The following is a 1,135,984-nucleotide window of genomic DNA, read 5'->3' as shown; positions in this document are numbered from 1 at the left end:
ATGACGTGGTAATACGTTTTAACAGTTTAAATGCCGTTCGAGCCTTAGCACAGGCTGGCGGCGTTGCGAGTGCTATGTTCTTGTTTGCTATTTTGAATTAGAATGTTTATTTTATAATAAATAATTAAAATTTCTAGATAACTTCATCTCGCCCCGAGAAAGGCATCCAGATTGATAATTTCTTCCCAGAAGCCTTTTCCGCCCTAGGGCGTGAAGCTTTTTTAAATTTTTTTTTTGTCAAAACCAAACGAAAAGACCTAAAAAAGCGGAGGCCCTGATCGGTCGGCAGTCAAACTGTTAATAATATAACTGTTTATAATATATTTATGATAAGTGTGTGACATCGACCAATAAAGATTTGACGAGTTTGGGACCCAAAACCTCCTTCTAAATGATTTATGCCTGGCCAAGTGATATTCCAATACTATCATTGAGGTCTCTGATAGTCAATCTATTTTCAAGCACCAAATCTTTGATTTTTGACGTCGTCTTTGTCTAATATTTTTATAACACATGAATTTTAGGTACTGCGTACCTTACAGTAATTGACATTGGCCCATACAATGCTACTTCAATTTACTTATTCGGTGTGCTATGTATGTTTCATCCAAAAAAAAACACACCGTGTGTTTCATTCATAATAAATACAACACTATGTATGTCTCATCTATAATCATAGAACACAGTGTATATTTTACCCATTATACGTACAACACTGTGTATGCCGCAACCATAATACATATAAATACATTTAAAAAACTTTTAAGTTAAACGGTTTTTTGATACCCATTTAGTGGTGGTTGTGGAAAAATATGTCCCTAGTCCGCCATATTGGAACGGTGTCCATCTTGAATTTTAAATTTTGATATAATCATCATGTTTTACTAGTGTAGCCCTTTCATTTGATACCCATATTGAGGGGGTTAAGGAAAAATATGTAATCCGCCATTTTGTATCAGTGGCCATCTTAAATTTATAATGTTATTGATTTTATTATATTGTATTGTCATCTAAATTAAATGTGTGTACCAAATTACAGATCAATCTGACAACGGGAAGGTGCTTAAATTTCAGTTTCTAATTTTGACCCAAATAAATTCCGTACAGGTCGAACTAAATAAAACTGTTAAAAACACTGTGGATATCTCATCCATAAAAATATAACACAGCTTATTTTGCGTATTCGCCTGTGCAATGACTTAGTTAATAAATTAAAAACCTATATATTCTTTTTAAAACTTTAGCACCTGTAGCAAATCACTCTGTATATTCATAAAATATAATAATCAATGATAAGATGCAGGTTTAATACATTATGCATATTCATATAATTACTTATGCGATTAAAATTAAAATTTACATTAATATACCAATAATCGTCTATCGATTATGTCGACTCATTACAAAATTATTATCATAACATGTACTAAATGCCATGTTAGCGTTGCCGCCGGAAATACACGTACAGATAATTATTACGTATAATATGTATATTAAAATATTCGAATCTAAAGTGTTTTTAACATCTTGCAACACGAATTAGTGTTGCCAGTATTTGATATACATTTCAGTTTTTTTTATAATAAATAATGTAGTTTTAAAACTAAAATTATATTTAAGACGAGGACTAAAGAAGAGAGTTTGTGTAATTGTGAAGTTTGGTTTAAAAAATGATAAAACCTAACTAGAACGATAACTTGTCTGTAGTGGCAGTGGGCGTGGTGTCTGGCGTCTATTGGGGTTAGCAGATGGTCATGCATTCTTTCCGGAAGACCTATGCCTTGCACTGGCCATCTATTGGCGAACATGATAGAAATGATTTTAAGTAATGGTATAACTTTATCGGGAATATATTCTTTAAATTTATGCTTATAATTTAATAAAGAACATATATAAAGGTTGATTATATTTTTAAATCGCCGACCTTTAGATATGATTACGGGCATGAAAAAGGTTTCATTATTTATTAAATTGAATGCATAAGGAGAGTTCCGAGTAGCAATTATTATTGAACTTCTTTCGCTAGCCGGCGCGGGCATGAGATGTTAATGTCAATTTAATAAGAGGCCACGCGAAGGCCCGCCCGGGATTGGCTGTTTTTATATTGCTTGTAATGGTCCGCATTAGGGCGGATCCCTTGGACTTAATAAGTCGGCGGTGTATCGCAGGCGAAGTTGTAGCCACTGCGTGTGCAGCGCCCCGGGCGGCGCTAGTGATGCGACACTCTATCGATATATCTCTAGTTTTTAGTCTGTGCTAATTAATTAAATAAAACACGGCGTTTCGAACGTCCGCGAGTCACGTCAATATCTTCATTTCCACATTGGCTGGCTAGAACCACTGCACCTGCAACACTTTATACAGGTCTTCGCGTTCTACATAACAAAACAAAACATCACCTACCACACCACAACACGCGAACAGCGTGGGCGAACCGTAGTTGGATCTGGATCCCTCTTCGGCTCGCCTGTAGTCCACGCTGCCGTCCTAACCCGCAAGCACACTCCAGCAACACACCCCATCAAAGCTCTACCGCGAAGAGCCTTAACAACGTGCGAGCGTCCCCGTGCAACTGGTAGGCGCCCCACCAGCTTTTAGTTTTAAATCTAGTTCACGGACCCTTCCGCTCCGTGGACTCAGTACCGATGAAGCTATAAAAGCCTTAGGGCTAACAGCATTAACATCTTCAGAAACAATACGATACAATGTAAATTAATTAATTATGAACTACAGTAAAACTGTCGACATCCATGCGGACTTATTATGTATATTTCATTATCATAATCACAACCGATCGTTCACTGCATGGTATAGGCATCACCGTGAGATCGCTTCGATGATAGGTGATGAGATGACTTGCGTCGGTACATCTAGAGGTCTATCCACACGTCTAACCGCTCATGGTCAAAACTCAAGAACCTTTCGGGTCCAACTGCCTTTGGTTACAAGAGCGATATGCCACGTCCACTGCCACATCACAATCCGTGACCTTAGTTCTTCGGACCTCCTCATTTCTCGTGTTAATCATGTTAATTTATTACTTCTAATAGTCTTGTTCGTTTACGTTTTAAATACTTATGTATATGTAGTGAATATAATTACCGATTGTTGTGGCTATATTTAAGAATTATGTATGTACATACAATACTCGTTGATAAATATTGCACATCGATCTTTGGAAAGAGACAATCGGCTAATTTCGGCTTCGTAGAGCGTTATCTCTGTCGCTTAAGTGACAAAACGTCACATAGGTAATGTGGAACAGAAATAGTGCTCTACGAAGAAATTAGCAGATTGTCTCTTTTCAAAGGTCGAAGTGTAATATTTATTGCCAGATACTGTACGTATGTATATGTTAAATGAACACTACATTTTACTCCTTTAATTGTTTTGTATATGTCATATAATATTATTTTAGACCGAATAAAAGTCTCGATATTTATTTTTAATCTATTTATTTATTTAAAATAAATATCGATTATTAAAATTAATAAATCATATTCATTTATTGTTGACATGCTAGCATATTTATTTTTGATATATATTGAACTAAATATTCATACGTATATCTTATACAAATAAATTTACTATTTAAACTCAAATTATTCTATTAAGGACGATTTATTTATGCGTTATTCTACACCAAAAATGTATGAAAATAAATAAAAGAGAAAATGTAACAAAATAATATAGATACTAACTAAAAATAAGAAACAATTCATACAGAGTACTTCGCGGTATCATCGCTCGAGGCGATTTCTACCAGACAACCTTTGGATGGAGATGAGAGACAAAAAGGAGAGAGCAGTTTAAATTGTACATAATAAAAAAATAAAAACATTAGAATGAAATACAAATTTGTACATAACTTGTGTATATCATAAATAAATGCAATAAGAAATAAATCACTCTGTACATCGATACATCGACTGTTAATTGTTGACATCACTATACACAGGTGTAATTTATTTCCCATTCCAGTGTACTTACGTCGATTATTATTATTGTTCCTTGAAAAGCTGCGCAGACGCGTAAAATGTTAAAACTGTTACGGATTACTGCAACACATTGTCCGGTTTATGTGTTCACTGTGTAGATGTTAAAGAAATCATAGGGTGTCAGTTGAAACGGTATAAAATTTAAAAATACATACATTGCAAAGAAAAGTGTTACAGAATGTTTATTTTATTATTATCTTTTTATTTTCCTTTATTTTTATTTATGGAGGAAATTTAAAAACTAGTTACATAATAATAGGCAACTTACACAAGAAGGGTCATCACCTATAGCACAAAATCTATATATCTGTCTATCTAAAGCTCTATATTATTTATGTATATATTATGTGTTGTTGTTGTCGAAACTATAGTTAAATTTAAATGAAAAATTTTATCTCAAATTTTCGCATAAAATTCTTATTAATTTTTCGTAATCCTTAATAGCTTGATTTACGAAAGTGATTTTTTTTTAATATTACTGTGTTTGCTTGAGGGTCTAGATGAAGGATAAATAGATTTTTTTTTAATTTCGTTGGAAAGAATATAATACAACAGTAAAATTCGTACAGCCAACCTATAAAAAAAACTAATAGTAATGTGAACATTCGGTTTAAAAGATTGGTATCAAGATTGAAACTCTAGGCTCTTAAGGTTAAGGCTTTTATAATCAGACACTATTTAAAACACTATACGTACGGAAAATAATTGTTGGAACTCTGTAGTTCCGACCGGTGTCAACAGATGGCGCTAGTTGTTCGTAAATGTATTAAAGGGGTACCGCGTGTTAAAATCGACATTTATAGAGAAGACAACAGCATGATGATCGGTCTTGCACTGCTCGCATCTAGTGATTTTTCTCATGTTCAGTGATGTCCACTTAGTTGAGAGCCGAGCCACGCCGCGTCTATAGTGGTCGCCACTCGAAAACCTTTCGGCCCTTATGTTCGAGAGATTAGCCTCGCCTACTGCCACTTAAGACTGGTAAATCATGTTGGTGATAATGGTTCCTCTGCGGCGATCTTAGCAGGAGGCCTATTACTTTGGATGTTTACAAGCTAAAAAGAAGAAGATACGATCTCCCTTACATACTCCATCCTTGGGAGTGCGGCAGTCACTGAGAGCTGGTCTTCTTTATCACACATTACTTTGGTCTTTATCCTATTGATTCATATTCCAACCATCTCAATCTCAAGTTGAAAAATATAAGTATTTTTAAATTAGAAATATTTGTATGATAATACATTACAATATTCTTGTTATGTTACAGCCATACTATTAGTTTGCGGATTTAATCTTATAGTTTAAATTATTAAAACACTTTTAACACAGCTCGTGATTTCTTTCAACCAATGCTCGCCCGAGGCTCTCTTTTTTAACTGATAGTATCTTTAAATGATCAAAATTCAACTGTTTAGTTACATATATAAATGGCAACATAGATTAAAAATATAGGCATATGTCGGATTTGTTATTGAATCTATATTTGTGTATATATGTCTAGGTAAAACAGACAAGCTTGTAACCCGTTGGAAGACGTTGAATGTAAGCCGCTTTCAGCTGATCTTTTTGGAAATCTATGTGGGAGGTTTTTGTCCAACTGTGGACATCCTTTAGCTGTAATAATAATGATGATGATTTTTATTCTTACAACAAAAAAAATCGTTATTTATGGGTTGAAGAGAAAGTAAATTCAAATTTATATTCAATTATGGAATAAAATGTAAATAAACGTTACAAAATGATGTCTTGAAAATTACATTTAAAATTCGAATGAATTTTTCTCAAACATTTTATTTATACGAATTTATTTAAACACTCTATATTTAAAGAATATAATTATATATCATCTGTGTCGCTGCTTTATAAACAAGTTATAGTGTAGATAATAATTAAGTCGGTAATAGAGCCTTTAAGTTATTCACGTGAGTCACTGGCCGGTTTATTAAAAAATAATTTCATATAAATTTATGACATTCAATTCTTGAACATCGGTACGCACATAGCAAATACGGACTGATACATTAACCTTATAGTTTTTTTTTTTTTTAATTTAAATCATTAATATTTAAATAATTTATTTAATATTCTTTATTACACACACTAGGATACATTAAAATAGTATTATGATAATAAACAGAAAAGTACAATGGGCGGTCTTATCACACAAGGCAATCTCTTATAGACAACCATAGTATGGAAAAAGTAGAAGTATAAATAATGGGTAGTTGACGTTTACAGACATACATAAACATACATATGTAAATGAGATATATACTTATAATAAATAATGTATTTTACATATTAAGGTAAATTCTTGTTAAATGAAAACCAATATATCGACTAACCGTACTAGGAAAGCATATAGTCAGGGAAGTTCGTCCATCTCCCTTTTATGTGTGAGTAACATACTATATAACTATATGTTTATTTATTTACGTACACCAACAGTATATGTAAGTTATAAAGTACATTAAAAGTAATAAGTGACAACATTAAAAATTTACTATATACGTTATTGTAGAAAGAAAGACCATATCATATCAAATAATGAAAAGTATTGAAAAGGAAAGTGATTGCAAGTAAGAGAAGACATTTGAATATATCAAAACTAAATTTGAAAATGTGTACGCTTAAAAATAGTCAATTAATGTTAAGATGGTTTCTAAAGACTAACAGCCGCGAAAGATATCGACGGCAGGCTTTTATTCAAATATTCTGTTATAAGAACTGCACATATTTAATGGAATCAGGCGTTACCTTGCGGAAGTCCTTCCTAAGTAAGAAAAGGATCAATATTTAGCCACTTTCGCACATGCAGTGGTAACAAAGTGCACCGCCCGCCAGCCCGCTGATAAATGCGTATGCGGCAAACAATGCGAATTACACAACTGCCATCGTTAAACCACTCAACACGTATTTCATCACTCCAGCGGCATCTTCAGGAGTTATGTTATACCGATTAGTGCCAAACACAGAGTGACAATCTCTCAATATTGGTCCTTTTCTTACTTAGAACTGCACATGTATGGGATGCCTAATAAGCTTTTAAAGGTTTCCACAAAAGTTTGGCCTTTCAATATTTAATGCTAAAATAGTAGATCATATTCTACACATACATCCCTTCAAAATTTCTACATATACGAGTATAACTGATCCTGTACTAAATTTGACAATATTTATTTATCCATATAAACACCTAAATCAATGTCAATTGAACTTCTAAGTAAATTTATGTTGTTACTAGAAATTAGGTATATAAAATTATATAATAATTTATATTTTAGACTTGTATTTATTAAGTTTTTATGTTATCAAAGACATCTTACCATTATGACGTGTGGAATATGTCACCTGATGCGCGTTTTAACTAACGATTAATGTCATTCCAACAAACATGGTCAGCTATGCACCACTCATGTAATTTATCAGTCAAGTACCGCTAGTATTTCGCATTTTTAACAGCAATTATAATTAACATAACAAGCCGCAGTTGCTTGTTCGACAATGAATTATTAGTATAGTCAACTTTGTATTACATCTCGTGTTTTTCTTCTTTCAAATTAAGGCTGTGTTCGTTCATATCTATACTTACAAGAAATAATTTTTTGTTCATTGAAGGTGAACAAATGTCAAATTGAACATTGTAGTTTTAACTTTAAACGTAGATAAGTTACGATCTTAGTAAGAACTCTTATTAATGACATTACAAATTAAATAACTTAATGGAATCAGGCGTTATTTTGCGGAAGTCCATTCTAAGTTAGAAAAGGACCAGCATTTAGCCACTTCCGTACATGCAGTGGTAGTCGTGCAACAAAGTGCACCGTCCGCCAGCCCGCTGATAAATGCGCGATTAGTGCCAAACACTGATTGCCAGTGTGTTTGGCACTAATCGGTGTAACATAACTCCTGAAGATGCCCCGTGGAGGGGTGAATCACTTGTTGATTGATTTAACGTTGGCAGTTGTGTAATTCGCATTGTTTGCCGCAAGCAATTTGTGAAGAGGGAAAAGAGAGAAAGAATTTGTGAGGAAAAAAAAAAGAAACAGCAATAAAATTAAAAAATTATTTACACTTGAATTGTAACGTCACTGTCTTAAACAATGCACGAAGAATGAGATAACAAAAAACGAGAAAAGTTGAAATGTCAGGAAACTAATAAGAAAAAAATAAGTTGCGGATGAGGTCTTTTCGTTTTTTTTTTGTATTGTCGCGTAGCAAAACTGTTTACGTTGTTGACACATCTAAAATGCGCCATGATTTTTTATGATCCCCGTTATTTTTATTTCATTCAATTTTAATATTATTTTCACCTCTCTCTCTTTCTTCACAATTTCCATATTTTTTCTCTCTTTCATTCTTCACAGTATCTCTCACTCTTCCGGCATATTTTCACATCGTATTCATGCTTCATCTTTCATCTCTCGCCACAATTTCCACAACTGTACATTTCACGTTCACATTTTTCATTATTGCCTTTTTTAATTTTCTTTATTTAATTTGCTATGCACCAAGGTTACCTCGGGGATCTTCAAAATTTGGACGTTTCACCGGATTTAAAAGACGTTGATGTTTTATAATGCTCGAGCGAAATTTAGTTAATGTTACTGGACATAAGGGCCCTAGAGAGGAAAATTAGTTTTGGAACACTCATTCGCTTCAGTTGCACAAGAGGGCCGAACTTCAACTCTGTAGTATGCCCACTAATTCCGGCAGGTGTCGCTTTGTAATTAATTTCGTCGAATAATCATATTGAGAAATTAAAACCTCCAGCACCATAATGAGAAGCTCGCCACCTGCTTCAATTATCGCATTCCGAGTTACACAAACGCTCACCGTTATAGACGTGGACACTTTATAGAAATGCGATCAGAATTAATTATTTTTTACAACACCATCGTAAAGATATGAAACGATTAATAATCATAGAAATATACCTGCATCGATAATAACGAAACATGTTTACATTTATAATGTTTCCACAACTGGGTTACAAGTCTATATTAAACATAAATAACGAGACATCGCATCCTATTTGCAAGACAAAGATGGAAATGTGAACAACGTCTCGCTGATACGAGACAAAATCCGACACGACATTCTTTTTAAATTTTGCAATTAAATAACAAAACATATCGTTAATTGATTAAATACCCAAAAGGGTATGAAACGTAAAATTAAAGTAAATGTAAAGCCAAAAATTAATCTAAAATATAGATAAGAATAGAAATAAAGACAAGAGTAAAAATGTATAATTATAAACAGAAAATTTTAAGACATCGTAAAACTAAACATAGTGGCGAAAAGAAGCGATATGTGTAAGAATTGTCATTAAAAGAAAAGAGTATGTAAGAAAATAAACTTGGAAGAGGATAAAATAGAAGAAATCGTGAAGGACGTAAGAAGAGAATGCTAATAAAAATTAAATGAAAAATTATTGCACTAAAAGTCCCATAGCTATACGATAGGTTGGAACGAAATGCCTCTAAAAACGGAGGCCTTTAAAAGAAAACGCGTGCTCCTTGTGTAAATAGTACATACAAAAATAATACAGACAAAATAATGTCCTTATTAGCGTGTAGGCTTTTCAGTGAGCTCTGAAACGAATTCGATTTATACTTCTTTGATACTGCTATCTCACGTAAAAATAGATTACAAAAGAATTTTCTTTTTTTCGCGCTGATTTGAAAAATATGACATAAAGTAAATCTAAACAACGAACTGCTAATTTTTACTTTTATTGTTTTTTTATCTGTACTTTGAAATGGTCTTCTTATATTTACAATCTTTGACTGATATTTATTTTAGCTACAAGTTTTATAAATATAATAAAATAAAATAGTGTTTTAATAAAGTTAATAAAAAATTTAAGTCTGTAACGAATCTTTTTTATTCATAAATGACAGGCTGACATTTAGTGTAGAGGGAAACCCCCTATTCAGATATCATCTGGTTTATCTTCTAGTGATATACGTTGTGTAACCTCATAACAAAACAAATTCCCGATTGTTGCGTGGGACGCTGTCAATCCGTAATTTAATACGCAGATTCGCGTCCTCAAAAGCCTTAAAGAGAGATATAAAAACCTTTTCAAACGCGGGACTTTTTCAAAAGTCCGTCACATAAGAAAGGTCTTTCATATATCTAACCTAATTCAAGAAGTGAAGTGGTTTCAATAGCTATATTCTAATTGAACTTAAATGTCTATTGAGGGATGCCTTTTGTGCTTCACTGTTGTTCGAATTTAGGCTGTGTGCACACAGTTCAAAAATTCGATATTAGTATTTTTTTTAATAATATTTTTGTCACAATTAAATCGAGCGCAATATTATTAAAATATATAAATAATTGATCTTAGGTTGTGGGAATGATTAAAAATGATGATAAAATAGTTTATAAAAATTAAAACGCAATAAAATCATTCAGAGTTTTTTTCGAAACGTCATTAATTCAAAATAAACGAAACTTTTAAAACAGGAAAGATTTTTGTTAATAAAATGTTTGAATCACGAATGAATGAAACATATTCTAGAATCGCAAGATACTATAATTCAATTAAATTTTATCGATGCTACATAACAGCCTTGGAGTGGAAAGGGTTAAAGCAAATTAAAAAAGAAAACCGATTTAAGAAATAAATAAGGTAAAATTCAGACATTTCAATAGTACTGTACAGTGTTCAGTTTTGGTAGTAATAAAAAAATTTTCGAATAGTAATTGTTTATAGGAGAGAATTGCGTCGTATTGTCCTGTCAGTCAAGTTCTGTATCGGTAGACGGACGAAAAGCATTTTTTTTAATTATTCAAGGATTAAAGTAATCGATGATTTTATTTCACAAAGCATTATTTTTCGAAGGTACACATTGCATAGAGCCAGGGTGATTAGATTTAAAAGCTTTAAAGGAGTGAATATACATAGCTCACATACATTTATTCCTTATCACCCTGTATAATTGATGACTTTGAAATATGTTACATTAATATTTTATTTTAAATTGAAATGTAAAACGCCTATAGCTTCTGGCTTAAAAATCTATAATGAAGTCTGCCCATGTGACGGCTCCACAGTGCAGACTTATCAACACTTATTCAGACACTGTTCCCGATTCGAATCCATAATACCACTTGACCTTTTGCGAGAATCTTGATATACCTCCATTCAACTTACCTGACCTCCTCAAGCAAAATCAATGGCAAAATCTTTTGATGATTCGTCCCGGCAACATTGTCTTAAACCTCAAGGCATTTAACGGTCTGTAGCGCTTGGGCAGCGACTTGAAATAAAATAATGTACCAACTAATGTATAGTTGAGTAAAACTTCCGAATTGTATTGTAAATATGTATAAATTTTAGCTGTATTTACCCATAAGAGAAAATTGTAAATAATGATAAAACGCAGCCGTGCTTTGCAGCTGGGAGAAGAAAGATCCGTATCAAATAGCGTCAACTCTCTCCCAACTTTCAGCGCTTAGTAAACGCGAAAAAAACAGCGACAACAGTTAGAATTTATTAAAAAAAAGGGTCAAATTCTGCAAGAATAAATAGTATAATTATAATTGATTTTAATATACTAAAATACGAATTTTGAATTTTGGACGACAATAAACACTAAATCAATTAACTTTGTTATCTATTGTACGAACTAATTATTCATAGCTAAGAATGGAAAATGTCTTTTGAGGTGTAGTGTACAATAAGAAGCAAAGATCTAATAATAACTCGATTTTTTTAACAATTTTTACTTATTAACTTCATAAGAATGTAGCGTTCATTTAAAAACGCTTTTACGTTGTTTAAAATAAAATTGAAATTCAAAATTCTGATTTCAAAATTCAAACTAGAATTTAAATTTGAATGCTGCCATGATCTTTGCATTTAGACAAATTTTTAAGAAGCAAATACGTGCACGGCTGGTAGTATCCAACCACACGCTGAACTCATATAAGTCCAAGTAAAAATTGAACAAAGTTATAAATTGTAATCTCATATAAATGATACTTGTTAGTTGTGGCGCCGAAAGAATTTTAATGATGAAAGTATTTCTGTTATTCCTCAGAACTCTTACCGTGAAATCATTTTGCAAATGTCACCTATGTATAAAAAACGTCGATGGTCAACTATTTAGCTGGAAATCTCCGAGTACGAGAGATATTCCCGAAGCAAAAACTAAGGTCCTCGCTCGTTCCAAATTGCACCTACCGTCGACTGTTCTCCGATTTATACTGTACGACACGACAACGGCACGGAATACTAAAGAGTTATTTATTTATCGCTTATACTTAGACTTTTGTTTGAATTGAAAAGAATAAATCTAAAATTAAAAAATTCCATTAAATTTTAAACTAAGTTAAGTTTAAACATAATGATACAAAGTACGAGTAACAGAACCTTATAAAAAATAAACACTGAACCTTAGGATCAAGAACACGCGTGACCTTGAAGTTATTTATAATTTTTTTGTATACGGATTTCGAAAATTCTTACCGAGTACCATCTAAAACTTACTAGAACCTTCTTCGTAGTATAAATAGGTGTACTCCCTATGTCGACAGTACAATGTTGTTTTTCGAGTTCGAATTGTTTAAATTATCCTAAACTGTTGTCAAATTGACGTATTAAGACTGCTGGTCAGATTGTTAGGTTTAAGTTTGACAGAGGTGACCGATCCAACAGGTGGCGCAAAGGTAATGTCATAATGTGAACATCATTTAATTTTTACAAATAGCGTTAAATATAGCTGTGCTTTCATATTTATAATTCAAATATATAAAAAAATAATTATCAATAGACAATAGAGTATATTTATATAATCTGTAAAAATTAAGGCATATTTACATTATGACATTATTTTTGCACGACCTGTTACTTAATTGCTACATCTCTCTTCCTTAAACCAGTTTCCATGTTGACTGTTAAGAATTACTAAAAAACAAATTTAAAAAGTATTTTAAACTTACATTTGTTAAAGTTGTGTGTTAATTAAGCTTTGGAACAATTGTTCTAATTGTGATGAAGATATTTGTAAATATGATCACATAAAATCAACTCGTCTCAGATTGTCTTGTGCTCTTACCTGATCATATCTTTTAGATATAGGATACTATTTAAAAAGGAACCTAATTTAAATATAACCTCTTTCTTCTATTCTTCTAATGTCTTACACCGTTCACAAAACAAAAATGTTAGCAGTGGTAACCCAGCGGTATAGGTTTGAGACTTGCGATCATAATTTTTGCGTTCGATTATCGGGATACAATTTCATATAACTCACACTTTGTGCATTATTAAATAGAATTGCCACTGCTCACAAACAGGATACCACAGTATAGGCAGCAGCGTCCTCTGAGTACCATAATATACCACTTCAACCGCCAACCCGCTTTCCAAGCGTGGTGTATTTGGTAAATCTCCCCTTATATATCTTTGGAGGAAGCCTTACAGTGGGCGTTCATAAGCTGAATCGACGACGAAAAAAAAAACAAAATGGAATCAGGCGTTATCTTGCGGAAGTCCATCCTAAGTAAAAAAAGGACCAGTGTTTAGCCACTTGGAGGGGTAAAACACGTGTTGAGTGATTTGGCGGTGGCAGTTGTACGATTCGCATTGTTTGCCGCATGCGCATTTATCAGCGGGCTGGCGGGCGGTGCACTTTGTTGCACGACTACCACTGCACGTGAGGAAGTGGCTAAATATTGGTCATGGACATCGAGGAAGGTCGCTGGATGCGGGCAGCGCTAGACCAATCTTTGTGGAATGTCTATGCTTTGCAGTGGGCGTCCATCGGCTAAAAAGAAAAAGAGTGACTTGATCGTGTCGTCTAAAGGCGCCGCGCCAGGCCCTCGCGGAAGGATAATTATTACTTTTTCCCGTAACTTTGATACGTTTTGATGACACGTAATAACATCGGGACACCGTCCGCTATTCCGTAAGAGAGCCACGCAGACAGTTTTTGTTGTACACTTAATTCTATAGTTATCTCTAATTGGTGGGACGGTGACCAAACTTAATTTTAATACTTTTACTTTTTTTACGTACATTTCTCCGTCTATATCAACTTAAGCGAAAGTAATACGTCGATAAAATCTCGTTTCAAAATACCGCAATGTCTGAAGACGAAGCTTTTTGACAGTTTTATGTTACCACAGATAACATATAGTACCCGGCGATAAAAATTGATCATCAATCTTTGGAAAGAGACAGTCTCTCCGAAATTAGCCGACTGTTTCATTCCGAAGTTCGATGTGCAATGTTACTCGCCGGGTACTGTATGTATTCGAGATGTGATCGCTTACGACGAGTCTCATATGAAGATCCAAAGTCATCCAGGGAGCAATGGAATATTGTTCGGAATTTCGATGTCCAATTAAAAAGAAAGAGATCCGCAAAAGAAACGAGGTCACTGATGTAGGTCTAAAAATTGTCCGTCTGAAGTGGCGGTTCTCGAGTGGCGATCAGTGGGCTGACCATTGACAATATATTTTTTTATTAAACAAAAAATATTTATTATTTATTTTTGGTAAATTAAATCGTAGGTATTTTCAAGATATTCGGGACCACGCGTGCAAGTTTTAACTATCGAAATCTTCGCCATTTTTTTTCAGAATTTTTTGCCTTAATTCAGCTAGTGTTTACGAAGAGTCATTGAAAAATTTGTTGAGATGTGTCGTAAAAACTTTATAAGGTTAAAAATCAGGACGTCATGATGGCTTCTTAATAAGAATTTCTCATACAATCTCCAATATAGTACAATTTGGATTTAAAAATAATTTTACACTAATAATCTTTGGCAGTGACCAACTCCACAAGGGAATGCTGTCATAAGGTCATCAGCCAGACTCGTGATATTAGAATTTTTCCACGTGGACACTCTTAACATAAAGACATAATACGCTATGTGGCATTATATATATTGATTCCAGCTATCACAAATATTTCAGAAGCACTGCATTGACATTTGAGGCAAATAAAATTCTTTAATTTTTTGTTTGTTGCTTCTTATGCTTTTTTAATATGAGTTTTTATATAATAATTTCAGAACCATTGGCAAAATCATCCAAAGTGTTAAGAGAACAATTAGTAGTTAATTTCCTAAGTAGCCGTCTTTACTCTGGGAAGAATATCCCGAAACAGAGAAACATCCTGTGCATAACTCACATTTATGCCAATAAATAAGTTCTCATTGGCCAAGGCTACGGTACAGAGATAGATTTAACAATACTCACCATCCCCGAGGCTCAGGGACTAGAGAGAGAGGTGGTCATCGTTGTCCGTCAAGCCACAGACACCCTCGGGGTTTACACCAGTGTTCATCATGCGATGGTAGCGATATCACGTCACATGAACTCGCGCGTGTATTGCACGGACGAGACTCAAGATGCAATGGCAACATTCATCGAACACGGCAATCGTCGTGGAGATACTGCTGTACAACCTGAGGATAGTAATATGGAGCAGGGATGAGGAAGTGGTCACATGAAGCCATTAGTAAGACCTAGTATACCTTGTAATATGGAAAAATATAAGCAAAAAATATTCAGAAATATTAAACAGAAATGTAAAAACAAAGGCAAGGACGCTAATGTCTATGGAACATAGATCCTCATAATAATAATTAGAAAAAAGTACAATTATTTTAGTTGCAATTAGCTTTTTTCACAATGAGAAACAAATCTGTACCGAACAATCCGTAGCTTTCAAAACAATATCACTTTTATAGACCAAATATGGAAGGTAATTGGTTTTATATGTAAACACTAAAGAGGTAAGTGTATAACCCATTTGTCAGCAAATCTATTTACATTCATTACATTAATTTATTTTTATATTGAAATGCAGCCCAATAACTCCTAGCAGTACAAAATCTACAAGGACTGATAATAAAAAATAAATCATTTTAATATTATTTAATTTAATTACTCGTAGTAATTCGAATTTTTAAAATGATATTTTCTTACAATATTATCATTGCGTTATTTATTACTTATGATAAATACTAAAACTTTTACACCTAAAACCAATCAACCTGTGCATAACGTGGAAACTGTCTTAGCTAATGTAAAACCATTCTTAAGAACCGCGCAACACAAATGTCAAATGTAATAAATGTATTTAATCAACACGACGCCATCTTGTGTGAAGAATAGAATTAATCGAATCAAAGTAAAACCGAACAAGATACAAGAGATATTAAAAGCCAATATCTCGAACATTAATTCGGACCTCGGGAGCGCCGATCTAATGACTCGTAATTACGTCCGACGTAATGGACGCCAACGCTGGCGGGACCGGCGTCCACAAAGCGCGCACTCCATTTTGGTTTTTTCGTTGTTTTTTTTTTCATCCGGCGGCCGACGCGGGCAATGTTTTACATTCGATGGAGCCGTGAGGTACAGAAATAAATATTTAAATTTTAAAATGTAATTTTTTAAAACATAAATATTACTTTGTTGTCAATATTTGCCTTTTTTTCAGATGGCAATATTTTGATTGTGTTCGTCGAAATACATATTATCGGCGTTATGTAAAATGGAGCATTTTCATATTTAAAAAAAATAACTGTGGCTGTCATATCACGCGCGCTCTTTGGTTCCATAGAAGATATTTCAAGTCAAAATTTGTTTGAAATATTTTTGCATTATATTTTTGGTTAGTGAATTTGAATACGAATTTTTAGTATAAAAAACCGACTACGCGTCATCATCATGTATCCCACGGATCATCACAATGTCCGGTTTTGGGTTGCCCATTTCAGCGACTTCCCCTTGATCTTCTTCTTCACCTAGTGTGGGCTTATTTACATCTACCGGCTCGTGTTCGGCACTAGAGAACCTTTCGGCCCAAAACATCCATCGGTTGGAGCGGCGTGCCCCTTACCGAACCTTAGTTGTTCAGCGGATATCTTCATACTTCGTGACATGTAGTCACGAAGAATAGTTAACATAAGGGAAGAATCTACCGTCAGAAATATGTCAAATATTAAAGAGATTACTTTAGGAAAAAGCTTTTATTTCATATCTTTAAATTATAATTTTTTAGCACATATTAAAAAAAATCACTGTATCGTATATTAAAAATAATAATATTAATGGTCCAAAGATTTTTTCTTTGTTGCTATATTAAAAAAAATAACATGATGTCTGTTAACAGTGGCCTAAAATCAAACTTACAATCCATGTCATTATATTCGGATTGTTCATCAGGGTTTGGGTAATCAAATGCACATTTGTCTAAAATAATTTTTCACATAACAAAACATGGAGGCGGCTTTAGAATATCATTACCGATTAGTTAATAAAAGCAATTATTTGTGGAGGCTCAACCTGCGCACAAGTTTCTGTAATTTGTCTTTTCTCTCTCAAAAGCAAGTATATTCGTCTCACTCGTCGATTTAAATCCAAAGATTATTTCGTTTAAAAAATCCTTTCCATTAAAAGCCAACACTCAACTTTAGGTAAATATGTATTATCCGAATATTATTAGTTTTTTTTTATATTATACTAACTACATCTTGCATTGCTACGCTACCAACTAATATATATTTTAAAAAAAGACATCAAAATCAACATGATCTTTCACGGCAATATATCAAATTTATTGAAATGACAGTGGCGCCAACTTTCGAAAATTTGTCATACCAACTCAGAAACCTTCGCGGGCGCATGCAGAACAACTTTGCTTAATATCATCACATGATCAAATGTATAGTTTAGGATTCTATGAAGGACATACAGATAAACATTCATTTTTACATATGTAACACGTAATGGCAAGGAATTACAGATCACATGGTACAAAGGGCCGCTGGTGCCTCAAGGATCCAAAGTCAAGATCACGGATCGGCTAACCCAAATTTTCGGAAGACGCTAGATCGAAGCGACTTATTCCAACCAGTCCTATTGGGAATCTCCCAAAAAATCTTTCGAAGGCCTATCTATGTCCCGCAGTGAATATTTTAGGTGTAGTAATACATTTGTCATAACACATTAATTATTGACTAGATTATTAAAAAATATTTATTCAAAATAGAATTAAAATTTAAAAAAAAATATATTTAGATGTCTTATTTTGTAATGAGGATATGTCTTATGTACATTTTCGGAATATTTTACACTCGCCATGCCCGCGACTACGTCCACGTGGAATTAGATATGAAAAATAATTAGTTTATTTAGTTCGGTTTTTCGTTTTAATTTTGTTTAAATAAAAGTACAAAGATACTATTTATTACATCAGTTACCAGCCAGTATAAGTCCTGTCAAAATAGGTCCATCCATCAGAGATTGGCCAGAACAAATAAACAGACGGAAACACAAAAATTAAAAAAAAATGTAATTTTGTTACATGTACTGTAAAGGTTCATATACATGGAGTAAAAAGCGGTTTTTTTAATATTACAAACATACACTCCAATTATATATATTTGTATAGATATAACATCTAATATTCCATGTTGCTCGCCCATTGGAATTTTGGGATTATTTATAACAAAGTGCTTTCCATAACAATCCAACACTTCAACTTTTGTTAAATGTGCCTCCGAACTCTGTCGATCGTCCATTACTTGTCTAATATGAAAATAAAAATATTTCATTACGTTTTCGTAATTTCTAATAAAAACTTCCGTGCAATGGAAACATAAAAATTAAATGCCAAAGTAATCACCTTAACTATAAAAAAAGGAAAGTAAATATGGCGGCGGCGTCCATTAAAACAATTAAGTTGATTCAATAAAAGCAATTTAAAAAAAAAACCTCACACCGAAACCGACGAATAAAATTGACAATGAATGTTTTTATTCACAATGGCCGTCGTAATATTGATAACGAAAAGAAAATGGCGCATATTTAAATTTTGATAAATAAATTTAAAGATACTGCAGTCTCTTTTATAAAACAAACCAAATTTTTAATATAATTTGGATAGATATAATCTATGGCATACGATAAATTCTGTAGTGAATTTCAAATAAAATAAAAAAAAACATTACAGCAATCAAATCAAACAACATTAATTTAATATTATGAATATAAAATGGACTTTAAAGACTTGATATCAAACACGTCAAAGATGTATTTAAATACTAAGACCCTTAGGTCTATATACAGGTTAATTATAGGAGTAAAAGCCTTAAAAGTATTTACTATATATTAATGTATCGTAGTTTAAGTCTATAGTCACCCACTGTTGGTATAGTCCCCCCCCAAAGATATCTATGGTGGGTATACCATAATCGCCACGTCTGGCAGACGGGTTGGCGATCGCAGTGTGGTATTATGGTACGCAGAGGACTGGTGCCCTTTCTCTAGGAATTTGTTTGTGAGCAGTGGCAATCCTAAAATGTAAAAAGTGTGAATTATATAGGATTGTGTCCTCAAAATCAAACCCACTACCTTCGATCGCAAATTTCAAAACTTCCGATATGTATAGTTCATTGTATATATATATATACAGTAATACCCCGTTTTACGCGAGGGATACGTTCTAAAAAAAATCGCGTTAACTGAACTTCGCGTATAACGAGGTTTATGATTAAACATAGTCAAAAATTATTACAAAAAAATACAAATCATTTTAATCAATCACTTTAATTCTAGGACCACTTTATGCAAAACATACTCTTATTTTTTACGGAAAAATACATCTATTGTCTTTTGGGTAACGTTTTGTTTACGTTCTTGTAAAATACGTTCATAACATCCAACACTGTAGGGATTGGGATCCCGCGACCATAGAGAAGTTGATGACTACATTATATTTATACGCACTCTTTCACGTAATTCGAGGTATTACTGTATATATATATATATATATATATATATATGAACAAGTTATTAGGAAATACAGTCATGTGAAAAAACTGCAGATAGTTTGACAATGGTGTACTATCTCTCAGCGGCTAGTGGATATAGAGGTATATATAGCCGTTATAATTCTCGGGTTCACGTGGAACAGATCAGTAGGCGTCGTCGGCCGTAATCAGCCACGGTATAATCAAATTGTGCCCACAAAAAATATCGGAATCGTAGCACCGCGTTACTATGACGTCGGCGGGGGCTGCGGGGATAAGCGGGAGGGGAGAGGTAAGGCGCGCGTTCCATTCGCCACGCATCCGTCTTGGAGAATTTGTGTTGTTTAATTCAAGTAATAATAAATATAGTTACATTTCAAAATAATTTCTGCCGTAATGGAGATAAAATAACTAGTTGAATGTTCATATTAAAAAACGTCGCTATTAAGAAATGAATATTCTTATGTATATTTACATTTAAAAGTAGATAAAAAAATATAGAGTGACTTGTACAAAAATATGTTAGTTCACTTCCTATATACAGTTATAGACATTATTTTTATCCATAATTTATTGGATACAAAAGTGGTTTCCTTAATAGGCCAACACGTTAACATTAGATAATTTCGAAATTCATAATAAATATCTTAAATTTAGAAGCACATTGTTACATGTTTTATTAATGTTATTTTTCTTTTTCTTATCATATATTTATTATTTCTCACTCTATTGATTTTTACATAGGCCATACCATATATTAATTGAGCAGTGGTAACCCAGAGAAGACAGACTTGCGATGTATGTCGCGGGTTCGATTCCTGGTATACAATTTTATATAATTCACACTTTGTTCATTAGTATTATAGGAAGTTTCCAGAGGTTGGGCAGCAGCATTCTCTGCTTACCATAATACCACACTGCGATCGCCAACCCGCTTGGTGCGATTAGGGTTATATACCATCATAAATATCTTTGGTGGAGGCTTTAGATCTAAAACTTTATGGGACTTAAATCCGATGAAGCTGTAAAAGCTAGAAAGGCTAATCAGCACTAATCAAATATAGCCTAATAAAAGCATGCCGTGACAGACTTGTGGGTAAACAATTTATTTATTTATTCATACTCTCCAAAAGGTTTATTTAACGTGAAAAATATATAAGTAACGTGACATTACGGCGTCTGTTCTTCACATAACGTCACGTAGTTTACGTTATAAGAAGAATGTTGGAATAGCTCAAATTGAAGGAAACTGTAATCATATCGAACGTGAAAGCAAGATGGAATGAAAGAAAAAAATTAAAGATATTGTGAAGGGAAAAAAGTAAGAACAAAAGAAATTGAGAAGAAAGTGAGTGAAGAATAAAGATAAAAATTTGAAAAGCTTATTTGTAAACAAAGTCCCTGATCCCGACAAATTGTGGAGTACGAGTATAAAAAAAAATCATATCGAACAATTATTTTTAATTCTATTACAACAAAAGTGGGGAATCCACAGCCATTCTGTTTTTCTAGTATTTGATATGAATTTAAATAATGTGTTAAATTTTTAATTAATATTGCTTATGTTAAAGGAAATCAGAAGTTCCTTTTACCAGATGGAATTACGACCTCGGAACACTTGCTTCCGTGTTCCGACCCTTATCCAGATGAAATGAGAGCAGATGATGATGATATTCGAAAGACATTGTGTAAATTTATATCCAGAAATGAATATATAAGCTGCTATGGTGATATTGATTTTTAAAACAAGTGATTTCGTCGAATAATTTTAGTTGCAATATCATATTCGTAAAGCCTTTCTAAAAATAAATGATTTAAGCAAAAGTCGATATGAAACCTACCAAGATGCCTTTCAACGATAAAAGAAATATGCTGATATCACCATCCCTTTTGTAATAACATAGAATTTGAATATCCTGGAAGTGACTTTTTGAAATAGTTAACTATACTATTACCATATTTAAATTTCGTTAATATATAAAAGATGTGATATTCAAATACATATCTGAATATGAAGCATGGAAACCAACTTTGAATTAGATGTTAGGATCTTTGTATGTCTACCTAGATACTGCAGATATATGCGCCCAAATTAACACAAATGACTTGTTTGAAATTTTACGTAAAACGACTGCCTTGATGATCCTCAGAGTACGGGATATCAGACTAATTTTAATGACTTTTCTCTCCGGTATGACTTGTCTCTTATGTGCCAATTTTAAAAATATTTGAGTTGTTAAAATTGTGTAATTTTCTAAACATTTATAATTAGCCTTGACTTAAAGAAAATTGCTTTTTAACATTCTTTTCTGCTCATAGATGCCTACTGCAATTCATTTTCTTCCCTCAAAGATATCTATGGGGGAATGTACCATAATTGCCAAACTTGACATAAGGGATGTCGACAGTGTGGTATTATGGTACGCAGTGGTATTCCTGTATTATTAATGCACAGTGAGAAATATGTAAGATTCTATCCAATAAACTGTTGCTTACTAATGTTAAATAGACCTGTGGAGTTTAAAAAAATTAATTGTTGTCATTAATAAAATTTTTGAAATGTAAATGAATGAGTGAGATGGATGACATAACAGTGTAGGAGTGAGATAACAAACTATATCTGGTTCTAAATTTAAAAGAATAGTTCTTTTTTTTAGGTAATATTTCATGCTGCCTCTACAGATAAATAAACGCTTCCGTGTTCTGCCTATTGTAAACTATTAAATAATAAGCCACATCTAGGATGAATCACTCTGCGTTCACATACATTAAAAGAATAAAAAGGCAGGTATTCATTAGCGGTCATTGAAAGCTCATTCCCATTTTTAATCTATCGGTGTTTTTATTACTTGTGTTTCGGTGCCTCGTAATTATCTGTGGCACAGCGAGCATCTGTTACGTCATTGACCTTTATTGTATTCTTTGGATTTAATTTTAAATATATTACAATTATGTATTGATAGTGTCAACATATGTTTGTAATCTTTATTTACGACTTATATAAGAAACAGTAATGTAAACTATATATGATTTTTTTTATTACAATCGCACAAACCGTTTGGATGTTGTGGAAAGGTTAGATCAGTGTTTCCCAAAGTGGTCTATATCGACCCCTAGGGGTCTATGACAACCTACAAGGGGTCTACGACAGCGAAAAAAGATTTGGGGGTCCATGAAATGAAAACGGGGTCCACGATAGTGGATCTCAACACATACACTGATAGTACCTATTTACTTACATCATACTATCTTGTAATATCAAAACATTTACATTATTTATAAAAAGTAAAAAAAATATTATGTGTTTATAAAATTGTGTTACAAAAGTAGTTACAAAATTGACGCCAAATGTTGATAATTTATTATTAAAGCATCAGGTTCATCCTTCTCACTAAAAATATTGACTTATTGCTTATGTTATTTTGTTTATAGTTTATTTTATGTTTATTTAATGTTACGTATATTTTACATAACAGATACAAAATTTTATTTTGAATAGTTTTAATTTAAATTCAATTAATAAATGTATAAATAAACATGTGTTTTTACTTTAAGTTTTAAACACTAAACTTAACTACAGTTAGAAATTTACAGAAAATCAATATCAGGTAAGTAGGGGGTCTACTCAACACGGCAAAACATGGCAAGGGGTCTACAACACAAAAAAGTTTGAGGAACTCTGGGTGGATCATATATAAATAAAAGCTTGTTAAACCATTCTTTAAGCTTCATAAAATTAATTACTTTGTAGCGTTCCCGCTCCGTATTGTTCGCCACTACGACCACAATACTTATAAAAGGTTGTCAAATATCTCCCTTCCGCCTTTTTGTCTTTTGAATTTCGCGGCTATGTACAAAGCGCTACAGAGCTCGTATCTGGCAATACTATACATAATTTGAAAGGTCTTGATATAACCTACAAAACGACGCTATGTATGATTAGTTTGGATATTGCGTTCAACAGTTATAGACGTGTAAACATGGAGTTCACTAACGCCGAAATTCGCGCCATTTTAAAGTTTTCCTTCGTTAAAGGCAAATCAATATAATAATTATTATTTAATTTAATTATTAAATTTTATTATTAAATTTTTTAATTATTTATATCAAATTATTCTTGCTACTGTTGTCCCTGTAGATGTTGATGCTGGCCGGCAGGGTACAGCCTCATCAGTGCTGAGTTCACGGAACTGCATGGACCATGAACTTATAAAAAATTAAAAAATACTGTCCGCTTGCATTCCAGTTGCACGATGACGCTCGCACATATGAATCAGCTCAACCTATGTAGAGGTATGAAGTGTGATTGTTGAGTTTGTGACTTGAGACGGCAGCGTGGGCTACTAGGCAAACTTAGGAAGGATCCGGATCCTTCCCCAGATCGCCCCCACTGTTCGCAATTAGAGGGCGAAAGGCCGCTAATAAGGACAGTATGGTGTGGATCATGCTTGCGCGTTAGAATTTAAATTCGAACGCCGATTTGAATTCGAACACCATCAGTGATATCGTCACTGCCGTTGTTTTAGGGTCATGTAAATAGTAAAAAAAACTTTTTTGGGTGGATACGTCACAGTATATGGAAATATCAGTGCCACTTACGAGCGGATATTACCGACGAGTGGCAACCCTTGCCGAGGTTACCTCGCGGGGACCCTTGCACTTATTTACTCTACGGATCGTTCACCGAAACAATCTAAGACAGTGATTCCCAGAGTGGTCTATATCGACCCCTAGGGGTCTACATAACATATACAAAATTTTATTTTGAGTAGTTTTAATTTAAATTCAATTAATAAATTAACATGTGTATTTACTTTAAGTTTTTAACATTAATCTTCACTACAGTTAGAAATTTACAAAAAATCTATATCAGGTAAGTAGGGGGTCTACCCAACACGGAAAAACATGGCAAGGGGTCTACGACACAAAAAAGTTTGGGGAACTCTGATCTAAGAGATCAGCGACCTCCCAATCCGGTTAAATAGCAGTATGTAGCGGCCTGAGCTGAGACTCCCCCGAAAGCCTTCGAGCTTTGCTACTTTAAAAAGAGATCCTAAGCTTCGCGCACTCGGCGCCCTGCCACCTCATACCCACGGAAACTGCAAATGCCATTTACCCAACAGTGAGATTCCAATAAAGAAAAGTGCCACTACAGCCACAAAACTGGACATGAACGCTACTAATTTTATATGAGCTTTGTAAACCGTGTACAATATTATAATTTATTTATTCTATATTTTTATAAAAAGATCGTATTATTTAGTATTCATTGCTCTACTACTGTATTAAAGACTATGTAAAAGTGACCACAAAAAACTCGTCTGCGTTTATCGTGGGCGCTTCTCAGATATATGCGTTTGGAACCTTCGTAATTAGTCATCTAATTCTAGTTTCTATGACATTGAGCTCTACTGTTCTATAACATACACCACGTGACTTTATTATAAGTTACTAGCTGATCCCGCAAACGTTGTTTTGCAAAAAAAATTAAAGTTTTTAATTAACAAATGTAAGATAAGGGTTGATCGTAGAGGGGTGAAAATTTAGGTTTGTATGTATTTTTGTATGCTGTATCATAATAAAATACAAACCAAAAAAAAATGTCTAAAAAATTAAAAATGAAATTTAGGGGTGGACCACCCTTATCACTTAGGGGTATGGAAAATAGATAGTAGCCGATTCTCAGACATATTGAATACGCATGTAAAATTTTGTAAAAATCGGTCAAGCCGTTTCGGAGGAGTTCAAGTTCGTACACCGTGACACGAGAATTTTATATATTAGATATGTTGATTTACAGGTGTATGGTGTAGCCTATCCAAAAAATAATGGTTTCCGAAATAATTGAGAGCGTGATGATAATATAACAAAAAGATATTTCAAATATTGTGTTACTAAATATTGTTTACAGCTGCAGACTTTTTACTGTCAGAAGTCATGGACCTGCCGCTTTTTTAAAAAAAATAATAAATATTTTTTTTTATTACATATTTCAGTTTAATCACTTTATAGAGGGTGGCTTTACGACGGGATTCATATCGCTCGTGGTATTGACGGCTGTTGGAGCTGAAAGGTTCTCAGGCAGTGGCCAAGAGGCGGTAGATGCGACGTGGGTACCCCTCACACTAGATGGACCGCGGGATATCGTTGGATGCGAGCATGGCAGGACCGGCCATCTTGAAAAAGACAAAGAAGTAGATGATGATCGAAAATAGATGTAAAAACTTTAAAGCTTTTAGCTGACAAACCATACATACACGTCTTTAAAACTTTTAGATCTATAACAAATCACGCTATATATTACGTATAAAAATCGATTTATGAACTTTAATTATATCGATTCTCTTATCGATAATCGTAAATTTTGAGGTATTTTTCGCAAACGAATTAATCGAATGCTCTACACAACAACACGACAGGGAAATTTTATCTACCTAATGCGGTTAATAAACACTGAGTATGGCCTAAGATGTGGTCAATTAAAAGGCACTATAGAACGGAATACATTAGGATAACGACCATTGCCGTACCACAGATAATATTATGTTCTTTTTTTATTTAATTTATAGCTTAAGCATCGATTTTAAAATATATTTATCTAAACGTTTGCGACGTTGTAGTTTTGTTTCGCCTTTTATATTGGTTTTCTTATAAAGACATTTGTAATCTAGGCTGTTTTTTATTTTTTAAATTTTATATTCAAACTGACAGGTATGTTTTTTTCAGAGCAGAGTATACGAGGCAAAGACAATGACATATACAGTTTAGTTACTAAAAATTATTTATTTGAACACTTCTTATACATGTAATAATGAACTAAATGCTAAAGACATTTTCTACCTACTTAACCATTTTCTTAACCTGTTTGCAACTTGCGTGTACCTGACGCTTGCCAGTCCGTGGTCTTCTTTCCAGAACTTCAAGACTCCATGGGTCATTTAATATAAAGAGAGATATTCCGAGCATAGCCCTCTCCATTGTTCACTGAGCAATGAAAGCGGAATACGTATTAACTTAAGAAATAAGATAGATGTACATGATGATTTTAGAAATATACTGTAAAGTAAAATCTTACGTTATATAGGACGGTAGTATGAAATAGTTTATTTTTAATGAAGTTAAGAAGATAAACCCAATGATCAAAACATTAATTTTCAATCTTGTCTTTTACAATAACATTCGCCTTCTACTTCTTTTCTGCCCATAAACACTTATTGAAAGAAATGAGCTTCCTCTAAAGATATCTATTGGGGGACATATCCTCTTTTTAAGGTTTGCCTTTTTTGGACATCTCTTTCTTCTCTGCCATATGAGAGGCAGGGACGTTACAACTATTTTCGTTCAAACTATTTTTTCTTTTTATTATTTTATTTCATTTTCTCCTTTCATCCTTCAAAATTTATTGTATTATTCTTCTGTCCTTCACAATCTTTATATTTCTTCACATTTAGATAGTCTTCCGTGCCTCACCTTCTTTCCCTATTTTCGTTCCTATAAATATAACGTAAGTAATCAGATAAAAGAAAATAGTATAGTGATGTTTTAGGGTAAATAACTTTTCTAAAACCTTGCTTTTGATTCTAACATTTCACCAAAAATATGTAGAATAATGATTGCCTTTTATGATCATTGTAAATAAATATAAAAATAATAAATTATAATCCATTAGGACGCACTCGTCATGCGCGGACAAAGACGCGGTCGATAGCATATTTCCTTTCAAATATCTACGCATCAGTTCTTGGAATATTTCTTTACCTCCAACCGACAGGGCAATTTACTTTCTGGACGCCGAGGTGTGTCAAATTGATTCCGACCACTTCGCGGTGTCCGCCATCTTTTATTATGTAAGCGGACATTTTTAAACCGCGCCATGTTACACAGATTAAATATGCAACTGTCATTATGACATTTATTAGATTCTTGCAAAGTTTTTGGGTTTCTAAGATTTCTTGCACTGCATTTATAATAAAGAATATTTTTTTGCTACGTACGTACGTAAATAAAATTATAATAAATATTTTCAGTAGTTAATATTTAAAAAAAATAATATTACGATTTTACTTCTATTATTGTAAAGCTTATTACACGAGTTAGAGCAGCGCCTCGATCGTCATAAGTCCACGTACATATATGTGTACATTCTATGCGTCTAGTTCAGTGGTGGACAAAATACGGCAAAAGCCGCATGTGGTTCTTTGTCTCCTTAAGTGCGACTCTGGCACAAATATTAATGAAAGGCACTATTTTATTTTTCATTTAAAAATATTTGGTAAGAAAAAATTTAAATCATGCCTAAAGTTAAGAACTACTACTACTACTACTCCGCTAGCTCAGTGACCCAAAGTGGGTCTTGGCCACCAAAGCGAGAGACTTCCACTTTCCTCTATCTTGTGCCATCGTCTGCCATTGGCTGACATTCAATTCGCGCAAGTCTGCCTCAACGCGATCGATCCAGCGATACCTGGGTCTACCCACTGGTCTTCGACCCCACGGTTTTTCCAGGAACGCTACCTTCACGCTCCGATCCGATCCCATTCGCTCCAAGTGACCAAGCCAGCGGATTCGTTGAGCTTTATATTCGCCAATGATATTTGGCTGTGCTACTAAAGTCTCAATTTCGGCATTCTTTCGGAGCTTCCAAGATCCGTCTTGATTTCTCGCTGGTCCCAAGATCTTCCGCATGATTTTGCGTTCCGTCACTAAAAAAAGTTAAGAACGGTATACAAATTTAACTTTGAAACTTTCTAAAGAGAAACAAGCACATTGTTCGCACTCTTCTTCTTTTCAGCCGATGGACGTCCACTGCAAGGCATAGGTCTCACTCAAAGATCACTACGCTGACCTGACTTGCGCTGTCCACATCTAGCGACTTGCCGCCACTTTAACTACGTCGTCGGTCTATTTAGTGGGGGGGAGGGGGCTACCCACGCCGCGTTTACCGGTTCGAAGTCGTCACTAGAGAACCTGGCACAGCAGACATCAGTTGCAGGAGCGATGTGCTCTGCCCACTGCAATTTTAGACGGGCAATTCTTCGAGCTATGTCAGTGATCGTGATCTACTATATTATTTTACTTTTATACATGTTTTTTTCTTTATTTCCATATTCAAATTTCGCCCTTCTCAATGCTTATCATTCGTTCATTTAATTTCATTCGCAATATCTTTTATTCCCTTCCAAAACTGCGTTCATACATAACCTCACTATCTTCGCCTTCCATCTAGAGTTCTACAATTTCACGTTTATCATTTGTTTATTCTTAATTCATATTTATTTTCCTACTATCGCAAAAATTTACGTCTCTATTATCTACTCAAATAATTTATATGGATGATCTAAAGTGAAAAGTAATATGAATAAAGGTTCCATGGATTCACCGGGTGTCGGTTTCATAGATTTATAAGGCGTTGTTCACATTCACCCCCAGAGAAGTTTACCTACCTCAGTAAAATTTAAATTATACTAGCAATGCTGCTTTGGGAACACGTTTCAAATATAAGCTGTACATTCTTGATGCTAGCTGCTATTTCTACCGCATACAAATTCACTGTGAATTTATATAAAGTTATTTCGTTGACTAGTTAGTATTTTTTTGGATTATTTGTCCTTAGGTATGATTGTATCAGACTATATTCTGTTAACATATAAATAAATGAAATTTACTGTAACATATGTTACATATTTGTTTGTTCTTGTGTACATTATACGTTCTCAATGCTATATATTTATATGTATAATCAAAAGAATTGATTTAAAATATAATAAGGGTCCTTAGACGGATGTTTCTAGGAATGTCCTCACCTCGGGGCTCCGGTAAAAACGGCTAATTTATAAGCGGGCAACACTTAATAGCACCTATGGTTACGGTCGGCAACTAAATAACTCGTCAAATAATACGTTGTACATGTAGAATGATGTTCAATATTGTTGTCGACTGTACATTATGGCGCCTTAAGGCGTGGCTCGGTGTTAATGCAGTCGGACCATAATTGCACCGTGGCTAAGTTCTGAAAGCGACATAAAACTTTTATCTTTATACATTGCTGTTTTACTTATAAACATTCACAATGATTGATGTATAAAACAAGCAATGTATATTGATATTTCTGTTATATACAAATATTTTCGTAAAAGATATCGTTTTGTTGTAAGCTTCATAATAATGAACGCATCCACTAATGATGGGTTTAGTTTGACTTTAATTTCTGGTTAATAATAAATAATAATTTTGCTCCAGAAGTAATATAATTTATGACAGAGAAGGGTCATTAAGAAATAAGTCTTTGAAATGTTTACGAGGACCTCAGTGAAGTTGTCCTTGTTACACCAGTTAGGTACCTACTCCGCATTCAACGGCTCGCGGAGGCCAAAGGTTGCACGAGCGATGAGCTCCGCCTAATGCCACTTCAGACAGGCAATTCTTCGAGCTACGTCAGTAGTCTTGGTTCTTCTCATCTTCTCATGCTCTTTGGGTAACCTCAAGCCTTCTTATGAAGCCCGTTGTAAATGACCTCTGATCCGTATATCATAACCGAAAACACAACTTTCCTAATTTATATCATGTTTTATTGCTGGTATGAATAAAATTATTGAATTTTAATTTGTGATTTTATTAAATTAAATTTAATTTGACGAGAACACAAGAATCACTTGGAATAACGTTTTAAAATGTCATCTTATCACCTTGTGTGTGTAAAAACAGAAATAAATGTAAAATAAATACATTTAAAAAACTTTTAAGTTTTTTAAATGTATTTATTTTTACGGTTTTTTTATACCCATATTGTGGTGGTCGTGGAAAAATATGTACCTAGTCCGCCATATTGGAACGGCGTCCATCTTGAATTTTGACATAATCATCGTGTTTTACTAGTGTAGCCCTTTCATTTGATACCCATATTGAGGGGGTAAAGAAAAAATATGTCATCCGCCATTTTGTATCGTCGGCCTTCTTAGATTTATAATGTTATTGATTTTATTATATTGTATTGTCATCTAAATTAAATGTGTGTACCAAATTTCAAATCAATCTGACAACGGGAAGGTGCTTAAATTTCATTTTCTAATTTTGACCCAAATAAATTCCGTACGGGTCGAACTAAATAAAACCGTTTAAAAACTAAGTCATCAAAAAGTAAGGCGAAATTGTCATTTAATACTTCCGGGTATTAATAAGGTTGGTAATTTTTTTTCTAGGTTGGTAGTACTGTCTATAACATTTGCCAAGCGTCTGTTCGTCAAAAGTTTGAACATCATTTGATTTAGTCAAAACCAATTTAAAGGATGTTTTGTATCTCAAACGCGTCAAGTTACGATTAGTGTTAAAATCTCTCAATTTTTGGTAAAAAAAGTGTTAATAACTTGTCTTATCATTCCGCAACCACCGTATTCGTCTGATTTGTCTCCGTGCGACTTCTGGCTATTCAGTAAACTCAAAAGGCTTTGACGCTATTGAGGAGATAACACTAAATCGAAGGTCTTGAAGGCTGTACCGGAAAAAGACTATTCCGACTGTTTCGAAGACTGAAAAGAGCATTGGCAAAAAAGTGTTTTATTAAACAGGGACTACTTTAAAGGTGATGAAATAGATTTGAAAAAAAAAACATTTTATAAACAAATTTATTTTACTTATTGGTGGCAGTATTACATTGCTATAAAATTAGTAATGCCTTTGGACTATCATGGTATGAATTTATAAAGTCTTTTAAACAAAAAATCGTGAATACATCGTGTTATAATGTAAAATGGATTGTTGAAATAATAATAAAACTTACCACCAATATACAGAGATAAGAAATAGCGCCATTTTGTATATGGTAAGTTATTTATTCACATGTTAAAAAATCATCGACGTATGACATATACGTTCATAGCTAGTAATGCGTTGAAAACGTCGATGTGACCGCGATATCTCAAAGCTTGGAAATTAACACGGCGATGTCCATTTACGAACAGCGAAGATACAGGAATTCTCTATGCGTTATAGTCTAGGAGCTGTAAAAGAAATATTACATCATTAACATATTTTAATTATTTGTTAGTAAATAACTTAAAAAACTCTTAACAGATTAGCTGTTTAAACAGACAAGGTATATAATTTCTAAATTTTTATTATTAACGACTAGATAGACAATATTTGTCAAAAATTAAATTTAACAATGTAAAATATTATAAATAAATCCATGCGACTCTAAGCACTCAATATACTGTTCATTTTGATCGTTTGAAATCTTATCAGTTATTTTGGAAATAATTAATTGGTAATTTCTACGTTAAAATGACGGAGGCAGCTTTAATGAGTAATTAAATAAATATCAAAACGATCTACTTTTGTAGTATCTACCTGTGCATAAAAGTAGTTGAATTTATCCGTCTCACTCCCTGTTTAGCATTCTAAAATATTTTTTTAAAAATCATGCTTTTCATTATGAACTTATTATTATAAATTTAAACAATGTTTTACGAGTTAGATGTAATAAGTAAGAAATTAAGAAAGAAAAAAATTATAAATAAGGTAGTACAATTCCGTATAAGTTTTTTCATGTTTTTCTTCCGTTGTGTGTCCATAAAATAAATAAATAAAATGATCCCTAACTATATTAAATTGTGTTGACGTCTCTTAAGGAGTATAAAATAAAAGATTGCGCAGAAACTTCAAAAATTTTAAAAATATCTGTTGAAATCTTACATTTGACAGTTAAACTTCTTGCGTTCGATATTTCGCTTTAAGGTTTTAATTGATTATTCGTTGCTAAGATAAGACTGATGAGACAGCCAGTTATAAATGACGATGAAAAGATTAATACAATAAATTATAGTTTCTTTTTTTATTTAAAAATAGAGAATGTTTTTGTCATGTCTATCTGCTGAACTATACGGCCGGTACAAAGCGACTCACCATAATCGAATTGATTCGTTAATTACTCGTCTTTATCTCGAGCCACCATTAGCCGGGCCCAGCGTCCCACGCGCGGCTTAATTGCTATTGGAATTACAATGCGCCCGTACCGAATACTATCCGGAACCCGATTCTAGAATCGATTTAATCGATTCTTTCGATTTAATCGATTCTTGAGACGTTCCGTCTGGCTGCTACGAAATATTTGATTAATTGCGAAGTAATGAGAAATATTATTGACAAATTACTGGTATATCTTCATTGGCTACTATATGATATTTATTTGTTAATCTTGTCACCATTACTGGTATAGAAGCTTCCACTTCTAATGGATTTATTAATATCAAATATACGTAATTCATTGCGTGTTTTATTTAAGCTTATTTAATTCGAATATTATTGTTCTAAAATCAAAATTACTTTTTTAAATATGTAGAATTGCTTCGGAAATTAAAGTAGAGGAAGTTCTGTGATTTCAAGTTGTAGCCCTGCAATCTACCGTATGCTTCAAGGATTTTCTAGAGTCCTTATAATATATCATCAAGACGAGCGAAGGCTTGGAACTGTCGCCGGCTATGTGACGGTCCAATATGATCCGTACTAGTCTGGACACCATGGAATACGACATGAATCAGGTCGATTGTGTGACCCTTAAAATTTAGATGTATTATAACGTACATACACAAAGCCATTACCGTTCCAGGAAGTGTGGTACACAATAGCCCTTCAACTCTTTTAAGTTCATCAGTCGCCGTAGAGCCTTCCTTTTTTCTTTTTATGTTTCCTTATCATATACCTTTCTCAATATATTGTTGTTTTCAATGACAATGAGATAGCTGCAAAACCTTTAAATATTTTCATTAATCTTTGAATCATCTAAATTGTATAACTTTTTCACGTATCATTTTAAATTACTCAAAGCAATATGACAGATTTTAATATATCTTTGCGGCCAGTTATTGTAATTTTGTGTCTATATTGAATACATATAAATCGGTCAATGTTATGTGTTAAGTTTTGGCGCCATTTCAAATGTCACTTTGACAATACATGTAATAAAAAAAATAATAAACTGAAATAAACACAGAACAATTTAAAATATATTACATTTTCGCGTATCTATTTTAATTATTTAATATTATTTAATATATGTGATATATTTTTGGAGATATATCTTTTTGGCTAGTTATTACAATTTTGTTTATCAATATATCATTTTTTAATATATGTCAGTTTTGGCGCCATTTCAAATGTCACTGACAATACATGTAATAAAAAGATACTAAACTGTGATAAACACATAGAACAATTTAAAATATATTTTATTACATTTACGCGTATCAATTTAAATTATTTAAAGCAATGTGATACATTTTTGGAGATATATCTTTTCGGCTAGTTATTGTGATTTTGTTTATCAATATATCATTTTTTAATATATATGTCAGTTTTGGCGCCATTTTTAAAATGACTCTATACATGTAATAAAAAGATACTAAACTGAGATAAACACACAGAACAATGAATTAAAATAGGAAAACATAGCTCTAAATTAATGAATGTAAAGCTTATTTGTCAGAAACTTTTTTAAAAGCTTTCAAACCTGTTTCCAACCAACCTGTATAAAGTGATCACTGTGAAATATGTTTTAATTTATTTTTCTGAATAATAACTTTTGACAGTAAAAAATCTACAGTCACAGATAGTAAACAATAATAATTTTTATACGTATTATATTGAATTTTGAAAATACTTTTTATTATCATATTATCATTGTTATTTATTTATTTTTAAATTATTGATTTTTGGTATACCCTGCGACATAGATTAATTGACAGCAAATGAGCTATTGATTCGTCCCTTTAAAGCTTTCACACATAATAGCACCCTGTATACAGATAAAATAAATATAATATATAAAAGCTAATATTAGAAATTACAACGAAACCACATAAGTTCTTGCGTTCCCATACAGGGAAGATGTATCCAATTAACATAGATCTCTGACATGGGCTTTTTAAGTTGATGTTTTTAGATAATTATGTAGTTGAAAGGGAGTTGATTTTACGCTGGTAGATTAGCGGGGAACGATGCACAATTACATGCAATTAAGGTATCATTAAGAGCTATTTCTCCAAGGCTGCAATTTGTCACGCACTCCGCAGTGGCGGGCTATGGTTCCAAGTTCTTAATTAAGTGTATCTTGGGATTGGTGGACGGTTGAATTGGTCTTTGATGTGCCGCTTGTGAAATTCTAGCTGCAGCTAAATGTTAATGGCGTGATATTAAATATAAATTACTTTAATACATCGAAAGTTCTACAGAATGATTCTTAGTCGTACAAGTTTTAAAGTGATGAATGTGTAGCTCATATTCCAGCAAAAAATTTAAACCTTTTACAACTATTTTTAATCATTACAACGATAGCACTCGAGAAAATCGACGGGCTAATTACTTCTGGCGTTGGCGACTAATATCAAACGTATGGAGGATTTTAAAAATTGTATTTGGTGTCATACCTACTTTATGTAATGCAAACACAGCGACTGGGTTTTCTTTATCACCCCACTCTATCTTAATATCATAAAATATTTTTATAATATATTGGCGCGAAAATAAGAGAACACAATAAACAATTATATAAAAATGACAGATTCCATCTTCAAAAGTATTTTTTTTTTGTTATTTTTAATTATAACAGCATTTATTGCCAGATTAAGTAACATCCTAAATGATGACATTTAAAAATAAAATGTTTTTTTATTTACAAATAAGTCTAATAAATTTTAGTACACTTTTCTCCTTTTATTATTGTGTATATTTTATTAGGTTATAAATAAATAGATATGTATGTAATATCGCCATATTACAGTGTATAAATATGACTTTTATGTATTTAAATTACTGCAATAATCTGCTGATACGATCGCAAGATTCATCAATGTGATCGCAAAATTCACAACCTGAGGATGCCAATATGGAGTAGGGATGAGGAAGTGGTCGCACGAAACGTAATTTTAAAAATTGGAAATTGTTAGAGCGTCTTTAAAATAGATTAAGAGACTTAGTAAACACTGTAACATGCAAAATATTGAACAAAAAAAAATTATTCAGAAATTTTAAAAGTAATTGTAATGTCTGTGGAATATAGACCCTAGTAATGAAAAGAAGAAACTTTGTCATTTTTTAAAATCTATCTAAAGGAGCTTTTTAAATTACATGGGTTTCTATTGTAAAAGCATGTACATTGTTACAATAAAAAGGTTTAATTATTCGTTAAAATAAAGTCTTAAATATACAAAATTTATTTTTGCCTCTGGTAATTTACAAAGAGCAGTCGTATCCCAGAATTGCGATCATAGGTTACGGGTTCCATCCATCACCGGTGATGCAATCTTTTACAACTCAGATCCTGTTAAAAAACTACCTGTTAATCCTAGTTTCTTCAGGCGTAAAATCACTAAATTCCTACAAATTGTTAAGAATTGAAACATTCGCTGATATAAACTTTTAAACTTTATACTTTATATACATTTTAAGTTTTCTATACTTTTTATAACATTTATTAATTTCTTGTACATTATTAATGAATATATAATAAAGTATTATTGTATTAGATGTGATAATAAAATGGACAGGGTGTTTGTGATTGTCAGGTACGCGAGTGAACAGGAAACGGAGCTGAAGACCACGACTGCCCTCGACACGCCACAGTGATGCAATTCATACGCTTCATTATGCTGCGCGTTCTGAATATTCTAATTTCTAATATTCTAATTGAAAAGGATAAATTTCCAGCGCAAACCTTTTTTATTGGCCAGGCAGAGTCGGGAATGCTAAATTAATGAGTGACCAGATATCCTCGAGGGGGCCTTCTATCACTTAGCAGATTTTAATTTTTATTAAATTTAACCCTTCCGGTATTTTTCCACTTGTGTATACAAGTGGACTGTCGTAAATATATAAGGCGATTTATGCGTGTACAGATTTTCTATCTCGAAGGCGCTTGCGCAGCTTGTAATTTTTTTTGTTACCTCCTTTATTAGGGGCCTTTCGCCCATTCCCATCTTGGGCGGATACAATTTTTCAAATAATATATTCACTTTCTAATTTTATTTATTCGCTCTTATTTTGTCCTTCTCAATTTCCTTAACTCGTTTCTCTTTTTCCCTCACGTAATCTTTCATTAAAATTCAAAACGCCTATTAAAAATAAATCAATGTAAAAGGCTTATTATTCAATAAAGGAATATTTAAAATGACAATAATCCTGGTAAATGACGTCACTTGATTATTTTGATTTCATTTAGGCTATATATAGTAAAGTTTATATGTGTAAATATATGTTGTTGCATTAAAAGATGTGTTGTGGAGTTTATTCCTGATTATTCTTCACAACTATAACACCTTGTCAGAAATAAAATATATTTAAAAAATAATAAGAGTTCTGTTAAAAGTTCAGATGTAAATTAAAGAATTTTATCTTTTATCTTTAGAAGTTTTAAATGACTACAAACAAACGATATTTGTCTAAGACCAATGAAGGTACATCGAATAGCTTTTTACGGCCAGACATATTTTGTTAACACATAACTAATGCGAAGACTTGAGAAATAGCTACGGAAAAGGTCATAAAAATAACTTACACGGTAATTAATATTTTGAAACCACATTTGTGACGTATTGCGTTATAATACGTCAATTTAAAAAGGCAAAAAAATTCTATTAACATGTAACTAAAGCTCACACCTTTCCGAGTGGAACGGGTAATCGTTCAAGTCGGGTGGGCACGGCCTGTGTACAATTATCCACAGCCGCACATCAAAGGCGCCGCCGCCTTTGATCTGCCGCACCATTGTCTCACATATGTTGTTTTAATACTCTTAATTTCGTGTTGTCATGTTAAAATTTAACCATTCTATCCACGCAATTAACAACTCTATTCCCTTAAAATAAAGTCTACAAATATACCTTCTTTTTTTTAACAGGCAACTGTTCATACGTGTATATTATTACGCCATAAAAGTCTTTATTGTAAATGTGATAATGACGAAAATCGTCTGTTAAATTCATTCACACTTTTTTACAATTTGATACCCAAATCTTAATGGCGGAAGTGTTAAAGGGAACATAAAAATGATTGAATTTTTCGAGACCAGTTTATGTACACACACACACATATATATATACTTTATAATATTGAAACTCATTCTCCTGGACAAATCGTATATAGATAATAAAGAGTTGTGTAAAATGCAGATTTTTCATTATTTAATTTTTTCACGAAATGTCACTTACCTTAATGTAATTAAATTTCGCAGGCTTGAAGATGCATAGCGCGCTTTCCTTAAACCTAATTTTAGGTTGTACAAATAAAGGACTCCCTGCGGATCCTTGGCTCAGGCCTGTACACACTACAATTGACACTGGAAGTAGAAAGGTTCCCCGTGCAACTGGTAGGTGCCTCCCGAGCTTTTAGTTTCTAGTTTTAAATCTAGTTCATGGACCCTTTCGATCCGTGAACTCAGTACCGATGAAGCTGTAAAAGCCTTAGGGCTAACAGCATTAACATCTTCAGAAGCAATAGATAGAAGTGGAAGCCGTACTTTTAAATCGCTTAGGTGGACGCTCCATATGACCAGGAGCAAGTGCCTCTTGAAAGTGTGTCCAAAGACCCATTAGCCTGGCTAACATTATGGTGTAGTAAGTGGAGGAAGAAATTTCATCAATGCTTGGCAGCCCTTCGTGCAACCAGTCGTGGTTGTCTTGTTTTTGAATGACTGAAGCACAAGAGAGACCTCTACTGGAATTGTCGTTCAGTGCAAGCTTAACATCTTCACTCAAGGTTACCCGTGAAAGGCACAACTTTGATTTCATCATCACCTTTTAACAGTAAGAACGAAAAGGTCCGGGTTAAAGTGGCTGGCATCCAGGGTCTGGATTGTTATTATAGTCAAGCAAGATTTGAAATTCGCTTGCACCACAAAGTGCATCGCTAACTGCCACTTCAGACGTGCAATTTTTCGAGCTATATTTAATGGAATCAGGCGTTACCTTGCGGAAGTCCATCCTAAGTAAGAAAAGGACCAATATTTAGCCACTTTCGCACATGCAGTGGTAGACGTGCAACAAAGTGCACCGTCCGGCAGCCCGCTGATAAATGCGTATGCGGCAAACAATGCGAATTACACAACTGCCACCGTTAAATCACTCAACACGTGTTTCACCCCTCCACGGGGCATCTTCAGGAGGAATGTTACACCGATTAGTGCCTCCGATTAGAGTAGATTCACTGTGTTTGGCACCACTGCATGTGCGGAAGTGGCTAAATATTGGTCCTTTTCTTTCTTTTTCGAGCTATGTTAATGATTTTGGTTTTTCTGCAGATCTCCCAATATTCGATCTCGTAGCAAAACTCAGAATTCGCTGAATGCTGGCAGCGTACTACCGATCATTGTTGTGATCCTTGGGGAAGACTCATTCCTTGCAGTGGGCATCTAAATTTTGGCATGAACGAATGAATGAATGACCAGTACGATGTACGATTTGGCGATAGCAGATCGAATGCCGATTTACGAAAAAATATAAGATATCTATCAGAGTTCTCCAAACTTTTTTGTGTCGTAAACCCCTTGTCATGTTTTTCCGTGTTGGGTAGACCCCCTACTTACCTGATATTGATTTCCAGTAAATTTACGAACGAAACGAATAAACGTATTTGTCCCACATTCGTATTTATAGAGTGACGAATTGAACAAGTCAGTGCAAAGTAACGAAACTCTGAGACTGCGACTCTCAGGTTTTTACAAGTTCAAAATGTATTGCGACCACAAAGCGAATACCAACATCCTACAACTTACACAATTTTATAAACATATATAATAATTTTTTTACTTCATAGGTACTTTTATAAATAATGTAAATGTTTTGATATTATAAGATAGTATGATGTAAGTAAATAGGTACTGTCAGTGTATGTGTTGAGATCCACTATCGTGGACCCCCATTTTCATTTCATGGACACCCAAATTTTTTTTCGCTGACGTAGACCGCTTGCAGGTTGTCATAGACCCCTTAGGGGTCGATATAGACCACTTTGGAAATCACTGACATAGATGTTCCTTTTGCTATAAAACAATAAATATTATTATTTTACAGTAATAAATATAAAAATTAAAACCCGCGTAATTGAAAGTTTCGGTTAGCAACAGACGAACGCCATTCTTCTTTAATAGTACATATAAAACATAATAAAGAATGAATAACAATAGATTTATTCTATTACCGCTAACTTCGGTTATTACTCTTTACAAAAGGTAAATACTTTAAAATGTAAAACTAAAAACGCAATTGTATTTTTATGACACTATTTTCACCCCTTTCATTACGTAACATACAACGCTAAGTGACTTTGAGTTATATACCGAAAGCAATAAGGTTTAATATAGATTGACTGTAATGGAGCGCTAAGATGCTCAAAGGCGTAGCTATAAAATGTTGCATTACGGCCCATCCTAGTTGGCAGGTAGATGTGAAATTTAACAAATTTCTTAAAGCGCTATTTTAGCCCAAATAACGAATCCATGTTCAATTGTTTACTTATCATTTTATGTTTTCATTGGCTCTCAGTCGAGAAACTACAATCCGACTAACATAGCTTTCCCTCGACTTCTAGTGCCGGTCTGGCGTAAAAATCAGGGAGAAATAAATAGCCTCCCTGATAAGCGACGAAAATAGCAAAGTACAGTTCCTCATACTTTGTAAAAAAATAATAAGAAATGTAATGGAGAAAAATAAAAGCCAATAAAAATGTGAAAAACAAAAATCAAAAATAATGTAAAACAAATCAATGTGTAATATTCCTATAAAAATAATAAAAATGTAAGAATAATGAGGGATGTATAAAAGGCATTACAGAGCGAAAGGGAATGACAGAAGAATTGTGGCAAGAATGAAAAGACTGACATATTATCTATGATGTATGAAAGAAGACAATGAAAAAAAAAATGTGAAAAAATTAATAAAGTCAAAAAATTTCTGTCCTACACAAGATAGGGGGTACGATAGGCTCCCAATAGCGGGGGCCATAAAAAAAAAACATAGCTTTCCCAACAAAGACCCTGATCCCAACAAATTAGGGGTACGAAAGGCCTCCAATAGCGGAGGCCATAAATAAAAAAAACAACTTTTCCAGATTAAAAACATAGCTTTCCTTCGCACACTTCTTGTAACCCTTACGGCTTTTTAGGGTCCAAAAAAGAAGTCCAGTATTAGTACTTTTTAACATGTATTGTTTCTGAAGATGTTAATGCTGTTAGCCCTAAGGCTTTTACAGCTTCATCGGTACCGAGTTCACGGAGCGGAAGGGTCCGTGAACTAGATAAAAACTTGTAAAAAAAATATTTTGGTTGTTTTAACCATTACGTACTTTTTCATTATTTCTAATTTGAATCGCTTGTGTTTTTTACAATATTTTTCAAGTCCCATATTACTAACGTGATGTTTTGTCAGTCGTGCGACAAAGATAGTGCTTTACGAAGTCGAAATTAGCCGATTGTCTCTTACCAAAGATCGATGTGCAATATTTATCGCCGGGTACTGTATTAGAGCATGAACCAATGCCTCGTCGTATAATCAACGCAAGTGGTTTCTCTTCAATCTTTTAACCAAAGTGGCGTCGTATGTAATCCAGAGCGAGTATATTGGTGATTTTATTGACCTGGGTTAGATGATATAGATGAAGTTTGAGGTGGTAGGGCGCAAAAGACGCTTATCCTAAAACCTCATCTTTTTAAAGAGAAAAGATCGAAACCTCCTTGTGAAGCCTCGACTTAAACCTCTCCTAATACACCGAATTGAAAGATAGACGAGCTTTCATCTTTAAGTATTTAATGGAATCAGGCATTACCTCGCGGAAATCCATCCTAAGTAAGAAAAGGACCAATATTTAGCCACTTCCGCACATGCAGAAGTGCTTGTAGTAGTGCTTGGCACTAACTCTGTGTTTGGCACTAATCGGTGTAACATAACTCCTGAAGATGCCCCGTGGAGGGGTGAAACACGTGGTGAGTAATTTGGGGGTGGCGGTTGTGTGATTCGCATTGTTTGCCGCATACTCATTTATCAGCGGGCTGGCGGGCGGTGCACTTTATTGCACGACTACCACTGCATGTGCGGAAGTGGCTAAGTATTGGTCCTTTTCTTACTTTCATCTTTAAGTTTTTTACCTATATTAAGCGAGTCTATACAATTGTCTACTACTTGTCTGTTAGTTAATTTTTATTACTCTACTCTACTCTTTCTTCATCTACGTATAATAAATAAAATATTCTAGTGTGATAATAAAATATCTTATGCATTGGTAATTAATGCCGCGGTAATAAGCGATACCTTACTAAAAGTATCTCAGTACACGTGTACTCAGAGAACAATCTCTTGTATTTAAAATGGATGGCTTCTGTCAAACAAAGGGATAAATAATGCATGGTTGGGTGAAGTTGGACACTAGGAGCTATGGGAGGTGGGTAGTAGTGACAGGACGGCTCCGTACCACAATAGACTGAGTCCCCACTAAAAAAAGGTGACGGAATAAGAAATCCATGGAGCGGATAAATTATATTTTTTATATTTAAATTGAATAAGATTTATAAATATTGAAGAAATATTACGAATTGTTTTTTTTTTAATTCAAAGCAAGGTTCAGGATTTCTGAGCTTTTCTAAATAAGATCGAATCGAAAATGAGAAGATTTGTAGAAGAACTAAGTGACTGACACAGTCCAGCGAGTTGACAAACACAAGACATTGAGTAGGCCAGATAGCGCGAAGAGTGGTCACTGAGGCTTTAAGATTCTGGATTAGAAACCATGAATCAACAAGCGCAGTGTAGAGCATTTTTTCTATTGTAAGGCGCCAAGGGTTATAACTTGGCAGTACAAAATCTGCAAGAAAAGATAACAAAAAAATTTAATATGTAATCCGAATTTTCGAAAAAGTATTTACTTTTGCTTAATATACTATCATTACGTTGTTTATTACTATCAAAATTATTGATTATATATTAATTAACAGTAAATGAGCTATCCGTTCACCAATTTAAAGCTTTTAGCATAACTAATCGTCGTTTAAGCTCATTGGTGCCCACTGTAGGGCATAAGCCTCCCCCAAAGATATCTATAGAGGGATATACCACAATCGCCACACTTGGGAAGCGGGTTGGCGATAGCAGTATCCGATATATGATATAAGTAGAGGTCACTGCTGACCATCCTCTGGAAAATTGATTGTGAGCAGTGGTAATCTCATATAATTAATGCACAGAGTATTAATAATACAAAAGAATATATCCAGAGAATCGAACCCATACCACAGTTCTTACAAACGGGCTGCCACTGTTCGAAAAAATAAATAAATAGTAATAATGAAGTCTCCATAGATTTTATAATCCATTTGCGCAGCGGGGGACTACGTTAGCACCTCTTACCGTGACTCGCATGGAGCATGCGCCGTATTAAAAACCTTATGGGATCACTGACAGTTTTACTTATACGATCCTAGCTTGTACTTACCTATACAAATTATAAATATTAACATATCTATATATGCGACCCTAGTACGTTGGGAAGGAAAATCATAGACGAGATTGAACGTGATTCTTTATTCAAATATGTACAAAGAATGTTTAAAATTTGCGCGACCGTAATGCAACAGCAGCGACCTCATCACTGATGGCTTTCGAATTTAAATCGGCGTTCGAATTTGAATTCGAACACAAGAATGTTTTTATCTAAAAGTATTGTGGCTGTAGTGGCTAGCAATATAGAGCGTAAACACTACATCTGCATTATTTAGCTTGACAATAACAATCAAGACCCTGGACGCCAGCCACTTTAACCCTATCGGCAATCTATAAGAGAGTTCTATGATCAGCAGCGGTCGTCTTACTGATAAAAGGTGATGATGAAATCAAAGTTTTGCCTATAACAGGTGTTTTTGAGTAGAGATGATAAACATGTATGTACAGTTTAAGTAGAGGTCTCTCTTGAGCTTCAGCCAAGCCAACCACGACGGCTACACCGAAGGGAATGCTAAGCGTTGTTGGAATTATTTCCTCCACTTACTTTTTTAAATAATTGTAATTGATATCGCTAGTGTTTTTTAACAATATTTTTTTTTCGCTTTTACTTAACGCAGACAGTTGGGAGAGGGTTGCCGCTATTTGATACGGATCTTTCTTCTCCCAGCTGCGAGGCACGACAGTGTTAACTAAATTTTTACAATTTTTCTTTCACAATTTTCTCTTACGGGTAAATATAGCTAAAATTTATACATATTAACAATACAATTTGTAAGTCTTACTCAATTATATATTAGTTGGTACATTATTTTACTTCAAGTCGCTGTTCAAGCGCTGCAGACCGTAATCCTCCACTTACTACACCATAATGTTAGCCAGGCCAAGGGGTCTTTGGACCCACTCTCAGGGGGACCTTGTTACAGTTCACTCCATGGAGCGTTCATCTAAGCGATCTAAGAATTAACCCGAGCCCAGGCTCCGCAGGAAGCCCTCAAGTTGAAGAACATAAAATGAGGTCTACCTTCTCAAGTCCGCGAAATTTAATGCTTTTAAGGCTTGTGACATTCTGTCGAAAAATTAACAAATAAAAAATATGCATTTTATACGACTCTTTATTATCTGTAAACAAGTTGTCCAGGAGAATGAGTTTCAATATGCTAATGAATGTATGTAAAGTGTTGATAACTTTTTATTATGTGCTTAATTGTTTATTGTAGAAGTTGTGTTTAAGTTTATTATAAATAAATAAAAAATACTTAGGCGAGCTTAATTATGTACGACTTATCTTTTAGCAAACTTTTTATATTTCCTATTCCTATAAACAAACATTCTGTACAAAAGATTACAATATTTATAATCTATAACATAAGTGCGCCAAAATAGTATAACCTCAAAATGAGTACAACTAAACTTTATAAATAACGACCGCATTATTTGAGACCCATTTGAAGAAAAAATGCGAGGTTAAGGTTTTATTTATGAAATATAAAATGCGGTTGAAATAAAATGTCCTGGCGGTCGACCTGAGTGTGGTTGAGTTCCAAAATTTTCCCGATGCGTGTACCGGGGCTGGCTTTTTGTTTCGGCTGCCGATGCGTCCGTCACAGTTTTTACGTCATAGTTCTGTCGACGCCGCGTTCCTTCCAAATTACATGGACGCTGTAGTGTCACCATCATCAGGCTTTTGCAGGACATGTCCTTTAATAAGAGGTCTTGGAGAAGGCTTATATAACAGTACCATACAGGCCGCTGGAAATCTCCGGAGGACACCTATGTCCAGCTATTAACGTCAACTGAAATGATGAAAAATATTTGAGTTTATAATGATGATAAAAATAAAGGAAAATTTTAATTGCATCTAGAGATAGACATAGCCCTTTCCCTTCCAGATCGTATCAGGAAGAACGAGATCTGTATGTACGTGTTACTTTACAGAGTATAGCAGAATAAGCAAGATTAAGTCACAGCGGGAAGGCAGCATAGCGCGGATCTGGAGTAAAGATCACAAACAACTCAACGTGGAACGTTCATCCACAACGTGGACAGACGGCTTAAAAGAATTGAGTCACATATCTACGTTTTCTCGAGTTGATAATTTTTTCTTTGTCGCCTATGGATTTAAAACCTCCTTCACATTTCTTCATTTTTCCCATCTTCACAATGTCATCTCTCCGTCGCATTTGAAGACTTCCACGATTTTTCTGGTCACAAGGTTTACTTTGTACACTGGGAATCTTGTTTTATGGCAATGTTGCCAATTTTCCCCTATTTTAGTTTCGAAACTATTTCTTCTGAGAAACTTATCTATCTTTACAATCTCTTAGGGTCATTCTTACTAGCTTCCTCTCCATTGTTCTTTAAACTACCCTTAGTTTATTTATGACTTCTTTAGTAGTAGCTCCAGTAGCTCCATATTACAGTACAGTACTTAGTACATTGGTAGAATCATCTTCTTCTTTTCAGCCACTACAAGGCATGGGTCTCCCCCCAAAAATCGCCGCGATGACTGGTCCTGCGCCGCCCGTATGCAACCACTTACCCGCTACTTTAACTATATCGTCAGTTCACCTAATGGGGGGGTCGAATGTTTGAGCACAAGCAACATTAAATCTAAAAGTTCCTTTTGACGTCATTACTCAATTTTGACTTGAGGGTATGAAAAAAAATTCTCATTGAATATTTCTGGGCATCGTAAATCAAGATATACTTAGTCTCGTACAAGTCTCTGAGAAGAATAATTTAATGGTCACCGTACTATAAGGAGGTGTAACTTTTTGCCCACCCCCGGCAAATTCAGTTAATTGTGTCTACGACCCCGCAACGCGCGAGACTCGCGATAATTACGACTTGGACCTCGACTCTCTCGCTCGCCTTCAGGAGCGGTTAATGATAGCTAACGAGTGTCCTTCGAATTGCCTTCAGATGCCGTCACAGTTAAATATAGCAACAAAAATTCTTTCGAATTAAATTCAAAAGTAAGAATTTATGACAGTAATTCAGTGGTCAACCTAAATGGTAACACTAATTTCCTTCAAACCGACTACAAAAAGAGTTTATTGGTATATATCATGTCTGAACCAAGTATCTAAATCTCTTTTCGTCCAAAATACCGCAATGTATGAAGACGAAAGTATTTGACCAATATATAGGTGATGACATACGGTGAGACGTGGTTACGAAGAACCTCATCAGAAGGCTCAGGGTCAGACAGGAAGCAATAGAGAGGGCTATGCTCGGAGTTTCGCTGCGTGATCGAATCAGAACTGAGGAGATATGCAGAAAAACCAAGAACACCGACATAGCTCGAAGAATTGCTCGTCTCAAGTGTCAGGGGCGGTGCACATCGCTCCTGCAACTGATGGTCGTTGGGGCAGAAAGGTTCTCGAGTGGCGACCACTAGCCGGTTAGCCTCCCACTAGGTGGACATTTGCAGTAAGCCGCTGGATGTGGGCAGTGCAGGACCGGTGATCATTTGGGGGTGGCCTATATTTTGCAGTGGATGTCCAGCGGCAAAAAAGAACTAAATGTAATTCTAATTGCCTTCTAAATTATTTACATCAAATGATATCAACCAAATTTCCTATGAAATGCCTTCATAGCCAATTAGATTTAACGTCTGAATTGGATCCAGAAGTCAGAGTTTATTACGGTAGACCATTATCCTTCAAAATGCCTTACGAATTAATGCTACCAAAAAAGTATCTCTCAAAAATATTTACAGTAAATGCAACCTTCAAGAATCCAAGTGTCAATATTTTTAAATCCGTCAGGACAAACAAATTGTCTTTTCAATTCCCTTAAACAGTAGGAATATCTGATATATCTTCTATTTTTAAATCATTCGGTTTCCTTAAGAAGCGCTAGTCGTAAATAACGATGGACAAAGATAAATTCACTAAAAATTTATTTATATAAACAATTTTATTACATAAACCACAAAACAAATGCTTTTTTAGAAGAAAAATGCTAATTTTTGACGGCTTTATAAATTTACTATTTCAGAGATGTTTTTAAAAATATGAACCGCCTCATAATTCTAGTTTAAAAATTTATGCTAGAATTAAAATTAGTATTGTAAGAATACAAAAAATGTTTGATATATGTAGAATTATCGATTTTTATATAGAGTGCACTATATATTAATTGACAATCAAAGATTTTACACTTTAAACCAAAAACCCTGTACATGGATTTCACAGTTGTGATACATTTAATCTGTTCAAACCTCCCGCCATTTGCGAAAAAAATTATTACAGATTAAAAAAATATATATTTTCAGCCAGCGTTGTAACGAAGTGACGAAGATTATTATTCTGTGGATACTTCCTCTAGCGCACGACGAGTGACATTAGCATTTGCCGCCAATCGGCCCCGCGCGGGCTCCGTCTGACGTTTTAATTACAATTCCGCGCCGCGTGCGGTTCGGTCTTGGTTTAAATGGAAAAAAAGTATTATAAATAGAATTAAAATAAAAAATACATTTCTTTTATAGTCTTCGTTCCAATAATATATTAAAACCAAAACTTTTAGGTTATGTTTTAAGAATGTTAGTAAATACTCCTATATGACATAATGGTAAGTTTGCAGATTCGATTTATAATATTTGACACGCTGTCTACTGGCTGTCAAATATTTGATGTCAATCAAAATATAAAAAATCGTTTTTATGTAAAAAATAAAATGTATACATTAAAGACCTTACTATGGTAATATAGTCCCTTTGTTACTAGACCTATTTTAGAAAGTAATTGCCGTGGATAATTGTGTTAATAAAAAAGTTAAACATAACGTATTTTTTTTATTTCACACGACAATCCAAAAAGTTTTTATAGTACGAAGTCTGTCGCACCAGCCTGTGTTTATTCTTTTTTAACATGTGATTGGTAATATGTAAAAATAAACTTTAAATGGGTGAATGTGAAGCTCTCTATAAGAATTAGTAGTTTCAAAAGTAATAAATAACGTGTGAACAGTGGTAAAAAAATCATTTTCAAGAATCATTATCGATTACTGTTTTTCCATGCAGACTTACTGTCAGAATATTTAATGCAATCAGGCGTTACCTTGCGGAAGTCCATTTTAAGTAAGAAAAGGACCAATATATAGCTACTTCCGCTATGCAGCAGTAATCGTGCAATGAAGTGTGCTAAATATTGGTCCTTTTCTTACTTATTGTCAGAAGTTATTTCTTCGTTGCATCGTTGTTATACAAGCTGATAGAAGCCCACAACTGGACATAGGCCTCCCCCATAGATCACAATGATGTCTGGTCTTGCGCTGCCCGCATAAGGTGGACTTCCCCAAACTTAACCATTTTATCAAAAATGAGGAGAACCTCTGAACGAATACCTCTAACGTAGCTCGAAGAATTATTCGTCTAAAGTGGCAGCGTGGCGGTTGGAGTCGAAAGGTTCTCGAGTGGCAACCACGAGGTTAGTAGTTAAGGCCTGTTGTATACGAATCGTCGTTGTCGTGACTGTTTCAGATGGCGATTGCAAGGTATAGACCACCCCCAGAGATATCTATGGTTTGATATACCATAATCGCCATGCTTAGCAGGCGATCGCAGTGTGGTATTAAGTACGAAAAGGTTGCTGATGATTACTTTATACAGGTTGATTGAAAATAGGTGTAAATACTTTAAAGTTTTTTTCTGACGAAATTTCTAATTGACTCATTTTAAAATTTCCGCCAACACATTTCGAAGCTATAACAGCCCGGAAGGCTATCAGCGCCGATTTCAACAGAAAGAGAAGCACACAAAGAAAAAGATGTTAACATTGTTAAATTTGTTTTTTATATCTGTTTACAATAACATCGTCGTGTTCAAAAAATACTTATTGTTTCGACCGCCATTACCGTAATGGCCTAACAATAAAAATCTAATGTGCTATTTATAATTTTTTAAAGTTAATTTATTAATCACTTAAAATAAAAGAAATAATATTGCACCAGAAATAAATACTCTTTGGTGACTATAATTCTTACTACAGGGTGTACACAACAATAGTAAATAAATATAGAGACGTGTTTACATGCAGCTACTTTTTAAAAATGTCAATAAATCGAATTTCAATTTCCATTCTCTTTATTGCCCAGTTTTTCTATTTTTTATTTTATTTGTTGCCCAACCACATCATAAACACATTAGCAAATAATTTACAAAACTATCGTAGGCACTTATATCTTATATTTATGACTGAAACCACTATTTCGCATATGATTCGAACGTACCCATATATATATATATATATATATATATATATATATATATATATATGAGGAAGGCAATAAGAAAGATCATCAAGGCAATAGGGTTTCCTAATGAAAATATCATTACAAAAGTGTTGTATTAAACTAACTCTCGACAAATTCATAAAGATGGTAAATAAATACTTTTAATCGCAGTTTTTAATTTATATACATCCTTTTGCTCTCCAACATTCGTATTCACATTCTGGAGCATATTACGAGTATATGCGAAGGGCCAATTGCAATAGATAGATGTAGAGTCTTCGTGTCTTACTGTTGTGCTACCGAAACCGCTGTACCGCGCTACAAGAAACGCAGGGCGGGGGACGAAAAAACAGCATGATCGCCACTGCAGGAGGTGAAGGCGGATACGATGGAGCGGCCGATACTCTCTCCCGTTCAGGTGTAGTATAGAAATGTAACACGCTGACATAATTTTAACATGTATAAGTCGATATTTTGAACTTGGACCATACACCATGAGTTACAGTCCACGCATGCGCCTTTAATTAGGCATTCCTCTCTCGTCAGCACTGCGTACGCGCAGTGCCGGCGGCCTCTTTGACGCCGTCCCTCTCGCACAATGCACCTATTCATACCCTAAATCACCAAACACCACGACCCCAATACCCTATTGAACATGAAACAGTATCCCTTCGATTCACAGATCATTTTACACTGGGCTTTAAGAATGACGAGGAGTGTTTCTCATACTTCTTATTACAATGTATTAAGGTTGATTTTGGGATGGAGATTTTATATTTAAAGGTGTTATTGGAGTGATATAATGAAGGGAGCTAATTGTGAATTCTACTCGGGATGCCCGAACTTAAGATAAAAGAGTAAGCGATAAACAATATCTCCTTCGCGTATCTTTAGTTAAAAGGAATAACGTGTACAAATTTAGTATATTCGCTAAGTGTTTCAAAATAAAATAGATGATAATTTCTGTTACTTTATCATGAAACGACGCCGACATTATTTTCTAGTAACCGCAATGTTTACTTCCACCACCAATAAACTCAAGTTGTAAAGATATGATAACGTTGTTAGACTGTGGTATGTTTTGATAATTTTTTTAAAGATAAAAAAAGGCAAGCGAATTTCGATTGAAGTCATGGTGTTGCTATTTAGACGTGAGCGAATAATAAACCGACAACCATAACATATTCTAGATATACTACAGTAGTCTTTATACGTTAAACAAAAAGTCACAGATACATGATAAATACAAGGAGTAAAAATAAACTACAATTAAATTTCGACCTTAAAAGTTACCAAATTCTTCCTATGTCCAAGTGACTTATACAAAAAATCTAAGAGGTTTTTTTTTAGTTTTAAATCTAAAATAAAAATATATTATTAAATAAATCTTATCAAGATATTTAAGAGTTTTAGTTGATCCAAATGTGTGGAAATTGGTCTGTTGACTAATTTACATGGTTGACATTATAATGTACAGATTAAAAATTGTTAAATTTTATTTATAAAAAACAATTGTTTGTTAATCACTTGTTTTTTTCAGCAGATCATTATTCCGTGGCGATGGTAATATTAATATTATTGACGGTTCAAAAGTGCGTGTAAATGCCTACTAGAATAATAAAATAAATAATTTATTAAAAAGTCATCGTTTAATTTAAGAAGTTTTTTAAAAAATTTTAAAACAAATATTGCGTATTTTATATATTATTTTATTACACACACACATATATATATATATATATATATATATATATATATATATATACTCGTGTATATATGTAGTAATTGAAAATGTCTCAAAATTACTTCAGTCAATCGAGCCGAATTAGGTCCCTTTTTCGTTATTTTTTTTCTTTATAATTTCCTGTTCATACATTCAGACCTTTTATCGAAACATATGCATGTTTCTGAACGTGCCGGCCGGTGGACCGGTTTTGTTCTCTCGCCTTTGAATCGCCGCGCCGCGTTCGAAATTTGAATCAGTCCGCTTCGAGCATCGTAGCTGAGAAGACGTGTCATTAGCTTAAACAGATATGTTTACGATATTGTGTTTGTAAACTGTGATTTCGTAACATGATACATTCAAGTGATAGTTTGTAACTGTGATATATGAAGATGGCTCGGATTTTAAGTGTTGTTTTACTTTGCGCGTGTTTGGCGGCCGCTGATCAAGAGGAGGTTGAAGGTGGAAAATGCGAGAGGATCAAGTTGTCTCAATGCCAAGACCTGGGTTACAACTGGACAGCCATGCCCAATTTGATGGGCCATCGCGACCAAAAGGAAGCTCAGGAAGTGGTAAGTTTCTTCTCCTTGTTTAGAATAATCTAAAACAATTATGTGATTTATTTTCCGTTTTTTTTTCTCTGTTTATTTAACTTGATGATTTTGTTTTTATAACTGTGTATTATAGTGTATATTATATTACGTATAATTGAATAAATAAATACTAACATATGTATATGAAATATACTTAAAAATTGATGATAATTATTAAAGTAATCAATTATACCTTACAAATAGATATAAAAGGTTATTGAACCGAATGGATAAATTGCCAAAGGTTTTAATCGGAAAAACATCAATGTATTTATCGAAAAAATAAACGCCCGAGCCGTGGTGAATGGACAATAAGGATTAAACCTATGCGGGTAGTTCAAAGAGTAATGCGGGGTAGTTTCCATAAATCGTTAGGGTTGTGGTTTATGGATATTAGAAATTGTAAATTTGATTTAAAAAAATCGATTATATGAGATATAGATTATAAAAATAAAGTATTGTTTTGAATACTAAACTCTAGACTATTTTTTTTAAGAATTGTAAATTCAGTCATTATTTATTATCTGTTTAATAAATTATTTAGTTTTATTTTTAACTTTTTTTTTCTAATTGGCAAGTCAACGTTGATAGAATTTTTTAAAATTGGAACTAAGGCGTAAATTTGAACACGACTTTTGAACGCATTTTAGAAAATAATGTTTCTGCATCGAAACTTTTTACGAACGATATGTGAGTATTGCATCCCATCATTGCATCCACCAATAGAGGCATAGACCATAAAGATATTTATGATGGGATTTACCATAATCGCCACGCTTGGCAGGCGGGTTGGTGATCGCAGTGTGGTATTATGGAAAGCATGGAACGTTGTTGTTCATTCTCTGGCAATTTGTAACTAAGCAGTAGCAATCTTATATAAATAATGCACAAAGTGTGAATTATATATAAGACTATATTCCGGCAATCGAACCCGCGACCTACGATTTCAAGTCTCAGTCCTATACCGCTGAGCTACTAGTGCTCTATGTCCCATAACCTTCATGAAATAAAACTTGTAATCTGTTAGTGGAAATACCACAAAACATTTAACAGTTATATTTAGTCGACTTTAAACCTTCTAATTTGTATTAATAGACATTTATTGTTATATTTTTTACAGTTTGTATAATGGTGTATTTAATGTCATATAGCCATTCTCTGTTAGACAACCCAATTTTATACTTCGTACCTATTTTATGTGTCTTTTTTAGTTTCAATTTACTCCACTGTTAAGTTTTTACGCAGAAGTCTTTTTATTTAAAAAAAATAGTTCAGTCTTTACTTTAATTACGTTTCACTGTGGATTTTACGTTTATACAACTTATAAGTATAAATTCTACATGACAACCCTACGAAAACCTTGTAAAGGGGGTGTAAATTTATGATACATTGTTATAAAAGGTTTTATGGCACGTGAAATCGGTTCCTTTTACATGGGGTTGCCAGGGAGACATTTGTAACTATTAAATCAGACCCCATATCACTTCGTAAATTGTGTAATCCCGTATTTGTGAAGGTAATTTATTAAATGACATTTATTTTTTTATAAATAAGGCATAGGCAGAAAATTTTAATGCATTAGCCGATGAAACTTTTTAATGATGTCATTAGAGTGTATAAATTAAGATTATTTAAAATTATTTCATTAAATTAAAATAAATGAATATTTAGATAGTTAAATTTGTGCATTAAAATTGATATTTCTCTCTTAATAAAAAGTTGTAATATACGTGTTACATATTATTGATTGACATTTGACATATATGACAAATATATGGCTCAAATATGAAGTTTCGGCTTGTTGTGGATAGGCGCTTTTGTATCGAATAAGTGTCAGAGTTTGAATGATTGAACTCTTTTCGATAATTTATCAATATATTCTCAAACTATTTATATGTTAAAACCTCTTTGGGAATTATATTGTCAACAATTTTCTTTTGTGTAAATGTATTACGTACTGTTTGTTTCCTTTATCGTATAATTCGAATTTCAAATACAAACGCAAGACATTTTATTTGCATAATAATTATATATTCATTGAAAAACTTTTACAATAAAACATATCAACAATATTAATAACATACATTTTTTAAACTTATTAAGATGTATAATAAATAATACTGATATAATAAAATGCTGCACTAGGCTTGTGTCGTAGTCAATTACGTATAATAATATTTTTAACTGATATACTGTGAAGACTTTACTAAAAAAACAGTGCAAAAGGATACATAAAAATAATGTAGACAATTGTGAGGTTACTTATATGATTAATTAAAAATGATTGATTATTTAATTAAAATCAACATTTAATTCACTACAAATAAACACCAATATAATAAAATCATTACAAAATATATATATTAGTTATTGCTTCTGTTATAATGTTTAATAGTTTCATATCCGCCATATTGGTAAATTAATATTTGACAGATAAATATTTCAAATACAGTTTGACATAAATATAATGTCATTAATTTTATAAGAACCTGTATTATGAACTCATCAAACCGTGTTGGCAGATGCACAGATAACTTTCACTAATATAATCTGTTGATTATAAATTTACACATAACGAAATTTAACCGAATTTATTTGCAGTGATAACTCTAAATATTTTAATAAATTGAAAAGATTGTCGTTAATGTTAATACACTAAAAATACAATAAAAATTGTGTTTAATTTTTTTTTAAAGTAAAAATATGTAGTTTTGAAATGCATGAAGTCCATTAAGTATAGTATTAAGAACGATTTTGATAGTGACAATATAAAAATCCTATTCAGTTTTTTGTAGGTTCCTTTCGGATCAGTGCGTAATTGGACTTAAGTTTCGAATTTATAAAGGACCGCCATTTGATTCTATATTCAAATTAGGTTCTCTGTCAATTTTTTCCATACGTGTTTAGTTACAGGTTTAAAAGATTTAAAGAGATTAATATATAGTTCTTTTGCTGTCAATCAATGTATGGTTTCAGAAATAAATAACATGATGATAATATAGTATTAAACGAATTGTCAAAATTTGGATTAATACATATATTAAATATAATATTGTTTACTATCTGTCTTTGCAGACTTTTTACTGCAAGGATTTTGTGGCCTGTTGCATTTTAACAGATAAATTATTATAAATTATTTCAGAGATCACTACATACAGATTGATTCAAAATAGTTGAACTATACATTTATCACTTTGAACGTTTTACATCTATAACCAAACACCCAGATTTAAAGGTGCAAAATAATAGTAGTAAAGTCGAGGTAGATTTTCATTTGACGACATAAAACTTAATTATTTAACCTTGCGTGAAGTTAAAATGGCGGCCGATGAAGTTGAGACACGGCTAGACGGAGCGTTGTAAATTCACACGGCACAGGGGACCGGTCGGCCTGCGATCTGGACCGCGGCTTCGCTTTGATGTGTCCGATAACAGACCGCTCGTTGACGACTTAACCGCCTACGCCATCTTGTTTCCGCTTAGGTTATGTGTCAGATCATATTGTCAATCTTTCATGGACAGCTTGTACAGTAGTTAAACTATTATCTACTATATGCAAATAAATTTAACACAGATAATAAATGTTATCCTGTAATATTTAAATTAAAAATAATTATTTATAATTTTACTTACAGATTCCAAAGACCTTCCTGATAATAGAATTGATAATAGATCGAGCTATCAAAAGGCCTATTATCTTAAAAATCTAATGTATTTCTTGCATAATTGTTCTTTGGCATAAAAATGAAGTTTTATTTTAAAAGCGTGCACAGATGTCTGCAAAGGATTAACCATTGTTGAAAAAGGTGTGTAATTCCGTTACCAACATAATAAAAAATAACTAACCTGTATTAACTGAATATGCTCTTCTTCTTCTTCGAGTCTCCTGATCAAGGACACCATTTAGAATAAAAGTGAGGAAATCTACTCTTCATTCATTTATTCTTATGTCCCCAAGATGGGGCAGAGGGCGTCCACAGTACGTCGCCATCCCGAGCGGTCTTGAGCCTCGCGCTTTACTTCACTCCACTTGCCCGGTCCGGTTATGTATTGCTTCGGTTTCTTTAATCGTTTAGTTTCAGGTAAGCGAGGAATTAGCCCACTATACCCTGGCCTGCTAGTGGGGCTGCCTACTTGGAGCCTGCTGGCATGCTCGGTTTTATATCGGATTGCCTCCCTAGTGAGTTATTTCTGTTTTAAGGCGCAGAAGATTCGCCTTTTGCCCTACACTCTCAGCTTAGCTGCACCTCGAGGTGGTGGCCGCGCGGTTGCAGCAGTTCCCAGGAAGGACGACGAGGACATGAAGTGACTCGGACTGGCCAGGACTCACATATAGCGATTTCCACCAAGATCATATCCTGACATTCCCCCTATATATATCATATATGTACTCATATATATGATATATACAGATGGAAGAGTAGATTTAAGTATATCTATATATACATAAATCTACTCTTCCATAAATTTAGTCGAAAGCTATTTACATTTTCGTTTCTTGACCGAATTTCTATATTTTATAACTCGTAAGAGGTGCGAAAATTTACATAACGAAGAATAATTAATATACACACGCGATCAGTGTGACATAGCGACTAATTGTGTGATTAGTAAATTGACAGATATTTCCTAATTTAATTTATGTAAAAAATATTGATAAAAATCAATTTAAATAAGGAATTTCACAGCGTGCGCAAATTAATATAATTTATCGTTTTCGCGGTCATTTCAACATTGTATAAATCCACAGATTATATATAGATGTTGTTAAATAGTTATCTGCTATCTGCTATAAATCAATTACTTTTATATCGACGAAAAACGGTTTTCTTAACATTGGAATAATTCGTAGCGACGTAAAGTATTTTTTATTGCATAATGATAAGACATACAGAATTTTTTTTAAACAAAAATTACATTTAGTTAGTAAAAAATGACATGGCCATTATTAAAGCTATAACGACATATATAGCATTTAAAAGATTTTTAAAAATACCGTTTGCAACGTGCATTTCTTTTGCAAGATACAGATAATTACAAGAATTACGCTACGCTTTTTTGTTTACATGAGACACGTTTGTCGTTTTAATCTGATATCGTCGTAGGACACGAGAGAGAGAGAGTGAGTTCGTCGGCACCGAAAGATAATGGTCGAGTTACAAGAGTTATAAAGTGATTCTCATTCAAGTCGCATTACAATAAAAGAAGTCGCCATATTCGATATCTCATATCCCTTCGGTTATCTCGGCGTACGCCTATCGACACTTTATAGGATGCCGGCGATAGTCCGGCATTAGTAGATACGCATCGACACTTAAGGCGAGATATCGGTCGCGATAAATCGTATAAATAAAAATAAATAGCCTGCTCTTGCGTTATTGCCTCATAAAGATACCGCTATCGGTTATATTGATACGGAGCATGAAAGTGCCGGTAGTGCGGTTTGTTGATTTAACGGCTATGCGGTAATCCGTGCGAATTTCACGCTGTTAACAAAAAATATTACTTTTTCTGCTAAAATTAACGTTTCGTTATTGAATATGCTATTTGGTTTTTTTTTTTTATAAGTGCAATATCGGTTTGTTTCTTTTAACATTTATAAAAATACATCAGTGCAGAATGTATTTATAAATTACGTGATAATTTGGTGAGTTTTATATTTATATTCTAATATACCCACGTAAGCAATTTGTAACGATCCAAAACTACGGAGAGAATGGTTCAATTAAAAATGGACCTTTGTGTAACATCCGAATGTTTTTATCTCCCATCAATTTCGTGATGCCCAAATTTTGGCAATCACGTTCTGTATAACTTCGATGTCACGCATCGTTCAGAAACCGCAGACTTAGCCGTGCGAATGGAAACATTTAATTTTAAAAATAAAACTACATCTCGGATTTAATTTGATTTTATTGCCTTTTTATTGGACATAATTCCGTTTATAATAGACACTTTACATTCTTTTGGACGGTCGCCAGTATTTTAGAGAACAATATATAATCTAAATTTATAGTTGAACTAAAGCAATTAACTTCAAATTCGATTTAATTTTAGAATTATACGACACACATTGTTTTCTTTTATTATATATATACCATAGCTTATAAATAACAGACTAGTTTTTTAAAAAAAATTACTCCTAATTTGTGTGAAAGAGTGCTATTGTTTTTTTTTAAACAGATTTGTTACATATATAATCTCTGTACAACGTTGTAAGTTACTCAATTGAATTCTTTTTTAATATTTCAATCTTTTTTATAAAATTAAAGTGTTACTATTAATCTCGAATAAATAAATAAAGCATTAATTATCATATATATACGTTTATTATCTAAATATAATAATAAGGTTGACAATATTATTATGTTTTGTGTTTGATTTAATAAATATGGGAATAAAAACACTTTTAATTTCGTAAAATTACAAAATCCTGGCTCGTTATAGAATTAAAAATAAACGTCAATAAAAAAAGAAAATGCCGGACGAAGAACACCGGTTTATCTAATAGTATTGTAGTTAATCTTTAGATCTCGGAGCAGTAGGGCGGTCCATTCACGAGAGCTAACATCTGATGGCAACACTAGAGGTCGTTAAACTCGTACGCAATACGAAACTCTGCTTGGGAAATTATTGTTTTAACCTATGCTTTTGTTTTTTATATAGGTCGATTTGTTATAAGAATAAAAGCTTTGAAGTGTTGTATAGTTCAACAAAATATAGTTAACTATTACGTAAATAGCTATAATAAATTAATATAGTAATAAAAATATGTATATTTTATTTCTCAGCAAAAAAATTTTACTACCTATATACATTTACACTCTGAAATAAATTATTTTAACTTAATTTTTTGGTATTGAATGCGTTTGGTCAATAAATTCTTGCAGAACAATGTATATAGGGACAGATAATAATCAATAATTAATTAATGTATAGTAATATACAGTAATCCTAATTTTGAAAAACTTTTTCTTACTGGATTGGGTGATACATTAATAGGCAGCTATACATACATCCCTTAATTTATTTACACCTATAAACAATCATCCTAAATACAATGTTTATAGATAAAAACGTTTATTAATTAAAAATTGATAAGATAACTTCATGTTGATTTACGCGATTTGACAGTTTTATTATTTAAGTTGAATTGTCTACTGTAGATACAGAGTTCTCAAAAAAAGTTATTTATTATATTCAAGTCCAGTATTATTTTATTTAAATAAATGTAAACAATACTTGCATGTCAAACTTGATTTACATTATTGATTAAATATATAAAGGGTGAATGTAAATCATGTGACATACTCCGTTAATTTTATTAAGGATATCAAAACATACCAATTTTCATTATTATAATAAATAATGATTATTAATTATTTATATAACTATATAAATAGATACATTAAAATACAAAATTTTAAATTTGAATCTCTCTAAACCGATGAAATATATTCATAAACAATCTAATAAATAAAACTATAAAAATATTAGGTTTATATTAATCCGTTAAAATAAATAGCATGTTATAGCTGCTATAAATTATAATGGATCGTTAAAAAAAAAAATATCTTCACAACTGTTCCATTTTCGAATTCGTGCCAATATCTTTTCTGGCGCAATAAAACAATAAACGTTTGACAATCTGAGATTAGAACGGCTTAAATTGAGCACCGATAACCTATTTCCCTACATCTGTCGGACTCTTGGTCACTTCAATCAAAAATAACTAAATCAAAAAATACAATAATGAACATATTTTCCGAGGGCAAATTTATCCTCTGACTAGAATAACTAATTTCTTATGAAAATTAGAGTTGAGTTTATTTTTCTATTCCGGAGATAGCATATTTATAGTACGTTTGTCTAGTTAGTTTCTTATAGATGTACAGGATGATAAGGGTATAGGTAAACATTTTAAAAAAGGATAATATATAAAGTAATTGTCCGCAATTGTCAAAAAAAACTTTTGAACTTTTACCCCTTTTTATTCACCCTAAATAAAGTGATCACTCTGAAATACTATATATATAATAACATACAATACATGATTTATTATTTGTAAAGGATAAAAATGTATAGCATAACAGCCAAGACCGATTCGAAATGTAACGTTCAATTATATTAAAAACAATAGTTTTTATTGATATTAAAATGTTTTTGTTAGATAAATAAATTTCTGAGCAATGATTATTATTAATTAGTTTTGCACTCATTCCTTTAAAAAGTTATCTATAACATAGACAAATCTATACAGTATAAGATAAGTGGTTTCAAATCAAATCATTGGACTAACAGCAGTTGTCCACATGCAAAAATATCTATTGTCAATATATACAGTAAGTTAAATTATAAAAATACTATGTAATTAGAATAAGACAACTAAATAATAATAGGTAACATATTATACAATTATCTTTCTATTGTAACACGTCAGTTGAAAAGATGGCGGTCAAAGATGGCCACCCTTCAAGGTACATCTGCCGAAGTGTTATTGAGAAGTCGTTGGGGCTTCGTTCCATGAAACGGCACCCTATCATTAGCACAGGTATGCACGGATAATGGAACAACATAAAAACCATAGGATTCTTTTATGAAAGAAAGTTTTTAACACCCCAAATCCCTTTACGCGCTCCTTCATGCCGATCGTAAAGATAAAAAAATATACAGATTATATTGTATTCATGGAGTCAAGTTATGTGATCATATTTCGGTTTCCTTTGATAATGTTTTTTATAATAAGGTTGTATAAGATAAATTTAAACAGTGTTTTTAATTTTTAAATTTAAATTTGTTACATTTTATTTCATTACATTTATTTACATGAAAATTTGATTTCAACGTAACTACTCTATATATATGAAATAAATGCAATTGTAAAATATTTAAATACATATGTACTTACATACAAACATACATTTTTATAGGCCATTTCTTTTATAAAAATATTATGACATAAATAGACATAAAAAACTGCAATCTATATAAAAAAAAATCTTACTGGTTTTTTCATCCTTTTTTTATTAATAATCTGTGTACTTATATGTAATATTAACAATATCAATTATTAATCGTTAAATGCACATATTTTCGTCACTTCGTACTTTGACAATACGAGATTACATTTTATCTGTGTTAAAGAATTGTATATAGCTCATTTGCTGTCAATGTATGGTATATCCTATCCAAAAATCATTGGTTTCAAAAATAATAAAATTACTACATTTGAAGATTAATGTTCGTTTACTATCTGTGCTTGCAGACTTAGTGCTGACTGTAGTTATTGCCATGTCTTATTTAAAAAGAAAAAAACATTTAATGTAACGTACTTCAGAGTGACCACCTTTCAAGCTTTTTGCTTAAAAATTAACTATACATTCACACCATTAAATCTTTTACATCTGTTCCCTAACATTACTGCATGCAGTTTTATTTGGACTTTATTTGCTGTCATTTAAAATAGTGACAAATGTGGTGTTAAGGCTGATACAGAATTGATATCGCATTTAACATTATTAACCAGTGTTCGATGCAATCAGTATCTCCAAAATCTCCAGCTCCCTTACCTTCATCTGTAACGAATCAAGCATGTAATCGGCAACAGATGCGTAACTTATAAACCCAGGAACGGCGAAAGAAAATAATTGTTCCGTCGAGTTTGTACCGCTCTAGCAGAGCCCCCGGCGCTCGCCCGCCAAAAAAACCTCACAGTACAAATTGCCCTTCCTAATTACGTCAGGTAGGCGGTCGCACAAAGCAACCCGATTTTTTACTTTTAAAAAACGTGCTAAGTTATTCAGAAACCGGTTAGATGTAGACATAAATTTGAACGTGTTTTCTCTCTTCCAACAACTTACGTTTGGATGGCGAAAAGGTCGTAGGTGAGGGCGGGAAAGTTTGTTGCAGCTGTCAAACTAACATTTGACGTATGAAAAAAACGTAACTTTGATATTCATATATTTTTTAATTTCTTTCTATACAAAAGTGTTACGAACAGTTCTGTAAGGTTTTTTTCTCCGCCACATTGGCAAGTAAATGCCTGATATGACATAATTTAAAAAAAGATAGTTTTAATAGTGAAGTGATATAAATCGTACTCTTAAACTATTGTTAAAGTGTTATTCCATATAAAACAAATTATTAAAAAAAATGTTTCTTAGAATCGAAAACAGTGTACTTTTGTCTCTAGTCACACCAGAACTCATCAGTATGTTATGTTTTTTTATTGCACGAAATATTGATTCTTAACTTACCGTGTTTAGTTAGCAGTATTTTTGTGAATAAAAATGGATTTTGATAATTAAAATATCTAAAATAATCTACTGCAAATAATGGGTATATGTTTTATTAAATATTACATATTGATATAAAATACTGGGTTATAATATTTACATATATATATATGAACTGTGGACTTTCCGTTTTCTTGGCTGTCTTCATTTATACATTTATCATTACCATCTCTCGCCTGGTGACATGAAGAGCCATGAAATGTCCGAGCCGAGCGCATAGAATTTTAATTAGCATAAAGATTATCTTCGGCGGGTTTTATCTCCGTTGAATTGCAATAATTGCGGGCTTCACATAATACAGACGTTACGTCTGAAGGGAAGGCGGCAAGATCAAAGGCGGGCGATTACTGAGCGATGTGCAGGCGCATCTTTGTTGTTTTATTTCGCTCTTCGTCCGTCGACCCGGTTCTTAGTGATGTTTTGCGATATCGATAATGAGATTCCTTTATCATATCTTAGTATCATCAACATTATCATTTCTTTGATGGATGTGGGCATTTCTCGTAGATTTCAAAAAAGCCAGGTTGAAAGTCCTGAGCTGCATCCAGCGTCTTCCGGCGACCTTGATAAAGCCGTCTGATCACCTTCTGTCGCCACGTCCTTTTTTCACGTTTTTCCATCCTTAGTCTGTACTCCAGGAATCACACGCAATTTTGAAAATGCATCCATTAATTAAATATAATGTTAATAATTAATTTACGTTATAACTTACATTATTACCATTTTGCCCAGTCCCCTGACTTCAGTACTAGGTGTTTATAGTGCAAACCGCTTTTAAAATAAAGAATTTATCTAAATATGAATATCGATAAAAAGGAATCGGTACATCACTAGAGCAGCGAGCAGCGCGTCTCGGCGATTATGGCTTCGTATTGTCGTGGCGGCATTTTATTGACGTTGCAAACGATTACGGCTCCAGTCCTCGTTTTCTTTTTTTATAATTAAATGTTCATTCGTAATATGCAGCCTTTATTTTTTTTACAAAAAAACATTAATTTAAAGGCAAATTATCTTACTGAATGTGCTTTTATTAACCGATAAGTTATTTTTGTATTTGCAAGATATTTTACAGATTATATTATTTCGGGTAAATATATATGTCAATGCTGTTATGTGTTAGTTTATATATACTCTGTAGAAAAGGGCTATTCCTGCTATTTATAGTTTGAGTCATAAAATGTCAAGTGACCATTTCAAAGAAATTAAAAAATTTGACTGAAGAAGTGTTGACATATTTATATATTGGGATCCCAAACAATATTCAGAAAGCTTCTATTGCCAGACTTAAAAAATGTGTCAAGAACGTTTGTGTGGGTTTTTATAGAAAAAGTTTTAACTGTCAGTTTCTGAAATTTCAAATTATCATGACTAATTCGCTCCATTTTAGTATTACAAACAAATTCAACACTTTATATTAAAAGCGCCGTGGTTTAAAAACGAAACGTGAAACTAACTTTTACTATTAATTAATAATAAAAAGACTTATAACCTAAATTATTAATGGACGTTACTTTTTTTAAATATTGGCTGAAGACAAAGATCGCACTGTCTGTTCGTCCACAAACGTCATCGACTTATTACATTCTTTTTTTTTTATTCAAAAATAGTTGTAATCTTTCCCACCGTTCGTTCGTTATGGTTCGAGTTAAGAGAAAGGTATGCGCTCTAATTACATGGTTCTCCGGGTAGGATCGCGGCCGGCATTGTGCCGTCGTCTATTGTGGTCGTAACTGGTCAAATGAGATGGCTTTTTAATTCATGTATCCATTACGAACGGATGCATTGAATTGATCCACCAGTAATACATACATGTGAATATATATTGTATGAAACAGACTTATCGGTAATATATATGTATAGCTGCCAATTAATGCATGGTACACTATATTAAAAAGTAAATGGTTTCATTTTTAACCAATAACGTAAGAGAAATCGTTTTGAAATTCGCATTACTACATATAGAAATGAATATTGTATATTTTATGGTTTTTGTCCCTGCAGAATTTGTACTATTAAATTATTGGTATGTCGCATTTCAAAAGCTAAATTAATGTAAAATTTCGCAGCGATTACTTTATATAAGGTGATTGGAATTATGTGTTCAAATTTTTAAAACTTTCTGCATATAAATAAGCTTCTTTAAAGCTTTTACATCAATACAGTTGAACTTTAGGAAATTTAACAATGTACATACTTAATAATACCAACCCTATAAATAAGGCAATTAACTTGATACTTGAATCTACAAACCTAAATGTCGGTTCTCTTTGAATCGTGATACTGTCTCAAATTAATTGATTTCATTTTCATTATTCATCACACAAAACTCGCTTTTGTCAAAGAAATGACTTAATTGGGTAAATGAAAACGCAGACAGAATGTAGAAATTAAGTAAATCGTGTAAAACATTTCGTATCCGAATAAGCCTGGATTTTAATGAAAACCGACGACAGCACGTGATATTTAATTCATTGCTCATTTGAGCGTTCGCATCGCAATAAGCTATTTATGTTAAAATGAGATTGCTAAAAAAATGTTTCACTCCCCTGAATGAAGCCGGATTGCAGGGTTGTCAACAGTCGACCGTTGTTTTTAATTGTAATTTATTTGTATTTTTAATTAATTGTACTAAGCGAATTGGGGTTTTCAGGGTTGATACATCGGTAAAAAATTGTAACAACGTACGTAACGTAACGTAGTAATCTTGGCATGCTAATCTCACGAGAAGAACCGAGCAGAAACTGAATAGTGCATCTTTTTGAATAAAATTTAACAATTAGTTATGTTTAAATCGTTTAATTAATTCTAATGTCTTATTATTACTAGAGTAATGGTACATTAGGTTGTCTACTAATTACAGTGTTAGCTTTCTGCTATATCTACAGCTAAAGAAGAATCCATAAATGACAGGTGACGTAGTTAACTATATTTTCGGTCTTTTTACTGGGAGCTAGTAGGGATCATTGTAGCGATCTTTTGGGGGGCGCCTATGCCTGCCAGTGGACGATCCTAGACTGATATAATACAATATACAATAACTTCTGTTAGTAAATGTGCAAGGACAGACAGAAAATGATAATCAATTTTAATATGTAGTAAATCAAATTTTTAAAACGCATATATTGTCAATACGTTATTTATTATTTCTGAAACTATTGGCTTTGGACGATTTGTAATGAGCTGTACGATGTACCAATTACATGTATATGTTACCTACTCATGTATACTATATCTAAAAAAATATTTTATCCGCAATATACTTAATAAAGACATTAATTTATAATTCAAGAAATCGACAACCCTAATTACAAGGATACTGAACATTTTTATAGCGTTTTTTAAAACTCAAAGTATTACCATTTTAAAGTAAATGTAATTCAATGTGACTTTGATAATCGTGAGACATTTAAGTATTTAATCGGATTTTGTGAAACTATATGAATATATATATTTTTTTTTTCGCTTCATTTGTTGCGGGCAAATTTATCCATTTTATTTGAGATTTCTATGAAATGTTTAATGTTAGATGAAATACAATTTCTTATTTATTTAAATATAATCTATAAACTTATGTATAATACAGTTGTGTTAGTCCCTATGCATCTCTAATGGGGGCAAGATTTTAGATAATAATTAAATGTAAATTTATACTTAATAACATTACAAGTTGTTATTTCAACGTAAGTTTAAAGTCTTTCAGACTGAAAAAGATGAACAAACTGCAGAATTACCTTAAATTTTTTATTGGTGTATTATATTCCAATATATAGATATCACGTGAAGATTTACCAAAGTTTATTACGGAGAGGAAATGTTCCCAATAATGAATATGTGTTTTATTGATGTGGTGATTATATGTCAATGTCATGATATATATTATAAGTATATATGAATAAATGTATGCTGTATACATATGATATGATATGTATGTGTGTGTATATCATCCATCTACGGTTTCTATTTTTTGGTTGTCTGTAAAATATTGCCTCGATAAGACCGCTCATTGTACTTTTGTATTTACTATCACGCAATTATTTATATATTTTATAGCGTGTACAATGAAGAGTTTTACATAAATTAGTATAAATGTCTAGCCAACTCCTGTCTTAGCCCCCGTAACTCGTATGCAAAAACACGACAGTTAATTGTCTACGAAAAGCTTTAAAGCTTTTACATCTATTTCGAATCACCCTGTGTACGAGATATTGTGAAGAAAAATGTTATAAAATTTGTAGAAAAAAAATGATAGAAATGTAAGAAAATCCTATGCCCTAGATCTTAGGAAAGATCAAATACTTTTGGCAGTACAATATCTGCAGGAATAGAAAGTAAAACATATATTAGAGAAAATGGAAAGAAACGTCGTTTCTGTCGACATATTTTAGACAAAAACCGATTGATTTGTTACCGCTCCGGCATTGAAAATTTGTACACTAGATGGCAAAACGTTGTTGATAACGAAGGTGAATATATTGTTGATTAGAAATAAAAACTTGTTGAAAATGTAGTCGTGTGAATTTAACTTAAGAAAGCGACTTTACTTTTCAGTTCTTCTTATATATATATTTTTAAAATGTAGTTATCCCAATTTTAACAACGCATTTTCTTATTTACGTTATGTATTATTTCTAAAAACTTTTGATTTGTGAAGGCAAATTTTCTATACATTTATCCCCTTCAAACTTTTAGATTCATATCGAATTAGTTTGTACACAGGAATTTTGATATACATATACATGTGTATAACATTTTAAAATTTTAACAAATAGTCGTATAGTAACAAATACTATGTAAAGTTACACAAGTTATGTTATATATGTGTGGACTGAATGTCACTCACACATGTTACGTAACACACTAACACGAGAATTCGGTCACGTATGCAACAACTGTGATAACTTTATAAGTGTTACATCTTCTAGATATATCTTATATTACTTAAAAAAATGTTATCTTTTCCTACTTCTTTTCAGCCGATAGATTCCTTCTTCAAGGCATGTTCCTCCCCCAAAGATCACGATGACCTGGTCTTAGCATTGCCCGCAGTTTAACTATGTCGTCAGAAGGCCTACCCTCGCCGCGTCTATCGACTCAAAACAAATATATTGATTTGACGGCACAGTAGCGTCGTCGTGCTGTCAAAGTCAACGTCAGGAGTGACATGTCAGCCACTAGCGTAAAGTCGTGTCTATGGCAGCGGGGCCGCCATCTTGGATCGAGACAGTTTTTGATCGAAAGGTCGCCCGCGCATCAATCTCTCTGACTTCCTACTTTTTTATTATCTGATTGCGTAAAGAAAGTGATTATAGAGAAAATCGACCAATAATTTTGAATCATAAGCAAGAATAGTATAATTTTCATAACCTTTAACGACCGCGCCCACCTGACATGGATTCTGATGAAGTCCCTCCTGCGCTTTAAAATTAATTTATTATGTAAGACAATAAGTAAATAAAAATAACATTAGAAAGTGTTAAGAAGTATTTATTTGTTGAAAATAAAATTTAAACATTAAGAAATAAGAAAGAGATTGTATAATGGACATAATATAACCATAATAAAAGCAGAAGAAATGTTATTCGGGACGTTAATTATAGAAAAACTTAAATTTTAAAATTAATTATTATTTATTATCTGTCAATGCACTGAAATAGAATATTAACGGAGTGGTAGCAACGGAACTGCAAAAGAGTAAGACGTGGACAGAATAAAAAATTGGAGGATGATAATAGGTAAGTACCTGGTCCAACATGGATGCGCTTGGAAAAACACGGAACGGAATAAAAAGCTTTTTATTATTACTGAAGTTATTGACATCATTATTATTAAAACTATTTTCAGTAAAGAACGCTATATTTTTTTATTTTATCTGTACCTGCAGACTTTCTACTGTCATCGGCCTGTCACATTCCAATATAAAAAATAAATTAATGTTTCAAAGTGATCAATTTGTACAGGTGACTGCAAATATATGTAAAAATCTTTACAAATTTTAAAATAGTCAGCAATAGAGCTACACATTTGCAGTCTGTTTTGTAGTCTTTTTAATCAGATTTCTTTTTTAATTCTGTGGTTATGTATATAATAAAGAGTACTATTTAAAAACATTCAAATATAAAATGCAGAGAATTTTAAAAACTCTTGTTCCAATTAAAAAACGTTATCAGCTGTTAGATAAGGCAGGGCGCCGGGCTTTTCATAAGCCGTGGCGCGCGGGAAACGTCCGCGCAGTTGATATACGAGCGAATAAAAGCAACAGCTGATGCGTTTAATTTATAATCTGTACTTTTTAAAAGATATCTTGTTTTTATTTTAAATTTGTTTTATAGTTCTGTTTGTTTTACGAAAACAATTTATATAATGACTTACCATTTATTTTGTAAGAATATTTTTTAATTAATTTGCAATAATTTATGGTGAAGAAATCGTTATTTTAAACATATTTATTTTTGATAATACATAGTGTTAACATTTAGAAAAAATCATTACATCGATAGATTATATTATGTTGTTTTTTTATTCTATAGATAAACTAAGTATCTCCAAATAAATATCTTCACGCTTAAATTTTCTTTCTTCGAGTACATCACAGCCATGTTATCTTTCTTTTCCGAGAGAGCAAATAACTGCATTTGTTACATCACAAGTTTTTGTTATAAAACAAATGCCTGAGAAAAACTGTTTTAAATATATTTAATACACTGAGAACATATTTTTATATTCGATTTACACCTTAACAATATTAGGAGGAAATACACGAGTAGAATACATACATAAACTGTTTTCGTAAAACAAACGGAACTATAAAAAGAATCTAAATTAAAAACGTATATTTTAAAAGTACAGATTATAAATTAAATGTATCAGCTGTCAGAGACGAGGTAAATTTATGGTAATTGACATATCATTTTTATTGATTCATTTTAGGACTAGATTTAATCTGTTATATCACAGGAAGTCGGGAAATTATTTGACACGGGCAGCGCAAGACTGGTCGTTTAATAGCTGATGTGATGATTATGATAATGTGACAAAGCCTGCTGGGTAAAATAGATCTCTCGGGAAAGACAGAAAAATGCCACGCCGATGTCACTTTACTCCTCTTCACATATTATTACGTTCATTAAAAATGTGATGATAGACCTATAATCTTGCAGAGGGCGTCAATCGGGTGATATAATGATGTTTTTTTTAAATCTTGATATGATGATGGTAATGTTCTAACTAATTCGGCTTGAAGTTAATTAGTGGTACAATCTGTATATCAGATAAGGGAAGAAAGGTGACGAAAGAGAGAGATTTTAAAGGATGAAAAGAAAAAGAAAGCGATATAAAAGAATGAAACTAAAAAAATAACCCAAGTTGTAAAGTCTCTGCCCCACGCATTGCAGGGGTAACTAAAGGTCCCAATAATTGTAGAAAATTAGTTAAATACAAAAGAAAATTAAACTGAACCTTTGCTTAAGACGTTTCTATAAACTTATGTAGAATTAGAAGTAAAATATTCACATTAAAAATGTAGCTTAGAAATTAACTATAATGTAATGTATCCAATATTTTAATAGAAAAAAATTATTATCGTGTGCAGCTTGCATTTTAATATCGAACCGTGTTCCGGTTTTTAAGAGAAGAGTAAGTTCAGAGACGCACCGGTCCGGATTTTGAGCGCAATCAGCGAATACTGGCCACCGATCTTCCGCTAGATCATTACACAGCTTATATAGAAATTAAGATCTATACCCCCGCAATAGAGTTTAATATCTCATAAATAATGCTTCAAGAAAGGGTAAGCGTTAGACTTCGGATTCATTACATAGATAACAGCGATAAACGCGATTGCTGTACAAAACGCTGTTGCTTATGATTGCAATATATAATTTTTGCATTTTAAAAGTTATAGGTAATAATTGTTAGCTTACGGATCGCAGCTGTAATAGCTCCATAAGCCTAACTGCTTCGACATCAAACAGAGATAAGAGATGATGTAACGCTTTATGTACGTTATTAAAATTTTACCGTATTTTCTATACTTCAGTATTTTAATTATTATTTATTTAAACCGTATTACGAACTATTACCATATTGTAATTTTGACTGGATATGAAATGTTAGTATTAAGAAACGAATTTTAATTAGTAAACTTAAAGGAAGCGTAAATTTTTCTAACAACAGGTGTACATTAAAAATTCTCCGAGAAAACATATAGTTTCAATAGATTCCATAACTTTAAGAACTTAAAATTCAAATTCCTTTGTTCTTTCTTATTTATAAATAATCTTTATGTTCTGTTAACATATTTTGAAATTGTAATACGCAATTATAACAAATCTTCCATGACTGAAGTATTTTATATGAATATTTGTGGAAAATCAAAATAAATAAACTGTAATGATAGACAAAATGTCGAATTGTTTAAAAGTGTCAACATATTTCTTTCTAATTCATACTAGATATTTATACATAAAAATATATATAGTATATACAAAAATTTTAATTTTAGTTATTTCGGGATTGTAGCAAGAGTAAAGATATAAAAACACAATTAGTACTATTATTTTCGAAATTATATTTAAAAAAAACAAAACAGTTACAAAATTACAAGAAATAAGTACATAGTAATTTTAAAAATACTTCAAGGCGCGCATTTTTAATCAACGTATATATAATTTTTAATAAACGCTAAAAATAAAATAACAATTTTTAATTTATTTATAACCGTATTTACACTACAATACAATTCAATACTGTAATTATACTACACAGTACACAGTAAATTTATGTTTAATTTACACGTTTTCCGCTTCCTCGTATGCAGTGTAACAGCTACCGATTACTTGATTACAGCCGTCGAGTACAACGCGCGTTAATTCCTAACGATCTTAACTCCGATATCTACGGTTTAATGGCTTCCATTAATGCGTTTATATCGAAACACGCTTTTGCGTCTGTGCGCCCGCACCGCCCGGGGCTTATTCGGTTCTTTATAATGGAGATAGCAAACGACTGGTTATCATTCGCATTAGTTCTGTGGGGAACGTAAATATTTTTATAATTTAGTAATGGTAAATCCAAAATATAAAACTGTTGGTGTCTCTGGTTGTAATTACCTAGATTCATTGTCGATTTTGACAGCGCTATGATTAATTTAAAACATAACCTATAAACGCATACATTTTTTTTTAATTTGTAAACTAAGAAATAACGTCAAAGGCATTCTAACAGCCCACGTGACCATTGGACAGTGGATGAATTTATGTAAATAAAATGAACTATATAATTTAAATCATATATTAAAATTATAGCGTTATGATATGTTTTATTTTATATTTTTTTTAATTTTAACAAAAAAAGTCGGATCTTATTTTTCACACAGGGCTGCCATTTTTAAAAAAAAATGCTATTTGCTAAACTTGACATTGTCGTAAATATTATGTTACAATTACATTTTGAACAGCAACTTTTAATAATAACATAATACACAATGTTAAATACATTACAACAACAATAAAAAAACAAAATATGACATTTAATTAAGAACAACATATTTTTCAAGAATTCTTCAAATTAGATAAGTTTTTCATAACAATTTTTTTTGGTTAAATTTTTTTTATCTTTTCTATAGACAATAATACATATATTTATAACGAAGTCGTGATAGTTACACTATTTTTACCCTAAGAACGGCGGGATAAATTATGATTTTGGGATTCATTTTCCGGAATAGAATAATTAGTACAAATACATGATAATAGAGACTTTCGAATCTTTAATAATTCACATGGGCTTGCCACTGTTCACAAACAAGTTTCCAGGGTACTTCACCATCTTCTATGTACCATACCACACTGCAAGCACAGACCCATCTGCCAAGCGTGATGATTATGGTATATCATTTGAAAAGGCCTTGCAGTGGGCATTTAAGGGTTGAAACCACGATATGATAAATCATCAATATTTTTTTAATAAAAAATAGGCGGAATGATGATCAACGAGCTAGTTAGTTATTCTATAAACTTCAAACTAACCGTAGAGTAAAGGAGCGTTCCAAAATTAGCTTAACGACAGTATCAGGGCCGAATTTAAACTCAAATAGAGATCTATCAGCGCCCACTTGATCAATCCAGCTGGTTTTAACTGCTGTAAACGTCCGAAGAGAGTCGTAAATCGTTTGGTACGTGTAAAACGCAATTACCCTGATGGTTAACAGTAGCCGGCTTGGAACTCGCGATGGAAGTAGGTCTGCAATACAACAGTTCGTCAGAAATTTACATAGTATCTCTTTATATCTCATAGAAAAATAAACAACTTCGTTTGAGTAAATAACATATTTTTAAACTTCGCGTTTTATGATCGACTGTGTACATTCTGTTAAAATAAGGAATAACAACGATGCAAAGGTTGATTGAAATAGGTATTTTTTAAAGTCTTTAATACACTCCAATAAGCCACAGTGTATATAAAAAAATTCCAATTAAAATACATTGATTTATTTCGTCTTTTAGAATGCGACAGGCCAATAACTTCCGACTCGTAACGGGTCAGATTAGGAAAAAGAAAGAAATAGAATGAGTAATGTAAACAAAATACAAACCGAAAAATCATTAATACTCTTTTATAAAAAGTCTTTGCCTAGTGTCTAGTTGAGGCGTAAGAAAAAAGAACTTTTGACAGTACAGAAGTCTGCAGAGACAGATAATTTATGATGGTAACATTAATTAATTTAAAAATATTGTTTATTATTTCTAAAACCGTTAATTTTTAGATAAGGTATGCTTTTACTTATACCAATCACCTTGAATATTCCAATTCAAACTTGGCAGCGATATTCATTTATCGGAAATTTTATTAATTGTCCACATTTACACAGCTTAAAGACAACGAGATTTTGAAACGACTTTAAATTTGATTGTTTCGTAACGGATCTCTTAAAAAAAAAGTTAAAACGGTTCCCAATTAAAATTCCCGCAACACAATCTTACTGAACATGCGAATTCATTCATTAAAAAAATACTGAATCGATTCGTTTCGGTTTTACGTTCATCCGAGCAAATCGAGAAAATATAATTTTTTTAATCTGTTTCGATTCATTTTAACCAATTACGTTTGCATACAAATTGAACTCATTACAAGATTTGAATGAATTGTCATTTTTTAAAATACAGATTAGTTATGGGCTGTAAAATATAAATTGGTTTGTTTTTTGATTTATAAAAAAAATGTAGGCTTTTATGAACGATTGTATGCAAATTTTAAGCAATTAATTTTATTCATGTCTTATATTGTAAATTAGAACTAAACACATATTTTAAATAATCTTTAAATTTAAAATTAGAAAATGCTCTGTATTTAAAAAAAAGTGAATGTTGTTAAAGTATTAGAAATGTCGAAGATTATACTGGCAATTGTAAAATATTCGTTGTTATAATACCAAAATTGAAAATCAAATAAAAGGTAAACAATATAGCGCCGCAATAATTGTCAAAACGCTCTTCTCGCCTCCATTCATTTACTTGGAACACTACAATCGTTAATAATATTCCAGTTTTAAAGGTATGAGGATGGAGTGAAAATCATAAATGGCTGTTGTAATATTCAATAAAAAGAATGTTTTTTTTATGTAGAATTTATTTAATTATAATCGAAGCATCTGTCAAAATTCCCGCCAAATTTTTTATTTTAAAATCGTAAACTTTATTTAGTTTCGACATTAATTCCTTTGCTGGAACAGAGGCATCTTCCCATTAAGAGAATATGACTTTAAAGCAACATTTTTGGCTATTTCGTATCATATTGTTTATATAAAAAACATAGAGATCAGATCATTTTAAAGGAGAAAGTTTAATGTGATTTTGTAAATATTTCTCTGTACGATGCAGTAGTAAAGCTGGAATAAAATAGAATCGTAAAACTAATTAGTCTATTTAAAAATTAACAGCGTCTATAAACTTCAAATGCGGGTTTATGTTTCCCGCTTATTAATAGCTCGTGACTTCAAAGCGCTCCCGATTTACGCGCCTTTTTTGACGATCAAAGGGTTTTCGGAGGGCTGTCTAATTGACATGTGATGTTGCCATGTACCTAAAAACGTTATAAACAGATAAGATAATTTTTAATATTCTGTTTAGCTTAATTTATCTAATAAGTTCTATTGGTTTTATAAAAATCATTTCTAAAGGTATATAATACTAAACTAGTTAATAATATATATGTTTAATGTTTTACAATAAATATTATATTTTAGTTTTTTTTTTGTAAGGAATATATGAAATTCATTTAATCAAAATTTAAACAAAAACCTTTTATTAGTTTCCAAGATTTTTTAATTATAGTATTAAGGATATTGTGAAAGTAACTACCAAAAAACTCGTTTAAGTTTTTTGTGGATTTTTAGATCAGGGCTTGTTTGGAATACTAGTAGATTTCTTCAAAATCTATTATGTGAAAGTGGTCACACTAAATGATATGCTTTGTGTGTAGTAACATGAACAAATAGGAAACACTTTTCTTCTGATATTTTTTTAAAAACTAGAATATAAGGACAGGAAACGAATGAAGTAAGTTATGTATATTTTATGTTGACATTTCATTACGCTTTAAAAGTGAACGTCATTCGTAACAAGCGCACAGCATCCAACGTCAACAGTCCGGAGATCAAAGCTCACCCGACCGCCTATTTTGGGAGCCCCTGTGTAATTAATAGGTTTGTACTCGAATGCTTTGTTGTCCTCTACCCAATATTTTTTTAGTGAAAGATTTTATGACGCATCTGAGAAAGTTTAAAATTACGTGTAAAAACTTTAAAAGGGTAAATGTATAGTTCACTTTCTGTCAAATAATGCATAAAAAACCTTATTCAAAATACAACTGTTTCGAAAATAATAATTCAAGTAATTATAAAATTCTAAAAAAGCGTTCAGAAACTTCGAAATAATAAATATCAAAATTATTATGGATGTAAATATATATATCTGTCCCTGCAAACTGTACTGCTAGATTCAGGCGTTACTTTGCAGAAGTCCATCCTGAGTAAGAAAAGGAAACCAAGTACTCAGTACTTTGGCACTAATCGGTGTAAAATTACTCCTGAGGATGCCCCGTGGGGAAAACACGTGTTGAGTGAATTGATGGTGGTAGTTGTGTTTCGCATTGTTTGCCGCATATATCAGCGGGCCGGCGGGCGGTGCACTTCATTGCACGACTACTGCTACATAGCGGAAGTAGCTATATATTAGTCCTTTTCGTAAACTGTACTACCACAATTTATTTCCAATCACATTCCAATAGAGTTACAGAAAGTATCTTTCTATACTCTTTGAAATCTTCTTATTTCGCTATATCACATTAAATATAAGGTAATTTACCAAATTCGGTAGATTTGTGGTGTTTCCATATATAAAGGAAAATTATCGGTAAAAACACTAGATCAATGAGAAGTAAAACTTTATTTTGATATGCTTAATCAAATATGGTTGATAATAAAGGATTTTTTGGTAAAATATTTTTTTTTGAAATTACTTTGTAATCCTTGCAATTATAAAAATACAAAAATACATAATAATAATATTTATGTTCTATATTTTAATATATAGTATTTAATATGAAATATAGATTATTTACTCATGTCACAGATAATAAATGAAAGCGTCTATTCTCTTGACGTAAGACGAATTTTTTTTAATACATTTAATATGTCGTTTCTGAACGCATGACCGATTGTCAATATTCATTGAAGTTATTAAGTCGATCGTAAAATAACAAGGGGTGCTATAGATACTTTTCGTTCGACTCTCCTGTGTCAATGTTTATTGAAGCAAATAAACAATATAGGTAAGTACCACGAATTGTGTGCCCCAATGGATTTAATAAAGTAAACACGGTTTCAGTGCTTTGATGTTACGCGATGAACAAATATAACTTGTATTACAAGCAAATAAGATGCATTATTGAATGAACTGTGTTAATATCTGTATCCGTATCAATGGATATCCTTGTATGATACAGAAATGTGTAGTTTGCTGAAGAGAATGTGTAAAGAGAACCTTCTTTTAAATCGCTTTTATGTTTGTTGTATAAAAGATATGTATAATACCGGATAATATTAAAAAAAGGTACTTTATAACAACAAATAATGAACCTATAAATAAAAAAAAACACTTAAGTCGTTTAAGCCGCGCTTCCACTAAATGATTTTTTTTTACGATTTTGATCAACGTACTTGCGTTATGAGCATTTTTAGATTCCGCTTGAAGTAGCATAGCACAGAAGGTACTTCTCCTAAAATTAGTTTGCGTATGTCGTCAAGGGCTCCTTTGGGAACCTTAACTCGAGATATTACCTGTAATATTACCGGAGTGGTATGTGGATTTATGCCAGAACCTCCGAGATATTTAGAGAGAAATATATTTGTTAAGCCAATATAATCACTGCATTTACCTAGTCTTCTTTATCTTTATCAATTATATATTTATTTTACAGAAAACAGCCGTACGGGCTATTTTATTTATTTATTCTATTTTGTATCGCTAGTGTTTTTTTTAAATATTTTTTTTCGCATTTATTAAGCACAGGCAGTTGAGACACGGTTGCCGCTATTTAGCGTTTTCTCATTATTTACAATTTTCTTTTATGGGTTAATACAGCCAAATTGTATACATATTTACAATACAAATTGGAAGTTTTACTCAATTATACATTAGTTGGCATATTATTTTATTTCAAGTCGCTGCCCAAGCGCTACAGACCGTTAAATGCCTTGAGATTTAGGACAATGTGCAGAGACGACTCATCAAAAGATTCTGCCGTGGATTTTTTCTATTCTATTCAAGATTTCCTCGTAGATAGTGCTATACGAAGCCGAAATTAGCCGATTGTCTCTTTCCATAAGTCGATGGACATTCATCGCCGGGTACTGTATAAACGTATTGGGAATCTACACATTCAATATTTTAATTTCTTTGCATTAATATTTCAAAATTATAAATAAATTATTTCTAACCTGCTCCACCCCTTAACGAAAACGTTATAAAGGCGCCGACTTAACCAGAAACCTTTTCCGGAGATCAAACAATCGTGTTTGCTCACAATTGTTGGTTTAAAACGAAACTTTAGTAGAAAAAACTCAAGAATCTCTTCAGTCGAAGTGCAACCTACCGTCATCTAATACGATTGTGAAGATATTTCGTTCAACCGAACGCCTAATCCGGGATGTAATGCTAAAGAAATAAACATTTACAGTTCTTTTATCGAATACTGGCAATACCTTTGTGTGTTTTTTTTAATCTATTCAATATTAAAGAACTGGTACTTTATAAATGCACTTGTAACACTGGGTATCGAATAAAAAGAAATCGATATTTTTTTTTATTTTTTTTTAAAGAATGTCGTTAGTTTCAAAATTTTTTATTGATAACTCAACATTACTTTTTTAACATAATGTTTAAATTATATTGTTACGTACTGTAGGTTCTGACTCGAAATGAAACATCACTGGTTTACGAATAGTTCTTTATTCACAAATTATATTGTCACCCTACTTTAACACAAAGTATCTTTCGCTTAATCCAAACTACGCTTTCAAATCACTCAAGAAATCACTGTCCAAATAACTTACTAAATAGTCACTTTATATCACTGATCGTAGATCTTAACCTTATAACTTGAAAAACAACACTGAGCTGTCGACATGGGGAGTACACCCGTATTCGTAGTGTAAATCTACGGAGAAGGTTCTAGTAAGTTCGAGATAGTACCCGGTTAGAATTTCCAAGAACCGTACACAAAAATCTATAAATAACTTTAAGGTCAGGCGTGTTTACACCACTTCTTAATCCTAAGGTTACGTGTTTATTGTTTAGAGGGTTCTGTAACTCGTGCTTTGTAACAATAACTACTGACATCATCATCAACTTATTTTTATGTTCCCAAGATGGGGCAGAGGGCGTCCATAATACGTCGCCATCCTGAGCGGTCTTGAGCCTCGCGCTTTACTTCGCTCCTCATCATTCCAACAACCTTCACTTCTGCAGTGATCGTCCGCCGCCAGGCTTGCTTTAGGCGGCCACGTCTTCGCTTTTCTTGAGGATTCCATTCTAGAGCTTGCTTTCTGTGATCAGGGTACCTTCGGAGCGTGTGGCCTATTCAGTTCCACTTGCGGCGTCTGATCTTTACTGGCATACATTTTAAAAATTTCTACTCGTAATTACTTCCATAGTTTACGAGAAATTACCTTATCTTATTATCAGAATTTTTTTATGGCGAAAAGACAAGTTCAATTCGAAATAGATTTTTAAAATTGAACCAGTTTTAAATATACATATTTTTATTTAATTCATAAGGATTTATTAATGTTGTTTTTTTACCAAAAAAACTTTACGGTTTTACCTAAGATAAGGTAATGATTGATGACTCAACTATGTGTATAAGATTTTATTATATTAAAAAATATATATCTTGTATCTCATTATAAATTTCTAATTAACATTTATGTTTATTGCGAGCTTAATTACTGGCAGTCAATTGATATTTTAATTAAAATCTGAGTCACAGCAACTTAAAGAAACGTGTAGTAAAATGAGCTGGCAATAAAGTAAAGGCGATCCTAGTGGTTCAATGAAATTTAATCAGAGATAAGGAAATGCTTAGACTAATGAAAGTTACCGACATTGTCCGAAGAATTGGTACGTTGTATTAGCAGTGGACAGGTAATGTACTTCAGGTACTGGAGTGAAGACCACAGACCACAGACCGGAGACCACGGATTAGTGAGTGCAGCGTTGAACTGACGTCATCGAAAGACGCAGTATGAGACCCGATTCTGACTGGTCCTATTGGGAATCTTGGGAGCCCTAAATCACAACCATGGACGTCCGGCGGCTATAATTATCATGATGATAATATCCATCACCGGTTACTTATATTAGTCTACATATATCATAATTTCTAATTCGATTTACTTAAACCTTTTACACCTATTTCCTATCATCTTTGATCACTCTGAAATATGTTACTAATTTATTTTTTCATACTGGAAAGCGACAGATAGCAATAATTAATTTTAATATGTACAAATTCGAATTTTGAGTTATTACTTCAGGAACTTTCGATTTTTGAATAGTATATACAATACATTAACAGACAGCTAATGAACTATACATTCATCCCTTTAAAACTTACATATCTATAACCAATCGCCTTATAGTGTTATAATATCCTGCGATAAATATTACACATCGACCTTTGGAAAGAGACAATCGGCCAATTTCGGCGTAGAGCGTTATCTCTGTCGCACGACTAACAAAACGTTATTATGCAGTGTGGGACAAAGATAATGCTCTACGAAGCCGAAATTAGCCAACTGTCTCTTTCCATAGATCGATGTGTAATATTTACCGCCGTGTCAAAATCAAATCGTATCGATCAAATTCGTACCCTGCATTTGATTTTACGATAATTCATTTGGTATAATACTCTAAATTTTGAAAATTCTAATATATATGTAAAGATATTCATTTGTGAATGATTATAAATGTGACACTAATTTATGAGCACTGTGTTTATAAACTGAATAAAGAAAAACCGACCGCCCGTATCAAGAAGATCGTATTACAAAAGACGAAAGTGACTCGCTTCGTCGGAATTATAAGTTTATTTGAAACATTAGTACGCAGTTCCGTCTAGCGTCTTGGGTTACAATTATGTAGAATTAGACACCCGATGACGTCCACAGATTATATACGGACCGTTGATACAGATAATAAATATGATACTGACATTAGAATTATAGCAAAAATATGTTTTGTTTTTTATTATTAAACTTACATAATATTTATTGTGATAATTATCATTTTCCCAAATTTACAGATTATTATAACTCGGAATACATTAAAAGAAATTTTTCGGTGTTAAATTACAAAATTAAAAAAGGCGTTGAGGGAAATCGATAATAAATTAGGAAATGTCTTTATTTATTTTTTAATAAATTTATTGAAATGGTAAGGACGGATAAAATGATCAAATTCAAATTCTTAAATGTCTTCATAAATCTAATTATTCTGTGACAATGTAAATCTCCTATTTTTTGTAGCGCTAGTATCATTATTCTTAATATGTCTAAAAAGCAAACGTAACTATATAACGTTTTTGTCGTTTGTTTTTTTTTCGAGGGAGTATTGCTTCTTTTCGTTTTTCTTATAATTAACTTCAAATTGTTTTTATGGCGTTCGTTATGGAGATGCTATAACTCTGATCTGGTTTTGTGCAAACGCAGTTATAAAGCTTTCTAAAATATTTTTAATCATAATCTTACGTGCAGCTTCGACACTAGCGCCATAAGTAAAGAGTGAGCTATTCGTTTAAGATCGTCTACGGACCTGTCATTAATTATGTGTGTCGACATATGAATTTGTAATTGCCGCACTGATTATCATAAGGGAAAAATTCCACAGCGCGTATATGGTTTGCAAGACTATTAATTAATTCAATTGGCCTCCTTATCTGCAATCAATGCTCTATAGGCGACGTAAAAACTGTAATTAATGTATCCGAGAAATATAATTACTCTTTCATTAGGGTCCGTTGGTAGCGGTCATTATAGGAGGGTATCCATGTGGAATGGGTGAGCTACAACGGGTTGAGGATTGTAAAAAGCAGAACCCTTCTAAACCAAACAATAACGACTTCAATCTTCGTCCGCCAGGAAAAAACAGAACGACCTTAGCTTCGTCTCGGCCTGTAATTTGCGCCGGCGTTTTTGTCCCCGGCCGCCTCGCAAAGCTTTTGTGAGGACGACCGCTAATAATACCCGGGGTTCATGTTTTGAATGTATACGATCTTTATAATTAGTACATACAAGTTATTTATAAGATGTTTTCGTTGTTACAGATGGAAAAGTATTCGAGCATAATTACAAGCGAGTGTTCGGTGCACGCGAGGTTCCTGCTGTGCTCGGCCTTCGCCCCGTTATGCTCGGAGCAGGTGTCCGGCTCCGTGAGCGCTTGTCGCGCGCTCTGCGAAACTGTGTCCGAGGATTGTAAAGACCAGTTGAAAGTACTTGCGCCTGATGTTGCATTGGACTGCTCCGCGTTTCCTCTGCGGGCCGTGCGAAGGTTGTGCATGAGGCCGCCCAACGCGAGTGAGCTGGAGGCCGAGCCACAGCCGCCGCCCAGGTGGCCCTTTTACGACCAAGAGCTCCGGGAGCAAGATTGCCCGCCCAACCATGTACGAGTACCGACGGGCGAATGTTGGCCTGCTTGCGGACAGCCCTCGCGATATTCTCGCGCAGAGAAGAGAACGGCGGAGCTCTGGATGGACACGATGGCGTGGTTCTCTCTGCTGTCGACGTCGTTCGCACTGCTGACGTTCTGCGCGGAGCCGTCTCGGTATCGGTATCCCGAGAGGCCGGCGGTATGGATGGCGGCGTGCCACGCTGTGGCGGCGGCTGCAGCGGCGGCGCGAGCTCGCGCAGGCGGCGACGCGGGGAGCGCAGGGTGCGCGGCGGCGGGGGGCGCACTCGCGGCGCCCTGCGTGGCGTTCTTCTCGGTGACGTACTACTGCACGCTGGCGGCGGACGCTTGGTTCGCTAACGCGTGCGTGGCCTGGTACCTGACAGCGGCCAGCGAGTGGTCGACGGAGGCGCTGGAGCGCGCGGCCGCGTACCTGCACGCGGTGGCGTGGGGCTGGGCGGGCGCGTGGACCGCGGCTGCTCTGGCGCTGCGGCGCGTGGTAGCCGATGAGGCGACGGGCGCGTGCAGCGTGGCGCCCGCGGCGGCGGCGGCGCTGGTGGGTGTCCCGCGGGGTGCACTGCTGGCGGCTGCTACAGCGCTGGCGCTGGCCGCGTGCCCGGGCATAGCGCGAGTACGCAGAGCTCTGGGCGCGCGCGGCGCGAAACGTGTAGGCAGACTAGCCCTGCGCGCTGCGGCTTCCGGCCTGCTGTATCTATTGCTGGCGTGCGCGGCGACGGCTGCGCAGCTGGTAGAGAATCGCGGCGCGTGGACCGCGTGCTTGCCGCTGGCATGCGGCGCTGCTTCTGGCGCGTGGGGCTGGTCGCGCAAGTCGGCTGCGGTGTGGCGACGCGCGCTGTGTCCACCACGCAAGGCCCCCTGTTGCACACCGGCCCTGCTTCGCTCACACCACCCATACCAGAAGCGCCCGCTGCCCGTGTCCAGAGTGTGACCTTTATGAACTTGATAACTCGCGACAAGCTATAGTGACCTCTGTAAACTAATGACCTGTGAAAAATGAAACGGTGACAGCTGTGAACTGTTAATCTGCGAGACAGTGATCTGTGTAAACTAATTAACCTGCGAGAAGTGAGACAGTGACTCGGTGATGCCTTCTGTGAAGGCCCTCTCGATATTGTACAGATTGTAAATAGTGTAAATTTTAAACAATAAACTGTTGATTATTTTTTTACTTGTGTTCTTTTATTTCTAATGCATCTTTAACCTTTGTGGTACGAAATCGAAGTGGATTGCCAGATCTTTTACTAACACAGATAGAAGTTGCATGGTACTTATCACTAGTCCGGTATCATAGAGGATTTTAAAAAATGTATTTGGCATTATACCTACTTTGTTTTTTTTTACTATATATGAATGTAAGACAAATATTATTTTGCGACTGAATTCTTGCTCATGTTATTATATTTCAAGTAGACAGGTAAACTAAAAATTGGAACAAGCGCCATCTAGCGGTAACAGTACACACTACGACGACATTACGCCATCTAACGTATTCTTAGTATATCACTAGCAAATATTTACTTAGCTGCTATGACACCCAGTTTAAAAATTGAATCAAATATAAGTTAAAATCGGTAAGCAAGTTTTATAGTTTGTTTCGAAATATATTCATATAATACTTGGAAAGAAGATGCGAAATACTATGGTCACGGTTTAACTCTATTAACACGCCCTGTGCGACGGCAATTTTTGTAGATTTTCCATTCAGACTGCGTGGAGCGTATACGACACACACTTACTTACGTGGAGTTATCTACATTCGACACTACAATTCATTTGATTAAGAATCCTTTGTTTTTCAATGAGAACTGCGAATAACCTGAACGAAAAGTACAGCTGAGGTCGTATTCGCCTCACTTGGCATGAAATGTGTTATAACCACGGCGTGAATACATTAATAGAAGAAAGTTCTCATAATATTTATGATAAAATACACATACAAATGTTTGCACAACATCAAGCATTTGTCAAGAGACAATATTTTAAAATAAAACAAAAATTAAATTGTTAAACACATTTTAATAATAACTTTCTAAACATATGTTACACCAATGAGTAGGTATATATAACTCTCTATACAAAAAGTGAAATATCACGTACTAATTACACAAATATACAATTTCTTCCTATTTCCTCAACGACCCTGAATATTTTTATCCAACATTAACACTGTAAAACATTAAAAAAAGACATATAATCAAACAGGAAACAATAAAACGTATAAACATAAATATATTTCATGATAAATACAATTAGAGTTATTTCAACAATATGGAATGTTAAAAGAACAAAAAAATTCATAGCTCTTACCGTTAAAAATACAGTTTTACTTTTAAAATTAGAAGACATATTTATTTATACCTTGTATTAGAAAAGTCTCAATTAATAACAAAAATAAATTTAGTTCAGAAGATTTTTTTGAAAATTATTGATAACTATGCCAGTTTAATAGGCCATTGAATATATATATTACTTTTATTCATACATTCCTTGCAATAATTTTTATTATGGACATGATTACTCTGAAATGTTATACGTAATAAATATGGTATTATTAATAATTTTTAAATATATAATAAATTAAAAAGAAATTTTCCAACACCACATTTATTTGATATTAGATGTAAACGGACTAGTTAGGCCTTATATTTTTACTAATTACATTGATTTACAGTACCCGGCGATAAATATTGCACATCGACTTTTAGAAAGAGACAATCGGTTAATTTCGGTCTCGTAGAGCATTATCTCTGTCTCACACTACCTATGTTCTACGAAGCCGAAATTAGCCGTTATGTGCAATATTTATCGCCAGGTACTGTACGCTTTTGAATCCAGTGTCTGGCAATATTAAAAAATAACCGCTTATATGGGTCCCGAACAAGACATTTAATATTTCATATAATACACAGGTAACATCCGTAACTCCTAGTGGTTGAAGAACAAAGATTTCTTACATCAAAATCTCAAAAATCCTTTTAAGTTTTCGATTATACATTAATTAATCAAAATTTCCACATCAAATAGATCTTATTTACACCATTTTCTTGTGAAAATATTTGAAAAATAATTTTAGACGTAAAAACAGAATTGTTCCATGTTCTCATTTCTAATTTTGCACGCTAAATTAAAAAAACTCATAATTTTTTTATAAAACAGCGTTCTTAATTTGAATTGGTATAATAAATTTACACCAACGGCATGAAGTAAATTAAAAACATATTACTTTGACATTTCATATTTAAAAAAGAATATTATAACCTAAATTTATTACATTTTATATTGATTCCATATTTAAAGTGTTTTACATTTTTTGTATTAAATGAATTTAATATTTTAAGAAAAACAAAATGATTTTTTTTAAATTTAATAATTTGTCTATATGTCTATAATATTTGAATGGCGTCGTATTTAGTTTTTTTTTCATCTTTGATAACAGTCACTTAGCCAAAATAACTTCATTCACTAGTTCAAAGTGACAGAAGTAATGAACATGAAGCTCCAGTGGTTCCCAAAGTTAATTAATTAAATAAAATAATTTAAAAAAAGTTAATTAAAAGAAATCATTTAATATCCAAAGGACTGTACGATATATGTACTGCATCCAAAGGTCCACGGAATCGTTCAGGGAGTCATAATTTTAATTATTTTGGGATCCTTCAACACCGTCCGGCATACCAAGGACCAAGCATCTTCCAATCTAGTCTGTGACTTTGATATTAACTATTGTTGTATGAATCAGTATTTTTTTTTAAATTTGCAACGTATCCTCTATTGTTAGTTTTGATTACAATCAAAACTATGAGTACCACAGGACAATATGAATATTCAAATGAGCAAACGTATCTGATTATTATTTGTTAATTTTGATTATGATCAAAACTTTCGGAATCACAGGACTACATGAATCGGTCATTTTTTAAAATTTGCAACGTATCCGTTTGTCAATTGTTAGTTTTGATTATAATCAAAACTATGGTTACAACAAGACTATATGAATAATTCAATTTTTCAAATTGGCAAACGTATTTGCATATTATTTGTTAATTTTGATTATGATCAAAACTTTGGGATCCACGGAATGAATCATCCAATGTACATATATACAAGATATGTGGTGACGCATTAGAGCCAGGTGCCCACGTCACACTCGTGGCCTAGCTATCCCTCTTGTGTCGACATCAACGTATCGAACACCTCCGATCCAGGTATAACAAGGTCATTAGCTGAACCGAAATAGCTGGAGAAGTTGAAAATGCTAGACTCCTGTCTCACATTCTCGGTAGAGTTGAATTGAGCTTTATTTTTACTATGCATAGGGGTGGCATTCGCGCTGAATGACTTTTGAGATACCAATGGGTGGGTTTCTAATATTTGATCTGGAACAGTTTGATCTTTGGAGTCGGACAAGCGATGTTTTTCATCAGGGTCATACAGCGTTGTTTCTTTAAGTGAAATTTCCTTTGAATCGTTGTATGGATTTGATAAATACTCTGCGTAGAGTTCGCTTTGTTGGGATTCATTAGCGTCTGATTTAGTTTGGGAACCGTTGGGTTCTATTTCTACATGTTTGGCATCGTTCTGGCATTGATCTGGATTTGTTTGAACGTTGTTTTGTGGTTGTGCCAGACGCGTGTAAAGCATAGGCGGTTGCGAATGTATGGATATACCGATAGGCGTTGATATCATCTGGAATTTATAAAAGATAACATCTCAATAAAACACATTTACAAACAATACAAGAGTGTGATACCTAAAGGTATAAATATATGTATTGTTTTGTATATATTAGAGAGATTGGCTGCAGAATTATTTTTAAGATTTTGTTTAGATATATACAATTAAAAATGTGTTATATACGAATTGGGTAGTAGGATGTATTATTTGCATTTATTAACATTGCAATATTGAATTAACAGAGCTGAGCTGTCAAATAATATACATAGAAACTTATATCTCTATGGTCAACTTTGCAACTCTTATAGTGGCCATAGACCTATCACAAAGATCTCTCTCAAAAAGACCGGTTGTAGTATTGTGAATGCAGTTAAAAGGTTTCGATATTAATCGTCACTCCACGCCCTATTTCCTGTCTCTCCTCACAGCTCCATTGTTTACCATTCCTCATCTAGTTGCACGCAAATATACATACACACACACACATACATATATATAAATGCTTTTGTAGTCGTTTTTAAGTACATATATGTTAGAAAATTAACAAATAGCGCCTTTTACAAAATTCAACCTGCCCTTTAATTTCAAACAAATTTTTCATTTAATATTTAAGATAAGTTTTAGTGTACAAATTAATATTTTTTACATACAAAAATTTAACATTTTTTGACAGAAAAAGTGATGGAAAATCTTCCATAAAAGTAGTGTTACTTTTGTGTGCTACTTTATACGGTGATACTGCGACGAGGTAAGTTCAACTTACTGTATCCAGTCTGACTATCTTGTTAGCTAGTTGAATGCATAATTTTAAATAGACCCGACTTACCTCGTTAAGCGGTTGTAACAGCACTGATGATGTGAGACCGGATTGATCATAAAGCTGATTCCTTATCGGCACCATTCCGCTCACCGGCTGCGCAGGCGCAGAAGGAACCGCTTGCGCATTAGAACTCAATGGCACTGGCGCTACTATCGACGGAGATATAGATGCTGATTGGCTCACGACCGGCGACTGCATTGATGCTACTAGAATGTTCTGACGGGGTGGTTGTGGTTTTGGTACGACCTGGTTAACGTTCGTCGGGCTCGGTGGTACTGGGATAGGTGGGGCAGCGGGTAGGAGCGTGGGCAACGTGGGCGGGAGTGGAGGCTGCATGTGACTCGGAAGATTAGGAACTGGCTTCATGTTGTCGATAACTGCGAACATACAAAAATATATATTTATTATCTTTATTACAAACATTGTACACCAGCTTACAATTTTTTACCAATCCCAGATCTATTAAATCCATTAAATAAGCCCTTAGTATAAGTCTGTCTGACCTGTAACCAAAATATCCTAGAAATACAAATAAGGATTAATTTGAAAAAAAATTTACCTGCAGCCTGTCTAAAACACTAACGTAAACCATCTTGATTTTAGTATAAAACATCACCCTGTTTTCCATCTCCCTCAGAAGTAAATCAGTGTATAAACACACTCTACATATATACATAAATATAGCGGAAGGGGATATCCTAATTAAATAAAAAAGGATAGTAATATGTATACGTACCATCAGGAAACAATTCGTCCTTCAGAGTGGGCAGGAATTCACTGATGATCTCCCACGTGATGTACCACAGATCATTATAGCTTTCGCCACTGTTGAATATCTAGAAAAATATAAAAAACATTTTAACAACAACTTTTGCTTCACAGATATTTAATATTGAAGATGGCAACACCGGATATCGATGTTTTTTAATCGTGAATACATTTAACACGCTTGCTGTCAAACCAGGTCTTTTTGGCCTGGTTGTATAAACTTGATGACTATGAATAAAGACAGTACCAAAAATGACATATCTATTTATTTTTTGCGATTTTATTTGATTTCTATTAGGAAAACGTCATCAGGTCGTAACAGCCTGGTTCGCATTAGTGAAGTTTCATCTACCAGGTCGAACTGACTCGTACTGGCGTACCAAAGTGCACAAAGATCATTCTAGCAGCGACCGTGTTAAAGTCTCTTTATTCGCGCTCCCTTAATTAACGGATTAAAAAAATGCGACCCAACTCCTATATTCGCGGATTTTTTAAGCACACACATAATAAAAAGATTTAAATAGATATCCAACTAAATATCCTTTGTAAATGCCGTCAAAAAGACTAATAAAAAAGCTGGATTAAAATGTTACATTCACAGCTCTTTGAAGAGGCTTGAACAAGCACTGGAAACGTGACATTTAATTTTAAAAATCTAAGTGATGGTTTAAGAATGGCAAATGAGTTTTGCGATTTCTTTATGAACATTGATCCGTCTATGGAACTAAGTATTCGTGTCTGTCTGTATTGAAGGAGCTTTTAAAAGCTGCCAAGCAAGAGAAACAAAATTATTCAAACCATTGTTTAAGCCTTATAATAATTAAATGTTTAAAAGCTTCAATTAAATTGATATTTTTAAAAGATATATTTTTTTAATTTGTCACCTAGGAACGTATCTCCTATATTTGCATATAAACTAGCATTCCGTATTCACGGTGTCTGTATTCGCGGCATATTTATGTAACATATACTCCGTGAATGGAGCTTCTAGTGCATATATATATATATATATATATATATATATATATATGCACTAGAAGCTCCATTATATTATATATATATATATATATATATATATATATATATATATATATATATATATGCGCGGATGCAAATAAAAAACTTACTACAGACTACAGAAATGGTCCTATGAAGTAAGTTCTACGTGGGTTTTTATGATGAAAATCTTAACAGTGTAACAAAAAATATTAAAGATTTTACAGTTTGTCAGTTGTGTGATATATACATATATAGCAACTATGAATTTGAGATCGTGAGGGAAGAGTAAAGAGAAGTTCCATACCCTGACAGAGTGCATGACGAGCAGCATGTTTTTGAGGGACTCCAGCGCGGCTTCGCGCAGAGGCTCCTGCGGCGCAGCGAGAAGCGCTCGTTGCACGCGCAGCACTCGAGCCCACAGCGCTGCGAACGACGCACGCGCGCCTAACGCCTGCAAGTGCTGGAGGAACACCTGCACAAACACAATAACATCATAGCCCCAACCATTGAAAATGTTTAACATTGTTTTACCTTATATAGCTTACCAAACCAAATTCATTTTTATCGCCTTTGACTACAGACTCGCCTATTACAAAGCGAAGTGTTTGAAGATGAAACACACACACAGAAGGTACTTATTCACTTTGACCTTGAAGTGACCTGGGTTATATTTTTCAGGAGATAAGAAAGCCGGTAGAGAGTTCCATACTCAGGCTGTGCGGATCAGAAACGTAAAATCAAAAGGTTCAGTACGCCCCCAAAGAAACTCCATCTTTTAAATGTGGTAGTGGGCCGAGATCTTACTTCGATAGGATCTCTGGGATCCCGCGAACTTCGCTACCTTAAACGAGGTCTGAGGCTAGACGCACTCTGCGTCTTGTCACCTCAAACTCGCGGAATCCGCCAATCCGGAAAGTGCCATTTGGACAGCCGTGAGAGTCCGGTATAAAATAAATATACACATAAAAGATTACCACCAAAAGTGCACAATTCTTTTTTCATATCTCTTAAGGATCTCTATTAGATATGATTTTTTTAATTTAAAATTAGCTTTAGATTAAAACTGGAAAGACACTGGTTTGTGTAATAGTGAATATTAGTTGTACCGATATTAAAAATAAAAATAATTAATTATTTACCTTGCACATGACGGTGTCGGCACGAGCGGCGGCGTCCGCTCGCCGCGGCGGTTCGGAGAGAAGTGGCAATAACACGTGCTCGAAGCACGCCTCCCACCCCGCGCCGCCCAGCGCTGCCAGCGCCGGCGCAAGCAACGCACGTTGAAGGTACGCAATCGCGCTGTTCGCTACCTGTAACAGACGAACATATCTCGTATTTATTTTCAAATATATATTTTTTTGATATTCTTCAACTAAAGCTTCACAAGACTTGAGTTAGAATAATGCTGAGTTTAGTCTAGACCAGTGTTTCAGGCTTCTTCTTTTTATTTTAAGCCGATGGACGCTCAAGACAAGGCAAAGATCACACCTAAAAATCGCCACAATGACCGGTCCTGTGCTGCCCATATCCAGGGACTTCCCGCGATCCACGCCGCGTCTACCGGGTCGTGATCGCCACACGAGAACCTTTCAACCAATAGCCATCGGTTGCACGAGCGATGTGCCCCGCCTACTGTCACTTCAGACGAGCAATTCTTTGAACTACGTCGGCGACCTTGGTTCTTCTGCGCATCTTTTCATTTCTGATTTGATCTCACAGTGAAACTCCGAGCATATCCCCTTTTCCATCTTAGCCATTCTAAAATTCTTAAACTATGTAAAATACATAATTTTTATATTAAAGCGAAGGAGTTAAACTCGTGTCAAGTCCACTTTCGAAATCCAAGTCAAATTTTACAGCTGTGGGGCGCGGGCCTCACGTTGGGAAACACTGGCATAGACCTTTTTATAATATACACAGTGATTGATCATAGGTGTTACATCTCTTAAGAGATAAATAAAAAGCTATTTGCTGTAAATTAAAAAGAAATAATAAATTACGTAATGAGAGCACAGTAAGGAAAAGCATTTTGAAAATTATGAAATTTTAAGGTGGCTTTTTTTACCCGGCTTACACTGCTGCCCAAATGGCATTTGCAGATATTTCAGGTTTAAAGTGGGCGGGATACAGAGAGCTTTTAGTCTAAAACTTCTAAGGTAGAGTACTTCAGGAAGGTGATAGGAGAGACTATAAGAAACAAATGAGTCAGGTAAGCCAAGAAAGTAAGATAGGTAATTTGAAAAACTGTGACAGAAAGTGATAAATTTTGTGATAGTTATTAAGGAAGAAAATAAGAATTAAAGATACAAAACGTAAACAGTGAGAAAATCAACGGGCTGGCGGGCGATGCACTGTGTTGCACGACTACCACTGCATGTGCGGAAGTGGCTAAATATTGGTCCTTTTCTTACTTAGGATAGACTTCCGCAAAGTAACGCCTGATTCCATTAAATAAAGAATGATCAAGGATTAGCGATTACTGTGATACACGAATCGATTTTGATTGCAATGAAACCGGTTGGTTTTCGAACGATTGAAATGTTTTGGACAATGTTAGTCTCAAAGACGTCGCGTCGTCAAAGTTTTGATCTCAGGAAGGACGTGGTGGTGGTTCTATAGGCACTTACAATCAACGAGTTTGTGCGTTGAGAGGCAAAGTCGAAGTAATATATCCATGTCCGTTTTATGAACTTCTATGGTTAACAGTTCCAAGTCAACGTGTACGTGTTAATTGCACACGTACTACGGTAGCTTTAAATGTACATTCTTACTAAAGCAAGCTACAACATGATGTTTTAAAAAAAACATAATAATGTTACAAAGCACGAGTTACAGAACCCTCTAAACAATAAACACTGAACCCTAGGACCAAGAAGTGCCGTAAACACGCGTGACCTTTGAAGTTATTTATAGATTTTTGTGTACGGTTCTCGGCAATTCCAACCGAGTACTATCTCGTACTTACTAGAACCTTCTCCGTAGTATAAATACGTGTACTCCCTATGTCGACAGTTCAGTGTTGTTTTTCGAGTTATAAGATTAAGATCTACGATCAGTGATACAAAGTGACTATTTGGTTAGTTATTTGAACAGTGATTTCTTGAGCGGTTTAGGACCAAGCGAAAGTATACTTTGTGTTGAAGTAGGGTGACCATCTGATTTGTGAATAAACGACTCATTGTGAACCATTGGTGTTTCATTTCGAGTCAGAACCTACAGTGCGTAACATTAGTTTCGTGTTGGAGCGTTTAATGGAGGTTAAAACAAGCTAAATTTATTATTAAATACATTTCAAGTGGTCAATATATAAAAATAAATAGTCGTGTAAATAACAGAATATATGTATTTATTTTTGCTAAAACATGCTATATTGTTAAATGAGTAATATGCTATATTCGTTGGTTACAAGTGGGGCATCGGCTTCGCATTTCTCTAGTCCATTTTTAAATGATAACCATGGGTCCACCATCCAATATTTCTGGAATAAAAGAAATAGTTAATGCATTACATAATGAAAATGTTCATGATTTAGTAATGAGATGATGTGTTGGCTTGTTATGGAAAACGCTTTTATATTAAAATTATTGGAGACTGTAAAAATAACATAAACAGCTTATGCAGCGAGACGAACAAGAACAACTTCTAATGTACAGATACACTAGAAAATTTCTTCTAAGCTTCCTTTGATTGAGACGGTCTCCATAATTTCTTAGCACATAAATTACTTTCAGCAAATATGCATTCAATTGTTTGATATATGTTAAAGACCTTTTAAAGTTCTCAGGACAGACAGTATATTTTATAACTTGGAACTATAGGCTCATTTTCAGAATTAAGAATAAATGATTGTCTTTGAAATGAATTGGCGATATTAAAATAGTATAATATAGGCTTTTACGGAGGTGTAGTATGGATTTTGAGAAGCCTATTGAAAAATATATAAAGGATCTAGGAAGCTTTAAAATGCTTTCAAATTCTACTTCCAGAATTCATCAAAAAATTATTTGTTTTATTATTATAGAATCTTTATATCGTTCCAAATAATGTCTTGGTGCAATGGCGAGGGATTCGTCATATAATGTAATTTTGAGTGAATTTTTTGCAAAGTTATGTAAAAGAGAAATCTAAGAGATGGTTGAAATGATGACGATATAAAACAACATATATAACATTTTAGAGACTTACCTTCTTTTCAACTTGCTGCTTTCATTGCGAGAACGTACTTGAAGGTATACGGCGAAAATGTATATTCCTTGCACCAAGTAGACCAAGAAATGCCAGTTCAGAATATATGCCTTAACAGATTGAAGTTGGTTTGGACTATTTAGATAACGTTCCATGGTTGGCTGGACCATTTCAGAAGTCAGACGTACCTTGAAACGATTATCAAGGGAAATGTCGCGGTCGACTTGTCGGACAAATGAGTAACGGTGGACATTTCGTCGGTTTTCAATATAGCCTGTGGTATCCCTGTCGGAGAGATTACGAACAATCCTGCGTTGAACATTCCTCCGTTCTGTTGTAATGTCGGACATTCTGTTATTGTTTCGGAAATCTACTTCATAACTTCGACGATTTCTAGAACTTTCAGAAACTCGACTTGTAAACGCATGGATATTTTTTCGAACATTTTCTCGCTCTGTGTTGATGTCGGAAATATCGCGTTCATGTCGGACATCTCGTCTGAATTGCCGTTCAGCATCGTGTTGCCGTTCTAGACGCTCTGCGATGGTTCTAGAAAGTCTACGTTCAATGTTGTTTCGATTTACGTCTAAGCGTATAACTTCGCGTTCAGTACGGCGATTTTGATTCTGTTCCGAATACCTTTGAAGAGATGCGCGATTCATGATCTGCCGGACATTCCTATTCAAGTATATAGAGTCTGGGTGTTTTGTGAAACGTCGAGATTCATCCCTTTCAGATACTTTAAGAGAAACACGGTTGAGTTTGCGTCGTTCTTCTGTACGTCCGTAATATGTTTGTTCAAGCCGAAGTACATTATTATTATTTTGGCTAATGACTCTGAAAGATCGCTGGCGGTCAATACTACGTCGGGTGTTATCGCGTTCATTGGAATTAGGGGTTTCTCGCTCAACCGTGCGCTGTGTTTGAGTGCGTTTCGTATATCCACTGTAACGTTCATCACTGTGTCGGGTTTCCCGTCCTTCTTCAATAGCTGCTTTTGATTTACCAGCTCTGACTCCTTCATTATTCATACGAGAAAGACGGACTGATAATGGAACAACTTTAACATTGCGTCGGCTTTCGAAATCTCTTCGTTCGACAGACAGTACAGGATGGCGTCTAATATTCAACTGGTATCCCGAACGCATTCCAATAGGGCTCTGTCGATTAAAACTAGATCTGAAATCAACTCGTTCCTTAGCATCTTGTCTTTGGCTATTCAAATCTAAAACATAATATTTAGAATCTTGCGTTCGTTTTAAAAGTCCTCTCTCTTGTCGAGACGGCTCTGACAAAGCTCGTTTTTCTCTCACCTGTCGCACTTCTAAACGATTCATTCTTACTTTAGAAAGCCGATTTTCCACACCGGATCGAGTAAGATCATTCAGCGATCGTGAGAATCGAGAATTCAGCCTTACATCATCACGGTCTGTAGATCGAGAAAGCTTTTCAGATCGGTTTTCCTGTATTTCATGTTTCTCAAGAGAACGAATAGATTTACGTTCGAATCTAGAATGCTGACGAGTTGTGATAGCATTTAGTCGAATATTTGAGAATTCAGTATTGATTTTGCGTTCTGTGACTAACCGAGATCGTTTTGCTTCTTGTATTTCTACAGGAGTGCGAGTATATTGTCGTTCAGAACTACGTGACGTCTCCCTTTGTGTTTGACGCTTTGCTCTATCGGTGCGTGTGTTTATTCGAATTGGGCTATCCCTTCTATTATCCCTGGAACTTTCTCGAATACGTATGGCTCTGAGAGAAAGGCGCTCTGTTCTTGATATGCTAGAATCTCGTGCGTCGTGTCGAGATAGACGGTTGAAATTTTGTCCAGCTTCAGATTCTGTTGAAAGACGCAGTTGACGTTCAGATTGGACCTTATCTCCTAGAGTTGTTGATACATCGTTTTGTAAGGCAAAGCGAGAAGAAACCCGTTGTTCGATGCGTCTTGGTTCGGTGGTAGTCTTACGTTCCATTCTCTGTCCCATTGTACGAAGTTGTCGAGAATCTGACAAATGACGATCAGGCAATGAAATAGATCTACGAGAATCGATTCTACGCAGAATTCTTGCACGGCTATAGTTTTCATTCTCAGATACAGAATTTCGGTTGTCAACAAATGAAACAGCGCGATCAGAAAGTCTTGAAGTGTAAAGATTTCGGTCTACAACAGGGCCTGTAGAATGGGATAGCCTACGATCTGTTATTTGTCGTTTATCTAAGCGTTCTGTAACCCTAGATACGGCGACAGTACCCAATCTCTTATTATCCGCAACTTGAGCTCTTGTATTTGCAACGTCTGCTCTATTTAGCCTAGAATTTATATTTATTGCAAGATTTCTATCTTCGAAGTTGCGGTTGACGATATTATCACGTTTGAGATTTTCAAAGCTTCTAGTCAATCTATTTTGACGGGTTCTGTCAATTTCATCTGATGGGTTTCTTCGATCGAATCTAGCAGATTCTGGTTTCATAGACAGTCGGCTTGCAAATCGTCGATCATTACGTTCGAGTTCTGAAATTCTATCTACAGAACGAAACATTTGTCTGGCATCGCGATTCTCCTCTCTACCTTTCAAGGGTCTATTAAAATTGCGTCTATTAGTATCTCTTTGTTCTACATCACGTCTTATATTAGTATTACTAAGTCTAGATTCTGAAAAAGACCTAACTTTTCTGTCCTCCGTATCTATTCTGCGGCTTTCAGATTTCCTATTCAAATCGTTGCGTGTTCGTGATATAGGTAAGCGAATGTTTCTTTTCTGTGAATTATCTCGTGATTCATCTGAAACGGATCTATCTTCTGTTCCTCTCGTTTGTCTATTATCTGAAACCATTCTACGAGCGACCGTTTGCCTTTGATCATCATTGTTTCTGTTTGCATTTTTTAACACCCTGCGTTCAAAACGCTCATTAGTATTACCGATTCGATTGAAGGTGTTTAGATTCTTTCTACGTTGTTCGGTAAGTCGATCTTCTACAGACTCCCTCGCATCTCTTACTGGAATCTTCTGTCTAGCGTCTATTTCCGAGTTTCGTCTTACATCTCTTGAATCTTTTCGTCTCCAATCTGTTATATCCGGTGCTCGAGTTATTTTCCGACCATCGTTTGTGTTATCCCTTAGATCTCGATAGGGAAGTAGCCTGGCATCAGTGAGGTCTTCGCAGAATCGCTCCGAACACTGTCTTCCATCGAAGCTCTCCGATGCAGTCGGCTTGGAGAGCACTAGAACCGATATCAGTAGCAAATACCAGCAATACATAACTGTACCCTTAGTGAAATGTGTTGTTTCACCGTCGGATGCTGGATCTGTACTGACTGACGAAGGCCTCCGGCGGCCGCTTTTATACCAACGTGGAGCCATTCGATTGAACTTCTATTAGACGGTAGAACGCGTTCAATTTTCAGCGTCCTCCGCACAAGGATATTTTAAATGAGAATTTAACAATATTGAGGCTGCGATTGCGATAAAAGGTTAAAGAAAAATAACGCAATTCGTTCAGAAATATATAATGAAAAAAAGTTGATTTTTATAACGAAAGGATCAAAAACGGTCACTGATATTTTATCATTGAAGTATATATAATTCCTTATTGTCTCACCTTCTTCGGTTAGCGAAAAATACATTGCTGTAACTAAACACTAAACGAATACTCCATGGCTAAAGAAAACAGCCATGTACGCAGAATATTTAAAATTTAACAGCACATTGTTTGTTTTTATATTAAATTTGTTTATGGTATACATTGTGATGTGCACATGGCAAATAAGTAGTTTAAGATATTAAAAATATCTATAAAATAATCTACATATATAAACGGATCCATACATGCATTTGTGCAACTAACGGCCTTTGTTCTGAGTCCCATACTTTTTTCCAGAAGTAACGTAGACGTTACATCTGCTACCAATTGGCAGACATTTCATATTACATAAAATAATTTCTTGAGAACTATGCTTGTTTAAAATTTATGCATAAAATAGATGACACATGTTTATTTTACTTATGTTACTTACAATTTCTTTAAAGATTTTCAACCCAATATTGGCTTGATATATCTTATCGATTTACTCTACCTAACTCACATCAACCTCCTATCTTTTTTTATAATCTTGCCTGTTTTTCACCAGAATGTCAAATTCTTATTATATATATATATATATATATATATATATATATATAGTGGCCGCGTGTTGCACATCCCTGATATAAACTATTAACATTAAATGTTTGGTTTTTTGTTTTCAAAAACAATGCTTTATTGTTATATTATAAGATCACAACAGGTGTCTATGTATTTATATATATATATATATATATATAAATACATAAATTTTTTGGTATATGCGTGCCGTCTATTTGCAAATAGATTGGCAATTCCAATGCTAGCTGGACTAGGTCATAATCGCGATCTTTGGGGAAAGCTTCTCTTTTGCAGTGGGCATCAATCAGCTGGTATGAGCGACTACTATATATATGTGGAATGGAACGTAACAGCATGCGTGAATAGGAACGTCAGATGGTGCAAGCGAGAGGGATGAAAGAGGAAGGGTGAAAGAGGAAGGGAGACAGACGACGGTTGGACGACGAAGGAGCGCGCGCAGTTTAGGTTAGTTCTTTTTTAAAATAAATATTTGAGTCCCACGAAAGACGTTAAATTTCAATCCCTGCATCCCAATTACTACACACACATATATAAATATATTTCATGTTTTCTTTTAACTATTTGTCACGGCTTAAAATATACATAGTATACTTTTTTTTTACCAGTAGTGGTCAGATAATTTGTTTCATATTATATATAGTTAGAGTTGAGAAAGTGGGGTGGTGGGTAGTGTAATCTCGTGGTCGCAGCTGGCACATGTGCGGCAGCCGGAATATCTGATAAAACTCGACGGAGCGTTTGATTGAGAATTACAGCCTCCCGCGGCTGTGACGTCAAAGCGATACAACGTGATAGTAGAATATGTATCTACCCGCAAATGAGGATTCAATTTTTATAAACGGGTTTTTACATTGCAAAGCCATATATATGTATATGCAAATAAATTGTTGTGTCTATTTGTAATATTAAAATAAACGCTTTTTACTCTTTAAATGAATATTTATGTTTTAAAATATATTAAAATTATTTTTTTAAATTTTTCTGTCTATATGTTCCGGCTAATCTCTGAAATAGCTGGATTGATATTGATTGATCAGGTAGCTGATGTAATAAGGAGTAACTTAAGCTGCTTAAGACGTACTGATATGTTTTGAACAACTGACTTATGATACTTACATAACTTAATCTAGGATTTATAGTATATCAGTTCAGTTTCCTATTAAAAATATGGTACAAAACAAAAAGTACCCTAACATAAAAAATACATACACAGACATTCGGGAAAGAAGTGATACTTAGATTACTCAGGGAAATTATGTTATATTAAACTATAACATTTTTTAAGACTAGTTAAAAATAATCTTTAGACATAAAATAAAACACATTGAAAAATAACATTTAGACATTTACGAGTAAATGACCACTCCGAAAGATTTAAGTAACGTGAGTTGTTTAAATTCGAATAACGAATTGCTAGAGTCAAAAAAAATATAAGGAACCAACTAGACATACCTGCCGACGCTTGTCCGTACAGAACTCTGCAATACCCTGCAGCAGCGGCTTCCATGCCACCTCCCACAGGTCATACTCTTCTGCACCTGGGTGGAGTTGAAATGTTACATAGAGAAACAAGAATTTTAGAAAGGCTAAGAAGGGGATGGTACAGAAAGGAAAAAAAAATCAATGATCTATCTACTGGATAACTTATCCCAAAAATAAACGAAGAACGCAAATCACGACGCGTACGGAACCCTTTAGGCTTTAATTTAAGTCGATACGTAGACATTATCACCATTATCATTTTTTCCATAGCACCGTCAACTGTATCACATTGGTCATCACCATAGATTAAAAATACGAGCGTTAGGATGCGGCTCCCAGGCATCTTTCTTCGACCGTATCGAAGTTGTTTGTCCACCTTGTGGAAGACACCAGCTATCATCTGTTCTGCGCACTATATCGCCTGATTTATATGACATATATCTCAATTCTAGTTTATAACAAATATGATCTTTTTATATTCTTCACAAAAAGTAAACAAGTAATCATAAACAGTAATATAGACAATATACCAACATGATAAAAAAGTAAAGGCGAAATTGTCATTTGAAACTCCCGGGCATTAGGAAGACAGGTAATTTTTTTTCTACGTTGGTAGGACTGTCTATAACATGTGTCATGCGTCTATTTATCAAAAGTTTTAATTATTTTAAGTTACATGTGTTTTCGTCAAACGCGTCTAGTATCGATTGGTGACAAAATGGCTATTTTATATATACTTCTAATATATAAAATTCTCGTGTCACGGTGTTCGAACTTGAACTCCTCCGAATCGGCTTGACCGATTTTTATCAAATTTTACATGCGTATTCAGTATGTCTGAGAATCGGCTACTATCTATTTTCCATACCCTTAAGTGATAAAGGTTGTTCACACTTAAAAAAAAAATATTTTTTAACGAAATTTTTTGTTTTTATGATACAGCATACAAGAATACATACAAACCTAAATTTTCACCCCTCTACGATCAACCCTTATTTTTTATTTGTAAATTAAAATATCAATTTTTTTTTGCAAAACAACGTTCGCGGGATCAGCTAGTTTTTATATATATTCTTCATATCTATCAGCAACTACCGTAGTCGCCTGTTTTGGCTCCGTGAGACTTCTGTGCTATTCAATAAACTCAAAAGGCAAACGCAAGCACGTCGTTTTGACACGATTGAGGTGATAAAGACCAAATAGGAGAAATACTTGTAGGCTGTACCGATAAAAGACTATTCGAATGTTTCGACTACTTTCGAGGAATGGGAAAAGCGTTGAGAAAAGTGAATTTTATCGAACTAGAATTTTGAAGGGGATGAAATTCAGGAAGAATAGAGTTTACAATTTATAATCAAATTCCCCATATTTCTTCATCACAGTATTAAGTTGATGTTAGAGCGTATACAAAACAGCTTTTCATTCACAATTATTTAAACTACTTCGTGAAAAATACACTATTACCCGCTCTGAGAGATAGAAAACAATCCTATTAAAAATCTAATCCTATCTTGAGTGATGAACATCCTACGGCTGAAATAATGATGATGAAATAATTCCACACTGACCTTGCCCCTGATCGGCTTCATCCCTCCACCACTTGAATATCTGCGCGGTGCGGCTGTGCAACGTGTGCATCAGATCCAGGAGCTGCATCAAAGAAAAATAACATGTAATTAAAGGAACCTATACACAATAATCATTATCTTACCAACATACTATATCATATTAACCCTTTAAGTGCTGAATACTCGTGGCCTATGCAGCTTGTACGGACGGCGCGTAGCTGACGCTGATGATTGCCAGGGACTGAATACTCTTTCGCGTAGTATGGATCTTGTCGATCACGGTGTGTGACACATGATAATATAGTATACGATCCAACTACTATTCTATTGTCTATTCCACATTAAATGAAAACATTTTTATTTTCAATATATACTGTTTCGTTTCATCCAGGTCGTCATCGCTGTCGTATCTTGTAATAATTTCTTTAAAACTGGTACTCATTTTTAAAGTATGAAACAAATTACGTCCACTATAAGTTGAACACGACAATATACCAACGCTATCAGAAACCAACTGAAATAGTCAACTAAATTTTTATTATCACCGTTACTGAGCTACGACGGTTTTTTTTTTGCGAGTGTTACCAGGCGCATATTTGCGTCCATAGTCCATACTGATAATAACTGCTGAGCGCATATTTGCGTCCATAGTCTACATCGATGGCTTTCACTGGACGCATATATGCGCCCATAGCACTCAAAGGGTTAATACGTTATAATGAGAAGTGGAAGCACAGCGATAGAGGACTGATACTTGTGATCATAGGTCACAGATTCCCTTGACAGTCTTATATAATTCACACTACGCATTAACCCTTAATAGCCTAGAGTTTCAATTTTGATACCAATCTTTTAAACCGAATGTTCACATTACTATTAGTTTTCTTTATAGGTTGGCTGTACGAATTTTACTGTTGTATAATATTCTTTCCAACGAAATTAAAAAAAAATCTATTTTTCCCTTCATCTAGACCAGGGCTTCTTAAACTATGGGACGCACAAGTGATGCCGTAACGAAAAGATTTGACCGGACACTATGTGTTAAGACATCAGCTATTATCATAATAGAAGTTACGTCAAAAATAAAATAAGGAAAATTTGAAGAAATGTTGAATTGATTAAATCTCATGTTGATATTAATTCTAATAAAAAAAAAATTGGAAAAAGAACTCCGATTTAGTGTTATAAGTAAAAAAAGGACAAATATTTAGCCACTTCCGCACATGCAGCGGTAGTCGTGCAACAAAGTGCACCGCCCGCCAGCCCGCTGATAAATGCGTATGCGGCAAACAATGCGAATCACACAACCGCCACCGCCAAATTATTCAACACGTGTTTCACCCCTCCACGGGGCATCTTTAGGAGTTATGTTACACCGATTAGTGCCAAACACAGAGTCATTAGTGTTATAAGCAATGACAGTATTTAAGGACCGACTATACGAAACTATTGTATATGTGTAAAATAGTAGTGATGAATAAAAGAAATAAAAAGAGCTTGTTATTCCTTTCCTTAGTAAGAAAAGGACTACTATATATCTACTTCCGCTATGTAGCAGTAGTCGTGCAATAAACTGTACCGGCCGCCAGCCGAGTGACTTAGTGTTTGGCACTAATTAGTGTAACATCTCCTGAGGATACCCCGTGGAGTGAAACACGTGTTGAGTGAATTAACGGTGGTAGTTATGTTTCGCATTATTTACCACACGCAAATTTATCAGCGTGCTGGCGGGCGGTGCACTTTATTGCACGACTACTGCTGCATAGCGAAAGTAGCTATATATTAGTCCCTTTCTTAGTTATATAGGATTGCCACTGTTTACAAACAAGTTTCCATAGGATAGGCAGCAGCTTCCTATGTGTATGATAATACAACACTGCAATCGCCAACCCGCCTGCTAAGCGTGGCGATTATATCACCCCATAGATATCTATGAGGGAGGCCTGTTTTATAAAGGGCATTGAGTCAACCTCTTATATATCAGCGAGACCACTTGACAAAGTCTTGATTGTCATGTAGGGACAACATTATGCCATCGTCAGCGGCGCATCGAAAAGGGGAATTCCACAGATATTATATATATGTACATAAACGTGTCATAAATTGTCGTTCAATCTAATAAAATAAATTTAAATCGGTTAAGTGTATAGATTGCATATATACTGATGCGATATAAGGCTTTTGATCCTGAATTCCTGGTTCGATATCAACCAGAGATCACCTGGGATTTTAAAAATTTAACACTGCTTTACAAAGTAAAACGGATAAATCTAACAAATACCATGAAAATACAAGATCGTGCATCTTCTCGACGGAAAGTTTTTTACAGCAGTGAAAAGAAGATTACATAGTTGTACCGAACGGTACAGCTGTTCCAGTCGGACTGATTACAATATAAAACGTTAAGAAAACAAAATATTTAATGGAATCAGGCGTTACCTCGCGGAAGTCCATCCTAAGTAAGAAAAGGACCAATATTTAGCCACTTGAATTGGCTAAATATTGGTCCTTTTCTTACTTTAGAAAACAAAAAACTAACATAAGTCGAAAGAAATGACATCCGTATGAACGAGCAGTGTAGTCTGACATTTTACGCTTATGTAAACACATCCTTACCTAATTTTAACATTTTCTTGTGTTTACTTTGAACAAGGAAAACAATACAGTTCGCCAGTATTACGATTATATATTAATTCGTGTTTATTTTATACGGACTTATATTTAAGTATACAAGATGATTGAAAACTGGTGTAGAAATTTTAAAAAGGTGCATGGTTAGCTTATTTATTAACAATTAATATACGGTACACCCTATCCACAAATATAATAAATAACGTATTAATTATTTGCTATCTGTGGCTGTAGATTTTTTACTGCCAGAAGTTATTGGCTGGTCGCAATCTAACAGAAAAAAATATGTAACACGTGAGTGTTATACAAGGTGTTTGATTATAGGTAAATAAGCCTTAAAACTTCAGCATCTATTTCCAATCTTACTGCTTTTCTTTAACCGGTATAGGGAAAGCAGACCTGTATGCTGACCATGTGGTACTGGTCCAGGGTATCCAACTCCTCATCGCTGGAGTCGTCTTGCTGTCGACGCTGGGTGCTGCGCGTGCGACGAGCTTCACCTCCGCGGACCCCCTTCTTAACTAAACACAAAAGAATAAACCAAGTTTTTAAGCTGCAAGACTTTCATTGTTGGACACGGGTCTCTACCAGAGACCCTCGATAAGACCAGTTGGGAACGGCCTGCATCCAACATCTTCTTACGTCCTTACAAGATCTTTTGTCAATGGTATGGGTAGACGTCTTACGCTGCGCTTGCCAACCCGTGGTCTACAATTTATACCCTCAATGTACCACTTGCCACCACTTCTGCGTGCCTATTGACCTGTTGACTGCCACTTCGACCAACGCCAATGCGGTGGAATATTTCAGGTACGTTAATTCTGCTACAGATATTCTCATTCATGATATAATCTCGTAGAAAAATCCCGTGCATTACCCTCTCTATGTTTCTGTCACCGCGACTCTCTGATTGACAAAGAGGTTCAGAGTAAGAAGACACGTTTTAATACCAAGGCTTTCGTATTGGCGACAGATTATGATATAATGATTAAGATATATGGTGGCAATGGAGAGGGGGGAGGGGCAGACCAATCTCTCATGCAACTGTCGGTTGACTGGTTCTCAAGTGGCGTCCATGAGCTGGAAGATGTGGCATGGGTAGGCCTTTGACTAGGTAGATCGACGACATAGTCAATCTCGTAGGAAGTCATGGAATGCAGGCAGAAAGGAAGGGATCTGGTCGGTGAAGGTTAAACCTGCTACTCGGGTAATTTACGCGACATACTCCCTACAACGCGATGAGGACCCGACATCTTTACTGCGAATACAAAACCTGGTATTGGTGACGTACTGTGCGAGTGAAGAGTGGCGCGTGCCAGCAGGCGAACAGCGCGCACGGCAGCCCGACAGTTGTGCGGAGTCACGTGCGCCACGTCACGCACCACCAGCGCCAGAGCCTCCGCGCAGCGCGCCAGTGCCGATGCGCGGTGCGCTCGGAGCCTCACACCTTCGATCTCCGCGCTCCACAGCGTACCGCCATCACCACTGGTACTAGCTTCTTTCTTCACCTATGATTATAAACACAACCAGTTACTACTAGTGCTTCTGTCTTTTCGCTGTCGACGCTCACTGCAGATGACCAATATTACGTTGCCCCCATCCATGAGGGTCTGCAACCTTGACTTTGTTGATCCATCTAGTAGGTGGCTTAACCTCCCCACGTCTACTGGCTCGTGGTCGCCACTAATATAAGCAATAAGTCAAAATAATTCCATTCATTCTTTTCATTCACCATGTAAATCTTCAAAATCATTCCATTTATTCTGTTCGTTCCCCTATTAATCATTCAAAATTGTTTCATTAGTTATATTTCGTGGGTTAACTAGATAACTTGTTTTTACTTTTACATATCGGTGCTATGACTGACGGCATTTTATTGCTTACTACTTAGACTTTATAAAACCCTTATGCCCCGTATGTGACATACATAATTTTTATATTAAAGCATTAATGTTGTATTCGTGTCTAACAGCTTTTCAAATTGCCCTCCTTAACATATAATTGCCCACCAGTGGGGCGTGGGGCCTGTTTTAGGAAACACTGGTTTAAACAATACATTTAATATTCATCCGCTGCTAGACACATACTTATTCCATAGATTTCCAATAGGACCAATTGGAAGAGATCTACATCCGGCGTCTTTCGTTCAGCAACAAAGTCTGTTTTCACTTTGTGGATGTAAGTCCTATGGATATATTTAATATTAAACTTACCAAAATCCAACCCTGGGCTTGCGGAGAGTGTGACAATTCACTTTCTGAGGACACGCTGGTTGGTCTCTTTTCTATCTCCTCGTCCGATGCTTCAGAACGACTTGAGGCTAAGTAAAGAAAATTACAATATTATGTAAGACATACTTAAACAAGTTAAAAACAATGTGTGTGTGTGTGTGTGTTGGCAGTAAAAAGTTTGTTGGATCAAACGGTGTTACATGAATCAACTAACAGAAAAAGGAGAGTTTCTGCTATATGCCAGATTTCTAAAATTTTATATCTTAAAAAAGTAAAAAAGAATTAGGGTCAAGATTAAAGTCACTCACAACCAGCACCTGACCAGGTGGCGACGTTAGGGCCTTCGGGCCATGCACCTGCGCCGGCTGCTGCCAGCAGTGCCAGTAGAACACCCCACTCTTCACCGCTGTGCACGTTCTGAGCCGAGGTCTTCACCAGTTCATATAGCCCGCATGATATCTAAACATACATTTTACATCTTCAATAATATATATACATAACTGGCAACATTGAATGCCTAGTTCCAGCTTATTTCCTTATAAAAGATGTGCTGTTTTTGTTATTAGTCAAAAGGAAGTCAAGAAATAAATAATAAGAAGAGTCATCATACCACATCAGCCTGCTGATAGAAGAGTTTGTAAGGTAGACGGAAGAGCAGAGCAAGGTGGTGGAGTACACGGGGAGCGCACAACTCGCAGCGCATGAGACGAGCTGCAGTCCGCAGCAGTGCGGTCAGCGCTCTTGTCAGCGGCTGCGGCCCACGCGTGGACGCCCACGCCACCACGCGCTCCGTATGCGCGCTCGCCTCGTCCCACACTGATAGCAGCCTATCTCTGTGTAGCAAAAATTAACGTAACATCATATTAAACATGTATATTTTTAATTTTACATAAACATAATATATTTTAATGCCTAACTTTTTTAATCTATGTCATCATCATTAATATATAAAACTATAGACTCCAGATGGCAATAAGGAGTAGAGATAAGAAAGGGTATTTTTAAAAACTGAACATTGTTAGGGCATCTTAAAAAAAAACAAACCAAAGATTTTCTTTAAAAAAATATCATAATAACTAATTTATTTCAATTTACTTTTAAATAGTTTACGATTGCAAATAAAATCGGATATAGTCTGTGGAATACAGAACCTAATAAAAAAAACGATAGACGCCCTCTGCGAGACAGGCCTCTCATAAAAATCGCTACAATGACCGGTGCACGTATCCATCGAAATCCCGACTTCATTATTCATTTATGTTTAATTACAATGAAGTGATTTATCAAAAAACATGATTTCTTCAAGCAATGCATTCTATAATTTATTCGGAAGAAAATATATTTGTCTGTATATGTATTAACACTAAACATACCACAAGGCGTCAAATGACCCATGGATCAAAAATTATTATTTTTTGCATTTGTAAACGAAATGGTCAATATACTATTTTGTTTAATTATAATAAATTTGATTTTCATTTCTTTCTTAATAATCATACTTTATACATTCAAGCAGTAAACATAAAGTCGGGTCATTTGACACGCTATGGTAGAAATAGGTACCTGGTAATTGTTGGTGTGATTAGTGTTAAACTAGGTCCACCCAGTGGGTATGCCTTCCATTTGACAGACGAAATGGTTCAAGTCACAAGATGTCGCTGGATACGAGCAGCGCAAAAGCGGTCATCTTAGCGATCTTTGTGGAAGAGACCTATGCCTAAACTAGCTTCTATCGATGTTTTAAATCTATACAAATATAAATACATTTAAAAAACCTTTAAGTTAAACGGTTTTTTGATACCCATATTGTGGTGGTTGTGGAAAAATATGTACCTAGTCCGCCATATTGGAACGGCGTCTATCTTGAATTTTAAGTTTTGACATAATCATCGTGTTTTACTAGTGTAGCCCTTTCATTTGATACCCATATAATACGTAATCCGCCATTTTGTATCGGCGGCCATCTTAGATTTATAATGTTATTGATTTTATTATATTGTATTGTCATCTAAATTAAATGTGTGTACCAAATTTCAGATCAATCTGACAACGGGAAGGTGCCTAAATTTCAATTTCTAATTTTGATCCAAATAAATTCCGTACGGGTCGAACTAAATAAAACCGTTTAATAAAATAAAGTGTCTGTGTGTAATATTAAAATAAGCGCATTTTACTACATCACATATATACAGTACATGTACCAAAAGTACATTTTTTTTTATCTGTCTATTCGTTCTGGCTAATCTCTGAAATTGCTGAACCTGTTTTGACGGGACTTATACTGACAGGTAGCTGATGTAAATTATCTATATATAAATTATTAATATTAAAAAAAAAACATTTTCAAATTCCATGTAGACGAAATCACGGGCACAGATAATAAATAACAAGTCTAAAACAAATAAATATTTAAATAACTTATCCAACTCACCGATTTTGTATAAGCGTTTTCCCAAGTAGTTCCAGGAAGAATATTGTTATGTCTTCCAAATGAGGATTCAACTGTAGACTTTCTGGGTCAGGTGGAGTGCCTATCGCCACCATTGCACGGACCAGTTCCTGTGAGAAAGATTTTTATAAATTCTTACAATTCACATTTACATAGGAACGAACAATAGCTAAAATCAAAAATGGAACAGATTCGGTCCACTTTTTATTTTTTTTAATTTATTCTTAATATGGACGTCAAAAGCATATGCAGTGGTAGCCCATGGGTACAGGACTGAGACTTGATATCGTAGGTTAGTAAACGGGTTCAATTTCAAGAATACAATCTTGTATAATCACTTTCTGCCACTACAAACAAGTATCCAAAAGATGGCAGCACCGTCCTCTGCGTACAATAAAACCATACTGATTAAAGTACTGCAAAAAATAGATCTCCCCCAAAGATATCTATGGGAAGATATACTATAATCACCACACAACTGCTGGGGAAATATGTAAGCAACACCGACGGCGAGGAACCGCAGAAGTTAGAAGTAGACCAGCAGAAGACTGAAGAAGTTAAAACTGGTAAGATATAATTACATACACTATTTTTTAATGCTTTCTTGATCGCTTTTCATCTCTAACTCGCCTGAAGGAAAGCGATGTGATCCAAGATGAACCACGCAGATTCAGACCTAGGTTATAATACTGCCTACCACGCTAGGCAGGTGGGTTGGAGATCACATTGTGGTATTATTGTATGCAGAGGATGTTGCTGCCCTTCGTCTAAAACTTCTCATCTAAGCAGCGACTATCCTATATATTCTATAACATTGTAGCCAGTTAATCGAACGCGACCTATTGAATACATCTCAAAATGTACAAATTTACGTAAGAAATGACCAATATATAGCCACTTCCGCCAATGCAGGAAGTAGCTATAGGCAAAAGTAGCTATATATTGGACCTTTTCTTACTTAGGATGGACTTCCGCAAAATAACGCCCGAATCCATTAGAAATGTACAAATCTACGTTTATTATAATTAATATACCTGAAGACTTTCCAGCTGCAAGAATTTGGTTTCTGTGATGAGGAGTCCAGGGAAGTTACACTTGGCCACGCAATCTGCCGCCACGTCTATAAGCGCCTTCTCATGGGGCGTTGGTGTACGCATTCCTGTAGAAAATACATCATGTTACGAAAAACAGGATACCTTCTATAAACCTAACACAATTAGAGCCGTACTAACGCAGTGGTAAAGACCAGTAACATACGACTATACCTAGGTTAAATTGCCGGAAGACAACATCTTTGTGTAGTTACGTACAGAGATAAATGAAATAAAATATTTATATTAATTTAATGAAAAATAAATCAATTTATTTCGTGACTGATAATTACTGATCTATGCAGAAGTCAAAAAAAGTGTGAATTTTCATAGCAAACTGCCAAATGTGCGAAGTTCACAGCGAACTGTCAAATGGGCGAAGTTCATAACAAACTGTCAAATGGGCGAAGTTCATAGCAAACTGCCAAATGGGCGAAGTTCATAGCAAACTGCCAAGCGCGCGAAGTTCACAACGAATTGTCAAATTTGCGGTATCAATAACGAATCTTTTTTATACACAGGGTGATTGCAAATTCCAATCAACCTGTACATAAGTGACACTTCTAATGAAACCTCACCCGTCTCTCCCAAAGCGATGTAAGAATACAGGCTGGACAGCAAACCGGCTTCAGAGCCACGAGCCGCCTCTCGTATCAGCGACACTGTTCCATTAGGTGCTAGATAATCTTCTGCTTCCACTAGACACTAAAAATAGTCATAATAAAATTAAAATTATTATATAGGCACAATGATATGAATCAAAATACAAATAATATTTTTTAATTTATAATCGTCAAACACATCTACCCTAAAACGACAAAGACATTGGACAACCTCATTTAAAGTGTTTTTTTTTTTTCTTAACAACATCACTGACAGTGTCTTGAATATGGAAGTCAATCAGAAGCAAAATTTACTTTGTTTTTTAATTGTTTTAACAAGATTCAAATGTTATTAAATACCATTTGCATATATAGGGTAAATGAATAATAAAATTAGAAATCAAAATATCACGCACCAGCGCGAAAAGAATACTATCAGTGCTAAACTAAAAACCAATAACTTACCAATGAATTTAGAACGTTCAAGCGCAATGCAAACACTTTAGCATGTTACTTCGCGCAATGCCGGCACAATACTGCCTTATAAAAGTCAGTTGGTAAGCATCTCGTGCCGGCGCGAGACCCGCAGCTAAGTTAATAATTTTCTATTTATCATATCAAATTACTTAATTTTAGCTCTTATCGTTGTTTTATGAGAATCTTAATTTTAATCTTATAATTATGAATTCGCGCCATCTATTCGTCTAATATGGTGCGCATTAAGCATGATGGTACAGCTTGTTTTGTTATATCCCTTATTTATACCTAATTAATTTACTTTATATAAAATTAACATTATCTACTTATAATATTTTTTTACTTTTCTATATATATTATACAAACTTAATTGTAGAGTTTCACATATAATTCTTTAATATGGCTTGCGGGCCGAAGGTTCGCCACCCCTGCGATACGATAGATAAGCAGCAATTACCTTTGGCAGTAGTCGACCGACGTATAAAGTGTGAAGCATCTCCAACAGATGGCGCCAGGAGTCTCGCACGCAATCTGCGTGCCGGCCCGCCACTACGCATGCGCGTCTCAGCGCAAGCTGCGCTTTCACGGATTGGCCCAATGAGACGCCTACGTCGAATAAGCAATTTTAAATTAAAATACCGTTAAAATGCTATATTTATAGATATTACAATAAGGATATTAAATTATATTATAATTATTTAAAGATCGTAAAATAATACAGAAATGCGTGTTGCATTCTCATATATAGTAAATAGGTTAGGTCGTTCTTAAAACAGCAGACATTTAAACTTAGGCGTAACGAAATAAAAATGGAGAACGAAAAATCTTTTATTACATTCTTAATAGACATGCGAAACGATAATTATATTAAAAATATAATAACTCAAAAACGAAATTGGAAATTCGGATACAAAAGGGAATTTTCAGCATTTTTATGAAGTGTTTCTTAGTCGTCTTGTATTCCTTGCACTCTTGTATAATACCCACCAACGGCAATGTAGCCAGCCTGCGGCGGTGCCAGGAGTCCACTAAACTTGCATAGGGTGAGCAGCAAGGTGTCCAGTGGCATGGTGTCGGGCTGCAAGCGCGCTACCAGTGCAGCGCACCGCTCCAGTCCGTTCAGCGCCACCAGAACCGCGCAGTCCCGGGCGTTGGTCTCCATATCCTCGGTGGTGGGGGGCGGAGCGCGTTCAAACGCTGCCGATAAGGCAGATATCTGCAAGTTTTTGTTTCTCCATGAAGACCCGGTACGAATATTGGTGGATACCAGATATATATTGAATATTAGTACATGTAGTGCAAGCGATGGGAGCGTTCCATGATACTGACCACAGGGGGGCATGCGACGGGTAGAAGGCGCGCGTGATGGGGATGGTGCGGTGGGGGGGCGCAGTAGGCTGCTGCCGCGGTGCGCCCGCGCCGCTGCAGCACGCGCCACAGGTACGCATCGCGTACCGGACCTACGCGCTCCGCTGGCATCACCATCTCCTCATTCCTGTATGAAACAGTTAATTTTTCATGACCATATATAATATGATTGGATATAGCTTTTACTCACAACAATGCAATCACCCTGTATATCCCGACCAATATATATTTTTATTTTCCTAAAATTGTAAACCAAAATTATTATGCCACATAAAACTCTTTGTAGCACTATAGAAATGTTTTTTGCAGGCCAAATTTATTCTCATATGGTAAACACCATGTTTCCTTATTAAAAACAAAAAACAAAATATTTTAATTGAATAGCTAAATTAGTTTCACAGTTCAAACATATGATAAAATTAACACTAACTTGATAGAGTGGAAAACCGCCTCGAGCATGGCCTGGTCGAAGTCCCCGGAGCCGTTGCAGCCGCGAAGGTTCCTCACGAAGTCGTCCACGTTCATGGGCACGTTCAGCTTCTTCGCGTTGTGGTTGTGCTGGTCCATGTTCAGCATTATGATGGCGTACGCAAGCCTGAACGCGGCGTCCGTATTCGCGAATGGCTCTCCGTTCGTCGTCTGGAATGATTTAATTTACAAGGTATTCTCTCCTTGAATGCCAATTTCCATCACCATCACCCATGATAATCATCTACGATCATGATCATCTATGATAGTTATGATCATCATGAATTGGTCTAGTGTACCCGCAAGTGCTAGTCACCTTTTGAGGCATAATGCATGATGGAAACGATGTTGGTTTTTTTAAAAGAAATGGAGTGGAATTCCCCTTTTCGATGCCCCGCTGACAATGACGTAATGTTGTCCCTTCAGTATTTATAATTATATATTATACTCTATTTATTATGATTATATGTACTACATACCTATGTGTGTATATGCATATATGTTGATGTATGTTTAGTAAGAAAAGGACCAATATGTATCCACTTCCGCACATGCAGTGGTAGACGTGCAACAAAGTGCACCGCCCGCCAGCCTGCTGACTCACACGGAGACTCAGTATTTGGCACTAATCAGTGTAACATAACTCCTGAAGATGCCCCGTGGAGGGGTGAAACACGTGTTGAGTAATTTGGCGGTGGCGGTTGTGTGATTCGCATTGTTTGCCGCATACGCATTTATCAACAGGGTGGCGGGCAGTGCACTTTGTTGCACGACTACCACTGCATGTGCGGAAGTGGCTAAATATTGGTCCTTTTCTTACTTAGGATGGACTTCCGCAAGGTAACGCCCGATTCCATTAAATATTATGTCTATATGTACAAATTAACTTCCCGTTATTTACACCTCTGTTTCCATACTATGGCATCCTGGAAGAAATTGCGTCATGTAATAAGACGCAAATACGTTTTACGCAATTATATTAAAACGAGTAATTTATTGAAAGTTCCTCAAAGAGATATATACTCACGTGCCACCGCTCAGCGAACTTCTCCATGACGAGGAAGATGAGCGGAGCTTCACCAGGCAATCGGAACGTCTCCAAGTACAGCCGGAGCGCCTGGTCGATGCGCAACTCGCTGTAGTCGAAGCTCTCGGCAAAAGCTGACAGCACCGACGGACCCTCCTCCTCTCCTCGGGAGGACCGCTTGCAGATGTACTCGCCTGGCGAAATTTTTTTTATATAAATATTCATACAAACTCCATTACAGTTCTTTTACAATAAACACGCGAAAAGGATAACAATATAATAAATACAAAATATATCTTAAAAAAAAGATGTATTCTTGAAGGGAGGCGAAGGAAGAGACCCGATGAAACAACAAGGCATGGAAAAGAGTGGGAGACAAAAGGAGAAGATAACTGAAAGAAAAGGACAAGAGTCTTTGGTATACAATCTATTCATCAGCGGAATGCGCTCCCTGTCAATATATCGGATGATTAGAAATCGTTGCGAATTAAAAGCGAAGGTCCGAAAGCCGTTCCTTGATCAGCTGACGGAATCATCACGATGATTGGATTTTAATATTTAGCGTAGTTATATAAATAATTCATGTAGATATTTAAATATATTTATTATAGCATATTTATATGTAATAAGCTGTAGCCATTTATATATTTGTATGTGATTTTAATTTTTTCATTATTTTCTTCCTAAATTTGATTTTAATTTTTTATATTATTTTATGATATTAATGTTTCACCTACCTTCATTAATATATCTTTGCACCGCCTAAACAATTTACCAATAGATAAATTGTATGTGTTGTAAATAAATAAATAAAAGAAGAGAGTGGAAACGGCAAAAATATGAAATGAAAGGAAGTACGAGAGGTCCCAAAAACGGTAGCCAAAAAAACATACTTCCTTGACTTGGAATTTATTGTATTCCAAATGGAATGGAATGGAATCACTGGCCTTTATGTTTGTGCACTTGCGCCCACGGTTGGTCTGGCCACCAATGACTTATGATTTGACTTATAGCAACGAAACACGAGCTATGGTAAGAGACATCCTTGAGATTTCTCTACCTGTTCGAAACAGGAATAATTAAATCCGCACACAAACATAAGCAACAAGTTGGAAGTGGCAGAGATCAGGCCACGTAGTGTGTAGAACAGAAATATCGGCTTTATGGTTCTGGAATGAGAGACCTATTCCAGCACTGAGCGTGCTGCAGCTAACGTCAAGAAAAACTACATAAGAATTTCGTTTAATCCTACATTACTAACCGATCATTTTCTTATCCAAATCCGGGTTTTCCCTCAGGAATATTGCAACCTCATGAGGGTCGAGGGGTGTCGCCAACACGCCGTGCTCCTGGAGGAACTCGATGCCACGTTCCGGTTTCTGGTTGAACAACTCCGTTCCTTGTGTCACCCACTGGAACACAGTTATAAATGCCATCACACCTGCACCACAGTGCTATTGAAACCGCTGTACCGCGCCTTAGGAAAGCTCAAGGAGGAGGGGGGCGTGGTAAAATAAGTAAATAAAAATAATAAACTTAAAAAAAAATCCTAATTAGATATGAATAAATTTTATAAGGATTTCTTTACAGTGACAACTTGTACATCACTTGTCATACGAGAACTTGTTATAAGAGAATATGCAAAAAGAGCCTAATTTGATAAATCTAGAATTAAGTTCAGCTCCCCAAATAATAGTATCCTTTAAATTAAAGCTACGAGGGTTCCAAACTCTGCCTGATCTGAGAAACAGCCACACTTAACACAAGGTATTTTTGTGGTCACTTTTACAATATCTTCAGCGGTGGAGCAATTCTTTCCCAAGTATAATATATTTTTTCATTTATAGGTAATTTAGAGGTCTTGACATGAGAGTAAAATATTAAGTTAATGTGACACATATTCTGTATATTACATCATCATCATCATCACCTCCTAAGATCTCCACGATGACGGATCTTGCGCTTCCCGTATCCAGCGACTTCCCGAGACCTTGACTATATCGTCTGTCTTCCCTGGGAGGGGAGGGGAGGGAGTCTACCCTTGACGCGTCAATCGGCTAGTGGTCTCAAGTGTTATCTTATTCTTTTTGACCAAAAGACACCTACTACAAAGCATAAACCTCTTCCAAAATATATGCCGTGTATGCCGTGGCTGTTGCTCCTTTGGAAACTTGTTTGTCATCAGTGACCTATCCCAGTCCTATATAGCTAATGCACAGATTGTAAAGTATATAAGATTATATCCCCGGAATCGAATTGGCGAACTACGATCGCACTACTTAAGATGTTATCTATTACCAGAAGAAAAACTAACCTTTTTCATATTTTTTATATTATCCAATTCCGCTTCTGTGGGTAGTTTCGACGAAGGTTTATGTCTACCCGTTCTTGGACCAATGAAATACTGGCTGATGTCATGTGTCACGTGGTCACTGACTACAGACACGTCGTCCATCCCTCCCAGTTCCAAAGACACGTGACCACCTCTCCCGTAACTGTCTTCTCCAATTTTCTCTTCCGGCGTCTCTATCTCCGCCTTCTCCATCTTCTGACTAGTTCCCATTTCGATAGCGTCGATTATGGTCATGAGTGCTTCCAGGGATAAGGTGTGGATGTTATAGGCAGTGGAAGAGACCACATTCTTGGAGAGCAACTTGGTGAGTTCCTCAAATATGTTCGTACAGTAAACATCGCAGTCAAAGTTAAGATACAATTCGGTACAGAATCCTGGTATCCTGAACATCTGTGCCAAACTCTCTAACGCTAGGTGATGGATTTCTTTCAACTCGTAAATAGATTTTGACGTATCCGCTGATACTATTTCAATGATCTTCTTGAAGAACGCCTCCATTTGGAATTTCAAATGGTGCCTTAGGGACTCGAATAGCAGGAACGACAACTGAAGGTCCAGTGCGAATATTGATATCCTTTCGGTGTCCAGTAACTGAAAAGAAAATCGATACAGATAATGATATGGATCAATATATACATCTGAGTTTATTTTTACCGTTAATAGATGGCGCTATTTCAAAGTTAACCATTTGCGGTCGGAAGGTGCCACCATTGTGCCGAGATCGATGACAACTATGTTTATCTTACATTATGTTAGCTCCAAGCGATAGTAACGCCTCACTGGTACTTAAGAAAGTTCCTAAACTGTTGATGTCTTTTCGTAATTTTATTGTATCTATGACGTGCCCGGCATCTTCGCGAATATCGCATCAAGGTGACAAACCTCTAAATAATGAACCAGTATTTAGTCTGTAATATTAATGTGTGAAAGGTTTTATTACGATTATGATTCATAATCAGAGTAATCCAGTCAAGCTAGAACGGCAAACGCTAAGTATGACGTCTACTTAGAAGGTAAGTGGACGTCATACTTCTAAGCAGGCGGGTTCCAACTGGTTTTATAGTAAATCTATTAGAGAGGCTTATATCTAGCGGAGGACATACTATGATTGCAATGAGGATGACGATGATGAAATTAAATTACATATACTTGTCGACTCTAATTTCGGCCTGCGTCGACAGATGGCGCTAGTTGTTCGTAAACATAAAAGGGGTACCGCGAGGTAGAATTGACATGGTCCACGTTGCAACTGGTAGGCGCCCCACCAGCTTATAGTTTCTAGTTTTAAATCTAGTACATGGACCCTTCCGTTCCGTGAACTCAGTACCGATAAAGCTATAAAAGCCTTAGGGCTAACAGCATTAACATCTTCAGAAACAATACGACAACAGATAGAATTGACACTATTAAAGAAGACTCAATACCGACACAATATACTACTGTAATAAACAACATAATTGTAATGTACATTATCTTGTTTATTACAGGATTATATGAGGCTTGATCAAAGGCTGTAGCTTTCATTATTATCGCCAGAGCTACGTTCGTCATAAGTAAATATATTTAAATTGTAATGTTACATAAAAATTATGATAGTGATTGTACTCTTGGGATGTCTATGTTAAATAAAATAAAAATAAATAAATGCCATTTCGTTATACCTTAATTGGAAGTGGCAGCGGGCAGACTATATTGTACCAGAGGTTGAGAAATTAAGCTTTTGAAGTATAGACGTGTACATTTACCTACGATATGGCCAGTTGACTTTATTATGGTCGATGACAGAAGTATTGACTGCTTCCTTTCGGCTGATGATGAAAATGACAGTGGAAGGTATCCACATGTAAATAACAAATTACATTATACTCACACTTAACAAGTTCTTGCATAGAGGATCTTTGACTAGATGTAGCAGTGATGGGTATCGGGTTAGCTGGTCTGCGGACACCTCCAGCGCGGTGCCCACCAGGCTCAAACCTAGTTGGACCATTGCAGACGTGTTCTGTGCATCCAGCGGGTTGCACAACGATATCAGGAACCTGTGCAATGACATGACTCGGTTTGTATCAAGTAAACTTTGTTATACATTTTTTTATCCACTTCTTATATACGAGTAACCGCGAACTTAATGCCGAAGGAAATACTACCGCTTAACCATTTGAACATTGCTTAGATAAATAAAGAAGGTAGTTAAAATAAATAAATGTATACGGCGGAAGTTATCTACATTGCAAGTGTATTAGTGTAATGGAATATTTACCTTCCCGCTATGATTTATAAATAAATAAAAAATTAAATTACCAATTATTTAGAAGATGAAATGAAAAGACTAGTAAAGAAAGGTTATTACACCTAAGAATTAAGAGTATTATTTAAAGTTGAAATATGTTTCTAGGATCTGGTCCAAATTGTTAAGCGACAGCGATTTTGAATAATCGAAGGCGTCGGTTCAATATATTTTAACAGCGATTTTATTAAGTGTGTGGTATAGTATAGTACCCGGCGATAAATATTGCACATTGAAATTTGTAGAGACAATCGGCTAATTTCGGCTTCGGAGAGTTATCTCTATCGAACAAAATACAAACAGTCCGGTATCTATTAGGAGCTGTTAAAATAAGTATCATTTGCTTCTTTTGATAATTATTTTTATTCTTTGCATAAAATATTGTACAGGAAAATACAACTGCAAGTAATAAACACTGTTACACCTATTGTTTTTATATATATTCTATACCAGGGACTTTTTTATAAATAATTTTCAGAATATATTTTTTATTAGCGTTCTCTCAGTTAAACTTGACTAGTTCTTTGATTATATCATCTTTTATCCTTTATATTTTCTTGTATACTCTTCTCTTTCGTTACACACATCGCCTCTCTTCCTTTGCCGCATTTTTTTGTATGACAATTTAGTTCAACATTTTTAATTTTTATCCATGGTTCTACTCAACCTTGTAATATTCCTCAGATTTGAATGTTTACGTTGAACTGTGAAAGATTTGAAATGTTCACACTGGTTCCAAGTTTACCTTAAAGCCACCGAGGTATACAGGGTGATTTAAATATAGGTGTAATAGATTATAAGGGGTATATCATCATCTCATTTACTGTAAATTCAGTATCTAAAACGTAGTTTATCAAGAAAAGAATATGTAAATGGTAAAAATAAACAGAGTAAAGACAATTATCCATCACATTGCATAAATAAATAAATAAAAAGCATTATCAAAAATTGTAAAATCGAAATAAGAACCAATGTAGACGAGGAAAGTAGATAAGAATGTGAAGAATGAAACATTTTGTGAAGGTTGTAAGGAAAATAGAGAAAGTATTCGTGATGAAAGAGAGGAGAGATAATAAAAAATATATATTTACATCCACGCATTGTAACGTCAACGTTTGTAAAGAAGGAGACACGAGTAAAAAACATAGTTTCAGCATAAAATGTATTACCTGAACAGCTCCCGAACGCAGACCAGTCCATATGGCTGCAGATTGATAGTCTCCTCTTGGGGGGTGAATCTTATACCACGGTGGTTAACATACTCCTCGAGTTTGTCATCTTCTTTCTGGCTATCTCCTTTACTCTCCACTTGCTCCACTTCTTTTGATACCTCTGTGTATAAAATTGTTTCAAGAGATATTATTTACAAAAACTTTCATAAAACTCATACATGTACACCAATAAACACAAAGGTAGATCTATTAGGGAGACCGGAAAGTAATGTCGTTTTCTCAAGTTAAATTCAAACGACTACATTTCCAACAAGTTTTTACTTCTAATCAACAATATATTCCTTCGTTATCAACAACCTTTTGCCATCTAGGGTACAAATTTTCAATGCCGGAGCGGTGTCAAATCAAATGGTTTTTCTATAAAACATGTAGACAGAAACGACATTACTTTCCGGTCCCCCTAATATGTTAAATAGCATTTATTTTTATTTTATGTTACATAAAAAAGTAAAGAGCAGTGGTAGCACAGTGGTTGATAACTATGGCTTGCGATTGAATGCCGTGGATTCAATTCACATTGTGTATTAATTATATAGGAGCAGTAGCATCCTCTGCATACCATAATACCACAATGGGATCTCCAACCCACCTACCTAGCGTGGTAGGCAGTATTATAACCCAGGTCTGAATCTGAGTGCTTCATCTTTGATCACATCGCTTTCCATCAGGCGAGTTAGTGGTGAAAAGCGGTCAAGTAAGCATTAAAAAATAGTTTACATAACTATATCTTACCAGTTTTAACTTCTTCGCTAACTTCTTCAGTCTTCTGCTGGTCTACTTCTGACTTCTGCGGTTCCTCGCCGTCGGTGCTGCTGACACACTTCTCCAGCAGTTGAGTGATGGACGCGTTACCATTCGCAAGATCCATCGAGGAGTGACGTCCATGCTTTTTGGTTGGACTTTTAAGGGACTGTTCCACTGGCTCTATTGTTATCTCTGCTTCGTTTATTAAATTCTTGTCTCTACTGAAAAACATTTGAAATTATATTTATTAGTATTAGTCATATAATTTTTTCAATAAAAACTATTTTACTAGTTACTGCCCTTAGCAATTTGATTTCTTATTACAAAATGAAAGAATTTTTTTTCTGTTGTGCTTATTTTAAGTTTGATTATTTATCATATTTATCAATTTTGTAAATATTTGCAACCTACGAGTTCTAATACAAGGTGTATCAATTTTTTCCCATAATTTTCTGGCTAAAAATGGAGGATATTGGCAAGGTTACATTTTTTTTCTAAATAAACAAGGTAGAGTACTAAGAAGAATGTAAAAGATTATACGATATAAATAAAAACTTCTATTTGGCATGTTAAGAATATATACAATTAGCTTTAAAACTATAGCAGGATTACCATTGTAATTGTAATTTTTGAATATATGTTACATTTTTTGGACTTATCATTTTATTTGATTTACTGTATGTAGTGTAATTTTTTCATTTATTTATTTATAAAATAAAATTGGCAGTGTTTTACAATAAATTTATTATAAATAATAAATTAAGTTATTTAGTACATCTATTTACAATGACTATCATCTGTTTTTAACATCACCATGATTTTTGAATTTCGAATTACTGCAAATTAAAATTAATCGTTCTTTATTATCTGTCCATACAGACTTTGTTCTGCGAGTATTTACTGGCCTGTCGCATACGTATAAAAATAATGTATCATATTTCAGAACAACCTTAATTATATCGTCTATACATTTATTGGGAGGCCCAGGCCGTGTCTAAGAGATTGAAGGTCGACGGGTCCTCCGGTGTTAAGGGCTTCATCGTCCACTCAACGCGACCCTATTAAGGCTATATTCCCGAGTCGCCTTGGCATAGCAAGATTCCTGGGAGAGGTTCAGCTTTCCTCCAGGCTGTGTTTTGGCAAAGTACTGATGGACATCTACTAGTTACAGAGTATGAAGTACGACCACCGAAGGGGTTTTAGTACTTTGAATTTCCATATAACCTTGTCCCCTCCCCCTAAGTAAAAAGGCAGTTGGGAACTTCGTCGATTTCTTTTCCCCCTAACATCAACCTTCTAATGGATTTCTTAATATGAACTAACTCTCCATATATGCCAGAGTATAGGTTACAAAACACAGCCTTGTCGCACACCTATGACTTACTTTAATAATTACTATTGAACACTAAAACTTAAGTAAGAAAAGGATCAATATTTAGCCACTTCCGCACATGCAGTGGTAGTCGTGCAATGAAATATACCGCCCGCCAGCCCGCTGATAAATGCGTATGCGGCAAACAATGCGAATCACACAACCACCACCACCAAATTACTCAAAACGTGTTTCACCCCTCCACGGGGCATCTTCAGGAGTTATGTTACACCGATTAGTGCCAAACACAGAGTCAAAACAAGAACAGAGAGACTGCATGTGCGGAAGTGGCTAAATATTGGTCCTTTTCTTACTTAGGATGGACTTCCGCGAGGTAACGCCTGATTCCATTAAATACTAAAACTTAACACATACGTGTGACGATGCACGGTGTCATTCTTCTGGTCGCCGTCCGTTCCATTTTCGTTTGCATTCGACACAGCTTGATCAGTTAAAGACGACTTCCTATCCAGTGAGTTTGTACCTGAAAACATAAACATGAAACTCTTTAGTATCTGCCGACAACAACAGATGGCGCTAGTTGTTCGTTAACGTATAAATAGGGGCAACGCACGGTAAAATCGTCAGTAATGAAGAAGACTCGACAAGGACACGACGTACATATATTCTACGATTACAAATTTATTCTTAGCTGCATACTCGCGCTCAATGCCACCGCTCACTCAGTTTCATCAATCCGCTGTGAAAGCTCACTGTGGCGCTCAGGATTTTTACCTCTGCCCCCACCTCGCCGCGTTTACTTAAGGAGCGGTACAGCGATTTCGGTAGTATATCACTTTTGCAGACACTAAAGTCAAATTGCAGCTTTTATAAGGCATTGTAAAAAGGTTTCGGTAGCATTACAGTAATTTATTATAAGACTGTATTTGCACATACGGTATACAGTCTTTCAAAGCGAAGGTAAAAACCATAATCCACAACGCAGGTCCAGTTGGTGAACTTTTTGTAATTATGGTATTTCTTGAGTCTTATTGGCCATACATTTCTTTACCATTTATGAAGAGAATATTTGTTATGTTAGGTATAAAAAATACCGGCGACATTTACGAAATAACGAATTCAATTCTGTTTTTTAAAATAGAGCAATGGGCCCTGGGAAGAATCCCACACACCTATTTCCATTCAACCTGTTTACCATTTCATAAACGTAAATATTTATTTAATTAAATTTCTTTTACAGTGTTTAAGTTTCTTAAATTATATATTATTTTTACTTTAACTATTTGTAACTAAACTGTAGTCAACTATATATCATACTTTTTAAGCATACATTTATTCATACATCCTCACAATAAATATATAATAATATATAATTATAAATACAATAATACACAAAAACATTAAACTGACATGGATCGCACTGGCCTCAGAATGAATAAAAAAACCGAAAAAAATTATTATAAGCAGAAATAACCTATGGTCTAGTATTTATTTTTTATCATTTTTAAAAAAAATTACCTAAAAGTAAATAATTACGTTAGTAATGTCAAAAAAAACAAAGGCTTTATCTTTAACATATATAATACGTCATTGCCAAAATGAAATTAAAAAAAAAACATACGAACTTAGATCGTATTCGACCATCGCCGTGTATATTTCCCTGTGTAAACTTATCAATTTCAAAATTCTCGTCCAATAGTATATTACAATTTTTTCATTATACAAAATTACTTTCGCGAAAGAGTCCCAAATTATTATTTTCACTGTACACTTTATGAAACGCATTTTTTAACACAGATTATATATCACATATATATTTTTTAATTCCAATTTTTACGTGTTCACTCTCCCAGCTATCGGACGCAAATGACGTATTCGATAAGAAAGTTTAGCCCGTGTTTTTGGGTTTCGGTAATAAAATATGATTTACATTAAGGAAAAACAATGAAAGTGGGTATTTACAATCTAAAAGGTCAAATAGTTGTTTATGTTTTAAGTAGGCCAATATGATAAGTATATGTTTTAAATTTCTAACTTTTTTTGTATTAGTAGTACAGTACCAGTGGATAAATAGTGCATATCGACTTTTGGAAAGAGACAATCGGCTAATTTCGGCTTCGTAGAGCGTTATCTCTGTCCCACACTACCTATGTGACATTTTGTATTTCGTGCGACAGAGAAAACGCTCTACAAAGCCGAAATTAGCCGAATGTCTCTTTCTAAAGGTCGATGTGCAATATTTATCGTGGGGTATTGTATATACATGTCGGCTTAGGTCTCCCCCAAAGATATCTATGGGGAGATAAACCATAATCACCAAAATTGCCAGATGGGTTAATGATCGCAGTGTAGTATTATTGTATAGACGCTTCTGCCCATCCTCTGGAAACCTTTTTTTGAGCAGTGGAAATCCTATATAATACACAAAGTGTAAATATATGTATGCCGGGAATCGAACACGCGACCTACGATCGCAAGTCTTAGTCCTCTACCACTGAACTGCTAATGCCCATTTAAATTTATTTTCATAATTTTAGTCGTAGGTCGTCCACTGGTGGAGATAGGCCTCCCCCATAGATATCGACCATAAATAGCAGCTACACTCCAGATCTTTAAAGCCTCCAAGGTTCTGGAGATGAGACCACGGAACGGCAAGGGCAGCGGCAATGGACAGATGACATCGCTAAGGCTTTCAAAGACGCAGGTCGCTTTCAACTAATCCTGTTTGAAATCTATAGGGTAGGCCTTCTTGATATATTAAGACATACTAAATATTTTATTGTGTAATCAAATTATAACATACAAGATATAGCTGCAACTGTTCGCGTGTAACATTATTTCTCCTATATAAACATATTTATCAATATTTACATCTCTGACAAAGTCAAGGGTTCTTTTTTCATATTGTTACAAAGCACGAATTACAGAACCCTCTAAATAATAAAAACGGAACCCTAGAATCAAGAAGTGCTGTAAACATCGCAAATATTGCAAGTTATTTATACATTTTTGTGTGCGGTTCTCGGAAATTCTAACCGAGTACTATCTCGAACTTACTAGAACCTTCTCCGTAGTATAAATAGGTGTACTTCCCATGTCGACAGTTCAGTGTAGTTTTTCGTTTAAGATTAAGATCTACGATCAGTGATACAAATTGACTATTTGGTGAGTTATTTGGACAATGATTTCTTGAGCGATTTGGAAGCGTAGTTTGAACTAAGCGAAAGTATACTTTTTGTTAAAGAAGAGTGTCCATCTGATTTGTGAATAAAGGACTCCTTGTGAACCAGTGGTGTTTCATATCGAGTCAGGACCCACAGTACGTAACAATATGTTTTTTAGTGATGGAGAAAAAGCAAAGAACTGAACTAACGGAACATCTATTTACAGATAAAAATGATCTGGCTATATGGTACAGTTTCATTTCCACAGTTACCACAATTTGATTGGGGTAAAACATTCGCGTATTTAATTCATTGAAAGATTCTTCATTACGATCCTTCATCGTTTTTCAAATTTCTTTTTAATTGTTATATATTTTTTACAACAAATGATTTGGCGGCTCTTATAAGCGGGACAAACAGCTTGTGTTACACTAACCAACAATTACACTGTATGGTCGCCAAAGCAATAGCGATGCGAAACAAAATCTCATCACGAATTTACTCGTGGCTGGTCAGCAAATTAAGAACAATTGTTAAAATAATTAAATACGTAAAAGTCTAAAAAGATTCACGTAATAATGTTAAAAAAAAAATTAATCTATCATGGCGTCTGACGGTGAGATATAAACAAACTTGTCCTAGCTCAAGGCTTCTTAAACTTTTGTCATTCACGACCCCATTTATGATTGAGTTTCTTAACGACCCCATACAAATATTAAAGAAAAAAAAATTTTTTTGATGATTTATTTACTAGGTAACAATATGCATATACATATGAAAATATATAGTTTTAGAATTCGTTTTGAAATTGAATTTAAAATTGCACAAAAAATTATAAAATTGTATTTATATTACTTTGACATTAAAATCCCTCGACCCCAGAATTTTGCCACGCGACCCCATAGTTTAAGAAAGCCTGGTCTAGCCGTTAATTTCCTTAAATTTTATTTGACCCGGACAGTTTAAAACATTTAACTGTTTTTATATTAGTTAAATTATTGACTCTAAAATGTAGTAGAAATTAACTAGTGAATATATATGTCAATGAACGAGGCGCCGGTACTTGTAAGGTATCCAACTGCCCCGCGTTTCCAAAAATTATGTGTTGGGTATGTCTTGATAACCATACCCCGCGAGCCGTCGCCGGCCGCGTGCCATCGAAGCGGCAAACACCCTTTTTATGACGCTCAAACTTTCTACACGCTTACTCAATGCTTTCGCAAAACAAAACCATAGTGCGATGTAAAAATATACCAGAGCCATCTAGTGTCCATTGGCGAAAAGTTGCTATTCGAAACTGACATTTGGCCGCTGTCAATCTGCTATTTGAGCAAAGATAATATATAAAAAAGTTAACTTTTTTATTGGAATATAGATGAAAATTTTAAACATTAAAAATCTTAAATATACGTATACATTTATTAAAAAATAACAATAATTTGTTAAAAATGATAAGAGAGTTTTTGATAAAATTAATATAACATGATTTCTTTCTTCGTAATTATTTGTAATAATATAGTCTTTATAAGTAAATTTAAAATTACACAAAATTTTTTCCTAATCTTAGAATATGTTATATGTTTTCTCTTTACTATATACAATTTTTCTATAACTTAAAAATCCACACCGTATTGACCGGATATTGACAAAAAATGACACCTTATACATTTTTTAGTAGCAGCAATTTTAATAACATGCGATATAGATTTTTCCTATTAATTTTCTGGGGATAGCCACAACCAATTTTATTACCCAAGTTTTTATTTAAATTTATTTACGTAAAAGCCTGTGTTAAAAATACATAGAAATAAGTGTGTAAACTTTAAAGGGGTGAAAATATAGCTCATCTCACGTCAGCAAATAATGATGCAAAAAAATTATGTCCCAACATTGTTTTTTGGAATGTGACTGGCTAATGTTTTCTGGCAATACAGTCTTCGGAGACAGGCAATAAACAACAATTAATTTGAAATATAGTATATTATATATGAAACATTGTTTCCTTTTTTTTTTTTAAAAAAAATAATTTTTGATATTGTGTACCATATTGACAGCACATAAGCTATATCACCTCTTTAAAGTTTTCACACATATAGGTAATCACTGCAAGTATAAAAAAATTAAAAAATAAGCTTACTGTTTGCTGTTGTCATGTTTCGCTTCTTTGTTGATTTATCACGTTTCTTCAGTGACAGATTAAGAGTGGTGAAGCTGCTGTTGGCGTCCTCTGGTGGAAATTGCGGCAGCCTCATGAAGATAAGCTGTGTCATATCCCGTAGACATTGTTCAGCGTTGCGTCTCAAAAGTTCTGTTCAAGAAAATAAAATTATTTCATTATTTGTCTTTGTTTATATGTACATGTATATGTATATAAAACTTACGTATATGTTTATAAGTAAGTATGTGTAATCAAAATAAGTATATTATTTATATAAATATAATTTGTTTTTTAGGTAACAAACATTTTTATAACATTTGGTCACCTGCCAACTTATCTCTGGACTACCTTATATTACCTACACCATCAGTAGAGGCTTTAAGATGTCATTTACAAATTTAATTAAAGGGTGAGTAAATAAGTAACTTTTGATGAAGAGGAGATGGAAGCTTTCTCAGAAGATAAGCCTCAGAAGGACTTAAATGTGTAAATATATATTTTTATACTAGGTGGTATTGGAAAGGCTTTTATCTAGCAATAGACTTGTGACATTAATAGACATAATAATAAAAAATTGCAGTGGGCAAGGCAGATTGCTTATGCAACCAACGGTCATGGGGGGCATGAACAATTGGAACCCCCACTAGGTGCACCGACCATGTAGTCTTGGTAGCGTGAATGATGATGATTATGATTAAAATAATGATGATTTAAGTCCCATACCTGTTAATCTTGTCTCAAAACAAATTCTAAAACAGCTGAGCATTATCTCGCAGACACTCTCATCAGTCAACATGGCACCTTCAGGACTCAGCATTAATGTGCGAAGTACCTTAAAACATGAAAAATATGCATTTTTATTAACAATTTTAAAACTCAATTCTTTAGTGATTTTCTGTCCAATTCTTCACTATTATTAATTTCGTATTCTATACAAAGCTGCGATATGGCTGAAAGCCCTAAATGTATGCCGGTTTTATCCGTAGAAATCTATGTCCAGCAGCAGGTGTCCCGAAGCATTTGATAATTAATTAAAAAGGACATTCACTAGTAGTATACAATAAGCAACTGAAACCTTTTTTACTTTTGCAAAAGTGTTTTGTGTGGATGTACGGAATCCAACTCTGGGGAAGCGCTTGTAACTCCAATATAACCATTACACAAAGGCTACAAAATGGCATACTGCATACCATAACAAACGCTCCATGGTTTCTCACGAACTCTGAAATCCACGAAGCTCTGGAGATCAAAACAGTAAAGGAGGAGATCCAGCAGTCATATATGAATTATAAAAATCGGCTAGAAAAACACTCAAATGACTTGGCTTCCGAATTGACTTGCATCAAGTACAGGAAATGTCATAAAAGCCATGACATCCAGAGACTAGACGCTCGATGGTGAACTAGGAGTGTCTCCCGCCGGGGAGACCCCTTCCAAAGCTATAACCACTCAACAAATCCGCTTATAGTCCTGGGACTGATCGCTGACGAAATAAGAAACACAACAAAAAAATTTTTGCAAAAGAATATATTCATGTGATCATAGGTTGTGGGTTCGATTCCAGAGATGCAATCTTATACAATTCACACTGTGCATTAATTACATAGAATCGCCGCTGCTTATAAACAAGTTTCTAGAGAACGAGTAGCAGCGTTCTCTAGGCACCATAACATCACACTGTGATCGCCTGCCAAGTATGGTCATTCTGTTTGGTGATGTCTTTACCTGACGACAATCTCAAACCTATCCAAAAATCAATGTTTCAACACAAAAAGAAAAATCGTTTTTAAAATTCATATTACTACTTATTAAAATGAATTATTGTTTATTATCTGTCTCTGCAATTAATGTAAAATTTCAGAGCGATCAATTTATTGAGGAAGATTAGAAATATATATAAAATAAAGCTTTTAGCTGAAAAATTTCCTTACATTCATCTCGCTAAAGCAGTGTTTTCCAATGTGGTGACCACACCCAACAGGGGGCAAGTTCAATGTTAAGGGGGACAATTAATAAATCTCTAAAGACTCAAATCTAACCCACTTGCTTTAATATGAAAATTATACATTACATACATATGAAAATTATATATTACATACCAGCACAAGAATTTTAAGTTTGGCATTGTATAAAAAAGGTTGAGGAACACTGCACTAAAGTTTTTACACCTACATACTCTCTAAATATTGTACTCACTTGTAATATCTTCATCAGCACCACACCATCCGAGGAGTGATCGGTGCCAACAAATCGGGCATGTGTAACAGCTTCAGCAATATCCTCCACTGTGGCAGGTACACTCGAATGTGTTGGATCTATAAATAAATAAAATATTTTAACAATTAAAAAAATGATGAAGGAGTCTATATATATAGCATTAAAGTTTGAGGTCAAAAAAATCCAATAACTATGTGTGAATTGTCAATCCTGTATTAATGATTAACATGCCACTACTGAGTAAACATGTTTGTGTCCCAAAAATGGGCACCCAAGACTAATGCAATAGAAGTCAATAAAGTATGCGGCAATTTCTACAAATTTCACTATTTATTTGAAATTTATTTACATTTAAGGTTATAATACATAAACAATCATGAAATTGTCTTGTTATAAATAATAGCAATATTTTTAATTTTTTTCTATGTAAAACCTTTTTTTAATTTTTAACAAAGGTAAACTTTAGCATTTAATATGATAGATTCTGTGTAAAAATTCTAAATAATTGCATATCCTATATCAATAAATAAGTATATATTTAAAACAAAAAATTATTCCAGTAAAATACTAAAAAAAAAAAATTTATTAACCATTGTTCATATGGAAAAGAATACTTTTACATAAAACCATTTTGTTGTATTTAAGTTAATCTGTAGCATTTTATTTGACTAAAACTGTATAATAATTATAAATTATTAAATATCTTATCTCAATGAATATATTATAGGTGTTGTAAAAGTAAAACATTTCAATTGTTAGTTATCAATTGTTGAGATATGATGTAATATTTTCATCATAAGTAGAGCCTAGCTTGTTATATTCGTAAATAAAGAACATTTTAATTATCATATACTAGGAACTGTTACTGTTATAAAATGGACGGGACCACAAGATATGAGCACGAGAGGCAGACCTAATGCCAGATGGGCAGACATCATGGCTATGGCAGGTCATGGGTGGCTCCAAGTTGCCAAATATAGAGAAAAATGGAAAGCTTTGAAGGAGGCTATTACCTTGAGAGAGTCAATACAAACTAAGCATAAAATTATTCAAACTATTATCTAAAATTTAAAATTACAAATTTTAAGTCATTGTATTAAATGAAATAAAGATTAATTATATTATTGTTCAATAGATTTTTAAGTATATTAAACACAAAATATAAAATCACTGCACATCCTAAAAAAAATTATCCCTGAAATTATTAAATTCATTTTAATATTGATCAGTTTTTGAACTTAACAGGTAGGCAAAAAACATTTAATTACACTATTACTTATATTGATATGTTTATTTTAATTAAGCATGCTAACAGCAAAATATAGTTTCAAAAGTTTCATATAACATTATACAACTTTATACACATTTGTATGCTAGCCAAAAAGCTAAAACATTAAATCTAAATGTTGATAAATTATTGAATAAAATAATAATAAAAGAGCTCTCTGAATTAAAATTAATGAAACAAGGTATGAATAATCTAAAGTAAATTTTAAATTCATATGACAGTTACATTATTGATGAACAAGAATAAATAATCTACACAGATAGATATAATTTGAATGTATTTGAATGTGTATATTAAAATACCCGCATTTATTACATACATATCAATATATTTAGGGTGCATATATCAAAGTATATATTTTTTAAATAATTTTCGCCTTTATGTCTCTCTGGTCTGTCAAATCTCTGAAATGGCTGTACCGATTTAGACAGGACTTATACTGGCAGGTTGCTGATATAATAAGGAGTGCCTAGGTTACTTTTGTTTTATAAAAATTCTTATATGAAAAAAAAACATTTTTTGTAAAAGTCCATATGCACAAAGTTGCAAGTACAGCCAGTTTAATATTATTGTATTAACAAAAATATTTTAGCATCCTAGCACTTTCATTTAAGTTCTTCACTGTATTATATTATTTTATCTAACTCTATTAGATATAATTTTACAAATTTATTATTAAATTGTCATTATAAAAGATTACAATATCATCTTGTAAGGTTCTTTTTAACTTGAAGTTCTTGAATATTAGAAATTACCTACATTATTTAACTTAAATATATACATATTTTTAACGAATCATACCTAAGCCTGTTTAATGGCATCCACTCTTTGAGAGGAGGGTTAAGTCTCAATAGAGGGATTTTTTTTAAAATTTAAAACAATATATTATATTATAAACTAAACTTGGAATCATGTTTTTATAATTGAGTAAAACTTATTGAATAACTTTTGAGAGGACTTATTATTTTCCATATTATTTCTAACCCTTTATAATTATAAATACAAAAGTTACATAAAAATACTTACCAATAAGTCCATATGATAAAAACTTATGTATGGCAGAAAGAGCAAGACTTGTTACAGGTCCAGTAGTCTCTTTGCTTCTTATTACTTCAAGGAATGGACTCAAGTATGTTGAAGGGTCAAGCAGCCGCAAATCATCTACTTGGTTCAAAATAGTCTTCAGGTCCTGAAAGGTCCTCATGAGGACGTCGTACTCTTCGTTCGGGAATGAGTGGGAGCCCCATCGCGTGCTCCGTCGCATGGCAGTGACTAGCATGGCCATCTCCCCCTGAACCACGAATATTCCATTCCCCGGTAACGACATTCTGAATATATCACTTCGACTTGATTTCAACCACAACAATGTTCAAGAAAATTTCTTATAACAGATAATTAAAATTACTACATATTTATTAGACACGGGAGACGCTGTTATGTTTAGCGATACAACGGTTTATAAATACTAAACGGTTTAATATTAAAAATCAATAGGAATCAACAACTTGATTATCAAATACCATCACGGTCATGTTGACGTTTCAGTATTTTGAATCTGCTACTCGCCGCCAGAGTGCGTTAGCTGTTCCTCACTATGGATACCCGACTTTTGGAGAAGTTAAATCGATCGCAGTCATTTGATATTTCATGCACGGAATTGAACTTTGATTTTTAATTTTTTGCACTGCCAACACTGTCAAGATGTCTGACGATTGTGGTTTACCTTTGTGACAAAAATCTAAGAAATTCGTGTCTTTAAGACGTCCTAGCTTAAAGTAATTCCGTCGTATGTAACAGTAAGTTTTGTTTTAAATTATTTATATAAATTCGATGACTTTAAAGCCATTACTATGACAAATTCTTGGTAATTATGCGTCGTCACGCGTGCGGAGGCAATCGACACAGATTTGACATCGTCTTCTTTTTGTGGTCGTGTGGTTATAATTACGAGTGTATCTCGTTACATTGCAGGAACGGCGACCCCAATCGACGCAACGATGGTTAAGAAAAAGAGACAAAGTGATCCAGGAGAGAACGGTGATGAGTCCACGGAATCTTGCGACGAGAGTGTGAAGTCAGCATGTCCTCATGTCGCAAAAGCGGTGGACTTGACGCGTTTGAAGAAGGCCCTAAAAATCGGGGGCTTCGACAAGGAATGCGCGGAATGCAAGAAAAGTAATAAAATCGAAGTGCCCGATCCAAATTTCGAAGAAGATCTCACGCTTTGGATGTGTTTACGATGTGGCACTCAGCTATGCGGTCGTACGCGTAACAAACACGCTCTAAACCATTTCAACACACCGCACTCCGACTGCCATTCACTCACTGCCAACACAACAACATGGGATATTTACTGCTATAGTTGTAACAATGAAGTAACCGCATCCAGCTCTAAAAAGCTTCATGAATGCATTGAATATGTTAAGAAGCAAGCCACCAGTAATAAGTCGCTACCTAACATTGAATCCCTTTTTGACTCTCCACCTAAAAACTTCGATGTACCTTTACCAGTTGAATCAATAATAAAAACTGATCAATACTCTAAAGGAAAAGACAGGGCGGTTGCTTTAAACTTGCCCAGAGTTAGAGGACTCTCTAATTTAGGAAACACTTGCTTCTTTAACTCTGTGATGCAATGTTTAGTTCAAACTCCATATTTGCAAGATGTTCTACAAGAGATGGCTAATCCTGGAGAGAGGTTCACATTGCCTGGTGGTAAGCTCAAGCTGAAGGCAGATGCAGAGGATGGAAAAGAGGTGGAGTTGCCACCGATAACAGGACAGTTAGGTGAATGGGGTACCTTGACTCGTACCCTGTCGGAGACTCTTGCAGATTTACAAGCAGGTTAGTGTTACCATTATTAAACAAAAAAAGTAAATATTCCTTTAGTTAATATAAAATTATTATAAAAGATGTATGCAGTTAATTTAAATTTTATTAACTTTTCATAAATATCAGCTGTCTCGAACTTTTGTGGATTTTTCTTTATTATGAGATATACATCTTCATGCTCCAGACTAAACTCAAATACTACTCTACATAAGAATATTTAAATTATCCTATTATTTTTATATTGTGTGATTGATTATAAATGTAATTTACTTTAAAAAGTAAAAATATGTCTTATTTGTCAGTAAAAATTTTTATTCCTTTTTACAATCAGTCTATATAAAATGATCTGAAATTTATTACTTTCTTTTTCTTTTAAAATGCATTAGAGCAATAACTTTTGGCATTACAAAATCTTCATTCATCATTGTAAATATATTATTATGTTCTTTATTATTTTCGAAATTGTACATTTTTAGATAAGGTGTACTATACATTGATAGTAACTGTGAAATATTTACCTTTATTTACATATTAACTCTTAGACGTTTTTTCTTTTTCAAACTACAGCAAAACTTTCAAAAAAAGTTTGTATGAAGGTATAAGTAATATATGTATATTTAAAAATTAATGATTAATAAAATTATTAATTTAAAAACCAAAACATATAAAACATGCCTGTATCTACTTTAAAAACGTAAACAGCCAAGGTGTGGAACAACCTACCAGCTTTATCATTACGAGCTAAATATAACTTGGGAGTTGTCAAGTCAAGAGTGAATAAGTTTCTTTTAAGCGAGCCTATGGATTCATAGACTTAGTCATCACTTAACATTAGGCCTGACAGGGGTCAAATGCTTTAACCACAGGTGATAAAAAAATGCCTAGGATTCTGTGCCAATGTCAAGGGGAAAAGATAAAATAGTATTTTGTTGTAATGGAATTGTTTATTTATTCAACTAGATAATAATAAGGGAGGTTACTAGAATAAAATGGGTTTTAGTTGTTAGTAAAAATAGAAATTTTGTTGAAAAAAAAAAGTATTTGTATTTATTCATAAAGTAAAAGTTTTAACCACTTTAATGCAAGGGTTTTTCTGTGAAAAGGTTACTTTTGGTTTTTATTTATAATGTTGATGAAGTATAAATCATTATATAACCTATAAAAAAAACAATAAATTGAAAACATAAATTTTCAAAAATAATAAATTTAACTTTGTGTGATCAATCTTAAAACAAAGTGTAATGTTTAGCTCATTTACTGTTAATTAATATATGATACATCCTATACAAAAATCAATGGTTTTAGGAATAATACATGGCACTGATAATATTGTAATGAAAAAATTTTTTTCAAAATTTAGATTACTACAGATTAAAATAAGTCATTGTTTACAATCTGTCCCTGCAGTTTGTACAGCTGAAAATTATTGGTTGTAACATTCCTTTTTGTATTAAATGATAGAAGATTATTGTAAAAGCTATGAAGGATTTTACTGACAGATTGAAGTATACATTCACCCCTTTCAGCATTTACACCTATAAATAATCATCCTGTATATGTAACAGTAACATAATTAAATTCAAATAATTCCATAACAGTCTCTTCATTGTAAACAAGATTGTGTCCAATGGACCAAGATATATATTGAAATGATATGTTTAAATTAAGATAATATTTGTTACAATGTCTGTTCTAAATTTAAAATGTAATGAGTTGTTTGACCTATTTCTCATCAATAGTCTGTGGGTTAAAATTGTCAATAGAACATCATATATATTAGGTGGACTGGAAAGTAATGTTGTTTCTGTTGGCATGTTTTACAGTAAAACTGATGATTTTTACAGCTTTGGCATTGTAAATTTGTATACTAGATGGCAAAAGGTTGTTGATAATGAAGGTGATGAATATATTGTTGATTAGAAATAAAAATTTGTTGAATAATGTAGTCATGTATGTGAATTCAATTTAAGAAAGCGCCATTACTTTCCGTCCTCTACTACTAATTTTTTTTTAATTAAAATAAGTTAAATCACTACTGAAAGTATGCCTTTAACAGTATTTTTCAATGTTTTTGGCACCAAGATCCACCTTAGCTGTTCTAAAATTCCTAACAGTGGTATAGAGAATAGGTGATTGAAGTTTGGCTCTTACAACTTATCACAAAAATTTGTCTACTTATTTTTAAAACTAAATATTAGCCCTTTTAAAAATATTAGGAAGAAATTAATATTATGGTGAAGAATGAGGTATATCCGTCTGAGGACTGCTTTAAACATGGTTAAGGACAAGAAACAAATCTTATAGTCAAAGTGATTGCAGATAAGCTTGGAGAAAAAAAATCCTATGTTATAGAGAGATTTAACATATATACTCCTTAGTCTTACCTTCACTGTACACAAATTTGCTATGAATCTTCAATGAATAGATTGTAGTATTTTAGATAATTTAGCGGGACTGGAAAGTAATGTTGTTTCTGTTGAAATATTTTAGAGAAAAACCGATTGATTTTTACCGCTCCGGCATTGAAAATTTGTATGACAGATGGCAAAAGTTTGTTGATAATGAAGGTGAATATATTGTTAATTAGAAATAAAAACTTGTTAAAAATGTAGTTGTGTGAATTTAACTTAAGAAAGCATTACTTTCTGGTCACCCTATATTTGTCTTCCAGGAAGTTCTAGTAATACAGCATGTTTTATGTTCTAGAAAATATAAATAACTTTGTTCTAAGCAGCATCATAGTGGTATTAGGCTTTCACTAACTACATCAAAATTTCTATTAGGTTTCTATTGATTAGTGAATAAAATTATAACTTTTTACTAATACATTTAGCTGAGTTCATGAGGCTTGTTCGTAAGGCTTTAAAAACAGTGTCAATTATCGTCATAAATTATTATCAAATCAAATAAAGCTTCTTACTGCAAAAGTATTAGTAGTAAAGATTACTGTTACACTTAACTGTGAAAGTTAAGTGAAAATACTTTTCACTTAATATTATTCTAGATCTCCTTAATATTCTTGTTAGTGTTTATTTATATATTATGCTTAAATGATTGCAGACGGAACAATTGAATTTAAAATTTTGTGTATCATAAATATAGCTATATGTAATAAAAGAAACAAAACACTATCTATGTTAAATAATTATCAAAAAAATTAGGTAATGACATAGCCTTTGAATAATTTATCTTGTATATATATAAACAATTTTTGATTACTATAGATACATGCACAGTTGTTCCAGCAGTGTGATAAAGCCTGGAAGTTAAAACACATAACTTAGCTTTTAAGGGATGCACCATGCAAATGCTGAGTACATAGCGGTGTAGGGAGAAGGGATGGGTATGATACTTGGGGTTGATAAACCAGGAAGTAAGTTCAGGAAGACCATGTAATGCATTGACATTTAACTTTTTCAACCAGACATCTCCCGTACCTACTCAATTTTATACCATCCTACCAATACAAATATAGGATATACTCATTACCTTTTTTTAAGGAAAATGTTAAGAAATTTTTATTGGACTTATTTATCTGGTAATTCATTTCTTTTACTTCCTGTTTGTCTATTCTTTATGAGGCAAGTGCGATCCAAATCAGTTTGATGTTTTTTATTTATTAATGCATTATATTTATAATATGTATTATACCTTATTTATTATAAGTATATATGTCATATACATGTATGTATGTTTACGTATTAATGTCATTATATATATGCATGTATGTTTTGTACACATTAACTACCCATTATTTACTCTTCTACTTTTTCCAAGAGATTGCCCTGTGTGATAAGACCGCTGTTTGTACTTTTTGTATATTATTGTAAAACAATTTAAAGGTATCCTAGTGTGGACAATAAAGAATATTAAATAAAAGACACTGTTTCCTGTCATCTGGCCAAAGTCGTCTAGTAGTTTATAGAGAGATTACACTGTTATACCTCCACAGCATACAAATTCACTATGATATGATATTTTATTCCTAGTTATTTCCTTGAGTATGTTGTACTTTTTCAACTAGTTGTGTGATATGTACATCTGTTTACTATAAATTGGTTATATTAACATATAACCCAGCTAACCTTTATGCCTGGCCTGTACAATGTGCCAAACAAAATGTTGAATATTTTAAATTATATTGCATATATACCAGCTACATACAATGTTTTTTTATGTAATGTTATTATTTTGTATGAATACAGGTGAAGGCTGTGTGTACACTCCCCGCAAGCTGTTGTCTGCTTTGGTGAACAAGCTGCCGCAATTCGGTGGCGGTGATCAGCATGACGCTCATGAGTTGCTGAGGCATTTGCTCGAGGCTGTGAGGTAAGTAAATAACTAGACATATAAATATCAGCTTATTTTTAGCGCCTATAGTCATTTTAAGTGACTATATTTCTTCTAGTTTAACATAATTTTTATATAATTTATTTTACGGTATTTTTATTCCAGTTGCCATAAAAATAAATCGAATTGCTTAATTCCATATATCAGACTTTAATAAAAATTTGTTTAGTATATCGGACCATTTTGTGCCTAAATTAAGTAGTGCTAGTTTATATTAGGGGAACTGAAAAATAATGTCGTTTCTGTTGACGTATATTACTGAAAATCTGATTGATTTTTACCGCTCCAGCTTTGAAAGTTTGTACACTAGGTGACAAAAGGTTGTTGATAATAAAGGTAAATATGTTGTTGATAAGAAATAAAGACTTGCAAAAGCACATTACGCATATTTCACATCTACTTTTGGAAAGAGATAATAGGCTAAATTCGTCTTCGTAGAGCGTTATCTCTGTCGCACGAAATACAACGACTGACAAAACGCCACATAGATAGTGTGGGACAGAGATAATGCTCTATGAAGCTGAAATTAGCTGATTATCTCTTTCCAAAAGTCGATGTGTAATAATTATTGCCGGGTACTGTACATACCGGTCCCCCTAATAGATCAGTACAGCTTGAGAATAATAAGCATAGCTAAATAAACTTATATGGCTAGGAATATCACAGTTCAGGGCACAGTTGGGGCAAAATCTAGGCCATGTTTTAGTGATAAATTATCAAAGAACTTCGTTGTTGATATCAATGTGTTGCGGATTTAGTAGTTAATGACAAAAGATTTCCATTTATTAATGATTTTAAGTCAAAGCATACATTTTGCATGTATGCATACTTCTACGAAATTAAGTACGGTGTACAAGATTAATTTTAATTATGTACTTATGAAGCCATCTAAATGTCTATGGTTTCGTTTATAACTATCCAACAGTAAATATGCTATGTTCAATTAAAAATGTGTTATTTATTAGTAAATGCTGTTTATGTAAGATACAGATGGTCATAAGTGTTTGGCTAATACTTTTATAGTGCAAACAGACAAAGAGTTGAACAACCTACCAGTGTCATTGTTTCAAGACAATTATAACTTAGGAGTCTTCAAGACGAGAGTGAATGGGTTTCTTCTGGGCAAGCATGAACTCTTGGCCACATCATTGCTTAAAATCAGGCGAAACAGAGGTTAAATGTTTCGCCTATAAAGTATGAAAAAAAAACTCCACCTCACAATTTTGTTTGTGGATTGGAAAGATTCGTCATTATCATTTTAGTATACTATATCCCTCATAGGTTTCTAGTCAGAACACCGATTGATAAGGTTGTCGCCTTTATGAGTAGACCTTCAACACTATACTTGTGGTGTCCACACAGGCATCTGAAGGCCCTAGTGGCTATTTACTCTGTGCATTGTTTGGTTTACCCGCTATCACTACAACTTGCCAAACCGCTCGACTAAGTCATTACTTAAGTTAGTTAATAGATAGAGAAATACCAAGTAAAGTCCTATATTAACACAAGCCAATCTTCAGCAACCCAGAAATATTTGCCGATGATGTTCTAGCAGTTTGAAGTTAGATTTATTCTTATATAAATTTATTTATAAAGTAAACCAACAATATTTTAACATGACACAAACAATGAAATCCTTGCCATTGTGAATGCAGTTTATTTTATATTAAAACAAATTATCATAATTTTAACCTTGGCCTCCATTTGATCTGCCTGCAATTACAAATTAAGAAGACAGTGAATTATTAAGAAGGTTTCTGTATAATTTATCACAATGTTATAGTCATTAGAATAAATTATTATTATTGTATTGTATAATTATTACAGGTCAGAGGATCTTCGCCGCTACCAATCCGTGATACTCAGCAGCCTTGGAATGAGTTCTAAAGTGGACCCGGCTAAGGTCGACGGGGAAGTAAAGCAGAAGGTCAAGTTCTATGGCCAGCAAGCATCTGATACAATGCTCAGACCCGAGCAGGTGAGATTTTTTAGATATTTAGGCTAACTACTTAGCAATAAGCTTTATGTTGTCAAAAGTTAATTTACCTTTTGCATTCCTTTAGAATGAATAAATAAATAAAACATGTTTCAGAATGTTCATTATATTTATTGATTTAGTGTCTTAATAGTAAACATTGATTATATATATAGCAAAAATTTTGTGTAATTGCAATGTTATTATTTTATACCAGGGGTGGCCAAATTAGGGCTCGCGAGCCACTTGCGGCTTTTTGAACGATTAAAATGGCTTCGTTTGATTGTGGAATTATTTCAATATTTAAATTTATATGAACACTTGTCAGCTACTGGGAAATCACTGGTGTGAATAATAATTAATGTTATTCCACCATAAAATAAGCGAAATCCAAACACCGATCATAATTAACCAGTCGGTATCTTAAGTATTATAAGGAGTGTTGTCATATACATATGCCATAATGTCTAACCTCAATACGCATATTTTGTACTTTTGTTATATAATTTCAATACATATATTTTATGTAAAACTATATTCTTTTGCGTGTTTTAAATGCGTTTTCAATAGCGGCTCGCAAAAATTTGTAATTTCGAACATGGCTCACAAGCTTGGCAAAACAAAGAGCTTTGCCACCCCTGCTTTATATAAACCTTTCCTGTTCGAAGCAATTGCACTTGTTGCAGTCTGTAACCATCAAGCTACCATGGTCATAAAGTGGACTTACAGTCAATAATTAGATATTAATTTTTTGACTTTGACTACATCATTCCACCTAGTTGGCTACAGCAGTTCCCACTTTTTTCCATGGAACTTATATATATAGAAATAATGGGTATTTCAGGTGTTCAGAGGTTTCCTGGTATCAACGCTGGAATGCCAGGAGTGCTTCCACCACTCAGATCGCGTCGAGTACTTCCTGGATCTGTCCCTGCCTGTTGCTGCCAGTCGACCACAGCCACCAGCGGTTGTGAGAAGGAAAACTCCTAATGGTATGCCTTTATACATTTCCTTTGTGTGTTATTTGCATGGCCAAGTCTAGGGTTTGGCAAAACTCATCATTGAAATGTCAGATATTTTGTGAACTGCTAACTTCAGTAAAACATTTTTTTAAATTGTCTTCACTAAATGTATTCAATTTTTCCCAATGATGTATTAAAGTTGGATATAATTCAGAGATAATACCTTATTCAATAAAAATCTCAATACGATATGAATGCTCTAAAGTAAACATTTTCCTTGCACATGAAGAAGAACTATGATACTGAGCAAATTCTGACAACTTTAAAACATAAACTCAAACACATTAATTTATTAATAAATATTAGTTATCATATGTGATAGTACAATTTAAATGAGCTACATTTTTTTATTTACAAATACAAATGGTTCATTTAAATACGTCAGTTATTTCACTATGTAACAAGAAGGAAGCTCTCTGAAACAACTGCTGCCAACCATATACTAGTGTATTGCCTTCATTGTATTTTTAAAAGGTTTGATATTCAAACTTTTAATGTATAAAAAATTCAAATAAATAGTTTCTGATTTCAAAGTCAAGGAACCAATTTAAATAGTTTAAATTCAATGTAAAAAATATTAATTATCACAATATTAGTTCACAAGTCGTTAGAGAAAGTAATGTGAATTTGTTTATAAAATGTAAATTCTTTATCCAAATCTATTTTATCCACTTCAAAGTAATTCCCGTCCGATAAAACGCACTTTTGCTAGTGCTTATTCCAATACTTGAAACAGTCTGAACAGTCTTTTATCTTTAAGACCTTCTTCGATTCTGTTTTTATCACCTTAATCATCTCAAACTGCGTTCCCACATTGACCTTTTGAGTTTGCTGTATAGTCAGAAATTGCATGGAGTCAAATCAGGCGAATACTGCGGTTGCGAAGCAATATAAGTCAAGTTTATAATGTTATTTGTCCAAAAAAATTGATCATTTGAATCGAGTTTGCTAAAATTGCAGCAGTTGACAAAAATATGTGTAACTCGGAGATGATCAATGATAAACAGACCCTTTATAAATGTTATAGACAGTCCGACCAACCTAGAAAAAAAAATTACCTGCCTTCCTAATGCCCCAGAGTTTTAAATTAAAAATTCACCTACATCTACTACTACATACTATCACAGTAGCATATTGAATAAACTACAGCCTGTCTATGTTATGTTTCTTGCTAGCCAAAGTTTGCCAACCCCTGGTTTTGTCGAGGTACTGACCTTCTAAATAAATGGTTCTCCAGGTTATCATCAGATTTCATCAGTGTATGTGTGTTGTTATTGCTTAATATTCCTTCGGTTTGCATGTTTATGTTGAACTGTGGAAGGTTTGGATTGTACACACTGGTTGAAAGACTACCTTAAAACCACCCTGGTATACAGGGTGATTGTGTCATAAGGGTAATTAACTTTAAGGGATGCATATATATCTCATTTGTTGTCAACTAATGTGTAGTGCATACACCCAATCCAATAATTAATGATCAAAAAAATATTTAAGAAAAATTAATTTTTAGAATTCAGTTTACTTCATATTGTAATTAATTATTGTTTCTATATCTGTTCCTGCATACTGTGTTGCCAGAAGATATTGGTCTGTCGTATTTCAAAAGAAAATAAAAAATACATGTAATATATCAGAGTGATCACCTTACAAATGGTAATCTGAACCAATCACCTTGTGTCTTTAGGTAAACATCCTGTTAATGTTATATTTATTTACATATTTATCTCTTATGAGATAGAAAGGTTAATAGGTAATATAGATTATCATGAAAATCTAATAAATATTTATAATTAGACACGAATTATTTAAAAAAAATAAGTTGAAAACTTGGTCCTTTTAAATTTGTTTGATAAATTAAAATAAAAGCGTAATTTGAAGTAACAAGATTGGCATCAAAGAATTTATATTTCATTTGAAATTGCCTGTATTTGTTCTTGAATAAGACAAGACATTTGCATCAGTTTTTCATTAAAAATTGACATCATTACAGGAATAAAATGTATCATTTATTATAAAATCTCTGATAGCTTAATTAAATTCTTTCTTATTGGGCTATTTTATTTACACATTTAAATATTTTGTCTTCATAATATAATGAAAACTTATGCATTAATTTTATATTAATAAATAATTAAGTGGGAAATAGCATAGTCTTTATAAGAGACATATTTACTTTACAATGTGACCACATATTTTCAGAGGAGAATATGTACAATATGCAAGAGGATAATAAGCCTTCGAAACATCAACTCAAAAAGGAGAGGATGGCCGCCCGGAAAGCTGCCCGAAAGAACAAAGGTGGTACTAACCGCATGCCTTGCATATAAATATCTATGTATGCATATATATATTTTCCTCTGCATGGTGCTGTGAAGCTTAAATTCTGTTTCTAAAACAAATTCATTCTTTATACACAACAAAATTAAACTGCTTTATAATTGAAATATACACCATATTGACAATTACTAAAAAATTCTGTCTTTCGTTACAGGTAATGCAACGAACAAGGAGAAATCGGGAGAAGCCAGTGGTGGTAATGAAGACGGAAAGTCTTCATCAGAACAGTCTGACGCAGACGTCGAAGATAATCTCGAGGATATGCCGAGACATGCGGACACACACACGGCTTCCGTGGGCACTCAGGCAATCGCCCACACCGCGGCCAATTTTGCTGCATACCACATGGAGTCTGGATACAACTCTGAAAAGGTAATAAGTTCTGATTCCATCCGCACCAGCCCAGTAGACCTGGATAAAGAAAAAACTGACAACACACCTGAGTCAACAGACAAGGACAAGGAGTATGTCAATTCTTCAACATCTACAACTGTTATTCCCCTTGAATATAAGTCACTTGCATCGCTGGAGAACTTCTCTAATCCGGATTCAGGGGTGGCCAGTCCGGAGGCCACTAAACATAATTCCACAGAGACAGTTGATAATGTTGATTCCCCCACTAATGGTAAGGAGTTAGGAAGCCATAGCTCGCTTTCAAGTGAAATCAACCTGGATCTCTCCAGCCCGCAACACAACAAGTTGTCACCTGTTAAGAGCGAGTATGAGAGACCTGTGTCCAGGATTGCCTTCGCTCCGGAGTATTCCAATGAAGTTGTAGCAAGGGGCATAAGCGTTAAAGGTTCAAGGAATCTCCTAGAACACAGCGGCGAAAGCAGCTACGAGTCCTTACCGGAAAGCAAAGCACAGGAACCTGCACCATTCAGTAATGTGAACAGTCACCAGGACGTGACAAATATCCTGGATAAACTGAAGCTGGACATGGAGGATTCTAAACCAAAGCCCATGTTCCCGCCACCTGTCGTTGTTGACCCGCCACCCACGGTGCCCAGGCCAAAAATCAATAACATTGAAGCAGAAAAGACTCAAAGAGATTTCTTATCCCTCAACCGCCAAAGTCCGTTATCACCTCGATATGTTTGCGATGAAGATGAATGCAGCATCCAATCTTGTCTTAGTCAGTTCACTGCGCTGGAACTTCTAACAGGTAATAACAAAGTGGGATGTGAAACATGTACAGAGAGAATCAATGGTAAGGATGGGAAAACCGTGTACACAAACGCTACTAAACGTTTCCTCGTGTCCAGTCCACCAGCAATCCTTATTCTCCACTTGAAGCGGTTCCAGATAGGTCCGCGTTGCATGTTCCGAAAGATGACAAAGCATGTTGACTTCCCTACCATTTTGGATTTGGCGCCTTTTTGCGCTATGGACAAGCTGAAAAAGCTGCCTAACGTTAATCGAGGACAGAATGAGTTGCTTTACTCGCTCTATGGAGTGGTGGAACACTCCGGCGGCATGCACGGAGGTCATTATGTGGCATACGTGAAAGTGAGACAACCAGTCAAACGAGGCGATCCGAGATGGTGGTTCCTTCCAAAGAGTGCCAACATCCCAGCTTCCAGCGGTGGAGATGGGGATGGGGATTCCGAGTCAGATTTATCCGGGTACGAGTCAGGCGAAGGCCCTGCACCGATGGCTGAGCCGCCCAGTGGTAAATGGTATTATGTCTCTGATAGCATGGTCTCCGAGGTGACAGAAGACAAGGTGTTGAGAGCACAGGCTTACCTCTTGTTCTACGAGAGGATTTTATAAATCCTCAGTCTCTAGTAGACGATGGCCTAACGGTTCTGTTATCTCTACGAACTTATTGGCATTTAAGTGGGAGACTGACGCTTTATAGACCCGGTCCGGACAGGTTTCCGCGGGAAGTCGTGATGTCACTAACGCTGTAAATAGCCTACGAGTTTTAACATAATCGCCTTTTATTTCTACTACGTATCGCGATCATGTAAGTCGCTGAATATTTTTTTTTTTCTCATAAATAATTTCCTTTTAACTTATATTAATATTTAGAATCCGTGCGATAGTCGATTGTGGAGTAATTTGAGTTTAATGTAATGGAAGAGATGTCTGAACGTAGGCGACTTGTTTTATATTTCACAAACTGCTGTTATACACCGAGGCCCTCTATATCATCTAATGTTTTTTATAATAATCATATCAAGACCCATGTACCATATATACAGACATATGTTCTGTGTGTTTATATCTGATATTTAAACATTTCAATATTATTCATAAAGATTTACTCATTTACATATTATTACATCTATAACATTTGATTGTGGAATTTACTTATCCGACTCAAAAGACCACTTGGACCTTTGAGATAGATAACGGTATATAATTGATTTTTGTCATGTAATGTTTTTCTATATGTTCAATTATTGTTCATTATTCACATACACCGCCATTTCATTAAGAATAAATGTATCAGACGTGGTACGTGATTTGAAACGATTGATTTTTTAAATGCATCTGATAAATTGTATGCGTAAAGCATTAAACGTTATTTTAATAGAATAGCAACATTTTAATCGCAGGAAGCACTCTTACATTTATGTTGTAATTTGCGTGCATTAACAAGAGTGATATGAAGTTCCTTCTATACACAGATTAGTTGTCTATTCGCTAACAATCCCGTTATACGTAGCCAAAGTGAACTTTATAACTAAAACATAGATTTTATCATTTCCAATTACATCTGATCATTGTCTATTTATTTTTTTTAAATTTCTCAACTACCCTCTATTAGATACATTTTAATATCACAGTTTTAATGTTTTATATTATTATTACATCGAGTGCTCAATTATTAATCACATTTATGTTATGTTAAATGAAAGCATAGGGTGATATTTATTATATAACAATAGCAAATATTATTTTTTCATCGACATATCTAATTTGATTTAAAAACTTTTACATATAAATGTTGTATTTAGTAATATGCAAGATCATTAATATTGAAATACAGGTGATTCTATATGTCTATAATTGCACCTTGATTAAATAAAAATACCCAACAGATGGTTTTATCACTCGGATCTCATGTAATATCAGATTTAATAAATTAAAAAGGTAGTATGTGCTTTCATATTTTAGAATTGAACATGAAATGTTGAAATGAAATACACAGTTTATAATTTGAATTACAAAATATCACCCTACGTTTGAAGAGGTTTGTTTACGTGTTGCGTTTGGTTCTCCTGTGCCGTTAGTTTTAACATTATGTATTTGATAATTTTTTGTATATTGTACCGCATATTATTGAGTTACGAACCAGGTGTATTAAATATAGTTGTAAAACCAATTAGTTGTTTTATTTCAAAATCCATTTTGAAACTTTACTTTGGTTAGTTTATCTTTAGGAGGCTATTATCTGGTGTTCAGTGATCGGGGTACTCTTCGAATGTCAACGGATAAGCGTCAAGACAACATAACTGAACAACTGTTCTTGTGCCCTTGGCAAATAGTCCATTCAACCAGTGTTGCCGAAGATATTGTAGGGGCAATATTAAATCATCGTCAGCAAAAATAGCACCTTATGAAGTAAAGTAAAAATAAAAAAGATTTAAAAAAGTTGACTAATAAGAGTCCTGTTAAAAGTTCCAATTTTGAATAATTTAATTTTATCTTTAGCGTCTCCGTGCATAAACACGACATGACGGTCCGAAGATATTTACCATGTACTTAATGATTAAATAATACACGAATTTTCATTGACAATACAAAAACTGAATGATTGAATAACCCTATACAGATTAAAAATACATATTTTTATAGATAAAAAATAGGAGGTAAAATGATTATGATTAGACATTACTTAAATAAATAATTAAAACAAATTACAATAAACAATTATATAATTATTTATCCAATTAATATTTGAAATTTATTGGAAAACCAGTTCTAAGATCAAATGCGATCCTTTAATATTCTATGAGGGTAGACACAATTATCATTTCATCTTTGACACAACTGTTGTATATTAACAACTTCTTTAATACTTTAGTTGTCAGAAGTCCACTGCAAGGCATAGATCTACCACAAAAATGTCACAACGACCAGTCTTATGCTGCCAGCATCCATTTTCCTGCGACCGTAACTATGTCGACGGTCCACCGTTCGACCCCAACGCTCTTCGGTTGCATGAACTATTCTAACTGCCCACTGTCACTTCAGATGAGCAACTCTTAATTCTACATTGGTGAACTTGGTTCTTCTACATCATCTACACCATCAGTGAAACTCTGAGGATAGGCTTCTTCATTGTGTATGCGACCACGTCTCGGATCCATACAGCGTCATTGACAACACATGTTGGTCAAAGACCTTCGTCTTTAGGGATTAAGGTATTTTGGAGACGGTGTAGAGTTCTTGATAATATTTATAATTCTTTAACTTCTCTTTTCTTCAATAAATCAACGTGAGTGGTATTAAATGGTATTAAACGTGTTATCTTTGGACCGTCTAACATTGTCAATTCTATTATACAATATAATACTTGTAGATGTTCTTTTGCTTTTTGTAGTGCCTGTAAATAAAGATGCCATTTGGAAAGTAGTTAAAAAAAAGATTAAATTTGATTTATTTTTTAAGCATAAAACTAAATTTACTGCGGGTAGACAAATATTTGAGTTATGAATCAACATACGCTGAAAACTCAATATATATTGCATATGTTGACATTGTGTGGCGCATTAGTACCAGCGGTAGGCGAACGAGGATCATGCGCGGGCGCGGAAGATATGCTATCAGAACCTACAACCGGCGCACGCGCAGACACGACCAGACACCGATAGACGCCGGAAGCAAGCCACTCGCTGATTCATTACCCTGCACTTTCTTATTTTATTTGATTTTATAATTAACTTGTGCCGCTAATTGTATGACCCGCAAATAATATCATACTTTGTCAAGTGTTTAATTTCTACATTCCTCGAATAGGGATTAGTATTGAGTCAATACTAAAATTGCATCAATATTTCTTGTATGTTCTAAAGGGAGTTCCCCGAGTTAGAGTAGAGAACTATCGAAGGTGTTTTAATATATAAGAATACCCTCATTAGAGGGCTGCATATTTTGTGTAAAAATTTTTGTCTCCAAGAACCGAAATTAAATTAAAACATGTTTAATACTGTGATCCAGAAGCAAGGTGAATTTTATTATCTGATACATATCTCATATCTCGTGTCATAGTGTGCGTAATTGAACTCCTCCGAAACGGCTCGACCGATTTTCGTGAATCTTAGCGTGCATATCGGCCAGGGTGGAGAATCGGGCAATATCTATTTTTCATCCCCCTTAAATGTTAAGGGTGGTCCACCCACAAATTTTATTTTTATTTTTTAAGACCCTTTTTTTTGATAGATCACACAAAATTAAAATTTAGGGTTGTATATAACAACCCCAACTTTTTTTTATTTGTTTTTTAATGTTTCCTAGAAATAACATACATAGCAAAACAATGTCTACGGGATCAGCTAGTATAAAATACAAATTCTTTATTTATTCTTCCAAATCAATTTCAAACCATTTAAAGTAATCCCCGTCCGATAAAATGCACTTTTGCACCTTTTCCAACCCACAAAACAGTCGGAATAGTCTATTTCCTTCTAGACCTTTTTCTATTTCCAAAAATATTATTGTTGGCTTTATAAGGTTAATTTGTTATGTACCTTTAAAATATTTACACCTATAACTAACCACCCTGTATAGGTTGGCCGAAATAATATATAGCTTTCAATTATAATACTAACTCACCATAACCGCCTTTTCCTTCATCTCTGGTTTCGTGGCCATGTGCTTTTTGATCCGATTGACTTCGATCGGCGTTAATCCGACCAATTCGGAGAGTACATCGCTGGTGAAGTCCACGTTCAAGGTTCCCGTACCATCTACAATTTCGCATTTCAAACTCCAACCGTCTCTGCCAACGGACAACTTGGATAAGAGTTTCATTATTTGAGCTTTCACTTTAAACACTTTTCCAGAAAGCTGTGTGTCACTAAGTTCTTTAATTTGCTTTATATATACAAATGGTTCTTTTGACACTTGAACTGGAGCCCTATTATCACGTTCATTGAGTTCATGGTCTTGAGCGTCGAACTGAGCTTCCATCTCTCGCAAATAATCTTCATCTTCAAACATCAGGTCATCATCAGCAGGGTAATCATCTGCACTGTTGTCTTCAGTATTTACCTTAATTTTCTTTTCTGGTCTAGAATTGGAATCGTATAATGGCCTCTTTGCTGGATGTTCCACAAACTGGGCCTCTATAGCTGCAAGTTGTTCCATATCTAGATCATCATCAGCGAATGTTTCTGTTTGCATACTCGTTGCATCTCTGGGTGTTTGTTCATTTGTTGGTACCAATGCTGGTATGATATCTACTGCTGTTTGATGTGACACATTGTTTGGTCTATGTATACTCGATGGGTTTTCTTGAGCTGTAAAGTTTTTTTTTGCTCATTTAATTCGCTAAACTGTTACTACTCTTATCAAGATTAGAGAAAGGGATAACTAAGTTATCTTTATTTATAGTGCTAATATTACATCATCATTTTTATCACAACACTATTTTTTCTATCATCATATCAATCGATATACCCTACTGCAAGGCATAGGTCGCAAAGGTTACATGATAGTTTTGCCTTGCTTGTGGTCAGTTCTACCAGTGGTGGGCCCGACCACGTTTACTGGTTCGTGGTAGGCGCTCGGGAACCGTTCGTCTCTAACCACCATTGCTTGCACAAGTACATATGCAATACTTCGAGCAACATCCGTAGCTTTTATTCTTCTGCTATCTGGATGACCTTCAACCTTATTTAAAATCCTGACACTGATCAAAGGCCTCTATATTTGTTGTTCCTATATTATTCTTGTATTTATTACTATTCTTACGCAAATAGACAAGATTTTTCGTACTACCATTTAAGTAGCACTAGCATGTACAATTATTTGGAGAATACAGATTTAAAGTAGTAGTACGTCGTAAAACTATTGTAGGCTGCTTACAATTGATACTTTTGCAAATCTAGTACTGTACATCCTACGGCTGAAATGATCAAGAATAAATTTTCCTTACCTACGGTGGCAGGTAATCCCAATTTTGAAGATAGCAAGCACGCTAAGGAGTTGGCATCTGCCAGCTCTTGGACCTCTCCGCCAAGCAGTTCCACATTCCCCTCAGTCAGCAGGATCAATCCGCGACGGCATTCCACTGGACCTGTTTTTGTTTTTAACTGGGAATAATGTTTTTAACACAATAATTCACTATGAATATACATTTAACGTATGTCCTGAAATTTGTATCGGCGGAAATTATTGCCTTTGTCATTATAATAGATAAAAATAATTAATGTAACTTATATATGAGTAGCGAAGGACTTCCATCCAGAAGATGGACAGACGATCTTGATAAGATCCTATTGGAAACCTTTTGGGAATACACATGCCCAGTAGTGGACATCCCATTGTTGAATTTTAATGAGTGTGTTTGTGGAAGTGTGTACTCAAATTAAACAAACCTTTAAGCAATAATTTACAACCGGGCGTGATGTCACAGCTCAAGTTTCGCATGGGCCTGTATTCAATGGCCGACACTTCCTGAACGCCATCTGTGAGATACAACTTTATCATTCTGTAAAATCAAAAATCGAATCATGCATTATTATAAGTTTTCTTCTTCTTAGCTGATAGACGTCAACTGCTAGACATAGGGCTCCCTCAAAGATCGTCGCGATGACCAGACTTGTCGTGACTTTAACGTCGGTTCACTTAGAGGAGGAGACAGAGGGATCAGTTTCCAGAAGATGGATAACAGCATCCTCTGCGTACTGCCGTGCAATGGGCGTCTGTGGTCTGAAACGAGGAATAGTAGATCTCCCACTAGATCGATCAACGAGAACCCTTTAGCCTTTAGCCTGGGTTCACTAGAATAGGGCTAAGATATCCTCTGTCATTGTGTTTAAGAGACGACTATTAGCCTTACCCTTCATCGTCCACTCAATGAACCCGAGAAAGGCAGACGGAGAAGGCTCGGTTTCTCCACGAGACATCTTGGCACATTAGACAGCTGGGAGTTCCGTAGATGATCCGGCAGTTCCACTAAAGGTACTGATGATGATCACTAAGTGGGTTTTAGTGGGTAGAAATCCCACATAAATCCTTCCTCCAGAGAATGGGGTGTACATCCAGAAGTTTTTCCACCGTATGTCAAAGAAAAGGTGGACTGGCGACATATTTAAGGTCATCCTGGCATCTTTGGAGGAAGCCTATTCCTTGTAGTGGGAGTCTATCAGCTGATATGATGATGATATAACAATAAAAATGGTGATCAATTATTTTGACACGAGGAGATGATATTCAAATGATATTTAAGATAAATACCTGTGACTTGAAACCTTGTCTTCATTGTTAATAGTGGCTTCAACATTTTCAGTATTAACTTTCTGCAGCTTCAGGTATTGTTGGTATGCTGGTGTACCTTAAAGTATAAGATATAAGTTTAACACATTGATATAAGTGTAAAACATAAGACCAATGGAATAATCATCTAACAAACACATTTAGTGAGACATCTAATGTGCAATAAAACACCACATTGTCAATCCACAACAAGCAATTCATAAGAAATGCAATTGTAGAAACCTTTTATGTTGTTGCATATGTATAAATAGACATGTAACTGTCAATAACAGATTCACAGAGACACATCCTAAAGACTTCCTGATTGATACCATCACAGGGTCTAACCCAAGTGCCATATCACACACCAGACAATTACAACACTGCAAGTGACTCTTATTACAGCGACAACCACTCTTCCCGTAACACACACACAAATTCGCATTTGACACAAGTCAAACATCACACAGTCAGATCCGTTTCCAGGGTATTTCTCCTGCCCCCTAAGCTGCAAATAGAACATATCCATATCCTTCCTTAGATTACCAAGTGATCCATGCTGCTATTCCAGCTGGTTTATGTGGTCTAAAATTGATGTTGAATAGAAACAGACATTACCAATATCAACCGCTGCATTAATCTGTAGTACAAATCTTCCATTTAATGTTGTACTTTTTTGATTTCTCAAATTAGGTGGTAAACATCCAGGGCATATGTCCTTCAGGTCATTCAAAAGCCACTGTTCTTTTGCTAATGTTTGAACTTCATTTTCTTTACAATCTCTATCGTTGTTTTCAATTAAATATTCAACAAATCTGTAAACAATATTTATATATTGTGTAAGATATTTAGATATAAATATATAACAACAACATTTGCTTATGGACCTTGGAAAAATAATGGTCATAGAAAGAAAAAGAATCAAGATGTCTGTGCAGAAGCCTGATGTACTGGATATTTAACATCAATCTATTATCTCAAGAGTTTTATCATATATTAGGGGAACCGGAAAGTAATGTCGCTTTCTTAAGTTAAATCCACATGACTAAATTTATAACAATTTGTATTTCAATTCCACAATATATTCACCTTTGTTATCAACAACCTTTGCAATCTACTATACAAATTTCCAATGCTGGAGTGGTAAAAATGAATCGGTTTTTCTGTCCCGTCCCCCCAATAAGAACGAAAGGAGTTTTTGTCATTGAACTAATTAAATCTAAGGAGTATTATTTTTTATCAGTATCAAGTTCCACTATGGCTATATTTGGCTACTAATTATAAAATACTTAATGAAAACCGAAATGAATACTAACACTGTGTTTTTTGATGATAAGATTATAAAATATAAAATATTCTCTATAAAAATAAATCACTAATTATCTTTTTAATAATATGAGATGTGAAAAATATTAACAATGACCAGCAAATAAAGTAAAAGAAACACCTACATTTTTTAATTTTTAATATTGTGAGTATCTCTTTTCATGAGTTTTCAAAAGGAATTTGCCAAGGATTGTACTCTTCAAGCAGTAGCAAGCACAGGACACATAAATTGACTTTTTATAGCATTAACTGGAGCTAGATTATTGGAAATTAACTCGTAATTAGTGATTTAACCTGCGCATTACAATTGTGTGACAATTGAGCAATAGCTCAGTGGTAGACTGAGACTTGCGATCCTAGGTCGCTGGTTCGATTATCGGGATTTAATCTTGTATAATTCACAGTTTGTGCCTTAATTATATGAGATTGCCACTGCTCACAATTTTTTATAGGATAGTCAGCAGCATCCTCTTTGTATAATCGTATCACACTGCGATCGCTAACCCGCCTGCGAAGCATTACGATTATACTATATCCCCCGAAAGATATCTTAGAGGAAGGCCTATGTCTTGCAGTAGACGCCTAGGACTGCAACAACGTCGAACATGATACTCAGTTTTGCATCTCAAACCAAATTCATGTTGTAGCTTATTAGATGTATACATCATATTTAACAAATAAAATAATAATAGACTTGTTATATTCATAACTTTTAGGCAAAATTCTGTGTTCTATAATATAATAATAACAAACCCAGAAAGCCATTCATCGACTGCGTACATATGATGCGAAATCAAATACTTGCGTACGGAATTAACAAGAGATTGTTGCGCCATTTCGTATTTCTATATTAATTAATAAATCATTCATTCAATCTCCAATTTAATATTAATTTTTATTTTATATTTTCCCTCTATAAATCTTTATCAGTCGTACAATGACTTCTAATAAGATTTGACGTTTAGTATCAATAATAATATTTTTTTAATCGCAGAAAATATATAAAAATATATTTTAACCCTTAATAACACCCAGTAAATTCAACTACACACTATAATTAAAAAAATACACGTTTTGTATCCATATCCATATCCACTTTTTTATTTCTATAATCCTAAAAAGAAAATATAATTTTATATCCGAGAATTAAATAATTATCACCCACATATTTAAAGCTGAGAAGATATTCGACGTGAAGCATAATTATTGCACTTTGATAAATTTTCCAAATTTCGTTACTTTTTTAGTATTGTCTACTGAATTAATAAGGATTTTGATATTCATTTTAATATTTTATAATAATTATACTTTTTAATATTTTGTAATTTACACAAATCTCAAAACATTTATTATAACATCAGTTCACGTAATCATTTAACGCATTTTCAAGGTACTAATTAACTATGTACACAACAGTGTAAAAAAATTACTGTTAAAATAGCAACATAAACATAATCAAGAGATTAGTATGGTAACACCGACATGAGTGAACGCAAAAAGAGCTTGCCGATATTTCATCTCCCTCGTAAATTCTGTACGTAGGCCGATTGACAACAAAAAGCTCTAACTGTACGACTATTGTTGTTTCAAATGTTTCTATGTTATTACGCGTTGTGAACCGGGAGCCTGTAATTGTTATTTACACCGTGGAGGAAAAAATATGAAGCGGCGAAATGCCGAAACTGGCAAAATGCGGCGCCCCTTAAAGCGCACAAAAATCACCGAGGGAATGTATGGAAAGTGAGTGGATATGCTTTTTCGCGTAAATTAATTACTTACCGGCTTTTTACACATAAATACATTAAACATACAATATTAAATGCAACCATTTAAACTCCCAATTTAATGTATGAATCGTTAAACACGGGGGGCACTGAAATGTGTGGGTAGAAAGTAACATCTGCGGTACCAGTGTCACGTATACTTTTGTGATAAATAAAGAAAAAGAATTCCTTTCACATGTGTTCCCTTTTAATTCACTCCCGGATGTGGTTTACATATAAATAACATTCAGTTCAATAAACTTTCTTTGAATTTTTAAGAAGTTTTCTCGTTATTTCCGTGTGTTTATTCAAGGACAGATTTTAAATTACTTGCGTGATACGAACACAATGAACGATAATTAAAACTTCTCGTATTAATACTGGATCAAACAATTATATAGAAAAAACTGTATTTGTAAAACAATCATACATAATTAATATAGGAAGCATTTGTTATCAACTTGTGGCAAACCGCATAAATTAAATTGTTTTATTTTTACACATTAAATGTATTGTGGTCACAGGCAAAAAAATATGCTCAGAATGTGTTATAATTATTTAAAACTTAATTTTCTAATCTGTTATTATAAGCAGGTTTTGGTTATTTATTCAGTAATTATTTAGAAAAATTTGTACATTACATTATATTTATTATATTATTGGGAAACCTACTTAAATTTAAACGAATATAAAGCTATAAAAATTATTGCTTTGACTTATATACCAAAGGATGACCAAGCATCTTGATTTTCAAAATTTATAATTTTTTGTATACTGTAATTAAATATATATTTAAAAGGTATTGAAAAAAATTATAGAAAATATAAGGTTTTGCCTTAATGGGTGGGTTTCAGTAACCAAAAGACATTGCAAATTTATAAAAAAGATCATAAAAAACATTAAAATAAATAAATTACAGGATAAATAAATATTACTACAAAAATAGTGCATTGAATTTAAACATTAAGAATTAAACATTTTTATTTTACTTCTCTTCACAGGACTTCTTTTCAAATTTTGCTTCAATATTTTTATTAATTAAATAACATAAAAAATGAGGAGGGTATATGGTCAATGGGAGTCATAGATAATCTTACAGAGTTCAAGCCAAGTGGGCACCCCCCGTTATATACTATGCAATAATTAATAATCACCTGTGCTTCTTCCAATTTGTTATTTCAGCTTGTACTAGGACTCCGGCATAACTATATTTAAGTTTTAAGTTAAAAAAAATTTATGAGATGTATATATATAGATAGCTGTTTCATTTTAAGAAAATTTGTATCCTTATCCTTATCCTTATCATCACTAGATTCTGGATATATGAATAAATTATGAAGATGCCTTCATTACGCTACTATGAATATCTATTTGCATATAAGCAGTTGAATTATATTACTAACACAAGCAGACAAAAGTATCTCACATTTGCTCTTTTGTCTCTGAGGATTTTTTTACATATAGTTGAGGTTTACATAAAAAGCCAACATTTCAGTTATTGATAAATAATATTATCACACTCTGATCAACATAAGTTCTGTTGCTATCGAAATATGCTGGTATACCAGTATTACATTTTACTTACATAAAGAGAGAGAGTGATATCCAGATAGGCCCAGTTTTGAGTCACACAGGTTTTAAAATCCACTGTGACACCAATCCAGCCTGTAATAGTTAAAGTATGATGATTTACAATCTATATCCAAGAACTTCCAATAGGGTGAAGGGAGTCATTATGATTCTTTATGTAACCCAGTGTGTAAAGCATTATCTTTGTTGTAAATATGTAATACATGCTGGTGTCAGAGCTCTGTATAAAAGACAATTCCAATAGGATTCTGATTGCATTTTAATCCATCAAAATTTTATAAAAGTTTCTTTAGTATAATTTTAAAGGTCCCTATTTAATTGCTATGGTTAGTCTCGTGTAGATCAGAGATTTTTGTAAATAATGGTCAGTTAAACTATATCTCGAGTGAAAATATTCCAATTGGAACAAATTTCTGTATGTTCCAAGACTGTCTTCTAATTTAGCATTCTTTACAGTTCTTTGCTGTACCTGAAATTTGTAATATTGTGGGCTACAGTTGTCATGGCCGACTATATGCTGGAGTTCAGGTTCGAGTTTCTCTGGCCATTTTGGATGATGCTGAGATCAGTCTACGATTCATTTAAATATCAAGGACTTGTAAGTTGTTATTATTTCCTTTACAAACATAGTACAAATACAAATACATTAAAAAAAACTGTAAATAGTGGTCTTGTTATAATGCAAGGGTCTGTCTATCTGTCTGTCTGTCTGCTACCATGCGACATTTAGTTCATTTTGTGTCTACATTGGCTTTAGTCTAACCAACTCAATCATGAAATTACTTTCATCCTTTTGTTGGTATGGAAAAATATTAAAAACTTTACATAAATAAACATTTTTACCCTTTTATACTTTAAGAAGAAAACCCATATATGAAATTATAGTAGAACAAGTTTCTGACCTTTATTTGTGCCATGCTTCACTTTAGACTTTCTAAAATTCTTATGCTACCCCTATGTAGACATGGAGTAGACAGTAGCTAACACTGGGAAATCACTTTTTAAAATAATATTTTTAATAAAAATTGTGAAGCTGAAAGCTGGGACATACAAATACATATTGTTCCTTAACATATATATAAACATATATATCATATATAAATATATATATGTTATAAAACATTTTCGAACATATAATTAAATTTCTACTACCAAGAAACTTTAAAATATTGTGTAAGCTGTCTTATACCAGCCAGTTATACCAGCCAGTATTCAGAAGAGTAATATTTTTTTTCCTTTCAGGCATTCTCAGTCTTCTTCATCTGCATAGCGCTGACGTCTGACATGATATGTTTTTTCTTCATACCCCTGCAATATATATTCTTTGCTGCCAGCACATATGTGTGGGTGCAGTATGTGTGGTACACATGTGAGTACATTTTTTATATCATAATACAATTTTTTGTTTTTTGCAGCTGTTTTTACATTTCTTACACTAATATCAAGCCACTAGTTTTGTTAATGAGAATAGTACATCTTAGCCTTTTCATCAGAATTTCTCCAGTGGTATGTGATGATTAAAAAGTAGAATTCAATACCATGGTAAACAAAGTAACCCATTACAGTAATTTTTTTTGTCAATATTAAGTGTTGATCAACCTTTGTATCCCATAAGATGTCCATAGCTAAACATACACCTTCGCCAAACATCCCCAAAGGGACTGGTTAGAACAGGCTTTCTAGCATCTATGTTATTTACATAATAGTATTTACAGCTTTCATGGTGAATTCTGATGATATTCAGATGAAACTATTTCAAATAGTAGATAGTCGATCAGAAGCTTTCAGATTGAGGTTAAAAATTATAAAAATATTAGAATATTTATTTCACTGATTTAGGAAACTACTTTGTTCTATGTTCCTTTCAGTTAATGCTCTATGTCATTATCATCATTTTGGCTCATAGATGCCCACTGCAAGGTGTATGCTTTCCCTAATGATTTCTGTAGGGAGATATACCACAAATACATTAATTATGTAGAGGATGTTCCTGTTCATCCTTTGGAAACTTGATTGTAAGCAGTGGCAGTACTATATAATTAATGTACCAAGTGTGAATTATATAAGATAGTATCCAGGTAATCGAACCTGGGCTGTTACTGCTGTAATTCAAAATCAAAACATTTTTTTAAAAAAGTTGTTTGGTTTTACAGTCTGCTTTGCCTGTTTGTTAGTTAGATGATAATAACTATCTTCAAATGTTGTATCATTAATGCCTTGATAATATTGTTCACATAAATTTGAAATGAATAAAGCAGGGTAAAAATATTATTTGTAATGTCAACACATGTAAGTTATTCATATAGGATCATTTATACCAATTTGATAGAAATTCGGATCAGATTAGACTTCCTATAATGGCATCCTTGAATTTAAAACTAGAAGTCTAAATGGGCTCCGAGGAAAAATGCCCACAGTTAACTCAGACGGGTTTTATGTGATCACTTTTACAATATATATTAAATTCAGTAGTAGAGATTTATATTTAATCTGTTATCACTTTTAAAACCCTTTGCACCATAATAGGAATTCTTTTGAAGTTTTTATTATTACACACATGCTGGTACGATAAGACATGTATTTGTTTTAAAAAAATATTACACAGCATCGATAAAAAATCGATAAAAATATTAAAATAATAAGTGATATTAAACCAAAGAAGACGCCATTATTAATCTGTCGCAATAAATCTCGTGCCAAATGATTTCCCGCCAAATTTTCGCGCCAATTCCCGGCGTCGTTCGCGGGCAAACGCTATCTAGTTATATCATCCAAAAGCGGCGTTGAACTTTGTTTACGCGTTCAATTATTGCGTTTGTGTAACATATAACGTGTTTTCTTAGTGAATTTTAGAAACACTGACCGATTTCTTAGGTTTATTTGGGTTGTTCTATTTTTGTTGTAACGTCATAGTCTGAGTTAGGTCTTTTACAATGTTCTGCTGCGTGACCTAGAGTGAAAATTCGTCGGGTGTAATGATGGTGGGGCTATTAATGAAATTTTACAGCGTTTTAACGATTCCTGACGTTCATGCTTACAATATTTAATCTGTATTTAGATTTGATGCACGATGGATTTTTTTTAAAATGTTTTTTTATGGCCTCCTGTCATGGGTGGACAGTGTTTTTATTTACATAGTGATTTTTTATTTTTTTTTATTACCATACTCATTTTTCGTCCTTCTCAATGTCTCTCATTTTTTCCTCTAATTTCCTTCACAATATATATACCTTTCTATATAACGCCTCACTTCCATAGCCGTCTCTTGATTGGGTTAACGGGCGTGGAACAATTGTTTTTGATATTACATTTAACCCTTTCGTTACCAGCGCCGTAAATAGCCGGCATCCACCTTGTAATGTGGGCTTATGTGTAGATCTCTGTTTTAAGATTTATCACAGCCAAATAAATTACTAAGAATTATCCTAACTTCTATTTATAATTATACCAGTAAAATCTTTAAATATGTAACACAAATGAAAAATTTCGAATGTCAGTTTACCGCCATGCAATGTGCACACTTCGCGGCGCATATGCTCAGTTCAGTAGCGTCAGTTCGTCGGAACGGATTGCGGTAAGAAAGGGTTAAAAAATACCATTTGACATATGAATTTTTTTAATTATAATAATCATTACATTTGTGATGTTTTTCGAAATAATGCCAATATGGCTACTGCTGTTAACAACGCGCCAATTAGACCTCAAGGATTACTTTAAATTCTGCAAGTCATTCAATACCATATTTATGAAGGTTTTATGTACCGTCACATATTTACGCGAGGCCTCTCTGCTATATAAAGTAATATGCTAAAGTACGCAGTGTCTATTTTTACTAAATAATTTCATTTTTCTTCATATTATATGCGTTGCCATTATTTTTCCTTCTCAATGTCATTTATTATTCACAAATTAATTTATGCTTTTTATTAATCATCTAAGTTTCGTCGCCTACACACTAGAATAGAAGTAGTTTACAAAAAAAATTGTTTGATAGACGAAGCCGAGATTCCTCCTTACACCATTGAGTGTCCGCGGCGTTCCAATTCGTTAACACGCCTGTGATGTAACGCCCAGGGGTGAACGATAAAGATTGTAAAGGGCAGAAGGAAATTGTATGAAAGGAGAAAATGAAATAAAATGAAAAAAACTACCAGAGTTGTAACGTCGCTGCTCCCATGTACAGCAGGAGATAAGAGATGTCGCCATAAAGAAGCGTCATCTAAAAGAAACGGATAGTGGAGGCTTCAGAAGGATGTCCTTCAGAAGAAAAGTTACGTAAACTAGGTATAGGTGAAATCGCTTGAAACACCTGGCCGCTAGAAAAGTGTGATTTGACTGTTACTCAACAACGAAAATTCTTTCATTTCATTCTTTTAATCAATGTGTAGTTCGACTCTGTCAAATATCCGTGTAAGACGAGTTATTGCAATAAGTATCGGTTATATATAATTATAAAATTATTCATAAGTAATGTGACCAATTATATTGGTTTTACTACGGATAGTCCTGTAATCCAATTGTATAGAGTATATCGGTGTAAAAGCTTTAAATATGCGAATGTATAAGTAATTTGTGACATAGAAATTTGAAGATTTTACACATATTTCCAATCACCCTGTATAAAGTGATCACTCTGAAATTCTACTGGAAATCGACAGATCTGTAGACAATAATTAATTTTATTATTTAGTGAACCGATTTTTATTTATATTATCATTACGTAATTTATTATTTTTGGAACCATAAATTTATAAAGGGTGTTCCATACAATAATTGTCAGAAAATGAGCTATATTTACCCCATTTGAAACTTTGAACACTTGTAACCAACTTTCCTGTATATATATATTTTAAGTTTAAGATTATTATATGCTTTGTTAAACACTATGAATGCTATGCTAGGATTTTTTTGCGGATATAAGATCATGAATAAGGATGGACGAAGGAAAGTCACCGCCATAGTCTTGGGAATTGGCAATTTAAACTGGCAGTTGGCAAGCCACATAGCGAGCAGAACAGTTGTTCGTTGGGACCTAGGTTTTTATGGCCCCCCCTTTTTCGGGACCTCTTCTCTGCTATGTGTAGGGCAGGGACGTTACAACTCAGGCCAAGTATATTTTTCAATTTATTCTTTGTCAAAAGGTTTTAATTATCTCCGAGTAATAAGTGTTTATGATAAATGTTCCAAATTTTATCAAACGCATTAAGTCTATCACAATCCCTCGATTAAAAAAAAAATGCGTCAAAAACACGACTTGTATAGTTCCGTAACCGCCTTATTAGCCTGATTTGAATCCGTGCGACTTCGTGTGGCTATTCAGGCGAACTGAAAAGGCTTTGATACTATTGAGGAGATAAAACTGAATCGAAGGTCTTGAAGGCTGTATCCGGTACAGCCTTCAAGACTTATTTCGTCTGTTTCGAGGACAAAAGTGCGTTTTATCTGACTTAGATTATTTTGATGGAGATGAATTTGATTTGGAAGTATTAATAAAGAATTTACATTTTAGTAAAATTAAGCTTACTTTTTAATTGCAGTTTTATGTATCAAAACTTTTTAGAATTGTTTCTATTTACAAATATTGTTGACGTAATATTTAATATAAAAATAAAATTTGTAAAAAGAATTTGAATATCCGATTTGATATTAAGATCAAGACGTCCCATTTTGTAGCACACAAAAAGTGGTCACTGTACTCACGTACTGAATCACAAGTTGCGTATGAGTTGTTATTCATACTGTTCTGTTGATAAAATAAACCAAATGTGCGCGTATCTAGTTGTTTAGGAGCGCCTTGTTTGTGTTCGGATATTTTCGAGAAGCTTTTGTTTATTTCGATACGACTTCGCATTGACGCGGATTTTTCCGTAAAATAGTATGGTCACACTTATTTTAGTTTGCTCAAAAAATTATCGGGTCGTGTTTAAAACTAGTGTCTGAATTTATTAAGTGTGATGTCCTTGCGATTTAATGCCTGAACGAAAAAGCAAAAAAAATATTTGTTTATTTATTTGGCTTTTATAATGTGTAGTGAAGAAATTCGTTCCATTTTCAAATTTTTATTGAACGTTAACAAGAATAACGTTACGAGAAAAACCTTAAAAAGAAAGGAAATCGTTCCATTTTCAAATTTTTATTTAACGTTAAAAATTAAATCATCGATGTATACTGGTACATATGGAATACTCTAAGAGTTATTAAGCAGAGCAATAGTAGTCCAGCGGTGGACGACTGAGCCTTGCGATCATAGGCTGCGAGTTCGATTCTCTAGATACAATCTCATATAATCCACACTTCGTGTATAGGATGGTTGAATTGTTATATAGGATTGCCACTGCTCACAAACAATTTTTCAGAGGATGGACAGCAGCGTTCTTTGTGTACTATGATACCACTACGATCGCTAATCCGCATACCAAGCGTAGTGATTATTATATGTAAGAAAAGGACTAATATATAGCTACTTCCGCTATGTAGAAGTAGTCGTGCAATAAAGTGCACCGCCCGGCAGCCCGCTGATAAATGCGCGTGCGGTAAACAATGCGAAACACAACTACAACCATTAAATCACTCAACACGTGTTTCACCACCCCACGGGGCATCCTCAGGACTAATGTTACACCGATTAGTGCTAAACACTGAGTGTGTGTGGCTGGCGGTGCATTTTATTGCACGACTACTGCTACATAGCGGAAGTAGCTATATATTGGTCCTTTTTTTACTTAGAATGGACTTCCGCAATGTTACGCCTGAATCCATTAGATATTGATTATTATATATACGTACATATAGGCATATGCTTTAGCCGAAAGAATACCACTGCAAGGTATAAGTTTCCCACAAAGGCCAGTCTTGTGCCGCCCACATTCAGCGACATCCTGCACCTTATGTCATTGGTTCACATAGTGGGGTGTTTACCCACACTGCGTCTACCAGCTTGTAAGCGCCACTCTAGAATCTTTCGGCTCCCAAAGGCCATCAGCTGCATGAGCAATGTACCTCATTCACTGCCACTTCAGACGAGCAATACACCTCACCCAACTGCCACTTCAAACGAGCAAAATACACCACCCACTGCCACTTCAGACGAGCAATATACCTCACCCAGCTGCCACTTTAGACGAACAATATACCTCACCAACTGCCACTTCAGACGTGCAATATACCTCACCCAACTGCCACTTCAGACGAACAATATACCTCACCAACTGCCACTTCAGACGTGCAATATACCTCACCCAACTGCCACTTCAGACGAACAATATACCTCACCAACTGCCACTTCAGATGTGAAATATACCTCATCCTCTGCCACTACAGACGAGCAATATACCTCATCCACTGCCACTTCAGACGGGCAATTCTTCGAACGTCAGTGACTTTGTTTCTTCTGTTTATGTATTCATTTCTGATTCTTTGTTTCCAGTCGCAGACAAGGGCATATGCCTACCGACGGTGGCGATATGCTGCGCTGTGGTGTACCTGGAGGGGGCGTTGCGCTCGGCGAGAGAGCTGGAGCTGTGCAGGCCGCTGGCGGCGCACTGCGTGGGCTACCCAGCTGTCTCTTTAGGGTTCGGCGTGAAAGCCTACGTGGGGAGAAGGCTCAGGCTGCGACGGCAGCGGCAAGTGCGTGCAGAGAATGAGTTCTATTTCCAGCTCTTGAGGGATGCCCTACCTGAGAGTGCGCTAGAGGTACTGCAATTTCAAAATATCTTTACTATATCTCGGGTGAGCTAGTAAATAAATCAAGCGCCTTAACCGTGGTTCCAGAGTAAATCATTAATATAAGTGAAATTGGTTTAAACCAACTTCCTTATGCGCTACAATACGAAAGTGATATTGTAAATTGTTCCTATTTTCAGATTGATATCTTTATTCAAGCCATTTACATGTACTTTTAAATAGTCTAATTGTTCTAACATAGCATAGCTCATAACATGGCATAGCTAAAAAATTTTGTTTTTTTATATGTACCTTATGTATATATACAAACACATATAGACACTTCAATCTTATTTAATTACTTATATTATATGTATATATATGTATGTATGTATATATATGTATATTTTTCTACTGGAATTCGATAGGCCTGTAACTTCTGGCAGTGCAAAGTCTGCAGTGTACTAACAGTAATTGATTTTAATATGTAATAATCATAATTTTTAAAACATTTTTTCTAACTATAATGGGTACCATGCATTATTTGGCAGCAAATAAGTTAAACGTTCATCTGTTTAAAGCTTATACGCTTATATATCATCCTGTATTAACACTAAAAAATTAAAAAAAAACCTCAAATAAACAATAAATAAGTGATTATTAGTCTATGTATATATGTATACTATATGTAAGGGGTGGCCAAACTGCGGTTCGCGAGTCACATACGCCTCAGAACAATTTTCTTCTTTCAATATTTAAATTTATATGACATATGTCAGTTCCTGGGATATCGAAACAAATTACTAATTATTATTGGTACTAATTATTATTGGTGGTGGGATAATAATTATTATTATTCCACCATAAAATTAGCAAAATCTAAACACCGATCATAATTAACTAACCGGCATTTTAAGTGTTATTAGAAGTGCTGTCATATGTGTGACATTATATCTAACAACAATACACATATTTTGTACTTTTGTCATATAATTTCAATAAATATGATTTTCGTAAAAAAAACATTCCTTTGCGTGTTTTAAATGCGTATTCAATTGCAGCTCTTTGCACTTTTAAAGAGGCTGCCTCTGCTATATGTTTTGTAACAAAAAAATTCTTATCTGTTGTAGATTATGTTATCTGTTATAAATATAATGCAATTATGTATTACTAATTGTAATCAGCAATTATCTTTTATTTAGTCACGTCACGTTTTGTAATTGTAATGCATTAACCTCACGTCTTGTCATATCGATTATAAAATGACATCATTGTACATAATTGTGAAACGAATTGCATATACGGTGTAAATCATTATACAGGATGTTTGGTTATAGGTTTAAAGCTTTACACATATTGAAACTTTTTTTATACTGAAATGAGGCTGGGAAATTACTTCCAGGAATACAAGCCCTATGCTTTTTTTTTTAAATATGGCCCCCGCTATTGGGGGCCTCCCGTACCCCTATCTTTGGTGGGACAGGGACTTTATGGGCAATTTTATTTATTCACATAATTATTTTTTTATTTTCATTCTCTACTTTCATACTTCACATAATCTTTCATTCTATTCTTTTATGCCACAATTCTGCTTTCTCTCCCTTTTGCTCTGTTTACCTTTCTTTCATCCTCTTTTCATTTTACATTTTCTTAATTTCTATTTTTATTGTATCACATTTTTATCTATTCTATATCACAGTTTTATATTATTTTTTTTTAACTTGTCTTGTTGGTTTTTATTTGTTGTCTATGCCTTACTTTTATTTCTTTCTATTGCATATTGTGTGATTCTTTTGCAATAAGAGAGGAATTCTTCCCTGGTATCCTTTCCGCTAATCAGGGAGGCTATTGACTCCTCCCTGATTTCAACGCCAGACCAGCACTCGAAGCCGTAGCCCTATGCTTTGCGGGTAGGTGTTCATCGGTTGAAAAGACTAGGCATCCTATAAAAGATTTTAAACTTACATTCAATCACCCGGCCGTGTGGATTCATCTGGCCACTGGTAATGGATCCACTTGCACACAGATATTACCCCCGGCGATAAAAATTGTACATCGAACTTTGGAAAGAGACAATCGGCTAATTTCGGCTTCGTAGAGCGTTATCTCTGTCGCACGAAATACAAACAGTCAGGTATCTATTAGGAGCTGTTACAACATGTATCATTTGCTTCTTTTGATAATTATTTTTATTCTTTGTATAAAATATTATACAGGAAAATTACAACTGTATATAATAAACACCATTATACCTTTTGTTAAAATGAGAGTAACAAAACCTGACCTCTTTGAGAGCACACATAGTGAAATGGGAGTAACTGAGAATATAAATTGTTAATATTTTTATTATAATGTATGTCTCTGTTTTAACAGCTCCTAATAGATACCAGAATTTGTTTTTCGTGTGACAGAGATAACGCACTACGAAGTCTAAATTAGCCGATTGTCTCTTTCCATAGGTCGATGTGCAATATTTATCATAATTGTACACTTACGTACTCTCTCACTCTCGCTCACTCACTCACTCACTCAAACACACCCACAAATAAATGCAGGTAGTGCGGAACCATTAAGAACTATATCCCCTAATTAGGCTTTTTAAATAAATGTTTATTTATTATTGCTCCAATTTTCTTTGTATATAAATTATTTGGATAATCATATATAGTTAATTTGTATAATCAGTAGTTTAGTTCTTTTATATACCATTGCTTATTTAAATTTCTCTGTTTATTGTTATCTCTTTCTTTTCTTTCCAGCAAAATCAGAGTTCAAAAGAAGAGCGAACAGTCGCCAACGGGACGACAGAGTGCGCCGACACGCGACAGCTGAACGGCTCGGTGCGGCGGCGCTGTGTGCGTGAGAACGGGATCTGCGGGCCCGAGCACACGCAGCTGCAGGTTAAGGTACGCTACTTTTGTATACATCATCATCATCATCATCATCATCATATCAGCTACTGCAAGGCATAGGCCTCCCCCTCGAAGATCAATCTTGCGCTGTCATCATCCAGCAGCTTCCAACGACCTTGAATAGGTCGTCGTTCTAATGGCTACTGGTCGCTATATGATACAGGGTGATTGATTAAAAGTATTAAAGCTTCAAAGGATTGAATGTATAGCTAATTTGCTGTCAATCAATGTATGGTACAATTTTTAAAATGAATGGTTTCTGTGTAATGATAATAAAGTGAGAAAAAGCGTTAGAATCAAATAACTAAATGTTAAACTTTATTATATTTTACTATCTGTCTCTGCAGGCTTTGTAATGCCAGAAGTTATTGCCCTGTCACAGAAAAAATAATCGTAAATCATCATCTACCTCGTGGTTGCCACATGAGAATATTATGGCTACAACGGGCCTTGGTTGTTCGAGCGATTAGCTATGACCACTGCCACTTTAGACAGTTATGCTGAAGCTAAAACCTCAAGGTGGACAGACGACATTGTTAAAGTCATTAGAAGATGATTGATGCAGACAGTTTCCTATAAGTCCTATTGGAGAGGGGGTGGGGGGGTCTATGTCCACCAGTGGACGTCCTTAGACTGCAATGAGGATGATACTAAAGTTAAGTAATATCTACTCTACTTTCTATTTATCTAAAGAGACAAAGAAACATAGAGACAAGAATACAATTTATAATAATAAATAAGATAACAATTTATAATAAAAAAGATAACAATTTATCTTAGATGAAATCAATTATGTAGGTAGTTGGGAAAACCTGGAAAAGGCTAAGTAGTCGATTATATGAAATCTGAAGCCATAACAATGTTCGAATTTAAATCGTCGTTCCAAATATGATTTAAAAAAAATATTGCAAAGTGTACCAGTATTAAGGAATTAACACTAAAAACTAAATTTCAGTTAGAAAAGCTAGAGAAGCATTTAGCGCAGCAGACGGCGACGCGGGAGCGAGAGAAGTCACAGTCGCAGCCGGGCACGCACACGAGCGCGCACACGCCGTCGCACGCGCACGCGGGCATGCAGTCTAGTGCCGGCGCGCTCGCGAGCACGTTCGCGCACACGCTCAGCAACGGCTCCGCCGGCGGGGCCGGAGCGCCGCACGACGATGACCGACACGAACATAATAAAGGTATACATATACGCCACTGCAGCCTTAAGGTTCTAGACTGAAGACCACCAAGTGGCAAACGTAAGAGTCCATCCAAGAGATAAAGAGTAAGAGACAACCCAAGCAGAGGTCTCATGGAGGCCCTCAACCTTAGACACTATAGAGCGTTCAGCGAAGCGATTTAATATCTCGGACTCCCAATCAAGTACAATAGTAGTATATATCAGCCCAAGTCAAGGCTTCTCCGGGAGCCTTAGAGCTTACTACTTTAAGGTCTTTAATCTTCCGTATCTATAAATGCCATTTGAGCAGTAGTGAGAGTCCGGTCCAAAAAATCCAGATCACTTTTAATCCTATTGGAGATAAATAGGGAAGCCTATGTCCAGTAATGGACATCTTAGGGTTGAAATGATTATTAATAAATTTTATCAGCCGATAGATGCCCACTACAAGGCATAGAACTTCACCCAAAACATGTAACGATGACAGATCTTCCAGCGACTTTGAGTGACCTTGACCATGTCATCAGTTCACTCCACGTTTCGTAGGGGTCCCAAGTCTCGGGGTAAATCCAATCTGGCCAAGCTGATCTAAGTTGGCATCATGTCTAATAAAAACAAGACTGATCAGATCCGCTTAGTCTACGAGTTCATAGTTGATATATAAAAGATATGTTATAAGTTTAAATAGCTTTAAAATGGGAGATTGTATTGCTCATTTGCTGTCAATTTATATATAGTCCGTCCACCTTATTAAAAAATCAATGATTTCGGAAATAATAAATAACGTAATGGTAATACAGTAAGAAATAGCGTTTTTAAAATTGTTATTACTATATATTGAAATTAATTATTATTTACCATGGACTGCGGACCATGTTACCATTAACCGTGGACTTACTGCCTGAAGTTATTGGGCTGTCGCATTCTAATTGAAAAAAGAAATTAATGTTTGATTAATGATTTTGCTCACAAACCAATCATCTCGTATACAAAAGTACCAAAGGTTTAATCATAGTATGGTATACACTATGTGAAAAGAATACCGTATTTGTCTTTACATTTCATGGTGCGAAAACACTTTCCTCCATCCATCCATCTGATAAATATTATTCATTGTCAAAGCAAAAGAAGAAAAAAATTAAAGGTGAATGTTTCTAAATATAGTGAATGTATAATTTCAGGTAGTGCCAAGTCTTCGAAGTGTGAAAAGAAGGAGGCTAGTACATTAAGAGAAGAAAGAAGAAAACATAAAAATAGAGATAAAGATAAGGAGAAGGAGAGTGGTGATAGTCATAAGAGTACAGAACATAGTAAGTGCCTTTTGTGTTATTTGTTGTATTTAAATAAAGTAAATAAATTACTAAGAAAGGGACTAATATATGGCTACTACCGCTATGCAGCAGTAGTCGTGCAATGAAGCGCACCGTCCGCAAGCCCGCTGATAAATGCACGTGCGGTAAACAATGCAAAACACAACTACCACCGTAAATTCACTCAACACGTGTTTCACCCCTCCACGGGGCAACCTCAGGAGTAATGTTACACTGGTCGGTGCACTTCATTCCACGACTATTGCTGCATCGCGGAAGTAGCTATATATTAGTCCCTTTCTTAGTTAGGATGGTCTTCCGCGAGGTAACGCCTAAATCTATTAGATAAAATAAATTAAATTTTCAACAGCATAAAGAACTTCTAGATTTCAATTTCTTCATGAAATATGAGAGATCTTTTAGATCATCGGAGAATCTGAAATTAAAAATGCCACCAGTCTCCTTCGTTCATGACCAAATCTTTTACCACAGATACCTTTCACTTATAGAATAAGTTAACATTGAATATAAGACATGCTAAGTCACCATATATTTTAAAGAAAATGCTTAAGGAATATTTACTAGAGTTGTGATTATTTATCTTTTAATACCTTTTTTTGTTCTGTTTCAATATTCTTTCTAAGGCAAGTGCTCTCCAAAATAGTTTATTTTTTATATTATTGTATTTATAAATGTGTACTATACCGTATTTATTATATATATATATATATATATATATATATATATATATATACACATTAAATATACATTTTATATATATATGTATATATATATATATATATATATACACATTAAATATACATTTTATATATATATGTATATATATATATACATATATATATAAAATGTATCTATGTTTTGTATGTACACATTAACTACCTGTTATTTATTCCCCTATTTTATCCTTACTATGTTTGTCTGGAAGAAATTACCTCATTATAAGACCGCCTATTGTGTTTCTTTATTCACTATAACGTCAATTATGTATATATTTTCTAGCATATACAATGAAGAATATTAAAAAAAATCTTTTCGTTTTCCAGCAAAAGAACAAATAGTTAAGGAAGTAGAAAGTACAAAAGAAAATGTAAAAAGTAATAAAGATAGTAGCAGTAGTAAGGAGAAAGAAAAAGAAAGAGATAGAGAGAAGGAAAGAGAAAGAGAAAGGGAGCGCGAGACGAAAGAGAAAGAGAAGGAGCGTGAAAAAGAAAGGGAGCGCGAGCAGGTATTCACTCTATATTGCTTTGGAGCGTTGAAGTATTTAAAAAATATTTTGCAGGATATATCTTTAGTAGACATTTACAAATTGAATAAAGGTTTAAGTGAAATAATTATATTATGTAAGGCAGTGTTTGCCAACCTTTTTCGTGCTCTACTTTTTTTTTAATTCTTGCGCCCTATATAAAATACATAATTTTTATGATGAAGTTAAAAGTTTAAACATTTCGGGTTTATTATCGAATTGCCCCCTTACCCTCCACAACCGGGCGACATCAATCAAGAGATTTTAACATATATTTACAATTACATTTTTTCACGGTTTCCGTTATTGGAAACCTCATGTTCCACCCCCTATTTTGTTGGAAATAGGGTTTAGTTGAGGCAATAATTTTTACAATTCTTCTTTTATTTTACAGTTTCTTTTTTTTCTTTCGCTCTTTAGTTACAATTACATTATGTGTACGTCGTGCGTTGTATCAATATGTGTTTGGTGTGATAATAATAAATTATATCTACTCTAATACTTTTAAATTTCGATATAAATAAAATAAAACAAGTATCTTTAGTTAAATTTTCAAATTTTTCATTCGAAAAAATTAAACTACATATTAAAATACCGAAACATATACAATAGCTGTTTTAATTATATTACAACTATTATTCGATTGTGATGTAAAACACTTTCATCAGAAATATGCTCAGCAAGACGGCTCAGTGTCGCGGCAGTTAAATGCTGGCTGTGCGCGTTCACCTGTGGCCGTCGAATATACTCGACGCTCGTACTGAAGTGGCTAACAATCAAATTGCCCCTTTGTGGGGCGTGGCTCCTGTTCATGTTTTAGAGTTGTATATATATATAGGCATTGGAAACCTATGTAAAGACAGTTTTCGAAAATGTTGGAATACCCAAAATTTTACTACCTTACACATTTCTATAATAATAAGATAAAGTATGAGCCGATTTGCTTGCACGCGAGTGTATATATATATATATATGATACAGTGTATTGATCTATCTGCAGCGCTGGGCGAAGGAGTGTGGGGAGGAGTTGAAAAAAGCGAGAGCAGAGCTGGCCCTCGCGCGTTCCGGGGAGGCTGAGGCCCGGCGCGCGCTGGCAGTCTCCGCAGCCTCCGAGCGGCAGAAGCGCGCAGAGCACGCTCAGCTGCGACAGGCGCACGCCGCACTGCAGCACAAGTACGTGCACACTAGCTGCACATGTGCACGTGTACATGTGATACAGGAGCACATAGGCAAAATAGATTGCCGTGTTATATGGGGGATTAGTGTAATACCATAATTGTTGCAATTATACAACTCGTAGTAAAAGAAGTCTAAGAGGCAGGGCTAAAGATCTAGGAACCCTCTAGCCCTGTCCTCTCGAACCCGAATCTGCGAATGCCATTTAGGCAGCAGTGGTATACCATTCTCCATATATTGCTTCATCTTTTCCAATGGTACTCAACTTTTTAGGGCCTATAAACATATATATATATATATATATATATATATATATATACATATATACACTACTACACAGACTGATGGGCCGAAAAAAAGATCATTAATGTTTTCCTAGATTATTATGTTTCAAATGTTACAGTACAGTAATAAGGTGCACATTTATTTAACTTTATTACCAACTCGTTGTTAAGTAAAAAAAAATTGATTGCATTCATTTAATGATTTTCTTTACTTTCAATTATCTTTGTTCAACAAGGCATATATATGCAAAAGTATTAGGTATATACATGCATATATTATGAATGTATATTTATATATGTTTTTGCTTCGGATCGACTGATTGACAATGCCTATAATGCACTAAATCCGTCATATTAAGCGTAAAAAGAGTAAATAGATAAATAAGTGCAGTGGCCACGCCCCCCGTGCGTTGGAGCGGTTAGTGTGAGGAGTGTTACCAGGATGACGACGTGGCGCAGTACGGAGCGCGCGGTGCTGGAGCGTCGGCTGTCTGAGGAGAGGCGAGCGCGGACGGCTGCGGAGCAGCAGCTGCTGCGAGCGCGCCACGCCGCCAGGACCCCCAAGTACTTACTTTTATTTTTACTTGACGAGGAAACTTGAAAACTAGTTACACTATAGGCGACTTATGTCACACGGAGTTATTACAAGTTTTCGCCTTTAGCATTATTTAGATTGTGAGGACATGGAAAAGGATCATAATCCTATATGGAATAAATTTACTGAATAAACTTTATAGCACATACAGGACGTGCACCAAAGCCTTGCAAGAAATTTGCATGTATTCATGTGCTCACATAAAAAGAATATAAAAATAAAAAAAGTTATTTTAAATTTGTAAATAAAAAAGTCGTTCATTTATTTACACACACACATATACATAAGAAAAGGACCAATGTTTAGCCACTTCCGCACATGCAGTGGTAGTCGTGCAACAAAGTGCACCGTCCGCCAGCCCGCTGATTAATGCTTATGCGGCAAATAATGCGAATCACACAACTGCCACCGCCAAATCACTCAACACTTGTTTCACCCCTCCACGGGACATCTTCAGGTGTTATGTTACACCAATTAGTGCCAAACACAGAGTCTAATCTGGCAAGTGAAAGTGGCTAAATATTGGTCCTTTTCTTATTTAGGATGGACTTCCGCAAGGTAAAGCCTGATTCCATTAAACACACATATACTACGATGATAAAAAAGTAAGATGCTATGACCTACGAGGGAGAAGTCCAAAAAAAAAAAATCAAAGATTTGACGTGTTGTGGAATTTCTTCCTGCTTCTCCACAACTATAACACATTGCACAGAAGTCAGTATTAAAATAAATATAAAAAAGTTCCAATGTTGAACAAACGAATTTCATCTTTATTTATATTGGAAATTTTATAGAAACATTAGATAAATCACTAGACAAAACTAGTAGTGACATTGTATTTTGATTTTTTTTAATTCCAGCGGTGAATGTGAAAACGAATGGTGCAAATTAAGACGCTCGGCCCAGGAGGCTGAGACGGCGGCGTTACGTCACGAGCTGCAGCAGACGAGGAGTAAGGTCGCCCAGCTGCAGCGGGACTTGCAGCAGGCAACTGACCAGGTAACCACGGCACATGTACAAACAAGCACTAAAACAAGTGCTTATATATCCATTTGTAAGCTACTCTCTGTTCTTAGTGGTCTCAGTAACTTTGAAATAACTCATTTTTATTGCGTGCTCCGCATATTCACGTTGAATGAATGGGTAGAAGCATAAGAATTTGACGATTTTAATATCAATTCATGTGCATATTTATATAAATATATATATATGTGTGTGTGTGTATATATATATATATATATGTGTGTGTGTGTGTGTGTGTGTGTATATATATACTAGCTGACCCGGCCACGCGTTGCTGTGAAAATTTAAAAAGTGGAAATAATTGAATTATAATAAATTTAATTAATTTTATAGCGTCAACAACACGTGGTAATTATGCTGTTAAAATGTAGCTTATATGACACGTTCGTAGATTTACCATAGCAGCGCCATCTATTGATTACTTACGATTATCATTTGGAGTTAACAGATAATTGTGACTGTCAAATAATAACAGACAATAATTAGCAATAAATTAAAATTGCGACTATAATTTGAGATTTAAACTATCCTATCTCTCAAGTTAGATCGAACTGCACATGGTGTGCGAATTTTATTATAATCTGTTAAGTGGTTTAGAAGTCCATTGAGTATAAACATTGTGACACGAGATTTATATATATTAAGATATATATAAATATTGTAAAGCTGTTTTATACTGTTCGCAAACCACAATGCAACACGAAAGGGACCACGCCAAGCCCACAAATAGGTTTCCATAGATTGGACAGCAGCATTCTTTGCATACCATAACACCACTCTGTGATCTCCAACCCGCATGCCAAGCGTGGCGATTATGATATATACTCCCTATATGGGACTCCTAGGGACACATTGTCGTTATATACACGTCCCACGCCCATACACGTCCACTGTAGGGCATGACCTTTCCTAAAGATTTCCAATAGAACCAGTTGAAAGCTATATCATCTAACAACCTTAACAAGGTCGTCTGTCCACTTTGTGCATCTTGCGGCTTGCCATATGGTCATTTGTTCAACTACTAACTACTATTTGCCCTATCCTGACATGAGGCTTACTCAATGCTACTGCACATTAAGAATTCTTCAAGCCACCTCAGTTACTAGTTCTTCTGAGGATTTCCTCATTTCTGATTATAAGTGATTACTCTTATTATTTTGAAGGTGCGAGCGCTGGAGGCGCGGCAAGAGGAGAACGGGTCTCCTACGCTGCGGCTGGCGGAGGCCTGGCAGGCGCTGCAGGAACGAGCAACACATTTGGAGCACTCGTTGTCGTCAGAGACGCGCGTCAAGCTTGACCTGCTCTCTGCGCTGGGAGATGCCAAGAGGCAGCTTCACATACAGGAAGGTAGGTCATACATATTTCAAATCAAAAAAGAAAGGGAAAAGGGAAAATATCTGTCGTTGTTATCAAATATAGTTGCCAGTATAATACGATTGTTTTAATAAAATAATATGAATACAATCACTATATTAAAACTTTTTCATCTATTTTGAGTTATGCTTGTATAAAGTCATCACGGTTAAATATGATACTTATATATATGCCAAAAACGGATTATAAGACGATAATTAATTATAATATTTAGAAATTTAAAGGTTTCATATCTATTAACAATCACTCTGAATATTACAGGTGTAATGTCGCGGCAAGAGAAAGAACTGGAGGAACTCAAAGCTCAAATGCTGGCGGTAATGCCGGCCGAGTTCGTGACGCCGGTCAGCGGGGCGGTGTCCAAGCTGCGGCTGTCCGACGGCTCTCCCCTGGACCCCAACGCCTCCGTCTACACCCCCAAGCAGCTCATGTCCGACGCCTGATGGGCGAAGCCCTCGCCGTCACCAGGTACGCCGGCCCACGAGCTTCCCAACGGACCGCAACACTGATCTTTGTATGGGCGTTCCCCTGATCTCGAGCTATTTTGGTGTTTCTCCCACCCCCCTCCGACATGATGTCCATACAAAAATCGGTAGCAACTGGCCAACACAATGTAAACCGAGGCGTTTATATCAGAGTGTTTATTTTTTCATCGATGAAACATTTGGATTAACTTTGTGATACCTGTTAACTCGGAAACGGTCTGATGGTTGATAAAATTATAAACGTAGCGAGCAAACATGAACGCACATTATTCAAGCTGCTTTGAAACTGCTTAAGTAACAAAAAGCGATTACTTATCTGTATTTATTTTTATAATATTTCCTTACTTTAATAACCAAACACATATAGCCTTAAAAATCTGTCTCTTTACTCAACTTTAAAAGACAATTTTTGGTATAAAAAACATCAAAATGTGAATTTATTCTTTTAATTTTTGACCACAGATAAAGACATGATGCACAAAATTTTAAGATAAAAGTGATGAGATTCTAATATCTCGGTCTTTATAGTAAAAAAAATATGACTATCTATGGATGATAATGTCAATGGGCTATTTAGTTTATACATAAGTCACATGAAACATGTGCCATGAATAGTTGGTGTTTGGTATTGAGTTTTCTCCGTCTGGCAGTTTCAAAGTAATTGAATGAAAAAAAAAAATTATCTGTTGAAATAAATTTTCAAAAAAATTTTCGGGACAGCCTCGGTACATAATTTTATCTATCAACAAACTAGGACAGTCCTTCCATTTGCATATATTGCTGCTGCAGTCTAGTGAAAGCGTGTTCTTTTAAATTTTATGTGATAAAATTGTACAAAAATGAGATCTGATCGAGTCTTCTTCATTATTATAGTTCTATTGACGTTTAAGTCTCAATTAACGGTTTTTAAAAGTGTATGACCACGGTTGTGGCGAAACACTGGTTTCTTGTTGAATTAAAAAAAAGTTGTTTAGAAAAAAACATGGCGGACACGCAACTTGACAGTTGTTAAACCATGACAGTTGTTGTTTTGTGATTTTTGACTGACATATATTACGGCAGGCAAAAATGGGGCACGCAACTTGTTTTAACACTAAAAATATCACAATTTAAAAAAAACATATACCTGCTTTAACTAGTCAATTGTATAAGAGCGAGTATGAATCTAAAAATTTTTAGTTTAATTATTAAAAATTTACTCAAAATAACTTTACTAATGTTAAAATGTTTTGCGAATGGATAATTGAATTTGTGAGTTATAAAATTAAATGTATATAGTTAATTAAAACCGTTATCTTGTCTATATGTCAAGTGTCATAAAGTTAACGAAACATGTTCTAATCTTTTCACTATGTAACATGGAGATATCTTTTAAGACCCATTTCTAATACAGACAGGATTCACTTTCTCCTGTGAAAAGCAATATAAATTTTTTGTCTGCAAAAAATACAAATAAAATCGTCATCGGAAAATTTTTTGAGTAATATAAGCTTGGGTAATCCCATGTTATATTAAATTCATAATATCGAATTTTAAAAATGTTGTGTCTCAGATTATTTATTATTAAATAGATAATATTTTTTACGGTTTACATATGTCTGAAATTTTCTTGTAACTGTAAACATTGTTAGAAAAATTTCACATTGGAATATTCTAGAAAAACAATACCTTTTTGTCAAGCTCATCTAGATAAAGATATGTAACCAAATAAACCTGGTTTAAGATGTACATCACAATAAAACTAGTTGCGTGCCGTATTGATAATTTTTCTTTTAACTAGTAACACTAGATATATGTTTACGTCATAAATAATATAACTTCGTCTCCCATGTGTTCATTTTGTGTTATCATGGTTCTGTGAGGTGCTATCTGAAGGTGTACTCCCACAGGCAGTGTTGCCATTTAAATGGTTGTAAAGTCAACTTATATAACAACACATAAGCAGTGTTACCTTATAAATGATTTAGTATTGTTTATTACACAGAATATGTGATTTTGGTTAACGTGATTTAAAATTGGAAAATATTTTTTTTTTTAAATATCATGGCTTCCATATTCAACCTTATGCTTATATTTATCTTCTATTTTTGGCCACGTACAATACTATATAGCAATTATAAGTAAATTGAAGTCATACGTGTTCATTTTAATTAGCATATGTTATTTTACATATCATATATCAGATATAAAATTATGCAAAGCAACCTCACTCAAATGTCATAACTAAATTACCCGCTAAAATGATTAAATAAATAATTTGTATATTTGATTTTAAAATTGGAATGTGTTGTTATGTAAGCGGGCGTTAATTTTCAGCGGCTTCTTCCGTTATACGTAAAAGCTTATTTAAAGAATTTCGATTCTAAATTTATTCTTTATAATGCTTCCACCGTTAAGTCGGAGAATTGTTTTTTTTTTTAATTTCATCTATTGATAAATTATGGTTTTGTTTTCAATTTGGTGCCAATTTATTTAAAAAGTTCGTCATCTAATGTGTGAAAGCTTATTGTTCGCTATTCATAATAAACTTTAATAACAGTAAAGAAAAATTTAATTGATTTTGAATTTAGATTTTGTTTATCTCGCCCATTTTACATAATGGTAGATTTATACTGTTTTAATTTTTTAGAACTGATTACTATTGTTAATTTAAAATTTGATTGTCCGGATGTAGTTTAAATTTGATTTTCAGTTAAAAAATATTTGTATATGATGACTCTGTGTTTAAACTGGTAAGTTTTTTTCTGTAACTCGTTTATTATCTGTACTAACCGACTGACGTTTAACGCCAATGTCACATTGCGAAACGCACATGAGATGGTAATGGTGTATTTGTTGTATTATTAATGAGATTGTGACAACTTGTCGACTCTAGTCTTAACCGTGGTCGGTTAAAATCTTAGTGTGGTCGTGACCACGCATCTTTACAACCGCCTTTATGTTATTGATAACCTTAGTTTTTTTTTTAAGACGTTTTACATTTTTTTTTTAAATCTGAATTCGCACTGCCTCCGAAGTCAGAATGTCGTTATTTTTTTTTTATTTCGAAACTAAATTTAAAGTACTTAATTATAGTTTAATGTCCTGGTTTCGCCTGCGATTCGAATTGTTTTGGGACGTCGTGATGACGTCAGCAGCATTAACAGCAATGTGTGTGTTTTAATATAAACCAACCGGGGATTCAAACAGACACCGGGTACAATTGGCACGATCTGAATTTTCACTTGTGAAACGTAAGCGATGATGTGTTGTTTATATTGTAAAACGGATGCTGTGACAGCAATAAAAATCAGACTTGCAGTTGGTATATTTATTTTATTCAACCCGTATCCTTTTAAGTGCCTAATAACGAGAAATCCATATATGCTATTTATTAACATATATATGTAGTCTCTCACTTTTAACCTCACTGATAAGCACACTGTCACTCAAAGAACCATTGAGAGGGCTATGCTTGAAATTTCTCTACGAGATCCAATTCTGAATTATAAGGTATGTACATAATCAAATGTAATCGTAACTCACGATTATTTAGTCAAAATATTAGGTGAACCGGAAAGTATTGTTACTTTCTTAAGTTAAATTCATACGACTACATTTTTAACATGTTTATTTCGAATCACATATATTCATCTAATCACATACATACATATATTCACTTTAGTCATCTAGATACAAAATCAATGCCAGAGCTGTAACAAATCAATCGGTATTTCTACTTTCCCCCTAATAGATTAAAAGTATAAAACAAGTTAATAGATATCAAAAATAATTAAAAATAGAAATGAAAAATGAATTGATATGATATATTTATACGATAATACCAAAGAAATTAAAATAAAGGAAAGCTGTAACTGTGACAATGAGGAAATAGAGGAGGAAAGAAAAGTTCTTTTCTCCTTTCATGATGTATGAAAGGAGAAAAGAAATAAAAAATAAGAAAAAAACTGTGACAGAAGGTGCAAGATAATGTGATGTATGGAAAAGGTATAATAAGTAAAATAACAAATTTCAGAAAAAAAATGGAACTGTAAAAAAGACCCTATCCCTCCCAAGATGAGGAGTGAACGAGAGGGAAAAAACTTAACAATTTACCAAGTTGAAGTGGCAGGTGGGTAGGCTGCTTGACCTTAAGGTTTAAAAGTGGAGACCTTGGACCGGCAAGTTCCAATCAGTGTTATTGGTAATCTATGTGGAGGATCTAGGTCCAGCTGTTGTCATCTTACGGCTGAAATGATGTAAATTATTGATATTTTTTTTAGTGTTCCTATTTACAGGTAGATATAAATATTTAATTGGTATCCCAAATTGAAATAAGACAAGGAAAAGGGGGGGGGGGGGGGGCTACCTGCTGAAAGGAGTAAAAATTCAGAATACTGCACAAGGAAGACCAGATAAGGTATGTTGGTTAAAGCGTAGCAAGATTGGCAGTGTTTGCTAGACTTAATTTTAGCCCCGGATATATAGTAAGTAGAAAGTAGTAGTTAGAGCCTCCTATTCTTAGTATTAAATCTAAAAATAAAAGTATATTGTTGAATACATCTTACAGCATTCATGAGTTTTCAGTAGAATTTGGTTTGTTGACTCATTTATATGGTTGATATTATAATGTAACAGCACAACACATCAATAATTGTTAATTTTTTTTTAAAGGAGCAACTGTTGAGTTTCTGGCCGGCATTTCTCAACAGATCAGCGTTAGCCGGCGGTAGCTTACTACTTATAATATTAAAATAATGGACAATTCAAAAGTGCAAGTAAATGCGTACTTGAATGATAGAAGATATTTAGAAAGTATGTTATTTCAAATGGTGTCAATAGATGGCGTTGGTAGTCGATTGACCGACGCTGTCGTTTGCGTCGGGTTGTTTCATATAAAAGCACCGCTTGGTCGAGTCTGAAAGGAAAAATTGGAGGAAAAATTATAACCTATATATTAGATGTATATATATGTATATATTTATCTATATATAGGCTTACCATACGTCCCGGTTTGAGATCCCTGTCCCGGCGTCCCGGCCGGTCTGCATTAGCGTCCCGGTCAAACTTGAACAGCACGTTCGCATTGCGACAGTTCTTCACAACAGAAATTGGAGCACTTTATTTTTGGTTTGTGCTCGGAGAGTTAAATGTATTCAACAAGACCATTGAGTCTATGGAGAAGACTAACTCAACGGCGACAGATGTAGGTATGGAGTTGGCAAAGTTAAAAACCAATCTTCATCAAAAACTGGATGTCATCAAAACAGGATGGAAAACAAATTTCTTCCACAAGCAGCTAAACAACTCTTAAATAAATTGAAAGAGTCCATAAATGTCGAAAACTTCATGAGTGATGTCCACGCTTTTTATGAGCGCTGCATATCGTATTTAACATTGTGGGAAAAGAGCTTCGACGGAGCTGAAGATTTTGAGTGGATCTGCTTGAAAAATGAGCTCAACTGGAGTGAAAGAAAATGCACTTTAGTAAAAAATATAAAGCAAGCGTGGGTGAATAATAAAACCGGGCAAATTTTTAGTGTTGTTTGTATTAATTGTACTTTGTCTCTTTTTCTTTTTAATAAAATATATATTCACATTTATTAATATGTTTTCAATTCATAATAATTTTGATTGCATTTCAAATATGAAAAACACAAATTAAGCGAAAAGCAAAATGAAAATGAGCCTCTTTCTCTTCTGCGTCCCGGTTTGGCTCTTCGTAATTATGGTAAGCCTATCTATATACATATATATACCATGGTATCGCCATCTTAAAGCGCGTTCTAGTAGGGCGGTAACGTCTTCTTAAACCGTTCACTTGTGGGGCAATATCGACCTTCTAAAACGACCTCCATAATGCTGGTGGGGAGGTACTTGCCGACTTGATGAAAGGTAAAGGGTTAGTATCTTATTAAAAGATGTTTGTAACACTTTATCAATTTATTTAACACACGAACAAATTTTTATTAGCGCTTGAGTGCGAGCAAAAAGGACGTGCATTCGTCGTAGGACTCTGGGGCGCACTGTGCTCTGCGGCCGAGTGAAAGCGGGCAATAGAACAAAGGCGCAAAAGAAATAAAAGAAACAAAAGTAACAAAAGGTCTGCGCCCGCGTCACCGGTGCGTGCATGTGCTCGCTGCACTAATTCGGCACACTAAGTTCACCCGTCGGCTACGCTCGCCCACAAAATCTTACACCTGTTATTCATTCAGACATCACATCAGTGTATATACGACTCCCACAGAGGACAAGTCAGTCGTGAGTATAGATGTAAAAAAGCCGATTTAAAACGTTTAAAACCAAAAGTGGCGGTTTAAAACCCCAAATAAATCTTTTTAAACGGTTTAAAACTCGCCTACTAAAATATAAGAACAGTGTTTTTACACATCATTATCGACAATACTTGGTCTTGTGTTAGTTACCTATGCAGTTTATACCTATGTATGTAAGTATATTACATATAAAGTACTATAATTATAAAGAAACAATATTACATACAATAGATTAAAATATGTACCTAAATCATAAAGAAATTGTGGATAGGAGTCTTGACCTTTATTTCCAAGTAGTTAAGGTCTACTCAAAGGTCCACTCCTCAATTTCTGTTCAAAGAGTTTGCCGACAGATAGCCACCGACGACTGCTATGCACACACACAGTCTGTCAAGAAAGTCATGAAAAGAAATAAAGTGTTGCCATATTTAATTTTAGGACAGAAATGTCAGTCAGTTTTACAAAGATAGTGGCGCCTCATAAATTTTCATGACTTTCTTGACTGTATGATCATCATGTTGTCGAGTGGACTGTGAGATTAGCCAGTTTTTTTATTACTTTCAAGAAAAAGTCGGGTACCTTATAATCTAATTTTATAACAGCTCATTACATTTTAGTTATTTAGTAATGTTTGGCATATTTGGTACGAGTACCTTTATATTGAATCCAAATTTGTACATTTTTTTACAATACTGGCAACACTGACATGTCCGCATGCAACACGCTATGTATGTGTGTGTGTGGTGTGGAGTAGGCGAGCTGGCAACATTGCATCTTGACGTCTCTCCGTGTGAGAAGTGCAAGTGTGTGAGTTCGGTTTTAAACCGAATGAAACTGATTGATAAATCTTTTCAAAATAACCAATATAGTTAACTAGGTAATAGTTTTTCAACTTAGCTAGGTAATGTCTACGCTTGGAATAGATAATGTGTTTATATTTAAGAAAAACATAGTCGTCAACACTAAAAGTTTAAAATCGAAGAAAATGGGTTTTTTCGGTTTTAAACGGTTTTTTTCGTTTTAAACCGATTGGTTTAATTCGTTTTAAACCGGCCTTACATCTATAGTCGTGAGCAAACATTACTGAGAAGTAGTTTCAGTGTTGTCAGATAAAATATTTGGGTTAAAAAGACATTACCTCTTGTTTTAAAACTAGAACCACTTATATCTGTAGCCCTGGCCTGTGTTATATTTAATCTTTTGTTTAGCAGTTTATAATCAAAACTTACAATAGGCTGTATATAAATAAATAAACAAATTTATTTCAGATAAAAACATAATGCAACTGAAAGATGGTATCTGCACTATCTGAAGTGACAGCGAGTGGGTCATATCACTCGTGCAAATACACTTGTACACCGTTAAGTAAAGGTTTTCGAGTGACACCAGGAGCAAGACGTGTGGATAGGCTTCCCCACTAAGTGGATGACGTAGTCAAGGTCGCGAGGAAAAAGACCTACCTATCTATGCCTTGCTATCTCTCTCAACATGAATGAATGAATGAATGAAAGAATCTATTTTAAAATGATTTATATTTCAAAATGATTTTTCGTCAATAACTTAATTTTTATAATTTATTGTAATATATAAGAAAATCAATTATATAAGTATATGTAAAAATTCATTTTATAAAATTTAATTTGGTTTAGTAAGTAGGGGAAATTGATAATCTTTCCAAAAAGTGTCCAAAATCCTTAGTAGTAAGGGATAGTTTCTGGAGAACCTATCTATCATGTAAAAGGACTTGCTTATATTGCAGTGTACCAAACACTAGTTTTATTATTAAAAAAAAAAAAATTACTTGTATACGATACTGCATATATTTACAAGTCAAGTTATAGTAATATCAATGAAGGCTTGACATATCTGCAATTCTAGCTTCACTAACAAGACTCTGTATCTCAAGCTGCAGTCGTAGCGCTTTCTGTAAATCCATCTTCCTCAACTGCGATGCAATATATCTTCCATAAATATCAAACTCATCTTCTCTGGACACTGACTCCATATTTTCGCTGCCTTTATATGTTCTTTCACATTCTCGACTGGAACTTGAGGTTTTAATTTTCTTTCTATTTGCCTTGTATGAACTGTGAGATGTTCTTGATTGATTCATGTTAGGTTCAAATTTCAATTCTAGGTTGTAATCTTCTGTGTGTGTTTCAAATGCATCAATATTTCTATCATCATTTGTCTGTTCAATATTATCTGATATCCATGATTTGTTGTTTGAATCGTCTGTATGTGAGGGATCCTGTAAAAAATAATTTCTTCATTATGTCAAATTTTCGTCAACTATATTTAGTTTACATTGTTTACAAAGCAAACATAGAAAAGATAAGTACAAAAATATTAATTCATTCATTCATTCGTTTCATATTAATGTGATCAAAAAGTAAGGTGAAATTGTCATTAAAAACAGTCAGGCATTATTAAGGCAGGTAATTTTTTTTCCTGGTTTGGTTGAACTGTATGTAGTTGCCAAGCATCTGCTTGCCAAAAGTTAGAATATCAAACCATTGAAGGATGTTTTGTATCTCGAACACATCAGAAAAATGACTTTGTTTAGTAAATAAAAAAATTTCATTTTATAAAAAAATCACATTACTTTTGGATCACAGTATTATATTAATAATTGTGGTAGTGTCAACATCTAATGAGAAATGTTATTTGACATTTCTAAGATTGCAGTAATGAGAAGGATGAATGGAATAAGCTGGAGGCCTACATTCAAAGAAAATTACCAACAAAATTTGAAAAAAAGATATGATTTGGAGAGAAATAGGTTTTTAAATATCATTATCTTGAATATTCTATAGTGCAATGATAGTCTGCTACTTAAGGGCTAAAATTTAAAACCATTGGCATAGATTCAAGTACCATCAGGAAGACACTTTATAAAATATAATACTGCTAATAACAATTCATCCAAGAAGGAAAATATGTCATTAATTTTTGAAGTAAATATAATCATTTTTGCAAAATTTCACTAACAATATTTCACTAGCAGTGGGCCAATGTAGAGGTTTATGTGTTGCATATTCTTTATAAAGGAAATTTGAAAAAGGTTTGTTTTTGTTTTGCATTGTTACTCTGATAAATGATGTCTTATTGAATAAAAACTTGTGATCAAAGATAAAAGGAAAAAATAAATAAACTAACATCGTAAACCGAATCATTTAACGATTTCCTGGTTTTGTGTTTAAAACATCTATGCCATTCGGCAAACCACTTAATAGTAGGTGTGTACGGGAAATTCGGACACGACCTGTTCCGTATTTTTGCAATCTCCTGTGTGTATGTCGATCGTAAATTTTTAATCTTTATTTTAACTTCGCTCTCATTAAGTTTTATGCCGGTGCACGACATGAATTCGCCGATTATCGCCTGATAAGCTTTCTGTCTTTTATCTTTTAATTTATAGCTCTCGTGGTCGGAGTTCCATAGATAATCGTGGCTTAAGTAAAGTTTTACAAATTGATAAGTCTCGTTTTCGCCCCACCTCATCATATCTGTACATTAATCTAGTTGTTTACGAAACAAACAACGGATAAGAAATATAACATCGATGTTATCACTGACATTTAGTAACATTTGACAATCAATGACATAACATTCTTTAGATACAGATTAGCAATTTAGATTAGCAAACAAAATTTAATGTTGGGAAAATTATAGATTCTCCAGCACTCTTTCAAGAAAGAAAAAAACTTGATTGTAATGAGCGCCAACAATTGTAAAGAAATTCAAAAATACTTTTCAATGCCACTAATTTTAAAAACGTATAAGTATTTTTTGTCATAGTTTTCTTGGTTGTTTCCCCGAAAAACCTGTGTTTTTCGGACAACAACGGCAAATGCATCGAAGAATGAAATATTATTGTTTAATATATGAATGTTTATATATTAAACAATATTTAATACAAACGCCTAGTGAGTGACAGAATAAATATAAATCAGTCCAAAAACCAAGCCAAGATTTAGAGTAAACAGGATCAATGACAATAAAAGAAAGAGAATAGATCCCCATCTTTCCAGACTTTTGATAGATGTAGAGTAACTTTTTGTCCTCATATTAAAGCATTATTAACTTCTAATTACCAAGATATTAACTGGATAATGAATAGAATAGTAACGCTAATGCGCATAAATATTATTAGTTTAATTTTTGGTGTCAACAAACCGTTGTGTAAAAATTAAAAAAAAAAACTATATTGGTGAACTCTATTAAGTGCAAAAGTTGTTTTTGTTTCAGCCTTTAGAGGCCCACTCGAAGACCTCCCTTAAAGATATGCGGGGGATATACCATAAGATATTTTGCCACGCACAGAATGTTGCTGTCCGTCCTGTGGAAACTTGTCTTCTTCTTCTTCTTGAAGTGCCTCTCCAACTAGTGGAGGTTGGTTATCAGCTTCCTGCTCTCTTCCTTATTTTTGGTTCTGCGTAATAGCTCAGCAGCGCTGGCGATTCCGGTCCACTCTCTAATGTTACGAAGCCACGACTTCTTTCTCCTACCAACCTTCCTTTTACCAGCGACCTTTCCCATCATGATAAGTTGAAGGAGATTGTATCGTTGGTGTCGAAGAACGTGTCCCAAGTAAGCGATTTTCCTTCGTTTTACTGTGAGCATAAGTGCGCGTATATGGCCGATTCGTTTCAGAACTTCGACGTTGGTCACCTTCTGAGTCCAGCTTATGGACAGCATGCGTCTATATGTCCACATTTCGAAAGCCTCTATACGCTTACGAAGGTTTTCCTTTATGTTCCAGGCCTCACATCCGTACAGTATAATAGGCCAGATTTAACAGTGAAGCAAACGGGTTCGCAGCTTGATGTTGATGCTGCGACTACATAGCACTTTCTTCATCGCGTTGAAAGCGCCACGTGCAATTTCAATTCGCGTCTTTATTTCTAAGTCGCTATTCCAATCTTCGTTAAGCCATGTACCCAGATATTTGTACTTTTGAACCATTTCCAGATTTTGGCCTGATACCGTGATGTTCGTGGTGGTATCAGATGCGTTAGAAATGACCATAAATTTCGTCTTCTTAACGTTCATTTTGAACTTGTATTGTTGATGTTGTTGAAGGAAACTTGTGAACAGTGGCAATCCTACATAATTAATACACAAAGTGAGAATTGAAAAAAAAATGTTGAATTGAACCCGCGAAATACGAATGCATGTCTCAGTCCTCTACTGCTGATTTTAATTTTAGATTCCTGTGATTTATTTTATTTGCCCTTTATTATACACCATAGATAATAATTAAAAAAAATACAACTTTATTTCAATAAGAAAATAATTTATTATTGGTAATTACTAAATTAAATTAGGTAAAATGACAGGAGAAAGGAAAAAAAAGTTTAACTTATAAGTTTATATATATTTGATAGCTTCAGTTCGTCTTTGGTCTTGATATAAAAAAAACTTAGATATGTTACAAAAAATAAATATGAATTAAAATGTAATTATTTGTCAATACCACGTGCAGGCATTGATGGAGTTAACATTTTTTTGTCAATTCCGATATCCTGGCTTCGCTCACTAAGTTTTGAATTTCCAACTGGAGCCTCAGAGCTTTGTTCAATTCCATCTGTCTAAGTTGCGATGCGATATATTTTCCGTAGACGTCGAATTCGTCTTCACAGGCGACCAAGTCCGCGGAGGTGGAACAGACAGAATCCGTCGAACAGTCAGGTGGTTCGAAGCAACTTTTTTTCTTCTTCATGCAGCTCGGACTGCCTTAGTCCTTTTCATCTTTCACGCATATCGAATACTCCGGCATGGGCATCTTGCATTCGTTGCCAACTTGTGCACACAGCGGGTCGTTGGCTAAGTCTGCAATGTTGCTGCAATACTGGAGGTCCTGGTCTAGCCATATTTGGCACAACGAGTAGACTTCAGGCATCTTTCGGGACTGAAAAAGAAAGTAGGTATAAAAAACACTTGTAAAACAAACGTATACACATCTCATGTTTCATATAAACTATGAATATTTAAAAAAAATACGGAATAACATCAAAAAGTAGGGTAGTTTAAGTTATTATGTTAAAGTTATTCAAAAACTGGTTTTAGTGGCTGTAAAAAATGGCAGACATTAATATATCTTCATTTTGTTTAAGATATTGGTATATTGATAGCTTGAAGTGGGAGGGCCAGATAACACATAGAACAGATGGTCATATGGTTCTAGAGTGGAGACAGGAACAACAAGGAAGACGTCCACTTTTAAAATGGATAGATGACCTCGTTAAGGTCAGCGAAATAAGTTGGACGCTGGTGTCCTCCATCCGTCTATATTAGATACTAGCTGATCCCACAAAACTTAGTTTTGCAAAAAAAAAATTAATTAACAAATGTAAGATAAGGGTTTATCATAGAGGGGTAAAAATTTAGGGTTGTATGTATTTTTGTTTGCTGTATCATAAAGAAATAAAAACAAAAAAAATCGTCAAAAATTAAAAAAAAAATTTTAAGGGTGAACAACCCTTATCACTTAGGGGTATGGAAAATAGATAGTAGCCGATTCTCAGACCTACTGAATACGCATATAAAATTTGGTAAAAATCGGTCGAGCCGTTTCAGAGGAATTCAAGTTCGAACACCGTGACACGAGAATTTTATATTATATATATATAGCTAGGATGCAAGCTGTAATCATTGCTACAATCGTATCGAAACGCTGCTCGATTCAAATCAGCTAAATATCTTGTTCTGCGTCGCACATTATCTATTTGTTGCCTTCTGTTGTTCGCTCGACGATTCTGCATTGCCAACCGAGCTGTTTCACGGGCTGCTTCACTTTGCTCTCGTGATTGAGAAGCACGAAGTCGAGCCATACTATCGCGGCGCTGTTCACGTGCAATTTCTTGTTCTTCTTCAGTCCTTTCTTTTGCAGTATTTTGTATTCTTCTTGCATTACGGCTTTGTCGGGAAAGATTCGATCGTCTTGGTCGCGGCATTATTAATTAAACTTCACTTCACTTCAATCCACTTGTTAATTATTTATTTAATAGAAATAGTTTTAATATTGATTTTTTACAAATATCAAATTGTCATCCATACGTCAATACATAGCTGTCATTTTACGTCAATTACATAGTTGTCATTTGCGTTTTGTTATTCCAAGTCTGATTCTTTTTTGTTATACCAAGTTTTATAGTGACTGACGTTTCATGTCAAGTCACACGGGAACGATGTCGAACGGGATAAAAAGTATCCTATGTCCATCTCCTGGCTCTAAGCTACCTCCCTACCAATTTTCAGCCGAATCTGTTCTGCCGTTCTTGAGTTATAAGTGGTGTAACTAACACGACTTTCTTTTATATATATATATATAGATAGATAACTAGCTGATCCGGCGAACTTTGTTCCGCCTTAATGGCAATAAATAAGCAGATTGTGTTTTTTTTTTGGAAAAATACAAAAAAAAATTAAATAACTACATTAATCATTCATTATTATTTCTGTATTTTAGTACATAGGTTGCTCTTCACTTAAGTACCTTGTGATACACGAAATTTTTTGTTTTATTATCAGGCGCAAAAACAAACAACGCAGATGGTCTTCCGACCCGTGAACATGCCACGTATAATTGACCATGTGAAAAACATGAATGTTCTAGATTTAAACCACAAACTTTTAAGGATTGGCCTTGTGATTTGTTGATGGTCATGGCAAATGCAAGACGTATCGGAAATTGAAGTCTTTTAAATTCAAACGGCATATCGGTTGGGATCTTCGGGATCCTCGGAATGAGAACTTCCTCACCTTTGAATTTTCCTATCATTATCGTAGCGTAAATTACATTGTTCATCAATTTACTAACCACCGAACGCGTACCGTTGCACAGTTTTGGTTGGTTTATGTTTCGAAGCATGATTACTACGGAGCCAACCTTTAGGCGTAAATTGTGCGGTGGTAAGCCAGGCACGTCCAAAGAGTTTAAAAATTCAATTGGATAGTTGGTGGCTTCATCTTCATTTGTGACGCAGTCAATAGATTTGAATGAATGCATTGTTCCAATGATCTTATTTTGAATTATGTAGTTCAGGTCATCTACATCTTTATTCTTAGCCGCTAAAATTGCTCGCTCACTCAACCATTCATTATTTTTGTAGTTAGAAATAATATTTGGAAATACATTGTTGATAAGTTCGTCTTTTGATGAGACAAAATTACAGAAATTGTTTGGAAATGATATTAATCCGCTCGATTCATCGACAAGTACTTGATCATTACCGATAGTCAGCAATTGCTCCGAGAAATCTTCAGCAGATGTATCATTAAGCAGTGTAACTCTCATGTTTGTTGTCAGCTGCACATAGTGAAGAAACTGCAGCTGACAACCATAGATTTGACGATTTGAGGCAAGCGTTTATTTCATCGACAGCCGTAGATCTTGGAATTACTGGCAGTATTTGGCGGAAATCGCCAGACAGTAAAATCATTACTCCTCCAAAACATCTCGAGTCATTGCGTAAATCTTTTAATGTTCGGTTAAGTGCTTCTAATGCACGTTTATGCGCCATTGTGCATTCGTCCCAGATGATGATTTTCGATGCCGCTAAAACTGGCCATTGCTGAGTGTTTTGCAATATTACACGTTGGTTCTTCAATAGTTTGAAGATTTAACGGTAATTTGAATGCTGAATGAGCCGTACGGCATCCTTCTAACAATGTGGCTGCTATTCCAGAAGAAGCAACTGCAGCCGCTATGTTGGATCTCGCCCGAACAGTTGCTAAAACTAATGACATAAGGAATGTCTTGCCAGTTCCACCAGGGGCATCTAGGAAATATAAACCACCATTTTCATCAGCGATTGCCTTCATTAAAGTATCATAAACTTCCTTTTGTTGGTAATTTAACAAGGGTACATTCCTTTGAACTACTAAATCTAATTCCTGGTGATCATATTCACGTTCCCGTTCCAATTCTCGATTAAATGCGTCATTCATTTCACGATTTGGCGCTGGCATTCCTAACCTGATTAATAAATTACCGCACATGAGGTAACACATATCTTCGATCAAGAGTAAAGCACGATTATGTATCTCCTCATTCATCTCAATATCGTGATTTCTGGAACTGACACGACTTTGATGTAAAATATCTTCTGACATACTATCCTTGTATTTGTGCCACAGGTTACATGGGTTTGATGGAAAACATTAAAAAAAAGAAATTATGATAGCAAATAATGTGCGTATCTGACTTGGAGATGCAGAGATAATGGCTTCAGCGATTGTCGTATCCCAATGGGTATCGTTTTCTAATAAGTTCAATTCTTCACATGCAGCACTATATGTTGGGAATGTTACACCATTAACAGTTCGTAGTGTCTCAAATGAAGTTGGCCCACGCACATTTACCAGCAACAACCGCAAATAGAAACATTCATCAATCTTTGGATGAACTGTATACATACGACCAAGAGCATCAGTAGAACGCACATCTGGATACCCAGGAACCGCATCACCTTGCTTCCGTCTTTGAAAATTCTTGGATGAAGCATTCCAAGTATAATAACGTGGCATCTCCGAGTAAAGCAAAGTTCGTGCAAACTGATCGCTTTGGCAGATTGCAAAAAAAACTGGTCAATGTAGTTGCTGGAGGTGTTTCAGCACGTTGCGTAGCATTCGAAGCCGTGAAATATACTCGTTGACCATTCTCCAGATGCACCGCCAAATGTATAACAGTAGGATGACGTTCGTGAATTGGAAATGCGAATATACGCCAAATCGCTTCATTACAGTTCACATAACGACCAACTTGATAGCGTGAAATTTCATCGTTGGTATTTGAGGATTGCAATCCAAAAACCGCCATATCACTGCCTTTCGTGACATATTTGCAAATATATTTTATGGACTTAATTGAATTGCAGTATTCAACGTTGCAATGTGTCTTGAACGTTTTAGAAATAAGTAGCGAATATGGAACAATCCAACTGTTGTCGACAACGAAATCCATTCTTTTCACTTTCGTTGTGACAGTTCGACCGTTGTCATCTGGTGATCGACGCCGATACAGCGGATACCCATCGTTGCCAGTGACAGTCTCTGCCGTTAATTTCCGTGGATATCGTTTAGAGCACTTTCCATCGACCACGCAAGGTGATTGGGGATTGATCACACCACACGGTCCATGAATCATATTAGTAGTAACAACATCATGTAGGTCTGGATCGACTTCATGATCAGGAATCTCGGCACATATGATATCATCTATTTGGTCAGGCTGAATTCTTTCCATTAACCAAATAAGAATGTGTGCGTGCGGCAGGCCTCGCTTTTGCCATTCGATTGAATACATCCAGCATCGAGTATCTCCAAAGACGCGTTGTTTAACAATAAAGTTCACCAGGGACCGAATTTTTTGCCTGAATATACGTGCTGTGATGTCGTGTCTATCATTTAATGTTTGTCCGGGAAGCAGCAATTGAGTAATTTCTATACATTTTGGATTACAGGTAAAAGTAATAAAGAGATCTGGCCGGCCGTAATGACGAATATATGTATTTGCATCTTGTGCATATTCATGCATATGACGTGGGTTACCAATGTACGTCGCCGGCAGAATAGTTAATCGACCAATATTAGCTGCATTTCCTTCAGTACTAACTGCATCACGTAAATGGATGTACTCCTCAGAACGCAGTTTGCCTTGGTTCAACCGAATAAATGTTAAACGTTCCGTTTCTATTTTTACATACATGTCAACGCAATACTGCTGAAACGATCGACGAAACCACAGCAAATAGTTGTCAGCATTTTGATGAATCATCAAACGATATGCATAACAATTCATTGAGCTAACTTTGTTTGTAGTTTCTTCACCTGAAATTCAAAATTTGATAATTAACCATTTCAAAGACAAATAATACAGACATTAACCATTATTAAGATACTGATACTTTACCATTCAATGGATTTATCATTTTAATATTAAAATAATATCCATCTTCTCCTTGCCAAATCATCAGTGGGTATTGCAATGCGTCATATGATCGATGAGTTTCAGATATTTGTTGCAGTAGCCCAGTATCGCGACGTGTAAGCAAAATATTGCGTTTCTCCAATTATTCACCAACAATCAGGATGGCAACTTCGTCTACTGTTGGAGCATTAAATGTGCGTTCGTGTGTTTCAGATGGTCGTTTATCTGCTTTGATGACAACTTTATAGTCATCATTTGGCATTTGCTCTAAAGCACTCTTAAACAACCTGACCAACGCATGATGTTCATGAAGCAGACACTGCAAGTCTTGAATAATTGCTCGCTTCATTCCTGCATTGACCCCTAGGCGTCGATCAAGGTGTTCTTCCATGTTGCCCATGAAATATATTTGTAAAAATTTATTCTGTCTATCTTCGAAAGGTAGTAATGATCCAATTCTCAAATCCAATGGTGGATCTGTCCTTGTATCTACAAAATAAAAACCAGACAGTATTAACTGGGTTATAAACACTTTTTCTGTGGGAGAGTAGAGTTCAGTATTAGCAAATATAATACATACCAGTAGATAAAGTAATTTATTCTTTAACTACATTCTATGTAAGTACAAAAATAAATACCTTAAATGTCGGATTAAATCCTCCTTCTTCAATAATGTCTGCCTCAAACGACGTCATTTGGAAACAACTATTGTATTTTGGAGTATTTGCAAGAAAGTGGCGTGATTCTTGTGTTTCGCCACAAAGCAATGAATACAATGGCTCATGTGGCGCAGTCAACACTGGCAATTTTACTTGACCATTAAGGCAGCATAATCCAGGCATTTCTCCGGAAAACTTTAATGCACCAAAATACTCGCAAACAACGTCCATTTGCCCAATGCAAACGCTAGGATGCAAGCTGTAATCATTGCTGCAATCGTATCGAAACGCTGCTCGATTCAAATCAGCTAAATATCTTGTTCTGCGTCGCACATTATCTATTTGTTGCCTTCTGTTGTTCGCTCAACGATTCTGCATTGCCAACCGAGCTGTTTCACGGGCTGCTTCACTTTGCTCTCGTGATTGAGAAGTACGAAGTCGAGCCATACTATCGCGGCGCTGTTCACGTGCAATTTCTTGTTCTTCTTCAGTCCTTTCATTTGCAGTATTTTGTATTCTTCTTGCATTACGGCTTTGTCGGGAAAGATTCGATCGTCTTGGTCGCGGCATTATTAATTAAACTTCACTTCACTTCAATCCACTTGTTAATTATTTATTTAATAGAAATAGTTTTAATATTGATTTCTTACAAATATCAAATTGTCATCCATACGTCAATACATAGCTGTCATTTTACGTCAATTACGTAGTTGTCATTTGCGTTTTGTTATTCCAAGTCTGATTCTTTTTTGTTATACCACGTTTTATAGTGACTGACGTTTCATGTCAAGTCACACGGGAACGATGTCGAACGGGATAAAAAGTATCCTATATCCATCTCCTGGCTCTAACCTCCCTACCAATTTTCAGCCGAATCTGTTCTGCCGTTCTTGAGTTATAAGTGGTGTGACTAACTCGACTTTCTTTTATATATATAGATAATCGAAAGGAATGTTTATATAATAGGCTTCCACATAGGCTTCCCATCAATGAAAAACATAAATTAGATTTGAGGTAACATAAAAATTGTTACGTTGATCAGGTCAAAGTCTCTAAAGATATGGTGTGAACACACTAACACACACATATATATATATATATATATATATATAACAGCATCTGGGTTATGTCAAAATAATAATGCATTAAATTTGGAATTGCTAATGCTGGTGAAGCCACGTAATCATAAGCGAGTATAGAAAAATAAATGAGGATTTCTCCTCTAAAATTGTATTACTGTGTTAATTTTGTATTTAGAAGGTAATCACCAAAAACTGCTAGTACTTGTTAAGGATCCTTCTCTAATCAGCATGAGATTCGAACCCTTGTAGTCGAAGAATGCACAGAGTTTAATTTGATTCTAGTTTCTATTATATTGGGCTCTTCTGGCATTTTTCTTATGCCTTAGTGATCACCACCATCAACATGTCAGCCGACGCAAATTGCAAGGTATAGGCCTCCCCCACAGATGGTCAAAATGACCGGTCATGCGTTACCCGGATCAAGCGTCGTATCGCAAGTTTAATTATAACTTAGGTCTACCAGCAGAGAGAAGGGGAGCGGCGACGGTCACCTCGTCTACCGGCTTGAGGTCATATATATATAATACTGCTAATAACAATCCATCCAAGAAGGAAAATATGTCATTAATTTTTGTAGTAAATATAATCATTTTTGCAAAATTTCACTAATCCTCAGTGGGCCAATGTAGAGGTTTATGTTTTGCATATTCTTTATAAAGGAAATTTGAAAAAGGTTTGTTTTTGTTTTGCATTGTTACTCTGATAAACGATGTCTTATTGAATAAATACTTGTGATCAAAGATAAAAGGAAAAAAATAAATAAACTAACATCGTAAACCGAATCATTTAACGATTTCCTGGTTTTGTGTTTAAAACATCTATGCCATTCGGCAAACCACTTAATAGTAGGTGTGTACGGGAAATTCGGACACGACCTGTTCCGTATTTTTGCAATCTCCTGTGTGTATGTCGATCGTAAATTTTTAATCTTTATTTTAACTTCGCTCTCATTAAGTTTTATGCCGGTGCACGACATGAATTCGCCGATTATCGCCTGATAAGCTTTCTGTCTTTTATCTTTTAATTTATAGCTCTCGTGGTCGGAGTTCCATAGATAATCGTGGCTTAAGTAAAGTTTTACAAATTGATAAGTCTCGTTTTCGCCCCACCTCATCATATCTGTACATTAATCTAGTTGTTTACGAAACAAACAACGGATAAGTAATATAACATCGATGTTATCACTGACATTTAGTAACATTTGACAATCAATGACATAACATTCTTTAGATACAGATTAGCAAACAAAATTTAATGTTGGGAAAATTATAGATTCTCCAGCACTCTTTCAAGAAAGAAAAAAAACTTGATTGTAATGAGCGCCAACAATTGTAAAGAAATTCAAAAATACTTTTAAATGCCACTAATTTTAAAAACGTATAAGTATTTTTTGTCATAGTTTTCTTGGTTGTTTCCCCGAAAAACCTGTGTTTTTCGGACAACAACGGCAAATGCATCGAAGAATAAAATATTTAATATGAAATGCATCGAAGAATGAAATATTATTGTTTAATATATGAATGTTTATATATTAAACAATATTTAATACAAACGCCTAGTGAGTGACAGAATAAATATAAATCAGTCCAAAAACCTAGCCAAGATTTAGAGTAAACAGGATCAATGACATTAAAAGAAAGAGAATAGATCCCCATCTTTCCAGACTTTTGATAGATGTAGAGTAACTTTTTGTCCTCATATTAAAGCATTATTAACTTCTAATTACCAAGATATTAACTGGATAATGAATAGAATAGTAACGCTAATGCGCATAAATATTATTAGTTTAATTTTTGGTGTCAACAAACCGTTGTGTAAAAATTTGAAAAAAAAAACTACATTGGTGAACTCTATTAAGTGCAAAAGTTGTTTTTGTTTCAGCCTTTAGAGGCCCACTCGAAGACCTCCCTTAAAGATATGCGGGGGATATACCATAAGATATTTTGCAACGCACAGGATGTTGCTGTCCATCCTGTGGAAACTTGTCTTCTTCTTCTTCTTGAAGTGCCTCTCCAACTAGTGGAGGTTGGCTATCAGCTTCCTGCTCTCTTCCTTATTTTTGGTTCTGAGTAATAGCTCAGACTCTATACGCTTACGAAGGTCTTCCTTTATGGTCCAGGCCTCACACCCGTACAGTATAATAGGCCAGATGTAACAGTGAAGCAAACGGGTTCGCAGCTTGATGTTGATGCTGCGACTACATAGCACTTTCTTCATCGCGTTGAAAGCGCCACGTGCAATTTCAATTCGCGTCTTTCGTCCTCTACTGCTGATTTTAATTTTAGATTCCTGTGATCTATTTTATTTGCCCTTTATTATACACCATAGATAATAATTAAAAAAAAATACAACTTTATTTCAATAAGAAAATAATTTATTATTGGTAATTACTAAATTAAATTAGGTAAAATGACAGGAGAAAGGAAAAAAAAGTTTAACTTATAAGTTTATATATATTTGATAGCTTCAGTTCGTCTTTGGTCTTGATATAAAAAAAACTTAGATATGTTACAAAAAATAAATATGAATTAAAATGTAATTATTTGTCAATACCACATGCAGGCATTGATGGAGTTAACATTTTTTTGTCAATTCCGATATCCTGGCTTCGCTCACTAAGTTTTAATTTTCCAACTGGAGCCTCAGAGCTTTGTTCAATTCCATCTGTCTAAGTTGCGATGCGATATATTTTCCGTAGACGTCGAATTCGTCTTCACAGGCGACCGAGTCCGCGGAGGTGGAACAGACAGAATCCGTCGAACAGTCAGGTGGTTCGAAGCAACTTTTTTTCTTCTTCATGCAGCTTGGACTGCCTTAGTCCTTTTCATCTTTCACGCATATCGAATACTCCGGCATGGGCATCTTGCATTCGTTGCCAACTTGTGCACACAGCGGGTCGTTGGCTAAGTCTGCAATGTTGCTGCAATACTGGAGGTCCTGGTCTAGCCATATTTGGCACAACGAGTAGACTTCAGGCATCTTTCGGGACTGAAAAAGAAAGTAGGTATAAAAAACACTTGTAAAACAAACGTATACGCATCTCATGTTTCATATAAACTATGAATATTTAAAAAAAATATGGAATAACATCAAAAAGTAGGGTAGTTTAAGTTATTATGTTAAAGTTATTCAAAAACTGGTTTTAGTGGCTGTAAAAAATGGCAGACATTAATATATCTTCATTTTGTTTAAGATATTGGTATATTGATAGCTTGAAGTGGGAGGGCCAGATAACACATAGAACAGATGGTCATATGGTTCTAGAGTGGAGACAGGAACAACAAGGAAGACATCCACTTTTAAAATGGATAGATGACCTCGTTAAGGTCAGCGAAATAAGTTGGACGCTGGTGTCCTCCATCCGTCTATATTAGATACTAGCTGATCCCACAAAACTTAGTTTTGCAAAAAAAAAAATTAATTAACAAATGTAAGATAAGGGTTTATCATAGAGGGGTAAAAATTTAGGGTTGTATGTATTTTTGTTTGCTGTATCATAAAGAAATAAAAACAAAAAAAATCGTCAAAAATTAAAAAAAAAATTTTAAGGGTGAACAACCCTTATCACTTAGGGGTATGGAAAATAGATAGTAGCCGATTCTCAGACCTACTGAATACGCATATAAAATTTGGTAAAAATCGGTCGAGCTGTTTCAGAGGAATTCAAGTTCGAACACCGTGACACGAGAATTTTATATATTAGATAATATATATATATATATATATATATATATATATATATATAGCTAGGATGTAAGCTGTAATCATTGCTACAATCGTATCGAAACGCTGCTCGATTCAAATCAGCTAAATATCTTGTTCTGCGTCGCACATTATCTATTTGTTGCCTTCTGTTGTTCGCTCGACGATTCTGCATTGCCAACCGAGCTGTTTCACGGGCTGCTTCACTTTGCTCTCGTGATTGAGAAGCACGAAGTCGAGCCATACTATCGCGGCGCTGTTCACGTGCAATTTCTTGTTCTTCTTCAGTCCTTTCTTTTGCAGTATTTTGTATTCTTCTTGCATTACGGCTTTGTCGGGAAAGATTCGATCGTCTTGGTCGCGGCATTATTAATTAAACTTCACTTCAATCCACTTGTTAATTATTTATTTAATAGAAATAGTTTTAATATTGATTTCTTACAAATATCAAATTGTCATCCATACGTCAATACATAGCTGTCATTTTACGTCAATTACATAGTTGTCATTTGCGTTTTGTTATTCCAAGTCTGATTCTTTTTTGTTATACCACGTTTTATAGTGACTGACGTTTCATGTCAAGTCACACGGGAACGATGTCGAACGGGATAAAAAGTATCCTATGTCCATCTCCTGGCTCTAAGCTACCTCCCTACCAATTTTCAGCCGAATCTGTTCTGCCGTTCTTGAGTTATAAGTGGTGTAACTAACACGACTTTCTTTTATATATATAGATAGATAACTAGCTGATCCGGCGAACTTTGTTCCGCCTTAATGGCAATAAATAAGCAGATTGTGTTTTTTTTTTGGAAAAATACAAAAAAAAAATTAAATAACTACATTAATCATTCATTATTATTTCTGTATTTTAGTACATAGGTTGCTCTTCACTTAAGTACCTTGTGATACACGACATTTTTTGTTTTATTATCAGGCGCAAAAACAAACAACGCAGATGGTCTTCCGACCCGTGAACATGCCACGTATAATTGACCATGTGAAAAACATGAATGTTCTAGATTTAAACCACAAACTTTTAAGGATTGGCCTTGTGATTTGTTGATGGTCATGGCAAATGCAAGACGTATCGGAAATTGAAGTCTTTTAAATTCAAACGGCATATCGGTTGGGATCTTCGGGATCCTCGGAATGAGAACTTCCTCACCTTTGAATTTTCCTATCATTATCGTAGCGTAAATTACATTGTTCATCAATTTACTAACCACCGAACGCGTACCGTTGCACAGTTTTGGTTGGTTTATGTTTCGAAGCATGATTACTACGGAGCCAACCTTTAGGCGTAAATTGTGCGGTGGTAAGCCAGGCACGTCCAAAGAGTTTAAAAATTCAATTGGATAGTTGGTGGCTTCATCTTCATTTGTGACGCAGTCAATAGATTTGAATGAATGCATTGTTCCAATGATCTTATTTTGAATTATGTAGTTCAGGTCATCTACATCTTTATTCTTAGCCGCTAAAATTGCTCGCTCACTCAACCATTCATTATTTTTGTGGTTAGAAATAATATTTGGAAATACATTGTTGATAAGTTCGTCTTTTGATGAGACAAAATTACAGAAATTGTTTGGAAATGATATTAATCCGCTCGATTCATCGACAAGTACTTGATCATTACCGATAGTCAGCAATTGCTCCGAGAAATCTTCAGCAGATGTATCATTAAGCAGTGTAACTCTCATGTTTGTTGTCAGCTGCACATAGTGAAGAAACTGCAGCTGACAACCATAGATTTGACGATTTGAGGCAAGCGTTTATTTCATCGACAGCCGTAGATCTTGGAATTACTGGCAGTATTTGGCGGAAATCGCCAGACAGTAAAATCATTACTCCTCCAAAACATCTCGAGTCATTGCGTAAATCTTTTAATGTTCGGTTAAGTGCTTCTAATGCACGTTTATGCGCCATTGTGCATTCGTCCCAGATGATGATTTTCGATGCCGCTAAAACTGGCCATTGCTGAGTGTTTTGCAATATTACACGTTGGTTCTTCAATAGTTTGAAGATTTAACGGTAATTTGAATGCTGAATGAGCCGTACGGCATCCTTCTAACAATGTGGCTGCTATTCCAGAAGAAGCAACTGCAGCCGCTATGTTGGATCTCGCCCGAACAGTTGCTAAAACTAATGACATAAGGAATGTCTTGCCAGTTCCACCAGGGGCATCTAGGAAATATAAACCACCATTTTCATCAGCGATTGCCTTCATTAAAGTATCATAAACTTCCTTTTGTTGGTAATTTAACAAGGGTACATTCCTTTGAACTACTAAATCTAATTCCTGGTGATCATATTCACGTTCCCGTTCCAATTCTCGATTAAATGCGTCATTCATTTCACGATTTGGCGCTGGCATTCCTAACCTGATTAATAAATTACCGCACATGAGGTAACACATATCTTCGATCAAGAGTAAAGCACGATTATGTATCTCCTCATTCATCTCAATATCGTGATTTCTGGAACTGACACGACTTTGATGTAAAATATCTTCTGACATACTATCCTTGTATTTGTGCCACAGGTTACATGGGTTTGATGGAAAACATTAAAAAAAAGAAATTATGATAGCAAATAATGTGCGTATCTGACTTGGAGATGCAGAGATAATGGCTTCAGCGATTGTCGTATCCCAATGGGTATCGTTTTCTAATAAGTTCAATTCTTCACATGCAGCACTATATGTTGGGAATGTTACACCATTAACAGTTCGTAGTGTCTCAAATGAAGTTGGCCCACGCACATTTACCAGCAACAACCGCAAATAGAAACATTCATCAATCTTTGGATGAACTGTATACATACGACCAAGAGCATCAGTAGAACGCACATCTGGATACCCAGGAACCGCATCACCTTGCTTCCGTCTTTGAAAATTCTTGGATGAAGCATTCCAAGTATAATAACGTGGCATCTCCGAGTAAAGCAAAGTTCGTGCAAACTGATCGCTTTGGCAGATTGCAAAAAAAACTGGTCAATGTAGTTGCTGGAGGTGTTTCAGCACGTTGCGTAGCATTCGAAGCCGTGAAATATACTCGTTGACCATTCTCCAGATGCACCGCCAAATGTATAACAGTAGGATGACGTTCGTGAATTGGAAATGCGAATATACGCCAAATCGCTTCATTACAGTTCACATAACGACCAACTTGATAGCGTGAAATTTCATCGTTGGTATTTGAGGATTGCAATCCAAAAACCGCCATATCACTGCCTTTCGTGACATATTTGCAAATATATTTTATGGACTTAATTGAATTGCAGTATTCAACGTTGCAATGTGTCTTGAACGTTTTAGAAATAAGTAGCGAATATGGAACAATCCAACTGTTGTCGACAACGAAATCCATTCTTTTCACTTTCGTTGTGACAGTTCGACCGTTGTCATCTGGTGATCGACGCCGATACAGCGGATACCCATCGTTGCCAGTGACAGTCTCCGCCGTTAATTTCCGTGGATATCGTTTAGAGCACTTTCCATCGACCACGCAAGGTGATTGGGGATTGATCGCACCACACGGTCCATGAATCATATTAGTAGTAACAACATCATGTAGGTCTGGATCGACTTCATGATTAGGAATCTCGGCACATATGATATCATCTATTTGGTCAGGCTGAATTCTTTCCACTAACCAAATAAGAATGTGTGCGTGCGGCAGGCCTCGCTTTTGCCATTCGATTGAATACATCCAGCATCGAGTATCTCCAAAGACGCGTTGTTTAACAATAAAGTTCACCAGGGACCGAATTTTTTGCCTGAATATACGTGCTGTGATGTCGTGTCTATTATTTAATGTTTGTCCGGGAAGCAGCAATTGAGTAATTTCTATACATTTTGGATTACAGGTAAAAGTAATAAAGAGATCTGGCCGGCTGTAATGACGAATATATGTATTTGCATCTTGTGCATATTCATGCATATGACGTGGGTTACCAATGTACGTCGCCGGCAGAATAGTTAATCGACCAATATTAGCTGCATTTCCTTCAGTACTAACTGCATCACGTAAATGGATGTACTCCTCAGAACGCAGTTTGCCTTGGTTCAACCTAATAAATGTTAAACGTTCCGTTTCTATTTTTACATACATGTCAACGCAATACTGCTGAAACAATCGATGAAACCACAGCAAATAGTTGTCAGCATTTTGACGAATCATCAAACGATATGCATAACAATTCATTGAGCTAACTTTGTTTGTAGTTTCTTCACCTGAAATTCAAAATTTGATAATTAACCATTTCAAAGACAAATAATACAGACATTAACCATTATTAAGATACTGATACTTTACCATTCAATGGATTTATCATTTTAATATTAAAATAATATCCATCTTCTCCTTGCCAAATCATCAGTGGGTATTGCAATGCGTCATATGATTGATGAGTTTCAGATATTTGTTGCAGTTGCCCAGTATCACGATGTGTAAGCAAAATATTGCGTTTTTCCAATTGTTCACCAACAATCAGGATGGCAACTTCGTCTACTGTTGGAGCATTAAATGTGCGTTCGTGTGTTTCAGATGGTCGTTTATCTGCTTTGATGACAACTTTATAGTCATCATTTGGCATTTGCTCTAAAGCACTCTTAAACAACCTGACCAACGCATGATGTTCATGAAGCAGACACTGCAAGTCTTGAATAATTGCTCGCTTCATTCCTGCATTGATCCCTAGGCGTCGATCAAGGTGTTCTTCCATGTTGCCCATGAAATATATTTGTAAAAATTTATTCTGTGTATCTTCGAAAGGTAGTAATGATCCAATTCGATGGTGGATCTGTCCTTGTATCTACAAAATAAAAACCAGACAGTATTAACTGGGTTATAAACACTTTTTCTGTGGGAGAGTAGAGTTCAGTATTAGCAAATATAATACATACCAGTAGATAAAGTAATTTATTCTTTAACTACATTCTATGTAAGTACAAAAATAAATACCTTAAATGTCGGATTAAATCCTCCTTTTTCGATAATGTCTGCCTCAAACGACGTCATTTGGAAACAACTATTGTATTTTCGAGTATTTGCAAGAAAGTGGCGTGATTCTTGTGTTTCGCCACAAAGCAATGAATACAATGGCTCATGTGGCGCAGTCAACACTGGCAATTTTACTTGACCATTAAGGCAGCATAATCCAGGCGTTTCTCCGGAAAACTTTAATGCACCAAAATACTCGCAAACAACGTCCATTTGCCCAATGCAAACGCTAGGATGCAAGCTGTAATCATTGCTGCAATCGTATCGAAACGCTGCTCGATTCAAATCAGCTAAATATCTTGTTCTGCGTCGCACATTATCTATTTGTTACCTTCTGTTGTTCGCTCAACGATTCTGCATTGCCAACCAAGCTGTTTCACGGGCTGCTTCACTTTGCTCTCGTGATTGAGGAGTACGAAGTCGAGCCATACTATCGCGGCGCTGTTCACGTGCAATTTCTTGTTCTTCTTCAGTCCTTTCATTTACAGTATTTTGTATTCTTCTTGCATTACGGCTTTGTCGGGAAAGATTCGACCGTCTTGGTCGCGGCATTATTAATTAAACTTCACTTCACTTCAATCCACTTGTTAATTATTTATTTAATAGAAATAGTTTTAATATTGATTTCTTACAAATATCAAATTGTCATCCATACGTCAATACATAGCTGTCATTTTACGTCAATTACATAGTTGTCATTTGCGTTTTGTTATTCCAAGTCTGATTCTTTTTTGTTATACTACGTTTTATAGTGACTGACGTTTCATGTCAAGTCACACGGGAACGATGTCGAACGGGATAAAAAGTATCCTATATCCATCTCCTGGCTCTAAGCTACCTCCCTACCAATTTTCAGCCGAATCTGTTCTGCCGTTCTTGAGTTATAAGTGGTGTGACTAACTCGACTTTCTTTTATATATATAGATAATCGAAAGGAATGTTTATATAATAGGCTTCCACATAGGCTTCCCATCAATGAAAAACATAAATTAGATTTGAGGTAACATAAAAATTGTTACGTTGATCAGGTCAAAGTCTCTAAAGATATGGTGTGAACACACTAACACACACATATATATATATAACAGCATCTGGGTTATGTCAAAATAATAATGCATTAAATTTGGAATTGCTAATGCTGGTGAAGCCACGTAATCATAAAGCGAGTATAGAAAAATAAATGAGGACGAGGAGATTTCTCCTCTAAAATTGTATTACTGTGTTAATTTTGTATTGAGAAGGTAATCACCAAAAACTGCTAGTACTTGTTAAGGGTCCTTCTCTAATCAGCATGAGATTCGAACCCTTGTAGTCGAAGAATGCACAGAGTTTAATTTGATTCTAGTTTCTATTATATTGGGCTCTTCTGGCATTTTTCTTATGCCTTAGTGATCACCACCATCAACATGTCAGCCGACGCAAATTGCAAGGTATAGGCCTCCCCCACAGATGGTCAAAATGACCGGTCATGCGTTACCCGGATCAAGCGTCGTATCGCAAGTTTAATTATAACTTAGGTCTACCAGCAGAGAGAAGGGGAGCGGCGACGGTCACCTCGTCTACCGGCTTGAGGTCATATATAATATAATACTGCTAATAACAATCCATCCAAGAAGGAAAATATGTCATTAATTTTTGAAGTAAATATAATCATTTTTGCAAAATTTCACTAACAATATTTCACTAGCAGTGGGCCAATGTAGAGGTTTATGTGTTGCATATTCTTTATAAAGGAAATTTGAAAAAGGTTTGTTTTTGTTTTGCATTGTTACTCTGATAAATGATGTCTTATTGAATAAATACTTGTGATCAAAGATAAAAGGAAAAGATAAATAAACTAACATCGTAAACCGAATCATTTAACGATTTCCTGGTTTTGTGTTTAAAACATCTATGCCATTCGGCAAACCACTTAATAGTAGGTGTGTACGGGAAATTCGGACACGACCTGTTCCGTATTTTTGCAATCTCCTGTGTGTATGTCGATCGTAAATTTTTAATCTTTATTTTAACTTCGCTCTCATTAAGTTTTATGCCGGTGCACGACATGAATTCGTAATAGCTCAGCAGCGCTCGCGATTCCGGTCCACTCTCTAATGTTACGAAGCCACGACTTCTTTCTCCTACCAACCTTCCTTTTACCAGCGACCTTTCCCATCATGATAAGTTGAAGGAGATTGTATCGTTGGTGTCGAAGAACGTGTCCCAAGTAAGCGATTTTCCTTCGTTTTACTGTGAGCGTAAGTCGAAGTTCTGAAACGAATCGGTCATATACGCGCAATATGACCGATTCGTTTCAGAACTTCGACGTTGGTCACCTTCTGAGTCCAGCTTATGGACAGCATGCGTCTATATGTCCACATTTCGAAAGCCTCTATACGCTTACGAAGGTCTTCCTTTATGTTCCAGGCCTCACATCCGTACAGTATAATAGGCCAGATTTAACAGTGAAGCAAACGGGTTCGCAGCTTGATGTTGATGCTGCGACTACATAGCACTTTCTTCATCGCGTTGAAAGCGCCACGTGCAATTTCAATTCGCGTCTTTATTTCTAAGTCGCTATTCCAATCTTCGTTAAGCCATGTACCCAGATATTTGTACTTTTGAACCATTTCCAGATTTTGGCCTGATACCGTGATGTTCGTGGTGGTATCAGATGCGTTAGAAATGACCATAAATTTCGTCTTCTTAACGTTCATTTTGAACTTGTATTGTTGATGTTGTTGAAGGAAACTTGTGAACAGTGGCAATCCTACATAATTAATACACAAAGTGAGAATTGAAAAAAAAAATGTTGAATTGAACCCGCGAAATACGAATGCATGTCTCAGTCCTCTACTGCTGATTTTAATTTTAGATTCCTGTGATTTATTTTATTTGCCCTTTATTATACACCATAGATAATAATTAAAAAAAATACAACTTTATTTCAATGAGAAAATAATTTATTATTGGTAATTACTAAATTAAATTGGGTAAAATGACAGGAGAAAGGAAAAAAAAGTTTAACTTATAAGTTTATATATATTTGATAGCTTCAGTTCGTCTTTGGTCTTGATATAAAAAAAAACTTAGATATGTTACAAAAAATAAATATGAATTAAAATGTAATTATTTGTCAATACCACGTGCAGGCATTGATGGAGTTAACATTTTTTTGTCAATTCCGATATCCTGGCTTCGCTCACTAAGTTTTGAATTTCCAACTGGAGCCTCAGAGCTTTGTTCAATTCCATCTGTCTAAGTTGCGATGCGATATATTTTCCGTAGACGTCGAATTCGTCTTCACAGGCGACCGAGTCCGCGGAGGTGGAACAGACAGAATCCGTCGAACAGTCGGGTGGTTCGAAGCAACTTTTTTTCTTCTTCATGCAGCTCGGAAGGCAGTCCTTTTCATCTTTCACGCATATCGAATCCTCCGGCGTGGGCATCTTGCATTCGTTGCCAACTTGTGCAAACAGCGGGTCGTTGGCTAAGTCTGCAATGTTGCTGCAATTTTGGAGTTCCTGGTCTAGCCATATTTGGCACGACGAGTCGACTTCAGGCATCTCTTGGGACTGAAAAAGAAAGTAGGTATAAAAAACACTTGTAAAACAAACGTATACACATCTCATGTTTCATATAAACTATGAATATTTAAAAAAAATATGGAATAACATCAAAAAGTAGGGTAGTTTAAGTTATTATGTTAAAGTTATTCAAAAACTGGTTTTAGTGGCTGTAAAAAATGGCAGACATTAATATATCTTCATTTTGTTTAAGACATTGGTATATTGATAGCTTGAAGTGGGCAGGCCAGATAACACATAGAACAGATGGCCACAGAGGTCATATGGTTCTAGAGTGGAGACAGGAACAAAAAGGAAGACGTCCACTTTTAAAATGGATAGATGACCTTGTTAAGGTCAGCGAAATAAGTTGGACGCTGGTGTCCTCCATCCGTCTATATTAGATATAATCGAAAGGAATGTTTATATAATAGGCTTCCACATATGCTTCCCATCAATGAAAAACATAAATTAGATTTGAGGTAACATAAAAATTGTCACGTTGATCAGGTCACAGTCTCTAAAGATATGGTGTGAACACACTAACACACACATATATATACATATATATACATATATATATAACAGCATCTGGGTTATGTCAAAATAATAATGCATTAAATTTGGAATTGCTAATGCTGGTGAAGCCACGTAATCATAAAGCGAGTATAGAAAAATAAATGAGGACGTGGAGATTTCTCCTCTAAAATTGTATTACTGTGTTAATTTTGAATTGAGAAGGTAATCACCAAAAAACTGCTAGTACTTGTTAAGGGTCCTTCTCTAATCAGCATGAGATTCGAACCCTTGCAGTTAAAGATTGCAAAGAACTCAATTTGATTCTAGTTTCTATTACATTGGACTCTTCTGGCATTTTTCTTATGACTTAGTGATCACCACCATCAACATGTCAGCCGACGAAAATCGCAAGGCATATGTCTCCCCCACAAATCGACACAATGACCGGTCATGCGCATGCGTGTCTAGTCATATCGCAAGTTTAATTACAACTTAGATCCACTAGCAGAGAGAAAGGGGGCGGCGACGGCTACCTCGTCTACCGGCTTGAGGTCGCCACTCGAGCACCTCAGTTAAAACGGTCAGTTGTACGAGCGACTGCCACTTCAGACGGCGCGACTTTACGAGTCAGGTTGGTTGCATTAGCTCTTAGCATAGCCCTCTCTACTGCTCACTGTGTGATCCTGTGCCTTCTTATAAGCCGGGGAAGACACGGCATTAGGCGAGTCAATTCCGTTTACGTTAAATGTAAGGATAAGAATATATTATAATTGATCCAATACCAACTTTATTTTTAGAAATCTGTAGTTCACATTCAAGTTCTTAAATTAAAGTGTTTGTTTTAAAATCGATTTTTGCGTACCTTTGATCAATAATTCCCACAAACATTCATCCTAGCATTTCTAAATTCGAATGATATAAAAGTGATTTAGTAAAAAATGGGCACTCACAAAATCATTAGTCCAGGCCATTTCTGATCAATCACATCTATTGCAATTATGGGTTAAAACTGAAAATAAATACAATATCTAATCTATTATAATCTATTAATTGTCTTTGTTTCATTCTATAGATGCTCTTTGCAAAGCATAGGCCTCTCCCAAAGATATCTTTGGGGGATATACCATAATTGCCAGACTGGACAGGCGGGTTGGTGTTGCCAGTCCTCTGGAAACTTGTTTTTAGCAGTGGCAATCCTATATAATTAATGCACAAAAGTTTGAATTATATAAAACTGTGTCCCGAGAATCCAAACCAAAACCTACGATCTCAAGTCTAAGTCCTGCCAACACTACCACTGCTGAATGAATGGCGAGTAAATTATTGAGTATTAATATTTATAACTAAACTATATATTTACATTACTGTTATTAATATACTGAAGCCTTATGCAAAGTTTCTTCATTAAAAATTGATTTTAAAGATAAGAACTCAAAATATTTAATTGCTTGAATACAAACATAATACAACATATAAAGTTTTTACCAGTACATTCAAAGTTGTAAACACTTCGAGAATCTCATGTTCTTCTATTAGGTTAAATACTTAACACTTAATTTTATAAGTGGAAGGCAGTAGCCTTCCACTTTATGTTTCATTTTTTAATTTCATTCACAGAAATTATCACCAAACACTGAAAACTTGAATTCTGTCAAATGTCATTATGTCACTGACAGCTAAATGTCATTTTTGAATTAAGAACTGGTTTTTTCTCTATTCCATAGATATAACTAATATTTATTTACAAACTGTATATATCATCTATGCAGCTATGAAACATCCACTGCTAGCTACATAGCAAATAGATTTCCAATGTGGTCAGTTGAAAGCAGCCTGTATTCAATGTCTTATATATATATATATATATATATATATATAGAAAAGTGTTTATTGGCACTAGGATTTAAAATGTTAATCTTTTCGTAGTACATAACCCTGAGATTCAGTATTGGGCTTGATATTATGTATCCAATTAGCTCATTCATTTGGCAATAGTTACTGAAGCTGAGGTCTAGCTTTGATGTGCTAAACTTGTGTGACAGACCATGTCTTGGATGAAGTGGGTACTTGTTCATGACCCACGCCCTTAGAAATTACCATAGATATCTACATAATTTAATCAATTTTATGGTAGAAAAATTTAATCACAAATTTCAAACTGTCTTTGTGTGCTTTGCATTTGCACTATTGATGCCCCCTAGAAGCCTTTAGTAAGTAAAACACATCAAAGGTTGTAGAGTTCAATAGATTTATAGAGTAGATCTTGGGAATGAAATGAAATTGTTCTTTAGAGATGCTATTTATTATATTTAATGTGTATACCAGATAGTCCGTCAAAAAAGGAATTACAAATCACACACACAGATCAAGGAAACAATATATATATAAAAGAACAAAATAACATGGATAATAACTAAATAAGAAGAAATAATTTATAAACAGGTACAATAGGTAGTATTATTATTCGAGGCAATATCTACCAGACAACATTTGGATGGAGATGAGAGACATGAAGTAGAGGGCAGTTTAGGTGTACACAATAAAAAAAAATTAAAATATACTATACATTTCAGACTGTAATACACTTGCACATTTATATACACACATATATACAAATACATTACTATACACACATACATTAATATAAACATATACATCGAAAAGTATTATATAAATACAAAAAAAAAAAAAAACAAATGCTACACAATATATTCTATATAAGAGGCCAAGGAAGTGATCTTTTCCCATTTTTTAAACATTGACAGTGAGAACAGTGAAAGATTTCTCCATAAACAGTAGAATGAGTAGGAATAGTCAATCTAGTTCTCTGATGATCTAAGCAACTTATCATGATATAAGTTTTTGTTCAATGAACTTAAATTTATAACAAGATAATTTAGAAACATTAGGTAGGAGTGTTGTATTACCTCATACAAGAGTTATTAATTTTAAAATATCTAGATTCTAGATTTCAGTACCTTTTTCTAGAGTATAGAAAAAGATACAATAGGCTTTTCTTTATTCGTAATGCAACCTTTATGCACTTATAACATAAAATAAAATGTACATTTCATGAAAAATAAAATATCTGGCAATTTTTAATGACACATTCAATTAAATATGAAGATAGTTTAATCATTACATCATCAATTTAGCCACAGGATGCTCTGCTTTACATAGGCCTCTGCCATAAATTTTTTAAAGGAAATGCCTGCCGCTTCCAACTGGCCCACAGGATCTGTCCACATCCAGTGTCTTCTGACAATCTTGACAAGTTCATCCCTTGCTACCCTTGCCAGAACTATAACTTAACATAACTTAAATGTTGTTTTAGTATTTTCATATTTTTACGTATATATATATTTATATTAAATATTATAAATAAAAAATACTCATCCATGTGTAATATTAATTTTTTATGTTTATTTTCAGAATAGATTTTTGCAAAAAAAGGTTTCAGCATAAGCTGTGGTGGTTAAATTTTAAAACTTAAATGAATCAAGTTATCTTTTTAATGTTTTATTATGAATTGCATTATATATAGGTGACTTGAACATGTGCTGGAGTATGACTATGTGATATAGGAAATAAATGTAAAAAATAACCAATGGAAACATTAATCAATTCAAGAATACGATCTAGCCAAGATAATAGTAATTGTGATTAAAGGAAATATCTTAGAGATTTATGGCATCTCCATAAAAAAATTTATTAAGATAAACCATGCAATAGTATCAGTGACCTAAGATAGATCTACCATTAGTTGCAAACTATAAACACAGTCAAATAGGCATTTTTTAACCTGGTAGTTTAATTTATATAGATAGATATATAAAGATATATATATATATATATTAGCTATACTGGTTTGAGGAAAGCAGATGACGGAAAGACATGTATTCAGTAATGAAAAATTTTACGAAGAAGAAAAAAAATACAAAATATTAACATGAAATTTGTATACTTACATTGCTATATAAAGCTGATGATTGCCTGTTTGTAGGAATATGCTTCATACATCGATCCATTTCGTTAAACCAAACCAAAGAAGGTTCATATATACAATTGGGACTGGACTTTTTTATTATTTTATGAATTTGCTGTACGTACGTGGTTCTTAAATTTTTAATCTTTATTTTTACTTCTCGTATACTGAGACTCTTCATTGTGGAACGTTTAAATTCGGTTGCAATGTCGGCGTAGGCTTTATCTCTTTGGTATTTTATTTTGTATCCCGGATGTGCGGGGTTCCAAAGGCATTCGTGTCTTAAATATAGCTTTACAAATTCCAAAGTGACGGTCTCGTTCCATCGCATCTTAATTAAATGATTTTCACATACATAATTTAGGTGAAAAACCACATACGTAATAAATAGTGAAAATTTGCGCAAACTATAACAAACAATACAGTTTGATGTTTGGCACAGAGAAAAAACTAATTACTTTAAAATTTGTAACTTTGACATTTAAAATTCAGGGATACCAGTGTAGTTAAGGAATTTTCCAGGATGTGTGCATATTGTGGTTATTTATTAAATTATTTTGAAAAATTCGATCGAGCGATCTGATTAAAATAATTTCAGACGTATATTTTACTAAGCCACATCTTCGAAATTACTACTATTCTTTAATAATAAGAATAGTCGTAATTATAATTAATATAGGTTTTTTTTCGCTTGACTTATTTAAAAATCAATATGAAAAATCTGCTGAGCAGACTTTTGATTTAAATCGGTTATAATTTTTTTTAATCACTTAAAAGTGCTGCCTTTCTAATTTATTTTTTGTTTGAAAAAAAATAAAAATTTTGGAAAAAGTAATACCAGCTAACTTATAGGGAGAAGGATTGTGTAGGATTCTTATATTCTGAGAGTCAATGAAATCTAGACCTCCGTTGTTTTTAAAAAGCTAATAGTATGTGTTAGTATGTTCCAAACAAAGGTAGGGCCGCTGAACCATTATTAAATTTGGGTTATCGCGGCTTTGGCAGATAAACGGTACTAAAAGTGTTTTATCTGCAAAATAGTCCTAAAAATGTAATTATCCTTTGCCCGACAATTAAAATAGTTACGAACCCTTGCCAGAGATACCCTTAATATTCATGAGATTAAATTTCTACTAACGTTATAGTATAAAAAAACTAATTTTTGTATGTAGTACGTGAATAATGTTTAGATAATATTTGCTCATTAAACAGAAATTTTTACACTTCAACCTCTTACAGAGTAGCTATAAGAGCGACTGCGAAGTATATATATGGCTGGGTGCTAGAAAGATAGAGAGTTAGGTGTGTCGCTATTCTTCACTGCGCTGTAATTTCTACCACGCATGTATTGTTGGTACTTAATACATCTTTACGAAAGCTTAAATAATAATATATGCCATTTTACATTTTAATCGCTATTTTGTTTTGTAAGTATTATTAATATAATATTCATAATTAATTAACATTACAAAATATATGGAATTATATATTTGATGCCACACAGGCCTGTGATCTCTTTTATTCTACCACACGCCTACTTTGCTTAAAAAAATACAGGTCAATTTTTTTAAAAATGTTATCTGTGCTGTTCCGTTTTTTGTCCTGTCAGAGTATTTAAGTTTTTGTTACTCTTTTCCGTAATAATGAAACTTAAATAACATAATGTCTATTGGTCATAAAAACTAAATGTTTCTTTTGTTTTTGTTGACAGCGTTTAGTTAGTTTATTAAAGATTAGGTTATTTAAAAAAAATTAAGTTTATATGGTAAGTATGAGCTGTGTGAACCGTATATTTTGGCCATAAATATTACGAGGTTTATATACCGTTATAATTAACATGCAAAAAATAGCTTTAATATTTAATAAAAATCTATTTGTTTAAAAAAAAAATAACTGTCACTGATTGTCAATGATTAGCAAAACATAATTTTATTTTAACAACATGATATCTGCATTCCGCATTCACTTCAAATTATAAATATTAAAAAAATATTAACGGTTCCGCACAAAGAAATACCACTGCCCAACTGAATGGGCGAAGTTTTCAAAGAAGTGCAATGTTATTATTACTTTTTCTTCTTCGCTTCATTATAATATTTATGAGTTAGCTAACTCTAAAAGTGTCTCTTCAAAGCTAGTAGAACGACTCTACTTTTAGTTATTATATATCTTTATTATAGATATGCCTTTATTTTACAATTTTCTTATTTAACCGTTACTTCATTTTTGAAGATCGTGTAAGTCTTGTAACGTCTTGACGGAATCGATGTTCCATATTATATTATCCTCTGTTTTCAAGACAGTAGTAATGGCGACTCAGGTCATTGATATCAGATCATCGGGTGGGTGATGGTCCGCGTGGTATTTTATCACCTCACCTTGTTATTTAAGTTGTCTTTGGGCGATGTGGCTTAATTTTTTATAATAATAATATTTAATTATGATAATAATAATGTTTATTAACACGGTTTAATTATAAAGTTACAGTTCTTCTCAAGTTATGGCGTGACCAAAAAAAAATGTTTTATTTTAACATAATATATAGATCATTTGTAAGCAAAAAGATAATATAGCTATTTTTAATCATTCTGTATGAAGTGATCACTCTTAAATAAATATTTTATTATTGTTACACGGTCTATGACTTATGATACAAAGTTTACAAGGACATATAGTAAATAATAATTAATTTTAATATAAAGTAATCCTAATTTTGTAAACGCTTTTACTTCCTTAACTATTATAACTTTATTATTTCTGAAATCATTTATTTTTAGACAATGTGTACCGTACATTAATTGACAAATGAGCTATGAATTCACATATTTATTTCTTTTATAACTACATATAACCTATCATATATACATAGGTTTCACGTAACATGTTCTTTTTTTAAATTCTAAATGACTTAATCAAATATTAATTCAAATGAATACAGTTGAAATAATGAATAGTGTTTTAAAGTCAATCTGTGTGTTTTTTCTAAATATCTCACAGATTGAACTCTTTATTAAGTTTATCAGATTAATCATTATGTAAAAGAGTTTTGTGTTTAGTTTAAAAATGGAATGCGTTTGAATTTCGAATACCGGTCATTATAAACGAATTACATCACGAAAATAAAAATGTCTAGATCACTAAATTGTTCATTTTAATTTTTCATTCGCATTGTCCGTACACATGTCACTGCGTGTAGATTATAAGATTAGTTTATTTATTATTTTTATAATGGTGATAAATTACTGTAATATGGAAAAGGTATATTTTTATTTAAATGTACGTAAATATTTTTTTAATTTTGTTGTTTTAAAAAGCTTGAACGTTCGCTACTGGGTAAGATAAAGATATTTTTTTTTAACATTGGAACTTTTATTCAGAACTCTTATTGATCTCCAAATTATTATTTTTTATTTTCGATTCTACTCTGCTTCGCAAGGTGACATAGTGGAAAAGAAGTAGGAAGAACCTCCACAACGAGACATCTTTTAATAATGTTTATCAATACAGATTTATACATATCCACTTTATCAGATGTAGCCTAAATGAAATAGAAATAATCAGGCGACATCACTGCCAAGGATTCTTGTCATTTAGATATTCGTTTATTGAATAATAAGCCTTTACCGTCAATTTACTTTGAATATGCGTTTTGGATTTTGTAAATGTAAGTCCAATGATGTTTTGCGGAATTTTATTAGAAAAATCTGATTCCGTTTATTACAAATGAATTAGATACTTTTTGGAGTCGAAACTTTGGTACACTATGGACTTCGTCAACTTTTTAATTTAATTTAATTATTGTAAAAGTACAAAATATTCTCATAAATATTTTGTGAGGCAACTATAAGAATTCTTCGCCCTAAGTCGTAAATAACGCGGATGGCTATTTTTTTGTAAATAAACATGTTTTCAAAATCTGCACTTCTTAAAGCAGTAATACATAAGACATGGTGGCGTGGAAATAACTAAAATAAACCATTCATATGTAGCTTTCTCGCTCCGTATTACTGGCCACTAAATCCACCATACTTTTATGTAAAATAATTCTTGGACATTTGAATTCAAAATTCGAACGCCGATTTGAATTCGGACGCCATCTTGTGATTTCTGTCATTGCGTTAGAGTCGCGTGAATTGTAAATACTCTTTGTACATATGTGAATACACCTTTGTTAACACTTGGTTATCATCTTCCTCGCCAATGTGCTCGGGCGGTAACTCACCTGGAGTGTATGTATGTATATATATACAAGCCATTAAAGGGCAGAGGTTATGTACATATAAATAGACAAAAGGCTGCCGCTGATAAAAGCACCGGTTTGAAGCGGTCTGCGTCAGTGACAACCTTAAGGTCTATCTACTTTCTCGGTGGATATCCTATCCTATCTATCGACCTTAGGAAAGAGACAATAGGCTAATTACGGTTTCGTAGAGCGTTATCTCTGTCGCATGAAATACAACGACTGACAAAACGTCACATACGTAGCGTGAGACAGAGATAGTGCTCTTCGAAGCCGAAATTAGCCGATTTTCTCTTTCCGAAGGTCGATGTGCAATATTTATCGCCGGGTACTGTACTTTTTGATGGTGATGAAAATGAAAGACAGTTGTGACATATTAATGTAAATGTAAGAATAAAACAAATGAAGAAATAAAAATAAAGCAAAACATAAAATTTAAACTTGAAGTATTTTGGAGGGAAAGCGACAAAAGTGACGTGATGAATGAAAGGATTAGGAATAAATGAAATTGATAATGAAAAAAAGATGAGAACGCAAATAATATGATAAAAAATAGACCCTGTGTACTCTAGACAGGGGAAGTACGAGGGGTCCCCAAAAGCAGTGTCCTTTAAAAAGAAAGGACCCTATTAGACCCTAGACGTTTGTACGTGTAATGACAATTTGGTTCCAATCAAAATGGCCGCGACAATCTGACAGATGGTTTGAGTTCAAATCGGCGTACTAATTCTAAATTCGAATTCGCAAGAATGATTTGAAAATAAAAAAAAAATTGTGTCGCTACTGGCCAGTAATACGGCGCGTTTTCACGTAAACGCTATGTATTTATAGTTTTTTTTTCTTTTTTAGATTAAATACGTAAGTTTGGAGAGGCCGCTTATTCTGAGCTATAATAAGAAATATATTTCTTATTGCAATTTTACTGCTCGGAGGTACAGTCGCTATGATTCGAAGTACACCGTTAGCGCACACGGCGTCTCATTGATACCCTTGGATAACAGGATTTTGGTCAGTTAATATTAAATTAATATATATATAGAGAAAGACATCTTGTTGCATTACGTATTGTGTAAATATTCCTTTGAATATATAATTTTTAGCCGACTAAATACAGTGTGATTGGAGATCAGTGTGCTTTAAATGGTGTATGTTTAGCACAAAAAGCTTTCATGCTTTTAAAAACTGCTCAGTGATCACTCATAAATATGTAACATTGATTAATTTTTCTATAGGAATGCGGCAGGCGAATAACTTCTGCCTGTACAAAGTACAGTACCCGGCATTAAATATTACACATCGACCTGTGGAAAGAGACAACTGCACGGCTGACGAAACGTCACGTAGGTAGTGTGTGACAAAGATAACGCTCTACAAATCCGAAATTAGCCGATTGTCCCACTCCAAAAGTCGATGTGCAATATTTATCGCCAGGTACTCTATATACAGATAGTATACAATAACTAATTCTAATATGCACTAATTCGAATTTTGAAAACATTTTTCCTAACTGTAATATCATTACTTTTGAAACGATTGATTTTCATACAGTGTGCAACAGATATAAATCCACCTGTTTAAACCTTTTACACAGATAACCAATAATTCTTTATATAAATGCGATAAATTTTCTGAATTTTTATTACAGTTTGTGTTTGCAGTTTTTAGTGGAGTCTTGGTTTAAAACACTCTTCCTGGAACACAGTAAATTTTGTATTATGTTATTGGCATACTAAAGGATCTCTTTAAAAACTATAATTTATTTAGTAGGTTGTTTGATTTTTTTTATTGCGTCATTGTCTGCGTTTGACCACCAACTCGCCTGATGGAAAACGACGATGTCATCGAAGAGGAAGGTACTTCTGCACTCTGAACACGGAGAGACCTAGGCTATAATTTTCGAGAAATAAGGAAACCAGCAGATCGTTCCATACTCGAGTGTGGTCTAATTTACCAATGATGGACTTTTTTCCAGGTGGATATATACTTCTATCAATTCACCAGGAACACATACAAACGTACATTTTTCAAGCTACATTTCGCGCTGTGCGATCTTCTGAACAAGGATAAATTGGGTTCTGTATTAAGACGCGGGACTTTTGAAAAACCTTGCCCCTTACCTGCTGTAAGTTCATGTGATAATTGAAATAGTTAGTAGTAAGTGAAATAGTAGTAGAATACATTATGTAAAGTAGAAGACCGTTGGGGCATTAAATCTTCGGAGTGAAGACCTAGGGGCGGTTTAACCTATAGTGCAGGGTGTGCAATGCATACGGCGCCCCCTGAGACGGAGGAATAGAAATTCGATACATTTCGCTTCTATATCGCTGTCTATAACACTTAAAACACAAGACGAAACATGAATTATCGCGGTTCGTCGCTTAGTTTCACAACAGAGATGTTCTACAGGCATAAAACAATGAATGTTATTCTGCCGTCATAAGAAGAAAGGCCTTAACCCATACCATAATGTAAGCTATACCTACTTATAATAAATAGCTTGTTGGAATATGAAAAAACTTTCTTGTTAATAATTATAGCCGCGGGGGGGGGGGGTCAGGCCTGGGGGCGCTAGGGTTTCATTTCTCACGGGCGCTACACGAGCTGGAGCCGCTGTGGAGAAAAGTTCAGTATTTTCAACAAGTCTATAAGAGATGGAATGAAAGTTTTTGGAAACAGCTTAAATTACACCAATACCTCGCTTAGCGTCGTTTCGATTTTCGTTTTCTTCGAAATTGCGTCGTTCTTGCAAGTATGCATAAAAACTACGCGACATATTTTGACTTGATGTCAAATAAAACACTCTTATTTAGACATATATCAATCAAATTAAATAATTCTTTTCGTATTATGAAGAAACCATAAACATGTTTTTTTTTGGAAAATGATTTTACATTTTTTTCTTTGACGAGTTATATTAATGCTGTATCTCTACGTGTATCTGTTCTTTTACCATCATCAGAGCTAAAAATAGTATTAAAGTCCGAATAAATAGCACGTGACATGGTTATTTTTTAAATAATATATAAAAGCGATAAAACTTTTTTTTATTAATATATAAAAACAATAAAAAGTTTTTTTAGAATGACTTAAGTTACATAGTAAGTTTGAGGTCAGCCTACGTTTATTCCCATACAACAATATACAGTGAAACTTGCAGCGCAAAAGCGCTTCATCGCGATTTTCGAGATAAAATAACACAACGCTATTTTGCCGCGTAGAAATCAAACTATTAAAGTCAGAAGATGCACATGGCTACTAACCTTTTCTATTGGAAGTTTACGGAGGTAGCCAAAGGACGTGGATATATATGCAAAGAAACTAGTTTCTTTAATAATTATCTTTTATATTGTGACGCGCTTATGTCGATAAAGCAGTACAGCTGACAGCAATGTATAGGGTGGGCCATAAATTTTTGCACTTTTGAAACATGTGTAGAAATTAAAGTACAAATTCTATTTTGTTTATGATTTATTTACCGTAATTATCATTTATTAAAATTTATTTTTTAAAAATTACATCGTCGAGATGTGCTCCGTCTCGCCGTTGGCACTCCTGTAATCGACTACGTAAATTTATTGCAAATTCTATTTAATTCTACTTGCAAAAATTTTTGGCCCACTCTGTATAAGCCAAAGATATCTAAGAGAGGATATATAATAGCCACGCTTAAGTAGGTTCGCGATTGCTGTATGGCATGCTGTACGCAAAGACGCTTTTGCCCATCATCTGGAAATATTTTTATGAGCAAGTAACAATCCTATATAACTTATACACAATTGTATAAGATTGTTTGGTCATGAACACTTGACCTATGATCACAAGTTACAGTCATCCATTTAAAAAAAGTACATTATAAAATTGTTTTTTTTTTTAATTGCGTGTTATTTTCGAAAGAGTAAATATTTGTTGTATTGTTACATTTGATTTTGTTTATTCTAGGGTGAACATCATGTGACAAATATTACGGTACCTATGGAGAGTATACCTGTTACGTTGCCATATAAAAAAGGCAGGGTTTACTGCAACGTTACTTATATGAACGGAGAGTTGATGCTGAGTAGTTCTTTCGACGTTGAACTCAAAGAGATGATGACGGAAAGAAAAAGTAGAGAGTGAAGAAGAAAATGAAAAGAATTTGTTTATTTGTATTCTGTACAATTTTAAACGTCAATTAAAAACTTTTGAGTACATCTTGTTTTATTTATAACTACTACTGTGTTGAGTAATTTGGCGGTGGCGGTTATGTGATTCGCATTGTTTGCCGCATACGCATTTATCAGCGGGCTGGCGGGCGGTGCATTTTATTACACGACTACCACTGCATGTGCGGAAGTGGCTAAATATTGGTCCTTTTCTTACTTAGGATGGACTTTCGTGAGGTAACGCCTGATTCCATTAAATATTATTTATAACTGATATGCGTATGGTTTCGTTGGAAAACGCTGGATATAGACTACTTTCAGCTGGTACTATCGCAAATCTGTTGTAGGAGGTCTATCACGTCTTCGACTACAATGATGACGGTGATGAAACGACTCCCTCCATCCTAAAACAGTTAGTGATTTTATTCATTACATTCACTACCCTTAACCCTGGATCCTTTTTTTAAAATATGGTCCCCGCTATTGGGGACCTCTCGTTACCCTATCTCGTGTGGGACAGGGACTTTTTATTTCTAATAATTTATTAATATAATTTTTTATTATTATCATTCTCCTTTTTCACGTATAATATTATCTGTCTTACTGTTTCTTTCGTTCTACAATTTTCCCAGTCTTTTTCTTTTATTCCATTAGCCATACAACCATCCTCAACCACTTCATTCTAGGTTTACTTACTATTTTATTTTGGAACATTACATGGACAGATTAGAAGGAACGCAGGACAGATGGTAGCTGGCACTTTAAGACTCTGGAGACCATGTATCGGCAAGCTAGATATCCGAACTGGTCAAGGTCTTTGAAAGATAATTGATGCAAGAAATCTATGGTTAGGCCTGTGCCCAGCTTTGGACTAATGTTGATGGATAAACAATAGATTAATACAAAAGCATAAACTATATAAAATCAACAACATATAATGTAACATGTTACTTTATATATATCTAACATTATTAATCTTCCTTTTCTTCTTGTGGTGCTACATATCTTTATATTTTAAAACTTGGTCTTCTACTCGATCTTCCTCCATCTCGTTCTGTCCTTCGCCGTTCTTAGCCAAGATCTTCTTCTACACATTAAAACAATCTCTTCTTGGGTCTTCGTCTGGGTTCTTTTTGTGCCCTGGTCTTGGTCATTCTTTTCAAGTGGCCTACCCATCTAAGCCTTCGTGACTTTCAGGAGCTGATACTTGTTTTGTTGTGAATTAAATCATACAACACTAGATTCATTCTTACACGGTACGCCGTTATCTACTCCTTCCGGTCCGAGGATTGTTTTCAAGATCTTCGTCTCTAACATTGCCAGTTTTATTTCGTCTGTTTCATAGTCCAGGTTTAGCATAGGTCACAGCTGTCGGATATCATTTTAAGTAAGAAAAGGACCAATAGCTACTTCCGCACATGCAGTGGTTGTGCTCAACACGTGTTTCACCCCTCCACGGGGCATTTTCAGGCGTTATGTTACACCGATTAGTGCCAAACACAGAGTCTCTGTCTCTCACTATCTGTCTGTCTGAGTGATTTGACGGTGGCAGTTTTATAATTCGCATTGTTTGCCGCATGCGCATTTATCAGCGGGCTGGCGGGCGGTGCACTTTGTTGCACGACTACCACTGCATGTGCGGAAGTGGCTAAATATTGGTCCTTTTCTTACTTAGGATGGACTTCCGCAAGGTAACGCCTGATTCCATTGGATATCATTTTGTAAATGTTAATTTTATACATGGCAGTATGTTTATTACTATCACCACCAATTCACTTGTAAGACTTCCACTGCTGGAGTTCTTCTCTTCAGCCGATGGGCACCCACTACAAGGTAGGGTATCCCCCTAATATCGCCTCAAAGACTTCCTTTACTAAGTGTCGTAGTCGCCACTCGTGAACCTTTCGGTGCCAACGGCCATCGGTTGAACGAGCGATGTGGCTGTCTACGAGCAATTGTTCGAATTACGTCGATGATCTTGATTTTTTTTTGCTGGACTATTGATTTCCAATACGAATAGGAAGTAGATAGCACCTAGTGTCTAGACAATCTTAGGGAGATTGACAATCTCAAGCCTAGCTGAATCTGAATTTTGTGTTGACATTGGGTAAGTCATATAATATTTAGTAGATCCTACAGCTGCTGGTAGGTTGTTAACTCGAAAGATGAACAGCCTATTTTTTTGAAGTCTTCGTGGAACGCAGGATGCAAGTCAAACCGACTTGCATCCTGCAATAAGTATTTGAGTTGAAATACTGATGATGATGAAAGGAGGTTGAAAAGGATATGTAGGAGTGAGAGCTTGATTCTTTTAAATATTTAAGGATAAAATGAAACAGAAATAAGAGAAAATAAAAGCAGTCAGCGTAAATGGCAGACAGTTTTAGTTTACACGTGTAATTGTATCTTAGACGTTATATTGCTACGTATCTAGACAGGCGAATTTATGTATAGCAGTTTAAACTGATAACAAACGTAACATTCACGTTCTACGTTTGTGTTATACCGTTAAAGTTAACGAGTTTAAAACAATTAATTCCGCTCATTATGATTACTAACTAAGATAATAATGTAATAAAATCTTCTGTACTCCGCGAGGGGGAAATTTCATTTCTGCCGCATCGTCCTCGTGACTTAACAGACGCGGTGCGAAGCTAACGATTTCTATTCGAAATTCAAAATTAGAAATTGTTTAAAAGAACATTCGAGAACTAATATTTTTATTGTTTAAGAATAGGTTAATTTTAAAAATTTTACATGCTCAGTTTACCTGTTGTATTTTTTTACGTATTTAACATTTCATCGTCTACTTTTGGATATGGAGGCTTACCTATAGGTTTCCTCTCAATGATTTACCGCCATCTGTTTTGCTTGCTATGTGATTTGCTCATTCAACTTCTACCTTGCATTTCCCTGATACTGCCTCCACTTTACTTTCTTTTATATATCTATAACACTCTAAAGAAGATAGATTGAGATCGTGTGGACGCTTTAGAGATATAGTGTTGGTGGAAAATGCCGTAAATTCCGTGGACTGCGTTACATATCAACGAATCCATTAAACGCGATCTAAAAAAAAACCGTTTCCGGCTTGAATTTTGCTGTATATTCCATAAAATTTAACAGTTTATTCTTCAATATAAACATCCTAAGTAGAATAACACACGTACAAGACCACATATAAATCTTTTAAATATTCTCTAATTTAAAACTAACTTGTTACATTTCATTGCTGTGCCAAGAATCTGTAAGCAATATAGTCGTAGCGCATCAGCGAATATTATGAATTTGACATACCTGATGTTTAAGTACAGTAAATTCTCCAATTTACTGTGAACTAATGAACATATCATTACATACATGTTTATATTACATTCTATTTTGCATTTCAATTATCTTCAAAAAATATGTTATTTTATATTTTCACTATTAACTGAAATGCCTTTAATTTCCCTATTCTTTTTAGCTGAACGAGAAGAACAGAAAACGAAGAAGAAGACGCTCATTGAAAGACATAATCCTCCCTCAAAGATCGCCACGATAAGTTGTCTTGTATTGCCAGCAACCATCTACTTCCCGTGACCTTCAATATGTCGTCGGTCCACATGGTGGGGGGGGGGGGGCTTACTCACGCGTCAACCGGCTTACTAATATAATTTTGTAATTAAACTAAGACGTGGATTCACATTGCGGGTGTTGGGAGAATCGTGTTGTAAGAAAAGAGGCTGATGGCGATTACTAAGATCGGGGCTGACGGCCCGCGTACCAGGTTTAATAAGGCATTTTTGCAATACATCAAATTTTAACTTCTCCTATCGAACTCCTCTCTTTACTTAATCATATCGTAATGATCTTGAAGCCGGTTTCTGAAATTAGTTGTTAGCTTATTTCTGAAATGAGTTTTCGTTAATATACCTCTCGCTTCAACGTAATGAGTACCTCAGCGGCAGAGAACTGAGACTTGCGATCATATGTCGCAGGTTTAATTCCCTGTATAAAATTTTATGCAGCTTTGTGAATTATTTATGAAGGTCTGTCACTGCTTACAAACAAGTTTCCAGAGGTTGGGCTGCAGTGTCCTCTGCGTATCTTAAATCACTGCGATCGCTGACCCGCCTGCCAAGTGTGGTGATTACGTAGATGATGATATGAAGATGACTTCTCGATTCTGCCTCCACCACGTATTCATTTCATTCCTAGTTATTTCGTTGACTCGATTATAGTACTTATTTACCTTTTAAGGGGTCTTTAGGTGTATTTGTTTTTCTGGAAACAGCAACTTCTTCTATTAGTACTAAACCTTTGAATATTCTTAACAATAGGAATAAGTCCGGTTTAGAAGACTACACCCCACTATGACTGTACATTTACTAATTGACAAAATATTTCTTTATACATCTTATATTTTTACGACATAGGATTTTAGATATATCCAGTGTGATAATTACTGCCGAAAGCGATATTTTGTCTCCAAGACCGACAAGGGATCCAATTTTATGTTCTTTAGGTGAGATTTATAGTGGTTTAGGATATTTATTCACGCAGTTTAGTGTATACAGGTTGTTCTATAAATCAACGTCAAGCCGAAATGAAGTGATACGGTAAGTTGTTGCAGTCTATAGAAAACTGATTAAAAAATTACAACAAAATAAAAGATAGGTTATCGTCGACTGTGCTAATATCCTCAAGGTTCATAGAAATGTCACCTGTACTGAGGACTCAATGGAACGTTTGCTGGTGCCAGGTTGGTAGTGTCTTCAACCAGGAAGCACAAGTTTGTATGTAATGTATGACCTACCTGGGATCGCGCTCTCTCTTTCACATCTACAACCAATTAGGTTGTATTCATAGATCAAAACAATTACTTATATTGTTTTCATCTATGCGTATGTAGAAAAAACAAAAAAAAAATCTGCATCCGATGCATCGGCTCTGTAAACAAAGTGACGGATCGCTTCCTCAATCGATCACGCGTCGCAGTTATTTTTAATCTGTCGCTCTAGTGCGCTGTGCAAATAAATCCACAGACTTATAATTTTGTGAACAGTAACTTTTTTTTACTAAGTGTTATATTGTCGTTCCAGCCAGTTTCTGTATACAGATATATTATGTCATTAACACCAGAAAAAAGGCCGTATCACGACTGGTGTTAATTCTCTCTCATTTAAAACTATTTATAGCAGCGGCAAAATACACACCAAAACTATCATCATCCATCCTAAAAAAAGTGTGGGACATGTCACTCTTTACTACAACTCGACGGCCCTGAAAGGGATCCAGCTTGGAGGCATTCAACATGAGTTACCGGCCGACTGTTCCGCATTCGGTGGACTCTGAGTTGACTCCGAATGCTAGTTAAGCAGAAAAATAAAAGAAGACAACATCGCCTCACTAACAGGAGAGAATAGAGACAGGCTGGCGTTCCTCAAATACTGGAAATGATAGTGAAATACATTATAAAAATCAATCAAACGAATACACGCAGTAGGTAGAAAAAAATTACATATAAATGTTAAGAAAATATAATAAAATCAAACAGTAATCTAGGATATAATGTAAAAATTAGCAAATTATTATAATGTAAAATAGTAAGTAGGTTTAAATTAAAAATGTGATTACCATGAACTGTGATATTGAGAATCCAGGCGAAGGAAGTGAGGCGATGAATGAACGGTAATTACTACGAAAAAGAATGATAGACAACTAGAGAATGAAAGAAGAGGAAAGATTTTATGATGAATAAAAGAAAAGCATAAAAATAAAAACATAATGTGAAAAAAATATTAAAGAATAAAAAAGACTGTGCCCCAAAAAGATAGATGTACTAGAGGTCTCCAATACCACACGAAGTAGACACGACCATGTACAATGGCCGCCAGAAAGAAGGCAACTTTAACAACAGAGAACTACAAAAGTAGCACAAACGACGGCTATAGTTGCAAAACAACGACTGCTCTACTGCTGCTACATCGATTAAAGCCAAACACAGAGTCTCTGTCCATACGCATTTGTCAGCGGGCTGGGGGGCGGTGCATTTTGTTGCACGACTACCACTGCATGTGCGGAAGTGGCTAAATATAGGTCTTTTTATTATCTAAATGTGTGACTTTCTGTTGTGATTTCTTATGACATAGAAATATATAGACAAAATGAATAATTATTGTCAAAGTAAATCTACATTCTTAAGTTAGGAACGTAGCTTCCTCAGTAATTCCGATATTGAAAATTGTCATTGAATTATCCGTGGGTATTGTCGCCGGAAACGAAAGGAATCCAGTTCACTTGGCAACTAAGACGGTGCCGCCATCGGCCTGTCACTCTGACGTGTATTAAATTCCGTTACAGTGAAGTCTAGTACTTCGACATCAATTTGCAAGTTTTGTGTTACCCCAATCTTAGGGTGCTTACACACGATGCGTTTAACCCTTAATAGCCTGATTTACGAAAGTGATTTTTTTAATGTTACTGTGTTTGCTTGGGGGTCTAGATGAAGGGAAAAATAGATTTTTTTTAAATTCGTTGGAAAGAATATTATACAACAGTAAAATACGAACAGCCAACCTATAAAAAACTAATAGAAATGTGAACATTCGGTTTAAAAGATTAGTATTAAAATTGAAACTCTAGGCTATTAAGGGTTAAAAACGCCATAATGCCGCTGAAATTGTTTAAATAAACTTTTATTATACATGATTTGTTATTGTTCGTTTCTTTATTTTACCGTGTACAGTTATACAGTACATTCTCGTCTTAATTTTCTGAATAATCATGTAATAAATATAAAAGACTTATTAAAAATACATTCGTATTAAAATCCTATTGTGAATGTGTGAAGAATTATTTTTATTGTAACTAGTTCAGCCCGAGACATTATCCACATGGAATTTAACAATAAAAATATTTAGATTACTTATTTTTTTTGTTTAACCGCTTTTTTCCATAATAAAGGTAGCATAAGTTACTCCTTATTACATCAGCTACCTGCCGGTATATATCCAGTCAAAATCGGTACAGCCATTTCAGATATTAGCCGGAAAAAACAGATAGAAATGTAATTTTGGCTCATGTACCGTATATAGTATATTCATATGTATATAGTAAAAAGCGGTTGTTTTTTTAATATAACAGATACTCCTAATATATTTATTTATGTATGTATTAAACTATAAGTTTTATTAAATATGGTACATAACAATGTTTATTTTCAATCTTAAGAGACACAATAATTTAAATGAAAAAGGTAGCTTATGTTAAAGTAAAAAAATTATTAAAAACAAAAATAATTGAAAATAATATTTTAATGTAACTCGTAATAATAAATAATCCGAAAATAATAATACTTGACAGAAACTACACCATAACATTAATATTCCGATACTTGTAATAAAAATAATTAAATTTTGATAAAAAAGGAAAAAAGATCCATTCTAGTCGTACCATTTAAGTAATAATAAAACTTGATGATGAAATCCTCTTACACTCGCGTGCAGCCTTATCGACACACCCATTAAAAATAGACAAAAAGTATTTTGAAATTGTAGACCTAAAGGCAGCGCTAGAAGAGGAGTTGGAAGCTGTCCCTCAAGATCTGGTAGTAAAGATTATCAGGTCGATGAGAGAAGCTGTTATCAAGACCAGGAGGGATAAGGCTAATTACTGATTTAATAATTTTTTCCTAACGTTTTGTTTTCATTTAATGATAATTATCCTTGGTTTTTTTCTCCACTAATTCAATTTTGGAGAATATGGTATCATTTCAAAGTTTATAAAATAGGCTTTCAATATATATTGTTTAAAAATATATAGTACACCATTTATCCATTTAATAAAGATGAGTCGATTCGGATGCACGCGAGTGTATTAAGAATATTTTGAAAGTGATAAATAATGTGAAAAATAGTCATCTCATTTTATTATTGATTAATTTGCCAAAGTCTCATATTACCGTAAAATATCTTTGTAAAAGAATAACCTAAGTTTTCCGAGAAAATAAACCCATTATATACTCACTAACCCTCTTTTCACCGCAGTTCGTTCCGCCGAAGAGACGCTACTGAACTGAGCATGTGCGCCGCTAAGTGTGCACATTGTATGGCGGTAAGCTGATGTTCGAATTTTCTCATTTGTGTTACATATTTAAAGATTTTATTGGAATATTAATTAAAAATAGATGTTAGGATAATTTTAAGTAATTTATTTAGTTGTGATAAATCTTAAAACAGGGATCTACACATATGCCTACATATATATATATATATATATATATATATATATATATATATATATATATATATATATATATATATATATATATATATATATATATATATATATATATATATATATATATATATATACTAGCTGATCCCGCAAACGTTGTTTTGCAAAAAAAAATTGATATTTTAATTTACAAATAAAAAATAAGGGTTGATCGTAGAGGGGTGAAAATTTATGGTTGTATGTATTCTTGTATGCTGTATCATAAAAAAATAAAAACAAAAAATTTCAATTTTAAAAAAAAATACAATTTTTTTTTAAGTGTGAACAACCTTTATCACTTAGGGGTATAGAAAATAGATAGTAGCCGATTCTCAGACCTACTGAATACGCATATTAAATTTGGTAAAAATCAGTCAAGCCGTTTCAGAGGAGTTCAAGTTCGAACACCGTGACACGAGAATTTTATATATTAGATATATATTATAGAGTTGATATATATTTTGAGAAACGTTACGTGTGTAACTACCCTTAGATCATCGATAGCTTTTACATTCATTTGAAACCCGTCCACTATTAATCATTGCGCGCGAGTGAGTTTGACAGTTTATATTTGTTTCAATGAAATGCAGTGAAATATTGGACGAAAAATGTTCGCTTGTTAAACGTATGGCACTTATGAAAATGTACTACTACTGTTATTCTTTGTCACGTCATAGCTTGATAACGACTTTACCGATTTCATATATTTTTTTTTATTTAAAAAATTAATCAAAAAGTAAATCGAGAAAGCAGTACTTGAGTTTTTTAATCATCGTCATTGTTTTAGCACATACATGTCTCTGTTTTTGCTCTGATCTATTCAAACTAGTAAATAGGCGTGTTCTTGTAATGATTGTTTTATCTGTGGCAACGAAAGCAAGTTTATTGAAAAAATCCGGCTACAAAAATTAAGTACTTAGAAGTTGAAAGTAGCCGCGAATTTTAATTGCCCCTGATCAGTTAGTATGTCCTCATGTATATTAGACTTTTCTATTTTCAAGTTCGCAATAGTACTCGGTTATAATTTTCGAGAACCGTACACAAAGATTTATAAATAACTTCAAGGTCACGCGTGTTTACAGCACTTTTTGATCCTAGGGTTCCGTGTTTATTTTTTAGAGGGTTCTGTAACTCGTGCTTTGTAACAGTATGTATCCTCGCCAACAAATTATTGCCACATCACATAAAGCATAGAATATGTGCAAAAAGCTTTTCCACATATTAGTAATGTAACTCGTTTAAAATAATATTAGAATGTGAAGAAACAAATTGTTAACTTTAACTAAGTGCATCAAGTCAGGTTGGCCGAGTGGTCTAAGGCGCCAGATTTAAGCTCTGGTTCCCGAGAGGGAGCGTGGGTTCGAACCCCACACCTGACATTATTTTTACACTACTTTATTTATTAAATTCTAGAACATTAAATAGAATTTTGTTTTCTTCAAAAATTTAAGTAATTTCGCTACGTATTTCGTACGGAGTACCCTACCATATGAATATGAAGTTTGGAATTCTTCGCGGTTTTCTATGCTAGCTTCAATATTAATGTGTTATACATGACAGTTGTTTTCGAAAGTGTGAAATGTATAAACAGATTAATTTTACAAAACTAGGTATCAGTACAATAATACGTAACAATGGACTGATAGAACAAACGTAAGTAAAACTGCATCGCGAACCAAACTGTCAATATAAAAAGTATTAGAAACAGATAAAAATATAAAGAGGTTTTAAATCATCCAGACAGTCGCCAACATCATTTGTTAACTAAGTCTATGTAGGCGTATGACGTATATATATATATATATATATATATATATATATATTTATATATATATATTAATATAGTTCTGTTGATTGTCCTGAGCTCGTTAGTTATATATTTATACATGTTCCATTTTTTCGGCAGAGGAATCCTAAGCCTCTTTTTGTTCTTGATAGCGCTTCGTAGCAATCGAAAAAACTCATTTTTTGTGCGCTTTTGAAACGCGAGTTTGAATTTATCACGGTGTCAATCTATGTATATGAACGATGATTTTGATTATATTAAATAAGAGATATTTTATTTAATAGATTCAGGCGTTACCTCGCGGAAGTCCATCCTAACTAGGAAAGGGATTAATACATAACTAGTTCTGCTATGCAGCAGTAGTCGTGCAATGAAGTGTACCGCCCGCCAGCTCGCTGATACATATGCGCGTGCGGCAAACAATGCGAAACACAACTACTACAGTTAATCTACTCAACACGTGTTTCAGTCTCCACGAGGCATCCTCAGATGTTACACCGACCGGTGCCAAACACCGAGTGAGCCCACTCTTCGTCATCGCTGGCGGGAGATGCACTTCATTGCACGACTTCTGCCGCATAGCGGAAGTAGCTATATTTTAGTCCCTTTCTTAGTTAGGGATATTTTATTTTGTAAAATGTTGTTATCTTTCTCTTACTGCAAGATATAGGCCTCTACCATGAAGACATGGATGACCTGTTTAGCAATGCCGCATCTGGTAAACTCCCGTTTTGTACATACATTATACATCCCCTATACATGCTACAGAGCTTTGTATTGTTCAGTAGCATTTATAAGGTTATAAGTACGTCTTCTTTTGTACGTTCTCGTTATCTAAATGTAAAGCTTTCCGGCTTTGATTTGAGTTGTGATTATTCCTCGTGTATCTCGTCTATGATAACATGATAATGTTACTTGATTTTTAAGTTTCCTCAAATAAAACAAAATAAAATGTGTGAAGGCTGTAGAAATATGAAATATTATCTTTTTATTCCCTTGCAAAACACTTACTAAGATAAATGAAAACGCCTGCGGTAACTTCATTTCTTTGCCGCACAATGTAATACACTTTTAAAACTGGTTAGAAGCGAACTGAACCGGTTTAATCCGCTTTGCGGCTGACATTCTCTCTTCATTTTCCGGAGTCCACTTTAGTTGGAATTAAATCGGATATTAAAACCGCAAGGCACCGTCCACTTGGTCCGTCAAGTGACGAAAGGATTACTCTCGTAGTTAACAGATATTATATATATATATATATATGTATATATATATATATATATATATATATATATATATATATATATATATATATATATATTTAAATATATGTGTGTGTGTGTATATATATATATATATAGCTACTCAGAGTCAGTTCTAAGATTTTGGGCGCTTCTTCAAAAAAAAATTTAGCGCCTTTTCACACAAGAATATACAAATTTACAGGATAAATAATTAAATAAATAAGTAGAGAAATATCAATAAACATAAAATTTTTAAACATTAATAATTTGACAGTCATTTCTGTCTCATATATGAAGGCATGACCGTATGAGATGTAAGTTCTCCTTCCAGAAGGCTGTGAAGACTTCAAAATAGTAGAGGAATATGTGTAAATGAAAAAATATGGACTACAATAATAATACAATACATTTAACAATTACTAGAATTTTTATATAGACTTATTTTACGAAATATTCCATAGTCCCCAAGTTTGTTTATATATATGCTGCGTACTCAGCTAGTCCGACAAGTGCTTTAATTTATTTCAACACTATATCATCGTGATTAATGGATTCTAAGTTATGGCTGCCGAGAAATTAAACGTTTTATTAATAACAAACAAGTGAAACTACTTATTACACTTACCGAGTTATATTATTTTTATGTTATATTATATATTAAGTTTTTAACTTATTCTGTATCGCCTTCGAGACCTATCGCACACTCCGTAGCATGGAGGTGGATGTGGTCTTGGTGCAGCTGTCCACGGGGCACAGGAGATTCTCTGAGTACCCTTATAGTTTTAAGCTCAAGGAGAATCCCTCGTGCTTCTTTGAACCGGGCTCGGACCAGACCGTTATTCATCTGGTAGCACAATGCCTCACATTTGGAGTTCTTCACTTCGAAACCAAATGCCGGATAGGAAAGAGGATAAAGGAAGCAGCTATTGCCTCCATTTTAATAGAGAAAGAAAGCAGAAAAACCTCCCTTAACTTCTGCAGAACAGTAGCCAAAACAGCAATAGATAGGAACAAATGATAAGTTAAACAATGCAAATCAAAATAAATAAAACAAAAATTATAAAAAATAAATAAATTAAATATGTAAGTACTAATATTGAAAATGAGAGAAATAAGAGAACTGTGATATATAGGTATAAGATGTAAAATAAACTAAAAAAGCGTGTGATATATATAAATTGTATTAATAAACTAAATCGCAGTATTTGATGACTGATGATGGACGAAAGGATATCACAGCGAAAGAGAAAAATTGACTGAATTATGAAATGAAAGAACAGAATGATAGAGATTGAATAGAATGGTAGAAGAGCATGAAAATAATAAAAAGGAAGTGAAAAAATTTTATAAAGAAAGTAAATTCCTGTTGCTAAAAAATAGCGGGTGGAACTAGAAGACAAATAAAAATCTGTCTTTATTTGATTAAAGAAGTCAGATGTAAAATTCACTGGTGATAGTCTAGCGTATTATTTAGTAGTTTAGTAGTATTTTCCAATATTTTTTCGTACCCTGTAAAGCCTTCCGAATATTATGCCTCCAATGTAACATATGTGTCGATTTCACTTTCAAATTGTTCCACTGTATTCAATGTTGCTAACCGTTCATTGTTTTATGTCAAAAAGTTTAGTCTGTGCATCTATATATTTTTTGTGTATATTTCTAAATCACGCCGCCAAGCTATAAGAGCTGGTTGTTATTCAATTAAAAAACTAAATTTCAGTAAACGATCGCTTTACTAAAAATTAGCACCGATTTTTTTAAATTGTAATGAAATAGATGTTTGTCTTTGTCTACCATCTCACCTGATGGAAAGTGTAGGTGAAGACAGAGGTGGTACACGTCCAACGAAAAGAAACCTGTTCGCTCTACTCTTAAAGGCTCCAGAGTTCAAATCACCAGGAAAAATAGACTTAGGTAGGTCGTTCCAAATTACGGCTTCCCATTGTTGGTAATCTTATTTTGAAGTGTTTGACTTATTTTCATCATTGGAGTCGCTTTTATATTCGCTTCATCGCCATTTACTTGCATCAACTGATGGCGATCTAGACCGGATCCTTACCAGTGATGGCTTACAAAGGAGCTATGGACCTCCCTACGGCTTCTCGAGCGAGGATTGAAACGCAAGTGCGTTTTTGGTGATGTATGGGATGGGAGTGTGTTTTACGACTATTACCAGCAGGGAGAGTTAGGTAGTGCGTTCCTTTCCGGGGCACTCATCCTAAATAGTACTGTCAAAGATAGCGGAGGCAAGATCTTCCGTGACCAGGTCCCTGTCCTTGGACAAATGCATTGATCCCATTGGTATAACCTAACAGTTAGGAATCTTGGAGATAGTGTTATCTTCAAATTTGAAGTACGTACTTTTATATCTAGTCCAGTGTTTCTCAATCTTTTCTGTGCCATGCTCCACTTAACCCTTTTTAAAATTCTTACGCCCCCCTGTGTAACATATATAATTTTTATATTAAAGCGAAAGGATTAAAATCCATTTTCGAATTGCCCCACTTAACAATCAAATTGCTCCCCTCTGGGGCGTGGCCCTCACTTAGGGAAACACTGATCTAACTTATTATAATTTTAAATTAAGTCAATAATAAAAATCTTCTCTATTTTAAATATTTATGCTTTTTGATTTACTTTTTTTGTTCATCTTGACGCCGAAGTCAAAGTGTATTTAATTAATATTTATATTCAATTAAAAATACATTAAAAAACAATTTTTAGTACTGATAAGGTTTTATTAAAAACGAGATAACGAAAGATATTTAAATACAAATTCGCACACGTACTCTAACCGTACGACTAGGTGCCGGCGATAGGTTAAAATGTAAAACTTTCTTAAAACTAAAAAACAACAGCTTATTGTGTTTGAAGAGTTTAGATTGAAAAATTTTAAAAACTTCAAACTGTTTAAAACAGAGTTAACATAGAGTGTCGACTCTTTATTCTATGCTTTACTTTACTAAGCACTCTAAGTTTTATACAGGATGATAGTTTATACGTAAAAAGATGTTTAAAGAAGTGAATACACAGTTTATTAGCTGTCACTTAATGTATGGCACAGTGTAAGAAATAAATAAAAGAAATAAATTTTTAAAAAGTCCGAATAAGATCTAGACCAGTGATTCCCAAAGTGGTCTATGTCGATCCCTAGGGGTCTATGACAACCTGCAAGGAGTTTACGTCAGCGAAAAAAAATTTGGGGGTCCATGAAATGAAAATGGGGGTCCACAGACTGGACATCATTACAAAGGAGATTTAAGATTAACCCTTACAAAATTGACACCAAATGTTGATAATTTATTATTAAAACATCAGGTTCATCTTTCTCACTAAAAATATTGACTTATTGCTTATGATATTTTATTTATAGTTTATTTTATGTTTATTTAATGTACGTATATTTTACATACCTGATAAAAAAATTTATTTTGAGTAGTTTTAATTTAAATTCAATTAATAAATGTATAAATTAACATGTGTTTTTACTTTAAGTTTTTAACACTAAATTTCACTACAGTTAGAAATTTACAAGAAATTAATATCAGGTAAGTAGGGGGTCTACCCAACACGGAAAAACATGGGTCTGCGACACAAAAAAGTTTGGGGAACTCTGATCTAGACTGTATAAAAACCAAATAAAAAACAAAATTTATAGAACCTACTATATGTTTTATACAACTATATATAGCAAGGCAGCCTTCGAACGGCTCGCCTTGAAAATCGTGTTGTTATATGGATGCGAGACGTGGAAGGTCACTAAAGATATCTCGTGTCAGCTCCAAGTCTTAGTTAACAACTGTCTTCGACGTACTCTCGGTATATACAGGCCTGAGAAAGTCTCCAACGTAGATCTCTGGAAACTGCGGTGAGATGCCGATCGACCAGCAAATCAAACGCCGCAAGTGGAACTGGATAGTCCACACGTTCCGAAGGGACCCTGATCACATACCGAGGCTAGCCCTAGAATGGAATCCTCAAGAAAAGCGAAGACATGGCCGCCCAAAGCAAACCTGGAGGCGGACTGCAGAAGTGAAGGCAGTTGGAATGACGTGGAATGAAGTACAGTGCGAGGCTCAAGACTGTTTGGGATGGCGACGTACTGTGGACTCCCTCTGCCAATAAAATAATAAATTATGAATGATGATAACTATATACATATATATCACTAGTGATGGTTATATAACAGTTATATATAAGTATATCATTTAAATATATGAGGTAGAATCATAAAACAGTAAATCAAAGAAAACTAAATAAAGCAAATTGTACTGTATCTATGTTATCATGAAAATTGTAGAGAAGAATGTGATGTTTGAAAGGAACGTGGAAAATTATAGAATATATGAAGGAAGAATAAAGAAAATGTGAAGTGATAAAAGACAAAATGAAAATTGAAACTGAAAATAATATTAACCTTATGAATAATAAAACCCTACCCGTACTTATAGGGGTTGAACGAGAGGCGTCAATGACGGAGCCGTAAAAAAATATTTGGTACTCTTCCAAAAAATCAATAGTTTCAGAAATAATTACGTAATACGTAAAAAAGAGTTTTTTTTTTAAATTTTGGGTCCTACTTTCTTAAACAAGTATGATTTGTTATTTTTCTTTCTATAACTAATCAATCTGTATATCTCCTAGAAAATATTAGATATATACTTTACAGGTCTTATTTGAAAGCTTCGGGAGAGGCTCATGTCCAGCTGTGGGCTTTCTGAGGCTAAAATGATGATAATATATAACATGGCTTTGAGTAGTTGTAGAGCATAGCGGTAAAGGACTAAAACTTCGTAGGTTGCAAATTTGATTCCTGGGATACAATTGTACTCGCAGATAAATTTTGAGATGGGCAGTAACGATCTCTGTCCACCATAATACAACACTGTGATCATCAATCTGCCTGCCAAGCGTGGCGATTCCGGTTTATTCCCCCAAAGATGTCTTTGGGGAAGACCTAAGCCTTGCAGTGTAGATCCCTGTTTCAAGATTTATCATGGCCAAATAAATTACTAAGTGTTGAAATTATATACAAATAATTATTAATTAATATACATATACCGCCATCTATTCTTTATTCGCGACCACAATTATCCTAACTTCTATTTTTAATTAATATACTAGTATAATCTTTAAATATGTAACACAAATGAAAAATTTCGAATGTCAGTTTACCGCCATGCAATGTGCACACTTCGCGGCGCACATGCCCGGTTCAGTAGCGTCAGTTCGGCGGAACGGACTGCGACAAGGAAACAATTTTCGTGAAAGACTATCACTGCTTTTTTCGTGGAAAACTTTCGTTTTACATTAGAAGAAATCCTAAAAAAGTTACAAGGTTATTTAAATTACTACCTGTTGATGCCTTTTGACAAAAACGGAACAAGTCTACGTTAGTGTAATACGGGTTTATTCAGTGGGGTCGATAATATGTAGTAAGCTGCCATCAGCTCGGGAGGCTGTAATGCTGAAAAGAGCCAGCAAGAAACTAAACAGTTGCTATTTTAAATTAAATTTAACAATTTTTTAATGGAATCAGGCGATACCTTGCGGAAGTCCTTCCTTAGTAAGAAAAGGATCAATATTTAGCCATATCCGCACATGCAGTAGTAGTCGTGTAATAAAGTCTCTGTGTTTGGCACTAATCGGTGTAACAACTCCTGAAGATGACCCGTGGAGGGGTGAAACACGTGTTGAGTAATTTGGCGGAGGCAGTTGAGTGATTCGCATTGTTTGCTGCATACGCATTTATCAGCGGGCTGGCGGGCGGTGCACTTTGTTGCACAACTACCACTGCATGTGCGGAAGCGGCTAAATATTGGTCCTTTTCTTAAATTTAACAATGTTTGATGTGTATATTATAATTTTAACCATGCGAGTCAAGAAACTAAGACCACCATTATAATACCAAAAGGCCAAGCACAGCAGTAAGTTATGATATGATTCGACAAGTAGGCTTTAAAATGAACATGTATAAGACGAAAGTAACGTCTAATGTCCATGCAGTGCCTGCTATAGTAGTCGGAGCCGCTACGATCGAAGTTGTAGACCACTGTATACACTTGGGACCATCCAGCTTGGTTACTCCAACTTCAAGAAGAAACATGCTGAACGACGACGTATAACGTGGTACCATTGTGTAAAGAAAAGTCTGATAAACATGAGGATGTATTAACAAAAACAAAAATAAATAAGCAACCATAAGTACTTATTTTTTAGCCGGTTTTTCGAATTTACTTGTCTTTGTTGTCACAGATAAAACATAAATCTATGCAAGAACACGACTCAATACAAGTTAAATACAGACGAGACCAAAAACACTTCAAGTCTTGAGTAAACACAGAAATTATTCTCATATTAGTCAATAACATATTGTGGCGTAAATTTAAAGGTGTTCTGCGAATGAAAAGAACCAAGACGAGAATTAATAACATAAATTCGAATTGGGCCCCGGTGCGTGAGACGTCACGTAGCTAGTGAATGCGACCGAGGCCAGGGTCCTTCTCCCGGGCAATGGATGTAAACTGCTGTATTTAATGGAATCAGGCGTTACCTTGCGGAAGTCCATCCTAAGTAAGAAAAGGACCAATATTTAGCCACTTTCGCACATGCAGCAGTAGTCGTGCAACAAAGTGCACCGCCCGAGCCCGCTGATAAATGCCAAATCACTCAACACGTGTTTCACCCCTCCACGGGGCATCTTCAGGAGTTATGTTACACCGATTGGTGCCAAACACAGACAAAGTCCAGTCAAACTGCTGTGGCTGATGCGCGGGCGCATTGGAGTTTGTTATAAAAACAAAGGTCCGCTGAACCGATAGCACCTTTCCACTATCTATGCACCGCCAACGGTTCAAATATTTTTCACTGTATTGCAATTTATGTGATATTTCTCGTGTTTATATATTATTTTGGTTAAAATTTTAATTAAAACGTATGGGAGGGTAACATGCAACGTTACAATATGTAAACGCATCCTCAGATCTTTTAATTTGTAAATTTACTGGTAGTATTTCCAGTCAAATATAGATTAGTATAAAAATATAACTTAATGTAAGAATTAAAATAAAATGGCGCAATTTTTATCTAAAATATCTGTCGTTACCTTTTTAATTCATTTTCATGGAAGAGATAAGGTTCTCGTCTCTTTGCACCAAAGATGCAATTCCATTTACCGAGATTGAACTCTATTAAATCACGGCCTTTACAACAATGGCGGGAAAAGATTGCGCGGGAAAAATTCTAACCTATAAATATAATGGAACTGTAATAAGAAACAGATAAAATATCTATTAAAATAATTATTGTGTTAACATAATTATTGACATATGTTTTAATTTTTAAATTGCATAAGTAATACATAGTTTATATACAAGTAAATTTATTATATGTGTACTAGCTCATTTGTGACCAAAAAGGTTACAAGCTTTTTAAAATATTTAACAACTACGAAATATTTATTTTTCTATTGGAATGCGACAAGACAGATAGAAAACAGTAATTAATTTTAATAAACAGATATTAAAATATTGAAAACTCTTTTTCCTGTTATATTATCACTACGTTATTTATTATTGCTAAATCCATTGTTTTTTGGTTAAGCTGTACCATAGTAAGATGCACCATTATCATACTTTTACACCGATAAGCAATTACCTGTATATTACAGGTTTCTTATGCTAGCAACATATTTATAACATCATTTATGGCACAAAGTATACGTACAAAAAATTCCACAGTTACTTTCAGATCTAGTAATGGAGAGATTTAAAAACAATATTAAAAATGTATATTATTATATACAATAATACTATACTGATGTTAATGCGCGGAATTAAATATTGATGCTCACTCAGGAAGCTAATTATTGTCGCGCAATCTTTATAAAAAACAACTGTTGAGTTTCTCACCAGCTCTCAGAAGAACTGCCTTCGAAACCGGTTTGAATAAAAGCAATGGTTTTTAATTACTAAACTAATGTATCTTAGAATATATTTCTTCGTAACTTAGCATTTATTATGCTATATTATATGTAACCACAACTAAGTTATACGATTCGAGTGTTTATATATTACTTAAATGAAATTTCTTTGCTATAAATATTAAGATATATCTTTTCATTTATTTATAATTATATTGCATTTATTGGCATTCTTATTTGTTATTTATATAATAGTTTGTGTATAAGTCATCTGATTAAAATCAATTCGCTTTACGTTGCGTTTACAAATCGCTACTTCACCGTCAGGAAGTCAATTACACGCCCCGTTGTCGAACGCGCATCTCCTGGCCACACACGGTAAACAACAACACTCGAATAGATTCCTAATAGCTTCTATTGTTGCACTATCTCTATAGTTGCATGGGATAGGCATGACATTCAAACTTAAGTAATTCTCTCTTGATACTATTCTCTTATAACGCGTGTTCGTGTTACGCTATTTTATATCTCGTATAAAATATGGTTAATCCTTCCTATAACGCGGGTATCGAACCCGATTTCAACCTGATCGATTTTCAAATGAGGGACGCCTATCTCCGATCAACAGTGGACGTCATATGTATAAAATGATGATGACGTCGATGATGAAAGAATCAAAGTAAATCGTTTTATTTTATGTTAAATCAGATCTTTATCCGAGAATTCCATACCTAATTAATTACGTACTTAAAATTTATGTTTAGAACACTTTGATATTTATTAAGGATTGATTTTAATAAATAAACATATTAACAATATTTTTGTACTGAAAAGTAAAAAAATTGACCAGCGAATTGCCAACTTGAAGTGGCAGTGTATAGGTGCCACATGGCACTTGAACCAGAAAAGATGGCTGGCGTCTAAGCCTTTCCACTGTCTAGGGTACGCGGGGACAATTTTTCAAGTAATTTATTCACTCTTTTATTAGCTCGCCATTCTTTTGTCCTTCTCAATCTCTCTTTCGTTCACTCTTTTCATTCTATCACTAATCATACATCACCTTTTTTCATTCACCATTTTCTAGTGGATTACTTTCGCTTATCTGTATTTTCTAATATTTCTGCTTTATTTGTATTTTATTTTGTTATTATAACTTATTACTTTATCATAGATTTTTCTTTAACTTTTCCGACTATTGTTGTCATTTATGGTTCTATTTATCACAGTTTTATCACAGTTGAGTCTTATTTTTCTGGGCCTTTCGTTCTTGGGTATACAGGGACAATTTTAGCTTAATTAAGTTTTCACGCTTTTTTATTTGCTCACTCTTATATCCATCTAATATCTTTTATTCATTCTTCTTTTTTTTCTTACGTTATCTCTCATTTCTTCACCTTTCTACACACAGTCTCTTTTCATTTACGATTCCCACTGGACTGGTACTTTACAATATATATTTTTAATGGAATCAGGCGTTACCTAGCGGAAGTCCATCCTAAGTAAAAAAAGGACCAATATTTAGCCACTTCCGCACATTGTCACTCTGTGTTTGGCACTTATCGGTGTAACATAACTCCTGAAGATGCCCCTTGGAGGGGTGAAACACGTGTAGAGTGATTTAGCGGTGGCAGTTGTGTAATTTGCATTGTTTGCCGCATACGCGTTTATCAGCGGGCTGGCGGGCGGTGTACTTTGTTGCACGACTACTACTGCATGTGCGGAAGTAGCTAAATATTGGTCCTTTTCCTAATAAATATTTTGTTTTCTGTATTCATTTAATATTTTATCATTCTTTAATTTCCAATTTTTTCTTTTATTATTTATATCTTTTATATGTATCACATAATTTCTTAGTCATAATTTACAATTTATTTCCTTTTATTGTGTTTTATATTTTTTTAATTATTTTCCATGTAACCTTTCGGTAATAATCCAGAAAAATCTAGCAGCTTCGCTCTTAGGTCACCAATAAAGAGATGTGCTTTATATTTTTTTCATACTGGCATTCAAGTCTTTACGCGACAAATATTAGTTTTGAGTGTATTGTAAAATCTAACTGTATTTATTTATAAATGAATTGATATTTAACTGGTGATTTTATAAAAACAAGTGAATTTGCGGTAAGGGTTAATTTGCCACGGACAGGCAATCAGTCGGTCGACTGAGCTCCGATCGTGGCTGACCGCGGCATCGAACCCGAGTGCAGGCAATTAGCCGCTCTTTCATCTCGCCGCATTGACAGTGACGTAATCATTCGCGTACCGAACCTTTCCACAGATAAAAGTTAACTTCAATCCGGTATTCTGAATTTAAACTCTACTGTCCGAACACAAACAGTATACATACCAGGGTAAATCAAAAAGTTCTTAGAAGTGCATATATATGAAACCTTTTTGGATCAAGTTCGATATTCAAATTAAAAAGTGTCTATCACACTATATTTATGCAGACTGTCACTTGTTTTTGTCAGTTCGTTCGCATGTAATAAATTTTTTTGTGCAACGAGTTGCTAAAAAGTCAAAATTATGGATAAAAGTGAGTTACGTGCGGTGATAAAATATCTCAGTTTGAAAAAAATGTCTACGAAGGAAATTTTTTTTGACATTCAGCAGACATTAGGGGGTGATGCTGTACCCTATTCTACGGTTGCGTACTGGGTGGCTGAATTTAAAAGAGGTAGATCAAGCTGTAAAGATCGCGGGTCATATTTTCTGGGCGGCCTTCAACCTCCGTTACAGAAGAAAATGTCAAAAAGGTTGAGAATCTGGTTTTGGAAGACAGAAGAATGACTATAATACATATAGCTGAGATCCTAAAGATATCTTTTGGTAGCGTTCAATCCATTTTAATTGATTCACTGGGGTTTAAAAAAGTGTCTGCAAGATGGGTGCCACGAATATTAACCGACGAAAACAAAAAGCGACGTTTGGAAATTTCCAAGCGTAATCTCGAAATGTTCCAGCGTGATTCGGATAATTTTTTAACGTCGTCTTGTCACCATGGATGAAACGTGGGTCCACCATTTTGATCCTGAAACTAAAAGACAAAGCATGTCTTGGAATCGACCATCCTCTCCATCCATTAAGAAATTTCGAGTTGCTCCTACCGCTGGCAAAGTTATGGCCTCTGTGTTCTGGGATAGTGAAGGAATCCTTTTTATTGATTACATGCCAAAAGGCCAGACGATTACTGGACCCTATTATGCAAATTTAATCCCGAAAGTGCGTGAAGCGATTAAAGAAAAACGTTGTGGAAAACTGTCGTTGGGCGTGTTGTTCCTTCAAGATAACGCTCCTGCTCATCGATCGGAAGTTGCGCTCAACGCAATCCGCTGTGCTGGCTTCAATCTCCTTGACCACCCACCATATTCTCCGGACTTAGCCCCAAGTGATTTTCACTTATTTCCAAAATTAAAAGAGGAAATTCGTGGAACAAAATTTCACGATAATGACGCGGTTATAGCTGCCGTAGAGGACTATTTCGAGAGTCAAGAAAATAATTTTTTTTCACAAGGAATAAGGAAGTTAGAAACGCGTTATTCTAAATGCATTGCATTGGAGGGAGATTATGTAGAAAAATAAAATATTATTATTTAAATCTTTGCATTTTTTAATATTGATTCCAAGAATTTTTTGATTCACCCTCGTATATATATTTGTGGGAGTGAATCACGCAGGCGAATAATAGATGTTTTTAGAAAGTTTTAAACACTTTAATTTTTCACTTCTTACATAGTTCATACAAACCGGCCCATCGCCATCTTCCCAGCGAATGCCATAATTCATTCCTACTCTTCATTCATTCATCAATCAATCGCTCACTTCCTTCACTCTTACGTTCCGTTCCCACATATATATGTATATACATAAATGTATTTTTAGATAACTAAATATACTCTAATAGCGTGTGATATTGAAGTTATCGTCATAAACATTTTAGCTATAGAAAGTCCACTGTTGGACATGTCACCTCCTTCTCCGTAGATTTCCAATAGAAGTTATAAGTGGCCTGCATCCAGCTTCTTCCAATAGAAACAAGGTATAACCTGATCATTGAAATCTTCATGACCAGAAACAGTAAGTGGTCGATCAACAAGCAATGGAAGCTCGGGATTTCTCTAGGAGGTCTAATCAGTAATAACAAATGAATGTAACTGTCGCAGGACCAAAGGATTGCCGATTTGCAGGCCACATGTGTAGAATATTAAGCCGCTAAAGCCTTAAGGTTCTGAAGTGGAGACCTCATATAGGTAAACAAAAATTTTTGAAGAAAAGGTTTGATACCCACTTAATGTAAACAGATGACTTTGTCAACGTCTTCGGAAAACTCTGGGTGGAGACAGCTTCCTACCGATCCTTTTGAAAATCTATGGTGGTGGACTTCCATAGACGTCCTAAAAAGGAAATAATGATGATGATTTTGTTGTATTATGTTCCTTACTGCCCTCTCCTTCATATCTCTCATCACCATCCAAAAATTGTCTGGTAGAGATCGCCACGAGCGATAATATCACTTGTTGTATCAACTCTATATAAATTGTTTGATTTTTAAATATTTCTTTCTTTTGTCTTTTTTTTTTGTTTTAAATGTATTATTATTGTTATTTTGTCATACAATAAAGTATAAATATATTAATAATTAAATTATATTGTACAGTTTGCGAACTTTATTTAATAATTTCAGTTAGAATAAAATAATTTAATATATTTCATAATTAAAAATTACAATAAATCCTTCATAGGCATGGGTGTACACATTTATAATAAAGTTCCACAAGATGTCTTAGATATCCCGTTTCTTAGTTTTAAATATAACATTGAAATATATTGTTATAGCATCGAAGAGCTTTTACTTGATAGAAATGTGTGTAATTTTGTTTGTTGAATCATTTACATGATTGATATTATAATGTATACGTTAAAAAAGTGCCGCCTTTTCTCAATAGATCAGCGTTCGGTGCCAGCGGCAGCTTAGCGCTTTTTTTTTAATAGCCCCGCTATTGGAGACCTCTCGTACCCCTTATTAGTTGGGATCAGGGTCTTTGTTTACAAATAAGTTTTTCAGACTTTTCATCTTTATTCTTCACTCACTGACATACTTCTCAATTTCTTTTATTCTTACAATATATATCCATCACAATATCTTTCATTTTTTTCTTTCATTCCTTCTTGCTTTCATCGCCTTCCTTCCATCATCTTATTGCTCTTAGGTGGCTAAGTACATTTTTTTTATTCTTTATTTTATTATTTACATATTTAATTTTTTTATCACAGTTTTCTTTGGGTTGTGCTTTCTTAATACATTATTACACTTTTCTTATTCTATTTTTCCTATTATTAATTGACTAGTTATTTCATGTGCAGTTTATTTGGTACCTACTTATCTATACTGTTTTGTTTCTATTAACAGTGTCACTCACCACCCTGTGAGCAAACGATAGGAATGGTGGGCGAAGGTTGTCGTCGTCCATCATTAAGGCGATGCTCTCTAAATCTATCTTCAACTTTACCTCCGTTTCCAGGGTACTGCGCATCCTTGCAAGTACGTGCTTACTGCTTATAATGTTAAAGTAATGGATGATCCAAAAGCGCATATACGTGCATACTAGAATAACGATATTTTGAATTTTAAAACGCAAAGGTCTTATTGAAATATATATTAAAAACTATGAAGCGAAATGCTCCGTATAAATATTTTTGTGAAAATATTAAAAAAACAAAAGAATGGAGGTTCGCTGTGTCATTCAGAAATGTATTTTAAAATTTGTTTGTTTGCGACAAAATATCGAGAAAACACGTGAGTTAATACAATATTCAGTATAGCATAGGAAGTTTTAATAATACAGGGCGATTGGTGATAAGTGTAAAAGTTTTAGAAGGGTAAATGTATAGATAATACTTTGTCAATTAAGAAAAGGACCAATATTTAGCCACTTCCGCACATGCAGTGGTAGTCGTGCAACAAAGTACACCGCCCGCCAGCCCGCTGATAAATGCGTATGCGGCAAACAATGCGAGTTACACAACTGTCACCGTTAAACCACTCAACACGCGTTTCATCCCTCCACGGGGCATCTTCAGGAGTTATGTTACTCCGATTAGTGCCAAACACAGAGAGAGTACTTTGTCAATTAATATGTGGTATAATTTTAAAAATCTAACCTCAAAAATAATAAACAATGTAAAATTATTTTTGTAATTTCGATACAAAATAAATGCAATATATTTAAATATTCGTAGTCGTTCTTCAGACTATAGACACCCATTGCAAGACAGACCTCCCCCAAAGATATCTATGGAGGGGATATACCGTAATCGCCACCCTTGGCGGGCGGATGGCGATCCCAGTGAGGTATTATTGTCCCCATGGATGCACAAACCGCGGCCCGCCGGTCGAATACTGGTGGCCCGCCGACAGCAAAAATAATACTCTCGTAAATTCGAAAAATATTGAATTCTAATTATTATCAATTCTTTATTGTCTTTAATTACCTATACTTCTGACAGCCGGCCCGCCATCAGTTCATGATTTGCCCGAGTGGCCCCTAGTCTTAATAAGTCTGTACAACCATGCTATAGCCTATCCTTTGTAAACTTGCTTCTGAACTGCGAAAATCCTATATAATTATTGCACAAAATGTGAGGAATTTAAGATTGTAATTCGAGAATTGAACACGCGACCTACGTTCGCAAGTCTGAGTCCTCTATCACTGGGCTACCATTGCTCATAGGTGCTCAAATCCACTAACATGCATCTCCGCTACATTATAAAGTAAAGAAATCTGTACCAAGCTACCTAAGAGTAAAAAAATGAGGAAAGGAAGGCGATGAAAGCAAGAAGGAAAGAAATAACAAAAAAATTGCAAGATTTTGTGAGAGATAAAAGAAATTGAGTAGAATGAAAGTGAGTGTAGAATAAAGATAAAACCCTGAAAAAAAAATTGTAAATAAAGTCCCTGTCCCAAACAAAATAGGGGTACGAAAAAAAAAATAAAAAAAAGTAAAGAAATCATACATAATACAGTTTCACAGTGATATATTTAATGTTATATTTATCTTTGCAGTTTCCGGTATTATTTTTTAATTTAATCTCTTCGGGTATATATTTTAGTATGTTAGATATAATATAGCCTAATGTTCACTTTCCGTAAATGTTTTAATTTTTATTATTTGCAGTTTTCCGCCGATTTGAAAATTATAGTACCTATAAAAATTAATCATTATTTTTTATCTGTTCCAACAGACTATGCACTAAGTAAGAAAGGGACTAATATATAGCTACTTCCGCTATATAGCTTTTAGCACGCTTTCTGCATAGCGGAAGTTAAACTAACAAAAGGTTATCCTATGCTAGCTATATATTAGTCCCTTTCTTACTTAGGATGGACTTCCGAAAAGTAACGCCTGAATCTATAAGATGTTTAAGACTATGTACTACCAGAAACGATACCTTCTGTCTGTTGCAATACAAAAGTAAATTAAATAAATGTATGTATAATATATTAGATCACTTTATGTAGCGTGATTGAAAATAGGTGCAGAAGCTTTACAGCTTTTATATCTATAAGCAATCAATGTGTACACGTATTTCGAAACAGAGAGACTAGTTTTAAAAAAGACATTCTCCGCGAATGTATCGCACACAAATAATTTTAAAAAGCAATCGAAAGTAAATCTCAAGATGGACAGATTCAATAGAATCTCGTGTCTCTCGGAGCACTCGACCAACTTATTTCCTGATTTAAAATATCGCTTCAATTGTTCCGCGAAATAGAACATTCAAAAGAAAGAGCTAAGATATATATGTAACATAGATAAATATATGTTGAAGTTGTTCGTGTATTCCATTTTTAAAATTGTTCACTTGATTTTCCAATTTTGAATCATTTATATTCACCACCTGTGTATATCTGGAGAAGAATTCCCGAAAAGCCTAAACGAGCTTCTCTGTTATCATCACCACTGCGTACTATGATACAAATATAAGGTAAAATTGTCATTTAAAACTTCCGGGCATTAAGAAGACTTGTAATTTTCTTTTCTAGGTTCCTAGGTCTGTTTGTCAAAAGGTTTCAACTTCATCGCGTTGAAACTCGATTGGTGTCAACCGCTAATAAATAAATTCATTTAAAAACTTTTAAATTTAACGGTTTTTTTATACCCATATTGTGGTGGTTGTGGAAAAATATGTACCTAGTCCGCCATATTGGTACGGCGTCCATCTTGAATTTTAAATTTTGACATAATCATCGTGTTTTACTAGTGTAGGCCTTTCATTTGATATCCATATTGAGGGGGTTAAGGAAAAATACGTAATCCGCCATTTTGTATCGGCGGCCATCTTAGATTTATAATGTTATTGATTTTATTATATTGTATTGTCGTCTAAATTAAATGTGTGTACCAAATTTCAGATCAATCTGACAACGGGAAGGTGCATAAATTTCAATTTCTAATTTTGATCCAAATAAATTTCGTACGGGTCTAACTAAATAAAACCGTTTAAATAAATTCCGTACGGGTCGAACTAAATAAAACTGTTTAAAAAAAAAACTTTACAAACACTACTGCTATCGTTTTGCAACCACAGTATTCGCCTGATTTAGCTCGAAGCGACTTTTGACTATTTAGAAAAGTCAAAAGGCCAATGCGCGCACGTCGTTTTGACACGTTTGAGGTGATAAAGACTGAATAGAAGAAATACTTTCAGGCTATACCGGTAAAAGGCTATTTCGACAGTTTCGAGAACTGGGAAAAGCATAGCCAATAGTACGTTTTATCGGACGGGGATTATTTTGAAGGTGATGACATTGATTTTTAAAAATAAATGAAGAATTTACATTTTCTAAACAAATTCACCTTACTTTTTGATCACAGTAATATGTCTCGAACACAGATTTTTAAAAGGACGATTTTATTATATATAACTAAATATTTCTTAGTATTAAAATTATAAAAATCTTTCGATCTAAATAAGTTTTGTCAAGACTCGCAACATTTTTTTTGCATCTGATGGAAATTGATGATCTGATCGAATTACGTAAACTCAATGGGTTCCTTATTCACTACAACAACACACTGGATATACCAGCGTTATACGTCTTACGGTTTAAACTAATAAGAGGTAAATAAATAAATCTAAGGAAAACCATTCAGATAAAAATACAACACAATGTAAAAAAAGGAAAACCCATTATCCAGTCCTGTTTGTAAAGCACCAACATGGAAGCAATATTACATAATGACATGACATTTACATAGTTCTTTCTTATAACACAATGTTCCGTCCGCTCTAAGCGCAAAAAAATGTTATTAAATCACGAAACATGACAACGCGTGGGTCCAATGCCTTTGGTGTCATAAAATATAACCAAAAGACGTCACTGAAATAATGTTACGTTTAAAAATATTTAAATGATAACTAACAATTGTTTTAATACAATTTCAGATAAAATTCATAATTCGTGTGTTGAAACAAAGTAATATAATTATTATCTTTCTATTAGACAGATAGAACAAACGAAAGCAAAACTGCATCGCGACACTAACTGTCAATATAAAAAGTATAAAAAACAAAAATAAATGTAAAGAGGTTTTAAATGATCTAGTGAAACGCCAACATCAAAGCTTGTGTAGTGTTCACATTCATTGCCGGCATGTTTTGAATCCAGAAGCCATCGGTGATGAGGGCGCTGTTGTTGCATTAGTCTTTTCAGACCAATGCAACAACAGCGCCCTCATCACTTCTTTTTTAATAGGATCTATTATGGAGTTAATATCATAAATATTTGTTTATCCGCGTCGCTCTTTAGCTTTTTCATATCAAGTTGGTTTTTGAAAAATTTAAGAAGCTAGAAAGAAAAACTATAATTACAATAAAAAGAAATTTATTGAAAAAAATATCTGGAAATAATGGCTCAAATTGACTTTTGTTTTATCCAAGTGACATTTGAGTAAACGTTAAAAGCATATAAGCAAAAAAAAACAATTTAGTAAATTTTAAACAGATTGACACTTGAACTTTGGCTGAAAAGGTGTTAAAATAGTTTATCGTTTTTATTATTTATAAAAAAACTACACGTTTAAGAAAGAACTGCTCTCTATTTTCAAATGCATGTATATTCCTTTCATTTAAAATTCCCGCAATCTTATATCCCGAGTAGTTAGTTTGTTTCGACTTTTGAATGAGTATTCGCTTCGAGAACCGATAGTACCGCACAAGTTGTTGCCAAGTTGGTTAAAGTTTGGCATTTAGCGATAGGAAACAAAGTCCGGACTTCCGTATTCGCGAGGACCAAAGTTCGAGATTCAATTACTGTAAGCTGCATCTGTTTACCTTCGTAGTTAACAAGTTTACATTTGAACAACGCAACCATGGAATTCAGTTAAATTTACTGCGACTATTTCACAGGTAACCTTTTGTTAGTTGAATTTTCGCGATCAGGGGCGGCTCTAGCTCGTGTAGCGCCCGTGTGGCGTATAAATTTAGTCAGAAAAGGACCAATATTTAGCCACTTCCGCACATGCAGTGGTAGTTTGGCACTAATCGGTGTAACATAACTCCTGAAGATGCCCCGTGGAGGGGTGAATCACGTGTTGAGTAATTTGGCGGCGGCGGTTGTGTGATTCGCATTGTTTGCCGCATACGCATTTATCAGCGGGCTGGCAGGCGGTGCACTTAATTGCACGACTACCACTGCATGTGCGGAAGTGGCTAAATATTGGTCCTTTTCTTACTTAGGATGGACTTCCGCGAGGTAACGCCTGATCCCATTAAATATTAATTTAGTCGTCTCAGGGGGCGCCGGAGCGCTCCTTGTGGCACCCGTGTGCATTGCACACCCTGCACTATAGGTTAAGCCGCCCCTGAATGTAATGCAGAGTTAAATATATAAAAAGATATAAATTATTTATCCCACAATGTAATACAAGTATTCTTATTGAGTGTTTTCACAACTTTATAATGTTAATAATAATATAGTATATATAAATGCGTACTTAAAGAAAGATATTTTGAATTTCAATTCGAAAGTACATCGTGTAAATTTGTTATCTGATGTCACACTGTTTGCCCGGGACAAAATTGAATAAGGATGTTATCGGCACACGCAAACTTGTCCGGGATCGTGCAAAAATCGACTCGTATTTATCACAAACCTACGTCACGTTGATTAATGGATCCCTTGTTTATAAAAAGGGACAGAAAGTTTTGACCGGGGCGTTGTTCAACCAAGGGCCTGTTCACACAACGTTGTTTTATACAGATTTTATTGCGTACGACATATTCAGTAACTTACAGGTTTGCATTCGTGGCTTATAATTGTCAGTATTTGAATAAATCTTGACCACAAGAACACAAGATATTATAAAATATCTACGTATATAAAAAGATTATGAATAAAAATTTGTAAAATAATAATTGTTAATAAAAGAAATAAAATTAAAAAGGTGCTATAGTAAAAATCGAATTTAACAAGGAGTGTAGATGAGAGAAATAAAGTGATGTGCGGTAGAAGGTCAAAATGTGATGAATGAAAGAAATTGTGAAGGATGAACTGAGAAAAATAAAATGCAGAAGGAAAAAGAGGTCCAATAACGGGGGTTATTAAAAGTCAAAGGTAGAAGAGCTTGAGGAAGTTCATTTAAATCTTGGCCAGTCGCAAATACAAAAACGTGTGTAGATTTAACATGAGAACGCTACTGGCCATAGTAATACGAATTCAAATTCAAACGCCGAATTAAATTCGAACGCCATCAACGAGATAGCCGTTGGCATTGTGTTTATGTCAAAATTGTAAATAGTACAAATCTATAAATATTTTCTATAAATATGTTAAAACATTTTTATTAATCCTGGCTAATAATCGCCTTGATATCGAAGAATGAAAAAATACACGGGTGGTAACCTGTCTGCAAAAGTTGTATATATAAAACACAACCGTGCACGACTTTTATTAATTCAACATTGGAACATTTAACAGAACTCATAGATGGTCAACCTTTTTTTTTTAATAATATTTTATTTTTTTACTCTACTCTACTTCACAAGGTGATATAGTTGAGAAGAAGCAGGAAGAAATTTTACAACAACACATCTTTTAATAGTTTAACAAAACAGATATATATAGATACGCTTCATTAGATAGAGCTTTAATGAAATCAAAATAATCAAGCGACATAATTGCCGAGGATTTAAATCATTTTAATATCCTTTTATTATATAATAAGCTTTTTCTGTCAATTTTATTTTAATATGTTTCATAAAACAGAAAAATGGTACCGAAGAACGGCAAGATTGCCCAAAACTGTCAGTTATGAGGAAACGACTAAAAGGGAAACTGACTTTAGTCATACAAAAGCTACATACGAAGAATATACTTACTCATTCTCTGTTGATGTCAGCCCGAGAGCTTTTACAGCTTCATCAGAGCTGAGTTCACGGAGCGGAAGGATTATACTTTTAAATACGTATGTTCTTATCGGATATTGAAACGTTCTAAAATTAAATATTAAAAAGAAAAAGACCTCGTGTGTAAAACCTCCTTACAAACCATAAATCTTATTTTCTTCAGCAACTATCTAAGCGGTTCAAGTTTAGAAACTATTCTATATATTTTAACCAGTTTAATTATTACATAATAGTTTGTGATTATGTTTGTCCTAATTTAAGATTGAGGTATAAGATCTATATAGCAATGCGCTTTACCGCATCGAAACCTCGGAATCCGCGAATGCAGCAGTGAGAAATCAGTTAAAAAGAAAGAGTCACGGAGAATGGTTACTAATGGTAAAAATAGAGTTCCGATATAGACCCACGAGGAATTGGACCTCAACTTTGGTTTTCTTTATATATATGTGAAAACTAATAAAACTTGTTTCCGAAAACGAAACTTGAGTATATAATGTTTTTATAGATGTCATCTTAACCGACGACACATTCAAGGTAAAGCCAATCTTCACGGCGATCCTTAGAGAAGACCTGCACCTTCCAGTGGACGCCTATCGGCTGATATGATGACGGTGAATATTCCTCATATTTATCTACTTTTCTTTCGTTATTATTCCTATGTTTTCTTTTTTGTAAATTACATCATTAATTAAAATTACAAACACTTTTTGATGTTTTTATGACACTTTCTTCTTATCAGCAGATGGTCACTCAAAGCGTATGCCTTTCTAAAAGGGATTAGATGAGCCTAAAAAATCAGATGCCTAGATATAAGATGTATTACATAATATCTATGGCACTCGCTCATAGCGTACACGTAACGTGCTTTAAACATATTCTTATTTTCAGCTGGTGGACGCCCATTGCAAGGTATAAAACAAAAATAAAAAAGTAAGAAAAGGACCAATATATAGCGACTTCCGCCAATGCAGTAGTCGTGCAATAAAGTGCACCGCCTGCCAGTTAGCTGATAAATGCGCGTGCGGCAAACAATGCGAATTACACAACTACCACCGTTTAATCACTCAACACGTGTGTCCACGGAGCATTTTCACGAGTAATGTTACACCGATTAGTGCCAAACACATAGAAGTAGCTATATAATAGTCCTTTTCTTACTTAGGATGGACTTCCGCAAAATAAGGCCTGAATTCAATTGATATAAAAAATAAAAAAAGCCTTTTATTTCTATACGGACGATAAACGTTACAAAGTATAACAAAAAAAAAATAGTAGTAACTTCAAACTAAAATATGAAAAGATTAAAAAAATTATTAAATTAAAAAGTGATTACAATCTACGGTATGATTTTTAATCTTCTGTTATCCACGGATGGCCAATCTGCTCCGGTGACTTTAATTGAGTCGTTTTCCTCTCTTTCTTCTGCTAAGTGGGCCTTTCCACCATATAGATTTTTTTTATATGGCCCCCGCTATTGGGGGCCTTTCATACCTCTAACTTTTTGGGATCAGGGACTTTATTGTTCAATAATTTTTTTTTCAGTCTTTTCTTTATTTATCACTCTCTTCACGCGTCACAATATCTTTCATTCTTTACTTTTGTCTTTCACAATATCTTTCGTTTTGTTCTTTTATACCTTCTTTCTTTCCTCGCCTTTCTTCTATCAACTTCTTACTCTAAGGTACACCTTTATTTTACGGTATAGATTTGTAAGGTATAGGTTACCTCAAAAGATCGTCACGATGCCTGGTCTTGCCCTGCTTGTATCCAGTCTAACTATGTCATCCGGGGTGATATTACACATCTAGTAGCTTGCCCACGCCATGTTTACTGGCTTATGGCCGCCATTAGAGAATTCGCCATCGGTTGCACGAGCTATATGCCCCGCCCAACTGTCACTTCAGACATATAATTTTCCCAGCTACGTCGGCCTTAGTTTTTATTTCTTTAAAATATAATAATAAAAGTAGACTGTATTTCATGCGTTCGTGTAATGGCTTGCTGAACCTGAAATATTGCAAACTAAATTTACAGTTCCTTTAAAAATTTATCTAATATTAAAGAACAGTACACCTATCCTCCGATTTACACGGTACTTGTTTTACACGTTTTCGCTTGTACACGGTTTTCCAAATAAGTTTTTTTTTGTTTTTATAACCGATTTTATTACCATTTCTCATAATGAAAATATTTATGCTTCAAATATCGAATCGGCACAAATAACTTGGCGTGATGAAAGTGAATTTCCCTTTCTTAACTTCTATTCCGAAAAAAAAGAATGATAAAATCTGACAGTGATAAAGGATAATAAAACACCTTTGGTTTTTTTTTGTTCTTCTGTTTAATGTATTGTAATTAAATAAAAAAAACCGTGTTTCCGTAATATATTAAATATTTTAACTTGTCAATGCATTTTATTTTTATTTCTGTGTACCCCTAAAAATATTGAAAAAAATTACAACTGTTAAATAGCAAAATTATGCATTTTCTGCAATCTTTTCGTTTTACATGGTTTTGACTTAAAAAAATTTAATTTCCGATTTACACGTTTTTCTCAAAAACGTATCTACCGCGTAAATCGGGGGATAGGTGTACAAAAGTCAGATTCAAGATATCCTTCAGGCTTGTTATTCCGTTGCACATTTCATACCGCCTCGTTATAAAGACACTTGATATGGAAGTACATATAAAAATATGTATTATTCACCTTTTTTACTTCAATTTTGTAACTTGATAATATATTTAATAGCAAAGGGCTAAAGTAAGTTAAAACTGTTTGTGCAATATTTACTCGCGTAACCCGAAACACAGAAGTTCAAATTTTGATTAACTTATTTTCACAAAATATGCAACCTCTTTTGACAATTTATACCACTCCTAAATGTATTAGGCATATATTTACTATTTATTAATGCTTTTTTGTACACCATAGACATATACATATTAATATATATATATACATTATATATATATATTTATTTATATATATATATATATTTCGTAGTTACACAAATAATAATATCATTTGGCTCAAAACCATTAAATTAAAAACGCCTTAAGTTCGTTCGGTGCTTAATTGTCTATGTAAGTAATGTGACTTCCAGGTAAGATTATCTCCTTGAGTTGAAGAGATGTACCACCATTAAGAATTTGTTATAATTCAGGATCTTCAGTTTGTGATTTGGCAATCAGTGTCATGTCTGGGGGTTTCTCGATTTGGTCAGTTCTTGACAGTGTGTCTGCAACCATTTTGTCCTTTCCGGAGATATGACGAATGTCAGCCACAAACTAATGCACAAAGTGTGAATTATATATAAGACTGTATCCTGGGAATCGAACATGTGACCTTAGAACTCAAGTCTCAGTCCTCTAGCACTGAGCTACCATTGCTCATCATATATTCCTTTATAAGTGACACGATATTTAAATATTTACTATTCACAATATTATAAAAATGAAAAACGTAGTGTTAGTAAGAAAATCTGGATTACGATTGCGTTTGATGTGTTATTGTGACTATGTGACTCTGTGTTTGGCACTAATCGGTGTAACATAACTCCTGAAGATGCCCTGTGGAGGGGTGAAACACGTGTTGAGTAATTTGACGGTGGCGGTTGTGTGATTCGCATTGTTTGCCGCATACGCATTTATCAGCGGGCGGTGCATTTTATTGCATGACTACCACTGCATGCGGAAGTGGCTAAATATTGGTCCTTTTCTTACTTAAAATATTTATATGTAAAAATACGTAGTTATTATAAATTATATAAATATAAATTAAATAAGAATAAGTGTTATAAATTTACTACAGACTTTAATAAAGAGGTTTTAAAGTTAAAGTTATGATTTAGCTAAGATTCTCTATTCAACAACATTTTCCGCTTCCATTCTTTTAATACTAAAACCTGTAAACGGTGTTCTGTCGCTAGAAAGCTTTGTCGTATGTACTTGCATATAAACGACTCGAGTCAGACCTGCCTTGTTAAAGTCCTTTGAGCAGGATCGAAATCAATTGGCGTGAAAATATTTTCTGCATTTTTACAATTCATATTTACAATACAGAGTTAGATAATGATGTGATATTTGAATATAGTTTAATATATAAATACGGACTCTGGTTTTTTTTTTAGTTATACAATACAAAAGTACCTCTAACATGGTCAGAGCCTTTTTAATTCTAGTTAACAATTTCTAGACGGGAGGGGGGGGGGAATCCTCATCGGACGCCTGGGAATGGAGGGCCCAGGCAGTGTCAGACTTTTACTGACTAAAACCCCCCACCGTCGGCTCTGTTACAATTAGTTTCTTATTATTTTGCTTATTTCCTAATATTCTTATAGTATTAATTCCTATTTATACGGACTCTGGTTTATCAGTGGTAGATGAAACCTCTCTCTTTTAAGGCTTTATAACTAAGATATTTAACAAGTCGTCTTTGGAAAATGGGTCATTTACTAAAAGTCAACTTGTACACATTCCTGGGGCTATATTTGCCATATTTAATGGAATCAGGCGTTACCTTGCGGAAGTCCATCCTAAGTAAGGGAGGGCATCTTCAGGAGTTATATTACACCGATTAGTGCCAAAGTCAATCGGTGTAACATAACTCCTGAAGATGCCCCGTGGAGGGGTGTAACACGTGTTGAGTAATTTGGCGGTGGCGGTTGTGTGATTCGCATTGTTTGCCGCATACGCATTTGTCGGCGGGTTGGCGGGCGGTGCACTCTGTTGCACGACTACCACTGCATGTGCGGAAGTGGCTAAATATTGGTCCTTTTCTTACTTAGTTATATTTGCCACCATATTTTGTAATATATCGAAGTGTTTCATACCAACGTATAGTGCAGTGGTATATGTCAGTCTTCTAGACTTGCGATCGTAGGTTGCAAGTTCTATTCCCGAAATATGTTCTTATATAAATCACACTTTGTGCAGTAATTATATAAGATTGGCACTGCTCACTAACAAGTTTCCAGAGTATGGGCAGCAGCGTTCTGTTCGTACCATAATATCAAGTAAGAAAAGGACCAATATTTAGCCACTTCTGCACATGTAGTGTTAGTCGTACAACAAAGCGCGGCGGCAAACAATACGAATTACTGCCACCGTTAAATCACTCAACACGTATTTCACGCCTACACGGGGTACCCATATATATACATATATTTATTTATATTTATATACAGACATATATAAATATAAAAAATGTTTTATATACGTACATCGATTTCGTGGTGGATATTTCTGATGGTGCCTTTTTAAGAACAAAATTTTTTTTTTAGAATTATTGCGCAAGATAGCAAAAAAGGGAAAGCGCTTACTTTATTATTTCTGCGGGTTTTTATTTTAAGTTATATTATTACATACGCAATTAATAATATTTTCCACATAAATGTTTCTCTTTGTTCTATTAAGTTTGTTCATACTTGTTATAAAGTCGTTGTTATGGTGTAGTATCGTCGAAGTTATGGTGAGTAGATATATATTTTAATCTTAACATAGTTATACGAGTATGTTATAAGGTTACGAATGACTTAAAAAACATATTCTTTTCAAATTGAAAATATATGTATTCGAATAGGCAAGTATTTTGAATTGTCAATTAACTTTGTAAAGAGTTTACTGTAGTCAATATATAAGCTACCATCGGTTCGGAATTCTGAGACTAAAGGTTTGATTTTATAACATGAAAATTAAAGGTGTATTACTCAACTGTTTCTATTGGTTTATAGTCTGTGTACATTTAGCTTTTAATAAGAATTTCATGTCGCACAGTAAACACGTGTGGCGTCGCTTAGCGTTGTCAATATTTAAAATGGCAACCACGTCAGGCCGGAGCGGGCGCGGGAACCTCTCACGGCAACTAAAGTGGATTTTAACGAGAAACTTTTAGTGGCACGCATATTAAATTTGTTTCGTCGCTTTTAAAATTAACGTTCGGTAAATACGTATAAAGGTTACGGTGTTGTTTATTAAAATTAATTTTTATTGCGACGCAGACATATACCTCTCTTAAAGAACGATTATAGAGACCCATAGTCACGTTAACAGCCAACAGGACCACATAAACGCGCTGAAACTCTGTTGGGAACGAATACCCGACCAAAACATCACTCGTCTGATTGAGAGTGTTCCAGATAGGCTCAGAGAGTGCATACGGAGCAAAGGAGGTCCTACTCGATACTAAAGAATAGCTCCCGGCAAGTTTATTAAAAACAAACAGTGACTATAAAAGTTTTTATTGACAGTCTACTTAGTGCTCATTTTCTCTAAAAATGTGTATTTGAGTGTATTGCGATAAAATTAAACAATTAAACGTTATTTTGTGTTTACTTAATGTGTAAAACCCTAATTCAACATCGACTAATTGTAAAAATTTAATAATCATGTATGCACATAAATTAAAGGGCAAAATGATGGTGGGCCCTATTTTGTTTTGAGTAGTATATCATCGGTACTGCGCTGCCCGCTTCTGTGTAGATCCTTTAGACTGTGTAGATCCTTTAGACTGTGTAGATCCTTTAGACTGTGTAGATCCTTTGTGAGAACCTTTCAGCTCCTACGACCAGTGGTTACACGAGCGATGTGACCACTGCCAATTCAGACGAGCAATTCTTCGAGTGAGTTCGGTAAACTTGGTTGTTCTGTGAACCTCCTCATTTTTGATTTGATATCGAGCATATCTTATCATTACTCTCTGGGTTGGTTATGCAATTACCAATGTAGTTATATATTTATTTATGAAACCCCTAAATAAAAATAACAAAAAATATGTATTTACACACACACACACACACGCGCGCACAGACACACATAAATAAATATATATATAATAAATACTTTACTGTACACATAATCATTCATATCAGCCAATGAACGTTCACTGCAAGGAAAAGGCCTGCACCAAAAACCACCACAACAATAAGTCTTGTGTTTCTCGCACCTAGCAACCTTGCTTATGTCGTCCGTCCATGGTGGGTCCATACTCCCACCGCGTCTACCAGCTTGTGGTTTTTTTTTACATTCCCTTTTTTGGGGACCTCAACCATTCAACATTTATTCTACTGGCATTCTCTTCTCTCGTCCTGCATAAGTCCTATTTCTCTATCTTCTTTCATCGTTCACATTATCTTAAATTCTCTCTCTCTTCTTTCCTTGCGATCTTTAAAATCACTGGTTGCTATGTACAATGTTTGTATTTTTATTTTTATATTATAATATTCATTGCATTTTGCTTTATCCGATATACCTTACGTTTAAGTATAATTTCTATTTAGAACCTCTTTCATATTTTTGGACCAAAATCATGTTCAGCTCGATTTTCCAGAGCGCGGTGTAAGCCAATTCGATTTCCAGAATCTCCTTGTTACCGAAGCCGTCTCACCTTATATATATATATATATATATATATATAATTATTAGTCTTACTCTACTTATAATTATTTTGATAATTAAAATAAAAAAATGTCAATATTAATCATTATTTATCATCTGCCCCTGTGGATTTAGTGCTGTCAGAATTTATTAGCCCGTGAAATTTAAATAAAAAAAAAAAAATAATGTAACATATTTCAGAGCGACCACTTTATAAAGGATGCTTGGAAATAGATATAAAAATTTACAGGTTTTTGCTAACACAAACAATAACCTTTTTAAAATCTACTTCTGTAACAGATTAACCAAAGTCCATTTTACTTTTTTTTTTACCTAGGCCACAGCACATGTTCAGATACAGCCAGTAAATGTATAATGTATATTGTATTTACACAACATACAGATATTAATTTAGCGAAGTCAGCACAATCTATTAATGATGTCTGAATATTCATGAACGCCACCCGTCTGAGATCACCGCCCAGATGTACGTTTACCCGTTCCATATAAACAGCTGCTTACTTCAAATTGTCGAGGAAGTGTACAACGATTTTTATCTGTTATCTTCTTTTAAATTCTTCCTCCATTTTTATCATTTTTTCCTTTTGAAAATGAGGTGTTTGTATCTAATATACCGTATACACCTTTTGCTAGGAATAGGTCTAGACCAGAGTTCCCCAAACTTTTTTGTGTCGTAAACCCCTTGCCATGTTTTTCCGTGCTGGGTAGACCTCATACTTGCCTGATATTGATTTCCTGTAAATTTCTAACTGTAGTGAAGTTTAGTGTTAAAAACTTAAAGTAAAAACACATGTTAATTTATACATTTATTAATCAAATTTAAATTAAAACTACTCAAAATAAAATTTTGTATCTGTTATGTAAAATATACGTAACATTAAATAAACATAAATTCAACTATAAATAAAATAACATAAAATATATATTTCATAGGTATTTTTATAAATAATGTAAATGTTTTGATATTATAAGATAGTATGATGTAAATAAATAGGTACTATCAGTGTATGTGTTGAGATCCACTATCGTGGACCCCCCTTTTCATTTCATGAACCCCCAATTTTTTTTTGCTGACGTAGGCCCCTTGCAGGTTGTCAAAGACCCCTAGGGGGCAATATAGACCACTTTGGGAATCACTGGTCTAGACCAAAGTATTAGATCGGTCCAAATAGAGTGCAAAATGGAAAATGTTCGTATAATAGACGGCACGCACGTAGATTAGGAAATGGTATTAAAATACAAATATAGAACAGGCAAAGATTGTAAATAGAAAATAGACGTTAGGAATTACAGAGTGGAATTGTGAATGGATTTAAAAATAAATGGGATGAAATAATTTGTGAAGATAGAAAGATGAATGAATAAATGGAATTAAGAAGGAAAAATGAGAAAGCTATATGTTGAAAAAAGTATATTTTATAAAAATAGTTCTATTGTACCCAAGACAGTGGAAGTAAGAAATGCCCCCAAAACGTGGGTCAAGAAAAAAGTAAAAAATAGAACCAATATTTAGCCACTTCCGCACATGCAGTGGTAGTCGTGCAACAAAGTGCACCGCCCGCCTATTCGCTGATAAATGCGCATGCGGCTAACAGTGCGAATTACACAACTACCACCGTTAAATCACTCAACACTTGTTTCACTCCACGGGGCATCTCCAGGAGTTATGTTACAAAGATTAGTGCCAAACAGAGTCATGATATCAGATGAATAATGTTATGACTGCTCGCGTCATGTTTTAGTCATTATAAAGTAAAAAGTAAGTAAGATGTACTTTTATTTAGATGCTCCAAGAGAACGGTCATTGAGATAGGGAACGTTCTAGAAATATGAATGCAACAAGGTTCGCCTTTCGAAACAGACGAAGCGCGGTAGTCTAGTTGAAACGACTTCAGGTCACTGGGTTACGTTTGAGACGAGAGGCGTTCCAATTGTAATGCGCATACATTTGTTGCTGTCTTGCATACCTTTAATCGCGTTCCTTAAAGAGGTATATACATCTTTGTTTTCCAAATCAAATTCAAGAAACGAAACGTTGTAACGTTGCAAGTTAACATCCCATAAATCTTAGATAAAATTTTAACCAAAAAATATAAACACGAGAAACATCTCATAAAAACAATACAGCAAAGAATTATTCAACCCTTGGCGGGAAACGGTATATCTCAAGTAGCGTGGGGTCGTGGAAGCGTGTTATTGGTTCAGCAGATCTTTGTTTTTATAACAAACATTCCAATGCGCCCGCGCACCAGCTACAGCAGTTTACATCGGTGCACGGGAGAAGGATCCTGGCCTCGATCGCGTTAACTAGCTAGGTGTTGCGAGTTGCTGTTTTCTTACAACCACCAACAACAGCCTCATAACGGCACAACGTTATTAAATTTTTAATATAGTTAATTTAGTTTATTTTTATTATAGTTGGACTGATCGCTTTGTTGAGATCATCGGAAGACGCCGGATACAAAACAATGTAAAAACCACTTCCAAATGGAAATCTACAGGAGGCCTATCTTCATCAGTGAACGTCCTATGACGATAATGAAAAAGGGCCATAAGATAAGAAACTGAAAATACGAGGTACTGCAAGTAATTGTACAGAGAAATTCACACAAAGGGAAATGTGAATAGAGGACGAAAATCCTGGCTGAAAAACTAACGCCAGTGGTTTGAAAAGAGCATCAGTTCTATATTCAAAACCACGATATCAAGATTGCAATATTGGCCGTCCACTTTCTAAATAAGAAGGCACTTTAAGAAGAAGACTACATTCATTAGATTTAGAATCTTTTAATAATGATGTTAATAATAATAACAACGATGATAATAATTGTTATAATGATGATAACAATAATGATAATGATAAAACATTTTGCATACAATCCACAACAGATATAAAATGAGGAAACATGTAATAGTGAAAATCATACAAAAATGCTGAAATTAGATTGAGTAGGTTCAGAGAAATTGTGTCCCAGCAGTAGAGGAATGATAATTGCGATTGTAGATTATGGGTTCGATTTCGAATTCAAACTTTGTGCATTAATTATAATACCATATATGGGATTGCTATTTCTCACAAGCAAGTTTCCAAAGGATGGGCAGTAGCGTCTCCTGCGTACCAAAATACCGAATTGCGATCTTCAACAAGCCTGCCAAGAGTGAAGGCAAGCCTTGCAATGAGTGCCTATGGGATGATCACAACGCGGTACGTACAATTACCCCAATTAAACTAACCAAAGCTAAAAACTACACCGGACAATACTACACAGGCAAAATGACAAATATGTTCATTTACTATATAGTCCCTAGATAAATACGTTATCTATATGTTTCTGTTGTTATTTCCAAGAATAATCATTGAGAGGAATTATAAGATTCGTTCGTGTTGTCGGTGATAGAGCACGGAGTTTTTACTCAAATATAACTTCTGTGTTAACTTCATAATTAATGTATTGTGTGTATTTTGAAATTTAAAACATGAATGTTTCAAGTTCGTGCAGGTTTCTAGAAAGTTTTTCGAGTTTTTTCAACGTCTCAAATTTTATTAGTTATTTTGTAAAGGTACATTATAACCATTGGAAACTATCTATGCGGGTTTTACTTCTTATTTTGCCAGAATATGAAATAATGAGATTAATATATATGTGTATTAAAGAGAGAGTATTGACAGTAATGGCAACGGTCATCTGAAAGAATACGACAAAAGCTGCTTCCAAATTTGAATTAAAAATGAGAAGCGACATTTAACATCTAAAAACTAATAATGACATTAGCGGCCAGTACATCTGACATAAGTAGCGTTTTCTCTCTAATTAAAATGTAATAACGAAAAATGTTGTTGTAATTAGTTATGTATTAAGTATGACAGAAGAAATGTAAATCTGTATATATATTATTACTTATTTTATTTTATTTAAATAAATAGCAACAAAACTATTTTAAGTATAAAAATTTAAATAACGCCATCTTTTATCACAATATAACAACTTTTTTAGAACATACTTTCATCGTTTACTTCACTGATAATTATTAGGGGAAATTGTCGAAAGTAATGTTGCTTTTTTAAGTTAAATTCACACGGCTACATTTTAACAAGTTTTTATTTCTTCGTTATCAACAACATTTCTCCATTTATTATACAAATTTTCAATGCCGAAGCAATACAATTCGACTGGTTTGTGATCACTACTCAAGAATCTTTTGGCTCCAAAAGCCATGGGTTGTGTGAGCGTTGTGCTCCGCCATTGCCATTTCAGACAAGCATTTTTTCGAGCTACGTCGTTGATCTTGGTTCTGTGGATCTCCTGTTCATATTATTATTCACATGGAATCATTTTCAGTGACAATTTGTATTAGGACAAGATACCTAGAAGATCCATAATATTATATGTGGGTGACATTAGGATATAAGGATGTAAGGGTGGACATTGACAGGGGATGCCACGAGGACTATCAGATTTGCGATGTATAATGCAATACGAGTGATTTTTGTTTAACTAAAGTTCTTGGTTTACATCAAATGTTTTCACTGCTACATTCCCACATATATATTATTCTTAACGTTACCTCACATTTTATATGCCTTAACTCAATGATTGGCTAGTCTAAAACTGTCTTTTTTCACTTTTATATAGTTTAATATAATTATCAACTTAGGGTCATTTAAAGTGATTCTGACGTCACGATTAAAATGCCAGAAAAGTCCAATTTTATAGAAAATAGAATAAGATTCATCACACTTATATTGTATTATTCAACTTAAAGCTGCTAGAGTTTCAAATGGGCGACATTCGACAAGAGCTCATAATAAACCCAGGAGTGTTTTATTTGTTGTCACTTTTGCAGTATTTTAATACAATTTATTTAGTTAAATCATTTAGAGCAATTCATTAATAAACTCTTACTTCAAAATTCCTGTGTGAGGGGATAAATATATAGATATTAAACAATAATTAAATTCATTATGTCGTAAAACGAATGTTGAAAAAGATTTTTCTTTTGAAATCTTTTAATATAGGGTGTACAATATTGTTACAATGTACGAGTTACAGAACCCTCTAGAACAACAAACACGAGACCCTAGGATCAAGAAGTGTCGTGAACACGCGTGGTCTATAAGTTATTTATAGATTTTTGTGTACGGTTCTCGAAAATTCTAACCGATTACTATCTCGAACTTACTAGAACCTGCTCCGTAGTATAAATAGGCGCACTCCCCATGTCAACAGTTGAGTGTTGTTTTTCGAGTTATTAGATTAAGATATACGATCAGCGATACAAAGTGACTATTTGGTAATTTATTTGGACTGTGATTTCTTGAGCGATTTGGAAGCGAAGCTTAGACTAAGCGAAATTATACTTTGTGTTAAAGTAGGGTGTTCATCTGATTTGTGAATAAAGGACTCCTTGTGAACCAGTGGTGTTTTATTTCGAGTCAAAACCCACAGTACGTAACAATATATTAACAGCAAACACGCTTTACAAGCTTTTCAACTGAAAACCAATCCACTCCTTATATTGTGAAATGGATCTTGTTCAATAAATCCCTAATATGGGGGCCATTATTGTAGTTTTACGAAAGGTAAGTCTGCAAAAAACTACATAATGGATTATTGTCGTTCTAAAACAAGATGTATTTATTTTACAAGTGTTTCCAGTAGACGCATAAGGTAATTTGATTTCAGTTTGTTCACAAAACGTTGCTAAAATCGAATCGCGCGTAGTGCGTAATGATTTGGGTTGAAACGTGTTCGACGGAACTGAAGCCGGCTTAACTGTAAAATAACATCAACATGCGATTGCAGGGTTTGTACAAAGTAACAATGGGGTTAAACATGTACGTAAAATAAACCAAATATGTGTATTTGTTCCAAAGTTGTAGGTGTTAGTATGCTAGTATGGTGGTTTTGAAAATTGTCTTCTATAAATTTATGATTAAAAAGAAATAATGTCTTATTTATTATTGTCTAGCCATTTTTTACAAGTTCTTTGGAAATAAGCTTTTTAAGCGTTTTGAGAAAGAACTTGCCGAGATTTTAGACAAACAGGTTTATTATTATTCATGTTCAAAATCGTATTTAAAGTTTATTGAGATTTAGCTTCCTAAGCTTTTTGAGACTTAGCTTTCCAAGCTTTTTGAGATTTAACTTTCCTAGCTTTTTGATAATTACCTTCCCGAGCTTCTTGTGATTTAGCTTTCCATACTTTTTGATAATTACCTTTCCAGGCTTCTTGTGATTTACCTTTCCAAGCTTTTTGATAATTACCTTCCCAAGCTTCTTGTGATTTAACTTTCCAAAATTTTTGATAATCACCTATCCAAGCTTCTTGATAATTACCTTCCCGAACTTCTTGCGATCTAGCTTTCCAAGCTTTATGATAATTACCTTTCCGAGTTTCTTGAGATTTAGCTTTTGAAGTTTCTAGAGAATTATTTGTGCGAGAATTTTTCAGAATAACTTATGTTTTTTGTTGCTTATTAAAAAATAATAAGCGTTAATAACATTGAGATTATGATGATGATGATGATGAGATTATAAAATGAATTTATGAATACATGAAATATAAACAGTCCAGTAATAATTGATGTATTTTATACAAAGAATAAAAATACTTATCAAAAAAAGCAAATGATACATGTTTTACAGCTCCTATTAGATACCCGACCGTTTGTATTTCGTATGACAGAGATAACGCTCTACGAAGACGAAATTAGCCGATTGTCTCTTTCAAAAGATCGATGTGCAATATTTATCGCCGGATACTGTAAATAATTTACACTGTACATTTGAAAAGGTATTTGAATGTTTATCAGCTACCAATATTTTTAAATACGTTCTAGAATTTAATCAACTAATAAAAAGTTCGTTAGAACATCTTTGCGTTTGAGTTAGTTGACGTAAAAAACTTAGTCACAAGCTTCTTTTCATCTCGGCGCTGCATCTGTGTGTTTAATTAATTATAATAAAAAAAAACTCCCCAAGTCGTTTAGATTAATTATAAAGAGGAAATTTATTAGGTCATTAATTTGTTCTTTAAACACGAAAATTCTGCTCGTAAAAATGATTGCGACGCTTAAGATAATTTACATCTTTTGCGCCGCGCTTTAAGACCCTCTCGGTGTAAAGAAGGTAACAAAATGTGGAAAGAAACATTTTATTGTCGAACATATTTTTTTCTATTTAGGTTCATGGGCCTGCCAATATCATACACGCAAAAGAAATAACTTGTACATTTATTGGTAATTATTAAAACATTAAAACAGTTATAGAAGTAAGTATAAAGAGAAACAAATGTACTGAGTGATGGGTTGTGACGGCTCCACAGTACAAACTTTTCACCACTTACTCAGACACTGCTCCCGATGCGAATTCAAAAGACGTAACCACGTGATCTTATGTGAAAACCTTAATATACCTTCGATCAACTTACCGGACCTCCTCAAGAAAAAAATCTACGGCAGAATATTTTGATGAGTGGGCCCGGCACATTGTCCTAAACCTAAACCGCAAGGTGACTAAAAGTTCTAAATTGTATTGTTAATATGTATACATTTTAGCCACAAAAGAAAATTGCATAAGAAATATTGTAAATAATGATAAAACGCTATCGTGACTCGTAGCCGGGAGAAGAAAGATCCGTATATATATGTAAAACAACAGCGATACAAATTAGATTAATAAAAAAAAAAGGCCGAGTATAACAAAAAATACACTCCCGTGCAGCGAAATCTACTCACCTCTACAAAATGGATAAATGCTGTATTATATTTTATATTAATAAAAAATAACAGGAAAATGAATGTAACAGGTTATATATAATGAAAGCCTATTTTATAAGCTTTAAAACGATACTATGATCTCAAAAATCTGCGCAATAATTTTGAATTTAATCGAATAATCACAAAGTAACAAAAATTGAATTAGTGAAGAAAAACAAACGTATAGTGGGTCGAGACTAGGTTCCCTAAAGAGCTCCAGAGCATTACTATCTTAAAAGATGTTAAGGGAAAGTGTTCACTGCGTCATTTCTCGATGAAAGTTAAAATTTATACCAATTTTTTGATTTTCTTATGCAATATATAACTTAATTATTAAAGAATATATTTAATAAAGTAATACATATATGATCATTTGGCAATCAATATTTTTTACAAGACGCCTGAAATTTATGTATATGACGATGAAGCATTTTGTTGCTATTCGATTTTAACAGGCGCCAGGAACGTCATTATTTCGGCTGCAGGATGCTCACAGTCAGACATGGGCTTTCTCCGTCGATTTTATACGATGCCTTACGCTGCTCATTAAGCCTGTGGTCACAATTCTGGAGCGGTAGTCTACTAGCGACTATCTATTCTGCGGTCTTTGTGGTCTGACCATTGCCGCATCAACTTTACAATTTCAATGCGCTATGTTCATTTGTTTATGGATCTCCGTAACAAACATTTCACATTTGAATAACTTTGACCAGAGTTCCCCAAACTTTTTTGTGTCGTAGACCCCTTGCCATTTTTTTACGTGTTGGGTAGACCCCCTACTTACCTGATATTGATTTCCGGTAAATTTCTAACTGTAGTGAAGTTTAGTGTTTAAAACTTAAAGTAAAAACACATGTTAATTTATACATTTATCAATTAAATTTAAATTAAAACTACTCAAAATAAAATTATGTATCTGTTTTGTAAAATATACGTAAAATTAAATAAACAATTTTTGTACTTCATAGATACTTTTATAAATAATGTATGTGTATGATGTAAGTAAATAGGTACTATCAGTGTATGTGTTGAGATACACTATCGTGGACTCCCATTTCCATTTCATGGACCCCTTAATTTTTTTCTCTGACGTTGACCCCTTGCAGGTTGTCATAGACCCCTAAGGGTCGATATAGACCGCTTTGGGAATGACTGACTTAGAGTATCAATCTCATCTGATTCTCGTAAAGAAATGTAATGTATAACATCGTTAAAAAAACAGACATCTGGTTTTTTATCACGGTATTAAGATTCATATTAACTTGGCAAATAATAATTATTTAAGTGAATCTTTTTTCGATTTCCGATTGACTTATTACAGGAAGCGAGTTACCACTTTAATTAAGTTAGGGAGAAGTTGCGCAAGAAATACCAGCTACAAATGGCGGCGTAAAAACTCGATTAAGGATCAACAGGGTAAATTGATTTAACAGCGTACAACACGAAGGCAGTATTGTACATAATTTTATATTTTAAAATGCCTACCATTTGTTACTTATATTAACCCATTTGTGCGGTTTCCAATGCTGTGATATGTAGTATTTTATAATATAAAATATAGTGAATCGTTGCATTGGTGGTTTTCATATAGAGGTATAGTATATGTAATTATCTTAGTATAATTAGTTGTAAATGATATTATTTAAACATTATGCCTAAGGAGGTTCTCTATTAGATGTAGACCTTCCTCTTAAGTTTACTATGGAAACAAAAGCGGCCGGCATCCAGCGTCTTGTGGTCAACCTTACCAAGTCGTCTGTCCACCTTGTGGGCAAACGTCCCACGCTGGGCTTACCGGTCTGTGGTCTCGCTTTTTTTTTATTTGTATCCCCGATTTTTAAAGTCTCTCACTGCCCCTGCTTTGTGTGAGGCAGGTACGTTAAGATATTGGGTTAAATAATTTTTCTTACAGTATTTTTATTTATTTTATTATCACCATTCGTTGATTACAATTTATTTTTTTCCTTACGCCATTTACTACTTTTCTCTTTCCATACATCCTTCACAATTTCTTTTTTTTTACGTCCTTCACAATTTCCTTTTATCTTTTCATACATTCTTCACAATTTCTTTTTCTCTTTTCATACGTTCTTCACGATTTCTTTTTCTATTTCCATAAATCCTTCACAATTTGCTTTTTTTCCTTACGTTCTTCACAATTTCTTTTCCTATTTCCATAAATCCTTCACAAAATCTTTTTTTCCTTACGTCCTTCACCATTTCTTTCATTCGTCACATTTTGATCTTTTGATTTGAAATTTCATTATTATTACAGCATATTTTTTATTTTATTTTCTTTATTAAGATTAGTAAAAACATATGTTCGATGTGCAATGTTGGCTGCTCTCTGTTACTTCATTTTGTCAATCCGTTGGGCTATACCGGTTATCTAAAATCATCTACGGAGTTCATAATTCATTATTCAATTTAAAAGAGAAATTCCAAGGATGGCTTTCTTCAGGGCTCATTGAGTTACTACAACTATGTCTATTTCTCAAAATACTTGACTGCATTAACAGCCTGGTTTGTTCGAATAGATCGCGGTCGGCCGGATCTCTCACGGTCATCAACAGACATGGTTTCAATGTACCTTTGGATGGTACTATACATAAACATTCGGCTAATCCCTAGCTTCTTCAATGTATCGAAAATGTCAACTGGTTCCTTACCTTCTATGTACAGTGCAATTACTGGAATCATATTCTCTTTAGTGTCCTATTCCATTTTTAAAACAAATAATTTTTTAACAAAAAAGATACAATAAAGGCGGGAAGAAAAAAAGTCCATTTTTTATCGTAGAAGCTAATGTTCGAAATTCGAATTACGTTATTTTTTTAAATGTATGTCAACAGCCAGTCACAGAATTTATAGCTAGACTATGTATAAAAAGACTTAGTTGTGATTTTTCTAGATTATTCTGTGATCAGGAGGAGTTTAAAACTCACGTTCTAATCTATTTGTTTCATGTTTTTATCAAATTCGGTTCCTATTTCTTTCTTAAAATGATCAAAATATGAATAAATGGAATTAAAACGCCTTCCTTTGCTGAATAATAATTAGTTTTTCATTCTAAATTCATTTTATTCTTTTAATTTTCAATTAGTATTTTAATACAAGGGGTGTAATTATAACACATACACAGCTGACGCGTTGCAGCGAGGGTTTCGCACGTGACCGGGTATATTACCCAAGTTTTTCTAGATGATATAATACAATCTAGAAGTTTCTATGCTTGTGTCGTATATTTAAAAAGCAGATCATATATTAAATGGCACTAGGGACGAAAATCAAACGATGTAAGCGGATAACTAACGTTAGAAAAGAAAATAATTGAAACTATGTATTATAAGGGGGACCAGAAAGTAATGTAGTTACTGTCGATATACTTTACAGAAAAACCTAGTCATTTTCATCGCTCCGGCATTGAAAATTTGTATACTAGACGGCAAAAGGTTTTTGATAACGAATGTGAATATATTGTTGATTAGAAATAAAAACTCTTTAAAAATGTGGTCGTGGCGAATTTAAATTCAGAAAGCGACATTATTTTCCGGTCACCCTAATAAAAGTGAAGTTATAAGTTGAACATGAACTTCTATTGATTTTCTTCCTGTTTCTTCTGGACAACTATAACATATGTAAGCAGAGTAGAGTATAAAATAAATTAGATAAAAAAAGATGACTGCGAGCCGGTGGATGCTGCGTGGGTAAGTTTAGTTCGCTTCTAGGTGGACCAACGGTATAGTGAAGGTTGTGGTAAGTCGCTTGATACTGGCAACACAAGATTGGTCATCGCAACGATCTTAGGGAAGATCTAAGCCTTACAGTGGACTTCCATTATCTGATATGATGATAATGACAAATATATCTTTGCATATCTAATGGATTCAGGCGTTATTTTGCGGAAGTCCATCCTAAGTAAAAGGACTACTATATAGCTACTTCCGCCATGCAGTAGTAGTCGTGCAATAAAGTGCACCGCCCGCCAGCCCGCTGATAAATGCGTGTGCGGCAAATAATGCGAAACACAACTACCACCGTTAAATCACTCAACATGTGTTTCATTCCTCCACGGGGCATCTTCAAGAGTTATGTTACACCGATTAGTGCCAAACACAGTGTGAGCTCAGTCCTATTCTCTATTGTCTCAAGTTTTTGCTGTTAGCCTTGCGGCTTTTACAGCTTCATCGGAAACGAGTTCACGGAACGGAGGGGTCCGTGAACTATATGAGCTCAGTCCGTCACCGCTTAGTTATTTATATGCCACCTCCTCCCCCACTACCACTCAAAGTCACGTGACCGATCACGTGGGCTATTTTATTATACCCTCTCTTACGCGTAAGTTATATGCGATTTTAACAGATGAGCGCTTTGAGCGAGTCCCCTGGTAAATTTGTAATAATGGATAGGAGGAAACATTGACCTGCTCGTTAAATATCATCCCAATAACCCCGTGTCTTATTATTTCTATTAATCTTTACAGTTATAACTAAATAGGAACACCCTGTGAACGAGTAAATACCGTGATAATAGTGAAATACGTGACGCGTTGATCTGTGGAAGATTACTATGAATCCGATCGACGGGCATGAAGGCACGGAGCATTTACATACGGCCAGAGCTTCTCAAAGCTTACAAACAACTCTCCCTCGTAGTATTGCAAGCAATCGACTTGCAAACGACGAATCGGCACGTTTTACAACACTGACTAATGTTTGCTGAACCATAGTTTAATCTACGTATATACAAAGTGACGTAGTTCGAAGAATTGATTGTTTGAAGTGGCAGTGGGGGGAGGCGGTAATCCTCATGTAACCGAAAACAGTTGGGAGCCGAAAGGTTCTCTAATGGTTACAACTGGTCGGTGGACGCGGTGTGGGTAGGTATGGTAGGTGTCCACTGGTGGACTGACGTCATACTTAAGGTCACAGGAAGTAGCTGGGCGTGGGAAGCGAAAGACTGTTTATAAATGCGATCTTTGGAGGAAAGAAGTGGGCATCTATCAGCTGATATGATGATGATATACAAGAGAATTATACTCGTTATACGAGTGGTGAAGAAAATTGAAGTCAGCCAGTTGTAATATAGTGTATTACATATATATAGAAACTATTTACAGTCGTGTACTATTTACAATATTGACATATGGTATTAGAATTCAAATCGCTGTTCGAATTTGAATTCGAATGCGCAATTATAACAAAAGTCTAAACTTATGTACTCGTATTTTGATACATCGCGGCGTGAAAAGGCACCAAAACTAGATGGTGCACGCTTGGTTCGTGATTTCCACTCTCCAATTTATTCACATAACTCATTACTGAAACTTCATAGGACATAATAAGATAACTTGAAACAGAAGTAATGGATGGTGAAATTTAGTCTGGTTCCTGTGTTTTTGGACTAAGTAAATCGCCTACTAAAATTTATTTAATGGAATCCGGTGTTATGTTGTGGAAGTTCATCCTAAGTAAGAAAAGGACCAATATTTAACTGTTTCCACACATGCAGTGGTAGTCGTGCAACAACAACAGAGTTGACTCTGTGTTTGGCACTAATTGGTGTAACATAACTCCTGAAGATGCCCCGTGGAGAGGTGAAGCACGTGTTGAGTGATTCGACGGTGGCGGTTGAGTGATTAGCATTGCTTGCCGCATGCGCGTTTATCAGCGGGCTGGCGGGTGGTGCACTTTGTTGCACGACTACCACTGCATGTGCGGAAGTGGCTAAATATTGGTTCTTTTCTTACTTACTAAAATTTAGATTCTTTAAGGGTCATAGGATCTCAAGTGGACAACGAGGCGGTAGACCAAGCGTGGGCAGGTTCTCCACTAATTGGACCTATGACGTTAAGGTAACAGGAAGTCGCTGAAAGCGAGCAGCGCAGGACCGGTCGCAGTGGAGTTCCATCAGCTGAAAAGTCTGGTCGTTGTGTTCAGAAATTCAGAGCGTTCTCATGAGCCCTACAGACTTGATTTATACGAATTTGTTTAATCTTAAAATGGTCTCTCTGATTATGACCATACATTATAGGAATGTATATTTTTTTCCGGAGAACGTTCATGTGATATTTCCAGATATTTTTAACATCTTTACCACTCAACTGATGACCATATAAATAATATATACTTTTAATTATTATGTATCGTTGTCTTAGTGAAAGTATGCAAAACAATTATTTAAAGCGGATATTAAAGGTAAATTGACGGATAATACTTATATTTCAATAAATGAAAATTTAAATGACAAGAATACCTGGCACTGTCGCTTGATTATTTTGATTTCATTAAGGCTATATCTGATAAAGAGTATATGTATAAATCTGTGTTGTTAAATTTTTAAAAGATGTGTTGTTGTGGAGGTTCAAATCTGTATTAAACTTTATTAAAAGATGTGTTGATGTGGAGGTTCTTCCTGCTTCTTCTCCGTAACTATAACACCTTGCGTAGAGTCATCAATAAAATAGATTAAAAAAAGATGACGATCAATATGAGTTCTGTTAAAAGTTCCAATGATAAATAATCTAATTTTATCTTTATTCTTGGTCTTGTCGATTTTTTTCCTTTTTATATTTAATAAAATCAATGACCAATTACAGTATTTAGTTTTAATTTATTTAGAGGTATATATTAAAAAATATATTATTACATACACTAATCATTTTATTATTATTAACGTAAAAAGGTTGAGAATCTCTGACTGCAGCATGGTGTCGTTTCCGGCGGTTGTTGTTAAACGGACGCTATACACCTGCTGTTTGTTTACACAGTGGAAAGTTCTTATTTATTACATGCCTAACTAATTAATAATTGTTCCGGTAATTAATGTCTTGTTTATATATTTTTTTACATAATAGCCCACCCTAACAGGGGGTCTCTCTTTCCTCTCCCTATCGTATTTCTGGGACTTCACTTTCTTTTCTTTTTTATTTCCATACTCTTCAGTCATTCTTAAAATGATCTATCTTTCTTCTACTTACATTCTACAATTTTTTTCTTTTACTTTCTAACTACAGTTCATTCATCGCCTTACTTACTTCGCTTTGTTCCTTAATATCACAGGTTTTGTTTATCACATTATTTTACTTTAACTTATATAAGTTAAAGTAAAATAATGAATAAATTATAAAATGTAAAATAGAATATTCTATTTTACATTTTATAATTTGATTATTTTACCATTTATCACAGTTCACATAGATTTTTTTTCTTTACAATTTTTTGTCGTTGTTTTAGCTACTATATGTGTTTCTTTTGTTTATATTTATTACATTTTTTACTATTTTTTTGCAATAATCAAGAAACACTGGCCTGTCTGATTTTTCTTCCATCAGTGAGGCGATGGTGTCTTCACTTATATTTATATTTGTCCTGCGTTCGGAATCGTACCGAAGTCCTCCGAATGCAGGATAATTGGCTACCAGTTGCACTACGGTCTGGTCCACGCCAGGTTTACAGAAACGCGAGGGATTCTCCCTGAGTTTAAACTGGTAATTCTGGTATTCGGAGAACCTCCCGTGCCCCGTAAAAAGCTGCACCAGGACCTTGTTTGTACATTATCAGTTCCAGTAAGTTTTTAAATTTGTTTGTGGTGGTAAATCTGCAACTGCTCGAGTGTAATAAGGCTTTTGTTTTGCAGGTTTATCATAATTCAATCCATACTTCTACTGCTGGACAAAGACATCTCCAAAGACCGTCCATCTCATCAAAGAAGACATCTCCATAGATTTCTAAAAGTTGTTTTAGTATGTAGAGAACTTTAATAGTAAAGAGGAAATTACTGTCATAAATGAAATGATAGAATGTTGTGTCATGTAAATCGAAGGACTGTTCCATATGGAACATCTTTACAGAATAGGGATAATATTATTATAGTTTCCCACGGCGTGAAGCATAAATTAGAGTCCTATCGCACTTCAATTGTCAACCAGCAATATGATTATTATCTCTTCACTTGAAGAGTGGCGTCAGTCGGGACTCTTATTTCTTTTTTTTTTAGCAAATAGACGTTCACTGCAGATTAAATATTGGATTGTTTGGCAAGTTGAAATACCGGTGGACAAGACAGTCCGTATAAAAGCTAAATTCTGCAAAGTCTCCAGTCTATTGGAGTGTTTTATGGTTACTGTGTAACATTCAGAGATCCTCGTCGCTCTTAAAGCGGAATTTAAATAAATTCCACTTGTCTTTTTAACGCTACGATACCCTGTAAATAGGATCAGAATTGAATTGTTTTATACATTTTTTAAATGATTAAATCTACTCTTATAATATAAGCGGGACCGGAGAGTAAAGTCGCTTTCTTAAGTTAAATTCACATGACTACATTTCAACAAGAGTTTTTATTTCTAATCAAAAATATTCCTCCTTCTTTATCAACAACCTTTTGCCATTTAGTATACAAATTATCAATGCCGGAACAATAAAAATCAATCTTTTTTAAATATGTTAATAGGATGTTAACCTTTATAAAGCGAAAATAAACAATGCACGAAGGCAATATACTTTGACGGAACGACGGCTGTGTGCAAATGTAATAACTATGGGTTGCCGTTGTTTGACGCGTGCCAAACACTCCAATGCCACCCGAATGCGGATCTTGGTGCATTTCTTTGTTTACGTGCCAGTCGCCATGGCAACACGTGCCAATCGATCGTCTTGGCACTTGGTCAATGAACTGCATTCTTGGTTCCGGCTACGTCTTGACATGAAGGCGGTTTTTCTACACCTATGTTTACTGCATTATAATTAGAGAGTTGTACATTATGGTTGATTATAAATATAAAAACTTTAAAAAGGTAAATACATAACTTTTCTTCTTAAGCCATTGGACGCTCATCGCAAGGAAAAGGCATTTTTAAGTCCTCTTTTTACACATATAGCCGATCATCTTGTATATCATGTTCATAAAAAATATGGTAGTTAGAAATCTGAATTTTTAAACGCATTTTCTTACTATATCATCATTAAGTTATTTATTATTTCAAAAACCATTATTTTTTGGATAGGGTGTACCATACAATAGTTGACGGCAAATGATCTACACATTTACCTCTTTACAATTTTACACCCATAGTCAATCACCCTGTATATCTATATATAAAAATCAATGAATAAATGCGACCACTCTGAAATATAATATTGTTTTCTATGTAAATGTAGGCAACCATAACTTTTTAAAATATTAAATCTATCTGGGCAATTAGCTTCTAACTTTTAATATTTATATTTATTAAATATAAATTTATAGTTTATATACAGCAGAGAGTATTTGCATAAAACACTAAGGTGAAACCTGAATGAAATCCTCAAGATGCCAGTGCTGGCTTCATAAACTTGTCAATCCAGTCTATCGAACGCAAACAAGTGCAATGTTTACCTATAACCTGTTTTAATATGAAGCCTGTTATCTAGATGTATATATAAATAAAAATAATTTATATTACTGGACGGTAAGTAATACATCAACATTAGAATCTGATTAGTTCATCTAAAGACCGTATTCATATTGAAGTATCATCATCTTGTCATCAGATAGACGCCCACTGCACGGCATATGTCTTCTGCAAAGATCACCACGATGACGGGTCTGTTGCTACCCGCATCCAGTGAACTCCCGCCACCTTGACCATTTCGGCACTCCACATATTGGAAGCCTATTCACGCGTCGTCAATCGTGGTTGCCACCTCACAACTTTTCGCCACAATATATATATGCCCCCATAGATATCTTTGGGGGAGACCTAAGCAGTGGGCGTTTTAAATACACCGTCAATAAGCAAGTTTATCAGAAATGTAATTGCTTATATCTTTCGTATGTTTTTTTCTAAATAAAAAAGAGTTCCACGACTTGTATACGATTTAACCAATGAATTTATGTTCTTATGTACTAAACAAATGATTCTTTTGTATTTTAAATTTAAATGTTTGATTGTTTTAAATAAACTATATCGCTTCGTAATTTTTAAATATTGATATTAACATATATGAAATCAATTAAAACAAACAAATTCAGTACATCATGACAAGAATTTGTGTGGAATCACATTTGGCGTAGAATCAAGAATCGAATCCGGATCCTCTGTAATTGCATCCTCCTACTTAAAGCTCGTTTTGCGGCATTTTATTAAAAAAACCTGATGTTTTTTTAAACGCAAATGAATTAGAAATTTTGTGCAGTCGAAACTTTGGTGCAGCCAGATTTTCATGGTACCTTTTAAATACACTATCAACGTCTACATTGCAAAAGTGAACACAATAAAAAACATGTGTTTGTTGTGGGAACTTCACAGATTAGCGCTCATTTGGAATTTTCGTAAGCTCCTTCAGCTTAGAGCTTTAAGTTGGAGGATGTTATTACAGAGAATCCGGATTTGATTCTTGATTCTACGCCAAATGTGACTCCATACAAATTCTTGTCATGACGTACAGAGTTTTTTGTTTTAAATGATTTCATAGATGTTGTGCCGTTTTAGCAAAATAAATATATATTTTGTATTAATAAAGGGTAGAGATTGTTGGCAACAAAAAAAATATATATGTGTTTATTTATCTAACTAAGGGTAGTGGGCAGAAGGCCTGGTCTAATTTTGCACCGCAGTTCGGTACTCCCCTGATGGTGGTGGTAGGCAGCTGCACGATCTCCCAGGACTGGTCAGGCGGCAGCAAGTCGAGAGCAGGGAGCGCCGATAGGTTGCAGTATGTGTCGGTTCCGGTGCACGGTGATATAATTTCAACGGTGTAAAACTTGCAGTGTAAAATTTGCAGTATAAAAGTCGCAGCATAAACTCGCAGTATAAAAGTCGCAGTGTAAACTTTGCAGTGTAAAACTTGTAGTGTAAAGATAGCACCTGTGAATAAATGTCACAGTTATGATATACATATATAAGTATATGTACAATTTGCTCCGCTGACAGTAAACCCGGAGATGGCTTGCGATGAAGGAAGGGCAGAAACCGAAAGCAGTTGATGTGATTGTTTACTGTCAGAACGGAGTTACAAAATGTAAAGCATGTAAAACAATAATAGGAGAGATAAACAAATAAACAGATTGAAAAGTAATAATGAATACATAATGATGGAACTATGGACACAGACAAAATGTTGAGCTCTAACTTATAGATAAACGCTACTTAATAATGACGTCTTTATAATATTTGTTCAACACTTACCCCTTGGGGTGCGAGACGATGTAAAGGTTGTGGCGTGAACTAAATGATGCCCAGAGAATGAATAGGACCAAGGCGTGAATTTATAACGTAAATTCTAACTGGCCCCGGCGCGTATGAAGACACATAGCTGGTGAACGCAACCGACACAAAGAGTGTGCGTCGGTGCGTGAGACGACACCTAGCTAGTGAACGCGACCGAGGCCTGGATCCTTCTGCCGAGCCTGGTGTAAACTCTGTGTCCTGGTGCGCGGGCGCATTGGAATTTTTGTTATAAAAACAAAGATCCGTTAAACCAATAGCATGCTCCCACGACCCCACGCCACTTGAGACGTACCGTTACCCGCTAAGGGTTGAACAATTTTTTGCTGTATTGCAATTTATGAGACGTTTCTCGTGATTATATTTTTTTGGTTAAAATTTTAACTAAGATTTATGGGACGTTAACTTGCAACGTTACAATGTTAATATGAATATTTAAAAATACTAAAATCAAACATTTAAATTTAAAATACAAAAGAATCATTCGTTTAGTACATAAGAACTTAAAGTCATTGGTCGAATCGTATACAATTCGTGGAACTTTTTATTTATAAAAAAGCACACGAAAGATATAAGCAATTACATTTCTCATACACTCTGCTTATTGACGGTGTATTTAAAACGCCCACTGCTTAAGTCTGCCCCAATGATATCTATGGGGGCATATATATATTGTGGCGAAAAGTTGTGAGGTGGCGACCACGATTGACGCCGCGTGAGTAAGCTTCCAATATGTGGAGTGCCGAAATGGTCATGGTCGCAGGAGTTCACTGGATGCGGGTAGCAACAGACCCGTCATCGTGGTGATCTATGTGGAAGGCATATGCCGTGCAGTGTGCGTCTATCTGATGACAAGATGATGATACTTCAATGTGAATACGGTCTTTAGATGAACAAATCATATTCTAATGTTGATGTATTACTTACAGTCCAGTAATATAAATTATTTTTATTTATATATACATCTAGATAACAGGCTTCATATTAAAACAGGTTATAGGTAAACATTGCACTTGTTTGCGTTCGATAGACTGGATTGACAAGTTTATGAAGCCAGCACTGGCATCTTGAGGATTTCATTCAGGTATTATCTTAGTGTTTTATGCAGATTGAGTCGTAATCATGATATACAAGGTGATTGGCAGGTGTAAAAGTTTTAAAGAGGTGAATGTATATCTCATTTGTTGTCAATTAATGTATGGTACACCATATTCCAAAATTAACGGTTTTCAAAATAATAAATAGCGTAATTATGATATAGTAAGAAAATGCGTTTTAAAAATTCAGATTAACAACTTTTAAAATTAATTTTTGTTTTCTTCACCTCGACTTACGACCATTTGCACTTGCGACGAAAAAATTTCATAATTTTTTTTCCAAAAAAATTTGTCAGTTTTTTATAGTTTTCATCACAGATATATCTAATATAATCTTGCACGCTTCTAACGATTGATTTTGCGTTGCTGCAATCGTTTGCAGTTAGTTACCCATCGTGTGCGGTTGTGTAAGTTTAACATATTATATTATTTATTTTTGTATGAAATTCGATTTACGACAATTTCGACTTTCGTTCGAAGTTGTGGAACGGAACCCTGTCGTAAAAAGTACTGACTATACCAAACTTTTTAAACAGCCTTTTTGTTTTTTTTTTATTTTTTTTTATGGCCTGAAGCATACAAAAAGAAAAAAAAGTAGCATTTAAGAATGATCACTTTTGTGATTAGAAATAGCTATAAAAGCTTTAAAGATTTTTGCTAATAAACAAGCTAAACATATACTGCTATATGATGTCCATTATTATATAGAATAAAAAACCATTGCATATAAGGAAAATTTTTACATAGTTCAAGGATATGGTTAGTAAATAAATGCTGCTATACTGTAAAGGATTTTTTAGATGATATTGAATAGAATAAATACGTAATGTAAGTACGTACTTATAAGTAGAATTGTTTTAAAACAGGTATAATACCTAGTTACTTTTGCATAGCAATACTGGCTAAATATGCGATACTATTTATAAAACCTTTTAACCTTGTTTACAAAAATAAAAATATTTCACATATAATTAATCATACTGTATATCAATAAAAGAAAATGTATTTACGAACGCTTTGGCGGGGAGTATATATATATATATATATATAAATATACACACACACACACACACACACACATATATATATGTGTGTGTGTGTATATATGTATGTATATATATTCCCCGCCATATATAAGCTGTAAATTTATATTTATTATTAAAAGTTAGAAGCTAGTTGCCCGGATAGATTTCATATTCTATATTAATAGCGCCTACATTTACATGAAAACAATATTATATTTCAGAGTGGTCGCATTTATTCATTGATTTTTATTCTTTTACATTTTATGCAATGGCGAACTTAATGCTAGCTGACTTTTTTACGGGCAAGTTCTATAGCAAAAATTCATTATTATCTGTTATAATATTTTCTATTTTTCTCGGGATTATTCCATGTTCTTTCAATATATACGCTTTCCTGTGTATTAGCAAAAATATTTAAAAAGAAACTCTTCGAATTTTTTGATGTGTTCTGAGGTTTAGCACATAACAACATATTTGGCGATTATTTTTAATTTTTATAGATTATAACATCAGATAAACAATAATGTAGTATTATACGATAGGTTATTATCGGGTGCAATTGTACCAAATTGGGTACAATCGTGAGGCAAACGCATTAAGATCAATAATGGCGTGCGGTGTTAATTGCATAGCATTGCACGTAAACGCGCGTGTCTTCGCCAAAGTATTTTGTGCGCGATTTCACCTATCCGTCCTTGTGCGATATGTTTTTTTATAATTTTGACCGGAATTAAAGGTATTTATTTATTGATATCAAGTTGTTAGCTTTGAAATAATATATTTTATTTTATAAATGGTTCCCGTTGTTGGGGACCTCTCGTTCCCCTATCTCGTGTGGGACAGGGACTTTTTAATTCTAGTAACTTATTCATATATTTTTATTATTATCATTCTTCTCTTTCATATATCATCTTATCTGTCGTACTGTTTTTTTCAGAAATAATATTTTAACTACATAAAATATGTTTTTTTTTTGCTGTGTTTGGCACTAATCGGTATAACATAACTCCTGTAGATGCCCCGTGATTTAACGGTGGTAGTTGTGTAATTCGCATTGTTTGCCGCATTCGCATTTATCAGCGGGCTGGCGGGCGGTGCACTTTGTTGCACGACCACCACTGCATGTGCGGAAGTGGCTAAATATTAGTCCTTTTCTTACTTTGTATTTTTAAAATATGCAATAGGCGAATGTATTAGAAATTTTCATTAACGTTATATACATAAAAAGTATGGCGGTGCTATCAAAAATGCCCTAAGATATACGGAATAATATACGTGAAGTGGTAATAAACATAGTATATGATACCTTAGACATACTATTTATATATAATGTACAAAGCGTTCAAGATGCTGTAATTTCACACGTCGCTCATAGATGGCGTTAGCAGTCGATTGCCTCGCGTTATCGTTTGAGTGTAGTTGTACAAAACGGCACCGCTCAGTTCAGATGCCGAATAAACTGAGTGGTGCCTATTTGTAGCCTGTAAAAAGCAAATGAGAGGTACCTCCTCGAGGCTTTTGCGTGTAGTCATTCCATGAAACTGTTGTTAGGAATGTGGCCATCCAATTCGATAATATGATTACGTAGACCCAACTCGAAGCTTGCGAGGAAAATTCCAAGCTTTTTTATTTATTTATTGAATTTACATACAACAGATATTAGCGAAGATCATCGAGATATCTTGAGATCGTATCTTGAGTCTCGTCCGTGTAAAACACGCACGTGTGCGACGTGATATTGCTACCAGCGCATGATGGACGCTGTGAGCACGAAGGTATCTGTTGTTCGACGAACAACGATGACCGTCTCGCTGTTTACCTCCTAAGCCTGGTAGATGGTGAGCGTCTTTGAATCAATCTCTGAAATAGCCTTGGCTAATGATATTTTGTTTATGGGCCTGGGTGTGTATCAGGTACAGGATGTCTCCCTGTTTCAGGATATTACCACAAGAATAATGGCGCCTACTTAATGTGTACTACCTCCGTGGTTGAATATATGCCCCTGTACACCTCCTTTGGGCCCTTAGCTTAGATATTTAGGTTTAGGCCAATTTCTGCTACGCTCTATCCTCTTCAATCCTAAAGAGTGATGATGAAGAACTGAAAAGACGTAAGAACACAGGCCTGGCATATACAGGATGATTAGTTATAGGTGAAGAGCTTTAAATACGTGTATAGATTTTTTGGTAGTGTTTTTTTTCATTTTATTATTTTATGCCATAAAAACCCAATATCATACAAACTGCATTGGACCGCCTTCGACAATATATAATGACAATTTTCATTTCTAGAATACACAACCTTTAATAAACCTTAGTGCTTTTCGTTCAAATTAAAAAAAATATATATGTAATTTCTGCGTATTTAAAACATTTAATAATGATAAGGCGATATGAACTTTATTACCAAGGTTTAAGTTTTATTATAATAAAAACGATTTTTTTAAATCAACTACGCAGTTCATGTAAAATAACATTCCATAATTATTAAACATTTGCATCGATTGTAATGCAATTGGATAATTAAACGACCATGAATATACTTATTACAATATATCTGTACGAGAGATCGTGCATCTGTGCGATGGATCGTGGCGTATTAAGACGATATCAGTGGCCTTGACTCTTTACTAACAATCAATCTTTATTATTAAATTAGATTTTCTATGTTTTTGAGGTTACTGAACAGGTCGCAGAAGTTGTGCACCTTTTTTTAAGGACCTCAGAAGCGGAGCCTTTCGTTCTTATCATGTTTTAGGATAGTGTCTTTATTTTACAATGATTTTTATTGGCTACATTTTCTATGTTTTTGAACTTGTTTAACAGGTCGCAGGAGTTGTGCACTTTTTTGTTTTTTTTAAGGACCTCAGAAGCGGGGCCTTTAGTTCTTATAATGTTTTAGGATAGTGTCTTTATTTTACAATGATTTTTATTGGCTAGATTTTCTATGTTTTTGAACTTGTTTAACAGGTTGCAGGAGTTTTGCACCTTTTTTTAAGGACCTTAGAAGCGGGGCCTTTCATTCTTATCATGTTTTAGGATAGGGTCTTTATTTTACAATGATTTTTATTGGCGCTCCTCTCTCTCGTGCTTCACAATTTCTGTTACTACATATCCTTTTATTCATCAAATTTTTTTTTCTCTTTCTTACACACGTCGTCTCTCTTCCTTAGACAAATCCTTTGGTATCACAGTTAGTAATAATTTCAAATTCCTATCCTTATTTCTACATTTCTCATTTTATGTTTCGTTTTATTATCCCGACTATATATCTCAATTTTTATTCATTACCCCTTTTTTAATTCTTTTATAGTACTTACAGAATTTACGACTGCGTTCTTGATTTTTTTTAAATTGCGATGGTGCTGCTTTACACCTTTTGGTTCTGTTTCATCTGACACTCCCTTCTTTCTCTTGCGAATATGAGACAGCATCTTATTGCGTGCACCGTGACCAGATTCACAGCTGAGTCACAGATGTTCCCTGTTTTTTTTTTTTTTATATGATCAGAGGTAGACAAAAGACGCTGGATGCTACTTCCAAATAATTCTAATATAACAATCAATATAAAAAAATAAACAATCCTAAATTGTCAAATATCGTGTAAAAGACTGCAAGAAATTTCTCCAAACAATTATCATTATATATTCTATTTCACCTTATCAGTAATATTTATTATATACCCTAGTTGATAACAGGTAAACTATTGAGAGAAATCCTAAAATACTGTGATATCTAGTATATAGTCAACATCTTAAGACTTGCAGCCTATGAGAGATACACTGGTCATTTCTTAACTGATAATTTTAAAAAAAGAATAGGGTGGTAAAATAAAAACGATACGCAAAGGTATGTAACAGAAAAATGTTGTTTACAGATGAGAATATTGTAACAATTAAGACCGTATTTATGCTGAAAGTTTTATAGAAGCTTCCTAATTTGTCAACGTAGTACAACGTGGGCATAATCTCACTTCTGTGATGGTTTTGGTGAGGTATTAGCTATGAAGGTGTGACTGAGTCATATTTTTGTGAAAAATTTATCAAAACATCAGCACAAATGTCTCAAAACAACATTCTTGAAAAGATCGGTAACCCTCTTAGCAGGACTATGTTCAAGGATCAAGAATGGTCCTTTTAGCAAGATTCGACGACGGATCACGAATCTTGATCCACCTAATCTTGGTTATAAACGTAATGGTCATCATCTAGTCCTGATCTTAATCCACTGGATTATGATCTATGGTTAATTTTATAGAGTAAGTCTTGCTCTAAACGCTATGACAATTTAGAGTCACTTAAACAATTCATACGATTAGCAGTGAAGAATTTTCTCATAGAAAGAGTGCTGTATTGCAGCCAACGCAGACGACTTTGAAAAAGCCTATAATTTTAATGGTTTTATATACATTTTTTAGACTAACACACTGTAATAATAATAAATGTTAGGTGCAATAAAGTGTTGATTTTATTTGTAACAATATTTATGGCAGGACTAAGTATATAGTTTCTCTAGTAACTAGTTCTCTAGTAAGTAGTAAAAGTAAGATAGTTACTCTATTAACGTCAATTTTACAATGTCTTCGTGTTTATAAATTATGTATTTGTTCCGTAAAATTTAGAACGGTACCAATCCCTGCTATGTTTTTGTTCTTTATATATATTTAGCGATCACTAAAATTAATTTCATTTATACATTTATATAAATAATTTAATGTCAAGTACATCTTGAATAAATACATTTAATAAACTTTTAAGTGAAACGGCTTTTTGATACCCATATTGTGGTGGTTGTGGAAAATATGTACCTAGTCCGCCATATTGGAACGGCTTCCATCTTGAATTTTAAATTTTGACATAATCATCGTGTTTTACTCTTTCATTTGATACCTATGTTGAGGGGGTTAAGGAAAATTACGTAATACGCCATTTTGTATCGGCGGCCATCTTAGATTTATAATGTTATTGATTTTATCATATTGTATTGTCATCTAAATTAAATGTGTGTACCAAATTTCGGATCAATCTGACAACGGGAAGGTGCTTAAATTTCAATTTCTAATTTTGACACCGTTTAAAAAGGATAGTTACTGCTAAACAATAATAAATTCTTACGTTTCAGTTTGAAGTTCACAAAGCTTCAAAAAAGTAAAAAAAACTAAGTCATAATAAAAGAAAAATCATTGAAAGTTTTATTTCTCGGATCAAAAGAAAGTATGTTTTTTTAATTGTACACATCCGTTGATATAATGTCAAGAAAAAGTAAATAAAAACATCCGCTTTTGCGCAATATTCGGCCACCATACCTGAAAAGCAGAAAAATACGCTGAGAAGTTTTGAAATAACGCTTCGTTTGTTTTTACACCCTATTACTTTACCTTTAGGTTGAAATTAGAATAAACAGATACGGCGCATACGTTGTTTTAGTTTTACGCGGACAAGAAGTCGTGATTGTGCTGCATACTTCAAATTGACCTTCAAAACCTCACGCGGTGTACAGTCGCGGTCAAAAGTGATATATAGAATAACATACTTTAAAAATTAAATATAGTATAATGCTCATTTTAAAGGTAAATACGAATAACTAATTTATCAGGTATTTATTATAGATAAGAAAAGGACCGATATTTAGCCACTTCCACACATGCAGTGGTAGTCGTGCAACAAAGTGCACTGCCCGCCAGCCCGCTGATAAATGCGCATTCGGCAAACAATGCGAAATACACAACTACCACCTTTAAATCACTCAACACGTGTTTCACCCCTCCACGGGGCATCTTCAGGAGTTATGTTACACCGTTACACCGTTGTGAGCAATTGTCCTTCGTATCATATATATATATATATATATATATATATATATATATATGCATATATATAGTGATGTTAATAATTATTACGGAATGTGAATATTCGTTTATCTTAGACTCATACTATTAAATGATATACCAGAACACTTAAAATTTGAAATAAATAATAAGATCTAAAAATTCAAATCTAAGAATAATTGAATTAAATGAAAATTGCATAAGTAATATAAGTTACTGTGAAATTATTAATTTTGTCTCTACTATAATGTAAGTAAAACCAATAATAAAGAAAATAAATAAAAAATTCGTCAAACTGCTGGCTTATTTCAGCTATTTTTGTTCTCCTCATTCTCATTTCATATAACACTTTTACCGAAATAATCATTGAGATAAAATATTCTTTGATATATTTATGATTTTAACAATGTATTATTTTAGATTTGATCTTCGTCAAGTCACGTGTCCTGACATTTGGCACTTGTCTGTCGTGACTTCCGGAGAATAAACTCGGTATCAGTTTGACCCAGCGCATGAACAATCTTATAAAATATTTATTGATAACACTTTTTCATTCACCTGTACTCGTTCATCAACTAAGCCACGTCGAGTACAGTCGCAAGCTTATGTAAGCTAAGAAGCGGGCTGCGAACTGTCTCGCATTGTACACTGCAGTCGACCCGTGCTCCGCGATTCAAGAATAGCACTCGCAATCGGAACACCTGTGAATGGCTAAACATTTGTATATCAGCTAATTAAGTTTAATGTACTCTGTCCGCATTAAGCGATTCAGGTTTCTAAGGAATAGATCAATATAATAGCCAGAAATCCATAGAAACTCCTAGGTATTATCTTACTCAAAATTAGTCAATACCATATAATCTCACACGAAAATAGCCGATTGTCTCTTTCCAAAGTTCTATGTGCCATATTTATCGCCGGGTACTGTAGTTTACGATTTAAGCTAGTAAATAGTTTAGACTTTATATATATAGATATATATATGTATATATATATACGTATATATACATATATCATAACCTAGTTTGAATTGATATGAATGAAGTAAAGTGAATGTGTTATTTATTAAAAAATCATAAATAATTTATTTCGATTAGTTAAAAATGTTTACTACCTCAAGCTGAGGTCAAACATTCTGAGTGTTCGTTATACAGAATGACTCAGAGAGGCCCTGACCTTTCTCTGGTACGGGCGTACAAAGAAACACTACACAATTTTAATTTCTATAGAAATTTACCTATTGTCGCGTATAATAACATTAAATTTTGTTTTATTATATTTTAACGTACTGAATATCGATGATATTGACTTTTAAAAAAGTACATATGTATATTTCGCAGAAGCCTTTGTAATTATTATTTACAAAAGCCTATTTTAAATTGTTCTTTTTTTAAAATAAAACTTAATAGCTTTTGGATTTGAAATATACCATTTACTTATACAAAAGTGTTATTCAAGTTGAATTATAAAAAAAGATACATCTATATTTCGCAGAAGCCTTCGTCATTATTATTTAAAAAAAGCTTACTTTAAAGTGTTTTTATTAAAATGAAACTTAATGGCCTTCGGGGTCTGAAATATACCAGTTATACAAAAGTGTTTTATAAGTTGTACATGTATAACTTCTATATACATAGTGATAGGTTATAGGTGTGATTAAAAGCGATATATATGTACGTATGGTGGATGTATAGCATATTTGTCAGCTATTACAAATAATCCTATATGAAGTTATATATGTAATATGTTGCATTTATTTCTTTTATTGCAATGCGACTAACCAATAACTTCGACAAAAACTGCAGGGATAGATAGTCAGCAAAAATAATTTAATATGTAGTAATTATAATTTTAGGTGGATAGGCCTAGGTGGGTCGACAATATAGTTAAGAGCGGTCATCGTAGAAATCTTTGTTGAAGACGTGTTGCAGTGAGCGTCCATCGGTTAAAAAGAAGAAGGTAAAAGACGGAGTTTTCCTTAAATTCTTGTGAATCTTACGACAGGACAGTGTTAGATTCTAGAATAAGACCAATATTTAGCCACTTCCGCACATGCAGTGGTAGTCGTGCAACAAAGTGCACCGCCCGCCAGCCCGCCGACATATGCGTACGCGGCAAGCAATGCGAATCACACAACCACCACCTTCAAATAATTCAACACGTGCTTCACCCCTCTACGGGGCATCTTCAGGAGTTATGTTACACTGATTAGTGCCAAACACAGAGCTCTCAGACAGAGCAGCTCTCTACAGACAGTACTCTGCCGCATACGCATTTATCAGCGGGCTGGCGGGCGGTGCATTTTGGTTGCTTTTTTTCTTACTTAAGATGGACTTCCGCAAGGTAACGCCTGATTCTATTAAATAGTGTTAGATTCACCACAGCTAAGTAAGAATGCCTAATGTGGTTACTGACACATGTTTAGCTTCGAAAATTTCGCATGTGTTTGCCAATCGCCGATGACTACCGTATGATTATTTATAAATAGTCATTAATTTAAAAAAAAACATTTTTATTCCAGAACTGCTAGTAATTGTGTACGCCATCTAGTGGAGTAGCACTTAACACAAATGTTCTTTGATTTTTTTTAAAATACATATATAAATAGAAGCATTTTGAACATTATTTGGAATGTTATCTTAAAAGCGTATGCACTGTCCATATAATGGTTGCATTAACCCATTGCATTTGCGTCTTAAATATTTTAGATATCAGCACAAGCTGATATATATTATTGAGACATACACTATAGTATAGTAATATCTTTTCTGTAATTGTAAAGTCCCTTTAAAGTACGCAGGTTGGAAACCTTCACAATTATTTTATTTAAAGTCTTCTTTACCTTGCTTCGCTGCTATTGTGCACACTCTGAAATGGTAAGATTTCACACTTACCCTATAAAATTTCATTGTTCTTCACATAATATATATATATGTGTGTGTGTGTGGATGTGTGTTATATATATACATAATTTCCAATAAAGGAAAGTAGTATAGTTAATTCAATTTAAAATATCTTTATTCACATAGGCATTTACATACGTTTTTGAATCGTCCTTTTAACATTATAAGCAGTAATCTATCACCAGCTCGGAACGCTGTTGTGAAGAGCCTTCCAGAAACAACAGTTGCTCTTTTAAAAAAAAATCTTGTGTACATTATAATATCTACCATGTAAATGATAACAAACCAAGTTTCACACGTTTCCGTCAACTAAAAATTCTTGAATGCTATTATATCTTAATACTATATTTTAGATTTAGCTTTAAGAATATAAATGTTTGTTGTGATATGAAGATATGTTTCGAAACGCTATACATACATGTGCTATGTCTATCCATATATATCTTTCATTTTAAACAACGAACGGTACGAAATTCAATATTTGGAGAGGCATATATAAAGCTTGCCACTCACGTCCAATTTTTCCAGTAAAACTCACCGGGGATTGTCGTTAACGGAATGTCGGATGGTCTGCGCGAACATTTTGCCATTTGTCGGAAATTTTATACAAATTGTTGCAAATTGAGAAATATAATTTTATTTTCTTACTTTGAACATATTTAGGATATATACGTTTTTTAATATTTTATGATCTCTATTTGTAATGACTATCCTACTGACTCTACAAAACTCCTTCTTTTTCTCCTATCTCTCGCTTCTGCGGATCCTGACAATTTTCGATAATATGTACTGCTTATCGGGTATCAGGTATGGTTTACATGTCCGGACTAGCTCATGGGACTAGAACCTCGATTTCTTTGCCTGGTTTTATAAATGAAAATCACAATAATTAGTTTTGTTTAGAGTGCAGCTTGTGTAAACTCAAGTCTCATCACCATCAATGCAATGGTTCAATGAGCAGTCCACGGAATTAAAATACATTTATAGCAGATATTTTAGCTGAAAATTAACTATCAAAGTGACATTTTTTGACGGAAAATAGGCAAAAATATTTATATTTGACAGGGCAGTTGAGTCGTCGTGCTGTCAAAGTCAACGTAAAAAGTAACTTGTCAGACACTAGCGGAGCATTGTGTCTATGGTAGCGCGGCGGCCATCTTGGATCGAGACAGTTTTTGATATCGAAGAGTCGCCAGCGCACTGCGTCTGTGACGAATCGATCAAAATCATATCAATCATTATGATTTCCTGCTTTATTATTATCTTATTGCGTAAAGAAAGTTATTATAAAGATAATATAGCAATGATTTTGAATCATAAGCAAAATTACATTAATTTTCAAATTTTCTTAACCTCCCACGACCACGCCCACCTGACATGGATTCTAATGAAGGCTCTCGTATCGTCAGATTTTTTTTGTTGTCAACCTTATTAATTCATTTATTTATGTAAGTCGATAGATGTATATAGGCTTCCTATAACGATCGCCAATACGACTGGTATTGCGCTGCCCGCATATAGATTTTTCGAGACTTTTATAATGTCCACCTTGTTCATTTAAACGAGAGTTCCCCAAACTTTTTCTTGTGTCGTAAACCCCTTGCCATGTTTTTTCGTGTTGGGTAGATCCCCTAATTACCTGATATTGATTTCCTGTAAATTTCTCCTTTCTGTAAGTTTTTATAAGTTCAAAATGTATTGCGACCGCAAAGCGAAAACCAACATCCTACAACTTATACAATTTTATAAACATATATAATAATTTTTTTACTTCATAGGTACTTTTATAAATAATGTAAATGTTTTGATATTATAAGATAGTATGATGTAAGTAAATAGGTACTATCAGTGTATGTGTTGAGATCCACTATCGTGGACCCCCATTTTCATTTCATGGACCCCCAAATTTTTTTCGCTGACGTAGACCCCTCGCAGGTTGTCATAGAACCCTAGGGGTTGATACAGACCATTTGGGAATCACTGATTTAAACAAATATTAAAACATAAATCCCACTATCCGATTCGTTTTCAGAGTTGCCTCGCCCGCCCTCGCCTCCACGTATTATTCGAGTTAGGATCCGTAACCAACTTTAGATGACCAAGTGTTCCTTGCTGCCAACCCAAAACTTACACTCACACGTGTACAGTCGCTATCTTCGTGCGAACGTATGCAACAGGAAATCGATCGATCCAGACATTTTTTTATTAAGTTCACGGACTCTTCCGTTCCGTGAACTCATCTAAAAAATTGTACAAACCCTCTGAGCTAGCAGCGTGGACATCTGAAACAGCACTATATCCTATCAATGTTACAAAACGTATAAGTAATAATTATTTAATACATGTCATCAAAATGTCAGTTCGAACCTCGTACCGATCAATACAGTCAGTCAAATGACAGTCTATACTGACATGACAACTAGTATCATCAAAGTTGTTGTAAGCAATCCTTAGTCAGAATATTGATATCTCTCTCGACTTATCTAGAATGAAAAAAGAGAGGGAGAACTCCTTGCGCTAATGCTCTCCGTAGTGGTGATAATATCAGCAGTTGCAATTCTATTGATAATCCTTGTTAAATTAATCAATACTATCGGGCAACAACTTATCAGAACGCTAAAAGCTAGATTATTAACAGCCTAAATCCAGGTCTTTGAATGCAAGATATTGTGAAGGGAAAAGTGAGAAATTAATGGGAGATTTTAAGAAGGATCAAAGGGTATGACAATAATAATATTTAGTTGGCCTTCTACGGCCAAGGTTACAGGGACCTTCCTCCCAGAGGTCCGGTCCTCCAATAAGCTGGTGCGCGTGAGTCCATTTACTCCAATCCTTACCCAAATTCTCACAGAACACGGAGATTTCGCGTTGTATGCACCTATTCCTGCTGAAGAACAGTCTTGCTTGCGAGTGTGACCCGGATGTGGAAGAAGGGCAATGCACTTGTTGTTTGGCTGCCCAAAATACGGCCAGGGTAAGTGCCAGATGGAGGAGGTTGCGGGCAGGTAACTAGACCGCGTTACCGAAGGCTCTCTTTGATGGGGCGTTTAGGCCACATCTGCTAGCCTTTATAGAAAACATAGTTTTTGAAGTTCTGGAAAGGAACGGCTGCTCGCTGCAACCAGTTAAAGGGGGAGAAAATAAATAACTACCCGCGCGCCGGTAAGGACCGACTATGTAATGTAAAAATAAAGCAAATAGAGAAAATAGTAAAATAAAAGGTAAAACAGAAATTATTGTAATAATAAATAATTAATTATAAGATTAATAAGTAAACAAAAATGTGAAAAATTGTACCTCAGATGAAAAGACTCTGCGGTTGAAGCTCAGATGGCGATATTAAACTAATAAAAAATAATATTTAGTCAAAATTATTAATTATATATATAGTCCCTGCTTTACCATGGTAGAGAATGGAAGTTCCACAAAAACGGAGGCCATAAAAAAGGCCTGATCCTCTCGCGACAGTATACCAAAACTCCATAGTTCATCCAATAGCGGTAAACCACTCTTGTGCAAAATCTAATGTGACTACCTGAGTTAAGGATCAAAGAGGCTATAAGGCCAATGAAGCTATAAATGTTACTTTTGTTTCAATTTGTCAATGAAATTCAATACGAATCTTCTTCTTCTTCTTCCTTCCCTTTTCCCTCTATTTGGGGTCGGGTCTCCTTATCAATTTGCGCCAGGCCACTCTATCCTGGGTTGTCCCTGCATCAAGTTGAAGGGTTTCCAGTTCCTTTCTGATATTAGACCACCACGTAGCTTTTGGACGCCCTCTCCCTCTTGGGAATTCTGGGAGGCTTAAGGCAGTTTTTACCACGTGGTTATCCGGTTTCCGTTGAATGTGGCCATACCATCGTAATCTTTTTTCCTGTAATTTGCTGGGGATCGGAGCTACCTTAAACGAACCTCTGAAATATTCGTTCCGTATTTTGTCCATTCTAGTGACGCCACCCGACCATCTAAGCATCGAATAAATAAAAATATAAAAGGTTAAATTTTTACAATGATCGGAAAATATATCACACCTTAGCAGATATATGTAACTGCATAGCGCGTGATGTTCTTGTATGAAATGACACTGTTGCAATAAAGATGGCACGGCCTGGTACAAGGAAAAACTGGCGTTACGTCATCAGCCATTGTTTGTACGAACGGTAGAGCTAATTGTTAACCTGCTATTATCAACCTAATTACCTGGCAACACTGTTCTGTGTTTATCTTTTTCAAACTCTTTCCTGCGCATCAATGTTAACCTGTGGCTATCACGGCCTTGGGATTTAAATTCGACTTGCTTGTGGCATCATAATTGTGAAGAAGAGAGTAACATATGTAATCGGACTAAGAATCTGAAAGATATGTTGAAGGCCTCAAATAGTGATACTGTTTAAGCTAGAAAAACATATCATCACCCTCTTCATCATTCCATCAGTCTTGTGCTGTATCCAGCGACTTTTTTGACTTCCCACAACCTTAACTATGTATCTACCTGCTCGTGGTCACTATTCGAAAGCCTTACGGCTCCGTTGTGGAAATTGAAGAGAAGGGAGTGAAGTGTAAGGATGGAGATGTAAGACAGAAGAAAAGAACGAAAGAAAATGTAATTCATGGAAGAGGAGAATTAAACAAATGAAATAACTGAAAAAATCATTAAATCGTTGTCCCTGTCCCTCCTAAGATAAGGGTGAACGAGAGATACATAATAATGGGTAGGAAAAGGAACAATATTTAGCCACTTCCGCACATGCAGTGGTAGTCGTGCAACAAAGTGCACCGCCCGCCAGACCGTTGATAAATGCGAATTACACAAAAACACAGAGTTGGCACTAATCGGTGTAACATGACTTCTGGAGATGCCCCGTAGAGGGGTGAAACACGTGTTGAGTGATTTGACGGTGGCAGTTGTGTAATTCGCATTGTTTGCCGCATACGCATTGGTAGTGTACTTAGTTGCACGACTACCACTGCATGTGCGGAAGTGGCTGAATATTGGTCCTTTTCTTACTTAGGCTGGACTTCCGCAAGGTAACGCCTGATTCTATTAAACTAATAATGGGTGTCAAAAAAACCTTGGGGCCCCAATGACGGTTGCATGAGCGCTGTGCTTCGCCTATTGTCACTTTTGACGATCAATTCTTCGATCTACCTCAGTAATCTTGGTTCTTCTGCGGAAAAACGTTAACATAGAAATTCTCTATTCTCTTATTCTTATTTTTGCGCTGTTCGGTTTGTTTATGTCGGTGTCGACAGTATAAACGGCTTAAATAAATTCAAATGATTTTGGTAATTTAATTATAATTTTACAAAGCTAGGCAACCGTAAAATAATACGTAACAAGAGAACTGACAGAACAAACGAAAGCAAAACAGCATCGCGACACAAACTGTCAATATAAAATTTTTAAAAAACAAATAAATAAGAGGTTTTAATGACTAAATCGTCAACATTATAAATGAAATCACTTTCAGAGACAAGACCTCGCATATTAAACTAAAATCTATTTACTTCTAATTTTTAATCAATCAATATTTATTTCTCATGTGTTTAAAATAGCATATTTTGCCCTTACGATTTTTTACTATTCAATCCTATCTATTATTCAATTCTATCCTTTATTTTGCTTTCCTATCTTATATAATCGATGTGACGGCTTCACAGTACAGACTTTTCACCACTTACTCAGACACTGCTCCCGATTCGAATCCAAAAGACGTAACCACGTGACCTTATGTGAAAACCTTAATATACATCCGTTCGACTTACCGGATATCAGGAAAAAATCTACGGCAGAATCTTTTGATGAGTCGTCCAGGCACATTGTCCTAAACCTCAAGGCATTTAACGGTCTGTAGCGCTTGGGCAGCGATTTGAAATAAAATAATGTACCAACTAATGTATAATTTAGTAAATCTTTCAAATTTTATTTTATTATAAAGAAACATTGTAAATAATGAGAAAACGCTGTCGTGTTTCGCAGTTGGTAAAAGAGAGATCTGTATGATCTGTATCAACTAGCAGCAACCTTCTCTCAACTGTCTGCGCTTAGTAAAAGCAATAAAAAATATTGTAAAACAAACACTAGCGATACAAATTAGAATTATTAAAAAATATTCATATGTTTTACCCTTTTAGTTCTTATAGTATACTGTGATATCCAATCGAATTTAGAGACAGCTTTCTGTCAAGATAAAAGATAACATTTAAGAGTTAGCTAAAAATATTTGACCTGTTTGAAAAGAAATCTTATATTACAGAATTTTTGTAAGTGCACGTATCGTCCAAGGAAGAACTGAAGTTAGTTTTTGAATCACGCTTCATCGGACCTCTTAACCGTTTGGAAGCCTCAATACAAAACAAAAAACTCACTGACCTCGGTTTTTACTATGCTTTGAACTCAATCAATTATATAAAAACTTCAATCGATTTTATTATTTAACACAAAGTAATAAGGTCCATTGTATGCGAGTATCGATGATGTAATATCTTTATAGTATATTAACATTGACTCTGTTTTCTTGCGAAGCTTTGCGAGTGATCAATGTATTATTATTATTTAAGTTAATAGATAAATAGATCAAGTAGTTGAGTGGTTAAAAATTGCCTTACAGACTTCGTAGAATCAATTCGTCATAGGCGCACTGTACTACTGTGTTAACAAATGTCGAAAAACGTCTTAAAACATACATTTTCATATTTAAATTTTATTACGTATATATTATTTTATTATCCTTCACTATTATACATTTACATATATACTTTTATTTGGATTTTTCACAGTTTATTTATAGATTTACGCCTTATTTCTTTTTAACTCTTTTATAATACTACAATATTCTAGAAAGATCTGGCGTCCTCTCTTTTAGCTAACTAGCAAGGCTTTTATTTATTAATTAGAGGGAAAAAAAAGAAACAACTCATATGTTACAAGATGCGGTCTTATCGTTCGAGGCGATCTCTACCAGACAACCTTTGGATGGAGATGAGAGACATGAAGGAGAGAGCAGTTTGGGGTGTACGTACATATAAATACATACATTATTATACACACATACATACATAAAAGAATGCTTATATGTATATATGTACACAATTATATATTTTTTTAAGGGAAAGGTACTACATAAACACGATTAAATAACAGATGCTACACAATGTCCTAATTTTAGAGCCAAGGAAGTGCTCTTTTACCATTTTTTTAATAGCTGGTAGGGATTTAGCGCAATTAATTGGTTCTGGTAGCTTATTCTGTAACCTGACAGCGACAATAGTAAAAGATTTCTCCATAAACATAGTAGAATGAGCAGGTATAGTAAATTTCAAGTTCTCCGATAATCTAAGCAACTTACTTATGTTTTAGCCCGCAGGGTGGTAAGTAATGCTATTAAAAGGAACAAAACCAAATAGAAAAACTGGAACCAAAAATGAAATAAATGCACATGTAAACGAACTTATCAAATAATAATAGAATATAAGACAAGTCTAGCAATGTATTAAAAAGTTCAAGTCCAAACAAATTTGTGATATCAAAAAATAAAGATAAAGATTGGAATATAAAAATGTACCTAGCCACCTAAGAGTAAAAAGATGGGGAAAGGAAGGCGATGAAAGTAAGAAGGAATGAAAGAATAAAAATTGCAAGATATTGTAAAGGATAAAAGGAAAGAATAGAATAAATTGAGAAGTATGAAAGTGAGTGTCGAATAAAGATAAAACTCGGAAAAAATTATATGTAAATAAAGTCCCTGTCCCAAAATAGATAGGGGGTACGAGAGGCTCCCAATAGCGAGGGCAATTTAAAAATAATTACTTATGTTATGTTACTTTTCTCTTTCCTTTCCTGCAACCAACCCTCGCAATGTTTTCGTCTCGCGCCAAATACGGGACAGTCGATGATTGTACACCACAGTTTGGTCCACACCGGGGTCACAGGTTCTTGAGCTAAAACCTATAAAGGTATTCGGAAAATACCTCTTGCCCTGTGAATATCTGGACCAGAAATGTGATCAGTTCACTGTAGTACGTTGGGAACGTTCGCTAAAGCAAAAAAGACCAGAGTGTCTAGATCAGCGATTCCCAAAGTAGTCTATATCGACCCCTAGGGGTCTATGACAATGTGCAAGGGGTCTACGTCAGCGAAAAAAAATTTTGGGGTCCATGAAATGAAAATGGGTGTCCACGATAGTGGATCCCAACACATACACCGATAGTACCTATTTACTTACATCATACTATCTTATAATATCAAAACATTTAATGTTACGTATATTTTACATAACAGATACAAAATTTTATTTAGAGTAGTTTTAATTTAAATTCAATTAATAAATGTATAAATTGTGTTTTTACTTTAAGTTTTTCACACTAAACTTCACTACAGTTAGAAATTTACAGGAAATTAATATCGGGTAAGTAGGGGGTCTACCCAACAGGGAATAACATGGCAAGAGGTCTACGACACAAAAAAGTTTGGGAAACTCTGGTCTAGATGCTCTGCAGGGCTAGTCCACATTCAATTCTGGAGGTGATTTATGATAAGTAAGTAGTTGAAATATACTTGACACAATAGTGGAGCAATTTATATCAAATATTTCATTTCACCATCATCAATCACCATTTAAAAATCCTTCACAATATAATAGAATTTTATTATGAATTTTTATTTAGTCACTTTTTAACAAGTGTTATATTTATCTATGATTTAAAGTTCATGGTATATGTTATAATATTTTTTGTTAGGAAAACAAAATGCTGCGTTTAATGTTTACCTTTTATATGTCCAACGATCTAAATAAATTGTAATTTTGTTGCGAATTGTACAATCGCGTGCACTAATGTTGTAGATAAATAAAAAAAATGTGACATCGTATGCTTTATGTGCACGACTGTACACGTTGATAGTTACGCAATTCATGTCTCGGTATGCTCCGTAATGGGATGATAGCTATTGGGCAATCCTTAAGCCATAGAATAGAAAACGGTTTAGCCGGCTATTTTCGTTGCGACTGTCCATTATTATTATTAGGTCTTTTATTATTGTTTTTATTACTTAATAAAATTTAAATATATAAATAAATGGTGATTATGCCTATTACTGTCAGTGGTCTTATTTTTATCTCATTAAATGCACTTCCCGAAAGTGTTTTTTTAAAATACTGTCTTTGTCAACTCCTTTATTGAAGCGACTGACGTCATGCAAAACTAGGGACAATAGCCTTTGCGGCCCGCCAAGCTTTTCTGATTTTTTTTAAGGAATCAGGCGTTACCTTGCGGAAGTCCATCCTAAGTAAGAAAAGGACCAATATTTAACCACTTCCGTGCAACAAAGTGCACCGTACGCCTTTATCAGCGGGCTGGCAGGCGGTGCACTTTGTTGCACGACTACCACTGCATGTGTGGAAGTGGCTAAATATTGGTCCTTTAATTACTTAATTTATTTTATCGACTTTCTCTATAAAGTTGTGGTATATGCTTAGCTGAAAAGCTAAAAAACTGCATACGTGTTATATATACACTGGTATCGTAAAAAAACTTAAAAATTTTCAATTTTATTCGTTTTTCCATTCCATTGTATCTTATTTTGTATTAAAATTTAAATGTTTTTTTAATGTTTATTAAATTTAATTTTGTAAATTATTAACAAGTGTTACAATATGTGCAGCCTGCAGAAAATATTTTAAATTTAAATTGACCCTTTGAAAAGGTTGCTCACCTCTGTGCTAAACGATTCTTTGGTCTAGAGATATAAGATCGAATTTAAATTTTGACAGTTTTTTTTTTTTAATTATTGCTGATCTTATTTTAACAACAGTATAACTTTTGTTGAATGACATAACTTGTTGATTAACCTTTACGAAAATGAAACAATGATTTTTCTTTTTTCTGTTTGCTTTTTTAATATTCGTTGTGAAGTTATTCATTTACGTGTATACTCTAATATTCTTATATTGTGACTATTGAGCTATTTGTATTATTATCTATACATACATATAAATAAAATTGAAATGTCTGTTTATAATAATAAAACCGCTTTAAAGTTATTATTTTGCTGGTATTGCTTTTTATGTGATTTTCTTTGAGTCTTATCGACCCTTTCTGTCTACGGTTTAGTCTTTTTCCTATTTACTGTAATCTGCATTACTTTTTTATATTACTCAAGAAATACAGAGCACAGATTGACGTCGCCATAGGTTTCGCATATCATGGGTGGACAAAGACCTTATTTACACTAAGTAAATATCAATCCATTTTATTTCCACACTCATTTTTCGTCCTTCTCAATGTCTTTCATTCTTTCCTCTATTTTTTTTTCAATATAATATAATTTCCTTATTTCATTCCTTTCCATTCGTTCATTCCATACATCGCCTGACTTAATTCACATTTTTTCTTTATTCTTTAACTCTCATACATTTATTGAAAAATGTTTTATTCTTAATTCTCATTTATTTTCTTACAATCTATGTGTTATTTAATTTAATTTCAAATATCACAACTATTTTATCGCTCTTGTTTAATATTTTTTATTATTCTTGTACCTTTCTATTACCCTATTTCAGAACTCAAAACAGGTCTGACGACACTTTTTTTTACTTATCAGTAAAACTAAGTTCTCCTCCTCTATTGTGTCTGCTAACCGAAGTATTCTGCTCTTACCGCACTATTTAAATGACCACAGGTAATCAGGTGCACCACGATCTGGTTCATTAATAAGGCTTTGTTAGAACTGGCCAGCATCTAGTGCCTACCGAAGTGAATCTCTTCGCCTGTCCACTATGTGCGTGGTCAACCCAAGCTGCTATTACACTGTAGATACAATATATATATATATATATATATATATATATATATATATATATATATTAAACATAAATTTAGTTATTCAATATGTTGTTGTATATTATAATCCGTTAGAAGACACTGTCCTAATTTAAATCTAGGGGGCGGCTTTAATTCCGCTGTAGACGTCTTACGACTGAGTGGTGATGATATTTATGACGGTAATAAATATATCATTTACTAACCCGTGTTTTTAATATAATTGATAGTTTCGCTTCGTGACGATATCGGGTCGCTTCGCTTCGTCGGATCCTTATAGGCGTTACACAAATGTTAAATGGTTTTATAATTCTCATGTTGACGTGACTGGAATGTCACGCAGTATACTGTCACTGATGATATATATATATATATATATATATATATAAATATATATACACAAAACGATAGATCAGTCTTCTTTAGACTACTTTACATCTTTGGGCAGCTGCATCCTCCGCGTACCATATTGCGATCGCCAACACGTCTGTCAAAGGTACTAATATGGTATATCCCCCTAAAGATATGTTTGAAGGGACTATATACCTTGCAATGCGCATGGAAACTTTCCGACATAAATGAACTGAGTAAATTCAACAAAACATCTTTTCACCTAAACTGCTAAGCGGACACAGGTACCACAAGAAATACCTGCACTATTTTTAGAAATCAACAAGGATGTTTGTCCATGTGACGGCTGTACCGATCTTTCAACACCTACTTACACACTGTTCCCGATTTGAATACATGTGACGTAATCACGGGACCCTTTGCAAAAATATTGATATAGTTGAACGGAGGTCAACTTACCGAACCTTCTCAATAAAAAATCAACTACAGAATCTTTTGATGAGTTGGCCCGGCAAATTGCACCCATAAGAAACATTGAAAATAATAAAACGCTGTCGTGCCTCGCAGCTGGGAGAAAAAAGATTCGTATCAAATTGCGGCAACCCTCTCCCAACTGTCTGCGCTTAATAAGTGCAAAAAATAACACATTGTAAACAAATCACCCTAGCGATATAAAATAGAATTAATAAAAAAAAACTTATAGTTATTCCGCCGGAAGTAATGAAAATAAATTAAAAACTGTAATAAAATGTGATATGCATTAAATAAGTATAATAAATAGGAATATAAAATATAATAGTATAAAAATAAATCTAAAACCGAAAAGAATGTGATAATTACCAAAACCTGTGATATTCGAGGAACATGTTAAAGGAAGAGAGGCGATGCCTGAAAGGAAATTAGTATTTAGAGGAATGCTGGAGTGTTATAGAATGAAAGAAAGTTGAAAGTAGATCATGTGACGAATAAAAGAGTAAAGAAATAACAAAATAATTAAATGCTCTGTCCTAAAATCAAACAGGGGAGTACTAGAGGTTTCCAAGAATAAGACCATAAATAATTTGTCTATATTAATAGAAAAATAGAAATAGTATAACATAAGTAAGAAAAGGATCAATATTTAGCCACTCCCGCACATACAGTGGTAGTCGTGCAACAAAGTGCACCGCACGCCGGCCCGCTGATAAATGCGTATGCGGCAAACAATGCGAATTACACAACTACAGCCGTTAAATTACGCAACACGTGTTTCACTCCTCCACGGGGCATCTTCAGGAGTTATGTTACACCGATTAGTGCCAAACACAGAGATGTAAAGCTTTTGTTAATTTTATAAAACATCTTAAATCAATTAGAAGTAAACTTATTACATATAGAAGCTATACCTTCATTCTAAATGCTAGTTATTAAAACAATAGATGTCACGCAAGTATATTTACAACATTAAAATTAAGATCCCAATAAATCGATCTAGATAGATCTATCTAGAGTTATCTAGCTAAATTTAAGTAATTTGAAATAATAAATAGGAAATTAAAAAAGAAAAGAAAAACTGTAAGTGTGGTTGTATAAGATCTCTTTTGTTTTAAGGTAAAGGTGTATGGTTTCTATAAATAATTAAAAAAACTTGTAATTTAAATATATGATAGAGATGAATGTATATTTTAGTAAATAATATATTACTGTTTTTACCTATAAAAATGACTAACAGCTGTGAGAACAAAGGTCTTTTCTTAAACATGAAAAAATACAGATTATAAATAAAACAATCGATAACGATACAAAATAGAATATATAAAATATATATGTATCGGTTAAATATATGTATATTTAACACACTTGTAATAACATGTTAATATACATGTCACACGTGTATTGTTATTCCTGACGGAGACGAATGCTTGTTAAAAAAATAATGGAAAGTATTGTCTATCGCTTAGAATACAAGCGACCTGTTTTGACATAACAATTAAATTAATCAATTATTTTCGCACGCGTAAGAAATTCCAGTACAAGTACGTGGATTATGTACATGATTAGATGAAATGACCCGATAATACGTTCAATGGTTCATTCTGTAATTTATATCGATACTAGCTGATCCCGCAAACGTTGTTTTGCAAAAAAATTAAAGTTTTTAATTAACAAATGTAAGATAAGGGTTGATCGCAGAGGGGTGAAAATTTAGGTTTGTATGTATTTTTGTATGCTGTATTATAATAAAATAAAAACCAAAAAAAATTGTCTAAAAAATTAAAAATAAAATTTAGGGGTGGACCACCCTTATCACTTAGGGGTATGGAAAATAGATAGTAGCCGATTCTCAGACATACTGAATACGCATGTAAAATTTGGTAAAAATCGGTCAAGCCGTTTCGGAGGAGTTCAAGTTCGAACACCGTGACACGAGAATTTTATATATTAGATTTATTTTAGACAGTCACTACCATAACAAAATATAAGTTTATATATTTTGTATAATTTGGATCAGACTCTCACTGGTCTCCAAATGGATTTAGCGGGTTTTAAGTGGTAGGGCGCAGAGAGCGCTTAGCCGGCACGGTCTACTTCTTCTTATTTTCAATCGATTACTGCCCACTGCAAGGTCCTTTTCCAAAGGGCACCACGACGACCGGTGCTGGTCTGACCGCATCCAGAGACTTTTCAGGACCCACGACACGTCTACCGGCTTCTGGTCGCCACTCGAGAACCTTTCGATAGGAACGAGCAATGCGCCCGGCCCACAACCATTAACTATTCTCGCATTCGGAGGACTCCGGCTCGAATTCGAGTGCCGGTCTGGCGTAAAAATCAGGGAGGAAACCATAGCCGCCCTGATATGCGACGAAAAAACTAAGAAAGAGTTCATTCACCTCTGTAAAAAAATTATAGGAAAAGCAATAGATAAAAATAAAGACTAAAAAAGTAAAAAATTGTAAACAAATAACACAAAGATAAAATAAAAGCAAAATAAAGTAATGTGATATAATAATAGAATATAAGTTAATAATGTGATATAGAATATAAGAAAATGTAAAAGTAATGAGGAATGAATGAAAGGCGATACAAAGCGAAAGAGAAAGATAGTGGAATTGTGGAAAGAAAGAAATGAACGACAGGTAATATAAAATATGAAAGAAGAGAAAGAAAATGAAAAAAAATGTATGTGAAAAAATAAAATAAATGTAAACAAAAAGTCCCTGTCCCACACCAGATAGGGGGTACGAGAGGCTCCCAATAACGGGAGCCATAAAAAAAACTATTAACTATGTCTTCTGTCTACTTAATGGAGGACCTACTCATTGCCCCCATACCGCGTCTACCTACTCGTGATCATCACTTTAAAACCCTTTGGCGCTAATGGCCATCGGTTGCACAAGCGATGTGCCACTAACTGCCACTTCAGATGAGCGATTCTTCAAGCTACGTCGGTGATCTTGATTCATTTGATGATCTCCACATTTTTGATTCGATCTCACAGCGAAACTTTTAGCATAGCCCTCTCCATTACTCTCTTACCACGATATAGAAAGAGTTTTTTTTCGGCCTTTGGCAAGTAACAAAACATACTTAGTAAGAAAAGGACCAATGTTTAGCCATTTCCGCACATGCAGTGGTAGTCGTGCAATGAAATGCACCGCCCACCAGCCCGCTGATAAATGCGTATGCGGCAAACAATGCGAATCACACAACCGCCATCGCCAAATTACTCAACACGTGTTTCACCTCACCACGGGGCATCTTCAGGAGTTATGTTACACCGATTAGTGCCAAATACAGAGTCTTTCATTGCACGACTACCACTGCATGTGCGGAAGTGGCTAAATATTGGTCCTTTTCTTACTTAGGATGGACTTCCGCGAGGTAACGCTTGATTCCATTAAAAACATACTTACGCCGCGTCTACCTGGTCGTGATCGCCACTCGAGAACATTTCGGTCCCAACTGCCATTGGTTAGCGATGGTCATTACAATTACTATTTTATCGAATAGGTTGCCGAGCTCTGAGATCTCTCTGCACTTCCACGAGAGGATCTCGACTTGGGAAGTCACTTGTAGATAATACCAACTTTGCATTCCGACACAAGGACACCCGAGGGGGCCGTACCTCCACTTGGTACGTTGCTATTGTCTGACTAATATCACTACTATCACTTCGGAAAGCGTCAAATCTCCAAATCTTACAGTTCCAGATATAGATATCAGTGTTGTTAAACCTTAATTGTTTCATTTCAACTTCGTCTGATTTTATCGACTTCTGTGAAAAATCAAGAGCCTGCAATAAAAGTGCTCATTTATAAAAAAAAAAACCGCCTTTCATAAAAATGGCGGACCGGAACAATCACGGAAAGGCCCGTAGCTAGAAAATGACGACATGACAATGCCGTGTCCGTTTTAAATTTTTGAATTCGCGTTCGAATTTTAATAGAAAAAAAAATACGCTCCCTGCCTCTTTGTCGACGGTCTTTGAAATCGCTAAAGTGAATTCGAAAATGGAACGTGATTAAATTTATGACGCTTCCTATCGCCATTATTTTAGAGAAAAGTGTTGAGGTATAAGACCTCAAATAAAGATAAAAATGGCAAATAAATAGAAACAAAAAAGGGAAAATAAGATAAATATATAATCATCGCTAAAACCAGCCAATACACGCTCACTGCGAGGTATATATTTCATCCAAAGATCGCTACGATGACGGATCCTGCGTCGCTTGCATTTAATGACTATGCGACTTTGACTATATTAAAGGTTTATCTAGGCAAGGGCTTTACGGTCGGAGAACCTTTCGGTCGCAACTGCCGTCGACTGCAACAGTATTGTTTTGAGTATCATCGCGTAAACAATTGTTTTGACTGATGTTTATTTAAGTGTAATTTTTTTAAATAGATGTTCATTGGTCCAGCTATTTTTAATTTTTAAAAATAGTCCTGTGTCTTTATAAAATTGTCTATGGAATTATTTCAGATGTAAACTTCCGGTGTTTTAGGCAAAATATATGAAATATACATGCGTATTTTTATCTTGTTGACTGTACTATAAATAGCGTTTCGGATTCACGATCTGCATTCGCTTGCCAGTGCGACGGCCGCGTCTCTAATTTGGGACGCGGAAATCGACCGCCAAGTACGAATGCCATCCGATAATTCGTTTAGTATGCTTTATGTATGTATCTAAGGCTAGCAAAAGGTTGTTCGAATGTTTATTTACGGTAATATTCAATGGAATCAGGCGTTCCCTTACGGCACGACTACCTGTGCATGTGCGGAAGTGGCTAAATATTGGTCCTTTTCTTACTTATTTACGGTAGTTGAAACAGACTCAAGGTGAAGCAGACAGCAATGGAGAGAGTTGTGCTTAGAGCTACAAGATCGAATAAAAAAAATGAGATCTGCAGAAAAATCAAGGTCATTCGATGAATAGTTTGTCCGAAGTGCAGTGGGTGGAGCACATTGCGAAATTTAAGGCTGTTGAGGCTTAAAGGTTCTCAAATGGCGACCACGAGCTGCTAGATACAGGGTAGGAACCCCCCCCTCCCCAAAGAGTACAGACTAAATAGTTAAGATAGTGGGAAAACGCTGGTTCGTGATCTTTAGAGAGGTCTATATATGTAGTGCGCGTCTGTTGACTTTTACGAGGGCGTAGCCGGCCCTTTAATACTGTCACTAGTGTAATCACTAACAAAACTAAAACTAATGCTCTTTTAAAAAAATCATTTTAAGTACAATAGGTATAAATATATTTTTTTTTCTTGTTTATCTCCAATCAGTCTTTGACTGTTATAGCAGATTTGTTTCTTTTCCTTTGTCTCGTTTAAATCACTTCTCAGAAGTCTTCCTCAAAGATATCTTCCCCCAGAATATATCACAATCGCTATGCATGGCAAGCGTGTTCGTGGTCGCAGTGGGGTATTATCATACGCAGTGCATGCTTCTGTCCATCCTCTGGAAACTTCTTCATCAGCAGTGGCAGTTCTATATAAATAATATAAAGTGTGAATTATATAATATTCTATCTCGAGAATCGAACCGGTGGCCTGTGATTAAAAGTCTCAGTCTTCTAACCCCACAGGGTATAGCCCACTATATGCAGTAAAAAAATAATAAAATTTCAATTACACATATTGTAACTGCTCTATATAATTCCTAATTAGACATTAAGTGTATAACCCTTGTCGTGTATATGCCAAATGCATTTATTTTCTGTTAAAATTCGTTGTTGGAACTGCTATAGAGTTGTTATTTACGATACTCTATACTTTTCCCCGGGACGGTGTGAGCGATTTACCGCTCCGATAAATCTCGACCGGGCGACGCAATGTTCCATAACCTTACACGGTAATGTAGTTATGTAATCTCTTTTTGTTCCGTTTCCTTCCGACGTGGCAATGAATCTATCGTTAAGTGAAATCCTGAGCCGTCACGGTGGGCTGCGTTTGATGCCTATTTATACACAACGATTACGTAACGACATTGTAACGTTTTTTATTTTGATTTTTATACAACATTTACTGTAATTTATTTAAATAGTTTTAAAACTAGTTTCGGCACTTAATAGAGTGTTACATTTGTAATAACAACCTGCCCTATTTGGACACGACTTACAAGTGATAAAATATCTAAAACTAACACACATTTACAACAAAAAAAGATTTGACACGTTCACTGCGGGCCCAATTTTGAAGAACTTTCAGCTGGTGCGGCGGAGGTCGAATCAGCCTCAAGCTGAACTTACTAGTAGAGCGGTTGAGGCCTTTTCTGCCTCATGTTCATCAATATTTTTTTACAATATTGAGTCAATGCTTTGCAGACATAAAGAAAGTTATATTTGTCTTTGTCATACCTCATACGGTTGAGTGTACACAGCCGCCGCACTAGAGAGAAAACACGAGTTTTACGCGCCGCACCAGTGCAAAGTTTACCATAAGGCTGAATCGACCTCAAGCCGCAGTGAACGTGTTAAGAATGTATGTGCAAAATGATTATTTAAATAACAGTAATTAACAGTGTATAAAGACATTAGTAATATTTGAAGACTAAGGTCTTTGATTAAAGTCGTGGTCACTTACGATAGGCTTTGAAAGAAGGCTCCAGGTCACTCAGAGAGCAAAGGATAGAGCCACGCTCTGAGTTTTGAATTATAAATGAGGAGATCCACATATAAACCAACATCACCAACGTTCCTTAAATAATTTCTCGTCCGTAGTGCAACCTGATGGCTATTGGCGCCGAAAAGTTTATATATCATAATCAAAGTTAATTCTTTTTCTTTTCAACCGTTGGACCCATTGCAAGGCAATTGAGTCTACCACTATAGAACATTTCGGTTCAAATGACCGTCGGTTATATAAGCGACTGCCTCGCATACTGCTACTTTAGACGTGCAATTTCTTCGAGTTATGCCGACCACCATAGTTAAGCTTGTATTGTAATATCCTTCACATTAAAATATTCTTTTATTTTATATTAGTTCGAAACGCACTATATAAAGAACCCTCAACTTAATTATGAAGATGATTTTTTGCCATTAAAAATTGATTATTCGTTAATTAACTTTTAATTTATTTACACATACTTATAGAGAACTTAAACCTTTATAGCCTGATTAACGAAAGTGATTTTTTTTTAATATTACTGTGTTTGCTTGAGGGTCTAGATGAAGGGAAAAATAGATTTTTTTTTTTTAATTTCGTTGGAAAGAACTTAATACAACAGTAAAATTCGTACAGCCAACCTATAAAAAAAAACTAATAGTAATGTGAACATTCGGTTTAAAAGATTGGTATCAAAATTGAAACTCTAGGCTATTGAGAGTTAACCTCTAAAGGCAAAATAAATTTTAAGCAAAAGAAACTGGATAAGATGCTACTAATAAGATATGAGTTAAATATTAGCATGTAAATATTAAAAGAGAATCAAAATGTGATGAATGAAAGAAATTGTGAAGGATGTACGGAAAGTGAAGAAGAAATTTTGATTGAAAAATAAAAATAATAATAAGTGAGGAAATATTTAACACGAAATTGTAACGTCCATATCCCATACAAAACAGGCAGGACTAGAAACCAGACCAGAAACGGGGGCCATTAAATGTATAAAGCCTTAATTCAGATATATATTTTATTTGGATTAATTAATATTATATTACACTTATTGTTATATTAAAAATATTATTATTATTAAAGTGTAAACAACATTTGACAAAAACGCAAAGTTTAATATGCTTGACTGATTCTACAATATGTATAATCATCTTTTTGCTGTCTTCGAACAGATAGTGGTCCATGAAGAGCTTCACGCTTCTCAACAAAGAGACACACACGCCTAGGATCGAAAACTGAAATTTTGTCGTTTAAACGATCGTTTTTATCTGTGTTTAAACAAAGGCATTTTATCTTCACTCACTGCAGCCATCAAACAGGCGTTAATAATGGTAGATCTTTGACACGAAGCGAGATATTACAGATAAATTGGCAAAGAAATTATATTAAATGAAGCAGCGAGCGCGGCGGCGTCATAAAAGTGAAATCCGTCCGGCGAGGAGGTTTCATTTCCGATTCGTCTCCCATACCCGACTTCAAAGATTCTTCCATACGACTTCAAAGATTTTAAATGTCACATCAAAGAACCCACCGTATTTTGATTGTCGTGGATAAATTTTTATTTATCAAAAAGCTTGAGATTTTCGCTTGTTGAATTATATTGTGGACAGATTCCGCATTTTTTAATAAAACATCTCAATGCTAACCTGATGTAAAAGATTAGATTATCTTTGGTGCTTTTACTTTGGTAATTACAGACACGATCAGTTAAAATTATGAACACTAACTCTGGGGTACAGGACTGACATAGCTCCAACCCTTTAACCCGGGTTCACTAGAATATGGCTAAAATATTCTGTGCCTGACTAAATGGCATCGGGTTGACGGGAGTTCAGGGTAAAAGACTTCATGGTCGATTCATTGCGAACACATGAACGACAGCAATGCTAAATGGTCTTCTTGGTACAGCGAGGAAGCCAGGAGTGACACAGCTTCCTTCCAGGATGTGTACACACAGTACAGCTGCAAGTTTTCCAACGGTACCGAAGACGATTACAGAGGGTGTTTTAGCTGGTAGCAATCCTAAATAAACTTGTTCACCACCCCAAAAAGCAGGGTATCTTGTATCCTTGCTAAAGATATCTCCCCACTTCCAAAAATGGTCTGACGTAGCCCGTCTTGGCCACAGCAATAGCTGTTAAGCGAAGATAGATCCACGTAGAAAAAAAAATAGATATAAATATTTATCTATACAATCATTTGGATTAATATTGTTATATATAATAGAAATTTAAAATATTCAATTTAATAATATATTGATTGACCTGAATGATCGATTCGTTATAATTTTTTTTATTAATAAGATATTGACATAACCTAACTTAACCTAACCAAACTTTTTAACTTTGACATTGTGTATCTTTAAAAAAAACAGATTACAAATAAATTTAATACTAATAATTAGCCTTAACAATTCGTAAGCTATTCTTGTAAATAATTACTGGTACGCTGTTATGCTATTTTATACGCAATAACTGTTAACTATAATAGCTGTGATTAATAAATAACAGGTTGTCAAATATCTCCCTTCCGCTTTTTTGCTCTTTATTCAATGCTTTATAAAAAGTGTTACAGTGATCGGATTTAGTTCAAATATGCGCCGTTTTGTTCGATAATCTGTTTCCAACTAGACGGCAACTTCATAATACCTCCCTCGTAGAAGCCCCCCTCCTTATTTGCGAAGAACTCGGACAGCCACTTTTCACAAACCTCTTTTGAGTTCAACTTTACACCACCAAGGGCGTTCGCCATGGACAGGAACAGGTGGTAATCAATGTGGCGCTATGTCCGGGCTATATGGTGGATGTGATAAAACCTCCCATCCGAGCTCCCGTAGCTTCTGACGAGTCATCAACGAAGTGTGTGGTCTGGCGTTGTCCTGGTGGAACACTACACCCTTCCTGTTGGCCAATTCTGGACGCTTCTGGTCGATCGCCTGCTTCAAGCGGTCCAGTTGTTCGCAGTAGATGGTAGAATTAAGCATCTGGCCATATGGGAGCAGCTCATAGTGGATGATTCCCTTCCAATCCCACCAAACACACAGCAAAACCTTCCTGGCCGTCAATCCCGGCTTGGCCACTGTTTGGGACGATTCACCGGCCTTCGACCCCGACCGTTTTCGCTTGATATTGTCGTATGTGATCCATTTTATAAAAAAATAAATCGTTACTATTTTTATAAATCGAACATCAAAGATATTCTTCAGATATAGATAAAAAATCGAGCATTATATTCCAAATTTAATATTCAAAATTGGCCGGTTGGAATTGTAAACGAATATTCTTTTTCCAAATCCATCATAGTTACCTATTGACAGGACAAAGAAAAATTAATAGGGGTACAATATATACCAGTGATTTCCCCCGACGTCGACGTCTAGAAGAAATTGTTTGTAATAATACTTGCATTTTTAACAAAAGATTTTACTATTGCTTCTATCATTCCTTATCTGTATATTTTTTAATTACATTAAACGAACAAACACACTTGAATGATAACCATATATTTAATTAGTACGGTATTTAATTTAGTATCATAATCATTTCCACTGTAGGAGATCCACAGCTGGGCATATTTATCCCAGAAGTCCGAGAGTCTGGTTTTTTGTATGGGATAGAATAGAAGAGAAAGGTAGATAGAATTTTAGAGTGAAAAAACGGAAAGATAGATGACTTGATGCAAGGAAGAAGAGATATGATAATAAAAAATGACGTGAAAAAATTAATAAAATAAAAGTAAAATCCCTGTTCCCATACAAATAGGGGTGGAAGGAGAGGTCCATAACACCGGGTCAACGAAAAAAAACATAGGTATGGCTGGTAAATGGTAAATGCTTGTAAATCTCCTTAGTGATGTCTGTTATTTCGATCTAACCAGATAAGTAAAACAAGGATAGTATATATACTCCATCTGTAAGAGAAGTCAAAGATATTTGACCCCAGTGATATTTAACAAAATAGATTACAGGATGCTACAAATTACGTTATTGTTACAAATTCTAATGGAACAACCATAGAAATACTTGTTTCAATTAGAAAATTTTAGTGTAAATAAATAAAAACTTTCATTTATTATGTAACTGCAAGTTTGTTTAATACATCATTAGTAATAAACGGAATTTTTTAATAAAATTCCGGAAAATATCATTGAACTATCATTTAAAAAATTCAAAACGCATATTAAAAGTCAATTGACGGAAAAGATTTATTATTAAAATAAACAAATGTTTAAATGATAATCCTCGGCAGTGATGTCGCCTGATTATTTTGATTTCATTTAGGCTATATCTGATAAAGTGTATATGTATAAATATGTTTTGTTAAACTTTGAAAGATGTTGTTTTGTCCTTTCTAGTTTCTACACAACTAAAACATAGAACAAACAAACTAACACCTTGCGAAGCAAAGTCAAAAATAAATTAGATCAATAAGAATTTTCTTAAAAATTCCAATGTTGAATAAAATAATTTTAACTTTATTCTGTACTGTTGAACATATTATTAGTCTTGTAACGCTGTTACAATTTTCTCTAATTCAGGGCTAACAAATTTGGTCTCTAAGCATAATATTACTTAAAAACTAAATACTCCTCCTGGCGCGTCGTGTGTACAGCATTTCGTCGGTGCGTCGTGTGGGTGGCGTTCCTAGATTTCTTTTGGAGGCATCTTATGATCTTTTTCGGAATCGATGCGTCTTGATCCGATAACCAACTAGGCGAATCGACAACATAATCAAGTAAGAAAAGGATCAATATTTAGCCACTTCCGCACATGCAGTGCACAAACACGTGTTGAGTGATTTGACGGCGGCAGTTGTGTAATTCGCATTGTTTGTCGGATACGCATTTATTAGCGGGCTGGCGGGCGGCGCACTTTGTTGCACGACTACCACTGCATGTGCGGTAGTGGCTAAATATTGGTCCTTTTCTTACTTAGGATGGACTTCCGCAAGGTAACGCCTGATTCCATTAAATAACATAATCAAGATTGCGAGTGGTCGCTAAATACTAGCGCAATACTCGTCATTGTGTCGATCTTTGAACGAAGCCTATATCTTGCGCATATTTACTATGATTCTATATATTGACTATGTGCAATAGAACCTTCAAAACCTAACGATGCTTCTTAAGTAAATTTTAAAAATTAGACTTCATTGAAAAATGATGAGTCACTTTTTTAAAACAAGCATGCTTTCCTGATCATCCATCTATTTATTGGAGTTAACAAAACCAATGGGCTCTAACAATAAAAGTCTCCAATTGCCAATGGCCACAGTTAGGTCGGAATGCCATTATCCATATTGAATACGTCAACAATTGTTTTATCTTCTGTCACCACATGATAATGCAATGATTTCACTGGTTATTCTATGGTATATAATATTCTATGATATCTTTTCTTAAAGGGTATTAAAGAACTAATTTATTTTATTTTCTACTATTAGGGGGATCGGAAAGTAACTTCGTTTCTATCGATAAATTTTACAGTAAAACCTATTGAATTTTACCGCTCCATTATTAAAAATTTGTATACTAGATGGCAAAAGGTTGTTGATAACGAAGTTAAATATATTATTGATAAGAAATTGAAAACTTGTTAAAATATAGTCGTGTGAATTTAACTTAAGAAAGCGACATTACTTTCCGGTCCTATAACACATACAATATGTAATCTTACGAATTTGTTTTCTGTTATATTAATGATAATACTTTGACAATGATTTCTCTTACTTTTTAATATTTAATTCATTTGAGTAAGCAATTATGGTATCTCAGTAAGGAATATATTTATCTCTAGAAATATAATTCATCTATAATAGCAACAGATCAAATATAATCCTTATATATACTAACTTTATGGTTGAAAGCGATAATTAGTGAAGTTTGAATTACTCTAAATCCTTTTAAATTTTACTGTGTTATAAATCTCTACAGTTTTATACTTAGAAAATGTTACACATATAAATGCTACGGTACAGTATGTTCGTTTATATCGTCAATATAAAAGGTCAAACATTTATCGCTGATATATATGAAGAAGAAATTATAAACCAAATCCGGTAAAATAACCTTAGCCGAGGCTTCCCTGAGAGCCTTCGGGCTTCGCTACCTTAAAACAGGTCTGAGGCTGGGCGGCGCATAAGGAAGTTCGTATTGTGAAGTGGAGCTGAAGGAAAGAGTGGAAAGTGGCACCAACGCCTTCCTAATGAGAGATATAGAAGCCTTTTTTTAAGTACTAACAAAAAATCATGAAAGAAATAATAAATTTAAATTGAAACAATAAGGTTGGATAAATAAATGTAATATAAGTAATAAAAATATAAATAAGAATAGGAAACTTAAATTGTAAGCATAAACTGTGACACCAAAAAAAGATGACAAAGGAAGAGAGGCGATGTGAATGAAAGGAAAGAGAATACAAGAAAAGATGAAAAATTTAAAAAGAAATAATAATAGAAATTGTGGAGGTAGAAAGAAGAGTACGATAATAAAAAATGTGATAAAAATTTATTGATATAAAAGTCCTTATTTAGAAATGATATGTAGAGACAGTCCGCACCAAAATAAATATAGCATACTTGTACTACGTCATTTAAATCAAAAACCTCCCAATAAACCAAAATACATTCCAAATTAAAATCGTATTGTACGAGTAACAGTGCTTGTATTGATGGTTGTTTAGCTACCAATCGAAGCTCTATTTGAAATTCGAGCAGCGCATTACCATTGTCATTTGAACCCTAGGACATTAGCTCCTGACATAGTTCTTTTAAAGATTTCCAATAACACCTGTTTAACGCTTAATAACCTATAGTTTCAATTTTGATATCAATCTTTTAAGCCGAATATTCACATTACTATTAGTTTTTTTTTATAGGTTGGCTGTACGAATTTTACTGTTGTATAATATTCTTTCCAACGAAATTTAAAAAAAATCTATTTTTCTCATCATCTAGACCCTCAAGCAAACACAGTAATATAAAAAAAATCACTTTCGTAAATCAGGCTACTAAGGGTTAAAGCGGCTTATATACGTTTTCTGACAAACCTAAATAAAATACAGCCTTTATTGCTGAAAATATTCTTAATAATAATAAGGTAATATAAATACCGAAACGGATAAAACAATATTTCAGCTCTACTATCGACAAAGCCTTCCATTGTATTATATTCTTCTTCTATTCTTAATTATATTCTAAATCTTTCTTTTTCGTTCTTTTGTTTTGCTAAACGCATTCATATTGGACTCGATATTTACCTAATGTAATCTTTCCATCTTTTATCCTGTCTACCTCTTCATCTTTTGTAGATTCTGGTAGACTCTGGTAGTATTCTTATCCAATTTTTCTTCTGCACTCTCATCGTGTGCACCCTTAAACCTCAAACATAGTATATATACTTCAATATGATGTGTACATTAGTGTATTCATCTTTGCCTATGTTATAGTATAATTATTTATCATTATCTAAATCTCTTCATCTTTTGTAGATTCTGGTAGACTCTGGTAGTATTCTTATCCAATTTTTCTTCTGCACTCTTATCGTGTGCACCCTTAATATAGTATATATACTTCAATGTGATTTGTACATTAGTGTATTCTTCCTTGACTATGTTATAGTATAATTATTTATCATTATCTAAATATAATAAAAATTCTATATACAGTGGAAATAGAAGCGAGAGGACTAAAAAAGAATCTGAAGAAGAAAATTTAAGCTTGTCAAGACCGAAGAACATATGTTCATATTCAAAAGTAAAGCCTTAAAATTTGGTTACTTAAGATAAGCGTTTTAACTCTACTATTCGGGTTGAACCATCCATTGGAAAAAAGTATATTATTCTATCCAAGAATACTAATGTTGATGCGTGGAATTAAATGTTGATGCTCAATCTGGAAGCCAATTATTGACACAGACTCTTTATTAAACTGTATTTGTAAAGAGCAACTGTTGAGTTTTAAGTCGACTCTACCACGCCTGTAGGTATAACAATGTCGATATTTTATGTTGATTGACTTTTAATTGAAAAAATTCAAAAACTGGGAAATTTTTAGGCCTATATATAACCTTTACAAAAGTAAAAAAATTGTGATAGAATAGATAAAATTCTATCGACAATTTTCATTTTTAAAATAATTCAAAACCCAAGTGAAACCGGGTAAAAAGTGTATTACTACTATAAAACAAAGCGAGCCGGTGCTTCGAAAGACATCTCCACATTTTATTACTGACCTCCTTTAATTTAAGACCCTATTTAATTCTGACACCGTTTTACGGTCATTTGCTAGTTGACTTTACCATTTTGCATGAACATCCGTAATAGATATCTCTCAGGAGACCAGAGATATATATATATATATATATATATGTATCATGTATCTTCAATTAATATGTACATATTAGACGAAAAGTAATGTTGTTTGTTTCGTCATATTTTACAGAAATACTGATTGATTTTTACCGCTTTCGCATAGAAAATTCGTATACCAGATTGCAAAAGGTTGTTCACAACGAAGGTGAATATATTGTTGATCAGAAATAAAAACATGTTAAAAATGTGGTCTTGTGAATGTGGCAATCGCGCAACAAAGTGCACCGCCCGCCATCCCGCTGACAAATGCGCATGCGGCAAACTATGCGAATTACACAACCGCCACAGCTAAATCACTCAACACGCGCCCTACCCCTCCACGGGGCACCCCCAGGAGCTATGCCACACCGATCAGTGCCAAACACAGAGTGCATATCTTACTTAAGATGGTCTTCCGCAAAATAACGCCTGATTCCATTAACTATTTGTGAATTTAACTTAAGAAAGGGACATTACTTTCTGGTCCCCGTAATCTTCTTCTTCCTCTTCTTCTTCCTTCCCTTTTCCCTTTATTTGGGTTCGGGTCTCCTTATCAATTTGCGCCAGGCCACTCTATCCTGGGTTGTCTCTGCATCAAGTTGAAGGGTTTCCAGTTCCTTTCTGATATTAAACCACCACGTAGCTTTTGGACGCCCTCCCCCTCTTGGGAATTCTGGGAGTCTTAAGGCAGTTTTTACCACGTGGTCATCTGGTTTTCGTTGAATGTGGCCAACCATCGCAATCTATTTTCCTGTAATTTGCTGGGGATCGGAGCTACCTTAAACGAACCTCTGATCCCCGTAATATATTAAGATAATAGATAGACAGGTAGAACAGGTATTGATATTCTGGTTGGCTCTACTCAGCAGATCTCCTTTCTGGACCGGATACCTTACTAACAGACTGACTTCGTTCATCACTTCGTCTGTTTACTGCTACTTCAGACATGTAATTCTTTAACACGTTCACTGCGGCTTGAGGCCGATTCAGCCTCATGGTAGACTTTGCACTGGCGCGGCGCGTAAAACTCGTGTTTTCTCTCTAGTGCGGCGGCTGTTTACACTCAACCGAAACATGAGGCAGAAAAGGCCTCAACCGCACTACTAGGAAGTTTAGCTTGAGGCTGATTCGACCTCAGCCGCACCAGCTGAAAGTTCTTCAAAATTGGGCCCGCAGTGAACGTGTTAAGCTACGTCGCTGATCCAAGGTCCAATCATTTCTGAATCAATCTCGTAGAGAAACTCGGAGCATAGCACTCTCTATTGCTCTCTGGGTGACGTGAAGCCTTCTTTCAAAGCCTGTCGTAAGTGACCACGACTTTGGCCAAAGACCATAGTCTTCAAATATTGCTAATGTCTTTATACACTGTTAATTACTTTTATTTAAATAATTATTTTGTACATACATTCTTAAACCTTTTTTTGTTGTAAACGAGTGTTAGTTTTAGATATTTTATCACTTGTAAGTCGTGTCCAAATAGAGAAGGTTGCTATTATAAATGTAATACTCTATTAATTGCCGAAACTAGTTTTAAAACTTCTAAAATAAATTACAATAAATGTTGTATAAAAATCAAAATAAAAACTTTACAATGTCACAATGTCATACTACTACTTTTTACTATTGTATTAACTATTTTTACATAATATCATAGATTATTGCACATATATAATATGTTATTAAATATAGTTAAACATGAATAGTAATATATGTTACTAATATACGTAATATACGTAGATTGTTAGTTTTAACTCGCTAAAACTAAAGACTAACTCCACCGCTGACCTAGTCGAAACCATATAAGACGCAAACCAGTACCGACCTAACCTTATCTAGGCCTATTACAAACTATTTTTAAACTCATAACTGGCACAGATAAACAAAGAGAACTACTTCTCAACCTACTTTTTTTTATTAAACAACATATAAATATTTATTTTTAAATAATACAGCTCTTCCTTTAGTGTTTAAATATGTGGGAGTTTTTTTTGCGACAATTTTTATTTGTGTGGTTTATATAATAATATATATGACCGTGTCGGCTTCCGAAACATAAAAGCCTTTAGTTACAAAACAATTGTCGCATAAACTAATAATTGATTAAGTTGAAATTGAAAAAAAGTCAACTCAAAACGTGTGAGGGTTTTTTTTTGGACCGGATTCTCACTGCTGTCCTAATGATATGGTACGGTGTTCTAGTGGTGCTGGTTTAAAGTGGCAAGACGCGGCGTGTGCCTAACCATATACCTCTTGTGCAAGGCAGTAGTTTTAAACTAGTTTAATACATGTAATTTTTATTTAACAGTACCAAGTTTTGTAGTTTTAAGTTATTTCCTTAGTGGGATTTTTTATGAGGGTGAAATTTGCTAAAATAAGTGTACATAATATTAATAAAATCTTTATAAATAAATAAATAAAGCCAAATGTGTTGCTACATATAAAACACGTGACCGACTCAACCAATTCGAATGAATTAATACATCCGCCCCGATGCGGACTGTAATATTACAACGAAAATACAGTGACATCATTACGAAATTCGTAGTATAAGAAATATAAAATTTATCTTTGAATGTCTTCCTTCCAACCGATAGATATCCACTGCAAGATATAGTACTGTGATCAAAGAGGATAAGAGGATTCAATAGTGGACTTAAGAAAGAAAGGGAATCATTTTTGAGGAGGCAGATATTGAAGTCACACATGATTATAGTTTGATTGTACGAAGGAAATAGATCAAGGATGATTTCCAGTGAAGAAAAATAGTCGATGCCGCGGGAAGGACTACATAACACACCAAATAGAAGCTAGAAGCTAGAAGAAGATGTCGAAGCATCTGGAAACGTCGATACCGAAGTCCGCGTTTTCCAGCCGCTGAACCAGTAACTTGCATAGTATTTTCATTGTGTACTTCATCAGCACCAGGATTTTTCTACGTCTATGCATCTCCATGGTGTCCATCCATTTGTTGTTCTATCAAGTTAACAGTTTGGGTAACAAACGTGCGAAACGAGGTAAATTCCACACTTACGAAGATCACGTTCAAAAAAGGCCCTTCTATTTTCAAAATTTTGCTTCAATTATTCCATAGTAACTCGTAAGCCAGCCTCCATTTAAGTGGAAAAATGTGGCAAAATTGAGATTATCGCAGGTGAATTAAAAGAGGTGATTTAACAGGAGATAAACACTAAACAAGACAGGTAGAAACTTTGAACTATATTTATATACGTAATAATTACACAGTTTTACTTTTAACTAATTAAAAATAATTACGAAGCTAAAACGAATGCGACTACTTTTTTTTATTTAGGAATGTTTTTTTTTCTTATATTAATATATATGTAGTTTAGAGCTGTATGCTGGCATACTTGTGGTGGATGTAACACATTATATATGTAAATCAATGTATTAATGTATATAATTATGTGCCTACTACATTACTTAATTATTTTATAATATATAAAATTAATTTAATAAAGGTAATAGTAGTTTTGTATTAAGTTCTGTATTCAAAAATTTTACATTTATAGCCTTGTATATACAAATTAAAGTACAGTTTTATAGGATAATATATGCTTTTATAACTATATAAATCATATCAAGGTATCATCTTAACATATTTTATTATTACATATTTTGACATAAATGAAATATGTAAGAATATAGAAAGATATATGACTTTTTTAGTGGATCCACTGGTAATGTATTTGATTTTAGTACATTTATGCAAATTGCGAACTTAAAGATCACCTAATGCCGTGTTCCACCTTGCCCATTTCGTTAGCACCTTCAAGACCTTGTAGCGAGGCTGCACCGCGACATCTCCAAACAAACCGAATTGATATTGTCATCTCGCGTTTACAAGACAACCGCGAAATAATAATTGAAAATAAATATTCGTGCGATTTTAGACCTTGTGCTGATACGGATAGATAGTAGTTGCGCGTAATCGATTGGAAAATCTATCCTTGTATCAATTACCGAGGTATAAACAAACGATTCATTGTTTTCAGGTTGCACGCAGTTGTAGAAGTGGATGTCGGTTGGTGGGTCCACCTCCCTCAGTCGTTCCGCGTCTCTCCGCCGGCGCAGACCGCGTGCGTCCGCTCTCCGTCACGGCCGCCTCCGCAATAAACACGTCGTGTGTGCTCGAATTCGAAATTCAAATTCTGTGATTTTTTTTTTCCAATTTTTTATTTCCCTTCAGTGCAGTGTTGCAGGATTTTTGATTAATTCGACCAGAAAGGTTTGTAACAATTTGAGTTATTGTGTTTTGAAATGCATACCATTGGTGTTTATTGTATGTTAGATAATAGGTTGAAGTAAAAGTAAGGGAAACTCTTTTATTACCGATTCACAAAGGAAGGTAATTGTTCCAATAAATTCGTAAGTCTGTTATGCTTTCTGATCACACGTTACTAAGGCTGTGTGCGGCATTGTTTCATTGCCGATTTTTTCTTTATGTTTTCTTTTTTTATTGTTCATCAGTTTCGATGAGCGGTTTCCTTGTTTTTTTTTTTAATCGATACAGCCAGTATTTTAATTAGTGATTCATACTTCCCGTTCGTTTGTGATTACATCGAAATTTTATTAAAAAAAATATCCTTGACACTTGCGATTCTCAATAATCATTGCAAATTATTTAGAAATATGTTTAAAGCGTGTGCTGTTTTGTTTTTGTTTATATGTTGATTTAAATTTAACTGTATTATAATTGTGATATATATGTAAGTAAATTTGTTTTTTTTTTCAAAATCAAAAATAATACGATGTCATTATTATTTCAGCTGTAGAACGTCCAATGATGGAAATGGTCATTATATTTACTAAAAAATTAAAACTACTTATAAAATTAATAAAATATTATTAATATATACGTAAATTATATTTTAGAACTTCGTTAATTTTTTTTTCTTATTCGAAACATTTTATTTAAATAACCATTTTCTTTTTTTAAAAACCTATATCTGGTGTTTTTTTTTTTAAAAATGGTAAGTCACCCATACATATTTTTTAAATTTGGAATGTCTCAAAATTATTGAACATTCTATAAACAAAAAAGTAACAAAATATAATATATGTATGATCTACATATGTAGCGATTTTTTAACTTTTATTGATAATATTTTTTGTCTAATCGATCTTAAGTCTTTTGTCTCTCGTTTTAAAAAAAAGGTTGTAAGAATTCACACAAAAAATTAACTCATGCTAAAACTACTAAACGATAAAAACATGTAACACATCCGCTATGAAAGTGTAGTGCTAGAGATGGATGCTCTGAACTCCGTGGACGGCACAACTGACCAACGTTTCGATCCTCAAAGAACTCAACATGAAAAAAGGTTGTCGACTGTGCAAAAATAAAGCCTCATGTTCTTTGGACATGTCACCTTTAATGAGGATGCACGGGAACGCTTGGTGGCGCAAGACAAAAGGCAAGCGCTTTCGTGGACAGTCTTCAACAAGGAGCCCATAAACCATAACAAATGAATCGTCTCCCTCTGTCAAGAGATCAAGACTGAGAAAAAGAAGAATCATTATAAAAATATCTTTTTAATGTAATACTGAGAACAAGGGTCATCGTTGTTCGTCGAACAACAGACACCCATTGGCTGTATAACAGTGTCCATCATGCAGTGGGAGAGATATCACGTCACACACGTGCGTGTGTTACACGGACGAGACTCAAGATGCGATCGCAAGATTCATCGATGTGAATACGGCAACAGGCGCACAACCTGAGGATGCCAATATGGAGTAGGGATGAGGCGTGGTCGCACATTATTTAAAAAATTGGACATTGTTAGGGCGTCGTTAAGATATATTAAAGGACTTACTTTTTATTTAAACATTGAAAAAAGTGAGCAAAAAATATCGGAAATAATAGACGTAAATATAAAACAAAGGCACGGACGCTAATGTCTGTGCAATATAGATATTAATAAAAAAATAATAAAAAATAATACTGTAATGATCCATGGAAGAAGGTGTTTATTACATGACATGATTTACATGTGGTTTATATATTCATTTATTTATTTACAAGGCAACCACGTGTATGCTATAAACACGTGAATGCTATTATCCACGATTACATATCATTATTCTAGACTAGCATTTATATTTATAATAAACATTTTGTATACAAGGTCCAAGGTCACCCAGAAAGCAATAGCTAGGGCTATGTTTGGAGTTTATATATATATATATATATATATATATATATATATATATATATATATATATATATATATATATGTATAGTATATTATCAATTCAATTTACTTTATATTAACGAAATAATTGAACAAGAAATTACGTAGGTTTAGTTAAATTTTAGAGCATGATCCTCAGGATATCTCAAAGAGCTCTGGAGAGGCCTATGTTTGGGATTTATTTACGACATCGAACCAGATAGTCAAACAAAAATAACCGACATAGGTGACAGGTTGAAATGGCAGTAGACATTCCCTAAGCGCTAAGAACAGCGCAATAGCAAGTGAAAACCATGAACCAGCAAGCCGCTTCCAACTGGTCCTTTTGGAAATCTATATTTGTTGTCTACGTACACGAGTGGTCATTCTTGAACTGAAATGTTGATGATGATATCTAATGGGTTATTTTTATGATGAAATGCTTATGCTGGTGAAAGCATAACATTAATATGAGTTATTATCTTTTCGTTTTATATAGCTGGAGTTTTGACCATTGTGTTGCTGGTGATGACTTATAGGATTGAGACGTGGTCTTGCAGATCTAGCACAAGACCGATTATTATGATCTTTGATCACTAGCTGTTACGAAGTAGTCTATACTAACATAAGCATTTCACCAGATATATATATCTATATAAGAAGAGTTGTGACGTCATTTTACGATTTTGTATGTAAAAAATACTGTCTATTTTCGCACTGTTTTTGATGATGCATTTAACATAAACTATATTAAAAAATTAAAGTTTCGAACACCATTCTAACCATGAAATAAGGCCTTGTATTGACCCCAAAATAATACAGTGAATGTTTACAAATAGTGACGTTGGACATCTTCCAAGTTTGTAAACAATGTGTATATATTATTCGTTGTCACCTTCTAACCAATACAGCATTGTGTTCAATTTGTTTATTGGTGTCTCTTAATTGTAAACTTGTGACGAAATTTTATAATCTTGTTTAGTTATATTGCTGTTTGGTTATAAACACGACCCATTTTATCATTTATACAATATCATCATCACTGCGAAGCCTCCCAATGATCGACACAATGACAAGTCTTGGGTTGGCATCCAATTAATTCTAGCAACCTAAAGTATGTCGTACTGCAGTCCACCATATATATCTAATATATAAAATTCTCGTGTCACGGTGTTCGAACTTGAACTCCTCTGAAACGGCTCGACCGATTTTTACCAAATTTTATATGCGTATTCAGTAGGTTTGAGAATCGGCTACTATCTATTTTCCATACCCCTAAGTGATAAGGGTTGTTCACCATTATTTTTTTTTATTTTTGACGAAATTTTATGTTTTTATTTTTTTATAATGTGACATTAAAAATACATACGACCCTAAATTTTCACCCCTCTACGATCAACCCTTTAATTTTTTTTTTACAAAACAACGTTACCGGAATCAGCTAGTATAATATACGTGTCGCATATTAAATTATAGTATACATAAATAATATAAACTGTAACCAAACTTTCTTTTTACTCGTGGAGAAATTCTGCATGGAATACCCCTCCACTGAGGCGGCAACGAAAGGGTTATGTCGGACTCCTAGAGGCTAAAGTCCCGCGGTCTCCTTGGACACCTTTTGTTGAAACTATGAAAACGCTTTCGCATATTACCGTAGTTTTGTGATTACCCTCGACTCCTTACTTCCGGTGGATCACCTCGAATCCATCGCCAAACTGAGGGGTTGGAGAAAGGCGCAGTATAACACCCTTCGACGTCCAGGTCTTCAAATTCTTATGGAGAGCTTAGATATTAACCTGTAACTAAACTAGACAGACAGAGATCCTTGTTAATATCCTTGGAAGACACTGAATTAAAACCGCTTCAAGCACGTGCTAATAAAATTGTATGGGATATGCTTTTGTTCAACAGTGGGCGTCATATACCTAAAATAATGATGGACATTAATAGAGATATTTAATGGAATCAGGCGTTACCTTGAGGAAGTCCATCCTAAGTAAGAAAAAGACCAATATTTAGCCACTTCCGCACATGCAGTAGTAGTCGTGCAACAAAGTGCACCGCCCGCCAGACCGCTAATAAATGCGAATATACATATAATAAATAATAAATTCTAATTATCATGATGATTCCGTCAGCTAGTCAAGCAACAGTTTTAAAACCTTCGCTTTGAATGCTCAACGGTTCCTGATCATCCTAATATTGAGGAAAGAGTGTTTCAGCAAAGAATATATTGTATTCCGAAGAAGTGAGTAAAGTCGGTATTATTTTACATATTATACATTATACACAAACGGAATTATATAATATACTCACCTGAAAACTAAGAAAAGAAATTTATAGTTCATAGTAAAGTTTATCTTTATTATTTTATAGTTTAAAAACCGAAATATATAGAAAAATTTATGACAAATCATTATATTGACATATGACAGTTCTGTCAAAAATCACAGTACCCGCTGCACAGACGCAAAAACGATTTCAAATTAAAAAAAAAATTATTCTGTACTCGTTAAAAAAGATTATATTTGCCAAATATGTAAATTAAGTGTATAGTTGGACAACCAGCGACGATATTTATGCGACACGAAACTGTGGGAACATGCGCCAAACACTTCGCATTTCCTTGCTTCCGTGATACTTTACATTATTCTTTTCATTCCAACTAATTGCAAACATTATACGACAGTTACTACTTATGAATAATATTACGTTTGTATATACAGGATGTTACTTTTACTTGTTATTACTACAGTTTTACTACTCACTGCATAACTTAGCCGGAAAACCGTAATACTTACGGATCACTGTGTAACATCTGACATACACGTCGCAATACATAGATACCCACTGCAAGGCAAAAACCTCTACTGGACGCCATCAGCACGCGGACTTTTTAATTTTGAAAGGTAAAGAAGGCAGAAGAACCTTCCTCAACTGCAGTACAGTAGCCAAAACAGCAATAAATAAGAACAAATGATAAGTTAAACAGTGCGATAAAAATGTATATTAGAACTTATTATAATAGTAATAAATTAAATATGTAAATACTAATATGGAAAATAAAGAAATAAGAGAACTGTGGTACATAGGTATAAGATGTAAAATTAACTAAAAAAGCTGGGATATATATAATTTTTTAATGTAATCAGGCGTTACCTTGCGGAAGTCCATCCTAAGTAAGAAAAGGACCAATATTTAGCCACTTCCGCATATGTAGTGGTAGTCGTGCAACAAAGTACACCGCCCGCCAGAGTGAGACTCTGTGTTTGGCATTAATCGGTGTAACATAACACCTGAAGATGCCCCGTGGAGGGGTGAAATACGTATTGATTGATTTGACGGTGGCAGTTGTGTAGTTCGCATTGTTTGCCGCATGCCTACTATCAGCGGGCTGGCGGGCTTTGTTGCACGACTACCACTGCATGTGCGGAAGTGGCTAAATATTGGTCCTTTTCTTACTTATATATAAATTGTATAAATAAACTAATTGGGTACAGTACAGCAGGTACAGTAATAGAGGATGGATGAAAGGATATCAGAACGGAAGAGAAAAGTAGACAGAATTATGGAATGAAAGAACAGAATAATAGAGATTGTGATAAATGGTAGAAGTGTATGAAAATAAAAAAAGCTAGTGAAAAATTTAATAAAGAAAGTAACCTTCTTCCCGACATCATAGAGGGTGGAACGAAGGGTGTCCAATAGCGATGGCCATTTAAAAAAAGACTTAATCCGCTCGCTATCCATAAGGAGATATATAATCGCCACGCTTGGTAGGTGGGTTTTGCGATCGCAGTGTGGTATTATGGTACGCAGAACGTTGCTGCCCATACTCTGGAAACCTATTTGTGAACAGTGGCAATCCTATATAATTAATGTAAAGTGTGATTTATATAAGATTGTGTCCTTAAAATCCAACCTGCGACCTAAAATCGCAAGTCTCACTCCACTACCGCTACGCTACTGTTATTTAAAAATAAACATGAATAATCCTAAAGTAATGTAAAATATATTTAAGTGATATTAAACCTTGAGATCGAATTGCTCGTAAGTAATGACCTTTAAAAAAGTGATCACAGAAAAACGAGTGATTTTCTTGTCGTCGGAATAGATTAGATCAAATTCTTGAAACGAATAACGAAACGAATAAGGATTTGTTAATTCTATAATCCCGAGGGAAAGTTTATTTCAAAGCCGAAAGCTTTTGACAGAATAAGAAGAATGAAAGAAGTCAGATTTGTGAGAAGAATAAAGAAGTAAAAGAATATTTGACAATAGTATATTTCTCTCTTTGGGCAATGACAGCCCAGTGGTAGAGGATTGAGAATTACGATCGTGGGCTTTCGGATTCGATTCCCAGCGTACTATCTTTTATAATTCACACTGAGCTTTAATTATATAGGATTACCACAGCTAACAAAGAAGTTTGCAGAAGATGAGCAGCACCGTGTTCTGCGTACCATAATACCACACTGCGATCTCCAATCTGATTGTAAAGTGTTGCAATTATAGTATAATCTCCCATAGATATCTTTGAGAAAGGACATTGCCTTGCATTGGGCGTCTATCTGCTGAAAAAAAAGAAGATTTATTTCAAGTTAACTATGTTGTACTGTAACTTTTTTGCAGTCTGTCACTATAATTGAATATGCATATAAACCTTTAACTACCACTAATTACTTTAATGTATATAAACTAACTTTAAATAAAATGGACATGGTTCATAATTGCTTTGTAAAAAATAGGAATTTTATTTCCCTGTTTTTGTCTCCGCCGGCGCAGCCTTCGAGGTTCACAAAAACGACAGCGTCGGATCGTTTCTACGTCTCTAAGCTGGTACGGAACACTCTAATATGACATTGAAAGTGTTCACGAAGTTAAGGTGTGGACTAACTACAGTGATGAGATATTAATTCAAAACCAACCGCCGATAAGTTAATTTGTTTTTATTGACACATTAACGGTGTTACAAAATATCAATGACAGTTAAAAGGAAGGTTAACAATATAATAATAAAATACGAACCTTTGTACAGTACCCGGCAATAAATATTGCACATCGACTTTTGGAAAGAGACAATCGGCTAATTTCGGCTTCGTAGTAAAGACCTAGACATCTATGGCCTGAAACGACTAAGTAAACTGTTGATACTTTAGACGATATCAGAAACACTTACCAAACTTTTTTTATAAATAATTTTTGTTTTCTCATATAAATATATATTTGTTTATATTACATTCCAAAATAGACTTTTTAGTTAGATCATGCGAAGAATGCGAGTACCATTTTGATAGACACTAAAATCTAATTTAGTTCCAAATAGCATCTATAAATTTAAAATACGTAAGCTATATGTGTTTCAAATGCGCAATAATCCAAGAAAAGGTCACAGCATTTGGTTATAAAATATGTGAACCAATCACGTATTCGCTTCTTTTTTGATGGTGAACAAAGTTGTGATGTGATCAATTACAATTTACAATTTCGATCTGAGCACAATGGTAGCAGTTACATCACTGATGACATCCGAATAGGTTTGAATTTGAATTAGGAACGCACATGTATGTTTTTTTTTAAATACTGTGGACGTAGTGGCCAGTGATACAAACATTTCTCATGTGAATATTACAGAGTCGTCTTCAAATTAACCATAGAGTAGATATATAGGTTTTGACTGTCAAAATTTTTAATTCCATCGTTTTCTCAAAAAAATCTAATTGAATATTATTTCGTCAAAATAATATGTACTCGAACTAGTGTGTTAGCGCCTTAAATAGTTTTTATTAAACTTACGCAATACGTTTCATCTTTATTTTTAATTGTAAGTAATTAAAATGATGAATTAATTTTAAGAAAATTCGAACATTACCGATGCAAGCAAACCGTGAAGGTTATATATAAAGTAGCTTAAATCACTTTTTGTTATATTACAACCTTTATAATTAAACAATACATAACATTGTTATAAAAATTAATTTTTAATTAATATCTACTTTTCGATTGCACTTTTTGTTGTTACGAAACATCTCGTTCAAAATACTGCAATGTTAGACAATGGTTTTTGATCATGTGTTGCAGGTGATGACTGAGGGTTCGGAGACGTGGTTGTTCACGATAGACCTTGTAAGAACGCCTGTCATCCCCAGAACAATCGAGAGGGATATCGATTCAGAAATGAGATTTTGAGAATTGTTCGTCTGAGGTGATAGTAGGTAGGGCATATCGCTCGTGCAATTGAAGGCTTTAGTGGTCGAAAAGTTATCGAAGAAGAAGAACTGGTAGACGCGATATCAGTAGGGCCGCCACTATGTGGACTTACGATACAATTAAGGTAGCACCAAGTCTCTGAATGCTGGCAGAGTAAAAGCAGTCAGCGTGGCCACTTTAGGAGGAGGGCTGATAGTGATGAAATTTATTTGTAGATTTTGTTAGGCCGCGTATATTGACCGCCGTGTAGTCCTCGCTTTGAACTACACTACACTACAGTTACAACACTATTCACTTACACGTGTATAGTACCTCTTCCTGTAAACGTCATAGTTGTAGCATACGGATCTGTGTTTCCTGTGAACTCAATTTCGACGAAGGTGTGCAACACCAGAATGGATAGCAACATGACGTCATTTATATCACATATAGATTTAATACTGTCAAAAGATATTAACGTGAATAGAAAAATATAAATATAAAAAGTACACGGAGATTCGTTTATTGATTTAATATAAAATAACGATGTTGTACAAAAATAAGTTTTAATATTTCATACAGTAATACTTCAATAGTGATATGATTATATTATCATTGTAATACAGTTTTGGCGACATAATTGCCGCTACAAAAATCACACAGACACACACAGACATTCTGACATTTCTCGTTCATATGTCATACACACATTGACATTACCTCACCTTTTCTGTTAGGACGTTTGCTTATATTCTGTATTTTATATATAATTAACAAGGCAATCCTTCTGTCTGATAACAGCAAGTCAATAGTGGTGTTGTGATTGTGTTATTTTATTAAACATTGGTGTCAGAATAAACGGAACGTCTATCCATATCATCACCTTCATCACCGTTTAGCGGCCATCTGTTCTATCGCGTATCGTATCTTTTAAAAGACAATTTCGTTCAAAATTATTGAGTACACACAATATTATATAATTTAAACCTCATTGGAACGTGACGGCTTGCTGTAATTCGTAATTATTGCGGTGTGATATGCAGAATGCGCTGGATCTTTGATCCCTGTTTAGTAATGTTTTTATTTGTTCTGTCATTGTTTGACTATAGATCATTATATGTTCGTATTGAGGTAATTATAAGGTAACAATTGTAACTAATTTTATATTTCCAAGCTTCTAACATTGTACTTTCTTACTGCCTTTTGTTATTGTTTATCTCCAATAAAGTAAATAAATAAGTAAGCTAATGTCTACTGCCACTTTAAACTTCTAATCTGTTTGCCTGTCGGTTAATTTGGTTAGTCTTCTTCTTTCTTCTTCTTCTTCTGTTCAGCCGGAGGACGCCCACTACAAGGCATAAGCCTTCCCCAAAGATCTCCACGATGACCGGTCTTGATCTGCCCACATTCAGCGACTTCCGGCCTTAACTAAGTCGGTGTCCACTAGTGGAGAACCATTCGTTTCCGCCAACTGCCATTTCAGATGAGCAATTGTTTGGGCTACATCTGTGACCTCGGTTCTTCGAAACTCCAAGCATAGCCCTCTCGATTGCCCTCTGGGTGATCATAAACCTTCTTATGAGATCTGTAGTAAATGACCACGTCTCAGATCGTCTACGAAACATTATTTATGATAAGTTCGCAAGTCTATGATAAGAGACTACATTGTATTTAAATTTATGTATATACTCATGTAGTTTTCAAAGATCTCAAATTAGAGCGACTTATTTGTACATTTCATGTTTAAGTTGTTGACGAGCCGGTACTTAACTGCCACTTAAGTGTAATTAACGGGTAACTTAAGTTAGGTAATTACCAGCAGTGATTACTTATCGTGCTAAACAATTATTCTGGCAGTTAGTGATTTATCTTTCGAATATTTTGGAAAGGTATACAAGTGTTTTGACGATGTCGGGAAATTTCCGAATAATAATTTGTATGGAACGTATTGTGTTGAATATATAGCCTAGATGCTTTAAGGTGTAAATGGAGACCAGATACCTTGGAGCCGTGGACACGTCGAGCGAGGAACTTGTTAAAAGATAAAAGGTTAACAATCAATAACTGTACTGTTACAAGTTCCAATGTCGTATAAAATTATTTTATCTTTATCTTTTATCTTGTTAACGTCGCCAGAAGGTGCTTCATACAAGTCGCTTTCAACTGATCCTAAAAAAATGTAATATCAGACACAATGCAACGAAACAAACCGGAGGTATGATAATACAGACGAAAAGAACTAATTGTTATAAATAAAGTAAGAAAAAGGTTTTATTTGTACAAACAGTTTGTATTACATTTAAAAAACTTTTAAGTTAAACCGTTTTTTGATACCCATATTGTGGTGGTTGTGGAAAAATATGTACCTAGTCCGCCATATTGAAACGGCGTCCATCTTGAATTTTAAATTTTGACATATTCATCGTGTTTTACTAGTGTAGCCCTTTCATTTGATACCCATTTTGAGGGGGTTAAAGAAAAAAATGTAATCCGCCGTTTTGTATTGGCGGCCATCTTAGATTTATAATGTTATTGATTTTATTATATTATATTGTCATCTAAATTAAATGTGTGTACCAAATTTCAGATTAATCTGACAACGGAAAGGTGTTTAAATTTTTATTTCTAATTTTGACCCAAACAAATTCCGTGCGGGTCGAACTATATACAACAATTTAAAAAGTTTTTAAATTATGGACAAATTGAACAAACTAAAATAGTAAAAATGTTATATATAAAAGTACAATTTAAATATAAATTTACGAATAATGTGGAGAAGAATAGAAGGTGAAACATAAATGTAAAGTAAGAAAGAAGAGTTAAATAAATTGTGATAGATGAGTATAAAAAAATGTATATCAAATGTAATATCCAATAAAAAGTTTCCTCAAAAACAGATCCTATTGAAAATCTCTGGTGGTGGCCTCTGTCCAGCTGTGGACATTTTACAGCTCGAATAATGATCATGCATATAGTTTATCTATTTATTTGTTTCTATATTATGTAATGACCGATTTAATGCCTAATAGATGTAGTATATTAGTCAACCTAGATACAAAGGGTATCTGTGTAAATTTATTAATATAAAGAGAAAAAATACAATACATATAAATACTATGCCTCCCCCAAAGATATCTATGATAGGCTATACCAGAGTTCCCCAAACTTTTTTGTGTCGTAGACCCTTTGCCATGTTTTTCCGTGTTGGGTAGACCCCCTACTTGCCTGATATTGATTTCCTGTAAATTTCTAACTGTAGTGAAGTTTAGTGTTAAAAACTTTAAGTAAAAACAAACACATGTTAATTTATACCTTTATTAATTGATTTTAAATTAAAACTACTCAAAATAAAATTTTGTATCTGTTATGTAAGATATACTTAACATTAAATAAACATAAAATAAACTATAAATAAAATAACATAAGCAATATTTTTTTTTTCATAGGTACTTTTATAAATAATGTTAATGTTTTGATATTATAAGATAGTATGATGTAAGTAAATAAGTACTATCAGTGTATGTGTTGAGATCCACTATCGTGGACTCCCATTTTCATTTCATGGACCCCCAAATTTTTTTTCGATGACGTAGATCCCTTGCAGGTAGTCATAGATCCCTAGGGGTCGATATAGACCACTTTAGGAATCACAGGGTTATACCATAATCGTTACACTTGGCAGACGGGTTGGCGATTGCAATGTGGTATTATGGTACGCAAAGAACGCTGCTGCCCATCATCAGAATATTTGTTTATGAACAATGGCAATCCTCTACAATTAATACAAAAGATGTTAATTATTTAAAATTATATCCCGGGAATAGAACCCGTGATCTATGATCGCAAGTTACAGTTCATAATATTTACTTTATTTTATTATATAAATGTTAATAACAACGTTCTTAGGAGAATATACGACATACATAAACTAACCATAGACATATGCTACACAGGGTCATTGGTTATGTGTAAAAATCTTAAAGGTTTGAATGTATAGCAAAAGATATAGAAATAATTATTATTGTCAAACATTGATCTTTGCCTATGTAAAAGTCTAAAGTAAAAAAAAAGATAACTCATCACATCTGCTTACTTTTAATTGTCAAAATTGCCGCCATTTTTAATCTTCTATGCCCTTATATAAACACAATTTAAATTTCGAATCGCGTGCATATTTTTAAAATGAAAAAAATCACGTCGGCATAATATAATATCGGGGTTCATTTACACAGGATGTTATACAATATGGGAGCTTATTTTCAAAATGAACTCTTTTGTTACGTTTCAGACGATAAGTAAAATTTACGATTCGACTTCGTAAGCTTCGAGTTTGCAGAGGAAAATTAATAACGGCTGATAATAATATACGCTATTAGGCTGAATGTAAGCTGACGCCTTTGTCTTCTAATTTATTTTGTGAATTTGTGATTTAACGACTTCTATATCAACGGGTATTGAATTATTATTTCAGACAATTGTTATAATATTTAGGAGTGCTAAAAAAGTTTAACTATGTTATAGATTTAAAATTATTTTGTATAAAAAAATTAAATATATACATGATAATTACTTTGACTTATCTGTCATTAGCAAAAAAAAAAGTTCAAACACGTACATTATGAACAAAATTTATTTTACTATTTAATTATTATATTTACTTTGTTTTATTTATGTTTTCTCATTATTTGACTGAAAGAGAATAAAATTTATTTTACAATTTCGGCTTTGATTTTAACTAATTTACACCGCAATCATTTTTAATGAAGCTAATGAAAAATACAGCGTGTTTGCTTATACGTGTAAAAGATTTAATGAGGTGAATCTATTTACAATCAATCTGTATAAAGTGATTTCTATGAAATATGTTACAATGTTACCTTTTCCTATTTAAAAGTCTGCAGGGACAGAGTAAATAATAATTAATTTTAATATGCATAAATTCGAATTTTAAAAATTTTTTCCTTACTTTTTACTCATTATGACATTTTTTTTTAGTTTTAAATAGTGTCTAGTCTAATAGACAGCAAATAAAATATATATACATTTCTTTAAAGCTTTCATATCTATAACTAATCATACTGTACAAATCCATTAGTTTTTAATTTTAATAATACACGTGCACCAACGAGAAGGCGAAAATGTGTGACAAGTGGCCTGTATTTCGCGAAGGCTGAACGCCACTCGTAACGCTTCAGCCATCTTGAAAATTTTCCCGCGCTTTCAGCGAGCGCCGCGAAGTAATTATGTTGATATTATGGCGGCAAATATTATGTTGGTATTAGATATAGCATTTTTAATATTGAATTTGACGTAACAGCTTAATTTTTTTAAAATATAAAAATAATTGCTAAAATATCATTACAGATGATTTACAAAATAATTAATAAATATGGCCGTTCAAGTATTTAAAAATATAAATTCCAATTTCCTTTGATGACGCTTATTTTTTAATTTTTGTGGACGCGGGAAAAATGTAATTTTCAGTGCGACGAGCATTGATTTAAAAAAATAAAGAAGGATAATAATAATTAGTTGACTTTGACTTAGTTTCAAATTGTTTACGATTTAAATCAGTAAATAAATGAACTGTACATGTAAAAAATGTGAGAATTTTTTTTTTCGGAAATTTTAAATTTAAATGTAAATAAGGCACGGACGCTTAAGTCTGTGGAATATAGATTAAAAAAAACTAAGGATAAGGTTTGTCATATGTGTATTATGTTATAATTCTAGTTATAAATAAACTTTTTTTTTAATTAAACGTCATTATTACGTAGTGAAATTATAATGTGAAATGCAGGTGTTTAAGTCAAGGCTGGCTCGAGCTAAGCAATTAAGTTAGCGCTTAAATCTCAGCGAATTGCGATTCAACGGAATATGCATACTTGCATATAAATTAAATTTAATCTCATTGTTTAACTCATTTATGTTAATTGATGTTTATTTTGCACCGTATTACGTATTATTACTTTGTTTGCGGACTTTATTGTTTACTAGAATTTTTATACATGGTAACAATGCAGTCTTATATAAATTATACAGTATGTTTTTGAACTGTCATAATTTGTATCCTTGTATATGTGTTTTATTTCCAAATCAAACCATTGATTACGGTTACAGGCAGTAATGACTGGTGATAAATTTACAAAAATCAAATTACATGATGAAAATCAGTGCTGTAAATATGATGTAAGCTGCACTGCAGTACATAGCTGAGTAAGGATTCCCTCTGTTACTCTTGTAATGTCTTGCCTGTGTTAATGAGCAGGAAAATGAGATGAAAAGAAGAGTGAGGAAGAGTAGAAATATAAAACGCTTCTGGTCAATGTATTCATGGATGGAAAGAGCCGGTAGACGCGGTGTAGGTAGACACCCCACTGAGTGGTAGGTGGGTGGCACCCCATTGGCTGAAAAGAAAAAGAAATGTCCCAGGAATCGTACCCGCGATACTACAATGACGTGTCTCAGTCGTCAATCGCTAGGCTACCACAGATTATAATTATACATAATAATTACTTTAATTTACTAATAATAACTACTAATAAACTCGTTCTTAGGAGGATATTTTATTTATTTTATTTAATATTCTTTATTGTACACGTTAAGATACATTTAATAAGTTTGACAATAATATATAAAAAACGTACAATGGGCGGTATTATCACACAAGGCAATCTCTTACAGACAACTTTAGTATGGAAAAGGTAAAAGTACTAATAATGGGTAGTTTACGTGTACAAAAAATACATATTTACTAACAAACAAACATAAACATACATAGACATACATACATATATGTTATATACATACGTATATAACATATATACTTATAATAAATAAGGTTTAATACATATTATAAATATAATACAATAATAAATAAAAACATCTAACTGATTTCGATCAGTGTTGGTTCGATCGCACTTGCCTCAGAAAGAAACAGAAGAAGAAAAATAAATAAATTAACAGATAGATAATTATAGGTCTAGTAAATGGTTCTTAACCATTATTATGATATACATAAAAAACACATATACATATGCTATACAGACTGTTTGATTATAAATATAAAAACTTTAAAGGGCTGAAGGTGTAGCAAAGGGAATTCCATGGAAGAGGCAGCATGAGCGCCACCGCCAGCTTTGACGGAACGCACAGGCGGAGCATCCCCCCGCCTCGCTGCGTATATACCTAAGGCGCGGTACAGCGGTTTCGGTAGCACTGTACTTGTACACATTTTTGTTATTTATTCTTATTTTTCGTTATTTATACTGAATTAGGCGTTTATTCTATTATATTTTTAAATACTTTTAATAATATCACACGAAACTTAATTACAAATTGACGCTTAAAATACGATACAATAGTATATGTATTTTAAACTTAAGGAAACACAGCATATATATGGTCTCTAGGTATAATTATATATTAATTATTTAAATTTATTTTCATAAAGAAATCTGTAATCACTTATTCTAGCTTGACAAGATCAATAATAATTTACAATTAAAAACCGCGAATTGCAATAGGAACAAAGTCGTTTTAAAATTGCATGTTAAGCGACATAACGTGTTGTTGAATTAAAAAAAAAATTATCATGACATTTGACTCACAGATTATAACAAAAAATTTACGATTCAATCAATTTTTTATTCATGAATGTAATTTCTCTTGCATAGTTTTTGCTTTCGAATGCATTTACGTTTTTAAATGTTCACTTACATGTTCATATTCAATGTTCTATTAGGGTACATGTTATTTATTTATTTATCATGTTAACCCTTTCCTAACCGCAGTCTTTTCCGCCGAAATGACGCATTGAATGGCGGTAAGCTGATATTCGATTTTTTTAATCTGTTTTACATATTTAAAGATTTCACTGGTATATTAAAATAATTAAAAAAATTAAAAATATAAGTTAGGATAATTATCAATAATTTATTTGGCTATATAAATCTTAAAACAGGGATCTTCACATAAGCTCACGTTACAAGATGGACACCGGCTAATTCCGGCACTGGTAACGAAAGGGTTAAAGTGGCAGTATATAAGTCACATAACGCGCCGAACAAATGACCGTTTAGACCTTAAGGGACTTTTGTACTCTAGATCACGGATCATCAAGTGGAGTATTAATAAATTAGGAAGTCCACTAGCAAAGGAACACGACCTAGTTGAGGTCATAAATAGACGCTGGATGTAAGACACTTCATGTCATATCAGGAACCTATAGGAGCCTGTGTTGATGATACGTTTATCCTTAAATTAGTTTTTCTTACTTACTAGTCTACTTAGATGTTCCACAAAAGAACCGATTTTACTCACTTTTTTGCAATGCAATCTGTTATTCTCTGGAAGCCGCTCCTCCTCGATATCAGGATGATCAGGAATCGTTGCGCATTCAAAGCGAAGTTTCGGAACCTGTTGCTTGACGAGCTGAATAAATAATTACGATAAACGTATTCTATTTTCTATATTTAAAATATAATTGGAAAGAGATAATCGGCTAATTTCGGCTTCGTAGAGCGTTATCTCTGTCGCACAAAATACAATAACTGACAAAATGTCACATAGGTAGTGTGGGACAGAGATAGTGATGTACATAGCCGATATTAGCCGATTGTCTCTTTTCAAACGTCGATGTGCACTATTTATTGCCGGGTGCTGTAAAGTGTTTTTATGCTAGTGATTATTTTCCTTCTTAATTTGATTTTACTATTTTCTTTTGTGATATTAACTTGTTTTACTTACCTTCATTAATATGTCTTTCTCTACCTAACGGTTAACTGGTAGAGAATGCCTTACGCATTAAGTTCGCTGTTATACATAATAATTTATATAAGAAGTGTTTTAAATAAATATATATAGTATATATCTATGATTTAAATCGACGTAGATGACATAAATAGAAACATGAAATTACTCCATGACTTTGTGTTATTGAAAACAGAGATATATTTTTCACGCGACGACCTTATTCAAGGTCGAAACGCAGGCCGTCATTATTAATGACCGATGACATCCGTCATAATTACCTAACGTCTGTATAATCTGTGGACGTTGAAAAAGCCATTCGCTTGTGTCGTGGTCGGATAAAAAAAACTAATGTCGGAGCAATTATACCAGGCTTATTTGTTAGATAACCGGTATAATTTTAAACCATAGGTTATATAATACTTTTAAAATGATGCTTTGTTTTTTTTTTAAATTATAATTTGTATCGCTAGTGTTTTGTATAAAATATTTTTTTCGCGTTTATTTAGCGCAGACAGTTGGGAGAGTGTTGCCGATATTTGATACGGATCTTTCTTCTCCCAGCTGCGAGGCACGACAGCGTTTTCTCATTATATACATTTTTTAACAAACACGTACACCTAAAATTTATATAAACAATACAATTGGTAAGTTTTACTCAACTATACATTAGTTGGTACATTATTTTATTTCAAATCGCTGCCCAAGCGCTACAGACCGTTAAATGCCTTGAGGTTTAGGACAATGTGCCGGGACAAATCATCAAAAAATTCCGCCGTAGATTTTTTCCTGAGGTCCGCATATTAAGGTTTTCACATAAGGTCACGTGATTACGTCTTTTCGATTCGAATCGGGAGCAGTGTCTGAGTAAGTGATGAAAAGTCTGTACTGATGATGATCCTTTATTAAGGTAATTTTCCAAGGTCTAGGTCCTTTAGTTGTTACGGAAATAACCTTCTTCTAGTGCTTAAACCTTGTCAAATTGCTATTAAAACACCTAACATTGCACATAAAAATTGCACACTTGTACGACTAAAAACCCCACGATGTTCCGTCACCATTTATATATGACATGATATTTTTTCTCATTCTATTTTTAGTTTATTTTTCATATTATTGACTAGTTATTTGTGCAGTTTATTTTGTACCTACTTATCTATACTGTTTTATTCCTTTTAACAGTCATTTTTTTAGTTTACAGACGCTTACTGCAAGGTCTAGGCCTCCCTCCAATATAAATATAATAATATCTAGGGGGACATACCATAATCGCCTCGCTTGACAGGCGATCGCAGTGTTATATGGTACGCAGATGACAGAGGTCAATCGTCTGGAAACTTATTTATGAGTAGTGTCAATCCTATATAATTATTGCACAAAATGTGAATTATATAAGATTGTGAACATCTAAAACATGACCTAAGATCGCAAGTTTCAGTCAACAACCGCTGGGCTATCACTGCTTCAGTTATACAATAAACTTCGAAAGAACAAAATATGATAAAAAAAATCACTAACCAACAGATAAAATACGTGTTAATGCATGAACATAGTAATTAAAAACTATGCACCAGTTTAACGTTAAATACACTCGCGTGCAACGAAAACGGTTTATTAGAGGCAGAATTTAAAAACAATTTTTTTTAATCCTTCGAGCGCTAGTAATTTTAAACTGTTTTTAAAATTTATTCAGTGTCTAAAATAAATGTACACTGGACGACTAATTTACGTTATATATCTTTGAGATAGAGATTTGCCTGGTGAAGACTATTTGAAATAAGTATTAATTGTTTAATGGAATCAGGCGTTATTTTGCGGAAGTCCATCCTAAGTAAAAAAAGGAACAATATTTAGCTTTCTTTTTTTGCTTTATATTTATTTTCCATTTCTATCATTCCATAATTCCATCTTCCTTTCTCAATCATTCCATTCCTTTCATCCATCCTCAAACACTTCAGTTGTATTTTCTATTGCAGTATCACAGCTTTATTTACTTTATTTATTTTTCTCGTGTACATCAATTTTACATTTTTTATTTTAATTTCAATAAATCTATCTTAATAAGATTAAATGTCTAATAAGACTTACAATATTTTATGTTTATCTATGTTTTATTCCTATTAATTACATATTATGCAACTTTCCTGAAGAATTTGAGAACGGACTCTAAACTATTATATCTTATAATACGATTTAACAAAATCATTTATAACATAAATGTCTTGCACATTAATTTTGCACGCGAGTGTACACAGCGCCGAGCCGAGAGCGCTGAACACTGGTTAATCCATAATACGATAATTGATAAACTCGTCCGGATATAATTAATTCAATTAATACTACCGACAAACATTACAGCCAATCTGTAATTATTAATTGCCATTGTTAATTAACTTTTTTATGTATGCAACCTATTTTAACTCATGTATATACAGTAATGACTGGTACATTTAAACTGTGTTTATTTGCTTAATCATTTTCATCTGGTACTCAGACCAGCAATATTAGAACTTACAACGTGAAATGGCTGTTGTTAAAACCGTCTGTACATGCTAACAGCTTCAAACCGATCCTTTTGGAAATCCAAACTCGGCACTCGGTGTTTGGCACTGGTCGGTGTAACATTACTCCTGAGGATGCCCCGTGGAGGGGTGAAACACGTGTTGAACTAACGGCGGTAGTTGTGTTTCGCATTATTTACCGCACGCGCATTTATCAGCGGGCTGGCGGGCGGTGCATTTCATTGCACGACTACTGCTGCACAGCTTATATATGCTTACTTATCCATACTCGAGATCGATGTCTTGCAGCGAACGTCTTATAGCTAAAATGAATGAGATATACGTAAACCTTCTTTATTTACATAAGAATAGTAAGCATAAGCTGAAAGGTTCTCGAGTAGTGGCCACGGGCCGGTAGACGCGGGGCCTATGTATATATGTATATTAATAATTACATAAATAGTAAAAAAGGACCAATATTTAGCCACTTCCGCACATGCAGTAGTAGTCGTGCTACAAAGTGCACCGCCCGCCAGCCCGCTAATAAATGCGAGTGCGGTAAACAATGCGAAACACAACTACCGCCGTAACATAACTCCGTAACGTAACATAACTTCTGAAGACGCCCCGTGGAGGGGTGAAACACGTGTTGAGTGATTTGACGGTGGCAGTTATGTGATTCGCATTGTTTGTCTCATACGCATTTATCAGTGGGCTGGCCGGCGATGCACTTTGTTGCACGACTACCACTGCATGTGCGGAAGTGGCTAAATATTGGTCCTTTTCTTACTTAGGATAGACTTCCGCAAGGTAACGCCTGATTCCATTGAATACATAAATAGTTACTCACATACCTACAGACATATACATAAATATACTTTATACCTTCCCCGAACATCGCTACATTAGTCGGACATCAAGTAACTTCCTGTGACCTTTAATACTTCGTTGGTCCACTTACCCACCCCGCATCTACCGACTTGTGGTCGTCCGGCCACGGCCATCAGTTGCACGAGCGATGTGTCACGCACACTGCCCAAGACTAGCAATTCTTCGAGTCGTAGCTCGAAGAATTGCTAGTCTTGGGATCGAAGCGTTTTCGAGTGATGACTACCAGCCGGAACACTCCGGGTATGCCTGTTGCCAATTCGACTGATGATATATTGAAGGTAGCGGTAATTCCCTGGATACGGGCACCAGTCGTCGTGGTCATCTTTGGATCGGCCTATGCTTTGAAATGGGCGTCTATCAGCTGAAATGATGATGACCATTCCGCTCTTCCAATTCAATATTAATTAATAAAAATCATCTAACAAAGACGTTTGGTATTCTTCTGTATTTAACAATTAAAATAGGTTCTTTATTCTATAAGGCTCCATATAAATCTACTCCTAACCTTCCTTTGTATAAAAAGGTTGTAAACAAGGTAAACGTTTATGTTAAAATAAATATAAGATGTTTATATTTAAAAGGATCGCGTGTATAAAGTCCTTGCTTGTGTAGTGAAATCGGCAAATAACTATCGTAGCGTAAAAATGGAGTTAGATTTGATCCAATTACGGGCACCAAAGCGTACCGAGTCGCAGTAGTTGTTGCGTAAAGCGTACCGGTATTTTCGGTATATACCGCTTTGAATAACTCGCGGATGTCGAACCACCTGGCCCGATATGTACCGGATAAACGCATAGTTTGAACTATGAAGTGAACGTAATATGTTCATTCGAGTGAATAGATGTTTGTGTTACAAACTATACAAGGTAATTGTTTATAGGTGTGAAAGCTTTGAAGGAGTTCATGTATATGTTATAAAAATCGGTCTAGCCTTTAAAAATAGTGTAAGTAACACGACAACTACATATATATATATATCGTTTATCCAACATAGTAACTTTTAAAAGAACTCTTATTGATCGTCAACTTTATATCTATTTACTTATTAATCTACATAATTTTTACTCTGCTTCGCAAGGTGTTATAGTTGTGGAAACAAGCAAAAAGAAACTAAAAAAAACAAAACAACACTTCTTTTAAAGTTTAATAATATAGATTTATCTATATACACTTTATCAGATATAGCCTAAATGAAATCAAAATAATTAGGCGACATCACTTTCAAGGATTCTTATCATTTAATTATTCGTTTATTGAATAATAAGCCTTTTACGTCAATTTATTTATATTTATATAAATATTATCTGTGTCTTTTAAGACAAAATTGAAGTTCACATTTTTAAGTTATACTGGTGACGCATACAAGAGAACAGTTAATTAAAAATCTGCTTTTGATTTATTCAAAAATTGAAAGAGAAAAAAAAACGATTCCGCCTATCAATAGCACCACAGAAAAAACTCGAAAAGGAAAGGAACGTATATATTTTAATTTGTCCTCTAGAGAAGTTGTACACTCCCCGCGATAGGTTCTAATTTATTGCGAGATAGAATACCTCCCAGATGTAATAAAGAAACACACAATTCGACTCTTATTTTCGGATATTCTATTTACTTCCTTCTATTATTTTTAGTAGGTTAACCATTGCAATGTTAAAATGAAGGGAAATGGAGATGCTCGGAGTTGCTGCGAGATCGAATCAGAAAGAAAGAGATCCGGAGGAGAACAAGGCCTCCGACAAAGCTCGTATGAAGTTGCAGCGAGCGGCGCTCATCGCTGGTGCAACCGATGACTGTTGGATCCGAGAGGTTGTCGAGTGATGACCAGGAGTTGGTAGACGTGGCATGTGTAGACCCCCCCCCCCCCCCGTGGACGGAGGACATGGGCGTCTATAAGTTGAAAAGAAAAAACAGAATTGTTAATATATATCTTTTTTAACTTTCGATTTAACCGTCTCATTGATATAGCAAAATATGGAGTTTCAATTTTATTAAACAGAGTAATTGACCGTTTTACTACAAATTGTTCTTAAGAAGGTTGTCTTTCTACCTTGTAGGCGGAAGTTATTGTCTGACCACTGCCACTTGGGATCCCGCCACTGGTCAATATCGATCAGATATTTTCGTTCGTCTATGGTTTTTTCTCATTTTTAATTCGATCAACTCAAGTTTTTTTGTCACTATAAAATCTTTCACACCTTATTGTTTTTTCACAAGGTTTAGTTTAATACATCTTCTTGTTCTTTTCGACCGATGGACGCCCTCTGTATACCTTGCAGTGGGCATCTATCCCAAAGGCTTCATCTAAAAAAGGCCACGATGACCGATCTTACACTGCCCATACCGTATTCAGCGACTTCCAGCGACCTTAACTAAGTCGTCGGTCTACCAAGTGTGGGTCCTCCCACACCGCGTCTACCGCCTCATGGTCACCACTCGAGAACCTTTCACTGCCACTCTAGACGAGCAGTTCGAGCTACGTCTATGATCTTGGTTCTCCTGTGGATTTCCTCATTTATGATCTCACGCTGCCCATACCGTATCCAGCGACTCCCAGCGACCTTAACTAAGTCGTCGGTCTACCAAGTGTGGGTCCTCCCACACCGCGTCTACCGGCTCGTAGTCACCACTCGAGAACCTTTCAGCCCGAACAGCCATCGGTTGCACGAGGAATGTGCTCCTCCCACTGCCTCTTCAGACTAGCAGATCGAGCTACGTCTGTGATCTTGGTTCTCCTGCGGATTTCCTCATTTATGATCTCACGCTGCCCATACCTTATCCAGCGACATCCTGGGACCTTAAATAAGTCGTCGGTCCACCTAGTTTGGGTCCTCCCACGCCGCGTCTACCGGCTCATGGTCACCACTCGAGAACCTTTCACTGCCACTTTAGACGAGCAGTTCGAGCTACGTCTGTGATCTTGGTTCTCCTGCGGATTTCCTCATTTATGATCTCACGCTGCCCATACCGTATCCAGCGACTCCCAGCGACCTTAACTAAGTCGTCGGTCTACCTAGTGTGGGTCCTCCTACGCCGCGTCTACCGGCTCGTGGTCACCACTCGAGAACCTTTCACTGCCACTTTAGACGAGCAGTTCGAGCTACGTCTGTGATCTTGGTTCTCCTGCGGATTTCCTCATTTATGATCTCACGCTGCCCATACCTTATCCAGCGACATCCTGGGACCTTAAATAAGTCGTCGGTCCACCTAGTTTGGGTCCTCCCACGCCGCGTCTACCGGCTCATGGTCACCACTCGAGAACCTTTCACTGCCACTTTAGACGAGCAGTTCGAGCTACGTCTGTGATCTTGGTTCTCCTGCGGATTTCCTCATTTATGATCTCACGCTGCCCATACCGTATCCAGCGACTCCCAGCGACCTTAACTAAGTCGTCGGTCTACCTAGTGTGGGTCCTCCTACGCCGCGTCTACCGGCTCGTGGTCACCACTCGATAACCTTTCACTGCCACTTTAGACGAGCAGTTCGAGCTACGTCTGTGATCTTGGTTCTCCTGCGGATTTCCTCATTTATGATCTCACGCTGCCCATACCGTATCCAGCGACTCCCAGCGACCTTAACTAAGTCGTCGGTCTACCTAGTGTGGGTCCTCCTACGCCGCGTCTACCGGCTCGTGGTCACCACTCGAGAACCTTTCACTGCCACTTCAGACGAGTAGTTCGAGCTACGTCTGTGATCTTGGTTCTCCTGCGGATTTCCTCATTTATGATCTCACGCTGCCCATACCGTATCCAGCGACTCCCAGCGACCTTAACTAAGTCGTCGGTCTACCTAGTGTGGGTCCTCCTACGCCGCGTCTACCGGCTCGTGGTCACCACTCGATAACCTTTCACTGCCACTTCAGACGAGTAGTTCGAGCTACGTCTGTGATCTTGGTTCTCCTGCGGATTTCCTCATTTATGATTCGATTTGCAAAACTCCGAGTATATCTATCTATTGCTCTCTAGGTCACCTTGAGTTTTCTTATATAGTCCCAAAGTAACCACATCTCAATTGTTAGTTTAATATATATCCTATATAATACATTACACAGAAACATTACATAGATATGTATTAGATAAAAATAAATCAAAAGTACAATCAAAGTAGTCCTTTGTACTTGATTTCAGAATTATAGCAAAGAGATTTCTGTATAAAATCATCTAAGAAATTTCCATTCGAATTTCCGACAAATTTCATTTTGGGGTCCCTTATACTTTATACTCGTCCGCTTCATTATGCGTCTCTAATTTACGAAACTCGGGCCCACAATCCGGTGGTGAAGTTATAGACCGTTCATCCCTTAGTCTTTATCTCATCCGCCAGGCGTCTGACGGAATAGATATATAAATGATCGATTGACATCGTTCAAATATTTCCGAGGCAGTCTTTGTGGACCTTTCTATACATCTATACAAATAAATTAAATTGAACTGTCTGTTTGTATTATTAAAATCACCGGTTTTTACTACATGTATATGATGTAATAATATATATATATACGGTATATATATAATGACATTTTTTTTCTGTCTGTTTTCTTTCGATCTTTCGCTAAAATATTTTCACCGATTTTTATAGAACTTATACTGGCAGGTAATAAGGTGTAATAAGGAGTAACTTGGGCAACTTTTATTTAAGAAAAAACTCTTAAATAAAAAAAATTGGCTATTATTTTTTTTGTTAAATTCCACGATTAAGAAACCGCGGGTACGGCTAATATATTAAAGAGATATAAGCATTTTAAATAATACCATAAATGAATTTGGGAGTTTTTTTACTTATATATACGTAGAAATATATTGTAATTAACATGTTTTGTTTTAATTACATTTAATATTAAGTCGTGTGAACAGTGAGTTCCGGTTTTTAGTTAAAATATTCCGGGTTCCGGAACATGAAATGTATTGCATGTGAAAGCAGTAAAAACTGTTTTCCAGCATACTGGCGCGTATATCTCTTGTCTTATGAAATACCAGGATAGTGTTGGTATGTGTTGTAAATTTACAAACAGTTCTTTTATAGTTAAGATATTTTAATTAGAGATAAGATTAGATTATTTCATTTCTGACACTTAAGTGTATATATTTTTAAAACAGTGATAATTTAATACAGTGTCGTTTTTGGGGATTCTCCCCTGGCATGTGTGGGGCAGAGACGTTACGTTACGTTAATTCTCTATACAGATACATCCAGACTAATCTTTAAGTATGTTATTTTAATAAGTGTGTTTATTTTTATTGTCTGTAATGATAATTATAGATGTTTAGCTCATTTGACATTTTGTCAACTTGAAAGTGATATATACCTTCCGCTATGAACGGTTTACTGCGAAGCATTGGACTGTCCGTCTTGTTGACTGTATGTCTTGAGACATGTGTTTGTGATCAAAGTGTGTTACAAGTGATGACTTAATGCAAACAAACGTGGTACCTGTGTACATGTATTTTTTTTTCTGAGAAACGTGAGGAGTGGGAATGAATGAGATTGCGTGAAGAATGAATGAGAGATCCATATGAAGAATAAAAGAGGTGTCGTCTTGGTTTTAGCCCATAGACGCCCACAGTACGGCAAAGGCTTTATGTATATATGTATATATATATATATATATATATATATATGTGTGTGTGTGTGGGGAATCGAACTTAAACATAACCTAAAACGAATTGTGAGAAAATTATGTAAAAATAGTCCCTGTCTTCGATATCAGAGGGGTTACGGAAGGCCTGAAAAACGAGGCTAAAATAAATGTGGTCTCTTTTCTGGCTCCGTCAGCAAGTTTAAGTTCTAACAGGCTTTAGAGAGGGCTATGTTCGATATCTCTATTAGATTAGATAAGGAATATGGAGATACATAAACGAACTAAAGTGACAAACGTAGCCTAGCTGATTGGCAATGTCAAAATGACCATGGACTGTGAAGCTCTGCTCCTATTGAAATTTATGGTGGGCATCTATGTCCAATAGTGGGCCCACGGCTGAAATTATGATGATGATGATATTACATATATGGAATATAATAAAATAAATATTTTTGTATTTATCGTGTAGTAATAAAATATATGTGTAACTAGCGATGGTATATATCAACAAAGAAATAAATAAACAGGTATCAGCTAAATACTCTTCTATTTTCGCAATTAATTAAATTCAAATAAAGTTTTATTGTAACAGTATTCGATCAGAAATTTCTTTGTTTAAAAAAGTACTTTAATAAAATGCTAATACGAAATTGCTTTCTTAATGAACTGAAAGAATTTCAATTGTACCTTATCATCAGTTACTTTTTTAACTGAAACTTCGTAGATGAAACGTATTTAATAAAAATTAGAAGAATTTATAATAAATTCAGGAAATAGATAATTTTCAAAATTAATATTTCTTTACGTAAATATATCACGTCATGACTCGATAAGTCATTAATGATTTCATTTTTATAATCAGTTCAGCTGTGAAACGTGGAGGTTTATTAGGCCTTCAGCATTACACGCGCTATTGCAGCAAGTGTTAATATATTAAATTAGAAATATTTTTTTTAATTTTTAATAATGGTAGAATAAATCTTATTACATTTATGGTCTTAACTTTTCTCGCAGGTCGATTCCAACGATCCTATTGTATATACACACATACATACACACACATATATATACATATATATTAGGGGGGACTAATATATAGCTACTTCCGCTATGTAGCAGTAGTCGTGCAATAAAGTGCACAGCCTGCCAGCCCGCTGATAAATGCGCGTGTAGCAAATAATGCGAATTACACAACATCACGGGACATCCTCAGGAGTAATGTTACACCGATTAGTGTCAAACAAAACAAAAAAAAAAATATTTATAAGTATACATATATACATATATATATATATATATAAATATATATATATATATATATATATATATATATATATATATATATATATATGAATAATCATCATTCAGTCGTAGGATCATCAGTGCTTCCAATTCACAGATTTTATTATTTGCGTTCTAATTTTTTTTTCTTTCTCAATGTGATTAATTCATTCATCTTTGATTTTTACAAATTCTTATCATACTTTCATTCATCACCTTGCTGTCGTCTCCTTCTTATCAGACTACTACAGGCTTACATTTTGTTCTGTTTTGTTTTATTTTCATTTGTTTATTTATTTTGCTTTATTGTAATATTTACATACTATTATAATTTAATTTATACTCTCCTATTTAATTTACGTTTGTCACAAATTTATGTTTTTATCTTGATTAGTCTAATATACTTTTGTTTTTTTGTTTACTTGTTCCTTTTAATGGTCTCTCTTACAAGCCTTCTGTAGCATTCTAGAAAGCTCCCGCGATGTTCCTTTTCGAACCCTTGCTGCAACCGAAACATGTACATGTGCCAAATATGAGACAGCCGATGATTAGGTGGACATAGTAAAGATTGCAAAGTCGTATCTAGACGGCGCATGACAGGTCGTCGCGTCAATCTAAAAGGCGGCTATATATTGCAGGAGGAATCTATCGGCCTATATATGACGAATATGTATGCCTTTATTATTTATATTATCTGTGGATTACCGAAGAATTTAAAATTCGTACTTTATATGTGACATAATTTATCATGAATTTTTGAACAAAAGCTATAATTAACATATATATGTATGTACATCTTTAAATCATAATAAAACAAATTATTATCACAAACGTATATCCTGTCATGTGCAGTTAAACTATCTATTGTTTCTAATATTAATATGGTACAATGGATTACTTGATATGTCGGGTTCCAATGCGATCTCCGAAGAGAGAACAGAACCCTTATTCATAGGCATGACATACTATCTGAAAGCGAAGTGAAGGACCAAAGCTATTCTATTACTGGTAATAAAATGTTCTTTTGTCTTGTATTGTTCGCTTTGTTTATTTAGGATGCGGTGTATAATATTGTTTGATACTTTGATAATAATTTAAAAGACATTTTTAAACGGTTTTATTTATTTTGACCCGTACAGAATTTGTTTATTTGGGTCAAAATTAGAAATTGAAATTTAAGCACCTTCCCGTTGTTAGGTTGATATGAAATTTGGTACACATATTTAATTTAGATGATAATTCAATATAATAAAAATCAATAACATTATAAATCTAAGATGGCCGCCGATACAAAATGGCGGATTACATATTTTTGTTTAACCCCCTCAATATGGGTATCAAATGAAAGGGCTACACTAGTAAAACACGATGATTATGTCAATATTTAAAATTCAACATAGACGCCGTTCTAATATGGCGGACTAGGTACATCTTTTTCCACAACCACCACAATATGGTTATCAAAAAACCGTTTAACTTAAAAGTTTTTAAAATGTATTTATTTTATTAGTAACAAGATCGTGGTGACCTTTTGACGTCATTTATCTTCACGATATTTCTGAATACATCAACCAATTGTTCTCTGTTAAATTTGAAAATACATTTACCTTGTATATGATTAATTAGACTTGTTATCAAGGATATGAGTAGCTGATGATCCAGTGATCACTCAGTTTAGTGTGAGTTTAAGGAGTGAGGGAATGTTAGAAATAAATAGAAAATTAGTGCACCTTATGACTGTTAATACTGGAACTTAAATGCATTATTATGATAAAAATAAATCTGATATAACGTATATAGGCTTTTTATTTGTCGTCGGCGTATTAGAAATTTATGGGAAAGGCGTGTGTCTAGTTTTTCTTATTTTTAGCCGATAAGTGCCAACTGTATGGCATAGGTCTTTCACAAAGATCACAAACATGACTTGCTTTACACTACTCGAATCCAGTGATTGTACGGCCTAAACTTTGTCGACTGTGCATTTAGTGGGGAGCTACTGTCTAATTATAACGAAGCAAACTTTTTTTTGTAAAGCATCTATGACAGTTGGATTCTTTGAACCTTTAAAAATATTGTGAGAGATGATTTTAAAAGATTCGAAAGGGTCATCGGGTTCGAAATACAAAATGACATCCAAAAAGACATGTAAATTATACATACAATACTGATACTAATAACCAATACTGATCGAAGTCAGTTAGATGTTTTTATTTATTATTGCATTATATTTATAATATGTGTTAAACCTTATTTATTATAAGTATATATGTTATATACGTATGTATGTATGTTTATGTTCGTTTGTTTGTAAGTTAGTATTTTTGGACACGTCAACTACCCATTATTAGTACTTTTACCTTTTCCATACTAAAGTTGTCTGTAAGAGATTGCCTTGTGTAATAAGACCGCCCGTTGTACATTTTTGTATAATCTAATATATAAAATTCTCGTGTCACGGTGTTCGAACTTGAACTCCTCTGAAACGGCTTGACTGATTTTTACCAAATTTAATATGCGTATTCAGTAAGTCTGAGAATCGGCTACTATCTATTTTCTATACCCCTAAGTGATAAAGGTTGTTCACACTTAAAAAAAAATTATTTTTTTAACGAAATTTTTTGTTTTTATTTTTTTATGATACAGCATACAAGAATACATACAACCATAAATTTTCACCCCTCTACGATCAACCCTTATTTTTTATTTGTAAATTAAAATATCAATTTTTTTTGCAAAACAACGTTTGCGGGATCAGCTAGTATTATATATTATTGTAAAACTTATTAAATGTATCTTAACGTGTAAAATAAAGAATATTAAATAAATAAATACAATACAATTCCCTAAATTGATGTTATAAAATATACATTTGGCGATTTTATAATAATCGCTAACAAAAAAAAAATTAATGGAATCAGGCCATCCTAAGTCCATCCTAAGTAAGACACCGATTAGTGCCAAACAGACTCTGTGTTTGGCACTAATCGGTGTAACTTGACTCCTGAAGATGCCCCGTGGAGGGGTGAAACACGTGTTGAGAATTTTGGCGGTGGCGGTTGTGTGATTTGCATTATTTGCCGCATACGCATTTATCAGCGGGCTGGCGGGCGGTGCATTTCATTGCACGACTACCACTGCATGTGCGGAAATGGCTAAATATTGGTCCTTTTCAAAAAAAAATATTTTAGTGGAATTTTTGAGTAAATTCCACCATTTCATGTAAGAAAAATATATAAAATAATGATTAATTGGCCATATGAATTATAGTTAAATAATAAAAATTGAGCAATGGTAGCCTGCGGCAGAGTAAAAAACTTGCGATCTTAAGTCGATACGAATCCCGCGATATAATCTTATATAATTCACTTTTGTGCAATAATTATATAGGATTGCCACTGCTCACAAAAAAAAATCCAGACACGCAACTGCGATCGCTAATTCGCCTGTATATACCCCCATAGATATCTTTTGGTAATCCTATAGCACAGTTGGCATATGTTAATGTTAAAATAATTAAAAAATAGAACCTACTATTCGAAATTTAAAATTTTCTAAAATTAAAACGTACATCGTCATTTTTATTCTGTGTCATAGCACTAAGCCCATAGACTAATAAATTAAATAGAGAGGTCCTTAATAATGATAAATGACCTCCGGTATCGAAAACTTGCTAACGTGTTTAGTTTTATGGCGTATTTATCTTAACTAAGTGATTCGGTGAAACATATAAATATTATTATATATTTATTACTCGTGTGCTAAATGTATTTTGACAATGCAATAAATATACTATGTTAATATATAGTGTTTTTTTCCATAAGCAGTCTTATATAATAATTTAAAAAATGATTTTAGACTTACGATGGACCACATGAGAAGACTCAAGGTAACCCAGTTTACCCAGGCCAAAAAATTTTTCGGCGGTCTACCTAGTGGGTATTCCCCCCACTAGGTAGACCAAAGACATAGTTGAGGTAGTGTGAAGTCGCTGGATACAGACAGCGTAGGACTGATCATCGTAACGAACTTAGGGTGACACTTATGTCTTGTAATGGGTGACCATCGGCTGAAAAATAAAATTAGTTTTAACATGGGAATATTTTGTCATTATTTCAGTAGTAAAGCGTCCGCATCTAAGCATAGACCTACCCTATAGATATCCAATAACGATTTGATAATGGAATAAATATTTTATAGTTAAATATAATTTCTTTGATGTTCAGCAAATGATCAATGCATATTTTGCTGCTGACTGTACCCTAGTGTACAAATCTCTTGTCAAATTATATTTTGACAGTATACGTCACCTGTCATTTTTTTCGTGAAGTTAATATTATAATTAAAACTTCTAAATGAATTGAATATTGGACAAAATATTTGAAGATAAAAGCTTTTCTGGAATATCTTCCGCCACTTCTTCTTTCAGCGCTTTATAAATCAAACTACTGCAGTAATTTTAGTCAGGTAATAACAACCAATCAAGTCGTGGTTCAGCAGTCCTGGACGACCTTGGATCGTATTGCTAAACGGGTATTATTTACTAGACACAGCCTTCGTCAAGGACCTTTCGATGGGGACCCTTGACCCTAGACACTATATCAGAATCCGCTGAAGGGATCTAGGAGCCCGGCAGCCTCCTAATCTTGTGTACCTTCGGGCTTCACTACCTTCATAGAGGTTTTATGATAAACACTCTCTTCTTCCTGTCCTTCGGAACCAGTGTAAAAGGTTACGAGGATAAAAAATATGTTTAAAATATTTCATTCAAATATATTACACATATCAATATCTATATATTTAATATTTGTCTGATGTCCTTTATAGAACCGTAAACTACGCATTTAATTATGAGATAATCTTAAACAAAATTGTAGTGAATGAGCCCATGAAAGTTTCTAGGTTGGTGCGACCAATTTTCGACAGATGGCGCCACTGTCATTCCAATGAATTTCATATATTGCCGTGACAGTTAATGATAATTTTAATTGAAACAATTTCTTTCTTTCAAATTTATTCTAGTTAACGGCTATCTTGTCGTCATTTGTATATAATACTATCTCTTTTATATTATACACACCAGTATAAAAAATGATACAGAGGTGATATAAAATTTAAAATAAAGGGTACTTCGATATTCGTACAAACGAGTGAAACATAAATATATTAGTTTTTAAAATTAATGATCTATCATGGAGTACAAATAAAAGCGAATAAGCGTAAATAAATAAGCAGTGAAACAATTTGTAATGAGCGAAAACGGCGTATTTATGTTATAACGAGTGCTCCCGCTCCCCGAAAGCGTAATTCACGAAGCGGCACCGTTTCAAATAGACGCGTATTTATCGGGAGCGGATTGTCGAGTACTACGGCTAATGTCGGCGGATTTGCGGATTTGCCACTACGTTTTGTTTGTACACAATTGTACTGTTCTTAGTTTTTCACATACGTGTAAGATCACAAACGATTTTGTTTTCATATATTTTCGTATTATACCTAGTCTAGCTATAATTCTGTTACTGGCTGTTTATAGGGTTGATTAGCCGAATCGTATTATCCAATATATATATATATACAAATAAATATATATATATATATATATATATATATATATATATATATATATATATATATATATATAGCTTTAAAGAAGAATCTCCCTTATATATATGCTAACAATTAATATAAACACACACTATTTAAAAATAGTAACAGAGTAATAGTTTTAGAAAAATTAAAGTAAGTAAGAAAAGGACGGCGTAAGCGACAAAAATGCAAATCACACAACCGCCACCGCCAAATCACTCAACACGTGTTTCACCCCTCCACGGGGCATCTTCAGGAGTTATGTTACACCGATTAGTGCCAAACACAGAGTCTCTGTGCATACGCATTTATCAGCAGGTTGGCGGGCGGTGCACTTTATTGCACGACTACCACTGCATGTGCGGAAGTGGCTAAATATTGGTCCTTATCTTACTTAGGATGGACTTCCGCAAGGTAACGCCTGATTTCATTAAAAATTAAGGTAATTATTTCGAAATTCGCATCGATATATTAATATAATTATTTTTTACTATCTCTCCATGTGGAGTTTGTACTGCAAGGAGTGTGTAATTTTTTTTTGCTGACAATAAAGCTATGAAAACCTTTAAAATTTAGACCTATAACCAGTCATCCTGTATCTTTAATAGGATATGTTAATGCTCTGTTAATAAATATTATTACCTATACATTGATATTATTCTATTCGACTAAAATATTTTTCCATGCAACAGTTTTGAATAAAAAAACTTACTGTCTCCCGACTTTAATTGGAAAAATTGAACGAACGCTTCCCTGGAGACACCTGGGACCGCAGACTATTAGCGGCTAAGCCTTCCGAGGCTCCGGACACGTGCCAACTCACAACTCTCCCGGAACAGAGCTTCGCTTTGCACCAATATATTAAAATAATAAATAGTTTTTTTTTATTATTTCAGAACGCATCCATTAGAATGACATTAAAATGACATCTGTCAAAAGTGACGTTTCTTGCGTTATCACTTCTCCGCCTAGAGTTAGGCAAAGTCATTGTAGATTAATTCCAAACATTTTTATATAGGGTAATGACACATCGCTTGTGCAACCAGTCATTATGGATGAAAGGTTCTGGTGACCACTAGCAGGTAGACGTGTCATGGTCAGGCCAGGCTATTGGATGGACCGATGACATAGTAAAGATCCCACACCAGTTAAGTTTCTGGATGCGGACAACGTAAGACGGGTAAAAGAAGAGCACTATATACCTATAGATGTGGGCTAATCTGATAGCACTTTCTTTATATATATACTAGCTGATCCCGCAAACGTTGCTTTGCAAAAAAATAAAGTTTTTAATTAACAAATAAAAAATAAGGGTTGATCTTAGAGGTGTAAAAATTTAGGGTTGTATGTATTTTTGTATGCTGTATCATAAAAAAAAAACAAGAATTTTGTATAAAAAATAAAATAAAAAATGTAGGGGTGGACCACCCTTTTCACTTAGCGGTATGGAAAATAGAAAGTAGCCGATTCTCAGACCTACTGAATACGCATATAAAATTTGGTAACAATCGGTCAAGCCGTTTCGGAGGAATACGGTAACTAACATTGTGACATGAAAATTTTAAATATTAGATATATATATATATATATATATATTATATTATATTTTTCCATTCAGCATCCCACTTTCCATATATATACAGTCAACAAAAAAATTCTCAAGTTTTTAAATAAAAAGAGTTTTTCTCCGAACTGTTAACAAAGCAATTTGTATAAAGGAAAATGTGACGTATTCGAAAGAAGTGCTTCTCTTTTGCATGTTATATTTTATTTTTTAAACTTAACGAATTCAACGCAACGCAACAATGCTATGAAATATACACACTTGAGATTTAAAACTCCGGACGCGTGGACTCGAAGTTATAATTGGAGGTCTTACGTTTACTTTCTCAAAGAATTTCCTTCCTACGTTTTTAAGAAGAAACCCACAGAAATATAATTCTTTATTTGCATCGTGCGAAAGAAAGCGCTCTATAATAATTGTCAACTTCAACGATTTTTATTGGTTGAACATTGTTTTCATATTTTTAAATCTTTATAAATATGGACTAAACTTGATGAACATACTTCGGACTTCGTGTTATCATTACCTACTAGATCTATAGGCCCTAGGAAGAATCCCACAGTTGTAACGATGGTATTGAAATGACATTTAATAAGAAAGGCATCTCTTTCTGCTAGAACTAGATGAATCACGGGAAAACAAAATGATAAATGGATACATGGTGTTCAAGGGCGGCTTAACCTATAGTGCGGGGTGTGCAATACACAGCGGCGCCCCCTGAGACAGCTAAGAATATCGTCTTGAAATCTATCGCGGATCGGATATGCTACAGGCATAAAAACAATGAGTGTTATTTTGCTGTCATAAGAAGAAAGGCCCTGGGAGGGGAGGTCAGGCCTAGGGGCGCCAGGGTTTCATTGCACACGGGCGCAACACGAGCTAGAGCCGCTCTTGATGGTATTTGAGACTTTGAATTGTCCTTTTGAGTTCACTTAACATTACATTAATACAAAATTAAATCGTTTGACCATGTGAGAAACAAATCTTCTCTAATATTGTCACATATTTTGACATGTTTAAATTCCGGACTCTTGATTGGTCCGTTTTGAATTGACCAATCCGAAAGCGACACATCATCGGTAATTTAACCAATCCACTTGTCTAGTACTCCAATACACGGTGTAGATGATGGTAGAGAATTGTTCATATACAGAAATCGAGTAGAGTTAAATCGAAAAATTATTAAATTGCTGTCGAATAAAGATGAGATCAGTGAATGAGCGAGTTCTTTATACAAATTATTATACCCTTTGAATCTATATGTTTATTACTACTGGCGTAATAATAATATTAAAGCCTTTTATTACAACCTAAAAAGTACAATAATGTTAACTTAATACTTAACTTATATATATTAACTAAATGCAATTACTTTCATATGTTTGGTGTTTTCTTACTTTTTTGTATGTTCGCTTGTTAGTTGGCAAAGGCCTCCTTTAACCTACTACATTCTACTCTGTATTTCTTTTGTTGCTGGAGGGTTGTGATCTCTATCACGAAGACCAGTCGACTAGGGGCAGATTGAGTAGTTTCACTTGGTTAGTTTTCATAGTACAAGATGTTTGATTTAATACAGTGCCACCACCATAAAAGTGAAACTGGGTTAAACACTTCACCAGCATATGTTCAGTAAATCTACGTACAAACTTTTCAAAACTTATTCTAAATTTGAAATATAAATTTATTAAAAAGTTGTTGGTAATTATGAAAAAGGTTGGCGAAGTTACGGAGCTTTTGGCCTTTGACATTCGTTTCAAGTCAGCGTCGGTAAGTTACGCGCGAATGACTTAGTCGTTTTCATCGTCGCGTGCTTAGAGTTGCCAAGTTTATTAAGCGACGCACCTGATCTCCCGTTCCATCATTTACACTTTATTCAACACTCTACCCTATGTGTGTAAGAAAAAAATCATTTTAAATATTGTATTTATTTTATACATTTATAACTGACAAAAATAAGACAAAATCGTCTGAATGTACACAAAGTTTATTGATAAAAATAGGTGCTCTTATGAATTATTATCGTTATATTAATGTATGATACTTTTATATTTATTAATACATGATTAATTACGTCAATATTTTGTAACTGAAAATATCTCTTTAAAAATTTTTCTTCACAGTTTCATTGCTAAGATATTTGGACGTATTTAATATGAAAACTCTTTCTTTAAATATCACACTAGTCAAATAAATGCATGTTTTATTTTAATAACAAAACATTATCGATTTTAAAAGGTTTATCGCACTGTTGTATGGTGAATTGATTTTAGAGTACCTTTGATTAATAATTCCCACAAAAATCCATCATGGCATTTTGAAATTCGAATGATATAAACGCGTCTTAACAAGAAAATGAGCATTCATAAAGTCATTTGCCCAGTCCATTGTTGGCCATAGACGCCCACTGCTATCCTTAGACTTTGTCAAAGATATCTATGAGGTGTTATACTATAATTGCCACGTTTGGCAGCTAGGAGCTATAATAGAGTTATAATTATAAGTATAGTATTTATATATATATATATGCGTATGTTCGTATAGTGGAGCTGGGCAGGTCAGGTCGCGAGGTTCGCTGATAATAGGTGGACACAAAGGGTAATAAAATGGACGGGACTACGAGGTACCAGAACGAGAGGCAGACCTGATGTTAGATGGGCTGACGAGATCGTGGCAGCGGCAGGTCACGAGTGGCTTCAAGTTGCCAAAGATAGAGAAAAATGGAAAGCTTTATAGGAGGCTCTTACCCAGACAGGGTCCATACAAACTTAGTACAAAATTATGAAAAGTAATATTTAAAATTACTTATCTTAAGCCATTTGCATGGAGCTTTATTATTATTATTATTTATATATTAAGTAGCATATGTTCATATAACAAAATAACTTTTATGCCTACGATTTATCTCTGCAACACGTTAAGTTCACTGGTAGGTAAGTAATAAATAAGTTAATATACTTATATGAAAACTACATGCATTACGTCATGACGCATTCATTTTAAATCAATTTCATATTTGCGTCGTAGTCCGCTGCTCGCGATGTCCCGACACGGGACTAAAAGCGACGTTTGAAGAGGGACTTCACGTACCATCTGTGGCCAGTGCGGAGTGAAGACGTAATACGTACGCTGGCCGAGTCACAAGCGAAAGCGGAAACGTTGTAACCTGTCCATTACGCTTGTAAACGACTCTCCATATTTTAAAATGACGTATCAACAATAAATATTTATTTATCCGATATCCTCTGCAAAGAATAAGCATTGCTCAAAGATCGCCGCAATGAATTCAGTTACTTCTAGCAACCTTAACTATGTCATCGGTCAACCTAGTGGCGGGGGGGTGAGGTCACGCCGCATCTACCGGTTCATGTATCTATAATAATATTTTGGTACGGTAGGACGCTAGATGCGTGCAGCACAGGAACGGTCGTCCTTGGGGGAAGTCAAAGCCTTGCTTTGGACGTCCATCGGCTGATAAAGAAGAACGTATGAAGAATATAAATGTGTAAACTCATAGTCATAGTGTCAAAAACGTATGCTTGTTCTCTGTTACTCATTGCCATCACCATTTCAGCCATAAAACGTCCACAGCTAAGGTTATAGGCTTTCCAAAAGGTTTCTTATAGGACCTGAATGGAAGAGGCCTTCAACTTTTGCTCACGTAGTAGGCAAACGTACTGCGATCTCCACTTCAGAATCGTAAGATCTCAACAGCCATCTGTTCAGTATTTTGTGCCATTTTAACAAGTCAATTCAGTGAACTATGTCTTTACATACGTTTGTCTATGAATCTTCTCGCTGCCATCGTCAATTTTGGTAGCATAAACATAAACTAAAAAGATTTCTTGTGATAACATCTTTAAATTGTAAGTCTTATTTATAAAGATAAATAAATTGCCCAAAAAACATACAAATAGGACACACAGCGGTCAAGTTTACAACATTCACCTCGTTAAAAGGTCTTAAAGACCTTTCGCAAGACTTTCATTCTGTGTCGCAATTATAATTGTGCTATTGCATTAAGTCCTAAAGGTATTGTGTCTCAATTTCTTACATATCATTAAAACAAACAGACATAAATAATCGTGTAATATAAAAAGCTGGAGATCGATTACGTCTCCAAAGCAAATGTTAAAAGATTTTTAGGTAATGGATACCTAAAACTAGCTGTACGAATCGTGAACATTTTAGCGCATTTAAATTATAATACCAGTTTAACATTTTAAGTCTTCAAATGATGCCTATTCTGGTGTCAAATTTCTCTAATAAGGGTATATAATTGACGTTTCAAACCTATACTTGAGTTGTAAATACATATTTATCTACATATAAGAGATTTGCACTTACATAATGACTCATCACAATATCTCTAGAACTATAAAGTTTGAGAACTTGAAATTTAGTAATAACATTGTTTTTATTTAGTAAATTTCAGCTAAGAACGGATTTTACAAAATTATCCCCGGAAGGGGGTTGATGGAGCGTTTATTAAAACAAATGCATATTTTCAAATCAAAGTTTTCATTATTTTACAACTTAGCTAATAATATTTTTAGGCATATTGAAAATTACAAAGAATTGATAAAGCAGTGTGGGTCCTAAAAGTGGGCGTGGGAATACTGGTAATAAATAATACTTTGATATAAATTATAACTCTTAATTTTAATTACATAAACAAAGATAAACCGTCTGAGATAAAACGTAACGTTCGTATTTCCTTTCTATAGTTGCATGTGATCAAATATTGTTTTGTAATTGTTATAACAATGTCACCATTGTATTGAAGATCATGTAGATGTTATAGAGGACCGCAACTGGTTTCGAGAGGAGGCGGGAGTGACCTTTGGGCGGTGCACTCTGATACCAATAATACTCGACTCAAGGTGATCTAGTCAATCTATCGGCTGCTATACGCAGTGCATTTGCGGAGACCGGTATAATCTATGCCGCTATTATTTTTTTAATATTTTTTCTCACGTTAAAAACATGTATGTTACGTTACTTATTTCGTTTTATATCCTACTGGATTTTCAACTGTCAAGTTTGATCACTGGTCTCCTCATATATTTTCTAAATATTAGTATATAATACTGTGATCAAAAAGTAAGTTGAATTTGTTAATAAAATTTTATTTCTCTTTTTATCTCTCTATCTCTTTCAAAAGTTATCCCAGTCCGATAAAACGCACTTTTACCAAAGCTTTTTCCAGTCTATTCCTGTAAAACTTCCAAGGCCTTCTATTTGGTTTTCATCTCCTCAATCCTGTCAAAACGGCTTCCCCGTATTGGCCTTATCGTAACATCATCATTTTTTAAATCACTTTTGTCACAGGTCATCCACAGCTAAACATAGGCCACCCCCATAGACCGCTATTATAAATCTTCATTATCAAAATTCAACTGTCGACTTGAAAAAAGTCCACTTGTAATTATATTTAATTCACACGGAGAAAATAAATAGGAATAACAAAAGAAATATAAAGATTTTTTTATTATATATTTAACTATGTACGACTAATAAGATAAAGTCCATATTCAAATAAAAAGGAGTTAACATGACAGCTGTCAGATTCAGTTTGCGTCAAAATGGCGGAATTATATATTCACTTCTACGTATCTAATTTATTGTACAGGGACGTTTATTAATTTTTGTAATCATTTTTCACTTTCTTTTCGTTCTTTACATGATCTATCTTTCTTCTATTTACATTCTACAATTTCTATCTTTTATTTACTAACTACCGTATAGTTACGTTTTATACTTTGGTAGTTAAAAAAAAATTCCCGCCATTTCGCTGCGCTTGTACCAATCTCAATATACCGCTATCAGAGGAGTCGTAGATTGAAACAGTCATCATTCGTCCCACAGGATGCGTCCATTGCCGGTGATATTTGTTCCTTTATGACCCTCCGTCTTACAAATCTCTCCCTATTGTTGTTCAACGCGCTATTGTGTCCCATTCTTGTTTATGAACCTCTCTGTGGGATTGAAAGGGATCGCTGCTACCAACCAGACATTACGATGAGAGCGCGTGATTATTTTTTGGCGCAAAATCTTGGATGGAAGCTGTTGAAATGAAAGACCTGATTGATGTGTCATGGAACTTTGGCCTTGGCGAAGGTTCGTTTGGCACTTAGAAATGTAATTTTAATATGTTTATACTCTCTTAAGTTTACGTATCAATCTTATATATGAATCCATTTAATAATTATTATTATTCATTTATTGAAAAGAGCAATGCAAATCCAAAATATATTTATTCAAGTGGGCATTTACATATGCTTTTGAATCGTCGATTATAAGCAGTAAGCTACCACCACCGACTCGGAACGCTGATCTGTTGAGAAGAGTAGACTAGAATCTCAACAGTTGCAGTTTTAAATGAAATTTAACAAATTTTATCTATGCATTATAATGTCAATGTACATTTCGATCAACTAAAAACTCTTAACATTTATTTAATGATATACTTTTAATTTTACATTTAAAACTAAGAAACGGAAGATCTTACATGTCTTTAGAAACTTGATGATATTAGCGTAAATATTAAGAAGATCCTATATGTAGTTATATAATCTGCAAGCTATCTCAACAGACCTTGTATTGCGTATGTATAAATTTATAAGTGACCACTTATTTGCAAGTGATGTCATGGATGTTTTGTTGATAGATGCTTAAGCTTTGTGCAGCTTCATCCAGTATCATAATTACATGGAAGACGTTCGCACGAAGAGGAACTATACCCGTTTAAGTATAGTATTGTGACTGTAGTGTAGTGTTGTGACTGTAGTGTAGTGTTGTGACTGCAGTGTAGTGTTGTGACTGTTGTGTAGTGTTGTGACTGTAGTGTAGTATTATGACTGTAGTATAGTGGTGTGACTGTAGTGTTTTGTTGTGACTATAGTGTAGTGTAGTGACTGTAGTGTAGTGTAGTTTTTCCGAGCGAGAACTACTCGGCGGTAAGAAGCGCCTCGGGCTTCTGACCGTACTCCCTTAAAAGCTGGCCAACCACTTATTTTTATTTTGTTATTTGTTTAGATGAATATCAATTGTTGGTTTTATAATAATATATGTAAAAAGTAATAGTGCTAGTCTAAATTACAAAAGTAAATGTAAATAAATGTAGCATATATGGACTGATAATCGAACGAAATTTTATAGGATCTATTCTTGTCAATTTTATCATGCCATTGGAAATATGCATTTGAAATACTAAAAATTATTACTTTAGTACGTATATAATATCTTGCCTGTAATAATTTTAAAAGTCAATAATAAACCTTCTTTGTCTCTTTCTATATTTTTTTAAACAGCAACCCTTTAACATTCTTTTCGGACATAATTTCCTAAAATCCGTTCTTAACTGATTTCTACATAGTTAAAGGAATATTTTTACTAAACTATAAGTCTTTAAAATTTATGGTTTCAGAAATAACATGATGAGTCAGTACATATATGGGAACATATATATATATGTTACACAGACACAGTAGGTGCGTGTGTATGACGTGGTATCACACAGACACAGAGTACGCGTGTGTGTGACGTGAGCGGAGTATATATAATATAAATTTCATATATAATTCATAAGAAAATTCATTACTAACATAATATTCATGAGTAATGAGTGAAATTAATTACAGTTGAAGAGTCACATGTCCCAAATTTCACTACGAAATCCCGTCTACAGTTCAACAAAATCTAACTCGAGCCCAAATGTTTCTCGGCTCACAAAATAACAGTTTGAGAATATACGGGCCGTTGCCTCTCGCCCGGAGTCCATAATATTACAGCCGACGATTGCGAGCGCCGAAAATTCACTTAAAACTTGATTTAGATTTCGCTTGAATTTAATACGAGCGTTGTTTTAACGTGAATAATTTAAGTTATCTCATTAAAATTAGTTACGTTGATTGTAAAATGAAAATTTTAAAAGTTTCATTCCTTTATAAAGTTTCGAAGTAATAATGGTAATATTTTTCTATCCAATAGATTCAGGCGTTACTTCGCGTAAGTCCGTCCTAACTAAGAAAGGGACTAACATACAGCTACTTTAGCTATGCAGCAGCAGTCGTGGATGTTCCCCTGAGTATACCTAGTGGAGGAGTGAAACACGTGTAGAGTGAATTAACGGTGGTAGTTGTATTTCGCATTGTTTACCGCACGCGCATTTATCAGCAGGCTGGCAGGCGGTGCACTTCATTGCACGACTACTGCTGCATAGCGATAGTAGCTATATATTAGTCCCTTTCTTACTATTTCTATCCCTTTCTTACGGATACACATTTTATTTTCCACAATGCAATTGTTAACGAGATGTTCTCATGACGCCTGTTTTAACCATTGCGCCGTATATTATAGTTAACATTATATAAGAAGGTACATGTAAGCCAAAACATTAAATAAATATAGATGTACGAGAAAAAAAACATAGGTAATACAGTTTAGTTTAGTAGTTGATGCCATAGAGTATAGCAAAAATATATATTACCATCACCGATACCGTAAGTTCAACATTACTTGGTTTTTAAAACCCAAAGAAACAAAGACAGTAGACAAAGGCACAAATAATGTCCACTCTTAAAAATACAGTTCGTGCGACAACTTCTTATCCCTTCTCCATATTGTCATCCTCAGTTTGTACACCAGTATCTGTGCCGCGGTTGTCGTATTAACATAGATAAATCTTGCGACCGCATCTTGAGTCTCGTCTGTGTAACACACGCACGTGTGTGATGTGATATTGCTGCCTTTACGTGATGGACCCTGGTATACAGTCCAAGGGTGTCTGGCGTTGGACAAACAACGATGATCATCTCGCTCTTTAGCTCCAGAGCCTCGTGGGTGATGAACTTCTTTGAAGCTCCCTCCATACCGTAGTCTTGGCTAATGAGAACTTGTATATTGGTGATACTTGGATTTGGTGTGAGTTAGATACAGGGTGTTTGTTCCGGGATATTCTTTCCAAAGTTAGGACGCTTACTCAGGGAGTACAGCATCGACCAATAACTTTTCTCAATTTCTGACTTGAGTAGAGTATAAATATGGTATTCTGGAGTCTAGAGGAACTTTGTTCTCTTCAAAAAGCTAAGGTATTAATAAAGTTTTGTTAATTTTAATCGCTTCCCGCGCCGGAAACTTTGTTACGGAAAATCACTTTCACTTTTCCGATCGGAAGGATTCACTGAACTCACTTGAACATGTAACTTTGATGTGAGCTTATTTTAAACTATAATGATTATAATAACAGAAGAGTATATAAACATTTTGTAACATGTGTAAATAATCATTATGTAAAATATAGAAGTACAATGTGTAGGAGTGGTTGTGGTACGGTAGCTTCTTGTTCTTCGGTAGTTCGTCGGTTGTATCTTGTTCGTCGATTGCTTCTTGTTCGTCGGTTGCTTCTTGATCTTCAGTTGTTTCTTCCTGTGTTGACCGCACCTCCGCTAGCCCTTATAATGAGCGCGGAGACTCTCAACAGCGCGATGCAGATTTTCGTTGCGTCTACTGTGGCGCTATCTGTCATGTATCTGTTTCACTGCCGCCGCCGCCATGCGATTGACGGTCACGTGGGTAAGAGCTTGGTGTTTGAGTGGCGCGCGATAAGCACGCCACAAATGCAAGGTATAGAACTCTCCTAGAGATTCGATGACTGATTTTGCACTGCTCAACGACTATCTTCAAACTGCCATTTCAGACCAGCAATCCTTCAAGGTACATCGTAGATCTTGGTTCTTCTACGAACCTCCTAACTTCTATTCGATCTGGCAGCGAAGCTTCGATGGTTTTATCAATAATTATAATTATTAATTGTCGATGATATATAATCGATTTTTATAGATGATATATATGAAATGTAAATATCAGAAATATAAGTAATTTCGGTGTACCTAAGACTCGACTTCATCCTGTTATTTCTATGGATAGCGCATACGCATTCACTATAGAATCCATGCTAATGTTCTGAAAGCTTCTATAGCTAGCTAGATTTATACATATGTATATTAATATGTGTGTGTTTGTGTGTGTATATGAATTTATTAACTAAAAAAATATTTTTAGTGGCAATTAATACAGTGTTTTTAGTATTATCTAAAGTTTAAAAGCTTTTAAGATCCTATGAAATAACAAAGAAGTATCTTCACATAAGACACATAGCATAGTGTAAAGAAAATTACTAACAACGAGGGGTCCCCATTACACTTATATTACAGCAGATTTTATGAAACCTAAATCTGAGAGAATGGATTTTTAAGTTTTATTAACTTATAACTTTAGCAACTTGTTTGTCTCTTTCGTTTTCTTGACATTTAGCCGTAAAGTCGATGTAATGTCACGAGATGTGTTAAATAAAAAGATGGTTACGCTACTAAGAATAAATTAAAAACTTGTGTACGCGACTGCCTTCTTTATTGTTTGACTATTCCTCGTATATATATATGTGTGTGTGTGTGTGTGTGTGTGTAATATATATATATTTATATTTCCGCTAACTTATATATATTTTTTAGCAAAATGTTTACCGTATCGTCTTTATTTCTATGTACTTATAAATTAAAAATTTTAATGACATATTTCAGTGTAATATATATTAAAAAAGGAATATCGAAGTAAATGTTCTTAGGATAACGGGTAAGTTTTACCAAACTGCCTAAAATTCGACAAATTCTGTCCTACTGTTTATAATGTTCAAAGTAAACGAAATAGACAGCAAGTGTTACTTTTGAAATAACTTGGTTTATTCCCGAATAGAAACTGCTTGAACTTTCATTCCCAAAACAAAGGCACCGGGCTCCGCCATTTTGTTGTCAAATCCGCGAACATTGAAGGGGCATGAACGAAGCAAAAATCGGCCGACGGAAGCGTCTCGTTACAAACTTTGAATCACGTCAAAAGTGCTTTCAAACACCTTGTCGCCTTTTAGAATAATTAAAGAAAATTTTTGTTGTACATCGCTGCCTCAGCTAAATAAATTTTCGGTTTCAATATTTTGACTACGCAATGAATATATAATATTAATTTATCCATAATTAGAAATTGGTTACATGGTACATGATCTTTAAATATGTGAATATATAATATATTTGCTGTCAATAAATGTTTAAAATCTATCATAAAAATCAACATATCGCTTTTTTACTAGATTTACCAGTTGCGTTGTATATTTTCTTCCTAGCCTGGAGATCCAAGGCTTTTTTACGAGCGTCAACCAAAGATAAATAGGCTTCCCGCTTACGCTTTTCATCTTAGAGGCATTCAGCAATAAACCACGGGCGAGCTTTGTTCTGAAGAGATACTTCAGCAAAGGAATATAATAATCCATATCTTGATAAATAGCACTCGATAGTGCATCTGCGCAGCACGATGGATCTATAGAAGAAAAACAGACCTACCTCCAAGGATAAGAAACGAAAAAGTGACATATCCCATCCTGTCTCCAGAGCTGGTGTCAGGAGGCGAGTAGTGCGACACAGATTTCACCCCACAATGACCCGATATCCCGAGTGATGGTGAAACGGCAACCGAATATCTGTCAGGATCAGTTGTCAGCAGAAGGTCCAGGCAAACCGCAGTGTGGCCCACGACGTCAAGAATACGAGTGGGTTCGTGGACGATCTGAAAGAGACCACAAGATATTGCAAATTTGTAGATCTCTCTTCCAACGTGGTCATTATCACTATACAGGTACAACCACTCTTGGAGGTGTGCATTAAAGTCCCCCAAGAAACACTAACTAACTGTGCAGATGGAAAGCGTCGATGAACCGAATCTGCAGCTTCACTTAGATTGTTCAATGGCCTTGTCGTCTCTTCGTCTCCGCTATGCGGATGGTACAGTCCCGTGTTCACAACCCATAAACCAGAAAGGTCAGGAACCTCCAAGTTACGAAGACGCTGACAGCAGATCAACTCCCTATGCGCACACGCCTGCGTAGATACGGAATTAGGTGTCCAGGATGTACCCTGGATAGTGCAGGTATGTTGGATCGGGTTACTGATCTGCGTCTCCGTTAGAAAGAGCAAATGCGGCCTTTCAGTCTCCAGCTAGTGATGAGCATCGAAGTGCAACCACTGGTTAAACTTACTTTTATTTTTGATTCTTTTCATAGTTAGAGTGAAAAGGAGAAGGGGAAAGAGGTGGGGAAAAATACTACACCAGGAGCCAAGCAATCCGCAAGGAACAATATACGGATGGAGTACTTGTATGGAGAGTATGGGTACAACCGAACCCCCCTCCCCTCGGAGTCGCCTTCGGGTCTTCTCCATCCGGTCGCCAACAGGCACGTGATTATGCGTGGGCGGCGGGGCAGACTTTCACGTGAGACTAGCTCGTTGGCCCCTTACAAACCACGTGTGGCTCGCAGACACCGTTTCTTCGGATCCCGCTGAATTCCATGACAAGTGACCCAATGCATCGATAACCTTCGAGCCCAAACTGCTGTCTAACATAGCACAAATACCAAGATCAATTCAACTTTATGGGCTTCCGGAACTCTCAACTACCTGACGAAACACAACAGCATTAATATGCTGATGTTTCACGACGGTATTCTGGAGTGGTGATTACCCAGTTCGACCTTGGCCCTTTTGGGCTACTGGTGCTGGTGTAGCTTGGCTCTACCACTTTGAAATTTGGATGTTGAGCGTTTTTGAAACTGCATCTGTACCTTTGCTAATGAGAACTTATATATCTACTTGGGTGTGAGTTATATACAGGATGTTCTTCTATTTCGGGATTTTCTCCCCAGTGTAAGGAAGTCTACTGGGTAAGTGCACTATCTCCTTGGACGAAAATATGCCGCCGTGCGCCTATAAACAGCGAATTTAGTTACGAAATAGTATAAACAAAATAATTGTTATTTAGATTTAAACTTTATTAAAATGTGTTTAAAGTCTAGTTCACAAAGGGTTAGAGTGTTATCCTTTTCACAAAATTCCCATATCGTAAGTGACTTATTCCTAGGAACCTGTCTACGGCGGAATGAAATTCTTGAGCGTAATTAAAAATGTCTTCGTGTCGGAATTTAATTTTGTCGTGGGGCTTTATATATGTATATGCTACGTCTGCTTGTCTTGACTTGCGAGCATCTTTTAAACTACTTTTTAAGAACTAACCGGCCATTTTAAAATAATATTTGAATTTAGAATTTTTTTGGATATTTTGTATAAAACCATATTTAAGCCCACTACAGACATAGGCTTCCTATAAAGATATCTATGGGCGATATATCATAATTGCCATTTGGTAAGAGGATTGGCGATTGCAGTTATTGTACGTATAGGAACGCTGATTTCTAAAGTATGAATTAATTAAGATTGTAATCTGGGTATCGAACCGGGTACCTACTATCGTAAATCTCCGTCCTTATCGCTGGGCTTCCACTGCCTTTTTATAGTGTTACTAAAACCGCTATACCATGTTTTATACGTGTGGTGAAACGGGGAGGAATATTTACCGCTCCTTCTAGTACACCGATGTCATCGCATTTTCCTAAGAAACGGTACAGCGGTTACGGTAGCAATATAGTGTAAGGTTTTTGATATTGATAAATACTAATATAAATATAATCCTTGGCACGTCACTGCTGGTGGTAGCGTTCTGCTTATATGTTAAAATAATCGACGATTCAAAAGCGCATGTAAACCTACTCGAATAAGATTTGAATTTGAATATAGAACAAGTTTAATTTTAAACTAAGTATCTCTTTTCCGTCTAACAAAATAATCTGTTACGTTATTATAGGATTATTTCTACTAGTTTTAATTTTAGAATGTTGGTATAACTGTAATAAATATAGAGTAAATAAAATACGTAATTTTAATACAAATGACCGGCCCACACATAGCGTGATCTTGAACGCATGTTTAACTGCATTTATTCTTTAAATTGAGGATAATTGACTTCATGCAGAGGCGGTCTGTCATCTCCTGTGTCTTGTATAATCTGGCATACATACTTAACTTACTGGTATAATTTTACTAGGTTTAAAAACAGAGATTTTTTTAATAGCCCCCGCTATTGGGGACCTCTCCTTCCACCCCCTATTTAATTGGGAACTGGGTTTTGTATTTCTTAATAAAAAAAATTTCACTAGAATTTTTATTTTCTCGTCTTCCATAGTACACAATTTCTTTTTTCCTCCTTCTATCATTCTACAGTTCCATCTTTCTTTCTCAATCATTCCATTCCTTTCGTACATCCTCACACACTTCAGTTATCCATTTCTATTACAGTATCACAGTTTTAATTTGTTTAATTATTTTCTCGTGTACATCAATTTTATCACGGGTTTTTTTTTATCAATGAATCTATTTTAATAACTTTACAATGTTTTATCCACCTATGTTTTGTTCATGTCTATTGCGTATGGTGCAACTTTCCTAAAGAATTTGAGGACGCACTTTCTTTCATCCTTTTCCATTATAATGGAGGCAAGTGTTGCCTCCTCTCTTTTTGCCTAGCCGGCATTCGGTCTCATATCGGAGCCCACCACAACAACACACACAAACACAGAGATTTTATAAATACGAATAAATTAATAAATAATAAATATTAATAAATAAAGAATTAGGTAACGCATTTGTAGCCATAAACACGGTATCCTTTCTGGTGAAACCTAAACAAGGAGTATTGACCTTTTTTATCTTTCTTTCCTGCCATATGTTGGACAAGGACATTACATTTCGGATTGAAGTAATTTTTCAGATTTGTTTTCATCTCACTCTTTTCTTTTCTAGTAAATTCTTCCTATATTTCTTCACATCCTTCACAAAGTCTTTCATTCTTCACGTTCTGATCTTCTTTCACACGTCTCTATTCCTTCGTCATCTACATTCTTGCTTTAACTTAGCTTCTTATATCACAGCATATTTATTTATACTTTATATCTATTTATTCCATCATCATCAATAGTTTATTTTACTCTATTATTACATTTAACTTTTGGTTTCTTGTTGTCTGACTTACTTGACCGACATCGTATTTTAATGCTTACTTTTGTTCTTATCGCTTGTCTTTTGTACCACCTTGCAGAACATACGGAACTCAGAGTAATGTTTATCGTCGTCCGGAGATATGACGATATCTTCTATTCTTGCTACTTCCACCTCGAGTTCAAGTCGAAGTCTTCCAAATACTGGTGAAAAGGAGGACCAGTCTGGTCCCAGGTCCCAGGTCAAAGAACCACGACGGTCTATCCTTGAGCTTAAACCTATAGCACTTAGAGAATCCCACGAGATCCTTGGACATCTAAACCAGATACCAAAGACCTTATAAATAGTGTCCCAAATATTAACACAAGAATAGAAAACACAGTACATAAGATAGGGTTATATATGAAATAATACATTTGACAAATGGCCATCAAGAAATTTCTTTCCCATTTTACATAAATATGACTCAATTTTACAGCCATGAATCTCCTCCTGATGTAAAAGAGGTTGTAAATAAATAACTCTATTATAAACCATGTTATAACAGCAAACATTTTATATTGTTGTTGTGTGATTAAATTGTGTGTATATTTAAATCATATATAATGACATTATATTTTTATCTTTTCAGGTAAGACCAACTGTGCTGATAAATCACGTGTTAAAGAAAGTTAACAGACATCAGATGGTACGATTTTTTATATTCTTTAATTGTATGTAAATACCACTTAAGTTTCTGGAGTGGCGACCACAAGCCGGTAGACGCGGCGTGGGCAATTCTCCCACTAGGTGGACCAACGACATAGATAAGGTGGAAGTCGCTAGCTGCTGATAGCACAGGAACGGTGATCGTGGTGATCTTTGGAAAAAGTCTATGTACTATGTGTGTAGTGATCGTCCATCGACTGAAAAGAAGAAGATGAACCAAAGTATCTGACACAGTCCAACGGTTTGGGAAGTTGAAGTAACTGTAGACAAGTCACATAGCACAGAACAGATGGCCACTAGATGCTAGGCTAGAAATATCTAGTTAAAACGCTGGATGTACCTTGCTTTCAACCGAATTTTTTATTGAAAATATGCGTATAGACCTCCCTATGCCTTGCATTTAAGAAGAATACTTACTAATATAAATTAATAAAATTATTTACACACAAACTTTGTAGTAATTATCTGAATTTAGGTTAAGTTAGTTGGTTCAGAAGGAAAATATCGAACTGGTTCTTAGGGCAAAGGTATCCCCTGGCTATCTTATAAGGCGACTAAAAGAGACGCAGGGATAAAGAGCGTTGAAGATGGGGGCGCTTATCTTCCATTCAACGCGAACCCGAGGTGAGCAGCAAAGCAAAGTGGTCTCGTGTTGCTGCAGTACAGCGGAGATGTCTCCTGGAGTCATCTGGGTGTTCCTTAGAAGGTTCAGCAGTTCCTCCAAAGGACGATCCAGAGGTTTTTCAACATGGACATTATTATTATAGCAGTTAGACTGGATCAAGACTTCTATGAAGGTTTCAGATAGAAGCGGCTCGAATCCTGCATCCTATCGACCTTAACAAGATTGTCTGTTCACTTTGTTGGTTGACTGTCACCTTGTTGGTAGACGTCCTAAAAAATCACTGGAATACGTCATTTACCAAGGGGATTTAGGGTGTAGAAATCTCACGTTATCTTGTACTATCCCCAGAAACATGATATTGATTAATGGGAAATTTGAATTGAAAGCATATGGCTTTATATGATGATAGTGAGGACAGTGTTGTTTGTAACTATAAACAGACGGAAGTACCTAGATAATTTCTCGTAAAAGGTTTCTAAAATATCCAATACTCGGACCCTCAACCTGACACATCCGATCGTAAAAGTTTTTTTCGTGTAACCTAAATAATTTGAAACTAAAATTGAGTTTTCAGTTTACCTGTAATCTTCGGGGGTATTTTAGTGTAACTTAAGTTTCCTAGTTAACACGTACATATTGAATTGACATACAAAGTAAATATTTACGTGTTTAATTTAAGATGTTATACAGGTTGATTGATTATAGGTATGAGATTTTAAGGGGTGTATAGCTCATTTTTCAGCAAAAAGTTTTACACATATTTTCAATCAGCCTGTATAAAATGATCACTGTGAAATATTTTCCGATAGACTGCGACCGACAGAAAAAGATAGTGAACAAAAATTAATTTTAATATTTAGTGATTATTTATTTCAGCCATTATTTATTTTTCAAATACTATATATATGTCAAGAGGCTATGCACTTATTTACAACCTAACCTAACCTAACCTAACCTTTTTTTTTTTTTTTTTTTTTTTTTTTTTTTTTTTTGTTTCGGTGGGGGAAATCTTCCGGTGTTCAAGATGCCCTGCCTCTGGGGGAAGGACAGGGGTATGTGGGATTCCTACCCACTAAAACCCCCCCCGGTGGTCGCCCTCTGCGCTAAACGGGGGACCGCGGTATCTCCCGGTCAGGGATCGCCACGCGGTCTTCCCTTGCGCCTTGCTATTTTTCGATAGCCCGTCCCGGGGTATGCGTGGATACGCTACCCCCGAAACCCTCGTGGTACTATCACGATGGTTCGGGACCACGTCGAACCATCGTCCGCCTCAGAGTCGCCGAAGCTAATGGGAGTTTAGGGCCCCCACCCTAAACTCCCGCGACTCCGAAGGCCCCGTTCATGGTAGGGGAGCACCATTCCTCGGAGGGCCGTCGCGAGGCACGTCTCTGCGCTGACGGCGTCGTCTCCGAGCGGGATCTGTCCTCTGCCGATCCCGTTCGGCTGCCTCCTTCTGGACCATGACGGTCTCACAAAAAGAGGCCACGGCCCTCCACGCCGATGACCCACTCAGCATCGCCGACACGATTGCTGGCAAGGAAAGGTCCTGTCCGATCTCGTCCGCCAGAATCCGCCGCTCCGACTGCCACGCCGGGCAGACCGCAAACGTGTGCGAGGCGGAATCCTGGGCGGCTCCTCCGCAATGGAAGCAGTTCGCCGTCGCTTCGCGACCAATCCTACACAGGTAATCACCAAAGCATCCATGCCCGGTGATCATCTGCGTAAGCCTGTAGGTGAGCCTTCCGTCTCGTCGCTGCATCCAGGCCTCGAAGACGGGCAGGATCGCTCCAACGACGCGTCTGCGCGCATAGCGCTCTTCCGAGAGCTTAGCGCGCCACGTCGCAAGCGCCCTGCGCCGTTCCTGCCGTCTGACCGCCTCGAGCACACGGTTCGGCTCGCCACCGCCGTCTCGGCGGAGGGTGCGGACTTGGTCGTAGACCCTCGCATCCGACTCCGCTAGAATGTCCAGGGGCGGAAAGCGCGCCAGGACTGTCGCCGCCTCGAACGATATCGTGCGATATCCGCGTACGATCCGTATGGCCATCCTCCGCTGGACGCTGTAGATCTTAGTTCTACAGCGTCGAATCGCCAGCCTTTTTGCCCACACGGGCGCCCCGTACAAGGCTACGGACCGTACGACCCCTGCATAGAGGCGGCGGACTTCCTCCGTGGGTCCCCCGAGATTAGGCAGCAGTCTATGCATGGCACCCGCTATCCTCTCAATCCGGGGGACGAGGCGATCGAAGTGCTCTTCGAAGCCCCAGCGGCTGTCCAAAGTGAGGCCGAGGTACTTCATGTACCGCCCCACCGTGACATCGTGCCCACCGACGCGAACGCGCGAGTCGGGAGGTTCCCTCGTTCGAGGCAACCGGTGGAACCATAGCGCCTCGGTCTTGTTTGGCGCTATTTCCAACCCCAGCCCGCGTATTTTAGCGACGACGACTTCCGTCCCAAGCTCGGCGAGCTCCCTGGTCCTCTCGAAGTTGTCTCCGCTGGCGACTACCAGCGTGTCGTCGGCGTAACAAACGACGCTCACGCCGGCGGGGAGACTGACTTGCAGAACCGCATCGTACGCGAGGTTCCACAAGAGTGGTCCTAGGACCGACCCCTGCGGCACCCCGCGCTTGATCTCCCTCCGGTTACTCCTTCCGTTTTGGTCCATGTACACGATGTACCTGTCTCGCAAGTAATCGCCGATGACGCCTCGCAGGCAGGGAGGGACCTCATGCTGGATCAGTCCCTCCCTTATCGCATCCCAGGGCAGTGAGTTGAAAGCGTTGACGATGTCGAGGCTTATCGCCAACGCTACACCACCCCGCGACACGGCCTGCTCCGACAAGGACCGAACGCGCATGATCGCGTCCACGGTCGAACGCCCTCGACGGAAGCCAAACTGGCTGTCGGCAAGATCGGGGCCGACGCGAGACAGATGCTCGCCGATACGAGCGGCAATTATCCTTTCGAACAGCTTGCCGCACTCGTCCAGCAGGCATATGGGACGGTACGCAGAGGGAGATTCTACGGCCCTGCCTTCTTTCCTCAAGAGGACCAATCGTGCCTCCTTCCAAGGCGTGGGGAACGTTGCTCGGCGGAGACAGCTCGTGAAAAGCTCCGCCAGTTTACCCCCCAAAGACGCCAGACTAAGTACCCAGACCCGACCCGGTATTCCGTCGGGCCCCGGCGCGGTGTTTCGCGCTCTGAGACGGCTCACGGCTCGATCCAGCTCCTGCGCCGTTACCCTCGTCTCATCCGTCCACTCCCACGGCTGTGCCGGGGGGTGCGCGGAGGGACTTGACCGATCTTCCGGAAAAAGAGTATCTACTACCCTCCTCAGAAAGACCGGTTCTAAGGTCTCCGTCGTCGGGGGCATCCATGGCCGGAGTTTTCCCAGCACTATTCGGTATGGACGCCCCCACGGATCCCTGTCGAGTCCCTGCAGGAGCTCGACCCAACACCGAGCCTTGGCGCCAGCTACCGCCTTTTGCAACGCCTTTGTAGCCGCCCGGTACTCCCTGTACAGTCTGGCCATCTCCTCCTCCGGAGCTTGCCTTCGCCTCCTTCGGGCTCGGGTGTACCGGCGGCGGCTCAGCAAGCAGACCTTGCGGAGTTCCGCAATTTCCGCCGACCACCAGTGCACCCCCCTGCGCTTGGGACGACCGGCCCGGGGCATCGACGCGTCGCAAATTTGCGTCAATATCTCCCGGAACCAGTTCGCTCCCCTCTCCGGTTCGGACAGAACCTCTTCGGCGTTCGGCCAATCGGCGACGCAGGCGGCGGCCTCTAGCCGGTCTTTGTCTAGCCGCTTCAAACACCAGCGTCGCGTAGTGCTGCCGTCACGGCCGCCAGAGTCAGCGACGGGCCTGCGGATCGCAACATCGAAAACGATGTGGCGATGGTCAGAAAGAGTGACCACCTCCTCTGCAACCCGCCAGCCCGAAAGCATACGCATTGCAGCGGGAGTCGCCCATGTTAAGTCCACGACCGACTCCCCCTGCCAGCGCACGCATGTGCTGACGGATCCCCTGTTGACAAGTCGGAGATCCAGTCCGGCCGCCCACTCCAAGACGGTGTCTCCCTTCGGATCGTCCCTGGTATTCCCCCACGCCCTGTTGTGGGCGTTAAAGTCTCCAAGGACGATCAACGGACAGGGGAGGCAGGCCGCAGCGCAGTCCGCCACCCTATCCAGGTACTCCTCGTAGTCGGCGCGAGACCTGCTGGGAGACACGTAGCAGCCTATCATGGCCAAGGGACCCCATTTAACGGCGACATAGCCCTGTCCCTTGGATAATAAGGTGCAGGGTGGGGTACCCTCTCCGCCCCTCCAGTAGAAAGCTACGGACCCTGAGTCGTCGCCGAACCAACGAGGATGGTCAGGCACGTTATAGGGCTCCGCTACTACTGACAAGGCAACCCGAAACTCGTCGACGGTCTGCATCAGCAAGTCCTGAGCATTCCGGCAATGGTTCAGGTTACCTTGGAGGACTCTGAAGGGCGGGAATAGAGGTCTAAGCGACCTCCATGTCCGAGCTTACGCCCGGCGCTGCGGTCGGTGCCGCTGCGGCCGCCGTGCTGGTGGTCGCAGGCGGAGTCTTTTTACTCCTCCTGCCTTTACCCGGCGTTGGGCCGCACCTCTTACCCAGCCGGTGGTTGGAGGGCAACCCAAGGTCTGAGCACAGAGGGCATTTGAGTGCGGATGACACGCACTCTATTGCCTTGTGCCCAGACTCGCCACATGCGAAACACCGCATGCTCCGGTTTACAGAGTTGGGACACCTGGCGCCGACGTGTCCCTTCTCCAGGCACCGGAAGCAGTGCATGGGTCTGGGTTCCAGGGGTGCCACCCTCACCGAACCCCAACCCACACGCACGCGCCCCGCAGTCACCAGAGCATGGGCCACCTTGACCGGGCACCGCAACCAGCAGGTGCCCATGCTCGTGTTTGTTCGGTGGACGTCCCCGACCTTGACGTCGTCCACCGAACAGCCGCCCGCCTCTGCCACTGCTTCCGCGACCTCGCCCGGACTGACGGCGTCGTCGAGGTCCCTCAAGCGGATTTCGCTCGTCTTGACGGGGCGGCTGATCTTAACCGCCACATCGCGAAGGACCTCACGCATCCTCGCCGCGAGGTCGTCTGCCTTTCGGCCACAGTCTTCTCCACTGATCTCCAAGAGGAGCGCTCCAGTCAAGGCACGTTTTTGGCGCAGAGCCTCGATGCCGAGGTCCGCCAGCCGTATTCTTGCCTTCGCCGCCTTTACTACCTCTGCATAGGTGGAGGTGGAGCCTTCCGGCAGCGTAACCGTCACGGCCGCCGTAGTGGGAGCTCGCTTCGCCTTCTTGGTCCCGCGGCTCCTGGGTGCGGCAGGCGGTTTAGCACTCGGACGAGGCACGGGCCGTGGCGCCGACCTGGGTTTTCGGGCAACCTCAGCCCAGGTGTTCCGGGTCGTGATCGCCGACGCTGCCGGAGGCGGTGCTGTCACGGGAGGCAGTTCCGGCACAGGAGGAGGCGCAGTCTTCCTCCTGGGGCGCCTAGACCGCCGCGGTCGCGGCGGCTGCGATGCCGGCGGTGCTTGTGGAGGCTGCGGCGGTGCGATCGGCTCGGAAGGGACGGTCGACTGAGTCGGACGCGGTCCAGTCCTACTGGCGGCCAACGGCGGCCTTATTGCCCTGTCGGGGAACAGTTTGGCCTCGAAGGCAGCCAGTTTCGATTCGATGAGGGCTCCAATGCGATGCATGAGCCCCTCTTCGGTAGACGCGGACGTCCTTGGCACTGGTGCTGGCCGGGCCCGCGGAGGCGCGGGGGCAGCTGCCTTGGCCTGCTCCGTTGTAGCACTACGGACGCGACGAAGCTCCATCGTGAGGCTTTCCACTTTCGCAGAAAGGCTGGAAAGCTGAGAACGCAATTCTGCGTTTTCTTGCTCTAACTTCTCGACGGTGGAGTCGCCCGCCGTCCTGCGCGACATCTCCTCCAATGCTGCCTTGACGTTCCGCGCAGCGAGCCTCAGGCTACGCACGTACGTGCCCTTGAGGTTGCTGGACCGGTCCGTCACCTTCTCGATAGCCAGGAGGTTGGTCTCTGCATATTGCCGGGGATCAGCACATGCTCGCAATTCGCGAGCCAACTGCTCCTGACTCGGGAGCCCTTTCTTCGACCTAGTGCGCAATGGCTGCACAGAGGGGTCGAAGAGTCCCTCCTCGTCACTGTCGGTTCCGCCGACCGTCTCCGTGCCCTCGGTCTCCTGGGCAGAATAAGCCGCATATTTTGCGGCCACAGCACCAGGGCTCGGAGGCTTGGCCTTTCTCTTACCGGCCCTCGAGAACGCGCCAGGGCCGACCGATGCGCGAGAGGCGTCTGATCCGCCGTCGCTTTCTCCGACCGTACTAATCGCCAAACCGGCGGAGCGCATAGATCGCCCGCGCTTATCACGTACTGAGCCTGATGGACGGCCCGGCACCTCCGGCTCTTTAAAATTTTGGGCCCCGGATGTTAAGGGCCCAGCGGCAGACGCTGAAGCGTTGCCGCGACGCAAGTTTTTGCCCCCCCCAGATACGGCGGGGCTGCCTGGGCAAGGCCCAGGGGTGGATTCTCCAGCATCGCTGGTACCACCCTGGGGAAAATTTGTTTTTTTAACTGCGTCCATTATTTTTTTTTTCCTTTTAAGGGTGAGGTCCCTTCGCGCTTGTGACTGAACTCCCTTCCAGCCATTCATCCCGTCGGCACGGTCCAACCTTGGGATTAGGGTTATTTTTGAAGAGGTTTTCTTCCTCGCAGCTCCGTACAGGTACGGAGCCCCCGGTCCCTACTGGGATTACGGGTTGTCCGGTGTCGGCAGAAGCCGAGTGCACCTGGCACATCACCGCACTGGTCACATCCTCTGTCCCATCTCTTAAAGATGGGTACGGGATGCTACCTCAAGCCTGAGCGGCTCGTCTCTCGGACTGTTCAGTCCTTGGCCGTTTCTCGGTTCTGGGAAGAACCGATGGTACGCCCCTAACCCTGCCAGTTTTGGTCCACGCCGGAACATGCCCAATACCACCCACATCTGGGTGGCGCTCCCCCATCCGCCACCCGGGGGACGCGCCCGATGGAAGGTCTGGCAACTCCACACGGGAACCTAACCTAACCTAACCTAACCTAACCATATATATATTTAGAGGCGACAACACTACTATGACTGAAATAATGTTAGTGTTGCCAGAGTTTCTAACATTTTACCAACATAAATCTAAAAACTTAGTCAGAAATAATTGTTAAATTCATTATTTTATATAATTTATTAACATTCCGATAAAAAAAACAACTGATCTTTTATTATAGTTAAAAGCATTTTAAATTCCAAATTAAACAATCGACTAATTTCAAAGATTCGTCTGTTCGTTTATAATGGAAAAATGCGTTCAAATTCTATTTTCCGTAGAACTGCTCTTTACAGATTGGACGTATTTTAAAAGATTTATCAAGATTCAATAAAAACCTTAGTTAAATATCTTTCGTTCGAAAAACTCACGCCCGCCTTTATAATCATCCCGTGAACGTGTCTTTGACGATCTCAATTAATGCAAACGACAATAATTCGTTTCACCGACATCCATTATATTTTATTTTCGTTAAATTTAACGTTTTTTATTATATTTAAAACGTTAACAGCGAATAGAATATCACGATTGACAATTTTAAAAAGAGTTTTTCTTTTTTTTTACCAATATAGATGGACGCCCATGCAAGGTATAGACCTGCTTTCAAAATCGCCTTGATTGTCCACATCCAGCTACTTCTTGCGACCTTAAAAATATCGACGGTCCACGGCCACTGCCACTACAGACGGGCACTCTACATTTACATCATTTTTTTTTTACATGAATTTGAAATATTACACACCACTAGCATCCACTTATAGGAAGTTATTATATAACAATTATTAACCATTTCCACTCCAAGGCTGTTATGTAGCATCGATAAAATTTTATTGAATTACTAGCTGATCCCGCAAACGTTGTTTTGCAAAAAAAATTGATATTTTAATTTACAAATAAAAAATAAGGGTTGATCGTAGAGGGGTGAAAATTTATGGTTGTATGTATTTTTGTATGCTGTATCATAAAAAAATAAAAACAAAAAAAAAAAATTTTAAGTGTGTACAACCTTTATCACTTAGGGGTATAGAAAATAGATAGTAGCCGATTCTCAGACCTACTGAATACGCATATTAAATTTGGTAAAAATTAGTCAAGCCGTTTCAGTGGAGTTCAAGTTCGAACACACAGAATTTTATATATTAGATAGTATCTTGCCATTCTAGAATATGTTTCATTAGTTGGTGATTCAAACATTTTAGTAAAAAAAATCTTTCCTGTTTTAATATTTTCCGCAAAAAGAAGTATTACACCATGTCGAGTATCACTCGACAGTGGAGCATGTGGAACAAAATCAGTGTCGAGTGACACTCGATATTGGAGTGGAAAGGATTAATTTGACTGTCGTTCGACATTTCAGTCATAAACACCTATTGACACAGACCTACCTTATAGATATGAGAGGATATTCAGTAATCGCCACACTTGGCAGGTAGGTTGGCGATCACAGTGTTGTATTATGGTACCTAGAAGCTACTGCGCATCTATGGAAACATGTTTATGGGCATTGACAATCCTATATAATTAAAACACAAAGTGCTTATTATGTAAGAATTTATCACGGAAATCAAACTGGCGACCGATGATCGCAAGCCTCAGTTATTTACCGCTGAGATACCACTGCTCCAATAAACAATAATTCACTTTAATATGTAGCGATTCGAATTTTGAAAACGGCTTATCTTACTATATTTTTATTACGATAGTCTACGAGGTGTGTTCAAAAATATCGTTAATTTTGAATCTTCGCAAGTTACGTATATTCGAATTTCGATTTTTTTTTGTGGCGTTATGTTGGTACATATGTCTCTCACTTATGCTGATAGGTTCGGCCATTTTTAATGTTCAGTTAATTGTTGACAGCTGCTTTGCTTGAACGTGTTTTGGTTCGTCTTCGATTTTTACCTATTCAAAAGAAATGGAACAAAGAACCTGTATCAAGTTTTGTGTGAAAAACGAAATTAAGTGCGCGGATGCTTTCCGAACATTGACTGTGGCACACGGAGAAGTTACTTTGGACAAAAGCAACGTTTATACATAATTTGGCAGCGAACAAACTATACATTCATCTCTTTAAAGCTTTCATAACATATGACTAATTCTTCTACATAAAAAATGTTAACAAAGTTAGCTAGCTAAGGTTACATTGCGCAGTAAAAATGTTCAAACAGATAATTTACATAACTATAGCACCGATGTATACCTAAAACCTCTTAAATTATTTTAAAAAGCAACAAGATGTTTTTATGGTACACAGAGGACGTTGATGTTCATTTCTGGACACTTATTTGTGAGTAGTGACGATGTTATAAAACCAATTTACAACACGCGTGCGTGCGTGTGCGTGTGCGTGTGTGTGTGTGTGTGTGTATGTATTTGCGCATATGTGTGGTTCTAATGGAATTTAGAATCTATACAAAGTTGAATGTAATGCATTGTGCGGTATAACATTAAATAAACAATAACCAATTCATTTCAACCTCTAACGTCCATTCGTCTAGCCGACAATTCCAAATGGTGTACATAATACACATAAAGGCGGGAATTTGTGTCTGGTAGAGACAGCTTTGGCTATTCTGTTACACTTTATCACTGCAACTGGCGCAATAAATGCGAATATATTTTACTTTAGAACATTTTCATTGCGTTCGCATTGAAACATTGATAGCTTGTAGATTCTATTAAAGTTAATTTTTAATAAAAGTGACAATTATTGATATTTTTTTGAATAACGCTTGTTTAAATAATAAGTACTTCTTTCTTTTGTGGCAACGGCGTAGATGATATTCAGCCAGTTTTGCACAACGACGATTTCGGCTAATGACGACATTTTATTTATTATAATTATTAGAGAGACTCAATCCTCATTTTCATCAGATTTATTTGAATAAAAGACAGAAATTAAATATTTTTTTAAAGTTACTTTTAATTATTAAAGTGCTATTTTTTAATTTGTACGAAAGGCAATAGACTTGATGACATTCAGCCAATTTTGCACGTCGTTGATTTCAAACCAACATCTGTTTATATGCTCATTTTGGAGATTTAGATATTTAACTATTTATGAACGCTATTTTTAAGTCTATTTTGGATAAAAGAAAAACTGATTGATGTTTTACTTAATGTATTACGAATTATTGGAATGTTTTTTTTTAATTGAGCGAAAGGCAATGGGCTAGATGATATTCAGCCAGTTTGTAAAACGTTGACATCAAAATAATATCAACTTTGTGCACGTTTTCGTGATATCGACATTTTAATATAGTAACTAATTGTTTCGCTAAATTTAAAGAGCTCCTTCAGAGACCTCATACTAACTATATTTCTACAAACCAAAATCCAAAGAGGTATTTTATGGATTAGTAGATGTAACATATATTTCAGAGTTTATATGCGTGTTAATATACCTGTACAGTAAAAAATAAGACTAATTATAATCGGTATGTCAATCTTTAAACACTATTTTAACATTAATCTTCTTGTATGTTTGTATATAAATATAATTCTTCGAAAAAAGTAAAAAAAAAACTCTTTATATACACAAATAAATAGACATAAATACATGTTCAGAATATGTACTTCTTTTAACAGTATAGCCATTTTTTGTTAGACGTCACGTATATATTGAATAAGTTAGTGATTCTCGCTATGAATTTACACTTGTGTTCCAAACGTGAGAGTATTATAAGAGATACAACAATAACTATTCTTTTTGTTGAAATCGACGCCAATAACATTGCAGGATGTAATAGTTTCGTCGAAATAACACAAACAATTCGATGTATCAGCCTATTGACACCTACTTCAAGGTACAGACCTCCCCCAAAGAGATCTATGGGGGATATATTATAATCGCCACACTTAGCAGGCGGGTTGGCGATCGCAGTGAGGAGCTATAGTACGCAGACGACGCTGCTGCTTATACTATGAAAACCTGTTTGTAAGCAGTCGTAGTAGTATTCATTACATAAGATTGTAAGCCGGGAATCGAACCCGCGATCACAAGTCTCAAACCGTACCGCGAAGCTAGTACTGCACAACAATCAGAGACTGTTACAAAAATATTATGACCATAATAAAATATATCATAAAACCAAGAACTCTAAGTACAACCATTGTGAGTGGATATAAAACGAGAATAACAGCTTTACAACAATTTCGACATAAAAACAACAATGTAAACCCGATTATTAAATAATTACAAATTGAATTAATAATTTGAATCGACTATACAATGATGAAATTCAAATTTAAAAATATTGTTACACAATTTACACGCAATTCTGAATCGTCAATTATCTTATACAAATACATTATTAAAAAGTCTATGTAGTCTAATAATAATATATGTATAATAATAATAGGTAGACTCTCCCTCTAATTAATAAATAATAATATTGAATAGAACTTAATCTCGTGAAATCAATGAACCCAAATAAATGGGAGTATCAAGGCGAAAGTGGTTAACATACATAAGCCAATAGGGAAGTTGTTCTCGAAGGGCAGTTCAATAGAACAGATGGCCGCTGGAGAAGATTCTGGAATGGAAACGAAACAGCAGAGGAGGGTGTCCAATAAAAGGGGGATAAACGACCTTTTTAAGGTTGTCCTAATAATGGAGGCATCCAATCAGTTCTATTGGATACCAGTGGAAGAGGCTTTTGTTGCACCGGAAATTGTCAACTAGCGTAGACCATCTCTTATGTTACTATCAGTATAATTCGTATAAACTTGTATATTATTAATTTCAATACGTAAACCGGAACTACAGGGATATATACATGATTGTATGTATCTTACAGTCCGAGCACGTATCATATCTTATTTCGTTGAAATAAACGCTTTTATATATAAAGCAAATATATAAATGGAATAAAATGTAACAATATGAAACCCATAGTAATAAGGAAGGAATAATTAGCTACGGTATAGATAAAAAAACAATAAATAATTAGTGGTTAAGAAAAATGTAAAAAAGTAGAAATGATAGTATATGTAACCAATATATAAGAACTCTGTCATTTAGCGGTACAGGATTACAGGTGGCTGAAATGAAAAGATGATGTTGACGAGGAAGACGACAGCCAAGAGTGATCCAGATAGCGTATTCATATACGTACAAAGAGTATTTACTATTTACACGACCCTAAAACATTGACAGCGATCACAAGATGGCGTTCGAATTCGAATCGACGTTCGAATTCAAATTCGAACGCTCAAGAATGATTTAAAAAAAAGTATAATGGCAATAGTGGCCAGTGATACAAATCGTGAACGGTACAGCCATTTTCCTTTTCTCCTTCATTTAACAAATGTCGGATATATTAGATAATCTTATAATAATCGGAAATAGACGGCATTATTTGCAAATGAATGAATTTCGTTTCTTATCAACCTTTCAGTACATTTACTTTGAAAGATTTAATAATTCATTTCTGCAATCCGAAAGGGTTTAAAGGTATGAATACATTTCGGTCGCAATGGTAGACATCACAGATATCTATTTTAATTTGCTTATGGAAGCTCTAATGATTTCTTATAATTAACACATTAAAAGCGGTGGATCGAAAGTTTTCTAGGTGACGCGGCGACCAACCCGCCTTTTTTTCGTCCTAGAGCAAGCGATATTTTGTGTATCATAAAAAAATTTAAACTTGAAAAAGTTTATTTAAACTCTTGAAACTACAAGTAATATTAAAAAGGAACTAAACATCAACTACAAAAAAAAATTTTAAACTACATATTTATTACAAACTTCTAGTATTTTAGTTGATAACACTCGACACAGTGAAGCATTGCAAAACTAACATTTGAAGAAAGTCAACTTTTATTTTTTATGTGCCGCAGTTACTACGCAGTTTCGTTTAGCATAAAGCTTTTTGCCTTTATTTTCTGAAATTTATAATCTGGATTGTGTTTTTTTGTTGTCTAGAAAAAGATGTCCAGCCGGATCAATTTTATATCGAGAAGTCCGTAGTGCAGAGTTAGATGTACCAGGTTGTGGCTGATAAATGTCCATCAGTTCCAGATCTTTGCGCAACAAAGACTCCCACATTTAATGTGTTTATACAGAAATTAAAACTTTTATGCGTATTTTGGCGAATGAATTGTAATATGCCGATGCAGTAGCATCGAAATTTTCTATTCTCACCAGCCGTCGACGCTCATTAAGTTCTGAAAATTAATATCCCAAGTTAAAATTTAACGGTTTAACTTGTCCGTGTACTTTATTACAGCCAACAGCTGCGACAGTTTTTGAATTCTTTAAACCAGTTGTACGCAACCTTTTCCCATCTACGGCACATTAAAATCTTTCCCAGAATTTCGCACAAGGAAAGCGTGAATGTGACTTGCTACAAATACAAAACATGTATAATGAAAAATTGTAATATTTAAATTTATTAGTTTTTTACGCGGAACATTTGTACATCCAACCTTTGGCATATCAGAGCACCACAGCACATCAATTGCGGAACACTGGTTTATGTTATTAAGATTTAACTTGCAGAATAATGCCAAAGAAACTCGTGCAATGTTAAAATTAGTTTATGGTAATAATATGTTGACTTTGAAGATTGTTTACAAATGTAAAAAACATGTAAAGGTTGGTAAAAATGATTCGATCAAACAGTCTAATAATTCTAGAGTTTGCTACAACGTTTGCGAGATAATATACTAAGAAGGAATCCCGGAATATAGGCCAACGGTGGTATTTTTTATACCGTTTTGAACTGATAAATTACTCCAGTATTATCAGCTTAATATGGGACATCCTGTATTTTTGTATTGTTTAATTCTCAAAATAATATTAATAATCGGCATCAGTTTAAATGACAACTTGTTCTCTGCTTAAAAATTGTGAACTTAGTTGTGATACGATAAGAATGCGGCGAAGGAAAATAGGCGATGTGTGGAAGGATTGTGAATAAAAGAAAAGAGGGTATAAAAATGTGAAGAACGAAAGAAGATAGAGTAAAAGAACTTCTGAAGAAGACAGAAGGGAACGCTTATAAAATTATTTGAAACAAAAGTCTCTGTTATAGATTTAAGATATGGTCAAGGTTAACAATGTTAGGTCAGGTTAATGTGTAACATAGGGGATATGTCTGCCGCTTGTTTTACTTGACTCGCACAGCCTTTTGTAGGCTTTTGTTTAAATATTAATCAATAATTTGGTAATTTCCTGTTACAATAACAAAAAATATTCTAGTCATTTTTATATCATTAATCGCTACAGTTTTCAAAATATGTATTTTTATAATTTTTTCAACATCCTTTACAGGTTGAATTTCGAATAATAAAAATTTGAAAATGGAATTATTGAAAACTATTTTTTTTTATTATTAATAAGGACATAAGAACTGTCTCTTTGACCAAAGTATGTTCCAGTGCCACGGTAACGTGACATTTACGTGACTCGGAAATCGCTAGTACCGTTGCGATACTTTCTTCCGTAGCTCGTGTGTGGTCCAAGTGATGACAATACAGCGGGGAATGATAATTCCTCTTTTTAATTTTTGCGTAATAGATCTTTAAATGGTTATTCGTATAATTTAATGTTATTTAAAGTTATTAATTAAATTATTTATTATTGTGGGAGTTAAACTACGTCATCATCAGCGATGAATATGGGGAATCTCACGACAGGGTTTTTAATATACACGTCGGACGAAAGAGGGCGCTCTACAATATTTCTCTGTGATTGGCTAACGGTTTTTAGTGATTTAATATTATTATCGCTATAAATATAATACCCGATAATGCTGTGGACCATTACACATACACATACATTACAACAAATGCTATTAGTAGTTATATATGTTAATATATAACTACTAATAGTTTTATCTATTTAAAATCACTCTGTATATAGTAGTATAATTTATGTGAAAATATAAAATTATGAAAATTATGAATTTTTTTATTGGTAAAAAGTTCTATTTTAAAACTTTGTCTTTTTAAATATTTTAAAACTGTTCAATTTAACTACTTTCAGTGCCGTCAATGTGTTAGACGAAAAAGTAAATGATTTGAATGAGAAATCGCGATATGCTATCGCTTGGGCCACAGACATAACCATAATTCACGACAGCCCGAGTGACGGTCACGCGATTCTTACGCAACAAGGAAACATGTCGCTTGCATTCCGAACACAGGTGTACCATTTTTTCTAATTGTCCGTACATCCGTACATCTTACGTAAACAAGGCATAGGCATTGTACGGAATAATTTACGGTAATTATTTTTAAATTCAAATTCAAAATATCTTTATTGTAGCAGCCATTTACGGGCACTTTTGTATCGCTAATTATTATTAATATTATAAATAGGTTTGTGTTCAGCCAACAGTAAACTACCAACAGCTCGAAAAGCTCAACAGTTGCTCTTTTTAAACGAAATTTAACAATGTTTAATGTGTACATTATAATATCAACACTACTAATGAGGCAATGAACCAAGGATACACATTTCGAATACACACAGCAAATGTTTTCTAATTGTCATCGTTTCAGAATGTTCCCAGCTGGACTTAGACCCTTGTTTGATATAGAATTGTACTAACTCAGAGTTCCCTAAACTTTTTTGTGTCGTAGACCCCTTGCCATGTTTTTCCGTGTTGGGTAGACCCCCTACTTACCTGATATTGATTTCATGTAAATTTCTAACTGTAGTGAAGTTTAGTGTTAAAAGCTTAAAGTAAAAACAAATGTTAAATTATACATTTATTATTATAATTGAATTTAAATTAAAACTACTCAAAATAAAATTTTGTATCTGTTATGTAAAATATACGTAAGATTAAATAAACATAAAATTAACTATAAATAAAATAACATAGGCAATAAGTCAATATTTTTAGTGAGAAGGATGAACCTGATGCTTTAATAAGAAATTATCAACATTTGGCGTCAATTTTGTAAGGGTTCATCTTAAATCTCCTCGGCTAATGATGTCCAGTCTGTTTCTTTATATTATTATTTATAAATAATGTAAATGTTTTGGATATTATAAGACAGTATGATGTAAGAAAATAGGTACTATCAGTGTATGTGTTGAGATCCACTACCGTGGACCCCCATTTTCATTTCATGGACCCCCAAATTTTTTTTCGCTGACGTAAACCTCTTGCAGGTTGTCATAGACCCCTAGGGGTCGATATAGACCACTTTGGAAATCATTGTACTAACTTTCTGGACTTTCTGGACTGGAATCTTTTTGGACCAAAATCCATGTAGTGCGTTAGCTATTTGAATCCAATTTTACTGAATCGTGGTGTCTAAAAGAAGAATGTAAACGCATCGATGTATTGAAAGTATGGCGGTAGAGAATAATATTGGAGATAAACTTGAAATCATAGGCATACTAATGTCTTTCTTCACCAGGAGCTCAACAACAAGCGACGTGTCTCGCCAATTTTTCCCACGCATTTTTTTTTAAATTTGCCAAGGAATGTGCCAATGAAAACGAGAGTATTTTTATTAATACATACAATACCAAAACAAAATACTTAATAATAAATATGTACACACATGTGTGTATATATATATATATATATATATAGGGAATCGAACCTAAACATAACCTTAAACGAATTATGTAAAAATAGTCCGTCTTTAATATGCGAGGAGCTGTGATAGGCCTAAAAAACGAGGCTATACACATATATATATTGCGTACAATTATAATATTTATTCACAATTCAAAATTTTTAGCATTTGTTAGTAAAGTGACCTTTCATATCACCAGACAACAAGCTCACAGACTACTAGTCATAGAGCTCTCTACTTTCTCTACGAGATAGAATCAGAAATGAGAAAATAAATAAACCAACAATAAAATTCAGGACATAATCCAGTGGATTATCAAGTTGAATAAAGACCACGTACCTGAGCAGCGAAGGAAGTCCACCCATAAGATAAATGGATGACGTTCTAAGGTCCTCAAAAAACACTTGATGCAAACTGATTCTAACCGGTCTTGTTTGAAATCAATGGGAGAAGCTTATGTCCAGCTGTGGGCATCCTCTTACCGCAATGATGACGATGAAGTACCACGGCAAAAACAAATTCGTGAAGAAGGGACGAAACACGAATAAACTGTTGTTAAACAAAAGCGACAATGTTGTGAAAACTAAAAAACATGGAACTTATCGATCTCGTCTGATCGCGAACACGAACTCTGAACGCAAAGTAAACTTTAAAAGCAACGTTTACATTCAATCCAATGATCGGAAACCTAGCTTGGATAACGGCGATTTTGTCGCCAGCGTCAAATTGACAACATACATTGCGGACTTTGTTCGCGTCCACATTGAATACATCTGTTACAAGTGCTCTTTGGTTGAATAGTCCACGTATTCACACCGCAAAATGTCGAGACGGGTGCTTCTATCTGATGTTTGGAATTACTTATGTATATTTATATTTCGCACCGCAAATTGTCGTTTTTGACAATCAAAATCTTTTACAAAATCAGTTTCGTTGATTTAAGCTAGTAAGACAAACTATTTCTCTCGATACATTAGCAAAGTGTGGCGAGGTGGGATTCCAGTAAAAAGAGAGACGGCAGACAGACGGAACGGAGCGGCCGACACTTCCCCCCGTCTCGCTACGCGCATACCCAAGGCGCGGTATTGCGGTTTCGGTAGCACTATAAGGTTTTGTTAATTGGCCGCCGAGGTCTTAAGATTCTGGAGTGAAGATCATGGACCAACAAACGTAGCGTAGAACATCACCTGCAAGATGGATGGACGACCTAATTAAGGACATTGGATGAAGGCCTAATTAGATAGTCTGATTAGAAACTTGTCGTTAAAAAACAAGAATCTAATAGTCGGAAATTAGTCTGTTATTATCTGTGCTGCAGTGAAGCGCTACCGGTAGCATTTTAAAAAATAATAATTCTTATTAACCACTGACTTATGTCAAAGTGACATTTACTTAAGTGACATATATCTATGTGTAGATAGACGTAAGTAAAAAATGTTTATAACATGCTATTGACCTAAGCCTTTTGTTAAAAATATACCCAATTTTTAGACCACACGTGTTAAATAATTTATTTTTATTTACCACCCACTGTTGGATATTAAATTAGAAAATATATCAATTTAATAGAACATTAGTAGATTGTTTTTCAAATAACCGATCTTGGCCGTTATCGCGAGCGTAACTTATAACAGATCGGTCGATAAATTTCATTCATTACTTTCACCGATATTAAATTGATGGTGCGGTGTGAAGGTGCGTTTATTTGTTTGTTTTTTTGTTTAACGTGTTGTTTCTGGTTACAAAAAAGTAAATAAATGGTAAATATTATTCCAATTTATTTATTGGCAGAGTTATATTATTTTTGTTTTTTAAATGTTTACTTTGTTCAATTTTCTTTTTAAAAAGTAGTATTTTCGTAACCCTGGAGCCTATCTTCGATCTTTACATGGTTTGCTATTGAAATTCTTAATTCAATTTGCGGCGTTTCAATTTGCGTCGTGTTTTTTTGGAACGTAACCACGAGGTATTAGTGTATTAGTAACTCAGTGGCCAACACTTGCGATCGTAGGTAGCAGCTTCGATTCCCAAGATAGAATGTTATATAATGCACACTTTGTGCATCAAATATATGGTATTGAAACTGCTCACGAATGGTTTCCAGAGGATAGGCAGCAGCGTCCTCTGCATACCATAATACCAGACTGCGATCGTCTACCCGTCTACCCAGTGAAGCGATAGTGGTATATCCCTCCTTATATATCTTTGAGGGCGACCTATGCCTTGCTCTATAGGCAAAGCGACGTCATACGGCATTTTAATCCACGCAAATATTTTGTAATTTATAACTTTTAATTAAAACGAAATATATTTGTTTATTTATTAGTAATATGAAGTTATAAACAGTTGCCATAATTCACTAAACTTACATGACGTAATCAGACAATCCTCTCCAAAGTAGGCGGTTTGGTCACCCTATCAAATCGCCACTACATTACGTGGCAAGTGTCCGACTCATGCGAGAGAGGGGATAATATTTACGTAGATTAATTGTTTCCGTTTCGTCGAGCAGTGAAAACCTGTGAGACTTGCGATCATAGGTCGCGGGTTCAATTCCTGTGATACAGTTTTAAATAACTCACGCTTTGTGTGTTACATACGTACTGTCATAGCACACAAATAAGTTACCATATGATTATGGTATATCCCACATAGATATTTTCTGACCATTTGCTAATTACGTTTATTTTTATATACGGGTTATTGATATAATAAATAAAACGAAATGTTTCCTTTTCGTCTCTTTGCCACTACCTATTTTTTAATTTTATATACTTTATACATTGTGATCAAAAGAAGACGTTTTAAGAGCTCAAATTTGATAACAAAATCAAGTAAAACCAAGGTACAGAGGCAGATTCAAGGACGCACCATCTACGAGGCTCAGGGGCTAAAGAGCGTCCGTCGAACAACAGACACCCTCGGGCTGTATGACAGTGTCCAACATGCGGCGTCAGCAATATCACGTCACACACGTGCATGTATTGCACGGACGAGACTCAAGATGCGATCGCAAGGTTCATCGATATAGCGAATACGGCAACTGATTCTGGTGCACAACCTGAGGATGCCAATATAGAGTAGAGATGAGGAAGTGGTCGCACGAAACCTAATTTTAATAACTGGACATTGTTATGGCGTCATTAAAATAAATAAAGACATTTTGTAAACAATAGAAGAGCAATAAAGTTTCAAAAATATTAAACGTAAAGGTAAAAACAAAGGCACGGATGCTAATATCTGTGGAATATAGATATTAATAAAAAAAAAGAGAATCCATACGAGCAACCAGTTATTTATTTAGTTGTTTATGTACTACGACCTTTTAATATTATAATTAAGAGTCACTATAACAATGAAGTCTTCAAATTTGTTATTTTACGATATTAAAGAAATTATCACTTGTGCATATCAAGTTAAGAATATATATGAGAGTAAGATACGGACCAATATTTAGCCACTTCCGCACATGCAGTGGTAGTCGTGCAACAAAGTGCACCGCCCGCCAGCCTGCTGATAAATGCGTATGCGGCAAACAATGCGAATCACAACCGCCACCGCCAAATTACTCAACACGTGTTTCTCCCCTCCACGGGGCATGTTTAGGAGTTATGTTACACCGATCAGTGCCAAACACAGAGTCTGTCCTAAGTAATAAAAGGACTAGTATATAGCTACCTCCGCTATGTAGCAGTAGTCGTGCAATAAAGTACACCGCCCGCCAGTTCGCTGATAAATGCGCGTGCGGTAAACAATGCGAAACACAACTAGCACCGTTAATTCACTCTACACGTGTTTCACCCCTCCCCAGGGTATCCTCAGGAGTAATGTTACACCGACCAGTGTCAAACACCCAGCCTCGTGTGGGCCTCGCAAGTGACCTTATTGAAGTCACAACTGGTCCTTCTTCTTTTTTTCAGCCGATGGATGCCCACTACAAGGCATATGCTTCCCCTAAAGATCTCCACGATGATGGTTTTCCGCTGCTGGCATCCAGCGACTTTCTATCACCTTAATTATATCATCAGCCCAACTACTGGGGGGATCGAGGACATAGACTCACATGTCCTATTGGACATCTATATAGGACGTCTGAGTTCCGAACTGAATGTCCTACAGCGGAATGATGTGATAGAAGAAGTTATTCTTAATGAACTGCTGATCAAAGCATCTGAACTTAATAAAAGAAAAATCACAGTGATTGAATCCACGCATGAAAATATTACTTTTCTAATCGAACAGCTCTTCAGAAACTTCAAAAAGACTGTAAATTCCATGCAAATTAAATGTCTAATTATTTTATCATAAACATAATTGTCACAAAATAAACATTGAAGTTTATTATATAAAAAAATATATTTGTTGTGAAAACAGTACAATCTGTTCGCTACGTGCGGAAAACACATACGTAAATAAATAACCATATTTATTGCCACCTTATCAAATATTTCCGGATAAATCGCGTGTAAAACGGAAATAATTTACTGAATAAACCAAACAGTACATGAACACAATACGAAGAAAGGCATAACATAGCTTGAAGGTTATAAAGAGTTTTATATTTTTCCCCGCAGCCATGAAGTAGGGTTGCCAGTTTATGACACTTTACCCCAAATTGGCGAGAAAATTTTGTTACCTAGATACGATAGTATTTTTATAGCTGGAACAAAGACACGAGTTTTAGTAGTAATCTTTCTTTATCTAAAATGTTGCCATTTTTATGGAAATATTTCAGTGGATCAGATACGGTGTAAAACATTACTCTTATCGTATTCCTATCTCAAAAATTACCACAATATTTTTTAAACAGTAAAAAAGAAAACCATAACATCGATTACTTCTAAGAAGACATTACACTTTAGTTCACAGATTAAAAAGCGACTTCACTGTCGTTTGCGTTTAATTTCAATAAACACAGATTCCATTAAATAAATATTCTACGAAAATTAAATATATTCGTCTAGAAACACAAAAATAAATATGTTTAAACAATATTATTGGTCCTAATTTCCTCTATTTAATACTGCCAGGTTCAAAAATATTGAATCTATCGAAAAAATCCTGACAAAATACTCGACAAGTTACTTCTTTATAATGCCAATTGTACATTTTTATATAACAAATCTTCTATTTCTTACGTCAAAATCAACGTGATACTAAACCCCGGCATATTTGTCTCCTATATAATCTTTGACACAGTTTATTGATCAATGTTTATGTAAAATTTAAAAAGTTATATACTGTTATATATTGACGAAAGCAATCAAAATTAATATTTTTATTATTACGTAACACTAAAATTAAATATATTCATAATAATATGCATTAATGTAAAATTTTCTGATTAAAAACAATGAAAATTAATAATATATGCCCGTAAATGCATTAACAACGCCAATACAAGGGCGATGCGAAATTGGCGCGAATTAAGCGTCCGCCATGTTTAATGCCGCCATTGTGATGAGCGTCTGATTGGCTCTTCCGGCTAAATGCATGTTTGATTGTTCATTATTTCATAGCAGATGTTAAAAGTCAAGGTCTTCGCATGAGAGCCTTCGGTCACGTATAAATTGTTTTTTATTTAACTGTATTATATTATAAAATAAATTGAAAACAAGAGAGGAACTCTCACGGTGGCATACTGATAATAACAATGCGGAATAGTGTTTTTAAATAAGGAACACCTGCTTTTATTCTTCTGCTATGTATTTTATAATACTAATGATCAACTCATTCAGTATTTAGTTAAATAATTTTAGCTATCTGTCTAAAAATTTTTTTTTACTTTTTTAGAAACTGCTGAAAATGGCGCTAATTGTTCGACTGCGTCTTCTTGCGTATTCCAAGAATTATTTTTAAACATTTTCGCTTAAATAAGTTTCAATAAGCAATAAGTTTATATAACATGTAATTTGCAAAGTTGTTGAGCCCCGTTTTGCTATACTCATGTGATTTACACACAAAAGGCATCCCGGTCGGGTTCATTCGTTCGTTAGTTAAAACGTTGTTACTCTGGCTTTGTACGAGATTATGGGTTATTAACCCTTACATATAACAAAGTTGTGTAACAGGAAACACGTGTTTATGCTGAAACTAAACTATATTAACGATAATAATTACTTACATTTTAATATCAACTTTGATTGGATATACAGTGTGATTAGTTACAGGTATGTAAGCTTTTGGGGGTGTATATTGTTAGAAAAGAAGTTTTAAAGCTTTTACATCTATCTTCAATCACGCTGTATAAAATCATCACTCTGAAATTTAACATTAATTTATTGTTTCTATTGGAATGCAAAAAGTCAATAACTTCTAACAGTACAAAGCCTGCAGGGCCAGATAGTAAATAATAATTGATTGTGATATGTACAAACCTGAATTTTGAAAACGACTTTCTTTTATTATGTATATATATCTTATATATTTCTGATTTATGAAACGAGTGAACTTTGGATAGAGTGTAACATACATTAATTGACAGCAAATCAGTTATATTCACCTATATCTAATGACCTCATATAACTTCGCAGTTATATGAGGTCATTAGATATAGGTGAATGAATTAACGGCGGTAGTTGTGTTTCGCATTGTTTACCGCACGCGCATTTATCAGCGGGCTGGCGGGCGGTGCACTTCATTGCACGACTACTGCTGCATAACTGAAGTAGCTATATTAGTCCCTTTCTTACTATCTTTAACCGTCAAACTAGAAATAATAGAAATATAAATATTTTCATAGAATTGGTTAAATTGATAATTTACACAATATAAGGCATGAAGATACACAACAGAATCTCTATTATAACACACCGTGTTCTAAAGCTCTCTTTATAATATAATAACTTACAAATAATCTCCAAGTTAAATTGATTATGGATTCATATGACAATTCGTCACAAGATAAACACAAACCGAACATTTACAAATTGATTTAGAGGTACGCAGTGAATTTAGTATTCATATTTATTTACGCAAACACACACAATTTAAATCATAATTGCTGTTTGTAGTGAACACAAACCATACTGTTTATTATGTTTGACTGAACATACAATTATATATATGATTAAATATGTCGCGTTAACATAATATGTCACTGAACAAAGCTAGTTTTCATTTTAATATTATTATAGCAATCGCAAAAGCGGGAGTTATTCTTCGTTAAAAAAAGCGTGTACTTCTATAACAAATTTATAACAAGTGTCTTGCCATTAAACTTCAATGGAACTTTAATAAACTAATAAAATCACAGTAAATTAGAAAGATGTATTCACACTGACCAGTCGAAGTAAATACTCCAGATAGTACTAGAGTCAATTTAACTCTACTACAAGAGAGAGAAGTGAAAGAGAGTCAATTTAATACTACTACTTTTGTAGTGATTCTATATAACCTAATATACCTAATATATTATATAAAATAATAACTAATATAAGTAAATTTTTAATGTTAAGAAAATATTTTACTCAAAAATGAAAATGTCGGGATGGAACGGAAGGCTTTTAACATCAGTCTGTTTAAGAATCATAGCGAGCATATTCTTAAATGATGATGATGATGATGATGATGAATCACTACAAACAAATAGTAAGCTGTGGTAGTCTAGCGATAAAGGAATAAGCATTGCGATCTTAGGACCCAGGTTCGTTTCGCTACATAAATACGAGAATCCCGGTGGACTATTACTCTTATAAACAAATCAGATAATAGTGAATAAGAAAGTCATATTCACATTGATCAGTTGAACTAAACATTTCATAGTGTACGGACGGGTCATTTGTTAATTTTAATAATTAATTAGTACCTAATTTTGAAGCATGGTTGAGTGGTAACAATAAATCACTTTATAATGTTAAAGAAATCTTTTTCTCAATTTTTTTATTATATTTAGAAATCGAACAATTGTAAATTTTTCATGAATCACTTGAAATAAATATAATTATTATTGCTAAAGATATATTTAGATTATTAAAATATGTATACTAAGTTTTATAAATAGATTATATCTTAAAACCATCCTCTGCGTACCATAATACCACACTGCTCTCGCCAATTCGCCTGATAAGCGTGAGGATTACAATATATCCCCCATAGATATCTTTGGGAGAAATCAATGCCTTGCAGTGGGTTTATACAGACAGACACGAAGATACAAGCATCTATATGTAATTATTAACAATGAAATGATTATATAATAAAAAAATGGTTTCTCATACAACATTCAATTGCTTAATAAACAATCTGTAATTAAAACCAAAAAGCCTATTATCCAAAACGCAAAACAATCTGAAAAAAAAAGAACTTGTAATAAAAACTTTCCGGCATAATTTAATTGGGAGATTTGAATTTGGAACTTACGGCAGCCATTACGCTAAATTTATTTCGTGTAAATTCAAATCTCCAGCCCATAACCACCCGGTGACACCTGCTTGATGGGTCCGCTTATTGTAAATGTGCCCGGATTAAGTAAAGTGACGAAGGTGCGACGGCTGAGTGGAACACGAATGAGACTCCTGTATACAACTTGTGAGTAGGGTGTCCATGAAGCTATTGAAGAGGAGACCGAAATTTTTTTCTAGATACACATTATTTATATTATAATATTTATGTAAGTCTTTTGTATCATTCAAACAGCCGGATTTAAAATAAGCGTAGTGCTGCTTGTTTGGGGAAATCGAGTACACGAAAACGGGATACAGGATTTTTTTTGTAACAAAATATTTTATTGTTCCTTAGATATGTCAACATTCAAATCATCTATTAAATCTATGCCTCTCATCATGTTCACCGATAGATGCCTACTGCTGGGTATAAGCCATCCCCAAAAATCGCCATTTCGACCGGCCTTTGATTTAGAATTGCTCGTCTGAAGTGGAAATGCCATGAAACGTCACTCGTACAAATGATGGCCTTTCGAGACGAAAGGTTCTCGATAAGTGACCACGAGCAGATGGACGCGGCGTCGAGAATAAAAAGAATAAAAACATCCAAAGCTATTTGTACAAACTACACAATCAGATTAACTAGAAAACTATACCATCGAACTCTACGTACTTATAACTTACTTAACTTGTAACTTAAAATTAGTGAAAGGAAACAAGTTGATGTAATTGGTCTGTTGCAAGTTCAATAATCCTTTGTGACGTTTTTCAATCTTCACTAACTTTTCTGTTTAAGACCCTATATCCAGTAGCTATGATGAATTTATTAATACTTTAAATTTGGATCAATAAATATAAAATTAATTTATTCAACATTGGAACTTTTAACAGAACTCTTATTGATCAAAAACCTATTTTTTCTTCTATTTTATTTTTGTCTTTTCTCTGCTTAATAAGGTATTATAATTGTGGACAAGAAACAAGAAGGAACTCCACATTAACACATATTTTTATAAATTTAAATATAGATTTACACATATACACTTTATCAGATATAGCCTTAATCAAATCAAAATGTGCAGGCGGTATCACTGTCAAGAATTCTTATAATTTAAATATTTGTTTATTGAATAATAATCTTTTTCCGTCAATTTATTTTTAATGTGCGTTTTGAATTTTATAAATGGTAGTCCAATAATGTTTTGCGATATTTTATTCAAAATCTAATTTCATTTATTACAAAAAAGTAAGGACTTTTTGCGGTAGAAACTTAAGTACAGAAAGTTTTTCGCGGTGCCTTGTAAATATACTGTGGATGTTCCTTATTTTTGTAATTTAATGTTAACACTTTTATACATCAAAGATGAATGCCAGAGGATCCAATTTGATAGAAATTGGAACGAAATTAATATTTATTATAATGCATCCTTCACGTTTCAAATTCGTCTAGATATGGAAAGAAGCTACTTAAAACTATTACGACTTTATTTATGTTATCACTCACAAATAAATAACAGAACTATAAAATTCAGAAATATTAACACGTTCACTGCGTTAGGAGATCTAAGAGACCTCAATTTAGGTTTTATATGACGCCAAAGCCATGTTTAAATTCCTCTATGTTAGATTGAATTTTGGCATAATATAATAGCATAAAAGATTTATCGTCTCATACGCAGTATAATTAAATTTATTTATGCAGTATTCTTATGAAAACAACAAGCTTATAGTTCTTTGAAAATGTCGCAGCGGGTACGTTAAAAAAATAATTATTTTGTCCCAAGATTTCCGAAAGCATACTACCCCTAGTTAGGTTAAATTACGCATCAATCCGCTCGGTTCGCGTGAATGCAATTACCGCGATTATTTGACCGGCTGCGTGGAATAGTTCTCGTTATTTGACAGCACCGCTATAAACGAAAATTACAAAGTTAAAATAGCTTTTAACGTTATCGTTATAACGTTATAGCTTCTCAAACTCTGAATAGCATATCTTTATATAGCTCTTTTGATTTGTACTACGGACAACTTTTTATTTTAGACTTTTAGTCTAGTAATGGAAGTGTAAAATCTTTTCTATTATGATTATATATTATTATTTAGATAGCTATTTATTATATAGTTGTAATGGAATAGGCGTTTGAATTCCTCACTTGATGGAAAGTGTAAATGAAGACGAAGTTGATACTGGCTCATCCAAAAGGAACCTGTTCACTATACTCTTAAAGGCTCCAGAGTTCTCATCAGGAAAAATTGACTCAGGCAGGTCGTTCCAAATCTTGGCGAATTTTATACTGTTTTTCTTGGTGGTGGTCGTGGTCATGCCCCAGTTCTGATGCCCCTGCTCTTGCTCTATGCGTCACCATGTAGCTCAGTGTTTGTCGGAGTGAGAGCATTCATTTACCGAGTCATTGGTGACAGTTAATGATGTCTGTCCTTCTCGTTTTGAGAGCGTCCACGTGATTGCTTCCCTTCCGCTTTGCTAGCACCAAGCGTTCCATTGAGTTCCTTCGCATCACTTATGAACAACGAGCAGAGTAGCGGGTACTTTCTTAATTACTGCAGAAGGGTCGTATGAGACACTTTTGAGGAACAAGTTGGCAAAAAAAAAACATAAATGTAATATAAAAACATAAATAATAAGATAAATAGTTAAATCTGTGATAAAAGGAAAGGAAATAGGAAAGTAAAAATATGAATTATAAAAGAGTGTAAATGTGGGAGTAATTCAAAATAAATAAAAAAATAAAAATAAAGCAAAACGGTACAAAACGTAAACCTGTAGTGTTGTGGTGGGAAGGCGACGAAAGAAAGATGATGAATGATAGGATTAGTAAAAAAAATTAATGAAAGAATCTATGAAGAATAAAACATAAATGAATAAATGATATTGGGAAGAAAAATGATGAGAAAGCAAAAATAAAAACTGTAAAAAAGAAATATTTTGTAAAGATAGTCCCTGTGTACTCAAGAAGGAAGTACGAGAGACCTCCAAGAACGGGGATCAAAAAATTAAGTTTTAGTTCCTATAATTTTTAGATATTCATGTCCGCAAATCTCTTAACTAGACTTCCACAAAAGATACGTTTCTCGTCAGCTAATTATACTTTTAAGTGGGTATAACAGCAACTTCAAAGCTACGCGATAATGTTCAAACATGTCTAAGTGTGTCGATGGCTTCTAAAATCTCATGAGCTCATCTCGAACTACAAACAGTTCAGCGTCGATGTGGTCAGTGGGTCAGCTATGTGGTTGGCAATGAGGACCTAGCTGGCACAATGCCAAGCGACCATCGACACTGGCACGATTAGTAGATTAACATCTTATAAATGGTCATTGAATTTTTAACACAGATATTTGTCATTTTATTTTAAACAAAATTGTTTATATCTACTTAAATTGCCCTATGTATTTGCTATGATTAAATAAATTTCATTATTCTAGCATTATTTACAGTGAATAGTGTACATGAGAATACAAGCAGAACCTAATTTTAAAATAGAGTCGATTGCACAAGAGATATATACGGATATCCTCATTTTTTATTCAATCTTACAGGGAATCTTCGGGCATAGCACCTACTAATCTATACTTTTTAGGCAACTGAATTTTAGCTTATCAAATTATTTTTTAAATACTAACGAACATTCTGGAACATGTTCGTACATGTATTCATACTTAATATGATTATAAAAAGTTATTATGGAATAAATAAGTAAATTAATTCAATATGGCTTTTATAACATCGCAAACAATTTATCATTAATTATACCGTTTTGTTTTTATAGCTTCAACTTCTAGCTTCCGACTTGTGCGTTGCAACTTATGCTAATGTACACGTGATAATTCTCGCAATTAATTATCTGTGGATCGTAACACGATAATCTATAATTATTCCACACGACGCCAACAGATACCTCGTGACATCTCGCCAAGCAGAAAGGCGTCAAAAATAAAACGCATTAAAAAATAATAAAACACCGCAAAATATTATTGGACTACGATTCACAAAATTCAAAACACATTTTAAAAATTAATTGTTAGATAAAGGTTATTCAATAAGCTAATATTTAAAATGATAAAAACTTTGGCAGTGATGTCACATGATTATTTGGACTTCATTTAGGCTATATCTGTTAAAGTGTATATGTATAAATCAGTATTAAACTTTATCAAAATATATATTATGGTGGAGTTTCTTCCTGATTCTTCTCCACAACTATAACACCTCGCGAAACATAGTAGATCAAAAATGAAATGCATCTAAAAATAATAAAATGCCGCAGAATATTATTGGACTACCATTTACAAAATTCTAAACGCGTATTAAGAATAAATTGACGGATAAACCTTATTATTTAATAAGCTAATATTTAAAATTATAAAAACTTTTTCAGTGATGTCGCTTGATTATTTTAGGCTATATCTGATAAAGTGTATATGTATAAATCTGTATTAAATTTTATTAAAATACTAGCTGATCCCGCAAACATTGCTTTGCAAAAAAAATTAAGTTTTTATTAACAAATAAAAAATAAGGGTTTGATCGTAGAGGGGTGAAAATTTAGAGTTGTATGTATTTTTGTATGCTGTATCATAAATAAATAAAAACAAAAAATTTTGTATATAAAATAGAATAAAGAATTTAGGGGTGGATCACCCTTATCACTTAGAGGTATGAAAAATAGATAGTAGACGATTCTCAGACCTACTGAATACGCATATAAAATTTGGTAAAAATCGGTCAAGCCGTTTCGGAGGAGTTCAAGTTCGAACACCGTGACGCGAGAATTTTATATATTAGACGTATTATTGTGGAGTTTCTTCCTGATTCTTCTCCACGACTATAACACCTTGCGAAGCAGAGTAAAAAATAAATATATTTAAAAAAAATGACGATCAATAAATTCTGTTAAAAGTTCCCATATTTGATGAGCAGTGGTTGTCCAGCTGTGGACGACTGAGACATGTGATCGTAGGTCGTGGGTTCAAATTCTGGGATACAATCTTATATAATACACTTTATGCATTAGTTATATAGGATTGTCATTGTTCATAAACAAGTTTCTAGAAGATGATCAACAGCGTCCTCTGCGTACCATAATACCACACTGCGTGGTGATTATGGTATATCCTTTCATAGATATCTTAGGAATATGCCTTATGGGCGTCTATGAGCTGAAACGAGAACAACTATCACTCTGTTTTGAAATGGAGATCGCAGATCGGCAAGTATAGTGTACAACAGAAGGTAGACACCTTGCGGATGAAGGTTCTATAACGATATAGACACTGTGATCACTCACCCGCCTACCAAGCGTGGCGATTATAATATATAGATGATTTTGAGTGAGGCTTTTGCTTCGCATTGGGTGTCTATGACCTGAAGCGATGACGACATAGGCTTTAAAAACAGTGAACCTACCATTCAAGATCCTCGAATATCCTTGATAATACCAAATATAATGATACAATAATTAGAAATAAAATAAAAATCCGTTCCTTCGTACAACCCTCATTTAAAATTCCATAACAATAAACAGAAACATTCCCCCGAGACGGTAATCTGCGGAACTTCTCTCATAAACCACTCGGAACGCGCAATTTAAGTGCAAATTGGTTGAAATGAGACTTCTAAGTGGGACATGGCGGCTCTTCACAATTATACAGCGCGAAGTTGACCGTGGCCGACCAACGTTGTTCTCTTCATGAATATGGAAAAATCAATCGGCACTTCAATAGAAACTTTAAAAACGACATAAATAATATGTACACAATAGACACAACCTTGTATTAATTTACGTATTATTTATTAAACATATGTACAAAGGAAAACTCAAACCTTTAATTGCCATATTTTACCAATACATGTTAAAAATGCCAGTTAAAAATTGCATTCTTATAGATAATTTATATGAACAAGAGAAATATTTATCATTTCCGTTACATTACAACAATATTCATAGTTTTCTTTCAACAGTCTCTTCAGAAGATTTTACAATGTGATAAGAGATACAAAAATTGAATACTACATATTTATTGACAAGAAAATTAAAGAAAGCGTATGGAAAATTAACAAGATTCATTTATAAAATTGCTTCCCTACGCAAACACTGTGCAGCAAATCATGTTAGATATTTTCACTGCACTTCTGTTCTTACAACTGCATACCACACGTCGTCGTAAATTTCGTTCTGGAAATTTTACCAAGTTAAAAGTCGATTTCGACGAAGTATGCGATTCAGATTAATTCTTTTCATCAAGCCATTTTTTTTCTAGTGCACTTATAACATTGGAAGAAAATTCCAATCTGGTCATATATGGTTTGAAAATAGCCAAAAATGCACTATCAAAAGGAGCTATATAGCTCTTTGGTTGCCATTTTCCACGACTAGCTAGCAGCGACGACGCTCCTTTTCACTTAAAGAGTTAATACCGAAGGCATTTTGTAAAAAGGTATATAAAATCGATTCCTGATCGATATCGTTTTCATATCGATATAGAGCACGTACCAGAGAAGAAAAGATACTATTTGAAAATAGAATTGAGTAGTGTCTGTACTATTTGAGAAACATTTACAGTTTATGATCAAAAAGTAAGGTGAAATTGTCATTTAAAACACCGGGGCGATAGGCATGCAGGTATTTTTTTTCTAAATTAGTAGAACTGTCTATAACATTTGCCCAGGGTCTGTTTATCCAAACTTTGAACATTTTGAAGGATGTATTATTCCTCAAACTGTGTGAAGTCTCGATTGGTGCCTACATAACTGTTTATTGGACAAAGGGTCAAAAACTCGAGTAATATCGCTCCGCAACGTATTCGCCTGATTTGGCTCCGTGCGACTTCTGGCTGTTCAGTAAACTCAAAAGTCCAAAAACATTGAAGAAATAAAAACCGAATCGAAAATGATCTTGAAGGCTATTCCAGAAAAAGACTATGCAGACTGTTTTAAAGACTGGAAAACATTGGTAAAAGTGTGTTTTATTGCACAGTACCTTGAAAGGTATGAAATTAATTTGGAGTAATAAATAAAGAATTTACATTTCGATATAGCTTCTTCGATTCGATTTTTATCTCTTCAAGTGTGTGTGCGTTTGAAACACAAAACTTTCTTTATAACGGTTTGGGCTAATCCAAAATAACTGTAAATCTATATACATCTTACTTACTTCTCATCTGACTTTTTAACCACAGTTATTTTTGCTAACTTTGTAAATTCTTCTTAAAAATACAATAGTCTTTGATTCTGACAGACAAGAAGGGAATATATAATAACCCAATTAATCAAACAGTTTTCAAGGCGCAGTTTGCGTAATGGCAGCCATTTTGTGTCAAAATTCTTCCTTTTTAAATTCGCCATGCAAGCTAGTTTACCATAATAAACTTTAAATTTGAGATAGCTTCACTGTAAAATCCGTAGGGGTTAAATCAGGACTGGAAGCCAATTTATGTTAGTTCTCTTGGGTATTAGTTTGCCAAGGGAAATTTCCGGTACGTGTGGCGAAGACACATTGGCCATATGTGTCTTTGATTCGAATATCAATTATTCCATATTCACTTTTTAGTTATTTATACTCGTATACAGTCGTCGACTACGAATCCAAATATCTAGATGTTTCTAGAAGTTTATTTATCTGGAATATTCTAAAAATATCTTGTTAGAATGCTCAAGATTACCCTGATATCAATGGAGACAGCTGTGCCCGGAGCTTCATTGCGAGATCAGTCTAGAAATGAGGAGATCCTTAGAAGGAATCTGGATAGGCCTCCACTAGGCAGACCAGCAGTATGGTCAAGGTGGCGGAAAGCTACTGGATGCAGACAGTGCAAGACTGGTGATCATTGGGAGAAGCTTTTGTCCTGCAATGGACGTCTACCAAATGACTGATGATAAAACAAAAATTGTCTTAGCATATAATCTTCATATAAAGCATTCGAGTGAAGTAATATCAATTGCTGTTAGTAATGACGACATACTATTGCATATGTCCTCCGCCCACTTTACTACAATGCGAACAGTTCTTAGTCGAACACAGGCAGCAATGTACACAATTCTAAGCGTTATTGTCTAAAATCGTAGAGCGACTTTTAAATGCAACATGATTTCTTGCGCATGCGCGAACGAGATTCTTGTACAAATACAATGAATTTGTGGTGATGTAGACACAAGGCTTTTTAGTGATTGAAGGCTGCTAAAACAATTTATTTTTAATATATATATATATATATATATATATATATACGGGGAGGGGGAGAAAAACAATTGAATTATTTTTACATATATTGTAGATTTTTCTAATATTCGTACTAAATAGTAACTATAAGCATTGCATCAATGTTATATGTGTGATGATCGTGAACTAAATATATATTTTTGGAACTAGCTTAAAATTGAATGTAACCATTACTGCGGTCTACCATGTCAAATATCAGCAAAGGTTGCTCAGTATTAAAACGGAGATGACTCCCTGCTCAGGAAATCACGACCCTCAGCAATGGAGACAATGCGAGGAGGAGGAATGAAAAGGATTTTTAATAAAATACATTTCTTCGTTGTTTCAGTTCACTCTGATTTGGCTGCAAGCGTGGTTCTGAACTGTAAGTTTTATTTTTTTAATTTTCTTTCGTGTGGAAATCAAATAATTTTAGTTTTATTCCCCTAAACTGCGCCCTTCGGGTCATATTTTTTGATCAGCACACCACCGATCCTAATAAAAACTTTTTAGTGTAAAAAAAAATATACATATATATATATATATATATATATATATACATATATATATATATACATATATATATATATACATATATATATACATATATATATATATATATAAATATATTGGTTTAAAGACATTACAAGCTAGAGCTTACACATGCATAGCTAGAGATGAATACAGGTAATTAATATTACCTAGTATGATAAGAACAGCCATTGTACTTTATTCTTTACTAATATGCAACTATGTATATATTTTCTAGCGTGTACAATATTATATTGAATTAAATATAATAGTTGTGAAACCATTATCTAACGTCCGATATCTATACAACCTTAGTGCAGGAAAAGAGGTCTGTTCGTGAAACATATAATATAAGAGATATAATAATTCTTTTAGAGACAGATTTCTTAAAAAACAAAATTTAAAAAGTTAATCAAATACAAACTGTATACGTATGTTATTTAAAAAAAAACAGTGTAAAAATATATTTAATAAGAATATATAATTAAATAAACACGATGTAGTGTGTCTTTGGGAGAACCAAGACCGGAACGGGATTCTAATACATTGGCCACTAGTATTTAGAAATCATTTTTTTTGGACCGGACTGTACCTGTCAAAATGGTATTTCCACGTCACGCCTAGACTAAAATCTCTTTTAAAGTAGCCAAGCTGGCGTGTTCCCTAGGAAACCTTGCTTAGACCCGCTACATACTACTATTTTTACTGCAATGGGAGGCCGCCGCGCTCTTAGAATGCTTCGATGAAGGTTCTATATAGGTTCAATGACCTCTTAAAGTGACCATGGCTTTGTCTGACACTCGTCGATAATACCCGCATAGCATTCTGACACGATAGCCCGAGAAAGTGGAACCTCGTCTTGGTAGGTTGCTATTACCTCGGTAATATTACTACGGAAAGCAAGAAAAGGACCAATATTTAGCCACTTCCGTACATGCAGTGGTAGTCGTGCAACAAAGTGCACCGCCCGCCAGCCCGCTGATAAATGCGCATGCGGCAAACAATGCGAATTACACAATTGCCACCGTCAAACCACTCAACACGTGTTTCACGTCTCCACGGGGCATATTCAAGAGTTATGTTACACCGATTAGTGCCAAACACAGAGTACGCGGGCTGGCGGGCGGTGCACTTTGTTGCACGACTACCACTGCATGTGCGGAAGTGGCTAAATATTGGTCCTTTTCTTACTCAGGATGGACTTCCGCAAGGTAACGCCTGATTCCATTAAATACTATAGAAAGCGTTAGCGCTGCTATAAGTGGTGGAAGAAACTCCAGGAATGCTTCTATCTAGTATGATCGGGAGTGGCGTCCTTTTTAATAAATAATACAACCTCCTTTTCGATGATACCAGTGTATGCGGTTTGTCTTATTGTCGCTTCGTCCAGAAACATGAGTACGTGTCTGGGTTTGATGAACTGATGTTGGCACATCACAGCACAAAATCCTTCAGCAGGTTTGTTTAATAGAATATTACTTGCTTCTGCCTGATGGTGATTGCCATACGTGTTCATCATTTTAGATGATCGAAGAGTGCAAGGCATAAGCCAACCACAAAACTCACCACGATCACGCGAACTAAACTATCTTGTCCGCTTCTTCAAGATAGCAATAGCATAAATCGTTATTGTATTTTTATTCAAGCTTCCTTTTTCAAAATTGTAAAATACGATTTGAATTTCGAATAACCTTTTGCGGGTTCGTAAACAATTGTAACGTAGAAACAAACAAATTGATCTAAACGTATCGATAAATTCATATTTATCGAAAGACTGCACAGCACCGCGAGCACGGATACCGGCCAGGTATTTCGATTTACGATACCAAACTCCCCGATATAAATCACATGCCGTGATATAAATTGTAAAATACGCTGTAAATCATATAGTGTGATATAAATTGCAAAGTGCATTAGTGCGCTTCCGAAAACCGGATGCATTTATTCAGCTAAAATTTAATGCATTCGAAAGATTCGTTTTAGTTAAAAATAAATACATTTAAAAAACTTTTAAGTTAAACGGTTTTTTGATACACATATGGTGGTGGTTGTGGAAAAATATGTACCTAGTCCGCCATATTGGAACGGCGTCCATCTTGAATTTTAAATTTTGACATAATCATCGTGTTTTACTAGTGTATACCTTTCATTTGATACCCATATTGAGGGGGATAAGGAAAAATACATAATCCGCCATTTTGTATCGACGGCCATCTTAGATTTATAATATTATTGATTTTATTATATTGTATTGTCATCTAAATTAAATGTGTGTACCAAATTTCGGGTCAATCTGACAAAGGGAAGGTGCTTAAATTTCAATTTCTAATTTTGATCCAAATAAATTCCGTACGGGTCGAACTACATAAAACCGTTTAAAAAGAATGTTTTAACGGCGATATGCTTTTAAGTTTTTTTTTTATCGGGTACCGTACATCTCTACCTTAACTGCAGAGATTTATATAACCTTACTTACAGTTTTTATTTTTCTTAATTTCATAATTACTATATCAATACACCTTATCTGTAGCTCCTGTAATTGTTTTATATAAATCGTAGTTATAATATCATAATTATTGATACGTACCATATTATCAGTTCTTCAGTAAACTACCATCAGCAGTTCTATTAACAGACAGTGAAAAACTCAACAGCTGCTCTTTACAAATATAGTTTTATAAAGAGCACGCGACAATAATTAGCTAAACATTTAATTTTACGCATTAACATTAATATAATATTCTTGGGTAGAATAATATAGTTTTTAATACACTTTTTCAGCAAAACATAATTATAAATATACTGCGAGGCAGCAATAAGAATAGCAACTTTATTAAAAAAAATCGCAAAGAATCACGAGGTCCCTTGCTATAGATGGCCCAGACAACTCTTTTTGTTAAATTACTTTTAAAATTACAATGATATGTTAAATTTAAAAAAAGAATGCCAAGTTAATCCGAGATAAAACACACACAAATCAACCGTGAATAACATAACATTGTATTATAACTCCTTCACGTGTTATTTTTAAAAACATCTAACCGCACGAAGTTAACGAAGCGATAAAAATACAAGACAAAGCTGCGGTAAGTCGACCTTCTCGATCTCGGTGACGTCGCGCACATTATGTCACATTGTAGCCAATTTGCCTAATTTCACGCGACTTTACATTTGTTCACTTTGTTCTCTCGTCTGCAGTTCGAATTGCGCAACCAACCGGTTGAATGTGCACTTGACATCGTTCTGATGTGTTTGCCAATCTTAAAGTACCGTGTACAGCGAATGCGATGCTAAACTTTGCTCAAGCGATGTCAAAGCTATAATTATATCTCAGGCAGTTTAAATACAAATCATCATTTACATCACGTCGACTTGTATACGTCCATTTTTTTTTCTTTTTTATATGTCCCCTTCTATGGAGAACCCTGGTAACCTTATTTATTGTGGTACAGGGACTTTATTGATGTAATATTTTTATTTTCGCGCTCTTCTATCGTTCCTCCTATGATCTTCTATTCCTTTATTTTCTTTCTTTCTGCAATTCTTCTCTCTTTCTGCAATTCTTCTTTCTTCCCCTTTCATATCCATTTTTCCTTTTATCTGATAACATTCTTTCTCCTCCTCATACCTTAACTATTACAATTTCATTGTTTTTATTCTATTTTACATTTTGATCTAGTCATACATTTTTAAACGTAATATTTTATTTACTTATTAATTGCATATTCTTACACTTTTACATGTTTTTAATTTTAGCTCAACTCTTTTTTCTTTTTATCACGTTTTCCGCAATCGTTCTGCACATTTTTAAGAACGTTTGTCTTCCTTCTTTGTCTTTGATCAGCGAGGCCATAGAGTCTACTATGAACTACGTTATTGACCCATCGAATTGTAATAAAAAATGTTACATATTTTAGAGAGATCACTTTTTTCATAGTGATTAAAATATATGTAAAATCTTTGTTAATTAACAAGCTCTATATTCATTCTTTAAAATGTTTTACACCTATCTTCTACGAATCTTCTTCGAGCTTACCTCTCCCCATTGTTCTCTGGGTGATCTAGAGCCTTCTTACTAGGCCCTTCATGAATGAACACGTCTCTGCTTCGTATGTCATCACCGGCAACACACGTTGGTCAAATACCTTCAGTAAATCTCAAACATTAAGAAACAAAAAACATATATTTAATTAAACAAAACATAAATAATAGAATACCGGAAAGTAATGTCGTTTCTGTCGACATTGTTTAAAGAAAAACTGATTGATTTTTTTTATTTCCTCTTAGGTAAAATCATTGAAAAATTTAAAACTAAATCTTCGCCACCTTCTGGAGTCTAGGAGGTACCGGAACATCTTTAAGAGGCATTAATTCTTAGCGAAGGATATGGAATCCTGTTCCTCTCGAGGCATTAAGTTAAGATTAAGTAATTGCTTAGCTCAGCTTAGTGAGGAGACTGAACGAATCGCGGATGATCCTTCTAAACCTTCGGTACGCAGTTAATTTACAACTGGCTTACATTTCAAAATTATTCATTTTATTCAATTGATTATCTATTTATGTTTTGATTAATTAAACGCATGATTTTGATTCTTAATTAAATTTGACTATGCCTGTTCACTCTACCATATTTATCTTTCACTATTGTCGCTATCAGCATTTAAACTGATGGTAAAAGAACACTTTCTTGGCCTTTAAAATAGGATAATGTGTAACATTTCTTATTTAGTCGTACTTATGTAATCTCATTTTCTCGTATATATATATATATATATATATATATATATATATATATATATATATATATATATATATATATATATATATATATATACATATATATATATATATGTGTGTGTGTATGTATGAATAGGTGTGTGTGTATAGTAAACTGTTCTCTTCTTCGCGTCTCTGATCTCCATCCAAAGATTGTCTGGTAGATATCGCCTCGAGCGATAACACCGTCTCTTGTATCTTAACATAATTTTTTCCTTTTTTTTAGTTATTATCTATGGCGTACAATAAAGTAAAAACAAACAAATAAAGGTCTATGACGAAAGTACGTTGTATGTCTACCCGGTGGGGGGCCTATCGCTTGTATGGACGATGTGCCCACGCCACTGCCACTTCAGGCGAGCAATTTCTCAAGCTAAGGCGATAATCTTGGTTCTTCTGCGGACTATCTCATTTCTATGGAATCAGGCGTTACCTTGCGGAAGTCCATCCTGAGTAAGAAAAGGACCAATATTTAGCCACTTCCGCACATGCAGTGGTAGTCGTGCAACAAAGTGCACCGCCCGCCAGCCCGCTGATAAATGCGTATGCAGCAAACAATGCGAATTACACAACTGCCCCCGTTAAATCACTCAACACGTGTTTCACCCCTCCACGGAGCATCTTCAGGAGTTATGTTACACCGATTAGTGCCAAATACAGAGTCTTTTTGACACAGACACTCTGTATTTGGCACAGATATATATTCCACATACATATACTGCTCGCATCCAGGGATTTCCCGCGTGAAATAGGAAGGATAGATTTTGAAGGTGAAATTTAAAGTGACTTCTGAACAGCGCCTTGATAGGAACCGAAACCCGATAAACCTTCGTCTCCATGTGTAGCCTTACTCTTTTAATTTAATTATTTATACATTTATTTACTCTTGTCGTCACTAACGCCCTCTGCAAGGTATAAAATTTTTAAAATTATATATTTGTTTGTGTTATATAAATTTATTTATTTAAGAATAGAATATTAGAATTAATGTCTTTATTGTTGTAAATTTTAATATCTGCGTTATATTCTCAACCAATTACCGGTTTCCGCCATTTATCTTTTAGCGGTCGTACAAATTGAAATGTCAAGTCGAGTTGTTCTTCTCTCGTGGATCAACGAACTCTTTATTATCATATTCTTTCGGATATCGCGGATAATTAAATATTTTAAATTTGCTCTATAACTAATGGCAGGAATTTTTTTGATAAACGCTTTATCGTTTCAGCCATATGAAGTCCACAGCTGGACATAGGCTTCCTCCATTAGGTCCGCATGGGACCAATTGGAAGCGGCCCACTACCAGAATTTTTTCAAATTATTTATAGGCACATTTGACATCTTTTACTTTTTTGACGTTTTGTCTCGGCTAATTTTAAGCGATAACGAGGTCTACGATGGTAAATGCTAGCCTAGAAGAAACCTATTCACTTTTTTCTTACTTACTTTGTTCCATTCCTTGGCTGTTCGCACTAGAAGGTCACATGTTCACTCCATAGGTCGAAGATCCACGCTGCGTTTGCTGATCTTGATTCCAAGACCTCATAGCCTCAATCTTCTGTTCTGCGTGTTACGTGGCCTAAACACAGCCGTCAATTTTCCAATCCGCTGCCAACCGTCTATGTCATTGGTTTTCATTCATTTAGTTTTGTTCCACATTTCTCTTAATCAACTACAATAAACTGTTCATAAATTCTACCGTAAAGACTTTTTTTAATAAAAACTGGATTGGTTTTGAAATAGATAATAAATATTTTACTTGGACATATAAGTATGACTGTCTTTATATTTTTTAGAATAATATAACACGCAAAGGCATGACTCTGCACAATACATTACCAAAGAGTCTTGAGATATTTTGAACCCAATGACTGCAGATAACCAAATAGGTAAATTAGACGGTGGAAGGTCACGTAGGGGATTGGCTACCTACTGATCTGACTGTACTATTCATAGCTCATTGCTCTGAGGTAAGATATAGGATAGCATAGTATGGAATGAGCTTTTCGTCTACTCTGTCAAGAAGTTTCAAGATGTACACGACATTCTGAAATGAATAGAGGACTTGAAATATTCATTTTCATTCGAAATTTAAATGCAATAGTTTTAATTGCATTCATTCGAAATTTAAATTGAAACGTTCGTGTCACTAAAATATATTTCGGCTGGCAACATCTTGATTTACGCGTCGGCTGAGTTTTATTGCTTTTAAAACAATTAACTGCAACTTTTGTCCGCTCGACGCCAAAAAATCAGGAAGCGGCGATTGCTTATTGTTTTCAGAATATGCACGGAAAAAATTGTTCACACGCGAAATGAATTTCTCTGTGCACAAAATTTTTCGAATTCGACGCAACATGCATTCGTTTTCTATTTTTAAACTTTGCTTGATTTATTTATTTATAACTTTTTTTGTATAATAGTGTCACTAAATGCAAGACTAATTTTTATATTTCTTTATTTCTGTCACCAACCCATTACCATCACCATTTCAACCCATGGGCTCCCACAGCAACCTATAGGCCAACCCCAAAGATATCTATGGGGAGATTTACCATAATCACTTGGCGATCCCAATGCCCATCCTCTAGAAACTTATTTGTGAAAAGTGCCAATCCCATATAATTAGTGCACAAAGTGTGAATTATATATAGGACTATATCCCAGGAATCGAACCCGCGATAATCGCAAACCTCTATCCTTTACCACTGAGCTACTACAGCTATTTAGTGGACAAAACAAATAGCCTCTGGAACCTCATAGTTCTGAAGTTCACTCCAAGCGCAGTGAAGAACGTCCACACACAACATGGACAGACGTCGGCTGAAGACGCTGGATGCTACCAGCTTCAAACCAATCTTAGATTATTAAAAAAAATAATAAGTATAGTAATAGATAGAAATAAAAGCTAATAAAAATGTAAACAACAAAAATCCAAAAAAAAATGCAAAACCAAGTGATATTGTAATAATGCTATATAGAAATAAAATAATAAAAATGTAAAAGAGTAATGAGGGATATATAAAAGGCGTTACAGAGCGAATGGGTAAGACAGAAGAATTGTGGCAAGAATGAAAAGAACGAAAGATCATACGATGTATGAAAGACGATAATTAAAATAAAAAGATATGTGAATAATTTAAATAATGTTAAAAAGTCCCATATGTCCCACACAAGATAGGGGGTACAAGAGGCTCCCAATAGCGGGGGCGATAAAAAAATCTTAGATTCTTTGGGAATCTATGACAGAAGCCTATATCCAGTAGTAGACATCCCACGGTTAAAATATAATATGTTTAGAAAAAAAAACGGAAAAGACAAGATAATTTTATAGTTATAACTAGCTGATCCCGCAAACGTTGTTTTGCAAAAAAAATATTTTTAATTTTCAATTTAAAAATAAGGGTTGATCGTAGAGGGGTGAAAATTTAGGGTTGTATGTATTTTTGTATGTTGTATCATAAAAAAAATAAAAACAAAAAATTTCGCCAAAAAAATAAAAAAAAAATTTAAGGGTGAACAACCCTTATCACTTAGGGGTATGAAAAATAGATAGTAGCCGATTCTCAGACCTACTAAATACGCATATAAAATTTGGTAAAAATCGGTCAAGCCGTTTCAGAGGAGTTCAAGTTCGAACACCGTGACACGAGAATTTTATATATAAGGTTAAGTATAAATTTAAAAAATAAAAAGTTTCATCTATGAAATCCGCAACTAAAATTTATAGGCGAATAAAAGACAAAATTATCATCGTCAAAAATGTGTGTTATAAAAATGTTACATTCGGTCGGATTTTTATGGAGGTTTCGTAGCGTCGCCAATTTTTATTAAGCACTTGTAAAATTGGCCGAGTGCGAAGCCAACTTTATGGGTTCGGATTGAAAATTTATTCGTTCGTATTTATAAAGGAGAGAAAAAAAGTGTTATAACTTTATAATTATTTTATTTTTCACTTGTTTATTAATTACATGATGTTCTGCAACGAACTGATTTCAAACGAAGGTAATTAAACATGGACATATGAAGAGAAATATTGAAGAACGCAGTGTGGTATTATGGTACGCAGAGGAACGTGCTGTTCATCCTCTGGAAACTTGTACTTGAACAATGGCAATCCTATAGCTCAGCAATCCTTTCGCAATCCTATTTTTTTACCTAGTTGTAATGGAATAGACATTTGTCTTCCATCTCACTTGATGGAAAGTGTAGATGAAGACGAAGGTAGTACAAGCCCATCCAAAAGAAACCTGTTCATTCTACTCTTAAAGGCTCCAGAGTTCAACTCATCAGGAAAAACAGACCCAGGCAGGTCGTTCCAAATCTTGACGACTCTCAAAAACGAACTGTAAAACCGTTTAGTTCCACTTTTGGGTATGGCAACACCGTATGGATAAAACTTTTGCTTGTTGTTGAACCATAAACCGCGAATTATAAAAGATTGTATCCCGGGTATCAAAACCACGACTTCTAAGTGTACGCATGTAAAGTAACACAATATATCTCCTTCATTTTCTTAGTTTTAACCCTTAATGGCCTGATTTACGAAAGTGATTTTTTTTAATATTACTGTGTTTGCTTGAGGGTCTAGATGAAAGAGAAAATAGATTTTTTTTTAATTTCGTTGGAAAGAATATTATACAACAGTAAAATTCGTACAGCAAACCTATAAAAAAACTAATAGTAATGTAAACATACGATTTAAAAGATTGGTATCAAAATTGAAGCTCTAGGCTATTAAGGGTTAATTATAGCAACTAAATATATATTATTGAATTAATCTTATAATAGAGTTTTAATTTAAGGAAACTGAACTAGTTTTGTTGACTCATTTATATTGTTAATATTGTGTAGAAATCAAAAATATTTTATTTTATTTATAATAAAGTAAATTTTGAGTTTTTTTCCGGCTTCTATGCCCTTTTTGTAATATTATAAATAATTTATATTTCAAAAGTGCATCTAAATTTCTCTTTGAGTTTAGATATTTTAAATTTAAAAATACAAACACCAGGGAAAAGGACAAGTTTACACCGTCAGATCGACAAAATATTTGTAAAAGCAAAACCCTCTTCCACTGTACAAAAAGTTTTTTTTTAATTTAGGTAAAATATGTGGCGTGGATAGGTCTCCATTTGGTGGATTGACCACATAATTAAGGTCGCTTAAACGTGGGCAGCGAAACACTGGTGATCGGGGCGTTGTTTGAGCCTATACCTTGTAGTGGACAAATGTAGCAAGAATATATATATGGGTGGACCGAATGTACTAGGAACTCTTTCACATTCTTAAACCGACTTCTAATTTCCTCAACCTTATCTCTCAACATTTAAAATTAAATAAAAGAATTCTATACGAACACTTGAAATATCGAATCACCGCCGGATGTCGTGAGTCGAAGATTTAGAACGGATATTAAACTGAACGAACTAAAGCGTTTCATTTTACGTGGGAAAGTCCCTCGTTCGATTTTTAAAATTAATTTTATTGCTGACAGCATCCGATTGGGTTTTTAATCTGCGATTGGCGGAAGGGGTTTCGCTGTGGAGTGTTCTTTGCATTAACGAAGATAATTACTTGGTTTATCGAGATAATAAATATAAATTATTTATGCTAATGGAATAAAAATAGTTCTATTCATTTAAAAAAACAAAAATGGGAGTGTCAATGACCTTTAAGGTATATATAAACATGGTCATTAATTATTACTACATATTGTTTTGTGTCATATGGTACCGCAAATGGTTGTGTATGATAAAAAAAATTCCTTCCAAAATATTTTGTTGACAAAGTTCATTGACGTATCGTTTATTGCAGATTAAGACATCCTCCTAATAGTGTAATATACATACCATTAAGATATACAGGATGATTAGTAACAGGTATATAAAAGTTTTAAAAGAGTGAATATATAGAATATGCAGCATATGGTCGAATAGACCACATATTTTCAATCAATCACGTTAGTTCTTAATATTGCCCTCGCTATTGACAGGGCATTACCATCTTATTTATAATATATAATATCCTTAATAAATATACATATTAATCATATCTAACATACACTTTTTTTACAATTGAACAGTTTTTTGCTTATTTACATAACTATCTGTTTTATTTATTTCACATTGATATTTTATTTAAATCAATCAAGTTAAAACTTTTCACTCCGATATATATTAAATAATTTTTTTTATGTTGGAATGCAACGGGTCAATTGCCTCTGGCAGCACAATGCCTACAGAAACAGATAAGTAAAAAAAATATTTGAATATGTAGTAATCAGAATTTAAAAAAAATCTTACTATATAATAATTACATTAGTAATTATTTGTCAGTCCATTCATTTTTGGATAGGGTGTAACATATTCGAAGAATTTCTGGTCAGAAGTGGCAGTTGGTAAGGCACAGCGTTCGTGCAGCCGATGGCCTTTGGAATTGCCCACTCTCATCATCATCAGTCTCTGGATGCAGGCACTATAAGATCGTAAATATTTAATGGAATCAGGCGTTACCTTGCAGAAGTCCATTCTAAATAAGAAAAGAACCAATATGTAGCCACATCCGCACATGCATTAGTAGTCGTGCAACAAAGTGCACCGCCAAGACTCTGTGTTTGGCACTAATCGGTGTAACATAACTCCTGAAGATGCCCCGTAAAGGGGTGAAACACGTGTTGAGTGATTTAACGGTGGCAGTTGTGTAATTCGCATTGTTTTCCGCATACGCATTTATCAGCGGGCTGGCGGGCGGTGCACATTGTTGCACGACTACCACTGCAAAGTGGCTGAATATTGGTCCTTTTCTTACTATAAGATCTGTCGTTGTGGTGAATTTTGGGGGAGAACTATGCCTTGAAGTGGGCATCTATTGACTGTCATTAAAATAATTAAAATTATCGAAATGGGGTGATTTTCTTGTGTAAACCTTAAAAATTTTTCAACATAACCAAACATACTGTATTTATATGTTGATTGAAATATACGGTCTTTTTTTTAAATTATGTCGAACCAATATCATACGGGTCACTGATCAAAAAATTATCCAACTGGTTTGCGACTTCTGTAAAAGGTCAACGTTGTTTTCGTTCGGGAATAAAATCTCGTTACGTACGTTGAACTTGATTTCGTGGCGTATTTATGGAAACTGAACTGGTTTTTATTTTGTTTTTAGGACATCGCCAATTTTAAATGTTTCTGATTTTTATTTTTATTTTTTTTTAATTTTCAATATGCGTAGTTACTTCAGTATATACAGTATAATTCTACGTTCTAGACCTTATATTGAAGAAAGGATCTATAGAGTAAATAAATAGCTAATTTGCCGACAATTAGAACATAGTACATATTATTCTAAATTCAAAGGTTTCAGAGAGAATAAATAACGCTACGTAAATTCAGGTTACTACTGTCTGTCGACTGTCACATTCCAAAAGAAAAAATAAATAATGAAACATATTTCTGAAGTGACAGGGGCGGGGAACATCACTCATACAACCAATGGCCGTTGGGGGAAAGTTCTCGAATTGTGACCATGAGCGGGTAGACAGCGCGGACAAACGACTGTGTTTGGCACTAATCGGTGTAACATAACTCCTGAAGATGCCTCGTGGAGGGCTGCAACACGTGGTGAGTGATTTGGCGGTGGCAGTTGTGTAATTCGCATTGTTTACCGCATACGCATTTATCAGCGGGCTGACGGTGCACTTTGTTGCATGACTACCACTGCATGTGCTTAGGGATGAAATTGATTTGGAAGATTAAATAATGAAATTGAATTTAATGAACAAATTCAGGTTAATTTTTGATCATATTATTGCCTATTTTAAAATAGGTTCAATAGCAATAATGTGTCGTGAATCTGTGTTCAAGGAAGTCAATGTTAAGCTTGACTTTCGTCCTTTCTTTTCAGCTTTTCTTTTAAAAGCGCTATGACCGTCGCGTCTCTATGATGTCCAGCCATCTTGAGATGAAACTCAATCAAACATTGCGGAGAATCGGCTTTCTGAACTTGCGACTTTCATATACAATAAGGTGAATGCCTTCTTAAAAACTAATAATATTTTCTTCAAACGCTATAAATTTAATTGCGTCATTTAAAACTGGTTTATAGAAATCTATATATCACGGGATTCTCAACAAGGTGATTGACCTTCACGCGATGTCTCGCGTATTGGGTAATAATTTACCATGAAATATAAATATAATACAGCCTTAAGGTTTTGGATTGGAGGCCACAGACCGACAACAGAATGATAGGATATCCACCAACAATGTGGAGACATAATCTTATTACGGTCTTCAATAAATTGATGCAAGCTGCTTCCAGCCTGTCTTATTGTGAATCTACGTGGGAGACCTATTCCCAGCAGTGGACATTTTAAAGGCTGATGATGATAATTTAATATGTTTAGCAAAAGTATGAAAAAGTTAATCTGGAGACCTGGAGGGAGGTTGTTGTACAACACCCTCCCCTAATCCTGATAACCTTGACTGTGGACTTGGATTGATCCAGTGCACATGGCCTGAGCCAAGAGCTTATATTACTCAAGCCTTTATGATAACTGGAACTCACCAGGTCTACCATAAGACGTTGAAGCGCTAGGCTATAGCCTTAGAAACTATGGTAGTCTTGAAGAAGATTGTGAAAGAAGATGATAGAAGTTTTAGTCGGTAGGAGTCCATTATGTTTAGTTAAATTAAAAAAGTTTAAATTATATTTCGAGTAATTTCCATATAATAAAGTTTTTAGAGGTAGCCTGATATCTTTAAAAGCACACTCCCGTAAATAAGTCTTTATCGCCGAAATATAAATGCAGGAAAATGGAAATCTTATTAAAAAAATTGCTTACAACTTTTGTTTTTATAATAACATAACTAGTAAACACAATCAGCACTAAATCCTACGAAGTATTTAGTTAACTGTTATAAAATGATTTTGTTCTTACCTATCTATAGAATTTACGATAAGTAGAACAAACTTATTTCTCTCCTCATTTTGTTCTAATCTCTACTTTCGTATTAGTAATTTTAAATGGTTTTATTTATACAGGTTGATTGGTTATCGATCTGAAAGTTTGAAAGGGTTAAATGTATAACTCATTTTTCAGAAAAAATCTTTCAACCAATTTCTTATCAACCTCTATAAAATTATCACTGGAAAGTATATTAAAGTAATTAATTTTTTGATAGATTATAAACAATAATTAATATATATTACACACTATTATATATTTTAAATCACCATGTATAAAGTTAATCACTCATATATATGTTATATTGATTTTTTTTCTATGAATGCTACGTACCAATAAGTTCGAGCAATGCAAAATAAGCTAGGACAAATAATAAACAATAATCAATTTTAAAATTTCGTAATCTATTTTTAAAAATTCTTTGTCTTACTAAATTTCTGAAACAGTTGATTTTTGGGCATGATTTGTTTTATAAATCATCCTGTATAATCAAAGTTTTCTCTTCACGCGATGTCCCATATTACAAACCACATAGGATACTGAACAAAGCAACTGTCAAAAACTGGGTTATTTGAGTTAGAAACAAGTCGACCGGAAACACGTTCTTCGCATCTTCGCCTATGATTTTCCCCAAACCTATAATAAGTTTCGGGTTAGTTTTCCTTGTTCTGGACATTATTTCCTCTGCCCATAACCCGTCATTTCATATTATTTTCAAGATTATAAAGAAAAGAAAACCAAGATCTATTTATTACACAGGTTGATTGTTAAAAGATTAAAAATTAAGCAAAAAACATTAAAGCTTTTATATCTATTTCTAAACAACCTGTATAAAGTGGTTATTATAAAAGTCTTTTGTTATAGAACAAGCGAATTACTTCTCCCAGTACAAAATCTGCAGGAACAGATAGTAAACCATAATTAATTTTAATATGTACTATCCGAATTTTGTTAACCCTTTTTGGATAGGTTCGTCAATGCCCAAAGATGCCCACTTTAGGGCATAGGCCGCCCCTAAAGACGGGCGATATACCACAACGCCACGCTTGGTCATCCGCCTGGTCAATGACCACAGTGTTGTATTTTGGTACGGAGAGGACACTGTTGCGCTATTCTCTAGTAACTTGCTTAAAGGCAAGGGCAATCCTATATAATTAATACACGATGTGTGAATTATATGATTATATCCTGAGAATAAAACCCGCGACCTACCATCGCGTGTCATTCCCCTACCGCTAATCTTTTGATGAGTCGTCCCGGCACATTGTCCTATACCTCAAGGCATTTAACGGTCTGTAGCGCTTGGGCGGCGACTTGAAATAAAATAGTGTACCAACTAATGTATAATTTAGTAAAACTTCCAAATTTATATATGTAATAATTTTAGGTGTACGTATATGTAGAGAAGAGTCTCGCAGCTGGTAGAAGAAAGATCCGTATCAAATAGCGGCAAACCCTCTCCCAACTGTCTGTGTTTAGTAAAAGCGAAAAAAAAATATTGTAAAAAAACAGTAGTGTTACTAATTAGAATTACTAAAAAAAGTTCTCTAACGCTGGACTATTACCAGATATTAGTGTAAAATATTTAAGTGTGAATATAGAGCTTGTTAATCAACTTTAAAGCTTTTATATCTATATATAATCACCATGTACAAAGCGATCACTCTGAAATTTGTTACACTATTTTTTTATCAAAACGCAATAGGCCAAATACTTCTCGTAGTACAAAGTCTCCAGGAACGGATAGATAGTAAAGAATATTTAATTTTAATATGTGGTAATGATAGTTTAAGAAATTGCGCATCTGAAGTGGCGGTGGATGAAGTGGCATTCACGTGCCGATAGGCGTGGCATTGGTAAGCCCCCATTAGATGTACCGATGACATAGTTAAGTTCGTGAGAAGGAGGACGATCTTTGGGGATGCATAAGCCTTGCACGTTTCCGTATATAGGCTAAAAGTAAAAAGAAGATGAAGAAATTCGATTTTTATTATTTATGAAACCTTTGATTTTTGAGTAAACTGTACAATACATTAATGCAGAGTAAATAACCAATCACCCTGTATATTGTAATAATAAAAACAAAAACACTAGACTTGGCTGCAAGGACTATAATACATTTGCCCTTTATCTAATATATAAAATTCTCGTGTCACGGTGTGCGTGATTGAAGTCCTACGAAACGGCTCGACCGATTTTCGTGAATCTTAGCGCGCATATCTGCCATGATGGAGAATCGGACAACATCTATTTTCCATCCCCCTAAATGTTAAGGGTGGACCCACCCCTTATTGTTTTTTTAGACAATTTTTTTATTTTTTTTTTTATGATGCAACATACAAAAATACATACAACCATAAATTTTCATCCCCCTACGATCAACCATTATTTTTTATTTGTTTTTTTTTTAATGTTGCCTGGAAATAACATATATGGCAAAACAACGCTTGCGTGATCAGCTAGTGTTTATATAAAATAAATGCTTAATATTATTATTACTTTGAATTTAGAACGACAACGCGAATACAAATTTCAAGATGGCGGTCATTAATTAAGAAACTCATCGCAGCGTGAAATCATGATCTAGTTTCGGTTTGAAAATTTCCACGGAGGAAAATTTCAGCCCAAGGATATTCTGGTTTATTGTTTATTTAGCTTCGCGTTTTCATTTTATATTCTACACATTATTGTCGCCATCGATATAAAAGGAGGATCCTAGAAATTAAAGGCTTTATTTACACCGTCTAAACTAATTTAGTCAAAATACAGTATGGTGGAGGAACGTCGACCAGGAAAGTAGACTTTGTGTGATTTTTTTTATGACCCCCGCTATCCGCTATTGGGGGCCTCTCGTACCCCTAACTTGTTGGGATCAGGGACTTTATTTACAAAATTAGTTTTTCAATTATTTTATCTTTATTCTTCACTCACTTTCATACTTCTCAATTTCTTTTATTCTTACCTATTTTGCTTCACAATATCTTTCATTTTGTTCTTTCATTCCTTCTTGCTTTCATCGCCTTCCTTCCATCATCTTATTACTCTTAGGTGGCTAGGTACATTTTTTTTATTCTTTATTTTATTATTTACATATTGTATTTTTTTATATCACAGTTCTCTTTGGGTTGTGCTATCTTAATATATTACTACACTTTTCTTATTCTATTTTTTTTATTATTTATTGACTAGTTATTTTATGTGAAGTTTATTTGGTACCTATTTATCTATACTGTTTTGTTTCTATTCAACTTTGTGTGTTAGAGAACTTCGGTCTCTTCCTTGATGAAACTTTCGTCTTATTGATAATTGTCTAACTATAAAATCAAAATATTCTTTATTCAAATAGGCAGTTACACTTTCGAATCGTCCATCAATATAAAGTTTCGGCATTGTTGTCCCTGTATGAAGCTACCGCCGGCTCGGAAGGCAGCTCGGAAGGCACTGCTGAGAGCCGACGAAAAACTCAACAGTTGCTCTTTACAAATATGGTTTTGTAAAGAGTCTGCGACAATAATTAGCTTCCAGATTGAGTATCAACAACATTTAACTTCACACATAACATCATTATAGTATTCTTGTATAGAGTAATATATTTATTTCAATTATATGATTTTAAATCTTTCCAGTGACAGATCTGTGTTTGTGGAATTTTACTGTACATACCTTGTGCAATGAATGTATTATTTAGTCTTTTAATACAAAAAGTAGTAATAATCAGGTTATTTTTATGCCTTATATCAATGCCGTATGAGGACAAACAAAACATTAAATATAGATATATTATGACGCAACAATAAGAATACCAGTTTTATTAAAAATTCTCGTGAAGAATCCCGCTATCTTCTTCCATAATGTACGTATATATTATCATAATTTTAAATGTAATATATTTACAAATAGTTTCGAAAAAAAGAATATTATTGTATAAATAATGACATTTGTCAATTTAAAAAGAAAAGGTCATCGACCTCGTAAACGAAATCGAAGGCATACATATAAATGCAAACTATTTTTGTGGAATTTTCGATGCAATTTTTTAGGCGGTTTATTTTTGGTACAGGTAAATTTCAATCATATTGGAATATGAAAAAGTAGGAATTTTTATTTCGGACTGTCGATCTGGAATCTTCTTTGTGTTGCAAAAAAATATTTTTATGCTTCACCAAAAGTTATTACCGATTTTTACGCCTTTTATATTGTCGCTATCGATCGCACAAAAACACATTTGAATTTTTAATCTGTCCATATATAAATAAAGTTTCTTCTACACTATTTGGTATCGCATAAGAGTCCAGTAGCCATATACACGTGTCGCCATTGTGCAGGTGTAGGAAAATTAAATATTAATTACGATCTAAATCGACTTACAATTCACATGTCGTAATGCAGTCGACCTTTAAAAGCACAGCTGTGAATACTAAACACATGGCATAGGGACTGATGGATGAGAATAGCTATATTTTAATAGCAGCGATTATAACGATAGCATAGCAATGCTATATTTTTATCTGTATTTCGACATTTACCTTATTCAACTTAATAATTATTAAAACGCAAAAAAGTTATCAGCGAATGCTTCGTTTCGAATAACACGTCCGTAAATCATATTTTTTTTATTGTAAATTTTCAATTAGTGTCGATTTTATTTCTAAATTAATTACCGACCGGTTCTGTGTTCAAAAATGCAAGATAACTCAACCTGCTATTTGAAATAGCGCTTCGTTTTTGAGTAACATTATTAACCTGCTATATTTATTAACGTATCGTTATATTCGTTATTCATTGCGCTATTCACTAACTACAATAGAAGGAAGGCCTAGTTCGCGCCTGTCCCTTTTAGGACACAGCAAGGACTCGCTACTAATGGGCGCAAACGAAACAAAAGGCCACTCTATTCGTTCGTAAACAAAGCTATGAATATTTGCAATATTTTCCTCTTAAAATAGGTGGACTACAATAAAAAGCAGTTTTCAATGGTTTTATCTTATACAGAGTGATTAGTTAAAATTATAAAATCTAAAGGAGTGAATATACGCTTGATATAGCTACCAAATAATGGTAAAGAAGTGATAAATAAAAGCATTTTCAAAATTCGAACTTCATTTTAAATTCAAATATTGTTTACTATATGTCCCTGTAGACTTTATACTGCGAAAAGTTATTAGTTTGACTTATTTCAATAGTTTCAGATTAATAGCTTTTTACCGATAAATGAGACTATACATTAACAGCTTAAATTTTTTTGCAACTTTTACACGTATAATCTATCAACATGTATACAAAATACCAGCTGAATACGAACCACAATATATATGGTGTTCTTGGGAAAATAAAATCAAAGAAATAAAAAAGTAAAAAATACTGGCACTTCTTCGCATACTATCGTAGTTTGAACAGCGTTAACTTATTGCCTCTAGTAAAGCTAATGTAAATATAAATAAATACATTTAAAAAACTTTTAAGTTAAACGGTTTTTTGATACCCATATTGTGGTGGTTGTGGAAAAATATGTACCTAGTCCGCCATATTGGAACGGCGTCCATCTTGAATTTTAAATTTTGACATAATCATCGTGTTTTACTAGTGTAGCCCTTTCATTTGATACACATATTGAGGGTTAAGAAAAAATACGTAATCGGCCATTTTGTATCGGCGGCCATCTTAGATTTATAATGTTATTGATTTTATTATATTGTATTGTCATCTAAATTAAATTAGATCTCTACCAGACAACCTTTGGATGGAGTTGAGAGACAGGGGGCAGTTTAGAGTGTACATACATACAAATAAAATGTATATATATATGGATATGTTCTTCTTTTTCTTCTGTTCTGCGGATGGACGCCCACTGCTGGGCATAAGCAAAGATCGGCACGATGACCAGCTATGTCGCCGGTCTACCTAGTGGACGGCTTACCCACACCGCGTATACCTTTATTTATATATAATTATATTATGTGGTTTTTATAGTCGTTATTATTTTCCACCTCTTTTTAATCTTTCTTTTCATTCTCTTTTATGATATATGCTTATTTCACCTATCTTCATTCATATATCTCTGCACCGACCAAACGTTTAACTGGTATAAAAAGCCTTCGGTATTAAGTTCAGCATCACGCATACATTATATAAGAAGTGTTTATATAAATAAATAAAATTATAAATGGATACAGCAGGAGAATACTAACGAACTTTTAGAAATGTTTGGGTATCTATTTGACCTCTAAACGAAGGTATCTGGCTAAATTAATTTGGTCGACATAAATCCAGATCATAAATGTCTCCGCTCATATGGCAGATACGAGCTAGTAGATATAATAAAATTCCACAGATAATAAAATGTTTCGAAATGGAAAGTACTATTTTTCCAGACAGTTATAACCTAGGAGCCTTCGAGATAAGAGTGAATGGGTTTCTTCTGGACAAACATCTACCATCGCAGATCCCGTAATCGCTTAACATCAGGCAAGACAGAGTTCAAATGCTACACATATAAAAGATAAGAAATATTGTTCCATAAATCTGCGGTGGAAGTGAGACAGATGACAGAGCTCCACAGAACAAACTTATGGAAGAAGAATACAGAATGCCATTTCTGGTATCGCCTATAAATCCTACATGGGATACTTAAAACTAACTCCAGAACGATAAGGCCAAAGGGACCATATGTACGCGCTATTTGTCCTGACCACTGTCACTTCAATTTACTATTAATAACTACTAACATCTGTTATATTCGTCGCTGCAGTCCATAGACGCCCATTGCAAGGCATAGGGCTCCCCCAAAGATGTCTATAGGAGGATATACCATAAAAGCCTCGCATATATGTAGAGGGCGCTGCAGCTCGTACTCTGGAAACTTGTTTGTTAACAGTGACAATTGTATTTAATTACACACAGTGTGAATTATATAAGATCATGTCCTGAGAATCAAACACACTAATACAAAATTAATTTATTTTTAATTGTATTTACTTGCCATTTGATAGTAATCGAATCGATAAATAGTTCATCTTAATCGAAAAACATCGATATTGAACTGTCTCATCACTACGGACTTCTCCCCTTGACTTTACACTTCGGAGCAATATCGCTAAGTAAATATTGTACGTCGCGCAACCGACGAAGGTTTAGTTGAGAAATATCCGCTCATAACATTTCGCAGTCGAAGTTCAAATATTTGTGCGCGCCTTACCGGTTCGCCTGAAGGATTCCTGCGTCTACGCCAAGATTATATTTTGCAATTTAAAAAAAAATTCGCACTACCATCCGTACCTAATAAATTGGTAACTATAAATTTAAAACTATACTCCTTAACCTAACCGATATATACGTAAAATTCTATAATATCATTATTAAACAATATATCTTTAATAACAAAAATTTAAAGTTTAAAATTTGAAATTTAAAAACATAAAATTTACTGTTTTGTTTATGACATATCAACTGTCAAAATTCCCGCCAAAATAATGTTGACGTATACGCGTATTTATAATTAAATCTAGATACATATAACACCTAGCATTTGTTTTACCTACTCAAAAATATACGAAGGTTGACCAAAAAATATAATGACTAATTTTATTGCGACCAAAGTATTTAGTTTAAATAAAATTTAAATTTCAAAGTAGTCCTCTTGGCTAGCGATGCACTTAACCCAACATTGATTTCATGATAGGAAGCACTTCTGAAATGTTCCTATCGAAAGGAATGACATCGGTAAATGTAACAAAAATGTTTTCTTTTAGCTAGGTTTTCATTTTGGGAAAAGCCTGAAATCGTATGACGTTCCGGAGAGTAAGGCGGGTGTAGACAGTCATATTATTTTTGCAAAAAAATTCGCGAATCTATAGCAATATGTCACACGGTACTTTGTCTGATTAGGGGGAAAATGAAAAACGCGTTGCGCTGATCCATAAGAGATGTTAAATATCTCAGCAAACTTTCGAATCTTCAATCGCGAAATTTTTACTAATCTTTGCATGTTTTTATTTATTACATTATTCTAAAAGTAATTCCCATTTTCCAAATCAAAAATAATGTATACAGTATCTATATGAATACAAGGTGATTATATAGCCCAATTGCTACCTGTTAATATATGGTACACCATATCCAAAAATCAATGGTTACAGAAATATTAAGTAATGTATATGTTTTTAAAATAAACAAAACATTTATATTTCCAACCAAAGATATATGTCGATGCGTCATATAAAATGTCAATTGACTCAACTCACTAAAAGTCAATTCTCTCTTACTTAATTAAAACATTCGTATTTCAGAAATAGTGTTGTAGAATTGTTTTATTAAGAATGTTTTTAAAAAATAAGTAAATAAATGCGTTTATATTATTATTAAAGAGTCATTCAATTTTACTATTATATATCTTTAGCTATGGTTTAAGACTTAATAATTTAAAAAGTTCGACATTTAACACAATAATGAGTAAAATTAAAAAAAAACCGACACAGTCCGTTAAAGTTTTCAAATGTCTCGTAAAAATATTGGCACGGGTGATATAATTGTGGAGTTTCTTCCTGGTTCTCTACAACTATAACACCTTGCCATAGTAGAGTCAAAAATAAAATAAATTAAGAAAATAAATTTACGATCAATAAGAGTTCTTTTAAAAATTTCAAATGTTGAATAAATGCAATTTAATCTTTATTGGTCCAAAGTTGAAAGCTAATAATAATAAATTTATAAAGCCTTCCAACTTCTTTACATAAAAACAAGGATCAACATAGCTACTGAATATAGGATCGTAAATAAAAAAGTTACAGAAGATTGAAAAACATCACATTATGATTTACGAAGTACATTATTTAATGTTAATGTAATTGAAAAATGTGAATTTTGTTGAATTTTATCTTTATCTTATCATTAAGACTTCTCGCCCCCGGCGACTTATTGAAGCGATGAACGCGTGTGAGTCACATTTGCAACTCCCTTCTGCATCGCGCCGGCAGGGAACGGAGGTAGGGTGACATGTGAGTGAAATGACCCTGCATCAGCAAATTATTTAGTATTTTAAACGTTTTTACATGATGTCAACCAAATAATCTCTCTTTAATAAATGAGTACATCCAATATTGACTTTGCTTTGTTTACTCACGCTTCGCAACTTGACTAAAAATGTTGTCTAAACGGAGTCCAACTTGCAACTGTAGCAGGTATTTTGATACTTTTATTGCACCACATTCGAATCGCGACAGAAGCGCGACAATATCGCGACGATACACAGCTAGCGACGGCTCCGCGACTCTACCAATACCGACGCGCGACAGGATCGTTAAAAAAAGTCGACGCTGACTAAGGGCCTTACGTTATACTGTATGAAACTTTCAATTTTGATACGTGGACTTTATTTTTTGATTTCTAAGATTATAATGTTTATTCTACACAGGAGGACATGAAATCAATTTATTTTTATCAATAAATAAATTTGTTATTAACATTTAAGAATGACAGATGTCAAATCCGCCATAAGTCAACTGGATCGTAGCCATGTTTTTAAAAAAAAAAACGCAATAAACCCTGTCACTGTCACTAACAGAGTATAAAAGGAATAAAAATGAAAACGGATGAAAAACTCCAATAAGTAAATCATTCAATACAAAAGAACTGTTCAGTTAAACGATTTGAGAGATTCCTTGTACCGCCAGAGCTTAGACAAAGGCCGTTTGGATTTCAACAGATTAAAATCTCGCCGTGGTAATAGAACGTCCGACGTAGAATTCGAAATTCCAATCGGAACGGACGGAGTAATCGATGCGGATGAAAAAAAAAGAAGAATGGAGACTAGAATAGGTAGAGAACAAGAGAAAGAGCCGTTCAAATGAACGACGCTTTGTAACAGATTACTCAAAGAGGTTCGATTAACCTTAATTTCATTCTTTTATTTACAAAGTGACTTGAAATACAATACACTGAGCATTTACCTAGATGTATATTAGTAAAAGCTGGCATCTTCAAACTGATCCTATGTTGGACATCTAGTGGCACAAATGAATGAAATACTAAAGTGTGAAAAACTAAAAAATAGTGTAAAATCAAATAAAATTATATTGTAATTCTTTAAAAAAATTATTCAATATTTTCACCTAGTTATAATTTTAAAAACTGTTACAGAATATTAAATTTCATATATTATTAAAACGATAAAATATTATTATTTAATTTTTTTCATTAAAACAAACTTTGTGATTAAAATTCGCAGGCGAATTCTTGTTCATTATCCGCCATATTGGAGACAACTACGCATTACTTATAATATAGCTAATAAGTTATATTATAAGTAGTGCGTAGTTTTTGCGGGAAACTTTATACGTGTAAATATTTTGTTGTTATTTAAGTCGTCAGATTTAGTGGCATATTTCTGTAATAGTATGTCCTATATATAAATATTAAGGATGATATAAGAGATTTTACAAATATACTAATTTAAAGAAAGAGAAAAAAGATAAAAAGTCAGTATAATGCAATGCCCACTGCTTGTGGACTTAAGACAATTTTTCCTCCTATCTTGGGCCCACGCTTTGATTGTTCAGGGAGGCAATACGAAAATGGACTCGACTCGCTTTTATACCTTTTAAAAGAATTTAAAAAAAAATTGATAGGTGCATAGCACAAAAGGTCGTCCGCGTTTGTATTCACGCCTTCGCTAAAGATATACATGGGAGATATACCATGATTGCCACGCTTGGAAGGCGGGTTGGCAATGGCAGCTTGGTATTATGGTTCGCAGAGGATACTGCTGCCCATCCTCTGGAAACTTTTTTGTGAGCAATGGCAATTCTATATAATTAAAGCACAAAATATAAATTACATAGCATTATATCTATGAAATCGAACCCACGATATATGATCGCAAGTCACACTCCTTCATCACGGGAACACTACTGCCCTTGTAGTGAACCTTTTTAATTTGATTATTATTATCTAGTACACACACACACAATAAACATTGCTTGCTGCTAAGCCAAGAAATATTTACTCTAATTCCTTCTTTTTTTAATTTTACATGTATTTATTTTTGACCAGTTTTTTTTTTTAATTTAGTCTACTTTATTATTTAATCAGAAATATAGTCAAATTTGTATAATTTATTCTATATTTTTATTTATTGTATAAATAATAATAAATAAATCATTTTTTATTATTATAACATTCATGCTCGATTTATTATCTGTGGAAAAATGGCGGTATAACCGCATTTTTCTTTCAGCCTGACGTGTTACCGAAGTTTGGTTGATTTTGCTGATTGAAAAGAAAAATATATATACAAATGATGATTGGATACCATTGTACAGAGATAGAGAGGTTTTATTTACACTGTATATTGTTATATTCTGTTGACCTGAAAAATTTACGCCGATGAAAAAACGCAGCGCTACTGTGATGTAAAAAAATATATACGTGGCTTGAAACCGAACAAGCACTAATTTAATTGATACGTTAGAGAGGTTTTATGCCAGAAAAAACACTGCGTCTGTTTTAAATATTTCACCTGCACAGTTATATACGTATGGAAGTGCTCAATTGCCTATATACATAATACATTTGGATCTGAAATTAAAAATGGTGGCGCATTCTTTTTCGTTTATGGCCAAACGTTTTACCACATTCGTTTGTGGAATGATTTACCGCTGAATATAAGACTACCTATTTTTAAGAAAATGGTTGAGAAATATTTACTAGACCTATGATTATTTATCCTTTAATTCATTCGTTTTCTTTATTCTTTCTGAGGTAAGTGCGATTCAGGTCAATTTGATACTTTTATTCATTATTATTTTTATAAAATTTATATATGGCATATACATATGCATGTATGTTAGTATATATGTATGTCTTGTACGAATTAACTATCCGTTATTTATCCCTCTACTGTTTCCATACTATTGTTGTTTGAAAGAAAATGGCCTCGTGTGATACGACCGCTCATTGTACATTTTTCTTTATTATTATGCAACTATATTTTTTTTTTGAGCGAGTACAATTAAAAATATTAAATTAAATTGAACTTATATTTAAAAAATACTATACAAGTTAGTTATAGTTTTAAAAGGTGATTGATAATCTCATTTTCCAGCTAAAAGCTAGCTATTACACCTTTTTCCAAGCACTCTTTATAAAGTGATCACTCTGAAACTCTACTGGAATACGATAGGCAAATAACTCTTGCCAGAACAGTCGGAGACGTGTACTAAACACAAAACCTTGCGAAGCAGAGTAGAGTAAAAATAAAATAGAATAAAAAAAGTTGACAAGCTAAGCAGTGGCGTAGCTATGGTATTTCGGGCCTGGGGCAGATTGGGGCTTGGTGCCCCCCCCCCCCCCTGAAGAGTCTAAATAATTTCAAAATTCAGAACAGAATGTAGTTAATATGTATATTTTTTTTGGTTCAAAGATACATATAATAACATTAGACCTTAATAAAATTTATTGGGAAAATTTAAAAATAAATTAAATTATAATAATAATTTAAATTCAAAAATTCCTCGCTTTTTGGCCTGCAAAGTCATTAATCACATTTTCAAAATCAATAGTGTCGACTAGTTTCAAACACAGATATGTGTTTTTGTGATTTAGGGCCCTTTTAAAAAACTCTTTGTGTTTTGCGAATGAAAGGCTTAAACACTGTGTATATTATAATTTGTAACTGTTTACTTTTTTTGTAATGTTCATATTATTTAACAACTTTTTTAGCACAAAATAGTAAAATTCGATATTCTTTATATGTTATTTACTTTAAATTATGGTTTTCATTTTTCTTTTAACATTTCATTATTCATCATTAAAAAAAAATTTTCAACTTTGGTTCCCCCCCCCCTGCTTGTGGTGCCTGGTGCGGCCGCCCCGCTCGCCACCCCCTAGCTACGCCACTGAAGCTAAGATCTGTTGAAAGCAGCATGCATCCAGGGTCTTCTGATGACTTTAGCAAAGTCGTCTGCCCATCTATGCTGCACATGCCGGCCCGTAATCTTCACTCCAAATCCTTAAAACGCCAGCGGAGAGCTCACGGTCACTCTGAGCTCCAAGCAGATCTGTTGAAAGCAGCATGCATCCAGGATCTTCCGATGACTTTACCAAAGTCGTCTGCCCATCTTTGCCGCACATGTCGGGCCGTAGTCTTCACTCCAAAAGCTTAAAGACCCAGCGGAGAGATCATAGTAAGCTCGAATTTTCTCTACAAGATCAAATAAAGAATGAGGAAATCCGTAGCCTAAAAGTATAACAGATACTTATAGCCCAGAATTGGCAGGTGTAAGTGGCAGTAAACAAGCCATTTAACGTGCAGAATGTAACAAGCGTTCTTTAAGGCCTGAAGTTCACAGACCAGCTAATGCAGCGCAAGACAACGAGCTTGTTAAACGAAGGCTGCTTCCTACCGATCCTGTTACAAATATAAGGGGTCGGCTTATGTAGACATTGTACATATGATATAACACTCACATATGTGTATTTTACATTGTATTCTCTAATGACTTCAAATAAATATCGATATAAAAAATATAAATAGGCCTAAGTGGGCAATTGTTCTGCGTGCCATGTTGGTTGCCCTCTGCTACATTAATTAACCAATTCGCCAGGCTTGAAATTAAAAATTACTATAATTATTTTAAAAACTTAGTAAGAATTTAGACAAATATCCGCAATTTTTGAGGTTATTTCATTTACTGTTGTGGGACGTATTTGACAACTAATGTCAACACAATTGTAAATACAGATTATATATGCATACAGATTATGTCAACTATTAAAAGTATTACATTAAAAAAATAAAGCAGTAACGCAAGAAAATTTCCTAAATAATTTTTTTATTATAATCTGTAACGCCGACCACAATAGATTGCCATCCGTATTCATAAATGGCGGCCATTTTATTGACTTTGCTGCTCCCCTCACGCAGCTTACTTGCGGGCACAATGGTTAGCAAAACGCCTCGCTGGCGTCCCTACCGCAAATTGAGTTCCGCTGTTGAACTGAAAGCATTTTTGTATTTACATCGAGACGGGATACCCAATTGGTACAACAATGTACCTATTCATATAACTGGTACGCTTGAATATATTACGTATAATCAAAATTTGTACATTGACTCTCTTTCAGTCGCTAAATTTACAGTTTTTTGTTTGAGATTGCGTTCTGTGTTACAACCTATATATTTTACAAGATCGTCAAAATAGCCTGAACAAAAAGATTAGGGAGGACTGCTTCGACTCATTAATTAACATAAGTAATTAAAGAAATAGAAGGCAATCAAAACAAAAAATATATATATGAATCACAAACAAAATAAAATAAATAAGAATACAAAATAGTATAGCATAAGAATAGAGCTAAAAGCGAAATATGATAATTACCTAAACCTGTGACATTAGAGGAATGCTAGAAGGTTATACAATGAAAGAAGAGGAAAATCAGATCATATGACGAATAACAGAAGTGTAAAGAAATTAAAAAGTATCTGATAATAATTATTAAAAAAAAGAAAATGTAAATGACCAGTTCCAAAATCTATTCAAATAACAGAGGCCTTAAAAACTTACCAGCTCGAATCTTTGAATACCATATAGAGACAAGTTAAAAGGCTGATTGATAACTATACTTTTTCTACATACTGCATTTTTGAGAGCCATCTCCTTTCTTCCATTAGACATGGTTGAAATATCTTCAACCCGTACAAGCATTTTCCTATTACTTTTATACTGTGAACAGCCAACCGACGTCATTGTTTCCAGCTAGATATAACTTGAAGTCTTCAAGACAAGGGTGGATAGGTTTCTTTCAGACAAGCATGTACCATACTATCGTCATCTCTTAACATCAAGCAGATGTCAAATGCTTTACTTAATAATAAATAAAGAAGCTGTCAGCTGCACTTGATAATTTTTTCCGTGCCTAGGCCAAAGTCAAGCTTTGTTCTGGCCAGGTTTTATATTTATACTTATTGATAACTAATGAAAGATGAGGAGATGGACTTAAATGTACATCGGTGGAGATGAATTTAGTAAAATCCGTTTTTAAATGCTCTCTACTTAGCGAAAGGAATATTCTTACAATTTTTAGAGTCTGAACCTTATACACCAATACCTCGCTTTGCGTCGTTTCGTTTTGCGTTTTTTTCGAAGTTGCATCGCTGCTTAATTAGTACTAATTTTCACTGTGCGTCGTTAGATTTTTAAGGTTGCGTTGTTTTGGGATCGAGTCTTTAATTTTTTTTTAAATTATCTTTTTTTCTAAAAGATGTCAACACTTTTGTTTCTAATAGCGCCATGCCATCAAAACTTGGGATTCCCTTTCTAACTAAAAATCAACGCAATTATAATACAGTTTTATTTTCACTTTTTGTTTTGCTAATTTTAGAGTTCAGTTTCAATTGCGTAGTATGTCGTAATGTAGTGTGTTGTGCTTTTTTTAAAAGAGAATAATAAATTTATATAAATTTTTACGTGTTGTTTCTAGTTACAATAAAGGTAAATATTATTCCAATTTATTTATTGGAAGAGTTATATTATTTTTGTTTTATAAATGTTTACTTTGTTCAATTTTCTTTTTAAATAGTTGTATTTTCGTGAGCCTGGAACCTATCTTCGATCTTTACATGGTTTGCTGTAGAAAATCTTAATTCACTTTGCGGCGTTTTATTGTGCGTCGTGTTTTTTTGGAACGTGACCACGACGAGGTATTGGTGTAGTTCAAGAGTCATAATGGGTCAGTGCATAGATGAGAAACTTTTATGTACAGGATGATTAGAAATATATATTACAAACTTTGAAGTGGTGAATGTATCATTTGTTGTCTAATTTATGGTATCCAAATTTTCTTATACCCACCCTATCTATTTTTTTTCGTTTTTAGGTTCAAACTACATAAATTTTTTTGTCGTTTTTCTTTGTGTGTGTCTTATTTAAGTTTGTTTTTGAGGTCTTATATAATAGTAAAACACGTGACGTTGTAAATTGTATAAACGATGCTATTTTACTAATGTACATGACCCGGCGATAAATATTGCACATCGACTTTTGAAAGAGAAAATTGGCTAATTTTTTTTAACTTTGTCGCACGAAATACAACGGCTGACAAAGTGTCACATAGGTAGTGTGAGACAGAGATAGTTCTCGAGGAGGCCAAAGCCGAATATCTCTTTCTAAGGGTCGATATGCAATATTTATCACCAGATACTGCAAGCCATGTTGGAGATCAAAGAGTAAATAAATAAATGAAAAAGATACTTAACCAGCCAGATCTTTACCCTCATAATTTCCTGTCGATGTCAAAGCCCTTAATTCGGCCCTCTATTGTATAAAAACCTCTTGTTCTCCACTTGATCGTTCATAATCTTTGATAATAGACTACTTATCATCTACAAGATATAAGTATCCTCGGATTAAGTATCTATCCGCCGATAGATCTTAAGATACATCAATTGTGTTTACTACGCAATTGATAATGATATAAGGAGGTTATACAAGATTTGCTCCAACATATAATTTTTTTTTTTTGCTTTTTTTTAATATGTAAATAAAAGATTGAAATTTAAAATCATTTTCAAATTATGATCTCTTTTGGTGTCTTAATTCGTAAGCCGAATGTTTTCTCTTACGTGCGATCATTTTTCTCTCTTCTTTTTATTTATTTGATGATGTCTTATCTTTCTTTCTAGAATGTTGTGTGAAGTGAGTTTTTAATTTTGTTGTCATCTATAAAGGAACACATAACGGAACCATTAATTATATGGTAAGTTCTATGTTGGTAATGGAATTTGGCTGCATTTGAATTAGAAATTAAAGTATCCGTAAAAGAACCAAGATCACAAGGCGTAGCTCGAAGGTTTGCTATTTTTAAGTGGCAGTGGGCGAGTCACGTTGGGCAACCGATGGTCAGGGTCAAAAGGTTCTCGAGTAGTGACCACGATCTGGTAGACGTTGCGATGTTAGGACCCATTATGAGGACTGAAGGCATCATTAATGTCGCAAGAAGTGACTGAATGCGGGCAGCACAGGACAAGTCATCGTCGTGATCTTTCTGGAAAGCCTATGACTTGAAGTGAGCGAAGTGACTGAAAAGAAGAAGGACTTTTATTGTAACTTTAATTTATTTGTATTACTGGTGTAACTCAATATCCCGAAGTTGAACAATGAGATGAATAGGCTCTAATAGAATCACTTCATGTAAAAGCGAAAGTCTTCCACGAGGGAGACAAAGTGGAAGGTTGTTAGAAGGGTGCATCCATAATAATCATGACTATTTCAAGAAGGAGAAATAATCAAATCAAGAAACTAACTAATACAAGTTTTAAAACAATATACGGATATTCATTCGCCCTATTTAAAATACAAAAGAGAAATTTTCTTAAATGAACTCGCCCAACGTTTCACCTTCCAATTAACATAATAAATGCGAGAAGGAAAGGAACAAAAAAAAGGTTTATTTTCAGCTGAATCTTAATTAACTTTCGAAACAATGCAACGTTTACAACGTCTGAATCTAGTTAGGAACACATTTTTTTTCACCAAGCTGTTCACTCGTTGTTGACAACTGTAATTGATTACAGATCCATTTATCTATGGTGATGAAACCTGTTCATCATAGCTATGCGGTGGATAAATCTACACATATCCATTTCAGCAAAAAACACGCTCAACTTCAACGTCTCGTAAAAGAAAAATCTACCTTTCTACCATAAAGAAAAAGGTGTGCCGGATCGTGACACTCTTCTAAACTGATCTAAGAAAGATTCACGACCATATTTAATTGAGACAAAATTATAAAGGGTTTCCTATGTTCTAAACCGTCAGCTGCTGTACATAGAAGTCGTAAATCCAAAGAATTATTGGCACTCTATATAGTGTCTAAGCACGTTTCAAGAGGTCGCATCACAAAGAATAGGATGTCATAGAAAGATGTCGTCATAGATTCCATCAAAACTTTTCTAACGACCTTCAAAAATAAATGAAAGCGTGAGAAGAATAACAAAAATACTTTTTTATAATAAGAGGTAATTTCAACGTAAATGGAAATTTTACCATAGAGCCAGACATGATTTTTTTTTGGTATATTTGTATGTTATCGATACTACGCAGATTTTCCCCTAGCTATTGGAATTTCAAATTTCATCTCGGTCGGTCCATTAGGCGGTCGGGTTTGGTTTCAAAGTGAAAATATAATTTTTGTACGCAAACAGCGTCCGCTCGAAGCGACGGATTAAAAATATTCAATTTTCATTACACTTTTGTGAAATACCTTCGGAAAATAGTTAAATAAAGATAATAATTTCTTCTGATAGGTCAATACATAAAATAAAATATATCAAACCAGTTTATTTGTATATACACCAATACCACGCTTTGCGACGTTTTGTGTTTTTTTCGAAGTTGCGTCGCTGCTTAATTAGTACTAATTTTCACTGTACGTCGTTAGATTTTCGAGGTTGCGTGTTTTGGGTTCGAGTCTTTAAATTTTTTTAATTTTCTTTTATTTTTCAAAAGATGGCAACACTTATTTCTTATTGCGCCATGCTATCAAAACTCGGGGATTCCCTTTCTAACTAAAAATCAAGGCAATTTTTATAGTTTTATTTTCACTTTGGAGTTCAGTTTCAATTACGTAGTGTGTTGTAATGTAGTGTGTTGTGTTTTTCTTTTTGAAAAAAGAATAATAAATTTTAACGTGTTGTTTCTGGTTACAAAAAAGCTTATTCCAATTTATTTATTGGCAAAGTAATATTATTTTTATTTTTAAAATGTTTACTTTGTTCTATTTTCTTTTTAAAACGTTGTATTTTACGGCGTTTCAATTTGCGATGTGTTTTTTTGGAACGTAACCATGACGCAAAGTGTATAATGACATGTGGTGTATAATGACATATAAAATATATAAAAGAAAGTCTCTCATGTACCGCCGTTGGGATCGAAAGATTCTGGAGTGTCGACTACAAGCCTGTAGACGTGGCGAATGTACTCTCCCCTAGGTGATCAGAAAACAGGGGGAGGCCTTTGCCTTGTAATACGCCTCTATCCTGTAATATCTTGATGATGGAAGCATGTTTTCAAATGTTCATTTTATTCATAATTTAAATTAATCTTTACACTATTTTTCGTAACATCATCATATCAGCAATATAACGTCCACTGCTGGGCATGAACTTCAACCATGGATTAACAGACCATCAATATGATTAACAGACCTATAAACAAGCCCATAATGATGTAACAGATGATTTGGTGACAAATAAACATGTAACATTGTAATCTATATTCAGATAATTCGTAAGTTTATGGATGATTATTTTATTTTAAACAATATTTTAAAACTTAACTCACGTGGCGATATCTATTTTTATGCATATATAATACGATTTTACTTAATTAAAGCGAAAAGATTAATTTATACTAAAGAACCAAATCGCCATAAGAAATCATAAAAGTTCATAAGTTACAAATATACACGTGATCTGCTTTGCTATAAATAAATTTGAAAGTGCAGGAGGGCGTTCATCAGAATCCATGTCAGTTGGGCGAAGTCGTGGGAGGTTATAAAAATTTGAAAATTAAATTAATCTTGAAAATTCAAAATTATTGTTGTAATTTCTTTATAATCACTTTCTTTGCACAATCAGGTAATAATAAAATAGTAAATCATAATGATTGATACGATATTAATCGATTCGTCCGTTCAAAAACTGTCTCGATCCAAGATGGCCGCTCCGCTATCATAGAAACGACGCACCCGTAGTGATTGACACGTCACTCTTGACATTGACTTTGACAGCTCGATGACGCGACTGCACTGTCAAAATAAAATCTATAAAATGTTATTTTGTTGTTTACAAAACATTTCCTACTTTTGAAGAATCTATTTTTATTGAACTAACAGCTTAACAATGGTATGAGAGTTGCGAAGGCAGTGGCGGTTCAAGTTGTAACTCTTTTGTGCCATCTTTACGTTGCAACTTGTTTACAATACGAAATATGTGTCTATAAAATAGAATAATATATAATAATGAAAAATTTTTAAAGTTTATTCGATTTGACAAAGCTTTGAAGACATATAGAGTTGTAAAAGTAAGTTTTAATATAAAGTAGTTAATAATACTCAAATAAAACTCGAAAATTTGTTTCTGTATCTGAAAAGAGATGGCGTAGACAATCTTTTTAAATTTAAAATTTCATTCCACGTTTCACGGTTGAAAATAACTTTTTAAAAGTAACGCCTCCGAAGCGCCGCAAAAAATTGTTAGCAAGCTAGTTATGTCCGCGGCCCGCGTTACATCCGACGCTTTCATTAGTTTTCAGTACTGGTTTAATTTAAAAACGTCAGACGGTCTGCCAGTTTTAATGGGGTACAGCGGAGGACAAACGGAATAATATCACATCCGCAATGTACGAGTTAAAACAGATTGCTATTATATTTCCACAGGCGCTTTTACTTTTGTTAGACTAAATGTCATATAATTATGAAACATTTTTATTTAGTTTAATATACGTATTTATTTATTATAATCTAGTGTATCTATGTGCATAGCAATATTACTGAATTAAAAAAGCTTGTTAAATATACACAATAAAATTGCCAATACGGTGTGTTTTTGAAGAGAAATAGTGTATAACTCGTAATAAGTTTTTAAATAAATTAAAAAAGAACTTCTGATAAATATAAACACAATAATATTCATTATCTTTATCTGTGGAATTATTTATGAATTATAAAGAGATATCCCGGCTACAAATGAGCACTGCATTGCTTATCTGGATGCATTCAAGAGAGGACGCGGTAAGTAATGAGGTTACAGACCCTCCTTGCGAGACAGTGCACGACGTCCTTAGAAACTTCTAGAAATATCTCGTGTATTTTGAGATGGAAGCACAAGCAGAAATATTTATTAGATCTTTAGCTGAAAATGTATATAATTCTTTAATCTTAGATCCAAATTTATTGTATGTTGTCGACTATATACTTATTATGTAAGTCAACACGAGAAAGATATATAAATTAAAATTTTATCTTGCCATTGAGTATATACTTTTTGTTTTGTATTCATTAATTTTATATTACGTTCTTATATATGTGCGTGGGACACTTAGAAAGTATAAATAAAATAAAAAATTTTTTAGGTTGTCTATAATGATGACAACCATCATAATTTCAGACTTAAAAGGTCCACTGCTGGGCATGGGCTTTCCGTATAAAACAATATCTATCCACCTTATATATAATAAAAGTTTCTGGAGGGGCGACCACAAGCAGGTAGACGTCACATGGTTAAGCTACCATGACTTGTCTTGTATTCCACTTTAAGCGACTTTCCGCCACTTTTACAATGTCGTCAGTCTACCAAGAGTGGGCATACTTGCGTCTACCGGCTCGTGGTCGCCACTCGAGCATCTTTCTGCCCAAATAGCCATCGATTTATTTCTTATTAAGAATTAAATGTTACGAATTAAAATTCTATTTTCAAAATATATTTACATCATTAAAGAATAGGAATTAATATTTAAACTGTGATTATTCTTATCATTATAATTTGAAATCTATGACGAAGAAGCAATTAAAACCTTTTATGCTTTTCTGCTCGAAATTCTCAATAAGTACCTTCGATTATTTAAACTCCGGAAAATTAGTGATCGACTTTAATTTTATCCAGATGCCATCAATGAAGAACGAGAAAAGGATATATTTAATGGCCAGTATATATTATATTCTTCAATTTGATTTTAGAACGTTCTATGTTTTTTTTATATATAAATTTTATCATTATCATTATGTCAACTGTATCGTCATAATTTGGCGGATCAGCAATTTAAAGTGGCAGAAGTCCATCCAAATAGGTCACACAAAAGCCACTGAGAGTTTCAGGTTCTGGAGAAGAGAATATTAACCAGTAAGTACGGCATAAGACGTCTACCCCAATGGTCAAATAACCTTCGTTAGTCGGAAGACGCTGATTGCAGGTCTTATTGGATCTCTGAAGGAAACATGTGTCCATCAATGGACATCTTTCTTTTTAGCTGATGAACGTCTACTTCAAAACATAGGCCTTCCCCAAACGGCTTGTGGACCGTCACTGGAGAACCTGTTGGCCCCAACAGCTATCAGATCACAGCCACTTCAGACGGACCATTAATCCCGGTTCTTCTCAGGATCTCCTCATTTCTTATTCGATCTCGTAATGAAACTATGAGCATAGCCTTCTCCATTGCTCTCTGGGTGAACTTAAGTCTACTCATAAGGCCTGTTGGTAGTGACGACATCTTGGATCCGTTAATCATCACCGGCAACACATGCTAGTCAAAGACCTTCATCTTCAGGCATTGCTATAGACATCCTACTGCTGAAATGATGATAATAATAGAAATTTAAATTTACCGAAAATATAATCTCGAATATATCAACAATAGAAGGTTACAAGGACCCTAAATGTAACAATAGTTTGAAAATAATACGACCACTAGACCCTAAACCGTAGAGGTTGAAGGTAAACCGATACTTGGTTCTTTTTATTAAACATCCTATATAATTTCAGGTCAATTTGATCCCCTTCAACATTCAATTCAGCGGACGCAACTGTAACAATCCGGTGTACGCGACACGATCCACCCTCTGGGTTGGGGTTGGATTTTTTTTCCCTACGATACCTTTCGATTACTCTTATATTCGATAAAGGTGGTGGTACAACAAGAGATTTATATATTTATTACATTTTTTAATTATACTTCTAAATCAGAGTTTCCCAAACTTTTTTGTATGGTAGACCCCCTGCCATGTTTTTCCGTGTTGGGTAGACCCCCTACTTACCTGATATTGATTTCCTGTATATTTCTAACTGTAGTAAAGTTTAGTGTAAAAAACTTAGAGTAAAAACACATGTTAATTTATACATTTATTAATTTAATTTAAATTAAAACTACTCAATGTAAATTTTTATAAACGTACTTGTCCCACATTCGTATTTATAAAGTGACGAATTGAACAAGTCAGTGCAAGGCAGCGAAGCTCTGAGACTGCGACTCTCAGGTTTTTGCAAGTTCAAAATGTATTGCGACCACAAAGCGAATACCAACATCCTACAACTTACACAATTTTATAAACATATATTATATTTTTTTTACTTCATAGGTACTTTTATAAATAATGTAAATGTTTTGATATTATAAGATGGTATGATTTAAGTAAACAGGTACTATCGGTGTATGTGTTGAGATCCACTATCGTGGACCCCTATTTTCATTTCATGGACCCCCAAATTTTTTTCGCTGTCGTAGACCCCTTGCAGGTTGTCATAGAACCCTTGGGGTCGATATAGACCACTTTGGGAATCACTGTTCTAGATCATTACTTATTTGTTACGTATACATGGCAGTCAAAAAGGTATCGTGCAGCATAAGTCGCATATGGCCTTTTTTCTTGAAAGATTCACCATTAAAAGCTGAACAAGATATTCGATACAGTGTTTTACATAAAACGGTTATTTTTACACCATCGTCGTTTCAATTATAGAACATCCCCTGAAAATAAGTCTCTCTCATTGTTTTGGTAGTAAGCCGCTCCTCTGTCCGACTAAAGGCCTCAGAAGCTATCTGTTCTGCGCGCTATGTAACCTGGCTACTGCTATTTCTATCTTGCTAATTAGTTGCGATCGTGTAAAAATCACAATATATATATAGAGCAGTTAAACCGATTGTCTGTACAATGATATTTTAGATGGAAGAAATTTCCTATGTGCCTAATCAACTGATGGGTCTATTCTATTCAGTATCTGCGAACATGATGATATGTTCAATTAACCTACATATATATATATATATATATATATATACATATATATATACATATGTTCCGGTATTTACAATAAACAGTTTTATGCAATTAAATAAATAAAGCTATGTTTTTTCGTACAACTCTGATGGAAAAGCAGACTTAGATATCTCCCAGTGTGCCTGCATCTTTACCCACTCGTATGCGAGCTCCTCTCTCGGGTCAGAAAACGGTAGCCGTGTTATATTTCTTAAATTAAATTCCAATACGATTCATCATTTTCGTAGGCAACGAAATATCGCTACCCGTATCTATAAATACGTAACATGGCCACCCGGGATTACTTCAGATGAAGTGAGTATTGGGGAGTAATGCATATCCTTTGCATTTATTAACTGTACAGTAGAACGGTGTAGAAGTTATGATCAAAGGTCCAGGGTTTGATTACGAATTGGTATTTATTTATTGTATTTAACTAAATCACAAGCATAAACAAAACAACTAATAGAATCAGGCGTTACCTCGCGGAAGTCAATCCTAACTAAGAAAGGTACTAATATATAAGTAAGAAAAGGACCAATATTTAGCCACTTCCGCACATGCAGTAGTCGTGCAACAAAGTGCACCAGTTCGCTGATAAATGCGTATGCGGCAAACAATACGAATCACACAACCGCCACCGCCAAATCACTCAACGCGTGTTTCACCTCTCCACGGTGCATCTTCAGGAGTTATGTTACACCGATTAGTGCCAAACACAGAGTCTAATATATAGCTAGGAACTAATGCATAGCGGAAGTAGCTATATATTAGCCCCTTTCTTAGTAACAAAAATAAGTTTTTTGTGGGCTTTAGTGTTAGTTTAAAAGAGCAACTGTTAAATTTCTGCCCGGTACAGCATTATAATGTTAAAATAATTGATAATTCAAAAGTGCATGTAGATACTTGAATAAAGATAATTTGAATTTGGAATCCTTTGGATGCAAGCGGCAAATCTATAGGGGAGGCCTATGACCAGTTGTGGGCTTCCTAAGAAGAATAACGCCGGCTTTACTGCCAACAAAAATTTCTACATAGTAAGTTAAGTTCGGGAGACCAGGTCATAAATCCTCTCCAGCCTAATTATACTCGTCTTGACAATTCGTCTTTCTGTATGTGTTCTAAAAACTTTACCTAAATAAAACCTTTTTGGAAAATACTTTTTAGTGATTGTTTTCACTCCGTATTGTCTGTAAAAATGTAAGATGGAAGAGAAGAAAGTAAAGTAAGTTTTCTTTCTTTTCTTTCATCTAACTTCATTGTATTGGTCTTTAATAATATATATGTGTATCTAAAACTAATTTGATTTAAGAAATCTCTGAAAGAAGATATGTAGTATTAAATAATTTTTAATATATTTTCTTCTATATACAATAATGTATTGTTTTAATTGTTACAGGTTTCGTATGCGACCAGAAGGCTGACTAATCGACAAAAGGGGGATTTCCCTAATGCCAAAGGTAAATTAATATCTTATTTTGCGATATTTATTTTAGAATTAAAAAAAGCTTTTTATAAAGTTTAACATTATAATGATAAAAACCTTTAGTCTCTCATCGGGGAGCCATATCTAACTTCAATACACATATTTTGTATATAGGCATAAGTGTGTGTGTGTGTGTGTATATATATATGTATATATATATATATATATATATATATATATATATATATATATATATATATATGTATATAAAGATATATATATATATATATGTATATAAAGATATATATATATATATATATATAAAGATAAATAAACCGGTAAGGGAAAAATCGTGGGACGCGTAATATTTATTTGCTCTGAAATCGCAGCAACCATATTTCACCGCCATCCGACCTCTGAATTATTTATAGGATAGCGATGGGTAGGAATTTATCACGTTATCTCTAGCCGGAGGAACTAAACTTGGACCCTGTACGCATGAGCGATTCCTTAGTGAGGTCATTTCACTATATTTTGATTTGTAACAAAATGTTACAAGTCATTTGTTAGTAAATAATATACAGAGTGGTTCAGTCATGCGAATTTCAAAATCGCATTGCTCGTAAAAAAATCGGATTTAGTCGCCTTGGAGCGTTTCGTCGGTAATTTTTTAAACCTATACACGTCCACTGACCATAAACCACCCCCAAAGATACCTGTGGAGGAAGTAAAATGATCGCCACGGTTGGCAGGCGAATTGGTGATCGCATTACACAGAGGGCCTATCTTGGACACTTGTTTGTGAGCAGTTGCAGTGCTATATAATGCACAAAGTGTGAATTATAGGCTGTATTCCGGGAATAGAACCCGTGACTTACGATTGCAAGTATGTGTTCTACCGCTGCGATACCACACTCTCACCTCGCATATGAATCAATTTTTTTTTCAAATCGATACAATAATTTCAAAACTTAGTAGAATCCTTTTTTTTTTAAATAAAAATAACATGAGTTAAAAGTTACAAAAAAGGTTATATATCATTACAGAGGTGAACAACACTTAATCCTTAACAATGGCCAGCCTGCAGGATTGGCCACTTCAAACTAGAGTACACACACCCCAATTAGGCTGACATTTGTAACATAATATACTGTTTTATTGTCTGCGAATGTACATTGTTTTTACGAGTTATATTTCAACTAATTTGCGCCTGGACCCTCAGTGCGAATAAAACTTTAGTTAATAATTAAGGTTTATATTATTTTTGTAAATAGAATAATAAATGCTGATATAAATAAATAAAAAATAGAAAAATGTATCACGATAAATAGCATAAACGACTGACATTTGCGAACGTAGGTTGCGGATTTGTTTCTTTAAATACAGTCTTATATAACTCAAACTTTGTGCATTCATTATATAGGATTGCAACTGCTCACAAACAAGTGTCCAGGGCAGTGATTCCCAAAGTGGTCTATATCGACCCCTAGGGGTCTGTGACAACCTGCAAGGGGTCTACGTCAGCGAAAAAAAATTTGGGGGTCCATGAAATGAAAATGGGGGTCCACGATAGTGGATCTCAACACATACACTGATAGTACCTATTTACTTACATCATACTATCTTATAATATCAAAACATTTACATTATCTATAAAAGTACCTATGAAGTAAAAAAAATATTATATATGTTTATAAAATTGTGTAAGTTGTAGGATGTTGGTATTCGCTTTGAACATACACTAAACTTCACAACATTTAGAAATTTACAGGAAATCAATATCAGGTAAGTAGGGGGTCTACCCAACACGGAAAAACATGGCAAGGGGTCTGCGACACAAAAAAGTTTGGGAGACTCTGGTCCAGAGGATAGGCAGCAGCGTCGTCTTCGTACCATAATACCACACTGCGTTCGTCAACCCACCTGCCTAGTGATTATGGTATATCCATCCATAGATATCTGAGGGAACGCCTAGACGAATAAACCATTCTTTTAAGATCATAAGTCATGAGAAGATTTCAATAGAGTCACGTTAAAAAGTGGAAATAAACTTCCTCAATTATTGCATTATAAATAAATAATTCCTGGTTTGAGAAAAACCCATAAATGATTACATCATTAAACCTAAAAACTGTTTTCTTTTATCAAAGTAAAAAAAAATGTCATCAATAGACATTTTTATCAGATATCTTTTATAATTAAGAAGCCTTCCATTTTCAAATAAGTGTAAATATCGATTTTATTATATTTCATATATTATTGCAAGCGATAAATAATTAATCAATGATGAATAAAATGTTTCGGGCGTGGACCATACCGTGATCCACCTGGTAGCACATTGCCCTGCATTTGGGGAACTCCGTCTCAAAATTGAATGTAGGATAAGGATAGAGACTACAGTCTCTCTAATAAAAGAGATTCTGCAGGGCAGTGAAAATAAATGTGAAATAAAATGTAGACAAGGAATATAAATATTGTAAATTCAAATAAAATATAAATATGTTAAGGAGTAAAATAAAAATGTAATAAAACTAAACAGTGATATATATAATTGTGATACGTACCTGTAGAAGAATGTAAAACAAAAAACAATAATCTGTGTTAAACTAACACAGTAATAGACAACTGCAGTTTTCAAGGATGGATGAATGGAACGAAATGTAAGAGAAAGATAGATGTAACTGTACAGTGAAAGAACGGAAAGAAAGATAATATGAAGTATGAAAGAAAAGAAAAGAAATAAAAAACAGATGTAAAAAAAATAATATAGATGTATAAAACTCTGTTCCTACAAAAATAGAAGTGGAAGGAGAGGTAACCAATAGCAGTGACCATGTTTGAAAAAAACAATGTTTGTTTGTCACAGTGTAAAAATCGTGTATGTCAATGACATTTTCTAAATTCAAAATTTTCGATGTTGCCATTTTTAATAACACCGCCGCGTTTTAACAAAAGAAATTAAATTATTTATACAGTTCTGTTAATGTTTCCGTCTGGTCGTGATGGGTTCCGACTGCGATAATGTATACGTCAAAACTTTTTGACACTGTCTGGAAAATTCGGATACGCGATTCGGGAACGAAATATATTAATAGAAAGATGAATGGATATCGCTAAATTAATATTTTTAAACTTTGCGCAATTAATACATATTTTTCAAGTAAACAATTTTTTTTTATTTAACCTATAAAAAAATTCAATACCATTCCATGTCAATTTTTAGAGTAATTGGAAACCTTTCGATCGTAGGTCGCGTGTTCGATCCCCGGATATAATCTTGTATAATTCACACTATGCATTAATTATATAAGATTGCCACTCCTCAAACACAGGTGTCCAGGGAATGGTCAGCAGTGTCCTCTGCCTACCATAATACCACACTGCGATCGCAAACCCGCCAGCGAAGCGTAGTGATTATGGTATATCCCTCTATAGATATCTTTGGAGGACACACACATATATATATATATATATATATATATATATGTGTGTGTGTCCTCTATTTATGTGTGTGTGTAGATATGTGTGTGTGTAGATATGTGTGTGTGTGTGTGGATGTGGTAATCGGGATGCAGGGATTGAATTTAAAGTCTTTCGTGGGGCACTAATATTTATTTTAAAAAAGAACTCCTAACCTAAACTGCGCACGCTCCTTCATCGTTCAAACGTCGTCTCTCTCCCTTTCTCTCACACCTCTCGCTTGCACCATCTGACGTTCCTATTCACGTATGCTATTATGTTTCATTCCACATATATATATATAGGCTTTAATGGAGTAAATGTGTAGCCCATATGCAGTCAATTATTTCGAAAAATTAAGGAATAAGCTAATAATAATATAGTAAAAAAACGCGTTTTTAAAATTCTAATTCGTAGATATCTTCAGGCGAGCCATAAAGGCTTTCAGTGGGCGTTTATGGGCTGAAACGATAAGGAGAAAAATTTATTTTTATTTACTATCTGTCCTTGCTGACCTTGTACTGCTAGAAGTTATTGTTCCATCAAATTTTAAAAGAAAAAAATATATATATCGTATGTCAAAACGATTACTTTATACAAAGTGATTAAAACTAGGTGTTTATACAGAGTGATTAAAAGCTTTAAAGTTTTTTCGTTTACAAATTAGATACATTCACACCATTAATGCATTTCACATCTATAATCTATCACCATGTATAAAATAACTTATTCAATACATTTCATTTCAATCAACTACAAGTCAATATGTAAAGTAAAAGTATCCAATATGAATATATTTAATTTACAAGTAGATTCATACCGGGAATGCGAAGCGGGTTGCTTATTTGAATACATCGATATGTGAGCAGAGGACGCGTAATGAAGTTTCATATCGAGAAAACTTTTTCCGGATCTTTCGCCAATATTTCTTTTAAATTTTTCAAACTTCCTTATTTCTTACGCCATTTCTTATAACATCTAAATACAAAACATACAATATTCTATACACAGGATGATTTGTTATATGTTAGACGTGTAAGTGGAAAATATTGTAAAAAATAAAATAATCCTAAACTTTAGGAGTAAGTATAGGTTGTAAGGAGATGAATAAAAGGAATAAAGTTAAATGAATAATGCATAGAGCGAAAGAAAATAAAGAAACTGTACAAAAATAAAATGAAAACTGAAAAAAATTACTGCCTCGACTAAACCCTGTTCCCAGCAAAATAGGCTGTGGAGGTCCAGAGGTCCGAGAGGTCCCTAACAGCAGGGACTATAAAAAAGACCTTTAAAGGGGTGGATATATAGCTCATTTGTTTTTTATTTATGTATGGCACATAGGGTGTACCATATATTAATTAAAAAGAAAGTGGTTTCAGAATTCATGTGACTATATATTCAATTTAAATATTGTTTACTATCTATGCCTGTAGACTTTTTTGATGTCAAAAGTAACTGGCCTATCGCATTCCAATCGAAAAAAACAAATTAATGTAACGTATTTCAGAGTCATTACTTTAAACAGGATGATTGAAAATAACTGCAAAAGCTTTAAAAAAATTTACTTACAAATCACCTATATGTTGAACCCTTTGAAGCTTTTATATCTACAACTAATCATCCTGTATATATGTGATGAAGATTTTATTAGAAAATTTATATTAAAAAAAAGTCTGAGTGATCGTGATCATCCCCCGGTCCTGGTGCCCCCGCTGCTCTCTCGGTGCGTCGCCATGTAGCTCGGTGTTTGTCGGAATGTAAGCATTCATTGAATGACTTATTGGTAATAGTTTTGATGATGTCTGTCCAACTCGTAGAGCATTTACGTGATCGCTGGCTTCTTTTACCACTACCAAACGTTCCATGGAGTCCTCATTTTTTTCTCGTTTAGCCTTATCTTAGAAGAGACAGGGCTTTTTACATTCAATAATTTTTCAATTCTTTTTTTATTTTTTACTCTCTTTTTCCTTCAAAATCTTTCATAGATATCTCTAATTTTCTTCATGTTATCTCTCATTCCTCTGGTTTACTAGTCTTCTATACATCACCTTTCTTACTTCTTTTTCGCTGGAAAAATATCACAATAGGTTTCCTTTTACATCACAGGACAATTTAATTCTATTGAGACCTTATGGGTGATATATCCAAACAACTTAAGGATCCGTATCTGCACAGTCAACAGCCTTTCTTTCATGTTGAGTTCTTTGAGGATCGAAATGTTAGTTAGGTGTACCACCCTCGGGATCCTTAGCATCTGTCTCCAGCACCACGACTCCACGACATCAATTTTTCAACGATCCTGAATCCTTAGCGTCCAAGTCTAAGTTTCGTATAAAAAGAAGAAAGATTTTTATATGATATATACACTTGTTTATATATATACTATACTTAGCATATACGAAAAGAACCCACAGTAAATTTGTCGATAACTTCTTTATTATTAGGATTTATTATAGCCTTTGTTTTACATTTACGTTTAATATTTTTGAATTTTTTTTTACTCAAATTTTTGCAAGTGACAAGTTTTGCAATAAATAGCATACTTGTCGGTAATTTATTTTTTACTTTTACAGTTCCTTTATACGTGTAATAAAAGTAATTTAATACTTTTTTTAACACCTAAAATTTTTTTAAAATCGCAATAGAATTTTGATGCAAATTTTGAATTAATATAACAATAATATAACACTGCTTGCAAATTATGATTATTACAGTAAGTTTATGTAAAATGAATGCCATTTACACACGACGACTTTTCACTTAACAAAGATCGGATCGTTTTTACATTGGATCCATTTTTGTTACGCTGTCGCCGCGACAAATAACCTAAGGCGAGTTCACAAACCGCAATAAAGTGTCCATCCTTCCATTCGACATATGATTTAATCATTGTCGATCCACATTTTTTTTACTCTTTTATATTAAGGCACATTTTCACAGTAATACATGACTTATATATCTAAATTTAAAAAAAATCTTATTTATATTGTAACATATATATTCAAATCAATATGAAAATTAGGTTTACTATGGCTTCTATATCACTGAACAGTGGTATCCAAGCTGTGAAGGATTTAGACTTGCGATTTGCAGATCACCGGATCAGTTCCTGGAAAACAATCTTAAATATAATAATTTACATTTTGCGCATTAATTGTATAGGATTGTCAAGTTTTCAGAGAATCGATAGCAGCGTCCTCTGCGTACCATAATACCACACTTCGATCGCCAATCCACCTGCCAAACTTGGCGATTATGGTATATCTAATATATAAAATTCTCGTGTCACGGTGTTCGAACTTGAACTCCTCCGAAACGGCTTGACCGATTTTTACCAAATTTTACATGCGTATTCAGTATGGCTGAGAATCGGCTACTATCTATTTTCCATACCCCTAAGTGATAAGGGTGGTCCACCCCTAAATTTTATTTTTAATTTTTTAGACAATTTTTTTGGTTTTTATTTTATTATGATACAGCATACAAAAATACATACAAACCTAAATTTTCACCCCTCTACGATCAACCCTTATCTTACATTTGTTAATTAAAAACTTAAATTTTTTTTGCCAAACAACGTTTGCGGGATCAGCTAGTCTTCCTATAAATATCTGTGAGATGGCTCACGCGTTACTGGAGGAGTCTATGGGCTAAAACTATACCTTCTGATCTCGTTATCATAATTTCAGGCATATGTCCACTGCTTGATATAGGCCTCCGCCATAGATTGTTAGTAGTGTCGATTGACAGCGACCTGTATTCAGTGTCAGTCATCTATCCTTGGACGTCCTTCAATACGCTAGCTTGATTTATTATATTTGATATAAGAAAACCAGAATGTAATGTGTTTTACGACAATTTTACAGAAAATTCAATTTTTTCTCATGTTAACTACATTTAAAGACAGGTTTTTTGCAGTTTTATTGAATATTTTATGTGCTCTTGGGATAAATTCTTTTATTTTCTGTTCTTTATATATCGCGTTACAATGTTTTCTAGTAACGTCTAATACAATATTTGCCTGGATGGCTTTCGAACTACGCATGACGTATGTAATATTACAAAAAGTTCACTAGATGGCGCTAAATACAAAATTATTATCGATAGACTGCATGCTGTTGCAAGTGACGACACTAGATGGCATTTTCTCCAAAACTACAGACCACGTAAATAAGTGCTAGGATTTAAGAAATGAAATAAATAGAAATATATAATGAATTTGCATATTATGTAAATAGAAGCTAGAGCTATAAGAGAGAAATATCTCTATAACCGACTGAATGCGGTTTGCTTCCTTCCGGCAGTACCGGTATCCTATGGGGGAGGCATATGTCCAACAGTGGACGTCATCCGGTTGAAATGAATGATTATAAACACTGCTCTATTCATCACATTTTCTGTTTCGTTTAATAATAGTTGGGTCTCTTCACATTTTTACGTAAAAAATTCACGAAACTACAAGAAATTTCAAGAGTTTTTCTAATTAGCGCAGTACGCCTCGTTTTGCATACAAATCTTATCATTGTGAATAACATATTTAATGGAATTAGGCATTACCTTGCGGAAGTCCATCCTAAGTAAGAAAAGGACCAATATTTAGCCACTTTCGCACATGCAGTGGTAGTCACGGTGGCAGTTCTGTAATTGGCATTGTTTGCCGCATACGCATTTATCAGCGGGCATCAGGCATCCATTGACTAAAAAGAAAGAGAAGGAGAATAAAAATAAAGAAGGAGGATAAAGAACAGATGTCCAAGTGATGATTTCTTTGATGGCCATGCTGAAAGAACACCGCATCTGTCAGATTATCCGCAGAACTATCGCCTGGTTATTCAATGGTCTTAAATATTTACCGCATACGCATTTATCAGCGGGCTGACAGGCGGTGCACTTTGTTGCACGACTACCACTGCATGTGCGAAATTAGCTTAATATTGGTCCTTTTCTTACACTGTGAATAACATGTCATATAAAAACTAATTCCTAACCTCTTTTGTTGCAGATGAGAGTGACGTCAGCATGCCTGGCTCTACTGGCGTTCAATTACGCGTTTCTAGTTGCTGGGGACGGTAAGCTATATGTACATATATAGTTAGTTAATTTTCTTTATTGTACACACTAGAAAATATATACATAGTCGCATAATTGTAAAGAAAGTACATCGGGCGGTCATATCACGAAGCAATTTCTTTCAGACAACCATAGTATGGAAACAGAGGGACAAATAACGCGTAGTTTACGTGTACACATGTAACACCTATTTCGTTTATCTGTGGCACCGTTAAAAGATTCGACCATCATCATCGCTATTTCAGCCAGTGGGTGTCCACTGTTGGACATAGGCCTCACTCACAGGTTTCCAAAAGGATCGGTTGTTTCAACCTGAGTCTTGCGTCTTATGACAAAGAAAACTTGTATAGTTCCTCACTAAATCTAAAAAAACTTGATGAACTTGATTTACTAAACCACGTTCATGTTAATTTCTTCTCTTACTTCTAACTGAAAATTGGGTCCAATAGCTTCGTCATGTCGGACTGTAGACGCCCACTGTAGGGCATAGATCCAGATGACTGGTTTTGCGCTGCCTGAATCCAGCTACTTTTTGAGGCCTTGATTACGTCCTCGGTGCATCTAGGGTTTGCTTACCCACGCCGAATCTTCTGGCTCATAGATATATAATAGATAAATAAATTGCAGTGTATGTATTGCTGAGAATCTGGCAACTTTTCATCGATGCTCCAATGTTTGAAGCTCAACCTTAACTTAGCATCATTGTATGTCATCATCATGTAATGACATATACTTAAGGCTTATCTTGTTCGATATACATATATATATATATATATATATATATATATATATTCACGCAACGTGTGTGTGCGTATGTGTGCGCGCGTGTGTGAGTGTATTTGCGTATATGTGAGGTCTAGTGAAATATAGGATCTATACAAAGTTGAATGTAATCCATTGTGCGGTATAACATTAAATAAACAATATTCCATTTCAACCTCTAACGTCCATTCGTCAAGCCGACAATTCCATATGGTTTACATAATACACATAAAGGCAGGAATTTGTGTCTGGTAGAGACAGCTTTGGCTATTCTGTTACACTTTATACTGCAACTGGCGCAATAAATGCGAATATATTTTACTTTCGAACATTTTCATTGCGTTCGCATTGAAACATTGATAGCTTGTAGATTCTATTATTACATATATTCATATCATATTTCATTCGGTAAATTACCTGTACAGCATTTTTAATCACAACCGTTGAAGTTAAACCAAAATGTGACTCGGCCAAACAAAAGAAGCTGTTTCTATTCACCAACCTGCCGCGTTGAATGGCTTCTTAACAAATTGATTCTTTTGAACAATACATCATTCCAATCTGCCGATTGCCGACCTCTTTTAGTTCGTGAGAAATGTCGGCAAATAAAGTTAATGTACAACCGCGGTGGATACACACTGCCTGTAAGTTTGACGAACAAGTTAAAATTAAAAAATTTAAATTATAAAATATGTAAAATTACGAAATATACTTCTACTGTTTAGTTAGGTATTGAAATCGAAAACGATACTGAGATTTTTCAATTTATAAACTCGGATAACTTTGAACTATTATCTACATTGAACTGTTCCAATGGAGGTATAGCCTTCCTCCACCATCTTAGCCTTTCTAAACTCCTTACGTTCCCATATGTAACAAATATAGTTTTTATATTAAAACGACATAATTATACTCGTGTCAATTTCACAATTAAATTGCCACCCTGTGTGGTGTGGGCCCATTGGGAAACGTGGGTATAAGCTCAACGGTAGAGTACTGAGACTATCGATCGTATGTCACAGGTTCGAATCCTGGGATATAATCTTACATAATTTTTGCATTAATTATATAAAATTGCTACTGCGCCCGAATATGTTTCAAGAAGATGGGCAGTAGCATCATCTTCTGATTTTACATAATTTTAAATTTTAAGTTAAAAGTTTTATTGAACTAGGGAAAACAATAAGCATAAAATACATAGATTAAAATCATGAATTTGTAAGTTGACTGTAAGATTACCAGTATAACATATTTAATGGAATCAGGCGTTACCTTGCGAAAGTCCATCCTAAGTAAGAAAAGGACGAATATTTAGCCTCTTCCGCACATACAGTGGTAGTCGTGCAACAAAGTGCACCGCCCGCCAGCCCGCTGATAAATGCGTATGCGGCAAACAATACGAATCACACAACTGCCACCGCCAAATCACTCAACACGTGTTTCACCCCTCCACGGGGCTTCTACAAGAGTTATGTTACACTGATTAGTGCCAAACACAGAGTGTCACTCACGCATTTATCAGCGTGCTGGCGTGCGATGCACTTTGTTGCACGACTACTACTGCATGTGCGGAAGTGGCTAAATATTGGTCTTTTTCTTACGAGTATAACAGTTAATTAAACTGGAATGCATTAGCCTGCCCTGCAGATCGCAACGATGACCTCTGTACCGTCAGTCCACTAAGTGGAAACCCACGCTGGGTCCACCTTTGGGCTCCAACTGCCGTTAGCTGGACGAGCGATGTACTTCCACTGTCAAACACGAGCAATTCCTCGAGCTACGTCCATGATCTTTGTTCTTCTGTGGATAATTTCTGATTCCATCTCGCAGCAAAACTCCCGAATATAACCCTCACCATAATGGAAATTTCTAGAATACCTATTTCTATTTTTTATCTAAAATAAACTCTGTCATACTATTCAGAGACTAGTTAAAAGATATAAATACTTTTCAATGAATTAAGTTTCTATTATTATATTTATAAAGAAAACAGTTTTTCTGTTATTAAAAATAAAGATCGCACCTTCAATTCGACAGCGCTGTGTCGTTTTACTGAAATCAAAAAGTTAATTCAGACCTCGTTAATTATTTCCGCGCAGTCACTGAACACCGTGCACGAAGGCTAACAACGTTATACGTTACGTAACTTTATAATCACGTAACACATTTTTATTCAATGATATAATATATATTATTAAACGTACGTGAAGTAGTGTGTGTTTAAGTGATAGAAAAACTTCGGGATGAATTGCTCTATCACCTTATTAAAGATATTGCAAAAGAAGAAGAATCAAGATCATCGAAATAGCTCGAAGAATTAGCCGTCTCAAATGTGAGTGGAAGGGGCACATCGCTATTGGGATCGAAAGGTTTCCCACTATGTGAACCCAAGACATAGTAAAGTCGTGGGAAGTCGATGTGCCCAGCGCAGAACCGGTAATCGTGGTGATCTTTTGGTAGAGGCCAGACTTGCAGTGGGCGCCCATCGGCTGAAAAGAAAAAGAAAAGTGACCACAGAAACTAACCCGTCTGACTTTTTATGGTCTCTTCTGAAATCTGGGCGAACTCAGATTTAAATTAAAAGATGTTATTATAGAAGATCTAAATCTAATTATAATTTCTATCGTATTGCAATTTGCTTGCATTCTATCAACGACTTGTACAAGTGTTATGAATGAATGGACATGTTTGGCTATTTCCAGCTGTGGACTTCTTAAAACTGAAATGATTATTTGGATTAAGAATTGAATTTATTAAAAAAAACGGATTTTTATTTATTAAAATATAGTAATTTTTGTATGTATACAACTAATGCTAACTGGCTATATATGTATACATATAAATGTGTTAATTTTGTTGCCAATCCTTAATAAAAAACATTTAAAAAAATCACAACTTTTATCCAAACAACGGCAGCGAATATCTCACTATTGGCGTCCGAATTCAAATCGGCGTTCTGTATTTTAAATTGAATTTCAATTCGAACGCCAAAAGAATAATTTAAAACTAAACTGTATTGTGGTCGTAATGGCCAGTAAAAACCGAGTCACGTGAACAATCAATTTTGTAACTGTCAAATTGTGATGTGAGGAAATATTAGGTCTTTTACGACATGTTTATTTGCTCTTTTTAAATAAGGACAATGTTGCATTATCCACATAAAGTCGCATTCCTTCCTCCTTGTGTCGTTCCTCAGTATTAAGTGTCAAGTTACCATCTCCTTCTGTAATAAGTGGGGTGTTCTTGGGAAAATAAAATCTAGGAAATAAAAAAGTAAAAAATACTGAGACTTCTTCGCATACTATCGTAGTTTGAACAGCGTTAACCTTATTGCCTCTAGTAAAACTAATGACAACCGATGAGAGACATGAATATACATATGCAAATATTTATATATATATATATACGAACATATATATATATATATATATATATATATATACGTGTGTTATATTTACATAATTTTTAGTATATTTTTATAAACTTCTGTTAACTTAATTATAAAACCACTACTACTACTACTCTGTCTTTCGATATATATATATATATATATATCGAAAGACAGACAGTCAAACAAACGCTCGGTTTTAATAAACTAGATATAAATAATTTGTTCGCTAATTGCGACGACCGTGTGTCACGGATAAGAAAAGCCAAACAGCTGCGTCTCGGACGAGAAATCTCTTTTATCTCTAACACGAACTCACCTACATCAAAGGTCATACGTTAAACTACCAAACGAAGCTAAATATCATCTCTATAGCTATAGAAGTTCACATAAATGATATATGTTCAAAAAATTCACGAGATAAAAAATGATCCACTGATTTCCGGATACTTCGTATATCTCTATATGTTATGATAATTAAAATCTATTTAGTAGTATATCCATAAACATAATTGACGTAAAATAAACCTTAGTTATGCAGATGTTAGCTATACCTTACTAAAAACCAACAAAATAAACTTGAGTGCCTTTAAAACTTCTGTCTTCGTTTTATATTTGGACCCCGAGAATATGATCATGTTTCAGAATTTCGCGCTAAGCTCAACTGATTATCCATAAGGCTTCGCTGAAATACTCTCATCCTTCTATAAAATATCTACTCTATAATATTCATTTCAATCCGCTCACTACCTCTTATCTCAAATCAAGGTTTTAATTTCTTCATCACACCTATGAGGTTTTTGATATCATCAGAGAATCTGAAATTGAAAATGCCGCTGCATTTGTTCATGCACAAATCTTTCACCACACAGATCGTTCGATTGTGGAATGATTTCCACTGAATATAAGACGTGCTAAATCACTATATTTACAAGAAAATGGTTAAGAAATATTTACTACACCAATGATTATTTATCCCTCACTTTATTTTTTTTCTCTATATGTTTCTTTATTCTTTTTTAGGGCAAGTGAGCTTGTATTATGCTTATAAAATGTCTTAAACCGTATGCATTAGACCATGTTTATTATAAGTTTATATGCTATCTACATTTGTATGTATGTTTATGTATATATGTGTATTAGTATATATGTTTGTTCTGCAAACGGTAACTGCTTTATTTATACTTCTACTATTTCCATAATATGGTTTTCTGTAAATTGCCTCGTGTGATAAGCTGCCCATTGTACTCTTTTGTTTATTATTATTAAACTATTTATTTCTGTACAATAAATAATATTTAATTAAAAAATAATTGTCCTGGTTAAAATTCTATATAGTAATTAGTTCTTCTACTTCTTCTGTCCAGATACAAAAGGAGAATCAGTGGAGAGTGCGAGTGTATCTACGGGTAGCTCACAAGAAGATGAAGAGCCTAAGGAGGCATGGATGAGAGCGCCGGCTGGTGGAGTTGCTGTCAGAAGCGGAGAGGATGCACTTCTCACCTGCGTCGTGTTAGGTGCTAGAGGGAAGCCGGTGCTATGGAAGAGGGCAAGAGATCTGCAGCTGTTGACTGCAGGCGGAGTGAGAGTGACAAGAGATGAAAGAGTTAGAGTACTGCACGACGATTGTAAGTATTTAAATGTTGAAATAAATTAATTTAAATAATTTAATTCCCATATTCATTGTTATCATTGGCATATAAGCCGATAGACGCTAACTGCTAGGCGATGACAGCGATTCCTCGCAACCTAAAAGACCCATAAGAACCGAATTTCTTAAAAAATATAATCAAATTGTGTTATTCTATAACGAAATCCTGCGAAACGCCATCAGATATGTAAACAGCCTACGTCAAACTCGGTTAATTTTTTTGTGATTCCTATCATTTTAGCCATAATGCGTTTATTTATTAAAATAACCAATCACCATAGATTTTCTATTGTAAAAACCACCCAGAACCCTTATATTGTATTTATGACTAAATATCTATGATGAAGTTTAATATTTAATGGAATCAGGCGTTACCTCGCGGAAGTCCATCCTAAGTAAGAAAAGGACCAATATTTAGCCACTTCCGCACATGCAGTGGTAGTCGTGCAATAAAGTTTAATAGTCCTCAATAAAAACTTTTACAGGCTTATTGCATATCGCCTACTGCAAAGCATAGGCTTCTGTCAAAGATATTTTTGGAGATTACATCACAATCGCCACGCTTGGCAAGAGGGTTGGCTATCGCATTGCTTTATGTTACGCAGAGGATGCTACCACCCATTCTCTGGGGATTTGTTTGTGAACAGCGGCAATCATAAATAATTAATGCACAGAGTTTGAATTTTACAAGACTGTATCTAGAGAATCGAACACGCGACCTACGTTTGCAAATGTCAGTCGATTATGCTATTTATCGTGATATATTTTTCTAATTTTTTATTTATTTATATCAGCATTTATTATTCTATTTACAACAATAAATATAAACCTTAATTACTAACTAAAGTTTTATTCGCACTAAGGGTCCAGGCGCAAATTAGTTGAAACATAACTCGTAAAAACAATGTACATTCGCAGACAATAAAACAGTATATTATGTTACAAATGTCAGCCTAATTGGGGTGTGTGTACTCTGGTTTGAAGTGGCCAATCCTGCAGGCTGGCCATTGTTAGGGATTAAGTGTTGTTCACCTCTGTAATGATATATAACCTTTTTCGTAATGGATAACTTATATCATGTTAATTAAAAAAAAAGGATTCTACTAAATTTTGAAATTATTGTATCGATTTGAAAAAAAAAATTGATTCATATGCGAGGTCAGAGTGTAGTATCGCAGCGGTAGAACACATACTTGCAATCGTAAGTCACGGGTTCGATTCCCGGAATACAATCGTATATAACTCACACTTTGTACTTTAATTATACAGGATAAGGGTGGTGAGTGACACTGTTAATAGAAACAAAACATTATAGATAAGTAGGTACCTAATAAACTGCACATAAAATAACTAGTTAATTAATAATAGAAAAAAATAAAATAAGAAAAGTGTAGTAATATATTAAGAAAGCACAACCCAAAGAAAACTGTGGGGAAAAAATATAGAATATGTAAATAATAATATAAAGAATAATAATAAAAAAATGTACCTAGCCACCTAAGAATAATAAGATGATGGAAGAAAGGCGATGAAAACAAGATGGAATAAAAGAACAAAATAAAAGATATTGTGATGGAAATAAGGTAAGAATAAAAGAAATTGAGAAGTATGACAGTGAGTGAAGGATAAAGATGAAAAATCTGAAAAACTTATTTATAAACAAAGAACCTGATCCCAATTAATTAGGGGCCTCCAATAGCGGGAACCATAAAAAAATTAAAAGTTATACAGGATTGACACAAGTCACTTAAAAGTTTCCAGAGGGTGGGTAACTTTGAGTACTTCGATCACCAACTCGCCTGCAAACTGTGGCGATTATTATATATCCTATTTATTGTGAATTCGAACTCGCGTCCTAAAATCGCAAGTCTCAGACCTAACCGCTGGGCCACCACTAATACTAATACTATTTAAAATTTATTGCAAGATAATACAAATTCTCTTTTTGGAAGTTTATTGTATTAAGTAAACACAATTGCAATTTGAGATGAAAATAAAAATTAAATTGATATATTCAACATTTGTACTTTTAACGGACCTGTTATTGATAGTCAACTTATACTTATTATATTTATTTTTAAACCTATTTTATTTTTGACACTTCTGTTTCACTGTATAGTTGTGGAGAAGAAACAGGAAGTAACTCCACAACAACACGTCTAAATAATGTTTAACAATACAAATTTATATATGTACACTTTATCAGATATATAATTATCAGAAATATAATTTAAAACCAATTAAAGTCCACATTTCTGACAAAAAGATACCGCTATATATATCTAATAATTATACAGTGAACAATTGTCAATAAAAATAATTGACGTGAAATAGAAATTTTTAATAAAAAATTTCATAATTTTTTTTTATTAAAATTTCTTTACCAATAATTAAATGTCTATTTATAGTGGCGTGTAAAATAGTAAGTGTAAATAATTTTAGGTCAACAGATTTGATTATCACATAAGCGGTCAGACGATGCAATTGTTTTGTCGGGTGCCTTATCTATATGTGGCTAACAACACTTTGCTTATTACCTTTCAATCACAACAACGGTCGATTTACATTGTCCTAAATTATTTTGTTGTCACTGTTTTGTTGTTTGAATACAACAGCCCATAACTTACTTACTTATTATAATATAAATAAATTAAATATGTAAATACGAATATTGAAAATAAGTGAATAAGAGAACTGTGATATATAGGTATAAGATGTAAAATTAACTAAAACAGCTGTGATATATATAAATTGTATAAATAAACTAAACTGCAGTAATTAAGATGAACGTAAGGATATTAGAGCGGAAGAGAAAAATTGACTGAATTATGGAATGAAAGACAGAATGATAGAGATTGTGAAGAATGGTAGAAGAGTATGAAGATAATGAAAAGGAAGTGAAAAATATAAAGAAAGTAAATCCCTTTTACCAACAAAATTGGGAAAAAACGAGAGGTCTCCAATAGCAGGGGCCAGAAAAAAAACATCCCATAACTTTAGTTAGTGTATAAAATGAAGTAGACATAAAAGCTTTAATGAAATCAGTCGTTATTTTGCGGAAGTCCATCCTAAGTAAGAAAAGGACCAATATTTGGCCACTTCTACACATGCAGAGATAAATGAGATAAATGTGCAAGCGGCAAACAATGCGAATTACATAACTACCACCGTTAAATCACTCAACACGTGTTTCACCCCTCCACGGGGCATCTTCAAGAGTTATGTTACACCGATTAGTGCCAAACACAGAGTGACTCTGAGTTTGGCACTAATCGGTGCCGCGTGCGCATTTATCAGCGGGCTGGCGGGCGGTGCACTTTGTTGCACGACTACCTCTGCATGTGCGGAAGTGACTAAATATTAGTCCTTTTCTTACTTAGACACAAAATCTTTATATATGGCTTTCCACAAAAGAGCGGAAAGCAGGCTAAAAATATAAATATTGCATAAGATAGAATGACATAATATTAGTAAGTTATGTCATTCTATATATTAAAATTAGACCAAAAAAAAGACATAAAGCTAAATAATAAAGTAGAATAGAGAGCTTGTCATGTCTAGGAAAATACGAAACAGTATTTGTATAAATATAAATAAAAAGTAAACTGATTATTACGTTACATATAAGTCTGCCACTTGACGGTAGAGGGATGAAGACCTAAGAAAAAACATCCCATAGCTCTTAGCTATAAACTATAATAAGATTTTATTGTTTGATTTACAATTCATTATTCCTATAATAATACCGTAAAACTTAATTTTGTGTTTATTATTTTTATACAATTATTACTAAAAACCATAACTATATAAGACCTAAAATTTATATGCATCTGAATTAAATGTATCATCTTTTTGCTATCAAAATTGTTTTGTACATAACAGCGATGTTAAATAATATACGTTATATACACAATGTGCAACGTTTGTGTGTATAATCATTATTATACACAATGTAAAATATACGTTATCTGAATTATACACATTGTTAATTATACATAACTTTAAATATATTTACGATGTAAATTATACATAATCTAGATTATACGAAATGTAAATGATATATTTTGAATTACACACAACGTAAATTACACGTAAGCTAAATTATACGTAATGTTCATTATTCGTAACTATAAATATATTCATGTAAATTATACACAATGTAAATGATACACACTATGACTTATACACATTGTAAATTATACATAATCTGGATTAAATACAATGTAGATGATTCATACTCTGAATTATACGCAAAGCAAATTTTACGTAATCAGAATTATCACATTGTAAATTAAATATAACTTTTAATATATTTACAATGTAAATTATACATAATCTTGGTTATATATAATGTTAATTATAAAGTACTTGAATAACAGATATTGAAAATTGTACATTATTTGTATTATATTCATTATAAATTATACATTTCCTTAATTATATCCACTATAAATTATACATACTTTGGATTATACGCTATATAAATGACACATACTCTGAATTATACACATTATAAATTACACATGATCTGAATTATAAACAATGTATTTATCATATCAATTATACACGCAATGACACGAACGCTCTTTAATCACATAACATTTACTAATCGATGCATTTAAATAATTCATACAAAAGATTTTTTCACGTCACGTTTTTGTGTCAATCGGAATTCCTAGTCGAATACTTCGGCTATAAACCGAGTGCTCAATCTAAATGCCTTTTACAAGGAAATTACGTTTTTATTTTTTTACGCAGACGTGATGTTTTCCTTTGATCGCTCTATTAAAGTTTACAACTGAATCCTGATAGATTGAATGGTTATTTTATTTATACCAAATATCCGTCGACGGAGCTTTCTATGGAGTTTTTTATTGCGGTCCCTTTTAAAACAAACATTGGCGGTTACTCTCTGTAACATATCCTCGGGTTCTTTTCAGTATTTACTTTATTGATGCCCTTTAGTTGAACTAAGCTAGTGCTATTAAAAGAAGTCAAAGTCGCGGGATATCGCCGGATGCGATCATCGTGATCATATTTCATGATGTGATGTGATCTTGATGATGATGAAAAATTTCTAAATCGGTTATTTAAATACATTTAAATGTTTTATATGTATGTGTATTTATTTGCACCGTAAATACTACTCTAGGATTTTTTAAGAAATTTAGCTTGAAGATTCTTTAGAACCGCGTCAGTACATATATTTATATACTAGACAGTGACTCTGCTGAGATTCTAGATCAGAGAGACCATTGAATAAGAAAAGGACTAATATTTAGCCACTTCCGCACATGCAGTGGAAGTCGTGCAACAAAGTGCACCGCCCGCCAGCCCGCTGATAAATGCGTATGCCGTAAACAGTGCTAATTACACAAACGCCACCGTCAAATCACTCATCACGTGTGTCACCCCTCCACGGGGCATTTTCAGGAGTTATGTTACACCGATTAGTGTTGTTACTGCATGTGCGGAAGTGGCTAAATATTGATCCTTTTCTTAGTGAGGATAGACTTCCGCAAGGTAACGCCTGATTCCATTAAATATTTAAAACTATTGAATAACCAGGCGATAGTACTGCGGATAATCTGACAGATGTGGTGTTCTTTCAGCAAAACCATCAAAGAAATCATCACTTGGACATCTGTTCTTTACACGTTCCCCTTCTCCTTCTCTTCGGCCTATGAATGCTTACTGCATGGTATATACCTCTCCCAAATTTCGTCATAATGACTGGTCCAGTGACTTTCTGCGATTAATTAAGTCGTATCTAATGGGTGACCTACCCATGCTGCGTCTACCGTCTCGTGGTCGCCACTTGAGAACCTTTCAGCCCCCACTGCCACTTCAGACAGACAATTCTTTGAGCTACGTGAACTTGGTTCCCTTCGATCTCCTTTAAAAAGAGAAATTTCGAACATAGCCCTCTCTATTGCTCCCTGGGTGACCATAAGTAGCGTTCAACATTCGATAATTCTATTTGGCGCAAACTTTATGGCTATTATAATGCTATCAACTGGTATTCATAACAGTTCATTCTTCTCACACCATTTATGTAAGAATTTTAACCAGCTGTTGTCAATGTATATTGCAAGCATTCTTACTCGAACCTTACAATATTCTTTTTTCTAAATAGCGGACGAGCCTATCAAAGGACCAGGTATACGGAAAGGTGGAGACGTATGGGCGCTGGTCATTAAATCCGTGAAACCTTCAGATGCCGGACTCTACATGTGCGAGTTAAACACGGAGCCTCCAGTCCGGAGCTTCCACCGCCTAACTGGTAAGAAATAATGCTATCTAAACCTTTGGAAAGCGCGGCAAACTTAAAAGCTCTGCCTATTAAGTTAAAAGAGTGAATAAAATACACCAATACCTCACCTGTCGTGGTTACGTTCCAAAAAACACGACGCAAATTGAAACGCCGCAAAGTCGTTTAAGATTTTGTATAGCAGACCATGTAAAGAACGAAGATAAATAAAATTGAACAAAGTAAACATTTAAAAAACAAGCAACAACAAAACAACACTTTAAAATTTATTTAAATTTATTATGCTCTTTTTAAAAAAAGCTTAACACACTGCATTACAACACACTACATAATTGAAACTGAACTCCAAAATTAGCAAAACAAAGTGAAAATAAAACTGTATTAAAATTGCGTTGATTTTTAGTTAGAAATCTATCTATCTATCTATCTATCTAGTAATCCCCGAGTTTTGGTAGCATGGCGCAATTAGAAACAAAAGTGTTGTCTTCTTTTTGAAAAAAAAAAGAAAATAAAAAAAAACATTAAAGACTCGAACTCAAAACAACGCAACCTCGAAAACTAAGGACGCACAGTGAAAATTAGTAATAATTAAGCAGCGACGTAACTTCGAAAAAAACTTAAAACGAAACGACGCAAGGCGAGGTGTTGGTGTAAATAAATCTTTTTACTGTAATTAATTACGAAGACTATCGAGAATCTTAAACGGAGTCGTTACTAATTGATAAAACTCTAAGTTCGTGTAGGCTGTTTCTTCGTGCCAAAAGCCTAGAAGTAAACTCTGCTTATGCTGCTACTCGAAATGCGTTTATACGAGAGCCAAACTACGGCTCAAACTCTATCAACGATAATTTTTACACTTATAGCTAAAAAAGTATTACAATGATATGGCCATCAGCCTCTCTAACCTATTCCTAATTCGTTGATTATATTGTCACCAAAGTTCCATAACCTTAGGTTATACCGATGGGTATAGTACACCTATCTGAGGGCAGGAACCTATTTACGGTAGGACTTACCTCCACCATCTCCAACAGCAGGAATATTTAAAGGAAGTGTCCTGTGCACGAACACACTACCAGACTCTCCAAGCAGGTTATGGAGTTAAAAGCTACACTGACTTCCCGTACCTCACCAGGAACGCAATTCAATCTTAACTCGGAACACCAAGTAAGCTGGCTTCCATATTATCCGGACGTGGTACAGGAGTTGGTAGCACATTCACTTCTCGATATGACGGAATCTAACTTGGGGTCACATGGCCAGGAAAAACGGTGACAACTAGAAAAATACTTTTATCGTTGCTTTAATACTTGGTCAGCGATCACAAGATCGCACCATATACGCTGGAGTGATCAGGTCTAAACCACGTTCAGTATTATGCTAGCCAAAACAATACTTATGGCCGAAAACCGGCATAGATGATGATGAGATGATACTACGCAAAATTTCCAAAAAGGTTCACGACCCCCAGTCGCTTACACGATGCAAGAGGACATTTTACAAATATTTGTGTAAAAAATAAAGCTATAAACATTGATTCACATCATGTTGTATTTCTTACAGTGATATCTCGTGGACTTACACCACCTGAAAACCAGAACGCCACGGATGCGTATTCTGCTAACATTCCTACACTGTCCACGCTGGCGATGGCCCACAATTACACGGAATGCTGTGTCAATTCCAACGTCAGTTCAACCTGCTTAGGTTTCTGCAGTATACAGACCATTCTAGAAGGAACCGGCCAGGATCCGGAGATATGTCAGCCCGACTTCCCTGCTATTGTCAAGTAAGGTTTCTTTACTAAATATTCAGCGATGGTAGCCAGTTATTAGGAGAGTGGCTAAATTCTCTCTGTTTATTATTAGAAAGTAAATATACAGATCATTCTAGAAGGTACTGGCCAGGAGTCGAATACATGCTAGCTCGTCTTCCCCGCTATTGTGATTTCCTTACTAAATATTCAGCAATTGTAGCCAATTATTAGAAGCGCAACTAAGTTTTCGTTGTTTGGTATTAGAAAATAAATATACAGAACATCCTAGAAGGAACTGGCCAGGACCTGGAGATGTACCAGCCCGACTTTCTTGCTATTGCCTTGCTACTTCTTTACTATATTTTCAGCAATGTTAGCCGATTATTAGGCGCGTGGCTAAGTTCTCTCTGTTTGGTAATAGAAAGTAAATATACAGAAGATTCTAGAAAGTAAAATTGAAACCAGACAGCGGGTATGTTCCGAATCATGACTTGATACAACTTTGGACATACTACTCCTTGTTCCATAGTGGTGACAGATCGGAGTAATTTAAAACTTTTGTCCAAGATAATCATATCATAGAGATATTCAACTTGATGTTATTTTTGACGCATATGCAACGTCCGTAGATGCATGGCGGACGGACGCAATCACGTACCCTGCTGCGTCCAGGAGCACGTCCCGGATATCTGCCAGGACGTCTGCCGGGGGGAGTTCACCCCCGTTACTGACAACATCAAAACGCACTACTCCTGCGCTACTTACATGGAGAAAACTCTGGCCTGTATCGTGGAAGGAATCGGTTAGTTTTGATTCTTATCATTGATTCTTTTCTTTATCTTATCTTTTATATGTTCTCTCTCGATTATTTCGTACAAACTTTTGAAAGTAATGAGGACTTTGTTTACCGTTCATGTCTTCCGGGTATTTTTTTTCTTTGTCTTCATGAAGAGGTTTTCTGCCAAAGAGGTTTTAGTCATATTAATTATCTTTTTAAATGACCCAAACTGAACTATTTTTATTTAATGGATTCAGGCGTTACATTGCGGAAGTCCATCCTAAATAAGAAAGGACCAATATCTAGCCACCTCCGCACATGCAGTGGTTGTCGTGCATGAAAGTGCACCGCCCGCCAGCCCGCTCGTAAATGCGAGCGGGCTGGCGGGCGTGAAACACGTGTTTCACCTGAAGATGCCCCGTGGAGGGGTGAAACACGTGTTTCACCCCTCCACGGGGCATCTTCAGGAGTTGTTACACAGATTAGTGCTGTCACTCGGTGTTGAGTGAATTTACGGTGGCGGTTGTGTAGTTTGCATTGTCTGTCGCATGCGCATTTACGAGCGGGCTGGCGGGCGGTGCACTTTCATGCACGACAACCACTGCATGTGCGGAGGTGGCTAGATATTGGTCCTTTCTTATTTTTGAACTATTTTTGTTCTCTTTTAATATATAATGATGTAGAACAATTCATTGCTAAATATGTTATTTGACATGTATATATTACACTATGTATTTTTGATAAGTTTAATATTTTTTATGCAAAAATAGTAGATCGTGTATATGTTGATAGTACATATGTTTAGCTCTCATATCGCAAGAACTACTCTCTTTTGTATCACAAAAATTTTATCTGATGGACTCAGGCGCTACTTTGCGAAAGTACATTTTAAGTAATAAAAGGACTTATACATAGCTACTTCCGCTATGTAGCAGTAGTCGTTCAGTCCACTGATAATTGCGCATGCGGCAAACAATACGAATTACACAACAAACATATAGTAATTACGTTTTTTTTACTATGCATTAGAGCTTCTACCAAGTCCGCCGGAAGACGTGGAAGTCGAAGCGCTGAATGAAAAGCAGTTAAATGTGTCATGGAGCCCGCCTGTTGAAAACACTGAAACTGTCACAGAGTATGTAGTCAACGTAACCACTCTGCGGTCGTTTGATGCCCACCTCATCGACCCCTCTGAGAGTTCCATCAAGAGTAACGACACCAAAATAGCGCCGTCGAAGACATACAAGGTTCAAGCGAATAAGACTTCGTATATACTCAACGACTTGCTACCGTTCACGATGTATGAAATTACAGTCACCTCGTATAACATTCACGGGTCAAGCCTCCCCAGTTACAGCGTAAGGTAAGTTGAGATTCAATCTAATTTCTTCTAGTTTTAAATGTAAAGGTACTCTAACAATCTTCTGTATATAAATATCTGGTCAGCTGCACTTAACGAAGTACACGATAGGCCTGCGTGATGTTCGGGAAATACATCCGCGTTGTCGAAGTATTGTATTGTTTCCGTGAAGTCATTTCCGATGAAGCTATAAAAGCTTCACTTCAAAAAGGAAGGTTCCGTGAAATTGTCGAAGCCAAGAACAAGTTGTTTATGTTACCAATATCACGCATAAGACAGCGCGGTATAAAAATACAACTAGTGCCATCTAGTGGGCAATAGAGGAACTTCGTATATTTTTACTGCAGTTTTTAGTTATTTTTTAAACGTAACAGGTCATTAACACTAACGCCCGGTAAGATGAAGACAACTCAAGTGGCGCCCGCTCCGAAGCTGCCGGATGTGCGAGGATGCTGCATCTCAGCCGGTGTGAACCATTACGGATGCGTTGAGAAACTATGCGACCCCACAAAGACATTCGAAATTGACGTAAGTAGAAAAATGGTTAAGGTATCATCATGTACCATTTTATTGTTGCACTGTCATTTAGTTAAACTTTCTAAGTCATATATATCTTGTATATATGTGTAGTTTTTAGAAATATTAAATCATTTAATATTCTATTTTTTAGATATACAAAACGAATGATTTTTTCGTGACGTTATTAATGTAAATATTTTCAATTTAATTCTCCATCTAACGAAGTTATATCATTATTAATTTATTTAAATTATAAATTAAACTAAATACTCTTTCGTGAAACATAGTTTCGTTGATTATAAATGTCATTTTGTCATGGTGTCTGATACAGTTGGTATTTTTAATAAGGTATTTTGGAGAAAATAATACGTTTATATGTATATGAAACTTAATCATTTAAGATGGAAATAAATATAAAATAAAATACGTTTATTTAACATTGGAACTTTTAACAGAACTATTGATCATCAACTTATTTTTTTAATCTATTTTATTTTTGACTCTGCTTCGCAAGGTGTTATAGTTGTGGAGAAGAAGCATGAGGAACTCTACAACAATACATATTTTAATAAAATAAATATTTAAAAGTTTTTCAATTAAATTCCTTAATTTTATTGTAATTTTAAAAATCGAACTTCTTGATGCAAAAACCGAACGTCTTCATGTATTATTTTTAGTTACCAAGCATTTTGTTTATCACTTTATGTTATATGTTCTCTTAACAAATACATATATACATACGATACAGTCTCATTATCTTCTAAAAAGTTATAAATAAATTATTGTATTAGAATATGTTACATGTAATCACAATGCACTTCACCAACATCAGTGACTAACAAACCATCAACTCCGTTCCCCTTTTTAACCACCAGCTACAGGTGACAGACCTGATGATCTGCGCCCCCTGGGCCGGGGTGACCTTCGGCTGCCTCGCCAACGGGATGGATCACACCCCTTGCTGCAGATCGAGGGGTCTGCCGGAACCATGTCTGCCTTTATGTAGCGGAAATATCACCACTCTTGATTTTAATCACTTCAAGTGAGTAATGGTGAAACTGTTTTTACATCTTCTAATTACGATTGAATTATTTTCCATCCGCTGACGTTAATTCATGTTCGAGCATAAGACCTGTTGCGGTCCACGTGCATAAATTCACGTCCGGCTAACTTATCTTTGATTTTTCTCTTTTTATTACGATAATAAAGGCCTTTATTTCTTACTGAAATAAGTACTTTACCTTATAGGAAAAATTTTATATTTATCTATTACTTTTTATAAGCAAAAGTTTTCAATGTCAAATACCCCGCGAGCAATGACGTAATTGCCGCGGGCGTTAAGCGATAAAAGCCTTTTTTGTCGGGGATCCGTCAAGGGTTAAAATAAGTTTATATAATACATAACAAAAGCACATGACAGAGAGATCTGGGACAAGCTTATGCTACAAAGCAAAGCGAACACTAGAATACCGCTCTCTAGCATTATATATTAATTTACTATAACTTTTGTTAAAAAAGGCTTATTGTATTGTATTGTATTATATTGTATTGTAATAAAGAATAATGATTAGTAGTATTTTTAACCTTATTAGCAAGTTCACGACCTGACCATAGTGTGAACGATCATCGGAATTTCTCTACGAGATCGATATAACTCGGGTTAATTTAAAGCGCAGAGCAGATAGCCGCAGAAGCCTTAAGGTTCTAAAGCGGAGACAAGGTGGATAAACGAGCTGGTCAACATCTGGTGATGGATACAAGCCGGTTTATGTCCGTCTTTTTTTAAGACCATCAGGGAAGCCTCGGTGATCAGATGAAGCATTCATTGAAGTACTTAACTCGAGAGCTCCCTTTACCCTTTTCTATTTACATCTAATTTTAAGGCTTTCAAGGTGTCAAGGGTCATCGAAAGGGACGTCGGCTTGAGCTGTCAAATCGTGTCTTGAATTTCTTTTTGTAGGCCGTTTCCAACTCGTAAATTTTTAGTATATGCCTATGCCCACAAGTGGTATGATAGAAAAAAAAATAACTTAATAAGGATATACTAATGAAGATGTTATTTTAAGGTGCCTTCGCTACATGACCGCATACACCAACTGCCTCTTACAAGGCTATGGCGTCCTCCCTGGTCCTCCTTCAAGACTACACCTGACTAACATTGATACAGACTACGCTGTAGTGCACTGGGCTCCTCCTGCGGCATTGGCGGATACTGTCCAATACTACAATCTACACTACAAAGCGCTGAGCATTGACGATGACTACAGTATACTTAAAAAGGTAACTAATTAACCATGATTGCACTAAAATACAGCCTTTGTATACATATTAAGACTGGTAGTCGCTGGATACAGAAATCGCAAGATCAGTCAGATTTTAATTCAAAATATATTAATTCATATAATCGTTTACATGTGCTTTTGGATCTTCAATTATTTTTATATATATATATGTCATAATACCACTGGCTAAGAATGTTTATCTGCTGATAAGAGCCGACCAAGAACTCAACAGATGTTCTTTATAAGTAAAATAACAATGTTTTATTTGTACATTATAATACTCAACCATATAAAGTCAACAAATCAAGTTTGAAATATTTCGATCAACTGAAAATATATGGAGGATGCTTTAATAATAAATAAGAATATGCCTATAGTTTTAGATTTAACACCGTGGCATTTTTCTAGGGTCGATATGTCTTGTGGTAGTAACAACACGAAGTTGAAAGTAGAAGTGTGTATATTCATTCGAAATTCGCCCGTATTTATATCGATGTGTGAACAATTTTATTGTTGGGGGATTCCCCTTTTAGATGCGTTGGCGATGACGTGATATTACTCCTACATCTAAGGGAAACAAGATGTAAGATATGTTAGGAAACTGTAATATATATATATATATATATATATATATATATATATATATATATATATGTGTGTGTGTATATATATATACATATATATATATATATATATATTATATATAGAATATACATAGACCCATGAAGAAATTTATCTATAGGCTGGCATGATGATGATAATTTACGATAATTGTATTCCATATTTAAATATTAACTTGGCAACGTTAGTGCGACCACCATTGATCCCTCCACCATTACCTCGGTTGCCATAAGAAAACTTATCATTCTTCATCATATGCATTTTCAGAATCACTGTCTTATATGTTGACCAGTATAGTATTATTTTTTTTGATGTCATAAAATAATAAATAAATAAATATTTTTATGTCACAGGTGCATTCGCCATATATATTGGAAAATTTGGAATCCAACACTGACTACGAGATATACGTGGAGGCCGTGAATGAGCACGGCGTGGGAGATTCTTCTCCAAGGCTTATATTTAGGACACAGAGCCAGGTAACTATACTTTTGCATCAATAGCGCAGGTAACATTTGTTTTGAGCAGTAAACAGCATTGTTTGAGATCTTTTGGGGGATATTTGCTAATCGCCACGGTTGGAAGGCAGGTTGGTGATCGCAGTGTGATATTATGGTACGCAGAAACCCTGCCGCCTAACCTTTGGAAACTGATTTGTTGTGAGATAGTCTTATATAATTAATGCATTGTATGAATTACATAAGATTATATCCCTAGAATAGAACCTCAATCCTCTAACGCTGGGTGACAATTGTACCTATACCAAGTACAATGTACCTGGGGGGGAAGAGCTATGAATAAAATAATGATAGGCCTAGATCTTAACAAGTTGGTTAAGTGTCAAAAGTTTCAAAAAAATTCCTTTGTGGTAGTTCATTGAGGACGAGGAGGTAGCTGCCAACGCATACAACGTAACAGCGTGCTGCGAAAGAGTCCAGCTGGCTGGAGTCTGCATGCCGCTATGCTCCTACGACGCCAAGATGTCGGACCTGCGTACCCTGGCACCACTCTGCGCCCAGGAGTTCCACAAGCTTCTACGCTGCGGAGCTGGAGGTAAGATACACTATTTTAACCTCTAATCCCCGATTACCGAGCAAGTATTAATGGAGTATCTACTAAAATAGTTTTAGATCTAGTACAAATTGTCCGGGTAAGTCCAACTTTGAGAAAGACATCACTCGCTGAATCCAACTCGCAATGACAGCTATGAAACATCTCCTCGTTTAAAATACCGCGATACCTGAAGACGAAAGTCTTGGACCAGTTTTGTTACGATGGATCTTACAAAAAGGGTTAAGATCACCCAGAGAGCAATGGAGAGAGCTATCCTCGGATCTCACTGAACGAGTCAGAAATAAATAAATCCGTAGAAGAACCAAAGTCACCGAAGTAGCTCGTGGAATCGCTAATCCGAAGTGGCAGTGAAGAATAGGACAGATAGGAAGCGGTCTACATTCAACGTCTTCCTTCCTGCTTCTTGGTTGAAATCCTATGATGTTTACCAATCCGTGATCACCACTTCAGAATTTTGAGACCCCTGCAGCTATTTGTGTCTAGTGTCATACGTGTATTCTTTGGGAATCCCAGGAATACAAATATAAAATGTTCCCCAGGACGCAACCACGAGGAATGCTGCGCGCGACGTGGTGTGCCTGCGGTTTGTCGCGGTGTGTGTGCGTCTGCACACGCGGGCGGTGTCAATGTGTGCGTGCCTTACATCGGCAACATCGTGCAGTGCTTCGAAGAGGGTAACTATTTAAAAAAAAAACAGATACTTTAAAATACTTGAAAATTATATACAGAGTTACATCTAGCTATTTGTTGTCAATGTATGGTATACGCTATTTAAAAATCAAAGGTTTCATATTCTTCATACATTTTTAAAATTATTATTACTACGTATTATTAACATTAATTATTGTTTACAATCTGTATCAGTAGACTTTTTACCGTCTAAAGTAATTGGTCTGACGCGTTTCAGTACAAAAAATAAATCACAATTATACAGGATGATTGTAAATATATATAGCCAATGGCAGACGATGGCGCAAGATAGAGGAAAGTGGAAGTCTCTCGCTTCGGAGGCCAAGACCCACTTTGGGTCACTGAGCTAGTGGAGTAGTAGTAGTAGTAGATTGTAAATATATGCAAAAACTTTTACCGACAAATGAGCTACTTATTCAACACTAAAGATTTAACACCAATACCTAATCACCCTGTAGAATACTAAGTTCGCAGCTAAAAAGCAATCGAAATTTTGAACCGCTGTATCGTTGTAAAGCACGCGTAGATATAAGGCATAAGCGCTGTCGCCGTGTGCATTGACGACGAACTTATGGAACGGCCGACGCTCTCCCCCCCTCTCGCAAAATGCTTACCTAAGGAGCGGAATAGCGGTTTCGGTAGTGTTACAACTAATTAGTTAAACTTTCACAATTTTGTCAGAAATTAGTATTAGCTCTCTTAAAATGATATTCTTTAATTTAAAATTACGAGGGTTCAACTAACACATTTTTATGACCATTTTCAAAATAATAGTAGAGTTTTTACATTTGATTTAGTATAATGATTTTATTAAATTTATTCTATGATTACCAGGAACAGGCATCCTCCCTGGACCTCCGCGAGAGCTCCACGCGGTGGTATCCAACGATGGGAAACTGTTTCTGGATTGGACAGCGCCCCAAGATGGTGCCAACGCGACCTCCTATACAGTGCACTGGCAGCTCGTTGGCAACAACTCCCAACCATACTATTACAACACTTTACAATTGGATAACGTAAGTATATATTCCAATTTAGTTTTTGTCTTGTAATATGTCCACAGCTGGGATACAAGCCGTCAAGAGCTTGGAAAATAGCGATATATTATGGAACGAAAAACTAAACATTATTATACATACAGACACCAAGACAAACGCCAATGTGCAATATTAAAAATTGTAATAGTTAAGGTATGAGAAGAAGAAAAAATGGTATTGAATAAAAGAAAAAATGGATATGAAAGGGAAAGAAAGAAGAATTGTAGAAAGAAATAGAATAAAGGAATAAAAGATCATAGGAGGAACGGTAAAATAGCGCGAAAATAAAAATTTAACATGAATAAATTATTAAATAAAGTCAAAGTCCCTGTCCTACAATAGAAAGGGGTAAAAGCGGGGGCCAAAAAAAAATATGCAATATTTATCGTCTGGTAACGTAGATTATACATTGTACATGTAAAATAATACAACCTTATTGATTCCAAAGCCATTAAATGATTATGACAGGTGCCAATATTTTGACAGCTGTCATTTGTCTTGAGAATTGATTGAGGATTACTTTAGCGTTTTAGTTAAATACCTTGTGAATTTTGACGGAAGATAGTCGATAAATACGACAGAATTGAAGAGAATTTGTTATACTACCACTGCTTCAGTAATACAACTGTTGTATATTGTTGAAACTTGTAACACAATACAGGAAGACAGAGGAGGACAGAGTGTCTTTTCACAAAATTTGAATGTCGAAATATATCAAAGCTGCATAACTCTCTCAGTTTGTTCGCACGTTTCGCGAGCAAATATATAGAAACGGCGGGCGTCAGACGCGAACTTTGAAAGCTCTATGGACAAAGTTATTCTCGTTGCATTCGTGAAAATTTACGTATGCAAACGCTATCGGAAACTATTATTAAGTTATTACGTTTCAATATAACTTCGTTTGAATATTAACTTACTTGTACTGTCCTAACAAAAAAAATTAACTTCGAATTTTCAAGCTAGAATATAAAATCACATGAAATACAACTTTTTGTTTATTTATTTCATTTATACACACTTCATTGTACTCTACAGTGCAGACTTTTCATCACTTACTCAGACACTGCTATAGATTCGAATCCAAAAGACGTAACCACGTGACCTTATGTGAAAACCTTAATATACCTCCGTTCAAATTACCGGACCTCAGAAAAAAATCTAGGGCAAAATCTTTTGATTAGTTGGACCGGCACATTGTCCTAAACCTTAAGGCATTTAACGGTCCATAACGCATGGGCAGCGACTTGAAATAAAATAATGTACTAACTAATGTATAATTCAGTAAAACTTCCAAATTTTATTGTTAATATGTATAAATTTTAGCTGTATTTACCCATGAGAGAAAATTGTGTAAGAAATATTGTAAATAATGATAAAACGCTCTCGTGCCGCGCCGCTGGGAGAAGAAAGATCCGTATCAAATAGCGGCAACCCTATCCCAACTGTCTGCGCTTAATAAAAGCGAAAAAAAATTGTAAAAAACACTAGTGTTACAAATAAGAATTAATAAAAAAAAATCTTTGTACACCAAAACTTTATACAGAAAATCAAACATAGATAAAAACTAAAAAAAAAGAAACAATTTATATCTAAGAGGTCTTATTATCGCTCAGCACGAACTCTACCAGACAACCTTTGGATGGAGATGAGAGACATGAAGGGCAGGCAGTTTAGGAAGTACATAATAAAAAAGAAATATTAAAATTTACTACACATTTTACAGTATAATACACTTTTTAATGCATCATTTCACGATTTATGTCGTCTACTGAACAAGAACATATATCTACCTTAAGGTTAGATATTCTATGCCACGCTTGCTGATCCGTCGTATCTATTCCAGAACCTTCTGCGAATGTTCTACGCTCTGTAAACTGCTTACTTCCACTTCAATGCCCATCCGCTGCGCTATGTCAACTACTCTTATTCATCTACGAATTATCCTCACAACTGATTCAATCTTGTAGATATCCCCAGCATATTATATGCCTCGTTAAGACTATGAAAGAGAAAAGAGTTCCAATCATGTTTTAAGGTCCTGAAGCCTTAAAAGTTCAGAAGTAGAGTTCACAGACCGGCAAGAACCAACAGATGTCCTCGTTGAGGTCTTCGGAAGAAACTGGTTTTATTGTAAATCTGCATATAACCTTGAGAAGCTATGTTCAGTACGGGAGATCCTGCGGCCGTAATAATGGTGGCAAAGATAACATGCCTTATCTAGACATTCTTTGTTACATTATAGTATTTAAATATATTTATTAGAAATGACATAAATCTAAGCCAGTGATTCCCAAAGTGGTCTATATCGACCCCTAGGGGTCTATTGACGACAACCAGCAAGGGGTCTACGTCAGCGAAAAAAAATTCGGGGGTCCGTGAAATGAAAATGGGGGTCCACGATAGTGGATATCAACACACACACTGATAGTACCTATTTACTTACATCATACTATCTTATAATATCAAAACATTTACATTATTTATAAAAGTACCTATGAAGTAAAAAATGTATTGCTTATGTTATTTTATTTATAGTTTATTTTATGTTTATTTAATGTTACGTATATTTTACATAACAGATACAAAATTTTATTTTGAGTAGTTTTAATTTAAATTCAATTAATAAATGTTTAAATTTTTTTTTATGTGTTTTTACTTTAAGTTTTTAACACTAAATTTCACTAAAGTTAGAAATTTACAGGAAATCTATATCAGGTAAGTAGGGAGTCTAGTTTTGAGTTCGAGTCTTCAATTTTTTTTTTGAAATTTTCTTTTTTTTTCCAAAAGATGACAACACTTTTGCTTCTAATTGCGCCATGCCATCAAAACTCGGGGATGCCCTTTCTAAATAAAAATCAACGCAATTTTAATACAAGTTTTATTTTCACTTTGTTTTGCTAATTTTGGAGTTCAGTTTCAATTACGTAGTGTGCTATAATGTAGTGTGTTGTGCTTTTTTTTAAAAAAGAATAATAAATTTATATAAATTTTATCGTGTTGTTTCTGGTTACAAAAAAGGTATATATTTTTCCAATTTATTTTTTGGCAGAGTTAAACTATTTTTGTTTTTTACATGTTTACTTTCTGCAATTTTCTTTTTAAAAAGTAGTATTTTCGTAACCTTGGAGCCTATCTTCGATCTTTACATGGCTTGCTATAGAAAATCTTAATTCACTTTACGGCGTTTCAAATTGCGTCGTGTTTTTTTGGAACGTAACCACGACGCAAAGTGAGGTATTGGTGTACTCACAAACAAGTTTCCAGAGGATAGGCAGTAGCATTCTCTGCCAACACGCCTACCACGCGTGGGATCTGCACCTTGCAGTGGGCAGACTGAAACGATCAAACAAAAGTCCAATTTTGGACATTTTATAAATGTACCAGAATTGATCAACTCTCTTAGTGGTGAATTTGATCTATTGATGCTTGTTCACAGAAAATGAACGTGGTGGATACGATGGCCCGCATTGTAGACCTGGAACCTAACAGCACTTACCACGTGTTCGTCGTAGCAGTCAACGAACATGGAACTTCACTACCCTCCAGTATGCTGCTACTAAATATCACAGGTATACATATTTCTAGATTCTTTACAATTCCAGGCATTCCTTACTATAGAATCTCGAGTTTTAAACCAGGTCCTTTTTAAATACGTTCTATAAACTATTTTCATAAATATCAGGTCTTAAAAAAATGTTTCAATAAAATCTCTTTGGTTGTACTATTTGAGTCTTTGGCTGCTTTTGATGATAATAAAAGGGTCACATTTAAAAAAAACAAACAAGTTAGTAAAATGTTCTCTGTGCTATTTTTCATTTGTCTTTCTGAATTAATGATCTTCCCAAATTTCGAGAGTACAATACAATATTCCGGATAAGAATTTTGTAAGTTGATATTCAACTGTTATTATGATGCGATATTATGACGCCAAATAAATTGGTTGTAAAAGTTTCAAAATGGGCGCCATCTTTATTCGCATCACACAGCTATATTAAAAATAAATAATAAATATTTACTTTAAATTTTCATATTCATAATTATACAAATAAATATTCATAAAATTATCCATGTTAAAAATCAATCTTGCGTACATAAAAGTACAGAAAATTTTAAAAATTTAAAATCTCAAAGTAAAGTTTTTCCACACGAAAGAAATTAATTTTGCTTCAATAATCTTTACCGTGGTCTGGTTCTATAACACCGTAGACACATTTCTAGGTTAATTAAACGTACCATCATGTTCGCAGATACTGCATAGAATAGACCTGACAGCTGATTAGGCACAAAGGAAATTTCTTCCATCTAAAACATCATTATACAAACAATCGGTTTACTTGCTCTATATATATACGGAACCGTCGGAGCAATGCACGTTTGAGACAACGCTTTACAAATCAATCAAGTCATTCTTTACTTTGTGTTCTACTCTTATGTCCGATGTGCCAAATCAAATGCCGGAAATTTGTCCACGTATATAGAATGTGATGAGCTGTGGTAGTCCAGCGGTAGATCAGTTTCGATCACTTTATGCAATCTTATATATTATTCGCACTGTATGTTAATTGTAAAGGATTGCATCCACTGCTCACAAACGAGTGTCCAGGGTATAGGCGGTAGCGTTTTCTGCGTACCGTAATACCACAATGCGATCGCCGAGTGTTACGCTTATGGTTTGTCCCCAATAGACGTCAATGGATGTCTATGGGCTGAAACAACGTCGACAGCAAGATAGAACATACAGCTCGTCATCTAATTTCATATAAATAATAAACCCTATCTCATATTACTAATTCTTTTGTCCACAGAATCAGAGAAAGAAGTTTCTGGAATCCCATCACCGCCACATTCATTATCCGTTTCGTCACATTCAGCGACTTGGCTAACATTAACATGGCAACCTCCTCAGTTCTCTTTGCCTGACGAGAAGATAACATACACGTGAGTTCTTTTGATTTTAAATTTTTAACATTCGTTCTTTTTCTTCTTCTACTCTTTAGATGATGGACGCCTGCTCGATGCCTGGTCCTGCGCTGTCCACATCCAGCGACTTCAGTACAATACCCGGCGATAAATATTGCACATCGACCTTTAGAAAGAGACAATCGGCTAATTTCGGCTTCGTAGAGCACTATCTCTATCCCACACTACCTATTTGACGTTTTGTGAGTCGTTGTAGGGTCGGGTAAGGTCGATGTGCAATATTTATCGCCGGGTACATGTGGATTTTTTTATCGTTTATTTGTGTAGTATTTGACTTCTTTCTCGCCTGATGTTAAGCTGTGACCAGGTCTACGATACTATATGCTTGCCTAGAAAATACCTATTCACTCTTGTGTTGAAGATTCCTAAGTTATAGTTGGCTGGAAACAATGACGTCGGTAGATTGGTCCGCTACTTTGCTGTTCGTACTCGTATGTACTAGCGAAACGCTTAGTGCGAGTGGAAGAGATTTCAACCGTGTACGAATGTTGTGAATCCATGTGTCTTGTTGTCCGATGGAAGAATGGTGATGTGAGAATTATTTGTTGTAATTCCGAGGCAGACTCTCCTAAATGCAGTCATTAGGATCTGTCAATCCGAGCATATAAGACGTACATGCTAATAGAAACTAGAATATTAAGGAAAACAAATTCTATTATTTGTTTATTTTTACCAGGTTATTCTTCAAATCGCCTGGTCAATTAGGCCTGGCTAATGTAACGCGTATAAACACAACGGTACCTGGACATACGCTGGAGAAATTGTCTCCGAACACCCAGTACGTGGTTTGGGTGGTGGCCCACGCTGCAGCTGGTGACTCTTTGCCTTCAGAAACCCTTCTAGCTTGGACTGATCCTGCCTACCCAGCTTATGTTGAGGTTAGTGTGGTCATATACTCGCCGAATGTTTATGCCAATTCTTGAACTGTTTTGTGAGCTTGATGTTTGGTTACTTATCAGAAGAAGGATTCTAAAATCACTTACCTTTGATTTTCAACGTATCTTGCTTGAGGTAAGCGATGATGTAAGCGTAACGATAACGTATGAAATCTTTTTTTTATACGCTCTTCTATCTTAAATTTATAATGACAGGGACCTTAGATTCATATTTAATGGCATCAGGCGCTACCTTGCGGAAGTCCATCCTAAGTAAGAAAAGGACCAATATCTAGCCACTTCCGCGCATGCAGTGGTAGTTCTTATCTGCCATCCATCACAAGTTCTTTTACTATATCTTCTTTCATTCTTTACATTTTTTTATAATTTTTTTCTATTATTATAATTTATTATTTCACAATTGTTTTGTTATTTAACTTTAAAATTTACTTTTGTTTATTTTTTTAATTAGTTTCATTTTCATCTATTACTTTTTTATAATAATATTCTGAAATTTTGTGTCGGTGTTCTTTATTTTCTTTTATGTAGGCGATGGTACCACTTTCTATCCTACCAAGCATGGCAATTATGGTACATCCCCCATAGATATCTTTGAGAGAGGACTCAGCTATGTAATGGGCGTCTATCGGGTGATGTGTTTGTATATATACAAATGTATCACATCAAACACATGAGCTGAAATGGTGATGACAATGAATAAGAGTACTCGATGTAGATCGAATTTTAATTGTATCTAATTTTAGATTCCTTAAATTTTTATTTAATAATATTTAAATTTTTAGCCACCGACAGTGAACCCTGTTAATTTAGTGGTTGAAGGATCAAGTATGACAATCCTCTGCATAGCTATGGGAACGCCGACGCCCACCATATCATTGTATATCTCTGGTGAGTGTTTATTATTACTCAACAACCTAATTATTATTTTATTTTAAGTAAACAACGCATTTAGACACACATCAAAATCACAGAGATAAAAATTTGGGCTTGTATTGCAATGGAAAATCTATTTCGCTGCTATAAAGTTCACGGCTGGACATGTACAACCCCATAGATTTCCTGTAGGATCAGTTGGAAGCGGTCTGCATTCAGGTTCTTCCGCCAGACAAAAGATTGGAAGCGGCCAGCGTTCAGGTTCCTCTGACAGACCTTAAAAAATCTGTCTACCTCATGATTCTACATCCTACACTGCGGTTTTCCAATATCTCCTCTCTAAAATCTTAAAACCCCACCACCCATCGTTTTCGACTTGACAATGTTAATTACTTCCATATGGTTACAAATCTACTAATTTCCAGTCATAGAGCCCTTATAATCCTGAAACATATGTGCTTTCACTTCTCTATAGTATTTTGTTTAACTCGTTTACACTCTCTTACCTTAGATCAAGATTTCTTTTCTTACGCGACTCACTTGATAAGTTGCTTATATCATCGGAGAACTTGAATATGACTATGTTTGCTTATTCTATTATGTTTATGGAGAAATCTTTTAGTGCTGTCGCTGTCAGGTTATGGAATGAGCTACCAGAATCAATTAGATGCTCCAAATCGTTCCGTTATCTTCCAATCGTTTGCCGTTAAAAAATGGTAAAAGAGCACTTCCTTCGCCTTTAAAATAGCATATTATGTAGCATCTCTTAATTACTCGTATTTATGTAGTAACTTCCCCACATACACACACATACATATATGTGTGTATATATATAAATACATATATTAGTATGTATGTACACCCTTAACTGTCCTCTCCTTCATGTCTCTCATCCAAAGGTTGTCTGGTAGAGATCGCCACGAGCGATAAAACCGCCTCTTGTACCATATGAACCGTCTCTTTTCTCATCCATTTATTGTCTATGGCGTAGAAAAAAGTGTTAATAAATAAATTTATGTCAATTATAGGTAATGTAAATGCTTATTATTGTAATTTAATACTCTATTTATTCCACAGGACGCCTGGTGCGACAGGAAGTGACCAGGCATATGGTGACGGTAATACACAACGTCACGCGTGACATGGATCAGATATCGTGCTACGCTGATAACGGCTACGGCACTCCCATGCAGGCTTCGAGGAAGATCAACATATCACGTCAGTATACCATAATGTTCCGATTGGAACAACTATCATAGTTCCGTGCGCTTCATAGACTATTCGAGACTTTGGAAGTCTTAACGTCCCATCTATGTTTATTATTTATTCGTAAAATTACATTTTAAATAATTTATAATTATTTGTGTACTTCATGAATGTCATAGAATGCCAGAATACCACAATTTTGATGATACAACATATTAAAGCTAAAGGTTTTCTAAATAAACTCTGATTTAAATGCTCATACAAACTTAGATACTTTTTGTGATTACCTTCGCAATATCATCCTCGTTTCATCTCATAGACGCCCACTGCAAGGAACTCCCACCACTAAAGATATCTATGGGGTATATACCATAATCGCCACGCTTGGTAGGCGGGTTGGCGATAGCAGCGTGGTATTATGGTACGAAAAGTTCGCTGCTGCTCATCATCTTAAAACTTGATTATGATGTGTGGTAATCCTATATAATTAAGACACAAAGTGTGAGTTATATACGACTGTCGGACTGACCCGGAAATCGAATCCGCGACCTACTATCATAAGTCATTGCTTACGGCTGATCAACCACCGCTCATAATCATACTTTATTGTAACTAAAAGATCATTGCAAGATATTGTGAAGGATAAAAGAAAAGAATAAAATAAATTGAGAAGAATGAAAGAGAGTGTAAAATAAAGATAAAACCCTGAAAAAATTATTCGTAAATAAAGTCCCAGTCCCAAACAAAATAGATGTACGAGAGGCTCCCAATAGCGGGGGCCAATTAAAAAAAAAAACTAGAAAAATCATTTACATTGCAATAGAATTATCTTACAATATTTTGTATATTTATAAATTTATTACAATACAATACAATGAAATTACTCGGATGTAAATGTGTAACAGTACAGTCACCTACAAAAAAATAGTACTAATTCTGTGAAGTTAAAATACCAATATTAATCTAATGTTTTTATACAGATGTACCAACTATCCAGGCGTCTGGTATAACAATGGCGGCGGCTGGGGACTCTGTTATTCTGGAATGTCGCGTAGAGGCGTTACCTAAGCCTACTATAGCCTTCTGGAGGGACCCCAACGGCAGGACTCCGGTTATAGACGGACCTAACTACACAATACAACTTCTCACTGACTCTGAGGTTAGAAAATGTTTTATTTATATGAAAGAAACGTTGACATGACGACAGCAACTGATAAAGTTGATATTCAACCTTATGGCCATATATGAATAAAGATTAAAATTCAATTGCATAATATCTTTATTCAAGTAGCCATTCAAGCATAATTTTAGCATATTTTAAGTGAATTTCAGTAAGAATGAATGTTTGATAATATGTATAATTTCATTTTAATAAAATAATTATGTTTCGGATCCGAGTGGTCGGCATATAGCTAGCACGCTTGGGTGAAAAATACTCGGAACTGGTTCACTAATATCATGAATATTTGCATCATCAGTGTCTTTTATATACTATGTCACAAGGTTTTGTTAAACCTGCAATTTTTTATATTAAATAAATATTTATTAGGAATATTACATAACCAGAAACACAACATTTGCTCTTTTTAACTGGAATTTAAAAATGTATAGAACTTAAAATCTAGTTGTTCTTCATCGACGACGTCATTCCAAATTGAAATGTTTTTCTAAAATTAACCTATTTTATTGTTGTGAAATAAACAAACAGTTTAATACAAGCATAAATAAACATATGTATAAAGTACATAAAATGATACTAAAAATAATTTCAACATCGTATTATATAGGATGATTTTTTACAAATCTAACAGCTTTAAAAGGGTATATGTATATCAACCCGTTTGCTATAGTAATAATCGTAAATACCGTAAAATCGTACGTAAGTAAAAAAAGGCCTTAACAAATTTTAATCATTTTCCATATTACAATTACAATTAATATTTATTTTTTATCTGTCCATTTAGATTCTGAACTGGCAGAAGTAAGCCTTACGCATTCCAATATAAAAAAAAAAACAAATTAATATAACATATTTCAAAGTGATCGTTCGAGAGAATGATTGAAATTTGCTGACAAATGAGCTATACATTCAAAGGCTTTAAATGGGTTAAATCTTTTACAATTAAACTATTTTAAATCAACCTGTATATAAGTTCTAATTATTTTTAGCCGACGTCACACTAGATGTTACAACATATTCTTCATTTAAGTCAGTAAATGTCAATTCGGGAATGTTTTAAAACTTTCATTCATTCATTTACTGAACGAAAGAACGGATACGTTCATTATTTCGTCACTTACCTGTCCGCTGGCTGATAACCAAATGCGGTTGAAGCGTTTAAAACTTCGTTTAATTATTTATGTTAATCACCTCCGTGCAAACTCATCATTATTCATGAGGCTTTATCAATACGTTATTTTGCATCTGAGAGCCTTCGGGCGATTGTTTGAGTTCTTGCAAGCCTTCAGAAATTGTGCCCAAAAGTTTTCTAATTAAAACTGAATTCTGTCTTAGAAGTGATTGATTGCAGAATAAAAACATCATAACACAACTAGATTTTGAACGAAATTGTTTCTTTTTATTATATACAAGCTGTCCTAACGCTTTGCGAACTTAATGTGCACATCGTCAACTTCCTTGCGAATGGAATTTCGTAAAATTTCTATTCGAAAGTATTCGTACAAATCTAAAACCTTTCAGAGACATACTGTGATCAAAAAGTAAAGTTAAACCGTCATTTAAAACTCCCGGGCATTAGAATGACAGGTATTTTTTTTCCTAAGTCGTTAGGTTTGACATTAATCAAACGTCTGTTTATTTAATGGAATCAGGCGTTACCTCGCGGAAGTCCATCCTAAGTAAGAAAAGGACCAATATTTAGCCCACTTCCGCACATGCAGTGGTAGTCGTGCAACAAAGTGCACCGCCCGCCAGCCCGCTGATAAATGCGTATGCGGCAAACAATGCGAATCACACAACCGCCACCACCAAATTACTCAACACGTGTTTCACCCGTCCACGGGGCATCTTCAGGAGTTATGTTACACCGATTAGTGCTAAACACAGAGTCATTGTCAAAAATTGGATCATTTATCTCAGCCTAAACCAAATTTGAACGCATCAAGTGTTAATTGGTCGACGTCATACTGCATTGGTTCTTCGCGAATTTTCTGCCAAAAACTATACTGATATCGTTCTGCAACCACCGTATTTGCCTGATTTGGCTCCGTGCAACTTCTGACTATTTAGCCAACTCAGAAAGCCAATGCGCGGACGCCGTTATGACACAATTTAGGAGATAAAAATCTTATCCAAGAAGATCTTCAAGGCTATACCGGAAAAAGACTTTTCGGGCTGTTTCGAGGACTGAAAAAAGCGTTAGCAAAAGTGCGTTTTATCTGACAGGGTTTACTTTTAAGGTGATGAAATTGATTTGGTAGAATAAATTAAGAATATACATTTTATATACAATTTAATCTTACTTTTTGATCACAATATTATATAACAAAGTGGTATGCGTGACTATGTACATTTATTTATTTTAAAAGTGAAAATTTTTAAACAGTCTTCTTGTATTTATATCCTCTTGTCATTATTTAAAACACCTGTAAGTTTATATAGGTAGAAAACTCTAATTATATAGACATTATAATTAACATAAACTTGCAGCGTAAATACATCTTAGGCATATCGCTATACATTAATGGTAGTACCGAAACTGCTATACCGCGCCTTTGGAAAGCGCGGTGAGGTGGGGGCGACGAAAAATTTACGAAACGGAGCGACCAATACTCGCCTTCGTCTCGCCATGCGCAGACAGCAGTTTCAGTACTGCTATCCAAGATTTATTTATGTTGTACGAATTTATCTAGACCACTTTTTTAATAAAAGATATCGATATATCTTACGAGATCCTTGGCATAGACCGCTATATTTAATATATCACTGGATAGGCAGGCCGCATAGCTATGACGATTGCCTGGCTAAAACATTTTAGACATTTACATGTTATGTCCTATTGGAACCATTTTCTTTATGTTCCAATAGGATAGGCACAAATATAAACATTGCTTGAGCCTTATGTTTTTTTTTATGGTCCCCGCTATTGGGGACCTCTCGTTCCCCTATCTCGTGTGGGACAGGGACTTTTTATTTCTAATAATTTATTCATATAACTTTTTATTATTATCATTCCCCTCTTTCATGTATCATATTATCTGTCGCACTGTTTCGTTCTACAATTTTACCAGTCTTTCTATTTCATTCCATCAGCCATACATCCATCCTCAACCACTACATACTAGGTTTCCATTCAAATAAGCCTTGTATATTATTTAATTACTTATAATTAATCAAACTTTAGGATCAAACCAAGTACACAATGCGGCTAATAATAAAGAAGATATCGGAGGCGGACGAAGCTGATTACTTCTGTCACGCGGAGAACGCCTTCGGAAAGACTTTGAGGCCGGTCTCGGTGCGTTTAAGACCGACTTCACCTCACCACAACGTCACGGAATGCTGCACACAGGTAAATGATTCTGAAATATTTAATAAATACATTTAAAAAACTTTTAAGTTAAACGGTTTTTTGATAACCATATTGTGGTGGTTGTGGAAAAATATGAACCAAGTCCGCCATATTGGAACGGCGTCCATCTTGAATTATAAATTTTGACATAATCATCGTGTTTTACTAGTGTAGCCCTTTCATTTGATACCCATATTGAGGGGGTTAAGGAAAAATACGTAATACGCCATTTTGTATCGGCGGCCATCTTAGATTTATAATGTTATTGATTTTATTATATTGTATTGTCATCTAAATTAAATGTGTGTACCAAATATCAGATCAATCTGACAACAGGAAGGTGCTTAAATTTCAATTTCTATTTTTGATCCAAATAAATTCCGTACGGGTCGAACTAAATAAAACCGTTTAAAAACGTACAATGTTCCTTTTTTAAATCTCATTTTAACACGCAATTCTTTACATACTGAGATATGTTTGTATACAGGGTGATTGGTTATCCGTATTAAAACTAAAGCGAGTGAAAAATAGCTTACGTGTGATCAATTTACATATGAACCCCACTATCTAATAATCTATGGTTTTAGAAATTATAAATAGCGTGATAGTAATATAAAGGCGTTGTTAACATTTTAATTACTGCGTATTAAAATATATTATTGTTTACTATCCATCCCTGCAAACTTGATACAGACAGAAATTATTAGCATGTCGCATTTCAAAAGAAAAAAATAATTAAAGGGACAATATAAAGTAAGGTGAAATTATCATTTAAAACTCCCGAGCATTACTCGTATAAAGGCTGGAATTTTTTTCATAGTTTGTTAAGACTGTCTATAACATTTGCCAAGCGTTTTTAACATTTGGTTCAGCCCAAATCATTGTGAAGAATGTTCTGTGTCTCCAACCCGTCAATCCTCAATTGCTCGTTGTCATATTGCATTAATTCTTCCCCATTATTTTACCAAAAACTCTACCCGTAAAGTTCCGGAACCACGATATTCTTATGACTTGTTATTCAGCAAACACAAAAAGGCAATGCAAGGATACAGTTTTGACAAGGTTGAGAAGCAGACACTTGGCTAAAAGTTATAGACAGTCATACCAAACTAAGTAAAAAAAACTACCTGCCTTCCTAATGTTCAGGTGTTTTAAATAACAATTTTGCCTAACTTTTTCATCATTGTAAAATATCCAAGAGTGAACGCTTTACGGCAGAGATGATAATGATGACCAAAACACAGGAAATGAAATTTTTATGTATCTGCTAAAATTATGTTTACTTTAAACAGATGAACGTGTCCTCGGCTTGCATCGACGCTTGCAGCTTCCATTTGGACATGGACAATATAATGGATCGACCTGAATGTATGGACGACTTTGAAAAACTCATGAAATGTGCTGCCGACGGCTCTGGTGAGGCACTGCAATAAAACCTTTTTTCATATTATCGACTTATATGTCATGCCTGAAGAAGCATTCCTCCTCCTGAACTGAAGGATTTCAAACGCACTCTGACCTCAGTCGGTGTTTTTGAAATCTTCAAAATTACCAGGGGCATCTCTTGCTCGTGTAGCACCCCCTAGGCCTGACTCCCCTCCCCTGCGGCTATAACTATTTACTTTTCCGACGTAACAAGAAAGTTTTGTCATATTGCAACAATCTATTTTATAAGTACGTATAGCTTACAGTATGGTATTAGTAACGGCCTTTCTTCTTATGGCGGCAGAATATCATTCTTTTTTTTTATGCCTAAAGGCATAAAAAAAAAGAATGATATTATTTGCGCAACAGAGATGTGCTAAAGCACATCTCTGTTGCGAAAATAAGCGGCGAACCGCGATAGTTCATATTTCGTCTTGGTTTTTAAGTTTTATGGACAGCGATATAGAAGCGAAATGTATCGAATTTGTTTCGCTGCCCATAGAACTTACAAACACAAGGTGTAACTCTATCGCGATTTACCGCTCGAGTTCCGCAGTGGAAGTGTACTACATTTTAACCCCTTCTTCCCTATTAGGGAGAGATGAGGTTAAAAATAAAACATGTGGTAAATTTTAATAATTAGATCTTTTAATTAAACTCTTATTTATCTCAGGGTCTCAGGGAGCGCTGCGGCGCCCGCGTGTATTGCACACCCTGCACTATAGTTAAGCCGCCCCTGACAATTACCCTTCAATTTTTCCAATTCCCAAGCATAATTATCAATTATAAAATCCTTTATACTTTAATGGCGGTTTTAACAGGTTTTGCTTATTACGACACTATTTTAAAAGCATACACAGTTTCTCACACAAAAATTACAAATCATTTGTAACGGGATAAGTTTAATATTTCATATGATCCATGGTTTTCTTACCTTCCCTTATGTGCTAATTATGCTTAGACCATCGTGGGTGCTGTGCGTCGTGGGGCGTACCTCGGACCTGCTTGGAGTTGTGCCGCGGTGGACCTGTGGCCAGGTCCTGCGCGCTGCAGCATGCTCGACGAGCGCTTGCATGCTTCAGGGACGCCGGTGCGAGATTACCAGGACCACCGCGATCTCTGCGTGCCCATGCTGCACCCACTCCGAACTCTGTTTTACTCAGGTAACTATGTACCTTTAACAACTGGCTTTTTATTTATTTATCCCCTAAAACTACTGCCGCCAAATGGCAAAATCTATCATGTTTTTATAAAAAGGAAAACCTACTCTCTAAATTAAATTTAAAGTGTCGGCCTTATTATTTTTAACCTGTTATACACTTTTATTTTAACAAAGCTACTATTTTTGTAATTTACCCTTAATTTTAACACTTTCTCTACCTAAACTATTTACTACATACTTTGGGTACATGCACTCTATTTTAGAACCCTGAGTCTCCAGACTCAGACTGCATAGAGACAAAACAATCCAAATCAATAAAACTCGCATCTAAAATGATTTATCAAAAATTTTGTTGTTTACTCTATAAATTTGAATATACAGCTGGGAGCCGCCATTGAAGAACCCCCAGACGGTGTACTTGTACCGCGTGTTCTGGCGGGCATACGGCGCCAAGGTGCCGGAGAAACTGGACACCAGCGAGACCAGCGTTGTCCTCACCGGTCTCCGAGACGACGTCAGATACGAGTGCGTCGTGAAGGCAGCCAATGACGTCGGTACGTATATCACGCGACACACGCTCTAGAAGACTTCAGAAACGTCTAAAGATATTATTTTCCAATCAGGGTTTATATCTGAAATTTCAAGACGATATCTATTTTCTTTACGTAGTAACGTTCCGGTTTTAAACGAACTGATGTCTTGATTTTGGATGAGGTTTTGTCTAGATCTATCCAAGACCACCTACTCATCAGTAATTAAGGAACACGATGACATTCTTATTTTGAATGAAATTACAGACTTACGTGAGGCGTAGCTGGTTTTTGGACGTGATTTGAACGACATGGTGTCTTTATTTTGAACAACGTGATCTTTTTTACAAAGTTCATCTATATTTTTGACATACCCTCTCCAACTTATTCCTAATTTGATGATTATACCGTTCCCAAAATTTCCGACCATTAGGTTAAGTCAATGGGTACAGTACCTGCCCGAAGGCAGGGACATATTTACGGTAGGTCTTACCTGTATTATCTCCAACAGCATTACTCATTATGGTGAGTGGCCCGAGCGCGTGCGCGCTACCGAACTGTCAAAGCAGGTGATGGAGTTGTAAGGCACTCTCACTTTCAGTACGTGAACAATAACACACTAATTCTACAATCTTCGCTCGGGACCCCACATAAACTAGCTGCCATATTATCTGGATATGGTAGAGTTGCTAGATTACTCTATTCTTGATTCCCATCGCGGGATCTAGTCTAAATAAGAAAGCAATGGGTATCATCTAACATATACCTCTAGCTAAGCAGGCAAGGAACCCCAGCTGTGGTAACTCGCCGGCTGCCCGTTACCAAGTAACAGCTAACGATCGCTCCTAACCACGCGATCATCTAACATGCGACCTATCTGAACATCCGGCCACAAACCTGGCCAAGCCCATAACCATGTCCAACGTCTAAAGTTAACCACGTAGCCACTACAAACCCAACAACAATGGTCAGTACCTACCACTTACGCAGTAGGTGGTTCACCCCTTAGTTCAAACAACTGGACTTGTGTGTGAGTCTGAGTATCTTTCCAGGCAATATTTATAGATAGTATGATTTTAGAGATGGTTTTACCACAGGTACGTCATCGTTGAGTGCGCCGATCATGTTCACGACGGCTGGACAGGAGGTGGGTGCTGCCGCGGCGCCTGTGTCAGCCGGTGCTGCGTCTGCAGTTGGTGGAGCTGTTGCTTGTGTACTGCTTGCAGTGTTGCTTCTTGCCGCTGCCCTCTACTACCGCCATAGGAAGGTAGGAACACAAGCACAGAACGTCTTGTACTAAACTTTAATAATAACGATATAATGTCACTTAGTTCCAGTATTTATTTGACCTGGCTTACACTGCTGTCCAAGTCGCATTTGATTTTTTTTCATCACACCTACATCGTTAACGGGAGGTCACAAGTTCCATCATGGCCTCCCGAATTGACTTCCTTTGACCTTGCTCTTACAGCACAATGGTCCGCGTTGTCCTCCTCAGGGCTATCCTCAGAAGAAAACCTCGGCGGATCTCACCGAGTCTAGTACTTTACCCGACTAAAAAGGGGGTCATCTTCTTGTCGAATTCTGCGGGTTTAAACAGAACGCTAAGATCCCTAACTTTCAAACTTCTATTTAATGGAATCAGGCGTTACCTTGCGGAAGTCCATCCTAAATAAGAAAAGGACCAATATTTAGCCACTTCCGCACATGCAGTGGTAGTCGTGCAACTAAGTGCAACGCCCGCCAGCCCGCTGATAAATGCGTATGCGGCAAACAATGCGAATTACACAACTGCCACCGTTAATTCACTCGACATGTGTTTCACCCCTCCACGGGGCATTTTCAGGAGTTATGTTACACCGATTAGTGCCAAACACAGAGTCTACAAATTGTTTGTATGTTCAAAAGTGGCTATATATTGGTCCATTTCTTACTTTCAAACTAGTGAAGTAGCAAAACTAGAGAACTCTTAGAAGTCTCGACTTAGGAAGTATCTGACAAAATCTTGTCTCTTTCTATCCTTGTTTAGTAGTTCTACTAATCCGCTGAAATTCTACTATGTAGTGGATAATGGATATAATCTCACAAGATTCGTAGAACTATTAGACAAGGACAGAAAAAAACAGGACGCCGTCATTTGTTTTCTACCTTCATATGTTATTCACAGATAAATTTTGTACTTTTTAAACACAAAATACTCGGGTTAATGATATCTGATATCTCAATGTTGCTTATAGCTAAGAAAAATCAGAATAATAATGTAATATTTAAAATTTCCGAACAATTCCATCCTCGCGACGTGAATGTTATTGCTACGGGTGATCATTTCCTATTTAGAAAAGAAGTAGGTAACGAAACGTGTGTAATTAAAATGTTGTTTTTCAGAATTTAAGACTTAAATCTCAAGGCGGTGTTGCCTTCGAGAATCCCAGTTACCTCAGAGAAACAAACACTGACACTGTTGTCAATGTAAGTATGACAGAATTCGTATCTGTGAATTTTCTATATTAAACCACTTTATTATTAATCATTATTTTTTTTCTTCTGGGACATATTATTCGTCATATTTATGACAGTAATTAAGTCTTTATTTTGCAATTTTAAGTCAATTAATTAATCATCTCTGTTCAACCAGGGTACGTTACCAAATGGAAACGCCACCAACGGCATATCGAGCGGTGTCTCCAATAGCTCGGCGTGGCGCCAGGAAACCCTGCAGAACCCAAGCACGGCACGCGAGGTCGAACCCACCTTGTACGAGGAGCTGAAGCTCGGTCAGGACGGTGCGGGCTTCAAACGGCTGAAACCATAGCAGACGGCTAGCTCGACGCTCCGCTCGCCGAGCGGTTCGCCGAGCCGCTCGCCGCGCTTCTCCTCGCCGCGGATCGCGCCCAAGTACTGAACAAAATAAAGGTTATTAACTTGCGACTGATTTCCGAAACAATTCATAAAATAGCGCTTTTTATAGCATTAACAACTTGCATCTGGTTTCATGAAACCATCTGCTAAATAGCGCTATTTATGACACAAGGTTTAAGGTATTTAGAGTTTGTAATTTTGTAGTCGTGTTGTCGAATAGGTTAATTACGCGTAATATTTTTTATGTAGTTCAATGTTACAAATTAAAATGAAATTATTCTTAGTTAAATATATACAGACAAACGGAAATCGGTCGCTTTACATCATTTAGTCCCAATGATGATGATCCCAGGTTTGGTAATAAATGTGCAATAACCAAGTGAAATGGACGCTAGAGTATCCAGCGAGTGGAGTATAGGTTAATAATATTACTTATATTTTCAGAGTAACACTTCATGTGATGAAAACCAAAAAAATATAAGATCTATTTCCGATATTTTATGTAAATAATATATATATATTGAAAGTGGCGGGAAATCATTATCAATATTTCAAAATGGCGCGCTGTCATCGGCGCCATTTAAAAAAAAATTAAACTGCTACATTCGATGTTCTCGTTTAGAATGCTATATAGCTTCCTGGAAGAAGTGATCTGTATTAAATTACGTAAATTCTATAAAAATGTGCCTTCAATTTATGAAGTAGTTAGTGTATATTAGTATTAGAAATGTCTCTGTCTGTATAAAATGAAACTAGTGTAAATAAATACATTCCATAGAGAGTAGAAGTAACACTTTGTACAATCATTATTAAACTATTGAAATTTGATAAATGTTAGCTGTCAAAAACTATTGCTATATCTACAGGGCTTATTTATATAATTTTTATTAGCTCATCAAGATCAAATTTATTCGTAAATTTATGTTATATTATATTTTTAATTCGAAATGAACTAATTAATTAACAATTTTTTTTTGTTACAATCACACTACGTATGTATTTTCATTAGTAAATGATCTCATTCACAGTTATTTATTTGTAATAAATAATTGTAAATTGAATATTTATTTATCGAATTTATTGTATTATAATTTTGGAGTAAATCAAAATTTATTCGGGTATCGTTTTATTATTAAGATTACTTATTAATAAAATCGAATTTATAATTTGTAAATTATTTTAACAAATTGAAACAAAGTTAAATATTGCTCAAATGCAATATTAAATCGCCATTTTGTTAATAATTTTTCGTTTACTAATATTAACGAATAGTTTGTGTTTAGAAACATATTATCGCGTACATTTAATTCTAAACGAAGTGTTAAATCATTCTCGTGTGTTTATACAATTTCAAAATGGCGTTTCAAAATGTCGGTGTCACATTAGAACAGCTGATTTACCTGCATACGTAGTGTGTATATATTTACTTTTTCAATACTTATTTGCTCTGTACTAATGTAATAGTTTTAATTATACAAGACGGATGTGATTAGTATTGTAAATAATAATAAAAAATGAACAAATGTTATATTATTGTTTTATTTTTATTGTAACTGCCATTAAATGCTTCAAACTTTAACGTGCGCTTACTAGCTAAGCGATTTTTTTCAAATTTCTAGTCAATTTTCTAATTTTTTTGTCAAAGAACTTCTGTAATATAAAAAGATGATTATTTTGGGTACAGTATTACACCGGTTATTGTTAAGACGAGACTTGTAACTGAGAGAATAAAGATAGGCATCAAATAGCGGCAACCCCAATTATCTGCGATTAGTAAATGCAAAGAAACATAGTGTTACCAATGTTTTGTTTACAATGTGTTTTTTTACGTCAAAACCCTAGCGATAAAAATAAATATCTAAATGAAAATGAAAAAAATAGGAAATGGGAATTTATTTTTTATAAACAAGACATCCAATAAGATGTAGTTTATAAAATTTAAATTCCACCCTTTGTGAACAATGTCACTGAATTTATTAAAGACAGTTGTTCACGAAAAGTTTTCTTAACCGTACGACTATCGGCCTGAAAAGCTGTTTTTGAAAACACTATTTAATTTAACTTTAATTTTAATAAACACGATAGACGATAAAAAGGATCAAGGTCACCCAGAGAGTAATGGAGTTTTGCAACTATGGCGGACAGTCCCTCTACGTCGGACTGTCCTGTCCGGCCCGGACCCCCAGTCGCTGGCTTACGTCACATCGTTAATGCGCTAGGGCGCACATGCTGCCGCCGCGGACAGGACAGTCAGACATAGTGGGACTGTCCGCCATACAACGATATCGAATCAGATAGGAGGAGATTCTAGAAGAACCGTTTCATTACGTAGCTCGAAGAAACTGGGGACGAAAGTTTTCTGAAGTGGTGACCACGAGACAGTAGACTAGGCCTGGGTAGGAACACCACCAAGTAGAACTACGACATAATTATGGTCTCGTGAAGTTACTGGGTGCTGGCAGCGCAGACCTGGTCATCGTGGCGGCCCTATTCCTTGCAGTGAGCATCCATCGGCTGGAATAAAGAATAAGTGTATTTAGAGTTATGAATAGACTAAATCCACCACACATTGATTAATTATTAAATTTTTATGTCAAAGAAAGTCTTTCAAGTGAAGTATTACAAGTTTATTGTTTCCCTTTGAAACTGGATAATTAAGTTGGGGCTTTAATTAATTGGTAAATAAATTTAAAGGTCCCCAACCTTCGTCCCCCGAACGGTTTTATTGTCAAACGGTGGCGCTTTACACACTTAATAGGTTTAAATAAGTTCAAATTTAATTTATAACCGTCCAAAAACATTGGCAAGTAGTACGGTAACATTTTAATTACTAAATAAAATATATATGATTTTTTTTTTATGGTCCCCGCTGTTGGTGACCTCTTGTTCCCCTATCTCGTGTGGGACAGGGACTTTTTAATTCTAGTAATTTATTCATTTCTTTTTTTTTATTATTATTATCATTCTTCTCTTTCATATCATCTTATCTGTCGTACTATTTCTTTCATTCTACAATTTTCCCATTTCATTTTATTCCATTAGCCATACATTCATCCTCAACCACTACATTCTAGGTTTCCCTACCATTCTATTTTGCAACATTATTTATTTTTACCTACTGCATTCAAAAATATATATAAATATATATGTTAGTTTAAATAAAAAAAGTAAAATATCAATTTGAAAATGGAATTCTGAATCGAATATAAAAATAAATAAACCATAATCCCGGGCGTCGCGAGCTAGAAATCCGCGCTTCCATTTCGACCAGATGAACACAAATAGGATTGTGGTCGGTGAAAGCGGGTTGCATATTTCCGGTCTCGTGACCTCGAACGGTTGTCATGGCAACCGATGTTTAAAATATCGCTGACATAAATTCGGAGGCATTCGTAACGATCCAATTTTTTCATGTTTCACTCGAGTTGGCTTGTACTGGGAGAATGAGTTTGACTTATGTTTTTTGACCGATATCCAAGAGAATTTTTGAAGATAAATCATCTCAAAGAAAACGAAGCCACCAAATGATAAATAAACAAAAGTACCACAGTACTTCTGGATGTATTATTTAAATATTTCGTTATTTAAGGAGACAGACGTTGTAGGATGTAACACAGCGTATACTAGTAGTACATCTGCTAACGACATTCTAGAATTACAGTTTGAAAATTTAAATAAAGAATAAAATGAATGTTTGAACATGGATACAGTCGATTGTTGCTTACAGCAGTAATTACAGTAACTAAATGTGTCGCAGTTACCAAGTGTCTCCTTCACATCTTTGTTAAGAGTTAATGTTACTAAAATGAAGTTAACATGAATGTGTAAAAGTGTGATTATAAGCTACTATGTGTAACTAACTGCTTTAGCCTTTATTGCTTGTAATAAAGTTATCGTTTCTAACCCGGAAGGCTTATATAGCTTTATCGACACTGAGTTCACGGATCTGGTCCTGGCTTTGGACTAGTTCAATAAGACGTGCTGTGAAGTTGACATGTTTTAAGCAAAGAGTGAACTGACTTCATGTTAACAGACGACGTTCTTTATACGCCTAAAAAGCAAAAAGGTGCCCATTTCTGAAGTATCGCATATAAACGGTAAAGGAGGTAATTAAAAGAAATAAAAATTATATCAAAATAATAAGACAGTAAAGGGTAAGAACACAGGATTGCAAAGATATGAAAGAATAGATAAAAACTAATAAAAATAAATAATAATTTAGTCATAGACACAATTTATTTTTAACTTCATTCATTTTATTTTATTTATTTCATTAGTTTAGTTTTTTATTTTGTATCCATCATTGAACGCGGTAGAAGATGTATACATATCTAATAGATTCAGGCCTTACTTTGAGGAATTCCATCCTAAGTAAGAAAGGGACTAATATATAGCTACTTCCGCTATGCAGCAGTAGTCGTGCAATGAAGTGCACAGCCCGCTAGCACGCTGATAAATGCGCGTGCGGCAAACAATGCGAATTACACAACTACCACCGTTAATTTACTCAACACGTGTTTCTCCCCTCCGCGGGGCATCCTCAGGAGTAATGTTACACCGACCAGTGCCAAAAAGCGAGTTACTACTGCTGCAAAGCGGAAGTAGCTATATATTAGCCCCTTTTCTTTAATGTATACATAGTTTCATAATGTAAAGACAAAAGTACAATGTGCGGTCTTATCACACGAGGCGATTTCTTCCAGACAACCATAGTAAGGCAACAGTAGAGGGATAAATAAAGGGTAGTAAACGTGTAAATATTGACAAAACATACATAAGTACACACATATACACACATCTGTATATAGCATAGATTTATTCATATATACTACAATAAATACAGTATGGTACATAATTATAAATACAATAATAAATAAAAACATCAAACTAACTACACCTATCCCCCGATTTACACGGTACTTGTTTTACACGTTTTCTCTTTTACACGGTTTTCCAAATAAGTTTTTTTTTTGTTTTCATCTCACTCTACTAAATTCTACTGTGATTGAACACGTTTGCTGTGTACACATTTCACGGGGAATCCCGAGCTTATGTGCTGACTTGCTGCACACGCAACTGTCTGTATTTCTTCGCATAAAATTAAAGTTTTATCTACGGAAAATTGTATTAGAGTGAAAGTTTAGCAGTTTCAGAAAGATTTAATTTTCAATATTCGTAAATTACAAGTGAGTGCATAATTAAGATCATTATAAATAAAAGAAATAGTTTTTCCTTAATATTTTAAATATTTTAACTTGTCAATGCCTTTTATTTTTATTTCTGTGTACACCTAAAATATTGAAAAAATATCAACTGTTAAATAGCAAAATTATACATTTTCTGCAAGCTTTTAGATTTATACGGTTTTGACTTGAAAATTTTTAATTTTCGATTTACGCGTTTTTCTCAGGAACGTATCTACCGTGTAAATCGGGGGATAAGTGTACTAGTATATAAGTATAAAAAAAACTCCAATTCACAACTTACCACTTCGATGGTTATCGAACGAGTGACCGAGCTCCCGACTCGATAATCAAAACGCTATTTCAACCCCACCACTCTCAATCCTTTTACCGGAAGTTGTCACAAAAGAGTGACGGGATAGAGTAGTGTTGCCATTTAAGAAAAATAAAACTACCTTTTAATAAATTATTACATTAGGTAGAATTTAAATATATGTCTATCATAAATTAAAAAAAAAATTAAAATATTCTAGAATTCAGAGAAAATGTAATTCGAATCCCCTAATATGGTGCTTATGTTTAAAGAGAGGCACCAGCGAAAATTTATTGCAAACAAGAACCTTATGAAAAATATTTTTTTATTATTAAATTATTTGAACATAGCCGGATGCAACGCCTAGCGTAGTGCTCATCTCACACGTTATGTAATTGAAGCGACATTTTCATTTCGACGCAAATGTACGAAATCATTTGAAATCATATTGACGCCGCGATATATTATTTTAGTTGGGATATAATTCAAATTACTAGAATTAAATGCATAATAATTTGTTTACAAAATGGCGTTACTACAACAAAATGGCCTTACTGCAACAAGATGGCGTTACTACAACAAAATGGCGTCTGTGATCACAGCATGTGTTACGTAGTATCTTCAACGAACAATTTTGTATTGAGAAGCATGAAAATAAATTTTTGAACTGTTTTTGGCTTTCTATTACTAGTAAAACAGACAATACTTATGTAAAGACTTCAAATCAACGTACATAGGTGTTTTACGACTGAAATGGTAAATTTAAAAAGTGAAAAAAAAATTCTTAATAATACAAGCGAAAACCTTGACAGAAATAAAAAAAACTTTTTATGTTTTAATTGTCGTCAAATATTTGACAGCTAAGAACAAATATTTTATGTCACTTTGTAATTTATATGAGCAAAGAAAAAAAAGGAACTGTCAACGACTTTTTATTTTTTTTTCTATAAGAACTTTTTCGTGGCTAAAAATATTAAAAAAACAAAAAGATCAGATTTAGTCAAGCCATTCTATTAGCATTTTAGATGATTATTTTTTATTTACTCAAATTAATCTACAGTTGATTTTAATAGTATGAATCATTATGAATTTATTTATCTAATATAAAAAATTTACATATTCCATAAGAGCTGACTGGTCATATAAGAATGTCGGAGTAAATTTCCTCCTGTAATAACACAACACAGACAACAGCCTTTCTCACATCTCTTTTTACGCCTATTTTGCACATACACACAAACCCTCACAGCCACGTTTCGGATAAGAATGATGCCTTCTCTGCTCAAGCGATACCTTTAATTATTTATTTACTTACACTTTATTGAACACCAGAAAAAAACTATAAAAATACATCTAAGAGGAAAAAAAGCAAAAGATACATAGGTAATAAACGGTCTTTACCAGACAACCTTTTGAAGGCGATAAGAGACATGAAGGAAAGGGCAGTTAAACTGCATCCAAAATGGCTAGAAGCGTAACTTCTAACAAATAACACAGTAACTAAGGACAGTAGATAATAATTAAAATAACATAAAAGGAAAAACATTGAGGACGATCAAATCGTTCCAGAGGTTCTCAACCTTTACGGCGCCAGACCCTATTAAGCTCCGGCCACCATAAACGCTTTGCCGAGATTCATTTTATCGCAACGTATAGCTATTGCACTGGATTAAGACCTAAAACCATGAATTAAAGCTTTAGCTTTCAATGCTATTATTACCTACTAACATTGCTTTGTATTGTTTTTATATGTTACGCAATTTTCTCTTAAAGGGTACAAATATTGATAATAACTTTAACAAAATGTTGAATAATACACATAGCACGAATAACTGAATTGGCAGTGGGGCATATCGCTCGTGTAACACAAGGGCCATTGGGTCGCCCGGAAGACATAACTTCCTCCTGGGATGTGTCTTGGCACATTACAGTGGAGCAGCAGCGAGTTCCGTAGGAGGTCCGGCAAGTCCGGAGGTCCTTTCCAAAGGTACCGAAGACGACCACAGAGAAGATTTTAGTAGATAGGTATCCCTCATAACCTTGTTTCTCCCCCAGAAGGTAGCGTATCTTATGTCCATCCTGTAGCTTTCTCCCCCGATGCCAAAAAAAAAATGAGATATGCATAACCGCAACAATTTCTTATAAACTAATTTCACATATACAGAACAAGAAAAAAAAAAACAACGAAATACTGGACATTTAATTTAAATGAAAATAAAAAAAAATTATGAAGAAAAAAAAAAACAAAACATATGCAGCGTTCACGCTAGGAATACGCTAGCCGCTATGTCCACAATACTTTTATGTAAAATCATTCTCGCGTTCGAATTGAAATTCGAAAGCCGATTTGAATTCGGACGCCATCTTGTGGTCGCTGCCGTTGCGTTAGGTTCGTGTAAATTGTAAATACTCTATCTACTCTACTACTCTACTCTGGCTATCATATTCCTCGTCAACGTGTTCGGACGACAACTCACGTCTGCCCGCATATACTTAGGTAATCAAAGTCTGAATTATCCTACTAAAAATCGTTTCCTGAATGACATTGTATTATGTGCCAATACTGTCAATATGCAAGTCCATTGCATCGGGGTAAATGTGTAAAATTAACTGGCTCAGACCGCTTCTCAATTTCATAGAGCTCTCTAACCTATTCCTAATATGTTGGCTTTCATAGACCAAGTGATGTATTGGCCAGGAATTGTACCACGTGGTTTCCTGGCGGTACTATGATATTGGCCGCTACTTAAGTTTGTGTTATATAAATAGGAAAGTTAAAAATAATATTACATACATAGATAATAAATTAGTGTACAAGATAATAAGATAAGTTAATTTTAGATATATATATGTATATACATATATATACATAGTTGAAATAATTAACTTTATCATTATGCTAAATGACATCTATTACATTAATAGATGTCACGCTTGAACAATAGTTACATTTAAATTAAGAGTTACGTATAAGAGGTGAAGTTAAGGGAATTTTTATAATAACTAGGATTTTAAAAATTAAAACAAAAACTGTAAATAAAATATATTAGGTTAAAATATCTCCTCGTATTGCTTTTATACCTTAGTAAATATACATGGTGATTGATTTTTGCTTTAAAAGTTTAAAAAAGATGAATGTGCAGCTCATTTGCTGTCTACATTCCATCTAACAGTCAATGCTTTCAGAAATATTAAATAACATAACGATAATATGGTAATAATAACCTCTTTGTCGTTCTATATACACCAATACCTCGGCTTTGCGTCGTTTCGTTTTGCGTTTTTGAAGTTGCGTCGCTGCTTAATTAGTACTAATTTTCACTGTGCGTCGGTAGATTTTCGAGGTTGCGTTGTTTTTGGTTCGAGTCTTTAATTTTTTTTATTTTCTCTTTTTTCTAAAAGATGGCAACACTTTTGTTTCTAATTGCGCCATGCCATCAAAACTCGGGGATTCCCTTTCTAATTAAAAATCAACGCAATTTTAATAGTTTTATCTTCACTTTGATTTGCTAATTTTAGAGTTCAGTTTCAATTACGTAGTGTGTTGTTTCTGGTTACAAAAAAGGTAAATTTAATTCTAATTTATTTATTGGCAGAGTTGTTATTTTTGTTTTTGAAATGTTTACTTTGTTCAATTTTCTTTTTAGAAAGTAGTACTTTCGTGACCCCGGAACCTATCTTCGATCTTTACGTGGTTTGCTATAGAAAATCTTAAATCACTTTGCAGGGTTTCTATTTGCGTCGTGTTTTTTTGGAACGTAACCACGACGCAAAGTGAGGTATTGGCGTATTAAAATTAATTATTATATATTATCTCTTCATGACTTTTGAAATTATCGACATGTCGCATTCGAATAAAAAAAAATGTAACATTTCAATGAAAGAGTATGGATGAGGAAGCGGTCGCACGATACGTAATTTTAAACTTGATATTTTTAGGTCGTCGTTAAAATAAATAAAGAAACATAGTCTAAATCAGTGATTCCCAAAGTGGTCTATATCCCTAGAGGTCTATGACAACCTGCAAGGGGTCTTCGTCAGCGAAAAAAAATTTGGGGGTCCATGAAATGAAAATGGGAGTCCACGATAGTGGATCTCAACACATACACTGATAGTTCCTATTTACTTACATCATACTATCTTATAATATCAAAACATTTACATTATTTATAAAAGTACCTATGAAGTTAAATATTATTAATATGATACGTATATTTTACATAAGAGATACAAAATTTTATTTTGAGTAGTTTTAATTTAAATTCAATTAATAAATGTATAAATTAACATGTGTTTTTACGTTAAGTTTTTAACACTAAACTTCACTACAGTTAGAAATTTACAGGAAATCAATATCAGCTAAGTAGGGGGTCTATCCAACGCGGAAAAACATGGCAAAGGGTCTACGACACAAAAAAGTTTGGGGAACTCTGGTCTAAATCGTACACAGTAATTTTTTTGGGAAATATTAAAGGAGAATGTAAAAACGAAGGCAATGTACGCTGATATCTGTGGAATATAGATAATGATAATAATAAAAAAAACATTTCAAAACAACTATAGACTTTTTAATATAAACTAAAACGAGTAATTTCTTAAATACAAACTTAACATCATAAAGTCGACATGTAGTCATGTATGTATAAAGTGCTTACAATTCGAGAAGGTTAAACGAGATACCAACTATTCCCTTATAAATACATTTACTCATATAAGACATACCTTGTCGCCTAAACAAGACCCGTGTTCGGTCGGTTGACATATTGAAATAATTACACTATGATTATACGTACGTGAGATGGTGTATGTTTATTAAAAGGCATCAACCTCAATAATTCACGCGGCGGTGAGACACCTTATCCACACCCTCTGAATACACAGTGAGTTATTTATTCCCGTACAACTGTATATCTATGTGTAATACTCGCATTATTTAACACGATTTATGTGTTGTTTACATAAGTGAAGACTAGTTAGGAAATATCAACATATATTATGACCGATTTTGACTTTGTGAAGGAGGTATGGGTGGTAAAAATTTAATTAATTAATTTTAATCGTACCCCAGTTACAACGAAAACGTTTACACGAAGAAGGACTATGTCCGTGTAGGTGTAATGTTGTAAGAAGAGAACCAATATATAGCTACTTCCGCTATGTAGCAGTAGTCGTGCAATAAAGTGCGCCGCCCGTCAGCCCGCTGATAAATGCGCGTGCGGTAAACAATGCGAAACACAACTACCTCCGTTAATCTACTCTACACGTGTTTCACCCCTCCACGGGGCACCTTCAGGAGTAATGTTACACCGATTAGTTCCAAACACCGAGACTCGATGTTTGAAATTTGTCAGAGGGCTGGCGGGCGGTGCACTTCATTGCACGACTACTGCTACATAGCGGAAGTAGCTATATATTAGTCCTTTTCTTACTTAGGATGGACTTCCGCAAAGTAACGCCTGAATCTATTAGATGGGTGTAATGTTATGACAGCAGTGTAGTCTACGTGGGCCCTTATGAGAGGCGAGTATCGCAGCGTCAAGATGACGAGGAGAATTTATTTAAATTCCGCTTTAAGTCCAACAGAAGCGATACAAATATATTTATACATTTTTCAATTGTTATATAGAGAGTAAATATCATCAGTTGATAAGGGTGGTGTTATAAATTTTTAATATGGCCCAATTTTATAAATATAGAGCTTTCTGTAAATAAACATTTTTAACGAACGCTCCCTCAATGATAATTCAAATAAATTTTATTATAAAGTTGGCATCTACTCAGCGAAAGGTTTCTAAACAAATTCAAAACCTCTAAGCCTTCCAGTTCTTCCAGTTTTAGGTATATAGTGGTGATATCTTTTGTTAAGCAAAGGTCAAGTAAGGATGATTTTTTTGATAATTTCTCCCGGAGAGGTACTTCAGGAGGTTTTCATTGAATTCGAGAAAAGGGCGGGCATCAAATAGTATTATATATACATAAATCTTATATTTATATATACACATATATATGTACATGTATATGTATGTATGTTGGAGTTGAAACACGCAAAACAATTTTTTAAAGACCCTAAAAATTTGGGTAAATGCAATAATTTTTGGCAATTTTTTATATCTGTAAATAAACATAAATAAGAAAAGGACCAATATTTAGCCACTTCCGCACATGCAGTGGTAGTCGTGCAATGAAATGCACCGCCCGCCAGCCCGCTGATAAATGCGTATGCGGCAAACAATGCGAATCACACAACCGCCACCACCAAATCACTCAACACGTGTTTCACCCCTCCACGGGGCATCTTCAGGAGTTATGTTACACCGATTAGTGCCAAACACAGAGTCGCCTGATTCCATTAAATAAACATAAAGACTAAACTAATACGAATTTACATATATTCCTAAACCATACATAATCGAACTCGAATCGACTAGGTACATCTCCCCAGGTTAGACGTGCCTTTTTGTCCAGATTTTTAATTAGATTCATAACAAAGCAATGTAAACAGGTACATCTAGTTAAATAATAAAGATGAAATTACAGATGACATATTTCGTCTTATTGTGATATAGAATAGTTGTAACATAAATCATTTCATGAGCGTAGAGTCTTTAGGAGATATAGATCTTAAATATGGCTGAAAAAATATTACCCGTGAATATCATAGACACATCTTCTTTTCAGCCGAATGACGCCTAATACCAGTCATAGGCCTTCCTCAAAGCCGCCCGCCTATTGGAAATCCATCATTCCTTAATTTCAACGGTTTGTAGGAGTGGCCGTAGTACTGTAGTTTCTTATTGTTAATGTTGACCGCACCTCCGCTAGCACTAATAATGAGCGCGGAGACTCTCGACAGCGCGATGCAAACTTTTGTTGCGTCTACTGTGGCGCCATCTATCCGTTTCACTGCCGCCGCCGCCGCGATGCGATCGACGGTCACGTGGGTAAGAGCTCGTTGCTAGGCAACGCGTGTTTGAATGGCGCGCGATATGCACGCCACAGGTTTATCGTGACCACCATAATGGTCACCACTTGGTCACGACAAAAATATTCAGCTACATATTTATTTATTTCAGCCAATAGACGCCCACTGCACGACTAAGTCCTCCCTGGGAAGATGGAATTATAAAATAATAGAAGGAGGAAAAACAGATATTGTGTACTGTGGAAGACGAGAACGAAAATAAAAATTCAAGTGAAAAATATATTAAGAAATACAAAACCCTGTTCCCAAATAAATAGGGGTGGAAGGAGAGGTCACCAATAGCGGGGGCCATAAAAAAAGTCCTCCCTGAAACAACGCCGCGATGACGGGTCTTACCCACGACGCATTTACCGCTTCGTGGTCACCACTCGTAAACCTTTGACCATCGGTTACCAGCGATGAGCCTAGACTACTGCCACCTCAAACGTCGGGTGATATTAATTCTTTTGTGAATAAGAAAGGACCAATATTTAGCCACTTCCGCACATGCAGCGGTTGTCGTGCATGAAAGTGCACCGCCCGCCAGCCCGCTCATAAATGCGCATGCGACAGACAATGCCAACTACACAACCGCCACCGTAAATTCACTCAACACGTGTTTCACCCCTCCACGGGGCATCTTCAGGAGTTGTTACACAGATTAGTGCTAAACACCGAGTCTCTCGGTGCACTTTCATGCACGACAACCGCTGCATGTGCGGAAGTGGCTAAATATTGGTCCTTTCTTATTTAGGATGGACTTCCGCAATGTAACGCCTGAATCCATTAAATAAAAAATTCTATTGTGATCCCATATTTGTGTACAATGTTAGTAATTATTTTATAATCTATACATTTAAAATTTTAATCCGGAAATCAGTTTGCGTGTGCAAATAGAGCTATGTTTATAAATTCATTTAATTCATTTAAACTCTCGCCGTGTATTCATTCGCAGTGCAAGTTTACGACTCAACATTATTTATGCGATATATTTCTAAGCTCACGTACATCTCGGAAATCTAGCTGTGGATGCAAATTCGGGAAACAGTAGTCGGAAATAAATCCTTCGTTTCCTCTATGCTTTGTATTTTAAACGGTTATTATTTAAACGAACCTCTTTTATAGTAAAATTTAATATCACATGTTGAGGAACAGCAATTCTGGGAACTACTTCGCTTTTTATATTGATCCTTGTGTAATGTGAATTACGCACCGGTGTTTTAGTTGACTCTTTAGTGTTTATAGGGTAAGGTTTTGTTTTTTAAATATTTTATTCATTATTCTATCCATAAGAATTGATTTTAAAAAATTTGTCGTGTTTTTTTACAATATTTATTTTCGCTTTAACTAAACGCAGACAGTTGGGAGAGTGTTGCCGCTATTTGATATGCTATTTGATCTTTCGTCTCCCAGCTGCGAGGCACGACAGCGTTTTATAATTATTTACAATTTTTTTACACAATTTTCTCTCATGGGTAAATACAGCTAAAATTTATACATATTAACAATACAATTTTGGATACTCAATTATATATTAATTGCTACATTATTTTATTTCAAGTCGCTGCCCAAGCGCTACAGACCGTTAAATGCCTTGAGATTTAGGATAATGTGCCGGGCCAACTCATATCACAGGTTAAAAAGATTATTCAAAGAAATACAGTCTTATGAATATTTTTATACGTATGTTCTCTTTCAAGGTTTATTATAATAAAACCAAATAGCATTCTTGTTATTCCGTTTTTTTTCCCCAGCGCAGTGATTTCTTAACATAATATATTTACAATATTTGAAGGCGACGTTCCACGAAACAAATTGACGCCGCGCCTCGGATATCCTGTCAGAGTGATGAGGGCTCATATACCTAAAGGTGAGAGGAACCTCGCACGATAGGAGTTGACAACTGCCGCTAGGTGCGAAAATATTATACATACAGACATTAAGTTTATAAATCTGAACTGGAAACTCTGTTTAAAAGTAAATAAGACACTTTAAACATAGAAATAAAATCACTGATATTCACAGGGTGATTGGTTATAAGTGTACAAGCTATGATGAATTGAATATACAGTTCATTTGCTGACAATTAATATATAATTCATCCTGTATAAAAGTCTAAGCTCTTAAAAATATTAAATGACATAATAAAGCAATTGAAGGAATGGCAATTGAAAAATGCAAATAATTAGATATAAAAATTAATTATTCTTTACTATCTGTCCTGAGTAAAAAATAAATAATTTATTTTTGACTCTATTTCGCATGGTGTACTTTTGAAAAAGAGGCCGGAAGAAACTGCACAACACATCTTTTAACAAAGTTTAACACATATTTATACATATACACATTATCAGATATAGCCTAAATGAAATCAAAATAAGCGACATCATTGCCAAGGATTCTTGTCATTTAAATATTCGTTTATTGAATAATAATTTTTTTTTTTGTCTATTTACTTTGACGTGGTTCTTATAAGAAATCTATCATACCTTATATTCAAAAGTGGCTGGTGGTGGTGAGTTTTATGGTTGAAATAATAATAATAAAATGAAATATTGAGCTGCATGTTTAGATTCTTTTAAGAACTTAATAAACCACTCTCATCAATTATTCTTCACCTTCTTCCTCATTTTCCTAAATTTTCCTGATATTCATCTTTTCAGCCGATTGACGCCCACTGCACGGCATGGACCCCGAAAGTTCACCATGGCGACCGGTCCTGCTCAGCCCCCATCCAACGACTTCTCGCAACCTTAACTATATCTTTAATATTTTAATGGAATCAGGCGATACCTTGTGGAAGTCCATCATAAGTAAGAAAAGGACCAATATTTAGCATGCAGTGGCCAGAGGTCACTCTGTGTTTGGCACTAATCGGTGTAACATAACTCCTGGAGATGCCCCGTAGAGGGGTAAAACACGTGTTGAGTGATTTGACGGTGGCAATTGTGTAATTCGCATTGTTTGCCGCATACGCATTTATCAGCGGGCTGGCGGGCGGTGCACTTTGTTGCACGACTACCATTGCATGTGCGGAAGTGGCTAAATATTGGTCCATTTCTTACTTAAGTATATCGTCACTCCAACTAGTGGGGGGCACATTTACGTCGCGTCTACCGATTCGTGGTCTCCACTGCCACTTCAGACAAACAATTCATCGAACTACGTCGGAGATTCTATCTGCAGATCTCTAAATTGTTGTCGTATATAATGACAAAATGAATAAAATCCTTTCTATTCGACTGTATTTCACGTACGCCGTGAGAATATTTTGTGCGAAGGTTTTTCTCCCTATTTTTCAGGCGCATTTCACGCACCTCTTTAATATGCCTCGTTAAAAAAACATGAAGAACGAATATTTAACATGCATACTTAACATGTTATCCCGCGCTTACTATATGTATATACGGCTTTACTTAATATAAAGAATAAGTTAAGCAATGTACATATTCTGTAGTTAATTTTTTTTTTGTAATTCGAATGTCGTTTTCGGCGTCCTAAATATGGACTTTTTTTAATTTTTTTTTTACTAATATAAGTAAATTGCAAAAAAAAAGTTTAATTTACATATTAGCTATTAAATTTGTTATATTTTGTTTCCTTCATCACTTTCTCTACCGACTGTACTGAAACATGAACGGTGTCAGCCATGTTTGACTTGCATGTTGAAGCATCGATTACGTTAAATAATTTTAAAGCGATTTTAGAATAAATTACTTTTAAATTTAGTTAATATTTACTGTTTAATTTAGTCGTTCTATTTTTGATTTATATCTACACTCTGGGTATGTAGAATTAGAATTTAGGATTATTGAGGTTATGTAAATAACATTTTTACTATAGTTATATCGTAAACATATATATCTGTAAATAGTTGTTGACTAGTTATTAAAATAATAAATAAATATCATGTACCGTCAAGAATACATTAAACCAGTAATTTCTAAGGTCCAACTTATTTATTCCAAAATGTGTTTTTAATCAATACATTTTTACATAGTCAACAAATACTAATGTAACCAAAAAGTATGATAAAATTGTCGTTCAAAACTCCCAGTGAAGACAGGTAATTTTTTTTTGGGTTGGTAGGACTGTCTATAACATTTGCCACGCGTATGCTTGTGAGTAGTTGGAATATCATTTGTTTCAGACCAAACATTTGAAGCACATGCTATGTCTCAAACGTTTCGTCCCAATTGGTGACAAATTCGCTCAATTTTTTATAAAAAAGCGCTAAAAACGCTACTCATAACATTACGCAACCACCGTATTCGGCTTCTGGGTTTTCAGCAAACTCAAAAGGTCAATGCGGGGACGCCATTTTGATACGATTGACGCGTTAAAAATCGAATTGTATAAAATCTTGAAGGCTGTACCAGAACTGTTGCGACTTTTTCGATGACTAGAAAAGGCGTTAAACAAATTCACCTTCCTTTTTAAACGGTTTTATTTAGTTCGACCCGTACGGAATTTATTTGGGTCAAAATTAGAAATTGAAATTTAAGCACCTTCCCGTTGTCAGATTGATCTGAAATTTGGTACACACATTTAATTTAGATGACAATACAATATAATAAAATCAATAACATTATAAATCTAAGATGGTCGCCGGTACAAAATGGAGGATTACATATTTTTCCTTAACCCCCTCAATATGAATATCAAATGAAAGGGCTACACTAGTAAAACACGATGATTATGTCAAAATTTAAAATTCAAGATGGACGCCATTCCAATGTGGCGGACTAGGTACATATTTTTCCACATCCACCACAATATGGGTATCAAAAAACCGTTTAACTTAAAAGTTTTTTAAATGTATTTATTGATCACAGTATTATCCAGTGGCGTAGCTATGGGGTGGCGAGCGGGGCGGCCGCACCAGGCACCACACGCAGGGGGGGCACCAAAGTTGAAAATAATTTATTTCAATTTTTTTTTTGGATGATGAATAATGAAATGTTAAAAGAAAAATGGAAACCATAATTTAAAGTAAATAACATAAAAATAAGATCGAATTTTACTATTTTTGTGCTAAAAAAGTTGTTAAATAATATGAACATTAAAAAAAAGTAAACGGTTACAAATTAAAATATACACATAGTTTAAGCCTTTCATTCGCAAAACACATAAAGTGTTTTTTAAAAGGGCCCTAAATCACAAAAACACATATCTGTGTTCAAGAAATGTACAAGAAGATATATATGTGTTCAACATTTAAGGATATGATCCTCTCCCTTAATATATAAACCACAAAGATGGATTCATAAAGGGTTCACAAAATTAACCAAAACCCGCTGGAGCGCAAGAGGATATGCTGTTAGATTGGTAAAAACCAACTTTATGAAGATATTAGAATCACTCGAAATTTTGACAGGTAGAGATGAAAGTACCGATACAAGGACTACTGCAGGGGGTTTATTGAGTTCTCTTCAATCTTTCACTTTTTTGGCTTATCCTGGATTTTGTGAACCAATTTTAAGGGAAATTAATGACGCACAATCGTATATGCAAAAGAAAGGGTTAAGTGTTAGGGAGTGTGCTATGAAATTGAAAGCTTTAAGTTGTTTCCTCACAGATTCAATAGAAAATATAACTGATTCTTGTTTGACTTTTGCTGAAAATATATGTTCTGAATTAGGAATTTCAACGGAACAACCTAGACGAATTTCTAGAAATAAGAAAATTGCTGGAAGAGGAGTTAGTAATGAAAATATAACTTACAAGAACAAATTAAAGCGTGAAATAAGTACATGTGTGGGAAAGATAAAACAAGAAATATTAACAAGATTGGAACAGTTGCACGAAGTAGCTGGCAAATTCGGATTTTTTTCGCCCTCTCAGTTATTAAATAATCAATTTGATATTGATCTTTGTGATGCACCTGATGACATAGACAAAGCAGAATTTTTAATTGAAAGAAAGAGACTTCAGAATTTCGTGGAAGCTTCACTTTGTAAAGATACTTTGAAAACCGAAGGACCACTAGAACTCTTGAATTTCATACATAAACATCAGCTGTCAGATTTTGTGCCTAATATTGTAATACTGCTAAGGATTTTTTTAACTCTCGGAGTAAGTGTAGCCACACGCGAAAGCAGTTTCTCAAAACTTAAATTAATTAAAAACTACTTAAGATCAACAATGTCACATAATAGATTAAATAATCTTGCAATAATGTCAATAGAATATGAACTAGTCGACACTATTGATTTTTAAAATGTGATTAATGACTTTGCAGGCTAAAAAGCGAGGAATGTTCGTTTTTAAATTTTCCCAATAAAATTTATTAAGATCTAATGTTATTTTATATATATTTATTATTATTTTGAACCATAAAATTTCATTCTGTTCTGAATTTTGAAATTATTTAGACTCTTTAGGGGGGGAGGGGGCACCAAGCTCCAATCTGCCCCAGGCCCCAAATACCATAGCTACGCCACTGGTATTATCACTTATTTTTAATATAATATAGCATATAGCCGCAAAAACAATTCATGTTCCAAGCAAGAGTGTGCCAGTTCATCTACTAAATAAACTGATAAGTAAGCAATTGAAACCGTAACCCCGCACGCTTTATCGAATACTCAAGTATTTCGGGGCCTTTCATTTAAAAGTCAATATTATTCCTATTAAGTAACATCGTAACCTTTTTAAATCTATTTGGAAAAAAAATACTGCGATGTACACCAACTGGTGGTAATATATGGGTCCGAAAAGTGGTCTCTTACTACGGGCCCTATAAGAAGGCACAAGGTCGACCAGATAGCACTGGAGAGGGATATGCTCGGAGTTTCACACCGACGTATCTCGAAAAATTGCTTGTCTAAAATGGCAGAGGGCTAGACACATATTCGTGCTACCGATGACCGCTGGGCCCGAAAGGTTGTCGAGTGGCAACTGTGAGTCTGCTGTGATCAATGGCAATCCTATGTAACTAAAAAAAATGTACCTAGCCACCTAAGAGCAATAAGATGATGGAAGGAAGGCAAAGCAAGAAGGAATGAAAGAACAAAATGAAAGATATTGTGATTGAAAAAAGGTAAGAATAAAAGGAAATTGAAAAGTATGACAGTGAGTGAAGAAAACAGATGAAAAATCTGAAAAACTTATTTGTAAACAAAGACCCTGATCCCAACTAATTAGAGGTACGAAAGGCTTCCAATAGCGGGAGCAACAAAAAAAATAAACAAAATGTGAATTACATATAATTTAATCATAGGAATTGAACCGGCCACCTTCGATCGTGAGTCCCACTTCTCTATCGCTAGCTACCACTACTCTGTTTTGTACAAAGTATTAGTCAATTATACACAGTGGAGGCACCGCGAAGTTAAATCTACATTAATAAAAAAAACTTGACAACGACACGACAAATAAATAAAATAATAATAAATAACTAAACGATATATATGTAAGCCTCCGCCTCCTTTAAAGTCTTTTACGTATTGAGAACCTTAGGAATAAAGAGGTTCTCTATGAATCTACGGAGTGTGAAGGCGATGATAATATATTGTTACAAAGCACGAGTTACAGAACCCACTAAACAATAAACACGGAACTCTAGGATCAAGATGTGCCGTAAACACGCGTGACCTTGAAGTTATTTATAGATTTTTGTGAACGGTTCTCGGAAATTCTAACCGAGTACTATCTCGAACTTACTAGAACCTTCTCCGTAGTATAAATAGGTGTACTCCCCATGTCGACAGTTCAGTGTTGTTTTTTTGAGATATAAGAATAAGATCTATGATCAGTGATACAAAGTGAATATTTGGTAAATTATTTGGACAGAGATTTCTTAAGAGATTTCGAAGCAAAGTTTGGACTAAGCGAAAGAATACTTTGAGTTAAAGTAGGGTGACCATCTGATTTGTGAATAAAAGACTCCTAGTGATCTAGTGGTGTTTCATTCCGAGTCAGAACCCACAGTACGTAACAATATGTAAATTCAAGTCAGATAGCTACATTACTAGGGATGACTAGATTAGATGACAATTTACAACTTAAACTAAATAGGTAGAGAACGATTAAAAAAAATTATACATAAAAAAAAACAAAAAAATGAAAACAACTGGCGCTCGATTTCGAATATTAAAGAGTGTATTAAATAATAAACCTCTTTCAAACCGCTTTAAAGGGTTTGCGTTGCAACATTAATATTGAAGAGGTCGACGAGCTTAATGGCGGGAAACGGAATTAGCGCACAGGTCCACCAGACAAATGGCGGTTTTAACTTCTACTACAATGATATGTAAACAAAATAAATTAAATATTATTCTATCAATTATTATAACTATTAATTTATTTTAATTTTATTCGCTCTTTTTACAATTCGTGTAATGATATCTATATGTCATGGTGTCATGTGTCATCTTTATCTGTCAAACCAAGGCGGTGCACAGATAAATAATGTAAAGTTGTCTTAATAACAACTAAACTATAACATAAGTTTATTATATTAACATATGCTATATATACTCTGTTCTTTACTTTTAATACCTTCACAAAAAAACCTTCACATATAAATACATAAGATGATATAATATCCTAGAATGTTGCCCGTCCTCGTGGAGTCGATTCCGAATGGTTTGACCACTAACGCGTGTGCCAGTAGATTGCCTTAGCCGGGATTGCAAGGTCAGGGCGGATTTCGTGCGGTCCCGGCGCGCAGTCAATCGAATGTACCGGTCTTCTTGAGCAGTTGTGGCTCGAATCCTTCCTGATCCAGGTCTTCTAGCCACACTACCTGTCTCCTGGAACCGCTCCCATGCGTTTCGAATAGCTCGCCGTGACACACCAAGGCGAGATGCAACCGATCTTTGCGATTCTCCCTCTTGAAGCAAAAAAACTGCCCTTGTCGAAGTTTCCACATCCATATGACGACGAGAACCTGGCATTGTAATCGGGAATAATGCCGAAACGAAAAAAACACAGCTAAACAAAGTGTGATCAAAGTATTGCGCTTAAAGCAAGACTGAAAACACAAACGATTAAAAATTTAAGAAATGGATAAATTTAAGTACTTTACTTTTTTGTCTACTCACTTGAAATCAACAAAAAAGTTAACTTTTAAAACATCATTATGAACTAATAAACATGTGTGCTAGAAGCGGTAGTGCTTCATTTTGTCAATGATTAGTATATGAGTTATTTATAAACACGATTAGAGACAAAGTTGCGGGGGGCCCTATTTTATTTTGAGTAGTTTATATACATAAAAAAAAACAAATATATGTATATATGTGGATTTATCTGTAATGAGTCTAGAAACTTCTTTTTGAACATATATCTGTTTAATGACTAATTCCAAACGGTATATTTCTAAGGAGAATTTACTAAAAATTGTACAACTGTCTGTTAAAATAAATATTTAAAAACATGTAACACTGATATGGAAAAATCAGATATGGATAAATCACTTTGTACAAGTTGATAGGTGTAGAAACTTAAGTTTTTTATTGAATAGTGAACAATAAATTAAGTCTTTTAAAGGTTTACTTTCATAACCAACCATTCTGTATATGTGTTCGTTTATTGTGTTTTGGAATTGGACGTTCCATAAACAGTTTCCCACACTCGACTTTCTGCTGACAATTTTCAGCACACAAACTTCCCTTTCATTTGTACACTCGCATAGAACTACGGTTAATAGACAATCAAAAACAATTCGAATTCCGCTATCACACGTTACCAGGCACGCAATATAGAATACATCCCTGAATTCGCTGTCCATTGCTTTTTAGCAATTGTCCTATTAACACCTTGTTCATTTCAAGCGAGCCATGAATAACGCATCAACAGTCAATGGCAGTTTCGTATCGTAAAGTTGTGTTCTAACTTTGATAATTTACATAACGGTGATGTTTTATGTATATGTCGAGCGTCAAAATATGACTTTGGTTTATATTACAATGACATAAGCTTTTATAGTTTGCACTGCCGCTGTCTAGAGATATATACAAAAAAATTGGCTTAAAATTGTTTAAGATAGTTTAAAAAGATATTAGAGTAACTTAGCTTAATAAACACCGTGACATGTAAAAACGTGAGCAAAAAAAAACACAAAATATTAACTGTTATTACAAAAACATAGGCACGGACACTAATGTCTGTGGCATACAGATTTAATAAATTAAATAAGAAAAGGCCCAATATTTAGCCACTTCCGCACATGTAGTGGTAGTCGTGCAACTACCACGATTAGTGCCAAACACAGAGTCATTGGCACTAATCGGTGTAACATAACTCCTGAAGATGCCCCGTGGAGGGGTGAAACACGTGTTGAGTGATTTAACAGTGGCAGTTGTGTAATTCGTATTGTTTGCCGCATATGAATTTATCAGCGGGCTGGCGGGCGCTGCACTTTGTTGCACGACTACCACTGCATGTGCGGAAGTGGCTAAATATTGGTCCTTTTCTTAATTAGGATGGATTTCGCAAGATAATGCCTGATTCCATTAAATTTGAATAAATTAAAAATACAGGAAGGCCTTTACTCTTAAGAAGGCAAAATCGTCGTCATTCCAACTAGATGTCCACTGTTGGACATAGGCTTCCACCACAGATTTACCAATAAAGTGGAAACCTTCCCTCGACCTTCTATTGCGATTTTTAATTAGTTTTGTTTTTTTTTTTATTAGAATGCGTATTAAACCTAGGTGACTTTATTTATTATTATTTTTTTTAAGTGTCATTGCAACTGCGTCATTAATATACAGATAGAGATAAAAAATTTCTTAGCGAATCTTAATTTCTGTAATCAGCATAAATTTGATGGTAGAGTTGAACACTGGTAACTTTTACATATACTTTTAAATCAACTACAAAATTATTTATTCTCAGGTAATGTAATCACTTTCTGAATTAGTAAGTTTTTTTTTATAACATTGTGTCTGTCTCTTGTGACAAAATAAAATTAAATATATCTGTCACAAAATGAAATATTACATGAATTTATGTGTATAATAAAGAATGTTCCAGAATATAATGTAATAGATACCGCTGGGAGCTAAATAAAACTGTACAGATAAGAACAAAAGTAATGATTAAAAAGGGTCGGGTTAAAGGTAATAGAGTAAGAATACAGAGTATATATAAAAATTGTAAACTAAAACTGTAATTAAGAAAAGAAATAAATATATGCTGTGATATAAGAAGCAAAGGTAATCTGGAATGTAGATGAGGGAAGTAAGGCGATGCCTGAAAGAAGATCAGAACGTGAAGAATGAAAAATTTTGTGAGGAAAAAAAGGAGTAAGAATAAAAAAAATCTGAAAATAAAACAATTACACCCGAAATCGCACAATCACAGCGGTCCAGTTCTCTTTATCACCCCACACCGTTTTGATATCACACAATATTTTACAATATATTTTTTATTTTTATTTTACAAAATATTTTACAAAATATGCGCGAAAATAAGAAAACACAACAAAAACATCATATTCTAAATTCAAATATCAGTACATGGGGCTAAACTGACTAAATACAGTGGCGAATTTTATTTTCTTTTCATAAATAAAAAAAAAAAATACGCAGCAAAGTATTTATTTTTCTTTCGATTTTGAAAAGCATAGACTAGATGTTAAATAGAAAATGAAAAGATAGGATCTGATTAATATAAGAATATAACATTTTCTATGAAAGAGGTTTTTAGCGCTGATCGTTTAAATGCAAATGCCAGGCATCATAAGCCAAAATAAACAAGAAACATCAAACAAAGGTGAACAACATTACAATCGCAGACTCTCGAAGCCTTTTAAGTTTAAATGCAAACAATTCTGATTATAATCAGAGAAAACGCTCGAGATTATTGTGTGTTTATTCCGAAAATGCTTTCAGAGAGTAACTTTATTTTCTTATTGTTTATAACTGTTGAAGCAAAAGTAATGGCATAACTTGAACCGGCAGCCATTTTGTTGTAAATTTAAAAAAGAGCTTTGGTTCTTGATTGTTAGAGCGCATAGAGCACGACAACGAAATTTACAAAACAGACAGAAATTTTGCCAAATCTTCTATCGCTACATCGCTTATTAGTTACTAGCTGTCGATATATTTATATTGTAAATGTCGAAGCACAGTGATATTTGGCGCCATTTGTAAAAATTAAGGCGCGTTCACATTATGTCATTACTTTTGTGCCAACATTTATGTAACTAGGTGCACCCGTTCACACATTGATGTCTTACGCGTGTAATTAAAAATCTGAAAAAAGGCGCAGATAATATCATAAATAACTGTTAAAAAGAAACATTTTTCAAAAACCTTGCCAGGGATATACTTAAAAATTTACCAAATTTTCACGACAACTAGACATATGGTTTTTGAATCTATAGAGTACAGACAGACACACATTCATTTTAATATTTATAGATAATAGTGTACATAAAACAATATTGCTGATACCGAAATTTTTTGTGTTAAAAAAAAGTAGTACGCGTTTAATCTATTATTAGGAATAAATGTTTCATCAAGGAAAATATGATAATAGATAGTCGACAAATACAGGATGATTGGTTATAGGCGTAAAAACTTTAAAGGGATGAATAAATAGCTCATTCGCTGTCAATGTGCGGAAACCCTATCCAGAAGTCCATAGTTTCATATTAAATAATGTACTCCTTTTTTATTTCATTTGGTTCACAATTCGACTTATACAACTTAATGCCTAAATTACTTTTAAAAAAACTTTAGAATTCCTAAAACATAATGAAAACCAGTAATATTTGTAATGATAACATAGTAAGAAAAATTCGAAAGATTGCATATAAAAATTATTTAATATTTACTATCTGTCACTACGGACATTTTGCTGACAGAAATTATTGGCCTGTCAATGTGACAGGCAATAAAAAAGCATACATATTTCAGAGTGATCATTGTACAGTTTGATTGGAAATAGGTATAAAAGGTTTAAAAAAATTACTAATAGATAAGCTTCATTCATTCCGTTACCTCTTTTAACGCTTATGGTTTTATAACCTTATAAAATATTAATGCTGCAGACTTTACTTTTTTTCGATACAGTTTCGTGCTATTAAAGAGACCCGTTTGTTATTATAATATGAGAGCGAAAGAGGTTTTCTTCAAGGAAAAATTACGACAATGTTCATTCGATTTATAAATTTAATAAAATAGAGATGTTGACAAGTCTAGGTTCTTGATAGGCAGCGTGGGTGGGCTGCCCACTCGGTGGACTAACGACATAAGGTCGCGAATGTCGCTGGATGAGGAGAGCGAAAGCTTAGTCATCACAGTGATTTTCGGGGGAGACCTATGCCTTGCAATGGACATGAATCGGCTGCAAAGAAGAAGAGCTAGCGCTTCAAATAAAAAAAAAGATTGCCATTCTCTTCTCTGGAAAACGACTCTATAATAATGACCCTTTTGTGGACAATTGTGTACAGTTATACAATAAACTTCTACAAAGTGTCGCTGATTTAAAATAATAATAAAACTTGAGAATTCTTGGGTTTTACTACATTAACAATAACTGTGGAAATGTTTATATTACCTACGTATATATATAATATAAATAGAGATAATATATTTTTAATTAAAGTTAAAAGCCTAGGCAGCATACTACTGTGATCAATAAGTAATGCGAAAATGTCATTTAAAACTCCTGGCCATTAGAAAGGCAGGTATTTCATTCCTAGGTTAGTCCTCATTCAAATACGCAATTCCTTACATACTGAGAAGAGTGTTTGCATACAGGGTGATTGGTTATCCGTATTAAAACTAAAGGAGTTAAAAATAGCTTACATGTGATCAATTTACATATGGACTACACTATCTAAAAATCTATGGTTTTAGAAATAATAAATAACATGATAGTAATATAAAAGCGTTGTAAAAATTTTAATTACTACGTATTAAAATTTATTATTGTTTACTACCTATCCCTGCAAACTTGATACAGACATAAATTATTAGCATGTCGCATTTCAAAAGAAAAAATAATTAAAGGGACAATATAAAGTAAGGTGAAATTATCATTTAAAATTCCCGATCATTATGAAGGCTGGAATTTTTTTTCATATTTTAGTAGGACTGTCTATAACATTTACTAAGCGTCTGTTTGTCAACAGTAGCAATAACATTTGGCTCAGACCATTTTGTGTGTTTATGTCTCAAAGGCAAATCTCGATTGGTCGATGTCATACCGCATTGGTTCTTCGCGAATTTTTTTCGCGACCATCGTATTCTTCTGATTTGGCTCCGATGAGACTTCTGGATATTAAGCAAATTTAAAAAGCCAATGCGACGACGCCATTTTGACACTATTGAGGAGATAAAAACCTAGTGAAGAAAGTCATGAAAGTTATACCTGAAAAATACAATTCCGAATGTTTAGAGCACTGGAAAAGGCGCTGGCAAAAGCGCGTTTTACCGGACGTGGATTACTTTGAAGGGTATGAAATTGATTTGGAGGAATAAATAAATAATTTACATTCCATAAACAAATTCATTTTACTTTTTGTTAACGGTATTAATTCTTCAAAAACAATACAGTACATTAAACGTACCAGTAATTACTTTATCGACGTGAGATATAATTACCAACAATTGTATGTTCAGCTAAAATGTCAATCACGGTCCTCGGTGCTTCTAATGTTTAATAATTAAGTGGCAAGACAATTATATGAGGCGTTAAAAGAATTTTCACTTGTTATTATACAATTATATTCATTCAGAGGTAGTCGAAATAGGTTCATTACTTACAAGGGCAATATTTAATGTGAATAACAAGTTTTATGATTTGGAGCTCGAAAAAGCAAATCTATTTGGGCTAAGGTAACATTAAAATATTATTTTAATCATATTTCTACTTCCAATTAGCAACATAGACCTCCACTAAAAATATCTATGGGGGATTTACAATAATCACAACGCTTGGCAGGCTAGTAGGTACAAAGAGGGCGCTGCTGTCTATCCTCTGGAAACTTGTGCGCAGTAGCAAACCTATATAAATAATGCACAAACTGTGAATAGAGTATACAAAAGATCTACGATTGTAAGTTTCAGTTCTCTCGATGGGTTACAACTGCTCATTTTATATATGTATTCTACATGACTACATCAAAATTTAATTATTTTAAATAAAAACTAATTTATATGCTCCAAATTCTCTATACTATTCACTCTTATATATATTTTAATAACTAATTAACTCTATTTAGCATGTATTATTAAAATTTATTTGATTTATTAATATAGATCTTGAAAGCAAATGGTTTTATTTTCATTATGTAACCTATTTTATATATTGTATAGATATTCGACACATAAGTGTTACATTTCATTTTCGACTACATTTATACTAATGTAAAGTCCATTTTGAGATGACCACAAAAAGTTACTTATTTAAAGACTTAGACTAGGTATTTAAAGACTTCTATTTCTAGTGCTAATCTTATTTAAATTGCCATTTTCGTTTTAATTTCTACGACGATTAGTATTGTTTTAAAATGTCGATGTTATTTTTGCACACGGTTTTATAAGATTTCTAACATTAATGGCGAAATAAAGCGGCCATCTTGCGAAATTTGAAAAAAGAATTGACATCTGTATAAAAGCCGACTTCATTAGTACAAAGCTGTCTAGAACTATTTTAAATTTGAATAGTCAATTTACTTGTCAATACTATAAATAGTTAAAAACTTAAAAAAGAAAACACATTTTTTTAAATACTCTAAATCGTAAGGCTGTGACCTTAACGTTGTGTTACAGACACCAGCAAGATCTAGAAAATGTGGAGCACGATCAAGAAATTTGGTTTAAGTCACTGCGACTTGCCGACAATGCTGGAGAACGTTTCCTTCTTCCTCAGCGTCCTCACCATAGATATCATGAAAGGAAATAATAAACGTAGGTACTTTTTAATTATCTGTACTAATAATGAAATCAATATCTGAAGGCGTCTGACAAATATGTGTTACCGGTGATGACCTAGTTATCCGAGTCGCAGTTATTTACGAAAGACCTTATAAGAAAACTTAAAGTCATTCAGACAGCTATGGTAGCTTGAAGAATTGCTCATCTTAAGTGGCAGTGAGCAGAACACTACTCGTTGTTCGAAGGCTGAAGGTACCGAAAGGTTTTTCTAGTAGCAACCACGAACCGGTACACGCGGTCTTAGTAAGAACTCTACTAAGTGGACAGACGACATGGTCAAGTTCCTGGGAAGTCGCTTGTCGATATTTGGGAGAGGCCTATGTAAGGGCACATTACCTGATGAATAATTATTATCTACTTTAGATTGCTTCATAATATAGCATTTTGTAGTTCAAATGGGACAGCTGGCTTACTATCCATTATTCATAGTCACTTAATAACAAGTGATAACGTTTATTACGGACTGGACTAGAAATGCTATAAAAATGCTATCACAACGTCGGGTCGATATCACGATGTCGGGTTTGATTCTTGAATTATAAAGTAGAATAAGTTTGTTGTGGCTGTAAATATAATTTTCTGTAAGACACTGTCATAATTAAAAAAAAAATTCAGAGACTTGTCAAAAAGTGTTATTATTCTTATTATTTCAAAATCGTTAAAAAAGACCGTGTTAAATGAGAGGTGTGTGTATGTGTGTATTTATAGATATATACTGCTAGATCAGGATTGTTGATTTTATCAAGAACCTTGCAGGAAACTCGAAAATTATTCCTTTAACGCAAATTTTTAAAAAAAATATGTTATAAATCGTTTATTAGTCGCGTAAAAACTTTTTGCTTAGAATTTTTGCGCGAAAAATTTGAAATTCGTTCAGAAATTTTATTATCGAAGTTTAGCGCCGAATTTTTTTTTTAATTTTCAGGTATGCCAGTGATCGTTCATTTACTAGCGTTGTTTATGTTCATCTGCTACTTCTACGTTTACTTATTTTCCGTGGTGTGGTTCGTGTTCGTCCGCTGCCGGGAGACCGGAGACCTGATCGCCGCCATCGTAGTCTTCTCCCTCGGCATCGCCAGCGAGATTGGCATATGCAAGCTCATCTATATGTTCATTCACATGTAATTGTTTTATTCACATTTAACTTTTTAATTTATTTATTTATACACAGACTATATAAGACTAAACACAACAAAAATATTTTAAATAGTAATTTAATATTTTACAAAGGAGTGTATACAAAATGTATTTACTCTGAAATTTTTTTACTCAACTTCGCTGGCTTACATATGAAAAACACTAAGAGACCCTAGGTTGATGAGTCTCTAACATATATGGCGTTAAGTCCATCATTACACAACAAGTAAAAAGAGGTAATAGATAAATAATAAACAAATTATTAAGAAAATTAGTCTAGCATTCAAATGTTTAACTCGCGACTTTCGCGATTCGAAACTTTGAGTTATAATATAAATCTGGAAAAAACGTCTAAAATAAGAATTACATTTTAGTATCTTAATATATATTTTTTTTTATTTTCAAGGAAATCTATCAAAGTTCTAGTTGAAGGTTATCTAAGATGCGACGCAAAAGTAACACCAGGAGACAGGTTTCATAAAAATCTACTGAAATCTTTAAGAAACGTAAAACGAAGAGCCCTCATCTACTGGACCGTAATCATTGGCAACGGTGTAGCCTACATCTTCAGACCCATCATGATGCCTGGCAGGCATTTCATGGAGGACTCACACGTCATTTATGGTAAATTGATTATTCCTAGGCATTTTAACAATTTGGGTGCCGGTCTCACGCCGGCGCGAGACTATTGGTTTCTTTCATATTTTATTTTATTGCATCTGCAATATGAGTACGACAGAGAGTAAGGGCAGTGATAGAGAAAATCCCTTTTGCAATGCCGGTCTGGCGCCAATGTGTGATATTTTTGATTTCTCGTTATTTTAATTATGTTCAAATGGTATTTATTTTTAATTTGACATCCTTTTAAAACTAAAAGACAAAAAGAAAGTTGTCTTCTGACTCCCATATACATACACACTTTTACTTTGTACTTGGTGTTGTCATTACAAGAACTATCGGCCCTACGAAGAATATCACAAACTATATTTTACTAGCTTTTATCTAACTTAATTCATACCTAAACATTTATGTAAAATCACATTTATCAATTAAATTATCATAATAACTTTTTTTGAAGATCTAAAATGGAAGTCTGATCTTTCACAGGTTTGGAACCGAAATTCGAAACGCCATATTACGAAATTGCTATGACAATGACAGCAGCCGGAATCTGCGTGTGTTGTTATCTACCGTCTAACATCACCGCATTCTTCATCGTACTGGGCGGATACACAGAATCACAAATGCTTGCTCTCAGTGAAGAATTATCATCTCTATTCGATGACGCAAAAACATTTTGTCACGAAATTTCAAACGAGAATCATGATGCAAAACAACTTATGGATGAATTTATCAAAAATCGATTAAAAGACATCATCTTACGTCACACAGAGAATTTAAATCTTTTACGCAAAATCGATAATTTATTTCGTGGCGCAATTGCGATAGAATTCATCATACTTATTATTGCGTTAATTGCGGAACTACTTGCGGGGTTGGAGAACACGTACCTTGAAGTTCCATTTGCATTGATACAAGTAGCGATGGATTGTTTCAACGGACAGCGGTTACTAAATGCCGGTTACGCCTTTGAACAGGCTGTGTATGATTGTAAATGGGAAAACTTCAACAATAAGAACATGAGGACTGTCCTGCTCATGTTGCAGACGGCGCAAAGGCCGCTATCGCTTTCAGCTGGTGGAGTCACAGTGCTGAGCTTCAGCTGTTTAATGTCTGTATTAAGATCTATATATTCCGCTTATACAACTCTACGTACCACAATGAAGTAGCAACGATAATATGTATGTAATGTTTCTATTTCGTAATAAAATGTGTTGTTTTGTAAGCGTATTATCATTTTTCTCTACCTTAAATAACCAAAGGGTTGAGTAGTCTCATAACATTTTTTTTTTAATTACATCGTTTTAAAATTTCATTTAGAAGAACAAGATTATTTTACCGTTATCACCTTGTGCATAAAAATACGAATTAAAAGCATGAGTTAGTCAGTCTTGATCATAGAAACTGAAGGGGTTTTTGTCCTGTTTCTGATTAATTTTCACTGATCCTTATTCTCTTCTTCTTTTTGGCCAAAGGATACCCACTGCAAGACACAAGCCTTTGCCAAAGATCAAAAAAAACATTTTCATCTGTCAATGTCAAAGGCAATCATAACAATACTGACATAATCAGTGACAAATGTGCTGTTTAGGAAAATACACAAAGTTTTTTTTGTGAATTCTAACATGAATATTAAAAGAAATACGCATGTGTTCGATTTGTACTGGGAAGACATATTAGTAGCGAAAATAATTCCGCTGCTCACCATCCGCGAATGTTTCAACTTTCGATGCGTTTCACGTACGTGTCTTCAAATAATAAACATGTATTTTGCAAAGTTGAAATCATTGAAACTGATGAACAAAGGCTTCTCGCCTCACACATTTAAGGTAAGTTTTAATTGATTAAACCATAATCTTATTTGCGTGGATACATTCTCAAATAACTCTTAACTTTTTTCAGGTGTTCGCTAACAATTGTACGCGGTTAAACCTGTTGAATTTGAGCCGATGTTCCTCGATAAGTGACGATGAATTAATACCGATGTTGCTACGAAATCGCAGTCTAGTCAATCTTAACCTAAGTCAATGCAAAAATTTATCAGCAAAATGTCTACAGCCCGTCATTCTACACTGTAATAACTTACGCATACTGAAGTTAGCGAGGTGCCCATGGCTAACAACAGGCGCCATGGAAGCCCTAGCCCTTCATCAGAGCAAGCTGGAGGATGTTGACTTGGCATTCTGCATGTCTATATCAGAGAACTGTATACTGATTTTCATAAAAAAATTTAGACAGATAAAAACACTAAACTTAGAAGGCAACAAGCAAGTAACAGACAAGTGCCTTTACACAATATCTAAATACAGTAAATCTCTGAAGCTTCTTAACTTGGGTGGCTGTTGTGAAATTACCGATAAGGGAGTCAGGTGAATACATATTATACACATTTATTCCTATATTACAGAAATTATATCAACTAAAAGCTATAAAAGAACTTTCTGTCTGTAGAAAATAATTTTCTTTATCCAATAGTATTCACTTTAAGTAAGCTGCCCCCAAAATACCCCCAAGCAAAATGAGTGCAATGTTGCTGTAAAAATTGTCTCATTAAGACAAAACAAGGCAAGGAAAAGTCCAAAAGTAAATAGTAGCTAAAATAAAATATTTTAATACCTATGTACTTGTATAAATTATATAAAATGGCAATGTAATCCTAAATCTTATATTTAAAGAGATATGTACCTAAATTACAAGTGTTGGTATTTTAAACAGCGCTTTGGATAACTTAGAAAGAATGGGTTGGTGAAAGGGATAATTAGTATAAAGAAAAATCCCTTTAGAACAGGGTTACTCACCCTTTTATGTGCCATGTCCCACCTTAGCCTTTCTAAGATTCTTACAAACCTCTATGTAACATATATAATTTTTAGATTAAAGCGAAAGTGTTAGACTTGTGTCAAGTCCAATTTCACATTGCCCTTGTAGGCTACATGTTGTGAATAATTGCTCTAGAACCTTCTTAAGCATTTAGATCTGACTAGAGTGAACATCAATTTATTTCTGACACATGCTTCTAAACCAACATTGTTAGGATCATTTAAATTTGGATAGATAGGAAAAAGAGACGGTTCAGTGAAGGCGAATGCTAATGCAATGCTAAGAGGCCTCTTTAAACCAGCCGAGCAGATGTCTAGGTACAACACCATACATGATCTCCTCTCTCCCTACTACCAATATCCTCTTGGTAAATTTATAGAACATTATGAATTTGACTTTTATCTAAAAGTAATTTCTTACTTTTGTCTTCATAATCTCTATTATTTTAATTCAGCACAGTTTAGTTGCTCTTGTTTATTTTAAATGATTACCTTTTCATTTGATGAAATTTCAGAGCGCTGGCGCTACATTGTCCTAATCTCGAAGGCTTATTGATCCGTGGATGCATGAAGGTGACAGAGAATAGTCTTCGACTGATGAGAAATAAGGTACATTTAGACAGAAGACCCGTGGAACCAGTGCCACTGCCTATCTATGTCCAAATATAAATAAATTTATGGTTGTGCAGCTAGTGTTGTTAGTAGCTCATGTTTGCTATAATTTTAAACTATGTGATAAGAATTTAAATTTATTTTATAGAAAGAAATGTACAAAGCATAGCCAGTGTTCAAAGATGGTCTGAATCTCTTTGTATGTAGTTTTACTCAAGTGTATAGCACAAAGGGTTTTTGTTGGGACAAGACTCTCACTGGTACCCAAATAGCATTTGCAGATTCCATGGGATTGAAATGGCAGGGCACAAAGGGCACCCAGCCTAAGACCTCTTTTAAAATACTAAAACTTGAGGCTATGTATTGGTATTTTACCGGATTGGGAGGCCGCTGAACTCTTACATCGATGGACGGCCCATGGAATGACTACGCTTGTATTGGCCCCCATGAGGGACCCAAGACAAACTTTGGTTGTCGAGTCGATAATACCTGCATAGTGTTCCAACAAGAGTGAGAGTATTGACCCTTAGCTCAGTTGGTTGCTATTGCCTAGCTACTACCACTTCAGAAAGCATTAGCACTGGGAGAAGAATTGGCGGAAGAAAGTCGTTGATTCTATCTTGTATGATGTATGAACAGCCAGATATATTTTTGTCTAAAATTAAAGAGTTTTCTTATGATGGAAAGCACTTTAACATAGAAAATCATAGGATTCAAATTGATGAGGCTGATGACTGATGGCGTGTGCGAGAGAGTCAACTAACTAAAGTTACTTGTGCATGGGTAGTGATCATAAAAATAGTTCCTTTGTTAATTTATGTATTAAAAAACTCAACGAAGATGCTTCCATAATATCTGTATGGAATATGATCAGGCAAATTTCTAATCTCTAGTCATATACAGAATGATTCATTATAGTAAGTGTAAAAGCCATGAAAAGGTGAATGTACATCTCAATTGCTGTAAATTGATATATGGTACACCTATGTAAAATCAATGGTTTCAGAAAAAAATAACAATGTGGTGATAATTTGAGTGGAAAAAGTATTTTCAAAATTGGTATAACTGCATATTTAAATATAATAATTATTATTTACTATCTATTTCTGCAGACTTTGTACTGTCAGAAGTTATTGTCCTGTAGCATTCCAATAGAGAAAATAGATTAATGTAAAATTTTTCAGTGTGATCACTTATACAGGATGATTGGAAATAGATTTAAAAACTTTCAAAGCTTTTACTCCTGTCACTTGTATACACGATACAAAATTGTCGCTACTTTTTACAATGGCTATGCTAAATGATATAAATGATATTAGTTAAAATGTCGATAAAATAAGGTAACAATATTATGTGTAGGATAAATGTTAATAGGAATTAAGTTTTCGTAATTGGCTTTAAATATTTAAAAGATTTTTATAACATTAGGTTACTGTTTTTTAGCCGCCTATAGATTCATCATAAACAAATTTCTAGACAAGAATGCACTGCTAAAATATTAGCTGGTTCTCTATGACGCATTATAGTATTACAGGATAGATATACATTTTAAAAAACTTGAAAATCATTTCCTTTATTTACATATTTTTCTGTACAATTTTAATGATATTTTTTTTATTCAAGCTAGTGAGATTGTGATAGCAAAGTTTTTTATTTATTATGTTAATTATATAATAAAAAATGTTTACCTCCATTAAGCTGTGGTTTTTTTCCTTCAGCGGTAATACATTTGAATAGAGGGTATGGAAATGATATACATTGAGACAGTAGTATTGAGGTTATAAAATTTCAAATACATTGACATTCTGAATTATTCAAGAAGTTTATAGAAATGTAATATTTGTGTGCAAATGTTTTATTGGTTCCTAGTTTAGTTGGTGCCATGTTAAAACACGATTACTTAAATAATGATCTTAATATTTCCCGCCTATTTTTAAAATTTTAAAAAGTAATCTTTTAATATTATTTTAAAATTACTAAAACTTTTATTTTGTACATATTCTTAAATTTATAGGCAAATGCGCGTTATTTTAAAGTATATTTATTGTTACAGCTATAAAAAGTTTTATTGTAAATTTATTTCTCATAATTCCAATAAGCCTTTTAGATATTAAATTTGTTTTGATATAGCATAATGTAAATGTGCATTTTTAAATACAAATTTGAGTGTCAGACAGGAGTAAAATTATAAATGGCGGCACTTATTAAAAACATGCGGCTCACAAGTCGATAGTCATAGGCGTGCATGATTTTCAAGCCATTCGATATATAAAAAACTAAAATGGTCGGTCATCTGTCACCATAATAATAACGGATCTGCAAAATAAATAAACAAAAAATACTATTTTTCATTTGACGTATCTGGTAATTCATTCACCTATTTCTTTTAATAATTTGTGTAGTAAGAAATCGGTGAACACTTGCACCATTTTAACTTTGTAACCAGAAATTCCATAGGAACGCGTGAAAAATTAGATTTTAACATTTAGTATTTTCATTGTTCATGTGAAATTTTTGTTATGTATATTTCTTATTGACAGATTTTACGTTTTATTGATGTAGTGTTAACATTTATAGGCGTTATTATTAGTATTACTGTCGTTATTAATTGAAGATATTTCTTTGTTTTTTTTTTTTGTTGTTGAACGTACTGAAGTATTGCCAAAACGGAAAATCATTTTAATTTATGTGGTTTATGTAAATAAGCATGTATTTTTAAATTTAATATGTAATGACTGTTAAATGTTTTGTTCTGATTAAAATGTATATTTATATTTGTTTTTATTTATTGTATTTCCTTAATAATACGGATGCTATTGGACGAGATAATTTAATTATCAAAAACTTTAAAAATATGGATCCCGCCCATCTTTAGCTATTCTAATAATTGAAAATCAAATCGGTCACACTGGATTATAAAGAATAAAGCAGTTTATAATTGTATACATAATTCTGTTACAATAAATAAATAAATATACATTTACATAGTGAAGTCCTGTAAAATGAGAGCGGCAGAACAAGAGAAGTAAACAATCAAGTCTTTTTTTAAATAATTCGTTTGTGTCTTGTTAATGGCGCCCTTTAGTCTTACTGTTAAACTACAAGAGATTAGCTCTCCCGCGAGTTTTATAAATTCACACACGCAAATTATGAAACAAAATATCCATTATTTAATGGAATCAGACGTTACCTTGCGGATGTCCATCCTAAGTAAGAAAAGGACCAATATTTAGCCACTTCCGCACATGCAGTGGTAGTCGTGCAATAAAGTGCACACAACTGGCACCGTTAAACTACCCAACACGTGTTTCACCCCTCCACCGGGCATCTTCAGGAGTTATGTTACACCAACTAGTACCACAGAGACTGTAATTTGCATTGTTTGCCGCATACGCATTTATCAGCGGGCTGGCGGGCGGTGCACTTTGTTGCACAACTACCACTGCATGTGCGAAAATGACTAAATATTGGTCCTTTTCTTATTTAAAATATCCATTACAACTTATAATAAGCAAAACGGTATCAAGCTTAACCATAAAATCAAGTTTACCGATTTTTAAAATAAATTAACACTCGTGTTAAAGCAGTTTTCCACAACCTTTTCTCATTTACGGAACACAAAAATCTTTTCTAGAATTTGGCGGCACACTGTAAGCTAAATTTGAGAAAAGAGTGATCGTGACGTGCCACTGTCTCAAATACAAAATTTGACTTTTCTTTTACAAATGTAATAAAAATTGTAAAATTTATTTTTATTGATTTTTACCGCGGCACACTTGTATGCGACCTACGGCACACCGGTTACGGAGAGCAGTTTTATAGGATAAACAAAAAGCCGAATAAAAGTCATTGCGATAATCGGAATTGTCAGGAAACTAGAATGGAAGAAATAAAACTTCACATTTTTTTTTCACAAAATTATATTTTGTGTAGTAACACCTGCTACAAGTATCTTATCGTTAGGGTATTTACAATATTTTATATTCTACACATTAGTAACAAATAACATTCATAACCTTAGAGGAGCAGATCTTACAAAATATACGCCGTACCACTAATCTCCAGTGTCAATAACATTTGGCAATAAATTAACTGGGATAACACCAACATAATCCTTAAGGGAAAGCCTAAAAATGAAACTATAACGTAAAACATTTATAATCTATCAGTGTAAAAATAAGAATACAAAAAATGTTAAAAAATAAGGTTCCGCTCGCGGGCGCCAACAGGGGGCTGTCGACACCGTTCCCCGCCAACTATCACATTGTTTACATTTACCTTCGCTATATCATACAAATACGTACGTGTTATTTATACAGACTTCAAGTAAAAGCGGTACATTTACAATATCTTACATTGAAATTATGCATACGGGACGAGAGTGAGGCACTTCAAACACGAAACAAAACTTATCCACATAGAACTATATCCAACGCCAACTGTACAGGGCAATGTACAAGGGGCCGGGGTGTACACACAGACCTTCAAGAGTTTGCAAATTACAATTTTGGGCATACAGAGTGATTGCACTTGCAGTCATCGAACACTTAATACTTAATTCTTTCTTTGGAAATTAAAATTAATTTACGGCTAAGCGCCGCAGCACGCGAGCGCCGACTTATTGCACTACAACTACCTCTATAGCCGCTGAAACACCGTTCAATAACACTTTGAAATTTTGTACTTTACTCAGCATCGGGTACAGGGATGGGGGTGTGTGCCCCGCATGGTGCAAACGAGTGCATTTAAGGCAACTGAAGTGGTGTTAATCGTTAATTACATCTAAAATATTATGTACAAACTAATTTAGAACAAAAAGCTTTACGGTTATTTGTACTATGCCTTAACTATAATACAATATCCACTGTTTTTGGTCGAGATGCCGGTGACTTCAACAAGTTGGAATGCACAAACACTGTGTCCAAAACGCGCACTCGCACAGTGTGGAGAAATGTCAGCCTCCAAATGTTCCCAGACCGAGGGACATACACACACAACTTCACATCTTAGAACAAATCCAACACACAATCCTTGCCTTCCTTCTTCCAAGACAGTATAAAGAAAGTTAACCATGTAACAATATCCAGTAAAAGTTGTTGTATATAAACAAAATGTTAAAATACAATTATAATATTAAATATTTACATTTAAAATGGCATGTCAATGTAAAGTTTGTTAACAGAACTGTCATTTTGACTGTTGAAAAGAAATATGGTTAGTAAAACCTAATTTTCATAAAAAAAAGGCCGTTAATATGATTAGAAGGGCAAAGGAGAGAGCTATTCTTGAAAATGAGTGAATCAGATTAAGTTCTCCCACATATTTCGAGTTGCTTGACTGAAGTAGCAGTAAGGAAGGGGCACATCTCGTGCAACTGCAGCCGTTAAAGGAGGTTTTCGAGTATCGACCACAAGCCGGTAGACGTGGCTTGAGCAGGCCACCCACTAAGTGTACTGACGACATAGTTAAGATAGTCCAGAAGTAGCTGGATGCGAGCCGCGCGAGACTGGACATCGTGGCGTGACAACTGGCGATCTTTTAAAAACGCGTCCAACAGTTGATACGATGATGGTGACATTTAAAACGATATATTGTTACTTGAGTAAATTCAAATTGTCATTTGAAAGACTACTAATGTCTCAAAATAAGTATTAAATATGTATTATCCAGTCCACATAGTGTGGCGCATACCCACGCCACCTCTACCGGCTCGGGTTCTACACTCGAATACCTTTCGAACAAACTGCATTGCGGAAAGAGCGAGACCAACCTAGCGATTTTCATGGGAGGCTTAAACTTTGCAGTGGGCGTCTATTAGTAGGCAAGGCTAGGTGTGCGTGGTCTAGTTGTGCGGCGCGCCAGGTCCGGGCGGGCGCTGCAGCCGCGGGGGCTACCGGCGCATGGTGGAGTTGAGCGTCTGCATGGCGAGCGGCGGTGGCGGGTTGATGTACCCGGCGTAGGCGTACACGTTAGGCTGCTGCGCGCGCGGATCGGCCGCGTACTGCGCGGGCTGCACATTCATCATCTGCAGGTTGTTGAACTGCTGCTGTGGAGGCACGCGGTACCCGTTCAGCCCGTACTGGCTGATTATGTGAGTGTTGATGTTGGGCGACATGCGCGCGCCCGGTGCCATCTGCATGTGCTGCATCGGGCTCAGGTTGCCTGCCGGTTCCAAACAAATATTACATCAGATATATCTTCATTAAAGAAAAAATAAATTAATCCTCGGGTTTAGAATCTACGATCCGCATATTTAACGACCTAGCGCTTGCCATATATTAGGAAACGAAAAACTGGCCAACCACGAATAGTCGACACAGGCGAATTATACATCGGAATCAGAAAGGGGACTCGCAGTCCAAATCCAAAAAATTAAAATTAGCAAAGATACTAAAAAGGACATTAAGGAAACACTAAGCATTACTAATATTATATGAAATGTAAAATTTTAAGCTTTGGAAAAAAAATAATTTACATATCCATATAGCTTGATTATAAAACAATCTCTTAATAAGACAATTTATACAGTGATTTAGTCTGTTAGCATAAGGCATTATAACACTGATGGTTGGTAGTTTTTTACCATCATAATATATTAACATCATTTTCTTACAAATTGCTTTCCAGGCTATTCAAAAGATAAAATATGAAATTAATTTATTCAACATTGCAAAACCTAACAGAACTCCTATTTATTGTCAATTTATTATCCATTTATTTTGTTTTTTACTGTACTCTGCTTCGCAAGGTATATTTGTGGAGAAGAACTAGGAAGAAACTACACAACAACACAACACAAAATTTAAAATTAGAAACAATACAGATGAAATTGTTAGTGGAACTCCTTACTAGTAAGAATTTATAGTGTTGAATAAATTGGAAATCTATGGGGAGAGGCCAGTAGTTGATGTTCTATGGATGAAATGATAATGCATAGTGAGGGTAGTGCAGTATTACTGACTGGTAGCATTCCTGGCGTTCCTTGGCGACTCGAGCTGGTTGTGGGCGGGCGTGTAGTACTTGGCAGCCGCGTGGTAGTGCCCGCTAGGCGGCGTGCCCGACTGCTGCCCGTACTGCACACGCAACGTTACACATTATTATGGATACTTAATAAAAAATAACTGTAAATCTTAGTAATAATTTCAAGAGATATTGAAACCCCTAGGCACCAAGCTATCGCACCTCGAGTACATACTCTAAATAAAAATATTGTACTCCATAAAGAATTACAATGAAAATATGACATTATTTTTGTAGTGTTACTGAGTACAATCTACCAGTGTGTCATCCATTTAGAATAGCACCACTCCCATTCTTCCTGGGATGTCGTAAAAGGCGACTAATACGACAATATCCAACACCGTGACAGTCCCATTATGCGCCAGACGCTAAAGGATCATAGCTGATTAGGGAGAAAAAGAACCCAGCAACTTTGTCGCTGTTGGCTCAAAGCGGCTACTGAATCAGAAAAGACATATGTGACCCTAAATATCTGAGAGTTGAAGGACAACCCACCACTAATTAACTTTTTTTTGTAATTCAAATTAAAAAGGTCATATTTTTAGTTAAAGAAACACTTTCATCGCTATACCAGCAGACAATGATGGTTCACTGCTTTCTTAAGCTACCAGCTCTCAATTTTCTGGTAGTAGGAACCTGAACTGGTCATAATCTTAACAAACATCTGTCTGGACGAGGAGCTTGCTGTTTCTATAATGATTATAGAAGATTGTAATGATCTTATATAACGCTATTTTGACTCCCTATTGCTCACGTATTATTTTAGGAGGCAACATTTTACAGGGCTGCCCAGCTTGGTTCAATCCCTGAACTGATATAATAATCATGAGTGGTAAAAGACCTGAGGCGCAGCAGGAGCCGGCGGTGTGTGTGGCGGGTGGTGCTGCGGTGCTTCAGCCATCTGCTGCAACTTGCTGAGCGAGCAGGACGGCGCCCAGCCGCCGTGGTACTGCTGCTGCTGTTGGAACGACAGGTACCCGCCCTGGTATCCGCCGCCGCCCTGCATCACCGCACCGCCTGGGGAAACAAGAGCACAATCATTAGCTTACATTCATATCGAAAAACACTGTAAAATCTAGTTATCCTTCTAGTTCTTTAAAACCACGTTCTTGACTATTTACCAGCGTTTCCCAACGTGAGACCCACGCCCCTCAGGGGGCAATTCGAAAGTGGACTTGACACGAGTTAAACCCTTTCGATTTGATATAAAAGATATACATGTAACATAGGAGGCATAATTTTAAAAAGGCTGTGGTGTGGCATGGCACATAAAAGGTTAAAAAATATAATACAATTGTAGTAAATCATGTTTAACGGGAATTCCAGTCCCCTGTTAAAATTACACAAGAAGTAAATTACTTAGAGAAATGTATACATTTCATTTGTAATTGAATCAGTCATAATTTTACAGATCACAATCAGCAAATAGATTTAAATTATCACGCTTGCTTTTGACACAGCCCTATAAAATTTAATTTATTGCAAATAGTAATATATGGTATTTTATTCCTCATCAAACAATTTATTTAAAAATGGTTCTGTTTAAACCCATGTACATCACTGATTCTAATTGATTAAAGAATAAAAAAATATTTTAAAATGTTTTTCTCAATAAATACAGTTATTGTAGTAATACTTTTTTTTCATCAACAATGCACAGTAATAAATGCTGCACATCGACCTTTGGAAAGAGACAATCGGCTAATTTCGGCTTCGTAGAGCATTATCTCTGTCTCACATCTCGTCCTATTTCCAAAGGTCGAAATGCAATATCTATCGCCGGGTACTGTACTTATTGTAAAAATTAGGTTAAGCAAGCGTGTGAGTGCAATTGTGTGTGCAAGTGACTTAAGTGTGTGTAGAAATGTCTGCTCACCATGGGGCTGGTGTGGAGGCGTGGCTCGGTGACGAGCGGGGGGCGTTGCGGCGCCTCGGAGCGCCTTGCTGTCCGCTCCGCCCGCTGCGCTGCCACCGCCGCTCTGAGCCGCACTCCTGAGAAAATAAATTCGTTACCAACATTAATCCTCTAAGACGTCCACTGCTAGCATAGGCCTTCCCCAGACATTCTATAGAACCAGTTGGAAGCGAGACACATCCAATGTCTTTCAATGATCCTAAGGTTCACTGTCCACCTTGTAAAGGTTGGTATCATATACTACAGTCGCTGGTCTGGGGTCTCTACTTTAAAACCTTAAAGCCCCTGTGGTAAAACCCAAACAAAGCCCTTTTTGGGAGCTTGGTGGCCAACTGTAAGCATGATCAGGTCTTAAATAAGGGTGCAATAAGATTTTAACCTGCTTTAATAATAAAATAATTACACAAAATACTAAAAGCCTCAAACATAGTATTGCAAGACTAGAAAATATAGCCCGAGCATGTATTGTAATTAGACTTTTTTTAGGGATTTAGCCGCAAATGTATGTCAAAGGTCCATATGTAACAAAAAAGTGAAATTATGAATTTAACTGGATTACAGTAGTAATGTATGTTTTGGGTAAGAAAAACCTTGTTCAGATATTATTACACAATACATATAGAAATGTGGCTTAAGATATAAATTTAATTTGATATTTTAGTAAAATTAACACTCACCGATTTCGATTGTTAATCTTTTGCTGCTTGGTAGGTTGATTGGTCTGAGTCATAATGGATGGTATGTGTATCGAAGAATGCGGGTACTGAGGACTTGGGACAGGGTGCATATGCATCATGGAGCATGGAGAAGCAAGGTCAGATCCTATGCTAGTTGGAGACTCCAATCCTAGCTGGCTCACATCCAGCTCGCAGGCTGGGTACTGCACTGAGTGTACAGAATTGCTTGTTGAATCTGGAGTGTATACCCCCATTGATTGCAAAGCTGGACTAACAGCTTCACACATTTCTTCTTTACTAGTGTCTTTGGGTGACTCCTCCTTTTTTGACTGCTGTCTAGACTTCTTTTCTATTTCCTTCTCCTGTCCACATGGTCCATTCTGATTAAATGGAGTCTTGCAACCCGGCGATGTAAGGATCTGTGGGCTTTGCTGCCTGAACTCAGCGCAACTTGTGACAACCTCTTGTTGTTTGTTCACTTGTCTCTGCATCATCTGCTTCAACTGTGCTTCAGCGGCAGATTGCACCTGGGCCTGTGATTTTTTCGACTCGCATTGCGTCTGACATGCTGTTGTGGTTTTAGACTGCTTGCTAGGCTTGCATTCGTTTTTCTGGGCGCATTCCGACTTTGATGAAGGAGTTTTAGTCTCTTTAAAGTGTGGCAAGCCGGTGGTACCGTAAATTCCGCTCGACAGAGCCCCATAAGCGAGATTGTGAAAATCTTTCTGATCATATTTGGGTAGCTTTTGAGGAGATTTCTGCATTTGATCAAGATGAGGTAGATTAAAGCCTTGGAATTTATCCAAATAATTTTTGTCATTGTTTTTCATATCCAAAAATCTATTAGGATCCCATGTGCCCTGAAGCCTCGGATCCCACGCCGACCATTGATACTGGGGATGTGTGGTGTGATAATTTGGTATCTGATTCATAGTGTAGTCAGCCTTTGGAACCAACTCGTTGTCATACTTAAATTTTGGCAACATCTTATTTAGATCGTTCTGGTCCGCTTTCAGATTGAGTTGAACTGTGCAACTCTTGTCATGTTTGGCCGAACTATTCTTAGACTCACACTTTGCCGCGTTTGACTTTTCTTTCTTAAAAAAATCTTGCTTCTTGGGTGTTTCGTTGCTCGACTTTGTTTCCACTTTACTGGTCACAGACACGGTGTTTATAACATTTATAGGGACTGACGTTTCTGGTTTACGAGCATTCACGTTTTGCTCGGGAAAAAACATTTTAAGCTCGGGCGTGCTCCTGGGGGTCTCGTTTTTTGGCGTTTTCTTATCAGTTTTCTCAAGTTTGCTGTGCGCCGAATTTACCCTCACATCGCGTAACTTACTTTTCTCCCGTGGTTTCTGGTTGATGTCATTTTTTGCGTCTTGCGCATTAGCATGAATGATACTCATTGAAGAACCCAAAGCATTCTGCATAGGATTACTATTTGTAAAGTTGACATCTAGATCAGATCGCTCCAAACCCAAGTTAACAGCCGCATTTGCACTCTGACAGCGCGGCAAAAAGTTTATGTCCGGCACATTAGGAATTTTCGGTATAACTGGGTTTATCACAGGGGAGGTGATCGGATGGGGCACCTCCAATTTCGTTGTACATTTGCTTACGATTGGAGTATCAGGCATTGTATTTATGATACGACTTGGATCATTGACCTTGTGTGAGATCTTATCAGTCTGCACACCTTGTGATTCTTTTGTAACAGTTGGTCTATTAATTAAATAAGAATTAATTGATTGTATCGTCATTGAGTTGCTTACAGGGTTTTGGTATGTTGGAATACTAGTTTCGGAGATATTCCTGGAAATTACGATTTCATCTTTTCTCATACTTGTATCATTTCTATATGGGAGATCACTTTCCTTACCAGACATTGGTATTTGAACTTTACTTCTCATTTCTAAATCCCCAAAGGAATCTAATTTTGGTGGATCTGGTTTCTTCATTGCATTCATCATGTCTCGGTTTGGGTCTAAGTTCTGTATAATAGTTTCAATTTTATTAGGAGACTTTTTCTCTAGCACTTTACTTTCTTCTGTAACTTGATGTTGTATGACTGTCTCTTTTCTGACTTCAGATTTTTTCTGGTCTAAAATTACGTCCTTGTTTTCTTCCTCTTGTTTCTTCTGTTTTATATCATTAATCACAGAACTGTCACTCTTCTTCTGAGAAATTGTAGATGGTGAAACAGAATTATCTGTTTCTGCTTCAACAACTATTGTTTCGATCTGATGTATTTTCGGCACAATGAGATCAACCGGTGGCCTAGTTGTGGACACTTCTTCAGTGATTTTTGCATCTAAAACAATATGAGAATTTTCAGTTGAAACAACTGGTAAAACTTTGGCAGGACTTGTGGTATCTTTAACATCTTTCGAATTTAAGTCGTTTGATGTAGGGGCAGGTGCCAAGTTAGGTTTAGGTGAAGGCAATGGACAACTCTGGCTGTTGTTATCATCAGATTCTGAAATAACTATTGTGTCCTTGTCATCCAACATTGGTTTTATTGGCTCAATGATTTCACCATTTCGAGTGTCAGACACTTTACTTGAATCATCTCTCTGTTCATTGTTGATCTCTTTAGGTTCTGTAACATTGACATTAGCACTATTAGCTTCTGGTATATCTTTAGCATTACCATTCTCTTCATGCTCAGGTTTGTCAATCGTAGATATTTCATTAATAACTTGATCTTTCTCTGCAATGGATTTAGGAGAGTCCATGTGGATGCTGTCAAGTTCCATATCACTTGTGTGATGATCAGTGCTATTTTCTTCAAGATGACGTGGTGTAGCAGGTTTACTCGGCACGCTATGCCGATCGTCCGCCTCTTCAACATCCATTTCATCATCTGCCTCTCCAGAGGAATCTTCAGAACTGGCATCAGAGTTCTTAGCTTTTTCTTCTACTTTTTCATCTAGTTGTTTTTTAGCTACATCCTCTTTTTCAATAGCATTAGATAGAATATTATTTGGTTGTTCCCTGGAATCATCTGCCTTGAAATCATTGACTTTCTCATTATTATCAACAACTTTCGTTTTCTTAGTCTCAGGTGAAGTACTTCTGGGAGTATTAGATTTATTAACCTTTTGTCGCTTCGCTTGTCTGCCTCTCCAAGCCAATTTCCTTTTCGTTTTAGCCTTCACGGTGTTAACAGGAGTATGGTTTACTTCGGCGTCTATGCTTTCCTGACTATCCTGGCTATCAGACACATATGAAAGTTCCTTGACGCTACGTCGCCTACTTCTTTGAATACTGTTTGTCTCATTGACTTCCATTTGGGCAGTTCTAGATGATCTGCGCGCGACACTTCTCGCCCTTCGTGGCATGGTCTCATAATTGACTTTCTCCTCGTCATTGTTGGTTTCCGAGATTTTTCTACTGATGTCCCGTTTCCTCTTACGAGTGCCGTCATTAACCGCTGGAGTGGTTTGATATGTCGTCTCACTGTACTTTAGTGGCCGTGTTCTCCTTCTGCCAGAAGATGTTACTTCAACCGGTTCTAAGTCTTTTTCAGTTTTCGATTTAACCTCTAACTTAGTGACGGCGGCCTCAGATTCTGTTGCAGTGTCCTCACTTTCCGTCTTCATTTCTGTTTCATCATTCTCAGTGTCTTGGTCGCCGGAGCCTTCATCTGGTGATCGGAATGGATTCACAGTAGGTGCTAGAAGAGGCGTCCATCTTAAGCATTCAGGGTCTATTTCTAATCTCGGTCTGCTCTTAAGTTTCTTTGCATGACTGTCAACCCTATTCCAGTCTACACAGATCCCTAATTTCATTGAATCATTGCTCGGAACATATCTGACGAAGCCCAGTAACTGGAACGTAACAGCTATATCATTCATATGCATTCCTGTGGTGAGAGCAATGTCTTCAAATGTGAAAGGCTTATCCCTGTGGTCTTGGAGATATTCTAGAATTACTGATTTCCAATATGCATGATATGAGACTCTTCCTAGATCTGACAGAGGCTTTTCTGGTGTCCCTGGCTGCCCTTCTTCTTTCGATAGTAAATAACCTGAAATAGTAAAATCACTATTAAATTTTGTATAAAAATTAATAATTAAGAGACTATTTAAGATTTAAATAACAAAAATGAAAAAAAAAGATTCCACCACTCACTAAAATGGATGAGGAACCTCCCGTATCCTTGCCGCTGGTATTGAGGCATTGTCATGATACAGGAAACATTATATTTCTGCTGACAATGCTTCTCTTTAGAAAAGTAGCCCACTAAGTGGCAACCTTTGCTATCATTCTTTGTCAGCACATAAAACAAAAATGGTTCTACATCATAGTATAGCGTTTTGTGATCCAGAAATAGTTTGGCGAGCAGACAGAGGTTCTGACAGTAGATTTTGTTGGCGTTCCCGTCCACTTCGAACACCGAGATGTCCCCGCAGCGGTAGATCTCCGTCGCAGGCGGGTGTCGCCACAGGCATTTGTCCAGGTGTCGCATCAGTACCGCCCGACTCTTTGCGTACTTCAGGCAGAACTCGCAAAGGAATAATTTTGGTAATCTGAAAAAGATTTAAGAAATTATTAATATCATAAACAAGTAGATATTAAATTAATGTTACAGCATTACGTTTTGGATTGATTGAAATGTGTGGAACTTAGTTTAATTAAATTTAAAAAATTAAAAAGTTGTTAAATTTCATTTAGAAAGCACAACTGTTGAGTTGCGGGCTCTTCTCAGCTGATTATATAAATAAAATAAAATGCTTACTCGAACAAAGGTATTTGTAATTTTGTATTTTGTATGAGGAAATGTTATATATACCTTGCATACTCCTGGGGGAATGGACTGGAGTACCAAGTTTCAATCTCCCATTGACCAAACTCTATGGCCGATGGGCAGCGCGGCGCTGGAGGTGCAGTCCCGGGAGCTGCGGGCGTTGCCTCGGACTCCACGCTGGGTGCTGCGCCCGCGGTGCACCGCGCTTGCGCGAAAAGCTCCGCATCGGCCTCAGTCACCCCAGCCGGCAGCCGCATGCCATCTGCAATGTTCAATATCCACCAATTAAGATTTGCTCGACATTTCGATTATGAATTAGCAAAGCAATGATCAAAGAGAAGGATGAATACAAAGAATAAACCAGACTATGGTGTGCCATTAACAAATGCAATCATTAAACATAGTTGTGGAAACAATAAAACAAAATTAACAAATAAAATTTAAATAATGCATAACTTTTTAAATATACATTTTCTGATTAAATAAATGATAAGTGGTACAAAGAATAAAAAAAATCAAAATGCATACATACATACATGAAATAATCTACCTACCCTGTTGGCTTCACCGTAATCGGTTCATACACAATGGCGCGGGTAGGGTTGGGGAGGGGTGATTACGCACACGAAAGCGAGTGGTAGGTAATAGGTCGCTCCGACGGACAGAAGCGCGAGCGAAAGTGCATGTGTGGATACTGCCGATACCCGATCAACAAAAGATTTGTCATCGGCGCTCGGCGTCCGACCGGAGATGCGCGCGCCGAACGTCCGGCCTCACTCACCCGGCACCGAACAGAGATTCGGAAGAGAAACGAACGCGAACGAGCGCGAGAGAGACGGTGGAGCGCCGGCCATCAATCAGAGCGAGACGGTCAGATCCACCACGACACTTTCACCGCACCTCACGAACCGATCTTACCCGTCTGATTGGTGGCCGGACGGTCTCCGCCGGCTTGCCGAGCCGCCATCGCGAGCCCTCTGTACAGTTTATCGGCCTCCTCCGCCGAGATGCACTCTTTGCTCATCGCCGCGCTGCGCACCAGCTGCGACGCGCTCGCGGCCCCGCCCACTCTCACCACCTCGCGGGGGCTCGCGACCCTCACGGGACTCCTCTTCGGCCTCGAGGGACTCCGCTTCGGCGCTTGCGGTTCCTCGCGTTTTAGCGTCGCCTGATACCGTTTGAAGGTACTTCTCGTCTCCTTGAGGACCTGTCTGTTCTCAATATTCTTGGTTCTCTCGGGGCGGTGCCGCGACTGCGAGCGGGAGGCGGATCGCACGGAGTAGAACTCTGATAGGCCGTCGAACAGGGTGGTCAGTAATCTGTCCCCGCATCTACTGCGCCGCCGACGCCGGTCCGCAGCACCGGTTTCTGGTGACTCGGGCACGTTGCTCTCGGGTGCGGCAATGGGCCGCGGAGTAGCGAGCGTCCGGTGTCGAGGGCTGGTCGTGGGTAAGATCTGATCGCGCTGCTTCTGCGCTTCGGCGGCGAAGCCCCAGACGCCGTCTGGACCCGTATCAGTAGCGAGACGCTCAAATATGGTCGGCACGAGAGGCTTCGGCGGCGGAGCGGGAGGTACGTAGGCTTGCAATGCGCGCATTATAGGTGGCTCCGGTGACTCCGAGTCTGTGGAAGACTCGTCGGCGTCGGATGGCGTCTCGGGCCGCCTCTCCAGGCGTAGTTCGACCCTTTGCACCCTTGTGACCCTGACCCCGCCCCAGCGTGAACGGCCTTCCCAGCCCTCCCACTCGCCGGAGGAGGCTCGGCAGCGGCGCCGCTTGACGAGATTGAAGGCGGAGAATCTGAAAAACTTTTGTTTCTCCTTGGACATTCTCTGTTCGGGCGGGAGGCGGGCGTACGCCGGCGATTCATTACCGTCCGAGGGCTCGTCGTCCGACTCCGGGGGCCGCGGCGTCGCCTTCGGCTTCCTCTTCTTGGGCGCGCCGCTCGCCGACGACCTGCGGGCCACGGCTCATTGTTAATGCCTTCCAACACTTTTCATACGAATTAAACATTTTCAAAACATGCATTGCAAGCATTAAGGGTACTGCAAATTGGTGATATATGATATATAATCATCATCATGTCAGCCGACAGACTCCCACTACCAACAATCGCTACAATGACCGGGTTTGCGTTGCCTGCGACCAGCAACTTCCCGTGAACATGGTCGTCGGACCTCGCCACCTAGTGGAGGACCTCGACTACCGGCGGCTCGTAGTTGCCATTCGATAATTATTCGAATCCAACGGTAATCGGTTAAATGAGCGGTGCCCCACCTACTGCCACTTGAGACAAGTAACTACACACACAGGTGCACACCTGCATTGGGGACCTCTTGTTCTTCAACAAGATTCTAACAAGCTTGTGCTCCGCTGCATCGGGATCACTTCTCCAAGACCTTAAGGCTGTCGCGTTCAGCGTTCTAAATTCCCTATCCACCACTACTTCAACTTGCCAATCCACATAGCATATATTGGAGACTTTCATTCATCTCGAATCTCCACATTTTTGATTCAATCGCAGCAAAGCACTCCCTATTGACATTGACCTGTCACTCGTCGATAATATCCATTTACCATTATTACCTAAAGAAGCCCGGGAAGGCCAAATCTCGACTTGGTCGATTTCTATTAGCTGGCCCAAGGGGAGAAGGTTTAGCGCGTTACTACATTTAATACGGTGAAGGTATAAATAGTGACAAGAAAAAATGGTGTTGTCAGTAGTGTACCTGGCGTCGGGCGTGGAGGGTGTGCGACAGCGGCAGGGCGGCGGACGGCAGCGCGGGTGGGCGTGCCGCACGCAGGCCCCGCATCGCGCCGCCCATCCACCCACCACGCCGCACGCGGAGCACCGCGCACATTCTCCACACGACCACCGCACGCTCTGCATAAGAGAAACAACATTACATTAAGTTCTACTTTACTATATATCATCATAATCTTCATTTTAACTTTACGACATTCACTGCTAAACATATGTTTCCACCTAAAAGACCTCTTGGCTCACAATCAGCATTTTAACAAGGATTACTAGACTTTAACAAGGTCGTTCTACGCAGCGCCGTGGTGCCATTCCAAAACCTTAAGGCACTCGCGGTAATGTTCTGTATTCTTTATGCACACTGCTACTTTAGCTTGCCAATCCACATACATAAGTTACTTAATTACATAGCCCACCATGTTGGTGACTGCATCAGTAGATCTCCTAATTCCTGGTTTATTTGCTTGGAGAAATCACTATCCATGACTCATTGGACAAAATATTTGATAAATAAATACCAAACATACTAAACTAAAACCCGAACCTCATATAAAACATATATTTAAAATATATCATATACTAATTGGACAAAAACTAAAATATTGCGAAAGCTTTTATTTGGATCTTAAGACAAATACTTCAAAATTTAGAACCAACTAAAAATATTTAGGAAAAAAAAAATTTTAGTTACTTATAACATTTTAAAAAATTTAGTTAAAACACCATTGAACAATGTAAAAAATTTTACTTAATGATTTTACATACATTTCAAAATCAACTACTCTAATTTACTGACTGTTGACTCAATTACATTGACTGCCAGGCGGAACGAAGTTTGCTGGGAATTCTAATAATTATAATTGTAAAAACAGTACCTATTTTTACTAAAACTAATGTGTAAATTGTTAGAATCATTATTCATTATGTGAAATAGTTAACCCAAGTTAAATAGACAGGGCCTCCCAAAATTTATACAGGAATTTTAATAATAAACTATTATTGGCAAGCTAAGATAAGCTAAAATAAAATAAAAAAGGATTCATAAAATATATACAACATTGGTAACCAGATATTTAATAGTTTAATATGGATGTATTAAGCCCAACTGTGGGAAGCGCTAGTGATTCATATAGTAACATTATCTAAAGGCTATATAATGGTATTTTAAGAATCATATCGCACCATGGTTTATTACAAACAGAGATCCATGAAGTGCTAAACATAAGAATTGTATTGAAGGAATTAAATATATACAAGCAGCTACAAAGCAGGAAGTAAATATATACACCAACTGGAAAATCACCAGAAAGACTAGGCTAAAGAAAGGCAATCGCATTGGCAACCGCCAGCTACTTTCAACAACTAAAACACCAAGACATACAAAAACTTGGTGAAAGATGGTAAAGAATGTGGTATCTTTTGCTGAGGAATGCCTTAAAAGGGACAAAGCAAAGAAACAAATCTGCTAATAATCTGTGACTGATTGCAGATAAAAACAATTTTTTTTTTAATTTGTTACTTACATACTAAGAATATCTGTATTAAAGATAATACTTTATTGTTACAAAATAAATTGAATTTAATTCTTAAAGGATATATAAAACAATGTCAATCCTATATGTAAACAAGATAATTATTAAAAGCAATTGATCATTATCATAATAACCTAATGATGCATAATTGCTCAACCAAGACTACCTCGCTGACAGAATTAATACTTTATAAGAAAAAATGCAAATGCAATTTTATACATAATTTTCCAAGTATATTATAGTCATTAGATTTAAGAAATAAAAAATTTTGCAATAATGCAGATTCTTTTTTCAATATAGGATAGACTACATCTCTTATTGAGTCATAATCAAATTCGAAATAACTTAATTATATAAGATCATTACAATTATAAATAATCAACATAAAACTCAGTTACTTGGTTTGTAATAGGACATAAGTTGAAGGAACAAGAAACTCAGAGGGGTTTGTATTTTTTTTAATGATTGCTATAACATTTTAAGTTCCATTGATGAGTGTTCTGTTTTGCATTCTGTTTGTTATGGATGGATCCCAAAATGACCCATGTTTTTAGATGTCACATACTTTGATACAGTATATTTTACTTTTGAAACTGATGAAGCTATGAAAAACTATATAAATGCATGAACTCAAAATTAAAATAGCATAGTCAAAGAGAATTTGACATGTTGTATTATCGAACTTCTTAATTGTGAATACATATGCCAATACTAATATGCCTTTTAGTCTGCCAATATTTATGTACAGGCTCTGGCCTGTACTAATATAAAATGCCGGCAAAAAGATTAGCAAGGACAGCATCACCACATAATTGAAAGGTGACAATGAAAAGCCAGCATTCCTCAAATGCTGGCTTTTCAGATAGTGTAGAATATAATAAAACGAAATAAAACTGATACAGGACAGGCAAACAACCAAATAAACAGGAGGTAGAGGAAAGAAAAATGAAAAAGAACTAGGAAGGAATAATAAAACCCAAAACAATGCTAGATAAATAAAATAAAATATATAAATATATAAAATATATACAAAATAAAATATATAAATATATTTGTTATGATCAATATAATAATAAAATATATTATTATACTGATCATAATAAATAAATCCTAGGATTTTATGCACAAACATTAGATTATTGTAAGTATAGCATATGTTGAATTTATTTCTTATTGACTTCTGTGGACCCACCATATGGAACCTGGAATAGTTTGTTTCTGGAGCCCAAAGCAAAATTTCATGACAAATAATGCCTCAGTTGTGAGAACATGAGACTATGTATTTTTTTTTATTACATAAAATTGAATATTTATTAGCCGTTTAAATAACCAATAGCACAAATGATTCTCATAGTGTGTCATATTCTATGAAGCCCTTTCCATCCTTAGCACACATCACTAAATTTTTTTTGAATCCAGCAATAGAAACTTTCTGAACATTAAATAGTACTCTATTGTCTAATCGTAAATTAAACATAGATCTCTGATCTTCCTTTTTATTTATAATTACTACTTAGAGATTGATTATCAGAAAAAATTGGTGTTAGCCAGTTACTTTTTGAACACAAAATTATGGACCAACCATAGATAAATTACCGAAAGATAGTATTTATTATAGCAGTTATTGTTTTTGGCTCATTCACACGTAAACACTATAGCCCAGGGGTGGCCAAACTCCGGCTCGTGAACCACATGTGGCTCTATAAACAATTATTTTTGGCCCCAATTGATTATTGAATCATTTCAATATTTAAATTTATATAACCCTTGTCAGCACCTAGGATATAGAAACAAATTACGGGCGTGAATAATAATAATTATTATTATTCCACCATAACATTAGCAAAATCTAAACACAGATCATAGTTAACTAACCGGCATCTTAAGTGCTATTAGGAGTGCTATCAAATATGTGTGCCATTATATCTAACTTCAATGCATATATATTTTGTAATTTCCTTTTATTTATTTATTTTTTTTTTCTTTAAATAATTTCAATGAATGTGATTTAAAAAAAAAATCTTATGTGTGTTCTAAATGCATATTCAATAGTGGCTCGTAAAAAAAAATCAAATTTCAAAAAATATTTCCTACTATCAAAGAGCTTGGCCACCCTAGCACTAGCCTATTTACATTAACTATTTTTCAATATATGTTTTTATTTAACCAATTGTACAACTTTATGTATATATTCAATCTAATGTAATAGCACTATACTAATAGATATTTTTAAACTAATATTAGATTTAAAATGATTAATATTATAAATACTTTAAATAAATATAATTTAAATACATAACCTACCTTTAACACCGGCAAACTGACATGTTCTAACAAATCAAGACAGGTGGGGTGAGCATAGGACTTGCACTGGTAGCAACAGATCAAATCCTCAGCAGCACCCAACCGGTTCCTGACTTCTGTGCCAAGGCATTCGGTACACACTGGCACGCCGCCCTGATTTTGTTTCTGAAATAAAAAAAATATTTTTGTATTAATACCTATTCAGTAAAAAAATAATAAAAAATCTATACAGGAATTGGGATATTTATAAACTATTTATTTATTTGAATTGAAAATTATTTTTTACATAGCATACTAATTTTTTATTGTCTTACTATTTTGGAGACTCAAGAATAACAAATAGACTATTTCAAAACAATTCAAAACAGTGTATTTGAACATGTAAACAGGCTTAACCCTTAATTAGGCGCATGGGGTCAGGGCCGCTTGAAATTCAAAAAATAATGGCTTACAGTCTTCAGAGCGTGCTAACGCTCTTTCTAGCTTCCTCACTCCCCGCGGGGTACGCGAATTAGTCACATCCAGAACATTAACTCCTGCGCACACATCGCTGTCCTTTAGAGAGCTGACCCCATGCGCCCAGTTACGTTCCATTTTTTGGCAAAGGTAAGTTTTTACTTTTGTGATTTTTTTGTGTTTATATTGGTATATTGTTTACTATTTATCTTTGTATGTGTCTATTTTGATACGGTATGATTTCTTTATGTATTTTTGTTTTTTTTTTCTATGCTTTTTCTTTTTTTTGAATTGAAATGCCTAACGACAAACAAGTATTGCAGTGGCTGGATGAAGTGCTTGATGAAGAGTAAGATGTTGCTGGTTCGGATTCGCAAAACGAAACTTTAAACGATGCTGTCATTGATAGTGCTCATAATTCAGAAAGCGAAATTGAGGAGTCTGAACATATCCAAGACATCCCTGTATCAAATGAAGATAATTATTTTTTATCTCGACATACTCAGAGAAATGGCCCGAAAGTGAAATGGTGTAAAGTACCACCACCGAACGCAGTAAAGACCCGAGCACAAAATATTATTTTAAATTTACCTGGAGTATAAACATACCTGGCATCAACCCATTTGTCATACACAAAGCGAATACTGAGAAGACTTTGACATATACAAGATGGATTTTCTTGAAGAAAATAGCTGCGGTATTTGTGGAAGATCACCAAAAACGTCACATTTAACTACGTGCTGTACCAGCGACAACAAAAAAACGGCTCCATGAAGTTTATAATGTGAACAAAGCGGTTTATCAATCGACAGCTAAGCGCGGGCGCTGTTCATCATGTCCTAGAAAGGACGACAAAAAAGTGCCAACAAAATGTTTCAAATGTCGTAAATTTATTTGTCAGCAACACTCAAGGATTTACTGCGTCGGATGCAGAACAGAAGATTCCGCTGATGAGGCTGAATAAACTTTATTTCTTAAGTTGATCTCGGCTATGCCAAAAAAATTAGTTTAAAGGGAGGTTTACTGTTTTGTTTTTTTTTTAATATTTTTAATGTCATAGTAAGTATTTGTTTCTTAAAGTTAAGTATATTAAAGAACTTTATTAATTACTATAGAAATCCATTAAGTTTTATTCCTTTTTGATACTCTTTTCTCAATGTTTTTTTGGGGTCATTTAAGACCCCATGCGCCTAATTGAGTGATTTTCTTAATGCGCCTAATTAAGGGTTAATGCATATTATACTATACTAATATTATTTGAGAGATGACATGTAAAGAACCAACAAGATCAATGAACCATGTGCCTTAAGGCATAAACAGCATATTTATAAAACAACAATAGATATGCTGGACTAAACATAACTAATCTATACAAATAAAAGTTGGGATGTCTGTTTGTAATAATAATACAATGGTTTTTTCCACCATGCAGATGATATATATACAATACATATACCAAAATTACATTTAGTTCAATTTTTGTCTGTCTGTTTGTTCAGGCTAATACCTGAAATGGCTTTATCAAATTTGATGGGACTTATACTAGCAAGGCAAGATATAATAAGAAGTTAGAGTACTTTAATTTAAAAAAAATTCTAAAATGAAAATAAATAACTTCATTTGTTATATTCTATGTAGACAGTCTTGGGCACAGTTTGTCTCAAGTAAAATGAGTAATGATCTTTAGTACCTCTTTATATATGTAATATACATTTATTTAGATGAAGATGAAATCTTAGACTTGAAATTATATTAAAATGTATTATTTAAATTTCACTTAAAATTGTTAAAAAATAACACCTTAATCATAGCATAAAACCTAGTTTATATATGTTAGTTAACATATAAAAACATACTTGTATTGTTTTACTTTACATGAATGTTGTAAAGGGAAAACATTTGGAAGCAATAGGCAAGTTTGATCTTCGATAATGTGGAACTCAATCCTTACAGACCTATACTCATATGTTATTTCATAATACATTCAAACTTTGATGATACATAAAATTATTGTAATTTTTTTAAAAAAAAATATGAATTTATATTTATATTACATTATAATGCATATACAATAAATGGAGGTTGTATATGAGGTATAAAAACTGTTATCCCATTTACACAAAAACTAGAACAAATAGCATTAAAATTCAAGTTATATGGCATGGAATTTTTTTGTTTACTTTATATGCTTATGTAATTTTTTTAAACCTTTCACAATTGCCTACAGCACTTATTAAGGTCATTAACCTTGAATTTGAACTTGCCATTCATTTTTAACAAGGTAATAAATCATTGTTATTTACAAACATGTTTGTTTACAAAATAAACACTACCTTCTCTGGAGTGTCCTTTACACGCTGCTTATGAATCCTGTCAGTTGAAGTCAAGGGTCTCTCCGTAGCCCTGTAGTTGCCCGCATGATGCGTCACCAGCCCCCTGGCGACTGCACGTTTCGCCGCCGCTCGCAGTAGGGTCCTCACATCAGACCCGGACTCCACCGTCAACTGGTAAGCTTGGCGTAAATACCTTTCTATACTTTTCAAACTCGAGCCATCCCTTTCGCCCAACTCCCTCACAGCTTTAGCAACCGCGCGAGACACGTCCACGTCCGGACCTATTCTTAACACTCTACTTTGCAGTCCACCAGGGTCCTTGTAGGAACTCTGTCCCTTATTGTACACCTTCAGTACGGTGCCCTCCCGCACCGCGCGCTCCAGGCGCTCTGACACCACATCCTCATGGTAGTTGTGGTGCTGCCTGATCGCATGACATATTCGCTCTACACTCGGCCTCTGCTTCTGCGAGCGTATCTTATGTATAGCCTCGAGTATCCATCTCTTCCACTCGTCTTTACCCACTTCGTCCGGATCAGTCATCTTTGTTAGTAATTATTTCTTACTGCCGTCTGAGTAACGGTACGGTATTGCTGTTCGAGATGTGTCAACACCCATCGTATTTTGGCGCCTCGAGCGAAATTCCATTTTACACAGTGGAACCCCGCCGAAAGCTGCCGCGGAGCGCGGCCGCGACGCGAGACGCCAACTTACAGCATATCCGCGAAGCGCTCGCTCGCCGATGACACATCGGGCCTCTCAAGCGGGTTTTGGCGGAGCGGGCACACAACGGCGGCCATCTTGTGGCGATCTAAATTTACGTAGTGAACAAATACATGCGTCGTAAATAATGCTTTCTCGTAACCACAATTGCACTACAACAACAAAATGACACTTTCCACTGTTATAAAACTATTTATTTTCATAAACATTAAAATAAGAAGATAATACGATAGGTTTCTTTCCGGTTCCTTTTTTCCACAAGGCGCTTTGCTAAACAAACACCACAATCAAAACACAAGTATTATTAAGATGGTATGAGTTACTAATCCATTGTTTGTTCTAAAATAACTTTCATAATCTTTAAATATAGAGAAATTTACTTGAAAACATTCACAAAACACCAACAAAAGGCTCTTCAAAATGGCTATCAATCAGGTTCCTTGCTATATGAAAAAACAATTTTGATATCCTGTCGGTCACATAGTGTATTGCCATTGTTAATTAAAATTAACATCATAATTAATTGTTACCTGTTGTCTTTGGTACATAATACTGAAATCTATTTCAGATTAATATTTTAACACATCATGAACACCGTTTTATTTCTTAGTTTTTTAGTTAATCGCTTTTATCAAGTTATACAAACTATTTGTAATAAAAAACCGAGAAAAAAGTTTAATGGGCTTTACTTTCTCTACAGTCTTTCATATTTCATTTAGTAAATAAATTACCACAAGAAAACATCCTTGTATTAATAGAGCAGATTCACCAAAATAAATATAGAAATTTTTTCGCCTTTTTGAGCTGTCATTATTTTATAACAGATAGGTCGTATTATGTGTTTAAATGTTTTTCATTTTATATTAATTAAAAACAGTATACACGTTTGTATTTTAAATATATAAACCAAAAGTTAATTTATGATAATCAATAGTTATTTCCAATAATAAGTAATTGATTATGACAAAACAATCAACAGACACAACAGTGTTACCAACAAATATTAATTTTGAAAATGAAGTTTTTTTGATTAAATAAATCTAGCATTATACATTTAGTATATACAGTACATACAGTACATACAGTATTATACAGTTAGTATTAAATAAATTAAAATTAGTAAGTAGAATATAACGCCATATTTTTTTAAGTATTTATGTGTTATGAAGTACTTATTAAAAACTGAATAAAATCTTTTAGTAGGTCATGTAACTTATTTCAGATTTTTATCAAAAAATTATATGAACATTCGATTTATCTGTTACTTACTTACGACTAAAAAAATAAATCTTGGTAATGGCAATATTTTTATTATCTAAGTATATATATATTATAGTTTAGTTTCCCGCCATTAATTACAAATAGTTTTGTGTGTAGATTACATATAGTTATGTAAAAAAGCATAAGAAATAAGTTAAAATTTTATAGCATAACTAATAAAATGAATCTTTCTTGAATTTTATAAAATTTGAGAGTCTATGGGGTACAAGGTACGGTAAGTAAAATTTGAAAATAAAAAAGTTTTGTAAAGTCTACGACAGTTTTGGATTATTTAGAAATATTTTATGTAACAGAAAATTTACAAGAGTTTTCTACTGTTTAGTCAACACTGCTCTTTATTATAATCAACTAATTATATTCTATTTTGTCGAAATGGTAATAAAATTTAATATCCCTATGTCAATCATTAATTTAGAAATTGATTTTGACGAATATTTCTGAAATAATCATTCATCACAATTTTGTATAGACAGAGTTCTTATTTTATTAGGAGTTATTTAATGTGATTTTAGGTACATGCTTTTAAACATGTTTTGATATAATTATTTATTTATATAGAAATTTGTCTATTTGTTTGGACTGTTTAAAAAGTAATTCATTTACATAACTGATAAAAAACTTCATGTTTGTGAAACAAATAAGGCTATCTTTTACATGTATTGATGAGAATAAAAAATATTTTTTTTTGTATCAGATATCAAAAACATTTTCTCAATATTTTAGTAATGCACTTTATGAAAGACATACAGCCAATAATAATGCTATTTTTCCAGTTCAAAATATTGTAATTTGTTAAGTTTTTTAATCACTTAGAATTGAATATTCTATCACTGGAGTCTTCTCATTGTCTAATTTTACCATGAGTAAATTGTCTAAGCATAGATACACTCAGGAGCTCTTGAACCTGGTTACTCCATGGAGCACCCACCTAAGCGATTTAAAAGCTCAGCGGTTTTAAATCTGGTGAAACTGTATGTAGCTGCCCAAGCCAATGCTCCGCAGAGCCCAACAGCTTCGCTATTTTCAAAGAAGTTTTAAGGTAACTGCCTTCTGCACCTTGCTCCGTCAAATTTTCAAATGCCATTTGTATAGCTAGATGAAAAAAATCTACAAAAATGTTGTACAAATAGAAATAAAAATATATATAAAATGAAAATATCATTTATTCACAACAAGTACAATCTACATAAGTACAAACATAGAAGAAACATATTTGACATTTTATAAACAAATTAATTGCTAGTAAATTGGGTGCCTAGTTGCATTTCAGGGTTTTAAGACATCATACAAAATTGAAATCATATGATATGAAAATTCCTGTAAAATACATAACATCTCTATTTTTAATTGCCTGGTTGTATTACTAGTAATCAAACTTAAGACTTTCTCATCATAGACCGGATACTCAGATGCGTATTAGCCTAAAGCCAGTGTTGCCTTATTTAAAAAAAAATCAAATAGTGTCACAGCAAACTATGCTCTGAGACTCCAGAAATAGTTCATTAATATATATGTATGTTATTCATTGAAGTCAGTTACATAAAAATAACTCTACGAAAATATGCATCTGATTATTCAACCTATATATTATTGCTTAATCTAAAGCCTAATTAACACAATTAACAACATATAAGTGACATACTAAAACAACTGAAAACCAGAGCAACTAACTGTTTCTCTATAAACATGTTGATCTTATATCTATTGCATTTCCGGAGGTAATTTAAGATTTAAGTTTGACAAAGTTTTAAATTTTCGTGTTACTAATCAACGAAACACACACAACCGTAATTAACATATAAAAATATTGCTTCATAATAAATATATTTATTCTTATTTTTTATCTATTCTATCAATGAAAGCCAGTATGTTTAAATTAGTACAATTAACATGTACAATTATTGTTTTTCAACTGCACATATAGTATATATTTTAGAAACCATATTAATTCAAGTTAAAATAAAAAATCATTAATTACATTTTATTTTTGTATATAAAGACATATTTAGAACCAAATAAGGGAAAATAAATGTAAAATATATATTTTTGATTATAAATATATACATATAAAATATCAAGCTCTTGGATTCCTTAAAGGATTTAGTATTCACACCCAAAGTCAGATCTGTCTTCAATACTTCGATTATTTATTCGATTTAAGCAAATTATATATTTCATATTACTTTTTATACTACCACTGTCCAGAGAAGCATCATTTCATAAAGTTCAGTTTATATTTAACCAAGGTCATGATCATTTCAGTTGTAAGATATCCACTATTGGGCATAGGCATCCAACAAGGTCATGTGCCCGCCTTGTAGATGGACGTTCTTCGCTGCTCTTACCAATCTGAGGTCTCCACTCCCAAAACAAGATCCCACGGGATGCCTCATATTAATATTATTGCCCTTATATATTTTTCTATATATATAATCTTTTCTATTTGAGAACATTAGTTAAAATTTAGAGAGTGATTAATTGGTGGGAGGTAGAACAATGAACCTACAATCGCAAGAGTTAAGGATTTGTTTACATGATAACAAAATGTCAGTCTACTTTTGTCGTCTGCACGGTGCGGACGCGTGCAATTGTTGCCGCTTATGTCTCTTTCATTTGAATGAGCCTTTATATTAATTTTGTCCGGATAAAACAGTATGGTCTACTATTAGCTGTTATAGTCATAGTTGAGAATTGTTTCCTGGATGATATAAAACGATTAATGAGTAAAGATGATCTCATGTGTAATACATACGCACAAAATAATATTGACTGTAATTTCTTACTACATAAAGTAATATTTAACGAGTATGGACCTGAATAGCTATTTACAGAAATATTTAAATAAATTTCTATGAAATATTGTCTCGATTCTATTATGTTGTTTCTAGACCATGATTAAATAACTATGGAATAATATTTCGTCACGCCGAAATTCTAAATTTAAAAAAATCGTTTACGTATTTTTAAAATGAATAACATTAAAAAAAAATTATGCAATGTTATTTTATTATCTTGTTCAATGTTGTACTCAGAATGATTCCTATTTCAAACTTTAACTATTTAAAAAAAATGATTTTATATATTACCCTTTCATTTGGATTTCCAAATGACTTTGATTTATGGGAAACAGACAAATATTTTTAACAATTTATTTCATTCACTATAACAGCTCTGAACTATAAATAATGTTATGGGTCCTTTATATATTATGTAAAGGGAGTTTAAAATATTCGGATCAAATGTACAGATAGTATATAATATTACAACTGAATGTTTATTTGCTATCAGTCTAGGTTTAAACTAAGCTAGAATTGATGATTATTCCTGATCATTATATCTACTAAAGACAAGTGTTCACCCTTCAGCATTCCTTGAATTCGCTTTCACCACTAAAAGTGCATCCTGAGTGTTGTATGACGTGAGTTGCGGCGTAAATGCCACACTTTACACACGTCTCATATGACTTCCCCTGGACTAATTGACCCAGGAAGCCACCAGCGAAAGCGTCGCCGGCTCCATTCGTGTCCACAATTTTTTCTGTGGATAGCTTCTGTACCGGGATCAGATTCAGGGATTCCCCTTCGGCTAGGATGACGGGCTCGCTGCCCTGGGTGATCACCACCACCCTCTGTCTCGCACTGTTCAGTTTTGGTAGTGAAGAGATATTACGGGCGATTTCTTCCGGATTTTGGCCAGGAAGATTGAAAGCCTTCGCAAATGCGTCCGCTTCCTGAAATTAAAAAAAGAATAATTTTAGTACTGTTTTCTATTTTTAAAAATTCCCACGCACGAGTAACTGGTATGATACGGTCACACAGGGCGAGTGACTAGAAACGAGTAATTTGCCTCTCGTTACTCGCCCTGTGTAAATGGATCTTAACCCTTTGCGTTCGGCAAATTTGTCTGACGGGAGTACCAATTAGTCGGTGTAAATTTAACTTTTCAGAGTTATTTCTCTCTTATAGATGTAATGCAAATATATGGTTATCAGAAAACACAGAATTAATTCAAACTGATTTGTTTAATAGTGTTTCTTCATCACCATCTTCACTATTCTCCGTGTCAATGACAGTTCTTAGTATACTTTGTCTCTTAGGACAAACTATCATCACTTTCACTGTTCATGTTTTCATTGTACATTGAATTTTCATTCATCATCTCTACTCGCATTATCTTCACAATCATACCTAAACTTTTTTTTTTAATTTGAAATAAATTTAAAATTAGAACACACATTCAGTGATAAATATAGTTCTTTTAATTTAAAATAACACGTGCGACATACATAGTGGCTAACTGAATCTTTCCTTTCTTCTTAGTGACATCTTGCCGCCAAACTGGCACCGACCACAATGGGTCAAAGCGCAATATAGCAGTTTCGATAGCATTCACTACAATTACAATGATTATGGCATTGTATGTAGTATAGGAGACGCTAGCTAAATTTCACATAGCATTTTATATGCAATCCAGAGTACATATCCTTTACTTACATAAACCAAAAAAATGAAGAGATATGTTGAAGTAATGCATCGACATTAATAAATATGTTACCAGAATTTTACAAGACGAATTTTCATTTACAACCACTGTGTGATGTGTATAAAAATTTTTCAATTAATAAAAAAGAAAATTTCTATTCAATATCTCGTTTATAATTATTGCTTTATACAGGATGATTGGTTATAGGTAAACACATTAAAGCAAGTGGTCACTCTGAAATATGTTACAGTTAGATGGAAAAGTCCATCTGTCAGCCATAAAGCCTTTTACATCTATTTCCAAACACTATTACTTTTTTATTGTAATGCGGCAGGCCAGTAACATCTGGCAGTAAAAAATCTACAGGGACAGATAGTAAATAATAATTAATTTTAATACATAGTAATTCTAATTTTGATCTTTATTTTTTTTTATTTTTGTCTTAACTAAATCTTATACCAATATATGACATATACATAGAATTTTAAAGAATGAAAAGAAAAGCAAGTATATCTAACTAGTTTTTTCTCACTAATTATTCATTTTGACGTCGTTGATCTTCGTGTGCCATAAATTAACACCAAAAGAACTGTAGGTTCACACCCTTGAAAACTATTTCACCTATAACCAATCATCCTGTATATTAGTTTGATAATATACAAAGGTACTCACGGTTTCGTTTCCAAACAACACGTCCACATAGGGTATCAGCTTCTCAAGCGGCTCCTTATAGAATTGCGACACGAACGGCGCGCTGAGGTTCATTATGAAGGTGTGACCGTTCTTGTGCGCGTGCTCCGCCAGCTGCATGATGGACTCCGGAGACACCGCCACAAAGAAGCCCTGGAACACATAAATCTGTTCAAGACAAACGTCTCATTTTCTTCATATCAGAAGATAGATGCAAACTACATTCATAGGCCTGCCCTAAAGTCCGCCACCATTACCAGCCTTGCCCTGCCCGTATGCTGTCACTTCTCGCGACCTTGACTATGTTATCAGCATCATATTGCCACGTGTAGTAAGCGGGGTCGTGATCGCAGTGTTGTATTATGGAACGCAGAGGACGCTGATGGCCATCCTCTGGAAAGCTACGAGCAGTGGCAATCCTATATAATTAATGCACAAAGCTTAAGAAAAGCTTCTTACTCTACTCTGACAAACACGCCTTCACCTGTTTCCAACGCTACTCATCAAAACTCATCTTCTGCTTCCAATAACGCTCCCTCCTCTCCTATTATACTGTTTTTTCTAACTCACCGAGGCGTAAATAAATCGAGCTGATTGTATAGCTGCCCGGCAGGCGTCGGTCGTAAGATGATCAGGTGTGAAGCGCTGTGCCGCTGCCAGGTTCGCGCACAGCGAGCGGTGCGTGCCCGTCACCAGCACAGCGCACGTTCCCGTCGGCACCTCCTCCGTCACCTGGTACAGCACGCGCACGCCCTCCGCCCTGCAGAAGGCAACCAATCACGTGTTAACGTAAAAAAAACACCAAGACGCTTGTTTTTTTTTTACTGGACTTGCACTGCTGCCCGAATAGCATTTGAAGATTCCGTGGATTAAAGGTGGCAGGGCGCAGAAGGCACTTAACCTATGACTTCCTTTAAGGTAGCGAAGCACGAGGGATTCTGGAGGATTCTCGGCTCAGACCGCCCATACGATTATTTGCTGACGCCACCATGGAGTAACTAAACTTAAGGGCTCCCACTAGGGGATCTCGGTCTAAGCTGTCACTCTTCAATAAGTTAGAGTTAAAATAAGTTATCGTCGGAATGCATTTCCTCTATTTAGAACTATTTTTTACTAAACCCTTTTGGTAAACGTAGAATTTACCACTTAAAGAGTGAGAGCCCGCGACGCCCAGACCTTCTTCTATATATGTGCCCTATACAGGTATAAGCAAACCCAGCCTATACAACCTGGGTCGCGGTGGCTTTGGCAGGTAACAGGTAGTAAAGGTGAGTAAAATTGTGATTTAAATTTGTGATAGTATAAACCTTAGTTTTCATATATTTTAACTTACAATCATATCATTGTTTCACATCATTGTTAAATTCGTCTTACATTTTGATCACAGTATTACAAAAACCTCAATGTATGTCACTAAAAAACAGTATGTGGACATAAACTAAATTAGACTCTATTTTTATTACATTACTGTAGCAAATCCTGTGTGCAAGTGTAGACTATGTTCCTAGTTATTACCAATTATGATTTCAAATGAACTGCGGACTTAACAATTGTGAAATGTCGATCAATTAATTAAATCGTTTAGAGCAGCTTCCGTGCGGTTCTATTTGAGAGAACGAAATATTTATACATGATGATTGGTTACGAATGTAAAATATTTAAAAACGTGAAGCTGTAAAAGAGCATTCAGTACATCCTGGCCATAAAATCAATGGTTTCAAAAATAACCTAACGTTGGGAAGGAAAGGTATCTTAGTGGCGACGAGACGGTAGAGGCGACGTGGGTAGATCGACATTAGTTGAACCGACAATATAGTGAATGTAGCGGGAAGTCCCTAGATGCGGGCAGCGCGAGACCCGCCATCGTGGTTGTCTTTATGGACAACCTATGCCATACAGTGAACGTCTATCGACTAATATGATGAATATTTAATTTAAAGGCATATTAAAATAATTATTGTTCACTATTTGTGACTGCAGTGCAAACTTTATATTCAAGTAGATACATGGTGATTTGAAATAGGTGTAAAGACACTAAAACTTTTTGCTGCCAAATGAGTTATAGATTCACTCATTTAAAGCCTTTACAATTATAATTATTACAATCATCCTGTATAAATTGATTACTTAGCCTTCATATTGTTAAAAATAAATAAGATGCGTGGTGTTTCAAAACTAAAAAAGACTCTGTTGTTTCAGGGACAGATGCGGGTGTCGATAGTGGTCTAAAGAAAGGCAGCAATGTACCTGTATTCGATTGTCATACTTGTCGTTATTGCCTTTAGTTTAACTACATTACAGTATCATTTGTATATTGTTAAAACGGTTAACAATATTGACTAAACACCTTTAATTACTGTTTTTATAGTTTAATTAATTAAAATCCAACTTAGGATGTTAAATCATTAATTGCTTTGTTTAAAATAACATTAAATATATATAGCAATAATTCAAAAATATTTCAATTGGGTTTAACACAATCCTTGGGTGTAAAACGAGCGGAATGGTTAATAAAAACGTGTTCTTACACAAAGTATCTCTGTAAGATATTGTGGCCTGAGATCATCCAGTTTCCGCTGGGGTTTAACACGGCACCCACGTATAGCGTGGGCCCATCCAAACAAATACAAAGAATCAGGCAGACTGATTTATTGATAATGATTAGATCTACCTATTTTTGTTTTTTTTTTTTTGAAATAAGAACTTGTTATTTTTTTGTTTTGTACCAAAATTATTTGCCAGTATTTACGAATTCACCGGGCTTTAGGTTGGAAAGTACCAGGACTTCCTAACGTTGTAATATATTAATGAAAAATAAATTGTTAAATTAGATATATAATTAAGACATTGTCCATTCTCTGTCTACCCTCAACTCATCCGTTTAACACTGCTGAGCCACGCGCGTGCATTTTGCTTGCGCACGCGCAACGATTCAACATCCTGTCTAGAACCTTTCCGCGACACACATGTGCCGATTGCTGCATTAGGCTCAGTCGTCACATTCATATAACTTGAGGAAGTGATTCTTTAACACGTTCTGTCCTGTGGCAATTTTTGAAGATATTCAAACCGCGTGGGCGTGTACGACCCAAATTTTAAAAATTAAAAAGTCGTTTAAGGCGTATGCTTTACACTTTTTCAATACTGCAAAGCTATAATTAAAGGGAAAGTTATAAATTTTAATATGCATTACGTACGCGCCATACGTGAGTGAAGTTATTTAAATTTGACCCTACAATTCATTTTTTAAGAATCCTTTGTTTTTTAATGAAAACTGTAAATGACATAAACGGGAAGAGTAAAGTGGATCATATACGTCCCACATGGCAAGGAATGAGTTAATTCTCGATTACTCTTTAATTCGTTAAAATTTTTAAAGTCTTTGTTAAAACCCCAATTACCCACAGTACGGTGTCAAGGACGTACTTCTTTGGACTCTACGGCTCCATATACCACTTGCTAATCATTGGACCACGTATTGCCGGAAGTACCACGCCGGAGCAGAAACAGACAGGCTATATTTCCAGCACTACCCTCAGTCGTCTTGCACTTGCAATTAAATATATTTATTGACTTGGCCTCTCATTTAGACGTCTACCGTCACAACATCAATTGGATAACAATGATTTTTTTGAAAGTGTACATTCCAAAAAAATTACACTATGCACAAAGATCACAAGAGTGAACCTAAACACAACGACATAGAGAGTATTGTAGAATGAACTGCCTACGTGGACATTGGACTAATTTCAAGGGTAAATCCATCTGTTATAAATACGCAGTCGTATTAGTTAAAAGATAATTACGTTTGATGTTACTCAAAGTTGTTCGTACATTACGGTCAATTACTTAACCCTTAAATGCATAATGATGTAAAACTGCAAAATACTACATAAACGTAAAATGAGTACTAAACTTAAAAGTAAATGCACAGTGTTGTATATTGACAACTTAAAGTTTTTAAAAAAATGAGTATTAAAAATATTATATATTTTTTTTCTATTTTCCCTGCATTTTAGTGTACTTATTTGCAAGGTAAATATTTTTTTTTAGTATAAATATAAGCCATGCATTTAAGGGTTAAATCGTATTAATTTAACCAGAAAAGTTTTATCTTATTTGAACTTCGATTTCGATCAAAAAGAAAAGTGATTTTATTCATAAAATGTAAATTCTTTATTCATTCTTCCAAATTAATTTCATTCCCTTCAAAGTAATCTCTGTCAAATTAAACACACTTTTGCCAAAGCTTTTTCCTGTCCACGAAATAGTCGGGAGTCTTTTTCCAGTATAGCATTCACGATCTTCTTCGATTCTACTTTTATCTCCTCAATCGTGTCAAAACGGCGTGCCCATGTTGGCCTTTTGAGTTTGCTAATTAGCCAGAAGGAACACGAAGCCAAATCAGGCGAACATTGTGGTTGCAGAGCAATATCAATCCAGTTTTTGGCTAAAAAGTCGCGAAAACTAATGCAATATGACATCGACCTATCCAGACTTGACGCGTTTAAGACACAAAATACTCTTAAAATGGTTTGGTCTCAGTCAAATGATATTCTTTTAGACAAACAAACGCTTGGCAAATGTTATAGACAGTCATACCAACCTAAAAAAATATCTTCCTTTGTAATGTATGTTATATATATATATATATATATATATATATATATATATATATATATATATATATATATATATATATATATATATATATATATGTTATATATATATGTCAACGTGACTGGGATGTAAAATAGATTGATTGTTAAAAGTCACGTCGCAAAATTGACATCACATAAAGATATAATAATTACGTATATAATTAACACTGAGTAAAATAATAAAAATGATGTTAGAAAACATGTACTAATTACGCAAGTGTGAGTGTGTATATATAAGCGCTCTAACATGGTTATGTGTGAGTGTATACGTAGTAAAATTTTATCTTGTGTCTTGTATGACAATGATGTAAGATGCAAAAAGGAGATACAACAAGAAATAGTACAATAAAGTCGGCATGCGAAGCGTAGAGGTGACAACGCTGATAACATTCCCTTATCAGTTTTCGCGCGAAGAGGCCATCGCTTCATTTGACATCTGTCACAATGGCGTAACGAAGAATGACATTACGCGATATATACCATTATACATACATATTTTTGGGTTTCAATTCAGAAACTAAATAAAAATTTTATGAGTATAAAAAATAATTTTTACAACACCAATAATATTTCAATTTGTTGAACAAGGATAGCATGAAATTCTAATGTATTGATTTTCAGCCCATAGACGTCCACTGCAAATTAAAGGCGTAATCCAAAGATATCTGCGGTGGAATGATATACCCTAATCGCATCGCTAGGCGGGCGTGTTGGCGATTCCATACGTATTATAGTACGCAATGTCGCTGATGCCTGTCCTCTGGAAACTTCTTTGTGAACAGTTATAATCTTAGATAATAAATGCACAAAGTGTGAACTATATAAGATTGTATCCCCGGAACATTATATCCGGAGATACGGATCCGATACGTGGTCACTTACGACGTGCCTCAAGGTCACTCATAGAACAATGGAGGGAGCTATGCATAGTTTCGCTGCGAGATTGAATCAGACACGAGATCCGTAGAAGAAACAAGATAGATCACCGAAGGAGGTCGAAGAATTGCCCGTCTGAAGTAGCAATGCGGGGCTCATCTTACAACCTATGGCCGTTGGAGCTGAAAGGTTCTGTAATGGCGACCACGAGCCGGTAGACGCGGCTTGGGTAGGGGGGTCGACCTACTAGGTGGACCGAGGAGATAGCCAAGGTCGCTAGAAGATTCGCCGGTCATCGTGACGATCTTTCGAGAAGCCTATTATTTGTGAGCGTCCATCGGCTGAAAAGAAAGAAGTACGTATCCCTGGAATGAAAACCGAAAACCGCGATCTACGGTCTTAAGTATCTGTAATAGAATCTGTCAGACATAACTATAATGTATAAAATAGATAACAAAACACTTAATGTTTTTTTTTTAACAGAAAAAAATAATGTTAAAAACAAAATTCCTTAAGCAATTTTAAATTTATCCACGAAAAACTTTAAACGACAATAAAGGCAAAATCGATTATTGCGATTGCTAGTTACAAATGAACTATATATAGCAGAATAAATAGTAAAATTGACGTCTAAATAGCAACTATCCAGCTTCTTGACAGATCCTTCACGATTAAATCTACATTTCAAACCTGACAGCAGTCTATGTATAATGTTACATATTTAAATTTACTTTATATCAATGTCTTGACTTACAAGTGACTAGCAATGCATATGTTTACAATTCTAGACGATTCTAGAAAGTTGTCAGTCGTTTAACCTCTCTTCCAGCGTTATCTCTGTCACATGAAATACAACGACTGACAAAACGTCACATAGGTAGTGTGGGACAGAGATAGTGCTCTACGAAGCCGAAATTAGCCGATTGTCTCTTTCCAAAGGTCGATTTGTAATATTTATCGCCGGGTACTGTACATACACACACACACATATTACAAACCGTAAACCGGATACTATTTGCATTAGTGCATAATAAATAATCACTTGAAGTAATTTCAGCGTCGCAAACCGGTGGAGGTGTATTTATATAATAAATACATATAACGTGACTAATAACAAAAGGCATTAAAGATGCTAGCACATGAGTATGTACAACATTATCCAACCTTTTATATGCCATTCCCCTCCTTAGCCTTCTAAAATTGTCACGCCCCCCTATACATGTATTATATATTACATATATATTTTATTTATCTTTACAATAATATACAACAAAGTACAATGGGCGGTCTTATCACACTAGGCAATCTCTTACAAACATAGTATGGAAAAGGTAGAAGTACTAATAATGGATAGTTGACGTGTACAAAACACACGTATTTACACACAAACGTACATAAACATACATACATATGTTTATAACATATGTTTTTTAATAAATTAGGTCTAATAATTTAAATTAATAATAAATAAAAAGAACAAACTGATTTCGTTAGCACTTGCCTCGGAAAGTATAAAGAAACGGAATAAAAAAAAAGAAATTAATTAACAAATAGATAATCATTGCTCTAGTAAATAGTTCTTAACCATTTTCTTCAAAATATAAAGTGGTTTAGCACGTCTTATATTCAGCGGTAAATAATTCCACAATCGAACGGCCTGTGTGGTGAAGGATTTGGCCATAAAGGAGGAAGAATGCGCCGGCATTTTTAATTCCAGATTTTAAATTAAAGCGAAAAGGTTAAACTCGTGTCGAGTCCACTTTTGAATTGCTACCCCTAACAATCAAAATTCCCCCCTGTGGGGCGTGGAGAAACACTGGTGTAGACTATAGATCAAGAAATATTCTGGTCTACACACCCGTACATATATACATGAGAGTGAATAAAATTATCTTCCTTTAGTTTTAATTACAACTGTAATAAGATAAATTGTCATAAATTTCCTCGACCGGAACCAGGGTGGACCAATGTTAATTAAAAAAAAAATTAGTGAAGTTCTTAAAAAAAAAAAACAAAAGGTGCACAAAACTTTAGTTGTCAACCAGTATGGATCGACCACAAACCCGCCAGAGTTTGTTTTGATAAACCTCTGCTCGGCGGATTAATACATTATTTATTTCACCTAATCGGGATGCCTCTAAGTGGAGTAAGTAAGCAGTTGTCCAATATGGAAAGCTTTAAAGAATTTAACTGTCAAAATTCCCGCCATAATATCATTACGGCTAACTTCGTTCATAATGTAACTTGTATTTACAAAAAACATATCTACTCGTTATAAATACCAAAACGTCGAACCTCGCCGATTTTTATTTTAAATCAGTGTTTCACACGCTCCACAGAGGGGCAATTCGAAAATTGACTCGACGCGCTTTTAACCATTTCACTTTAATATAAAGCCCACTTAAGGGTCATTGCACAAAAAAAAGTTTGCTGTTATTAACCTAAATCTTACCCTTCCGATGTGCCAAATCATATTACGCATAATGTAATTTACTTAACTGTTCCATAATAAAACATATATAAATGCATTAAACGTATCATCATACTAAAAGGTACTTTCATAAATTAAATATACTCTAGTGTGTAAACACCTTAAGTCTCAATGAAAGGTTTACATGAGTTATCAATTTAGATAAAATATTACAAGCAATACTTCGATATCTATATCTATATCGGCTGATTTTTACGATATGTCACGCGCCTATGGACTATTGTCCGATTTATTTTAGATATTCCCACAGTTGGGACAGAACTATCTTATCTGATAGAAGGTATGGACTAAACCAGTATGCATGACTTGTGTGAATAGGTCATTGTCGTCATTTCAGCCCGTAAACGCCTATTGCAAAGCATAAGCCTCTCCCAAAGGCATTTATGGGGGGACATACCATAATCGCCACATTTATTAGGCGTTTTGGCGATCGAGGAGAGTGGTATTATGGTATGGCGAGGTCGCTGCTGCCCATTCTCTTCTCCTACTATTCCCTGTTTGTGAGCAGTGGCATTCCTATATTAATGCATAATTTGTGAATTATATAAGTTAGTATCTCAGATACAGAACCAGTGACCCATGATTGTACCACTACTCAATGTATCTATTAGTAAAAATACATACAAAACATATGTATAACTTAAAATAAACTGAACACTGTCATGTAACATATTTACAATAGTTTAAAATAAATAAGAAAATACTCACTCGGCTCTTTCTTTCAATATTTGGGCATATTTATCATTTCCAACACAACCCAAGTATGTGCATACATTGGGAGTTTTTAGAATCCACTGCGCCACACGAAGAGAGTTCTGCACACTGCCACCTGCTATGAACTCCGCATTGTAGCTGAAATATCATACATTTATTAATATGTTATGTAATGTCAGCTTATAGAGTTCTTTACAAGAAAATACTAGTCTATAATCATTAAATTAAATAATAAAAAATATGGAAATAAATTTAAAAAACTTGCAAATTGTAGGATGCATTCTAGAATTCCAAAGCAGTTCTATGACCAGAAAAAATTATGATCGCCCACTAAAAATATTTGTAAACTTAATGCAGTTGTCTCTTACCAAAGAACTATACTTTTATTATGTGTCTGAAGAAAATCCAGTAATTTTTAAAGGTCATTTGAAATTATCATATTGGCAACTTGGTAGCACATACATCATAGAATACTAACATCAGGTGTAGAGAACTGTTTTATTGATGACTATATTGCAAGTATTAAAAAATCAAAATCAAAACATTCCTTATTTAAAAAGCACTTTTAAATAGTTAATCAATATAAAATGTCCATGTTTTTGTCCCTACAGGAAGCTACTGCCGGCTCGGAAGGCAGTTCTGCTAAAAGCCAGTGAGAAACTCTACAGTTTCTTTTTACAAATATAGCTCTATAAAGAGTGTGCAACAATAATTAGCTTTCAAAATGAACATTAACAATATTAACTACACACATTAACATCAGTATAGTATTCTTGGATATAATAACATATATTTTCCAATAATATTTTTTAATATTAGTTTGAAATTTCTCCAGTGGATCTAAAATTTATTGTGGTTGTGTGTATATATAGTTATTTAACATTTAAGTACATTATAATGGTAAATATATATTAGATTAGCTTCATAACAAGTTTATCTGAGAGATATATAGATACACAGAGAATAGAATGATGCAATATTTTTCTATCATCAAAACCTGTCTATACATAAGTATTAATAATTCAAATAATTGCTACAATTGTTTTAACAACTGTTCACAGCTTGATATAACAATGTTATCATTATATAATTTTTATATGGTTTTATAACTCATATTGTATTTCAATGTATGAAATTGATCATTGTATAAAATTTACAATGTACCATATAAAATTGTTTTAAGCATTCATAACTTTAAAATACCGATTGCTATACAGGATGATTAGTTATAGATCTTTTATCACCTAAAGAGCTTTAAAACTTTTGCGCCCATTTTTAATCACCATATGACTGAAATTTATTTTTTCTATTGGAATGTGACAGGCCAATAACATTTGTCACAGATTATAAACACTAATAAATATAATTACATTCATTATTATATCTGGAACCATTAGTTTTTGTGATATGAACTATTATTTATTTTATACCTATTACCAATCAGCCTGTATAATTAAATTATGATTTAAGCAATTATTTTAATATAAATTCCCATGATCTTACTTATCTATCAACTCATTATACAGCGGCATATGCTTGGGCTCCGCCATAATTGCATCATCAGGTTGCATATCATACTTCTTCAATAGTTTTTCATCTACAATTGCGGAGATGTCCAATAATGGGTTCCCAATGCCAATGAGCAGCCCCTTTAAGTCACAATAGCAGCTAAAAAATAAATTAAAATTATAGAGACAAAACTATTTTTAACTAAAATCCAGACATGTTAATGGATCTAATAAGAAATATAAATGTATATGATCAATTTACAGATAAAATGAACAACCTTTTTTTGGTCTTAAAAAGATAATGGTGGCATTTATAGCTTGACTGGGTTTTAGGCTGAATAATGAAGAAATGCATAACTCAAACATCATTACAATAAATAGCTACTGTTATTTATTTCACAAAGCTTTTAAAAGCTATAACCACATAGCTAAATATATCACAGTTACGTGCTAATTGATGGGAAATAAAAAAAGTTATGGTTGGTGAAAAAAAAATAAAAAAATTATGAGATAAGAAATGAGTTTACAGTTTTTTAATTACTGTGGTAAGTATAAACAGTGTTTCAATATTTTATTCGGTAAACTTGAAATAGATAAGTGTTCCAGTTTACCACTTGATAACAAAAACGTCTTAGAATTAATCTAAATTCATTTGAAACCAGTTTAAAATTATTCAAAATGATATATTATTAAAAGTTTATATTTACGAAATGAGCGTGCATAATTATTACCTCGCGTGAAGGAGCATGGTTAAGCTTATTACCTATTAGTATATAATCATTTTAAATATTTATCGACTTTATATGAGTTATAATCAATAATAAGAGATTTACTAATGTAAAATCTAAATATAATATTAATGAGAAAATTTTCGAAAAGCCTAACATTGAATCAGCATCTTAAATTTAAAATTAGGATGTTTTAATAAAGAAAAAATCACGCTCACCTAGATTTATCCATTATGTAATTTAGTTTTTCTAAATAATTAAGGATTGATTTAATATTTAAATCGTTTTATAATAATAGAGCACGGTTTATAATTCACAAATAAAAGATATAATCGCACACTGATCGACAAATCACCGCATGGTAGCACACAACAAGAAAGCATGCAACTACTACTCAAACTACCGGAAGAATGTAGGAAGAATACTTTGATATTTTTTATACTCTCAAGCTGTCACTGTCATTCACTAATGTCATAGATATGCCATGTCATAGACAGCTAAACTTTTTAATAAATTATTTTTAATTATTAAGTTGCTGCGAATTTAACATAAGAGTAAATTTAAATTACTATTTTCTTTTATTCCAAGTTTATTACAATAAAATAATAAAGTACAATAAATAACTGCATTTCCTACATTTAAGTCCATCGTTTAAAAAGTTGTGTAAATAAATATTCATCATAGCCATAAGTAGTAACATAATTTAGCCTATGGAACATATAATCCTATGGCACAAGGATACTGTGATTAAGTAAAACATGTAGATCTTATAATTAAACAAACAGAAAAATCTTAAACATCCTAGAATTCGTATTGAAGCCCTATGATACTACTATACGTACGTGTACGTACAGATTTTGTACAATATTTTGCATTCCTGAAAGGCATTAGTATTCCAATAGCAAAAATATTCAAAATTGTCCACAAAACATACGTCTAAGAAATCATTCATCATCAGCTCGGTCATTCAGAGAAACAAGCTTAGGCGTGAAAAATTTCATTCTCATCATCGATATGGTTTACTAAGGTTTTGAATTACATCCAATTCTGTTAAGTCTATTAGCAGTGCACATGCTCTCTAATAAGAGCCAAGATTAGGCAGTATGGCCTTTTATGTACGCAGTTAATGTGATATTCTGTACAAGCAAGAGTCGATAAAATTTTGCCACAAAAGCAAGAAGAATAAAAATTGCAATCACAGAAAATTGGACTGGTCTTCAGTATCAAAAACAAACCCTGTATATGGAGTGTAACCCCGCTCTGATCTGTTGATGAACTAGCGATCTAACTTATATCGATCATAAGACTTGTTCTGATATATTGAAACCAGTCTTGGTCGAGACATGAAAACTTTTGGAGTATGTTACTCAAATAAATGAAGTAAAGATTCTGAGATGGAAGAGCGTTGTAGTTTGCGCATGTACGATGTAGCTGACTATCCAGGGATATCGGCTACAACAGTAGACACATTGAACTTCGAAGTGCACGGTAAACGTCGCAAAAATACACCGAAACTGTGGTAGATGAGTGTCGTAAAGAACGACATCAAATGCGGCAGCCTGTCAGGCGAAGACGGAATACGGTGAAATGGATGAATAGGGCTAGCAAGGAAGACACCATTATCAGATATATTGTATGCTTATAAGACGCGATTTTTCTTATTCATCAATAACTGTAGGATTACCATGTTTGATCCAAGTTTGACATGGTCATTTTATATTTTACAATACAATTTACGTTTAAACAAAAATATTTTTAAACAGCTATAACGAAAAATTTTAATTATTAGCAATAATTAAAAGTAAAACCTATGAGTAGAATTAAGCAATAAGATTGTACCAGATTAAAAAAACCAATAAGAAAAAAAAATCGTTTAATAATTTCAGTCGTTATTTTTAGACTAATAAAATAAAATATTTATATTTCTTGAATGTTGCTTAATGTTATCCCAAAACACAAATATTTTATGAAGCCAATAATCTGAAAAACCTATATAATCTGAATCTTAAAAATCATCTAATTATCTAATAAAGATATTTTCAATTTTTTAAATATTCTTATAAGCTATATAGCTGTGTTAACAACGTTAAACATCTTAAGCTATTTCTTACGTATTTCGTTATTATATAATCTATACAGAGGTTTTATTATAACCTATAACCGGCACGGAATAGAAGATCACATTGCGAGCGCGATCTCTTTGGAGAATATTCGAGAAATAAAAAACTCGGATTTTTCTGTGTTCCTTTCAATCATTCCAAATAATTTTTAAAAATGCTTCGCTTGCCTCGTGTAGCTCGCCAGACCATCGCATTACACAAAAGCCATCAAATCTCAAGATTCTACGCGAAAGATGTGAGATTCGGAGCTGATGTAAGAGCGCTCATGCTTCAAGGAGTCGACATCCTGGCTGATGCTGTCGCTGTAACTATGGGCCCGAAAGGTAGGAACGTTATTTTAGAACAATCCTGGGGGGCACCAAAAATCACCAAAGACGGCGTAACAGTTGCCAAGGGCGTAGAACTTAAAGATAAGTTCCAGAACATTGGAGCTAAGTTAGTGCAAAACGTTGCTAATAATACGAATGAAGAGGCTGGCGACGGGACCACGACGGCGACTGTGCTTGCGAGAGCAATTGCCAAGGAAGGTTTTGAGAAAATCTCAAAGGGCGCAAATCCGATAGAGATAAGACGGGGAGTAATGATGGCGGTAGATGCTGTCAAAGACAAGTTGAAGAGCATGTCGAAGCCCGTAACGACGCCGGAAGAGATCGCGCAGGTGGCTACCATCTCCGCCAACGGCGACACAGCGATCGGCAAACTGATCGCAGACGCCATGAACAAGGTAGGCCGCGACGGCGTCATCACGGTGAAGGACGGTAAGACACTGAACGATGAGCTAGAAATCATCGAAGGTATGAAATTCGATAGAGGTTATATTTCACCATATTTCATCAACTCATCGAAAGGTGCCAAAGTAGAATTTCAAGATGCCCTCGTTTTATTCTCTGAAAAAAAAATTAGCAATGTACAAACTATAATCCCCGCTTTGGAACTTGCCAATCAACAGAGGAAGCCACTTATTATTGTCGCAGAGGACGTCGATGGGGAAGCTCTGTCAACCTTAGTAGTTAATAGGTTGAAGATCGGACTGCAAGTGGCCGCTGTCAAAGCACCTGGATTTGGTGACAACCGTAAAGCCACCCTCAGCGATATGGCTATCGCCACTGGTGGAGTTGTTTTTGGCGACGAAGCAAATCTCATTAAATTGGAGGACTTGCAGCCATCAGATTTAGGTCAAGTTGGAGAAGTCATCATCACTAAGGATGACACACTACTGTTGAAAGGTAAGGGTAAGAAAGATGATATTGAAAGAAGAGCCGAACAAATCCGTGATCAAATTCAGGAAACCACCTCGGAATATGAGAAGGAGAAGCTTCAGGAGCGTCTTGCCAGATTAGCTTCCGGTGTTGCAGTATTAAGAGTTGGTGGATCCAGTGAGGTTGAGGTAAATGAGAAGAAAGACCGTGTCAATGATGCCCTCAATGCCACCCGTGCTGCAGTTGAAGAAGGTATTGTACCCGGTGGTGGCTCTGCTCTTCTCAGATGCATTCCCACTCTTGGTGACCTTAAAACTGCTAACAGTGACCAAGCAACTGGAGTAGAAATCATCAAAAAGGCTCTAAGAATGCCATGCATGACTATTGCCAGAAATGCTGGTATTGATGGATCTGTAGTGGTCGCTAAAGTTGAGGACTTGGGTCCTGAATTTGGCTATGATGCTCTTAACAATGAATATGTGAACATGATTGAAAAGGGCATCATTGACCCCACCAAAGTAGTAAGGACAGCTCTTACAGATGCCAGCGGTGTAGCATCTCTGCTCACAACTGCTGAGGCGGTCATCTGTGATATTCCACAGGAGAAGGAGCCTAATCCAATGGCTGGTATGGGAGGCATGGGTGGAATGGGCGGTATGGGAGGTATGATGTAATACCCCCACAGCGGCCAGAGTGCATTTACATAGTGTAAAAAAACAATTTAGTTACTCCACCTGTTAGGGTGTCACAATGGAATGGTGAATGATTTATACAAATGTGCAGTGAATGAGTATATTTTCTGTTATTAAGTCTGATTGCATTAGACATGTAGCGAGACAGCTGTCTTAGATTTATTTAGTTATAATGTTCGCTTGATTTAAAGAATGGTGTTATTTTTAATAAAATGATGTTTTCAATTGTTTTTGTTTCATTCTCCCTTCTTTTTTTAAATAAATAATTAAAATTGTTTTACAGTTTTAATGTTTTAAAATTACCTAGTCCAGGTTAGTCCAGATACTGGATCTAGCTGCAAAGCCATAACCAAATAATCCTATAAACTACCATGTAATTTAAATATTTCTGCAGCAATGTTATGGTAGTGGGGTATTAGTTTATTTTATTTATTAAATATAATAGAACCAAATTCGCCAAGCTCTAAAGAAAAAAGTATAAGGCGTTCCAATAATTGGTCGGATAATTGTCAGCCATCTTTAGACCTATATAATCTGTAATGTAATAAAATCTTATATTTCCTTTGCATTCAACAAATTAGGTAAAAGAGAAACGACAATATATATTCTGTGAGACAAAGTCCATTGTGTGGAAAACTGTTACGTAACCTTGAACCAAGTTCTCAGTTAAAATACAATACGCATTACAAAATTTATCTCTGCATAATAAATTTTCAGTTTCGCGTATAAATTACGGAAGTTATTTAATTTGAAACTTAAGTTCAATTAAAAATACTAAATGTTGATTGCCATTGCAAATGACATAAACATATAGGCAGTACAACACGAAACGAACTCATACGAAAGTGAAAGGATATACTATATACTTATAATTGGTACGCAGTTACTACAGGACGTTGACTTGTACTTGATACGAAACAAAATCCTTGCAGCGCAAATATAAGATACAAATGGTGTTTCATTAATTATATGCGATAAAGATATATTAGATGTCTTCTTATATCGAAGTTATATTAATTTTAAGTTATATAAGATGTAGAAATGTCTCGAAGAGCTATTGTTTATCTCCTCTCGTTAATTATGATCTGTACTCCGATTGTAACATCAACTATTTTAAAATCTTTGTTTAATAATTTCATTTTGTTTATTTAGAAGTAACCAAATAATTATTTTACTTGTATAACATTGTTATTCTTTTAAGTTTATCATATATTTGGCAATGATAAATCATATTACATAATAACTAAATAACCTGTTTTACGGCTTTCATTATTCAATCATATAAATTCAAAATAAGAATGTAAATATATCATAAAAGAATAATATCAACAAGCGTAGCCCGTATTCCATAAGTATAGAAGGTTTCATGTCAAATTTACAAGAAACATCGGAATTTGTTTATTCAATAACAGTATTTTGAAGGAATAGTTGATTTTAAATAAGATCTGTCAATGCAGAATGAAAAGAAATATTATGCGCGCGCAACACGCATCACGGTTAAAAAAAATTAAAACACAACATTGTATTGAAGTAACAATGTGACGATTTGAAAATCATTTAAATATTATAAAATTATCAAGTATTATCAGTATGTTTTGTAAAACATAGTTTTAATATTATTTTGGTTTCTGAAATAACCTTCATTGATATTTTCCTTTTTTTTCGTATTTTTTGGAGATCGAGTTTGATTTGACCGTTATAAATTGAATGAAATAAAAATGTAGTCAGAAAACGCTTAGACCTTTTGATGTTCTTATTTGAACCAGCTATTGCTGGATATGATAATTCTAAAATATTTTGAGGACATACAGGAGTGTTTGAGTTGTTCTAAATTTGTTTCCAAAAATATTTTCTTACAATGACAAATTTAGCTAGTAGTAACCTTTATTCTTTTGCTATACATAAAATCAATATTGATTTGTAATTTACTCTCAATTAAAACAGTATTGAAACAATTATCCATGCGATCCATTATCCTTATCCATTTATCGCTTGTCTAATTCGATAGAAAATATTTACGGAAATCAAAGAAATTGTATCCTATTTTCCATAATTGTGAATAATATGCCCGTTCGTTCTTGTACAACTTTAAACAAACATTTTGCCATTAAAGTAAATGATATAATTTAATTTATGGTAGTCTAGGAAATATATATTTTTACTGGGGTTTTAGTAACCGTGGCCTTGAAAGGGAAAAGGAGACCACAGACCCAATTTCAATTGGCCGCTATAGGGTTTTTTATTGTGCTACCGAAAATGAAAAGACATGAACCCCCCCCCCCCCCCCTCTGCGTTCACAGCAATCATTATATTACGATATATTTTTTATTCTTAACAACGAAGGTTAATAGCATTTATGACACAACGGTATAACCATGAGAGAGGATTAACCTTCGTCGTATATGTCCTATGTCGTGGGTGAATAGAGCCTTATATGTAATTACTTTGTCAACCAGTATCTTTGATATCTGGACGGAAAACACAGGTTCCGATGCTAATATGGCCTGAAGACCGAGCTGAAGAATCGGGTATGGATTCCAAAGTATCTTTTTAAGAAAAAAAACTGTTTACCTTCCAGAGACAGCCTAACCAACAGCCAGCATGGTAAATCCTACATGTGACATAGTACATCATTGCGCCTTGCTCAAGAATGGGATAGCATTTCTCCCAAAAAAAAAATTATTGCAGATATATGATAAGATTATTTGTTTGAAATTATAGTTTAACACTGTTCATAAACAATGATGGAAAATTTCTTGTAATAAATTTTTAATATATTTGATAATTATTAAGCATCTTATCAGTCGCCCAACGAGCTATGGTAAGGGTATACTCGGGATTGATATAATAAAGGAATCAGTGGAGAAACTATAGTAAGTTACAGACTAAGCCCAGTAGACTGGCAATCTGAAGTGATGGCAGGCCATGTAGCAAGCAGAATTGATGCTGCCTTAAGGTATTGAAGTCCTCAGACAGGCAACTGCAGTGTTGAATGTTGAACGACCCTGCATGCTGGTTTGCTACCAACTGGTCTTATGGGAAATTTATGGAAAGACCTATGTTTTGCAGTAACCAATGATGATGAAGCCTTTTATAACCAAAAGGCAAGTGTGTCAGCAGGAGGAATCAATAAAATCATACAATTATATATAGTATAATCTGTAATAATTTGTCATATATGTATAGTAATACAGTAAAATTAACGATTTATAAAAATATTTGCTCTTCATCTGAATCACCAGCACCATACACGAAATGTCGCCTCACAACGTTCACGTCAATTGCACTTTCACTATTGCTGTTCTTGCATGGAGTTACTGGGTATCGGACAGGTCCTAACCATCTCCGACTAAGTCCATAATTCCTGGGCAGGGCAACATTTTTCACAGACCCACTTTTCTCAGACCTTTCCAAGCTGTTCAATGATGTCTGAATTGATTTCAATGAAGACTTCTTCATCAATTCGTTTGTACTATCATCAAGGTAATCATCTGGTATGTTCATGTTGTTAGGAATACTCAAGCTTAAAGGTCTCCGTTTTGTCCTTGTGTTTGTCAGGCCACGCCATGAGTTGAATTTATGCTTATCCTTCTTCTGAGGTGTATTCTCTTGAGAGGAATAATCAGCTAAATCAGATTCTTCATAGACTTTATTTTCCGAGTAGCATTTCTGTAGGTTACATTTGTTTGGAGAATTTTCCTCACTATTTTTATTATTCATTCTATTTATTACCTTCTCTTTAGTGAGCTTTATTAACGCGTAAATAGTTTTTAGGGCTTCTTCGTTCAGTAACTCATCATCAGCAATTTCAACACCAACAAGGGGATTATTTAAATTTGTTAGGCTACAATTAAATTTTTTATTTATCTCTGTACATGACTGATAATCAACGTTAGAATTTTTATTTACATTTTGCAACACTATTAGCTCTACTGTGTGAGGTGCAGTTTGCAGCATAGCTAATGCCTTATCATATTTCAAATTCAACAATGTCTGTCCATTCACTGATATAATTTGGTCACCTGGTAAGAGTTTTTTGCACAATTCCGCTGGACTACCAGATGTTATTGACTTTATATATACATTGCCATCGGAACCTTCAGCAACTTGTAAACCAAGTGCATTAGATTTATCTCTTTCTAATACAGCGGTTACAAATACTCTTTCTCCCTGAACATACTCCATGTTATCAAGCTTTTCAAACAGAGATGTATTTAAGCAGGATTCATTGGACTCTTTATAGTTGAAAACATCAGAGTAAGCCTTTGGTGATTCTAATACATACGCTGTTGGACCTGTTGTTGTATTATATTGTCGTACTGGTAACAACTTCATGCTGTTAACATTGCAATGTTGTTTTGGTTCTAAACTAAGGTCATCTGAATCGCTTTGGGCAGTTCCTTCTGATCTGAGACAATCATTTGAACTTTTAATTGGTGAACCAAGGTTACTTCTGTCTAAGACAGTTTTCATCCCTGTGAACACCCGTGTACCCATCTTAACTCCATGTCTTCTTGGTAAACTACTTTCTGAAGAAGACAGGCACTCATTAGATGAACTTCCATGACCTAAACTGGAAGAGTTAAGGGAACTTTCACTGTGCTGTGGTGATAATATCTGCCGTAACAACTCTTCTGTATCAGGCTTCTCATTTTCCTTATTCTGTACCTTTCTCTCGCCAAAAATATCTACCCTAAATCTCCTCCTTGCAGGCCTTCTTACTCTGACAGGGTTTCTCACTGCTAAGTTATAACTGTCTTGATAATTGCTACACTCGGCCTTGGCTGAATTTTTACTCAATGGTGAACCCATTTCTGTGGATAAATATGTCAGGAAGTCCTCTTTCGCATATAATTTAAGGTATAATCTGTGATGCAGGGATGCTAACCAAAAGGTAAAATAACTCTTATTGTCAGACATTTTGAGTTTATATTTGATTCCAATTTTTGATAAACCTGAATAGGAGTTTGGCATGATGTATAAACTTTTTTTATTGTAGTAGAATGTATGTATATGATGCCAGGGTAAGCTTTGTAATACAATCCTGCTGATCACAGCACCAGATTCATCAGGAGTTTGATTATTTCGAGAATACAGTGTAATTCCTCTTGGAGCAATTGATAACCAGATATCCCTACAAAAGCCATCCCTCGTAGCCCAGACGGCTGAGTAGAAATGAGCTCCATAATCTCTAAATGTTTGCGCTAAGGTAATATAGTTAACAATAGCTTTATTTCTTTCTAGACCTTTTCTAGACTCATGAGCTCTCTTCATTCTTAATTTGACATCAGCCATATTGTTAGTTATAGCTGACTCTGGCAAATAATGTTCTAGAAGAAAATAATCAGCAGTGCCATGTTCTCTGTATGAAAATTCGCCAAATTCAATGTGTAAGGCATATCCAGCTAATAATATGAGATTCTGTATTGTAGAAGTCATTTGACCTTCAACAGTTGCTCTTCTTAACTGAAGGTAGACCCTATACCTCCATTCACCGCCTTGGATATTATTGGCGATGTTTTTGGGAAGAAAGAATTTAATTCTTAAAAATAATGTTAATGAGATTCCATCCTCTACAACTTTATTTTTTTTATGTATTTTATGCCAGTTCTCGGGGGCTATTTTTTTGATTTTGTAATCATCAGGTAAAAATACAAAATCACCTCCAATTAATGCAGCAATTCCGAGCATGAAGTTGTGTTCATATTTTTCACTATGTACGATGGCTTCAAACAGTTGACCAGCTGTTATAGTGTTAGGATCACAGAGTGCCTCTACCCTTTGACCATTTAACAAAACAACTGCTAAAACTCTCTTATCACATATAGCACTAAGTGTTAAATCTATATTTTTTATTGGTTGAGATGCCCTAACAATGAATTCTGGACCAACACAGCCTTCTTTACCTTTTAAATTAGCATCAGCCTTATAAAGCCTTGATGCAGCTCTCTGAACAGGTTTACCCCTTTTAAAGTTCGATGTTTGGACGGTTTGCTTAGCTTTATTGAATCTACCATCATCAGAATTAACAGCTGACATAGATTTTGCATTGCTTTGTATGTTAGGTTGTTCAATTTGGGTGCTTGTTGCTATGTCATAGGTGGAGTGGGCATTGCTAAGTCCCCCTAACCTAGGTGTATCAAATAAGTTGTAGACAGCTTTCCTATGGTTTTTAGCAGCTCTGTAGCTAGGGAATGGATCATGTTCATTAGGCGAACTCATAAGCCCCATATAGCTTCTTGGATGTGTGCTTACTTTCAAGTTTGTGTGGGAGGTGCTAGCATGATTTAACTCTTTATACTCAAGTTGTTCTTCAGATTTAAAGTGATGGTAGTCCATAACTGGGCTGAATGTGATAGACGCAGCTGAACAGGAACTACGTCCAGAGTCCTCATCACAATTCCGAGGCATTGCACTGTAATAAGGAAGAAATATTAAAACCATGCATATTTTACTAAAAAAGTTTTTGTATAGATTTTATACATATAAACATTATGTATAAGAGATACCTGTGCATTCAAGCCTAAATGAACATGATTACTTAATATTAATTATTAAAAACAATACGATACATTAAGCCACATGTCAGTTATGTTATTCTAGGAATTGATAATGTAAATATTACAATATTCAAGCTATAAAAAGCCTATATTGAGAGATACAACCGGAACATCTATTAAAGTTAATTTTTGTTCACTCTTTGTCTAATGCTATTCAAATGCCTGAATACTGAGTAGTAGTTAAACATTCACTAATAAATTATGCATGTCCTTAGTCAATGATCACGACGGAACTAAGAAAGAAATACGAGGATTTGATTATTTTTTTAATAAATCAGTTCCTCGATCGGTTAACTAAGAAGATCTTCACTAAATTAAAAGAATAAAATTATAACGAAACTTACGAGTTATTAACACATTGTTTAAAAAACTCCACAAGTATTCCTTAACAGCTGCTTTTTCTCGTTAAAATTATATAAAATATCTAAATTAAAACTCATTTTTCCTTAAATATTAATAACGAAATAAAGAGAACAATATTTGAAACATTAAAAACGGTCTCCCTTTCATCTACTGTAACAAAATACAAATATTTGTAAATTGTAAATGATGTTGTTCGTTGGGTACAGAGTAAAAATATTTTTTAGGAGATAAGAAAACATGCCTATTTTTATTAAGTTGTTTAAATATTGCGCGCGTACCTTATTCTAAACAAGCATTTTATGTAATATTATATTTATTTAAATGTAAATAGCAATAAATTGTTAAATTAAAAAAAAAATGTTGTTCTTAATTTACGAATAATTTTAACGCATTAAAAGTTACGCAATTTAAAGTTATTTAAATTTTGTATATCAAATAGTTATCTTTCTAATATTGTTATTTAAATAATTTTAAAGATTATTTAAATTTTTGTTAATTTTTAACACTTGACCTGTTGTACAGGACATGTCACCATGAAAATGTCAATATCAGTAATCATTTTATCAATATAAATCAGTCAGTGTCGGTGAATTCAATGTATTGTTTGTTTTTACGTGAATAGAGTTTGATCATAAATTTTCTTTGCGATGAGTTATTAAGAACTTGTGGAAGTGAAACATGGCTACCTTAATACAGTCATATGAACAACAATATTCCATTCTTACGGCCGAAGCTACGGCCAAAATTGGACGACTTAAAGTTGGCAATGAAGGTAAGATTAATTTTTATGGGATATTTTCTATGCCCCAAATTAGAAAAACTCATAAAGTTTATTAACCGATTTCTTTGTGTTCTTAAGGTTTTTCTGCTTTAGATCTATATTTATTAAATATACGAGTAATTTAATATTTAGTCTAATACACGAAAATATTTTTGAATACGATTACTTTTAAATTATGTTTTACATTTGCCTACTGATAATCTGAACAATGCTTGAACATGGTTGTTTTAAAAATAAATTTAACTTATGACTGCCCTTTAGTTTGTGGTAGATTATTGATATGCAACAACTTTGTGTACATTCTATAACACTACCAAACCTTTTATGCTTATAAGCAAAGATGCAGGTATATTAAAAACCATAAAACTTCAAGTTAAGTATTTACACATCCTCTCTTGTGTCCTAGTTTTATGAATCTGATAACAATTAAAACACATTATATATAGAAGCTATCTATCATTTGTTAATAAATTTTTTTGCTAATAGAAAACAGAGAGCAACTGTCAAGGGAGATACAAGCAAACTTCGAGGAGGCAAATGACTTGGTAACTATTAAACTATTTATTCTTCAAATAATCTGAAGAAGGTAATTAACATGTTGAACGCGGCACCAATATTTATGACCTTTCCGCACTGCTGTCAGCCACGAGCAGGTGCTCCTCTAATAGTGCAATATTACGCATGCACTGCACAGGGTTCATGTTAGATTACCTTAACGGTTTCAGCTTGCTTTTGAAGTCATATACAAAATAAAGAAAAGTTTTGGTCTTTCTCATTGAGTCCATACAGTTCAAAAATATTGTTCTGGTTGTTATGCTGAAAATTCAACACTAATTGGATGCAAGAAAGCCAAAAATATCACAAAAAAGGTCATTACATTTTATTGCATGTGCATAATCCCAGCCATACTTTTGCTTAGAATGCTTTAACAAAGCTCACTAAAATTATATTTGATTACATTTAATTCAGGCAAAAAAGGTAAACTTTTAGCTAATGTTGCTCGACCCTGGAGACTACTACTGTCCCATAGAAAAGTTCAATGCTGGACCCCAGGGTCCAACACCGCACTCAACATGTTAATTACCATTATTAACATGAAATAAGCCGTATTGCTCTTTATGTAAAAAAACACACTTTGTCAGAAAGCCTTATATAAATAATAAGGATCGATGGTTGCATTTGTAAATTCTAAAATTTTACTTGTACCACTTTCTCTTGGATATAGTTCTGTCTGTCTTTGAGCACAAACGCACAATGCATCAGCATTGCTAATTGCATCAGTTATTCTAATGGCTGTTAGAGCAGAACAGTGTTCAAGTGGCAATCATGAGCTGGTAGATGTGGCATGGGTGGGTGGACTTTCTAGGTGGACCAATGATATAGCCAAAGTTGCTGAATGCGGCTGTAAAATCTTAGTGGAGGAGGCCCACGCCTTGCAGTGGATGTCTATCTGCTGATATGATAAGTGGCTTTTCTGTTTAAAAGGTTGCTTTGTGAAGTCTGAAAACCAATAATCATAGTCCTTTAATAAGTAAATTTTTATAATAAAGATTATAGTAATGACAATATAATGGACTTTACACTTGCCATATATCTACAATGTGTCACTTAGTTGGAACAAATGGAGCTGGAGTACCGTGGCGCTGGTGCCGGGTCACGCGTCGCCGCATACCGTGCAGAGCTGCAGCGTGTCAAGGATGAGTATCGATCAGTCCTCAGCAATTCGGCAACATGTAAGTGCTTTTGACATTTTATAAATCTATACAAATAAATCAAATAGAAAAGTCTGTAATATTGAAATGTCTGCTTTTTACTGCATACATATAAATTTTTGTCTGTCTGATTGTTCCTGCTAATCTCTGATATGGCTGGACCGATTTTGAAGAGACATATACTAGCAGGTAGCTGCTGTTTGCTATAAGAAAAAATTATTTATTGTATATGGTCATAGAATAGCGGACAATTGACTAGTGTCAGATTTTTGGTGTAGAGAGAGGTTTCCTATTGTAATTTAAATAAAATACTGTTGTCTAAAGTAAACTTCATAACTGTTCCATACAGAAGACCATTCCGGAATGCTTGTATTAACAAAAGCTACATGGTTATTTATACACCTGAGTGAAAAAAATCATGAAGAGTTCTCACAGTCACCTGGTGCATGAATTTTAGTCCTGTTGCACTTTTTATTTAAGGCCCCTGTATTCGGGACCTCTCCACCCATATATTAGCGGGGACAAGGATATTACATGTCGGACATAATAATTTTTTCAGTTACAGTTTTAATTTACAAGTTTTTCTTCTTCCATTCTTCATATTATCTCTTTTTCTTTTCCCTTCATTCTTCTGTCATAAAGTCTTTCATTCCTTTATTTTCATTATCATTCACCAACTCATCGCCTTTCCTCCCTCTATTCCTTTTCCAAAAATATTACAGTTTTATTTGGTTTTGCTTATTGTGTCACAATGTACTTCCTTTATTTTATCCTTTTATCTATAATTTTTTTATTATTTTTCTATTGTATTGTTTAAGTTTTTTTCCTTTTGCATTTTAGCCAAAACATGAAGTCTGTTGTCTGTCAACAAGACAATTATTTTCTCTTTCCATGATGAATGCCGTTTGTAGCCTCGCATTTTAGCAATGGGTAATATAATATGAAGGTGTTGTGTTACTTGACATTTTTATAATACCAATTTGATTTAAAAATTAACTACATTTTCTTTTATAATTTATTATGATTTAATTGGTCACTATGCTGTTTTACAATTAACATAAATATTATTATGAATATTAAAGTTTTTTGGTATTGATACTTTTAAATGTAGTGATTAAAGAACCTTCTAGAGAAGTGGTCCCTCTTATATTAAAGACTGCTAAACGTGTCTACCTCTCGGTATTTCTTTTTGCGTTTGAATCAGGTGAGATTTAAATGAAATGGAGAGATGAGAAATAAATGTAGCAAACATATACATATATACACACACACACATTTATATATAAATATTTGCATAAGTATTTTTCGTTAGAAATCGTAAATTATTCCTTATTTGAAAAGTGATGTCACTTTGGTCTTTTTTCAGTATAATCTTAGGACATCTACCTATACAAGAAGTTATGAAAATCCAATAAACTTTACTAGTGTCAGATTTAACAAGTAATTTGTTACTCAGCATATTAATTTGTTGCTATTTACAGATAATATAGATACAGAAGAAACCTATGATGACTGGAATGTTAATGAGCAACGGCAGAAGTTACTGGATAACACAGAGAGGTTGGAACGCTCGGGGAAGAACCTCACAGAGGGCTATAGAGTTATTCTGGAGACGGAGGAGATTGGAGCAGCTGTTCTCCAAGATTTGAGTGTACAAAGAGAAACTATACAGCGGTCTAGAGGAAGAGTAAGTGTTCTATATATTTATTTTGATAATTCGAATTGGTTTATGGTCTCTTTGAAAAATAAATTTTAATATTTATGATTAATGAGATATATGAGAAAAGTTCTTGTAAATACTTCAGTTGTACATAAATATTACTAACAAATTATATATTATCATCATCACTTCAACCATCAGATGGATATCTTGACTGCTGACATGGGCCTGACCCATAGATTCATAATAATACTGGTTGGAAGTGGACAGCATCCAGTGTCTTCCATCACCCTTAATAAGATTGTCTGGCCACCTTATAGGTTGACACCCTATGCCCTACTTCAAGACCTATTAGCTGTGGTCTTTTTATAGCAATTTGTTATCTATTAAAAGCTAATATTTAAAGTTTAGGCAAAGAATTGAGGATTTAGATTTTTCAGTGATATATTTGATTTTAAAACAATTTTAAACAAAACAAAACCATTTTAATAATTCCATATGATGGGTAACTTAAAATATTATAATTATATATAATGTTGTAAGTAAACAAATTAAGATTAGCTTTGGCGTTGTTAAAACATTAATGGAAATGATAAATTGAGAACATATTAAACATGTAAGTTAAATTAAAATTTTCAGTATCTTATCAATAATATTAATATATATTACTAGTGATATTCTTTTTTTATCATATACCTTTGACTTTGTCAATAACTACAGGTTACTGAACTTTCAGTCTATGCCACGTCAGTCACTGGTGAGTGACAGTGCGGAATATGACTAAAATTTATTGCTATAACATATTAATTTCAGAATTATGTAAATTTTGGATTTTATTGAAACATGAAATAACCATGCAGACTTAAATCATAATATCTTGAACTATGCAAGGATTGTTCATAGGTGTAATAGATTTAATGGAGTGAATGTACAGGTTTTTGTTAACAAAATTTTTTAAGAAATATGTTAGATCAATTTTTTTTTATCGGAATGTAACACGCCCATAATAACCGCTGACAGTTGGCGGAGACATTTAGTAAATAATAATTATTTTAGTAATTAGTAATAAGAATTTTGAGAACACTTTACATTTATATATTATATCTTCACATTATTAATTCTGAAACCATTGAACTTTGAGATTTACACCAATAAACGAACACCTTGTAGATAATTTGGTCAACTTAAACGCATCATTTGACGTTCCAGCTCCGAGAGACAGACGAACAGCTGAATCGTTCATCCAGGTTGATGAACACGATGATAATGCGTGCCCTTCAGGACCGCTTCGTCCTTGTAATGGTCTTCCTGGTCCTGGGAGTGCTGATGTGCGCCGGCCTGTACTTCTACGTCACCTAGCTGTCAACCCGGGACTCTGACCAGTCCTCCCAGTGGGTTTATTATCTGTACATTGTGTGCAAAAGAGTGCTCTCCCTCGGCCTCCGGCTGTATATCGTTAAGCATTTCCTAACAGCTTTTATTTATTGCAAGTATAAAATGATTAACGGCTGCTGTAGATTTTAATTTGCATTTTCTAAATTATAAAATGCACTTATTAACTACAACATTTGCACTGATGGTTAAAAATATACCATTTGACAGTTGTTCTTGGCGGCAATTTTGAAATCTACGTCAATTTTTAAATCAAAACATGCACATTTTATGGCAATACTGAAATAATAAATTATTAATTACAACACTGGTACTGGTAATTAAAAATATGCGATTTGACAGTTGCTTTTGGCGGGAATTTTGTAATACATGCCAGTACAAATCGAAATATGCACATTATATGGCAATGCTGGATTAATAAAAAAACACACCAAATGTTTTTTGCGAGAATTTTGGTGGTTACATATTCGTATCTGTAAATTTAAGATAACTTATATTCTTATATTATGCTATCGTAAATGTTTATTGTATATACAATTTAAGATTAAGAGTTCAATAATATTTAATAATGTAAAATTTAATTTTATATCATTTTTTTAAAATCATCGTGTTTAAATTGGAAACTATAGTATTATTTTTAATTATGAAATTTTCCGCGAACTTTTATTTATTTGTGTTCGTATCTTAAAAAAAAATATTTATTTTAGATTTGAAATAAAATAAAGAATAGATATACATTACACTGAGGCTTACTAAGTTATTAAAAATATAGCATGTACTTGAGAATAAGATAAAGGGCTTCCTTTTAAATTTTTAATCACCGTCTTTGGTAATGAATTGTCTATGGTAAGCCAATCGGAAGATGGCAACATTAAAAATGATGTACAAGTCAAATTTTTTTTTTACAATATTACAGATTTTTATTGTTTTTTTTTACAGTAATTATTGTCGTGAAAATCAATAAAAAATATGATATTTTGTCTGTAAGATATTAAAAGATATCTAATATGTGAGCGCAAATATTTATGCGTCTCGATTTCTTTTTTTATATTTATTGGTGTATATTATAATTATAAAGAAAATTTATATTAAGAACCATTCATAAAATATGTCAGTTCGCTGAGATTAGTTTGACAGGGGCGAGACGAGGGTCAAATGTAATGCGCCACTATTAACACTTCAATGTCCATTATAGATATCATGGAATATTTAAGATAGCCTTGATTATTAAACCAATAAAATCGTTTTTATATCACATATTTAACGTTTTATGTAAAGTTCGATATTATTAAAAGAATTAATTTTTTTATGACTCTTCAATATTTTTAGGAGTTTAGCTTTTGTGACGTAATAATTACAGGGGCAATCGCAGAAAGTGTAAAATGTAACGAAGTGAAGGAAGGTTTTTTTATGAATGGCCATGACCATTATTATTAAATAATTATATAAGATATTAATAACCAAGATTTTTATGTTCGTATGTATATGTTGAATAAAATATTTTTCATTTGGGACAATGCAAGCAGTAACTTACTTTATCTTTTCAACATGCATGGTTTCTGCAACCAAGTGAAATTGCTCGTTTTGCGTCATTGACATTATTAGGAGATCCTTGATATTGTGGTGATTTGGAAAAGGCTTCCTCGATGAACTGGTGGAACTGGGTGTGTAGTTATATACCTCACATGAAACTTAAAGCTATCAATTGCTTATCTATATTTCGAGATACAAAAAGAATATAATTTATTATGAAATTACGTATATTTAGATTTTAGATTAAATTCTAAAATCGAATCTAAAATGTTTAATAAAATATTTTCGATTATAAACTTCATAATGGCGTAACGTAAATGTACATAAAATTTTATAATTCGGAATTAAAAAAAAATATTTTTTATTGTAACAGAAGCACTTTCCATAGTAACCCAACGCAGTACTTTAGTTAAACATGCATTCGAATATACGATATCTGTATGTAAACCATATCTAATTTATATATAACGTAGGCCAGTGATTTGAAAAAGGGAGGTGATTATGGAATATGTCAAAAATGTATCTTAAGTTTGGTTACAATTAGATAAATTATATTCATGATCATCACCGATGCCGTCATTTCAACAGTAGGACATAGGCCTCCCGTTTAAAATTTCCAATAAGACCGGTTTGAAGTTGCAATTTTTATCTTGCTACCTAGAATGAACATTCTACGTTGCGCCTGCTGATCCACTTAAAACCCCAGCTGCCAGTTCAATTTGCCAATCTGCCATAAACGGAGCATTACGATTATTTAGTTATTCGAAATGTCCGGAATATTCATATTACGATTTTATGACGCCTTCAACATAAATCGATTAAAATATTCCAATCATTATTATAACTTCTTATATCTTGAACAAATCATTTATTACACAGTAAATGTTAAATTTTAATCATAAATAAATGTAATTCTATATGTAAATCTTAGAAATTATCTTTGACTTTATCTTAATGGACCATATTGCATTATGTAGATTTATATATTTGTATCAAACTCATGTGTATAATATTAATGTAAAGCAAAATTTAAACATTCCTATCTACATAAATATTGCATCTTAATTTTAAGATAATTGTAACAAAATACAATTAAAATAGCATGCTTCAACTAAAACTTCTTTTTCAATAATTATAGAGGTCGCTGCTGTTTCGTATAGAGAATAAATTATTTTTGACCTTTGCAATAGATAATAAAAAGTATAAATGTTCTATATTATTCGCATGAATCACTTCTAAATTTAAAATAGTAAGCGGTGTCATTTTGACAGTTCTTATAAGTTATTAATCGTGGCCAGTAGTTGTTTAAAGTTAAAAAAAAAAAGTTACGCGTATATGAAAGTATAGCGAAGTCCAGAGTTGACATATATTTAAAAAAAAAATCATTTTTTTGTAACATTAACCGCGTAAATGTTGTTAGTAAAATAATTAGATGTGATCCTATTATAGCAACTGATCGAATAAAAATAGCTCTGCTAAATGCGATCGCGATGTCATCCCAAGCTGGAGGTCCTTTAGTGCACTATGCCATCAAGCCTCCGTCTAAACTAACTGAAAGCTTTGAAGCCTTCCAATTCAGTAGAATAAATAATACGGGTCATTGGTTTAAAATGTTTACAGCTATTTTGGATCACTCTGTATAGAGACTCTGAAATATGTTACATTATTTTTTCTATTGGAATGCGACTGGCCTATTACTTCTAGGTGTACAAAATCTGCACGGACAGACAGCAAACCATAATTAATTTTAATGTTTTAGATTTTTGTATTGTAAATACAAATCAATAACCCTTATATATACCTCTTGACTTCGCTATACCATAATACGTAAGAGGCATATACGCGAGTTCTCATGTGTATATTTTGTTTAAGGTGATATCACACTGGTGCGCTCGCTAATTATAATATTGCAATGATTTTCTTAAACGGGACATGTACATGTACATAATACTTTTTAATTTATTTTAAATACGTATTTTATTTATTAAGGATTAGGTCAACTGTTCAATGTTTGAATATAAATGTAAAATTAAAAGAATTGGAATAATTACAACTTTAATAATAGACAACCACGAAATATAGCACTTTTAAATACTATTATAGAAAATATAAAAATAAAATGAGATTATTAGCAATCTAAATGTAGAGTGAACTATGTAAAAATTAAGTTTTAATATTTAAATCAGTAATAATTATTTATATTTTCAAATTGGTTAAAAGAAATCATTTTACATAAAATCAAGCTTTAGTCTTGAGTTGAAAAATGTAAAGGTATCGTAAAAAAAAAAACAACACCAGTGTGTCATTGCCCTCAGTTGTGATTGGTCACGTGTTTGAATGTATCTAGACGCCGAGAGAATTCTAATGTATTGCGTGTAACCAGTGATCGGAATGGATGAAGTCATTTACGGATAATATTAATATGGACATACCTTCCTTCTGAAATGACATTTCGGTAATAGCAAGGCAAGTCCATGTTATGATTCATTCCGATCACTGTATTTGATTGTTGTTGAGACTGTTTAGATAGTGTATATGTAGGTAGGTCGAAATAATATCGAGAGGCTTGAATTGACAAATAAATTATTTGATTGATGTGTTACATTTTTTATGTCTAATATCCTGGTCCGCCATTTTGTTTTGTCCTAACCTTAGTCTTTCCCGCCAATATATGTTTTAAAATTGTAAAACTAATTACAGTGACGAAGAGAGGTGATTTGTGTACGAATTGTAAATGAAAAGGGTATATAAGAAAATGTAATGTTGAAAAGAGGATAGAATTGATGAAGTTGTGAAGGACGTTGTGGAGAGAATTCTAATAAAATTTTATCGAATAAAAAGCACCTATCATGGCGGTGGTACCCATATTAGAGTAAGAACAAAGTTAGGATCCCTTTCCGAAGTGGTAGTAAATTTATTATTCGATCGCGATATCAAATGACCAAGCAGAGGTTCAGAACTCTCGGGCACTCCTATCTAAGAACTCTGTGGCCTCCCAATTTTAAATAGCAGTAGTATATAGCGGCCCGAGTCGAGGCTCCTCCAGGAGTTCCCAAACTTCACCACCTTAAACCAATGTAATCTTCAAATGCCATTTAGGCAGCAGTGATGGTCTGTTCAAAAAAAGCTAGCAGAGGATTGCCTTTCTTGCAGAACAATTTATATATGTGTATGTTCTTTTCAGTTTTGTCATTACTTTATCTAAGTTCAAAGGCCCTCTCCTACTAACTCTAGGGATCGCCTCAATACCCCTTTGTCATTGGTCGCCATATTGAATTTGTAGAAGTGTTGCCATATATTTACAAAATTTAATTTACTCTTTTTCCTTTTCATATTAGATTTTAATGAGACGCACTAATAATTTAACTTGAACGCCATTATAAGAACTATTGTCAATTTGACGCTAGTTCTTAAAAAAATGGAGTCTGACAATTTTTGCTCACACAAGCAATAACTAAAATCGATTCAAAGGAGGATAATTAATCGAATAAATAAATGAAAATTTTAAAAACAAAATATATATTTCACACGAAATCTAAATATAACGAAAATAATAATTTGAAACGAAATATACTAAGTATTAAATTTTCATTTTAGTTTAAAACAGATGGCAGTCGTTTGCAATATTACACTATTGATACTGAATGCGTTCTTCGATTATTTCTGAAAATCATTTAAAAATATTATACAAAGAATAAACACAATATTTAAGTTATTTTATTTTTAATTTACAATAATATATATTTACTTTTCTATATAATTACATATGGGCCGTTCACAAAATACCTTGGTAAAGGAGTGAGGGGATCGTCTATGGTAACAAATGGAGGTCTAAAAAATTACGATCACCATTAAGATACTTTGTCACTTATACAGAATGATTTTTTATAGGTCTAGGGTAAATGTACGGCTCATTTATCTCCAAGTGTAAACACCCATTACCAATTACTCCAAAATATATCACAATAAATTTTTTTTATTGGAACGCGACAGAACAATAATTTCCGGCAGTGCAGTCTTCAGGGACAAATAGTAAACAATAATAAGTTTTAAAAAATGCTTTTATGAAATCATGGGAAAAGGGTGTACCACAGATAAATCTACCGCAAATAACACCAAAAAATACATTTACCTCTTTAAAGTTTTTGCACTTATAAACAATCATCCTGTATATACGATAATATTATTTAAAAAACCCTTGGACACCTGAACAATGATTATTTCTCAAGGACAAGACACAAGGAAAACAAGGATTATTTTTTAATTTCAATTATTATTAACAATCTACTTTTATATTATTAATTATTATCAAGGAGTGTTTGGTATTTTATGGACAGACATTAGCACTACGTTATTTATCAAGCTCACAGTTAGTGTACATTGACTGGCTCAACACGTGATAATACCAGTGTTGCCATATAAATGATTCTCGCCAGCATTAAATATTATTTTAATAAAATTAAAAAATGTTTTAATATAAAAACAATATGTATTTAATTTAAACTTTTTTGCTAATTTTATTGTAAAATTAGTAGCAGTGGTCATTTTATTAAAACATTATTTGTGTGTATTAAAAAAACTTCCATTGAATTTACATTAAAGATTTAAGAATTAGGGGGAGACATGTTGGATACATTAAAAGGATATCTAAAAGTCAATGTTGTTACATATGGTAACGCTTTTATCACAATAAAGTGTCACATGGCCTGGCTACGTTTGATTTGACTCTGGAACTACTGGAACTTCTGTACCTTCGTGTTCCACCTTCTCTCCTAAAGATAGCAAACGCATTTCATACTTATTTACTTTCGTATCCTGAAACAAAAATTAAATTGAGTTAATTTATTAATTATATTATATTATAACATTTTATACTAAAATAATTATTTAGGCATTATAATATCAAGTTAGTATTTTTAATACAACCTAATATCTTGAGTAGAGGACGGGATTCAAATCTTGAATGCTTGGTTTAATTCATCTTAATTCTGCATCAAATAATAAACTTTATTGCCTGCAAATAAAGCTTACTTTTGTAAATAAATAAAATATACATACCAAATCGGAAAGAAGCACTAATAAATCATCTTGATCATTCTTCAACTTCTCTAATTCTTCTGCCGTACTTCTTTTTTCATCTTGCGCTATTCTCAATTGTTCGTTTAGTCGGGCAATCTCTGCAGTGAGCTCATGTATCCTGGCTTCATGTTCATTAGTCTTGTTGGCATCCTCTTGGCTCGGCGCTGAGTCGTTTGGCAAACATTTGGCAGCTGACACTTGGGCTTTGAGTAGTGTGTTTTCATCTTTTAGAAGCGATTTTGAGGCTTGCGCGTCAATTAATTCATTCTGTAAAGTAAAGATATAGCTAGTAGTGGCTATAATGTCTAGTTAGTGATAGTTATTTGAAACAACATATAATTTGTTCTATTACAGTTGTCTATTTAGTATTTGTATGTTGTTAATAATGAAAAGAATTTAAGTGACCAGAGGTGGCTCATCCTAAAGAGTGTTGGTACAGTAATATATATTTCTTAATCATATGTACTATTCTTACGTTATATTTTATTCTATAATATTACCTATCTTCTTTTCATCTAATACCAAAGTGATCTATATCGACCCCTAGAGGTCTATGACAACCTGCAAGGGGTCTACGACAGCGAAAAAAAATTTGAGAGTCCATGAAATGAAAATGGGGGTCCACGATAGTGGATCTCAACACATACACTGATAGTACCTATTTATTTACATCATACTATCTTATAATATCAAAATATTTATATTATTTACGTATATTTTATATAACAGATACAAAATTTTATTTTGAGTAGTTTTAATTTAAATTCAATTAATAAATGTATAAATTAACATGTGTTTAAGTTTTTGACTCTAAACTTCACTACAGTTAGAAATTTACAGGAAATCAATATCAGGTAAGTAGGGGGTCTACCCAACACGGAAAAACATGGCAAGGGGTCTACGACACAAAAAAATTTGAGGAACTCTGATCTAATAGACGCTCACTGCAAGCCATAGGTATCCACAAAATTTTGACACGATTACTGGTGTCACGCTGTCCACATCCAGCGCCTTCCTGCGACCCTATGTAGTAAGTCTACCTAGTTGGGGGGGAGCCTACCCACGCCGCGTCTACTTGAGGTAGTCAGAACTTTTCGGCTCCAACGGCCATTAGATTCACGAGCGATATGTCACGCTCACTGCCACTTGAGACGAGTAATTCCTCAAGCTACGTCATTAACATTGATATTTGAGGATATCCGCATGTCTGATCCGATTTCGCAGCGAAACTCATTGCTCTAAGCAATATTATCTATACTTAGACGTATATTTGACGTCAAATTGTATTATACTAATGTATTCGATGAGTGCGAAAAAGAAACATCGACACAAGTCGATGCATGAGACAAAACATTTTGTATAAGAAAGTCTAAATGGCTTTGTCCGTTATTTCGCAGTAAAATCAAACAAAAACACGATATACTGGCGCAAGATTGCATTATTTACATTAAGGATAGAAATACGTCTAATTAATTCGATATTTGTTTTTCACAAGATAATAATAAAAATAATAACATATTTTCTGTACGAATAAAATGTATGTTAAATCCGTTTTAAATTTATTTTTTTATGATAATTTATAATTTATAATAGGTTAGTTTTTTTGGCGCCATTGATAGTGACTTATCAAGTGTCAAATCCGCTTCTTTACTTCGTATCTTTTTTATTTCTTTTATGGCCTCGTTTTTGTGGCCTGTGACATTATTTATTTTTAATAATTTTATTAACTAGTGACCTTACCATCACTCCCCTTTTCACGTTCTTCACAATCTCTATAATTCTTTTTCTTCCTTTATATTTAAGATCAATAGTCTTGAAGGACTAATACTTGATCCTTTCATATGACTAAAGTATTTGAATATATTATAATTGTATATGCACCTGCAACACTTGGTTCTGTTGCAACAACCCATCCAGCTCAGCCATCAGCTCCTGTAACCTGGCGTCCTGCTGCCTGATGAGCGCCTTGTACTGTTCCAGAGCGGCGCCGGCTGGGGGCGAACGCTCCGTCGTTTCTTCTACGTTGTTCTCTTCTTTCAATACCAAACTCTGGATAAGTACACCTGTAACAATAAAAATATTTTATATCATCTATTTATACAATCTAAAGAATCCAAGCATATATTCTCTTAAATTTGGATTAATTACACACAAAATGGCGACAAGAATCGAGAGAGATAAAAGAGAGGGAGATACAATATCCCCTCTTTCATGACACTTCATACAAAAATAAATTTAGCATCAAAATAAACTTAAAATACCTCAAAGCTGACCATATAAACTTGTTAAATCCACCCAGTCACGACTCAATAATTTAAATCAAATAACTTACTCTCCAAAACCTTGAACAGCCTGCAAAATTCATAGTCTATGAGCACTTCGGAGGAAGTCTTTGCCCTCAGCTGCGGGTGCTTCGCCGCCTTGTTGTAGAGCTCGTGCTTGGAGACCTCGCTCAGCTTTCCCATGAACGTTTCCATGCCTATCCTTTTCACTAACAGTTGTTTCAGTGAATCCTTTGAATAATTCTCTACGGAGTCATCGTTGAAATGAATGCATATTGCCAGCAAGAAAGCGGAGAGTCCTGTGAACAATAAAAATCATGACATGTACTTGTTAAGTAAGAAAAGGACGAATATTTAGCCACTTCCACACATGCAGTCGTAGTCGTACAACGAAGTACACCGCCCGCCAGCCCGCTGATAAATGCGCATGCGGCAAACAATGCGAATTACACAACTGCCACCGTTAAATCACTCAACGCGTGTTTCACCACTCCACGGGGCATCCTTAGGAGTAATGTTATACCGAATAGTGCCAAACACAAAGTGAACCTAAGTCTGGTTTACAAATGAAATATTAACCTATAATTTTATCCAGCTTGAGGAACCTTTGCAGTATTATCAGTCATATACATATGGCACCTGTGTTAATACAACTACTTTGCGCCATCTAGCGGAGTTGCCCGTGAAGCGATGTCAGGTGCAGAGCGCAGAGCCATGTGCGCAGGCGACGAGCAGTTCTAGCGGGGAACATCAATGACGTCATTGCTCGCAAGCATCGATCGTCCTAGTGACAACTCGGTTACGGCGGAAAATGCATGTATTTTTATTTTTTTATTTCTTTACCGGGCGATCTATTAGAATTGTCTTTTATACCTCCATTAAAGTGATATTTACAGTTTATGGCGACGGGCGATGAGCGTTTTTTGCTAGGGCGTTTTGCCGTCTCCAGATGCGAGGGCGCGCCGAGCCGGCCGAGCTGCGCGTGAGTCGGACCGGACGCCGCGCAGGGCCGAACTCAAATATAGAGCCGCACGCAGCAGTCTCCACAAGCTTATATCCTCCAGTTACCCTACATATATTTGTACTCAAGGGAAGGCATATATGTGTTGAGATGAAGCGACAAGAAAGTCTATACTTCCTTGTTTCAAATGGCCAAGAACATTACAACTAGAAACATTTTACATTCTAATGTTTCTGTCTACTTACTCTTATTGAGTAGATGATCACCGTCTTACCTTGCAGTAAATACTCATTGTCATCATGCTCATTGGAACAGGTCTGATTGACCAGGTATCCAACACCGCCAGGTACGCGGAGGAACGCGCTCACCGCCCCGGGGCACTGGGCCGTCCACTGCGACAGCAGCATCAGTAGCGCCACCTACACCGCAAACACACTAACATTAGAACTTAATTAGACAAAGAAAAATTACACTTATTGCTGTACCAACTTTTTCTAGACACCTACACAGTCTGGATAGGTACTATGCATTAGCATCACTGGTGTTTAAGTGTCATAGCATTGAATACACCCAAGTAAGATCAGGAGAGAGCTGATTGTGAACGATAGATGCAGTGTAAAGGACACAGTTCAATTAGGCAATTTAATGCATTTTCTAGAAATAGTTTAATACTGTGATCAAAAAGAGAAAGTTAATTTGTTTATAAAATTTAAACGATTTTATAAAGTTTATAAAATTTTTCTTTACTTATTCCTCCAAATAAATTTCATCCTCCCACTACATCTTTTAAGGTATTGCCGAAAATTATAAAAGATAGGTAAAAATGTAATGTACGTCGCGTTAGAAATTAGAATAAAGTACTGTGTACCATATACCAAAAGGGTGGAGCAAAGGAAGAGGAGCGAGATGTGAATGGAATGTATAAATGAGGGGAGAATGAAGGAAGAGTAATAGAGATTGACAATAACAGTAGAAGAGAGCGGTAAGAAAACACAAACTTAAAAAAAGTCCATAATTGTACAAATGTAGTTTTAACATAACTTGCTGTTCCAGTAAACAAAAATATTCAAAGATCATAAATTAGTTTTGATGGTGAACATGTACACTGACCTCATCAATGAAATAACTATGAAAAAATTCTTAGCGAATTTGCTACGGTGAAGGTGGGAGCTAGAAGTATAACAAATAAATCTCTTCATTACCTGCTGCATGATTAAAGCCTATTAAGAGTGATGATCATTTCTAAAACAGACTTCCTAAGGCTTGTTCCTTATTCCGTCATAAAAAATTTAATTAAATAGGGATAGGAGTCTGGTCGATGTAAATGAAAGCAAATTTATTGTAAGGAGGTATCTCTATCCCTGTCACACAGGTCATCAGCCCTGAGCATGGTGCCCAGCCTCTCACCCTTACACTAACAGACTCTGCAGTAATATCATGAATTCATGGAATATTAAGATTGCTCTATTAGATGTACCATATGACTAGCCGTAATATAAAAAAAATAATACCTTAGACTGTAATTTAGTGGTCTGCTGCAGTAACAATGTACACTGATGTAACAGCGAAACAGGGGAACTTCCTATATTAGTAGCCAGAAGTACCCTCAGCAGTTGCTCCTTCTGTATCGGGTTGTTTATCAGTGCATGCATCAGTGCCACCGCTGAGAACCAGTTGGAGAGACTATCAGATGAAAATAGTCCACCGCAGAGGAGCTGCCCACTTGTGAGGCTTGATACATCAGTAGATGAGGGCAGGAGTGTTTGCACCAGGCTCGCTTGACTCATTTCGTTGTGATATAGATAGCATTGGAAACAATATAGCACGGCACATCTGTGAACCAAAAAAATCCCTTAGTATCCAGTGTTAGGATCCAGTGGTTCACGCGAGACTCGAGGGGTTCTATATTGACGTTTAGCGAAGTCCATAAAAAATTTATCTACTTTTAACAGTGCAGAACTAAAATCACCTATCAATGTAGACAGATATTGAAAATAAGAGTTATATGAAATCGCTTCTTCATTGTGCAACTTTATTACAATCGTCACTTTTTTTGTATTGCAACAAAAATTTCTGTAGTTATGTATATGATAAAAATATAAGGCGTTGTCTGATTGTTTGTCTAGCTTGAGTGTGTAAATGAAATATAAAAGAGAGTTCTTAATGATATTTCAATGGTACTGTAAATAATCCTTCTGTAAATAATAGACAAAAATTCACGATACAAATAGAAATATTACAAGTCCAAAAATTTTTAATATTACCTTAAAGAAAAAGGCTGTTTCTCATTAACCATAGACATGAGTAAGACAACCAAAGCCGGACGCGGCGGGTTTGACGGCGCCATCACATTGCCAACGAAGTCTTGGTTAGCAACATTTCCTCTCACAACTTCACCAACTGTGTTTATAGTCTCCGTCAATATATCAGCTGGAACACCACTCGCCATCAATATATTGCACAATGAGTCCAACAAGCCAACATTCTTCATAATTCTCTGACAATCTGTCACAATCTGGACTGAATTACTTGGTGACACTAATGTGCGGACAATTTGTAACATGCAATGAACATTAGATACTTTCTGCGGTGACCATCCAGCATCCTCTGATTCGTCAGGAGTATTAAACATTGGCAGCATCTTCTGTATGTAGCTTCCTTCTTTAAAGAAGTTAATATTACTACTGTTATTCTTTAATAAATTTAGCATTAGAAGTAGACAGTCTTCAACAATAATTCCTCCGTTGGAAAAACCTTCACTAGAAACTATTTCAAATAATCTGTCGAAAGCGTTTTCAAATGCGACAATTTTCTGTATATTCGCATTTCCTTTTGTGAGTTTTATTAGAAGAAGAAGTGTCTCATTGCGAATGACTTCTCTGGTGTCGCTTAAAAGATCCATCATTTTGGAAACGCCCATTGGTTTCACCAGTATTATTTCCTGTATGTCTTTAGGTCTGTTTGTTAACAACGATGTTAATAACTGTACAGCAGACAGTCTCACTCTAAAATCATATTCATCTAACAAATCTAGGATTAGTTGTATGTTGTGATGATCTTTTATAAACATCTCCGTGAACTGCTCGCCAATATTCATTGGTACTTGTGGATTGTCTTCTTCCTCATTGAATTGAACTGGCAACATTATGTTGTTTAGGGCACCTAGAGCATAGTTAATTGTCTCACTGTCAGCTCTGTCTAGTTCTAATACCTGGAAAAATAAATAGATATTTAATTCCAAGTGGTTTACTTTGGTTAATTTTTAGTTCTATGTTAAACATATTACTCACTACAAATTAAAATGTGTTGTTTATTTGATAACGCTGTTTATTATTTAACCAGAAAGATTTTATACTGTCACAAACCTTAGGCCTGTTGTCGGACAGTAGCAAATATTATTATGGGGACCAGAAAGAATGTCACTTTCTTAAGTTAAACTCACAAGGCTACATTTTTAACGAGTTTTTATTTCTATTCAAAAATATATTCACCTTCGTTATCTATACCTTTTGCCATCTAGTATACAAATTTTTAATTACTCAATCAAACTGTTTTTCTGTAAATAGCGACAGAAACAACATTACTTTCCGGTCCCCCTAATAAAAGATAAAGGATGTATCAAAGCGATAAATTTAGTTAACTTGGCAGAAAGTACACCAAATTTTGCATACAACTTAATAGCTAGAGGTTCCCTGAGAGACATTTTTAAAAAATTGGTATTTTATCAGTTACTTCTCAATACATTTTTAATAGCATTATGTATGCATGATAGTTTAGAATTGTACATTAAAAATGGTTACAGACACATGATATATGCAATAAAAAAAAAAAAAAATTTTTTGGAATTCTCTCTGCTGCCCAAACGATATTTGCAGATTTTGCAGGTATGGGGTGGCAGGGCAAAGAGTGCGCCTAGCCCAAGACCTCTATATAAATAGCAATGCTCAAGGGCTCCGTTACATGTTATTATTTTACTGCATTGGAAGGCCACCAAACTCTTAGATCAATTTGGTGAATGTTCCAGGAAGTACCGAATCTTAAATTTGGTCTTTAAAAAGTTAACATAGTTCATAGGTCTGTCTGTATGCATATATAATAAAGTTCCAGAAGATATCTTAGACCTTCCTTTACCATATTTTGAATCTAAGAAAAGTATATCATTAAATAAATCTTATAGCATTCAACAGATTTCAGTGTTTTTCAAAAGTGATTACAAACATGCTTTTATTTATTACTATTCTCTTAATCATTCATCACCACCACCATCATCATTTCACCCATCTTCATCTTCATTTCATCACAACTGGACATTGGTCTACCCAAGAGATTCCTCACCATGAATTTACAAAATGTTCTATATATATACTCCATACTAACTTGTTTTAAGGTGTCCATCCCCTGTGCCCCTACTTCCACTCTATACTTCCTGGACATAGCCTTCAAGGCTCTACATGCATCTCTTCGGTCCTCCAACAGTGTAGAATTGTTGACACGATCCACAAGACGCTCCACCTGGTCACATCAAAAGGAAACTTTTATTTTTGCTGTTTGTTCTGATTTTTGAAGCAAGTTATGAAAATTGGTATAACAACTTTGTTTTTTTTTTATTACATTATATCATTAAAAACACTGTTTATTAATTTTAAAGATTCATCCTAGAGTAAAAAATCAATCTAGAAATAAATGTACTAAGAAAAAGATGTAGGTTATTGAAGTAAAATCTTTGTCACCTCTTTCCAATCACTCTGTATAGTGATATCATTAAAACTTGTAGCAGCACAAAGTCGGCAGGGACAAAAAGTGAATAAAAATTCATTTTAATAGGTAATAAAGCAAATTTAGAAATTGTTTTTCTCTCTATATCATAATTACATTATTTATTACTTTCAAATTCATTGATATTTGGATATGCTATATTCACCTCTTTATAAATTTTATACCAAATACCAATTGTCATTTATATCTACAATTTGTCTTCATTTGATGTTTTAAGGGTAAAAAATTATTAAAAGTAACATAGTTTATAGATTTCATTACATATATCCCTTAAAATTTAAATGAATGGAACAAACAATACAATCAAATGTTCTATAAGATCTTAGCTAATTGATGTAGTAGACATAAAGATTTTCATTTTAGATATAAATTTTTTAAATGGTTCATTAATAGTCAATTAAGTATCATAAAGAAAATATGTTAATTAAACTAATCTAATTTAAAGCATTAAATTGGTCCAAAGAAATAGATGTAAAGGTTGATAAAGTAAAATCTCATTTTATTGATTTTTAAATAACTTATTATTTAAAATATAAGAGTAATTAAAAAATTCGCAAAGAAATTTAATGACAAAATACTTATAAGGAACAATATAACCGGAAATTTATGCCACGCCTACACAAATTGAAAGTATAGCGGATTACCACCGATATAAATTATAAATAGTTCTTATTGAAATTCCCGGTTGGAATGTCGAAATATTACCGTTTCAGCTCCTGTGGGCTGGTGACCAGGCTCCGGAGCGCCCAGAACGGTCTTCAGACCGCTCTTCAAGAAATCCATCCCGATCGTGTCCACTCGTAAATTTTCTCGCAATCTTCTAATATTATTAATTAGATACCATCACTATTTCAATACACACAAAAATTAAACATTTGTAAGACACGTCAAAGCATTTAACACTTGATTTTGACAGATCAATTAAATGTTACCGGGCTTAAAAAATAATTTCTAAAAGCATGTAAATATTTTAAAAAATTCATTAACATAAATTAAAATACTTCTTTTATTTTTTAATTTATAAAAAGGTTTAAAACATTTCTACTGAAACAATAAAATATGGAAAACCAGTGATGATTTGATGGAATGGCGACTTAGAATACCTTTGCCTTTAACTTTTTCAGAATTGAATATTATTCGCGTTGACTTTGACAGAAGGTTGCTGTTATAAGTTTATTTACAAACAATAATTTGTGCTGATAAAATCTAATTTTTAGACGTTAATAAAATCACCAACAGTCTATTTACGATGTCGACAGATCTCAATGCAAGTTTCGACGAACAATATATTAATATAAACACAAAGTTAAAAAAGTATGCTGATGTGATCAAAATTAAATATGAAAGTTATACGTTTAATTTTTGGTTAATATTGAAAATTAATTATTTTCAGACGGTTTTTGCGAAAGCCAAATGTTTCGGAGGCTACCAATGAATTTATTGGTCTAGCTATTCAATGCGAACATTCGGAACAGCCTTCCTTCGCGGGACAAACGTATGTGGGCGCCGCCAAGTGCGAAGCCTTGGCCGGGAACCACCTGGGAGAGGCTGAACAATATTTGGCGGCGGCTCGACAGTTTATAAAAGCAGAACAGAAGTTGTTGGCGTTGAAGTTTTATAGTCCAGATAGAGAGAATATTGAGGTTATCTTTTTAAATTTACTAATTAACATTTTATCTGATGTTCCTAACACAAGTTTACATGATTTATTATTTGAAATAAAAGTACAGTATAAAAAATTAGATATGTGCTCATGTTCCCAAATTAGAGCAGAGCCGGTGTTTTGGGAGTCCTAAGTTTAATGAAATAATTTTGGATTTGTGCTAGAATAAGATAGTTTCCTGAGCAATATAACACAGGTCTCTTCATGATCTGAGTGTATAGGTAATTATTGAGTGTTTGTGCTTCATCTTAGAACATATTGACACTTTCCAACAAATGAGGTGGTGGACAAAGGCGGACTAATAAACAATAAAAAAATGTGCTCACACAAATGAGTGAATGTAAGTTTATGGATATATGTGTTTATTGTGTAAGTGTGAAGAAAATGGTTGGTATTATTTGATTAATGTAAGCTCAATCATCACTGTTTCTATCGAAGTTTTTGCTTCTTGCCTTTTGACTATATGCAGCTTTATTGATATAAATCTTGTGGAAACAAAAGGTGAGTGAGATAAAAATTTATTTTGGGTGATTATATCCCCTACATTTAATAATTTAAAATTTTACATAAATACATAAAACTTTTGAAAAACTAACTCTCAAAGTCTACTTGGTTGTTGAGAGTGACATGAGTCTCTGCTGACCACCCTTGCTTGTATGCAGGCTAGGCAGATGCGGCTGCCAGTGTCATTGGTATTTGTGTGATGCATATTTGTGCATCAAGCCCGATGGAGGATCAATATACAGTATAAGATTAATGAAGGGATTATCTAACTATAGCTTGTATGTCATATTTTCTGTTATAATTTACAACATTGTTATAAGAGTCAAAGATATTTCGTCATATTTTCAAGATGAACATCCTGTACTTTTACAATTTATTTAATTTTCAGGCTGCTATAGGCTGTTTTATGCAAGCATTGAGTAAATATCCAGAAAAATCACCTATCCGAACATCAATATTAATGGAATTGGCCAATGATCTAGTCACCTTAAACCACAAGCTGGAAGCATTGGCATATTATGAAGAGGCACTGGATACAGTGAGTGAGGGAGCTATGAAACTAATGTATATGATGAACCTGCATAATTTGCTTATTGAATGTGGTATGAAATTTTATACTATATTTTCTATATATTAAAATAGCAGTCTTTACACTATACATCTAATAGCAGATTAATGTGTGAATTATCAATAATTAAATCCTGTTATATCTAACCAATAAGTAATAGAATTATCAGGTCTAATTTCTTTGTGTTATTGTAAATATAGCATAATTACAACTCCAGTTTTGCTAATAAACAAAAAAATACCTGAAAGGCATTCAGTAATTAACACAAATAGATAAGTAATGTTTATAGTTATGTATAGCTCATTTACCGCCTGATAATGTATGGTACATCTTTTTTATTTTTTTCCACTGCAGGGGCAACGAAAGTATTATGCCTGACTCCTATCAGCTAAAACCCCTCGGTATTCTTGAATGCATTTTGTTAAAACTATAGGAATGCTTTTGCATACTACTGTAGATTATTGAATACTACCATAGACTTTAGTATACTATCATATTCGCAGTACAGCCTAACCTAACTCTAAGAATCAATGGAATTAGAAGTATTCAATCATGTATAGATCACATATATAATAGACTACTCTTTTGAAGCAGTGGCAGCATTTGTTATAATGGAGTAAAGTGCTCCAGTGTCATTTAACGGTAGACACAAGTGTTTGGCTGCCATGTCTGAAGGTCTTATGTACAGATACAACCTCCACACTCATGGACTTTTTTCAAGAAGAGTACCTTATGTAGTTATAACATATAAACATACTATTTTCAAAATTAGCATTACTACCTATAAAAATTAAATATTGTTAAAAATCTATCCCTATACTTTTTGCAGCCTCAATTTATTGGCTAGCCACATCCATTAGCTTCAGTTAGTTATCACATTATATTGGGTTATTAGAAATAGATGAAAAATCTTTAAAACTTTCTAACAATAAAATACATTCACCCTTTTCAAACTTTGCCACCTATTTCAAATCAACTGGTATGTAAATCTAAGCTATATATTGTTTAGTGTTACCTGTGTATGATAAATACAGTATAGTTTCATCTCCTGTGTTGCCAGTGTAATTACATTAATTACCACAAATGATATATTTATTGTGATATTTTAGTTGATTTTGCTATCGTTCACATATTAAAGACTAAGTATAAATTGTCTATGGAACCATTATTACTAAAAATAATCTTAAAAAAATAATTATTTGATTAATATACCTCTAAGGATTTAATGTTTAAATTTCAGGAAAATTTGATGATGCCTTGCAATTGGGAAACAAAATATATCATAGTAATAAAAAAATACCCGAAGGAATCTTAACAGAGTAAGCATGGTTTATATATAAATGTAGTTAAATTTATATAAATCAGGACAAAAATGAATTAAACTAAGATATGAATATAATTTTTTTTACAAATAGCACTGTAACTGGGTACTGTAACTGTGCTCCGATGTGTGGTCGTTAAAATAATGTAATCTTTGCGATATTAGGTGCCGAGATTAGGTGCTATATACTAAATAGATTAATATTATAACTAAAATATAACAACAGTGTCATTCAGAGCTGGTTAAAATCTAATCAATTTATTATAATTTTAAAAATTAATAATTGTTTCATTCAAAGAATCCAGGTTAGCCGGATCTTGCTGGCATTGCTTGTGGAGCCCGATGAGGACAGTAAACCTCAATCCCTAAAGCAATTGTTTATCGATCTCATGAATGATACAGAGACTGAAGGTATGTTTAATTTATAATTTTTACATAAAAGTTTTTATGTTTGTTGAAATGTATTTAATTTATGAATTTTGTGTCTATTAATTAAAGATAAATATATATGTATTAGCAGTCATAACGAAGATGTATAATAGTTTCCAAGTCTGTCCATATGAGGTTAGATTAATTTACCTGGCGATGATGCCATCGGCGCAGAGGCCCCAGGAACAGGTATTCGAAGTATCGGGTGTTTAGGAAGCCCTGCCTTTAGCCACTTTGGAATGGACAATGGATCAACATGGTAATGAACCATGATGATAACACCATGAGGGTGTCAGAGATAGTTTGATCAATGCATACCTTGGAATGAGCTATCCAAAATAACTAAAAATTTCCTGACAGATTTACCAGAGTCCCTGACAATAGCGGAGCCGAAGTATATAGAATCCGGAAGAAATTCTCCATAGGAAAATAAAAAACTTTATGAGAACATTTTAGATTGCTTGACAGTTTTTTAATGAAATAGGGATATTTTTTACATTTTTTACAACTGGTGATTGAAGAATTGAAGAATAAATAAAAATAAATGCTTCCATCCTGGAAACTATCTGGCCACAATCGCCGACTTCACTGCTGTTGTTGCTCCAAGCTTCATGACTAGATGACCTTCTACAACTCCAATCAACAATAACAAATAACTGACATTCTATACATTATACTATTCATGCCTGCCACCTACAGATAAATTACCACTTGAAGACCTGACTTCTACATTGTTTTAAAATATGCCAATATCCATGTCATGTTTTTAACACAAATTCAAAATACTTCTTTGATTTAAACTCATGACCTGCAATCTTTTTTCAGTATATCAATATTGATGTTTTTTTACTTTCAGCGATACCATTTAATACAGACCTGCGACTGAAACTTCAATCCATAGTCATCAGCCATGCCGCAGCTGATGTCCAGTCTCTAATAAGTGTGGCCGAAGATACTAAAGTATACCTAACACTCCAGCAAGTGGATCTGTTACGCGCCTTAATTGGTGGAGACAAAAATTCTAATTACAATCGCGATTGAAAATAACTTTGCTTTGACTTTAAAGATCTCATTTAGGATAATTTTAAAAAGAAAATGTTTTATCTGTATCTGTGTTGACTAAGAGAAATATACATTTGTTACAGTACCCGGTGATAAATATTGCACATCGACCTTTGGAAAGAGACAATCGGCTAATTTTGGTTTCTTAGAGTGTTATCTCTGTCCCACACTACCTATGTGACGTTTTGTATTTCGTGTGACAGAGATAATGCTCTACAAAACAAAAATTAACTCATTGTCTCTTTCCAAAGGTCGATGTGCAATATTTATTGTCAGGTATTGTAAAGTATTTACATATTAATAAGTTATTAAAGGTGGATAGAGGAAATAAAGATCTACCATTTACTTATGGTTGTGCACATGTTTACGTTGCGGTCGATTATTTCTCATCATGTAAACTGATTATTGTCTTATCTATGGTTTAAGTAAATATATACAGTATATATATATTGTTATTGATTACTAAAATTTAAATTACCACATTGTTGACTTGAGTAAACTCGTCATGTTTTTGCATCACTGTTGTCTCTGTTGACGACCATGCAGTCAATTTTGTTAATGTAATACAAGCTGTTTCTCCCGCTTATAAGAGCCGCCAAAACTTAGGTTATAAAAAATGTGTTATAATTAAAAAAAAATTGTTGGCCGAACAAAATGAAGAAATTATCACTATGAATTATATGTGGATGCTTTATCTGATTCTCCGAGTGATTATGAATCAAATTGTGGTTACTGTGACAATGATACTGCACCAGAAGAGAGTGACTCTGATATTACGCCACCTATATATCAAAAAAGAAATATTATAGCATCAGATTACACAAAACTTACAGAATTATTTAAATATTTCTGGTGCAACTATTGAGCTTGGTGACGCTTCAACTATCAGTAGGGTAACAGTTATGTTTTTTGAGAGTTCAGTTTTTGATGATTGCAACAAACCTATTTGTACCATTCTCAAAAAAGTCTCAAATGCAAATATGGTACCAGCCAGTGACAAAGTTTTCGTAAAATTTCCAGTCAACAATGTGTTAAAACTGAATGAAATTCTTTTTAAATCATAGGTATCATTAAATGATTAGATATGGTTGAAGCATTGGCAATAGAATGCACATTTGAAGCAGGTAGTGCCCCTGGGTTTCTGTCATAGACAAAATTAATATTCTATGCTTATTTTTTGGGTATAGTGCAACACCTTTTATAAATATAATTCGGGAATTGCATGATAATTTCAAGTTTCATTTTTAATTTATTGATTAGTGTAATGTATCTGTAAAAAATGATCTTTAATCAAAATTTGATTTTAAATGGAAATTTTCATGTGTTATTTGAAAATAAAAGGAATATTATGAACTGCTTTTTTATTCAAATGTCAAACTTTTTTTTAGAGTTTTTTTTCTCTTTGTCAATCACTAAGGATCTAAATTCCTCATATAACATTTTTATTCCATGTCAATTTATATTAAAACTTACGATTATATAAGTTTTAAGACTTTTTATCAATTAACCCACTACTGTCATCATTTTTAGGTATGGCAACACCAATAATGTTGCCAAAAGCTACTTCATCAACAACCTTTGTTGTTTCGGCAGTGGTATTTTGCAGTTTCACTTCATTTCCAAAATTAGCGGCATCATCAACTGTTTTATACTGAATAGAGTGTGCCCACATGTCTTCAAATTCATCTTTATCACTGTCAACAACTTCTTCTTTAGTCTGCTTGTTTTCATTGGTTTTCTGCCAGCAGTATTCAAACGGATAGCTAACATTCCTGTTGTCGTCAGGTGCAATCTCAAAACGTGAAGACAAAGAGTTGTAAACAGTGTGAACTCCTTCTAGAAAGTTCACATCAACTTCTTCGAAGCCTGTTATACTTTTAAAAAGTTCATCTGCTGTCTTAATGTTTGGTACGCCTTTCTTCTCGAAGAACTAGAAAAAGACAATTTACTTATTAGAACAGCATGTCAAATTAGTTTTAGTATTATTAATTTATTTTAAAAAATTATCTAAAATTAAAATTGTAAGGTAGTATTTTAAATGCATTTACAAAAAACATATTATGCAATCTTATTCCTTTCATCCTGTGAGACATTCATTTATAGTTTATTAAGGACCTGTTAGAAAGAGACAGGATATACAACGTAGATCCCTAACATGCTTTCATATGATAACACTTTATATGAATAAATGATATTTGATAAACCATATAATTCCATCAACCTATAAGATAATAATAATTGATTTGTATTTTAAGTTATGATACTAACATTGATAATATTCCTGCAATCTCTCAACAGGAATGTCAGGCCACTGGGATGGTCAGGTTGAACAGATTGTGAGACGTCAATGAACCAACACTTGTTCTCCCACCAAAGTATGTTATACTCAGACAGATCTGCATGCACCAAGTGTCCAATGTTGTACATCTTATGCATAGCCTCAACAATCTCATTGTATACACTCTCCCATTTATCAGGGTTCAGTATAACATCCCTTAGCTTTGGTGCCGGTTTATTATCTCTGCCAATGAATGACATTACCAGGATATGCTTCTTCAGACACACCTTATCAGGGCAGTTTAACCCAATTTTCTGCATCCTCATCATATTATGCATCTCTTTCTCTGCCCACATGTGGACAATTTTGCGCGGGTTCTGCTTTGAGAAGCGATCCTTGAATCTATAATCAGCCTCTATATACTTATCCCGAGTTTTGAACTCATTTAGTGTAGTTTTAAACACTTTTATTGCACATTCCTTAGGAACAACAAATTCAGGGAAGGACTGGTCTCCAGTAGCATGGAGTACAACTGACTCCTTGCCTGTTGAGATGACTCCATTAACATCTTCCAACATGCCATTGTTGATCATTTTAAACAGAATTAGTCTTGTTGGTTCATCCAAGCCCATTACAGCAGTAGCCTGGCTTTCCTTTCTATCCAATAGTTTATGTTTCTTTTGGTTGCATTTTGTATGTTCTTTAAGCTGGTTGAACACAGAGTTTGGCAGTTTCATGTCGAATCCTGCGCCATCTCCGGTGCAGACTTCTGGAGGGAAGGCCATGATGCGGCAAGCATTCCTTCTGCCATTGATCACACTGTCATGTTTCGTAACCATTTCGCCATCTTTCATAATGAAACCTCTTTTCGGAAGACTTGCATATTCCTTTTCATTAGTTTCGAATCGGTCCCAGTCTTTTTTGTCTGCCTGTTCAGCATCATCGTCCGAATCGGAGTCGTACACCAGGTGTTCCGGAATGTTCCGATAGTTATCATAAGAAATTGATACCTTCGCATCTCCATTTCTTTTTTTCTCAACTCTCTTGACTTCGTCATCATATTCTTTGTCAAATTGACATTGTAAAACTTTTGCAATGATTGCATCTGAGTCGCAAAAATTTTTAACGTTACATTCAGCGATTTGCTGTAGAATTTCAGGAGATAGGTCGTCGGATTCTGTCAATATATGCTGATCCGACACTTGCTCTGCGAATTTGATCTCTTCCTTAACTTGCAGTCCTTTTGCGTACTCTTCAGACATTATATCTGACAGGTTTTGTACATCTACTGGTTCCTGAACTTTCTTCCATGGATTCGACATTTTTGTATAAATTACAATCTATATCACAGAACTTTAAAAACTATTTATTTACTAAATAAAAAACTTAATTTCTAATGAGAAAACGATTTCACAATGTATATTTTTCTTGTGTCACGATTATTTAAATATCTTTTGACGAATGTTGCCGCCATAATATTTAAAATTTCTACTGTTTTATATAATGGTATGAATTTTTTACCAAAAAGTTTAATGTGAAGATTATGTTGTAGGAAAAAGAGGGAATTATTTATGGGTTATAATAAATAATAAAATGAAAACTTATGTATTACAATCTATCTTATTCATCTAATATGTTACAAAGGACCTATAGGGTCTATCTATATTTTAGGAAAGTTATATTGTTCCACAAGGATTTTTTCTTCAAAGTAAAACCAGTAGTAACCACACATGCATGATTTCAATTTCAGAGTTTTATATTTTCAACCTACCAAGTTGTAATATTTTTAATAATACCTTCCAACATATGGACATAAACATTACCTTAAATCATAAGTTTGTTATTCAGTTGGTAAAACCTATTTCACACGACGAATTAACGGCATGTCGTTGAAATAATTTTAAATAGTTAAATTACCTTATTGTATTCATGCTGCAACTAAATCTTAGTAATCTTCGAAGACAATATGACTTACATGAGATTAATACAATCAAAAATTAAGTTTATTTTAATTCGTAACGCGCCACTTACTGACAAGTACTAATAAAAAACTCAGTGGAGTTTATAATTTTTTTTTATTTTATTATTAATAAAAAAAAAATTTTCAACCATACATTACCAAACATATACATCCTGAAGATGCTCTAAACACTAAAGAGAATGGCTTTTTGCAGAGCCTGTGCTTAGTAAGTCTCCTGATTTTATTATTAAAGAGATAAATTTATGGCTTTGGCAAATAATCCTGGAAGACCCGAATTATGACAGCAAAAGGTTATAAGGCAGGAAAACGATGGGTTGTCAGATCAAGTTTGCACCACACTTGCTAAGAAAGAAACTAGTTCCTAACATAACTCACAGCAGCGAAAAAAAAATTTAGGCTTATAATAAGATTATTTCCCTCAAAAGTATTGCATTGGGGAAAGTTATTGTAACTGTCTAATTTGAGTAATATTATTTATTCTAATTTTATCGCTCAAGTACTACCCCGTAAGACCCACCGTCGCCACAATAACAATTTGATGCTTGGAGCACCACAGCCTTTTATTTCAATTAGGCCTAAGCTTCTCTGTAGCTAAAGACTTAAAAAAAGGTCTCATCGCGAAAAAAAATAACGGCATCCTTTAAATCGCAACAAATTGCATAACTATCGCCAATATACTGCTAAGACATTCACTGTCAATTATATGGAATACCGTTAAATACTAGCGATATAGCCATAAAAAATTCTTGAAACCACGTAGGTTCATATAGAGATTAAATTAAATGAAAAGTGTAGGGAAAAATTCAAAGAATTTAGAGCCGCTAGGTCTCCCGAAAGGGGACCTAGACTTCTAGACAATCGCCAGTGCTGTTAAAAATGAAAAAGAAAATTTTCTAGCTTCATCCGGTAGATTGGGTACATATCTCGGGCTCCGGAAGATGACTTGAATTCCCCTTACTGGATCAATTTGCATGTGGCGACACCTACAATTAGCGATTTAGAGCGATTGACGACAGACTAACAAGTACAGACAAGATGTCTATTAATTGAATCGTAGGTAATGGTAATGGTAATTTTTTGAAACTAGGGCAAAGACTGAAACGACATTCTGCCACGTGTAGTTAAGATAATAGAGAATATAATCTAATTAAACTAACTAAAAGTTCTATAGCTTTTCAATTTAAAGCTATATTTTAAGCGAAGTATATTTGCTTCACCTTTTGACTCAGTAGAAGAAATATTTTAAAATTAGCGTTAAAAAAGGTACAGTACACGGCTATAAATATTGCACATCGACCTTTGGATAGAGACAATCGCTTAATTTCGGCTTCGTAGAACGTTCTCTGTCGCACAAAATACTATATAGTATTAGCTGTTTGAATAAGCATCATTTGCTTCTTTCAATTATTATTGTTATTCGTTACATGAAATACTGTAATAAAGATAATAATAATTCGATTCTACTCACATTTCACTATCTGTGATCTCAAAGAGTTCAGGTTTTATTACAATGTCTCATTTTAACTATTGGTATAATGATGTTTATTATGTATAGATGTAATTTTCTGAATAAATTAAATACGTAAATATGTTATTTTATTTTAAAACCCCCAACCTAAGCCACCACTTACAGAAAAATTAGTGTATTTTATACAAAAAATAAATATAATTATCAAAAGAAGCAAATGATACTTGTTTTAACAGCTTTTAATAGATACCGGATTGTTTGTATTTCGTGCAAAGATAAAGCTCTACAAAGTTAAAATTAGCCGATTGTCTCTTACCAAAAGTTGATGTGTCATATTTATTGCAGGGTACTGTACATATTGTCACTGTCATATGAATGTACTGTTTCAAAATTATTTAATTAGATCACAAATTCATTACAAGAGTAAAGGGTTAACTTTTTAATGTAATAAATAAATTTAGTTTTCTGTGAAGATGTGGAAAAATTGTCACAGCATAGTCAATTTTTAGATTAAATTTTGAGTTAACTGTCCTAAAATAAACAGCTGTAAGATGTTTCATTTTTGTTATTGTATTACATGTATAGTGTATACTGTATTGTATGTATAGTATGCAATTTGTTAATGAAAATAAAACCATGGGTAAATTTTTATGGTAATTTATTTACACCCTAGTTCATTTTGCGGCCTTCTTGCCAGCCTTCGTGCTCGCCTGCTGTGCCTTGAGGACATTCACAATCTTCTGTTCTTCTATAAGGAAAGCTCTGACAATACGCTGCTTCACGCATTTGTGGCAGAGGACACCTCCGTACACACGCTTCACAGTCTTCTTGCGGTAGCAGAGGCGGGAGCGCTCGGCTGGCCTGGCGGGCTGGATACCCCTGAGCTTGCTTTTGCACTGTCCACACCTTGGGATCTTCTTGGGCTTCTTGACATACTGATAAACAAGACGACCACCAGGAGTTCGAACTCTGTAAATATAAAAATTTACTTTAGGTTCTTTTCTATTCTCCTTTATATTTTTACAAATACATAAATGAATAAATAATTCTGCAAGGGTTTGAGTTATTTTCTCCAAGAGACTGTAGTCTCTATTTACTGTTATATTTTTGAAAGTTGCTCCAACCCTATTCAATGCACAAAATCAGATTTGAGTATATTCTGCATAGGGTATGGTGATATTCATATGGGCAACATAGCATAAGGATTATAAATAAAAAATAGTCAGAACACCATGTATATGTCTAAAATGAAAGTCTTAATACATGAATAATTTATGTGTTTATATAAACATTATTTCGTGAATACTTTAGGTAAAAGAAGTTCACAATGATTGTTATGCAATTAATATAATTACAATAATGCATTGTAATAACAATTTCAAAAGCTGATTTATCAAAATCTAACATTGCAGATATATAATTTGGTTTCGAGCTGAAGTTAAAGCTCCTACAGTGAAGGTTCTAAGAGTGAGTCTACAATCTAAGCTATATTTAAACAAGGCGGTAAGTTGTTTTCTAAGTAATGCTCTCTTAAGCCTGTAGAGACTTAAAATGCCTATAATGCAACAATGTGAGATCTACATTGAACGAAATATAAGATGGTTGTGTTCAATATTTACAGCACAGTGCCTCTTGGTTGCAGAAACCAGCCCACAGATCCAATATATATTTATATAATTGATTTTACATGATAATACATATTTTTTATCAAAGTAAATGTTACGTATTTGCCTATTATCAAATGTAAAATTTTAGTTATCTGTTCATTTGGAAAACAATTTTGTATAATTATTAGGCACAGTATATTAAAGATTTATGTCAAAAAATTTAAATGAATTTTATATAATGTACTGGCTGTATCACCTTATGAAAATAAAGAACTAATATAAAATGTACAAGGATTATGAAATCTAATAGTGAAAGATGTGGTGATGTTGACAACCATATTACAGGTTATTATTTGTCTGAAAAACATTCAAAATTTTTCACAAGAACAGTGATAGACACTATGTTAATACCAGGAATATAAATAGGCCAATTACTCCTAGTTTTCGTCTTCAAAAACTTAATAAATTATGTAAGGCGTAAGGTGTATGTATTAAGGGGGATTGGGAAGTAATGTCATTTCTGTCAATATATTTTATAGAAAAACAGATAGATTGATTATTACTGCTCTGGCATTGAAAATTTGTATATTAGATGGCAAAAGTTGTTGATAATGAAGGTTAATATATTGTTGATCAGAAATAAAAACTTGTTACTAATGTTGTTGTGCGAGTTTAACTTGAGAAAGCAACATCACTATCTGGTCATCCTATTACATTAAAATTCCAGTTTCATATCTGCCAATGGAGAGTTTTAAAACTAACATTGAAAACATGGTATTCAAAATTATATTATTCTATCTAATACTACACTGATGTTAATGCAAGAAATTAATGTTGTTGATGCTCATTTGGGAAGACAATTATTGTCAAGCACCGTTTATAAAACTATATTTGTAAAGAACAATTTTCTAATCAGCTCTTCTCAGCAAAACTGCCTTCCGAGCCAGTGGTAGCATCCTGGAGGACTAACAATGCTGACATTTTGCATTGATTGACAATTCGAAAGTGCTTGTAACAGCCTATTCAATAAAATAATATCTTTATTTGATTTGAATGTGTCAGTTATATTTTCACCTATTTCAAGCCTTTACCATAACCAAAATCCATGTGTATTTACAGCTAAGAGGTGATATGTTTGTTTACCATTTTAATGATAAAATAACATGGATTGATGTAAGAAATGATGACTTTATTTGCTTATGTAGCTGTAAGTGTTGCAAATCAAAAGCATTTACAATACTATTTGAGTCTGAAATATATCACTCATTTTCTAAGCTACGTAATTACAAACATAATACCAGGAAACTGAAAAGAACTATAAAAATAGCCTAAAAATTATGATCACGAACAGGAAATATCTCTAAGAATGCAATAAATAAGAGATATAAAATCACCCTTGTATATAGCAATAGATGGATTAGTAACATAATATAAAAAAAATTTATATATCAGATAAGCAATGAGTAAAATACTATTTACAAAGAGGAAAAGCACATTTGTATACTCACAATAAAAATCATGTAGTTTAGGAGTTAATGCAAGATAATTTAAAAAAGGCAGTCTTTTTAAGGTTAATAAAAGCAATTATTCATAATCTGTTACTATAAAATACAAAACTGTATACTGTAAAGTATTAAGTCGAATCTAAGAGGTTATATTTAATTTATTTTTTTAAATAGATTGTTATTGATATTTACGATATATAACAATAACTCTCAATTATTATGGTGTTATGATTATATGAAGAGTAAAAATACATTAATAAGGAAGATACACTCACATTCTCCTCTGGTTAGACTTGGTATTGTACGACAATCGTCGCCTAAATGTAAGACGCTGTACCATTTTGAAGCTGAAATATAAACAAGTTATAAATTAAAGAGATGTTTCACTTCATTTGTCACTTCTACAAATAATGTTTATAATAGTTTCAGTGAGATTTGGTTCGATTTAATTTAACATGAATTAAGAACCCTACCGCTTTGACAGCTGTTGATACAGAAAGAACTCGTCAGAAAAACAATCTTGAGTGTGGCAACATTAAAGTGATATAGAGTAAAACAAATTTGTATTATTTTATTTAAAATATTTGTATTTCTTGCGAATATTTAAAGTTTTCATGTTCATAAATTTTTAAGTAGTATATAAAATCATTAAATGAAAATCTATTTATTTTAAATGAGTAGACATGGTAAGTTTACAAAATAAAATTATTGTACTATTTCCAAAAGCTCCTTAAAACGCAAAAATATAGAAAATCGCGTTATGTGATTTTTATGATATATATAAATATATATTTAGATCAACCAATAACTTTGAGCATGTATTATTTTGTAACATGGCAATAATAAAATAGTAACATGGCTGCCACTGTGTAATGTTTATGGTGTTTGTGTTTAAATTTGCATTATCGTGTTTTTAGCATCGTTTGCATGAAATGGGTAAGCGAAGCACATGTTTTTATTATTTTGTAACGATTTTAATATAAAATATGTTCCTAGTTTTGCTATTATATTTGTTTACATTTAAGATTTTGACAATAGGCCTATTGTATTCCATTTTACAGATATTTCGGTCAAGTGATAAAGGTTTATTTACAATTGTAACGCTAGTAAATGCATAATAATATTTGTTTCTAATTATAAATGTAACATTTTGAGCCGACGATAATTCTAAGACTTGATTCTTGTTGTTATGAACTAGTTTATTTTACCTTAATAATATATGAATAACAGAATTGTTTTCAATTTAACTGTCTTTATTTATAATAAATCCGGTTCAAATGTTTTCCCTTACAAAAAAGAAAATTTGTTTTTATTATATTATGATTGCTTTATTAGTATTCGTATTGGTCAATAGATGGCATACAGAATGAAGGAGTTAGTACTTGAATAAGTTGTTTTACTTTTTTAATGTTTTAAATAATTTAGGTTTTTATTTAACTGTAAGATGTGTTATTCAATGAAAAGAAATTCCCCAAAAATATACTATTGAACAAATGACGAAAGCTTTTTTTTAATTTCATCTTAACTTTTAAGAATGTGTATTCACATCTACCTTATATGGTCTAAATTTGACAGCTACCTTTACTGGCAACACTTAAGAATACTATTCTAATTTCATCTTTCGAAATCTAAATTACATATTAAAACACGAATTTTCGGTGATCATGTATTATTCTTCACTTAAACATTTTTCATGTAGAACTTTAATAACTTTAACTGTAAGATGTCGCTGCTTTAACTGAAATTTTATTAAAATGATAATTAGTCTAGAATAGTCTAGAATGTCGATGGTTGTTTATATAGTCGACAATAATATCACCGAAGTGAAATTTTCTCCACCAGCCACCAGGATTTTTTACATCAAGAATTTTGTTACAGGATAGTTAGGTTTTTACAATATGGAGCTTTGTTCAAGTGTTGAAATTCATAAATGCTGCCTTTCGAAATAATTTAATTACTGTATTAACCATATTTGTGAAGGTGATGAAACGATCACCCGACTCAGTTTGTTTTTAGCTGTTCGTATTTTGAACTTTGACAGCTTTGTTTTAATTTGAGCAATATCATTATGGGGATATATTAATTTAAATAAAGTTTTTTTAAAATTTTGCCTAAAACGGTAGAGAGCTTGAGTCATTCTTCCTCCGGGAATCTCGGATCGGGCTGCTATATACATTTATAGTTTATGGACAGTTCCGCTCCGTGAACTCATTTTAGACGAAGCTGTAAAAGCATTAGAGCAAAAGCGGTAAAACATTTCCGAAACATTACAAAATACTACTACATTGGATTGTGATGCCGGTGAGATTTTGGATCGCATTGGCAGACGCTCCGTGATGTGTCGCTCAAGGGTTCCCAAGAGTCTCGGCTTCAGTTGTTAAGGACGCTCCAGAGGGGTGAACCTCGACTTGGTCTGTTGCTATTGCCTAGCTCAAGTAGTAACCGTATCGGAAAATATAGGAGAAGAATAAACGAAAGAAATTCCTGCAGCCTAGAACAGTATTTTACAAATTTTCTGTGCCATACCTCATTTAAGCCTTTCAAAAATTAGAGTTTAATTTGTGTCGAGTTTACATTCAAATTGCCCTCCTGTAGAGCGTGGGCCCCACAATGGTAAACACTGATCTAGAATGTTCTGGATTTGGAGACCTCTGTGATACACGATCCGTTCATGACTGCAAAGAGGCCGGTTGGTCTTCGAACGGTTGTGAAATTTTTGCTTGAATAGCATTCTTATTTCGACTTAACAAAAGGTCACTGTAAATAGTTTAATATGAATAAGAAGTTCCAAAAAATTGGCGTAAATCTTTACGTGGCAGAGAAATACGGTAATCACATATACGGTCTTACAAACAGGTCCAGTGTTCAAAGGCAGAATATTGTCCGAGGTGTCGAGTGCGAGGTATAAAATGTTGGTAGGTTTACACCGTCGAGTCGTACGCGAGGGCGCGCTTCCCCGAACCGTTCGACATTGAGATGGGTCGTTTTGTTATAACAATAGCTTGTGCATCCTCAGGGCTGTCACATAATATTTTATTTAATATTGTTAATTCTTTTAAACTTGTACCTAAAATAAATTAATTAAGAATCATATCATATTACATTGATATCAAATGTAAGGAAAATCAACATTCATGTCTTTGAAGGGTGGAAAAAATAAAAAAAAGCGTGTTATGTGTACATTCAGGTAAAATATATAGTGTGAGTTTATGATAGGCATTAGGTATAAAAAATAATCACGTAATTCATCATCATACCGACCGATATGCCTCCCCCGAAGATCACCGACTGAGCAACTAAAATAATCCGGTGATTTACATTTTGTTTTTCAGAAATTTAAATAGGCTTCTGCTAGTGTTTCTGGTGGATGTCATTGCTCTTAGCTCTGGAGGGTTTTACAGATTACAGAATTGAGTTCATGGAACGGAGGAGTCAGACAATTCTTAAAAATAAATTTTACTGGCATTCAAGTTGTTATAACAGCTCTACTCGTGTAGAGGTATGAAGTTGTTGTGGTTTTAGACGGCAGCGTGAACCATTTAGTAATCTGAAGGAGGTTCCGGATCTTTCCTCGGATTGCCCGTGGCTTCTGTTGCGTCTTACAGGCGAAGGTGGTTTCTGTGATTCATTACTTCAACGCCCCAGTTAGCGGCACTCATGGCCCAGTTTCCTCTGCTTCGACCTCACTGTACAAACTGAATCACACCGGGGGAACACTTCCTCGTGGATAATTGAAATCTTAAATTTATTACAGGAATTAATACTACACGACCGCAATGACTCAATGATGGAAGGAGCACTGAATAAACTCATTGTATTAATAATATATTATATTTAGAGCATGTAATATTGCTTTCCTGAAAATATATATTAGTAATGACTGTAATTAATTACAATACGTAGATATTCCATAGGTTTACAGTGAGGGTCCGTCGCTTTGTAGGGAGAGGGAACAGGTCCTGTGCTAGAAGCAGATGCAATGAATTGACGTTCACCTTTTCCGATCAAATTTCTCTAACTACCCTACCAAATTATTTATGATCCTATCAATACTGCTTTGTTACTCTGTTTAAGTGAGTTGATCTCTTGTCAGGTCTAAACAAGGTTGTAGAGAATTCGCTGTTTTGACGTACGAGTTTCAAGGAGTCCATCTTGTAATGTATTATCATTCATATATAGAACAGACTCTTGACCCTATTGATTCAAATTATATAATTTTTTAGCCTGTCAATGTAGCCTAAGAGCCCATTTTAATGACATGGCTTCGTATTATCAAATGTCACGATGGAATGCAGAAAACTATGTTCGAAAAACACCATGATGCCATTAGTAACAATGTGTAGTGAAATATACCAGTAATTTACTATATGGGTCCGGATCTCTTGTAAGAACGAGCGATGAAATAAAAATAAAAAGTTGTGAGAAAATGTGAGGAATTATCGATGGAAAGATGGTCTTGATAAAACTTGTGGTCTTTCATTATGAAAACGCAAGACCACACATATTTAACTACTAAGCAAAAGTTAAGAGAGCTGGTCTTGGAGGTGATATTCTTGAAGACGTGTACCCTTCGACATGCGTTCTACTCCATTCGGCAAACAAATCCAGCCTCAGCTGTCGTTTCTCTTACTCCGGTCTCCTTTTAATCTTTTAATTTTTCGCTTTCACAATATTCTCCTTCGCTCGCGTGGGATTGGGCGGTACAAGGTGGAGGTAATAATGCATCCGCTATGTAGCCCCGACTATCACCAGATTATCACCTGTTTCAGTTTTATCAGATTTCTTTAGACAGCTTCAGGTTAACATTAGACGACTGATAAAATCATAGCAGCTATAAGGTATCTATACCAACGGTATAATACCTACAAAATGGCAAGGAGTCATCAAAAAAATTACACTTATATTCTTTTCTTAAACATAAATAAAATTTGTAAAAGTATGTCCGAAATTTTCATATAAAATGCGAAGAAACTTTTTACCCTGCTTATAAATACGGTCAGTAATTAAATGTTTAGCGTAAGCTCTGATGTAGTCCGCTAGACAGAACTGGATCCTAAAGCGCCTATTGCATATGTATTGACAGAACTGTATCCTAAAAAGCCTTTTGCATATATAGCAGTAGAATTGTCTCGAGTTGAACCGTGCAGGAGTGGTATGGTGTCGTTTTGTGAAATTGCTTACATGTGAACATGGAACAATACACCTGTTTACTCTGGACGGGCAGGACTTGTTTACATTGTGCAGGACATGGTGCGATCCATAAATACCATGGTATTTGATTACTGCCAGCAATTCGCACACGCATCGGTTTTTTTCCGAGGCGGCGACGTCCGCGGAATCTCGATGAAGTTATCGATTCCATATTAGTCGCGGCGGGGGCGCCGGCTCCGTGTTTTGCGTGGCCAACTAGCCTTACGCGTCGCGGTCGCGAATCGCGCGTGGGAAATGGCCGCCGGGGAAAAACTCGCGCGCCATTTCAGTGGCCCCCGGCCGGAACTGGTCCCGCGTGACGGGCAAACAGGAAGACGCGCCTGACCCGTTGGGGGTTTTGTTTTAATTACTCGTCTACGTGATGCAGGGCTAATATATCCTGATTATACTTCTGGTGGGTAAAGAATCCTTGAGAATTTTTTTAAGAATATTGAATCGTGCTGTAGCAATGACTTATGTTTCTTTTGAAACAAATATATTCAAAGTGACAGTGGACGGAATACGTATATCTTCTAATGACAGCCGTAGGGACGGAAAGGATCCAAGTGGCGACGACGAGCCAATAGACGCGGTATATTTTGACCTTCCACTAGATGAACCGATGACCTATTCAAGGTCGCGGAGAGTGCCTATCATTGAGATAGGACTATATTTAGAAGTGGACCTCCTGTTGATATAAACGAATGAAAACCCCAAAAAGACCACACAATTCAACGAAACACAGCGAAGACAATAAACAAGTGCTTTTACAATGAATTACTTAAACAAGTGTCTTTGTATTTTAATTATCATCGATTTTTAAGCCGTAGGATATTTACTGCCAGAAATAGGCCTCCACGACAGATTTGCAAAAGGACACATTAGTGAAAGTGAATCATTACATTTTTTCATGGCGTCTATTGTAAAGTATTGTCTATAACTAAAATCAGTATATCATTATGCAAGTTATGTAATAAAAAATAATATGTATTTTTTCATTGTGTAGACAACCCTACGCCTGAAGATTTCTTTTTCTGTTTTCGTGTCGAGCGGAGCCCGACACCTCACTACAATAGCCGCTAGCCGCAGCGCCCTTGGCCTTTGCCCTCGTCCGCAGCGCTTCCATTTAAGGATCATAACTAAAGTTTATGCTTTGAAATATTATTTAGTAAGCCTTTTAAGAACCCAGAGAGCAGAAATGAAACCTGGAAGAATCAAGGGCATCGATATAGCGGTTGGCGGGGTACATCGCTCATTGAAGCCGAAGGGTTCTTCAGTTACGATCAGGAACCGGTAGAGGCGGCGTGGGTGAGCCTCCACATAGTTCAGCGCAAGATTCTTCATCATAATGATCTTTGGGGAAAGCCTATGTCTTATAGTGGACGCCTATTCCTATATGATGACGATGAAGAATGCTTATTGTGACGGGTAAAATTATTCCAGGTCTATAGAAGGAGGATTTACCTTTCAATTCTACATCATCTTAAGTAAGAAAAGGACCAATATTTAGCCACTTCCGCACATGCAGTGGTAGTCGTGCAATGAAATGCACCGCCCGCCAGCCCGCTGATAAATGCGTATGCGGCAAACAATGCGAATTAATTATTAACAATGATTCGCAATAATACTCAGAATGGACTTCCCCAAGGTAACGTCTGATGCTATTAAATATCTACATCATTTCTTTGGGTGTCTGAAGGCGTGTGTTCTTTTACTTGCAATCACTTCTCTCTAAGCCTTAAGCTCTGTTTTGAGTGCCAAATATCTCCATATCGGCATCTTTCTTTCGCATAACTTGGAAAAATTACTTTAACCCTTAATAGCCTGATTTACGAAAGTAATTTTTTAAAATATTACTTTGTTTGCTTGAGGGTCTAGAAGAAGGGAAAATTTGTTTTTTTTTTTAATTTCGTCGGAAAGAATATTATACAATAGTAAAATACGTACAGCCAACCTATAAAAAACTAATAGTAATGTGAACATTTGGTTTAAAAGATTGGTATCAAAATTGAAACTAGGGGGTTAAAATTTGGAAGTAAACAATTAACGAGATGTTGATCAAGATACAGCTGTTTGTACTCCATCATAATTATTTCAGCCGCGTTACCTTCGGACGAAGCGGACCAGTTGGTAGCAGTCTGTTTTTATTTCATACTTATATAGAATTTTGTATTATAGTGGCAATAGAATGCAAGTCAATTGGGCTAGAGAAATTCCGCAAAGTCACGCACGCGGGCGACAATAGGCTGACCAAAATCGCAGGGTCATGTCTCGTCTGGAACTACGTATCGCTTGAATCAGATTATCATCACAAGTACATGACGTAACTTAATATCATCTTGATAAAATATAAATGAAGTAAGCATGCGTCGTAATGGATGTTGAAAAATATCTTTTTCAACAAAGTACAACACACTTGTTTTATCGGACTTTCATTGCTGTCTACATGTCATCTGAGGATTACATTACATCCCATGCTTTGTGTGGGTGGTACAAGGAATTTATAAGTTCGGGTTATAATATTTTCACATATATTATTATTTTTATTGACATTTGTCTTCTTTCTTCCGTCACAATATCTTTCATGATTTTTCTTTCCTTTGGTCCATCATGAAATCATTCACTTCTTAAGCATTCTTTTCATTGTTTCGATCATAGCCTTTCATACTTCTTCTCCATTCCCAAAGTACCACATTATTGTTGCCTTATTTTGCTTTGATTTTTATATTAGGAGAAGCGGAAAGTAATGTCGTTTTTATCGACATATACAAAAACCGATTGATTTGTTACCACTCCAGCATTGAATTTGTATACTAGATGGCAAAAGGTTGTTGATAACGAAGGTAAATATATTATTGATTAGTAATAATAACTTGTTAAAAATGTAGTCGTGTGAATTTAACTTGAGAAAGCGACACTACATTTCGGTCCCCCTGAAATAGTAATTTTTGTTAAATTCTATGACTAAATTATTATTCCATCTTTATTACATTTTTTATTGATACTTACATATTTTTGCATTCCTTTGACCCTTTACTATGTGTTATTATTTTGATCTTATTTTTATTCCTATTAATTACCTTCTTTATCGATAGTTTTGCAGTGTTTCAGAAATGGTGGACCAGACTCGTTGTCTGTCGCCCAAGAGAAGGGCAATGGTTCCACTGTATATTTCCTACCATATCTCTATCCACGGAATGATAAGGATCCAGGACCATTACAAGGGTACCTGTGGGCTATAAGCTGTCACTTTTCGATAATATCCTCTTAGGTTTCTGACGTAGGCGCTGGAGATGGCCGAACATTAGTTCCGTGTGGGTTGCTCTTGCTACGCCAATAAACTATTATTACCACTTCCAAATCATTTATGTAATATCCCGATTTTTCGATTGAATGTTTTCATAAATAGTTTCACGGTAAGTTAAGACGGAATATTAAAAGTAATATCCAGAATTCCACGGTTATGCTGCGTTGTACGATGTTTGTACCGGATTATTCGCTGGCACAAAAGCTGGAGGACTCCGATACGATCGCCAATGCGAGGGTAGATTGATAAATAGTGCATTGTCGCACTCGTCGCCCGGCAAACGCGCCCTTTGTGCTGCGATCTTGATACGAAACTCAATAGTGATTGCGGTGCTACAGACGGATTTGTGTCTGATCGTATATAGTGATAATTTTCTAAACGACTTCCATTTCTTCAGAGTTTACAAGAACATGTTTTTTTTAAAAAAAATTTGTTTGTGTTTAACCTTACGATCGCTATAGCCGAAGAATCTAACTAACCCAACTGTCCACTTTGAATGTGGAGTGATTATTCTTAAAATCTAATCCTTATAACAACACTTCTGGTCATGTAGTGTTGCATTGTATATGACACATATGTAAAAATCTATACCTAATAAGAAATATGACGAAAATTATAAAAAAAATACATTCGGCATTACAGATAATTTATATTTGTCCCAATAAAACTAAAAAAAAAGTTTCAAATGGTTGGTACCATGAGTAAGGCGTGGTAAGGCCGCCCAATAGATGGACCAACGACATAGATAAAAGGTCGCGTTGACATATTTAAACTTATTTAAACAATAATCATAATTATTTAATCCACGAAGTTATGTCAATGTTGTAAATTATCCAAAAATCACTTTTTATTCGGTTCTGTATCAAAAAAAGCGGTTATAAATTTTGGGTTATTCAAAAATATTTATAACAGTAAGATTTATTTTACTCTAACTGATAGATATTGTTAAATATACTTGAATTAGTGCTCTGTAGTAATACAATATACATAGTATCTTAGATATTTGAGCTTTAATCTTCAGACCACCGCTACCTTAAAATCTATTGAGTAGACGAAGATAAATACGCAAAAATTATTCTATCCCTTGCTCTTAACGCACAGGAAATAAAATATACACACTAGTTTATTACGAACAATTACGTCACGTAGACTTACGTGACCGCGCGTATATTTCGGCACATACCTACGTCGCTGTTTACGTGTCAACGACCCGTACACTAAATACTGAGAAACGTATTGTTTTTGGTGAAGGTGAGCTTACATATGTAGGGCGTTACCCCTTCTAAAACGAGGGTATTTATATAACAATGCACCGGTTGCAGTGTAAACACGGTGTCGCGTTGCAGCACTTCCTCGCGGTTTTGCAGTGTTGCACATAGCAATGCGTGTCGGTTATTTTGGACGCTGATGTACAAGGGAATTTATAATGCCCTATTTCGAAATCTGAGTAAAATTTGGATTTGTTATTTAGTGCATATGTACTTTATAGTTCCATTGCTACGACCCTCTTTATTGAGAACTAAAACGGTGAAAAAGGTGAATGGCGAAACCTTTTATCACAGATTTTCATGTTCATTTTGGAAATAAATGGGGGAGTCCAGTATCTAGTAGTGGAAGGCTTATGACAGAAATGATGCGGTAGAGGATTGTTACCTGTGATCGTAAGACGTGGATTTGATTCCCGGTATACTATATTATATAATTCTCACTTTTTTGATTAATCATATGTGATTGCCACTGCTCATAAAGAAGTTTCCAGAGGATGGGGAACAGTCGCCTTTGCGTATCCTTATACCACACTGCGCCCACCAATCCATCTACTAACCGTTGCGATTACGGTATATCCCCGAATAGATATCTTTAGGCCTATGACTTGCAGTAGGCGTATTTGTACTAAAATGACGATGGGGGGAGTCCTGTCTGCAGCAGGGGGAACTCCTTCGGTAGAAATGATAATGACGATTGGTTTTCGATCTATTTCAACAAAGCGACAATTTCGAACGAAGACACTGATCCAATATTGCATGTGATGTAATGATCTATGTAATGGTACTCCAGTTTTGTAAACGTGGTATGGGTTAATTTTCTTCTGCACGAGAGAGACAAAGAGCAGATCTTTCAAGCCTGTAGTATCAAATCGATTTGTTATTACTAGAAATGTTTTTAAATTTGATAATCATTTAAGCTATAGAGCGTCCATAGCTGGACCTTGGTCTACCACATAGATTTCCAATAGGACCGGCTGGAAGCGGCTTGCTTCCAGAGCTTCCAATAACCTTAATGAAATCTGTCTGTCCACCCTAATGCTTAACGTTCTATGCTGCGCTTATAGGTTCGTGGTTTCCACTCCAAAAACTTAAGACTCCAGACCACATTTTCTGCGCGATATGTGGCCTGTCCAAAACCACATCAACTTGCTAATCCGCTTAGCTATATCGGTTACTTTATGCCTCTTGCTTTTTATATATGCTATTGCATATTACCTATCGTTTCTTTGAGACGTTTGATCAAGGCAAAACGTCCCGCCGGTTCATTAATTTTACACCTCAAGGCATTCGCAGGAAAAGATAACATTGATATAGCTTCTTCTCTCTTTTATAGTATGCTACATGTTAAGAGTGACAGTGACAGCTGAGATCCTGTAGTGGGGACCCTTGATCTTTATCACACCATGGGGCGTTTATCTCAGCTGAAGCCATTTATGAATTCAGCTGCCTTCCAATCCAATGGAATTGTAACATGCAGCGAATCAAACCGCGGTTCGTTAGAGACTTTTCGCTACCTTAAAATAGGTTTTAGTCTGCTCGCCCTCTGCAAAGAGTAAGAAAACTAGAATCAAATATCGTAATTTTAAATAAATGTATAAATTTCCCGCGTAAGGTAGCCGTTTCGCATGATAGATAACATCTGCCGGACTAACTAGAGAAATAGTTCGCATATCTCACGTGTGCATCTGTAAACCGGAACGGTTTATCCCGGACGTGATCCGGACGTTTCTCGGTAAGGTCGCAGAGATCGTGATGCTGCGACGCAGACGGTTATTACTCTGTTATTAACGCACGTACACGTGAGGCTTCGTGCTGAGATCTGTCGGCATCCGGGACGTGAGCTCGACGTGGTGGATCTGAAGGTTTGATATGAAAAAGTACCAGCTATAACACAGCAGTAACGATTTTGGAACGCCTTAATAAAAAAAAAATATTTTTTTATATTCTGTAACTTACCCACACCACCTATGTGACGTTTTGTCAGTCGTTGTATTTCGTGCGACAGAGATAGTGCTCTACGAAGCCGAAATTAGCAGATTGTCTCTTTCCAAAAGTCGATGTACAATATTTATCGCCGGGTACTGTATATTACATGGCGAAATCTTATGTTATAGCTATGTTTATTTTTAACAGAATCCTTAGGAGGAAAAGAGCTAGTATGTTTTACCAAGGAAGACTGCATACCAAATAATATCAGATAGGATTGCAGTAAATAGTGTGTACACAGATATAAAAAAAAAAACCTGTTGCTTACGTCTCGCCTTATCCGATTTAAGAATTGCCGATACGATCTGAGAAAACTTGATGTTGACTTTGAACGATGATCATGCCCCGGATAAGTACAAAATTGGATCCGTAACTTGAACTTTGAGTTTTATAAATGATTACGAGAATTCTTTTGAACTACAGCATATACTTACATATATACATTCAATTTATTCACTATATATTGTTAAATAAATATGTCATAAAATTGTGATCATTTTAAAAATCGATTAAAAATATAGTGTGATGTAAATAATAAAGAAACAAAATAATATTAATATTAAATTAAGGCAAACAAATGTAAAAAGCATAAATAAAAGAATATACTGATGTAGGATCCTGCAGTGGGGGAGATGGAAGTGAGTCGATGTACGAAAGGAAATATAAGGAAAGGAATGAAGAATATTGTAAAAAGAAGAAAGAGAATTGAATGGAAGATATCAAGAAAAATGAAGGAGGAACATGGCAATAATATTTATTTAATATTCTTTATTGTACACGTTAAGATACATTTAATAAGTTTTACAATAATATACAAAAAGGTACAATGGGCGGTCTTATCACACAAGGCAATCTCTTACAGACAACCATAGTATGGAAAAGGTAAAAGTACTAATAATGGGTAGTTTATGTGTACAAAAAATATATAATTACAAACAAACGAACATACACATACATAGACATACATACTTAAATATACATACATACGTATATAACATAGATACTTATAATAAATAAGGTTTAATACATATAATAAAAATAATACAATAATAAATAAAAATATCTAACTGACTTCGATACACATGCTTATATATATATATATATATATATATATATATGTTTATATATACATACATACATACCAATATATGTAAAGATACGCACAAATATATATCCATACGTAATATAAGTAAAGATGCTAAAGTTATTTCCTCGTAAAAGCTTAATTTGCTTAATAGGTATATTTACCAAAATGTAAAATTACAAAAAAAAATAATTGTCTGCTACTTTCGAAGTCTAGACTCTTAATCATTTAAATTAATCTCGAAGGATAATATATCCTTCGTTTGTTGTTATACATACAGGTAGTTCCACAAGCGGCTGTGTGCTCACGCGAGATGATGTCTGATGATCCACATATTTTCTTGCCCCGTGCGCCTAATTAAGTGCCGGCTTAACCCGTCCCGTGGTAATGCTGACATATTCGATGACATTTATTTAAGTCTCAGGAATCCGGGGCCATGGCGCGGGGCTTAGCGACCTTTTTTCGTCTTTGTTCACGATCTATGGCGTAGGAACGGTGTGTCGAATATATTATATAGGAACACTTTGGATCGAGGTGGAATATTTATTATTTTAATCTGATTTGTATGAAATATTGGTGTTATTATTATTTGTGAACATTAATTTTCTGGTTGATATCTATGTGCTCTGAATGAAATTTATATTTTTTATTTATTGAATTTATATACCACAGACTTTAGCATCTGTGGCTTTGTGTTAATAATGGCAGTTAATATCTACGAATATTTTTTGCCTTCTTTCTAGTGCTTTCCAAAGTGGGAACCATGCCCCACAGTGGGGCAAATCGAAAGTGGACTCGATACGAGCTAATATAAAAATTATATATTTTACATACTAAGGCTAAGTTGAGAGATGGTACAAAAAGGATTGAAAAATATTGATCTAGTCTTTTTTTAAATTGTGTCCGTGGTTGAATCTTAAACTAAAATTTCACAAAAAAAATTTTGGTTTCAAGTTTCTTGTTAGTTTTTTTTTAACACCATAGCAATGTCTAGTTAAAAATGTATTGTTATGCACAAAGGTAAATGGCTCCACAGTTTGGTCAAATTTCACTTTTCATATTTTTATTAGGGTCATCAAGATTTTAATGAAAATAAAATAAATGGGAAAATTGTGAGGAAAATTTTAAGTTAAGAAATCGGTTTTCTTTTAGTAACAGGTTGTCAAATATCTCCCTTCCGCTTTTTTGCTCTTTAATCAATGCTTTATAAAAAGTGTTACAGTGATCGGATTTAGTTCAAATATGCGCCGTTTTGTTCGATAATCTGTTTCCATCTAGACGGCAACTTCATAATACCTCCCTCGTAGAAGCCCCCCTCCTTATTTGCGAAGAACTCGGACAGCCACTTTTCACAAACCTCTTTTGAGTTCAACTTTACACCACCAAGGGCGTTCGCCATGGACAGGAACAGGTGGTAATCACTTGGCGCTATGTCCGGGCTATATGGTGGATGTGATAAAACCTCCCATCCGAGCTCCCGTAGCTTCTGACGAGTCATCAACGAAGTGTGTGGTCTGGCGTTGTCCTGGTGGAACACTACACTCGTCCTGTTGGCCAATTCTGGACGCTTCTGGTCGATCGCCTGCTTCAAGCGGTCCAGTTGTTCGCAGTAGATGGTAGAATTAAGCGTCTGGCCATATGGGAGCAGCTCATAGTGGATGATTCCCTTCCAATCCCACCAAACACACAGCAAAACCTTCCTGGCCGTCAATCCCGGCTTAGCCACCACGACCACGACCGTTTTCGCTTGATATTGTCGTATGTGATCCATTTTTCGTCGCCAGTCACCATCCGCTTCAAGAATGGGTCGAGTTCGTTCCGTTTCAGCAGCATATCGCAGGCGTTGATTCGGTCCAGAAGGTTTTTTTGCGTCAAATCATGCGGCACCCAAACATCAAGCTTTTTTTTGTATCCAGCCTTCTGCAGATGGTTTAAAATGGTTTGGTGACTAACTCCCATCTCCTGGGCGATGTCACGAGATGCCACATGCCGGTCTAACTCGATGTAGTCCATGATTTGATCGGTATTTGTCGTCACAGGTCTTCCGCCGGCTGGCTTATCCATGGTGTCGTTTTCGCCGGCTCTGAATCGTCGAAACCATTCCTCCGCGGTTCGAAGTGATAGAGTACCATCCCCCAAAACACCATTAATCTCACGGAACGTTTCTCTAGCGGATTTGCCTTTAACGAAGGAAAACTTTAAAATAGCGCGAATTTCGGCGTTAGTGAACTCCATGTTTACACGTCTATAACTGTTGAACGCAATTTCCAAACTAATCATGCATAGCGTCGTTTTGTAGGTTATGTCAAGACCTTTCAAATTATGTATAGTATTGCCAGATACGAGCTCTGTAGCGCTTTGTACATAGCCGCGAAATTCAAAAGACAAAAAGGCGGAAGGGAGATATTTGACAACCTTTTATACAATCACTTAAGCAAAGCTAAGGTTTCCGGTCGTTGGACTCCACTCTAGAACCTCAAGCACCTAGTGACCACTAGTGTCACTTCAACTTGTCAATCGTTTGGACTATTTCGCGAGTGATTTTGTTCATCTGCGCATGATCCTTATTCGTCATTGATGTCGAAGATAAATCTCGAGCTCTCCGATCGCATTTAGTTGTACATTAAATACCGCGATCGTTCTGGAATGTTTTATTTATTTTATTTTATTCCAGTGTACTGTGAAAGAGCCATTGATTTTAATAGTACCAAGAGTGATGGAGCAAGTTGATTAACACTTGAAGAATAATTATGTTATTTTTTCAATGTAGCAGTTTTGTCGATTTCTGAACGCACCCAAAAGTTTTAAAATTACTGGAAGAGATTGCGTTGCGTTGAAATGATTTATTTTTAATTTATTATCTACGCAGCTAAATAACATGGCATGAAATAATGAAACCGTGTCCGATTTAAAAACACACGGTCCGTCGATAATCGCGACGGATTCAAATTGCGTTCGGTACGGCCGCATCGTCGGTTCTGTCTCACGTGTTCAGTTTTTGCGTGGACAGAATTGTCCGCAATTTGTTCGTACGCGCGAAAGGATTCGCTGTCTGTAATTACAGTCCGCGTTGGAACCATCGTATCGACACAACAAAATGGCCGCCGGTTTCATGTTCATGGAATAAATTTATAAAAAAAAAACATTAGTACATCGTAAAAGTGACTATGTTGTTTTTAAATTAGAATTTAGAAAAACTTCCGCGATATGTTCTAGGATTATTAAATAATTGAACACTCATTGCAATAAAATCTCTTGACCCTATATTTCACATATTTATTTATTGATTAAAATAAAACTAATGTCTAGATTTTATTGTGATCTTCCCAGGGAGAATCTAGTAGAGATGTGGCGTGACGAGTGGAGGAGGGATTAAAAAATGTGAAATTTCAGATGAATTTTATGATCGGTTTCATAGTTTGGGAATAAATTACTCTTACCACCGTATATATAACTATTGAGAAAGTGACTTAAAAAATCCTGTTTGGCTTCTGATCGAGGATTCGTTTGGAATCCTCTTTAAAAATATCATAGGGATCTCAGTTACATTCTGGCAATTTAACTCTTCTCCGCGATTATTCACATCCGAGCATTAGAACAGTTGCGTCCCGCGGGCGTGAAATCACGCCTGAGTGACATGTCTTTGATTTTTCTCTTTTTCTAATAAGATAATAAAGCCTTATTACTGGAGTACGATTGTAAGTAGTTATTTTTATAGTGAAAATCTAGAATATCTGTTAAAAGCATAAGTTTCCGATGTCAGGTACAGCGCGCATTATGTAGTAACATTCTTTTTTACCAGAGAATCAATGGTTAATGTTTCAAATTGGTAAATATATAAATGCAAAGGTTCCTCGACCCGGAAGAAAAACGACTTTAGCCGATTCCGCGCAACTTTCCCGCCTTTAAATGGCATGACGAGCGATTATCCGGTGTATCTTGTACGGTGCCTTTACAAGCGACCATCTGAATCCTTATTGGGAGTGGCTGGTAGCGTTTATGGGATTAAAGCGGGAGCTTCGCGGATTGGAAGGTGTAGCACCGCGTGCGCCGGTTACGTGTAGTTTTTTGTTGCTCTTGATGTTCGGCGCCGGGCGGACGACTGCGCTTCTCTTTTTTCCCCGTTCTCGTCTGACGCATTTTTATTTTTATTTAACACCTGCGCCCCGTAATCTGTATCCGACGATCTCTCGAACGCTTAACTCTTTTTGGGCGTGTTTCGGTGTCGGTGGATTTATGACGGTCGGCTTTTGTCCGGCGCAAGCGACGTTTAATTTCTCTGGATCGGCGTGTTGACAATCGATTACGGGCGGCGTTGTACCTTCGGCTATGACTCTATCTGTCACACTATCCGAACCAATCTCGACTAGTCTCTCCCTAACTGTAATGTATCTTTTTAATTAGTGTTCGAATCCATTAATTTGTACACGTTTTAAAAACGTGTTTATTTTGTTTGTTATAAATAAAGAAATGATAAGGAATCATTTGAATAATATATTGAATTTGAATAATATAAAGTTTAATAAGCAATGGTAACCCGGTGATAGAGGTCTGACACTTGCGATCGTAGGTAATGGGTACGATTCCTAGGATACAAACTTATAATTTACACTTAGTGCATCACGTGAAAAAAGATGAAAAACGTTTATTATACATATGAACTTTTAAAAGAACTCTTATTGATAGTCAAGTTATTGTATTAAGAATGAAAGAAGATATAATATAAGAACTTGTCAAGGATGTACAGATGAGAATGTTAATTAAAAAATTAACCTTAAAATTGTTTGAAACAAAAGTCACTGTTATAAGTTTAAGATAGGGAAACAAGATCTAAAAATGGGGGAGGCGTAAAAAAATGGGTGAAAAATAATAGAAATTGTCGGAAATAAGGCAGTGATTTCTTAAAGGCGCGATAGGTGTCGCTGTATTCACAGTTAACGTTCATTCGTAATGATGGCCGGTTTTATGAGCGGTTCATATCGCTGCCTGTTCGCTCGTTAATTACGAGATTCACGTCAGCGAGCTGCGACCGGGAGCTGTTAACTGCCTTGTAAGGGAAAGGCACTTTTTGATGATCTTCACTTACCTCGTTAATAAAGATAATGTTTACGACCGGGTGATATATGCCTCTCTCTCTGCGATTACCACGGTATACTTGCTGGTGTTTTATAGAGTTTAATTTATCTATTTGTTTAGCACATTATGAGATATTTAATCTCAAAATCAAATCGAGATTAGAAAGTGGTCGCACGAAACGTTATTATAAAACTGGAGATTGTTAGGGCTTCGTTAAAATAGATAGAAGAGACTTAATAAACACTGAAACATGCAGAAATGTAAGAAAAAAGTCGGAAATATTAAACGTAAATGTGAAAATAAAGCCACAGAAGCTAATGTCTGTGGAAAATAGATCGTAATAATAAAAAAAAATCTCGAAATTAAAAACATTTTGTTAACTTCCCGTCTGCTTTTTACCTCGTAACAGCTTATTATTTATTTATTCATTTCTAAGCCCTTAATAGCTGATTTTGATTAACTCAAAAATTGAAAAAATTACGAGGATAGACATAAAAGGCGACAGAAAAAGAAAAAACCAAACAGAGAATAGAGTATTTGAAAAAGTGTACGTATCGTGTGTGCTGTATGTCTCTTGTGTGTATGATTATTTAATGTAGATGTAAGTTTTTTCTAGTTTATTTATTGTTTTTAAAATAATAGATTAATAAATGAACTGATGGTGACAGGAAAAGTCGAAGCAAAGGTCCGAAAGTTCGTAATTTCATTATCGTGGTATGATCAAAACAGGTCACTAGACAAGTTCCTGATGCAAGACGCTGAAGATAGGAATGTCCAGTGTCCAGGAGATCATGGTCCTCGATGAAGATAATAATGTGATGATGATGAAGTAACGAAAGAACTCAATAGTTTAGTACATCTACTAGGTGAGGGTAGACAGAGATCTGAGACAAAAATTGAATTCCTATTATCACTTCTCTTCAGTAGTAATTTTGGCCAGCCCAAGTCAAGGTACTGCCCTTTTAGTAGTTTAGTATTATGGGGTCTTTTGAGCCTAGTTTCTCCATGGCGTATTCGCCGTAGCGATCTCGGAGCTCGGCGTCCATTCCAGTGTAATAGTAGTATGAGCCAAGACTTCTCTGGGAGCCCTCGGGCTTCGCTACCTTGAAAGTGATATTAGAACAGGCGCCTTCTGCCCCCTGGCATGTCAAACCCGCGGAATCAGCAAAGCCTTCTTGTAATTTAGGTAAAAAAAAAACAGATCGTTACAATAAAATTGCATTGGTACTGTTACCTACTGTTGGTTCTGACTCAAAATGAAACACCACTGGTACACAAGGAGTCCTTTATTCACAAATTAGATGGTCACCCTACTTTAACACTAAGTATACATTCGCTTAGTCCAAACTACGCCTCCAAATCTCTCAAGAAATCACTGTCCAAATAACTTGCCAAATAGTCACTTTGTATCACTGATCGTAGGTCTTAATTTTATAAATCGAAAAATAACACTGAACTTTCGTAATGGGGAGTACACTTATTTATACTACGGATGTGGAGAACCTTATTCCTAGTATAAATTCTTAACAAGTACTATCTCCAACTAGAAAGTAAGTTGGAGATAGTAGTCGGTTAGAAATTCCGAGAACCATACTCAAAAAATTATAAATAATTTCATAGTCACACGTGTTCTTGATCCTAGGGTTCCTTGTTTATTGTTTAGAATGTCCTGTAACACTACGAATGTGGATCATTCTAGATTTAATATTACCTATTTCACATAAATATCTTATGAATCTAAATAGAGGTCCAATGGTTATCGATGGCTAGTTAATTACATAAGGTTATCGTCCGTAGATGTGGGTTGTGGGGCATAAGCCGGCGCGTGCAACCACGGCTGGGGGCAGAGGTGGTGCGAGTCCATCGCTGGCGCCGCCATAACCCCGCTATCGATATAAGTCGACCTTTAATTCACTAACAATACTCATTAGTACAACTGGCTAATCACATTCTGTTTCCTTTGATTAATCCGGTATAATACTATACACCAATACCTCACTTTGCGTCGTGGTTACGTTCCAAAAAAACACGACGCAAATTGTAACGCCGCAAAGTGAATTAAGATTTTCTATAGCAAACCATGTAAAGATCGAAGATAGGTTCCAGGGTCACGAAAATAGTACTTTTTAATAAGAAAATTGAACAAAGTAAACATTTAAAAAACAAAAGTAATAACTCTGCCAATAAATAAATTGGAATAATATTTACATTTTTTGTAACCAGAAACAACACGTAAAATATTATATAAATTTATAATTCTCTTTTAAAAAAAGCACAACACACTACATTATAACACACTACTTAATTGAAACTGAACTCTGAAATTACCAGAACAAAGTGAAAATAAAACTGTATTAAAATTGCGTTGAGTTTTAGTTAGAAATGGAATCCCCGAATATTGATGGCATGGTGCAATCAGAAATAAAATTGTTGCCATCTTTTAGAAAAAAAAAATTTTCAAAAAAAATTTTTTCAAAAAAAAATTAAAGACTCGAACTCAAAACCACGGAACCTTGAAAATCTAACGACGCCCAGTGAAAATTAGTCCTAATTAAGCAGCGACGCAACTTTGAAAAAAACGCAAAACGAAACAACACAAACCGAGGTATTGGTGTATATTATTTCTGTGTAAATATTATGATGTGTTTATTAGATGTATACACCTTTCATTGTCATCATATTAGGCAATAGATGCCTGTTGTAAAGCACAGGTCACAGAGATCTATCGATCACCAGTCTTGCATATTTCGTCGCCTTTTACTATGTTGATGTACCTAGAAACTAATGCTACGTGCTATCTATCTTTAATATTAGGGGTATATGCCAATTCTCGTTACGCTTGCGGGTTGGTGAAGTGCAGTTTATTTTAATATGTTCGGGACATTACATGAACGTGTTTTTCGTAAAACATGTGATCGCAAATCCAGTAAAATTGTAAATGCTAACGAGCAAATGGTATTTGTACGTGCTAAATAATCTACTACAAATAAATATAAGATGGGAAAAGATATATTTAATAAAGAAACACGAGTAAATGAAATAAAAATAACTACGGTCGTATTAGTTAGATTTAATCCTGACAAGATTGCAGATAATTAGTGATTATCTTTGATTCATGTTGCGGTTTATGTTCCAACTAGAGATACCCTATCTTTTTACACCGTTGATGGCGAGGTTATTTGTAATGATGTGCATAAAACTTTATCATAGACTACCAAAGATATCTTGGGGGGGGGGGGGTATACCATTATTTGTTGTACATATGTGTTTTTTCTATATATACATGTTAACTACTCGTTACTTATACTTTTACTATTTTTCTACTATTGTTGTCTGGAAGAAATTGCCTCGTATGCTAAGACCGCTCATTGCATCTTATTTCATCGTTTCAGCCCATAGATTTTCACTGCAAGGTATAGGTCCCCCCCAAATATATTTATGAAGAGATATACCATAATCACCACATTTGGCAGGTGGGTTGGCAATCGCAGTTTCGTTTTATAGTTAGAATGCGGAAGGAGTTGCTTCCGGAGAATCGATTCCGCGATCTACGATAGGAAATATCAGTCTTTTACCGCTGAACTACCTGTTGTTTATGCCTTGATAGATTAAAATAAGAATAATTGTAACATATTGGGTGGTCCGACAAGTTTGAGGGTGGGAGTCACTAGATGCGGGTAGCGCATGACATCATTGTGGCAATTTTGGTAGAGGTTTATACCTTGAAGTTGGAGGTTTAACGGGTGACATAATGGTGATGATGAGCCAAGAGACATAACTTGTGGCATACCAAAGTTTCACCGTGTGTACCAGGTCCATCGCGATGTAAGGAGAGAGGCAGTAAAAGGGTCAGAGAGCCTCTTGCAATGCATTGGCGTTTACCTTCAGCGATCAGATTCCTCTCCCTACCTTTAAGTGATTGTCCCAATGCTGCTTTAGGAACTTTCTAGAAAGGAACTGATGTTCGTTCTTGACAGGTCTGAATTTAGATTCAGTTAGTTGCTGAATAATTAGTCCTTCAGCAGGTTTAGAGACATTTTGCTGTTAATGTCCACAACATATAAGTTCACTACGATTTCATTCCTAGTTACTTCGTTGACTGGATCGTAGGACTTGTTTGACTTAGCCGTGTGGGTTTTGGGTATATTTGTTTACCGGGGAATAGTATTAGTAAAACTTAACGTTTTCCATTCTAGGTTAAAATTTTGAGAAAGATTTATTTCTTAATTATTATTTTTTGTTCCAGGTACGTAAAACATTATCGGTTCAACAAAAAATGTTTGCCTGATATCTTTTAGTGAGTATTTAGAATATGTAAAAGAAATTTTGTTTATGCTACTGATGGAACTTCAGTGTCCACTTGACTTTTCACTTAATGCACAAGCTGATTTTTAAGTTTTTCGAGCCGTGTTGTGATGACTACTGGGTAAACTTAATTACTTAAATGGTAGATTGTGATCACGAAATTGCAGCGTCATGAGCTGGTCTGTAAAGGAATCACGTTGGATACCACAGTAGCTGAAGCAATACATAACGGTACAGATGTCGTAATATAGTGATTTTTATTTGACGTTATGAAGTTGTGCTGCTAGTTGATTTAGTCTTTGTTCAGCTTCATCAAACTTGAATCCGCTGAAAAAGGACTAAAAATTTACGTTGGGTAATCGTATACCAGTTACATCGGATACGTACACACGAAGTGGTAATATACCCGTGTAGGTGTATAGTGTAGTGAAAGAGGTATAGTGTAAGTTATGTGAAGCGAGGAATACTCGGCGGTCAGGAGCAACACGAGTCTCTCTTGACCGTCCTCGCTTGAACGTGGACTAGGCGGGTGCGGCCGCCGTGTCATGATTACAAGTGTGATGAATGTTCTGTGCATCGTGCTCGACGGGTTCTCGATGTAAGGCGTCCGTCTTAATTTTGTGCTCTAAAAACTTTGATGAATAAAGGAAAGAGCAGTAAATTTGACAAATACCCTACACATTTATACCTTGTGACGATGCCCATAAATCTAAGGATTATGTTCAGGTCACAGTAAACGCAGCGCACCGGACGCCTCGCACGTTATTTTTCATTCGTCCTGCATTCCGAGCGCATGCTTCGTGCGCTTTTACGAATACCTTCGCCTCTAATCTTGTTTAGAGACCGGGTGAGGTTTTAAAATCCATTTTAAGTATGTAACGTTGGCTTTGCCTACGCTTTGTTTATTGAGTAAAAATAATACCATGTTAATCCATATACATGGTGATTGGTTATAGGTGTAAAAACTATAAAGGAGTGAACGTATAGCTCATTTGATATTATAGTAAGGTTGCTACATATTAAATTGGTCGTTGGTCACTATTTGTACCGTACTGCAGAAGTTAATGTAACATATATCAGAGTATATATATAAGGTTTTGGATATCAGCTTTATGCTCAGAAATGAGCTATATATTCACATTAAACTTTTACACCTATGACAAATCACCTGTATAAATTACGATATCAGCTAAGCCAGTGTTTCCTTTTTTGTGTCATGCACTATCAAAGAGAACGAGAAGAAAGAAGAAAAAAGGAAAAGAATTTGTAAGGAAATAAAGTAGTAAGATAAAAAAAATTGTAAAATAATTGGTATTTAAAAAAATCTAAAGTCCCCCAATGTAACATACACAATTTTTATATTAAAGCGAAAGTGTGACACTGTACCGTGTCCAATGTCGAACTACCCTCCTTAATCAAATTGTTACTCTGTGGTGGTTACTTTGAGAAACTCTGAGATATGCTATTTAGAGTGAATATCCGAAATGGAAATTTTGTTCAAAATCGAGATACTGTTATTTGAAACATACAAGCGTTTCCGTGAATTCGGCCTTCAACTTATCTGGTGTTAGTGCCTAAAAAAACGAAAAATATATGCGTGCTGGTGTCGAAAATGCTCGGACCGCAAACTTAATTAATTCTCGGAAGGTGCCCGTCGCGGCGTCGGTTCCGGCGCGACCTTGCGATTATCGCGAGCTTTGATGTCGCCCGCGATACCGCCACCGTATACGAGACACGCTTCTCGTTCTACCCACATACAACTCTAGCAATTCAATATAATTTAAGATCGTGTGGCTATGGTAATGCATTCGCTATATAGATGAACATTCAGATTTACGTCTGTTTGTCTCTTTAAAATTCTACAGACAGAGTTGGGTCAACGTCAATAGAACTGCCTAAATTACTTGTCATTGTTTTATGATCAGAAGTTCCAAAATATCTATATAAGAAAATGAGTCCGAAATTTGTATATGAAATGCGTAGGAACTTTTCGTCAAAGTATGTTAGACCACGAATGTTAATACAAAGATTCTAAGTAGCCAGTATTGTCCATATATATCCTGTTCACTGATGAAGAAGCTAGAACTTAGCACGCAAGGCGGCGTGACATTGAACAAACGTTTGATCGTCATATAGCATTTTGTTGTTAAATTAACAATTAGTGTGGACTATGAGCTGGTAGACGCGGCGTGGGAAGTTCTTCCACTAGGTGGACCCATGACATAATTAAGATCGTGGGATAGGAACCAGGCAGCGATGGACCGGTCATCGTGGATATCTTTGGGGGAGATTTATGCCTTGCAGTGAAGCACTAATTTAAATAAATAACTCGGGGATTTAGTTTAAGTAAAAAATCTAATAGACTTCTTCGTTTGGAAATAGAGATACAGTGCTACCGTTACCAGTGTACCGCGCCTTAGGTATGCGCGCGGCGAGGCGGAGGAGTATCAGCTGTCAACGCTCGCGGCTGCAGCGTTCATGTTTCGGTAGCACCATAGCTGTACCAAAATCAAAGCTTTACCAGTGTAACCTGGATGTAAACTATTTAATGGAGAGTGATTATACGGATAAGATGTAAATGTCGTTTGATATACGACGTATCCATAATAATTATGTATACAAGAGTGTACGATGTAATTCGCACCCTTAGCAAGGGTTTATATATATGTATTGTATGTATGCGCGCATAGTCATTGCCTGAAACATGAACAGCGAGGCGGGAATGGCGCTATTGACAAGACGCACACGAGATATTTGAGACGGATTTAAGTTTGACATAGTCTTCCTAGTATATGAAATGGCCTCCTCAAGGAACGACGACGTGGAGCACACGGGCTAGAAATCTTTGATTTTGGATTAATAAAAGTTATTATTTAACAAACAACTTTTTTATTAGATTAAGGAATAATAATTCGTCGTTTATGAAATAAGTTCAGTACGACACTGGTTTTCTATCCGAAGTGATCTAGTAAATAAATTATAAAAATCGAGGTCTCAGTGTTTGGCACTAATCAGTGTAACATAACTCCTGAAGATGCCACGGAGGGGTGAAACACGTGTTGAGTGATTTAACGGTGGCAGTTGTGTAATTCGCATTGTTAGCCGCATGCGCATTTATCATCGGGCTGGCGGGCGGTGCACTTTGTTGCACGACTACCAATGCATGTGCGGAAGTGGCTAAATATTGGTTCTTTTCTTAATATTAACATCATTTCAGCTCGGCGTAGTCCTCTGCCATACATTTCCGATAGGACCGGTTTGGAGAAGCCTGTATCGATCTTTTTCCGGTGACCCTAACAAAAATCGTCTGTCTTGTGGATGGACGTTCTATACTTCGCCTGCTGGTCTATGGTCTCCACTCCAGAACACCAAGGTCCATGCGGCAGCAGTTTTACTCGCCATGTGGCCTGACCTGCCTCTTCTACTTGCTAATCTGCTAGGTTTTGTCGTTACTTTGTTTATTCGCCGAGACCTATTTCTTGTTAAACAAACATCGAGATTGTCAATGAAACCCGAAGTAACAGACCACATTATTGACCCATAATAATGATAGGGAGAAGTAGAATCAATAGTTATAGTCCAAAACACCTGAATTATTATATTTGAAACGTCTCTTCGTTTTTTGTCGGCCGAATCATCGTATAGAATATGGTTTCCGATAGCGGATCCATTTAGATAAACTGCGGGCTACTGTTAAATTACAAAATTACACGATACCCGGAGATGGGGCCCCGGCTCGCCAAGCGCTGCGCAGTCCCGGGGCACAAAGTTAGGACAACCAAGCGTTCCTATATCTTCGGACACGAACAGCTTACATTTAATACTGTTGCACATTGTGATTTTTTTTTATTTATATCGATTTACGAAACTATTGTTTTATAAAATAATTAGTTATAAGAAGTTTTAACTTATCTTCATAACAGCTGTCATTTATTTGATGTGGATAGAACTAGAGGAGGAGAATGAGGAGATCCGCACAAGGATTGTGGAGTTTCTTCGTGCTTCTTCTACACATTTATAACACAATTCTAAGCAGTATAAAAAATGAAATAGATTAAAAAAATAGCTAGTTGATAATAAATAAAAGTTCTGTTAAAAGTTCAAATGTTGGAAAAATAAGGTTTAAATTGTCTTTAGATTTAGATCTAGGGTCAAAGAATTAGTTCGAGGAATTGGTCGGGAGGTGCCAGTGGAAGTGGAAAGAACCTTCATTAGGTAGAATAATGACATAGATAAGGTTGTTGCATGCGGGTAGCGCAAGATCGGTCATCGTGGCGATTTTTGGCGGAGGCCTATGTACGGAGTACCATTGGTCGATATGATGATTGCAACTTGTAAGTTACTACATACATCGTTTTTTTTCTTTTGCTTAACGGAACCTGAAATTACTTAAGCGTCACTCACAATTAACTTAAAAAATTATATTAAATTTAATGCCGCCGAACCATAATTGCGATGTTCTATCGTTGATAACTTTATTTTACTGTGAAATAACTAAACAAGGCCGACGGTTAACTTTGTGGATGGACATCCTACATTTAGTAATCACTGATGTAATAATTTATTTAATAAAACCTGTGGGTGTCGTGTCCTGAATTCGTATGAGATAATCATTGTCGTACTAGCGGTTTACGTTCAATGGATAAAAGATTGAATTATCTTCGGAATGAATTCCATCTAACAATTTGTAATGCGATTGGCTTATTCGGTTTATTGGAGTCAATTGGTGCAGAGGATGCGGAGATCGTGTACACTGCTTTTATTATTCTGTTATTTCGTTCAATATATTCTCGGAACACTACCAAGAGTTGGATATGGTATTACTTTGCGTTTAAACCTTTATTACGTAATTCTAGGCACTGGTTTTACATTCCTATCTGAACTGGGCAAAACTTTGTCAATAATTCACATGTAGATTTACTTTATATTATAAATCAAGTTTCATCTATGAAGCTTAGTTTCTAAAAATAGATGAGTTTTTAAACGCAGTTCTAGATGTCCCGACAGATGTTGTACTAAAAGTTATTGGACTATCCTATTTAGAAGTAAAAAATAAATAAACCTACTTCATAGTGACCATATTTTTTTATTTAATGTAAGATAAATCAATTTTGAGATCAATAAATATTGATCAGAAATTTTGATATCGTGACGGTCTTTGGGGTGGATTATGCCTTGCAGTGACAGTCCATAGGCAAATAGAAGAGAAAGTACTAATGCAGCTATTTTATATTCCGTTTCATTATGAGCCATATACACGACTTGAAGGCGACATATTCTGATGGTGAAGGTTTAGACCGGCCCCTCGCCACTACTGGTTTACTGTGTAGCATAGGACTCCCCAAATATTCAATGTCTCCAAATATCTCCTCGAAAAATCCAATTCCGTATCTCAAAATATTAAATGACTTTGCATAATATCTTTTTATCACCTTCTTCTTATTAGTGCATTCATGTGGTTTCGCGGTCATACATAATTTCTGGTGCCCTTGCTGCTGCAGCGTCGCCATGTAGCTCGGTGTTTGACGGACTGGGAGCATTCACTTACTGACTTATTGCTGACAGTTTTGATGACGTCTGTCCGCCACATTGGAGAGGGTCCAGGTGATCGTTTGATATACGAAACTTTCCATTGAGTCCTCATTATGAGTGACATGTCGAAATAACTTGAGCACAGCCAACGACAACATATCATTTATTTTGAGTCCTTTGAAGATCGAAAAGTTGGTACAGTGCTCCGTCCACGGGCATGTTTCTCTGCAATTGTTAAAATTTTGTCGTTTTCAACTTATGGTGTGTCGGAAGGAGATACGTATTAATTATATATATAAAGATTAGTTTCGTTATTCAATTGTTATTTATAGGTTTATATTAATATTAAATATTCTTTATTTAAACATTTAAAAACTTTAGTTTTAAACCTTTGTAGTTATATTTTAAGTTGAAGCGTGTGGATATAGCGGAGTTAAATTATTATTAATTGATTCACAGGTCGTACATATAAGATGTAATTGATATAAAGTGAAATAAAAGGAATAAATAGATTTTGAAATGTTAAAAAGACGTCTTCTAGCAAGATTAAAAGAATTCGAATGCTTTTAGACACACACGCACACCCACACGCACACGCGTGCTTCGCAGACACACACACACACACGCACATACACACATTTCCTTTCGTATTTATACCAAAATATATTTGGTAGTTATATTATTCAGAAAGGTGCAGATTTTAAGTTGACAAAATGTCTAAATTACAATTTAAAGTGACTTATTTAAATCTGCGACTTTACGAAGGGGTCCCAAAACAGCTTGCCGGCGCTGTGCGAGAAATGAGATTGTTTAATGTTCTTAATTATAAACGTCGGAATTATTTACGGTTATCGATAAATTTAAACACGTGAGCGAGGCGTCGCGTCCTTGCCTACCTGCGGTGATCATTATCCCAGCGCGCCCAGTGGTCGCCGCCGCGGCCCGGGGCGCGCGGTAAAACCAACTCTCGTATTGAAAAAATGCACCTCATGGCGCCTGCTTTGGGCATCCTACCACTGATATATATCACACACTGTCACATTTATTCCAACGTATTAAAGTTTAAAATCCTGTAGTACAACTGTAAGGCATTGTTGGTGGGATTATAAATCAAATTCGGCTCACCGTAGCCCTAAGAACGCCTGCATTTAATAATAAAACAACATTATAGACATTAAATACGTGTTTTGTTAAAAATTGCCAGCGATTTATAATATTTTTTTATCATTTCGTTTAATATTCAATATCGCGTTTCGAGATTTTACAACGAAATATATTCCGGTAGTGTATAATTAAATCAGTTTATAGTGATTTTTATATGTAAAAGCTACTAAAATTTTACATCTTTACAATCACCCTGTGTACATGGTCTGAATGTATAAAAGCAGGGATAGACAGTAAACAATACTTAATATATAGTAATCCAACAAGGCCTAGGAAGTAAAATATGGTAAGGAATAAACTAGATGTAAATAAAAATAATGTAACTGTGATAAAATAAAAAAAAACTGTGATACATAGATGTAAGATAAAAGTTAAAATAAATAATAAAAAGATGTTGTAATCAAAAACAAATGTTACCAGAAAGGTATGTGAGGGAAAAAGGGTGATGTGTGAAAGAATATTAGAACGCGGTGAAGGATGTAAGGAAAGTGAAAAAGAAATTGTGAAGAAAAAAAAACATTAGTAAATATGTAAAATTGAAAATAATATTTAACCCCGAAGTGGAACGTCCCTGCCTCACATAAAGCAGTGGGGACGAGAGGCTTTAAAAATGGGGGCCAAATTAAAAAAAAAAAGAAGTTCACAGAAGATGAGCAGCGATCGGGAACCGCTTAGTAAGATTATGGTATATCCTCCCTTAGATATCTTCGATGGAGACGTATCTATTGTTTCTGAAGATGTTAATGCTGTTAGCTCTAATGCTTTTACAGCTTCATCTATACCGAGTTCACGGAGCGGAAGGGTCCGTGAACTAGATTGAACTAGATCTATGCTTTGTGAGTGTCTATGGGTTGAAACGTTGTACAATACAGCTACTTTTAGCTTAGCTAGATCTTTATTTTTAAGCACAATGATGTCTATTACTGGACATAGGGCTCACGCATAGATTTGCAACAATACCGGTTGGAAGTGGACCGTATCCGGAGTGTTTTAGACTTTAAAAAGGTCGTCCTTTCGTCTTTTGTGTATGTCGATATTTTTTATCTACTAATATATAAAATTCTCGCGTCACGGTGTTCGAACTTGAACTCCTCCTAAACGGCTTGACTGACTTTTACCAAATTTTATATGCGTATTCAGTAGATCTGAGAATCGGCTACTATCTATTTTTCATACCCCTAAGTGATAAGGGTGGTCCACCCCTAAATTTTTTTTTATTTTTTAGACAATTATTTTGGTTTTTATTTTATTATGATACAGCATACAAAAATACATACAACCTTAAATTTTCACCCCTCTACGATCAACCCTTTTTTTGTTAATTAAAACCCTATTTTTTTTGCAAAACAACGTTTGCGGGAACAGCTAGTTTAAATATAATATTCGTCGCTGAATGGGGGCGGCGTAAAGCTGACGTCTGTTGGTGGACATGATGATAATATTCGTATGCACTAAAACAAGATGATTTAATGCGATGTTTTGATATAAAGGCATTACGTTGTTTAGATTTGTTGAACGTGGAGTTTATCAACAAAAAACATGACATCGGTTAGATTTTTAATTATTTTCATTCGTTCCGCCGTTACCTTCGCCCACGGCGGCTCTATCAAAGTAAACGATTTATTTTTTTCTCTTACACAATAAAACTCGATTTTCCTACCAAAATCGATTCATTATGCAAAATGTTTAAGAAGCGTGGGTTATTACGGAGGCGCCGCGTACACGTCGATTAATATTTATCGATATATCGACATGCCACTGTTTATTGATGCCCTTATATTCAGGGCTGCTTAGATTGAATCATTCGTAGTTCGCATTAATTTTTTTGACGTTATTTCCAAACGTTAATAAGGTTTAGATCAGTGATTCTCAAAGTGGTCTACATTGACCCCCAGGGGTCTATGACAACCTGCAAGGGGTCTCGTGAGCGAAAAAAATTTGGGGGTCCACGATAGTGGATCTCAACACATACACTGATAGTACCTATTTACATACATCATACTATCTTATAATATCAAAACATTTACATTATTTATAAAAATACCTATGAAGTAAAAAATTATTAAGAGTCGCAGCATAAATGTATAAATTAACAGGTGTTTTTACTTTAAGTTTTTAACACTAAACTTCACTACAGTTAGAAATTTACAGAAATCAATATCAGGTAAGTAGGGGGTCTACCCAACACTGAAAAACATGGCAAGGGTCTATGACACAAAAAAGTTTGGCAAACTCTGGTTTAGACTAATAGGCAAAGATTAATTCTTTATTAGTATTAAATTGTAGATTACAGAATACTTCGTATCTGATAGCATGTGATATATATTACATCATAATTATTTAAGACGTATGGCGCTTATTAATGGACATAGCTTTTCTTACGTATAAGACAATAAGACCGGTTGAAAGAGCCTGCTTTCAGCGTCTTCCGATGATCTTAAAAAAGTGGTCTATCCTCTTTGGAAGTGGACGTCTTACGCAGAATTTTCTGGTTCATGGTTTCCACAAGGCCAGCTCAAATAACCATATGTTCTGCGCAGTATGTGACCTTCTGACACTAACTTGTCAATTTGCTGCTCTACGAAACTGTATAGTTTTGTGTGTATTTTGTGTTAGTAATTTTAAAGTTTTAATGTCCGTTTATCGTAAGAATAAAGTTTTATCATATATTTCAAGTTCTGTAATGGAGACCACGGATAGTAAGTGCAGTGTGGGTCGTACATTACTTAAAATGTTATTAATTGAAAATCGTTAATGTGTGGGAGAGGTTCTATGTCCAGCCGTGGACATACAATGGCTGGAACGATGATGTTTATTGACGCGAAACAAATGAATCAATAAGACAATGAAATACCACACTACAGAATTAGTATTGTTAATAAATGTTTTTTATGTGTCGCGGGCCGCAGGTTGGTGTCACCTGTCGAATTCAATAATAAACAATAAACACCTGCGTGTGATGTTATGGTAATGCGTGTAATATTATAAACAATTTCTTAAAATTTACGTAAACAGTTAATTTTATGTATTCAATGTCTGTTTCTCCATCATGTATGTCTACTATGTTATTTTGGTTTTTAATACCTTAAAAATGAGGAAATGATTACAAGGTTTGCTCGTGGGAGATGATACATTGCAAGAGATTCTAGAAATCCATCTCTTGCAGGAATACGGATATATATAATTTTCGTTTGCCTATAATTAATTTTCACGAAAATCTTCGCATTTTACGAATTCACTAGCGCGAAATGTTTTCATTTCACGTAGAGTTTTTATCTGTTGTGTCCCAATAAAACAAGGTCGTCTAAATCCGACGGTCGTTCTCGTGATGGGTGTGCGGGGCTATTTATATTTCTGCACGATTTCGTCAGACGTTATTTGCTTTCAGCGTTAAATTCCTATTTATTTATTGAAGGTAATTCTCTCAGAGCACCGTCTGGGAGGATAACGGTGTCTATATTTACCAAAGGAAGGATTAATTTTAAAATAAATAAATAAAAACATAAAATTGTTCATTTTGTAAATGTTGGGAATGTAAAGAAATAATCTAAATAATAAAATAATCTAGTTTAATTTTGCGGAAATTAGTTTTATTTCATGAATTATATTTGTTGGATACAGGCTGCCTCCAAGCGAGCTCTATTTTCAGGACGTCTTAGGTCTAAATTTATGACGGTGATGATTCGCGTAATTCTAAAACAGTGATTCTGAAGGGGGATCCCACGCCCCTCGGTGGGCAATTCGAAGTATATATATATAAAATATTAAATATAAATATATAAATATTATGTATCTTACATTAATAACAATATAAAAATTATGTATCTTACATAGGGGGCGTAACAATTTTGGAAAGGCTATGGTCGGGCATGGTACGAAAATTGTCGGGAAACACTGTTCTAAAATTTCATTAAGAAACATTTTCAATATCAAGAATTTTATCCATTTAGTTTTATTACTTATGTAGCTATGGGTTTCTAACAGGTAAATGATAGTATGAATAAAAAAAGTGACAAGTATTATCTCTCAAGAGCAGGGGTGCCCAAACCGCGGCTCTTCGAACGATTATTTTTGGCCCCGATTGATTGTTGAATTATTTCAATATTTAAATTTAAATGACCTGTGTCAGCTCCTGGGAAAACGAAAGAAATTACTGTCGTGAATAATAATTATTATTATTCCACCATAAAAATAGCAAAATTCAAACATATTTTCTAACTTCAATATACATATTTTGTACTTTTGTTTAAATATTTTCAATTAATATAATTATTTTAAAAAACATACGTTTACGTGCTTTAAATGCGTATTTAATTGTGGCTCGCTAACTTTTTAAATTTCGAAAAATGGCTCGCACTATCAAAAAGCTTGGTCACCCCTGGTCTAGAGGATGAAGAGCGTCTATTGTCCAGCGCTGCGCTTGATTGACACCGCAGCTGGGCCCCGGCCTCTCTTACAATAGGGACCTGCCCTTTCCTAAATAATGCCCGGTGATTTCGAGAGCCACGATTCCATGTTTTTTATATTCCCACACTTGGTAGACTAAGTGATAATGATTTCAATATATCTATATCTATATCTATTGTAGTTTTTTCTCGTTTATAGGCGAAGCATGTGACCTCTGTCTCGCCTGATTTAAACGATAATAAGGTCTGCGATGCTACATGTTTGTTTAGAAGAGACCTTTTCACTCTTTACTTGAAGACTCCTAAGTTATAATTGTATAGAAACAATGAGCCGGTAGGTTGTTTCACTCCTTGGTTGTACGAACAAAAGTTTTAGCAAAACGCTTAGTTCGGGTGGAAGGAAAGGCTAAAATTAATGAGTAAACAAAACACATATTTACAATTAATATCTTTGATAGAATAACCATAGTGTATATAAATGTATGTCATTATACACAATAGTTACTCCTAATATTTATGATATAACATAACACCATTTAAAATCACATGCAGCGCCGACTTTGACGAATCTATTTAGCGTTGTTTATGTAACGGCCATAAGCTGTGTGCACGGACCAAACTGAATGTCTCCGCGAAATGTTTCTGACAAACATTTATCCGGCTTTGTTAATATTTACACCTACATACATCTTTATATCCTGTTATTTTATTATTAACTGTACCAAGTTATATACCTATAGGTGTAGTTTTATATTCCTAGGCTTTGTCTAATGGTTACACAAAATCATAGTGAAAGCTAATATGGCATTTTATCAACTGCAAGGTACCCATGTTTATGTTTGTACGATTAAAACTAGTTTTAAATGTGAGTTTAAATAATTTATTCTCATATATGTGTTACATATGTTTCATCATCAAGTCGGCCTATAGATACCCGCTAAAAGTGATAAAAATTTCAGTCTGATATAGCCAGTGTGAGATTCTTCTAGAGCTGGTAGGTCTTGAGATAGTGACAGCATGAAGTACGAAGTAGAAGTGTGTATAGAGCAATTTTATTTCTGTGGAATTTTCCTTTTTCGATGCGCCGCTGATGATAATATAATGTTGTCCCTACATCAGTAAAAATGAAATTGAAAATTAATAAAATTATCATGAAAATGTTAAAACCAAGGAAATAAAGTGAGGTAAACTATAAATGGAAATATAACGAAAGTGAGGCGATGTATGTATCAAAAAGAATGGGAACGAAAGAAAGAGAACGAATGGTAAACATTAAGAGAGAAATTACGATCGCTATAGCCTAAAGATCGAAAAAATATAACTTATAATTATATAATGTAAGAATAAATTATAAATTAAAACATATCTGTTAACTAATCTAACTGTACATTTCGAAGTGTAAAGATGGAGTCTCTTCTTTATTCTCTGTTCCTTATAACAATGCTTCTGGTCGCATAGCGCTGCATCAGCAGTTAAGTTTCCCATTCCTTGAGTGATGGAATCAGGTTGTATGGCACGTTGATGCTACGTAAGCAGATTACTTATATGGTACGTATGTAACAGGGATGTAAGGTGAAAATGAAAATAAAATGTTGCGTATTATTAATAAAAAATATTATTGTAAAAAAGATTTTTGCTTACACATGGTAGAGAACGGAGAGTACGTGTATTGAAAAGCAAGGCCAAAGAGACTATGTCGTCGGTCAATCTAATGCAAAGCCTATCCATGCCGCGTCTTCAGGCTTGTGATGGTCACTCAAGAACCTATTTAATGGAATCCGGCGTTACCTCGCGGAAGTCCATCCTAAGTAAGAAAAGGACCAATATTTAGCCACTTTTTTATTTATTAGCCGCACATGCAGTGGTAGTCGTGCAATGAAATGCACCGCCCGCCAGCCCGCTGATAAATGCGTATGCGGCAAACAATGCGACTCACACAACCGCCACCACCAAATTACTCAACACGTGTTTCACCCCTCCACGGGGCATCTTCAGGAGTTATGTTACACCGATTAGTGCCAAACACAGACTCATTTGCGGAAGTGGCTAAATATTGGTCCTTTTCTTATTCAAGAACCTTTCTCAATGGCCGTTGGTTCTGCCTACAGCCATTTCGGACGAGGAATTTTTCAAACTTCGTGTTCTGCTTTGTTCGTCTGTGGATCTCCTCCATTTCAGATTCAATGAAGAAATAAACTTTAAGCATAGCTCTCAAGTCAAGGTTGCGAGAAGTCACGAGATACGGGCTGCTTGAGATTGGACATCGTGGCGATGATAGAAATCGAAGCCTTGCAAGGGGCGTCTATGGACTGACTCATGAATTTCATAGTTTTGGTTATTATACGATTCATCTCCGTAGTAAATGCGATAAATTAAAATCTCGATGTATTATTTTCATCTACAACATTTGGTGAGAGAATGGAGAAGATTTGTCTTCCATAAAACGTATTAAAAAAAATTAATAGCGAGTGGGGAACAAGCCGTCGGACACGTTATAAATTTAAAAACGTGAATGCCGGTTCGTTACGCCGTAATGAAGGATTCCCGCGGTGCGCGTCTCTAATCCTTTCGTTAGACCCTCATTTTGCTCGTAAAGACGCTCCGGGGCCGCGCGATCAGAAAAACGCTCGTTTGTGAATGCCCGTGATGATGCGTTTTTATACCCACCCGTTAAAATCATGTCGTTAGTGTGAATGGGACATTACGTTCTGTATGGAGATTTCTGTAGGTACATATAAATACGTGGTTTATTTTATTTTTGCACTCGATCGTTAAAACTGACAATTGCATACACGCCTTTAATGTTTTTACAATTATAACCAATCACGTTGCATATTCAAGGGTAAGACTAGTTTATTTATTATTTTATTCATTTAAACACTATGCATTTTATGTATAACTGCGAAATTAATACTCAAGGCATTCTCTACCAGTTAACCGTTTAGGTGGTATAGGGATAAATTAATGAAGGTAAGTAAAACATTTAATGGAATCATGGGTAAAATGATATCTCTTTAAATGCAGCTAAGATTTTCTTATCTGTAATTAATAGGCAACCATGAACTGGGTTGCTATTTCGGTAACAGTTCAATTTTGACAGCCGATTTTATTTAGGGCCTGATCGAAGATTCGTTGAGATTTCTTGAGGAGTTGGGTTGGCTAGACTTAAAATAATGATGGAGCATGCAGAGAATAAAACTGTGATAAAAACCTTATAAAAATCAATACAGGTAAAATGATTTAAAAATAGAATGGCTTTTGAATCTAATTTTAAAACTATAAATAAAACTATTATTTAAATTTGAGTCATAAAAATCTGTGATATGTAATGTTAAATTGTAATCAAGGAATGTAGATGAGAAAGGAAAGGAGTTGTATTAAAGTATTTGCATTTGGGAAACGTCAGGTCCTCTAAAATGGAGACCATAAAAAATGATTTAATGGAATCCGGCGTTATCTTGCGGAAGTCCATCCTAAGTAAGAAAAGGACCAATATTTAGCCAATTCCACACATGCAGTGGTAGTCGTGCAACAAAGTGCACCGCCCGCCAGCCCGCTGACAAATGCGCATGCGGCAAACAATGCGAATCACACAACTGTCACGGTCAAATCACTCAACACGTGTTTCAACCCACCACGGGGCATCCTCAGGAGCTATGCCACACCGATTAGTGTTCTGTGTTTGGAAGTGGCTAAATATTGGACCTTTTCTTACATAAAAAAATACATTTAAAAAACTTTTAAGGTAAACGGTTTTTTGATACCCTTATTGTGGTGGTTTTGGAAAAATATGTACCTAGTCCGCCATATTGGAACGGCGTCCATCTTGAATTTTAAATTTTGACATTATCATCGTGTTTTACTAGTGTAGTTGATATCGATATTGAGGGGGAAGGAAAAATATGTAATCCGCCATTTTGTATCGGCGGCCATCTTAGATTTATAATGTTATTGATTGTATTATATTGTATTGTCATCTAAATTAAATGTGTGTACCAAATTTCAGATCAATCTGACAACGGGAAGGTGCTTAAATTTCAATTTCTAATTTTGACCCAAACAAATAAATTCCGTACGGGTCGAACTAAATAAAACCGTTTAATGACGCAAAATTAGAGTAGTGTCAATTGGTTGTGAAAACCTGTCCGCTGACAAGGCAAAATATTCCATCTAGTAAGTCGCCTACACATGAAAAGTCTATCTTGTGGTCGTACTAGAAAATCTGGGTCTTTTATTATGATTAATTAAAACAAAACAAATTGTTTTCAACTGGACGCGCTATCGAGTAGAGTGCGATTGCGCCATCTCTCACGGCGCGACGTTTCTATGATAATTCGACTTGTTCTATTTGTTCTACGCGGGGGTCGCCGTCGCTGGTCGGTGACAGGTGACAGCTCGGCTGAAAATTAAACGCAGTAGATAATTGAACGAACGTGAATTAGTGTTATCGTTCAAACGCAAGTGCTTTGATAAGGCAGCGGCTACTATTTCGTCGTAACTGTATTGGGATAATTGGTAATAGGAGGACATTCACGCGGGTTTCTTATTTGTTCATTTATTGCTAGCTCGATTTAAATTTGAATTCAAAGATAAGAGAGTTAATAGCTGCTATAATTTAATCAATGGTTTTACAGACAACTGCGTTAGTAAATATTTACATGTGGAGTTGTTAAAATAATTCAAAAGTGGAATTTATTATCATTATACATAGATTTTCGTATAAAAGTGGACAAACTAAAATTATACTTATTTATGTTATAATATTATATATAATTAATTAATTTTTATATTTCACCGTAGACAAGATAATTTCCTGAAATATTATATGTACCATGAATGTCCATGACGGAATGCTGCGTGTCCTTGACAAAATATCTCATGTGTGTCTTGTCAATATCACCTTCCCCGTCTCACCGCTGACATATGTGTAACGGTTTGAGCGTGTGAGCAATATCTGGTCACCACTTAAGATATGTGAGCGTTAGAATTTTAGAGGTAGACTAATAAGGCGTAATTTGTTTTTAAATATCTCATGTGAGTCATGTAAATATCGCCCTTCCCGTCTCACCGCTGACATATGTGTAACGGTTTGAGCGTGTGAGCAATTTCTGGTCACCACTTAGGATATGTAAGCGGTAGAATTTTAGAGGTAGACTAAATAGACGTAATTTTTTCTCAAATATCTCATGTGCGTCATGTAAATATCGCCCTCCCTGTCTTACCGCTGACATATGTGAAACGGTTTGAGTGTTCGCGCAAGTGCTAGTCACCATTTAAGATATGTGAGCAGCACAATGTGGTAGGCAGATGAACATCAAGCCGTCTGTTCTTAAATACCCCGTGTGCGTCTTGTCATACACGCTCTTCCTCAGATTGCTCATTTACCAGAGGCGGTGATTGTAATGTGCTAGTCATCTTCTAATATGTGAGCGGTACAATCAGGGAGGTAGATGTACATCAAGCCGTCTTTTCTTAAATATCTCGTGTGCGTCTTGATAGTAGCGCCCTCAACTATTCTCAACGATTCTCGGCAATATTTTTAAAAGGTTACTGCAATATGGCCTTTTGTAATGACAGTTTTTCTCATTAGAAGCATGTATTACACTTGTTTGTATATATTTGCGGTGAAATTTAATTAAACAAGTTGTTACAGAAGTGTGGCAATTTTTGCCGCGTGTATTGCAACTATGTATCGCTCGCTATGCAATAATTAATGTTAAGATTTCCAGATCAATTAGACGCAAGTTCGTTAAGACACTAATGATGTGGTTAGATTGACATGTACGACAGTATATAACACGGTCGCTGTATGTACAGGGTGTTTGGATATAGGTGTAAAATCTCCAAAGCGAGTAATTAAACCAAAAATTTTAAAAGTTTATACATTTATTTACAATCGTACTATATATAGTATTTATCCCTTTACCGTTACTCTATGGTTGTCTGGAATTGCATCGTGTAACACCTTGTACTTTTGTCTTTACTATTATGCAAATATGTATATAATGTTTATTCTCTTTAGGATTGCGTGCTGTTAGTACGAAGGCTTTTATAGCTTCATCTGAGATGAGTTCACGAAGCGAAAGGGTCCGTGAACTGAGACCGTGAATAAAGACTAATAAATTAATCATTCTGAAATATGTTGCATTAATAATTTTTTTCTATTGAAATTTGGCAAAACAATAATAATTTCTATAAGCACAAAGTCTGCAATTACGAATTGTAAATAATAAATATTATTATATGTAGAAATTAGAATTTCGAAAATGCATTTTTTTGCGTGCGAATGCATTATTATTAGGTTAAATATGATTTCTGAAGTCATTGGTTTTTTAGACAGGGTGTATTAATCATTAATTGACATTATATCGACCTTAAAAGCATTTAATGCTATAAAAAATCATCCTGTGTATTGTAATTCGTGTGTGTGTATGTTTGCATGTGTGTATATGGGGTGTGCAAAGCGCCGCTCGCAATTGGGACGGGCGGCGGCCATATGGCGTTGTACTGCGAGTTTGCGTTACCCGATACGCGCGCTGCGATTTCGCGTCCATCGTAATGCGTCATTTGTTAAATAGCTGCTCTGTGTTGCCAGCGCGGGAATTTTTAAAAAATATATATTTTTTAATAATTATTTTGACATCTATCGTTCGTGTAACCTTTCCATTGGGGCCGAAAGGTTCTCGACTGGCGACTATGAACGTTATTTTTTAACGGCCTCTGTTTTTGATATCTCGTGCTCCTCTGCCATGTGCTAGGGACATTATTTGCAATAAATTTGTACAATATTTTAATATATTCAAACTCTTTTTTTTTGTCTTTCTTAAGATCTTTCATTCATTTCTCTATTTGTCCTTTTCAATCTCCTTCATTCATTTCAATTCCTTGTTACCTATCATACATCTCTCTTCCTTCGCTTACCCTCCAGAATACTGTAACAATTGTAAATTTCTATTATTGATCATTTATTTTACAATTTTTATTTATAAGTTTTATTTTAGTAACCTTTACTATTATATATTTCTTTATCAAAATGGTCATTTCGGTTTTTCAAAGTTTGATCAGAATATTTATCTTTTATATTATACTTTCGTCTTTGTTAAGACTCTTGTTAGGTGGATCGATGATATAATAAGACTCGCTCCTGCGAGACCGATTATCGTGTTGATCTTTGGGGCAGGCAGTCTTGCAGTGGGGGTTCATCAGCTGAAAAGAAGGTGAAGATGATGTCCTTTACCTATATTAATTCTTGATCATCATTATCTTAGTCGATACACGCTTGCTACAAGGTATAAACCTATACTAAATACTTATCATCTTTGCTAAAGCCTTCAGTGAAGTTTTCTTCTGTTAAAAATCATAAATGTGTTTAAAATTAATTATATATATATATATATATATATATATATATATATATATATATATATTTTATCGTTTACTCAAATGTTACTTGATTATAACATAAGTTAATTAGAGTTATTATTTACGGATGGTTTTTCAATAAATTTCTTTGTATGTTTATTGTTGTTTTTCGTTGTGACTTCGTAAATTTTTCAAAAACAAACTTCATATGGATAAGCTAGAGAGCGACGTGGGTCAATTGTGAGATTTAGTTTAGTTTGACAGCACTGCCCAACAGCCTGGTGATAACGAAACGTAGACCCTCGTAAAATGTGGTCATCACTGATTGACATTGACGCGGCTTGAACGGAAAGTCAATATTTCAACCATCACTGACCGACACGGCCTGGATAGGAAACTGAGTCTTATTTCCGGGCACATAACGTGTTAATTAAATTTTTGCGAATTGTAAAAATATACAAAAGTCGTGATAGTTTTTTTTTTAATTAACCCTTTTCTTGATAATGTATCTGTAGAGATAATTCAGAATTTAAAAAAAATAGTGGCGTCAATTTTGAACGCAAAGTAATCATTTGTATGTGAATGTTTAGGTAATTTCTTAATTTTCGAACGCTTGTTCAGTATTTTTGTTGGCATCCTTGGGTCTTAAAAGTTAAGTGGTATCAATATTAATGTAATATTTAAAAAAAAATCTGCCAAGTTAAGGGTTAATTTAGTTTACAATTAGGAATATATTCGGTGACTAAATTATAAAAAAATGTGTGTAATACATATAAACACAGTGAAAAAAAATTTTGTATGATATATTAATCAACTATCGTGTTTACGTATTTATATGTAATAATAAATATATTATTTATATTGGGTATATATTTTTTGCATCGTTGTGCGTGTTCATCTGGCAACACTGTCGACAATTGAGCCGGACTGTCCGCTAATCAAAGAGCGACACGCACCTCCGTAAGCTCTGCTTCGAGTTTGTTCGCGCTGATATCATCCAATCCCACAGACATCATATCATTGTTTGCTATCTGCAAAAATTATGTTGGTGAGCGTGTGGACTGTATAAACAGATTAAATTAGGCGGAAAAGAAACCATGAAAGAATTCCTGTTATTGCAAAAGAATTATACAATATGCAATAGAAAAAAAATAAAAGTTAGGCATCAACAAACAAAAACAAAAAAGATATGTAAAAATAAATAATATTAAACTGTGATAAAGATAAAGATAAAAATGTGATACAACAAAACTAGAAATTAAGAAAATGTAAAATGAAAAGAGGATGAAAGAATGGTAAAACAGAGCAAAAGGGAAAGAAAGCAGAATTGTGGTATAAAAGAACAGAATGAAAGATGATGTGAAGAATGAAAGAGAAGAGAATGAAAATAAAATAATAAAGTGAATAAATTAAATGCTAATAAAGTCCCTATCCCACCACAAATAGGGGTAAGAGAGGCCCCCAATAGCGGGGGTCATAAAAAAACAGATCAAATAAATTCAAATGATGCTGGTAATTTAATTATAATTTTACAAAACTAGGTATCAGTACAATAATACGTAACGATAGACAGTAAACTGTCAATGTAAAAAGTATAAAAAAGAAATGAAAATATAAAGAGGTTTCATATGACCCGGTCATTTGAAACATATGCCTTTGAATGTGTTTGAAAATATTCCAATACACTTAATTTTTAGACTAGTTATATGTATGAAGTTGTAGAATAAAAAAGTTGTGGTAACTAATTAATAAGTAATTGTGTTAACTGGAAACAACGACGTCGGTGGGTTTCATAGCTCATATCAGATTCAGGCGTTACTTTGCGGAAGTCCATCCTGAGTAAGAAAAGGACTAATATATAGCTACTTCTGCTATGCAGCAGTAGTCGTGCAATGAAGTGCACCGCCCGCCAGCCCGCTGATAAATACGCATTTATCAGCTATATATTAGTCCTTTTATTACTTAAATTTATTAAAATAAAACTTGTATAAACATCCTGTTATAGTATAGAAGATTTTTAAGTGATAAAGCTTTTAAATGAACTATGGTATTACTCTGTTAAGGATATCGTTATAGTGATAAAAAAAATCCGATAATCAAATCAGTCTAAGTAAGAAAAGGACCAATATTTAGCCACTTCCGCACATGCAGTGGTAGTCGTGCAATGAAGTGCACCGCCCGCCAGCCCGCTGATAAATGCGTATTTATCAGCTATATATTAGTCCTTTTATTACTTAAGTTTATTAAAACTTGTATAAATATCCTATTATAGTACAAAATATTTTTAAGTGATAAAGCTTTTAAATGAACTATGGTATTACTCTGTTAAGGATATCGTTATAGTGATAAAAAAAATCCGATAATCAAATCAGTTTAAGTAAGAAAAGGACCAATATTTAGCCACTTCCGCACATGCAGTGGTAGTCGTGCAATAAAGTGCACCGCCCGCCAGCCCGCTGATAAATGCGTATGCGGAAAACTATGCGAATCAGTCTGGTTTGCGCACTCCTCTTATATAACGCTTCCTTATATGGCTCAACCACAGGGAATTTATTTTTATAATCCTAGATTTTATTGAAAAGAATACTTGTAATGTTATATAGTAATTGAAAATAGTGTTACAATTTCATTCCACATTTAAAACTATATAAATCACAGAGATTTATTGATCTGGATGACTTGAATCTAATCGACTTTCTCCCTCTTCATTTGACTTTTGATCGATGAGCGAGTTAAACAAGTAATTTATTGCGTTGTATCATTCTCGTACCGCGTTGCAGCTATCGGGCTCACGAACAATATACTAATATTCATCTCACCGACTCTATTTGCGTAGGATTTGAAACGAGTGCAACAAATCAAAAAATGTTATTCGTGATAGTGTTTAATTAATTTGATTCGTCCATTACCCGTTTTCATGCGCTCAGCGCTTTGAGTCCAAGTCGAATAAACAGCGCCGTCGTCGGCGACATAAAGGCGGATCTTATCTCATGTTGACAGCTAACAAAATTATTTTAATTAAGCGGGCCAAGGGTACGACCCTGCGGTACACCCACGTTCGCCTCACGCCTTTTTTTATTTAACAACCATCCAGGCTATTATCCTTTTACACGGAAATAGAGAAGACTATGATAGCTTTATTGAGATATTGGATTAGAAATGAGATCCGCAGAAGAACCAAGGTTACGTAGCTCGAAGAATTATTTAACATAAGTGGCAGTAAAAGTTCTTGGTGACTACAACCCGTTAAACGAGTACCCCACTAGATTTACCGATGATGACAGCCGGAACCGACCTTTGTTTGAGGCTTGTGCGTGTGAGCATCTATTAGATGAGATTGTTGATGATGAATGTCATAATTGAATAGCTTATGGAATGGCTATAGCCGATAATAACTATTGGTTATTAGTTTAACTTCATGCTCGTCTTCTTATACATAGTTCTTAGTTGTAAACTCTTGAAAGAACAGTCGTAGACACTTTTTAATTCCCATACCGTGTTTGAGACAGGGACCTTACATTATCGGCTAAATATGATTGAATATTTTAATTCTAATCATTCTACTATCCTTGTCATTTTCTTATATACTTTCCTTTTGTCTTTTACAATTTCTTTTTTACTTTCCCTTTCATATCTTCCTTCACACATCGCCTTCTTTTCCTGTTTCTTATTCTTAGATCACAGATTATATTTGGATTACAGTGTTATATTTGTCTCCTAAATAACTTTTATTTCATTAAAACTCTTTTGGTATCTAATCTTATTAATTAGGTACATTAATTTTTGCAGGCACACCTTACCGTATGTCTTATTTGACCTCTTTCTTTATCCTTGAGTCTTATTTTTGATTATCTTGCGCTGGTACCACCTTTTTACAAAACTCTAGGAAGACTTGGTTACATTTAACGTCGACCATAGAGGTTGTCTTTCTTTCTCTATTCTTTTACCTGTTGCAATTTTTGATCACGGACTTTGTCGCACAACCCTTGTCGCAAATCCCCGCTATCTTATCAAGAACCTCATACGCACAAATTAAAGGAAGATTTGGTTAGGAAATTTACTCGATCTATTACAAAACTCAACGATATTTCTATCTATAGTTTTTCAAAGTACCCTACACTACAAGTCACTGAAAATGCAAAACTTTCCACTTTCACCGAAGTTTTAACATATCAATCTTATTGTTCTACCTCGCATGGAGACGCAGACGTTTCTATTTTAGTATCATTGGTGTTTTAAGTCAAAAATAAAACAAGCAGAATGGTTTTATCAGGTCGTAAAATTTTATCACCGATTTTTATGTAAACCAGAGACTGTTATTCAACGTTCGGTAGAATTTCGAATCGTCATAAAGAATCTTTGTCTGAATTTTATTCGCCAAATAAAATTGCATACAAATATTACTTGTGTTATTTTAAATGCAGAGTTTTACGATCGGAAACGAATACTTTTATTGGTTTACGGGCAAAATACTCTGTACGTGAAGTGATATTTGTAATTACAGTCGCATTAACGTATGGAGATAAAGGAAAAGTACTTTTAATTAAATAAGGTAATAAATATTTAATTATACCTTCATTTTTTTATATTTATGTATCTTGTCATATATTCTAATATACGATAAGCCTTGATGTTTATCCAAATGAAATATAGCAATATAGATATATATATACACGTCACCGAGAACATATTTTCTACCATAGCTTATATGTGACTTAGTTGCTTTATGACATTTTAAGTGCGACTGAATTCAATCTGAAAGGTTTTTTTTTTACAATGACCCCTGTTATTGGGTACTCCCTATCTTGTTGTAGGACAGGGTTTGATATTCTTTTATTTCTGTACTCTTCTATTAGTCTTCGTATGTTCTATCTTTCCTCTTCTTTCATTCTACAGTATTCTATCGTTCTTTTTCATACTTAATTCTGTTCATTCATCGCCTCATGTCCTCCGCCTCGTTTCTCGAATATCACAGATCCGGGTTGTATCACATTTCTTTACCTTGATTTACACTTATTTTGTGCTATATTACATTCTTATTTAATATGCTAATTTATTACGAATTATCACAATTTATCACAGATTCTAGTTTTTATTTTATTTACCAAATTTATTGTGGGTTTTTATTGTGTCTTCCTAGTTCTTTTAATTAAGTTTTACCTACCTTCTGTTTATTTGGTTGCTTACTCGAGTCCGTTGGGAAAAGTTTTCAAGGGCGGTCACTAATTGTTAAACGCGACATTGGTTCCCTTACTAGATAGGCTGACGACTTTGATAACGTATCGAGAAATCGCTGGATCAACAGGATAGAACAAGAAGATAATCCTTTCTTTATTTTGAGACATTGGACTCGGATCATATTTTTTTTAATACAAGAAATCCCGACAGATGTTTTAAAATAGCTAAGAATAATCAATTCCAAATAATTTTTACCTTCAAATAGCATAAATTGTAATGATTTTTGATAAACAGTAATGTTAGTTCTATTTTCTGGTGCGTAAATAAATAATATAGGTATTTTGATTACAAGAATAGCCGTATAATTAGCTATATGAAAAATATGGGTTTAAGTGTTTTTGTGATTTATTTATGGAGATTGGTAATATGAACCCCTCAATGGGAAACTTATAGAAAAGGTGAATGAAATCGGTGAAGTTCTTCTCAAAGTACATGAGGAAAAAGGCATAAGTAAACCAATAAATTTGTTCTATTTAACTAACCGTCGCCACAGCTTGGGGTCATTAAATTTCTTTCCAGTTTGTCTTGAGATTTTGACAGTTTCTTTTGAATCTTTACGTGTGTTGTATCGATTTGAAACAAGTACAGTGATTTGTTTTGTGTTACATTAAACCAGACATGCGCAGACGCGTCGAGTGCGTGTAGGCCTTGTAATGTACACAACCGGCGCCTCGCTTCCATTACGGCTTTTTACAATCTCACTGTTTGCTTTCCTATGCTTTTTGTAGTTGACACATCAAAGTAGTGCGCGCTCTCGCTTCGGCGAACTGTAATATTGTCTTCCCAGAACTGTCACTGTGTACATTGATTTCCAAATATTGTCACTTGTTCTCGGAAGATGTTAACATCTACATTGTAACAAACTCCGGACCTGCGCTCCAATGTAACTTGACCTATAGTTCCTGCGATACTATATGTATGTATGTTAGTATATATGTATGTTTGTGAACGTTACTACCCGTTATTTATTCCTTTACTGCTTCCTTACTATGGTTGTCTGGAAGAAATTTTTAATGGAATCAGGCGTTACCTTGCGGAAGTTCATCCTATGTAAAGCTAAATATTGGTCTTTTTTACCTGGAAGAAATTGCCTCGTGTGATAAGATTTTTGTTCATTGTACTTTTTTCTTTACTCTTATAAAACTATGTATGTATAATCTAGCGTGTACAATTGAGAATATTTAATTAATATTGAATTAAATCTTCTTCTGTTAATCTCCATTGCTGAAGATTGCGCTCTTTTTGGAAAGCCTTGGTAGAGGATTCGACGTGGTGTCGCCATCATCAGTTTCTCTGAGCGTTTTCGTTCTTGTGAGGGCCCGTCACCACTCGCACAGAGTCCATCCATCGGAATAATACGTGGTACAAATATAATACAGCCTCAAAACTGACAATCAGTGATCAAAATGAGACACTATTTGTTATATATTCTCTAGGCTTTCATTAATAAGAAATATATTAGCGTGAATATTCTGTTATGTTATCAGTGGACCTTCATGTTTGGTCTTCTCTCCATTTATATATATATATATATATATATATATATATATATATATATTTACTAGCTGATCCCGCAAACGTTGTTTTGCAAAAAAAATATTTTTAATTTTCAATTTAAAAATAAGGGTTGATCGTAGAGGGGTGAAAATTTAAGGTTGTGTGTATTTTTGTATGCTGTATCATAATAAAATAAAAACCAAAAAAATTGTCTAAAAATTTAAAAAAAAAATTTTAAGGGTGAACAACCCTTATCACTTAGGGGTATGAAAAATAGATAGTAGCCGATTCTCAGACCTACTAAATACGCATATAAAATTTGGTAAAAATCGGTCAAGTCGTTTCAGAGGAGTTCAAGTTCGAACACCGTGACACGAGATTTTTATATATGAGATTTATTTACACTTGTACGCCGTAAACAATAACAAAAAATTAACAATTCCAGAAAAACAAAAACAATTCCATTGTCTGTTCTAAATTATAACGTGTTATATTATGTGATTGCACAATCGTGTTTAGGATGAAATAACGATGACGGTGATGAAAAATATTTGTTGATAAACCGTCTGTCTAGTTGGCTGGACAGGGGCAAATGGTTTGGCTCGTAAAAAGCTCCCTTATCGAGTCGTAAAAGTGCGCGAAGTTTACGTCGGCGCGCGACCGCCGGCTATTTATACGGAGCCCGGCGCGCGGCCCGAGGAAGCTCGGGCATCCGCCGCGACGGAAATACACGCGCGGCTAGATTCCGCGACGTCGCAGCGGGTCGACGACCTGCCGATTGCCCAAATCTTCTCATCAGGTGCACATTCAAGTACTATTGAAGTGATTCTCTTATATCAGGATTAGCCGAGACTTGTGATAGACGAATCAGGTAGGGAACCTAAAATAACATTTGCACGATGAAGGATGTCTATCTCGTAATTGTTTCTGTATTGAACATAATTTCAGCCGTAGGTCGCGTTATACGAGGTACTATGAACGCGGTGTACGAAAATTCCCGTACTACACGATACACGAATAGCGTATATTTTTCTTCTTTTAGTCTGTAGACCGTTCACTGCAAGGCATAGTCTTCTCCACAAAGTTCGTGAGGACCGGTCCTGCGCTGCCCGCATCTAGCGACCTCTCGCGACTTTAACTATGTCATCGGTCCCCCTGGGGGGGTGGGGGAGGGAGTCCTATCCAAGTGTTCACCGGCTCGTGATCGCACCTGGAGAATCTTTCGGTTACGCCAACTCACGCGAGCGACTCTTCGACATTTCTCGTTGACCTTGGTGAACCTTGGTTCGTCACCGGATCACGATTTCTGATTCGGTCTTTCTGGGTGATCTCGGTGATCGTGTATCGAGTATTTTGTTTGTTTTAATATCAAGAAATATTCCTCATTATTTCCATCGGTAGGGACCTTTCAACCGGACCTTGTGAAAATCTATGAAGGAGGCCTTTAACATACTGTAGACATTTTGAGCCTAAAATGACGATGATTTATTATCTGTTCACGTGAATATAAATATATATATAAATATGTGAATTCTTTCTTTTTAAATTCGTTTTTTTTACATTTTATACATCGTTTGCAATGTTATACAACCAGCGATGTATAATATTTGAAAGACCTCCACGAGTAGATTCAAGGAAATGATATGAATAACAAGAGAAACAATTAAATATTTCGTCATAAAACGTTTCCGTTTAAAGTACAGGAATTAACTCGCGCGTCAAGGGCTATCAAAACAACTTTCGCTGAATTTACAGACTCGACGCCTTGTTCGTAATCTCTCGTTCACTCCGTGCGTTGATCGCGGGATAAAATCGTTTGGAAACCCATCGGAGGCCGGTGTCCTAAAATTCCATTCCCGTATCATATATAACATCGATTTGAATCCACCATTCGAAACGTCATGTGCTTTAATACAATTTATTGGGCACCGAGCTCTTTGCCTCGCCACTGCCGTCTCTCTCTCGCAGGTTACGCGCGCCCTGCGTTGGAGCGACTGATTTTTGGTCATGTACAGTGACCATACGTATCCATAAATAAAATTGGGATAATAATTTTTTTTACGGTTTTTTTTAACACATTATTTTTAAATAAATTATAAAACTCGTTTTATAATATAATAATATAAATGACTTTATAAAAAATAAGTTTTTTGCAATGAATTACTAGAAATGTATGCAGTGTTTATACAGCCTGGGAATTGAGCCAGGAGCAGCCAGGAAACTTTAGACCTTAGGCTACCTAGGTGACAACGGCTTGGGCAGTCATTCGTAGATAATACCCGTTTGGCATTTTGAGCCGTAGACACTTAAAATGGCTGAACTTCGATGGTTCGTATTACCTGGAGAAGTTACCACTTCAGAAAGCAACGTTGCTGCCAATCACATTATATAGCATGTAAAGAAATTGTTCCGAAATTCTTTTGTAATCGCACAGTAAATGTATCCCGGTTTGGATAGCGTCATCATGGGCACAGGAGCGCGAGCGGCGGTGGTGTGAAGTCCTGTTGCGTCCAATTATTCCGGCGGCGGTGGTCGCCGCGCAGGCGCCGCGGCCTATCGCGCCTGCCCATCGATAACAACCGGTCCTCTCCCTCCGCACCCCCTCCCCGCCCTCGCCTTCCGCCCCGCAGCCTCCGTCTCGAAGGACGCGCGAGGGCCCAGCTCACATTTCGGAGATACTCATGTTTTTGTACCCGCGCCCTGCCGCTACACGATTTGGTACGAGACTTGTACCGATTGCAATCGGATAATGTTTTGGAGGTGATTCATAATTTTATATACTGCACTTATGAAACCAATAACTGCTAATTCATTTTGTCGTAAAATTTCAAAAATATACTGTACAGATAGTACACTGGGAAGTCGAATGCGGTCAACGTAAGGCTGGTGATTTTGGTGATCTAAGGCGTAGGCCTAACTCTTGCAATGGGCTTTTATCGGGTGACATGATGATGGAATAATTCTGCTGCTTCTGGACAGAACGCTGAAGATAGGGTAGTATGGAAAGAATTTGTCATCGATTTGTGTTCATCGGGTTTGTGACCTTATGATCTTTCGAAGACTTTTCTAGAAGTTTCTCCGTGTTATAATTAAAGTGAACGCTGAGGGTATATGATATCAAAAGCTTGATTTTGATGGCATATATTGAGAAGCTACAAACAGAAATTTCAAAGATATATCTTTTTATTTTAAATAAACCAACGCGTCCATAATTACAGGTGTAATGCAAGAGTGGTCTCGTACAAAAAATGCGGTTTTAATCAAGATTGTAATGCGGCTATTATGAACCTATGCGCATGAACTGGCAAAAAGTTTGAATTAACCGAGCCTGGGCATCGATTGCGGCGTTTGGATTCTGCGGCGCCATGGTGAAGCCTCACCATAACTATCAAAGGAGTGATCTTCAATTAGCGACCATTGTAGATTCAATTAATAAATACCTTATCTCTGGTTTTGTATAACAAATGATTTTGTAATTTTGTCATTTAAAATGTTACTTTGTCTGTTGGAATTTTCATTTAGTGCGCTTGAACGATTACTTCGGTCCCGTAAGACGTGTTTAGAGATGATTCGGTGTAGTCTTTTGCTTCTTCTGTCTGTCGTAAGTAATTCTGAACATCAAGTCATTCCAGAGCGTCGTCTTTTATTACATAAGCTGAAGTATTTTAAGTTTTTACAGCGAATAATCGTCGACAGATGTTACCCAATGTGCTCCGGTAAAATGGAGATATTAGTGCGACCATGAAACATACCAAGGCATATTTTGAAAACATATTTGTGGGTAGTTCGATAATGATCCTTATTTGATACGAATCGCAAAATAAACCTCTTTTGGATCCGAAGTCGTTACTTATATATTTATTAAAAAGTCGTTTCATAGCGTCGTCTTTTTAAACGGTTTTATTTACTCGAAGTTCAACCCGTACGGAATTTGTTTGGGTCAAAATTAGAAATTGAAATTTAAGCACCTTCCCGTTGTCAGATTGATCTGAAATTTGGTACACACATTTAATTTAGATGACAATACAGTATAATAAAATCAATAACATTACAAATCTAAGATGGCCGCCGATGCAAAATGGCGGATTACATATTTTTCCTTAACCCCTTCAATATGGGTATCAAATGAAAGGGCTACACTAGTAAAACACGATGATTATGTCAAAATTTAAAATTCAAGATGGACGCCGTTCCAATATGGCGGACTAGGTACATATTTTTCCACAACCACCACAATATGGGTATCAAAAAACCGTTTAACCTAAAAGTTTTTTTAAGTATTTATTTGCATAACGTAACTTAGGGTAGATTGACGAGATGCTTTCCATCATCTTGAGTTCATCATCACCCTTTCAGCCGGAGGATCTTTTGGATATAAGTATCCTCCATATATTCTCATAAACACCGAACGTCATATTTGGACATGACAGTCGTTTTAGCCCGTAGATGCAAACTTCAAAGCACAGGCCTCTATACCTTTTATATCTAAGGTTTCATCACATGCGTAAGCGCATACTATAGCATTAAAATAGTTCGTGTCTAACTTCAGTTTTTAATTGCTCTGCTAATGTTAGCTCGACGAAACGGTTTTCTGCTTATTAACGCAATTAAGTTCAGGTTTATTTTTACATATCTAGTTAAGTACCTACAATATAAGCAATAGTTTTATTGTCTTCTTACATGTTCTTTCATAGTACGGACTTTACTTACTCCTTCACAATACAATGTATTCTTCTCGGAACGCGCTCTTCCCTGGATATCAGGATGATCAGGAATCGTTGAGCATTCAAAGCGAAGGTTCCAAAGCTGTTGCTTGGCAAGCTGACGGAAACATCACGATAATTGGAATTAATTATTATATATTTTAATATTCTTATTGTACACGCTAGGATACATTTAAAAAGTTTCATAATAATAAACATAAGAGTACAATGGGCGGTCTTATCATTAACGTGTACAAATATACATATATATGTATATAACATGTATACTTAAATAAGTTATATTTATATAAATAGTTCATGTAAGTAGTAGCCATTATGTAAAGTGTTAGTGATTACTTTATTCTCAATTTGATTTTACTTTTTTTATTATGTACATATATATATATATATATATATATATATGTGTGTGTGTGTGTGTATATATATATTTAATATGTCATTTTGTTTCACCTACCTTCATTAAATTATCCCTGTACCTTCCAAATGGTTATCTGGTAGAGAATAACTTCGGCATTAATATCGCCGTTGTACAAAAATTTTATAAGTGTTAAATAAATCAATAAATAATCTATTTATTTAATATTTAATAAATTTCTTTTTTTTTGTTTCAGGTACGTAAAAAGTTTTGAGGTTTTATAAATATTGGATATAAATTCTGCCAATTTGACGGAGATTTGCAATTGGCATCATCGAAGTATGTATAACACTATATGTTACATTGTATCTGAAGTTGTAAGAAACAGTTAATGTTATTTAAAGGACAGTCTGTTGTTGTGCTTAGCAGAGAGCTGGGCGTTTCTGGGCAGTGAACGTGCTCGCGTCGTGTTGAAATATGATAATGCGGCATCGGCGCCAGCGGGCCTGCGCGCCCGACGACACGGTTTTTACGCACTCCAATGTGGAGCATTGAAATGCACAGCCGTAACCCCTACCACGGTCCTCTGTCTCACTTCGAATACGATCTAACTAATCAGTCTTGATTTTCGTCACTTCTACCAAGTTGTAAAAGTGTTCTAAGCCAGTCAATACTAACTTATCAAGTCTAGCTTCGGCTCGTAAAGGGCACCCTTGTGTCGGAATGCTATTATTGCCTATGCTAATCGAGTATTTTATTTATTTAATATTCTTTATTGTACACGATAAGATACATAATATACAGATAGAATAATATATAGAAAAGTACAATGGGCGGTCTTATCACTCGAGGTAATCTCTTACAGACAACCATAGTAAGGAAAAGATAATAGTACTTATAAAGGGTAGTTCACGTGTACAAAAAAAATACATATTCACAAACAAATGAACATAAATATATACGTAAACATACATAGACATACATACTTAAACATTATCGTATATATAGCGAGTATTATCAACGGACGACAGTCAAAAATAAGATCATCTTATAAAGCGATATAAGACTTTGACGGCCTCCTAATCTGGCGAACTGAGCCGAGACTCCTCGGGAATCCTTTAAACTTCGCTACATTTGAAGGTTTTGCTTTCACGCTCATTATTGTTGACCAATAGCAGCCAGCAATACTTTTATGATAAATAATTATTAGGCGTTCGAATTTAGAATTCGAACGCAGATTTGAATTCCGTTAGTAATGTGGTCGCTGCAGTTAAGATCGTGTAAATTGTAAATATATCTTACATATGTGGAAACATCTTTGTAAATCAATCTTGGCTATGATCTACCTCACTCGCTTTTCGCTCTCACCCGCTAATCGCGTATAGAGTATTAGTAAGAAAAGGAACAATATTTAGCCACTTCCGCACATGCAGTGGTAATAGTGCAATAAAGTGTACCGCACGCCAGCCCGCTGATAAATGCGAATGCGGTAAACATTGCGAATTACACAACCACCACCGTTAAAACACTCAACACGTGTTTCACCCCTCCATGGGGCATCTTCAGGAGTTATGTTACACCGATTAGTGCCAAACACAGAGTCAGTAGTAGTAGAGTATTAGTATTAGGCTAGGTGCATTCTGCGCCGTGCCGCCTTGAATCTGCAGAATCTGCAGATGCCATTTCTCCAGCAGTGAGAATCCGGTCCCAAATAAAACTTTTATATTTTCCTTATTGACTAGTCCTTTATGATATGAAAGAAACCAAATTCTAGGAACTTGACGTAAATTTATCCTAGAATCAGTCTAATGATTAAGTATTTATAAGGAGTATATTATAGTGGCAATATATACACGCTTATAATGAAGTCTATTGTAAACATAATCGAGGTTGTAGTGAGTTTTTCAGATGAGACAATAGAGTGAATTTGAAACATTTGGTAGGAGATGTCTGTTTTGATGTTACGAATGAGATTCTCAATTGAATTTATTTAAAAAAATTACCAACGAATATTTTGTTTACTGCTCTTTTATTGTGTCGGATGTACGTTTGGTTTTGGCATTTACAGGTAATTAAAGGAAGTCTTGAGGGCTCTTCGTCTAAATGTGGTTTTTAAGGTTCTAAGCATTATCTCTCTCTCTCTTGCTGGCTGTAGAGCGCCTCCGATATGTCCTATTAGAAATCTACAGATAAGCCTTATGTTCGGCAGTGTACACCTACTACGGTTGCAAAGATGAAGCCTATTTCGGACTTATTTGCTCATTGATTTTGAAATTCAGAGGCTGTCGAGGGTCTTCAGAGTGGAAGCAGGAAGTAAATAAAGCCTTTAAAATATCCTAAATCATCAGGCGAACAACCAGCTTGGTCAATAAAAAAATTTTGCAATTCACTTGTAAGAACGGAAATATGTTGAATTCGTGTAATTAATATAAAGTTGTTCAACCGAAATAACTCATTTGTAGAACTGAACGAGGACATGAGTTGAGAAATGTCCAAATTAAATCCGAGCTCGCAATTTGTACTTTCGACAATGTACCGTGAAAACCCTTTTGTCGTCAAATTACGCAATCGTGACAACGTAAGGACAGATTGCTAAATATGAGTAATGTTTTCAGCGGTGATTAAATGCCGGGCCGCAAGTTTTTTTTGGAAAATATTTTTATATATTTCTGCGAATGTAAATCAACTGTAAATTTTGTAACTTTTATTTACTGAAGTAACAAAAGGACCAATATTTAGCCACTTCTTACCGTTAAACTACTCAACACTCTGTGTTTGGCACTAATCGGTGTAACATAACTCCTGAAGATGCCCCGTGGAGGGGTGAAACACGTGTTGAGTGATTTGACGGTGGCAGTTGTGTAATTCGCGTTGTTTGCCGCATACGCATTTATCAGCGGACTGGCGGGCGGTGCACTTTGTTGCACGACTACCACTGCATGTGCGGAAGTGGCTAAATATTGGTCCTTTTCTTACTTAGGATGGACTTCCGCAAAGTAACGCCTGATTCCGTTAAATATCTAATTTACTTTTTGTAATGTCTTTTATTTCAACTTTAAAAACGAATAACCCCGGTGAATGTCACATAATCATTATTTGTTTTAGGAAAAATCTTTAAGAAAAATTGCTATAAGTAGGTATTGTATAATAATAGATAGGGTTGCGAGAAATCGCAGGATGCGAGTAGCGTCAGGCCTGTCTGTCATCGTGGGGATCTTTTGGAGAAGTTCTGCAGCGAGCGTCTGGTGATTGAAATGATGATGTTAGCTTTGTTTTGCAAACTTCCGACGATGATGAATATTAATTATAAAGATAATATCATAATATATCAATATAACATTTATTTATTTATTTATTTACTTTATTGGAGATAAACAGCAATAAAAGGCAGTAAGAAAGTACAAACTTAGAAGCTTAGAAATATAAAATTAATTACAGTTCTAACCTTATAACTATTTCACTGAGAACATATAATGATTTATAGTCAAACAATGAAAAAACAAATAAAAATAAAAACATTACTAAACAGGGATCATAGACTATGGTTAATATATTTATATTATGTTTGTTTTTATATTTATATTATGGTTTAAATTGCATTGTATGCACTCAATAATTTCGTACGAAATTGTTTTTTAAAAGATACGAGAGAGCACGAGAATATATTAATATCACTAACATATGAATTGTGTCGTTTATTAATTATGTCGTTATGTAATTCGGAATCTCAAATATATAAATAAAATTTGGAACGCACTGTCGATATGTAATCGCTCTAAATAATTACGTGTATTGTCTTACTGTTGAACAGTTGGAAGCGGTCTACATCTAGCATTTTTCGACGACCTTTATCCATCTTGTGGTTGGACGTAAACCGATGATTTTTGTATTTATGTTGAAATGTGCTACAATAATCAATTAAGAAGTCTATTTAGTATTTCTAAAAACATGTAGTCATAATTATTTGATTATAACATAAAACACCAGATACCGTAATCCAACACGTGTGCAGTGTACGGAATGTGTACATGTATATAGGTCTGTGCATTTTGCATATATGAATTGTATTTACGCAAAGTAACCACAAGTTGAGGGTAGATAAATAAATAGATCGATGAGACGATGTGCACGGCTGACGGTGATCATAAATTATGTGTTAGTTATTCGACTCACTTTGCACATTGCACTAGTGTGTGTGTTTGTTATGATTATTCATTTATAAATGTAATACTAAAGATAAATTTTTGTAGCCTTTTTTCTTATAACAGAATTGTTACAATAACATTAAGTTATCGTACTTTAAGTTTATTATCGTTAATTTGAAGTTGAGTTTTATACATGTCAATTCAAACATGGAGGCAAAACGTCAATCTAACGAAATATTTAGGGTCCGACAAAATAGATAGCTAATAGATTCAGGCGTTACTTTGCGGAAGTCCATCCTAAGTAAGAAAGGGACTAATATATAGCTACTTCCGCTATGAAGCAGAAGAAACACCGACTCGAGGATGCCCCGTGGGTGGCCCCCGCTATTAGGGGCATCTCGTTCCCCCCCATCTTGTGGAAGGACAGGGTCACTTCTTTTTGTTTATTTTTTTTTACATCTTATATTATTTCCGCACTATTCATACATTCATTTTAAGTTCTTTCATTCTTTTCTTACTTTCCACTTTAAATATGTCTTACCCTTTAATTCCGTTTCCCTCTTTTCCGATTCCTTTCTTCCTTCACCTCAAGTAAGAAAACGACTAATTTATAGCTACTTGTTGTACTTGTACTCGGTGTAACATTAATTCTGAGAATGCCCCGTGGAGGGGTGAAACACGTGTTGAGTGAATTAACGGTGGTAGTTGTGTTTTGCGTTGTTTACCGCACGCGCATTTATCAGCGGGCTGGCGGGCGGTGCACTTCATTGCACGACTACTGCTGCATAGCGGAAGTAGCTATATATTAGTCTCTTTCTTAGTTAAAATAGATAGTGCGGTGTCAACATCATACGGATATAACGTTCAGGAAGCTCCAAAATCTCTTCTCGTCCAAAACACCCAAATGTTTGAAAACTAAAGGTATGAACCAATGTGTGTTGCCGGTGATGACATACAGATCTGAGACGTGGTTACTTACAACGGGCGTCATAAGAATGCTTTAGATCACTCAGAGAGCAATGGACAGGGATATGCTTGTAGTTTCGTTGCGATATCGAATCAGAAATGAGATTTTTTAAAAAAAAAAGTTTTTTTTTTACAAGGTTTTCTCTAACATAGTCAGAGCGTCTATTTCTATTAACAATTTCTAAACGGAGGGGGGAAATCCTGCATAGGATCAGAAATGAGATTTGCAGAAGAACCAATATGACCCACGTAGATAGAAGACGTTCATGCAACCTATGACCAGTGCGGCCGAAAGGTTTCTGCTCCCCACTAGATTGAACAATAACATGGTTAAGGACGCAACAAGTCAAAAATTAAAATTCGAACCTGCAACCCTACAGTGGTGTATATTGCTATAACAACCGCAGTACCGCTGTCTAATCTATCGTGTTTATATAAAGGAGACTGTTCACTCCGTCGATCAATATTGTTGATGTTAAAATATATTTGCATTAAACTCAACCTCGTCAGCGCTACCGCCTGATTAGTGCGCACAAAGTAAGTTGAGCTGCAAATTAACTTAAATTCCAGTCGAGCGTAAGTAACGGTCGATAAGTGCTGTCGGCCTTGCATTTTGTTTACTTAATCAATATTTATATTGAATTGCAGCGGATTAAACAAATTATTGTGTGCCTAAGGCCGCGCCGCATTCTTTATATTTACTTTCCAATTAATAAATGATTATTCATTGTCATCATGGATGCTGGTGAACGTCCACTGCAAGGAGTAGGGTTCCACAAAAATCACTACGATGATCGATGATGAAATCATACGTAATTATCATCACGTTTCACCTAGGTCGTGGTCATTCGTACAGATTTCGTACATGAGGAATGGAAGATTCTCCAAGAACCTGCACAGACTCGAATTCAGAGAGAGTCTCTCGTGTATCCAGGTGTAGACCAAAACGTGGTGAATGTGATCACAGGCTTTCCCGTATAGGGAGCGGTAAGATCAGAATACCAGTCTCCATTAGCAGCGAGAGTAGAACCTCGCCTCACTGGAGAATAAAAAGGAGTGTTAGACCTTTTTGGAGTTCTGAAAAAATACTAAACAAGAGTGATGAAATAGCTGTTAATAGCAATGTAAATTAAGTGCGATATGAACACTAAGAAAATAAATAAGAAATAAGAACGAATAAATTGTTAAACAAATGATTAAAATGGCTAGGGTAGAATTGTAGAACTCTGGAGGGAAGACAATTAAAGTAAGGCGATGAATGGAAGGAAAGAATGGAAAGGAATAAAAGATATTGTGAAGGAAACTAAAGGAATAAATAAAAGACATTGAGGACGACAGATGAGTATGGAAAAAAAGAAAAAAATGTGATTAGAGATCCTGTCCACTTATGGTAGGGGTTGAACGAGAGGCCCCAAAGACGTGGCCATAAAAAAAAGCATGGAGACCGGTGATGAAACAATATGTAATTGTCATTATATCTTTCAGTTTACGTTGGCTCGGGGTCACATTAGTTTGCTTTTGTAAAGCTTTCATCATCATTGATGTATACAATTTATGATCACCAATACCATATCAGCCAATAGACACCCACTGCAAAGCATCGGCATGCTCCTGTCTTGCGCTGCTCGCATCTAGTGTCTCAGTGACCTTGAGCCCCTTCTATAAACAAGTAAATAGCTCTGGTTTAACCCGTTTACATGTATTCCAATGAGCGTATATCATAATGGTTTGCATTCACGGGTCAAGTTCACAAGCGAACGCGTGTCGAGTCGCAAAGACCGTTGGAGTCATTCCACGCGTCGCATTTGAATCTCAAGCGTCGGGTGCAGGTCCGGCGGCCCCGGAAGCGCGGGGCTTCGGTTCGCGACTCATGAATTATCCAGCGGCCGCGGCGTCACCGCGGCGCCTGCGTTGCTCTGCCGCTCCCCACCACCCACCACTGCCACCCACCACAGCCGCGTTACCACAACAAACTGGCATTTGTTTTATTTATACATTCATGTCGATAATACATAGAATCATTCACACTAATTGTAATACATGGGTTCTTGTGGTATTTTATCGAAAATATATCAGAGTGACCCTCTCTTTAATACTATTCTTTATTTAAATCAAATCAAAATATTCGTCATTCGTATAGGCCATTATAAGCACTTTCGAATCGTCAATCAACATAAAATGTCGGCATTTTTGTTGAGGGAGCCACCAGCTCGGAAGGCAGTTCTGCTGAGAGCCGGCGACACTTATATCGTTCTCAGAGGCCGATGAGTACGAAGCTGATGTTAACTTGGTGAAGTCACGGTCCAGTGCAGCCCGCCTCGGACAGTAGTCATTGTAATTGATGCAAATCGAGTAACAACGATCTATGAATCTACTCTAATAGACGAAGTATCACACGAACGCCGCACCCATTGAGCCAACTCGCACACCGGACCAAATCATATCGTTCAACATTGCACCATATGCACATTGCGTAGAGTTGAAAATTGAATATAGCGTAAATTACGCATTCAATAGACAAATAATTCAGATACAATTCGCTGTAATGAGTGCGGATTGGATATTGTTAAAGATCTATGCGCGAGGTTGCAACTTGTTAGCGTGATGTACAGTCGCGCACAGTTGTCGGTAAATGTACTACCGAGTACAAACTCCGGCTTCTTCATGCAGCGCAATTTGTTGGAACAATTGTATTTTGCACATTGTCAATACTCTATAGTATGTATCGTCGAAATCATTATACTGTTTATAAATCAAGGTATACGTATGTACAATAAAATTCCACTAATAATTTCTGATCTGCGACTGGATTTGAGATTTATAACAAAAATTAAAAAAAAAAATTGTTACTTAACCCTTTGCACTCGAGTCAATTTTGATGCCGCAACTTAAAAGGTGACTGTTGTTCTCTGCCTCATTGGCTGCGGTAACTTGACGCGCGCTGGTAATTGTTTAAGTTTTGTTGTTTCGCCGCAGGTTCCTATACCCTGTTTTTATAATCATACGAAGTTTAAAATGATATTCCTGCAAAAGCAGATTAGACTTTCTTGTCGAAATTACTGTGCAACCTCGAATGGGATGCAGTTTCGGTATAAACTTTACAGCTGCGATGAAGAGTCTAGAAAAATTGAAGTTTGAATCTTTGAAATGGTGGCGTAAAGAATTTTTTTGGGATTTAGAAATTCCAAAAAAATTTGCTTAAATGTTAAGCTGCATATCAATATTATAGGAGTAGAAAAAATAGCAAAACATGCTCTAAACGTAATCAACTTCCCTAAGAACATCAAACAATATATTACTGTAATACTTGTTCTAAAACACGAGCCGTGATGTATATCACGGCAATTGTTACATAGAATAACATACGAAGCAAAGTTACAAAGAATAATGTTTAAGAAATTATGTCCGTAATTATACAAGATACTTTAAATAATAAAATATATAAGTTTGCTTTTGTGTATTTGTACGTTGGAAATAGTAAATCATTCAAAAATATTCCGAAACGTCACAAGTTGCTATTTGGTCTGCGGGGAAACGTCCTCGAGCGCTAAGGGTGAATATTATTATTAAAACGAATTCACACGAGGAAGGACTAACACTTGATACAATTATTTAATGGAATCAGGCGTTACCAATAATCTCAAGGCATTTAACGGTCTGTAGCGCTTGGGCAGCGACTTAAAATAAAATAATGTAGTAACCAATATATAATTGAGTATTCCAAATTGCATTGTTAATATGTATAAATTTTAGCTGTATTTATTCATAAGAGAAAATTGTGTAAGAAAAATTGTAAAAAATTATAAAACGCTCTCGTGTCTCGCAGCTGGGAAAAGAAAGATCCGTATCAAATAGTGACAATCCTCTCCCAACTGTCTGCGTTTAGTTTAAGCGAAAAATAAATATTTAAAAAAAACACTAGCGATACAAATTAGAATTAAGAATAAAAAATAAAGTACATTTTTAAATGTAACGATGTTCTTAGAATTTGGACATACGCATTTCATTCAACGCAAAAATTCTATCCAAACATAAATTACACTAGGATCCGTGGTCCGTGATCCACGTGAAAGTTGTACTATCGAAAGGCAATGTTATCTATGATCGGTTATTTTGTTTCCGCCGCGCCCACGATTGGGCGCCGCAATCTGTCCGATCTTGTCGGGCCACGAAATAACTAAATGATAAATGCTCGCAAATGTTCCGCTTCAAGTCCACTTGTGGTTTATCCAGCGGTTGATTAAGATCGTTCCGATATATCTGCGGTGTTCAGAACCTCGGTTGTTATGCAACGGGTATTAACCTCTGAAGATAACATCGGTTGAGCTTTCAACGAATTTTTCAAACTGGAAAGCATTTCGAAGAATGCTATCGGACAAGTGTTCATAAATAAGATAAAAACCGTGCTTTCGAAGCGTCTCATATAAAAATAAGTAGTTAAATCGGTGAAAGTTGTAACAGACGATAAGGTTGCAGTAATACAAGTTATTTATTCAACAACAGTGATTCCCAAAGTGGTCTATATCGACCCCTAGGAGTCTATGACAACCTGCAAGGGGTCTATATCAGCAAAAAAAATTTGGGCGTCCATGAAATGCAAATGGGGGTCCACGATAGTGGATCTCAACATATACACTGATAGTACCTATTTACTTACATCTTATAATATCAAAACATTTACATTATTTATAAAAGTACCTATGAAGTAAAAAAATTATTATATATGTTTATAAAACTGTGTAAGTTGTAGGATGTTGGTATTCGCTTTGTGGTCGCAATACATTTTGAACATACACTAAACTTCACTACAGTTAGAAATTTACAAGAAAATCAATATCAGGTAAGTAGGGGGTCTACCCAACACGGAAAAACATGGCAAGGGGTCTACGACACAAAAAAGTTTGGGGAACTCTGTTCTACAACATACAGTTAACATATGTCATGATAAATAATAGAAGCGTATCGCTATTTAAAAGTTTAAACAATAATCTTCCAAAATATAATGTATTTTTTTTTAGCTGTATTATTTGATAAAAGTTGGGAATATCATTTGTCAGTCAAAACAATATTGATGGATGTTTCGTCTCAAATGCAACAAGTTTCAATTGGACGATGTCATACTGCATTGGTTCTTCGCAACTTTTTTTTTTTGCCAAAAACTGGACTGATATCATTCCGCGACCACAGTATTTGCCTGATTTGACTCCGTACGACTTCTGGCTGTTCAGCAAACTCGGTAAACTTCAACAAAAGGTCAATACAAGGCCGTTTTGATATGATTGAGGAGATAAAAACCTAATTGAAACTCTTGAAGGCTTTATCTGAAAAAGACTATATCGTCCATTGCGAGGACTGGATAAACCGTTCGCAGTGCGTTTCATCGCACGGGGATTATTTTGAAAAGGATAAAATTTATTTGGAAGAATAAATAAAGAATTTACATTATATAAACAAATTCAGATTACTTTTTAATCACAGTATTATATTAGGGGGACCGGAAAGTAATGTTTTTTTGTCGACATATTTTACCAAAAAACCTATTGATTTTAACCGCTCCGATATTGAAAACTTGTATACTAGATGGCAAAACGTTGTCGATGTAGGTGAATATATTGTTGATTAGAAATAAAAACTTATTGAAAATGCGGTCATGTGAATTTAACTTAAGAGCGACATTACTTTCTGGACCAATATTTAGCCACTTCCGCACATGCAGTAGTAGTAGTGCAACAAAGTGCACCGCCCGCCAGCCCGCTGATAAATGCGCGTGCGGCAAACAATCGAATCACACAACCGCCACCGCCAAATCACTGAACACGTGTTTCAACCCTCCACGGGGCATCTTCAGGAGTTATGTTACACCGATTAATGCCAAACACGGAGTGGGAGCAGGCTGACGGGCGGGTGCACTTTGTTGCACGACTACTACTGCATGTGCGGAAGTGGCTAAATATTGGTCTTTTTCTTACTTAGGATGGACTTCCGCAACGATTCCATTAAATATTACTTTCCGGTTCCTCTTATATATGTAAAAAAATTTGGCGTGTTAAAACTTACCAACAATGGATATATAATTACTCATATGAAAAGTTGTGCGGGCCATGCGAAATTATTAAAGGCAGCTCCTATAAGAAACTCCTATTTATATAAGAATATTAGTAAATATTAAAAATAGCAAAGTGCATAAAGCTTAGAACAATAAACGATAAGCTTGTTTATGATAAAATGTTTTCGTGGTTGTGTATAACGTTCTTTATATCTATACTTGGATCACGATGATTTACTAGTTCTATAAGTCCTTTGTAAAGTCAAAGGAACGAGAAACGTAACAAGCGACATAACAATAAAATATAATTGCTCCATAAAAACGAGTGAAACTGCTGTTTATGGTACAATCCAAGTCTGTTAGTTCCAAATTAGGCTTCGCGACAACTGGCCTGCCATATATATATATATATATATATATATATATAAAATTCTCGTGTCACGGTGTTCGAACTTGAACTCCTCCGAAACGGCTTGACCGATTTTTACCAAATTTTACATGCGTATTCAGTATGTCTGAGAATCGGCTACTATCTATTTTCCATACCCCTAAGTGATAAGGGTGGTCCACCCTTAAAATTTATTTTTAATTTTTTTAGACAATTTTTTTGGTTTTTATTTTATTATGATACAGCATACAAAAATACATACAAACCTAAATTTTCTCCCCTCTACGATCAACCCTTATCTTACATTTGTTAATTAAAAACTTTAATTTTTTTTGCAAAACAACGTTTGCGGGATCAGCTAGTATATATATACGAGTATATATACACAATAAGGTAGTCGGTAGACATATATCCATCTATATATATATATATATCTGTCTAATGCATGCTGTTTGAGACTCGTAAGTTAGGATTAGTTCTGCAGCTTATGTTGTCTTTTACAGCTTCTTCGGACTCCGGAATTCAGATGCGTCGCCTGAAGTATGGTATTGACTAATTGATATCTATTTGGTGTTCGGAGAAAGATGTAAACCTCTTTTCCGAAGATATTTTAACTGAATTGACATTGGAGTTGAAAGAGGATTGGTTGGAGTTGCCAGTGAGTGTGGCACTGTGTCGCGTACAGACACGAGGGAACCGAGTTTTAAAGCCGATTCGGTTGTCGTTCGCTTATGCTGTTAGAAAGGTAAAACGCTGCCTTTGATAATGCTAGGACAGTGTATTGTAAGGTTGCGAATCTCTTTGAGAAATCGGCTTAAAAAGGTCAATATTCTTACAGTAGCTTCACAATATATTTATGATAATATTTTGTACAATTACAATAATCATAGTAAATATCATAATGTATATACAAGACACAGTGAAGTATTGGCTGCAGAAAAGTTTCGATTGCATAGCCTCTTGTTTATTTGTAATAAACTGAATTAGATTTTTTTAGTAAAATTCTGTAAAACATTATTGGACTGCCATTTGCTAAATTAAAAACGCATATTTAAAATGAATTGACTAAAAAGCCTATTATTCAATAAACGAATATTTAAATGACAAGAATCCTTGGCAGTGATAGAAAATATGTATTAATCTTTATTAAAAGATGTATTCCTATGGAGTTTCTTACTGCTTCTAGACAACTATAACATGTTGCGAAGCACAGTAGAGTCAAAAATAAAGTAAATGAAAAAATAAATGGAGAATAAGTTGACGATCAAGAAGAATTCTGATAAAAGTTCCAATGTTGAATAAATGTATTATATCGTTTTTTAAGCTGTCTGAACTTTTGATATTACGTTTGGTTATAAAACTTGCGAATAATAATTTAATAATTGCCCTCCTTTTCAGCAGATAGACGGCAATTGCTAGGAATAAGTTACCCTCAAAACCTACCAATATTCAGCGATTTCCCGTGACCTTGATTATGTCTTCGGTTCACTTAGTGGAGGGGCTGCCATACTGGCTCCGAGTTGCCAGTCAACAGAGTTTTAGTTTAATATTAGTAATATTTTGTTTCCTCATTATTTATATCACAGTCTGTGTGTAGTTTTCGGAATATGCGGAAATACTAAACTGTAGAGGTTTTCGAAAAAGGTGCTATGTGTTAAATGTAAGAAGCAAAAACGAAATTGACTTAGAAATACAAGTTAGCTCAGGTCATATCTGCAATGTACAGGATGACAAGGTAAGTCAATATTATAAAGAAATAAAGAGATCATAAGCGCCCCTGGTCCCTGCTGTCTGAACCGTCGGAATCTGCATGCGCATGCCATTCGGTCAGCAGTGAAAGTAAATAAAATATATAGTGTTGGTATTTAGCTTAGGTCGTTACATAAAAATATTGTTTGTTAATGCCATCATTTCAGGTTTACGAGGCGCGGCTAATTCGCTGACGCGGTGGCATTAGCTTTATTATCTGGAAAACGGGATTTATTATAACTGGCAGCCGTAAAACTATTTTTACTGCGTTCCCATCTCGTCGTTAAAATAATACACAGATCCCCGGCCGCGTCTGCTTGCTTGCTTTGTAAACAGTCGCGTTCGTCTGCGGACTTAGTTCGTGATCGTTCACGTCTGCGAGTTATTCTTGAATTGCCTCGTGTGCCGGCTGTTGGATGTATTGTGTCAAAGGTCTCAAATCTATGGGTTATGGACTACCTGCTGTGCTTATAATTACGAAATGCCACGACCCTGCATGCGTTGCCAGAGCATCGACTAAAATAAATTTGAAGTAAAGACATTACAAAAATATTTAATTTATTTTATGTCAAATCTTTGAATAAAATGAATTTAAACAACATAGAAACCTTCGTGGGCTCATGCATAATAATTTCACTAAAGTTCATCACATGATCAAATGCATAGTTTACGATTCTATAAAGGACATATAGACAAACATTCGTTTTTATATATATTGGAATTTTGTTGTTTTAGCCGGCGTCGACAGATAGTTATTGCTGCATAAACTTGTAAAAGGCGCACTTTTTTATCTGCTGCAAAAATGGCATTTACATATTTTGCGTGTTCGAGCTGATAGGGCGCTGTGAGCACTTAGATAAGTACCTCTTTTAAGTTAGCAAAGTTCGACGACTCCCTAGGAAGCCTCGGTTTAGACTACGTACTACAACGTTCACCGGATTGTGAAGCCTCCGAGCTATTAGATTGTTTCGTTGGACGCTCCATAGAGTGATCATACTCTAGGGTACGTGTGGTGGTGAGAGGACCTAGATTTAGGCTGTCTCTCGTTGGTAATATTCGTTTAGCTTTCCGTCTCAAAGGCGGCCTAAGAATGCCGAACCTCGAGCTGGTACGTAGATATTAACAGGCTTACATTACTACCAATTCGGAACTGATTTGCTACTTCAGCTTGTCAACCCTGCTAGGATTATGTTGGTTACTATTATTTGTCTGTATATCTCATCATCTATAATTCTACCTTGTGAAGAAATCCTAAGCATAGCCGTCATAACATCAAATACATTATCCAAGATTTTTTTAAGCCCTGAAAGAGACTTACTTTGAGTTGGCCTCTACCCACAAAAAACGAGTAGCGAGAAACCCTCTCATAGCGAGTGTTTCTCGCTACTCCTCCCATACCTCATTAAAGGCCAAGAGAAGTCTCAAAGACCTAATCCTTGCGCCCATCACAGAGTTCCCACAGTACAGGCACCATACCACACCCCCTGCAGACACACATAGCAACCACAGCACTTGCGACACTCTGCACAGGACACCGGGTTTTACACAACTGAACCAAACTATACTTACCACAACACTCGTTTTTAGGAAGCGACCACTCGCTCCATAACCGAGAACAGTGTGGACGATTCGAGGTTGGATCTGAATCCCTCCATGGCTCGCCTGTGGTCCACGCTGCCGTCCCAAGCGTACACAGAACATCAACACTACACAGCTCTACTAAGGTAGAGCGTTCTTTGTTTTTAAGTGTTTAAGGTCATGCAGCGGAAGGATCAGCTCTGATGGAGTGGCGGCGACGGACTGAGCTCACTCTGTGTTTGGCACTAATCGGTGTAACATAATTTCTGAAGATGCCCCGTGGAGGGGTGAAACACGTGTTGAGTGATTTGACGGTGGCAGTTGTGTAGTTCACATTGTTTGCCGCATGCGCATTTGTCAGCGGGCTGGCGGCTTAAGTGGCTAAATATTGGTTCTTTTCTTACTTAGGATGGACTTCCGCAAGGTAATGCCTGATTCCATTAAATACTGATGAAGTTGTAAAAGCTCCCGGGCTAACGGCAACAACATCAACAGAAAATAAGTAAAGTAAGCACATTATTTTAACATAACGTTACATTTATTGAATCGTCATTGTCTTTGAACTCGGGACATGAGAGACAGACGTTTACCGCCGAGCCTCTCCGACGAAATTTTAAAGTAGTTATTTAACTGTACCATACCATCAATATCGATTACATTATATGGCTCCTTATTATCTGTCAATTAGTGCCGTAATGATGGCTTTTCGTTAATTACTGCGCAGTTAAATTACCTTTGTTTATTGATCTCTCGTAATTAATTAATATTTTATCAGATTTAGTTGGTCGTTAATTAAAATTTTTAACTTTAAACGTAAATCACTTGTAATAAATGTTCTCGGCTAAGATGAAATTCGTAGTGGCTTAAAACATGGACTGATGATGGGATCGTGTTCTATTCATAAAATTTAACGCTGATCAAGCTAATCTAAATGGAATCGGAGGTACGTGAAAAGAGTTTGATGTGAGGGTATTCTTAGAAATAGAGGGTAGTCCTAAAAAGTAGTGTCAGGGTTATGTATGTGTTGAGTGACGCCCATATAAAATTAGAAAACACCCTCCGGGAACATTCAAACGTCGCGTCGTCACGAAGACTTATGTAGAGGTCCCTTGTTAAAGAGGCCTTTGTGCAAAGTCACATAATGAGCGCCCTCCGAAGCAAGCGAAGTACTCGGCGGATTCCTAATCCAGTTGTACAGTAGTAATGTAGTATATATATAAAAGTAGATAAATCTGTAATATATAGAAAGAAATGGTTTAACAAATGATAAAAATAATATACGTAAAAATTGTAGACCTCTGGAAGAAAGGCGAAGAAAGTGAGGCGATGTATGAAAGGGAAGTGTGGAAGGAATGAAAGACATAGAGAGGGACGAAAGATGAGTATGGGAATTAATTAAAATTATCTGAAAAACGTAAATAAAAACCTTATCTACTCATAGTAGGGGTGGAACGAGAGACCCCAAAAATGAAAGAGATTTTACATTCACTGATCCACACCATTTGGAGAAGTATGTAGTAGTAGAAATATACTGATTACTTGAATTAATTGTTTTTGCATTTGACGTTACTTTAGTAATGTATGCTCGTAATACCCACTAGTTGTAGTACTCATCGGGTGGAAATCAGGGCGCGTAGTCGGCCGCTTGGTAATTGAGTGCGAGGCGGTCGCTACGTGCGGCCGCGCTGCGCATGCGCAATGACCACCGACGCTGATTTATGGTCTCCCGCGCACGCCGCCATGTTCGGCGGGAACAGTTTGGCGCGCTTTTTGTAATGTATCTTTTATAAGCTCTAGGCGCCGGTTGCGATGAATTATTTAAATATAGTGACTTTTGGCACATGTAAATAGTCAAATCCCTGCATATTTAGTTACTTATGGCATTAAAAACATATTTACTTAACTAAATCCTGCAGTTGTTTTGTTTACGCGGCAGCCGTGATCCGTTTAATCTTTCCGGAATCGGGTTAAAGTGCGCCATGTCCGGATTATCCGACGCGGCGCCCGACGTAGCGCCTGTTGTAGACGGATAAACTGGAAGAGTGTGTTATAATGTTAAATGTAATTGGGTTTGTACGGAATGACCACAAGTGGGCTTAATCTCCCACGAGCGACGTTTCTATCACACTGCCATTTCAGACATGCAATTCTTCGAATTATATCGTTCTTTACTCATATTATTATATTCTCAAAACCAATCTGAAATCAAAAAATAGCAGACATGTCTTAAATAATTTTCAAAATTATTATCATCTACAGTAAGTTGGGTAACTTCAAGTTATTAATCTATTAAGGGGACCGGAAAGTAATGTCGCTTTCTTAAGTTAAATTCACACGACTACATTTATAACAAGTTTTTATTTCTAATCAACAATATATTCACCTTCTTTATCAGCAACCTTTTGCCATCTAGTATACAAATTTTCAATGCCGGAGCGGTAAAAATCAATCGGTTTTTCTGTATGAAATATGTCGACAGAAACGACATTGCTTTCCGGTTCGCCTAATATAAATCACAATGACCTACAAATCTATCGGATTTGATTTTTTTATCAGTATAACATATATTTTATTTAGTATATTTTTATCAATTTGCGTGAGAGTCGTCGATTTTGAATCTCACACGAGAGTGTAATTTTGGTTGCAATAAAAAAGCAAATACGTAACTCGGTGCGTGAATAATTTGCAATTTCGGCGGAGGTCATTAGCGATGTGATTAATGAGGTGCCCCGTCCTCACTGGGAGGAAAGAGGAGGGAGGAGGGAGTAGCCGCTTCAAATGATTTAATGAGCCTTCAAAAATTGCACGCGCTCCTTGCGACCGGTTTGAACCTCGCTAACGATGGGGAAATTACAAATAAAGTTTTAAATGTTAAAGCATCTTTCAGTTAAATAAACAAGAAATTGTTACGATTGCAGCAACAACTTTTACATACGTAAGAAAAGGCAATATTTATCATTTTATTGCACGACTACCACTGCATGTGCGGAAGTGGCTAAATATTGGTCCTTTTCTTACTTAGGATGGACTTCCGCGAGGTAACGCCTGATTCCATTAAACTTTTACATACATCATCATCAGCTGATAGAGGCCAACTGCAATGCGTGGCATCCAGCTACATCCCGCGAATTGGTTATGCCATTCGTTCACTATTTTGTTACGCCCATGATGATGCCTTCGTCTCAGTTGACATTTGTCGTTATCATCATGGACCGCGCTAGAGTGCCCACTAGCCCCCTCTACTCTTTTGAATTGTGTCGATTGATGGTAAGTGGCAATTGCTGGTTAGTCGATTGGGATTACTTGGGCCCGCAATTTGCCTGGGGCTTGGCAGATGCCCTAAACTTCACAGGTCCCCGGTTTAAAGGAGGTGGGGGGAGGGAGCCTATCACCTTTGTAACAATTCGTGGTCGCCAATAGAGATCCATTCGGTCCCAACAGTCGTCGGTTGCATGAGCGATGCGCATGAGCATTGTCACTTCAGACGAGCACTTCGAGCTACGTCGGTGAACTTGCTTATTCCGGGGATCTCCTCCTCTCAATTGCTCTTCATATAAAGCTTATCATAAAAACTCCAATTCACAGCACAGTAAAGGGGGGAGAGGGAGCCTATCACCTTTGTAACAACTCGTGGTCGCCAATAGAGATCCATTAGGTCCCAGCAGTCGTCGGTTGCACGAGCGATGCGCATGAGCATTGTCATCCAGACGAGCACTTCGAGCTACGTCGGTAAACTTGCTTATTCCGCAGATCTCCTCCTCTCAATTGCTCTTCATATAAAAGTTATCATAAAAACCCCAATTCACAGCACAGTGAATATTTTTATTTCACTTTTAATACTCTTAGAGGCCATCTAGCATAGTTTCCACTAGACTACTTATCACTTTGATGGTTATCGAACGAGTGACCGAGCTCCCGACTCAATAATCAAACACGCTTTTTCAACCCTACTACTCTCAATCGTTTTACTGGAAGTTGTCACAAATAAGTGACTGGGTCGAGTAGTGTTGCCATTTAAGAAAAATAAAACTACCTTTTATAAAATTATAACAAACTAATCGTAAGCGACCGTGTTCCGATTTCATAGGTCATCACCGGCAACACAGACTGGTACTTGATCTTTATTTATATTGCGTTATTTATGATGGAACGCTGTTTCGGAGATTTCCAAACATTTTTCTTATATACAAATCATAATGTATTATTGTAAAAACTGTTATTTGTTTTTATTATTTCCTCGATAATTATTACTATTCAAGGAGTGTGTAAATGAAACACTTCTTCTGTGTTTTCTTCGTCTGTATTTGGCACTAATCGGTGTATCATGGCTCCTGAAGATGCCCCGTGGAGGGGTGAAACACGTGTTGAGTGATTTGGCGGTGGCGGTTATGTGATTCGCATTGTTTGCCGCATACGCATTTATCAGCGGGCTGACAGGCGGTGCGCTTTGTTGCACGACTACTACTGCATGTGCGGAAGTGGCTAAATATTGGTCCTTTTCTTACTAATGAAACACTTGGCAAAGCTTATTTACAATTAGCGACACAGGGTAACTACCCTCACAACTGTAAGCGAAAGTGCTGAGAAATGAATCGGCATCTATCTGTCTGCTTGCGTCTCTGCGCGCGCAGAACGTCTGGGAGTAGATACTGTTGGCGCGTTCTCTGCGCCCGCGCATGAACCTCGCCTGCAGCTAGCTGGTTGTATTGTAGGAACAATGACGGTAGTGTTGTGCGCACGCCACATGTTTCTATCCCGTAGTTGTTTGGTAAACTTTTGAAATTAAGAACTTTGTTGTGATGTACGAAATACAAGACACAGAGAGCAGTGCGTGTGTGTTTAAATACACAGCTATATATATCACCCCATCCGTAGGTGGAAATAATTGAGTATAAGCTATGTTACAGATTTAAAAAAAAAACAATATAAGTCAATCTCTTACAGACAAACAAACTATGGTTGTCTGTAAGAGATTGCCTTGTGTGATAAGACCGCCCTTTGTACTTTTTGTATATTATTGTGAAATTATTTAAATGTATCCTAACGTGTACAATAAAGAACATTAAATGAAAATAAAAAGAAATAATATGAAACGATTTGTTTATTATGTACGTATTAGGGGGACCGGGAAGTAATGTCGCTTTCTTAAATTAAATTTACATGACTACATTTTTAACAAGTTATTATTTCTAATCAATAATATATTCACCTTCGTTATCAACAACCTTTCGCCATCTAGTGTACAAATTGTCAATGCCAGAAGCAGTAAAAATCAATCAGTTTTTCTGTAAAATATGTCGACAGAAAACACATTACTTTACGGTTTTCCTAATATTAGTAAATAAATCTTAATATAGTATTCAAGAGTTTTCAATTGATCGAAATGTGTGGAACTTGTTGACTCATAAAAAAATTGTTATATTACATTAAAGACAGCTGTTGAGTTTCTAGCCGGCTCTTTTTAACAGATCTGCATTTAGAGCTGGTAGTAGCATACTGCTTGTATGTTAAAATAATAGTCGATTCAAAAGCACATATCAATTTCTAAAGTATTTCGTCAGAAACGACATTACTTTCCGGTCCCCCTAATTTGTATTTGTCCATTACTGTTTGTGCAATTGATGTTCAGATCGCGTTGATATCTTTCAAAAATGGTTGATAGTCGATTGGTGCAGTCGTGACTAAGTTTCGCAGATGTTTCACAAGTCATTTGGCTTTGGTATTATGGCGAGCTATAAATGCACGCCGTGAGGTACTGCAATAAATTGTTCAAGACCTTTTATGAAAACTTGCCGAGTGCTTTATTAGCTTTGACGTGATGATTGTCTGTCTGTGACTTTGTTTAATACCCACCGCAAACAAGTGTTAATTGGTAGTAGTCGGAATATGGTACGTGTATCGATTTATGTACCTATATCATATAAATATGTACAAAGTGGTACATAAAACAATAAATAGGAATAATATTCAACTCTAGATACTAAGGGTCGATAAGACACGCAGGAAATAATGAAAACTGTTGTTGTTGTTTAAAAGTCATATAAATTAAAAATGGACAAAAGGAAGGCATAAAATATATTGTAAAGGAAGTATATAAATAAAATTTCAAATATCTGAAAAATATTTTACTCGAAATGTAACAACTCTGCCCTACACATGTAGAAAGATATATATATGCCACTATATATATATATATATATATATATATATATATATATATATACACACTTTGAACACATACTTTTTATATGATAAGTAGTAAGCTAACCTGTGAATGCTGATCTGCTAAGAAGAGCCAACCAAAAACTCAACAGTTGCTTTTTAAAATAAAATTTAACAATTTTTGATCTGTACATTATAATGTCAACCGTGTAAATAAGTTAATAAACCAAGTTGCACACATTTAGATCAAAAGTTCCTAAGCAGAAGTTCAGTTGGAATAAGATTCCTGTAGACAAAAAAAAATCCTTTGGTCCTTCATAGCGCAGAGGATCATCTGCCGAGGGTTGTAGCGGTATGGAACCCTATGCAACCTTGTTTTCCTTTCAGAGGCAACATCCCGATTTCTCTCCTGAAAAATAACGCTTGTAAACACTGTTATTATTGCGTCAGTCAATCACGTGTCGGACGACTTCACCTACTAAGTTGATATAAAAATTAAATCTTTTATTGCATTGACAAGTTGCCAGTTTAAAAAATGTCATTACGTAATTATATTTCTAATTTTAAAATTTTAACAACCTTTCTGTTATTTTTGCGGGTAGGAATGGACAGTGCTAAGAATAGGAAATTTATTCGTAGTGTCATATATTCAAAAATAAAACAGAAAGGAATGTAATATTTTTTTAAAAAAATAATAGATGAATGAATAAATGACCTCGGGAAATATTTTTTTTTGTAAAAATAGTCCCTGAGTACCCAAGACAGGGAAAGTTGAGACGCACCCAAAACCAGGGGTCAAAAATACTAATGTAAGGCTTTCTGGAATTACTGTCGCGATGTAAATAGCCTTCCGTACTCCGTTCTGGTCTAGCTATGATTTATTGTATATCTACGTGAGAAATTTGCTATAAAAGGTTGGAATTCTTTCATAATGGTTCCCAAGACTTGTTCGAAGGTTCACTCGTCGCGTCGACTCGAACCTGTTTCCTTTTTAGACAAAACATGACTTTATGGTGACGTCAAGTCATTGTGATATGTATGGAGTTAACTAATTATAATTCCATTTTCAAATGACTTTTTGTGATAAATAAAAATATGTCAAGTTATATCAAAACACTAACTATATTGTTTTCAATACGTAGGTCTTTGACCAACGTACGGATCCTAGACGCGGTCATTTACAACGGGCTTCATGACAAGGTTCAAGGTCAACCAGAGATCAATGTTGAGGGCTATGCTCGGAATTTGCGAGAACGAATTTGAAATGAGATCCGCAGAAGAATCAACATCACCGACGTAGCTCAAGAAATGCTAGTCTGTAGTGGCAATAGGCAGAGCACATTACTTGTGCAATTAATGGCCGTTGGAGCCGAAGTGGCGATCACGAGCAGGTAGATGCGGCGAGGATAGGTCTCCCAATAGGTGGAGCAATGATATAGTTTACGTGACAATCTTTGCAGTAGGTCTATACCTTACAGTGGGCGCCTATCAACTGAAAAGAAGACGAAACATATATTTTTGTTTTTCCCAGCTTCACCTTACATTTATACCTAATAGATTCAGGCGTTACTTTGCGGAAGTCCATCCTAAGTAAGAAAAGGACCAATATATAGCTACTTCTGCCATGCAGCAGTAGTAGTGGAATAAACGTGCGTGCGTCGCCGGCCCGCTAAATCACTCAACACGTGTTTCACCCCTCCACGGGGCATCTTCAGGAGTAAACATTACTCGTGCGCATTTATTATGCGCATAAGTATGTTTTGTCTATATGTACACGTCAACTACCCGTTATTTATTCCTCTACTGTTTCAATACTATGGTTGTCTGGAAGAAATTGCCTCGTGTGATAAGATCGCACATTGTACTTTTTTCTTTACTGCAACTATGTGCATATTTTCTAGCGTGTACAATAAAGAATATTAACTAAATAGTGTCACCAGTAGATTGTCCACTTCTAGATATAGGCCTCCCATATAGATTGCCTGCAGCTAGCGATTTACGAACACTAACGAGCTTATCTGTTCACCTTACGGATGTTTCTATGCTGCGCTTATTCCGGAACCATAAGGTTCCAGTAGTCATCTAATACATAAGGCTGTATGTCGATGTGCGGTTGACTTTTTAAACGGTTTTATTTAGTTCGACCCGTACGGAATTTGTTTGGGTCAAAATTAGAAATTGAAATTTAAGCACCTTCCCGTTGTCAGATTGATCTGAAATTAGGTACACACATTTAATTTAGATGACAATACAATATAATAAAATCAATAACATTATAAATCTAAGATGGCCGCCGATACAAAATGGCGGATTACGTATTTTTCCTTAACTCCCTCAATATGTGTATCAAATGAAAGGGCTACACTAGTAAAACACGATGATTATGTCAAAATTTAAAATTCAAGATGGACGCCGTTCCAATATGGCGGACTAGGTACATATTTTTCCACAACCACCACAATATGGGTATCAAAAAACCGTTTAACTTAAAATTTTTTTAAATGTATTTATTAATGTTATTCTTATTAATGATTTATCTAATAACGGTTGGTATAGTGTTGGATATACATAGCGTAAGGTCGTTTGTCAGCTTGACAAGTTAGTGGCAAGCTAGTTGTTCATTTATTACTGAAGGCAATGGAGACGTGACAGCCGGGTGATGGACAGGTCGCGCCTCGTCGTTGGATTGATGGACCGAGGGTCGGGCGAAACGCTGATTGATGGCTCGCCATCACTGCTACGACGACCGGTTAAAGTTGAACCGCAAATATTGACCATAACATATGTTAAGTTTAGAAAAAATAGGTAAAAAATACTTTTAAGTTAAACGGTTTTATTTGATACCCATATTGTGGTGGTTGTGGAAAAATATGCACCTAGTCCGCCATATTGGAACGGCGTCCATCTTGAATTTTAGATTTTGACATAATCATCGTGTTTTACTAGTGTAGCACTTTCATTTGATACCCATATTGAGGGGGTTAAGAAAAAATATGTAATCCACCATTTTGTATCGGCGGCCATCTTAGATTTATAATGTTATTGATTATATTATATTGTATTGTCATCTAAATTAAATGTGTACCAAATTTCGGATCAATCTGACAACGGGAAGGTGCTTAAATTTTAATTTCTAATTTTGACCCAAACAAATTCCGTACGGGTCGAACTAAATAAAACCGTTTAAAAAAAATATACAGGATGCTCCATCGTTGACAAAAAATTTGATGCAATTTTCAATTACATACAATTTTTTTTATCTGTACAATTGCGACAGGTCAATGTCTTGGCAGAACAAAGTCTGTAAGAAAAGGTAGAAAAACAATTATTAATTTATATGTAGTAATTTTAATTTGAAAACTCTTTTCATTACTATTGACATAGGGTAAACAACACGTATTTAAAAGCAATTGGGCTATGCATTCATCCCTTTAAAACTTTAAACCTATCTTGAATCGAATCATCCTGTATAATGCTAGAGCTCAAAATAATACAGCAGTGTATGTGAAATGCGCTGCACCAGACAAAGCAAGCTTTGGCAACGTCGAGTCTTGGATCAATTCAAAGGCGATTTAAACGGGGAACATGCCAAGAAGATATTGTTCCTGTGCCTTTAGTGGTCATAAATTATTTAAAAGGTTTCATTTGGATTTGGTTTATTAAACCATACTGTACTACTACTACAGATATTTCTCATCAATACCTTATGAACTGACAGACAATTTCCTGTTTATGATATGAATAATCAATTCCATTAAATATTATTTAATAGTGTTAAACACTTGTGAGGAAAAAATTCATGCTCCATGCTTTTTCAAAATAGAGAATTCGATTTTTAAAAATTGTTCTACATTGTGGACAAATTTGATGCTGATTTTTAACCTGTTATTTGTCTGAATTAGAAATATATAATTTTAAAGTTCTTTATAAGAAAAAAAAATTCTGATGATTTCAGCCAAAAGACTTTTTTTTTGTCTGTTGAACATAGGGCCCCTATAGATATCCTGTAGCGCCTTCCATCCAGCATCTTCTGAACCTTTTTTTTTTCTATAAATTACAAGTAAATTTAGGGTTCAGCCGTTTTTAAGTAATAGCTTGACCAAGGTAAGTTGCCTTTACTTCAAAACGGATGTAATAAGAGGTGAAAAATATCTTATATATCATACGAACTCAAATAAATGCGTACTGTGTATGTTTGTTTTGCAAACATATATGTACACATATATATAGAGACATAGACACGGAGAATTTTTCACATAAATGTATGTGTGTGTGTGTGTGAGTGTGTATAATGTAAAGTGTAAACGTAGAAAGGCTTTTTGAAATTCAAAATATGCTGACAATCTATAAATAGACAAAATAAAGTAAACATTATGAACACGTTTTCGTTTGATACCGCTACTCATTGGAATTGTATAATTAATACAAATCAATTCACAACAGTAAATGAAGCAGCTTTATGTGGGGCCGCTGGGAAGGCGAGCGCATTCGCGGAAACGTCGGTGCGCAGTGCCCGGGGAGCCTTCGCTGCATGCCTGATGGGATCGCACCACGCTCCCACGACACTGCCCGCGTACATCTTACAAACGGGATCAAACCATAATACGATAGATATGCCATAGATCTGGCCAGTTCAAACAAAACATTAAAAAAAAAATTATATCTTTTTTTTGACATTACACTAAGTTACTTAACGTGGAGTGTAGAAGGCTATGTTATATACGGGATCGGGATCAAACCGCCATACGCCGGTGGCACTGGTAGCTTTTAGATCTGGCCATTTGAAACAAAATATTAAAAACAATATTTATTTCTTATTTTTTTTAGACAATACACTAAGTTACTTAACGTGGAGTAGAGAAGGCTATGATATATACGATATCTAGTTAGAAATAGAAATTGCGCAACAAATTGGCTGGTTGAAATGGCAATGAGCATGCCATATAGCGTGCAGAATAGAAGTCCGTTGGGAACTGTCTTGGAGTGGTACTGCTCATCCAACTACACGTTAGAAAGAGATGGCTGCAGGCAACTTCCAAGCTGTCCTATTGTAAATCTATTGGTCCTATGTCCAGTTGTGGGCATCTTACGGCTGAAATGATGATGATAATGATGAAATTAAATTTAGTCGTTTATTTTCACAAATTGGCGGCATCATAATATACGTCATATATTTAACATGAATGAAAATTTTCCTTGTGAAATTGTAGTATGTAGCGCCCTTAGACAAGGCTTTCCAGATATTTAATGGAATCAGGCGTTACCTTGCGGAAGTCCATCCTAAGTAAGAAAAGGACCAATATTTAGCCACTTCCGCACACACTCTGTGTTTGGCACTAATCGGTGTAACATATCATCGATGTGACATAACTCCTGAAGATGCCCCGTGGAGGGGTGAAACACATGTTGAGTAGTTTGGCGGTTGCGGTTGTGTGATTCGCATTGTTTGCCGCATACGCATTTATCAGCGGGCTGGCGGGCGGTGCATTTGTTGCACGACTACTACTGCATGTGCGGAAGTGGCTAAATATTGGTCCTTTTCTTACTAAGGCTTTCCAGAGTTTTAGTAAAGCAATATCCACTTGGGCCGTAGTATAAACCAAGTGAAAAGTATTTCATTGCGTGGACTACAACAAAGTCTTTTTCGTGCGGTTATTTAAAATTGGTTTAAGATGTTGTAACGCAATCATGCTGCTCCAGTTTTCAGAAACTTCTCGTTCTCTCTACATGTAGGATAAAGACATACATAGGAATATACTTTTTGCGTTCTTTTTATTCTTCTGTCTTACTTCAAAACATCTTTTCTTAACATTCTTATATAATAGTTACAATTAAAAATCGCCTTAATTTTTAGTGTAATTTATTTCTCTTATACTGTACAACTACACTTTATATAATAAAATCTTATTTTCTACGATTGATAATACTAATAAACTTTCTTGGTTTATTACCCGACCTATTTAAATATAAGTCCTATTTGTGAGGGAGGTCCTGCTATCCATCCCTATACGCTTCCTAAGCTCTGTATCGCAGATGGATCGAAGTCTTCCAAAAACAGGACGGTCGACAAAGTATTTTTTTTATCATTTAATATAATAGTTATTATTATCTCACATAATCTAGTGTCACCACTAGAAACGAAAAGGGTGTCTTCAATCAAGTTGAAAATCCCATCAACTTATATTTAAAAACAAATGTTACGTAATTTTCCAATGTTTTCTATGAACAAGGCTAATCTTACCTTTGAGCACCACGATCATGAAGTAGTAACATATATAACTATAGTGAAGTATGTTTAAATATTTTTAAATGATTTTCATTGCGTCAGACAGATAATTCTGTAACGGAAATCTATAGTTAAAAAGGTTCCTATTACGTTCGTGTTTGTGCGGTCTCCTATTCAGTTATCTAAGTAAGATTGCACGAGACGCTCCGTGGGAAGGCGAAGCTGATCGTAAACACCGGAGGCAGCGCGTAGGAGTCGTGTAACAGACAGGTGAGACCAAAGCCTTAGTCGTGCCATCGCATCTCTAGCGCTCGATAAAATTAATCCTTTGCTTCGGGGACCTATTCTGTAATTTATTTAATTTAAATTTATTCCATTGAAAGTTTTTATAACTGGCCAGTACGAATATAATATTAATGAAATATATACATCGACGTGGTCAAGTCATTGATAGAGCTATGATCGAAATTTCTTTACAATATGAAATTAGTAAAGCGGAGATCTGAACACCAAAGTAAATGACATATTTTAACGGATTTGAAACTTGAAGTGGCGGTTGTTGTCACATGGTGGCAGAACAGATGCCCGCTTGGAACTTGAGGTTTCGGAGGTAAGACCGTGAACTGGACGTCAATTTACAAGGTTGTTGTGGAAGACGCCAGATGCAAGCATGTTTTTATATGAAATCCTTTAGGGGTGGACTATGTACGGAACATACGGTTGAAATAATTTTAAAGTTAATTTTAAATTTCGTATCTAAAATTATATTAAATTGGCCGCAACTAAAAGCTAAGTATCGGCGTCATTTTGAAACAAAAACTGGACATGTTAGGGCGTCGTTAAAATAGACTTAGTAAACACTGTAACATGCAAAAATGTGACCAAAAAAGCAAAAAGTAAATATAAAAACGAAGGCACGGACGCTAATTTCTGTGAACATAGATCCTAATAAAAAATTTCAGGGACATGCGTATACATATATACATACATACATATGTATCTAAATATATCTGTTAATCTATACACAATTATCGCAAAAAAGCTTGTCTTGTATGAAGGTCTTATAAAAAAATATTTTAAGGATATAACAATACACCAAAGGGTAGCTGTATCCATTAGTGCACGTCTTTTGACAGTACGTTTTGAGGTTAGAATTGTTTATTCACAGCTAAGACAGTACTGTCAAATCAGGTAGTATTGGATAAAAGTGCATTTTATACGAATGATTATTGCAATTGCACGCCACTGTACATCTCAACATCGTGTCGCCTACGCCAGTATGAAAGAGGTTCTTCTTCACGCAACAGTGTAGTGGCGGTGACGATACTCGGCAGATTTATTGTACGGCTGTCCGTTTAAGTGGCCGGTGTACTTTGCTGCTAAGTTACCGACCGCTAATGAACGGTGGGCAGGGGAGTGGGCAGTTTGCGTAATTATCGGGTCATCTTTGCGTAAGCTTGAAGTGGGACGGAGAACTTAATTGAACTTTAAGTTTATATGCATTGATTATACAATAATTATAAAATGTGAAAAGTTTAGAATCTAGCGACGTTCTAATTATAGTTGGTAGTTCAGAGGTAGAAGACAGGGATTTGTGATTATATCGCTGGTAGAAGAAGGAAGAAACTCCAGTTACGCTTCTATCTAGAATAATAAGGAATAATAAATATAAAGAATGAGATGAATAAATGAATATATGAAGCATGAAAGAAGAAAATAAATTAAAAATTAAATGTATAGAATTATTAATCCTTTGTACAAAGCCCCCAATGCAAAGAAGTTCAGCAGTTTGATATAGTAATTAAGACATTAATAGAAAAAAACGTAAATGTGGTAGTACAAGATCTCTCTTTTAAGTGTAGAGGTGTATGTCGTCTAAAGTGAACGTAAAGAAAACTTACCGTCACTTTTCCTACAGTATTAAAGTAACTAAGATAACCTTTCATTAATAAGTTAATCGAAGTTATTAATTTATTTTCATTGATAACGAGATACTTGTGCAAGGCACCGTGAAAAATTGTTCACCGATATGAGAGGTGATTAAATTTATAGCAATCGCTTTTGAAATCGATATTCCATCGACAAGCCACGAAGCTGGAGGCGATTATCTCGATTTCCGTTACCGTTCGAAACTGTACTCTTGTGGCGTAATTATAAAGTTTGTAATTACTTGTGTATAGTGCATTAAGTAACGCGCTGAATTGAACTTAATGTTGTGTGTATAGAGTTGGTTTTTAAATGGATCGTGTTTGCAACAATGTTTTGCGCCGATGGTGTGGAGGCAGTTGATATGATCTCGACGCGGGCGCGGAGACAAGCGTGACGGTCTGTACGGCGTCAGGTGTGGGGAGGGAGCGGGGTGGAGGAGGAGGAGGAGGGGGATTGGATGAATGTAATCAGATTGAACGCGCACTTTCCTACTAATCAGCCGCAAAGTGGCTGTCGAGAATCCCTGTTTTGTATTTCGCCTGTGCCCATTGTAACTAAATCCTTGGGAAAAATTATGTATTGGGTGTTTTCCTTGATCGCACAACTAGGTTAGATTCCCTGGCAATATTGCCACCAATGGGGGACAGGATACCGTCACACTTTCTTGCAATATGTATATTAAGGTCCACCTGTGGATGTCCTGTGATTAAAATTATGATGATAAGTGTTAGAATAAGGAAATTCTTCATACTTCTCTTGTCCTATGTAGGGACAATTTTTACAAAGATATATATATTTTCATTATATTATTTTTGTTCTCAATTTCACCTTCTCAGTGTCATTTATTCATTGATCTTTTATTTTTCTCAGACCCTTTCATTCCTTACATTTTTCCCTAATCCTTTCATTCATCACCTCTCTTTCGTCGCCTTTCTACAAGAATACTAAAGGTCTACATTGTATTCTGTTTTACTTTATTTTTATTTCTTTGTCTGCTTTATTCTTACGTTTACATTTTTTTATAATTTTAATTTTAATATCCTATTTTCTTCAGACATCACAGATTTAAATATTTCTCTAGCCAATTTGTTCCTTTTAATGTTCTCTCCTAGGACCCTCTAGAAATAACTCTAGAAACGTTTCGCGACTCTTCTCGTTGTCCATAAGTGATGAAGTTACTGGGCAGCCGGTGATGACGTGTGCCAAGCATGCCAAAAGCTCTGCCTTATTTATATATGACCGATGATGTTTTCAATTTAAAATCCATTAAATAAGCTTTGCAAAAAGCAAGCCGGCGTGTCGGTCGCACCGGCGCGTTGCATTTTTAACCCGTATTCAATCAATTAGAGGGCAGACGTGAGCAATTTAGGTCGCAATTGAGCTTGTCTCCGGAGATGATGACCGATGCCACCCCGACGCGAGCGGTATTCGATCATTCAATTGCTTTAAGACAGGGCTTCTTAAACTATGGGTCGCGTAGCGAAATTCTGAGGTCGAGAGATTTTAATGTCAAATATTTATATATACCATTTTATAACATCACTAGAGTTGACGGAATACAATGGACTTGCAGCGACTGGATACGCGCATTTGTTGAAGGTTTTAAACTAATATAAATACAATTTTATAATTTTTTGTACAATTTTTAATTTTAGATTATTGTATGTTTCAAAACGAATTCTAAAACTATATATATTTTCATATGTATATGTATGTTGTTATCTAATAAATAAATCTTCAGAAGATATTAATTTATCTTTTTTTTTATAATTCAATGGGGTCGCCAAGAAACTCGCAATCATAAATGGGGTCGTGAATGACAAAAGTTTAAGAAGCCCTGCTTTAAGACGATAGCCTTGCTCTCGCGTTCCATTGTTATTTCTATGACACGCTGACGTTTTTATGTTTAAAATGATTGACGATTCAAGAGTTCCTGTTAACTTACTTGAATAAAAACATTTTAAATTACAATTATTTTTTTAAATTTACTGTAGGGTATTCTAAAGTCAAAATGAGTTTCGATTTTTTTTTAAATTCATATTAGTTTTATCAGCCTTTTCGGTTGATGTTTTTGGGTTTGCAATTTTCTTTCAATAATTTTAACTGTATACGGGATCTTATATATCTTCTATATATATGTAAATGAATGTATGTCTGTATGTCCTTTATAGAATTGTGAACTATGCATTTGATCATGTAATGATTTTTAGCAAAGTTGTTGTGCGTGAGCCTACGAAGGTTTTGAGATGGTTGGTTTTTGTTATTAGTAATGAGATAATCCAAAAAGATTCGAATAACTGTGTAGTGTCTTGTAAAGAAAGCTGAAGGTTACCTAGAGAGTTTTGGACTTTCGAGTGGTATAACGGCTCGTGGTAGGCTTAAAGGCTATCGATTGCATGAGTTATGTGCTCCCCCCACTGCCACTTCCAACAAGCTATTCTTCGAGATACGTCGGTGATCTTGGTTCTTCTGGAAATCTCTTCATTTCTAACTCAATCTTCCAGCGAAACGAGCACAGCCCTCTCCATTGCTCGATACAAGTTCAGATATTGTTAAAAGTCCTTGACTAAAAATTTCGTGCAGACGATAAAGTATGACAAACTCTCTGTACTGAATAACGATCTGTCCCAATTGCGAGACCAATTGAACTGTACATCGGCGCGGGTCGATGCGGGCGCGCTGTGCCGGCGGTGAGGATGTTCAAGTAACAACCAATATCCGTCACGAGATGCAGTACTTGTGCAATGTCGTGTACTTGTAAATCAAATGAATCGTATTTATTTAGACTAGTGATTCCCAAACTGGTCTATATCGATCCCTAGGGGTCCATGACAACCAGCAAGGGGTCTACGTCAGCGAAAAAAAATTTGGGGGTCCATGAAATGGGAGTCCACGATAGTGGATCTCAACACATACACTGATAGTACCTATTTACTTACATCATACTATCTTATAATATCAAAACATTTACATTATTTATAAAAGCACCTATGAAGTAAAAAAAATATTATATGTGTTTATAAAATTACTTTAATTATACAAAATTGACGTCAAATGTTGATAATTTATTATTAAAGCATCAGGTTCATCCTTCTCACTAAAAATATTGACTTATTGCTTATGTTATTTTGTTTATAGATTTTTTAATGTTACGTATATTTTACATAACAGATACAAAATTTTATTTTGAGTAGTTTTAATTCAAATTCAATTAATAAGTGTATAAATTAGCATGTGTTTTTACTTTAAGTTTTTAACACTAAACTTCACTACAGTTAGAAATTTACAGGAAATCAATATCAGGTAAGTAGGGGGTCTCCCCAACACGGAAAAACATGGCAAAGGGGTCTACGACACAAAAAAGATTGGGGAACTCTGATTTAGAGCGACAGTTAAAATATTATAATCAAACATAAAATGTCGTCTAAATAAATAATAAAAATAAGTCCGGTCTAAAAAACTGCTGTATCCTCAGGGACTCCGTTTTGTATCTCACTTGCACAGTAATCAAAATAATATAATTTAATTCCGCACATTTATTGTTTTTGCTTTTTAAACTAAAGTTTAATTATAATTGACATTAAAAGTTTTTATATAAAGACACTTGACTCGCGTAATTGGAAATAAATCTTTATTTTATAAGCGCATTAAGAGGAAATATTAAACTTCCTCGTAACGCAGGAACTGTGACCGTAAATGGCAGAGAATGTAATTTATAATCTTATTTATTTCTCATTTATAACTGTAAACCTTAATAAAGTTCTTTTGGTATAAACAAATACAATAATCTTTGTAGAGTGTTGAAATAGGCTGTTTTAAAAATTTTCATACCGGCATTCGTATTGTTTCGTTTCTGAAGGTGTTAATGCTGTTAGCCCAAAAGCTTTCACAGCTTTGTCGTCACTGAGTTCACGGAGTGGGAGAGTTCGTGAACTAGATTTAAAAACTAAGCTGGAGGGGCGCCTACCAGTTGCACGGGGACGCTCGCACGTTGTTAAGGCTCTCCGCGGTAGAGCTTTGACGGGGTGTGTTGCTGGAATGTGCTTGCGGGTTGGGACGGCAGCGTGGACCACAGGCGAGCCGAAGAGGGATCCGGATCCAACCACAGTCCGCCCACGTTGTTCGCGGTTGGGGAGCGGGCGCTCGGGTATTCATCTACTAGTCTTCTCAAGGTGGTGTAGAGATATCTAGTAGTAGGGAGAATATATCTCGCTTGTGCAACCGACGAGTGTTTGGGCTGAAAGTTGTTCGCGAAGCGACCACGTGCGCGACTCGTGTCCCACAAGGTGGACAATAAAGGTCCCAGGAAGTTGGATGCAATCAGAGTAAACCCCGTCATCGTGGCGGTTCTTGACTGAGAGGCTACGCCTTAGTGGGTCTTTATCGTCTGATATAATGATGATTCTCTACCAATCAAAGCATGGTGGGCAGAGGTGACCAGTGTATATGTTAAAGAAAAAATATTTAATGTTATGTGTTATATATACATAATAAATATCATACTTATCATATATTTATTAAAACAGAAAGTTATATATTTACACACATTTGTGTACATGTATATATATATGTGTGAGTGTGTGTGTATTATGTATAATGTAAAGAAAAATTTGTTTAATACTTCTATTTTGTGCAGTGCCCGTGCGCATATATAATGTCGGCAAAGCAGTGTCTGTTTAATCTAAACACTTCATAGATGGCGCTGTTACTAATGGTATTATGATGGCGTCCATTGCGGTCGCCGGTCGGTAAAGCAGTTGGTGTTTGAGATGTTAGTCATAATTTAAAATTTTGCAGAATAAACTTTGAAAAGGGATCGACAATTTAAATAATAACTTTAAATGGCGTTTCTCTGATTCCAGAATAAAGCATTATGGTATTTTTTAATCGTATAATAAAAGCTACAAAGATTCTTTTCGCCAATAAATCTCGCACCTTCTTTTTAAATGACTGTATGTTGTTTATTTCCGAGAGGGTGTTTATTCCAAAGCTGAACATTGTACTAGCAAATTACTTATTAATAAACGAAGTCAGATTTGTGAAAAGGACGAAGAAGTGAAAGTCGATACATTCCCGGTGGCGCGGCGAGGGCGTTTAACTCTCTCAGTCGTAGCCCCGGTTATGTTGTGATATGCTAAATATTTTGCGGCGAGCTTTGTTTACAGATTTCCATGTATCGAATGGACGACGTCGCGGTAGGGCCCGGTAAAGGAATGCAGGCTCTGACCGCTCGGCCCCTATTTGGTGTTTGTACTGACTGAGTCGGCGCGGTGCAATTCGAGCGCTGACAATTGTCGGAATGCAATTATATGTCGCTATCTGATAATCGAGATGTGGAGTTATTGCGGGCGGCTGCACTCTTGTGGGAGGTATTGTGTTGAGAAATCAAAGTGTCCTGGATAGTCGGGCAGAAAAGTGTTACGCTCTTGGTGTACTTGTTCATTATTACATTTTTTGCTGGTTGAAAGCGGCCCGAATCCAGTGTCTTTCGATGACCTTAAAGGTTGTCTACCCACCTTATGGGTGGACGTCCAAAGCTGCACTTACCGGTCTGTGGGGTTTACTCTGAAACTTGTTAAGTCAAATCATTTGGACTTATATCATAGGGACAGTATGCATTTTACTACAAGATGGACGCAACGATAGAACGAATATATGTTTACGAACGTAAGTAATGTCAAAAGAACAAAAAGTACAATATGTGATCAAAACGTTAGGTGAGATTGTCATTTAAAACTTCTAGGCATTAGGAAGGCAGGTAACTTTTTTTCCTAGGTAGATAGGACTAAGTAAGAAAAGAACGAATATTTAGCCACTTCCGCACATGCAGTGGTAGTGGTGCAATAAAGTGCACCGCCCGCCAGCCCGCTGATAAATGCGTATGCGGCAAACAATGCGAATTACACAACTACCACCGTCAATTCACTCGACACGTGTTTCACCCCTCCACGGGGCATCTTCAGGAGTTATGTTACACCGATTAGTGCCAAACACAGAGTCTACAAATTGTTTGTATGTGCGGAAGTGGCTAAATATTGGTCCTTTTCTTACTTAGGATGGACTTCCGCGAGGTAACGCCTGATTCCATTAAATATGTAGATAGGACTGTGTATAACATTAGCTAAGCATCTGTTTGTCAAAATATTTATTTACCTCTGAGATATACGTGTTTTGTCATACCTGTCAAGTCTCGATTAGTATCAAAATCGATGATTTTTAAAAAAATATATATATGTCAAAAACTCCACTGACATAGTTCCGCAACCACCGTATTTGCCTGATTTGGTTCCGTGTCAATTTCTGGTTATTCGGCAAACTCAAAAAGTCAATGCGGGGACGCTGTTTTGACAAGATTGAGGAGATATAAACCGAATCCAGGAAGGTCTTGAAGGCTGTACCAAAAAAGACTTGACTGTTTCAAGGACTAGATAAACAGTTGGTAAAAGTGCGTTTTATCTGACGGGGATTACTTTGAAGGGAATGAAAATGATTTTGAAATATAAATAAAGAATTTACATTGCATAAACAAATTCATCTTAAATATTTAATGGAATCAGGCGTTACCTCGCGGAAGTCCAACCTAAGTAAGAAAAGGACCAATTTTTAGCCACTTCCTTCTTCTTTTAGCACGTGCGGAAGTGGCTAAATATTGGTACTTTTCTTAAATTCATCTTACTTTTTGATCACAGTATTATATAGAGGGTGATACAATAATTCTATTGTCACTGTATGTGGAATTTTATGATATACTAGAAATATTACTAAAAATTACTACCTGTGCATTGGGGGTGTTACTATGCTTGTAGTATTGTACAGTATTCATCAACGTAACGTGTGAGAACCGGTTTATAAAGCGGCCATACACGTACCCGAGCGTTAAGGGCGAGCATGCACGCGCGGCGGGGCGCAATAAATCCGCTCCGCCCATTGTCTTGTCCCGCCGCGACAGCGATGCGCTCTCGTTACGGACGCCCCGGGGAACAGAGACTCGTGGAGTAGCTATTACAAAAATTATCATAATTAATTTTTATAAATGTGTTATATATACTATTATCTCTAATAGGAATGTTATTAACAGACATTTCGATCTGCTTATTGTAACTGATATTAGTACAAACCCATGTAATAATCCTGGTAAAAGAAAACAAGCCGCCTTGTTGAAGAATGCTGGTAAACAATAGAAGATTCCAGATCCAGAACTAACGCTTTCCGAAGTAGTAGTAACATAAGTCCAGTAATAAAATCCGACCTGCAACCTGAGGATGGCAAAGTGGAGTAGGGATGTGGAAGTGGTCATATGAAACGTTATTTTAAAAACTTGACAATTTAAGGGCGTCGTTAAATTTTTTTTTTTCGGAAGTTAGTGTCTGACCTAGATAACGTCATGCAAAGTAACAACACTTTATTAAGATTTCAATAACAAGTGTTTTTACATGCTCGCTGTGTCCACAATTCCATAGGAATTTTAGCTTTTGCTTGAAGACTTATATCTCCAATATAAACTTACCTATAGTTCGTATGAGACCTGATCAGTTTCGTATTTTTTATAATAATCAAACTGATCATTAAGCAAATGTTTATGTCATAGTCATAAATAAAGAACTACAGACATATTTTTCAGCACAGAGTGAAATACCACGATTTTGGTCGCTGCATAAAACCGGTGCCTAGGGGGTCTTTTCGATCTCCTAAAGCAAATATCGCGATAACACTTAGTTGACAGTGTCAGTTATGTAAGTCAATTTATAGAGGCAAGGTATAAGACTATGACAATGATAAATCACATGTAGGACGATTTCGTTTATAATTTGGTTAATGTGCTGTTCTGGAGTTTTTGTAAATAACTTCAGTAAATCACACAAAATCACAGCTTAATACTTTTGTAATTTACACGTATTAGTGGTTCAAAAAAATATCATTAAGTGTGGTTATTCACGAGAAAAATTTCGTTGCAAATTATCCTTAACTGCAGTCATAAGCGGTGGAGGTAAAGCTTGCTCGCTGCGCTAAAATTCTGCATTTTTTCGCAAGTAATTGCAGCTCCATGGATGCACTTCCTGCCGTTAATGGAAGCGATGCACGCCACTCGAAAAGTTTGAAAATCAACGACTCCACGCCACCTTGTTCTGAATATCGCGAACATTCGTGTTTTACATTACCGTCCCTTCGAATTTTTAGAGTGTTAAGCTCGCAACACTTTCGGACTTGCAAAAACCGTTCAAGGTTTTCGAAATAAGAATGTTGCCAGCGTTGGTTTTAGACAGCTGAACAATTTAAATTGTTTTTTTATTTTTTTAATGTTTAGTCTGTTGGTATACACGTAACGGATATAGATTAATTTATATTTAAAGTAACTATATGTTACACGTTTCTGTCATATATAACATAAAAAAATCTGCCGGTTCCTGAGGAACATAACACGGGCCTATTCAGGGTCCATATATTTATTCACTATATATACTTCATCTTCAACCACATCCTCGCTTTCCAACAGACGAGTTAGTCAAATGCAAACTAGTAATCGATAAAAAGAAATATTTTAAACGTAGAACCTATCAATTCTTTTGCGATATTATTCACGAAAGAAGTTAGTATGAATCTAATATCTATTTAAAAATAAACTATTCAAAATATTTTTAAAAGCTATATGAAAATTTAGCTTTTAAAAACTAAACTAAAAAAAATTTGCTATGTATCTAAAAAGTTAATGTGAATCGCTGCTATATGAAAGGGTTTTTTTTTAATGTTTCAAAAAAGTCGTTTAAAAATATATAAAGAGAAATGACGATGCTTTCTGCTCTTTAGAAAATTTCAAATGACGCGGCATGTCTCGCGAAAGGCTGCGATCTCTATAAATCACTGCGAGGTGAATGAGGTGCTTATTAAGACACCTTGCTCCCACTGATGTTATTTACTGCGCGGAGAAAATGAACATTTGCGTCTTGATCTCTCGACGCTCGACGACTTGACGCTCTCGTCGAGCGTTCGTGTTGTGATTATATATATATATATATATATATATATATATATATATATATATATATATATATATATATATATATATATATATATATATATATATATATATAGATATAGACGCACACTGGTAGGCACCGGTCTTTAAGAAGATTAAAGATCGCCACGGTTACCAGACTTGACCTGGGCTTTGTCCTCGGTCTACCTAAGAATCTTTGCATCAAGGGCCGTCGCTTGCACGACCGATATACCATACAAGTATACATCACAAGTAAAAACTAAATTCTGTAATTTTTAGTTGTACGTCACCGGTCTTATCTAAAACATTTTTCTCAAATTTAAATAAAACTAGTCGACTAACTTGAAACCAATGATGAAACATCAAACAAGTTTATAGCAAACTGTCAAATGCGCAATCTATAGCATATATACATAAATATACCTACAGATATATATAAGTTTTATATCCTTAATACAACAGTATAGCGAATCAATCAATCTGAATCTTTTTTATCGTTTAAAGATTCGTTTACATTGTCATAATTTATACAAGCTTTTGTTTAATTAACGTATTAAACTAATTACATGATAAATTTTGAGTTAGTAGGTAAATAATTCCAGCAGCAATGTAGCCGTGTGCGCGGAAACCTTTTGTCTTAGATCACCGTCTCTAGGTAGCGCAAACTTCAAGTGCACAGATGGTGGTCGCATTGCGATTGTAATGCGATAATATATCGAACAATAAACTTGCCGACCATTGTGATACAGATTTGACCATATCCGGAACGTTTTACTAGCGGGCGCCTTTTGTGTGGGACCGGCTTTGTAATCGCTTTTGAAGTGAAAACTCGTATTGCTGCATTGCAGTGAAGAGCTTTGGCGAACAAATCGTTTTTAAAACTTTGTGGGTGGAGTTTAATAGGTTAGGTAGGCAATGTTAGAGACAGCACCTAACGAGATGGAGCACAAAAATTAAAACGCATGGATGAAAGATAGACACAGTTTATTTTAAAGATCATCCGCCTACAACTTCAGATACACCAACGCCGTAATAAATTATTTGTCATGCGAATGAAATAATTTTTACATGTAATTTTCACCACTCATTTGTACATATTAAACATCGACTTAAAATTAATATAAGATAGTATTTAATTCAATATTACATCAAGCACTAAATATTTTAATACAAATTCACAAAACAATAACACATATGTCACTTGACGCCGTTCGCCATTTTTTTTTTCATAATATTTTTCGGCGTGAGACGCGGTTTGACAACCGCCTACAAATCATACGCTGCACGTTTTCAGTTTCACGCATGCGTAGACCGATGGATTATGTTGTCATCACTATAATCTTTTTAATCCTTTATAGGCGAAGCATTTGACTCGATATTAATCTGATGGTACATGCTCGTCTAAAAGACTTCCATTCACTCTAGTCTTAAAGAACAATCTCCTCAGTGATAATTGTCTGGAAACAATGACGCAGGCCGGTTGTTCCACTCCTTGTCTCTTTCCAAAGGTCGATGTGCAATATTTATCGCCGGGTGTTGTATGTATGTTGTCTATCCAACTTGTAGTTGAACATAACGTTATGCCAGCTAGCAATTGCTTTGGTACTTCTAAGCAGCGTGGTGACCTTTCCAAGTTCATCACTGTTTCTTTAGCGAGATGTTTGAGTCTTTGGTCTTTAAGCAAAAACATTTTTATGCTCTTTTCGAAAAAAAAAAACTTGTTTTCGGCTGCTATTTGTAATGCCATAATTGAAGACATTTTAGTTTAAATACACTATTACTATATATCTAATTATCTACAGTTGTTAGTGTTTCATTTGTATAAATAATTGAAACAAGGTAGAACTTTATTGTACAATATAGTGTAAATAAATAAATAAATACTGCAACAAAACTTGTGTGTTGCCGTCTTACTATTGTATTCGGTAGAGATTAGCTTCGAGGTTCTAACCTTTAAAAGCAGTATTTAAAGAACTTTATTTAATTAAAATTAAATGTAAAAGAATGTACAACATGTCTCGTAAATACCCTCAAGTCCGAAACCAATTAAGTTCACTCTTAACCTCCGAACAATTTCTTAATGATTATTTATAAGCGATCTCTACACGCGGTCGGTGCGCCGTTCAAAGGAGTATCGGTCTGGGGGCAATAATACATTTAATATGGTAATGGGGTCCGTTTTCTGGCGCCCGTGTAAGGATGCGTTCACATTGCAACGACACCGCCCGCTGGGATTCCACATTTTTGTCGATACACCATCACCTCGAAGGGAAAGAATTCACGGGTCGCCATTTATAAAGGCGCGAGCGCCGTTGTCGCTTCGTGTTTGATTCGGGAGATCGTTTTTGCAGCACCGTGTACATTCTTGAATCGAACTGTCAAATACCACTTTCTGGTTGTCGCGTTTCCATCGCTTTTTGGTATTTTATACGTCCACTAGTGCTGTTTCTATAGTTATCTTTTTATTTGTAGTATGATACATGAAGTTTACTACTAAATATATTATATAATGTTGTTTTATAAATTTGTTATGAATTATGTGTATTTATTATTTTTTTTCTATTGGAACGAAACAATGCCAATAGTTTTAGCCAGTATCAAGTCTTCAAGGATAGATAGTAAACAATGATTAATTTTAATTTGTATTACTAATTTTGAATTATTTTTTTCCCATTAAGTTATTTATTATTTCTGAATATAATTGGTAGCAAATAAGATATACGTTTACCCCTTCAAAGCTTTTACGGCGATAAATAATCACACTGTATAAATAAAGTAGTACCAAAAATAGTGCAATAAACAGTATAATATAAGATGATAATTATAAAGAAAATATGTGTTAAATATTTGAACAATAAATGTTATGTTGCAAAATAAAATAGCAAGGAAACCTAGAATGTAGTGGTAAAGAGAAAGACTGGGAAAATTGTAGAATGAAAGAAACAGTACGACAGATAATATGATACATGAAACAGAAGAATGATAATAATAAAAATATGAATAAATTACTAGAATTAAAAAGTCCCTGTCCCACACGAGATAGGGAAACGAGAGGTCCCCAACAGCGAGGACCATAAATAAGAAAAAAAATCATCCTGTATATAGGAATCTAAGACTACTTGCGGCAAAACTGATATCGATAATTAAAGGAATAAACACAAGTTGACTACTGTGACCGCAATAAACAAATTAGTGTAATATTAACGATGTTATTTTAATAAAATTATCTAGTAAACCTCGTCCTGCCAAAAGGATAATAAATTTGCATGAAACAAATTCTGTATCCGTTTCTAAGGCTTCGATCAATTTGAGGTCTGACTTTCCGGTCGTCCCTGAATCGGATTACCATAGACAGTTCAAGCCGATATACTCTGTCGAAAGCCTTTTGATTGGCTGAAAATATCAGCCCGAAAAAAAATTGTAACAGGTCAAACCGAAACTTCAGAGGGTGGATACTAAAAACGATATTTAAACTAAACATTAACGCAGTACTACGTGTAATCTTTGTAAACTTGCGCTAGTGTTCGCTTAAATCAAAAGTTTTTTTTTTGTGTACGCAAGAAACTATATACATAATTGTATAATAGGTATGACAAAGATCAAACACAATAAGTACAAAAGGTAGGTTATGTATGGACTAATTTAGAAGTTACGTTAATATGTCAAATTCACAGCCCATTAAAGAAGAGGTTTCAGCAAGCACTGGAAACGTGACTTTGAATTTGAAAAAAAAAATTTGTAATGGTTTATGAATTGCAACTTAACTTTGTGATTTCTTTTTGAACATTGTTCCGTCTATGGAACGATTTCTTATTTTTAAGAGGCAACTTACTAATGCGACTGCTGTGTCTGTATGAATTGAAGGAGCTTTTAAAAACTGCCAAGCGAGAGAAAACCACAAAATTCGTCAATCAAAGCGTTCAATTTAATTGTTTTTTTTTTCATCTTGTCACCTAGGAACGTATCCTCTATAATCTCATATAAATGACCATACCGTATTCCACTGTTTCTGTATTCGCAGCATATTTAAACGGTTTTATTTAGTTCGACCCGTACGGAATTTATTTGCATCAAAATTAGAAATTGAAATTTAAGCACCTTCCCGTTGTCAGATTGATCTGAAACTTGGTACACACATTTAATTTAGATGAAAATACAATATAATAAAATCAATAACATTATAAATCTAAGATGGCCGCCGATACAAAACGGCGGATTACATATTTTTCCTTAACGCCCTCAATATGGGTATCAAATGAAAGGGCTACACTAGTAAAACACGATGATTATGTCAAAATTTAAAATTCAAGATGGACGCCGTTCCAATATAGCGGACTAGGTACATATTTTTCCACAACCACCACAATATGGGTATCAATAAACCGTTTAACTTATAAGTTTTTTAAATGTATTTATTATGGAACATATACCCCGCGAATAAAGGGCTTGTACTTTATAACAATTGAAGACATGCTATGAAGGCATGTTTGCAGCTAAGAATATAAAAAAAAAAAAAAAAAAAAAAAAATTGAGTTTAAATTGGAAGTTGAAATTAACAATTCAATTAACTTTCTTGATATCACGATCAAAAAGGAACATTGTCAGCACGTTTTTGAAATATATAGAAAGCCAACTGATACGGATTTGGTAATTCCTTCCTCTTCTTGTCATCCTTGGCAACATAAGCTTGCGGCCTTCAATTCATATATAAATAGATTGATGACATACCCGTTAAATGTAGCAGCATATAATAAAGAACTTAATACTATTTATGCAATAGCTGTTGCAAATGGCTACGAGCGGAGAATGGTGGATGGTTTAATTAGGAAGAAGATGAACCAGCGAGTGAGGGGCCTTTTATACTCAGTGACACCTGAGCGCGGTGTCCAAAACTGTAGGTCTAGTTTAGTGTATTTGGGACCAATATCCGAAAAATTATCTAAAATATTAAGAAAAAACGGCGTTTCTGTTTCATTCAGAACCAACAACACTATTCGGCGTGCGATTTGCAACGGCAAGGAAAAAACAGAGGTTGACAAAAAGTCGGGTATTTATAGGTTGAAGTGTGGTGGGTGTGAAGGGGTGTACGTGGGGCAAACTGGTCGAAGTTTCAACATTCGTTATAAGGAGCATATTTCCGCATATAGAAATGATCGCCCTGAAAGATCTCATTTTTCTAAACATTTATTAGAGACTGGACATAGTTTGCCCCATGGTCATTCCTATGACGTGCTGCACACCTGTAGCAAAGGATTACGTATGGACGTGTTGGAACGGCTAGAAATAATAAGACACGCGGGTAGTGGACCTGTATTTAATGAGCAGGTCAATGTCTCCTCCTCTCCATTATTGCAGGTGTGTCTGGGGAATCGGTCGGGGCACTCGTCTGTTACGTAAAACCTCAAATATAACAAATGCGTAAGAGAGGGTAAAATAAAAATACCCACGCGGTCGATCACGTGACATTAAGTTGTGGTGGGGAGGAGGTGACATATAAATAACAAAGCGACAGCGGACTGAGCTCACTCGGTGTTTAGCACTAATCTGTGTAACAACTCCTGAAGATGCCCCGTGGAGGGGTGAAACACGTGTTGAGTGAATTTACGGTGGCGGTTGTGTAGTTGGCATTGTCTGTCGCATGCGCATTTACGAGCGGGCTGGCGGGCGGTGCACTTTCATGCACGACAACCACTGCATGTGCGGAGGTGGCTAGATATTGGTCCTTTCTTATTCAGGATGGACTTCCGCAATGTAACGCCTGAATCCATTAAATAGCTAAGAATATGTTTATATTTAAGCAATTGAATGTTTAATATTAATGAACCTAGTCGAAGACCCTTCATTTTCATGCCTTCAATTTTAAATAAACAAATAGAAATTGTCAAAGATGGAAAAAGTGAGATGTGTGTGTATAAGGTAAGGCTCGCGCGGGCGCTGTACCTTCAAATTGCGTTCAAATATTTGCCATCCGGCCGGGTTCTCGGCAAACAATCCGGTACGTGTTCAACCCGGCTCGGCCCGGCTCGCCTTCTTTCACCCTACAATCTTTACGTGAGATCGCTCGACACGTATTTGGTATTAAAAACGTCTGTGTACATTATGGAGGAACGTTATGTATCTGTTTATATACCGTTCGATTTTATGCTTTGTCCACTTGGTGTAAAGTTGATTTTAGTTTGAATATATTTGTTATTGTGTTGTAAGACGTTTTTTACATTCGCCCTCAACGACAGGAGGCTGCATGTCACGATAATTGTATTGTGAGGTTTTGAACTAAATTACCCGAGATTTTTTTTGTTAGATTTTACTTTGTGGTTTATAAACCGGCATAGAACATATGGGGTAAAAGGTAAAATACTTTTATTTAATTTCACGGGACAATAATTGTAGTGGAATGTTAGGGGGAATTACTCCCGGAGCCAGAAGAGTCCCGGGTGGTGATCAAGAAGTGGCCGCCCCACTACGTAAAATAACCGACGCGGGAAAACTTAGGATATGGGCAGCGCAGGAAAGCTTATCAAAGCGATCTTTCGGTGAAGCCTTTACTCTGCTATAAGCGTCTTAAGGCTTTCGACGTAGACCTTCACTAGTCTTCCACGTATGAGTGCGGAAATCTATTTTATTAATAATATATTAAATATCGTTTTTTCTTTTTTCAGGTATGTAATGCCACAGTATTCTATAGTATCGAAGTATGGTAAGTTTATGCATACATATGTTACATGTATCTAGTACAATCAAATAAAGCGGATTCATATATATATACATATATATATATATATATATAAATATATATATATATAAATATATATATATATATAATATATGTATATATACATATATATATATATAATCAAAATCGTTTATATATAGTTAACACAGTTTATAAATTTACATAGTAAGAAAATAAAAAGAATTGAAAGAGAAATAAGAAATGTGGAAAGTATGAGTAGTGTATGGAAAGGAGTGAAATATATTGTGAATGAAATTAGAGGAAAGAATGAAAGACATTGAAAAGGACGAAAGACGAGCATGGAAATTAATTAAAAATTATTGAAAAATTATCATGCAAATAAAAGATATATCTTATTATATATCGACCCTTGTAAAGGATGAACAAGAGATCCCAAAAACAAAACTTTGACGGGACCAATTTTGATAATTTTATTTTGCATTTTTTGCATTTCTTTTGTGAATTGGATAGTATGTATTTTAGTATAAGATTTATCGATTAAAAACTTTTTATGACATTATTTTAGCCTAGTAAAATTTCATCGTGGTTGTGTTGCTAACTTTCGGCTAGAAAGGATGACAGAGCTTGTTCTGCTCGCATCCAGCCATTTGGACCTTGACTATGTGGTCGATTCTTCTAATGGGGGTATACCCACGGTACTTCCTCTGACTCTTGGCCGCCACACGACAACCTATCGTCTCCAACAGCCGTCCTTTGTACGAGCGATGTCGCTCGAAAAACTTGACTTTGTAATTTTGTTAAATTTACTCTTTTATTGAACTAAGTAAAAGAGGACTAATATTTGGCCACTTCCGCACATGCAGTGGTAGTCGTGCAACAAAGCGCACCGCCCGCCAGCCCGCTGATAAATGCGTATGCGGCAAACAATGCGAATCACACAACTGCCACCGCCAAATCTCTCAACACGTGTTTCACCCCTCCACGGGGCATCTTCAGGAGTTATGTTACATCGATTAGTGTGCGGAAGTGGCTAGATATTGATCCTTTTCTTACTTAGGATAGACTTCCGCAAGGTAACGCCTGATTTCATTAAAACTTTTATTGAACGTTTGGTGGAACGAAGTTCGCCAGAACAGTTAGTATTATTATATAAATAGTCAAATCCCTGCATATCTAGTTACTTATGGCATTAAAAACATATTTATTTAACCGAATCCTGCAGTTTTGTTGTTTACGCCGCAGCCGTGGTCCGGATAATCTTTCCGGAATCGGGTTAAAGTGCGCCATGTCCGGATTATCCGACGCGGCGCCCGACGTAGCGCTTGTTGTTGACGGATAAACTGGAAAATTGTATTATGATACAAAATGCAATTCAGTATATACGGAAGGAAAACAAGTAGTTACCTTAATACTGCGAATGATTGACTGTCATTTACAGTTAGAGGAAGTATTTAGATATCTTACAAGTGTAAACTGAAAAAGCTAGTAAATTTTAACGATGTTCACAGATAATATATCTAATGAAATCGACTGAAAATAATGCGTTACCATGACGTCACATCATCGTCATTATCATTTCAGCCTTAGGACATCCATTACTAGACATAAGTCTTCACCATAGATTTCCACGTTGTTTTTATATGGATTCAGTTTTTGGACACCTCTCATACACCTATCTTATTTTTTGGAAATAGAACATTCTCTTCTGTCGGTCTTCATAATATCATTCATTAATTCTCTATCATACTTCATAATATCATTCATTCATTCTCTATCATACATCACAAAATCTTACATTCTCATTTAGTCTTAATATCCTTCTTTGCATATCCTCTCATCTTCTCCTGAATCACAGTCTAGGGTTTTTATCACAGTTTATCACTATATTTATTATTTTAAAGATTTAATATTTATCTATATCACAGTTGTTACATTTATCACAATACAATGTTTTCTTTAGATTTTCATTTTATCAGTAAATCTGCTTTCCCCATATTAATTGTAACTATTTATGTTGAATCTAATTATATTGAATCGTCTGTGAATCTGTTGTAAAGAGACTTTAGAAATCTTGGCTCTGGAAGTAAGGATTGGTTGTAAATTCTATCTCTAGCAGCAGCAGGCGTGAGATATCTCGGTTCGTTACATTCAGTAGCGCCGGTTTGCGTAGGAATATGGCGTGTCGATCTTGTTGTGTGACCATAGCGAACGGGATGCTGGAAAGTTCCATGCTTGGTTCCCTTATACGGCCCGTGAGCGTTGTAATGTTGTTCCCGTTTTAAACACTCAAGAGTTTTTAGTTGATTGAAATGTGTGGAATTTGGTTTGTTGACTCATTTATGTTGTTGATATTATAATGTACATAAAACAACTGTTGTGTTTCTGCCCGGCTGTTAGCAGATCAGCCCCCTGATCTACATATATATATATATATATATATTCAATTTCGGCTGTTATATATATATATATATATATATATATATATATATATATATATATATATATATATATATATATAACAGCCGGAATTGGCAGTGATGTCGCCTGATTATTATCTGAATTGTTTTACTTTATTAAAATACGTGTTGTTGTGGAGTTTCTTTCTGCTTCTTCTCCGTAACAACAACACCTTGCGAAGCAGAATAGAGTCAAAAAATAAAATAGATTAAATAATAAGTTGACGATCAATAAGAGTTTTGTTAAAAGTTCCATTCTTAAATAATATTATTTTATCTTTATTTTTAAACGGTTTTATTTAGTTCGACACGTACGGAATTTGTCTATTTATTTGGGTCAAAATTAGAAATTGAAATTTAAGCACATTCCCGTTTTCAGATTGATCTGAAATTTGGTACACACATTTAATTTAGGTGACAATACAATATAATAAAATCAATAACATTATAAATCTAAGATGGTCGCCAATACAAAATGACGGATTACATATTTTCCTTATCCCCTCAATATGGGTATCAAATAAAAAGGGCTACACTAGTAAAACACGATGATTATGTCAAAATTTAAAATTCATGATGGACGCCGTTCCAATATGGTGGATTAGGTACATATTTTTCCACAACCACCACAATATGGGTATCAAATTAAAACCGTTTAAAAAACCGTTTAACTTAAAAGTTTTTTTACCGATTTTTATTATTCGGTCGGTTATTAAAAAAGACTGATGCGTGATTTCAAATGACGATGTTTATAAAGAATCTAGATATATATTAAAAATTGGCAACGATCGAACGAAACCGCAGGACGGAGTTAGTTTGCTATAAATTCAGAACACGTGTGTAGGAGTTGAAACACTAGAGAGTTTTTTTTTTGCTCTGCCGTACGGTGTAATTGCGTTCAGACGTCGTGCAACGCGCCGCGTATCACACCGCAGCGAGTGCAGGGCTGTCACAAGTGTCAGGTGTCAGGTGACAGGCAGCAAGCTAGTCGCTGCTATCGTTTCAAGCAAATGTACTGCGAGTGATTTTTAATCGCAATTCTAATTAAACGCACATGACTAATCTAAAAAAAAATAGTTTTGCATAACATTATCGAGTGATATAAACTTGTTTCTTGTTAATTCTGCGAAATAATGTATCACGAATATTTTTATCAACAAAAATTTATTTGTTGTAATGGGTTAACATTTTTTCAACTATATCTGCGTATGAATTTCGTGTAACATACTGTATCACGTTCACAGCTGGACGTGGGCCTATTTCTTATAGGAAAACCAATACTGTGGTAGATCAAATAATTAATGGTTTCACAAATAATAAATAATATAATTCGTATTACTACGTATTAAAAATATTTATTATTTACTATTTGTTCCAGTAGACTTATACTGCCAAAAGTTTTTGACCTTGTAGTATAACATTAAAAAAATTAAATTATGGGTATTTCATTTATATAGAGTTAATTGTAAATGGGTGTATAAACTTAAAACTTTTTAAGTAAGAAAAGGACCAATATTTAGCCACTTCCGCACATGCAGTAGCAGTCGTGCAACAAAGTGCACCGCCCAATCAATGCGAATCACACAACTGCCACCGCCAAATCACTCAACACGTGTTTCACCCCTCCACGTGGCATCTTCAGGAGTTATGTTACACCGATTAGTGCCAAATACAGAGTCGCTTTTTTTGCTGACTAAAGAGATTTAGTTCAACTCTTTAAATCTTTTACGCCTATAACCAATCACCCTGTGTATATTAAAATAATAAACCAGAACTTGTTATGTATTTACACATCAGCTTTTTTTGTTATATCTCGTGGGTAACAACCCTGGGTCATTTGCATCCCGGATTTCAGGCTGGTTAGTGATTTGAGACGCAAATTCGCAAATTTCGTCCTCAAGCCAGCGGACGTTGACACCGCGTTTCGAACGCACGCGGATATGGAGCCACGATTCTGTTTTAATTTCCATTCATTTATCGCAGGCTTTGACGGATATATGTCTAATCTTCAAATGCATATTGTTGTAAGGCGACTACCTTATTGTGTGTTTATATATACATATGTGTATGTATTGTATGTATGTACACCATAAACTGCCCTCTCCTTCATGTCTCTGATCTCCTTTCAAAGGTTGTCTGGTAGAGATCGTATCGAGTGATAAGACCGCATCTTGTACCATATGAATCGTTTTTGTGCCCCTATTTATTGTCTATGGTGTACAAAGTGTAAATAAATAAATAACAGCGGCACATGGTCTTTGTCGAAGGTGTAAGACCAATAAAAATCAAAATATTTTTTATTTCGAATTGGATGTACAGGTATTTTACAATAGTCATTCAACATAAAATGTCTGCATTTATATAGAAAACAAATCAGATCTGACTTCCCTATAATAGCATTCTTCATTCAAATCAAATCAAAATATTCTTCATTCGAATAGACGTTGGTAGACGGAATATAAATATATATTCTATATATATAATATATATATATATATATACATATATTATTATATATATAATTTATATATATATATATATATATATATATATATATATATATAAATTATATATATATATATGTTAGACGCGGCGTGAGTAAGGCTCCCCCATTCGGTGGACCGACAAAATAGTTAATGTAATAATTACACGAATACTACACCTTATGCAAATGTGTGTGTGTGTAGTATATATGTGTGCGTATACAATGAAGTTTGAAGTCATCTATTATAAAATTAAGCATTGATATGAAAAAACAAAAGAAAATTTCCTCAAGTTTTGCAGAAAAATCTCTGCAAATGCGATTTATAGAAATAAAAGTTAGAATGTTAGGAAAATTCTAAAAATGAAGTAGCAAGTAATGTAAATAAAAATAAATAAATGTGAAATTGAGGAGATGAAAAGAAGGCATAGAATACAAGGGAAAAGTAGATGAATTGTAGGAATAAAGCGAAAATACGAAATAACCTGAGATGCATGAAAGAGCGCGAAAATAAAATATTAAAAAAATTTAAAGTCTCTATCCTAGTGAACTATCAGATGTTTTGTCCGTCAGCGAGTGCAGCCAGTTTGACAAATTCAATGAAGCCGACGCCGAGCTGTGTCATTACCGGTAATAAATTCACAACGCTCGGCTTCAATAGCACCTCGCGTACTTGATGTCAATATGCAATATACACTGTCGATACCTTATCGATTTATTGTTTTTAAAGGATTTTATTTAGTTCGACCCGTACGAAATTTATTTGTTTGGGTCAAAATTAGAAATCGAAATTTAAGCACCTTCCCGTTGTCAGATTGATCTGAAATTTGGTACACACATTTAATTTAGATGACAATACTATATAATAAAATCAATAATATTATAAATCTAAGATGGCCGCCGATACAAAATGGCGGATTACATATTTTTCCTTAACCCCCTCAATATGGGTATCAAATGAAAGGGCTACACTAGTAAAACACGATGATTATGTCAAAATTTAAAATTTAAGATGGACGCCGTTCCAATATGGTAGACTAGGTATATATTTTTCACAACCACCACAATATGGGTATCAAAAAACCGTTTAACTTAAAAGTTTTTTAAATGTATTTATTAATGTATCGATTTGAAAATTGATTGTTTACAGGTGTATAGGTTTAAAGGGCATTATTTATACCTCTTTAGTTAGCAAAAAGCGAACAACAGACACCCCTGGTATGTATAACAGTGTTCATAATGCGGCGGTAGCAATGCCATGTCACACACGTGCGTGTATTACACGGACGAGACTTAAGACGCGATCGCAAGATTCATCGATGTGAATACGGCAACCGTCGCACAGATGCTGGCACACAACCTGATGATGCCAATATGGAGTAGGGATTTCAGCCTACCGCGTGCTCCGCAGTATCGAGGTGGACGCGGTCTCGGCCCAGCTCTTCACGGGGCACGGGGGGTTCTCTGAGTACCTCCACAGATTCAAGCTCAAGGAGGACCCCTCGTGCTTCTGTGAACCGGGCGTGGACCAGACCGTGATCCACCTTGTGGCCCAGTGTCTCGCTTTCGGGGGACTCCGGCTCGAATTTGAGTGCCGGTCTGGCGTTAAAATCTGGGAAGAGTCAATAGCCTCCCTGATAGGCGGAAAGGATACTAGGGAAGAATTCCTCTCATACTGCAAGGAAATATTTAAAAAAATGATACAAAAAAATAAAAATTAAAGAAAAGAAAAATTTAAAATAGACAATAAGAAAAAATGTCATAAAATGTAACTCAAAATGTGATATAAAATGTGGTAAAAATGTAAACGAAAAGAAATAAATATAAAATGTAACACGTAATGAAGGAGGAATGAAAGGTCACAGAGTAAAAGGGAAAGATAGCAGAAATGTGGCATGAAAGAATAGATTGAAAGAATATGTGAAGAACGAAAGGAGAGAATGGAAATAATATATAACTATGTGAAAAAATAAATTTCCCGTAAAGTCCCTGTCCCACCAAAGATAGGGGTACGAGAGGCCCCCAATAGCGGGGGCCATTAAGAAAAAAAAAATATGGAGTAGGGATGAGAAAGCGGTCGAACGAAGACTAATATAAAACTGGACATTACGTTAAAATATATTAAGAGACGTAGACTCATATGCAAAAATGTGAGTAAAATAAATTACGGAAATTTTAAAGGTAAAAATTTAAAAAAATTGTATGGTTCACATACAAAGACCAATGGTTTCGGAAATAAAAAAACTGAGTGATGCGCTATGATTCCACCGTGGCTCGGCGAAGTAAAATGTCCCAACGGCTGAATGCAGGAGTGCTGGATGCATAAAGACGAAGTCGACGAAGCCGGCGCAAAAAACAGTTCAGGTGTGGGATAATACTGCACATGTATGATGCATGTGTCGTTGACTGTTTGTTCGAAGTGGGTCTATGGTCTCTGGGGAACTGAGTTACCACCCAAGAACGTTGATGAGGAAGATCATAGCCAAAACTGATCGAGGAATCTTCACATACGCAGTATATACAAACACACAACCTTAACGGCTGTGACCACATCACTGATGTTGTCCGAGTTCAAAACGGCGCTTGAATTTGAATTCCAACGCGCTGTTTTTTTTTTAGAATCTATATTCCACAGACGTTGGCATCCGTGCCTTTATTTTTATTATTACGTTTAATATTTCAGATTCGAAATTTTTTTTGCTGACGCTTTTCCTCATTACTACATAAGATAAGGACCAATATTACACTAATCGGTGTAACATAACTCCTGAAGATGCCCCGTGAAGGGGTGAAACACGTGTCGAGTGATTTGGCGGTGGCGGTTGTGTGATTCGCATTGTTTGCCACATACGCATTTATCAGCGGGCTGGCGGGCGGTGCACTTTATTGCACGACTACCACTGCATGTGCGGAGGTGGCTAAATATTGGTCCTTTTCTTACTTAGTATGGACTTCTGCGAGGTAACGCCTGATTCCATTAAATACCTTATTACTACGTTTAAGTGGCAAACTATTTACTAACTTGATAACTTAATAAATTAAACGCAAAATTGGTTTAACGTAAGAGTATTTTGAATACGAAGCTAGAATTCTAAATAATAATTTAATTGAAATAAGATTATATAATTAAGTGTGGTAGGGAATGCCTGTCTGTTTAGTTGAATAAACGTCTCTGTGAGTTGTGTAGAAAGGTATTACGGAAGTCGTATTGATCAAAGCTGTACCTTCACTGTACAGCCCGCGGCGGCGCACCGAGAGAAACGCCGGTGCCCCGATGCCCGTATACGGCACGGCAAGTCAATTTAAGTCAAAGCTCGCTCCAAACGATCAAGCTGTCCATATACAGCTTAGATTATTGCTAAAGTTGCAGGTATAACATTAACTTTGTCATCGTGGAATAACTTACTTCATCTCCCTGTTTAACATAAGACTAGAGGGATGTCATACGGTATTTTAATATTATATATTTAATAAACCAAGTTCGAGTTATGCGTTTTGTTAACACTTTTATATTGCGAACAGAAGGCCTCAAAAACGGCGTAACAAAAGTAGTGTTTCTCAATTTTATTATAAATATGAAATCACTCAGTCATGCTTCCAACACTACAGTGGTTCCATGCAACAAAACTTTCAATATAGAAATAAAAGGAATATAGTAGTACCAAAAATAGTGCAATAAATAGTATAATATAAGATGATAATTACAACAACAAAGAAAATACGTGTTAAAACTTTGAACAATAAATAATGTCGCAAAATAAAATCGTAAGGAAACCTAGAATGTAGTGGTTGAGGATGGATGTATGGCTAATGAAATGAAAGAGAAAGACTGGGAAAATTGTAGAATGAAAGAAACAGTATGACAGATAAGATGATACATGAAAGAGAAGAATGATAATAATAAAAAATATGAATAAATTACTAGAAATTAAAAGTCCCTGTCCCACACGAGATAGGGGAATGAGAGGTTCCCAACAGCGGGGACAAATTAAAAAAAAAACATTCATATACAATATTGTAAAGGTGGGCGATATGCTGGGTTTACTTACTTACAAATGACACGGCGGCCGCGTCCGCCTAACCAGAGTTCAAGCTAGGGCGGTCCAGAGAGGCTCGTGTCTCTCCCGACCGCAGAGTAGTCTTCGCTTCGTCCTACATACACTACACCCCACTCATTACACTATACACCTACACAAGTATAGTTCTCCGCGTGTAGACGTCTTCGTCGTAACTGGGGTACGATTCCCAGCGTAAAATTTTTAGTCCGTGGACCTCTGTTCTCACGGGCTCAATTTCAATGAAGCTGCACAAAGCCTAGATCGGCTAGCAGCATAACTTGTAGTACATCAAATACAAATACAATGTGTGGGTTTATATTAAGAATTTTTCTATGAAAATTCACTAGATGACACGATAACAATATTTCCAGGAACCACATATAGTCTTAACACATAATATTGATTCAGACCTCGAGGACCTAGCTAATAATATATACTGATTTAGTACGGTACTATGAATGTGTAGTTTTTTAGTGGTAACGAAAACGCAGTTTAAAGTTCTGAACGCTATTATTATTGCCACACCCTTGGAGATGGTTCTACTTCAAGCCGCGACTGCATAGAGTGCTAAAAATTTTAAAAGGTTGCATTTTTAGCGTGCATATTTATTGTGGCCAGAGCAGTCGACTGGTACTTATCCTTTTAAATATCGATATCAGTTTTGCCGCAAGTAACTTTAATTTCATATATACAGGGTGATTAGTTAGATTAGTAAGGCGTTAAAGGTAAATAAAGCGTAAATAATAAATAAAGCGTAATATTAAGTAAGCGTAATAAAATAATAAATAAAGAGTAATATTAAGTAAGCGTAATAAAATAATAAATAAAGAGTAAATAGCATTTTTAAAAATCGAATTACATCATAATAAAATGAATTATTGTTTACTATTTCACCCTAATGGGTGTGTACTGCCAGACATTAACTAGCCATTCGCATTCTCTAGAAAAAAAAAAAACATAAATGTAACATATTTGAGTGATAACTTTGCCAACAAGCGATGGCGCGATACACACGTCAAGAACGTAAAATCATTGTTACTGCTTATTTGACATATTTTGAGTCTAACATTAAAATGACCCTGCAGACCCTGTAGACTTAATATGGTCAAAAATTATGATCTTGTCGCATTCCAATAAAATCTCAGAGTAAAAATTTATACAGGGTAATTGGAAATAGGTGCAATAGTTTAAATGTTTTTGCTGAAAAACAATCAATATATTAATCCATGACTGGTTTTACATCTGTTACTAATCACATTGTATATCTGTATGTTAGAGAAATAACATCAATTTATAAAGGAAGTTGTCAACAATTCCGACATATGGATGGTTCTAGTGAAAACTGTGTCTATGATCAGATATCCAGTGGAATATTGTAACACATTAATATAATAGACAATATACATACAGACGAACAACGAAGTCATGGTCCGTGGCACGCGCCTCGAACCATATCGGAGCCCCTTCGTCTGAGCGCGCCTACAACTAAGTTACACGCGCCGACCATATCTCATGAATCACTTCACTACCTCAATTCGTATTTATTTATACCTGCAGAAGCTATATGGCTTAACTTACATGACATATCGAAAATAACTTATTTTTCACGCGATATATCAACTAAAGTGGATTATAATAAATCGCATGTGCTCGCAGTATGAATTGACACAGATCATGATGTAGAAGACATACAATTTTTTATAATAGCAACATTGTTGTTGTGCCAATGTGCATTTAAGTTTACGGAACGGAAGGGTCCAGCTCCGACGAAGCTGTAAAAGCCTCCGGAATAACAGCATCAACTTCAACCGAGAATAAGTAAGTGTCAATGTAAATTTTCAAACCATCTCTATTCCGTAATATATTTGGGACAAGAGCGCTTTATTTTGACACATGCCAGGGAAAATACAAATTCATTTTCGTTCACACGATGGACAAGATTGAGAGAAGGACACTTATGCGTGAACCTTATTAACTTAAACTGTCACCAGGTAGAAAAATGTCATGGTTGTCTCTTAAGGAAAGTCGCGTCCAACCTTCCAAGATCATTAAGGTTGTTAGTAGAACAGACACCCTCGGGCTGTATAACAGTGTCCATCATGCGGTAGCAATATCACGTCACACACGTGCGTGTATTGCACGGACGAGACTCAAGATGCGATCGCAAGGTTCCGACAACCGCCGCACAGACACTGGCGCACAACCTGAGGATGCCAATATGGAGTAAGGATGAGGAAGTGGTCGTACGAATTTTAATTTAATTGTAATTTTAAAAACTGGACATTATTAGGGCGTCGTTAAAAACAAACAAAACACCAATGATTTAAGAAACCTAGATTTACTTTAGGAAATAGTTTAAGAGACTTAGTAAACATTCTGACATGCAGAATGTGACCAAAACATTTTGGAAGTTTTGAACGTGGGAACGGAATCTTTATATCTTTAATAATTATGTTTAACTTGTCATTTAATTTTCATTCGCCTCTTCCGGTCTTCACTTAACCGTTCGTTCACTCTTTTAGCATATATCACATAACCTAACATTCTCATACATTCTAATTTACTTCTTTGCATTGCTTCTCATTCATTTCTCAATTATCTAAGTATAGGGCTGTATGAATAAAAAATAGAAACAAGAAATATTGAGACGGATAAAAGAAGAATGAGGAAGAAATAATAAGAAAAGAATACTTTCCAATACTTATACACTAATAAATTATTTAATTAAAATACTCTCCTTGTGATTTCTAGACCCAAACGATTTTTAAAGAGGTCTCCAATAGGGGGTGGAGAAATTCTTAGTAAAAAAAAGTAAAAATGTTTATTATTGTCACAGATATCACAGTATACCGTTTTTGTTTTTTTATTTCAATATCTCTGTTTAATTTTTATTTTATCAAATTTCCTTCAGATTGTTTTGCTTACGTCACTTTGATGTAAAAACTGTTGATGATGAACCTTGGTTTTGTCACGGGCATCGGAGCTGGTGGTAGGCAGCGAAGCGAGACCGATGCTCTCCCCGCTCCAACGGGCCGCCCAGCCGTGCGTTACATCGGCGTTCAATTATAATAACATTATTACCATTATCTGCAATCCGTCTGTGGTTTTTTATTCCAGCTAATTTGTTTACAATGGAGTAGGCATGAAAATATGAATTTCATTTTGTGTTACTTGTTCTAGGTAAACAGAATACCACCTCCATAATGCACATCTGTAAATGTCTATTCACGCGGATTGTTTTAACAAATTAAATCGTCTATAATTTAAATGTTAAATGTTCTGAGATATTAGATCAGTGTGATGGGAAGTACGCGATCAAGACGCACACGAGACGCTTGAGAACAGACGGCGTTTGGTTAGTCAATTCCATTGTCCTGCCGCACATTTAATTTAGAAAATGACCATTCCTGTCATCATTATGTCAGCCGATAGATGCCCACTTCAAGGCATAAGTTTCCCCTGATAATTGCACCTTGCACTGTATTTTTGTTATTAAAATGTTCATACATTAAAACAAAATCAAATTAATTGATTGCCCAAGATATAGACCTAGCCTAGTGTGATTACTTCAGAAAATTACGATATAATTTAATGTATGCAATATTACATAATATTTAGGCACAATAGTTATAATTTTACAATATTAATATTTAGCTTTCATATGAATAAGATTTATATGTATGTACGAAAAGGACTAATATATAGCTACTTCCGCTATGTAGCAGTAGTCGTGCGATAAAGTGCACCGCCCGCTAGCTCGCTGATAAATGCGTATTCACTCCGAGTGATTTAACGGTGGTAGTTGTGTAATTATCATTGTTTGCCGCACGCTCATTTATCAGCGGGCTTATTGCACGACTACTGCTGCATAGCGGAAGTAGCTATATATATTTCTTTTCTTACTTAGGATGGACTTCCATAAAGTAACGCCTGAATCCAGTAGTTATATATATTACGACTATTTTGGTGAAAATGCGTGTTTATCCGCCGCTTCAAATCGGACCAACAGTGAAGGTACTGTGGCTGAAATATTGATGATAAAAACAGCGTTATAAAAATGTTTTTAAACGGTTTTTTTTAGTTCGGCCCCTACGGAATTTATTTGTTTATTTATTTGGGTCAAAATTAGAAATAGAAATTTAAGCGCCTTCCCGTTGTCAGATTGATCTGAAATTTGATACACACATTTAATTTAGATGACAATACAATATAATTAAATCAATAACATTATAAATCTAAGATGGCCGCCGATGCAAAATGGCGGATTACATATTTTTCCTTAACCCCCTCAATATGGGTATCAAATGAAAGGGCTACACTAGTAAAACACGATGATTATGTCAAAATTTAAAATTCAAGATGGACGCCGTTCCAATATGGCGGACTAGGTACATATTTTTCCACAACCACCACAATATGGGTATCAAAAAACCGTTTAACTTAAAAGTTTTTTAAATGTATTTATTACAAATTAAATTAGTTATAAAAGATAAAGTAGATACGAAGGTTACCCGATGTTTTAAAGCAACGCTAAAACAACTTGAACTATGTCCAAAGGATTTATGCATTCATACATTCATGGCCGTACTCGGAAACGGACCGCCATTCCAGAAACGTGTTTCCAAAGAGTTTTACATCACAAAGGCGTTACAATGTCTGGAATTGGTGTGAAGCGAGTTTATTTGCGCGCCCGCAAAACCGAAGTTGACAGTTGGACAATTTACGACTAGCCCTTGTTAACTGTTCAGGGAATTTGTCCAGCGATTTGCGGATTCTAAGAATACTTAAAATGTATGGAATATGCTGTCTCGTTTTGCACGTACAAGACACACGTTTATTTAAAAAATTACATCTAGTCATACTCATACTTGGTCTGTCCAACGAAACGATGGTCCAGACCGTGGCCCACCTTGTGGCCTATTGTCCCGCACATGCAGGGATGCGCAGTGCCCTGGAAACGTTGACTAAAATGAAAATAGATAGAGAAAGCATCGTCTTAATGATGGGCGACGACAACCTTCGCTCATCATTTCTGTCATTCGCTCGCAGGGTGGTAAGCAATGCAATAAAAAATAATAAAACCAAATAGAAAAACTTGAACCAAAATGAATAATATGCACATGTAAAAGAACTTAAATAATAATAGAATGTAAGACAAGACTTTAATGTATTAAAAAGTCTAATCTAAACAAACCTGTGATATTAAAAGATAATGATTAAAAATGTAAGAATAAAATAAAGATTAGAAATAAAATTGTACCTAGCCATCTAAGAGTAAAAAAGATGAGGAAAGGAAGGCGATGAAAGCAAGAGGGAATGAAAGAAAAAAAAATTGCAAGATATTGTGAAGGATAAAAGGAAAGAATAAAAGAAATTGAGAAGAATGAAGGTGAGTGTAGAATAAAGATAAAACCTTGAAAAAATTATTCGTAAATAAAGTCCCTGTCCCAAACTAAATAGAGGGTACGAGAGGCTCCCAATAGCCTTAGGGGCCTTAAAAAAAAACGAAACGATGGTCTGACGAAGTTCTTGCACGTCTAGATATCTGTCTCGGATTTGTTCCACCTGATGTTTTCAAGCTGCAAAAACTAGAGACCCTGAACGGATATTTGTATCACGAAATAATTCATCTGTAAAATTTTAATGAAATATAACATTGAACTAGCAATTTGAGTTGTGTGACGCACACGAGATGTTTGAAAACAGATGACGTGACGTTAATCTATCTCCGTCGTCATGACCCTCACGTGCTTTAGAAAGTAACTAGGCATTCACATTATCATAGATCATAGATCTCTCCCCCAAATATACCCATGACTTTCCGTGACGTTGACTAATTTGTCAGTCCGTTTAGTTGGCAGAGTACGCTAATATCCTTCGGTTGCATGAGCGATGTGCTCTATCTACTATCACTTCAAATGAGCAGTTCTTAGTGCTACGTGGGTGACCTCAATTCTTTTGCGGGTATCCTAATCCTAATTTCTGATTCGATCTTGCAGCGGAGCTCCAAGCATAGCTCTCTCCATAGACGGAATAAAGACATTTAATACAGCGACGCAATACCACCTTGAAAGTTTTATTATATTAGACACGTAGTCATGTATTCTGTGTAAGGTTATTTATTTATTTTAAGTGTTTACGAATGTACTAATCTGTTAATCGGCTTCGTTTGTTCGTTCGGGAGAAATGTCTGCAGTCGTGTAAATGTCTTTTTTTTATGAACAAGGATAAGAGGCGAGAATTCGGAGAGCTGAGGCGCTCGTGTTCGCGCCCGCTCCTTTTTGTGCGGGGCCCCGCCGCGCCGCCATCTTTCTACGAACTGTCGCTCCAAAAAGCAACGAGTTACACTAGGGTGCACGTGATTTTAGATATTTTCGGACAAGGTCAAATCTAATTAATTTGTAATAAACCATACTACTATGCCGTACGACTACCATTTGCAAAATTAAAAATGCAATTGAAATGTAATTTGATGGAAAGGGATTATTATTTAATAAACGAATATTTAAATGATGAGAATTCTTAGCAAAGATGTCGCTTGAAGTTTTTTATTCATTTAAGCTATATCTGATAAAGGGTATATATGTATAAAACTGTGTTAAACTTTATTAAAAGATATGTTGTGAAATTTCACCCGGATCCTTGGAACACCTTGCCGAGCTGAGCAGAGTCAAAAAGAAATACATAAAAAAATTAATGATTAATAGGAGTTAAAAGTCAGTTGAAGGTTCCAATGCTGAATAAACAAATTTTATATTTGTATTTAATAATTTAAAATTTTTGTGAATTTATATTAATATTAGTATATTGTATTATTACACTAATAATAAAAGGTATTCTTATATTTTACAATAAAAGAGACCAAAAAGGCAGCTTAGCTTGAAGAATGCCGTTATGAGGAGTTCAATTTAATTTTAGTTTTAAATAAGTGGCGCAAAAGTAACGTCATAATGTGAACGCGCCTTAATTTTTACAAATGGCCTCCAATTTCACTGTGCTTTGACATTTGTTATGTAGATATATGGATAATTAGTTGTCAAAAAGCGATGGAGCGATACACGTCTCTAAAACGTAGTTATTGTTACTACTTGATAAATTTTCAGTCTGTTTTGACGCAACGTTAATTTCATTACTTTCATTCACTTTTCATCTACTTCCTCGTCATTATGCTCCATGTATAAACAGCTACATCAATTTTTGAATATTGTAAATTGTATTTTGTTAATATTTATAAAAAAATAATAAACCTGCTTGAATACTTTTAAGTTTGAAATTGTCTACGTATATAAAAGTGTAGTTATGAGATATCTGGCATATTATTAATTAAGCCATATCTCAATTGTAATAATATTATTATACAATATTGCATTACTCGTTATTTCTTGTATTTTTATAAAATAAAAAGATGTCCTAAAAAAATTACAAATTACATGGTGCACCTAATCCGAGTTGGACAGTGAGGTGTGAATATAATTGATGGTGTATCAAAGAAACCGCCCCGCAGACATCGCTTCTGAATAAGTTTCGATTCTAATTCCCCTCATTTTCAATTCTATGCTTTTTTTGTCACTCGTGTTCATACAGCGTGTTCGGTTATAGGTGTTTTATAAGGAACTGAGGTCCGAAGGGTCCGTGAACTTCAAAATAAAACAGAAGCTGGAAATATGCATTCCAGTTGTACTAAGTTCGCACGAAGTAAACCGCTCTACTCGAGTAGAGCTTGGAACAGCAGCGGGACCACAGACCATCCAAGGAGGGATTGGGATCCAACCTCGATTCGCCCACCCTGGGAGCGGGCGGCCGCCCAGACGCACTGCTGCCCAAATGACATTTGCATATTCCGCGGGTTTGAGGTGGTAGAGTTCGAAGTGCGCCTAGCTTAAGACTTTCTTTTAAAGTAGCGAAGATAGAGAAGTTCCAGGGGAGCCACCACTGGGGCCGCTACGTATTACTATTTTACCAGATTGGAAGATCGCCGGACTCTTAGATCGCTTTAATGAAGTATAGCTCCAAAGAGCATGGTTGCACAGACTTATTAAGACTAGGGGCCACTCTGGCAAATCATGAACTGATGGCGTGCCGGCCGCCAGAAGTACATATAGGTAATTAAATTTTTTTGTTTTTATTCTGGAATAGAATCAATATTTTTCGAATGTACGAGAGTATTATTTTTGCTGTCGACGGGCCATCAGTATTAGACCGGCGGGCCGCGGTCTGTGCATCCATGTCATAGAGTGACTAAGCTCAAAGACCATCATGAGGGGACCTGGCCTTGGGCTGTCACTAATCGATAGTGGCGCAAGAAACTCCAGCAACACTTCTATCTAGTATGAGTTGTGGGTGTAAAGTGAGTGAATGTATAGTTTATTTGTTGTCAATTAAGATATAGTATATTATATCTAAAACTAAAAGGTTTCGGGAATAATACATAAAGTAATGATGATATTGTAAGTAAAAGCCTTACATTTTTTCATCGAATCATTTACAGTGATTACATATAATCATAATGGGTTAAGAAGTTTTTTATTTGTACCTTTGTTTGGTAATAGAATTTTTAGTTTGTATACACGATATATATATCCTGCTCCTTATGTGCTATCGAACCCACAGTCCACCATCTCGAGCGTTGACTGCCCACTGTCAGAAAGGAGAAGCCGATAATCACCCCTCCTCCCCTCGTGTCTAGCCACACTCATACCTAAGGCGCGGTACAGAGGCTTTGGTAGCACTATACATCAAACCCACTGAGGTCGCAATCGCGAACGTAAAGAAGAAATACCTGTAATTTTTTAAACGATTTTATTGTCCTCTTCTATTTGTTAGCTTACAGATAAATAGTAATAAGATGAACATAATAAAGAGAACATTAATCTAATTTCCGTTCCACTGCGCGTTCATAAAGGAATCCAAACGACAATACCCATAGATACTCTTTCATCGTTTCCGAAAATATCCAAGCAGTCGCAGGTAAGTCAGTTCCTTTGTGACGGATACTAGGAAAGGGGCTCCGATTTCAAAACAAGGTGTCGCCGTTCTATTGTACGGAGACGACACCGTGTCTGCCATATGCCTTGGCATTGTACTCGATTGTTAAAAAAAAACATAGGTTCTCGGAACATTCACTAGCTCGCATACGTTGGTACCTGCGGGTATAATGCAATGGGTTTTTATGAGAGATCGTTATGTAAGTTGCGTTTGAATGCGTATTGTGAAAAAACTCCTATAACGGTGTTAAAGGCATTTTTTTATTTTAAAAATACTCTTACCTCCATTTTGTTTTCGGGATATATATCATCCTACTTCATCCTCCCTTTCCCATTCTACATATTTTATATATTTCAGCATACATTCAACATTCATCGTTATTACATTTAGGCATCACCTCCCAACTTTTGTCACACTTTCTGTTACACGGCAGCTTAACTGGAGATTGATATAATCAACATATACAATATCTATAGGTTGTCTAATGGATTCAGGCGTTACTTTGCGGAAGTCCATCCTAAGTAAGAAAGGGACTAATATATAGCTACTTCCGCTATGCAGCAGTAGTCGTGGAGGAGGAGATTATCCCGTTGCAACTGATATAAATTAATTTGAAATAAACAAGAGTGACCATGTTAACCCCTAAATAAAAATAATTGAAATATATAAATATATATACATAGATATTTATATATAATATTTTTATACTTATTTATTAAAAAACCTATCGTTGCAGCACATATACAACACAATGCATTTACTGCTAGTTATGCCATTTAAGTGGAATGTTTCAGTTTTTCATCAATATGCATTTAAGTGTTAAATATTGCCTCAATTTCAACCACGTATCCTAACGTCATATGCGACTTTGGAAAATAATGCCGGACGTTCCAATTTCAAAATATAAAGCATAAAATACTAAAGAGTTTCTATAATCGGAAAATGTTGTGGTTACTTAGATAAATGAGATGTTACCTCAATTAGCTAAGTAATAAATCTAAGCAAACGCCTTTGAACTTCGCATCGTTAACGAGAGATGTTGAGACGGATCTGGAAAGTTCGCGTCGAGGTGACTTCCGGCGGTACCGACGTCGACTGAGATAGCTTAATTGACTCGCGAGCCGCTAATAAAAAGCCTCAAATGGTATCATCTTAATTTAGATATATTTTCATATATTCTCTTATAAATCTAGAATCCATATTCCACGGGCATTAACGTCCGCGCCTTTGTTAAACGGTTTTATTTAGTTCGACCCGTACGGAATTTGTTTATTTGGGTCAAAATTAGAAATTGAAATTTAAGCACCTTCCCGTTGTCAGATTGATCTGAAATTTGGTACACACATTTAATTTTGATAACAAAACAATATAATAAAATCAATAACATTATAAATCTAAGATGGCCGCCGATACAAAATGGCGGATTACATATTTTTCCTTAAGCCCCTCAATATGGGTATCAACTGAAAGGGCTACACTAGTAAAACACGATGATTATGTCAAAATTTAAAATTCAAGATGGACGCCGTTTCAATATGGCGGACTAGGTACATATTTTCCACAACCACCACAATATGGGTATCAAAAAACCGTTTAACTTAAAAGTTTTTTAAATGTATTTATTTTTACAATTACATTTAATGTTTTCAAAAATTTTTTTTGCGTGTTAGTGTTCACTAAGTCCTTTAAACTATTTCTGAACTTAAATCGAATGTTTTTAAATCATTGGTGTCTTGTTTGTTTTTCAAAACACCCTAACAATGTCCAGTTTTTAAAATTACGTTTCGTGCAATCATTTCATTCCTAAATATTTAATGGAATCAGGCGTTACCTCGCGGAAGTCCATCCTAAGTAAGAAAAGGACCAATATTTAGCCACTTCCACACATGCAGTGGTAGTCGTGCAATAAAGTGCACCGCCCGCCAGCCCGCTGATAAATGCGTATGCGGTAAACAATGCGAATCACACAACCGCCACCGCCAAATTACTCAACACGTGTTTCACCCCTCAACGGGGCATCTTCGGGAGTTATGTTACACCGATTAGTGCCAAACACAGAGTCTTGTTTTTTTGAGTTGATATGTGCGGAAGTTGCTAAATATTTATTGGTCCTTTTCTTACTTATTTCATTCCTACTCCATATAGCCCCAGGTTGTACGCCAGTATCTGTGCGGCGGTTACCGTGTTGATCTAAATTTTAGATTGAACATCGAGTGAAGTGTAAGTTATATGCTTTATGCTATATGTTATATGTTGCTATACAAGCACGTTATTTATTCGTGGCTTTGATTTCCAGTCCAACTCTATCGCCGACGCAGTCTATAATCTCGTTGTAAATTAAATTTATCATTGGTAATGACTTTATTCAATAAATCACAGCGATATTGAAAACTAATTATCTCCTGTTTCTATGACTGAAGACCTTTTCACATTAACCGATTTGAAATGTACAGATTAAACGTGTCTCCGACATATATATATATAAGTTTATACATAAATAAGTTTCTAGATTGTTCTTCGAAGATGTATATGGTCTCTATTGTGAAGATTTATTATTATTTTTGTTTTACATAAATCTAGATGTATATTATTATATGTAAATTTATATCTGATATATTTCACCTATATAGATATATTTATTTCTGACGTATGTATACAGGATGATGTAATATAGGTGGAAAAGTCTCTTAAGAGATGAATGCTTAGATCATTTACGGTCAATGTTTGGTACACTTTATTCTAAAGTCAAACTTTTAAGCAATAATTAATAAAGTAATGATATTTAGAAAAAACCTTTTTCAAAATTTGAATTACTACGTGGTAAAGTTATCTGTTGTTTAGTTTGTTCCTACAAACTCAGTAGTGAAAGGTAAAGTCTTCTCTCCCTTATCGCGCAAAAATCGCCACAATGTCGTATCTTCCGTTGTCCGCATCATTATTTAATTGATTAAAAGTATTCATTAATAATAGATATATAAATTAAAGGAATATATTTCAGAGCGATCACTTTATATAGAGTGATTGATAATAATGGTACACGCTTTAAAGTTTTTTCATGTACATGTGTCTTTTATACATTTATCTTTTTAATGTTATAAAATCTATAGGGGGCTACATATATCAACGGCGCATCGAAAAGGGGAATCCCACAGAAATATAATTCTTTATACACATCGCACGAAAGAAAGCGCTCTACAGTACTTCTAGACTTGTAATTGGCTGACGATTTTAATTGGTTGAACATTATTTTAATAGTTTTAAATCGTCATAAATATGGGTTAAGCTTGATGAATATACACACTTGTAATTCGGACCTCGTGTTGATACCTCCAAGACCTAGGCAGAATCCCGGCCCTAGGAAGAATCCTGTAAACAGGCTTATTATATTTTAAGGAATATATATATATATATATATATATATATATATATATATATATATATTCCTTTATATCTATATACATTCCATATGTAGCTTGCAGCGAGTGTAATACTGACTATATACTTTATATCACGGTGTTAGACTCAATATACAGGCTGATTGTGATTATTGGTGTAAAAGCTGGAGTAAATGTATTGCTCTCAAATGCTGTCAATTATGGTACGGTGTTGTGTGGAAGTTATTAATATATCGTATTTCAATAGAAAAAATAAATTAATAATGCATATTTTAGAGTGATCACTTTATATAGGTTGATTGGTAATAGTTCTAGAATAGTGTTTGTCCACGAAGGCCCACGCCCCACTGGTGGAAAATCGTAGCGTTAAAGGTGGCAATTCGAAAGTGGATTCGATACAAGTTAAATCATTTCGCTATTAAATATAAAAATTATGTATGTCACATGGGGGGAGGGGGGTGTATATACACATTCTCGTGTCACTGTGTTCGAACTTGAACTCCTCTGAAACAGCTTGACCGATTTTTACCAAATTTTATATGCGTATTTAGTAGGTCTGAGAATCGGCTACTATCTATTTTTCATACCCCTAAGTGATAAGGGTTGTTCACCTTTAAAATTTTTTTTTTTTATTTTTTTGACGAAATTTTTTGTTTTTATTTTTTTATGATACAACATACAAAAATACTTGCAACCCTAAATTTTCACCCCTCTACGATCACCCCTTATATTTAAATTGAAAATCAAAAACATTTTTTTTGCAAAACAACGTTTGCGGGATCAGCTAGTATATATATATATATATATATATATATATATATATATATATATATTTATATATATATATAAATATAATATTTAATGATACTAAATCGCGCGTAAGTAAGGTCGGTGTGAATCGGCTCTAACTTGGGCGTGTGCACAACTGCATAGTCCGTTGAAACGCAGCCAGAATTAATCCGTAATCCGCGCCGGCTATTTATTGCCCGCGCCCGCGCCGGCCCGGGTGGGCGAAGCTTGTCCACTTCTCGTTTTCACGGACCTACCTTATTGCAGATACCAGTCGAGAAATATTTACTATACCTCAGTTGTTTAGTATTGTTATCGATCTAATGAAATGCTTTTTGTGAATTATATATCTCTGCATAATCTATATAGGGAATGTTTTAAAGAGGTGAGTATAAAGTTCACTTTCTTTATATTAATTTATGGTCTACCTTATACGAAATTCATAATGTAATGATATTTAGATAGACTTTTAACCTTAAGTAGCCTGATTTACGAAAGTTATTTTTTTTAATATTACTGTGTTTGCTTGAGGGTCTAGATGAAGGGAAAAATAGGTTTTTTTTTTTAATTTCGTTGGAAATAATATTATACAACAATAAAATTCGTACAGCCAACTTATAAAAAAACTGATAGTAATGTGAACATTCGGTTTAAAAGATTGGTATCAAAATTGAAACTTTAGGTTATTAAGGGTTAAAATTTGGATTACTTTATTCTTGTTTTCAGTCCATCGATGCCCCACTGCAAGGTAAAGGGTTCCCCCAAAGAACGCAACGATGACCGGTTATGCGCTGCGATCCAGCTACTTTTCATGATCTTAACTATCTACTACTCTCTACTACGGTCTACCTAGTGTGGGTCCTCCCACACCGCGTCTACCTGCTCGTGGTCGCCGAGAAACTTTAGTCCCCGGTGGTCATCAATTGCATGAGCGATAACGCCGCCAACTGCCATTTCAAAATTATCATAAAATATTAAAATTAATTACTTTTTACTATGTGTCTCTGTAGACTTTGTATCGCCAGAAGATAGTAACCTGACGAATTTCAATAGAATAAAATAAATTAATAAAATATATTTCAGTGTGATTACTTTAAACAGGGTGATTGGAAATGTGTAATTAATCATCCTGTTTAACTAATAGAAGTTACTTTAAAACGAGATATTGACGCATGTCGTAAACCTGTTACTAAGTCTGCGATAGCGGAGTAATGTGATTTAGTTTTTAGTTAAAACAGATCTGTGATATCTCGGGAATGCAGGAGAGGAGTGTAAGAGAAAGTCTGAAATGCAAAGAATGTAGAGTGACAGATATTGTGAACGAAAGGTGATGAACAAAAGAAGGCATGAAACACGAAAGAAGAAAAGCGTTACCTTGCGGAAGTCCATCCTAAGTAAGAAAAGGACCAATATTTAGCCACTTCCGCACATGCAGTGGTAGTCGTGCAACACAGTGCACCGCCCGCCAGCCCGCTGATAAATGCGTATGCGGCAAACAATGCGAATCACACAACCGCCACCGCCAAATTACTCAACACGGGTTTCACCCCTCCACGAGGCATCTTCAGGAGTTATGTCAGAGTTTGACTCTGTGTTTGGCACTAATCGGTGTAACATGCGGTGCACTTTGTTGCACGACTACCACTGCATGTGCGGATGTGGCTAAATATTGGTCCTTTTCTTACTTTTGAATATTGTTATTCACTTAGGATCTACTTTGCAGTAGGCGTTTATAGCTTTACATGATGATGATGTAAGTGATTATCGTTGTTATTTTTTTTGTTTCCAATCCTAAGAAATACGGCTTGGTTTTTGGAACACAAAATTCTCCTCCGAACACAACACTTCGTTTTATTTGTCAAATATATACGCTACGTATTTAGTCATCCGTTCCTAAAAGCATTTTAGTTAGTTTAGATTCGTAGAAATTGCCAAATATTTTTAAATATTTAATAGTCTCCGTGTCAACAGATGTACGTGTCGCTGCGGAAGCGAGTATCGTTAGGTTGGTTGTTGAGAAACGGTGGCCGCGTTTGCATGTAATTAATGATATTATGAATATAGAATTTTGCACAATCTCCAGGAGATCATTGCGGGAACGGTGTACCATCTGCGAGTGTTGGCGCAATAGCACTCTGTAGGGTAACCATGATGTGCCTCCGGACAAAATAAATAAATGAGTCAACTTAGAAATTTTAACCTATATATATATATATATATTATATATATATATATATATATATATATATATATATAATATATATATATATATATATGTGTGTGTGTGTATATACACCTCGAGAAAATTAAATTCAAATTAGAAAGAGGTAGATAAAAATTAAACAATACAATGCTTTAGGCAAGGCATCTGACGTAATTTTTTTTAATTTGTTAGCTCATAGATTTCGGTTCCGCGAGCTCTAAGGTCGAGGAAGCCGTAAAAGCCAGAAATGCTAACAGTGTCAATCGAATATAGCCAATAGATTCGAAGGTGATCGATCTTGCTATTATCAGATGATGAAGATGAAATTTATTTATTAAATTAGAACATTGAAACTTTTATCCCCTTGGCCTTCACAATTTTTGCCAATTTTAAGATCTATAGTTAACAAGAAAATCGGTCACGCGCTGAACCATTCATCACATCGCTGGGCCAAATTGTGTTTTTGCATGACATATGTATTCCAATGCAACGAATGGAATTGTTAAATAATAAACAAACAGTAATTATAATACGTCTAGGGCGCTATTTTATTCATTTAACCATATAAAGAAAATAATTTATTTTTAAAAAATACACAATGAATTATTAGCAATTTATGAATGGATTCCTATTTATTTAAACTTTTGCCTATAATCACGAATCATACTCGTGGCTCATGTCTATGGCACAAAATTTTCTCCACGAGTCAGACTTGTGGGTATAGACCAGTGATTCCCAAAGTGGTCTATATCGACCCCTAGGGGTCTATGACAACCTGCAAGGGGTCTACGTCAGCGAAAAAAAAACTGGTGGTCCCTGAAACACATACACTACTTACATCATACTATCTTATAATATCAAAACAATTACATTATTTATAAAAGTACCTATGAAGTATAAAATTTATTATATATGTTTATCAAACTGTGTAAGTTGTAGGATGTTGGTATTCGCTTTGTGGTCGCAATACATTTTGAACATACACTCAACTTCACTACAGTTAGAAATTTACAGGAAATCAATATCAGGTAAGTAGGGGGTCTACCCAACACGGAAAAACATGGCAAGGGGTCTATGACACAAAAAAGTTTGGGGAACTCTGTTATAGACGAAAGGATTAACAAAATTCTTATTGATCGTCGAATCAATATATATAATACTAGCTGATCCCGCAAACGTTGTTTTGCAAAAAGAAAATATATTTTAATTTACAAATAAAAAATAAGGGTTGATCGTAGAGGGGTGAAAATTTATGGTTGTATGTATTCTTGTATGCTGTATCATAAAAAATAAAAACAAAAAATTTCGTTAAAAAAATTAAAAAAAAATTTTAAGTGTGAACAACCTTTATCACTTAGAGGTATAGAAAATAGATAGTAGCCGATTCTCAGACCTACTGAATACGCATATTAAATTTGGTAAAAATCGGTCAAGCCGTTTCAGAGGAGTTCAAGTTCGAACACCGTGACACGAGAATTTTATATATTAGATGTATCAGAACGCGTGGTTAACCCAGTGATGACGCAAGTCCGCGCAAAATGATCGACAGGCGCGCGGTAGTAAACATGCGTACGCGTCATTCACACGCGCGCCCGGAAGCGGCCCCGGTGTGCGTGTGTACGCACGGCCCCCGCGCGCATGTGTGCGTGCGGTGAAATTATGAAGTCATTTCTATATCCAAGTGCAACGGGTTGTGCCGTGGCACTGCGCTTTTGTTTTGACTCAAATCTGACACTATTGGTTTTATTTACGATTAAAAATGGACAGACGACACACCCTTTTTATTAAACGGTTTTATTTAGTTCGACCCGTACGGAATTTGTTTGGGTCAAAATTAGAAATTGAAATTTAAGCACCTTCCCGTTGTCAGATTGATCTGAAATTTGGTACACACATTTAATTTAGATGACAATACTATATAATAAAATCAATAACATTATAAATCTAAGATGCCCGCCGACACAAAATGGCGGGTTACGTATTTTTCCTTAACCCCCTCAATATGGGTATCAAATGAAAGGGCTACACTAGTAAAACACGATGATTATGTCAAAATTTAAAATTCAAGATGGACGCCGTTCCAATATGGCGGACTAGGTACATATTTTTCCACAACCGCTACAATATGGGTATCAAAAAACCGTTTAAGTTAAAAGTTTTTTAAATGTATTTATATGTATTATGAGTTAAAACTGTTAAAAGGTACAAAAATAAGGACCGTTGTCACGTGACAAGTTTTAGGATAGATATCCACTGCAAGGCAAGCTTCTAGTTACTTCGACCTCGACTATGCCGTCGGCCTATCTAGTGGTAGGTCGAGAGTGACCAGCTCGTGGTCACTCTAGAACTTAACTCTGCCCACTGCCACTTCAGACGAGTAATTGTTCGAGCTTCATCTATGACTATGGTTCTTTTGTTCCGACGACAACCTTATCCATTGCTTACCACGTACTACACTTACCACGTACATACTACGGACTTGATACCACTTGTTAAATACATCTGTGATTTATATAGGAATGAGAACGAGGGTAGGAAGGAAAATTGATAAGAATAAAAACAGAATGATAAATAAAATTTAAATATTCATAATATTTTCCCGTTTATGTTAAATTTGTGCCCTAAACTAGTAGGTAGGAGGAATGAGAGGCACGCAAAACGGGTCAATTTAAAAATAGTAATATATAAAAAAACAGCAACGAACTAAATAATGATTCAAAATCTTTATTTCTATATAAATGTTCTAAGCAATATCATTCTGACTGTACTCCTGTGTGAAATTACTTTGGAGTGGATTAAAAATTTGGCGCGAACTGTACAGTGTCAAGTATATTAAGCAGCTAACGATGTTCGCAGATAAAAAATCTGATTAAAATGAAACATGTTGGAACACCTGTCTGCAAGCGAACCGGTACACCGTACCGTACATTTGGTACCGTAGATTTGGTACGATATTAACACGTTTTGTTCTGTCGGCGCTAGCGTGGGAACGTTTGCAAATGTTGGACAGGATGTTGGTGAAAGGATTGGTTTTTAAAACTACGTGACGGTAAATTACGAGCAACAGTTACAACTAATGACAGGTTTCAAGTTCGATTCTCGACAGGTACCCATCTGTCTTCTCTTGCCAGTAGCTTGAGTTCCAGCTGTTTAAGCTGTTCGAAAAGTCAGACAGCTTACGGATGCTAATACAGTCAGACACGTTTATTTTGACTACTTTCATAGGGTATGGGTCCTATGATTTATTACTCCGGTGCAAACTGGCACATATTTAGTCAATATCTGTGATCCTAAAATTGCGATCTATTTATAAAAGCTCAGGATTCTTTGCGAGAAGTTTGAATAAGGCTGTATATTTACGGTTGCGTCGCAATATATCTATAGTTATGTTTTGTTTGTCCTCAGAAACATTTTAAATTATTTTAAATTAAAACCGTGATAGGCACGGTACTTTACAAATTTACGTCTCCAAAAATTTAATAAATCGTTTATGGCACACGCTATACGTATGTACAATAAAACTCCATTCATTTCAGTTCTGCAACTGGAGAAATTGAAAATCAATATTAAATAAAGTTTATTATTGTATTCAAGAGTACTATACTGATTATAATGCGTGGAATTAAATGTTGTTGATACTCGGGAAGCTAATTAATGTCGCGTACCCTGTATAAAACTATATTTGTAAAGAGCAACTGTTGAGTTTCTCGCCGGCTCTCAGCAGAACTGCCTTCCGAGCTGGTAGTTTCCTGTAGGGACAACAATGCCGACACGACTCGAAAGTGCTTACGAAAGCCTATTCGAAGTCAGAATATTTTGATTTAGATTTAAATTATTATTAAGACGGTAATTGTTACCTTATATCTATGTCTCTGTGAAGATAGGAAATCAGTACATCGATGAAATCAACATAGCCCAGTGAAGAGTGTTTTAAAGTAGCAATTGACAGGCCACATAGCTCACATGATGGTCAATAGGAGGTTAAGGTTCTGGATCAGAGACCACAGACCAGACAAGGAGACAGACATGTAATTTTAACTACTCATGTATACATACTGCCGAAATAGTCTACGCTCACGCTCACTATTGCTGACCACTACGAACCGCTATACGTTTATATAGAATCATTCTTCTTGGTTCATCGATGTGGCGAACACCGCACAGATACTGGCGTACAACCTGAGGATGCCAATATGGAGTAGGTATTGTAATGGCGTTGTAAAAATAGATTAAGATATTTAGTAGACATGAAAAAATGTGAGTTAAAAATTAAATTTCGTCGAACATATTAAACGTAAATGTAAAAACACAGGCACGGAAGATAATGTCTGTGGAATATAGATTGTAATAAAAAAAATCATTTTTAGGCGTTCGAATTTCGAATTTAAATTCGAATATAGATTTGAATTCTGTTGCCGTTAGTGATGAGGTCGCTGCTGTTGCGTTAGGGTCGTGAACCCTTGATGCTTGGTCATCATCTTCCACGGTTACTGCTCGTTCCACTGCCCGGTAATCGTGTATATGTGTTGCATTAAAACTAAAAATTAAAACTTTTTCTAATGTAAATAATCATCCGTGTATTTTTATTTGAAAAACAAAGTTATTATTATAAAACGGCTCACAAGTTTACTTGGCATAGTTAATATTCACAGCCGACACATATGAGTGTATTATAGAACTCGATGATTTCGTCAGACGAAATAGCAATCAGCATGATGTAGTTCAAACCAGTTGCGGCGGTCCCGTTAGAGGCGCAGTCAATGGAGCGTCTGGTCGCATGAGTTTGGAGCCTCCATTCATTGCCTCGCGACCGGGTTTTTTTTTTTTCGTCAATCGCCGCGCTCCGACCGCTGACGTCGATAAATAGTTATTTACTTATTAGTCCAAGTTAGATATATATTCATCTATACAAGCTGTCCCATAAATCAACGTCAAATCGAAATCATATGACAGGTATACTTTGAGAGAGAAATTAAAAAAAAATTCGAGTCGGCTGAATGTATATAATCAATGTAATTTTTGTACTTTTGTATGTCTTTTAATATGTATTCAATTACGAATTTTAAGAAAATGTCTCAAATTGTATATTCTGCTTGACCACCCCTGTTGTAGAAAGAATAACGAAATTTAAAAAAAAATATGAATTAAATTCGTAAAGTCGTCCTCAAGTAAAAACTTTACCGCGGCAAGTAAGGATTCATTCTTATATATATTGCATATATTCAATTAATGATATATTAACTAAACATAATGTGATGTCGACCTTGTCTTTGATTATATCTTCATATGTAACGTGTATGGAAATAGTAAAAGCTAGCTAGCCAGCTGAGAATATTACCCACCAATTTATATAAAGTGTTCATTCTAAAGCACTGCCTTCCTAACCTTTTCTGTACCTTAAAATTGTTATGCCCTCCTATGCACACAAACACACAAACGCGCGTTTTTGTATATATATAATTTTTATATTAAAGCGTGGGGTTTAAACTCGTATCCAGTTCATTGTCGTGTAGCCTCCCTTAACAATCAAATTGCCCCCCTGTTGAGCGTGGATACCATGTTGGGAAACATTGCTCTAAAGTAAGTTACATTGGTTTATTTTTCTACCGAAATACGATAGTTCAGTAACTTCTGGCGGTACAAAGTATCCAGAGACAGATAGTAAACAGTAGTAATCGATTGAAAAACGCTCTTTCTTACTATATTAGCATTACGTTGTTTCTTATTTCTGAAAACGTTGATTTTTAATAAGTTTTACCATACATGAACGTATGCAAATGAGGTGTATGTTCACTGTTTTTTTTGTTTGTTCAATATTTTCTATAGCAAACCATGTAAAGATCGAAGATAGGTTGCTGGGTCACGAAAATACTACTTTTTAAAAACAAAATTGAACAAAGTAAACATTTAAAAACAAAAATAATACAACTCTGCCAATAAATAAATTGGAATAATATTTACCTTTTTCGTAACCAGAAACAACACGTAAAAACTAATATAAATTTATAATTCTCTTTTAAAAAAGTACAACACACTACATTACAACACACTACGTAATTGAAACTGAACTCCAAAATTAGCAAAACAAAGTGAAATTAAAACTGTATTCAAATTGCGTTGATTTTTAGTTAGAAAGGGAATCCCCGAGTTTGGATGTCATGGCGCAATTAGAAACAAAAGTGTTGACATCTTTTATAAAAATAAGAAAATTTCAAAAAAAAAAAATTACAGACTCGAACCCAAAACAACGCAAACTCGAAAATCTAACGACGAACAGTGAAAATTAGTACTAATTAAGCAGCGACGCAACTTCGAAAAAAACGCAAAACGAAACGACGCAAAGCAAGGTATTGTTGCAACACAAAGTGTGAATTATATAAGACTTTATCCCGGGAACCGAACCTGTGATCTAGGATCGTCGAAGTCTCAGTCGTCTACCGCTGTGCAACCACTGGTAGAATATAAAATAGATTAAAAATTATAAATCTCTATGCATTAGGGGCACCGGAAAGTAATGTCGCTTTCTTAATTTAAATTCACACGACTACATTTATAACAAGTTTTTATTTCTAATCAACAATATATTCACCTTCGTTATTACAACTTTTTGCAAACTGGTATACAAATTTTCAATGCCGGAGCGGTAAAAATCAATCGGTTTTTCTGTAAAATATGTCGACAGAAACGGCATTACTTTCCGGTCTCCCTAACATAAGTAAATAAATTTTATTATAGCATCGAGAGTTTTTATATTGATCGAAATGTGTGGAACTTGGTTTGTTGATTCATAAAAAAATTGATATATTTCATTAAAGACAGCAACTGTTGAGTTTCTAGCCGGCTTTTCTCAACAGATCTGCATTTAGAGCTGCTTGTATGTTAAAATAGTCGATTCAAAAGCACATATTAATTCCTAGAATATGTCGTCAGAAACTACATTACTTTCCGGTGACCCTAATACTTAAAACTTAGAAGGTTCATCATCACTTTCTTTATCACCTCCGGCCACTGACAGAGATCCACAAAAAGAAGTTTAGTGAAATTGAAAACTTGGCAAAGATATAAAACAAAACATAGGATATAATAACATAATACGAGAAAACTAAAACGGACACGGGTTGAAATTAATATTAAAAAAGTTGTATTTGGATCTTTCTATCGTATATAATGTCTGTGTAGATAAATCAAGATGTGATAGATACATTTGTGCGATATCCGTGCATCGGTCAAACCAGACAGCGCCGGCCGAACGGACAAACGAAATAACACGCTCCGTCTATCAAAGCACTCGCACTCTTGAATGGATGTTGTATTTATTGAATTATCATCAATTTGAATAATATTACCTTATGTTTGTGTGCACACACACAGCGGCATTGCCGGTTAGTATAATGAACTATATATATAGCTGTTAGTCTAAACCACTGTTTGCCAAACTTTTAAACCGTGCCCCAACTCAAACCTTATGGCATCTAAGTAATATATGTTGGGAAACACTGGTCCAGACTATATATAAGTCTATATATATATCTCTTATCTATTTTATTTTTAAATCGTCTCTGCTTTGCAAGGTGTAAGGTTGTAAAGAAGATGCAGGAATAAACTTTACGACAGCACATATTTTAACAATGACTAACCATACAGATTTATACATACAGTACTTTATCGGATATAGCTTAAATAAAATCAAGATATTAAAGCGACATCACTGCCAAGAGTTCTTGACATTTAAATATTCGTTTATTGAAACATAAGCTTTTTCCGTCAAATTATTTTTAATATGAATTATATTTTTTAATCGTAGTCCAATAACATGTTGCGGAATTTCATTTAAAAAATGTGATTTCATTTATTACAAATGAAAGAGACTTTCTAAAGTCGACACTGTACAGCCAGTTTTTCACAATGTGTTGTAAATACACAATGGATGTAATCTATTTTGTTTTGGAGAAGAAGCACGAAGAAACTCCACAATTACTACATCCTTGAATAAACTGTAACAATATAGATTTATACATATACACTTATCAGACAGCCTAAATGAAATCAAAATATTCAAGCGACATAACTGCCAAGGATTCGTTTATTTGAATAATATGCTTTTAGTCAATTTACTTTTGAAATGCGTTTTGAAATCATATTCCGTTTATTACAACTGCACTAATCGGTGTAACATTACTCCGGAGGATGCCCCGTGGAGGGGTGAAACACGTGTTGAGTGATTTAACGGTGTTAGTTGTGTAATTCGCATTGTTTATCGCATACGCATTTATCAGCGGGCTTATTGCACGACTACTGCTACATAGCGGAAGTAGGTATATATTAGTCCTTTCTTATTTGGTAGAGTCAATTGGTCATGGCGCCTTGTAGATTCATATGGACGTGAGTTATTATGTTTAGTATAAGAAGCAGAAATAACACAATAACACATGTTTTAATAAAGTTTATAGAGAGATAGTAGAGTTCGTATAAAACTATATGTAATTAATTTATGATGTCTCATTCGCGCGGTTGTTGAATCGAATTGGTGATGAGCATGAAAACCGGTTCGATTGGTTCAGTTCATATGTTTTGCGACGTTTGATAATCTCATTAAACAGGTGTTCATACGGCCCCCAATTTATACGATCATAGTTAGTCATATATAATGATGTTGTTGGATTTTTATTACTGATTTGTAATTGCATGTGATAGTCTCCCAGATAGTATTAGATCCATACGTATTATCGATGATTTTATTTCACTATTTTAATAACAAATAAGCAATCGCTTCTCTAGCTTTTAGCTGCTTAGAAGGTAAAAGTGTAGTATCTGTTATTTTTAGTTTAATGTTAGAAAGTTTACGCACTGCGGGATCAGTCAATTGAATTGATTTAAATTGAAATAAATTGACAGAAAAATAAAAGAAACACCAAAATAAGTCATAAATAGACTGAAAGTGCGTTAAAGGCATACATAATGAAGAGGATGTTGATAGCTGTCACTCGGAAGAACCGAAAGGCAGAAGGAGTAAGAGTCAACCTTAGAATCGGAGTAAATAAACAAATACAAAATATTTTTTAGTAAAAGTTGGTAAACAATTATAGACATGTAGTATAAAATATTTTATATATATATACATATATATATATACATATGTACCTAGGAAGGCATAAGAATATTAAGGTACAGAAAAAGTTTAGAAGAAAGAGTGAATCCTTTATATGAGTTGATGGGTAATATTCTTAACCGGCTAGTTATCTTTTACTATTTCTGTACACGTTATGTATGAAGATATAATCAAAGACAAGTTCGACGTCACATATATATATATACACAAAATACATATATATATACAAAAAATTTTGACCTTTTTTATATCATTGTATATCCTTATTAATAATAACACACCGATTTTGTTAAATTTTGAACGAAATAAAATTTCTGTGCAACATGGGTATTTTTATTAAGCGTCGATGTTTATTACCGAAATGTTTAGACTTTTTGTTTTTATTATCGCGAATTAAAAAAGATTTATACAGGATTTATTGGCCCCGCCGAGCTCGGTGCAGCGCCCGCCGCGCCGATGATTTTCACTATAACCAAAAATCTATAAATAAGATTTGTGGTGAAAGCGTCTGCTATAATGGAGACAATGCGACCAGAAAAGGTCACGGAAAAGGTTATAAATGATGAAAGGATGTCATGACGAATGCAAGCAATAACTGGATCTTCACTGCCCAAAAGTTAGATAAGTGGAAATAGATGATAAAGACTTACTAAATTTATAGTCAAGGAAAAGTGAAATGAAAAAGAAAAACAGTTTAGTAAAGACTATTTAATTTTACATTAGTTGTTATGAACGCAGTGTTGTTTTTTATTTATATTACATAAATTCTTGCAATAAAATAGATTTGTAATAAAATAGATTTTTAATAACAATCCTTCACACCGCAATAACTTGCATAGTGTGAAGTGATCACAAAAAAACTCGACTGTTATTGCCGGTCGGTCTTTCTCATGCTGAACAAGTTTAACTCTTGTAATTTCAAATTCAAATATGTTACTATAAATGAATTGTTTTTTCTTTGTTTCTGTCGAATTTCATTGTTCTGGCATTGAAACAAACTATGATGAATGATCTAAAGTAAAAATCTACATGATTAAATATTATAGACATGGGTAATTGGTGATTATACCAAATCGTCACGTCGTTTTTATTTAATATTCTTTATTGTACACGATAAGTTACATAATATACAGAAAAGTACAATGGGCGGTCTTATCACTCAAGGCAATCTCTTACAGACAACCATAGTAAGAAAAAGATAATAGTACTTATAAAGGGTAGTTCACGTGTACAAAAAAAAACATATTCACAAACAAATGAACATAAATATACATAAACATACAAAGACATACATACATACGTATATAACATATATACTTATAATAAAAAAGGTTTAATACATATTATAAATATAACACAATAATAAATAAAAACAGAGGAATAAAGAAAATAAAGAAACAGAGGAAGAAAAAGTAATGAATGAAGGTATAAATAATCATAGATCTAGTAAATAATTTTTAACCATTTTCTTAAAAATAGGTAGTGACTTGGCGCGTCTTACTGTCAGCGGTAAATCATTCCAAAGTCCAACGGCCTGCGTGGTGAAAGATTTGGCCATAAACGAGAAAGAAGTCGTTGTGGGTAGAGAAAATATTTCTTATCAATCGTATTAGCTTCTCTGCTAGCATGTTAGCATGTTTGCGCGATGCCGGCGCTTTACTAGCACATAGAATGTCGGTAGTCGGTCATCTCGCGCCGGCGCGAGACCGGCAACCAATATGAGTATATGTATAAAAGTATATTATACAAATATATCGTACCACTTCGCTAGTTGAACAATAGTTCGTTGGGCGATCTAATAAAGCGATCAATATGCGCGCGGCGGCCGCCGATGCCATTTCTCTAGAAAGCCGACCCACGAAGTCATTATGGACTCGAACCCGTGCATTCTTCCGTCGCGTCCATCTCGCCCACCTCTGACCCGGCACGCGACCGCTACACTCTACCCGCCCCTCCCTTCCTCCCCCCTCGTCTCCCCACTCAGAGAAACAGGCTTCTACTATGATATTGCGTGTAACAACGATTTTGTGTTTGTTCTGATTTTTCGTAATTTCTTGTCAATTCAGACTAGAATCGATTTTATAGTTTTTAACTAATATCGGTAAAATCTAAATAAAGGTAAAAAGGTAAAAAAAATAAAATCTAGATTTGAAAATAATTCAAGAAAGTTTATAAGATTTTTTTTGGTTCAGATTTTTCTAAAAGAAAATTAGCCTAAGTTACTCCTTATTACATCAGCTACTTGCTAGAATAAGTCCCACGTAAGAAAAGGACTAATATATGGCTACTTCCGCCAATGCAGTAGTTAGTAGTCGTGCATTGGCGGAAGTAGCTATATATTTGTCCTTTTCTTACTTTGAATGGACTTCCGCAAAATAACACCTGAATCCATTAGATAGAATAAGTCCCGTCAAAAATGGTTCAGCCATTTAATACACTAAGAAAGGGACTAATAAATAGCTACTTCGGCTATGCAACAGTAGCCGTACAATGAAATGCACCGCCCGCCAGCGCGCTGATAAATGCGCGTGCGGTAAACAATGCGAAACACAACTACCACCGTTAATTCACTCAACACGTGTTTCACCCCTCCACGGGGCATCCTCAGGAGATGTTACACCGACCAGTGTTAAAAACCGAGTTATATTAGATAGTTTAGATCAAGGGCAGGACCGGCCATTGTAGAGATCTTTCGTGTCTTGCAGTGAAAAAGAGAAATGCAAAATAAATTCTCTTAGACAGGTTACTCCTAAGGAATGATGGCACTTGTAAGAGAGTCTTAAAAGTTACCTGTGGGAAATATAACTCTCTTATAGTTGTTGTAGATTTAGTTTCACCATAAGTACAACCGAGGAGTTGGATAAGTGTGGTGCGGGGGCACGCGAGAGGCTTCACAGCGCGCGTGGGTGCGTGACCTTTGACATCTGTGTGTGCGGGCTGCAATAACAACACTTGTGTAATTATGTACTATTATATTTTTAGTTTTTTCTTCTTCTGTAGTTAAGGGCTATGATGATTCTATTTTTAAATATCTCGCCATATCGTATGCTATTATTTTGGGGTTGACGAAAGAATTTTATATATCTATATATAGCTCTAATAGTGTAGTTTTTTGATAAATTATTTAATGCGTGTATAATTTTTAATGTAGCTTGCATTTACAATCAAGATAAATATAATGTGCTTGTAGTAATAAAAAAATAAAAATGAAATTTGATTTTAAAATATGTTTTGATTTTAAAAAGTGTTTACAAAAACTGTTTGATGCAGCCTACTTTTAAACAGCTGCTTATATCAAGAAAAGTAGGTCTTGCATAACTATAAAGCTTTTGTTTCTATATAAAAATAATAATTAAAAACAAATTAACATTAATACTACTACTATAAAAAATACATATTTTATGCAATTTTTGTAATAGTTTGTTGAAGTATTTGCAATCTATAAAAACAATGTTTTTTACATGGGCGTTTGTATGTTCAGTTCTCGAGTCGAAAAAATATCAATAATTATTTTCGCACTAAAATATAGAGCTAGTAAGTTTGTGTACAAAAAAGCATTACATCTTACACACCTTAGAAATCTTGGGTTTGCCGTGCTATTGTAATGTTTATATGATAAATAAAGAATAGAGAATTCGTTTATTCAACATTGGAACCTTTTTTTGAAGCCCGTATTTATCGTCACCATCTTTCAAACTATTTTATTTATGACTCTACTTTGCTTCGCCAGGTGTTTTGTGGAGAAGAAGGAAGAAACTCCACAACAACACATCTTTTAATAAAGTTTAACACAGATTTATACATATACACTTTATCAGATATAGCTTAAATGAAATCAAAAAAATCAGGCGACATCACTGCCAAGGATTCTTCTCATTTAAATATTCGTTTATTGAATTTTATAATTTTTAGTCAATCTACTTTTAAAATGGGTTTTTAAATCAGATTCCATCTATTACAAAGGAATTTGAGAGTTGTTGCAGTCGAAACTTTGGTACAGACAATTTGTCATGGTGCCTTATAAATATTAGGGAGACCGAAAAGTAATGTCGTTTCTGTCGACATACTGTACAGAAAAACTGATTGATTTTGATGACAAAAGGTTATTGATAACGAAGTTGAATATATTGTCGATTAGAAATAAAAACTCGTTAAAAATGTAGTCGTATGAATTTAACTTAAGAAAGCGACATTACTTTCCTGTATTTCTAATATATAATGAACGTTCCTCATTTTTTTTAACTTATTATAAACGTACGAAATATTATTATAAATATATATTGTGAGGTCTCTGTTAGAATATTGATCTCTTTGAACTATATCTCAAGGAGATTCGCGGTCCTAAGCCAAAAATTGCTAGGATGTCTGGCTGTAATTTTATATTATTAAAAAAAAAGAATCCCGGGCAGTTTCTTTAGGAACGAAGGTAGATTCAACTTGACTTTAGATGTGTTCTATTGTATTTTGAATAAAGAATTTTTGATTTTGGAATAACTTTTTTTTTTAATTTATTAAAGTTCGAACTGAATGTTCATAGCTAATACATATGTCTGTTAGTTTTGATTATAAATAGTGAATTGTTTATAATAATGTAAGTGGTCGTACGTATATGCGATACGTTTTGAAGATCGCATATACGATCTGTGGGTTGCACTTGAGCAATACTAGCTCGCCGCGTGGGAGGGTGACCTCTCGGCACGCGTGGGCAGAACTCTCTACCGGCCAGGCGGGCCTGCGTTGGCGGACCCCATACACCACGAACTGTATCTCCTAATGGCCCCCATAAACTGGTAGCTACCGATATCCATAATCAGGCCGTGAAAGAGGGCAAGTGGGCGGATGTTGAGAAAACTTTTTAACTTATGTTTAAAATTTAACTAATAATGGGATTAATAGACGTATAGCCAATAGATACACTACGGTATCTTCGGGTCTGATCGATTTTATAGATCGGTGTTGCCATTATTAAAATAAAAATATGTTACGTTTTATATTAGTTATTGTAATGTGTTTTTATAATAAGAACGCACTTTTGAAATTTACGTCACACTGTTACTTAAAATGTGTACAAATAGAAGAGTTAGTGCAATGGTAACTTAATGTGCAAACTTAGGCCTTAAGTATTTTATTTTTTATTTTAATGGCATTTTATCTTACGGAATTTTATTAAAGGCGATGTCGCCGAAATTAGTTCTTTATTTATTTTCACAAAAAATCATTTGTGCTTGCTATTTATAACTTATAGTTATAAAAAATAGTAGATAAACTTATGTCGAATAAATTTTATATTCAAAAATCCTTCATGGGTTTAAGTGTACGTATATAATGAAGTTCTACAAGGTATCCTAAATCTTCCTTTTCTTAGTTTTAAATCTAAAAATATAAGTTTATTTTTAAAATTAATCTTATTATAGCATTCACGTTGTATACATAAAACATTGTTAAATTTTATTTAAAAAGGTTTCTTAGAGCTGTTGTTAAGATATCTTTAACTGTTGTTCTCTGTCTGAATTCTCTTCGGCTCTTCTTAACAGATCAGAGTTCCTGTTTATAATGTTAAAAATAATTGACGCCTACTTTCATTATGAATGTTAATAAGATGACGTAGTTAACATTTTAACTTTAAAATATCCGCGCTGTAATTTTATTACCCTGTTAATGTTACAAATGACGCGTATCCAACACGCTTGCACCCAAATTTAATCCGGTCATAGAAAACTCGGGTTACAAAAGAACAAAAAGACGCGCAGAGTTTTGGAGGGAAATGCGACTGCTCGCCGCCATCTTGTTTTTTTTTTCGCGCCGGATCGAATTCGACGTTCGGATAGTATCGCGTTACCGATTTGTCCAGTCGAGCGAGGAAATTAAAAAGTTTCGTCGTTAAATTATTAGGTTTCAGAACGTTTTTTAATGGCGACGCCTTTTTATGGGAAACGAAGAAAAGTTTTTAAGGTGCCTGTCTCATGAGTTTCAACGGTTTCGTAAAAAATGATATTAAATTTTTACTGGGTTACTTTCTTATTATATTTCTCTGCAAGTTTGTAGGAAAATAATATTGTAGTTAAAATTATTTTAATTATATAACTCCAATGTTACTTAATATTAATTTGCAGCCAAATAGCGCAGAACAGAACAGATGGGCACCAAGTTTTTGGCGTTTGCACAACGGACTAAAAACTACCGTAAGGCATCCAACCAAAAGGCGTACAAATGACCACGCTAATATCATCGGAGAACGCTTGATACATACCGCTTTCAACCAGTTCTATTGGAAATCTATAGAGTAGGTATATATCCAGCACTCAACGTCGTATGTCTGAAAAGATGGTTCAGAAATTCAAGTACAACTATGGAACCATTACGAACAGTATAATGGTTCTATTAGCGCAGGCCTTGTGCATAGACTTTCTTACAGTAGAGGTGGGGGAAACCCCACTATATGTCCATATTACCTTTATAATAAAACCACTTAGGCAGGCTTGGTTTTAAGGTTCTAGAAAGGAGACGAACGCGCGTGGTAAACATACAAGCTTGTTTAGGCTGTCGAAGGACACTGGACACAGATCGCTTCCGAAGGGTCCTATTGGAAATCTATGGAGACGGTGTATTGTATATTTAATGGAATCAGGCGTTAAAGGCCTCGCTAAAGTCCATCCTAAGTAAGAAAAGGACCAATATTTAGCCACTTCCGCACATGCAGTGGTAGTCGTGCAATAAAGTGCACCGCCCGTCAGCCTGCTGATAAATGCGTATGCGGCAAACAATGCAAATCACACAACCGCCACCGCCAAATTACTCAAAACGTGTTTTACCCCTCCACGGGGCATCTTTAGGAGTTATGTTACACCGATTAGTGCCAAACACAGAGTTATTGTATTGTATTTGGGTGTATTGTATTATATTGTTATTGAATATGTTAATGCTGTTAGCCCTAAGGCTTTTACAGCTTCATTGGTACTGAGTTCACGGAGCGGAAGGGTCCGTGAAAGGAGACGGTGTCCAGCGGTGGACTTCGTTTGAAATAATCATGACTAGCTGCTTACAACTTACGTTGCTGTTTTATACACTGGAGTTATACCGCATTTCCAGCGACAGATAATATTTTATCTATATATACAATAATTCCGATTCTTTATAGCTAATAAAGATTTTGAACGGTGTAGGCGTGATCATATTTATATGAATAAGTTTACAATTCTGAAGCCATAATTCACAATCTCCAAAGAGCCGTTACGGCCCGCGTGTGTTGCGACACACCGTGCCCACGTGCCCACGGTCAAAGGTCCGACCTGCGGTCAAAAGTCCGGCACACGCCCACGCCCACGCTTTGGCAGCGATGCCTTCGTATTTCCGGGTAACTTACATTATGATATTCCTATATTCCGCTCTGGTTAACTAATGACATTCTAGTCCCTTTTTTAATACATAACAAAATATTTATGTGATTTTATCATTACAGTACTTTAGAGGTGTGAATGTATAAATCATTTGCTGTCAATGTATGGTATGGTACACCCTATATAAAATGAACGTAATGATAACATTCTTAAGGCTTCGATTTTTTGGGGCCTTTCGTACTTCCCCTGTCTTGAGTTCACAGGGATTATTTTTTTTTTACAAAATTTTTTTTTCGTCATTATTTGCGTTTTTATTTTTTTTCCTTCTCAATGTCATTCATTCATTCATCTGTTATTCTTTACGAATTATTTCATTCATTTAATTTTTTCATAATCCTTTCATTCATCACCTCACGTTTGTCGCCTTTATACTAGAATACTACGGGTTTACATTTTGTTCTGTTTTGATTTTATTTTTATTTCTGTTTGTTTTTTTCTTACATTTATATTTCGTTATAATTTAGTTTTTACTTTTCTATTTTATTACGTTTATCATAGATTTAAGTATTTATCTTGCCAACTTGTTCCCTTTAATGTTCTCTCCTATGATCTCTCTCTGCAGTAGTCTAGAAAGGTCTCACGACTCTTCTCGTTGTTCATAAGTGATGATGTTACATTCTTCGACCCCTTCCTGCGCGCCAAATACCGGGCAGCCGGTGATGAGGTGTGCCAAGCATGCCAGAGACTCTGCCTTATTTATATGTGACCGATGATGTTTTCAATTTAAATCCGTTTTTCGACCCGTCGCTGCTACCGCGACTGACAATCCGTTCTTGGTCCGCCAAATACGGGTGAGTTAGCGATCTGTTGAGCCACGGTCTTGTCCACCGCTGGGTCACAGGTGCACGAGGATCTCTCCTTGAGTTTAAACCTATGGAGGTAATCAGCGATAGATAAGAAAAGTCGTTTTCGAAATAAAAATTATTACACAATAAAATTAACCTTACAGATTGGTATTGCCAGAAGTTATTGGTCTGTTGCATTGCAATTGAAAAAATAAATTGATGTAACATATTTAAAAGTGATCACTTTATACGGAATAACTAAAAATAGATGTAAAAACCTTAACGGTTTTTTTTCCAGAGAAAGGAGTCACTTCGTTTGCCAAGCGTTTACGCCTATAATCAATCATCCTGTATTTACGAGTTTCAAATGAGAGTTTATAGACATTAAAAAGATACATACATCACCGAAATCTCACAGCAAACGAGTTGGTAAAAGCATTTAAAACATGTGTTTTTAAATTAACACCTCAGTAACGGAACAGTTTCATCACGTGTGCGTCATATCGCTAACAGATCTTCATCTCGCAAGCACTGACCCCTGCCCCGCTCTTACCCTGACGTCTGCGTACCCTCGGGCGCCACACCCAGAGACTTTCTCGACCGTGGGCGTCGGCCGTTTCTCTCACGCAAAAAAGTACTCTATCTCCTTTGGCATAAGAGTAATTACGTCGGGGCGGTGTTACATATAATTGCCCGCGACGACATACAGGTTAACCCGATGCAGTAATAGCGGGTTTTACGTGAAAACATTTTTTAATAATCATTACAGGTTCATTTGAAAATTGCCAAAAGCAATGTCTTATAAACTGTGATAATGAGTATGGATACACACACACACACATATATATATATATATATATATTGGCCTGGGAACTTACGAGCGCGTATTGTACGACTGTGCTGAAGGACTTGCGAAAAATAGAGCAGGAGCGAAGGAAGCTGGCCTGAACAGCTAGTTTATCAGAGAAAGCTGCGGCTAAATCCCCCCCGCGAAGTAATGCCTAGCGGCCATGCCGCGGGGACCAGGGATACCGAAGAAAGAGGATTGTTTTTAGTTGGTATTGACGCCTAGATCGAGTCCGACATACGGGGCACCACCATCAGGCCCTATGATACGTAAACGTATTTTTAAACCTCTTCGAAAAAAAAACATATATATATATATATATATATATATATATATATATTCCTATATATCTATGTGTAGCTTGCAGCGAGTGTAATACTGACTATATAATTTATATCACGGTGTTAGACTCAATATACAGGCTGATTGTGATTATTGGTGTAAAAGCTGGAGTAAATGTAATGCTCTCAAATACTGTCAATTATGGTACGGAACAACCTATCAAAAATGAAAGGCTTCAAAAATAATTAATTACGTAACAATGTAGTATCTTTTTCAAAATTCGTATTACTGTAGACTGTTTTGCCAAAAGTTGTTAATCTATCGTATTTCAATAGAAAAAAATAAATTAATATTACATATTTCAGAATGATCAATTTATACAGGTTGATTGGAAATAGTTCTAGAATAGTGTATGTCCACTAAGGCCCACGCCTCACTGGTGGAAAATCGCATTGTTCAAGGTGGCAATTCGAAAGTGGATTCGAGGCAAGTTAAATCATTTCTCTATGAAATATAATAATTATGTATGTTACATGGGGGGGGAGTGTGTAAAAATTCTAGAAAGGCTAAAGTGAGACATGGCACACAAAAGGTTAGAAATAAAAAATACTGGTTTGAAATTTTTAGAGCTTTTTGCTTTTAACAAATGAGCGATAAATTCACCAACTTTCAATTATAACTAGAATTAATAACCCTGTATAATCATTAAAAATGTATTTCGATTATAAAGACAAGATAGTTAAAATTAATTACAATAGCAATGTTTACATTCAAATATGTTTTCGGAGTCATAAATTAAACACGTCCGCTTTCGACGGGTGCATATCTGAGAATGAGTTTTCTGTTACACAATCCGGAAGTGGTAAATGAGTTTCGATAAAACTCGCTTCTACCCACATTTGAAGATAAACAAATGGTTTAAATTAAACAGTATTTGTCGGCAGTATTCAAATGTATTTCTTTCATGTGGTGACATTTAATAGTTGTTCCGTCGTATTTTCGTTCGGAAACGTAGAACATGACTGTGTTAACCCATTAATCGGATTAGTATTACCATTTTAATCTAAACCGTGTCTTTATTTTACTCTTTTTAAAAGATAAAAGACGAGGAATGTAGTTTATCTTATGGTAAGTACTTGGCTAGTTTGTGATTAACATAAAAAATCATAAAACGTTTGCAAGCATACTGGAGAAAGCCAGAATCAGTTCTTCTCCAATTTATTATATCAAATTGATAGAAGATGCTGGAATTTCATCCGGCACTTCTTTCGATATTAGCTATCCGAAGTGGCAGTAATGGTTGCGACCCAATAGGAATCAATCAACATGGGGCTTAGACATCTCAAGTGTCTTCGAGTTGAAATACATATATAAATAAACACGCAATGGAGGGTCACTCTATGATGTTTAAAAACTCTGTATTTAATGGAATCAGGAGTTACCTCGCGGAAGTCCATCCTAAGTAAGAAAAGGACCAATATTTAGCCACTTCCGCACATGCAGTGGTAGTCGTGCAATAAAATGCACCGCCCGCCAGCCCGCTGATAAATGCGTATGCAGCAAACAATGCGAATCACACAACCGCCACCGCCAAATCACTCAACACGTGTTTAAACCCTCCACGGGGCATCTTCAGGAGTTATGTTACACCGATTAGTGCCTAGGACTCTGTGTTTGGCACTAATCGGTGTAATATCGGCACGACTACTACTGCATGTGCGCATGTGGCTAAATATTGGTCCTTTTCATACTTAAAAACTCTGTGACCTCCCAATATAGTAACAATACTATATAACGGCGCAGGAACAGGCTACTGAGGAAATAATTGAAATAAGTTACGCTCCAAGCTAGGCGCCTATATATAAATGCTTGGAAACAGTATCTGTTCGTCAAAAAAATAAATCATTAAACATGTATACAATATATCAGCCGGAAATCAAAGATCGCCACGATGACTTGATTTGCGCTGCCCGCGTTTAGAGACTTCACTTGACTACCTCGTCGGTCTACCTAGTGAGGGTCAAGATATGTCATGTCTACCTCGAGGAGGACTCGAGAGCCTTATGCACTCACTGCTACTTCATACGAGAGTTTTTTCGAGATATCGGTGACCAAGATTCTTTTTCGAATCTCCTCATTTTTGATCGTATAAAATTGTATAAAAATACTAGCTGAACCCGCAAATGTTGTTTTGCAAAAAAATTAAAGTTTTTAATCAACAAATAAAAAATAGGGGTTGCTCGTAGAGGGGTGAAAATTCAGAGTTGCGTGTATTTTATATGCTGTATCATAAAAAAAAATCGTCAAAATATTAAAAAAAATTTTAGGGTGAACAACGCTTATCACTTAGGGGTATGGAAAATAGATAGTAGCCGATTCTCAGACCTACTGAATACGCAAATAAAATTTGGTAAAAATCGGTCAAGCCGTTTCGGAGGAGTACGGTAACGAACATTGTGACATGGAAATTTTATATATTAGATTTAACGGGACCAAAAAGTAATGTCGTTTGTAACGATATATTTTACAGAAACCGATTGATTTTTACCGCTCCGGCATTGAAAATTTGTATATATACAGTACAAAAGACAAAAGGTTGTTGATAACGAAGGCAAATATATTGTTGATTAGAAATAAAAACTTGTCATTTAATGAAATCAGGCGTTATTTTGCAAAAGTCCATCCTAAGTAAGAAAAGGACCAATATATAACTACTTCCGCCAATGCAGTAGTAGTCGTGCAATAAAGTGCACCGCCCGCCAGCCCGCTGATAAATGCGCATGCGGCAAACAATGCGAATTGCACAACTACCACCGTTAAATCACTCAACACGTGTTTCACCCCTCCACGGGGCATCTTCAGGACTCATGTTACACTGATTAGTGCCAAACACAGAGTTATCTTGTGAGAAAAACTTGTTAAAAATGTAGTCGTGTGAATTTGACATTACTTTCTGGTCCCCGTATGTGTACTTTTTAGTGGGGAATTTCGGGCGCCATACGCCACGAACTATTTCACTTTTTAAGTAAGAAAAGGACCAATATTTATCGGGGCATCCCCCGTGGAGGGGTGAAACATGCGTTGAGTGAATTAACGGTGGCGGTAGTGTAATTCGCATTGTTTGCCGCATGCGTATTTATCAGCGGGCTGGCGGCCGGTGCACATTGTTACACGACTGCCACTGCATGTCGTTAGTGACTAAATATTTGTCCTGTTCTTACTTAGGATGGTGTTCCGCAAGGTAACGCCTGATTCCATTAAATATTTCATTTTTTAATTACAACAGTAACCGAGTTATTTAACCTAAGAAAAAGTAAGTAGAAATAACTAAGCCCGTATCACGTATACGTGTTCACCAATTCGTAGAAATTCCGCCACCGGTTTAAACGTATTTATAATTAGCTTATCTCGTGAAGAACATTTCTTCGGGTTTCACCTTGATCTGATTTTAAAGGGTGTTTTAATGCCGAATCATTATGCGAGTGACATCATTTTTTTTAATTAATTCTTCAATGAAATTCAAACAATAGATAATGAGGCCACCAAGCCGTTTAAATTTGTCATTGCGCTGCATTTGTTACTGTAAATTATTTAATTAGTCTTAACAATTATTAATAATGAAAGTGGCTTAGTCCAATGTATTGGCAAGTTTGATTGGCAACAGGCAGGCTTTATCGCGCAGAACGGATTTGATATCTATATATAAGCAAATAATGAGCTAAATAATATCTAAAATTAATAATTAGTTGAAAATGTCTAGAAAATACAGCACAAAATCCATATCTGATACATGGCTTGTCCAGGTATTTTTTAACATTCTGGATTTAGCTGCTATAAATGCTTGGATTTTACATAAGCATACGATTAGAGAAAGGATATCGCGGCAAGAATTTTTAATTCAGTTGGTAGACAATTTATGCTTACGTTTGTGCATGTTTTCTTTTTATAGGCCTCTCGTACCCCAAATTTGTTGGAATAATTCAAAATTTTATCTTCATTCTTCACTTACTTACTATATACTTCTCATTTTTTTTATTCTTACCTTTTTTCCTTCACAATATCTTTCATTTTGTTATTTCATTCCTTCTTGCTTTCATCGCCTTCCTTCCATCATCTTATTACTCTTAGGTGGCTAGGTACATTATTTATTCTTTATTTTATTACTTATCCTATTTTTTATATATCACAGTTTTCTTTTTTTGGGTTTTACTACTCTATTTTTAATACCTTATTACACTTACTTGTCTATTCTATTATTATTTGACTAGATCTACTATTTGTGCAGTTAATTTCATATCAGCTACCTGTTTGTCTTTTCTGTTTTATTCCTTTTAACTGTTTTACTCGCCACATTAAGGCGATGCTCTCCAAATCTACTTTTAGCTTTACTTCCGTTTCCAGGACACTGTGCATCTCGTTTTTGCATGTTACAGTGTTTACTGTCTCTTAATCTATTTTAACGACGCCCTAATGTCCAGTTTTTAAACTTACGTGTCGTGCACCTCCTTGTCTATACTCCATATTGGCATCCTCAGGTTGTGCGCCAGTACCTGTGCGGTTGCCATATTCACATCGATGAACCTTGCGATCGCGTCTTGAGTCTCGTCCGTGCAATGCACGCACGTGTGTGACGTAATATTGCTACCACATGATGGACACTGTTATAGAGTCCGAGAGTGTCTAATGTTTGACGGACAACTAATACTGCCTCGCTCTTCAGCTCTTGAGCCTCGAGGATGTTGAGCTCTCGGATCGGCCTCTAGCTAAGTTACTGTAAATAGATCTAGACTGAGTGTCTTCAGCGCTCTGCAACCTCGAGCTCAATGGAGTTTCTGGGGAAGTAATCTAGCTGAGTTACTGTAAATGTGCTTAGGTTAATTATTTTAAACCTAATACTTCAAACGAAGTAGAATTGACATTTACAATGTTAAATCGTGACGAAAAATTTAATAAGATTGAACTATGCGAAGTATATTTTTTGTTAAGATTTTTGTTATATGAATAACTGTCGCGGTTCGTGGGTAGATATAAAAATCGTGAGGTACTTCACCTCGGCTGTCAGTCACGCGGACACGTGCGCTGCAATAACTCCGGTTCGCCCACGTTGGCTTTTGTTCTCTACTTTGAAATAGTTACCTGTCAATCATTTATGAACGCGCGTCAGTTGCAAGGCGAACGTTTTGGTTTCGATCCGTCTTGCAATGCTCATGTTGCGATATATTACCGCAGTGCAACTGTCGTGAAACATATATAAAGAGACGAGACAGATTAAATAATAAGTTGTGGAATAATTTTAAGGTATTAAAAAAAAAACTTTTCGTCATTATCTATACACAGGTGCTATTTTGTTAAATGACTTTATCTTTCAGTTTAAAGAAGTCTGTGTAATTTTTCGTGTTTTTTTTCTTTTTAGAAGACTAGAGCGCTCGGACCTCTAGTTACTACTACTTTATCGGATTGGAAATAGGTCCAAGGAACCCCACAAGGAGAGTATCCTCTTAGTATTTTAAGACCCAAAGGGCCGAACGTCGACTTAGTTACTATTGACTGACAGCCTTACAGCTGGTGGAAGAGGTGGTGGGAGAGTATCCAACAACGTTGCTATCTAAAATAATAGAGTTTAATAAATCAAAAAATGTAAAGAGTAATAGAAACTGTTAAGAAGGGAAGATAAACAAAAGAAAATATGTAGTATTAAAGAAGAAAATAGAATTTAAATTGAATATAAAAACAATTTAAACTCTAGTATAAATCTTAACACAAACAAAATGAACAGTAATAGCCTAGCGGTAGAAGATTGAGTATTTAATCAGGCGTTATCTTGCGGAAGTCCATCCTAAGTAAGAAAAGGGCCAATATTTAGCCACTTGTCGTGTTTCACCCCTGATGAGATGCCCCGTGGAGGGGTGAAACACGTGTTGAGTGATTTGACGGTGGCAGTTGTGTAGTTCGCATTGTTTGCCGTATGCGCATTTGTCAGCGGGCTGGCAGGCGGTGCACTTTGTTGCACGACTACTACTGCATGTGCGGAAGAGGCTAAATATTGGTCCTTTTCTTGCAGAAGACTGAGCCTTGCGATCGTAGATCACTGGTTTGATTCTCGGGATAATATCTTATGTAATTCACAATATTTGCGTTAATTATATAGGATTGCCACAGTTCACAAATAAATTTCCAGAGGATGGACAGCAGCGTCCTCTGCGTACCATAATACCACACTGCAATCGCCAACCCGCCTGCCAAGCGTGGCGATTATGATATATCGCCCCCACAGACATCTTTGAGGGAGACATTGCCCAGCAGTGGTCATCTATATGTTCGACATATAAAAGAAACGAGAGGCGGGGTTGGCGACCCCTGTAATTATACTTGTTTTATTTTATGAACATTTTATAATAATTTATTTATACGTTAAAGCATTTTTGGTACGCAATGAAGAATACGTATATATATATATATATATATATATATATATATATATACATATACACATACATATATATAGTAATACAGGGATCCAGCAGTACCGCCACAATGTCTGCCATGTTCAATATCTATCCAGTACGTTTGCCTATCTGATTGGACTTATATCCGCTGATAACTGTAATCAGTTATTTTGATTATCACAAATAACAAAATGGACGCTTGCATGACAGTATATATTATGCGTTGTCTACGGGGTGATTGAAAATAGATTTTTTAAATTTATTTTTATTTACACTTTACACTTTATTGTACATCATAGATATTAAGTAAAAAAGTAACAATTTATATCGAGGTACAAAAGGCGTATTTTCGCTCGAAGCAATCTCTACCAGACAACCTTTGGATGGAGATGAGAGACATGAAGGAGAGGGCAGTTTAGGGTGTACGTACATACAAATACATTACTGTATAAACATAAGTACATACAAGAATACTTACGGATACACACACGCGCGCACTCACACAAGCGCACACACACGCACACACGTGCGCACACATGCGTGCGCGCGCACACACACACACACACACACACACACACACACACACACACACACACCGATTTAACGAAACCAGGAGGCCTTGGGAAGAAGGTGTAGGATGCAAATCCTGAAACTCTGATAGCTACAATGCTATCCTCACCTTCGGCCTGGGAACTTACGAGCGCGTACTGTACGACCGTGCTGAAGGAGTTGCGAAAAATAGAGCAGGAGTGGAGTAAGATGGCCTGAACAGCCAGTTCATCAAAGAAAGCTGCGTTTAAATCCCCCCCCGAAGTAACGCCTAGCGGCCATGCCGGGGGACCAGGGATACCGAAGAAAGAGGATTGTTTTAGTCGGTATTGACGCCTAGATCGAGTCCGACATACGGGGCACCACCAACAGGCCCTATGATACGTAAACATATTTTTAAACCTCTTCGAAAAAAACACACAACAAAACACTCACACACTCACACACACACTATCCATATTGGTGCCGTTAATAAACATATCTTCTGAGTACAAATGACATTTTAGTTCGAATGACATTAGAGCACAGAAATAAGAAACAGAATGAAATCCTCTGTAAAGAATCCTTCAGATTAAAATTTCGAGGGTTCCAATCGCGCATTGATTTGAGCCCACAAGAAACTTAGATGTGTTTTTCTGTGGTCAATTTTAATAATTAATTCCCATCACCCATCTTACTCGTATTATCAATTAAAAATGGACGTTAAATTTGTAACAAGATTATTTGGAGACATTATACACACACACATTGAGACACTAACAGACATGTCTAAGACACAAATACGACATGTCTGTTAGTTACTGTTTTTACAGCCTCGATAAAGGTGTTTTAATTTTTTTTATATTACTATAATTATACACACAGACGAGATTGTCATATGCTTATAAATTATAGATTATACATTGAAATTGTTCTTGTAAAAACACTTGTTAATCGATAAACGTTTTTTATTATCACTTATCATGTTTATTTAAATAAAATCGCTCGACGACTGACTTCATTAACAAAGTATAAAAATTATTCGTTCAATTAAAAATAAAATCGATAAAGTATTTCTATATTTAGTGCTATCGTATATGAAACTACACGATCTCAGACGTGATAGCGTTGGAATATAGTTCTTGTGTGTTTAGATACAAGGTCCATCGTCAACGCAGTCCTCGTGCAATCTTATCTATTATGTAGTACACCTCCGTTCAATTACGTATCTTTGTTTCAGCTGCTATCGTCGATTGTTTATCTGTAACTGCGCAGTTTGGAACATAACTCTAATCATGATGATGTTTTTATTGTTAAAATCCTTGATAAATAATAACAACTATGGTTTTGTTATATAGCATTTATTTGAAAGATGATTGACATGTTTAATTCTTCAGGAGTAGCTGAGGAGCTTCAGGAGTAGAGATCACAAGCCGGCAAGCCCAGCGTTCTTCGGTGCGGCCTTGTCAAGAGGTCTTGTCAAAAGATCTTATCATTGGGAGACACTCCTTTCAACTGATCGTTTCAGAAATATGTCATTGAAATTATGGTGATGATATGGGTTATTTTCGTTCATCTAACGATCTCTTTATTTCTGATTCGATCTATATATTAAAACATTTGGACTACTATCTGAAATAGACTTTAAAGACAATTTCTTATGGACTGTCACTGCTGCCCGAATAGCTTTTGCAAATTCCACGGGTTTGAAGTGTAAGGTTGCAGAGTGATCCTGGCCAAAGACCTGTTTAAAGTAGCGAAGGTTGAGCGCCCCCGGGAGAGCCTCGGCTCTGGCCGCTACATACTACTGTAAAAACTTCAATATTTTTCCAAAAGAAACGGCTCAAAAGAAATAAGAATTAAATTAATATTATATGAGTATTTATAAAATGAAAACAATTTATTGTTATTATAAAAAATAGTATACAGTCAAAATTCAATTGAAATTACTATGAAGAAAGTTTATAATGGATTGTATGGTTTAGGACACTGCTGCCCAAATGGCACTAGTAAATTCTGCGGGTTTGAAATGGCGGGCGCAGAGTGCATCTAGCGGGGCAGCCTCGTTTCGGACAGTTACAGGCTCTTTTACCAGGAGAGGCCGTTTAGATCGCTTCAATGAACGTTCATGAAGTAACCCCACTAGTGGACCTTCTAAGACTACGTAATTATGAAATCTCCTATGTTTTCCAAATGTAATCTTATTATACGAGATGATCTTGAAAATTACGTATTAAATTGACATAGTGTATTTTGAAATTGACTCTTATGGTTTTAGTAAAAGATATGATTATGGCGTGAAGGTGTGTAATCTTTAAAGATATGGTTAAGATTGTTTTGAGATGAGCGTGTGGGATGTTTTATGGGCGAAGGCTCACCGGGTCGGTAGCTCGACATGTGTTCAGGCGAGTACGACAGAGACAAATGCGTCCGATTAGAATACCTTCCGGCAAATGACACAGTCTTTCTATTATATTTATTTTTACATGATATTGCTAGATGTAAATGTGGCGAAGGATGGCAAGCGATGCATGGAAGGTATGTAAATAAAAGCAATAAGAATAAAAGAAAAAGAGAAGGGAGAGATAAATAAAGCTTTACTGATAAACTTAGTCAAGTTAAAGTCCCTGTACCCAAAATGAAAGGGAAACGAAAGGTCCCAAAAACAAGGGTATTCGAAATACAATATTACTAGATATATAGGAACCTGATACTAAAACTTTTTTTTAAAATAAATTGCAGAAACTTCAAGGCGTCGCAAAAATAGTCCATTTGTATGACATGCTAAATTTATTTATTTATTGAAGCCTTCAGCATTCCCTACTAGTCAGTAAGGTAGTGCAGAGACAATTAGTGGTCAGGTGACCAAACGTTATAAAGAATTATTCAGTCTATTCTTATTGAAAGTAAATAGAATTACTTTCTCAGATCTTTAAAACAAATGAACATCCTACAAAGTCCTTCGAGTTTGATCGATCAAAAGGAATTTGTAGTAAAGAACGTTTATAATGTACGTGAAGAGAAGATAGAAGAAACAAACTTGAAGATAGAATCAAATTATATGGCAAAACTCTGAAAGTAAAAATGAGAATCAAGTGACCAGAACTTTGGTGAATTTCAAAAGTTCCTTGGTGTGAGAAGAGCGCTTCAAAAATTCAGTCGATTTATGTGATCACTTTTTCAAATGTCCTTATTATTATAGTAAGAGGAAATTACTACCAATTTATTGTCCAACTTTATGAAAAAAGTATGGATGCCTACTGTGGAAATATAACAAGTCTAATCTTTATTTTTAATACATGTGTCTGTGAAGATTATAAAAATGATAATTTCTGAACGGATTCAGAGATTCACCGCGGATTGTAACGTTTGCTTTGTGGCATAGAACGTGTTAGTTCAGTAATCTGTATACGCAATGTTGTTATAGTTAATTATAAACATGTATAAAAATTTAGGAAGGTCAACGATCGTGAATAAATTTAGATTCGTACAATAGTACAAGACATCTGAAATAGTAAACACACTCGAGACATTAAAAGCGATAACCCGTAAGCCGAGCGGGTTTCCGAGAAAACGCAATATGTCAACGATACTAAAATATGTAATACGGCGGCCGATAGCGCGGCCCTTGTTGCGTAAGCGAGTTTATAAATACAGAGATTTATACGTCGAGCGCACGGACGCTCAATGAGCGACGCGCCCGCCGGGGTTAACGCGCCGCCTCCCCCATTCATCATGCGATAGGCGGACCTAGCGGGGACCTAGATCCCAAACCAACAACCTAATTGTCTGTGACGTCACGGCTTTACAAACATCTGCCTGTTTTCTGAACGGACCTTCTATGACGTTACAACGTTGTTAGTCTCTGTCGATGTTCTGAACACACTCAAAAGTTGCTTGACTCGCTGTGACATTTCACTGTTGTTAGTTTATGCCTTTATAATATAAACACAGTTAAAAATGTTCCGATAATTTACGGAAGATAGTCACGCTTGTTGTAACATTACAATTCTTCAACTCTACAGGTATTCCGATCATGGTGAAAAAATGTTGTGAATTTACAACGTTGTTAGTCAACATGGCCAAAAGTCGACACGCTTGCAATGACGTTACAACGTTGTTAGTGTCTGCCCATATTCCGAATCCAGTCAAAAGTTGATTGACTCGCTGTGACATTTCACTGTTGTTAGTTTATGCCTTTATGATATGAACACAGTTAAAATTGCTCCTATAATTTACGGAAGATCGTCACGCTTGTTGTAACATTCAATTCTTCAACTCTACAGGTATTCCGATCATGGTGAAAAAATGTTGTGAATTTACAACGTTGTTAGTCTCTGCCGTTATTCCGAACATGGCCAAAAGTCGACACGCTTACAATGACGTTACAACGTTGTTAGTCTTTGCTCATATTTCGAACCCAGTCAAAAGTTGATTGACTCGCTGTGACATTTCACTGTTGTTAGTTTATGTCTTTATGATAATAACACAGTTAAAAATGTGTATGTGTATGGAAGATCATCACGCTTGTTGTAACATTGCAACTCTGTTAGTTTCTGCCGGTATTCCAATGATAGTGAAAATTTTTGTAACTTGCTGTGACGTTACAGCGTTGTTAGTCTCTGCCGATGTTTTGAACACATTCAAAAGTCGATTGGCTCGCTGTTACATTTCATCGTGGTTAATTTATACCTTAATGATTGGAACACGGTTAAAATGTTAACTCATTTTTTGAAGGTCGACACCCTTGCTATAATACAACACTGTTAGTCCACCAGTATTCCCGGTTACAGTCAAAAGTTGATGCACTAGCTGTGACGTTACAACGTTGTTAGTCTCTGCCGATAACCTGAGCAAAATCAAATGTTGATGGGTTCACTGTAACATTTCAACTTGTTTAGTTTTTGCCTCAATGATACGAACATAGTTTAAGGTGATATGAAAATGCAGTTTGCTGAAATTTTAGATACAGCCAACGTGATGACTGATGGTTTCGAGAACGAAGTAGCTTAAGATGTCGTAAAATCTTAAAGTTACCCGGGGAATCGAATCAGAAATGAGGAGATAAGTAGAAGTACTAAATTTACCGATATATCTAGACACATTATTCGCGTAACCGACTGCTGTTAGGACTGAAACCTTTTTTTCTAAAATGTCCCTCAGTTTTGGAGGCCTCTTGTACTTTCTTTATCATTGGTACACAGGGATATTATAACAATAATGATTTCTTCTCAGAATTCTATTATTTACATCCTCATCATTCTTTCATCGTAACGTCAATTATTCTTTCTTCTTTTATTCATCACAAGTTCTTTTATTACTTTTTATTACCGTCTCGTCGTCTTCCCTCACCGAATTTCACAGGTTTTATTTATTCTTGGTCTGAGGCATTCTCAAGTAGAGACCAAATGTCGGTGGACGCGACGTGGGTAGTTTTCTCACTAGGTGGACCAACGATGTAATCAAATTTGTGAGAAGTTTCTGACAATTGTTGCTATTTTTGGGAGAGGTTATGTCTTGCAGTGGGCATCTATCAGCTGTCATGAATGAGTGAATGGCAATGAAACTGACGATAGTTTTATTAATAGGAATAAATAAGAAAGATGAATAAAGAATTTTCGAACGAATGTAAGAAATGACGATCGAGTCTATATCAAGATGTAGTAAGAGACGGTTGCGACAATGTTGCGCCTGTCGTGATCAGAGCTGCGCGCGAGTGCATTATGCAGCTCATTACCGGCGATCTATATAGGACACGGCCGGTGCGGCATGTTGATATCCTAACAGAACCACGTCCGCTAGGGAACTCGCCGACGCTCTTTGCATTTGGTTAATTACGAATATGTTAATTGGAAATGGGAATTTTTGTACATTTTTTTGTATTATATACAGGATGGTTGGTTATGTGCAAGACCTGCACTCGATGGTCGCAAGTGTAAAATTATTTTATCCACGGATCATAGTGCAGTTTGTATTGTTTTATAAAACAGTTCTATCAATATTTAACTTTTTTGATGTCTTTAATCTAGGATGCTTGGCAGTAGTTATCATTGATTCAATAATTCTGAAACCATTGATTTTTGAACAGGGTGTATCATACAACAATTGGCAGCAAATCAGCTATATATTCATACATTTAAAGCTTTTACATCTTTATCTAAACATCCTGTAGTATTTTACAGCTCAGACGTTTACCTGAAGGTAACTCATATGTTTATTATAACATTCCGATACAATTACTGGTTTGGAATTTTGTTCGAGTATACTCAACATGGGTTTTCCCCATATTTTTTTCGATATGGAAGGAATTTATAGGAGAATTGTCTAACTTCACATGGACAAAATAGCCAAGGGCGTGAGAAGTCGGTGAATACGGGCAGCGGAGACCGGTCATGTTGACTATTTTTGGGGGAGGCATATGCCTTCCAGTGGCCCAGCGGCTGAAAATAATATATTTAATGTATTATCTATTGGAGAAACTTTAAGGAATCACACAGATACAGAATTTAAAAACCCCTGTGATAACACTATGCATTTCTTTTTTACATTGTTAAATCATTTTAAGTATAGATTTTAGAAACCTCTTTTTTATGCGTGGATAAACAACGATAGGATAGATAGGTACCTGAATAGTTCACGGACCCTTCCTTTCCGTGAATTATATTCCAATGAAGCTGTAAAAGCCTCCAGGGTAAAGATCTTTAACTTCATCCAAGTTAGTATACGAAGGACCGTATACAATATTGCTGGTCAATTGTTGCTAATCGATTTGATTCTTAATTACCTTCTGGCTTGTTCATACGCTTCGTTATCATTTGCTTCTTTTGCTTTTCTTTGGCTTTTTAATTTTGCCGCTATATCTAGACATTTTGCGTAGTACAACTAGTGGGTGAGTGAACCTGCAAAAGTCTGCGTGTGGTAGATACTGTGCGAGCGAAAATGCGCTAGGGATTCATTTTTGACCTACTGTTTATTGATCGGACGATCCTCTTAGTAGTATTAGGTACATATTTATTCTGAACCTGAAGAGCCTTGGGAAATAAATCTCGAAATTGCTTGTTTAACGACTGCATATTTAAGATTGAACCTATTAGGTTTATGTAAATGTAGTAATTTCACTAAGTACCCTGCAAGCTAAACGGCTATTTGTAAAGAGGCTTAACTACAGTGATCAGGCTCTTGCAAAAGGGTTACATCTCATAGTTAACCGTAATAATAACTGGTATTTACTATTTTTATTAACGACTGCACCTATAAAGGTAAACGGTAACTGGTTATTGAAAGATGAACGTGAGAATTGTCTGTACGTATATATTTATGATAGACGCCACAGCAGGATATAGGTCTTGTATAAAAATATATATAGAGGCACATACCATAATCGCCACGCTTGGCAGACGGGTTGGCGATTGCAGTGTGGTATTATGGTACGCAGAGGACGCTGCTGCCCATCCTTAAGCTTCTATGTGAGCAGTGGCATTCCTATATAATTATTGCTTCTTCTTCTTCCTGTGATGCTACAATCCTTTATAAGTCCTGGTCTTCTCCACGATCCTCTTCCATCTCTATACTTCACCGTTGTTTCCTGAAACGTCTTCCTTACGATACTCCTAGAGATCTCTAACATATTCCAGCCACATCTTCCTGGGTCTTTTCTGTTGCGGTATCCACTTGGAGATGGTATTAATAGTCCATGTGTGGTTCATTCTATCCATATAATTAATGCACAAAATATGAATTATGTAAGATTGTATACCACTGCTCATAATATATAATATAAATAATATCTATATTATTTAATTGGTTACTTCATTCGTATTATACACTTACAATCAATTACGGTGATGAAGTTTGTATTTCATGAGAAGAATGTAAGAGGAGCCCAAATTGATTGAAACTAGAATTATTTTGATCTCACTTATAATGGCATCCTTCATCTTAAACTCAGTGTTGAATAGTTTAGAAAATGATAATCAAAAATGTTATTATTATTAGGGTTATTTTTCCTTTTATTTATTGTTACAATACTTACTACTAGAGAAGCAGTGGTAGTCTTAGGATTAAGGATACAGTCTTATATATAGTTTATACTTTGTGCTTTAATTATATAGTATTCCATCTGCTCACAAAGAAGTTTCCAGAGGATATGTAGCAGCAGTCTGTGAACCATAATATCACTGCGATCACCAACCCGTCCGCCAAGCGTGGCGATTATGGTATATCCTTCCATGGATGTCTATGGGACAAACCCTGCCTGGAAGTGGGCGTTTATGAGCTGAAGACTCGAGGAGCATAAATGCTGGTTGAAATGGTGCAAGATATTCCAGAGGTTTTCTCTCCTATTTGTTCATACATGTGTAGGAACTTACATCACGTCATCACCAGTTGTGTGTCGAAAAGGGGAATTCCACAGAAATATAATTCTTTCTATACATCACATAAATATTCACACTTTTACTCCCGATTTCGTGTCTATCTCCAGACCTGTCCTAGGAAGAATCTTACATTGTATGAAAAATAATACTACCTACTTACCATTGAGTAGAAATTTTCCTAAAAATCGAGTAATATCTCCAATAACTTTTGTTTAAAACAGGTTTATTTTCAATTAAGATATCACTAATCGTACCACGAAATCGCGACGTACCAAAAATTAACAAGAACAATGAATAACAAATGATACCATATAATAATTGGTACGAGATAAGCGGCGGCCCGTGGACTGCGGCACGTACGTGCGCGGTGGTCCCGGCGTATGTCCCCAATTCTGCATCGATTATCAACACCTGAAGATAATGAACATCGATTCTTACATCATCAGACGATGTTGAACGAATTTCACTCTTATAACGTTGCGTTTGGAGTTCATTTTGAATGATAATATTTAAACTTGTTTTAACAACTTGTGCTGATGTGGTTATTTAGAAAACTGTATATATTTATATATACAATAGGTGCATGTATTTTTTTTATTACTATTCAACAGGTTTATTGACCTGTGGTAGTACAAAGTCTGCAACGAAATATAGAAAAATATAGTTTATTTTTAATAATCGGTGATTCGAATTTTAAAAACGATTTTTCTTACTATATTATTATTACGTTATATTTACACTTCATATATTGTCTAATATAAAATAAATAAATTGAATTTGTGATCGACTAAAACTAACCGATGCATGAAATATAAAAAGCGTATATTTGAAATTGAATTGTCAAAGTGAACAGTCAAAGTTAACTTTCAAAGTTAACATTTAAAGTGAACTGTCAAAGTGAACTGTCAAAGTTAACTTTCAAAGTTAACATTCAAAGTGAACTGTCAAAGTGAACTTTCAAAGTATACTTTCGGAGTAATCTTTCAAAGTGAGCAAAATTTCAAAAGTAGTCATATTTTCAGAAAATTTTCAGTATCTCCGCAATTTTCTATTTTTTTTTTCTTAAGTACTTTCTATTAATGAGAAAGTTAAAAGATATAAAGGTAATTTTATAAGTTATGACGTGATTAAATGAAAAAAGGACTAATTTATGCATATATATGATATATATATGCAGAAGTCCTTGAACGAAGACTTCATTATGTGAATCTCGTTACTACTCAGCTTCTTGTTAATATAGATGAGTAAAGTGTTAGTTTGATAGTGAACAACTGAAAAATAACACAATAAGGAATTGACTTACCCTGTATAAAGAAAATAAGAAAAGTATCAATGAATACATTGTTAATATATTGTCTAGTAGTAAATTAAGTCAAAACTAAATTACTTATTGATATAAAATTATTATTGTGGTATTTTATTCCTTTATTTATACATTGCATGCACATGTGTGTGCATGCGCATGCATATACGTATATATGCATGTGTATGTTTATAAGTTTCTTATAAGACTTTGTCGCTCATCCTGTATGTGCTTTAGAGTTTGAGTAACTTCTATGTAGGATTATGATCTTTTGCATGTCCTCACAATGTACATAAAGCTGCTTCTTGATGTATAAGTCGCCTGTTAAAATTCAACTAGTCTTTAAGTTTCCTGAACGAGTAAAAATAAAATAAAATAAGGTAGATTGTAATTTTTGTAGTGTATCTAATGACACACCATGTACACCATATAAAAAAGGCTTAATTTTTTGTGAATCAACGATGGAAGGTTTTCATGGAAATAGTTGTACAGGCGGTACGTTATGAATTGTCAATATTTTTTTTTTATGAATGGCACCTCGTTGATAAAATAAAACAATTCACGTGTATAATTATAAATTGTTTATATTATTGAATAATGATACGAGAAGGTCGTTCAACTCGACTAGCGGTGATCATAACACTGCTGGGTTACGGATGATTTTATATGACATCACAACTCTCGTCTCTACCTTAAGATACATGTTGGTGATGAAGGACTGAACTGTTTGACGTGATATATACCAGAATTACTTTTCTTTTAATCTTCCCATTAACAGATGCACGTATTAAACACGTAAATTAAAAATTATCCAGTGGTTCTCAACCTTTTTTGTGAAATGTTTAGTACATAATATGTGATGTACATAATTTTTTAAATTTAATTGTTCACTTAAGATACCTAAATGATAGGCTTTAGAAAGATATTTCATGAGAAAATTGTAAACGAATCACAGTAAGTAGGTTTTTAAAATTTAAAGAGTAATCGAAATTTAAATTCAAATAAAATAATTAATTGTTTTAATTAAGTAGATCCTTGGGCTTGATCCTTGCCGCTCAGAGATTTTGTATTAGGTTCCTACTTTGTATTTATGTGATTTCTTTTTTTATCAACTTTTTGCTGTGTTTGGGGTAGAGACATTACAATGCGGGGTGTAAATATTTTTTTTATTTTTATTGCTGCTGCTTGTCCTTTCCTTACAAATTCCTTCTCTTTTTTTTTCCACGTCCTTAACAATATCTTTAATCTTCTTTCACACGTCGCTTTTCTTTCCTAATTACATTGGTTCTTATTTCACAGCTTATTTTTTTATTTACAATCTTTGATTATACTTTTTATTTATTTATTTAGTCACACAAATAATTGACTTCCCTCTTGTTATTTTTATTACCATTTACGTTTTGATTTCTTGTAGTCAGGCTTTACTAGAATCTTTATTTTGATCCTTGCTTTCATTCCAAGCAATGGACCACTACTCTCTACTGTCTCTACTGGACCACTTCTTCTTTTAAGTTTTTTACAAAATTGCTCAAAATAAGGGTGGGAACGGTAGCCATAAATAAAAATATTCTTTGGTCCTGGACCTCCTGATTCCTATTTCGATTTCGTAAAAAAATCCTGAGTATAGCCCTCTCTATAACAGCTTCGTACCATAATGTAAAGATTTGTTGTTGTGTGTTTAACGGAATAGACCACTTGGACGGTTCAAACGAACAATAAACTTGTGTAAATACTAAAGGGTTCCAACGCACACAGCGCGACGACACCAAGCTGTTTGGCCAGCTAAGCCAAACAACGCGTCGCATGTTTGAATACGACGATAATGAATTGAATAATTTTAATGCTTAGTAAGAAAAGGACCAATATTTAGCCACTTCCGCACATGCAGTGGTAGTCGTGCAACAAAGTGCACCGCCCGCCAGCCCGCTGATAAATGCGTATGCGGCAAACAAAGCGAATCACACAACCGCCACCACCAAATTACTCAACACGTGTTTCACCCCTCCACGGGGCATCTTCAGGAGTTATGTTACACCGATTAGTGCCAAACTCAGAGTCAAATATAACTGATATCGCATCAAGTATACATTTGATTATAAGGGCTATATTTGATTGGTGTTAGCTTTTAGCCTCTGCCCTTTTATGACTTGAACTTTTGGCTCGCGAATTTAAGGTTTTCGTTTTAAAGACACTTTATACCGAAATTTATGATCCTAATAGAAATATATTTGATTATGAACCCTAAAAACAAAATTACGAAATAAATTTAAAAAAAATTTATCAACTTAGATGCCGGTCTCGCGCCGGCGCGATATCTCTACCGACAAACTTTTATAAGCCAGTACGGTGTCGGCATCGCGCGAAGGAACATACTAATATACTAGCAGTGAAGCGCAAAAAATCTATGATAGTTTAGCGACCACGTTCACTCGTCGTCGATACGATATCATCATCATCACCCCATCACACCCATAATAATGGAGTTCCTATTTGAAATTCTTACATAGATTAAGATACGCTTTATATGGCTTGAAATATACCAACTCCAACTTCCACAAACGTTTCGGAATTTGCCTAAAAATTATACTTTTAGGTATAATTCATTTAAAACTGACGCGTGTAGAGTGATTTTCAAAACGATCTAAAAAGTACGAAATTTACATAGGTCATTTATACAGGGTGGTTGAATACGAGGGCCAAACTGAAAGTTTTTAGAACTGGCAACTTAAAAGCATTATATTAAAAAAATAAGTTTAAATTTTGAAAATAGAACTCTTTACCAATAATATTGAGTATACATTTCATTCATTTGTCATTTGTTTTACGATTTGGCGGCAAATTGAAAATTGTCTGTGCACGTCAGAATGAATTTAAGCCGAGAAAATTTTCGTGCAATGATTTTTTATGACTTTCGATGTCATATAAGTCAACAAGAAAGTTATGATAGACTTCGATTGGCTTTTCACGATGAAGCCCCATCTCGTGCCACAGTTTACAACTAGTTTAATGAATTCAAACGTGGTCGAACTAATCTCACCGATGATTTGCGTGAGGGACGGCCTTCTACAGCGACGACTGAAGACAATATCAGTGTTGTGCAGCGTATGATAGAGACTGACAAAACAGTGACCTATCAGCAGATTCGGACAAGTATAGGCATAGGTATGAGTCAAGTGCACAAAATCCTCCATGAACATTTAGCGGTCAGGAAGCTTTGTGCCCGCTGGATACCGCATAATTTGACCGAGGCTCAAAAACTCCGCCGTGTTGATTGGTGCCGAGAAATGATCCAAAAATTTAACGGAGGTGACTCAAATGCTGTGTTCGACATACTAACGGGTGACGAATGCTGGATTTACTGTTATGATCCGGAAACCAAAAGACAGTCTGCTCAGTGGGTGTTTCCTTCCGAAGAGTTGCCAACTAAAGTGAAGAGAGGTCGAAGTGTTGGAAAAAAGATGGTGGCCTCGTTCTTCGGAAAGACAGGTCATTACGCGACAGTTGTCTTAGAGGATCAGAAAACGGTTAATGCAGAGTGGTACACTAACAACTGTTTGCCACTTGTCTTGGAAAAAGTTCGAGAGAAACGACCTCGCAGCAGGATCCTCCTTCATCACGACAATGCCTCGTCGCACACCGCCAGGCAAACGATCGACTATTTGGCGACCTCAGACGTGGAATTACTGGATCACCCGCCGTATAGCCCCGACCTCGCACCCTGCGATTTTTATTTATTCCCGAAAATAAAAGAAAAACTTCGAGGAAAACATTTTATGGACGCCGAAGAAGCAGTGGCTGCGTTTCAAAACGCCGTCGAAGAGACCCCTAAGGCCGAGTGGGCAAGGTGCTTTTCTCAATGGTTCCATCGAATGCAGCGATGTATTGATGTAAATGGACGCTATTTTGAAAAGTTATAATAAAAGTAATAACTTGCTAGAATGCTTAGTTTTTGATTTTCTAAGAACTTTCAGTTTGACCCTCGTATAGGTGTAAAAACTAAAGTGGTAATGTATAGCTCTAATTAATTATGGAACATCTTACCCGAAAATTAATTATTGTAGATGCAATAATTAAATTTATAATAATACTAGCTGATCCCGCAAACGTTATTTTTCGAAAAAAAAATTTAATTAACAATTAAAAATAAAATTAAAAAAGTGTTAATCGTAGAGGGGTGAAAATTTAGGGTTTTACGTATTTTTGTATGCTGTATCATAAAAAAATAAAAACAAAAAATTTTGTCGAAAAAAAAATTTAAGGGTGAACAACCCTTATTACTTAGGGGTATGGAAAATAGAAAGTAGCGGATTCTCAGACCTACTGAATACGCATATAAAATTTGGTAATAATCGGTCGAGCCGTTTCGGAGGAGTACGGTAACTAACATTGTGACATGGAAATTTTATATATTAGATAGTTGGAATAGCGTTTCTTAACGTTTTCATTATAAATTAAATCACGATTAATACGTATTAAAATTAATTATTGTTTATTTTCTGTCACTGCAGACATTGTATTGACATAAGTTATTACTCTGTCGCATAAAAATATAAAAAATAAATTAATATAACATATTTCATAGGTTTTACACCTATAACCAAACATCCTGTATATCACGGTATCTACTCGATAGGACTGCACCACACCCTCAGTGCAAACATCAGTGTACAATGAACCTGTGACAGTGAGGTTGACATTATCCAATGTCAGTGCAGTTCTTGAACCTGAGAGGGCGTGCGCGGGTGTGAGGACGGAGGAGGGGAGGGAACATTCTCACGTCAGGTAATCTGATAAGGTATCGGATGCGACGCTCGTGTCAATATTGAAAAGCGCCGCGCGTGTACACGGGATGCGTTGAACCCGCTGATATGCGCGCGCGCATGCGGCAGTTGGAGAAGATAACATCTAACTCCAATACCAACGGTTTTAGGTGTTTGGATCCTTATAGGGAATGACCCCCAGTATATTTGCGATCATAATTATTTTTAAACGGACGACTATGTGACTGATATATATCTATCATATACATGATCTTGCGTTCACGTTGAAGAAATAATTCCATAAAAGTTCCGGCATAGACTGGTGGAATATCGCCGCGAGTATTATAAGACTTGGCTGGGATTTTAGTTCAAGCAACCCCAAGATCACGAAGAAGCGTCCCAAAGACACCATCGTCGCTACCGTCGCATGGTTTCCACGCACCACACGTTGCAGTCACTCACGACATAAGCGCAGCTTCTATTACAACAGCCACGTCCTGTGCTACTTCCCACATCACGCGTGTAAAGCCACCCACAAATAACGAACAGCGTGGACAATCCGAGTATGGATCCTAGTCCTGCATCAAAGTACAGAGTGGTCCACGCTGCCGTCCTAAGCCACACACAACACATCATACATCTACGGGTAAAACTGCCACCTTCGTGCAAACATTATCTTGCAACTGTATTTCGAGTGCCCAGTAAAAATTTTGCCAAGTTCACGGACCCTTCTGCTCCGTGAACTCAATTCAGATAAAGCTGTAAAAGCCCCCGGACTAACAATATTAACATCAATAGAAACAATTAGGACAAGCAAGCAAAATAAGAAGCAAGCTAGGATGCGGATACAATCAAGAAATATGAATGATTAGTTCTTTGAGGAATTAAGAAAATCTTATAGGCAATGTTTCTTTTGAGAGCCAATAGCAGCGTGTACGAATTGAATTGGAAATGCTTTCTAAAGACAATATCATTGGTTATGGAGGCAAAACTGATGTTTCTAGTCTATCAATATGTTATATTTCGACTGTTTTGATTTCGCGAAAACTTACCTTTATAATTGTTTGTGTATATATCTTAAAATAATATTGATACGATAAGCGACATATTACCTTTTTTATTTAAAAGCCTTAAAGAACCAATAGAACCAATGCTAAGTGATTTGCCATGAATTTTTCAATCAAAGTTATATAACCTCTTGGCTACCCAAGTTATAACTTAGTAACCTAATGCGGGTTTAAGGTGCTGTCAAAATGTTATATATCGGCCCGTTTGTATGATTGAAGGCTCTATTAACAGTCACGTCGTGTCGTCGGAACAATTGGTCGTCCGCAAAAGGTTTAATACCATCGTCATGGTCCGTCGCATGTCTTGTATTTTTAGTTAATGACGCAAGGAAGTGTCTCTGATGGTACTGTGGCCGTGCATATTTTCTTACCGTTTTTCCTGCTATCTGGTTATTGAATACTTTTCAAATTGTCTTTTCATTTCTGAAGGTCTAATGCCTGTCCGGATTCGATGACAACTTTTCATACTATCCTATACTCTGTTTTCATCAGTTCAGTAACAATGGAAAGTATATTTATTGTGAGGTACGACCGCATGGATTATTTCTTTCAACGGAAGGAGAGCTGTTGTGCACCCATAGGAATCCGACAGATGTAGCTTATGCCCTAAAGTACGTTTACGAGGGCATATATTTTCCCAAGTAGGTGGTGTACTCCGTAAGTAGGCGTCCATACTCTAGAGAGAATATCCGTAATTAGAGAAACACTCTGCACTTAACTCACACCCAAGTCGATAAACAAGTTCTCGTTCGCCAAGGCTACGGTACAGAGGCAGGTTCAAGGACGCTCACCATCCACGAGGCTCTGGGGCAAAAGAGCGAGGCGGTCATCGTTTTCCGTCGAACAACAGACACCCTCAGGCTGTATAACAGTGTCCATCATGCGGCGGTAGCGATATCACGTCACGCACGTGCGTGTATTGCACGGACGAGACTCAAGATGCGATCGCAAGGTTCATCGATGTGGCGAATATGGCAACCGCCTCACAGATTCTGACGCATAACTGGAGGAACATTGTTAGGGCTTTTAAATAGATTAGGAGATTTAGTACATACATGCAAAAACGTGAGCAAAAAAAAATTAATTTGGGAAATATTTAACGTAAATGCATTATTTATTTTACATACCCAGTAGAGATTCGTACGTACTTTCTAATTCCTTAGTCCCGGGATAATTTCTTTACCTAATGTTGTTCAAATTAAAAAAAATATATTAAAAATATAATGGCCGACCATCCCAAAGAGCGCAAGATTAAGGGCGTGTCAAATCTATTACGCAACGTGCGTTTAGCCTGATGCCCTATAATCCCGGGACCACAAAAAATCATCCCGGGACCCCGTTCTGAGAGTTGCGGGAAGGGGGGCAAGGGGGGAGGTTTCGTCCCCGCCACGCTGCCGCCGTATAGATTATGTTACTTGAACAGGGTGACTATCTCTCGGTAACTGATTTAAAGTATAGAATTCGTAATTTAAATTCGTAAAGTTTATAAATTTTTTTAAAAAATTTCTTGTCTACTTTGAAAATATCTAATAGATTCAGGCGATACTCTGCGAAAGTCTATCCTAAGTAAAAAAAGGACTATATATAGCTACTTCCGCTATGTAGCAGCAGTCGTGCAATAAAGTGCACCGCCCGGCAGCCCGCTGATAGGAATGAGGAAGTAGACAGACCAAAGTATCCGAGATAGGCCAGCGGATTGGCTAGTTGAAGTAACACTGGGCAGGTCGCCATTGTTAGGTCCTGAACGAAGTCCTGGAAGAGACCATTGACCAGTGAGCGCCAGATATAATATCCTCTGATCTTCACCGGTCTTATTGGAATCTATAAGGAAAGTCTTTATTGACATAAGCATCTAGCATAGATTATATATAACAATATAACTTTAGCAGTATTTCTTAGACTTACTATATCACATGCTATATATAAGCAGGTTGCTTTCAACAGCTTTTATAAATCTACGTGAAGTCCTATGTCCAGCTGTGGATCTCCTGCGGCTGGAACGATGAAGCGTTGTTACACACATTCTCGTGAGCTATATCCAGATCGAGTGGAATAATCCAAGAGGTTGCGAGACGCAAGAACCCCGAGGTCAGCAGTGGTACCGGAATGCCATGCGACGGTCACGAAGTTGCGCTTGGAGATAGCGGTAGGCGTGGCTTATTAAGCTGCTACTTACAAACGATGCTTATACTTATATAAGCTTAGTGATACTTACACTTCCTGCTCGCTAATAGGATCGCGCGAACGTGCTTATACAGGATGATTCGTTGTTGAAATTTTAATATGGTAAATGTGTTATTGTGAAGGATAAAAGGTAAGAATAAGAGAAATTGAGAATTATGAAAGCGAGTGAAAGAATGAAGATGCAAAAATTGAGAAAATTATTTGTAAACAAAGACCTTGATCCCAACAAAGTAGGAGCCTTTTTACGAGAGGCCTCTCGGGGGCCTTTAAAAAAAGGTAAATGTGTGGTTCATTCGTCGTCAATTAATGTATGGTACTTCATGTTAAAGAAAGTATGATGTTTTAATATCATAATCGCCACGCTTGGCAGGCGGGTTGGCGATGGCAGTGTGGTATTTTGGTACGCGGAGGACAGTGCTGTATATCCTCTGGAAATTTATGCATTGCATTTATGCACTGCACTGGCAATCCTATATAATTAATGCACAAAGTGTGCGTTATATAAGACTGTAACCCGGGAATCGAAGCCGCGACCTGCGATCGCAAGTCTCGCTGAGCTACTCAAGCTACCACTGCTTAACATAATGGTCAAGAAAAGGACCAATATTTAGCCACTTCTGCACATGCAGTGGTAGTCATGCATACATAGTTAGTCCAGCTAGCTTCCGCTATGCAGCAGTAGTCGTGCAATAAAGTGTACCGCCCGCCAGCCCGCTGATAAATGCGTATGCGGCAAACAATGCGAATCACACAAACGCCACCGCAAAATCACTCCAGAGTCCACTATGAGATGTCCAAGAGTGATTTGGAGTATTTTATTGCATGACTACTACTGCATGTGCGGAAGTGGCTAAATATTGGTCCTTTTCTTGCTCATGGTGGACTTCCGCGAGGTAACGCCTGATTCCATTAAATAACATAATGGTAATACAGTAAAAATATGCATTTTCAAAATTATTATTATTACAATTAATATTTATAATTGTGTACTATTACTTTATAAGTTTTTGACTTGTCGCATTCAAATAGAGAAAATTAAATAATTTAACATATTTCATATTGATTACAGGATTGAAAACTTCTGCTGGCAAATGAGCTATACATTCACCACTTAAAAGGTCACTTACCTATTTCCGATCATCCTGTATATTTTATGCCAGGTGCACCGATGCATGGAACCGTTGGCCTGATTTTATAATTCCCTTACGATCCGATACATACGTCGCTACATTGTTTTGTTAGTTCCACTATCATGGCATATATATATAAATATATATATATATATATATACATAAATATATATATATATATACATAAATATATATATATATATATATAAATATATATATATATATATTTATATATATATATATATATATATATATATAGGGGAAAAGGACAATCAATGAACAGTAATAAAGCTCTACTTATATTTTAGTTATTTTCATAGCATTCTCTCATCTCTCATTTACATGGTTCATATTATGTTGAATCTTTAATTTCATTTAAAAGAGCGACTGTTTAGTTTTTCGGTTCTTCTCAACAGACCAGTGTTCCGAGGCAATGGTAGTATATAATGGCATATAAATGCCTACTTGAATAAAGATATATATATTTTTTTGAATGACCGAATCTGTCCTGCTCGTATCGAGCAACTTCCGCGTCATTTTGTACATCGTCGATCAGCCTACTGGGAGCCTATCCATGGAACTTCCTGCCTCAACAACAGTCGTTTGCGACAGGCGATGTTCCTTCAGACGAGCAATTCTTTGTTTGACGTCGATGACCTTAGCTCTTTTTCGAGAGAGTACACATAAATTAAATTTGAAAAGTGAAAGACATGTAAATTATTTTATAATTTGTGTGTCTAATTTTTAAAGATAAAGATAAAATACGATCTTCGACTTATTATCTATTTATTTTTTAAACTATTTTATTTTTGACTCTACTCTGCTTCGCAAAGTGTTATAATTGTGGAGAAGAAGCTGAAAGAAACTCCACAACAACACATCTTTTAATAAAGTTTATTATAGGTTTATACATATACACTTTATCAGATGTATCCTAAATGAAATCAAAATGATCAGACGATATCACTGCCAAGGATTCTTGTCATATAAATATACATTTATATATATGTTATAAAGTAAAAAATTATTGCCAATAAAGGCTAAATAAAACCTGTTGGGAAGCGTATGCAAGGCTCAATCGGTTTATTACTAAATCAGTTGAAACCGCGTCTGGATTCACAGAGCTCAGTGCATGCGTACATCGCCGTCTCGCCACATATCTTTATTATAAATCGATTTAGGCAATCGTTTCGAATTGCGTTCATACATCGACCGCTCGGGCCGGCCGCACAAATGAAAGCGTCTGCCACACTCACCGATCGACCGCCTCGATGTGAGAAAGTAGATTTGGTCGTGATTTATTCTTCCGATAATCGTCAGAGTCCATAGAGTTGTGGTAGAGAATTATAGCAGTTTACAGATAGATCTAATACTGAATCGTTTTTAGAGATCATTTATAAGTTACGGAGCTGTCGCATTCCAATATAAAATGAAATGTAAGACATTTGTATTGTTTCTAAAGATGTTAATGCTGTTAGCCTTAAGGCTTTTACAGGTTCATCGGTACTGAGTTTACGGAGCAGAAGGGTCCGTGAATTAGATGTAAGACAATTCAGAGTGGTCACCTTATGTATAGAATAATTGAAAAAAAAATTAAAATGATGTCGATTTCATTGCAGCTGCTCAATGATAATATAAAAGCAACGAGTGATTATTGTTTCTGAAATAAAAATAAAAAAATTCTTAAGTTGTTTTGCCATAAAATATTATAAATATTCACAGAAGGAACAAGAAGAAATATATATATATACAATAATAATAAATAAATAAATAATAAATAATGTAAGATTGACTGTTTGCAATGCAAGTTGGTAACGCTTACCTCTGGACAGGGATTTAGTTGAAAAATGTTTATGAATAGAAAATAATTTAAAGTAAAAAATAAAATATTGCTTTATGATTTAATTTATTTTAATATTAATAGTATATATATTACATTTGTGTGTGTGTTGTATGTGATGCTTGTGAGGGGTAAAGGACTGAGCCTTGCGATTGTAGATCACAGGTTTGATTCCTGAGCTACAATCTTATATAGTTCACACTTAGTGCTTTAACTATATAAGATTATCACTGCTCACAAATAAGCCCCGCTGAGTACTGACACGGGTTCGGAAACTCGAATCCTGTATGAATTTTGTATAGTTCACGGACCCCGCCATTCCGTGAACTCGTTTCCGATGAAGCTGTAAAAGCCGCAAAAACTTCACAAGAGACAATAGACAATAGACAAACAAGAGAGAGATTTCAGAGAATGGGCAGCAGCGTCCTAGACATACGGTAATACCATTTCGATCGCCAACCCTCTATTGATTGCATTACAAGTATGCAAATAAACAATGCCAATTACCACCGATTAGTGCCAAACTCTGCGTTTGGCACTAATCGGTGTAACATAAAGAAGGACCATATGTAAGAAAAGGACCAAAATTTAGCCACTTCCGCAACAAACAAACAAACACAGAGTCTTTTTGGCACTAATCGGTGTAACATAAATCCTGAAGATGCCCTGTGGAGAGGTGAAACACGTGTTGAGTGATTTGACGGTGGCAGTTGTGTAATTCGTATTGTTTGCCGCATACGCATTTATCAACTGGCTGGCGAGCGGTGCATTTTGTTGCACGACTACCACTGCATGTGCGGAAGTGGCTAAATATTGGTCTTTTTCATACTTAGTAGGACTTCCGCAAGGTAACGCCTGATTCCATTAAATGATTGCATTACATTTTCTCCATAGAAGCAGTTGCTGCGCTAGATCTAAGGCTTTTATCTATCTGATCTAAGCTTCATCTGAACTGAACGGAAGGGTCCGTGAACGTAAAACCCTCTATTGATATCTTTGCAGGGGAGGCCTATACCCCGTAGTGGGCATGTATGTGATATCGTCAAAAAAGTCAAATTTTTAAAAGCACCTACAATACTATCTTACAATTTAAAACATATGTTAGAGAATACTCCACGTCTTCTGGTTGTTATTTTTTTGGTGATGACTTTCACAAATGTCTTAACACATTTAGATTCGAACTTCGACTCGATAGGAAGCGAAACACACATTCATCTGCAGTGCTTACCGTTCTATTCGTCTGTCCACTTGTGGTAAAAAAAAATCTCTGCCGTTATTCAATACTGCATCCCAACGTCATAGATATGGGGCCACGTGCAAAACACGTGCAACGACCACGAAGGATAATGAAGGTACTAATATACCTTGTTTAGGAACACACGGAATAGGTTTTTCTTTATCTAATATATAAAATTCTCGTGTCACGGTGTTCGAACTTGAACTCCTCCGAAACGGCTTGACCGATTTTTACCAAATTTTACATGCGTATTCAGTATGTCTGGGAATCGGCTACTATCTATTTTCCATACTCCTAAGTGATAAGGTTGGTCCATCCCTAAATTTTATTTTTAATTTTTTTAGACAATTTTTTTGGTTTTTATTTTATTATGATACAGCATACAAAAATACATACAAACCTAATTTTTCACCCCTCTACGATCAACCCTTATCTTACATTTGTTAATTAAAAACTTTAATTTTTTTTTTGCAAAACAACGTTTGCGGTGATCGAACGATGATCTGGATAGTATTAATAATGAAATCGGATGATGATCGAATCGGACAAGGACATGAGGCGAAGAATTTCTCGTCTGAAATGGCACTAAAAACTCAGTAAATAAATGCTCTACGATACAAAGCGAGCTGGAATACCAGAACCAGGGTATGACGCCACTACTATGTCAAGAGTATGACTGAAGAATCAGGAATAACAACATAGTTCTGTATGTCATAGCATACAAGCATGTTATGACAGTTCGTCCTTGCAGTGTCAGGAAGTAAACAGGCTTCGCTGAATGGAACCGTTGTTCCGATATCAGTAATGTTCCTATTGGCACACGGGTCTTCACTCAGAGAGATGTCTTGTTCCGTAATCTATTCGTGGTCGGTGGATGTTTTGCGAGTGTTTTTATAATGATATCGCATTGAATGATTGTCTGTTAATAAAATTTGACTTTTTGATCTTCTTATGAATAGGCGCCATTCCGCCAAATTATCAATTCTTGTATACAAGGAGTTGATTGTACAGTAGACCTCATTAAGAAAATGTTTGTGTTTACCTTGTTTTTACCGTGCTGGACAGGGTTCCTGGAGCACGGTGGGCTAGATGAATACCTGAAAAAGTTTAAACCTAAGATAAGTCTCTTGTGCGTCTGTGACCTAACGGCGGACGAAACCGCGTCGCGCGAAATAGATATGTTCGCAAAATTAAGGTCTAATTGCAAAGTGGAGTTGAAGAGAAGGGTGGAGAGTGACCATATCGTCTTCCTAATGGGAGAACAAGTTGTAAATAAAAATAAAACTTAAAACCCAAGGTTGAAAATGATCGAAATGTAATTTCAAGGATTGTGGCGATTGAAGAAGGACGATGTATGAAAGGATTACGAATAAACTAAAAGAGATGCAATAAAAGGGGTGAATGTATAAACATTCACACCCTATTGCTTTTACACTTATAATTAATCACCCTCTATAAATATAGTAATTGTGCATGACATTGTGATTTTAATTCAATGTTTGTATTTAATTTCAGTAGGTCTAATCTCTCTGTAGACACTTCTTAGAAAAGCCTGCAAGAAATCGTCTAACTTGAAAAAAAAATTATATATCTTTTTCTAAAGAAAACGTGCTAATCTAATAATTATGAAATCAATATTACATGAGTATTTATAAAACGAAAACGATTAATTGTTATTATTTAAAAAATATAATACATTGAAAAATACAAATTTAAATTATTAATAAAAAAAACAATTTTTTAAATATTCATTGATACTTGATAAGAAGAACCTTTACTATGGACTGTATTTTTTTAACTGAAGTCTGACTGCTGCCCAAATGGCATTTGCATATTCCGTGACTTTTCTGGTGGCAGGGTGAAGAGTGTGACTAGCCGAAGACCTCTTTTAAAATAGCGAAGCCCGAGGGCTCCCGGGGAAGCCTCGGGCCTCGGGCCTCGTGCTACTATTTTACGCTTCGGTGAACGTTTCATGGAGTGACTAAGTTTAAGGTACCCCATGAGAAGATTTCGGCCTGGACTGTCACTCGTCGAATAGTACCAAACGGACTGCACCAAATAATCAGTTAATACGACAGATATGTAGATGTTACAACTGTAGCGTTTCAAGAAATTTTTTATTTCATTGCAGTAATAGGGCGTGTGTCAAAAGGTTTATGTAAAAAAAAGTGTGTTTATTCTTATTCGGGAATTGCGTTACTTCAAAATACAGTAATACCCCGCTTTACGCGACCCGGTTATACGCGGTTTCACTATAACGCGAATTGCAAATTTCGCGCTCAAATGCCTCGAATTACGCGAAAGAGTGCGAATAATTATAATGTAGTCATCAACTTCTCTATGGTGTCTTGACCATCTGTCAAACAATTAAAAACAGTGTTGGGTGTTATGAACGTATTTTACTAGAACGTAAACAAAACGTTACCCAAAAGACAAGAGATGTATTTTTCCGTAAAAAATAAGAGTATGTGTTCCTAGAATTAAAGTGATTGATTAAAAAGATTTGTATTTTTTTTGTAATAATTTTTGACTATGTTTATTCATAAACCTCGTTATACGCGAATTTCAGTTAACGCGATTTTTTCTGGAACGTATCCCTCGCGTAAAGCGGGGTATTACTGTAGTGTGAAAAAGATTTGGGTAATGATCGGACATTTGGAGTTATATTATTTTGCTCGAAGCAGTCATTGAAGATATGTGCATAATTGACTCCATCGCGAAGTACAGTCCGCTGCATAATTTATTATTGTCGATATCTAAACAAGCGTGCTTCACAGTTGCCGCGCGTCTGGGCGGCGTGTACGCGCGTCCGGCACTGTACCGACCGCGCTCGTCTTATCTTCCGCCACATGGAGGCTGCAGCGGTGCATAGTGCACGAGAGGGACGGAAGGGGAAGGAGGGGGGGGGGTGCGAGACGCCCGCACGGGGGGACGCCTCGCGCACTCACTCGCCTCGCGACCGTCGCTCGAGGCTGACGTGTTTTGTGTGTGTGTCTTGTTGTCCGCGACATCGCGCGCCTCGTGACCGAGTGTACAAACTGTGTAAAAATAAAGGCGGCGACAGACGGCGGTGCCGGTGCGGAGTTATATTTAAATGACATCGCGGACGCAGCGCCGGCGCACTCTCCCCTCGACATGAGACTAAGTACGACTCGCTAAACTAGTTCTTAAAGTCTACATCTAGTGCTCCGGGGTGTTGCCTACTTCAGTGTTCAGTGGATGTTTTCGAACGGATTTCGTTCGGAAAATTTATTTCAATAATTAATATCCTATCTGTGTATTTAGTGCGTTAATCCATTCGCCTGTGGCCAGTATGGTATTTAGTTGTCTATGGACTAATCAGGTAACCCATAAGACGTCCGTCCGCGGCGGCCGCCACCACGCTAATGTGTTTATTTGTAACCGCACACCCGGCCGACTTACTTCCTGACGCGATGTTCGATTACCTCGCTTTACTCAATTTATAACCATTTATACGTTAACATATATAAGGCTTTTACTGTCAACATAATCTATGTTTACAGTAGTAATGTAATTACAACATTTCGATTCTGTGATGTTGTTTTTCGTGAAATTATAGTGTACTGAAGGTAATAAGACATACAAAAACACATGCATTTAGTTGTAGATAGAGAAATACCAGACACTATTGTTTATGGTTGTCCAGCGCTTGAAGGATCCAAACTCGCCCGGGTTACCTGTGTCCCGGGCACCAAAAAACCACACAATGCGTCGTCCCAAAACGATATCCCGAGATGATATGATGCTTAAATATAATGGTCGTCTTGTTTGTGCACACGAAAGTTGTTCTTCTCTCAATTCAATTTGTGAACAGTGTCCACGAATATGTTCTTCGTAATGTTGTTAAGATATCTTTTATTTGTATGTTTTATTTATACAAAAATTACTTTGATGAAAGATTTTTTTAACCGAGTATTTACATGTGTAACCTATATTGTATATTAGATAAAGAAGTAAAAACAAATCGCATGAAATGACCAAAAGATGGAGTATATACTCCATCTTTTGGTCGATCGGTCTAGAATTAGGAGGTATTTAGTTTAATAAAGAAAGAGATATTTAACTATTAGAAGTAAAGAGAGGATTATTTGAATATTCAACAGACAAACGACAGATATATAGAATAGCACCAAAGAATACCTGTATATACTCGTATATATTAAAAAAAGCCTTTATGTGCAAGGCGCAATTTGATTTCAAATTGCAATCAAATTCAAACATATATATATATTACATTTTTTTATCACGGTTAAAACATTTTTAAATTGACAAATCAAAGTATAAATATAGTTAATAAATATAATTGTTTACAAGATACAAAAATTTACATAAAATAAGTAATATTTTCTATTTACCTATCTATGTGCATGTTTACGTATTATAAATAACAGTTTATTTTTAACGAATTTACCATTAGAAGCCAATCGGGTTTATTGTATCATTATTTTAATATTCACAAGGAAAGACTGAATAGATATTTTTAAAACTTTAATGTGCTATGCTCCAACTTAGAAATTTTAAAATTCTTACGCGCTTTTAAGTAACATGTATGTTTTTTTATTATAAATCGAAGATTTAAAATCGTATAGGGTCTAATTTCGAATTGTCCACCTGTGGGGCGTGAATCGCACGTTGGGAAACACTGTAGTAAAGACTTGATAACTATAAATATTTAGTAAAATTAAAACTAGCAAATGATTGAATTCGTAATTAATAGATACAGCGGGATCGTGAAATGATACAGTGGACTTCACGACGTCCCGATTTGGACGTTGAAACCTGTTTGCGAATGTTTTTATCACCGCCTGCGCCCCCAGACGAGATATAAACATCGGCACGCACTGTATTTATATGTTTATCACTGTCTTTTATTTGTGTTAAAAACACCTCACGCACTATCTATATTTAACATATATTGTACGCGGAATATTTAAATAATTTTTAATGTAATATATATTTACATTAGTGATTCCCAAAGTGGACTATATCGACCCCTAGGGGTCTATGACAACCTGCAAGAGGTCTACGTCAGTGAAAAAAATTTAGGGGTTCATGAAATGAAAATGGGGGTCCACGATAGTGGATCTCAACACATACACTGATAGTACCTATTTACTTACATCATACTATCTTATAATATCAAAACATTTACATTATTTATAAAAGTACCTTTGAAGTAAAAAAATTATATGTTTATAAAATTGTGTAAGTTGTAGGATGTTGGTATTCGCTTTGTGGTCGCAATACATTTTGAACTTGTAAAAACCTGAGAGTCAGTCTCAGAGCTTCGCTACCTTGCACTGACTTTGTCAATTCGTCACACTATAAATACGAATGTGGGACAAACAAATAAATTTACAGGAAATCAATATCAGGTAAGTAGGGGGTCTACCCAACACGGAAAAATATGGCAAGGGGTCTATGACACAAAAAGGTTTGGGGAACTCTGATTTACATCATATAAAAAGTTTATATAAATAAATAAGTTTGAAAGGGATATATAACTCATATGTCAATAATTTTTTTTTAAATACTATTAAAATAAGTTACATGATTTATTTATAACAATGCAAAAGGACAATTACTTCTGGCAGTACAAAGTGTTGTGATAGTAAACAAAAATTAATTTTGACGTGTAATACTACGATTTAAAAAAAAACATTTTTGAATAGGTTGTATACCATATATAATTGACAACAAATGAATTCACAAAACCTTTTACACCTGTAACATATCACCCTGTACTTATTCTTGGTGTATCTGTTAGCCCGAAGGCTTTTACAGCTTCATCAGAGCTGAGGTCACAAAGCGGAAGGGTCCGTGAAGTTAAAAATGTAACAAAATCTGGACAGGCGCGTACCAGTTGTATGGAGTAGGTTTGCACGTAGTAAACCGCTCTACCCGAGTAGAGTTGAGTAGTGTTAATGTTGTGTATGTGGCTTGGAACGGCAGCGTGGACCACAGGCGAGCCAAGGATGGATCCGGATCCAACCTCAGTTCGCCCACGCTGGTCGCGGGCGCCCCCTAAGAACGAGTGTTGTGGTGTGATGAGTAGCGTTTGGTTCTGTTGTGAATGACGCAGTGTCTTGTGCTCAATGTCGCAGGTGAATCATTCTGTATTTTAATTTTGGAGAATAGGTTGTTTCGGACTACACTATGTTCATCAATTTTTAAAATATAATACTGCTTGCTATTTTGTACAACATTAAAATGGGAAATCGGTTTTATATACCAAAAGCCGTATTAATAACACTTGCCTTTCGATTATAAATAATTTATTGATGTTGTCTATTTATTTATTCATATTATTATACTTATTATATTATTATTTGTGATCAAATGTGTTTACCATGAGAAGAATTTGAGAATAAACTTATTTGATATAAGCTGGACTCATGTAGAGATTTATACGGATTTTAGGGATAAGTCTAAGACAGGGGTGGTCAAACTGCGGCTCGCGGGACACATGCACTCTTTGAACGAATATTTTTGACTTCGATTGATTCTTGAATTATTTCAATATTTAAATTTATATAACCTATGTCAGCTCCAGGGATATCGAAACAAATTACTTGTGTGAATAATTACTATTAAATCCAAACAACGATCATAATTAATTAACCGGCATCTTAAGTATTATTAGGAGTACTGTACACGTATATGACGTGTGCCATTATATCTGACTACAACACACATATTTTGTACTTTTGTCATGTAATTTAAATATATATGATTTTCGTAAAAAAAATTTCGTTTGCGTGTTTTAAATGCGTATTCATTCAATTGCGGCTCGAGGAAAATTTTAAATTTCGCAAAACGGTTTGGAATATCTAGCTTGGCCACCCCTATAAGATTCAAACAGAAATAAGGAGATCCGTACATACCCGTGTGGATTGGATCAGTTTAAATAGCAGAGAACAGAACAAGTTACTTAGAGTAGTTAGCCATAGGACCTTCAGGTCCTGGAATGATGACCACGGACCGGTAAACTCAGAGTAGAATTTCCACCCACAATGTGGATTGACGGCTTTGTTATTGTTGTGACTGAACGCATTCGTCCACTATACTATACATATAACTGTCACGTTTATTTCTGTCCGAGATTCGATTTTAATTCAAGAATCTCGTTGTCATATTGACACTAACACAACCTTTGACATCATATTCCGTAAATCGCTTCATGTGTTTGGATGGTAAACAATTGGTTAATTTTCTTTACACAGTAACCAATGCCGGACGTCATTGATTTTCATATCCACGTCAAGATGGCATTCTGACATTTGGAATTGTTCGAAATTCTGAGTTGTGTGAAATCAATATATAATAGCACTGAGTACAAGATAGGTAAATGTGGAAAATAAGAAAAAGCTGTAGAAACGATTGTGGTAATTAAAACACTGCCTGTTGAATTATTATTCAAGAAGGTTCTATTGTTATATTTAAAAAATGGCAAAGAATGTTTGTGTGGAATGGGTTAATTTACTGTAATTGACGAGCCTAATCTATGTGATCTTACATATCCTTATGTAATCTAATGCTGGTAGCCATTTTGGTTTTGTGCAGCTTCGTCGAAATTTAACTAGCGGAAACAGAGGTCCCTGAGATAAAATAATTACTCTGGGCGATTGATTCATTCATTACTTCGGTGACGTTTACACGAATAGGGAGTATCACTGTGTAGGTGTATAGTGTTGTGACTGTACAGTGTAGGCTTGCGAAGCGAGGACTACTTGGTGGTGAGAATCGACGCGGGCCGATCCTGACCACCTTTGTTGGCACCCGGGGCACGCACGCGACCGCCACGAACAAAGGCTAATTCAAAGTTTATTAAACATATAATTTTATATATGTATATATATACATTTACTATTACAATTTCTCTTATTTAAAGTGTAGTGTGTACACTTAAACATCTTAAATACCAACTGCTTTACCGATCAGCGACCGCAATGGACGCCATCATAACACTATTATTAACAGCGCCATCTATGAAGTGTCAAGGTTAAACAAGCACTGCTTTACCGACATTATATAAATATCCTCTACACTTTTATACATATATTATCATTTCTGGTAACATTTTATAGTCAATATATACATTCACCTTGATAACAAGATTAGGAGGTGATACATTTGGGGTCATTCCAGGTCGAGTAGGTTTGTATATTTATAAACACAAGTGTTGACGTTTCAAAAGGACCACATGGAATGAAATTCTCACTGATTAACCATAATAGCGGACGTAAAAGATATGGAAACAATAAATTTAGACAATAACGCATAAATGTTAAGCGACGTCGTGATTTACGTCTCTGTACAATCGCAATTACTAGTTTAATGGCATTTGGATATAAATAACAAATGAAGTAGCACCGCACCGGAGCTGAACACGCCCAGTGGTGAGGCTTTTTGACACACCGCGCGTTCTCGTCATATCTAGTTTAGTATGTTTCGTCCAACTACAATTTTTGAAGAAATACCATATAGGCCGCGTGGGGTGTATACGACCCACACTTTAAAAATTAAAAAAAGTCGTAAAGACGTATGATTTACACTTTCAATACTGCAAAGCTATAATTAGCGGGAAAAAGTTATAAATGTTAATATGAATTGCGTACTCGCATACGTGATGTGAGGTTTTCTATATTCGGCCCTACAGTTCATTTGTTTAAGGATCATTTGTTTCTGAATGAGAACTAAAAATGGCTTGAACGAAAAGTGCACTCTCGTGTACTCCCCATATGGCATGGAATTTGTTAGTCAATTAAATGTAATTGTTCATCATCACGTCGGTCGGAAGTAATATTTTTATCACCTGTCAAGAAAATTACATATTCATCGATTGACAAAAAATCGATTCGAATGATGGATTAAGTCAAAAGTTTATACACTATTTATTTATACAAAAGACAACAAGTTTGTACAGTACCCGAAGAAAAATATTGCACATCGACCTTTGGAAAGAGACAAACGGCTAATTTAGTCATCGTAGAGCGTTTTCTCTGTCGCACGAAATACAACAACTGACAAAACGTTACATAGGTAGTGTGGGACAGAGATAGTGCTCTACGAAGACGAAATTAGCCGATTGTCTCTTTTCAAAGTCTCATGTGCCATTTTCCACCATAGCTTTTCTAAAATCCTTACGGCCCCATATGTAACATTTATATGTGGGGTTGCAATTGAACTGACAAGCGGTGAAAACATTTGATTTAAATCAAGAACTTTAAATAAAAACACTCGTACATTCGTCGTGCATCGCAAATCTGACAGTCCCGGTGACATCTGTCAATGTCAACCCATACATTTTTCTATCCTTATGTTGCCAGATAACTATTTTTCTTCGACTTTTTTTTTAAACGAGTTTAATTCGTGTCGTGTCCACTTTTGAATTGCCCTCCTGTAGGATTTGGGACCCATGTTGAAACACTGCTCTAGAATATCAGTCGTTGAAGGTTCGTGCGCTAGTTTCCGGAATAGTCTGACGGAACTAGGATGACAACAAGGATTTCTTCCCCGGAGATTGTTGTGGAATTGTTTTTTTAATTATGGAATACAGGTCTTGCGCTTCCATTTTTAAATTTTATCTCATTCGTCGTTCGTTCGCGGCGTCGGTAATTCGTTTTAAATTTACTAATTAGCGTTATCACTCGATTAGCGATAATGTAATGTGGGTCGACGTTGTTCCAATTCTTGTCACGAGAATGATTAATGGGATATATTGAGGCTTGAACGGGCTATTTGCGTAGACATTCATAAATAATTATTAATTTTGATTTCTCTTTCATTAAGTAATACAAATACCCGGTGATAAATATTGCACATCGACCTTTGGAAAGAGACAATCGGCTAATTTCTGCTTCGTAGAGCATTATCTCTGTCCCACATTATCTAGTGAAGAAAGCCGAAATTAGTCGATTGTCTCTTTCCAAAGGTCGATGTGTAATATTTTTCGCCGGGTACTGTATCTTTATAAAAAATTTAATACTGCATTCGCAATAACTATTAAACAGTTTGGGTAAAAGTAAAGATAAAGATTGGAAAATAAAAATGTACTTAGCCACCTAAGATTAAAAAGATGAGGAAAGGATGCGATGAAAGCAAGAAGGAATGAAAGAACAAGAATTGCAAGATATTGTGAAGGATAAACGGGAAAAATAAAAAAAAATTAATAAGTATGAAAGTGATTGTTGAATAAAGATAAAACTCTGAAAAAATTATGTGTAAATAAAGTCCCTGTCCCAAACTAGATAGGGGGTACGAGAGGCTCCCAATAGCGAGGGCCAAAAAAAAAACAATTTGGGAAAACTGCGATCGCTAAGAAATCGTGTCAGGAATTGAGAAATGTGTAGACGAACGAAAATAACTTACTAGGCCTAGCGGATTGGCAGGTTGAAGTAGGAACAGGCAGGTCACATAAGCAAAACAGATCCGTCGGCTACGGCAATCTTAGCGCTAAACATCGACGATGTTAATCTTCAGAAGACGTTGGATACTGATCACTTCCGACTGGTCTTATTGAAAATATAGGGAGGATACTGATATCCAGGAGTCCTCGGTCTTACAGCTGAAATAATGCTGATGGTGATGATTGAAATGCAGTGTAGAAATCTAATTTTTCAACTAAATTCTTCTAATAATATGTGGAGACTGAGAGTTTATATCTGTAATATTTCAATAATAATATAAATTTGCAAAATTGTTTTATGTTCATGTTGTTGCCGCGGTATGCAATGCTGATGTGTGTCTGCGTTGGGTTGCAGGTCGGGGCATCGTGTGCGAATGCGCGGGTGCTGGCGCGTGCCCCGGCGGCGTGACCAGCGGCACCTGCGTCACGCAGCCGGGCGGCTACTGCTTCGCCACCGTCGAGGAGGTGCTGGACGACGGCGGCCGCCTGGACCTGGAGCGCACCGCCGGCTGCCTGCCCCCCGATGAGTCCGGCTTCATGCAGGTACGATACACAGCTTGTCTTGAGACGTGTCTTCACAATAGTGAGAGACATATGCGCGATCGCGAGTCTGTAGACGTGGGGTAGGTGAGCGTTGGGGTGGCGTCGTCTGCGCACAGGTTCTTTACATCTGGTGCGTGGGATGTCGTTCGTATATAATGTATGTAGGGGTGTATCTAACACTGGCTCTTGTGGTGCCCCAGCTCGAACGGGAGGTAATCGTTAGTTTACTTTCTTAACACGTTACCGAAAGTTATTATTGCTAAGAAAAAGCTTTCTTTACTAAACTTTGTTGAAGACGACGGATGGAAGATGTTGAAGATGATGGCTGTTGTGGCGTTCGTGAGTCTAAATGATTGCGTTGGTGCAGCGTACTAATGAAATTTTCTGTACGTTCCAGTGCAAAAGCTCACAAGTGCCGCACCAGCATCCAAAAGTGATCGAGTGCTGCTCGGAGGCCGACTTGTGCAACAAGCTTTTGCGGCCGCAGCTGCCCGAGCCGCCGGAGCCGCCGCCCGGCGTGACGGCGGCGCCCGGGCCTCGTGCAGCGGGCGCGGGTCCGGCGCTGCCGGTGGCGGCGGCGCTGTGCGTGGCGCTACTGGCTTGCGTCGCGGCGCTGCTGCTGCTGCTGCGGAGGCGGCGGCGCAGCTGCAAGCGGCCGCCCTCGCCGCCCGCTCCACCCTGCGCCGACGTGTCCTCAGGCTCCGGCTCGGGACTGCCGCTGCTCGTGCAGCGCACCGTCGCCAAACAGATTCAGATGGTCGAGTCCATCGGCAAGGGCCGCTACGGCGAGGTCTGGCTGGCGCACTGGCGCGGCGAGAAGGTAGCCGTCAAAGTGTTCTTCACCACTGAGGAAGCCTCCTGGTTCCGCGAGACTGAGATCTACCAGACCGTGCTTATGCGCCACGAGAACATCCTCGGCTTTATTGCCGCCGACATCAAGGGCACCGGCTCCTGGACGCAAATGCTGCTGATCACCGACTACCACGAGAACGGCTCGCTGCACGACTACCTGCAGACAGCGGTGCTGGACCCGCCCGCGCTGCTCACCATGGCATACTCCATCGTGAGCGGGCTGGCGCACTTACATATGGACATCTTCGGCACCAAGGGCAAGCCGGCCATCGCACACCGCGACATCAAGAGCAAGAATATCCTCGTGAAGCGCAACGGACAGTGCGCGCTCGCTGACTTCGGTCTGGCGGTGCGCTACGTGGCCGAGAGCAACGAGGTGGACATCGCGCCCAACACGCGGGTGGGCACGCGGCGCTACATGGCGCCCGAGCTGCTGGCCGAGCGGCTGGACGTGACCAACTTCGAGGCGTTCAAGATGGCGGACATGTACTCGCTGGGGCTGGTGCTGTGGGAGCTGTGCCGGCGGTGCGCGACCGGCGGTACGGTGGAGACGTACGCGCTGCCGTACCACGAGCTGGTGCCGCCGGATCCCACGTTCGAGGATATGCACGCAGCTGTGGTAGTGGGGGGCGCGCGGCCGGCGTTGGCGCCGCGCTGGCTGACCAGCGAGCCCCTGGCCGCACTGGCCACGCTCATGCCCGAGTGCTGGCACGCCAACCCGCCCGTGCGGCTCACCGCGCTGCGCGTCAAGAAGACGCTCGCCAAGCTGCGCGCCGCGCCCACGCCGCCCATACCGCCCACCGCACCGCCCAAGCTCGTCTGACCTCACTCCCCACTAGTGGGCGTCGGGCCGCCGTTCGTTTAAATCTCAGTATTGTTAAGTTTACGACGCTCCTCTCGTTCCGGTGTACTTGTATGTATTTTATTTTATCCGTTACTTTGACTACGTAGGTTAGAATATCTCGTCTTCCGTGTGTGTGAGTGTGTGCGGTGCGACTTGTGATATATCGACAATAAGACTTTGCTTGCGACGTTTGTCTGTGAGGCCCGGGGCGCCGCGGCTCGCCAACCTCGTCACCGACCTCAGGAATTTCAAACGCGAGACGTGGACTTAGTTTCAGCAAAGTGCCTTCAAAAGTAAATTGTTTTTTTAAACTTCTGCGTCGCAACTTGTAAAATGGGACAGTTCAAATTATCTTTAAGATGATTACTAAACTTTTGCAATATTTCTTTTGTGTCTTGAGTTGTTCGCCCCGGGCGGCCGCGGCGCCCCGTCAGCGAGTTGTACTTAAGTTCGTTGAGTTGACCGCGGCGTGGTCACTGAGCCGCCTGCTCTCACCCCTACCGAACGCGAAGGGGATGCCCCGTTTATACCAGTGCTATTTCGAAAAAAATTTCAGTTTATTTTTAGAAATAATAACAATATGATTGTTATAGACGTTCTTAGATTAGTAGCCCTTTTAGAGCAGCTATATTATTGTTAGTTAATGATACTGCGAATATAATTTGCATTCAACTAAATTTAAGACTGTCTATAACGTTTAGGCTTAAAACGCGACGTGGTAAGGCTTTCCAAATGGATCGACGACATAATTAGGGCCCCGGGAAGTGTCCCGGTCATCGTTGCGATCTTTGGGAAAGACCTGTGCCCTACTGTGGGCGTCGCAGCTCGAGGAAACGTTATGTTTTTGGTGTAAAGGTGAGAGCGGGTGCGGTGCGGCATTTAGAGGCGCTCTTGCGTTTGTACATTGTGTTGTAAATATAGCGGATAGTTGTACACAAGGTACAGTCGACCGCTGCGGTCGAGCGGCAGCGGTGGACTGTACGCGGTGTCTTACAGATTAAATAAAATATTAATGGACATAAGATTTTTTATTTTTCAATCCTTTCATACGAATAATATTATTTATCTACTTGAACCTTTGTATTGTGCACTTGATAATTAAAAAGGTTTTTTGACATTTGACGACGAGCTTTGAAACCACTTCTCCCAGTGTTTCTCCGAAGTGATAGTGGCGATATTAGCCAGGCTTGCAACTGGTCAAGTTAAGTCTGTCTAGGGCGGTCTAGTGTCGCAATGCTAAGCGGATATCGCAGAGTGACAGTCCAAGCAGAGGTTTCTCCGAAAGTCTCAAACTTCGCCTTAAATGGTCTTAGGCCAGGATTAATCTGCGCTCTGCCGTTGCGAATCCGTGAAATCTGCAAATTCCATTTGCGAAACAGCTGTAGTCTGATAAAAAAACAGTCTTGGAACAACAGGATTCTTTCGGCGCATGTGGGAATTCATGATATTATATCCGGAAATGTATAAATGTGTTTATTTGACAAATGTAAGAATTTATTATAGAACAGTCTTTTATTTCAAATAAGATAGAGAATCTATTCCTAAGGTGATTATTTTAGCGTTGGTTGGGTTAGCAAGAGACCTATGAAATATAAAGTTTCAAGTGGTAACTACACATACATCGTTGATGAATATATTAATCATTTTATACCTAATTCGGTATTGCCATATTCAAAAAATCTTTTCAATGAATTCAATATATACAGAATAAAAATATATAAATGATTCTGCCAGGCATTAGGTGTAAACAACAGCTACAACCTAAAACTGCCTAGGAATACCGATCTGCTGTGAACAACTGGAAAGAAATACAACAGTTGCTGTTTTTAATAAAATTAAACAATGTTTGACATATACCATATCACTGCATTTCGATCAAAAACTCTTGAATTTTACTGTGGGATTCCTATTCCTAGGGTCGTAGATCTTGAAAGTAATGACAACACGAAGTTTAAAAGAGAGCCTGAAATATACTGATGATCTGAAAGTGGGTGCTTTCTGTGGAAGCATTGGTTACTAAACTAGAGAGGAAGAAAGGAAGGGTAAAAAAGATAATAATTTTTCGGGTGCAACAATTGTAAGAAAACATTAGCAATAGAGTTATATATCTGAAACTCTTTACAATAAGTATGTTGGAATAATGACGGTATTTTGGTGAGATCCAGTAGAAAAATTCCATGTTTCTACTTTGACTCAGCTGTTAACATATCCGTGGTGTAGTGTGGATGTGGATTCTTCCTAGAGCCAGTAGGTCTAAGAGATAATACGCGATCTAAAGTAGAAGTGTATACTAATTAAACTTATCCTATATTTATACAAAATCTATAACTATCAAAACACCAGGAATTCCGAAAAAATCCCAAGCAAGTAAAATAAAACGAGCAATGGGAACAATATCTCTCATTTAGTTACATTACAAGATATTCATGTTATATAAAAAGTCCATTTTGTTCAAATACAAAATAGTCAGCAGCGCCATCTATTGAAAATATAAGTAACTCATTAAATAGCTCCTTGGAAGCTTTTGTTTTTGATCGGTCCGCTGCTGCCCAAAGGATAATTGCAAATTCCGCTTCCTCGAGGCAGCAAGGCGCCTAGCCAAGTCCTTTAATACTATTTTACCGCATTGTGAGGCTATAAGTTCTTAAATCGCTTTGGTAGACGCTCCATGAAGTGATCAGACTTATGGAGCTCATATAAGTAATTCTAGGATAAGGCTGCCAGTCAGTCGTCGATACCCTCGTAGCATTCCGACATAGGGGGCTGAAGAGAGCGGAATCCCGGCTTGGCCGGTTGCTTTTGTTTGGCTTATATGACAGCTATCACTTCGGAAATCGTTAGCGCTGGGAGAATTTTTTTTCTTTAAATTATTAGTTTAAGAATTTTTCTTAAATAAAAGTAGCCTTAGTTACTCATTACATCAGCAATCTGCCTAAATCCTGTCAAAATTTGTAGATCCATTTCAAAGATTAGCCGGAACAGACAATGTAATTCTGGTATTCATACAATATATATAGTATTCAAATGCATGTAGTAAAAGTATTTATTTGTACAGAACTAAAATATTTTATTGTTTGCTGATAAGACCACTAATTTTTAAGTAGGATATTTTACTTATGCATTTATTAAATATTTCTACAAACAGCCGCTCACAAAAATATAATTAAGGCAATGAAATGACATACATTTTTTATTTAAATAAAATATTAATATGAATATTTTAGATAATCCATGGTAAACCAAATCCAATTGAAAATAGTTTATTTTATTAGTTAACTCTATATGTACTCTTATAAGGGCCATCACTTCTACAATCTGTTGACATGTCACAGGAATTCCACACAATCATCCGATAAGAAAAACACAATTACAAAGACTAAATGAAGGAAAAATTAAATAAAACATCAACTTGTACTTAAATGAGATTTATTTTACTTATTTACATTTCCTCACATTAGCCAGTCTGTTCAACCTTTCCATCACTATATGCAATGAGCGCAGTACGGTCAGCGCCGCGCCAGAGCCCTACGCTTCGCAAAAACATTCAAAATAACGTCTCATTATTGTCAGAAGTCATCCACAAAAACAATTCGTTTGATATGTTACCCTTGCTATATATCTGCTATGTAAGACATTTTTTTTTGGTTCACATTTTTATAAACTTGCAACTCTACAGACACTAAAAAATATGAATTTGAATTTAACCCTTTCCAATCCAAGGCTGTTATGTAGCATCTATAACAATCTATCTTGCGATTCTAGAATATGTTTCATTCATTCGTGATTCAAACATTTTAGTAACAAAAATCTTTCCTGTTTTAAAATTTTCCACAAAAAGAAGTATTACACCATGTCGAGTATCACTAGACAGTGGAGCGGAAAGGGTTAATGTTTAAAAATCATACCACAAATCGGATCATCTAACATACTCTGATGTAATTCATCAACATTGTCTTCAAACACATTCACGTGTTAAGAACACAGTAAATCATTGTCCGCAGACCCAATCATATCATATTGCAAGTACTTTGTAATCTGTATTAAAAAAGTAATGTCACACATTGTGATTAATTGAACACATATTTTTAACACAACCATAATTATCTAAAATGGTCAACAGACAAACATGTCATTTACTGTATTTTTGACACAGATTCTTGAGTTGCAATTTTTTCTCCACATAGCAAAGTTTAAAGTCTATATTTCTGCTAAATAAAAATATATAGTTAATTGAACTAAAGTCATATATATTAATGAAACTTATATATTTAATCAGTGAGCAGTGATAATGAAATTTGGACAATATTAAAATGTAGGCACCATGTGATGACCGTACTGCGGTCGACCGAAGTCACTTACAAATAAAGTCCCAGCGCAATCACTACCCGTGCGTATCAGGACAGTCGGGTAGAGTCACGCGAAGTGAACGCTTCAACCGGCGCTCAATCAGTAGGGTGCGTACCTTCTGGACGGCGACGGACCTCGCATACCCGGTCTGCGGACAAGACATCATATATTATTTCCAGGTCCTAGTGTATCAAGGTATTCCATAATTGGTTACAAGTGACAATAATGTGATAAGTTGAATGATTAGTTGATCCAATGATTAGTTGCATCACTATAAAGTTGATGTTAAAATAAATCAGCTATTCCTTAACTCAGAGCAATCTCAAACAAGACTCATAATATTTTCATTTTTTCAATTATTATTGAAATCACTTTCCTGCTATTGTTTACAATTTTTAACAAGTCTATGACAGTGTTTCTCAATGTAGAGCTCACGCCTCATTCAATTCCAAAGTAGACAATCAAGCAACCATTTTGATTAAATATATTTTTTTTGGCAGCTTTATGTATGTACTTTGTCACAGGAATTGCTTCTAGATTATTTTTAGGATATTTTTCATATATGTTATGTAATTTGGTCACTAACTACCCTACAGTATTTCAGAATCAAACTATATAGAATATTGTATCTCAAGAATGTCTCTATTAAATTGGTTACCTTTCTATATTCTTACATAGAGAAAAAAACTGCATGAAAACAGTAAAATAAAACGATCTGTTGTAAGCTTCTTATAGATTGAAACCATTATAGTTATATGTTTAAGGACACCCCTTATAATAGTTCTAATTCTAGTTTCAATAAACTGGACTAAGACACAAATAATCTGAGTAAATTAATTCATATAACATTTTTCCATACAAAGAAAATGAGTTAATAAACTAACTGTAGCTTTCAAACACTATATTTATCATGTTAGGTAGCTGATCAAGTTTCGTTGTTTGGAGACTTCTTTATAAAAATTTATATAAAACAGTTTGTTTTATGCTAACATGTTTAACTTATTAATATTTGATTTTGGGTAAGGTAGTACTCTGGTTACCAGAGATTCCCCCGGAGCCTAACTCCTAAACTGCCTCTATTACTATCAGATGTCCCTCGCATTGATCAGCTGTTTTTGTTACGACCTCAGATGTTTAGTCTTCAAGGCAGCTTAGCTTACTCATCAAATAGTAGTGTAGAAAAATTATATATTATCTTTAGCTTAGTGCAATTATCTGCAATAAGTAGTCTGCTATATTTATAACTAAGTGAAATAAAAATATATGTAAATAATGTATTAAGGAGGTATTTTAACATTATTTTAAATATACCCACCAATGTTCAATCTCTTAAGTATATAAATATATATATTTAAGTATTACAGTAGAAAACCATTTTCAAATTGAAAAGCACAATGAATTGGACCAGTTCATACCTTATTCGGAATAAATCATTTTAAAATTCAACTAAGCAACAATGACTAAAGTTAAATCTGTAAAAACAATATCTCTGTAAAAAATGTACATGTGACAGACAATTCATAATCTGTTATTGTTGAAATATAAACACAGTTGCTAACTTGAGTTCTTTGTTAAAGTATTATGCTGCTTTATTTTCTTAAATGTTTATATTACTTGGCAATTAATGTTGTTTATAATACATTAAGTTTGACCTTCTTATCTTGTCTTCAGAGAAAAGTGAAGGTATTTAACCTAATTATAAATTAATTAAATGTGATTAAAATTTAAGTGAAACATGTAGTAAGTGTAAGTAACCATTTAAGCTAATTATATTAATTAGAAGGAATTAGGTAATTGTTGAATAATTAGTTTGGACTAAATACAATTACAATTCATACCTTCTGTCATCAAATGTGTCACGACTGAAGTCTTCGTACATCCTGAAAAGAAGAAACAAAATTTCAAATACACAAATCAATGGAAATTATTTTAATCACAAATACAACAGCACAGGAGGAGAGTCGCATGTTCTTTGAGAAATAATTTAAATGGAATCTATTCATGAAACTATTTGTTAGTACTCCAGTTAATGTACTTGACAAGTCAGACTTTCTAAAAGAAAGTTAACAGTCTTACTTGTGATGTCAAAATACAACACATGTATGTGGCAGGACTCTGTGGTATGAATGGCTTGTGAATTGAGTCTGCACCAAACGACTGATAAATTTCTCACCCCCGGGACATCTGTGGTCCTCGTGGGGGACTCCTTCGGCTGAACATAGCATCATAGGACGACCTCATTGATCCCATGGTGCTGCGGAGTGGCGGCAGGCTCGGCATGGGCGGCATTGGCTCGCGGCGCAGTGGTGGCGACACGAAGTCCCCGCGTGCGCCGCGCGAAGCGCCCAGCTCCAGCCCTCGCGACGCCCCCACCGGGTAGCGCCGCTCGAACAGCTCTCTGGGGGAGTCAAACCTCGCGCGCTCGTAGTAGCCATCGTACGGGTCCTGCTGCAAAAAGTTTCCAATTAGTACTCGGACGACGCGCAGGGTCGGCAATAAAAAAGTCTCGTGTCAATGATAGAATGCAAGCTAGCAGGCGTCACCGAGGCAGAGAGTCGGCGCGAAAGAGTACGATCGCGGGCGCGCTTACAGCTAGAGGAAGGAGAGGGTTGGTGGAACGCGTACCCCGAATCCGCCCATCATGCGATCGCGGAGGAAAGGCGGCGGCGGCGGCGGGGGGTAGGGGTCGCGCGCGAAGGCCCGCTCGCGGAAGCCGTTGCGCTCGGGGCCCAGCGCCTTGGGGCACTCCTTGGACCAGTGGCCGCCGCGGCCGCAGCGGTAGCACTGCTCGGGGTCGCCCATGCCGGGCCGCTGGCGAACGCGGCTCGTCGACAACTGCACCTTCATGGGCTGCCCGTCGACCGTCATGCCGTTGAGCTCTTTGATGGCTTCGTTCACGTCGCCCGCCGCGTCCAAGTGCACGAAGCCGTAGTTACGCACGATATCGCACTCGACCACGGTGCCGAACTTCTGAAACAGCTCGCGGACCTCGGGCGCGCGCGTCTTGTCCGTGAGGTTACCGACGAATATTTTCGTAGTCGGCGTCGACGGCGCCTTCCGGCTCTTGGCCGCCTCTATTTTAATCGCCTGCCCGTGCACTAGCTCGCCGTTTAAGTTCTGTATTGCTTCGCGCCCGACTTGCTCGTTTTCCATGTGCACGAAACCGTAATTCCGGACGATATCGCATTCTACGACCGTACCGTATTTCTCGAATAGTGGTCTGAGATCGGCGTCCGTCGTTTTATCGGATAGATTCCCGACGAAGATTTTGAAAGTACCGGCGCCCGGCATTTTAGTTTCTGAAACGCATACACAATTTGACGAAATGAGTCAGCAGCGTCCATTATGAAGTACGTTTCACCGATTTACATTTAAATTCCTAACTATCGCATTTACATCAATGAAAACCACTTACCTGACTCAATTTTAAGGCCGTTAATATACACTTTAAAAGAAAAACACAAACAACTTTGAATCTACTTGACCGACGTGCCGCTGCAGATATGGCTTCAAGATGGCGTTCCGAATGTGCGCTTGTTCCAAAATGAAAACGCGTCACATAGCGCGGAAGTCTGAATGAACTGCATCTCATAGACAAGTAACTGTTGTTATAACTACTGCTCAGTTTGTCTATCACTACGCCATAGATTTTTAAAGTAAAATTAAATTAATTAAAATATTCCTTCCCATTTTATTACAATCACTTTAAAGTAATGTATTCGAATACATTATTAAATAATTGGAATTTAAATATGAAAAGAAAATATATATGTCAATCAATTTTTTTTCTAAACCTTTTTACTCGTCATTACGTATGGCAATAATAAAATTAAACGTCAGAAATCGCCGTCATTAATTTGTCGACATTTGTTCTCTCAAAAAATATTGAATAATTCATGCCAAATCATATTTGTGACGTGATAATTAGTGATTTTGATATATTGCGGACTATTTCCCGTATAAAAGCCCATCTTGCCGAAGGTGAGTGTGTAATTTAATTAAATTGAAATAACAACGTTCTGTGCCGAAATAGACCAAGTGGTTGTTGAAGTTTCCTATTTTCGACAGTAAAATTGCTTTCTGTGTACATTAAAGTTGATGTATTTGGGTATAAACATGTTTCCGATGAATTCCTTATAAACATTGTTATATATCTAATGTAAATTAAGGTTTGATTTCCAAAACTGTGTCAATTTGTGGCATTTACATGCGTACATTTTTTGTTATTGCAAATATAAATATCTTGCGGAAAAACCGATAATCAAGGACAAGTGAAATGTTTTCGTTTGTTTAGTTTTCACATATAGTTTGGTAAATTTATTGAGATAAAGGTAATGAGAAATATTCTGTGTTTTAGATATTTACAATTGTTTTGCAATCTTCTTGTTCTGTATTATAAATTCACAAGCAATTGGTTATAAACATGCTGAATGTTTATCTAGTAGTAAATTTGACAAGTTTTAATTATGTGATAACATTAATTAATAAACATATGAATGTTAAAATTGCTCAAAATTTATACTATGGACCCATCAGTAAATATTAAAGCATAAGAGAAAATGGGATTAGTAGTTCTATTTATAGTATTGAAATTGATTTTAAAGGTCTGCAAAGTTGTAATCCATTCTTCTATGTATTTTGTTGTCTTATAATTGCAACATATGAATTTGCATATTTGAATGGTAAACACTAAGTTATATAATTAACAACATCTTTTGAATGTGGCAATTCTTTTACCATTAATACAGATTTTATAATGTCTAAATCTACAGCAAATTACTAGGGCATAATCTTTAATATGTGCAGCTTTTAGTACACTTAAATATGATTATAGAGATTGCAAGCTATTGTGTTAAACAAATTTATTCCATGCCATTATATTGCAAACACTATACTATATATTGCATATGTGCATGGTGATACAGGATGGAGCATCAGTTGCTTAGTTCCATCAGTCTGTCGCTATGGTGACAGTGCACATGCTCTTTTTTCCTCATTCCCTATGCACCACACTTTCCTGACATGGTCTCATCTTGTTTCTTGTCCCTGTGGGCTGATATTTGCAACCAAGCTGCACTGAGCTCATTTTGCACTCATATTGTGTTGGGATTAGCCTTAATCAAGTCAACCCAACTCTTTGAAAAATCTCACTAGATCTAATCCTGACATGGTACAGCAGTAATAGTAGCACTATAACAATTGATGATGTGATCTGTAAAGATAAAGCCCTAGGAAGTGACCAGTAGTTCCATATCTCTTATCCAACGCATGCAGATCTTGATACTTGTAGGAATATCTAGTGACCCATGGTACATAACCAGCTCTGCAATCCACAAACACATAAAGATGGTAACACTCAAATAAGGAATTACAGTATTAGCTGAGTTCTACCCATAATGGCTGGCTAATTGTCTAAATCAGCTAACTGTCTTAATTCTTACATTGATAAATTTGCTAAATGAAAGAAGTTGGGCATCTTGAAGTTGCATGATTTGTACAGCTCTGTGTGAAAAGAGAGGCTTTGCTGGAGATCATCAGTTTCTGGACTTACTCCACAACCAATGATGTCATTCCGCAATGAATGTCCACTTGTAGTCACCAGAGTATCCAAATTAGTGCAAAGGAAAAACATTACATTAACAAGGCAGTAATAGGATTATATCCTATGTATATGTAAAGAGTTATGAGTTAAGATAGTGGATTTTGGGTTAAATTGTGGACCATTTTTATGTGTAGGAGATAAGTGGTTGAGTCAAAGTTCGTTGAGTGTATAACATATTTAATGGAATCAGGCATTATTTTAAGTCCATCCTAAGTAAGAAAAGGACCAATATTTAGCCACTTCCGCACATGTAGTGGTAGTTGTGCAACAAAGTGCACTGCCCACCAGCCCTCTGATAATTGCACATGCAAACAACGTGAATTACACAATTACCACTATTAAATCACTCAACACATGTCTCATCCCTCCAAGGGGCGGGAGTTATGTTGGTGATCGGAAAGTAATGTCATTTCTATCCATGTATTTTATACACAGAGCTACAGAAAAAGTTTGTTGATAACAAAGATAAATATATTGTTAATTAGAAATGGAAGCTTGTTCAAAATGTAGTAGTGTGAATTTAACTTAAGAGAGCACATCACTCTCTGGTCCACCTAATATATTAATTCTAATGTAACCATGAGACTAGGGAATTATTTTTTTTTATTTCTGTCCTATAATTTGTATTAAGTTGTATTTTAAGATAACTGTTAGATATATGTTACACCACAGACCACTCAAATGTCTCGTCTGACCCAAAAGAATTCATATGAAATGACTCATATATAGTCAGATAACTTAGCGGTTTTTGTCAATCTAATTTACATAGTTTTTGATGTTAAGTCTACTCTGTTCATATATATTCTACCTGTATAAAATTCCTTTATTAAATGTTATAGTTTAAAATATTGAAAGTTTTAGTAAATACTTAAGGGTTGTCAGTTACTGTTAGCAACTAGAAGGGTTTTGTGGTGACAAAATGTTTATTAAATTTTTTATGATTTTATTTAGAATGTACATGTAAAAAATTCGAAGTAAATAGTGGGTTATACTTGGAGTTTTGCTGCGATGTCGAATCAGCCAAGATCACTGACATAGCTCTAAGTATTGCACGCCTGAAGTGGCATTAAAGAGGCACTTGGTGCAACTGATCAGCCATCGTGGTGATCTTTGTGGCCTATTCCTGGGCGTCCATCAGCTGAAAAGAAAAATAGTGAAAAGAACACTGTTCTACATATAAACCATAGTGTAAATTGTACTTAAATATCTAAGCACTCGGTGTTTGGCACTAATTGGTGTAACATTACACCTGAGGATGCCCCATGGAGGTGTGAAACACGTGTTGAGTGATTTAACGGTGGTAGTTGTGTAATTCGAATTGTTTGTCACATGCACATTTATCAGCGGGCTTATTGCACGACTACTGCTACATAGCGGAAGTAGCTATATATTAGTCCTTTTCTTACTTAAATTGTACTTGTTGGTTGCTGTCAAATACTTCATTTCAACCAGGATGTCCACTTCTGGACATAAGGCACGGTCGCTTATGCCTGCATTAATCGTCTTACTATGACCTATGGTTCTATGTCCCCAATCTACAACCTTAAGGCACTCTTTTGTCTTGAACGCTATGTATAAAATATATTATTTCGTTATATCTTGCAAAGTACGAAATAGAACATTTTTTGTAAGTAATATTACATTAAATCAATTAATTTTTGTTTGTTATAGATCACCGACAAAATTTACAATGTAGAAAATACAAATTAAAAAAAATTCTGTTAAATATCAGATCAATAATAAAAATAAAGTATTTAAATAAATATATATAGATAAATAGAGTCACTATAAAATATGTTAAATTTATTTATTTATTATATTTGAATGGGACAGTAATAAAATTTAACAGTACGAATTATGTCCGGGAAGTTCGTGTTCCGGCATCCGTTTGTCTTGCGGAGTCAGGTGTTTTTTTTTCTGCAGAAATCAATGCCGGTTGAGCGTATTCCATTGTAAGCGGTACATTGACGCTTGCGTTACTCGGCTTATTGTGTTACACGAAGGGAGACGGAATTGAATGGCGCGTTCGAACGGACACGCGGTAGATACGGCCGATTGGTAGGGTAACCATGAGTTTGCGTAATTACGGAGAATTAGGTACTGAATATAAAATATTCATTTTGGATAATTATATCGTTATATTGACATTCTTCTCCTTTCGGCCCCTGATCAATGAGATCATAGTAAATTAGAAAGATGCTTACCTTAAGGGTTTAGTTGAATTGATCAACGTGAACACGGCTTTATATTTTTTTAATCACTACTTACACGTATAGTACCAGGCGATAAATATTTCAAGTCGACCTTTGGAAAGAGACAATCGGCTAATTTCGGCTTTGTAGAGCATTATCTTTGTCCTACACTACCTTTGTGTCGTTTTGTCAGTCGTAGACCGAGATAACGCTAACGAAGCCGAAACAAGCCGATTGTCTCTTTCCAAAGGTCGATGTGAAATATTTATCGCCGGGTACTGTATAGACTAGTGACCTCTGTTTCGATTTTTTTCGTAAATACAATTTATATTATAATTGTCATGTTAATTGAATTGTTAATGAAGCAATATCTTTGTATCTCTTCACGTATGTTATTTGCTATATATAAAGTAATTATGAATAGTGATATATTAAAACTATGCGATAAAGAGTAATTGAAGAAAAACTTCTAGAAGCGGTTATTTAGGCCCTTTGTACAGTAGTATAGGTTGTAGTTTATTTTTACCATTTAAAATTTTTATTGTATTTAAAAAAATTGCGAAGAATTTAAAATGTTATTTGTAATCAAACAAGTAAGGAGGTTGTATTGCATGAATTGTTAAGATATATGTTCCTAGCGGTTGAATTTCTTACTTCGTACGTGAATTATGTTTGAAGGTGGAACCAATGAAATGGGTTTGTATTTAAAATTGTCATAGAGTTCTTTATAAAAGTAAGTGACAATTTTTAAATGGTATCACTAGGGATAAAGTTTATATATTTTTTAACTACAATATCATGTAATTTGTATTAAAATAATATAAAATGAAGTTAAATAATAGGTATTAATAACAATAAAAATAACTGAAAGAGAAAATACCTCTTTTTGAATGGCGCTAGGAGTCAACAACATACATTGTTTCAGCGCATATATGCCTACTGTAAAGAATAAAATTCCCCCAGAGGTATATATGTAGGATATACGTTAATCGCCACTCTCGGCAGGTGAATTGGCGATCGCATTGTGATATAATTGTACGCAGAGAACGCTGCTGCCCATTTTTTGGAAAATTGTTTATGAGTTGTGGCAATCCTATATAATTAATGAACGGAGTTTTTAATTATATAACATTATATTCCGGGGATCGAACCTGCGACATACTATAGTAAACAGTATTTTATTAAGGGGCAGTGTCGTCGATATTAATTCTATATTTATTTTGCAGAAAATGGCTGTACGAGTTATTTAATTTTTATTAAAAGTTAGAGATTACCTGAAAGATAATTTTATCTTCTTCTTCTTCTTCTTTCCCTTTTCCCTTTATTTGGGGTCGGGTCTCCTTATCAATTTGCGCCAGGCCACTCTATCCTGGGTTGTCAAGAGAGATAATTTTATATAAATTGGCATTCTTATGTTTGCTTCGCAAATACATTTTTTTAAGTATTATTAATACGCATTAATTTAGCGTGTATTATATGAGATTATATACTCGGAATCGAACCATAGATTTACGATAGAAGTCCCATTTCTCGACCGCTAGGTTACCACTGCTCAATGTTATATGCTTTTAAGGAGATTTGTTAAAATATTTATGCTGTAAGAATTAAGGTTGTGTTTTGTTTGTCGTAAAACTATCTCGCAACTTTGAAGGTTGTCTGTTGATTTAACGCGTTACATGATCTATGGTACCATGTCTATGTATATTATTGACTCGCGTCTATGATATTTGGGTATCCTAGTAATTAGTTTAAGAAATATTAGTGGTGTAGATGTCTAAAGTGGCAGTGGGCGTGGCAAATTGCTTGTGCAATCGATGCCCGTTGGGATCGAAAGGTTCTCGAGGGTCCCTCGCCAGGTAGATCGAAGACGTAGTTAAAGTCGTGACAAGTCGCTGAATACAGGCAGCACAGACCAGTCATCGTGAAGATCTTTGGGGAAGGTAAAAGAGAAAAATATGTCCATATGGATTACCTTTATTAAGAGATATACACGGATATCCGTAAAAGAAATAACGTAAACATTTGCTGTTTCTACTGTTAACCTAAATCTATTGATATCTGGTTAACCATTATTTTAACTTGCTAACGTGTTTTGAATTTGTGTCAGAACGAATTTGAACTTGGTCCTCTGAAGTACAAGCGCCCAAAGCAATAAGTGTCCTCAGCACACAAAGACCATCTCGCAAAGCTATTTTAAAACCGCTCTGTAACGTTTCATTTTAAAGAGATCTAATAACGCAGGGAGGCTACGTATAAAACATCCGGCTTACTGTTTTAATATCCGCTCCAATATCGCGGTCCTGGGCTTCCTTTTTTTTTATGGCCAGCCTAGTATAGGGGAGTCGGTTGGAGCGAGACGGCGTAGCGTGCGAGCGAGACGCGCGGCGTTCGATACACTGCCGGGGGGCGTCTTTCCCCTTCGCCGCTTTCAACGGCTTATATAATTCAGACTTCCCGGGAAGTTCGCGGGAAGTCCCCTCTCGGTAAATTGGCTCCCAAAGTTACTTTTTAATATTTTGAATGTTGCCCGTCGCAGGCTATCACCCCTACATGTACTGGGTTATTCATCACACAGTGTTTGTCGCACAGATGTGCTGAAAACATATATATATATATACAGTACACTATCTGTCTGACTGTTAAAACTTTAAAGTTTTTACATCTATTTGTAACCACCTGTATAAAGTGAACTATCTGAAATATGTTACATTATAGGAATGCGACAAGTCGATAACTCCTGATAGTACAAAGTCTGCGTCTACAAATTGTTAACAATAATTAAATTTAATATGTAGTAGAGAATTATTTAAAACATTTATTACTATATCATTTCTCACACACATTACTTTAGGATATGGTTTACCATACATTCGCACAGTTCCGCTTTGCATAGGAGTCACGGAAACTGACTAGGAGAGTAAAACTCAAAATATTCCCGTCCAATGTGAAAACCGTGTTGCTATATGGATGCGAGACGTGGAAGGTCACCAAAGATATCTTGCGTCGGCTCCAAGTCTTCGTTAACAAATGTCTTCGACGTATTCCCGGTATATACTGGCCTGAGAAAGTCTCCAAGGTAGATCTCTGGAAACCGTGCGGTGAGATGCCGATCGACCAGCAGATCAAACGCTGCAAGGGGAACTGAACAGGTCTTAGGATGGAATTTTCAAGGAAAGCGAATACGTGGCCGTCCAACGCAAACCTGGCGGCGGATGATCACTGCAGAAGTGAAGGCAGTTGGAATGACGTGGAGCGATGTGAAGCGCGAGGCTCTAGACCGCTCGGAATGGCTACGTACTGTGGACGTTCTCTGCCCTACCTTGAGGACATTGGAATAAATGATGATGATGATGTACCATACATTAATTGATAGCAAATGAACCACCAATCATCATCATTCAATTGTTTCCTTTAGACCAGAGTTCCCAAAACTTTTTTGTGTAGAAGACCCCTTGTCATGTTTTTCCGTGTTGGGTAGACCCCCTACTTACCTGATATTGATTTCCTGTAAATTTCTAACTGTAGTGAATTTTGGTGTATATTCAAAATGTATTGCGACCACAAAGCGAATACCAACATCCTACAACTTACACAATTTTATAAATACATATAATATTATTTTTACTTCATAGGTACTTTTATAAATAATTTAAATGTTTTAATATTATAAGATAGTATGGTGTAAGTAAATAGGTACTATCAGAGTATGAGTTGAGATCCAGTATCGTATATTTCATGGACCCCAAATTTTTTTTCGCTGACGTAGACCCCTTGCAGGTTGTCATAGACACCTAGGGGTCGATATAGACCACTTTGGGAATCACTACTTTAGAGGTACGACACGTAAAACGTTGACATGTGAATGTGTTTATAAGAATGCTAGAATAACCTGATTTGTTTGAAATAAGAATCAAATTTTCCATGGTTCCAAACACGTTATGATCTTAGATGACCACAAAAAACTCGTTCGGGTTTTATTTTGACCACCATCACAAATTATTTTAATGCAGTAGTTCAAATAATATTACTAAGCTGATGACTTCAAGAATATATCACGAGATGTTTACAGAATAATTTATAAACATGTAATCATACACGTCTTCACTTTCAAAAGTTATATTTTTTTTCTTTCTTACTTTCACTAGACGTAAAGTTAGTTTCCGTGAATTTCAAGTCGCAAATAATTTATTGAAATTTCTTCAATTTCAAGATACATTGAAAATTCTTACCGGATGGTAAAAATAGAGAAATTTTTATCGCCATTCGATAACCAATCGACCTCGTTGGATTGCATATCACAGGGGACGCCAACCCCTTATCATACGAAGTAGAAGCGTTGTCGGAGTTTCTTCCTTCACTTCTTCCATCTAGCCAAGGTTTGGTTCTCACTCGCATCCTTCCAATTCTATATAATTAATAAACAAAGTGTGAGTTATATAAGATTGTATCGCGGGAATAGAACCCGCGACCTACGATCGCAAGGCTCAGTCCTCCACCGCTGGGATGCCAATTATCAAATCTATATAATAACTAGCTGATCCCGCAAACGTTGTTTTGCAAAAAAAAATTAAGGGTTGATAGTAGAGGGGTAAAAATTTAGGGTTGTATGTATTTTGGTATGCTGTATAAAAATAAAATAAAAACCAAAAAATTTGTCTAAAAAATAAAAAATAAAAATTAGGGGTGGACTACCCTTACCACTTAGGGGTATGGAAAATAAATAGTAGCCGGTTCTCAGACCTACTGAATACGTATATAAAATTTGGTAAAAAACGGTCAAGCCGTTTCAGAGGAGTTCAAGTTCGAACTCCGTGACACGAGAATTTTATATATTAGATTTTATTAAACAAAATACTATAATTATTTTCGAATAATAAGTAAAACATATAATATTTATTGAGAGGTAATATTTGTATGTAGTGTTGCCGGAACTTAGCGCCTCCCAGGTTGGGGTGCGGAAGGTGCTGAGGGGGGAAGGCTTTCGTTTCCACGTCACTCCATTGATCGCAGTGACGTCACGCGCTGCCACTGCGGCGGCCTCGTGCCCTCGGCTGCCAGCTCTTGTTCGTTGACGCGCTTTGTGTAGCCTTCGTGTCGTTGGCCAGTTCTATTCGAATCCTTTTTCCTTTTCACTTGTCATTTCGATTTGAAAGGTTCTCGAAAAAAAACCTTGCCATATTTCTATTGGTCATATATATGAAAGTTTTAAAATAGTCATTCGAATTTTGAAAACGCATTTTTTACTCTATTTACCATTAAGTAATTTATAATTTCTGAAACTTTTGCATAGTATAAATATATATAAGAATAAAATTATTTGTTACTGATAGTAGTCCGGGCCAAATCGATGGTTACTGGCGGTTTTAAGGAAGGAAGGAAGATGATAGAATGTCAGATGTTGTGGCGGATGAAAGAAGAAAAATAAATGAAATTACACTAAAAAACTTAGTGAAATCAAAGTCCATGTCCCAAAAAAGTTGTAGAGGAACGAGAGGTCTCCAAAAATGGGAAAAGTCTGTTGATGTCTCGACATATCGTATGGTCACCATTGACATAAACATTGTCAATGGGTCGTTAAACCTGACGTTTTGTAATGATTCGATTATGTTCAATGCGCAAAGTAACCGAATAGAATTTACAAATAGGTGATCTAAATTATCTTTATTTTATTTAAGTCGTCATCATATGATGCAATTGGTGGGGGAGCCTTATTTTGGAACGCAAGATACGACCTCTAGAAGGACAGGGTTATTAGCAATTCATACCCTCTTAAACCCGCTTGGTGGTCGTCTTCGGTACCTTCACAGGGACTGCCGGATCTCTTACGAAACTCGCAGCTGTCTCTTGGTACTGTACCAAGACATATCTTGGCAGTAAGCTGTGCCTCCCCACTCACCCTTGCTGCAGCAGCACCTTTAGACCACCTCGCGATGCTGTCGGGTTCGCATTGAATGGAGGATGAAGGCCCCCATTCTCAGCGCCCGTGAACCCAATGACCTTTTAGTCGCCTCTTACGACAGGCAGAGAATACTCTAATCCTATTTTATTGAACCCAGGGTTAACGGTTGACCTAGTGATCAGCCCAAGCCGTGTCTTGTTTCGCCGCCAACGGTCATCAGTAGCAAGAGCGCCATAACCCTTCGGATTAGCAACTCTTCGAGTTGAGGCTGCAGATCTTTTCATTTTTGATTCAATCTCGCAGCGAAATTCTGTTTTGTTTAAGTGCGTTCACATGCCTCGGGAGGTACTTTAATTGTGCGCACTACCTAAGGCATGTGGGAAGCAAGACATGGCTTGTCAAAATCAAAATATTCTTTATTTGAATAGGCTATTACAGGCACTTTCGAATCTTCATAAAATGTCGGCATTGTTGTCCCAGAAATCTACCGGCTCAGCAGGTAGTTCTGTGGATAGCCGGCAAGAAACTCAACAGTTGCTCTTTACAAAAATAGTTTTACAAAGAGCGCGCGACAATAATTAGCTTACTGAGTGATCATCAACATTTAACTCCACGCATTAACATCAGTTCAATAATATTTCTTTTCTTTTCTTTGGCAGACCTTAAATTGATTGCGAAATTTTATTGTACATGCGTATACCTTGTGCCAAAAACATATTTTGGATCTAGGTAGGTAAGTTATATACCTTATAATTGTAATAGAAATTAAAAATGTAAAAGATTTATTTCTTAAAGTTGTTAAGGGGAATGTAAATGTAGCCCGCCATTATGAAATAGTTCCAACGTTAAAACTTAACAAAGATTCACGGGTTTAAGTTCAAGTGGTCGTAGAGTGCATAAAGAATTCGCGCTATGCCGACGGCGGGCTTTGTAGAGGAGCGTGTAACGGGTAAAGGATCCGCCCGGGAGGAATGCTCTGGACAAACTTCAATAACTATTCATTTTGTTTTATACCGGGTAAAGCAGGTTGTTTATCTAATAGTGATTTTCAGGGCCTTCATGCATGTAAGGCTACAGACAAGTGTAAAGTCTACTAAGAAAGATACAGCGATATCTCGTGACCTTGTGATCCGTCTATCGAATCACGGTCTACTAGAGAGGCTATCGATATCAACCTTTAGGCTATGGCGGTAGATATTTATAGCTAGCTTACTGTCATCATAGACATATTCAGCAGTAACATACCCTGCAATGCACAGGTTTTTCAAAATATAATATGAACGGCAGGAAGATGTTGGTAGCCATGCAAATGAGAGTGTTTAATCACAAATAGACTAACATATTAGTCGTCTCAACGTCACGTAATCTTTTGTGATCTCTTCTCTCTATTATTGGACTACCATTTACAAAATCAAAACGCATATTAAAGGTGAATTGAAAAGGAAATGAATATTTAAATGATAGGAATCCTTGGCAGTGATGTCGCCTGATTGTTTTGATTTCATTTAGGCAATATCTGATAAAAACCGTATATGAGTAAATCAGTACTGAGTTTTTTTGAAAGATGTGTAGTTGTAGAGTTTCTTACTGCTTCTTCCCCACAGCTATAACACCTTGCGAAGAAATAATAAGTTGACGATCAATAAGAGTTCTGTTATAAGTTCCAGTGTTGTGTAAATTAATTTTATCTTGTCTTCATTTAACCTTATGTATGTATATAACATTATTTTATGATTCCGGATGGTTATAAATAAAAAAATAATATTTGAGTATTTATATACATATGTATGTAGCTTTGTATAATGTAAAAAAATAGTGTTATATCTTCAAAATAATGAAAAATAAATTTCTAATGTTTTTAACTTAAACTAGCGATTTCGGACTTAAGTACAAGTTATATGAAATTTTGAAGGCGTTATATGGGAAATATTTTGACCTGTTTACATAAGCGAACTATATCAATTTGTATTAAAGTTTTTGAAGAATTTGTATAGGGGATTATATTCGAGATATATTAGTATATCTTAGTCCAATTACATGGAAGATTTTACCATACGAATACAGACAATCTAGATGTAAGGTTAATTTCTATAGCCTACTTTGCGAGGATCTAGATGAACCATGTTCAACACTCCTGGTAACTTGTAGCGTTTTCGCTCCGCTGTCCACTACGGCTACATTACTTTTATGTGAAATCATTCTTGAGCGTTCGAATTTCGAATTTAAATTCGAACGCCAATTTGAATTCTGACGCCATCATTGATGAGGTCGCTGCAGTTGCGTTAAGAAATGCTGCGTTCATGTGAATACATCTTTATTACCTCTACTTATTATAATAGTAAAGCGACTTAATTCTATACAGAAATCACGAGAATCGATAAAGTTCGAACAGGATAAGGTTCACATCGATTATCCGGTGCCGCGCACCGGACGAGAGTTTTTTTTATTTTATGGATCGTTCAATAAAAGCCCCACTCGGCAGATACCAATCGACGCGGAGTGAAAGAAAACGTTTGTGAAAATTCCCGGGCGAGTCCGACACCGCCTCGGAGGACAGGGGGCGGGGGAGAAGCGAGGGGGGGAGATCATCTTAATGTATCGCCTCTGCGATTTTGTTAGCTAGGCCTTTTAACGTATCTCGGTGTTGACTCGGAAAATTTTATCACGTTTTTTCTTTATTGACAGTTTTTATATTTGCAACCTCTCTTTTGAGCATTTTTTTTAAATAAATATACTTTTAATTTTGCTGTCATTTACTTTCAACCTGCCTTGGGATCAATCTCTACGTTCATATAACTTGAGGGCGCGCTACTTAGATTAATCTTAAATGAGTGTTGCTTTCGTTAATATTTTTAGTGGCAGTTTAAAAAAAAATCCCTTAGGGGTCAAAAATTTTGGATACAGGACGTACTTCTTCCTGCCAGTCCGCAATACACGCTCGCCCATTACCATAAGGCTTTACGGCGTGTACCACGTTCATTGTACCATCGACAGCGGGGAGTACCACGCCGGAGCATGAACAGATAGGCCACATTTTCCCCGCGATTCGACGTCTTGCACTCGCAATTAAATATATTAGAGTGACCGGAAAGTAATGTCGCTTTCTTAAGTTAAATTCACACGACTACTTTTTTGACGAGTTTTTATTTCTAATCAACAATATATTCACCTTGGTTATCAATAACCTATTGCTATTTAGTGTACAAATATTCAATGCCGGAGCGGTAAAAATCAATCGATTTTTCTGTAAAATATGTCGACAGAAACAACATTACTTTTCGCCCTACATACTTTTTATTTATTCAATAACAAGAGTAATTGAGTTTTCTGCTTTTATTACCTTTTACGTTTTGTTTTCTTGTAGTCAGGATTTACCCGACCCTTTGTTTTGATCCTAGCTTTTATTCCTGGCAATGGTCTCCTTCACCACTTCCCTGCAGATCCTTTTTCTGTAAAATATGTCGTCAGAAACGACATTACTTTTCGGTCACCCTAATATTTGATGTTGGCCTCTCATTTAGAAGTCCAACGTTACACATTAAACAAATAAAAATTTACAATCCCTTTATTTAGTATAACATTGTTCTTATGCACCTAATAAATAAATTAAATTAAAAATAAATACATTTAAAAAACTTTTAAGTTAAACGATTTTTTGATACCCATGTTGTGGTGGTTGTGGAAAAATATGTACCTAGTCCGCCATATTGGAACGGCATCCATCTTGAATTTTAAATTTTGACATAATCATCGTGTTTTACTAGTATAGCCCTTTCATTTGATACTCATATTGATGGGGTTAAGGAAAAATATATAATCCGCCATTTAGTATCGGCGGCCATCTTAGATTTATAATGTTATTGATTTTATTATATTGTATTGTCATCTAAATTAAACTTCCAGAACAATCTGACAACGGGAAGGTGCTTAAATTTAAATTTCTAATTATGACCCAAACAAATAAATTCCGTACGGGTCGAACTAAATAAAACCGTTTAATGACAGTCGTTTGCTTTTATGTAACGAAGGTTTCTTAAAAAATCTGGAATCTATTCCTCTGTGGTTTAAGTACCTGTGTTAGGAATGTGACGAATGCGGGGATTCTATATATATAAAACTTGTTACAGAGCTGTCAGTGAACCGCTTTTTGTGCTCCTGCAGATTCCTTGTACTTATACGGTCGACCAATGTTCTTATGTTCATTAGAGTGTAGTTATAAATTACCATTCACTTTTTATAACTGTTTAGCTCTGAAATGGAACTTGAAACTGATTTCTGTATTTAATTATTTAGGATATTTAATGGAATCAGGCGTTACCTTGCGGAAGTCCATCCTAAGTAAGAAAAGGACCAATATTTAGCCACTTCCGCACATGCAGTAGTAGTCGTGCAACAAAGTGCACCGCCCGCCAGTCCGCTGATTAATTAATTATGATTGCACCCTAGACATCTAAAAATTATTATTTGTACATAAACATTGTTTATTATTTCACAATTGTTTTCATTGCTCTTTAAAACATATATCATGAAAGGTTTTGTTTGCGCCAGTTCAGGTTCGCGGCTGAACAGATGAATGGCGCGGCGCGACCGATTCTCTTGTTTACTATAGCTCGCGCAATTGGCAGATATCGTATAGGCCAAGGGGTTTACCGCTTTTACCCTTAATAGCTTTTACGAAAGTGATTTTTTTTAATATTACTGTGTTTGCTTGAGGGTCTAGATGAAGGGAAAAATAGTTTTTTTTTTATTTCGTTGGAAAGAATATTATACAACAGTAAAATTCGTACAGCCAACCTGTAAAAAAAACTAATAGTAATGTGAACATTCGGTTTAAAAGATTGGTATCAAAATTGATACTCTAGGCTATTAAGGGTTAAAGGTTTTAAACTATATCTAATTATTCTGTACGTGAAGAAGAATTACACTTCGGTGTGAGAAAAAAAGTAGAAAGGAAAAGCGGTTGTTATCGCTAGGATAATATAGATGCGTCTTAGTTACGTCACGAGGGTTTCGGGGGTAGCGTATCCACGCATACCCCGGGACGGGCTATCGAAAAATAGCACGGCGCGAGGGAAGACCGCGTGGCGATCCCTGACCAGGAGATACCGCGGTCCCCCGTTTAGCGCAGAGGGCGACCACCGGGGGGGGGGGGGAGGTTTTAGTGGGTAGGAATCCCACATACCCCTGTCCTCCCCCCAGAGGCAGGGCATCTTGAATACCGGAAGATTTCTCCCACCGAAACAAAAAAAAAGATGCGTCTTAGTTAATGTGCATGTCAAACACTGTCCAACAACGCCTTGGGGAAGGTCCAAGTTATGGGTTCCTAAACGCGACGTGTCGACTTACCGGCTTACCGCCCTCCGTCCTCCCGACACTTGCTCAACTATTTATTATTTACAGGCGTAATGGCGGCGAGCGCTAGGGTTGCCACCCTTGCTCTGGCTTCATATTAATTAACTCCCTAAATTGTGACGGATCGGATTTATATTGGTAACTCGATTATATGTGTGATATATTTAACATTGTAAAATTATTTGTAGTAGGCAATTCATTTGGCACGCAAATTGGTTTTAACTACTCCTGTATTTAGGTTTTATAAAAAGTAAGATGAATTTGTCATTTTAAAACTTCCGGGCTGTGTTGTTTGTCAAAAGTTGGAATATCATTTGGTTCAGCTCATTTTGAAGGTTATGTATCTCTACGCGTTGCCTTGATTGGTCGATGTCATACTGAATTGGTTCTACGCGACTCTCACCGTTCCGATACCACCGTATTCGCCTGATTTGGCTTCGTGATACTTCTGACCATGCAGCAAACTCAGGGGGGTGCTGGAACACCGTTTTGGTACGATTGAGGAGATACAAACTAAATCGAAGAAGGTTTTAAAGGCTGTACCGGAAAAAGTTTTCCAAATGTTTTGAAAAGAAAAAGCGTTGGTAAAAGTGCATTCTATCGATGTGGTTTACTTTGAAGGAGATGAAATTGGTTTTTATTTTACTTTACTTTTTTTATCACAGTATTAGATGTAATAGCTTTAAAAGTTCTTTGGCTGTATTGTAATGTATGGTATACCCTGTAATTTACACATTGTGAATTCAATATACAGGGCTGCCACTGCTTCCAATTTTGTTGCCAAAAAAAAAAAATAGATACCGCCTGCCGTGACAACCCTCACGGGCAATTAGCGAAGTTCTGTACCACGTTCGCTACCTGAGAAATTGATCGATAGGTGGCGCACCCCTGAACAGTGCTAATGTAATGCATTATATTCATTATACCATACAGAGATAGGCCTAGTGGTTAGGAATGATTCCAAATAAGTTCTGGATTCGAAGCCCGCTCTTGTGAATTATGACATAACGAAAGTCTACGAATCAATAAATAGATATATAAAAAATTATGTAATATTTTTTATTTTTCATAAAATAAAATTGTAGTGTCCGTAGGTAACATTAAAATAATCGCTTTTTACTACGAACGTGTGAATTTTTTTAAAATTTTTGTGCGTCTGTCTTTCTATCTGTTTGTTTCGGCTAATGTTTGAAATGATTGGATCGATTTTGATGGGACTTAACTTAATAAGGAGTGACTTAAACTTCTTTTATTATAGAATAATTCTTTAACGCAAAAAAAATAATTAAGTAAAGTAAATATTTGTTTGTTAAATATCGAACGAACAGCTATTAAATATATAAAATTCGAAATATTTTTGAGTGGTTCAACGAGTTTTCTTTACTGGACTCTTACTGCTGTCCAAATGGCACTTGCAGATTCCGCAGGTTTAAGGTCGCAGAATGTGTCTAGCTTAAGACGTCTTTAAAAGTAGCGAAGCTGGTGAGTTCTCGTGGGTCCCTATGCTCGGGTCGCTGTATACTATTTTACCAGATTGGGAGGCGGCTTGCGCTTAGATAGCTTCGGTGAACGCTCCATTAAGTGACTAAGGTTACGGGCCCCCATACGGGGACCTCACCTTGAACTGTCACTCAAAATACCTGCTTAGCATTCCGATACAAAGGCTTGGCCAGTTGATAGAGTTGAAGTCGTACTGACTGTCTGTGTTTGCAAATGTTGGTTTTGATGAATACTCCGCAACATTCCGCACTTAGCATTTGGTTGGCACAGGTGGTACTTTGGACATCTCCCGTTCGGAGACGACGCCGTCAGCGCAGGGACGCGCCTTGCGACGGCCCTCCAGTGAATGATACCCTACCATGAACAAGGCCTTCGGAGTCGCGGGAGTTTAGGGTGGGGGCCCTAAACTCCCACTAGCTTCGGCGACTCTGAGGCGGACGAAGGTTCGACGTGGTCTCGATCCATCGTGATAGCACCACGAGGGTTTCGGGGGTAGCGTATGCACGCATACCCCTGGACGGGCTGTCGAAAAATAGCACGGCGCGAGGGAAAACCGTGTGGCGATCCCTGATCCGGAGATACCGCGGTCCCCCGTATGGCGCAGAGAGCGTCCACGGGGGGGGGGGTGTTAGTGGGTAGGAATCCCACATACCTCTGTTCTCCCCCCGAAGGCAGGGCATCTTGAACACCGAAAGATTTCCCCCACCGAAATAAAAAAGGTGGTACTTTGGGCATCAAAGTTATTTATATACGGCTAAAAGATCTGATTTTATTTCTCAAGGAACAAATTAATTTTTTCCTTGTTTCCTCCTTGGTAGCTACCTTGTTTGTGTTCATCATCTAGTAGTATTGGAAACAACTCCATTGCGGTAGGTTCGACTACATTGATACATGTAAGTATTAATACAAGTGTTGTCGTAGGTGCTACAGTCGTAGCATATCGTAGCATCTCGTAGCATATCGTAGCTCCTATCAGTATGTCTCTCAAAAAGGTTACACGCGGTAAAACAAACATTTGTTTCCGGTTGACGAGTTGGCATGGTTTACTAGGGTGCGTTGCGAAGGGCGGACACGTGCTCGCTTCTCACGCATCTCTACTGTAGATAACGACTCTCGTGTTTGTCCGATTGCTTTGTGTTGTTTATTTGTGGGCCCGCAAACAATGTACCAGTACAAAATTATGTGCACACTGATCATATATATCTATTGTGACTATTTATGTCTCTGAGAGAAATGTAGAAGGCTTTGTTAGGAGTTTAGTTGCGATATAGAATTAGAATTTAAGAGATAAGCAGAGGAACATGCAATCGAAGGCTGTTGGGAACAAAAGGATCTCGAGTGACCCCGAACCGGTAGACATGACGTGGGGATGCCCCTATCAGGTAGATCGGCGTCATAGTCAAGGGCGGGCAGCGCAAGACCGGTGATCTTTAATGAAAGCCATTGACTTGCAGTAGGCGTCTATCTCCTGCCATAATGATAGTCCCTGAAGGCTTTTATATCTACCAATAACACTAGCAACTATTTATGTATTTCTAATTTAGAACCTTGAAGCTAAATAAATTTTTTGTGCATATATTTTTATTTATATTTATTGATAAAAATAGTATCTTTATTAGATACAAAATTAAAAGCCTTGATCAAGCCTGTTATCTGAAAGCTACTGTTCTGTAAGCAGGTTCAATAAGCGCAATATCTAATAAAGTTATTGGTTAGAATCAATGAAACAAATGTTTATTCTTTCAAATAGGCGCATTTTGCTAAGGAGTTCCAATTTTCTCCATATATGTACTGCCAGGTTCGGAAGGTTGTTTCCATGGAGGAGAACCAGGCAAAAAACTATAATTACTCTTTTAACGAAATTTTACAATGTTTTCTTGCTGTAAACCTTCGTGCAACTAGAGGATATAGGGAAACTTTTCGTGTGGTGATCATGAGCCTATAGATGCGGAGTTAGGACTACCCCCACTAGACATAAAGGTCGGGGGAAGTTGCTAGATGCAGACAGTGGAAGACCAGTCAACTTGGTTATCTAAGGAGGAATTGTGAAGGAAGAAAGAAGACAAATGTAAATAAAAATGTACCTGAGAAAATTATTACTCGAACTTTTAACGCCCCTGTCCCACACAAAGCTCTCCAAAAGCGGAACCATAAAAAATCTTAAAGGAAGGTTTATGCCTTTCAGTAAGGGTCTATTGACTGATTAGGATAAGTATACGTAAAGTATGAACTTAATTAGGTTTTATATATTCAAGAGATAATGAAGCTATTTGTGTTAGAGGCTGTATCCGAAGAGTATAGCGGTTGACCTTATGCGAAACTATTTATGTAAAAAGTCCTGTCCATAGCTATTCCTGTTTGGCAAGTTTTTCTCGAGCAATATAAATAGTTCTTCATCTGTATTCGGTACGTAAATAGCTCGACCCGTGTCGGCACTCCGTTCTTCTCTGCCCACCCCACTTCGCCGTCCCTGTGAGGCACGGCCGGAATTATTTGAAATAAACTACGAGATATTTCATATTTATGACGAACTGTTTTCGTAATGCATTCGCTTTAGGCGCTTTTTTACGTTAAAAAAATAACTGTGTTTTATTTTTTTTTTATGCAATTACTCTGTGGAAATAATTAAAAGTTGAGTATGTGTTTGTAATATTAAAATGAGTGCTTATATCTATGTAAATATCAATATGTATATGTTATATATACCAATTTTTTAAAAAAATTTGTGTGCCTGTATGTTTGTTCCTGCTAATATTTGAAATGGCTGGACCTATTTTGACAGGCCTTACAATAGCAGGTAGCTGATGTATTGAGTAACTTGGCTACTTTTATTTTAGAAAAAAAAAGTAAATAATTTTTTTTGTGAAATGCACGCGGTTGAAGTCACGGGCACAGCTAGTGCTAAATAGAATTATTTAAATTTATTCTGGGTATAAAATTGCTAAAAAGATTTTACGTATAATATACACATACCTATATATATATATATATATATATATATATATATATATATATATATATATATAGTCATGTATCAGTTTTATTATATATATATATATATATATATATATATATATATATATATATATATATATATATATATAATAAAACTGATAGAAAGATGAAAAAAATCGCTGAGGTAAGCCCACACCGCCTCCTACACGCTGAAGCAAAGGATAGAATTAATTTTAAAACATTTAATAATAATTGGATTAATACATACACAAACACACATATATATAAATATATACACCTATCTATAGGGAAGCTGGATAGAGAAATAAGTCATATTAGGAGTAGTATAAATCGAGTCAAGTTTAAAAGAAGCGCTAAGGTGTAGGAGGGAAGGCAAAAGGCGGGCGATTCGGCCCGCGCTGCGCAGCGGTCGAGCCTGCGCGCACGGGGGCGCAGGCCGCGGCGCAGGCTCGCGTCAGTCCACCCGCGCCGTCGGGCTCCGTCGCTCGTCTACCTCTCGCCTCGGACTCCGTCGCGCGCGTCTCGCCGTCTACCACGCTGGTGAGTTTGCCGGCTAGATGGCGCTACCTTACCGCGTCATCGTTGCAGTCGTGACGCTATTGTCGACGTACGGTTGTTATTACGTAACGTTCGTTTTATTTTAATAACGCGCTTGCCGTTGAAATACCGCATTTCGGACCGTACATATCTCTAGGTTTTATTAAATTAATACCCTTCTTTACACAACTTTGTATACTTCTATACCTTACATTGTCTATGAAATATCATGTACAATACTCGTAAGTTTCTAATAAAAACAATTAAAAATTATTATTACTGTATATAATATTTATTACTAATACAAAAGCCTGTATACTGTATAAAAATCCTATCACAGCTTGTAGGATTTATAATAACAAGACTTTAATAATTTGATTGCTTGTAATAAAGTTATTTGTGAAAGTGATCAAAGAAAACATATGGCTGTGTTTGTTGTGAGCTCAATGATCAGACCGCGTTTTGAGCCCTCGTAGGTTTATTTCGTTTATGTGAATATTAATGTGATATCAATATGAATGACCGCTTTTGATATATACATATATATGTGTATATAATCATATGTATATGAGCATAGTTATCCGTACATTTATTTCCGAGTCACCGAATACATTTTAGTCATTGCGTCGATTCGCTTCCAGTGTGTCAGTGAGTATAACAGGGTCATTACCCCGTTGTAATTACACGACACGACTACCGTTGCGTTATATCGACTAGTTTTGACTATACGACTGTTATGATTATGTTTTAGTCATAAAGTCGTCATTTATACAATTGCAAGTTGATGATCTATTATAACATATATATGTTGTGTTATTGTAAATAAGCCTAAAAATAGTATAGAAAAATAAATGTAAAGTATTCAGGTGTTTATAAACATGAAATAGAGAAGTAGTTTTAAATAAAAAGCAAAATAAGCTAATAAAACGTGGCGAATACCTCCCACCACATATTATTCGTAACGTGGTGTTTAAATTTTGGTAAAGAATAAATATAACAATGCAAAAAAATCGTTTCAGATTTCAAGTGGAGATTTGACGCATCGTGTACTATATGTAACAAGGATATTTTATATAAGCATTGTTTATGTAATGATTCTTAGGATACATTAGATATATTTACACAATTAACTACTGTTCTATTTATTTTAAATAGACAAGTGAATATAACATGAAGTATGAGTCCCAACAATGGGCACCCAAGATTGGGAATCAATACGTAATGTGACAATTTACCAAATTTTATTATGTATGTGAAATTTATGTTATGTCTTATTCACACTTAATATAATACATAAATAAACATGAACTTTTCATGTTATAAAAAATTCAAATTTTTTTAAAATAAACAATTTTATTTATTTATATTAAAGAAAATTTTTAGCATTTAAAGTTGTTATTAGAGGGACATGGAAAGTAACGTCGCTTTCTTATGTTAAACTCACACGACAACACTTAATAGGTTTTTATTTGTATTCATCAATATATTCACCTTCGTTATCGACAACCTTTCGTCATGTTGTATACGAAATCAATGCCGTAGCGGTAAAAACCAGTCGGTTTTTGTAAAATATGTCGACAGAATCGACTTTAGTGTCCGGTTTTAATACTAATGTATATGTACGTTAATAAATGAATTGAACTTATAATAAACGAGATAAAACACGAACTATGTTAAATTAATAATCGAAATTTTAATTTCGTCATATTGATATTAAAAAAAAAAACTAAGCATTGCTTTATTTAATGGAATCAGGCGTTACCTTGCGGAAGTCCATCCTAAGTAAGAAAAGGACCAATATTTACTCCGCCAGCAGGAATTAGACTCCTGAAGATGCCCCGTGGAGGGGTGAAACACGTGTTGAGTAATTTTGCGGTGGCGGTTGTGTGATTTGCATTGTTTGCCGCATACGCGTTTATCAGCGGGCTGGCGGGCGGTGCACTTTGTTGCACGACTACCACTGCATGTGCGGAAGTGGCTAAATATTGGTCCTTTTCTTACTAAGTATTGCTCGTCTGAAGTAGCACATCGCTCGTGCAATTAATGTTGAGCCCGAAAGGTGGCGACCATATGCTGGTAGCTGAACCGATGATATAGTTAAAAAAGACCGGCCATCGCGCCGATATTTATGGGAGGCCTATATCTCTTGCAGTTTCACTTATCGGCTGACATGTTGATAATAATTTATGATTAAATTTTTTAATATGTACTGATATTTGTGTGATTGTGATACCAGTGATAATCCAAGGTACAGAACGAACCGGTCGCTAAAAAGCCATGGAGAAGACTGTTATTTCTCTCCAAGATCGAAACATGAATAAGGAGATCCGTAAACTAACGAAAGTAAACGACATAGCTCCGATTGTCGGGTCGTAGTGGCAGTGACGCATAGCGCATAGACTTTTAAATATCTGTATTGGGTGGACATGGTCTTTATTTACATAACATTTTTTTGTTGTATCCATACTTATCTTTCGTTCTTCTTAATTTCTTTCATTCTTTTCATACATCTTTCCATACTTCGCCTCACTTCCTGTTCTTCCCATTTGTTTAACAATTTATTTATTATTCATTTTCGACGCATAGACATTGGTGCTTAAACCGTTTAATCGATAAGTAATTATTGCAAGTACGCACCAAATCTGGGGGATATATGTTGACTTGATTTGTTGTCAAATAAAATACTCTAGTTTTGGTAAACGATGGTTTTAAGCAGTGATGTGATAAAAATCAATTAAAATATGTTATGTGTGTAGCATCTGAAATAGGCGCACATTTAGGAGCAACATAGACACACTGAAACTGAAACACGGTTTCGAGACAAAGTAATGCAGTAGCAAATAAAATTAACCTAGCAGTCGAATGGACAAAGTTCTAGTGTAAAGTTGTCTTGAAACACGTATCAAGTATTATTTATTTAAATAATATTTTTTTACTTATTTCATACGTTATATACATATGGAATGACGGACAAAACCTTATTGAATACAGTCCTTTATCAAGATAGGAAATAAATGACGAGATATTACGCACAAGGATGAGAAAAGGATTTCATAGGGACGCAATATTACTTCTGTAGAAATGTTTAATATAAAGAAAATACGTTACTTGCTGGAATTTGTTCTCAGTGAGATGGTTATAAGGTAACAACTGTAACTAATTTTATATTTCTAAGCTTCTAAGTTTCTACTTTCTTACTGCCTTTTGTTACTGTCTATCTCCAATAAAGTAAATAAATAAATAAATAGAAATGCTTTAATCTCGTCGGTGTGTAGCAAACAGTTTTCTTTTTGAAAACTCTCAATCATTTTTTGGAAATTTTTATGTGTTTGATTGATATGCAAACTTAATACCTTTTATTTACTTTCTAGAAGTCAACCCAGAGTTGTACGTAATATAAAATATGTAACACTTATTATATAATTGTTAATAAACACGTACTTGAACAGGGCGATATAATACTGTGATCAAAAAGTGATAGTGAATTTGTTGTAACATGTAAATTCTTTATTTATTCTTCCAAATCAATTTCATCCTCTTCTAAGAAATACCTGTCAGATGCAACGCATCTTGCCAACGCTTTTTCAAGTTCTCGAAACAGTCGGAAAAGTCTTAAAGACTTTTTGACTTCCTCAGTTGTATCAAAATTGAGTTCCCGCATTAGTCTTTTGAGTTTGTTGAATAGAAATCGCACGAAATCAAGTTAGGTGAATACGGTGGTTGGCAAAAAAGTCGTGAAGAACCAATGCAGTATGACATCGACCAATCGAAAGCTGATGTGTTTGAGAGAAGAAACGTCTTTCAAAATAGTTTGATCTGAGCTAAATGATATTCCAACTTTTGAGAAGCAGACGCATGAAAAAACCTTAGAAAAATTGTGCCAGCCTTCGTAAACTTCCTAATGTCCTGGAGTTTTAAATGATACATCATCTAAACAAAGTTTTCTCTGCGGTTCTCTTTATATTATCGTCAAGTATCTGGGAGTTGGTTTTTGGTATTTATATGACCATATGTCAGGCCCGTCTCCGTTTTAGTTTTCCTGTGTTATGTTTTTATACACTATGTTTTTTTTCTTATATCTCCATTTTAGTTTTCTTGTGTTATGTTATTATATCCTATGTTTTGTCTTATATCTTTGGCAAGTTTTCAATTCCACTAAACTTCTTTTTGTGGATCTCTGTCAGTGGCCGGAAGTGATGAAAAAAGTGAAGATGAACCTTCTAAGTTTTAAGTATTAGGGTGACCTGAAAGTAATGTAGTTTCTGACGACATATTCTAGGAATTGATATGTGCTTTTGAATCGACTATTATTTTAACATACAAGCGGTATGCTACTAAAAGCAGAATGAATGCAGATCTGTTGAGAGGAGCCGGTTAGAAACACAACAGCTGTCTTTAATGAAATATAACAATTTTTTTATAAGTCAACAACTTTCACACATTTCGATCAACTAAAAAATTGAATGCTATAATAAGATTTATTTATTAATATTAGGGAGACCGGAAAGTAATGTTGTTTCTGTCGAAATATTTTACAGAAAAACCGATTGATTTTTACAGCTCCGGTATTGTTAATATGTATACCAAATAGCAAAAGGTTGTTGATAACGAAAGTGAATATATTGTTGATAAGAAATAAAAAACTTGTTAAAAATGTAGGTCTCCTTAATATAGGCAACAAAAGAATATGCTGCAAAAGAGGAACCTATGTTATTAAGAATGTAGACAGGAAAAGAAAGACAAGGTGTGAAAGAAGATGAAAGATTTTGTAAAGAACCAGTAGAAAAGAGAGAGAATTTATGAAGAAAGTAAAGAGAAAGGGCAATAAAAAACCGATTGATCTTTACCGCTCTGGCATTGAAAATTTATATTCTAGATGGCAAAAGGTTGTTCATAACGAAGAAAAATGTAGTCATGTGAATTTAACTTAAGAAAGCGACATTACTTTCCGGTCCTCCTAATGTTAGCACCTTATATAAATCTTGAAAAGAAAAATTCATTAAATTTAAGAATGATTAGTTTATATTTACAGAAATATCGAATCGTTAGAATAGTCTTAGCATATAGAGAAATTGTGAACTCAAATTAGATGAAGAGTGAAGGGGTGAGAGAGGGAGACAGCGATATGTTTTACTTGTTTTCTTAACCATGCCTCGTGTGTTTCATTTTTAATGGGCCGACATTTATGATGTGCTACATTATTTGAATATTTTTACTTGTCAAATGTTTGCCGCTCCGACTTAATTTAACCCTTAGTAGCCTAGAGTTTCAATTTTGATACCAAGCTTTTAAACCGAATGTTCACATTATTATTAGTTTTTTTTTATAGGTTGGCTGTACGTATTTTACTGTTGTTTAATATTCTTTCCAACGAAATAAAAAAAAATCTATTTTTCCCTTCATCTTGACCCTCAAGGAAACACAGTGATATTAAAAAAAATCACTTTCGTAAATCAGGCTTTTTAGGGTTAAAAGATATTGGCCTGTTGCAGTACTTTAGAAAAATAGACATGATATTTTCTTTTTAATGCTCTATGGTCGACTTGTTGTCGTTTTAGTTCAACCTATCTCAACGATATCTGACAAAATGTGTCTAATTCCCGGGATTGAATTTTATATATAACTAGCTGATCCCGCAAACGTTGTTTTGCAAAAAAAAATATTTTTAATTTTCAATTTAAAAATAAGGGTTGATCGTAGGGGGGTGAAAATTTAGGGTTGTATGTATTTTTGTATGTTGTATCATAAAAAAATAAAAACAAAAAATTTCGTCAAAAAAATAAAAAAAAATTTTTTAAGGGTGAACAACCCTTATCACTTAGGGGTATGAAAAATAGATAGTAGCCGATTCTCAGACCTACTAAATACGCATATAAAATTTGGTAAAAATCGGTCAAGCCGTTTCAGAGGAGTTCAAGTTCGAACACCGTGACACGAGAATTTTATATATTAGATAAATATTTTGTTAATTAATTATATAGAATCGCCACTAATTCCAAACAAGTTTCAAAATAGCAGTATCGTTTGCGTAATATAATATGCACACTGCGATCACCAATACGCCTGTAAGCGTGAGCGATTATGGTATATCCTCCCATAGATATCTCTGTAGCCTATGTCGTGAATTGGACACCTATGGATTGAAATGACAACGTAATAAATTTTTTTTTTAATTTTTACGTCAAATTAAAGGCAGCTACACGTAGGTCTTATTCATCGTATGCTTCCATATGTTTTTCTAATTAAAAATAAAATATAAACTCGTGTATGTTTAACTTTGCGTTTTACTTTTTATTGGCATATTAAGGAGTTGTGTCAATTAACTCGCGAGGGGCCGCAATTGGGTCCGAAATCCCGTAAATTAAAACAGCCCCCCCTCTCGGTCCTCCCCCCGCCACCTGCGCGGGCCGTGCCATTAACCTCGTTTACCCTGTCATCCAACCCCTAGTCGCACTTCCGTACTACGTATACGTATATGCTCTCGTAATGGCTTTCAGATGTTTTGTACATTCGACAGGGGCGGACTCTGTTTTCCTTTGGCTTGTTATGCGGGTATTTGTAAAAAAAAGTTATACGCGTGTGTGTGTTCGTTAGTCCAGAGCTTGCCTTCATTTATTTAGTATAAATACAATATGTTGTGCAACATAATGCTTGGACGACATAGCGAACACGACAATAGATTGAACAGATGTTTTAATATATATGGTGATTAAATATAGGTGTAATAATTTTACCCTTATTTCCAATCACCCTGTTTAAATTGATCACCTTAAAATATGTTATAATGATTTATTTTTTCAATTAGAATGCGACAGAAATAATTTCATTTTATACGATATATTATCATTACGTTATATATTGTTTCAAACTATTGATTTATACATAGGGTGTGCACAATACTTTTTACTAAAACCAGCCTATTTAATAGAATCAGGCGTTACGTTGCGAAAGTCCATCCTAAGTAAAAAAAGGACCAATATTTAACCACTTCCGCACATGCAGTGATAGTCGTGCAACAAAGTACACCGCCCGCCAGCCTGCTGATAAATGCGTATGCGGCAAACAATGTGAATTACACAACTGCCACCGATAAATCAATCAACACGTGTTTCATCCCTCCACGGGGCATCTTCAGGAGTTATGTTACATCGATTAGTGCCAAACACAGAGTCAAGTCAAGACAAACACAAAGTCTGCATTTATCGGCTGGCGGGCGCTGCACTTTGTTGCACAACTACCACTGCATGTGCGGAAGTGGCTAAATATTGGGCCTTTTCTTACTTAAAACTAGCCTGTATGATATATTTACATATTGACATCATTGATTGCTATATAAACATGTTAATATAAAGATAATTATAAAAGATCTTAATTGTAAATTAATGTTGTATGTGTTCAATTAGGGTGTGTAAACCATATGTAAGGCTGTATTATATATAGGATGAAGCGTTTATGCTACACAACCTAAGATTGCGTTTTCCGAAATAACGTATGATGTGATGACGGTGATATGCTCTTCCATCATCGTCATAGACATAAAGATTCTAAATTCAAAATATCATTATTAAAGAAGGCATTATAAGCTGTAAGCTACCACCGGTTCGGATCGGCTGGGTCGAGTCGGCTAGAAACTCAACAGTTGCTATTATATACTTATTTATTATAAGTATATATGTTATATATATATATATATATATGTATGTATGTCTATGTATGTTCGTTTGTTTGTAAATATGTATTTTTGTACACGTAAACTGCCCGTTATTAGTACTTTTACCTTTTCCATGCTATGGTTGTCTGTAAGAGATTGCCTTGTGTGATAAGACCGCCCATTGTACATTTTTGTATATTATTTTAAAACTTATTAAATGTATCTTAACGTGGACAATAAAGAATATTAAATAAATAAATATTATAATATCAATCATGTAAATGAGTGAACTAACCATGTTAGTTATTTAAGATGTCTCGAAATTTTATTACATATACGTGAAGTATATCCATGAAGGATTTGTTTATTTTTTGATGATGAATGTTTCAATCAATTGATCATGAAATCAGTTTCATAAGAACACAAGTAACAGTTATTTATTGAGTTATATATGTTGAATAAATCAATAGTAAATAAAATATGTTTAAATATATCTCGAAACCGGATATTAAATAATGTCCTGGCTTCAATGAACGAGAGATCATTAAATATGCTACGAGTTTTGATTATACCTCCACTCTGTTATAATGAATGTGCCGGCTCATCCCAGATTAATAGGCACAGTTAACAAGTACCCTTAGCGGGAATAAGAGATAAATTATTTCACTTTTTATAATGTCAAATCAAAATAATATATTTATAATTATGTTTAATTATATAGTGTAGTAAAAACTTACGACGAAAAAAAATACGACCCATCCTATATTCGCGACTAAAAATATTTTTATTAGCGTATCTAATAAGTACATACATATTAATAAATGGATTCAAAAAGGTATTAAAATCAATATCCTTTGTATAAAATAAGTTATAAAAAGCTATAAAAAAAGTTAGCTGTGTTGAGTGATTTGACGGTGACAGTTGTGTGATTCGCATTGTTTGCCGCATGCGCATTTATCAGCGGGCTGGCGGGCGGTGCACTTTGTTGCACGACTACCACTGCATGTGCGGAAGTGGCTAAATATTGGTTCTTTTCTTACTTGTTATTTATTCTTCCACAATTACTCTGTAAGATATTCATTATCCTGTAATTCTTATATCGTTGATTAAAACTGGTACAATGGTAACGCTGTACGAAAAGCGGAGCAATTGTTTATGAAACTAGGACGATTCCGATATCCTTGGTTTGCTTTAAGCCAACCACAAGGATATTGCGGCATTGTTATAATGTTTCTTTTGTGCGTTATTGTGTAGCTTCTTACCAATTATCCGTAACTCGCCGTTTATAGTATAAATGAGTTTCTATGATAAAAACAAATAATTAATTCATCTGTCAATCAATTAAGGAAGCATTGTAATGTAGAAAATTCATTGATCAGCAAAAAGTTTTAAATCTTACATACCTATTTCCAATGACCATGCAAAAAGTGATGACTTTGAAATATCCCGATACCTCACTTTGCGTCGTGGTTACGTTCCAAAAAAACACGACGCAAATTAAAACGTCGCAAAGTGAATTGAGTTTTTTTTATAGCAAATTATGTAAAGATCGAAAATAGGTTCCAGGGTCACGAAAATACTACTTTTTAAAAAGGAAATTGAACAAAGTAAACATTTAAAAAACAAAAATAATATAAGTCTGCCTTTAAATAAATTGGAATAATATTTACCTTTTTTGTAACCAGAAACATCACGTTAAAATTTAAATAAATTTATTGTTCTCTTTTTAAAAAAACACAACACACTACGTAATTGAAACTGAACGCTAAAATTAGCAAAACAAAGTGAAAATAACTGTATTAAAATTGCGTTGATTTTTAGTTAGAAAGGGAATCTCCTAATTTTGATGGCATGGCGCAATTAGAAACAAGTGTTGCCATCTTTTAGTAACAAAAGAAAATTAAAAAAATAATAATAATAATTTACGTAAACTTACTAAGACGAACCCAAAACAACGCAACCTCGAAAATCTAACGACGCACAGTGAATATTAGTGCTAATTAACAGCGACGCAACTTCGAAAAAAACGCAAAACGAAACGACGCAAAGCGAGGTATTGGTGTACGTTAAATTTTTTTTATCGAATGCGACTGGCCAGTAACATGCAGCAAAACAAAGTCTGTGGTGAAATACAGTAAACAATAAGTTACCTTGCGGAAGTCCATCCTAAGTAAGAAAAGGATCAATATTTAGCCACTTCCGCACATGCAGTGGTAGTCGTGCAACAAAGCTCACCGCCCGCCAGCCCGCTGATAAATGCGTATGCGGCAAACAATTCGAATTACACAACTGCCAACTTCAAATCACTCGACACGTGTTTCACTCCTCCACAGGGCATCTTCAGGAGTTATGTTACACCGATTAGTGCCAAACACAGAGTGATAACGTCAAATATTATATATAATATCATTGATTTTTGAATGTACCATACATTGAGTGAGAGCAAATAAGATATACATTCACATGTAAAGATTTTATATACATATTGAGGTGGGTTTATTCTGGAGTGTGATGCTTTGGACAGAGAAGAATTAAAAAAAATATATGTGTTTAGTGAATCTACGGGCCTAATAAAAAGGCACAAGGTAACCCAGAGAGCAATGGAGGGCAATCGAATCAGAAATGAGGAGATCAGGAAAAGAATCTAGATCACCGACGTAGTTCGAGGAATTGCTTGTGTGAAGTCGCAGCGGATGGGACACATCGCTCGTGTGACCGATGGCAGTTGGGGTCGAAAGGTTCTCTAGTGCCGAACACGAGCCGGTAGACGTAAAAAAGCCTACACTAGGTGGACAAAATATTTAGTCAAGGAGAAGTCGCTGAGATGGGCAATACAAGACCGGACATCGTGATGATCCGTGGGATACACGATGATAATGATTAAGCGTAGTCGGTTTTTTGTACAAAAAATTCGTATGCAAATTCACTAACAAAAAATATAATGCAATAATATTTCAAACAAATTTTGACTTGAAATATCTTCTATGGGACCAAAGGGCGGCCCACTTTACGTTGACAGTTAACAAAGTTAAAGTCACGAGAAGTAGTTGGATGTAATCAGCGCAACGCCGGTCTACCGGAAGGCCTATGCCTTGCACTGGGCGTTAATCGGGTGAACAAAAGAAGAAGTGAATATAATGTTGCGTTCCCTTTTATATTCGACTCTTTTTTAATTTTTATATTTATTGGAATGGTTATAAATCAAACTAAAATACACTAAATACACTTTGACTACATGTATATTACTTGCGATACTTTTTAGCATGTGTGGAGGCTGCAGCCAAATACGAAATAGTGGTAAATGAGAAGCGGGGGCCAAAGCCTTAGGCATTTTAAAACGCAAAAATCAAGCTTCAGCTCATCTGCACTGGCTGGTTTCTTTGGGTTGAAGTCTAGACATATTAGTACTTTGAGAGACCTAGTAAATAAGAAAAAGACTAATATATAGCTACTTCCGCTATGTAGCAGTAGTCGTGCATGTAGTACTACTGCTACATAGCGAAAGTGGCTATATATTAGTCCTTTTCTTACCTAGGATAGACATCTGCAAAGTAACGCCCGAATCTATTAGAGACCTAGTAAACACTGGCATGCCGGAAAAGAGATTTTTTTTTAAATTCGGTTAAAAAATTATGTAATTCTAAAAACAAAGCACGGACGCTATATTGTTCGTGCAATAAAGAAAAAATATAATAAATTAAAACTCTGATTTTTGTTACTATTAAAATAAATATTAAAAAAATATATTTTCAAAATTTACCATAGCAAGTATCAAAAATCTTGATAATTAGTTTTAAATTAATCGTAATACAGTATATATGAGTTCGGGCTGTTGCCATGCGGAACCCGATATCCTTTCGGCACCGACCCGCCGAGGGGTGCGGAGCTAGAGGGATGGGTACAGGAGTGTAGTATTGCAAAGTGATTTATGGGGTTCCCTGGGGACATACGACGTTCGATGATGATGGTTTTAAGATTGATTTTCTTGGCGCCACGTTATTGTAACGCATGTTTTTAATAAGCACATTTAGATCTATCACGTCAAGATTCGTGGTCTCCGGGACATCTGTTCTGCTATATATTCCCTGACCACTGCCCCTTCATTCGTATACGGACCTTCTGATTCAATCCTGTAAAGAAATCCCGAGGATATGATGATGATACTATGATCAAATAGTAAGATGAATTTGTGTTTATAATTTAAACTTATTTATTTTTCCAAATCAATTTCATCACAGTAATCACCGTTCAATCAACCGCATTTTTGCCACGCTTTTCCCAGTCCTTGAAGTAGTCTAAACAGTTTTTCCAATATAGCCTTCAAGATCTTTGATTCTGTTGTTACCTTATCAATTGTAGTTTAACGGAGTCCCTGCATTAGTTCTTTGAGTTTCTATTTACTAAAGTTGCACAGAACCGAATAAGGCTAATACGGTGGTTGTGGAACGATACGAGTCAAGTTTTAGGCAAAAAATGGGGAAGAACCTATGCAGTATTATCGACCAATAGAAACTAGGCGAGACTTAAACAACCTTTAAAATGGTTTGGGCTGTGCCAAATGATATTCCAATAATATAAGGCAAGTATCTGAAATTGTTAATCTACTAGTCAAGTATCAAATATTTGATTCTCTAAATATGGTACTTGTCGATTTTAAACTACAATTTCATCTTACTTTTTGATCACAGTAGTATAACCCATTTTCGTTCTTGTTGCGTGGTAGAAAGCTGGTTAATAAGGCTTGTTAATTCAGGAAGAAATTACAGGCAATATATATGAGACGAGATTTTACGTAGTTTCCCAAACGCAGAGTTCTCTCTGATTGTTGGATTATTTGCTTTTGTATACATTCGAGTAAACAACTTCGAGAACAGAGCCTTCGTGATGTTTAAAACATTGTTTAAAAAGGTTTATTTAGTAGGCATAGCATATATCTAAAGAATCATTATAAGGAATATCATATATCAAGTTATTGAAATGTTCAATTAAGAACTCTATAAATTTTTGCTGTTTGCTTTTTGTCGACATATTTTACAGAAAAATCGATTGATTTTTACCGGTATTGAAAATTTGTATACTAGATGGCAAAAGGTTGTTGATAACGAAGGTGAATATATTGTTGATCGAAAATAAAAAAATTGTTAAAAATGTAGTCGTGTGAATTTAACCTGAGAAAGCGACATTACTTTCCGGTCCTCCTAATATATAAATTTATATTTAAGGTTTATTTACTGATACAAATAAATGATAACAGAATTAAATGAACACAAAGTCAATGTGAAATTGAATGTGGTCAAGCACGTGCGACTCGGTTTATTATTTGAAGTCGGACCTTCGGTTTGAAGGTCCTAACCTTGTTATAATCTTGTTTCCATAATATTCAATGACGAGGCCCAATGGCGGCTTTTCGCTTCGCTCACCAAGGCCTCTATTCCGGTCACGCGCGCTCTTGATTGCCCCCAGCCCTGCGGAGGCTTTCGCGGTAATTATCGACGGCGGGGGCAGCTGATCGATGATAGGGTTAACGTACCTAACCGATACGCGCCTTCAGCTTTGCCGCGTCGTGTGCTAATGCAACTTAATTGTTACAACCTCGCACGGTAACTAAATAAGCTAACAGGCATATTGGATTGCAATAACAGGAGTGGCTTTATATAAATAAATAGTTATAGGTGTAAAAGCCTTAAAGGCGTGTACGTATAGCTAATTTGCTGTCAATATATGATACACCTTTTCCAAAAATCTATGGTGTCAGTAATAATTATTGTCGTAATCTTCTAATATATAAAATTCTCGTGTCACGGTGTTCGAACTTGAACTCCTCCGAAACGGCTTGACCGATTTTTACCAAATTTCATATGCGTATTTAGTAGGTCTGAGAATCGGCTACTATCTATTTTCCATACCCCTTAGTGATAAGGGTGGTCCACCCCTAAATATTTTTTTTTATTTGTTATACAAAATTTTTTGTTTTAATTTTTTTATGATACAGCATACAAAAACACATACAACCCTAAATTTTCACCCCTCTATGATCATCCCTTATTTTTTATTTGTAAATTAAAAACATTATTTCTTTGCAAAACAACGTTTGCGGGATCAGCTAGTAATATACGAGTATAACATATTTCAGAGTGATCATATATCAGAGAGCCTAACACTTATGTACAGTGGAGCTTATCTTTGTTTATTAAATGTATCATTCGTTATTCTTCATTTAATTGTATAATACATATAAAAATATCTGTTTAAATATTAAAAATTTAAACCTTACAAAAATTATTCTTAGTCAAACACTTTCACATATTTAATGGAATTAGGCGTTACCTTGCGGAAGTCCATCCTAAGTATGAAAAGGACTAATATTTAGCCACTTCCGCACATGCAGTGGTAGTCGTGCAACAAAATGCACCGCCCGCCAACCCGCAGATGTATGCGTATGCGGCAAACATCGCGAATTACACAACTGCCACCGTCAAATCACTCAACACGTGTTTCACCCCGCCACGAGGCATCTTTAGGAGTTATGTTACACCGATTAGTGCCAAAACACAGTAGTCGTGCCCAGTTGGTTCTAGTGTCTTCGCTTCTCTCGTTAAGCGTCGCCATATAGCTTGGTGTTTGTTGGAGTAAAAGTAATTTACTGACTTTTGATGTTTTAACAGTTTTGATGACGTCTGTCCATCTCGTTGGACAGCGTCCAAGAGATCGCTTGCTTTCCACTTTGCCGGCACTAAACGTTCCATTGAGGCATCTTCACTGGTGACATGTTGAAACAACTTGAGGATTCGTATTTGCACGGTCGACGATATCCTCCGTTTTAAGTTTTTCTTAAAGAAATAAAGGAAAATGTTATTACTAAGTGCACAAGGTATTAACCCAGTTTTTTCCATTTTCAGGTACGCTGACTGCCGGCCCTTGACTCACGTAAGTTTCGTGCCTTTTTTACTTTTCTATTAAATTTTTCCTCATCCTCGATCTCGGTTTGAAAATGTAAGAACTTCTTCTGTTGAATAAAGTGCAACTCATGCTTTGCTACGGTACGTAGCGTTTCGTAGCATTGGAGATCGTCGTAGCATGGATAAATTTCGTAGAGGTAGAATTTAATTTTTTTTATTTAATTGCTTGTGCAAGTGTATGTGGATTTTTTTAAATAGCATCGTCACGATTACACACACTGTCACAATGGTGTTTGTTGCTATAAAGGTTTGCAACACGGTACGACTAATTTGTCAGAAAATTTCATCCTCTCAAATTTTTATATAAATTTATTATAATATTTGTCAAATTATTATTATACGTTTTGATTACCCTTTGCCTCGGCGCGTAGGAGGCGGCCTGGCCTTACTTCAGAGCGTATCGATCTCGATATGATATTTGAATTTTCATATCTTTTTTGTGTAAGAATATATAATAATTTCGAGAATTTCTCATTTATGATTCGATCTCGCAGAAAAACTCTGAGAAGAGCTATTTTGCTTATTGATCTCTAGGTGACTGAGTCATACGAGTTCCATCGTAAGCGACACGTCTCGGATCCATATGACATCACTTAAAATACACATTGTTCAAAGACCTTCGTATTGACATAAGGAGAAGTAAACTAAATCCAACAAATATGATAAGAGCCTATATAGAGCTGATACAACTAATGAAAATATAATATGCCAAATTAATTTGCTGCTATGCGGTGAACTTGTTTGTCCCCTCCTTTAGCCCAGGGGACTCAATCCTGAAGCCAGTAGATTGTTCACCCCATCTACAATATACGTATAGATTCGACTAAATCTTTGGCGTCTCTTATTTAACTTAACAACCAATCTTGAGTATCTAATTACATTGATGACGTCATCGGGTCCATGTTTTATGAAATCTTTGACGTTGAATGAAGACTTGAGGCTATTAAATCGACGTAATTATACACAGGGTGATTCATTATGAGTGTAAAAGCTTTAAAGACGTGAATATGTCTTATATTATTTATTTTGTTAGTTATCTTTGCTGTCAATTGATGTATGGTACATTCTGCTCAAAATCGCTATTTTCATACCGAGGACAAGCGTTTTAAAATACATATTATATATCAATCACTACAAACTTTGCACTGATAGAAGTTATTGGCCAGTGGCGTATTCCAAAAAAAGTAATAATTAAATAATGTAACATATTCTAGAGTAATCACTTTATACAGTGTGATTCGAAATATGAGTTATACATTCAAATACATTAAACCCTTTAAAACTTTTGCCACCTATATCTAATCACCCTGTATATTTGGAGTATTTGTGCATGAGTAAATAAAGCATACTGCAGTCCTAGTGCAGATTGGTGCATTGCGAAGATATATTGATCTGTCGGCCAAAAGGTTTGCTTGAACAAGTGGATAAGTATTCATTGGTCGATGGCGGGGTCGCTCCACCCTTATAAATAAATACAGATACAATATATTAGTAAATTATCCCCAGGGAGCGAGGACTGAGTAATGGAAGAGAAAATATCCGAAGATCTATACATGTATGACATGAATGATACAAATATTGTGGGTCCCTACTTATAGCGGATTCGAGTAAAATATTAAATTGGATTGAAGCGATGATGATATGATGATATGTGGCTGTTAGCTACCCGATAGTGACATAATTCAATTTTACTTACGAGGATTTCAATCGCGTCGTAATTTGTGTTGATCCGAGAAAAAATGATTTGTTTTGTGATCATAAATATTTTTAGTCTCAAGGATATTATTATTGATTACACTGTCCCATAAGTTCCCAGCCGTCTGATTATGCCAGCGGTTTAGTACACCTGCATGAGGGCAGGAACCTATTTACGGTAGCTCTTGGTTCCATTTTCTCTGACAGCAGTGCCTTTTAAAGTGAGTGCACCGTGCGTAAGCGCACTACCTGACTCTCAAAACAGCTGATGGAGCTGTAAGGCACACTCACTTTCTCGCTCAGGACGCCAGATAAAATGGCCCAAACAATAACCGGATATGGTATCCGAGTTATTGGCACACTCTCTCCTACTCGATCTCTTCTGGTACCCCCACTGCTCTGTCTCTAAGCGTCCCTATGTAGCTCGGTGTTTGGCGAAGTGAGAGAATTCATTTATTGACTTATTGGTGACAGTTTTCATAATGTCTGTTCAACTCGGTGTAGTGTTATAATTTTAATCATCGTATGTAGAAGTGATCATTCTGAAACTCTTGGAGTTGCAACAGGCTGACTTCTGACAGCGCTTAGTCTGCAAGTCTTATGTTATGATCAATTTATTATTTCTTAAGTAATTTTCGATTTTGAGATAGGGTGTACCAGCTTTGACTAACTATACAATGTACGAGTTTTATTTAATACAATTGAGGTTTTATTTTTGTGACTAGTAATCGCTTACGCTTCCGCTCGCTGATACTCTGACCGCACGCTCATCGCATTGATACTTTTGACGGATGTCTGCGGGTACATCCCGGGACCGAGAACTGAATATGCATCGGTTCGAATATTTAAGGTCTGACCCCAAGATGAACGAAGGTAGCTGGGTGTGACGAAACTTTTAAAAAAGTACTTTGTATTTAAACGTAAGGGCCCTGGTTCATTGGCGTTAATTAACGAAGTATTGTTATAAGGTGTGCAGTTATACAGTATGTTTAAACTAATTACAAATGTTTCACCAAACAGGACAAGTGTGTTTATATATTATAATAGTAATGTATGCATTTGTATGTATGTACACCGTAAACTGCCCTCACCTTCATGTCTCTCATCTCCATCCAAAGGTTGTCTGGTAGAGATCGCTTCGAGCGAAAATACAGTACCCTTATATGTACAATACTTTATATGATTTGTTTTTTTTTCTGTAGTTTAGTCTTTGGTATACAAAAAAGTGTAAATAAATATAGATAAATAGTAGAAATCTTTAAGAGTATATAGTACAGAAATTAGTTGAGTTTACTGCAAAGTGTGGTACCGTACGGACTTTGAGACTCTGCAATTTGTCCATTAAGATAATTGAACGTCTGTCTGTCTGAATTTTTTACGACACATGAAGACGGCGACTCCGTTGAGTAAGTCAAAGGAATTGGCAGACTTGATGACTTTCTTAGACATTTCTAATTCCATTTTCTCATTATTATTACCTCTGACGTAATTAAAAGATATCTTTAATTATGTATGTTGTATCAACTTCTTTGTGGTAAACCAAGAAAGAGATGCAGTTATGGTTTCGGTGCCTTTTTATTTATGTATACTACAGCAAATTCGCTTCCCAAGCAGGTGTACGAAAGATATATCCCCCAAAGATATCTTTGGAGTAAGGCCTTGTAGTAGATGTCTATTATATACTTGTTTTTATCGTGAATATACTATAAATAGAGTAATGTGCCTTTTGGCAAAGTATGTGATGAATAAATTTCTTGATTTTAAATAGTGATATATATATTGCGTAGTTTATATATTATGAACTCATGTACATTGATCTTCGAATGAGTGAAACGTTTAATCTATAATAGCAGGTGTAGCAAGTATATTTTTATTCATTAAATTACATTGACGGAGATCACTATTTATCACATATTTAGCGGGCTGACCACTATCAACTGATAATTATTTTGTCGATAATTGTAATATAGACGTATTTGTTAGAAAACAAATTTTTTATCTTCTTCATTTTCAGTTGATAGACGGACGCCTACCTCCAGCGACTTTCTGGGATCTAAACTATGTCGTCGGTCCCCCTAGTGGAGAACCTGCCCACGTTGCGTCTACCGGCTCGTGGTCAGGTTCTCCACTAAGTGGGCACTCGACAACCTTTTCACCCCAATGAACATCGGTTGCACAGCGATACAATTCTTCAGGCTGCGTCGATGATTTTGGCTCTTCTGTGTATCTTCTTATTTTTGATTTTATCTCGCAGTGGAACTCCGGGCATAGCCCTTTCTATCTCACTCGTTGCTTGAGTCTTTTTATGAGGCTTGTCGTAACCACATCAAGAATACGTAGGTCATCACCGGCAAAACACATTGTTCAAAGAATTTTGTCTTTAAACATTGCGATATTTTTTTATACTTTGCTATAGAAAAAGTAAATGACATCATGTTAAAACTATTCTTTTATTTCTATATTTAAAAACAAATTGTTTACTTCTCAGTTCCTCTACAGATTGGAAGTAAATCACGTAGCGACAATACCCAATCAACGTTGTGAATTTCATTACGACCGCTATTCATTGTATTTGCATAGTACTACGACCTCTACGAAAGCTGCGTAGCAACCTCGTTACCGCTATCTCGATGTATTTACCGGCGGCTTGCGCTACGGCGCCCCGGGGACCTCTTGAGGTGGGGATGCATTGTTCCGGGATGGCTCTCTATCGAATGGCTTTGTGTTGAAACGGACGAACCCCAAATTTGTACGCGACGTAATTTACATTCAAATTATATTTTTTTTGTTATGTCATTAATCTGTTTTGATTTTTTCTCGATAGGTTCGTTTTTGTGATAAAATCTTGTATAATTTCATACTCTGTGAATTAATTATATATTTTTGATAATGCCTTCAAATAAGGCTCCAGAGGATGGACAACAGCGTCCCCTGCGTATACCATACTTCGATCGCCGACCCGCCTACCTAATCTGACGAATTATGGTATATTCTTCCATAGATATGTTTGGGGGAGGTTCTGTCTTTCAAAGGGGCTTTATGAGCTGCTATGACAGCGATCATAAGACCAAGAGTTAAGTTCAGGAATATTTAGTAATTAAAAACTTAAAGAAAGATATACGTATTGTTACATATTCTGCTATATCAAAAAAATTAATGTCTATACAAATATATACATGTAGCTTTTATATATTTATAGCATAAATAGCTTTAATTAAAATATTAAATATATTTTCTAACGAATAATATAACGTTGACAGGCCAATATCTGCTATTTAGTTTTAACATCAATATGTAAATTTTATGTTTTCTTTCTGATGCATTGTATAATATTTATTTAGTAAATAAATGAAGGATTGTAGCATGTGTGCTATATATAGAACCAAAGTTTAAATCAAATTAAAATCGTTACGAGCAATTTCGAATCAACATAAAATGTCGGCATTGTTGTATCTACAGGAAGCTACCGGCTCGGAAGGCAGTTCTGTTGAGAGCTGGCGAGAAACTCAACAGTTGCTCTTTACAAATATAGTTTTATAAATGGTTTGCGATAGTAATTAGCTAAAGATTTAATTCACACTAACATCATACATTTTTTTAAATAATATAATTTTATTTAAAATTCCCCTGTGGTACGTATAACTTGTTCTGAGAAATAATTAAGATCATGTTTGGTACGCTTAGTATGTTTGTTGTCGACGTTTGCTAACATCGATACCGCGACCCTCCTCGTTCGCAAATTGCAGCGGATCGTCTGTTATCCCCCGAAATAATTGCACTTGTACGGTGAGACGCAGACCCCCCAGCCAATGGTCCCCGCGCATCACCTGCAGGCGTGTAGAGCTCGGTCGCATTGTTCGTACGACACGGCAATCTACGCAAAATACAACATTTTTTTTGTGTTCAAGTTATATTGAATTGCTACTACTCATAAACAAGTTTCCAGAGGATAAATAACAGCGTCCTCTGCGTATTATAATATATATATATATATATATGTATATATATATATATAACACCGTGACACGAGAATTATATATATATATATATATATATATATATATATATATATATATATATATATATATATATATATATATATATATAATTCTCGTGTCACGGTGTTCGAACTTGAACTCCTCTGAAACGGCTTGACTGATTTTTACCAAATTTAATATGCGTATTCAGTAGGTCTGAGAATCGGCTACTGTCTATTTTCTATACCCCTAAGTGATAAAGGTTGTTCACACTTAAAAAAAAAAATATTTTTTTAACGAAATGTTTTTATTTTTTTATGATACAGCATACAAGAATACATACAACCATAAATTTTCACCCCTCTACGATCAACCCTGATTTTTTATTTGTAGATTAAAATATCAATTTTTTTTTGCAAAACAACGTTTGCGGGATCAGCTAGTACATTTATATATACAAATACCACCCTGCGATCGCCAACCCGCCTACCAAGCGTGGCGATTATGGTATATCATCCCCTAGTTTTTTTTTTCGATAAATGCATATTATATAATTAAAAATGTATTTATGTATTAGGGTGTCCGGAAAGTAATGTCGCTTTCTTAAGTAATATTCATACGACTACATTTTTAACGAGTTTATTTCTAATCAACATTATACTCACCTTCATCATCAACAACCTTTTGCCATCTGGTATACAAATTTTTGCGGTAAAAATCAATCGGTTTTTACGTAACATGTCGACAAAAACGACATTAAACATTACTCTCCGGTTTCCTTACTATATAGTAATGCTATTGAATATTGTATAAATTGCCTTTTCTATTTCGATTTAAAAATCAAATTTGTTGATGAAAAGACTCCTAAGTGTTGTTTACCTAAATGAATTCAACTTGGTAGAACGGAACACCGATAGAATCGACAATGGAAACGCGCACTGCCATAGGCAGATCTCCCCGGCGTCGCTTCTCGCTCACTACGCGTGTAACGAACTAATAGACGAAGATTTGTGTGCACCCGCTTTGTAATTTTACTCACCGTGTTCCCTCGAAGGCATTTTCGTGAACTTAAAACCACCCTGGTATATATTTAATCTGTTTCTTACTTAAAAATAGAATTACATACCTATTAGCATGTGATATAAGCACGATAAGCCTTATTTAGAACCTTTTTCATGATATTGTTGTCTGTAACAGATTGTATCGTGTGATAAGACCGCCCATTGTACCTTTTTGTATTTTATTTTAAAACTTATTAAATGAATCTTAACGTGTACAATAAAGAATATTAAATAAATAAATAAAATTATAATATCAATCATATAAATGAGTCAAATCAAGTTACACACATTTAGATCTAGATTTTAAAATTAGGGAAAGGAAGGTGTAAGATATCTCGAAATTTTATTACACATGCGTACACCCATATCAATGATGGATTTGTTTATTTTTTGATGATGAATTTTTCAATCAATCGACCATGAAATCAGTTTCATAAGAACATAAGTAATAGTTATTTATTGTGTTAGTCTACTCTTATGTTTATTATTAGGAAACTATTTAAATTTATCCTAGCGTGTACAATAAACAATATTTAATTAAAGGAACGAATCCAACTCGGTTGGGTAGCGTTCAGGAAGCTCCGAAACCTGATCTCGTCCAAAATACCGCAATGTTTGAAGGTGAAGGTTTTTCACCAATGTGCGTTGCCGGTGATGACATATCCGGATCCGTGGTCACGTCCGACCTCATAAGAATTCTCAAGGTCATCTAGAAAGCAATGTAAAAGGCTATATTCGGAGTTTCGCTGCGAGAAATAAAGAGATCCGATGAACCGAAGTCACTGACGTTGCTAAAGTGGCAGAGTAAATGAAACATGTAGCTAAGGAGAAACTTGTTATTCAGGATGCAGCGAATGGCTCAAGTTTTGCGACGGATCAAGTGAGTGCTTTTACCGAATCGCCGCACATCCGTGAGTGCTAAGTGCCTCGATGTGAGAAATATAGCAGGCGGTTGTGAAAACGGTTATGTCAAATGTAAATATAAGATTAATGTAGGTTTAAAACAACTATAACACCTTACTTATTTATGTCGTTGCTGGTAGTTCACGTTGCGTGTACCTAAAGATAAGACATTGCGAAACAGAGTAAAAAAAAAGTTGACGATCAATGAAAGACCTGTTAATAGTTTCAATGTTAAATAAATTTTGTTTTTTTTGTGTTTGTAAATAAATTATGACGTAGTTGGAGGCTTATTCGAGCCTTGTGTTACTTTACCTTAACACGATCCCGTCGATCGATCCGTTACTTGATGTTTGCGATCGCGTAAGATAGAAGTTGGTGGTGGTTGTGTGGTGAAGACAATGAACCAAGTGGCACTTCCCCGCGCCGGCGCATTGTGCACGTGACGCGTGCACTGCAAACCTCAGCTCGATGTCAATAAAATTCTCGAGTTCATTATAAAATATAACAGAAAACGTAGTAAAAAGACAGAGACGACAGTGATAAAAAAGAGAGTGAGAAATAAAAAGATATATATAAGTTTAAAACGGAACGGTTGCCTACCTTCGCCTACAAAGTTTATAAATATATACATACACTCACACACACACACACACACACACACACATATATATATATATATATATATAAAGAGAGAGAGAGACGGAAATAGCTTATTATTCGATGAACGAATATTTATATATATATATATATATATATAAAATTTATATATATAATTAGCGTTTATTATTAAATTACAAATAGGCGCTCTAATTTTATTTATTTATATAGATAAGTAGTTTTAACAAGTGGTTTAATTCGAATGAGTTTTTAATGTAAAATGTATCAATCAAGTTACAGCTCATGTCATACGGTGAATTATTGTCATATAATAATTGTCTATCAATTTGAAACAATCAAAAACTCAAATGGACAAACCAGACAGGGGTGTATTCAAATTGACACAAGCGTTGATATACCTAAAAGGCTCGCCTGTCCTATTAGTTTTACGAAATTGTCGCGCAGTTGAATTCGATTCTGCAGTGTATGTGTATACGTCAGTTGTGGTTGTTGTCTGGTCGCGTAATGGCATTGGGGACTGTTCCACGTCTGTCTGCGAATGTTTCAGCTATTTATTGCTTTTAATTATTAATAGCTTATATGTCTGTTTATTATTAAGTCCTTTGATACTATTATTTTATTTCGTTCAACTATTAATGGTACAACATATTTTAATATGATCACTTTATATATTGATTGAAAATAAAAACTTTAAAGTTTTTGCAACTACAATCAATCATCCTGTATGTTGATTTTTATTTGAAGTCGCGTGTTACGAATGTAGACGGAATATTGCTTTAATATTGAACTGTAGATAACTTTAAATATTTCAAGTAAATTAAGTTTCACTTAACATTATAATCTAAACAAAAAGTAACTTTTTTAAAAATCGAGAACAAAAAAGTTTTATATTTGGCCGATTATGTAAATGTGTCTTTCAAAGGCCACGGAAAAAAAAAGATATGGTCGGTCGCGACGGAAACGTCGACGGTTTTTCCCCTAGATGGCCGCATCACTTATTCAGCGTAAGCGAAAAAAGATGTAATCAATTACGCCGCGTCAACAAAGGATCCGTTTAGGGGAAACCCCGTTTTGTGTCCGAAAACTGACGGCGGGCGTTTCTGAAATATTAGCCAGGGGACGTCTGAGATTATTGCAGTTGTATTTGATGTCTGTTATTTCGTCTGCCATTTATAAAGGGGGACTTCAATTGTTTTTGTACAAATATATCATACCCTCATATAGTATTTAACACTCTACACGACATGTCTCTAGTTGACAAGATATATTATGTTGAGTTTAGTACTTCATTGTCAAAATAACGTAAATAAAATTATTTTCATATATATGTCATTTATAAAATATATTCTCGTGACAATACATTGACTTGACAGTTGAATGGATAGACAGTGAACGTCTAATGTGTTTAACACTAGAAACACTGAATTGCGGTATACCTATAATGCCCAAAAACAGTTAATATGACTGCTTTGTGAAAAAAAACTTTTGCCTTAAAATTTATTTAAAATTACTTTTCGATGTTCTTTTACATTATTTAAAATATCAAGGAAAAAGAAAACTTACCTCACTTAGAAAACAAAAAACAGTACTTTAATTATTATTATCCTCTGATTTTTGGCAATTTTTTTGCGAACATTTTATGTAAACATAAATGTTACATTCTGAACAAGTGTTAGTTGTTTTGTTATCATAGCAAAGTCGTATTGGACAAATACTTTCGTTTATGTCGGCTGGCATTTGATGATGTGGTCGGAAATAAATAAAAGTAGTGTAATAAATTAACAATAAAATAACTCTAATCGCAGGCTGTGAATCAAAAGTAAAAAAGGAAGTAATGTTACGTAATGTACAAGAATCAAAAATTTCTCCACATCGATCCCGGATTATCGTACTTTGTGCGATGTTGAGTGTACTAGACTTTTACATTCTTGTTAAGATAACTTAGAAATAGATCTGTTCTAATACGTATAAATAATGTAAAAAGTTAATCAGCCATCGAAGCCTTTTACGTAACAGGCTGTGTGCAGGTTTTTGCCGCTGTCTATTAGTCAGTTGCTGTCAATGAAAGGACAGTGACCTTCAAGGCGCCGCTTTGTCGTGCGACTGCCATCTAATAATATAGCTGAATGCCTTTCGGACATTTTTTTGCGTTGCATTCTTCCTTGAACTACGTCATAGGACGTTGGCTCGTTGGAAATAATTTATATCAATATTATTACAGTGGCCTCACAATATATCATAATAAATTGAAAAACCATGAAAGAATGGTTGTATATGTAAAAAAATATATGCAATAAAAGGAATTTGATTTAAGAAAGTTTCGCAAAATATTATTGGACTACTATTTGTAGAATTTAAAACGCATATAAAAAAATAAATTGATTGAAAAGGCTTATTATTCAATAAACGAATGTTTAAATGACAAGAATCCTTGGCAGTGATGTCGCCTGATCATTTTAATTTCTTTTAAGCTATTTCTGATAAAGTGTACATGTATAAATCTATATTAAACTTTTTTAAAAGATGTATTGTGGTGGAGTTTCTTACTGCTTCTTCTCCTCAACTATAACACCTTGCAAAGCAGAGATAAATAAGTTGACGGTCAATAAGAGTTCTGTTAAAAATTCCAATGTTGAATAAATGAATTTTATCATTATATTTGTCTAATTATATCATAAATCAAGAGCTATTAGCAAATATAAAACAATCCTCAAAATTACTTGTCGATCGACCACAAAAAATACATCTGTGTTTGTTGTGGTCACATCTAAGGCAAAGACGCGTCTGAAACACTTGTAGCTTTAAGTTAGAAGTCATTATTGGGGGAATTCTTCTCATGATGTCAACCATTGGTGACTATATATGCTCCTAGGGAGATAATAGGAAATGAATAGCTTAAGTTATGTTAAAAGAACGCTTTGCGTATAATATTTTTATTCTTGTTTGTACTTTGTATTGAATTTTAGCCACAAAATATTGGAAAAAATTGACAAGGTGTGTTGGAACTCGTAGATTTCAAATATTTAAAAACCTTGTGAAAATAATAACGGAAATTCTTATTTTATTCGGTTGGTGCGGGCTATACGTATATGTATATATACACATATACATATAGCATATATGGTATATTTTTGACCTAACGTATTTTAATATTAAAAATTAATTTTTATAACATGTTTCAGAGTGATCACTTTATACAGGATGATTGTAAATAAGTAGTTAAAGGTTTAAAAGAGAGTAAGTATTCAACCCCTTGTAGATTTTATTATTTAGAATCGCACTGTATATTATTAATTAAAATTAACCGTATATGCAATTACAGTATTGTAATCAAGTTAAAAATCTATTAAGGGAATGGTAAATTTCAATCTTACTTTGTAAAGCGAAGCATAAATTGTAAAGAAATCGGAATACCGCAAGTAGCGTCTCTCGTGCCATTCTTCCTACATTAGACTTAATAAATTTCACCGTCTCCTAATAAGAACGTGTACCTGCCTAGACCGATGCCGTCGCGTCTCTCCACCTGATATACAGTAGGATCGAGTCCCCGGAGTGTAACAGATTGCCCGGAATAAGGCTTCCGAGACACCGAAGGCGTCTGGCTGTGGTACACTAGTTCCAGTGTACTCGTGGAATTTATTCAGCGTTACTCTTGCTTTAGTTCTATTCGACCAAGCTGACGTTTGAAACGTGCGGTACACGTTGCGGTAAATTATTTTAATGCGGTAATGTATTATCGGTTTATATTATATATATGTATGTCGAAAGGAATGTAATTGAATTCCTTGGGACATATATATAAGTATGCATTTGTAGAATTGATTTGATAATGTATATTACGAATATTTAGCAGTGTTAGCCCAGTGGTCTATGAGTGAGAATTGCAATCATAGGTTGCAGGTTCCATTTACAGGATAGTTATATAAATAACTCACACTTTTTGCATTAATAATATAGGATTTGCTCACAAAAGTTTCCACCTAGGGAAACACTGGTGTAAACTATATGTTATATTAGCGTTTCCTAAGGTGAGGCCCACGCCTCACAAATGGCAATCTGATTATTAAGGGGATCAATTCGAAAGCTCGTTAAAAATACCGCAATATTTAAAGACGAAGATCTTTGACCAATGTACGTTATCGGTGCTGATATACGGATCCGAGATGTCGTCACGACGGGTTGCATAAGATAGTTCAAGTTCAACCAGAGAGCAATGGATAAGGCTATGTTTGGAGTTTTGCTGCGAGATCGAATGAGAAATGAGATCTCAGAAGAACCAAGATCATGAAGCTCGAAGAATTGCTCGTCTGCAGCGGCAATGGGCGGGAGACATCGTTCTTGCAAGCGATGGTCGTTGGAGCCGAAAGGTTCTCGAGTTGTGACACGAGCCGCGGTAGACATTGGTAGGTTTCCCACTAAGTGGACCGACGACATAGTTAAAGTTAGTCAAGAAGTAGTAAGTTAAAGTAGTAGTAAGTTAAAGTTAGTTAGGAAGTCGCTGTCTATCAGTCTTCGCGGCGATCTTTAAGGGAGGGGAGGCCTGTACCTTTTTTATGGCCCCCGCTATTAGAAGCCTCTCGTACCCCTATCTTGTGTGTGACAGAGACTATTTAACATTTGATTTTTCACAACCTTTATTTTCTTTCTCTTCATTTATGCATCTTATGATCTTCCATTCGGTATTCATTCCACATTTCTTCTTTCATTCTCTTTCGCTCTATGATCTTCCATTCCTCTCTCGTTACACATTAGCATTTTATTGATTTTATTTCTTTTTATTTACATTCTATTTATTTTACATTTATTTCACATTAGCTTTATAATTTTATTTATTTACAATTTACTTACATTTATGGCTTGTACCTTACAGTGGGCGTCCTTCTGTTGAAAAAAAAAATAGATGTAAAAGGTACAACAATCTAATGTAATAGAAGCACGAATTGTGGAGTTTTGAGCCATATTTGGGATATTTACAATTCGCGGTCTGGCAACATTAAAGATTGGTTTGGCATATTGCCATTCGCTAGGCAATAAAAACTAAGCTGGATTAATGTTACATATGCTACAATGTATGTACACCAATACCTCACTTTCCGTGGTGGTTACGTTCCAAAAAAACACGACGCAAATTGAAACGATGCAAAGTGAATTAAGATTTTCTATAGCAAACCATGTAAAGATCGAAGATAGGTTCCAGGGTCACGAAAATACTACTTTTTAAAAAGAAAATTGAACAAAGTAAACATTTAAAAAACAGAAATAATATTACTGCCAATAAATATATTGGAATAATATTTACCTTTTTAGTAACCAGAAACAATAAGTAAAAATTTATATAAGTTTATAATTCTCTTTTAAAAAAAGCACAAAACACTACATAATTGAAATTGAGTTCTAAAATTAGCAAAACAAAGTGAAAATAAAACTGTATTCAAATTGCGTTGTTTTTAGTTAGAAATCGAATCCCCGAGTTTTGATAGCATGGCGCAATTAAAAACAAGTGTTGCTATCTTTAAGAAAAAAAAAAGAAAATTTCGACTTGTTTATTCTCATAAAACTTCTGCCGCCTGACCAGTTCTAGGAGATGGTGCTGCTGCTTACCACCACCATTAGAGGAGAACCGAGCTGCCGTCTAAAATCAGACCAGACCTTCTGCCCAATAGCCTTGTGATTTAAATATATTTTTCTTCTGGTGCTCAATTCACTGTTGACAATTAAAATGAGATATATAATATAATAACTATTTATAACATCGGGCCTATGGACAACAGAGGTGGCAAAACTTTTTGATAGTTCGAGACATTTTTTGAAATATAAAATTTCCGCGAGCTGCAATCGAATACGCATTTAAAACACGCAAAGGAATCTGTACAAAAGTTTTATTTATTGAAACAATATGACAAAAGTACAAAATATGTACATTGAAGTTAGATATAATGGCACACGTGTTTGACTACACTCCTAATAATACTTGAGATGCCGGTTAGTTAATTACGATCGGTGTTTGGATGTCGCTAATGTTATGGTTGAATAATGATAATAATTATTCACGCCAGTAATTTGTTTCGATTTCACAGGAGCTGACGTAGGTTATATAAATTTAAATATATAAATAATTTAATAATCTATCGGAGCCAAAAATAATCGTTCAAGCCGTAGTTTAGCCACACCTGCTCTATTATCTGAAGCACATGTTTATTTAAGTTTGTTTTTAAATATTATAATATATTTATATTTTTTGTAATCATTGGGTAAGTTATTGTTCGCTGTGCTCCCTCAAATATAGTTTTTGTTTCGTAATTTATTGTAACACTAATTGAGTATTTTCGCTGTGGATACAGCTGTTAAGATAAAGCTGTTTTAAACTCAAAATATCTTTATTCAAGTACGTATTTACATGCATTATTGAATCGTCGATTACTTTAAACATTATCAGTAGTAAGCTACCGGTTCGGAACGCTGATCTGTTTTATTTAAAACGCAATTTAAATGTGTGTATGTATATATATATTTATATATATATATATATACATATATATTATATATATATATATATATATATATATATATATATATATAAAAATATATAGATAATAGAGAGAGAGAGACGGAAATTGCTAATTATTCAATAAACGAATATTTAATTAACAAGATTCCTTGGCAGCGATGTCGCTTGAATATTTTGATTTCATTCAGAATATATCGGATGAAGTGTATATGCATAAATCTGTGTATATGCGTAAACCTTATTACAAGATGTTGTGGAGTTTCTACCTGATTCTTCTCCACAGCAGCAATAACAAAAATATTATGTTGACGATTAATAATAGTTCTTAATAGTACAACGTTGAGTAAATTTAATTTAATTTTTATCTTAGAAAAGCCGGTCAGAAACTGAACAGTTGTTAATTTCAAATGGGATGCAAATGTTTGATTTATAGCATTATAATATCAAACTTGTAAACGAGTTTACAAAGCGAGTTCCATATATTGCGATCAACCAAGAAATCTTTAACACAATAATAAGGTTCATTTAATGATATAATTTTAAATGATATACTTTAAAGGAGAACCGAATTTATTTAAGAATTTTTCGTCTGAAATGGCAGTGCCGAAAGGTTTTGCAGTGGCGTCCATGAGCCACACCGAACACATACAAGGTTGCGAGAATTCGTTGAATGCAGGCAGCCCAAAGCCAGTTATTATCGAGGTTTTATATGGTTGGTCTATGCCTGGATCTATTTAAATATTTTTAATTTTATGTACTATGAAACTGAATGGATCTTGCGAAGATATATTTTTTCCTCTTTGTACATACATGATGGTATGAAAATGCTTAACATCAAAAAAGGATTACACATAAAGACGTGTAAGGCACGAACAGCGATGTTATTACATGAGAATGCGAGATAAAGGTCTATTAATCATTACATCTGGTTAATTTGGCGAAAACAAACATCATTACGTATATTTTTCCTTATTCGTAAAACCTCTTAGAGCCTTTCTCTCTATTTAGTTACCCTCACGTATATATCATCTGCATCTAGGTCACACCTTACGGCCCCAACAGCCATCGCATAAGCAATGTAACCAACTGCCACTTAAGACGAGAAATTCGGTGATTTTGATTCTCCTGCGGATCTAATCAAATCTAATTTGATCTCTCTATTGCTGTCTGGGTGACCCTGAGCCTTTTTCTGAGTTCCGCCGTCAATGACTCATACACATCACCAATATCATGTCGGCAGGTAGACGCCCATGATTGGTCTACCAGCATTAAGTGACTACCCGTGATCTTGATTATATCGTCCACCTAGTGGACACCCACCTACGCCGCGTCTACCGGCTCATGGTGGTCAGGAGATTGTTGCAGCCCCAACGGTCATCGGTCGCACGAACGATATGTCCCGCTTGCTGCCACTTAAGACAAGAAATTCGGTGATTTTGATTCTCCTGCGGATCTAATCAATTCGTATTTATTTCTCCATAAGTAAGAAAAGGACCAATGTTTAGCCACCTCCGCACATGCAGTGGTAGTCGTGCAACAAAGTGCCGATTAGTGCCAAACACAGAGTACACTAATCAGTGTAACCTAACTTCTGAAGATGTCCCGTGGAGGGGTGAAACATGTGTTGAGTGATTCGGTGGCAGTTGTGTAGTTCGCATTGTTTGCGGCATGCGCATTTATCAGCGGGCTGGAGGGCGGTGCACTTTGTTGCACGACTACCAATGTGCGGAAGTGGCTAAATATTGGTCCTTTTCTTACTTAGGATGGACTTCCGCAAGGTAACGCCTGATTCCATTACATATAAAATCTCTCCATTGCTGTCTGGGTGACATCGAGCCTTTATCTGAGTCCTGACGTTAATGACACATATCTAAAATCCACCAGTCAAAAATAGTAGAAAAATGATTTAGAAAGATAATTTATTTGATATCATTTTTCCAACTATATTGTAAGGTCGTAGTTTTGTGCCAAGGCTTATGTTTTAAATATATTTTATCTATTATAGTACCTTTACCAAGTTGACAACGAATGAAACAGTGCCAATATTCCGTGCGGTTCTCGTATGAGTCTATTCACATTTCTATCACGTACAATGCACGAGCTCACTGGATACATTTAAAACGATTTTTATAGCTTTTCACGAAAAGCTTATACGAAAGTCGCGTGCGTTGCGCTTTTTAAAAAAGCTTTCCCCCGCTAAGTGCATTCCCTATTAATATATGACCACTGGGAGCAGCTTTTCGTTCAGTATTTCACTTTTATGTGACAGTTCCTTAGAGCTTTTTATAAAATGTCTTCGTTTATAACATTGTCATATGAATATATAATGTATAAAATGATGTCCAAAAGTCAATGGTTTCAGAAATATTAAATAACGTAATGGTGATATAGTAAGGAAAACACTAAAAATTACGAGTATGATTACATATTAAAATAATTTATGTAAGAAAAGGACCCATATTTAGCCACTTCCGCACATGCAGTAGTAGTCGTGCAACAAAGTGCACCGCCCGCCAGACCCCCCAGCCCACCGATTAGTGCCAAACACAGTGAGTGAGACTCACAGAGTCTCACTATCTGTGTTTGGCACTAATCGGTGTAACATAACTCCTAAAGATGCCCCGTGGAGGAGTGAAACACGTGTTGAGTGATTTGGCGGTGGCAGATGTGTGATTCGCATTGTTTGCCGCATACGCATTTATCAGCGGACTGGCGGATCGTGCACTTTGTTGCACGACTACCACTGCATGTGCGGAAGTGGCTAAATATTGGTACTTTTCTTACTCAGGATGGACTTCCGTAAGGTAAAGCCTGATTCCATTAAAAAAATATTTATTTATAATTTTCTGCGCTTTGGTACCGTAGCAGTAGAGGATTGAGATTAGCGATCATAGGTAGTGGGTTCAAATCCCGGAATACAATCTTATATAATTATAACTTTGTGCATTAATTATATAGGATTGCCACTGTTCACAAACAAGTTTTCAGAGGATTGGCAGCTGCGTTCCCTGCGTATTATAATACCACACAGGGATCGCCATTCCGCCTTCTATGCGTGGCGATTGTGGTATTTTGACAACTTGTATAATCTTTAACACTATAATAAGATTCTGAAATAAATATGTTTCATAATATTTTTGAATGTATTTATTGACAATGTTGCGACTCTCGCCTACTAAACTTTTAACGTTCCCAAACGTGAAACTAAACGTCCGTGACGTCGCTCCTTGCTTACCACTTGTTGACACTACCTGCATTGTAAATATCGAGCTGTTTGATTTAATTGTGGATATATGTAATGTACAAGTCAACATTAGTTTCATTTCACCAAAGCAGAATACGGTCGCTGTACATTTTTCAGACTTTGCAAACAGGTAGTGCAACAGACCATTAACAGAAATAAAACTATAGAATTAAATGGTTGCGTAAAGCTCAACTACAAAATAAATGGTCATATAAAAATCTGGAATATAAATAAAAGTAAAAAAAAAATAGTTGTGTATAAAAGAAAACGAATTAAAAGATAAAAAAAATTATTTCGTTTTAAATAAACCAAATGTTACTAGGAATGTAGATGTGGGGAGAAAGGTGATGTGTAAAAGAAGATTAGAAAGGAATGAACGAAGAAACGTGGAGAATGTAAGGAAAGAGAAAAAGAAATTGTGAAGAAAAAAGGGAGAAAGATTAAAAATAAATATAAACAAAATTGAAAAAAAAATATTTTAATCCGAAACTGTAATGTCTAAGCCCCACAAAGCAGAGGATACGACAGGTCCTCAAAAACGGGGTCCATTTAAAGACCAGAAGACTAGATCCCATAAAGTAATTTTAGTTAGGACTTTTGCTTTAATAATTGGGCACTACTAGGTAATTCGTTTTTCTAGTAATATCATTGTGTACTAACATGTTTATTTCGTGATTTTTAATCTGAAACTTAATTATATCTACTCATATATCTTTCTATGATGTTAAAGGTTTTTATCTTGTCCTTGTCAAATATTTATTATCTAAATATATTTGTTGAAAAACAATGCGCGTGGGCGGGCGGGCGGCAAGTGGCAGCAGGCGCCCCGCGTCTAGACGCGTTGGCGCGGCTGGCTCGCTCACCTTGACTGGCCGACACCCGCATAGCTACAACTCGCCCTTGGATTTCGTATTCCAATACGATGCCAGTTTTTATAATTTTCGACAGTTCTGTATTCGCCCTACATTTATTTTAATTATACGGCCTTTGTGAAATGTTCATGTACAGAAATATTTTCAACATTTAGTTTTTTTTTTTTTTGGAATTTTTGCTGTAATTGAAGATGGTTTTTTGATATGGCAATTTGATTTGTGATTACGAGAAAAAGCAAGTAGCCCAGAGGTAAAGGATTGGACTTGTTTCCTGAGATATACAATCTTATATAATTCACACTTTGTGCGTTAATTATATAGGATTATCATTGGTCATGAACAAGTTTCTAGAAGATGGGCAGCACCTTCCTCTGCGTAAAGTAATATCAAATTGCGATCGCCAACCATCCTGCCAAACGTGGCGATAACGATGTATTCTTTTTGTTATGTATATAGATATGTTTGGAAAAAGTCAGTATCTTGCAGTGGACAAACACGACGATGATTTTTCTAACAACAAGAAACACTTGCTTTATGTCGGTTCTATTGGTTTGCAAGACGTAAAATATATTCAGAATAACATTACACACATACACACACACCCACAGTCACACATATATACATATATATATATGAAAGTGTAATCTGTTAAGCACCAGTTTTATGAAGCTGTTAAAGCCATAAAGATTAACAGCACTGAACGTTAGCGAATATAACGACCGTTGTTCTGTTTTTGTTTTTATTCTACATGTATAATATGATTTATTTAAATAAAACACACATGCACACACACACGTGTATATGTACGTGTGTGCAGTGACCGTCTTTTTTATATCTACTATAGAGAAGAGTGTTCGTGTCTTTGTTCTGGCAATTTTTTTTTCTCATTACTGCATGTCAGAGTGCTTACTAAGTCTCTTAAACTATTTCCTAACTTAAGTCTAAGCTCAATTATTGGTGTCTTGTTTGTTTTTAACGACACCTTAACAATGTCCAGTTTTTAACATTATGTTTCGTGCGACCATCTCTACCCTGCTCCGTAATGGCATCCTCATGTTGTGCGCCAGTATATGTGCGGTGGTTGCCGTATTTGCCACGTCGATGAACCTTGCAATCGCATCTTAGTCAGATGGCGCGTTATGAACTAACGTAAACTTAATTTTAGGCTTATGATTATTAATAATCTCACATATATAAAGATATTTAACTTGACTTTGTTCCATTTTGTTCATTATTGCTTTGTGTATTCTGTTTAGTTATGTACTTCTCTTGTCTCTTTAGTTTTGCACCGTATGTTTTATTCTGTATGATTTCAAATGTACTGTACTGCTTAAATTTTGGTCTCTATTGCACTGTACTGGTGTTATTCGAGGAATTTTATTATATACTATAACCAATAATCATTAGAGATTGCCGGAAATTTTGTATTCATAGTCTCCGGTCCTGACGCTCATTGCATATTAATATCTCTTCAGCTCTAGACTGAATTCTGTTTGTCGATAATTAGCGCGGTATGTATTCAGGCGTAGCTCGTAGCGCGTCGTAGCGCCGCGTAGAGTGTGTAGCGGTGACGTCACGCGCCGACCGCACAGTCCCGCCTCTGATCAATAATTCAGCAGAGCCGGTCGCTAAACATGTGCCATATATAGGATGTTTAATTAGTATGCGAAAACACAGGGTGTTAGCTTTGTGTAATCGATAAATATTGCGTAAAACGGAGACGTTTCGATTCGTTGTCTCTATGATAATATAGTGTGCCGTTTTAAAAAAAAAGAAATATATTTAAATTAAATTAAATAGGTAGTAGTAGATGACGACAAAAAAAGCACACAAAGAAAAATATGTATGTATTTAATTATTTAACTAAGGGTAGTGGGCAGAAGGCCTGGTCTAATTTTGCACCGCAGTTCGGTACTCCCCTGATGGTGGTGGTAGGCAGCTGCACGATCTCCCAGGACTGGTCAGGCGGCAGCAAGTCGAGAGCAGGGAGCGCCGGTAGGTTGCAGTATGTGTCGGTTCCGGTGCACGGTGATATAATTCCAACGGTGTAAAACTTGCAGTGTAAAACTTGCAGTATAAAACTTGTAGTATAAACTTTGCAGACTAAAACTCGCACCTGTGAATAAATGTCACAGTTATGATATACATATATAAGTATATGTACAATTTGCTCCGCTGACAGTAAACCCAGAGATGGCTTGCGATGATGGAAGGGCAGAAACCGAAAGCAGTTGATGTGATTGTTTACTGTCAGAACGGAGTTACAAAATGTAAAGCATGTAAAACAATAATAGGAGAGATAAACAATTAAACAAATTAAAAAGTAATAATGAATACATAATGAAAAACAATAATAGGAGAGATAAACAATTAAACAAATTAAAAAGTAATAATGAATACATAATGATGGAACTATGGACACAGACAAAATGTTGAGCTTTAACTTATAGATAAATGCTACTTAGTATTAATGTCTTTATAATATTTGTTCAACACTTACCCCTTTGGGGTGCGAGGCGATGTAAAGATTGTGGCGTGAACTAAATGATGCCCAGAGAATGAATAGGACCAAGACGTGAATTTATAACGTAAATTCTAACTGGCCCCGGCGCGTATGAAGACACATAGCTGGTGAACGCAACCGACACAAAGAGTGTGCGTCGGTGCGTGAGACGACACCTAGCTAGTGAACGCGACCGAGGCCTGGATCCTTCTGCCTGGCAAATGTGAACTGCTGTGTGCTGGTGCGCGGGCGCATTGGAATTTTTGTTATAAAAACAAAGATCCGTTAAACCAATAGCATGCTCCCACGACCCCACGCCACTTGAGACGTACCGTTACCCGCTAAGGGTTGAACAATTTTTTGCTGTATTGCAATTTATGAGACGTTTCTCGTGATAATATTTTTTTGGTTAAAATTTTAACTAAGATTTATGGGACGTTAACTTGCAACGTTACAATAGGTATTAATATATTGAAATGGTTTATTAAGATTTTTTTTTAAGTGATAGAGTAGGATATATTTTAAGTGATTTTTTAAGGATATTTCTAGAGGTAATCATAAAAAACTCTCTTCATTTATGTTTATGTCTTGTCATGATTCTTTAATCTAGCAATGTCAAAGGCGAGTTTAAATTGATTCTATTTTCTAACAAATGAGGCTCTTATGCCGTTCTGCTCGTGATTCTACAGATGATATCTGTAAAGAATCTGAAGTGGTTGTATGTGTGGGTGGGTGTGTACATAAACAAACACACATATGATGGACAAATAGCCTTGGTAGGCTTTTTAAGAGCGAGTGATGAGCAGTGGTAGTCCAGTGGTAGAGGATTGAGACTTGCGATCGCAGATCGCGAGTTCGATTCTCGAGAGTCAATTTTATATACTTCACACTTTGCGTACTAAATATATTATAGGATTACCACTGCCCACAAATAGGTTTCCATAGAATTGGCAACAGCATCCTTTTTGTAATATAATATCACACAGTCATCGCAAACCCGCCTGATAAGCGTGACGATTATGCTATATATAGTACACATATCCCCTCCATAAATAATTTCAATATAAAAACCATAATTATTTCAATGTAAGAAGTAAAAATAAGCAAGTAATATAAACCTTTCATTTATATAAAGGTTGAACATTGATAAGGTATACACTTTTGTAATAAAATCCGTGAAGCGATTTCCAATTTATCCGCAAAATAATTCAAAGCTTATGATAAGGCAAAATTATCAAAGAGCAAGCGTATCAGATTATGTAACAGGAAAAAATGTATAACAGGAAAAAAATATATGAAACGGGAAAAAATATATGAAACAGGAAAAATTTTTATGTAACAGGAAAAAATTTTATGTAATAGGAAAAAATTGTAAGATTTGTATTAAAAGAGTTAATATAGAGTTTATTATCAGATTCATGATGTATAAATTCATATTATAAATGTTTATCTATGTATATATATGCCAATGTTTCGACTTTCAGAAAGTGATAAGTAACTAGCCTATTCCAAAAATATTTAAAAATAATCACAATGAAACTAAAAGTTGTCAGTAGAGTAAGATCCAAAAGCTCAAGGCATAAAACAAAAGTACTTAACTGTATTACACAATTGCTAGTTAGCAAGCCTCTAGTTAGACAGCCACTGAATAGGCAAGTACTCGAGCGAGTACTGTCCCGGCCTCCGGTGCTTTATTATTTAGCGTTTGATTGTTAACTCGACTCGACGCGGCAATACAAAGCAAAGTCTGTTTGTGAGTTGATATGAAGTTACCCACTTGAGAGACAAAGGAATCGATGCGGACCACTCTTTTTAAACGGTTTTATTTAGTTCGACCCGTACGGAATTTGTTTATTTGGGTCAAAATTAGAAATTGAAATTTAAGCACCTTCCCGTTGTCAGATTGATCTGAAATTTGGTACACACATTTAATTTAGATGACGATACAATATAATAAAATCAATAATATTATAAATCTAAGATGGTCGCCGATACAAAATGGCGGATTACATATTTTTCCTTAACCCCATCAATATCAATATGGGTATCAAATGAAAGGGCTACACCAGTGAAACACGATGATTATGTCAAAATTTAAAATTCAAGATGGACGCCGTTCCAATATGGCGGACTAGGTACATATTTTTCCACAACCACCACAATATGGGTATCAAAAAACCGTTTAACTTGTTTTTTAAACAAGTTTAACTGTTTTTTAAATGTATTTATTAATATTTATTCGATTTTATTCTATGATATTATTAAACCACTAATTAGTGATTTTATATTTAAGCATATATATAATATAGTAAATATATATGTAATGTTATGACATTCTGTATACAATCCGAAGGCTACATAAATAATTCGATGCCTTATTAGTGTTGCCTGTTATTAGATTAAGAACCATTAAAAATGAATTGCCTCGTCAAATTGCTATACAAAGGTAATAAAATTTTGTCTTCGTTAATTTGGATTTGAGCAATTACTTTTGATCAGTCTTTGTAATTTTATATAATATAAGGTTTTTTTCTAAATGACTGTCGTTTTTGGGAGCCTCTCGTATTACCCCTTGTTTACACAGGGACTATTTTTCATCATATTATTTGCGATATCATCTTTTTTCATTTCTTTAATTTTTAATCTTTTCATTCATCACCTCACTTTCGTTGCCTCCACACCAGAATACAATAGGTTTATATTTTGTTCTGTTTTGCTTTATTTTTATCTGTTTGCTTTTTTCTTACATTTATATTTTCATACTGGATGCATACAGATACGTATCGGTAGAGAGCACCATGGTATTTAAAAGTTTTCTTTCAAAATATTTCATGTTGCATTAAATTTTAACATCTTTAATAAAAGTCCACCGGAAAATTTAAATCGCGGTGCTATTTGTGTTAATGTAAAGAGAGATGTTTCTGTTTCCGTAAAATTTTCATAAAATTCAGTTAAACTGAAAATATTTTGTTTCATAATTTTGTCGACGGAATGGTCAGTTGTGATCATGTAACATTGTAGGGGGCTGTGGAGAGATAGAAAGAATGTCAGAGCTCCCAATCCACGGATATAGACATGGAGGTTACACTTCTGAAACCTTCATAACAAAGCCTATGCGGATCCTGGTCCAGGAGTGGTATGATAGCATCAGAGGTTCTCAAACTAGTTGATGCGCTAGGCCAACGCTATTGAAACTAGGAGGACATCTCTATTCTCTCTGTTAACAGAGATTGGTATTCTACTTTTACCGCGTCAAATACGAGACAGCCAGTGATGAGATGCATCATGGTCTGATCCATAGGGAGAGTGTCTCGTGTATCACAGATACTCTACTCTCGACTCTCCCTGAGTTTGACTCTACGCAGGCACTTTGAGAACCCCTTGATCTTTGTATGTTGACTATCTAATTGTCATATTTTTTTGTCTTCATTCTTCATGATTATATATTCCACAGATTACACGAACTATCATTCTTTTGTATTTATAAAAAGTCGATTTAAACTTAACTACGGAACTTAATAAGAGATGTTACGCATTAGTATTTCCACTCCATTGAACCTCGTTTTAATTAGATTTAAATTCGGGAACAAAAGCACAATGTTAAATAACTAAGGCATAAAACGTTATTTAACAGCGAACAACAAAAGGAACAGATCCGCAGTCCGGGACAAAAGGACGGCGCGGACAAACGCTGCTACGTACTTTAATTGTAAAAATAGAATTTACTTTCACCATTTCAGCCTGACGGGTGGTCTCTTTGTTTTGAAAATCTATTTTCTATTCTATTTTTATAGTGTCGATTTGAAAACGAATTAGATGAAGGCAGATCAAAGCTAGATATTTCTTTTTTAAGAAGACTCTAGAACAGAACACAGTGACACATAAATATATCTTTAACAAGACAAAAAAACTTTCATTTGATCCTCGAGTTATGTTTCCCTATGAAGAATTATTTCCTTAAGAATTGATTAAAAACATAATAATTATTTTGTATTTTTTTCATATTATCATTTACCAAGTATACATTTTAATCACTTTTGTAAAGAGCTATACGGAAGCCTCAACGGCTTCGGCAACAAGGAGACTTCTTGTAAAGCTTCGTGTATGTGTATATATATATATATATATATATATATATATATATATATATATACACGACATTAGTATATATACACGAATCATTATATATATATATATATATATATATATATATATATATATATATATATATATATATCATGTCAGCGAATAGACGCCTCCAGCAAGACAAAGATCTCCCTCAAAGATCGTCATAATGACCTGTTTTATGCTATATATACATGTACACACACACACACACACACATATATATATATATATATATATATATGCATGTATATAGAACCACTAATGAGCAGATTTTGAATTTTTATATTGACACAAAATTATTAAGTCATTTTTTTATTATATGATTTCTTCATATATCAATGTTATCGGATAGACGCCTCCAGCAAGATATGGGTCTCCCTCAAAGATCGTCACAACGACCTGTCTTATGCTGCCCGCAATCAGAGACTTTCCAAAACCTTGATTATGTCGGTCCATCTAGTGGATGGCCAGGAGTTTAAGTAAACAGACCGAAGCGAACTATAAAGTGCTCTAGATCTGTTAAAACCTCATCGATCGTGCACCTCTAGCCCTATAGAATTGTAAGTTGGTGTTGCCCGTAAATAATTAGCGACGACCTCTTAAAGAAAGTATATATAAACTAGCTGATCCCGCAAACGTTGTTTTGCAAAAAAAATTGATATTTTAATTTACAAATAAAAAATAAGGGTTGATCGTAGAGGGGTGAAAATTTATGGTTGTATGTATTCTTGTATGCTGTATCATAAAAAAATAAAAACAAAAAATTTCGTTAAAAAAAAAAAATTTTAAGTGTGAACAACCTTTATCACTTAGGGGTATAGAAAATAGATAGTAGCCGATTCTCAGACCTACTGAATACGCATATTAAATTTGGTAAAAATCAGTCAAGCCGTTTCAGAGGAGTTCAAGTTCGAACACCGTGACACGAGAATTTTATATATTAGATATACTTATGAAGCAAAAAGCGAATGCTGTAAACAATGTCATCTAATTAACAAAGGCAGTGTTCAAAGTTGAGAGCTTTGTCGCCGTGTGTGGCAGCGCTTAAACCGCTTACCGTACAGCGCACAGCGCCGACAGCTGTTCGTTGAAATTACGATGCGACCGACGTCGCTCCACTTGTTAGACGGCCATTGTGCTGCAGCGCTGACTTGCCAACTCGTGTCACCATCATCTGAGCACTTGGAAATAAATGTGTATTGTTTATGTAGGTGTTGACTGTATCTTATTTGAGCAACAATAAACAATGGTAACACATTATCGGTACCAACAAAAGTATGGACTTAAATATAGAGATTAAAAAATATTATAAAAAAATATAGTCAAGTATCGATGTAATTTAATAAATAAATGAAAAGTAAAATTTAAGAAAAAAATTTGATAAAATATTAAATTAGTAAGATGCTTTAAGAAGAACCAAATTTAATAAAGGATGTTGAAGTGGGAAAAAGATGATGGGTGAAAATAGATCAAAATGTGGTGAAATGAAAGAAATTGTGAAGTAAGTAAGGAGAAAGAAATAGAAAATATGAATACTAAAAAAAAATTAAACCAGATATTGTAACGTCTCTGTCTCACACAAACTGCAGAGAACGAGAGGTCTCCAAAAACGAAATCGTTTTGATCAATAGAAGACATGCATACAATCTATACAATAACTTATTTTGGTACATATCGACGTAGAAACGTAAAACCTGTTAGAATTTAAAACACTATTGGTGAAATTAATAAAATGAAAGTTAATTAAAAAATTAAAATACTCAAATTTAGGTCATTTAAGGTTAATTATTACTAATTGCAAAAGCAATTAACCAATTTTTTTTAATTTCTTGTTTCAGGTATGTAATCATAATGTACAAGTTAAACTACTAACACGACCTGTATATCAGGTAAGTGGATAGATCTAATCACAGAGCTCCAAAAATTATTCATATTTTAATTTTTACATTTATTTACGGCTTTCGTTCGTAAACAAAAATACCATTTAATTTCCGTCATGTTGTTCTAATTAGCATGTTCATATGCTATGTACATGAGAATATATCGTTACTTTGACGACCGCCAAAATATCGAACACAAAAGAGGCTGCCGAGTAGAAAGAACGAACTCCACGATCGAGCCGGTCGGGGCTGACGGCGTTATCGTGGCGTCCCTAGGTTTATTGCATCTTTCACCATAGTAGGCAGGCAGTGAGATGAAATAAAATACGGACTACAATAGAGGCTCGTTATTCAGGTGGGTTTATTGTTTGTTTACCTTACCTCTCCACTCAGCGTCTTGAAATTAAGAACGCGTCCAGAGTAAGGCCGGGAGTGTAAGACGGCACGTTACCGGGTGTCGAAGTGAAAGAGTGTTCGCGGAGTATCAGTCTAGTGTTCGCGGAGTATCAATCTAGTGTTCGCGGAGTATCAGTCTAGTGTTCGTGGAGTATCAGTCTAGTGTTCGCGGAGTATCAGTCTAGTGTTCGCGGAGTATCAGTCTAGTGTTCGCGTTTTTACGAAATTGTGCGCGAATAGCGAATATTCGTATATTGATATGTTTATTCCTGCGCCGTGAATAAGGATATCTTTTGGATACAAGTTGAATCTTAATTCGGGCTCTTCCCTGACACGTAACAATATGCAGTATTTGATTTATATATGTTATACGTGCAATATGTGTGTATCGTAAATTAATTCCAAAAATATTTTACCTTTTTATTTAAAGATAGATCAAGAGAGCACTATATATATATATATCTCTATAATTAAATCTTTTGGTTTTCCTGGTTAAAGAAATGCGTAATGTCCTAAAGTATAGTACTACGCTTTTTCGTAGAGCCTCGTAGCACAGCTACGACGTTTTGTCGTTCTTACCGGGATCTTTGTTCTCAAAGTAGAGGACCCTTAGATCATACTAGGCAATAAATACTTTAGATATGTGTCTATATAAATTAATTTCCTCGTTTCGTATCTCATGAGGAATTTAAAAAAAATATATCAGCTAAAAACTATTATTGTTTTGGAATAAGATGTTGTATTTTTAACATCCAGACGTTTCGTTGTTTAAAACAATTTCATTGTGAATACTTGTACAAAGACAATTTTCAATTTTAAAGTTTAAATAGTTTATTTTCGTCTAGCGCGGCAAGTTTATCAAGACTGTCTAAGCTTTTTATACAGTCTAGCTAAAAGCTGTTACTAAGAAAAAGCGAACGGTTTTCTTGGAAAATAATTTAAGCTTATTTCGGCGACTTGCCAAAGGTCGAAGGGAACGCCATGGCGTCTCGGAGTTCGACAGAATTTCTTTATGTCCTTAATTATGCCGAAGCAATAAATTTAATATACGTCGCTAATGGAATTTTTTTGCTTTCATGTTATTGATCGTTGAACTCGTAAATGTTCGTATATCTTCGGCTTATTCCGCTTTATACATTTCGACCAATCAAAATTGACTCTTAATATTCCATTTTAGTTAAAATTCTTGTTAACTTGATTCTTATATTAATTTTTTTAAAAGTGATGAAGTCATATGTTTCGTCACTTGTAACAGGTGGCGCAAAAGTAATATCATAATGTAAACTCGTCTTAATTTTTTACAAATGGCGTCAAATGTCACTGTGCTTTGACATTTATGATGTAGACATATGGAGAAGTAGTTGTTAAAAAACGTTGAAACGAGACACACCTGAAGAACGTGAAATTATTGTTGCTGCTTATTTGAAAAATTATCAGACTGTACTTTAATACAGCGTGAATGTTGTCGTCTTTCACATCTCACAGCAGACTGCTAGCTTTAAGTCTTTATAAACACTTGCATCAAACCACGCACTTTACAAGCCTTGAAAGCTAACATTGAAGATATCTCTAATTAGGAGCCTGATCGCGAGCAACAATTTAAAACGTAAACGAGCTGGGTAGCCACTTGAGTGATATAATTTATTCCAATTATCGACATCAATCTTACACGTTCAAGTTAATTTTTGTCAGCATTTTGATCTCTTTTTTAATTTATAACAATATGGCTGCCGGTTCAAGTAATGACATTACTTTTGCACCAACTTTTAGTTCTCTAAATGTTATAAAAATTCAATCTGTCGAAATACTACTGTCCTTATAATCCTTTACTGTTGTTGCTTTCTTTGCATTATGTCGTCTATTTTAAGTAAAATATCGTTGATTTACCTAAAATCAATACCTGTCCATTTGCAATTTTCTTTTATTTGACATTAACTACGTTTTCCAAGATATATTGTATATATTTAAGCATAATAATCATTCTATTTGTTAAAATAAACCTGAACTAACTTATTTACATTTAGCGACAGTTTTCTAAAACTCAATGTTTGTTTGTTATATTTTTTTAGGTCCTGGTTTTGGGGACCTTATTGTGAGAAAGGGACTTACATTTTTACTAAATTTTTCATGTCTTTCATTTTCACTCCCTTATTTCAGTCTTCACGTAATCATTCATTCACTCATCTAACATTCATTCATTTTTATTATCCTTCTTTGCGTTGTCTTTCATTCTCTCTTCGATTATCACAGTCTAAGTGTATCTGTAAAATGTATCAAAGCATATTCTTATTTTATTTATTTGTATCACAGATGTATATATTACATTTTGTTACTATATATTGCAAGCGCCTGGATTGACATTTTGTCGGAAAACTATTTTCCGACAAATATAATAACAGACGTGCCGATATCGCCTGCCGTCCGGTTGCACAATGGCGCACTAGTTTCGGATATTTCGTACAAATTCATCCAGTGGTTTTCATTCCTGTTTCCAATTAAGTGATAAAAATTTCCAACTTTTAAAGTTCACTGTTTTCCATTATTTGAACAAACGAAGCGTAATTATTTAAATGCAATTTCTTTTTCATTTATTTTCTCTTAATAATATTTCTATCGAAGCCGGCCAGTCTTATTTCGTTGTTGTTAATATAAAAAGAAATTTAATTATTTCTTTAGTATTTCTAAATATATTCAGAACGATAGAGGATATACTTGCGATCGTAGGTCGCTTAAAATATTATATAACTTGCACTAAGTGCATTAATTATATATGATTGCCACTGTTTAGAAACAAGTTTCCAGATGATGGGTCATGGGCAGAGTCTTTTGCGTACCATAATACTACACTGTACTACACCCAACTCGCCTTCCATGTGGGGTTTGTATATCCCCCCAATAAATACCTTTTCGAGAAGCATATGCATTTCAGTGGGCGCCTATGAGCTAAAATGACGACGACGAATCATTATCACTATAACAGATTTATTTGATATTTGTAAATATGTCGGAACTTTTTAGTTTCGATCGGCGTCAATAGATGGCGCTAGTTGTTATTAGACGTATAAAAAGGCGCACCGCGCAGTAGAATCGACATTAATAAAGAAGACTCGACAACGACGTGACGTATATTACATGACATTTTGTTTTGATATTTAAAATCTTTTGCATTAAAGTTTCAAATAGATTTTAATTTCCTCTTATATAGACACGAGTGTTATTACTGATGTTTGAATTAATTTCTATTTTAATTATTATTATCTTACCTAATGTTTCGTTGTACGGAGAAACGTTAATCTTCTGCTTACTTTAGCTAAATAAACTTTGCCACGTTATTCTGTACGTGTAAATAAACGATGTAGTAATTGGCTCTACGCGAGGTTCACATTTGCGTCGTAATCTTCGTAGACAATCTACGAAGCTACGAAGCTACGGAGCTACTATTAACTTTATTGCGTACATGAATTTCATTGGTCTGGTTCAGTATAGGTTATTAGAAACATAAATGTTGCCTTGGATAATAAATTAGGTATGAAATATTGAAAATTATTACTGTTGATATTCCTAAATGTTAAAAAATGTTTTTCTCCGCGATGCCTATTTAAACGGGGCACACTAGACTTCGCTTGTGTGAATAACTGACTTAAGTGGAATTAATTTAGTATACATGCTTAAACTTAAAGAAGGCTTCAAGTGTTTCAAACTAGTCCTAGTGAACATAATATATATATATATATATATATATATATATATATATATATATATATATATATAACCTACTTTAAGCTAGCGGTGTACCAAAGGGGTCCTGTAAAAAAGTTCGTAATAAATCAGGCTGTGTTTTAGAGGAATCGTCATTAATTTATTACTATTTCAGTGTTCACGTTCCGTAATGCGAATTTAAATTTAGAACACGGATTTAAATGGACGCTATCAAGTAAATACTCAACCATCACACTCTTGGCTATTATATTCCTCGCCAAGGAACGGAATATAATTCACCATCACATGCAATAGCGTACATTGTTGACCATGAATTGGTTGACGTATTCTTTGAACAACAACCAGCTAGCGACAGCGTATATAATTGGAAAAAGTAATTTCGTTCCGTGTACAGTGTCGATGTATTAATTATTTTCGACGTACTTTTCATTCTTTTGATCATCGAACCTTTAATCTCGTCGAGGTCCAGGTGGCGATATGAAAGATGTATTCAGAGGTTGTCGCCCTTATCGCCCTTGATCCGCAAAGCGCTCCCGTGAACAGGGGCGGAGCGGATCGTAATGGGAAATGTAATTCGAGACTCCGAAAGCCTCAATTACACATTAAGGGGACGTTTTCCTGGAAAATAGTTTTGTACGGTTTGAAATAAATTTTTCATGTGTTTGTGCATTGTGTAATTATGTGTTATTTAACAAAATTTTGCAGTAAAATCATATATTTTTTTATAATTACCCTCGTTTTTAGGCATCTCGTACCTATGTGTGCAGCAGAGAAATTACAACTCGGGTAAAATGTTTTTTATTGTACTCTTATAATTCACTTTCTCCTCTCATCCTTCACAAACTCTTACATTACATATCTTGCATCACCTTTTTTTCTCTTATCTTTATTTCTAGATCACAGTTTGATGCATTATCGCAGTTTTGAGTCAATTATTTTATTATATTATTTTTTCATATTAGATTAACCAATATAGACTTACTAGACGACTAGCTTGGAATCTTGTTTGATCTGTTTGGAATTATCCGTCTCTCATTTTCTTTTATATTGTGCTACATACGGTCATCGACCTTTACAATATATATATAAAGGTTTACTCGTTTGCGGGCTGTAAAACTGCGCAATATTTGCATGTTTTCGCGGTCCCTCCCTTGAGGGGGGGTGAGCGGAGTGAGATGCGGTTGATAAAGTGCCCATCTGCGCGGGACTTCACCGCGTCGCTGTAGTGAATATCCCGACCCGCCCTGTTTCCCCTTCCTGACGCGAGACCGGTCTCCCGTAGGGTTGCCACGTTTTAATTGGGATAAGCCGAAACTCATCGTTAATTACGACCGGCTTCCGGCGCGGATGGACGCCGTGCGGCGGGAAATTGAATGGTATTCCTTTTTCGAAATAGCCATTTTAAATTCGCATATACAAAACCTTTTTGGAACAAGCGTCGCTCGACTATGAAATTACACTTGCCGTTAATTGTTCCAAAAATGATTTTTTCGCAATATTCTTATATAAATACAGGGTGATTGGTTACATGTGTAAAAGCTTTGTGGGGATAATTCTTTAGCTCATTTGTCACCAAAAAGCCTAAAAGTTTTTTTACACCTATTTTTTATTATTCTGTATAAAGTGATCACTATGAAATATGTTAGATTAATTTATTTTTTATAGTAGAATTCGAGGGTCAATAACATGAGACAGTACAAAATCTGCAGGGATAGATAGTATACAATAATTAATTTCAATATGTGGAAATTAGAATTATTAAAATCATCAGATTGATAGAAGAACCAAAATCACCGACGTAGCGCAAAGAAATAGAACTGTTTGTTCGAAGTGGCAGTAGGTGGGGCAACGATGGCCGTTGCGGCCGGTTCTCGAGTGGCGTTCACAAGCCGGTAGACGTGGCCTAGATAGGCTCCCCGCTATGCGGACCTACATCCTAGCTAAGGTCGCTATAAGTCAATATGCGGGCAGCGTAGGATTGGTCATCGTGGTGATCCTTGGGGGGGGGGGGCTATGCCCAGCTGTGGGCGTCCATCGGCTAAAAAGAATAAGAATCCAAATTTTGATCACAATTTTTTCTTACTGTACCAAAGAGTTTTAGATAGGCTGTTCCATATATTATTAGACACCTCTTTAAGGCTTATACGCCTATAACTAATCACTCCGATAAATGTGTATATATCCTTAGCTTCGAAACTTACACATTCGATACTTTTTATTGACATTTCGTCAATGCTATTCGTCTAAAAAAGTATACTTTGAAAAAAAAAACCATTATTTTTTTAATAATATATTTTTCATCCTTTGTTCGTGTGGTAATTTGACCACACTATATTATAAAACTGTAAAATTAAAAATTGTATGGAATCCAAAATAATGTATGAAAAAGTTGTTTTGGATGTATGACCTCAGTATGCAATTACAGATAACCAAAGCGTGATATTAGATGCACGTATTATAAATGACTACGGTACGCTCTCATTGGCAGCCCTGTTTCAGAACGTGTCTCTGACTCCAACAATTAACGCATCCCTTATGTATTTTAATTCAAAATATTTGCATTTCTGGATAAGAATGAACTCTAGTGTTTGCTCGCTCCACCGGTGGCTTGAAATTGCGATTGAAGTGTCGGCTTGAGCTCGTAGCGACGGCAACCGCATAGATTACTGCGCGCTGCAAAACTGGGAGCGTTCGTATTTATATATACCTTTCTCTGTCGCACATATTCCGTTGTCTCGCACAGACGACACGTGTGATTGGTTGTAATGCAGAGATTGTGATTGGTTGTCTAAATAAAGTTAGTTTTAGGATTTATTATTATAGTTATAGTTGATGTAAATAAAATTCTGTTGTCAAGTTGTATTTTTATTCCTTTTTTTTTCTTTTATTTTATTGAATAATGTGTAGGACTATTTTCTTACATTTTTACTAGAAAAATTCATTTAACAATTTCTCTTTCGTTACTATTAAGATTAGAGTTTTGTTTTGAATTTCAAGACGAATTATTCGTTGTTTATTATGCTAGACTTTAACTTATGTTTTCCACAAATTGAAATGCTTGAAAGAAGATCAAGGCTGTCTTGTTTAGTTTATTCAAGAATGTTGCAACGGCATGTAATACAATTTTTGCAAATAAAGGACAGTTCGGGGTGTCTTCGGGGGTCATATAACTCTCACAGAGGGTCCATAAAAGCGAGCTAAGAGCTCTGTGGCATGGTTACTGTGTGACAGACTGAGTAGAGGTTCACTAGGAATTTCTAGAAGGAAGTTACTCAAAACTAGTGTTAAGGGTAAGCGTCTTATGTACCTTTACCCTTAAAACTTGCGGAATCTGTTAATGCTAAGCCAGCAATGTACAACTGCTACAAACAACAAAGCATTTGTTAGTTACTCAAGTAGAATTGTTGTGTAAAAGAGGTAATTGTCAACTGTGATAATGCGGATCCTGAACGACTCATGAGGACTCTATGGAACGTTTGGTGGTGCCAAAGTGGAAGGCAAAGGACCTCGTGAATGCTGTCCAACAAGATAGACAGACGTCATCAAAACTATCTCATGTAAGTCAGTAAATGAATGCTCTCACTCCGACAAACACTGACTTACGTGGTGACGCTGCAGCAGCAAAGGCACCAGATACTAACCGGGGCAATGACCACCACCATTCTGATAAGTATGTACTAATGAAAAGCTTTTTTAATACGAATGTGGTGGTGAAATGAGATAAACGGATGCTATTGAGAAGATCCTAATTTATTGTTCACACAACCACTATATAAAGGTAGGCGCGTCAGAACGAGAGTTTATTGCGGCGCGCTTGCGTGTGCGCTGATGTGCGGCCGGACCCAGAGTGCGGTGAGATGCGCGCGCGCCGAGCGACCGGGGATCCGGGCCGCCGGCTTACGTCAATGCGCTAGGGCGTGCATGTTGCCGCCACGGACAGAACAGTCCGACGTATTGGGACTGTCCGCCATACGTAGTATTGTAGGTTTGTCTAATTAATAAAAACACATGTATTGTGAACGTCTTCCTCGATCCATCTCAACAGATTGACTTTGTAATAACAAAAGTAACTGATTTAATTAAACAAAAATAACTTATCGGCCTGCGCAACGTGAGAAATCCCTTCAAAAAGGACAGATAACCATTTTGAGGTCGTTTGAAATAGTTTAAGTAGAGACTTGAATAACTTAGCTTAATAACATGTGCAAAAAACAAATGTAAAACAAATGCACGGTCTTAATAAGTAAAAAAAAAAAGTTGTCCCTGGAGGATTCCAACTGCTCCTAATGGAAATCTATAGTAGGTCTATGTCCAGCCGTGGACGTCTTATTACGATGATGATTATATACATAGTCTAGTATAATTATTTACGTTAAAAATAAGCCAAAATGATATTTATTTCTACACAATTTATGCTTCACACCACAGTCGCGCAAGACAAACATTACATCAATGAAAAAATAATTCAAATCAAATATAACCTTGATGGGTCTGTATTAGTATTCCGTGTATCAATCCGATTGTGATACTCGATTAATACGTAATGTATACATTAGTTTGCCGGTCGACTATGAATATTTAGGACGGTACATTAATGCTCCGTCATCGCCGCAATGGATGGTTTGAAAGTCAATAGCGACGGGTGTAGCCGGGGTGGGGGTTGAAGTAATATTTCGATCGGTACGTTAATTATTTATGTGACTCGATACACGTAAATGTGTGTACATGAGGCTTGCGTGGATGTATAATCCCTTTTCTTGATAATATATCTGTAGAGATACATCGGAATTAAAAAAAAAATAGTGGAATCAATTTTGAACGCAAAGTAATCATTTGTATGTGAATGTTTAGGTAATTTCTTAATTTTCGAACGCTTATTCAGTTTTTTCTGTTGGCATCCTTGAGTATTAAAAGTCAAGTGGTATGAATATTAATGTAATATTTAAAAAAAATCTACCAAGTTAAGGGATAAGCCAGTTGGTGTATGAAATGTAGTCTCGCTATGAACTGTTTTTACTTCTACCGTCATAAAAATAAACTAGGTCCTTTTGATTTTATGCCTGTATAAATAGTGATGATTTTTAATTATTATAGTACATAACACTAAATTAAGATAAAACACACAAAAAGTGTATATCAGGGGGACAGGAAAGCAATGTCGTTTCTATTGACAAGCAAGTTTTCAATTCCACTAAACTTCTTTTTGTGGATCTCTGTCAGTGGCCGGAAGTGATGAAAAAAGTGATGATGAACCTTCCAAGTCTTAAGTATTAGGGTGACCGGAAAGTAATGTCGTTTCTGTCGACATATTTTACAGAAAAACCGATTGATTTTTACCGCTCCGGCATTGTAAATTTGTATACTAGTTTGCAAAAGGTTTTAATAACGAAGGTGAATATGTTGTTGATTAGAAATAGACACTTTTTAAAAATGTAGTCCTGTGAATTTAACTTAATAAAGCGACTTTACTTTCCGGTCACCTTAATATAAAAATAATACGATCCAAAGCGTAGTGTATGTTCGGTAGACGGGCCCTGTTAAGATCGTCGAATGACGCTATATGCAGGCTACCATTTATGACCAGGCCTATGTCCAACAGTGGTTGTTACGGCTTACTTTCAGAAATTAAACCCGTTGTAACATAGTCTTTTGTCTCGTGGGTAAATTATACGTGTTTCATGTTCTAAATTCGAGTTATTATCTTCTTCTTCTTCCTTCCCTTTTCCCTTTATTTGGGGTCGGGTCTCCTTATCAATTTGCGCCAGGCCACTCTATCCTGGGTTGTCCCTGCATCAAGTTGAAGGATTTCCAGTTCCTTTCTGATATTGGACCACCACGTAGCTTTTGGACGCCCTCTCCCTCTTGGGAATTCTGGGAGGCTTAAGGCAGTTTTTACCACGTGGTCATCTGGTTTTCGTTGAATGTTAAATTCGAGTTATTATATATTAAAATTAATTATTATTACTATCTGTTACCGTAGATCTGTACTTCTGGAAGTTATAAGTCTGTAGCATTACAAAATAACAAAAGAGTTTATGTAACATATTTTAAAGTGATACATTCACTCTTTCTTACTTATAACCAATCACCCTGTATTTATGTACTGTAGTTTGTTCCAGAATAATATAGAAGAGTGAAAGATTTATGCGGAGAGTTTATAATAGTATTAAATCAATATACGTATCAGTGAACGTGAAATAACGGGCCGGTACGGTATAAATCATACGTCAGAAACGAAATTACAATATCCGGCGGTAAATATTGCACATCGATCTTTGGAAAGGTAGTGTGGGACAAAGATAGTGCTCTACGAAGCTGATATTACCCGAGTGTCTCTTTCAAAAGGTCCATGTGCAATATTAATCGCCGGGTACTGTATCTTTTGATTCGAGACACGGTGCATCGAACCGCATGCTATGTTACTTTGTGTCGTGCAAGCAGTACACTTCGGATTTATGTTACAGCAGAGTTCCCCAAATTTTTTTGTGTCGTAGACCCTTGCCATGTTTGTCCGTGTTGGGTAGACCCCCTACTTACCTGATATTGATTTTCTGTAAATTTCTAACTGTAGTGAAGTTTAGTGTTAAAAACTTAAAGTAAAAAACACATGTTAATTTAATCATTTATTATCCACTATCGTGGACCCCCATTTTTATTTCATGGACCCCCAAATTTTTTCGCTGACGCAGGTTGTCATAGACCCCTAGGGGTCGATGTAGACCACTTTGGGAATCACTGTGTTACAGGATAAAACAAACTGTATAACATATGTGTCTCTTTATATTTAATTCACTCTTATTTTTTCCGCTTGACGATCTCTAATAGAAGCCTGTGAACCTGAAGTTGTCATATCAGCTTATATGATGGTGATATTTTGACAGTATTAATAAAATTTTAAATCATTAACATAATGGGCTTATATAAATCAATTTGATATAACTTTTGTGTCAGTGGAGTCACATGTGAAAAAGTGAGAAAAGGTCAGTTTAAAACTAGATTTATAAGAAAATCAGTGTTTTGAATGTTACAAGGTTACACATGAGGCTGTATATCATCATCAGCCGCCCACTGCAAAAGTTAGGCCTTCACAAAGACACGGTGATCGTTCTCGCGCTGCCTGCATCCATCGAATTTTCGCAACCTTACTTTTTATGACTGCTTTATTAAAAGTCTTCCGTTTCTCTATCTCCACTCAATAAGTTTTATTTATATTCTATTCGTGTATCGTCTTCTATCTGCCGCCACATTTCTCACGATATTACATATTTGTAAAAATTAATTTTCTTATTACCATATCACTGCTATTTATCACTTTTACACAACCTTAGGTTAAGTAAGAAAAGGCCCAATATCTAACCACTTCCGCACATGCAGTGGTAGTCGCGCAATAAAGTGCACCGCCCGACAGTCCATTGACAAATGCGCGTGCGGCAAACAATGCGAATAATAATACTACTACCACGGTTAAATCACTTATCAAATTAAATTATATATATTTATTTATATATATATATATATATATATATATATATATATATATATATATGTATATATATATATATATATATGCGTAAAAAGTATTATATATAGTATTAACCAATACGGAACCCTATTTTAGGCGCAAAGGTAATGCTCTTTTAACATCTTTTTAAAAGCTGACAGGGATCAATGCATCCTATTGCTTCTGCAACGTTAATACATTGCAAGGAGACCTCCCTATACCTGCTACATAGTTGTCAGCCCCGAGCAGCTCATCTGGGCTCTCCCCCTATAACGCGAAGATATCTTCATGACGAATGAATAGCACTGATGAACATAGTAACCGGTAAACGCAAACAGATCTATTCGACACGAACGCTTTTCCTTTTTTATTAAGTTACTTCCTTGTTTCAAAAAGAATACCTATTAATACTTTATTTTAAGATAAAAGACCTGTAGAGGCAAAATTACGTCGTCGTTAGCGGCGCATCAAAAAGGGAATTCCAGAGAAATATATTGTTTATTTAAATCGTTATAAATACGGGCGAAGCTCAAATATACACGCTTCTATTTCGGACTACGTGCTGTTACTACCTGCCAACCCTAGGAAGAAAAACAAAGACTTAAAATGTTTAAAACTATGAATAACTAGAACACGACTATAAGTAACTTTAACCTACTATTAAATAAAAGCTCGCCGGAAGTAAACTTTCAAAGTTACACAGAGTTTTAAATGCTTGCATATTCACAGTTAACACCTGACACTTCCGTCGCGTTCATTTGTATGCAGGCGATACGCGGGTGCTTGCTGCTAACGAACTGAACGCAACTTTAAAATATTTTCGCTAACCATATATTTTTTTTAATTTTGGATGGTGTTTCGCGCGAACCGTAATGTAAACAACAAAACACAAATGATTTAAGAACCTAAGATTTAGTAAGTCAATAAAACTAAAATACAGACACGCAACCAAAAAAAAATAGTAAATATTAAATTATTGTAAAAACAAAGACACGGATTCTAAATTCTTAAGAAAACAGAGAAATAAAAACAGTGTTTTTATAAAGGTATTTAATTTTATGTGTTACATTATGCCATCGTCAGCGCCGCATCGAAAAGGGGAATTCCACAGAAATAATCTTTATAACGTGCGAAAGAGAGCGCACTACAATACTTCTCGGCGCGTGATTGGGTGTCGATTTTTACTTTTTAAAGTTCATTTTGAACAATTGAATTTTATCTTCATCTTTATCCTTAAATTGAGTCAATTTAACATTGAGCTCATGACAAATACACGTACAGATTATATATACCCATAGCGTATACTAACAAAGCAGTATACGTTTCGTATATATAGAAAATATAACACGATAAAATATATTCACCCCAAATTCTTCGACCAAAAAGTTCTCGGGTAGGCGTTCTAGTAGGTCAAGAAGCCCGCTCTCTTATTCGGTGCTATCCCAAGATATTTAGAGATCGAGCTACAAAGGAAGGTAGAGATTTGCAGCGTCGCCTCCCTGATAGGGGGCGCTGTATGTCGTCACAGATTCTTACAACACTGCGAGAAAGTCATAAGTCATAAATATGGACTTAACCTAAGGTTTTAATGGAATCAGGCATTACCTTGCAGAAGTCCATCCTAAGTAAGGAAAGGACCAATATCTAGCCACTTCCGCACATGCAGTGGCAGAGTCTCTGTGTTTGGCACTAATCGGTGTAACAACTCCTGAAGATGCCCTGTGGAGGGTTGAAACACGTGTTGAGTTTTGGCAGTGGCAGTTGTGTAATTCGCATTGTTGGCCGCATACGCATTTATCAGCGTGCTGGCGGGCGGTGCACTTTGTTGCACGACTACCACTGCATGTGCGGAACTGGCTAAATATTGGTCCTTTTTTACTTAGGATGGACTTCCGCAAGGTAACGCCTGATTCCATTAAATATTTCAAATAACTAAGGTCTGTAACAGCTAGTAATAGGTAAAACCAAAAGTTAAGGAAATATATGAAAACTTTTTACTTCAAACGTTTATATGCTGTTCTATTTCCATTGAGAATTGCAAAGATAATATTAAGAGAATGCGTCGAACTAAGTATGCAATGAATTGCAAATTTCACGTGCGCACCGCTTGTTTTGTTTCCGTATGTAAAACGTTGTTTCATATTATGAACACTGTACGAATTTACTTTTATATGTTATGAATATATACTATTATTGTATAGTATATCTAACTGTACATAGCCAGACGGATTGGCAATTTCAATTGGCAGTCAGAACCACGCGAAACAGGTGACAATGGAGTGTTCTGAAGTGGAGACCACAGATTGGCAAATGCAGTGTAGGAGGTCCATATACAAGGTTTAGTCGACCTTGTTAAGAAAGACGGATGAAGGTTTCCAACCAGTATTGGAAATTTATACTAAATGTCTGTTTTCCAGCTTTGGACGTCTTACGATTGTGATAATGATGATGATAAATGAAGTTTTCTATAAAAAAAATATTTCATTTTTGGTCAGGATTTTAGGGATTCTCGTTTTCTTATCTTATACATGACTATCACGCATCGCCTCATTTACTTCATAATTTTTGCACGTTGTTCCGCATACGCGGAACCCCATCAGACGTAGTACAGGCAGAGTAGATTTATGTAAGAACCCAGGTACGATGTTCAGGCGCACTGTCTCAGATATAGTACCTCCTCAAATAGCATAGGTACTCTTTATTAATTACATGGCCGTTGGTCCGAAAACTTGTCAAGTGGCAACCACAAGCTGGTAGACGCGGCATGACTAGGCCTCCCAATGGGTGGACAGAGACATAGTTAATGTCTAATAGATTCAGGCGTTACCTTACGGAAGTCCATCCTAAGTAAGAAAAGGACTAATATATAGCTACTTCCGCTATGCAGCAGTAGTCGTGCAATGAAGTGCACCGCCCGCCAGTCCGCTAAAAAATGCGCGTGCGCCAAACAATGCGAAATGGGGACTAGGGATATCGGATGGTTATCGCGTCAGTTCTGATGTAGGTTTCGGAGAAATCGCTGCTCATCAGAGCACCAGCTCAGATGCACAGTCTCCAAATCTACTCTTAGATAAGTTAAACAATAGAATAACATATATTCTTGTATAACATTTAAAAAAAGTCTAGGATTTAAGAAACTTTACTTTCTGCTTATGTTCTCTTTTATGACTTACTACGAAAGAAGTAACGGCAACTTCCATCATCTTCCATAAGGTAAGCGGTGATGCTGCTGTGATCCTTTACCTCCAATAATCAAAAGTGATATATATATATAATATATACATATATATACATACATATATATATAATAGACTAGACTAGACAGTATCAAGTTGGAGTGTCTGACGGGGTTGATAGTTAAAAATGTTTGTTTCGACAACCGAAATGTTTGGATACATTGAATTCCCATTGCGGAGATGCGGGGGTGGTGGGGAGGGGGGGGGGCACGTCAAGTGTCGGTCCGCAATAACGAGCTGTACATCGGCTGTCCAATTAGATCCCGCCGAGAGCACTTGCACTCGGATCTAAATCTGTAGAGGCTTCATTATGCGCTACGAACCGGCTCTCTATTCGGCTTCATAACTTTCGTTTGATACTTTTATATGTTTATTAATTATACATTCGTTTAATTTTTTTTAGTTTGGTGGAATCAGGTCACCTGTTCACTTACTACACACGTACTTAGCAATGTCGTGTGAGAAGCTAGGGGAACTTTAAGGCATCTCTCTAAAGCTAAGGTGGCTTTTGCACAACCTCAATTGACGGTGTAGAAATAATACTGCGATAATATTGTTAATTATTAATATTGTTATAGTCTTTTACACAATTAATTTACAATACAACAAGAGCCTTTTTTTGTACACGTGAATTACCCTTTATAAGTACTATTATCTTTTCCTTACTATGGTTGTCTGTAAGAGATTGCCTTGAGTGATAAGACCGCCCATTGTACTTTTCTGAATATTATTGTATCTGTATATTATGTATCTTATCGTGTACAATAAAGAATATTAAATAAAAATAAAAAATATTAAATAAGAAGAGCCTTGATGTAGACTAAACGGAAGTATGCTCAAAATCATAGTGTAGAAAAACAGGTGGCAATTAGTGATGCGAAACATAAATAGTGTTGTTCATCAATGACAGAACAGATGTTAAAGAAAGAAGTATACATATAATTTTAATTACATAGGATGCCCACAGATCATAAACAAATTTCCAGACGTGCAGCGGCGTCCTCTGCGTAATATAATACCACACCGCGGTCGCCAACCCGTCTACCAATTGTGGCGATTATGGTATATCCCCCCATAGATATCTTTGGGAGAGACTTATGCCGTGTATTGGCATCTAGGGTCTGAAACAACCATTGCAAACCAAAATATGTAACTACTAGAGCTGACAACACTCTTAATTTTTTTTTTTTAGAATATTATATATAAACTAAGTGTCGATAGATTTCCAATGGTCAATTATAATTATTATCAAAAACTTTTAAAGTTCAAATTTCTAATCAGTAACCTACGAAACACTCATAATGTAACAAGAAAACTGCAAATTTCGCAAAAAATTAAAAGCGAAAGAAATCGTCGGACAAAAATAAACCTGTTTGCTAAGTTTGTTGAAACATTTCACAACTTCAAGTCGTCGTGTATAATCAAAAGAGGTACAAGGTTTCTTAATCGCTAGCACGTTTCGACGACCACCGGCTGAGTTGGTCGCTTTGAATGTTTAAAAATAACTTCTTTTTAACATAAACCTTCCTGGCCTAGTATATATCACAACATTTATTCATCATACCTGAAGCAGTGCCAGTACAAAGAGGACTTACGATCATATGTCGGGGATTCGATACCAGAAATATACTCTTAAAATTCACCACACTTTTTGTATTAATTATATAGAATTGCAATTGTTCTCGAACAAGTTTCCAGAGGATATAATACCACACTGCGATCCCCAACCCGCCTAGCGTGGCGATTATGATATATCCTCCCATAGATATTTGTAGGGGACGCTTATGCCCTGCAGTGAACATCTATGGGTTAAAACGAATGAACATACAGTCACAAGAGAAAAGCTCATCAGGTCGTCATCATTCTTAGAATATTGTTATTAAGGTGCAAGAGGATGATATTCTAAGAATACCAGATGGTCGAAGAACCGTTGCTCCGGCAGAAAAGAAGTATTCTGTTGCTTCCGGCCGAGCGTCTATTCGGCTCGGCCAGGCGTTAGTTCGGCTCGGCCGAGGGTCTGTCCGGCTCGGCCGGCTCACTGCTAACGTCTCAAATTCTATTCAAAAAAGAGCTTACTTACGTTAACAAATGTTATGTTTTAGATGTCCCTAATAAAACGTGAAATCCATAAAGGATAGCATTTGAAAGTTCCAGAAAAAAAAAACGTGAAATTTTCGTAGCACTCAGAAAGTCGCCTGTCAATGAACCGTAACACGACGGTGCCATATTTTAGGAAACGTTCCAAGTACTGAGGGGTCCGCAAATTCTGTTACAAATCTACCCGGAACGAGCGCCAGCTTTAATAACAATAAATATTACGTGCGCCCCGCCCTGGTGCTGGATTTTTAAACCTTAATCCGATTTGTTAAGGTTCAAATTATGGTGATGCAAATATTTCGAACATTTCACAAGCAGAGTAGAAGCGTAATTGAAGTTTCCACGCGTCGCTGGGCCGGCCGTAGCTGCAGTCAATGTGTACGTTCGTTGTAACTTTGAAATGCCTGGTATTTTTTTTTTTTGGGTTTGCGTAGAGTACATACAATAAGGTTTGCCGAAATGAAAATGTAATTTTCATGCTGTAGCTAGTGATTTTAATTTTATTTTCGCAATAATTATTTACCAATACAAAACTGGTGGCGCAAAAGTAATGTCGTAATGTAATTAATAGATAACATAATTCAATATAGTAATTAGTTTTTACATATTACATTGTGGTTTATCTATAGATGAAGGTTTTCATGCTCTACGAGTAGGTTTTAGTAGAGTTTGTTAAGTAAGTGATGCATTGATTGTCATCTGTTTGGAACAGATCGTTAATGACATGGGTTGCAGGTTATCGTGTGACGTGAATAGATTGTTAACCACGGAACACATTTTGACGTGAATGCGGAACATAAATCAACGATTTTGTGAAACTTTAGTAAACCTTGCCGAAACACACTGTCAAGCATATGGAAAAAGCTCTAGTGGTATGCAATTTTTTCGACAAATATAACACGTGCTGTCCTATGTGTAACACGACACGATTTAAAATTTTATTTGAATAATATTGAAAAACGGTATATATATAATAAATAAACAAACTTATAACGCCTAAATTTTTTCATCAAAAAAATAACAAGTACTTCGTGGGTCTGTGCGTACCTACATATAATAAAATAAGTATTTATAAAATAAATACAACATTGTTATTACAAAAAATAATGTGCAATGAAAATTAAGCCCAAAAAATACGAAACATGAAAAATCAAATTTAAATTTGAAATAAAAATAAATGTTTTAAATATTCAAACTTGCTACTTGATAACAAGCTGCGCATTTATAACGGACCGGAACAAAAATGCGATTCAAATAAAGAATTTCGTTCTTTATTTTCATCACCAGATACTAACACACATCTGGTAAATAACTTACCAACTGTTTTACTTATATATACGGTGTGAAGAGAGGGAGATACGATACGGTATAAATTATAATTAAAAAAAATTCGTGCTAGAATAAATTTTCATATAAAAATGCATATTTATTGTTATTGGTGGATCGCGTTATTTCAAATTCGTGTAAAAGGATAACAGGTCTTTACACAGATATTTGACCTCTCAAAATACAGATTGTTCATAGCGGTGTTGTATAAATTATTTATTTTTAAGACAGACACTGCACAGCTAGGACAACGCATGCCACTGAATAATTAAGTTGAGCATACAAACATGGGGTTGCCTGAAGCATGTTCTTATATAAGGCCTCCATGCTGTACCGCGTTTTACGAACTAAATGATTATTTAAATGTATGACAATAATTTATATCAATATATGAAAGGGTGTGGGATCTGTCATCGTGGCAATCATTGGCGAAGGCCTTTGACTGGCGTACAACCTAACTTTTGGCGTAATATTTTTCACCCTTTGACAGTACATCAAAATTGATTAAAAATATTCAATAGAAATAATGAAAAATGGCTTAGGATCATGAGTTTATTTGATATTGTTTTTTTCAAGTATATGTAAATTGTTGTGAGTGTTATGGTGTAAGCAGTTAGAATACAATGTATTCAGTGTGTGAAGGATGGTGGAGAAAAAGGAATTGTGAAGAAAGGAGGAAAATTTAAAAAAAATATAGAAAATTGAGAAAAATATTTTAACTCAAAACTCTAAGGCCGTCCCTGCCTCACAGGAATCAGGGGGAACCAAAAGAATAAATATATATATATATATATATATATATATATATATATATATATATATTAGTCTGGAATGTGTTCACCACTCTTTCAGCACGTGGCGGTCGCGTGCGCTCGCCCCGGTGCCAACAAGGGTAGCCAGAGTCTGACCGCGCAAACCTATATATATATATATATATATATATATATGTGTGTATATAAATTGAATATTATACATATAGAGATAAAATATTAAAATATGAAACACTACGCAATAATAATTATTATTATGTATTGATATGTATTATACCTTAAGTACCGATGCAGACTTAACCGCTGATGTCAACAACATGGTACAAACTGCATGGATGACGTGGAGGGAAGTGTCAGGCGCTGTCAGACCAGCTATGCTCTACGGCTCGGAATGCTGGACTGTAAGTCAGAGACAGACACGAGCAAACACTTCATGTCAATGAGATGAAGATGCTTAGATGGTCGGGTGGCGTTACTAGAATGGACAGAATACGGAACGAATATATCAGAGGTTCGTTTAAGGTAGCTCCGATCCCCAGCAAATTACAAGAAAACAGATTGCGATGGTATAGCCACATTCAACGAAAACCAGATGACCACGTGGTGAAAACTGCCTTAAGCCTCCCAGAATTCCCAAGAGGGAGAGGGCGTCCAAAAGTTACGTGGTGGTCTAATATCGGAAAGGAACTGGAAACCCTTCAACTTGATGCAGAGACAACTCAGGATAGAGTGGCCTGACGCAAATTGATAAGGAGACCCCAAATAAAGGGAAAAGGGAAGGAAGAAGAAGAAGAAGATTGGTATGTATTATAATATTTGAGACAATGGTATTAAACTCATCTTAAAACGTTATTTCATTTAAAACAAAATCGTTTATAGTTAATTTCGTGCTTTAGCAGCAGGTGACTTGTACAAAGGGATCTCTCACAAACAATTTACATTAGCTCTGACTCCCGGCCATGAATGCGAGATGAGACCTCCTCCCCTGACTCGTCTGCGGACCGTTTTAGTTCCAAAGTCATAAATAACTTGAACTCTACGGGTACCTACCTGAATCGACTTTTACAGACGTGCAGTGCTATGAAATTGTAACTTGTAATGCTTTCTGTTTGTAGACTTTTAAACAACTACGAAATTGTTTTAGAACAGAGTTTTTCAACCTTTTATGTGCCATGCTCTCTCTCTCTCTCTATCTTAGCCTTTCTTAAATTCTTACACCCCGCTATGTAACACATATTTTTTATATTAAAGCCAAGGAGCTTTTTTATTTTATTTTATTAGGATCTATATATACGTGTTGAGTGATTTAACGGTGGTAGTTGTGTAATTCGCATTGTTTGCCGCATGCGCATTTATCAGCGGGCTGGCGGGCGGTGCACTTAATTGCACGACTACCACTGCATGTGCAGAGGTGGCTAAATATTGGTCCTTTTCTTACTTAGGATGGACTTCCGCAAAATAACGCCTGATTCCATTAAAAATTAAAGATCTATATTCCACAGACATAGCGTCCGTGCCTTTGTTTTTACAATTACGTTTAATATTTGTAATTTTCTATATAATATATCTTTATCTATATAAATATAATACATGTATCTATATAAATAAATAAAATTGTAGTGTCTGTAATATTAAACTAACCGCTTTTAACTATGTGTATATGAATATACATACGGTACATATATCAAAATTATATATTTTTTTTATTTTTGTCTGTTTGTTCCGGCTAAACACTGAAATGGCTGAACATTTTTTTACGACACTTATGCTGGCAGGTAGCTGATTTAATAAGAAGTAACTAATGCTACTTTTATTTTTTGAAAATCAAAAGTAAATATTTTTTTGTTAAAATCTACGCGAAGTCGGGGGCGGAGTTAGTTATTTCTTTAGCACGTTTTGCTATATGCTTATCATTGTATAACATATAATATTGAATAGAAGTAATATTTAGTCTGGGTTTTAAATTTAGAACAATGAATATAGACATGTAATTGGTTAAATTTTCATAAAAGCATACGTTTAGAAAGACGCGAATTTTTTAAATTAAATATATGCGTAGATGTCTGCTTAAAAAACAATAATATATTATTCGATATTTGAATTGTCGAATCATTATCGTTTCGCGCACGTGCCGGCGCGGTAGCGATCGCTTTTTTCTTTTGATCTCTGTCTCACGTAATTTATATAAAATAGGGAGTATTTCCATCCCTTTTTATCTTCTTAATGGGTACATTTTAATGCTTCTTTGTTTCTTTTCATGCATATATATTAGTATTAAAGTCTAATCCTAGTTTTCGTCTATAAAATTAAAATAAAACGTTCATGGCATAAGGTGTATATATGTACAATAATTCGACAATCAAATTCAGATCTGCCACTGGAGAGATTTGAAACTAATATTAAAATCATATTATTAAAAAAAGTATATTATTCTATCCAAGAATACTATACTGATGTTAATGTGAAAAAAAGGTTGGTGGTGTTCGCTGAGGAAGCTAATTGTTGTCGCCCACTTTTTATAAAACTATATTTGTAAAAAGCAACTGTTGAGTTTCTCGCCGGCTCTCAGCTGAACTGCCTTCTGAGCTGGTAGCTTCCTGTAGGGCCTGTATGGCCCGCCGACAGCAAAAATAATATTCTCGTGCATTCGAAAAATATTGAATTCTATTCCAGAATAAAACCGAAAAAAATTTAAGAACCTATACTTCTGGCGGCCGGCCCGCCATCAGTTCATGATTTGCCCGAGTGCCCCTAGTCTTAATAAGTCTGTGCAACCATGCTATAGGGACAACAATGCCGAAATTTCTGTTCATATACAATTCGAAAGCTTGTAATAGCCTATTCCAATAAAGAATATTTTTATTTTATATTTAATGACATATGTTCTAGTCTCATTTTTGTCTAGCTTTCTTGTTCCACGCACACACAAACACAAACACATGCTTATTTAAATATAACGTTTGTGTGTTTATATACATTTCAACTATGTTCCTTATTGTAGATATACATAGTAACTATTACAGCATGTCGTCTCGGGTGTTGAAGACCGGTGCAATGTGAACACGTTAGATCCAGCGAGCCTATATAAACACATATCATACTTTTTAGTTATATATGTGTTCCTTTTTTAAATAATATTCCAATAGGCTGCCTACGGGCTCTCGTAGAACAAAGTTTGACGTAGCATTTCGTAGCGACACTAATCCTGTTTTTGAAAGGTATATTTTTTAACCTTTCACGCTCTCTATATTTCACGGTGAAATTGCGGTGCAAACGCGATTTCGTCGCTAATGGAACCTTCTGACGGTATTGCTTATTTGGAGAGGCGGCGTGGGCCCGAAAAATGATTTCAATCGAATTTACCCCGGCTCAGACAGAGCTTTTAAGTTATTGGAACTCATGCCTTCTAGGTGCTGTACAAAAATTCGTGTAACTTTTTTTGTTCTTTATGAGATTAGGTTTCTTTTTAGAGTGCCTTTGCAGTCTGGAAAGTTTATAAAGACTGTTTTGTTTATTGATTCATTGTGTTATAAATAGTCTATTTATTTACACTAGCAGTACACATAAAAAGTACATTAAAAGTTACCTTATGAATAATGGTTTTGTTATGTATTCTTCTATAGGTGACAACGTTACTATATATAACATTGTAGAAAGATCAGACCATATCAAATTAAAAAAATTGAAGAGAAATGTGATCGTAAGTAAGAGGAGACATTTAGCTTACGACTTTAGAAACTAAAAGAGCTTTTTATTTGAAAATGTTTACTCCGTCGCTAAATCTTCAAGGATTTGAGATTAATAATACTTAATTATAATAAAAAATATTTATTATGGATACAGAAAATTATTGAAATTAAAGTTACATCATTCACATTGCTTCTTACTCATCAGTTTATTTTCTTGTCGTTATGTTTTGTGCAACAGAATATAACTGATTATGCCTAATTTTTTTTAGAAAAACAGATTTGAAATAATATTTCTAAAATAGTAACAACTGTTGATAAATAAAATTCGTTTTTATGGTATATCAGAAAGCAATTATGAGGAAGACCGAAGATCCGTAGAGCACTATCTCTCTCCCACATTATTTATGTGACGTTTTGTCAGTCGTGCAACAGAGATAACGCTCCACGAAGCCGAAATTAGCCGATTGCCTCCTTCCAAAGGTCGATGTGCAATATATATCGCTGGGTACTGTACAAGTTATTGAATTACTGTCGGTTTTGTTCCAACATGTATAAAAGTATATATATATAAATACTTTTATGATAGTTATGGACTCTGAGATTTTACCATGCCTCGCCTACGGATGCTAAGTTTGACTTGAAGACTAGGAACAAATACAAACTACTCAGCGAAGAATGGAGAGAAGCTACTTGGATATCAAATTAAAAGATAAAATAAAGAACACAGCCATCCGCAAAAAAACTAAAACAAATGCACTTACCTATTTTCTTTTAAGAAGGGTGGCTGAGCAGGTCATGCAGCAAGGTTCGCTGATAACAGGTGGACACAAAGGGTTGTAAAATGAACGGGACCACGAGGTACCAGAGCGAAAGGCAGACCTAATACCAGATGGGCAGATGAGATCGTCGCTACGGCAGGTCACGGGAGGCTCCAAGTCGCCAAAGATAGAGAAAAATGGAAGGCTTTGGCGGAGGCTTTTACTCTGAAGGGGTCGATACAAATCTATTGTCTAAAATAAAATAATTATTTTATAGGTCATTTTTATGGAATGAAATAAAGCTTTATTATTATATATTTTTATGGTACGCAGACGATATTGCTGTCAATCTTTCTGGACACTTGTTTGTGAGCAGTGGCAATTCTAAATAATTAATGCAGAAAGTGTGAATTACGTAGGAATCGAACCCGTGATCTATTATCGCACGATACAGTTCTTTACCGCTGAGCTACCATTAAATAATACTAAAGGATAATTATTTTCTGAAATTTTCACGGAAATTTCCGGAAAAAAAAATTGTGCTTTGGTGAAACTGGAACGCAAATGACGTCACTATAAAAACATACGCGCTCCGTCCGCCATGTTGCTGCCCGATGGCTTTTGTGTTCACACCGGGCGCCACGAGTTGCTGCCGCTACCGGATGCAGTTCTAGTGTCGTTTACTGTTGGTTGCGATGTAAACTGTTTTGTCGACCGTACAGATGGTTTCATTATGCCGTAGCACGCTGGCAACACTTGTAAGCGCTTTCCTCGGCACTTGTAAGTATGCGGAACGATTTCGTTTCCGTTGGTACCTGCAAAGTGTATAATTTTTAACTTTTTTTCAGCGAGTTTTTTATTTTTTTATATATTAGTATTAATTATCTGTGCTTGTATTAAACCGAGTGAACATTCGAAATTTGAATATTCGAAAATTTTCGATTTTTTTTTTCTCTGTATTGTGTATCTTATGTGAAGACGTTTGATACAGGCCGCTTTAAATCAGTCCTTGTGGAGGATTTCAAAAGACCTTTGTGGATTTTGATGAAGAGCACCTGATAAGCAGTTCTTATGCGAAGTAAACTAAGAGTTCCATATGGAACGCTATTATGAAGTTGTGTTGTTAAAATTACACGGTTATTTATGTATCTGCAGGAATAATATTAGAAGGCGCATAAGTTATGGTCCTTTGAAATTTACGTAACTTGAACTTTACGTAACTTAGTATACTGGTTTAAACTTAGCGTAAAGCTAGAATTTTCTTGTTTTCAAAAAGTTATCAAATCCTCCACGGGTCTGAGTGTGCATATATATCATAAAGTTCTACGTAGATATTTTTAAACTTCCTCTTCTTGTTAACCCTTAAATGCATAATGATGAAAATTTGCAACATACCACTTCAACGGTATAAGTACCAGTAAATGCATAGTGTTGTATATCTGCAACTTAAGATTTAAAAAAAAATAAGTATAGATATATATATATATAAATAAGGTATATATATATATATAAATAAATTTTTCTCTGCATTGTAGTGTAGCTATCTGCAAAATATATATTTGTTAAAAGTATAAATAAAAGTCATGCATTTAAGGGCTAAATATAGAATTTTAAATATGTTATTAAATAAATGTTTTGATCAGTAAGAAGTAAATGTCATAAGAGAGCTTAATGTCACCCAAAGAGCAATGGACAGGCTATGCTTGGTGTTTTGCTGCGAGATAAAAAATATGAGGAGATTTGGAGAAGAACCAAGATCAACTAAGTAGCTAGAATTTCACGTCTCAAGTGGCAGTAGGCGGGGCAAATCGCTCATACAAAGGTTTTCAAGTGGCGAACAAAAGCCGGTAGAAACTACGTTGGTAAGCCCTCCATTAGGTGGATATATGACATAGTTAAGGTTGCGGGGGTAGTCGCCGGATGCGAAAAGCACAGAACTGGTGATCTTGGCGATCTTTGATGAAAGCCTATGCCTTCATATTGGGCGTCCATGTGCTGACAAATCAGAAAAAGAAGATCGAAATGTTTAGAACTTAATTTGTTGATTCATTCACATACACATACATTTACATATTAATCTGACAATCCCCAAACTGCACACGCAGTTTTTCGACAAAAATAGGCGCTCTATCATTATTACTAGAATGAAGATACATATATGTATTGCATTAACAAAAGTTAAAGTTTTAATTTATTTACGTCATACTTGTGTGTAAAAAAGTATCTCTTAAGTAAGTACTTTAGAGTTTTAACACTTAGGAGATTGATAACATCTCGTAAGAAATATATTTTGTTTTTCATAATGTACTCATGACAACTGTTCAATTTCTAGCTGGCTCTTAGCAGATCCTCGCTCCGAGCTGATGGCAGCTTACTGCTTACAATGTTCAAAATGATGGACGATACCATAGTGCATGTAAATGCGTACTTGAATAAAGATATTTTGAATTTCGAGTGTGCACGCAGCCTAAGCTCGGTGACCCCGTTCAGGGGTGCATTGCTTGCACAACGGTTGCATTTAAAGCGCGGTTCAAACGGCTTTCCCGCGTTATTTTCATCTTTTCAAGCCTTGCGTGCTTTTATAACTATCTCTCTTTATCTTAATGTTTGTTTAAGTTAGTTTTAGTTTGTTCGGTTTGATTACGTAGCTCGTAAGGTTAATGTGAAACTTGTGTAATATGCCTAATACACATTCTATGCCATGTGAGGCATATTCGACATCCGCTGAACATTCCGTTCAGGCCATTTGCAGTTATTGGAAAACTATGGATTCTTAAAAATTAATTAAAGGGTCGAATATTAATAACTTTACATCACATATACGCATACGTAATGCATAGTAAAATTTATAACTTTTCTCCTCTAATTATAGCTTTGCAGTATTGAAAGTGTAAAAAGTACTTCTTAAACGATTTATTTTAATTTTTAAAGTGTGAGTTACGCCCCACGCGCCATGAACTGAAAATCTTCAAAAATTGCCGTGACATGGAATGTGTTAAATTATTTTATTCAGGTATAGGAACCTGACAGTATAGTATACACGAAATGATGTGTACATTTTTTTAACCTTTATAGGTGAAGCATTTGACTTCTGTCTCGTCTGAGTTTAAGCAATGACGATGTCTGCGATGGTACATGCTTGTCTAAAAGAAACCTGTTGACACTTGTCTTGAAGATTTCTTAGTAATAATTATGATATATATAATATATAATTATAAAACGCTTGCTGTGGGTGGAAAGTATTTCAAATGTGTACGGATGTCATGAATCCGTGCAAGAAAAGGACCAATATTTAGACACTTCCGCACATGCAGTGTAGTAGTGCATAGTATACTACTCAAAACAAAATAGGGCCCACCATCATTTTGCCCCTTAATTTATGTGACTACATCATTATTAAAATTTTACAATTAGTCGATGTTGAATTAGGGTTTTACACATTACGTAAACACAAAATAACGTTTGAATTGTTTAGTTTTATCGTAATACACTCAAATACACATTTTTAGAGAAAATGAGCACTAAGTAGACTGTCAATAAAAACTTTTATAGTAACTGTTTGTTTTTAATAAACTTGCCGGGAGCTTTTCTTTAGTATCGAGTAGGGACCTCCTTTGCTCCGTATGCACTCTCTGAGCCTATCTGGAACACTCTCAATCAGATGAGTGATGTTTTGGTCGGGTATTCGTTCCCAACAGAGTTTCAGCGCGTTTATGAGGTCCTGTTGGCAACAGCCATTTGGCAATAGCCAACGTGGCTATGGGTCTCTTTAAGACTTCTTCTTTACTTATTTTCAATTGATCCCATAAATGCTCAATCGGGTTGAGATCGGGACTCTTTGCTGGCCAAGGTAAAACCGAGATATTGGCATCAGAAAGTGCCCTCTGAGTAACCCTAGCTGTATGCGCACGAGCGTTGTCTTGCATAAACACAAAATTATCACCTACTCTTTGTGAATATGGGATGACCTAAGGTCGGATTACTTGCTCGACGTAACTGGCTGCAGTGACCGTCCCTTCGTTCAAGATCAGCAGCTTTGTTTTGCCTAACAAGCTTATACCGCCCCATATCATCACACTCGGGCCCCCAAAACGATCAGTACCGTGCATGCATGGTTCAGTAAAACGTTCTCCTTCTCTTCTCCACACACGTACACGTCTGTCATTGTCATCTAAAAAACTTAACTTTACACTCGTCTGAAAAGAGTACTGTCCTCCAATTGTCCATGGTCCAGTCCAAATGCTCACGCGCAAACCTCAATCGTGTTGCCCGGTGAGCCCTTGTTAATTTTAAACGAATAACACGCATCCTAGAATGTTGCCCGTCCTCGTGGAGTCGATTCCGAATGGTTTGACCACTAACGCGTGTGCCAGTAGATTGCCTTAGCCGGGATTGCAAGGTCCGGGCGGTTGTCGTGCGGTCCCGGCGCGCAGTCAATCGAATGTACCGGTCTTCTTGAGCAGTTGTGGCTCGAATCCTTCCTGATCCAGGTCTTCTAGCCACACTACCTGTCTCCTGGAACCGCTCCCTTACGTTTCGAATAGCTTGCCGTGACACACCAAGGCGAGATGCAACCGATCTTTGCGATTCTCCCTCTTGAAGGAAAAGAACTGCCCTTGTCGAAGTTTCCACATCCATATGACAACGAGAACCTGGCATTGTAATCGGGAATAATACCGAAACGAAAAAAACACAGCTAAACAAAGTGTGATCAAAGTATTGCGCTTAAAGCAAGACTGAGAACACAAACGATTGAAAATTTGAGAAATGGATAAATTTATGCACTTTACTTTTTTGTCTACCCACTTGAAATCAACAAAAAAGTTAACTTTTAAAACATCATTATGAACTAATAAACATGTGTGCTAGAAGTGGTAGTGCTTCATTTTGTCAATGATTAGTATATGAGTTATTTATAAACACGATTAGAGACAAAGTTGTGGTGGGCCCTATTTTGTTTTGAGTAGTTTATGTTACACCGATGTGCCAAACACAGACACCAAGCACTAACCGGTGTAACACAACTCCTGAAGATGCCTCGTGAAGGGGTAAAACACGTGTTGAGTGATTTAGCCGTGGCAGTTGTGGGATTCGCATTGTTTGCCGCATGCGCGTTTATCAGCGGGCTGGCGGGCGGTGCACTTTGTTGCACGACTACCACTGCATGTGCGGAAGTGGCTAAATATTGGTCCTTTTCTTACTTAGGATGGACTTCCGCAAGGTAACGCCTGATTACATTAAATATGAATCTGTGCGTCTTGATGTCCGATGGAAGAAAGGAGATGGGGGAATTATTTGATGTAATTCAGCTGCACACTCTCCAAAATGCACTCTGTAGAACAACGAGAAATTGGTAATTTTTCGCTGATACTCCAAGCTCTGATGCTTGGCGCCCAAGCATCGGTACCAATCAGCCCCTTGGCTCCTCTCTGTATGAAGTCCAAAGCTTGGAGCTACTTCGCCGATCCATCAAGCTATCCTCATGTAAAATACTGTCCAACCTTTCCCAGAATACCCAGCTTTCTGGTAGCTAATTTAGCATTGGATTCTATATAACACTGTTATAAGTTGTTGCTGATAGGTTTGTAACATTTGTTATAAAAATATTAACATAAATAATATAATAGTATGGTAAAACATTATTTTTAATTCTTTTACTCTGAAAACGGTGATGAACGCCCCACAGCGCGTGGGCCCCACGTAGGGAAACGCCAGTCCATAGCATAATAGTTAGAACAGTATCGTTACTTCACGCTCACATAAACATGTGTTATTGTGGAGTTTCTTCCTGCTTCTTCTCCACAACTGTATATAACACCTTGCGTAGCAAAGTTAAAAACAAAAGAGATTAAAAGTTTTAAAGATGATTTTGTGATTGAATTTTTGGCTTCCCAATGGTATAAGTTGAAACTTATTATATCGTGGATTCACTTGGGTGTCGGGGTGTAGGATGAAGGCCTGACGCTGATAAGGGCTGACGATTTGCGTAGATGGTTGAAGAGGCCTTCGTTCGATAATTTTTTTGTTGTATCTGTTATATAAATAGTATAAAGACTATATGCAGAAAATACTCTGAATCGTCGTGGTAATTGGCGAATGTATAATTGCGCAACGCTCGATCAAGAGGGTTGGCAGGTGGCCAGAGGAAAAGCAATCGGCGCTCGCTGCCAGATATTTTACCGCGCGCCGATTTGGCGCCCCAGCGGCACCGCTTATGAAGCTTCCGCCATACACGTGCTATCTTTTTTTTTCGTTATTGCTTGTTTATGAATATACGTTGCTAGCTGGCAGGCGATGTTCTATCTCAACTATTAAACAAGAGAAAATTTTTATTTTGAAATTCGAAATGATATTTGATTTTCGAATTTTAGATCCCTAGTATGTGCTGTTTCATGATGTTTTCTTTATCATTTGTTTTGTTTTTTTTAAAGAATTGATTACAATGTTTTATTTATGTATGGTTTACTTTTATTTGGTTGTTTTTCTATATTAGTTTTATTGCATCTTCTTTTCAGTCTATGGACACCCACTGAAAGACAGGCTTCTACCAAAGATCACAACGATGACTAGTCCTAATGGGTCCTTCGGCACCCCTTGTAACTTACTAACTTTGCTACAGCCGAAGGATCAAAAAATATTTACTTATAATTATTTAATGTAAGAATAAATTACAAATCAAACTTACCTAACCGATCTATTTGTACATTTTCAAGTGTAAAAGTGACTTTGTATCTAATCCTTATAAAAATACTTATGGTCACGCATCAGCAATCAAGTGCCTTGCGATCGGCTTGCCTGGTATGCTGATGTTATGCAAGCAGATTCCCTATACCACACGTATGTAACATATATATTCTATGCCCGCTTTATGTCGGGTTGACTAATAAAAAGAACTTATGTCAATCCACCTACCGAGGGTGGTGATTATGGTATATCCTTTAGATATCTTTCAGGAGGTCTATGTCTTGCAGCAGGCTTCTCTTTATCAGCGACCATGGTGATGAGGACTTTATATTTCATTTTTGAATGATATGAATCCTTGCTAGTGAGTGATGTCTGTCTTGCTTGATTATTCGGAATTCATTTAGGCTATATCTGATAAAGTGCATATGTATTAATCTATATTAAACTTTATTAAAAACAGCAAATTTTCCACGTCTATAACACCATGCGAAACAGAGTAGAGTCATAAATAAAGTGGCTTAAAAATAATTAGTTGACGAGCAATAACAGTTCTGTTAAAAGTTCCAAAGTTGAATGAATGAATTTTATCTTTTATCCTTTAACGTGGTAAAGCAGTGTCTCTCCCTCTCTCATCCTTAATACCTTATATTCTAGAAGGCGTTGTGTGAATATAAAGTAATGCTTTGAGAATTAAGGACGAAAAAAGTAAGAAAGAGACGAATTGTAAAGAATGAGAGATATGTCCCAAAAATAATATGGAGTGACGAAAATTTAAATTAAGAAAAATCTTTTACTTCTTTTCTTTTTTCCCTTTCTTCACTCGGTCTTGCATTCCTTTACTTAATAATCAGTGTTTAAAGCAGTCATATCAATTTTCCTATATCTATCGTTTTACTGGAACACATATGGTCTCCAGTTTAATTCGGAGAGGAGGGCGTGTTTTGAATCATTTAGGTAGATGAACACGGCGCCCATTATCCGGAAAGTGAATCGCGGGAAATGGGTCATCGCTCCAAGCCTTGAAGCGCTTACTAAACAGTTCAACGTAAGAACAGACGTTGCACTCTAATATTAATTTAAATCATATATATAGTTGTCTCTACTGCGCAATAATAAATAAACACACCTATATTCTTGAAGGTTTAATTATACGTCTACAAAACAGAATGATTGGTTATAAATAATGGTAAAAACTTAGAGATGAATGTAATGCCACAAGATGTCTTGTTGCATTAAACTCATACATTGGACAACAAGACGTACGGTTTCTCGACTTCCGTGCTTGGTAGAAATACCTTCCACACGCACTAAGAGTTTTGCTAATACTTTTATGGTGCGAACTGCCAAGGAGTGGACATGAGTTTAACCTTTTCGCTTTAACACATATATATATATATATACACGCACGCACACACACACACGCACGCACACGCGCGCGTGCACACACCCACACGCACACCCACACACACGCACAGGCCCAAACACACGCGCCTGAACAGCCAGTTTATCACAGAAAGCTGCGGCTAAATCCCTCCCGCGAAGTAATGCCTAACGGCCATGCCGTGGGGACCAGGGATACCGAAGAAAGAGGATTGTTTTTAGTTGGTATTGACGCCTAGGTCGAGTCCGACATACGGGGCACCATCATCAGGCCCTATGTTACGTAAACGTATTTTTAAACCTCTTCGAAAAAAAAAACACACACACACACACACGCACGCACGCAGAGGCACACACACACACACGCGCGCACGCACGCAGAGGCACACGCACGCACGCAGAGGCACACGCACGCACACAGTGTGTTGTATAGGAGGCTTAAGAATTTAAGAAAGGCTATGGTAGAGCATGGCACATAAAATGTTAAAGAACTGGTTTAGATGCAATAAAAAGTTACTTGTAGTTGCAATTGAAATATATAAAAGCTCATGTTACAGGCACTCATATTAGCTCTTGGAAATTGAGAAGGTACATGCGGAAAGGGCTTACAATACCGGGATTCCGGGATCCCGAATACCGGAATCCCGGACGATTTTTGTCCGGTATTTATGTAAAAATACAGGTATTTTGTTATTACATTAGTTGATAAAAATTGAACTTAAACACAATATAAATCTCATTTCATTTGTACGAAAATTCGGTCCTCGCTTGATGATGTAACGATGGATTGTTTATGTTTTTAATAGCATACTTTAATAAACACAATGCAAGATATTATTATTTGTTCATAAATACTCTCAATTTAATTATATTTTTTTTGCTTCTTTAATTACATAATGCCATACGAGCTTGTTACATGTAAAATATAACATACAATGTAATGTGTACTTATTTTTTGATTCCACTTTTTAGTACCTATCTACTCCTACTCTCTATGTAATAGAATAAATAATATCTACTCATTTCAGAACAATATGTATTGGATTTCATATAATGTTTGTTCATATATTATTTTTTAACAAGTCAATATAACAGCTGAGATAAATAAAAACACAACAAGTAATTTTTTTATTTATTAATATTACAGGTTTTAATTCCGGTATCCCGGGTATTTCAAATTTTAAATACCGGTATACAGATTTTAGTTCGGTATTGTAAGGCCTATATGCGGAGTGATTTCGGATAAAATAAAGTCATTTTAATGTGAACATGCATTTTAATGTTGTAATTGACGGAATAAACACGTATTGATGCGGTATTTTCAAATATCGATACATTTTTTTCCGATCACTGGAAATGCCATTATGCGGTGTTATTTTATTAATTTGTATAAATAATTATAAATTAATTAAATTTGATGACATCTGATTTGGAATGTTGGTAATTAGATAACGAAAATATTTTAACAGATTAAAGCTTAATTAAATTTTATTTAACGCTATATGGAGCTTTTTATAACTGAAAGTGAGAGATGTTATAAAAGGCTACACACTTTTCTTTATAATACATCGAACTTGAAAATTTATACATACACACATATATATATATATACACATATACATATATATATATATATATATATATACACACGTAATGACGCCTGGAAAATTTTGACAACTAATTAAATTAATTAAAAAGTATATTTGGGTGTTTTGCCATTTAGCATCCCATATACATATTTATATATATATATATTTAAGTAATGTAAGTTATAAATGGATAGTAATGTAGGCAAAAACAAATCTGGACTAAGTGCTTTCATCATTTTGTATCACTAAAACATCAACACAAGTTATGCCTTTATAGGCATAGACAGTGATAATAATAATATAAACCTATTGTGTAAAATTTCATGTATAAAATACGTGTGTAGGTGTTTAGGAGTGCCGCGTAACATCATTCCAATTTCTACGGCCCATTGTTATGCTTACTCGTGCGCCGCGAGAGCCTTTCGTGGTTTCGAAACGAGGCCGGGCGAGTTCGGGCGGCATAAATAACAATTTAATGGCGCTACGCCGTAGACCCGGGGGGCGGGCGGGCTACGCCGAAATAAAACGTAGCGTATTGGCTAGTTGTGAAAAGGGTTTTTGAATGCCACGTTACGTTACATATAGTAGATCTTTTGACTTTCATATGAGCGCAGTTTTACTACTATTACAAATCTGGGCTCTTTTATAGGTCTAGACTTTGGAAATGTAAAAGGCTATAGACATATCAAAGAGTATATTTGCATTCGAATATTTTTATACAAAAGACTCATGAGCCTGACTGAAGCCTTTTATTAACCTGAAATATGGCCGGAACAGGATATGTTAAATATTAAATTGTAGTTATAAATGTTTGAAATTGTTAATACATTTGAAGTAAGAAAAGGATCAATATTTAGCCACTTCCGCACATGCAGTGGTAGTCATGCAACAAAGTGCACCGCCCGCCAGCCCGCTGATAAATGCGTATGCGGCAATCAATGCGAATCACACAACCACCGCCAAATTACTCAACACGTGTTTCACCCCTCCACGGGGCATCTTCAGGAGTTATGTTACATCGGTGGTCCTTTTCTTACTTAGGATGGACTTCCGCAAGGTAACACCTGATTCCATTAAACACATTTGAAGTCTAAGTTATCGTCATTCATAAAAATTATTATTATGTGTGTATAATAAATGACCAAAAAAATACCTGAAACATCACGTCATGCCAAATGCCAAGCGTATGTTTTTTAAGCGTGATCATCTGGTTCAGCTCAAACCATTTTAAAGGATGTTTTGTATTTCAAACACGTCAATACTCGACTGCTGCCAAAATCCTACCACCGTTTTCGCCTGTTTTGTCTCTGCTATTCAGCAAACTCGAAAGATATATGCTGGTACTCTGTTTTGACACAATTGAGGAGATAAAAACAGAGTCGAAGGTCTTAAAGGCTATTTCGGGGACTGGAGAATGCCTTAGGAAAAGTGCGTCTTATTGGACAGGAACTTTGAAGTGGATGAAATTGATTTGGAAGTATAAATATAGCACTTACATTTTATAAATAAATTCACCTAACCAGTATTAAATTTAATTCAACATAATTTAAAAAGTGTACAGGCTTGAATATTTCGTTACTACAAATATCTTCACAGAAAAATTGTTGAATTGGGGGTATAATTAAAATTTTTATGAAAAGATTAAAATGATATTATTTCGTAGACGTTTTATTTTTTTTCCCAAACTTTCAATTCTGTTTAACACTGTACGTCACTCTAGTATTTTTTAAATTAAATAACTCTACGAGACAGATTGTGCCTAGTTTTTTTATATAGTAGTAAAGGAATAGGCGTTTGCCCTACATCTCACCTGATGGAAAGTGTAGATGAAGACGAGGGTGGTACATGCGAATCCAAAAGAAACATGTTCACCCTACTCTTAAAGGCTCCAGAGTTCAACTCATCAGGAAAAATAGACCCAGGCAGGTCGTTACAAATAGTGCAAGGTGTTTTGTTAAGTAGTGGGTTTCATTGTAATTTCGAATGTTCAAGTGATTTCTTTTTCTTGAAACATATATATATAACATAGTTCAAATAATGCAGATTTAGTTATAGTTTTCAAAGTTAAATATAATAGATGATTACTGTGTATAAGCAGCGCCAAGTTGTTTATAATGATCATTGAAATATTCATTGACCGATCTCGCAAACGACCGCAAAAGAGTTTCAAATTCACAAGTTCCCTTTACAAGGTTTTCACGGAAGAAATCCGAACGCGCCCCAATTATGCATTCTACCCTCAGCGCAACCCCTTGCCTCGCAGCACAGCCTGCCGACAATTGGTTGCTCCCAACCCTTCTTGCACAGAGCAGCTACAAAAACAGAGAAACCTTTTATTTTTTTATATTTTTGCAAACCTTTCATTTATAGTAAGAAAAGGACGAATATATCGCTACTTAGTCACAGTAGTCGTGCAATAAAGTGACAGGACTCTGTGTTTGGCACTAATCGATGTAACATTTCTCCTGAGGATGCCCCGTAGAGGGGTTAAACACGTGTTGAGTGATTTAACGGTGGTAGTTGTGTAATTCGCATTGTTTGCCGCATGCGCATTTAACAGCGGGATGGCAGGCGGTGCGCTTTGCACGACTACTGCTGCATAGCGGAAGTAGGTACATATTGATCGCTTTCTTACTTAGGATGGACTTCCGCAAAATAACGTCTGAATCCATTAGACTTTTACTTATATTCTACAGGGTATATATGAAAAGAAATTAAAACCTATTTCTGATCGTCCTATATAATTTGGTGTAATATGAAATAAATTTAATGCGAAAATATCAAAGTTGGACATTTTAAGAAACACTGGAGATGCTTTCAGGGATAGAATGTTTAAAGACTTCAGACAGTATTGCTGTCGGTGTGCGTATTTAAAATAAATAAACATTCAGAAATTTGTTCTGATATCAAATATATATTCGAAGTACAACAATTGATTGTTCTCCGAGAATATAAATTTACAATTTTTATTAATGTTCAGACGGGTGTATATACATATCTAAGTAAGAAAAGGACCAATATTTAGCCACTTCCGCACATGCAGTGTGCAGTGTGCCAAACATAGAGTAGCAGAGGCACTAATCGGTGTAACATAACCCCTGAAGATGCCCCGTGGAGGGGTGAAACACGTGTTGAGTGATTTGGCGGTGGCGGTTGTGTAATTCGCATTGTTTGCCGCATTTATCAGCTGGCTGGCGGGCGGTGAATTTTATTACACGACTACCACTGCATGTGCGGAAGAGGCTAAATATTGGTCCTTTTCTTACTTAGATTAAACAGCAGTTGCGAAAAAAGATTATTATTAATGTATCGATAAATGGTAAACCTATTGCGTTCAAGACGTGGTCACTTACGACGGGCTTCATATGAAAGCTCAAGGTCACCTAGAGAGCAATGTAAAAGACTTTGCACGGAGTTTCGCTGCGAGGTCCGCTGAAGAACCAAGATCATGCAGTTCGAACGCATACGCATTTATCAGCGGGCTGGCGGGCGGTGCACTTTGTTGCACGACTACTACTGCATGTGCGGAAGTGGCTAGATATTGGTCCTTTTCTTACTTAGGTTGGTCTTCCGCAAGGTTACGCCTGACTCCATTAAATATATACATATCAATTGTTCAAGTGCAGGCTCTGTCGTCGAGTTGATCTGTACTGTAAGCGCATCAATTGCTTCCGCTCTTGCGTCGGAATAAGGATGAGTTAGGATTCCCTAAACATGAGCGAAACCTCCCGCTGTTAAGGGTAGGTTACAGTGCAGACGCAAATTATAATATTTTAACATGATATTTTTAAAGCCTCTCATATTGAACTTTGTTACATATTGCTCAATTTGTTTACTTAAATCAGTCTTTGGAGTTCAAAACTCTATATATCTCCGTCTTTCTTTCTCCATATTACGCTTTCTTTCTCCATCTCACGCTTTCTTTCTCTGTCTAAGAAAAATGTTTATAGTTAATCGTAAAGTACTAATTTTATATATTTTTTTGGGTTTATACAGATATCTATTCCACAGACATTATCGTCCGTGCCTTTGTTTTTATCTCACATTTTTGCATATTACAGTGTCTAGGTCTCTATATTCACAACGCCCTAAAAATGTCCATTTTTTAGAATTACGATTAGTGTGACTACTTCCTCATCCCTACTCTATAGTCATCCTCAGGTTGTGCGCCAGTATCTGTGCGGCGGTTGCCGTATTCGCCACATCGATGAACCTTGCGATCGCATCTTGAGTCTCGTCCGTGCAATACACGCACGTGTGTGACGTGATATTGGTACCGCATGATGGATGGACATTGTTATACAGCCTGATTGTGTCTGTTGTTCGACAGACAACGATAACCGCCTCGATCTTTAGCCCCTGAGCCTCGTGGATAGTCAGCGTCCTTGAACATGCCTCTGTACCGTAGCCTTGGCTAATGAGAATTTGTTTATCGCCTTGGGTGTGTTAGATACAGGGTGTTTCTCTTTTTCGCGTGCTAAGGTATTATTCGTCTCTTTCTATTATTCTTTTTGTTTTTTATTACATTTATCATTATCGTTTTTGCTGCCGTATTTTGTTTATTTTTGGACTCCAGTAATTCCCCTAAATTTTCTAAAATTTAGCGCACAGGCTATATTAGCTGAGTAACTAGCCTATTTATCTTGTTTTTGTTCAGCATTTTTTTATTCTATATATACTTTTACAAAGTCGAAATAGTAATACGTGAAGTCTCCAGTTTACAAGAACCGAAGATATTTCCTAAAAGGTTGGGTATGTGTGTGCAAACTAAGCTCTACAGAAGTGCCTCGTAGTATGAAACCGGGCGCGCGTAGCGACAGCTATGTCATTTTCCAATTTGGCGTATACAACGCCGTTAGTGCCACCGATTACATCTGGGCCTGTGAATAATGCGCAATGGACACGCAAGTCGTCGGCGTTCTCGTGTCCTCGATACGGTCGGCCTCGTTTTTATAAAAATATTTTCGTTTTCCCCGCACACAATGCGTCGCTGGAATTGTCTGGTAAAAAGCGCTCGTTATGTTCCACAACCGACACGATTATTAACGATTTTCCTTTTAACGAAGCCAATTATTATTATTGTTTTCTTTTCATGTTTTTTTTTGTAATTGGTGGAATGATTAATTTCACTTTGGCTATTATATTTATACGTTTATTAATGAAAAACTACAGCTAACATACATTTTACTAACCAACAAAATAGATTTAGGCGACCATTTGTGATTATTCCACATAGCTACATAATAATTATGGGTAAATATGATTAATAATTTAGAATTTTAGTGTATTACTCGTTCAAACGGTGAATTTAAATATTTGTAGAAGAACAAAATTTAAAAAGATGTCGCTTTGGATGTGAAAATAACAACTTTCCACTGTCAAATAACTATATTGCACCAAACAAGCGAATTGTTTATATAAGTCGTAAGGAAAAACCATACCGCGTGTTAAAAGACCAGTAGCGCCATCTGTTATCGACAAGCTGAACGAATCTAATAAATTAACAACTTAATTCAGAAAACCCAGCAGATTTAAAAGTTCCAGTGGCAGCATGCGAAACAGATGTTGGTGGGTTAAGGCTTTTGCGTGGAGATAACGGATTGGCAAGCGCAGGGCGTCCACCTACAAGGTGGACAGAAGATCTTGTATTCATCTTAGAAAGACTTACTTAACAATTGTGCTTGCAACAACGAGCTGTCCCGAGTTTGTAAAAGAGAGATGGGAGTGTGAAGAATAGAAAGTGACGTCATCGTCTCTTTAATGAAAATTAAAGAAAACCATCAAAAATTTCTAAAGTCTTGCTATAATATATCAAAGAATGATCTGAATAATAATTAAAAAAATAAAATATAAGGTCGAGTTTGTTACTCGACCAAATTGTAATATAAGAAACAATAATAATAGAAATTAAAAATTGTGAATCAAATTGTAATGCCAAAACAATGCGGCGAAGGAATAGAGACGATTTGTGTAAGGATTGTGAATTAAACAGAAAAGTTTACAAGAGAATGTAAAGAATGAAAAAAGATGTAGTAAAATAACTTCGCAAAAGAGACCGCTAATAAAAAAATGTTACGTATAAAATTGTGAAAACAAGTCTCAATTATGTCTCAGATTGAGGATAGAAAGGCTCCCAAAAGGAGAAAGGGGGCATTATAAATAAAAGCAGTCTTATTAAAAGAGAAGTAATTTATCGAATGTAGGATTATATTTGTATATTAAAATAACCCGAGTATATTATGTATGTAGAACTTGTGTGAAACATATTGTCTCCACATGCATGGAGATGCAAGTGGAAATAGATTTAACACAATAAAAAGGTTACTCTTAAAAAAAGCTAATTAACATACTCCAATAGCGCTATTTTTAACGTTAGAAGTAGCAAGTAATAAATATAAATAGATAATTTCTTAGACTGTACAAGCTATAGCGCATAAGAGGTAGCGGGCGTTTAATCTCTCTTGTAATTGGATAAGCTCGCTTCACGGACGGCTGCAATTTATAAGCGCTGCGCGGGCCTGGTGACTATCTTACCGATGTATCCATCTGTACACAGTTTCGCAGAGGTAATGAACAAAAATATGCCTAAAGATTTGTACACCTTATTGGAAATACCTAATATCGCCTTTGACCAGTGAAGTTTCTAAGAAAGGAAGTGTGGAAGTCATAAAGAAAATCATACCTATGAACAAAACCTGAATCTGGCTGCCTGAAAGATCTGGCAATAGAGATACATAGCTATGATATAGTAATAAGAATACAAATTTTATCATATAACATTATATATATATATATATATATATATATATATATATATATATATATATATATATATATATATATATATATATATATGTATATATTATATCGTGAGAAATGTGGCGACGGATAGAAGACGATGTGAAGTAAAAAAAGATATGTTGCGAACTATCGACAAGGAGCGTGTAATGTGGTAATCATCTTTCTCTCTTTACGCTATCTCTCTCTCTCTCTCTGTACCACTTCTTGCCTTTCTCCTCATTCCTCACTCTATCTCTCTATCACCGTTCCTCTCCGGCTATTGGCTTTCTCACAATTACGTGATAAAAGAGGAGATGTGCTTTAGAAATGCAGCGTTGAAGAAAAATGCCGCTAAAATGAACTCTACGGCCGACTAAGTTCTCCATTTTTCAGGAGCTCTACCAACAATAAATTATAGATATTCGCAAATCGAATTCCTCTTTTTATCTTTTATAGGCGAAGCATTTGACCTTTGTCTCGCCTGATGTTAAGCGATGACTACGAAAGATGTCTTTAGCTGTTTCTTTTTGTAGTCAGGAATGTCCTAAAATCGCACGGTAAACATAAACACCGTTATTTCACAGTTTTTATTTCGCACGTGGAAATGTTGACCTGGATATGAAATGAAGTCACTGTAATGGTACTTGATCTTAATTAATGCACAACCACTCCCGGTAGCATGAGAATGTCCCGTCTGCTGTGGCCTACATCGACGCTTCTGATTGCGTTGAACAATCTCAGCTATTTTATTGACGTGTAATGGAATGCAAGCAATGTCATTATTTCGTGTTTTATTTATTTAACACTTTTTATACAATTTATGTATGAAGGCGAACTATATATATATATATAAATCGTATGTTATTATAAATGTATGTTTGATTGCACTACACCTCTGCGAGTTGTTTGACACCGCGCCTGCGATGTTTGAATTATTAATGCAAGTAAAATTAAAAGTTTATTCCGGATCCGGTGCCGCGGGGTACGAGAAGGCTTTGAAATCCACTTACTTTGACTTTCGCTTAAACAATTTCAATATTCAATATTCAAAATTTTTAATATTTGTACAGGTGATCGGTTATAGTGTATAATAGATTCAGGCGTTACCTTGCGGAAGTCCATCCTAAGTAAGAAAGGGACTAATATATAGCTACTTACGCTTTGCAGCAGTAGTCGTGCAATGTAGTGCATCGCCCGGCCAGCCTGCTGATAAATGCGCGTGCGACAAACAATGCTAATTACACAAATGTCACACCGACCAGTGCCAAACACCGAGTAATTATAGTGTTTATTATAGTGGTTTCAACCCATAGAGCATGGTTGCACAGACTTATTAAGACTAGGGGCCACTTGGGCAAATCATGAACCGATGGCGTGCCGTATAGGTAATTAAATTTTCTTGGTTTTATTCTAGAATAGAATTCAATATTTTTCGAATGTACGAGAGTATTGTTTTGCTGTCGGCGGACCACCAGTATTCATATTATATAGTCCCTGTAGACTTTACTACCAGTGGTTGGTCAATCGCAATTCAATAGAAAAAATAAATCAATATGACATATTTCAGAGTGATAGCTTTATAGAGGTGATTGAAAATAGGTGTAAAAGTTTTAGAATGTTTAGCTAACAAATGAACATATGCAATAGTCTATTCTAGTTTTAACATATCAAAATAGGTATAAATCTTCATGAATCCGTTTATCAGGTATCCTCGTAGAAATCCATTGGAACCAGTTGTAAAGATAAAGATAAAATACGTTTATTCAACATTGGCACTTTTATTAGAACTTTACTTATATATTTATTTTATAATCTAATTTATTTTTGACTCTATTCTGCTTTGCAGGTTATTTAATAAAGCTTAATATATGTGGGAGTGAATCACGCAGGCGAATAATAGATGTAAATCTTTTTTCAAACACTTTAATTTTTCACGTCTTACATAGTTGACATCAACCGCCCGACCGCCATCTTGATAGAGCATGCCATAATTCATTCCTACTCTTCATTCATTCATCAATCAATCGCTCACTTCCTTTTCTCTTACGTTCCGTTCCCATATATATATATATATATATATATATATATATACACTTTATCAGATATAGCCTTATAAAAATATTCAGGCGACATTACTGTTAAGGATTCTTATCGTGTAAACTGCCTGTATCCAACGTCTACGTCTTATAGGCTTTGCTTTGCTATTAGAACCTTCTGTACTTAAAGTATACAACTAAATTATTCTGTTCAAATCTAAAGTCTACGTGATATAAACTTATATGAACAGTAAGGAATTTGTCAGTTTATAATTCAATAGTAAATAAATTATGTCCATTCTGTAACGGATGGTAATAGACCTTTGCGGATTGTTGGACCCTCCGCGCCTGTCTCCCGAATCCCTTCTATATACCGATGCTAATCCGCCGGAAAAATTTCTGAGTAGATTCAGCGGATATTCAATTATATTACGGATATCGATAATGGTTGGCTGTTAAAGAGAAAAATCTATAGTCTGCACAGAACTAAAACTTTATATAATAGTTCCGTTATATATGAAATTAGATTTTTATTATTTAAGTTCAATTGGCAAGTATTGTAAATAAAGAAGTACATTTTTAAAATTAAATTCTTGCGTATCACCGCAATGAGGTGAACAATAGATGAATAAAAGTGATCGATATAGTTCTGAAACAGCAAGTTGGAGAAGCAGTAGAGAGAAGAGCAGATGGTAGCTAGAGCCTTTAGGCTTAGACGTTGAGACCACGGGTTGGAACGGAACAGGCTAGCAGGTCGCTTAAATCGGTCTTATTAGAAGTGTAAGGAGAGGTCTATATCTAGTAGTGGAAGTTCAGCTGAAATTATGATAGTGACATCTTTCAGCATTGTTCAGCATATTTAAGCTTGGATTTTTCTTAGCCCATATCATAAAGAACCCTCAACAGTTTTAAGACGTTTTTTTTCTGTGATCATTTTCAAAATTTCTGTAGTTAAAACTAATGAATTTCGGAGCGGTTTTATAACTAAAGTGTATAAAAAGGAGTGGTTTTTTTTACTAATGTTTGTTTGATAAACTTTTTAAATTTATTGCACGGTAAATAAGAGTCGCTGGTTGACGAGGCGTGGGTTTGAAACACCACTAGGTAGAACTACGACATAATTAAGGTAGCGTGAAGTCGCTGGGTGCGGGCAGCGCAGACCTGGTCATCGTGGCGACCCTGTGCCTTGCAGTGGGCATCCATCGGCTAAAATGAAGAAGAGTTCAGAGAAAATTTAATAGGTAAGAAAAGGACCAATATTTAGCCACTTCCGCACATGCAGTGGTAGTCTTGCAACAAAGTGCACCGCCCGCCAGCCTGCTAATAAATGCGTATGCGGCAAACAATGCGAACTACACAACCGCCACCGCCAAATTACTCAACACGTGTTTCACCCCTTCACGGGGCATCTTTAGGAGCCACGTTACACGGATTAGTGCCAAACACGCAGTGTGATTCGAAAATATAATTTATTTTCCTAAGCCCCATGTTAAAGGAACTAGCGCTCAGGTGCACCGCCACTGGCCCGGATAATTGTTTGAAGGATAAATCGATCGCGCCCGGGCGGCGCGGGTGTGCTTAACTCAAATTGAGCAAATAGAAAAGCTAGTTTACCTTTACTGATAATGCTACGAAACACGTGTTTTATTTGCTTATTTATTTCTATTAACACGTTAAACGCCTGACTAAAACCATGTTTAGTTCAGCGGGCCTCGACGGACACCATGTGACTGTCATCATGTTGGGTCCAAGAGGCCGCGTCGGACACCATGTGTCCGCATGCCCTCGATCACTTCAGAAGCCTCTAGGGAGCCAACGGACTGTGTTTCGACTGTTTTTGCAAAGCATATGACCCGCGCGGCCCCGCAGAAAAATAATGGGTAAATCGCTGTTTCCGTAAGTCGCCCATTATTTTTAAGAGTTTTACTGACGATATTTGCAAAAAAACACCTTGTCGATTTTTTGACGATTTTCGATTTAATGGTGTGACCCCAGGGGACAGTATGCTATCGGACACATGGTGTCCGCCATGGCGTTCAACGTGTTAGGAGTTATTCATTCATTCGGTCATTGGTAGCTCAGCGATAAAGGACTGACACTAGCTGCGATCGCGAATTCGATTCCCGGGATGCATTTTAGGATTGCCACTGCTCACAAACAAGTTTTCAGATGATGGGCAGCAGCGTCCTCTGCGTACCATAATACCATACTGCAATCGCCAATCTGACTGCCAAGCGTGGCGATTATAGTATATCTCTATATCTCCATAGATATCTTTGGGCAAGGCTTATACCTTGGGCGTCTATGAGCTGAAACTATGTTTCATGTTTCATTCATTCACTAATTTATGTCAGCTGATAGACGTCCACTGCAAGACTCAATCTCTCTAAGATCGACACAAAGGCTGCGCTGTCCACATCCAGAGGCTTCTACCGACTTGTGGTCGTAACGCATTGATATTAGGTAATTAAAAAATAATGTACCTTATTATGATTATTTTCTATTGAATAATAAGGTCCTATTTGTCTGCTAAAACATCCATAATTACTAAAAAGAAGTGTAAGGCCCGGTTTTAATATCCATAATTATTAAAAAAAAAACAGTGATAGGCACGATTTTAAAACAAGGAATAATAATAAACTATATACTCCTAGTTTAATCTTAAAAATTAAATAAATCATATATGGCACAAGGTATACGTATGTACAATAATATTAAAAAATTAAAAATGTATTATTTAAAAAAGTGTATTATTCTATCCAAGAATACTATACTGATTTTAATGCAAGGAATGAAATGTTGCTGTTGGACTCATATAAAACTATATTTGTAAAGAGCAACGGTTGAGTTTCTCGCCGGCTCTCTGCAGAACTGCCTTCCGAGCTGGTAGCTTCCTGTAGGGACAACAATGCCGACATTTTATGTTGATTGACTGATTCGAAAGTGCTGGTAACAGCATGCTTGAATAAGAATATTATGATTTTGATTTTTGAAAATACCATTGGTTAATAAGAAGAAGTCGCCTTCTACGATATAGCCGCTGTTTATGTCTTCATCTAAAATAGAGAGATAAATAAATAAATATGACCACCAATAGAGGTTATATTTATTAAAATACTACTGTGATAAAAAAGTAAAGTGAAATTGTCATTTAAAACTCTTGGACGTTAGGAAGGCAGGTAATTTTTTTTCTAGGCCGGTAGGACTGTCTATAACAGAGTTCGCCAAACTTGTTTGTGTCGTAGACACCTTGCCATGTTTTTCCGTGTTGGGTAGACCCCCTACTTACCTGATATTGATTTCCTGTAAATTTCTAACTGTAGTGAATTTTAGTATTAAAAACTTAAAGTAAAAACACATGTTAATTTATACATTTATTAATTGAATTTAAATTAAAACTACTCAAAATAAAATTTTGTATCTGTTATGTAAAATATACGTAACATTAAATAAACTGTAAATAAAATAACATAAGCAATATGTCAATATTTTTAGTGAGAAGGATGAACCTGATGTTTTAATAATAAATTATCAACATTAGCGTCAATTTTGTAAGGGTTAATCTTAAATCCCCTCGGCTAATGATGTCCAGTCTGTTTCTTTTTTTTGTTAGGAGATTGGTAACAGCGCTAAACCCCCTTTCCACTAGGTATGATAACGATGGGAAGGAAATAAAAATTTCCTCGCTATATTCTATAATACGGGATAAGTAACAGGTATGTTGTTTTGTAGCCAGATATAGGCTATAAGATAGTATGATGTAAGTAAATAGGTACTATCAGCGTATGTGTCGAGATCTACTATCGTGGACCCCCATTTTCATTTCATGGACCCACAAATTTTTTTTCACTGACGTAGACCCCTTGCAGATTGTCATAGACCCCTAAGGGTCGATATAGACTACTTTGGGAATCACTGGTTTGTAAAATTAGTCGAACTGCCTGTCAATTGGAATATCATTTGGCTCACCCCGATACAACTTGAAGGATGTTTAACTTCTCAAACACTTTCTAGATTGGTCATTGACCAATCTAGAAAGTGTTTTTAATTTTATTGCATTGTTTCCTCGCGCTCTTTTTTGCCAAAAACTCGTCAAACAACAAAATAAATAATATATCCATAAATAAAGTAATCATAGATTTATTTTTCTTTTACTACTGTACAGACTATTCAACCACTTACTCAGACACTGCTCCCGATTCGGATCCAAAAGACGTAACCACGTGACCTTATGTGAAAACCTTAATATACCTCCGTTCAACTTACCAGACCTTCTCAGTAAAAAATCTACAGCAGAATCTTTTGACGAGTTGGCCCGCACTTTGTCTTAAACCATAAGGCATTTAACGGTCTGTAGCGCTTGGGCAGCGACTTGAAATAAAATAATGTACCAATTAATGTATAATTTAGTAAAAATTCCAAATTGTATTGTATAAATTTTAGCTGTATTTACCCGTAAGAGAAAATTGTGTAAGAAAAATTGTAATTAATTATAAAACGCTGTCGTGCCTCGCAGCTGAGAAAAGAAAGATCCGTATCAAATAGCGGCAACCCTCTCCCAACTGTCTGCGTTTAGTAAAATCGAAAAAAAATTGTTAAAAAAATATTGGCTATACAAATTATACTTTACAGAGAAACAAAAAAAATTGTAACTTTAAATGTTAATCTGTCAAAGTAGCTAGTAGAAATAGACTTGTAAAAATATCAAACAAAGAATGTGTTTGCACTGAATATAAATACATTTAAAAAACTTTTAAGTTAAACGGTTTTTTGATACCCATATTGTGGTGGTTGTGAAAAAATATGTACCTAGTCCGCCATATTGGAACGGCGTCATCTTGAATTTTAAATTTAGACGTAATCATCGTGTTTTACTAGTGTAGCCCTTTCATTTGATACCCATTTTGAGGGGGTTAAGGAAAAATATGTAATCCTCCATTTTGTATCGGCGGCCATCTTAGATTTATAATGTTATTGATTTTATTATATTGTATTGTCATCTAAATTAAATGTGTATACCAAATTTCAGATCAATCTGACAACGGAAAGGTGTTTAAATTTCAATTTCTAATTTTTACCCAAATAAATAAACAAATAAATTCCGTACGGGTCGAACTAAATAAAACCGTTTAAAAACGTTTCTCAGAGCACACTCGATCATTAACGGATGGAGGAATATTTAATTTAAAGGATTGACTCGTCGCATTGAATTGCGGAATATATTTAGCTGGGCACTGCGTTTGAATTGAATTTACATTGCAAAGAGCTTTTTGAAAGAGAATCGCCGCCTCTCATATTTACAAAGCTCTCCGGTAGAGCGGGCCGGAAGTACGTTTACAGAATTCTGTGCGGTTACTTGTTAATTTACTGAGTCTTTTATTAACTAAAATAGTTAAATATTTAGAGAAATTATGCTTTTACAATACCATGTTTTATTAATAAATTCCAGTTAGAAAAAGAAGTCAAAGGAATATAAAATCTAACTCTCCCAATGTAACGAATAACTTAAATATCGTTTATTATATGAATAATAACAGCCGCACATTAAAATAATAGAGCTTTAAATATAACATGAAATAGTAAATGGAAAAAGTCTCAACCTTTTAAGTTTATCGTCCCTTTAATTAAAAGGAATAAAGCCCAAAATTTCCTTTCACAAAACAGCTAACTAACCTCAGCGTTTCAGCCATTATATGCCCAATGCTGGATATGCTTCCCCCCATTGTATTACAATAATACCGATTGGAACCTGCCCTTTATCAATCATCTTACAACACAGCTAATTATTGCAATATAATATATATATATATATATATATATATATAATATGTCTTATATGTATTATTAATAGAAATACTTTAAATGTGATTACTCTGCTTTTTCCTCTCCCCTCCACATTACTTCTTCCTTTCCATCTCCTACTTGTTTATCTCCCTCTTTCTTTATAATCATAGTATTTATCGTCTACTTACAAAGACTTGATATCGACAGTTCCAATCCGTTTCAATTAGTTTACACATAGGTTTATTTAATTGTTTTAATGTTTATTTACCTTGTAGCAATATCTTGAAAAGACAAATGTTCGATAAAGTCCTAGATTGGAAGTATTTTCTTCTCCGGCTTGAGATCCGATGTAGATATTAAAAGTAAGGAGCAATATAATTTATATGGAGCTCTAAACTAGTCGATGAAAAGTTTTGAGCGTATGTATGTGCTCATATGCCAAAGTAATGAGCGTAGAGGTATGTGCTACGGAATGTTTTATGGAATAGTGCTATCGGAACCGCTGTACCGCTCTTTAGGAAAACGTGGCGAGGTAAATAGAGCTTGGTCGCCACCGCCGCTGACGATTACTGAGAACTGACACGACAGAGCGGCCGATACTCCCTCCCTTCGCCCCTCGTTCACCTAGGGCGCGGTATAAATGTTTCGGTAGCACTAAATAACCTCGTGTAGAGTAATTATTTATGACCATATTACGCGACTAATTCAAGTGTTTGTTTGTTTACAGATGGTGTATATTGTAAAACAAAATCAGTTTTCACACGATGGGCACACGGACCTTATGGTGAGTACATTGATTGATTGTACATTTTAATGATACAAGGTCATATGTACCACTTTGGTATTTATTATTATGTTATACATGTATATATATATATATATATATATATATATATATATATATATTATTCCGTAATATGTTTAAAACCTTATTTATTATATAAGTATGAGATATACACATATGTATTTTAGCGTGTACAAGAAGCCATTCCTTTTCTTGGTTTTAAATCTAAAATTAAAATTAGTCAATTGAAATACGTAGAACTTGTTTTATAGACTCATTTGCAGAATTGACATCATAATCAATCAGAAGGTGAATTTCTGGCTTACTAAAACCTCTCAGCATTCGGAATCGGTGGTAGCTTTCTCACTAACTAACCCATTTGCAATTATAAAAACAATTGTCTATTCAGAGGTGCATGTGAGTCTATTTTGCAGGATATATGCACGAAACATCTGTTATAGGTATTAATTTTTTATTTTATTTAATATTCTTTATTGTACACGCTAGGATACATGCAAATAGTTTCATAATAATAAACAAAAAAGTACAATGGGCGGTCTTATCACACGAGGCAATCTTTTACAGACAACCATAGTACGGAAAGAGTGGAAGTATTATTAATAGTTGGTTAATATGTCCAAAACATAAATATATGTAAGCATATATATGTATAAAGCATATATACTTATGCTAAATAAAAACATCAAACTGATTTGAATCGCGCTTACCTCAGAAAGAATAAAGAAATGAATTAAATGATAAATAATCATAGGTCTAGTAAATAGTTATTAACCATTTACTTAAAAATAGGTAGTGAATTAGCACGTCTTATATTCAGAGATAAATTATTCCACAATCGAATGGCCTGTGTCGTAAAAGATTTGGCCATATAGGAAAAAGTCAGTTTAAGGTATGTATATTTGTATATGTACAATAAATCGAAAGAGCAAGTATAGATTTGTAATACAAAACTTTGATATGTCCGAAGTGTCGGCGGACTTCTGATCGTAGAAAGTTCCAGAAGTTTTATTTGACAACGTTGGAAGGAAAAGCCAGTCACTCTAGTGTGGATTGCGCTTGTCTAATATATAAAATTCTCGTGTCACGGTGTTCGAACTTGAACTCCTCCGAAACGGCTTGTCCGATTTTTACCAAATTTAATATGCGTATTCAGTAAGTCTGAGAATCGGCTACTATCTATTTTCCATGCCCCTTAGTGATAAGGGTGGTCCACCCCTAAATATTTTTTTTTATTTCTTTAATTTTTTTGTTTTAATTTTTTTATGATACAGCATACAAAAACACATACAACCCTAAATTTTCACTCCTCTATGATCATCCCTAATTTTTTTTTGTAAATTAAAAACATTATTTCTTTCCAAAACAACGTTTGCGGGATCAGCTAGTCTTCTTCTAATATATAAAATTCTCGTGTCACGGTGTTCGAACTTGAACTCCTCTGAAACGGCTTGACTGATTTTTACCAAATTTAATATGCGTATTTAGTAAGTCTGAGAATCGGCTACTATCTATTTTCTATACCCCTAAGTGATAAAGGTGGTTCACACTTAGACATTTTTTTATATATTTTTAACGAAATTTTTTGTTTTTATTTTTTAATGATACAGCATACAAGAATACATACAACCATAAATTTTCACCCCTCTACGATCAACCCTTATTTTTTATTTGTAAATTAAAATATCAATTTTTTTTTGCAAAACAACGTTTGCGGGATCTGCTAGTATGAAAATAAAACATTTATTATTTATATATTTAATAATTCACTTTAAATTTAGATTTAAAATGAAGGAAGGGAATTTCTAAAAAGGTTTTATTAACTTTTACACATCACATTAATGTAACATTATAAGCATAGAGCCTATAATGTTAATGAGTCGTTAACACTTGGCTTCTAGAACATTCCTGATGTCGGAAATCTATAAGAATGCAGAACTATTTCAAACTTTCTCAGTGGAAATAGTTTTCGTAGCACCCGACGAGGTTTCATACTCTGCGAGATGAGTGCATACTTTGCATTGTTATCTAATTGCTGGGGTAACATTATTCCGCACATATAAAGTTTAGTAAATAAACTTTTTAGTTCATAGACCTTTGAGGCTGTTATTTTCTATTTGTTTACACTTTTTTGTACACCATAAAGAATGGCTATAAAAAAGTAAAGAAACAATTCATACGGTACAAGAAGCGGTTTTATCGCTCGAGGCGATTTCTACCAGACAACCTTTGGATGGAGATGAGAGACATGAAGGAGAGAGCAGTCGAGGGTGTACATACATAAAAAATATATGTTACTAAACAAATATATATACGTGGAATAGGTATTAATTAAATTAGAAAAAACACTTAATATTTAAAAAAAATAATTACTTTCTATCTTTATTTATGTTTATCATAAGGCTTCGTTTCTGAACCTCCATAGAGGATACATAACTTAACTTGATATCTCTAATATCAAGTTGAGAGCATTGTGTATACTCCACGTTTGGGGGAAAAATTGAGTCCTTACTATTAAAAAAAAAATCCTAATTAATCAACAGACATTAGTCAACCAAAAATTAAAAAACCAATTAGTAATTGTACCAAACAATCCATTAGTAATTGTACCAAAACAACGAGTCGGCGCTTAGTCCGACGCGATAATAGTCCCGAAACCGAGTCCAATGCCGTTAATTATACATAATTAATCCCGCAGATCGTTAATTAAAGCCGCAATCTAAAGCGTTTCGCTAAAATGCCACTCAGCCTGTAATAGAGGCCGTTGAAATGTCCTTTGGTAATACTGTCAGGCGTATTAATTAGATGTTTTTCTTTTATTTATAAAATTTACTAATTATGAAATTAAATATTTAAATATTTATCTAGATATCTAGGCATATGGTATGTAGCAGTGCGTAAGAATTTTTATTACAAAATCCTTTTTTTGTATGTGGCGAAGATACGTAAATGTGTGTATTAAATCCATATGTAATACAACACTTGTAGATGATAGTTAAGCTTGTTAAAACGCAAGACTCGTTCTGGTTTTCTCTTGCTCGTATCATTATGGAAGATGTCTTTATCATCATGTCAACCGATGGAGATACTGCACTGGGTGCACTGGGATACTACCTTTGAAGATCACCATGATCAGTCTTACGCTGTCTGCATCCAGGGGCTTTCCGGTTTTAGCTCACCAACGACGTGTCTACTTCGCTCGTGTCAACGGCTTGTCTACTTGGTCGTGGTCGCCACCATTCGGATCTAAAAGTGGTCGATTGCATGATCGATGTGTTCCCTCCCGCTGCCACTTCGGATAAGTCTTTCTTCGAGCTATGTCAGTGATTAGTTCTACAGATTTCTAAATTTTTATCTACATTTTTTACTGAAAATGTAATCTACTTTAATAAGTTTCAAGATAAAAAAAGCCTCATAATTCTGCGCATAATAAAGCGTTGCCACCTTTTGCTTATTTTGCCTTTTGAGATTTTGTAATTTAATTTCCATCTTATTTGGGTAGTCACCCCCCTAACGTAGACGGGGTGATCTCTAGCTGCCTTTTGACGATAAGACGCAGCTACAGGCAGAGGTGTTTGGGTTCGAATCCGGCGCGAAATCTCAACGGAAATAAAACGGACTCTCATAAAGATAGTCGACCGCAATTACCGTCAAAAGAAACGATACAGTTTTAGTGTTATGTAGTTTTTTTTGTAAATATTGTCTTTTCCCGTGCCGCTATTCAAAATATTGTTAACAATGCCTCTCAAAATTTCACAATCAATTTCACATCTGCCACTGCACTGCTACGCCACTGCTTTTAAGTTCATGGACCTTTCTGCTCGGTGAACTAAGTTCCGATGAAGCTGTGAAAGCCTTCGGGCTAACAGCATCAAGGTCAACCAAAACCTAGGGTGGGATCTAAAAAATATTGAAAAAATTATATTATTCCTTCCAAGAACACTATATTGATGTTAATGCGTCGAGTTAAATGTTAATGCTCACTTATGAAGCTAATTATTATCGCGGAATCTTTTTAAACCTATATCTTTACGTATTTTTTGTGGATAACTGAACTGTATTACTATATGTACTTATACTTTATGTACAATACACTAGATTCTTCACGTGATTTCAGCCCATAGACGCCCACTGAAGGCATGTGCCTTTTCCAAAGATATCTTTGGAGAGATATACCATAATCGCCACGCTTGGCAGGTGGATAGGCGATAGCAGTGTGGTATTATGTATGTAGTATGTACATCAAAATTCAAACATTATTGTGATTATGTTTAGAAATAAAGAGCATCTGTTAACTTTCTTGCCGGCTCTCAGCAGAACTGCCTTCCAAATCGGCGGTAGCTTCCTATAGGGCGATATTAAAATATTTGTAAAAATAATAAAATAGTATGTCTATACCTTTTGTAGTTCGCTTTTATCTTATTATGAATAAGTGTTATAATTTTTACTCCACCAACAGAGAAACTGTCGCATGTAATAAAAATCAGCCCGACTCCTTTTGAACTGTTCCAGGCACAATAATGGATATTTCTCGGGAGATATAAAACAGAGCTCAGCAGTAATGATCCGAGTTTGCTCCCCCCCTCTCCTCCCTTCCCACCGGGCGCCCACTCAACGCGTCTCACTAAACGGAAGGTTTATATCCTTGAATAAATTCCGCGAAGGCTTATAAGATAAGAATGTTTTGCCACCTTTTTTTAATTAGACGCCTTTGACGGCCTGTGATGAGTGTTCTGAATTCGGATGCCTTTATAATCGAGGTAGCAAAACATCGTCGTTTCACTTCGTAGATGCCCACTGCTGGGTGATAAACGATAAATATATATAATGTTAAGTTTCGTACCGGCGTTTTACACGAGCTTTAACCGCTTTTCTGCCATCGCATATTATAAGTATATATAAAGCTGATAGTAAATCGATTCTTCTCGGCGTCAGATCGGCGGACGGCTTTGCGAAGTGGACGACACGATGTCTACTCAATGAGTGATTGACAAACTAACTACCGGATACGACTATCCTTGATGCTACCCACCCCCCTTTGTTCCTCTCAAATACACGAGGAATATTCTAACGCAGTATTACCGTGACATGTGCTTTGAGCGTCAAAAGAAAGTGGAAAGTCCCCAAAAAGGATTTAAAATATTTTCGATTTATAAATCGTAAGATGAAATATTATTTTAGTACTATATATATGGTTAAATTATATGCAATTTGATTTCGCGCTCAAAAACGAATGCATATATTGTTTTAATTCATTATGTTAGGTAAGGTAGTACAAAAATGCGCCCGGGAAAAAGATCGTGTTTCCGTCAAATATCTATTTCACCTCGCTAAAAATGGTGAAAAGTTTTGACAAGAAGCAAATAACCTTTTGTATTAGGGAGACCGGAAAGTAATGTCGTTTCTGTCGACATATTTTACAGAAAAACCGATTGATTCGTTATCGCTCCGACATTGAAAATTTGTATACTAGATGGCAAAAGGTTGTCGATAACGAAGGCGAAGATATTATTAATTAGAAATAAAATCTTGTTAAAATGTAGTCGTGTGAGTTTAACTTAAGAAAGCGACATTACTTTCCGGACGCCCTGATACAAAAGCAGTGTTGTAAAATGAAGGCGCTGTTTGATACAAACAAGTATTTATTAAGTAAAGTGTAGCGACACAAAACAAGTACTTTTCATGTTTTTTTTTATTTTTGTTGCCACCCAATTAAATATAGAATGTTAACACGTTCTATGCCGAAAAAAGAAACGCAACTTCCTGTCCAGGCCGTGTCGGTCAGTGATGGTTGAAATATAGACTTTCAGTTCAAGCCGCGTCAATGTCAATCAGTGATGACCACATTTTACGAGGGTCTACGTTTCGTTGTTCCAGGCCGTTGGGCAGTGCTGTCAAACTAAATCTTATATTAATTGATCCTCGCCGCCCTATAGCTTTACCATATCAAGTTGGTTTTTGAAATATTTAAGAACTTAGAAAGAAAAACAATAAAATAACTATACAAAGAAATTTATTAAAAAAAACCATCCATAAGAAATGGTTCAAATTGATTTATGTTATAACCAAGTAACATTTGAGTAAAAGATAAAAGCACATAAGCAAAAAAAAAAACAATTTAGTAAATTATAAATAGATTTATGATTTTAAATAGACCTAAAGGGAAAGTTCACTAACCGCGTTGGCAGAGAACGTGGTAATGGGTGGACCACGATCACTTACTCGCTGGACAGACGCAGTAACAAAAGCTTGCAGCACAACCGTGTATGACTCAGGTTCAGGAAACTGTGGCCTGGAGAAAAGTAGAGAATAACCATGTAGAAGAATCCTACTGATTCCGTTTCTTGTTAAAATGTCGTCTTTTGTTAAAATAGACTTTTGTGTTGTGATATTAAACAAAGTGACTATTTAAGTGTCAAAAGCCCTTCGAAACTTTATACGTGGACGGTAAAGTCATACAGAGAGGGTAGTCAGTATCAATTATGATACGTATACGAAATGAAAAGATTTATTAAATATTATCCCTATTGATTTTATATTTCTCTTCGGGCATCAGCGAATCGGTTCAGTCCCCCCAAAATAATAACTCCCGATAATAACCCCCGGAGGGCCGCGTCCCTCCCATAAATACGTCGCAGAGATCATGATACTCACGGCGTTGCAAAATCCCTTTTCCTCAGTTGCTCGCAATGATAAAGAAAGAGGTTTTATATTTTCGTAGCAATCTCGTAGAACCCGCTACGACGGAATGGACGGTCTACAATAGTAACTTTTATTTATGGTTACAGCTTTGATATAAATACGTATTAAATGGGCTACGTCACCTAAGTTCTAGATGTTTCTGTTGCTACGCATTTTTTCTAGCATTTCTTCGTTAATTTAGTTGACTTAATTCTATTTAGCTACGAATATACTCGGTATCTCTTGGTGAAGATATAAAAGTAATTTAGTTTAATGACGCCCATGATTACGAATTCTCCGCCAAAGAACACATATTTAGGAAGAAGAAATAATATTGAAAAAAGAGAAATAGTCCTAAATACCCAATTTATAGTGTATTTACAAATTACAATTTTTTACTCATATGTACTGCAAACTTCAAAGCTTGAAAAATTAGCTATTGCATTAAAAAATAAGTAGGTATTAAAAATTATTATATTTCTATTCCAAAAACAAAGTTGTCAATAGAAAACCGCTTATATTCATTCAAATTTTAACTGTTAAATCCAATACAATGTGTCGTACACTAACAAATAAATAGCTTGTACAAATTCACATCGAGCTTCCCGCCCGCCCCGCAGTCCCCGCGATTTCCCGGCTTATTTCCCCGAGCGCTAGGCTACATCGCAACAGTTTTCGCACAAAATTCACGCCTGAACTGTCACCGCAACGCGACACCCGCCGGAATATAAGTTTAAACTTCGGATCGTATTATAATTTTATCTAACAGAAACTAGAATCAAGTGTTTTATAACGCTTCCAAATTTATATATTTCTACACTAAGAAATGAAGATTACTACTGAACGTATTTACGTTTAATTACGTAGTGAGTACGTATACGTTATATAAATATCTATAGAAGGTCCAGGGGGATAGAAATACAATTTTTGTACTATATAATTAATTTTTTAGACCACGTATTACACGCATAAAGAATGATTTTAAAGAGAACAAAACGTCGGTAAATCAGTACTATGTCTATGAACCTACCTAGCGCCATCTAGTAGGTTTTTATAGAGAAAAAAATGATTTGATTGGGTCACATCCTGAGATTCTGTTTTACAGCGACACGCGCGCCATCTGGGCTGCCGGCGGCGGAGGCTTTCGTGTGCATATCTCTATACTTGTTGCGCTTTGTCTCAATTATTTTACTCTTTGTGGGTGTGAGTAGTTTTGTAATTTATAAACCATGGCGGGGTAGACGAATATTTTAGCACTCCAGTGCACGCGCAAAAGTTAAATACCGCCATAAGCTTAACACATAAAAAATGTAAATATAAAAAGGTTATTAAACTGTGTAGATCGTACATTGTTCGTCAATATCCCATCTCCTGTACAAAGTAAAAGAAGTGTTCCTGACTTTTACGCGACATGGATTCAATTAAAGCAGTTACTTTAAATTCTCGACGCGTTAAACTTTATCTAGTTTACTCTGGAAGATTAAAAATAAACTTCTCCCGTTCCTACGTTGACTGTGGAATAAAATTTCTCTCACTTCATATTTATTTTTAATAAAATATACTCCAACATTCTAGATTTTAAAAGTAACATTTTATTAATAGTTTAATACGCATTCCCATTTTATTTGAAAGGATAAAAAGGCTTAACATGTGCATAGGGTTGCCAACTGTCTAAATCCGGTTCAACTTATTTTGAGTTTTAAAACAAATGTTACCATAAACTATAAATTTAATAAATGTTGAGTGAAAATAGCACATTTATTTATGTAAGATACGTATTATGTTATAGTAAAAAGTATAAGATTTATAGATGTATTAATAATTTCTGAGTTTTTATCTAGTTATATATGTAAATAGCCGTAATATTATTTTAAAAGAGTGTTGACAGCTTTGTTGAATTATTTAGTATATGGTATACATTTTAGTATTTAAAATCGTCATTTCAGACCATACATACCCTCTCTAAGGTATAGGTGTCTACCAAATATATCTATGGGGGAATATATCATAATCACCACGCTTATCAGATTTCAGTGTGGTATTATAGTATGCAGAGGACGCTAGTGCGCATTCTCTGGAATTTTTTATGAACAATGGCAATGTGCCAATTATATAAGAATGCGCCATGGGAATCGAAGTCTCGACTCACGATGGTAAGTTGCAATCCTCTACCACTAAGCTTCCACTACTCGGTACTGCTACCAATTTTATGGAGCGTATTATAGGACAAAAAATCCAGACTTTTACTTTATTTGGCTAGGCTAATAGGCTAGCGTATTAGAAAATACATAGCCTGTTATAATACACATCATATGTATTTTATAACCTAGTAATAGCTAAAAAACCTGCATACAGTAATATTGGTACAAAATAATATTGTGTTTGTCAAAAAAGTTCATAGTATATTTTAGATCTACCGTCATTTGATCGTGATTTATATTGTAAAAAAAACTAATTATTTATACTAGTCTTAGTAACTAAATAAGACTCAATATAATAGGTAGTGCAAAAGTAATATTATAATATGAACCGGCAGCCATTTTACTGTAAACTAAAAAAGACAAAAAAAAAAGTATATTTGAATGTAACATTGATGACATAAATTGAATAAAATTACATCGCTTTAGTGGCCACCTCTCCAGTTTATGCATAATTGCACTCATTTTACAGCGTTTTAAATTGTTTCTCGCTAAACATCTGGCTCCATATTGGCGATATCATCTTTAATGTTAGCTTAAAAAAATAATAATTTCAGTTTCTTGCGGTTTGAATGACTCCATCGCTTGTTGACAACTAATTCTACATATATATATATATACATCATAAATTTAAAAGCACAGTGAAATTTGTCGCTATTTGTAAAAATTAAGGCACGTTCACATAAAAGTAACAAAACGTAAAAATTAAAGCGCTTCACAACACTCGTTGAAAGATGTCCCCGCGACACTAACGCCCTCATTACTACTTTCTCAAGTAAACATTACCTTAATAATCACTTTTGAAAGTACCATTGCAAAACCACTTCATTTTTATATTATATTCCAATACCAAACGTGAAGAATGCTAATACACAATAGTGACCACAACTAAAACTGCTGCCGCGGTTGTCGTATCGAAACTTGAAATGTCCACTGTACGTTTATTCGGTATTCATTTCCCTAGCGGCGGCTTCGCCCGGCTTAGTTTCGGTAACAACGTATCCCTATATGCTCTCCCCGGGGATACCATTGTTGACAGAATCTGACATGTCCTATATTCAATCTAAAATTGTTTGGACAAACCAAACTTGTGTAGTCGAATTTTTAATGCATGCTTACGATATCTTGCAGTATCTATAGCAATGATATATTAGAGAAAAAATTTCTAATAACTTTGTATGAATATTCGAGATACATATTTTTGAATTTTTGTTATATTTAACTGAGGTATTTTGGTGCCTTTTTGTTCGATATTTAATGGAATCAGGCGTTACTTCGCGGAAGTCCATCCTAAGTAAGAAAAGGAACAATATTTAGCCACTTCCGCACATGCAGTGGTAGTCGTGCAACAAAGTGCACCGCCCGCTGATAAATGCCAAATTACTCAACACGTGTTTCACCCCCCCACTGGGCATCTTCAGGAGTTATGTTACACCGATTCGATTTTTGTTCGATGACAGTGATATGATGACTTTGCTACAGAAATTTTGCGTTTTCTGAGTTAAAAAAAAACGTGACATAGTTCAGTCAGTCACCGTTTTTCTGTCGTTCTTGGCACTGTCTAAAGAATTCTGAAGAAACCGTAATATATAAAGTATATATAAAGTAATTTTTAAGTGAATTGAATCCATTTTTACGACCAGAGCGATGTGTATCTTTCCCAACAAAATTACTGGATTGAAAACACTTTCACTGACTCTGTGTTCTTCTTAATAACACTGCCGTTGTTCCGTCAAGATAATTTTTATTCGACTTCCAATGCATTTTTCTGGAGTAAAATTTTAAAACGTAATAATATATAATCATGTCTAGTAAGCATAGCAAATAAAAAATATACACTAAAATAGAAAATGAAAACCTTGTAAGTAATAATAGTAAATAGTGTTATACGAAAAACTGTGATATTTAAGAAGCGAAGGACACCAGACGATGTAAAGAAAGAAGAATAAATATGGGTAAGAATGAAAGATGGCGTATATAAGAAGAATTATTGAAAGATCTTGAGAAGATAGAAAGAATACTGCAGAAATAAAAATTAGGAAATGATAAAAGGGGTGAAAAAGCAATAGATATATTAATAGTGTACCTAAAGAGATTTAAATACACGTTCATGCATACTGTTTGTGAAAAAACCTTTTCAGTAGCATTTCATTATATCAGAGGTCGAGATCTTGAAAGTAGGTCTGAAGGGCGTCTGCGCCTAATAATAGCCTCTGTAATAGGGCCTCCGAGTGTCCTCCGCACGCTCGCGAGGGCTTGTCGTGGAACTTTCTACATACCACTGGATATCATACGAAGGTATCCAATTTATATTGTATTACCACATTGATTTTTTTAATTGTAATCCCGGTGAATTTATAAATATTTACTTTAGACATAGCAGTATCTTAAAATCAAGTAATTGTAGAAGATTGTTTTTTGTAAGAAAAGGACCAATATTTAGCCACTTCCGCACATGCAATGGTAGTCGTGCAATGAAATGCACCGCCCGCCATGGGGCATCTTCAGGAGTTATGTTACACCGAGGTGAGGGGTGAAATACGCGTTGAGTAATTTGGCGGTGGCGGTTGTGTGATTCGCATTGTTTGCCGCATACGCATTTATCAGCGGGCTGGCGGGCGGTGCATTTCATTGCATGACTACCACTGCATGTGCGGAAGTGGCTAGATATTGGTCCTTTTCTTACTTAGGATGGACTTCAGCTAGGTAACGCCGGATTCCATTAAATATTGTTTATTGTATATTGGCACCTCCAACCTCTGTAGATTCTGACGGGATGTCCACGCTTGTGAAGCTGTTACAGCTTGACTTCGTCGGTCACAGAGCTCGCCTCCAACGGGTAATATAGGATATCTATGGGGAAGTGTCCAGTCTATCAGCGGTGAATGTTTTTTGGAAGAAATAATTTTTTTTTAATTCCTCGCAGACTAAGTCACTGGCGCAGGTGGTTAATTTTTATTGACGTTAGAAGAATTATATGAATTGAGATGTGACTCACCTGGATGGAGAATTGTTGTCGCTTGGCAGCAGATATGATCTCCCAAGACCTTTGGAAAGAGACAATCGGCTAATTTCGGCTTCGTAGAGCGTTATCTCTGTCGCACGAAATACAACGACTGACAAAACATCACATAGGTAGTGTGGGGCAGAGATAGTGCTCTACGAAGCCGAAGCCGATAGTCTCTTTCCAAAGGTCGATATGCAATATTTATCGCCGGGTATTGTATTTGTTCTAAGCTATTTGAATAACGTATTACGTTTACGATAGAAAACTTATTCAATATATTAACTTAATATAATAATTATTAATCAAAAATGAGCCTAAAATAAACTCAATGTTTGAGAACAACTAATTTATAAATTGACGTCAATTGAAGTCAATCAAAGTCACGTAAAGACAAAGTTTTGTAGTATATATGAGCCCGTGAATACCAGAACTTGATTATATAAAAGCTAAAAGTTTCTTCATACTTCGAACACAGAGTTACCATTATTAAATTAAGGTTATCGTGGCTTTGGTTTAATAAGATGTTATGGAGGGGTATAAAATAGCGATCTAAATTCTTTATTTACTTAGATACACGAGCAGTACTAAATTAAAATGACATTAAAAGTTACCGTATAAGTAATGGTTCTGTTGTGTTCCTCTATAGGTGACAAAGTGTAGGAAGAAAGGACAATGTATATCAAATAAAAAAAATTGAAGATAAAACTGATCGCAGGTAAGATGAAACATCTGACTTACGATTTTACATCAAAAAAGTTCCTAATTCGAATATGTTTCCTCCGACAATCCTTTTCAAAGTTGTGTGTTTAAAAATACTCAAATAAAATAATGAATCTGTTATAGATATAGTGAATTGTTATGATGATTTCTAAAGACTATATAAGCCGCGAAAGATATCGATGGCTGGCAATTTTTCGAATTTTCTATTATAAGAACTGGACACACTGATATAGGAGAGTGTAACCCAAGGTGTATCTGATAATAGGGCCCACGCAGGATGGGTTTCATGCTTCGAGATAAATGGCACGGAACCTGCATTCGCATAAACTCTAAAAGGGTTCCACAAAAGATTAGGCTCTTCAATGTTTTATGCAAATATAGTAGATCATGTACTAAGCAACGGGTTTTGAGGAAGGATATATGAAAGTGATTTAAACTTTGAGTGTACGGACTTCTGTGCAAGATACTTGTGGAAAAAAACACTAGATGCCTGGTGAAAGCTCTCTGTTACTTAGTTTATCTTATTAAGTTTGGTTCCAAGCAGTCGAAGCTTTTTCTAGTAAACTGTAATTATTTGATATCACCTTAAGTATATTTATTTTTTAAGAATCATGGCTTTCATTGGCAGTCATCATAACAAACTCTTGCCAAATAAATTTATTCCTTATATTATATTCCAGTAGACCATTAATGTTTTACGGTACACTCGAAACCAAACTTATTTCAGGCGTATAATATTGAAGCAGTTTCATACTTAAGACCAGAGTTCCCCAAACTTTTTTGTGTCGTAGACCCCTTGCCATGTTTTTCCGTGTTGGGTAGATACCCTACTTACCTGATATTGATTTCCTGTAAATTTCTAGCTGTAGTGAAGTTTAGTGTTAAAAACTTAAAGTAAAAACACATGTTAATTGATACATTTATTAATTGAATTTAAATTAAAACTACTCAAAATAAAATTTTGTATCTGTTATCTAAAATATACGTAACATTAAATAAACTATACATAAAATAACATAAGCAATAAGTCAATATATTTAGTGAGAAGGATGAACCTGATGCTTTACTAATAAATTATCAACATTTGGCGACAATTTTGTAAGGGTTAATCTTAAATCTCCTCGGCTAATGATGTCCAGTCTGTTTCTTTTTTTCGTTAGGAGATTGATAACAACGCTGAACATTTTATAAACTTATATAATAATTTTTTTACTTCATAGGTACTTTTATAAATAATGTAAATGTTTTGATATTATAAGATAGTATGATGTAAGTAAATAGGTACTATCAGTGTATGTGATGAGATCGACTATCGTGGACCCCCATTTTCATGTCATGGACCCCCAAATTTTTTTTCGCTGCCGTAGACCCATTGTAGGTTGTCATAGACCCCCAGGGGTCGATATGGATAACTTTGGGAATCACTGCTTAAAACACAAGGTTTAAGTACAGTACTCGGCGATAAATATTGCACATCGACCTTTGGAAAGAGATAATCGGCTTCGGCTTCGTAGATCACTATCTCTGTCCCACACTACCTATGTGACGTTTTGTCAGTCGTTGCATTTCGTGTGACAGAGATAAAGCTCTACGAAGCCGAAATCAGCCGATTCTCTTTCCAAAGGTCGATGTGCAATCGCCCGGTACTGTAAAGCGAACTTTCTTAAAAGCCTATTAATAATGACGGAAAAAAAAATCGTTTGATTATACAGCCAATATATCAACTGTCACACAAACAGCCCGCGCATTTGTACTGATTTACACATCCCGGGGGTGCGTTTGACACAGATCCTTGGTAATGGGTGATAATAAACTTCGCGATGGGCGAATTTCAACTTTAAAATCATATAAATACGGCTTTTACGTACGCCGAAAGTGGTGAGTGAAACGAAACGAAAACTGTACTGAATCGGATCCATTCCGTAAGCTTCCATACTGATGTGCCATTTATAGTCATATATTTACAACATATCATATATGCTGTAAATTTTGTTAGGGTCTACTAAGTCATTCTATAGTGGCACGGAAAAGCAACATTTCGCGTATTGTGCAGATTTATATCTAGAAAATAAATAAATGTTTTATAAGTTTAAATGGAATTCGATTTATCTTTTGACGAAAATCCCTTTTGAAAAGCGCACCCGAGGCTCGCTCCGTACATTCACGGATCTAAGTTTAACTTAATCTCCTTAGCGTGAACGCCGAGTTGGCAGTTTGTGAACTTTGAGCTCAAACTCCAACATAGACAGCAGACGGTGGGTCGGAGCAAATTATTGCGCGAGATACATCAAAGTGAAAAAATGAAACACTTTACGAAGTGACTAGATAAGCAGAGTGTGAACTTCATACTAAAAGATATGTGTCGCATATAAATATTAAGTTACTTAAGCATGTTAATTAAAATACATTTTTGATTAAATTTTAATTAAAATTAAACTTTAATTGAAAATTCAAACATTGTTTTTAATTTAAATCAAAATTAAATTTTAAATAAAATTCAAATTTTGATTTTATTCAAAAATTAAATTTGACTTTTAATTAAATATTAAATTTGATTTTTAATCAACGATTGATTATCAACGTCAGCAGATAGACCACCACTGCAAGGCATAGACATCACCGAAAGATCGGCACGATCATTGGTCCTACTCTGCCCGCATGCAGCGACTTCTTCGAAGGACGAAAAGGACCAATATTTAGCCACTTCCGCACATGCAGTGGTAGTCGTGCAATAAAGTGCATCGCCTGCCAGCCCGCTGACAAATGCGCATGCGGCAAACAATGCGAATCACAAAACTGCCACCGCCAAACCACTCAACACGTGTTTCACCCCTCCACGGGGCATCTTCAGGAGTTATGTTACCCTACTCAGTCCGTCGCCGCTTGTTATTCGCCGCGACTTCTTCGACCTTGATATATATATAGCAATGAGAAGGTCACACGAAAATTAAACGGTACTAGAGCCTTAAGATTTCAAAGTAGAGACCTTGGACTGGCAACGTCTGCTCACAAACTGAATAAACTTTGAGAGATGCTGGATTATTTTCAACCGGCCTTAAAGTGAACGTTTGAGAGATTTATTTGTCCAGCTGTAGGCGTGCTGTAGCAGAAATGTGATGATATATTGCTGTGCAAGAATAAAAATATTTTTTTAAAAAAACGTATGTTATTTAAACATTAGATAAAATAAAGATCCAACAAGACGAAATGGAGAATGCTATAGAGTTTCATAGATATAAAGGTAGTGTGCTACAATAAAGACGATATACAAAATTGAATTCGACGCTCGTCAGTCTGGTGTACAAAAATAATGAACACTACAAACATTTCCAGTCTCTTGACACAATTCAATGATGGTATAGAGGTTTATTTAAAAAATTTCCGAAATGAAATTGCAGATTTCCAGTGGCAATGTTTCGCAAATTCATAAAGAAAATATTTTGAATACATCGTGCGCTATTCGACACTCGAAAGTCCAGTCAAAGCAGCGACTCTCGCTCCAGCTGCCGGCTGCACTTGACACGTTTCCGGTTTCCGCAGGCGTGGGCGGAAAAAAAAAACCTCAAAGCGCGGTGACGTCATAGCGCCTCCGTAACTATGTCAGTCTATTTATTCGTATTACTATGTATCTATTTATGATTTGAATATCTATTCAAGTACGCATGTACACGCACTTTTGAATCCTCAATTAATTTTAATATTATAAATAGGTCACTGTAGAGAATTCCAGGTGTGTCAAACTCAAAAATGAAATTGACTGTTTTTTTTTATTTTATTTTGTATATATTGGTACATAGCAAGAGTTACAGAACCCGCTGAACAATAAACAGTGAATCCTATTGTCATGAACACGCGTGACCTTGAAATTATTTATAAATTTTTGTGAACGGTACTCGGAAATTCTAACAGAATACTATCTCGAACTTACTAGAACCTTATCCGTAGTATAAATAAGTGTACTCCCCATGACGACAGTTCAGTGTTGTTTTTCGAGTTATAAGATTAAGATCTACAATCAGTGATATAAAATTGATTATTTTAATTTTAATTGACTTAAGCGTAGCGTAATTTGGATTAAGCGAAGGTACACTTTATTTTAAAGTAGGGTAACCATTTTATTTGTGAATAAAAAACTCCTTGTGAACCAGTGGTGTTTCATTTCGAGTCAGAACCCACGGTACGTAACAATATCATCACACTGACATCTCTTCTCTGATACCATCTTTCATATTATGAGAGAAATTTTTTTAGCAGAAAATACTTTTAAAATTGACACAACTATAAACCACACGCGGCGCGCGGGCCGCCAGTTTAACACCCCTGGTGTAGTCAGACCATGAGTATGTTACCACCGGATTGGTATACTGAATGGATTCAGTATTTTTGATGTTTACATTATATCTGTCATGTAAATGAGGCAATGGAACAAGTTCTACACATTTATGTTAATTTAAATATTTTCATTAGGTTTTAATATGGACAAAATCCAAGGCTTCATGTTCATCTATATTATACTACTGTGATCAAAAAGTATAGTGAAATTGTCATTTAAGAAGAGGACCAATATTTTGCCACTTCCGCACATGCAGTGGTAGTCGTGCAACAAAGTGCACCACCCGCCAGCCCGCTTTTTTTGTTGCACTTTGTTGCACGACTACCACTGCATGTGCGGAAGTGGCTAAATATTGGTCCTTTTCTTACTTAGGATGGACTTCCGCAAGGTAACGCCTGATTCCATTAAATTGTCATTTAAAAATCCCAGGCATAACGAAGGTAGGTATTTTTTCTAGGTTTGTAGGACTGTCTATAACATTTGCCAAGCGTCTGTCTGTCAATAGTTGTAATATCATTTGGCTCAGACCAAACTATTTTGAAGGATGTTTAATGTCTCAAACGCATCAAGCCTTGATTGATCAATGTCATACTGCATTGGTTCTTCGCGACTGTTTTTACAAAAAACTCGACTCATACGTTTCCCCAACCATCTTATTCGATTTGGCTCCGTCTGACTTCTGGCTATTTAGCAAACTCAAGATACCAATGCGGGGTCGCATAAAAACCGAATGGAAAATTTTGAAGGATGTACCGGAAAAAGACATATTCCGACTGGTAGAAAGCAATGGCAAAAGTGCGTTTTATCAGACGGTGATTCCTTTGAAGGCGATGAAATTGATTTGGAAGAATAAATAAATTATTTAGGTTTTATAAACAAATTCACGATTCCTGAAATATTTGATGGCCAATTTCTTTTGACTGTACAAAATTTGACAGTAAAACATAACTTTAATCTAAACAAATTATACATTTGATTGTTGTTTTAAACTTGTCGAAATAATTAACGAGGATGGAAAGGCAAGTTGTAATGGCTTGCCCACTTGTGAGTTTGAAACATGTGGGCGTAAGTGTGTACGGAATTCATTAAGCAAACATCTCTCGTCCGTTCATTTCGTTTCACAAACACGGCGCGCGGCAACGAGCGCAGCGCGGTCAAGTCTCAGGAGCAAGTTCGCGTAACTTTTGCGTCGCTTTTATTAGAAGCACTTGAGCTAATTTCACGCGAGTGTAGGGTGACCATACTGTTATATATAAATACGAGACGGGTCAAATAATATTAAAGATATACAGTGATTTGGTATAGGTTTAATAGCTTTAAATCAGCGTTTCTCAACATGTTGTCCACGCCCCACATGGGGCCATTCGGAAAATGGACTCGACAAGAGTTTAACCCTTTTGCTTCCTTTGCGAATACCTTGATGTACTTAGGGGAAAAGTCTAGCGCAATCTTTTGATGAGTAGACCCGGCACGTTGTTTTTAACCTCAAGGCAATTAACGGTCTGTAGCGCTTGGGCAGCGATTTCAAATAAAATTATGCAGAAATTAATGTAAAATTGAGTAAAAGTCCTATGCCGTGTTTGCAAGGTGGGAGTGTAAAGTGGAGCTGGAGGTAACGATAGAAAGTGACACCATCGCCTCTATAATGGAAAATGAAGAGCACCGCCACAAATCTTTGAAATATTGTTATAAGCAATGAAAAATAAAAATAAATCAAAAATTAAACATAGGGTTGAGCAACAAAAGGACTGTAAAATAGGAAACAATAATAACAGAAATAAGGATAAATGTTAAAAATTGTGAACTAAATTATGATACTAAAAGAATGCGGCGTAGAAAAAGAGGCGTGTTTGTAAGGATTGTGAATGAAAGAGAAGAGTAATTTAAAAAAAATAAAGAATGAAAGAAGATATAGTAAAAGAGCTTGTGTAGGATGACAGAAGAGAACGCTTAAAAATACTTGAAACAAAGTTTCCAGTCATAGATTTAACATAGGAGAACAAGAGGTCCGTAATAAAAAAACTCACTTGAGTTTAGAAACTCCCCAAGAGGGTGGAAACCATTCAAAGAAGTAGTCACATATTCAAACTGTTAAACCTCTTTTATAGTTTAGCAGATTAAATAAAACCGGAGTCATCCGCGTTGAGTGTGATACGTAATTGTTATAAACTTTTAGATGCGATAAAATTTAAACCCTACCGAGTTTTATGGCAGTTTCGCTGATGAAAGCTAAACTCCTATCTTAGTGCGGTGCTTTGGTCTTATAACTGAATAACCTATTCAACTTTATTTTTCTAAACGACAGTCTTAATCAGGTTCATATAACATTTATTTAATTATATACTTTTTATAGTACCAGGCGATAAATATTGTACATCGACCTTTGGAAAGAGACAATCGGCTAATTTCGGCTTCGTAGAGCGTTATCTCTGTCGCACGAAATACGACTGACAAAACGTTATATAGGTAGTGTGGGACAGAGATAGTGCTCTACGAAGCCGAAATCAGCCGATTGTCTCTTTCCAAAAGTCGATGTGTAATATTTATCGCCAGGTACTGTAATTTATATTTAAAATAATTAAATGATGAGAAATTTTATTATATAAACTTTCGCACAGACACTTGAAGGATTTGTTATATAAATCATATATATATATATATATCAACAGTCCGATATTTTATGTAAAATTATGGAGATCCTACACGCTCGAGTGAGTGAAGCTACTTGAAAAGGCATTTCACGGTGCACACGCGTCCCAGTTGTTCGGCGTCGCGTGCCCGACACACCTCACGTGGAAACTGATTGTGTACTAGAAAAGAAATGTAAGAAATACTGCTCAGTGATAAAGTACATCGCTATACTTAAAAATTTACCTCCAACTTAAGTGTAATAGGTTTTACAATTCGCCTATCAAAAACAAGTTATTTTATTATTATCATATCATTCGATATAAGTCCAATGTAAGGCATAAGTCTCTATGTTGCACGCATCCACTTTGGGCCGCATTCGGGGGACTCGCGTTCGACTTCGAGTGCCGGTCTGGTGAAAAAATCAGGGAGGTCTCATTAGCCTCCCTGATTATAGAAGAAAAAACAAAAGACTTCCTCTTACTCTGTAGAAAAATAATAAGCAAAGTAATAGATAAAAACAAAAGTTTATAAAAGTGTAAATTAATATAATCAATGAAAAATAATTTAAAATATAGAGATAAAACAATAATGTGATATAGAGTAATAATATAATATAAAGAAAATGTAAAAGAGTAATGAGGGATGAATAAAAGGCGTTACAGAGCGAAAGGGAAAGACAGAAGAACTGTGGTAAGAATGAAACGAACGAAAGATCATATGAATATATTAAAGAAGAGATAGAAAATAAAAATGTTCGTGAAAAGATTAAATTGCAAAACAAAGGTCCCTGATCCCAACAAATTAGGGGTACGAGAAGCCCCCCAAAAACGGGGGCCATAGAAAAAGAAATCCACTTCGACCTTAATGTCCGACGACTTTGGGCGCCAGTGGGCCTACCACTACCTACGCCGCGTCTGCCGGCTCGTTGTCGCCACTGGAGAACCTTTTCGCTTCACCAGCAATTATTACTTCATATTAGCAATTCTCCGAACTACATGATCTTGGTTCTTCAGCGGACCTCGCAGCGAAACTCCGTCCGTGCAAAGCCTTTTACATTGCTCTCTAGGTGACCTTGAGCTTTCATATGAAGCCCGTTGTACGTGACGACGTCTTGAACGCAATAGATTTACCATTTATCAATACATTAATAATAATCTTTTTTTAATCTGCAATCTGTACAATCAATCGTCCTTAGACGTTCTCAAGGTCATGTCTTCAGGTACGGATAGCACCATCCACTATACCACAATACCCTAAATAAATACATGAGATAAATACATTTTCTCCTACTAGTATTTTTTAAAACATAACAAGGTAGTGTAAATTTGAGATGATTACGGCGTTAAGTGAGGGACCCGGAGACGGCTGCCATTTTGAAATGTAAATTAGTAATAACGCGGAGAATTCAAATGAACGCGAAATGATTCGACGCCCAGCTTCCATTGCGCTAAATAAACGATCATCTCAAACCTCCCCCTGCCGCCCACTCATTTCCGCCCACTGACTTCCTTCCGGATAATTTCGTTTAACATTTTGGATTGAAGTTTTATATATACGAATGAAGGAAATCATTTACATAGGTATTCTTGTTTTTATCTTAAAATAAATTAAAATTTTAGTATGAAACACTAATCAAAAATGTGCACGCGCACGTAACTGTATTCAAATTTAAAAAGGCATTTTTGACTCGTCTTATTCCATACATTTCGATCAACTAAAAACTCTTGAATGCTATAATAAGATTTGTTTAATAATATACATTTTATTTTAGGTTTATTACTAAAAAAAAGAAGGTCTAAGATATCTTGTGAAAAATTATTATATATGTGTACATTTATCAGTTATTTGTTCATCGGTCTATAGAGAGAGAGAGAGAGTTGTTAAAAGTTTGCGTTATTGTGTAGGTCAAATTGTGCAAACCAGTTGCAAAAATCTTTAAAGTTTTTACACCTATTTTCAATAAACCTGTATAAAGTGATTACTCTGAAATAAGTTCCTTTTTTTTCCACTTGATTGTGGCAGGCCAATAATTTCTGGTGGTACAAAGTCAGCAATAACAGAAAGTAATCAATATTTAATTTTAATATGTAGAATTCTAAATTTGACAACCTTTTTTTCTGAGTACACATTTATTTATTTCGTTCTTTATTATTTCTGAAACCTTTGATTTTTGAATAGGTTGTAACATATAAATTGACAACAAATGAACGATACATTTACCCCTTTAAAACTTTTACACTTATATCCAATCAATCGAATACATACGATCTATAATATTATTATGTTGTAAAAGAGTGACACACATACATATTTTATATGTTTAATGAAGTCGTGTTCACTTCAAGCCACTTTGTTAGTATATATTAATATTTGAGTGTTGTATATAGTTTGTGAATCTAAGTGAAAACAGATTATATATAGTTTTGGGACGAAATTATGTTATAAAATTTATTACTGTAGTATACAGTAGTTAAAAGGTTTTTTTAAAAGACCAATAGATGGCACTGATATCAAGCTATAATTTATATTAGCGCCATCTATTAACAATTTTTTTACATTTCTAGTATTGTTTTATTATAAATCTAATTTCCCTTTCTTGTTCCAGACGTAAGCATAGAAGTCTTCCACCTGCCCGCAAGACTGCTTCTGTGATAGCTCTGCAAACTTCACGCCTGGCTCCAGTCTTCTGTATTCGCATCTCTCCACGCGGCACAAAGCAATTGGTGCTACAACATCTTCGACCACGATATATGGAGTAACTTTGTTCGTTCTGCACGTATAACTTAATAAAGTAAGTATTTTTATTGCAACTTAAATTAGTTCTATACAGAGTGATTTGTTATAGTATCCAAAAATCAATGGTTTCTGAAATAATAAACAACGTCATGATAATATGGTAAAAATTCAAATTTAAAATAAAGTTCTTCATATAAGCATTTACATGTGCTTTTGAATCGTCCCTTATTTTTAACATATAAGCAGTAAGCTACCATCAGATTGAAATGGTGATCTGTTAACAGCCGGACAGAAACTCAACAGTGGTTCATTTTAAATGAAAGTAACATTTTTTATATATACATTACAATATCAATCATGTAAATGAGTCAACAAACCAAGTTTCACACATTTCGCTCAACTAAAATCTTCTGAACGCTATAGTAAGATTTATTTAGTACTATACTTCTAATTTTGGAATTAAAACTTTATTCTATCTATTCGACTGACTCTGTATAGTCTTTGTTAAAAATCGGGACATAAGTAAATATTAAACCATTTGAATTTGTAAAAACAAAGTCGTATCGCCTTAATTTCTTCATCAAAAGTTAACAAATCCTTTATGGGTATGGGTGTAATCGCATATATAGGAAAGTTCCACGAGATATCTTAGATTTTCCGTTGCGTTGTTTTAAATCTAAAATTAAATAGATTAAATCTTTTTATTTACAGCATTCGTGAGATTTTTAGTTAATCCAAATGTATGGCTGACTCTTACATGTTTGATATTGTGTACACATCAAATTAATTAAATTTCACTTAAAAAGTGCAACTATTGTTGTACTTTATAGTAATTATATGACCCGCGGATTTTGTGGGAAGCTGTAGCTATACAACCTAAACACCAGAATCACTGTTTTCACCATAGAAGATTTATTTTTGACCAATCATCATTTTCCATGAATGTTTACAAATGGTACAGCGCCATCTAGCGGACAACGAGTGTATTGAGTTTTTGGCCTAATCGTCTCAACATATTTTCTTATGTTAAAAATAATTAACCATTTGTATAGTGCGTGTAAATAAATAAGGATATTTTGAATTTTGATATCATCAAGCTGATGAAATGTTCCGGTGTCGGCAGGTAGGGGTGGTTCATGCCCCACGCCGCGCCCGCCACCGCCATGTCGGCTCCTGCGCGGCACCCGCACTTCTACACCGTGGAGGTCGGAGACACGCGCTTCACCATCCTCAAGCGTTACCAGAACCTCAAGCCTATCGGCTCCGGCGCCCAGGGGATAGTATGGTGAGTCCCGGCACCCCATCAGACCGATTCCCTGTCCCCGCCTTCACCACTATATCATACACCTAATCCACACCTGTACTATGTATATACATAAAGCTTACAAATTGTTTAGAATAGTAGTTAGGTCGAATAACATAAAATAAACATAATTTGTTAACTTTAGATATAAAGAATTGGATAGAAAAAAAAACTACTTAATATTCTTTATTGTACACGCTAGAACATATATACATAGTTTCATAATAGAATAGAAAAAAGTACAAAGTGCGGTCGTATCACACGAGACAATTCTAGATAAACAATGTGGAAAAGGTAGAAGTATAAATCACGGGTAGTTAACGTGTACATATATACAAAACATACATATATAAAATGTAAATAACTAAAACATATATAAGAACAGATAATTAGCAATATATAAATAATAATTGATAAAAGGCAATCTAAGAAAGAAACAAAGAAATTAAAAATAAATGTACAAGCTCGCGTTGGTCGATTGTACAGATAAAACAAAAATGAGTAATAGACATGGACATAAATTGCTAAATAAAATATAATTAAACTAATTGAAAAAATAATTTATTCTTTATAAAATATCTCTACCATTTGGCAGCAGAAGGTTTTAGGTGTATTTTTAAAAAAATTGTTTGAATAATTTCTTTGCGTATACTTAACAGATAAAATTGCTAAAATTGTTTGGCTAATTATCAGGTGTTGTTACATACCCCGCGCAAGTACAGTCATGGCCAAAAGTTTTACGCACCCATATAAAACACGTCCACCCAAAACTTGCTGCAAAAATTACTTATCTGTTCAAAATTTGGTTATTGAGTACATACAATGCAATTTAAACCATAATATAAATATAAACCATAGTCTTTGATCACTGTTTAGTAATGTTTTTATTCTTATTTGTTTTTTCATTGTTTGACTATAAATCATATGTTCTCAGTGAGATAGTTATAAGGTAACAACTGTAACTAATTTTATATTTCTAAGCTTCTAAGTTTGTACTTTCTTACTGCCTTTTGTTACTGTCTATCTCCAATAAAGTAAATAAATCAATAAAAGTACAGTTAGCGGCAAAAATAAAGTACTATTTTAAACAATAATAACGCATGTAGCTCGGTTTTTATCGGAGTGTGATCATTCATTTATTGACTTATTAGTGACAGTTTTGATGATGTCTGTCCATCTCGTTGTAGGGCGTCTACGAGATCGCTTGCCTCCTACACAGAGACCTCATTACGGGTGACGTGTGCAAACAACTTGAGGTTTCGTATTTGCACAGTCTACAACCTTTCTTTTATGTTATGTTCCTTGAGGATCAAAACGGTGGTTAGGCGCGCCAAGGGCGAAAGGTTTTTAGGGATCCGTAAAACATCTGGCTTGCAAAAGTAATCTAAATACACCAAATTGTTTATAAAATGTTTGATTTATAAAATATGTTTTTATTAAGAGCATTAGGCACTCAGGTCACACATATAATAAAACAGCATTAAAGAAACTTTTTTATAAATACTACTTTAAATTTAACAAGTGCATTATTAATAAATATCTCCTTTCTTCCATCGGACAACAAGACAAGAATTCACGTCATTCATACACGGTTGAAATTCCTTCCGACCGCACTGTTTCGCTAATATATGTGCAAACAGCCTTTTTTTTTTGGTGGGGGAAATCTTCTGGTATTCAAGATGCCCTGCCTCTGGTGGGAGGACAGGGGTATGTGGGATTCCTACCCACTAAACTCCCCCCCCCCCCCCGGTGGTCGCCCTCTGCGCTAAACGGGGGACCGCGGTATCTTCCGGTCAGGGATCGCCACGCGGTCTTCCCTCGCGCCTTGCTATTTTTAAGTGCAAACAACCTACTATAACTTGGGAATTTCCAAGACAAGAGTGAATAGGTTTCTTCTAGGCAAGCATATGCCATTGTAGACCTCGTCACCACGTCTATCAGCTTGTGGTCGCCTCTTGTCGAATCTTTCGGCCCCAATTGACACCGGTTGCACGAGCGAAGTGTTCCGCGCACTGCCACCTTAGACGACATGAGACCGACGTCGGTGATCTTGGTCCTAATTCGTATCTCCTCATTTACACAGATTACAAAACTCATAAAAGAGCAACTTACAGTCTACGTAATTTTAAGAATATATATATATAATGATCATTTCAGTCTAGACGTCCACTACAAGGCATAGATCTCACCCAGAGATATCTATGGGGATATGCCGTAATATATGCCAAGATATGCCGCTTGGCAGGCTGATTGATGATCGCAGTGTGATATTATGGTATGCAGAGAACGCTGCTGCCTATCCTCTAGAAACTTCTCTGTGAGCAGTGGCAATAATATATAAGGAAAGCACAAAGTGTAAATTATATAACATTGTATCGCAGGAATCGAACTCGCGATCTATGCTCGCAAGTCTCAGTACTCTACCACTAGGCTCGGCAAGTGGCTAGCACTGCTCGATTTAAAAATAAATACGATTTAGTAACTAATAAGGCAAGTGACAAGTTGTTTCAATATTCATTTTCTATTCAAACAAGACATTGTATTAGAAAAAAAGAATATGTTCATTTGTAATCTGTAACATGTTAAATATTAACACGTGATTGTTATTTTCCATATACTACTATGTTATTATAAAAAATAACGATTCCATTTCGATAAATACGAGATTTGTAATTTCTTTTTCCATTCTATAAACTTATAATTTTATTTAAAAAAAAACTTATACTCTATTGCAAGCAACTCTTTTCTTTGCAACTGCACGAAGTCATTGCTGCATGCTCTGTACCACTGTCATTAAATGACGTCACTTACTTTGTAACTCTTCACTTAAATATTACTAAACACTAAATACGGATATTTAATGGAATCAGGCGTTACATTGCGGAAGTCCATCCTAAGTAAGAAAAGGACCAATATTTAGCCACTTCCGCACATGCAGTGGTAGTAGTGCAACAAAGTGCACCGCCCGCCAGCCCGCTGACAAATGCGTATGCGGCAAACAATGCGAAATACACAACTGTCACCGTCAAATCACTCAACACGTGTTTCACCCCTCCACGGGGCATCTTCAGGAGTAATGTTACACAGATTAGTGCCAAACACAGAGTCACCACTGCATGTGCGGAAGAGGCTAAATATTGGTCCTTTTCTTACTAAATACGGACACTAGTTCAACCGATAAACTAAATCTCTATAGATCTCTCCCAATCAATGACAGGTTATCACTCTACCCTCATTCAATGACGACCTATTACTACGTCGTAACAACTACATACACAACGTAAATATACAACAAATGTATTTTAAATATTTTGCCTCATATGTCTATTTGATTGAGAATGGATCAATTTAACAGAAAAAAAACGTTTTAGTCTATTTTTTATTTCATTTGGCTGTGTTAATAAGATTTTGAGTAATCGTTTTTAAAATTCTCAAAACTCTAAATGAGGTACCATATTAATTCGGAAACACCTATAACATCATCATCACCGCTGATGCTCATTGCCGGACATAGGCCTCCTTTATAGATATCCAATAAGACCTGATGAAAGAGGTCTGCATCTTGTTCTTAACAAAGGCGTCTGCCAATTTTAGGAGGAACGTCTTACTTTGCGCTTGACGATGTGCTGCGCGCTATGTGACCAAGTTCTATGTTTTGTTTTAAATATTAACACCTAATTAATTTTAGAACCAATAAACATATTCTCCTTATTTATTCTTAGTTGTGTGCTTTTAACAGACCAATCAAAGTCAAAGGTAGTTGTCTGTTGTTTCTCTATCCCTCTTCGTGTCACTCTTCGATAGATTCAGAATTCTTTACCTGATCCGTCCATCGTAAAAATGGGCGACTACCGTCTCTAAAGTCTTTCGCTCTACCAACATCAAGTCGTTGCAAACCGATTTTCCTTCTGATTTATTTACTTTTGAAGTGCAATGGTACTGGCCGGTAACTAAAAGCTTAAATAAAATCATAAACTTGAATATAGAATTTTGCATAAATCACAGAAAACCTAATTTATATATCTATGTAAGAGTATATCTTTGTCAATGCTAATACGTTAATATTTTGTAATATTTCTCTACAGAACAGCTATTTCCTTTATTAGTCATCAATACCACAAACAAAGTTTCAAACATGCCATAATTAAAGGTGCTTTTGGGTGATCAACAAATCGGGCAGTGAAATTATTTTCTGTAGAGTTTTATGTAATAGAATCTTATGTAGCGCCTGGTGTCAGTTGATCAAACTTATCAATTATTTCCGCATCTTGTTTTTCTATTTTGTAAATAGTATTCATTACTCGAATTTTCCATTTAGGATTATTTATATAGATCACACGTGTTCGTAAAAAAACGCTTGAAGAACGAAAGTAGTATCAAATTGATCTTCGTTACATTAGCATTTTCTAAGTTTGGATGGTTCAAAATGCATTTTAATTTCAGAATAAACTGTCAGATTTATTTTATGACTCTCAAGTATTTCGTAATAAAGTAATTGGATCAATTTAATCCCAAGTAGTATTGTGAATTTAAAATGTTTTTCACCTTCGTGGAGTTCTTTAATTATTTCATTTAATTCATCATTATCATCGGCGCGTTCTTAGGCAGTTTATTGTAAAAGCATACGCTTAGTCTCTCTGATTTGATAAACAAAGTCACGTTTTTTAAACAAATAATTTCGTGCAATCAACTAAAACTGATTAGTACTGTACCGTTCACTTGCCAGTAACACACATTGGACACTTGCAACCAAAGCCACCATCCACCCGGCACCACGCACCGCCTATATAATGTGTTTTGTTTATAGCTGATCCCGGGTAATGTAATGCGAGTAGAGATGGTTCAGTTTTACTCGGTCAGTTTCGGTGACACTGTGTTCACGATCCCCACGCGCTATACAGAGGTAGCGCGTCGCGGGGCCGGCGCTCAGGGCATGGTGTGGTAAGACATCGACGCCATCTTCGACGCTTTGAGCTTTCAGTGTTCTCACATCCGCTTTGGTGTTTGGACTAATTTCACACGCTTCTCACACACGTCTCACGTCACCCAGATTAACTTTTAACTACCTCTCCAGTCGCAAGCGACTGTCCTTTCCTACTTCAACTTGTTAGACGTGACATGTTTTCGAAATTTTTTTGGGAAAATTATACACCTTTTTTTATTTCGTGAACTATCTGTTTTAGATACTTTAATTCCAGCTGAAATGACTGGACCAGATTTTAATTTTAATACCTTCAATCCGACATGCCAAAAGTTAGAACATTAATATATTCCAAAGCGGATTATTGAAAATTGTTTTTGCAATTACTGTATTTTCCTAGATATGCATTTTGAGTATCAATTACGGTCTTGTTTAGCATGTCGACTGTTGTTTAGATTTATATAAAAGTGAGAGAAAAGGGATATAATCCCACGAGACAAGCAAGTCCAACAAAGAGGACATTAGAAAAAACGAGAGTTCTTCACAAAAGTTTGTAGATAACGTTGTTTACCTTAATTAAAATTCAGCAGACCGTTCCCAACATCATACTTAATCTTTACATTCTTGCAAACTTAAAGTTTTCCAAAGACATTCCCCGACTCAGCCAATAAACTCCAAAAAAGATTGAAATAGACCTAAGAACAGATTCAGAGAAAGTTTTAATTAGATATTTCGGATAACAGGTATAAAGTAACAGAATGTTTAGAGTTAAGAAGTTTGTTGAAACTGATGCTGTTAGTGAAAATCCATTTTCCCCGTTACAAATATACTCGCTTACCCACATTGTGTTTTGACTAACTTATTACGTTTTACAGTGGCGGCTCATTGTTAATAATAACTAATCTATAATTACGAATCTTGGTTGATATAACAATTACTTAGATATTGTTTACATAAATCAAATGATACGAAGTCATTGCAAATATAAATTCGCACGTTCTTGAATTACAATTTCGATAGTGTTAAAATTTAAAAGTTACATCTTCCTTTTGTATCAATTGTTTTAATTTGATTCAAATCTGTGAATTTATTATGTTTTGCTATATTTTAATAATTGATGTGTAGTATAGATATAATATTTATTTAAATCTATCTAACAATAGAAGGTATGTTTCTTTATCAACAATTAAATCTTTTTCAGACTTCACATCGAGTGTACAATTACGAGCGATATCTTTATCATTCGCTTAGGTTAAAATATAACAATCAATCCTTCTGATTGATGTCCTATTTTTTCTTTTGTTGTTGCAATTTGTGGTTAAATGTGGCTAAAATTTCCCAAAATTTATCCGTATTAATACAGATCAAGATAATTGGCAAAAGTTAGATTAAATATCAGTTTGTTCATTCAGTATATTCCATGTATAATCGGTGCAAGTGCATTGATGTAACATTGAGTTACATTATGGCAATGATAGTGAAATTTTTAAAAAAATCGTGTATGCCCAGGTGTAATTTATTGTTTTAAAATTTAACTTTCTTAACCCTCATTCAATTTTAATCTTTAGACAGTGGCAGTTAAGATACATTTTCCGTTTCAGCGCCGCGTACGACACGGTTACACAACAGAATGTGGCCATCAAGAAGCTGTCGCGGCCGTTTCAGAACGTGACACACGCTAAACGCGCCTACCGGGAGTTCAAGCTAATGAAGCTGGTCAACCATAAAAATGTAAGATTACATGAATATAAAGTTATAGAATTAAGCAAAGGAAGCTAATTATTGTCACGAACTTTTTATAAAACTGTATTTGTATGGAGCAACTGTTGACTTTTTCGCCGGCTCTCAGCAGAACTGCCTTCCGTGCTGATAACTTCCTGTAGGGACAACAATACCGACATTTTATGTTGATTGACGATTCGAAAGTGCTTGTAACAACAATTTTGAATATTAAAGACTTTGATTTTATATTAACATATTAGGCTATAATTAGTTACTCCTTTGTAGGCAACTGTGTAAGCTTTCACTAGAAATTTCTTTCAAATTCCTTGTAATGAATGGAAATTGTTATTAAATGAATTTAAAAAGTTTATCAAATTAAAACTATGTATGTATGCTATAATGGTATCCCGTAGATAAATAATTATTGGTACAAAAATATGTCACAATTTGAACCGGCAGCCATTTTGTTATAAATTAATAAAAGATCACTGTTTTTGAAAAAAGTTTACTTGAAAGTGTCAAATTTATATAAAAATCGTATTAGCCAAAGTGCATTCTATTTTTAAATTTTTAAAAATTTCGTTAAAAAATCAATTTCTCAAGTAAAAAAGTAAAAAAAAACATGTTTTTGTCAATATTGGCCTTTTGCGTGTTATTATACAATTACTGAAAGTTTCACGAAAATTGCTTCATAAATAACAAAGTTTTCGTGATTTTCAAACTTGTGGTCCCAGGTTTAGGTCTTAGACATGTCTTTGCGTTTCTTAATGTGTTAAAAGGTGGCCTGTGTCCGCCTTATATATTCATCAGATATTATAGAGTTGATATGTATCAGTTGCAGTTAAATTTATGGTCAATGAATGATCCGATGATTTTTGGGGAGGTTGTGGGTTTGGGCTTTTTTCTATGTGCTCAACTCAATTTGGCAAGTTCTGTGGGTTGTATCTTGTTTGCATAACTATCAATCTGTTTCTACCAGATAATCGGCCTCCTGAACGCGTTCACTCCACAACGGAGCCTGGAGGAGTTCCAGGATGTGTACCTGGTTATGGAGCTGATGGACGCGAACCTCTGCCAGGTCATCCAAATGGACCTCGACCACGAGAGGATGAGCTACCTGCTGTATCAGATGCTGTGCGGTATCAAGCACTTGCATCTTGCTGGGATTATTCATCGGGTGAGTTGGATGCGTTAGACCAAGGTTGTTCCTTTTTTGTGGGGGAAATCCCTTTTTTCCCCTCTTTCGTCGGACTTCTACTTGCTACCTTATTTTGCCTACCTTTATTAATGTATATCTGTACCGCCCAACGGTTAACTGGTAGAGAATGCTTACGGCATTAACTTCGCCGTTATACGCAAAATGTGTAAAAAGTATTATAAAGAAAAAAATTATATCCTAAAACTTCATTGGATGCTTGTTGCCAAAAACTGTAGAAACCCTATTACTCAATGCCGTAGTTCTTGCAACTCTGACCTTGTACTTTTACTTGAGGTAGAACTGGACCTTCTCCAAGGTCCAGGCGGTCTCTAATCTTCTCTCTTTCCCTTTACTCCCGTAACATTACTTAAATGGATAATTCGTCAGACAAAGGCTACTGTTTCAAGGTTTGTTTGCCTTTATAAATACCGAGATGACAGGCTTCGAGCTCCTTTATGTAAATCGTTTGTTATATCCTTTGTAATAGATGGCGCAAAAGTAATGTTATAATGTGAACGCATCTTAATATTTACAAATGGCGCCAAATTTCAATGTACTTTGACATTTATGATATAGATATATAGAGAATTAATTGTCTATAAATGATGGAGCGATATATACCTCAAGAACATGGTAATGTTATTTTTTTTTCAATTAATGTCATTAATCGTACATTTTCAAATTATGACTTTACTTTTGCACCACTTGCTAGAACTTAACTATATTATTATTGTTTCCCAGGATCTGAAACCGTCCAACATCGTAGTAAAAAGCGACTGCACGCTAAAGATTCTGGACTTTGGATTGGCGCGCACGGCGGGCACAACCTTCATGATGACGCCGTACGTGGTCACCAGATACTACCGCGCCCCTGAAGTAAGTAACACTTTTATTACGGTGTTATTAAATAAGGCTTCAGGTAAAGCTAGGAGGAGTATTGAAAAAGCCATCGACGTATGACGAATTAGACCACACCTATTGCCTTTGTTTTGACATCTAGCAGTATTTTTATTATTTTATTTAACTGTAAGAGTTCCACTGCTGAACATGGATCTCCTTCAAAGATTTCTAATAAGAATGTGAATAACGCTATAGTAGTTTTTGTAAAAGAAATGCTTTGTTACGAAGAGATTTGTTCTCTAGGGTAGAGTAGAGATCGGGTGAGGGTCCTGACTAAATTGCCCTTGAATTTTTGCGTTTAAAGTGCCAAGGTTAGGGAAAGATAGTGAGGAAACAATAGAAAGGGAGTGATAGTAGGAGACATCTATAGAAAGAATGGTATTAAGAGACTTTGCAGAGGAAACAAATGTGGGTAACTCAGGAAATAGAATGATAGTGGGAGACTGCTAAAGAGTAGGAGGATACTTTGGAGAAGGGATGACAGTGGGAAGGTTTGAAGAGGGAATGATAATGATAGACTTTGTAGAGGGTGTGATATTGGGATACTTTGGAGATGGAACGATAGTAGGAGACTTCAGAGAGGGAGTCATAGAAGTAAACTTTGGAGAGGGAACGATAGTAATAGACTTTGGAGACGGGGTGATTTTGGGAAATTTTGGAAGCGGAAGGAGATTTTGGGAAGGAAATTTTAGTTAGAGACTGAAAGGGGCCGTATAGTAACCCTCATGATCAATTGCCCCACCAAGAGCACATGACTAAAATAACCACTGTAGTCCAAGAGAGTGAAGATGAACTCACAAGAATGCAATTATCGTATAACGGTCACTGTATATATGTTATATTTTTTTGTTTTTAGGTCATCCTGGGCATGGGGTACACGGAGAACGTGGACATCTGGTCGGTGGGCTGCATCATGGGCGAGATGATCCGCGGCGGCGTGCTGTTCCCCGGCACCGACCACATCGACCAATGGAACAAGATTATCGGTGAGCTGGTTATCTTCTGTCACAGGATAAATTAAACTTGATACTCTGATTTGGAGCTGAACTGTCATTTTGGAATAAGTTTAACTAATATTTGTAACACGAATAGATGTAGCAATTATATACATGGACATGCCTCGAGGTTCCGAAATTTTAAAACAGAATTATCGAATAACTAGTTATGGGAAAGAGTCCAGTGTTTATCTTTGCTTCGATAGTTTCGAAGGTAAAAACCCTATGTTATTATTAACTTTGCCCTAGTCTAAACGTAGTCCCCACAACAGATGGACAAGTTTATTGATGAGGGGGCAATCCGAAAGTGGACTTGACAAGAGTTTAACCTTTTCGCTTTAATATAAAAATTGTTACATACGGAGGCGTAAGAAAGGCTTTTTAAGAAAGGTTGTCGGGTATTTCACAAAAAATGTTGAATGATACTGGTCTAGAAGTGTCAGTTCAATTTGGAAAATGAGGCTTTTGCTCGAAATAATTTGGGAATCCTTTATTTATTTAATAGGTAGACACATGAAATTTAATAACCTATTAAAGGAAACCTTGAAATTTTGATTTTCTTGTTTAAATTAGTCCAAAGTTGCCAGTTTAAGTTCTAGAGGTTGTTGGAAACATTAATTTTTAGTAGCAACATTCTTTTCAATATGTCAATGTGAATTTACAAACCATCTCTCTTCCGTAATACATTTTAGACAAGAAGGCTGCCTTTTATAAAAACCAATTCCAGAGGAAACCCAAATACGTTTTAATTAAAAGGTGGTGCGCTTTCAGGATTGTCTTTCCTGTATCCAAAGAAATATTAAATCTAAAATAAAAGGGTATTTCCCTGAGCTAAGCGTTGAATGTCATAGAAATCATATTTTTTTATCATGTACTCCAGGGGTGTGTAACATTTTTATTTAAGAGGTCAATTTAAATTTTTAAAATGTTTAGCGGGACGCTTCTACTAACTATATTTTTTACAAAAATAAAAATAAAAATTGTAACATTTAAATATCGTCCCGTGCATATTGCATGTTCGAACAAGTCGCCATGTAACTCATTTCGTTTTAATATGTACTACCGTTTTAAATAAATTATTTTATAGTTATATATTGATGGGAGAAGAAATAAATTCAGTTTTCGAAATGTTTAAAGGGCCGCAAGCGACCCGCGTGTTGGTCAACCCTGATTGTATTCGAATTGTCATCTGTTATGTGTTCGGCAGAGCAACTGGGCACGCCGTCCGCGGCGTTCATGGCTCGACTGCAGCCCACTGTTCGCAACTACGTGGAGAACCGACCCCGCTACGCCGGCTACAGCTTCGAGCGCCTCTTTCCAGACATCCTGTTCCCCAGCGACAGCAACGAGCACAACCGTCTCAAGGTACAGGACAATTACTTAATCCCAACTTGTTGATAATGCAAACTTTCATAGGTATCCCAAGGTCTCTACGATATTATATATATATACTAACTGATCCCGCAAACGTTGTTTTGCAAAAAAAAAATTAAGTTTTTATTTAACAAATAAAAATAAGGGTTGATCGTACAGGGGTGAAAATTTAGGGTTGTATGTATTTTTGTATGCTGTATCATAATAAAATAAAAACCAAAAAAAATTGGGTAAAAAATAAAAAAAAAATTTAGGGGTGGACCACCCTTAACACTTAGGGGTACGGAAAATAGATAGTAGCCGATTCTCAGACCTACTGAATACGCCAATATGGTCAAGCCGTTTCAGAGGAGTTCAAGTTCGAATATACATACATACATACATATATATATATATATATATATATATATATATATATATATATATATATATATATATATATATATATATATATAAATATATAGTAGTATATAGTAAGTAACATGACAATTAATTCTAAATGTCGTTTCTTTGTTCTCATGTGAGACTATTGTATAATTTTGTTTGAATAAAATGTAAATTATACCAATGTAACATAAGTATGTACCAAAATAAAAATCTTTCTTTTGAGTAGCAACATTGTTGTGCTATTGTAACATTAGTAAAGTTGTCTTATGAAAAGACAGTTGACAGACTGACAGCCGCTGCCCGCCCACTGGAAGGCATTAGCCGCCCTCAAGTATCGACACGATAGGCGGTCCCGCGCTGCCTGAATCCAGTGACTTCTTCAACCTTGACTATGTCGTCGTTCCACCTAATGGGGAGCCTATTCACTCCCCACCATCTTTCGTCCCTAACTGCCACGAGCGTGCCCCGCCCACTGTCACATCGGACCAGCATTTCTTCGATTCGATCCCGTAGCGACACTACGACTATAACCATCTCCCTTGCTCTCTCTTAATGTCATTTAACCTTTTCATAATGCCCATCGTAATTGACTACGTCTTGGATCGGATCGGATCGGTTTTTTTTTATTTATTCTTGCATTATTCTATCAGCTATTCCAACACGCTATATATCCTACGTATCTCCATTAACATTTCTCTATCCTTTAGACCAGAGTTCCCCAAACTTTTTTGAGTCCTAGACCCTTTGCCATGTTTTTCCGTGTTAGGTAGACCCCCTACTTACCTGATTTCCTGTGAATTTCTAACTGTAGTTTAGTTTAGTGTTAAAAACCTAAAGTAAAAACACATGTTAATTTATACATTTATTAATTGAATTTAAATTAAAACTACTCAAAATAAGATTTTGTATCTGTTACGTAAATTATACGTAACATTAAATCAATATTTTTAGGGAGAAGTATGAACCTGATGCTTTAATAATAAATTATCAACATTTGGCGTCAATTCAATATGTTTTGATATTATAAGATAGTATGATGTAAGTAAATAGGTACTATCAGTGTATGTGTCGAGATCTACTATCGTGGACCCTCAAATTTTTTTTCGCCGACGTAGACCCCTTGCAAGTTGTCATAGACACCTAGGGATCGATATAGACCACTTTGGGAATCACTGTTATAGACTAAGGTCTATCGTCGAGGTCACAGGAAATTACACGTGTTACTGTCTAGATAGAAGACTTGTGGCTGTCACAGAGCGGTTGCGAAGGTAGTGGGGGTTTCCGTTGGAAATCTACGAGGGAGGCCTACTTACATTATTATAGTTAAGTAGTAGGAAGCTAAACTCTTAGATTACTTAGGAGAAAGCTATATGAAGTCGCAAGACCTGGTATGTCATTCTTGTAGAGTATAACATAGCCCTTCCAGGAGGATTAAACCTTGTGTATTGTGTCACCAGGCGTCTCAAGCACGTGACCTGCTGTCGCGTATGCTGGTCATTGATCCAGAGCGTCGTATCTCGGTCGACGAAGCGCTTCTGCATCCTTACATCAACGTCTGGTACGACGAGGGCGAAGTCAATGCGGTAAGTATTTACACCACGCAGGTGACCAGAGAAATGTCTATATCAAGTCTAGTCTATTACGGAATTTATTATAATTATTGCTTTGGAAAAATCAGAGGATTAGGTGGAATGGAAATAACTCGTCATCGATTCCGTCGATGCCTTTCAAATTAAATACAACCTTCACGAAATATTTTTGTATTTTATTTTCTAATTTATATTAATTCTACATTGTTAATTTTTTTGTGTGAAAGAGGTCGATCGAAACAGTAATTTAAGGTTATTGTTTAAACGAGTATCTTTTATCTCTACCTAATGTATAGTTATGTCATTTCAAAAAAGGGAAAAATAATTTGATTTCAATTTTGTCGTAAGAGTTTAGGTGAGATTTAAACATTGTATCTAATAATGAAATTATTTTTATAACAAAATGACGAAATCACTTTAAAGTTCATGGAATAAACTAACCTATATATACAGTAAAGAAGCTTGTTATTACAAAGAATATCTATAATTTTTTAAATAATCTACAGTTTTGTTTTTATTTCCATAAATCAGCCAAATTCACCGATAAGACATTCAAAGTGTCGATAACTCATTGTATAAAGTAGCAAGCATTTCTAAAATTTAGTTTTATGTCAATTATTCATTAATCGTTGATATGATCAAATCAACAATATATTCAGGCTTCATAATAATCCTAACAAGGTTAACCCTTAACTTGGTACATTTTTTTTAATATTACATTAATATTCATACCACTTGACTTTTAAGACCCAAGGATGCCAACAGAAAAAACTGAATAAGCGTTCGAAAATTAAGAAATTACCTAAACATGCACATACAAATGATTTGAATGAATTTGATGCCACAATTTTTTAAAAATTCTGATGTATCTCTACAGATACATTATAAATAAAAGGGTTAAACAAAGATTAACCATAGATTAATTGTAAATAAAACCTGTTTGAAAATTTTCAAGTGATTTTTTTAAGATTTAATGATCATTTGTTCACAGCCAGCGCCAGCCTCGTACGATCATTCGGTGGACGAGCGCGAGCATACGGTTGAGCAGTGGAAGCAGCTCATCTACCAGGAGGTGGTTGAGTACGCGGCGCCGCCGCCAACGCCCGCCCATGCGCCGCCGCCCGATCACGCGCAGCCCGCCCTCACCACATAGGTGACAATATCATCATCATGTCAGCCCATAGACCTCTACTACAAGACAGGCCTCCACCAAAGATACCACTCTTACGGTTTAATTATTCAAGCATCGATATGTTAAAGTATATATATATATATATATATATATACTTATACATAGTCCAAATTTTCATCATATACTTCACAAAAAACACTATAGTTATTCTCTTGTCTCTAAATAGTCTAATAATAATCTAATCCCCTGTTTGTTAGTTTTTCATATAATCTATTAAACAATAATATTTAAATTTGATTTATTTATATAAATCAAATGACAACGCAATATATTTGTCACACTAAATAACCAGTTTGTTAAACCATATTATACGAACCGGTGGTATTGAACCGAACATGAAGTACTCGCTAATGCCATCTATCGTGAAACTTTTTAACTTCGCGTATTCTTTATCTGCTATACTACCAAATAACTTATTTGTAGATATATAAATATTATGATTTGTTTAGTATTGTGAGGTATCTTGCTCAAAATCAACGGCAGGTTAATTTGTCCTCGCTTGCTTAACGTAATACAACATAAAGGATTCAGAAGAGAACGAAATAAGATTCAAAAGTGCATGTAAAAGTCTACTTAAATAAAGTGATTCTGAATTTGATTATAAATATTGAAAATTTTATTGCAGGTTCCAGCCGAACTGACCGCCGAGATCTAACGGCGCAAGTGAGGACGTGTCGTACACGCGTTGCTCGCGTTGTACGCGCATCACTTGCGTCGTGCGCGCATCACTTGCGTTGTACGCGCATCACTTGCGTCGTGCGCGCATCACTTGCGTCATACTCGCATAGTGCGCGCGTAACCCGGCGCGTAAGGCCAACTCAGTGCGCCCCAAGCCCGGATACGCCACCTCGTCGGTCGGTCAAGGACTGCCCTCACTACTGTACTCACTTCCTGTTTCTTATATACGTAGGTTAAGCACTTGTTGCGTATGTTTCCGAGGACGGTGTGTACGGAAGCACTCAGTTGTTCGCCGGCTTCGAGAGGCCCCCGGCAGCTGTCAAAGAACTCTCATGTCCGACGCAGTTGATCGGGGCTTCCCAAGGCCGTAGCGTCGCAGAGTGCCTTCGAAACGCTCGTGGACTGGTGTTCGTATTCGAAATGTTTTTATAGTGTATTTTAGAGACACAGTTCAAGACACGTTTTTTTAACCTACGGTGTAATTTAACTGTGGTTAAGCTTAGTCATAGATAGCTCGGTTCGCGAACACTTATCTCTACGAGAATCATATGTGCTACGTCGTAGCATCTACTACGCCGTAGCATGTCTACGACGTTTATATTACTACATCTAAAATATACGGACTACGACTATCGAGTGATAATACAAAAGGGGTGGGTGTTCGCGGATCGAATAGGCTATACCTTGTGCAATGTTTTAGTTATACAGGCACGTGATGCGCCCGCTGGAGTTACTTTGTTAGTCATAAACGACTAAGTAAAGTGTAGGCGGCCCGAAAGGCCGCGGCGCCGTAGGCAGCCGCTCGCGGAGTAGTTAGTTGTTGACTATTTTCGACTGTATGGAGGTAGAGTTAATTATATTAAGTAGTCCCCGTAGTCCGACCCGCGTCGTTTTCACACACACCTTGTTTATTATAAAGCTATTTAATTTTACGAACTAAAAATATTATTTTTCATGTTACACGAGTATACATATATAATCATTAACTTTATGATGACGTCATTAAACTTAGAGCCTTAACGGCTTCACCCGCAATAAACTCGGACTGGTTTTTTTTGTAATAAAAATCAAATAAAATCAATGGGTATCAAGTGTTTATATAGCATATGTCATTGTTTAATATTAAAGCTTTAGTAAAGCTTAATTTTATAATCATTGTCACATGATTTGTATTGAAATTATGCGGGATAAGGTTCGTTATTTATTCACGCAATATATTCCAAAAGGCTTTAGCAACTACTTGTGTATTTAAAGTGTGATCAGTTAGATATTAAAGCTTTAAAATGTCGATTATGTAGCTGATTTGTCTGCTAAAAGCTTTTTGACACAACTATTTTCAATCACCCGATATAAAGTGATAATTTTAAAAGATATTACGATAATTTATTTATTTCTTTTAGAATGCGACATTGTAAACAAGTATTAATTACAATTCCTAGTAATTTGAATTTTAAAAACAATTTCACTGTTTATATTATCATTACGTTTTTATTATTTCTAAAAGCAACAATGTATTGATAGCGTGTACCGTACATTAATTGACAGCAAATGAACTATATATTCACCACTTTGAAGCTTTCACGAAAAAAATCACCTTGTATACATATATACATATGTGTTAAATATATATATTGTACTACGTATAAAAAGTTTATTTGCTAGTCTAGTACCTTCTTTGCTTGTAGGAGGGTGTAGGGATTTCCTTGCATTTTTATAAAACTTTCTGTCTAAATAGTTTTTAGAACGCTATTATGAAACATAAAAGGTCATAAACAGCCGTGAAAGCAACTATCGTAGGCGCGGGTCACTCTAGGTTACTGTTGAGAACCTCATTAGGTGATATTATCGTAGCGTATCAACCACTGTCCATTCGCGTAGCACCACAGCCTTACAGCGATGCTACGAGATTTACTAAAGCAATAAATAGTCCTCACCAAAGGTTTACTTTCCCGGCGGTATATATAACGAGACTCAGGAAGAGTAAGGCTTTGGTCTCACGCAGGAACATCTACAACAATTCAAAAAGGTACATCAATCGCAGGTTTAGACTTTACGGAAGTCAAATACATTTCGAATAAACCACGGCTTCCGGTAGTTTACGATATAAATCCTCGTGTTGAGTAGGGTGGGAAATCCCCCCGCGCCCGGCTACAATCATATCCATCGTTAATAGTGTTACTTGACTTTGGTTCCATTACGTAGGTTCGATTTTAAAACTTTCCCAGTTCGACGTAGAGTTCGTAGAAACCGGACTGTAGAGTCTACGTGCAGGCCGTAGCGAGCACACTAGAACCTGTTATAGTCCTCACAATCTACATTGAGTCTATAGACGTAGTTTAGACTCCTTGTAGTCTAATACGAAGCTTTTGTATGACGTCTACGTAGCGTCTACGGATGTTCTACGAGTTTGTGTAGCGCTACGTGGGATCTACAAAATTGTCTACGCAGAAAGGGGAGTTTAGTGGAAGCTTTCAAGAGTATACAATAATAATATATATTTAAAGCTAAGTAAGTAGATTACTGTAAATATTACATAGGCTAGCTGAATGGAACGAAAGTGAAGGGAAAATGGTACGTGGGGGCACTTTGACGCCAAAGTAAATAATAAATATGTATAAATGAGAAGAGATTCATAAACTGTACGTCCAAATTGTCCATTCATATGTTAATGTACCTAATGCAAGTTGCAATGAGCGGGCGCGGGAGGGGGCGCGGGCGGCTTGTAGAACCTGACGGAAGCAGTTGACACGTGACGACTATCTTTTAAAAAAAAAACTTATTTTTACTGTAACCGTAAGTTATTTCATATTTTAACTGAATAAATCGAAATGGTTATTACATCTTGTGTTTCTTTTGAACCCTTTTCCCATTTATTAAATATATAAATATATACATATAAGTTCCACAACATATCCTTTCCTCCTTTTAATTAGTTTTAAATCTAAAACTAAACTTAAGATCTTAGACCTTTTTTCTTTGTCATAAATTCTAAATTAAATATATATTATTAAATAAACCTTGTTATAACATTAAATAGTTTTTAGTTGATCGAAATGTGTGGAACTTTGTTTGTTGACTCATTTACAAATCAAATATTGTTAGATTTAATTTAATGCACGATGTAAGAGTCGTGTAAAATTATATCCCGAGAAGCGAACACGTAACCTACGATCGGACGCCTCGATCGATACCCCTGGACTACCACTGTTCAATGAAAATGTGGAATTCCCCTTTTCGGTGACTTATTATGGCTCCTACAGCGCAAATGGTTGAAACACTGGTTGTTAAGGCGTTTTATTACTACGGGGAATTTATTCTAAAACCTGACAACCAGTGAAGGATTTCCTTATGAATGCGGTCGAATAGATAGACATGTTCGACTTCAAGTTATGTAAGAATTTAGCTATTTTGAGTTCAAGAAGAACCAGTACTATCCAAAGTCAAAATATCTTTTTTCAAGTAGACACTAAACACGCACTTTCGAATTGTCAATTCTTTTTAATATTATAAACACGTCGGAATTCTGACCTGCTGAATTTTGCTTATCAGATTCAACAATTGCTCTTTTAATTATATAGGATTGTCACAAACGAATTTCTAGGGGCAACAGCGTCCACTGCGTACCATAATAATGCACTGCGATAGCCAACCCGCCTGTCAAGTTCGACTATTATGGTAATTCCCCCCCATAAACATCTCAGGGGGAGACCCATGCCTTGCAATGGGCGCCTATGGGCTGAAACGACCATGTCCACTATTTTCTATTCTCTATTTTATTTTTATAATCTGTTACATAGATTTAGATAATCGTATGTAGTAAATATTAAATTATATTACTTTTAATATTAAATGAAATACATTTTTTGTGATTTGCAAAAGACTACACTAGACACTGCCTATATTGAAGAGTAATTTACGTAGAAAGAAGTAACATTTTCATGTACTCTGTGATCAAAAAGTAAGATGAAATTGTCATTTAAAATTACCGGGCATTAGGAGTGTAGGTATTGTTTTCCTATGTTGGTAAGACTGTGAATACTAAATATTACGAAAAAAAAGTAATATAGATAATTGGAAGGTAAAATAACATCACAGATATGAGTTTTAAGGTTATGTTCTTGATCATATGTTATAACATAGTTACATTTTATTTTGCACATGAATTTTTAATAAGGCCAAGTTATAAAAATGTACATTATATCTGATAATAATTATAATTTATTACTTAAATGGCTATAAATGTAATTAAAGAATAATTTCTAATAGTTTTAATTTTTAACTAATTTTCAGGTAAAAAATACGCAATGAATTTGATGAAGATCGTACTGGTTCATTGTCTAAGGCGTTATCGGTTCGTGTCTGAAATTGACAAGCTGATGATGAACATGGACATCATGCTACGACCGTGTGGTGGCAGCTTGCTGCAGATCCATCGCAGATAGCGTATCATATAAAAATAATAAATTAAAATGCCCTTTGTCATGTGATGTCTCAATAATTAAAATTATATTGTTACTATTTTATAATTGCGTTAATTATTATTTTCAAATAATAATAAAAAACTACGCTCAACTAAATATTTATTATAAATCTCACTATAATAACAGATTATATTGTTTGACAAGTCTGTTTGTCGCCATTACGCGCGCGCACCTGTACAAGATGGCCGCTGACCGGTCGCACCGCGATGTCCACTTTGAGCGCCATCTTGTCGGCCTGCGAAGTGAATTCCATCTCCCTCACGCAGTACACGATGATCGTTTTCATTAAACACATTGCATATTGCTTACCTGAATAGTATACCATAATAATTATTTTTCTCTCAACATCCGAAATAACAATAATTACACTCTTTATCACTGGTATTACAAATATAAGCTTAGCTAAGAAAAGTCGTGTTCCTAGACTTTTGTAGGTCGGTCATAGGACCCTTCATAAGAGTGAATAAATGAAGGTATGATCGATTTAATTAAAAAAAAAGAAGAATGATAATAAACTGTTATAATTTAATACTCGATTAAAATTAACTGAAAAAAAAGCAAGAATAATACAAAATGTAAATGTGGGATCCTGCAGAGAAGGCGACGGAAGTGAGGCGATTTACGAAAGGAAAGGTAAGAAAAGGAATGCCAGATATTGTGGAAGAATAAAAAAAAGTAATGAATGGGAGATATTAAAGAGAATGAGAGAGAAGCATGATAACACTCAGTGAAAAATTATTAAAAGTCCATTCTTTACCACGATAGAAGAGAACAGGAGGTCTTAAAAATATACACGCTTAGTTACTACGTATTTAAATTCAAGAATGAATATGACATCTGACGTGCTATTTTATTATTCTTCAAACACTTCTATGCCTGAAGAATAAATAAAAATTATAATATTCTTTACTCAAAATACAGTGGATTATATCTCTTGTCGATATCATGTTGAGTCTACCGCCTATTTGTATGAAACGCTTCAGACCTGAGAAGAACAGACAAAAGAAACTAAGCGGAACTATGTTTTTTTTTCTGGTAAATTGGACAATAGCCAATATTCAATCTATTTTTATTTCAATTTCTAAGTACCTGAAATTTTTAAAAAGCGAAGTGTGTAGGGAACCAAAATTTTCTTTTCAAAGTGACCTTTATGTTTCTTCAAATCTGGCGTTATATGACCAAATGTCTTCATCAAATTTGACGAGCCGATACATTTCCAAAAGGACCAGTTGTCTACGTCCATTAGTGGGCTGGGACTGAAGAGATGATTACGAAAGAAAATGAATATTCTACGTTATTTATCTTTTAGAAGACCAAAATAAATACGTACCGATACAAGCACGCCTGCCGGTGCTAAAGTTAAGGAGTGGCGGGGCCAAAGTGGAGTTGACAGAGAGCCAGCGCTCCGGCCGGTACTGCGCTGCAGTGTCACCCCACAGCTGACGCGATCGCCCAGCGCCCCAAATGTTAATGCAACAGGTGGCGCCCTCTGGGATTGTGCATGATTCTAAACGTATTGACAAAAATAACTTTAAAATGTACAACTAAAACTGTTTTAGTTTAGTTTGAAATGTAAATAGTTAGAGAAGTTACTTCAGTACAATAAGCTTTAACCCTTTCACGACCACGGGGACGCCGGTGTCCCAAGCAAAAATCATGGATTAATTAAATATTTACGTAACTATTGTAAATTATTTTTTTGTTTTAATATTTCGGAAAGTACCTTTTTATTATTTTTTACTGGCAATATAGGATAACTAACACCGTTTATTGTTTATCGTCATCGGAACGTTAGAGTTCTTTTGGCGCGAATGATCTGCTGTTTGGAATAAATAATTGATATTGTAAAAGTGCTTTTCAAATTTTACAGTGTCAAATTATCATTACCTGTTAAGTAAATTGTTATTCTAAATATTCAGTAGTAATGTATTTATGTTGTATTCTGTGATAAATCGTTATAAAGATTATGGGACACGGATGTCCCTGTCGGCGTAAAGGGATACTTTTTATACGGGATATTTCTTAACTTTTGACTTGGTGATATACCAAAATGCTATCATTTTGTTATTCATATTTTTCTCAGAATATGTTTCGTAAGAGACGTGGAGTTTTTGAACTTCGAAAAAATAAAATTCTTCAAATTTTTGTGGGCGACAATAGCGATGAGGAAGATGACTTAGTGCTTGATGACGAAGACCAAAGACTTCTAGTACAGGATGATGACCAAGGGGTATATGATGTCGAGGTTGAAGAGACGACGACTCTTCAACGGCAAGAATCACCTGAACCTTCAACGTCTCAAAAAATCAATCCATCTAATCATTAACCAATCCATCAACAACAGGAATTGTTTCGCCGAGTACCACAAATAACTTGCCCTATTATATTTATATTATTCATAAACAAGTAAAAAAAAGTACACTAAGTAACAAATGTACATTATTTACAACAAAACAGACTTACCAACAAGTAAACCAAAATTTAGAGTTTAAGTAGAAAGTAACCCTTTAGCGACCATAGGGACATATTTGTCCCATAAATTTCCAAGAAAAATGTAAAACTTTTTTGAATTTTTAGTATAAATTATGTTTTTAGGATGCATATTAATTCATTACATCTAGCTAAATTAATTAAATAAGGCACCGTAACCTTATGGTCCTGAAAGGGTTAATGACTGCAATGAACATTGTGGTAGACGTCATAACCAAAATGTTGCTGAGTATCAGCCACGAGCAAGTAGACGCAGCGTGGGTAGGCATTTAACTAGGTGCGCTGTGCCTTGCAGTACAGCAGTAGCGAAGCTCCAAACGTAACAAAAATTGTAAGTTTTTAACACTAAAACATATATTCTCATGGAATATCCATATTTGAGCTGTTGGAATGTTTATCAGGAAATTTCAATCAATCAGTATTTCCAGAGGGATGTTGGTAGAGAGGGAAGGTGCAACTAACTGAGGGCGAGGTCGCGGTGCGCGCGGCGGAGGACCGCGGGTACAGGCGGCAGCAGTCGCAGCGTCTCGCAGATCACAGCCTCGCAGTAATGGAGACGAACGAGGTGCTCTTTCGATACTGGACCATTGCACTCGCCAAACACTTGTTTGATCCTGCAAATGATATATTTTTGATAATACTTATCATATGTTAAGATGAGTCTTTAATTCTTCATGGTTTTATCACCCTTTTTGTCTAACATCGAATCGCTCCATTCGTAGTTCGTCTCCGCAGCGTATGCCCAGCCCTGTGCAAAAGTCCCCCATAATAACTCTTGAAGACACGTATAGCTCTACTAACGCCCTCATTGCTTTCACCTTGTCATTGAAATATTACCCACTGCTGGGGTAAATTCTGGGTTTTAACCTAAGTTTAACCTTCTACGAATACCGAGTCTTCGAGCTGTCACTTGAAGTTGACAACGTTGTGAATGAGGAACTGGGTAAGAGACATGACGCCTCCCTGGGATATTTAGTCCTCTCCCGGAAGTAGAACAAGTTACCTGACTTCAGACTTATTGTGTTTTCTCTCTCTCTCTATGGACTATGGAGAATATACACGAGAAGCCTATGCGTGAGGACTTAATGGAGAAATTTTCAGATGGCGGAGGCTCAGAGACGTTCTTTCTCCAAACAGATTTAACGCGTTACCAAATTTACAGGGTACTCTTCTATGATTATCTACTTTGAAGAGAGAACAGATTGACGAAACTCTATTAAGAAGGCGTTACAGAACAGGAAAAGTTATCTTCTTTATTTTTAATAATATGCTTGAAAGGTCGCATCGTTCCGTTCCATCTTCTCTGAAACAAGAATTTTTTTTAAATTTTAAACTAACTCTTCGTACAGCTTCCGTTGGACATCTGGCTTGCATCCAAGCATTAGGAATACGTAATTAAGAACTGTGGCCACCGTTTCCTGGCCCGCCACTATTATTGTATCCACTTCAGCCTTCATCCTTTCCTCGGATAGTGTATCTGACTTACTTGCTTCCATCAACATGTCCAGAAAACATTTAAATTCCACTTTCTCAGTTTCTAGAAGAAAAGAGTTATTAATTTTTCGTGGTTGTTATATATAAATTAAATTAGAAAGCGATGTTCACATTGACCAGTTGGAGTTTTTTTATATACCCTTGGTTTTGATGGCCTCACGCTCCCCCACCATGTTTGAAGCCGGGGCATTACAAATGTAAATAGATATAAAACATATTCTTTTATTCTTTCTTCTATCATCCGTCACAAATTCAATCACTCTTTTATTTTTATTATGTTTCTACTTTATACTTATACTTTCATTCTTTATCTCTAATCTTGGTATATCAATTTCTAATTTGTATTTAGTTATTTTTTATATTTTTATTATTATTTTCATATAAGTTATATATTTATAGTACTGTTATTATTATTTTAATACTAGTGATTTTTTTCATATATAGTTATTTACTTATTATTATTTTTTTCCTTTTTGTAATTTGAAAGTGTTTGATTGACCATTTGGATTATGATCTAATTGTATTAGTGGCCTTGTCTTAGTTACAGAATATTTTATAGTTTCTTAGATAAACAATAAGGGGTATAACATTGCATCTGTTCTCGTTATTTGTATCCCAGATTTTTTTCATGCAAAAGTGCATTCTATAATAAGTCAACTGTTTATCTTTTTTACAAATATTTATACATTTGTATTATATTTATCAACACCATGAGCAATTGTAGCCCAGTGGTAGAGTACTGAGAATTACGTAGATCGCGGGTTCGCCCGGGATACAATCTTATAATCTATGTGTATTAATTATATAGGATTGCCAATGTTCAAAGACACGTTTCCAGCGTATGGGCAGCAGTACCCTCTGCGTACCATAATACCAGACTGCGATCGGAAACCCCCCAGCAAAGCGTGGCGATTATGATGTATCCCTTCATAGATATTTTTGGTGGAAGCCAATACCCAGCAGTGGGCGTCTATGGGCTGAAACAACGACGACTTCAATCAATTCGTATCCAGTTTTTCTATTTTTAAATAAATATTATTAATAACCTTTTTTCTCTATTTCCTTTATTTTGATGTCTTCTATTTTTTTACGTTTTTGAACTAGAATCTGAAATTTAATTTATGCTTTATATATTAATAAAGTATAACAATAAAAAATATAATTATATAGAATGATAAAGTTTATTATTAATTATATAGTATAGATGTGTAGAGAAATAATCACAGCTGTCAAAATGCTTTCGCTTATCTGTCAATACATCGGTCTACGCATGCGCAAAAACTAAGGACGCGCGGCGTATGATTTGTAGGCGGTTGTCAAAACCGCGTCTCACGCCGAAAAATATTATGAAATATAATAATGGCGAACGGCGTCAAGTGACATATGTGTTATTGTTTGTGAATTTGTATTAAATCTTTAGTGCTTGATAGAATATGGAATTAAAGACTATCTTATATTAATTTTGAATCAATGTTTAATATGTACAAATGAGTGATGAAAGTTTTTTGTGAAAATTATTTCATTCGCATGACAAATAATTTATTACGGCGTTGGTGTATCTGAAGTTGTAGGCTGATGATCTTTAAAATAAACTGTGTCTATTTTTCATCCAAGCGTTTAAATTTTTGTGCTCCTGCTCGTTAGGTGTTGTCTCTAACGTTGCCTACCTAACCTGTTAAACTCTACCACAGATTTATATCTAAGAGATCTCTCGCCGAATTCAACTCGGATGGGCAGTGTTCCTGAAGCTCCGAAATATATTCTCGTCTAAAATACCGCAATATCTGAAGAAGATGTTCTTTGACCAGTGTGTGTTGCCTATGTTGAATGGTTGCCTGTGTAATATTGTTATAAGAAGACTCAAGATCACCTAGTGAGTAATGGAGAGACCTGTGGTCGGAGATCCGCAGAAAATCCAAGGTCCTCAACGTAGCTAAAATAGATCATCTGAAATGACAGTGGGCGTGGCACATGGTCGATGGCCGTTGGGATCGAAAGGTTATCGAGTGGTGACCACGAGACGGTAAACGCAGCGAGGGTAAGTCCGTCAACAGGTAGACACATGACGTAATCAAGGTCGCGGAAAGTCGCTAGTTGTAGCTAGCGCAATGATGATGATAAGATGATGAAAGTACAGTTAATGTCTGATTGTTCACTAACTAATAAGTTCGATAGTTGGATGAGATAAAACAAAGAATAATGTTCACTATTAAACGGCTTAATTTAGAATTTAGCACAGTACAGACAGGAAGAGATAGTGATTAATTATAGCCAAAGAGAAAAAAGTTAAATAACTGAAATATGATTTTACGGTAAATGGAAAGAATATAATGCAAGGCTTATTACGTGGCAAAAGTCGCAGTTGCAAGCGTGCGTCCTGCGCCCGAGCATAGCTAACAATGACGAGCGGCGGCCGGATATAGCCGAACTTGACCGATGCGCCAGCGCAGGCAATTAACGCTCGCGTAATGTAGGTGCGACCTTTGCGTTATGAAGGTACGATTATTTAATGAGCCTCCTTTTAGGTCGCCACTAAAGTAACCTTCGACAACAGACATTGAAAGTGGTCCACCTTGTAGCCCACCGTCTCGCGGTCGGAGGACTCCGAGTCGACTCCGAATGCCGGTTAGACACAAAGATCTGCGAGGATACTATGACCTTGCTTATCAAAGAAGACGAGACACGTCCAGAGTTCTTTAAGTCGTGTAAGAAAATCGCTGTACAAATAATAAATGGGAATTAAAGAATTAAAATAGAAAGAAAACTATAAACAAAATAAAAAGAAAATGTAAGAAATAATAATATTCTAAAAACTGAGGAACATGGTAATGGATGAAAGGCGTCGAAAATGAAGGGAAATGGAACGAAATGGCAAGACAGATGAAATGTAGAAAGTAAAGAAATGAATGAAAGATCTTAATAAGCTTAATAAGCTAAATGAATTAATATTAAAATGAAAATAGAAGTCCGTAACCTAGAAATAAGTTACCGTACAAGAGGCCCTAAATAGTGATGCCATTCAAAAAAAAGACTGTGAATATAACTTGATAAACTTACAGCATCCGATAGACCGTGTAAGATCTTGACGGATCGCTTCATTTCCCTGTACGCTGGAGTGAGACGGTACACGGGTTCAGGATGAAGAAAGATATTGAGAGATCGTTTGAAGATCAGAGTGACTGTTCGATTGAAGGCTTCATAGTAATCCTCCGTGACCATGTCTTTGGTGATTTCGGGCTGTCCAAGTGCCGTCTCTATACGTAATACACAGGATGATTTGTTTATTTAATAATTATTTAATATTCTTTGCTATACACACTAGAAAATATATACATAGTTGCATAATAGTGAATAAATAAGTACAATGGGAGTTTTTGTTACACGAGACAGTATGGAAACAGTTGAAATATAAATAATGGGTTGTTAACGTTTACAATATATATATATATATATATATATAAAAACGTACGTCAACAATACTAACATATACATGCATATGTATATAGCCTAAATACTTATAATAAATTCGGTATAATACATTATAAAATGACGAATAAAGAATATAATAAATTAAAACATGTTACTCTATTAGAATGCGATAGTTCAATAACGTAAAAAATAATAGCAGTTGGTGAACCCTATTGAAGGTAGAAGAGATAGTCGCTGGCATCGAAAGGTTCTAGAAAAGAGGCTACGGCAAAGAATATCCATCCACTAGGGGGAGACAGGACCTTATTATAGTCGTTGGGGGATGCTAGATGCGAGTTTACAACTGGTCCTTTTGGAAATCTACAGTGATGGTATATGTCCAACAGTGGAGGTAGTGGTATATGTCCAACAGTGGAGATGGTGGTATATGTCCAACAGTGGACGTCATGTCTGTAATGATAGTGATAATGATTAAGACGAAACCTGCAGCCGAAAATAATTGAATATTCTTATGTTATTATTATTAATCATATGACAGTACAGTACAGTTGTATGACATAACAAAACCTCAAACCATCTTTATAACTATAAATAAAAGTCACTTACGACAAATCGTCTCCAATGTCGTATATGCTAAATACTTGTCCAGAAGATCGAAAGGTTCGGAACAGGTTTCCTTCTTGAGTTTGCTCAGTAATTTCTGTGCTTGTCTATTGAAGATAGGCATGAAGCCTTCCACCGTTGCGCTATTGAAAGCGCTCGCCAGTATCTTTACATTGCGTTTCCAAACTGACCCTGAAATACGTAAAAAAATTATTAATAACTTGATAATATCGTGGTGGTGTAGTCTCTGTAGGCGTCCTTAATATTCCGAAACAAAGAAACACCCTGTATCAAACTCATATTCAAACAGATAAGCAAGTTTTCACTGGTCATGGCCTGGGTTCAGAGGCAGTTCAAGAACGCTCAACATCCACGAGGCTCAGGGGCTAAAGAGTGAGGCGGTCTTCGTTGTTCGTTGAACAACAGACACCATCGGGCTGCATAACAGTGTCCATCATGTGGTAGCAATATCACCATACACACGTGGGTGTGTTGCACGGACGAGACTCAAGATGCGATCGCAAGGTTCATCGATGTGGCGAATACGGCAACCGCCGCACGGATACTGGCGCACAACCTGAGGATGCCAATAAGGACTAAGGATGAGAAAGTGTTGATTAAAAATAATTATTGTAATGATTAGATGACTTTAACTTAGTTTTAAATAGTTTAAGATTTAAGTTTACAAAAACAAGATTATGGAATACATAAAATGTTATTATAAAATTATATAAACATTTAAAAAACTTTTAAGTTAAACGGTTTTTTGGTACCCATATTGTGGTGGTTGTGGAAAAATATAAATTTAAGATGGCCGCCGATACAAAATGGCTGATTACATATTTTTCCTTAACCCCCTCAATATGGGTATCAAATGAAAGGGCTACACTAGTAAAACACGATGATTATGTCAAAATTTAAAATTCAAGATGGACGCCGTTCCAATATGGCGGACTAGGTACATATTTTTCCACAACCACCACAATATGGGTATCAAAAAACCGTTTAACTTAAAAGTTTTTTAAATGTATTTATAAAACTTACACCTAAAGTATATGGGCAGATTCAATACGAAATGTACACGTACATGTGACCAGAATTCAAACAAAATTTTTAAATAAATATCTTTGCTCATTGTAGCAATTTATATACTGTATTATATTTTTCACAAGAACTTTGCAATCGTAGGAGATATAGATGGTCCTGAAGCAATGGTAGAGATAGCGTAGATAGAAGATTGAGACTTGCAATTGTAGGTCGCGTGTTTGATTCTCAGTATACGTGTAAGAAAAGGACCAATATATAGCTACTTCCGCCAATGCAGTAGTGGTCGTGTGCCAAACACAGAGTGCTGCACTAATCGGTTTAACATTACTCCTGAAGATGCCCCGTGTAGGGGTGTAACACGTGTTGAGTAATTTGACGGTGGTAGTTGTGTAATTCGCATTATTTGCCGCATGCGCATTTATCAGCGGGCTGGCGGGCGATGCACTTTATTGCACGACTACTACTGCATGATATCTCAGCATACAATCTTGTATAATTCAGACTTGATTCAGGATTGTCACTACTTACAAAAGCAAAACCCTAAAGCTAGTAAATAAATAGTTAATATTGTAAGAATGGAGAACATCCTAAAAATATCCTAGCTGAAAAGAATAGAAATAAAAAATAAAAACATAGAAATTTATATAATTAAATAATGTGTCAATATTGTGATGCCAAAATTTACCTGTGATTTAAACTGTGATCTAAGAGCTAAGATGAGGGAAGGAAGGTGATAAAAGGCAGATGAATAAAGAAGAAAATAAAGCACGAAAGAATTTGTGAAGGAAGAAGAATCGAATGCGAATGAGATATAAACATTTAAACTGGTAAAAAAATTTAGCTGAATATGTAACGTCACTGCCACGTATATGGCAGGAAAAACGGAAAGTTTCCTAAAACGGAGACCATTACAAAAAGAAAAATGATCACCTGGCGCTGTGATAAGTCCGTCCCTCAGCCACGGTCTCGCGAAGCCGTAGAAGTAAGGTTTCTCCAGGAACGTATTTGCTACAAGCCTCGCTTCTTCCGGGTCTGATAGAACTGCCGACAATTGTATTACTCTCATTACATCATTATTATTTCAGCCGTAAGCCTTCCACTGGTACATATAGGCCTCGCTCATAGGTATATAACAAGTGGTTGTAACACAGTCGCAAGGCAAACGGCACTACCGAATTTTCCATCACAATGTTCGGTTAAAACAACAAATCCATTCATGATTGTCATCACCTATATAGTGGGAAGGTAACTACTGGTCATAAGCAAAAAAGCCTGCGTTCAGAGTCCTCCGATGACCTGAAATAAGTATTCCGTATACCTTGTGTTTAGACATCCTGTGCTATTCGTTCTGCGTTTCCATATATAGCTTACCTACCCCTATTTACAAATCGGTAGAGCAATGTCACCTACTTCTGCTTCGTCCGCTCTCATTACATAAAACCAAACACAGTCTTTATTAGCTTAATCACTGTTTTAGAACAAAACTCATAATTGATCGTCCTAGTAAGAGCTCGAGCACGGCGGCGAACGCATTTGTTTATTTTATTTTTTCACAGCGTGATCTATTAAAAATTGTCTAGCATACACACAAGTGTTGATTACAGTTCATATCTGTAGAGTTATATCCTATAGTTATCTTACAATAGGAGGTACCATTTATAGCTTTTACAATTATAACCAAACACCCTGTATATATTCGTAAATACTCACTTATGAAACAGTGATAGCCGATCCATACAACGAATGGCATTTTGGTTTCTTCGATGATATCGGAAATCTCGTTCAAGTACCGAAATGCGTCTAGACATAAAAAAAAAATTACTTTTTAGTATTCATATAACTTTTTAATACAAATATATTAAATCTGTTAGTTATAACAATAAAATTAGTTCTATAGAAATAAATCTGTAGTTAATACACTTGAAGCTGCATATTTTATCGCCTAATGGCTAAACTGCGAGACCCAGCTGGGGACACGCGGTAAAAGCAGAATACGTTCCGATTAGCAGAGAGAATAGAGCAGAAGAACATCGCCACATTTTTGAACCAAGACAAGTGTTGTAAAGAACTAAGGTAACCGTCTGAAGAGGCAATTGATGTGGCACATGGTTTGTCCAACCTACGATTGTTGGGGATGAAAGGTATGTCCCGTACCAGGGCAGCAGCTGGATGCGGGCAACGCAAGACCGGTCGTGGTGGCGATCTTTGGAGGCTTATCGTTTGCAGTGGAGGTATAGGCTACATGGTGAATAGTTTGGTCATCCATGTGGTGAAAGCGGCCATGCGTTTTGGGCGGATTCCTCGTGGACCACGGGCTCGTAGACGCATTGTGGGTAAGTTTTCCCACCTGGTTGACAATTGATAAGGTCGCAAGAAGTCTCAGGATACAGGCAGCGGAAGATCGGTGATGGTGGCGATATTTAGGGGAAGCCTGGGCCTTACTGATGGTGGTGATGATAATGAGAAGGATAAACATCCTTTATCTACTCTTACGGTATTCTATTCCATAAAAGCGTAGAGGTATAATACATTAGCATTACTCAGTCCGTCGCCAAAGAATTTGTGCATGTTGCCCACGAATGGTACAGTGGCGTAGGTGGGCAGATGCGACAGCAACTTCCGCGCCCGTCGACATCTCACTCGCAAGTACACGTGGGCGCACACTAGCGCCACCAGCGTCAACACCAGCCAGTACATCTGAAAATTGATTCTACAATTTTATGACATTTTTCAATAACTACATTGTTTTTCATATTTAAGAGGACCTAATTATTTTTATTACATTACAAAGAGTCGTATTATCAGTCCATAGACGCCCACAGTAAGGCGTTGCCTCTCCTAGCGATATCTATAGGGAAATATAACCTAATCGCCATGCTTGGCAGACAGGTTAGCGATTGCAGTATGGTATTATATCTATACTATCCTATGATAACTAATATTTAATGGAATCAAGCGTTATCTTGCGGAAGTCCATCCTAAGTAAGAAAAGGACCAATATCTAGCCACTTCCGCACATGCAGTGGTAGTCATGCAACAAAGTGCGCCGCCCGTCAGCCCGCAAACAATGCGAATCACACAACCGCCGCCGCCAAACTACTCAACACGTGTTTCACCCCTCCACGAGGCATCTTCAAGAGTTATGTTACACCGATTAGTGCCAAACACAGAGTCTCTCTGTGTGTGTTGAGTCAATCATTTGTTATTAATGCACTAAGTGTGAATTATATAGGATACATATCTCGGGAATCGAAGCCGTGACTATAGTCGTAAAGTATCAGTCCTTTACTACTGAGCCACTATTGTTTATCGGTAAGAGAAAGATTTGGAAATTATAAATATTGACATGTAATAAAATAGAAAGTTCACTTTTAAACATTCATTCATATAGATTTTGTGATTAAAGGCTCGATTATACCATATGTACGGCATGAGAACAATGTCAGATTAGCCTTATTTGATAGAAAGAAGAATTTTATTTTTTTACGTAACAAGGATTTTTTTAATAGCACACATTGCGGTACTGTGTTTGTTTTCAGTAGCAATACGTTTAGATATAATTTTAAATAGAAATCTTAACTGATTTCATACAGTCTCATTGTTAATTAAAATATAATTGTAATATAAATGTAATTTTTAAACTATAATTTATAAATATAAGAATTATTATCGCTTATTATTATACAACTTACATTTATATCTTAAATTTCTTCAAGTCATTTGATAGGTACACACAAGAATTTAACAATTTGAGTCTAAAAGTAATTTTAATGTTTACACTTGAATTCGTCTACTTACACTGCAGATAAATATTACTTATACTTCATATATACTTGACCAGGTCATGCACTGAATTTTAGGTTGGGTTTACACAAACGTATCTATAAATATCAAGTCAGAAATCACCATGTATATCGGTGAATATAAAATTGTGACTCAATTTGTTAGATATTGTTGTGTAAGTCATTTATTTAACATCGGAACTTTCAACAGAACTCTTATTGATCGTCAATTTATTACCTATTTTATTTTTGACTCTACTCTGCTTCGCGAGGTGCAGAAGAAATAGGTATATACTCCACAACAACACATCTTTTAATAAATTTTAACACAGATTTATACATGTACACTTTATTAGATATAGCCTTTTAGTATTGGCAGCTGTTTTGGGTCACCAATTTAGTTTTGCGTGTTTAAAGAAAAGACGATTGAGAGCAATTTTATTTCTAGTTTATAGTCTAAAGTCTCTTGAGATGTTTTTGCTGTTAGCCTTGCAGCTTTTACAGCTTCATCGGAAACGAGTTCACGAAACGGAGGGGTCCGTGAACTATATGATTTTATTTCATTGCATTTGTATTGCATTTTCATTTGTTGTGAATAATGTTATGCTGCTAGCTGGTTTTGGCTTTATACAGCTTCATCGAAATGGAGCCCGTGGAAACAGAGGTCCATGGGCTAAAATATTTTATTTCGAAAAATGATTTCTATTTATACATGCGCACGCGGGCGCTCCATTTGGTGTCTCTCTCGCACACTACAAGAAGTGAGTGCCGCAGAAGCTGACGAACGGCGCATGCGCGCGGAGCTGTCACAGCCTAAATGAAATTAAAACAATCAAACCATATCATTGCCAAGAATTCTTGTCATTTAAATATTTGTGTATTGAATTATAAGCCTTTTCAATTAAATTTATTTTTAATAAGCGTTTTGAATTTTGTTAACTGAAGTTAAAGTTAGTATACAGTTCATATGCACCTTGCTTGAAATAATAATCGATTTATTAAACCTCCTGAATTATACGTTTGGCATAATGATAGAGCTGTGTTTAAAACAAACAGCGGACTCACACATGTGTTTAAGTTCTCCGCACTTCAGCTCGTAATGACATATTATTACATCTGGTTAATTCAATTCCTCCTCTATCATTTCACGTCTATTCAATAGCTTGAAATAACACGTCCAACGAGCAAGGAAAGGTTTATAACGAAGCCTTATATTACGTGCATAACTAAAAACGATTGTTGAAGTAATAATGCAATTGTTAATAAAACACGCCTGTAGAATTATTTACCTATCTTCGGCACTGTCGAAACGAAGTATCGAATATTATATTTATTTTCATTTTATTTATAGTGAACATATATTTTAACTTTTATAAACTAAGGTAATTTGATTTAAATAATATCGTGATCAAAAAGTAAAATGTTTTTTTTTAGTTCAGTGTCTGTTTATTGTCTTATCCCGTAATAAGCGTATATATACGCTGAATTTTATTGACTATATATAACTTCAACCAGATCCCTGTCAACGCGGAGGTTATCCCGAAACGGCAATAACAACACCCTTCGGAATGTTTGAATTTCCTTATATGACCTTTGGCTTACGTAATGCTGGACAGACTCTGCAAAAATTAGTGGACGAGATGACGAGAGACCTGGATTTTTCATTTGGGTACGTAGATGATTTCCTGATTTTCTCACCGGATAGGGCAGACTTATCTTCAGCATTTAAGACAATTAATCATCCAATTAAAGGAAATCGGAATGGTCATCAATTTCTCAAAATGCATTTTCGGAGCTGAAGAGGTCACCTTCTTGGGTTGTGTCGTATCGTCATAAGGAATTAAACCTACGGAGGACAAGGTTGAAGCCATAAAACAGTTCCCAATTCCGATAAACGTCAAGGAACTGAGACGATTTTTAGGGCTGATTAATTATTACCGTCGTTTTGTCAAAGACGCATCTAAATCGCAAGCTGATTTACATGATTTTGAGAGGAACAGTCGAAGGTTCTCACCCATTGACACTGACTGGTGACACACTTAAAGCCTTTGAAAAATGCAAGCAAAGTTTATGCAACGCAACTCTTTTGGCTTACCCGGATATGGACGCAAAGTTAGCGGTAGTCACTGACGCTTCCGACACCACCATTGGCGGAGTACTTCAACAACTCGTTGACAATGTATGGCAACCATTAGCTTTCTTCAGTCGGAAGTTAAATCCAGCCCAAAGAATATACTCTCCTTATGATCGAGAGCTGCTTGCGATATATAAAGCAATCAAGCACTTTCGCCATTTAGTTGAAGCGCGTCACTTCACCGTTTTCACAGATCATAAACCCATATGTTTCGCGTTACGCGTTTCACCAGCGTAAGAACAAGTGCTCACCTCGCCAATTTCGCCACCTGGACTTTATTGCCCAGTTCACCACGGACATCAGACACGTATCAAGCAAAGATAACATTGTCGCTGACACTTTGTCAAGAGTTGAAAAACTGCAAGCACCGGTTGATCTTGTCGTGCTAGCTAAAGCGCAAGCATCAGACCTTGAACTGTCGGAACTCCTAGCAAATAAAACATCTTTGCGTTTGGAGAAGTATGCAATTCATGGTTCAGTTTGACAATTCAAAAGTGCGTGTTTAATGTCTACTTGAATAAAGATAATTTGAATTTGGATAATACTGGTTTTTCTTGAACTCAAAATAGCTAAATTCTTACATAACTTGAAGTCGAGCATGTCCATCTATTCGACCGCATTTATAGGGAAATCCTTCACTGGTTGTCAGGTTATAGAATAAATTCCCCGTAGTAATAAATCGCCTTAACAACCAGTGTTTCAACCATTTGCACTGTAATAGTCATATTAAGTCACCGAAAAGGGGAATTCCACGTTTTTATTGAACAGTGGTAGTCCAGCGGTATCGATCGAGGCGTCCGATCGTAGGTTTCGTGTTCGATTCTCGGGATATAATTTTACACGACTCTTACAAAGTGCATTAAATTAAATCTAACAATATTTGATTTGTAAATGAGTCAACAAACAAAATTATAATAAGGTTCATTTAATAATATATATTTAATTTAGAATTTATGACAAAGAAAAAAGGTCTAAGATCTTAAGTTACGTTTCGATTAACTTGATGATTCGATGTATTTTAATATTATAGTTTTAATTTTAGATTTAAAACTAAGTAAAAGGAAGAAAAGATATGTTGTGGAACTTATATGTATATATATATATTTAATAAATGGGAAAGGGTTCAAAAGAAACACAGGATGTAATTACCATTTCGATTTATTCAGTTAAAATATGAAATAACTTACGGTTACAGTAAAAATAAGTTTTTTTTTAAAAGATAGTCGTCACGTGTCAACTGCTTCCGTTAGGTTCTACAAGCCGCCCGCGCCCCCTCCCGCGCCCGCTCATTGCAACTTGCATTAGGTACATTAACATATGAATGGACAATTTGGACGTACAGTTTATGAATCTCTTCTCATTTATACATATTTATTATTTACTTTGGCGTCAAAGTGCCCCCACGTACCATTTTCCCTTCATTTTCGTTCCATTCAGCTAGCCTATGTAATATTTACAGTAATCTACTTGCTTAGCTTTAAATATATATTATATTATTGTATACTCTTGAAAGCTTCCACTAAACTCCCCTTTCCGCGTAGACAATTTTGTAGATCCCACGTAGCGCTACACAAACTCGTAGAGCATCCGTAGACGCTACGTAGACGTCATACAAAAGCTTCGTGTTAGACTACAAGAAGTCTAAACTACGTCTACAGGTTTACGTTGTCCGGTTTCTACGAACTCTACGTCGAACTGGGAAAATTTTAAAATCGAACCTACGTAATGGAACCAAAGTCAAGTAACACTATTAACGATGGATATGATTGTAGCCGGGCGCGGGGGAATTTCCCACCCTACTCAACACGAGGATTTATATCGTAAAGCCGGAAGCCGTGGTTTATTCGAAATGTATTTGACTTCCGTAAAGTCTAAACCATCGATTGATGTATCTTTTTGAATTGTTCTAGATGTTCCTGCGTGAGACCAAAGCCTTACTCTCCCTGAATCTCGTTATATGTACTGCCGGAGGAGTAATACTTTGGTGAGACTGGACTATTTATTGCTTTAGAAAATCTCGTAGCATCGCTGTAAGGCTGTGGTGCTACGCGAATGGACAGTGGTTGATACGCTACGATAATATCACCTAATGAGGTTCTCAACAGTAACCTAGAGTGACCCGCGCCTACGATAGTAGCTTTCACGGCTGTTTATGACCCTTTATGTTTCATAATAGCGTTCTAAAAACTATTCAGACAGAAAATTTTATAAAAATGCAAGGAAATCCCTACACCCTCCTACAAGTAAAGAAGGTACTAGACTAGCAAATAAACTCTTTTTACGTATTACAATATGTATATATATTTAACACATATGTATATATGTATACAAGGTGATTTTTTTCGTAAAAGCTTCAAAGTGGTGAATATATAGTTCATTTGCTGTCAATTAATGTACGGTACACGCTGTCAATACATTGTTGCTTTTAGAAATAATAAATAACGTAATGATAATATAATAAGTGAAATCGTTTTTAAAATTCAAATTACTACGAATTGTAATTAATACTTGTTTACAATGTCGCATTCTAAAAGAAATAAATAAATTAACGTAATATGATTTAAAATCATCCAATTCTAATTATCCATAGGATTCATGTCTGGTAGACGAAAAGCCAACCGTTTGTTCAATACAGCAAGAGATAACATCATGAGACCTGAGGCAAAAGATTTAGAACTAGATTTAGGTCTAGTTTACAGCCTTGGTCTAGATTTCCCGAGTCTTAAATTAAATAGCTCCCAAGCCGCTCATTCCATCAAAGAGCTCATGGCACATTTAGAAATGAGGATTAGCCGAAGAGAAATTTTAAAACGAAGTAAAGCAATCAAAGATGAAAAACTAAGGTCATTAATATTGGATGTAGAAAAGGATTCTCTTGATGTTAGAAGTGAGAATATGTCCTTAAAAGGACAGTTGTCTTCTGCTGAACGAAGGATCAGAGCACTGGAGGAAAGCCTGGTATCCGCTGAAAATTCATCACTGTCATTCCAGAAGAAGTTAAATGAGATGACGGAATACACATCATCTTTAAAAAGAGAACTACAAGAGAAAGACTTACTCCTTAACCAAAATAAACTTGACAAGGAGAAGCAGAAGAAAATTTTGGAAAAAAAATACAAACATAAAATTGCTGCAGAACATGAAAAAGCAAAAGAAATAAACTCTGAGGAGGAGAGGCTGCGAAATGCAATGGAGGATAATGAAAATCGCTTGAGGATCATAGCTGAAGCGCTTCAGGAGAGGGGTGATCATGGGGAAGTCATGCCTAAAGTGGTCATGGGCGACATGTGCGCACAAACCAGTGCCCGGGACTTCACGCCAGGGTCTACACCAAGGGCATTGCCTGCACATATGTTAACGCCGTTTAGTTCAGCCCAGCATACAAGAGATACGGCGTCGTCTCGTCGGGGTGTTGCTATCGCCAACCCTCGGTACCGAAGGTCCTTGTCAGCCGAAGGCCGCGGTTGGATAGAGCACGCACCTAACAAACTAGTTCCTATGGGAACAGTCATGAAACCCGTCATCGAAAATAGTAAAAATGTTAATAAGTTGACCAATGTCAAGGATATAGCAAATGCAAAAACATCTAAATACTGTCTTATTTCTCAAGAACAAGATACGGATGAAGAATTGGAGACAAAGTTGTACAAAGGAGATGTGGTCCCAGCATGTGGGGGTGGAGCGGAATACCGGCATCGTATAGCTTGTATACGAGTCCATTAAACCAGACTGTCGAACGCTTTATCCACGTCGAGGAATATGGCTTCTGTGTTGGATCCCTTCGTTCGCTTGGTGAGTATGTGCTCCGTTATATGGCGAGTGCTGTAATGTTTGGCTTGAAGACCAAACTGTCAAATAGAGAGTTGTATCGCTTCCTTGAATCTCCTAATTTGGTCGAGGATTAATCCTTCGTAGACTTTTCTAGAAGTTTTTAATATATCAATGGGTCAATAAGTTATGAGGTTTTGTAGGACTCCCAGAAATCTATCATTTCTGCAATATTATTATTTGAAGAAGAATAGGTCTATAAAGGCTGCGTTAAAAGCTAGAACTTTAGCGAAGCCCTATTGCGTTGTAGTGTACGTTTATCGGCTGGTATGATGATGATTATTATTATGTAATATAAAAATAAAATCACTTAGAGGTAAGTGAATCGACAATCAACATAAAATGTCGACATTGTTGTTCGTACAGGAAGCTACCAGCTCGGAAGGCAGTTCTGCTGAGAGCTGGCGAGAAACTCAACAGTTGCTCTTTACAAATATAGTTTTATAAAGAATGCGCGACAATAATTAGCTTCCTGGGTGAGCATCAACAACATTTAATTCACACATTAACATCAGTATAGTATTCTTGGATACAATAATACTATACTGATGTACTTCATTCTATAATATTTTTTTAATTTTTTTTATGAATCTCTCCAGTGGGAGTTCTGAAATTGAATTTTATTGTACACACATACACCTTGTGCAAATGATTTATTTAGTTTTTAATGACAAACAGGTATACGGTTTATTTTTATTTTTTTTTGTTTTTGTTGTTTATTAACAACTGTGTCTGACCTGTTTTTAAAATAATTTTATACAAAGATAACATTATTATAGAAATATTGCGACACAACATTAAGAATACCAGCTTTATTCTATATACAATAAAATTGAAATCTGTGTAAATGGTTTGAAGGTAAAGATGTGTTTAGTGTTGGTTTTCCAATAAATATGAAAAGTAAATTGTTTAAAAAAAATTTAGGTCTTGCAATAGATTATGTAAAACAATTTTAATGTGTGATTAGTTCAATCGCATGCCGATGTGTTCGATTATGCAGAAATAAAATATGGCATCGTATACAAATATAAGGATGTACGTACACTAGCAGATTTATTTATTTTAATCATGAAACTAATTTCGAAAATTTTATTCAGATATATGTTTATATATACATAACAATAAGAGTTTATTTTTTTTAATTTTATTACTTATTGTTATACATACCAGGGTTACATATTTGTATTTTAATATATTGTTGATACCGTCTTTGTATAAAAATGTTCGAAACGAATTTACAATACCCAGAGATAAATGTTGCCCATCGACCCTTAGAAAGAGACAATCGCCTAATTTTTGGCTTCGTAGAGCGTTATCTCTGTCGCTCGACTGACAAAACGTCACATTGGTAGTGTGGGACAGATATATAGGTCTACGAAGCGGAAATTAGCCGATAGTCTTCCTCCAAAAAACGCTATAAACTTAGTTCGCTTGACAGTTCGCGCGCTGCAAATTTAAATAGTTTTTTAAGAGCGGCAGTGGTAAGTATCTATCGATTACGAAAATTATTTATAAATGCCTATATAATATGCTTATTACATTTACAATAATGTTGCCGCGTGAAAAGGGATATTACTTATTACAAACAAACAACAAGTTATTATTCAAGACATTAGCATAACGTGTATTTAAATATGTAAATGTAGTATTTATTACATATTTGGACCGTTTATTTTGGAAGTGGTGTAGGTCCCTTTTCTTTTGTTTCGAGAAAATTAAAGGTTACTATATTTGTTGATTTAAAAATACAGGCCAATTATACGAGGTCTGGCATTGTTTCCATTGTTTTATCAATGTTTAATTTGTTTATATAGATTTGTTTTTGGCTAATTAGACTTTCAACTTTCAAAATTAGACAATTGTAAAAATCGTTTAATTTCAATTTTGCAAAATCAAATATCACTTAAAATATAGTACTTCATTTTGTTTACAAATACGCACGACAATAAAATTACAACTTAAAATTTTATTTAAGATGCCAATTATATTGTCATAATTGCAAGATACTGATAGATACTGATTACAAGAATTTACTTGTGGTAGTGTTCCATAATATGCACGATGCATCGGAGGTATATAGGGTAGTATAGTAGCTGCTTCATGTCTTTATATTTTTCGTACGTAATAGGTCTGGCATTGTGGTACAAAGGCTCCAGGGTGATTTTTTCAAATTTTAACGGTCTTCCAGGACGTAGAGATCGTTCGTCATCGTGTTTTATAAAAAATGGTATATGGTGTACTTTTGAGGAACCTCATCCAACATATTTGCAACCAATTGACCTGTTCCCGATTAGTATTTTTTATCTGTTTTTTTTTTAATTGCATTTTGGAGATTTTTTGTTGAAATGAAATTCTCCCGTTCTTCTTTAATTTAATTTTTACCTATATCACTATCTGATATTAATATGAAGTTAGCCATTTTGACAAAAAAAAGAATAACTAACCTAACTCTTGACACGTAATGTCATACGTAATATAAAATAAATGAAAAATAACAAATCACTGATCGGCATCCAACTGCTATGCCATCTACCTCTGCTATTGGACTTACACCACTTTCATAATCGAGATTATGCAATTTCATTTACCGACCGATTTTAAGTTGTACAAAACATTTGATTTTTTTGAGAAATTAAACACGGACTAGTTATATATAAAAAAATTACATTAAATTAAGCATGAATTACGTGATAGCTCATTTTTCACAAAAATGGACTTACACCACTTTCAAAATAAACGGTGCATCTATTGGTCCTTATTTTCTCTATATGCTAATACTGTCCAGTTCGAAAGCTTGAATCTATTAAAAAAAACCTGCCAAGAAACTTGATAGTGAATCTTTTAACATAAATTGTACATTTTTCCCTGTTATAAATCTTCCATTTTTCAACTGAGAATCAACGTGATGATAATTCCAGATATGTTCATATATATTATCTATAAAATAATAATAATATTTTCCTTAAATAAGCATATAAATAAGCACAGGAATTTTATTGTAGAAGCGTATTCGTCCCAAAAAGGATCAATCTACTTTATGTCAGATGAAACGGATGTAAAAAGATATTCTTTTATCAAAGGAATGGAGATAATTCTGTTTTTATTGTTAAATTATCTGTATTATTGTGAACATAAAGGATCGTTAAACAATATATAATACGTAACGTTGCGCGTCGCTAGTGTGAACGTACCTTAAGGCGAATTTAAATGATATACACAAAACGGAGGCCCTTTGTTTTCGCAGTGAACTGCAAGATTTAACTGTAAGTAATCGCCTGTAATATATATACATACACATATATTTTTAAGATATAAAAAATGTCATCAATTTGTCACAGAGAAGTGTTCAATGACTTAAATAGGGCTCGACTATAGAACCTTTAAAGAACACACCGAAGTAATCACTGCGCTTGCTTTTTGAAATTGGCGGGAATAATGACAGATGTCAAAACTATTGACATCTGTCATTATTACGGCCAATTCCGAAAAGATAAGATATTAGATTAGCTTCGGATACGGACGGCAGGCACGAGGCTGCATTTCTAGGAGGCTGTTATCTATTAAGCTAAAATGTTATATTATTACAACTTTTTACTTAAGTTTTTAATCGTTATTTCTCGCTTTTGATTGGTCACGTAAAATATCATTATTCGCCGTTGTAGCGGTTTCAGCCTTCTGCATGTGATAGGCCTCCCCAAAGATATCTATGGGGGAATGTACAATAATCTCCACGCTTGGCAGGCGGGTTCGCGATCGCAGTGTGATATTATGGTACGCAGATATATATAAATAATCGCTATTAATTACTTATATTGAAGAAAAAATCAGTAAACAATTTGATGACTCTAAAATACGTTTTGTTTTTTTTCTAATTGATAATAACAAGGAAATAACTTTTGATAGGTCATTTTTCTGTGCTGGTAGTGTCGTAGAGAGATTTAATGTTTATTAGTTTTTTTTTATTAGTCATTCGTTTAAAAATAATCATTAATATTAAAATGTACATATGCAGCCCGAATAAAAATAAATTAATTAGCTTAAAATATGTGAATAATAAGTCGTGTCCCTGCATAAGATTTAAAATATATTAACATAACGTTTATTTATAACTACGAAAAACAAAATGTATTTAAAATATATTAACATAAGGTTAATTTGTTGAAGAAGAACAAAATGTATTTAAATTTCGATTAAGCGTTTTTCATAGTAAAAAAAAAATAAATTCTTAAATTTTAATTAGTGCATTTTAATCTGTGTATTGCGAGCATTAGTAAGTCAGCGGCAGAGAACTGGGACTAGCTGTCGTAAGTCCCGGGTATGATTCCGGGGATACAATCTTAAATAATTTATATTCTGTGCATTCATTTTCATTTTTTTCAATTTAATTACCACTGATCACAAATGATTTTACAGAGGATGGACAGCAGTGTCCTCTGAGTACCATAATCGCCAACCCGCATGCCAAGCGTGGCGATTTATGTTTGCGTGTGTGTGTGTGTGTGTGTATAACGTGTGTTTAGATGTGGGCTATGCTTTGCAAATTTATCAACACAACAATCTACCCATCAGCTTAACAAACAATTCTGACTTTTCCTACATTGTTAACAGCTATATTAATTCAAAATAATCAAAAAATATATTTCTTAGTTGCAAATTTTATGTTTTGTATTTGTATATTTTGTAGAGATCCAATGTGGGTAGTATAATATAACTAAAACACACCATAAAAAACAAAGACAAAAAATGTGATAAGTAAACTATTTTATAGATTATTTTATAATTATGTTGCCATATATAAGGTGAGTATTTTCAAAAATAACCTCAAATACAAATTAATTATAACGCTTCATTGAATAATAATCATTCGATCGACGAGGTCAATTATTAAAAAAATAATGCACGATTAATTCAATCATTATCTGTGGAAATTACGCTAGTGATAATTAAAAAATTATAATGTCGAACGCGTGAATATTGTGATAATGCATCGTGGCCTCGGTCGCTTTTCAAAACATTCGAAGGTTTTACGGCATTAATATTAACATCTATTTATTTTGTTCGTTTTTATTTTACACTATTTATTTTTGTGTAATGGCGAACTAAATGCATTTACTTCCTCTCAGGGGCGACTTAATCTATAGTGCAGGGTGTGCAATGCACACGGGCGCCGTTGTGCTCCCTGAGACGGCGGCGCCAGAAGAAAGGCCGTAACTAATACCATACTGCAAGCTATACCTACTTATAAAATGGCTTGTTGGAATATGACAAAACTTTCTTGTTACGACGGCAAAGTTGGCAGGCTTAGGGGGCGCCGAGGTTTCATTACACACGGGCGCTACACGAGCTAGAGCCGCCCATGGTCATTCTCTACCAGTCAACCTAAAGCGAAGCACAGATAACTAATGGGACAGGTGTCTAAATAAAAACAATTAATTATATGAAGATGTAGGAGCTACGTCATAAACAGTGGCACATTGAAAAAGGGAATCCCACACATAATTCTTTATACATAGTTTTAAATCGGTATAAATGTGGACTAAGCTTCATGAATATACACATTTCTACTTCGGACTTCGTGTTGATACCTCCAAGACCTAGGTAGAATCCCTGCCCTAGGAAGAATCCTATAAACATAGGCATAATATACTTAAAGGAATATATATATAGAACTAGTTATATATATATATATATATATATATATATATATATATATATATATATATATATATATATAAAACTAGTTCTTAATGAGAGAGTTATATCGATTCTTCCGCGAATAGGTCTTTTTCATTGTCATCAGGTCATCCAATGTGAGGACTAATCAGTGATTTTTCAGAAGAAGAATCTATGCTTTCAGATGTACTGGCTGGTGTTGACGGTGGTGGCGCTAGTGTGCGCCCACGTGTACTTGCGAGTGAGCGGTCGACGAGCGCGGAAGTTGCTGTCGCATCTGCCCACCTACCCCACTCTACCGTTCTTAGGCAACATGCACAGATATATTGGCGCTCGACACAGTAAATCATTGCTATTTTTATAAAATCAACTATTTAATTGATGCAGATGGAGAGAGCTTGATACATATATGTCATGTCGTTATCGAGTCTTCTGTATTAATTTCGATTCTATCGCGCGGTGCCCTTTTTATACGTTTACTTACAACTAGCGCCATCTGTCGGCGCCGGCCTGAACAACAGTGTTCCGACATATATATATTTTTTTATTTTATGATTTTCCATTTTTATTAGAAATCTTTAGACGTATATTTTCTGCAGTTAATATTCTGCAAATGAGGTGATGGTGTTGATAAAACATTTTCTTGGTGTGTTTTTAGTTTCAGCCTATAGACACTCACTGCAAGGGATAGTCCTTTCCCAAAGATATCTATGAGGTATATACCATAATCGCCACACTTGGCGGGGTGGCGATCAGTGTGGTATTATGGTACGCAGGGGACGCTGCTGCACACCCTCAGGAAATTTGTTTGCGAGCAGTGGCAAACTTATGCAATTAATACATAAATTACTTAAGTTTATATCCTGGAAATCGAACCCGCGACATATGATCACATGTATCAGTCCAGCTGGGCTACCACTGCTGTATCAGAACTTAAAATTTAACGTAGTCTCTTCCTATCTCTTTTCTCTACCATGGGCAGTGATTGCACTCTCACTGTTGCTATTTACTAGTATCATTACCTTCATTACATTTCTGAAATTTACTAAATTTAATTTACTGTATCTATTGTAGTGTATGCTTTTTGGTAGTTCAGTGGTAAAGGATGTGAAGTTGTTTTTTTTTTAATATTCCCCCTATTGCGTTTAAATATTCCCTCTATTGTGATTGGGTCGCTAATTTTACATTTTCGAGTTAATATTTTTTTTAATACATTTCAATTTTATTCATCCTTCTATACTTTGCAATCTCTTTCTTCCTTACTCTTTTATATCTTCTTTAACACCACCTTCCTTCTCTTGTATTCATTCCTAAATCACAGATTATTTTAATTTGTTATTTCTAAGAATAATTTTCTTTACTAAACTTTATAAAACTTATTTATTGTGGTAAATTATCTAAATATATATGAAGCGTTAACTGATGATTTGTTTTTCAGATACCTACATTATTTACAGAGATGTCTCGGCGATTATGGAGGAAAAAAATTTACCGTTCGTATTGTGGATGGGCAATATTCCCGTAATTGGTTAGTTTAAAAAAATATATTGTTTTTTTATTAGAAAATGACGAGATAACGACACAGTTTGGCTGAAATAGCGTGAAGGGCTTAGTATATACCTACTATCTCCTATTTATACATTTTACATTACATCTAGTCGTTTACGCCGTGATACATATTTACAATTTTTCTAATCGTAAGTACATTTACTTTTTCACATTCAAAATTTATTAAATAACTAATGTAGCTGTCAGTTTGTCGTTTCCTATATTCCTTTCCTTTTCCCACTCACGCATCAATACGCCGAGGGAACAAGCTGCGCTGTGAAGTGGCAACATTGACGCATAAGTCAAAAAACATTCTTCCGCTTATCATTGGTTCGCAAACCTTGATATTAACCACATCCACGCCGCGTGTGATTTTACTGCGTAACAGACAATAAATGCAACAACGAGGAACAAGATCTGCGCCTTTCTCAGGACCCTGGGGATAATTAATTAATTAGCAATAATTATTGGTGAGTGAGTAATGGTGAGCTCCTAAACCCTTGCATTCCTATCTTACTATTCTTTTTCCTGTTTCAACAAACTGACACTGCAACCGCCCCGGAAATACAGTCTACTTATACCGCGGAAAATATTTATTAACCCGCAAGCAAATACTAGTTATAGCATTTCAACGTTACAGACGCTATCAGTCCGTTGCTCGGAGCATTACCTTAGCGAGAGACATTTTATACTGTATTTAATGTATTTGAAGTTATGCTGCTAGTCGATTTAGGCTTTGTGCAGCTTCATCGAAATTGAGCCCGTGGAAACAGAGGTACACAGAATAAACTTTTTACGCTGGCGATCGTACCCCAGTTATAACGAAGACGTACACACGCGGAGAACTATACCCGTGTAGGTGTATAGTGTATGTAGGACTAGGCAAGGACTACTCGGTGGTCGGGAGAGACACGGGTTTCTCCGGACACGGGCCTCGCGGGCCGCGAGAGCCGCTGCGTTGCCAGTTGGTATATGGTCCGGGCAATACCTTAAAGAGAGCCGCGGTGCTATTTGTGCATTTTTGCTAAAGTTTCTTTCTCCCAATTTTAAACACGTGCATTCGACATTAATGTCTATCATTAGTCAATCTATGTTTATAATTTATTTATATTCATCTTCTATTCAGTATTGTCAGATCCTGACGACATTCGGAGCGTCGGCGCTACGTTTGTGGAAAAACCCTACATTTATAAATACGCAGACGAAGCGATCCGCGATGGCCTCTTCTCTGCCCCAGGTTATTTTTTTTTAATTTAAATAGACAATGATTCTTACGCAGGATTCATCGATGTGACGAATACGGCAATCGCCGCACGGATACTAGCGCACAACCTGATGGCGATATAGAGTAAGGATGAGGAAAGCGCTTTGCAACGGCTGTCCAGAGAATGGTTTTCGACCATAAACGACCATAAACGGGACCTTCGGAGTCGCGGGAGTTTAGGGTGGGGGCCCTAAACTCCCACTAGCTTCGGCGACGGTTTCGGGGGTAGCGTGAACCATACACGCATACCTCGAGACGGACTATCTAGAATAGCACAGCGCAAGGAAACCTCGTGGCGATCCTTGACCGGGAGATACCACGGTCCTCGTATAGCGCAGAGAGCGATTACTGAGAGAGTTTTACTGGGTAGGAATCCCACATGCCTCTGTCCTCCTCCCAGAGGCTGGGCATCTTGAACGTCCGGAAGGTTTCCACCCAAAACCAAAAAAAGGGATGAAGAAGTGGTCGCACGAAACGTAATCGTAAAAACTGGACGCTAAAATAAATTAAGAGACTTAGTAAATGTTAATGTATAAACAAAGGCACGGACACTGATGTCTGTGGCATATAGACTTTAAAAATAAAAATTAATAGAATTGACATGAAAGATGACTGCTTGATATCAATTTCATAGATCCGCAATAAAATCTAACAGCTCGATGTTTCCAATGATAGTCGCGTGAAGGAGTGATGTCAGATATTGAAAATTTACTATTAAGGAAGCGAGGAAGTCGCCACAGATAGATATATTCACCGGATCATAAAAATCTTCATGACTGACACTCACTTTAAAGCATGTATCACGCTTAGAAATGGGCAGAATGTATTCCTGACAAGAAAAGAGTCATTCGTATCTTTTCGACCTTTGGATATATATCACTCTTTTATATCTTCAACTCATTTAGCTCAGTACGGCTCAGAAAGAGAATAAGGCAAAAAGTAATGAAACTGAGCATCGAATGTAAACATCATCTATCGCGAATCAATGAGCTTTTTTGGTTGCATTTGCTTCCTACGCTCGCGCATGTGTTCGTTCCGAAAATCCGTAGTTTACATTTTAATAATATAAATAATCTAAACACGCAATATCTATGTGCCCATCTCTTTCTCTCTTACTCTGAACATCATAAGTGTAAAGATATAGAGATATAATTGAAACATATACATATCTTTCTAGTCTTTAGCTCGCGAGCTACCCAACTCTAACTATAGCTATATATACCAAGTTTTTAACGCTATCATTGTATTCCAGGAGTGATCTGGAAACAGAACATCAAAAAGCTGGGCGGAGCTTTCAGAGGAATCACAGTCGACGCGTTTATGACCATATTCAACCAACATTCTCTGACGATGGTTAATAGACTCGAAGTGGAAGTTGACGGCGAACCTTTTGATCTTCTCGATAAATATCTTGGTAAAACCACACTGGAGACTATATGTGGTAAGTTGTTTACAGGAAATCTGTCTTCAGAACCTCTGATATTTGTCTAAGTTTTAATGCAGACGCCAATAGATGGCGCTAATAGTAGATTGCCTCGCGCAATTGTTTTTGGTCGGGTAGTCGCATATAAGTACACCGTGCGGTTGTGTTGGGATCTTTAAGTTCACGGACCCTCCCGTTCTGTGAACTCATCTCAGATGAATCTGTAAGAGCCTTCGGGCTAACAGCACGTACTTCTTCAGAGAATAAGCAAGTGTTGGGATTATAGTTCACGGACCCTTCCACTCGGTAAACTCATATCAGACAAAGCTATAAAAGCCTGAGGTAATAACATTAACATCTTCAAAAAAATACAATAAGTCTGGATTAATTAATTGATACGAATCAAAGGAGACACGACATATATAGAAATGATTGATTCTTGATTATATTATCTTATTTCTAGATCAGTTTGCGGGTAAATAGAAACCCTAGATTTTACATAAGATTTAGAAGCAAGATTTTTTTCTAAAACAGAATGTCTGTGGCGACAATGTCAGATTCAAGATGCGGCGTAACACGTCGAAACGATGACGTTTACCGTCGATAGATGTCGCTGTCAGTCAGTAAAGAATTTTGAAAGATGTTTTGTCACGATTGGCCGATGTCATACTGTATTGGTTCTCCGTGACTTTTTTTTTTGCCAAAAACTTGACTTATATCGTTCCGCAACCACCGTATTCACCTGATTTGATTCCTGCAACTTCTCGCTATTTAGAGCAGACTCAAAAGTCCAATGCGGGGACTTCCTTTATGACACGATTGAGGAGATAAAAACCGAAATGAAGGTCTGGATACTATATTGAAAAAAAAGACTGTTTTGATGACTGCAAGAAATGTTGGCAAAAGTGGATTTTATCGAACGATGATTACTTTGAAGGGGGTGAAATTGATTTGGAAGAATAAATATAGAATTTACATTTTATAAACAAATTTATCTTGATTTTTGATCACTGTATTATTATCTTGTTGTTACAATATCTAATATATATTGGATAGTTATGTTCTTGATTACTTGTAATAAGATATAACTAGTACATTATTTTATCTGATAATTATTATAATTATAAAAGCAAATTAAAGCAAATTCACCTTACTTTTTGATTATAGTATTGTTACGTACTGCTGGTTCTGACTCGAAATGAAACACCACTGGTTCACAAGGAGTTCTTTATTCAGGAATCAGATGGTCACCCTACTTTAACACAAAGTATACTTTCGCTTAATCCAAATTACGATTTCAAATTGCTCAAGAAATCACTGTCCAAATAATTTGCCTAATAATCACTCTATATCACTGAACGTAGATCTTAATCTTATAACTCGAAAAACAACACTGGACTGTCGACACTTATTTATACTACGGATAAGGTTCTAGTTAGTTCGAGATAGTACTCGGTTAGAATTTCCGAGAACCGTACACAAAAATTTATAAATAACTTCAAGGTCACACGTGTTCTTGATCCTAGGGTTCAGTTTTTATTATTTAGAGGATTCTGTAACTCGTGCTTTGTAACAGTATTAAGTCAGTGTAAACCTTCTTTCATTCTCTTTCTTCTACTGGTTTATCAACAAAATAACTAAATGTAATAATATTTTTGTAGAAACGGCGTTCGGCCTATGCGACGAATATGAAATCACAGAGGAATACATAAATGCGATCATCAGATTGCAGGAGTTATTTGTGGATAGGTCCATGAATTTTCTTTATCATTTCGAACCAATATATCGCATGTCATTAGCCTGGAGGGAGATGAAAAGAGTCAGCTACATAATCAACAATTTTACAGAAAAGGTATATTTTCAGTATTCAGAATTATCATAACAGCGATGAACGTATGAAAGATAAGAAAAAAATCATGTAGGCGTAAAAAGTATAGAGGAGTGTTGTTATTTAACAGAAAAATAATCTTACGTATTTGTGAATGATCACTTTATACGGGGTGATCGAATTTATGTGCAAAACGACACGCTTTAAGCAAATAAATTATAGCAGAGGAAATATTGTTTTTTACCACCTGAAACATATACTTAAAGTCAGAATATTTTTATGTAGATACAATATATTTTTTAGAAATTTCGTTCTATTTTCAATTTTTGAACTTAATTCTATTTAGTTTTCGTTTTAAAATTTTCGAACTCCCTTCGGTCTTATTTAGATCCTTAGGCCTTATATATTTACTATATGACAACGTTAAGCCAGAAACCATAGCCTCACAGTACTTTAACTTAGTTGTAGCTTCTTTCTATTTTACACATTTCAAAAGACTTATTCTATTATTTTAAATATTTTCTATTATGTGAGCGTGTTGTGCTATCCCAGCGCTATACGGCTGAAACTTTAGACATAAATTATATGAGATTGGACTCACAAATAAATAGCAGCGGTCCATAGCGTACCATAACACCGCACTGCAATCGCCTACCCACCTGCTGAACGTGGCGATTATAGGTAACATCCTTTAGATATCTTTGAGCAGCGGTAGTCCAGTGGCGAGACTGGGACTTGCGATCGTAGGTCGTAAGTTAGATTCCCGGGACACAATCTTGTAAAATTTAAACTTTGTACATTAAATAAATAAGATTACTCCTGCACATAAATAAACTTCCAGACGATGGTCAGCGGCATTCTATCAGCATTATATTATAGTGCGATTGCCAACTCGCCTGCCAAGTGTGGCGATTATGGTATATCTTCCATATATCTTTGGGGAGATAGATGCCTTGCAGTGGGCATCTATGGGCTGAAACATTGAGCGTCCCGTCAATTCTCTAACTAGATAGCATTTGGCACTATTAAAACTATGTTTAATGTTGATTACTCCTAATAATTTCTAACTTTTTTTTGTAATACAAATATATTCTAGTTTTACTGGCTTAACACTGGCCGGTAGAAACTCCCGCGAGGCCTATGTTATTTGTCTATCTCTCTTGCGCCGGCGCATCGAGCTGTTCATGGCGTCAGCGTCCTTGAAGACGAGTTGAAGGGCAAACGAGACGGTTATTCTCTCGCTTAAAGCGTCGCGGTTAACAATTGTGTGATTTGATTGTTTAGCCATGCGATTTTTATATCTAAATTATACATTTATTTACATCATATCTTCTATTAGTAATATTAAGAAAATTATTTTCAATAACAGGTGTTGGAAAAAAGAGTAGAGGGTGTAAAAGCAGCCAAGTATGAAACAAAAAGAAAGTTACAAGGTAAGTGATATAATCATATTGTTACGTACTTTGGGTTCTGACTCGAAATGAAACACCACTGGTTTACAAGGAGTCCTTTATTCACAAATCAGATGGTCACCCTACTTTAACAAAAAGTATACTTTCGCTTAATCCAAACTACGCTTCCAAATCGCTCAGAAGTCCAAATAATTTACCAAACAGTCACTTTGTATCACTGATCGTAGATCTTATTCTTATAACTCGAAAACCAACACTGAACTGTCGACATGGAGAGTACGCCTATTTATACTACGGATAAGGTTCTAGTAAGTTCGAGATAGTACTTGGATAGAATTTCCGAGAACCGTACACAAAAATCTATAACTAACTTATAGCTTACGCGTGTTCAAGGCACTTCTTTATCCTAGGGTTCAGTGTTTATTGTTTAGAGGGTTCTGAGATTAATACCAGTTATAACTCGTGGTAATAAAAAATGATATTTAAAAAAATGCATATATTTAAGTAATTGTCACATTAACAGATTGAACCAGAAAGTATATACTAGACCGGTATAAACTAAACATGTCGACCAATATCCCTCATTGCTTTATAAACCTTTTTAATTATTTAGGTACACAGACAGTGCAAATAAATTAAAACTACTTTAAAAGTTACTGTATTAATAATGGCGCTGTTACGTGTTTTTTATATAGGTGACAACATTAAAAATTTACTATATACAACATTGCAGAAAGATCAGACCATATCAAATTAAAAAAATTGAAGAGAGATGTGATCATACGTAAGAGGAGACATCTGGCTTACGACTTTAGACACTAAAAGAGATCTTAATTTCAAAATGATCACTTCGGCGAGAAATTTTCAAAGCTTTGTGCTTAAAAACACACAGTTAAAACTAAAAATCTGTTAAGGATATAATGCATTATTATGGTAGCTACAAATGACGATAAGAGCCGCAAAATATATCGAGCAATGTGTGTCACAAGTGTTGGCTTACGGAACAGAGATGTCTCTTACTGTGCAAGCTTACTTATAACAGGTTGTCAAATATCACCCTTCCGCTTTTTTGCACTTTATTCAATGCTTTATAAAAAGTGTTACAGTGATCGGATTTAGTTCAAATATGCGCCGTTTTGTTCGATAATCTGTTTCCATCTAGACGGCATCTTCATAATACCTCCCTCGTAGAAGCCCCCCTCCTTATTTGCGAAGAACTCGGACAGCCACTTTTCACAAACCTCTTTTGAGTTCAACTTTACACCACCAAGGGCGTTCGCCATGGACAGGAACAGGTGGTAATCACTTGGCGCTATGTCCGGGCTATATGGTGGATGTGATAAAACCTTCCATCCGAGCTCCCGTAGCTTCTGACGAGTCATCAACGAAGTGTGTGGTCTGGCGTTGTCCTGATGGAACACTACACCCTTCCTGTTGGCCAATTCTGGACGCTTCTGGTCGATCGCCTGCTTCAAGCGGTCCATTTGTTCGCAGTAGATGGTAGAATTAAGCGTCTGGCCATATGGGAGCAGCTCATAGTGGATGATTCCCTTCCAATCCCACCAAACGCAAAACCTTCCTGGCCGTCAATCCCGGCTTGGCCACTGTTTGGGACGATTCACCGGCCTTCGACCACGATCGTTTTCGCTTGATATTGTCGTATGTGATCCATTTTTCGTCGCCAGTCACCATCCGATTCAAGAATGGGTCGAGTTCGTTCCGTTTCAGCAGCATATCGCAGGCGTTGATTTGGTCCAGAAGGTTTTTTTGCGTCAAATCATGCGGCACCCAAACATCAAGCTTTTTTTGTATCCAGCCTTCTGCAGATGGTTTAAAATGATTTGGTGACTAACTCCCATCTCCTGGGCGATGTCACGAGATGCCACATGCCGGTCTAACTCGATGTAGTCCATGATTTGATTGGTATTTGTCGTCACAGGTCTTCCGCCGGCTGGCTTATCCATGGTGTCATTTTCGCCGGCTCTGAATCGTCGAAACCATTCCTCCGCGGTTCGAAGTGATAGAGTACCATCCCCCAAAACACCATTAATCTCACGGAACGTTTCTCTAGCGGATTTGCCTTTAACGAAGGAAAACTTTAAAATAGCGCGAATTTCGGCGTTAGTGAACTCCATGTTTACACGTCTATAACTGTTGAACGCAATATCCAAACTAATCATGCATAGCGTCGTTTTGTAGGTTATGTCAAGACCTTTCAAATTATGTATAGTATTGCCAGATACGAGCTCTGTAGCGCTTTGTACATAGCTGCGAAATTCAAAAAACAAAAAGGCGGAAGGGAGATATTTGACAACCCTTTATTATAGCTTATAGAGCTCAAAAAAATCGACATCGATAGTAATCGACATATCACTCTTTTTTTTTTTTTTTGTCCTTGTTTTGAGAGCCCTTAGTACTATGCCTGTCTCGCGCGGACCATTTTTTTTTAAATATATTTTTTTCGTCATATTATTTGCTTTCTCGTCAATTTCCTTCTCAATGTCATTTATTCATACATCTTTTATTCTTCACAAATTCATTATTTCTAATCCTTTCATTCATCACCTCATCAGATAAATACAAGCTAAAGTTTTTGTTCTATTTTGATTTATTTTTATTTCTTTATTTATTTTATTATATACATTTATAATTTAATGTATTACTGTATATTTTCCTATTTTCACTTTCTTGTTTGTATTTATTTTGACAATTCTTATATACTTTTTATTTGACTTCATGTTCCTTTAAATGTTCTCTCCTATGATCCTTCTCCAGTACTCTAGAAAGGTCCCTCGCCTTTCCTCGTTGTCCATAAGTGATGCGATGTTTCTTTCTTCGACCCTGAAACTGACATCTTTTAGCGGATTGGCATATTAAAGTGAAAGTAGATAAGTCACAAAGCGTGCAGAAAGGATGGAGAAAATTATAAACATACATGCGGTTGGAAGCGGCCCAGTATGCTGGGCGTCCCAACATATTTTACAAGGTATTCTTCAATAGGCGTTTACCTTTTGGGTAGGATGTCCCCCCATCTCTGTCCGCTTACCGATCTATATAAGCCTATATATAACAGTAAAGATAATAAAAACATATTGTGGTTACCTCCGGTGGTGGTTGGAAAGAGATGGGTGACTATTTCTAATTTAATTAAAATATTAAAATTTAGACGAAGAAGTGTCATTCAAGTCGTTCCTGGACATCCTTCTGGAGATGTGTGAGGTGGATTCGACCCTGACGCTGGAGCAGATCAAGGCAGAGATGAACACAATACTGATAGCTGGCCAGGAGACGACCGCAATCGCTTTGACTTACATAATGCTGATGCTTGGATCCAACCCTAGAGTTCAGGAGAAACTTTACGATGAGTAAGTAAAATTGCTTCTGTTATTCACGTTCTCACGTTCTCACGTTCTCACTCTCAACTTTCACCATAGGTTACATAAATACCCTATCCAGTCTTTATGTTAATGATAATTTTTCGTCCTTCTCAATGTCTTTCATTCTTTCCATGCTTCGCTTCATTTCCTTCGCCTTCCGTCCCGAGTTTTACAATATTTACGTTTATTACTTTTATCGTTTGTTTAATAATTGATTTAACTATTTATTTTCGTACTGTCTATATAACAATTTTTTAACAACATACCTATTATATTCCCTTTTTATTAATTGCTTTTTACTTTTTCCTGGGATAGATATTTGATTTGAGATACTACCTACATATTTGGTGATGAACTTGATTGCAGAATTATAACAGTATGCGGTGATAGTGATCGACACGTTTGTAAGGAAGACCTGGTCGGGTTGTCATACTGCGAGGCAGTTATCTGCGAGACCCTGCGACTCTATCCGACTGTGCCCGGCGTGGGTCGTTTGGCTGACCGGGACCTCGTACTAAGTGGGTGATAATACTAATACTAGGCTTCTCATCACTATCACCATATCATCTGGTAGATGCCCGCTGTATAGGTTCCCCCCGAAAATCGCCACGTTGATCGGTCTCCCATCCAAATACTTACCGCGACTATGTATTATGCAAGCAGTGTATATTCATGGCACCGAAATAGCAATAGCGGTTGATGTATATTCTCAATTCGCGCAATTTCGTTATTCCGCGAACACTGCTTCACTTAACTTGCCGACTATCGCTATGTCATCGCTTCGGATCACTGATGAGATGACTGACTTATAAATACACTTGGCAGACCCTGGTTTTATATGACAATATATATATAATTTACTTTGACATGGTCATAGGTAGACTGACATAGTCGCGGCAAGTCTTTGCACTATTTACCTGATAGGCTTAACTTTTTACGTAAATCGAAGAATATTTCGTCTATAGTGGCGATGTACAAGACACATTAATCAACCGATACCTGTTGATGCTGAAAGATTCTCGACCAGGAGCCAGTAGACGCGGCGTGGATAGTTTTCCCACTAGGTGGACCGAACACATAGTTCAGGTTTTTGAAAGACGCTGGATGTAAGTCGCTTCGAAACGATTTAAAAGTCCCACGGGTGGGCAGTTCAACAGTGAATGTCTTTTGGGTGAAATGATGATGATAATTATGGTTTTTACAATAAACGATAACATTGTTAACGAACAAAACATAAATGTCAATGCGAGTTTTAAACCAGGTGTCGAAAAATTTTTAATAATAATATAAAAATTATATCTTCGAAAAGATTCTGGAACTTTCTGGAAGATATTTAAAATTTTAATTATTTGATTATAGAAAATTGCGTCGTGCCAAAGGGCGCGATGTGTGCAATTAACCTATGGGGCCTGGGAAGGTCGCGTCGGTTGTGGGGACCCGACGTCTTACAGTACCGGCCTGAGAGATGGTTGTCTGCTTCGAAAGCTCCCTCTGAAACTCTGCCTTTCTTCAGCTTCAACGTTGGCAGAAGGACTTGTATTGGTAAGTAGTTCGTCTATTTTTTAACAACAACTACGTTTTTAAAATCTAGAGAGAACGTTCAATTTTTCATTGTATGGATCGAGACAGAAATGAGGAGATCTGTAGAAGAAAAAAGATCAAGATTTGCTCTTCTGAAATGGCAGTGGGCACATTGCTCGTACAACCAATGGCTGTGAGGGTCGAAGGATTCTGGTGTGGTAACAAGGAGCTGGTAGATTCGGATGTGTGAGGTGGACCGAGGACATAGGTACGATCACGGAGTCACTGCATGCGGGCAGCGCATGACCGGTATTCGTGGCAATATTTAAGGGAGGATGCCTTGCAGTGGGCGTCCATCCGCTGAAAAGAAGACTGTAATTGAAAATGAAAAACGAAAACTAGGTTATCTTTACATTAATATCTACATATTTATTCTATTTAATTTTAATCGGGTATAAATGAAAAAATCTTAAATGTGTGAATGTATAGCCCTTTTGCTACGAGAAAGGATTGCGTAATCTATACCAAGAAAAAGCCTTTTTAAAATTCTGTTTGTTCGCATAATAAAATTTAATTTTTACTTTCTATCCCGGCTGACATATTTTTAAACGGTTTTATTTAGTTCGACCCGTACGGAATTTATTTGTTTATTTATTTGAGTCAAAATTAGAAATTGAAATTTAAGTACCTTCCCGTGGTCAGATTGATGTGAAATGTGGTACACACATTTAATTTAGATGACAATACAATATAATAAAATCAATAACATTATAAATTTAAGATGGCCGCCGATACAAAATGGCCGATTACATATTTTTCCTTAACCCTCTCAATATGGGTATCAAATGAAAGGGCTACACTAGTAAAACACGTTGATTATGTCAAAATTTAAAATTCAAGATGGACGCCGTTCCAATATGGCGGACTAGGAACATATTTTTTCACAACCACCACAATATGGGTATCAAAAAACCGTTTTTAGTTTTTTAAATGTATTTATAAAGTGACTAATTCATACCTTTTGCTGACAAATGAGTTATAAATTCGCCTATTGAAAATTTTTACACCTATAATCAATTACCATGTTTATTATATATTTTATTTTTTCACGTTTCTTCCGAATCTAAATCTCATCCAATCCATCATTTGTCTCTAAGAAATCGCGTAATGCGATAAGACATCCACTTGTACTTATGTACTGTTTCTATATTATTTTTATAATCTGTTCAACATAGTTATATTTTATTTTGCACATGAATTTTTAATAACGACAAGTTAAGAAAATGTACATTATATCTGATAATAATTATAATTTATTGCTTAAATTGTTATAAATGTAATTAAAGAATAATTTCAAATAATAATAATATTTTATCTAATTTTCAGGTAAAAAATACGCAATGAATTTGATGAAGATCGTACTGGTTCATTGTCTAAGGCGTTATCGGTTCGTGTCTGAAGCAGACAAGCTGGTGATGAACATGGACATCATGCTACGACCGTGTGGTGGCAGCTTGCTGCAGATCCATCGCAGATAGCGTATCATATAAAAATAATAAATTAAAATGCCCTTTGTCATGTGATGTCTCAATAATTAAAATTATTTTCATACTATTTTATAATTGCGTTAATTATTATTTTCAAACAATAATAAAAAAAAACTACGCTGAACTAAACATTTATTGTAAACCTCACTATAATAACAGATTTTATTGTTTGACAAGTCTGTTTGTCGCCATTACGCGCGCGCACCGTACAAGATGGCCGCTGACCGGTCGCACCGCGATGTCCACTTTGAGCGCCATCTTGTCGGCCTGCGAAGTGAATTCCATCTCCCTCACGCAGTACACGATGAAAGTCGCCTAACGTTCCTAGACTTTTGTCGGTAGGTCATAGGCCCCGTGATGAGTGAGAGAATGAATGAAGGTATGATCGATATAATTAAAAAAAAGAAGAGTGATAATAAACTGTAATAATTTTAATACTCGATTAAAATAAACTGTGATATAGATAATAAGGCAACAAAATAATATTAATACTAAAAGGCAAAGAAATGTAAAAAGCAAGAATAATACAAAATGTAAATGTGGGATCCCACAGAGAAGGCGACGGAAGTGAGGCGATGTACGAAAGGAAAGGTAAGAAAAGGAATGCCAGATATTTTTGAGGAATATAAAAAAGTAATAAATGGAAGATATTAAAGAGAATGAGAGAGAAGCATGATAATACTCGGTGAAAAATTATTAATGGTCCATTCTTTACCACGACAGAGGAGAACAGGAGGTCTTAAAAATATACATGCTTAGTTACTACGTATTTAAATTCAAGAATGAAAATGACATGTGTCGTTTTTCTTTATTTATTCTTCAAACACTTCTATGCCTGAAGAATAAATAAAAATAAAATTAAAATCTTCTTTATTCAAAATACAATGGATTATATATTTTGTTGATATCATGTTGAGTCTACCGCCTGTTTGTATGAAACGCTTCAGACCTGAGAAGAACAAGCAAAAAAACTCAGCGGAACTATGTTTTTTTTTTTTGCTAAATTGGTCAATAGGCAATATTTAATCTGTTTTTATTTTTATTTCAATTTCTAAGTACCTGAAACTTTTTAAAAAGCGAAGTGTGTAGGGAACCAAAATTTTCTTTTTAAAGTGACCTTAATGTTTTTTCAAATCTGCCGTTGTGTGTATGTCGGCGTACAGAGAAATGAAGCAATTTGTCAAGATCTTTCACGGTCTATCGGATGCTGTAAGTTTATCAAGTTATATTCACAGTCTTTTTTTTTTGAATGACCATTTGGGGCCTCTTGTACACTAACTTATTTCTAGGTAAAGGACTTTTATTTTCATTTTAATATTTTTAATTTCGCACTCTTCTGCCATGCTTATTAAGATCTCTCATTTATTTCATTACTTTCTTCATTTATCTCTCTTACTATTTCATTCCATTTCCCTTCTTTTTCGACGCCTTTCATCCATCACCTTGTTCCTCAGTTTTTACAATATCATTATTTCTTACATTTATATTTATTTTGTTTACAGTTTTATTTCGATTTTAACTTTTATTCCTATTTATTTTTTGTACAGCGATTTTCTTACACGACTTGAAGAACTCTGTACGTGTCTCGTCTTCTTTGATAAGCGAGGCGATAGTATCCCACATCCCAGCACATTAAATGATCGTACCTTCATAACGCAAAGGTCGCACCTACATCACGCGAGCGTTAATTACCTGCGCCGGCGCATCGGTCAAGTTCGGCTATATCCGGCCGCCGCTCGCCATTGTTAGCTATGCTCGGGCGCAGGACGCACGCTTGTAACCGCGACCTTTGCCACGTAATAAGCCTTGCATTATATTGCGCTCTGCCGTAAATTCGTATTTTATATTTAATGTTTTGGCTAAAATTAGTTACTATCTCTTCCTCTCTGTACTGTGCTAAATTCTAAATTAAACCGTTTAATAGTGAACATTATTCTTTGTTCTTTCACATCCAACTATCGAACATATTAGTTAGTGAACAATCAGACATTAACTGTACTTTCATCGTCATCATATTATACGCTACTAATCATACGCCGCGCGTCCTTAGTTTTTGCGCATGCGTAGACCGATGGATTCACAGATAAGCGAAAGCATTTTGACAACTGTAATTATTCCGCTACAAATCTATACTACATAATTAATAATAAACTTTATTACTCTTTGTAATTATATATTTCTTGTTGTACTATATTTAAACGTAAATTAAATTTCAGATTTAAATTCAAAAACGTAAAAAAATAGAAGAGATCAAAGTAAAGGAAACGGAGAAAAAAGGTTATTTAAAACAATTTTTATTTAAAAATAGTAAAACTGGAAACGATTTGATTGAAGTCGTCCTTGTTTCAGCCCATAGACGCCCACTGCTGGGTATAGGCTTCCACCAAAAATATCTATGACGGGATATACTATAATCGCCACGCTTGGCTGGTGGGTGTGCGATCGCATGTGGTATTATGGTACGCAGAGCGTGCTGCTGCCCATACACTGGAAACATGTCTTTGAACATTGGCAATCCTATATAATTAATACACATAGATTGTATCCCGGGCAACGAACCCGCGATCTACTTAATTCTCAGTACTCTACCACTGGGCTACAATTGCTCATGGTGTTGATAAATATAATACAAATATTTGGACGCATATTAACCTAAGATAAACAGTTGACTTAATAACATACAACAACATGCATTTACTTAAGTGTAGTACTCGTTTTATGTTTAAGTGGTATGTTGCAATTTATCATCATTATGCATTTTAAGGGTTAACAGCCTTTAGGCAACCACGACAAATTAATAACTCTTTTCTTCTAGAGACTGAGAAAGTGGAATTCAAATGTTTTCTGGACATGTTGATGGAAGCGAGTAAGTCAGATACACTATCCGAGGAAAGGATGAAGGCAGAAGTGGATACAATAATAGTGGCGGGCCAGGAAACGGTGGCCACGGTTCTCAATTACGTATTCCTAATGCTTGGATGCAAGAAAGATGTCCAATGGAAGCTGTACGAAGAGTTAGTTTAAAATAAAAATTTCTTTTTTTAGAGAAGATGGAACAGAACGATGCGACCTTTCAAGCGTATTATTAAAAATAAAGAAGATAACTTTTCCTGTTCTGTAATGCCTTCTTAATAGAGTTCCGTCAATCTATTCTCTCTTCAACGTAGATAATCATGGAAGAGTACCCTGTAAAACTGGTAACGCGTTAAATCTGTTTAGAGAAAGAACATTTCTGAGCCTCCGCCATCTGACGATTTCGCCATCAAGTCCTCACGCTTAGGCTACACGTGTATATTCTCCATAGTCCGTAGAGAGGGAGAAAACGCAATAAGTCTAAAGTCAGGTAACTTGTTCTACTTCCGGGAGAGGACTAAATATCCCAGGGAGGCGTCATGTTTCTTACTCGCAAGTTCATCATCCATAACGTTGTCAATTTCAAGTGACAACTTGAAGACTCAGTATTCGTGGAATACTAAGGTACACCCAGAATTTGCCCCAGCAGTGGATAATATTTCAATGATGAGGTGAAGGCAATGAGGGCGTTAGTAGAGCTATACGTGTCTTCAAAAGTTATTATTGGGGACTTTTGCGCAAGGCTGGGCATACGCTGCGGAGACGAGCTACGAATGGAGCGATTCGATGTTAGACAAAAAGAGTGATAAGACCATGAAGAATTAAAGATTAATTTTAATATATGGAAAGTATTTTAAAAAATATATCATTTACAGGATCAAACAAGTGTTTGGCGAGTGCAATGGTCCAGTATTGAAAGAGCACCTCGTTCGTCTCCATTACTGCGAGGCTGTGATCTGCGAGACGCTGCGACTGCTGCCGCCTGTACCCGCGGTCCTCCGCCGCGCGCACCGCGACCTCGCCCTCAGTTAGTTGCACCTTCCCTCTCTACCAACATCCCTCTGGAAAAACTGATTGATTGAAATTTCCTGACAAACATTCCAACGGCTCAAATATATATATTCCATGTGAATGTTTGGTGCTTCGCTACTGCAGTACTGCAAATCACAGCCCCCCCCCCCCCCCCCATCCAGCTACTTCCTGTGATCTTAACAGTGTCGTCGATCCACTTAGTTAAATGCCTACCCACGCTGCGTCTGCTTGCTCGTGGTTGCTACTCAACAACATTTCGGTTATAACGTCTACCACAATGTTCATTGCAGTCATTAATGCTTATTGTACTGAAGTAACTTCTCTAACTATTTACATTTTAAACTAAACTAACAGTTTTTGTTCTACATTTTAAAGTTATTTTTGTCGATACGTTTAGAATCATGCACAATCCCAGAGGGCGCCACCTGTTGCATTAACATTTGGGGCGCTGGGCGGTCGCGTCGGCTGTGGGGTGACACTGCAGCGCAGTACCGATCGGAGCGCTGGCTCTCTGTCAACTCCACCTTAGCTCCGCCACTCCTTAACTTTAGCACCGGCAGGCGTGCTTGTATCGGTAAGTATTTATTCTGGTCTTCTAAAAGATAAATAAGGTAGAATATTCATTTTCTTTTATCATAATCATCTCTTCAGTCCCAGCCCACTGATGGACGTAGACAACTGGTCCTTTTGGAAATGTTTGCCCGTCAAATTTGAGAAGACATTTGCTCATATAACGCCAGATTTGATAAAACATTAAGGTCACTTTAAAAACAAAATTTTGCAACACACTTCGCTTTTTAAAAATATCAGGTACTTAGAAATTGAAACAAAAATAAAAATCAATTAAATATTGGCTATTGTCCAATTTACCAAAAAAAAACATAGTTCCGCTGAGTTTCTTTTGCCTGTTCTTCTCAGGTCTGAAGCATTTCATACAAACAGGCGGTAGATTCAACATGACATCAACAAGAGATATAATCAATTGTATTTTGAATAAAGAATATTTTAATTTTATTTTTATTTATTCTTCAGGCATAGAAGTGTTTGAAGAATAAATAAAGAAAAATGACACATGTCATTTTCATTCTTGAATTTAAATACGTAGTAACTAAGCTTATATATTTTTAAGACCTCCCGTTCTCCTCTGTCATGGTAAAGAATGGACTATTAATAATTTTTCACTGAGTATTATCATGCTTCTCTCTCATTCTCTTTAATATCATTAATTACCCTTTTTAATTCCTCCACAATATATGGCATTTCTTTCTTACCTTTCCTTTCGTAAATCGCTTCACTTCCATCGCCTTCTCTGTGGGATCCCACATTTACATTTTGTATTATTCTTGCTTTTTACATTTGTTTGCCTTTTAGTATTAATATTATTTTGTTCCCTTATTATCTATATCACAGTTTATTTTAATCGAGTATTAAAATTATTACAGTTTATTATCACTCTTCTTTTTTTTAATTATATCGATCATACCTTCATTCATTCACTCTTATCACGGGGCCTATGACCTACCTACAAAAGTCTAGGAACGCGACTTTTCTAAGCTAAGCTTATATTTGTAATGCCAGTGTTAAAGAGTGTAATTATTGTAATTTCGGATGTTGAGAGAAAAATAATTATTATGGTAATAATTCAGGTAAGCAATACGCAATGTGTTTAATGAAAACGATCATCGTGTACTGCGTGAGGGAGATGGAATTCACTTCGCAGGCCGACAAGATGGCGCTCAAAGTGGACATCGCGGTGCGTCCGGTCAGCGGCCATCTTGTACAGGTGCGCGCGCGTAATGGCGACAAACAGACTTGTCAAACAATTTAATCTGTTATTATAGTGAGATTTATAATAAATATTTAGTTCAGCGTAGTTTTTTATTATTGTTTGAAAATAATAATTGACGCAATTATAAAATAGTATGAAAATAATTTTAATTATTGAGACATCACATGACAAAGGGCATTTTAATTTATTATTTTTATATGATACGCTATCTGCGATGGATCTGCAGCAAGCTGCCACCACACGGTCGCAGCATGATGTCCATGTTCATCACCAGCTTGTCGATTTCAGACACGAACCGATAACGCCTTAGACAATGAACCAATACGATCTTCATCAAATTCATTGCGTATTTTTTACCTGAAAATTAGTTAAAAATTAAAACTATTAGAAATTATTCTTTAATTGCATTTATAACAATTTAAGTAATAAATTATAATTATTATCAGATATACTTAATGTAAGTGTAATGATAAGATTTAGATTCGGAAGATACGTGAAAAAATAATATTCTTCCTTCTTAGGATCTCCTCATTTGTGATTCGATCCATACAATGAAAATTTTAACGTCCTCCATATAAATAATTTGTTTTATGTAGATTTTAAAAACGTAGATGTTGTTAAAAATTAAACGAACTACTTACCAATACAAGCCCTTCTGCCAACACTGAAGTTGAAGAAAGGCAGATTTTCGGAGGGAGCTTTCGAATCAGATAACCATCTCTCAGGCCGGTACTGTAAGACGTCGGGTCCCCACAACCGACGCGACCTCCCCAGGCCCCATATGTTAGATCCACACATCGCGCCCTTTGGCACGACGCAATTTTCTATAAGCAAATAAAAAGAAATTTAAATATCTTCCAGAAAGTTCCAGAATCTTTTCGAAGACTTCTTAATTTTTTTATTACTATTAAAAAAATTTCGACACCTGGTTTAAAACTCGCATTGACATTTGTTTTGTTCGTTAACAATGTTATCGCGTATTGTAAAAGCCATCATTTTCATCATCATTTTACCCAAAAGACATTCACTGTTGAACTGCCCACCCGTGGGACTTTTAAATCGTTTGGAAGCGACTTACATCCAGCGTCTTTCAAAAACCTGAACTATGTGTTCGGTCCGCCTAGTGGGAAAACTATCCACGCCGCGTCTACTGACTCCTGGTCGAGAATCTTTCGGCATCAACAGGCATCGGTTGATTAATGTGTCCTGTACATTACCACTTCAGACGAAATATTTTTCGACTTACGTAAAAAGGTAAGCCTATCAGGTAAATAATGAAAAGACTTGCCGCGACTATGACAGTCTACCTAATGGGATCTACCTATGACCATATCAAAGTAAATTATATATATATTGTCATATAAAACCAGGGTCTACCAAGTGTATTTATAAGTCCGTCATCTCGTAAGCGATCCGAAGCGATGACATAGCGATAGTCGGCAAGTTAAGTGAAGCAGTGTTCGCGGAATAACGAAATTGTGCGAATTGAGAATATACATAAATCGCTGTTGCTATTTCGTTGCCATGAATATACACTGCTTGCATAATACATAGTCGCGGTAAGTATTTGGATGGGAGACCGATCAACGTGGCGATTTTGGGGGGGAACCTATACAGTGGACATCTACCAGATGACATGGTGATGGTGATGAGAAGCCTTGTATTAGTATTGTCACCCACTTAGTACGATGTCCCGTTCAGCCAAACGAGCAACGCCAGGCGCAGTCGGATAGAGACGCAGGGTCTCGCAGATCACCGCCTCGCAGTATGACAACCTGACCAGGTCTTCCTTAAAAACGTGTCGATCACTATCACCGCACACTGCTATAATCCTGCAATCAATTTCATCACCAAATATCTAAATAAACGAAACATTCGAGTGGTTGGCAATGAAAGTGGTATTTTTGTTTACAATGTATTATATAAATAACAAATAATAACGTAATGATATATATAACATAACAAAAAAAAATATTTCTCAAAATTCGAATTATAAAATATTCAAATTATCGCATTCTATCTATCGCTGCAGACTGTACTGTTAAAAGTTATTGGTTGATCATATTCCAATAGAGAAAAAAATGATTGATCACTTTATATACGATGATTGGAAATCGGGGTAAAATGTTGAAAGGCTTTCGCTGACAAGTTAGGTATACATTCAAATGTCTAAAGATTTTACACCACAGAATATCAGTTTCGGCAAGCAGAGAGAATACGATACGATCGCCTCACAAGTAAGTAAAGGGGAGCGTTGCCAGATTGGAGTTATACGAAAAGGTAGTAGGAAAAAGTAAAAAGCGATAAATAAAAAAGTAATACTATAGGTGTATTATTAGAAATGTTAATTAATTGTTTTATAGATAGTACGAAAATAAACAGGAAGAATAAATCAATAATACAAATGATAAAATTAATAAACGTAAATATTGTAAAACTCTTGACTTGGCGAAGGAAATGAAGCGATGTATGGAAAGGAATGAAAGACGTTGTTAATGAAATTATAGGAAAGAATGAAAGACATTGTTAATGAATTTATAGGAAAGAATGAAAGACATTGAGAATGAAATTAGAGGAAAGAATGAAAGACATTGAGAATGAAATTAAAGGAAAGAATGAAAGACATTGAGAATGAAATTAGATGAAAGATATTAAGAATGAAATTAGAAGTAATAATGAAATACATTGAGAATGAAATTAGAGGAAAGAATGAAAGACGTTGTTAATGAAATTATAGGAAAGAATGAAAGACATTGAGAATAAAATTATAGGAAAGAATGAATGACATTGAGAATGAAACTAGAGAAAAGAATGAAAGACATTGAGAATGAAATTAGAGGAAAGATATTAAGAATGAAATTAGAGGAAAGAATGAAAGACATTGTTAATGAAATTATAGGAAAAAATGAAAGACATTGAGAATTAAATTAGAGGAAAGAATGAAAGATATTGAAAAGGACGAAAATGAGTGTAGAAGTTATTTATAAATTATTTGAAAAATTATAATTTGCATAAAAACTGGACAGAGTCTATGTAAAACAGGGTGTGTATATAACCTATGATGGAAATTGAACGATAGACCCAAAAAAGGGGTCTTTAAAAAGGCTTTTACACCTATAATAAGTCACTTTGTAGATTAAAAGATCGCGAGAGAGACAAAATCATAGACAATATAATTAAATGTGTAATGTGAAATAAGAGAAGCAATTTTACTTACTCATCGTAAAGTTTCTCCTGAATTCTAGGGTTGGCTCCAAGCATCAGCATTATAAAGTTCAAAGTGATTGCGGTCGTATCCTGGCCAGCTACCAGAATTGAGTTCATCTCTGCCTTGATCTGATCCAGCGTCAGGGTCGCATCCACCTCATAATTCTCCAGAAGGATGTCCAGGAACGACTTGAATGACACTTCTCCGTCTAAATTTTTATATTTTAATTAAATGAGAAATAGTCATCCACCTCTTTTAAGCCCTCCACCGGAGGAAACAACAATATGTTTTTATTATCTTTACTGTTATATATAGGCCTATATAGATCGGTAAGCGGACAGAGATGGGGGAAATCCCAACCAAAAATTTGTCGGGACGCCCAGCATACTGGGCCGCTTCCAACCGCATGTATGTTTATAGTTTTCTCCATCCTTTCTGCACGTGATGTGACTTACCTACTTTCACTTTAATATGCCAATCCGCTGAAAGATGTCAGTTTCAGGGTCGAAGAAAGAAACATCGCATCACTTATGGACAACGAGGAAAGGCGAGGGACCTTTCTAGAGTACTGCAGAAGGATCATAGGAGAGAACGTTTAAAGGAACATGAAGCCAATTAAAAAGTGTATAAGAATTGTCAAGATAAGATACAAACAAGAAAGTGAAAACAGGAAAGTATACATTAAATTATAAATGAATGTAAATGTATATAATAAAACAAAACCTAAATAACCTCTAAACCTGTATTTATGTGATGGGGAGGCGAAGAAATTAAGGTGATGAATGAAAGGATTATTATAATTTGTGAAGAATTAAAGATGTAGATGAATAAATGACATTGAGAAGGAAAAAGATAAGAAAGCAAATAATATGACGAAAAAAAAATTTTTTTTTAAAATGGTCCTTGCGAAACAGGCTCTCAAAAACAAGGACAAAAAATAATGAAAAAGAGTGATATGTCGATTACTTTCGTACTACGATTTTTTTGAGCTCTTATAAAAATCCTGAGCATAGCCCGGTGTATAAGCTATAATATAAGTAAGCTTGCATAGTAAGAGACATCTCTATTCCGTAAGCCAACACTTGTAACACACGTTGCTCGATATATTTTGCGGTTCTTATCGTCATTTGTAGCTACCATAATAATGCATTATATCCTTAACAGATTTTTAGTTTTACGTGTGTGTTTTTAAGCACACAGCTTTGAAAATTTCTCGCCGAAAATTTCAAATTAAGATCTCTTTTAGTGTCTAAAGTCGTAAGCCAGATGTCTCCTCTTACGTACGAACACATCTCTCTTCAATTTTTTTAATTAGGTATGGTCTGATCTTTCTGCAATGTTGTATATAGTAAATGGGGCATCCTCAGTGGTGTAACATAACTCCTGAGGATGGCCCGTGGAGGGGTGAAACACGTGTTGAGTTATTTGGCGGTGGCGGTTGTGTGATTCGCATTGTTTGCCGCATACGCATTTATCAACGGGCTGGCGGGCGGTGCACTTTATTGCACGACTACCTCTGCATGTGCGGAAGTGGCTAAATATTGGTCCTTTACTTAATAAGCCTTTCGACAGCCAGCGTACTTCAGTATGAAGGAGTAATTGATGAAAGTGTTCGTCATTTTCTTTACACAACTGCGCAAATAACCGCGTATTCAACGCGTTGCTTCGGATTCGGTTTACTGCATCAATGAATAAATGAAGTGATTCATGCAATCTAACACTCAAATTTTTAGCAACTAAATGTTGTCGATGGATGATGCAATACATTGCTAACACCCCTGAAACATTTTGTTTTAAATAGCTTATAAATCCACGATAACGTCCAACCATGGCAGGTGCTCCATCTGTAGCTGCTGATATTATATTTGATAAAGGAATTGCTTCTTCAATGAAGTAATCCTTCAAAACTTGAAATATTTATACACCTTTAATGTCGGTTATCAAAGTTCTTGCGAAGAGCAGTTCTTCGTAGATTTCTTGATTCATAATAAAACGAACATATGCCAATAATAATGCTGCATTATCAGGTAAAGATACTCGTCCAGTTGTATAGAGAAATGGGTCGTTTACAAAAAATTACATAAGATGCTTTCAATATCAGAACTCATTTCATCAATACGTCTTTCAACAGTATTGTTGCTTAAAGGAATTCTTTTAATGATATCAGATGCAGGTTTGTGTAAAACAGTTTTTAAAACTTCTTCAACGGCTGGCAAAATTAACTTCTCTCCGATAGTATGCAGTTTTCCGGATTTTGCTATAAGTAACGAGATATTGTAAGACGCCCGCAAACCATCTTCATTTCTTTGTGACGTTGAAACGAACATTCTGTCTCTTGTGTAGTTTATCGTTGAGTGTTTGAAAGTATTTCAAATCTTTCTCTGTTTTATCAGGGTAGCATCTTCTTAGATGATCTTGCAGTTTAGATGGTTTCATAGCGTCATTGCCCAAAACTTTGTTGCATAAAAGGCACATAGGCAATAGTTTGTCCGGCAATGATGGAATGAAGCGAAATTTCAAATAATCAACACTGTACTGTCTACATTTCTTTTTAGATTCGGACATGGCATCAGTCATCTGTAGGCAAAATTAAATTATTTAAATAAGACAGAGAAGCCAGCAGCTGTATATTAAAAATATTTTTTGATTTTTCCGGAAACATTCCATAATTCGAACATCTTCTTGCCACAATTAGCGCGAATTACGGAGATTGCATTGTAATTACAGTACAGATTGCTAAAACTTTCAAAAGGAAACTATTGAGGAGTACTCGTGTAATTTTGAATGATTGAATATTAAACTACTAATAACTAAAGTCATGATGGGCGTAATTTATCTATCTTTGCTAACTACGAGTATAAAGCTAAAATTTAATAAAAAATAATGTACTTACTTTTCTCCAGCACTCTCAAACAAAATAACAGTGACTCACTATTATTTGTGAATATTTTCTTAGCACTTTCCTTTTCAAGATTCAGGAAACGAATAAACGTATTTATCCCACATTCGTATTTATAGAGTGACGAATTGAACAAGTCAGTGCAAGGTAGCGAAGCTCTGAGACTGCGACTCTCAAGTTTTTACAAGTTCAAAATGTATTGCGACCAAAAAGCGAATACCAACATCCTACAACTTATACAATTTTATAAACATATATAATAATTTTTTTTACTTCATAGGTACTTTTATAAATAATGTAAATGTTTTGATATTATAAGATAGTATAATGTAAGTAAATAGGTACTATCAGTGTGTATATGTGTTGAGATCCACTATCGTGGACCCCAATGTAATTTCATGGACCTCCAAATTTTTTTTCGCTTATGTAGACTCCTTGCAGGTTGTCATAGATCCCTAAGGGTCGATATAGACCAGTGTGGGAATCACTGCTCTAAACAATAAACATTGAACCTTAGGATAAAGTGCCTTGAACACGCGTAAGTTATTTATAGATTTTTGTGTACGGTTCTCGGAAATTGTGACCAAGTACTATCTCGAACTTACTAGAATCTTATCCGTAGTATAAATAGGTGTACTCCCCATGTCGACAATTCAGTGTTGTTTTTCGAGTTATAAGATTAAGATCTATGATCAGTGATACAAAGTGACTGTTTGGTAAATTATTTAGACAGTGATTTAAGAGCGATTTGGAAGCGTAGTTTGGATTAAGCGAAAGTATACTTTTTGTTAAAGTAGGGTGACCATCTGATTTGTGAATAAAGGACTCCTTGTAAACCAGTGGTGTTTCATTTCGAGTCAAAACCCAAAGTACGTAACAATATGATTATATCACTTACCTTGTAATTTTGTTTTTGTTTCATATTTGGCTGCTTTTACACTCTCTACTCTTTGTTCCAATACCTGTCATAAAAAATAATTTTCTTAATATTACTAATAGAAAATATGATGTAAATAAATGTATAATTTATATATAAAAATCGCATGGCTAAACAATCAAATCACACAATTGTTAACACCGACGCTTTAAGCGAGAAGTTCGCTGTCTCCTTTGACCTTCAACTTGTCTTCAAGGACGCTGACGCCATTAACAGCTCAATGCGCCGGCGCAAGAAAGATAGACAAATAACATAGGTCTCGGGGGAGTTTCTACCGGCCAGTGTTAAGCCAGTAAAACTATAATATTATTTATATTACAAAAAAAGTTGGATAATTATTAGGAGCAACCAACATTAAAAATAGTTTTAATAGTGTCAAATGCTATCTATTTAGAAAATTAACCGGACGCTCAATGTTTCAGCTCATAGACGCCCGCTGCAAGGCATCTATCTCCCCAAAGATATATGGGAGATATACCATAATCGCCACACTTGGTAGGCAAGTTGGCGATCGCACTATAATATAATGCTGATAGAACGCCGCTGACCATCGTCTGGAAGTTTATTTATGTGCAGGAGTAATCTTATATAATTAACGCACAAAATTTTAAATTTTACAAGATTGTGTCCCGGGATTCGAACTTACGACCTACGATCTCGTCTCCGTCTCGCCGCTGGACTACCGCTGCTCAAAGATATCTAGAGGAAGATACCTATAATCGCCACGTTCAGCAGGTGGGTTGGCGATTGCAGTGCGGTGTTATGGTACGCAAAGACCGCTGCTATTTGTTTGTGAGTCCAATCTCATATAATTTATGTCTAAAGTTTCAGCCGTATAGCGCTGGGATAGCACAACACGCTCACGTAATAGAAAATATTTAAAATAATAGAATAAGTCTTTTGAAATGTGTAAAATAGAAATAAGCTACAACTAAGTTAGTATAAAGTACTGTGAGGCTATCAATTCTGGCATAACATTGTCATATAATAAATATATAATGCCTAAGGATGTAAATAAGACCGAAGTTCGAAAATTAAAAACGAAGACTAAATAGAGTTAAGTTTAAAAATTGAAAATAGGGCGAAATTTCGAAAAAAATATTTTTTATCTACATATAAACATTCGACATTAAGCGGTAGATGTTTCAGGTGATAAAAATAATATTTCCGCCTCTATAATCTCTTTGCTTAAAGCGTGTCGTTTTGCACATAAATTCGATCACCCTGTATAAAGTGATCATTCACAAATACGTAAGATTATTTTTCTGTTAAATGACAACACCCCTCTATAGTTTTTACGCCTCCATGATTTTTCTCATATCTTTCATATATTGATTATGATAATTATGTATAAACTGAAAATATACCTTTTTTGTAAAATTGTTGATTATGTAGCTGACTCTTTTCATTTCCCTCCAGGCTAATGACATGCGATATATTGGTTCGAAATGATAAATAAAATTCATGACCCTATCCACAAATAGCTGCTGCATTTTGATGACCGCATTTATGTATTCCTCTGAGATTTCATATTCGTCGCATAAGCCGAAGGCCGTTTCTACAAAAATATTATTCCATTTAATTATTTTGTAGATAAACCAGAAGGAGAAAGAAAAGGAACGAATGTTTAACAACAATAAACACCGAACCCTAAGATCAAAACACGTGTGACCTTGAAGTTATTTACAAATTTTTGTGTACGGTTCTCGGAAATTCTTACCGAGTACTATCTCGAACTAACTAGAACCTTATCCGTAGTATAAATAAGTGTCGACAGTCCAGTGTTGTTTTTCGAGTTATAAGATTAAGATTTTCGATCAGTGATACAGAGTGACTATTAGCCAAATTATTTGGACAGTGATTTCTTGAGCGATTTGAAATCGTAATTTGGACAAAGCGAAAGAATACTTTGTGTTAAAGTAGGGTGACCATCTGATTCGTGAATAAAGGACTCCCTGCGGTGTTTCATTTCGAGTCAGAACCCACAGTACGTAACAATACTATAATTTGCTAAAATAATTATCAGATATAATAATGTACTCTTTATATCTTATTACAAGTAATCGAGAACATAACCCTAAAACGAAATCCGTGATATTATTAACCCAGAAATAATTACCATTTAGTAACTATAATGTGTGTGTGTGTATATATATATGATATATATATGTGTGTGTGTGTGTGTGTGTGTGCATATAAATGCATCGTAACAACAAGATAATAATACAGTGATCAAAATCCAACGTATTTTTGTTTTGTTTATAAAATGTAAATTCTTTATTTAATCTTCCAATTCAATTTCATCCCCTTCGAAACAGTCGGAATTGCCTTTTTCCGGTTTAACCTTCAAGACCTTCAAAGATTCGGTATTTATCTCCCCAATCGTGTCAGACGGACATTCTGTTTCAAGCTTTAGATAAGTCAAAAAATAATGTAAATTTACCTACAAATTGATCTAGAAATAAGATAGTATAATCAAGCGTCAATCATTTTTATATATGTTGTCTCCTTTGATTTATATAAATCAATTAATCCCGACTTATTGTATTCTTTTGAAGATGTTAATGTTATAACCTCAGGCTTTTAAAGCTTTGTCTGATATGAGTTCACCGAGTGGATGGATCCGTGAACTATAATCCCAACACTTGTTTATTCTCTGTAGATGTACGTGCTGTTAGCCCGAAGCCTTTTACATATTCATCTGAAATGAGTTCACGAAACGGAAGGGTCCGTGAACTTAAAGGTCCCAACTATAGATGTAAGGCCGGTTTAAAACGAATTAAACCAATCGGTTTAAAACGAAAAAAAACGTTTAAAACCGAAAAAACCCATTTTTTTCGATTTTAAACGTTTAGTGTTGACGACTATGTTTTTCTTAAATATAAACACATTATCTATTCCAAGCGTAGACATTACCTAGCTAAGTTGAAAAACTATTACCTAGTTAACTATATTGGTTATTTTGAAAAGATTTATCAATCAGTTCAGAATCTATTTATCAATCAGAATCAATCAGAGAGACGTCAAGATGCAACGTTGCCAGCTCGCCATTTAGGTACATATTTTAATCTATGGTATGTAATATCGTTTCTTTATAATTATAGTACTTTATATGTAATATACTTATCTACATAGGTATAAACTGCATAGGTAACTAACACAAGACCAAGTATTGTCGATAATGATGTGTAAAAACACTGTTCTTATATTTTAGTAGGCGAGTTTTAAACCGTTTAAAAAGATTTATTTGGGGTTTTAAACCGCCACTTTTGGTTTTAAACGTTTTAAATCGGCTTTTTTACATCTATAGTCCCAACACAACCGCACGGTGTACTTATATGCGACTACCCAACCAAAAACAATTGCGCGAGGTAACCTACTACTAGCGCCATCTATTGGCGTCTACAATAAAACTTAGACAAATAGAGGTTCTTAAGTCATAGATTTCCTGTAAACTTACTACATATAGTCGCCAGTGTGGTTTTAGCAAGATATTTATTGAGAAGATCAAAGGGTTCGCCGTCAACTTCCACTTCGAGTTTATTAACCATCGTCAGAGAATGTTGATTGAATACGGTCATAAACGCATCGAGTTTGATTCCTCTGAAAGCTCCGCCCAGCTTTTTGATGTTCTGTTTCCAAATCGGTCCTGGAAAACAATAATAGCGATAAAAACTTGGCATTTATAGCTATAGTTAGAGATGGGTAACTCGCGAGCTATAGACTAGAAAGATATATAAATCTTCTTCTTCTTCTTCTTCTTCTTTCCCTTTTCCCTTTATTTGGGGTCGGGTCTCCTTATCAATTTGCGCCAGGCCACTCTATCCTGGGTTGTCCCTGCATCAAGTTGAAGGGTTTCCAGTTCCTTTCTGATATTAGACCACCACGTAGCTTTTGGACGCCCTCTCCCTCTTGGGAATTCTGGGAGGCTTAAGGCAGTTTTTACTACGTGGTTATCTGGTTTCCGTTGAATGTGGCCATACCATCGTAATCTTTTTTCCTGTAATTTGCTGGGGATCGGAGCTACCTTAAACGAACCTCTCATATATTCGTTCCGTATTTTGTCCATTCTAGTGACGCCACCCGACCATCTAAGCATCTTCATCTCATTGACATGAAGTGTTTGCTCGTGTCTCTGACTTACAGTCCAGCATTCCGAGCCGTAGAGCATAGCTGGTCTGACAACGGCTTTGTAGACTTTACCCTTGGTCTTAATGGGCATACGGTTATCACATAGAACGCCTGACACTTCCCTCCACTTCATCCATGCAGTTTGTACCATGTTCTTGACATCAGCGGTTGAGTCTGAGTGCCACTTTGAACTACCTTCTTGTTTAACTTGCGACATGCCATCAAGAACGCAGCCGCGACTGACGGCTCTCTACGAAGTGCGAAGAGCACTATTTTAACAAAAGTTGCTGCTAAAAACGGCGTACCATTTGATATGTGCCTGTCTGACAATTTATTTCAAACTCGCAGACGTGAACATTTTTATGATCCAGTGTATATATCTATCTGTGGCAACTTCCTCGCTTTCTTAATACTAAACTTTCAATATCTGACATCACTCCTTCACGCGACTATCATTGGAAACATCGAGCTGTTAGATTTTATTGCGGATCTTTATAATTGATATCAAGCAGTCATGTTTCATGTCAATTCTATATATTTTTATTTTTAAAGTCTATATGCCACAGACATTAGTGTCCGTGCCTTTGTTTATACATTTAAATTTACTAAGTCTCTTAATTTATTTTACCGTCCAGATTTTAAGATTACGTTTCGTGCGACCACTTCCTCATCCCTTTTTTTTGGTTTCTGGGGGAAATCTTCCGGATGTTTAAGATGCCCCGCCTCTGGGGGGAAGACAAGGGCATGTGGGATTCCTACCCACAAAACCCCCCCCCCGGTGATCGCCCTCTGCGCTACGGGGACCACAGTATCTCCCGGTCAGGGATCGCCACGAGGTCATCCCTTGCGCTGTTCTAATATATATATATATATATATATATATATATATATATATATATATTCTAGATAGCCCGTCTCGGCGTATGCGTATATGGTTCACGCTATCCCCGAAACCATCGTGGTGCTATCACGATGGTTCGAGACCACGTCGAACCATCGCCCGACTCTACTAAGCTAGTAGGAGTTTAGGGCCCCCACCCTAAGCTCCCGCGACTCCGAAGGCCCCGTTTATGGTAGAGGAACACCATTCTCTGGAGAGCTGTCGCGATGCGCGTTCCTCATCTCCCTATTCTATATCGCCATCTCTAGGTTGTGCGCCAGTATCCGTGCGACAATTGCCGTATTCGTCACATCGATGAATCCTAGCGTAAGAATCATTGTCAGTTTAAATTTTTAAAAAAGAATACCTGAGGCTGAGAACAGGCCTTCTTGAAGCACTTCGTTTGCGTATTTATAAAAGTAGGGTTTTTCCATACACGCAGCGCCGATGCTCCGCAAGTCGTCGGGATCTGACAATGCTGAATAGAAGATGAATATAAATAAATTATACACATATAGAATGATTAATGATAGACATTAATGTCGAATGTACGTGTTTAAAATTGGAAGAAAGAAACTCTAGCACAAATAGCACCGCGGCTCTCTTTAAGGTATTGCCCGGACCATATACCAACCGGCAATGCGGCGACTCTCGCGGCCGGCGAGGCCCGTGTCTCTCCCGATCGCCGAGTAGTCCTTGTCTCATCCTACATACACTACACCCCACTCACTACACTATACACCTACACGGGTATAGTTCTCCGCGTGTATACGTCTTCGTTGTAACTGGGGTACGATCGCCAGCGTAAAAAGTTTTATTCCGTGTACCTCTGTTTCCACGGGCTCAATTTCGATGAAGCTGCACAAAGCCTAGATCAGCTAGCAGCATAACTTCAAATACATCAAATACAGTAAAAAGATGGCTCTCGTTAAGGTAATGCTCCGACCAACGGACTGGCAGCGTCTGTAGCGTTGAAATACTAGAACTAGTATTTGCTTGCGGGTTACGAGTAATAAATATTTTCCGCGGTATAAGTAGACTGTATTTCCGAGGCGGTTCTGAAAATTACGCTGTATAAAATATTATGCGGTGTCAGTTTGTTACAACAGGAAAAAGAATAGTAAGATAGGAATCCAAAGGCCAAGAAACCTACCATATCAGCATTAATTATTTATCCCCAGGGTCCTGAAAAAGGCGCAGATCTTGATCCTCGTTGTTGCATTTATTGTCTGTTACGCAGTAAAATCACACGCGGCGTGGATGCGGTTAGTATCAAGGTTTGCGAACCAATAGTAAGCGGAAGAATGTTTTTTGACTTATGCGTCAATGTTGCCAATTCACAGTACAGCTTGTTCACTCGGCGTATTGATGCGTGAGTGGGTAAAGGATAGGAATATAGGAAACGACAAACTGACAGCTACATTAGTTATTTAATAAATTTCGAATACGAAAAAGTACATGTACTTACGATTAGAAAAATTGTAAATATGTATCACGGCGTAAACGACTAGATATAATGTAAAATGTATAAATAGGAGATGGTAGGTTTATACTAAGCCCTTCACGCTATTTAAGCCAAACTGTGTCGTCATCTCGTCATTTTCTAATACAAAAACAATAATTCTTTTTAACTAACCAATTACGGGAATATTGCCCATCCACAATACGAAAGGTAGATTTTTTTCCTCCATAATCGCCGAGATGTCTCTGTAAATAATGTAGGTATCTGAAAATCAAATCATCAGTTAATGCTTCATGTATATTTAGATAATTTACCACGATAAAAAAGTTTTGTAAATTTTGGGAAAGAAAATCGTTCTTAGAAATAACGAATTAAAACAATCTGATATAGGAATGAATACAAGAGAAGGAAGGTGGTATTAAAGAAGATATAAAAGAGAAAGAAAGCAAGAGATTGCAAAGTATAGAACGAAGAATAAAATTGTAATGTAGTAAAAAAAATATTAATCCGATAATGTAAAGTTAGCGACCTAAACACAATATTTAAAAAAAAAAAACAACTTCACATTCTTTACCACTGAACTACCAAAAAGCATCCACTACAATAGATACAGTTAATTAAATATAGTAAATTTCAGAAATGTAATGAAGGTATAATGATACTAGTAAATAGCAACAGCGAGAGTGCAATCACTGCCAATGGTAGAGTAAAGAGATAGGAAGAGACTACGTTAAATTTTAAGTTCTGATACAGCAGTGGTAGCCCAGCTGGACAGAGACATGTGATCATATGTCGCGGGTTCGATTTCCAGGATATAAACTTAAGTAATTTATGTATTAATAGCATAAGATTTCCACTGCTCGCAAACAAATTTCCTGAGGGTGTGCAGCAGCGTCCCCTGCGTACCATAATACCACACTGATCGCCACAGCCAAGTGTGGCGATTATGGTATATACCCCATAGATATCTTTGGGAGAGGCCTATCCCTTGCAGTGAGTGTCTATAGGCTGAAACTAAAAATACCTTAAAGAAAATGTTTTATCGACACCATCACCTCATTTACAGGATCCTTATTGCAGAAAATAGACGTCTAAAGATTTCTAATTAAAGTGGAAAATCAATAAATATATATATATATATTGGAATATACTGTGGTTTCGGCCGGCGTGGACAGATGGCGCTAGCTGTGAGTAAATGTATAATTTACTCACAGCTAGCGCCATCTGTCGGTCATCGAAAGTGCACCGTGAGGTTTTTCCGACAGCAGCGGCTGCCCGCTCCCTAACCGCGAACAGCGTGGCCGAACCGTGGTTGGATCCGGATCTCACTTCGGCTCGCCTGTGGTCCACGCTGTTATCCTAACCCGCAAGCGAAGAGCCTTAACAACGTGCGAGCGTCCCAATGCAATTGTTAGGCGCCCCTTCAGCTTTTAGTTTCTAGTTTTAAATCCAGTTCACGAATCTTTTCGCTCCGTGAACTCAGTACCGATGAAGCTGTAAAAGCCTTAGGGCTAACAGCATTAACATCTTTAGAAACAATAGAATTATTCGACAGTAATAAAGAAAACTCGACAATGACACGACATATATGTATCAAGCTCTCTCCATCTGCATCAATTAAATAGTTGATTTTATAAAAATAGCATTGATTTACTTTGTCCAGAGCCAATATATCTGTGCATGTTGCCCAAGAACGGTACAGTGGGGTAGGTGGGCAGATGCGACAGCAACTTGCGCGCCCGTCGACATCTCACTCGCAAGTACACGTGGGCGCACACTAGCGCCACCAGCGTCAACACCAGCCAGTACATCTGAAAGCATAGATCCTTCTTATTCACGGTAAACGATTGAAAAATCACCGATTTATCAAGACAAAACCTTAAAGGCTTGATCAAATATTAAAAACCTTTATATCAAAGAATTAAAAATCAAAATATCTTTACTCAAGCAGTCATTTAAACTCAATTTTGAATTGTCAATTATTTTTGACATTATGAAAGGGTAATGTATCATGTCATCAATGTAATCATTCCGTGTGTAATCTAAAACCGATTCGGAATTCCTTATCTACTGTAAAATAGAAAAACAATTAAATAGTAGCTCTTTTTAAACAATAAAATTTATTTATTTAAAACTCTTTACACACTAGAAAGTATATACATAATTGATTAATTTCTAAAGTACGAAAACAGAAAAGGGGATAAATAATAGGTAGTTAACGTGTATATATAGACAAAACATACATATACACATACATACATATGTATACATATACATGTATTTATTCATATATACTTATAATGTAATTGTTTATCTTTCCTCCTTCTTTCGTGGAGAAATGTACAGAGAACAGAGAACTGCTGGTCATAGACCTCCTTAGTAAATATCGATTAGGATTAGTTAGAAAGCGGCTTAAATTTAAAGACTTTAACACGGTCATTGTACTTCACTCGTGGACTCCTTCGCTGCGATTGCCAGTCCGTGGTCTCCTCTCTAGAATAATCCTAGATAAGACACATTCTGCGAGCCATTTCACCTGCCGCTACCTAAGTTTAACTTCAACGCATCAAAGTCTAGTTTTGTTTCTATTGTAAAACCGCTATCTCTTATACATGTTACCCTATCCAAAATTAATAATATGTTTTGAACTACACCAATACCTCACTTTGCGTCGTGGTTACGTTTCAAAAAAACACGACGCAAATTCAAACGTCGCAAAGTGAATTAGGATCTGCTATAGCAAACCATATAAAGATCGAAGATAGGTTCCAGGGTAACGAAAATACAACTTTTTAAAAAGAAAGTTGAACAAAGTTTCACATTTAAAAAACAAAAATAATATAACTCTGCCAATAAATAAATTGGAAAAATATATACCTTTTTTGTAACCAGAAAGAACACGTTAAAATTTATATAAATTTATTATTCTCTTTTTAAAAAAGCACAACACACTACATTACAACACACTACGTAATTGAAACTGAACTTCAAAATTAGCAAAACAAGGTGAAAACAAAACTGTATTAAAATTGCGTTGATTTTTAGTTAAAAAGGAAATCCCCGAGTTTTGATGACATGGGGCAATTGGAAACAAAAGTGTTGCCATCTTTTGGACAAAAGAAAATTTCATAAAAAAAATTAAAGACTCGAACCTAAAACAACGCAACCTCGAAAATCTAACGACGCACATTGAAAATTAGTACTAATTAGGCAGCGACGCAACTACGAAAGAAACGCAAAACAAAACGACGCAAAGCGAGGTATTGGTGTATTGCTCATATGAAGTGGCAATGAGCATACGCACTCGTGTAACCTATAGTCATTCAGTATTTAATGGAATCAGGCGTTACTTCGCGGAAGTCCATCCTAAGTAAGAAAAGAACCAATATTTAGCCACTTCCGCACATGCAGTGGTAGTCGTAGTCGGTCGTAGTCGTATCGTAGTCGTCGTGGTAGTGGTAGTCGGCTCCTGAAGATGCCCCGTGGAGGGGTAAAACACGTGTTGAGTGATTTTGTGGTGGCGGTTGTGTGATTCGCATTGTTTGCCGCATACGCATTTATCAGCGGGCTGGCGGGCGGTGCATTTCATTGCGCGACTACCACTGCATGTGCGGAAGAGGCTAAATATGACCAATATTCTTTTCTTATATAGTCATTCAGGTCGAAAGGCTCTTGAGTGACGCCGCGCGTGACGTGGATAGGTCTCTAATAAGTGGCCGACGAGTTTGTAAGGGTATATGGAGATATGGGCAACGAACGAACGGTCATCGATCTTTGAAAGACACCTGTGCCTTCCTGTATCCTCATATTGGATGACCTGATGACAATCAATATGTTTTCAATGAAACGTAAAAGACCGATTCGCTGAATTCGAAGAATCGATTTTTCTCTCTCATTAATAACTAGTTATATAAAGCATATTTATATATGTATATTTGTATAAGTATATATTATGCCTATGTTTACAGGATTCTTCCTAGGTCCGGTAGGTCTTGGAGGTGTCAACACGAAGTCCGAAGTACAAGTGCGTATATTCATACTCAGCCCGTGTTAATATCGATTTAAAACTATGAAAACGATGTTCAACCAATAAAAATCATCAGCCAATCACAAGCCGAGGTGTATTGTAGACCGCCATCTTTCGCCCGATGTGTATAAAGAATTATAATTCTGTGGGATTCCCCTTTTCAATGTGGCACTGTTGATGACGTAGCTCCTACATCTTCATATAATTAAATGTTTTTATTTAGACACCTGCCCATTAATTATCTGTGCTCCGCTTTAGGTTGACTGGTAGAGAATGGCCATGGGCGGCTCTAGCTCGTGTAGCGTCCGTGTGCAATGAAACCTCGGCGCTCCCTAAGCCTGCCAACTTTGCCGTCGTAACAATAAAGTTTTGTCAAATTCCAACAAGCTATTTTATAAGTAGGTATAGCTTGCAGTATGGTATTAGTTACGGCCTTCTTCTGGCGCCGCCGTCTCAGGGACCACAACGGCGCCCGTGTGTATTGCACACCCTGCACTATAGATTAAGTCGCCCCTGAGAATAAGTAAATGCATTTAATTTGCCATTACACAAAAATAAATAGTGTAAATTAAAATGAAACAAAATAAATAGATGTTAATATTAATGCCGTAAAACCTTCCAATATTTCGAAAAGCGACCGAGGCCACGATACATTATCAAAATATTTACACGTTCGACATTATAATTATTTAATTATAACGAGCGGTATTTCCACAGATAATGTTTAAATTAATCGTGAATTATTTTTTTAATAATTGACCTCGTCGATCGAATGATTATTATTCAATGGTGCGTTATAATTAATTTGTATTTGAGGTTATTTTTGAATATACACACCTTCTATATGGCACCCCGCGCTGGGCTGGGGGGCGTCCCCCGGGTGGCGGAATGGGGGGATGGTCGGTAGCACAGCCTAGCTAAGCTAGCCGGCTAGGCCCGAAGGGTCCGTTGACCAAAGAAGGATGTGGTCATCCAGCACATTGGAGGTTGTGCGGAGGGCTAACTACCCTCCCACGTAAAAACAAAACTGTTACGAAACCGAAGAGAGAGAAAATACGATCTGATCCCAAAAAAAATGACAATAGGCGAGACATAAAGGACTTTCGATTGGCTTCGTGGAATGTGCGGTTTATAGAACACAGGGTAGCAGCACTACAAAAAGTCAGATAGCCCGGTAGTGGTGAATGCAATGTTGATAATGATGCCGTTTCGCTTTATAGTGGAGAAAGCATTGGTCACCATACTAATGGAACTGGTTTTATAGTGACGAAAAGACTTTTAATAAATGTCATTAGATTTGTTCCGGTGTCGGATAGATTGTGTGTGCTTCGCCTGAAAGGAAAATTCTCAAACATATCCATAATAAGCTGTTATGCACCAACCAAAGCAGACACAGATGCGGAGAAGAAAGATGAAATAGTCTTAGGAGATTTTAATGCACAAGTGGGGAAGGAAGGGTATATTCAGACCTACGATTGGGATACATAGTCTGCATGATAAGTCCAACGACAACGGCGTTAGATTGATAAGTTTTGCGTCATCCCAAAACTTGGTCGTAAAGAGCACTATGTTCCCACATAAAAATATCTATAAAGGAACCTGGAAATTTCCAAATGGGCATACCATCAACCAGATAGACCATGTCCTAATAGATGATAGACATAAGACCGCCACTCTCTTGGTGTAAGAATATTCAGAGGGGCCGACTGTTAGAACGACCACTCATGTAGTGGTAGGTATCAAATTAAAATCTAAAATAAAAATACTAAATAGAATACACACAGTTAATGAAGGAAGAATAGACATAGAAAATCTTAAACATGAAACAGTAAGAAATAGTTTTGTATTAGAATTGACAAATGCTTTTGAGGGTTTAACTATAGATGACAATTTAGATGGGGTATGGGAAAATATGAAAGACATAACACGCGAAGTTTCACTTAAAGTTATAGGACGCAGGAAGAAAAGATAAAGGAAGAAATGGTGGACTCCAGAATGTGAGAACGCTGTTGAAAAAAGACGTAGTTACAGAATTTTGACGCAACAAGACGAAAAGTTTAGGGAATAATTTAAGGAAGTGCAATTAGAAGCCAAAAAAAGTAATTAAGAAAGCTAAAAGAGACCACCTTGACAAAATAGTCCGAGATATGGAGAACCTCATCAAAAATAACGAGCCGAGAAAATTCTATGAGGAGGTAAGTTTAGGAAAGAATATCAGCCCTCGTTACAGATGCTGGTCGATGATACGGGAGATGTCATAACGGACACCGAAAAAATCAAGGTGAAGTGGCGAGATTATTTTAAAGAACTGCTTTACTGTCCCCCGATAGAAAAACCGGAAACCGGAAGGTTAAATATCGAAGGGACTGTGGGTGAGGTAGAGCCGTTATTTTTTCCGGAAGTACAAAAAGCGATAATGAGATTGAGGAATCACAAATCTCCGGGCATTGATGGACTACCGGGAGAGATATGGAAATACGGAGGAGCAGATGTACAGAGAAAGTTGTACGACTTTCTTTGTAAGATCTGGGAGCTAGAACGCCAACTTGAATGGAACACAGGAATAATATGTCCCATCCATTAAAAAGGATCCAAAAAAGTGTGCACCAATTATCGAGGGATTGCCTTACTACCGACGGCATATAAGATATTATCATATGTACTGCTGAATAGGCTGGAACCGTATGCGGAAAAAGTTCTTGGCGACTATCAGTGTGGGTTCCGACGAAACCGCAGTACAATTGACCAAATCTTTCTTCTCCGTCAGATCATGGAGAAGAAATGGGAGTATGCTCAAAGCATCCACTCATTGTTTGTGGACTTTAGGAAAGCTTACGATAGCATCGATAGATCTGCGCTGTATAATATTTTGTGTGGCTTTAACATACCTGCCAAACTAGTCAGGATGGTCAAGACGGTAACATCAGAGAGCATTATGCGGGTCAGAGCTGGCGGTGAACTCACAAAAGAGTTTGCAGTAATCACAGGACTTAAGCAGGGAGATGCCCTGTCACCTTTGCTTTTTAACCTAGTTCTGGAACATGTCCTTAAAAAAGTGTTTGCGCTGGAAGGAGGAGTAAAATTAGGAAAAGAGCATAAGGTTATGCGTACCCTACGCAGACGATTTAGCGTTAATGGGTGAAAACTACAACGAAATCCAGGAGTCCGCGAAAGCACTTGAAGAGGAAGCCACTAAGGTGAGTCTCAAGATCAACACTAAAAAAACCGAGTACCTCCACATGAAACGATACAAGAATAAGCGTGTTAAACGAGATGACCTTCATATTGGAAACGTTTTATATGCGAGAGTGGCGAAGTTCTGGTATCTAGGCTGCACCATATCGGATGACAACACCAGAGAAGAGGAGATCGATATCCGTATCCAGAACTCGCTAAGATGCAGTGCAGTACTTCATAAGGTTCTAGTGTCTAGGCTCCTAAGCAGAAGTACAAAAGTCCGTATCTACAAAACCGTAATACGACCAATATTGATGTATGGCTGTGAAGCTTGGACGCTAACTTTGAAAGAAGAACAAAAACTGCTAGTGACGGAACGCAAAAACATGCGGAAGATCTTGGGACCAGCGAGAAATCAAAACGGATCTTGGAGGTTCCAAAAGAATGCCGAAATTGAGACTTTAGTAGCACAGCCAAATATCATTGGAATCAACGAATCCGCTGGCTTGGTCACTTGGAGCGAATGGGATCGGATCGGAGCGTGAAGGTAGCGTACCCGGAAAAACCGAGGGGTCGAAGACCAGTTGGTAGACCCAGGTATCGCTGGATCGATCGCGTTGAGGCAGACTTGCGCGAATTGAATGTCAACCAATTGCAGACGATGGCGCAAGATAGAGGAAAGTGAAAGTCTCTCGGTTCGGAGGCCAAGACCCACTTTGGGTCACTGAGCCAGCGGAGTAAGTAAGTAAGTTCTATATGGCAACATAATTATAAAATAATCTATAAAATAGTTTACTTATCACATTTTTTGTCTTTATTTATTATGGTGTGTTTTAGTTATATTATACTAACCACAATGGATATTTACAAAACATATAAATACAAAACATAAAATTTGCAACTAAGAAATTTAATTTTTTATTATTTTGAATTAATATAGCTGTTTACAATGTAGGAAAAGCCAGAACTGTTTGTTAAGCTGACGGATAGATTTTTATGTGTTGATAAATTTGCAAAGCATAGGCCGCATCTAAACACACGTTATACACACACATACACACACGCACGTGCACACACAAACACACGCACACAGAGAGGATTGTTTTTAGTCGGTATTGATCTAGATCGAGTCCGACATACGGGGCACCAACTCAGGCCCTATGATACGTAAATGTATTTTTAAACCTCTATAAAAAAAAAACCCCACACACACACACACACACCACGGGCTGAGGTGTACTGCTACGTGGCGCGTCCCCAAGGTTGCGGATAGGGGAAAGCCCGAAAGTCGCAATTTGCGAAACAGGGTAGGGGTGAAATAAAATAGCCCTCGCGGACAAAACACAACCCGATGTCAGTGGTCTAGCGTGCCCAGGACTGGAAGGCGACAGGGAATGGTCGTCGCAAGCGCTCCCCTGAGGGTACCAGGTCCCACCTCAGGCGTACTTAAGTGGCCTTACTTCGGTAACCGGGGCTCTGCCGAAGCGGACTGTATATTTCCCTAGGTTCTCGTGGGAACAGCATGGATAAATTAATCAACAAAACAAACGAAAATGAAAGTAATATGGAGCTGAAGAAGGCATTACAGCTCCACGAAAATACAATCACTGCCCTGGCGGAGTACATAAAGGGCAAACTAAACGTTCATGGAGAGATCCGCAAACATGTGGCCGCGCTAGGTACATCGTTTGCAAATATCACCAGGGAAATTGGAAGCGTCGGAAAATCAAACGCCACCACATCTGTAGGAGAAGTGCAAACGTCACCGTCTCTTTACAGAATGTATTCGGACACGACTGTAAAAGAAACCGAAGAAGAAAGCAAATCTGCAACACCGGAAAGCCGAAAAACGCGAAAAGTCAAAAGGACGGAACGCTCTTCACCCTTGGAGATCAGCCAGGCACCGAAACTGCGAAAAGCTAATACAGCGGACTTAGCAGTTACAGTAAGGCCAGAACTGAAGCCAAAGCCGCCACTTCCACACGATCACTCGGAGTGGAAAGAGGTAAAAAAGAAGAAGCAACCTAAGAAAAAAGTAATAACGCGTCCGAGTGCTCTTATCATTCGCCCAAGCCAGAAGGATCAGTACGCCGAGATCCTTAAGCGGGTCAAAAAAGATGCTTCCGCGGATCATATAGGCAAATGTGTTGATAAAATTAGAAGGACGGCTACGGGCGATATGCTTCTTATCCTAGCGAAAAATCAAAAAGATAAAACGCAGGAGATAAGAAACACCATTTCCACAGTTCTTGGAAAAGACGCTACGGTAGTATGCAAAGTACCTGAACAGGAATTAGAGATTAAGGACCTAGACGAAACCACGACGGGGCCTGAAATCGTAGAAGCCCTACAGAAAATAACTGGCGGAGGAAGCCATATTTCTGAACACTGCGTCAAGTCCCTTCGCAAAGCATACGGAGGAACACTTACGGCTTCTATTAGAGTAGCAGCAGAATTGGCCAGAACCTTAACAGAGCGGCAAAACATCAAGATAGGTTGGGTCAATTGTAGAATAAGAGCTACTCAAAGGCCTATAAAATGCTTCAGATGCTGGCACTATGGTCACGTTGCAAACAAATGCAGCAACAAACATGACAGATCGAAGAGCTGCATCAAATGTGGGGAAATAGGCCACAAAGCCAAAGAGTGCGGTAAGGAAGCCCGATGTATCCTCTGTGTTGATAATGGGAATTCCGAAGACTGTGCTCACATTGCAGGATGTGGTCATTGCCCTGTATTTAAGAAAGCACTTCAGATGTTAAGACAGCCTCAAAAATGATCAAGGTACTACAAATTAATCTTAATCATTGTGAGGTTGCCCAAGACCTACTCATGCAGACTGTACGGGAGCTAAAATTAGACATAGTACTAATTTCGGAACCCTATAAGCACATCAGTGGCCTAAACTGGATCACCGATAAGGAAGGAAAAGCTGTCATCTGGGCATGTGGCACTAAACCTCTCCAGGGTAATCAAAATAATTGTTCTGGATTTGTAAGAGCCAAATTTAATGGAATACATTTCTACAGTTGCTATGCACCACCTAGCCTAACACACGATGAGTTCGTCCGGTTCCTGGCCAAATTAGTGGAGGATGCCCGAATGTACTCCCCGGTAGCCAGCTTCTGGAAGCGATGTCACTGTTGGACGTCGCCTTACTTAATACAGGCGATAAACTCACGTTCACAAGAGGCGAGGCGAGCTCAATTGTGGATCTCACTTTCGTCAGCAGTACACTGGTAAGAGGAAATAGCAGTTGGGAGATCTCGGATACTTACACCGCTAGCGACCACTGTGCCATATACTGGGAGGTATCATGTAAGCCAAATACAAATAGAGTACCACACACAAGAACTGGTTCAGTGGGTTGGAGGACTAGCATGTATGATCCCGGCCTGTTCAAGATAGCACTCGAGGATCGACCACTGCTTTCCAAAAGTGCCAGTGAAATGGCGGTTGAAATCATAAGGAGGCTGACTGAGGCCTGCGATGCAACAATGCCAAGGCGACGCAACAACAACCGAACCCCACCGGTGTACTGGTGGAATGATAACATTGCTGAGCTTAGGAAAATATGTGTTAAGGCGCGTAGAACCTCCCAACGGGCTCGGAAAACACCACAATTCGAGCAGCTCTACGACAAATATAAGGAAGCGCGATTAAAATTAAATAAATCCATTAAAGAGAGCAAGAGAAACGCGTGGAAAATATTGTTGGAAGAGGTTGAAAAGAATCCATGGGGCAAGCCGTACCAGGTTGTAGTTAAACAACTGAGACATGAGAATACAACGCCCACTTGTCCTATTCTACTAGGGAGAATTGTAAGAGCTCTGTTCCCCACGCAACCAAAATCCTCCTTTCAACTAGGGACTGTGGATCCGAATGAAATCCCCCCTATTACCGAGAAGGAGCTAATGGTAGCATGCGGTAGGGTTGGAAACAACAAAGCTCCGGGACCGGATGGGATCCCCAACGTAGCTCTTAAGCAAGCTATTGTAGCAACACCAGGAGTCTTCTTGGAGGCCTACAATAGCTGCTTACTTACGGACCAGCTGGCCAAGGAAGCGGCCCTGAAGAGTAAAAGACGACCAGAATATGAGAGATGCCCTGTTTCATTCGTCAAGCGGCAACTGAGACAGGAGTCGCTCGAAGAATGGAACAGGAGGTATGTAGAAGGAACGACGGCTTCGGTAACGAGGATGTTTTTCCCGGACGCCGTCTCAGCCCACCGCGTGCTCCGCAGCATCGAGGTGGACGCGGTCTTGGTCCAGCTCTTCACGGGGCACGGGGGGTTCTCTGAGTACCTTCATAGGTTTAAGCTCAAGGAGGACCCCTCGTGCTTCTGTGAACCGGGCGTGGACCAGACCGTGATCCACCTTGTGGCCCGGTGTCCCGCATTCGGCGGACTCCGGTTCGGCTTCGAGTGCCGGTCTGGAATTCAAGTCAGGGAGGACACAATACCCTCCCTGATAGGCGGAGAATATAAAGAATCATTCCTATCCCTTTGCAAAGAAATAGCGGAAAGTGCAATGAAAAGAAACAAAACGTAAATATAGGAAATAAATATATATTAAAAAATTAAAATAGAAAACATAATTATTAACTATTAAAATATATAAATCTGTAATAAAAATTATTATAGTATAAGAAACAAAAATGTGAAATAAAAATAAAAATAAAAAATAAAAAGCTATTGAAAATGTAAAAAGCAAGGGAAGAATGATAGATGATCAGAGGAAAAGAGAAAGATAGACGAATTGTGGCATGAAAGATTAGAACAGAAAGAAAGATTATGTGAAGAATGAAAGAAAAGAGAATGAAAATAAAATAACTAAGTGAAAAAATTTAATGCTTGTAAAGTCCCTATCCCAACATAAATAGGGGTACGAGAGGCCCCCAATAGCGGGGGTCATAAAAAAAAAAAAAAAAAAAAAAAAATAGCTGCTTACTGGAAGGGACCTTTCCTACCACGTGGAAACGACAGAGACTGGTACTTCTCCCTAAAGGTAAGAAGCCACCAGACGAGCCATCGTCATACCGGTCCCTCTGTATGCTGGATACTGCGGGGAAAATACTAGAACGTATTATCCACAGCAGGATCGAAGCAGCAGTTGAACCCCACCTAGCTAACTCACAGTATGGGTTCAGAAAAGGCCGGTCTACGCTAGACGCTATAGAGCAAGTAGTCAATATAGCAAAACTAGCAGTGGCTGGGAAAAGATGGAAGAGAGGCTCGATAAAATACTGCCTGGTTGCCACCTTGGACATTAAAAACGCCTTTAACTCAGCAAAATGGGAGGTTATCATGGGGGCACTTAGCTCACTGAATGTACCTCTATACCTACGTAAAATAGTCGCTAGTTACTTCTCTGATAGGGTCCTCATATACACTACGGAAATCGGGACGGAGGAGTACAAAGTCACCGGAGGCGTCCCACAGGGGTCAGTACTAGGGCCACTTTTGTGGAACGCTATGTACGATGGACTCCTAAACAAACATCTACCCAGCGAAACTAAACTCGTCGCATTCGCTGATGATCTAGCAGTCGTTATAGTAGCGAAACACGTGGAGGAAGTGAAGTGGGCATTTGAAAGATCCTTCCAAATAATCACCCTGTGGATGAAGTCAGTCGGACTAGAACTGGCTGAGCAGAAGACGGAAGCAGTGCTCATTACTGGCAGGAGAGTTGCGGAGACCATCACACTCAATGTCGGCAGCTGTGAAATCGCAACTCAACCAGCTATACGGTACCTTGGAGTAATGATCGACCATAGGCTAAACTTTAAAGATCAGGCTGAGAAAGCAGCAGCGAAAGCGTCTCTGGTGACAGCTAAACTCTGCCGACTCATGCCTAATGTCGGAGGTCCCAAGCAAAACAGAAGGAAGTTATTAGCGTCGGTGACTACGTCAGTGCTTATGTACGGAGTACCCATATGGTCCGACGCACTGAGCAGACAGGAGTCCCGACGGAAAATCGCCTCTGTTTATAGAGTCAGCACTCTACGGGTAGCTAGCGCCTTTCGTACAGTATCGGAGGATGCGGCATGCGTGATAGCAGGTATGGTTCCTGTTGCGCTTCTTGCAGACGAAAGAACTGATCTGTACCGTAGCAAAAAAAGCAAATCAGACCCAACTTCAGCTGAACTTAGAATTCGGGGAAGACTGAAAAGCTTGCAACAGTGGCAATCGTCCTGGGATAAGTCGACGAAAGGAAAATGGACGCGTAAGCTAATACCAAACCTAGAGCCATGGGTGAACTTAGATCATGGAGAGTTCAACTACTACCTGACTCAGATGATATCCGGCCACGGCTGTTACCGAGCGTATCTCCATAGGTTCAAATACGAAGATTCCCCTGACTGTCCTAATTGTGTCGGAATTATTGAAGATGCAGAGCATGTCTTTTTCGTCTGCCCCCGATTTAACGAAGCCAGGAGGTCTTGGGAAGAAGGTGTAGGATGCAAAATCTATCCTGAAACTCTGATAGCTACAATGCTATCCTCGCCTTCGGCCTGGGAACTTACGAGCGCGTACTGTACGACGGTGCTGAAGGAGTTGCGAAAAATAGAGCAGGAGCGGAGGAAGTTGGCCTGAACAGCCACTCTATCAGAGATAGCTGCGGCTAAATCCCCCCCCGCGAAGTAATGCCTAACGGCCATGCCGTGGGGACCAGGGATACCGAAGAGAGAGGATTGTTTTTAGTCGGTATTGATCTAGATCGAGTCCGACATACGGGGCACCAACATCAGGCCCTATGATACGTAAAAGTATTTTTAAACCTCTATAAAAAAAAAACACACACACACACACACACATATAAATCGCCACGCTTGGCATACGGGTTGGCGATCGCAATGTGGTATTATGGTACTCAGAGGACACTGCTGCCCATCCTCTGTAAAATCATTTGTGATCAGTGGTAATTTAATTGAAAAATGAAAATGAATGCACAGAATATAAATTGTTTAAGATTGTATCCCGGGAATCATACCCGCGACCTACGACAGCTAGTCCCAGTTCTTTACCGCTGACCTACTAATGCTCGCAATTTACAGATTAAATAATTAAAATCTAAGAATTTTTTTTTTTTTTAACTATTAAAAACGCTTAATCAAAGTTTAAAAACAAATCAATTGAATTTAATACTAATTCGTCAACAAATTAACGTTATGTTAATATATTTTAAATCTTATGCGGCGACTCGACTTATTATTCACATATTTTAAGCTAATTTATTTATTTCTATTCGGACTGTATATCTAAATTTTAATATTAATGAGTATTTTTTAGACGAATTACTAATTTAAAAAAAACAAGAATTTTGAATAACAAGTTTAGATGAATAATAAATACACTGCGATGTTGTTTTTAAAAAGGTACATATTATGAATCAAGAAATATTTTTAAAATAATAAATTTTAAATCTATATCTATATATAATAGTCTTTAAAGAGAGATCTTTAAAGACTATCACTCAGAAAACACTGTCAAGAAAATGAACTGTCAAAAGTTAATTCCTTGTCATTATCAATTAGAAAAAAAAAACAAAACGTATTTTCGTGTCATCAGGTTGTTTACTGATTATTTTTTCAATATAAGTAATTAACAGCGATTATTTACAAAAAAAAATAAGCATCTGTAACCCAACGGTAGAGGACTGGGGCTTGCAATCGAAGATCTTATGTAATTGACACTCCACGCATTGATTATATAGAATTGCTCACATACAAGTTTCCAAAGGATGGACAGCAGCGTCATCTGCGTACCATAATATCACACTGCGATCGCGAATCCACCTGCCAAGCGTGAAGATTATGGTACATTCCCCCATAGATATTTTTGTGGGAGGCCTATCCCATGCAGAAGGCTGAAACCGCTACAACGACGAATAATGATATTTTACGTGGCCAATCAAAAGCGAGAAATATCGATTAAAGATTTAAGTAGAAAGTTGTATTAATATAACATTTTAAGCCTAATAGGTAACAGCCTCTCAGAGATACAGCCTCGTGCCTGCCGACCGTATCCGAAGCTAATCTAATATCTTATCTTTTAGGAACTTGACATCTGTCATTATTCCCGCGAATTCCAAAAAACAAGCGCAATGGTTACTTTGGTGTATTGTTTAGGTTTTAGGTTCTATAGTCGTGCCCGATTTAAGTCTTTGACCGCTACTCTGTGACAAATAGATGTATATATGTATGTATGTATGTATGATGATGATGATGTAGTAATAATATATATATATTACAGACGATTACTTACAGTTAAATATTGCATTTAACTGCGAAAACAAAGAGTATCCGTTTTGTGTATATCATTTAAATTCGCCTTAAGGTACGTTCACACTAGCGACTTACTTACGACACGTTACGTATTATATATTGTTTAATGATCCTTTATGTTCACAATAATACAGATAATTTAACAACAAAAACAGAATTATCTCCATTCCTTTGATACAAGAAGGAATAATAGCTTTTTACATGTTTCATCTGATATAAAGTCGATTGATCCTTTTTGGGACGAATACGCATCTACAATAAAATTCCTGTAGAAATGTTATAATAATTATTAATTATATATATATGCTTATTTAAGAAAAATATTATTATTATTTTAAAGATAATATATATGAATATATCTGGAATTATCATAACGTTGATTCTCAGTTGAAAAATGGAAGATGTATAACAGGGAAAAATGTACAATTTATGTTAAAAGATTCACTATCAAGTTTCTTGGCAGGTTTTTTTAATAGATTCAAGCTTTCGAACCGGACAGTATTAGCATATAGAGAAAATTAAGGCCAAAAACTATATAATAAATATGATGTTTACATTTTTAAATACACGTTATGCTAATGTCTTGAATAGTAATTTGTTATTTGTTTGTAATAAGTAATATCCCTTTTCACGCGGCAACCTTATTGTAAATGTAATAAGCATATTATAGAGGCATTTATAAATAATTTTTGTAATTGATAGATACTAACCACTGCCGCTCTTAAAAAACTATTTAAATTTGCAGCGCGAACTGTCAAGCGAACTAAGTTTACAGCGTTTTTTGGAGGAAGACTATCGACTAATTTCCGCTTCGTAGACCTATATATCTGTCCCACACTACCAATGTGACGTTTTGTCAGTCGAGCGACAGAGATAACGCTCTACGAAGCCAAAATTAAGCGATTGTCTCTTTCTAAAGGTCGATGGGCAATATTTATCTCTGGGTATTGTAAATTCGTTTCGAACATTTTTATACAAAAACGGTACCAGCAATATATTAAAACACAAATATGTGACCCTGATATGTATAATTATAAGTAATAAGATTTAAAAAATATAAACCCTTATTGTTATGTATATATAAACATATATCTAAATAAAATTTTCGAAATTAGTTTCATGATTAAAATAAATAAATCTGTTAGTGTACGTACATCCTTATATTTGTTTACGATGCCATATTTTATTTCTGCATAATCGAACGCATCGACATGCGATTGAACTAACCAAACATAAAAAATTTTTTACATAATCTATTGCAAGACCTCAATTTTTTTAAACAATTTTTTTTATATTTATTGTAAAACCAACACTAAACACATCTTTATCACCAAACCATTTATACAGATTTCAATTTTATTGTATATATAAACAAGATGGTATTCTTACTGTTGCGTCGCAGTATTTCTATAATAATGTTATCTTTGTCCGAAAAATCATTTAAAATTATTTTAAAAACACCTAGACAGTTATTAATACATAAAATAAAAATGAACCGTATACTACCTGTTCGTCATCAAAAATTAAATAAATCATTTGCACAAGGTGTATGTGTGTACAATAAAATTCCACAAATAATTACAGAACTGCCACTGGAGATATTTAAAACCAATATTAAAATAATATTATTGTAAAAAGTATATTATTGTATCCAAGAATACTACACTGATGTTAATGTGTGAATTAAATATTATCTGTGCTCACCCAGGAAGCTAAATATTGTCGCGCACTCTTTATAAAAATATATTTGTAAATTTGTAAAGATTACTCTCGATTACGCTGCTCTCAATCAAAATCAAAATATTCTTTTTTCGATTTTCCGCCCTGGCCGATATGCGCGCTAAGATTCAAGAAAACCGGTCGAACCGTTTCGGAGGAGTTCAATCACGCACACCGTGACACGAGATTTTATTTTATTTCATATAAATTACGATAGATACGATAGACATATAGTAAGAAAAAGTGTTTCTATGTGTCTCCTGTGTGTGTGTGTGTGTGCGTGTGCGTAAACTCTGTCTATGCATATGTATGCACCAAGGATTTATCCTCAGATCGGTTCCACATATGGTCTACCACCAATATTTTTCAATTTTTTATGTACCATGCCCCACTTTAGCCTTTCTGAAAATTTTATCGCCCTCCTATTTATATATATATTTCATATTGAAACAAAATGGTTATACTCTTGTCAATTCAAATTTCGAATTACCCCCCCTTTACAATCAAATAGCACCCCTGTGGGGCGTGGATCCTGCTTTAGAAACACTGATCTACACACACGACATGCCTCGTGTCATGGATGTAACACACGTGGGATATATATATATATATAAATATTGATTTACACTTCTCATGTTACCATCACGCCACCAGACCGCAGCCAACGTACTATGACGATGGATTCGTAGTAAAAAATAAAAATAAAATAGAAAGCATTTTATTTGTAGACAGAAGGTAAACATTGCAAAGTACCAAAAAAAAAAAAGTAGTAACTTAAAAAATAAAATACGAAGACTTAAATTTTTAATCTTTTAAAAAATTGACTACAGTCTATGATTTTTAATCTTCTGCTATAACACCTCTGTAGGTGATGGCCTCCTCCAAGGATGCCCAATCTTCAATAGAGTTGGCTTTACTGAACCAATCTGAACTGGTAACTTTAATTACGTCATCTTCCCTTCCCTTCCGTTGGTCGTAAAGATATTCGAAATTAATCTCTTCATAAGGCAATTCTCTTTCCGTAATCGCTCAACCAGCTGATTATTGGTAAGTGAGACATACATTTTTACTAAAGCAGAAAGTACAAAGCAGGGGCGGCTCTTGTTCGTGTGGCGCCCCCTAGGCCTGAGCGGCTATAACTATTAACTTTGCCGCCGAATCGGCCAAATCGTCCGGAACGTCAGAAAAGACGTCCGCGCATTGATTATAAATAATCGTGTCGTCTCTTTCGTCTGCCATCATGAAAGGGCACAAGTACTTATAAAAACAAAAACTTTTTGACGCGTGTAACTTATTGTTACCTAAACAAAACACCAACAGAACTCAGCGATACTATTTATACCAGAGTTCCCCCAACTTTTTTGTCTCGTAGACCCCTTGCCATGTTTTTCCGTGTTGGGTAAACCGCCTACTTACCTGATATTAATTTCCTGTAAATTTACGAACGAAACGAATAAACATATTTATCCCACATTCGTATTTATAGAGTGACGAAATGAACAAGTCAGTGCAAGGTATCGAAGCACTGAGACTGCGACTCTCAGGTTTTTACAAGTTCAAAATGTATTGCGACCACAAAGCGAATACCAACATCCTACAACTTACACAATTTTATAAACATATATAATATTTTTTTTACTTTATAGGTACTTTTATAAATAATGTAAATGTTTTGATATTATAAAATAGTATGATGTAAGTAAATAGGTACTATCAGTGTATGTGTTGAGATCCACTATCGTGGACCCCCATTTTCATTTCATGGACCCCCAAATTTTTTTTCGCTGACGTAGACCCCTTGCAGGTTGTCATAGATCCCTAGGGGTCGATATAGACCACTTTGGGAATCACTGGTTTATACTATTTTGCGCGCGTCGCTACTGTGGTGTCGCCGGGCGGCGTAGAATTAAAATGGTTTTGGTTGTTTAAACAGGTGCATAAATTTAAATTCACATATAGTTATATTAAAACAAATATTAATCGATAAAGTCCGATTAAATTTATCGATTTTTTATATAACCAAACTACAATATTCTCTTTAGTAATCAATGTTAAGAATGGAATAAAATGTTTATGAGTGGACATAAGAAATGACAATAAGCCTCTGTGATATTCCAGAAAGAGACTTAAAAGAAGAAAGTTTCACAGGTCCCAAGGTCCCCCCTTTATCGATAGGATAGACCAGTGATTCCCAAAGTGGTCTATATCGACCCCTAGGGGTCTATGACAACCTGCAAGGGGTCTACATCAGCGAAAAAAAATTTAGGGGTCCATGAAATGAAAATGGTGGTCCATGATAGTGGATCTCAAAACATACACTGATAATACCTATTTACTTACATCATACTATCTTATAATATCAAAACATTTACATTATTTATAAAAGTACTTATTAAATAAAAAATTATTGTATATGTTTATAAAATTGTGTAAGTTGTAGGATTATTAAATTAACATGTGTTTTTACTTTAAGTTGTTAACACTAAACTTAACTAGAGTTAGAAATTTACAGTAAATCAATATCAGGTAAGTAGGGGGTCTACCAAACACGGAAACACATGGCAGGGGGTCTACGACACAAAAAATTTTGGGGAACTCTGGGATAGATTAAGGACTAGTTTTTTTTTCAAATTAGTGAACCATAAGAAGAATCAAACCTGTAGGGTATCCTAGTTGGGAAACATTAAGAGAAGTCAAACTATACTCTGGAGATGAAATCTGGAAAATTAGAACGACTACTTCAAGGAATTGGGTGTAACTGGAAAAAATATAGACATACTTTTCCAATATATTCTGTTTTAATCACTTCAATTTACAAAATAAAATATTTAACATTAATGAAAGAGTATTTATTACACTTCAAAAAACACTTATTATGCAGTTTTGAAATACAAAATACTGCAAAGAATTGTACATATAGTTAGAATAAACACTATGCCATCTTCGGCAATGGAACTGTTTATTAAGTACCTTATATTATCATAGTATTAGTAATTTACATATAAATACTATATCTAGATTATATCTAAAATATTGTACTCATGGAGATTCCAAATGATTTATTTATTACACATAATTACAATCAATACAATCAAATGCATATTTGGATTTTTAAATAATCACTTTTATTTGTAAATAAACATAACAATTTCCTATTTTAAGTACAATTAGACTTTATCATTTTTAATCAAATGCCATATTAATGGCATGCAATGCAAAAAGCTTGCTTTTTACAAAGGCATTTTTCTGAAAACACTGAAAAAATGTCACAAAAACAGAAATTAATAATAGTATAAATATAAAATATTTTAGAAACAAAAATTTTTTTGCTTTTTTTTAACAGATCACACTTATCAACAATTTACTTAATTTTTGTCTCAAAGTGGCAAATGGTAGGGGACACATTCAAATAAATATGGAATTAGAACTTTCCTGAATCAGTATGCCCTAAAAAAAGATGACAAGTGATTTAAATATAAATTGCGATAACTTTCTAGCAAAAATATTGTATCATATTATAATTATAACATTGTTATAATGGAGATGTCTGTAAATATGTAAATAGTTGTAAAAATGTCAGTTTACCACTGGAGTTATTGGATATATATACTAGTTAAGTATCAGCTATAAGACATTTCTCACAACACAAAGGAACTGTTAAATTTTCTTAACTGAAACAGATCTAACATGGTTAAACTATGAAAGTCCTGACCAGCCAGTCTATTATAATTCAATAAGTAAATACAAAGATAAAAAACATAGTTTAAATCACATATGGAAATTCGGTTTCATCTACAACCAACACACAAAATACATTCATACAATTACGCAAAATCTGGTTAGAAAAATTAGTATAATTGAATTATGGAATGCATTGTGAACTATTTCTACTATGGTACTGCCAAGGACACAATATCAATGGCAATGAACTAACTGGGTGGTAACATATAACATTGTTATCTATTAAACCTTATTTTTAAGTTGACAAATAAATTCAATAAATAAATAAAATAGATAACTTCATATTAGTCATCATCCACCCTTTGTTTCTTGCTGGTGTTTGATGGTGTTGGTGGTGGTGAACACCCACCAGTGTCACGTCTCTTACTGGAATGTCGAGCACAATTGTTACTTGACAAATGCAACGAGTTTGATTCTCTTGTTGGTGAAAACTGCTTTAGCATCTCCACATCATTAAATATTACTTGGGCTCCACCCCCACATGTTGGGACCACATCTCCTTTGTACAACTTTGTCTCCAATTCCCCATCTGTATCTTGTTCTTGAGAAATAAGACAATATTTAGATGTTTTTGAATTCGCTATATCCTTGACATTGGTCAACTTATTAACATGTTTACTATTTCCCATGACAGGTTTCAGGACTGTTCCCATAGGAACTAGTTTGTTAGGTGCGTGCTCTATCCAACCGCGGCCTTCGGCTGACAAGGATCTTCGGTGTCGAGGGTTGGCGATAGCAACACCCCGACGAGACGACGCCGTATCTCTTGTGTGCTGGGCTGAACTAAACGGCGTTAACATATGTGCAGGCAATGCTCTTGGTGTAGACCCTGGCGTGAAGTCCCGAGCACTGGTTTGTGCGCACATGTCGCCCATGACCACTTTAGGCATGACTTCCCCATGATCACCCCTCTCCTGAAGCGCTTCAGCTATGATCCTCAAGCGATTTTCATTATCCTCCATTGCATTTCGCAGCCTCTCCTTCTCAGAGTTTATTTCTTTTGCTTTTTCATGTTCTGCAGCAATTTTATGTTTGTATTTTTTTTCCAAAATTTTCTTCTGCTTCTCTTTGTCAAGTTTATTTTGGTTAAGGAGTAAGTCTTTCTCTTGTAGTTCTCTTTTTAAAGATGATGTGTATTCCGTCATCTCATTTAACTTCTTCTGGAATGACAGTGATGAATTTTCAGCAGATACCAGGCGTTCCTCCAGTGCTCTGATCCTTCGTTCAGCAGAAGACAACTGTCCTTTTAAGGACATATTCTCACTTCTAACATCAAGAGAATCCTTTTCTATGTCCAATATTAATGACCTTAGTTTTTCATCTTTGATTGCTTTACTTCGTTTTAAAGTTTCTCTTCGGCTAATCCTCATTTCTAAATGTGCCATGAGCTCTTTGATGGTATGAGCGGCCTGGGAGCTATTTAATTCAAGACTCGGGAAATCTGGACCCAGGCTGTAAACTAGACCTAAATCTAGTTCTAAATCTTTTGCCTCAGGTCTCATGATGTTATCTCTGGCTGTATTGAACAAACGGTTGGCTTTTCGTCTACCAGACATCAAGCCTATTGCTGCAGCCACATCGGTAATTTGGGGCTTGGCCACTTCTACTTCGGCTGCCATCTCTGCAAATCTCATCACTTGGATGTTTTCATCATAGTCCTCAGCTCTTGGGTTAACACAAACTACCATGCGAACCTGACCTTCACCCTCAAAAAAGTTCTTGAACAGATGTGTAATTTTAGATTCGCGATATGGCACCATGTTGTTGGTACCATTTATTTGATTCTCCCTTAAAGCCTCTAAACAGGTTCTCAGAGTCATTAATGATTTATTAATGTTACCCGCTTCTCTTAATCTTTGGCCAGTATTTTTTGTTCTATTTGTTCGCTCACTGCCTGCTAAATCTACCAGGCTTAGCTGGCTTATTTTCAAAAACTTTTTGTTTTGTATAACTGCTTCGCCCATTTCATCCACTGGGGCCTGCACCAACCTGATGGTGAACACGGAGTGGCTTCTACTAGACTCTGCATTCAAATTAGTATGTGCCATGCGTTTACGCTTCAAACCCAGGTAAAATGCATCAAACGCCTCCTCGGCAGATTTAATTTCGATCTCTGTGACGCCATGCACGTACATGTTGCGTGCTGCGTCTTCTCTGATTATTTTCACTGGCAAATTTCTGCTTAATGGAGGACCATCCTCCAGTAAATCAAACACACTGTTATTATAAATCTCGACATACGACACAAAAACAGCATATTGATTATCTTCATTTACGCCATCAACCTTAGTGATATCCGTAGAGGACATAGCTAAATCCGGATTTGAGTTATTCTTTTTCCCAGACTTGAATTTATGCAACTCCTGCTGCCTCTCCAGCATGGCTTCGGCTTCACTCTGAACGTCGAACATGTTCATTTTGTCAGGTTTAAATACGTATTTGTGTGCTTGGAAATCATTAATGGTTTTAAAAATAATGTTCAAGCATCTCGGTAGGATACCACAGTTCCGCGGCTCACCGGTCATTGTGAAAGTTTTACCACTACCGGTGACACCGTAAGTAAATAGTAATCCATTTTTACCTTTAATGAGTCCCTCGACTAAAGGCGATGCAACTTTATCAAAAACTTCCTGCTGCGTAGTTTCTGGCGGGAACACTTCCTTGAAAGTGTATTTCATACTTTTTGTACATTCATTTCTGTAACCTAGGGAAGTAGAGGGCGGCGTCAATAGAACAGTATTCGAAGAAATCATTTTTATGCAATAGTCATCGTTTTCTCGTTGTGTCGGTCGTAAACGGCAGTAAACGTGCACTGGGTCTCGATCTGTGGACGCTAAGTTCTGTTTACTCCTCGCTCGCATTTCGTTTAGACGTTGTTTAGATTTTGCGGACATCATCGTAACTTTGATTAGTTTATTTTGGCAACTTAACAACACTTCGATATTCACTGAATTAAATAAACGGTCACCAGTGACTTGAATCTCGTAAACCGTTAAAAAGAGAAATTAAAAACACAGTCAGTGACAAGTAATCGTCCATCTCTTTCTCACTTCGGTCGGTTACGATACGTCCTATTCAGGTTGTGAACTGTCACTGTCAGCCAGTCCATTTCAATTTGTTGGTTTGAATACAAATCTATTTTAGCCTAAACAATTTTTTTTTTTTAAATACATCTTTTCAATATTTGTAATACATTTAATATATAAGTTTTCGCATTCCAAAAATATGTTTTCAATTCACATTTCATATTATAGTCCCTCAAATTTCTTGATTTGTCGTTACTCTTGGAAATAACATCAATCTGCTAAAGTTAAATATAATTCAAACACAAATTCATAACACTGATGCGTAAACAAAGAACAATTCGAGGAGCTCGAGATAATTGAGTACGGTTATTGGTAATTCGTACCTAATATTATTCAAATAGCAATATAATGGCAATAAATATTTTTAACTCGCATGGTATTTGTTGGTACCATGGTATGCACCTTTGAGCCTTTACAAAGACATTCACAACAGATAAGTAGTCAGAGCACAATTTTTAGTTCCTTCTGCTGTTAAAATGTTAATTTCATTAAAGAAGTTTTCAGTCCTAATACATTAACTTTAACAGGTTCTTATACTGAATTGACAAGAATATCTAACTTTGAATGACATTCTATTTATTCATAACAATTGTAAAGACGACAACATCAAGAAGGTTACGACGTTTTTATAATTGTCATTATAGTCTATTTTTAATACATACGACTATCGCACTTGTGGACACGAAAGCAAATATTTTTTAACAAAATTTTTGTAATATCTTTTAAATTTCGTATCAAATAATTTGAGAAAAAAATTTTTATGTTTAAAAAAATACCACAAAACGGTTTAATAATCGGGTATTATTGAAAATTTGGAGGTATTTGGAAAAATTTAATGGCCGTGTTGTCTTTTTATTTTAACGTAATGGAAGAGAAGTGTTTTCATTAAATTCTGATATAATATAAATGATAAATAGATATAAAATATAAATGCAATACAATCCTAAACAATGTCTTTAAATTACATAAAAGAGATTTAAAAACTTCATTGAACAAAATACTTGTTAATAAAACTATTATAGCTTAAAAGATTTTTTAGGTGGAAAAAAGTCTTGGGAATGAATGACTTCACTACCGTTTTTTGAGGTTTAGAAACATTTTAAAACAGAAAAAAAAATTTCGAATAACAGTTTTATCTCCCTTTTTTTATTTATATTCTGGCCGATAAAATCAATGAACTTCTGAAAGAATTCTGAATATTGTTTTATTATAAAGCAAGTAATAGTGTGACACTAAGCACAAAAAAACTTTTAACGCCTAAGATCTTAATTTCTTACACAAAATTGGTACAAGCGTTTTCAAGTTTCTTCTTATGATGTCAATTACTTTACGGATAAAGTCAAAGTAATTTACAAAGATTATTAGATATGATTATAATTATTCTGGTGACAGCACAGCATATGTTTATTATAGTACTATTATCATGATTTTAAACAAAATAATCTAGCAAAAATATTTGGATAAATCAATTAATGAAGTAAATCGGTGGGACCAAATAATGCTATTTAAAAAAATATATAAAAGAAAAGGCACTTACGTAACCTACCTTTCATACATTATTTTAAATATTAATTTCAGACAAACATTTATATTCCATTTTAACTTATCTCACTATTTTTTATTAATTACATTTTTCATTAATTACGATTTCGAAGGTACTGTAATATTTTGGCCGAACACTATTTTAATATTTTATCTGCCGTGTCTATGACAATGTGGTATTATTCTGACAGTGACATTAATAAAGTGTTGAATGATTGTTTTTGATTTGTTTAGATATTAAAACACTTCCTCAATAACTGTAAAAGAATAGGCTTTAATTTAACTTATTATATGTATGAAATTTACGTTAAATTTAACATAAAACACAACGACAATGTCAGAGAAAGACAAGGGGAAAGTAAATACGCAAACTAAACATATACCGAAGGATGCTCAAGTGATAATGTCTATCATGAAAGAGGTGGGGATCACGGACTACGAGCCGAGAGTCGTGAACCAGTTATTGGAATTCATCTATCGATACGTGACATGTGTTCTCGAGGATGCACGGGTATTCGCCAACCACGCGAAGAAGAAGACAATAGACCTGGACGACGTGAGGTTGGCTGTTCAAATGCAACTGGATAAAACCTTTACGAGCCCTCCACCAAGGGAAGTTTTGTTAGAAATAGCGAGGGTGAAGAACGTTAACCCGCTGCCATTAATCAAGCCTCACTGTGGCCTTCGCCTGCCTCCTGATCGGTAAATTACGTTTATTTGTCGTTACAAAAAGTAAGGTGATGGAAAGATAACAGCATTGTTTATTTATAACACTGACAACTATTTATGAATAGATTTTTTTGACTTTATAACTTTGTTATTTATGAAGCAATTTTTGTGAAACTATCAGAAATTGTGCAATAAGATGCATTCAAAGTATTATTAAAAAAAACTTTTTTAAACATAAAAATATATCTATGAAATTTTTTTAAATTGCAATGCACTTTAGTTATTAGTGCTTTTACACAGTATTTCATAGGGTCATTTGTATAGATTCCACCAATGAGATTGTTTCCTTCAGTGTAAATGATAGGATGGTGAGCCATTGATAGGCCTTGTTAGATTCTTGGTAAACCCTGGATTTTACTGTCAATATTGATGCTATTGATGTAAATACTTAAATACACAAAGTGAGATACAATTTATCAAAATAGGTGACATGTAAAGGGTTAAGAAAAAACAGGTTATTTTGTTATCCATAACAGACTGATCATAATATTTTTTTCACCCAGTGAATGCTCATTCCAAGGCATAGACCTCCCCCAAAGACCTCCACAATAACCAGTCCTGTACTGTCTGCATATGGTGACTTCCCGTGACCTTTACTATGTTGTCTGTTCCCCTAGTGGTGCAAAAGTTATGTGTTATTTTGCGAGTTTCAGTGTGTCTTTATTGACCTAGATTTGTGCCTCCCAGTGCTACATCCATAACATATATTTATTTATTTTTACCACACCACTGCTTTAAACTATAGTTAAGGATATAAGTATTTTATTTGAAAAATCCAAGTCAAAATATGTCCCGCAATTTTGTTGTGTACTTGCAAGAATTGCTTAGCAGTCAAACTGTTAAATAATTTAAGGTAATTAAATTCTCTGACTTAATTTCCAGTTACTGTCTCTCAGCGTGCAACTACAGGCTGAAACCGGCAACCAAGAAACTGTTGACTAAACCATCGGTGCCAGCAGCTCCTTCTATCAAGACGGTGACAACACAAAAACCAAACACAAGCCAACAGAATGTAGTTGTGAAGAGGCCACAGGGAACTATTGTAAATGTATCCGCGTCTAAACCCAGTGTTGTTCCAAAACCACTTCTTAAGTTCACTTCGGGTAGTAAGGTAAGGAAACTTGGATTATATGTATATAAACAATTATTACTTACATTAAGTTTACTAGAAAGTAATTAGTAGTGATGAAAATTACATTGTGGGATCCATCCGTGACAGCACATGAACAGACAGAAATAATACAATCCAGCTTTGTGGTATCAAATCCATGGTTAGCCTACTCTAGTAGTCTAATGTGCGAGCAGAGGTGCAATAGTAGCGAGGGAGACAGTCTACCTCCCAAACATTTCAAATAAATATAGCTAATAATTTTTAATAACAAAGAGTAGCAATCTGGACTCCTAGCGCAACATAATTCTACCCCCACTGAGCAACAACAGCCTTTAAATGGAAATACATTTTTGTTTTCATAATCCATCAAGGCTGTTTTGACTTTTCACATTTCCACAAATTGGTTATCAGATCCACAGATACACTAGATTTGTTTGTCCAACTTTGCCCAAATGTCACAGATATTCCCTTGAAATAAACCCAACTCTATTTACACTGTAAATTAGGTTCCAAAAAAATTGTTTAGTAAAATACATTACAAATTCAGTCCTTAAATACAATTAAAATATAAATTATTATATGAAAAATAATACATGGCTGGTATATTGTAGAGTTAATTAAATTTAGTCTGCTATTTTAGTTTTGCTGTTTATATCTGTGTGCCTGATGGCAAAGACCTCCCCCATTTTAATACACTTGTTATATGGCTACAAGTCCTCCCAGCCTTCAAGCATTGGAAAGAAGAAATAGTGTTTATATATTAAATATTTTATTATATATAATACTTATATGACACATAGTTATTGTTTTATTTTTTTTAATTGATTTGTAGGTAGTTGCAAAACCCGCAGTGCGTGTGACTGCTGGTCCGTCCTCTCAGGCGCCGATCAAGATGGAGGTTGACGAAATGGGCGCCCAAAAACGAAAGAGAGAAGAAGACGACTATGATATGTAAAGAAACATAGTATTATAAGTGTCAATGTATATTATGGAACTGCAGAAAGATGGCTTCGTGAAGAATTTTGAGAAGCAACTTCACGGGAGCTCTTATTTCAAGGAATCATTCATAATATATTGAATTAGAAATAAGAGTATGTATGTGTATATTTGATAAATATATCAAATAAAATCTAAGTGAGGTGATGACTTCAAAATTTATTTACAAATAAATTTGTTTTTTAAAATTACATTATTATTAAATACAATATTCTTGTCTTATTAGATGTTCTCAAGCACATTTACAGCAAATAATTACCATCAGATGAAGAACCAAAACCTCTGGTTTGATCTGATTAAATTTGTCGATTGGTATTGGACCTAGACATTCTAATTGTCGTGAGTAAAATTCCTAGGATACAATGTTATATACATACTGCAATGATTTTATTGGATTGCCACAAGTGTGGCGATTATGACATATCAATTGATAAATGCCTTTAGGGCAGGTCTATCTAGCAGTGGGTGTGTCTGTATGATGAAACAGGAGAGTGAGGGTTGTTGAGCTAAGCTGGGTCATACTGATATCTAGACCTCTTACACTCACCCACTTACCTCAAGGATTTACCTAATGCCACTACTATTTAGCTTTTTTCATCATACCTAATAAAGATTATCCTATCTTGATTACTGAGTTCATTAACTCTCCCCACCCTGCCCATGCTGCACCATTTTTCTAGCTTGTAATTCTGTCTGATGTCCTATCTGTTCAATTTTTTTCAGAAATTTCTAGAAACTTGTATGAAAACTTTAAATATCGAAAAACCAACTTCTAGAACTAGTGTTTTTTTTTCACTCATTCACCATCCACTTAAATTTGAAATGTTTGACATTTGCCGCGTTTTTCGCTGTCACACACACTTGCAAATTTTGAAATACGCGACAACACAGATTAAAATCGTCCATTAAATTTGTTTAACGTAAATTATCATATTTTTTATGATTTGCTTTTTTTTAAATAATATAAATAAACAAAAAAATTTAGTTTATTTATATTAATTTTGTTTACATTACTGTTGTAATTAAATTAAAGTAGATACATTAAGGTGATAAAATTAGAAAGAAACATGAACGGTTATTAACATTTTTTATTTATAATCTGGTAAAAATATATATTTTCATTAAACTTTACATATAAAAACTCATGTAACATTATATGCCATGATTTGAAATGATTTTGATATATTTATTTCTTTTCATATTTGTAGAAACCTTCTCCGGTCTTCACTCCAAGTTTTCCCTCTGCCACTAACTTGTTCAACAGCGGTATTGGCTTGAACAGTTGTTGCTCAGGATATTTCTTATGCCAGCCGTCCAGGATAAATTTGTTTGTATCGAGTCCAACATAGTCGGCCAGTTCCAATGGGCCCATAGGGTAGCCAGCACCGAGTTTCATTGCGATGTCAATATCTTTTGCTGATGCATCTCCTGTTGGTACAAAAAAACATTATATCCTCCTCTTCTTTTTTTATCGATAAATGCCTATTATAAGGCATACGTCATCCCTAAGATCTCCACTAGGACTGGTTTACGCTACCCTCATCCAGTGACTTCTGGCCACCTTAACTATTTCGTCGGTCCACTTAGTGGGGGTCTACCAACCACGAGGGTTGCCACTCGAGGACTTTTCGGACCTGGTGGCCATCGGTTGCACGAGCGATGTACCCCGCCCACCGCCACTTCAGACAATCCGTTAATTAATGCAGCGTGTATAATAATTAATTATTAACATTAAGAATAAACTAAATAGCCTGACTAGCTTAGGAATATGTAAAAATTCTGGGATACCATTCTGTGATATCCTAAGTTCCTCTAATGTATTATCTTTAACACTTCTTGTACCTTTTATTATTAGTAATATATAAATAAAATAATTAAGGGTAACACAGAATTAATGAGAATAGACATGTAACTTAGCATTCCATGGTTTCACCGTGCGAGTGCAATAATTTTACTGAAATAATTATAGTAAAATATACATTTAAAAAAGTTAGTTTAAATTTAAAGATTACACTTGTAACAGTATTTTAGCACTAAGTATGTATGGGAGGTGGGTAGATCCCTCATAAGGTGGACCCAGGACAAAGTTGAGGTTGCAGGAAGTTGCTAGATGTAGACTGGTCATCGAGGCGAACTTTGTTGGAGGCCTATGAGAATTGCAAGAACGGGTCTATATCAGCTGATATGACAATGATGTACTAAAAATATGCATATAGGAAAAATACCAGAACCTGGTTATGTGAAAATATACCTCGCTCCAACAGCCTTATAGCTTCAGCAAGGTAAGGCACTAGTAGCCTGTTCACAACGAATCCAGGTGTGTCCTTGCAGGTGATACATGTCTTTCCTAGGGCTTTGCCCCAGTCCATCATATTCTTGTAGGTCGTTTCAGAGGTCTCGGCGCCACGTACTACCTCCAGGAGACGCATCACAGGCACAGGGTTGAAGAAATGTAAACCACCAAACCTGTTATATACATAATAATAAATAATATTTTATTTAGAAATATTACTTCTTTGAAAATGGTGCCAAGGAGCAAAATTAACTTTGTTTTATTATAATTAAAAAAAAAACACTTGATTTAAGATATGTGGGTGCAATGACTAGTGCAGATAGTCAATTGACTTTTGGTGCAGAAAAGTGTTAATTTATCACATTGTGATTTATCTATGACATTGTAACTCATAATAAGCAAATAATTCTAATTATTCTTAGAACATTTAAAGTTAAATTATAAATGTTAAAAATTTTTCCAGATAAGTATTGGACTAATAGTCATTTTTTTTTAAAGATCAAATAAATGATAATTGTGATGTCTGTAGTGCTGACGTCACTATTCCATGTTACTTCTCGAACAGATAATATATATTAAAATGTATACTTAATAATTTGCATAAAAATTTCAATTCAAAATCGAAATATCTTTATTCAAGTACACATTTACATTTTTGAATCGTCAATTATTTTAACATTATAATATAAGAAGCTACTGAACCGGCCAGAAATTAAAAAGTTGCTCTTTTTAAATTCAATTCAATATTTAAAGAGTGAAAAAAAAGTTTGACGCATTTTAAAGAATTCAAAACTCTTGAATGTTATAATAAGATTTATTTAATAATATATTTACACCTTTATATTTAATATTAAGGAAGGTCAAGATATGTTGTGGAACTTCATTTTATGGACATATAGTGCAACTCATGAAGGATTTATTAACTCTTTGAAGACTAAATCTATTATTGTGGGTTTGGGTGGTTAAATTATCAAGAATTTATAAAATTTATGAAAAAAAAACATGTTAGAAAAAATAAGATGAAGAAGAGAAGAAATAAAGTGAATTATTGAATGATACTAAAGCTTGGAAATTCATTATTTACATTTTATTAAATGATCACATAAATTAACATGGTTGAGTTTCTCATGGGCCTTTTTTCAAGTCAATGCACATTTGGAAACTTTGTTACTATGTATTCCAAATTAGTTTTGCTTGATCGTGGCGATATTTCTGGGACGCCTATGGCTTTTAAAGAGTGTCTATCTATAGGCAGATAAAAATTTTAGAGTAACAATATGATTCTTGGTTCTTTCAAATTCGGTTCTTAGTATACTAATCCAAACTCAATTGAGAATTAAAATTTAATTCATTTTTAAATGATTTATTGTTATCTAAAATTGTAACCCCAACAATCTATAGTTTGTTGCATAAATGTGCCACATAAATGTTTTTTCAGGGCTGGTTTCTGCTTTAATAAAGCCAACGTAACTCCTTAAAAAATCCCTGCACATTTTTAATGTCGCCAGCAACCTCGGAGCCACCTAAGTGATCCAAGACTGATAGATAAGATGCAACAATCTTATCTATCAGTCTCGGATCTACAGCTACGCCGTTCAGCAATTGCTATTGAAGGTTCCTCACTGTGATTAATACAACCACATTTAAACTCATCATATCGAGCTTCATCACCAAAAGAAACCAAAGTCCATCATCAATTCAAACAGAGTCAATCGATCGAATTTTGACTAGCATCCAAATACAAACTGCTGATAAGTTTTGAAGTTGCCGCCTATTTATTAGAATAAATGTCAGATTGATGTAATTAGAGAAAATTAAAGAGTTCTATTTTCGAATTTTAAAATTATTTTTTTATATTAATTTTTTTAAAAGGGCGAGTTTCAACCATCTAACCATTACATAAGTCAGAGATAAGATTAATAAATGAAAATGTTACATAGATAAAAAAAATTCTTATTTAATAACTTGGCCTTGATTATTAAATTAAAAAATTCTTTGCAATTTCTTTATATATATTAACAGATAGAAACTTCTCATTTTTGTTATAAATGCAGATTATAATCAGTTTATTCATGAGAAACTTATTCATACTAACTTGTCTTTCCTCTTCACCACTGATGCTATTTCATCAATGGACAGTGATGATGTGTTTGATGCAAAAATTGTATGGTCTGGTGCTACCTGGAAGAATTTAATATGAAGAATTATCTAGAATATATAGAATAGCTGATGGACACCAAAACATGGTATTTCATTCTTAGACTATGGCAAGTCAGTCGCTCAAAGAGCCATACAGAGGGTTACAGAACTTTTCAATAAGATTGAATCAGAAATGTGTAGATTTATAAACAAATGTAAGCAAATGATATATCAAGGAGATTGTCAAATTAAAGCAGAAATGATCAGGCCACTTAGTGCACCCACGGTCTGGCTTGAGTAAGGTTCACCCTGATGCAAAATGAGTGTAAAGCTGCTTGGTTGCGGAAACCAACCCACAGAGAGACATGCCAAAGACCAGACCAGCTTTGGATATTCACCCATAAATTTAACAGATGACCTTGTGAATGTATGTAGTTGGTGAACTCTATTGAAAAGGCAGAAGTCCAGCAGTGGACATCCTATGTCTAAAAGTGAAGGTGATGAAATATAATTATTTGTTATTAGTGAACTGAACTTACTTGATCAAGTTTCTGGAACAGCGTATGCTTCACATCAATATTTTCCACAATAGCTTCCACTACTAGATCAGCAGTTTGCGAGGCGCTTACAGGATCTGTGGCTGTTTTAATCCTGCTCAAGGAATCCGCAACAAACTTCTCACCCTCTTGAGGGTTGTCTTTGTACATTTTTTTGGCAACACGGCCCAAGTTATTTGCTATTGATTTCTGTGCTTTAGTTAGGACGTCTCCATTGACATCCACGAGAGTGACATTTTGTCCTGCTTGAGCTGCTACCTAAGGAAATTTTAGAATAGAACATTCATATATGTCAGCTGATCGACAACCACTGCAAGGGTTAGGCCTCCTCCAAAGATCGCAACAATGACACTGCATGCATTAAGCGACCTCCCTCAACTTTAATTGTTATTTGTTACAGTGGAGGGTCCTATTGGAGTGAATTTAATATAAAACAAATAAACATGATTCTACCATTAGTCTTTTGAAAAACCCTTGCCGTGTTCTCATTGCAAGTATTTTTTTCTTATCACCAGCAACTTTTGAATAATATGTTAAACTAATATGTTCTATACTATTATATACTACTGTAGTCTTGTATCCTGTTATTAGTAGTGAAAGGAATAAATGTACACACTTACCCTTATCTAAAGAATTTAATTATACAAGTGATTCAAATTTAAGACATAAACCACCATCTTGGAGCCTACATCCATGAGGTGTAAGATCCAAGATGGCCAAATTATGTGCTCAATATATACAAATTAGATATCACAAGTGGCCTAAATCTAGTATTATTAATATATGAACATTTTACATGCAATGTTTTTAATTCTCTGGCCAGCACTTCTCAGCAAATCATCATTCCAAGTTGTGTTAGCTTACATTGATAAAATATTTGATTATTACAGTGCAAGTAGATGCCTACTTGAATAAAGATATAACCAAAAATATGATCATCCACTAGCAATATATTTTAGAAGAGGGTTATGAACAATATAGACATAAAAATTTTAAGAGAAACTGATTTGTGAAATCGTAAACTTAGGATTTTTTTTCTTATTATTAAAAAATAATTAGACAACACAATAAAAATATGTTTATCAAACTATGTAAGTTTCAAAAATGTCATAAAATGGGAAGTGGTAAATGAATGTTTTAAGCACATCTCAGAAAATAATATTTTCAAAATGAGAAAAAATATTGAATAAGACAAGTGTATATAATTTAAAATAATCTTATACCTGTGCTATTCCGGAACCCATTAGCCCACCTCCAATAACTGTTACATTTTTTATTGCACTTTGAACTACGGAAGTACTAGAAAAATGCCTAGCGATTACTCCTAATTGATTCATTTTTATATAAATATAAATAAATTACTAATAAATAATTATTATAACGAATATAAAAGTTAGCAAGTCTTGTAAAAGTAATTCCAAAGTTCAAAGACATTAACGTTTCGTTTCACAGTAGTTTTAATCTCGATATCAGTGTCATAGGATTAGATAAAAAATCTTTGAAAATAGCAGGAATTTGATATAAATTAGTCCATATTAATATTATACCACAATTTCTATAGTATGTTAGATAAAATAAGTATATGTATATGTAAATTATGAATATAGAAATACGAATATATAAAACTTTTTACAAAAATATTACGTGAAATGAAACGTGAAAAATAAAGTTTATTTACGTTTTCATTATTTCTTCCTATCTAATTTTTTATAAATCCTAATCTTATATTTGTATCCAGTTTTAAGGTATTTTAACATTGCTTGATAGCTAATTGATAAGTGTATGTGCAAAATGTGCGTGTATCCATGCGTGTGGCGGACGAATTTTATTTTTTATAGGTGAGTAACTGTTATCATATAAGTTTGATAACAATGATTACATTCGTAATTGTTGACGTAACTTCGGAACACACGTTAGATTTTTATTCTGTAAATAATTACGTTACGCGGTCTGGTGTATTAACCTCGACCCTCTACGTGGACATTGAACTTTGAGAAAGCGCGCGACATCTTTCGTCCGCAGTTTGCTTGTATAAAATGAACAAAATGATCGGGTTTGTGAGGAATTTTTCCAGTTCATCCTCTCTTAACGCAGTTAAAACGCTTACTGTTGTCGGAGGTGGACTTATGGGATCTGGCATTGCTCAGGTAAGTTTATATTTTTGTATTTCTCAATATACGCGTAACATAATAAGTAAAAAACTGACCTATAAAACCTTTTTTAACGTATACATGCGTAGATGTTTTTACGATTGCTTTATACATTTTTATTTTAATATAAAGAACGATGACATATTAATAAAAAAACATTTACGTATATTTTTTACAAAGGTTGCAGCCCAGGCAGGACAAAATGTGACAATTGTGGACATAAAACCAGAATTACTGGAGAAAGCGCAAAAGTCAATACAGAACAACTTAACAAGAGTTGGTAAAAAACTGTACAAGGATGATGCAGTTAAAGTTGAAAATTTTGTGAAGGATTCCATTTCAAGAGTAAAGATATCAACTAACCTAGAAGACAGTGTGAATGTAGATTTAATTGTTGAAGCCATTGTGGAGAAGCTTGATGTTAAGCAAGAGTTATTCAACAAACTGGATCAGGTAATTTTTATTTTACAATCATTGTGTGGCATATTTATTAGCTGTTTTATTTCCAAACAACAAAATAAATGAATTAGTCTGTGGCAATTATTCCACAGGTTTTATATTTGAATATAATATATTTATCTATTATGAAAAGCGCCAATGTATCAAATAAATCCCAGGTGCCTAAAAGATTAATATTACCTGTCAACTATAATTTGTTTCACTGATATAATTTTCAGCTTGCCCCAGAGCATACAATTTTAGCAACAAACACTTCTTCAATCTCTATTGATGAAATTGGAGTTGGCATCAAACGGAAAGACAGGTAGGAATTTACATAAATACAAGCTGAATTCACAATATATGCAGTGAAATAGTTAAAATGTCCACTTTTATATCTATAAGACAGTAACTTGAATATTTAAATATCTTCTCTCAAGATCTGAAGTGTATGTGTTGCCTTAATAAGGAAACCACTTTTGAATAAATACCAGGATTTTAATGATAATCTGTGATTGCTTCCTTTTACATTTTTAATAATTTCTAATTATCATGGTCATGATCGTTTCAGCTCACAGACGCCCACTGCAAGGCTTAGGCCTCCCCCATAGGTATCTATTGGGGGATATACAGTAATTGCCATGCTTGGCAGGTGTGTCAGTGATCACATTGATATCAAGGTATGCAGAGGATGCTGCTGCCAATCCTCTGCTAAATGGTTTATGAGCAGTGCCAATCCTGTATAATTAATGCACAAAGTGTGAATTTTTGTAAATTTGTATCCCAGAATCAAACCTGTAACCTACAATTGCAAATCTAAGTCCTCTACCACCGAGATTCCTGAAGTTCTTCAGAGCACCTTCAGTCACCTAGATGAATCTCTAAATGACTTTAATTTATATGTATGACCCACAATCAATATTGCTGTGTCTGCAACAACCTTTCACCCAAGAACAAATAAGTAAGAATAAAATTAACTGTGGGAGTAAAAGTATGGAGTCAAACCTGGGAACTATGATTGCAAGTCCCAGTCCTCTACCACTCGACTACCACTGCTCATGTCTAATAATAGATTCAAAAAAAAAATTACATTTGCTAAATATTTTGTATACTTCACTGTCATATTATCTTTTATGTTATCTTCTATTATTTGACAGTTATTGAATATAGAATTTAATAGAAAAAAACTAAAACTGACTTTCAGATATGGCGGCCTGCATTTTTTTAATCCAGTCCCAGTTATGCGTTTGTTGGAAGTGATCAAAAGTGAGCATATGTCTGAAGCCACATATAACACGATGATGGAATGGGGCAAGTCAGTTGGCAAGACTTGTATCACATGTAAGGACACACCAGGATTTGTGGTCAACCGCCTCTTGGGACCTTATAGTGCTGAGGCATTAAGGATGTATGAAAGAGGTTAGTAGAGGTTAGGTTGTTTTTTTATACTCCTGTTTCATGGGTGGACAGGAACATTTTTTTACTATAATAATTATTTCCACACTTTCATCACTTCATCACCCATCTCAGTGTCTTCTGTTCATTTCTATACTATCTGCAATCCCACCACAATTGTGGGTTACAATTATAGTTTATTCCTTGTTTTTATTTTTGGTTTATTTTCTCACTTTTTAAATTTTGTACCCTTTAATTCTCATATTACTTCCTTACTAAATATATCACAATTTTATTACTTTCTATTACAGATTTTCAATTTAAATTTTCTCCTATCACCTTTCCTTACTACTCCAGGAAGGTCTGGCGACTTCCCTTTAGATTTATCGAAGTTATGTTTTTTTTTTTTTTTTCGGAGTGATGTTACCCTCCTCTACTCTTTTTGCTAACCGAATTATGCTATTATTTTCGAAACAGCTGGTGATCAGGTTCACCATGGTCTGGTCCACATCCGGATCACAGGTTCACGAGGGACTCTCATCGAGCTTGAATCTATGAAGGTACTCAGAGAATCCCTCGTGCTCGGGTTAGGTAGTTACATATAAATGAGGAATTTCATAGCAGAACCAAGGTCACAGGTGTACCTCGAGGAATTGCTCGTCTAAAGTTGGGACGAAAGGCCTTCGATTGGCGACCAGGAGCCGGGTAGGTGCCACAATAGGTGGACAATCGACTTCAAAGAAGTCGCTGCTGCTAGCAATGCAGAACAGGTCATCATGGTGACCTTTGGTGGAGGTCAGCTTAAACCCTAGTTGTAAAACCAAAAGTTATTATTTAACAAAGCCTTGTGGGGTTCTTCCTAGTGGCGGTAGGTCTTGTAATAAAATCAAGAAGTCCAAAGTAGACGTGTCGATATTGATTAATCTTAGCCCATATTTATATCAATTTTTAAAATAATATTCAACCAATAGAAACCGTCAGCCAATCAGGAGACGAGAAGTATTGTAGAGCACTGTCTCTTTCGTCCCATGTAAATATAAAGCGCTCTGGTGTGGGATTCCCCTGTTCGATGCTCCACTGGCGATGACTTAATGTTTCACCTACGCCGTATTAAAAATATTTAAATCATTTTCAAACAAAGGAGTAATTTAAAATGAGAAATAGCCATGTATATCGAATTAAAATATTTCCAGGAGATGCAACGAAAGAAGATATTGATATAGGCATGAAACTCGGAGCAGGCTACCCTATGGGTCCGTTCGAACTGGCAGACTACACCGGCCTGGACACAAACAAGTTCGTTCTACAAGTGTTGTATGAGAAGACCAAAGACCCCGTTTTCAGACCCGTGCCAATTCTGGACAAGATGGTCGATGAAGGAAAACTTGGTATTAAGAGTGGAGAAGGTTTCTATAAATATAAGAAATAATTTATTATGTTTACAATTTTTAGTACTCTTTATTTACTATGTTTTTTTTATATACAGGTTGATTAAATCTATATAAGCTTCAAAGGGGTGAATGTATATATTTAATTTTCAAATCTTGGTTACTAGTTGAAAAAAGAAATTTAATGTCATTTATTTCAGTGTTCACTTTATACAGGGCAATTGGAATTAAGTGTAAAATATATAATGTTTTATGTTGACAAATTGTTTATTCATGAAGGTTCCAGTTCTACGACTACCCGCATAAATATAATGCGAGGTAATTTACTACTACCGCCATCTATCGACACCAATGTTACTGCATTCCAATAGTAATTTTTAATTTGTTAAGAAAATCATTTTATTGACGTTACAATGTTTTTAATATATTCTCAATCATTTTTACTTAAAAACATCGATACATATTTTTTTAATATTTCACATATATAATTTACATTTATAATCTATGTATATTTTTTATAAATAAATATTCATATTTTTATAATTTTTACAATAAAATATTAAATGGACAACATGCTTTTTAATTATTTTCAATATTCTATATTTAAATAGTGATGTCGTGTATCTCAGCATTAACCCAGTTTAGATGTAAGCAAAATATAAAGAGCGTAACACTACTCGTGGACCAAGCGTGGGCGTGGCCCTGGGATGGGGATCCTAAATAGCTATTCATTATACTCCCATATATGTGCAACAATTTTCAGTAGTTGTGTTGGTATTTGAGAATTTGTGACTTTATTATTATAAAGATCTATGTTCTACAGATAGTATCGTCCGTGCCTTTTTTTACAATTACGTATAATATGTTTTTTGCTCATGTTTTTGCATGTTACAGTATTTACTGCTTCTTGATCTATTTTAACGACGCCCTAACAATGTCAAGTTTTTAAAATAACGTTTTGTGCGACCATTTTCTCATCATACTCCATATTGGCATCCTCATGTTATGCGCCAGTTTCTGTGCGGCGATTACCGTGTGCGTCACGTCGATGCATCTTGCGATCGCGTCTCGAGTCTTATCCGTGCAATACACGCACGTGTGTGACGTGATATTGCTACCGCATGATGGACACTTATACAGCCCGAGGGTGTTTGTTGTTCGACAGACAATGTTAACCGCCTCGCTCATGAACCCCTGAGTCTCTTGGCTCTATTTTATCTGAGAACTCACAGGCTAGAGGTCCTAATTTAAATGCTAGGCCTTCTCTCACCGTTAATCTAAAATTTGAAATAACATTAAGTACGATATTTTTTTTAACAAAGTAAAATAATTTTTTATGACCTTTTTTGGCAATGTTCTGTCAAATCCTGAAGCAACGCATCCTAAATTGGATTATGGTTTACGAAAAACATTTTTTTAAACTTCTATCGACCTAACCACTAACAACAACATTGCCTCTCAATTTTGTTGACTTTGACCTAAATTGACAAGATCGTAGCCGCTCAAAAAGCCAGGGATGGCTATGCTTGAGACTTCTGTACAAAATTGAATCAGGAATGAGGATTAATAGACGAAGGTAGAGAGTAGAGTAATCAACACAGACCATAAGATTGGCAAGTTGAGGTGATAATGGGAAGGCCAGAGCGTGAAGAAAGAAGGGAGTAGGTGCTGTGGACCGGCAAATGCAAGGTGAACAGGTAACCTTGACAAAGTCCTCGGAAGACGAAGTAAATGAATTTCCTAAGATGGGTTGGAAGCGACCTGTATCCATCCAGTGTTTTTTGACTCTAATAAAGTCATTGGTTCACCTTTATTGTTAAGAAATGGAAAAGTAATCAATACGTGGCACATTAATATTGTGGGATTCTTCCCAGGATCGGTAGGTCTAGGTATCAACATGAAATCTGAAGTAGAAGTGTTCAAGAAAACAATGTTCAACCAATAAAAATCGTCAGCCAATCATAAGCCGAGAAGGATTGTAGAGCGCCATCTTTCGTCTGATATATATAAAGAAATATATTTCTGTGGAATTCCCCTTTTTTGATGCGACGCTGACGGTTGTCCGGAGATTTATGTTTTCAAACATCTCATGTGCGTCTTGCCAATCGCGCTGTCCCTGTCTAGCCGTTCCCATACCTCAGGTGGTGAACATTTCCGCGATCTCTATAATTTAATTGACATATCAAGTGTACAGTAAATTTTTATAATAATCCATTCGTCCATGACTGCTAAAAGTTATCTGTAAATTACTTTGTTTCGTTAGTGATTATTTTTAATCTGTTACATTTATAGTTTTGGCGGCAATATAGTACGCTTGATTATTATACTTTTTAATCACTTTTGTATTATACAAATTACAAGGACATACAGTGCCTAGTGATTAATATTGATACCGATCTTTGGAAAGAGACAGTCGACTAATTTCGGCTTCGTCTACATTTTACTACTAAATTTGAATTAAGAACATATTTGGTTTTATATCGGGATCCCCCGAATTCTCAGTATTTAGGAAATGTATTTCGAGGTTAAGGAAATATAAAGATAGGGCCGTCAGATATCGAGTTGAAATCAAATTTATATAAAAAAGTGTACGATAAACCGACGTACGTAATGATTTATTTGATTAGATAAACATATACTTTTGTAAGCCTCGGGCGTCGTATTTCTCTAGCGTGTTCTGTTGTGCTGAGTATAGATTTTTTAATTTCATTCGATTTAATATACCAGTTTCATTTTTACAGTCCAAGTGAAAAGGTTAGGTTACTTTTAAATGCTATAAAGTGATATAAAAATCAGTGTTCACCTAATAATAAGTGATACAAGCATTCCATAACAGTTTTGTGATATAATATCACTGAATTGCATCTCTCCATACTTCTGGTGTCTTCAAGTCAGTAATAATTTCTCATTACATTAGAGAAGCAGGTGTATATGCAATAAGATTTGATATTTAAATTAACGGATGTTTTATGTGAAATATGATTTGCATTATAATATTAATATATCTTTTAAAAAGTATCAAGAACAAATAACAATGCAGAAATTTTTATATGAATTTTAAAGTATCAATTTTTTTTAAATTTATTATATTTGTTATTGTCTGATGGGATTATAAATGATATAGATTTTGAATAAATAAATGAAAACGATGAACTTACATATATAAGAATAAAATATGGGCAATTTATTTTTAAATTTGTTCCGGTATTTTTTTTCGTTTCGAGCGGGAAATCTTTGGGATCAGGGGTGTCAAACTAAAAAGCTAATTCGATCCAAATAATCAACTTTTCATTTTAGACGGGTCGCAAAAAATATCAATATGTATGAAAACAAATATTTTTATTTTCATTAGTATAATATAGTACTTTTCTTATCTGTGACTTCTTTTTTAAAAAGTTAATACAAGAATATATTTCTTATTCTATTGTTTAACATATCTAAGAGTTGATTTGGTGACTCTGTGGGTCTGAGCTGGTGCTCCGGTGAGCAGCGATTCTTCTGCACCCTAACCCAGGACTGCCGCTATGACCATCCGATGTCACCAGCATTGTTCAGTTGTGTTTCTTGTAAAAGACGTCGTATGTTCACATAGTCTTGCAGACAGCTTATTTTTCAAAGTCTAGGAAATAGATGTAACTTCTTGCCTAGGTTGCAAATTGTTCTGTAATAAACCGTCTGCTGTTTTTCTCGTTGTTAGTGTGAAAATTTATTGCCCATGAATAATTTCAAAATTGACCAAACAGAGATATTGGCTGAATCGCAACAATATCTCTGGCCAGTGGCTTGTGAGTTTGATACCCCTGATCTCCATGATTCATCCAAATATGCCCCTCTGCTCTTTGTAAGGAACTCCGGTATCTCCCTAGTAAAATTTCTAATAACTGCATATTTCTAAATCGATCGTAACCGAGCAACAATAATTAAAAATTGTACATAATTCCGGATTTAATTATTTTAAAATTCCGTAACCCGGAAAGCATGTCTATATTAACAATACATCTTATTCTATAGATAAGAAGGTGTACGGATATTGATGTATTAGCACTTATCATATTTGTTTATTTATATATGTCTGTAACAGATTATAAAAACGATTGTGTTGCTTAAAAGAACGCGGTGAATGAAAGTTAATTATTTTAAATTTGGAACAAAATTTTTCTTTACTTTTAAAATCGATTAAAATCTAATTTGGCGCGTAATATCACCGATGTAACGGTATAACATTCCACATTTGAAAATAAAATACGTAATAGTGCAAATATTTATTTCTATAAAACATTCCAAATTCAAAATTTAATAAATATTTTTGTGGAAAGCATTCAAAAATTAAACGTTTTATATAACAGAAGTTATGACATCACATATATAAGTTTGTTAGTTGCCAGTGTTAAAAAGAAAAATAAATATTTCTTTTCATAGAACATAGACTAAATGACTGATGCGTATGGGACCGAGAAAAAGAGAAGGCCAGTGCGGCGTATGCGATCCATCTATCAGGTAAACTGACACTTTGACAAATTGACGTCAAATTTGACATATTGTCGCTGTCAAACAATGGTAATGAAAAGCATAATTTATTTATTTATTATATATTTATTATTTCTGCAACTGTCCACTTTTTTATATTGCCCTCGTTTTTAAGTCCTCTTGTTCGCCCATCAGCGAATTTATTTTACAATAATTTTTTATTTGCCTTCTCCTCTCTCGTTTTTTACAATTTCTCTTACTATATCTTTCATTTATCACATTTTCTTTTGTTCTCTTTCTTTCATTGACATTCCTTACACAAAGTCACTCTTTCTTCGCTATTTTTATTTAACCACTTCGATACGGCGCTTGTCGGCCACAAAACCATACACATAGCCGAGCGACGACTATACTCGACGGCCGTAATATGCACGCGCAGGGTCGAGCGTCGACTTTAGTCGTCGACAGAGAAAATTTTAACCTATCTCTATAATTACAATTTTTTTATAATAACTTCACGTGAACGTAATGCGTATCTGTATCAGATTGTAATGTAAAACACTCTCATTACAAGCTTGTTAAAAAGCAAGACTACGCAGTCAGTATTGCGGCAAGTAAGAGCTGGGTGTGGGCATTCACCTGTGGCCGTCGAATATACTCGACGCTCATACCGAAGTGGTTGTTGCCTCCTTTATAATTCTGTCACAGTATTTAGTAATTTGACGGCTATTCCTTTCCCATTAGGCGATGATGCCACTTTTCACCCTTTCGTCCAACTCCACCTCACACTCCCATCTCTCTTGCGTATATGGGACTCTGTCCACCGCTGGACATAAACTACCCCCATAGATTTCTAATAGGAGTGTCTGAAAGCGGCCTACATCCAGCGTCTTCCAACGACCTTAAAAAGGTTGGCCGGTCATCTTGAAGGAGAACATCCTTCGCTAAGTTTGTCGGTTCGTGGTGTCTACTTCAGAACCTTAAGGCTCCAGCGGCCTTCTGTTCTGGGCGCTTTGTGGCCTGGCCATTGCCACTACAACTTTTAAATCCGCTGGGATATTTCGGACTAGGCTTTAAGACTTGAAATTTGGTAGGAGCAATCTCTTCGCCGAGTAGAGTTGCAAGGGAAGCATTATATATAATAGTTTATTATATACACACTAAATAATAATAATAATACACAAATAGATATAAAAAGAATTTGGGAAAGTATAACAAAAAGTCAATACGTATTGGAAGACAAAAAAAGTGCATGTAAATACAAAATAACTAACCCCGAATACAAAAATACAATATTCACTAAACAAAAGAAATAATTCATAACCTCAAAATTAAATGACATTGCTAAAACTCTTTTATTATATTATAAGCGGGATTATACATTTGTTTTAATAATAAATAAACATTTTATCAAGCCGCCTTAAATGTTTATCTTATTATTATAATGTAAATAAATATTAATAAATATGCATCATAGATAAAAAAAACCATATGAGATAAATATTATTGACTTATAGATAAAATAGAGATATTAAATAATCGTCAATATTCTTTGACATTAGTTACTGCTTTTATGAATCACACCAATCTAGCAATAAAACACGTCCGCGCCTGTCAAACAGCAAACGAAGACTGTCATTTTGATCTGCGAATTAGATATATAGATAGATCATTATAATACAATACATCTTTAATAACATTTTATTCATGCGCCATGATTTAAAATTTTATGTGTAAAATAGTATACAATAATTATTTCTATATTTTTTTTAATATAATTAATGCATACTTTTTAAATACCTATTTAATTGCGGTCTTATTTCAGGTAACCATTCGCACTCTAAAAAAAAATTAAAAAAAAACTAAATGGTTATTACAATCATTTTAATTGGATTTTAACGACGTATAAACGTAATTTGGTGTGACAATTTTGTTATTAACGTTTATGGTCCGTTAGGTGCATTACGGGCTGAAGGCTCGGGAGGAGATGACGGCGAAGCCTCTTGTGCTGCCGAGCGACTCCGTGGAGGTTCAGGCCTATGCGCTTCAGGTAGCCGGCCACCAGACCACTAAGGATACTAAGTATCTCGGTAAGTTTTATAAATAATTTACTTAACACTATACCTTTAAAGTTGGTTCTAGTTTGCATTTCTTTATTATACATGTTGTTTGTTTATATGTTTAAAAACCTTTAATGTATTAATATATATCTCATTTTCTTTCAATTGATGTATGGTACAACCTATCTAGAAATCAATGGTTTCAGAGATATTAAATAAGGTGATGATATTATTACATATTAGACGTAATAAAAATATTTATTGTTTACTGCCAAAAGTCTTGTCTTGTCGCAGTTCAATAAATAAAATAATGTGAGGGATTTTTTCTAGGGCCAATAGGTCTTGAAGTAGAAGTGAGTTTGTTCATCCAAACTTCGCCTGTATTTATATCGATATAAATGAACAATTTTATTTCTGTGAAATTCCCCTTTTCGATGCCCCACTGATAATGACGTAATGCTGCCCCCTCCCCTACTAATGTAACATATTTCAAAGTGATAATTTTATACAGGTTTAAACAGGTGTAAAATTTCTCATGCTTTTTACTAACCACCTATACAATCACCTTGTATTTAAGGCATATATGAAAGTAAACACAAGAAAGCGCTTTTGTGTATGTTGTGAGGTTTCCTCAATTCTGACCACGCTTGGAACCATCGCAGCTTTCAGTTTTAAATTTGTCTTTATATAAAATTAGACTCATTGTTCTCTATTAAAATCTTATTTTATGTAACTTGCACTGCTGTTAAAGTGGCATTTGTAAGTGGAAGATAACAGGAGACAGAGCGTTGAGCAAGCTTTGCCCGAAAGGTCTTTTAAGGTAGAGAGTGCTGAAGGGTTTTGCTTGAAGGGTCTGATTTCACCGAATTGGGAGGCTGTTGAGAGGAGGCTTTTAGACCGCTTCGACGGACGCTTCATGGAAGGGTGCCTTAGCTTTGGGTGGACTCGTCAACAATATTTGTTCAGTATTCCGACTTAAGCTGTAACAACTCTATGATCTTCGCACTTTTCCACTGCTTGGGAAATAATCCGTTGGTCATGGCTGTGTTAAATATGAGAACTAAAACCTGGCTGATATCAATCAGAAGGAGTTTGACTACGTTATTGGTTATGTCATTTGAACCCGATGTTTTCTGGATTTATTGAATATGAGAGACTTCCGGAAGCGCTTTTCAACTTCTAGATCCATCTTTCGAAGGTGGTCAGGATCGAAAGGGAGAAGAATAAGACATTGGTGGGCAAGGCATTTAGCTTTTTCTTCATCCAGTAAAGCCGGTGACGGATCGTTCGGGCGTATGAGAAGTAGCATGGTTGAGCATGACTCCCCTTAAAGGGATTTGGGAATCTTTGAAAAGGCAAGATGTGATGGTTTAATTACCGTGATGGTGTTAGTCCAGTGCCAACTAGCGGACATTATTGACCCAGTTGGGACCTTTTGATATGGTGGTGTAAAAAATGGTAAATTAAAAACAATTTCAGAATAAAATTCTTTTCATTAATATTACGTACGTATAAAAACTGAATGCAATTTATATTACGTCATATTTATTGCACGAGGCTTCGTATTGTATTCCAAGAACAGCGCTGTTATCGGGTTACAGGCGATGTTTTGATGACGAAAACCGTTAGTAATGACTTAGCATTTGTTAATTTGTATATACAGGGTGATTTGTTACAAACATAAAAGGTTTAAACGAGGTAAATGTATATAAAATATAGGTCATTTGGAAGAAAAGGACCAATATATAGCTACTTCCGCCAATACAGCAGTAGTCGTGCAATAAAGTGCACCGCCCGCCAGCCCGTTGATAACAGCCAAACACAGAGTCCAGGCTTTGTGTTTGGCACTAATCGGTGATACTCCTCCGGTATACTCCTGAGGATGCCCCGCGGAGGGGTGAAACACGTGTTGAGTGATTTAACGGTGTTAGTTGTGTAATTCGCATTGTTTGCCGCATGCGCATTTATGAGCCGGCTGACGGGCGGTGCACTTTATTGCACGACTACTTCTGCATTGGCGGAAGTAGCTATATCTTGGTCCTTTTCTTACTTAGGATGGACTTCCGCAAAATAACGCCTGAATCCATTAGATATAGGTCAGCTAAAAGCTTTTATTACACCCATTGACAATCACCCTGCGTAATGTGATCACTCCGAAATACGTTACATTAATTTATTTATTTTGCACGATACGCCAATAATTTCCGAGAGTACTGTCTGCATGGATAGATAGTAAATAATATATATTTTTAATATGTATGTATTTCGAATTTTGATGCCACCGTCAAATCACTTAACACGTGTTTTACCCCTCCACGGGGCATCTTCAGGAGTTATGTTACACTTGGACTAAGCCTCGCTATCAGAGAGACAAGCCTACTCCACCTAATACCACATCTTCAACGGCTCCCTTAGAGCAGCTAAATATCTCAAAGCCTCAAAACAGGTTTCCCTCTCCTACGTTGTGCTCAAAGCCCTCGTGCTGTATTTGGCAAATAAAGACCTCGGCGAGATATCTACATTAACAGCAAATATCCGCAAAACCCCAGTTCATCAGAGGGTTTTCTGATCGCGTAGCCTTCGGTGATCCTCATCACTATTAAAACGAAATTTAAATAAACTCCCATCGTCATCTCAACGCTACGATACTCATCCCACATTGGGCCCCCAACGGGGGGCATGCACCGCACAAGTGTTACACTTGTACGGCACCGGCTGCCGCATTTATACGAGGGTAGGCAGATAACCGCCGAGTACTCCTCGCTTTGGAAACAACATTCACTAGACAATCACAACACTATACATTAGTGGTTCCCAAAGTGGTCTATATAGACCCATATATAAAGGTCTATGACAACCTGCAAAGGGTCTACGTTAGTAAAAAAAATTTGGGGGTCCATGAAATGGAAATAGGGGTCCACGATAGTGGATCTCAACACATACACTGATAGTACCTATTTACTTACATCATACTATCTTATAATATCTAAACATTTACATTATTTATAAAAGTACATATGAAGTAAAAAATTTGTTTATTTAATGTTACGTATGTTTTACATAACAGATACAAAATTTTATTTTGAGTAGTTTTAATTTAAATTCAATTAATAAATGTATAAATTAACGTGTGTTTTTACTTTAAGTTTTTAACACTAAACTTCACTACAGTTAGAAATTTACAGGAAATCAATATCAGGTAAGTAGGGGGTCTACCCAACACGGAAAAACATGGCAAAGGGTCTACGACACAAAAAAGTTTGAGGAACTCTGCTATACATCAACACGGGTATAGTCCCTCTTCGTATTAATTGTTTTAATTGGGGTACAACCCGCCAGAGTAAAGGTTTTAGCTCACGGACCTCAATTTCGATGAAGCTGCACAAAGACTTAATTGGAAAGCAGCGTAACATCAAACATTAGACATTCTGTGATAGCATTCCGTATGGAACTTTTTCACATGTCAAATTCTCTACTCCTTAAAGCCACGTATTTTTGTCAGTATAAAGTCTTTAGGGACCATCTTGTAATAAATAAATTACAGGACTTCTACAATGCAGCAACGGCAGGATCTTGAAGCCGATCCTGAAGGAGTCTCAGAAACGGGAGGTGGAATTCTACGAGCGTTTAGCAAGCACCACTGACCCAGGACTGGTGGAATTGCGCAAGTTCGTACCTGAATACTTCGGTGTGAAGAAGTTCTCCTACAACGGTCATGAACAAGACTATATAATGCTGGAAGATCTCACCGAGAGGATGCTGGAACCCTGCATTATGGACGTCAAGATTGGTAACTATTAATCCTTTACAGGTCTGAATGTACGCTTATATCATGAAGTTCCACAAGATATCTCAGACCTCATTTTTACTTACTTTCTCCGCTGGCTCAGTGATCCAAAGTGGGTCTTGGCCTCCGAAGCGAGACACTTTCACTTTCCTCTATCTTGCGCCATCGTCTGCCATTGGTTGACATTCAATTCACGCAAGTCTGCCTCAACGCGATCGATTCAGCGATACCTGGGTCTACCCACTGGTCTTCGATCCCTCGGTTTTTCCAGGTACGCTACCTTCACGCTCCGATCCGATCCCATTCGCTCCAAGTGACCAAGCCAGCGGATTCGTTGAGCTTTATATTCGCCAATGATATTTGGCTGTGCTACTAAAGTCTCAATTTCGGCATTCTTTCGGAGCCTCCAAGATCCGTCTTGATTTCTCGCTGGTCCCAAGATCTTCCGCATGATTTTGCGTTCCGTCACTAGCAGTTTTTGTTCTTCTTTCAAAGTTAGCGTCCAAGCTTCACAGCCATACATCAATATTGGCCGTATTACGGTTTTGTAGATATAGACTTCATTTTTAATAATTTTAAATATTAAATTAAAAGTATATTGTTAAATAAATCTTATTATTGATAGAAATGTGTAGAATTTGGTTAATTGATACATTTGCAAGAAAATAAATTGTTAAATTTCATTTTGAAAGAGCAACTGTTGAGTTTCTTGCAGACTGTTATAAGTAAATCAGTATTTCGAGCCAAATGTAGTTTACTACGTGTAATATTTTTAGGATACCTTCTCTTGGAGTTAAAAGTAAGACTCGAGTGCAAAGAACTATATTTTACCCAAACTTTAAAACCACTTTAACAAATCTTAGAAGTAAATTTTCATCGTTCCTGGCGCCAATGGTTGATGATGGCGCAAGGTTGTTGAGTGATGACCACCAGCTAATAGGTGCCCCCACCAGGTGAATATTTAAAGGTCGCAAAAAGTCGCTGGATATGCGAGCGCAAGATAAGATAGAGTAGGCGTGTATCAGCTGATAAGCTGTATTAAAAGATATTTGAGTTGGTTTTCAATTTTAATCCAAAATTTATGGCTTATTTCTAAAAATAATTGTTATTTAATTTAAAAATTTTACCAAAAAATTTGACAGACAGAATTAGTGTCATAATTAAACAATATTCGGCCAGTTACATTAACAGAAACGGTATATATAAAAAAATCTTAAATTTTTAAATTTGGAATTTTGCTACATATTCAAAAACTTAACTTTGATTTTTGTTATACATTCACGAAATTACCTTTTTATTGAATAAATATTTTTGAAAACTTTGTTGAATAAACAGATATTTACTTCAACCCATTTGACAGGTAAGAGAACGTGGGACCCGTTCGCAACTGCAGAGAAGATAAAGAACGAGGAGAACAAATACAGAAGTTGCAAGCAGGAGTTCAGCTTCTGCATCCCCGGCTACCAGGTGTATAAACTGGCCAGCGGCAAGCTGCACAAGTACGGTAAAGAACACGGCAAGAAGTTGCACGGGCAGATGGTAATCGGTGGTAAGTTTACACAGTTCCAACATATGTGAAAGGTCAAGAGCTTTCTCTTATAATTCTATACACTAATTGAAATAAAAGTGTGATTCTTAACGAAAAACTCTTGTATGATGTAATAAAGTTTATTCAATATGAAGGGGCAAGATTACATCATAATCAGCGGCGCATCGAAAAGGGGAATTCCATAGAAATAAAAAAGCAAATAGGTACAGAATCTTTTTGCTGACACATTAGCTATACATTCACCACTTTAAAGCTTTTAGACGTATATCAAATCACCCTGTATACTTTTCAGCTATCAGAAACTACCTGAATGCGTCAGGAGTGGGCGAGGCAGCGTGCAGAGCTCTACTACTGCAACAGCTGGCAGCGCTTTGGGCGCTCCAGCGCTGGGCTGCACGCCCGTCCAGTCTACGCCTGGTCGCCGCCTCACTTCTCCTGGTATACGATGCCGCAAGGCTTAGAGCGTGTTGCTCGCCACACGTACAGTGAGTACAATCAATTATTATTACACTCTGTGTTTGGCACTAATCGGTGTAACATAACTCTTCAGGAGTTATTTGCTGGCAATGTAGATATCTCGTCGAAGTCCTCATTTGCCAGATATATAGGGCTTTGAGCTCATCGCAGGAGAGGGAGAAATGATTTGAGGCTTTGAGATATTTAGCTGCTCTGAGGGAGCCGCCGAAGATGTGGTATTTGGAAGAGTAGACTTGTCTCTCTGATAGCGAGGCTTAGTAGTTTCCAAGTGTAACATAACTCCTGAAGATGCCCCGTGGAGGGGTGAAACACGTGTTGAGTGAATTGACGGTGGCAGTTGTGTAATTCGCATTGTTTGTCGCATGCGCATTTACCAGCGGGCTGGCGAGCAGTGCACTTTGTTGCACGACTACCACTGACTGTGCGGAAGTGGCTAAATATTGTCCTTTTCTTACAATCAATTATATCCAACTAAATGAAGACTGACGACATAGTCAAGGTTACCTTATGCCTCGTCTAGCGGCTGATATGATGATACATTAGCTATAATGATTCTAAAACCACTGTACCGCGCCTTAGGTAAACACGTATCGGGGAGAGGTGGGGGAAGGTGGGGGAAGGTACAGCCTCTCATGCTCTTTCTCCCTCAGTCCATACCTCGCCACGTTTCCTGATGCGCGGTTTTGGTAACAAATATTAATTAAAAAAGTGTAAAATGCATTAACTAACCGCACATTTTAATATTTTTAGGAACCGAAGCGCGTACACGCAGCAACCTTTGATGCGAAGGAAATCGATCCACTCAACAGACAATCCCACAGCAGGGTCCAATTTCAGCGGGCAACTGGGCAGCAAAGGACCCGTCTACCGGAAAGTGAACTCTGTACCTCTCAGCCCCATGTCGCAGGCACAAAGCTACTTCGCTCCACCGCCTCCGATCAATTCCCCCTGGTCCGAAGCCCTGGAGAAACTCAACCACAGCCACTCTTTTGAGCACAATTACGAAAATAAACTTTCGAAGATCAAAATGAACTATAGAGCGTTATTGGATCAGCTGGCCAGCGAGTCACCATGTCCCAACCCTTGGGGAACGGTGAAGCTGATTGACTTTGCGCATGCCTTCTTCAGCGATGATGACGAGAAATCAGTTGACTATAACTTCAAGGAGGGCATCGATAGCTTCGTTCAGATCTTCGAGTCACTGCTACAGGAGACAGATGACCAGGTTTTCTGATACCTTGTGCGTGTTTCAAGTATCGAACTAAATGCGTACAAAAGTAATTTTAATTCTTGGTTGGTCTCTTAGATATAATCGATAAGTGAACCTACCCGGAATAGTATCTAGATCCAACTGAAATGCCGAGTCGGAGTAAGAACAAATATATGAATAATAATGGAGAAATTCCAGAAAAAAGACACTAGTTTTGTTATATGAATAAATAAAACCATAAGTGATTTTATTTTTGTCGTAAAAATTGAAATCCAAGTGAACTGTTTTATTAATTACAATTAAAACTAACAGTTGGCGCAAAAGTAATGTCATAATGTGAACGTGTCTTTATTCATTCAAATGGCGCCAAATGTCACTTTGACATTTATGACGTAGATATTTATATATATTCTATCACTCTGACAGCTAATTATATATCTACATAAATTAGTGGGACCGGAAAGTAAAGTCGAACATGTTTTACAGAAAAACCGATTGAATTTTACCGCTCCAGCGTTGAAAATTTGCATACTAGATCGCAAAAGGTTGTTGATGACGAAGGTAAAATGTAGTCGTATAAATTTTAATTATGAAAGCGACATTACTTTCCGGTCCTCCTAATATTATAAAAATTAAGGCACGTTCGCATTACTTTTACGCCACCTGTTATAAACAGAAATGTTTTTCGAAATTTTGATGCCCGAAATACGTTTTTTTTCATCGATATGTAAGTATTTTAATCGAATGTAAGTTTCTCAATATCAATTGTTTGCAATATCATCCTGTATTGTTAAATATCTGTAATATACGATCAGTTTATTGTTATTTACATTATCAGTTATAAATATCTAATTTAAATTCTGTGGTTTTCTTTCAAAATAATACCTTTATATAAATTCTGAACGTGTAGTTACATTAAACACAAGATGGCGGTCGTGACGCTGTAACTTCAGAAGGCGTCGATAGATGGCGCGGCCAGACAATTGTCTGCAATGTCACTGAGCGCCTTCCATTTCTGAATTTAAATGAGTATCAGCCAAGCTTATTTTCTCTAGTAGTACCATTACAGACTTCTGTCGATAATTTAGCTTGTATATGAAGCCTCATTTTAACGACTTCAATAAAATTAACAACCTAAACGTAGTATAGTAAACATAAATTTTTGACAAAAATTATTTATATCGTCTGTATCTAGAGCCGTCTTACAAATCCTTTGATTACTTGGTATCACCAGGCACACCAGTCCGGAATATTTATCATCATATCAGCTGATGGAAGCCCATTGCAAAGTATAGGCCTCTTCAAAGATCGCTACGACGACTGATCTTGCGGCGCTCGCATCCAGCTACCTTTTTTTGCAAAATCTTTCGGATGTTCAAAATACCCTTAACCTGGCGAAGGGCGAGGTTATGAGGGATTCCTGCCTCTAAAGTGGGTGCCGCCTACGCTTTGTGGAACCGCGGTTTCTCTCGATTAACGAGAAGTCGCATTCCCTCGCGCTGTGTTAATTATACCCTCGTGGGGTTATCACGCTAGTGAAAGTTTCGGGCCTCCAACATAAACACTCTGACCGCAAAGACTTCATTTCCAATAGGGGAAGGCAATTCTCAGGAAAGCAGTCATAAGGCGTGTCCCTGCGCTGACGGCATAAGTTTCCGAACGAATCTGATTCACTACCAACTCCGCGTCTCCAGGTTTGACCACACCACCCAAGATCCGTTCATCCTCAATAGCTTTCTGTTGCACGTCCAAAATGTTACAAGGGTTTCAAAATAAAATCACACATCTCGCTTTCGCATTATAAATATTTATTTTTGAAATCAGCCAAAATGATTTTATCCCAACTAAAACGTAACTATTAACTTAATGGAGCGGCTAGTGCTGTTAGTGGCGGCGTCACATCAACGCCAACGGCTTACGGTGCCCACGATGTCAGCATTGGACACTCATACATAAAGAATCCATGCACTTGAAAAAATTACTTCAATACGTATATAGCATACATATAATTCGCACCAACTTGGACAAAAAAAATAACTGTAACCCTGAACATTTTACAAGATCCTCTCAAGCACCCAATAATGTTATTCCCATCATTGGGAAATAGACTTCAGTATACAATCATATGAAACAGAATTACTACGGTCCGTTTTTTTCTATCTCGGAGACTAAATTGACATATGCAAATACCAAATTGACACAATACCCACAATACCGGTTTTTTTAATCGTAACTCTATTAGATGGTCAATTTAATTTTTTTTTAAAAATAATTTTGTTATCACATTTTAAATATGCCTTACACATTTCGAAGGATAATTTTTTAAAACGATAATCGATTTTATTACGATTAATTTCGAATATTGACACATCACTATTGAAATATTGCAAAAAGCTGGCAACCCACGTAATGTCAATTTTCTCTCCGTAATTAAAATACAGACTATATTTAAAAACATATATAATGCTATTACTCATAGCGCTTTCTTTAGATACCTTTAAATTACGTATATATACATTTATTTTCAAAACAAAAAGCTATTTTTAATGCAGTATCTCTTTCTTGGAGAACAATAGATAACGAAACTACATTCCTTGAACAAATTACTCTTTAGTGTACAATTTTAAATAATATGTGTTCAAAGAAACGTATAATTTGACATCTGGCAAAACAATTTATGATAAAAAAACTTATTTTCAGTTTTGTCTGATTGTATTATCTATACAATTTACATATATAACAATTTAATTCAGAAACCGTTGATGTCGATAGTGACACGGAAATTGTAAAGATTGAGAAATGTGTTACAAATAACAACCACAGTTTTACACGTGCGCTAATTTAGCAAATAAAGCAAATAATATATATCTAAAACATAATAAAGACCAAACACAAAAAGATGTCGCTTCGGAAATTTTACAATTAATGAAAATTAGCTTGTAAATGCTCTGACATCTCTTTATGTACGGCGCTTGGCGTAAAATATTACAAGCATCAATAAATCTAGTGTTACCATATAATATACAACGAAAGTGAGAAAATAATTAAAAAAAAAATCGACCTAGCACATAACAAAGCACCACGTAACTAATAGCAATACAATGGAGTATTTATTATTACATCATCTTTTTTTTTATAAATTTTCTCGATTATATTTAAGAAAACAGAAAACACACACAGTGGAGGAGCTCCAACACTTTCACCTTAATTTAGGTCGGATTATCACAATTCGTTAGACCCCACTGGAAAAATCATTTAAATCATCAGCAGATAAACAATTTGTTATGCACCTATCCAACTAAATACTCAATAACATTTCACACGATTCCACTGCGGAGAAGATTCGTTGACCCTCTGCGTATCCAAACCTCATTATAATTGCAAATTTAAAAAAAAAATATGGCAACATTGGTGTTCATAAATTCACATACAAGTAAAACTATCAAAGTGCATGCAGTAAAATATATAAATGTTCCATACATAATCCTAGACACCCACTACACACCTAGAGATAAAAATTAAAACAATCGACAATCACAATTAAAAAAAAAAACAACCAGAAAAGCATTCATGATTATTTAATAAGATTTTAATATTAATAATCATATACCAAAAATAATATATCATGACTGGAGTTATTTATAAAATTAGATGAATAAATTTATTATTAAAAAGCATGACATTTTTTAATATCAAATAAAATTGTCATAGACATGTACGATTTTTTACTAACTTAAAAATTTTAAAAAAATATAATTAATTACGGAATGCATCATGCATTGTGTTTGACTTCAGTTAATTAAAAAAAAAATAAACCTCATAACAATGGCGGCAAACTTGACAGACGTCAGTTGGTAAAAACTCCTCCAATGTCGGTCACATTAAACCAGTTTAATCTATTTGGCTGACGAACGAGAGAAGTTTTGCTTTGGGCGACGTGGTAAGAGGTATGTTTATACGTAAACAAACAGTATTTTACCTTTTTTACATATATATATTAGTAGCTAGTCAAAAAATATTTTTTACGAAAAATTTAATAGATCCCCTATTTACGACAATAAAATTATATCGATACCCTATACAGACAACCTCACAGGCTCAAAATAAATTCCAGGCAAGACTGGCTTTGAGGAGGATATACAAGGGTCAATAAACCTTCAAAGTGTCAAACCAGCGTGTATATAAACACTTACAATATTCATTAAATACTCTATTTCCGGGACCGGATTTAATAGATCGATTCATAAATATTGTTTTTTTAATGCGACAGAAATATTTTATTACCATAATCTTTAAGCCTGTAAGCACCTGACCTTGGATAATTTTATAAAAACTAATTTTTTTTAGCATGTACTCCTAACACATGTAAAAGTGATGGCAGTCTAAGTTTGTCTTGTGTTTTTAGCTAAGTAAGAAAATCCAAGCATCTGGTAAGGTTGGAACATAGATGATTACTCGAAGGATATATATATATATATATATATATATATATATATATATTTAGATGATGGAGGCCTAGAGCAAGCAACCATAAATCAGAATGGATGCACTAAAAAAATATTTTATAATATTCAGTTGACATATGTAAAATTTCAAATAAAGTATGGCTTGGTGGTATAGTGTTGCCAGTGTAAAGTGTCTAAAATTAATAATGTGATTTCTGATATTACTCCAAACTTAAAAAAAATTGACAAAGACGCAGGTTTTGTGGACATCTAACACAACAATTAAAATGATGATGAAGTTTGAACATTAATAGAATCACATATGTAATGAATCAAACTTAACATTGTCTCTTATTTCCATGTGTTAGAAGCATCAAAACGCTTTCATATTTTGTAAAAGTGAATGCCTTTGATGGAAGTCAACTCCATATATATATTAAGAAATTAAAAATTGCTCTTTCACTGTTTTTGATTTATAAATGCACATAAATATGAAAGATTTGTTACGGTGCAGAATTTCTTAGATTAAGTCTACTCAGACTTAAAAAAAACATAAAACAAAATTCAAACTTACAATTTGGTATATTTTAAATATTTAAAACACCACAATTACCTTATATATAAAAAAAAATAATTCCTGTACTATAACTGTACAGTGTAAATCACAACAATTAAAAATGGTCGACACCAGTATTTTTTACATATAAAAAACAACACCAATCAATTTAATAAAATCGATATATATTCATCGCATTATTATTAAAAATCATTTTATTTGGCTAAATTAAAATTCGCATTAAAAATTATAAATCGAATTATATCAATAGATATATATACTAAATTCTATTATAAACAATTATTATTATTTCGTAATAATTTCTTTTATACACAATTATATATTTATAATTTGTTTAAAATCATAAAAAATGTAAGCCGCCGACATCGGTCCCGGGAAATAGTGATTTTTTTTTGCATTCAATCCGACATGGATGTATATACAGGATGTTATTGGTAGCATATTTTTATATAACATAAAATAATTTTCGACTAAATCAAATTTATAAAAATACGTAATGATTTTGTTTCAGTTTTTTTTAATCAAATATTTATTACCAGTTTCCAAAAGGCTGATCAAAGCAATTGTTAATAGTCAAATGTTAAACTCTTGTTAACCCTGTCTAGGGTTTCACCAAAGTTCAAAACATTACTATTCGCAGTTTAATCTATGAATAAATATTTCAGTTTAATTTTAACTTTAAAAATATGTGTGGTTTTAATCTATTGTTTTTAACTTTGGCCCAAAACTAATGTCAACATCGACAGAAAATCTTTTATATCTATAGATAAAAATAAGCTATGATTAAAAAGAATATTTAAATTTATTTTGATTGTTAAATTTAATTAAAAGTGTGTTTAATGTAACAATTTACTATGTTAAAGTGACAATAAATATAATTTTTATAAGAATAATTGTGTGGGAATTGAATTTTCAACAATCACTCAGCCTAGTTCGGTGTATAGATAATCAAAGGTTTGACAAATCGTTAATCAGTGAAAAACACTTAATTAAACTCGATTTTTCCATTAATCGTCGGTTAATTGTCGATCTGTTGGAAGTTATTGTGTTACAGTAACCCGTTAATCAATTTTAACAAGAGATTAATCAATTTGTCTTGTATGTCTCCCACTTGGTGGACCGTTGAAGAGTCGCTGAGTGTTGGAGAGCTTGAAGAATTGCTCGTTTGAAGTGGGAGTGGGCGAGTCACATTGATTAACCCGTTAATCAGAGATTAACAAGAGATTAATCAATTTGTCTTGTATGTCTCCCACTATGCGGACCGTCGAAGAGTCGCTGAGTGTTGGGGAGCTTGAGGAATTGCTCGTCTGGAGTGGGAGTGGGCGGGACACATTGATAACCCGTTAATCAGTGATTAACAAGAGATTAATCCTTGATTTAATTATTCAGCGCTTTGGAAACTGGGCATTAGGGGGTTAATTTTTCTTTATGGTTTTGTATAAATATAATCATCCTGTATGTCCATGCCAGATATTATGTTTGCTCAGTTGCGGTGTGGGCGCAGCGCTTTGTAATCGTAAGCGCAGCCGTGGACTTCTGCGTATCGGTGCGGCGCGCAGTAAGCACCTCCGCAGCGGCAGCGGTGCTCCGTGGCGGCGCTCAGGCGCCTCCTGCAGAAGCCGCAGCGGAGGCGCCGGGGCTCCTTACCTTGCTCGGGTGGAGGCTGCTTGTCGGGGCTGGGCGGCTTGGTGTCTGTACTGGGCTTGTCGCATCCCGGCCGTCGCTCGGGGCGGGGTGGCGGTCGTGCCAGTTCCAGACGTTCGTCACTGAGATGTAAATGCTCGCGGTTACGGTGCCGGCTAAGAGCTGGGAGTATCCTGTAGAAATTTAATCTTTCTTTAATAAAGCTAATGTGGTATTTTGGTGCAACCATAGAAATTGGATTATGTCTGTGGACATTTAAGGCTTCTCCTTTTCAGTCGATATACGCCCACTGAAAAGCTTAGGCCTCGATCCGATCTTACCATTTACCGACTTCCCGTGACCTAAACTATGTCGTTGGGTGAATAAAGATAGAGATTGTGAAGGACAGAAGAAAATTGTATGAAAAGGCACTTTACTCTAATCATAATGTGAAAGAACACGCGAGAAGCTCCCAAAAAAGGCTTAAAAAACTATGTCCTCTGTCCAACTAGTGGGGGGGGGGGCTACCCATGCCGGGTTTATCTATCTGCCTCAAACGGCCAACGGCTGTCCCACTTTTTTAAATAAGTCCCCTTCTAAGGGGACCCCTTGTACCCTCTTATCTATTGTGGGACAGGGACTTTGTTTTTATTTAATATATTTTCGCGCTCTTCTATTGTACCTCCTATGATCTTCCACTTCTTTATTTTTTTTCTTTCTGCAATTCTTCTTTCTTTCCCTTTCATATCCATTTTTCTTTTTATTCATTATCATTCTTTCTTAGCCATAGAGTCCTCGCTAACCATACTGTATAATCGGTATTCGGAATCGCCCCGGAGTCCTCCTAATGCGAGACAGTGGGGTACCAGGTTGACCACGGTCTGATCCACGTCCGGTTCATGGAAGCACGGCTGGCCCACTGTCACTTTAGACAAGCAGTACTTGAAACTTCTGTAACCTTGATATTTCTGCAGATCCCATTTCTGATTAGATCTCGACGGGAAATTCTGAGCATAGCCCTCATTGTTGTCGTAAACTTTTTGAAGCTTCATCATCTTGATATGATAAAGCACTGTGGATGTTTTGTTTTAGACGTAATTTGATTTTACTATATATAATTAATAGTTGGCTATATTATGTGAAATCATATCCAGCTCTGCAAGGACCTCATATTACTTTTCCAAAAGGATATGAGAAGAAACAGACCTGTTCCTGGTGAGCTGCTCCAGGTCTGAGGTTGATGCGGAGAGTGGTGGCGCTCGAGGGCGCGGCGCTCGCAGTATTCCCGCGCCGCAGCCGGTGGCGGATCCCACACCAGCCCCGCTGCCGCCGCCCGCCAGCTGCGAACTGGATCCGAAGCCCCTGCGCCAGCTTCTTGCTTCGCCTCCAACCAGTGCTCCTGAGAAACAAGTATAAATTCAATCAGCTTTATAAAAATATTGTGACACCAATCTCTTTCAATGAAAAATTTAGAGGCTTTTAAAAGGAGGGGAGAGGTCGAGAGGTGACATTGGTGGATGGGAGTGATCCACTTAAACATTAAGATGACTTTTAAAATACGACAAAGGCTATTTATACAGGGTCAACATTATACAGGATAATGTAATGATAATATTGTAGTAGAAGTCATTAAAATTGATTAGTATATTATCTGTCCCTTTAAATCTGTACTATTCGAATCGATTGGCCTGTCACATTCCTGTAGAAAAATTAAACTAATACTACTCATTACAGAGCGATCACTTTATAAAGAGTGATTAGAAATAGCAGTAAAAGCTTTAGAGGTATTTATTGACAAATGAGAAATACATTTACCTCTTTAAAGTTCATGTGAACAATATAGAAATGATTTTTTTTCATTGATATTAAAAAAAATATGTTTTTAATAATTCATTATTTTCAGAAGGAACTAGTTTGATATACACCAATACCTCGCTTTGCATCATTACGTTTTACGTTTTTTTGCGAAGTTGCTTGCTGCTTAATTAGTACTAATTTTTACTGTGCGTCGTTAAATTTTCGAGGTTGCATTGTTTTGGGTTAGTCTTTAATTTTTTTTTAATTTTCTTTTTTTTTGGAAAAGATGGCAACACTTTAGTTTTTATTTGGCCATGCCATCAAATTTCGGAGATTCCCTTTCTAACTAAAAATCAACGCAATTTGAATACAGTTTTATTTTCACTTTGTTTTGCTAATTTTAGAGATTAGTTTCAATTACGTAGTGTGTTGTAAGGTAGTGTGTTGTACTTTTTTTAAAAGAGAATAATAAATTTATATAAATTTTTACGTGTTGTTCCTAGTTACAAAAAAGGTAAATAATTTATTTATTGGCAGAGTTATATTATTTTTGTTTTTTAAATGTTCAATTTTCTTTATAAAAAGTAGTATTTTCGTGACCCTGGAACCTATCTTCGATCTTTACATGGTTTGCTATAGAAAATCTTAATTCACTTTGCGACGTTTCAATTTGCATCATGTTTTTTTGGAACGTAACCATGACGCAAAGTGAGATATTGGTGTACATGGTATTAATAGGCATAATCCTCCCTCAAAGTTCGCCTTTGGTCTTGCGCTGCTCGCATCCTGTGACTTCCCACGATTCCATATAGTGGGTCAACACAGTGGGGAACTTACCCACGTCTCGTCTACTGGCTAGAGAACCTTTCTAAACCCAAAGAACGTCTGCTGCACAAGCGATGTGGCCCACACTGCCACTTGAGATAAGTAATACTTCGTACCATGTCAACGACCTTTGTTCTTATACGAATCCTATATTTGATACTATGATGCTTATCTCTCTCCATTTGCTAAGGCCCATCATAGAGCTAGTAGAACATTCTTCTTTGACACATACCATACTTAGCAGCGGGTATAGGAGCCAGATTGTTGGCGTGGTACTGAGGATCCTCACGCACTCTGCACTCCTCTGCGCTGCCGTCTATACACTCTTCCAATATGGCCGCCTTCTCCTCGTCTCTCTGTCCACCCTTGACCAGTACTGAGCCCGCCAGCGTCTCCGGGAGCTTAAACCTGAAACATTCTTACATATAACGAAACGCAAAATCATTCTGTCTGTCGAATTATGTTAGTTGGTATTTGACATAGATTTTATTAAAGCATTGGAACCTAAAATATATTTCGTAATAACCGAATGCTATCTCGGGTTGATCCATCGGGACAATGGGAAACTAAAAAAGAAATTGCTTGAAATATTTAGGTTGGCATGTTTTATTTGCTATGCAATTTAAGAATCCTTTATGAATTCAAATTTTATTCAAATAGGCATTTATACCCACTTTTAAATCATCAACTCCATACATTTTTTTTCCTATGTTAATGTCTATACATAAACATTTCCTTTTTTAAGTTATTATCACTAGATATATTTTTTTTCCTCCTTTATTATTCACAAATAAAATATATTTATTTGTTCTTTCTTGTTATTGTTTATACCTAATTTTTTTTCCTGCATTATAATATTTACTTACACTTTTTGTTTTCTATCTTATTATCCATACATATGTTTTTGAATTTTTTTTTAAAGACAGACTTTTTATTTTTATGCCAAAATTGTATATCATGTTTTATTTATATGTATTATATATATATATATATATATATATAATATTCCTTTATATATTTTGTATTTGTAACTGGTGGATCTAATTAAATATGTTGATAATATATATATATATATATATATATATATATATATATTTGTCATAATAATAGCTAGGGAAAATGCCAATAGGCATTTGGGATGTAGTTTTGATGCAGAATTTTAAAAAACTTATGGACCTATCCTACTAATAAACTAATGGACTAATGAAGTTACATAAAACTTAACCAGTGATAGAAAATTCTGGAGAAAAATTATAATGAATACTGTCATGATTGATCACAACCCTGTGTCATGAAGACATGAAGAAGAATTGTCTTAGAACCATAGTTAAACATACTGGAAGAGCTAATTTTCTACCAATCTAGTAGAATATCCAATGTATGGACTGATGAACAGATTTCGGAAGTTCTTCAACGTACTTCAGTCACCTGGATGAAAGCCTAAATGCCTTTAATTTATATGTACAATAGAGAAATTAAAAAAATTAAACTATTGCTCGGGTTCTGCAACAACCTTTTTCATAAGAAAAAAAAAACTAAGTTATTCTTCAAAGAGATTATAAAAGTGGTATAACTATGGAATTCTGAAGGTAAAGAGATAGCTATTATCAACATAGGTAGAAGGTAGAACTTTGTACCCACCTCTCGTTGTCAATGGAATCCTGAAGGGATTGGTTGGAGTCAGCACGTGTGCCAATAGGTGGCAGCAGCGTGTAGCGGTCCGCAAACGCATAGTCGTAGTCGTAGCGGGTGTAGTGCACGTCGCACAGCGGACCGAAGCCCTCGTCGGGCTCCCCGAACGGCGCGTACGTGCGCCCGGAGAACGCCTCACCGGGAGGCTCATCTAACAAGCTAGGGACGGATAGGGTTTCTTCGCTTCTAGTCTTTTGTATCTCTGCTTTGTCACCTGTTCAAATATATTAACATTATAATGGATATGAAACATATTGTTAACAAAAACATTATTTCTGCCAAAGATGACTTCATCGAGTTAGATTTTTTTGATTCCGACTGTCACTGATGCTCAAATGGAATTTGATTTCATGAGTTCGAGGAGTTAGACGTTGTTTATGCGCTTAGTACACCTTTAAAATTATATGATTTTGTTACTAAGCACGAGTTACAGAACAAACAAACAAACACACAAAAGAGCCTTGAAGTTATTTACATATTTTTGTGTACAGTTCTCGGAAATTTTAACCGAGTACTATCTCGAACTTACTAGAACCTTATCCGCAGTATAAATAGATGTACTTCCCATGTACAGTTCAGTGTTGTTTTTCAAGTTATAAGATTAAGATCTACGATCAGTGATACAAAGTGACATTTGTCAAGTTATTTGGACAGTGATTTCTTAAGCGATTTAGAAGTCGTTTTTGGTATAAGCGAAAGTATACATTGTGTTAAAGCAGGGTGACCATCTGATTTGTGAATAAAGGACACCTTGTGACGCAGTGCTGTTTTATTCCGAGTCAAAACCCAGAGTATGTAAAAATATATTTAAATTATATTATTTTATGTAATTAAAAAAAAATATCAATGAGTTAATTTTGCTGTCAATTAGAATTCATGACATTAATGATGGAGGGGATTATATTTATATTAATAAATATATCATGCAAATGTATTGAGGGTTCCTATCTTGCAAGACATCTGTCGGGTGATATGAGAATGAATATATTTAATGACCCCTAACCTCTCCTGCATATGGACAGATATAGTATGAAGCAGAGTGATTCAGGAGTAAGTGGAATAAACACCTGATCGCAAAGGATTCCTTCGCCGGTGTATGGATAGCGACTCCATCCTCCTGCGCAGGTCCAGCATCTTGCCCATTGTAACTGCGTTCTCCTGCAGCGATCCGGTCAAGGCTTCATCTGCTTCGTGCTCCAGCAAGTGTGAGAGAGACGAGGAATCTGCATATGTAAATTCATTATAAATTGTAAATTAATACTAAAATTCTTTAAACACAAAAATACTTTACCAGCTGCCCTGGAAGATTTCATACTATATGATATAGGTCTAAGTTTCCACTCTCGTGTAATATCTATAATCTAATATATAAAATTCTCGTGTCACGGTGTGCGTGATTGAACTCCTCCGAAACGGCTTGACCGATTTTCGTGAATCTTAGCGCATATATCGGTCAGGGAGGAGAATTGGAAAACATCTATTCTTCATCCCTATTAAGGGCGGTCTACCCCTAATTTTTATTTATTTTTTAAATAATTTTTCTGGATACAGCATATAAAAATACATACAACCCTAAATTTTCACTCCTCTACGATCAACCCTTATTTTTCTTTGTTAATTAAAAATTTTTTTTTTTTGCAAAACTTTTGCGGGATCAGCTAGTTATCTATGTAACATAATTTAGAGAGCAAGTATCATTTCAGCAAGCTCTTAAACTTGGCTCCAGTCCAGGTTAACACCAACCGTTTATGAATTGGCGAATGGAATTGGAGGTATGTGGCAGCTGAGACGGCTTCGACAACGTGGAAGTTCTTTCCGGATATTGAGATGGCCTACTATGTACACACAGTGGAGTTGGACAAGTGTCTGATCCAAATGTTCACGGGACACGGGGTATTCTCAGAACACCTGTATAGGTTTAAACTCAAAGGGTATCCTTCATGCATCTGTGACCCAGCGGTAGACCAGACCGTGGTGCACTTGTTGTTGCATCACTTGCTGTCACGTATATGGAGGGCTTAGTGGCTTGCGTAGTGGAAATGAGTAAGATTTGCAACATACAGCAATGCGGCAACATCGCTTTTGGAGGAGGAGGGGAGCTGCTACACTTTCTTGCGGTTTTGTTGCAGGGTGGTGGGTAACGTTAGACAAAACAAAACCGTGAAACTGGAAGTATGGCGAGGGATGGGAGGCGATACGTAAATGTAAAGTGGGTGAATGCTGTATGTCGTATGTATGCTGAATGATGGAAAATATGAAGGATGAAAGTGGGAATAAAGAGAGAAATTGTGAAGAAGAGTGTATATCCCTATCCCGAAAACAAGATGGGGGAAAGTGAATTAAAATAAAAATAAAAAAACCATGTATGGAAATCTTCCATATTTATGTAAATCGCTCAACTAGAAATCGACACAGCCAATGAGAGCGCAAGGCATCAACCCATCTCTTTCGTTCATATAGCGCACCCGCTCATACCCCGGGAGTAACACATGTATGTGGGGGATCCCACAAATTCTGCTCACACTTGGCATGGTCCAGCGGCGAGTAGGTGCCATCTCGGTTCTCCCTCACGCGCAGCATGTTGACTCTCTCGCCCTCGTGGAACAGCAGCACCGTCACCTTGCAGCCGCTTCCGCTACTCTCACCGCTCCACTCCAATTCCTCCCTGCAACAGTGTTACGCTACACATGACATCCTGACTCCCGGTCCACAGCTGGATATAGGCCTGCATCCAACGTCTTCCAAAGACCGTAACAACATCATCTGTCCACTTTGTTGGTGGACTCTAGAACCCTAAGATCCCTGCAACTATATGTTCTAAGTTAATAAATGGAGGAGGGAAATATGAACTTCTACATATTGTAAATACATCATATCCTAACAATATGATTTTTTTTGGAAAGTAAAGAAAAACTAGCAAAAAAACGTTTATTTTTATTTATTTAATGCTACCCTGCTTTTTCAGGGACCTCTCATTCAGCCGTACACGTGGAAAAGGGACTTGGGATCACAGAAGTTTAATAATTTTTTTAAGGTAAAATTTTTAATTTATTTTCTCGTTTCATTTTTACAATTTTTTTTCTATTCTCTTTTTTTCCTGCTTCACAAATTCAAACACTCCTTACATATATCACCATCATTCCTAAGGTAATCACATCTTTTAATTTTAATAATCACAATACATTATGTCACAACCTCAGTTACTATTTACTTATGTCTCTCTTTTACTTTTTATTTGTAAACAACTTATCTACTTATATATTATATATTTTTTGTACCTGTCTGGGGGCGGTCGCTCGGGGGGCGGAGGCCTACGAGTTGTGACGGGGCCGCCGCGGAGGGCCAGCACTAGCCGGAGCCTGGCGCCAGCAGCGACGCCGTGCTCCCGTAACGATGCCCCATCAGCGAGCTCGCGAAGGTTGTACACCAGATGCTGCTGGGACACTGGGATGCCTGCAATGATATATCATATGACCATCAAAACACATTTGACTCAAGAAAGGATAGAGGAAAGTAACATCACCTCACTAGTTAGCCAAGAGGGAGAACGGCAGATCTTTCTGGAGTACTGCAGGAGGATAATTGGTAGAGTAATAAAAAAGAGTAAGACGTATGTCAATAAAAGAGAGATTAATAACTGTAAAAAATCTAAATAAATATTGTGATACAGAGTTTATTCATATAAATGTGATGTATGAGAGGTATCAAAATATGTAAGGAATGAACGAGAATGAGAAAGACAACAGAAGAATGAATGAAAGATCCTAAGGACAGGAGTAGCAATAACAAAAAAATAATGAAGAATTTTTTTATAAATTATGTCCCTGCTTACTAATGGCAGGGGGGCATGAGAGTCCCCAAAAATGAGGGTCATGTAAAAAAACATTTGATTGTTATGATTAATTTTCTAATAAATTTCATAATAAAAACACCTGTGTTACTCCAAGCATTATACTGACAATACCTACAAAAATATATAAATATGTGTATATGAAACTTTGTTTCTATCCTATTGTAATAAGTGACATTGCGAGTCTTTATTTAAACCTACCAACAAGACAAACAATTGTCTACCATCAACAAAGAATTTTTAACAATAAATTGGTTATAAAATGTAAGTAAATTCCACATTAATTAATTTTTTAAAAACCTACATTGACATACAAGACACTACTAAGAAATATTTATACATGTTTGCGGGTGTATCTGTCTTTCTCTCTCTCTCTCTCTATTTGTATGTATGTATGTCTGTGTTCTGTCTGTCTCCATTCCATGTGTGTGTACACTTGATCTTAAATGAATAATAATCATTGGCATCATGATTTCAATGGAAAATGTCTATTATAGCTGGACAAAGGCCTTCCACATAGTTTTTACAATGGCTTTATACATATAAAGAAATTTATAAACACATGTATATGTATATATATTGCTTTAGTAGCTTTAGTAACATGTCTGTACTTGTGTGACATACATGAAACATTTACAGTGTAGGGATTTCCTTCTCAAGTGTAAACTGATCTTTGTGAAATGATTCTTTTTTTAATATAACCTCTTTGACAATAAAATATATCAATATACCTATGTCAATAAGAATAATTCAATTATTTAAATTCCAATTCACCAAATGCAAAAACTAGTAAGAAACAATTATAAGAAATACATTTCGGCGATTGTTCAATGTTCGAGCCATTTCTTATCTAACAAGGTCATTTGTTTTTTACCAGAGCCTTCGTGCAGACTGTCATGGTAGATTAGAGTGCTATATTTCCATCAAATGCTTATTATATGCTATTCAATTACAAATAATAGGTGGTGCAAAAGTAATGTCATAATTTGTGCTTTAATTTTTACAAATGGTGCCAAATGTCAACAAAAATCAAAATTTTGTATCTGTTGGCTTGTCCCTTGACGGAACTTAAACAGGCAGGTTGCTGATGTTATAAACAGTAACTAGGCCAACTTTTAGTTTAGAAAAATTTTTAAACAAAAAAGAATCTTTTTTGTTTAGAAAAATTTTTAAACAAAAAAGAATCTTTTTTGTTAAATTCCATGGAAACAAAGTCGCGGACAAAGCCAGTATGTCATAAGAATACCAGAAGAGCCCAATTTGACGGAAACTAGAATCAAATTGAACTATCCCTATAATGGCAATCTTTAATCTTAAAGCTTTTGATAAGAACCCACAAGAAACTAAGAAGGTTTTTTTAATTAAACTATCAACAATCACAATAGGAAGTTAGCAACAATTAGTCAAGGACATAGAAGCAGGTGTCGCAAGAGTCAGTCACGGTGAATCATGACGCTGGAGCGAGGCCAAGAGAAAACACGGGCAATCCCACTCGCACATAAAAATAAATAAAACATCACAACAAACTCATACATTAGAGGTCATGAGCCAAAAAGAAAATGTCTTGCTACAATCTTTAAACAATCATTGGATTTGTTATCAAAGAACTTTTTACTTTTTACTTTAAAATAAAAAAAAAATTGTGTAGAATCTTCTGAACCAGTAATTTTTAAGCTTTTATATGCCATGCTCCACATTAGCCTTACTAAAATTCTTACAGCCCCCTACGTATTATGCAATAAGTGAAAGGGTTAAACTTATGTAGAGTTCACTTTCGCCTTTTACAATCAAATTGCCTCCCTGTGAGACATGGGCCTTGTGTTAGAAAAAACTGCTTTAGATAACACTATTTTAACACTTCAATTGTAGCACTTGTAAAAGTTACATATATGTGTTGGATCTATGAGAACCAATAGCATACCAAGCATCTAAGATAAATCACAGCTAATAAAGGCCCACTCCAAAACGTGGTCCTCCCCCAAAGATGAACAATGACCGATCTTGTGCAGCCAGCATCCAGCTACTTCACATGACGTTGATGATGTCCTCAGTCCTCCTAGCAGGTGGCCTATCAATTACACTCTAATTTAACCTAAAATGCTTCAAAAAAGAAAGCGATTTTATTAATCTCAATATTTCATTTAAAGACAATTATATTATCAGGTACTCATGCACTTAATAATAATAAAGCATTTTATTTCATGTTGTGTTAATAATATATTGACACCTTTACTTAAGAATAATCATTAGTAAGTGATATGTTTTTTATTGCAGGCTATGGGCCCCTCTATGGGTTAAAGACTCTTCCAACTTTTTCCCCACATCTCTTTCTCTGGCTTGGGTCAATTAGTATTTTCCTCCCATATCTATTATGTCATCAGCCCACTCCCTGCTGATTTATTGTCTGTGTAGACCACACAGTTGTCAGATTGACAAGACCTATGTCTGGCCTATTTCTATATTAATTTTGAGGCATATCTACGCTACATATGCATCAGCAGATATTTTAGTTTATTATCTAATTACATCACTTTTTTTGGACTTCGCTCCTTACCCCTGCACTTCACCCTCCACTTACTTATCCCAAATTAATTGGAATTACAATATTTCTTAAGCAATTTATAGAAACAACTACTAACCATCAGTCTTTGTGTGTATTTTATTGTATATCTTTGGGCTAACTCACTGTTTGTTAAATGTAACCAAATCTTTAGAAAACTATTCTTATAAGTTTCTTAGACTAGTAACATTTCACATTGGATGGTATCTTAGAGATTCTAGGGACACATGAACACTTGCTCCAAAGTTCAGCATTACATTAACTGCAGTGGCAGTGCATGTCAAGAGGATATATGAGACAAGGACCTCCACCACAAGGTGAACCTGGGAGATCCAATGCTAGCAGCATGGAACATTAAGGATAATTGTGACCATAAAATAAAGTCTTAAGAAAGACATTGATATTTTAATAAATTTCTTAGTACTTTATGAATCATGTTTGTAATTGAGATAATGTTTACATACCCTCATTTGTAAGAATTGTATTGTATATTTCATATTCAGCTGCATACATTGTTTAGTTTATTTATTTTTTTCATTTCAAATTTTTTCTAAAATAAATCTAGCCCAACTTACTCCTTTTTACATCAGCTACCTACCAGTATAATTCTCATGAAAATCTGTCCAGCCATTTCAGATATTAGCCACAACAAATAATACATGTACCAAATATAAATTCATATAGATGCAATAAATAGTTCTTTTAATATTACAAACAGACATTCCAACTTTATTTATCTGTATAGATGTAGATATTATCTGTACAGCTGTCTAAACATTGTTTATAATAAGACCAAGTAATTACATTAATTGATCAAAACATTTGTTCAGGCATACATATATGTATTTATTATCTGCATTGATCTATAGATAAGAGCTATAATAATTATTTGGTACATATCTTTTTTTATATCAATTATTCATGGTCAAAAAAAAATCATTCTCATACTTTATTACATCTATGGAATATTATTAAATACACAAAATTACAAAAAAAAAAACTTTATAAATGAACATATTTGGGGAACCAGAAAGTAATGTTGTTTCTGTCAACGTATTTTACAACAAAACCCTGTTTGATTTTTACCATTCCGGCATTGAATTTTTTCTATTATATAGATGGCAAAAGGTTGTTGATAACAAAGAATAATATGTTGTTTATTAGAAATAAAAACTTGTTAAAAATGGAGTCATGTGAGTTTAACTTAAGAAAGTGACATTACTTTCCATCCACCCTAATATTTCCAGTTTTTCTTTGATTTAAATTATGTAATGTTTTTAAGTTAACCTTAGTTTGAGTAATATTGCACACTATATGGTTTTAATTTTTGTGCCATATGACAGAAATTGACTATGTATTATTTTCAGTATCATTTTGTATATACATTTGTTACAATTATAAATATTGTCTGTCTGAATTATCATATAATATCAGTCATCTGTGCTGGGCATACCTGGAAGAGGACAAAACTGCTTTTCATGTACTACCTTAGGGTATGGAAATAACACTCCACAATGCCACTTATCTCAGATCACTGAAGTGTCTCGAAACCACTAGCAACATCAAGAGTCTGCGAGGATTTGTTGAGGAGTTGTGTTGGCTTGAGTAAGGCTGATCCTGATGCAAAACATATGCTTTGCTTCATGGTTGCAGAAGACACCAATTCTACTTTGACTTACTGATAAATTTAATAGATAATCCTATGTAGAAAAAAACAGAAAGTATTTTTTTTCTTGTTTATTTTATATGACAGGCATAATAGACCATGAAATGGTTTCTGTAACATTGTGTATATTATATATATGACTGTAAAATGTGTTATATATATGTGTATGACAAATTACATACATGTATTACAATCACTGCATATCTAAGAGAGCTAGATAAGATGCCTGTTTAAACTATTTATGATTGTTGAGAAATGTAAGTAAATTTGTTTAGGAATTTTTATAATGATATCTATTGAAATGGATTTATCAATAACTAATGTTTTTATAGACTAAGAATGACATGATTTTTATACTTTCCAATCTGATTAAATTAGTGTAATAATTTATACATATAGCAAATTATTATTAGTATGTACACCATTGTAAGACAGAAAGTAAATAATAAAATTCATGAATAAATGAATATTTTAAAATACGGTTGAAATGTTTTAAGAAAACAATTATTTTTATCGTAAATATCGATGTGTGGAATGTATAGTTGTCAAGAAGTTTCCATGCTAACAACAAGTTTGACATCTTGTAGGACAGATTTGTTACATGTATGAGTCATAGAGATTTATCAGTAATTAAATATTTAAATTTGATTGCTACAAACGATGTGTGACAGTGGCCATTGGCTACCCGATTGTTGTATTAATGACACATTATGAGATTGTGAGAAAGAAGTTGTATAACATATTGCGTCTGTACTCACCTTCGACTCGAAATATCTTCGACTTTATTGCAAATATTGTGTCGGATGGCGAAACGGTCATTTCGAAGGCCGTTCCCGTGAGGGTTTCGACCAGCACCTCCATAGTTGGCTGACCGGGGCCGTCTTCCTGAAAACCCTTTGACCTACTGGACAGTCTCTCAGGGTATCCATGTTGTGACATTTCACACGCGGGTCACACGACAACTATCTACGCAGCATTGCAAATACAAAAACGTATACAGCTTAAATTTTGATAAAATATATAGGCACTGTTCTGGGACAATCACTTGATGGGGTGAACATGTGTTTGTGTGTCGTTAGTTACCGACACCGAGCGTCGCCGGCGCAACGCAAAAGGAATTTAAAAAGCTCTTTTACTAATTAATAATATTTTAATAACAAAAATAGTATTACACAAACAAGCATTGAACTGAATGCAAGAAATATTCGACCACAGAGCAGGAAAACAAATTATAACATGATCAAAAAAAGTTTGTATAACAGATAAACAAGAAAATTATAACATTAGAGATAATGAATGATAGACATAGATCAACCAATAAGAATTTGGTTTTAAAAGATCTATTTCTAAAAAATCGTTTTAAGACAGATATTTAAGTTGAAATATTTTCTTCGTGAAGAAATTAGTTGATTGGTGGTGGTTTATATTTTTAAAAAACTATGTTAAAAATTTTATTTCAACACAATCATGCGAGTACCGTTTGCATTTAATCAAGTTCACACCTCTAAGTAACTTGCTTTCAACCTACTCATTCATAGTCAATTTCTCTAAGTTGTTTCCAGTTACTTGCGAATGTTGCAAAAGAACTCAAAGGCATACACATAATTTTGAGCGTAAGAATGATTTGTTAATCTGGCGTGCTGTCCAATTTGAATAATTTCACTTTTGCCGGTCTGAACACCAGTAAACTAATTATCATTAATGAAGGTTTTTCTGCGATAGAAAGCATAATGGGTTCCTAGATCCTTGCACATCAGTCTTTCGAATAAAAGTATTCTAATAAGTTTTGTCCACTTCCGCGAAAAAAGGAATAATCGTCGTTTATAATTAATTTAAAATTACCATTTAAAATATGATATGTTTATAATTGTATTTTTTTGTATAAATTTGTATTTTTTTAAATGTGCATAGAGCATCTCGTCAACCTTTCTCGGAAATCAGTTATCATTCACTTGCTCATCTACAATTGTCTATGTTCTACCGATCCTTTTCCGTCGGTCTTCGTTTACGGTATCGGAGGTTAGAAAAATGGTGCGTAAAATATTTAAGATAAACTTGTAATAAATGGAATTAAAATCATGAAAATCTAGTAATATGACATACAAAGTGCTTATTAATCATCTTGCTATCTATTCATTAGCATTTATTCGCTTAAAAGAAACGTGTTTGATTCTTGACGGGTGGTGTGAACATGTGGCTTTGATTTAGGATTTTGGTTTCAGACTCGCAAACGCCGCAATGGAGGACGCGCCAAGCATGGCCGTGGTCACGTTAAGGCGGTGCGGTGTACCAACTGCGCGCGTTGCGTGCCGAAAGACAAAGCTATCAAAAAATTCGTGATCAGAAACATAGTGGAGGCGGCTGCAGTCAGGGATATCAACGAAGCCTCAGTCTACACTTGTAAGTTCATTATATCTTAATGTCCCTCTTGAAACTATAATGTATTTATTGACCTTTATTTAACACATGTAGACAATAAAATTCACAATGAAGTAAATTTTAGAAAGCAGTTTGTTTTACACAATTGAAAGTTTTGTTTTAAGAAAAATTTCCTTCATTTTGATAATAATATCTACAACAATAAACTGCATTTATTTTTAATTTTTCTTCAGTTTATAAGTAAAGTTGTGAAGACCTTATATTGTGTTAACAATGTTCACCTAAGTTTTTATTCTAGGCAACGTCTTATAATCCAGTAATATAAGCAAAATTATTAATAATTCTATACTAGTTCGAAAATATTAGTACTATATGTAGAATTTATTTATGTAATGGTGTTTATAACTAAATACCATTATATAAATGTCAAAGCATTTCATCAGGCATATTTATAAAACAATGTTTCAACTATATTATTCATACTAAGCTGTCAGCATTCTGGCAGAGAGTGCATCAAAAGTTTACTCAGCCCATTTCTTCCATAGGTATAATATGTCTTTGCAATGTGACAAATCAAATGCCACATATTAATTGAATGCCCCGCAAGACAAATGAATAGTAAACTGAGATATTACTTAGTATTCCATGAATTCAATATGTTATTACCAGGTCTATTACATTGTCCAAAGGCCAGGTGCAGTTGGTGCTGAAAAGCATGTTTAGGGAGGCCTAACAATGTTTTGGTATTCACCTTCATTGACCAGAATCCTCTCTTCATCTACTCAAATTCCTCCTGCCAATGCTATATCATGCTTCTTTGTAATGTTCATATAGAGGTGTTTAACAATAATTAATGATCGTAGGACCCTGGAAGTGTGTTATTTTGTACTAGTGTAAAAAATATCAAAACAATGTAAAAATAAATAAAATATTGAAAAAATTAAAAAGAAATTATGTAAATTTGTATGGTGTTGTATGAAATGTGGAGAAGAATTTAAGATGATGTATGAAAAAAATGTATAAAAATGCTATAAAACAGTTTTTTTAAACCTTTTATGTGTCGTACCTTAGCTTTTCTAAAATTCTTATGCCACTTTATATCACATATATAGAAAGATTTATTTCTGATCAACAATATGTTCATCTTGGTTACATACATACATATATTTTTTGTAATTTTATGTAATTTCTGTCAACATATTTAACAGAAAAACTGATTGATTTTTACAGCTCCAGTATTGAAAATTTGTATACTAGATGACAAAGCTAAAACAACCAAGATGAACATATTGTTGATCAGAAATAAATCTTTCTATATTTAATGTAATTTAATTATCAAAACAAAAGTGATTTTGAAGCAGTTTACCATAAAGTTCCTATATTGTCTGACTATGAAAGATAATGGTTATGTTTTATCTATTCCTTCTTATGTTGTAATGTTTTTTATTGCTTTCTAAGTATAACTTTTTTATTTCATAAATATATTTAATTGCTGCAAAAAATATTTATGATTTTTTTTGTGATTTTTTAAGCGTTTTCTATTACACATTCTCTATTATCTGCACCACAACAGATTTGTGTGTACTTATATAAAGTGATGAACTATTCTTGTATGTTGCCAGTCTCCTATAGTTCTCAGCCACGTTATGAGCTGGCTTAGAACTAGCTGGCTCAATTTCTCTTGGAGATCTAAACATTTTCCTCATTAAATTGCAGCATAATTAGGTAGATGTTAAATAAGTTAGTTCAAGAGAGAGTTCGTCTTAACCACAAGGAATACAGGAACTGGAAGACTTACATCTGATGATGTCAATTGAGTAACATTGAAAGAGTTTGTCTTGTCTCAGTGGGCTGGTTTTCATAACCAAGCCAGCACTGTGGTTATTTTGTGGTGTTTGACATTTCATTATGTTTTTACTTTGATTATTATAATATTTGCAAGTTAAACTTTTAATGAATATAATTAAAAAATTGCATGTTTCTGTTGAGTATTGTATTGTTTCTCTGACAACCTAGGATGGACTCTGAAGCAAAAAATTTTATTAAATAAAATTAGTGGTGAAAACAGAAATTTTTTACCATATTTTCTTTAAAAACACCCTTAGACATAGTACTGATTTACTGATGTTTTGTTCTCTTTAAAATCACTATGTATGCAAGTAATGCATACTTCAAAAAATTATAAATAATATATCACAAAAATTGTATTTGAGCTGTGAAAACACCCTAGCTAACAAGACTGACTACAAAATGTACAGATATTTATGAAGGATTTCTTTTGTTCACAGCATTCCAACTGCCCAAGTTGTATGCGAAGCTGCACTACTGCGTGTCATGCGCTATCCACAGCAAAGTGGTCCGCAACAGATCCAAGAAGGACAGGCGCATCCGTACACCGCCTAAGAGCACTTTCGCTAGGGATATGGCGCGCCCGCAGAACGTGCAGAGGAAGTGATAAGTTTAAATAATAAAAAACTAAAACCCTATACTGTTTTTTGTCTCTTCTACAACATGACGGTCTGTGGTATATAAGCCCATTCTGCTAGTCTGTGTTACTGTCAAATCTCACACCCAGTGTAGGAACACTTATGCAATTTCAGTCAGGAATGTGAAACTTCCTGTGCCATCAAGTTTTGATAGCAATTCATTGATGTGTAATCATTCTTGGTTAATAATTTCTGCTACATCTAGAGATCTCTTCTTGGTAGGTATCTTCAAGTTTTCGTATTTAAATTGGTTTCTCATGTAGTTGGGTACATTCAGCAAGATAGTAAAACTCCACACATATAATGTGCAAGGTACTATGTGGACTAGAGCTGCATTTCTTTCTGCTATAAAGACGATGGAAAGTTTTTTTTTATTCATCTGGCACGAGAAGCAGACGTTTTTAAACTACAATTAAGGGTTATAATAATTAAAAACTTCGATACATCGGTTGTTTATTATACTGTAAATAAAAGTACATAGAATATTCACGATGTTTATAATGTATAACAGCAAATTAGTGACAAATGGGGTTTCATCACTCACAGTTATAGCAACGTTGTCGCGTGTCCACATCGACGATCGCTGCTCGCCCAGGATGCAGTCACGATGCGCAGGCCTTCGTTCTCTCCCTCTCGCGATGCAAGTGCGACTAACACGCATTAGTGACGATGCTGTCACGCGTTTAGTAAAGTCGTTTTGTATGCATCATACACATTAGTTAAATGTATATGTTAGGAACCTAAAATGCAGTGTATTCGGAATTTTGTCATTATTGGTGACTAAGACCAGTCTGCCCTCTTGGAGGACCACGTAAATGGGCATCATGTCCGCAGGCGATGAGCGTGAGGGCTTCCATCGTCCTCTCAATGTGAACCCGAGAACGGCAGCAACATGAAGTGGTTTCTTTGCTGAGGTACAGAGAGGAAGTCACAGCTTCCTTCGGAATGCGTCTTGGCATAATACTGAGGGGCAGCTCTCAATTTTGTAGATGCAGCGGCCCATTCAAGGGTATCAAAGACGACCACCTAGTGGTGTTAGCACATATCTCCTTTTTTATATAATCGTAATGGAATAGGCGTTTGTCATCTCACCTGATGTAAAGTGTAAATGAAGATGGTACACGCCCATCCAAAAGAAACCTGTTCATTCTACTTTAAAGGCTCCAGAGTTCAGATTATCAGGAAAAATAGACTCAGGCAGGTCGTTCTCTCCAGGATTTATACATTCAACCACGTCACCGTGGATCAATCATCATAGCGGCCTAGATGTTGGCTGTTTACCAAACCCACTGGCAGCCCCTGAACAAGTAAAATTGTAGGGGGTCCGGAAAATAATGTCAATCACGTCGACATATTTTACAGAAAAATCGATCGATTCTTACCGCTCCGGCATTGATAATTTGTGTACTGGATGGCAAAAGGTTGTCGATAACGAAGGTGAATATATTGTTGGTTAGAAATATAAACTTGTTAAAAATGTAGTCGTGTGAATTTAACTAACGAAAGCGACATTACTTTCCAGTCCCCCTAATATTTGTCAAGGACAAAAACCACGTGCAAAATGGTCAGCCTATATTTTCAGTTATAGGTTAGGTTTAGGAGGTACATTAAATAAATAAAACAACATTATAAGCATTTTTTATTACATTCTAGGAGTAAAATTTAAGGTATTGCCTTTAGGCGTTTTCCTGTTTACAGCTAAGAAAGATATTACGGAGCACACATGGCAACTAACAAAATGTATGCAATTTCACAACCCACACGTCGATAGCAAATAAAACACACTTATTTCCACACATATTTAAAATATCATTTTATTGTGGCAGCCCATAAAAAATTAAATTATTACATACGTATGCATTAATAAACATTACACGTTTTTAGGTTATTTTTACATTTCATAGTTTTAAAACAGATTTTTAATTTTCGAACAGTCAGGTTCGTAAATAAATAATAATTTACAATTAACATTCACCAATTTAACATAATACATATATTAATGAAAATATTAATTAAAATTAAAACTTATACGCAATTCCTTTTCGTCTTATTTCATATTTCAACTAGAAACTAACCAGTACTATATTGACGCATTAAATATCATAGAAATAAAAAAAATATATAACTTACCAGTGTGATAAAAATTAAAAAATGAAATTTGAAATAAATTGAGCTAAAGCATATATACATGTAAACAAAAATTCATGATACAATTCATCATTGGATATTTTAGTTTTAAAATCGTAAAATCTACATTAGAATTCATTAGAAAAAATGCCAAAAAATAAATAGGCCAAGAGCCCATAACCGCCTGACCTAAGTTTTTCATTAGTCGAGTTTAATAGCATATTCTCCCAACTGTATAGAAGCAATAATCAACTGTTAAGTTTAACTCTTAGCAATTTTGGCAGGTTGCTAATGTTTGGTTAGAGGGCTTGGAACTAAACTGTCGGAGTACTGAGAAAATATCTTATATATGTATATATAAATAACAAATCTTAAACTAAATTTTCATATAACAACATAAATATAGTGAAAATTCATTAAAGTTTATTAGTGTCTAAACCTATCGTGTAGTGAAGCTAGATGGACTCCTGGGGGGAGTTTTTGCAGGCTACTAGTTACAGCTATTTCACCGGATTAGGTGGCTGAGCTCTTAGATTACTTCATCTGTCGTATGGCCCCTATGAAAGGACCTCGGCTTGAGCTGCCACTCGGATAATAAAAAATAATTCGATAAATGTATGTTATTTTATATATATATATAAATATCCCTTTCTTCTCTCATGGGCTCTTGGACTATATTTCTTTCACATATAACTATAATATAGCAATATTTCGACCATACATTTGGAAATAATATGTTTAACATATAACATACATATCATAAATTGGCGATACGAAAATCAATAATTAAAATAGTTTTAATTTCATTACAAATGACTGTTTTTTAATATGTGGATTAATTACATTAAGTTTCATTTGATTAAAACAATATTGTATATATATATAATTTGAAATAAACTTAAATAGGTATGAATTTTCAATATTTAATATTCTGCAACATGACAACATTTGAACATTTTGTTCAATTGTTACTCAAATTGCTTTTCATTCCATAGACACTGTTATGACCTCATATAATTATTTAAAATAGAGTAATGGTTTAAAAATAATGTGTTTAGTCCAAAAAAGGTTTAAAATAGCTACAGTAACTACAGCACACAAGAATAGAATCTACAAAGGTTCGCTACATGGCATCATGGGCCTTTGATCTTGTATATAGTTTGGGGCAGTTTTGCCATTGTCGGTTTGTCCACCGACTCGAGAGCTTGCTTAAGATTCTTCTCAAAAACCTTCTTAGCATCGCAGAAACCTTGCTTTGTTTTCCCAAATGAGTTTGGACCTGCTGATGTTGGAGTCTCCCTGTGGATTTCTTATTATTAATAATTGGTGCAGAGTTCTAATTACATATATTGGATATATATATATATATATATATATATATATATACGCTAAGTACTAGCTTAAACTATGAGATCTTCACTCTGATTACGAGGTCTGTGGGGAAAGATAGAGGGAGCATCGCTTCATTAATGGGCGGCGACAATCTGTGCTGTATATTCCTTGAGTATTATAAAAGAGTGACTCTCAGTGAGATGACTCTGTGTTTGGCACTAATCGGTGTAACATAACTCATGAAGATGCCCCGTGGAGGGGTGAAACACGTGTTGAGTGATTTAACAGTGGTAGTTGTATAATTCGCATCTTTTGCCGCATGTACATTTATCAGCGGGCTGGCGGGCGGTGCATTTTGTTGCATGACTATGACTGCATGTGAGGAAGTAGCTAAATGTTGGTCCTTTTCTTACTTATTATAAAAGAATTGGTGCAGATCATGATAAATTGGAATAAAACCATAGCGGAGCAGGAAATAAACATAACTATAATAAAAATCATATAAAAATTAATACAAGTAAAATTCAAATTGTAAAACTGGAAATAAAATGTGTTGTATATGAAAATGAGTTGTAAAATTGTGATCAGGGGAATGTAGATGAGGGAAGAAAACCAATTTACAAATCAGGAGAGATAGAACATGTGAAGGACAAAAGGAAGACAAAGGGTATTGTTAAGAAAGGAAGGAGTTTGTAAATAAATGGTGGGGAGAATGAGAGGTCTCCAAAAAAAGGGAGCATTTAAAAAAGAAACCTATAGGATAACAGTCACCATTGCTATCATCAATAAGCCAATACACAATAAGTGCAAGACATAGATTACCTGCAAAGTTCACCACAATGAGTGGTTTAGCTTTGCCTTTAACTGCATAAACAGTCATGCCTAGTCAGAGTTGAATTTATTGTGTGTCTAAATGTCATTTTTTTATTGACTTTCATATAAGTCATGTACTTGTACGATATTATATTACCTTCCAATATTCCTCATCCTCATTCGAGCTTCTGCAGGCATTTCCTCAGGTTCCTCATCATCTTCATCAGCATTGAAGACTGATGCAACAGTTGGTTTCTGGTTCACTGGCGCTTTTGTAGGTACACCTAAAGTCATCTTGATGGGAACTTTAGGTTTGGTGAACCCGATGGAGATTTTACTGATGCGTGGCGGAGGCGGTGGGGCTGGTACATCACTATCTGAATCATTCCAGTCATCGACAGAATCTCTTTTCTTTGCTAAAAAATTTATAAATTATTTTAATTAAACATGTTATTAACAAATCACAATAAGAAAATATAAATTTATTTTGTTCTTTTAACCTAAATTCAAATTAAAAATGGGAAGACATTGATTTCTGTAATTCAGTGAAAACTAGTTCAAAAGCCTAATCCACATATCACTATTGTAATGCATCTAGGACAGAGGTGTGCAACCTTTTTAATCAACTGATCAATTAAAATCCTAAAATTTTTCGGTGCATCACATATAAAGTAACAAATGTTATTGATTTACAAAATTGCATTGAATAAAAAATGTCAATTTAGAAAGAAGAAAAATTTTCCTCAGACTAATTTTAGTACAAAATAAAAACAAGAATAGAAAAAGAAATTATGTAAAATTTGGTGCGCTTTTTCGATGCAAGCTGATCAATACCAGCAGAAATTAATAAGGTAGCTATATATGTATGCAGCTTTCTAATCATATATTACTCATTCTCAACGGGTGTCAGTTTTAATTAATTTGATTTAGTATGTACTGCCACTTTATTATAATTAATTTTATAACAATATATTATAGACAGAAAGTTAATAAAATAAACTAAATGCTAGAAATGCTTGGAGCCACATAAACATGTTTAACCAGCCACATGTGGAGTATCTTATCCATCTAGAAGGATATGTAAATAAACAAGATAATATAAATACACCAGTTTCATCAAACCTTTTTTGTACCATACCCCACCTTAGCATTTTAAAAAATTCTTACACCCCTATGTAACATATATATATTTTTTTACATGAAAGTGATAAATTTGTGTCATGTCCACTTTCAAATTGCCCCCCATGTGGGTTTTATGTTGGGAAACACTAATCTTCACTGAGGTGGTACATTAGGAGGCCTTATCACTTAAGGCAATATTTGCCAACTTTGGATGAAGATGAGAGACAAAGAAAAGTTGGGATAAAGCGAACATTTTTTCCTCTATCATATAAGCAGTAGACAGACAATGAACAGATGTGTTGGACAATAAGAAATTGTTAGAGTTCAGTAATTAAATTAAATAAAAATTAAATAAAGTGTTATTGAAAAAATTTTTTTTTAGTCAGTGCATTGCCTGTGGGATTGTCTGCTGCATGGTGAGTTAGAAGAAAAATTTCCAGTCTTGTTCTTTGTACCTTCCACCACAGGCATGAATTTCTTGTCGTACTATGTACATTTTTATTTTTCAGTTTAATTCAGTCATTTTTGTAAGCCATGGAGCAGTGGACAATTGTTTCAGTGTCCTTAAATAATTGAATAATACATAAATATGAAAAAAGAATGCAACTCATGTTAAAAAATATGTTATCGCATATGAAATGAATATCTCTACACATTAAATGTGAGTATGTGTTAAGCGTTTAATTACTTTGATAATCGCGGTTGGAGACTTCCCGTGAATCCCATCGTCTAGTCGGAGAGTGTCTCCGCGTCGGAGACCGAGACCTCGATCTGCTCTGGCGCCTCTCCCTGCCCGGCCTAGAATCATCACGCGCGGATCGAGACGACCCTGCCAATGCGAAAACACTGGCAAAGATAAATAAAATATATACATTTTAGTAATAATATCTAGTGTGAGGTTAATTCAGTCTTGTAAAGTTAAAATGGGGGAACAATAATATGTCATTCGAATACCTTTGGCATAGCGTTCGCTCATTTTCGCTCCGTGTAAACACTCAACTACAGCTCTTGTATTATTTCTTGGTTTATTTAATCGTTTGTGGTAAACATATCTTCTTCAAGTGAATAAAACTTTTATTATTAAGAATGAGAAAAAACCACAAAGTCGAATGTCAAACTATTTGTCAATTATCATCCTCCATTTTAAAAACCTTTTCTTTTTTTTAACTTTATACTACTGTCAATATGAAAATTTATTTACTAAAAATCGTTAAGATAATTAACTAAATTATAAATATTTATTTCATTCTCAATAGGATTTATTAAGTTACTGTCCGTCGTTATCTGCAGCAGTGGAACTATATGATATTTTTACAACTAATAATAATTTCATATTTTTATTATTAATACATAATATTAATAGATTAATTCAGTGCCTTTATAGACATTCATTAAAATACTGCATAATATATATAAATAAATTCTAGTTACCAGTTTTAAAAATACCTAACCAACTAATTTGATGAACTTTTGACATGTAATAATTTTAGGTTATTATCTAATAAACAAAATATATTTATGAAATAAGATATATAGAAATGTTTCTGAAACGGATTAAATGGTTCAATAGACAGAATTGTTACTCATTTTACCAGTGTAAATTTAATTCCAACAAATCACATAATGCATTAAAGGAAAAGTTAAAAAACGGGCCGGATTTAAAACAATTTATCCTGGCTTCATCTGGAATGACACAACCTCAGTTAGACCCTCCACAAATACCTTACCTAACAAACGATCTTCAAAACACTGAGACAAGAAAAATATTCTTCGATGTATATGGGTGTCAAATGAATCTCAACGACACAGAAATTGTTTGGTCTATTTTGAAGAAAAGTGGTTTTGAGAAGACCGATATAGAAGAGGAAGCTGATGTATTTCTGGTAATGACCTGTGCGGTAAGAGAGGGCGCGGAGAGCAAGATATGGCATCGTTTAGACCATCTGAGAGGCTTCAAAAGACGTCGAGCTCTATCTAAGAATAAACTAAAACCTGTCAAAATCGGCATACTGGGATGTATGGCGGAGCGGCTGAAGGAAAAGTTGATTGAAAAAGAAAAAGCTGTTGATGTTGGTAATTTATAGCATTACTTGTATTTACATTTTTATTTTACTTCTTATGTTTTATAACATACTTTTATGTAACTTAACATAGCTTCAGTCTAGTATTTTTACAAACTAAAAGAGAGAGAAATAGATATATACAGGGTTTAATAGATTCAGGTGTTACTTTGCGGAAGTCCATCCTTAGTAAGAAAAGCAACTATGTGAATTACACAACTACCACCGTAATTCGAATTGTTTGCCACATGCATATTTATCAGCGGGCTGGCGGGTGGTGCACTTTATTGCACAACTACTGCTACATAGCGGAAGTAGCTATATATTAGTCCTTTTCTTACTTAGATATACAGGGAACAAATCTTACTAACATCCTGTCTTGAAAAGGTGAACATAAATGGAGGTGGGTGGGTTATATGCTTTGAGGGTAAGATGAAATATGAAGCAAAGTGACCCATCTGATACCTCAGGGACAGGTTGATAAGCCAGAACGGAGAAATAAAATAAGAATTATGTTAGGTCCCATGTCGCTTGTCTTATGTCATTCTTATTTTGTTTAGCTGACTGGACATTGGTGGTTGTTGTAGGAGGCCTTTGCCCCAGGGTACACCAAGACAAGAGATAATTTAATGTAAAATAAATTGGAAAAAAATTAATATTTAGATGATAGCAAATTTGTGGTATTTTTTAATTAAATTTTTATTAATTATTGCCAATCTCACAAGAATTCTGCTGCTGAAATAATTATGATGATGGTAAATGTAGAGACTTATCCATGACAGGTGATACCATAGCAAGAGGCTGAAAAAGATTCAGCTTTTTTTTCTTAATTCATTAAAGATAATTTCATGATTACAGTTGCTGGTCCTGACAGTTACCGAGATCTACCAAGGTTGTTGGCACTTACTGATAGTGGTCAGACAGCTGTCAATGTCTTACTGTCCCTGGATGAGACCTATGCAGATGTTATGCCAGTCAGTTTGAACCAGAACAAAGTCTCTGCATTTGTGTAAGCTAAGCATAATTTTTTTGTGCCTATCAATTTTTTAAAATATCAAAAGAAAAATCTGAGTGTCTATTTGTAAAATGAAATAACCACTTTTTACTACATGTATATGACTATATATGCGGTACATATACAGAAATCACATTTTTAAAATTTTTATGTCTGTCTGTTTGTTCCGGCTACTCTCAGTAATGGTATAGACTGATTTCGCCAGGACTTACATTCAGTATCTGATGTAAAAAGGCTGATTTTATTTTAAGAAAATTTTTTCCTAATTCCATGCAGACAAAGTTGCAAGCACAGCAACTTTTATATAATTTTGGCTTAATTTAACAGTTATATATATATACTTGTCATCACCTTCATTATATCAGTTACAGAACATATACTTCTGGTGGTAGCATCCCCCCCAAACATTTTCAATAAAACCAGTAAGAAGTGGCTTGTATGCAGTGGTTTTTAATAACTAACAAGGTCATCTCTTCACCTTACCTGTTGGATGTCTTATGCTACACTTTCTGTTGTTTTCAATTAAGCATGTAATATGTTATTTCATAAATCTATATCATCAAGTTAATAAATTATTACATCAATACTTTATACAGGAAGTTCTCTTGTTGTCTTGTTAGCTAATGGATTCATCTTGTATTTCGTATATCTTGTATTTTTTAAATACTTTTCAGATCAATAATGCGTGGCTGTGATAACATGTGTACTTACTGCATAGTGCCGTTCACAAGAGGCAGAGAGAGGTCAAGGCCAGTACACTCTCTTCTGGATGAAGTCAAACATTTAGCGGACAGAGGAGTCCGAGAAGTAACATTGTTGGGTCAGAATGTAAATAGTTACAGAGATATAAGCCAACAGAGTGAACCTTCTGCCACGCAACTGGCAAAAGGTAATACATTTTTTGTTTATTAATTATAAAAATAGTATATAAGCTTTTAGGTATTTTTGGTTTAACGGGCTAGGATCAATTCTGCATTGCTGTAAATAATACACTTTCATTAATAATTGCAATTAAACTGTCACAATAATCACTACATTTGCAACATTTTTTGAAGTTCTTTTAAAGCATGGATGCACAGACCGCGGCCCGCCGGTCGATTACTGGTGGCCCGCCCACAGCAAAAATAATACTCTCGTACATTCGAAATATGTTGAATTCTAATTATTATCAATTCTTTATTGTCTTTAATTACCTATACTTCTGGCGGCCGGCCCACCATCAGTTCATCGTTTGCCCGAGTGGCCCCCAGTCTTAATAAGTGTGTGCAACCATGTTTTTAAGCAATGCCTTATTTGTTATAAATTTAGTTAGTTATCCCTGTGTTGCCTTTTTTTAACATAAAAGCCTGTTTTAGTGGATCTCTCGCTCCACTATAATATTTTTGGACAGGGAATTTGATTCTAGTAAGTTTTTCAGTATAGTTTAATTCACTTCTTCCTTCCTTCACATTTCTTTTTTCATTTTTTTTGCTTTTATTTATTAAAGGGTCCAGAAAGTAATGTTGTTTCTGTCGACATATTTTACAGAAAAAACGATTGATTTTTACTGCTCTGGTATTGTAAATTTGTATACTAGATGGCAAGAGGTTATTGATAATGAAGGTGAATATATTGTTGATTAGAAATAAAAACTTGTTATAAATGTAGTCGTGTGAATTTTACTTAAGAAAGCGACATTACTTTCTGGTCCTCCTAATACATACTTTTCATCCTTCACTACATTTTTTACAATTCTCATTTCGTTTTTCTTTAAAAACTTCCAAGGGAACTTTGTCTTGTAAGGATGGTAGTGGGCCGACTTCCTACTGGTTCTATATGACTTTGCTTTGGGCTCATCTCTGATCAGGGTGCATTTGGAACCCTCGTGGCTTTAAGTTGTAGAATGCCTTATAGAGGAGTTCAATCTGATTTTATTTTCAATCAAAATAAACTCTTCTGAAAAATCTCAAAGCTATTTTAATAAGTAATTTGTGTATTTAATTAATTTTGAGTTTACCAGGATGTAATGTTTTTAATATCCAAGTTATATGATCTGGTGATTCTAATACAGGCTTCAAGACAGTGTACAAAAGCAAGAAGGGTGGTCTAAGGTTTGCAGATCTACTGGACAAGGTGTCTGCCATTGATCCAGAGATGCGAATAAGGTTTACGGCAGCACACCCTAAAGATTTTCCCGACGAGGTATTGTTTATTTACTAGTAGTATAATAACAATTTTCTTTATAGTTTTGATGAGCTGAAATTAATATTATTGCCTAGAGTACCTGCCACTTGAACCTTTATATTTGTTTGGCTTTTTGGTAATTTACGGGTCTCGACAGGCGCCAAAATAAGCTCATTGATAGACAACCGACTTCGAGCTACGACTAGTGCAATATGACGATATCTCACGATCTGCTTCTGGATGGAAACATTGCTGAGGTTTCTTCTGCCAATTCTCCGGTCCCATATCTCTATTGTAACGCTTTCCGAAGTGGTAGTAATGCTGGACAGGTGATACCAATAGATTAAGTCAAGGTTCGACATTTCCAGGCGCCTTTAAGTCTGTAAGAAAAGGATCAATATTTAGCCACTTCCGCACATGCAGTGGTAGTCGTGCAATAAAGTGCACCGCTCGCCAGCCCGCTGATAAATGCGTATGCGGCTAACAATGCGAATCACACAACCGCCACCGCCAAATTACTCAACACGTGTTTCACCCCTCTACGGGGCATCCTCAGGAGTTATGTTACACCGATTAGTGCCAAACACAGAGTCTCCAGAGAGCCACTCTGGTGGGCGGTGCACTTTATTGCACGACTACCACTGCATGTGCGGAAGTGGCTAAATATTTGTCCTTTTCTTACTTATAATGGACTTCCGCGAGGTAACGCCTGACTCCATTAAATACATTAGTCTGTTACATTTCAAGAGTTATTCCTACATCCCTTTTAACTACATTTTGAAAATAAAATAGGTTCAATAGATCTGGTGGTATTTTGATATTCAAGGTACTGGAAGTGATATCAGAGCGTCCCAACATATGTAAACTGCTACATCTGCCAGCGCAGTCGGGCTCCAGTGCTGTTCTGGAACGCATGAGGCGAGGGTACACTCGGGAGGCCTATCTGGAACTTGTGGATACAGTTAAGCAAAAGATACCAGGTGGTAAGTTTTTTTTTAACTATGATTTTTAGTTATGTATGTCAGGTTTTTGTGAATTTTGTATTATTAGTTAAAAATGCGACTAGCCGCGTCACTATTGGCGCCATCTATTAGCACAGTCCAAAGTAACGCCGGTAGTATATATATACATATGTATATATATGTAACAGGTTGTCAAATATCTCCCTTCCGCTTTTTTGCTCTTTATTCAATGCTTTATAAAAAGTGTTACAGTGATCGGAATTAGTTCAAATATGCGCCGTTTTGTTCGATAATCTGTTTCCATCTAGACGGCAACTTCATAATACCTCCCTCGTAGAAGCCCCCCTCCTTATTTGCGAAGAACTCGGACAGCCACTTTTCACAAACCTCTTTTGAGTTCAACTTTACACCACCAAGGGCGTTCGCCATGGACAGGAACAGGTGGTAATCACTTGGCGCTATGTCCGGGCTATATGGTGGATGTGATAAAACCTCCGATCCGAGCTCCCGTAGCTTCTGTCGAGTCATCAACGAAGTGTGTGGTCTGGCGTTGTCCTGGTGGAACACTACACCCTTCCTGTTGGCCAATTCTGGACGCTTCTGGTCGATCGCCTGCTTCAAGCGGTCCAGTTGTTCGCAGTAGATGGTAGAATTAAGCGTCTGGCCATATGGGAGCAGCTCATAGTGGATGATTCCCTTCCAATCCCACCAAACACACAGCAAAACCTTCCTGGCCGTCAATCCCGGCTTGGCCACTGTTTGGGACGATTCACCGGCCTTCGACCACGACCGTTTTCGCTTGATATTGTCTTATGTGATCCATTTTTCGTCGCCAGTCACCATCCGCTTCAAGAATGGGTCGAGTTCGTTCCGTTTCAGCAGCATATCGCAGGCGTTGATTCGGTCCAGAAGGTTTTATTGCGTCAAATCATGCGGCACCCAAACATCAAGCTTTTTTTTGTATCCAGCCTTCTGCAGATGGTTTAAAATGGTTTGGTGACTAACTCCCATCTCCTGGGCGATGTCACGAGATGCCACATGCCGGTCTAACTCGATGTAGTCCATGATTTGATCGGTATTTGTCGTCACAGGTCTTCCGCCGGCTGGCTTATCCATGGTGTCGTTTTCGCCGGCTCTGAATCGTCGAAACCATTCCTCCGCGGTTCGAAGTGATAGAGTACCATCCCCCAAAACACCATTAATCTCACGGAACGTTTCTCTGGCGGATTTGCCTTTAACGAAGGAAAACTTTAAAATAGCGCGAATTTCGGCGTTAGTGAACTCCATGTTTACACGTCTATAAATGTTGAACGCAATATCCAAACTAATCATGCATAGCGTCGTTTTGTAGGTTATGACAAGACCTTTCAAATTATGTATAGTATTGCCAGATACGAGCTCTGTAACGCTTTGTACATAGCCGCGAAATTCAAAAGACAAAAAGGCGGAAGGGAGATATTTGACAACCTATTATATATACAGGGTATCCCCTCGTTTCAGCACGTAGATGCCCGCTGCATGACATAGGTACCCCAAAGATAGGCTGTTTGGCATATAATTCTATAAATTAGTTTAGCATTAAGGCGCTACATGTTATGTTAATATTTATGTTTTAGCCTAAATTTCTTCCATTACTTGCTCTTTTCTTACCTTATCTTAAATTTATTAGTATTTATTTATGTGTGTACATGTTCATATTGATAAAAAAGGAGCTGCTATTAGCAAACTTGTAGTCTATTTCATTTTAAATTTATTGATTTATTAAGTCTTTAAGCTTGTATAAACGATAAAAGTTTTAAATGAATGTTGTACACATCTCGTACAAGTGAAGGCTTTATGAGTTACCGAACTCTGCTTTAATTTATTTTAAGTAATTAAAAAAAATATCGTTCTGACAGCTCAATTGATTCAGTGTTGCAATGTTAAAAATTACTAAAACTAATGAATATTCGAAAAATAAAAAACTTACATGTAATATATAAAAAAAATTGATTAAATATTGTATGTTCTTAAAACATGTGATCAATTAAGATCGATGAACTTTTTTTTCAGTTGGATTATCAACGGATATGATATGTGGTTTTTGTGGTGAAACAGAAGAGGAGTTTGAAGAGACTATATCTTTGATGGAGATGGTGGACTACAATGTCGCTTTTCTCTTCCCATACAGCATGCGAGAGGTGAGTCAGTCTTCTTTAGGTCATTTCAAGTTTGACCTTACTTTAATTGACTATTTATTATTTTAATTTATACAGAAAACCGCTGCATACCGTCGATACAAAGATGATGTACCAGATGACGTGAAGAAGCACCGTCACAATCGCATGATAGAAATCTACAGACGAAAATGTCAAGCGTTAAATGAAGCGGAAATAGGCAATGTACATTTAGTTCTAGTTGAGGGTAGGATGAAAAAAACTGGTCAGATTGTGGGTAGAAATGAATTTTATCTAAAAGTTGTTTTTAATGAAAGTGAACTTGTGTCGGAAGATGGTAAACGCTCGGTGATGCCCGGTGATTATGTTGCGGTTAAAATCACGAGTGCCAGATGTTCAGTTTTGGATGGGGTGGCACTGTACCATAGTAGTATAAGAGAGTTCTATAAAACCCATAGTTGGGGAGATCGACAATCATTAAAATCGATTAATAAATAACATTACACTGTATATTTGTACAGTTAAATTAAGGCTTTTTGGTTTATACGTGTAAAAGTTTTAAGGGTGTTAACTTTTACATAAATTTCGAATCACCTATATAAAGTGATTACCTTATCTTTTAATAATTTATTATTATTATATATAGTGCGATAACTTAATTTTAATAGGTAATAATCCGTATTCTTAAACGTTTTATTGTTCGATTATCATTACATTATTTATTTCTCAAACTTAATAATGATAGTCACAAGTGTACATCGTCCTAACAAAAGGAAAGTCTGTGAAGTGTCAATGTTGGAGGGTGATGAGGAATGTCCTTCTGGTCATTCCTTTCCGTATCCATAATTCCACTCGAGGGTAGTTTGTCGTGAATCAATTATTATTATTATTAAAAAAAAACAAATTGTTATTACATATAATCAACTTAACATAAAATGATTAAGATAAAAGATATACGGTTACAGAATATTTATTTATTGAACAATAGTAATGTTTTTCCATCAAATTTATCTATGTTGATAGACCGCATAGAATCCATTTTGAGGTTATTTCTTAAAGAAAAAAAAACGATTGCTAAATTTTTTTCTGCTGTTTTCTTCTGGATTTCAATTGTAGAACTTCCTGGGCACATAACGTATAGTAATGACTTCAAATAGAACTTTTTATTAAAGTATAACTGATACAGCAAGAACAATGCAGTTACAATGAAATTCATGCACAGTGTTGCCACCATTATCTAAAATCCAAGTATTCTGTTCAGCTTCGTGTAAACTTGTTTCTACATTGAACGTTAACATATCTGCACCATCTTGTTGATGTTTTCTGTTCTTGGATTTCTTTGGATAACGACATTCTCGAGAAAAATGTCCTCGTTTTCCGCAATTATAATATTCAAATCAATGTTTAGTGTTTTTATTCTGATTTGAATTACAAGCATTTTTATTTTGCTCACTTTGTTTAGGGCTTCTCTTCCAACCTTTGTTAGCCACAAGGAGAGCAGTTTCCTGCTCCTCTTCACATTGTGAACTAGCTTCTTCGTCTATCAAGCGTGCAGTGAGATTGACAAGAGTCTGTTGCTTTGGATCCAATGACATCCATGCTCGACGGAGTGATCTGTACTTTTGTGGCAATGTTCCAAGTATTTTTGTTATCACAGCCATTTCACTAACACTCACCGCTTTCTTTCAACAGCTTGGCCAACGATTCAACTTTGGAGATATGTTGAGCTACACTGTCATTTTATACTGATAAAACTTTTCATGGATTAACATTTTGCATAACTCACTCTTCTGTTCATGTATTGATTCAAGTTTCGTCATTTTTTCCTTAGCTGTTTTACAATTTTCTATTAAAGTGATTTGCTTGAGTTCCATTGAAGATGTAATTATGAACATCGCCATGCCATCATTCTTTGTCCATTCAACACTATTTTCAGACGGATTAGGCACTGAAATATCAATCCTTTTTGCTTTCAGGGCACATTTTATCTGGAACTTCCATTGTCTGATGTTTTTTCCATCAAATTAATCCATGTTTATAGACCACATGGAATCCATTTTGAGGTTATTTCAAAAATCAGTAGTGGTAGCCCGGCGGTAGAGGACTGAGACTTATATCGTAGGTCGCGGATTTGATTCCCGGGTTAACACTCGGAGGAACCGCAGCAGCGCCCTCTGAGTACCAATAGCAATATAAATAATACTATGGTCGCCAACGTCATCTATGGGCTGATACACCATATATTAATCGACAGCAAATGGGCATTCACCCTTTTAAGCTTTTACACCTATGACCAATCATTCTGTATAAGGGGAATCCCAATATATTATTAGCAATTAGAATATTATTGAAAATTATAGTAACTGTACAGATTAGTTACATACATTTGTCATGTAAAAGTTTATATTGTATAATAAATATATATAAGTGATATTTATTTAAATAAATACAATCAAGTGTGTACTAAATATTTTTTCCCTTATATTCCTATCATTATAATAATTTCTGTAATAAGATGTCCAGTGTTTTTTTTTTGGCCCCCGCTATAGGGGGCCTCTCGTACCCCTAACTTTTTTGGATTAGGGACTTTATTGTTCAATATTTTTTTTTCAGTCTTTTCTTTATTTATCACTCTCAAGATGTCCAGTGTTGGACATACATCTCTACTTATTCCAACAGGATTGGTTAGAAGCGACTCTTATCCGGCGTCCCTTTGTATGCGGAAGAACTGGGACATAACCTTCAGGCATCAGCGTCCATCTGCTTGCACGTAGTCCTAGTTTTAAAATCCTAGAGTTTTCTAGAAGACATGGTACTTAGCGAAAATAGTCCCTTTTGTGTAATAAGTGTTTAATTCATATGTACATAAACTCAGTGACGAAAATGAATTGCCTATCGACTCAATTCAATCTAAATCAGAGGTAAAATACAAAGAGATTTCTTCTCGAGCCATTTTAAAAGCCAATTGGGTGAAAATTAAATATTCCTTGCAGTTTTCGATATTAAAACGCAATTAATATAAAGGTGATTTTTAATACGCCTAAAAACTGGACTTTTTTACATATTACAATCATAATGCATAAAGTTATCACTCCGAAATATAGTATAAAGTTTGCGGTGACAGATAGTGAACAATAATTTTAATATGTAGTAATTCAAATACCGAAGACACTTTTTATTATAGTAATAATATATAGTTTTGACGTCCGCCGAAATATCTGACATAAAAGTGACCGACGGAAACTAATGACTAATTCCACGAACGAGCGAGTCGGAGCTGACGGCTGGGCATTCGATAGCTGTAGGTGGGGTAGCCAAGGCAATAAATATTATGTGTTTCTTATTATATTCCATTTTTCTTATTATATTCCATTTTTCACTGTAGTTGGCAAGTGGCAAAAAAAATGGTGTTAAAAAAATAAAAAGTTTAAATAGTGCACGGTGACACTTGCAAAGTGTGTTTATTTAAATTCAATACAAACCAGTCTCGTGAAGACAATAAATACAAAAATACAATACAATAATTATTTTTTAAATGTCGTTCGTCTTAATTAATAAGCAATCTTTACATTTTTACAATCCATTTTTAATAAGGCAGCACTTAAAATATTTTTCTATATATTATATTTTAAACTAGCGCTCTCGATACATGGCAACATTATAATGTTTAGTTTTGTACTATGTAACATAACCAAAAAATATTTTTTTATCTGTGCTCGATTTAGCATGTGTGAAAAAATTTGTACTTATTATTAATAATTGGAATTAGAAAATTACTTGATACTAATACTATGTCACGTGTATGTTGACTTAGACTTGAAGGATTAAAACTAATTTATACAATTCAAAATGAGTATTAATGTGCTTGAAAACAAAATGGCGGCCTAAGAGCTTTCTTGCCTCGTGCAGCTGACGGCCTTTGTGGCGACTACGAAGCAGTAGCCGCGGCGTAGTCAGGCCCCCTAGTAGGTATATTGACGATATAATCAAGGTCGAAGGAGGTTACTTGATACGCGCAGAGCTAGCGCGGTCATCATGACGGTTCTTGGGGGAAGTTAATGCGTCGTCCATCGGCTGACATGAATGAATAAAGAACCTTTTTAGAAGTAAACTATTGTTTTCAAGGTTTTTCATACCAAACTCGATGTGCCGATCTGTCCAATGCCCTTTCCAGTTGGCATGATGTTGATTCTCTGTCCTGACAGATTATCTGAACCTTCCACGTGACCAGATAGACTTGGAGAAGGCCCTTGTGAACTTCCATACACTTTGGTGCTATACCCAGAATCGTTGTGTGATTCTCTGTCTGTTTGACTCTGGGTTTCGGTAAGATGTGTGTTTATTGCCAGTGATTGCAAGCGGCTGTGTAGTAGACTGTGGTCCGGAGGTGGTTTTCTCAGACCATGTGGATTCCCTGGATTCCCTCTGAAGTTTGGATACGCTGGCGGACGGTTACCGTAGTAACCGTCGCGAAAGTGGTCGTTCTGGTTGGCAATTTCGATTTCCGTGTTCTGATCCAAATGGTCGCTGTACCGATGTGGTATTCGTTCTATTTCTCTCATTATGTGATCTTGCATCATTGCGTCGAATACTCCAGTCTGATGGTGGTAGAGAGGGTTTCTGTTGCGTCCCTGTATTTGTGTTTGGGGAAGTCCCGGCTCGTTGTAGTCGTAGTGGGGTTGGCAAGGGTATTGTGGTAGTGGAAGCCCGCTGTCTATCATGTCACGGTAAGGCATTTGATGGTTGATTTGCCTGTTCGGGAGTTCGTGGAAGTAAGCGTCTTTTGGGATCATGTTTCTCGCGTCCTCCACATGGTAGGGTTTGCTTTGTGGTTGCGCTTGCTGCGGTGCGGGGGAGTGAGACTTGCTGGACATAGTTTCATAATTTGGCAACGGAAGAGTTTGAAGTAAGTTAGAATTTCTCATGAGACCTGGCTGATGTGAGCTCCTTATTGGAGTGTCTTCTTCATCGCTACTCTCGGAATTATTCCCGTCTTTATCTTTGGTCGGCGTTTGAAAGGTTTTCCTCGTTGGGAACGGTATAAGGTTGTGCAGGCTGAACCTTTTGCTCTTCGGTGGTTTTTCTTTTAAAACAGGTGCCGGCCTTTGGGGTTGTTGTGGCATTTTTAGAATGCCGGGGCTTGCTTGTATTTTAGGCGGGGATACAGGAACTTCTTGGGCGTCGGTGGGAGTTCTTCTAGGTAGAGCTAATCTTTCGGGACTAGTACATCTTTGTTGGTGTTCCACTTGTGCTACTAGCTCTTGCACGGATTTTCGCTGTTCTCTTTCAATGCCATTATCTTCTCTTGAGTAATTCATCTGTTTGTGGAGTTTTACATAGCCATCATGAGATATGTCTAAGGATTTTGAGTTCCTCGATATGACGTTTGCCATCTCTTTCTCCAGCATAACTCGTTTTCTGATATCATCAGCTGTTCTTTGTAGGACTTGACTTTTCCATGCCGGCTGATTTTGTGTGCTTTCTTTTAGATTACTCCTTACAATACCATCACCTTCAGAATCGCTTGCTTTAAAGTCAGATTGACGAGTACTGCTCGCAGGTGACTTATTTGTTGACGGTTCACTAGGTAGAGTATATTTCTCCGTGATTCCTTGTATTTCCATAGAAATTGGAGATTCAGAGTGCATAACCTTATTAGACTTGATATGCACTTCTGCGGTTACATTATGCGAGTGATTCTCCTCAGTATATGTATGGTTGGCTCTGCAATTCGTGCTGGAGTCTAGCTGATCACTACTTCTTGATGTTTTAAGTACATACTGACGTCTTGGACTCGTTGGTGTTCGGTCCAGACCCTCTGTACTTTTAAATGTTACCTTGCTGTCATTCAGCTCTTTGGTATCACTCTTGAATTTTTCAGTGTTTTCATTGAAACTCTGAATTATTCTGTCAACTTTGTTCCAGTCTTCGGAATTTACGTCCAAGAGTTCCAAGCTTCTAGTTCTTTTGATAGGAGGTATATCTATAGAGCCTTTTGGACTAAAGTCTAGTTTTCTAGTTCTTTCTGAAGCTCTGAACATCATGCCTCTTGTCAGCCACTGTTCCAAATGTTTATGCCTTTCTTTACATAGAGCCCTTTCTGCTGCTACAAATTTGGTTAATTCGGAAATTTGACCTTGAGTTTTCATCTCCAAATCAGTTACTTTCTGATCCAATTTTTCGTGAGCTCTGTCTATATGTCGCTTCAAATCTTTTTTGTCTTCGTTTAATTTCTCTTCCATATGTTTAAAGAAAGGTGCACAGTAACACGTGTAACCAGCTCCTATTGGTCCTTTTTTGATGTTACCTGCCAAATCCAAAAAGTATTGCTCGCCTTTTTTTAAGGGTTCGGTGGGTAGCGAGCTAAGTTTGGGTTTGGGGAAATACTTTGGGTCGGGGTAGTAATGGCAGCCGTAAGGCGACCACTGTACAGGCGGCGGCGTTGTCTCGAAATGCACGTTTTTCTTCTTTTTCTCTTTTCCTTTGTCTTTCTTCTTCGCTTCGTCCGGTTCGTCGACGGTTCTCTCTTTGCTTTTGTCTCTGTGCTTTTCCTTTTTCTTTTGCTGTTTTGCAACTGGTGTGTTTAGTATGCTAATGATCTCTTCTAAGCCTTTTCTGGTGGCGATGTCTCTGGCTGTTTCGTTCTGGTGGTTGCGTAGGGACTTGTCGCAGCCTGCTTCTAGAAGTATTCTCGTTAGTTTCCGTCTTCCCATCGCAGCAGCGATGTGGAGTGCAGTGTCGCCATTTTTGTTTTGCTCGGAGACCTTACATTGTGCAGAGATGAGGATCCTGGTAACACCGGCGTGACCATATCTCGCAGCCGTGTGTAAGGACGTATCGCCGTACTGCAAAAGAGATACAACAGGTATTTAATTTTTTTTGCAAATGAAACTAAAGAATGTATACCAGATGGACCTTTGACAAGGTCAAATTCGCGGAAAGACGCTGGATGCGTCATCAACCAAAAAATTACATCGTGGCGAACTTTGAAGAGGACATATGCCCTGCAGTGGGCATCTATTGGCTGACATGGTGATGACGAATGATTGTGTAATCATAGAACTATATGCGAAAGGAAGAATTATAGTATCATTTATCACTTGTAAAAGCCATGAGAAGAATACCAGAGAGTATTTTGACACAGATAAGTATCAAATTTGCCGCCTCTATAATGACAATTTTTAACTTAAAGTTACGAGAGACCACAATCGCTTAAAATTTACTTAATTCTATTTTTTGATAAACTTTTTAAATGAATATTACTGTTGTTCGATAAGGTTTTTAAATTATCATTCATTATCACCATTATTTTAGCCAAATGAGGTGCAATGCTGGACTCCCTGGCTCCCCATAAATTTCCAATAAGACCTAAAAGTGGCGACAATCCAGTGTCTTACGCCTCGCTAGCTCTTCAATCCACCTTATGAGTAGATTCCCTATGTTTCGCTTACCGGTCTGTCTCCTCCCCAGAAACTAGGTTCAATCAGTTGATATTACAGGATATGATTATGGTACTTACGTTGTTCTGTAAATCGGGTTGTGCACCAGCGAGAAGGAGCTCCCGGCACGTCTGGTTGTGGCCGTTCTGACACGCCAAGTGTAATGGGGCGAAGCCCGCCGCATTTCGCGCTCGCAGTTCCGCTCCGCCGCGGGCAAGGAGCGCCGCACAACGAGAGTAGCCCTTCCACGCTGCTTCGTGCGCCGCAGTGTTGCCATGCTGAAAAATATCAACAATCTAAATTAGTTGTTACAGTGTTGTCATGACTTCTTCAGCTGTAAATTATAAGCAATATGTCATAGTTTATAATCGAAATATATTTAAAAATATACATGCAAATTTTTGATATTTAATCAACTCATGTATTGTATTTTACTTTAAATAATCACCTTCTCCCCGCCACTTTTAAATGTTTCAAGAAATTGACATTGTATACGATATAACAAGACTTTTAATTCGACAAATAAATTATCATTTATGTGTAAAGAAATGTAAAGTAATTATGATTAAGTTTTTTATAGTAAGGCCTGTATTTTAGGCATAAAGACCGTCCCATCATATATATTGTACTACATTTTTGGAGAATTCTAGGAATATAGGGCAACATTTATTGTCGCCCAAAAAGCGGGCGAAGCTGCCTTCTTCGATTCTCTTCCACATCTCGACCTTGGAATCAGGACGGAGTCATACAAACACTGGACAGACAATGATGTACACAAACTTCATCGCCATTTCAGTCCACTAGGAAGCCCACAACTGGACGTAGGGATCCTATATAGATTTTTCAATGGGACCGGCTGGAAGCAGCATGGATCTAGAGTATCAGTGTTATTATTGAAGTACCCACCACGAGGTCCTGTTTGTTGGGATCCGCTCCGTGTTCGAGCAGTAGCCGCACCACGTCCACGTGACCGTCCGCCGCGGCGCGTTGCAGCGCACTGCATCCATTCTGCAATAAAAATAAGATTTTATTAATGTTACCGTGCTAAATAAAACAAAACTACCCTCTAAATTAAAAAAAAACTTGAAATTTAATTTTTAATTTTATCATTTTAAAATATATCTGTGACGTATTGTCTTATGGTTTTTTACTCTGGGGCAAGGTGACAGATATTGGGTCAAAATTTCTAATACAAAAAAGAGCTGTTCGAACCATTTATTGCATGAAAGCCTGAGATTCTTTGCGAGAAGTTTTGAATAAAGCTGGCATTCTTACTGTTGGGTTACTATATATCTATAACAATGTTTGTTTGTCCGTAAAATCATTTAAAATTATTTAAAAACAGGCAAGACACGGTGGTTAATACAAGGAATAGAAATATGCTATACACTCCTATTATTCGTCTTATAATTAAATAAATCATTTATGACACAAGGTAGGTATGTACAATAAAATTCCACAAACAATTTTAGATTTGTCACTGGAGAGATTTAAAACTAACTTTTAAAACATATTATTGAGTAAAGTATATTATTATATCCAAGAATACTATACTGATTTTAATGCGTGGAAATGAATATTGTTAGACTCTTGTAAAATTATATTTGTAAAGAGCAACTGTTGAGTTTCTTCGACTCTCAGCAGAACTGCCTTCCGAGCTGATAGCTTCCTGTAGGGACAACAATGCCGCCATTTTATGTTGATTGATGACTCGAAAGTGCTTGTAAGTGCCTATACGAATGATTAATATTTGATTTGATTTAAATGTAAAATGTTGTTATAGGAAAAGTCAGTCTGAATTGTTTTCTATAAAATACCTTAAGAACCCATATACACAATAAGTCACTAAATGATTCAATGTATTATTATTATGAATGAATAAATAAAACAAATGCGAATATATTGTTGCAACGCAGCTATGGTGGGTGTGGTTTTGATTTTGAGTGAAGGCATTAAAATTGTTAAATTAGAGTTAAAAGAGTAAGTATATTTCAAATAATATACTGTTTAAAAGTAAAGTAAAATTGTCATTTAAAACCGACGAGAGCCTGGTTGTTATAATCAAAGAATTTGGTGATTGAACATACACAACAACTTTGACATTTAGAAACCTCGTTGACATTGTTGGAATATAACTAGGCTCAGCCCCTTTTGAAGAATGTTTTGTGCATCAAAGGTGTCAAGATTGGTTGATGTTATACTGAAATGGTTCTTCGCGATTTTTTATACCAAAAACTCGACTCGTATCGTTCCACAACCATCGTATTCGCCTAATTTGGTTCTGTGCGACTTCTGGTAATTCAGTAAAGTCAAAGGCCCTATGCGGAGACGCCGTTTTGACACGATTGAGAAGATAAAAATCGAATCAAAGAAGGTCTTGAAGGTTACACTGAAGAAATACTATTCCGACTGATTCGAGGACTTGGAAAAAAGTGTTGGCAAAAGTGCGTGTTGTCTGACGGCGATTAATTTGAAAGAAATGAAATTTATTTGAAAGAATGAAAAAATAATTTATATTTTATTAACAAATTCACCTAATAATCACAGTATTATTTAAATGTTTGTTATATCAAAGCCTTACCTTTTTCAATGAGCTTAACAAAGCCTATTTTAAACAATAAATAGTAATTTCATTGTAGTTAGATATGGCAGTCAATATGAGCACAAAACTAAGATAAAAATAGAAGGATAAAATAAATTACAGCGAATTCAAGTAAATATTTATTATTACTTAATTGTTCCGGACGGAATTGTGTGTTTTTGCAAGCAAAGATAAGTTACTAGATGTATATATAATATTATATGAATAAATTAATTTTTAATTTTGGAAATAAGATATTTGATTTAATAACTGTCATAAATAGGTTCACTTATATAAATTATTAACATGTTTTGTTAGATAAAAATCATTACATGTAATTTTAATTAGAAAAACATGAATGACTATTAACTTGCAAATGAATGTAGCCTTCTACTTGTCCTTTATTAAGTGGACTCAAAAGATCCGATCTAACCGTCCGGTTTTGCATACAGCCTGCTAATAGATAAAATTAATTGAAAATATACCCGTGACGCCGTTAAATAGAATGATTTACTAAAACGTGTTATCCGTAACGAAACATGTCTCTTTACTTTTATATATATGATTAAAAATGGTAAATGTGTTGTTCGTTTGTCAGCAAAAAAACTAAACTCATTTTTTTTATGGAATCAGGCGTTACCTTGCGGAAGTACATCCTAAGTAAGAAAAGGAACAATATTTAGCCACTTCCGCACATGCAGCGGTAGACGTGCAACAAAGTGCACCGCCCGCCAGCCTGCTGCCTTAGTATCAAACACAGAGTCACTCTGTGTTTGAAACTAATCGGTGTAACATAACTCCTGAAGATGTCCCGTGGAGGGGTGAAACACGTGTTGAGTGATGTGACGGTGGCAGTTGTGTAATTCGCGTTGTTTGCCGCATACGCATTTATCAGCGGGCTGGCGGGCGGTGCACTTTGTTGCACGACTACCATTGCATGTGCGGAAGTGGCTAAATATTAGTCCTTTTCTTACTAAACTCATTTATTAACAGATCACTCTAAAATACGATAAATTAGTTTAGTTTTTCTTTTGGAATTCGATAGGCTAATAATTCCTGGAAGTACAAAGTCTGCAGAGATAAATAGTAAACAATAAGTAATTTTAATATTGTTACATACTTTGGGTTTTCACTCGGAATGAAACATCACTGGTTCACAAAGAGCCCTTTATTCACAAATCAGATGGTCACCCTACTTTAACACTAAGTATACTTTCGCTTACTCCAAACTACATTTCCAAATTGCTCAAGAAATCACTGTCCAAATAAATTACCAAATAGTCACTCTTTATCACTGATTGTAGATCTTAATCTCATATCTCGCAAAACAACACCGAACTGTCGACATGAGGAGTACACCTATTTATACTACGGAGAATGTTCTTGGAAGTTCGAGATAGTACTTGGTTAGAATTTTCGAGAACTGTACACAAAAATCTATAAACAACTTCAAGGTCACGCGTGTTTACGACACTTCTTGATCTTAGGGTTCCGTTTTTATTTTTCAGAGGGTTCTGTAACTCGTGCTTTGTAACAATATGTAGTAATCATAATTTTGAATCACATTGGTTGTTGGATAGTATAAATAATAAATTAATTGACAGTAAGTTAGGTATACATTTACGTCTGAGAGCTTTTATTAAGCTCTCTATCGTCTTCTATTGTCAACCTTGGAATTAATTTATTATCGATTTATTGTAGGTTCTTTTACAAGAGATCCAACTTATTGTTAGTTTTTTTTTTATTTACTTTCAGTGCGTTTATGTACCTCTACAAGAAGAGTTGGGACATTTGACTTTGATTTTTATTTTACTTTCTTTTTTCGTGCTTCATATTATCTTTTGTTCATCATCTCTACTTCTTAACAATATCTATCACTCTACATTTTTTGCATTTAGTTCAGACTTCCTCTTACACCTCTCCTGCATTCCCTATATATCACAGATATGTTTTAACTTTGACATTACTTTGCTATCATATAGTTATTGGTTTACGATTTAATATCTTGTTTTTATTTTGTTCTCTTTAGTAAACACGTATGCTAATTACAAATTTTAACTCAGTTTTTATATATCAAACACGTTATTAAGGACACTCGACCCTAACATAAATAAATCACAATAAATGTCTCAAGATTTTATGTAGCAAAATTCATTGACATTTATAATTGTATTAAAAATAAACGATGTCTATGGTAACATAATCCTCGTGGACGCTATCTACAAACCTGTTGTTCGATAATCGATACCTGTAGATGCGGTGTGGTCAACAAGTTTATTGTGGTCAAGTTTATTATACTCCTTTCAATTATTCTGGTCATACTCTCATTAGATATAACCTGATGAAACTGTGAAAAGTAAAAAGGATGGAAAATAAACTTTAATATTAGTGAGTTCATTGTACCTCACATTGGTTTTATGATGCGCAGATTGTCAAGAGGCTAAATGTTAATTGGTATTTCAATTTAAATTTCTAGAAAATTGGCAACTCAAGGAAGCTGGTAGGCGATATAGTTTGCAATATAGAGGCACAACGAAAGACGGCAACTTAAAATGTGTACAGACGATGTTCATAATGTTGTCGGAAGATGATGGTACCAGGAAACTTCCGACCAGGCCCATCGGAAGTCTCTAAAGGAGACTATGTCCAGCTGTGGAAGTCGTATGGCTAAAAATCATTTCAATACCATCAGGTAATTGTAATTGGTTTCGGTATCACATGTCGTATCGCAAGATACAGGCAATTTGAAAAGAAGGAAAGTTTTTACTTTAACATTAAAAAATATTGTCAGTTCTTTATTACGAACTAGGTTTACTGGTATAAAAGCTTGATTTATTAAATGACAGATGTTATGGTGCCTTTAGATAAGATAAAAAGCGAGAGAGAGAAAAAAAAAGAGAGAAGTAGAGAAAGAGAGAGGAGGAAAGAAAAAAAGAAATGAAGGTTTGTCAAGGGTTTTTATCATCCACACAACGCTAAGTCGAGATGGACAGGTAGCATGGAATGCCGGAGGCGAGGCAAAGCTTCCACAAAGGTACCGAAGACGATCTCTGAGGAGGTTTTAATGCGTAGCAATCCCACATAACCCTGTCCTTTCCATAGAGAGCAGGATATCTTATGTTCATCTAGAAGATTCCCCCCGATACCAGAAAAAAGGCTCCCTCCAAAGATCGCCACCAAGATCGGTTTTGTGCAGCCCACATTCAGCTACTTCCCGCGTCCTGAACTTTGTTGACCGCCCATCTAGTGGGCGACCTAACCACACCGCATCTACAGGCTTGTTGTCGCCCACCGGCCATCAGTTGATAGTCATTGTATTTATTGGTAGTGAAGCTTTTTTAGCTAGAAGCCAATTGGTGGGTAAAATGTTGACGGGCATTTCGGAACGATACTTGTTTGAATTGCTACTATTGCGTACTATATAATCTCCAAGTCCTGAGATTTCATATTATAAAGAGGGGTATGCAATAGGTTTGTGGGTTTCTTCCTACGGCTGGTGATTTATGGAAGTAATAACAACAAGAAATCCGTAGTATATGAGTGTATATCCATCAAACTTAGCCCATATTTATACCGATTTAAAACTATAAAAACGATTATGACATCTTCATTGCAAATGGTGATGGAAAATATTGTGTAACATGTATCACCTAAAACATTGATTCCCAAAGTGGTCTATATTCACCCCTAGGGGTCTATGATAACCTGCAAGGGGTCTACGTGGGGTTCCACAGACTGGACATCATTAGCCGAGGAGATTTAAGATTAACCCTTACAAAATTGACGCCAAATGTTGATAATTTATTATTAAAGCATCAGGTTCATCCTTCTCACTTAAAATATTGACTTATTGATTATGTTATTTATTGTTTATTTTATGTTTATTTCATGTTACGTATATTTTACATAACAGATACAAATAAATTTTATTTTGAGTCGTTTTAATTTAAATGCAATTAATAAATGTATAAATTAACATGTGTTTTTACTGTAAGTTTTTAACACTAAACTTAGAAATGACACAAGTTAAAAATTTACAGGAAATCAATATCAGGTAAGTAGAGGGTCTACCCGACAGGGAAAAACATGGCAAGGGGTCTATGACACAAAAAATTTTGGGGAACTCTGACCTAAAACACGGTGGACTTAAAGTTTACAAAGCTCTAAAGGAACAAGGGTCCCTTTAAAGAAACGCTTCGATTGTAACTATATCTTTATCACAACACGAAGTTCGAAGTATAAGTGTGTATATCCATCAAACTTGGCCTGTGTTTATACCGATTTAAAACTATGAAAACAATGTTCAACCAATAAAAATCGTCAGCCAATCACAAGTGGAGAAGTGTTATAGAAAGCTCTCTTTCGCCCGATGATATAAAGAATTATATTTCTGTGGGATTCCCCTTTTCGATGCGCTGCTGATGATGATGTAAAATAACCTCCAACAGATTATATATAAACAGTAGATCATAGATTTGAGTTCAAGCCTCAGTTTTGCTGGTTGACAAATTGATTTTTGAACCTCTTAACACGTTCACTGCGGGCCCAATTTTGAAGAACTTTCAGCTGGTGCGGCTGAGGTCGAATCAGCCTCAAGCTGAACTTCCTAGTAGTGCGGTTGAGGCCTTTTCTGCCTCATGTTCATCAATATTTTTTTACAATATTGAGTCAATGCTTCGCAGACATAAAGAAAGCTATATTTGTCTTTGTCATACCTCATACGGTTGAGTGTAAATAGCCGCCGCACTAGAGAGAAAACACGAGTTTTAGGCGCCGCACCAGTGCAAAGTTTACCATGAGGCTGAATCGACCTCAAGCCGCAGTGAACGTGTTAAATATTATAAGCCATTGTAAATTTTTCTTCCATATCTTCGCAGCAAAACATGTAATATTCTTGCCCAACGCCATTCAATTGCAGTTTACATACAAGTGACATTTAAACAACTAATTGGCATAATATTACGTACCCGAAGAGCGTCGTTTGCCGACATAATGGCGGCGTTCGTGTCGTTTCTTATTTTGTAAGGGCGTGTTTACATTAATTTTTTTTTATATTTTTGCTTTTATTACAGCTTACTCTTCTATCCTTATTTGTAAAAAGAGTGCTATTTGTTAGTCTAAATTTAGGTTGCCCACAATTTTAAATACGATTGTAGGACACGTGATATCTTAAAACTTAACAGATGTGGGACTTTGTTATTTAAATGACATATGTGGGTGTCGCTGGAGGCGCCGAGAAAGCGGCCCTGTACCCGGCTGCACATGATTTCAGATCCGATTTGACCCCGCGTGCTTCAAACACTGCCTTAAGTTTAACTGCATAATAGAGTCGTTAAAAACAATTCACATTATACAAGAACTAGCTTAAATAGTTTCCTATGTAGTTTTTTCGCTAAAATCATCGCGTGGAAGCATTACACAATATAATTCATTTGTTTTATTTAAAGCAGAATAATTTCGATAAAGTTCAGCCACGTCCCACGTCACACGTCCTGCTTGGGAGTCTGAGCGTCAGATCGGAAAGAATACGGATACAAGATCGGAAGACCTTTCCTTGACAGCAGTCGTGTTGGCGATATTAGGGGGATCTTCTTCAGAGAACCGTGGCCTCCTTCTGTGAGATCGTTATGGTCTAGATAGAAGCGGCAGGACAGATTCCATTCGGAGACTCGGAGTCTTACCCGATCAGAAACGGGACCTTCGGAGTCTCGGGTGTTTAAGGTGGAAGCCCTTAACTTCCATTAGCTTCAGCAACTTTGGGGCGGAAGATGTGAAATATTCCGGGACCGGCTATCTAAAATAGCAAAGCAGGAGGGAAGGTAGTGTGGTGATCCGTGACCGGGATATACTCCCGCATATCGCGCAGAGAGTGATCACCGGAGGGGGGGGGGGTGTTATTAGGTAGGAATCCCATATAGCCCTGTCCTTCACCGAGAAGGCAGGGCTTATTTTTTATCTTTTTAACAGGTTAGGTGATCTTCACATCAGTTCAGAGCATAACAACCAAGGGCAAAGATAAGAACGATATAAGATGAAAATAAAAGATTATATGAAACTAATTATGGTAAAAAAGTTCCCTGCTCGTATATGACAGAGAGGCCCCAAAAATGGAGCCATTAAAAAAACACCGATGTGATTTTAATGGGTAAAAACCACATAACTATGTTTTAATATAAATACTAGAAGCAACAACCAAAACAATTTCTATGTACCTTTCTATGGGAAATGGGCTCCCAGTTAGTATTAAGAAAAATTTTGTTAGAATTGAAAAAAAGTCAAAGAACTTGTTAATGATTACTACATTGTAAATGACTTCATAAAAATACTGTATTCTTGGAAATATTTTCGCCTCAAGGCTATTTATATGTTTATTAAATATATAATTCTACATTGGTAAAAATATATATCCATGTAGGCTATATTACGTCATAGTCAGCGGCGCATCGAAAAGGGAATCCCACAGAATTATAATTCCTTATACAAATCGTGCGAAAGAGAGCGCTCTACAATATTTCTCGACGCGTGATTGGCTGACGATTTTTATTAATTGAACATTGTTTTCATAGTTTTCAAAATAGTATAAATATGGCCTAAGCTTAATGAATATACACACTTCTACTTTCTTCTGTGTGTTGTTATTACCTCTAAAAGCTACTATGATATAATATCCAGAAAGAATCCCACAACCACATAGAGTTTCATGTTCATCTCAGGCCTGAGGAATTTAACTGTACATCAAGAGATGTAGTCCTGAAAGTCGAATATTTTTTTTAAAATGCAGGATGTTCTTAACATTCAAAATTATGTCGATACCATAAATAAGTTTATCAAGTTACATTATAATATATAAAATAAGATGTTATACGATTTATTAAACTAAACAGCGGCTAAGGCTAAAAGTGCCTTGTAACATAAAAACGGAATTTTGGCGCCAATTTTGAGGCTTTTGTACAACACTGTTTAGTTTGATAAATCATATAACACCTTATTTTATGTATTATAATGTTAACTGAATTTTTTATGTTACAAGGCACTTTTACATTTAAGTACAAAAATTAAAAATATTAAAACCATAACCAGTGTGAAATAGTCCTAAAAATCGTGCTCCGAGGCTCGCGAGTGTTAATAAGGCGGTAAGGGAGAACCAGCGTTGCCTTTAACGTTCCCGCGAAGTCACGAAAACTCAAAGAGGTTCCATTACAGATTAAAAAGCATTAACACACAATAAACTTTTTTTTTGTCGTGCGCCATGACTTCGGAGAAAACAGGAATTATATTCTTTTTATATATTCCGAGTGCGATTTTAAAATATCACGTACTGTGTTTTTGTAGCAGATATTTTTTATTATTTCATTCTCCTAGAGGGGGACTGTATCTAAAAATATAACATACCGGTGATCTACTATTTATTGTAAAGAGGCCGTATATATTGGGCATTTGGTTGTTGGTCTAAAAGCTCTAAAAAGGTGAGTATATATTGCATTTGCTGTCATTTAGAAGTACTTATCCCATGTAATAAAAATCGAAGGGCTATTGCTGTTCAATTCTTTATTTAATAATGTACACAGAATTTTAAATTTTAAGGGTAAATTAATAATATTTATTTAAAAAGTAAAACTGTCAATAATGTTTGTAGAGCGAATGAGATAGCCGTATGTGTGTCTCTTTCCCACAAGCATCAGATTTGTACGTACCATTTTTGGATTTACATCTCAGGACTATTTTAATTCAAAATTTCTTTTGTAATTCAACTATTTTTAATATTAACAAATGATTCCAAATTCGTAAATGAACTTATTAATTTAAAGGACTTGTTCACATTCATAGAACAGACTAAAAATATATTTATTGTTATTGCAGTCATACATAAGTTTTCATAGCTTATACTAGATGTCGCTAACAGTAATTTATATGAGCTATATAATATTTTGATATACAATTAATAGAAGCTTGATTCTACAATTATTTTAAGCATTATAAGTAGTCACCATCGATTCCTGATCTGCTGAGAAGAGCTGGCCATAGATTCAAGATTATTTTTTTTATATTAAATTTTACACTGATTGATGTGTACATTATGTTAACTAAAAACCTAATTTTCACACATGTCGGTAAACTAGAAACTCTTTAATATTTTAATAACGTTTATTTAATACTTTTGATTTTAAATACTCCACCTGCATAATTTTAATGTTTAGCCGTCAGCCCCGATTGGCTCATTAGTGAAACTCGTTCTTTGTGTTGTGAAATATTTCGGTGGTTGTCACCATGTATAATTCCTTGTTAAATAAAATATATGTACGATAGAACTGTTTTTATAACCCTTCTACCGTCTGATCTTACTTGAACTTAATGATCAGAAATATATTCCCTGTAACTTTTTCTTCTCTAGTTATATGTTCAATAATTAATGTATATACTAACCAACAAAAACAAATGGTATTTTTATAGTTAATCTAAAAACAATTCAAAGGGTTGTTTATCGATAATTTTATTCACATCACAACACTAGTGCATAGTGATGAGAATAAACCGTTGAAGTGCGTTAGCAGTTTGCGGTTGTAATGGCGGCAATTTTATAGCCATTTGGGATAGCTGCGCTGCGGTTTAGTGACTCCTGTAACATCACTCTGCATGTATTTTACGACACAGTTTAATTATACGCGTTTAATGGTCTAGTCAATGCCTGGCGCTGTTTATAGACTTCGGTCTGATTGAAATTCATGGTATATAGTCTGTACTAGTGCATTTACGCTACTGTAGGTATGTTTGCGTATATATACCCTTCTCATTGTATCGTTTGTGTATATATATATGTATATACATATATGTAGTACCCCTAACGGTATATAATGAGCGTATTTTTAATTTTAAATTAACACGAAATTATTAAATATTTTTTTATAAAATGAATCATTCTGAGATTAATATCAGCAGATAGACGCCTCCAGCAAAATATAGGTCTCCTTTAAAAATCGTCTCAATGACCTGACTTTCCAAAGCCTTGATTATATCGGTTCGCCTAGTGGATGGCCTGTAAACGAAGTAAATAGACCGAAGCGAACTATAAAGTGATCTAGTTTTGTCAAAACCTCTTCGCTCGGTCACCTCTAGTCCAATTGAATTGTAAGTTGGTGTTGCCAGTGGATAAATACCGAAGACACCTTAGAAAAAAATATTGTGGTAACACTGAATCTTTGATTGATTTACGGTTCAAGGTATACGTATGTACAATAAAATTTCACAAATAATTTTTGATCTGCGACAGGGGACATTTAATACAAATATTAAAAAAATATTATCGAAAAAAGTATATTATTGTATCAAAGAATACTATACTGATAAATCATTCATTTCATCATCAATGTAAATAAAATATTGTTGATGCAAACTCAGGAAGCTAATTATTGTCACGCATTCTTTGTAAAACTATATTTGTAAAGAGCAACTGTTGAGTTTCTCGCCGGCTCTCAGCAGAACTGCCTTCCGAGCTGGTTGCTTCCTGTACATACAACAATGCCGACATTTTATCTTGATTGACGATTCGAAAGTGATTGTAACTGCCTTTTCGTATAGATAATATTTTGATTTTGACTTTGACAGACGTATGACGTTACTGTCAAATGCATCAATATTTACGATAGTCTATGGCAACATTACGTTACACTGCATTGAGCTTTTCTCAGACAACTGTTACGCAAGTTGATTTTAAATCAAGTTATAACATAATTTATGTTAATCCAATGATATAAGCCTTCGAAAACGTTTGAATTATTGAAATTACGAAAAACTTACGTTTATAATAATTTCGTAACGGATTTAACATCGTATCAATTCATTTAATATGTAATATAAATATTTATGGTTCAGAAACGTGACCTCTTTCATTTTGTTTATATATGGCTCTAATTTTTTATTTCCATACTCCACTTTTATCCTTTTTAAGATCTTTCATTCATTCTTTTGTCTTTTTCATTCTCTTTCGTTCCTTTCCATTCCTTGTTACCAATCATACATCGCTCTAGAATACTGTTACAAATTAAAATTTTTGTTTTACAATTTTATTTATTTATTTAAGATTTCTATTATGTACACACTTTTTACTATTTTACATTTATAAATCACAATTTTAATTGCTAATTTGCAAGTTCACGGTTTATGCTATGTTTATGCTCGGAATTTCTTCTGGATTGACTCAAGATTGATGTGATGTATATATAAACAGTGCGCAGACTACATAGCGAAACAGATGACCACTAGGGTCTTAAAGTTCTGGAGCTGGAGACAAGGACCTTAGAACACTGGACGAGCGTAAAACATTCTCACATATGATAGAAGGTTGTCGATAGTTATATGCAAGCCTCTACCAACCGGTTTTGGAAGGAAGCCGTTTCAGCGCTGGGCTTAAATGTATTATACACGAATAAAATATATCAATTCAGAGTCCGTATTCTTCTTCTTTTGATATCCACTCCAAGGCATAAGCATAGTCCAAAGATCGCCACGATGACAAGGCCGCATGCATCCAGCGATTTCCGGTGATTTTAACTATGTCGTTTTTATTCAGCCTACATGTTTATATTTCAGCATATAAGATTACGATAGTATTTTCTAATAGATATAAACACATACAATTCATAACTCGCTTGACACTTTCTTAGGAATGTTGCAACGAAAATATTAAACACATTTGTCTTCTCTGATTCAGGCATTGTATGCAAATCATAACCCACATACGTGCAAGAACGGACATTTTGGATTTCGTGTATTCGCTAACTGAATATGAGAATGTATCACGATTAAAATTATATATTAAATTTGTATTTCTTTTAATACTCATAAGTAAAAATATAATATCCAATATTTGTTTTTGATTTTAAATGTCAACCATTTAAATGTTTAAATTCAAGGGTGGCCAAAAGCCTGCCATCCAAAATATACCGATGACTTTTGGCGTTTTTTTTAAATTCATAGATTATTATCGTCGTTGTTTCAGCTCTAGATGTCTACTGCAAAGCATAGGTCCTCTCCAAAAATATCTATGGCTGGATATACCATAATCCCCACACTTAGCAGGTGGATTGGTAGTCGCAGTGTGGTATTATGTAGAGGAGGTTGCTACCGTTCTTTGGAAACTTATCTGTGAGCAGTGGCAATCCTATATAATCAATGCACATAGTGTGAAATATATAAAATAGTATTCCGGGAATTGAACCCGCCCTCTACGGTTGCAAGTCTTAATCTTCTACAGCTGGGTCACCAGCACCACTACTAGTTTATTGTATGTAATTTACAAGTGTAATTGCCTTTATAATAATAAAACTTTTGATTTAAAATTTATGTTAATATTTTCTAAAAATATTTTTTTTGCTTTTTTGCATGTTAGTGTTTACAAGTCTCTGTTTTATCGACGCTCTAAAAATGTTCAGTTCCTAAAATTACATTTCGTGTGATCATTTCCTCACACCTACTCCATATTGGCATCCTCAGGTTGTGCGCCAGTATCTGTGCGGCGGTTGCCGTATTTGCCACATTGATGAACCTTGCGATCGCATCTTGAGTCTCGTCCGTGCAATACACGCACGTGTGTGACGTGATATTGCTACCGTCGCATGATGGACACTGTTATACAGCCTGAGGGTGTCTGTTGTCCGACGGACAATGATGACCGCCTCGCTCTTTAGCCCCTGAGCCTCGTGGATGGTGAGCATCTTTGAATCTGTCTCTGTACCTTGGCTAACGAAAACTTGTTTATTGGCTTGGTCTTGAGTCAGGTAAAGGGTGTTTCTCCTTAGAGCAAGGACGCCTACCGATATCTACTACCGAACGTTGGATGTTCAATATTAAATAGATAGGAAAGAAGAAACACTGATAGCCGCTTTAAAGATTCGGTTTTCCAACACAGTTTAGTTCATATGTTATTTTATTTCATAACACTTGCATTATACTCGTGTAAAATAATAAAAACCCGCCACAACAACGGCTAACGTCTTGTAAAAACATGAATTTTTAAACATTTACTTGAGGCCAAGTGACTTTGAATTTAATCTCATGCAGTTAAAGTTTAAAATAGCGTGTTAAGTTGGAAGTAAAATTGGAGTCATTACCGTACGTGAAGGACGGGGTTATCGTGAGCGGTGGAATTTCAGTCCAAGAGGCAATTGTTCCGATGCGCCTCGAGCGTGTACCGCTCCATCACTAGACGCTAGTGATGTGAATGGAACGATAAAATACATCGTACGACGGCCGCCATCATCGACTTATCGTTACGCTAACGAGAATCGATTTTGTTGTGGTTTCTTACGAATCGATTTACGCGCTGTCTGTATAAAATTAATCGGCTTGAATATATAGAGTATATTCAAACCATCCTTAGAGGAGATGGAGAGGTAATTGATAATAAAGTTTACGTGTATATTTTATTACCAATAATTCTAGGATTATCTGTTTACCTTTAAATGGGTGATAGTTTATTTAACTGCGTAATTGAAAAAGAAATAATAACTGTCAAACTCTATTGGAATGCGGCAGGCCAATAATTTGAAAATTCTATAGGGACAGATAACAAATATTAATAAATTTCAATTTGAAATCAGAATATTAAAGTTTTATTTTTTACTATATTATCTTTACGTAATTTATTATTTTTGAAACCATCGACTTTCGTATAGTATGTACTACATATTATATGATAGCAAATGAGCTATAAATTCGTTTTTTCAAAGCTTTTACATCCATAGTCAAGCAAATTGCATAGTACAAGTATAAATAGGGAGGTTATCTTTGACGAGAACAGGAGATATTCGATATTTAAATTTATGTGCATAATTACAAATTGAATGTGATATATTTATATCTATTCTAGAATCTTGCGACATAAATTATGTGTTGTATCCTCTCTTGATACAAAAGCTTGTCTCAAAATAATGAGTAAATTAAAAAAAAATAACGAAATATCTATAGATTTGTATTTTGTTAATAATATAAAAAATAAACGATTATTTATATATTTTTTTCAAACAAAGACGTTGACATATCTGCAGCAATGGCGCATTACTTTTTTCACGCCATTTTTTTCCCGCCAAACACGCCCTCGCGTGTGACATTACTACAAACTAATTGAATGCGATATAAAAACAACGAAATGGAATTTTTTAAGAATATAAATGCCGCGTACAGGTCGGTGTGTTTAAGATAAAAAGCGCATTATCATATAACATGTGCTTCAATTTATTTTGCGTAATATTTTATACTGCTTCTTGCGTATATTTTAGTCGTTTTTTTAAAATACACTGAATACTTTTCGTTGAATTTATATTTTATCTTTAAAATATAATGCTGTGCAATGATTTTTTGTCATTTATTACATAAAATGTCTTATGTTTTTATTTAAAATAGGCACGCCTGAAGCAAAATATCTAATATATAAAATTCTCGTGTCACGGTGTTCGAACTTGAACTCCTCTGAAACGGCTTGACTGATTTTTACCAAATTTAATATGCTTATTCAGTAGGTCTGAGAATCGGCTACTATCTATTTTCTATACCCCTAAGTGATAAAGGTTGTTCACACTTAAAAAAAAAAAAAATTTTAACGAAATTTTTTGGTTTTATTTTTTTATGATACAGCATACAAGAATACATACAACCATAAATTTTCACCCCTCTACGATCAACCCTTATTTTTTATTTGTAAATTAAAATATCAATTTTTTTTTTGCAAAACAACGTTTGCGGGATCAGCTAGTATACATATATAAGTATACATTACTTTTGTGTAATGTAGTAAAAAAGAAATATATACATATTAAAAACAAGACATGAACAATCTATATTAAATTAAATATAGCAAAGATTGTTCACTTTAATTAGATGTAAATACATAGAACTGTTTTATCATAGTTTCTCTAAAAGCCTACGAGATGGCGCTAGTATGTAAGCCTCTTAGACGTGGTACTGATTTACCGACGTTTTTGTTTGATGTGGCTTCCGCTGTCAAAAGAGATATGCCGCGTGCTCTATGAATTTTAAAACACACGTCAAATCAATTCTCTCAATGATAGAGCTCTGAAGGCGATTATTTTATTAGTTCAAACTTGAGCAATCCACTCAGGAATCTCGGGTATAAATATTCACAAGCTAAACACGATTTAAGGCTGAGAAGTCGCTGGTGTGGGCAGCGCAGGAATGGTAATTGTAACGATCGTTGGGGGAAGGCTATGTCTTGCAGTAGGCGTTTTTTTGGTTAAAAAGATGATGAAGAAACATGAAGATCATAATCATTATCGCAGGCGTAAGTCCACTGGAAGCAGCCTACATCTAACGTCATCCAACGATCTTAACGTCCACCTTGTAGATGGAGGTTCTATGTTCTAGTTGCCGGTCTCCACTTTAAAACAATTCTGCAGGCAATAAAGCCTGCTCATTTTTTTATTACTTTGATTACTTCAATTGTTCTACGGATATACGCATTTTTGATTCGATCACAAGGTGGTTGTGGGTGCAAGTCCTGGATATGTTTGCTGGTACGTGGTCTCAACTCAGAAATTTTAAGACCAGCATTGGTCATCTGTTTTGCCAGCGATGTGACCTGCCAAATGTCACTTAAACTTCCCAATCCGATAGGCAATTGCATCAGGGTATTCAAAATAAATCTTTTTAAAAATAACCCAGTCATTTCGTTTTACGAGAAATGTAGTATAAAAAAAGTAAGCGGCATATTAACACATTATAAAAAGAGGCGAGGTTTTATTGCGCCATAACTTAAGATGTACAAAGTAAGGTACGGTTTAGGCCGGCAATGGATTGAGCTGTAAAAATCGACCCACAGCCGAGATCCAATTAGTGATGATAAGAAAGGCGTGAAGGCGTGGAGAAGTGATCTCATTGAAAATACAAACGATACGGAATAATTAAAATTAAACCCGCCAATGCGAACATAAACACAATTCTTTGCGGTATTTAAATCGATTATTATCGATTTTTCTAGATATCGATTCAATTTCATAATTATCTACGGTTGCTTTGTATACAAGGTCTAAGATCGATACGAAGATTTTTGATTATTTACACTCGTTTAGGCAAAAATTAAAAACTGATTACTCTGAAATATGTTATATTAATTAATTTTTTATGATGGAATGCGACGGATCGATTAATTTTGGCAGTATTAAATCAACACAGACATATAGTAAACACCAATTAATGTATAATAATTGGAATTTCGAAAACGCTTTTTTATACTACATTATTGCTTCGTTATTTATTATTTCTGAAACGATTAATTTTTGCAAAGTATGTATCATATATCAATTGACAACATATGAGTTTTTATATTCACAGTCACCCTGTATATTGAAATAGAGGGATACAATAAGCTATGTTTCTTTACGTGTGTCGTATTATCTGTATAGCAATATGGCGCTGCTATTCAGCACCTAGGCAGGTGTAAGCATTCCGCGAGGGAGTGTCCTGACACTGAAATGCCATGGCACACAGGCTATGTCCCAAATGGTTATAAAATTACCCTCAATTAGTTAAGAATGCCGTCTGTGTGGTCGCCCTGTTCTTAAACACCTTCACTACGGTGACTTCACGAGGTGTTTTCGCTTTACAGCAATGTTGTTTTTCTAACCTAACATTTGATTTCTATAATATTTTGACGTTTAAAAATTAATTTTTAAACTATAATATCTCTTATTTCAATTATTTAAAAATGTATTTATTACGACTCTGTAATATCTACGGTTCTATTTCTGTAAAATTAAACGCCATTTTAATCATTTTATAATTTATTTTCAAAATAATAACTAGATGACTAATTTGATTTATTTTTGAATTTAAAACACAGATATATGGTTTTAAAATTGCCAGTGTTGGGAATCTCAAAATTATCAGTTAATTATTGTTTTGTATTGTATCATATATGCAAAGAGATAATTTAAATTAAGAAAAGGACCAATATTTAGCCACGTCCGCACATGCAGTGGTAGTTGTGCAACAAAGTGCACCGCCGCCAGCCCGCTGATAAATGCGTATGCGGCAAACAATGCGAATTACACAACTGCCACCGCCAAACCACTCAACACGTGTTTCACCCCTCCACGGGGCATCTTCAGGATTTATGTTACACCGATTAGTGCCAAACACAGAGTGACTCTGTGTTTGGTAGTAAGGCAGCGGGTTGGCGGGCGGTGCACTTTGTTGCACGACTACCACTGCATGTGCGGAAGTGGCTAAATATTGGTTCTTTTCTTGCTTAGGATGGATTTCCGCGGGGTAATGCCTGATTCCATTGAAAAAAATGATTTTAGTTTTTTTGCTGACAAATGAAGTATACATTTACAGAGTGAGCCGTGACTTGTTTCGATTTAAATGAACGAGCATATAAACATATATGAACATTTTTTTTGGATCGGACAGTCACTTTATTTGGCACTTGCAGATTCCATAGTTTTGAGGTGGCAGCGCACGGAGGGCACTTAGACAAAGACCTATTTTAAAGTAACACGCTGGCTTCCGGGAGCGCTTCGGTTCAGGTTACTACATGCTTCTATTTTACTAGAACGGGCAGCCGAGGTCTTGAAACGCTCCGATGGAGTGAGTAGGGTCAAGGGATCAACTAGAAGACCTAGGCTTGCGCTGTTACTCCTCCATAATACCCGCTCAGCATTCCGACACAAGAGCGCCCGAAAGTGCCGAACTTCGGCTTGGTCAGTTGTTTGGTTAATATCACTATTTTTACTTCCAAAAGCGTAAGCGCTGGCAGAAGAAGTAGCGGAAGAAACAACAGCAACACTTTTATATAGTATCAAAAATTCAACTTAGTGCAAAAATGATTTTTTGCAGGATAATACATTTATTTATTCAAATTTTTCTCTTTGAATATATCAGTGATTATTGAAAGTTAAATTTAATAGCTAGAATTAAACAAAGTTCCTCTAGAATATCCGTCAAAGCAAAGGATCAGATTAATCAAGGATTTCCAATCCGTTTAGATATAAGATGACAATGACAACGTGATATCCAAATCAAATATTTATCCCATTACAGATATCTATATAACATTTATTGTTATTGTATAGAACCCATAACCTACAAAATGTCTGCCAGACGACACAATACATAAATGCATTAGATATAGAACACAATTTCGTATATACATGTAAACTGAATTCTTAATGCGTCGTGGGAAGGAAATTTACGAGGTTATTCCGTAAAGAGATCACGCATCGGACTCGTAAACATTCGAGAATGTTCCTACAAAAAACTCTAAGATTTTTATCGATTCCGATACAAAAACGATTAAATATTTTGTCTCGTATTTGTACAACCAACCAATTGTTAAAGACATTTTTATTACATAAATAATATTTATTGGAATTAAAAATTTAAATATTATTTATGGATATATCATTAAAAATGACTACATTAATATTGGCAGTAAATAATACATATTGTAATGATATCGTTTGTTTGTAAATTAATGTTCACATTGAAAAGAAAAAAAAAATTATAACGCGCCATTTTAAATTCGATTATAAATAATATTTAATCTGTGGAATGTAGATAAGATGACAGTTTATGGAATTTTTCAACGCGTTTATATGCTATCTTCATCTCGACGCATGACGTTTTTTATTGGAGTTATAAAATCGATTTATAATATGAAGTTGATAGGATTAATTTTTTTTAACTAAAACATGTTTTTACTTTATTGCTTGACGGGATAATTAAGTATCTTGATTGTGCCTAAATAAATAAATAAAAGATTAAGAGAAACAAAAAAAAGCAAATCAAGAATTAAATATAATATAAGCTATGCTAATAAAATTTTAAATAGCATTTAACGTTTATTGTACATATATGTGAAAGAAATAGCAGTAGTGTTTTTAAATGACAGATCGTCGTCTGCTTTGCGGATAATATTAAAGTCATTTCGGTGATTACAACAAACTTATAATACAACAGCTTTGAGAAAATATATATTTAACTAACAATATAAAAACGATTCGATAATTTGAGCTAAAATCTCTCACCGTCGTTATTTATGTCCAACAAGACTTATAAATATTCAATGCTCAATAATTAGTTTGGAACAATCGGGTTTAAATATGTGTGTGTTTTACAATAATTAATTTAAAAGATATGTCATTTTATAACTCTGTTATGCCGACTTAGATATAGCTTTCGCAATAGCTAGCTAGTTTTAGCTGGCTAAATAGCACTGTTAGTAATCGAACTTCGCATATCTTTCAATTAGTATTCTCCACACGTTTGTAAATTATTAAATAAGTTACCGGCGTCTCGAACATTCGATGCATCGCCAAATAAATTTATATTCGAACAATAAAATGCGCCAAGATGTTGGCGACATCGTCTACCGTGTCCTCGCTCGAACGAAAGTTATATACGCGAATTTCTTTAATGATCCCTTCATTGTATGCAAATCGTGATTGTCCAAACATGGACGCTTCTGTATTAAATACGTTCAGTAAATGAATATAAATGTTCTTGTTAATTGGTTTTCGAACGGAAAAAAAGCGTTTATTTTTCACGTCATTCAGTTTGAAGCGCGAATTTTATCATAAAATAAATTTAACAGATAGCATTTCATTAAGCTGTGCTAAATAGAGTGCGATTTTACGATAGCATAAATTTTAATTTGTTTTTTTTTTTTTTAATTCAATTAAAGTTACTATGGAGATTTAAGAGACAATATTTTTACCAATAAATTGTAAGTTTTTTGTTATCGTTTATATGCGAAACTTTTGACCTTCGATTTACCTGATGTTAAGCGATGACCAGGTCTACGATGCTATATGCTTACCTAGAAGAAACCAATTCACTCTTAACTTGAAGACTCCTAAGTTATTGTTAATGTAAAATTGCCTTAAAAGATATTTAACAAATGGCAACCTCAATAAATATATAAAATAGTACCGTGAAAAGACTTACCCTAGAATTATTGCCTAAAATCTAGAACCTACCTCGAAATTAGGATTGTCAAGAAATTCTGTTGGTATGTTTGTGGGGACATATATAAATTCGAATGTTGAAAAGCTTTTAATTACTAAGTTATTTATTATTTTGGAAACCGTTTTTTTCTAAGTTGATGCAACTTAAATATATAACTTATATCTTAATTAATAGAAAATAAGCTATATATTCGTCCTTTTAAAGCTTTTATATCCATAACCAATCAGCCTGTATATCGAAATTATGGGGTATATTAAACTATGTTTCTTACGTTTGTTGTTTCATCTGTTTATTCAACAACTAGGCAGGTGTAAGCATTCAACGAGAGATATAAATTCACCCCATAAAGATTTTACGCCTATAAGCGATCATTCTCTATAATAAACAATGTAAAAATATGGGAGATTTTCAAATCATGTCCGATTATTCCGATAGTATATTTATTGCGTGTTTATTTTTAAAAGAATTCGAACAAAGGCATTATATAAATTGGACAATGACTTACAAATCGCCCACATCGGCTACGAGAAGGTATTTTAGAAAATGTCGTTGCCCTTAAATCTTTACGTGTGTTGCGAGCGGAGTGGATACGTCGGAGAAAAAAGGGGTACAACGGGAGAACAATCTTACGAACCGGTCGTTGGAGCCGAACTAGTTTTTTAATGATCGCCGCCTGCTCGATATGGCAGTCTCGGTTGCGCCTAGATGACAGCGGATAAAATTTCCGATACCGAATAAATTAATTTTCATTTCCGAACGCAAACATCAAGTCGCCCGCCATCTTGAATATCTACGTCACCTTGACGTTTTGTTTCTTGTGACAACGAAACTTGATTTCATTCATTAATTCATTATATAATCGATATTTAAATGAATCGAATTGAAAATTCAATGTGTTCTAAATAGTTTTTACACAAAACTCATTCTGTTTATTTTTAAAATCTTTCTATAAAAATTTAGACACATAGAATATTAAATGAATAAATAATAAATGGTTAATTAAAGATAAATAATTAAACATAAAAATAATTATTATAAATAAATAAAAGAAAATGTAAAGTGAAATACGAACAATTTTTATGTAGATATTAATTTTTAATAGTTCAACTAAAGGTAAATTGTAAATGTAATCGAGTTCACTGTTAAAAAGTGTTTATTAAGTCCACTTAATTTATTACTTTATAATGTAAGAGAAGATGAAACCCAAACAAATAGTTTTTATGGTGAAATATTTAAAAACATTGTTTTTTATGAAATGAAAAAGAAAAAAGATACCTTTTTAAAATATGCTAAGGTACGAAAGCAGAGGTATATAGGCTGTCTGCGAGAGTTGTGTATAAAATAAAATACACGTTGGTAAAATATTGCGCAGAGCTCAGTCAGGATTTTGAGTTTTGGTTTGGTCTTTTTGATGCGTCGGAATCGAAAATGTGAAAGATTTGAATAAAGACGATTAAATTATTAAGTGTGAATACATGCAGACAAATTGAGATAAAAATATATAGAGTTAAAATAGAATACGTTTACAAACGTTAAAAATAACATAAGATAAAGTTAAAATTCATTTATTTAACATAGTCTACTATTTATCTATTCATTTTTTAATCCATTTTAATTTTGATTCTCCTCTACTTCGCAAGGTGTTATAGTTGTGGAGAAGAAGCAGGAAGAAATTCCACAACAGGACAATAAGAATCAGAAATAGTTAATGGCGTTGTGGCACATTGTTTTGTAAATAGAATGCACACATTGTACATACAGATAATAGAATAAGTAAATAATTCAGGACAAATATACAGGAAAAGAAAGGAATATTATATTAATTCGGTAAATAGATAAATAATATTAATAGATTAAATTATATTAAAATGCAATTTAGGTTAATAATAAGGAAATAATAAATTTGGTAGCGCATAGACAAAAAATACAATCAATATAAATTATCTGTGGCATTTGGCGGCAAAGGATTACTGGCTTTAATAAAAAATGTATGACCACAGATTATATAATAGATGTGTATTGAATACTCGAGAAATGACATATGAATTGACTCTTTGATTTTTCAATGAATACTTAAAGCTGTTCTGGCCTCTACTGACCTGTTCCACTTTCTTTTCTAGAAACTAGGTCTCCGCTTTTTGTCACGAATTCAACAACATTATTGACTGAATAAATTTAACATCTTATTACATTAAATGTAAACATTTTAATAACAAATGTTAATAAAAAGTTTTGTAACAGAAATATTCCAAAATAAGACAATCAAATGTTTAAGCTTTAATATATCTTTATATCTTAGTTCTATCAACATCATGTTTTATTTTATTATGCTATTAAATCCTTTTTGTACGTGAGATTGTTCCACATAATTCTACGTGATCACTCTAATCGATGGCTTTATATGGGATGAAGTCCTTTCATAGAATCTTTGGAGATAGTCCACACCATCATCTAAGGTGTATAATAAATAATGAATTAAGCAATAACAGAATATAACATACTATACGAGTATTTTTTATTTTAAGTCATCGTTTTGGGTTAGTTAGTTTTAACGCCTATAGGTGGACAGGGTATTTATTTACTTCGTCCTTCTTAATGTCTTTTATTCTTTCCTCTAATTTCCTTCACAGAATCTTTCATTCCTATCTATACATCGCCTCACATCCCTTGTCTTCCCTCCATAGCTTTTCAATTTAACTTTAATTATTTTTATCATTTGTATAACAATGCATTTATTATTAATACTTATTTATTTTATTACTGTTTTTATCGCACTTAATTTACATTTTTATTATCAGCTATTTATCAGACGATAGTCACTCACTGCATAGGCTTCCTATGTTCTTGCGTCACTTAGTTGGAGGCCTACTCACGCAGCGTCTACTGGTTCCTGGTCGCCAATCGAGAACCCATCGACCCTAACAGCCATCGGTTGCACGAGCGATGTGCTCCGCCCAGTGCCACTTAAAACGAGCTACGTCAGTGATCTTGGTTCTTCGGGAAGCTCCGAGCACAACCTTATATATATATGTGGGAACGGAACGTAAGAGTGAAGGAAGTGAGCGATTGATAGATGAATGAATGAAGAGTAGGAATGAATTATGGCATTCTCTAGGAAGATGGGATGGGCCGGTTTGTATCAACTATGTAAGAAGTGAAAAATAATCTATCATTCGCCTACGTGATTCACACACACATATATATATATATATATAAATATATATATATATATATATGTATATATATTAGAGGCGTGTAAATTTGTTACGCAATAGGATTGCATTGTTCTTTATTCGTTTGAAAAAAAAACGGCCGGAAGATCTTGAAATATTACATGCAGCCCGCATTTTACGGTCACTGGATCGTGAAACAAAAGTGAAAGTTATGTATGTGTTAATTGATACATATTGTATAATCAAGTTGGATAACTAATTTGCTAATATACATTACTTATATACAGAGTGATTTGTTATAGATATAAGTCTGTAAGGTGAATGCATACCTAATTTATCAACCTGTATAAATTGGTCACTCTGAAATATGGTACATTAATTTATTTTTCCTATCGGAATGTGATAGGCTTTTAGCTTCCGGCAGTAAAAAGTGTGTAGGAATATATAGTTATCATTAGGTAATTATTTCTGAAACCATTGACTTTTGATAGGGGTATACTATACATGAAATGACAGCAAATAAACATTACATTCATCGCTTATATTTATTTAACACTTATAACAAATCACTAGTATCTATAATATTTTTTAGATCAATAACAACAGAAGTCTAAATTCGCACAGTCTCTTTTTTGGGATGAATCGGTATACGCGGCGTGGGTTGGAAGACCGACGACATTGTTAGGGTCGCTGATGAGGATCGTCGTGATGATGTTTGGAGTGGCCAATGGCTTGTAGTGGGCGTCTATCAGCTGAAGAGGAGAAGAACTTTTTGGATCCGAGACTCGGTCGCTTACAATTGGTCTTATATGAACTCAAGGTTACCAAGAGTAATGGAGAGGGCTATAGTCGGAGTTTCGCAGCGAGATCGAATTAAAAATGAGAAGTTCAGTAGAAGAACTAAGAAAGGAAAGAACCCATATTTAGCTACTTCCGTACATGCAGTGGTAGTTGTGCAACAAAGTGCACCGCTCGCCAGCCCGCTGATAAATGCGTTTGCGGCAAACAATGCGAATTACACAACTGCCACCGCCAAATCACTCAACACGTGTTTCACCCCTCCACGGGGCATCTTCAGGAGTGAACTCCTTACTTAGGATGGATTTCCGCAAGGTAACGCCTGATTCCATTAAATATTGAAGAACTAAGAGCATAGACGTAGCTCGAAGATTGCTCGTCTGAAATGGCAGTGACATGACCGTTGGGACCGAAAGATTCTCAAGTGGCGATCGTTAACCGGTAGACGCACCACCACGCCACCACCACCACCAGACACCACTAAGTGGACCGACGATATAAACAAGGTCGCTG

At 35.2% G+C, this 1,135,984-nt stretch overlaps 38 protein-coding genes and 2 non-coding genes across 53 annotated transcripts; 20 read left to right on the top strand and 20 right to left on the bottom strand.

Annotated features, from left to right (window-relative positions):
• Nucleotides 1-51,494: 51,494 nt before the first annotated feature.
• LOC137918748 (frizzled-10-like) lies at nucleotides 51,495-82,517 on the top strand. The gene is made up of 2 exons (XM_068761637.1): nucleotides 51,495-51,792; nucleotides 80,988-82,517. The coding sequence occupies exons 1-2, from the start codon at nucleotides 51,607-51,609 to the stop codon at nucleotides 82,275-82,277; spliced, it is 1,476 nt and encodes a 491-aa protein (XP_068617738.1). The 5' UTR covers nucleotides 51,495-51,606; the 3' UTR covers nucleotides 82,278-82,517.
• Nucleotides 82,518-83,345: 828 nt separating this feature from the next.
• Nucleotides 83,346-130,664, bottom strand: garz (Sec7 domain-containing protein garz). Its single transcript, XM_068761518.1, has 30 exons — nucleotides 130,159-130,664; nucleotides 127,824-127,942; nucleotides 126,351-126,459; nucleotides 125,607-125,777; nucleotides 120,720-120,828; nucleotides 118,961-119,193; nucleotides 118,166-118,328; nucleotides 116,580-116,748; nucleotides 114,671-115,300; nucleotides 113,618-113,768; nucleotides 112,357-112,550; nucleotides 111,292-111,500; nucleotides 110,823-110,988; nucleotides 110,481-110,709; nucleotides 109,951-110,099; nucleotides 108,993-109,119; nucleotides 108,358-108,482; nucleotides 107,306-107,433; nucleotides 105,485-105,707; nucleotides 105,183-105,333; nucleotides 104,857-104,963; nucleotides 103,917-104,151; nucleotides 103,043-103,143; nucleotides 100,013-100,094; nucleotides 98,415-98,500; nucleotides 89,750-89,920; nucleotides 88,915-89,082; nucleotides 87,580-87,679; nucleotides 86,850-87,220; nucleotides 83,346-86,035 (listed from the first exon to the last, which is right to left on the bottom strand). Exons 1-30 carry the CDS (start codon nucleotides 130,457-130,459, stop codon nucleotides 85,508-85,510), a joined length of 5,805 nt encoding a protein of 1,934 aa, XP_068617619.1. The 5' UTR covers nucleotides 130,460-130,664; the 3' UTR covers nucleotides 83,346-85,507.
• Nucleotides 124,519-124,649, bottom strand: LOC137919073 (U11 spliceosomal RNA). The gene has a single exon (XR_011106716.1). It is a non-coding gene; the product is annotated as a U11 spliceosomal RNA (small nuclear RNA).
• Nucleotides 130,665-130,800: 136 nt separating the features above from the next.
• Usp16-45 (ubiquitin specific protease 16/45) lies at nucleotides 130,801-144,982 on the top strand. 2 transcript variants are annotated; one of them, XM_068761414.1, is made up of 7 exons: nucleotides 130,801-130,928; nucleotides 131,104-131,976; nucleotides 136,170-136,293; nucleotides 138,142-138,292; nucleotides 139,134-139,281; nucleotides 141,511-141,609; nucleotides 141,803-144,982. In XM_068761414.1, the coding sequence occupies exons 2-7, from the start codon at nucleotides 131,130-131,132 to the stop codon at nucleotides 143,419-143,421; spliced, it is 2,988 nt and encodes a 995-aa protein (XP_068617515.1). In that variant the 5' UTR covers nucleotides 130,801-130,928; nucleotides 131,104-131,129; the 3' UTR covers nucleotides 143,422-144,982. The 2 variants fall into 2 exon arrangements, with proteins under 2 accessions (XP_068617515.1, XP_068617516.1); XM_068761415.1 differs by lacking the exon at nucleotides 141,511-141,609.
• Nucleotides 144,983-145,584: 602 nt separating this feature from the next.
• LOC137918861 (recQ-mediated genome instability protein 1-like) lies at nucleotides 145,585-152,294 on the bottom strand. The gene is made up of 7 exons (XM_068761788.1): nucleotides 152,161-152,294; nucleotides 150,700-150,896; nucleotides 150,064-150,160; nucleotides 149,202-149,314; nucleotides 148,760-148,900; nucleotides 147,436-148,121; nucleotides 145,585-146,206 (listed from the first exon to the last, which is right to left on the bottom strand). The coding sequence occupies exons 1-7, from the start codon at nucleotides 152,241-152,243 to the stop codon at nucleotides 146,060-146,062; spliced, it is 1,464 nt and encodes a 487-aa protein (XP_068617889.1). The 5' UTR covers nucleotides 152,244-152,294; the 3' UTR covers nucleotides 145,585-146,059.
• Nucleotides 152,295-152,889: 595 nt separating this feature from the next.
• Nucleotides 152,890-177,315, top strand: LOC137918744 (macoilin-1). Of its 2 annotated transcripts, none has more exons than XM_068761629.1 (13): nucleotides 152,890-153,147; nucleotides 155,217-155,358; nucleotides 156,003-156,129; nucleotides 162,187-162,386; nucleotides 165,182-165,328; nucleotides 166,290-166,518; nucleotides 167,681-167,809; nucleotides 168,874-169,055; nucleotides 170,074-170,246; nucleotides 170,975-171,097; nucleotides 171,989-172,127; nucleotides 173,315-173,498; nucleotides 173,787-177,315. In XM_068761629.1, the coding sequence occupies exons 1-13, from the start codon at nucleotides 153,068-153,070 to the stop codon at nucleotides 173,966-173,968; spliced, it is 2,037 nt and encodes a 678-aa protein (XP_068617730.1). In that variant the 5' UTR covers nucleotides 152,890-153,067; the 3' UTR covers nucleotides 173,969-177,315. The 2 variants fall into 2 exon arrangements, with proteins under 2 accessions (XP_068617730.1, XP_068617729.1); XM_068761628.1 differs by having other exon boundaries at nucleotides 162,187-162,452.
• Nucleotides 177,316-195,354: 18,039 nt separating this feature from the next.
• LOC137919058 (uncharacterized) lies at nucleotides 195,355-202,064 on the bottom strand. Of its 2 annotated transcripts, XM_068762026.1 has the most exons (4): nucleotides 201,608-202,064; nucleotides 200,960-201,458; nucleotides 200,754-200,877; nucleotides 195,355-195,929 (listed from the first exon to the last, which is right to left on the bottom strand). In XM_068762026.1, the coding sequence occupies exons 1-4, from the start codon at nucleotides 201,857-201,859 to the stop codon at nucleotides 195,884-195,886; spliced, it is 921 nt and encodes a 306-aa protein (XP_068618127.1). In that variant the 5' UTR covers nucleotides 201,860-202,064; the 3' UTR covers nucleotides 195,355-195,883. The 2 variants fall into 2 exon arrangements, 1 of the variants encoding a protein (XP_068618127.1); XR_011106714.1 differs by lacking the exons at nucleotides 200,754-200,877; nucleotides 200,960-201,458; nucleotides 201,608-202,064 and adding an exon at nucleotides 196,774-197,386.
• Nucleotides 202,065-204,611: 2,547 nt separating this feature from the next.
• On the bottom strand, nucleotides 204,612-210,125 carry LOC137919059 (uncharacterized). Of its 3 annotated transcripts, none has more exons than XM_068762029.1 (3): nucleotides 207,199-207,341; nucleotides 206,664-206,722; nucleotides 204,612-205,203 (listed from the first exon to the last, which is right to left on the bottom strand). In XM_068762029.1, exons 2-3 carry the CDS (start codon nucleotides 206,682-206,684, stop codon nucleotides 204,793-204,795), a joined length of 432 nt encoding a protein of 143 aa, XP_068618130.1. In that variant the 5' UTR covers nucleotides 206,685-206,722; nucleotides 207,199-207,341; the 3' UTR covers nucleotides 204,612-204,792. The 3 variants fall into 3 exon arrangements, with proteins under 3 accessions (XP_068618130.1, XP_068618131.1, XP_068618129.1); XM_068762030.1 differs by having other exon boundaries at nucleotides 207,205-207,341; XM_068762028.1 differs by lacking the exons at nucleotides 206,664-206,722; nucleotides 207,199-207,341 and adding an exon at nucleotides 209,682-210,125.
• A 17,509-nt stretch (nucleotides 210,126-227,634) lies between these two features.
• Nucleotides 227,635-227,718, top strand: TRNAL-UAA (transfer RNA leucine (anticodon UAA)). Its single transcript has one exon. It is a non-coding gene; the product is annotated as a tRNA-Leu (tRNA).
• An 89,848-nt stretch (nucleotides 227,719-317,566) lies between these two features.
• On the top strand, nucleotides 317,567-491,806 carry LOC137918655 (Ig-like and fibronectin type-III domain-containing protein 2). Its single transcript, XM_068761514.1, has 29 exons — nucleotides 317,567-317,774; nucleotides 401,956-401,991; nucleotides 441,089-441,149; nucleotides 449,577-449,643; nucleotides 455,162-455,422; nucleotides 461,582-461,728; nucleotides 463,280-463,505; nucleotides 464,102-464,274; nucleotides 465,280-465,613; nucleotides 465,985-466,138; nucleotides 467,005-467,171; nucleotides 468,196-468,409; nucleotides 469,386-469,511; nucleotides 469,905-470,085; nucleotides 470,646-470,780; nucleotides 471,631-471,812; nucleotides 475,270-475,402; nucleotides 476,639-476,771; nucleotides 477,490-477,691; nucleotides 478,492-478,597; nucleotides 479,660-479,800; nucleotides 480,769-480,947; nucleotides 484,153-484,320; nucleotides 485,613-485,736; nucleotides 486,707-486,908; nucleotides 487,289-487,461; nucleotides 488,535-488,704; nucleotides 489,823-489,906; nucleotides 490,073-491,806. Exons 3-29 carry the CDS (start codon nucleotides 441,141-441,143, stop codon nucleotides 490,247-490,249), a joined length of 4,368 nt encoding a protein of 1,455 aa, XP_068617615.1. The 5' UTR covers nucleotides 317,567-317,774; nucleotides 401,956-401,991; nucleotides 441,089-441,140; the 3' UTR covers nucleotides 490,250-491,806.
• On the bottom strand, nucleotides 372,832-375,366 carry LOC137918974 (uncharacterized). The gene is made up of 3 exons (XM_068761930.1): nucleotides 375,235-375,366; nucleotides 375,011-375,169; nucleotides 372,832-374,931 (listed from the first exon to the last, which is right to left on the bottom strand). Exons 1-3 carry the CDS (start codon nucleotides 375,364-375,366, stop codon nucleotides 372,832-372,834), a joined length of 2,391 nt encoding a protein of 796 aa, XP_068618031.1.
• Nucleotides 491,807-518,507: 26,701 nt separating the features above from the next.
• On the top strand, nucleotides 518,508-521,579 carry LOC137918908 (uncharacterized). Its single transcript, XM_068761843.1, has 5 exons — nucleotides 518,508-518,625; nucleotides 519,578-519,773; nucleotides 520,196-520,413; nucleotides 520,897-521,211; nucleotides 521,326-521,579. Exons 1-5 carry the CDS (start codon nucleotides 518,508-518,510, stop codon nucleotides 521,577-521,579), a joined length of 1,101 nt encoding a protein of 366 aa, XP_068617944.1.
• Nucleotides 521,580-522,020: 441 nt separating this feature from the next.
• jet (jetlag) lies at nucleotides 522,021-524,769 on the top strand. The gene is made up of 3 exons (XM_068761814.1): nucleotides 522,021-522,239; nucleotides 522,313-522,779; nucleotides 523,745-524,769. The coding sequence occupies exons 1-3, from the start codon at nucleotides 522,036-522,038 to the stop codon at nucleotides 523,896-523,898; spliced, it is 825 nt and encodes a 274-aa protein (XP_068617915.1). The 5' UTR covers nucleotides 522,021-522,035; the 3' UTR covers nucleotides 523,899-524,769.
• Nucleotides 524,770-528,419: 3,650 nt separating this feature from the next.
• On the bottom strand, nucleotides 528,420-548,750 carry enok (enoki mushroom). Of its 3 annotated transcripts, none has more exons than XM_068761877.1 (11): nucleotides 547,592-548,750; nucleotides 544,803-544,967; nucleotides 540,935-541,089; nucleotides 539,125-540,161; nucleotides 538,252-538,468; nucleotides 537,591-537,988; nucleotides 533,454-537,486; nucleotides 532,738-532,853; nucleotides 531,703-531,878; nucleotides 530,803-530,914; nucleotides 528,420-530,003 (listed from the first exon to the last, which is right to left on the bottom strand). In XM_068761877.1, the coding sequence occupies exons 1-11, from the start codon at nucleotides 548,132-548,134 to the stop codon at nucleotides 529,732-529,734; spliced, it is 7,224 nt and encodes a 2,407-aa protein (XP_068617978.1). In that variant the 5' UTR covers nucleotides 548,135-548,750; the 3' UTR covers nucleotides 528,420-529,731. The 3 variants fall into 3 exon arrangements, with proteins under 3 accessions (XP_068617978.1, XP_068617979.1, XP_068617980.1); XM_068761878.1 differs by having other exon boundaries at nucleotides 532,738-532,850; XM_068761879.1 differs by having other exon boundaries at nucleotides 540,079-540,161.
• A 2,352-nt stretch (nucleotides 548,751-551,102) lies between these two features.
• Nucleotides 551,103-566,143, bottom strand: Adk2 (Adenosine kinase 2). Its single transcript, XM_068761499.1, has 6 exons — nucleotides 565,964-566,143; nucleotides 565,013-565,177; nucleotides 563,504-563,647; nucleotides 555,338-555,527; nucleotides 554,750-554,920; nucleotides 551,103-553,325 (listed from the first exon to the last, which is right to left on the bottom strand). The coding sequence occupies exons 1-6, from the start codon at nucleotides 565,975-565,977 to the stop codon at nucleotides 552,957-552,959; spliced, it is 1,053 nt and encodes a 350-aa protein (XP_068617600.1). The 5' UTR covers nucleotides 565,978-566,143; the 3' UTR covers nucleotides 551,103-552,956.
• A 1,745-nt stretch (nucleotides 566,144-567,888) lies between these two features.
• LOC137919042 (heat shock protein 60A-like) lies at nucleotides 567,889-569,973 on the top strand. Its single transcript, XM_068762004.1, has one exon. The coding sequence runs from the start codon at nucleotides 568,020-568,022 to the stop codon at nucleotides 569,736-569,738; it is 1,719 nt and encodes a 572-aa protein (XP_068618105.1). The 5' UTR covers nucleotides 567,889-568,019; the 3' UTR covers nucleotides 569,739-569,973.
• A 2,943-nt stretch (nucleotides 569,974-572,916) lies between these two features.
• LOC137918689 (tyrosine-protein phosphatase non-receptor type 13-like) lies at nucleotides 572,917-576,814 on the bottom strand. Its single transcript, XM_068761566.1, has 2 exons — nucleotides 576,661-576,814; nucleotides 572,917-576,171 (listed from the first exon to the last, which is right to left on the bottom strand). The coding sequence occupies exon 2, from the start codon at nucleotides 576,165-576,167 to the stop codon at nucleotides 572,964-572,966; it is 3,204 nt and encodes a 1,067-aa protein (XP_068617667.1). The 5' UTR covers nucleotides 576,168-576,171; nucleotides 576,661-576,814; the 3' UTR covers nucleotides 572,917-572,963.
• Nucleotides 576,815-577,252: 438 nt separating this feature from the next.
• On the top strand, nucleotides 577,253-582,626 carry Vti1a (Vesicle transport through interaction with t-SNAREs 1a). Its single transcript, XM_068761806.1, has 5 exons — nucleotides 577,253-577,451; nucleotides 577,947-578,005; nucleotides 579,073-579,193; nucleotides 580,654-580,859; nucleotides 582,042-582,626. The coding sequence occupies exons 1-5, from the start codon at nucleotides 577,358-577,360 to the stop codon at nucleotides 582,189-582,191; spliced, it is 630 nt and encodes a 209-aa protein (XP_068617907.1). The 5' UTR covers nucleotides 577,253-577,357; the 3' UTR covers nucleotides 582,192-582,626.
• Nucleotides 582,627-588,256: 5,630 nt separating this feature from the next.
• p115 (General vesicular transport factor p115) lies at nucleotides 588,257-597,736 on the bottom strand. The gene is made up of 9 exons (XM_068761577.1): nucleotides 597,561-597,736; nucleotides 596,457-596,591; nucleotides 594,344-595,290; nucleotides 593,591-593,912; nucleotides 592,354-592,498; nucleotides 591,169-591,417; nucleotides 590,718-590,899; nucleotides 588,816-589,103; nucleotides 588,257-588,572 (listed from the first exon to the last, which is right to left on the bottom strand). Exons 1-9 carry the CDS (start codon nucleotides 597,636-597,638, stop codon nucleotides 588,468-588,470), a joined length of 2,451 nt encoding a protein of 816 aa, XP_068617678.1. The 5' UTR covers nucleotides 597,639-597,736; the 3' UTR covers nucleotides 588,257-588,467.
• A 360-nt stretch (nucleotides 597,737-598,096) lies between these two features.
• Nucleotides 598,097-603,628, top strand: LOC137918832 (uncharacterized). Its single transcript, XM_068761751.1, has 6 exons — nucleotides 598,097-598,169; nucleotides 598,249-598,498; nucleotides 599,411-599,624; nucleotides 600,831-600,909; nucleotides 601,210-601,322; nucleotides 602,197-603,628. The coding sequence occupies exons 1-6, from the start codon at nucleotides 598,105-598,107 to the stop codon at nucleotides 602,379-602,381; spliced, it is 906 nt and encodes a 301-aa protein (XP_068617852.1). The 5' UTR covers nucleotides 598,097-598,104; the 3' UTR covers nucleotides 602,382-603,628.
• A 133-nt stretch (nucleotides 603,629-603,761) lies between these two features.
• LOC137918769 (serine/threonine-protein kinase RIO3) lies at nucleotides 603,762-606,105 on the bottom strand. Its single transcript, XM_068761666.1, has 2 exons — nucleotides 604,671-606,105; nucleotides 603,762-604,332 (listed from the first exon to the last, which is right to left on the bottom strand). Exons 1-2 carry the CDS (start codon nucleotides 606,000-606,002, stop codon nucleotides 603,889-603,891), a joined length of 1,776 nt encoding a protein of 591 aa, XP_068617767.1. The 5' UTR covers nucleotides 606,003-606,105; the 3' UTR covers nucleotides 603,762-603,888.
• A 2,665-nt stretch (nucleotides 606,106-608,770) lies between these two features.
• On the bottom strand, nucleotides 608,771-611,773 carry LOC137918724 (large ribosomal subunit protein eL34-like). The gene is made up of 3 exons (XM_068761607.1): nucleotides 611,715-611,773; nucleotides 611,517-611,588; nucleotides 608,771-609,098 (listed from the first exon to the last, which is right to left on the bottom strand). Exons 2-3 carry the CDS (start codon nucleotides 611,579-611,581, stop codon nucleotides 608,804-608,806), a joined length of 360 nt encoding a protein of 119 aa, XP_068617708.1. The 5' UTR covers nucleotides 611,582-611,588; nucleotides 611,715-611,773; the 3' UTR covers nucleotides 608,771-608,803.
• A 322-nt stretch (nucleotides 611,774-612,095) lies between these two features.
• On the top strand, nucleotides 612,096-793,961 carry tkv (thickveins). Of its 2 annotated transcripts, none has more exons than XM_068761547.1 (3): nucleotides 612,096-612,177; nucleotides 791,056-791,243; nucleotides 791,641-793,961. In XM_068761547.1, the coding sequence occupies exons 1-3, from the start codon at nucleotides 612,174-612,176 to the stop codon at nucleotides 792,916-792,918; spliced, it is 1,470 nt and encodes a 489-aa protein (XP_068617648.1). In that variant the 5' UTR covers nucleotides 612,096-612,173; the 3' UTR covers nucleotides 792,919-793,961. The 2 variants fall into 2 exon arrangements, with proteins under 2 accessions (XP_068617648.1, XP_068617647.1); XM_068761546.1 differs by lacking the exon at nucleotides 612,096-612,177 and adding an exon at nucleotides 783,232-783,416.
• A 2,387-nt stretch (nucleotides 793,962-796,348) lies between these two features.
• On the bottom strand, nucleotides 796,349-800,787 carry lark (RNA-binding protein lark). Of its 3 annotated transcripts, none has more exons than XM_068761443.1 (5): nucleotides 800,702-800,787; nucleotides 799,912-800,585; nucleotides 799,460-799,734; nucleotides 799,125-799,166; nucleotides 796,349-797,434 (listed from the first exon to the last, which is right to left on the bottom strand). In XM_068761443.1, exons 2-5 carry the CDS (start codon nucleotides 800,575-800,577, stop codon nucleotides 797,386-797,388), a joined length of 1,032 nt encoding a protein of 343 aa, XP_068617544.1. In that variant the 5' UTR covers nucleotides 800,578-800,585; nucleotides 800,702-800,787; the 3' UTR covers nucleotides 796,349-797,385. The 3 variants fall into 3 exon arrangements, with proteins under 3 accessions (XP_068617544.1, XP_068617546.1, XP_068617545.1); XM_068761445.1 differs by having other exon boundaries at nucleotides 799,523-799,734; XM_068761444.1 differs by having other exon boundaries at nucleotides 799,460-799,731.
• Nucleotides 800,788-801,138: 351 nt separating this feature from the next.
• Nucleotides 801,139-951,839, top strand: bsk (mitogen-activated protein kinase dJNK). Of its 2 annotated transcripts, XM_068762045.1 has the most exons (13): nucleotides 801,139-801,267; nucleotides 835,895-835,922; nucleotides 911,817-911,873; nucleotides 934,067-934,252; nucleotides 935,321-935,482; nucleotides 942,023-942,152; nucleotides 943,123-943,320; nucleotides 944,083-944,217; nucleotides 945,098-945,227; nucleotides 946,444-946,601; nucleotides 948,455-948,580; nucleotides 949,578-949,739; nucleotides 950,404-951,839. In XM_068762045.1, the coding sequence occupies exons 5-12, from the start codon at nucleotides 935,334-935,336 to the stop codon at nucleotides 949,737-949,739; spliced, it is 1,188 nt and encodes a 395-aa protein (XP_068618146.1). In that variant the 5' UTR covers nucleotides 801,139-801,267; nucleotides 835,895-835,922; nucleotides 911,817-911,873; nucleotides 934,067-934,252; nucleotides 935,321-935,333; the 3' UTR covers nucleotides 950,404-951,839. The 2 variants fall into 2 exon arrangements, with proteins under 2 accessions (XP_068618146.1, XP_068618147.1); XM_068762046.1 differs by lacking the exons at nucleotides 801,139-801,267; nucleotides 835,895-835,922; nucleotides 911,817-911,873; nucleotides 934,067-934,252 and adding an exon at nucleotides 940,308-940,441 and having other exon boundaries at nucleotides 935,398-935,482.
• A 3,225-nt stretch (nucleotides 951,840-955,064) lies between these two features.
• On the bottom strand, nucleotides 955,065-969,507 carry LOC137918973 (cytochrome P450 4c21-like). The gene is made up of 11 exons (XM_068761929.1): nucleotides 969,481-969,507; nucleotides 966,541-966,697; nucleotides 965,711-965,800; nucleotides 964,931-965,041; nucleotides 962,957-963,145; nucleotides 961,979-962,175; nucleotides 959,968-960,028; nucleotides 958,766-958,964; nucleotides 957,890-958,041; nucleotides 956,268-956,444; nucleotides 955,065-955,246 (listed from the first exon to the last, which is right to left on the bottom strand). The coding sequence occupies exons 1-11, from the start codon at nucleotides 969,505-969,507 to the stop codon at nucleotides 955,065-955,067; spliced, it is 1,542 nt and encodes a 513-aa protein (XP_068618030.1).
• A 256-nt stretch (nucleotides 969,508-969,763) lies between these two features.
• On the top strand, nucleotides 969,764-973,639 carry LOC137918972 (kinesin-like protein KIF23). The gene is made up of 3 exons (XM_068761928.1): nucleotides 969,764-969,961; nucleotides 970,149-970,389; nucleotides 972,507-973,639. Exons 1-3 carry the CDS (start codon nucleotides 969,764-969,766, stop codon nucleotides 973,637-973,639), a joined length of 1,572 nt encoding a protein of 523 aa, XP_068618029.1.
• Nucleotides 973,640-973,675: 36 nt separating this feature from the next.
• LOC137918971 (cytochrome P450 4c21-like) lies at nucleotides 973,676-999,050 on the top strand. Its single transcript, XM_068761927.1, has 11 exons — nucleotides 973,676-973,708; nucleotides 979,602-979,758; nucleotides 980,856-980,945; nucleotides 982,092-982,202; nucleotides 983,482-983,670; nucleotides 985,314-985,504; nucleotides 986,850-986,913; nucleotides 990,059-990,257; nucleotides 990,636-990,787; nucleotides 997,620-997,796; nucleotides 998,869-999,050. Exons 1-11 carry the CDS (start codon nucleotides 973,676-973,678, stop codon nucleotides 999,048-999,050), a joined length of 1,545 nt encoding a protein of 514 aa, XP_068618028.1.
• Nucleotides 999,051-999,216: 166 nt separating this feature from the next.
• Nucleotides 999,217-1,014,339, bottom strand: LOC137918970 (probable cytochrome P450 312a1). The gene is made up of 9 exons (XM_068761926.1): nucleotides 1,014,183-1,014,339; nucleotides 1,011,434-1,011,544; nucleotides 1,009,516-1,009,704; nucleotides 1,007,423-1,007,613; nucleotides 1,006,017-1,006,080; nucleotides 1,002,229-1,002,445; nucleotides 1,000,692-1,000,843; nucleotides 999,653-999,835; nucleotides 999,217-999,368 (listed from the first exon to the last, which is right to left on the bottom strand). Exons 1-9 carry the CDS (start codon nucleotides 1,014,337-1,014,339, stop codon nucleotides 999,217-999,219), a joined length of 1,416 nt encoding a protein of 471 aa, XP_068618027.1.
• Nucleotides 1,014,340-1,018,702: 4,363 nt separating this feature from the next.
• On the top strand, nucleotides 1,018,703-1,021,655 carry LOC137918969 (uncharacterized). Its single transcript, XM_068761925.1, has 4 exons — nucleotides 1,018,703-1,018,750; nucleotides 1,019,323-1,019,509; nucleotides 1,019,676-1,019,962; nucleotides 1,021,512-1,021,655. Exons 1-4 carry the CDS (start codon nucleotides 1,018,703-1,018,705, stop codon nucleotides 1,021,653-1,021,655), a joined length of 666 nt encoding a protein of 221 aa, XP_068618026.1.
• Nucleotides 1,021,656-1,032,879: 11,224 nt separating this feature from the next.
• pav (pavarotti) lies at nucleotides 1,032,880-1,036,517 on the bottom strand. Its single transcript, XM_068761557.1, has one exon. It carries the CDS (start codon nucleotides 1,036,373-1,036,375, stop codon nucleotides 1,033,763-1,033,765), a length of 2,613 nt encoding a protein of 870 aa, XP_068617658.1. The 5' UTR covers nucleotides 1,036,376-1,036,517; the 3' UTR covers nucleotides 1,032,880-1,033,762.
• Nucleotides 1,036,518-1,038,304: 1,787 nt separating this feature from the next.
• Taf9 (TBP-associated factor 9) lies at nucleotides 1,038,305-1,041,080 on the top strand. Its single transcript, XM_068761777.1, has 3 exons — nucleotides 1,038,305-1,038,808; nucleotides 1,039,718-1,039,946; nucleotides 1,040,779-1,041,080. The coding sequence occupies exons 1-3, from the start codon at nucleotides 1,038,441-1,038,443 to the stop codon at nucleotides 1,040,899-1,040,901; spliced, it is 720 nt and encodes a 239-aa protein (XP_068617878.1). The 5' UTR covers nucleotides 1,038,305-1,038,440; the 3' UTR covers nucleotides 1,040,902-1,041,080.
• A 939-nt stretch (nucleotides 1,041,081-1,042,019) lies between these two features.
• LOC137918660 (hydroxyacyl-coenzyme A dehydrogenase, mitochondrial-like) lies at nucleotides 1,042,020-1,047,348 on the bottom strand. The gene is made up of 5 exons (XM_068761519.1): nucleotides 1,047,155-1,047,348; nucleotides 1,045,914-1,046,189; nucleotides 1,045,331-1,045,416; nucleotides 1,043,194-1,043,408; nucleotides 1,042,020-1,042,370 (listed from the first exon to the last, which is right to left on the bottom strand). The coding sequence occupies exons 1-5, from the start codon at nucleotides 1,047,266-1,047,268 to the stop codon at nucleotides 1,042,129-1,042,131; spliced, it is 933 nt and encodes a 310-aa protein (XP_068617620.1). The 5' UTR covers nucleotides 1,047,269-1,047,348; the 3' UTR covers nucleotides 1,042,020-1,042,128.
• A 324-nt stretch (nucleotides 1,047,349-1,047,672) lies between these two features.
• Ipk2 (Inositol phosphate kinase 2) lies at nucleotides 1,047,673-1,065,629 on the top strand. 2 transcript variants are annotated; one of them, XM_068761426.1, is made up of 6 exons: nucleotides 1,047,673-1,047,769; nucleotides 1,057,727-1,057,859; nucleotides 1,061,374-1,061,619; nucleotides 1,062,977-1,063,165; nucleotides 1,063,458-1,063,650; nucleotides 1,064,393-1,065,629. In XM_068761426.1, exons 2-6 carry the CDS (start codon nucleotides 1,057,757-1,057,759, stop codon nucleotides 1,064,874-1,064,876), a joined length of 1,215 nt encoding a protein of 404 aa, XP_068617527.1. In that variant the 5' UTR covers nucleotides 1,047,673-1,047,769; nucleotides 1,057,727-1,057,756; the 3' UTR covers nucleotides 1,064,877-1,065,629. The 2 variants fall into 2 exon arrangements, with proteins under 2 accessions (XP_068617527.1, XP_068617526.1); XM_068761425.1 differs by lacking the exon at nucleotides 1,047,673-1,047,769 and adding an exon at nucleotides 1,055,688-1,055,799.
• On the top strand, nucleotides 1,047,808-1,051,760 carry LOC137918606 (probable 3-hydroxyacyl-CoA dehydrogenase B0272.3). The gene is made up of 5 exons (XM_068761427.1): nucleotides 1,047,808-1,048,078; nucleotides 1,048,262-1,048,534; nucleotides 1,048,759-1,048,844; nucleotides 1,049,724-1,049,938; nucleotides 1,051,108-1,051,760. The coding sequence occupies exons 1-5, from the start codon at nucleotides 1,047,968-1,047,970 to the stop codon at nucleotides 1,051,341-1,051,343; spliced, it is 921 nt and encodes a 306-aa protein (XP_068617528.1). The 5' UTR covers nucleotides 1,047,808-1,047,967; the 3' UTR covers nucleotides 1,051,344-1,051,760.
• A 5,636-nt stretch (nucleotides 1,065,630-1,071,265) lies between the features above and the next one.
• LOC137918757 (AN1-type zinc finger protein 4-like) lies at nucleotides 1,071,266-1,085,130 on the bottom strand. 2 transcript variants are annotated; one of them, XM_068761652.1, is made up of 8 exons: nucleotides 1,084,646-1,085,130; nucleotides 1,079,090-1,079,264; nucleotides 1,078,334-1,078,476; nucleotides 1,076,879-1,077,034; nucleotides 1,075,761-1,076,025; nucleotides 1,074,352-1,074,527; nucleotides 1,072,704-1,072,896; nucleotides 1,071,266-1,071,691 (listed from the first exon to the last, which is right to left on the bottom strand). In XM_068761652.1, exons 1-8 carry the CDS (start codon nucleotides 1,084,824-1,084,826, stop codon nucleotides 1,071,358-1,071,360), a joined length of 1,623 nt encoding a protein of 540 aa, XP_068617753.1. In that variant the 5' UTR covers nucleotides 1,084,827-1,085,130; the 3' UTR covers nucleotides 1,071,266-1,071,357. The 2 variants fall into 2 exon arrangements, with proteins under 2 accessions (XP_068617753.1, XP_068617754.1); XM_068761653.1 differs by lacking the exon at nucleotides 1,084,646-1,085,130 and adding an exon at nucleotides 1,081,583-1,081,753.
• Nucleotides 1,085,131-1,085,833: 703 nt separating this feature from the next.
• RpS26 (ribosomal protein S26) lies at nucleotides 1,085,834-1,088,752 on the top strand. The gene is made up of 3 exons (XM_068761595.1): nucleotides 1,085,834-1,085,918; nucleotides 1,086,110-1,086,287; nucleotides 1,088,555-1,088,752. The coding sequence occupies exons 1-3, from the start codon at nucleotides 1,085,916-1,085,918 to the stop codon at nucleotides 1,088,719-1,088,721; spliced, it is 348 nt and encodes a 115-aa protein (XP_068617696.1). The 5' UTR covers nucleotides 1,085,834-1,085,915; the 3' UTR covers nucleotides 1,088,722-1,088,752.
• A 2,904-nt stretch (nucleotides 1,088,753-1,091,656) lies between these two features.
• Nucleotides 1,091,657-1,095,266, bottom strand: LOC137918753 (PEST proteolytic signal-containing nuclear protein-like). The gene is made up of 4 exons (XM_068761641.1): nucleotides 1,095,101-1,095,266; nucleotides 1,094,835-1,094,975; nucleotides 1,093,182-1,093,440; nucleotides 1,091,657-1,092,178 (listed from the first exon to the last, which is right to left on the bottom strand). Exons 1-4 carry the CDS (start codon nucleotides 1,095,120-1,095,122, stop codon nucleotides 1,092,013-1,092,015), a joined length of 588 nt encoding a protein of 195 aa, XP_068617742.1. The 5' UTR covers nucleotides 1,095,123-1,095,266; the 3' UTR covers nucleotides 1,091,657-1,092,012.
• A 418-nt stretch (nucleotides 1,095,267-1,095,684) lies between these two features.
• Nucleotides 1,095,685-1,103,089, top strand: LOC137918968 (mitochondrial tRNA methylthiotransferase CDK5RAP1). The gene is made up of 7 exons (XM_068761924.1): nucleotides 1,095,685-1,096,219; nucleotides 1,097,065-1,097,215; nucleotides 1,097,896-1,098,110; nucleotides 1,099,272-1,099,402; nucleotides 1,100,211-1,100,367; nucleotides 1,102,399-1,102,526; nucleotides 1,102,602-1,103,089. The coding sequence occupies exons 1-7, from the start codon at nucleotides 1,095,685-1,095,687 to the stop codon at nucleotides 1,102,998-1,103,000; spliced, it is 1,716 nt and encodes a 571-aa protein (XP_068618025.1). The 3' UTR covers nucleotides 1,103,001-1,103,089.
• A 2,905-nt stretch (nucleotides 1,103,090-1,105,994) lies between these two features.
• On the bottom strand, nucleotides 1,105,995-1,111,634 carry dgo (ankyrin repeat domain containing protein 6 diego). The gene is made up of 4 exons (XM_068761923.1): nucleotides 1,111,560-1,111,634; nucleotides 1,110,848-1,110,949; nucleotides 1,110,022-1,110,219; nucleotides 1,105,995-1,109,347 (listed from the first exon to the last, which is right to left on the bottom strand). The coding sequence occupies exons 1-4, from the start codon at nucleotides 1,111,632-1,111,634 to the stop codon at nucleotides 1,106,633-1,106,635; spliced, it is 3,090 nt and encodes a 1,029-aa protein (XP_068618024.1). The 3' UTR covers nucleotides 1,105,995-1,106,632.
• Between the last annotated feature and the right edge of the window lie 24,350 nt (nucleotides 1,111,635-1,135,984).

Source organism: Battus philenor, unplaced genomic scaffold, assembly GCF_028537555.1.
Source record: "Battus philenor isolate CCGP_79_NKW_IND1 unplaced genomic scaffold, ilBatPhil1.0.hap1 SCAF_15, whole genome shotgun sequence".
NCBI lineage: Eukaryota > Metazoa > Arthropoda > Insecta > Lepidoptera > Papilionidae > Battus > Battus philenor.
Note: the sequence above shows the minus strand (reverse complement) of the source record. Positions and strands in the feature narration are given on the sequence as shown.

Excerpts from the sequence above, each read along its gene's own strand:
- LOC137918748 (XM_068761637.1), top strand. The coding sequence starts at position 51,607 with ATGAAGATGGCTCGGATTTTAAGTGTTGTTTTACTTTGCGCGTGTTTG. Across the intron at positions 51,793-80,987 it reads AAAAGGAAGCTCAGGAAGTG|ATGGAAAAGTATTCGAGCAT; the intron begins GTAAGTTTCTTC and ends TCGTTGTTACAG.
- garz (XM_068761518.1), bottom strand. The coding sequence starts at position 130,459 with ATGTCGTTACCGGGGAATGGAATATTCGTGGTTCAGGGGGAGATGGCC. Across the intron at positions 112,551-113,617 it reads TTTGGATAAGAAAATGATCG|GCGAGTACATCTGCAAGCGG; the intron begins GTTAGTAATGTA and ends AAATTTCGCCAG. Across the intron at positions 87,680-88,914 it reads TCGTCATGCACTCTGTCAGG|ATATTCAACAGTGGCGAAAG; the intron begins GTATGGAACTTC and ends ATATTTTTCTAG.
- Usp16-45 (XM_068761414.1), top strand. The coding sequence starts at position 131,130 with ATGGTTAAGAAAAAGAGACAAAGTGATCCAGGAGAGAACGGTGATGAG. Across the intron at positions 131,977-136,169 it reads TCTTGCAGATTTACAAGCAG|GTGAAGGCTGTGTGTACACT; the intron begins GTTAGTGTTACC and ends GTATGAATACAG. Across the intron at positions 141,610-141,802 it reads AGCTGCCCGAAAGAACAAAG|GTAATGCAACGAACAAGGAG; the intron begins GTGGTACTAACC and ends CTTTCGTTACAG.
- LOC137918861 (XM_068761788.1), bottom strand. The coding sequence starts at position 152,243 with ATGGCGCAACAATCTCTTGTTAATTCCGTACGCAAGTATTTGATTTCG. Across the intron at positions 150,161-150,699 it reads TAATGCAGCGGTTGATATTG|GTACACCAGCATACCAACAA; the intron begins GTAATGTCTGTT and ends TTATACTTTAAG. Across the intron at positions 149,315-150,063 it reads GACAAGGTTTCAAGTCACAG|AATGATAAAGTTGTATCTCA; the intron begins GTATTTATCTTA and ends TTGATTTTACAG.
- LOC137918744 (XM_068761628.1), top strand. The coding sequence starts at position 153,068 with ATGAAGCGGCGAAATGCCGAAACTGGCAAAATGCGGCGCCCCTTAAAG. Across the intron at positions 155,359-156,002 it reads CATTTAAATATCAAGGACTT|GCATTCTCAGTCTTCTTCAT; the intron begins GTAAGTTGTTAT and ends TTTTCCTTTCAG. Across the intron at positions 171,098-171,988 it reads CACGCCGCCAGGACCCCCAA|CGGTGAATGTGAAAACGAAT; the intron begins GTACTTACTTTT and ends TTTTAATTCCAG.
- LOC137919058 (XM_068762026.1), bottom strand. The coding sequence starts at position 201,859 with ATGGACGTTGTTTGCGAGTATTTTGGTGCATTAAAGTTTTCCGGAGAA. Across the intron at positions 201,459-201,607 it reads GATTTAATCCGACATTTAAG|ATACAAGGACAGATCCACCA; the intron begins GTATTTATTTTT and ends TTTATTTTGTAG. Across the intron at positions 200,878-200,959 it reads AATGATAAATCCATTGAATG|GTGAAGAAACTACAAACAAA; the intron begins GTAAAGTATCAG and ends TTTGAATTTCAG.
- LOC137919059 (XM_068762028.1), bottom strand. The coding sequence starts at position 210,029 with ATGCGATGGAACGAGACCGTCACTTTGGAATTTGTAAAGCTATATTTA. Across the intron at positions 205,204-209,681 it reads CATCAGCTTTATATAGCAAT|TCCCAAGAGATGCCTGAAGT; the intron begins GTAAGTATACAA and ends TTTCTTTTTCAG.
- LOC137918974 (XM_068761930.1), bottom strand. The coding sequence starts at position 375,366 with ATGTGGGTGGTATTGGGCATGTTCCGGCGTGGACCAAAACTGGCAGGG. Across the intron at positions 375,170-375,234 it reads ACGAGCCGCTCAGGCTTGAG|GTGCACTCGGCTTCTGCCGA; the intron begins GTAGCATCCCGT and ends GTGATGTGCCAG. Across the intron at positions 374,932-375,010 it reads AATGGCTGGAAGGGAGTTCA|GGTGGTACCAGCGATGCTGG; the intron begins GTCACAAGCGCG and ends AATTTTCCCCAG.
- LOC137918655 (XM_068761514.1), top strand. Across the intron at positions 455,423-461,581 it reads TAGAGTACTGCACGACGATT|CGGACGAGCCTATCAAAGGA; the intron begins GTAAGTATTTAA and ends TTTTCTAAATAG. Across the intron at positions 479,801-480,768 it reads GAGGAAGATCAACATATCAC|ATGTACCAACTATCCAGGCG; the intron begins GTCAGTATACCA and ends GTTTTTATACAG.
- LOC137918908 (XM_068761843.1), top strand. The coding sequence starts at position 518,508 with ATGTGGAGCACGATCAAGAAATTTGGTTTAAGTCACTGCGACTTGCCG. Across the intron at positions 518,626-519,577 it reads CATGAAAGGAAATAATAAAC|GTATGCCAGTGATCGTTCAT; the intron begins GTAGGTACTTTT and ends TTTAATTTTCAG. Across the intron at positions 521,212-521,325 it reads TCTTTTACGCAAAATCGATA|AAGTAGCGATGGATTGTTTC; the intron begins ATTTATTTCGTG and ends TTGCATTGATAC.
- jet (XM_068761814.1), top strand. The coding sequence starts at position 522,036 with ATGAATATTAAAAGAAATACGCATGTGTTCGATTTGTACTGGGAAGAC. Across the intron at positions 522,240-522,312 it reads TCTCGCCTCACACATTTAAG|GTGTTCGCTAACAATTGTAC; the intron begins GTAAGTTTTAAT and ends AACTTTTTTCAG. Across the intron at positions 522,780-523,744 it reads ATTACCGATAAGGGAGTCAG|AGCGCTGGCGCTACATTGTC; the intron begins GTGAATACATAT and ends ATGAAATTTCAG.
- enok (XM_068761877.1), bottom strand. The coding sequence starts at position 548,134 with ATGACTGATCCGGACGAAGTGGGTAAAGACGAGTGGAAGAGATGGATA. Across the intron at positions 541,090-544,802 it reads TCAGTTTGCCGGTGTTAAAG|AGCGTGCGGTGGTCGTGTGG; the intron begins GTAGGTTATGTA and ends TCTCTTATGCAG. Across the intron at positions 538,469-539,124 it reads TCCGGCCACCAATCAGACGG|ATGGCATGCGGCTGCCGGCT; the intron begins GTAAGATCGGTT and ends TGAACATTGCAG.
- Adk2 (XM_068761499.1), bottom strand. Across the intron at positions 554,921-555,337 it reads CTCGATTTATTTACGCCTCG|GGCTTCTTTGTGGCGGTGTC; the intron begins GTGAGTTAGAAA and ends TATGTGTTCCAG. Across the intron at positions 553,326-554,749 it reads TGTTGTTTGGAAACGAAACC|GAAGCGGACGCATTTGCGAA; the intron begins GTGAGTACCTTT and ends TTTTAATTTCAG.
- LOC137919042 (XM_068762004.1), top strand. The coding sequence starts at position 568,020 with ATGCTTCGCTTGCCTCGTGTAGCTCGCCAGACCATCGCATTACACAAA.
- LOC137918689 (XM_068761566.1), bottom strand. The coding sequence starts at position 576,167 with ATGCCTCGGAATTGTGATGAGGACTCTGGACGTAGTTCCTGTTCAGCT.
- Vti1a (XM_068761806.1), top strand. The coding sequence starts at position 577,358 with ATGGCTACCTTAATACAGTCATATGAACAACAATATTCCATTCTTACG. Across the intron at positions 578,006-579,072 it reads TCGAGGAGGCAAATGACTTG|TTGGAACAAATGGAGCTGGA; the intron begins GTAACTATTAAA and ends TGTGTCACTTAG. Across the intron at positions 580,860-582,041 it reads TACAGCGGTCTAGAGGAAGA|CTCCGAGAGACAGACGAACA; the intron begins GTAAGTGTTCTA and ends TTGACGTTCCAG.
- p115 (XM_068761577.1), bottom strand. The coding sequence starts at position 597,638 with ATGGATTTCTTGAAGAGCGGTCTGAAGACCGTTCTGGGCGCTCCGGAG. Across the intron at positions 596,592-597,560 it reads AGCCCACAGGAGCTGAAACG|GTGGAGCGTCTTGTGGATCG; the intron begins GTAATATTTCGA and ends TGATGTGACCAG. Across the intron at positions 591,418-592,353 it reads CAATGAGTATTTACTGCAAG|GACTCTCCGCTTTCTTGCTG; the intron begins GTAAGACGGTGA and ends TATTGTTCACAG.
- LOC137918832 (XM_068761751.1), top strand. The coding sequence starts at position 598,105 with ATGTCGACAGATCTCAATGCAAGTTTCGACGAACAATATATTAATATA. Across the intron at positions 598,170-598,248 it reads ATAAACACAAAGTTAAAAAA|ACGGTTTTTGCGAAAGCCAA; the intron begins GTATGCTGATGT and ends AATTATTTTCAG. Across the intron at positions 600,910-601,209 it reads CCCGAAGGAATCTTAACAGA|AATCCAGGTTAGCCGGATCT; the intron begins GTAAGCATGGTT and ends TTTCATTCAAAG.
- LOC137918769 (XM_068761666.1), bottom strand. The coding sequence starts at position 606,002 with ATGTCGAATCCATGGAAGAAAGTTCAGGAACCAGTAGATGTACAAAAC. Across the intron at positions 604,333-604,670 it reads ATTGCAGGAATATTATCAAT|TTCTTCGAGAAGAAAGGCGT; the intron begins GTTAGTATCATA and ends GTCTTTTTCTAG.
- LOC137918724 (XM_068761607.1), bottom strand. The coding sequence starts at position 611,581 with ATGGTACAGCGTCTTACATTTAGGCGACGATTGTCGTACAATACCAAG. Across the intron at positions 609,099-611,516 it reads AAGTCTAACCAGAGGAGAAT|AGTTCGAACTCCTGGTGGTC; the intron begins GTGAGTGTATCT and ends TTATATTTACAG.
- tkv (XM_068761546.1), top strand. Across the intron at positions 791,244-791,640 it reads ATGAGTCCGGCTTCATGCAG|TGCAAAAGCTCACAAGTGCC; the intron begins GTACGATACACA and ends TGTACGTTCCAG.
- lark (XM_068761443.1), bottom strand. The coding sequence starts at position 800,577 with ATGCCGGGCGCCGGTACTTTCAAAATCTTCGTCGGGAATCTATCCGAT. Across the intron at positions 799,167-799,459 it reads GGACCACAGATGTCCCGGGG|GATGTACGAAGACTTCAGTC; the intron begins GTGAGAAATTTA and ends TCTTCTTTTCAG. Across the intron at positions 797,435-799,124 it reads GACACATTTGATGACAGAAG|ACCGGGTATGCGAGGTCCGT; the intron begins GTATGAATTGTA and ends TCTTGTCCGCAG.
- bsk (XM_068762045.1), top strand. The coding sequence starts at position 935,334 with ATGCCCCACGCCGCGCCCGCCACCGCCATGTCGGCTCCTGCGCGGCAC. Across the intron at positions 942,153-943,122 it reads AGCTGGTCAACCATAAAAAT|ATAATCGGCCTCCTGAACGC; the intron begins GTAAGATTACAT and ends TGTTTCTACCAG. Across the intron at positions 946,602-948,454 it reads ACGAGCACAACCGTCTCAAG|GCGTCTCAAGCACGTGACCT; the intron begins GTACAGGACAAT and ends TTGTGTCACCAG.
- LOC137918973 (XM_068761929.1), bottom strand. The coding sequence starts at position 969,507 with ATGCTGAAGATAAGTCTGCCCTATCCG. Across the intron at positions 958,965-959,967 it reads AAAGGAAATAGAGAAAAAAG|AAACTGAGAAAGTGGAATTT; the intron begins GTTATTAATAAT and ends CTTTTCTTCTAG. Across the intron at positions 958,042-958,765 it reads CAACGGAAGCTGTACGAAGA|GATCAAACAAGTGTTTGGCG; the intron begins GTTAGTTTAAAA and ends TATCATTTGCAG.
- LOC137918972 (XM_068761928.1), top strand. The coding sequence starts at position 969,764 with ATGATTTTGAGAGGAACAGTCGAAGGTTCTCACCCATTGACACTGACT. Across the intron at positions 969,962-970,148 it reads TTCAACAACTCGTTGACAAT|CGTAAGAACAAGTGCTCACC; the intron begins GTATGGCAACCA and ends GCGTTTCACCAG. Across the intron at positions 970,390-972,506 it reads GGAGAAGTATGCAATTCATG|GATTCATGTCTGGTAGACGA; the intron begins GTTCAGTTTGAC and ends AATTATCCATAG.
- LOC137918971 (XM_068761927.1), top strand. The coding sequence starts at position 973,676 with ATGGCTTCTGTGTTGGATCCCTTCGTTCGCTTG. Across the intron at positions 982,203-983,481 it reads TGGCCTCTTCTCTGCCCCAG|GAGTGATCTGGAAACAGAAC; the intron begins GTTATTTTTTTT and ends ATTGTATTCCAG. Across the intron at positions 983,671-985,313 it reads CACACTGGAGACTATATGTG|AAACGGCGTTCGGCCTATGC; the intron begins GTAAGTTGTTTA and ends ATATTTTTGTAG.
- LOC137918970 (XM_068761926.1), bottom strand. The coding sequence starts at position 1,014,339 with ATGTACTGGCTGGTGTTGACGCTGGTGGCGCTAGTGTGCGCCCACGTG. Across the intron at positions 1,011,545-1,014,182 it reads ATATATTGGCTCTGGACAAA|CATTGTCAGATCCCGACGAC; the intron begins GTAAATCAATGC and ends TCTTCTATTCAG. Across the intron at positions 999,836-1,000,691 it reads TGAACGGGACATCGTACTAA|AAAATTGCGTCGTGCCAAAG; the intron begins GTGGGTGACAAT and ends ATTTGCTTATAG.
- LOC137918969 (XM_068761925.1), top strand. The coding sequence starts at position 1,018,703 with ATGGAGAACCTCATCAAAAATAACGAGCCGAGAAAATTCTATGAGGAG. Across the intron at positions 1,018,751-1,019,322 it reads CGAGAAAATTCTATGAGGAG|ATCATGGAGAAGAAATGGGA; the intron begins GTAAGTTTAGGA and ends CTTCTCCGTCAG. Across the intron at positions 1,019,963-1,021,511 it reads ACTCGCTAAGATGCAGTGCA|AATGTATTCGGACACGACTG; the intron begins GTACTTCATAAG and ends GTCTCTTTACAG.
- pav (XM_068761557.1), bottom strand. The coding sequence starts at position 1,036,375 with ATGATGTCCGCAAAATCTAAACAACGTCTAAACGAAATGCGAGCGAGG.
- Taf9 (XM_068761777.1), top strand. The coding sequence starts at position 1,038,441 with ATGTCAGAGAAAGACAAGGGGAAAGTAAATACGCAAACTAAACATATA. Across the intron at positions 1,038,809-1,039,717 it reads CTTCGCCTGCCTCCTGATCG|TTACTGTCTCTCAGCGTGCA; the intron begins GTAAATTACGTT and ends CTTAATTTCCAG. Across the intron at positions 1,039,947-1,040,778 it reads AGTTCACTTCGGGTAGTAAG|GTAGTTGCAAAACCCGCAGT; the intron begins GTAAGGAAACTT and ends ATTGATTTGTAG.
- LOC137918660 (XM_068761519.1), bottom strand. The coding sequence starts at position 1,047,268 with ATGAATCAATTAGGAGTAATCGCTAGGCATTTTTCTAGTACTTCCGTA. Across the intron at positions 1,046,190-1,047,154 it reads TGGGTTCCGGAATAGCACAG|GTAGCAGCTCAAGCAGGACA; the intron begins GTATAAGATTAT and ends AAATTTCCTTAG. Across the intron at positions 1,043,409-1,045,330 it reads GTGGTGAAGAGGAAAGACAA|GTTTGGTGGTTTACATTTCT; the intron begins GTTAGTATGAAT and ends TGTATATAACAG.
- LOC137918606 (XM_068761427.1), top strand. The coding sequence starts at position 1,047,968 with ATGAACAAAATGATCGGGTTTGTGAGGAATTTTTCCAGTTCATCCTCT. Across the intron at positions 1,048,079-1,048,261 it reads TGGGATCTGGCATTGCTCAG|GTTGCAGCCCAGGCAGGACA; the intron begins GTAAGTTTATAT and ends TTTTTTACAAAG. Across the intron at positions 1,049,939-1,051,107 it reads ATTAAGGATGTATGAAAGAG|GAGATGCAACGAAAGAAGAT; the intron begins GTTAGTAGAGGT and ends AAATATTTCCAG.
- Ipk2 (XM_068761425.1), top strand. The coding sequence starts at position 1,055,734 with ATGACTGATGCGTATGGGACCGAGAAAAAGAGAAGGCCAGTGCGGCGT. Across the intron at positions 1,055,800-1,057,726 it reads GTATGCGATCCATCTATCAG|GTGCATTACGGGCTGAAGGC; the intron begins GTAAACTGACAC and ends ATGGTCCGTTAG. Across the intron at positions 1,061,620-1,062,976 it reads CATTATGGACGTCAAGATTG|GTAAGAGAACGTGGGACCCG; the intron begins GTAACTATTAAT and ends CCCATTTGACAG.
- LOC137918757 (XM_068761652.1), bottom strand. The coding sequence starts at position 1,084,826 with ATGTCACAACATGGATACCCTGAGAGACTGTCCAGTAGGTCAAAGGGT. Across the intron at positions 1,077,035-1,078,333 it reads GCCGCTGGACCATGCCAAGT|ATTCCTCGTCTCTCTCACAC; the intron begins GTGAGCAGAATT and ends TTACATATGCAG. Across the intron at positions 1,076,026-1,076,878 it reads AAGGAATCCTTTGCGATCAG|GTGACAAAGCAGAGATACAA; the intron begins GTGTTTATTCCA and ends ATATTTGAACAG.
- RpS26 (XM_068761595.1), top strand. Across the intron at positions 1,086,288-1,088,554 it reads CGAAGCCTCAGTCTACACTT|CATTCCAACTGCCCAAGTTG; the intron begins GTAAGTTCATTA and ends TTTTGTTCACAG.
- LOC137918753 (XM_068761641.1), bottom strand. The coding sequence starts at position 1,095,122 with ATGAGCGAACGCTATGCCAAAG. Across the intron at positions 1,093,441-1,094,834 it reads CTCCAACCGCGATTATCAAA|CAAAGAAAAGAGATTCTGTC; the intron begins GTAATTAAACGC and ends TAAATTTTTTAG. Across the intron at positions 1,092,179-1,093,181 it reads AGGATGAGGAATATTGGAAG|GGAGACTCCAACATCAGCAG; the intron begins GTAATATAATAT and ends AGAAATCCACAG.
- LOC137918968 (XM_068761924.1), top strand. The coding sequence starts at position 1,095,685 with ATGTTTCTGAAACGGATTAAATGGTTCAATAGACAGAATTGTTACTCA. Across the intron at positions 1,099,403-1,100,210 it reads CTAAAGATTTTCCCGACGAG|GTACTGGAAGTGATATCAGA; the intron begins GTATTGTTTATT and ends TTGATATTCAAG. Across the intron at positions 1,100,368-1,102,398 it reads TAAGCAAAAGATACCAGGTG|TTGGATTATCAACGGATATG; the intron begins GTAAGTTTTTTT and ends CTTTTTTTTCAG.
- dgo (XM_068761923.1), bottom strand. The coding sequence starts at position 1,111,634 with ATGGCGGCATTGTTGTCCCTACAGGAAGCTATCAGCTCGGAAGGCAGT. Across the intron at positions 1,110,950-1,111,559 it reads AGAGTCGAAGAAACTCAACA|AATGGATGCAGTGCGCTGCA; the intron begins GTTGCTCTTTAC and ends TTTTTATTGCAG. Across the intron at positions 1,110,220-1,110,847 it reads CCAACAAACAGGACCTCGTG|CATGGCAACACTGCGGCGCA; the intron begins GTGGGTACTTCA and ends GATATTTTTCAG.